At 39.0% G+C, this 965,816-nt stretch overlaps 4 protein-coding genes, 2 non-coding genes and 1 pseudogene across 13 annotated transcripts; 3 read left to right on the forward strand and 4 right to left on the reverse strand.

The window, feature by feature from the left end:
* Positions 1 to 12,955: 12,955 nt before the first annotated feature.
* Positions 12,956 to 43,005, reverse strand: FBXO30 (F-box protein 30). Of its 3 annotated transcripts, none has more exons than XM_049903047.1 (3): positions 42,922 to 43,005; positions 30,291 to 32,334; positions 12,956 to 20,212 (listed from the first exon to the last, which is right to left on the reverse strand). In XM_049903047.1, the coding sequence occupies exons 2-3, from the start codon at positions 32,316 to 32,318 to the stop codon at positions 20,009 to 20,011; spliced, it is 2,232 nt and encodes a 743-aa protein (XP_049759004.1). In that variant the 5' UTR covers positions 32,319 to 32,334; positions 42,922 to 43,005; the 3' UTR covers positions 12,956 to 20,008. The 3 variants fall into 3 exon arrangements, with proteins under 3 accessions (XP_049759004.1, XP_049758995.1, XP_049758988.1); XM_049903038.1 differs by having other exon boundaries at positions 42,802 to 42,991; XM_049903031.1 differs by lacking the exon at positions 42,922 to 43,005 and adding an exon at positions 36,833 to 36,975.
* A 9,614-nt stretch (positions 43,006 to 52,619) lies between these two features.
* On the reverse strand, positions 52,620 to 217,601 carry SHPRH (SNF2 histone linker PHD RING helicase). 6 transcript variants are annotated; one of them, XR_007519553.1, is made up of 31 exons: positions 217,395 to 217,601; positions 206,476 to 207,144; positions 203,572 to 203,701; positions 202,782 to 202,997; positions 200,428 to 200,506; positions 199,475 to 199,625; positions 194,831 to 194,939; positions 193,942 to 194,198; positions 191,347 to 192,006; positions 189,882 to 190,133; positions 189,046 to 189,124; positions 183,863 to 184,026; positions 183,499 to 183,755; positions 178,794 to 178,915; positions 170,751 to 170,839; positions 168,601 to 168,693; positions 166,666 to 166,773; positions 165,408 to 165,550; positions 158,081 to 158,254; positions 157,705 to 157,767; positions 155,929 to 156,154; positions 153,652 to 153,795; positions 152,455 to 152,556; positions 150,882 to 150,953; positions 147,107 to 147,295; positions 134,354 to 134,446; positions 133,368 to 133,454; positions 126,815 to 126,993; positions 121,955 to 122,035; positions 67,325 to 67,430; positions 52,620 to 52,897 (listed from the first exon to the last, which is right to left on the reverse strand). XR_007519553.1 is itself a non-coding variant. In XM_049902998.1 (30 exons), the coding sequence occupies exons 2-30, from the start codon at positions 207,112 to 207,114 to the stop codon at positions 67,376 to 67,378; spliced, it is 5,013 nt and encodes a 1,670-aa protein (XP_049758955.1). In that variant the 5' UTR covers positions 207,115 to 207,144; positions 217,395 to 217,601; the 3' UTR covers positions 67,099 to 67,375. The 6 variants fall into 6 exon arrangements, 4 of the variants coding, with proteins under 4 accessions (XP_049758955.1, XP_049758974.1, XP_049758935.1 ...); XR_007519552.1 differs by lacking the exon at positions 52,620 to 52,897 and adding an exon at positions 64,069 to 64,240; XM_049902998.1 differs by lacking the exon at positions 52,620 to 52,897 and having other exon boundaries at positions 67,099 to 67,430.
* LOC126057993 (U1 spliceosomal RNA) lies at positions 60,434 to 60,602 on the reverse strand. The gene has a single exon (XR_007513033.1). It is a non-coding gene; the product is annotated as a U1 spliceosomal RNA (small nuclear RNA).
* On the reverse strand, positions 203,798 to 203,904 carry LOC126058274 (U6 spliceosomal RNA). Its single transcript, XR_007513163.1, has one exon. It is a non-coding gene; the product is annotated as a U6 spliceosomal RNA (small nuclear RNA).
* A 99,440-nt stretch (positions 217,602 to 317,041) lies between the features above and the next one.
* Positions 317,042 to 803,026, forward strand: GRM1 (glutamate metabotropic receptor 1). Its single transcript, XM_049903091.1, has 8 exons — positions 317,042 to 317,830; positions 461,109 to 461,358; positions 655,172 to 655,407; positions 712,089 to 712,335; positions 717,570 to 717,738; positions 739,747 to 739,873; positions 756,032 to 756,962; positions 802,099 to 803,026. The coding sequence occupies exons 1-8, from the start codon at positions 317,131 to 317,133 to the stop codon at positions 803,024 to 803,026; spliced, it is 3,588 nt and encodes a 1,195-aa protein (XP_049759048.1). The 5' UTR covers positions 317,042 to 317,130.
* A 4,417-nt stretch (positions 803,027 to 807,443) lies between these two features.
* LOC126070281 (elongation factor 1-alpha 1-like) lies at positions 807,444 to 859,615 on the forward strand (annotated as a pseudogene).
* Positions 859,616 to 917,136: 57,521 nt separating this feature from the next.
* Positions 917,137 to 942,717, forward strand: RAB32 (RAB32, member RAS oncogene family). Its single transcript, XM_049903105.1, has 3 exons — positions 917,137 to 917,478; positions 934,483 to 934,760; positions 942,205 to 942,717. The coding sequence occupies exons 1-3, from the start codon at positions 917,229 to 917,231 to the stop codon at positions 942,352 to 942,354; spliced, it is 678 nt and encodes a 225-aa protein (XP_049759062.1). The 5' UTR covers positions 917,137 to 917,228; the 3' UTR covers positions 942,355 to 942,717.
* The last annotated feature ends 23,099 nt before the right edge of the window (positions 942,718 to 965,816 follow it).

Below are 965,816 nucleotides of genomic sequence, written 5' to 3' on the forward strand. Positions count from 1 at the left end.
GGCCTATCCTCAATCTGGAGTATCTAGCAGAATACCACAAGTGGACATGCTTTGATGACAGTAGTTGTATTAAATTTTAAGACTGTTGTAACAAATTACCATAAACTGAGTGGCTTCAAATAACAGAAATTTATTCTCTCAAGGTTTTAGAAGATACAAGTCCAAAATCAAGGTGTTGACAGAACTATACTCTTTTTGAAGGCTCTAGGGAAGAAAACATCCTTGTGTCTTCTTAGCTTCTGGTGGTTGCCAGCATTTCTTGGCATTCCTTGGCTTATAGCTACCTCACTCCAATCTTTACCTCCATCTCTTCACATGACCTTCTCTGTGTGTCTCTCTATGTGTCCACTCCTGTTAGAAGGGCACCAGCCATTGGATTTAGGGCCCATGCATATCCAGTATGACCTCATGTCATCTTAACTAATTATATCTGCAAAGAACTTATTTGTAAATTAGGTCACATTCTGGGGTTCTCGGTGGACATAAATTTTGGGGGGAGTACACTATTCAATGTACCACACTAATGATAATTCCAAACACAGTTAATATTCATATTTATATGATTCTTTTATAGGCTTATTTCCTCTACATCATACCCATACATTTTCACTCATTTTTCTTAGCTCACTTATTCATTTCTCACAAAAATTAGCAACTCAGACCAAGTAGCACACTTTATTAAAAACATAATTTCATAGGTATTTTCATCTAATATTTATATAGCTTTAAATGACAAACATTTGATGTATACTAGATGATTCTATACATAGATATCCTAAGATTTATATCTTAATTTTCTTATTGAAATCCTCTTACAAACTGAAAACATTTTTTTCTATTTCATAAATACTCATTTTAGTAAATTGCAAAAATAACCACATTTCATCAAATTTATGATACTATTGGTTGTAAAATATACCATCGTTTCATGTATCACTAAGGAAGAGAAAACACTGCCAGTTAAACTATGACACAATAATTTCTAATCAGTTAGAATTATTTTATACTTATCGAGCCACCTCTTTTAAGACTTATCTAGACATGTATTTTTTTTTATTACTATGTTTTACTCTTAAAATAAAAAGGAAAAATAAGAGAATTAACTTGGTAAAGGAATTTTTAGAATTTAAAATTCAGAATTCAGCCTACCTGAATTTATTTTTGGATTGATGACTCAGAATCATCAAAATATTGTTTTCACACAATTTCATGCCCTGGACAATCAAATGCATCAGTAATGCAGCATTTCTTAAAAGTCTCCCACTGTTACCTCTAGGTTTTTTTTTAAATAAACTACTGATACCAGTCTACAAGCTTAGATGCTGGTACTTTTCTTTTTGACTAAATTTACAGCTGCATTGTTTTCTCTCAAATGAACCACATGCCACTAGAAGTTAAGCACCTTCTGTAAAAAGGCGATAGTTTGACACCCTAGTGATAGCTGGTCAGGTCAGCCTCTCTCTGTTTTCAAATATCATGTAATTATTCCAAGGGATATGACACTTTGTCCTGCCTTTAGTTGCATTCCATGGCATGTGATAAGCAAGAGTTTTGCACATATGGTAGTAACAAAACAATTCCGTTTTATCTACTTGTGGCAATCTTTCTCAGGCCCTACAAAGCATAGGGTTGCTATGAGTCGGAATCGACTGGACGGCACTGGGTTCGGTTTGGTTTTGGTTTATAAAGCACTTGAATATTGGTTTGCAAGAAAATGTGGAATTGTGGTCATTCCACCAATGATATTTTCTTCAATAGGATAACATTTATACTTTGCGGATTCCTTACCTTGGTGTGTACACAAGTACGTATCTGTGTTGATGCTGAATCATACTGTACTCTTTCTGAAGACACTTTGGAGGGCAAAATCAACATATGTAGTAACAACCATTCACATGGCTCAAATAAAATGGCAACAATATTAAGAGCTATGACCATGTTTCCATAGTGATTGCTCTAAGTCAGAGGTCAGCAAACTTTTTCTGTAAAGAGCCAGATGGTAAATATTTTAGGCTTTGTGGGCCATATGTTCTTTGCCATGACTACTCAACTTAGCCGTTATAGCACAAATGCAGCCACAGATAATATATGTAAGAGATTGAGCATGGCTATGTTCCAATAAAATTTTACTTAACAAAAATAAGTGCAGGCTGTGGTTTATTGACCCCTGGTCTAAGGGATGGATACTTGATCTAAACTGGCAAATAAGATTTCTTCCCTTACTGGACAAGGGAAGTAGTTTGAACATTAGACTCTAAAGACTAAAGCCAAGAGCTGCCTGCAGACAAGGTTCTAACCTCAGGGGACAATCAGCCTGAAAGAATAGAGCTGTCATGATAAGAGCAGCAATGACAAGAGACAGACTCATCTCAGTGTTCAAGAGATTGAGCCCATTTTTTCCTAAGGTCAACAGCTCTTCTATCCTTTCTGTGCTTTGGTTACATGAACCAACATTGTTGTTGTTGCTGTTAAGTGCCCTTGAGCTGGTTCCAACTCATAGCGACCCTATGTACAACAGAACAAAACACTGCCCAGACCTGCGCCATCCTCACAATTGTTGCTAAGTTTGAGCCTATTGTTGTAGCCACTGTGTCAATCCATCTTGTTAAGAGTCTTGCTCTTTTTCACTGACCCTCTACCTTACCAAGCATGATGTCTTTCTTCAGGGACTGGTCTCCTCTGATGACATGTGCAAAGTAAATGAGATGAAGTCTCAACATCCTGAATTCTAAGGCACATTCTGAATGTACTTCTTCCAAGACACATTTGTTCATTGTTCTGGAAGTCCATGGTATATTCAATATACTTCACCTACATGATGATTCAAAGACAATGATTCTTCTTTGGACTTCTTATTTATTGTCTAGCTTTCACGTGCATGTGAGGCAATTTAAAACACCATAGCTTGGGTCAGGCACACCTTAGTCCTTAAGGTGACATCTTTGCCTTTTTAACACTGTAAAGAAGTCTTTTGCAGCAGATTTGCCCCATGCAATACGTCATTTGATTTCTTGACTGAGCTTCCCTGGGCGTTGATTGTGAATCCAAGTAAAATGAAATCCTTGAAGACATCAATCTTTTCTCCAGTTATCATGATGTTGCTTATTGGTCCAGTTGTGAGGATTTTTGTTTTCCTTATTTAGGTGTAATCCATACTAAAGGCTGTAGTTTTTGATCTTCATCAAAGTGCATCAAGTCCTCTTCACTTTCATCAAACAAGGTTGTGTCATCTGAATATCACAGGTTGCTAATGAGTTTTCCTCCAATCCTGATGCCGCATTCTATTTCATATAGTCCAGCTTCTCAGATTATTTGCTTGGCATACACATTGAATAAATATGGTAAAAGGATACTACCCTGATGCACACCTTTCCTGATTTTAAACCATGCAGTATCCCCTTCTTCCTTTTGGTCTATATACAGGTTCTGCATGAGCACAATTAAGTGTTCTGGAATTCCTATTCCTTGCAATGTTATCCATAATTTGTTACGACCCACAGAGTTGAATGCCTTTGTCAATAAGACACAGGTAAACATCTTTCTGGTATTCTCTGCTTTGAGCCAAGATTCATCTGACATCAGCAATGATATCCCTTGTTCCACATCCTCTTCTGAATCAGGCTTGAATTTCTGGAAGTTCTCTGTCAATGTGCTGCTGCAACCATTTTGAATTATCTTCACATAATTTTCCTTGCATGTGATATTAATGATATTGTTCGATAATTTTCACATTCCACTGGATCACCTATCTTTATAATGGGCATGAATATGTATCGCTTTCAGTTGGCCAGGTAGATACCTTCCAAATTTCTTGGCACAGACTAGCGGGCACTTCCAGCACTGCATCCATTTGTTGAAACATCTCAATTAGTATTCTGTCAATTCCTAAAGCCTTGGTGTTTACCAATGCCTTTAGTGCATCTTGGACTTCTTCCTTCAGTACCATTGGTTCTTGATCATATGCTACCTCCTGAAATGGCTGAATGTTGATCAATTCTTTTTTGGTACAGTGATTCTGTATATTCTTTCCATCTTCTTTTGATACATCCTCGGTTGTTGAATTTTTTGCTTATAGAATCCTTCAATATTGCAATTCGTAGCTTGAATTTTTTCTTCTGTTCTTTCAACTTGAGAAATGCCAAGCATGTTTTTCCCTTTGATTTTCTCACTCCAGGTCTTTGCACATTTAATTATAATACTTTTTCTTCTCGAGCTGCCCTTTGAAATCTTCTGTTCAGCCCTTTTACATCATTTTTTCCTTCCACTTTAGCTACTCTACATTCAAGAGCAACTTTCAGAGTCTCTTCTGACACCCATTTTGGCCTTTTGTTTTTCTTAGCTGTTTTTTTAATGACCTCTTGCTTTCTTCATGTATGATGCCCTTGATGTCTTTCTACAACTCATCTGGTCTTCGGTCGTTAGTGTTCAATGAGTCAAATCTATTCTAGAAATGGTCTCTAAATTCAAGTGGACTCAAGGTCATTCTTTGGCTCTCATGAGCTTGCTTTAATTTTCTTAAGCTTCAACTTGAACTTGGACATGAGCAATTGATGGTCTGTTCCACAGTCAGCCTTGTTCTGACTGACGACATTGAGCATCTCCATCTTCTCTTTCCACGGATGCAGTCAGTTTGATTCCTGTGTATTCTGTCTGGCAAGGCCCACATATATATATATACTTGCTATTTACGTTGTTGAAAAAAATGTATTTGCAAAGAAGAAGTCGCTGATCTTGCAAAATTCTATCATGCAATCTCCTGCCTCATTTTATCACCAAAGCCATATTTTCTAACTACTGATCCTTCTTTTCTTCCAGCTTTCGCATTCCAATCACCAGTAATTATCAATACATTTTGAGTGCATGTTTGATCAATTTCAGACTGCAGACATTGGTAAAAATCTTCAATTTCTTCATCTTTGGTAAGTGGTTGGTGCATAAATTTGAATAATGGTCATCTTCCTTGTGGGTGTATGGATATTATCCTATCACTGACAGCATTGTATTTCAACTTAGATCTTGAAATGATCTTTTTGACAAAGAATGGGACACCATTCTTCTTCAAGTTGTCATTCCCACCATAGTAGACCATATGATTGTCCGATCCAAAATGGCCAATACTAGTCCATTTCAGCTCACTAATGCCTAGTATATAGATCTTAAGAGTTTCCATTTCATTTTTGACAACTTCCAATTTTCCATGATTCATACTTCATACATTCCATGTTCTGATTATTAATGGATGTTTACAGCTGTTTCTTCTCATACTTTATACATTTTATAAATAACCACATACTTTATACATTTTATTGTTAAGAATGTTGTTGTTGGGTACTGTCTAGTTGGTTCCGACTCATGGTGAGCCTGTGCACAACAGAACGAAACACTGCCCAGTCCTGCGCCATCCTCACAATCATTGTTATGCTTGAGCCCATTGTTGTGGCCACCATGTCAATCCCTCTCTTTGAGGGTCTTCCTCTTTTTTGTTGATCTCCTGCTGTACCAAGCATGATGTCCTTCTCCAGGGATTGATCTCTCCTTATGAGATAGAGCCTCCACAGTACTGTAGTCTTTACCTGGCTTCCTCTCCTACAGTGTTGTATTGAAAAATCATTTCCTTTGCTGCCCCTGCCCCCAAGCTCTGTATTTGAATCCTGCTTTTGCTTGGAGGTTATATGTAAACCCCATTATGCCTGCATAGTATGATTAAGAGTGTTGCTGACGTAACTTGTATGATCTCCCTACTTGTAAACCACTTTAAAAGTAACTTGCCTGCCTGCCCTTGCTGAGCATTCTTGGCAGCCGCAGCTCTGACTGACTCCATTTCCTTGTACAATGAAATAAAGACGCCTTTCCTGTTCTCCCACCTCGGTCTCTCATTTATTGACAAATACGAGTCATGCAGAGTAAGAAACTGGGGTTTCCACCTGGTAACTTATTATAGCATATCTAAAGTATGTGAGATGAAGTCTCACCATCCTTGCTTCTAAGGAGCATTCTGGCTGCACTGCTTCCAAGACACATTTGTTCATTCTTTCGGCAGTCCGTGGTATATTCAATATTCTTTGCCAACGCCATAATTCAAAGGTGTCAATTCTTCTCAGGTCTTCCTTATTCGTTGTCTAGCTTTTGCATGCATATGAGGCAATTGAAAATACCATGGCTTGGGTCAGGCTCACCTTAGTCTTCAAGGTGATATCTTTGCTTTTCAACACTTTAAAGAGATTTTTTTCCAGTATGGGCCTATTACAAACAGTGAGGCTATTAATATACCTGGTGGCACAGTGGTTAAGAGCTACAGCTGCTAACCAAAAGGTCGGCAGTTCGAATCCACCAGGTGCTCCTTGGAAACCATATGGGGCAGTTCTACTCTGTCCTATAGGGTCGCTATGAGTTGGAATCAACTTGAAGGCAAAGGGTTTGGTTTTTTGTTTTTTTGGCTTATGTACATCCTGATGTACATTTGAACACATTTCTCTGGGTATATACCTAGGAGTGGAATTGATAAACTATACAGTATTTCCATATTCTATCTGTTCTTTAAAAAAAACAATCAAAACAGAAAACAATATCATTTATTGAGAGCACAGTCTAGTATGCACAACATCTGTCTAATCTCTAATTTCTACATAATGTGCCTCCAGCAAGCTAACTTTGTGTAGCCCTGGGTGAGAAAGGAGGCAGAAGATTTTGATTGCACTTACAGCATCTTCTTCCATATTTGCTCATTGAAGACTGTAATCTCCTTAAACTTTCTGTTATCTTCAACAAATAAACAAACCTAATTTCTTCAGTTATTTCTTCAGAGGAACTATTTCCTATGACGCTCCTGACTTCCATTGCCCTCTTCTGGACTGCCTTCATATTTTTCAAATCTAGGATGACCATGCAATTTATCATCCAAAGCAGGTCACTTTTGAAACTGAAAAGAGGTGGTAAAATAATTGGCAGAGTTAATTGACTTACAGCAGATGTAAACTGTGTTTCTCAGGTAAACCAGAATGTGCTGTCACCTTATTCATATCCAATGCTATTTATGTGTTCTCAAAGCAAATAAGGAATGGTTCATACTAAATATTAAAGAGGGATAGTTGTCTACACGACATACCATCATTTACTATCCCAGTCTCCAGTACTTTATTATGAATTTATTATGCATAAGTAATGGCATTTAATGATATTTCTAAATAAGAAGGGTAGGACACTGGTCTCTTAAAATCAAACCCGTTGCCGTCAAGCTGATTCCAAATCACAGCAACCCTATAGGACAAGTAGAACTGGCCCACAGGATTTCCAGGAAGTGGCTGGTGGACTCAAGCTGCCAACATTTTGGTTAGCTGCCAAGCTCTTAATCACTATACCACCAGGACTCCATTGGTCTCTTAGTGGCCATGAAATAATTTCAACTAGGCTTCAATTGTGTCCCTTATGGGGGTTATGACTGCGTATTTGATCTGAAATTTAGCAATAAACCATGAGCTGGAGTCAACTGGACAGCAACCAGTGGTGTACATGTGTTCCCCTCTATCTCTTTACTCATTAATCTTTGATAAAATTGTACTTAATGCTTGTTTTATTCAGAAAAGTAGTACCTGCTCATTGCACACATTTTAAAAATTACCAAACTAAATGATACAAAAAACAACTTTCCCACATAATCTTGATTTCTAGGGACCCCTTCAATTAGATATTACTTGGGTTTTTTTTCCCAATGACTTTTCATAGTCATTAACCTTTAGTCTTAAAACTACTTGACCTGACCTTGCTTTTCACGAAGTCTTAAGTGGGTTCTTTCACCTTGAAACTTGCTTCTCTGCAGGTTACAATGGTCCCTATAAATTTCCATGCTTTATTTGCCAATTTAATTGCATTAGTTAGCCAGTCTTCCATATGTCAAGGAGTGCCATAGAGCTGTGGTTAAGCGCTCAGCTGCTAAGCAAAAGGTCAGAGGTTCAAACCCATCAGCCACTCTGCAGCAGAATGATGTAGCAGTCTGCTTCCATGAAGATTTACAGCCTTGGAAGCTCTATGGAGAAGTTTTATTCTGTTCTATAGGGTCGCTGTGAGTCAGAATCAACTCAATGGCCATGAGACGGGTTCATGTGTCACCTTTCTGTTGGTCTCTTGAACGTAACATTTCCTCCAGGCTATATTAGTTCTCTGATTACCCAAATTTCCTGTAACTTTCACTTTAAAGTTACTGAAGCAGAAAACAAAATGATAGCTATGCCAGTTTTTATGCCTGCATGGAATGTTTTCAAACTATTTTTTTAATTGCAGCAAACAGCTCTTCAAACAAAATTTTATGCTGAAGTTCAATTTGTAAAGGCAGATCTGTTGAAGGGTGGGTTTGGGGAAGCACATACCTGGAGCTCCTCCTAAGAAGCCTTCCTATCTTCTCTGTCCTTGAATTGGCTCCCTGAGGTTACCTGGATGTCACAGTGGAGCTGCCCCTATTGCAAGAGAAACAGGCAAGAGAAACATTTTCCTTATGTTTACCTCTCAGTATTCATCTTTGGGTCTTTTTGCATCATATAATGGAGACCTTTGCTTTCTATAATAGAGTATTTCTAAAGGAGGATTCTATAACTAGAAAAGTATTATAGCCTGCAAGTTATGGTAAATTTTAAAAATACATTTTAATGAAATATGGCATGGATTTTAAACCATTATAAAGTAATTTTTTGTATATATATATTTATATATATACATATGATGGACATAAGGTGGGGACAGCCTTGTGCCCAGTAAAATTTATGGTGTCATAGTCAAAGAAATAAAAGTTTGACAAGAAGAAAAAAAAAAAAGAAAGCCAAAACTTTACTCAGTTTCTTGAGAAAATGCCAAATGGTATTGTTGTTGTTAGCTGCCATCGAGTTAGTCCCTGACTCATGGCAACCTTGTATACAATGGAACAAAACTGTGCCCAGTCCTGTGTCATCCCCATGATTGGTTGTGGATTAGACCACTGTAATCTGTAGTTTTCATCTGCTGATTTTCTGAAGTAGATCACCAGGCCTTTCTTCCTACTCTTAGTCTGGAAGCTTCACTGAAATCTGCTCAGCATCATAGCAACACACAAGCCTCCAGTGACAGACAGGTGTGCTTCACATGAGGTGCACCAGCATCTCCTAGGTGAAAGGAGAGGATCCTACCGCTGACCACCCATACCTCTCTATTTCTACTCTCCTCAAATCTCCTCCTACTTCTAACTAGGAAAGCTCCTCTCTTGCCCCGCGCAGCCCTTTTCTACCATGCTGCTCCCCTGCTGCTGCTGCCGCTCTGTGCCCTAAGTGGCTCCTCCCTGCTGCACTTACCTCACATGATGCTCCCCACCATTTGCAGCTGCTACAAGCAGCCCCCAGGATGAGGTCCTTTTCTCACTTAGACTGCATTGGTACTGAGAATTAGCCTCCTTCATAAACATTCACCATAAAATTCTCCACATCTTTACATGTGTCCAAAGCCTCCAAGTTTCTTGTCAATGTTATATCTTCAGGGCTTTTATTCCAATTTTGTAAACTGAATATAGTTGGTATTCTATGTGGCTCAGTCCCTGAACAGAGTGGCATTCAAAGAAGCAGGGTTCGTGAGCCAAAGGGATTTTTGAACAAGGGTCCCCAGCTTTATTGGTATTTCAGAAAACCTCAAAGGGTTCCACATCATAAGTTACAGCAACACTTCTCCAAACAACCTCATCTCTCCTCTCTACTCCTCTCCTACCATTCAGATGCCCTGTCCTCTCTACTTCTCTACCATTCAGATACACTGTCCTCTCTACTTCTCTACCATTCAGATACACTGTCCTCTCTACTCTCCTACCATTCAGATACACTGTCCTCTCTACTACTCTCCTACTATTCAGATGCCCTGTCCTCTCTACTCCTCTCCTACCATTCAGATACACTGTCCTCTGTACTCCTCTCCTACCATTCAGCTACACTGGAACCTAAACTTTCCAAACTTTCCCCCACTCTCCAGATCTGGTGTCTTCTCTCCATGTATCCTTTTTCCATCCCATACTACTCTATCAAGAATCCTTGAGAGATATCCTTGTCCAGGACTTCTGCATCACTCCAGTCCACTCTGGGCAGCTACAGGATGAGATAACTTCCTGATCCTCCCTTGAGAACATACAGGCCTTTCAAGAATGTAGTTTATTTATTCTGACTCCATTCCTCTCAAAAAAGTCTTATGAAAATTTTCTGGAGAACAAAATTCTTTATTACAAAGTCTCTCTCTAGTTAAAAAAAAATAAAACAGCAGAAGACAATATTGAATCTGAATGGGCTCTAGTTTTTAATATTCAGGGTTTTTTGTTAGAAAAAAATCTGGAAAATGTAGAGTGATGGAAGGAATGTCAAATTTGGAAACTGCCTAGGCATTTGTAACAGATTTAAGTGGATATGATTCTTCCCATTCCTGTATAACCCGTTGTCCTCAAGTCAATTCCAACTCCTGGTGACCTCAAACGACAGAGTGGAACTGCCCCGTAAGGTTTCCAAGGCTATAAATCTTTTACGGGAGCAGACCGTCACATCTTTCTCCCTCGGAGTCGCTGGAAGATTCAAACTGCTGACCTTTCGGTTAGCAGCCACGTGCTTCACCACTGCGCCACCAGGGTTCCTCCCACTCCTATACACACATTCATTTGCAGTATGACTTTGTACCTCTTTCCGTCAAGAGGTAGAGTCTATTCCTCTATCTCTTGAATCTGGGCTGGCCATATGACTGCTTCGGAAATGGGATATTAACAAATGTGACAAAGCAGTGCTTGGAAGGGCTTGTACACTGGGGCTTACTCTCTTGCTACTGTTGCAATTGCCATGTAAATAAGCCTGGGGTAGCCTGATGGATGATGAGAGATATATGGCTTAAATATCCCCACCATGCCAGCCAACAGCCTGCCAACTGCCAGACATGTGAGTAAGGCTGTCTTAAATCATCTAACCTCCAGCTAACCCATCAGGTGACTGTGGATGTGTGAGCCAAACCAGCATAGATCAGCTAAGTCAGGCCAGGCCAAACAGCCCAGCCAGGCAAACATGACCTAAATAAACTGATGTTTTAAGCCGTGAAGTTTTGGAGTGGCTGTTATGCAGCAAAAGCTAACTGAAAGAGCATTTTAAAATATTCAATCATTTTTTTCATTATCAGTTCAACAAACATCTACTAGATGCCTCTTGGGTGTAGGCTGTCTGCTTCGGCACAGGGATTCAAAATCAAGTAAGGCATGATTTCTACCTAGAGGGGCCCACAATCTATAGCAGTGTACCAGCAAATAGATAGTGGCAATGTGGTGTGATTACACTGAAAAAAAGTCATGACGAAAATAACAGCAACACAGACAGGGGCTGACTCATTGGCTTGGGATGGTCTAAGAAAAAAAGCAGGCAAGATCAGAATTGGATCCTCACCAATGAACTGAAGTTGACCAGGCAAAGAAATTGGGGAAGAGCATTCTAGGAAAAGGAAATAGCATATGCAAAGGCTCAGGGACATGAAAGGATATAAAGTGTTTGGGAATGGTGAGGATTACAGTGCAGTGGAAATGCAGCATGCAAGGGGATAAACAGAGAAGGTGATGCTGAAGTAAATTTGGATCCCAAATGATTTGTTTGGTAAGAAGTCCTAACTATTGTGGAAAATCTCAGAAGTAAATGAGAAATCACTAAAGTGAAAAACGACAACAAAATTGTAAAACATGAATTACCACAATTATTTACCTTGTTCCCATTTTCTCTGACTTTGGACCCTGTTGTATTGTGTAAGTATAGCTACTGTAGTGCAAGTCTTTTCTTGTCTACTTTGTTTATCCTGATAGTTTAGTTCACACATCTCACCCCCATTCTGTTAAGCTCATTTAATTATACTCATTGTTGTTCAGGGGTCCCTGGGTAGCACAAATGGTTATGCGCTCGGCTTCTAACAGAAAAGTTGGTGGTTTGAGTCCGCCCAGAGATGCCTTGGAAGAAAGTTCTGGCCATCTACTTCCAAAAGATCACAGTCATTGAAAACCCTACAGAGCCCAGTTCTACTCGGAAACACATGGGGCCGCCACGAATAGACATCAACTCAATGAAACTGTTTTTCTGTGTGTTTAACTTGAAGTAAAACACTTGGCATACATACCTCCAATTATATGAGAGGGACAATTCCTTGCAATACAATTTAACTTTTTTACATTGATCTGAGTCAACAAATAGCTAAAGTTGGCTCCTTAAACACAGTGGAAAATAATTGGTTTACAGTAATTTGAAAATACCATCTTTCCAAAGGCATAACAATAAACTTAATTGTTAACAAATGTATTTCTCAAGTAGTGAATTATTTATGATCATGTGTGTTATGCTATACTGAAGGAAGAACATCTCTTTAAAGTGTCTGGAGAAAAGTTATTACATGAAGAACCATTTAAAGTGAATGTCTCTGCCTAAATAAAGTCCTGCCTCCTCTCTAACTTGTCCATCCATCTGGCATGGTTAGCTGTTTTTCTTCATATATGACATTATTTTCAACATATACACAAAATGTTGCCAATGTTGGAAGAATAGTTGTATAGTGGAAAAAAGGACATCAAAGATGAAAGAGAACAGTGTTCTAGTTTTACTTCTACTACTAGTCATACCCCTACTACTAGTAGTAGTACTAGCAGTAATTACCTGTGTTAACTTTAGGCATGTCACAACCTTCCAGGATTGAGCCTGAACAGTGCCTGACATGTGTGCTGATAAAATATTTGTTGAATGAACAAACACACCGACAAACTCAGCTTCAATGAGAAACTAAATCATCATTAAAGTCCCTAACAATCCCAATATTCAAATACTTCTTTCCCACAAGACAAAAGAGTACAAAATGTACACATCAGTTCAATTTATTGAGTCTTGTCTAAACACATAGTTTGCATTTGCTCTTTAAAAGGAACACAAAGTATAAAACTATAAAAAATAACCCTGAAAATTATACATTTTTTTCAAAGCATGATTAAAAACAGTCTTTTAAAAAAATGTGACTGAGATGTGCGACAAGGAATTATAATAAAATGCAAAAGGTGGAAGCTGAACATTGACATGGAAGCCAATTACTCGGTCACAGCCATAGTGAATGTAAGGAAATCATGATGAATTACAGCTTTTTTTCTGCTTCTGTCAGCAGTACTTCCGTGGCAGCATTCAGGAATTTCATTAGGACTTTAAACTGAATGAATCTGTCACGTTACTAATGCTATAAATTCTAAACCCTACCTTCAGCATGTCACAAACCTTAAAAATATTGCACTTTTTGCTTTGGGTAATGACTGAAATACCTTATCTTCTTCTATGTAACTACGGTAAAATACAGGTAACACAAAACTTACAACTTTAACCATTTTAAAGGGCACAAGTCAGGGGCGTCTATTACATTCACAATGTTGTGCCACCATCACCACCACCTACTTCCAGCACATTTTCCTCACCGCAGTAGGAAACCCTGGACTCCTGAGGCACTTGCCCACCCCCCACCTCTAACCCTGGCAACCATCAATCTTCTTTCTGTCTCTATGAATTTGCCTCTTCTGGATATTTCACATAAACGGATTCATACAGTATGCGGCTTTTTGTGTCTTGCTTCTTTCACTTAGCATAATGTTTTCAAGAAATACCATATGCTTTTGCATTTAAGACAAAGCCAAATATTAATGTGAATCATGAGAAAAAGAAGGCAGATTAGAAATTCTATGATGTCTAAAGTCAGTCACTGCGACTACCTTTCAGAATGCAGTTCAGGTTTTCAGTGCTGGCTGGTGCGTAACCACTCTGATCAAATAAACAGTACAACTTTTAACATTTTTAATGCAGCATAAAAATCTTTAACATTTATGTTCACCAGATTATCAACTATTCAAAAATAAATTCTTTAATATACCAGGGCTGTTATCACAAAGCTATTGGAATACGGGAATCAATACCGTTCTTGATTTCAAACCCCTTCTTAATACAGACAACAATTTTTAAAAGCTATCAGTTGGTATAAACAAATCCAGTTGACATAATTAAATATTCCTTGAGTAATTTTACTCTTGAACAGATATAGTACACATTATTGTTTCCATTTCTACAGTTTAATTTCTTTTAATCAAGTAAGGCGGTTAAAACTGATGGCGGATACGTCAATTTTTCAATACTACAAATTTGTTTTTTAATTGGTGAGCTGAAAGTGACTTTAAAAGAAGCCGAGTAAGTTATATAGCTAAATCTAAATTTACTGACCCAAACTACAATTTAAATTGATTAGCAGGAGAAAAAGCTTTTAAAAACCTCTAAGTGCTTAATCTAGGCTTTTTGATCACCTGGTCAGAAAACTGAAGTCATGAGATAAATAAGCAATAAACCAGAAAAACCAAACTCACTGCTGTCGAGTCAATTCCAACTTATAGCGACCCTAGAGGACAGGGCAGAACTGCCCCATAGGGTTTCCAAGGAGCACCTGGTGTATTCGAACTGCCAACCTTTTATGGTTAGCAGACGTAGCTCATAACCACTTCGGCACCAGGGTTTCCAAATAAGCGATAATGTCAATTAATATAAAAAAGACTTCAATGGTTAAGATTAAAAAAAAAAAAGTTTCTGGGAGGGCAGCCAAGGGCAAGACCCCCCTCTTTCAACTTCAGTCTTTTGATCAATAACAAATTATATATCTACTGGTCTTATATTATTGGACTCTATTTTTTTTTTTTATAACTACCAGTGAATAACAGTGTAACAATTATTGTTACCCTTGGACCAAAAGGGGCACAGAATCATCTAATTCTAGTCAGTTCCTCTGCCAAAGAATGAACACATATATCAGCCTATTAAACTGCTAAGGATTTTGTCTGAGGGGAAAAAAGAAAAAGAACCTAACACTTTATATTAGTTTAAGATCAAATTAAACCCGATGAATTGGCTTTCGCTGGGACAGGATAATTTGACCTGATGGATTAGTCTTCAGAGTTCAACAGAAATGCAGTTTTATTACTTTCAAATATATAAACTACTACCACCACTAGAATTAGCTGTGTATAGAAAAATCATTTCCTATAATCCTAATATTTGTATGCAAATGGTTTAATAAAATGATTTCAGAATGCTTAAAATTGTACTGTGTTAATGAAAAAAGAAACATATTTCCCTTGTTTATGTTGTTAGTTTGCTTCAGAAATGCTTTCCTTCATAGCAAATAGACGCTTCAGTCCAGCATGGCAAAAAGATAAAAAAATTATAAGGAGACGTCATCAATGAGGTTTTGCTGTAATGCACGTTTGTGAATCTTCCCTGTAACCCATTTCTTCATACTTTATTAATGTAAAATTACTCTCCACAAAATACATCAAGACATCAAAAAATCTGAATACAAAATGTCAGTTTTGAAATTTTCCAAGGTAACAAGGTACCTGAAGATGTATTTCTATACCTCTCTTATCACATCTCAAGATGTTTTTAAAGTCTACTTGGGCAATTTATGAAGACTCTACATGTCAAACAAATATATAATGAGTTGATAGAATGTTATCAATTACAGATGCACTAAAATACTTGCAAATATTCTGCAAAAGGTATTGTGTTTGCAAATTACTTTTAGAGCAACAAATCATACTTGGTTAGTCTCTACTTGTTTCCTTTGATATTTCCCAATAATTGTTTCCAAAACACTAATTGGGAATCAAATATTATAGGCAATGATATTTTCCAGAATAATTTCCTTACAGCTAAGGATTTCTACTTCTCTTTCTGCGTTTGTAAAGTGGAAAAGTGAACCATTTCAGAACACATTTCTCATTCAAATATCCCAATACATTCCACTTGGAGTACCTCAGTTTTCTCATCCATAAAATGGAAATTAGGAAGGTCTTATCTTTTGATCTTTTAAATAAAAGGCAAAGTAATTGCATAAAAGGTGACTTCAAAAAGAAATAATCCTTTGTCTTACCCCGGTGGTGTAGTGGTTAAGTGCTACAGCTGCTAAGCAGAGGGCAGGCAGTTCGAATCCGGCAGGCGCTCCTTGGAAACTCTATGGGGAAGTTCTACTCTGTCCTATAGGGTTGCTATGAGTTGGAATCGACTCGACGGCACTGGGTTTGGTTTTTTGTTTTTCCCTTATTTTATTTGGAAAGCACTTCACTAGTTGGCCTTTACTTTTAGTGTTCAAATTGGTTTTTGACTTTTGTTTTTTAATCAGATTATTTTAAACATAATGGAACAAGCAACTTTTTTTTTCTTTTTTAAGGCATTACTAATATTCCCTTTTTTCTAGGATTCATGAACATGTTAAGGACTATTTAGAGCAACATTTAGATAACCAGGCAAACACAAAACAGAGATTCTTTCCATCCAAAGACTTTTCACCCAGCCTTTTGAGAGAATGCAGGCCAAGCGCCTTCTTTCCACTGCACCTCCAAATACCCACTTCAGAAGCTTCCAGTCACATCAGCTCCCATGTGGTGTGCCACACATGAGGCAAACATAGTTTTTAATGTTTGCATAACTATTCTTTGGAAATTAAAAAAATTAATAAACCTGTCTTTTTAGGCTGAGATACAAAACATGAAGTTTTTTTTTTTTTTTGCTTTCAAACTCCTAAAGCTACGGTCCAATGTCCATAGGTAAAATTTATCAAAATAGTAATATAAACTACCATATCTTTAAGGGATACGGAAGTTTTGTTGAAAATTCCATTATCTTCAACATTATTGGGTTAAGATCCCAATATCCAATGATTAGGGACAGTTAAAAATAGCAACAACACTGATGTGATACAAAGGTCAGGGTCAAAGGCCAAAAAGAAAAAAAAATCCCATACTATCAATAATACCCCTTTACTGATAGGACTGAAAGGATTCCTACAAATATTTTTATAGGATTTAACTGAGCAGTATTCTACTTCTATTCTCTTTGCTTATCTTGGAAATCTAATGTGTTCACATGACTCCACAACCACTAGACGATGATTACGCTAAAATGTTAGTGCTAATGAACTAAAACGTGCACTGCAGTTTACCTTGAACAGAAGAAACACTACTGAAATATTAGTACTGGTAAGTTTTAAATACCAGTTAAAACAAAAACTTCTAACAATTATAGTACCCAACTTATCATGCCGTATGGCTGTAAGACTGAGGCATCTAGAATATATCCTATTTTAACCATTAATTAATATTAATACCTTAGCATCACACTCAATTTGGATTGCACATGTGTGTATACGCACATGCATGTACGTACCTGAATAACACATCATTCAGGAGCGTAGCTCGTGCGTCCCAGGCTTTCCTCTAAGTTCTCACACTTTACCATGCACGTGTATCACCTGGAGGCCTTGTTAACAAAGGCTGCTGGTTCCCATCCCAGAGTTTCTGAATCAGTAGGTCTGGGGAGGGGTCTAAGAATTTACATTTCTAACTAATTCCCAGTGCTGCTGAGTCTTCTGGACCAGGGACCACACTTTCAGAACCACATTGTAAGTGATCTGTGAGTCTCAAAAGCCAGTTAGAAATAGACTCGACAGACATTAAGCTAACAGGCAGTCCTGGGATAGGAAGCAGAGGATAAAAGTGAATTTAGGTATTTTCTTCCATCCTGATGCCTCCCCATTATCTTGCTAGTTAGCAAAGACAAGGAATCAGCAAAAACTTCTCAAATAACACACTACTTGATGGACATACAAACCTTTTCATGCTTAAAAGGCTGGATAGATTGTTCCTATTACAAGTCTTAGAAATACAATCATGCCAGGAGCTCTTCAGCCCTTCGGTGCCTCTAGGTGGGACTACTTTCAAGATGACAATGAGGGGCCAGAGAAACCTAATTAGTTTTCAATATTAAAAAAAAAAGTGTGTTTAATGCTCCTCAGTATAACATGGGTAAGCAATGGCAGTCAAAACGACAAGCAACTCCTACAGCGTGCAGAAAAGCCACGCTAAAGAAACAATACGAATGTGTTTGGAATTTGTCAAACAAGTACTAAGATTTTATTTAAATGAACGTTTGGTTTTTAAGTTACTGAGCCATAAAATGGGAAAACATTAGTTTTATAAGAATTTGAACAAATGTTGCACAAAGAAAACATTTTAACAAATTAACAAAATATGGTGGCATAACAAACAAAAGAGAGAACAGCCAAAGACGTGTAAAAGAAATATAGTAAGGTGAAAAAAAAATGTAAAATATCTCATGATCCAGTGTGGAAACAAGAAGTCTAAACATAAAAACCATGGATTTAAAAATGCACAACCATTTAAAAAAAAAAAAAAAAGTTAATACTTGTGCTATCCTAACCAGAGACACAATCTTCAGCAAAACTTTTTAGAGTTAAATTTTACAATATTTGATCTTATTTCTGGCTCTTTTTTACCAAGAGAAACTTTATGCAATTTAATCTTACAGTTGAAAAAACAAAGTTTAAGCACTGAGAAGTAAGTGTAATAGTTCCACTAATTAAAAAGGTAAGGCAAAACAACTGATTAGTCTTTAATGCTATGTTTTTCAACTGTACTAAGGACTTGATCCAACCAAAACAAGTCTTAAGTAGTTGAGAATTTTTCTCTAATGCCCAAGGAAGGCCTCTGCCTAGCCTAATCGCCATATATGGGAATCAAGAACCTAGTATCGACATAGCACCCTCAGGGACAAATGTGGGAAGAGAAGACACAAGAGAGTTTTGATTATCTCTAACAAGGTAACTTGCCACCACCACAGACTACCAAATGCCAGAAGTTACTTAAACCAAATTATTTAAGTGTATGTCCCCTTCTTCACAATTTAATTCTAAATACTGATGCACTCTTTTTTTTTTTTTTTAATTGAGCACATCAGGTCGATAAGAGTATAAATCAATTTGAAAGCTCTAATGAAATACTTCAAGAAAAAATCTTTGAATATTTTTCTATTATACCTTGATCTTTACACAAAGATGCAATTCTTACTTTTTGTTAGAGAAGTCTATGGGAAATTAACTTGAAAATGTTTGTAAGAGATTGCCAATCAAGATAGGTTTCTGTTCTTCATGATTGTCATCTTACAAAGATGATACCAAATTTCACATTTTTAAATGTCTTAAAACAAGTTTTTTTTTAAATAAATATCAAAGGCAAAATTTTTAAAAGCTTATGAAAAAAATGGTTAAGCCCTTTCCATTCTGAATATTTGAAATGTATTCACACAATCTGCCCAATTCAAACTTAAAATGAGGTATATTTATTTACTTTTCTCCAAATACCAAATACCTAGCAAATATATAATACCATAAAGATTCAAATTAAATTCACAGGCTTTTTGTTTGTTTTTGCATTAACTTGTCACATAACACGCTCCCGTACGTCTTTGGATGTGGCATCTAACAAAAAAGAAAGCTGCATACGGACACTCTTGGTATGAGAGTTATTAATACATAAGATGAACACATCTCTGTGAATTATTTTTAAAACATGGTAAATGGCATTACCAAATATTAGTCATGATTTTAAATATTATTTAAGTATATATTAGAGATCATCTACGTACCAACAACTGCGCGTAAGGGGAGCACTACAAATAAAAACTTTATAGTGATCTTTTGGGAGTGCTTAAATCATTTAAATGTTTTTATCTTAAAAATCTATGCAGTGAAAATTTAAATCAAAGGTTCGCTTTCTGAATGCATGGGTTACAACCTATAGAAAACACAGGAATAAATTTTTTGGTCAGGATCTCATTAGTTAAAGAAGCCAAATATTTAAGAGCCAACACACCATTAAAAATATTAATTCCAAAAATTATATAGCTAAAAATTAAATCACCCTGTCCAGCAAGTTCCAAAAATTTCACACATTTCAAACATTAAGGCAACTTTTTCCCAACTACTTATTTTACAAAAATATGTCACCTCAAAACATTATGTACATCATGACAATAAATTTAGCTAGTTGTAGTCTTCAATACATTAATAAACTGTCACATGTTACAAAGAAATTATACTAGATGTTTTCATGTCTGTGCAAGTGGAGTTATAGTTTTTAAAGTACAGGTTTCAAAACTGAGCGTAGCGAACGTCCTTCCCTAGTAAGTTCCCGTGTCACACACATACATGGCAGTGGGATTGCTTCCTCCCGCTTCTCTACGATATTGTAACTGCATCTCTTCAAGTGGTCAGCCATGCTTAGGATGTCAGCAAACTTCCACTCATTGACAGAACAAAATGCAGTACTGAATCGCCACACCTAGAAAAAAGGTTTACTTCAGATTTAAATAAGTCAATTTACAAAGACTCAACACTCACATCTCCCTCTAGCTACACACATTGAGACAGAGAAACATATACTTTCAAGTAGTTAGCTATAAAATTAAAAAGTAGCAAATTTGGATTCAAATTTGTTTATCAAATATTTGTAATAGATAAATCACTTCTAAGATGTTATGACTTCAACAAATGTAACCAAAAAAAGACAAAACCCAACATTAAAAATCATATACAGCCTGACTTATTAAAAACTCAATTCAGAAAGGGCCACATAAACCCGAGACTACATCAGCCTGAGACCAGAAGAACTAGATGGTACCTGGCTATAATCGATGACTGCCCTGACAGGGAACACAACAGAGAACCCCTGAGGGAGCAGGACAGCAGTGGGATGCAGACTCCAAATTCTCATAAAAAGACCAGACTTAATGGCCTGACTGAGGCTCGAAGGACCCCAGTGGTCATGGCCCCCAGACCTGTCAGCCCAGGACAGGAACCATTGCCAAAGCCAACTCTTCAGACAGGGATTGGACTGGACAGTGGGTTGGAGAGGGATGCTGGTGAGGAGTGAGTTTATTGGATCAAGTGGACACTTGAGGCTATGTTAGCATCTCCTGCCTGGAAGGGAGATGAGAGGATAGAGTGGGTTAGAAGCTGGCAAAATGGACACGAAAAGAGACAGTGGAGAGAGGGAGTGGGCTGTCTCATTTAAAAAAAAAAAAAAAAAAAAAATTTTTTTTTTTTTTTTAACAGCAATTGGGAGTATGTAGCAAGGTGTACATAAGTTTTTGTGAGAGAGGCTGACTTGATTCGTAAACTTTCACTTAAAGCACAATAAAATTTTTTTAAAAAATGCACTTTAAAAAAAAGCTTAATTCAAACAAAATTTAAAAACATTACAACCTGATGAATTGAGAGCCACTTGCTATAAGCTAATATGCACTGCACACTGTTCTTTTGGCCTATCCAGTTGGCAATACAGAATTATCCACTGTCTGGAGATACTGACAATACAAGTGTTATTTTTTTCTCCCATTCCTATTAAAGTGTATTAAAAATACCCTAGAATGTTGTTAAGGTAACTTTTCTTCCTACTATTCATAAGTAATAAAGGTACTTAGTAGAGATGAAGAATACAAGTGCTTCGATTTGTTCAAAACGTTTCTGCAAATTTACATAGAAAGACCTTTGTAGAATGGGAAACCCTGATGGCACAGTGGCTAAGTGCTGCGGGTGCTAACCAAGAGGCTGGCACTTCGAATCCACCAGGCGCTCCTCGGAAACTCTATGGGGCAGTTCTACTCTCCCCTATAGGGTCACTATGAGTCGGAGTCAACTCGACAGCAGTGGGTTTGGTGTGTTTTTTTTTTTTTTGGTTTGTAGAATGAATCCTATTTTAGTCCTACAGGAGTTGGAATCGACTTGACGGCATTGCGTTTGCTTGTTTTTTTAAACTATGAAATGTGTTCCTAAGCAAAATACTCACCTGGCTATCCCTGTACATATGCCTGCTGGTAAATATACGGGCTATTTCCCTTTTTGTCCACTCAGTAGGTCCAGACTCTGAAGCACTGTCATCTTATTTGTCTAGCTGACTTCTTTTGTTTTTAATTTTCATTTATTAAATGATGCCAATAATAGCTGTGAAAGGTAGGTTGACCAAAAACCAAACCCCCTGTCGTCAAGTTGATTTTGACTCACAGTGACCCTATGACAGGGCAGAACTGCCCCAGAGGGTTTCCTAGGCTGTAGATCCTTATGGAAGCAGACTGCCACATCTTTCTCTGGCAGAGCAGCTGGTGCGTTCCAACAGCCGACCTTTCAGTTAGCAGTCGAGTGGTAAACACTGCACCACCAGGGCTCTGTGTAAGGTACAGAGTGGGATGCGTTTTGGAATTCTGGAATGGAAATGGAAATGTTGAATGCTCTGGTCCATCCGCTTATACATTCATTCAAGAAATATTTACAGAATGCCTATTACGGCCCAAACCCTATATCTTGTGCTGAAAATGCAGTGGCAAACAAAATCAGATTTGGTCTTTGTCCTTACGGAAGTCCAGCTGACTTCGGAGGTCCTCTTCTGTCTATACAATTCAAAGTATAAAACTACCTGAACATGACTGGAGCAGGACAGACCTGGATAACAAGCATCAACTGGGCAGGCCAGGTCTAAGCATCGTGACTGAGCTTATTAACAGGCAAATGTCTAATTAAAGGACACTGACTATATGGTAAACAGCAGTGACTTTGAGGGAAGCCCCCAGCACTCATTACAGCTTCTCAGAAAAGGACGGTGATGACTTCCAGGGGTGGCCAGATGCCTTCAAATTCCGTGGGAAGAAAATTATTTTTCAGCTGGTAAATTTTCTTTTAATAGAAGTTACCACCGTAGCACACAATGAGTAAGTACTCCCTAAACTCTTTAGGGCTATGATCAATTACCATGCATGGAGTGATTCCCCATTAGTTAGCAAAAGCCTAAGAAGTAGCTACCAATAGATATTACAGATGTCATTAGCCTCTCCTACAGTCCCCCGCATTCACAAAGCTACAGGGGGAACTAGCAGTATTCTTTAAGCTTCGGCAGAACAAATTAACTGTAAGGCTCAGGGGTGGCAGGCAGTCTCCATACTTCCACACAACTAAGAATCTGAGGAAACAAACTGAGGAAAAGCAAGCAAAAAACTGGATGGTTCCCACCTCCTTACGACTAGGGTTCTTAATAGCGGGTCATTCTTTTGTTCAAGCATCCATCATGTATTTACTTATTAGTGACTGATACAGGGCAAGTGCTGTACCCTGATGGTGTAATGGTTAAGTGCTTGGCTGCTCACTGAGGAGTCAGAGGTTGGAACCCGCCAGCAGCTTTGTGGGAAAAAAAAGTGGTAGTCTGCTTCCACATGGATTTACAGCCTTGAAAACACTACGCAGTCACTATGAGCTGGAATCAACTCAAAGACAGTAGATTTGAGTTTCTAGGTCATCGTGAAGCAGTCCCGCTGGTGCAGTGGTTAAAGCGCTCAGCTGCTAACTGAAAGGTCCGCAGTCAAACCCACTAGCTGCTCCTCGGGAGAAAGATATGGCAATCTGCTTCTGTAAAGGTTTACAGCCTTGGAAACCCTGTCGGGCAGTTCAACTCTGTCCAATAGGGTTGCTATGGGTCAGAACCAACTTGACAGCAATGGCTTAGTGCCAGGCAGTAGAATATTCTAGTTAACTAGAGCCCCTATTTAAGGAACTTGAGTCTAATGAAGAAAACCGACAATGAATTTCAAGTCAGTATGACAAATGCTTTAATAGCAGTGTATAATGTGGGACTGTAGAAATACAGAGCAGCGCACCTCCCTGAAAGTTTCCGAGGGGGGGCTCCAGAGGGCTTTCCTGAGGAAGAAAGACCTAAAGAGTGAACAGGATTTAGCAAGGAGATAAAGATCCCAAGCTCCAGAAACAGGTTGCCTAAGTCTGAATCTGTCAATTAGCTGAACAAGTTACTTAGCCCCTCTGAGCCTGTTTAATCCCTAAACCGGGGACAGTGAATTACATAAATTAAGGAAAGTAAAGTGCTTAGTATATTGTCTAGTAAATTTCAAGTGCTCACAAACCGGGGACAGTGAATTACATAAATTAAGGAAAGTAAAGTGCTTAGTATATTGTCTAGTAAATTTCAAGTGCTCACATATAAGAATTAGGGATAGCATAGTCAAAAGCCTTGAGGCAAGAAAGAAAACATCAAGGACTTAAGCAACTCAATGTGGCCGAAGTATAAAGTGACAAGAGAAAACCAAGAGGTAAGCAAGGACCAGGTAAGTAAGGGCCAGATTAGGAAAAATCTTAAGTGTCTCATTAAGGAGCCTGCCTCTATCCCAGACACAATGGACAAGCATTAAAGATGTTTTTAAGCCTTACAGTGATATCACAAGTATTGTATTTAACAAAATGTGTATTACCCTAGCCCTTGTATAGAGAATACGTTAGACAGGAGAGGACCCAAATGGAAGCAGAACCCAGTTAGGAGGTGGTTGCTGTAGGTCAGACATGTTCAGTTTGAGGAAGCTGCGAATTAATTAAGTGGACATGTCCAGCAGACACTGGTATATACCAGAGTGAGTTCAGAGGAGAAAACACCTAGGATATAGATGTGTGAGTAATCTAAATAAATGATGACAATTTAAACTCCAAGAGTAGATGAAATTTTTCCCAAGAATGAGTACAGAAAATATTTCGTCCCATATGTCAATACTAGTGGGTGAGGACAAAAAAAAAAGCCAGGATCAGGTGTCCCATCTTAAAGATGAGAGGCCAAACGGGAGAAAGACAACAAATCATCTGGAAAACATAAAACACTCACATACACGCATACACACAAGTGTAAAACTTTCTCCCACCACAACTTCCTTTTGGAAAAAAAAAAAAAGATAATTAGTGTATTCATTTATTTTCGAAAAGTCCCAGGTGTACAAAAAAGTAGACGTAGATTCTGAAAAACTAAAGCAATGAATAAAAGAGAAAATCTAAGGGTGTTAAGAAAAAAATAACTAGGAAATGTTAATTCTGGGCAACCAAATGCGAAATTTATCACAATTTCAACAGTTTCATATTCCATGTTTTCTAAAGGGAAAAACACTTCAATCAAAGCTACTTGCAATATCTTCTAGTTTCTATTGGATACTGCATCAATTAGGAGCTGGGCAAAAGTAGGGTATCACAGGAGGAAAATGGTGGAGCAGGATTTGCTCCCAGGCCTGTCTAAATATCCAGTCTAAGCTCCCAATGTGTAATACTGCTGTGTACTGTACTAAAATCAGAGTTCCACCCACAACATCAAATCCCACTGCCCTATTTTTATCTCACGTCACTCTATTACATTTCCACACCCGTCTATTTTTGCTCTCTATCCCCCCAATGCACCACTCGTCTGTCAGTATGTCAGACATACTGTGTGCCCTGCATGTTGCTGTGATACTGGAAGCTATGCTCCTGGTATTTCAAATACCAGCAGAGTCACCTATGGTAGACAAGTTTCAGTGAAGCTTCCAACTAAGACAGACTAGGAAGAGGTACATGGTCATCTATTTTTGAAAAAAACTGGCCAGTGAAAACCTTATCAATAGCAGGGGAACATCATCTGACACAGTGCCGGAAGATGAGCCCCTCAGGTTAGAATGCACTCAAAATACGACTGGGGAGGAGCTGCCTCCTCTAAGTAGGGTCGACCTTAAAGACTTGGTTGGAGTAAACCTTTCGGGACCTTCATCTGCTGATGTGGCATGACTCAAGATGAGAGGAAACAGATGTGAACATCCATTAAAAATCAGAACATGGAATGCAGGAAGCATGAATCTAGGAAAATGGAAGTCATCAAAAATGAAATGGAACACATAAAGATCAATATCCTAGGCATTAGTGAACTGAAATGGGCTTGTATTGGCAATTTTGAATCAGACAATCATATGGTCTACTATGCCAGGAATGACAAATTGAAGAGGAATGGCATTGCATTCATCGTCAAAGAGAACATTTCAAGATCTATCCTGAAGTACAACGCTGTCAGTGGTAGGATAATATCCATATATCTAAAAGGAAGGCCAATTAATACAATTATTATTCAAATTTATGTACTAATGTACAAATTTATGTACAAATTTATCACTAATGCCAAAGATGAAGAAACTGAAGATTTTTACCAACTTTTGCAGTCTGAAATCAATCAAACATGCAATCAAGATGCATTGATAATTACTGGCGATTGCAATGAGAAACTTGGAAACAAATGATCAGTAGTTGGAAAACACGGCTTTGGTGATAGAAATGATGCCAAAGATTGCGTGACAGAATTGTCAAGATCAACGATACCTTTTTCAACAACATAAATACCTTTTTTCAACAACATAAACAGTGACTATACTCAAGGATCTTGCCGATGGTATAAACTAGAATCAAATTGACTACATCTGTAGAAAGAGATGATGGAGAAGCTCACTATCATCAGTCAAAATGAAGCCAGGGGCCAACTGCAGAACAGACCGTAAGTTGCTCATAAGCAAGTTCAAGCTGAAAATTAAAACAAGTCCACGAGAGCCAAAGTACAACCTTGAGTATGTTCCACCTGAATTTAGAGATCTCAAGAATAGATCTGATGTACTGAGCACTAACGACCCAAGACCAGATGAGTTGTGGTATGACATCACGGACATTATATATCACAGACATCATACATGAGGAAAGTAAAAGGTCATTAAAAAGACAGAAAAGAAAGAAAAGACCAAAATGGATATCAGAATACTTGGAAACTTGCTCACGAACATAGAGTACCTAAAGCAAATGGAAGAAATGATGAAGTAAAAGAGCTGAACAGAAGATTTCAAAGGGCAGCTCAAGAAGACAACATACAGTATTATAATGAAATATGCAAAGACCTGGAGTTAGAGAACCAAAAGGGAGGAACACCTTCGGCATTTTTCAAGCTGAAAGAACTGAAGAAAAATTCAAGTCTCGAGTTGCAATTCTGAAGGATTCTATGGACAAAATATTGAACACCACAGAAAGCATCAAAAGAAGATGAAGGAATACAGAGTCACCGTACCAAAAACTGGTTGACGTTCAACCATTTAGGAGGAAGCATATGCTCAAGAACCAATGGTACTGAAGGAAGAAGCCCAAGCTTTGCTGGGGAAAAACAAGGCTCCAGGAATAGATGGAGTATCAACTGAAATGTTTCCACAGCGGATGCAATGCTGGAACCACTCACTTGTCTATGCCAAGAAATTTGGAAGACAGATGCCTGGCCAACAGACTGGAAGACATCCATATTTGTGACCACTCCAAAGAAAAGTCATACAAAAGAATGTGGAAATTATTGAACAAATATCATTAATATCACACACAAGTAAAATTTTGCTGAAGATAATTCAAGCAGTTGCAGCAGTATATTATCAGGGAACTGCCAGAATTTCAAGCTGGATTCAGAAAAGGACGTGGAACAAGTGATATTATTGCTGATATGAGATGGATCTTGACTGAGAGTAGAGAATACTAGAAAAATGTTTATCTGTGTTTTATTGACTATGCACAGGCGTTCCACTACGTGGGTCATAATAAACTACGGATAACATTGCAAAGACTAGGAATTCCGGAACACTTAATTGTGCTCATGCAGACCCTGTACATAAACCAAGAGGAGTCCTTCAAACAGAACAAGGGGATACTGCATGGTTTGAAATCAGAAAAGGTATGCGTCTGGATCGGATCATTTCGCCATACTTATTCAATCTGTATGTTAAGCAAACAATCCTAGAACCAGACTATATGAAGAACAGGGCATCAGAACTGGAGGAAGACACATTAACAACCTGGATTATGTAGATGACACAACCTTCTTGCTGAAAGAGGACTCAAAAAGTACTTACTGATGATGAAGATCAAAGACTACGGCCTTCAGTATGGATTACACCTCAACACAAAGAAAACAGAAATACAACTGCACCAATAAGCAACATCATGATAAACAGAAAAAGTAACGAAGTTTTCAAGGATTTCATTTTACTTGGATCCACCATCAAGCCCATGGAAGTGGCAGTCAAGAAATCGAATGACAGGGAGGAGTGGGGAGGAAAAACATTAACTAGATAAAGATAAGTGGTAACTCCGGTAAAGGGTGAGACAGCACACAATACTGGGGAAGTCAGTATAACTTGACCAAGGTAAGGTCATGGAAGCTTCACAGACATGTCCAAACTCCCTGAAGTACCAAATTCATGGGCAGAGGGCTGAGGACGATGGTCTTGGGGAACATCTAGCTCAATTAGCATAACAGTTTATAAAGAAAATGTTCTACATCCTACTTTGGTGAGTTGTATCTGGGGTCTTAAAAGCCTGTGAGCAGCCATCTAAGATACTCCATTGATCTCACCCAGTCTGGAGCAAGAGAGAATGAAGAAAATCAAGGACACAAGGGAAAGATTAGTCCAAAAGACTAATGGACCACAACTACTACAGCCTCCACCAGACTGAGTCCAGCACAACTAGATGGTGCCCGGATACCACCACCAACTGCTCTAACAGGGATCACAATACAGGATTCAGGAGAGATGAAGAAAAATGTAGAACAAAATTTTAACTCATAAAAAAATAAGACCAGATTTACTGATCTGAAAGAAACTAGAGAAATCCTGAGAGTATGGCCCCCAGACATACTCAGGGCTGAAGTCACTCCTGAGTTTTCCCTTCAGCCAAAGATTAGACACGCCTATAAAACAAACAACATACATACATAGCTCAACCGTGTATATGAGACTAAATGGGCAACCAGCCTAGGGCAAAGACAAGAAGGCAGGAGGGGGCAAAAAAGCTGGTAATGAGGAACCCAAAGTAGAGAAGGGAAGAATGTTGACATGTCATGGAGTTGGCAAACCATGTCATAAAACAATATATATATTAATTGTTTAATGAGAAACTAATTTTCTCTGTAAACCTTCATCTAAAGTACAATTAAAAAAAAAAATCAAATGACATATTGCATTGGGCAAATCTGCTGCAAAAGACACCTCTGAAGTGTTGAAAATCAAAGATACCACTTTAAGGACTAAGGTGCACCTAACCCAAGCTACTGTATTTTCAATTGTCTCATATGCACGGGAAAGTTGGACAATAAATAAGGAAGACTGAAGAATTGATGCCTTTGAATTATGGTGTTGGTGAAGAATATTGAATATACCCTGGATTGCCAGAAGAATGAAATCTGTCTTGGAAGCAGTATAGCCAGAATGCTCATTAAAAGTAAGGATGGCGAGAATTCATCTCACTTACTTCAGACATGTTATCAGCAGGGACCAGTCCCTGAAGGAGGACATCATGCTTGGTAAAGTAAAAGGTCAGTGAAAAACGAGATGGACTGAAACAGTGGCTGCAACAACAAGTTCAAACAGCAACGACTGTGAAGATGGCGCAGGACTGGGCAGTATTTCTTTTGGTTGTACACAGGGTTGCTGCAGTTGGAACTGACTAGACAGCACCTAATTACAAAAATATCCCCCAAATACTCTATTGGTCACTACTAGTATGTCTGTAGCAGTGGTTACAGCTTTTTATTATCTTTTTCTAGCTAAGTCCTACCTCAAATAACCAAGTCCTATGAGAGAAGCTGCTAAAAAGACTAGAGACAAAATGCCAATTGTAAGCAGGAAATAACCTTCTCTTTTCTTCCTCTATTGTCTTACGGTGAAAATGTTTCATATGGAGCCCAAGTCAGAAGGTAGTAAAATGGACCCAAACAAATGAAGTTGTTTCAGAAGTATGGAAGAATATGGAACTGCTCAACTGAAGAAATGGATGTGGTCTATACTACATTAGATTTGCATCTAGTTCTAGGATATGTGCAATAAATCTGTGATCGTAATGAACAATTCTAACAATTCTAGTTCTTGATTAATCATTAAAAAAGAGTCTGCCATCATATAGGCTTCGTAAGTTTTAGGGGATGGTTAATTTATCAACAAGATATTAATTTTATTAATTCATCAGTAACATCAAGTGCTACTATATGTCACCACCACCCATCTATCAGTTTGTCATACTATAGTGGCTTATGTGTTGCTATGATGCTGGAAGCTATGCCAATGATATTTCAAATACGAGGAGGGTCACCCATGGTGGACAGGTTTCAACAGGGCTTCCAGATTAAGACAGACTAGGAAGAAAGGCCTGGTGATCTACTCCCAAAAACTAGCCAGTGAAAACCTTACAGGTCACAAAAGAACACTGTCCCACTGGCTTGCTTTGGACCCATCCATCATCAGGAGGAAGCAATCGCTAGACAAGAACATCATGTTCCGTGAAGTAGAGGGCCAAGGACAGCATGAGAGACCCTCGGTGACAAAGGCTGGTACAATAGTGGCAATAATGGACTGAAACATGCTGGAGACTGTAAGGATGATGCAGGATTTTGCAATGTTTTGTTCTGTTGTACATAAAGTCACCATGAATCGGAGGTCACTCAATGGCAGCTAACAACAACAAACATGCGTAAAATAAGGAGTTGGTACAGTTAAGATTCAACTAACCTTTTCTTTTATCTGCCATGATGAATTTCCATCTGGATACTTTCTCTTCCCCCATTGTAGTATGACCATTCCACGAGACTGAAGCAGACTGCCACACACATCCCTCATTAACCTGGATACACGTGAGAGCTGGCATAAACTGAAGCCATCGAGAAAGCCTGCAATATGCTGCAGGACCTCAAAAGGAAGACTACTTAGATGGTCACTATGTAATCCCAACACACAGTTTCTAGCAGGTTCTACTAATACCGTAGATATGCATGGCTGAATTCCAAATGACCTCAGATGGCGATCATGTATAATCTTTGCTCCTTGTGTTGATGGACAAAATCTACGCTGAGAATAGGTACAGCCATAATAAGCTAAAGGACACCTCTGTTCCATCCAGCCATTGAGCCCAGCATGAATGTCACCATGTACATTCTTAAAATGTGAAGAAAATTCTTTTCTTCTAAATAACTGTCCACAAACAAATGTAAACATTGAACGCTGCTTGGGTTGGTACCTAGCGACACATTCCAAAACTAAATCCAGCCCAAGTGTCTGAAACGGGCTTGGATTTGAAAGCTGTGGGTTGGCATGATCACAAGCTGAAGCTGAAGCTATTTCCCCAACCATTGTATTTGTAGCTAATATTGCAGACGGAAGTGAAAAAGTCTGAGTCCCAAAGTCAATGTGATAAACATCAACCATGCGACTATCAGATATACCCCTCCCACCTGGAGAATCTCCTAAACAAAAGAGTAATGCTGCTGTGATTAGATCTATTCCTTGGAGGCCCATTGGATCTTCTGCAACTTCCAAATCTGATGTATCCACTGCTTTATCTTCCATTGATTTGCACCAACATGAATTAGAAAAATATTTGAATGAAGGCATACCAAAAGGCAAGACATCCATATTCTTCAAATCCCCTAAGTCTACTTTTCTACAATACAGTTCTCCTTCATCCTCATCATCGGGCATGAGGATATGCTGTACTGTGCCATTAGGCAAAGGACTGGGCGGTATTACTTCCCTAAGTTGTGCTGCTATTGAAAGTGAACTGGAAGGTTTTGAAGTGTCATCTGATGCCACACATTCTCCATTTGTTAAGTTAGTTTGTTTTGAATCACCATGTAAATTCTGATTCTGTACCTGTGTGCATATATTTCCCAAAGGAAAGCCATTACAAAGAGAAGTGCCATGAGAACTTGTATCCAAGTCACATAATAAATCACTTGAACCATTTTGTTCAGGCTGGGCATTCTGAATTGTGTCGTGGTGGTCAATTCCACCTACTGCTCCTATCTCATCCTCATAAAGAAGATCCTGGTCTTTTAAGTTTCTATCCTGTAAGCTTTCTCTGGTATTCTGCTCTTCATCTATCTCATCTGGGGACACACAAAAACTTGTACTCAACATGCCAATGTCTCTTGTGGCAGTATTTAGGATATCTAAAGCAGCAGCCAAACTTCTGGTTGTTTCTACAGTAGCTTGATAAAGTGCACCATAAGATTTCTCATCAACAGAGACCAAGCCATTAGTATGTGGTATTTCTGGGACACTTGATTTAACTGAAATTTGTTCTCTAGCTTCTGATACTTTCTCAGTCGCTTTTGACATCATGGTGGCTACTTTGAGAGATTCTAAGAGCATCCTTTGGTCTTGAAGGGCCAAAGCCATATCTAATTGTGCCACTTCATCAACATCTTTGCTCAGAATTTCATAGGATTTCCGGTCGGCATAACTAACTGGCCATCGGTTCCACTCCATAGTACAGCACACCACGCTTGCAGGGCATGTTTCTAGATGTTCAGCAACTTTATTTCGGGCCATTGTAAATGGACATCCAAAGTCACTATTTAAACAAGGCACTCGTTCAAATGGACATAAAAGTCGATGTTCATCAGCTTTACAAGAATGGAAAACTGCTCCACAAACCAATGGGCAACCAATCAAGTCACAGGAAATCCCAGGCTCTGGTCGGGTCATGCACCGTCTGCTGACACAGTTCACACAGTGGGAATGCTGCAGCTCCTCCTCCATAATGGCCAGTCCAGCTCTAGTTGTTGAAATGGAAAAAGACAGGAAGTTAGGCAAAAAGTGGTCATTTTGGAAAAACTGTTTAATAATTAACTGCTAATGTATACTGGCTTATTTTAGGGTGAAATGTAAAAAATATAAAAACATAATCATATGTAATAGTATTAATGTTACATAAATCAATATAATTTTGAAAGAACTTCAGCACTTCAAGTAACAATTCAGTCACAGTTCATTTTTATAAACCATGTTATAATATGCCTAAAAGAGCAAAAGCTTTAAACCCTAACACTTAAATTCTAGTGTCCTGTGTCACGTATAAATTAATGACAAAACAAGTTAATGCTTATTGTAACAGATTTCAGAGGCTGCTTTAACTTGAAGTTTTTTATTTTAACTAAACTGATCTTGATATACTCCGCATTGCAAAGACCTCATCGGATTCCTAAAAAAGAAATGTTTGAACTCCATAAATAGGCTTAACTGAAACTTCTTTGCTGTTATTGTTAGTTGCCGTCAGGTCGATTCCAACTCACGGCCACCCCATGCGTGCACAGTAAAACTGCTCCATTGAGTTTCTGAGTCTGTGACCTATTAGATCACCAACCAGGCCTATCTTATGAGGAGCCTCTGGGTGGCTTTAAACCACCAATTTTTTGGCTAACAGACAAGTGTTCAGTGGTTTGTGCTACCCAGGGACTCCTAAAACTTCCTTAAAAGTTTTCTTTTTTCTATCCCCTCTAAATATATGAATTCATTTAAGATTTCATCTACTATCTCTCCTTCTGCATATACCTTAATAAATTCTATAACAAATTCACAGAATAAGTCTTAATTATGACACAGAGGGAATTTATCCAGAAAATCTAAGTTCCACCTCAAGCTCTGTGGCTGTGGGTATACTTGCTTCTGAGGGTCCCCATTCCCATTCATTCATTAAACATCTCTGGTACAACTACCCTGTACTAATGTATCTGGTGTGGCAATATAAAGATTAATAAGACATACCGCCTCCTCTCAAGGAGCTACAGTAGGAGGTCAAATCAAAGACAGGAAAAGTCAAATCACGTTATTATGTGATCAGTACAACGGAAGTAAAATGGTAGCACAGAGAAGATAGTAAGTTGTATGGGTAGGGGGTTAGAGAAGAATTTACAGTAATCTTGAAAGATGAGAAGTCTGAAGTATGGAAGGGCGAGGCTGGTAAGGAAGGGAGACTTCAATGTTGAAGGAACAGCATATGCAAATGCAGAAGTGGCATGAATTGCCAAACATGTTCAGTAAACCTCAAGGTTCCTGGGATTACAACGTAAAATGTCTAAGGTAGTTGTAAGAGACAAGATCAAATGGGAATGAGACGAATTACAAACAATCTTACATGCTACTCTTAGGAGTTCAGACTTTAAATAATTGGAGATCATTGAGGATTTTAAGCAGAGAAATAGTATCTATAAAATAGCATGAAAGTATTACAGATACCTAATGGTCTTTCCTGGTTTAAAATCAGCTATTATGACTTTATCATGACTTAATCAAGAAAAGTTTTATACCAAAAATAATGGAAAACATCAGTACAGTATCTTGAGTCACTTATGATTACTGAGCCTGTTAAGAGGATTTTTTTCTATAATCTTCAACTTCTTTATTGGGTTGTTCCTATTAACAGCAAAACATATTTAAGATCTTCTCAACTTAAAAAACCTAAATAACATACAATACAGGGGAAGTCTGCACAACTTGACCAAGGCAAAGCCATAGACTCTTCCAAGACACATCCAAACACCTTGAGGTACCGTGTTACTGCGGCTGAGGGCTGAAGACTGTGGTCTCGGGGGACATCTAGGTCAACTGGCACAACATAGTTCATAAACAAAATGTTCTATATTCTACTTTGGTGAGTAGTGTCTGGGGTCTTAAAAGCTTGCGAGTGGCCATCTAAAATACATACATTGGTCCACCACATTCACAGCAAAGGAGGATGAAGAAAACCTAAGACACAAGGAAAATATTAGTCCAAATGACTAATGGACCACATGAACCACAGCCTCCACCAGCCTGAGCCCAGAACTAGACGGTACCCAGCTACCACCACTGACCACTCTGACCAGGATCATAATAAAGCGTTCCAGGCAGAGTGGGAAAAAAATGTAGAACAAAATCCAAATTCATACACACACACACAAAAGACCAGATCCACTGGTCTAACAGACACTGGAGGAACCCCCGAGACTACGGCCTCCAGATACCCTGCTAACTCAGAACTGAAACTACTCCTGAAGTCCACCTTTCAGTCAAAGATTAGACAGGCCTATAAAACAAACAATAACACACATGAGGAAACTTAGTTCACTCCAGTATATGAGACCAAATGGGCAACACCTGACCAAAAGCAAAGATGAGAAAGCAGGAAGGGACAGTAAAACTAGACAAATGGACACACAGAACCCAGGGTAGAAAGGGAAAGGAGGAGAGTGCTGACACATTGCATGGATGTCCAATGTCACAAAACAATTTGTGTATAGATTTTTGAATGAGAAACTAGTTTGCGCTGTAAACTTTCACCTAAGATAGAATAAAAAAATTAAAAAACCTAAATAATAAACAATATCCCTCTTTTGGAAACCCTGGTGGCATAGTAGTTAAGAGCTATAGCTGCTAACCAAGAGGTCAGCAGTTCGAATCCACAGGCGCTCCTTGGAAACTCTGTGGGGGCAGTTCTACTCTGTCCTGTTCGGTTGCTATGAGTCAGAATCGACTTGATGGCAATGGGGTTTTCAGGGGTTCCCTCTTTTGTTACCTTTCTTTTTTCCTATTCAGTCAAGCTTTCAGAAAAAAAAAAAACACACACAAACAAAAAGAAAACCCTTCCAACCTCTCACATATTCCTCAACCTTCTAATCTGGCTTTATATTTGCCACCACTCATTAAAACTGCTCTACCAAAAGGTTGCAGTTCGAACCCACCCAGCAGCTCCATGGGAAAAAGACCTGGTGACCTGCTTCTGTAAAGATTACAGCAAAGAAAACTCTATGCGGCAGTTCTGTTCTACTACATGGGGTCGCCAGGAGTCAAAACTGACTCAATGGTACCTAAAAACAATTGAGATTCTAAGCACTAAATCCAAAAGGCATTTTTTTCCAGACTCCATCTTCCTTGGCCACTATATCATTATATTGTTGACTAAGCCCTCCTTTTTTGGACTATTTTCTTCCCTTGATTTTCACGATGCTATACTTTCCTGGTTTTTCTCCTAACTCTCTGGTCATGCCTCAGTCTTTTCTTCCTGATTCTTAAATATTACTCTTCTTCAAGATTCCAAGTCATTTCTTGCTCACTCTATACATTCTCCCTAGGCGCTACCAACTTCTTCAAGTTTCAATTACCACCCGCATGCTGAAAACTCTATATCCTGCCTAGATGCCTCTTCCAAACGCCAGACCTCCACACCTAATTACTTATGTCTGTCTACTTGCACACGGCACAGGTAATTCAGCTCAACATTTTCCAAATTATATTACAGCAGACAAGAATTTTGTACATAAGAATCTGATTCTACTATTTTCTTCATCTCAGTGCATAAGAGATTGCTAGCTCTGATATATTTTTCCATAAATTCTATCTTGGTTACAGGTGGCTCACATAAACTAATCACTCCCAAAGAGCTACTTCTTTTTCTCCATTTGAGGCTTGATTTTCCTCAAACTAGAATAACAAAAAGCCTGCCTAAATCAGTATTGATATAGCTTCTCTTGATAAGTAGAAAAGATCTGAGCTGATATTACGGTGTTCAACGATGTCAAGAAAAAAAAAAACAAGGTGCACATTCAATACCAAAACTATATTGTGTTAAAAAGTATAAATTATGAGTTCAACACCTTTATTTATTCCCATAAGTTTTAAAGAACAACATCTACAAATTAAAGAGAGACATGCTAAAAGAATCATAATTGAAGAAATGGAAGATTAAAGACCACAAACACTATAAACTAAGCATACATCCAAAAAAAACCCGAGATTTTAGACCAATCTTACTGAGTGACTAGATAGTGAAAACAGCTGTAGCTTTCTTATTTTGCAACAACCAGAGTTCATCATGAAGTGCATGGTGAAGGTTATAGGCTGGACTGTTACTAAGAAAGAAACCTAAAAATATAAGCAGCTCTAACAAAAGTGGCCGCTGCTCTCAGAACTTGTAGGACACTTTATGTCACCGCACACACCATCACATGACCACACCAGGCAGAACGCATCTCAAAAACATCAAACGTGGCTTAATTCAAAAGTGTTTAAAATAGCAACTATTATAAACAACTCTGAGTTAAATGCAGCAACAACTTATAAAGGCAAAGGGAAAGTGGAAGGTTCTCAAGCTTCAAAATAAATAACTTCTTCCACACTACTCCCTTCTGAACAACAAAAATGTTTAAAAAAAAAAAAAAAAAGAATCCATAGCAAGGAATTCATAATATTTATTATTCATTGAATTAGACTTAGAAGAAAACAGGAACACTACTTACCTACCTATATTGCCCTTCTTTACAGATATCATCTCACTTATTAATCCTCATAACAATCCAGAGGCAACAAGATTTAGAAAGGTTCACTTCCCCAAAGTCAACTACCTAGTAGGCGACAGAACTAGGATTTAAATCTGCGTCTGATCAACGTACATGAATAATAACAGATCTGTTTACTTATAAAAGTTTAAGACAATAAGGCAGGACTTCAGTAACTGGTGATCCAATTTTAAGATGTTATCTGAGGAATGAAGATTACACAACTTCGTTTGTAGTTTATTCCAACACTTAATCACCCGTGTGGTCAAAAAAGTCTTTTTGCTCTTTTCTAATTATGATGGTACATTATTTTGCTGTGGACATATGCATTTTAAATTATTTTTAAATAATTTACATTTATAATACTTAGTATAAACATACATTTGGAACTACATTATGAATTGAACAATTCTCAATACAGCTATGCAAAAGAGGAATCAAGCTCTCCCCGATCCATCCTTTTTCTAATCAAGATTACTATTATCAAATTAAATATGCCCTCATAAAGTATTTCACAATTCCTCATTGATCCTGTAAAACAAGTTTAAAATGTCAATCTCTAATTTATCAGTTGAACAGTGACATGGCAGGCCTAGCAGACACCATGTTGCTAAAATTAAGGCTTCAAGTTTAAGATGAGTTTAATAAAACCTTAATATTTTTTAAGTTTTTTTTTTTTTTTAACTCCCTTGAATCAGAATCTTAACATTCCAAAGAACATTTTTATTATTACACATAAAGTTGAATCACGGGAAAAAAATTTTTATTAGGCTAGAAAATATTTGTAAACGATTAAATGCTTTACAGTAGTTTTAATTTTCTCTAATAGAAGTTCCTTCCCAGTTCATACTCTGGGATTGACAAGCAAGTTATAATAACAGTTTTTAAGACATGGTATTTTCCCATACAATGAAATGAGGCCTTGTCATTTAAAGCTACCTCTCTAGACATAAATATACTGCCCTCAAAAAAGCATTAATTTCTGTCTCCAAATTCATTAAAATATGTAAAGAGGTAAATAAATAGAGGATTGCAAATAAGCATTATTTTAAAATACTCTATAAAAAAACCACCAAAAATACTCAATGCAGCTTCCTGCCTCTGAGCTGATGCCTGCGCCTGACTTCAACAGTCTTCCCTCTCTGCCAACCTGCAGCCTCATCCTTTATGGCTCAGCTTCAAAGTTACTTTTTTGCATATCCTCACAGACAAAGATTCCTGTTCACTACACAGTGCATTTTTCCTTAGTAACTAGTCAAAACTCTAAGTAAATCATTACCCTGTTTAATATCTATCTCCATGGTAAAACTATAAGCTCCATGAAGGGTGGGGCCACTTCTGTCTGATTCATGTTGTTTTCCCTTGCATTCAAAACTGTGACTCAGGAGCTCATTACATTAGATACAACAAATAAATGAAAGACTACAAGCAAATAAACATTTGGATGCCAAAAGAAATTGATTTTCTTGATTTCATGGAAAACAACACACTCCACAAAAAGGCATAATAACCTTCCAGATCTAGCATTAAACAATCTGAGTCAAAATTACCTCATTTTATCTGCTATAAGGTGCCTTGGTGGCACAGTGGTTAAGCACTTGGCCGCTAACCAAAAGGTTGGCAGTTCAAACTCACCAACCACTACATGGAAGAAGGATGTGGCATTTGGCTTCTGTAAAGATTACAGCCTTAGAAACCCTAAGGGTAGTTCTACTCTGTCTTGTGGGGTCACTATGAGTCAGAATAGACTCAATGGCAAAGGGTACAGGTAGCTGCTATAAAAAGTCAACTGTGTGCAAACATTTCTTAAGCACCGAAGATACAGAATATGATAATTATTTAGCGTAGAGCAAATCAAAGAAATTTAATTTCAACCTTCCACTGTTTTAAAATCCTAAACACACACACACACACTCACACACATGTTGCCATGGAGTCAATTCCAACTTATCGTGACCCTATAGGACAGAGCAGAACTGCCCCATAGGGTTTCCAAGGAGTGCCTGGTGGATTCTAACTGCCAACCTTTTTTGTTAGCAGCCATTGCACTTAACCACTACGCCACCAGGGTTTCCAAAAAAGACATCGGAAGAGTTTACCTTTTTGTTGTTCCACTATTTTAACTCCTTCATCAATCTTATGGGCTGATTACTGAGAAAAGCTGAATATAGGGGCATCCAGTTCAAGAAGAAAGGCAAGGGGCCTGCACAACCACGGATGCCCGGGTAGGGAACAGGGTGAGGAAAAGAAGCTCAAAACAGGGAGTGGTATCAGCCTATTGCTTAGTTATTACCATTAATACAGTATTAGATGAAACAGAATTCTACTTAAATATTAACATGTTGCTACAATGTAAGGCTGATTATGGAACTGTGGACAGATTTGTTCAATTAGCTAACTATTAGTACAGAAGCTACAATTGAAATTTCAAATTTAGCCATAAGTTACAAGGTCCTTAAGGGCAAGGCTTGTCCTTTTTTGTATAGTCAGACATGTAAGTGCATACCAAATACAAACACTTGCTGACTAATCTCCTGATCAGGTGCACTCAGTTTTAAAGACCATAATAAACCTATAACCTCAGTCAGACATACCATCTCACTGGTTTAAAAAAAAAAGGGGGGGGGGGGGGTGGGAGTGGGGGGTGGCTAGACAAGATTGAAAATCTTCTATTAATTTAAATGTCCATTAAAGCACATGCCCTACTGATGGAGGTCAAAATGGCTAAATGGGTTATGTATGTGTACAGTCTTTTATGACACTTTGCTTCTGACTTTTTATTTATTGAGTGAATGACCTAATTATGTAGAAAAATTTTCAAGTTTTTAACCACTCCAGATATAATATAATCAAAACATACATCTTCCATTTCTAAATATGATTATGAGTAGCTTGTTCCAAAGTGGAAGTTTCAACTACTTGCAATGTCTCCACTAAATAAACAATGAAAGTATTATGAATTTACATCAGAAATTGAAATAATAAATATTGGTAAATATTAGATATTCAGACTAGAACCTATTTGAGTTGATAAATAAAAATAGTTCACCCAAATGGTGGAACCCAGCTTATTAAAATAGGCAGCAGAGTATAGAGGAATGGGCTTCTTAGGAATCTCAACTTTGTGACCTTGAGGCAATTATTCTACCCTGAAAAAAATACAGAACTCTACAAAGGTTGATTATAATTATGTGTATACTCAATAGGGTGTAAACATGTAGTCTTCAGAAAATACGTGTACTTCACTTTATACAATAGCCATTTACATACATAAACTATACATGTATATACATAATTATTTTTAACATCGGAGCATTTAAACTTATAAAGCTTATTAAAAGCAATCATATGCGGAACTATCTAATGCAAATGTTGTTGTTCACTGCCTCAGGAGTTGGCCCCAACTCATGGTGACCCCACACACAACAGGATCTGACCACTGGGATCCAGAGGGTTTTCACTGGCCCATTTTCAGAAGTAGGTTACCAGGCTTTCTTCCTTCTCTGTCTTAGTCTGGAAGCTCCACTGAAACCTGTTCAGCACCGTACATGTGCAAGGCCCCACTGACAGACAGTGGTGGCTGTGCTCGAGGTGCACTGGGTGGAAATTGAATCTGTGTCTTCCACATGGAGGGGGAAAAATTCTACCACCAAACCACCAATACCTTCATTACACCAAAACCCAATCAAACCCACTACCATCCAGCTGATTCCCGTTCATAGTGACCCTATAGGACAGTGTAGAACTGCCCCCATAGAGTGTCTAAAGCTGTAAATCTTTACAGAAGCAGACTGCCACATCTTCTTCTCCTGGAATGATTGGTGGGTTCGAGCCTCTGACATTTTGGTTAGCAGCTGAGCACTTTAGCCACTGTGCTACCAGGGCCCCTCTGCTTGCATTACCCATCCTTAAGAAAAAAAAAAAAAAAAAAGACACACTTTTTTTGTAAAAAGGTTTTCACAGACTGGACTTTAAGTGAGGCATGTTTGTATCTGTGTAGCTACCCACAACAGAAAAGCTACTAGGCCAAGGTCAATCTCATCTATTTCATCAAACTTAATCTGAAATTAAATAGTATTTTATACAGCCTTTTCACTCAAGGTTTTAACATCAAAGAACTCTATGAATATAATGCCATTCAATCTCATCTATTTCATCAAACTTAATCTGAAATTAAATAGTATTTTATACAGCCTTTTCACTCAAGGTTTTAACATCAAAGAACTCTATGAATATAATGCCATTCCATAGCATGTACTAACTCCTTTCATTCAAAGACTTATCCCAAATCATACAGAATAGTACATGGCTTATCCCATTAAAACAGCTACATTTTGGTAGCACACTTTATTACGTAGTGAACATTCAATAACCAATGTCTACTTTGGTGACCTTAAAGTATCTAACTATATTACATTATCTCAAAATATTAACAATCTATTACATTACTGCTTTTCAATGGTATTATTTTATTGAGCCAATTTATATTGTTCTAAAAAAGTGTTCTCCAGTGGTAGACATGGGGAGAAATACTGGATTAAAATTAAATATCTACTACACTTGGAATACACAGAAGTTCCCCTAGATCTGAAAATGCAGTTGTCTTTATAAACACTCAAAAAACCCCACCCACTAACATTTCCAGAATCAAGAAAGGCTAATGTCAACACTTTAAAGTACCAAGTAAAAAACAAATTTGCAATTTAAAACTAGCAAAACATGTTATCCCCAGTTAAACTCCTGTAGTAAGAAACAGTGACTAAGCATAAAAGAAGAGTGATTCGGCGAATACTGCAGACTGAAACGTTAATCCTTAGAAAAATCCTAAAGGCATATTTTAAGTTACGCTTTTCCTTTTCCCATGTCAACAACTGTACTGCTTTGAAAAACCTCAACAGATAGGGCAAAACACAAAAACTCTGTTAACATAATTTACTAGGTCTCTAAAGGACCCAACGCTGCAATGAAGTTTAGCAAACAGAAATTGAAGTTTAGAAAGTTTGGGCTTTTGTATTTAAAGAGTTTTCAGTTAACCTACACTGATATCAGAATGCCCATAAATAACTTCATCTTGGATCAGAGTCAACCAAGTAATTATGGAATAAAAGGTCAATTCCTTCCCAAGCATCTTTTCTCTGGAACTTACGACACGGCTCAGAAAGAAACACCAAGGGGGGTGGGGGGGAACTACTACAACCATGGTAAACACATACTGTTCTGCCTGTCTCTTACTCCCAAATACACATATTCCAAAAAAGGGGACTACTTTCAATCCAATTTGCGGTATATGTCCCCCCTGCAAGCAACGCGCTTCAAGGAGCTGTACACAAATAACGTGGAAATGGTCATATTCCTCACATTTGAAAAACCAGGAAGTTTCCCTTTAATAAGGGCTGTGGTTGAGACTAGGATCCTCTCACTTCCATGAATGGAAAAGTTACCAACTTCGCTCATCCCGTGGAGATAGTTGATGATGCCTCCCAGTCTTACTTCAACCCGTTTCTCCCCCCAAACCCAAGTTTCTAAAAGGTCAGGGAACGAGAGGCCGGGCTTTCGAGGTTTTGGGGGATTTCCCAAGTGTAACTCATCCTTCGCCCACTCACTCCAACACACAGACATTCAAACCGGGATGTCACGGGGGTCGGTGTCCCCGGGGTTTGGGTCGCCATTTGCTGGCCGCCTCAACGGCTGGCCGGGTAGGAGGATCCGCGCGGGCACCGCGGCCGCCCTCTCGGAGCGCCGGGTCGGCCGGCCGGCCGGGGACAGACGTGGCCCGCCCGGGCCGTGTTTACTGCGCCCCAGGCCGGGCCTGCAGCCCCGCGCACGGCGGGTCCACGGCGCCGCCGCCCCGGCCCTGGGCCTCGCGCCGGACCCCCGCCTCCTCCTCGCCGGCTCAGCCCCGGCGTCCCTCCGGGCCTCCCGACACTCACCGGCCCGAGTGGCCGGACCGCGGCCCAGGCCCTGGCTGCCGCGGCCGCCGTGCCCGGCTGCTCCGCTTTGTCCCGGCGCCGCTCCGCGCCCCACACCCCCGTCGGGTCGGCAGCCTCTACCTCTCCTCTCCTCAGGCAGGGTCGCCGCCTTGTCTCTCCTCCTCCTCCTCCTCAGCCTCCTCTCCTAGCGGCCGCCGGCCCCGCTCTGCCCCGCCTCACCCCGCTCTGCCCCACCCATCCGTCCCGGCCTCGGCGGCGGCGAGCCTGGCGGAGACGCGCACGCTGCGCCCGGCGGAGACTTGCGCACGCCGCGCCCTGACCGCTTGTGGACGGGCAGGGCAGTAGGCTCCAGGCAACCTTCCAGCGAGGTGCTTCGCGCCAGGGCCCTGAGCGACTCGCCCAGGCAGCGCTACCAATCCTGTCCGATTTTTGAATCCTACGTTCCTGGAAGGAATCCCACCGTTGTCGTTGGGTGCCCTTGAATAGATTCCGACTCATAGCGACCCTAAAGGACAGAGTAGACCTGCCCATAGGGTTTCGTGGGCTGTAATCTTTAGGGTGGGTTCAAACCGCGGACAGTTTGGTTAGCAGCCCAGCGCTTAACCATTGCGCCACCAGGGCTCCTTGAAATTTTCCTAGACTTCTAATTTGGCAGTTGAGCAATCGGGCCAGGTTCACCTCGCTATTTGTAGAAGTAGCCCCAGATCCTTTGACCACTGTTCAGTGCTCTTACCCGTAGCTCATGTTTAGGAGGAAATGAGTCAAGTCTTGCTAAATCTTTGGTGATCCTATCCACAGGCCTTCTCACCGGCTAACCGGACTGAGCTCTGCCAGATTCAGACGCGGGGCCTTTCTGGAGCCTAGTGGGGTAGCCCTCCAGATGGGCTGTGAGGGACTGAATCATCTCCCACACAAGCTCCCATTTTAAGGGAATAAAACATCAGCTGCGCGGTCTACATGGGAAAGGAGACATAATCTAGCTAGAAGGAGGCTTTTGCAGGACACTTTAAACGAGAATTGAAATATTGCCTGTTCATTTCAAAGAAAGGTGGTCCATGTCCTTGCTACTATTATCAAGCCTTGGTTTAAGGCCAACCGACAAGAGACAGTGATTCAGAGTCCCTCACCCTCCCTTAGTGGCCCCCTTACTCCCACTCTGTGGGCTGTAGCCCAGTCCTAATGCAAGGGAGCTCTGATAAAAAGAAGATGGCTTTAATCCTGGCAAGTGGGTGAGGGCAGAGGCAGGAAAACTTTGTTTTGTCATCCTTCCTGTGGTTACGTTTTTAACCCCAACTGAGGTACCTTGGGAAAGTCAGGCATGATGGTGAAGAAGGTGTGTCACCTTGGCTGGGTCATGATTCTCAGTGTTTTGGCGGTCCTATAATGTTGTGATCACTTCCATGTTGAGTTTGATATGTGATCACCTCCATGGTGGGATGTGCTGTGCCAATCAATTGAAAGGGAGTTTCCTTGGGCATGTGGCCTGCATCTGAATATAAGTGGACATTCTGGCAAGACTTGGGAGGCTTTTTGCTCAAGCTGGATCCTGCAGCTGGCTCCTGTTGGTCTGACCTCGGTCCTTGGGACTTGAGCTAGCAGTTTACCTGTGGTCTTGCCTGCTGATCTTGGAATTCATTGATCTTTGCAGCCTGTGAGCAAGAGCCCTGCTCTCTGACCTGCTGATCTTTGGTTCACCAGCTCCTGCGGCTATATGAATCAGGAGAAGCCTTTAACGTGACCCACGGACTTGAGAGGGTTCAGCCTCTACAACCATGTGTGCCATTTCCTTAATATAAATCTCTCTCTCTCTATGCTTTACTGGTTTTGCTTCTCTAGAGAACCCAGCCTAAGTCAACAGGTTACACAGAATTTGCCATCCTGCAGAGAAATGACTTTCAGACTTTTGAATCTTTAAGACCAGTCAATTAAGAAAGAAAGAAAAATTGGAGGGAAGAAGGAAGAGAGGGAGGGAGGGAAGCTGAAGAATGATCTTAGATTACTTTTTTACTTTCCAAGGAAAGACATTAAAAAATTGTACCACTCATATCAATATGTTGTTTCATAAATGAAAGGAGTTTTAACACCAATTATTAGCAAGGACATAATCACAGAATAAAGAGCTGTACGGTAAGGACAGTGAAACAGGCAGGATGACCTGATGGGCGAAGATATCTGTTCTCCTTATACTCTTGTCCTATTCTGTGTTCACTGTCCTGGACTGAGTCACATAGCCTTCCTTTGCCTCAGTTCCCCTCCTTTAAAATGATTGTGTAGAATAGATGATCTCTAAAGCCCTTTCCAGCTTTAAAGTCCTATGATTCTATGATTATACTTATTGAAATCTGGATCTTTCCCCTTTACTTCATACCTAACTGACAATAGGTCACCCTCCTCAAGCTGAGTCATTCAGGCTGGAAACATGAAGATGTCCTTTGCTGCCTCCATCATTTCACAGGCCAGGCATCAAAAAAATCACCCTTCCAGCCCACTGTCTTCCTGTCTTTCACATTCATCTCTGGTTAACGACCTAGGTAAATCTGTATTTCTGCTGTTGCTTAACAAACCTTTCCTACTCCAGTGCTCCCCACCTCCAACCCATCATGAACGCAGTTCTTCCTAAAACATCCATTTCATCTTGTGATTTCTCTGCCTAGAAATCTATAATGGCTCTCCAGTGCCCATGGGGTAAAGAAAGTCTCAACTCCTGTGTTCAATTGCCAAAAGTAAATCATATTAGCCTGATGAATTTCCTTCCTCTCTCCACCAAACACTATGCACAGACCAAGTCCAAGGCTGTGCTGATGTTGTGATACTACCTGATGTTCCCTCCTGTTATCTACACAGCTCCAATCCCATGTCCTCTGTAAGGAGTTTCCATAGCACAAAGTATTTTCAGTGTTTCAATGTGCACCGCATGGCACTGTTAGCTGTTTCACAAATCTATCTGTCAGCTCACCAATTATCTCCCAAGTCCATGGAAGCAGGTTTTACATTGCTTTTGGACCATCCTTGGTATCAGGTGCACCACCATACACATTGTAGATGCTCAGTGAATTTGTCACTTGAAAAACAAAATATGTACGTCTTTCATCTCATCCTATCCCCATTTTCAATTTCCGTCCTGTGTTCTAACTCCGCAAAGAACCTTCTCTTGGTGCCTTTTCAAGAGAGATAATCTACCAGAAGAACTAGATGGTGTTGGGCTACTGCTATCAACTGTTCTGATCAGGGCCACATTAAATAGACCCTGAGAGAATGGGAGAAAAATGTGGAACAGAACTCAAGTTCTTAAAAAGTCCAGACTTACTGGACCAGTTGAGACTAAAGGACTCCCTGAGTCTATTGCCCTGAGATACTTTTAAATTTTGACTGAAACTATTCCCTGAGGTCACCATTTAGCGAAATAACAGATTGGCACACAAAATAAAAGATACTACCCTTGAGTATGGTGCTCCTTGAAAAAACCATCTATATGAGACCAAAAGGTCAAGCATTGCTTTAAAGCAAAGATAAGGCAATGACGGGGCAGTGAAGCTAGAGCAATGGAAATGGAGCAACCAGAATGAAATTAAACAGAAATGTGAAAAATGCAACTAATGCAAAATGCAACTAACGTGAAAAATGCAACTAATGTCACTGAATAATTTGAGCAGAAACTGGCGAATGGGAACCTAATTTGCTATGTAAACTTTCACCAAAAACATAATAAAATATTATTAAAATAGAGAAATAATCTAAATCTTCAGTGGTGATTAGAGAAGTACTGCCTTTTCCTCCTTTTTCTTTTTTTTTTGCTTTAAATTCCTGGAGTTTGTGTCACTCCTCTGGGTGTTTAAGCCACAGGCATGATGACTCTGCTGTAGAAATCTGTGCCAAGAAAACACGTATATTAGAGAGGACGGCATATTAGAAGGATCGTTAGTTTCCTCAAATATGCCCTTCTCTCTAACATACATGTTTTTTGGCACAGATTTCTACACTAGAGTCATCATCTCTGTGGCTTAAACACCCAGAGGAGTGACACAAACTCTGGGAATCTAAAGCAAAAAAAAAAAAAAAAGGAGGGAAGACAGTACTAGTTTTGGCCCATTGCAAAAGAATCAGGAGGGTCTTTTGTACTCTTCAAATCAGACCCTTCAGGCCATCAGGCAAGGTTTAGCTCCTAGCGGCTTTTTCTAGAGGCTGTTCTCAAGTTGATGATGGTATAAGAATCATAAAAATAAAATAACACTACAAATACAAGCACAAACCTAGACACCAGCCTAGACTGTAAGAGAGAGAAGTTAGAGAAAGGAAGTTCAGTTGTCAAAGCAAACCCAGACAAACCCCTCTCCCCTTCATTCGATGCCAAAGCCAATCACATCCCTATTCAAGTCAAGTTTCTTCCCAGTTAGTCCAGTCCACACGCAGGTAGCCCAGGGGCCAAAGCGACAGATAAGTCAGGACTAAAGTTTAAGTCATGTGCTAATTAAGGAAAGCATCATTGACCAAAGACATGTGTGAGTGGGTGGGGGCAGATTTGCAGCTGTGAGATCATGGGACGACTGGAATTACCCACTGGGCCTGTGGTGGGAAATACCATTCCTTCTTAAGATATGCTCCTAACAAAGAGCCATTTTGAATCACCTAATGGGCATTGTCTAGAATCTAATAACTGTAATTATATTTCCTATATAACTTCATTTGAAGTATGTAGAATATGATAATTACCATACAATTACATGGTAATTTAGAAACAGCCTACCAAGGGTAATAATGTTCATAACCCCAAATCAGCTTTGCAGCTTTGTGCGAACAATCATGGGAATCTGAACCAGATTGTTGTAAAAACTAGACAACTCAGGTTTTGTTCCTGTATACCACAGACTTGCTATAGGACATCGTTACAGACATTATCTATCATGTGCATTTTAATGTTTTACAATTTGATTTATACAATCAGATTGATTTATTAATATAGGGCCTTGCATATGGAATAAAGCAAAAAAAAATCAAACCCATTGCCATTGAGTCGATTCCAACTCATAGTGACCTTATAGGACAGAGTAGAACTGCCCCATAGGGTTTCCAAGGAGTGGCTGGTGGATTTGAACTGCCAACATTTTGGTTAGCTTCCGAACTCTTAACCACTGTGCCACCAGGGCTCCAGCATATGGAATAGGGGCTCAATATATGTTAACTGAGCAAATAAATGAATTCAATTCCTATAAAGCCTGTTGAATGCCTCCAAGGTGTTGTACAGTCAGCCCCCCACATCCTCAGGTCCTGCATTGGCAAGGTCCACCCACCATCCCCAGGGTCCACCAACCAGGGATCGAAAATATATTAAAAAAAAAAGATTTTGTCCTGTCATTATTCCGTGGACAGTATAGTATAATGAATATTTACATAGCGTTTCTATTGTATTAGGTACTATAAGTAATCTAGAGGTGATTTGAAGTATACATGAGGATCTATTTAGGTTATTTGCAAATACTATGCCATTTTATGGTCCTGGAACCAACCAATCCCCCTGCAGATACAGAGGGATGACTTATATTTGTGTTTCAGGTAGCTGCCACGAGTTTGTGAGCAACGAGATGAACAGTAGCCTTCGCTCAGGTGTGGGTAATGAAGATGTCGTCTTAATGAACTCTTTAGAAATGTATACGTAACTTTATTAAGCTAGCACACGTTTGAGGGGTAATGTTTCTTTTTTTTCTGGTAATGTCTAATTTCTACATATAAATCTCTCATTATTCAAAGAAATTTGATATTGATTAAATATTTGGGAGAAACCACTTTTAATTTACTCCATAAATGGGCTCACCAAGCAGCAGTCAAGAAATCAAATGACGTATTGCATTGGGCATGTCGGAGGCAAAAGACCTCTTTAAAATCTTAGAAAAGCAAAGATGTCACTTTGATAACTAGTGTGCCTGACCCAAGTCATGGTATTTTCAATCACTTCATATGCATGGGAAACTGGACAACTAATAAGGAAGACCAAAGAAGAATTAATGCATTTGAATTATGGTGGTGAAGAATATTGAATACACCAGAGACTGCCAGAAGAACAAACAAATCAGTCTCAGTGGAAGTACAGCCAGAATATTACTCCTTAGAAGGGAGGATGGTGAGACTTTATCTCACTTACTTTGGATGTGTTATCACGAGGGACCAGTCCCTGGAGAAGGACATCATGCTTGGAAAAATAGAGGGTCACTGAAAAAGAGGAAGACACTCAACTACGTAGATTGACACAGTGGCTGCAACAGTGGGCTCAAACATAGCAACGATTGTGAGGGTGGCATAGGGCTGGCAATGTTTGGTTCTGTTATACATAAGGTTGCTATGAGCCAGAGCTGACTGCCAAGTTGCTACTTAGCTCAAATCAATAGCTGTTTCCATAGAAGAATGGAGGATATAGTGTCATCATATCTTGTGAATTTTTTAAAGCTCCCAGGAAATCTAGATAATTGTGTGAAAGCTGTATAATGTTATTTTCAATTTATTTTGGAAACCTGTGTCAGGAAAAAAAATCAACATTAAGGCCTGCATCTTCAGTAACACTTGTTTTAGTGGCTCATCTAAAAGTTGATAAAAGAGAAATACATTATATTTTTGTTTTTATGGACAGCCTGGCTTCCAAACCATTTGAGCCTCTTTTTCCTCCGAAGTACAGTTTTCCTGTGCTCAAATTGTGGCTTAATTGTTTATCAGGTGCCAATGCATGAGTAAGTTACTTAGGATCTCTGTGTGTGGTGGACAGACCCTAAAATGGCCCCCAGTGATCCATGCCTCCTAGTATATTCACACCTTTGTGAAATCCCCTTTCCTTGTGTGTGGGCAGGAGCTGAACTTGCTTCTAACCAATAGGATATGTCAAATGTGATGGGATACCACTTCCATGATTAGGTTATAAAAGGTTGTGACTTTTATCTTGCTGGCCACCTCTCTCCCTTGCTGGCTTTGATGAAACAAGTTGTCACATGGGGAGGCCTACATGGCATAGAACTGAGGACATCCACTGGCTAACACCCAGATAGGAGGAGCTGGGGCCCCCAATTCAACAGCCCAAAAGGAACTGAATTCTGCCAGCAACCATGTAGGGGAGCTTGGAAGCACACCCTTGCCTGGCCAAGCCATCAGATGAGTCCCTAGCCCTTTGCAGCCTTGTGACCAGCCTTGAAGCAGAGATCTTGAATCAGACCACTGAGCCATGTCCTGACCGCAGAAAATGGGACATCACAAATGTTTTAAGTTGCCAAATTTGTAGTCATTTGTTGTGCAGCAATAGGTAACTAATATACCATGCCTTACGTTCATCTCCAAAATGAAAAAGATAATAGTACCTCTCCCCCAAATAGGCTGTCGTGAGGGTTAAATGAGTTAATGCACGTAACGTGCTTAGAACACTGCCTGACATACGTGAACTCATAATAGTGTTGGAGGTCTTTTCCTCACCCAGGTCCTAGAGATGAAGCCAGGCAAGAAAGGCGGAGTAAGCAGAACTCAGAGGGCTGTTCAGGGCCGCTTCGAGCCCAAGTGACAAACTGTGACATTGTCTTAGGCAGAGCGATTCTTCCCCACTAGTGTAGTACCATGGGACAACTTTGCTGCAGAGCCTGACAGAGTTGCAGGCTACCTAGAGAGGCCAGGTGAACCATTTACTCATGGAGGGCAAAGGCTCGGCCCCTCCCTTAAGGGACTGGCCATTGAGGAAGAAGCCAGGGCAGAAGATGATGAGAGGAGTTATTCCTGAGCACGTGTGACAAACTCCCTGCGAAAACTCAGAAACAACCGAGTCAGTCTGTTGAAAGGAGCCTCTGGAGATAGCAGGGTCCTAGCATTAAGATTTGCAGCTGAGTCTTTTGTTTTTTTTTGGTTCTTTCCCTTAAGCCTGATAGTGCAAATCTGGTAACCCCAGTGGGCCTAAGGTAAGGTCTGGTGTCTGTCTTGTTTATTTCTGTGTCTCCATAATCTAGGTCAGTATGACATAGTTGATGCTAATAAAAGTTTGCTAACTGACATTTGTGTTACACCAATAATTGTAAATTGTTATAACTTTATACTTGGAGATATCAGGAGATGCTTCTTTTGTCTGACCTCATACTTTGTCAATAAAGGAAAGAGGATGCATGATGCCATTGGGCTACCTTAGCACAGCCACCCCAGCTACCTTGGCCCATCTCTGGGAGCAGGAGCAAGCTGGTCCACTGAGGCAATGGACTATTTTCCACTCCAGGGGATTATCTGAGGTGACAGCCGAGTTGATTTATCTTTCTCAGACAAAAATTTCCTGCATAAATAAATGAACCAGCATTACTGTCATGTCTCTGTAGTTATATAAATGATTTAACATATGTTCAGTGTATAGAAGATGGGGCAGGAGAAAATAGATGTGTTGTAAGCAAGTCAATAATTACGAAATGATATTAAAGACCACTTGAGGTAGGTGAAGTTATATGTCTTGAAGGTAAAAATGCAGACTTTGGGGAGTTCCCAACAAGAGAAGATTTTTGATGTCTTTCAGAGCATGGATAAGAAAACAATAAGACCCAGAAAGGAAGAGTGTCCTTTCTAATTCTCTTCTCCAGTAGTCAAAGGGTTAAAGGGTAAGGATGTTCTCTGTCCCTATCAGTTTGCAAAGCAGAGGTTAGGATAAAGACTTGTGTGTTCTACTTGGCAAATAGCCCCCTGGTCTGCTTCAGACTGACTCCCATGAGGAAAACAAAACTCTATTAGAGATAGGCATATTCTTGTCCTCTCATTGAAGGTTGGGAAGTCTGAGGTCTACCCAGCTGTGTGAAAGCGAAGTCCTCTGCTGGGGTAAAACATTATCTGTTGGTTCCTTTGATGGTTATGAGGTCTTCTGGGGTCACCTGTTAAAAGACAGATAACCCTGGAATAGGCAATACTTTATTTAGAAGGATTATGAACAGCTGGCAGCAGAAGAGGTTCTAAGGAGTGGGAATAGTAAATTCTCAGGTCCTCAGGATGGCCCTAAGATTGAAAACGGAGGTAGAGGCACAGTCGGATTACCTGGTAAACAAGGTAAGCATGGGCTTATTTGTGCTTATTTACTAATCTGTAGTGAACCATTTCACATGGGTTTCATCACATCTTTGAAATTGTTCACCACAGATTAGTAAGTAAGCACAAATAAACCAGTGTTTACCTTGCTAACTGGGTAATCCGTCCCTGTCAGGGATTGTAAATTTGAAAAGTGGCTTTGATTCTGTAGTAAGGTGCTGTGGGGTTGGGAGAGAGACAGATGCCAGCTGTCTTGGTCACCCTGTGCTGCCATAACAGAAATACCACAAGTGGATGGCTTTAACAAAGAGAAATTTATTTTCTCACAGTCTAGTAGGTTACAAGCCCAAATTCAGGGTGTCAGCTCCAGGGGAAGGCTTTCTTTCTCTATCGGGTCTGAAGGACGGTGCTTGTCCTCAATCTTCCCCTGGTCGAGGAGCTTCTCAGATGCAGGAACTGGTACACAAAAGATGCACTCTGCTCCTGGTGCTGCTTTCTTGGTGGTATGAGGTCCTCAACTCTCTGCTTGCTTCCCTTTCCCTTTATCTCTTGAGGAGACTCCCTTTACCTTGGATCAGGGAGGTGACCTGAGTGAGGGTGGTGCTACAATCCCAACCCTAATCCTCTCAACATAAAATTACAATCACAAAATGGAGGACAACCACACAATACTGGGAATTATGGTCTAACCAAATTGATACACACATTTTTGGGGGGACATAATTCAATCTATGACACCAGCCATACCTAAAACCAGCATTTTGACATGGTGAAAAATGTAAAATTCTTCAGTAAGGATGATCTGTAAGCAAGGTAAGCACTGTGCTTATCTTGTCTATTGGGTAATCTGCCCGTAGGTGGGGGCTTCCAAAGTTGAACTCTGAATATCTCCTATTTTTCCAGGTGTGAACTCTAGTGGGATGCTAATCTTCCATCCACCAACCCTAAATCTAAATCTGTGTCTGTTTCTATATGAATTGTCCTTTGAGACTGCGTAGGATGCAATTCTGACATCATCATCCTCAATTTGCCTTGATATCCCAGGGCAAGTTTCGCTCCACGTAGAAGTCTCCTTGAGTTCCTGGACACAAAGGAAGAACCAAAGTACTTGCTCTTAAAATGTTTTTCTGGGACCTCCTGGAGGTAGCTTCACTATCGTTTCATGCTCCTTGAGGATTATGACTTTTCATATCATCCATGATTTGTAAATAGGAAGGGCAATAAAATCAATTTCCGAACCAGAAACAGAGTCTAGGACCTGTGACTCCCACGTAATGTGATTTAATGAACAAGATCTTGAAAACAAACACACTCATATAAACACTAGATTAGCTACAAATTGACTTGCAGCTCTTCTATCAGATGCTTATTTTCTAAAGCAAGCAAACCCATGTGGGTGACTCATCAAAGCCTCTATCACCATAACCCAAATGCCCCTCATCTTCTTAGGGTTCTTAATCTTTCCCCAAGTCTCTCTCAGACATTCCAGAGTTGAATGAGCTGGCCACACCCCAACTCTACTCACCCACTTCTCAGCATATCTCATGTAGAGAAATATTATAAACAACATATGCTTCTACTTCTTCCCTTCTTTAGTGAGGTCACACAATAACGTTCCTTTGAGAAATAGAACAGACTGACGCCTCAGCACTAGAATAACTTTCAGTTGCTTCCCACATTTGGTTAAGTGCTTTTAATGTTTGTACAAGAACATAAACATTTATAAAATGGGGACAGCAGACTTCAGAAAAAGACAGGCAAATAGTACTTTGCAGGGCTGCTTTTAATAAAAAAAAGTACATCAAAGTAAATGTGCCTGATCTAATTGTTGTTGAAGCTCATGGTTTAGAAGGCTGTGCCGTGGCATAACATGACATCAAAGCATCCTTGAGTTGACCTCTGAGCCAGTCGAGTCATGGTGGCCCTGTGTGTTTCAGAGTAGAACTGTATTACATAGGGTTTTCAGGGGCTGATTTTTTAGAAGTAGGTCCCCAGGCCTTTCTTCTGAGGTGCCTCTGGGAGGACTTGAACCTCCAGCCTTTTCATTAGCAGCCAAGCACTTAGCCATTTGCACCATCCGGGAACTCTAAGATGTCTGAAGAGGTATGGATTTCAGGACCAGGGCTTGGGGTGGGTGCTAAAGGAACTGACTGAGAGGGGAATCTGGCCAGGAAAGTCCTCTTTATCCCCTGAGGGGCTCTGAGGCAATAAGCAAGGCTGAGAAGACCCACTAAAACTCCCAGCCACAGCTAGACTTTGATTCTGTAAGAGCAGGTGCCCTGAGCCCGAAGGAATGTGACTGGAGCATAGTGCATCAGGTCAGGAAAAATATTCTTACTTTCCTACTTTCTACCTCTCAGCTCTAGCCTCTGCCTTGAAGTCCTGGCTGAGATATCTTTCTTTTGCTTTGCTGTTTTCATTAGCAGAGGCATGTTCTTTCCAAAAAGTCACAAGAATTAATCTTGGTAAGTACAACTGAACTAAACCAATTTCAGGTGAAAGCACCATACATTTGTATAATAAGTTTAAAATTATATCTACATGTTTTTACAACCAATTTAATAACTTACTATCAATCTCTGTGAGTTACCCAGGTTATCCTTACTTAGCAGTTTGGGAAATAGGGACAAAGAGTATTTAAGCAAGGTACCCAAGGCCACACAGCAAGTCACCAGAGAGCTGGAAATAGAGCTTGTTGTTGTTGTTAGGTGCTGTCAAGTCGGTTCTGACTCAAGGCTACTTTATGTACAACAGAAGGAAACACTGCCTGGTCCTGTGCCATCCTCTCAATTGTTACGCTTGAGCCCATTGTTTCAGTCACTGTGTCAATCCATCTCATTGAGGGTATTCCTCTTTTTCACTGACCCTCTACTTTACCAAGCATGATGTCCTTCTCCAGGGACTGATCCCTCCTGATAACATGTCCAAAGTAGTTGAGACATAGTCTCGACATCCTTGCTTCTAAGGAGTGTTCTGGCTGTATTTCTTCCAAGACAAATGTGTTGGTTCTTTTGGCAGTCTATAGTACATTCAATATTCTTCTCCGACACCACAATTCAAAGACAACGATTTTTCTTTAGCCTTCTGTATTCATTGTCAAGTTGCTGTATGCATACGAGGTGATTGAAAACGCCCTGGGATCTCCTAATTCTGTATTGCACTCTTTCAGGAACATCCTATTAACCCATTGCTGTCGAGTCAATTCTGACTCATAGGAACATCAGAGTTCTCAAAAACAGATGAGTGAATAAAATGGGCCGTAGAGATTATCAAAGCCCATAATTTTACAAATGAAGGCACCAAAAGCAGATACCAAAAGTCTGTTCAAGGCCATGGTGTTGATCACTGGCAGATTCAGAACAGCTGGGACTTAGCAGACCTTCTTTCTTTGGTGTTCTTCATTCTCCTTTGCTCCAGGTAGGTTGAGACCAATTGATACATCTTAGATGGCTGCTTGCTAGCCTTTAAGGCCCCAGACGTCACTCTCCAAAATGGGATACAGAATGTTTTCTTAATAGATTTTTTTATTCCAATTGACTTAGATGTACCCTGAAACCATGGTCCCCAAACCCCTGCCCCTGCTACGCTGACCTTCAAAGTGTTTGGTTTATTCAGGAAACTCTTTGCTCTTGGTTTAGACCAGTTGTGCTGACCTTTCCTGTATTATACGTTGTCTTTCCCTTCATCTAAAATAGTTCTTGTCTACTATTTTTTTTTATCTAATTAGTGAATACTCCTCTCTCTCCTTCCCTCCCCAAAGAATATTTTCTTCTCTGTTTAAACTGTTTCTTGAGTTCTTATAGTAGTGCTCTCATTCAATATTTGTCCTTTTGCAACTACTAATTTCACTCAGCATAATGCCTTCCAGATTCCTCCACATTATGAAATGTCTCACGGATTCGTCATTGTCCTTTATCAATGCATAGTATTCCATTGTGTGAATACACCATAATTTATTTATCCATTCATCCATTGATGGGTACCTTGGTTGCTTCCATCTTTTTACTATCGTAAACAGTGCTGCAACAAACATGAGTGTACATACATCTGTTCATGTAAAGGCTCATATTTCTCTAGGATATATTCCAAGGAGTAGGATTGCTGGATCCTATGTAGTTCTATTTCTAGCTTTTTAAGGAAGCGTCAAATCGATTTGCAAAGTGGTTGTACCATTTTCCATTCCCCCCAGCAGTGTATGTGTTCCAGTCTCTCCACAACCTCTCCAACATTTATTATTTTGTGTTTTTTGGATTAATGCCAGCCTTGTTGGAGTGAGATGGAATCTCATTGTAGTTTTGATTCGCATTTCTCTAATGGCTAATGATCAAGAGCATTTCCTCATGTATCTGTTAGCTACCTGAAGGTCTTCTTTAGTGAAGTGCCTGTACATATCCTTTGCCCACTTTTTAATTGGGTTATTTGTCTTTTTGTTGTTGAGTTTTTGCAGTATTATGTAGATTTTAGAGATCGAACGCTGATCGGAAATGTCATAGCTAAAGACTTTTTCCCAGTCTGTAGGTGATCTTATTACTCTTTTGGTGAAGTCTTTGGATGAACATAGGTGTTTGATTTTTAGGAGCTCCCAGTTATCTAGTTTTTCTTCTGCATTGTTAGTAATGTTTTGTATACTGTTTATGCCATGTATTAGGGCTCCTAGCACTGTCCTTATTTTTTCTTCCATGATCTTTATCGTTTTAGATTTTATATTTAGGTCTTTGATCATTTTGAGTTAGTTTTTGTGCATGATGTGAGATTTGGATCTTGTTTCATTTTTTTGCAGATGGATATCCAGTTATGCCAGCATTGTTTGTTAAAGAGGCTGTCTTTTCCCCATTTAACTGACTTTGGGCCTTTGGCAAATATCAGCTGCTCATATATGGATGGATTTATGTCTGGATTGTCAATTTCATTCTGTTGGTCTATGTACCCATTGTACCAGTACCAGGCTGTTTTGACTACTGTGGCAGTATAATAGGTTCTAAATCAGGTAGTGTGAGGCCTCCACTTTGTTCTTGTTCAGTAATACTTTACTTATCCAGGGCCTCGTCCCTTTCCATATGAAGCTGGTGATCTGTTGCCCATCTCATTGAAAAATGTCCTTGGAATTTGTATCAGAATTGCATTGTATCTATAGATAGCTTTTGGTAGAATAGACATTTTTACAATGTTGAGTCTTCCTACCCAAGAGCGAGGTATGTTTTTCTACTTATGTAGGTCTTTTTAGGCTTCTTGCAGTAGTGTCTTGTACTTTTCTTTGTATTGGTCTTTTATGTCTCTGGTTAGATTATTCCTAAGTGTTTTATCTTCTTGGGTGCTACTGTAAATAGTATTGATTTGGTGATTTCCTCTTCGATGTTCTTTTTGTTGGAGTAGAGGAATCCAACTGATTTTTGTATGTTTATCTTGTATCCTGAACCTCTGCTGAATGCTTCTATTAGTTTCAGTAGTTTTCTTGAGGATTCTTTAGGGTTTTCTGTGTATAAGATCATGTCATAAAGATAGTTTCTAATGTTCAATTGACAGGCACCTTAAAAAGTCATCTGTATTGTAATAGCATTTTGTGATAATTGTTATTTGGGAAACAAGAGCTTTATTTGCCTCAATTTATAAATAGGGCATACATTTATCTAAATAACTGATAAGCCATGCCATAATAAAGTTCTACTGTCTCTAAACCATGTGACAAAGAAACAATATTTACTGTTTTTTTAATACAGAAAAAAATTCTCTGACATCATGTTTGGAAATAAGGCATTTAAGCTTAAAAAAAAAATCCTTCATCTCCTACAGAAGTAAGTCCAAGCTGTTTACAGATAGTGTTTCTGCAATTAATCCTGACTAATTAAATACTTGATTAATGTTGATATCAACTTTAGACTCAGAACGAGCTGCTGAAGAGGCAAGAAATAAGGCATTTACTGTCATTCAGAAATGCTGTGTGTGTGTGTTTGGGAAGGGGAGCAATGCAGTTGGACTTGGCCCTTGAAACACAACCATGGTCATAGGGGAGGCAGAGGTCCTGTGAACTCTGAGAGGCCACACTCTGCTCTGACCTACCTCTGGCTACATGATTCAAGCTCCCATGTCAGCTCTTTCTGGCTGCCTCTTGCTCTAGCCTGAGCCAGGCTGGCCCTGGTCCACTTGCCTGGTAGTGATCCTCCACCTCTGGATCTCTCTTTCAGCCTCTAGTCCTCCCTGATTCTCTTGGGATAGGAAAACTGAGGCATATCGACTTGGAGGATGCATTATTTGTTTAACTAATAAAAGAAACTATCATAGCAGGACTTTGTTGTATACAATTAGTAAGTACCATGCAAAAAGATCTTGTATATGTGTCTAGTCTCTTCTTCTATGATACATTCACATTTTCAAGGTTGTAAAGTAAGATTACATGAAATAATTCATGCAATAAGCACAGTTGTACTAAAAAGAAGAGAAACCCACCTAAAACTAGAAAGCAATGAACATTTCTAATAACAGACAGCAACAAATGACGGAAATGTACAGAGCTCTAAGAGTTTATAGTGAATCTGTATTAATAATGGTCCAGAAGCTCAGGACTTGATACCTTAATATCAAGCTAGTATTAGCTTAGTGGTGGAGTCAGTGTCTGGAGGTACAAACTAATGCCAGACTTGATGGATTTCCAATTTAGATGCCAACGAGTATGCTCAGAACCATCCCAGGAACTACAAAAGCAGCCTTTAGGTTGTGAGTTTCCATACTTGCCTTGAGTCCTTTGATACAAATTTATTTTTCCTCTGTATTTTTTTTTTCATTTTTCCATAGAATGAGGGGATTTATACATTTTTTTTAAATTGCAAATTAAAATACATATATTTTATCAGGTCAAATTTCAAACAAATTTAAAAGTAGAGAAACTAGTAGAGTAAATCCTTATGTACCCACCACCTAATCTCGACAATAATAAATTCATGGACAATCTTGGGTCATATGTATCCTCTGCTCTACCCACCTAGATGATTTAGAAGTCAATTCCAGGCTTCATACCATTTCTTTAGATATCTCTAAAAGGCATAGATTATTCCTAGAAATACATCCGCAATATTTTTATCACAATACTTTAGAAATAATAATTCATTATTATCATGAAACATCAGGACAGTGTTCAAATAGCCCTAGTTGTCTAATCAACTTTTTTTTTTTTATATTGTGTTTTAGATGAAGGTTTACAGAGCAAATTGTTTGTCATTAAACAATACACGTATTGTTTTGTGACATTAGTTGCCAATCCCACAACACGTGAACACTCTCCCCTTCTTGGCCTTGGGTTCCCCATTACCAGCTTTCCTGTCCCCTCCTGCCTTCTCATCCTTGCCCCTGGACTGGTGTGCCCACTGGGCCTGTCTAATCTTGGGCAGAAGGGTGAACCTCAGAAGTGACTTCAGAGCAGAGTTTAAAGGGTGTATGGGGCCATACTCTCAGGGTTTCTCCAGTCTCTGTCAGATCAGTAAGTCTGGTCTTTTTTTGTGAGTTAAAATTTTGTTCAACGTTTTTTTCCAGCTCTGTCTGGGACCCTGTATTGTGATCCCTGTTGGAGCAGTCAGTGGTGGTAGCTGGGCACCGTGTAGCTGTGCTAGACTCAGTCTGGTGGAGGCTGTGGTAGTTGTGGTCCATCAGTCATTTAGACTAATATTTCCCTTGTGTCTCTGCTTTTCTTTGTTTTCCCTTGCTCCAGATGGGATGGGACCAGTGGAGTATCTTAGGTGGCTACTCGCACGCTCAAAGTTTTTTTGTGTTTTGTTTTTAATCAAGAACAAAATTAATTCTACACATTGGAATTGGTTGATATAGCTTCCAAATATCTGTTTTATGAAAAAGAGCTATAATTTACATACAGTACAATTCACTCTTTTTAGTATATGGTTCTATGGGTATCAACAAACATATACAGTCATGTAAGCACCATCCCAATCAAAATGCTGAATAGTTCCATCACTCCAAAAGCTTCCCTCCCTTCTGCTTGATACTCAATCCCTCTCTCCATCCTCAGCCTCTGGTTACTGCCACTCTGTTTTCTGTTCCTATAGTTTGCCTTTTCTGAAATGTACTAATGGAATCATACCACATAGCCTCTTGAGTCTAGCTTCCTTCACTTGCATGTTATTGTACATATTTAGTAACTTCCCCATTTTATTGCAAAATAATATTCCATTGGGTAAATATACCGCAGCTTGTTTAATTATACAGATGTTGAGAGACTGTTGGGTTGCTTTCAGTTTGGCAATTATGATTAAAACCTCTGTAAACATTCTCAAATAGGTTTTTGTGTGAATGTTTTTATTTCATTTAGGGAAATACCTAAGAGTATGATTTTTGGGTCATATGTGTTTAAGTTTATAAGAAACTGCCGAACTATCTTTTACAGTAACTGTACCATTTTGAATTCCCATCAGCCATGTACGAGAGCTCCAGTTGCTTCACATCCTTACCAGCCTTCGGTACTGCCAACTTTGTTTTTGTAAACTTTAACCATTCTGATACATATATAGTAGTATCTCATTGTGAAGTATCTGTTGGCTTCATTTGCCCATTTTCAAAACTGGGTTGTTTGTTTCCTTATTATTCTGTTTTGAGAATTCTTTACATATTCTGGATAAAATTCTTTTTTTTTTTTTTTTCATTCTTGTTACCACAAATTATGTGGTCAAGTTTCCTGCATTAGGGGAAACTGCAGGTGTCAGCATATCTGGAGTGCAAGGGATATGCCTTGCCCTGGGAAAACCACCTCCGTGATCATGGTATCTTCCCTGCCAGGTAAGTATTGGATACAATTCTTTTATTAGAATGTTTTGCAGTTGTTTAATTCCAGTCCGAGGCTTGTCTTTTCTTTGCTTTAACAATGTCTTTTGAGAAGGAAAAGTTTTTAATTTTGATGAAGTTCATATTAATCTCTAGGTTCTCCTTTACTCTTTTTAAATTCCTAAAAAATATATTTATTGAAGATACCAGGTTTTATGCTATACATTGCTATTGGTTGATGTGTCTCTTGCTGTTGTTAGTTGCTGTCCAGTTGATTCTGACTCATGGTGGCACCATGTGTGCAGAGTAGAATTGCTCCATAAGGTTAAGTGTCTTTAAATCTCTAGGTTCCTTCTCCCTTTCTCTCTCTCTTTTTTTATTTATTAAAGAAAGCAAGCCATCTGTCCAATGATTTCCCTTAGTCTAGAATTTACTGATTGTACCCCTTATTAACTTACCTCTACTTCTTCATCAAGGGCTCAAAATGTAGTCTACCTATTTAGGTGAAAGAAACCCTCCACCTTCCCAAATTATAGAGCCATCTGTTCACTGGTTCATTCAATAAACATTTATTAAGTACCTACTATATGATAAAAATATATGAATATTCCATTATGAGGAATAGGCAAGCATTAGGTAGAGCTGATTTGGACCGTATTAATATATCTTTCAGATATTTTTAAAAGAGAAAGTTAGAAACAAGTTCAGAATTTTTGCAGTATTTCTGATCATATTTTGATTTAGTAAGAATCCATGGGCCAAGCTTTATTATTTTAACGTAAATAATAAGCTTTTAATGCGGATTCAGAGATTTGCTACAAAAAAATAATAGTGCATAGGAACTGGGAACTGATTAGTTTGCGTTACCAAATGGAGTCTCTAAATTGGCACAATGTTTGTATTAATTAGATGCATGTTTCCTCTTGACATAGCAAATACTAAGGGATACTTTCTTCCAGGAATGACATCCTCACTCTCTTTTCCAGGAGTGGTCTTCACAGCACAGCTTATCCTATTGATTACCAAAAAACAAAAAAACAAACCCAGTGCCATCGAGTCGATTCTGACCCATAGCGGCCCTATAGGACAGAGTAGAACTGCCCCATAGAGTTTCCAAGGAGTGCCTGGTGGATTTGAACTGCCAACCCTTTGGTTAGCAGCCGTACCACTTAACCACTATGCCACCAGGGTTTCCTCCTATTGATTAGCGATAGTGAAATAACAGCAATGATGATAACAACACAATAATATTCCCTCCTCAATATCAATGAAAAATCTATTATTTTGATGTACAATCAATGCTATATAATGCCATTTTGGTGAATGTATCATTTAATATTAATATAATTAAATCCAGCAAATTGTGCTTCTTTTGTGGCTACCTGATGTAGGCAGGCCCATCAGGATATAGTCTGCTCAAAAAGAAACCGCTCCACAGATGCCACGGATTTCTGGGAAGTTCGTTTATAAATATACATGATACAGTCATAATGTAGGACCTTCAACATACAGTTGGTTATGTTAATTACTGCCCCCCCTGCCCAAAAGATAATTGTTTAAAAATTATTTTGGTTCTTAACTCAGCGTTTACACTACCATTAGGAATCCACGCAGCATGTCACCTTGTCCAGTGACTGTAGTGTACCTTTGACAAGTACTCCTCAGAGATTATATCAGAGAGTAGTTCAAGCCTCTACTCTACAGTGTTTTATGATGAGACTGGCATTCAGATACACCTACCTACCGTTGTCAGCTAACATTATTGCCAAATTATCTAGAATAGAAATTTGGGCCCTTTTGACTATTCATTATTTTCTAAGGATGATCTTGGCCCTGCCTATGAAAATTTTCTCACTTACCTCCAAGAGGAAGTGGAATATCTTTTCTTCAGCAAATTATCTTTGCTAAGCAAAAAAAAAAAAAAAAATTTTTTTTTTTCTTTTTTATGCATCTTACTTTTCACCAGGAGCCATCTATCTTAACCAGGCTCTTCCCTGCAGGAGGCCTATGAATCTGTCCTTAATTGGCAACATAAAAGCCTTGCTAGCTACTTGCCAAGGATTACATTCTTGAGCTCCTTGTTACTCAAGTATCTATTAAAAGCCCAACTAAAAGAAACAATGTGCATGAATGATTTCAGAAAGATTCATATTTCATTATTCCTTCATGTTTTGTTTCCACTGTATTCCTGATACCTATGTCTGACAAGTAGTAGGTCCCCACAATCTTTGTTAAATGAATAAATGGATGAAATCTATCACTGGATTAAGTTAAAAGAGCTAAGAGATTGTTTTAGTCATCTTGTGCTGCTACAACAGAAATACCACAAGCGGATGGCTTTAACAAAGAGAAGTTTATTCTCTCACAGCCTACCAGGCTACAAGTCCAAATTCACGGTGCCAGTTCCAGGGGAAGGCTTTCTTGGTTGACTCTGGAGGAAGGTCCTTGTCATTAGTCTTCCCTTGGTCTGGGACCATCTCAGCCCAGAAACCTCAGGTTCAAAGGATGCGCTCTGCTCCCAGTGATGCTTTCTTGGTGGTGTGAGGTCCCCCTCTCCCTCTCCTCGCTTCTCTCTTTTTATGTCTCAAAAGAGGCTGGCTTAAGACACTATCTAATCTTGTAGACTTCATTGATACAACTGCCACTAATCCATTTTATTACATCACAGTGATAGGATTTACAACACACAGGGAAATCACATCAGATGATAAAATGGTAGACAATCATACAATACTGAGATTAATGACCTAGCCAACTTGACAGATATTTTGGGGGGGACACAATTCAATCCATGGCAGAGATGTATTTCCAGAATATGTTGTTTTGGCCCCTTTAGAATTCTTGTTCTGGAATTGTCTTTGGTGTGCTGCCTTGAGCTCATACTGAGAATTGCTCTAGAAATCCTCCTATGGGACTCCTGTTATTATATTCCACGCTCTCAAAGAGGTGATGGTCTACTTCCAGAAAATCGATCATTGAAAACCCTATGGAGTAGCTCTGCTCTATACACCTGGGGTTGCTGTGAGTTGGAACTGACCCAGTGGTAACTGTTTTTGTTTGTTTTATCTTATAAAGCTCCTCAATAACATTTCTTTTTCTGGTACTAGTATTAAGAATAGTCATGTTTATCTTGAGAAATTGACTTGTTTTTATTTTATGAATACCATAAATTGTGTTTCCAATCAGATTTCCCTTTTTCCATTCAATGTCACAGGACAAAATTTGTACCTCAAAAGAACACTGTGGCTGCTTTTTATAACTAACTCATTTCTACCTCTGGTTTTTTGGCCCATGTTTGTTTTTTCTTTTTCACTCTCATATAATTTGTTGTTTATGACTCACTGACATATTTTATTAGTAGTTTATTAGAATATTTTATGTATCCTTTAAGTCATCTTTAATATCTTTTGGAATAAGATAGATATTAATAAAAACATTTTATCCATCAATTAAAGAAAATATTAAGGTTATTGTATAGAAGAATTTGGTGGTTGGTAAAGCCTGCTTTTAAAAGCCTCAAGACAAAACAATCTTGTGAAGTGTGTTTATTGTTTGTTCTGGCAACCAGTTCCTGCTATCTTCTGGAAAGAATAACCCTTTTTTTCTGGAAACTGTTCTTCCTTCCACTGCAATCACACAGTCTTCTGACCAACTCTGCCACCTAGAAAGAAAGTGTTCAGTACTCCAGGGATGGGTAGTTGAACCAAGCCATTCTAATCAGAGGCACTTCTTGGGTTTTCAGATTGTTTGCTTGGGGGATTGGGGCGGGGGTGTGTGTGAGGCAGTCCTGTCCTGTGTTGGAATTGAGATGTACATGTTGGTAACTGTCAGTGATCGTATTTCCTGCCACAAGGAGAAAGCCTGGTTCAGTGTGAATAAAAGCTGGCACTAAGAAAAGAGCCAGGAAGTTAGAGAGAGACCAGGCAGCATTTGAGTTCCTGGTTCTAGAATTCCTGAGACTAAACTGAATTTTTGCCTTTCCTGTGGTTTAGGTGTTCACTTTTTCTTTAGATCTTGTGAGATAATGAATTCTTTTTTTTTTTTCCTATGAGTTCGAATTGTGCCTTTGACACTTTCAAGCAAGAGTCCTTACTGATATATGCTGCTTTCAAGCTTTATTGTCTAGAATCTGGAGCTTAAACCTGCTTGTTTAGTAAAGTTTTGCTTCTAATCCTGTTTAATTCCCTTTACAGTAAAATCCTCATGCTATATCCCTCTTAGGGTTTTTGTCTTAGGGGAAGAATAAAGACATTTTGAATGAGCTTTACTCTTTTATTATTATTATTATTAACCGGGCTTTCATTTCCATTTACAAGAAAATCAGCTTTGCCTTTTGTCAATCTGGAGTCCCCATGTGGTACAAATGGTTAATGAGCTTGGCTACTAATCAAAATATTGGAGGTTCCAGTCCACCCAGAGGTGCTTTGGAAGAAAGACCTGGTGTTCCACTTCTGAAAAACCAGCTACTGAAAACCCTGTGGAGCATAGTTCTGCTCTAACATACGTGGGGTCATCATGACTTGGAATTGACTTGATGGCAACTGTTTTTTAGACATTTGAATTTTCTTTCCATTCCAAAGTACTAGTATTACAGGGATTTCTCAGTGACATCAAGCATAATTTTTTTTTGTTTTCCTACTTGTGTCAAAAGCTGGACTTAGACAATGGTTATTGTAAATGTAGGGATACAGGAACCAGTATTTCCCAGATTGTTCTACTTCTATCTCTATGCCATATGAACCAAAAATATGCTTTGGTGTGTAGAATTGAAAGATCATGGACTTTAGATCAGGCCAACTATGTCTTAGCGTTATAAATTGGCCTAGTTTCTCAATCTCTCTAAGTTCCTCATAGGTAACTTCTGGAAAAATAATAGTATCTACCTCACCGTGTTGTTGGAGAAAATGTGTGCAAAGCACTAGTACAGTAGTTAACATGTACTAAGTGGGAGCAGTTATCACTGTGAAAGTTGCTAAGCGGTGCAAACAGTTAACATCAGGGCCAGATTAAGTCATGCGAAGGCCCTAAACACTGATAATCTGTGGTGCCCCTTCCTCTGCTTACTCACGCATTTGCACAGGATATGTGAGTTAGATATATATCTGTATATAATACAAGGGTAAGTCAAAAAGTATTGCTACTAGGGTTCCAGTTCATACCTGCACAGCTTTATTCCAAACAAAGCATGTTTAAACATGTCTCTGCGATCGCTGGATGGCTGCAGACAAGTTCAGTAGTACACTTGTCTTAGTCTCGTTAGGGTGCCTTCCAAAAAATAGGATGCTTTTTGTGCCATGGAAAAAAACGATTTTGAGGTCAGGGCTAACAACAAATTTTTAACAAAGCTCACGTGGACATCTTCCCGAATCATTGAAGCTTTGCAACAAGTTTATGGGAGTACTGCCCCATATAAAACAACAGTTTTTAGATGGATCAAGCATTTTAAGGAAGGTCAGGAAGACCTCAAAGATAAGCCAAGAGAGGAAAGAAGAAAGTTATGGCAGAAGGTTATGGCAACTGTTTTTTCGGATCTCAAAAGGGTAATGTCGATAGGTTTTTCTCAAAGGACACAGGATAATCATGGGGCCTTGTTATGAAGAAGTTTTAAGAAAACTGAAAACGGCACCGGTGAGAAAAAGGCCAGGAAAGCTGCGCCAAGGAATTTTTTCCATCATGACAATGCACTCGCTCATTCTTCAAGGGTAGCAAGGGCTGTCCTACAAGAATTTTGTTGGAAAACTTTCCACCTTCCACTCTGCAGCCCTGATCCTGCCCCTTCAGACTTCTTTTTGTTTCCAAAACACAAAGAACATTTAAAAGGAACACGATTTGAGTTCCTCGAGGATGCTAAAACTGCTGTTTTGACGTGGTATAAATCAAAGAGCACAGAATTCTTTGGGGAAGAGTTAAAGAGATGGAAACACCACTTTCAGAAGTGCATAGACCTAGATGGATGATATGTCAAGAAACAATAGCTTCATATTTTGATATTTTTGTTTAATAAAGGTTTCCATGATTTTGTAGTAATACTTTTTGACTTACCCTTGTATATGAATGTGTGTGTCTTAGCTATCCATGATGTAACTTCCTTTTAAACGCAACTATAATATTACTGATTGAGCACAAAAGTGGCATGTGCCATTTTAGTGAAATAAGATGAACTGGATTATAAAATTTTTAGTGGATGTAAGGTACTAAGATTTTTACTATTTACCACATTTTCTACAAAAAGAATATTCCACATATTCTACAACAAAGAAAATGAGTCAGTGAACTTAGTTGTTTCAATAATTAATGTAAAATTCTTTTGATCTGCCTCAATGAAAAATTGATTTTCACCAATTTTGCATTAAGCAGCTCATACTTCAATTTTGGTGCTTATTTTGTAATAAATGCAACAATTATAAATGAACAAATGATGCCATGAAAGAAAAGTTAATGATCAGAAAACAAATATTACAACAAATTACTATATTTTATTTTTAGATAAATTTTCATCCCTAACATGTTATAAATAAAAATACTTCTTCCTATTCTTTGCTCTTACAAATTCTTCAATGAGTTTGTCATAATTACGCTGCCAAATAATATCTACTTTCATACACAATAAGGATAATGAATGGAGTCTTTCTTGAATCATTGTTGTATACTCGCTTTTCCTTGTGTCCTGTCTGCTTGGCATCTACGGGTCTTTGCTTTAGACAACTAGAGCCCTGTTTTGTTGATGCTGTAAGCACGTGCTTACCTTGTTTATTGTGTAATCCATCCCTGGTTAACATGCTTGCTAACTGAAAGGTTAGAGGTTTGAATTCACCCAGAGATGCCTCGAGGAAAGGCCTGGTGATCTACTTCTGAAAAACAAACAAAAAAAAACTGTCATTGAAAACCCTGTGGAGCACAGTTCTGCTCTGACACACGTGGGGTCACCATGAGTCTGAACGGACACCATAGCAGCTGGTTATCACTATGTTGGCTGCCTATAGGAAGACCTTTTCAGAGCTGTAATTTGCCCTCAGCAAAAAAGCTTTTATTCAGAATCCATACCAAAAAAAAAAAAAAAGTTATATGTATATATCTGCATCCTTTCTACAACTACTAATTACTTGATTCCCTTTATAGAAATATCCTTATACTATATTCCTCCTGGGGTTTTGTCTTAGGGGAAGAATAAAGACATTTCTGAATTACTGATTTTCTTTTTTATCTGATAACAAAAACTAACTGAACTCCTCTGGTTCCCCTCCCCTATTTTCTTTTCCTTTCTTTTTTTCATTTATTCTCTTGACTACCAGAGAGAATAGAGCTAAAATTAATGCTCCATTTTGTAAAATTGTGTTGAACTATCTACTCACTACCTCCTTAATTACCTAACTTTTATTACTTTATTCTTTGAATGGTTATACTACATGCGTATCTTTTATTTATTATATGTGTACCTTTTATTTAAGTAAGCACTCTCAAGCTCTTCCTGGAAGTACCCTGCTATGAAAAATAAATGTAGTGAACCCCAGTTGTTTTGTTTTTGTTAGGTGACATCGAGTCATTTCCAATTCATACCAACCCTATGTACAACAGAATAAAACGCTGCCTGGTCCTATGCCATCCTCACAATTGTTGCTATGTTTGAGCCCATTGTTGCAGCTGCCATGTTAATCTATCTTGTAGAGTGTCTTCCTCTTTTTTGCTCTCCCTTGACTTTACCAAACATGATGTCCTTCTCCAGAGACTGGTCCCTTCTGATAACATGTCCAAAGTAAGTGAGATGGAAGTCTTTCCATCCTTGCTTCTATGGAGCATTCTGGCTGTTCTTCTTCCAAGACAGCTTTATTCGTTCTTCTGCCAGTCCACGGTATATCCAATATTCTTAGCCAATACCAGAATTCAAATGCATCAATTCTTCTTCAGTCTTCTTTATTCATTGTCCAGCTTTTGTATGCATATGAGGCGGTTGAAAATATCATGGTTCCGGTCAGGTGTATCTCAGTCCTCAAGGTAACATATTTGCTTTTTAATGCTTTAAAGAGATCTTTTGCAGCAGATTTGCCCAATGCAACGCGTCTTTTGGTTTCTTGACTCCTACTTCCATGGGCATTGATTGTGAATCCACGTAAAATGAAATCCTTGACAACTTCAGTCTTTTCTCTGTTTATCACGATGTTGCTTATTGGTACAGTTATGAGGACTTTTGTTTTCTTTATGTTGAAGTGTAATCCATACTGAAGGCTGTGATCTTCTTTTAAATTGTACTTTAGATGGAGTTTTACAGAACAAACAGTACACACATTGTTCTATGACACTGGTTAACAACCCAACGACATGTCAACACTCTCCCTTCTCAACCCTAAGTTCCCTATTACCAGCTTTTCTGTTCCTTCCTGCCCTCCAGTCCCTGCCCCAGGGCTGGTGTGCCCCTTTAGTCTTGTTTTGTTCCATGGGCCTGTTCAATCTTTGGCTGAAGGGCAAACCTCAGGAGTGACCTTATTACTGAGCTGAAAGGGTGTCAGGGGCCATACTCTCAGGGTTTCTCCAGTTTCTGTTAGGCCAGCAAGTCTGGTCTTTCTTTTTGAGTTAGAATTTTGCTCTACATTTTTCTCCAGCTCTGTCCAGGACCCTCTACTGTGATCGCTGTCATGAAGGCTGTGATCTTTGATCTTCATCAATAGCAAGTGCTTCAAGGCCTCTTCACTTTCAGCGAGCAAGGCTATGTCATCTGCATATCACAGGTTGGTAATAATCTTCGTCCAATTCTGATGCCATGTTCTTCACCTCGTCTGGCTTCTTGCATTATTAGCTTAGCAGACAGATTGAATAGTTATGGTAAAAGGATACAAACCTGACATGCATCTTTTCTGATTTTAAACCTTGTTCTGTTCAAATGATTGCCTTAATGATTGCCTTTTTGTCTATGTACAGGTTCTGCATGAGTACAATTAAGTGTTTTGGAATTCCCATTCTTTGCAATGTTATCCATAATTTGTTATGATCCACATAGACCTGAAGGAATAAGTCCAATCTGTACTGAAGGCATTGGTGAAAACAAAGGTTCTAGGAATTGGTGGAATACCAACTGAGATGTTTCAACAAATGGTTGCAACACTGGAAGCGCTCATTCTTCTATGCCAAGAAATTTGGAAGATGCTACCCGGCCAACTGATTGGAGGCAATCCATAAATTGCCTATTAAAAAGAAAGGTGATCTAACTAATTTAGGAAATTATCAAACAACATCATTAATATCACACACAAGTAAAATTTTGCTGAAGATAATTAAAAAATGCTTGCAACAGTACATCGACAGGGAACTGCCAGAAGTTCAAGCCGGATTCAGAAGAGGACGTAGAAGAAGGGAATATCATTGCTGATATCAGACGAATCTTGGCTGAAAGCAGAGAATACCAGAAAGAAGTTTACCAGCATCACAGCAACAGGTTAGTAGCCCCTGCACGTGATGGTAATTGCACAGTGTGTTATAGCTTGTGAAGATCACCCTTCAGGCAACAGCTCCACATTGGCTCCAATTCTTCTCACCATGGTCAGGCTTCCTGACAGGTTTCCCTGCCTTTCAGGCCCCATAGTCTCTGCAGCCCCTGGCCTGAAGGAGGACCATGAGGTCAATATTTGCTTAACTTGATTCAGGGCATCTACTGCAGAGAGCAACGCCAGAAACAGGAAGTCCATACATGGTGCTGGACATTTAGTAGACATTTAGAGAATTTACCTCTTCTTTTTTTGCTGACTGGAACTGTTAGTAAACTCCTTCCTCATGAGTAGGCTTGAACGTGTTTCCACGATACCTACCTTTGTTGTTTACACAACTGTTTCCCCTACTAGAGTGTGAGCTCCTTGAGGTTAGAGCTGTGTTTTACCCCTCTCAGAATCTCCAGAAAATCTCACAGTGCTATTTTTCAAAATATGTTGAAAGAATAAATGTATGAACAATAATCCTTATTGAAAATCTTTACCCAGAATATCTTCAGTTCAGCAAGTGAAAATCACCATTACATGACTCCTTCACATATTTCATTACATAAAACTCAAGAGGCAAAAATATGAAAAATATTTACCCCTAGGAACCAAATGTGAGTAAGAATTATTCACCAGAAATGGTGTTTTTATTGTCATTTCCCAAAATCATTTAGTCTCAGGTTGAAGTCTTGCATTTAAATGGAGATAAGTTATACAAGAAATAAGTTGATTTTGATAATGTCCTGATATACTTGGAAATATCTCTGGTAGAAAAAAAGTCAGGAAGGTTTTCTGAGACAGTCCTCAATTAACATATTCTATATCCTGGTCAGACTATAAGCCATCTCAGGAGTCTCTGTTTGGGGTTCAGACATTCTAACTCCTAGGGAGCCCCTTGTGACAGTTGCTGTCTGGTCACCATACTATTCCAAGATTGTCCTTTGGGCTTTGTGTGGTAATTGCTACCAAGCACTAGCAAAGTCTGCTTGTGTAAAAATAGAAACTACATTCTAGTAGTGAAACATTTTCATATCCTCTCAAGTAAGGTTTTTAAAAAATGTTTTTTATTTTCAAGTTTCAAAAACTATTTCCTAACAGTTTCCTCTACCACATGTCTGTCAGTTTGCTGTCCTGTGGTGGCTTGCATGTTGCTGTCGATATTGGAAACTTTGCCACTGGTATTTCAAATACCATCAGGGTCATCCTTGGTGAACAGGTTTCAGCTGAGCTTCCAGACTAAGACAGACTAGGAAGAGGGACCTGGCAGTCTACTTCCGAAAAAATTGGCAAATGAAAACCTTACAAATAGCAGCTGAGCATTGTCTGATATAGTGCCAAAAGATGAGCCCCTCCAGTTGGAAGGCACTCAAAATACCACTGAGGAAGAACTGCCTCCTCAAAGCAGAGTTGACCTTAATGACATGGATGGAGTCAAGCTCTCAGTATCTTCGTTTGCTGATGTGGCATGACTCAAAAAGAAAAGAAACAGCTAAAAACATCAAATAATAATCCGAACGTGGAATAAACCAAACTCACTGCCGTTGAGCTGGTTCCGACTCATAGCAACCCTATAGGACCGAGTAGAACTGCCCCATAGAGTTTCCAAGGACTTCCTGGTGGATTTGAACTGCCAACCTCTTGGTTAACAGTCATAGCACTTAATCACTACACCATCAGGGTTTCCAACATGGAATATACAAAGCATAAATCTAGGAAAATTAGAAATTGTCAAAAATGAAATGAAATGCATAAATATTGATATCCTAGGCATTAGTGAGCTCAAATGGACTGATACTAGCCATTTTGAATCAGACAATCATATGGTCTACTATGTTGGGAACGACAAACTGAAGAGGAATGGTGTTGCGTTCATCATCAAAAAGAACATTTCAAGATCTACCCTGAAGTACGACACTATCAGTGATAGGTCAATATCCATACAACTAAAAGGAAGACCAGTTAATACAACTGTTATTCAAATTTACACACCAACAACTAAGGCCAAAGATGAAGAAACTGAAGATTTTTACCAACTGCTGCAGTCTGAAATTGATCCAACATGCAATCAGGATGCACTGATAATTACTGGTGATCAGAATGCAAAAGTTGGAAACAAAAAAGAAGGATCTGTAGTTGGAAAATATGGCCTTGGTGATAGAAACAATGCCAGAGATCACATGATTGAATTTTGCAAGACCAATGACTTCATTGCAAGTACTTTTTTTTGCCAACAAAAATGGTGACTATACATCTGGGCCTCACCAGATGGAATACACAGGAATCAAATTGACTATATCTGTGGAAAGAGATGATGAAAAAGCTCAATATCATCAGTCAGAAAAAGGCCAGGGGCCAGCTGTGGAACAGATCATCAATTGCTCATATACAAGTTCAAGTTGAAGCTGAAGAAAATTAGAAAAAGCCCACAAGAGCCAAAGTACCATGTTGAGCATATCCCACCTGAATTTAGAGACCATCTCAAGAATAGATTTGACTCATTGTACACTAATGACTGAAGACCAGATGAACTGTGGAATGACATCAAGGCCACCATACATGAAGAAAGCAAGAGGTCATTGCAAAGACAAGAAAGAAAGAAAAGACCAAAGTAGAAGTCAGAAGAGACTGAATCTTGCTCTTGAACATTGAATAGGTAAAGCAAAAGGAAAAAACAATGAAGTAAAAGAGCTGAACTGAAGATTTCAAAGGGCAGTTCAAGAAAACAAAGTAAAATATTATAAGGAAACATGCAAAGATCTGGAGATAGAAAACCAAAAGGGAAGAACGTGCTCAGCATTTCTCAAGCTGAAAGAACTGAAGAAAAAATCCATGTCTCGAGTTGTAATATTGAAGGATTCTACAGGGAAAATATTAAATGACATAGGAATCATCAAAAGAAGATGGAAGGAATACACAGAGACACTGTACCAAAAAGAATTGGTTGATGTTCAGCCATTTCAGAAGGTAGCATATGATCATGAACCCATGTGTCTTAATCATCTAGTGCTGCTCTAATAGAAATACCACAAGTGGATGGCTTCAACAAAGAGAAGTTTATTCTCTCACAGTCCAGTAGGCTAGAAGTCTGAATTCAGGGCTCTGGCTCCAGGGGAAGGCTTTCTCACTCTTTTGGCTCTGGAGAACCAGTCTTCCCTTGGTCTAGGAGCATCTCAGCATAGGAACCTCAGGTCCAAAGGATGCACTCTGCTCCTGGCACTGCTTTCTTAGTGGTGTGAGGTCCCCTTGTCTCCGTGCTCGCTTCTCTCTTTTATATCTCAAAGAGATTGGCTTAAGACACTATCTACTCTTGTATATCTCATCAATATAACTGCCACTAATCCATCTCATTTCATTATAGTGATAGGATTTACAACACATAGGGTAATCACATAAAATGGTGGACAATCACACAATACTGGGACTCATGGCCCAGCCAAGTTGACAAATATTTTGGGGGGGATACAGTTCAATCAATGACACCATGGTACTGAAGGAAGAGGTCCAAGCTCCCCTGAAGGCATTGGTAAAAAACAAGGCTCCAGAAATTGATGGCATACCAATTGAGATGTTTCAACAAATGGATGCAGTGCTGGGAGTGCTCACTCGCCTAGGCCAACAAATCTGGAAGATAGCTACCTGGCCAACCAACTGGAAGAGATCCATATTTGTGCCTGTTCCAAAGAAAGGTGATGCAACAAAATCCAGAAATTATCGAATGATATCACTAATATCACACACAAGTAAAATTTTGGTGAAAATCATTCGAAAACGGTTGGAGCAGTACATAGGTTACTGCCAGAAATTCAAGCTGCATTCAGAAGAGGACGTGGAACCAGGGATATCATCTCTGATGTCAAATGGATCATGGTTGAAAGCAGAGAATATCAGAAAGATGTTTACCTGTGTTTTATTGACTGCAAAGGCATTTGACAATGTAGATCATAACAAATTTTGAATAACATTATGAAGAACGGGAATTCCAGAACACTTAACTGTGCTCATTAGGAATCTGCACATAGACCAAGAAGCAGTTGTTTGAACAGAACAAGGGACACTGTGTGTTTTAAAGTTAAAAAGGGTATGTGTCAGTATTGTATCATTTCACCATACTTATTCAATCTGTATGCTGTGCAAATAATCCAAGAAGCTGGACTATATGAAGAAGAACATGGCATTAGGATTGGAGGAAGACTCATTAACAACCTGTGATAAGCAGATGCCACAACCTTGCTTGCTGAATGTGAAGGTGACTTGAAGCACTTACTGATGAAGATCAAAGACCACAGCCTTCAGTATGGATTACACCTCAACATAAAGAACACAAAAATCCTCACAAATGGACCAATAATCAACATCATGGTAAACAGAGAAAATATTGAAGTTGTCGAGGATTTCGTTTTACTTGGATTCACTGTCAACACCCACGGAAACAGGAGTCAAGAAGTCAAAAGATGCATTGCATTAGGCAAATCTTCTACAAAAGACCTCTCTAAAGTCTTAAAAAGCAAAGATATCACTTTAAGGACTAAGGTGCACCTGACTTAAGTCATGGTGTCTTCAATTGCCTCATATGCATGGGAAAGCTTGACAATGAGTAAGGAAGACCCAAGGAGAATTGATGCCTTTGAATTATGGTTTCTGCAACGAATATTGAATATACCATGGACTGTCTTGTAAGAAGTACAGCCAGAATGCTCCTTAGAAGCAAGGAGGGTGAGACTTCATCTCACCTACTTTGGACATGTTATCGGAAGGGACCAGTCCCTGGAGAAGCACATCACCCTTGGTAAAGTAGAGTGTTAGTGAAAAAGAGGAAGATCCTCAACAAGATGGATTGACATGGTGGCTACAGGAATGGGCTCAAAAATAGGAATGATTGTGAGAATGACACAGGACCAAGTGGTGTTTCATTCTGTTGTACATAGGGTTGCTATATTTTGGAACTGACTCGAGGGCACCTAACAACAACAGCTTCCCGAGATAAAGTACATCCTGAGATAAAGTACATATTTATACATGTTGTTACAGAAGTAACAAAAGTCTGAATTAGTCATGTAATCTTCATCTGCTTTATGAATTTATTTCTCATGATTATATATCTCAGTTGCAAAGAATGAATTAATGTGGTTATTTTCCTAGAAGTGGTATCCTCTAAAATGTAGGTCAGAAACTTTGGGCGAAAACTCGAAGGAATTATTTATTATTTTTAATTTTTCACTGTTTTACCATTTTAGAAAGGCACTCTTCTCTGCATTACTGTTTTCAAATAATTCTGTGTAGGTGTTTTGTTTTTATTTACATTAGAGAGTATATTCTCTCAGCTGCAAATACTTCCTGGCCTCTGAGTTTTTAACTGGGCTTTGAGTGCAAATGAGCAAAGTAGCATTACCTCTGGAGCTAGTAAAAACCAGCTGCTGTTGAGTAAAGTTCAACTCATAATGACGCTGTGTGTGTCACAATAAAACTGTGCTCCATAGAATTTTCAATGACTGATTTTTCAAAAGTAGATCTTTAGGCCTTTCTTCTGAGGCTTGGGTGGACTGGAGCTTCCAATCTTTCAGTTAGGAGCTGATACCTTTTGTATCACCCAGGGACTTCTACCTTTGGGATGTAAGTTTTTATCTCATTTGTTTAGTGGAATCTGCTTTCACGATGTGTTACAATGTATCAAACACCAAAGGAAGTAGTTTATTTAAAGCCAGGAATAATTTTTAATAAATTTAATAAAAAATTTAGGCATAAACGAAGCATCTTTTCTGACTGTAAAGCCATAAAAGTGGAAATCAATAACAGAAAAAGCAAGGAAAAAAATCAAATACATGGAAACTGAACAACACTTTGCTCAAAAACAACTGGGTTATAGAAGAAATTAAGAATGGAATAAAGAAATTCACAGAATCAAATGAGAATGAAAACACATTCTACCAGAACCTTTGGGACACAGCAAAAGCAATGCTCAGAGGTCACTTTATAGCAATAAATGTACAACCCAAAAAGAAGAAAAGGCCAAAATCAAAATACTAACCCTACAACTCAAGCTAGTAGAAAGAGAGCAGCAAAAGAAGCCCTCAGGCACCAGAAGAAAGGAAATAATAAAAATTAGAGCAGAATTAAATGAAATAGAGAATAGAAAAACAACTGAAAGAGTTAACCAGATAAAAATCTTGTTCTTTGAAAAGATCAACAAAATCAATAAACCATTGGCTAAACTGACAAAAGAAAAACAGAAGAGGAAGCAAATAACCTGAATAAGAAGTGAAATGGGCGATATCACAACAGACCCAACTGAAATTAAAAGAATTATAAACAGAATACTATGAATAATTGCACTCCAACAAATTTGAAAACCAAGTAAAGACATCACAAAAAAGAAAATTACAGACCAATATCCCTCATGAACATAGATGCAAACATCCTCAACAAAATTTTAGCCAATAGAATTCAACAACATACCAAAAAATGGATCAAAGACCTAAATATAAAATTTAAAACAGTAAAGATCATAGAAGAAAAAATAGAGACAACGCTAGTAGCCCTAATACATGGCATAAATAGAATACAAAACATAACTAACAATGCACAAACACCAGAAGAGAAACTAGATAACTGGGAGCTCCTAAAAATCAAACACTTGCTCTCATCAAAAAACTTCACCAAAAGAATAAAAAGACAACCTACAGACTGGAAAAAAAATTTGGTTATGATATATCTGATCAGTCTAATCTCTAAAATCTATAAGATACTGTAAAACTTCAACAACAAAAAGACAAATAACCCAATTAAAAAATGGACAAAGGATATGAACAGGCACTTCACCACGGAAGACATTCAGGCAGCTAGCAGATACATGAGGAAATGCTCATCATCATTAGCCATTAGAGAAATGCAAATTAAAGCTAACATAAGATACCATCTCGCCCCAACAAGGCTGGCACTAATTCAAAAAACACAAAATAATAAATGCTGGAGTTTGTGGAGAGACTGGAACACTTATACACTGCTTGCGGGAATGTAAAATGGTACAACCACTTTGAAAATCGATTTGATGCTTCCTTAAAAAGCTAGAAATAGAAGTACCACGGGACCCAGTAATCCCACTCCTTGGAATATATCCTAGAGAAATAAGAGCCCTCACAGGAATAGATTAATGCACACCCATGTTCATCGCAGCACTGTTCGCAATAGCAAAAGATGGAAACAACCTAGGTGCTCATCAACGGAAGAATGGATAAACCAATACTCACATAATAAAATACTACACAATGATAAAGAACAATGATGAATCAGCAAAATATCTCATCACATGGAAGAATCTGGAAGGCATTATCCTGAGTGAAATTAGTTGCAAAAGGACAAATATTGTCAAAGACCACTATTATAAGAGCTCAAGAAAAGGTTTCAATACAAAAGAAAACATTCTTTGATGGTTACTGGTGGGGGAGGGGAGGGAAAGAGGAATTCACTAACTAATAGTAGACAAGAATTATCTTAGGTGAAGGAAAGACAACACACAATACAGGGCAGTTTGGCACAACTGGACTAAACCAAAAGCTAAGAAGTTTCCTGAGCACAACCAAACACTTTGAGGGACAGGGTAGCAGGGGTGGGGGTCTGGGGACCATTGTTTCAGGGGACATCTAGGTCAATTGGCATAACAAAGTTTATTAAGAAAATGTTTTGCATCCCACTTGCTGAGTGGCATCTGTGGTCTTAAAAGCTAGTGAGCGGTCATCTAAGATGCATCAATTGGTCTCAACCCACCTGGAGCAAAGGAGAATGAAGAACACCAAAGACACAAGGAAAATATTAGCCCATGAGACAAAAAGGGCCACTTAAACCAGAGACTCCATCAGCCTGAGACCAGATTAACTAGACGGTGCTGGGCAATCACCAATGACCACCCTGACAGGGAACATAACAGAGAGTTCCTGATGGAGCAGGAGAAAAGTGGGTTGCAGAACTCAAATTCTAGTAAAAAGACCAGACTTAATGGTCTGGCTGAAACCGGAGGAATCCCAGAAGACATGGCCCCCAGATTCTCTGTTAACCCAGAGCTAAAACCATTCCCGAAGACAACTCTTCAGACAAAGACAAGGCTGGACTATAAGACATAAAATGATCCTTGTAAAGTGTGCTTCTTAGGTCAAGTAGATACGAGAGACTAAGTGGGCAGCTTCTGTCTGGAGGCGAGAAAAGAAGGCAGAAACTGATAGGATCTGGTTGAATGGACACAGGAAATCCAGGGTGGAAACGGGGAGTGTGCTGTCACATCATAGGGATAGCAATTAGGGTCACCTAAAAATGTGTATAAACTTTTGTATGAGAAACTACCTTGAGCTGTAAACTGTCACCTGAAGCATAATTAAAAAAAAATAGGCATAATTTTTTATAGAATTTTATAGAATGGGTTATTGTATATATATTGATCAATGCTCTTTTCTTTCCATTTAAGGAGTGTTTATTAATGGCATACTTTTCTTTTCACTGCAATTCAAGCTATGATTATGTTTCTGTGAGTTCTTATCATTTGAGTTGTGATGGTCAGTGCAACTGCTATTTAGGCATGAGACTAGATCCACTGATAAGACCATCCTTTCATCTAACAGGAACTTATTTCCCATTTTTTTTCATCTACATGCTTGCATCTCAGTTTCCCCAGAAGCAAACAAATGGAGGAAGCAGGATAGGGAACACAAAGGAAAGTTTGTCCTGGACAATTAGTGGGATGGTGGGTGGCTTATATTCTGAGGCAGCATAAGTACTTTTAATTCCCCCACCCCTCAAAACATGATGGGTCAAAACTGACAGTTGCAAAAGCAGGCAAAGGCAACTTTTGCTTTCCTAACACCTCTTCCCCACCCTCCTTGCTCATCACTTTTTAAATGCTCTCCTTGTTCTGAAATGTGTGATCTCCTTCTCAGGGGCTGGGGCTGAAGTTCTCACAGCTCCTCTTGTTGATACAAACCTGTTCCATATTCCCCAACCAGCTGTAAGGAGCCCTGGTGGTGCATTTAAGCACTGGGCTGCTAACCCCCTGGCACAGTTAAGCACTGGGCTGCCAACTGAAAGATTGGTGGTTCAGACTCACTCAGCAGCTCTTTGGGAGAAGGATCTGGTGATCTGCTCCCCTAAAGATTACAGTCTAGAAAACCCTGTGGAGCAGTTCTACCCTGTCACATGGGGTTGCTATTAGTAGAAACTGACTCAGCAGTGCCTAACAACAACAGCCAGCCTTGCCTTCCTTGTGCACCTGTGTGCCCATTGTCCGTTCTAATGGCCTGAGGAGATGATGGGCAGGCAGGTTAGGTGGAAAAATCTAGAACCGACAAGATAATGGATGAGTTATTATTTAACGTAAGGTTTAATTGCAATTTCACTAATATTTTATTATCAATGAGCTTTTGTGCATCTTACTGTCCATGTCCACATACTACAGGTATGTTTAGAAGTACAGGTTATTTGTAGGGTGACAATGTTTTATCATCTACACTGGGACTCTTCTGAGAATAAAAGGGAGCACTATTAATAACTGGAGACCTTGGGGGGCATAAATGGTTAAGTGCTCCACTATTAACAGAAAGGTTGGTGGTTTGAACTCATCCAGAGGCACCTAGGAAGAAAGGCCTGGTGATCTGCTCCCGAAAGGTCACAGCCCTGAATACCCTATGGAACAGTCCTACCATGAGTCAGAATCAACTGGATGGCAGCAACTGTTCTGTTTTTTCTTTTTAATTAATAATTACGTCAAGCCAACCGGAATTTACAAACACCTTAGTTATTAAGCACTTACTGTTCCTGCTTTCTCCACCGTTAGCCAAGTTTCTCGTAATAACACAGAAGCAACTCTGTGAGTAGGATAGGATTGTACTTCTTTTATATCTAAGCAGCCAACTGTCTTTTGTTCAGAATTGTTCAAATAAAAGACAAAACGTAATTATCAAAGCTTATATATGCAAACACCTTCCAGGGAAAGCGGGGTACGCACAGAACATGTTTCTGATCCAGAAGCCAGTCTTTAATTAGAGAAGCTCAGGTAGAGGGAATAACACTTCCAGGTAATTAGGTTTACCCAAAAAGAAGGTGGGGGTGGACAGGAAAACACATTTCGCATGAGTCAGCTACCAGCTCAGTGAACCCCGATTTCTGTTTGGGGGGAGCCCACAGTGTAACCCAGTTAGATCAAAACATGGCATTAAAATACATTTAAAAATAAAATACAATTTTATAATAAATAAATAAATGTTATGGATTAAACTATGTCCCCCCAAAATACGTGCTGTAAATCCCTAATTTCTATGCCTGTGGTTACAATCCCATTTGAGAATGAGTTGTCTTTGTTATGTTAATAAGGGAAGATTAGTGTAGTGTGTATACCTAGAGTCAATCTCTTGTGAGATAGAAAAGAGATTAAACAAGCAAGTAGACAGAGATGGAGTAAGATAGATGCCAAGACACATGGAGATCTCCAAGGAGCCAGGAAGGAGAAGCTGAAGAGACAAGGACCTTCCTCCAGAGCCGACAGAGAGAGAAAGCATTCCCCTAGAGCTAGTGCTTCGAATTCCGGCTTTAGCCTCCTGAACTGTGAGAAAATAAATTTGTTTGTTAAAGCCATCCACTTGTGGTATGTCTGTTATAGCAGCACTAGGTAGCTAAGACAGATGTCAGATGATACTTCTAGAAGAAATTTGTTGTTGCTGTCAAGTCAGTGGAAACCGTGGTGGTGTAGTGGTTAAGTGCTACGGCTGCTAATCTAAAGGTCAGCAGTTCAAATCCACCGGACACTCCTTGGAAACTCTATGGGGCAGTTCTACTCTGCCCTGTAGGGTCGCTATGAGTCAGAATTGACTCGACAGCAACGGGTTTGGTTTTTTTTGGGTTTTGTCAAGTCAGTTCACAACTCGGGGTGACCCTATGCACATCGGGATTGGATCATTGTGATCCGAAGGGTTTCATTGGCTGATTTTTGGAGGTAAATTGCCAGGCCTTTCTTCCTAGCCTTTCTTGGTCTGTAAGTTGCGCTGAAACGTGTTCAGCATCATAGCAACCTGCAACCCTCCACCGACAGAGGGGAGGGGCTGCACCTGAGGTGCACTGGCCAGGAATTGAACCAGATCTCCCACATGGAAGGTGAGAATTCAACCGCTGAAACACCACTGCCTTCATTCTAGGAGAAAGAGGGGGTTGAAAAGGATGTCACAAAATCAAATTCATGGTAGGAGAGAGACACCCTCAAACACAGGAAGAATTTCTGCCTTACCAACAGAGAAAGAAGCAACTGTGTTTCCTTTTTTCCTCTCTGGTCGTTTTCACAGCCCTGACTGCCAGAGAATTGTTTAACTTGTAAAATGCCTTTTATACAATCTGTCTCTGGAAGGCATTTTGTTTATGGTCTGGAACTGTGCCAATTTTCACGAATTCCTTTTCTTTGTTTTTTTCTAAAGGTCTGAGAAGAAACACTGGCTGCTCCCTACTTTATAGTCTTCTCAGTCCTCCCACCGCCCCTGCTTCTCTCCTGCCTCTGTTCTCAAAGTCTAAAAGAACAACAGATTAAGAGTAAACATCTATTTATTTAACAGTAATGGAACAAAGGGGTTTTTCCTAAGTTATGTGTAAAGATGTTTGTCAACATTTTCTTAAAGTATCTGATGTAAAGAAATTTTGAAAAGATTCCTAGGAATTTCTAGCAACAAGCTGGTAGATTTTGGTCTTACACCACAAGACATACGTTTCAGAAACTGAGATTAGCCTTTCGATTTAGTCAGTTCCTGAAATGCCATTCTCTTTCTTATTTGATTTGTTTTCTTTGTCAGCTACATAAGCCAATTAATTTCCAGTAAGATGTAGTCAGAGCCCTGGAGGCTCAGTGGTTAAGAGCTCAACAGCTAACCAAAAGGTCAGTATATTGAATCCACCAAGCTCTTCTTGAAAACCCTGTGGGGCACTTCTACTTTGTCCTATAGGGCCACTATAAGTCAGAATCAACTCCATGGCAATGGGTTTGGGTTTTATTTTTTTGGTTTAAGATATATTCTGAACAAAATTTTTTCCCCCTCACTGCAGATAATGCATCAAAAAAAAAAAAAAAAAAACAAACCCATTGCCATTGAGTCAATTCCAACTCATAGCTATGAGATAACACATAGTCATTTGAATTTAAAATAACTAAGTCCATTTAAAAAGAGCCCTTTTGGCACAGTAGTTAAGCACTTGGCTGTTAACTGAAAGGGCGGTGGTTTGAACCCACCAACCGCTCTTCAGGAGACAGATGTGGTAGTCTGCTGCTGTAAAGGCTGTTGTTCTTAGGTGCTGTTGAGCGACCTTATATACAGCAGAACGAAACACTGCCTGGTCCTGCGCCATCCTCACAATTGTTATGCTTGAGCCCACTGTTGCAGCCACTGTGTCAATTCACCTCATTGAGGGCCTTCCTTTTTTTTTGCTGACCTTCTACTTTACCAAGCATGATGTCCTTCTCCAGGGACTGATCCCTCCTGACAACATGTCCAAAGTATGTGAGACGTAGTCTTGCCATCCTTGCTCCTAAGGAGCCTTCTGGTTGAGCTTCTTCCAAGATAAATTTGTTCTTTTGGGAGTCCATGGTATATTTAATATTCTTCGTCAGCACCACAATTCAAAGGCGTCAATTCTTCGATCTTCCTTATTCATCATTCAGTTTTCGCATGCATATGAGTTGAATGAAAACACTATGGCTTGGGTCAGGCGCATCTTAGTCTTCAAGGTGACAGTTTTGCTTTTCAACACTTTAAAGAGGTCTTTTGCAGCAGATTTGTCCAATGCAATGTGTCTTTTGATTTCTGGACTGTTGTTTCCATGCATGTTGATTGCGAATCCAAGTAAAATGAAATCCTTGACAACTTCAATTTTTTCTCCATTTATCATGATGTTGCTTATTGGTCCAGTTGTGAGGATTCTTGTTTACTTTATGTTGAGGTGTAATTCATACTGAAGGCTGTGGTCTTTGATCTTCATCAGTAAGTGCTTCAAGTCCTCTTCACTTTCAGCAAACAAGGTTGTGCCATCTGCATAATGCAGGTTGTTAATATGAAGAAGAACAGGGCACCAAGATTGGAGGACTATTGTCTTAGGCTGGATTCTCTAGAGAAGCAAAACCAGTAAAGTGATAGAGAGAGAGAGAGAGAGAGGTAAATCAAGGGAATGGCTAACCTGATTGTATAGGCTGGGACATCCCAAGTCCGTGGATCAGGATAGAGGTTTTTCTCGATTCACGTAGCCATAGGGACTGGCGAACCCAAGATCGGCAGGTTGGTGAGCAGGGCTCTCGCTTTCAGGCTGTGAAGATCCACGAATCCCAAGATCTGCAGATAAGCTGATAGCTCAAATCCCAGGAGCCAGAGGTCAGACAAACAGGAGGCAGCTGCAGGATCCAGAGTGAGCAAAAAGCCAGAATGTCTGCTTATATTCAGATGCAAGCCACACCCCCACATAAACTCTCTTTCAACTGATTGGCTACTCACAGCAGAGTCCATCATGGGAGTGATCACATATAAACACTGAGAATCATGGCCCAGCCAAGTTGACATACAATATTAACCATCACAAAGATTCATTAACAACTTGTGTTATGCAGATGACACAACCTCAAAGATTACAGCCTTGGAAACCCTATGGGGAAGTTCTACTCTGTTCTACAGGGTTGCTATGAGTTAAAATTGACTTGATGGCAATGGGTTGGTTTGGTTTTTGGTAAGTCTGTTTAAAAGTAGGTGTTAATAGTTATGTTGTACTGGTGAAACATTTTGTGATTTTTAAACAGTCTTTGTTGACAGAAAGGAAAAATAATCTTTTTCCTTCTAACAGGATTATAACATATTCCTCAAATGAGTAGCAAATATTATGGAAAATTATTTTCTGAAGACTTTGGCTATTAAAAAAGAAAACTTTTCCCTATTTGATTTGCCTGTGTAGCTGACATCTGAAACTTTTATTTATTTTTTTTATTAATCACTCTGCACTTTTCTTTCTGGAGAACTGATCTATTTCCCACTCCAGGTTCAGGGCGGTGTGTACTTAGGCCATGTCAGTCAAGAGTTCTCCACTCCTGATATACAAATGGCTAACAAGGGAGAGGGAAACCCTGGTGGCATAGTGGTTAAGAGCAACAACTGCTAACCAAAAGGCTGGCAGTTTGAATCCACCAGATGCTTCTTGGAAACTCTATGAGGCAGTTCTACTCTGTCCTATAGGGTCGCTATGAGTCAGAATTGACTTGACAGCAACGGGTTTGGTTTTTTTTTTTTTTTATTTTTTAACAAGAGAGATGCAAATCAAAAAAGCAATGAGATACCACTTCACCACCACTAGAATGGCTACAAAAAAAAAAAAAAAAGGAAAATAAGAGACGTTGGTGAGGATGTGGAGAAATTGGAACACTCATCCATTGCTGGTGGGAATGCAAAATGGTACAGTTTGTGGAAAACAGTTTGGCCATTTCTCAAAAAAAGTTAAACATAGACTTACTCAGCAATTCTAGGTGTTTACCCTAAACAACTGAAAGCAGGAACACAAACAGGAACTTGTACACCAGTGTTCATTGCAGCACTGTTCACAATAGCCAAAAGGTAGAAACAGCTTAATTGTCCATCAACAGATGAATGGATGAACAAAATGTGGTACATATATACAATGACATATTATTCAGCCATAAAGAGACATGAAGCCCTGTTCTATGCTACATGGATGAACCTTGAAAAGATTATGCCGAGTGACATGCCAGTCACAAAAGGACAAATATTATATGTACCCCCTTATTTGAGATAGGCAAATGTATTGAGACCAAAGTTTATCCATGGTTGCCAAGGGTGGGAGGAAGAGGGGAAGGGAGGGCCATTTCAAAGGGGACACTGAGTTACTATTCATGCTGGTGGAATAATTTGGAAACAGACAGTGGTGATGGTTGCACAACATGATAAACGTAATCAATGTCACTGAATTGTACATGTAAAAAATGTTGAATTTGCAATTGTTTTGTTACATATATTTTTACCACAATAAAAAATTAAAAATTAAAAAAAAGAGTCTTCCACTCCCCTGGACAGCAATCAGATCAAGGATGGGCAGGTGACTCAAGCCAGGTTATCAATTGTAATTCTCCAAACTGCTAGGGAGAGATGCTTGCCTTCACTGGGTGAAGGGTGACGGAGCTTCGAGTGGCCTGGGGCCATCTTGGCCAGTGCTTGGGGAAAGACCAGCCGAGAATGAAGAGCACAGACAGAAAACAGAGCCAGGAATGAGAAGAGTCTGATGTCCTCTTGTGGTATCCTTAATGCATCCATACCTGACCAGACTCACCCACGCTGGCCTGTCCAGTTACTTCAGACAATAAATTCCCTTTTGTTTGTTTACTTAGAGTGGTTTAAGATAGATTTCTCACCTAACTTTGGGAGAAAGTTCTAATATTCTTTTTAAATGAAATGCAGTGTCACACAGTCATGTTTTTTCTAAGACAGAATATTATTTCTATTTCTTCTTTGCCTCCCTAAGCCTAAGCCTTTTCTACAAGGGAACCTTAGCAGTTTGCTAATAGCAGGGTTGTGATATACTTGGTCTGTAAACACTTGGCTGCTAGCCAAAAGGTCAGTGGTTCTAACCCACCGGTGACTCTGTGGTAGAAAAGACCTGGTGATCTGCTCCTGTGAATTACAGCCTAGGAAATCCTATGGGGCAGTTCTTCGCTGTCCTGTAGGGTTGCTATGAGTTGGAATTGACTCAGTGGCACACATCAACAACAACATGGAGTGCAGATTAAGGAATCCTGGTGGCATAAGGGTTAGGTTAAGCGCTTAGCTACTCACCAAAAGGTTGGAGGTTTGAACATACCCAGCGGCTTACCAGAAAACCCTATGGATCAGTTCTACTCTGTCACATGAAGTTACTGTAAGTTGAAATTCAACTCAACAGCACCTAACAACAACAACAACATGGAGTGCTGATTTTTATGAGAAATCTCATCAAACCTGAACACCTGGATAATAAAGATGGCTTCTAGATTTTTTCATTCATTATTATTAATAGTTTTTCATCCTTTTCCACTTGAGGGCACTCAGAAAGAATTGGAAAGACATAAAACTATGGGTTCTACCTGATCAAATATCAGGAATCCTGCTATTATCACATAGTGACTTAAAATGTCTTGGGCATCATTTCATCTAGCTGAACTAAGGAGCCCAGGGTAAATGAACAACCAATGAAAAGACCCAGGTGGACTTCAAATGTCAATTTCATATCATCCAAAGCTTCATTTATCTGGATTTTGCTTAGCATATGTCACACTTGGTCACCGTCACTCAGATGAAAAGGCACAGCCGGCTACCACATTGCTCAATCGTTGCTCAGGCTTTGTTTCTGACAGTGCCAAGTTGTTGGTGACGGTGCAGCTTACACTCCAGGGAAAATTTGGTTTGTCATTCTTGCTCAGTTAACTGACCTATGGAGTTTGTCATTAGTAACTTGAATTCTTTAGATCTTTTTAATACTCTTAAAAATAGAAGCAAGAATCCCAGGATCCTAATTCTGTCTGATGAGTCACTTTTTATTTCTGCCAACGACCCCTTAGAGAATCAGTCGAAGGCTTAAATCCTACAAGAGCCGTGGATGGATGGATTTCCTAATGGGTGATGCACAAGGGCGTGGAAATCTGTGGCTTAGGAGAAACTCGTAGGCTGCAGAATGAAAGGCAGAAGAACACCTGCTATCCACATTCCTCACCAACCACTTAACATTTTAGCATCAGCTAACAGCTTCAAGAACAGAACATGGAGATGTTTATTAAACAAGAGTTAGCAAGTTACTTTACTCCGAGCCTCAATTTCCCTTGTAATAAAATGACTGTAACCATTTCTAAGCATGTTTGTTGTAGACATTAAGTGAAGATACAGTATATACATGGAAAGTATTTGGAACATTGGCTCAATGAACACGACGTTCTTTCATGATCTGGTCCCACCTGCCTCTCCAGTCTTCCTTTTCACCATTCTCCCATCTCCCTAAGCTCTATAAACTTAACCCTAAATGCCATGTGATCTCTCTTGCCTCAGAAACCTTTGTAAACACTGTTCCTTCTGACCAAGGATTCTCCCTCAAAAGCCCTGCCCAAAAGTGGCCCATCCCTACACTTTGTTCATATTCCAGTTTATAGCCTGCTTTCTTAATCTCCCCCACCTGGATTTAGGTATTTCTTTTATTACAGCTCTTAATATATTACTTTGTAATTGCCTGTTTTCTTATTTGTTACTTTCACTAGTAGGGTTTTGAGTTATGATGTACTTCAGTCCTGCTATAATGAGAAGGATACCCCAGTAGTTTTCAAGTTGAATTATTATAGGTTTAAACTTTAACGAGGCAGCCCTGGTGGCACAGTGGTTAAGTGCTCGGCTGCTAACCAAAAAGTTGGTGGTTTGAATTCAATCAACTACTTTGTGGGAGAAAGATGTGGCAATTTGCTTCCGTAAAGATTTATGGCTTTGGAAACCCTGGAGGCAGATCTATTCTGTCCTATAGGGTCACTTTAAGTCAGAATCGACTCTACGGCAAAGGAAAACTATAACTAGGTAGCCCTTGTGGTGCAAACAGTTACATGCTCAGCTACTGGCTGAAATGTTGGCAGTTCAAACCTACCTAGAGGGCCTAGCAATCTCCTTCTGAAAGGTAACAGCCATGAAAGCCCAACAGAAGTGCAGTTCTACTCTGACACACATGGGGTCACCATAAGTTGGAACTGAGCTGACAGCAGGGAAAAAAAGTTAATGAAAGGAAATGCATGAACATGAAATGAAAGGCTTAATCTTGAATTTTCCATAAATAATATTCCATGTCTTCAACTGTAGAATCCTTTCTTATCTGAACCTAGGTGAAGAATTCAACTTGAAAATAAGGACTGTAGCTGAATAGGTATCATATTGACTATGGCAGTAATGTATCTTCCAGAGTTGGAAAGGGAACTCTACTGCAGATTGTCATAGAAACTAAAAGTTCCATCTTAAGTGTTTAAAATAATGTTCCCAAAGATGAAAGTTCTGATAAGTCAAACAGGCTAAAGTTATTTAACCAGTTTGGGAATAAAAGCGTACGGGGGGCGGGGCATTGATAACTAAGAAGGTTTCTGTTGTAATCCCCAAAGTCTCCTGTAGGGGAGGCATTGCACCTGGTGTGTTAAAGGGGCAGATCAAAGAGTGAGAATGGGAGCCCTGGTGGCACAATTGTTAAGCACTCTGCTGCTAACCAAAAGGTTGACAGTTCCAACTCACTCAGCTGCTCTATGGGAGAAAGACTTAGTGATCTGCTCCTGAAAATGGGGCTGGCTATGAGTTGAAATTGACTAGAGGGACCCTAACAAAAGCAAAACAACTGTTTGAAGAAGGTGTGATGTTTGAAAGAACATGAGAATGAATTGGCTTGAAGAAGGCCATTTCATTTAGCCTCATGCCTCCAGGTACTCCAGCATTTAATTACACTTACAGGTCTTATGCCTAGTTAAACACCTTTTTGGTTATATTTGACTGTTAATTTTCTTTAAATCAATCTTCTGTGTGCAGATGAAATAAAAAAACAAAAACAAAAACTGGTTAGTAGCTTTTCTAATCCAGGAATGGACCTTAGACACCCTGAAGGCCTGCCCTCTCACATACCAACGGGGAAATTGACACCTAGAGAGAATAAGATACTCTACCAACATGACAGAGGCAGGTTAGCCACCAGGTGTCCTGGAATCTTTCCCCAGGCCCTCACTTTGGCCCTTGATCTTTCAACACTTTATCTGGTGAGCTTGTGGAGTATTAAGTCTTTTGGGTCTGTCTTGGAGTTACTTGTGTCTAACTTATCATTCCCAAGACTCTGTCACCTGGTAATATTTATTTATAGGCTCTCAGGGTCAATATGGAAGTCTTCCAGTCAGTTGGCCAGGTATCCGTCTTCCAAATTTCTTGGCATAGACAAGTGAGCACTCCCAGCATTGCATTCCAGCATCGAGCTCACCAGTCTAGACAAAGAAATTTGCAAGACAGCTATCTGGTCAATGGACTGGAAGAGATTCATATACGTGCCTATTCCAAAGAAAGGTTATCCAACAGAATGTGGAATTATCAAACAATATCATTAATATCACATGCAAGTAAAATTATGCTGAAAATGATTGAATGGTTGTAGCTCTACATCAGCAGGGAACTGCCAGAAATTCAAGCCAGATTCAGAAGAGGATGTGGAACAAGGGATGTCATTGCAGATATCAGATGGATCTTGGCTGAAAGCAGAGAATACCAGAAAGATGTTTAACTGTGTTTTATTGACTATGCAAAGACATTCAACTGTGTGGATCATAACAAATTATGGATAACATTGTGAAGAGTGGGAATTCCAGAACACTTCGTTGTGCTCACGCAGAACCTATACACAGACCAAGAGGCTGTTTTTCGAACAGAACAAGGGGATGCTGCATGGTCTAAAATCAGGAAGGTGTGTGTCAGGGTTGTATTCTTTCATCATACTTATTCAATATGTACACTGAGTAAATAATCTGAGAGAATGGACTATATAAAGAAGAACATGGCATCAGAATTGGAGGAAGATTCATTAACAACCTGCATTATGCAGATGACACGATCTTGCTTGCTAAAAGTAAAGAGGACTTGAAAAACTTATTGATAAAGATCAAAGACTACAGCCTTCAGTATGGATTACACATAAAAATCCTCACAACTGGACCAATAAGCAACATCATGATAAACAGAGAAAAGATTGAAATTTTCAAGGATTTCATTTTACTTAGATCCATAATCAATGCTCATGGAAGCAGCAGTCAAGAAATTAAATGTATTGCACTGGGCAAATCTGCTGCAAAAGACCTCTTTCAAGTGCTAAAAAGCAAAGGTGTCACTTTGAGGACTATAGTGAACCTGAATTATGGTGTTGGTGAAGAATATTGAATATACCATATACTGCCAGAAGAATGAACAAATCCATCTTTGAAGAAGTATAGCCAGAATGCTCCTTAGAAGCAAGGATGGCAAGATTTTGTCTCCTGTACTTTGGATATGTTATTGGGAGGGACCAGTCCCTGGAGAAGGACATCATGCTTGGTGAAGTACAGGGTCAGTGAAAAAGAGGAAGACCCTCAAGGAGATGGACTGACACAGTGGCTGCAACAATGGGCTCAAGCATAATGACAATTGTGAGGATGGCACAAGACTGGGCAGTGCTTTCTTCTATCGTACACGGGGTTGCTATGAGTCTGAACTGGCTGGACGGCACCTAACAATAACAACAACAACAAGGTTAATAAAGATAAGAGTGACAGATATTTCTTCTTTGAGGAGGGATTTGGTTTTTAAAAATAGCTGAAAGTTTTTTGAAACTAATTTTTGAGCAATTTTCTTTTTTATAGGTAACTGTTTTTATTGCTGTTTCTATTCTCCATAAAATGCTAAAAAATGGCTATAAAGCAATGAAGTCAATGTTGATAGTGACTTAACAGTCTTTAAAGTCCACTTCAAAAGAGAAGTTCCAATAAGTTTTGACCAATATCAGACTTATTTTAGTAAGTGAACAGAATCTCATTTAACTTTAGGCTTTATAATGCCATTGGTATTATCATCATGGTTTATCACCAAGTATAATCTAAATTTCCACAAGATGGTTGAATTTAATTGAGGTGTAGTCATTTTACAGAGTCAAACTTTGGCTTTCAGAATGCTATAGCTGTGTCTCCAATATGAAAAGGAATTTGGTCAGTTCTGCATTAGAAGATGAATTAAGGATTATTCTTTCGATCCGTCTAAGCGTAAGTAGGTCATATATCCTCCCACTGAAGAAGCATTATTTTCCTTTTAAATTTGCATTGAAGGAAAGGGAAAGCAGATAGCCTATGAGACAGAATCATAGGTCTTTTTCAGGCAATAGAAAAGTCATAAATACACATATGGATTTCTCTTTGTGTGGCATCCTATTTGGGGAAAAAGAAAGAAAGACCAAATCTGCTCTAGTTTGCATAGAAGAAATAGGCAATCCCACTTGGTCAGCTGCAGTGACAAATAGTGACTTTATGGATCTAGTTGGGAAAAATAAGTTTCTTGGTACTGACTGAACTTATATTGGTTTCAGGAGAAAAAGTTCCATAAAAATTCAACGCTTTTGGGAAAAATGAAAATACAGACAAAATATGTTCATGTTTCTCTTGTTTTAATTTTGGTTATAAAGGTAAGTTTTGTATTTAGTGGACTGATTCCTGTTTCTAAGTTTGGAAGTGACCTAATGAATTATACCAGTTTAGGTCCTCTGGGTGCATCAAGATGTAATTAGAAGTACCAGAAATTTATTGAGAGTAATGTCAGTGAAAGACAAAGGGGAAAGGGAACAGGAGTAGACAAGGAGTCCTCCAGGCTGTGCTACAGGTCTGACACTGGTGAAAGGAGAGTCAGAAGGAAGGAGGATGAGTAGTAACAGCTTTAGATGGCTGCATAGCTCTGAGAAAGTCTTGGCAAGTCCTAAAGGGAGCTCTGCTGCAAAGACTGACCGAAGGCATTGCTGAGAACTGTTCTGGATCCTGAAGGTACTACATTTGAAAGCTGTCAGCTAGCTGTACTCCTCCAGCCGACGGGCAAGTTCTTTGTTGAATGGAGATTTGAGTGGCACATCTTCTTGCCTGTCATATGAGCTGTGAGAAGTGTCTTCAGTTTTATGCTTAAACTCCTTCACAAGTGCCCTTTCAAGATTTCTTTTATAGTCTGTGCCATCCTTATAGGCCATAAGGACACCCTGGACATACCGAGTAGTACCACAGTAAAGGCTGTTGGCTTCCTGAACTCAACCCACTTGTGGAAGCAAGAATGGGGTATCCTGTGGGCTGCATCCCCATTTTTTTTTTTCTATTGAAAAGCTCCAAACTAGTAATGGTGTGTTCTATGCAAGGTGACGAGGTACATTTATGACACAAATTATTATAACTCAATTAAATGAAATATAGCAAAACTGTCAAAAGCAGTTCATGGATTAAACTGTCCTGTGAATAACTGGGGCAAAGCCAAAATTGCTACAGAAATCGTTTGATGTATAACCAGGGATAGTTCATGCACTTCTGAATTTCTGTGAACTCAGTTTTGATTCTGGGTCTTCCTGCCTCCAGTCTCTTTCTGCACTTTCCATCATTCTCCTTCCATCAACCCATTCTCTATGTGCCTGATAGATGCTCCATTTTAAGTCTCAAGGGTCATCTATACCTGTGAGCACAAAAAAGGCAAGAAAGAGAAGATGACATTTTTGAGAAGAGAGGAGAGATTTGCAAGGCAGGCATTTTAGGAAGAGGAAACAAGAGCAGCAAGGGCTGGGCAAGATAGAAGTCCAAGACTTGCTCGGGAAATAACTGTCTGGGTGATAGCTAGAGAGTGTGAGCATGTGCGTGTTATCTGAAGGGGAAAGGGGAAAAAGAAGGATGAGTAGAATGAAATCACAGAGATTAAACGCCAGTTACCAGTTGTCATTGAGTCGATTCTGACTCCTGGCATCCCCATATATGTCCAAGTACAGTTGTGCTCCACAGGGTTTCCATTAACTGATTTTTCAGAAGTAGAACACCAGGCCTTTCTTCTGAGGTGCCTCTGGGTAGAATGAAACAAACTTCCAACCTTTTGATTAGCAGCTGAGCGAATTAACATTTGCACCACCCAGAGACTCCCAGAACATGGATCCAAACCCACAAAAACCCACTGCCATTTAATTATGACTCATAGTGACCCTATAGGACAGAACAGAACTGCCCCACCGGGTTTCCAAGGCTGTAATCTTTATGGAAGCAGATTGCCACATCTTTCTCCCATGGAGCACCTGGTGGGTACAAACCCTTGATCTTTTTGTTAGCAGCTGAGTGCTTAATCCCTGTGCCACCAGGGCTCCACATACTCTATTACATATTCATTTATTATTGTTGTTATTATCTCCCAAGTGTTTCCAGAAGACAATTAGCTGTATTCTCACAGGTTCATGAGTCAGTTTATGAAATGCATTTTTTGTAAATAAAAAAATTGGTGGTGCTAGAAATTTATAATCTTATAAGTTTCCTTATTGTTCAATGTACACAGTATTGAACTGTGTAAAGCCCTTTGATCTGTCTTCTTTTCAAACCTTTTAGCACTCAAATTCCAGAAGGAAAGTCCAGCAGCCGTCTCAAGGACAAGGTTGGCTAGATAGAGGTCATGAGTAGTTACTTTCCAGCGTCCTCTGAAAGTAGATCGATGCTGACTGATACCATCCAGCTTTTTGGTCACTAGAATACATGTTATGTACACAAAAAGTATGTTAAACTGGAATGTTTTTAAAATGTAGGGGATACATAGGTCTTAAACAGTGTTTTCTTGCTGCAAAACTGTGATGGAGATTTTTGTTTTCAGGCAAGATGGAAAATTGGACCTTTGCTCCTGTCTGAAACAAATACAAAAAATGAAACAAGTATATGTAAAACAGTGGTTTTCAAGACAGCAAACATCAGGGAATGCAGGAGAGTGATCTCTCAGAGACAAGACACAAGCAAGCTGAGCCTTAAGATTGCCACAGCCGACTACCTTGAGAGGGTTTTCAGGTTGTGTGGTACAGGGAGAGGTGCTCCTGGTGAAGTCCAGTAGACTCCCTGAGTTAGAGCAAGGAAACAAAGAGTTTGGGGAAACCAAGGTGGCTAGAGTTCACAGGACAGAGTGCCGAAGAGGAGAGAGATGCACCAAGAAAGAACCCTGGAGATAGGCAGAGAGCCATACATCATTTGTGGGTAGGAAGACCTAATATTATTAGGGTTTCAATACTTCCCAAATTTTTCTATAGATTCAACACAATTCCAATGAAAACCCCAAGAGTTTTTTGTTTTTAGAAATTGACATGTTGCTTCTAAAATTCATATGGGAATGAAAACAGCCGATAGTCAAAACAATTTTGAAAAAGAACAAAGCTGAGGGACTAGCATTTCTGTATATCACTACTTATTATAAATCTTTAGTTATCAAGACAGTGTGATATTGTTGTAAAGAGTGAAAGTTTATCAATGGAATAGAATAGAGAGTTCAGAAATATGCTTACACATACATGCACAACTGATTTTTCACAGAGTAAAAAGGCAATTCAGTAGCAAAAGATAGTCTTTCAATCATTGGTGCTGGCATGCAAAAGAAGAACTTCAATTTATAATGTGCACCATATACCAAAATGAACTCAAAATGGGTTAAGACCTAAATGTAACACTAGAACGATTATACTCATAGAAGAAAGCACAAGAGAAAATCTTTGCAACATAAGTGTTGGGCAAAGATTTCTCAGATATAACCCCCAAAGCATGATCCATATAATGGTGACCCAAAGTACAACAAAACACCGCCCAGTCCAGCACCATCTTGACGATTGCTGGTATGCTTGAGTCCACTATTGTAGCTACTGTGTATTTTGAGTGCCCTTTAACCTAGGGGACTCATCTCCCAGCACTATATTAGACAATAATGTGTTGTGACCCATAGGGTTATCGTTAGCTAGATTTTGGAAGTAGATTGCCTGGGCTTTCTTCCTAGTCTGTCTTAGTCTGGAAGCTCAGCTGAAACCTGTCCAGCATGGGTTACCCTGCTGGTACATGAAACAACTCGATGGCACCCAAAAACAAAGCTTCTAGAATCATTGCACAACACAAGCCATCAAAGTGTGACAAATTGATAGATAGTGGTGGTACAGAATACTAGACATAAGAAAAATATAGGTCCAAACAATTTTTAAGAAGTGAATCTCAATCTCGAATTCAGCAAAAGACTAACAATATAATCTCACTCATTAGACTGCCATGTTAAATACAATGTTCTCCTGATGGTTGGTTATTGCATTTCTCTATTGATCTATCCTCAAAGTGACATCTTTGCTTTTAACACTTTAATGAGGTCTTTTGCAGCAGATTTGCCCAATGCATACATGGCTTGATAACTTGACTGCTTCCATGGGCATTGATTGTGGATCCAAATAATATATAAAATCCTTGACAACCTCAATATTTTCTCCATTTATCATGACGTTGTCACTTTGAGGACTAAAGTGTGCCTGACTCAAACCATGGTATTTTCAATTGCCTCATACGCATGTGAAAGCTGGCCAGTGAATAAGGAAGACCTAAGAAGAACTGATGCCTTTTAATTATGGTGTTGGTGAAGAATATTGAATATATCATGGACTGCCAGAATGAACTATCTTGATTTGTACTTCATTGAAGTACAGCAAGAATGCTTCTTAGAAGCGACGATGGCAAGACTTCATCTCATGTGCTTTGGACATGTTATCAGGAGGCACGAGTCCCCAGAGGAGGACACCATGCTTGGTAAAGTAGAGGGTCAGCAAATGAAATGGATTGACACAGTGGCTGCAACAATGGGCTCAAATATAATTATGATTGTGAGGATGGCACAGGACTACAATGTGTTTTGTTTTGTTGTACATAGGGTCGCTGTAAGTCTGAATTGATTGGACAGCATCTAACAACAACCCAATTGATTTTATATACTTTAGAAAGTGTTACAATGTTCAAGGCACTTATTTTTATTTAAAATGGTATCATGGATTGAATTGTGTCCCCCAAAAATATGTGTATCAATTTGGCTAGGCCATGTCCACTATTTTGTTATCTGATGTGATTTTCTTGTGTGTTGTAAATCCTATCACTATGATATTAATGAGTTGGATTAACGGCAGTTATGTTGATGAGATCTACAAGATTAGATTGTGTCTTAAGCCAATCTCTTTTGAAATATAAAAGAGAGAAGCAAGCAGAGAGAAAAGGTTACCTCATACCACCAATAAAGCAGCAACAGGAACAGAGTCAGACCTCTGGACTTGGGGTTCCTGTGCAGAGAAGCTCCTAGTCCAGGGTAAGATTGATGAGAAGGACCTTCCTCCAGAGCGGATACAGAGAGAAAGCCTTTCCCTGGAGCTGATGCCCTGAATTTGGACTTCTAGCCTATTAGACTGAGAAAATAAATTTCCCTTTGTTAAAGCCAATCACTTGTGGTATCTCTGTTACAGCAGCACTAGATAACTAAGACATTACGGCATGAGCATTATTTATAGAATTTGGGTATGAGACCTCTAGTTAGGAACTCTATTAATATTGTTTCTATGGGAAGATCAGAATAAATTTTCAACATTTTAACTTACTGGTCCTTTTTCTGCAATGTTCTTTGCTATAAATGTAGGGTATACTTGTACGTTAAACATCATTATCATGTTCAGAATAACTCATCCACATAGGCAAATCAGTGGCTGGAAATACCAATTCAGAAACAAAATTTTCTGTATTCCAAAAGCTAATGTTGGACCACCTTCAGTTCCAAATAGCAAGAGAAATTTGTGATACAAAAACAAAGAAACAAAAATTCAACCTACAGACTGTTAGGGGCTGTCAAGTTGGTTCCAACTCATAGCAACCCTATGTACAATGGAACAAAACACTTCCTGGTCCTGTGCCATCCTCACAATCATTCCTACATTTGAGCCCATTGTTGCAGCCACCGTGTCAATCCATCTCATCGAGGGTCTTCTTTTTTGCTGGCCCTCTACTTTACCAACCATGATGTCTTCTCCAGGGACTGATTTCTCCTGATAAGATGTTCAAAGTATGTGAGATGTAGTCTCCGCATCCTTGCCTCCAAGGAGCATTCTAACTGTACTTCTTCCAAGACAGATATGTTCATTCTTTTGGCAGTCCACGGTGTATTCGATATTCTTCGTCAACACCACAATTCAAAGGCATGAATTCTCTTCGGCCTTCCTTATTTATTGTCCAGCTTTTACATGCATATGAGGTGATTGAAAATACCATGACTTGGGTCAGGCACACCTTAATCTTCAGGGTGACATCTTTGTTTTTCAACACTTTGAAGGGGTCTTTTGCAGCAGATTTGTCCAATGCTGCTTAGTCATCTAGTGCTGCTATAACAGAAATACCACAGTGGATGGCTTTAAGAGAAGTTTATTCTCTCACAGTCCAGTAGGCTAAAAGTGCAAATTCAGGGTGCTGGCACCAGGGGAAGGCTTTCTTTCTCTGTTGGCTCTGGAGGAAGGTCCTTGTCATTAGTCTTCCCTTGGTCTGGGAGCATCTCAGTGCAGGAATCTCAGGTCCAAAGGATGTGCTCTGCTCCCAGCACTGCTTTCTTGGTGGTATAAGGTCCCCAACTCTCTGCTTGACTCCCTTTCCTTTTATCTCTTGAGAGATAAAAGGTCGTGCAGGCCACACCCCAGGGGAACTCCTTTTACATTGGATCAGGGAGGTGACCTGGGTAAGGGTGGTGTTACAATCCCACACTAATCCTCTCAACATAAAATTACAATAACAAAATGGAGGACAACCACACAATACTGGGAATCATGGCCTAACCAAGTTGATATACACATTTTTGGGGGGGCATAATTCAATCCATGACAAATGCAAAGCGTTTTTTGATTTCTTGACTGTTGCTTCCATGAGGTTGATTGTGGATCCAAGTAAAATGACATCTTTGACAACTTCAATCTTTTCTCTACTTATCATGATGTTGCTTATTGGTCCAGTTGTGAGAATTTTTGTTTTCTTTATGTAGAGGTATAATCCATCATCAAGGCTGTATTCTTTGATCTTCATCAGTAAGTGCTTCAAGTCCTCTTCACCTTCAGTAAGCAAGGTTGTGGCATCTGCATAATGCAGTTTCTTAATGAGTCTTCCTCCAATCCTGAAGCTTGTTCTTCTTCATATAGTCCAACTTCTCGGTTTATTTGCTCAGCATACAGATTGAATAGGTATGATGAAAGGATACAACCCTGACACACACCTTTCCCGACTTTAAATCACACAGTATCCCCTTGTTCTTTTCGACGTACAGGCTCTATGTACAGGTTCCTCATGAGCACGATTAAGTGTTCTGGAATTCCCATTCTTTGCAATGTTATCCAAAATTTGTTATGATCCGCAGAGTTGAATGCTTTTGCATAGTCAATAAAACATAGGTAAACATCTCTCTGGTATTCTGTGCTTTCAGCTAGGATCCATCTGACATCAACAACGATATCCCTGGATCCACGTCATCTTCTGAATCCGTTTAGAATTTCTGGCAGTTCCCTGTCTGTATACTGCTACAGCCACTTTTGAATGATCTTCAGCAAAATTATGCTTGCATCTTGTATTAATGATACTGTTTGATAATTTTCGCATTTGGTTGAATCATTTTTCTTGGGAATAGGCATAAATATGGATCTCTTCCAATTGGTTAGCTAGGTAGTTTTGTTCCAAATTTCTTGGCATAGGCAAGTTGGCACTTCCAGCGCTGCAACCGTTTGTTGAAACATCTCATTTGGTATCCTGTTAATTCCTGGAGCCTTTTTTTTTTTTGCCAATGTCTGTAGTGCAGCTTAGACTTCTTCCTTCTGTACCATTGGTTCCTGATCATATGCTGCCTCCTGAAATGGCTGAACGTCGATCAGTTCTTTTTGGTATTGTGACTCTGTGTATTCCCTCCATCTTATTTTGATCCTTTCTGCATCTTTTAATATTTTCCCCATAGAATCCTTCAATATTGCAACTCAAGACTTGAATTTTTTCTTAAATTCTTTCAGATTGAGAAATGCTGAGCATTGTTCTTCCCTTTTGGTTTTCTATCTCCAGCTCTTCGTGCATGTCATTATAATACTTTACTTTGTCTTCTCGAGCTGCCCTTTGAAATTTTCTGTTCAGCTTTTTGACTTCATCATTTCTTCCTTTCACTTTAGCTACATGATGTTCAAGCACAAATTTGAATCTCTTCTGACATCCATTTTGGTCTTTTCTTTGTTTCCTGTCTTTTTAAATGACCTCTTGCTTTCTTCACATCTGATGTCCTTGATGTCATTCCACAACTTGTCTGGTCTTCAGTCATTAGTGTTCAGTGCATCAAATCTACTCCTGAGATGGTTTCTAAATCCAGGTGGAATATACTCAAGGTGGTACTTTGGGTCTCGTGGACTTGTTCTAATTTTCTTCAGTTTCAACTTGAACTTGCATATGAGCAATTGGTCTGCTCTACAGTCAGCCCCTGGCCTTGTTCTGACTGATAATATTGAGCTTTTCCATCATCTCTTTCCACAGATATAGTCGATTTGATTCCTGTGTATTCCATCTGATGAGGTCCACATGTATAATCAGTGTTTATGTTGGTCAAAAAAATATTTGCAAGAAGTCATTGGTCTTGCAAAATTCTCTCATGCGATCTTCAGCATTGTTTCTATCACCAAGGACATATTTTTTCAACTACCAATCCTTCTGGAAACCCTGATGACATAGTGGTTAACAGCTACAGCTGCTAACCAAAAGGTTGGCAGTTGGAATCAACCAGGTGCTCCTTGGAAACCCTATGAGGTAGTTCTACTCTGTCCTACAGGGTTGCTATGAGTTGGAATCGACTTGATGGAAAAGGGTTTTTTTTTTTTTTTTGGTTAATCCTTTTTCTTTGTTTCCAACTTAGGCATTTTAATCATCAGCGATTATCAATGCAAACTGATTGTATGTTGAATCAATTTCAGACTGCAAAAGTTGGTAAAAATCTTCAGTTTCTTCATCTTTGGCCTTAACGGTTGGTGCATAAATTTGAATAACAGTAATATTAACTGATCTTCCTTGTAGGTGTATGGATATTATACTATCACTGACAGCTTTGTATTTCAGAATAGATCTTGAAATGTTCTTTTTGACAATGAATGCAATGCTATTCCTCTTCAAGTTGTCATACCTGGCATAGTAGGCCATATGATGATCTGATTCAAAATGGCCAATACCAGTCAATTTCAGCTCACTTTTTTTTTTAATGCCTAGGATATCGATGTTTATGTGCTCCATTTCATTTTTGACTATATCTAATTTTCCTAGATTCACGGTTCATACATTCCACATTCTGATTATTAATGGTTGTTTGCAGCTGTTTCTTCTCACTTTGAGTTGTACCACATCAGCAAATGAAGGTCCCGAAAGCTTGACTCCATCCATGTCATTAAGGTTGACTCTACTTTGAGGAGGCAGCTCTTCCCCAGTCGTCTTGTCTTCCAACATGAGGTGCTCACCTTCGGCACTATATCAGACAATGTTCTGCTGCTATTCATAAGGTTTTCACTGGATAACCCTTTTCAGAAGTAGACCTCTGGGTCCTTCTTCCTAATCTGGAAGCTCAACTGAAACCTGTGTACCATGGGTGACCCTGCTGGTATTTGAATACCAGTGGCATAGCTTCCAGCAATACAGCAACACTCAAGCCCCCACAGTACAACAAACTGACAGACTGAGCAGCAGAAACTGCAGTTGGAATGAAGGCATGACAGAGGACATTTATGCTATTTGCTTCTAACTGATGTTTCTGATTCCAAGTGAATATAACAAGTTTTGGAGGTTTTGGTGACAATGGCCACATAACTCTGCTGGCTGTGAACAGCATAGTGGGAAAAGCCAGCATCATAGATGGGAATGGCAGGAAAAGGAGGAACTGGTTTGAGTTTTAAATTACAGTCTATCTTTGTTCTTTCCGAGAGGTAAAAAACAAACATATTTGCAGGCCTGTTAATGGTGTTTAAGGTGAATTTTTGGAGTCCTTACTTGGTGCAAAGAGTCAATGCACTCAACTGATAACTGAAAGGTTGGAGGCTCGAGTCCACCCAGAGGCATCTTGGAAGAAAGTCCTGGCAATCTGCTTCTGAAAATTAGTCATCTACTCATACACACGTGGGGTTGCCATGAATCAGAGCCGACTCGATGGCAACTGGTAAGGTAAGGTAGACTTTTGTTTGTTGTTGTTGAGTTGATTCCGACTCATATTGACCCTATAGGAATGAGTAGAACTGTCCCATAGGGTTTTCTAGGCTATAATCTTTTCGGGGAAGCCCTGTGGCGTAGTGGTTAAGAACAAAGACTGCTAGCAGAAAGGCTGGCAGTTTGAATCCACCAGATGCTCCTTGAAAACCCTATGAGGCAGTTCTGCTGTGTCCTATAGGGTCGCTATGAGTAGGAATCTACTTGATGACAATTTTTTTTTTTTTTTTTAATCTTTACGGGAGCAGATCATCAGGTCTTTTCTCCTGAGAAGCCACTTTGGGGTCCGAACTGCCAGCCTTTCGCTTAGCAGCCAAGTGCTTAATCACTACACCACCAGGGTTCCTTAGATTTCTGTCTAATATTAATCTTTAAAGCAACATTTAGCCTTTTTATAGTCTAAAATTAAGTTGTACATGCACATAGCCCTCTAGACTGCTACAATTACTTCTGAAACAGGCATTTATAGTTATATGAATTAAAAGTGTACTTAAGGACAGGTACTGTGTCTTGTCTTTGTAGTCACAGCACCTAGCATGGTTTGCCAGTCATATGGTGAGTACTGAACAATTAATTTTGTGTTTCAGCTATCAAATCCTGTGTTCTGGATGTATGAGGTGGTGCGTTTGTCTCTGAACCAATATTTTCATGTCTGTGAAGTGGGGTTGTCTGGGTCAGACTAAGGAAGCACAGAACATTTTTTGCCCTTATTCTCCTATTTTTCAAACCACTCCATGAATGTCTTAGACAACTGTCTCTTACATGTACCCGAGTGTGAGATTATTCCATTTTTCTGGATTATAGCACTAAACTAAGCTCCTCCAAGGAAGAGGTCATGGTTTTTTTTTTTTTTTTTTTTTTTTTTTGTGGGGTCGGCGGGGAGGTATTCACATTAAATGTGTTTTTGTGTGTGCATGTGTTCATGTGTATGTGTGTGTGTGTGCTTTAGGTGAAAGTTTACAGGGCAAATTCACTTCTCATTAAACAATTAATACACATATTGTTTTGTGACATTGGTTATCAACCCCACGATGTGTCAACATTCTCCCCTTCTCAACCTTGGGTTCCTCATTTCCATTCGTCCAGCTTTCCTGTTCCCTCCTGCCCTCTTTTCCTTGCCTCTGGGCTGGTGTGCCCATTTAGTCTTGTATATGTGGTTGAAATACGTGTGTTATTTATTTTATAGGCCAGCCTAATCTTTCGCTGAAGGGTGAACCTCAGGAGTGACTTCAGTGCTGAGTTCAAAGGGTGTCAGGGGGCTATACTCTCAGGGTTGAGGTCATGTTTTATTAGTCTCTGTATTCCCAGTGTTTCATACATTTTAAGTGCCTGGCACATAGTAGGTGCTCAGTTAATTTTGGTTGAATGAAAGAATGAGAGAATAAGAGCAAAGTCTGTGTAGTGTTACATCCCATTGGACTGGGGTTTGAAGGTAAGGGTATTACATGTTGAGCAACAGTTATGTGTCAGCCCCTGTCTTTAATGCTGAGGATACAATAATGAACATGGCAGTCTCCATCAGCCTGAAGGAGCCAGATATGCAAACGGATGCATTACATACCATGCTGCAAGAGCTACAACCAAAGTATGAATGAAGATCTATGGAAACACAGGCAAAGGAGCGGCGGCTTTTGAGAGGGGGTGATACTTGTGTTTGGGGGCTTGAAAATAAGATAAATGAATTCAGAGTGTCTGATTAAAATTAACCAAGGAAGAAATCTTTAGAATAACATGTTTAACATAACCAAGCCTAGCCATTACAAAAAATCCAGACATACATAAAATCAGATTTCCAGAAGAATGATGATGGATTAAATGCAAATAAACCAGTGGCTATTGAGTGGTCCCTGACTTATGGTGATCCACATGTATCAGAGTAGACTTGCGCTCCGTAGGATTTTCAGTGGCTGATTTTTCAGAAATAGAGCACCAGGTCTTTCTTCCAAGGCACCTCCAGGTGAACTTGAACTTCCAACCTTTTGGTTAACAGCTGAGTGTGTTAACTGAGCATGTTGACTGTTTGTGCCTCCTGAGTTGGCTAGCTTCTTCAGTAAGCAACAAATATTTTAAGCCACCTGGATGAAAATGACAGTGGGGGGTTGTCACAGCAATAGCTCCTGTCATTACAAAGGCTGAGAAGAGGAAGGAGAGCATTCTAGGTAAAGGGAACAGCTAGTGCAGAGGCACGCAAGCGTTGAGGGGATGGCATAATGAGTTCAGTGCGCCTGGAGTCTTGTTACGGGAAAGTGGTGGAGACGGGACTGGACATGCAGAGCTGGGCAAGTTCATGAAGGGCAAACTGTGTCCCATTAAGGAATTCAGAACAGTTGCAATGTCAGTGAGGAACCAGTAGAAATTTTTTAGTAGAGAAGTGAGATGATCAGAGTATTTTAAGAAACGTAACCCTGACAAGCAGCATCTCCTGGCTGTGGCTTTTTGCTGCGGTTAATGATTCACTGAGTGGCTGGCGGAAACCCCAGTGGCGTAGTGGTTAAGAGCTACAGCTGTTAGCCAAAAGCCTAGCAGTTCAAATCCACCAGGTACTCCTTGGAAGCCCTATGGGGCAGTTCTACTCTGTCTTATAGGGTCGCTATGAGTTGGAATCAACTTGATGGCAGTGGGGTTTTTTTTTTTTTTTAAGTGGCTGGTTGTCAGGGAACAGCAGCTAGGTCCAGCAGGATACAAGTTATTGAAGAAGTACAGTTATTCATGATGTATTATTGAGAAATTGTTGCCAAATAGCTTTTATTAAAATCTTTTGTCATGGGTATCTATTATCTAGCCACATGAATGCTATAATGTGCGTTATACATGTGTCTGGCTCATGCAGTGATTCCAGAAAATCTGCAAAGTGAACTATCACACACACTCTGCATGTCTTAGTTGTTTCATTCTTTCATCTTGTTGACCAATTAGATTACCTCTTCTCTCCCTGTTGTGTGACTAACTTAAATCCCTTAGGACTGTCAGCTATAGTCTCATCTCCTCGCTCTTTATTTCCTCCCCACCTTTCTTTGCCTTGGACCTTAATCTAGACATCTTCACATTTATTTCTTAGGGATGTTTATTATGGAAAAATCCCCACTATTTTTATTTATGACAAACATCTTTAAACTGAAAAAGATCCTGAAAAAGAAATGGAAGATTTTTTTAAACAACAACAGCAAAGCCTCTTGTAAAGAGACAATGTTTTGCTGTCTGGTGCAAAGATAGGAATGGTGTTTTTTTTTAAGTTACTTAGCTTATGAACAAGATTTGAAAGGTTTTGAGAATAAAGGCAAGAAAAAAAGAAAAATAGGCATAGCATTCTTTCCAAGTGGAAAGCATGAAGGGACGAAGGCTTGATGATAGCCTGGATTCTGGGGCTGTCTACACTGAAATGATTATTTGTTTCTTTTTGTGTTGCCACATTTTTTTAGGTTATTAGTGGTGGCAAACAGGTTAATGCCACTATCTTTTGTTTATGTCCTTCTTTTTATAGCCCAGTAAGTTCAAATCGGAAACCCTGGTAGCATAGTGGGTAAGTGTTATGGCTGCTAACCAAAAGATCGGTAGTTCAAATCCACCAGGGACTCCTTGGAAGCTCTATGGGGAAGTTCTACTCTGTTCTATAGGGTCGCTATGAGTCGGAATCGATTCAACGGCAATTGGTTTGATTTTTTTGGTTTGTTAAGTCCAAATCATCAAATAAAGTTAAATACATACACATGCTCACATACAATTTAAGAGTGTGGTACCTTTCTATTTTTTTCTAGTTTGAAATATTCAGAACCATACACTATCACATTTTCATAAAACACCATAATCATATTATTCTGGGCTAACTATCTTCTTCCCCTTAGTTGTGACCATCCCAGGTCCCTGCCTTAAGCTCCTGTTTGAGTTCAGTAATAGCACCTTTGACCCCACTTATGCTCTTCCTGTTGGATTTGGAAGCAAATGGTTACTTTTCATTCCAATTCAAGCTGTTATTCCAACTGCAGTGGGAAGCAATATGCATTTGAGCAAGTTCCAATGCTGGCTTCATTTCCGGAGCTGTGCCCCGTCTGGGGAGCTTCATCTTGGTTAATTGGCTGCTTCATGAGTGTTTGAAGACAAAATAGGACTTAGTGTGAATGGCAGGGAGTCTGTAACCACTTTGCCTTTTATGCTCTCCTTTGCAATTTCTTTTCGGCAACTTTATTTCACCATTACCTTTCTCAGAAGTTGGGACAATGCGGTGGAGTGGAACAAACTCTGAATTTGGTGTCAGAAAGTCTCAGATTTACATCCAGACCCTATTTGGGTATGGTTAATATTTTTCTCTGAGCTTTATGTAGAGAAAAAATTGTACTTCAAAAAGAAACCTTTGCAGTGTCTGCATACCCTTCCTCTAGATATTTTATTCTGATTCTATGGGGGCTGTTTTATTATTCTGTATGTTGTATGTAACTGACTGTCGTTGTTATTAGGTGCGCTGAGTCAGTTCTGACTCATAGTGACCCTGTGTACAACAGAACGAAACTGCTTGGTCCTGCACCACCTTAATGATCGTTGTTATGCTTGAGCCCCCTGTTGCAGCCACTGTGTCAATCCATCTCGTTGAGGGTCTTCCTCTTTTTCACTGACTCTCTACTTTACCAAGCATCACGTCCTTCTCCAGGGACTGATCCCTGCTAATAACATGTTCAAAGTATGTGAGATGTAGTCTTGCCATCCGCACTTCTAAAGAGATTCTGGCTTTTACTTCTTCCAAGGCAGTTTTTTTTTTGTTCTTTTGGCAGCCCAATATTCTTTGCCAATACCATAATCGAAAGACATCAATTCTTCTTCAGTCTTCCTTATTTATCGCCCAGCTTTTGCAGGCATATGAGGCGATGAAAACACCATGGCTTGGGTCAGGCGTGCCTTAGTCTTCAAGGTGACATCTTTGCTTTTTAACACTTTAAAGAGGTCTTTTGCAACAGATTTGCCCAATGCAATGTGTCTTTTGATTTCTTGACTGCCACTTCCATGGGTGTTGATTGTGGATCCAAGTAAAATGAAATCCTTGACTTCAATCTTTCTCCCATTTATCATGATGTTGCTTATTGGTCCAGTTGTGAATATTTTTGTTTCCTTTGTGTTGAGGTATAATCCATACTGAAGGCTGTGGCCTTTGATCTTCATCAGTAAGTGCTTCAAATCCTCTTCACATTCAGCAAGCAAGGTTGTTACTAGTAGACCTAAAATTTTGTCATGTTTAATACAAGTTCTATTGACTTCCCTTCCCCTAACCAAAACAAACAAAAACAAAAAACAAAGGAACAAAAACCACAACCTGTTGCTGTCAAGTCAATTTCAACTCATAGTGACCCTATCGAACAAAGTAGAATTGCCCCATAGGGTTTCCAAGGCTGTAAACTTTACGGAAGCAGACTGTCACATCTTTCTCCCAGGAGCAGCTGGTGGGTTCGAACCACCTGACCTTTCAGTTAGCAGCTGAGCGCTTAATTTATTTCAGCACCTGGGTCCTCTCCTTTCTCCTAAGGGAAGGGCTGGGAGGAGGAGATTTCCCCCACTTGCAATTCATTTCAACATTCCTTAACTCCGTATAAACTTGTGTTTCTTGTCATCTTTGAACCAGCCACAACATCAGCTTGGTCCTCAATGAAGGAGTTAAACAAAATCTTTAACCTATGTTCATTTTTATATATGTAAGAGAGTCATGATTTTATCTTTTTCTGCAAATTAGATTTTAACACTCGCCTTCCTCAATGGGGATAATGGTGCCACCTTCACTTTCCTCACTGAGTTTTTGGGGTTAAATGAGTTATAATTTTATCCATTTTTGTATTCTTGGTACCTGGGAAAGAGAACTTGCACATCAAAGTGCTCTTTATTATAAAATACTACCACTGGAAGAGCCGTGGTGGTGCAGTGGTTAAGTGCTCGGCTGCTAACCGAAAGGTTGGTGGTTCAAATCCGCCCAGTGGCTCTGTGGAAGAAAAGACCTGGTGATCTGCTCCCATTGAGATTACAGTTTAGAAAACCCTATAGTGCAGTTCTACTTTGTCACATGGGATTGCAAGGAGTCGGAATTGACTAAACACCACCCAACAATAGACTCATATGAGGCACTGTTATTATTTTCAGACGTTATTGGCAGCAAAAGAGCCAGCAATCTCTGACCTCTATTGAAAATAGGCATTTTAGGTAGCATTCAAAGAGCCAAAGCTGCAGAACTCAGGTGAGGAGCAAATGGGGGCATGGATGTAGGCAGTGGTTTCCGATTCTTGTGAAGAGGCCACCTGTGGAAGAGAACGGTTAAAGAAGGCTCTGAGAGTTAGTTTCCTCTTCCTTCCCGAGCCCCTTGTCACCAGGGATTGAGAGGTTAAAAGTGTTTTCTCCACACACATTCTAACACACGGTTACTCATCATCATTCCTGGCCTTTGCCTTTGCCGACTGAGGTGGGAGGGTAAACAGGGAGGGGGAAGGCAGAAGAATTTCTGGCATACAAAATCTTCCAGTGAATACAAAGATTTGTGAAAACACTTAAAGATGGCCAACACTTGTTGCTGGGTCTGTGCTCTACGTTTTACACTCAAAATACTTATTTCAGTTCCAAAACATAAGACCTGAAACTTTAAAACAGGACCGTAAAACTCAAAATTGAGGTCACTAAAGGATTATCCTGTGACTTTTAATAGTCCCGGAAATTCTTAATTTCACTTTTCCATTCTTCATCCCCTCCTGACCTCAAAATAAACATACACGTGAAACATTTCGTTCACTAAACATTACTAACTCAAGGTTCAAAGGAAGGCAACTTCCCTTCGTTGAGTGAGCAGCCAAACTCATCCTTCCATTAGATACTGTAGTAGGCTGAGTAACGACCCCCAAAGATATCAGGTCCTAATTCTTGGAATCTGTAATGCTACCTTACAGAGAATAAGAGTCTTTGCAAATGTGGTTAAGTTGTGGATCCTGAGGTGGGGAGATTACCCTGGATTCACTGGGTGAGACCTAAGGGCAGTCATAGGTATCTTTATAAGAGAAAGGAAGGAGGAGATTTGACACAGATAGACGAGGAGAAGGCAATGTGACCACAGGGGCAGAGATTGTAGTGATGTGACCACAAGCCAAGAAATGCCAGCAGCTACCGGAAGTTGGGAAAGGCAAGGAAGGGATTCTTCCCTAGAGAGTCCAGAAGGAGCATGCCCCTGCTGACAGCCTAGTTTTGGGCTGGGGAAACTGAATTTGGACTTCTGGCCTCCAGAATGGTAAGGGAATGAATTTCTATTGTTTGAAACCACAAAGTTTATGGTAATTTGTTATAGAAGCCAGAGGAAACTAACACAGTTTCCTGTACCTCCTTGCACAAAAACTCTTGTAAAATAACAAAACAAAACAAAAAATAATAATAAAAACAAAGATGAAAAGCTTTGTCAGCATCTTGCTCTGACAGGGATCACAATAGAGGGTCCTGGACAGAGCTGGAGAAAAATGTAGAACAAAATGCTAACTCACAGACACACACAAACAACAACAACAACGAAACCAGACTTACTGGTCTGACAGAGACTGGCGAAACCCAGAGAGTATGGCCCCTGGACACTCTTATAGCTCAGTAATGAAGTCACTCCTGAGGGTCACACTTCAGCCAAAGATTAGACAGGTCCATAAAACAAGATGAGACTAAATGGGCACACCAGCCCAGAGGCAAGGACGAGAAGGCAGGAGGGGATAGGAAAGCTGGTGAGGGGAACCTAAGGTTGAGAAGGGGAGAGTGTTGACAGGTCACAGGGTTGGCAACCAATGTCACAAAACAATGTGTGTATTAATCATTTAATAAGAAGCTAGTTTTTCTGTAAACTTTCATCTAAAGTACAAAAAAAAAAAAAGGTGCTTAGCTGCTAACTTAAAGATTGGAGGCTCGAGTCCACCCAGAGGTGCCTCAGGAGAAAGGCCTGATGATCTACTTTCAAAAAAACAGCCACTGAAAACCCTATGGTGCACAGTTCTATTGTGACACACTTGGGGTCACCATAAGTCAGAAAAATAACTTTGTCGGCATCATTTTCTACATTTCTATGCACAAGGAAGGACCAAAGCTCAAAGTACAAAGCTTTGCTTCACGTCACACAGGTGGTAAATCGAGGAGCCAGGATTTGAATTCACGTTGCTCTGTCTCCATAACTGTTCTTAAAAAAGGAAAAGAAAGAAAGAGGTATAAGCCATCTAAAGTAGAATAACTGTTGTTGAACATTAGTTTGTATTAGAGGCTTTAATAAGATCACCAGTTTTCAGCCAAGGTAGAAAGGTTATCAGGTGTTAAATTAGTATAAAATTAAGGCAGAATGATATGTGTAAACTATTATCTGTACTTCAGAATTTAGTCAAATAAAGGATAAATGGGAGATAATGTAGCTTTTTAGAAGAGTCTTGATTTTCATATCTTATCACTCTAGTTCCTTGTTCAGTAAGTTGCATCTGAAGCTGAAGGAGGAGTTACAACTTAGGCAGTCAGGATCATTACATTATAAAAAAAGAGTCTGCTATAAAAAAATCACTCTTCTAGTGATATTTTGGGAAAGACATCAACATCTAGAATATCAGAGTTAATTTTAGAAGAAAGTTACAGATTTTGTATCAGAATAGCCTGTTTTAAACCCTTCCCCATTGCCATTCAGTCGATCCTGACTCATGGCGACCCCATGCGTTACACAGTAGAACTGCAGATAGCCAGGCCTTTCTGGATGGGTTTGAACTGCCAATGTTAGTAGCAAATTACAAACTGTTGGTGCCACCCAGGGACCTTTCCTAAATCATAATGTCCCTTGTATTTATTTTATGAGAACTGTAAACACAAGCCAAAAAATAAAATACAGAGAATGTACCAGCCAAGACTTAGAAGACTGCATTCACAGCTCACAGAAGACCAACCTCATGAGGTCTCAGGCCTGAACTGCCCCAGCCCGTCGATGCCAAATTCCTGACCCACAGAAATCATGAGAGATAGAAAATAAACTACTATTATTTATATCCTGGGGTGATTTGTTATTCAGAATTAGATGACTAATATATTGTTCATAACATAATTCAAGCATCTTCTTAGCACTTACTGTGTGACATAGTGTTTGTTATATTGTCAATTGGTTGCATGATTAAGTTCGATAACATCAGTCAGAACAAGATCAGGGGCCGACTGCGGAACAGACCACCGATTGCTCATATGTAAGTTTAAGCTGAAGCTGGAGAAAATTAGAACAAGTCCACAAGAGCCAAAGTATGACCTTCAGTATATTCCACCTGAGTTTACAGACCATCTCAAGAATAGATTTGACTCATTAAACACTAATGACCAAAACTCAAAGGAACTGTAGGATGACATTAAGGACATCATACACGAAGAAAGCAGGAGGTTTCTAAAAAGGCAGGAAAAAAAGAAAAGACCAAAATCGATGTCAGAAGAGACTCTGAAACTTGCTCTTGAATGTCCAGTAACTAAAGCGAATGGAAGAAGTGATTAAGTAAAGAGCCGAACAGAAGATTTAAAAGGGCAGTTTGAAGAGACAAAGTATTATAATGAAATGTGCAAAGACCTGGAGATGGAAAACCAAAAGGGAAGAACATGCTAGGCATTTCTCAAGCTGAAAGAACTGAAGAAAAAATTCAAGCCTCGAGTTGCAATATTGAAGGATTCTACCGGGAAAAAACTAAATAGCGCAGGAAGCATCAAAAGAAGATGGAAGGAATTCACAGTCACTGTACCAAAAAGAATTGGTTAATGTTCAAGCATTTCAGGAGGTAGCATATGATCAAGAACTGATGGTACTGAAGAAAGAAGTCCAAGCTGCACTGAAGGCATTGGTGAAAAAACAAGATTCCGGGAACGGACAGAATACCAACTGAGATGTTTCAACAAACAGATGCAGCTCTGGAAGTGCTCACTTGCCTATACCAGAAATCTGGAAGACGGCTATCTGGTCAACTGAATGGAAGAGATCTACATTTGTGCCCATTCTAAAGGTGATACAACAGAATGTGGAAATTATCAAACGATGTCATTAATATCACACACAAGTAAAATTCTGCTGAAGATCTTTCAAATGCGGCTGCAACAGTATATCGACAGGGAACTGCCAGAAGTTGTTGCTGGATTCAGAAGAGGACGTGGAACCAAGGATATCATTGCTGATGTCAAATGGATCCTGGCTGAAAGCAGAGAATACCATAAAGATGTTTACCTGTGTTTTATTGACTATGCAAAGGCATTCGACTGTGTGGATCATAACAAATTGTGGATAACATTATGAAGAATGGGAATTCCAGAGCACTTAATTGTGCTCATGTGGAACCTGTAGCAGACCAAGAGGCAGCCATTTGAATAGAACGAGGGGATACTTCGTGGTTTAAAGTCAGGAAAGGTGTGCATCAGGGTTGTATCCTTTCACCATACTTATTCAATCTGTATGCTGAGCAAATAATCCGAGAAGCTGGACTATATGAAGAAAAATGGGGCATCAGGATTGGGGGAAGATTCATGAACAACCTGTGACATGGAGATGACAAAACCTGGCTTGCTGAAAGTGAAGAGGATTTGAAGCATTTATTGATGAAGATCAAAGACTAAAGTCTTTAGTATGTATTACACCTTAACATAAAGAAAAAAAAAATCCTCACAACTGGACCAATAAGCAACATCCTGATAAACGGAGAAAAGATTCAAGTTGTCAAATACTTCATTTTACTTGGATCCACAAACAAAATCCATGGAATGCCACAATCAAGAAATCAAAAGATACTTTGCATTGGTTAATCTGATGCAAAAGACCTCTTTCATGTGTTAAAAAGCAAAGATATTACATTGAGGACTAAGGTGCGCCTGACCCAAGCCATGGTGTTTTCAATTGCCTCATACGCATGCAAAAGCTGGACAATGAATAAGAAAGGGTAAAGAATTGAAACCTTTAAAATATAGTGAAAAGAACCGAAGCCTTTGAAATATAGTGTTGGTGAGGAATATTGAATATACTATGGACTGCCAGGAAAACTTGGTGGCGTAGTGGTTAAGAGCCACGGCTACCAACCAAAATGTCAGCAGTTCAAATCCACCACGTGCTCCTTGGAAACCCTATGGGGCAGTTCTATCCTGTCCTCTATGGTTGATATGTGTCAGAATCGACTTAATGGCAATGTTTTTTTTTTTTTGGTACAGACTGCCAGAAGGAACAAATCTGTCTTAGAAGAAGTGCGGCCAGAATGCTCATTGGAAGCAAGGATGTCAAGACTTTGTCTCAGATATTTTGGATATGTTATCAGGAGGGATCAGTCCCTGGAGAAGGACATCGTACTTGGTAAAGCAGAGAGTCAGCAAAAAAAAGGAAGACCCTCAATGAGGTGGGCTGACACAAATGCCACAACAATGGGCTCAACAATTGTGAGCATGGCACAGGACTGGGCTGTATTTCGTTCTGTTGTACGTGGGGTCACTATGAGTGGGAACTGTCTCAACGGCACCTGTTCTGTTGTACGTGGGATAACTGTGAGTGGGAACTGTCTCAACGGCACCTAACAACAGTGTTCAAGTTGTCTGACTCAATACTTTAGTACCAAGAAATGGCTGGTACTGTAATGCTGTATTCCTAGGACATGAAGAACACATTATTTTGAGGTTGCATGTTTTATAGTCATTACTTGAGTTGAAAAAATTTATTAGAATTGAGCTTTAAGAATATCATAAGAGTTAACAAGAGGTTACTAAAGGATAATAGTTACCTTTGTTTCACATCTCAGAAATTTATCATACAAATCAGTTACCATGGGATGAATTCCAATTCATGGCAACCCCCTGTGTGTCAGTGTTAAACTGTGCTCCCTAGTGTTTTGAATGGCTGATTTTATCAAAGTAGATTAGCAGGCCTTCCTTCTGTGCCATCTGTGGGTGAGCACATTAACCTTTTGCATTACTCAGGGCCTCCTTAGTCATTCCAGTCCCGTAGTAATCTATCCAGTGATTGTCAATTACAGCCAGCAATTCCAGTTGTTACATTTTAACTGTGGCTGCCCGCTAATATTGAGATGCATAGGTCCTGAATACAATGTTCTATACAATGTGTGACTTATATTTTGAAGATCATATGTCTCACTTTAATCTACAACACTCTGTCAAAGCTTTTGAATGCTGATTGAAAAAAAAAAACCTACATGCTTTACTAAAATAAAAAAAAATCTTCATACAATACACATACCATACAATTCAATGGTTTTTAGTATATTCACAGAGTTGTGCAAACATTACTACAATCTAAGTTTATAATATTTTTATTATCCCAAAGAGAAACTTCATGCCTATTGACAGTCACTTCATATTTCCCAACCTAGGCAACCACTATTCTTTGCTGATTCTGGACATTTCATCTAAGTGGAATCATACAATATATAGTCTTTTGTGTCTGGCTTCTCTCACTTAGCAAAATGTTCATCTATATCGCAGCATGTATCGGTACTTCTTTCCTTTTTATGGCTGAATATTTCACTGTATGGATATACATTTTGTTTGCTGTTGTTAGGTGCTATCGAGTCGGTTCCAACTCATAGTGACCCTATGTACAAGAGAATGAAACAATGCCCGGTCCTGCGCTATCCTCATGATCCTTGTTATGCTTGAGCCCGTTGTTGTAGCCACTGAGGGTCTTCCTCTCTTTTTAAAAAAATCTCTTTATTATTTGATGGACATTTGGATTGTTGCCATCTCTGGAAATACTATTCACTCCCACTTATGAATAATGCTTTTATGAACATTTGTGTACATGTTTTTACGTGAACAGATGTTTTCATTTCTCTTGGTTATACATCTTTTTTTTTATACATCTAGGAGTGGAGTTGCTTGGTCATATGGTAACTCTATGTCTAACAATTTGAGGAACTGCCAAAATACTCATGTCAAGTCTTTGTGTGAATTTTTTTTTTTTTTTAACTAAATACTTGAGTGAAATAGCTAGCAGGTGTCTATTTAAGATTTTAAGAAACTGATCATTTTTCAAAGTGGCTGTACTGTTTTACATTTCCACCAGTAAGTAAGGGATGGTGGCTTTAATTTTCTAATCCTCGCCAACACTTGCTGTTGTTTCCCTTTTTGATAATAGCCATCCTACTGGGTGTAAAGTGGTATTTTATTGTGGTTTTGATGAGTCGGAATCAACTTGATGGGAGTGGGTTTGGCTTTGGGAGGAATGACCAATGGAATTGAACATCTTTTCATGCCCTTATTGGCCATTTGTGTACCTCGTTTAGAGAACTGTCTATTCAAATCAATTGCCCATTTTTTAATTGGATTATTTTGTTTTTCTTCTATTGAATTGTAGGAGTGCTTTATGTATTTACAAGTCCTTTATCAGATATGTGAATTGCAAATATTTTCTCACATTATGTGGGCTGTCTTTTCACTTCTTTTTTTATGGCATCATTTTCAGTACAAAAGGTTTTAATTTTGATGTAGTCCAACTTACCTATTTTTTTCTTGTCACTTATGTACTTGGTGTCCTAAGAAACTATTGGTTAATCCAAGGTCACAGAGATTTACTCCTGTTACATTCTAAGAAGTTTATAGTTTTAACTCTCACATTTAGGTTTATGGTTCATTTTAGTTAATTTTTGTGTATGGTGTACAGAAGGTGTCCAAATTTATGCTTTTGCATGTGGCTACCCAGTTGTCCGAACACCATTTGTTGAAAAGATTATTCTTTCTCCATTGAATTGTCTTGGCACTCTCATCAAAAATCAATTGACCATATTTAGGTTTATTTCTGGATCTGAACTCTTATTCCTTTGAACAGTATGTCCATCCTTATGCCAGTAACACAGTGTCTTGATTACTGCATTTGTGTACCAACTGAATTCTGAAACGTTGCAGCTGTTTAATTTGGTGAAATTAAATTTTGCCAAAATTTAATTTCTGTTCTGGAACAAGATATTAGGCTTTGAGTTACTGGGCTGGGGTGGGTGGGTGGGGAGGAGTCGGGTGGAGGGAGGATAAGTGAGTTTCCCATTTTATGAAGGCTTTTGGTGGTTAGTTTTGATAAAATCTCTCCAGAGAATTACATATGGGAACCATCCCAGTACTACTGTTTCTACTTGACAGAGGAGACAGGCAGAAGGGAAAGATTAAGGATTTCTCTTCAAACCTTCTTTGTGTTTAATTAGTACTTACCTGGCTTGCTAGAGGCAAACAATTGGACTTTATATGCCTATATTTGAAGTTGAAATAAAAAACACTCATTTTACTAATAATTTGGGTTGTCATGGACTCCTCAAATTTTACTGCAGTAAGGCCTGGTGGCACCACGGTTAAGTGCTTGGCTGCTCACCAAAAGGTTGGTGGTTTGAACTCACCCAGTGGCTCCATGGGAGAAAGACCTAGTGATCTGCTTCTGTGGAGATTACAGCCTAGGAAACCCTAAGGGGCAGTTCTACTGTCACATGGGGTCACTGTGAGTTGGAATTGACTTGACAACTAACAACACGCCCATCTGAACACAAAAATTTATGGTACTTTTCTCTCGTTGCTTTATTTGTGCTTTAGCTTCGCTAGTCATTGACTACATTTTGCACATAACCCGAGTGAATAAGACAAAAATAAACATTCTAGTCTCTCATCTTTTAGCCTGCAGTTACCTTTCCTAGGAGAAGTGATGAACATATCCCTAGAATTCATATTATAGAAATTAAAATGAAATAGTCTTTCCTTATTTATGCTTTGCTGCCTCCAAATCTAAACCTTTCAGGAAGGAAGGAAGGCCAGACCATCTACTTTTGAAAATCAGCCAGTGAAAACATGATGGATCACAACCAGTTTGATTTGCAATAAATCACAGGGTTAGTGCAGAGCTGGGCAGCGTTTAGTTCTGCTGTGCACGGCGTTGCCATGAGTCAGGGGCTGACGCGACAGCAGCTAACAACAGTTTACTCAGTAAAAATCTCTACCAGAATGTTAGAAAGGCCAGAGTCATTACTGAGAAAGCTTCCTAATGCTTCGCTGAATGCACAGAGAAAAACTAGATAGAAATGATCACCCCTCAAAAACAAATCACTGTATACATTAGATGTCTGCTAAAGTGAGTCACTGTTAAGACCTTAAGAAGACAGGAGTGCTATGTAAAGTGTTTATTTGTGCCATGTCACGCCAGTGGCCAAACCTCTGATCAGCTGAACGTGGGAGCAGAGTAGAAAAGGCCACCTGTAGAATACAAGCAAGGAGCCCTGGTGGCACAACCGTTAAGCCCTCGGCTGCTAACCCATAGATTGGGGGTTCAAACTCACCCAGTAGCTCTGTGGGAGAAAGATCTGGCAATCTGCTTTTGTAAAGATTACAGCCTAGAAAACCCTACAGGGCAGTTCTACTCTGTTACATGGGGTCATTATGAGTTGAAAATCAACTCGATGGTACCCAACAACAAAAACAAAAAATACAAGCAGAAACCTGATTATCAAATACGACTTTAAAAAGTGAAAAGCACTGATGAAGTTTTAAGTAAACAGAACATTCTATGTGGATGCTTTAATAGTTTAATAGCTAAATCATTTTTAGAAACATTCTGATGCAATAAAGCAAGAGCAGATTCTAAAATACATTCCCTTTTAAAACACAGATTTGCATTTACCAAGGAAGACGTCAGTCTGTGAAGTTCGAAGGAAAATATATTCAATATTATCAACAGGTAATAATGTTCTCATCCAAGTTAATGGAAATTTTTAGGCAGGGTCTAGAAACAGAACTGGATTAGCACTGGTTTGACTATAGAAAGCCAGGAGAACAGAAAGGGTATGCAGGGGCCTTACAGGTTTAAGTACAAAATTAGCGATGTAGTAAATATACACTAAATGGTCTTGAAAGAAAATAAACCTAGGTAATTTCAGCAGATGTACTCTAAATAAATTACTGATAAAGTGAGAAGAAACTAAATTTCTAAGGAAATTTGGGGACAAATGTTTTCTCCTTAAGGCACTGGAAGGGATATACGCTAATGATGAGAACTGTCGCGGCATACAAGTAACAGGTCTGGAACGGTTCCATGTACTGAAAGTGTATCCTTGGACATTTTCCTCTAATAGGTGTTATAAGGGGTGCAGAATATTAACAACAGGTTTACTGGAGAGACAAAGATAACGATGGGGTTTGGAGAGGAAGACCTTTGAGAAAAGGCTGAAGGGATGGATTATTTGATAGGCAGAAAAGGAGAAAGTTACCGGACAACTTATTAACAGTAGTCACCGGTACAAAGGATCATCATTATACAGATAATGGAGATTATTTAAATTTATTTCCATTTTGCAGAGAAAAAAGTACAAGCGACAGCAGAAGGATTTGGTTTCATATAACAAAAAACATCTTAAGACTAACTACTATTCAACAATGGAAGAGGATACCAAGTCATGGTGTGGGATCTCCACTCTTCAAATATAAGACATGCATGCCCTGAATGGCTGCCTGAAGGTGGGAAGAGACAGGAGACAGCAACTTTGGTCCATGCCAAGTTCACTGATTCAGTTCTTAATGCTACTTTTTGGACTTGATACTACCTGTTCTATAACTTGGAAACCCTGGTAGGGTAGTGTAGTGGTTAAGAGCTATGACCCCTAACTAAAAGGTCGGCTGTTCAAATCCACCAGGCGCTCCTTCGAAGCCCTATGGGGCAGTTCTACTCCGTCCTATAGGGTCGCTATGAGTTGGAATTGACTCGACAGCAATGGGGTTTTTTTTGGTTCTGCAACTCAGAGATAACACCACACCCCTACTGTGACACTTGAGTTCCCCTTAGGGTTACCAATTACTCTCATAGCCTTTAGCTGAAGGAAGGCTTGCAGGCGGCTCATATTCAATCCTTACATATGACACGCATTCATGTGAGTATCACTGCAATAGAGGTACGTGGAGATTCCAGAAAACAGAGAAATACTGTGCTAACTGATTCTACTGTGAAGAAATATTATTGAAGATTAGATTTATCAGAGTAGGCAGGGTTAAAAATGCATTGCTTGTACTGTGCTGTTTCGATGACATTTCATTTTTATATTGTTATATCTATCAGTTAAAAATTACAAATGGCATATTATTGTGGAGTTTTGTTTAGCTAAATTCTAGAAGAGTTGAAAGATAGCTTTTATTCAGTTTAACTAAGCTTGAGGTCATTTAGTACAGATGATTTCTGTATTTCTGAAAGGCTGTCTTGTAGTTTTATAACCATAAGAAACTCAAGCACATGAAATCTTGGGAGAACTACTAAAAGAGGGCAGAAGAAGATTTAGAAGACATCATTTCTTCCTTTGTTCATCTGTAAGGGTAGCCTGAGTTGATGATTAATCTTGCACTGCTAAATGCAATTCCTAAATATTCTGACCATTAGGTTTGATAATTATTTGTAATTATATGTTGAATGATCATGTTAAGAATTTTTAGTTGGTTGTTATTAAAGTGATCTGAAAGGGGTCAATCCCTAAACGAAACACATGGATCTTTTGGGTGACCACATACAAAGACAAAAGTTAAAGCTCCAATAAATATAGTAAAGCTAAATGGGTTTGGAGTCAGATATACGTATTTTACGTTCTATATAAATAATCTTTTCAGTCCTATTAAGCTTATCTGTCATTTAACAGAGAATGGTTCCCAGGTCCAAACACACTGAAGCTCTTCTAAGGGCTGGGGCTATCTCTTTTCATTTTTCCTGACTGGTTGATTAGTACAGCATGCATTTATGTTAGTGAGCAACTATTTATAAGAATGGTAGTATTTCTGATAATCTAAAATGATGGGGAAGGAAACAAAATAGTCCTTTGTTTGTAGCCAAGAAGCTGTGAGGATTAGATCTGTCTTTGTTTTGACAATTGTTTGGAGGAAATGTCACAACTGTATTGAAGAAATAACAGATGTAATAAAATAAAGGATTCTGTAGTATAAGCAATTTTAACATCTTCTGTTGAGACACAATAAGAGAAAGCCATATGTTCTATGGCTCAGAAATTAAATAAACCCCCAAATTTCAATTTCCACTAAAATATTTATTTAATTGATATCTTACAGAAATAAATAAGAGCAGTTTTTCCTCTAATACAGGTAAGTATGTTTATATTTTCTTTTTTTAATAAAAATTCAAGCATATCAAATAGTTTTCCCTAAAATTTTAGTTTAGAAAGGAATATTAGGAAACAAAACATAAAAAATGCTTAAATCATCTCATCGTTAAATTACAACCATGGGCCTTCTTAATCATAACATATGATTTAGTAAAGCAACATTAGATTTGGAGTCAGGGGACCTGGGCTCCACTGTTTACTTGAAAGTTTCTCACTACTTCTGAACCTTAGTTTCTTTATCTGTAAAAGAGGAATGATACTAATTGTATCAACTTCACAGGACTTTGGGAAAAATTAAACACGTAAATGTACAGGAAAGCTCTTTATAATATGTAAAGAGCTACAAAAATAATAGTTATGTTCAATTTCATATAAAAGAACGAATGCATATCTCCCTTCAACTGAAGAATAAGCACCAAAAACAAGTGTGTGTTTTCTTCAGCTGAATTATGTCCCCCTATTTTTTTTTTTTTTTTTTAATAAACCTAGAATAAGAAAATGCACCTTTACTAAGCACCAAAAGCTTTCAGACAAATATGATCCAGGGCATATTTCTATTACAGTTTTCTGGGCAGCTAAGTAGAAGCTAATGAGTCCTGAGAGTCAATTAAAACTCTGAAGGCTCAAAGAAAACAACAACAAAAAGGACATTTGGATCACATTAAATGGCTAAGATATAACGAGCTGCTCTTTATTTAGTGATTTCAAAGTCCATTAATTCTTCATAGAAGAAGAAACACTCTGTTATTATCACCTGCAATTATTTGCTTATGTGACCATGACATTCTCTTGTTCTAAAGATCAAATACTAGTCCCTAAGGGAAGTACACCTGGAATAAAATAAACCCTATCATAAATTTAAATACAAGTGGTTAAAAAGTATAGTTACACATGAACATGGGAAAGGAAAAGAATCCAAGACACCAGTATAATAATAATAAAAAACCCTGCCATATTTCCATGTTATAATGACAAGACCATAAATCATAAAAATTTGCATTATTTACAGATATATCAATCTCATAACATGTCAAAAACTTAACAATAAGAAAAATTAAAAGTAGAGATAGTTTAGATAATTTTAAGGTGAAATTACACTTAAAATGCCAACACACTTAAAAATGCTATTTAGAATTAACGGCTTACACTGGTATCACTTAACATAGAATGAAAATATGAAAAGTTTCCAACATTTTGATTTTTAGTTGTAAGATACAGAGAAAAGAAATACTTGCCTAACATGACGTTACTGTTAGGAGTTGTATTACTGTGAAGTTACTATTCATGGAGTTATAGTCTAAACCTACTCAAATAACTAAGAGTTAATATAATTCACCATCTACTTCAAACATACAAGATGTTGGTGAATTATGTTCTGAAGACAGTGAAGGCCCTTCCTAAAATGGGCCTATATACCAGGACATAGAAAACTAGATTAGTTTACTTTCTTTTTCTGACTCTTTATAAGACGGATCTTATCAAACGAAAGGTACACATTACCTCTCTTCATTCCCTTACCTCATCAGATATAGGTATTCTCTGGAACAAAAATAAACGTCTTATCAGAAGTGAAAAATTAAAAACCTTGAAGATCTTTTGGAAACTATATATTGAAAAAGACTCAAGAACTACTAGGACACTGTATAATCAGAAAGAGAAAAAAAATCATGACAGTGTTTATTGACATCTACTGGAATTTTTTTTTTTAATGTATAACTTTGCTCTACAAGCTGTGAAAGTTTATGAATATACTGGCATCTGGATTGACTCAAGTGTACTTCACTCAACGTCTTCGGCTTCTTTGGTAAACAGGTCTGCCAGATCAGCCACAGTCAACACGGAGGCCTCTGAGCGCTTCGCTGACGAGCTTGTGTGACTGCAGGGTTTTCCAAGTGCCCAGCGTCAGAAAGAAACCCCCAGGAATAAATTAATATGTTTGTAGTAATGTAAGTCTGGACACTTTTTTGTTCCTAAGCTTTTGTAACTAGACCACAAGACATTCCCAGAAGAAAGGAGGTGGTAAGACCATTATTACATTTTACCAACATTAGTGAACACTTCTATACGTTATTTGCAGGCCTGGTCATAACTTTTTTTTTCTGCATTATTAATAAAACAGAGAAAGAAAACTCCTGCCAACTGCTATTAACGCTCTCACTTTATAAGAAATTTTCAACGGATCTTCAAAATCACTGAGGTCTGTTACATATGTAAATAACAACAAAGCCTTCATATTTGAAGCAAAAAGCTCACGTGGTAGCCTCTTTCCTTCTACCAGTGGAAGAAAACACTTTCAGGTTGTTTTCTGCTATGCAAAGTACCTCTGTGGAAACAATCCTTCCGAAGGCAATAATGTCTTTCTTGGGTATTTTCTAACCCTACTGAGTCACAAGGATATAGTGAGGCATTGGTTTATGTTTTTAAAAAGACTTTAAAGAAACAATATAAAAAATTAATACTAATACTAATATCATAAATAGTAGGATTAACATACATACCATGATTCCAAAGTAAAGTTTGTTAAACTACTACTGTTCTGGTCTATTTCTGTTCTGTCTTTGGAATTAGGACCCAAATTACCAGTCTAGTTTTAAGGCCTGATCTTCCTCTTTGCATGTAACTAACGAGCAATGCATGAAACAGAAATCCAAGTTTTGTTTTCGCACATAACGGCCTAAGACTTTCAGGTTGGGCATACAGACATACTTCATTTAAAAAGTAATCCAGTGGCACAAAGACATGTAAGATAGTTTAAATACACTAATTAAGTCAAATTTACCATGTCCAGAGCATTAACTGGGAAACAAGAATTAAATTGAATAGGTAAAATGTTCATACCTTGCTTTTAAAAGGTATTTGCGCTTTTATCTTGTGACTGACCAAGTAGTCATTTAAGTGAAGACATTCCAAATACATACACATCCTCACATAAACAGGAAAACTTTTTCCACCTACTTAAGGTAAATGGCACCTACCTCCTCTCAGCAGTTTTCAGCATTGCTTGCATTCTTTCTTCTATTGTTGCTTTAATTAAGAATCTGTGTACAATAGTAGGTCTAGAAGGCACATAACAATTAGAAGTTTACAAACATCTTCAAACAAATTACAGACTTCACATATTATATGCTAGACTCATCAGTCAATTTGTGCCCACTCGTGGCAGGTATTAATCCAGGTGCTGGTTCGGTCACTATAACAAAGAACGTGATCTCAGTGAACTAATGTTTTAATGAGGGAGACAGACCACAAACACATGCACAAATAAGACGGTTTTGGGTTCAGATGAGTACCCTGAGGTGAGTGGAGACATGAATGATGGAAATGAGGTTGCTAAGAAAAGGGGAAAGAAGTGAGAAAAGCATTCAAGCAGAAGAAACAGCAAATGAGTGCAATGCCTGTGGGAATAGAACACGTTTGAGACAAGCTTAAAATGTCCAAGGGACAGAAAGAAGACTAGAGTGGCAGAGGCACATAGTAAGAGGGGAAGAGGGTGACATCCGATTGGAGAGGTTGGCAGGGGCCAGGTCTTGTGGGGTCTCGTAAGACATGGCCAGGAATTTGGATTTTAACGCGGTTATCACAGGAAGCCATCAGTGGGCTTTGCGCATGACTTGATTTTGAATTTAGAAATCCCTTTGGCTACTGTGTGGATGGAAACAAACAAAAAGGCTCTCTTGGTCTGACTCTTTCTTTTCTCTGTTCCTCTCTGCAGCAAAATTCCTCAAAAAATAGCTGTCCATATCAGCTATACAAAAACAGCAGTATGTTATAGTTAAAATCATGGACTGTGAGCCCAAATGTCTGTTTGAAACATGCCACCACTTTTTACAAGGTGTGTGACCTGGGACAAGTTACTTAACCTCTCTTTGTTATGTAAGTGTCTGTTAATAAATAAACATATACATAAAATCCCATTCTCTCTCACACTCCAATCAGGCCATCGCCTCTACTATGCCACAGAAACTGGTTTTGAACTCCATGCTGCTAAACCTAATGATCAATTCTCAGTATTTATCTTACTTGACGTTTAAACGGTACATGACACATTTGATCATATCCTCCTCCTTGAGTCAGTTTCTTTACTTGGCTTCTAGGACACCCCTCTCTTATGGTTTTCTTAATTCACTCCTTGATTTTTACTTGTTGTCTTTGCCGGTTCCTTCTCTTCTCCCAAGCCTTTCAACTCTGATGAGCTCTACAGTTTAGTCCTTGGTCCACTTCTCTATCTACACTTACCCCCTAGGCAATCTCATTCAGTCTCACGACGTTAAAATACTGTTATATGCTGTTGACTTCCAAATGCATATCTCTAGGCCAGACTTTCCTCCTGAACTCTAGATTTCTTTATCCAACTGTTGTTGTTAGCTGCTGATGAACTCATTCCAACCTCATATCAACCCTACGTATAACAGAACAACACACTACCCGGTCCTGCACCATCATCACAATCATTATTATGCTTGAGCCCATTGTTGGAACCACTGTGTCAATCCATCTTGTTGAGGATCTTCCTCTTTTTTGCTGACTCTCTACTTTACCAAGCATGATGTCCTTCTCCAAGGACTGGTCCCTCCTGATAACATGTCCAAAGGATGTGAGACAAAGTCTTACCATCCTTGCTTCTAAGGAGCATTCGTCTTCTAAGACACACTTCTTTGTCTTCTGGCAGTCCATGGTATATTCAATATTCTTCATCAACACTATAATTCAAAGGTGTCAATTCTTCTTCGGTCTTCCTTATACACTGTCCAGCTTTCAGATGTATATGAGGCGAGTGAAAACACCATGGTATGGATCAGGTGCACCTTAGTCCTCAAAGTAACATCTTTGTTTTTCAACACTTTAAAGAGGTCTTTTGCAGAAAATTTGTCCAATGCAATATGATTTCTTGACTGCTGCTTCTTTGAGTGTTGAGAGTGGATCCAAGTTTATCCAACTACAAAATAGAAATCTCTCTGTGGATGTCTAATAAATATCTCAAACTTGTATCTGAATTGAACTTCTGTTCTTCCTTTGCCAATCTCCACCATGTAGTCTTCTGCATCTCTGCTGATGGGTACTTTATTCTTATTTCTCCAGGTCAAAAATCATGGTGTTATCTTTAACTCTGTCATACCCTGTGACCAGTCTGTCCACAAATACTATTGCCTCTATCTTCAAAATATATCCAGAACCTGACCACTTCCCACCATTTCCACTGCTGCCACTGTAGTCTAGACCACCTTCAACTTTCCCCTGCGTTACTGCAATATCCTCCTAACCCGTACCTCTGCTTCTACTCTGTTGCTCCCATCCCCAGCCTCCAACACAGCACTTAGAAGAATTCTTTCAAAACTTAAGTTACATCACATCACTCCTCTGCTCACATGGCTCCCTATCTCACACAGAGAAAAACAAGGTCCTCAGAGTGGCCTCCTAAACAAACAAACAAAAAACCAAAACCCGCTGCTGTGGAGTCGGTTCCAACTCACAGCGATCCTATAGGACAGAGTAGAACTGCCCCATAAGGTTTCCAAGGCTGTGATCTTTATGCAAGCAGGCTGTCACAGCTTTCTTCCTCAAACTGGCTGGTGGGTTTGAACTGCTGACCTTTTGGTTAGCAGTTGAGTGCTTAACCACTGCAATCCCAGGGCTCCTTAACCTCTTAGGCCCTCTATAATCTGGTTCCCTTAAGCTTTCTGACTTCATGTCCTATTCTTCTCCCCTTTGCTCACTCTACATTATCAACTCTGACCTCCTTGCCACTCCTTAAACATACCAGGCAAACTCCTAACTGCCAGCCTTTGTACTAGGTGCTTGAACATTCTTCTCCAAGATATCTGCATGACTAGTTTTCTCATCTCTTTTAAGTCTTTGCTCAAATATTACTTTCTCAATAAGGCCTTCCTTCCTGTCCCCTTGTACTCTTAATTCTCCTCACTCTGATCAATTTTTCTAGCTCATACCATACTATATATTCAATATGTTTTTACTGTTTACGATTTGCCCCTCTACCAACCTTTTACAACTAGAATGTAAACTCCATGAGGGCATCTCAAGCCTAGGACAGTGCCCTGGCACACAGGTGCTCCTATAAAAATGTATTGAATGAGGTATGTGGTACTGATGCAGATAGATGGACGAATTTGGTAACAGAAAGATGAGGGGCTTCTAATCTGACTGTATCTATTTTCCCTGTATGAGGCAAGATCATCAGCCAAGAGTGGGGAGGAGGATAGGGAAGACCTAAGACAGTCTCTGCAGAAAGCAGAAAAACCTATTTACTAGGGAAGTGTAGGACTGTCCGGTAGTGCTAAATGGCTTTTTAAGATTTGTAGTCATAAATCTGAGATGAGTCCAGTCTATGCTTCAAAGAAACACTGGTAGGACAAGAAGTCAATGTTTTTTTTTAAAAAAAAACAAAAAACAAGTATGGCAAAACTGCATTTTAAAGGACACCTGGTAGTACTTGAGAACAAGCATGCATTTATTACGTTGTTATTTTGCCGTATTTTGTGAAGGATTTGTTTGATGAACATGTCTCTGTCCTGCTTAAAATTAACTCTTCATTGGCTCTCCCAGCTACTTCTTACAGAGTAGTCCAAAACTCAGAGTGTGGCATATAAGGCATTCACCTCCTGCCACTCCTCTTCTCACACTTTATACTCCAGCAATTCCAAACTTCTTATAGAATGAAGAAATACTTGCTTATCACCTCTGTGTTTTTTGCATGTGCAGCTCCTCTCTGGCTATGACAGCACCTTTCCTACCCAACTTTGAAATCATCATTCCATCAAGACTCAATTTAATGAAGTCTTCCCTAACTCTCTCGGGCACAAGTGATCACTCCCTCTTTTCTGTTACCACAGTAACTGTATTATTGTATTTTGACAATACAATAATACCTCACTGCAGTATTTTAAGTCATCTGTCTCCTGTACTATATCGTAACTTCCTTGCTGGATGAGTTTTATGTCTCAATTTGGATCTTCAGTATTTAGCATAGTGCTTGACAGTCAGTACTCAATAAATATTTATTTAATGAATGCTTAGTATGGCAGCATTTTTAAAAAATATTCAAGCAGTTTAACCTCCAGGAGGTAATATATCTAGGAGGCCTTATCAAGGATAATCTTCAACACTCTGATATTTGTGTGAAGGTAGTAAAAAACCAAAAAACCAAACCCAGTGCCGTCAAGCCGATTCCAACCCATAGTGGCCCTATAGGACAGAGTAGAACTGCCCCGTAGAGTTTCCAAGGAGCGCCTGTTGGATTCAACTGCCGACCCTTTAGTTAGCAGTCGTAGCACTTAACCACTATGCTGGCAGGGTTTCCGTGAAGGTAATATACACCACAAAATATTCACTGTTAGATTTCCTTTGAGCCCTAGACTAAATCTAGTTATCTCTTTAGAGCTGACCTATGACCTAAGGGTAAGAACTTAAAAAGGCATAAGGTATGCCTTCTTTCAATCATAGGGTACTCTAGACAAAAATAAATTCTTATTAAAGTCATGATGGATGCCTTTAATTATGTAACTATCTTAAGTATTTCTAACAAAATTTATTTGATGATGCAATCAGGATAGTTTCAGAAGGAGGGAAGACTCTTTGGTGAAGCAATTAGGGTAGTTTTGATGGAAGGAAGATAAAATTCTGGGAGAATTTTGGGGTTTGCTGCCTGGAGAAAGGAGGGCTGAAAATCTCAACTTACCTTTTTGCCATATTCTTAAAACATTTAATAAATAAGGAAGTAATTAAAATTGAATAGGCTATGATAAACATAATTAGAAGAATCTGACTTGGCATCTTAGAAACTTGAAATAAATATGACTGGTGCTAATTTCAGTTCTTACTTTGTTTGTCCGATTCGATGTACCCTCCCTATGGCTTGAAGCTCATGGGCAGGGTTCAATATGGGTTCCACCAAAAGAACATGAGTTGCTTCAATGATAGTTAGTCCATTAGAACCTGTGTGCAGGGGCAGCAGCAAAATATTGATTTCGGGATCATGTTTAAATGCTGACAGGTTCTCCTAAAAAAGAAAGGCAGATTTTAATTTTAGCTGGATCAATTAAAAATAAGAGCAGTAGGTTTTAGCTCACTTTAAAGATGCTTAGTGGTATCTAGATCATTGTGAAAAACAATAAGAAAATTAAACGTAAAATTATCAATTTTAGAAAATGTAAACATGCTGCTCGACTTTAATTGTAAGGAAAAGTATCACATAAGCTCTCTTGTTCTTTAAAATATATAGTGGAATCACAAAGTAATGCATATGATATATGTAAATTAAATTACACGGGCTTAAACACACACATCCAAAAAGAAGAAAGGGCCAAAATCAAAGAATTAACCCTACAATTCGAACAAATACAGAACAGCAAAAGAAACCCTCGGGTGCCAGAAGAAAGCAAATAATAAAAATTAAAGCAGAATTAAATGAAATACAGCATGAAAAACAACTGAAAGAGTTAAGAGGACCAAATTCTGTTTTTTGAAAAGATCAGTAAAACTGATAAGCCATCGGCCAAACTGACAACAGAAACAGAAGAGAAAGCAAATAACTCAAATAAGAAATGACATGGGTAATACCACAGCAGACCAACTGAAATTAAAAAAGAATCATAACAGAAATGAAAACTGTATTCTAACAAATTTGAAAACCTAGAGGAAATAGACAAATTTCTAGAAACACATTACCTACCTAAACTAACACAAACAGAAGTAAAACAACCAAGTATACCTATAACAAAAGAACAGATTGAAAAGGTAATTAAAAAACTCCCAACAAAAAAAATCCCTGGCCCTGACGGCTTCACTGGAGAATTCTACCAACCTTTCATAGAAGAACTGACACCACTACTACTAAAAGTACTTCAGAGCATAGAAAAGAACGGAATACTCCCAAATTCATTCTATGAAGCCAGCATAACCCTGATAACAAAACCAGGTAAAGACACAACAAAAAAAGAAAACTATAGACCAATATCCCTCATGAACTTAGATGCAAAAATCCTCAACCAAATTCTAGCCAATAGAATTCAACAACATAAAAAAAAAAAAAAAACTCCCCATGACCAAGTGGGATTCATACCATCTGGTATGAAGGTATGCAGAGGATGGCTCAACGTTACATGGTTCAACATTAGAAAAAGAAATAAAGCACATCCAAATTGGTAAGGAAGAAGTAAAAGTATCTCTATTTGCAGATGATATGATCTTATACAAAGAAAACCCTAAAGAATCCTCAAGAAAACTACTGGAACTAATAGAAGATTTCAGCAAAATATTAGGATACAAGATAAGCATACAAAAATCAGCTGGATTCCTCTACACTAAAAAATAGAACATCAAAGAGGAAATCACTAAATCAGTACTATTTACAATAGCCCCCCCAAAAATAAAATACTTAGGAATAAATCTAACCAGACATAAAATACCAAAAGAAAGAAAACTACAAGACACTAGTGCAAAAAACCAAGACACCTACATAAATGGAAAAACATACCTTGCTCATGGATAGGAAGACTCAACATTGTGAAAGTCTATTCTACCAAAAGCCATCTATACATATAACACACTTCCGATCCAAATTCCAATGTCATATTTTAAGGGGATAGAGAAAAAAATCACCAACTTCATATGGAAAGGAAAGAGGCCCCGGATAAGTAAAGCATTACTGAAGAAGAAGAACAAAGTGGGAGGCCTCGCACTACCGGATTTTAGAACCTATTATGCTGCCACAGTAGTCAGAACAGCCTGGTACTGGTACAAAAACAGATACATAGACCAATGGAACAGAATTGAGAATTCAGACATAAACTCATTCACCTATGAGCAGCTGATATTTCACAAAGGCTCAAAGTCTGTTAACTGGGGGAAAAGATATTCTCTTAAACAAACAGTGCTGGAATAACTGGATATCCATCTGCAAAAAAATGCAACAAGACCCATACCTCATGCCATGCACAAAAACTAACTCAAAACGGATCAAAGATCTAAATATAAAATCTGTAACAATAAACATCAAGGAAGAAAAAATAGGGACAATGCTAGGAGCCCTAATACATGGCATAAACAGAATACAAAACATAACTAACAATGCACAAATACCAGAAGAGAAACTAGATAACTGGGAGCGCCTAAAAATCAAATATTTATGCTCACCCAAAGACTTCACCAAAAGAGTAAAAAAGACAACCTACAAATTGAGAAAAAAATTTCGGCTACAACGAATCTGATCAGCGTCTAATTTGGAAGATACTGCAAAAGCTCAACAACAAAAAGACAAATAACCCCAATTAAAAATTGGGCAAAGGATATGAACAGGAACTTCACCAAAGAAGACATTTAGGGAATTAACAGATACATGAGGAAATACTCCTGATCATTAGCCATTAAAGAAATGCAAATCAAAAATACAATGCGATACCATCTCGCCCCAAAAAGGCTGGCATTAATCCAAAAAACAAAATAATAAATGTTGGAGAGGCTGTGAAGAGACTGGAACACTTCCACACTGCTGGTGGGAATACAAAATGGTACAACCACTTTGGAAATCGATTTGGCACTTCCTTAAAAAGCTAGAAACAGAAGTACCATATGATCCAGCAATCCCACTCCTTGGAATATATCCTAGAGAAATAAGGTCCCTCACACAAATAGATATATGCACACCCATGTTCACAATAGCAAAAAGATGGAAACAACTTAAGTGTCCATCAACAGATGAATGGATAAACAAATTATGGTATATTCACACAATGGAATACTACACAACGATAAAGAAAAATGATGAATCAGTGAAACACCCATAACATGGAGGAAATCTGTAAGGCATTATGCTGAGTGAAATTAGTCAGCTGCGAAAGGACAAATATTGTATAAGACCACTATTAAAAGAACTCCAGAAAAGGTTTAAACATAGAAGAAAACATTCTTTGATGGTTATGAGGGTGGGGAGGGAGGAAGAGAGGTATTCACTAATTAGATAGTAGACAGGAGTTATTTTAGGTGAAGGGAAGGGCAACATACAATACAGGGAAGTCAGCACAACTGGACTAATCCAAAAGCTAAGAAGCTTCCTAAATACAACCAAATACTTCGAGGGACAGAGTAACAGGGGCAGGGGTCTGGTGACCATGGTTTCAGGGGACATCTAGGTCAACTGGCAAAACTAAGTTTATTAAGAAAACGTTCTGCATGCCACTTTGGAGAGTGGTGTCTGGGGTCTTAAAAGCTAGCAAGCAGCCACCTAAGATGCATCAATAGGTCTCAACCCACCTGGGGAAAAGGCGAACAAAGAGCACCAAAGACAAAAGGAAAATATGAGCCCAAGAGAAAGAAAGGGTCACATAAACCAGAGACTCCATCAGCTTGGGACTGGAAGAACTAGATGGTATCTGACTACCACCAATGACTGCCCTGACAGGGAGTTCAACAGAGAATCCCTGATGGACCAGGAGAAAAGTGGGATGCAGACCTCAAATTCTCTTAGAAAGACCAGACTTAATAGTCTTAGATTGGAGGGACCCAAGAGGTCATGGCCCCCAAACTCTCTGTTAGCCCAAAACTAAAACCATTCCTGAAGCCAACTCTTCAGACAAAGATTAGACTGGACTATAAGAGAGAACATCATACATGAAGAAAGCAAGAGGTCATTGAAAAGACAGGAAAGAAAGAAAAGGCCAAGATGGATGTCAGAGGAGACTCTGAAACTTGCTCTCAAATGTTGAGCAGCTAAAGCAAAAAGAATTGATGAAGTAAAACAACTGAACAGAAGATTTCAAAGGGCAGCTCAAGAAGACAAAGTAAAGTATTATAATGACATGTACCAAGAGCTGGAGGTGGAAAACCAAAAGGGAAGAACATGCTTAGCGTTTCTCAAGCTGAAAGAACTGGAGAAAAAATTCAAGCCTCAAGTTCCAATAGTAAAGGATTCTATGGGGAAAATATTAAACAACGCAGGAAGCATCAAAAGAAGATGGAAGGAATACACAGAGTCATCATACCAAAAAGAATTAATCGATGTTCAACCATTTCAAGAGGTGCCATATGATCAGGAACCAATGGTACTGAAGGAAGAAGTCCAAGCTGCTCTGAAGGCATTGGTGAAAAACAAGGCTCCAGGAACTGATGGAACATCAATTGAGATGTTTCAACAAATGGATGCAGCGCTGGAGGTGCTCACTCGTCTATGCCAAGAAATATGGAAGACAGCTTCCTGGCCAACTGACTGGGAGAGATCCATATTTATGTCTACTCCCAAAAAAGGCGATCCAACCGAATGTGGAAATTAGAGAACAATATCATTAATATCACACGCAAGCAAAATTTTGCTGAAGATCATTCAAAAACAGCTGCAGCAGTATATCGACAGGGAACTGCCAGAAATTCAGGTCGGTTTCAGAAGAGGACATGGAACCAGGGGTATCATTGCTGATGTCAGATAAATCCTGGCTGAAAGCACAGAATACCAGAAGGATGTTTACCTGTGTTTTATTGACTACGCAAAGGCATTCGACTGTGTGGATCATAACAAATTATGGATAACATTGCAAAGAACGGGAATTCCAGAACACTTAATTGTGCTCGTGAGGAACCTCTACATAGATCAAGAGGCAGTTGTTTGGACAGAACAAGGGGATACTGAGTGGTTTAAAGTCAGGAAAGGTGTGCGTCAGGGTTGTATTCTTTCACTATGCCTATTCAATCTGTATGCTGAGCAAATAATATGAGAAACTGGACTATATGAAGAAGAATGGGGCATCAGGTTTGGAGGAAGACTCATTAACAACCTGCGTTATGCAGATGACACAACCTTGCTTGCTGAAAGTGAAGAGGACTTGAACCACTTACTAATGAAGATCAAAGACCACAGCCTTCAGTATGGATTGCACCTCAACATAAAGAAAACAAAAATCCTCACAACTGGACCAGTGAACAACATCATGATAAACAGAGAAAAGACTGAAGTTGTCAAGGGTTTCATTTTACATGGATCCACAATCAGCAGCCATGGAAGCAGCAGTCAGGAAATCAAAAGACACGTTGCACTGGGTAAATCTGCTGCAAAGGACCTCTTTAAAGTGTTGAAGAGCAAAGATGTCATCTTGAAGGCTAAGGTGCGCCTGACCCAAGCCATGGTATTTTCAATCACATCATATGCATGTGAAAGCTGGACAATGAATAAGGAAGACTGAAGAAAAACTGATGCCTTTCAATTGTGGTGTTGGAGAAGAATATTGAATATACCATGGACTGCCAAAAGAACGTACAAATCTGCCTTAGAAGAAGTACAACCAGAATGCTCCTTAGAAGCAAGTACGGCGAGACTGCGTTTTACATACTTTGGGCATGTTGTCAGGAGGGATCAGTCCTTGAAAAAGACATCATGCCTGGCAGAGTACGTGGTCAGTGGAAAAGAGGAAGACCCTGGATTGACATAGTGGGTGCCACAATGAGCTTAAGCATAATGACGATTGTTAAGGACAGCTCAGGACCGGGCAGTGCTTCATTCTGTTGTGCATAAGGTTGCTATGAGTTGGAACTGACTCGACGGGACCTAACAACAACAACAACATAACACAGAAAATGATAACTGGTGAGGATTGTGCTTCTTAGCTCAAGTAGACACATTAGGCTATGTGGGTATCTCCTGTCTGGAGGCGAGATGAGAAGGCAGAGGAGGACAGGAACTGGTTGAATGGACACAGAACACATAGGGTCAAGAGAAGGAGTGTGCTGCCACACTGTAGGGAGAGCAACTAGGGTCATATAACAATGTGCGTATAAGTTTTTGTAAGAGAAACTGACATGAAGTGTAAACTTTCACTTAAAAGCACAATAAAAAAAATGGAAAAAAATTATATGGGCTTAGAGGAAAAAGATAACGAGAAATAATGTGCTAGAGTGAGTGCAAGATAAGAGACACAAATCTTCTAAACTCTCAGTTGGTCTTCTTTTCTTTGTGCTTGTTGAGTGTGCACCAGTCACTGCGCTGAGTGTGATGGGAAGACAATTTTGACTTTATGCAGTTTCACCTGATGCGCTATATTTAGAACCTAATCCCTAAGGAGCATAAGGCCTTTGGTCCATTCAAGAAGTATAGCATAGACAATCTTTTCCTATATTCAAGAAAAGGGCCTCAAACCAAAAGATCTTAAAAAAGATGAAAAGAAGGTAAGAATCTAGGGTTGCTGTAGATATAACTGAATAGAAAAGAACTACAGTTCCTCTACTTTGCTTTTAAAAGTTAATTTCATAATTCATCAATTAAGAACTAAAACCCTGTTTACATGGTTTATATGACAAAAGGCAAAAAAACAGAGGTAAGCTAGTTAACAATAGGTTCAATGTGCAACTGAATCTACTCCAAATAACACAAGAAAAATCTTCTTGATATACCTGAAATGTCTTAACGCGGCTGATTTGTGCAAATTCCATGTTGTTGTCGGTGAGGGCTTTTGAAATTATATCCAATACATCTTGCCACTAGAACACATAAAACAATAAGAAAAACAATATTTACACATAGCTTTCAAAAAGAGGATTTGAAAAGGGACTAAATCAAAATAACTTTTGTACTTTAGGATTACATGAAACAAACACAAAACCCTCAAATCTAGTACTATCAATATTATGTACCTCTACCTTGAAAGAGTAGTGGTATTGTCCTCCCCCGCCCCCGCAACAAATGACAGCTTACACTTAAAGGCGGGAAGTATCTTTAAGAACTCAATTATGATAGACATAAATAATAGAACATAAAAAACTGAGTACTTAATGGGTGTGGTTACTTGTCTTTCAAAAATGAAAACAAGAATTTTGACTTACTACTTTATTCACTAGATTACTTGAATTTTCTTTTTCTGAACCAAATTTATTTGTGAAATGAGACTTTCAAGGTTACAGATTCCACTGTCTAAAATATAAATAAGAAACCCTTTGCCTCAGAGTTGACTGCCTCCTAGCGACCCTATAGGACAGAGTAGAACTGCCCCATAGGGTTTCCAAGGCTATAACTTTTATGGAAGCGGACTGCCTCTTTTTCCTGGGGAGCGGCTGGTGGGTTTGAACCAACAACGTTTTGGTTAGCAGCTGAGCGCTTTACCCACTGCAACACCAAGGCTCCCCCCCAAACATCCCTAAATAAAATATAAAAACATGAAATGCATCTATAGAAATTACCTTATGAAGTATCATCAAATTTCTCTAAAAATAATTCTATCTTATAGACATGAAAAATAATTTAATAGGTAAAAATTACTGTTGAGTAGTTCTAAATCTCAGCTATATTATGGCAAACACGAAAAATAAGTTCTTTCATATAAACTGATTAGAGACAGAGAACTGGTATAAGTTAACACAGAGGACGAAAATGTGGATTATACCGTTGAGAAAACGAGAGCTTTTGCCCCTGGATCTCTAAGCTGGATTCTCATCAGAGTTCTGACCACAGCTTCCACTTTTGTAGAATGGCTGCCCTTTGAACACAAAGAAGAAAACTCATCACTACAAATAAAATCTAGTCAAAAACGGTAAGGGAAAACAAAGCAAAATATTATCAAAAGGATATGCTCATTGAAACAAATTATCAGGTGCATGTGTTTACTCTTTCCTATTTTGTTTGTTGGAATACTCCTTTAGTCTCAATTTGGAGAAGTCACGGAATTTACACACAGAATCACCAGAAAGTCATACAGCGATATGAGCCGACATTACGTTTAGTGAAGTGGCTATATCTTGTAGCTACAAAATGTTACCTTAGATGAGCAGAATTTTTATTCAAAAACATCCTTCACTTAGTCTCACTCATTTCAGACATTATGGTGCTAGGAATGTTAAGAACACAATGAACCAAAACTTCAGTGTAAGCAAACAATGAAGGATCCAGCCAATGAAGAGTCCTTTCTCTCAATGGTATTACAAAGAACGATGACAGAGGTAAAAATGATGTCCATTGGGCAATGAGGCTGACTTATACAAAGCTAAACACTTAAAGAGTGCTTTTTGCATCTTCCAAAACCATTTCTATCATAAGGATATGCAAATGAGGAAATGATAAGAAACTGAGAAATGAGGAAAACACAACAAGTGTTTCTGTAGACCTCACTGAAAGCCGTCCTCTTGGAATGTTCTGGGAGATGATGTGGGATAGAGATTAAGAGCATGCATTTTGAGTGAGATAGATCGATGTTCAAATCCCAGTTCTGCAACTCACTAGTTACATGGGTTCTAACTGTTCTAAATCTTATTATTATAATTTTTAACCTTGCTAAGACTTGCTTCCTCACCTATCAAACAGAGATGACCATTAAATCTATTTCAAAAGGTTGTTGTGAGGATTAAATAACAAAAGGCGTTATGTGCATTTAGCCCAGTACCCTGCAAACTGTAAACACTCAAACTTTTATCTTTCTGAGACACTGAACTGAACACTATAATGGCCTACATTATACCACAAGGAGGGCGGATCGAACCCAAAGGAAACAAAGATACTTCACAGCAGCATTCCCCTCTCCCCACGCCACCAAAATGCTTTTCCATGAAGAGACACTAGAAGGTAAAAACATAAACCAAACAAGGAAGAAAGCTATACTAATTTATGCTATCAAGATAGAGTTACAATGTAACAGTTTTAAAATACTCATACTAAAATGCTGACTCTGTGTTTCTTTTTCTAGATATACAGACTTCCAATTATACTTGAAGATTAAAAAGATGTATCATAAAGGACCCATTTCAGTCTAAAAATTTTCTCAACAGCAAAGAGAACATAGGAAATTAGCATAAAACTCAGGATTTAGGAGTTTCGATGGAAACATCCACGCTCTTTACTGGGTTTTCATTTTGAAAGCAATATACACTTATTGGACAATTAAACTAATAGAAGTATATATGATACAAAAAAGTTAAATTTCTTTTTATGTCCCACCCGCAATTCATTTTCTTTTCTAAACACCATTAAGAATTTGGCACTTACTCTTCTAGACTGCACTATGCACTTTAAAAGCCTACACAAAAAATACACATACTCTACCAATATATATATTTTTAAATAGGTTTTGTAACAGGCCCCATTCATTTAGCATTATATCTTAGCAATGTTTTCATGTAGGACCTATACATTTATCTCATTTTTATATAGTATTCTATGATATGCACATAATTTATTAAATATTTGCTCAGTGATATGCTTTTAGGTTGATGTTATTCCATTTTTCTATTATAATTTTTTTGACTGTACTTATAGCTCTGAGTATGTGTCTAAATATTTTGTTGTATAGACAGCTCAAAGTGGAATTGTTACTCAAAGGTTAAATGAATCTTTTAGGTATTTGGATTTTGGCAGACTTCCTATCAAATTGCACTTTAAAAATGCTAAAATATTTAACTATCAACAGAAATTTTGATTCCTCCTTTCACCTATCAGATTTTCAAAAATAAGATAAAATTAAATATTAACAAGTATGCAAAGAAGAAGGCAAAATTAACTATCAAAAGTGAGATTCCAAACTGGGGTGCTAACTCCACGTAGGAAAAGAACAGAACATCTCCTTTTGTTAAAAAGAGATTAAAACAGGAAGAATAGGATAGATTACAAACAGCCAGACCTGGAGGGATCACGGAAAAGGCAACAAAGATAAGGATAAGGAAATGTCTATTCCTGGGTAAGGTGTTAACGAGTACAAAAATTCTCAAGTCAGGTAAACTGGCGGCCTCAGTCCAATTAAGCTTGTTTTTTAGCTTTAATCAGTAAACATACAGATACACAGTTAAGCTGGAATGATATATGTTGGAGGAGAGTGCATGGGAATAGAAATCCCACAAAACTGCTAGATCAATTTTTAGTATATTAAGTTGATAAAGCTGCAGTTAATTATAAGCACCTCTGACCTCTTCTGAAGCTCTTGTTCCTTTTCTCATTTCCATCCCTTCTAGTCTGTCCCTTCAGTGTTGCCAGCTGTGTATCTACCATGTCCGACTCTGAGATCAATGCTTGGTTTTTCCTCATGTTTCTGGCACATCGATGACCAAGGCCCAACCTTAAGTGAGACCTAACACTTGACTTTATAGATGAGTTTGTTCTCTCTAGGCAGTAGTCAACTATAGACCACTCAGCTCAAGTCAGTGCCTCTGCTGCTTTTCCACTCTACAGATGATGTATGTAGCCAAGAGCATTATAATATTTAATATAGTGCAGGAAATCTTTATGAAGATCTTTGCTCCCTTGCTTGTAATTTAATCAACAAGACCAAAACAAAACAGGGTTGTAAAGCTATCAACATAGTAAGTCTTTCACTTTTTGGAAAATACAAAAGTAAAAGCTCCAGATGCTGCGGTAGGAGGTAAAGGCATTGAGAAAACAGCAGAGGTACATTAGCACCAAAGACCAACACAGTACATTTATTATGAAGTTTGGCCAAGAGGTTATCTATTAGCATAAGTAAAGATCAGAAAAGTAAAGTCAAGTCAGAATTGACTGGAGGGCACAACAACAACAAAGATCAGAAATGTCATGTCGATTTTTACCTACTCTAATAGGTTCGGCCAACTTATTTTTATCACAGACTTAAATCTGATTGGTAGCAAATATTAAGGTAGTTCTACAGTCTTGGGTTCTTACTGCACAATTCTGAGAACCTAAATTTTAAGTGAAATGTCATTAAATGTGTTAAAAGGATAGAAGACTTCAGTTTTGTTACTTTGCCATATGTCTAGTAGACTGAAAGAAGTCAAATAAAGTAATCAAGTAGTATTTGAGCTAATGACGTAGCTCAGTCTTAGTTTCCATCAAACAGAAGAGATAACTAATATGCATGTTTCCAGACTACTTTATGTCACTGGAGGAGCCCTGCTGATGTGGGGTTAAAAGCTCGGCTGCTAACCAAAATGTTGACAGTTCAAAACCCCCAGCGTGCCTAGGAAACCCTATGGGGCAGCTCTACTCGGTCCTATAGGTCGCTATGAGTTGGAATTGACTCGACAGCAATAAGTGAAGTCACTGGAAGACCATTTATTAAAGATTTTATATGGATAATACACATATATTACATATATGTACACACACACACACGTTGTTCGAAATGCCATCAGGTTGGCCCCCGAACCATGGTGACCCCATGTGTTACAAAGTAGAACTGCTCCATGGGGTTTTCCTGGCTGTAATCTTTATGTTGATTACACCTCAACATCAAGAAAAAAAAAAAAAAAATTCTCACAACTGGACCAATGAGCAACATCATGATAAACAGGGAAAAGATTGAAGTTGGCAAGGATTTTATTTCACTTGGATCCACAATCAACATGCATGGAAGCAGCAGTCAAGAAATCAAAAGACCCACTGCACTGGGCAAATCTGCAAAAGACCTCCTTAAAGTGTTGAAGAGCAAAGATGTCACCCTGAAGACTAAGGTGCGCCTGACCCAAGCCATGGTATTTTCAATTGCATCATACGCATGTGAAAGCTGGACAATGAATAAGGAAGAACAAAGAAGAATTGATGCCTTTGAATTGTGGTGTTGGTAAGGAATATTGAATATACCATGAACTGTCAAAAGAACAAACAAATCTGTCTTGGAAGAAGTACAACCAGAATGCTCCTTAGAAGCAAGGATGGTGAGGCTGCATTTTACATACTTTGGACAGGTTGTCAGGAATGATCAGTCTCTCCAGAGTCATCAGGTACTGTCTAAAGTTAATACATCAAAGAACAAAATATAGTCAAAGGCACGGAGCCCTGGTGGCACAGTGGTTAAAAGCTACAGCTGCTAACCAAAAAGTCATCAGTTCAAATCCCCCAGCTGCTCCTTGGAAACCCTATGGGGCAGTTCCATTCTGTCCTATAGGGCTGCTAAGAGTCAGGCAGCAATGGGGGTAGTCAAACGCATATAGGTGATCCCTATAACTAAAAACAGAAATTTCTCACAGTAGCAAGGCAAAGAAGGGAATATGGAGAACTCTACTTTTCATTGTGTGTCATTCTGTTTTCTTCTGAATTTTTATCTTTTCTTTTTTATAGATCATTTCTACTAAAAAGTAAATACAGTTTTTACCCTTATTTCCTACAGATGAACATGACTTTTAGGGGCACTGGTGCGAGGCTTGTGATTCTGGGACCTTAATAACTTATTACTTTATAATATAATCAGGACTGTATTTACCCCAAGTGAACTTCATCCTCTGAATTATGGCATTTCCCTAGAACTGCATGGTACTGTATCTACAGGGCCTCTAACTGCTGTAGGGTCAAATGCTGCCCAGTCTGAGCTCTCTGCCACAGAGGCTGAATTTCTGCTTTGTCAGAGGTGGGCTACTCACTTCTGAAACAGAACACAGATAACATTTTAATCTTTTAGTCAACACTTGGCTTTATTTTTGCAATTTATAGAAGGTCTTGAGACTAGAGATTTTTTGCAGACATCATCTGAGGAACATCACTTTAAAGAAGACAAAATTACACAGCTTAGATTTTTTTTTTCTCCCCAGTAAAGAGAACTATGTTCTCTAATCAGTAATATGACCAAGTGGGCATTGTATTTGGTGATAGGTAATAGATTTTTCTTTAAGTTTCCTTGGTGGTTCATAGCTTGCAAATAACTTGAACAATGTTTCCTATTACTGCCTGGAAACCCTGGTAGCATAGTGGTTAAGACCTAAGGCTGCTAACTGAAAGGTCAGCAGTTCAAATTCACCAGGCCCTCCTTGGAAACCCTATGGAGCAGTTTTACTCTGTCCAATAGGGTCACTATGAGTTGGAATCAACTCGACAGCAATGGGTTTGGTCTGGTTTTTTAAATTATTGCTTACGAGCCCTGGTGGTACAGTGGTTAAGTCCTCGGCTGCTAACCAAAAGGTTGCTGGTTTGAATCCAGCCACTCTGCAGTAGAAAGATGTGACAGTCTGCTTCTGTAAAGATTTAAAGGCTTGGAAGCCCTATGGGCTAGATCGACTCTGTCCTATAGGGTCGCTGTGAGTTGGAATTGACTCAACGGCACCTGGTTTGGTTTTTGGTTTTTACAGAGAAAATAATTTTCTATCTTCATATTATCTGACTTTCATTAAATTTATTCTGGATTTTTCTTTTTGAAATATTGCTAACTCCTTCAATGTGCCCGAGCTGTCCATAGTAGTTTTAAGCTGAGTAAGATCGATTAACATTGTTTTATTTTTGTCTGCACTTGTTCACCATGCTACAAACCCACACTGGTAGTGACAGATACAATTTAGTACAGTTATGCAATTTGTATGATTGGTCTCACAAAGCAGGAATATTTTTTAAGTATGTATCTGGAGCAAGTGCTGTAGGTTCTTCAAACATTCACATGTTGTTACCTGAATATAGCTTAACGGCAACTCCACCTAGACTGTGGGAAATCTTACAATTATACCAGGCTACAAAAATATTATCCTGTCCTTTGTAAAACACTTTGCATAATTATTTCAAAGAGGAAAGTTGGCAGTTGCAAAAAAGTTAAAAATTTTATTTGGATCTAAAGGCTCTTAGAAGGACTATATATAAACACTATTCATTCGTTTATCTATGCATCCATTCATCCATCCATTTACTGAGTGCCTGTTACACGCCAGCCATTATTCTACATGCTGGGGAGACAGTGGTAAATAAAACAAGGTCCCAGCCTCACGAATGACGTTCTCTCTACATCTTATTGAAGTTTACACTCCACAAAGGATAAGTTTTTATAAAGGTAGTTCTATAAAGAAAATTTATAGTTTGTCTTATTTCTTTACTGCATGTTCAGTTTATTGCAAACTATCGTCCTTACTAACACAGAATTACAAGTGCTTCTTTGGCCAGTGAATAGATCATTTTTATGTAATTATGTTTATTCATGATATTCTCTAACAAAAATACCCAATCGTATTCTAAATTTACCAGGAAACCCTGGTAGTATAGTGGTTAAGTGCTATGGCTACTAACCAAAAGGTCGGCAGTCTGAATCCGCCAGGCGCTCCTTGGGAACTCTACGGGACAGTTCTACTCTGTCCTATAGGGTCGCTACAGGTTGGAATCGACTTGAGGGCCATGGGTTTTGGGTTTTTTTGGAATATTCATGTAAAAGTATCTCACATAAAAATATTTAAATAAACATATTTAAATATAATCACTTGTGGACTACATTTACCAAATTATTTTATGACCACTCTAAACTCAGTCATAATTTTATAATCAGTTTTTTTTTCCACTCAGATGTTTACTTTAGTCGTATTTACAAAGTATGAGACAGATTTCACAAGCCACCTTTGAGTCAATTAAACAAAAACTAAAAAAAAAAAAAAAAGAAACAAGATTTTACACAGTAGAATTCTACATAGTATTGCTAGGCTTCTCTGAATGTTTAGATGTAGAAATATAGATTTGTTTTTTTAAGTTTTTTTCTCTACAAAAGAGCTATATAAGACATTTCTCTTATCAATAGATTCTGTTAAAAATGGTCCAGATTCCTGAACCATATCCTAGATCTAACGAATCAAAACTTGAGGAGGTGGGGTCTGGAAAAAAGAAATCTTTATTTTAAAAAGCGTCCAGCTGGCTATCAGACACTCTAAAGTTTGAGAGGATGAGGCAAGTGTACGTCTGTGTGTGAGTGTGTGTGTGGTGGGGGTGGGGGATGGTGGACAGTTTTGTTGTGGCTCTATCCACGTAGCATAATTTCTCCGAGACAGAAACTTTTTATGACGAAAGAACCTTCTCCATTATAGGGTCAGGGTTCCACTGGCCAAACTGCTTTGAATGAAATGCAGCCAAACTTAGGACACAGGGAACATAACACGTGGGGTGTATGTTCTGCCAACAGGCCTACTTCACCATCCCAAATGCCTGGCAGTTGTCAGAACTTGCAAGGGGAATTTTGTTTACTTTGTGAAATGCCCAGTAGGTTCCAAGGGTCATTTAGGAATACTGTCACACAGTCATTAGGGTAGGTACAGTCTTAGTGTTTTATTTGTTTAAATTAAATGCAACTATCGAAGGGAACATTTGTGATCCTCATATTTGTTTTATTTGTATGGTCAAGCAGTAGGATTTCTTACATTGTGAAATCTTATTTCTAAAAATACTACTAAAAAAAAGTCTAATACTACTTAATACTCTTTTCATCTCCAAATATCTTTTATCTGCAGATCAGTTATATGAATAAGAACTATATATATTATATGCTGTGTCTGAGAGTCTTGACATGAATACTTAGTGAAAACCATTTCAGATTAATGCAAAATTTCAATGAATCAGAAAATTACTTCTCAGCATCAGTTATTAAAACTCAGAGACTTACTAATCAACAATTTTACAAAAGAAAAAATGTCTGGGGTTAGGAATAGTTTGAACTAATATTTTTAAAATTTGAAATAATGCTTTAGTAATTCACATAGAGCCATCTTTATTTTATATAGGATCTCATTCTCAACTCCAACAGGAAGACGTGACCATTGAGTAAGGAAGTTTCAAGTAGTCTGAAGAGGGAGGTTACTCTGAGAATACAATAAGCAGCTGTTTCAGTGAGAAAGTGGCAGACAATAGGGCAGAAATGTGACAGAAGTCAAAAAAGGTGACAGGTTACAGAAGTGGCAGACACAAACAGTGACAGAAAAGGCAGGGAGAAGCAAAGTAAATGCAACAAGAAGCAATGTGAGAACATGGAGGAGGGATAAAACTTGCTTGCCTAATAGGTATGATATTCAGTCACATGTTTAATAAAAAGGAAACACAAGTATACATGCACTATGACAAACAGGAAATTATTAATGTCAGTAAATTCTGTAACGTTATAATACTTTTTATCAGATGTTTCAATCGATTCATTTGTTCATCAATACCCATGAAAAGACAGGAAGAACACAATAAACAGTATTTGAACACTGATATCCCTGTCCCAACATGACAGCAAATGTAACTGCCCTGATCTCTACCCCGAGTGTGTAGGGAAGCTGCCATAAAATGAACAGGTGTTTGGGTCTGATGGGCACAATGACTCGGCTTCCTCCAGGCTGTGATGTTTACTGGTAGCCAGAGCAATCACTTCCTAAACCTCACTGCATGGAGCCTGACACAGCAGTTCTTTCTTAGCCTGGCTCCTTGTACTATGATGAATGCTCTCATCTAAGGGTCAGCAGCCTCTTCTCAGCCAAGGATGCCATCTGTGGCCCTTGGGATGCCTGGGGCCAAAGGAAGAGATAGAAGAGAAAGAAAAAAGAGATAAGAAGGACGATCTTAATGAGAAGAAAAGGGAGAGAGAACCCAAAGGAGGGGGCAGAAAGACAGTGAGGGGCCTCGGGAAGGACAGCAGTTCTTTGTGTGGTGGGTAAAGTATAACCATCACATGAAGGCCTCAGGGCTGGTCACCAGATTGCACCATGAGTCACCTGCCTCCACTCAGCAACTCCTTGGCATCTGCTAGGAAGATAGGCCAGGAACCTCTTAGGTTGTGATCCTCTCATCACTTATCCTTGCCCATTCTGTTATTCCCATGCAGTTCCTTCCTGCTTATTCATCCTCCCATTTTTCTCCTTCTACTCCTGAACCCTTAGGTGGTGGCCCCTGGGACTTGTGCCTTACGATCAACAAACTCTTTCATAGTATTTTTTACCTTCTGCAAAATTTTGCTCTCCATTCCTTGCTTTTTAATTGGAACCTGGCTGTCCTTGGAGTATACCATTTTCTCAGTAGCTCTCCTGAATGGAAGATGTTTATTCTCTCATCCTCCTTGTGCGTAGTATCCTTTAAGGTCCCCAGTGCAGATCATTATTTATCATTTTTGTAAAAATTGCCATTTTTTTGAGCCTCATTGCTTCTTTTGAGCCTCATGGAGTCCAGTTAACCCCTACCACTAGCCTTTGCTATCACATACTGAATGCTACCCTTCATTTGCTAAAGGACTTTGGTGTCTAATTCACAGTCTTTAACTCTACCTCAACTCAAGATATTATATATGTGGACAATCCATCCAACATCCAAGCCTCACAGTTTCTTCATCTTCTAGCACTCTCTCTCCACCCAACTTGGACCACCCACTCTACAGTCACATCTGGAGTACTTAATACCTGCCTTCTCTGAAATGACTATGAGTTACAATTGACTCAACCACATACAACACAACAATTCCCTGATAAGGACACCTACCCTTATAGCTTATCTGCTCTGTACCCCAACCTACAGCTGTTCTCTGATTTCAGTGAGACCTCTACTTTTTCTCTGTCTACTCTCTCCATCTTTTTAAAAAATTCATATTACAGGATATCCCTTCTCCCTCCTGTATCTTTACTTTATCCTTCTTTACAGAAGATCAAACATGCTCAAGGATCTTTTACCTTAGAAACAACAAACCAAAAAATACAAGGTATTCCTGTACTTCATACATTCTTCAGGTTGTAACTCTAGATCTTCTACTTTACAGCTAAATTTATGATAGTAGTTGCGCATTTTCTCTTTCTACTTATTCAATTCCTGTTCATTCCTCAGTCCCTTCCAATCTGCTTTCTGTCTCTACACTTCCACTGAACAGCTCCTTCTGAAGTCATCAATGACCCCATTAGCCATATACAGTCCTCACTGTAGCTGACCCACCTTCAGCATCACTGAATACAACTGGCCATTGCCTTCTTATTAAATCAGAGTCTTCCTGAGGCCTCTGTTGACATCATACTCTCCTGGATTACCTATGTCTCTGGTTGTTGCTTCTCATTCTCCTTTCTAGCTTTTCCCTCTTTATTCAACCTTTAAAAAGTTTTGGAGTTCTGCAGGACTTGATCTGAAGCTAGCTTCTCTTCCCTCTATATATCCTTCCCTAGGTAATTTCATTTCACTCCCATGGCTTCAAAGACCATTTAGACCATTGACTCTGGATCTTGGAGCTCCATATAACCATCTGTTTGCTGGATAGCTCTTCTTGAGTGTTTTATGCACCTCAAACACGTCTAAATGTACTCCTCTTTCAAAATTCCTTATATTAGTAATAGTACCATTATCCACCTGGGTTTTCACGTTAGAAACCTGTAGGTCATCTATGAAATCTGCTTCTCTACCAATCCCTCTGACATTCTATCTTACTAATCAATTTCACTCCAAATATCTCTTAGATTTACTCACTTCTCTCCATCTCCACTGCCACCAACCTAATCAAAGCCATCATCACAAACTTCAAGCTCTCCAAATTTATTCTTTTCTCTTTCTGCTAATCTATTTTCTATTTCCCATACTGTAGCAAGAGGAATCCTTTTTTTAAATACTTTACTTTTTAGCAGTTTTAGGTTTACAGAAAAATTGTACAGAAAGTACAGAGAGCAAGAGGGTTTTTTTTATATATAAATCCAAATCCAATCATGATACTTTCCTGCTTATAATGTTTAATGGCTTTCTGCTTATCTAAATATAAAGCTCTTAAATCTTCACATGGCCCTTCAACATCTGGCCCCTATTAGATCTCCAGAGTCATTTCATTCCATTCCATTCTTCCTCTTGCTTTCTACACTGCAGCCACTCAGTTCCATTTGAATTCTTTCTTGGCTCAGGTCTTTACCCATACTGTACTTTTTTCTCTCTGGGGCACTCTTCCCCACTAGATCACTCCCACCTTCTCCCCAGCTTGGCTAATCCATTCATCCTTTAGATACCTGCTTTACTGTCATTCCCTCAGAGAAGCCAGGCTTGAGTTTCTTCTGTTGTGCTTATTGCAACGGTAATACATTCATTATTTGTTTAATGTCTGTGCTTTTAGCTCCCTCCTCCCCCCACTATCAAACCCTGTAAAATCCACAGGGACAGCAGCCATGTCTGTTTTACTCATAAGTTACGTCATGTCTATGAGGCCCAACACTGCCTAGAACATAAGGTGTAACTAATAAATATGTGTGGAATGAACGAATGCATGAAAGTTCATTTCAACTTCGGGATTCTACATATTCCAACATATCAAATAGCAATACAACTGATGTTTTCAGGTTTTACTCAAATAACAGTGGGGGAAAACAGTAAGTAAATATTCTTCAACTATAGTTTTTATTTTTTTTGTGGAGGCAACATAAGAACTGCTTAACTTCTAGCAGTAAGTTTCAACTTGTAGTTGATTCTACTCACAAAATACAATCCTTAAAAATAAGTGTGAAGACGGTAATAAAGATTCCAAAGGTGAAAAAAATTAAGAAGATTCTACACCCTCTTGCTTAAGAGCTAGCCTCACCATTCCCTAAACTACTCCTTTGAGGCCCATGTTCCTACCACAGTTATATACTAATCTATCCTTTGTCTGAGTTTGGTTAGAGGGAAAAAAAAAAAACCCCAAAAACAGCACGCTTAAGGTAAACAAACAACAAAAAACTCTAGTAAAGGCTTTTCATTAAATAAATATCCTTTAGGCAGAAAGTCCAATTATAGATTCTGTTTGGATCTCAGGTTATACTAATTTTCTTAAGACTCTGAATGAAGCAAGGGATCAATTGAAGAAAATAAGGCCAGCTTTTGGCTGTACCCCAAAATATCAGTTCGTGCAACTTAAAAGCTCACTGCCTCCTTGCAACAGGCTTCCCTAACTTCAGTAACCCATCTATTCTTTCCTTCAACTTGGTTGGGCACATCCTTATTTTCTGATAGCCAGGACTGACTAAAAGAATGAAGAAAAGCTTTTTAAAAATACATTTCTAATTTAACCAGAGCTCTATCTATTTGCAGTGGATAGAAATACTATAGATGATAATAAACCCACTGCCGTTGAGTCGATTCCGACTCATAGTGACCCTATAGGACAGAGAAGAACTGCCCCACAGAGTTTCCAAAGAGCGCCTGGTGGATTCAAACCGTTAACCTTTTGCTTAGCAACCGTAGCACTTAACTACTACACCACCAGGGCTTCCACAGATGATAATAAGGAACCGGAATTCTAAGATGTTGCTTTTTTGCTACAGTGGGCACAGTCAGTGCTATGTTTGGAAAAAGCATTCTTTTGCTCCTCCCACTAATAAAAAAGTAGATGGTCAAGCTGAGGCTTTCAGGCAGTCTAACTAAACTATGGATGACAGCAGTTTGTACATATTCACCCATCCTTTTCTGACTTTAGTGTCCCCATTTACCAGATACTGATCTCTATTATATTGCTAAAACTATGCTCCACCATGTTCTTGACCTACTTTACCTTCACAGGGATGTCCTCTTCCTGGTTTGCTTTCTCTGAGGTGAAGACATATGAGATTTCTTTATGAGATGTGGTCTGGCGGCAGATGGCACACTTGATGGAGCTTCTGTGGGACCCTACACTGTACTGTTCGATAATAATAGAAATGCATTCATTACAGAAACAGTGCCCACAGGTCAGTACTGCCCACTGGAAAAGAAAACAAGAGAACAAGCCTCAGTGAGACGCTATCAAAGATGCTTTCCCATCTGTAAATACAGTAAGAAAGGGAGAAGAGAGTGACAATTTTACTTCCTAAATATTTCATGACATTAATATTCTTTAAATCATATAAGCCAAGTTCTTTTTATAGATTCCAAAAGAGTTAACTTTCATGGTCTTTAGTTGTGCTCAGCCTAATAATGAGCATACCTGTCAGATACGATCATTCTGGAATAAGTTGGTGTTCTTACTACAGTACTTTAGAAAAATGCAAATTATTCCTTCAACATTCTAACGGCAAATCTAGTAGATGGGATGAGAACAACTCTAATTTGGAGATATCATGTAGGTAATAGTACTCAACATATTCTATTTAATTTCTCAAGCTGATTTACATTTTTGCATGTTAAAGCATATGAAATATATCCGATACATTTAAAAAGTGGTTCTAGATAAAAAAACAAAACAAAAACAAATAAACAAAAATGATTGTGCCTAACCTGTCTAAACCAAAAGCAAAGAAATTTCCTGAATACAGTCAAAGAGGGGAACCATGGCTTCAGGGGACATCTAGGTCAACCGGCATAACGAAATGTATTAGGAAAACGTTCCGCATCCCACTTTGGTTAGGGGCATCTAAGGTCTTAAATGCCAGCAAGCAGCCATCTAAGATGCATCAATTGGCCTCAACCCACCTGGAGCAAAGGAGAATGAAGAACACCAAAGATACAACGTAAACATGAGCCCGAGAGAAAGAAAGGGCCACATAAACCAGAGACTCCATCACCCTGAGACCAGAACAACTAGATGGTACCCGGCTACCACTGATGACTGCCCTGACAGGGAACACGACAGAAAATCCCAGATGGAGCAGGGGAACAGTGGGATGCAGACCTCAAATTCTCCTAAAAAGACCAGACTTAATGATCTGATTGAGATTAGAGGGACCCTGGAGGTCATGGTCCCCGGACGGTCTGTTAGCCCAAGACTGAAACCATTCCTGAAGCCAACTCTTCAAACAGGGATTGGACTGGGCTGTAAGACAGAAAATGATACTGGTGAGGAGTGAGCTTCTTGGCTCAAGTAGACACGAGACCATGTGGTCAGCTCCTGTTTGGAGGGGAGATGAGAAGGAAGAGGGGGACAGGAGCTGGTTGAATGGACATGGGGAATACAGGGTGGAGAGGAGGAGTATGTTGTCTCATTAGGGGGAGAGCAGCTAGGAGTAGATAGCAAGGTGTGAGTTTTTGTATGAAAGACAGACATGATTTGAAAACTGTCACTTAAAGCCCAATAAATTAAACAAAACAAACATTGTGCCTGACAATCCCTGTGTCCTATTTCAGGTAAAGTAAAATAATCCTCTCTGGACCTTTGGAGCATCCTATAGAGGAAACTTCCCCTCTTTGGGAATTGTGGAGGGTGGGGGTAGAATAGAAGAGCATAAATTTAGCACGGGGGTCAGTTCTATAAGCTACGTCATCTTATGAAAATTATTTAACTCTTTTTTATGTGGTAAAACAAACAACAATAAAAACTGAGCACTGTTATGAGTTATAAGGGTCTTAACCCCAAAGCTGTGTTTTTTCTAGGATGTGCACATCCATGGACTTGTATGAAAAGACGGTGTGTGGCTGGACCCACCTGAGGTTCTTTTTAAGAAGCCTCTTGGAAAAGAACTCACACTAAAGGAAGAGAAGCTTGAGGTATATATACCTGATTTTACAACAATCATTGAGAAGGAGGAAGGGTTATGTTGTATTTTAGTGTGATCCTGTTAATATTGTTCTCTGGCTGCAACTCTGCTCCCAAGCTAGAGTCCCCAGCAATAGAGGCTGTGTTAAAATTAAAGCAGTGTCTTACTAGCATTTTTGTATGACACAAAGCAGCACTATTCTGTACCTCCTGTGCCTCTGGTGCCACTGGGGATGAAGGGCACTTCCTCTACTTAAGAGGATGTTTGTGGCTCAGAGGCGCTCAGAATGGACAAGGTGAACAGCAAGACAGGTCCACTTACATTTACAATGGAAGAGAAACCAAAGAGACAGTTGGCACTGGCACCAAAATATCAAGAGTGACAGGAAGTTGACTGAACAGCCCAAACAGAAGAAAACACATTAGGCAGTAATACAACGTGCCTCAGACAGACTCCCTAAATTAGAGGGAAGGAAGAGAGGTGGGAAGACAAAAGGAAAGAATCTAGACCTCCTAGAGGTGGGTGTGGATAGTTAGAAAAGCAGGTTTGTTATACTTACTATAATCTAATATAGTCTCGTGGGTATAGAAGAATTAAATGAAATAATGTATGTCTCCTAGGTGTAGAAGAATTAAATGAAATAATGTATGTGAAAGAGCTTTAAAATGCTAAATGCTTAAGGTAAAAATTAAATAAAATTTCTGAGACAGTTCAGAGGCATGAATCTCATCATAAAAAGACACTACTCCACATAATCTTTTCCATTTTCATCCCAAGGACATCTGTCAGAAGTCACCATTATTTGCACATTACCATCCCTCTGCTCAGTTTCCCATATAATATCTATCCTTGTAAAATCTGTTACCAAAAAAAGTATCTTCTGAAATCTCATCTTCTCCACAAATCTTGAAAACTAAAAGGCAATGCCTTCCTGATTACCACTAGTCAGAACATGCAACTCACACATTTAACTTTCCACTCTCAGTTCCACAGCCAAGAACCTTTATTAATTTAATAGTAATACGTTTACCTTTCAAATTTTGAAAAGCAATAAAAATCCTGATATTATATGTACAAGGAGCCCTGGTGGCACAACAGTTAACTGCTCAGCTGCTACCTGAAAGGTTGGCAGTTCAAACCCACCCAGCGGCTCTGCAGGAGAAAGATCTGGCGGATATGCTCCCATAAAGATTACAGCCTAGGAGACCCTGGGGGGCAGTTCTAGTCTGTCACATTGGGTCACTGTAAGCCCAAATCAACCCGACAGCGCCTAACAACAATGATATATATTGATTTATCATACAAAGCAGGAGTTTAGTTTCATACTTACAGTCAGTAGGCTGAAAAAAAAGAAATCTTGTAGAGGAGAACTAATAGGGTGTCATGGTGTTTACAAACACATGGACACTAACATTCATAAAGAAATATATTTATACTTAACTGATGTAATGTTCTTCTAAAAATCACATCTACATTTCTCCAGGGAAGATGTTATTTGTACTTTAACTGATAAAACCTGGCATTATGAGACATTAATAGTGCTAAGTAAGATCTATGCAACCACACCTTTGTAATGCCTTCTTAAGTAAATCCACGTGTGATGTATTATATTTCCATACGATTATCAAATAATCACGTTCAACAGACTACTAGGGTCATTCTAGAAAAATTTTTTCACATGTTACTTAGGAAAAACCCTGTTCAAACATATGTGGCACTGACTATGTCATCTAATTTCTGGTCCCACCATTAAGCTGGAGATAATACCTGCATGTAAAATTGTCATGATAAAAAAGAGATACAAAGATATTGGATGTCGAAGCTTCTGAAAGCTGAATGGTGTTCTATAAACACATGCGATGTATATCACAACTTCACCTGCTTTCCCAGCTGCCGTGCACAGATCGGACAAGGTTCTGGATTAATACCTCCTGACGTTTTGTCTTGAGACTATCCAAAAAAGAAAGAATTTAAAAATATATCAGTTACATTTTTATATTTTATACCTCCCACATACTTTATAACTCATTTATAGAAGTAAATGCTGGCAATCTCAATTTAAATAACCTAATAATTTAGATGACCCAATAATCTGTATACTATCTGTTACTATTAGTCCTCTGCTTTACAAATAATATTTATTCAAGGGGTAAACAAAAAATGGATATAGTTTTTATTATAGTTTGTTATACTATCGTATTTATAATTATAGAAGCTAAAATTAAAAGCAAAATATGACACATAGCTTAGCTAAATTCTCAAAACTACTTTCTGGCTAGATTTTGCTCCAAAGAAATACACATTATTTTTAAAAATATGATTTGGAATTTTGAAACAAAGATTTCTTATAATTGTGAAGAAACCTCCACCTGCATGTCCACTTGGTTCACGAGCTGCACGGGAACACAGAGGTGGGAAGACACAGCATTTATTTACATAATATAACTTCTTATTAATACGGGCTTCTTTTTGGTACCTTTTCTAACCTCATTAAGACATTTCACTGGTCACAAAATAAAAAGTTGGATGTTCATTATAGGAAAAATAACCTGTTAATTCATATAATCCTGAAGATAGCCCGATGAGAGAGTGTTGTTATTATTTTAATTTTACAGATAGGGCAGAGAGAGTTAAATAACAAATACAGTCACGTAGCTAGAGAATAGTGAAGTCATGAGTTAAACGTTGGCTGTCTGGTCCCAAGTCTATCTTCTTAACCACCATACTATTTTTTCTGTAATGAATGCCTAATTTCTCATTTTGTGATCAGTAGAATTTAAAAATTTACTTGAATGTAGTTTGACCAGTTTTCAGGACCAAGTATTGCCTATTGCTTTCCTTCATTTGCCCTGTTCAAAAACCCATTGCCACATTTTGTTCTGATAAGGTGTTCTGCCAGCTGGCAAACTATGAATTCTTCCAATAAAAAGGAATTGTACTCATCAATAATCCATCAATTCATCAGTGCCTATTTAATACTTTGCTCACAGTAGGAACTCAAAAAATGTGTTGTGATTTACATTAAATAACTAAAGTTCCCTTCATTACCACACCTTCTGATTTAGTAGGTTTCCAAACACATTTTAGAGTTTCAAATAATAAATTAAAAAATATCTATGTATGAATGAATGCATATGTATATATAATGCAATTTTCACCCACAGCTTTGAACTATAGTCTGTTTATACTGTTCCTTACTATACAATGCATACCCTTTACATCGTCTGTGTAACTTATATTTTCTATAGACATAATCTTCCTCTGTGATCTGTGTAGCTAATGTAGACATAGCTAGCGTTCTGATCCATATAACTAGCATAACCAAACAAAAGATTAATTAAAAAAAAAAAGTACCCTTAATTATGGGACTAATGGATTAAATGCAAAGAGTCACTAAAGTGGTTTATGATAATACAGTATGGAAAAAAGTAGCATGATTGTAAATCAATACCTTCTCCAAGTTAGTTAGGTAAAGAAGCTGCCCAAGTTTTTTCTGAAGTTGTGATGTAGCAACGGCTTTATCATTTAGTAGTTTTATACGATTTTGTTCTACCTAAAAAACAAAAAAGTCCTTATTCTTTCTCAGAAAGATAGTTAAATTGTATTAAACACACAGTTTTTCCTCAATAATGTTTAAGAAAACCCACTTATATGTGAAAATTCAAATTTGCAAAATGAATGCTATATAACATATATCAAAAGAACTTTCTGCCTTGTAAAAGACAAAATTTAATGTAGAGTTCCTTTAAACAGGAAATTCCCCTATATACTTGAAGTCTGGTAAGAACATAGATTCTATTTGTGCACCATTTTTCATGAATATATCCACGGGATTAAAAAAAAAAAATGATTTGCTGCTTTGGACAGGATGATTTTACCAAACTCAGGGAAGAATCTCCCTACCCACCTACCATTTGCCAATAGAACATAGTAAACAGAAAAGGAGTATTCAAATAGGAGTAATCTGTATTCACAGAAAAACTTACGAAGATTTCCTATTTTAAAAGTTAAGCAAGCTGGTATGTAAGGACCATTTCTAAGTTTTTCTAGGTTATAGTCTTCAGCTTTGTTGAAAGAAAATAATTTTAAAATGCTAAACACACACAATTAAACATTTAAAAAGTACAGGAAATAATATTTCTAATATGGAATAGAAATGGTTGGTAGAGTTATTTCTTAATGCTGAAATACAAAGAGGGATTTATCAGAGGATAAGTTGTTAACACTTGCTCATCATTAGCAAAGGAAACACCACAAAAGAGTTTTTGATTGTTCTTAAGGAAGATTTTTCTATTTCTGACAAAGCTGGGGTAGTAGGACGTATGTCCAAAAACTGACCAAGGACACCTGCAGGTTTTGGCACACAGTGCTCAAAAATAAGTTAATGAATGCACACTCTGGAGAGAAACAAACAAAATGCACCAAAATAGTAAATGTGAAAACCATGTATTAAGTATGAAGTTGCTCACGTTTGACCACTTTTGACCCATAAAAACAACAGTTTCATATGGCTCAAACTAAGAGTAGAGATTAAATTCAAACTTATAGAAGAGATTGCTGCCCTGACTCAACTATGTCTTTCATAGGTCTTGAATTTTTGTCATATCTATGTGCTGTGCCTTTTCCTGTTATTTTACTTGCAAACTACCTCGTGTGGTTCAATGATATGAAGAACAGGTGGACTGGGCTTTGGTTCCCTAGGATGGCGTACTCTTAGTCGTTCTGTAGCCATTGCAAGTTCATCAACAGCAGATACACGATTCCTCAGGGCCATCCAGTATTCATGAAGCAACTGGAGGTACAGAAAAACAAAGAAATTGGTAAAGAAGATAGTCAGAAATAGTTAAAACCACTAAGATGTGTCATAAAAAGTCTTCCTTGAGGTTTCAAGACATAAATACTTTTACATAAAGGTCTAAAGATACAGGCAATTCTTTGGCCATTTTTAGGATGTCAGAGAATATCACTGGGTAATCTCCACAATACATTGTAGAGTACTGTCTCTTCAGATTCTTAGGAACAGAATACCCAGATTTCTTGATGGGATCAAAGGTTTTTATAAATAATTATTAGGCTGGTAGAATCTTTTTTTTTTTAAAAAAAAAAATATATATATATATATATGCATACACATGTATATAACCAAAAAAAAAAAAAAAAAAACCATTGCCATTGAGTTGATTTCGACTCATAGCAACCCTATAGGACAGAACAGAACTGCCCCATAGAGTTTCCAAGGAGCGCCTGGCAGATCTGAACTGCCGACCTTTAGGTTAGCAGCCGTTGTACTTAACCACTACACCACTAAGGTTTCCGTATGTACATATACTTATATAAAATATTTCACATATTCAAAATAATGTATATATGGTAACAAGAATACAAGAATAAACAACTGAATACCCACCACCCAATTTAAGAATACCAATTCATCTGAAAGTCTCTGGTGTTGTTAACTGCAACCCTCTCTTTCCTCACACATTCCCCCTTTGGCCCCCAACAATGGAGTAACCACTATTCTGAATTATAGTTATCATTCTATACTTTTCATTGCAATCATTACATGTATGGAGCCCTGGTGACACAGTGGTTAAGAGCTATGGCTGCTAACCAAATGGCTGGCAGTTCGAATCCACCAGCTGCTCCTTGGAAACCCCATGGGGCAGTTCTACTCTGTCCTACAGGGTCACCAGGAGTTGAAATCGACTTGACAGCAACTAGTTTGGTTTTTTGGTTTATAACATGTATACATCATTAATCTAATTTATGTGTTTCTGAAATTAACAGATAAGGTGTTAACCAGTATACATTTTTTGACACGTTTTCTTCATTAGCATTATTTTTCTGAGGTAAATCCATGTTAATATGTGTAGCCACAGCTCATGCATTTGCATTATTTGTAAAAGGGTTTAGTCTGCAAAGTTATGAAGGAAAAATGCACTACGATCTGGGAGAACTGCACAATACACACTCTTCTGAGACATAGCATGTGGCCAAATGAAGCAAAAAGGAAAAAAAAAAGGTGTAACTGGACATTGTATATAGTACTGTCTTCTCCCATGGCTTGCTATAATTAACTGTGTTTATTAATGTCCTTTGTATTCAGAATTGTAATACATTTAGAAGAAAAATTACTATGAACCAATGCATTCCACTTTATAAAAGTATCACTCTCAATTTATCAAACATACGAGTTTGATATTACAGACATCTTTTCTTTCTGGATAAAAATTTTTATCCTGCTTTAAAAAGCAAGAACTTTGGATTTCTGAAAAAAATATCAATTGGAATTATAACATTATAAATATTTCTTTCAATTCCCTTACCTATCTCACCTATAAAGTTACTTTATATTCGGTAATAGATCCAAATATAAAGAAAGATTCAAAATTACTGAACTCTAGAATCTCATCTCAAGAACAGCGATTACGTACAACAGAATGGTTAAAGTTTAAATAGGAAGGGCCACTTTGTGCTTTAGTTATTTATTTATTGCAGTGGTTTCCAGACCTGCAGATTGGGAAGGAAGTATTTACTATGCTCTCCAGTCTCCAAGGTTGTTTATGTTTTGTTATTCAGACAAAAGCAAAACAAAAACCAAAACAAAACTCAACTCTAATTTCACAGAATAGCAGTTTAAGATTAAGCTAAGAAGAGACTAGAACATTTTCACTGCTAAATAAAAGGTTTCATTTAGGTTTCATCTTGATAATGATTCTTTAAAATAACTGAACAAACTGAATTTACTTATTGGTTTGGTATTATTAATTTACAATCCATTACAATAATTACATTTTGGAGAAAGAAAAATTACGACACCTCAAGTGTCTAAATCAGATTTTAAAAATGAAGAAAGAAAAGGTATCAGGTAAAATTAATGTAAAAGAGGAGAATTTTTAATACCAAAAGGTTTTTAAACACCTACCTTATATTCCTTCTTCCATGCTTCAAAGAGATCCATTAAAGCACTTCCTTCATCAATGAATTCAACATCAAATCGATGTGATTTTGCAAAAGATAATATTGCTTTCATTGAACGCTCTGTCTCACTTATTGCCCACAGACCCCGGCTGGTGGTAGGTACTCGATCATCTACTAGTCCTTCTTCGTCTTCTATCATCTCCTCAAATATTGCAGTCTGGCCTTTGACTCTGAAGACATACCAGAACAAAACAATAGTAACCACAGTCAGTGCGTAACAAGCACTGTAAATGAGCGACACTGACAAAGGCAACAGGAAAGCAGTGTCAATGACTTGTCATCAACTTTTTAATGACATGTCTACAAGGTCATGTTTGCAAGTCTTTGGGAAAACCACAGCAACTCTGAATATGCTGGAGGTTTCATAAATTTGTCCAGTGCTTCTTGAGAGCAACCTGGCATAATACACAACGGCTATAAATTCTCGGCTACAATCTCATTCTGGGAATTGAAACAAAACACAAGCCGCCGATAAACAACAACCATGCAAACAAACGGTATGATCTGAAGATACACTGTTAATCCCTTTTTTTTGAGGGGGTCAGAATATAGCCTTTCCTCAATTTCCATGTTTGTAAAATAAGAATAATTATGTTAATGCAGTGACTGGGTACACTAAGTAGTTTAATCTCTAACATGAGGATGAAGACTTCAAATATGTCCTGGAGAAAGGGTATTAATAACGAGAGCTAACATTTCATAGGACACTTACCATGTACCAAGCACTATGCTAAGTACCAAGCACTATGCTAAGCAACTAGGTTAATTTTTTTATTTAATATTCATAAAAACTCACTGAAAAGACCCAAGGGAGCAATTAATTCAAAGGACTAATGGATCACATGAACCACAGCCTACACAACCCCTAGATCAGAACTAGATGGTACCCGGCTACCACTACCAACAGCTCCGACTGTGACCACGATAGAGGGTCCTGGACAGACAAGGAGAAAAATTGCAGAACAAAATATCAAATTCACAGAAAAGACCAGGCTTACTGGTCTGACAGAGACTGGAAGAACCTCTGAGACTAGGGCCCTGACAACTTTCTGACCTGGAACTGAAGCCATTCCTGGAGACCACCTCCCAGCCAAACAGGAGAGAAGCCCGTAAGATAAACAATGACACACAAGGGGAAGTTATTACTTAGAACAACTAATTATAGGAGATCAAAAGGGCAATATCTGCCTAAAAGCGAAGATGAGAAGGCAGGAGAATCAGGACTAAAGGAAACGGGAATTCAGGGTGGAAATGAGGAGAGTGCTGACACAGTGTGGGGAATGAAAACGAAGTCATGAAATACTTTTTGTACATATTATCAAATGGGATGCTAATTTGCTCTGTAAACTTTCACCTAATGAAAAATTTAAAACAACAAAAACAACTCAATGAAGTGTTATTAATCTTTATAATGAAGAAACAGGCTTAGAGAAGTAACTTGCCCACAATAATGGGCAGGGATTTGAGTCCAGGTCTGCTGGACTCTAGAGTTGGGACCTTACCACTCCTCTCAACAGTCCCTCTCAATTAATTCCAAAATACTACATGACATGAACATTTAGGGGGTAACTTCTGCACAGGTGAAACTGAGCATGTTAAATTTGCCAATCCCAAATGTTTACTGATTTGGTTTAATAAAACAAAAAATATAAAAAAGGTCACTGTGAAACACTAAGTCTCATAAAAAGTTTTCCTGATGAGAAATAATCAGAAAACTTACGTGTGAGAAAACAGCTTCGACTCATACTCTGTGAACAATTCATCAGCCTTGCAAAAGACACAGCTGGAGGAGAAGAGATTACCAAAGAAACAGTCACAGGTATAGCAATCAAGTAATTTTTAAGACAGCCTTAGTATTTTGTACTTCACTTTTTCTTTACAACAGATAGACCACAAGGAAAACAAAAATTACGTTTTTTAGCACGTAGTCCTTGACAGTTTATTTTTTTTTAAGTTTAATTAATAATAAATCTCTCTGCTTCTATCTGAGTTCACATGCAAAACCTTTATCATATGAGCCACTGTTTCTTCTCTCAGAAAAAATCTAACCTAATGGACTGATGCCATTTCATTGTATGATTTCTCCCACTACCTACCAGTTGAGAGGAAATCTGATTGGCCGGAGGTGGCAGATTGTTGCAGACTCGATCACGCTACGAGATGGTGGTCCTTCCAGGTTTTTCACAGCCTCTCTGACTTGTTTCTGGAATTTATTTAGCTCTTCCATTTGTGTTGTAAGTAAGAACTGAAGACCTCTGCAGTCATGGAACCTGATTTCCATCACCAGCACCACACACAACACAAAGAAAAGAACAGTAGGTCAATTTTCCCAAATAGTTGTCAAACCAAGTGCTACATAAACTGCATGCAACATTTTACTCAGCTAAACCTGAGTGTTTTCCGTAGGGGTATATTCAGTCGGTATCTACTAGTGTAATAACAATGCGTTTTCTACTACAAAAGACCCCAGAAAGTTTGACAGACCCAGTCCTTAGGGACTGAAAATGAGTATGCAAAATCAGCATATGCTTCTATGGCTCTGAAAGTCAGGACTGGCACATTCCTCCTTTTTAATGCTGACTGACTAGTGATGTCCCTCTTGACATCCTTACTGTTTACAGACTGGTGACTGCAGGACGCAACATAAAGACAAAAATTGGGGAGAAAGAAAAACCCAAGACTTATACTCCTTGTTACAAGGAAGAGCAATATGTATTTTATTAAGCATTTACTACATGCCAGGAACTTCGCCAATCATTTCTCCTGTATAATCTCAGTATTTACTGTTATGTCCACTTTACAGATGAAGTTTAACTAAGGTAATGTAACTAAAGTTATAAAATTATCGTGTGGTAGCATTTTGACTTAAGCCCAATAGCAACGCTCTTAATCATTTTATCATACCGTAAATGAAAAGGGCTGAGAGAAAAAAATGTATGTATGTGCGTGCCGGGTTTATGAAAGAAAACAAAATGAAACAAAAAAGCCTAGGAAAATGAGAAATTAGAAACTGGAAAATACAAAGAGGATTTGTTTGCTTTTTAAGTTAAGAGTACATCCCCCCCCTTCCTGAAATGCCATATACCTTCTTCTTCAAATTGTAAAAATCCTCAAGAGTCCACTCCCCTTGGTGAAGCCTTCCCCACTATTTCCAAACACTAATCTGTTTCTTTTCTGTCCATGGAGTGGCTGACAACGTCATTCGTTCATACTAAATTTTCACACATACTTATTTGTATGTATGTACAAACATGAGCATACATATTTCTCAAAGTGTTCACAGGTCTTATCTTCTTATTAAACTAACTTTCAGCAGGTAAGGATGAGACCATATCCTTTTTTATTTTTCCATATGTACTAGATGCAGAATGGCTGCTCAGTAAAAAAAGAATTTGTATATATACTTGAACAAAAATAGGTCAAGTACCATTATTCACAAAAAGAAAACAAAGCGTTTTTGTTTCTAACTTATTGATATTTAAATTGGTCTTCAAGAATTAACTCTTGTGACAAAGGGAATAAGTAGCTCTGGAAATAGTCTCTCAGCTAACTCATGTCTGAGTCGTGTTAATTAAAAAAAAAAAAAAACAAACCCAAACCCGTTGCCTTTGAGTTGGTTCCAACTCATATCGACCCTAAAGGACAGAGCAGAACTGCCCCACAGGATTTCCAAGGAGCGGCTGGTGGATTTGTACTGCTGACCTTTTGATTACCAATCAAGCTCTTAACCACTGTTCCATCAGGGCTCCAAGCCATGTGAACAGGGGCTGAAAATATTATCGAAAACAGCACTTAACCAGTCTTAGCAATGTTGTCTCTGGCAAGTCCTTTAAAAAAAGGCATGAAGAAAATCATAGCAGCAGGTAATTGTTACATACAATACTAAATAGTAGGCACTATTCTAAGTAAGCACTTTAAAACAGTAATTTATTTAATCCTCACAACAATGCTGTGGTTTTGCAGATGAAGAAACAGAGCGTAAATACCTTTCCCAAAGTCACAGCGCTAATAAGTGCTGGAGTTGGGATCTGAACACAGGCAGCTGACTCATGAACCTGTGCCTAATCACTAAGCTACGTAGCCCTTCCCAACAATCATTAAGCAAACACAAATAATTTGGTTTATGAGATATCAATGCCACTCAAAATCATAGACAATAATGAGAAAACAATCTCTGAATATAGACGTAATGTTAAATAAGTATTCCATATGTTCACCCTTAAACATTCCAAAATATGTTTTACCTTCTATTTTGCCTACTGTTTTTGAAAAGAATGTTTGCTTAATGAATGGTACGTTTTACATTTTCCTGCTGGTCCTCTCACAGCCCTTTAACAGCCCTTGGATCTCACAACTTGCAATAGGGGATTTGCTCTAATATGGGGATTTGCATCTTTTCAGTGGCTTCTGTGATTTAAGAAAAATAACTTCATATGATTCCACTCACATGAAGCATCTAGCACAGGTAAACGCAGAGACAAAGGTTTACCGGTGGCCACCAGGGGCTGGGGCCGCAGGAATGGGAGTTACTGCTTAACGGGTACCGAGTTTCTGTTTGGGGTGATGAATGGGGAGTTACTGCTTAAGGGGTACCGAGTTTGTGTTTGGGGTGATGAATGGGGAGTTACTGCTTAAGGTGTACTGAGTTTCTGTTTGGGGTGATGAATGGGGAGTTACTGCCTAAGGGGTACCGAGTTTCTGTTTGGGGTGATGAATGGGGAGTTACTGCCTAAGGGGTACCGAGTTTCTGTTTGGGGTGATGAATGGGGAGTTACTGCCTAAGGGGTACCGAGTTTCTGTTTGGGGTGATGAATGGGGAGTTACTGCCTAAGGGGTACCGAGTTTCTGTTTGGGGTGATGAATGGGGAGTTACTGCCTAAGGGGTACCGAAACACTTTGGAAATTGACAGCGTTGATGGTTGTACAACATGGTGAATGTACACTTAAAAGGGGTTAAAATGGCAAATTTTTGTGATATCTATGTTCTACCACAATAAAATTAAAAAAATACGTAACTTCAAAATAGTATTAATTATGTTCATACCAGCTGATTCTACAATGCTGGCAAAACGCATTAGGATGCACCTTTAAAACTGGATAAAATGAATCATGACTAAATTATAACATATTCTTTTAGGATTTTAGCAGACATTTGGGAAAACTTTTGGAAGAGTAAACTGAAGCATTTAAAAATATTTTAAACATGTTCTTATGCTAAATTTCTCACTGCAAACTAACATCGATCACAGGGCTGAGCTCACACTGTTCCCCTACCTAGAATCAATAGTTCTGTGACAATGCTTTAAAACTCTTCACAGTAGATACTCCTTTGGGTTAAGCCACCAAAGTTTTTTTTTCTTTTCTTTTTAATTTTTACTGTGCTTTAAAAAAAAAAAATTTTTTTTTTTTAAGTGAAAGTTTACAAATCAAGTCAGTCTCTCTCACAAAAACTTACATACACCTTGCTACACACTCCCAACTGCTCTCCCCTAATGAGACAGCCCACTCCCTGTCTCCACTGTCTCCTTTCGTGTCCATTTCGCCAGCTTCTAACCCCCTCTGTCCTCTCATCTCCCCTCCAGGCAGGAGATGCTAACATAGCCTCAAGTGTCCACCTGATCCAATAAACTCACTCCTCACCAGCATCCCTCTCCAACCCACTGTCCAGTCCAATCCCTGTCTGAAGAGTTGGCTTTGGGAATGGTTCCTGTCATGGGCTAACAGAAGGTCTGGGGGCCATGACGACCAGGGTCCTTCTAGCCTCAGTCAGACCATTAAGTCTGGTCTTTTTACGAGAATTTGGGGTCTGCATCCCACTGCTCTCCTGCTCCCTCAGGGGTTCTCTGTTGTGTTCCCTGTCAGGGCAGTCATCGGTTGTAGCCAGGCACCATCTAGTTCTTCTGGTCTCAGGCTGATGTAGTCTCGGGTTTATGTGGCCCTTTCTATCTCTTGAGCTTGTAATTACCTTGTGTCCTTGGTGTTCTTCATTCTCCTTTGATCCAGGTGGGTAGAGAACAATTGATGCATCTTAGATGGCCGCTTGCTAGAGTTTAAGACCCCAGATGCCACTCTCCAAAGTGGGATGCAGACTGTTTTCTTTACAGATTTTATTATGCCAATTGACTTAGATGTCCCAAGGGTACTTTTGATAAGGAATAAATTTGCTCTTTGGGAAGATTATTCATTATTTACACATAAAGAGAAATAAGCCCACTCACCTATGAAGACCCTAAGAATGGGAGTGTAGATGACAAGAAAGACGGGGGAGAGTGGATATAATGTTACAACAGAAAACCCGGGCCACTGCAGCACTATGATGCTTAACTCTTGGGGAAATGAACCACAGATGGGAAGCATGAATGCCTTAGGTCAAGAACAAGAATCTCCAAAACACAACCTATTTCAAAACCTTGCTTAAAGCGGGCTTTGGATGTATCCAACAAAGATACAAAGAAAATAAGCAGATTTTTAAAAAAGTACTAAAAAAACTTTTTTGATATGGCTGTTATAAAGAAAAAAAGTTACTCTTTTAAACTTATACATAATATTTTTGTTTGATATGTACTTTTAATATTATTTTTCCCAATGGAATTCGTCTCTATTGCAACTCGAGGCTTGAATTTTTTCTTCAGTTCTTTCAGCTTGAGAAACACCGAGTGTGTTCTTTCCTTTTGTTTTTCCATCTCCAGCTCTTGGCACATGTCATTATAATACTTTGTCTTCTCGAGAGGCCCTTTGAAATCTTCTGTTTAGTTCTTTTACTTCATCAATTCTTCCTTTTGCTTTAGCTGCTCGAAGCTCAAGAGCAAGTTTCAGAGTCTCCTCTGACATCCACCTTGGTCTTTCCTTTCTTTCCTGTCTTTTCAGTGACCTCTTGCTTTCTTCATGGATGATGTCCTTGATGTCATTCCACAACTCATCTGGTCTTCAGTCACTAGTGTTAATTGTGTCAAATCTGTTCTTAAAATGGTCTCTAAATTCAGGTGGGATATACTCCAGGTCATATTTTGGCTCTTGTGAACTTGCTCTGATTTTCTTCAGTTTCAGCTTGAACTTGCATATGAGCAATTGATGGTCTGTTCCACAGTAGGCCCCTGGCCTTCTTCTGACTGACGATATTGAGCTTTTCAATCATCTCTTTCCACAGATGTAGTCAATTTGATTTCTGTGTGTTCCACCCGGCGAGGTCCATGTGTATAGTTGCCATTTATGTTGGTGAAAGAAGGTATTTGCAATGAAGAACTCATTGGTCTTGCAAAATTCTATCATTCGATCTCTGGTATTGTTTCTATCACCAAGGCCATATTTTCCAACTACTGATCCTTCTTCTTTGTTTTCAACTTTTGCATTCCAATCGCCAGTAATTATGAGTGTATCTTAATTGGATGTTCGATCAATTTCAGACTGCAGCAGCTGATAAAAATCTTCTATTTCTTCACCCTTGGCCCTAGTGGTTGGTGCGTAAATTTGAATAATAGTCATATTAACTGGACTTCCTTGTAAGCATATGGATATTATCCTATCACTGACAGCGTTGTACTTCAGGATAGATCTTGAAATGTTCTTTTTGACGATGAATGCAACACCATTCCTCTTCGAGTTGTCATTCCCAGCATAGTGGACTATATGATTGTCGAGTTGCAATAGTGAAGGATTCCATGGGGAACATATTAAACGACGCAGGAGGCATCAAAAGAAGATGGAAGGAATACACAGAGTCATCATACCAAAAAGAATTAGTCGACGTTCAACCATTTCAAGAGGTGGCATATGATCAGGAACTGATGGTACTGAACGAAGAAGTCCAAGCTGCTCTGAAGGCATTGGCAAAAAACAAGGCTCCAGGAATTGAGGGAATATCAATTGAGATGTTTCAACAAACAGATGCAGTGCTGGAGGTGCTCATTCGTCTATGCCAAGAAATATGGAAGACAGCTTCCTGGCCAACTGACTGGAAAAGGTCCATATTTATGCCTATTCCCAAGAAAGGTGATCCAACTGAGTGTAGAAATTATAGAACAGTATTACTAATATCACACGCAAGCAAAATTTTGCTGAAGATCATTCCAAAATGGCTGCAGCAGTGTATCGACAGGGAACTGCCAGAAATTCAGCCAGATTCAGAAGAGGATGTGGAACCAGGGATATCATTGCTAATGTCAGATAGATCCTGGCTGAAAGCATGGGATACCAGGAGGATATCTACCTGTGTTTTACTGATTATGCAAAGGCATTCGACTGTGTGGGTCATAACAAACTATGGATAACACTGCGAAGAATGGGAATTCCAGAACACTTAATTGTGCTCATGAGGTACCTGTACATAGATCAAGAGGCAGTTGTTTGGACAGAACAAGGGGATACTGAGTGGTTTAAAGTCAGGAAAGGTGTGTGTCAGGCTTGTATTCTTTCACCATACCTATTTAATCTGTATGCTGAACAAATAATATGATAAGCTGGACTATATGAAGAAGAACGGGGCATCAGGATGAAAACTCATTAACAACTGGTGTTATGCAGATTGCACAACCTTGCTTGCTGAAAGTGAAGAGGACTTGAAGCACTTACTAATGAAGATCAAAGACCACAGCCTTCAGTATGGATTACACCTCAACATAAAGAAAACAAAAATCCTCACAACTGGACCAATGAGCAACATCATGATAAACGGAGAAAAGACTGAAGTTGTCAAGGGTTTCATTTTACTTGGATCCACAGTCAACAACCATGGAAGCAGCAGTCAAGAAATCAAAAGACGCATTGCATTGGGTAAATCTGCTGCAAAGGACCTCTTCAAAGTGTTGAAGAGCAAAAATGTCACCCTGAAGACTAAGGTGCGCCTGACCCAAGCTATGGTATTTTCAATCACATCATATGCATGTGAAAGCTGGACAATGAATAAGGAAGACTGAAGAAGGGTTGACGCCTTTGAATTGCGGTGTTGGCGAAGAATATTGGATACACCACGGACTGCCAAAAGAACAAACAAATCTGTCTTGGAAGAAGTGCGGCCAGAATGCTCCTTAGAGGCAACGATGGCGAGATTGTGTCTTACATACTTTGGATATGTTGTCAGGAGGGATCAGTCCCTGGAGAAGGACATCATGCTTGGCAGAGTACACGGTCAGTGGAAAAGAGGAAGACCCTCAACGAGGTGGACTGACACAGTGGCTGCAACAACGAGCTCAAGCATAATAACGATTGTAGGGATGGCGCAGGACCAGGCAGTGTTTCGTTCTGTTGTACATAGGATCGCTATGAGTCAGAACTGACTCGATGGCACCTAACAACAACAACATTAATATTATGTAAAATCTAGATGTTCATAACTATAACATGTTATGATATTGAATTGCATCTCTTAATATCAAATGATTTGAATATCAAATGATTTGACTATTCTGTTTTGTAGTATGTTCTTACTTCTCTGACATAGAAAGCTTGCCAGTTTGTTGCTTGTAGTTGCTGGTTATTTCATTTCGCACTCGCTGAACAAGCTCCTCTTCAATAGCAAATTCTATTGCTCTGTGGATCACATTAAGCCACCAGGGAGAATTAGGATAAATCTGTAGGAAAAAAGGGTAATCAGTTGATCAATTAATATATATATATATTTTAGTACTCACTGGTGGCACAGTGGTTAACAGCTCGGCTGCTAACCAAAACGTTGGCAGTTGGAATCTACCAGCTGCTCCTTGGAAACTCTATGGGGCAGTTCTACTCTGTCCTGTAGGGTTGCTGTGAGTTGGAATCAACTTGACAGCAAAAGGATGTTCCCATCAGGGAAGAGTGATGTGAAGAATTCAACGGGAGTAATAAGTGCTACTCTCAAAGGGATTATAATAGAACAAAGACAAAAATACATACTCTACAGAGAATGGATGAGTACCTCTTTTGCATACATAATTAAAGAAAACAACTGTTTCCTGACCACTCTGGATGAGCACACGTTTATTGTATACATTTATAAAACAAAGCTGTATTAAAAAATACTTTACCAAAATAAAAATTCAGTACTCACTCTACCTATTTGAAGAGGTAACAGGTCTTTTTCTCAGTATAAGGAAAGCCTTCCTTTGATCAAATGAACTAGATACTGCTCAATGAATAATCTATAGTAGCTAACAAAATTATACCCCAGAATGCTAAATTAATGAATTATAAAGAAAAAGTGCAACTGATTAAACAAAAACTGAAAAAGTTAAAAACAGTGTATTTGTATAGCCTTCTTTATAGAAGCTGTTACCGATTTCATAAAAGAAATTTTAGAAATGACAAATGGCACGTATTTTGTAGCAAGAATGGTAGTGGTTCTAATGTTCTAACATCTTAAAAAGAAAAGATTTTGGAAAACGATGTCTCTAAGATCAAAAGGAGATTGTGAAAGCCTTTACATTATTCAAAAGGCTATTTGTTATAATCTCAAGGTAAGAGGAGACCTATTGGACCTTAAAAAAATGAAAGAAAATAACCTCAACATAGTTTGTTTATCAATGTATCTGATTGTTTATTCAATCAATAAACATTGTTAATAGCCAAACGAAATTTTTATCGTGGGGCACACACTGTACTAGGTACTAAGAATTTCAAGATGAAAGAAAGTTCAAGTTTCCCCCAAACCAAAACCAGAATGTTATCTGGAGACAAACCCAGTAAGAAAAGGTGTCATTTTGGGCCACACCTTTCTTTGGAGCTCACGTATGGTCTGCTGCACAGGCTGGAGAGCTTGCTGGGCTTCGGCAACTTCTGTATTACACTTGCTCATGTAATGCTCTCGCAGTTGTTTGGCCTGCATTGAAACAGAAAAGTATCAACTTTCACTCAAAGCCTAGAAAAATGCAGAATGGAACAATGTGATCATTTTATATCTTAACTTGATTTAAACATAAAACTCTACAAGTATACTGTTGAGAACATAAAAGTCATGTAAATTCCCAAGATATATATTGAAGAGACCAAAATTTACCTGTAAGTCACAAAACTTAAGAAATCTCCAGGGTTTACCCTCCCCACCCACATGTCTACCTAACTAGTACTTTAATTAGAAAAAACCAAATGGCAAAAAAGGAAGAGCAATATTTAAAATTATGTGGCAAAGCATGGACACCCTTGAGAACTTCTCGTCTGTTTTTAGTTATTACAGCTTCTTAAAATTATTTCAGTTTAAAAAATAAACAATACTTGAGAATCTATAGTAATACAGGGAATTAAAAGTTCTTTCCATTTCCTTTTTCAAGACCATAATGATGACATAATTTATGAGCAGTAGAAATAATAGAAATTTTTAAAAAGCTCTGTTAGAAAGCCTATGAAAATTCTCTTTTTTCTATTCAACTAAAATACTCAACTGGCTCTAGAAACTACTTTATGAATACAGACAGGGGATCGGAAACTACACGCTACATGGGATAACATGGGATAGTGGGAGGGAAATTGGGAAGACTACTGAACTGATAATCCTGATGCTTTCATTTACAGTGAGTGGAGTTATATAAAACTACTAATATTTGATGACTTTCGACTTACAAAACGGTAACTGTGTATGGTTCAACTGAATAGATACATGTCTTTGGTCTAGCATTTAACTTCCTTGGGCTTCTGTTACTTCACTTGCAAAAGAAGTGGTTGAAGTAGATGACTTCTAAGATCTTGTTTAGTTTTAAGATACTAGGATTTCACATTCTACGAGAATTAGGCAGAAGTGATAGTGTGTTGCTCAGATGCTGGAAGCTATGCCATTGGTATTTCAAATATCGGCAGGGTTATCCATGGTGGGTAAGTTTCAGTGAAGCTTCCAGACCAAGGGAGACTAGGAAGAAAGGCCTGGCAATCTACTTTTGAAAACTAGCCAATAAAAGCCATACAGATCACAGAATATTGTCCAAGATTTCCACTCACTTACTCTGGACATGTCATCAGGAGGGATGGATTGCTGGAGAAGGACATACCAACGATCATAAAGGTGGCACAAGAACAGGCAACATTTTGTTTTATTATACAAGAGATCACCATGAGTCAAGGCCAACTTAGTGGCAACTGACTGTAACAACATCTTTTTGATTTAAGCATTGCCTCCTCTTCTGAATCTTTAAAAAGGCAAACGTCCCTGGCATAATTGGCATTATAAGCTATTAACAATTTATAGTGAAATAATTTATAATATCTCTCTCTTTAATAACAGGCAAAGCTTATTGCAAAGGGAACTTCTACAACCAGATACAAGAAATGCCACCAAAACATGAGTTTATTTACTGCCTTAAATAATACACAAAAAGGGAGAAGGTACAAAACTATTTTTCCACTAAACTACATCTTTTATAGATCTGCCACAGAATCAACAAGGTCTCCTGGATTTGCTGTTTATTTACATCCTGCTCTCTTAGCTACTATCTACAATAAGCAGTTACCATATGGTTGCAAGCATTTCACTAAAGAAGGAAAATAAAATGTTGTATTGCCACTCTTTGCCACCCAAAACATCACAGGAAAGTTTTTAACACTCAAAGCAGCAGGCAAACATGCTTACATTTATTTAAGTGCATATACCAGAAAATATCAATTACATGGAGAATGAAGTCTGAAAAAACATACTTTTGAGACAGAAAGAATAAATTACCTCTTCCTCAAGTCTGCCATCTCGCAAGGTAGGAGGTATCCCTGGGTGCTTGGCTACTAATAATTCCATTAAGTTATGGGTAGCATGAAGTCTCTACAAACACACAAAGGGCAATAATTATAACAGCCAATGCACTGGCTCTAAAGAACCCACTATTAATACGGCACACAAGGCACTAATACCACGTTAGGATTAGATCCCCCAACACGACTTTTCCTCTAACACGATTTAAGTACCAACTTTGTTCAGAGAAAACTCAATCCAGTTTTACACCCAAGGTCTTAAATTATAATGACATGAACATTCTTCAATGAAAAATACAGTCTTAGGAGGTACAGCTATGCACTTGGCAGAATATGCAACACGGGCTACTTTCTTCTATTTTACATACACCTGCCTATGTATAGGCAACTGTGAATAAGTCAGATCATTCCAGTAAAGTAGAAAGGCTGACACCACCGGCTGGAATCCTTTTCTCTTGGGAAATGTGTCTAGATGAGCTTAGCAATTATATTACCATAAAAATGAGGGTAATAAAGTAAATAAGAAAACAGGGCTATGACCTGGACCCGCTGAATTCAAGGGTTGGAAGGGGAGGAGCTGGATGTGAAGATGGAGTAGAAAGAGGGAGAAAACTAAACCCTCTCTCGGTATTAAATATACGCTCACCTTCCCACTGTGGTATTGAGTCTGTAGCTTATTAGAGTCTCCCTATGAAGTCAGGGGCTATGAGAAGAAACAAAGTAAAAGTAGTTTGTTTTTCACTGTTAACTTGGCTTTTTATTTGGGAAGATAGTTAAGGACTAAAGGATGATCAGGAAAGAGTCTTCCAGTAAGACTCAATTTGGTATCAGTGATCTGAGGACTTAGAGAACTTTATTTTGTTTGACCAAAGATTACTTGTCATGGTATACATCTTTGAAAAGTCACCTCAAATATCCTAGGTCTTTTCAACATGGCTTCATAGACAATATAGTCAGTACCACTAACGGATTTAATAGCAACAACAAAAGTGCAATTAAAACAGGAAAACCTAAAAGTGACAGATACGTGCTTCCCCATTGCTATGTGCACCTGTGGAAGAGGACTTCTGTTGTATTTTGCACATGGTGAAATGGACTGGGAGGAATACTTGTGGTCTCTTTCTATCTCCCTGCATGTTTTTTCCCCTGAGAGAACAAAATGGCTAACCTGAGTGGTCAGAACATGACATTCAGTGGGCCATGTTTCACCAGTAGATGGGGTTACTGTTACTCAAAAGCAAGAACTGGGTTGGTTGCTTACTCTTCTCTTGAACTTGAACTCAGGCACACTGGACTTATCTGTCTTCTTGTCCACTCTTGTTTTTTGCTTTCCTCATGCAGCAGCGGGATACCTTTGCACCTATGTCCTTCTCTCATGAATTTAAGGTTCCAGCCTGCCTTCTGCAATTCTTATCCGGGCAGAATACAAGAAGACTTATATTTGAATTTTCTCCCCTCCCCTAACTGATCCCCCATAAACCCTCTTTGTACAGTGAGGCAATGTGAGCATGTAGGTCCCAAAGTCTAGATTCTGAATAGTAAAGAGAAAGACTCATTTGGGACTCAAGCCTAAGCTTGCCAAGATTCATAAAAATGGTCCTTATTTCTATTTGGCTAAACAGGCTTGTCTTATATGATCCACTGGACTGAACCAAGATGGGGAAGGAAAATACGTATTATAATTCAAATATCCAAATCGCTCTAAAAATTAAATTATAAGATCTTTGGATAGATTTTATTACTTGGTTTCCTTGCTGATCATAACTCATTTTCCTTCCTTTTGGTGATAACAATGTAAATAAATATGTTGATATTCATATGCAAAGTGATAAAAACTGACCCACCCTTTGAAGTACAAACACTATGAGCTATTTTTATAATGTTGGTTATAGATTTATCTTGTCAGTCTTGTGACCAATATTGTCCTGAACAGAAAAATAGTATTGATTCTCAAACATTAGTGCATATGAACATCACCTTAGGTGCTTATTAAAAGGGCTGAATCCCAAGCTTCATCCTCAGAGATTCAGTCCATTAGTGACCCTTTATCCTCCTAAATATTCACAAACACCCTTTTGTAAAAATCAGTTAAAATACATATTTGAAACTGTTTAAGTTTTTACTTACTTGGAGTGAATCAGTTTTGAGTTTTCCTTTGTGCTCCTCAGATGAGCGCAGCACTTCCCTGTACAGATCTGCTGCCAAGGCATACTCATCTGAGGGATTAAATGTATTTAAAGGATGAGAGAGTTATGTATTTAGCTCCCAATGCCACCTATTATCTATTATGTAAATATATCTACTGTAAAAATATTACTTCATGATTACAACTCGCTATTTTTTAAGGAAAGGAATTTCACTTGGCATTAACGATTGTCCCAGAAAAGGCTGCTGACAGCTCATATTTATGTTAATTCCAAGAACAGAACAACAATCAAATATATTTACCATGTTTTTAAATTATATTGAAAAACAATGGATTGACTTTCAATTTAGATGAATAATTTTCTTCTTAGTGAGGTTAAACTAAAAATGAAACCTGTTGTTGTTGAGTTGATTCCAACTCATAGCAACCCTATAGGACAGAGGAGAACTGTCCCATAGCATAGGGTTACCAAGGAGCAGATGGTGAATCTGAACTGCCAATTTTTATTAGCAGCCGAGCTCTTAACCACTGTGCCACCTGGGCTTTATTGAGATTAAAGAGTACCAATTGGCCATTATGATGTCTGAAATTAAGGACAGATTTAGGGTCATTAAAGGCATTTATAAACAAATCTTTAGAACAGTATGAGCAAACTACACTTAATTCTCAGAAAAATAATATACTTTTCTCAGTAGGTATTGTTCTTTGTATCACACCAAAATAATCTGCATATAAACTACATTTCAAAAATTTAGGGATTCTTCTTTCCATTTCTGGTTAAACAAATCATAATTAGTCTGAGATATCTGTTGCTTTCTATTGTCCATAATTAGTAGCTCACTCAATAACAGCTATGCAAAAAACTCAGAAGTATCAATTAAAGCATAGCTTAGCAAACCATGGCCCACCTGACACATCTGGCCCTCCACCTGTTTTTGTATGGCCCACAAACTAAGATTGGTTTTACAATTTAAATGGCTGGAATACAAAAAAATCAAAAGAAGAAAAAGATTTTGTGACATGTGAAAATTACATGAAAAAAGTTTTATTGGAACCCCGCCATGTTCACTTGTTGGTACACTGCCTGTGGCTGCTCTCACACTACAGTGGTAGAGCTGAGTAGCTGTGACAGAGATCCGGTGGTCCACAAAGCCTAACATATTTACAGTTTGCCGATCCCTGAATCAAATGAGAGCTGAAGTACGCTTAGGGGCTTGGATAGTAGAACCTAACTTATTAGCTACCTGGGGAAAAATTTAAAACTGGTACCTTATAAATATTTTTTAAATGAAACTAACAGAGGCAATATCATGAAACACACACAAAACAGGTGCAGACATGTTTCAATGTCAACTGGCTGAGAAAGCTTTTTCCTGATCATCTTATACACACGTTTTTATAGTTGCTTTGTATCTAGTTCTTGCAGTTACCTAATAGAAGGCTTTCTAAAACACACATTTTCACAGTACTTTGTAGTCAGCCAAGGTCTACTCATTTTCATGGGGAGATTACTTTCACAATAATAAAACCCCTCCATTATAATGCAGAAGTAACGCTCAATATCTTCTGCACAATTAGTTTTTGTTTAATTTTTAAGGTTTATCATCAAAGTTTTTCAAAAGACATATGATTCTATTAGTATTTATACTATCATTTATAAAAAATAATTCATTTAACTATTCTGTTCATAATTACCATCTCTTTTAAGGGAGGTACAGTGACTAAATTAGAATGTAAGCAGCTGAATTTGAACTACTCACTCTCATATCTTTTTTTTTAATGTTTACTAAAAAAAGACATGTTATCTGAGAAATAAACACACAATAATATGCATATTTAATAAGTTATGCTAGTTTATGTCAAATTTGTAAATACCCATTCCTAGCCACTTGATGGCACTAACATTTCCAAGTAAACAAACTGTTATGGGTTTGATATTACCAAGTTATTTCTCTCCATCTGCAGAAAACACAGAATTAAAAATTGGAATAATATCACACATTTAATGCTACAGTTAATTAGGACCTTAAAATAAGCACTGTGTGTCAAACATATTTGCATATAATTAAGCAAATCTTTCTGGAGTTTGAAATTAATTTTTTATTTCTTTTAGAAATCAGATGTTCACTGGAAATCTGATCTCTATACTGGAATAGATTCGATTTCATCAGAAAGGGCATATTCTTTATTAATGGGCTTTCTGGTAGGGACTTCTCTTAACAATCAGCAACAGTTGGCAACTACGACAGGAATGCAAAGAACACTGATGTAGCTGCTACTCAGTTACACATTGACTCTGCTAGGGGCTATAACCAAAACAGAAAACCAAACCTGTTGCCATTGAATGGATTCCGACTCATAGGGACCCTATACGACAGAGAAGAACTGCCCCATTAGGGTTTCCAAGGAGTGGATTCCCACTGCAGACCTTTTCGTTAGCAGCCTCACCTCTTAACCACTCTACCACCAGGGCTCCGCTAGTGGCTAGAGCCTTTGGAAATGAAGATGAATAACCTTTGGCCCAGCTCCCTACCCTCCATCACGTATAATTTCACAGCAGGGAAAAGGTGACAATAAATCTGAAAAGAAGACAACTCCTGAGTCATAACAACATAGAAGGTCAAATGCAGTTTTAAAATTAAGATGGGGAAGCTGAAATTTTCCCATCTTTGTGACAATCTACAAGTAACATACTACTACTCCATCTTAGAAATTTTTAGAATCTCCTATAGACAGCATAATGTGAGGTTTATAAATGTCTACTTGATAAAGCAGACACAACATGATAAAAAAAATTAAATACTTGATGTGAAGCCAAAAATTTAAGGCAAATTCTATAACTGTTACTTGTTAGCTATAATCATGAGAAAGCAACTACGTCTTTTTAAATTTCAGCTTCCTCGTGCAAAATGGGGATAATAACTCAACACTGGGCAATTATGAGGATGAAAGAGAATAATATATATGAATGTTATATAAAATATTTATGGAAAAATGATCACTTTTCAGATATGAAATAATAACACTAAAATATTTCAAATAGTACATTTATTACTCATGTATTTTCAAATATAGGTATAGGCCAAACACAGGTATTTCTCATTTATGATAGTTAAGTAGTCTTTAGTTTTCAATTGTAATTATTGCCCTCAATTAATGTGGGACTATGAGAAATTGGTAATTAGATATCACACCTATTTCCCAATTTCTGCCTAATTATTTCCAAGCTGTTGTAAAGGAAAGATTAATGTAATGTTTGTATTTTTAAGTCTTTGTTTAAGAGTCACTTTGTTTAGTCTTTCCCTATGGATTGTAAAGACCATTTGAATTTTCAGCACAGCCACAGGACACACTTAGCAATTGAGATAACATTTAAGATGATGGAGATGATATAAGACTTAGAGAAAATGCAAACTTGTAAATACTGATAACTAAGCTGAGTATTTTCTAGGGAATATGCTAGAGAAGATTTGCTCAGAGAAAGTTTCATGTGCTATATTTGACCAGTTTATCAGGAATATACAGTAAAATGCCCTTTTCTCCCCTTATTAATTATTGATAATAAAATTGACAGCAGCAGAGAACGACTTGCTTGGTGCCTGTTATCTCTTCTTTCCCTCCAATTTCTCCAATTTGTAATGGAAATGTCTAGTTTTTGCCTGTTCCACCACTGTACTTTAGAAGCAGATAACTTGTATACTAGATTTCACGGATGAAAAGGAATTTCTGGATTTTGAACTTGGAGTTGATATAAGACTTTTGCTATGATATGATGAGATGAATGTATTTTACATGTGTCAAGGACATGAATTTCTGGGGTCAAAGGGTAGAGTGTTGTGGATTAAATTGTGTCCCCCCCAAAATATCTGTTAACTTGGCTAGGCCATGATTCCCAGTATTGTGTGATTGTCCACCATTTTGCCACCTGATGAGATTTTGCTATGTGCTGTAAATCCTATCCCGATGATGTTAACGAGACAGGATTAGTGGCAGTTACGTGATGAGGCAGGACTCCATCTCTAAGACTAGGTTGTATCTTAAATCAATCTCTTGTGAGATATAAAAGAGAAAAGCTAGCAGAGAGACATGGGGACCTCATACCACCAAGAAACAAGAGCCAGGAGAACAGCATGTCCTTTGGACCCAGGATCCCTGTGCTGAGAAGCCTTGACTGGGGAAGATTGATGACAAGGGCTTTCCCCCAGAGCCCACAGAGAGAAAGCCTTCCCCTGGATCTGGCACCCTGAACTTAGACTTCTGGCCTCCTAGACTGTGAGAGAATAAATTTCTCTTTGTTAAAGCCATCCACTTGTGATATTTGTTATAATAGCACTGGATGTCTAAGACAGTATGTAAAGTGGCATGAATCTGAGGTCACTTCACAACACCATACTCAATAACACTATTTTTCATTTATATGTTTCTGTGTCATTTTCAGTGTACTTCTACTTTTACTCATATTAAGAACAATACTTTGAGGGGGGTCTAAGCATGTGGTATACTTCCATTTTACTGAAAGAGAAAATGTGGCTCAGAAACCTTGTATAATATACTTAAGTTCACAGGGCTAGAATTGTAGCAGATAAGGGGCCACATCTTTTCGAGGTCTTGTCTAGAGTTCCTTCTACTGAGCTTCTGAGAGTCTTTCTAACGCATGACAGTACTCAAGTAGCCAGGACAATAACAGGCACTTTGTAGTTCTTGCTCTCTTATACTGAAGAACTAATAACTAAAGACAGTCTACAGATTTCAAAGAGGCTTAGAACAATTCCTTATAGTCTACAGACAGCACAAATTTCCCTAGGCCATTGATTTTTTTCAGATCTTATTAAGTACACAAAAGCAGTGGTAAATTCTCTCCACAACTCTGTGTACCCAAGTAGACTGATGTATTAGAAGCCCTGCAGAAAGATGGAAGGCATTTATCGTCAAACGCCTTTCTAGTTCTAACACTATAATGATGTGGTAACTCCACAGATTCCAGGAGGAATGAAGAAATGCAGAAGTATTTACATGCCAAAAATAACCAAGCGCTTAAGAACATAACATATTTCACCATTATAAGATATTTATTTATGATTTGAAGAAGTGTATTCTAGTTAGTTTTAGAAAAGATTTAAATTATCTAAACTAGAACTAACAGAAAAGGTTTTTTAAAGTAGCTTTTAACATACCTAACACCTAAATTACTTCAGCAATTTCCTCACTACTATAAGAAAGCTCCGAGAGTCACTATGCTATAAAAGGTACAAATCTCCTCTAAGTCTCCTAACATAATTTCCAATCTTCAATAACAGACTGAAGTAGTTGTTGAAAAGAGCATTTAATGATTCACTGAACTTTAAAAAAAGTGACATTTGATTTCAGATAGCCAGAAAAGGTATCAGTATCATGAGGAAAGTCTAGAATAAATTCCTACAGAGGACAGGTGATTCTAACACAAAGGTACAGGCACAGAGTTAATTCCAAGTTTACTATAAAACTAACTGCAGGCCATGGAAATGGATCTAATGAATAAATGAAGTAACAGAAAGCCCTTTTTTTAAAAAAAAAATTTCATGATACCTCTATTAAATACAAGAACTCATGTCATTGGGGACAGTTCTTAGTTTTTAGCAGATCCTAGGCAAATAGCATCACCTACAAGCTTTTTTTGTGCTATTATTAAGCACTGCTTCCAGTTAGATTTTGCTGGAAATGGGGACACTTATATCCACTTACATAGTTTTTTGTATAGCTGTTAAAATACCTTTGTTCACTTATTATTACAAATACCATACTGGCCGGCACAGGAAAATTAGAAAATACGGAAAAATACAAGGAGAAAATAAAAAGTTCATAATTCTACCACAAACAGACAGTTTCAGGTGGATTTCTCTCTCTCACACACACAGTATTCTTCAGTAAAGCACAAGTGAGATTACTCTGTATAGCCTTACAACTTATTTTTAACAGTTCTAATGAGGTATAAATGACTACAATAAATTGTATATATTTGAAGTATACAACTGATAAGCTCTGACATAGGTACACACACGAAACCATCACAGTCAAGATCATGAACATACCCAACATCTTTAAAAGATTCCTCATGCTCCTTTATAATTCTTTACTCCATCCCCTCCTCCCACTCTATAGTCTCCGTGCTACCACTGATCTGCTTTCTGTCACTATATATTGCTTTGCATTTTCTATAGTATTCAACATGTCAAAATTTAAACATTCCTCTATATTTAGGATGTTTTGTTGTTTACTGTTACAAACTATACAAGCCATTCATATCCTTATATCCCTAGAAAAAATTTCTTTTAAAAGTACTCCTGAAACTATGGCCTCTAGGTACCTGGCTAACTCAGAACTGAAGCCACTCCCAAAGTCCACCTTTCAGCCAAAGATTAGACATGCCTATCACACAAACAGTAATTCACACAATGGAATACTACGCATCGATAAAGAACAATGATGAATCTGTGAAACATTTCATAACATGGAGGAATCTCGAAGGCATTATGCTGAGTGAAATTAGTCAGCTGCAAAATGACAAATATTGTATGAGACCACTATTTTAAGAACTCGAAAAATACTTTAAACAGAGAAGAAAATATTCTTTGATGGTTAGAAGAGTGGGGAGGGAGGGAAGGAGGGAGAGGGGTTTTCACCAATTAGATAGTAGATAAGAACTATTTTAGATGAAGAGGAAGATAACACATAATACAGAAGTCAGCACAACTGGACTAAACCAAAGGCAAAGAAGTTTCCTGAATAAATTGAATGCTTTGAAGGCCAGCGTAGCAGGGGCAGGGGTTTGGGGACCATGGTTTCAGGGGACATCTAAGTCAACTGGCATAATAAAATCTATTGAGAAAACATTCTGCATCCCACTTTGAAGAGTGGCTTCTGGGGTCTTAGATGCTAGCAAGCGGCCATCTAAGATGCATCAATTGGTCTCTACCCATTTGGAGCAAAAGAGAATAAAGAACATCAAAGACACAAGTTAATTATGAGCCCAAGAGATAGAAAGGGCCACATAAACCTGAGACTACATCAGCCTGAGACCAGAAGAACTAGATGGTGCCCGGCTACAACCGATGACTGCCCTGACAGGGAACACAACAGAGAACCCCTGAGGGCACAGGAGAGCAGTGGGATGCAGACCCCAAATTCTTATAAAAAGACCAGATTTAATGGTCTGACTAAGACTAGAAGGACCATGGGGTCATGGTCCCCAGACCTTCTGTTAGCTCAAGAAAAGAACCATTCCCAAAGCCAACTCTTCAGACAGGGATTGGATTGGAGTATGGGATAGAAAATGACACTGGTGAAGAGTGAGTTTCTTGGATCAAGTAAGCACGTGAGACTTTGTGGGCATCTCCTGTCTGGAGCGGAGATGAGAGGGCAGAGGGGGTCAGACGCTGGCCAAATGGACACGAAAATAGAGAGTGGAGGGAAGGAGTGTGCTGTCTCATTAGAGGGAGAACAACTAGGAGTACATAGCAAGGTGTATATAAATTTTTGTATGATAGACTGACTTGATTTGTAAACTTTCAGTTAAAGCACAATTAAAAAAAAACTAAACACAACAACGCACATGAGGAACGCAGTTCTTAGTTCAACCAAGTTTACAAGACCAAATGGGCAACATCTGCCCAAAAGCAAAGATGAGAAAGCAGGAAGGGAAAAGAAAACTGGATGAATGGACATGGGGAACCCAGGGTGGAAAGGGAAAGGCGAAGAGCACTGACACGTTGTGGGGGTTGTAACCAACATAACAAAACAATATGTATATAAATTTTTGAACGAGAAACAAGTTGTGCTGTAACCTTCTACCTAAAGCAGGAAAAAAAAAAAAAAAAGTAGAAGTATTTGGTCACAGCATATGTAACATTTTAAAATTTTTCTACATGTTCTGAGTAACTGCTCTCCATTAAATTGAACCTATTTAAATTGCCATTGGTAGTGTGTGAGAGTACCTTCCTCAGAAAGTATTCAGAAGAATATGAGACAACAAAGCAATCACCTTCTACCTTTAATGATGTGGATGCCTGCTAAACCATTGAGGGCACAAACTAGCTGCCGGTGTGCTTCTTCACATTCAGTTCCACATTTCTTCCGCAGAGATGTCAGCAGTTCTTCCATTGTCATGGTGCTGAAAGAAAAGGAAGGTTGTTCAAAACCAGAGCGAAAATCCCACATGTTATTTTAGTACGTGTACTGTATCACAAATGAGACTTCTGCAGAATCTCTGCGATATCCTCAGGATCTTTCTCTTCACCTCCAGTTTTACAATTATCACCCTTAACTCAATTTTTCATTACCTCTTATTCTTTCAACAAGCAGTCTATCTGATCCCACCATTCTTAAAGCTTTTTCTACTTCTGTCAACACTGTAAAATGAAACTAGAAAAATCTTCCTCAAGTACAATATGACATATTAGAAATATTATGGGTATTAGAATATAAGACTGCATTTGGATCTTAGCATTACAAACTTATTTAACCTCTTGAGACTAAAATTTTTTATCTGTAAAAAAAAAAATGAAGCTCCTCCAAGGACAAGGTCAAATGACACTTCCAACAAAAAGCTATCTAACCCTAACCACCTAGTCAGAAATGGTTTTCCTGTTTTAACTGTCCATAAAAATTTATATGTACCTCTTGAAAAATCTATCATATTTGCCTTATATTATAGAAATCTATAATCTTGGCATCTCCCTTACTTGTCTACAACCTGCTTAAGGGCAAAGACAAAATCAAATTCCTCTTTATATTTCTTATACCACATGAAAGGGTGTCTTGCTAATACCAGGTGCTATGAAAAGGTCAGTTCCAAAATCACAGTCTGATCCACAAAGAAATTCCTGGGATAATGGAATATTGTGGACATAAATGCCTCAATGTTTTCAGAATGAATAATCAAAGAAATTAGAGTCAGCACAATTGTAAAGAAAACATTTAGTGGTAAACATTTAGTGATAATGGGAAATAATTAATGGTTTCCCTCATGTGGGAAGAAATAATAATAAAAGAACAAAAGCCTTTCATAGTTGGAGTGCAGCAATAAAAAGCGACAATAATACTAATTTGAAAAGAAATGTTCAAAATCATGAAAAAAAATTTGGTGATATGATTTTCCATCACAGATGGAAAATCACCACGCCCCTAAAAATAACAGACAAATCAGTAACAAGCCTCTAAATGAAATTTTAGTGGTTCTTCAGTTAAAGACTGGAGCCCAGGTTGCAGTGGTTAAGCGTATGTCTGTTAACCAAAAGGCTGGCAGTTCGAATCCACTAGCTGCTCCCTGGAAACCTACAGGGCAGTTCTACTCTGCCCTATAGGGTTGCTATGAGTTGGAATGGACTCAATGGCAACGAGTTTGGTTCTGGTCAGTTAAAAATTAAACTATATTCCAAAACTGTATGCTGAATTTTTACAAAGTTAGAGGGAAATGGAGAGTTATATCAATATTGTAACTTATTACTTAATAAAACTGCCAAATTTCAAAGTTCCAGGCAATATATAGCTACGTCTCACGAGAAGCTCCACCTAAAAAACAAAGATATATCGCTTTAGGGGGACCAAGAGAAGAGTAAGGAGGGACAGTGCCTGGAGAAGGACATCATACTTGGTAAAGTAGAGGGTCAGCAAAAAAGAGGAAGACCCTCAACGAGATGGACTGACACAGTGGCTCCAACAATGGACTCAAGCATACCAACAATTGTATGGATGGTGTAGGACCAGGCAGTGTTTTGTTCTATTGTACACAGAGTCGCTATGAGTTGGAAATGACTCGATGGCACCTAACAAGAGTAAAGTTGCATGGTGAAGATGCAGCAGTATAAGTTTCCTTCATTAAGTCCCATTTCTTCTGTTCACCAAGGAGTCCTTAAAAAAATTTTTCTTTCCGTTATTTATCCAAGTACATACATGCCTTGACCCAAGTCTTCCAGCTAGTCTTAAGAGTAGAGAATTAAAAGATCAAACCGGATTGTCACAAATAACTTACTTTATTCAATTCCTACAAAGGAATGCCTTTAACCAAGGGGCATATACAGAAAAGAGTGAAAGCAGGCCTAACTGCTACCCTTTAAATGGTCTGCTTACAAGGCTGGCCCTAGGCTGGCATCCGGGAACCTGGGTTTGGGAAGGTTCCCACCATTTCCAGAAGTGATAAGTGTGACTCACTGTGCTTCAACTTTGTGTACAAACAATATGGTTCAGGCTGAACACTGGCTTTCCTTCTGGAGTTTGGAACTTTGATACAACCCCCAAGAGAAACCCTGCACTGAGTCTCTAATGAGATTCCCTGACAAAGAAAATGTTCCCTGGCTGGGAACATTTCACTCACGTTGTCATAACTCATGTAACAACTCACTGTTAGGGGGATTAAGTGCATCCTATGAGACTCCACTGAAAGAGGATGCTTGAGTCTGAGTTCCCTCGGACTTTTGCTCCGTGCACCTTTTCCCTTTATGAGCTGTGCTTGGGAGCCTTTCACTGTAACAAACCACGGCTGTGAGTACCACTGTATGTGGAGCTCTCCAAGTCAATTACTGAAACTGAGGTGATCTTGAGGACCTCCAAAAGAGTGTGTTTCCCCCAATGTCTCCATAACTTCACTCAGTATCTTAGCCAGTGCTTTCCTTCTTCTAGTATATTTGTTGAGCCATTATATTCCAGAAATACTGCTTCTAAAAACAGTAGTCTAAGCTTATGCTATTCCTAGTGCATTTCAGAGGTATATTAAGTTTAACAGCCCAGGTTACTTAGTATTTTTGTAGAAAAAAAAATCAGGCCAGAATTAGTGAAATGTCTGTTTCTGCTCTATTGTACTCCAGTTATAACTTCTTTATAACCCTGGAGTAAAACGCTAATGAATGATGCTGCTGTTGTGTCCACCTCTTCCCTGCTGTGTCTGACAGATGCGGCAGAATGACACTAATGACGTCAACATCATTCCTGGTCATTCGCTGTGTTCTGAGAGTATCAGTAAGAAAATGTCAGAGTAGAAAAACACCATAGACTATGGAATTGGTCCAGATAAGGAACAGAAATCTATAAAAAACGGCACTGTGTTCAAAAGGAAAGCCATATAGCATATGGTTAAGTATGCTTAATCAAATACCACTCATGGAGAAAGAGACACATGGGTTTGAGTACGGGCTCTGCTACGTTCAGTGTGGACCTGAACAATTTAACTAACCTCTCCAAGCCTCAGTTTTCTCAACTGTAAATGGAGATAATTGCACGACTGGAAGTTTTTTTTAGGATTAAATGAGTTAGTGCACATAAAGTGCTTACCCCAACGCCTGGCACACAATAGGTAACATTTACTGTGTGCATACTAATATGGTACATTACAGTGAATACAGGCAGTCCCCAACTTATGATGGGGTTCCATTTCGACTATGCTGATGGAAGTTGGTTCTGATGTAAGTCAAATACCTCAATTTTTTTTTTTTTTTACATCATTACTGCCTTTTATTATCAGTATCTTTATAAAACTGATCTCTGTCTTTGGGAGTTGGAAACATTATCATCAGCAAATTACATGCTGCAACACTGTATACAGTACATATTACTATTGGTTAAGATACACACACACACACACACACACACACACACACACACACAAACCCCAAAAACCACCAGTTGTAAGTGCAGTTCGTGGTAACTTGTATACACTGTAAGTCGGGGACTACATGTATAATAACTTTAGGGCTGAAATTTAGTTTTATGATTTTCCTTCTCTGTTTTATGGATACTTTAATGTCTTCTATTAGGCAGAGGAGAGTCTAATATTTTTAAGTGCTCTGGTAAGCAACACTGTAAAAAGTTTCTTTAAGGAGGGGAAGAGAAAAGTAAAAAAAAAACCCAAACATCCTTCATACTACATAATAACTGTCAAATGCCCAATTGGCACCACATGAGCAGATAAAAATGTCCTGATCTATTAAGTGTAATAAGCATACTATGCTAATTTTTAAGCAATCTTCCAAGGAAACTGCTTGCATTTCTGACATAAGATCAGCCATAGCAAATAAATTGTTCACGGAAATGCACTAAGACCTTAGTCAAACACCATTCATTTATGTTTATAAGAATGTCTATGGCATTCCTATGCTAAAGAATCTTCTAATGTTTTCTGTATTCTTCTTTGATCTAAGTGTTGGAAAATGAAATCTGATAGAATAGACTATTTATAGACAAGTATGAGAAATGCGGTAGATAAAAATTTTTTACCAATCGCTTTTTATCAGCTAATTAAGTGTTAGTATAGAAGATAGTTCTAAGTTATTGATCAAAATAATCAAGTCCAACTTCTAAAAAGGATGGGTAGATATACACTAATTTTAAAAATCTCCAATAAAATGATTTGTAAATACCACTACAATTTGATTCTTACTAAAAAAAACAAACTTCAGCTTTCCAAAGTCCTTGATATAGTTTGCTCTTTAAAATAACCTTAGTTTTACAGTAAGAGAAAAGTTAACTGCCTACTCAATCTATAACTCAGATCCTCTAGATTTCTAGTCCAGAGGCAATTCTATATACCAAGCAGAGGTCAACATTATTCAAATACACAGACAGCCCAATTGTAATTATGCTTTCATATTAAGAGTTGAGGAATAATACTTGTATTTTTGGTCAGCCAGGAAGGTGATGGCTTAAATACTGTCTATTATTTCTTTATTATTAATAACACTATAAAGAAATTGATAATAAAACCTTTTTTGGAGTGGCAAGAACTCCCCACGGACAGCCTGTGGATGGCAGCAGGCCTGCCTGAGCCTCAGCAGTGGATACAGGATGGAGGTGACCGTCCGTCTGTCCAGGCTGCTGAGCTTCAGAGCCCAGTCGGAAATCTTCCTGAGCTTTGCCACCGCATCCTGGCAGCACACCTCATGCTGGCGGTGATAGAAATGTCTTTCCACTGGAGAAAAGTGGAGCCAGTGAATTTCTTCCGTCTGAGGTGGGATCTGGATCTGCAGAGAGGAGAAAAATATGATTTCACCTGAAAATATAACTTTTCACCCCAATCTGCTTTTTTTTCTTATAATATCTTCAATAAATGAAAAATTATCCTACTGACTTGGTCAATCACATCTCTCTTTGCAGACCTCCACAATATCTTGGCAATAAAGCTGTAGAGGGGCTGAGGATTCTTCCTGCAGTAAGGGCGATAGAGAAGTCGAACCCACCAGTGTCTGACACAGTAAGGTTCAATACCAAGAAAGACCACTAACCCATAAAGATCTGAAAAGAAAAAAACAAAACAAAACAAAACACATCAGTAAGAGCTGTTTCTCAAAAGGACAACTGCTGTATGATTCCACTTACAGGAAATAGCTACAACAGACAAATGCAGAGAGACAAAGTTTCTTAGTGGCTACCAGAGGGGGGTAGGAGAGGGAAATAGGGAATTATTATTTAAGGAGCATGGGGTTTCCGTTAAGGGTGACGAAAAAATTTAGGAACAGAAAGTGGTGATGGTTGCAAAACATGGTGAATGTTATTAATATATCACTGAATTGCACATGTAAAAATAGTTAACATGGCAAATTTTTAAATATGTATTTCACCACAATAAAAAAAAAAAGTTGCTTCTTTATGTCTTTACTACCAGTTTGAATAAACACCTCCATAAACATTACACATCACATAGTACTTTTCATGAATTAAAATGTGCACTGCACAGGCTCTTGAATCTGAAATTTGATTCCAATTCAATTTACATTTATTGACCATCTGCTCTGCTCTAAGTTCTGTGTTAGGTTTTAGAATGTTATAAAGTTTATGAAATCATGACACAAAACTTGTACTTAATTCAAAAGCCTAAAATTTCCAAGAGGTAAAACCAGAAAACTACTTAATTGATTGTCTGATTAAGAGATATATAAAAAGTACCACAATCTAAAGCTAGTAAACACAAGGCCTGCAGGATTGGGGTGGGAGTCGGGGGGAGCTCTAAGCGCAGAGGTAATGTGGAGAACATTTTGTGATTCAATAGTTCTACTCTTTGGTCTAGTAAATCCACTTCCAGGAAACAAGCCTAAGATAATAATAAAAAATATAGACAAAGAATTTATCATACAGTGATGTTCACAGCAAAAATACATAGACTAAAAATGCCTCAAATAAGAATAAGTAAATTATGGTACCTCTAAAATAAAACTATATTTTCCGAATTTTTAGACATATGGAAAACTGCTTAGGATACAATACTAAGTGAGCAAAAAATGGAAAATAAAATTATGCATATAATATGAGCTCAAATATATACACATATGTATAGAAAAGACTAGAATAGTGGTTATATCTTCAAATAAAGATTATGGCTCAGGATAATTGTTTTAATAATTTCCTGTATTGTTGAAAATTTTCACTATGGGCATATATTCCCTTTAGAAGCAATTAAAAAACAAAACAACAACAACAAAAAAACTATCATGACCCTACCTACAACACTTATTCTAAAGGCAATCAATAAATATTTAGGTTGAATTAAGTTATTCTGATGGTTTCTGGGAGTAAGGTGACATTCGAACCAATGCATTATTGCCTATATGCAGAGATCCACTGATTTATATTTTCTGCACAAATCAATCCAATTGCCTATATGATATCACTTTTTTGAGTTCCCAAAGGGGCCTCAAACTCAGACTCTCCAAAATTAAACCCATAATCTTTTTTGCCCAAAACACTTCTTTTATTCATTATGAATGGTGTCACCATCCATGGAGTTATGCAAGTCAGAAATCACCACATCTTTTCTTATCTTTCACACTTATCTACTGTTTAAAATTTCCTTAGTACTACACTAGCCCAAATCATCTGTACCAAAGTACGAGCATTAATTGCCTGGATTACTTAGGTAGTAGCCAGTGAACTGACAGCCTAATATCCACTCAGCTGCCTGCCTAACCCATTTTCCACAGAGCAACTAGATCTTTTGAAATGCAAATCTAGTCATGAGCTCCTACTCCCTACCTACTATGTCTAATTTGTTTAAATCCTTTCAGTAGCTCCCACTGTTCTCAAGGGGGAAAAAAAAAAAAACTTTATCATGGCCTACAAGGTTCTCCATGGTCCCATCTTCACCCATCTACTCAATCTCTCAAAGTACCAGGCTGTTCCGAGCTCTCTGTACTCAGCCACACTGGTACTCTTTTAGTCTCCTCCTGCCATATGATCTTTATATTTTCTGTTTCCTCTACAATGGAGAATTCTTCTTTCCTCTTTACCTACTTCATGCTAATGTTTCAGATCTCAGCTCAGTTGTCAATTGCTTCTGCATCTAGGTTAAATCTCCCTTGTATGTCACCTCATAGAATCACATAACTTTTTTTCTGAAACCCGTTAGAATTTTATATTTATCTGTGAAAGTTATCTTGATTGCAATTTTATATTTATCTAAACCAAACCCAAACCTGTTGTCATCAAGTCGATTCTGACTCATAATGACCCCATAGGACAGAGTAGAACCTCCCCATTAGAGTTTCCAAGGAGCACCTGGTGGATTCAAACTGCCAACCTTTTGGTTAGCAGTTATAGCTCTTAACCACTATGCCACCAGGGTTTCCATATCTATCCAAGTACTTCATAACTATATCTTCTCCTCTAGGCTTAGGCTGTAAGCTCTATAAGGTGAGGAACCTCATCTATTTTTGCTTACCATTGTATATTCTCACAAAGAATAAATGAACCGATAAAGGAGCCACAAAAGACTTAAATTATACATGTTAAAACTTAAGCTATATACATTAAAAGAAATGAAATAGCTAGGAAATAAGAACAGTAGCAGCAGTGGAAGCAATTTCTATTAATTGAATATTTAATATGTGCTAGATATTATGCTAAATGTTTTGCATAGTTTATTATAATTAATCCTTAAAACACTTTGTTTTACAAAGGAGAAAAATAAGGATTTGGATGTTTAAATACTGTTTATGGACATATGACTAAGTCAGGATATAAACCCAGGTTTACATATCCCCCAAAGCCAACGCTTTCTATATTTTACAAACAAGTACATTAAACAGACAAGGAATGGTGAAGGGTGAGGGGGGAATTTGGCAGAGTTCTTGCTTGTCTGACTTTCCAAGTAGACTGACATTATTTCAGCCTGCCCACAAAAACACACTAAAGGCCTGGCAAATTATGTATGAAAACACTCTAGCCATTTCCTTGTCCAAAATGTATCCAACCTGGGACTCACAAAATCTCTGGGTTACTGCCAATGAACATATCATCCAGCCTATCTCTTTTGATCTAGCGCAGTGGTTCTCAATGGGGGTGGGGGTGGAAGGGTATGATTTTGCCCTCCCCCAGGCATACTTGGAAATGTATGGAGACATTTTTAGTTGTCACAACTGGCACCCAGAGGGTGGAGGCCAAGGATGTTGCTAAACATCCTAAATTCACTGAAAAGCCTCCCCCAACAAAGAATGATCTGGTCCAAAATGTCAATAGGGCCAAGGCAGAAAAACCATAGTAAAGGACAAAAAAGAAAACAAATGAGACTTCCACTTCCAAATACATATAGTAAGTCACAACAGGCCAACATTCCCACTACAACTAGGGAAAAAAAAAACAAAAACAAAAACCAGATACATTGCAAAAATAAGCGTGTAAAAGACATTAGAGAGTTATGGAAAAAAAGAGGAAAGATAATCTAAATTTCTAGGAAATTTGGAAAAGTCTTTTAGATGAGTTGGAGGCATGAGAAAACTTTTGGATGTCATTATCTTGATTGGGGTAATAGTTTCACACATATACATATATGTCAAAACTTTTCAAATTTTATACTTTAAATATTTACAGTTTCACTATGTCATCTATACCACAATAAAGCTGTTTTTTTTAAAACAAAAATTATTCAAGAATGAATTTGCTGAATGTTGACAAGTGCTCAAAATACCTGTCAACATTTTTCACATCCCAAAAAACCTATCTGGCGACCTGAGCAATTACTGCTTATATTCTTTCAACATCATAGTTAGAAAAAAGGAACTCCAGTAGTCCTTTTTTACCCCTGTACCTTCTCAACTAACCTTTGAGCTAAATGAGATTTTGTTAAAAATTAAATATTTAAAATTTTTACAGTTTCCAAACATGAAAGCAGACCACTATATTTGGCCTTTTAATGATCTTGACCAGTGGCCTTTAAATACGCACCGTAATGTAACTTATTAAAATTATGCAAATATTTAAATAAGTACATCTTTCTAGAAAACTTTCCCCCTCTAAAAATGATTCTCAAAAAAAAATGAGTTTTTAGACTATAGTAATGGATGTTGATATATTTTTAGTTTAGCAGAATGACAGGTTATCTTTCTGAAAACAAACACTATATGTAAGTTTTGAGGATAAACATTTATCACGGGATTCACATTTAAATTTTATAACTTAACTAAAAGTTAATGACAGCTTTTCAGGATTTCATCATGTAAAACAACATTTCCTTGAACTTCTAGTTTTAAATATTCACAACCTAAATAAAGGCTTTAAAAATGTAGCGTCTATACTACAGAAAAAGTGATACGGACAGGAGTAATGTAGAAGCACCAGCTATAGCGTGGTGGTAGGGGGGAGGATGGGAGGATTAGAAACGATCTAAATGTCCAAAATGGAGAATGGTTAAAGGAAAAATGGTATATGCATATGATGTGATATTTATACAGCTATTAATATTTATAGCTTTTACAATTAGTAAAATTATAGTCCCACTATTCATGCATACAGCAAATGAAAATTATGGTCCCTATCTGGCACAGTGGTTAAGCATTCGGCTGCTAACCAAAAGGTCAGTAGTTTGAATTCACCAGCTGCTCTTTGGAAACCCTATGGGGCAGTTCCACTCTGTCTTATAGGGTTGCTATGAGTTAGAATTGACTTGACAGCAATGGGTGTGGTTTAGTTTTTACAGAATGGGTAACTGAAATTTTCTTTCCTTCTTCCCTGTTAGGTTTTTTCTCTTTTCTATCTACCACTTTACAACACTGGCTTTAATTCAAACCTGTATCTAAACTGTTTAGATAGACACAATAATTGCTCAATAGAACAATTAGACCATTCGTTATTAATCTGTTCTCGCATACAAACAAAAAACGATCTGATGTTCGTTTTAAAAGAGAAATGCTTAAAACTATTAGGAGCCAATTGTAAATACATGTATAATCAGTAAACCACTTAAGAAACAATTTCGGCAATACTTTTACTCAGAAAAACTAAGCTTTTCGAATACATGCAGTATGTGAGGAGCCCATACATTACCTTCTAATCCTCTCTGCACTGGAGTGCCACTGATACACCACCTATTAATCCCACTCAAGCGCTGAGCCATTTCTGCAGCCTGATGAAATGAGAGAGAAATTAAAAAAAAAGACACAGGAAGAATGCTGATGTTTGCTCATGGAAACCTACACGTCAGGTCAGAAGCTTAGAGCTAATTTTATTTATCACATTCAATGTTTAATGCCAGACTCAATGGGCCACCTTCTGGTACAATGGTTCTCATCAGCTGGAGGCTGCCTGAAGAGGAGGGGTAGGTCAAGTCTGTGTAGACTGAAAAGCTCTGAGAATGACAGATATATCCCCCAGACCACTCCATCCTCAAATGTGAACTATACAATTCAAAAATTCAGTTCAGGTTATGGGATGGTCAAAGAGGAAAGGATAAAGACATATGACAAATGAAAGCTGTATGAAAATTCTATTCTCTAAAGTGGCATTTTCTGTTACCATTTGGTCTCAGTCAACTTTGGCCCAAGGCTATCAGAGCCTACATGATTAGCTTTCTAGCTAAGAGAAATGCTTATGAAAGTCTCTAAACGGAGTTTACTTTGATCTGCATCACATATAAACTGACATCTTATTTAATGAATATGAGCACTGCATATAGAGCAAAGATTCACAGTACAAAAATAATTTCAAAGGGTTATATAGTTCATAACACAAGAGAAAAACAAATGTAGACTGTTTAACAGCAAACTTTTGATCAATTTCAATACCGTGTGTTAACTAAAGAAGCAATTAAATTTTATAAGGACAACTTCCCACAGTCCTTTCCCCTTCTTTTTTCCCTCAGTAGGTTTTCCACAAATTCTCACTTTTACAGTAGGACATTCAACCATCTGAGCTTCATCAAGGCAAATCCTCCACCACTCCACAGCCACTAGGGGGCTGGGGATGGCCATATAGCGCTTCTGGTTCCGTAGGCGACGTCCATCCTCACTGTTGCTATGTGGGATATCTACATAGTTTAGTTCTGAACGAAGGACATCGTAGGTAATGATAACTATATCCTGTTCTGCCAAAAAGTGAGGCTGTAAGAAGCCATCCTTCTTCACTCCTTGATACACCTAGGAAATAATCAGCATAGACATAGTTATTGCAGAAGGGTTCATCAAAGATAAATGAAATATTCATTCGTTTGGTTACTGAGGCTTTTCTACCTGCTTAGGACCACCCCAGGCTGTAAAACACACGCCATAGCCATCTAGAGAAAAATATATTTTCTGTAGAAGACAAACATCACAAGCATTGTGAAAGGAACTGTGACAGAAATAAGCGTTAGAGCATCATCACATCTTATTACAGTGGGATGACTAACTGTGCGACTGAGAAGGTAAATTCAGAGAGGAGTTAAAATCTGAGGTGAATCTGGAAAAAACATTTGAGTTCCCAAAGGTAAAGAAATGGTGAAAAGGACTTATAAGTAGCTGAAATAAAGAGCATGTGCAAAAACACAATGGTATGAAAAAGGAGCGCAATAAAAGCTATCATTTATTGAATGAATGTCTTAAGTTTCAGATACTGTGCTAAGCATTATTTCTAGTCTTCAAGAACAATCCTGTTAATAGTTACTATTATTCTCATCTGACACAGAAGAAACATAAAGTGACTTGCTTAAAACTTGCAGAGACGAGATGCAACCCAAAATTCGCTGACCCCACAGAACAGAGCTCGGTAGCAAAGATTGTCTTATTTATTACTGTATTCTTCATACCTATGATAGTGCTTGAAATATAGAAAAACCTTAAATAATATTTGTGTGGAAAGAATGAACAAAGGAGTGAGGAATACTATTATTTGTAAGCAATAACACTAACTGACTACTACTATGTGCCAACACTTTATCATATCATTAAACTTCCACATTAAGTCTGTGAGAAGATACTATTTTCAGAGGTTAGCAAAGTTCCTGGCACATAACACATGCCTGATAAATATTTGTTGAATGAGTGAATTCTTATTTTATAGATAAGGTAACTAAGGCCTCAGAGGATGATTCTGGAGCTAAGTGGTAGCAGATCAGAGAAATAGCTACGGCTATGCGATGTTGCCTTAGGATTGCACTTCTGTCCCAGAGTATATATGCTTATGCAAAGACTTTCATTTGCATGATCAAGGATATTTTAAAAGTTTCCATATCTTTCCACTCAAGAATGCTTTAACTTCTAAACCCCTGAAGTCAGAAAAGAATAACAGTCTATTACAAAAAATTACACAAACAATCACAAAGAAGGAAAGTTTACATTTTTCTATCCCTCTAAAGAGCCCAACTTGCCTTACCAGGACTCTAAGAGATGATGACCTCACGTGCCTGTTGATCTCATCCACCCACTGATGACAGATGGAACTTGGGGAGATGATCAGAGTTGCTCGTGTTGATACTGGCTCCATTGCAACAAGGCAGTGGGGGCAGTAAAAAGGTTTAATCTTCAGATCCTCCTCTTCATAATTCACACATTTTGCATGTTGCCACAAGTGGCATTTCAGGCACTGAACGCGAGGCTTAAGGCCTATCTGGCCAAGTTCGCCACATATGCACTCGAAGCGATAATCAGAGGAGTTACAGGGACTCATGATGTTGCAGTGTGGCCCATCACCACCACTAAGGCTTAGAGACTCAGCATGGTCCTCTACTTTGAGCTCTGACTTGCCTTCAGAGACACATGTACTTTTTGACATAGTGACATCAGTAATCCCAGTGTCACTGGCAGTTGGACACTGTCCTTGTGAGTCGGGATTGATGTCAGGTTGACTCTTTCCTCTTTTTATGCCTGAAACAGGCCTTTTCCTTAATTTACTACGATTTTTCCTGGGCTTATAATAATAATAATAAGGGTCATCATCATCGTCAGAGGTGTTTGATGGCAAGTATTCAGAATCAGCGTCCTTGTTTCCTGACTTCCTGGCTTCTTTCTGAATTTTCCTTGGACTCCCTACTGCCTATTAAAAAAAAAGAATTAATTATTTCGACACAGGCAAGTTTCTGAAATTAAATTTCCAACTTTATGTATGTGCTATACATAAAATTTCAATAGCCAGTCTTTGCTACTCCTTTCCCTGAAGAGAATCACTCCTGATCAGTGGCTTCCAAATTGTGCTCCTTAACAGTCCTCTCTGTAGTTGACAAGTAAAAAAAAAGAGAGAGAGAGAAAGAAAAAGAAAAGAGGTAGGGCACGCTATTGTACAAGTAAGATTTGGAGAGAGCAAAGGGTAGAAAGATAAATACAGCTATGAAGAGTTTGGTACTAAAACCAACCAAACCCACTGCTGCTGAGTTGATTCCAACTCATAGTGACGCTACAGGACAGAGTAGAACTGCCCCCATAGGGTTTCCAAGGCTGTAAATCTTTATGGAAGGAGACTGCCACACCTTTCTCCCACAGGGCAGCTGGAGAGTTTGAACCATCAACCTTTAGGTCAGCAGCCAAGCGCTTTTAGCACTGTGCCACCAGGGCTCCTCAATAGTTTGGTACTAGCATCTTATAATTTATAGTCTGTTAAAACAGTAAAATACTTTAGTAGCTTATAATACATAAATACACAAAATAAAGCAATTATAAAGATACCAAGAAATAAAATACAGCATTTAAAGACAGTACAAGTTAATCTACTAGTTACTATAACTAACCAAACCAAACCAAACCTATTGCCATCGAGTCGATTCTGACTCATAGCGACCCTGACTCATAGCGACCCTATAGGACAGAGTAAAACTGCCCCATAGAGTTCCCAAGGAGTGCCTGGTGGATCTGAACTGCCGACATTTGGATCAGCAGTTGTAGCTCTTAACCATTATGCCTCCGGGGTTTCCTTACTACAAGTAGCAAATAAATATTCCTTCTCTCTTCCTATGCTACCCTCCTGCACATATTTAGTGAATGCCAACTCTATGCTGGGTATCATCTGAGGTACTAGGGATACAAATATAACATTTGGCCCCTGGTCTCAAAGAGGTTTACTGTCAAAGAGAGAGAAGTAACAGGATAGATAATTACAGTAGAAATGGATCATGGCTAAGTACAGGATGTTATAGGAATATATAAGCAGGAGTGGTGAGGGGGAGGCAGGGCCAGAGATAGCTTCCTGGAAGTGATGTCAGAGCTGAGGTTTAAAAAATGAGTTACGGCATTTCACACTGAATCAGTGGCACTAATCTGTGACATTTTCTTTTTTTGGTGGCAGCAAGATTACTAAAGGCACAGAAGAAGTTCACTGAAGTCTTCTATCCTGACAATAGCCTGGGGGTAAAATGTTGGAGGAAATGAACTTTTTTCGTCTGCCATTTCTATTACGGTAGCCAAATTGATAGCTCTACATTTTGACTTGTCATCAGTCTTCCCTTGGTTTGTAAATATTGTGACTATTTTCTTAAAAGTAAATTGAAATTACTGCCCCAACAGACAAAATATAAAAATTTTATATGATGATGACGTAGGGACAATCAGAACTATATAAAAGATTCAAGCTATATAAAGTGCTATACAAATTTAAGGTACTTATATTATTTTTAAGTTTGAGACAAATTTTTTAACTGCTTAAAACAGCATGAATAGGATAGAGAAGTTGCTTAAAACGCTGTAATATACTTAACTAGCTACTTTTATACATTATTCAATAAATATTTATTGAGTATCTGCTATGCATTAATCTGTGGGCTTAGTGGTAACCAAAATAAAGTTTCTACTCTCATGGAACTTATATTGAGAAAGCAGGAAGCCAAAGTCAGAACTGCACATAGCCATATGCTCCTGTACTAACTAGCTGGTTTGTTACTTTGTTCTTGACCTTCAGAGTCTAAGAGTTTCAGTGTCAAGGCTGGATCTGCCAATTTACTCTGTAAAGTATCACATATAGGTACTTCATAAATGCTGTTACCTGCTTTTTTGTTTTATCACATATATTCTCTTCCTTGTAATTCTTGCCCAATGTAAAAGTTCCAGAAAAACCATGGCCTTTGATCTGCTTCACAAGACCTTCGAAAATTAAACATTTCAGCATCCGCTTCAGAAGACTCCTATTCCGTTGAACATCATATCTGTATATAGAACTGACATACTTATAGATGGAAATGATGGACACTCCTTTTTTCCCATTCATTTCTTTCACAGCTGTCAATATCATCACACGCGTGGCTAGATACAAAAGAACATGCTAATTCAGTCAAAACAATTGAAATGAAAAAATATCAGCTAACCTTAATCCACACTGAGGACCAAGTTAAGAAAAAAAAAAGTCAAAAGGTTTATCGCAGATACATTTTCTGTTTAGTGCTATTTTGAAGAATATGTAATAAAAAATTTTCTCAACACATTAGGAAATAAATTAGTAAGATGGAAGTAATTTGAGGATGAGTACATGCTGATTTACTAATCTTGCAAACCAACTATCATTCAAAATTAAAACAATGACAACAAAAACTACACAATTATCTAAGTATATGCTACCACTAGTAAGAAAAACATTCATTTTGGTAACAAAATTTGAAATCACTACAGAATAAACAAAGCCTAGTTTAAATTGTAAATTAAAAAAAAATTAAGTATAACAGACTGAATAAGAACTACCTGGACCAAATCAAACATAAGAATATATCTTCACTTTTGTTAAGATACTATGATTTGTAATTAAATCTATTTATAAAAACTATAAATCTGTAAAACAGTTATTCATAACAATCACAAGATACCTCTACATGAGGATTATAGAGTACTATAACAAAGATCAATATAAACAGGTATTTTCTTTTAAGAGATGTCATACTTACGGGGACACTGAACTTTTTCTTTTGGTTCAAATTCCATATTCTGGGTTTCTGTGTTTTTTACTTTTCCTCCAGAATAATGTGACGGAATAAAATAATTCACCATTTTTCCCTGATATAAACAACATTTAGTAGTCACATAGTGTTCTGCTTTCAGCATTCTGAATTGTTCAATAACATTAAATCTCTGTTATGGATTGAATTATGTCCCCCAGAAACATGTGTTGGAAACTCTAACATCTATAATTCCATTTGGGAATGGGTTGTCTTTGTTATGTTAATGGGGCAGGGTCAGTGTAGGGTATATCTTAAGTCAATCTCTTATGAAACATAAAAGAGATTAAACAAGCAAGCAGAGGAGAGATGGGTAAGATAGATGCCAAGACACATGGAGATCTCCAAGGAACAAGGAAGCAGAAGCTGAAGACACAAGGACCTTTCTCCAGAGCCAACAGAGAAAGAAAGCCTTCCCCTATAGCTGGCACTTTAAATTCAGACTTCTAGTCTCCTAAACTGTGAGGAAATATATTTGTTCGTTAAAGCCATCCATTTGTAGTATTTCTGTTATAATAGCACTGAATAACTAAGACCGAATTTGGTACCAAGAGTGAGGTGCTGCTCTAACAGATACCTAAAATGTAGAAGCAGTTTTGGAACTGGGTAATGGGTAAAGACTGGAAGAGTTTTAAGGCGCCTAAAAGTAAAAGCCTAGATTGCCTTGAAGAGACCATAAGTAGAATTACAGACATCAAGGGCGATTCTGGTGAGGGCTCAGAAGGAAGTGAGGAGAGCTAAAGAGAAAGTTTCTACTGTCTTACAGAATATATGTGGTGCAAGCAACAGAATGTTGCTAGAAATGTGAAATGTTAAATCTGCTTCTGGTGAGGCTTTAAAAGAAAATGATGAACATGTGATGGGACAATGGAAGAAGGGCGATCCTTTTCATGCAGTGGCAAAGAACTTGCCTGAATTACGTTCACATGTTTGGTGGAAGGTAGAACTTGTAAGCAATGAACTTAGATAGTTAGGTGAGGATGTTTCTAAGCAAGATCTTTACGGAGCGACTGTGTGGTTTTTCCTTGCTGAGCTTATAGTAAAATGTGAGAGGAAAGAGATGGACTTATAAATGAACTGTGCAAATAGAAACAGAACTTAAAGATTTGGAAAATTCTTTAGTACAAACTAAGGACACGTGTCCTAGAATGTTCACCAAGAACACAGCTACACAAACTTTTGCTAAAGAGATTAAGCCTATGACTGATGGATCTAACCATCTACCACAGCAGAAAACCCAAAAGCTTAGGCCAAAAAGGACAGAAAAAGAATGAAAGGAAAGAATGCTGTCTGCTTCTTGGAATTCCACAAGCAGGAAAAAGGCCAAAGGAGCTACATCTTTTGTCGTCCAAGAAAAGAAAAGGACCATCCCCGGAGCAGGTCAGAGATCAGCATAACTACTGGAAAAAGCACAGGAAGCAGAGCCTTCTCGGTTTCAAAGGGTAGAGCCACGGTTTCCTGGGTCTCAAACGGTGGGGCCATACCTGCTAGGTTTGAGAGTTGGATCTTCCCCAACTCGGTTCTGGAGTGTGGGGCTGCTGTTAAGGTGTGCCGGCGGGGGTGGGGGGTGGGGTGGGGCTGCAATGCCCAAGGGGCAGAAGAATGGGGCCTGCTGGGGCTCAGGGGGTATGGCTGCCACTCAGATAGACTAGGAGAATGGGGCCACCCAAAGTCAGGGGAGCTGAGTTGCTACCCCAGTGGGCCTGGAAGGTGGAGCTGAAGCCCAAGGCCGAGGAGCCTCCACACGGAATCCAGAGGGCATGGCCAACACCCAGAGTCTGGAGGACAGGGACATTGCCCGGATGGTCTCAGAGAACAGATGACTATTTTCAAGCCTTGAGAGTTAATGTAAATTGTTCTGCTGGATTTTGGACTTGCTTAACATCCATTATCCCTCTTTTTCCTCCAATTTCTCCCATTATAATAGAAATGTCTACCTTTTGTCTGCTCTAACATTGTACTTTGGAAGCAGATAACTTGTATTCTAGATTTCACAGGTTCACAGATGAATAGGAATTTTGCCCCAAGATGCAACACGCCTAAAGACTCACCTAGATTTGATTTAGATGCTTCAGAAGATGAGATTTTGGACTTGGAATTGATTTAAGACTTTTCCAATAATGTGATGGGGAGAATGTATTTTGCATGAGGCAGGGACAGGAATTGTGGGGGCCAAAGGGTGAAATGCAGAGCCCTGGTGATGCAGTAAGCATTGAGCTGTTAACCAAAAGGTTGGCAATTCCACCAGCTGCTCCTTGGAAACCCTATGGGGCAGTTCTACTCTGTCCTATAGGGTCGTTGTGAGTCAGAATTGACTCAACGTCAACGGGTAAAGGGTGGAATGTTACAGACTGAATTATGTCCCCCCAAAATATGTGGTTATAATCCTATCTGGGAACGGGTTCTCTGTTATGTTAATGAGGAAGGATGAGTGTAGGGTGTATTTTGAGTCAATCTCTTTTGAGATATACAAGAGATTAAATAAACAAGGAGAAGAGAGATGGGGTAAGACAGATGTCAAGACACATGGAGATCTCCAAGGAAAGAGGAAACAGTGGCTGAAGAGACAAGGACTTTTCTCCAGAGCCGACAGAAAGGGAAAGCCTCCCCTAGCGCTGGCACTTTGAATTTGGACTTCTAACCTCCTAAAGCAGTGGGGTTTTTTTAACCTCCTAAATGGTGGAAAAATAAATTTCTGTTTGTTAAAGCCATCCACTTGTAGTATATCTGTTATAGTAACACCAGATAACTAAGACAACCTCCTATTAAGGGGATGCAAGACTTGTAAAAAATATGATTAAAAACTTGTTGCCATCGAGTTGGTTCCAACTCATAGTGACCTTTAAGGACAGAGTAGAACTGCCCCATAGGGTTTCCAAGAAGCAACTGGTGGATTAGAACTGCCGACCTTTTGACTAGCAGCTGAGCTCTCAACCACTGCGCCACCAGGCTAGCCTCCTAAACTGTGAGAAAATAAATTTGTTTGTTAAAGCCATCCACTTGCAGTATTTCTGTTACAGCAGCACTAGATAACTGAGTCAACCTTCCATTAAGGAGATGCAAGACTTGTTAAAAAAAAAAAAAAAAAAATGATAGACAGGGCTACATATGTTACTCATATAGTTTTTTTTTTTTTTAATTTCAAAGTGTACAGCAACAAATCACTTTTTAAAACTGCACATATTATCTTAAATTATTTAAATGTTAAGTGCGGAACTTCCAAAATTAAGTTTTGAAAACTTATTTAAATATAGAATTAACCCAATGAATTTATAATACTAAATAGTAACTTAGAATTAAAATATCTAGTGAGTAGAAAATCCAAGAAGGTACTGATAGTTTAAGGTATATGCTCCAAGTTATTTTTCTACAAAGGGAACAGATTTTTTTTTCTACTCCTTATTCAAATTTGAAAAGCTAATTTTGCAAACTTCCCCTAACAAAAAAGATCACATAATCCTACGGCTGTGAGCATAGTGTGCTCTAGGGATAATTATACTCATACTCTTACCTAATGGCCTCATTTCAGCAGGATTTAATGTGATGATTTCAGATTTCTTTACTGGAAAAGATGAGCTATATTTGCCCTAAAAAAACCCGTTGCCATTGAGTCAATTCCGACTCATAATGACCCTACAGGACAGAATAGAACTGCCCCATAGAGTTTCCAAGGAGTGCCGGTGGATTCGATTTTGCTTAGCAGCTGGAGCACTTAACCACTATGCCACCAGGGTTTCCGCGTTTGCCTTAGTAGAGGTTTTTCTTTTTGTTTTGGTAAACTCTAAAATTTATATTTTTAAACACAATCACACATTTTAGAACAAGGACTTAGAGTTTGTTTCATCTAGCAATCTAATTACCAAGTACCCATATTTTAACAAAGCTAATTACTGGATTCTAAGAATTACATATCTGAGGTTTGTGGCATTTTTAAAAAAAACAGCTCTCAAAAATATTCAGTGGCAATACGGAGACTTGTAGTAAGTAACAGAAACATCCCCGGGTGGTACAAATGGTTTGCATTTGACTATTTACCTAAAGGTTGGAGATTAGAACCCATCTAGCAACACCACAGAAGAAGGGCCTGGTGATCTGCTTCACGATAAAACAAAACAAAACAAAACAAAACAAAAAAACCCAACATTGTTGCCGTCAAGTTGATTCCAAGTCATAGCAACCCTAAGATTACAGCCAAGAAAACCCTATAAAGCAGTTCTACTCTGTAATACGTGGGGTTTTCATGAGTTGAAAATGATTCAATGGCAATAAGTTTGGTCTAGTTTTTAGTAAGTGACAAGATATTTAAGGAAGTAATAGTACTTTCTTAAAAAGAATTTCTCTGTCAACTAGAAGGATGCTTGGTAAGTGACTGCATGTATCTTTCCTAGTTTGACAAAATTACTTAAAAAAATTCTGCTAGGTCACAAAAATCCCACATTCTGTGCCCAACTGAAGTGAACTAACAAGTAATAGAAATTATCAGGTGCAGAGTACATTAGAAAGTATTGACTTAAGAGCCAAGCAAATGTTCAACATATGATGCTCTTTGAGAACATATGTCCCTCGCTTTCCCAAGCCCTACAGTCCTCCTACCTCAGGAAGAGTGAGAGCATCTTGTTTGACATCTTGTCGAGTATGTGTCAGAATCAGAGCCAAAACCTCCACTGTCTTTCCAAGACCCATCTCATCTGCTAAGATTCCACCAAGCAACTGTGGCCCAGCACTGGGGTACTCACGGACGATGCTAACGGAAAACATCAGAAAAACACATCATAGAGACAATTAAAAAATACACTACCACATTTTTTGCAAATAATGCGCCCGTGCAAATAAAGTGCCCCCACACATGTAACATGCATAGCATGCTTACGAAAATAACCGGACAGGGAGTTGCGGGTTGGCAAAAAACGTATAACAAGTGCATTATTTGTGTAAAAATACAGTAATATTCCTAATTAGTGTTCTTAAAGAGAACTGGAATAAATGTATAAAAGTCTAAGTTTTTTGAAACCATATTTTAGGGTGAAATAATTCAAGTTCCTAGATCATGAATATAAGATTTGTGATAACCAAAAAATTGCCTGAGCTAACAACTAAGCCTACAGAAACAAGAGTTTTAAAACTAAAAAGGCATTTGTCGACCTTTTTTCTGTGACCTTCATGAATTTGTGAATAAAAAATATGAAGGGCAATAAATATCTACTGCTTTACTAATTATGTTTAATAATTCCTAAAACTCGTAATACAAATTGACAAATTTAATGAAGAATGTAAAAACTGGCCTATGATAAACAAAATGATATTTTTACTTAGAAATTATAACCTTACTTTAAAAATTGATAATTAAGCACCTTAAGTCTATTATTCTACATTCATTTACTGAAAAATGACACGTTATTTATTCTATGTCTACACTACCTATTAAATTTCTAACCAGATATTTACTATTCTTTCTTGAGGTACTGCCAAGGCTAAACACAATCTCATAAAATTTTTCATGCTATTTATTTTTTTAAATCAAGCACATAAATAAAAATTTGCCTTACCAGCCCGTGTATGGATTATAGTAGAGTTTCAAGCCCTCAGATGTAACAATTTCTCGCCATAATAAGTGCAGGGCGTTTTCTAAAGAAAAATATAACCGTAAGAACAAGTTTGTTTTTTTTTTTTCCTTTCTGCAAGATAAATTGTATGGGGAAAGGAAAGAATCCCTCCAATTCTTCTCTTCAGATATTCTTTAGCTTCTTTTGCTCTGTCAGTTTCCATATAAGCAAGTGATATGACAGAAAATCAAAGTACAGTAAATTGCAGAAGATTGACAGGAAAAGAAAATTAATACATATAACTGACTCCCACCCAGCAAAGGAAAGATGCTTATCTTTTATAAATCCTTCAAGAAGTACTGTGAAGTTTTTAAATCATGCAACTGACATATTCTAGTCAGCTAATACATTTACCCAAATCATACCTGACCTCTCATACGGGTCTGGAAGGGGGTGGAAGAGCTTACATAACTGAAGAAAAAAATACCTAAAACTATCACAAAAGTATTGAGTTTGTTTCAACCAGAATCTTCCACTACCCTTAACAATACCTTGTCTAAACCAATTGCCAAGTAACAAGCGTGTCTCTACCTATTTTTTGTGCCCTCTTTAGAGATTAAAAGATGAAGTAGGAATACAGATCCATGGTATTTATACGATAGGAAAAAAAAAAAAAAGATAAAAAGTTTCATTTTATGGGACCCAAAAAGGGACAGGACACCCTAAATGACACATGGGGATTTAATCAACAAAATCCAGTCAGTGGACAGAAAAATAAATTACAAACACATACAGTATGTATGAATCTCAAAAACATTATGTTGAAAGAGACTAGACCAATTCCCCCCACCCCCCCATTCCCCAAAAAGTATATATTGTATGGTTTCATTACCATTTCAGTTACAGACAAAACTAACCCATGGTGACCTTAGTTGCCTCTGAACAAGCTGAGGTAGGGGAATTGCCTAGAAAGGGCTGTAACGGAACTTTCTCCAAGGATGGAAATACTTTACATCAGCACTGTCAGATAGATATACAATGTGAGCCACATCCGTAATTTTAAATTTTGTTATAATCGTATTAAAAAAAGTAAAAAGAAACAGATGAAATTCATTTTCATAGTATATTTTATTTAGCCCAATATAACCAAAATATTATTTCAATATGTAATTGATGTAAAAATTATTCATGAGATATTTTACATTCTTTTTCTTGTACTATCTAAAATTTGGTGTGTATTTCAAACTTACAACACATCTCATTTAGGGCAGTCATGTTTCAAGTCTCATAAGCCCTATGTGTGGATAGTGGCCACCTTTTAGACAGTACAGTTCTATGTCATAATCAGGCTGCTGGCTACACAAACGCATGTACTTGCCAAAACTCACCAAACTCTGCCCTTAAGATCTGTGCATTTGACTGCATATAAAGTTACACCTTAATAAAATTAGTTAACTAAAGAAAAAATATTTTGGAAGAAAAAAATCTAGTCTGTGGGAAACTAAAGAGCTCATAATTTCTTCAACAAATAAATTATAAAAGCTAAAAATATTTACTTCAAAATAATTCAGAATATGTTGCAGGGGGGAGCAGGTAGAATAATACTGGCTATGAATTATTTTCCAAAATGAAACGTTTATGTTGTATTAAAGAAAAGGTGTAGACTCGAATACGTAAGTAAGAGGTATCTGTCATTAATTAAAACAAATCTGTATAGGAGGAGTGAGAAACAGTCAATACCTCCTTGTCTAGAATCATGTGAAAATCTTTGTCTAGTTTAGTGCCTATTCCTTTAAAGATAGTGGGGAAAACAAACTGGCAAAAATGATTCTCATACATCTACTGCTTGCATGGAAACACTCAATAGATAACATTTTACTCTATGGTTTACTTTGTAAAGAAAATAAATGCAACCCAGAAAAATTAAATTCACCATAAGTAAGTCTGCCATCTCTGTAAATTTGCTTTTGTCACTAACGCTCATCATCAAATGGTGAAAAGTCTCATGCAGGTGATCAGCAAGATTCTCATCTGATCAGGGTCGAAAAGCAATCCTAATTGAAAAGGCATGTAAAGAAATTTCTTGGTTTTTTCATAATTCCCACCACAGCAGCCTTATTGTGGCAGAAAGAACCAGCTCAAACTTTTACGGAGGAGGGAACTCGAATGAATTTCAACTCACAAAAAGATGTCAATTTTGAAGGATTTCTTAGAGAATAATTTTGTTCATAGTATCACCCATTCTATCCTACCTATCTTTTCAACATGATTTTGTTTAGTGATCAATTTCTCCCTACCCTCTCCCTGCTATAATTCCTCTAGCCCATCTGCCTTTTCTGAAAGCATCTTATACTTGCCACTGGCAGGGGCACTTCTGAAACGCTCTTGCTGTAGCATCCAATTGACGGCCTCTCTTTGGTAGGGTCTCAACACAGGAGTCAACGCAGGATGCTGGACGTCCACCTGGATGGGCTGTGTTTCTTGCTGATGTGTTTGCTTCACAAAGTGATAGAGCTCATCAATGTCTTGGCCCTCCGGCTCGCTCTCTGAGTCTTCATCTTCTTCCGACACATCTGTACATCCAACAGCAAATGCACTCATGAAAAACTGACCCAGCTTTTATAACCAACAGTTCTTGCTCCAAAACTATACTCTGGGCCGTTCCTGAGTGTTATGTGCCTGGAATACCCTATTCTTAATTCTTCACTGATTAAAAATCTACCCATCCATCTTATAAGGTAGTTAAACTGCTACGTCACCCAAGATATTTTCTTCTGTTTCTCCTGGTCGGAATTAAAATTCTTCTCTGGGTTCATGCAATACTTTTATACTTTGGTGACAGCAATATATTGCAATCTCTCTGGTATTACAATCATTTATGTGTATTCTGTCCCTTTTCCCATTACCTTAGATCTCTTTAGATACCACCTACTGTCTTACACTGACCTACAAATATTTCTTAATTACTATAAGCTAAGCAAATAAAGTAAGGAAAAAACTACATTAGTAAGGGCATTTCAAATAAGTCTAATTTTGTCATACAGTGCTTTTATGGAGGTTCAATTTTTATTATAATTCTATTAGCTGTGTTTCTGGTTGTTATACATAAGCAGTTGGGGGAAAAACTCAAAATTCCTAGGTAATTACCTGGAATAATAAAATTGTATAACTTTTCCATCACTTTCTTCATAAGTTGATTGAACTTTTTCATTCTTGAATTTGCATCACTCATAAAGTCTAGTTTTGCTAGACCAGCTTCCAAAAGATAAATTCCAACCTACGAAGAATTAACCAACATAAAACTAGTTTTAACTGGAATATACCATTCTTTATGAAGACTTAAGAAAAAACATTCTGAGCATCACCTTTTTTTTCTAATGTGGAATTCTTCATGAATTTGCATATCATCCTTGCTCAGAGGCCATGCTAACCTTCTCTGTATCATTCCAATTTTAGCATATGTGCTGCTGATGCGAGCAGGTGAGTCATTGATTTTTTCCCTCCACCGATACTAAATGATGTTGTTGTGTACCACTGAGTAGATTCTGACTCATAGCGACCCTACAGAACTGCCCTATAAGGTTTCTTAGGCTGTAATCTTTATGGGAGCGTATCACCGGGCCTTTCTCCCGAGGAGCCATGGGTGGGTTCAAACCACCAACCTTTCTGTCAGCAGCTGAGTGCTTAACCATTGTGCCACCAGGGCTCCTTATGCTAAACGATAACCTACAACATCCTCTCACATATTTTCACTTTCAATAACAAATTCATTCTTACAAATGCAAATGTCTACTGAGTGCAATGCACCATTTAAGTTACTGGAAAAATCACTTCCCTAACTGGAACCAAACCTGGGCACTGTGGTAAGAACACCTAGTTCTATCTATGAGGTCAATGATTCCCCAATCTGATAAACATCAGGGTCATCAGTGAAGTTTGTTAAAAACACAGATTCTGCTAGAAGATTCTGATGCCCACGCCAGGATTCTTATGCAGTTAGGCTTGGGAACCCTTATTACTACTTATAAGACACTAAAATATAGAAGAAAACAAACTTTATAATCATATGAGATTTTAAGATTTTAAATCTTGAACCTAACGACGAAATGCATCATGAATTTTTGCAGTCAGGAGACTCAAATTTGAATACTGGCATTAATATTTAGAAGCTAAATAAACTCAAAATTAACTGATTTATTTGACTCAAATGTTTTCATTTGCAAAATGGAGAGAAGCCTATATGAGATAGGCCATATAATACAAGTTTAAAAGTTCCTAATGGCGGACAATAAACGTTATTAGTTCCCTTCATTTTTCTGCACTTCTTTGAACCTGATCCCCTTTACTAATCACGGAGATTCTCACACTCTTTCCTTAAAGAACAAGACTCCAACCAGCCATATATAGGAGTAAGTGGCAGATATTTTATTTCATTATTTATTTGTATCCTGCCTTCTCTTCACCTGGGATAAGATGGCATAAAATAGTGGCAATAAATTTATAAATATGGGATCAGGGAAAACAAATCAGAATAGGCTAAGACTTGGTCTGTGGAGGGAGCAGCGAGAACAGATATGCAGGCCATGAATCCATATATACTTGTAATCACTAAGCCACAATTTTGGCACTTGCAGTCAGTAAAGAGATAGAATGTTTGGTTACATACCTTCATTGTCTAGGGAAAAATTAATTACAATCTAAATTTTTCTTTTCCTGTCAATTCTGTAACTATAAATAGGGCAATCTATGCAACTGTTGGAGCCCTGGTGGTACAGTGATTAAGAGCTTGGCTGCTGACCAAAAAGTCGGCAGTTCGAACCTGCCACTAGTTCCTTGGAAACCCTGTGGAGCAGTTCTACTGTGTCCTATAGGGTCCCTGTGAGTCAGAATTGACTCGACAGCAATGGGTTTTTTTTTTTTTCAATGCAACTGCTTATTAATATAAAATATATATAAAAGATAGTTTTCAATTGAACAAAGGTGAATTTAATATTTTAGAATTTCTTTTCCTTTCATGTTTTAGCATGAAGGTGTATTAACCTGCTTAATAGTTTACAAAGTACCTTTACTTACATTATCTCCCTGACTCTCAACATAATCCTATGAGGTAAGAAGAATGTGTATTATTTATATTTCATACAGAAAGAAGTTGAAATTGGAGCATTTAAATAATTCACAAAAAGTTACTTGACTAGTAAATGGTAGAGCCTGAAATAAATTATAAATTTATTCATTCGTTTATTGAAAACACTTTGGGTAACAGGAAGTGTACTAGGCTGTGGGGATAAAAGAATTCATAGTCTAGTGGGGAAAAAAGATCCAATACAAAAATAAACACATGCATCTGTTATTATGGGGGGTTGGGGGGGCACATAATCCATTCCATGGGGCTTAAGAAAAGATCTCCCTGGATGAAGTGAACTCTGACCTAAATACATTAAAAAATTACCAGAAGTTACTCAGGAAAAAGGGATGAGACAACAGAAGTAGAGACAACTGTGAAAGCAAAAGCAAAGAGGCAAAAAAAAAAAAGCAAGGTACGTGCAGGGAGCAAATCAATTTGGAATTTGTGGAACAAAATACAAAGCAGAGTGGTAAGGGATGAGCTGGAGAAGCAGACAAGGGCCTATCAAAAGAGAGACTTGTATGCCAGGTGAAAAAGGTTATACTTAATTCTTAGCCAGTAAAGAAGAGAATTCCATTTGCATTCTTACCACAATTCCAGAGGTAAAATGGATGAAAGATTTGATTAGGTAAGACTGGAAACAGGAAATGGTTAAACGATTGGTACAGTAAGAGCAAAAGTTGATGCCACAAGAGCAAGTCACTGAGAGCAGAGATGGAGAGGAGGAAGGAAAAAAAGAAACCAGGAAGGTATCCCTATGAAGAAGTACAGCCTGGAAATGATTAGCTATAATTTTTATACTTCTTGAAAACCCAAAATAAAGTTTCTGAAATTTTGTAATGACAGCCTTACCATTGATTTTTCAGAACCGCCTTCAAAATGGACTGCCAACATAGAACCTTAAAAAACTGATAGAAATTGCATACCTTGATAACATGGTTTCCTTCTGGTCTTTGGTAAAGTTTTATTCTTCTCTTCTTTTGCAGCCACCCCAAATCTTCTAACAGTTCACTACTGAAGGATGACTCTACCTGAATACCCTTGTCACAAAAACGGACTGGTTCATTTAGCCCTTTTTCTTCTTTCTCCACATCTCCACATTCTGGATGAACATAGACCAGTAACTGATTGCTTGACTCTGAACTCATTAATGTAAAACTCCTTTCAGAAAAATTTTCAGTTAAACTCTCTTCAGGATGAAGCTGAAGAGTTAATTCTCCTAGAAATGCTTTCCAGGAATTATCTAAGTGATAGGGAGCTATCACAATATTCAACTTTATAAACAAAGAGGGAAAAATACCAATAGTCTCTTCCATATCAACAGAGTTTGAAGTGCTCACTGACTCTGTACATCTCTTCTTATCTCTGTGAGCCACTTCTTCCTTTAGGCTCTCATCCAGGATGAGGCAATGAGCAGAAGAGGAGTCTGAACCTGGACAGGGCTGCTCGTCATCACTTAAGGTGAGAGGTTCATTTCTTCTGTCTTCATACATGTTCCAACAAAGCTGCTGCTGCTTTTCTTCATCCATCTTCACTGGAGGAGCACGCTTCCGTCGGCTGCTCATTTTCGTTTTCTTGGTTGATAAATGTGAACTCTAGAAGACAAATGTAACAGTAAGGATTCCAAGAGAGAATTTTAGTGTTAAAGAACTTATGAGAAATGCAGCATAAGCTTATAGTCTATACACATAACATGAAATCTTCAGACAAGTTGCGGTTGAACCGATACTGACTCATGGCAACCCCACATATGTCACAGTAAAACTGGAGAGATAATGCAATGATAATTTTCTAAATAAGTCAAATAGAGGTAAGGAACACATGGACCACAATCTCATGCATCAAATAAATCCTAATGGTCTTATTGGTTTTTAATGGATAAATTTAGTAAAGAAATTTACTTAATAAAATAAAGTCTAGAAATAATGAACAGCATAATAGTAAGGTAAATATCTCAAATAGCCTGGAAATGCTTATTTGAAGTGTTTTCAGGAACACTTAAACTCATTATCACTACAGAATTTCATTTTTGTTTTATAATCCCAAAGAGTTAACAAAATTTCATTTGACCTTTATATACCTTAAAACCCCCTGAGAAAAATACCTTCTCCTACAAAAGAGGAAAATTAAAATGCGCAAATGTATTTCTTACTACGGATTAGCAGATAAGGTAAACTGGGCAGGGAAAAAGGTGGTGATGGCAATCGGGAAAAAGAGGCAGAGACAGAATAAAAGAAGAAAGAGAAGGAAAAATGTAGAGGGGGAAAAAAGAAAGCTTGGTTATCTCAAAAGATGAAACTGGAATGAAAGCACTCCATTTGATGTGGGTCCTAAACTTTACTGTTAATTCCTGTATGAAACAGAACAACTCAGACACTGAGTCATAGAAAAAGTCATAACGATGGTTGCTGCCTGTTACAACCAGTTACAATCATGTAGCTGAAAAAAAAAACTGATGCATAAACATGTAAAATTTGGCTTCAAATGCAGTTGAAGATACGTTCTCAATAATTCCAATTATAAATAAAACCCAATCAGATATTTACTAAGTCCCCACTAAGTATTCAGTACTGTGCTTTATTTTAGGGGAAGATACAAAAGAAGTATAAATCAAATCATGATCTCTAACTCAGTACAGACAATAAAGTGTGTTTTGAATGACAAAATTAGCAGAGAGCAGTCTCCAACCCTCTGTCTCCACCAACTTTCCACCTCTAACTACTCTACTCCACATCTAGAAAAGAATGACAATTATGTGTTTTAAAGAACCGGTTCAGGACTACATAAACCCAAAACCAAACTCGTTGCTGTTGAGTTGATTCCGACTCATATCGACCCTACAGGACAGAGAAGAACTGTCCCATGGGGTTTCCAAGGCTGTTATCTTTATGGAAGCAGACTGCCACATCTTCCTCCCACAGAGTGGTTGGTGGGTCCGAACCGCTGACCTTTTGGTTAACAGCTCAGTGCTTAACCACTGAATCACTAGCACTTCTTACTTGAAAAAATCATGCCCACAAATTTTCCAAATCTGATAAAAATAACCCACTGAACCAAGAAGCTCAATGAAACCCAATCAAGGTAAACACAAGGACAAACACTGCAAGGCCCACTGTAATCAAATCGCAAAAAAGCCAGGACATCTCTCCAAGTTAGCCCTATCTCTCCAGTATAGCCACTTCTCCCAACCTAGAATCCTAAATTCAGCCAATAGCCTTTCAAAAATGAAGGCCAAAAAAAAAAAAAAAATTTTTTTTAAGACCAACGAAAGATACACGAATTGATCATCTTTATACCTGCATTACCGGAAATATTAAAGGAAGTTCCTTAGGCAGAAAGAAATGTTACGTGGAAATTTAGATCTACTCAACAGAAATGAAAGCACCAGAAAGAAAAAATATGTAATGAAAATATAGTAGGCTTTTTTCTCCTTTTTAAATTTCTTTAAAAAATAACTAATACTTAAAAAAACTTTTTATTCTGAAAAATTTCAAACACATAAAAATAGAGAGAACAGTATGATGAACATCCACACTGATCAACTAGATTGAAAAAAAAATTTATTGAGATAAAATTCATGTACCATAAAATCACCATTTCAACCATTTTTAAATGTACAATTCAGTGGGTTTTATTATATTCACAATGATGCTCAAACATCATCAGTATCGAACTTCAGAATATCCATCACCTCAAAAAGAAGTCCGTTGTCTTCCAGTTTTCCCTTTACCATCCCCTGGCAATCACTAACGTACTTTTTGTGCCCAGATTTTTCAGTTCTGAACATTTCATAAAAATGGAATCAAGCAATATCTGTCTGGCCTTTTGTTTCTGGCTCTTGTCACTTAGTATACTGTTTTTAAAGTTTAAAGTAAAAACTTCATTACTTTTCAAGGCTGAATAATATTACATTTTGTATATGTAGATAAGAAGCCCTGGTGGTGCAGTGATTAAGCACTCGGCTGCTAATGGAAAGATCAGGCTGGCAGTCTGAACCCACCAGCTGCTCTGCATGAGAAAGATGCGGCAGTCTGCTTCTGTAAAGATTACAGTCTTGGAAACCCTATGGGGCAGTTCTACTCTATCCTATAAGGGTCTCTATGTGCTGGAATTGACTGAACGGTAATAATTTTTTTTTTTTTAAATGACTAAATGATATTGAGTATCCTCACATGCTAATGACTATAGCAAAAGCGATTATTATGTACTGTAGAGTTTATAATGTGAAGAAATAAAATGAAGGCAAACAATACATACAGTGAAAAAAAAAAGTAGAAATTAAAGATGTAAATAAATGGAGAGATGGTATGCTCACTCATGGACTGGTAGGACTTAATACTGCCAAGATGTCAATTTCTTGATATTGATCTACAGAATGAAAGTATCTTATTAAAAATCCCAACAGGGTTTTTTTTTGGGGGGGGGGAGCATGAAACTGGCAAACTGATTTTATAGTTTATATTGAAATTTCCAGAATCTAGAAGAGTCAAAATAATTTTGAAAAAAAGAAGAAGAAAGTTGTAAGATTTACACTGATTCCGAGACTTACACCTACAGTAATCGAAACAGCATGGTTCTGGGGTAAAGACAGATGAATAAAGCAGAACAGAGTCTGTAACAACCCGCTGCCGTTGAGTCAAGTCCAACTAATGGTGACCTTATAGGACAGAGGAGAACTGCCCCATATGGTTTCCACCGAGTGCCTGGTGAATCTGAACTGCCGACCTTTTGGATAGCAGCCGAACTCTTAACCACTGTGCCACCATGGTTTCCAAGACAGTCTGTCATAGACCCACACATATATGATCAATTGATTTTTGACAAAGTTCAAAAGCAATCAACAAAGAAAGAATATCCCTTTTAGTAAGTGAAAATTGATATGAAAAAAAATTAACCTTTACCTTTATTTCACATTATATATAATAATTAACTCAAAATGAATCACAGACTAAAAGATAAAATGATAAAACTTCTGGAAGGAAACAGAGGAGTAAATCTACGTGACCTTGTGTTAGGCAAAAAGCAGAGGCTATAAACTCAAATGTTAATAGCAGCTTTACTAATAAAAGCTCCAAACCGGAAGCAATGCAAATATCCATCCAGTGGTGAAGAGATAAACTGTGGCATATTCATACAATGGAATACTACTCCTTGATAAAAAGAAAGAAACTATTGAGACATACAACACAGATCAATTTCTAAACCATTATGTTAAATGAAGGAAGTGAGGTGGGAAAGACTGCACATTGCATGGTTCCATTTGCATAAAATTCTAGAAAAGGCAAAACCTAGTGACAAGACAGCAGGTTAGTGGTTACCACGGACCATGAAGTAAGGAGTGGGGCGCAACAGCAAAGAAGCAAGAGGGAAAATTTTGGAGTGATGAGAACGCTCTTGATTGTGTTGGTGGTTATATGATTACAAACATTCGTCAAAAAATTGTTGAATTTTGTTATACATAAATTAAACCTTAATAAAGCTACTAAAAAAAAAAAAGGAAAGAAAAACAGAGCTGCAGGAGGAATTTTAAAATCATAAGAGCATATTAAGAACAGTTTTATTCCAATAAACTTAAAAATCTAGAAAAAACAGCCCAAGAAAACAGAAAATATGAACAGACCAAAAGCCATACGAGAAACTTGAGTGATATTACTTTCCTACCTAAGAACTACCCCTTTTGCTTGCTGACAGTACCTTTATTTTATTTAAGAACATGATGGTCCTTTGACTCAAAGGAGCATGGTTTCCTCTGCAGCCCCAAGAAAGTAAATTTTGATTTCTGTCTGTGCAGTCCAAAAAGGTAGCTACTAAGCTGCAATGGCTATTTAAATCCAAATAAATTAAGTAATATAAATAAGGAGCCCTGGTGGTAACAGTGGTAAAGAACTTAGCTGCTAACCAAAAGGTCAGTGGTTTGAACCCACTAGCCACTCTGCAGGACAAAGATGTGGCAGTCTGCTTCTGTAAAGATTTACAACCTTGGAAATCCTACGCGGCAGTTCTGCTCTAACCTATAGAGATGCTATGAGTTGGAATCAACTTGATGGCAATGGGTTTGCTTTGGTTTAGTATTACAAATTCAGCATCTCAGTGACATGAGCCACATTGAAAGCTATATGTCACTACTGAAGAAAAAAAAAAAAAAAAACAACTTGTTGCCACTGAGTCGATTCTGACTCATAGCAATCCTACAGAACAGAGAACTACCTCAAAGGGTTTCCAAGGAGTGGCTTGGTAGGTTCAAACTGCTGACCTTTCGGTTAGCAGTCAAACTCTTTAACCGCTGTGCCACCAGGGCGCTAGTGGCTATTACTGGGTAGAAACCCCAGGTTCTTGCTCTGCCTGACTTGTATTGGCCAATAAAGGAGAGACCCAGGTGGGAGAACAGGAAAGGCACCTCTATTTCATTGTACGAGGAAAAGGAGTCAGTCGGAGCTGCTGCCGCCAAGGTGGCTCTCAAGGGTGAAGAGACAAGTTACTTCTAAGGGGTTTACAAGTAGGGAGTTCACAGAAGTTAAGTCAGCAACATTCTTAATCATACTACGCAGGCACAATGGCAGGCACAATGGGGTTTCCGTACAACCTCCAAGCAAAAGCAGGATTAAAATGCAAAGCTCGGGGGAAAGAAGCCTAGCAAAGGAAACAGGATTTTTAATACAACACTGCGGGGAGGAAGCCAAGCAAAGAGGAGTTGTAATGCAATACTGTGGGGACTCTCTGTCTCATGGCTACCATGACAGACAGTGCAGGTATAGAGCATTCACCTTATTGCAAAAAAGTTCTACTGATCAGCACTGGTGTAAGTCAGTCATGAGATTCCATTCCCTCAGCCAGTGCTTAGTTTATAAATGTGTGGGTAATGGACTACAAATCATCTCTAATGTTGGTTAACTACTTTTCAAGCAATTTAACCCCTCTCTTACCTTTTTTTTTTTCTTTCCTTGGAGGAATAATGTAGGAAGCCCCTAATTTCTTAAGCATTTACCTTTGTCCAGTTCTCCCTAGAACATAGGTTGGAATACTGGAATTGGGTCACTCTGCTGGAACTCTGAAAATTAAGCTATACCAGCTTATCATTTAACTACTACCACAAACATGCTGTATGACATACGACTCCAATGCTCAATACCAAAATACTCAAAACCAAAACCAAACCCCTAGCCGTCAAGTGGGTTCCGACTCATAGTGACCCTATAGGACAGAGTAGAACTGGCCCACAGGGTTTTCCAAGGCTGTAACCTTTATGTGGGTAAACTGCCACATCTTTCTCCCACAGAGTGGCTGGTAGGTTCCTAGTGAACCTTTCAGTCAGCAGCTCAGTGCTTAACCACTTTATCTCCAGGGCTCTTTAATCCTTGAAACAGCTATCATTGATTCCCACGGATCTGCAGGTTAGCTGACGGTTGGCTGATTTAGGCTCCATTTGTGTAGTGGAGTTTGGCTGTGCTTAAAGTAGTCCTCATCCTCTTCCTGGGACCAGCAGGGTAACCTAGGAACATCCTTATAGCAATAGCTGAGGTGTAAGAGTACAAATACAGTCACACCAGCACTTTTCAAAAAGTGACATGTCTGGTAATGTCAAAGCCACTATGGTTCCACTGGCCAAACAAATTACATGGATGGACCCCAAATCAAGAGGTATGGATATATACTACTACTTTACTGGGCAGAGCTGTGCACACCAAAGGCTGCAGATATGGGGTGGGGGTGGGTGGCAACAAAACATTTTTTCATGCGCAGGATGGGGAACCCCTCATCAGTGCTTTTCACACTTGGATGCAAATCAGAATCACCTGGGGGAGTTTTTAAAATTACTAATGTTCAGACAGACCCTTAGCCAATTAAGTCAGACTCTCTGGTGGTGGCACCCAGGCCCTACCCCCATTACTTGGAATCCATCCCCACTATCTGGAATCTCTAGGTGATTCCAGTGTGCAGCCAAGTTTGAGAAGCCTGTTTATAGATAACTAGCTGCCCATCAAAAATCAACTTTTTTCCTTGCAAAGAATACAGTAGTTGGGAAACAGGTGCCCAGCCCACCCTGCTTCTAGAGATGGTCACATCACTAGTTCTCATTAAGGAAATGTGAGAGGATTACCTCTCACAACAATCCAGTAAGAAGAGTTATTACGCAAACAGAATACATTCTTTCCACTATTTATTCTGTTCTCTGATAATGCCCATTTGGTATTTTTTAGAATATGCATACCGCTAATAATTTGTAAGAAGCCCTGGTGGCGAAGTAGTTAAGAGCTACATTTAGTAACCAAAAGGTCGGCAGTTTGAACCTACCAGCAGCTCCTTGGAAACTCTACGCGCAGTTCTATTCTGTCCTATAGGGTCACTACCAGAGGGAATTGACAGCCAGCAAGTTTGTTTTGTTTTTTTTTTTTCTTTTAAATAATCTGTGCAAGGAGCCCTGTTGGGGGTTAATCATTCTCCTGCTAACTCAAAGGTTGACTGCTAACTGAAGGTCAGTGGTTTGAACCCACCCAGCGGCTCTGCTGGAGAAAAGATCTGGTGAGCTGCTTCACAGCCTAGGAAACCCTATAGAGCAGTTCTACCTGTCATATAGAGTCGGTATGAATCAGTACAGACTCTACTGCACACAACAACAATAACTTGCACAGCCCTTCACATGTCTGCTTCCAAATGATTCTCTTAATGTTATAGCCTCAAGGTATTTATCAATTAGAATCATAATTTGAAAAAACGTAAACACCAGGATTTCTGGCAAGGCTCTTCTTTCCTCTAGTTCTCCAATGAGCAAACACACATAATCCAAAAATAAAAACTAAACCTGGTTTTGGTTAATTATTTCACTATGGGTTCTCTTACTCAGGAATAACTTCTTGAACCAAAGATCTCATTCAGTCAAAGCTACATATAACTATGGTAACTGGCAGCTAAAACGTTAAGTACCAGAGGAAAGCTACAGATCTCTAATCACACTGCATATCTTTCTCCTAGTTTTCCTCATACCTCAAGTATCATGCCTTTGATGGTTCCACTTCCTCCTTCTCCTCGCTAAACGTCAGTGTTTGGGAGAAACACGATTATGTGCAGTTTTCTATATGGACCACATTTTCACTGCCCTGCGATTAAATGTAAAAGACCTTTTGCTTGAAATGTTCTTTTCACTCTTTTCCGCCTATTACTGTACTAATCTTCCCTGGAGAGCCTTCCACGACCAGCCAAGTTGAGTTAGGGCCTCTCCTCCTTCTCCCAACTGTTACAGGGTTCTTAAATGACTTTGAACTACTTGAAAGCCAGGCAGGGAGAGTATCCTATTCAGTGTTATACCCCAATGCCAGGTCAGTGCCAGCATAAAAATGACATACTCAATACAGTGAAACGAAGATCTCTAATTCCCTGAACAACTTCCCTTGTTGTAAGAACTGAATGTACTTTACTCACACTTCTTTTCTGAAGAACTCTCGTTTAACTATACTCTAGAAGACTACCAAAAAACAAAAACAAAAACAAAAAAACCTGTTGCCGTCGAGTTGATTCCAATTCATAGCGACCCTATAGGATGAGTAGAATGACACCATAGAGTTTCCAAGGAGCACCTGGTAGATTTGAACTGTCGACCTTTTGGTTAGGAGCTGTAGCTCTTAACCATTACGCCACCAGAGTTTCCTAGAAGACTACAGATAACATGAAACTATTTTTTTTTTTTACTATTCCTGGCCCAGAATGAGAGAGAGTAAACTGACTGAAGTGTATCTGTTTGCTAGAAAACAAAGACAGATTGCTAGAAAAATAAACTGAAACATAAGTTAATAAGACAATACAACAAGTGGACATGAATTAAATTCAGATTTTTTTTCCCCAAACTATTGTCTCTTCATTAAAAGACACACCAAAATCCTGAATTACAATGAATTCCTGGAAAGTCTGGGCTTAAGCTGTGAAGGAAAACAAGGAGTATACATTTTGCCACACTGCTGTACCAATGTGTACTTCACCAAAAAAGGGAAAAAGAAACCCAAAGGACAGAGCAAAACTGCTCCATAGGGTTTCTAAGGAGCGGCTGGTGGATTCAAATTGCCAACCTTTTGGTCAGCAGCCAAACATTTAACCACTGTGCCACCAGGGCTCCAGGTATACCTTAGGCAAGAGAAATGAAAGAAACCCAAATCATTATTGATGGCGGAAATGCTCACTCAACAACACAGCATTACAACAATCTTTCCTTTTTCTGTAGGGATAACTCCGCAGATTGAGAGTAATTTCACCCATTGTTGTGTGCCATTGAGTTGATTTTGACTCATAGTGACCTTGTGTGACAGAGCTGAACTACCCCACAGGGTTTGCTAGGCTGTAATGTTTACAGGATCTCCAGGACTTTCTCCCAGGGAGCTGCTGGGTGCGTTCAAAAGGTCAACCTTTTGGTTTGTAAGCACTTAACTACTGTGCCACTAACCAAAAACCAAACCCATTGCCATTGAGTTGATTCCGACTCATAATAACCCTATAGGTTACTGCCCCACAGGTTTTCCAAGGTAAATCTTCAGGGGACCAGACTGCCACATCTTTCTCCTGTGGAGCAACTTTGGAGTAGCAGCTGGTGGGTTCGAACAGTCGACCTTACAGTTAGCAGCGAATGCTTTCACCACTGTGCCACCAGGGCTCCTGAATTTCATCTCTTGAACTCTAAAACAGACATTAGTCACATAAACTTGAAAAAGGCTCTCAACAAATGATTTAATAATTCTAAAAGTATAGCTCTTTCAAGTTGGTCCAAAGGAATACATAATATTCTCTGAAAAGCAAACTATTTCATTCCCTTCATCTGCAAGCTTACTGGTGCTTCTAAGCTCTAGAAAAAGCAGGTTTTCCAGCACAGACACACTTATTCCACTGCTGCTCACCGCTACTCTGCTTCAGCATGAGTGACCAGTCTTTTCCGTGACCATACAGATGTTGTGGATCCACTCTATTCACAGAAGTTTCATCTCCCACTGGAATAATTAAAAATAGTGGTTGTTGTTCGCTGCTCTGGAGTCACTCAAACTCAGGGCGAAGCCATGCACAACGGTAATGACTTTTAAATGATTTTATTTCTTCTCCGTTAAAGCCTCAAGCTAAATACAAGCAGAAGAACACCCAACACTGTGGATACTGTCAAGTCATTTGGAAAAAAGGCACAAGCTTAATGGTAATTTCTTACTAATACTGCTATTTGAGAGTGACCATCAATCATCAGACACCAGATCTTCATGGATAAACCTAGTAAGTACCTCAGCAGAAATGTAGTGCAAGGGTGATTCTGACGCGAATATAACAGAACTTTAAGCCACTCATTTAGAAGCCTTGGCCTCCCCTTTTACTACATTACAATCCCGCACACCAAGAAGCTAGGCGTCTAGCTTTTCTTTTCCCGCCTCCAGGACATTTCTGCGGCGAATGGAGACACCCACTCAGTTCTCTTCCAAAGGACTCAAAAGCGGATCGAGGAGTCGGAGCAGGGCTGTCGGCGCCGGATCGCTGCTAGCAGGCCAGGCAAACGAGCTACCGCTAGGCCGAGGAGCGCGACGAGGCCCCTCGGACACTCTGGTGTGGTCACTGGAACAAAAAACCGCAACCCCAATCCAAGGGAAGCAACACCGCCTCCTTTCCCACGGACCCCCGTCCCCAGCTCCGCCGGGGAGAGCTGTGGGATCGAGAGGCCCGCGCGTCGGGATGGGGAAGGGGTGGGGGAGACTCGCGCTGCGAATTCCGCTCAGCCTTTAGCTTCCAGTCCCCGGGACACCCCGAGTCCTCCTTCCGTGACCCGGGAGGCCAGAGATGCCTTCCTTCCCCAACCTCTGACCCCCGACCCTACCATCACCCACCCTACCTTGGCTGGTTATCCAAAACTCTTAGGTTTCTCAGCACCAACGCCCGGATCCCTCTAACGCCTTCGCAGATCCCGGAGTCGCATTCACCATCAAACAGAGAATCCACCCGGGGGGAGCACGCGCGCTTTAGGCTGGATTGTATTGGGGTTCCGGGAGCGCCCAGTAACCACTGCTCCCCGGTGCCGGGCGCGCGCTGGAGCGTGGGGTCAAGGCGAACGCGCACGTCGGAGGCGCCACGCCCCCTTTCTCCCGCGATGGCTTCAAGAGTCTCTTCTGCGCAAGTCCACAAGGCTAAAGCCCAGCTAAGGATGCAGTTGTAGTCTCGCGAAAGCGCTGAGCTTCGTCATAGCGTCTATAGGATTGGCTGGAACCACTAAGGAGGAGGCGGGGCACCAAGAGATGTGGGCGTGGCTTCCCGCCGAGGGCCCTGGGCTCGCCTTGGAGCGACAGGTGTACGAGGTTTGTGCCTGTGACAAAAAGGCTGAAAAACTTCTGTAAAAAGCTACCATTTTATTGCTTTTGGAAAGCAGCCACCTATTAAGTACGGATGAATCTTATCTCCCCCTAAAAAATGGTTTTTAAGAATTTCAAGATAAATGTAAGTAAAGGTTTTAAGATGAGAGGACAACTACCTGCATTGTGCTGAAGCTAGTCGTCGAGTGTATGTCCTTCCCTTCAGTGAGAGGCAGCCGCTTCCTCATAGAGGTAGACTTAGTTAACTCTGGAATAGTCAAGGGAGGCTTCAGGGCTAGGTGCCCGTAAAATGACCCCCAGGAAACATCAGCTACTCAATGTGAGTGCCACATAAGGACTCAGCATACTGCTGTGGAGGGGGACACCCCACAGAAGCACAAAGTAAGTTCTTGCCTAAGAGTAAACTCGCTTTAGTTGCAGATAGTCCAAGGTGATCCATATCCTGGGTAGGACACAACTTTACCACAGACCTCTAAGCATTTACATAAACTAAACCTTGTAAAAATCGATGCAATCAGTTACCTTATTCAAGGCAAGTTGAGGCAAGTTGAAAAAGTAGTCCTGTTGCGGGGAGAGTGGGCCAGGTGAGTCCCTCTTTGTTGGAAACCAGTCATTTTGCAAGTACAGGACATAATGGAAACTTTATTCTGAAAGTGTAATTTGAAACTTAGTATTTAAATGTATATTGTGCTGTAAAAGGTTGTCTTTGATCATTTTTTCTCACTTCTCACCACTGGAGAGGAAAATTGGGCCCATAGTTGGGTTGAGTCCAGCTGGTGCCAGGCAGAAATATTTTAAAAAAGAAAGAAAAAGTACTGGGTCATTTCATGTTTGCTTTCTTTGATTGGATTAACTCATCTCTATAGAGAAAATTATGGTAATCCTATGCAAGCTATTCAACACCAGATCCACTATGAGAGATATTTCTATGCACTGGCATTTAGTGGTTACAATAAAACAAAATTCTCCCTTTTGAATTTTCCAGTGGTATGTTGAATCCTGTATTTGCAGAGTGCCCTGTGTATTTGAAAATTTTCTCTATGGCGTAATAATGTTGAATACAGTATTAGAATTACCAGAACTAATTTCAGAAAACATGGTTTACATTTGCTTACTGACTCTTTAGAAGTTTAGATGTGAGACAGCTGTTCACCCGTGACACTGAGTTCATGCACCTATTAGATGCTGATAATCTAATGGCATTCCACACCTGGGAATCTATTGATCAGAAACAGCTTGTACCAGTGAACCAACCAGTTTTCAAAGAATTCAGCTATTTCTTCTTCAGACTATAAGTGTGAGGGCTGTCAGTTCACTTGCTTCTTGTGTATCTTCACTAGGCCAAACCTATAGATCCTGTTCCTTTGGGGGACAGTAAGCTTTATTCTAGCCCTAACTCGAGTCATCTTTTTTACAAATGAATGTTATAAGTTGTTCTCAAGGAGGGTGACTCGTTAAGAAGAAGTAGATGAGTTACTGCAGAGTTAAATCCTTTGAGGCCAGAAACTGATGAATTTATGTGTAGCAAAGATTGGTTGTTCCAATGGTTGTTCCAACCTACACAGTGGCTCTACAGAAGAAAGACCTGGTACTCGGCTCCCATAAAGATTGCTGTTGTTGTTGTTAGATGCCATCAAGTCAGTTATGTGCTCTGTGTACAACAAAATGAAACACTGCCCAGTCCTACACCATTCCCACAATCATTGCTATTTGAGCCCTTGTTGCAGTCACTTTGTCCATCTCATTGAGGGTGTTCCCGTTTTTCACTGACCCTCTACCAAGCGTGATGTCCTTCTCCAGGGACTGATCCTTCCTGATAACATGTCCAATGTACATGAGATGAAGTCTCACCATCCTTGCTTCTAATGAGCATTCTGGCTATACTTCTTCCAAGACAGATTTGTTTGTTCTTCTGGCAGTCCATGGTATATTTGCCAACACCATAATTCAAAGGCATCAATTCTTTGTTCTTCCTTATTCATTGTCCAGCTTTCACATGCAGATGAAATGATTGAAAATACCATGGCTTGAGTCAGGCACATCTTAGTCCTCAGAGTGACATCTTTGCTTTTTAACACTTTAAAGAAGTCTTGGGCTCCAGATTTGCCCAATGTAATATGTCCTTTGATTTCTTTTCTGTGCTTCAGGTGAAAGTTTACAATTCAGGTTAATTTCTAATACAAAAAATTATATGCATGTTGTTATGTGACATTAGTTGCAATCCCTGTAATGTGACAGCACACTCCTCCTTCCCACCCCAGGTTTCTTGTGTCCATTCAACCAGTTCCTTTCCCTTCCTGCCTTCTTATCCTGCTTCCCTGACAGGAGCTGCTCATTTGGTCTCCTGTATCTGCTTGAACTAAGAAACACACTCTTCATGAGTATTATTTTATGTTTTATGGTCCAGTTAAATTTTTGAAGAGTGGGCTTCAGGAATGGTTTGAGTTCTGGGTTAACAGAGTGTCCAAGGGCCATGGCTTCAGGGGTTCCTCCAGTCTCAGTCACACTGTTAAGTCTGGTCTTTTCCCATGAATTTGAGTTCTGCACCGCACTTTTCTCTCACTTTGTCAGGGACTCTCTGTTGTGTACCCTAACAGGACAGCCATTTTTGGTAGTGGGGCACTATCTAGTTCTTCTGGCTGATGGAGTTTCTGGTTTATGGGGTTCTTTTGTCTCCTGGGGTAATATTTTCCTTGTGTTTTTGGTGTTCTTCATTCTCCTTTGCTCCAAGTGGTTTGGGACGAATTGATGCATCTTAGATGGCTGCTCGAAAGCTTTTAAGACCCCAGATGCCACGTACCTAAGTGGGATGCAGAACATTTTCTCAATAAACTTTGTTATGCCAGTTGACCTAGATGTCCCTGAAACCATGGTCCTCAGACCCCAACCCCAGCTACTCTGTCCCTCAAAGTGTTTGGTTGTGTTCAGGAAACTTCTTAGCTTTTGCATTAATCCAGTTTTCCTGACTTATGCTGTATTGTGTGCTGTTCTTCCTTTCACTTAAGCTGATTCTCGTCTACTGTCTAGTTAGTGAATTCCCCGATCCTTTCCTCCCCACCCTCGTAACACTCAAAGAATGTTTTCTTTCCTGTTTAAACCTTTTCTTGAGTTCTTATAATAGTGGTCTCATACAATATTTGTCCTTTTGTGACTGACTGATTTCACTCAGCATAAGGCGCTCCAGATTCATCTGTGTTGTAAGATGTTTGGTTGATTCATCATTGTTCTTTATTGTTGTGTAGCATTCCATTGTGTGTATGTACCATAATTTGTTTATCTATTTGTTGATGGGCACCTAGGTTCTTTCCATCTTTTTGCTGTCACGAGCAGTGCTACTATGATCATGGGTGTGCATATATCTACTTGTGTGATGGCTCTTATTTCTCTAGAGTGTATACTAAGGAGTGGGATTGCTGTATTGTATGAAACTTCTATTTCTAGCTTTTTAAGGAAGCACCCCCCTACATGTCTGTCAGTTTGCCATACTGTGGGAGCTTGTGTGTTGCTGTGATGCTGGAAGCTATGCCACTGGTATTCACATACAGCAGAGTCACCCATAGTGGACAGAATTCAGCTGAGCTTCTAGACTAAAACAGACTAGGAATAAGGACCTGGCAGTCTACTTCTGAAAAGAATTAGCCAGTGAAAACCTTGTGAATAACAGCAGAACATTGTCAGATGTAGTGCCAAAAGATGAACCACTCAGTTTGGAAGGCAATCAAAATATGACTGGGAAGGAGCTGCCTTCTCAAAGTAGAGTCAGCCTTAATGAGGTGGATTGAGTCAAGCTTTCAGGATCTTCATTTGCTGATGTGGCATGACTCAAAATGAGAAGAAACATCTGCAGACATGCATTAATAATCGGAATATGGAATGTACAAAGTATGAATCTAGGAAAATTGGAAATTGTCAGAAATGAAGTGGAATGCATAAAGATTGATATGCTAGGCTTCAGTGAGCTGAAATGGACTTGTATTGGTCATTTTGAATTGGACAGTTATATGATCTACTATGTCGGGAGTGATAACTTGAAGAGGAATGGTGTTGCATTCTTTGTCAAAAAGAACATTTCAAGGTCTATCCTAAGGTACCACGCTGTCAGTGATGGGATAATATCCATATGCCTAAAAGGAAGACCAGTTAATACAACTCTCATTCACATTTATACACCAACTACTAAGGTCAAAGATGTGAAGAAATTGAAGATTTTTACCAACTTCTGCAGTCTGAAATTGATCAAACATGCAATCAGGATGCACTGATAATTACTGGTGATTGGAATGCAAAAGTTGGAAACAAAGAAGGATCAGTATTCGGAAAATATGGCCTTGATGATAGAAATGATGCTGGAGATCACGATTGAATTTTGCAAGACCAGCGACTTCTTCATTGCAAATACTTTTTTTTTTTTTGCCAATGGTGACTATACACATGGACCTTGCCAGATGGAATACACAGGAATCAAATCAACTGCACCTGTGGAAAGACTGTGGAAAAGCTCAATATCATCAGTCAGAACAAGGCCAGGGGCAGACTTTGGATCACACTATCAATTACTCATATGCAAGTTCAAGTTGAAATTGAAGAAAATTAGAACAAGTCCACGAGAGCCAAAGTATGACCTTGAGTATATCCCACCTGAACTTAGACCATCTCAAGAACAGATTTGACACATTGAACACCAATGACCTAAGATCAGATGAGTTGTGCAGTGACATCAGGGACATTATACATGAAGAAAGCAAGAGGTCATTAAAAAGACAGGAGAAAAAGAAAAGACCAAAATAGATGTCAGAAGAGACTCTCAAACTTGCTCTTGAACGTTGAGTAGCTAAAGCAAAAGGGAAAAAAAAGATGAAATAAAAGAGCTGAGCAGAAGATCTCAAAGTACAGCTCGAGAAGACAAAGTAAAATATGATGACATGTGCAAAGACCTGGAGATAGAAAACCAAAAGGGAAGAACATGCTTAGCATTTCTCAAGCTGAAAGAACTGAGAAAGGAGTTCAAGCCTTGAGTTGCAATATGGAGGGATTCTACGGGTAAAATATTGAGCAAAGCAGGAAACATCAAGGTAAGATGGAGGGAATACAGAGAGTCACTATACTGAAAAGAACTGGTCGATGTTCACCTATTTCAGGAGGTAACATATTATCAGGTCTGAAGGAAGAAGTCCAAGCTGCATTGAAGGCATTGGCAAAAAACAAGGCTTCAGGAATTGATGGAATACCAATTGAGATGTTTCAGCAAATGGATGCAGCACTGGAAGTGCCCGCTCCTCTATGTCAAGAAATTTGGAAGACAACTACCTGGCCAAGCAACTGGAAGAGATCTGTATTTTTGCCTATTCCCAAGAAGGGTGATCTGACTGAATGTGGAAATTGTTGAACAATATCATTAATATCACATGCAAGCAAAGTTTTGCTAAAGATCACTCAGCGGCAGCAGCATATCAGTAGGGAACTGCCAGAAATTCAAGCCGGTTTTAGAAGAGGACGTGGAACCAGAGGTATAATTACTAATGTCAGATATATCTTGGCTGAAAGCAGAGACTACAAGAAAGATGTTCACCTGTGTTTTATTGACTATGCTAAAGCCTTTTACTGTATGGATCATAACAAATTATGGATAACATTGCAAAGAATGGGAATTCCTGAACAGTTATTATGCTCATGAGGAATCTGTACGTGGTTCAAGAGGCATTCATTTGAAGAGAACAAGGGGATACTGCATAGTTTAAAGTCAGGAAAAGTGTGTGTCAGGGTTGTACCCTTTCACCATACCTATTGAATCTATATGCTGAGCAGATAATTTGAGAAGCTGAACTGTATAAAGAAGAATAGGGCATCAGGATTGGAGGAAGACTCATTAACAACCTGCATTATGCAGATGACATAACCTTGCTTGCTGAAAGTGAAGAGGTCTTGAAGCACTTACTGATAAAGAACAAAGGCCATAGCCTTCAGTATGGATTACACTTCAACGTAAAGAAAACAAAAATCCTCAAAACTGGACCAATAAGCAACATCAAGGTAAACGAAGAAAAGGTTGAGGTTGTCAAAGATTTCATTTTACTTGGATCCATAATCAACGTCCATGGAAGCAGCAGTCAGGAATTCAAAAGATGCATTGCATTGGGCGAATCTGCTGCAAGACCTCTTTAAAGTGTTGAAAAGCAAAGATGTCACCTTGAGGACTAAGGTGCGCCTGACCAAAGCCATGGTGTTTTCAATCGCCTCATACACATGCGAAGGCTTGACAATGAATAAGGAAGACCAAAGAAGTACTGACACCTTTAAATTGTGGTGTTGGAGAAGAATATTGACTATACCATGGACTGCCAAAAGAACAAACAATTCTGTCTTGGAAGAAGTGCAACCAGAATGCTCCTTAGAAGCAAGGATGGCAAGACTATGTCTCACATACTTTGGATATGTTATCAGGAGGGATCATCCCCTGGAGAAGGACAGAATGCTTGGTAAAATAAGAGGGTCAGAGATAGATTGACACAGTGGCTGTAACAGTGGGCTCAAGCATAGCAAAAATTGTGAGAATGATGCAGGATGGGGCAGTGTTTCCTTCTGTTGTGCATAGGGTTGCTATGAGTCAGAACCAACTTGACAGCACCTAACAACAACAACAAGGAAGTGCCAAACAGATTTCCAAAGTGGTTGTACCATTTTACATTCCCACCATTAGTGTATAAGCGTTCAGTTTCTGCACAACCTTTCCAACATTTATTATTTTGCATGTTTTGGATTAGTGCCGGTCTTGTTGGGGTGAGATGGTATCTCATTGTAGTTTTGATTTGCATTTCTCTAATGGCTAAATATCGTGAGCCTTTCCTAATGTTTCTGTTAGCCATCTGAATGTGTTTTTGGTGGAGTGTCTGTTCATATCTTTTGCCCATTTTTTAATTGGGTTATTTGTCTTTTTGTTGTTGAGATGTTACAGTATCTTGTAGATTTTAGAGATTAGACTGTTATTGGATAAGCCATAGCCGAAATTTTTTTCCCAGTCTGTGTTGTTGTTGTTTTTAGATGCTGAGTTGGTTCCGACTCATAGCAACCCTGTGTACAACAGAACAAAAAACTGTCTGGTCCTGTTCATCTTAACAATCCCTGTTATGTTTGAGCCCATTATTGCAGCCACTGTGTCAGTCCATCTTGTCGAGGGGCCTCCTCTTTTTCACTGGCCCTCTGCTTTACCAAGCATGATATCCTTCTCCAGGGACTGCTCCCTCCTGATAACATGTCCAAAGTATGTGAGATGTAGTCTCACCATGCTTGCTTCTAAGGAGCATTCTGGTTGCACTTCTTCCAAGACAGATTTCTTCATTCTTTTGGCAGTCCATGATATAGTCGATATTCTTCTCGAACACCACAATTCAAAAGCATCAATTCTTCTTCGGTCTTCCTTATTCATTGTCCAGCTTTCTCATATATATGAGGCAATTCAATACACCATAGCTTGGGTCAGGCACACCTTAGTCTTCAAGGTGACATCTTTGCTTTTCAACACTTTAAAGAGGTCTTTTGCAGCAGATTTGCCCAATGCAATGCATCTTTTGATCTCTTCCCTGCTGCTTCCATAGGTGTTAATTGTGGATCCAAGTAAAATGAAATCCTTGACGATTTCAGTCTTTTCTGTTTATCATGATCTTGCTTATTGGTCCAGTTTTGAGGATTTTTGTTTTGTTTTGAAGTGTAATCCGTACTGAAAGCTGTGGTCTTTGATCTTCATCGGTAAGTGCTTCAAGTCCTCTTCACTTTCAGCAAGCAAGGTTGTGTCATCCGCATAACGCAGGTTGTTAATGAGTTTTCCTCCAATCCTCATGCCCCATTCTTCTTCATGTAGTCCACCTTCTCAGGTTATTTGCTCAGGATACAGACTGAATAAGTATGGTGAAAGAATACAGCCCTGATGCACACCTTTCCTGACTTTAAACCGTGCAGTATCCCCTTGTTCTGTTCAAATGACTGCCTCTTGGTCTGCTACAGGTTCATCATGAGCACAATTAAGTGTTCCAGAATTCGCATTCTTCATAATGTTATCTACAATTTGTTATGATCCACACGGTCAAATGCCTTTGCATAGTCCATAAAACACAGGTAAACATCTTCCTGGTATTCTTTGCTTTCAGCCACTACCCATCTGACATCAGCAATGATATCCCTGGTTCCATGTCCTCTTCTGAATCCAGCTTGAATTTCTGGTGGTTCCCTATTGATATACTGCTGCAGCCGCTTTTGAATGATTGAGCAAAATTTTACTTGTGTGTGATATTAATTATATTGTTCAATAATTTTCACATTCAGTTGGATCACTTTTCTTTGTAATGGGCACAAATAGAGATCTCTTCCAGTCAGTTAACCAGATAGCTGTCTTCCAAATTTCTTGGTGTAGACAAGTAAGCACTTCCGGTGCTGCATCTGTTTGTTGAAACATCTCAGTTGGTATCCCGTCCATTCCCAAAGCCTTGTTTTTTCACCAATGCCTTCAGTGCAGCTTGGACTTCTTTCTTCAGTACCATCCGTTCCTGATCATATGCTTCCTCCTGAAATGTTTGAACATTAACCAATTCTTTATTCTACAAATTGACTAAACATGGTAAAAGGATACATCCCTGACACACTCCTTTCCTGACTTTAAACCACGCAGTATTCCCTTGTGCTGTTCAAACAACTGCCTCTTGATCTATGTACAGGTTCCTTATGAACACAATGAAATGTTCTGGAATTCCCATTTTTTTAATAATGTTATCCATGATTTTTTATGATCCACATTGTTGAATGCCTTTGCGTAGTCAATAAAACACAGGTAACTATCTTTCTGGTATCCTCTGCTTTCGAACAAGATCCATCTGACGTGAGCAGTGATAACCCTTTTTCCACACACATTTCTCTTCTGAATCTAGCTTGAATTTCTGGCAGTTCCCTGTCAATGTACTGCTGCAACTGCTTTTGAATAATCTTCAGCAAAATTTTACTTGTGTGTGACATTAATATCGTTCGATAATTTCTGCGTTTGGATCTCCTTTCTTTGGAGTGGGCTTAAATATTGATGTAGTTGGTTGGCCAGGTACCTGTCTTCCAAATTTCTTTCATAGATGAGTGAGCACTTCTGGTGTTGCATCCATTTGTTGAAACATCTCATTTGGTATTCTGTCAATTCCTGGAGCCTTATTTTTTTGCCAGTGCCTTTTTTTTTTCAGTGCAGCTTGAACTTCTTCCTTTAATACCATCAGTTCTTGATCATATGCTACCTCCTGAAATGGTCGAATGTCAACCGGTTCTTTTCAGTACAGTGACTCTGTGTGTTCCCTCCATCATCTTTTGATGTTTCCTGTGTTGTTCAATATTTTAACCATAGAATCCAGTAATTTTGCAACACAAGGCTTCATTTTTCTTTCAGCTCTTTCAGCTTGGGAAATGCTGAGTTCTTCCCTTTTGATTTCTAACTTTGGCTCTTTGCATATTTCGTTATAATAAAAATTACAGCCTAGAAAACTCTATGGGGCAGTTTAACTCTGTCAGATGGGGTTGAGATGAGCCGAAATCAACTGGAAGCACCTAACAACACTTTATATTTTTCCAGGCACTTTCATGTTCATTTTTCTATTTAATTATCAGAAAAATGATATGGGATATTTTTAATTTCTATTTTACAGAAGAAGAATCTGAGACTCAGAGAAATTTAGTGATTTGGCCACAGTTTAGCTCTAAGAAAACTGCAGAACCTGGAACTCATCTTGACTCCTTTGTCTAGGCTGTTGACTCTTGTTACTAAATCATGTTGTCTATCAAATCAAAATAAACAACGTAGCCATCAAACTTAGTTTACTACACTGGTAAGAGCAAAATGAAGGCAAGAAGTGTGCAGTTATTTGATGACACAAGGCTGTGTACATCAAGACTAGGGATCATTCAGGCTCAGTAATGCTTTCTCTTCAATAGAAAGATCATCAGTAAAATTACTTGAGAAATTTATTCCACATTCTACTTACTTTTGCCTGCTCTCCAGAAGTGAAGTCAGTGGCCACCCAGCATGACTGAGCAGTGCCAAAGCTGACTACTTGTTCCCAAATTTCTCCACTCCCAACCTGTTTTGGGACTTCTTTCTCTCCTACCTGACAGATTTAAAGTATTGGTGTTAAAGTCTCTATTCTGGAATAAATTACAATATTCATAGCCTAAGTTAAAATGTGTGCAGTATTAACAGTGAGTGGGAGGAAGAGATATGGGCTTGAAAAGTTGGTGAGGTGATCAGCTGTGATGAAGAGAGTGATGCCAGGTTAAACAACAACAACAAAAAATGTCAGACGGAAGGGCAGCCTGCACAGAAGCACAAGCAGAATGTATTGAGGGGTGGGAAGGGAAGGAGGTTTACCAGCTACGCACAAATCTTCATGTTCAGACTTCATAGCTTTGCCTCAGGCTTGCCCTGGGTAGGTTTAATTTTCTTCTTCCTTGGTGATTTGTGGGTCAGATTACTTCGAAGTCCAAAGTTTGTTCTAGCTCCCCTGCTGCAAGCTCCACCTGGAAACTGAAAAGTCAAGCTGTGTCCCTTCTGCCTCATAATTTGTGAAGCAGAATTTGTAATTTGTACACAAAATGCCACAATGGAAGGGAGCTAATGACATCGGCAGAAAAGAACTCACCATTTCTTCCTAGGAGTTTGTTTTGGGTGTTCATAAAGCAACACTTGACAGTTAGGTAGAGAAACTTGAATCTGAATGTGCTGGGTGTGGAAACATCAAGGACTGTATTCAGTGATCATCAATAATGATAGAATAATCTATATGATTGACCTTGACTCAATCCCTCCCCTCCCCCATCCACAAATATTATTTTCATCCCTTTGACATATTTTTTTTTCCCGATTTTCTCAGTATAGATTGAAGACATTAAGGAATAGGAATATTGGAGGTAAGTCTACTGAGACTTAGGACTTCAACATCTAATACACAGTTTCAAGACCTATGAGTAAAATATTCTTTGAATATTTCAAGGGTCACTATCGTGTAATTTTAAAAAATACAAAAACAGTGATATAATGCTTTCAAACTGAATCTGAAACTCAAGGAAGCTTATTCATAAAAACCTAACCCATTACCTTCGAGTCAATTTCGACTCATCATGATAGGACACAGTAGACCCTATAGAACAGAGTAGAACTGCCCTACAGGGTTTCCAAGGCTGTAAATCTTTATGAAAGCTGACCGATGTCTTTCTTCTGCAGAGTGGCTGGTGGGATTGACCCACCAACCGTTCAGTTAGCAGGCAGCTGCTTAACCAGTATGCCACCAGGGCTTCCCCCCTATTGATGTATTAGTTAGGTCAGTTCTTAGGATGATGGCGAAATTAGATCTGAGCTCCACTTCCTTTAAACCCTGTTAAATTCCTGAACTCTTCATTGATCCCTTAAATAAAAATACATAGCAGTACTCATTGCTATTGAGTCGATTCCGACTCATGGCGACCCTATAGTAGTAGTGTTTGATTATCAATTATAGTCCTATGTCATAACACCCCCGTCTTAACTATTAGCTTCTGGGAATTTTGGAAATCCTGGTGGTGTAGTGGTTAAGTGCTACAGCTGCTAACCAAAGGGTCGGCAGTTCGAATCTGCCAGGCGCTCCTTGGAAACTATGGGGCAGTTCTCCCCTGTCTCTAGGGTCGCTAAGAGTCGGAATCGACTAGAGGGCACTGGGTTTGGTTTTTGGTTTTGGTTTTCTGTGAATTTGTTTTTTAAAAAGTCAAACCATTCAACCATCCCAGGTAACTCTAGTGAAACTAATTCAGGAACAGATGTTTGAGAACCACTTGAGGAAGTGATTCCCTACTTATGACCTAACAGGTCGTAAGTTAAAAATCAAGTTCATATAAGTCAAACCCTAATTTACCGTAGCCACAATGTTATAAACTGAGGCTCCATTCCTGGAAACCTATTTTATACCTCAAAAATACCAAAATTAATTATGAAAATAAATAGAAAACATACCTTAAGTATGTTATGGGAGAAAGATGTGGTAGTCTATTTCCGTAAAGATTACAGCTTTGGAAACCCTGTGGGGGCAGTTGTGATCTGTCCTACGGGGTGCTATGAGCCAGAATCAACTCGAGGGCAATGGGTATGTTAAAAAAAAAAAACAAAAAAACTCTTAATTGGAAAGTTATATTGTAAATGATACTTTGAGAAAATTTTCAAATTGACTAAAATGCCTGAATTGTCTTAGGATACAAATTCAAAGAAGTTTGGACTGGCAATGCCCATTTTTTTTGATAAATCTCTTACAAGTGAGTATTTTTGGGAGTTTTTCTTCACTTTTCCAAAGACTTTCGGAGTACCTGGAAATTTAGAGACATGTGTCTAAGAGATATCGTTGCCATTTCAAAGCCCCTGGAAGTGGAGAAGTACTGGAGAAGGGGCTGTTTCCTTGGTGTCGTAAAATCTCCCGTGATTCCTTAATCTAAACGCAGTTGCAGACTGAGTTTGCTTAGTCTTTAATAGACTCTGTTGCACGTAAGTGTTGCTATAACTGTTAGACAGTCATGTAGTTGACTTTTGTTTTTCCTTTGGGTGTGGAGAATGGTTCCCCTTTATGATGAGGAAGGAGGTAAAGGGAGGCAGTTACAAGTTGAGAGTGACCTGTTTTGATTTCTTCAAACTCAGGTAATACTGGCAAAACTTGCACATGTATATGTTTGGAAAATAACAGGTACTGTAGAAACCAGTTGTAAAAATGGCATGAGGGCAGTGTCTGACCTCCTCCAACCCCACAGTGGGGAAGGAGAACCAAGATCAGCAGCACAAGGTTGACTCCCATGAGGCTGATGCCAGATAAGCCTCCCGTTTCCGTCATCTTTACTGATTCTGACACCAACCGTGCCTCGCACTGCACTCTACTTCTCTGCTGGGTTCGGTAATTCATTGCAGTGGCCACACAGAACTCACAGACCATACTCAAAATTGTGGGGTTTGTTAGGGAAGTAACAGTTACAATTCAGGCTCAGGAACACTCAAGTTGTTCCATCAGGATAGTCCCTCCCCAGCTGTACTTGTAGGCCCACCTCTTCCTAGCCCTCAGTCTCTGCCTAAAGGCACACAGTTTCTGCCTTTGTGGGCAGGCAAGCCTACCACGTGGTCTCTGGCTGCTGAGCCTCTGCTGCTGCACCTCTCCTGCTGGTCTTTCTTTCCTTGGTGGTGGTGGGCTCTTCCTCTCTGCTCTGTAATTGGCTCACTTTTAAGGCAAAACTGACCAATCTGCTTGGTAGGCCACAATTACCATATCATATAATCACCTGGGCAGGAGTTACAAGACCGTGGCTAGAAAGGCCACATGCAAAAGTAATTAATCAGAGACTAATCAGGTCTCCAAGTTTCATCTGAACCTTTGACAAGAGGAATTCTGTTTAATTCCTCCTCTTCTGTTTTGCCAATCGTAGTACCTGGGACAAATCATTTGGTATCTTTAAGAATCGCCTTTCTCATCTTTAAAATGGGAATAATAATATCTGTTCTACCTATCTCATAGATACTATGTATTATTCACATGATAAACCCAGTGCCGTCAAGTTGATTCCAATTCATAGCGACCCTATAGGACAGAGTAGAACTGCCTCATAGAGTTTCCATATAACCCCCAAAATACCATATCAATTATGTTTAAAGTACTCAGACATAATTGTATAAAATGTGAAGTCTACTTGGAAATTACTAGGAACATCATATCTCATAATGCATCTTAATTAATTTTTCTTTCTTAAGTTTTTATTGTTTGAAAATGGAATTAATATGGAATTTCTCACTCAAGGTGATTAACAATAAGGAATCACTCTCAACCATATTTATATCTCAGTTATTATTTAGTCAACAAGAGCTCCTTATTTACTTCTCAAAAGGTTTCTTCTCAGTCCATAGAATATGGTTCTCTGTTTAATGAGAATAATACTGAGAGGTGCCCATAAATTTCATAGGTACCGGGAGAGATGGAAGGATAAGAGAAAGGCAAATGTACTACCATCTTTAAAGTTTGGCACTGGGTTTTGTTGGCAAAAACTCAGTTATATTGACTTTTAAGCTTTGATCTTTGGCTGGAATATTACTTTCAGCTGCTTTGGCATAATGCCTATTGTTAATATAAATAAAACTCATCTAAATTAGACGTATCATTTCCAAACAGATGGTGCTTCAGCCAAACAATGTACTGTTGCTGTTCTTAGGTGCCATCTTGTCGATTTTTGACTCAAAGCGACCCATGTGACAGAGCAGAACTGCCCCATAGGGTTTTCTAGGCTGTAATCTTTACAAGAGGAGCCCTGACAGGGCAGTGGTTAAGTGCAAAACTCAGCAGTTTGAACCCACCAGCTGCTCTGTAAAGATTACAGCCCTGGAAACCTTACAGAGGCAGTTCTACCCTGTCCTGTAGGGTCACTATGAGTCAGAATTGACTTGATGTCAATGGTTTATTTGTTATTATTTTTTTTTAATCTTTACAGGAGCAGACCTGAATGGGTTCGAACCACCAACCTTTCTGTTAGCAGCCAAATTCTTAACCGTTGCACCAACAGGGATCCTTAAATAATGTACTAGATGAAATAGTTTAAATATTTTTCTCTTATATTTCTTTTTTTATTGCAGTGAACATATATTTTCAAGAATTTGCCATTTCAACAATCTTGGCATGTACATTTCTGTGCAATTATGTTCATCATGTTGCTCAACTACCATCCTTATCCATTCCCTAATTTTTCTGTCATCCTAAGCATTGAGTCCTCTTTCCCCCACCTTCTCACTAGCCCCATGGTTTGTTTTTATATTTCTTAATGTTTCGTATTTACTGACAATTATATGGCAGATATTGTGATGACTTATTTTCTTTATCTCAGTCAATAATCAGTGCACTAGTTTTTGATATAATTTCATTTGTATGACATGACCTTATTTATGGATTTTTTCCATAAGTTATTTTAATTATTATCTTGATTTAAAGTTTTTAAAAAACTGGCAGCTTTAAAAACTGCCTCATGTTTTTAAATTGATAGATGTCTTTGATTAAACTCATTTTCACATTGGCAGAGAAGAAGGTATGATGATTTACTTAGGACTGAAAAATCTTTTTGAACAATATGAAGGATTTGCATATACTGAGAACCATAAATATATTGTGTCATCCTAAATCCTACAAGGACACGTTGAAAAATTGTGCTACAAATTACTAATGTTGAAATAAGATGAAATGATCACGGGACAATTTATCTTAACTTTTCGTTGTGTAACAGTAAATTTAGTAGGTTATGCAACAGTGTCTAGAAAAAAAAAAGAAATAGAGCTACAGAAAATAGCTTTACTTTTTTTTTTTTTTTTTTAACTTGCTTCTCTGATTTGATCCTGGACGGTAGGTACCAGTTTTTACTTTTGGGGTTTGTCCAAGAGAAGAGAGTTCCTGGCATACAGGAGGTACAGGAAATATTTATTTGTTTCTGGCATTGTTCTACTCCACGTTCTCGACTCTTTCTGTCCCCAACATCCTATTGATCACCAGGTTCTGACCATTGCCCTTCCATCCTTACTGTCATTATCCTAGTTCATGCCACCATTTTCTTCCCACTGGATGGCTGCATCAGCTTAAATGGTCACTTGCCTCAAATCATGTGCCCATCGCTCCATTTTCTACAATGCCAGTACTATCTTTCTGAAACATATCTGGTTAAATTATATCTTCTCCTTAATGCTATTTGGTAGCTCCCCATTTCCTTCGAGCTAAAGTACAAATTCTTGAACAATCAGCAAGGCTCTTTCAACCTGGCTTCTGTCCATCGCATCCTTCTTGAATTCTGTACTGAAAGCATCCTGGGCTACTTGTAACCCCTCCAGCACCATTCTCTCTTACTCTCCAAGGTTGGGTTCATGCTGCCCCTTCCGTCTATAGTGCTATCCCCGATTCAGACCAGCTTGCTTCTCTTCACTCCTTCAGAACTCAGACCACCTTGCCATGATCTATCCAGCATGGGTTGCCACGCTCCTCCTTTGTGTTCTCAGAGTATCCTCTGTAGGTGCCTATCCATAACATTTTTGGTACTGTATTATAGTTGGCTGCTTACTGATTTGTCACTCCCCTAGTAGATTGTAATCTCCCTGAGGGTAACGGATGTGTCCTATTCATCACTGAATCCAGATTACTAGAGAGCCAACTCAGTTGATAAATTCAAGTCCTTCTTTTTCTTTTATTCCAGGTTAGCATCAAAGGAAATATTTGCTTTGAACATAATAAATATGTTCAGGCTGATTTTCTGGATTCTGCAGGTTGATGGCTAGTAGGGTGTTTCTGTTTCCTAGGGCTGTAACATAGTACCGCAAAGCTGATGGCTTAAAGCAACAGAAATGTATTGTCTCACAGTTCTGGAGGCTAGAAGCAAGAATTCAGGGTGTCGGCGGGGTCGTGCTCTCTCAGAAAGCTTTTGGGAAAGATGCTTTACTGTCTTTCTCAGCTTCTGGTAGCCCCAGGCATTCCTTGACTTGCAGGTACAGCAATCTCTGCCTTTTTTGTCATATGGCTTCTTGCCTTTGCATGTCTCTACGCCTCTTCTCTTTCATAAAAACACTACTCATAGTGGATTAGGACAGACCTACTCTAGTATGACTTCGTGTTAGCTGATAACATCTTCAAATGCCCTATTTCCACAGAAGGTCACATTAGCAGATTGAGTGAAGAGTGCGTGTGTGTGGGGACGGGGGTGTTAGGATTTCAACGTATCTTTTTTGGGGACACAATTCAACCCATTACAGATAGTAAAAGTGATTATGGTTGTACTGAGTGTCCTTATCCTATGGATGGAAGAACTGACTGTTGGAGGGTCTGACATGCGTGTGTCTGTGAAGATAATGCTGTCTATCTGTCTAGCTCACTGCCCAATAAAAAAAAAAAACAAAAAAAACCAAACCTATTGCTGTGGAGTTGATTCCAACTTGTAGTGACCCTATAGAACAGGGTAGAACTGCCCCATGGTGTTTCCAAGGAGCAGCTGGTGGATTCAAACTGCTGACCTTTTGGTTAACAGCCAGGCTTTTTAACAACTGCTCTGTGGAAGGTCATTATTCATCTCAAAGTAAAAAAGTGGGCATTCTCTAGGACAGCTCTGTCCAATAGAAGTATAATGTAAACCACAACTGTAATTTTAAGTTTTGTAGTAGCCACATTAAAAAAGTAAAAAGAAACAGGTGGTCCCCAGGAGCTTGAGAATTTAGAGTGGGATTGTCAATTTAGAACAAGACTGTAAATGATTAGTTTCCCTTTAGGATTCTTGATGCTAGGCTGAGAAAATGTCTTTCCCTCCATTGAGGAGATCACTAATGGACAGGAGGTCCCAGAGCAAAATAATCAGAAAAGTGAGGGACTGTATATAAGTGGGCCTATAGATGTGGAAGGTCTTGATACAATTTCTCCAAATGGAGAAAGTTCCAAATATAATTTCTCCAAATGAAGAAAGCTCTCTTAACCAAGGGGCAGATGGCCTGGTGTTGCACTTACTAGACTGTGTGACCTGCTGGCAGGGATTCCAGGAAAAAGGGCTAAGTGGCCAAATTCATTTGACAAATAGTGGGTTAAGTAAATTGAGAAGGTAGTCAATGAATGTATTCAACTTAAAAAAATTAGGTATTGTAAGTAAGATTAAAATCTTGCTTATGGATTGACACAGTGGCTGCAACAATGGGCTCAAGCATAACAACAATTGTGAAGATGGTGTAGGACTGGGCAGTGTTTCGTTCTGTTGTACAAGGGGTTGCTATGGATTGTAACTAACTGGACAATACCTAACAACATGAAAACAAAATCTCTCTTATACGCCTGTCTAATCCCATCTAAGTAACTCAGAGGTCTGAATCAGTCCAAATCCTTTTGGTATATTGCTGTGTATCTTTCTAGATCTTTTCCTATATACATATATGCACTTAGGAAAACAGTATTTTTTTGTTGTTATTGGATCATACTATAAGTGTGCTACTATTTGCTTTTTTTCACTTCACCGTGTACTTGGAGTTCTGTATTTTATACACATAGACACACATACACACAATATGATAAACAAATAAATAAAATCAACCAGTGTTTGGTTATGAGACAGAATGTAATTCAAATAGTCCAAGACACTTTAGTGAAGACTCCAAACACAAAGGGATGGACAGGGAGCTAAAAGGGAGAGTGAGGTACCCAGAGACTAGCAACAGGCTGTGCTTGAAGAGGACATAGAAGGTGATAATATTACCTGAGCCCTGTGAGAGCTGGTTGTCCAAAGGGAGCTGAAATCTTCAGGGATACACCTGTGGCCAGAAATGAGATATCAGGCAGGGGGAGAACAGATAAGAAATAATCCTACCTATCTCTCTTCTTGTCCCCCAGTCTTCTGCTGGTGCATCCTAATGGAAAGCCACACAACGATGGAGCCAAGGTGATACTCTTTAGGGGTTGTCCTTTCAGAGAATAGTGAAGGGCAGAGGAAGACAGGAAATGTCTTGGGAGTGGGGGACAAATGGAGAATAACCAGAACTCTTACCTCATTTATTTTACTATGACATAATCTTTCATGAACCCAAACGAAACCCGTTGCCATCCAGGTATAAAACCCATTGCTATTAAGTTGATTCCAACTCATTGCAACTCTATAGATCAGAATAGAACTTCATCTACAGCATTTCCAAAGCTGTAATCTTTATGGGAGCAGACTGCCACATCATTTTTCCACAGAGCAGCTGATGGGTTTGAAACACTGACCTTTTGGTTAGCAGCCGTAGCACTTAACCGCTACGCCACCAGGTTTTCCGTTCTTTTGGCAGCCTGTGGTATATTCGGTACTCTTCACCAACACCACAATTCGAAGGTGCCAGCTCGTCTTCGGTCTTCCTTATTCATTGTCCAGCTTTCACATTCATGTGAGACAATTGAAAACACCATGGCTTGGGTCTGGCGCACCTTAGTTTTCAAAGTGACATCTTTGCTTTTCAACATTTTGAAGACGTCTTTTGAAGCGGATTGGCCCAGTGCAATGTGTCATTTCATTTCTTGACTGCTGCTGATACAAGTGAAGTGACATCCTTGACAACTTCAATGTTTTCGCCATTTCTCATGATGTTGCTTATTGGTCCAGTTGTGAGGATTTTTGTTTTCTTTATGTTGAGGTGTAATCCATACTGAAAGCTGTGGTCTTTGATCTTCATCAGTTAAGTGCCTCAAGTCCTCTTCACTTTCAGGAAGCAAGGTTGTGTCATCTGCATAACACAGGTTGTTAATGAGTCTCCCTCCAATCCTGATGCCCCATTCTTCTTCATATAGTCCAGCTTCTTGGATTATTTGCTTAGTATACAGATTGAATAGGTATGTTGAAAGAATACAACCTTGACACACACTTTTCCTGACTTTAAACTATGCAGTATCCTGTTCCAACAACTGCCTCTTGATCTATGTACAGGTTCCTTATCAGCACAGTTAAGTGTCCTGGAATTCTCATTCTTTACAGTGTTACCTATAATTTGTTATAATTCACACAGTTGTATGCCTTTGCATAGTCAAGAAAACACCAGTAAACACCTTTCTGGTATTCTCTGCTTTCAGCCAGGATCCATCTGATGTCAGCTATGCTATCCCTGTTTCCACATCCTTTTCTGAATCCAGCTTCAATCTCTGGCAGTTCTCTGTTGATATAATGCTGCAGCCACTTTTGAATGATATTCAGCAAAATTTTACTTGCATATGATGTTAATAATATTGTTTGATAATTTCCACCTTCGGTTGGATCATCTTTCTTTGGAACGGGCAAAAATATTGATCTCTTCCAGTTGGTTGACCAGCTTGCTCTTCCAAATTTCTTGACATGGATGACTGAGTACATCCAGCACCGCATCCATTTGTTGAAACATCTCAATTGGTATTCTGTCAATTCCTGGAGCCTTGTTTTTTGCCAATGCCTTCGGTGCAGCTTGGACTTCTTCCTTCAGTACCATTGGTTCTTGATCATATGCTACCTCTTGAAATGATTGAACGTCTACCAATTCTTTTTGGTACAGTGATTCTGTGTATTCCTTTCACCTTCTTTTGGTGCTTCCTGTGTTGTTTAATATTTTCCCCATAGAATCCTTCATTATTGCAACTCGAAGCTTGAATTTTTTCTTCAGTTCTTTCAGCTTGATAAATGCTGAACATGTTCTTACCTTTTGGTTTTCTATCTCCATGTGTTTGCACATGTCATTATAGTACTTTGTCTTCTCGAGCTGCCCTTTGAAATTTTCTGTTCAGCTGTTTTACTTCATTATTTCATCCTTTTGCTTTAGCTACTTGACGTTCAAGAGCAAGTTTTGAAGCCTGTTCTGACATTCGTTTTGATCTTTTCTTTTTTCTGTCTTTTTAATGACATCTTGCTTTATGTATGATGTCCTTGATGTCATTACTTGTCTGTTCTTTGGCCATTAGTGTTCAGTACGTCAAATCTGTTCTTGAGATGGTCTCTAAATTTAGGTGGGATATACTCAGGGTCACATTTTGGCTCTCATGGACTTGTTCTAATTTTCTTCAGTTTCAGCTTGAACTTGCATATGAGCAATTGATGGTCTGTTCCACAGTCTGCCACTGGCCTCGTTCTGACTAATGGTAATGAGCTTTTCCATCATCTCTTTCCATAGATATAGTCGATTTGATTTCTATGCATTCCATTTGGTGAGGTCCATGTGCATAGTCACCATTTATATTGGTGAAAAAAAAGGTATTTGCAATGAAGAAGTCGTTGATCTTGCAAAATTCTATCTTGCAATCTCTGGCATTGTTTCTATCACCAGGGCCATATTTTCCAACTACCAATCCTTTTTCTTTGTTTCCAGTTTCTGCATTCTGATCTCCAGTAATTATCAGTGCATCCTGATTGCATGTTCGATGAATTTCAGACTACAGAAGTTGGTAAAAGTCTTCAATGTCTTCATCTTTGGACTTAGTTGTTGGTGTGTAGATTTGAATAGTAGTCGTATTGACTGGTCTTCCTTGTAAGTGTGTGGGTATTATCCTATCCCCGACAGTGTTGTACTTCAGGATAGATCTTGAAATGTTCTCTTTGATGATGAATGCAATGCCATTCCTCTTCAGTTTGCCATTCCCGACATAGTAGACCATATGATTGTCTGATTCAAGATGACCAATACCAGTCCATTTCAGCTCACTAATGCCTAAAGCATATTGATGTTTATGTGTTCCATTTCATTTTTGATGATTTCCAATTTTCCTAGATTCATACTTCGTACAACCCACATTTTGGTTATTAATGGATGTTTTTAGCTGTGTCTTCTCATTTTGAGTCATGCCGCATCAGCACATGAAGGTCCCAAAAGCTTGACACCATTCGCATTATTAAGGTCAACTCTACTTTGAGGAGGCACTTCTTCCCCAGTCGTATTTGAGTGCCTTGCAACCTGAGGGCTTATCTTCTGGCACTATATCAAACAATGTCGTGCTACTATTCATAAAGTTTTCACTTGCTGATTGTTTTCAGAGGTAGACTGCCAGGTCCTTCTTCCTAGTCTGTCTTAGTCTGGAAGCTCAGCTGAAACCTGTCTGCCATGGGTGATCCTGCTGGAATTTGAATACCAGTGGCATAGCTTCCAGCATCACAGTAACATGCAAGCCCCCACAGTACAACAACTGACAGATGCGTGTGTGTCTGTGTGTGGGGCTTCTCATTAAAAAAAAAAAAAAAAAAAAACAAACCCAGTGCTGTCAAGTCGATTCCAACTCATAGCGGGGCTCCTCATAGATGGGTATAAACCAAAATGAAATCAACTGCCCTTGAATCGATTCTGACTCAGCTACCCCATAGGGTTTCTAAGGTATAAACCGTAGTTTAGCTAGTTCTCTTCTGATGCACATTTAGTTTACTTCTATTTTCATTATTATAAACAGTTCCTTAATGGATATTTGTGTGTGTGTCTCTTGCAGACATACGTGACTGTTTCTATAGAACAAATAATGAAAAGCGAGATTGCAGATCTATAAGGATTGTACATTTTAGGTCCTATGGATAATGGTCGTCATTGCCCTCTTAAGTTGCTGCACCAATTATTCTCCAACCATCAGTATGTGAGAATACCTGTGTCCCCATACAGATGCCAGTATTTGAGTTCAAGGATTGCAGGGTATTACATAGATATTTGATCATGGAACTCTTTTCCTTCTGAAATTTTAGTGACATTTTGTTTGCATTTTGGGAAACATTGATCTACTGGACAGAACAGTCTTTGCAGCCATCCGTTTAATAGTGTGGACTTGGTCAAGTGGCTTAGCTTCTGGAATTTTTTTTCCCTAGGACTACTAGTATCTATTTTGCAGGGTTCTTGAAAGGATTAAATGCATTTAGGACAGTGTCTGGTCCATAGTAGAAACACAGAAAGTGGTAGCTTAAAAAGGGGGGCGGGGAGGGGAGGATATGCTTTAACCAGATTTTTTAGGAGAAATTTGTGCTTCTTAAACTTTGTTTTTTTTGCCAAAATCCCCCTAAGGGTAGAGGGAGGTCAGATATACCATGAGGAGTGGGGATGGACATGGAGATGTGGCCTGAAGCTATTCAACATGATTGTGAAGTGGGTTTTATTTTTTAAAAATCATATTATGTCTAATTAACTATTTATGCTAATTTTAATGTAAAAATATTTTTAATTATCAGTTATGATTTGAATTTAATATATTCTAGGTGTCATGTGGAGCATGGATTGTTGCGGGTAATAGAGGGAGAGAGGGACCAGTTAGAAGGCAGCATGGAGGAGGATCTGGGAAGAGGAAGTATGGAGAAGTAAGTGGGTTTAGAATATATTTGGGAGGCAAAATTGACAGGATTTTGTTTGGGATTGGGAGAGGGAGGATGAAGAAAAGGGAGGGGCCAAGGATGATGTATGCGTTGGGCTGGAGAGGATGAGTCAACACCAGTGCCATTTGCTAAAATGGGGAACGCTTGCAAAAAAAAAAGAGTGCCGTCTTCTTTTTGGATACATTGTAAGTGTAAAATGACTGTTAAAATATCCACGAGGGTATCTCAAATTTCATCAAGCTTTAGAACCACCTGGAGGGTTTGTTAAGAACAAGTTGTGGGGCTGGGTCCTACCCCCAGAGTTTCTAATTCAGTAGGTCTGGAGTGGGAGCTCTGGAAAATAACACATTTCTAACTAGTTCCCAGGTGATGCTGATGCTACTGGTCCTGGAGCCGCACTTTCAGAACCACTGCATTAATATGAGAGGGATGAGATCACCTGAAATGTAGACAAGGAAAGAGGGCCGAGGCTTAGGTCTGGGTACTTCCAGAATTTAAAGGGATGGAAAGAGAATTGTCTAATTTTTGAAATGATTCTCAGAGAAAGTCCTCTTCCAAGCCTTAAAGTAACTTCTTTCTCTGGGTTCCCAATAGCTAGAAAGTCCAGGAAGTCCAAAATTTTAGGGTGATAATTGAGGAATTTTAACACTTTGAACTGCCTTCATCAAAAAATGAACATTTATAATCAACATAGGTATTATATTACCAACTTCATTTTGATTCTTTGAAAGGTAATTGTTTATGTAGGAGAAATTTTCAGCCAAACAATATGGAAATAGCCAAAATGTTTTACCCACCTCAAATATTCTGAATAAATGGAGGTTTTGTATATTTTGTTTGAGAAAGAGGTGGGAAGGAATAGTTCCCCTCCTGTACTAGAAACCAATGAAGGAGTCCTGTTGCTATAAATAGCCTATTTTCTCCTGTATAGACAGAATAACATATTTGTTCAATTTCTTTCCAACTTAATGTGATATATTAAAATTAACCTGGAAAGCATAAATTTGTTTTATTAAGCAAGGAGTATTCATAATGGATATGTTGGCAGAAACGAAATCTTTAATCAACTATTTAAAATAAATCCAAATCATCAGTGATTATTATACTGATTACAAAACAGCATCTTCTCACATAGAATAGAATATTTATGAGTGTATGTTTTCAGTCATTTTGGGTACAGACATGCATTTAGAAAACACTCTAGGTGGATTGCAGTTTCTATGCCCTAAGAGACCAGTTTTAGGTAATAAGCTTCTCTCATTGTCCCCATCCCTTACATGGTGTGATCTTAAAGGAGATGTGACAGAATATTTCTACAGTGATTACTACCTATACAAAGTCATGGGAAAATCTAAAATATTGAAATGAATAATGGAAAAAAACCCTATGTTTGTAGATGTAAATAAACCTTGCTTTTAGATTCTCTATACCATATGTTTTGTTTTATAATTAGAGATAAGTATAACTAGATGCACCTGACCCAAGCCATGGTGCTTTCAGTCTGCTCATATGCATGTGAAAGCTAGACGATGAGTAAGGAAGACTGAAAAAGAATTGATGCCTTCAAATTACAGTGTTGGTGAAGAATATACCATGAACTGCCAAAAGAATGAACAAATCTGTCTTGAAAGTACAGCCAGAATGCTCCTTAGAAGTGAGAATGGCCAGACTTCATCTCACCTACTTTGGACATGTTATCAGGGGGACCAGTCCCTGAAGAAGGACATCATGCTTGGTAGAACAGAGGGTCATCGCAAGAGAAGAAGACTCGCAATGAGATGTGTTGACACAGTGGCTACAATGATGGGCTTAAGCATAACAACGACTGTGAAGATGGTGCAGGACCCGGCAGTATTTCATTCTGTTGTACATAAGGTTGCTATGAGTCGGAACCGAGTCAATGGCACCTGACAACAACATAACTACATGAAAGCAAGAAATATGTTTTATTTCTATTATCTCTATCTTATGGGTCCTTTTGCTATTTCAGTGTTTATTTTAACCTAGTTCATCAAAGTAATTTATAGCAGGTATCAAAATGTCAATCTAGTCAGGCTTTCTGACTTAGCCTGAGTTTGTTCTTATGATTTCATATCTCTCCATTTCATTGAGAAACATTGGTGCCTTGCTACTGTGGGGTTAGGTCTCACAGGAAAATGTCATCACCTACATTTTGGAGAAAAATGCTATATGGCTTGGTGGAGACCGTGTCTGAAAGTTATAGGAGGCTTTGCTTATTTGAATGGTCTTCCAAATAATGCACAGAAGAGGTCAAAATATACATGACTACTGTCTGTGCTAAGTTGAGATTTCTCTGCTACCTTATTGCTAATATAATACAAAGGAAAATTTGTGAAGTCCATGAGGCAGATGTAGCCTCGGTAGGCACAGCAGAGGCACCAGCAATGTGGGAAAAATTTAAGGGATACAGGAAATTCTCTCCTTCCCATCTCCAAAATATTCCCTCAGCTGTTTTGGTGCTTAAAAGTATATAATTAGATACTTGTTTCTTTGGAGTAAAGATACTACATATGTAGGAACCTGTTTTTTTTTTTTTGCTTGACAAATGATAGATTCTTTCAGAAAGCATTATACAGAATTTTGTGTCCAGTAATGTAACATTGTACAAATTATTGGGAATATAAAGTTGAATGAGGTAGAATTCTTGTCATTTGGCTCATTGTCTAGTAAGGGAAGATAGACATGCATTAAAAATAGTGTAATGAAATATGGCGAGAGCACAAATGAGGGAATGACCAAATCTATTTATTGGGAATATTAGAAATTTCTTCATAGAGGAAATGATGATATAATATTGAAAGGTGTTTCAGAAAGACAAGGAGCTAGGGTATCCTAGGTAAAAAGAAAAACTTGAGCCTGGAGGTATAAAGCAGACAGGATTATTTGAAGGAATTGCAGGCAGTTGGAATTAGGTGGAATAAAGGGTGAGTGTGAAGAGGTAGTGAGAAACAAGAAGTGAAATAAAATGGGAGAGTGGCTAAGAGTTAGAATGTTGTTGTTAGTTGCTGTTGAGTCACTTCTGTGACTTGCAGATGCCTTATTTTTTTAAAGTTTATCAGTCGAGTAGGCCCTTTCTAGCTCTTTCTGTGTTTCTTTGACCTTTCTTGCCTACTAAGGTGTAAAAACATTCATTAGCTGATAACAGCTTAAGTGGCATCTGTCTTCAGTGTCATTTAAAAAAAAAAAAAACTTTAAGAAAAATTCTAACAGTTTGGATGCTAGATACAACCAGTAGGTAGAGGGATTTTGGAGGGCACTTTACCTTCCTGGCACCCTGGAAATCGTGCCACATAGGCATTTTTTTCACGTATACATGGAGTTGGTCCTACCTGCTTGTTTCGTTTAAGATGAGAAGCTAGCTAAGAAAAAATAGCCAAAAATTTTCCAGGCCCTGGTAATGAGGCAACTTTTAAAGTGTACTGGTAGTATCAGTTGATGACAATTCTCTCCTTCCAAAAACTCCTTGTTAAGCTAAAAATCTTGGAGCCATCTTTAACTCATTTTTTATATTCCACCTTACATTTCCTTCAGAGAATCATATCGGCGCTACCCACAACATGTACCAGAGACTGACAATTTCTCACTATCTCTACTTTGACCAGCCTTGTCTAATAAAGTCACCCTTATCTTTTGTCTGGATTAGTACAACAGTCTCCTGACTAGGCTCACTGCTTCTGCTCTTGCTTCCCTACAATATGGTTTTTCAAAGCAGCCAGAGTAATCTTACTGAATCATAAATCAGATCATTCTGTTCCTCTTCTCAAAACCCCACTCTCTAGGAATAAAAGTCAGAATTTTCCAGTGGTCCACAGGGCTATGTAGAATGCTGTCCTGTGTGTCTTTAGTCACCCCAGGAAAGGTCTAGAGATGTAAAGGGGACTGGATGATGTGAAGGAATTGCAGGCAGTTGGAAACAGGTGGGACAAAGGGTGAGTGTGAAGAGGTGGTGAGACAAGGGCAGAAAGTGCCCTTAGGCCCTTTCACTGGAGATTTTCTCTGCTTAGAAAACTCTTCTCCTATGTATCTTCAAAAATCCCTGGGTAGTGCAATGGTTAATGGGCTTGTCTGGTAACATAAAGGTTGGAGGTTTGAGTCTACCCAGAAACACCTCAGAAGAAAGGCCCAGAGTTCTGTGTCTGAAAAATCAGCCATTGAAAACCTTGTAGATCACAGTTCTACTCTGACACGTGTAGGGTTGCCATGAGTTGGAGTCAACTCAACAGGAAATTTTTTTTTTTTTTAAATGTATTCTAAAGGATGAGTCCCTTACTGCCTCCAAATCTTGTTCAGATACCACCTTCTGAATGAGGTCAGACTGTCTCCTTTAAAATTGCAACCTATTCTTTAGCCCTCATTTTGTATTCTTATTCCCTAACCTGTTAGTAGTGTAGTGGTTAAGAGCTACGGTTGCTGACCAAAAGGTCAGCAGTTCAAATCCACCAGACGTTCCTATGAGTTGGCATCGACTTGATGACAACGAGTTTTTTACGGCTCTTGTAACGTATAATTTACCTGTTTGTTATGTTTAATGTTTATTTTCTGTTTCTCCCTGGTAGAAAGACTTTAGAGGTTTTTGTGTAATGTTTTCATTTACATATCCCAATCATTTAGAAAGGCACCTAACACACAGTAAAACCAACACCAAATCCGTTGCTGTTAAGCCGATTCTGACTCATAGTGACCCTATAGGACCAGGTAGAACTGCCCCATAGGGTTTCCAAGGAGCACCTGGTGGATTTGAACTGCTAACCTTTTGGTTAGCAGCCATAGCTCTTAACCACTGTGCCACCAGGGTTTCCAACACACAATAGGCACTGCATAAATATTGATCGTTGTTGAATTAGTAATAATGTTAATAAGGATACCTTATATTTAAATAGCAATTTAGAGTTTATAAAGCACATTTACTTGATTTTTTGGAGGTTCTAGTAAATATGGAAATGATTTGGAAGTATGCAATAAAACCAGTGTTAGCCAGATTGAGATTCTCCAGGCGGAAGCAGAGCCCTACAGGAATGGGAGAAAGTCATGTACATTTGATAAGCAATGATCCTGCAAAGTCCAAAACACTCAGGTTCTTCAGTGAGAAGTAGCCAGTTGGACTAAAGATGTGAGGGTGGGGACTGTAGAAAATAGAAAGAGTGATTCCAGAGAGAAGATACAGAAAGCATTAAAAAATGAACACTGTCTAAGTCAAAATTCATCTATATCTGTCCCTGCTTAGACTTTATAATCAGAGAATATTGTGCTTGCTTGGTTAACAGCTTAGTTGGCTAACCAGTTAGAGAACAGAAAAATTGATCTTCTTTTCAAGTTATGCCCAGAATTGTGTGTATGTGGTTTATGCATTGAGTAAGCACATGGAAAATACCATTTTGCAAGCACTTTGAGAATAATAATGAATGGGAATAGATATACTGGAAGTCTGGGGCCTTTCTTTTTGGATGTGCACATTTAGTCTGTGATACACAGCCTAATGATTCCTTTGTGGGAACTGAAAGAAATCCCAAATCAATGTAGTTTTTGAAATATTAGCAAATTTAGCCTAAGAGTGATTGTACTGAAAATATCTTTCTTATATACCTTGTGGGAAACAAAGCTGCTGGAACCTGTATAAACAAACAAATGTTTTATTTCCCCCTAAAAAGATCCAATTTCCAGCTAGAGAATAATCATTTGCTTTTAGCTATAGTAACTAAATTAGACTATGAAGCAACTGGGTGATTGGGATAGCTCCCTTGGGCAGAAAGGGAAGGAGACTCTGTTTTGTGTTGTAAATTCTGCCTGCAGTTATCTATCACATTTAATCAGTTTAATAAATCTAAATAAAACCTGATTTGTAGCTGGAACATGTGTTGTAAATAGAAGATGAGCTATAAAAGAATTAGAGTTAGAACATTGGAAGAGGCTTCTTTTACATTTTTCCTCAGAATAAAACTATGAAACATCAGTAGTTTGCTAAAAAGCTATTGATTATGTATTGAAATAGTCAGAATATGGAAAAGAACACAACTTGAAAATGTATAATTAAACATAAATTAATAATAATTCTTTTGTTTTATTCACATACATGATAGACTAAATTTTTTAAGTTTTTCCTTACAAAAATATACGTGACAAAAAACTCTTTTGGCAAGCCATTCTAAAAGACTTCATTAAATTTACCTGCATGTTGTTGTTAGGTGCTGTTGAGTTGGTTCCCACTCATAGCGACCCTATGCACAACGGAACAAAACCCTGTGCCAGCCTTACAATCATTGTTGTGCTTGAGCTCATTGTTGCTGCCACTGTGTCAATATACCTCATTGAGGGTCTTCCTCTTTTCTGCTGACCCTGTACTTTGCCAAGCATGATGTCCTTCTCCAGGGACTGATCCCCTCTGATAGCATGTCTAAAGTATGTAAGACGCAGTCTTGCCATCCTTGCTTCTAAGGAGCATTTCTGGTTGTACTTCTTCCAAGACAGATTTGTTCGTTCTTTTGGCAGTCCATGGTATATTTAATATTCTTTGCCAACACCACAATTCAAAGGCATCAATCCTTCGGTCTTCCTTGTTCGTTGTCCAGCTTTCACATGCATATGATGCGATTGAAAAGACCAGGCTTGCGTCAGGGGCACCTTAGCCTTCAAGGTGACATCTTTGCTTTTTAACACTTTAAAGAGGTCCTTTGTAGCAGATTTACCCAGTGCAATGCATCTTTTGATTTCTTGACTTCTGCTTCCATGGGTGTTGATTGTAGATCCAAGTAAAATGAAATCCTTGACAACTTCAATCTTTTCTCCGTTTATCATGATATTGTTCACTGGTCGAGTTGTGAGGATTTTTGTTTTCTTTAAGTTGAGGTACAATCCATACTGAAGGCTGTGGGCTTTAATCTTCATCAGTTAAGTGCTTCAAGTCCTCTTCACTTTTAGCAAGCAAGGTTGTGTCATCTGTATAATGCAGGTTGTTAATGAGTTTTGCTCCAATCCTGATGCCCCATTCTTCTTCATGTTGTCCAGCTTCTGGAATTATTTGCTCAGCATACAGATTGAATAGGTATGGTGAAAGGATGCAACCCTGACGTACACATTTCCTGACTTTAAACCAATCAGTATCCCCTTGTTCTGTCCGAACAACTGCCTCTTGATCTATGTAAAGTTTCCTCATGAGCAAAATTAAGTGTTCCGGAATTCCCATTCTTCACAATGTTATCCATAATCCACACAGTGGAATTCCTTTACATAGTCAATAAAACACAGGTAAACATCCTTCTGGTATTCTCTGCTACACATGGACCTCGCCAGATGGAACACACGGGAATCAAATTGACTACATCTGTGGAAAGAGACAATGGAAAAGCTCAATATCATCAGTCAGAACAAGGCCAGTGGCAGACTGTGGAACAGACCATCAATTGCTCATATGCAAGTTCACGCTGAAACTGAAGAAAATCAGCACAGGTCCATAGGAACCAAAATATGACCTTGAGTATATCTCACCTGAATTTAGAGACCATCTCAAGAATAGATTTGACACATTGAACAGTAGTGCCGAAAGACCAGATGAGTTGTGGAATGACACCAAGGATATCATGTATGAAGAAAGCAAGAGGTCATTGAAAATACAGAAAAGAAAGAAAAGACCAAGGTGGATGTCAGAGGAGACTCTGAAACTTGCTTACAAACGTCGAGCAGCTAAAGCAAACGGAAGAATTGATGAAGTATAAGAACTGAACAGAAGATTTCAAAGGGCAGCTGGAGAAGAAAAAAAAAAAAAAAAGACAAAGTATTATAATGACATGTGCAAAGAGCTGAAGATAGAAAACCAAAAGGGAAGAACACGCTTGGTGTTTCTCAAGCTGAAAGAACTGAAGAAAAAATTCAAGCCTCGAGTTGCAATAGCGAAGGATTCTATTGGGAAAATATTAAATGACACAGGAAGCATCAAAAGAAGATGGAAGGAATACACAGAGTCATTATACCAAAAAGAATTAGTCGATGTTCAACCATTTCAAGAGGTAGCATATGATCAAGAACCCATGGTACTGAAGGAAGAAGTCCAAGCTGCTCTGAAGGCACTGGCAAAAAACAAGGCTCTTTTTTTTTTTTCCAGGAGTTGATGGAATATCAGTTGAGATGTTTCAACAAACAGATGCAGCGCTGGAGGTGCTCACTCATCTATGCCAAGATATATGGTAGACAGCTTCCTGGACAAGTGACTGGAAGAGGTCCATATTTCTGCCTATTCCCAAGAAAGGTGATCCAACCGAATGCGGAAATTATAGAACAATATCATTAATATCACACGCAAGCAAAATTTTGCTGAAGATCATTCAAAAACGGCTGAAGCAGTATATCAACAGGGAACTGCCAGAAACTCAGGCTGGTTTCAGTAGAGGATGTGTAACCAGGGATATCATTGCTGATGTCAGATGGATCCTGGCTGAAAGCAGTGAATACCAGGAGGATGTTTACCTGTATTTTTACCTGCATAGCAAATTAAAAAAAAAAAAAAAATAGGAGTTAGAGCCATGAAGTGCTTTCTCCCCTGTTTAACTGCCTATACTTTGCAAAGACAGGCGTTCAAATTGCAAGATTCTTTTCTGTGATATAATTCCCCTAACTTTAACTGTCTTAGTCAACTTTTCCCTCTGCAACACCTGTTAGAACTCTATTTTATTTTTAAATTGAATCTCTATTTCTAGCTATAAGGATTATGTTCAATAAATTGTTTATGAATTGGTTTTAGTTATTTTTGAAGAACAGTAGGTTTAATTCCCAATACCTTGAGGAAATCACGAGCATTTAATATAATGAGACCAGTGAGTGATTCTTCCAGAAAGCAATATCTAGCCTCTCACAATGGTATAGAGATTGTCATCCGGACAGAGTGTATTTGCATGCCCTGATATCTCGGAAGAAGTGATCTGAAGGTAAATACAGATTAGTTTATGAAAAATGCTTGGCCGATCTAATCGCGATTTTTTTCTTAAACATATTGATTATGTCCATTAGGAAGAATTTTATATGCAGTTAACAAAATTCCTGATGAATTGTGGCTTAAATAATAAAGGCAAGAAGCCTGGAAGAAGGAGACTGTAGGTTTGCAATAGCAGCTCAATGATATCTATTCACTTTGTTAGCACCTCCATGTTTTCCTTTATGTTTTTTCTCTTCATGGTCTCAGAATATTTGCAACAGCTCTAGGGAGAAGACCTCATACCGGTATCCCAAGTAGAAAGGATTTTTTTTTTAATAGACCATTAATAAATATTTGTGGAATGAATTAAAAGATGAATATTTTGCTTTTAGCTATTCAGCGGACGGATTCCTGGAATTTCTAATATCACACTTTATTATGTCTGAGACAAAACTTGAGCACTTATTGAAACAGTATTATTAATATTGTTTTTTAAAAAGTGTAGAAAATAACATAATTTTAATAATGTGGAAGCAGGATTGATATGTGAGTTCACAGTAACCCTTTTGTTTTTAAGTTTCAAAGTGAAATCAATAATTAACACAAGGACTTGATCCAAAATTAAGATCTGAAAATACCTAGTAACTAGTCATTAAGAACAACATATATCCAGAAGCTATTTTCTTTAGCAGGCTGTTTCAGTGCTGAAAAGGGTAATTGGCAAAAACAAAGGAGAACAAAATTACATGCACCAGGAGAAAGTAGTCAGCCAACTGCAACTCCTTTTTACCTTAGAGACTTGCACTCCCTTTGTGTTACATACCCGGGACCAGGCTACTGGTACTTGGTGAAATTTCTGATTCGGAAATCCTTAAAACAAGTAAATTAACAATAAACAAACAAAAACAAACACTGATAATTTTGGGGAAACAGTAGACAGTACAGATGACCCTCCCAGTCACACCAATCCATAACTTGAATTTATTCCCAAATATAAGTCCTCTTCTTTCTTGAAGCTAATCTTCCTCCCACCACCACCCCTGTAATGCCTCTTTGCCCTCAAACATATCATGTCCCCTCTGGAAGGCCCTTTAAAACTAAGCTCAAAAGTTACCTCCTCTGTCAAGAAGTCTCTAACTCTCCTTGATCATGATCCACTGCTAGGTGTCATTTCAGTTTTTATATATTTAATGAAATATTATTTGTCATTTATGGCCATGTTGCTTTGCATTGTTCTTATACCTTTCTGGCATTGTTAAATTTGGAAGTTTTTCTTGTTTTTGAATAAAAAACCTTAGAAATAATACTGGAGAAAACAGAGAGCAATATGTCAGTTAGGTAATTTGATTTTCTAGGATTATCTTTTCACTTGGTTAGCACTAAAATAGGTTTGATTTTGTGAGGCATACTCGTTAGAGTTTATTAGAGCAGTGGCTCCTGAACAGGGGTTCTGGGATCACTAGAAGTTTTTAAAAAATCATTTAATGGTCTCGCAGAACTTTTAACATGAAAAGAAACCTAATGGAAGTTTTGTTTTCCTAAGGTATCAATCAGCCTTGGAGGAAGTATAGCCAGAATGCTCCTTAGAAGTAAGGATGACAAGACTTTGTCTTGCTGACACTGCCAACAGGAGGGACCAATTGCTGGAGAAGGACACCATGCTTGGTAAAGTAGAGGGTGAGAGAAAAAGAGGAAGAGAGGAAGAGCCTCACTGAGATGGATTAACACAGTGGCTGCGAAAATGTCTCAAACATAGCAATGACTGTGAGGATGGTGCAGGACTAGGCAGTGTTTTGTTCTGTTGTTGTTGTTGTTGTTGTTGTTAGGTGCCATCAAATTGGTTCAGATGCATAGCGACCCTATGCAGAACACGATCACTATATGATGAAGCCGACATGACAGCTCCTAACAACAAGAAAGTAAGGCCTCTTAGGCTAACTAAACCATTAGGTTTCTTTGATTTTGGCTAGGTTATATCAATCAATACAATGTCATAATTTTTCATCATTATAAATAAAGCATTTCAATTCTTTGTATCCATGAAGGGAATATACAAACATCCTTGGAGACAAAAGGATTAGTTACCAGTGGGATACACTCTCTTCAGGACTTTGTTAAATGTTGCATATACTCTACATCTTAGCTATTCCATACATGATAAATTATATTATAAACATGCTTTGACCTAATTATTGTTTTCTATAAATACAGAAATTAGAATAACAATGTGATATAAACTGCTTTCTCTAATAAAGTGATCACATATTTAGTGCCTTCTATGTGAAGACACTGATGGAAGCAGGAGCCAAGAAATCAAATGACACATCACATTGGGCAAATCTGCTGCAGACCTCTTTAAAGTGTTAAAAAGCAAAGATCTCACTTTGAGGACTAAGGTGCGCCTGACGCAAGCCATGGTGTTTTCAGTCCCCCCATATGCATGTGAAAGCAGGACAATGAATAAGGAAAACCAAAGAAGAACAGAAGCCTTTGAATTGTGGTACTGGCAAAGAGTGTTGAATATACCATGGACTGCCAGAAGAATGAACAAATCTGTCTTGAAAGAAGTACATACTTTGGACATGTTATCAGGAGGGACCAGTCCCTGGAGAACAACATCATGCTTGGTAAAGTAGAGGGTCAGAGAAAAAGAGGAAGATCCTGGATGAGATGGATTGACACAGCAGCTGCAACAGTGGGCTCAAACATAGCAAGGATTGTGAGGATGGCACAGGATCGGGCAGTGTTTTGTTCTGTTGTTGATAGGGTCCCTATGAGTTGGAACTGACTGGATGGCACCTAACAATAATGTGTGACAGTGTTAAGTACTTTTCATACACATGCTCTCATTAATCTTCAAAAGGACTCCATAAAATGGCGGGTAAGAAAGTGTAAAGAATTTACTGGAGATTACCTAGAAGAAAGCAGAAGGTATATGGTTCTAAACTAGGGCTTTCTGATTCTAGATGGCATATCCATTCCACAATTTTATGCTGCCTTTCCATGAAAAATGAATGAAGTTACAAACTATTAGACAATTTAGAAGAAGTATAAAATACAGGCAAGAGTGTAATCCCGTTAGCTCTAAAGTCTCTGTTTTCCTTATGGCTAGTTAATTAAATATTGATTTTCTATCAAGAAACTTGAAATAGATTCTCTTTCTGCATTCTCTGTCTTTTAAAAGCATTTCTTTATCACTGTCTCTTCAGTCCCTGAGACCCCCTACGTGTGTGTCAGTTTGTCATGCTGTGGGGGCTTGGGTGTAGCTTTGATGCTGGAAGCTACGCCACTGGCATTTAAATACCAGCAGAGTCATCCACGGTGGACAGGTTTCAGCTGAGCTTCCACACTAAGAAGGACCTGGTGGTCTACGCCTGAAAAGACTTAGCCAGTGAAAACCTTATGAATAGCAGCAGAACATTGTCTGATATAGTGCCAGAAGATGAACCTCTCACATGAGAAGGCACTAAAAATACAACTGGAGAAGAGCTGCCACCTCAGAGTCAACCTTAATGACATGGATGGAGTCACGCTTTCAGGAACTTCATTTGCTGATGTGGCACGACTCAAAATAAGAAGAGACAGCTGCAAGCACCCATTAATAACTGGAACATGGAATGTATGAAGTATAAATCTAGGAAAATTAGAAGTCATCAAAAATGAAATGGAACACATAAACATCAATATCCTTGGCATTAGTGAGCTGAAATGGACTGGTATTGGCCATTTTGAATCAGACAATCATATGGTCTGCTATGCTGGAAATGATAAATTGAAGAGGAATAACACTGCATTCATTGTCAAAAAGAACATTTCAAGGTCTATGCTGAAGTACAACGCTGTCAGTGATATGGTATAATATCCTACAAAGAAGTCCAGTTAATACAACTACTATTCAAATTTATGCGCCAACCACTAAAGCCAAAGATGAAGAAATTGAAGATTTTTACCAGCTTTGGTAATCTGATATTCACTGAACATGCGATCAGGATGCATTAATAATTACTGGTGATTGGAATGCAAAAATTGGAAACGAAGGATCAGCAGTTGGAAAATATGGCCTTGGTAATAGAAACAATGCTGGAGATTGCATGATAGAATTTTTCAAGACCAATGACATCTTCGTTGCAAATATCTTTTTTAACAACGTAAACAGCGACTATACACATGAACCTCACCAAATAGAATACACAGGGATCAAATCAACTACATCTGTGGAAAGAGACAATGGAAAAACTCAATATCATTAGTCAGAACAAGGCTGTGGCTGACTGCGAAACAGACCATCATTTGCTCATATGCAAGTGTTATGGATTGAATTGTGTTCCCCCAAAATGTGTGTCAACTTGACTGGGCCATGTTTCCCAGTATTGTGTGATTTGTCCACCATTTTGTCATCTGAAGTGATTTTCCTATGTGTTGTAAATCCTACCTCTGTGACATTAATGAAGTGGGATTAGTGGTAGTTATGTTAATGAGGCAAGACTTCACTTTGTAAGATTAGGTTGTGTCTTAAACCAATCTCTTTTGAGATATAAACCAATCACTTCCGAGATATAAAAGAGAGAAGCAAGCAGAGAGACATGGGGACCCGATACCACCAAGAAAGCAGCACCAAGAGCAGAGTGCACCCTTTGGACCCAGTGTTCTTGTGCAGAGAAGCTCCTTGACCAAGGAAAGACTGATGACAAGGACCTTCTTCAAGAGTTAACAGAGAGAGAAAGCCATTCCCTGGAGGTGGCACCCTGAGTTCAGACTTACAGCCTATGAGACTGTGAGAGAATAAATACCTCTTTGTTAAGGCAACCACTTGTGGTATTTCTGTTATAGCAGCACTAGGTAACTAAGATAGCAAGTTCAAAATGAAGCTGAAAAAAATTAAAAGCCCACAATAGCCAAAGTACGACCTTGAGTATATCCCACCTGAATTTACAGACCATCTCAAAAATAGATTTGATGAATTGAACACTAACGACTGAAGAATATATGAGCTATGGAATGACATCAAACACATCATACATGAAGAAAACAAGAGGTCATTAAAAAGACAGGAAAGAAAGAAAAGACCAAAATGGATGTCAGTAGAGACTCTGAACCTTGCTTTTAAATGTCAAGTAGCTAAAGCAAAAGGAAGAAAATGATGAAGCCAAAGAGCTGAACAGAAGATTTCAAAGGGCAGGAGAAGACAAAATAGTCTAATGACATGTGCAAAGACTTGGAGTTAGAAAACCTAAAGGGCAGAACACACTCTGATTTCTCAAGCTGAAAGAACTGAAGAAAAAATCAAGCCTCGAGTTGCAATACTGAAGAATTCTATTATGTTAAATGACGCAGGAATCATCAAAAGAAAATGGAAGGAGCACAGAGTCACTATAGCAAAAAGAATTGGTCGACGTTCAACCGTTTCCAGAGGTAACATGTTATCAGGAACCGATAGTACTGAAGGAGGAGGTCCAGCCTGCACTGAAGGCACTGGTGAAAAACAAGGGTCCAGCAATTGATGGAATAACAATTGAGATGTATCCACAAACTGATGCAGTGCTGGAGGTGCTCACTCATCTATGCCAAGAAATTTGGAAAACAACTATGTGGCCAACTGACTGGAAGAGATCCATATTTATGCCTATTCCAAAGAAAGGTGATCCAAGCGAATGTGGAAATTATCGAACACTATTTTTTATCGTTAATATCACAGGCAAGTAAAATTTTGCTGAAGATCGTTCAGAAGTTGTTGCAGCAGTACATCAACAGGGAACTGCCAGCAATTCAAGCCAGATTCAGAAGAGAACGTGCATGGAACCAGGGATATCATTGCTGTTGTCAGATGGATTCTGGCTGAAAGCAGAGAATACCATAAGGATGTTTACCTGTGTTTTATTGGCAATGCTAAGGCATTCAACTGTATGGATCATAACAAATTATGGATAACATTGTGAAGAATGGAAATTCCAGAACACTTAGTTGTGCTCATGAGGAACCTGTACACAGATCAAGAGGCAGGTCTTTGGACAGAACAAGGGGATACTGCGTGGTTTGAAGTCAGGAAAGGCATGTATCAGGGTCGTATCCTTTCACCATACCTATTCAATCTGTATGCTGAGCAAATAATCCGAGAAGCTGGACTATATGAAGAAGACGGAGCATCAGAATTGGAGGAATACTCATTAACAACCTGCATTATGCAGATGACACAACCTTTCTTGCTGAAAGTGAAGAGGACTTGAAGCACTTACTGATGAAGATCAAAGCCCACAGCCTTCAGTATGGATTACGCCTCAACATAAAGGGAGCAAAAATCCTCACAACTGGACCAGTAAGCAACATCATGATATACACAGAAAACACTGAAGTTGTCAAGGATTGCATTTTACTTAGATCCACGGTCAACACCCATGGAAGCAGCAGTAAAGAAATCAAATGACACATTGCATTGGGCAAATCTGATGCAAAAGACCTCTTTAAAGTGTTAAAAAGCAAAGATGTTGCCTGGAAGACTAAGATGTACCTGACCCAGGCCATGGTGTTTTCAATTGCCTCCTATGGATGTGAAAGCTGGACCATGAATAAGGAAGACCGAAGAAGAATTAATACCTTTGAATTGTGGCGTTGGAGAAGAATATTGACTGCCGAAAGAACAAACAAATCTGTCTTGGAAGAAGTACAAACAGAATGTTTCTTAAAAGCAAGGATGGCAAGACTACATCTTACGTACCTTGGGCATGTTCATCAGGCGGGACCAGTCCCTGGAGAAGGACATCATGCTTGCTAGAGGGTGAACAAAAAAGAGGAAGACCTTCAATGAGATGGACTGACACAGTGGCTGCAACAATGGGCTCAAGCATAATCATTGAAAGGATGGTGCAGGACTGTGCAGTGTTTCGTTCTGTTGTACGTAGGATCCCTATGAGTCGGAACCAACTCGACAGCACCTAACAACAACGACGACACTACGTGAGAGAATATTTTAGGCTCATGCTCTTTTTAATTTTTGGTTCATTATATCTGGACCCTGTATATGACATCTTGTTTCTCAGTGGTGTTTACGAATTATTTCTGCTCTAAGTGAAGACTGAAAGAATAATAGTAAAAAAGTATATCTGTTCTCATTCCCTATTGAAGTATGCTTTCACCCCTATAATTATGTCCTCCAAGCAGTACATGGCTATTGGAGACTAAAACTACCAGGGAAGTACCTATTTACAGCAGGAAAAAAAAAAAAAATCCTACAAGTATCATTTATTATACTAACTCCATTTTTCTTTCTCTTGCTAAATTCTTTCTAAGAAAGGAGGCTATAGTTTAAAATGAAAGTTTCCAGCCCATTTTGAAATCAAGTGTTTTATAGTCTGCTTTTTTTTCTGAATTATTTTAGATTAGTTGAATATCTTTTTATGATTTAATTTTATGTCCCCTATTATTGGCATATAGGAAACCCTAGTGATGTAGTGGATAAGTACTACGGCTGCTCACCAAAATGTTGGCTGTTTGAATGCACCGAGCACTCCATGGAAACTCTATGGGGCAGTTCTACTCTGTCTTGTAGGGTCACTATGAGTTGGAATTGACTTGACGGCAATGTTTTTTTTTTTTTTATTGGTGTATTACTTATTCTACTTTTTGATAGTTTTGCTGTCTACAATATACATCTTTATCACAATCTGCCTTCAAATAATATATAGTTAACAACCTTATCACAGTATACAACAATATATTTCTATTTTTTCTCTCCCATTCTTTGTACTATTGTTATGCAGTTTATTTCTACATTTGTTTTAAACCACACAATATATTGTTCCTATATGTGCTTTCCAAAAAAAAACCCATTGCCGTTGAGTCAATTCTGACTCACAGCAGTCCTATAGGGCAGAGTAGAACTGCCCTATAGGCTTTCCAAGGCTGTAATCTTTACAGAAGCAGACTGTCACATCTTGCTCCCACAGAGAAGCTTTTAGGCTTGATCCATCAACCCTTCAGATAGCTGCTGAACACTTAACCACTACGCCATCAGGGCTGTATTTTTGCTTTAGGCTGTCAATTACCTATTGAAAAGATTGAAATAAGACTAAAAAGTGTGTTTTGTATTTGGACCTATTTTTACCATTTCCAGCATACTTTTTTCCTTTGAGCGGATCCAAATTTCTATTTGGTATTATTCCTGTTTCCAGAAGAGCATTCTTAAACATTACTTGTAGTGCAGATCTGCTAGGATGAATTCTCTCAGCTTTTGTTTCTGAGTAAAAGCCTTTATTTTGCCTTCATTTATGAAAGATATTTTTTCTAGGTATAGAATTTTAGGTTGATGGTGTTTGTTTCATTTTGTACTTTAAAGGTTTTGTTCCATTGAGTTATGGTTTGCATACATTGTAATGAGAAGTCTGTTATTCTTTTATTTGTTCCTTTGTATATAATGTTGCATTTTTCTCTGGCTGACTTCAAGATATTCTCTTTACTTATGATTTTGATGTGTTTTTCTTTGTGTTTATCTTCTTGGGGTCCGCTGAGCTTCTTGGAACTATCTTTTGTTGATGTTCATTAATTTTGGAAAGTTCTTAGCAAGTATCTGTTCAAATGTATCTTCTGCGCCACTCTCTCTCTCATTCTTCTTCAGTTACGCGTATGTAGGACCATTTGATATTGTCTCAGAGTGCTTGGATGATTGGTTATGCTTTTTTTTTCTTTTTAACCACTCTTTTTCTCCTTGTGCTTTGGGTATTTTTTATTTACCTATCTTCAAGTTCACTGATACTTTTCTTTTGTTGTATAAAGTCTACATATTGAAGAAATTCTTTATCTCTGATTATTTTGGGGGTTGCGAGTTTTTCCACGTGGCTTTTAAGTTCCACCTTTCTGCTGAAATTTCCCACCTTTCTATGCATCTTATCTACCCTTTTCATTATATCCTTAACACATTAATCATAGTTATATTAAATTATTTGCTTAATAGTTCCAACATATCTACCATCTCTGGGTCTGGTTCTGTTTATTGTTTTATCTGGATAATTGGGTACATTTTTTCCTGTTTGTATGTGTCTAGCAATTTATGATTGAATACCTGACTTTATATATAAATGAACAGTAGAGTCTGACACACGTAATATTTATACCTAAAAATGCAATTCCCTTTTTCTGTCAACAGAAGGTTAATATAGCCTGAATTTAGGTTTTATTGTTGTTACAGTTATCTTCAGTGCACTGTAGGCTTCATATTCCTCAGTGGGGACTGTTGTTATCTTGTGACTATTGTGATGCCTGAAGTGAGGGAGTATTTTTATTTGTATTCATGTTGCACCCTCAGCTTTCAACCGACTCTGCTCTGCACACCCGTTCCTCCGAGGTCTCTCTCCATGCTCCCTTCCTCAGCAGAAAACTGCCGTTTCTTGTTACTTGATGCAGTTCTTATGGTAGTGACAATGGTTTTTCTGTTCTCCTGATCCAGCCTCAGACTAAAGCAGGCCCTGTATGCCTTAGATTTAGGAATATGGCTTTTTGTACATATGACTCATTTTTAACAGAGTTAATTTCTTAATAAGATCACTTCTACCACTTTTGAAATCTTAAAATTTATAAATGGTCATATTAAATAATTGTTTATATGTTGGCATTGCCTGTCTGGAGAGGAGATGAGAGGCCAGAGGTGCCCGGAAGCTACCCAAATGTACACGAGGGGAGAGAGGGGAGGGAGGTACTGTGCTATCTCATCAGAGGGAGAGCAAGTAGGAGTGTATAGCAAGGTGTATGTAAATTTTTGTATGAGAGACTGACCTGATTTGTATACTTTCACTTAAAGCACACACACACACACACACACACATACACACACACACAAAAAAAATTATCATTTGCAAATACCTTCTATTTGGCGATAATATTTATGAAAAAAATTGTTTAAATGTGCTTTTTTGTGTGTGCTTTACGTGAAAGTTTACAGCTCAAGTTAATTTCTCATGCAAAAGCTCATACACATGTTGTTATGTGACCCTAGTTGCCGTCCCTATAATATGTCAAGACACTCTTCTTTTCCACCCCAAATTTCCCAAGTCCATTCAACCAGGTCTTGTCCCTTTCTGCCTCCTCATCTGGACAGGAGCTGCCCATTTAGTCTCACATATCTACTTGAACTAAGAAGCACACTATGAGTATCATTTTAGTCTTATAGTCCAGTCTATTCTTTGAAGAGTTGGCTTCAGGAATGATTTCAGTTCTGAGTTAACGGAGAGCCTGGGGACCATGTCTTCTGGGGCTCCTCCAGTCTCAGTCAGACCATTAAGTCTCATCTTTTTACTAGAATTTGAGTTCTGTGCCCCACTTCTTTCCTGCTAAATGTGCTGTCTTTTTATCCTTGTTAAGCATTTAATATCAGACTACAGTCTGTACCTTTGTGTCAGGTTTCATGCCATCCTGGCTGGCTTCAGATATATAATCCCACCTGCTTCTGCACCTGTTTTATTGCTTCTTTTGCTCCATCTGCCTTTCCTACCTTTTGCCTTTCACCACCTTAACTTGAATTGTTGACCAATGTTAAAAAACATATGGATTGATGCCAAAAAAATTAATAAATTCCACCCTTAACTGGACCCTCATGATGACTTTAAATTATTCTAGCTAGCTCCTTCTCTATTATTCTCAGGACTTTTTCAACTTTCCTTGTGCCCTACTTCACCAGTTCCTCCCAGGCACCCTGGTAAGCATTGAAGATGAAATCAGACACAGTCACTGTCCTCACAGAATTTTCAGACCAGTGCTGGATATTAACTGATCAGATTTAGCACCTGATAGCAATAGCACCTTATATTTGACATACCTGATTTCAGAATAACACCTCACACTGTTCTCTGACCCAGTTGGTATGGTCTATACAGTTTTCTTCCAACTCAGAATTTTTGGTCACACCATTTTCCTTGCCTGGAATTATACTCCCATCCTCTGATTAAATTTAGTGGAATATGGAGCATGTTGTGTGTGTGTGTGTGTCAGAGAGAGAGAATGCTTGTAGATGAAAGTTACTTGAACATGCCAATATGCTGAAGAAGAGTCAGTAGAGAGAAGGTGTAATTTGCACAGCAAGGACTTTGTGGGAAAGGGAGCACATAGGACCTAGGTTATAGTGGAAGAATTTGCTTTAGTTGGGATGAGGAGTGGAATTAGATTACACTTTTGAGAAAAAGGCAGAGGGGAAATAAATATGGGTTTGTAGACAGGTATGGAACATGAATAGTTCCTTCTTGATAGTCTTTATATCATGAAAGGCAAAGTCAACTGAGAGTGTAAGAAGATAACAGAGTGGGAATCCCAAAGATAGTGATGAATTTCATTTATTAGTATCTGGGAAATAGGAGAGAACTATTTGGGGCCACACAAAGATATTGCTAATCAGTGCTGAAGGACTGGCTGAAGTTGGAGACCATGATTTGGGGGAGCATCAACTAACTTCATCCATGTTAATCAGAAATATATGTCCATATGTCTAGCTCTGACATCTTTTATAAGTTGCAGACCTACATTGCTGTAGATATACACAGATACATGCACACACCTGGAGTTCCCACAGGTGTATTCCCAAATAATTCATCATTTCTCTCTTCCATGACTCTGCTTTCTATATTCCTAATGATGATAAAGTGTGATAGTTTCTATGTAATCTTTCAATTAGAAATTTATTCATTTGAACACATATTTGTTGAGCCCCTGATTGTTCTGGGCATGATGGCTTTACAGCAATAAATAAGACAGATTTTGACCCTGCCCTTAAGAAGCTTATGAAATTTACAAACCAGCCACAGACAATTACAGCATCACTTCTGTCTATACTATTTCAGTGACTATTGCAGGACTACAATAAATTTAGCCCACCACCTGTTTTTGTATAGTCTTTGAACCAAGAATGATTTTGACATTTTAAATGGTTAAAAAAAAATCAAAAGATTTCTTTTTCATGACATGTGAGAATTATATGAAATTCAAATTTCAATATCCATAAATAAAGGTTTATTGGAACACTTCCATGGTCATTCATTTATATATTGCCTGTGCTTGCTTTCGTGGTACAATGGCAGAATTCAGTAGTTGTGGTACAGATAATATGGCCTAGAAGCCTGAAATACAATCTGGCCCTTTACAGAAAACACTTTGCTAACTCTGTTTTAAATGGTCTCTGCCTTCAGTCACCTGTCTAGCTCTTCTAGTCTCCAAATTGTTCTCGTAGAGATCTTTACCCAAAATTGTTTTGATTTGTTTAAAATCTCCTTAGTTTGTCTTCAAAGGTGCTTCTCAGTCTGATCCCAACATGCTGCTTGAGCCTTATCTCCAAACCCTCCTCCAAGTCCACCGAATTATATCGCATTTCTTATCATTTATCAGCAAGACCTTTCAGGAATGTTTATGCTATGGCATATGCCGTTATTTCTTAGGATGCCCTTTCAAATTTTCTCACTTGTGAAATTCTCCAAAAGACCCAGTTCAACTGTCTTTTTATGGAGGGTTACCTGATTTCCCTAGACAAAATTACTTGCACATTCTTTTTTTGTATTATATCATTTACCGTGTTATACTTCAGTTTAGCTGTTTAAATATTTATCTTATCTAAAAGCTCTGGGTTTGTCTAGTATGAGAACTTAGTTTTACTTTCTCCTCCACACTTAGCACGGTATCGGGGACACAGTGGGTACTCAATGTTTATTGAATGAGTGAATGACAGTAGAATATCAGGTAGCATAGCAAGCATTGCTTGGAGTCATGTTATTAGCTAGCATTCTACCATTGGCTCTGCCACTTAAAAGCTCAGTCACGTTCCATTTTGGTCCTCAGCTTGATCACCTTTATACTATGAAAGTCAGACTAAGGCCTTTCCCAGCTCTAACATTTTAAGATATATTATTTCTTTTGGGTGATTTGTTTTACATCAGTCTCTGTTTCTGTGGTTGAACCTGGAGAATAATATCTTTTTAGATTCTTCAGAGAAAACTGTTCCACTACCAACACTGAAAATGTATAAAATGGCTTAAAAGATTTATCTCCTTTCTCTTACATGTGGGGCAAAACCAGAAATAACCTGATGTGGATATGGGAAAGAACTTCTGTTGATACTTCCTTGCTGTAGAAATTTTGTGGCTTGAAGAGCTGAATTTTTAAGGTTTATTAATGAATCTAGTTTGGGAACTAATTTTTTCCCCCAGAAAATAATTTCATAATAGCAGTTAATAATCATTGAAGATGCACATTTTGGTATTTTAAAAATAGATGCATATGAGAATACATAAAATTTATTATATAAAAGACAAACTTAATTGTAGTATGCATAACTAACTCATTATTTGGAATCACCTCTGAAATTAGTTTTTAAAAAAATATATCTAATTATATACTTCTTTCATTATGTATTTTCAATATTTCTTAGGTGGTAAACTGCTAACATATTAGTTGATGAATGATATAGGCACCTGTATATCCACACAGTAGGAAAGAAAGCTAAAAATCCAAGAAAACATGTTATTTATACATTATTTGCATCAATGAAGATGCACCTTTATATATAGGCCCTTCTTCAAAGTGCTGTTAAAACTTTGACTCGTCAAATCACTTGCGAGGTAATTATCCCCACAAAGAGATAAGAAAATAGAAATACCAGCATAATTACAGAATCAGGGCTAAAAGTAAAATCACACATTGAATTGAAGCCAGAATTTGAGAACCAAACTCCTTCATAATGCAGCCAAGTATTGTTTTAAAAAGGAATTAGGAATCTGTATAAACATGCCTTTGTTTGGGAGCTTAAAAACCACCCTAGGTTTACTGCTTAAGCTGGCAGGAAATCTCCCCACTTTAGGTTTTTCTGCCACACTGTTCTCAGGATTCTTTCTTTCACCATTTTTCAATACAACACATATTCATTGAGAATCTCTTATGTGCACAATTTTGTATTAAATTAGAAGAATACAATTTAATCTGATTCTTAAACTCAAGAAACATGAAGTCTTTCTTCTTGGTTATGTAAGACACGGACAATTTTTTGGCTTAAGTTTAAGTGGCACAGTTGATAGGAGGTCAGAAAAGACAGAATCAGTGCAAATCAATGATTTCTAAAGGCCTCCAAGGAGCAGATGAGACTGGAGCTGGGCTTTGTGGACGAGGTGAGATTGGCATGGCAGAGAGGACAGTCCTGAGGTAAACAGTCAGAAATAAGAGGGATATTCATGGAAAGATATGCCTGTATAGGGAAGGGACTTTGCGTTGATAAGTGCTGTGTTCTTTAAAATCTCATGAAAGACTGAGCTCTTTACTAATTGCACTTACTGCCTCATGATTCTTTAAAGTGGAAAGTCCCTTTTATGAAATCTATCACAGAATTAAAAACATATTAGAGATAAAATCTTTGGCTTACTCACATTTGCATGTGTGCTACGTACTTCACAAGCCTCCCTCGACAGGTACTAAGACATCTCATACCATATTGGGACTGGTAACTTCATTTTTTAAAGTTGTAATGTCCATCAGTTTATTTAATCTCACCGTCCTACAATAATGAATATCAGTTAATTTATTTATTGTGGTACTGGGTTTATCTATTATTTGTTTATTCTGTAATCAATCTATCAATTTATTTATTTTGTATCCTGCCCCACTACAATCTCCAAAGATAATTGCATTCTTGGTTGTTGCAGGACCTGAATTGGGAATCATGATCTCACGAAACTTTCATATCTCATTAATATCCTTTATTATATTTACTTGTGTTACTTCCTGCCACAAGAGAGCAGTTTTCATGGAAAGCTTGAATTACACCAGGAACATGGGAACAGTTAGTCTTACCGACAGTAATTGTCAGAGAAGAACGAAGGAAAAGTGTTACATATTTTTAAAAATACAAATTCTCTTTTAAATTCAACCTAATCTCAATCAAGATATAATTGTGACTATCTTATGATAATTGAGATGTGCTAGAGTAGAATCAGAAGAATTAAAAATCTGTCAGAGGATGTGGACCCCATTTCTTTAAGATGTCTCTTACCCTGCAAAGATGATTTATGCTTGCTCACTGTTGTACTCATACCTATATGTACTGGCATCTTCCATATTTACCCATCTGTTGGATGTTTCTTCTTAGCATTCAGTCATTCTCTAGAATCTCTCATTGATAAGTAATAAATCCTTCCTTGATCTCATGTTTTCTTCTACCTATCTTTTTTTTTCCTCTTCTTCCTCTCATAGACAAGCTTCTTAAAGAACTGTCTTCATTTTCTTTTACCATTGTGCCTTCTTCACTGTTTAAAAAATTATTATGCAATACTTTTATATCTATTTATATATCTAATTGACAGCTGTCCATGATAGGATAATATCCATACACCTACAAGGAAGTCCAATTAATATGACTATTGTTCAAATTTACGCACCAACCACTGATGCCAAAGATGAAGAAACTGAAGATTTTTACCAACTTCTGCAGTGTGAAATTGATCAAATATACAATCAAGATACATTGATAACTACTGGTGATTGGAATGTGAAACCTGGAAACAAAAAAGAAGGATCAGTAGTTGGAAAATATGCCCTTGGTGATAAGAACAACGCCAGAGATCACATGATAAAATGTTGCAAGACCAATGACTTATTCTTTGCAAATACCTTTTTTCAACAACAAAAATGGTAACTCTACATGTAGACCTCACTAGATATAATACACAGAATCAAACCGATTACATCTGTGGAAAGAAATGATGGAGAAGCTTCATATCATTAGTCAGAACAAGGCCAGAGGCTGATTGCAGAACAGACCACCAGTTGCTCATAGGCAAGTTCAAGTTCAAGCCGAAGAAAATGGAAGGAAGTCCACAAGAGCAAAAGTATGCCCTTGAGTATATCCCGCCTGAATTTAGAGACCATCTCAAGAATAGATTTGATGCATTGAACACTAATGACCGAAGACCAGACAAGCTGTGGAAGAACATCATACGTGAAGAAAGTCAAAGGTCGTTAAAAAGATAGGAAAGAAGGAAAAGACCAAAATGGTTGTCAGAAGAGACTCTGAAACTTGCTCTTGAACATAGAGCAGCTAAAGCAAACAGAAGAAACGATGAAGTAAAAGAGCTGAACAGAAGATTTCAAAGGACAACTCAAGAAGACAAAGTAAAGTATTATAATGACATGTGCAAAGACCTGGAGTTAGGAAACCCAAGGAAAGAACCCCCTCAGCATTTCTCAGAATGAAAGAGCTGAGGAAAAAAAATTCAAGCCTTGAGTTGCAATATTGAAGGATTCCATGGACAAAATATTGAATGGTGCAGGAAGCATCAAAAGAAGGTGGAAGGAATACACAGAGTCACTGTACCAAAAAGAATGGGTCAATGTTCAGCCATTTCAGGGGGGAACATATGAACAAGAACCAATGGTACTAAAGGAAGAATTCCAAGCTGTACTGAAGGCATTGGCGAAAAACAAGACTCCAGGAATTGATAGAATACCAACTGAGATGTTTCAACAAATGGATGCAAGGCTGGAAACACTCACTTGTCTATGCCAAGAAAATTGGAAGATAGTTACCTGGCCAACCAGCTTAAAGTGATCAGTATTTGTACCCATTCCAAAGAAAAGTGATCCAACAGAATGTGAAAATTATCAAATAATATCACATGCAGGTAAAATTTTGCTAAAGATAATTCAAAAATGGTTGCAGGAATACATCAATAGGGAACTGCCATAAATTCAAGCTGGATTCAGAAGAAGATGTGGAAAGAGGGATACTGTTGCTGATGCCAGATCAAACTTGGCTGAAAGCAGAGAGTACCAGAAAGATGTTCACTTATGTTTTATTGACTATGTAAAGACATTCAGCTGTGTGGATCATAACAACTTATGGATAACATTTCAAAGAATGGGAATTCCAGAACACTTAATTGTGCTCACATGGAACTTACACATGGATCAAGAGGCAGTGCCTGGAGCAGAACAAGGGAATACTGCATGGTTTAAAATCAGGAAAGATGTGTCACGGTTGTATCCTTTCCCTATACTTATTCAGTATGTATGTTATTGTTAGGTGCTGTGGAGTCGGTTCCGACTCATAGCGACCCTATGCACAACAGAACGAAACACTGCCCAGTCCTGCAGCATCCTTACAATCATTTTTATTCTTGAGCTCATTGTTGCAGCCACTGTGTCAGTTCCACCTCGTTGAGGGTCTTCCTCTTTTACACTGACCCTGTACTTTGAAAAGCATGATGTCCTTCTCCAGGGACTGATCCCTCCTGACAACATGTCCAAAGTATGTAAAATGCAGTCTCGCCATCCTTGCTTCTAAGGAGCATTCTGGCTGTACTTCTTCCAGGACAGATTTATTCATTGTTTTGGCAGTACGTGGTGTATTCAATATACTTTGCCAACACCACAATTCAAAGGCATCAATTCTTCTTCGGTCTTCCTTATTCATTGTCCAGCTTTCACATGCATATGATGTAAATGAAAATACCATGGCTTGGGTCAGGCACACCTTAGTCTTCAAGGTGACGTCTTTGCTCTTCAATATTTTAAAGAGGTCCTTTGCAGTAGATTTACCCAATGCAATGCATCTTTTGATTTCTTCACTGCTGCTTTCATGGCTGTTGACTGTGATCCACACAGTCGAATGCTTTTGCATAGTCAATAAAACACAGGTAAACATCCTTCTGGTATTCTCTGCTTTCAGCTGGGATCCATCTGACATCAGCAATGGTATCCCTGGTTCCACGTCCTCTTCTGTTCAGTATGTATGCTCAGCAAATAATCTAAGAAGCTGGACCATATGAAGAAGAACTCAGCATCAGGATTAGAGGAAGACTCATTAACAACCTGCTTTATGCGGATGACACAACTTTGCTTGCTGAAAGTGAAGAGGACTTGAAGCACTTACTGATGACGATCAAAGACCACAGCTTTCAGTATGGATTATACCTCAACATGAAGAAAACAAAAATCCTCACAGCTGGACCAATAAACAACATCATGATAAAAGGAGAAAAGATTGAAGTTGTCAAGGATTTCATTTTACTTGTGTCAACAATCAACATCCACAGAAGCAGCATTCAAGAAATCAGATTGTTATTGCTTAACAGAGGTGAAGAAAAATATGTCTGGAATGCTGGAGATCCCTTAGGGTGTCTCTTAGTACTACCATGCCCTGTGATGAAAGTCAATGGAAAACTGTAGCAACTCAATTCCAGCATGATTACTAATGGCCCAGACCCTTCAGGAATGAAGGTTTAGGTCACCCCCCCACCCCCCGCCAGGCAAAGAACCATGACCAGCTGAGGTGCTTGCTGAGGGAAAAGGGAATACAGAATGGGTGGTCAAAGAAGATAGTTTTAAATACTAATTATGAGAACCTGAGCAGTTGCAGAAATGAGGACTATCATTGCTACAAGTATTTCTGCCTTGTGTGTGTACATCAAATGTTTTTGTTTTCTTCACCTATAAAATACAAGATATAAAGAGGGCTAGTACATATTCAGTTGTATTTGTGTTCATTGCATCATGTTAGGCAAAAGTAGGACTTTATAATTGTCTTTATTCAGAGATTATGTATGATTTAAAGAGGTATATGCAAGTGCCAGGTTCACAAGGGGTGGACTGTGATCATTAAGGCTGTGTGTCGACTTGGCTGGGCCATGATTCTCAGTGATTTGGCAGTTGTAATGTAGTTTGGCAGTCATATGATGATATGATCGCTTCCTTGATGAGATTTGTTATAATGTGATCACCTCCATGATGGGATCTGTTCTGAGTAGCCAATAGTTGAAAGGGAGTTACTTGGGGATGTGGCCTGCATGGAATATAAGTGAACTTCCTGGCCAGGCTTGTGGACTTTTTTTCACGCTGGATCCTGCAGCTGACTCCTGTTCATCTGACCACTGGTTCTTGGGACTTATGGAGCAGCTTATCTGCCATCTTACCTGCCAATCTGTGGATTCGTTAGTCTTTGCAGCCTGTAAGCAAGAGCCCTGCTGTCTGACTTGCTGCTCTTGAGACCTCTATCCTGATCCATGGACTTGGGATGCTCCAACCTCTACAATTGTGGGAGCCATTTCCTTGATGTAAATCTCTGTCTACATATATTTATATGCCTTACTCATTTTGCTTCTCTGGAGAACCCAGCCTAAGAAAACAAGTCATATCTATTCTTTAGATGGTCTCTAAATTCCGGTGGAATATACTCAAGGTCATACTTTGGCCCTTGTGGACTTGTTTTAATTTTCTTCAGCTTCAACTTGAACTTGCATATGAGCAATTGATGGTCTGTTTCACAGTCAGCCACTGTCCTTGCTCTGACTGATGATATCGAGCTTTTCCATCCTTCTTTTCCACAGATATAGTCAATTTGATTCCTGTGGATTCCATCTGACAAGGTTCACATGTATAGTCACCATTTATGTTGGTGAAAAAAATTATTTGCAATGAAGAAGTCATTGGTCTTGCAAAATTCTATCGTATAATCTCTGGAACCATTTCTATCACCAACGTCATATTTTTCAACCACGGATCCTTCTGTGTTTCCAACTTGCACATTCCCATCACCAGTAATTATCAATACATCTTGATTGCATTTTTAATCAATTTCAGACTGCAGAAGTTGGTAAAAAATCTTCAATTTCTTCATCTTTGGCATTAGTGGTTGGTGTCTAAATTTGAATAATAGTCATATTAACTGGTCTTCCTTGTTGTTGTTGTTGTTAGGTGCCGTTGAGTCAGTTCCAACTCGTAGTAACCCCATGCACAACAGAACAAAACACTGCCCGGTCCTGCGCCATACTCACAATTGTTGCTATGCCGGAACCTATTGTTGCAGCCACTATATCAATCCATCTCGTTGAGGGTCTTCATCTTTTTCACTGACCCTCTACTTTACCAAGCATGATGTCCTTCTCCAGGGACTGATCCCTCCTGACAGCCTGTTCAAAGCATGTGAGACTCAGTCTCACCATCTTTGCTTCCAAGGAGCATTTTGGTTGTCCTTATTCTGAGATGGATTTGTTCATTCTTTTGGCAGTCCGTAGTATATTCAGTAGTCTTCTCCAGCACCACAATTCAAAGACATGAATTCTTCTTTGGTCTTCCTTATTCATTGTCCAGCTTTTGCATGCATATGAGATGATTGAAAACACCATGGCTTGGGTCAGGCTCATCTTAGTCCTTGAGGTGACATCTTTACTTTTTAATACTTTAAAGAGATCTCTTGCAGCCAGTTTATCCAATGCAATGCGTCTTTTGATTTCTTGACTGCTGCTTCCATGGGTGTTGATTGTGGAACCAAGCAAAATGAAATCCTTGACAACCTTAATCTTTTCTCCTTTTATCATGATGTTGCTTATTGGTCCAGTCATGAGGATTTTTATTTTCTTTATGTTGAGGCGTAATCCACACTGAAAGCTGTGGTCTTTGATCATCATCAGTAAGTGCTTCAAGTCCTCTTTACTTTCAGCAAGGAAGGTTGTGTCATCTGCATAAAGCAGGTTGTTAATGAGTCTTTCTCCAACCCTAATGCCCCGTTCTTCTTCATATAGTTCAGGTTCTTAGATTATTTGCTCAGCATACAGATTAAATAGGTATAGTGAAGAATACAACCCTGATGCACACCTTTCCTGCCTTCAAACCACGCAGTATCCACTTGTTCTGTTAGAATGACTGCCTCTTAATTCATGTACAGATTCCCCATGAGCACAATTAAATGTTCCCAAATTCCCATTCTCTACAATGTTATTCATAATTTATTATGATCCACACAGTCAAATGCCTTAGCATAGTCAATAAAACACAGGTAAATATCTTCCTGGTATTCTGTGCTTTCAGACAGCATCCATCTAACATTAGCAATGATATCCCTGGTTCCATGTCCTCTTCTAAATCTGACTTGAACTTTTGGAAGTTCTGTTGATATACTGCTGCAGCTGCTTTTGAATGATCTTCCATAAAATTTTGCTTGCATATGATATTAATGATATTGTTCAATAATTTCCACATTTGGCTGGATCACCTTTCTTGGGAATAGGCATAAATATGGATTTGTTTCAGTCAGTTGGCCAGGTAGATGTCTTCCAAATTTCTTGGCACGGATGAGTGAGCACTTCCATCAGTCTTCCTTGTAGGCGTGTGTATATCATCCTGTCACTGACAGTGTTGTACAAAAGCATAGATCTTGAAATGTTCTTTTTGATGATGAATGCAATGTCATTCCTCTTCAATTTGTCATTCCTGGCATGGTAGACCATGATTATCTAAATTATAATGGCCAATACCAGTCCATTTCAGCTCACTAATGCCTAGAATAGCAATGTTTATGCATTCCATTTAATTTTTGGTGATTTCCAATTTTCCTAGATTCATACTTAATACATTTCATGTTCCTATTATTAATGGAGGGAATCCTGGTGGTGCAGTGGTTAAGAGTTTGGCTGCAAACCAAAAGGTCAGCAGTTTGAATTTACCAGGCACTCCTTGGAAACCGTATGGAGCAGTACTACTCTGTCCTATAGGGTTGCTGTGAGTTGGACTTGACAGCAGTGGGGTTTTTTTTTTTTTTTTTTTTTTTGGTGTTATTTTTAATGGATATTTGCAGCTGTTTCTTCTCATTTTGAGTTGTGACACATCAGCAAATGAAGGTCCTGAATGAAAGCTTGATTCCATTCACACCATTAAGGTTGACTCTACTTTGAGGAGGCAGTTCTTCCTTAGGCATATATTGAGTGCCTGAGGGGCTCATTTTCTGGGAATATGTCAGACAATGTTCCGCTGCTACTCTGTCTTATTCTGGAAGTTCAGCTGAAAACTGTTTACCATGGATGACCCTGTTCGTATTTGAAATACCGATGGCTCCAGTATTATAGCAACACACAAGCTACCACAGTAGGACAAACTGACAAATATGTAGAAGGGGAAGTATTATATAATTTATATATATACACACATATATACATATACAAATACATACCCATATATATCCGTATATATGTATATAATCTTAGTCATCTAGTTCCACTATAACAGAAATACCACAAGTGGATGGCTTTAACAAACAGAAGTTTACTCTTTCACAGTCCAGTAGGCTAGAAGTCTGAATTCAGAGCGCCAGATCCATGGGAAGGCTTTCTCTCTCTGTTGGCTGTGGAGGAAGGTCCGTGTCATCAGTTTTCCCTTGGTCTAGGAGCATTTCAGCACAGGAATCTCAGCTCCAAAGAATGTGCTCTGCTCCCAGAACTGCTTTCTTGGTGGTATGAGATCCTCCATTTCTCTGTTTGCTTCTCTCTTTTATGTGTCAAAAGAGATTGGCTCAAGACGCTATCTAATCTTGTAGATCTCATCCATATAATTGCCACTAATCCTTCTCATTACATCATAGTGATAGAATTTACAATACATAAGGAAATCAAATCAGATGACAAAATGGTAGACAATCATACAATACTGGGAATCATGACCTAGCCAAGTTGACAGATATTTCTGGGAGACACAATTCAGTCCATGATATATATATATATATATATATATCACATAGCCCTGGCTGTGCAGTGGTTAAGAGCTTGGCAGCTAAACTAAAGGTAAGCAGTTCGCATCCACAAGCTTCTCCTCGGAAACCCTATGGGGCAGTTCTACTCTGTCCTATAGAGTTGCTTTGAGTCAACATTGACTCAATGGAAACAAGTTTTTTTTCCACCAGGATATATATATACATATAAATATAAACCAAAACCAAACCCGTTGCTGTCAAGTTGATTCCAACTCATAATGACCCTATAGGACAGAGTAGAACTGCCCCATATGGTTTCCAAGGAGCACCTGGTGGATTCGAATGGCTGACCTTTTGGTTAGCAGCTGTAGCTCTTAACCACTATGCTACCGGGGTTTCCGTATATATATATCTGATTTGAAGATGTCTTTATTATCCTTAACAGTTTATTCATAGTTTGGCTGGGAATTCTTAGTGGGATTTAATGTCTTTCAGAATTGAAGTTTTTGCCTCCAATTTTGCTTTTGAAGCCATTGGGACTCCTGAAGAGTTTGTCTTCTCCCCTCTTTGGAATTTTGTAGATACGTTTTCTTTGATCTTAATGTTCTGCAGGTGGAGTATGAAGAAGGTGGCATTAGGATTGGAGGAAGACTAGTTCACAACCGGCATAATTGCTGAAAGTGAAGAGAAAATGAAGCATTTACTGATGAAGATCAAAGACTACAGCCTCCAGTAGAGATTAAAAAAAAAAAAAAAAAAAAACCTAGTGCTATTACACCTCAACATAAAGAAAGCGAAAACCTTCTCTTCTGAGCCAATAAGCAACATCATGATAAATGGAGAAATGATTGAAGCTGTCAAGGATTTCATTTTACTTAGATCCATAGTCAACACCCACGGAAGCAGCAGGGAAGAAATCAAATGGCACAAACCAAGTAACACACAGATAAAGCAATAGAGGAACTAAAGAAGATTATGGAATACCATAATGACAAATTTAACTGGCTGCAAGAATCCATAGAGAGATAGCAAACAGAAATCCAGAAGCTTCACTATAAAATTTCAGAATTAGACAATTCAGTAGAAAGTCATAGGAGCAGAAATGAGGAAGTGGAAGTCAGAATTAGTGAGATTGAAGATAAAACACTTGACACTAATTTACTTGAGGAAAAATCAAAGAATTAAAAAAAATGAAGAAGCCATAAGAATTATGTGAGACTCTATCAGCAGGAATAAACTATGAGTGATTGGAGTAACATAACAAGGGGGATAACAGAAAATACAGAAAGAATTGTTGAAGATTTGTTGGCAGAAAATTTCCCTGGTATCGTGAAAGATGAGAAGATATCTAGGGTGCTCATCAAACACCACATAAGGCAGATCCCAAAAGAAAGTCACCAAGACATATTATAATGAAACTTGCCAAAACCTAAGATAAAGAGAGAATTTTAAGAGTGCCTAGGGATAAATGAAAAGTCATTTACAAAGGAGATTCAGTAAGACTAAGCTTGGACTACTCAACAGAAACCATGCAGGCAAGAAAGCAATGGGATGACATATATAAAGCCTTGAAGGAAAAAAAAAATTACCAGCCGAGAATTATATATCCAGCAGCAAAACTGTCTGTCAAATATGAAGGTGAAATTAGGGCATTTCCAGATAAAAGTTTAAGGAATTTGCAAAAACCAAAATTGTAAGAAATACTAAAGGGGGTCCTTCAGTTAGAAAATCAATAGCATCAGATAACAACCCAAGAGTAGAACATGGGACAGAGCAATCAGATATCAACCCAGGTAGAGAAATCACAAAAATAAATCAAAGCTAAAACACTGAAAATAAGGAAACAGATATCATTATGTAAAAGTTGATAACATTAAAACAAAAAAGAGGGGCTAAAAAATGTAGTCATAGATCTTTCATATGGAGAGGAAGTCAAGGCGATATGAAGAAATAAAAGATCGGTTTAAACTTTAAAAAATAGGGGTAAATATTAATATAACCACAAAGGAAACTAACAATCCTATACATCAAAATAAAAAATAAGAAAAACATAAAGACTCATCAAATACAAAATCAACAACAATGAAAAAGATGAAAGGAAAATACATAAAGAAAAACGACTCAGCATAGAAAATTAAGTAGAACAAAGAAACTGTCAACAACACACAAAAAAAGACATCAAAATAACAGCACTAAACTCATACCTATCAATAATTACGCTGAATGTAAAATGTACTAAGTGCACCACTAAAGAGACAGAGAGTGGCAGAATGGATAAAAAAATGCAAACCATTTATATGCTGCCTACAAGAGACACACCTTAGTCTTAAAGACACAAACAAACTAGGACTCAAAGGATGGAAAAAAAACATATCAAGCAAACAACAATCAAAAAAGAGCAGGAGCGGCAATATTAATTTCTGACAGAACAGACTTTAAAGTAAAATCCACCACAAAGGATAGAAAGGACACAACATAATGACTAAAGGGTCAATACACCAGGAAGACATAACCATATTAAATATTTACACATCCAATGACAGGACTTCAAAATACTTAAACTCTAGCAGCTTTGAAAAGTGAGATAGACAGCTCCACAATAGTAGTGAGAGATTTTCAACACACCACATTTGGTGAAGGACAAAACATCCAGAAAGAAGCTCAACAAAGACATGGAAGATCTAAATGCCATGATCTATGAACTTGATCTCATAGACATATACAGAACACTCCACCCAAAAGCAGCCAATTATACTTCCCTTTCCAATGCACATGGAACATTTTCCAGAATGGACTACATGGTAAGCCATAAAGCAAGCCTTAACAGAATCCAAAACATCAGAGTATTACAAAGCATCTTTTCTGACCATAAAGGCATAAAAGTACAAATCAATCACAGGAAAAGCAAGGAAAAAAAAATCAAACACATAGCAACTGAACACCTTGCTCAAAAACTACTGGGTTATAGAAGAAACTAAGAAAGAAAGAAATAAATTCACAGAATCAAATCAGAATGAAAACACATCTTAGCAGAACCTTTGGGACACAGCAAAAGCAGTGCTCAGAGGTCAATTTATAGCAATAAATGCACATATCCAAAAAGAAGAAAGGGCCAAAATCAAGCATTAACCCTAGAACTCGAACAAATAGAGAGCAGCAAAAGAAGCCCTCGGGCACCAGAAGAAAGCAAATAATAAAAATTAGAGCAGAATTAAATGAAATAGAGAATGGAAAAACAATTGAAAGAGTTAAGACCAAATGCTTGTTCTTTGAAAATATCAACAAAATTGGTAAACCATTGGCCGAACTGACAAAAGAAAAGCAAGAGAGGAAGCAAATAACCTGAATAAGAAATGAGATGGGTGATATCGCAACAGACCCAACTGAAATTAAAAGAATCATAAAGACTACTTTGAAAAATTGTACTTTAACAAAGTTGAAAACCTAGAGGATATGGACAAATTTCTAGAAACATACTACCCACCTAAACTAACACAAACAGAGGTAGAACAAGTAAATAAACCTATAACAAAAGAAGAGGTTGAAAAGGTAATTTAAAAAATTCCCAGAAACAACAACAACAAGAAAAAGCCCTGGCCCTGACAGCTTCACTGGAGAATTCTACCAAACTTTCAGCGAAGAGTTAACACCATGTATTAGACATCTAGTGCTGCCGTAACAGAAATACCACAAATGGATGGCTTTAACAAAGAGAAATGTATTTCCTCACAGTAAAGTAGGCTAAAAGTCCATATTCAGGGTATCAGCTCGAGGGGAAGGCTCTCTCTCTGTAAGCTCTGGAGGAAGGTCCTTGTCCTCAATCTTCCCCTGGTCGAGGAGCTTCTCAGGTACAGAGACCCCTGGTCCAAAGGATGTGTTCTGCTCCTGGTGCTGCTTTCTTGATGGTATGAGGTCCCCAACTCTCTGCTTGCTTCTCTTTCCTTTTACCTCTTGATATATAAGAGGTGGTGCGGACCACACCCCAGGGAAATTCCCTTTACCTTGGATCAGGGAGGTGACCTGAGCAAGGGTGGTGTTACAATCCCACCCTAATCCTGTGAATATAAAGTTACAATCACCAAATGGAGGACAATCACACAATACTGGTAATCATGGCCTAACCAAGTTGACGCATATTTTTGGGGGAACACAATTCAATCCATGACATGTCACTACTACTAAAGTTATTTCAGTGCATAGAAAAGGATGGAATACTCCCAAACACATTCTATTAAGCTAGCATAACCCTGATACCAAAACCGGGTAAAGACGCCACAAAAAAAGAAAATTACAGATCAATATCCCTCATGGACATAGACACAAAAATCCTCAACAAAATTCTAGCCAATAGAATTCAACAGCATATCAAAAAAATAATTCACCACGACCCAGGGGGATTCATACCAGTTATGTAAGGATGGTACAGCATTAGAAAAACAATCAATGTAATCCATCACGTAAATAAAACAAAAGACAAGTACCACATGATCTTATCAATTGATGCAGAAAAGGCATTTGACAAAGTCCAATGCCCATTCATGATAAAAACTCTCAGCAAAATAAGAATAAAAGGAAAATTCCTCAAAGTAATAAAGGGCATTTATACAAAGCCAACAGCTAACATCATCTTAAATGGAGAGAATGTGAAAGCATTTCCCCTGAGAACAGAAACCAGACAAGGATGCCCTTTATCACCACTCTTATTCAGCCTTGTTCAGGCTGTTTTGACTACTGTGACAGTATAATAGATTCTAAAATCAGGTAGTGTGAGGCCACCCACTTTGTTCTTCTTCAGTAAAGCTTTACTTATCCAGGGCCTCTTCTCTTTCCATATGAAGTTGGAGATTTGTTTCTCCATCTCATTAAAAATTGCCGTTGGAATTGGGATCAGGATTGCATTCTATCTGTAGGTTGCCTTGGGTGTTGAGTCTTCCTGTCCATGAGCAAGGTATGTTTTTCCACTCATGTAGGTCTCTTTTGGTTTCTTGCAGTAGTATCTTGTAGTTTTCTTTGTATAGGCTTTCTACATCTCTGGTTAGATTTATTCCTAAGTATTTTATCTTCTTGATGGCTATTGTAAATGGTATTGATTTGGTGATTTCCTTTTCAAAGTTCTCTTTGTTGGTGTAGAGCAAACCAACTGATTTGCATATGTTTATCTTGTATCCTGATACTTTGCTGAAATCTCCTATTAGTTCCAGTAGTTCTCTTGTGGATTCATTAGGGTTTTCTGTGTATAAGATCATATCATCTGCAAATAGAGATACTTGTACTTCTTCCTTACCAATTGGATGCCCTTTATTTCTTTTTCTAGCCTAATTGCTCTAGCTAGGACCTCTAGCACAATGTACAACAACAGACACATAGACCAATGGAACAGAATTGGGAATCCAGATGTAAATTTATTCACCTATGCGCACCTGATATTTGACAAAGGCCCAAAGGAATTGAGGAAAAGACATTCTCTTAAACAAATGGTGCTGGCATAATTGGAATGCATCTGCAAAAAAATGAAACAAGACCCATACCTCACACTAGGTACAAAAACTAACTCGAAATGGATCAAAGACCTAGATATAAAATCTAAAATGATAAAGATCATGGAAGAAAAAATAGGAACAACACTAGGAGCCGTAACACATGGCATAAGCAGAATACAAAACATTAGTGACAGTGCACAGGCACCAGAAAAGAAACTAGGAAAAAAAAAAAAAAAAAACTGGGAGCTCCTAAAAATCAGGTACTGTGTTCATCCAAAGACTTCACCAAAAGAGTAAAAAGACAACCTACAGACTGGGAAAAAATTTTGCGGTATGACAAATCTGATCAGTGTGTCATCACTAAAATTTACAAGATACTGCAAAACCTTAACAACAAAAAGACAACCAAATTAAAAAATGGGAAAAGGATATAAACAGGCACTTCATCAAGGATGACATTCAGCAGCTAACAGATACATGAGGAAATGCTCACAAACATTACCCATTAGAGAGATGCAAATCAAAACTACAATGAAATAGCATCTCACCCCAACAAGGCTAGCATTAATCTAAAAAAACACTGGAACTGGAACACTTATGCACTGCTGGCGGGAATGTGAAATGGCACAACCACTTTGGAAATTGACTTGGTGCTTCCTTAAAAAGCTAGAAATAGAAGTATCATATGATCCAGCAACCTCACTCCTTGGAATATATCCTAGAGAAAGAAGAGCCCTCACAGGAAAAGATATATGCACACCCATATTCATTGCAGCACTGTTCACAATAGCAAAAAGATGGAAGCAACCTAGGTGCCCATCAATGGATGAGTAGATAAACAAATTATGGTGTATTCACACAATGGAATACTACACAACAATAAAGAACAATGATGAATCAGTGAAACATCTCATAACATGGATGAATCTGGAAGGCATTGTGCTGAGTGAAATTAGTCACTCACAAAAGGACAAATATTGTATGAGACCACTCAAGAAAAGGTTTAAACACAGAAGAAAACATTCTTTCATGGTTATGAGGGTGAGGAGGGAGGGAGAGGGGTATTCACTAACTTGACAGTAGACAAGAATTGTTTTAGGTGAAGGGAAGGACAACACACAATACAGGGGAAATCAGCACCACCGGACTAAACCAAAAGCTAAGAAGTTTCCTGAATACAGCCAAACACTTTGAGGGAGAGAGTATCAGGGGTGGGGGTTTGGGGACTATGGTTTCAAGGGACATGTAGGTCAATTGGCATAACGAAGTTTATTAAGAAAATGTTCTACACCCCACTTTGGTGAATGGCGTCTGGCATTTTAAAAGCTCGCGAGCGGTCACCTAAGATGCATCAATTGGTCCCAACCTCCCTGGAGCAAAGGAGAATGAAGAACACCAAAGACATAAGGAAAATATGAGCCCAAGAGACAGAAGGGGCCACATAAACCAGAGACTGCATCAGCCTGACACAGGAAGAACTAGTTAGTGCCAAGCTACTACCAATGACTGCCCTGACAGGGAACACAACAGAGAATCCCTGATGGAGTTGGAGAAGAGTAGAGTGCAGAACTCAAATTCTAGTAAAAAGAGCAGACTTGATGGTCTGAGTGACACTGGAAGGTCACCAGAAGACATGGCCTCCGGACTCTGTTAGCCCAGAACTAAAACCATTCCGGAAGGCAACTCTTCAGACAAAGATTAGACTGGAGTATAAGATGTAAAATGATACTGGTGAGGAGTGTGCTTCTTAGCTCAAGTAGACACATGAGACTATGTAGGCAGCTCCTGTCTGGAGGCAAGATGAGAAGGCAGAAGGGACAGGAGCTGGTTGAATGGACACGGGAAATACCAGGTGGAGAGGAGAAGGGTGCTGTCACATTGTAGGGAGAGCAACTAGGGTCACATAACAATGTGTGTATAAGTTTTTGTATGAGAAATGGACTTGAATTGTAAACTTTCAGTTAAAGTGCAATTAAAAAAAAAAAAAGAAATCAAATGACATATTGCATTGGGCAAATCTGCTGCAGAAGATCTCTTTAAAGTGTTAAAAAGCAAATATATCATATTGAGGACTAAGGTGCCCCTGACCTAAGCCATGATATTTTCAAATGCCTCATATGCATGTGAAAGCTGGACAATGAATAAGGAAGTCTGAAGAACTGATGTACTTGAATTATGGTGTTGGTGAAGTATACTGAATGCATCATAGACTGCCATAAAGAGAAAAAAAACTTTTTTTTTTTTTTTCATAAGAACTAGCAAATCTATCTTGGAAGAAGTACAGCCAGAATGCTCCTTAGAAGCAAGGATGGTGAATCCCACGAACTTTGGACATGTTATCAGGAGGAACCAGTCCCTGGAGAAGGACATCATGCTTAATAAAGTAGAGGGTCAGCGAAATAGAGGATGATCCTGGATGAGATGGATTGACACAGTGGATACAACAATGGGCTCAACAGTGGGCTCGAACATAGCAAGGATTGTGAGGATGGCACAGGACCAGGCAACAGACCAGCTTTATGTTCCTGGTATTATTTTCCTCCAAGTTGCTTTTCTGTTTTCTGTTTCGATCTGTCTTCCTCAGATGTTGATGGCCCAAGGTTGCCTGCTTGCATTTAAAGGCGGAGCACTAAAAAGCTGATCAGAAGCTGCAATTATCGTTTGCTGTTCATTTGTGCTACTTATTGTAGCTTAATTTGTCTTAGGTTTTCCCTTGCAGACCCTCAATATAAGCATCTTCCAGTCTCCTGCATGAAAGATGTAATCCTGAATGCCAAGTTTTGGAGAGCTAAGTAGGGAAGGGGAACCCTGGTTGTGTAGTGGTTAAGTGCTACAGCTGCTATCCAAAAGGCTGGCAGTTCAAGTCTGCCAAGTGCTCCTTGGAAACTCTATGGGACAGTTATACTCTGTCCTGCAGGGTCGATATGAGTCGGAATCGACTCGATGGCGGTGGGTTTGGTTTTTTGGAAGTAGGGGAAAAGGGCAGAGGAATGGGCCTCAGCATTCAGTATGTAAATGTTCACTTACTTTGTTTTCAGTGTATTATCAGAACCCTCAACTATGCCTGAAGTCTCATTCCAAACATCCTTTGTTTTACCCTCTTCAGTTAAGAGCTCTTTAACTCTTCTTTCTCTCAAGGTGAGAGAGCAGGGGAAATTACTTGGCTATATGGAGTAAGGGGATCTGAGGATCTATCTGCTTCTTAAACTTTCGAACAGTTATGTTATTTTACTTTTATTGTGCTTTAGGTGAAAGTTTATAGAGCAAATTAGTTTGTCGTTAAACAGTGATTGCCAGCCACACTAAGTGTTAATACTCTCCCCTTCTCCAGCCTTGGTTCTCTGTTTCCATTCACCTAGTTTTCCTGTCCCTTCCTGCTTTCTCATCTTTGCTTTTGGATTAGTCTTGTATACACGATTGAACTACAAAGCATGTTGCTCACATGTGTTGTTGCTGGCCCTATAGACCTGTCTAATCTTTGGCTGAAGGGAGAAACTCAGGAGTGACTTCAGTACTGAGTTAAAATGGTGTCCGGGGTCCATACTCTTGAGACTTCTCCAGTTTCTGTCAGACTAGCAAGTGTGGTCTTTTTTTTTTTAATTTGAATTTTGTTCTACATTTTTCTCCCACTCTGTCTGGGACCCTCTGTTGATATCCCTGCCAGAGCTGCTGGTGGTGGTAACCAGGTACCATTTAGTTGTTCTGGGCTCAGTCTGCTGGAGGTTGTGGTAGTTGTTGTCCATTAATCTTTTGGACTAATCTTTCCATTGTGTCTTTGGTTTTCTTCATTCTCCTTTGCTCCAACCAGGATGGGACCACTAGATATATCTTCAGTGGCCACTTGAAGGCTTTTAAGCCCCTAGATGCTACTCAACGCAGTAGGATGTAGAACATTTTCTTTATAGACTATGTTATGTCAATTGAGCTAGATGTCCCCTGAGACCACAATCCCCAGCCATCACCCCAGTAGTTCTGTCCCTCAGGGAGTTTGAACGTGTCTGTGAAGCTTCTATAACTGCCTTGGTCAAGTTGTGCTGACTTCCCCAGTATTGTGTACTGTCTTACCCTTCACTAAAGCTACCACTTATCTACTGTCTAGTTAGTGTTTTTCCCTCTCTACCCTAATCTCCCTTGTAACCATCAAAGATTGTTTCTTTCTCTGTGGAAACATTTTCATGTGTTTTTATAATAGTGATCTTATATAGTATTTGTCCTTTTGTGATTGACTTATTTCACTCAGCATAATGCCCTCCAGATTCATCCATGTTGTGAAATGTTTTGCAGATTCATCATTGTTCTTTATCATCACGTAGTATTCTATTGTGTGTATGTATGATAGTTTTTTATCCATTCATCTGTTGATGGGCGCTTAAGATGTTTCCATCTTTTCGCTTGTGTGAAGAATGCTGCAGCGAACATGGGTATGTACATGTCTATTCATGTGACGAATCTTATTTCTCTAGGATATATTCCTAGGAGTGGGATTGCTGGATTGCATGGTATTTCTATTTCTAGCTTTTTAAGGAAATGATATATCATTTCCAAAATGGTTGTACCAGTTTGCATTCCCACCAGCAGTGCATAAGAGTTCCTATCTCCCCACAGCCTCTCCAGCATTTGTTATTTTCTGTTTTTTTGATTTGTGTCGGTAATATTGGGGTGAGATGGTATCTCATTGTAGTTTTGATTTGCATTTTTCTAGTGACTAGTGATCACAACATTTCCTCACGTGTCTGTTAGCCACCTGAATATCTTCTTTGGTGACCTGTCTATTTCCTTTGCCCATTTTTTAATTGGATTATTTTTCTTTTTATTGTAGAGGTGTTGGATTTTCCTATAGATTTTAGAGATTAGACCTTTGTTTGCTATGTCATAGCCAAAAAAATTTTCCCAGTCCGTGGGTTATCATTTTACTATTTTGGTGAAATCTTTTGATGAGCAGAAATGTTTAGTTTTTAGAAGATCCCATTTATCTAGCTTATTATCTGGTATTTGTATATTGTTAATTACGGTTTGTATCCTGTTCATGCCATGCACTAGGGTCCCTATTATTGATCCTATTTTTTCTTCCATGATCTTTATAGTTTTTGGTTTTATAGTTAGGTCTTTGATACATTTTGAATCAGTTGTGTATGGTGTGAGGTATGTATCCTGTTTCATTTTTTTAGAGATGGACATCCAATTTTGCCAGCACCATTTGTTAAAAAGACTGTCTTTTCCCCATTTAATGGACTCTGGTCCTTTGTCAAAGATCAAGTGGCTGTAGGTAGCAGGATTTACAATCTGGGCTCTCAATTCTGTTCCATTAGTCAATGTGTCTGTCATTGTACCAGTATCAGGCTGTTTTGACTACTGTAGGTGTATAGTAGGTTCTGAGTTCAGATAGTGCAAGCCCTTCTACTTTATTCTTCTCCGGTAGTGCTTTACTTCTCCGGGGTGTCTTCCCTTTCCATATAAAGGTAATGATTAGTTTTTCTATCTCTTTAAAGAATGCTGTTGGTATTTGGATCTGGATTGCATTGTATTTGTAGATTGCTTTGGGTAGAATTGACATTTTTACAGTGTTGAGTCTGCCTACCCTTGAGCATGGTATGTTTTTCCATTTAGAGTTGCTTTCTTGCTGTAGCGTTTCGTAGCTTTCTTTGTATATATCTTTTACACACCTGGTTAGATTTATTCCTGAGTATTTTATTTTTTAGGGGCTATTATAAATGGTATTGCTTTCCTGATTTCCTTTTCATAGCTCTCTTTATTGATGTGTAGGAATCCAACTGAATTTTATATGTTTACCTTGTATCCTGTGAATCTGCCGAATCTATTAGTTACAGTAATTTTCTTTGGAGTCCTTAGGGCTCTCTATGTATGATATATCATCCACGAATAGGTATAGTTTTACTTTTTCCTTACCAGTTTAGTTGCCTGTTAGTTCTTTCTCTTGCCTTATTGCTCTCATTAGGCCTTCTGCACAATGTTAAATAGGAGTGGTGATAAAGGGCATCCTTGTCTTGTTCTCATTCTCTAGGGGAATATTTTCAGCCTCTCTGTTGAGAATGATGTTGGCTGTTGGTTTCATATAGATGCCCTTTATTATGTTGAAGAATTTCCCTTCTCTTCCTATCATGTTGAGAGTTTTTACCAGAAGTAGGTGTTGGACTTTATCAGATGCCTTTTTCTGTGCTAATTAAGATGATCATGTGATTCTTTTGTTTTATTTATGTAGTGGATCAATTATGTTGTTTTAGCCTCACCTTCACCTCTACGTTAGAAGTACCTGGTACTTCCAGTTTTTGACTGTGTGTTCTGTGGTTTAACCGAAATTGCTTATGAATTTTTTCACTGCCAACTTTGGATTATACTTGTTTGAATCTTCTCAATCAGTTAACATTCTTCCACCTACTTTTTTAGTTTACTTCTTTCCCCCTTTTTTCTCATTTCGTGTTCACTTTGCCTTATAGCTCTGTGGCTTAATCATCCCATTATTTTCACTTGAGTGATGTTTTTGGAGGGAGAAAAAGTAAATGAATGTGTTCAATTTGTCTTCTTTACCCAGATCCGAATAGTGGTTTTAAATTAGATTTTTCTGTTAGTTACTTGTATCTAGGAATACAATTGGTTTTGGTATATTGATTTTATATATAGCACCCTTGCTGAGTTCTCTTATTAATTCTTAAAATTAGTCCATAAATTTTCTTGGGTTTCTCTTACTATTCAGACCACTGTAGCCTGGCTTCTGCTCTCAACACTTGACCAAAATTGTGCTTGCCAGAGCTACTAGCTATTTCATGTTCTAAATCTAGGGGACACTTTTCAGTTCTAATCTTAATTGGTATGTTTCAGCAACGTTCCACACAACTGAACTTCTCGAAGTACTCTTCTTGAGATTCTCTTCTTTTTTAGCTTCTTTGACATCTTATCCTTCTAGGTTTTCTTAATACTTTCCAGGCTGCTTTTTCCCTTTGAGAACTTCTCCTCCTTCAGCCACTTGGAGTTTCTTAGGGTTTATTCTTATGCCGTTTGTCATCAGTATCACCATCAACAGTTGTTATCATCCATATAACTACAGTATAATTTGCTTTCAGAACTCCCAGAATCTTTTAGTATTCTATATCTCAGAGTCTGGGAAATCAAAACTCTTCAAATTTTCCAATTGTTTAAGCAACTAAGAGATTTACAGCCATATCATGACTTTTAGGGTAGGAAAAATTGGTTTAAGTATGAAAAATTATTAATCGTCAATGTGGAAAGCTTCTAAGAAACTCTCATATTTCAGCCTTTAAGAATTTGTCAATAAATTCTAATTTAAAGTTATAATCTGAGTTTATAGGTGGCCAACAAAACCATACAGTATGGTTTGCTGAAATCAGACACCAAAATCAGTATGGACTTCCCCCAATTATATTAATTATACAATGCAATGTATTTATTATTAAGCACTTTTGTGGTGAACTGGGGTGGCTGCTTTGGCCATGCTAAGGTCCATTTTTCTCCTTGTAGAAATCCAATGTTATCTGAATGCCCTAAAAAGATCTTATTGAGTACGAAAAATAGTTTTCTTATTAAGCCTACGAGGTGTTTTTTATGAAAATTTTGTATGTTAGTGATTACTCAGATTCAAAGAACAGATCTATTTCAACAAAATGTTACCTTTTCTAACACCAAAGGGCATCCTTCGTTAACAAATAATTTATCTCATTTGATATATCTTTTTATAGTAACAATTCTAACAATAATATACCATTTATATTGAAAACTATTTGTTAGATATACTATCACTTACTCATGGCCCTACAATTAGTACATTTTGGACTGAGATTCAAACATAGGTCAGATCTGACTGTAAACCCAGTGCTTGTTACTTGTCAACTATGCAACTTCCCTTTGTATGTAACAGTAAAACGTAAAGATTTTTCAATATTTCCTTTTTTTCCTCCTGTAAGATGGGAGAGCCTAAGGTTTTAGGTATTAATGGTGTGGATTCAGTTAGGATGTTGTTGTTAGTTACTGTCAAGTTGGCTGCAACTTATGGCAACCCTATCTACAACATAACGAAATATTGGTCAGTCCTGCACCTTCTTCATAAACTTTGGCATGTTTAATTGCATTGTTGCAGCCATGTGTAATGCCTTCCAACCTGCGGGGCAGCTTGTCTTCCAGCATGATATTGAGAAATATTCTTTTGTGATCCATAGGGTTTTCATAGGCTAATTTTTGGATGTAGATTGCCAGACCTTTCTTCCTAGCCTGTCTTAGTCTGGAAATCCTGCTGAAACCTGTTCACCATGGGTGATCCTGCTGGTATATGACATGCTGGTGGCATAGCTTCCAGTATCAGAGCAACACATAAGCTCTCACAGTACAGCAAACTGATAAATTGGTGGTAGTTAAAATAGAAGGATTAAAAACAAAGCAGAGAGAAAGAGGTGCCTGCAAAGGTGGTAGGAGATGTGATTCACAACAGACGTGGGGAGATGGTCCTAGGAGAGAAACTAGATCTTACCCAGGACAGGATTTAAACACCTCTGCAGAACCCTTCCTTCCTGAAGGCAGGAAGTGGACTTCTGATTCCAGCCCTTCCATCTGAGTCCTGGATTCATTGCCTCCCTCCTTCTCTTGACCCTCCCTGGATTGAATTGTGTCCCCCCAAAATATCTGTCAACTTGGCTAGATCATGATTCCCTTGTGTGATTGTTTAGCATTTTATCATCTGATATGATTTCCCTATGTGTTGTAAATCCTATCACTATGATGTAATAACATGAATTAGCAGCAGTTATATTGATAAGATCTACAAAATTAGATACTGTCTTAAGCCAATATCTTTGGGATAGAAAAGAAAGAAGTGAGCAGAGAGACATGGGGACCTCATACCATCAAGAAAGTGGTGCCGGGAGCAGAGCACATCCTTTGGACTTGAGGTTCCTGGGCTGAGATGCTCCCAGACTAAAGGAAGATTGATGATAAGGATCTTCCTCCAGAGCTGACAGAGAAAGCCTTCCCCGGGAGCTGATGCCCTGAATTTGGACTTGTAGCCTACTAGACAGTGAGAGAATAAATTTCTCTTTGTTATAGTGATCTACTTGTGATATTTCTGTTATAGCAGCACTAAATGACTACTAAGACACTCCCTTTACCAATTACCCATCCTTTCCTCTTCCCCGTATCTGAGAGTACCTACCTTTCTTCCAGCTCTTTCTTACATCAGCAGTAAACATGCTTTAGACTTTTCTACTTTAAAAAATGATAAAATGATCACAGTACTCTCCAGCTCCTGTCCTCTCTTCTTCCTTCACCGTTAGACATTTGAAAAACGTAAAACATGTTTTCTCTGCTTCCTCACTCGCATTTCCTGCAGTCTAGCTTTTGATACCAATACTCATAAAACCACTTTGATGATATCACCACTGAGCTACTTTTATTTTAACAAATATATGTATTCATATATATTCATATATGCATATTCATATATATATATACACACATATATATGTATCTTCCTGCATTCAGTTCTTTTGGGTATGTATGTAGAAGTGGAACTGCTGGATCACATGGTAATTCAATGTTTAACTTTTCGAGGAGCTGACAAAGTGTTTTCCACGTCGACTATTTTACAATGCCACCAGTAATGGATGAAGCTTCCAATTTCTTCACATCCTCACGAACACCTGCTGCTATTTTCTGTTACTTTTTATTTATCATAATCATCGAAGTGGGGTAAAGTGATATTGTGATTTTGATTCACAGCTTCCTAATGACTAATGAAGGAACCCTGGCGATACAGTGGTTAAGTACTTGGCTACTAACAAAGGTTGGCTGTTGGAACCCACCAACAGCTCCCCAGGGAGAAAAGACCTGGTGATCTGCTCTTGTAAAGATTACAGCCTAGAAGCCCTGTTGGGCAGTCCTACTCTGTCCTATATTGTTGCCGTGAGTCGGAATCAACTCCACGGCACATAACAACAACTAATGATGTTAAGCATCTTTTCATGTGCTTGTTGGCTATATACATTTCTTCTTTGGTACTACTGAACTAATTTTTGGTAAGTCAATGAACTGATTTTGGTTCTTTGCTTCCCTTACGTTCCTTTTCAGCTCTTACTGCTCTTGGCCGCTCCTACTTTCTTGAAGTACTCTTCTACTGGTTCTTGGACTTCACATTTATTTTCACCGATTTCTGCTGCTGCTTCTCAGTCAACCTTGTGGGTTGCTCTTTCCCTGTTTTTATGATACCTGGAGTTTTTGTTTCTTTGTTACTCCAGATATTTTTTTGGTCCCTTATCAACACCTATGATTTGATTTATGCAAAGTTTCCCCACAGATACTTCCTTGATATATATCTTCTTTCTGACCCTTAAACTCGTATGTACAATTTCTTATGTGGTGTCTTAGTCAAGGTACTCTGGGGAGACAGAACCAGTGAGATATATGTATGTGTATGTATGTATATATGTTTATATATATACACACATATATATATATATGGAAACCCTGGTGGTGTAGTGGTTAAATGCTACGACTGCTAACCAAAAAAAGGTCAGCAGTTTGAATCCACCAGGTGCTCCTTGGAAACTCTACGGGGCAGTTCTACGCTCTTCTGTAGGGTCAATATGAGTCGGAATTGACTCCATGGCAATGGGTTTTCATTTACATATATAGAGAGAGAAAGAGGGAGAAAGAGAAATTGATTCACTTCGAAGAATTGGCTCACTTGATTGTGGGGGCTGGCAAGTTCAAAACTTGTAGGTCAGGCGGCAGGCTAGAAACTTCTTCAGGTTTGCATTCTAAGGTCTGTAGGTCAAGGCAATGGGAAGAATGCAGAGTGGAGAGTGACAGCGAGTTCTGCCAGAATATCTATTTATAGTCTGGAGGTAGACCACACCTTAATGAAACACTCCTTTCAATTCATTGATTCATAACATTCTCTTAGATTACATTATAGAACAGCAACTAGTCTAGAGTTTGGCCAAACCACTGGGAACCATAGCCTAGACAAGTTGACATAAAAAATTAATCATCACATGGGGGACATTTTCCTTGGGATGTCTCAAAGGCCCTTTCATTGCTCTCAGATGAAACTCATCATCTCCCCCTGCCACCAACTCTTCTTTCTCCTGTGTTTTCTATTTCAGTGAATGGCACCATCTGTTAAATTTCACTAATTTCCAAACTGGGAGTCTTTCTTGACTTCTTTTTCATGATTAATCTCCACAGCATCCCATTTCTATTGCTATTCCTCTAATTTTTGCACTTTGGTCCATCCTCACTGTTAATGTCTTGAATTCATCATCTCCCACTTTGATTGCTTACAGCATTTTTAAAAATTAATACATTAAAAAAATTTTTTAAAATTTATATACAGTAAAAATACACAGATCTTAAACATATGATTTTCAGAGTTTTACAGATGTGTATATACTAAGGAGCCCATGTATATGGTGGCATAATGGTGAAGAGCTTGGCTGCTAACCAAAAGGTTGGCAGTTCAAATCCACCAGGTGCTCCTTGGAAACCTTATGGGGCATTTCTCTGTCCTACAAGTTCACTGTGAGTCAGAGCCAACTTGATCGCACCTAACAACAAAATATATACTAATTTAAGTAATATTTTAATCAAAATACAGAAAATTTCTGTAGTTCCAGAAAATTACCTTCTACTCCTTTTCTAGTTAATCTCCCCCCAACCCAAAGGCAATCACTTTTCTGATTTCTATTTGTATAATTTTGTTTGCCTTCCCTTAAGCTTTATATAAGTGGAACCAAATAATATGTACCCTGACTTCTTTTACTTAAAATAATGTTTTTGAGATTCATCTATGTTGTGTGTATCTGTAATTTGTTCTTCTTTTGTTACAGAGTAGTCTTCCAGAGTATGAATACACTACAATTTTTAAAACCCATTCTTTTGTTGATAGATATTTTAGTTGTTTCCATTTTTTGTGGAATTATGAAGTTGTTACGAACATTATTACAAAAGTCTTTTTTGTAGGCATGTTTTCATTTCTTCTGGGTAAATATCTAGGAGTGAAATTGCTCAAAAATAGGATAGGTATATGTTTAAATTTATAAAAAAAATTACCATTTTTTCCAAGCTTATTGGTATAATTTTTCACTTACTACAGTAATTTATGACATTTCCATTTACTTTATATCCTTGCCCATCATTTGGTGTTTTCAGTTTTTAAATATAATCTTTATAATTTTTACCATGTTAGTGTGTGTAAGGTAATGTCTCACTGTGGTTTTGATTTGTATTTCCCTGATGGCCCCTTAGTCATGTTGAGCACTTTTTCATGTACCTACTGACCATTTATATATCTTTGTGTGTATGGGTATGTGTGAAGTGGCATTAAAGCCTTTTACCAGTTTTTAAAAATTGAACTGTTAGTCATTTCATTATAGATTTGTAAGAGTTCTATATATAGTCTAGATACAAGACCTTTATCACATGTATCTCTGTCTCTAATTTCCCTATCTATCGTATCTTTTTCCCATCTATGGCTTGCCTTTTCATTTTCTTAGTGATGTCTTTTAAGGAGCAGAGGTATTAAATTTTGGTAAAGTCTAATTTATCAATTTTTTTCTTTATAGTTAATGCATTTAATATCCTGTCTAAGAAATCTCCTCCTACTTCAAGATTATAAAGATATTCTTCTAGTTTTCTCCTAAAAGGTTTATATTCCAAGAGCTTCTTAACCATCCTTGCTTCTCATGTTGTTCATCTCCATAATTTCTCTTCAAGTTTAATCAGAGCCATTTTTCCAAATTTCAGATATAAGCATGTTACTTCTCCTTCTCTCATCAACTTCAAACTTCTCAGTGACTATTTGCTGCCATCTCTCCAAACTCCTTAACATGGCACACAAAACCCTTCACCATGTCTTGCTCTCTCAAAGGAACTTCCTCTCTCCATCTGCGTCCTCTACTACTCTGTGTTAACTTTGACAAAACATTTGTATTTCCCTCAAAGTACCATAATTTCTTTTACCTCTAGACTACTCCAGTTTCTCTGCGTGGGCTATCTCTCTGCCATCTCATTCTCCTCTTCATCTGAATAACTCCTATTTTTCTTTCAGTTTCAATTGTAATGTCACTTTCCCTGGGAAGCCTTCCCTGACCTTTGAAGATAGGTGCTCCTCCCAGTGATTCCATAGCACTTTGAGGTCTCCCTTATTATGACATATTCTGTAATGATTGTTTACTAGCTGTGTTTCCTACTAGACTCTAAACTCCCAGGGGCAAGGGCTGTATCTTTTTCACCGTAGTGTCCACAGTACTCATCACGGCTTTTATCACATAAAAGGGTAACTGAGTATCTTTAATGGCAGGTAAGGTTTTTTTGAAGGTAGGTGAGGATATCAACTATAATCTAGTAAACTTTGATTCCTTGAATCCATCATTATTTGTAGAAGATATTTGGTAACTATTTGATTCATTTCCCATTTTAGCATGATTTTAATAAATTAATACATATTTATTATAGATATCTTAGAAAAGAATAGAGAAACCTTCTATGCCACCTTCCATAAAAAAATAGCTAGTCATTATTAATATTTTGATAAAATTTATTCCAGTCCTTTTTCGCTGTGTATATGTTTTGCATGCCTTTTAAAAATAAAAAAATGGATCAAATAGTATAGGCAGTTTTGAATTTTAATAACTATTTCTTAAATAAGCACCAAAATAAAGCCATAAAGCAGTGATAAAAATAATGATGAATTAAAAAAAATTTGTATTTTTATATCCAAGAGATTATTGTTCTCTTCAGAAAGCCAATGATATTGTAGTTGCTCAAATATTTTTTGAGCCATGCTTCAGAATTAGCTTTGTAGCCAAAGAAGTATTATTTCTTTAGAAGCAGATCTCATTTTTTGATCCAGAATATTGAGTTCTAAGGTACTATTTTAGGTACTGGGAATTTAATTGTGAACAAGACAAAGTTCTTCCCCATTAAGAGTCTTCATTATTTTTATTAAGAGTTTTGATGGTGATTGTCCATTCCAAGAAAATTAAATCCACCCTCTTTGCTATGATGAATGATATTAAAAATAATGCATTGAGGGTTGGGCCTAAGATGGCAGCTTAGTCCGATACACCATGATGTCTCCCTACAGCAAAGACCCAAGAAACCAATGAAACAGATACAGCTCAGAGTCCTGGAATCCTGAGCATCAAAAGGAAGGATGAAGAATTAGATTGAACACCGATTGGGAGGAGAAACTGAATGGAAATAATGAATGAGGAGAGTTATTGGTCAGAGGTGCCCTGCCAGCTGCCCCAGCACACCGTGAGCATCTTAAGGCAAAGTGAGCAGCAACCCTGGGTGGAGAGCACAGGAAGGAGACTTCATGAAATTTCTATTGGAGACAGAGAAACTGTATAGACAAATCTGGAGCGAAGTAAGGTGAGCAGGACATGAACCAGATCGAAGAATGCAAAGTACAGGAAGGTGGGTGAGAGTCCCAGGGATCCTGGTGGCCACAGAGCAGGGTGGGAGCCTGGTGACAACAGAGACAGGACTACTCCACAGTGGTCCCTGACCATTAGGGTGTGTGGTGCACATGGAGTAGTAGATCCATAAGGTCTCCCTCACCTAACAAGACTCTGGGAAGTCCCCATCACCTCACACTTGGTTGGGGTCAGGTCCAGATTGCTGGCTGCAGCCTATGGTGAGTGCCCCAGCAACCATCCGTAGTGACCAGAGGAACATACTTCCCACCACCTCTGCTACCCTGTGCTCCTGGGGACTGCGGGATGACCATTTTCTCCCCTGCCAGCCCTGCCCCATGTGTGGTGAGTGTCACACCATGCCACCAACCACCCCCCTGCAGCCCTGCCCACTTGACAAGTGGCAGTGGGCACTCCCAGACCACCAGACTGATAACTAGGGGTGGTGCATGTCTGCTTTGTCTGCCCCCACCACCACCCCATCCTTTCAACAAGCAGCAGCACACATTCCTGTACCTCCAGACAGATGACTGGTGGTGGTGCACTCCCAACCTGCCTGCCATCATCCCTGCCACCCCACCTACCTGGCAAGCAGAAGTGCACCCTCCTGTGTCACTGGACTTATAACTGGTAGCAGCACCCACTTGCTCCACCCTCTCCCTGCCAATGCCCCACCCACCTAGTGATCAGAGATGTGTGCTTGCCCTGCCATCCTACCACCTCCTGCTGAACTGCTGCCAAGACCCCACCCACCCAGTGATAGATGGCAAGTGCACCCATACCGCCAGATGAATGATCAGTAGAGCATACTTGCCCCATCCACCCTGATGTAGCAAAACAAAACAAAATAAACAGGACAAAACAAACAAACATGCAATAAATAAATAAATATATAAATTTAAAAAAACCTTAATGTCTCAGAGACAGCAGACAGTAACAAATCATATGAAGAAATAGGCTGGCTCAAACAAGTGAGCAAAATAAGGGAAAGAAAACCTTTCTAAGGAAGAAATGATAATAGAACTACTTAAGAAGGATTCAGAAGATTTAGAATCCTCAAAGAGATCAAGGCAAACACACAAAAAAAACAGTAGAGTTCAGGAAAACAATACAAGAACAAAATGTCAGACTCAGTAAATAATTAGAAACCATACAAAAACAACTACTAGAAATTCAGAAGATTAACAATCAAATATTAGAAGTAGATAATTCAATGGAAGTACACAGAAGTACAGTTGAATCAATGGAAGAAAGAATCAACAAAATAGAGAACAAATCCCTTGATACTGATTTGTTTGAGGAACGACCGGACAAAAGAATGAAGAAAGCCTAAGAGTTATGTGTAACACCATCAGGAGGAATACATTATGCATAATAGGAATTCCAGAAAAGGAGGAGAAAAAAAGGTACAGAGAGAATTTTTTAAAGATAGATTGGCAGAAAACTTCCCAAATATCATGAAAGATGAGGTTTCCATCCAAGAAGCCCAATGAACCTATACAGAATAGGCCCCAAAAGAAATTCCCCAAGGCATATTATAATCAGACTTTCCAAAAATGAAGACAAAGAAAGAATACTTAAAGCAGCTTGTGAAAAACAAAATATCACTTACAAAGGGGCACCAGTAAGACTCAGTGCTGATTTCTCATCTGAAAGCATACAGGCAAGAAGGCAGTGGGATGACATATATAAAATTCTGAAGGAAAAGAATCGCCAACAAAGAATCATATATCCAACAAAATTGTCTTTTGAAAATGATGGCAAAACTAAGAAATTCCCAAATAAGCAGAATTTGTAAAAAACAGACTGCCTTACAAGAAATATTAAAGGGAGTTCTTTACCTAGAAAACCAATAACATCAGACAAAAACCTGACATAAAGATACACGACAGCATCACCCAAATACCAACCGAGATAAAGATTTCACAAAAGTAAAATAAAGCTACAAAACTGACTGCAGAGAATGAGAGGTGTTAAGCTGTAAATGATGACAACTTCAAAATAAAAAGAGGAAATGAAAGTTATATAACTTCCATATGGAGAGGAAGTCAAGGCAATTTCAAGATATAACAGACTGTTTTAAATTTGAGAGGGTAAAGGTAAACTTCAGGATAACCACAAAGAAAATTAATAAGTGTACTCACCAAAATAAAGAAGAAAATAAAAAGACTCATGTCTTAGTTATCTAGTGCTGCTATAACAGGAATACCGTAAATGGGTGGCTGTAACAAAACCAAATTTATCTCTCACGGTTTAGGAGGCTAGAAGTTTGAATCCAGGGCTCTGGCTCTAGGGAAGGCTTTCTCTCTCCGCCCTGGAGGAGGGTCCTTATTTCTTTGAGCTTCTGCTGCTGGATGATCTTCATGTGGCTCAGCAACTTTCTTCCCCATCTCCCCTCTGCTCCCTTGCTTACTCTCTTTTATATCTCAAAAGAGATTGACTCAAGACACACCCTACACTAATTCTTCCTCATTAACATAACAAAGACAACCCATGACCACAGGCATGGAGGTTAGGATTTACAGCACATATTTTGGGGGGACATAATTCAAACCAAAAAAACTCGGTAAACACAAAAACAACAATGATTGATAGGAAAAAAAAATCTGTATACAAAAAGAACACAGCACAGAAAATCTAGAGGACCCAAAAAAAACTGTTCGCACCACAAAAAAAAAAAAAAAAAAAAACGTAATGTAAGGTAACTAAAGCAAATGGAAGAGATGATGAAGTAAAAGAATTGAAAAAAAGATTTCAAAGGGCGGCTCAAGAAGACAAAGTAAAGTATTATAATGACATTTGCTAAGATCTGGAGTTAGAAAACCAAAAGGGAAGAACACACTTGGCATTTTCCAAGATGAAAGAACTGAAAAAAAATTCAAGCCTCAAGTTGCAGTAGTGAAGGATTCTATGGGCAAAATACTGAATGATGCAGGAACCATCAAAAGAAGATGGAAGAAATACACAGAGTCACTATGCCAAAAAGAATTGATTATCGTTCAAACATTCTAGGAGGTAGCATACCATCAAGGCTCCAAGAACTGATGGAATACCAATTGAGATGTTTCAACAAATGGATGCAGCGCTGGAAGTGCTCACCTGTCTTTGCCAAGATTTGGAAGACAGTTACCTGGCCTTATTTATGCCTATTCCAAAGAAAGGTGATCAACAGAATGTAGAAATTATCAAACAATATCATTAATATCACAGGCAAGTAAAATTTTGCTGAAGATCATTCAAAAGCAGTTACAGCAATACATCAACAGGGAACTGCCAGAAATTTAAGCCAGATTCAGAAGAGGATGTGGAATGAAATATATAATTGCTGATCGCAGATGGATCTTGGCTGAAAGCAGAGAATACCAGAAAAATGTTTACCTGTGTTTTATTGACTATGCAAAGGCACCTGACGGTGTGTATCATAACAAATTACGGAAAACATTGTGAAGAATGGGAATTCAAGAACACTTAATTGTGCTCATGAGGAACCTGTACTTACACCAAGAGGCAGTCATTCAAACAGAACAAGGAGATACCGTGTGGTTTAAAGTCAGGAAATGTGTGCTTTGGGATTGTATCCTTTCATCATACTTATTCAATAGGTATGCTGAGCAAATAATCTGAGAAGCTGGGCTATATGAAAAAGAACAGGGCATCAGGACTGAAGAAAGACACGTTAACAACTGTGTTATGCAGATAACATAACCTTACTTGCTAAAAGTGAAGAGGACTTGAAACACTTGCCGATGAATATCAAAGACTATGGTCTTCAGTATGGATTACACCTCAATAAAAGAAAATAAAAATCCTCACACTTGATCAATTAGTAACATTATGATAAACAGAGAAAAGATTGAAGTCGTCAAGGAGTTCATTTTACTTGGATCCACAGTTAATGCCCATGGAAGCTGCGGTCAAGAAATCAAACAACATATTATATTTGGCAAATCTACTGCAAAAGACCTCTAAAGTGTTAAAAAGCAAAGACGTCACCTTGAAGACTAAGGTGTGCCTGATCCAAGCTATGGTGTTTTCAGTTATATACATGTGACAGCTGGACAATGAATAAGGAAGGCCGAAGAAGAATTGATGCCTTTGACTTACAGTGTTGGCGAAGAACATTGAATATATCATAGACTGCCAAAAGAACGAATAAATCTGTCCTGGAAGAAGTACAGCCAGAATGCTCCTTAGAAGCAAAGGTGGCAAGACTATCTCACAAGTTGGTCACATTATCAGGAGGGACCAGTCACTGGAGAAAGACATCATGCTTGATAAAGTAGAGGGTAAGCAAAAAAGAGGAAGACCCTCAACAAGATGAATTGACATAGTGGCTAAAACAATGGGCTCAAGCATAATGATTATGAGAATGGTGCAGGATCAAACAGTGTTTTGTGCTGTTGTACATATGGTTGCTATGAGTTGGAATTGACTCTGTGGCACTGAACAACAGCATCCTTAATCAAACTGAATGTAAATGGATTTAATGCACTAGTCAAGAGACAGAAGGCAGCAGAATGGATTAAAAAAAAAGACCCATTGCTATGTTGCCCACAAGAGATACACCTTAGGCACAGAAATATAAATAAGTTAAAAATCAAAAGATGGAAAAAAATATATGCAGCAAACAATAACCAAAAGAAAGCTGTAGTAGCAATAATAATTTTGGATAAAATAGACTTTAAGTCAAAATCCATTATAAGAGACAAAGAAGGGCATTATGTAATGATAAAAGGTCACTTCACCTCAGAGACATAACAATAATAAATATGTATGCACCCAATGGCACAGCTCCAAAATACTTAAAACATACTCTAACAGAATTGAAAAAAGAAAAAAACAGTTCTACAATAATAGTGGGTGTAATTGTTAAGGTTTTATGTGAACTTGGCTGGACTATGAGTCTCAATGGTTTGGCAGTTATGGTAGCAGTCGTATGATGATGTGATCACTTCAGTGATGAGATTTGATAATGTGATCACATCCATGATGGAATCTGCTGTGAGTTGCCAATCAGTTGAAAGAGAGTTTCCTTGGGGGTGTGGCCTGCATCAAATATAAACAGACTTTCTGGCAAGGCTTTCTTCTTTTGCTTGCTCTGTATCCTGGCTCCTGTTCATCTGACCTCTGGTTCCTGGGACTTGAGCTAGCAGGTTACCTGTTGTCTTGCCTGCCAATCTTGGGATTTGTTGATCTTCACAGCCTCTGAGCAAGAGACCTGCTGATCTTGGGTTCACCAGCTCCTGCGGCTGCATGAGTCGGGAGAAGCATCTTTCCTGACTTAAGTCTCAGTGAGCCTCAAAAGGTGAAGTACAAAGTGTGTCCCAGGAGGAAGTATGCTACACTCCAAAAGAACTGCTTGATTTTTCTAATATGTACAAACAGAATCCTGGGGAATATGTTTGGGAATTGCTGTTAAGGGTGTTGGATAATGGTGCAAGAAACATAATGATGGCTCAGTTTGAGTTTATTGATATGGGCCCACTAAGCACAGATTCTTTATTCAGTGTTTCAGCTCGAGAGGTTAGGAAAAGATCTAATAGTTTATTTGGTTGAGTCTCTGAAGTGTGGATTATGTGGTGGCCTATGGTAAGTTAAGTTGAAGTACCAAACCTGCCTTGGTATACAGTAGAAGAAGGTATCCAAAGGCTTAAGGAAATCGGCATGTTAGAATGGACTTATCAGATTAGACCCATAAACCAACACATGGAGTGCCCAGAGGACACACCTTTTACCACAATGGTGAGGAACAAATTTGTGAAGGGAGCCCCACCAGCCTTGAAGACTGCTATGATTGCTATTTTTGTAAGTCAGATTTACAGTGGGAACTGCCTAACTGAATTAAGACACCTAAATACAGCGGGGTTGATTGGACCTGATGGTGGTAGGGGCCAAGTGGTGACTCTCAATCAACAAAAGAGAAGTTAGGCTTAGTTACCATAATGGAAAGTGGAGTCAAAGCAGTAATCAGAATAGCCTGACTTGTATGGGCTTATGGCATTGGCTACTTAATCGTGGTGTCCCTAGGAGTGAAATAGACAGGAAATCTACGAAATATTTACTTGATCTGTACAAACAGAAGAATTCTAGGTCAAGTGAACAACAGCCTCAAATTGCCAGAAAAGAGACTCATGGTTCCTCAATCAATTTCCAAACTTGAGCGAGTTTAAAGACCCACAGCCCTTGAATGAAGTAGAGGTTGGGTCCCCTTTAGGAAGGACCTCACTACATTACCAAAAATTTTATACTGTTACTATTTCTCCCAGGCTTCCCCAAAGGGATCTTTGGCCTTTTATAAGAGTCACTATTCTTGGGGAAAAGGAAATAATCAGACTTTTCAGGGATTACTGGATACTGGTTCTGAATTGATACTAATTCCAGGAGATCCAAAATGTCACTGTGGCTCACCAGTCAGAGTAGGGGCTTATGGAGGTCAGATTATTAATTGAGTCTTAGCTCATGTCCATCTCATAATATGTCCAGTGGGTGACATATCCTGTAGTGATTCCCCCAGTTCCAGAATGCATAATCGCAATAGATATACTCAGAAACTGGCAGAACCCCCACATTAGATCCCTGACAAATGGAGTAAGGGCTATTATGGTAGGAAAAGCCACTGGAAGCCATTAAAACTGCCTGTACCTAGGAAAATAATAAACCAAAAGCAATACTGCATTCCTGGAGGGATTGCAGAGATTACTGCCACCCTCAAGAATTTGAAGGATGTGGGGTGGTGATTCCCATCATCCCCTTTCAACTTACCTATTTGGCCTGTGCAAAAAAAAGTTCTTATAGAATGACAGTGGATTATTGAAAATTTAAGTAGCTGGTGACTCAATTGCAACTGCTGTTCCAGATGAAGTTTCATTGCCTGAGCAAATGAACACATTTCCTGGTACCTGGTATGCTGCTGTTGATTTGGCTAATGCCTTTTTCTCCACACCTATTTCAGAGGACCACCAGAATCAGTTTGCCTTCAGCTGGTAAGGCCAATAATACACCTTCAATGTCCTACATCAGGGCTATATTAACTTTCCAGCCTTATGTCATAATTTAGTCCGCAGGGACTTTGGTCACCTTTCCCTTCCACGAGATGTCACGCTGGTCCATTACATTGATGACATTATGCTGATTGGACCTAATAAGGAAAAAGTGTCAATTTGTGTGCTAGAGGGTGGGAAATTAATCCAACAAAAATTCAGGCTCCTTCCACCTCAGTGAAATTTCTATGATTCAGTGGCATGTCAGGTATTCCTACTAAAGTGAAGGATAATTTTTTGCAGCTGGCCCTTCCCATGACTAAAAAGGAGCCACAATATCTAGTGGGCCTGTTTGGATTTTAGAGGCCACATATCTCTCATTTGGGTGTGCTACTCTGGAGTATTTATCAAGCAACTTGAAAAGCTGCTAATTTCAAGTGGGGCCCAGACCAAGGGAAAACTCTGCAACAGGTTTAGGCTGCCATGCAAGTGGCTCTGCCACTTGGGCCATAGGATCCAGCTGATCCAATGGTGATTGAAATGTCAGTGGCAGTTAAAGATGCTGTTTGGAGTCTATGGCAGGCCCTTTCAGTGAATCACAGCACAGACCCTTAGGATTTTGAAGTAAAACCCTGCCATCTTCTGCAGATAAGTACTCTCCTTTTGCGAAACAGCTTTTGTCTTGTTACAGGGCATTAGAGACTGAACGCTTAAGCATAAGACACCAAGTCACCATGTGGCCTGAGCTGCCCATCATAAACTGAGTGTTGTCTGACCCACAGAGTCATAAAGTTGGACATTTCACAGCAGCATTCCATCATTAAATGGAAGTGGTATATAAGATGGGCCCGAGCAGGACCTCAAGGCACAAGTAAGTTGCATGAGGAAGTGGCCTAAATGTCCATGGTCTCCACTCCTGTTACTTTATCTTCCATCTCCCAGTCTGCACCTATGCCCTCATGGGGAGTTCCTTATCTTCAGTTGACTGAGAAAGAGAAAGCTCATGCCTGGTTCACAGGTGGTTCTGCACGATATGCAAGCACCTCTCGAAAGTGGACAGCAGTAGCTCTACAGCCCCTTTCTGGGACTTCCCTGAAGGACAGTGGTGAAGAGTAATCCTCCCAGTGGGCAGAACTTAGAGCAGTGAACCTGGTTGTTCACTTTGCTTGAAAGGAGAAATGGCCAGATGTGTGATTGTATACTGATTCATGGACTGCGGCCAGTGGTTTGACCGGATGGTCAGGGACTTGGAAGGAACATGGTTGGAAAACTGGAGACAGGGAGTCATGGGGAAGAGCTATGTGGCTAGACCTCTCTGAATGGGTCAAGGAAATGAAGATATTTGTGTCTCGTGGACGCACACCAAAGGGTTACCTCAGCAGAGGAGGATTTTAACAATCAAGTGGATAGGATGATGTGTTCTGTGGAAACCAGTCATCCTCTCTCACCAGCTACTCTTGTCATTGCCCAATGGGCTCATGAACAAAGTGGCCATGATGGCAGAGATGGAGGTTATGCATGGGCTCAGCAACATGGACTTCCACTCACCAAGGCTGACTTTGCTACAGCCATTGCTGAGTGCCCAATCTGTCAGCAGCAGAGACCAACACTGAGTCCCTAATATGGCACCATTCTTCAGGGTGATAAGCTGGCAACCTGGTGGCAGGTTGATAACATTGGACTGCTTCCATCATGGAAAGGGCAGAGTTTTGTTCTTACTGGAATAGACACTCTGGATATGGATTTACCTCCCCTGTATGTAACGCTTCTGCCGAAACTACCATCTGTGAACTTACAGAATACCTTATCCACTGTCATGGTGTCCCATACAGCATCATCTCTGCTCAAGAGACTCATTTTACAGCAAATGACGTGAAGCCATGGGGCCATGCCCCAGGAATTCACTGTTCTTACTATATTCCCCATCATCCTGAAGCAGCTGGCTTGATAGAACAATGGAATGGCATTCTAAAGATGAAATTATAGCACCAGTTAGGTGGCAGTACCTTGCAGTGTTGGGGCAGTCTTCTCTAGGAGGCCACATATGCCCTCAACCAGGGTCCAATATATGATGCTGTTTCTTCCATAGCCAGGATTTATGGGTCCATGAATCAAGGGGTGGAAATGCGAGTGGCACCACTCATTATTACCCCTAGTGACCCACTCACAAAGTTTTTGCTTCCTTTTTTTTTTGGGTGTGCCTTACTTACCTAGTGCTGCTATAACAGAAATACCACAGTGGATGGCTTTAACAAAGAGAAGTTTACTCTCTCACAGTCTGGTAGGTTAGAAGTTTGAATTCAGGGTACCAGCTCCAGAGGAAGGCTTTCGGGGAAGGTTCTTGTCATCAATCTTCCCTTAGTCTAGGAGCTTCTCCACACATGGATTCCGGGTCCAAAGGACGTATTCTTCTCCTGGCACTATTTTCTTGGTCGTATGATGTTTCCCTGTTTGTCTGCTCTCATCTTTCTTTTATATGTCAAAAGAGACTGTGTTAAGACACAACCTAATCTTGTAGACAGAGTACGGATTCATTAACATAACTGCCACTAATACCACCTCATTAAGATCATAGAGATAGGGTTTACAACACATAGGAAAATCACACCAGATCACAAAATTGTGGACAGTTATACAATACTGGTAATCATGGACTAGCCAAGTTGACACACATTTTGGGGGGACACGATTCAATCAATAACACTGTTCCTGTGACTCTATGCTCTGCAGGTCTAGAGATTTCAGTTTCAAAGGGAGCAATTCTCTTACCTGGAGACATATCACTGATTCCATTGAACTGGAAATTAAGAATGCCACCTGGCCAACTTGGACTCTTTATGCCTCTGGATCAACAGGCATAGGAAGTTACCATATTGGCTGGTGTGATTGATCCTGATTACCAAGAAGAAATAGGATTGATATTACATAAGGGAGGTAAAGAGTATGTCTGGAACACAGGAGATCCCTTAGGGTGTCTCTTGGTACTACTATGCCCTGTGATTAAAGTTAATGAAAAACTACAGCAACTCAATTCTAACACAACTACTAAATGCCCTGACCCTTAAGGATTGAAGGTTTGGGTCACAGCACCAGGCAAAGAACGATGACTAACTGAGGTGTTTGTTACGGAATGGGTGGTGGAAGAAGGTAGTTCTAAATACTAGTTACAACCATGTGACCAGTTGCAGAAATGAGGACTGTAATTGTTATGAGTATTTCTGACTCATATGTGTGCATCAAATATTTTTGTTTTCACTTGTAAAATATAAGATGTAAATGGGTAGTGCATTTTCAATTGTATGTATGTTGGTTGTATCATGTTAGGCACAAGTATGGCTTTATAATTTCTTTATTCAGAGGTAGTACATGGTTTAAGGAGATGTGTACAGGTACCATGTTGACAAGGGGTGGGCTGTGATCATTAAAGTTGTGTGTTAACTTGGCTGGACCATGATTCTAAGTGGTTTTGCAGTTATGATATAGTTTGGCAGTCATGTGATGATGTGATCACTTGCATGATGAGTTTTGATATAATATGATCACCTCCATGATGGGATCTGCTGTGAGTAGCCAATCAGTCAAAGGGAGTTTCCTTGGGCATGTGGCCTACATTGAATATAAGTGGACTGACTTTCTGGCAAGGCTTGCAGGGTTTTGCTTGCTCTGGATCCTGTGGCTGGCTCTTATTCATCTGACCTCTGGTTGTTGGGACTTGAGCTAGCAGCTTATCTGTCATCTTGCCTACCAATCTTGGGATTCATAGAACTTCACAGCCTGAGCAAAAGCCCTGCTGTCTGACCTGCCGATCTTGGGTTTGCCAGCCCCTACAGCTACATGAATCAGGAGAAGTCTCTGTTCTGACCCTCAGACTTGGGATGTTCCAGCCTCTACAACTGTTTGAGCCATTCCCTTGGTATAAATCTCTCTCTGTATATATTTATATGCTTTACTGGTTTTGCTTCTCTAGAGAGCCCAGCCTAAGAAAGTAGGAGACATTAACACCACTTTTGGCAATGAAAAGAACAACTAGAAAGAAACTCAGTAAAGAAACAGAAGATCTAAATAACACAAATCAACCAACTTGACCTCATAGACATATATAGAACATACCACCCAACAGCAGCACTGTACGTATTTTCTCCAACACACATGAGACACTCTCTGGAATAGACCACATTCTAGGCCACAAAGGAAGCCTCAATATATTTAAAAACATCAACATAATACAAAGCATCTTCTCTGACCATAATGCTTGTCATGGATTTAATTATGTCCCCCCAAAAATGTGTGTATCAACTTGGGTAGGCCATGATTTCCAGTACTGTGTGGTTGTCCTCCATTTTGTGGAGGGTGGGATTGTAACACCAACCTCACTCAGGTCACCTCCCTAATCCAAGGTAAAGAAAGTTTTCCTGGGGTGTGGCCTGCACAACCTTTTATCTCTTAAGAGATAAAAGGAAAGGGAAGCAAGCAGAGAGTTGGGGACCTCATAGCACCAAGAAAGCAGCACCAGGAGCAGAGCACATCCTTTGGACCTGGGGTCCCTGCACCTGAGAAGCTTCTCGACCAGGGGAAGATTGAGGACAAGGACCTTCCTCCAGAGCTGACAAAGAGAGAAAGCCTTCCCCTGGAGCTGACACCCTGAATTTGGACTTGTAACCTACTAGACTGTGAGAGAATAAATCTCTCTTTGTTGAAGCCATCCACTCGTGTTATTTCTGTTATGGCAGCACTGTTAAGGCAGTGCTATTAAACTAGAAATCAGTAACAGAAAGAGCAAGGGGAAAAAAATTAAGTATATGGAAACTGAATAACATCTTACTTAAAAACTATTGTGTCATAAGAGAAATTAAAAATTAAATTAAAAAGGTCTTAGAATCAAATGAGAATGAAGACACAACATACCAAAACCTCTGGGCACAGCAAAGGTAGTGCTCAGAGAAAAATTTATAGCAGCAAATGCACACATCTAAAAAGAAGAAAAGTCCAAAATCAATAACGTAACCTGACAACTTGAAAAATAGAAAAGGAATAGCAAAAGAAGTCCACAGCCACCAGAAGAAAGGAAATAATAAAGATCAGAGAAAAAAAAAAAATGAAAAAGAAAATAGAAAAGCAATATAAAGAATCAACAAAACTAGAAGTTGGTTCTTTGAGAGGATCAATAAACTGACAACTCAACTCACTGCTGTCGAGTTGATTCTGACTCTTAGTGACCCTATAGGACAGAGTAGAACTGCCCCATAGGGTTTCTAAGGAGCAGCTGGTGAATTCAAACTGTGGACATTTTGGTTACCAGCCTGAGCTCTTAACTACTTTGCTACCAGGGCTCCACTGTACAACTAGAAATTGCCCATTGACACACCACTGGCCAAACCGACAAAAAAAAAAAAAAAAAAATGAGAAGACACAAATAACCAAAATAAGAAATGAAATGGGCAATATTACAACAGAATATTATGAAAAATTGTACTCCAACAAATTGGAAAACCTAGAAAAAAATTGGTGAATTTCTAGAAACACACCACCTACCTACACTAACACAAATAGAGGTAGAGCATGTAAATAGACCCCTATTAAAAGAAGAAATTGAAGATGTCATGAAAACAACAACAACAACAAAAACTCCAAACAACGTCTTAGTCATCTAGTGCTACTTTAACAGAAATACAAGTGTATGGCTTTAACGAAATTTATTCTTTCACAGTCTAGTAGGTTACAAGTTCAAATTCAGGGTGTCAACTCCAGGGGAAGGCTCTCTGTTGGCTCTGGAGGAAGATTCCTTGTCATCAATCTTCCCCTTGTCAAGGAGCTTCTCAGGCACAGGGCCCCCAGGTCCAAAGGACGCACTCTGCTCCTGATGCTGCTTTCTTGGTGGTATGAGGTCCCCAACTCTCTGCTTGCTTCCCTTTCCTTATATCTCTTAAGAGATAAAAGGTGGTGCAGGCCCCACCCCAGGGAAACGCCCTTTACCTTGGATCAGGGAGGTGACCTGAGTAAGGATGGTGTTACAATCCCACTCTAATCCTCTTTAGCATAAAATTACAATCACAAAATAGAGGACAACCACACAATACTGGCAATCATGGCCTAACCAAGCTGACACATGTTTTGGGGCGGATACAATTCAATCCATGACAAACATCAACAAGTCCCCTGCCCAGATGGCTTCACTGGAGAATTCTACCAAATATTCAGAGAAGAGTTGAAAACAATTCTACTCAAACTATTTTATTACATAGGAAAAATAGGAACACTCCCTAATTCATTCTGTGAAGCCAGTATAATCCTGATACCAAAGCCAGGCGTAGATACCACAAAAAAGAAAATTACAGACCAATGTCCCTCATGAACATAAACAGAAAAATTCTCAACAAAATTTTCCCAGCAGAATATGCCAGCATATCAAACAAATAATACATCATGATCAGGTGGGATTCATACCAGGAATGCAAGGGTGGTTCAACATTAGAAAATCAATCAACATAATTCACCACACAAATAAAACAAAAGACAGGAATCACATGATCATTTCAATGCAGAAAAGGTATTTGATAAAATTCAACACTCTTTTCCTGATAAAAACTCTCAGCAAAATAGGAGTAGAAGGGAAATCCCTCAACATAAATAAGAGAATATATGCAAAACCATCATCCAACATTATTCTCAATGAAGAGAGATTGAAAGCATTCCCCCTGAGGGCGGGAATGAGACAAGGATGTCCATTATCACCACTCTTATTAAATATTGCACTGGAAGTCCTAGCCAGAGCAATAAGGCAAGAAAGGGAAATAAAAGTTATCCAAAGTGGTAAGGAAGAAATGAAAGTAACCTATTTGGAGATGACAAAATCCTGTATATAGAAAATCGCAGAGATTCCACAAGGAAGTCACTGGAACTTATAGAAGGATTCAGCAAAGTGACAGGGTACAGGATCAACATACAAAAATCAGCTGAGTTCCTCTACGCCGACAAGGAGAACCTGCAAAGGAAATCAAGAAAACAGTAAAGTTTACAATAGCCTCCAAAAGGTTAAAATATCTAGGAGTAAGTCTAACCAGGGATGTGAAAGACTTACACAAGTAAAACTACAAAACACTACTGCCAGAAACCAGAAGAGACCTACATAAATGGAAAAACATTTCATGCTCATGGATTAGAAGACCTAACTGTGAAAATGTCAATACTACCCATAGTGATCTATAGATATAATGCAACTCCGATCCATATCCCAACAATATTCTTTAACGAAATGGAAAAACTAATCTCCAACTTTATATGGAAAGGAAAGAGGCCCCGAATAGCTAAAGGAATATTAAAGAACAAAGTAGGAGGCCTCACACTTCCCAATCTCAGTACTTACTGTACAGCCACAGTAATGAAAACAGCCTGGTACTGATACAATGACAGACACATAGACCAGTGGAACAGAATTGAGAGCCCAGAAGTAAATCCATCCATCTGGGGACAGCTGATCTTGAACAAAGGGTCAAAATCCATCCAACGGGGAAAAGACAGTCTCTTTAATAAATGGTGCTGGCAAAACTGGATTTCCATTTGAAGAAAAATGAAACAGGATCCATACATCATACCACACATAAAACTAACTCAAAATGGATCACAGACCTAAGTGTTAAAGCTAAAACTATAAAATTTCTGGAAGCTAACATAGGGACAAAGCTAAGGTCCCTAATTTTTGGCACAAATATACTGTCATACATAACTAAAAATGCATGATCAACAGAAGATAAACTAGGTAACTGGTACCTCCTAAAAATTATATATTTATGCTCATCAAAAGACTTTACCAAATGAGTCAAAAGAGAACCTACTGACTAGGAAATTTTTTTTTGTAACAACATATCTGACAAGAGTCTAATCTCTAAAATATATAGAAAACTTGAACAACTCAATAACAAAAAGACAATCCAATCAAAAAATGGGCAAAGGACATGAACAAACACTTCACCAAAGAGGACATTCAGGCAGCTAACAAACACTAAGGAGATGCTTGTGATCGTTAGCCATTAGAGAAATGCAAATCAAAACTACAGTGGGATACCATCTCACCCTTGCAAAAATGGCATTGATCACAAAAACAGAAAACAAGTGCTGGTGAGGTTGTAGGGTGATTGGAAATCTTATACACTGCTGGTGGGATTGTAAAATGGTAAAGCCACTATGGAAAATGATATGGCACTTCCTCAAAGAGCTAGAAATGGAAATACCTTATGATCTAACAAATCCCACTCCTAAGTATATATCCTAGAGATATAAGAGCAGTGACACAAATAGACATATGCATACCCATAGTCATTGCAGCATTATTCACAATAGCAAAAAGATGGAAACAACCTAAGTCCCCATCAATGGATGAATGGATAAACAAATTGTGGTGCATATATACAATGAAATACTACACAATGATAAATAATAATAATGACTCCACAAATCATGGAGGACATTATTCTGAATGAAATAAGTCAAACACGAAAGAACAAATATTGCATGATACCACTTCTATAAAAAGTCAGGAACAGGTATACACACAGAAAGCAATGTTCTTTGTTGGTTACCAGGGATAGGAGGAGGAAGAAGGGAAAATCACTTACTAGATAGTTGACACATGATAGTTCTGGTAATGGGAAAGGCAATACACAATATGGGGGAAGTCAGCACAACCTGACTAAGGTAAATGAAGACAATGAGTGGTGCGCGAGAATAAATGACAACTACACTAAATACTATAACATATACAATTTTGCAACAACAGTAATAACAAAAATATGTGAGCAGTTACACAGGTAGGTATGTATGCTATATGAGTGTGGGAAGGCATATGGGAATACCCACAATTGTATTTATAGGTATAATTGTGGACATATGTATATACATGTTTGTATGTGCTGGATATATATTCATATATACAATAAAACACATAGGGGCACAGTTAAGGGTACTTCCTAGACATTGTCCAAACACCTCATGGAATTGATTTACAGGCAGTCCCTGGGTTCCAAACGTCTGACTTAGGTACAACCCATAGTTATGAACCAACCCCCATAAAGTCTATTATATTAAAAATTCGAGGTACAGACAATGGTTTATAATAACAAATTGGTGCTACTCTGCGATGTGCATCAGAACATTATTATCACTGTATTATTAGGTTAAAGATGTTTTAGTGTATCTGGAAGTGTTTCCTTAATGTTTTTTTAATGCATAGAAAGGTACACTATATACTAAGACAAACATTTGACTAGCTGATATGAACCACACCTAACTGTTCCAACATACGAACAAATTCAACTTAAAGACAGGCTTAAGAATGGAACTCATTCAGAATCTGGGGACTGCCTTACTGGGTTTGAAGGCTCAGGACCATAGTCTTTTGGGATAGCTAAGTCAATTGGCATAACTTAGTTCGTATAGATTATGTTCTACATCCTAGTTTGGTGAGTAGCATCTGAGGTTTTAAAGGCTTGTGAATGGCCATCTAAGATACAACTATTGGTCTCTTCTCATCTGGAGCACAGGAGAGTGAAGGAAAGCAAAGACTCAAGGAAGAAATTAGTCCACAGGACTAATGCCCCATGGGAACCACAGCCTCTTCTAGCCTGAGACCTGAAGAACTAGAAGGTGCCCAGCTACCATTACTGACTGCTTTGATCAGGGACACAATAGAAGGTACCGGTTAGAATGGGAGAAAAATATAGAACAAAACTCAAATTCATAAAAAAGACCAGACTTACTGGACTGATAGAGACTAGAGGAACCTCCAAGACTATTGCCCTAAGAAACCATTTTAACCTGGAACTGAAGCCAGTTCTAGAGGTCACCTTTCAGCCAAATAATAAGTTGGCCCATGAAATAAACAGTAACCCCTGTGAGGAATGTGCTCCTGAACAATCAGCTATACAAGACCAAACAGGCAACATTTTCACAAAAGCAAAGATGAGAAAGAAGGCAAGGAGGGGCAGGGATAATGGATGGATAGAAATGGGGCAGGTGGGGTGGAAATGTGAGAGTGCTGACACATTGAGGGGATTGCCACCAATGTCATGGAACAATTTGTGTTTGAATTGTTGAATGGGAATCTAATTTTCTGTGTAAACTTTTACCTAAAACATAATAAAATATTAAAAAAAAATAATGCATTGAAGTTCTGAAATCAGTTTCATAAATGTTCTAAAAATATGTTTTAGAGTATTTATGACAACATAGTTGGAATAAGTCATTATTTTGAAAGTGACCACAACAATTATGGATAAGCTCAGCTAAAATGCAAATTAAAAAAAAATCGATGTTATTACTTTACAGTGTCATCATAAGCACATTTTTTCATGACTTCTTTCAGAACTGGAAGCTTTCATGGATAAGCTGAATTTGAAGTGAATTTTAAAGATGGGCAAATATGTAGAAAAGAAGTGAAAGATGGGCTTATTTGTGTTGTGGAATAAGAGGTATATGAGTTGAGGTGTGAGAAGATGCCAGGCTTGTTTGGTTTAAAAAAGTATGAGTGGGAGAATGGAATGAAACTTTATAAGGGGACACATCAGAATTTCCTAGGGAGCTTTCAAAAATATGCTTTCATCATTCTGATAACCCCTTGTACATATTTGTTTCTGGGCTCTCCACTCTGGTGTGTTCCCAACTTTGTCTTAGGAATAGGAAGAGTCAGATGTAAATAGTTCCTTAGGTCGTTCTGTTGTGTTTCCATAAATCCCCACTCCAGTTAATAGACTGGGTGCCAGGCTAAGGAATTTACACTTTATTCTGTTGGCAACTGGGATCTATTGTAGGTTTTGAGCTATGGAATTAAAAGGATAAAGGCCGTGCTTTAGGTAAATCAGTATCACTCTGGTATGCTGGAAGGAGAACAGCCATATTGTAGATGTTCTGTTACAATGAGCCATGTGTACAATATATTGCTGTTAAAACAAATATAATATTTTAATTTGTTGTAGATGTGAAACCATGGCAAGATAAAGCCTTTTCTAATGAAGGCTTTTACTGTATCTGAAAATCTAGATACATTTCTTGCTTAATTGTTCAAAAGTTGGCTGTGAGACTGTGCAAGTAGGTTACGGCCTTTATTAGAACTGTTATAAAAGATGACTATTTTAAGCAAATAGAACAATCACCTGTTATGCTTATGCCCTCAACAGATGAAAGGCCCAAAGGAAAGGAATTCAGGTTTATTTTCTTTATCACATATTTTTTTTTGAGAAGAGATAACATCAGTTCAGAGCTTAAGGAAAACTGAAAATAAGTAATATTCATTTCATATGGTCAGTTTTTATTACACTCGACTTGTGAGTTTGGCATAAAGGTGGTGTGATGAGGCACTGCCCTTAATTGGTTCTTTGAGATCAGGCAAAGAACAGATTCTAAGCACCTCAATTTTCCCATTTCCCATCTTCAGGACTAGGATAATATGCCTAATTTCCTCATCTCTTATGATAGTTCTAAGAATATTTCACACATTGCATTGGGCAAATCTGCTGCAAAGGATCTCTTTAAACTGTTGAAAAGCAAAGATGTCGTCTTGAAGACTAAGGTACACCTGACCCAAGCCATGGTATTTTCATTTGCATCATATCCATGTGAAAGCTGGTTAATGAATAAGGAAGACCGAAGAACTGATGCCTTTGAATTGTGTTGGTGAGGAATATTGAATATACCATGGACTCCCAAAAGAATGAACAAATCTGTCTTGGAAGAAATGCAACCAGAATGCTCCTTAGAAGCAAAGATGGCGAGACTGCGTCTTACATACTTTGGACATGTTGTCAGGAGGGATCAGTCCCTGGAGAAGAACATCATGCTCGGTAAAGTACAGGGTCAGCGAAAAAGAGGAAGACCCTCAACAAGATGGATTGACACAGGGACTGCAACAATGGGCTCAAGCATAACATCGCTTGTGAGCATGGCACAGAACTGGGCAGTGTTTCATTTTTTGGTACATAGGGTTGCTATGAGTCGGAACTGACTTGATGGCACCTAACAACAACAAGAATCTTTTCAAATGGCGTTCTCAAGTCATATAGTCACAACATCGGATAAAAGTTAGCTTACTTTTATGTATTACCTTCTTTTTTATCTTTATAGAATGTCTTTCTTTTGCTAAAAATTAACACATGCAGTACAGCAATGGAAATGGCATCTTCAGATTTGGAACAGTTTCAGTAGTTCACATATATAATAAAGTTTGAAGAGTAACTATGGCTGTAAATGGTTTAATGCTAATTAAGCTAGCTACTTGCACTTGAGAAATAGTTGCAAAATAATTAGCCTCCCTACATTATATGCAGAATAAATTAGAAAAAAATTGTAAACTACTTGGCTTTAATCTTCTTAGAGAAAGGCATTAACACAAGATGATGTTTTTAGCATTGAGGGAAAATGTAGTCATTCATTTATTTAAGAAATATTTGAGCTCCTATCATGTACTAGACATGGTTTTAGACAATGGGGATACCGCAGGGAATAAACAGACAATAATTGTGGCCCTTGTTGTGCTTCCAGAATAACTGTGTTTGCCTTATTCTCTCCAATTGTGTTTTAATATTTTAAAAAGTATTTGGACAGTTGTGGCAGAACAGTATGTGGCCAAATGTATGTTTTTCCAGTCATCTGCATGAGTCCATAGATACATTGATGATTTTTAATCACTTATGGGAGATGATGTTTTTTGGACTTGTCTGTGCACGTATAATCATAGCTTAATTAATAAGACCAATAGAACAGTAGAATATAAATTGTTTGGCTTCTTTAAAAAAAATATTTTGTTCCCTTTGTTGATCTATAATTTTTGTAAAAATCTTCTAAATTTCCAAAAGCAAAAGATTTTCTTTTCTGATTTATATTGTCTTTGGTTCAGAGCATGAGGACCAATGAAGACATGGCAATTTCCTTCTGATTTGAGTGATGTAGATAGCCAAATTTGATAAATAAACTGAAAAATCTCATTGGGGATTGAATTATCTTGCTGAATCCATGAATTAAATATAAGAATATGAGAAATGTCATACTATATTAAATCAATTGTCCATGGAGCATGGTATTTTATGGAAAAGCATGGTATTTACTCTCCATGACATTGATCTACCTTGAACATTTGTTATATTCCCTTAGTAATACATTACATATCAATTTACCACAAATCAGTTTTCTACAAAGATCTTCTCTGATCTCATTTCTATTTTCAGTTACTTCTGTCTCTTCAGTAATGAATTTATTACCTCTTGTGTATATTTCACTTCCATATTCGCATGACTGTGTAAAATTTACTTTTCAAAATACCCACAAGATTACACTATAATTTGGAATACACGCTTAACCTATTTCTTTCTTTGATCATATTCTTTCTCACTTCTTACTTTTATCATTTGAGAAAACTGATTTCATGTGGGAAACTTTACATTCTCTCATTCTTTTCAAATCTGGACCACTTCCTCTATGACGTCCTATTCCGTAGAGAGCAATGAGAATTGTTCACGCATTCCTAAGGAGAGCAGTTTCAGTTTTGTTTATGAGTAATATTTGTTTTATTACCATATGAGGACAATGAGTACCCTGTTTTTGTCCGTATTGTACAGCAGCACATTTAATCACTGTTTTGAGATAATGTTTTGGTTATTACTTTGTTTGCTCTCCACTACATTTTGTATTAAATAGACTTACCCTCAAAAATCCTGATAAAACTTTTTACCCTGCTACACATTACATCTATCACCCATCTGTCAGCTTGTCGTACTGTGGTGGCCTACATGTTGCTATGTTTCTGGAAGCTATGCCACCAGTATTTCAAATACTAGTAGGGCCACCCATAGTGGACAGGTTTCAGTGGAGTTTCCAGACTTAGGCAGACTAGGAGGAAAGACCTGGTAATCTCCTTCTGAAAATTAACCAGTGAAATTCCTATGGATCACAACAGAATATTGTCTGATGTAGTGCTGGAAGATGAGCCCCTTAGATTGGAATGCACTCAAAATGCACAGTGGGCACAACAATGGACTGGAGCATACCAACAATCATAAAGATGGTACAGGACTGGATAGTGTTTCATTCTGTTGTATATGGGGTTGCCATGAGTTGGAACCAACTTATGGCAACTGACAATAACAACAACAGATCACATACTGAGTGTAATATTCTACCCTACAAGCACTGAATAAATAATCATACTGATAGTACTTTTGAACTATTGTACCTTTAGTATTCTTTTAACTCTTATACTCTAGTACATTAATTTGTATATAATGCATTCACTTAGCAGTTCTCTTCAGTCCCATCAATAAAACCATTCCTCAGATGTCTGCACATGTATTATACCCTACTTCCCTTGGTAAAGTCTTCATTTCTACAGAGAGATAGTATATTTGGGTGATTTTGTCTTCTCCTTTCTTCACTTCTTCTTGCCTTATTTTTGCCCTTGTGCCTTCTAAACCATGTTCTTAAGTAATTATCAATAAATTAAGTTGATAGTTTAATATTGATAAATGTGAAATTAATTTTTATTCTGTCTAAAATGTAATTTATACATATACATAAATCTAGTAAGTTATAAGCTCCAAGTTCATCTTCCTTAAAATGATTTGTTCCAGCCACCTGAATATGTAGTTTTTGCTCCAACTGTGAAACAAATTTGAGAACAAATTAATCTGAACATTTATTCCTTCTGTAGCAGAGTTTTTCCTAAACTATATCAATGTGATATACTAAAAAAATTCACTTTTCAGAAACAAATATTGAAGCTAAATGTGGACTTCAGAGACATCACTTTTTTTTAATCCTGCAAGTCATAATTAATGGTTTTTTATATATATGTAGAAATTTTTGCACATACACTGTATCTGTGAAATAGTCCAGGAAAATCATGTTTAGGGCTTATTTTACTAGAACAGCATTTTATAAATTGCAGTTTAAATGAATATTAGAGGAAATGAGATAGTACGGGACACTGTGAATACCTATGGTATGCCTTTCTTACAATAGACATCTTTCTAGGGTGCAAGCAATGAACCATTTTGCCCTATGTGTAGAGACAGGAACTTAACTACTTGTTCCATATAGTGCTAGAAGAAGAGCCCCCTAGTTTGGCAGGCACTACACAACAACTGAAACAATGAACTCAAATGTACCAACAATCACGAAGATGGCGCAAGACTGGGCAGTGTTTCATTCTGTTAGACATACAGTTGCCATGAGTTGGAGCTCACTGGATGGCAACCAACAACAACAACAAAAGCATGTTTGCCTGCAGAACTGAGCTCTAAAGAGTCTAAAGAGTGTGTACCTGTGCATTATTTGTGGAAACATTTTTTTTAAATTCTGTACTTCTTATGTTGTTCAAGAGAAGTCCAGAAACATCTGATACTTGGGAATAAAGACCAGAACCAGAAGAGAAAGTTTTTGTTCTTGAAGGAGGCATTGCTTTCTATCCTAAATTTCATAGGACATACTGAAGAGTACTTTGAACTGCCTGCTGTGGTTTGCCCATCTGCCTGGCACGCTACTATTCCATGGTAGAGTGGCATGAGCAAGATAATTTTAAAGGGACCCACATAAGCTAATTGCTCTGTGGGTGACACAAATAGAAAGGTTTGAACAAGAGTGGAAAAGCACACTGGCCCTTTTTCTTCCCCTCTGAAGAGTTCCCAGAAGGATGTGAGTGAACTTGCACTTTTCACGCAGTAAGAAGCAGCACCATAGACCTATGGGGAGGATGATGGCAGCTGGGAAGAAATATGGCTAAGTGTTTTTCACTCCAGTGTTTTCATGTGACCTGACTCTCATTCTCAATTTAGTTATATCTTGACCTGGAAAATGCAGCCAAGGTTTGCTTCCCTTCATTTGGCTTACCTTGATTCAACATGAACAAGCCCCTCCTTCCCCCACTCCCACCCCAGGTAGCCTTTTCCCCATGTCCCTTGCAACCTCATACAAGAGCCTTTCTCTAGATGTCTGTACACGAATTTACACTTTGCCTCCCTCGGGAGGGGTTTTACTTGCAGAGAGATGAAATGTATTCCGGTTCCTGAGATATATACGAATAACCACCACCAAAAGCAGCCTACGTGGCTCCCTCTTGTTTCACCAGCTCTGATTATTCCTATACCCGGCAGTTTACGAATCCTTCAGTGGTAAAGGAATTAACATCCCCCTTTTCTCCCTAGCCTTTTCATCCTCCCCTCTTCATCAAACGACTGGTTTTTATGCATGAGATAATAGACAAGACTCGGGTGACCTGTTTTTCCCCTCCCCCCTCCCTCCTTTTTTCCTTGCGGTAAAATAGTGCTGAAGAAAGAGGGCACTAGTGTACAGCCCAGATCGCATCCTTGCACCGTCTGGATTAGAGCGGAGGCGCCTGAGAAGCGAGCGCGGCCGCGGTCCCCTGGCCCCGGGACCAGAGCTCTGTCTACCCCGACTCAGGTATGTCTCAAATCCATATCCTCCAAACAGACCCAGGTGAGCGAACACCTCTCCGCGGTGAAACCCATCCACCGCGGCAGACACAGTCCTAATCTGTCGGATTTCCTTCCTGGTCCAGGTATATCCTCGCTTATTTATTTCTTTTAGCCCTGCATCCCTGGGAAGAGTCGGGACCCATGGGTGCCTTGGTTGTCTTCCTCCTTTTGCTTCCTTTCCCTCCCTTTCTCTCCCTCCCTTCAGCTCCTGAAGCCCGTTTCTTGTGTGACTCTCACCTTGAGGAGACGGGGATCTGGGGAGGGAAGAGAGAGGGAGCCAACTTCAGCCCCGCAGGCTGCTGAGATTTGGCACCTCTGCCCCCAGAGCAGTTGGGTTTGAATATACCTGCTGGAGCACAGGCTGTGAGGCTGAGAGAAGACAGTGAGGGTGGAGGGTGGTGCGTGTGTGTGTGGTGTGTAAAAAACGAGGGGGTGGGTGGTGAAAGAGCAGCGGGTGTCGGGGTAATGCAATTCACTGTGGTCCACGCGTCCCTTCCAGGCCCTGTGGTGGAATGTCTGGGTGGTGGACCGGCACTGTCCAGGGTTCTGAAAGCGGCAGCGCTGAGGCTGCCGCTGCAAGAGCAACCCCGAAGCTCCGCTACATTCCCTTTCTGTCAACTATGCAAAGCCAAAAGGTCCCGATTTAGGCGAGTACAGGAGCCCCCCCATACCTTCCGTCTATCTCCGGGGGGGGGGGTAACTTACCTTATCTGTACCCCTTCTCCCTGAACATCTACAGTAAGCCTGACTTTTTAGGGGGGAAAACATACCAAACTCCGGCATAGAACACTTTATCAGGCGTTGCCTTAGTAACTAATACGGATTTTTCTCAAGCTGGCAAATTTGTATTTACTACTTGTATTGCATATTAGGGTCTCTTCAACCTCTCAAAGTTAAAATAATAGGTACACCCCTCGCTCGCTTTCAATCTTAAAGTAGCGCTTCCACCTTTATTTTGGAAGAGTTTCAATTTTTTCTTCAGGGAAAAGTTGATCTTTTCTAATCCAGAAAGTTCTCTTAGGTTGAAGTACCTAGCTCCTCCCCTCTGCTCCCTATCCCCTTTCCCCAAGTCAGTAAACAAGGTAGGTATTTGGGGGCCGGAGGAGACTCTGAGCTAGAGGAGGGAGCTGGTAGGCGGTCGTGCGCGGCCTCGGACCCTGAGGGCTCCGGGAGCAGGACACCCCCTTTCCGCAGTGACCAAAGGTGCCTCCCAAGCTGCACTTCCAGCGTTATCAGGATGTGATGAGATGCAATGGAGTGGGAAAGTATTTACTGACCCTAGAGTTTTGACACAGTTCCTCTGATAACGGGGCGTTTATTTTCTACCCGTTTTGTCGACAGCATCCAGCTCACCGCTGCAACCACGACGTCCATTGTATCTTTGATCAGTTTACCTAGATGCAGTGGTGAAGAAAGGGGACTCAAATTCCCCTCAAAACGCCTCCAGGGCCTGGGGGCGGTCGTGGAGGACCAGGAGGACGAGGCGGAGGGGAAGAGGCGGTAGGGGAGGCAGCGAAGGCGGAGGACCAGCAGTGCTGGCGAGGGGGACCGAGCCGAGAGAAGGAGGCGTCGGACGTTTCCGTGGTGCGCGCCCACCGCGAGCAGGCGGAACCATCGTGGGAACACGGCAGGCGGGTGTGCACCGCGTCCTGGGCACAATGGTCGGGCTTCTCTGGGTTTTCTTCCCAGCGATCTTCTTGGAGATGTCCCTTCTCCCCAAAAGCCCCGGCAGGAGATTGTTGCTGGCGGGAGCCTCGTCTCAGCGCTCGGTGGCCAGAATGGACGGAGATGTCATCATCGGGGCCCTCTTCTCCGTCCACCACCAGCCTCCCGCCGAGAAGGTGCCGGAGAGGAAGTGTGGGGAGATCAGGGAGCAGTATGGCATCCAGAGGGTGGAGGCCATGTTCCACACATTGGATAAGATCAACGCGGACCCCGTGCTTCTGCCCAACATCACCCTGGGCAGTGAGATCCGGGACTCCTGCTGGCATTCCTCTGTGGCTCTGGAGCAGAGCATTGAGTTCATCAGGGACTCTTTGATTTCCATGAGAGACGAGAAGGATGGGCTCAACCGGTGCCTGCCTGACGGCCAGCCCCTCCCCCCAGGCAGGACTAAGAAGCCCATTGCGGGCGTGATAGGCCCGGGTTCCAGCTCCGTGGCCATTCAAGTGCAGAACCTGCTTCAGCTCTTCGACATCCCCCAGATCGCTTACTCCGCTACAAGCATCGACCTGAGCGACAAAACTTTGTACAAATACTTCCTGAGGGTTGTCCCTTCTGACACTTTGCAGGCAAGGGCGATGCTTGACATAGTGAAGCGTTACAATTGGACCTATGTCTCCGCAGTCCACACGGAAGGTAGGCATTGCATTTGGGAAAGAAAGGTACTGAGAGAGCCAGGGCATTGCATGATGGGCGCTTTGGATCATAGTATTGTCCTATTTCTTTCCAGCACTGTGGGGAACTGACTTTACCTTCTCAGTACGCGCCCACCAAGCATTGCCTTTTATCCTCATTCTATAATTATAGTGTAGGAAAACTGTATCCCATGGTGTTTCTGGAGATAGTAGGAGCTGAAAAGATACCAAACTCTCCACAGGAAGTGCCCAACTGCAGTTTTTAGGTTTATATGATTGTTTACTCTCTGGTTCTGAGATTGCATTTGGAAGGTTTACTCAATCCAGGTGTTATACTATCCTTAAGTGATTGGCTATGGTTTTCCAAGTTTAAGGGAATAACCCAATATGAGAGATTAGAAAAATCATTATCCACAATTTGGACTTGAAAGGTTTATCTTGTGTTGAACAGCCGAAGGTGTTTCTTTGTCCTCATGTAGCCCCTCTTACACATCCAAAACTTACCTGTGAGTCTAGCATGAATCTCCCTCTGCCATCTCCCTCAGTATATCAGGAACTTATACTTTAAATTCTGTGGTACCTTAGATAGAAAGGAAAAACCTGTAATATAAACTGCTTATTTTTTTCTCCCTAGTACATATTCTGGGTTTTTAGTACATATATTAAAATTTGTTCAGGTGCCCTTACTATTCCAACAATTATTTTATGGGAGATAGCACTGATAACCTCTTGCATTTGAGTTTTGGTTTCTGGTCTTTTTCTTCTAACACAATGACTTTGCTCATTAGAATTTAAAGTTAGACTAATTATAAACAACTAATGAAAGAGTAGTAGAGGTAGGTTTAAAATGGCCTTCTAAAATGAAATAGATTTACCCGAGGTTAACAGCTTTAATTTTTATAGAGACTTATAGATCTGAATTCTCAAAAAATTTCTTATATGAAGATTTTCTTTGCTCTTCAGTTTACCTTTTATAGATTTTTGGATTGTATGCAACTTTTGAGGTCGTCTACTCTTAATTCCCTCATTATGAAGAAATTGAGGCTTGGGCTATAAATTAAAGTCTGAAACAATTTACCTGGGTATGATGATACATGGAAGAGAATCTTGAGGGTATTGTTTGCTTCATTCATATTTCTTAAAATCAAATTATTGAAAGAAAAGCCATGGGTATGGCTCCATGTTCTTACAGCTTTTACACAATTTTCAGTTACTGGTGTGAGCCCTAATTACAGAAATTCAGGAGCATTCTTAATGAAATAGTGACATGGTTATTGTTAGTGAAAACTGATGGTTTGTAAAGGGAGTAGAGATTTCAGATGAAACAAACAAAAGTAATGTAAAACTCTACGTTATAATTTCAGACTTTGCTTTAGAAAGAAACTTTCCTTGAAATCTATAACATCTGATAACTGACTCATGTTTCTGAATCTAGATTTTTAAAAGGGAGCCACATACCACTTTTTCAACAATTTATTGCCTTTTTAAGTATACAAATTTAAGTTCACATGTTAATTCCTTACATTTTAATGTTTAATGCTAACTTCCTATCTTTAATGTTTAATATAGTTTTTTCTAGTGCTTAGATGAAGAGCTTGAAAACACAAGGTACAAAGGTGCTAAGGTATCAGCACTGGAGAGCTCTTTCTAAGAGGGAATGGCAACAGCTTGAGTGAATGTACTTTATTTAAATATTTAATAATTCTTCCTCCATTGAGGTAGGTAATTGATTATTGATATTAGGAGATTAAATTCTTCTTTCAGGATAATATTTCATTTTTTATGCAGTGGCTTTTCCCCCATATTTCATTATAAGATTATTTTATTTTGGGGAGGAGGAGGATGGTGGAAAAACTTTGAATTATCAATCTGTTTTCCAGTTGCATCACTTTGCCAAAAAAAAAAAAAAGTTGCCAATAGCAGTATGTTTCTTGACAACTAGAATTATGTTTTTGGAAAGTTAATTTGATGTGTGTTTGCGAATTCTGTTAAGGCGGTGCGCGTATTAAAATTTCATCCGCACGTTAGTTTGGGTTACTTTGTTTCCTTCCTGCCTTCTAACTGGTGTTGTGTGGCAGAGAGTATGTCCTCAGACTGTTACCTTAATTGATCGCAGACTGGATTGTGTTCATAGACTCGCATCATAGCTAACTTTGGTGTTTATTTTATTGCCAAGAGCTTACACCATTTGCCTTTCTATTTATGTATGATATCTTATTTCTTCTCAAAGCAAATTTGTTTCTTCTCTTATTTGACACAGCAGTTGTGGAAACTAAAATGCTTAAAAATTTAATCTGCAAGGAAATATAACAGCCTCCTTTATATGAGCTTCGACTGAAAATTCATTTTTCCTAAGGTTCTGCCCTCCGCTTCTGAGGGACCATGGTGTGCTGGCCTGCAGGCACTTTCTTGGATCAGTTAGTAATGTTCCTGCCTTCAGATTGATGGGGTCACCTACTGGTGACAGTCCCTGTCAAAAAGCAGCTAAGACCACATAGCAGTGTTGTCTCTGCCATCTGGGCACAATTCAGCAAGGAATCCAGTTTGTCTCGGTGTTGGCAATTTGGAACTAAGAAATTCTGGGACCTCTAAATGACCTTCACCTCTCCTTTCCAAATCAGCCATTCCCTAATCAGTATTTCATCACCATTTTTTCCACTGAGAAGTTAACCTAGTATAGTTAACATCAAAAGAACTAAGTCACTAGACAAGTGTACCTTGCTTGATTTCTATGATTAATTTTTGATTGTTTTCTAAAATCATATATGTGGCATCTTATTTTTTCAATGTCCCAATTGTTATGTTCTTTTAGTATTTCATTTTATTGTGAAGTTAATCTTGGAAATAACTTTTTATTTCTTTTTTAACCAGTTCGAATTTAGTTGTTATATCCGTTTCTATCCTTTCCAATCTTCTGCCACATCGTTTGTGCCATACTTGTCCTCTGGCCATGACAACTGTGAGTCTCTTTGACATAAAAGAGAATCTTTGCACATGCAGTTACCTGCAGTAGACTCTCCCAAAATTTTTAATGATTGGTTCCTGAGGGAAATGTTGAAGCAGCAAGAGATGGGTACTGAAGCAATAGGGCCTCATCAACAAATGAAATTCAGATACACTTTGGAGCAAGCTGCTCACCTGGAATGTGTGTCTTTAAATATGCTAAGCATAGAACACAAAAATAACCTTCTTCTGAGAAGATTATCTCAGCCAAGGACACCATATTCCACCCTTTTGATAAAATGCAGATTCTCTATCACAAAGCAAATTTATCACTTTAAAAGCTTGTAGAAGACAGTACTTAAAAATAATTCTAGTTGACTAAATTTGAAGCACTAAACTTATTCAATAAAGAATTCTCTTTAAGGTAGTAGCTTTAATTTTTTTTTTTTTGATTGGACTAATTTTCTTTTATTTAATTAAGCCCTTCTCTCTTAGTATTTTGTCTTGGGTAGTCAGAAAGGTATTGCTATGATATCAGGTTTAGTGATGCTCCTTTCCTTCTGAAAATATACACGTCAAGATGGCCTTTAGTTTGCAGTTAGGTTTTCATTGATAGTGTAATTTTTTTTCTTTTGCTTACATTTTATATGAGTTTGATCTTTTTGAGTTTCTTTAAAAAATCTGATCTTTTACTTTTTAGAAACTTTTTTCTATTTGATATGAAACTTTCTTTAAGTATCTAATGCTGTCAAAGGCAAAAACCCTAAATCATAAATACATAAGTTAACTATTACTTTATCTAATGTAATTACGAATAAGAATTTTATTTGTGGTAACTATTATATTTCATATCTGTGCATCAGTAACTTTCTCTGTACCTTTCTTATTTTGATTTCAACTTATTCACATCAAGTTACCTTTGTAAATTGCTCTATGTTAGCATAAAATAGGGGACAGGTGTATCCTGAAAGATTATTTAGGCCGCCCAATTAAGGATGCTTAAGCCACCACTATTAATGTGCATGCTGAGAAGTGGTTCACATATGCTCTAACTTTTCTAGTATGATATTAGGGTTTTTAATTAGAGTGGGTGAATATAGGAGTTATGAGCAAAGGCATAATACTACCTGAGTTTTAGTCCGTTCTTCCTTAGAGTGACCTGAAACTGACTCCCTGAAGTTTCCATGGATCCTACATTGACTACTGGGAGTCATCCCAAACAATTGAAATTCCTCCCCTTCCACAGGACATTTGTCTTCAATGAATCCTCTTTCTTGCTATACTTTACTAGTTCCTTATCCATGTATTCTAGTTTCTATTTTCCTCACCATTATAGATGACTCAAATAGATCAATTAATACCCCCAAAGTCTTTTGTAAAATAAGTGCTGCTGTTAAGGAACATCTCCCTCATTTTATGCTTAAACAGTTCTTTTTTTTAAAATATAAAATTATTAGCTTAAGCTTACTTTCTAACTTATCAGTCAGTTCTGAGATTTTGATTATTCAACTCATCTTAGCATTCCACCTTTGTGTCCCAAGGATTTGATTATATACCTTAAAACTGAATAAGAGAGGTTCAAGTGTAAAGTCCTATTGCCCATCACCAGCAAACTCCTTCTTGGGTGACTTTGATGTTCATTCCTCCTGTTATGAATTCCCTTGAAGTCTGCTTTTCCACTGCATACTGTACCATCCTATAGCTATAAAAAAAAAAATATAAACTGATAAATGTCAGTAGTGTAAATAAAAAGTTATCAAAACAGATATTGAACTCTAATTGAAAATTTACTACATTAAAAAACTGTATATAAGAAATTGAAAACTTTAGTCTTAGTTATTAAGTAGTTTAGACTCTAAACAGAGTGCAGTTTGAACATATGTAAAAGATATAAAAATAAGTAAAAACCAATCATTACAGAATAGACATTTACAAATATGAGTTTATAAAACATGTTTAGGGAACACACAAGAAAATATTGGTGGGATATAATTAGATGGAGGATAACTTATATCAAAAGGGAATTTTGATTAGTATTTTTTGGGGGGAGTATATAGCATTTGTTAAAATTAATAGCAGTTGTAACAGTACCCCCATGGAATAAAAACAAGCAGGTCTGCTTGGCTGGAGTGGAAAGTTTGAGCCAGGAACTAATAATAAAGACAGCAACTCAAATGTGGGTTCAGATATTCTAGGATTCCATGACTTTATAGACATGAAGGACAAGTAATGGAGAATACTGAAGCATGTGCCAAGACTTTTGGTTTCAAAAAAGAGAAGTCTAAGCAGAGGTTTTCATGATTCAACGAAAATTAGAAAAAAATGAATTCTTATGGAAATGTGTAAGAGAGATCCATTGAACGGGAAAGGAAAAAACTAAAACTAACCATAAGAAGTTAGTTATTACAGAATTCTAGGAGTTAGGCTATTAAAGATAGTTGGGAAGAACTAAAAGCTACTCTAAAGGAATACTTTATGGAAGAATTAGATGTAGTGAAGAGTTAGAAACAAAGAGAAGTTCTGTAATCCTAGAGAACCAGGAGAATTTTGGTGTAATTAGCAGTCCATTGGTGAGTAGATTTCAAAACCATGGTTTTTATGGTTTTAACAGCAAGAGCTTAGATTTACTTACGTTAAATTTGACGTGCACATTGGCCAAAAGCGTTAGAGAACATCTGCATCCCTAGTGCCTAGAACAGTGCCTGGCAACAAATGAATATACATTGAATTGGTAATGAGAGAAACAGAGTTTCAAATGTACGTTTGGCTTATATCCACAACTGAGAGTCAGTTGAAGCCATTCAAATAGGTAAGCTCTTTGAAGAGTAAATCTAGAAGACAAAAAAATTAGACCTGTGGCATATACATTATTACTAAGAGTGTGTGAGTGAACAGAAGAAAAGCTAGGGATAGTTATGAGGTACTTAGTGATTTAAAAAAAAAAATGTTCACTTCCAAGTACAACCTTGATTATCCAGAACTTTTATAGTTGCATGACCTGAATACCTGGGAGCTGGCCATTTTAAGCCATAACCTTTTACATCTTAAATATTTTACAAGACAGTCTTTGCAAAATGTTTTTCATTGTTCCCTGTCTTCTTTTAAAGTGAGTGCTGAATAATAGACAGTTTTCTTGAATATACAAAGTAACCATCATTAATATCAATTGTTATGTTGTATTTATATTGTGATACAATGATAATCTTGAAGTCTGTTGAAAAATATAATGCCATTCATTCCTATCAAAAATGGCCCCAAATTGTCAAAGTTTTGAGTTTTTATCTTTGTTTTTTTCCCCTTATATTGGCTAGACTTACTAAACCCATTTTCTAAGTTATTTACTCAGTATTTAGTGAACACCTACAATGTGCAAAGGACTAAGGTGAAGTACAAAGATGAAAAAAACAGACATCTTTATTATTTTGAGAAAGCTTGAACTTTTCCTGATTTCCCTGCCATACCATCAATCACTCTGTGACTGTCTTTGCCTCGGAGCAAATTTTATAAGGAGCTGGGTCTGAATAGGGCAAGTGGTGGGTCAGCTTCTATTTTATGTTTGTAGCTTGGTAGTTGCCATTACTCTTCAGTCACTAATAATTTTCTCCTAGTGATCTATGGAGCTAATATAGACAATGATTTTATGGATTCTTAATAACTTGCCGGGCAATGACTAGAGTGGTGTCTTCGGAAAGGAATTTGCCAGGAGTTGTCTTTTCAGCATGCCCTGTAGTAAGACCACAGACAGCTGAGAAACCTCAATCAAGGGCAGAATACTTTACTGAGCACTTAACAATCACTGAAAATAGCTACAGGCCAAGCTATCCTGATGTTAGGTTGCAAGCACCATCTCAGTAGGAGAGAGTTGTCCGTTTTCAGAAAAGCTGTAGTTGAAAACCAGAGCCAGACTTTTATGGCGGCTATATATAAAACCTTGCCAAAACAATGTGTGAGTTATCACTAGATTGTAAATTTATGTAGAAATAATTATGTACTCTCTATGTGCAATCTCTAAGTTCTACTTGTTTTTCATACTAATTGTTATCAGCGAATGTCTGCAATATTTTTAATCTCAGCTTACATGAAAAACTACAGTTCTTATTTTCTTAAGTTTTACAAGAAGTTTTATTTACTTAAGGTGTTGTGGTACCAAATATAGCGTTAATGTTTTTATGAAGATAATTTATTGGCTCAAGCAGAAACTTGGTGTTCATAAATCTTGACTTGTCAATGTTAGGATTATCTATTTCAGTCACTTCATGTCTAACAAATTGAAGATTCAAAACAATGATCTAACTGATTCAGCTAAAAACCTTAATTGGCAATTGGAGCACAAGATTTTGGGGAGCAGAAGTTCTTTGATTACCGAGGAACTTATTTTGATGTCTAATGAAGAAATGACCATTTATTCATTAATAAACATAAGTGTTAAACACTGTCGTGGTGCTAGGAACACATCATATATTAAAATAACAATAATAAGGAGAACAATGATTATTATTGTTGTCCTCAATGTTCCTATAATCCGGTGGAAGAGACACAGAAATATGTAGGTACTTATTGTTGTTGCGTGCCATTGAGTCAATTTCAACTCATAACAACCGTATAAGATGGAGTAGAACTGCCCCATAAGATTTTCTTGGCTGTAGTCTTTACAGAAGCAGGCTGCCATATCTTTCACCGGTGGAGCGAGTGGCAGGTGGGCTCGAACTGCCGACCTTTCGGTTAGCAGTCTGACACTTAACCAGGATGCCACCAGGGCTCCCTTAGGTAGTTATATTGTTGTTAGGTGCTGTCGAGTCAGTTATGACTCATAGTAACCCTAATCATTGCTATGCCTGAACCCATCATTGCAACCATTGTGTCAATCCATTTCATTGAAGGTCTCCCTCTTTTTCAGTGAATAAGCAAATTTAATCACTGCATGACCTCTTTTTATAAATGCACTAACAACAATGGGAAATACAGAATGTACATTACAGTTTCATTTATAAAATGGGAATGATAATCACTACCATATTATTTACCTCACAGCAGAGCCTCAGAGAACAAGGAGATAGTGCACATAACTAGGTTTTAGTTGCCTTTGTTAAACTGCCACAAAAGACAAATGCTTAAGGTATTAGCCCTTCTCAGCTGACAGATATGGAACAATTGGAAAAAAAAAAAAATCAGTTAATCAGGTGTAGATTCTTGACCCTAAAATCTAGTAACATAAGATGAAGGTGAAATTCATGGTTAAGATGAAGTGCTGTGTCTGCTATGGATTTTAATAAAATTTCTCAAGTTAAAAATGAGAAAACAAAAGACCAGAGAAATAAAATGACTTGCCTAAGGCCACAAAATTTGTTAGTGGCAAAACCATTTCTAGTTCAGCTTTGTGTTAGATACTTAACCAAAGCTTTTTATCGCATTGCTAAATGTGAATAGATAAAGTTTGAAGATGACTTTGACTGTAATTAGAGCACAAAATTATGGTAAAACATAACACCAATGAGTTTGGGGTCATGGATTTAAATTTCTTGGAGCCGTTAGAATGAATCTCAGACTCCATTCTTGACCCCAGACTTTGGCATTTGTGCCTCTGGTTACGGGAGAGAATATGAAAGTCAGGGTGGGTGAAATGTCACAAATTCACACCCATTACTGACCAAACAGCTCACGGTGTTTGTCCTCCTCACACTGAGTCAGAAGCAGCATCTCCCTAGGGTAAGATCGATACTTTCCTACATGTGGGAGAGGCAGCTCAGCATCATAATGCTAAAAAATGTAATTAATGATTTCCCCCGGGAAGTCCATGCAACTGTGGTTTTATCGTATAGGTTTGGGTGTCCTCCACCCTCCTGCATCACTGTTCCATGTGAGGGTCATATAATCCAGCTCTGTTATGCTCACCCCAACTTTGCTGCAGTCATTTAGCAGTTTCCAGGAAATTCTTCTTCCGTCACTGCTCATAATCTTCCTCTCAGTTTCAGCTCTTTCCAAACTTTTGGGTGATTTGAACATTCATGTGTGTGACCGGTAGGATATCTTTCCTCATAGTTCATTGATCTCAACTTGGTGTCCTTCACCATCACAGCAACAACTCTCTCACCCTGACCAAAGTGTGACAACTTGACATTGCCAATAGATTCTAGCTCTGAAATATTAAACTCCAGAAAACCTCTGAAGAATAAAAGCCTCTTCTCTTTTTCAACTTCCCTTACTCCCAACTCACCTGCAAAGTCGACATCAAACCATATTCTCACCTGATATGTTTCTTACCTGGATCTGAGCAACTCTACTTATGTATTTGTGTTTGTTACCATCTTGTAAATGATCTCCTTTCTCAGAGAAAATAAACTTTCAACTCAAAGTGATTACTCCACATAAAGCTCTATTTGAGCAGATTATAAATTAGTCATTTTATTCCAGCCCCTTCAATGCAGGTAAATAAAGACAAGAAAAGAACGTTTTTATTTATTTGTTTTATTAATGAAAAAAGAAAGGATTTCTTCCCTATGAGGGCTATGGTCAAGAGTAAGTGATCACATTTGCTCAAGAATCGTTATAGTGCCATCTATAGAACAAGTAACCAAAGGTGGTATGGAGTGGACTAAGATGAGAAAATTGTAGAGATTTGGCTAGGGTTGGATTCCAGAGATCAGAGCTAGGTTTGCCCAAAGGGTTCATGAAATTAGCTGTGCTTTGAGAACCATCAAGGTAAAATGGGCCAAAACGCTCACCTAAGTTTATTGTGCGGACGTGACAGTGCTGTAAATAATGCCAGATATGTTTAAAATGTCATTATTGTTGTCAGGAATACTCTGTGTAGGTTATTCTAACCTTAAATAAGAAAATGTCCTTAGTCTAGATGAGCCTGCTTGAAGAATATGCAGGGAAATTTCTGGAGGGTATATGAAAATAAGGAGGAAAGAGGCAATATCTTGCTGATTTGCTAATGTTGAGCAGCACACATTTGGCTTCTCATTTGTTCCTTTAATAACAATTGCACCCACAGCATGTGGCCCTAAGCGAAGGTCCTTCTTTTGGACAGCTTATTCTACAGTGACTGCTGGATAATCTGAGGCAGTTTCCTCTGTTTACTGTCGTGCTTTAACACATTTTATCATTTGTATTTTACAAAGGGCAGAACGAAAAAGATCAATAAATTGCTGACAGTATGTTCAAAAGCAGAAATTATTCACGATAGACTTTAAAAGATGCTATGAGAACATCGAAACAGTGAAAACAACTTACAGTAAATAAATAACTTTTACCTTAACCTGGATAAATAAGTGTCCTATCTGTTATTTTCACTTTTTGGGCAGCAGATATTACTCTGTTGGTACAGAAGCAGTTGTGTTCAGGTCTCTATCATAATTAATTAAATAAATATTTAATGAGTGCCTTCTCTGGGCCAGTCTCTCTGCTATGGTTATTGGACTATATATTTGGACTAAATGGACTAGATATTTGGAAGGGGAGGTAGATTTGAGATTTGCCAGAAAATATCCACTGTTAAAACCAAGACAGTGGATGATATTGCCAAGGGAAGGTATATAGACTGATAAGGGTCAAGAGCAGAACTTGGAGAAGATGAAAGTGAGGGAGAGGATCTAGAAAAAGGATAGAGAAGGAACAGTTAGAAAAGTAGAAGGAAAAGAGGAAGAGCCAGGAAAGAAGCAGACATCATGGAAGCCAAGGGGGAAAAAGTTTCAAGACAGCAGTGACTAATATCACAGAGCTGATGGGAAGGGCCCTAGAAACAGCTCCATACTAGTAGCCTCCACTTCATCCTAGCTTCTGATTTTCCATAATCTCTTAATTTCTAAATCCATTAGAAGGGCAGAAGCCAGGAAGAAGTGGAGGCTGCTAATATACAGCATTGTACCTAGAGACTGAGAAGGAAAGGTAAGAAATAAGGTGGTAGCTAGAGAGATCTACACACCTAGTGAGAAATTTATCTGGGATGCGAAAGATTTAAGTGCTGATGGGAAAGCGTGAATAGAATAGTAAAATTTGAAGATAATTGATGAAATGAAGTTGGAGAGGAAGCAAGAAGACATTGTGGGGAGGGGCCAGCCTTGAACAAGAGAACTCTTTCCTCTGGGTGGTGATATAATTATGTTTGGGGTAAAAGGAGAAAATAAGGTCTAAAAATAATGTTTGATAGCCTTTGTTTTCCCAATTATTCAATGAGGGGACTGGAAAGTGATCAACTGCAAATAGAACAGTGGTTTAGAAAGCCCAACTGAGATTGGAAACCATGTATTGATTTGGAAACCATGTAGAGTTAACTGATATTCTTTTGATATTCTCTCTAGTAGTGCACAGCCCCCAGATACAGGAAAGGGAGCCTCAGCTTTCATGGTGGTAAAAATGGCAGTTCATTAACTTGGCCACCTACTGGCCTGATGTCCAAAAGAACAGAATCTTTCTTTAGTTAATTACGTAGGGTATCATGCTCTCATCAAAGAGTGTAGCCTAGAATTATCCTTTAGTTCTTGTCAAAAGGCCAGATGAGAGAATTGATATTTAAGACTATCATCTAAGAGATCATTCTCAACTTCTTTGCATAAAATTAGGTTCTCAGAATACTACATACCTGAAATGTTTACTCCTCTGGAAGGATCGCCTTTTCCAAATTGTATTTTAATATTATCCTTTTTTCATTTCTTGAAGGTCAGAACAAGGGTTGGCAGTGTAAATAATGCTTTATCATTTTCATGTATATTTTTGGCACTGACAATGTTGCTTATTATGTTGTCCAATGTCCCTTGTATAAAGTCCATTGTAAAAATATCTGTTTCTAATTTAATACCATGAAACTGTCCCTCTTGAAGAACTGATATACTTCATCTTAATAATGAGAATGAAATCTGCTCTGTTCCCTTTTTTCTCTTGTCCACCAGGAAGCTCAAAGCCAATTTTAATGCTCAATTACAGAAAAAGTTCTAATTTACACGCTAGATATTTGCTTCCCCCACCTCATTTCAGCAGCATTATTTTATACATTTTGTAGTTGTAAGATGCCCCAACTCCATGTTGGAGGCAGGATATAGATATATATGAGTGGAAGGGACCCCTTAAAGTTTCAGATCCTTACTGAGGTTTCAGTATGTTAATAAGCAGTCAGTAATGGCAGGCTGAGAGTTTTTTTTTTTTTTTAACCCTGGAATAGGGAATTATCTTACACTGCTAAGGAGGAGAGGAAAATGTTCTATGTGTCTAGTGTATAGAGAAGAATCCTGGAGTGTTGGTCACATAACAGGAGAATCATGCCCCTCCAAGTTCCTCTTATGGCTCACAGATGCTCTGCCCATTGTTGTTGCCCCCTTCTTTTGTATCTGCTGGGACCTGCTGTGAGGCTGTTTGGATATTTTGCCAGATTCTGGCAGAGTGTATGTGTGGGTGAGGCACTCTCTCTCTTTCCCATGTGCAACACTGAGCAGGGTTGCTTTGCCTCTGTGACTTTATAACAACTTCTTTCTTGCTTTTCCCTCCCTTCATCCTTCAGGAAAAATAAAGCTGTAAAGTGACGCCCACTGACAAATGGAGAGGGAGCTTGCTTTTTACCCAATTCCTAACTTTTCCTGATGTTTTCATCATGTGCTTTCCAGACCACAATTGCTCTGGTCTGGAAGCTCGTTTTGCTGAATGTTCTAAGTAGCTCAGTACCCAGGAAGAGGTCTTCTACTTCATTCCCCTTTGAGGTAAGGTCAACATGATTTAACTTGGGAAACTGAGTTTGATATAGGATGAGACATCAGAAAGAAACCCCGTGTCTCTTAATGCTATTGTATAAAACCAAAACCAAACCCATTGTTGTCGAGTTGATTCCCACTCATAGCAACCCTATAGGGCAGGGTAGAACTGTCCCATAAGATTTCCAAGGATAGGCTGATGGATTTGAACTACTGATCCTTTGGTTAGCAGCCAAGCTCTTAACCACTACACCACGAGAGCACAGAGAGTGGAGGAAAGCACTAGGCACTGATTTATGTGAGGGATGACTCACCCTTTGTTTTTGGTTAGAAATACCAACAACATTGAGACAATGAAAAGGCACATTTTATTTTTTTCTTCTATGTTAGTACATGCTAAAGGAAAGCTTAGTATTTAATATCCTTGACTTGTCATCTTAAAAGTACAATTTCACTTGAAAAGAAATTCCTTCTTAAAAATGAAAAAAGAAAAAATTAGATAAGTAATTAATTTTGGAAGTGATAATATTCTTTGTTTTTGTAGATTATTTTTAGGCTCTCCTAAGTGCAGAGGAATACACTAGAATGGTGCTTCTCAAACTTTAGTGTGCACGCAAATCACCAGGGAAACTCAATGAGCTGCAGTTTCTTATTCAGTAGGTCTGGGGTAGACCTGAGAGTCTGCATGTCTAATAGGTTGACGCTGCTGGTCCATGGCCCACAGTGTGGGCAGAACCTCTGGAAGCCCATCCTGATAATGCACTTATTGTTACACTGCATTTTGTATAGTTTCCCACACATTCTTGAGTGACAGCCTTCAGTTATTTACACATCTGTGAGCAATGTCTATGCTGCTGAAATAGGCAGAAGATGGCTTTTTGAATGTCTTAGTGATCTAGTGCTGCCATAACAGAAATACCAGTAGTGGACAGCTTTAACAAAAAGAAATTTATTCTTTCATAGTCTAGGAGGCTAGACGTCCAAATCCAGGGTGCCAGCTCCAGGGGAAACCTTTGTCTTTCTGTTGGCTCTGGGGGAAGGTCCTTGCCATCAACCTTCCCTGGTTGAGGAGCTTCTCAGTGCAGGGAACCCAGGACCAAAGGATAAGCTTTGCTTCTGGCACTACTTTCTTGGTGATATGAGGTCCACATGTCTCTCTACGTGCTTCTCTCTTTTTTATCTCAAAAGAGATCAACTTAAGACACAACCTAATTTTATAGATTGAGTCTTGCCTCATTAATATACCTGCCTGTAGTCCTACCTCATTAACATCATAGAGGAAGGATTTACAACACAGGAAAATCGCATCAAATGACAAAATGGTAGACAATCACACAATACTGGGAATCATGGCCTACCCAAGTTGAAACAGATTTTTGGGGGACACAATTCAATCCATAGCACTTAGAAAATGATAATAAATGTGTTTATTCATTTTTCATATTTGATGATTTTTAAAAATATGCATTAACCAACGTGACTGATTGCTGAATGCAGCTTCTTAGACAGATTTCTGGTTACTTGAATGCCTTCTTCCACTAGAATATTCCACCCTCATAAAACATCTTCCCTGGAGGAATGTAAACTCCTAAAGAAAGGAATCTTTGTTTCGTTTTGTTCACTGGTGTATCCCCAGCAACTAGAACAGTGCCTTGTACATAATAGACACTCACTAAATAGCTTTTGAACCTAGTTAAGTAAGGAGGGCTTTTGTTTCAACCCTTTCAGCCATAGTGAGGAGCTCGGTGATTTAAGATTTTGCAGGGCTTCACTATTCTTACTTCCTAGCACTAGACAAGTAAATAAAGCAAGGTAGTAGACTAATTGTTCAACTCCCAATAATTAACAACTTTGGAAGTGTTTTGCTTTTTACTAAATGTTTATAAATTCATTTTCTTTTTGTTTCTTTCCCATAAGAGTAGAATAAAGAGGAAAATCTGATTAATTGCATGTTTCATAGGTAAAACAGACTCTGCTTAATTAATATCCCTCTTCTCCTTTTACCTTTCTAATAATCAAGGCAGCATCACTACATATATTATCAAAGCATACTCTCAAGATGTTATGTTTCTCTCATTTTCTTTATTGGGAATATTGGTATTGGGTATTTATTTGCTATTCCCTGTAGACTTTGGTGCCCAGGTACAGTGCGAAGATAAGGTTTTGGTGTCATGTCCTCTATCAGCTATTGCTGTGACTCTGGACCCTCTTTAAGTCTACTTTATTTTTTTATCTGTAGAAAGTCCTGCCTTTCTTCTAGGACGCCTGTGAGCTCTGCAAATAGAATGTCAATGGAAGGAAATCATGTGACTAGGGCTCTGAGTAAAGTGTGCAGGGAACAGCAAGCTGTTTAATTTGTCTGCAGTAGATGGTACCTGAAAGGGAGTTATGGAAGAATTGATTAGAAAAATTAGCCCAGATGTCAGAGGCCTGAGAATGTCAGAGTTTGAATTTGGCTTCCATCTACTATATTAGTCAAAATAAAGTAGACCCTCTTTTGCAAATTTCTACCAAAGACTGACAAATTAGGGACTTATTTTTAACTTTTCCTGCCCACTCACTTTTCTGGTCCTTTTTCCTCCTTGTAACTTTTGTGCTAGAAAATGACACCTTTGCAAGGAAGCCACCTTTTTTGTTTGTCTGGCAAAATGTCCTTAATCAAACAGTAAATTACATTTCCAGGCAGCATAAATGTTCCATTGTCGGCAGGATACAGCTGAATGTATTGCAACACTTTGCAGCGAGAGTTGCAGCCTTTGTGGACATGTGGCCCGCCTCCCAGTGAAGCAAAGGCTTATCACAAGCTGGTTACTCAGCTGTGAAATGCCACCACTTAGGTCACATGCCTCAGCTAAAAAAAATTGCCAGTAGCAACGACTTCTCTTTGGCGGGGAGGCGTGCCACCTGCCACCCTAAGCTGCCGTCCCCTCTGGCATTGTGCAGGGATCACTTTGATTCACTTCCACAAGTGGGGAGGTGGTATTCTCTGCCTTTTGCAGTGCCTTTCTCCATGGTATTTATCTAAGGTAGAATTCAATCTGATACTCACTGAGTTGGGGAGTATTGGCACGTGTATCGGGATCCAAATCTTTATTCAGAAGAATTGTTGTAACTTTGACGATGGCAGTTGTGTGAAAATGTGTTTTGTCTTTCATGTGAAAGTTGGGATATGACAGACATATTTCCACCCAACACCTAAACATGATGTCACCCTTGATCACCAAGATCACACCTTTTGTCACTGCTTAATAGTATGCATCAATCCCTGGAAGGTAGCCTTAAAGAGCACAAATTTTGTATCCATTTAAGAGCATGTCTCATCAGCCCTTAAGGCACACACAACAAGAAACATAACTCGTGTCTTCATAAGCATGCCAAACACTCCTTATGTCATGTACCTTAACTTAGATTTTGTCCGTATCTTTTAAAGGTATGACATGGTGTTCAGGACAAAGTAAGTCCTTGATAAATATTTATTGAATAATGATCAAATGATGGGATTCTGTTAAAACGTAATCTAATAGGCATTTGGTCTGGCCATCGTATTGGAATCCTTTGGCTTCTAGTTTTTCTAAAAAGGATCTATTTAAAAAAAAAAAAAGAATATGCCCTACTATTTAGAAGCAGTACATGTTCCTACTGCCATACTAATACCATCCTGTCACTAATGTGGAACTTAACAGTGTATAAGGTGTTTTCACTTATATTTTTAAGTGAGAGGCATATTAAAATGCATACTTTCTAAAATGTTTCAAACAATTCCTCCTTTATATGCTGACAAAAGCTAGTCTTTCTGATCCAACTGAGGCTTACCTGTTTATGCACTATTAGTTGCCTATTTACTTTTTGCCCTTTCTACCATGAGACTCACCACCTTCTACTCACAAACTGAAATATAACTTAGATGACTTCTTATTATTGAAAAATAATACTGTTAGAAGCGTTATTGATTGAGCATTGTGCTGATTGTTTTACAGATATTACTTCATTTGATACTCCCAGTAACCCCACAAGACAGATATTATAATTATAATAAAACTAAAAATATTTCTCAGTCACACAGGTAAAAAGTGGCAAATCCAGGATTCAAACCCAGCCAGTCTAATCCCAAAGCCTAAGTGTCTGTTCACTATATAATCTTTTGGGTGAGGATGCACTAACATACTTAACAGAATTATGACTTTCTGGCTAGATACTTGCCAGCATTTTGAATATCTGTTTAAATGACTGAGGGATGTGCAAATAACCAGCAGATCGAATGTATGAGCATGAGTCAGACAATGTCTTAAAAAAATCAGGCCCTGAACTATATCACATCAAACACACCTTTCCTAGTCAAACAGGAGGAATAGATAGCCAGTCTATTACCACTTCAGAAAAGGATAAAATAAATACATGCTGGGTCTTCCTCTTCAGTTCTCTTTGTCTTCCGAAATGTGTGTCTCTGTAGACAAGGCGGTTCTGCTCCAAAGCTTGCTCCTGTTTAACTGAAGGTAGTCAGATAGAGGGAAGCATTGTCAGAGCATGAAAGATAGCTGCACACTGATTTATGTTGAAGCACACCTGGTACTTCTCGAAGAGCCCTCAGATATAGTAGCTCCTGAAAATTGTGATAAAAAGATTCACCTTCTTTTTTTGTGCCCAGAAAAATCTTGTAATTAAAAACAAACACACCCACATACCTAAAAACAAGGAATATCTTTCAGTAGGGAAAGGGTAGGAAAAGCTTTATCCTCTCCTTGGAAATTTCTAGGGCTCTACTACTTTTTTTTTACTACAGGAGATTTTATTGCATTTTTTATGTCTTGATGCTTTTACTGATTCATGCTCAAAAGCAGATTGTATACAATACACTGGCAATTGATTTTCTGCTGGAGTACTAGCACCTGTAAAAGTCAGCCCCTCTTATTTTGTTCCTAGTGTGATTATGGTCACAGGTTGTTGAGACTCTTGGTTTGTCGTAGGAGGAATTCAGATGTTAGGTGGGGTTCGACCAAATGAACCAAAAGACTGGAAAACCTGTGATTCTGTGAGTAGGAGTAGGTAGAATGTATGGCTGTGTGAGAAAGCAGTGCCGCCCATCCCTTCCTCGGTGGTACTTTCCGATGGCTTTGGCTTACCAGTGGAGCTATTGGCCTTCGAAATATTGATTCCTCCATTTGTAGTTATCATTCAACAGGCATGCAATGGAGGAGGGGAATTTATGGTTAAGAGGAATTCCTCTGGAGTCCTACAGACCTGGTCTTATCCTACCTCTGTCCTTTTTGAACTGTGTGACTTTGGGCAAGTCACTTAATCTCTCTAAGCCTCAGTATTCAAATTGGTGAAATGGATATTATGATTGTGCCTACTTTTCTTAGGGTTAAATGAGATATAATAAATATTCAGTAAAATACATACCCATATACACATATGCTAATAAGATGATAGTGTCCTAATATGGCCTTTGGTCAGCTTCTGTTGGGGGTAATTTTCCTCTTCTTTTCATACTCTTCTCACGCTAGGTCTTTTGCAAATTATGCCAGAGCTAGCTTAGAAATTATGGGGAGAAGGAAAAAGAGGGGGTTCCACACAGAGAATAATTTGAGGAAATCCTGCAGAGCCTTTTACGTTATATGGACAGACAGAAAGAGAGAGAGAGAACCAGAACCAATCCTTTTCATCTGCGAAATTTTGGGTGTTTAGTAAGCTTCTTTTCAAAGGGAGTAAGATAGTGTCTTTGGGAAGTGTAACACTTAAAGCTATTATCAGTTATTACCTTAGGGTTGTCAGATAAGGGTTTATGGTGAGCATGGCAGAGTGGTGCCAGGAGGGGAGAGCTGGTCCTGCATAACGGCTGGATGACAGCAGAGGTTATTTCTATGTCATAATTTTTACTTGGCTCTAGCTGTGAACACATGTATAGCATTTCCTGAGGGTCCCTGCTGATCATCTTTATTCATCATCACTATCATCCTAAGCACCCTTATGTAACCTTGATTTATATAAAGTAATGGTTTCTCTTCTCTACAAGGTTGCTGTCTGCGATGGATCACACTAGGAGGAAAACACTGGCTGCACAAGGCGGGGGTAGGTTGAAGACATGACAATAAGCTCATGAGGTCAAAAGTAGATATTTGTAGACCTGGTTTAAGTTCCTTGTGGGTACGAGCCATCTTACCATTTTTGTAATTTTTGTAGCATCTATCACCACCCTTGTGAGGCTGTGAGGAAAAGATGTTCTTTATTTGTCTTAGGGAAGGAGTTTGAGATTTGAGGGTAACTTACATACTCAAACTTTCCTCAACCTTATGTTTGCTTTATTACTCTCCCTTCCTTATTTTTTGGTTTACGATCCATCAGCTCAACTCCTTGTCTGTTTCTGTCTTAAGTCTTCATATTTTTGGCTTAGGGCAGTGGTTCTCATTTCCGGCTGCACATTAGAAACACCTGGGGAGCTCTGTACACATAGATGCCCAGCCCCGTCCAGTGAGGTTCTGATGCAGCCTGGACAGATGGCTGAGGTGTCCAAACTGTGTGTGTGAGGTTCTTTCCATGGGGAGAAGGGTCCGGAGGTGGAAAGAGAAGATGGCAGAGAGCAGATCTGGCCCTGCAAATGTAAAGTGTGAGCATGCTCTGGTATCATCTAGGCTAACTCACCCCATCCTTCCCCATAGTACAGCCACATGGCCTCCTGGCCATCTGCAGTATGATTAATTCTTTTGTGTGTGGCCTTTCTGGCCATGAGTCTTGTTAACTCCCACCCAGATGCTTTTGTGATAAGGTAACTATGGCCCACCAAGGGGATTGGTCAGTTTTGCCTTAAAAGAGAGCCAATTCTAGAGTACAAAGAGAAGCCCACCACAACCAAGGAAGGAGAGAACAGCAGGAGAGACCCAGAAGCAGAGATTAGGCAGCAGAAGACCGTGTGGTGGCCTTCCCGGTCCATGGAAAGAGAAAGCTGCCTTTGGGTGGAGACTGAGAGCCAGGGAGAGGCACGCCTGCGAGCACAGCTGGGGAGAAGCTATCCTGATGGAAGAACTGTATCCTGAGTGCTCTTGAGCCTGAATTGCCACTGTTGCTTTCCTCATAAACTCCATGGTTGTGAGTATGGTTCGTGAGTTTCGTGTGGCCATTGCAGTGAATTATTGCACCCAGTAGAGAGTGCTCTGGGAGGGATGGTTGGCATCAGAATTGGGTAAGGTGCCAGAGAGAGGAGGGTTGCCTAGCCTCTACCACACGGATGTCAGCCTTGCGCTGTTGATCTTGGTTCTCCTTCCCCCTATTGGGGATGAAGTAATTCAGACACTGCCCCCAAGGCGTTTTTACACCATCCTTCAGCACACTCAGAAAGGCTTTGCTGTTAGCTGTTTCCTCTGGATAGAATCCACTTCTTTCAGATAGTTCTGTGGCTGGCTGTTTCTTTTCATTCAGGCATTAGCTCAAATGTGCTGTTTCCTCAGAAAGACTTTCTTTGACACTCTATCTGAAATAGCTCCCTTCTCCTCTTGCTTTCTATCCAGTTGCTTTGTTTTATTTACTTTATACCATTTACCATTATCAGAAATTATCTCATTTATGCAATTGTTTACATACCTCTTGTTAATCTCAACTACTAACAGGACAATGTTGTGTTTCACGAGCCTAGAAGAGTGCCTGGCATCCAAAAAACATGTGATATGTAGTTTTTGAATGAATAAACCGAAGACTTCATGTTTACAATACAAAAAAAAAACAAAGCCAGTGCCGTCCAGTCGATTCCAACTCATAGCGACCCTACAGGACAGAGTAGAACTGCCCCATAGAGCTTCCAAGGAGCGCCTGGCGGATTCGAGCTGCCGACCCTTTGGTTAGCAGCCGTAGCACTTAGCCATTATGCCACCAGGGTTTCCCTCATGTTTATACTAGAAATGACAAATATGTATCTGGTTTACTGTTAAATGAAAACCTCAGCTTTTTACTTAAACTGTTGTGGAATTGTCTACTAGGTTATTTAAGTACCCAGAGTATATTTTTTTCATTATTTACAATCTGTGAATTGCTAATTGACCATCCTATTCTTTCTCCTGGATTTAGTTCTTCTCAACAGAGTTCTCAAATCGTCCACAGTTAATCTCGAGAAGAATTCTTTTTGTATCCCTGGCTTAAAAAGTAATTTTCTGTACGTAGTTTATTTTATTGATGAAATTTGGGCTCAGAAAGATTAAGAAAATTTTATTTGTCCATTTTTTTCATTCATTCACTCAGAAATATTCACTGAGAATGTAGAATAACTAGAAGGTAAGATCCAGACTTTGCCTAACATGTCCCCAGTGCTTGGACATTGTGCTATACTTGGCTGTAATGTTTCTTTATATATGTATGTTTTTTAAAATAATACTTTATTGTGTTTGTGGTGAAAATTTACACACCAAGCTAGGTTCCCATTGGACAGTTTCCACATAAATTTTTCAGTGACATTAGTTACATTTATCACAATGTGTCAACATTCTCTTTGTGTTCTGCTTGTTTCTTTTGTAGCACTTCAGCTTCCCTGCCCCCTTTTCTTTTCATCTCTGCTTTTGGGTAATTGTCGACCTTTCGGTTTTTAAATAGGGCACTGATCTTAGCGGCAACATCCTTTATTTTGTGTGCCACTCTACTATTTTACTAAAAGGTAGTCTCAGGGGCTAGGCTCAGTTCTAGGCTTAAAGAATGTCTCAGAGCAATAGTCTCAGGGAGTCCTCTGTACTCCACTGTTCCAATTTTTCTGGCTTTTTAAAAAGAATTTGAGCTCTGCTCCACATTTTCCTCCCATTCTATCCAGGACTATCTATTGTGACCCCAGTCAGAACGGTCGGTGGTGGTAGCTGGTTACCTAGTTCTTCTGATCTCAGGGTAAATGAGGTTGTGGATCATGTAGGCTTGTTTCTTCTCTAAGCTTTTGGTTATCTTCTTACTCATTTGCTCCTGGTGAGGAGAGACCTGTAGTTGTATCTTAGATGGCCGCTCATAAGCTTTTAAGACCCCAGGAGCTATTAAGTAGGATGGAGAACATGATTTTTGAGTACTATTTTATACCAGTTGGCTGAGCTGTTCCATGAGACTATGGTCCTAAGCCTTCAAAGCCAGAAAACCAATCTTGGAAGATATTTATGTCTGAGGAGTATCCATATTTGTGCCTTCAATGAATATATGTGCCTGCACCAACCTATTTGCATTTACTTTAATGGGTAAAGATACTTCTATCTGTTCTCACCTACATATACACCTGCACCTACCCATACACCTATATGCCTATACTAATCCATTTGAGCTCAAACACTTGATGTTTGTTGGAGTTGTTGCCATCTTATATGTGTTGAATTTTTCAGTATAGGCAACCTTTTCTCTTGACATATATTTGCTGAATTTAATTCAATTGTTAGGTGATATTGAGTCAGCTCTAACTCATAGTGACCCTATGTGCAACAGAACAAAACACTGCCTGGTCCTGCGCCATCCTCACAATAGTTGTTATGCTTAAGCCCATTGTTGCAGCCACTGTGTCAATCCATTAATTCACTATTAATTCACTAGTGGGCATAAAACAGATACACAAATGACCTTATATAAGGTGATATATGACAAGTGCATGTGGAATGATCAGAGTGTAGATTATAGGGTAGAACGTTAGAGGATGGAAAGATTTCACATTTTCCATTCCAGTGGCCTGAGTTTACAGATAAGGAAATTGAAACCCAGAGAAGATAATGGTTTGTTTTCCATGAATGCTTCTAGAAGGAATAAATGATTGACAGACTGGATGGTACTCAAGGTTATGTGATTATTTTAGGCAGAGCCTATATCAGAACCTAGTCCTAAGACCAGGGCTCTTTCATCTCTGTCAGTGACCCCCAAATTTGTGTAACTGGAATCACCTGAGGATATTGCTAAACATGCTGGTGATGGTGTTCTGGGACCTCAGTTTTTACAGACACCCTCCACCCTGTGATTTTATTTCATGGTCATATTGAGACACTGCTGTATACACCATATTACTAATACATGAATCTACCTCACTTACAACTGCAGAGATAGGAGGTTTCACATTTGTATGGAAAGTACCATTATAGGATTTTCAAAAAGTCCTCTAATTTTTGCTTAGCAACATAGTATTAATCTTTGAGCCAAATCTTAATAAACTAAAGACTTGCTTTTGACATTTCATTAAATTCAACTGTTATTGAGTGTGAGGGGTATAAAAATCAGTAAGACATGTTCCTTAATAAATCTTTAATCCTGCTTAAGTAAAGGGAAAAAAGTCACAGAAGCCTGATATTTCCTTGAATTATAAATGATTTTTCTAGCTGTCAGCAACATCTTACCTTGTGAGGAGCATCAGAAACCAAACCCACTGCCCAAACCCACTGCCGTCAAGTCGATTCTGAGTCATAGTCATAGTAGAACTGCCCCATAGCGTTTCCAAGACTGTAGTCTTTACTAAAGCAGACTGCCGCATCTTCCTACCGTGGGTTTGAACCGCCGACCTTTGGGTTAGCAGTTGAGTGCTTAACCACTGTACCATCAGGCCTCCTTTGTAAGGACCATAGGGATGCTTTGTTTTTTTTTTCTCATTTACCTTTTTTTTTTTTTTTTTTATTGTGGAATGGGTTTATTGCGGAGTTATCCACTAGGTTATGAGTACCCAAAGTATTCTTTTGTTACATTTTGTGCATGATTTGGGAGGAAATAGGAAGGAAGCGCCATATGTTGTCCTTCCCATACTTTCAAATTGAATAATTATAATCAAGTAATAAATTTAATTATATAAAAATTATATAACAGATTTAATTTTTCTATGGAGGTAAAACCTCTATGGCAAGCTCTGCTTTTCCTGACCAGTTTTCACTTTCTATATCTTATATTTTACCCTAAGTTGTGTCAGTAGTAAAATATTCTATTCATAAGCAGTTCTTTATGCTTTTCACAGAATGTTGAGCCTGAAATGTTTTATGTCAGGACACATGGAAGTTCATTTCTTACATTTAGGGAGAAGAAATAGGGAAAGGAAGACTTTAGAGACAATCGATAGACTCCAAGAGGCACTGGGAGATTCTGTGTACACTGGGTTGCAATATATGGTTTTATATTCCTTTTAGGTGATCTCTCAGAAATGTTTCATAGGAGTAGGAAAAAGATGCAACTATCAGAATGATGGATCTGCGTGTATATCTAGAGTTACTTCCCCCTCCTCCCAGAGGCTCAGTGGGATTAGGGAGTTGGAGAAGAGAGATGTCTGGGTCATTATTAGTGTCACAAAGACTCCTTTCCCTTCTCTACTATGGCAGCGAGGTAGGTGGGTGGGTGTGGAAAGCAAGTGGCAATCAGGGGTTGATTGAGGAGGGCAGGTGGGGAGAGCTGAGTGACTAAGTCAATGGGGAGGAACAGATTTGTCTTAGGTTGAAGTTAATCTTCCAGTGAAGGTACAAATCTACCTGTCTGGTTTAAACTGTATCCTGGTGATGAATACAGTGCCTGGTACATGTCAGCTATTTAAAAAAAAATGTTGAATGAATGCATATATGCATAACTGCTTACAGAATTGTGCCAAACCTTTCAAAGAGATTGGAATTTAATAAATAGGATTGGTGATGTTTAGATGAGCTTCTTGGTTCTAGTACAATCCCTTGCACATAATTGACACATAAGGAACCACCTGGCATGGCCATTAAGATAGCATAATAGGTTTTAATACTTGATATGCATTAGAAAGACCTAAGAACACTGAGTTTTTTGTTTTTAGGAAAGCATACATTTGCTTTTTTTATTTTCCATGTTTTAATAAATACATTTTTTTTCTTGAGAAAGAGAAGTCATTTCATCTAAAATCAAAAGTGGTGAAAAAATCAAAGTTGCTCTAAAATCATGATTCCCAGTTCCTAACAACTTTACTTGCTTATTCCTTCAGTTGTAAACACCACATTTTGGATTGAAACTCTAAGTACAAATCAAATGAGTCTATTGCTGAGTGGTGTGTGTGCGTGTGTGTTTGTGGGAAAAGAATTTAAGGGTTGGAGAGGTGTCCTTATTTTCTGACAGCATGTGGGCAGCATGTAGAGCAATAAATACTTCCCCTCAGCAGCTGTAAAGATGGGTGATCTTTGGTTTGTGCATTTGTAAGTAAAGTGAAATCAAATGATTTCCAACAAAAATGGAGACATAACTAATGAAACAACTTGGGAAGATGGAAGCAGGATTGCCAGTAGTAAAACAATTGCCTATTTCTCTACTTAATAAATTTTAATGCTTTTTTGGGGGGGTTTTATTTATACTCCCAAGCTCATTAACTAAAAAAGGCAAAACAATCGAATTCCGTCAATCACTAAATTGATTTGAAGAGAAGCAGTTAGAGACTAATCAGTGAGAAAAACCTGACAACTGATTCATTAGGTAGTTATTAACACATTGTTTATGTGAATTCAGGCAAAACCATACAGAGAATGCTTTCAAACAGTATGCTGGTGTAATTTTCCCATTCCTTCCAAAATGAGTTTTTGTGTATATAATCACTGTTCAGTTAGGACTCATAGTTCTCATTTTTATCACCTGGTAGAAAAGTTGGTACATTTGGTATGTAGTAATCTACTCAATGGCAATGAGCTTAATGTACTTAATTACTTTTCGTGTGGAATCATTACTTTTTGATTTGTTTTTCTAAAACCATTTGGTACCTGACAGTAGGGCTCACAAACTCTAATGCCTACAGGGGGCAGGCAGATGAGGATAAAAGGGTGAAGCTGACCAGGTGGGAGCAGGAGAGCACAATGTCTTCAAAGGAGGGACCAGTGCCACCTCCAGCCAACTGCAGCCATGGGAGAATGTGGGCCTCCCGGCACTACATCTGCTATTTCAAGAAAAGCTAGAAATTGGAGATTCTGTCTGAAATGTTCCTATCTGTAAACTTTGACAACTGATTGATTTTTTTTTTTTTTTAACATCATGTAAATCAAAGCCTGGCTGTTGCTGGCTGCCAGTTTGAGACCTCTGTCATAGATGATCAGGGTTAGGGGGAAGAGTGCAGCCCCTGGAGCCTAATATCCTAGGTATTTTTTTTAACAAGCACTAAGAGTGGGGCTGTAGGCAAGTCACTGTTTTACTCAAGGCCTCCTTATTTTTTTAATTAGGAATTTGTGTCAAATGATAGACAATTTAGTTTCTTTTCAACTTTCACAGCATCTATGATTTTATAAGGAACAATCATTGACCTTTACATTCGTTGTATAGATAGATAGCTGCCATTGAGTGGACTCTGACTCATGTTGACCTTATATATAACAGAACAAAATGCTGCCCAATCCTGCACCATCCTATCTCCGGCATGTTCAAGTCTATCCTTGTGGCTGTTGCAGTAATCTATCTCACAGAGGGTCTCCCTTGCCCTTGGTGGCTCTCTACGTCACCAAACATGGTGTCTTCCTTCAGGGATTGATCTCTCCTGATGACATGTCCAAAGCAAGCCAAGTTGTACAGTGATCTGTTGTGATCCACAAGGTTTTCATTGGCTAATTTTCTGAAGTAGATCACCGTACCTTTCTTCCTAGCCTGTCTTAGTCTGGAAGCTATGCTGAAACCTTTCCACCATGGGTGACCCTGCTGGTATTTGAAATACTCATGGCATAGCTTCCAGCATCACGGCAACACGAAAGCTACTGCAGTGCAACAAAATGACAGATGGTTGGTGGTCATATTCATTAACATTCTTATTTTCACTGTGAATTACATGATTTCCCCAAATATTTGAGATCTGCCTACTATTGGCCTCTCTGAGAGTTGTTTATGAACGTTTGTTGAAAGTGACCAGAGAAAATACTGTCAACTTGTCTCTGAGTATGAGCAAATTGTTAGCAGAGTTGCAGTACTTGGTGATCTCCTGCTGTAGTAAACATATTAATAAGCTCTCACCAGAAGAACTGCGAACAGATGCAGTTCTTGAAAACACGGTGTCCTTGTCACATTTACTTGTCTGTTTCTCCTAGTGAGGCAAGACTTGTTTGCGGTATCCTAGTAAATACTCTCCTTTTTGTCATAACCAGATCATAGTTCATGAATTCTGTAGAAAAATCTTTATAAAAATATCTTTAATACACAGAGCTCAAGCCCTAAGGAAAGATACACAGTGACATGTAATGACAAGAGTATTCTTTTTCATCCCATTACACAATTTGTTTTATTCTATTACACAATTTCCTCAGAGCCTGAAATAAGAATAGTACATTGTTTTTGTAGCCACATTTCAATGTGGAACTTCAGGTGCTTAAAATACAACAAGTGTATCCACACAGTATCCTATGAGGTACATTGGGAACAATCCCTAGTGGAGTGGGATAATCCCATTCTTCTAGGCATCACACTTAAGCACGTCTGTCTTTGCTGATAACTAGCTGGGTGACCTTGAAAACTGCATGCCTTTCTAAATATCCATTCAGAATGCTGCTTAGGGGGAAAAAAAATACATCTCATGGGATTTTTGTGAGGATCATAAAAAGCAATTACATGTGAAGGGTTTTGCAAACATAAAACACCATTAGGAAGATAGCATGCTAATCAATCATTTACTTACTTAAAGACCAGGACTGAAAGTACAAAGAGAAAAAAAAGCAGCTTGCTGGATATTGCATGCTGCGGCTGTAATTCTTCAGAATTTGAAACTGGCCTCCCCATTCTTTCCCGCCATTTCTTCTTGCCCCATTTTAAACCATGTCTTGTACCTCAACAGTTTCATTAATCAGAGTAACTGGGTATATGAGCCAAACTCAGAATCTCAGGAGAAAAAATTTGTGTTTTCTGAAAGACCTTAAAAAATATTCCTTTGGGTTTTTATTCCTTCATATGAGTTATATATTTAATTTCCATTTTTTTCCCTTCTCTTTAGATTTTTTCCAGTTTTCCACATCAGTATTAGAATCGCAGACCTTGGGTGGATGTAATCTCACGTACTGAATTATATAGAGAACACACTATCATCTTTTCACTTAATCTTACATAATAGTTTCCTAAGTTTCCAAATTTCTGCCCAGTCTCAGTAACTATGATTTAAAATGGTGGCGTGATATTCTATTACTGAATGCACTAAAATTCCTTTAATTTTAAACATTCAGGATGTTTCTGGTTTGGTTTGGTTTGTTTTTCTTCAAATATATGCAGTGGTGTACTGCTCTCCAGAAAACCAGCTACTGGGGGGAGGGGGACCACGATTTGTAGCATTTGCTAATTTCTTTGATGTAAATACTCCCACCATGGCCAGTTTCAAGCTACTGGCTTGATGTCACTAAATGTAGGACTGGGAGGAGACGTACTGTATTCTTATACAAATAATGCATACCTTCTATGTTTGTTCACCAACCGTTACCTCCCCCACAAGGCATTTTCATAAGCATGCTATGCTAATTTTTTTATAGCAACATGTAAAAAAATTTGCATAGTGTGTATTTCAACAATACTTCATAGGGGGAGGGAGGGCATTATTTGTGTAAAATACGGTACCTAATTGGCTCTTGTGAGCTAGTATGAGCAGCTCCAGCATACCACTACATCATAGTACTATGATGACATCTTAGAAAACATGGAAAAGTAAAAGCTTTAAGTATCGTTTTACCATTAGCTTTTTCTCATTCATAAACTACCATATTTTTACACAAATAACGCGTGCATTTTTTTCTGTTTGCTGACCACGCCCTCCCCCCTCCGTTGAGGTATTTTCATAAGCGTTGCTATGCTAATTTTGTTTTTACATGTTGCTGTAAAGAAATTAGCATAGCATGCTTACAGAAATACCTTGCAGGGTGGGGGTGGTAGACAAACGTAGAAGGTGCACGTTATTTGTGTAAAAAAATGGGTATACTTAGTGTCTGCATACTTCATGTGATGAATACTCAAATACTCTGATATAGACACATATATGTATATATCTGTATAACAATTTCCATGTTGTTATACAGAAAAAATAAAATAAATATATCACTAGTCTTTCAAAATGAATTTTCTAATTTAATTTTTTCCTTAGTTACAAAAAGCTACTTATACCCACCAGCCTCAAGCTTTTTCTAATTAGTGGTAATACCTTTATTAACTACCATTATATCCTTAAGTTATTTCAGTGCAAATATTAGTCATGTTATATCACCCATCTTCTCATTCTGTAGTTCTTATTTCCCCTCATAGTACACATCGTTGAACAATTTTTGCAGAAAAGATATTTTGGTACTATGTTTTCTGAGTTACCACACGTCAGAGAGTCCCTCAAACCTCTGAATGTTGCTTCATTGTCCTATGGTAGACATTGTTACAGAAGAAAAGTCTGTGGCAATCCTAATTTTATTTCTTTTGTAGGTAAGTTTAATTTCTTCCTATCTGGATGTTTGAAGCACTTACTATCTTTGAGATGACAAAAAAACTTAGTGTGTGTCCAGGTTGTCATAGTTTTAGTTTTGTGCATAATCTTCTAAATTCTCTTGGTTTTTCCCCTTACATTTGTGATAATTTTTGTCAGCTGCTCTGTAGTCTTTGGTTACAGAGGTTGCAACTCCATGTCGTGTTCTTCATCTCTTTTAAGTTTTTTTTTTTTTTTAATCCTTTCTGAATTATTTTTTCCTGTACTTAAATTTGTCCACTGTATCAACAATTTGATTTAGTCATTAAAATCACCATTTAACCATCAACGCCTGTTTTTCTACTTTTCCCTTCAAAAATGTAATTTTTTTATTGTTACTGTATTTTTTCTACTATAGTCTTTTCTTATCCTGAATTGTTCTTACCTCAGTCTATTCTTGCTTTATAGAAACAATATCCTTTAAAATGTCTCATTGTAAACATCAAATAGATATTTTTTTCATGTTGCCTCACATTTCCTTAAAAAAACAAAAAACTATTTTTAAGGTTCCCTCCTCATGTCTGTAGAGAGTTGTTTCTTCTTTTTTGTGCTACAAATTTTCTTTCCTGGGCCCATGTTAACTATTTTTCCCTTTGATCATCCTTGAATGAAGATAAGTCTGAGCACATCTGATAGTCCAAAGCAAACCAAGAAGCACCAACTTTTCCTAGAGTGACCACTGCCTGCCCTTCTGCCATCTGCCTCTCGTTTCAGACCAGAGCTTGGAGGGAAGGCTGATAGGCTGATGCCAGAGTGCCCAGCATCAAAGTAACAACAGAGCAGGCATTCAACAAATGTTCATTTATCCTTCTAACTGTGAAATACTCATCAGAATTCAAGTTGAGGGGAAAACTTTCAAATGGATGAAGAGACCTCAGATTGCTAATTATGCTGTTTTCCAATTCAGTTCCATCAATTTTAGAGTTTTTAGAAATGTTTGCTGAATTTTAGAAGATCATCTTCTTGCTAGTTTGTTTCCAAAATTATTATGATTTTTTTTTTTTTATCAGTTTGGACTTTTTTTTATTTTGGTACCTATTAGTATTATTAGTATTTGGGAAGGGAGCTGTCTGTTAGTTCCATATTTTTGTTGTTGTTGTTGTTGTATATAACTTCTGTACTCAGTTTCTTTTGAGGAACATCATGGAATTTTTTTTTGTTTGGTTTTCTATCTCATAATATAATTTTTTACTTATTCAGTTCCACAAACGCCATGAAGCCAGATCATTTTCGAAGCTATTTTTAAGGGTTTTATTTCAACAGAGCAGACATTCATAGGCTACATGGTACGTTGAACTACGCATTAACCTTAGGGATCCTTATTGTACCTTTTATGTTGAATATTGCGGTCAAGGACAGTCTCACATACCTCATTAAATTGTTGCAAATCCTGTATTAATGGCATAGGAGTTGATGAGATTACATATATTGCAAAGGCAAGTGCAGTCAATCTATTATTTATGCCAATTAAGAGGTGCAATGCCACCGAACTATAAAAACAAAGCAGAAACCATTAATGCACCACAACTTTTTCCTTGCTTCAGATTTGCATAATTACAATTTCACTTAAACTTATGTGCAGATTAGCTTGGGTTCTTGAGAACACACAAATTGCCTAGAGCAGCGTGGTGATTAACAACAACAACAAAATAAAACAAAAAACCCACCAATCCAGGATATAAAGTTTGAAGTTGATAATTCTCAAAATGAATAAAACACAGCCAGAAGTTAGCAAGTTTTCCCCAGGCATCTGTAAGCATTCCAGGAGTGGTGTACATGTGGATGTGTGTGTATGTGTTAATTTGTGTGAATTAAAGGTGTTATTAATATGAAAATTGTAGCTATGTATTTTCATAGTGTTAAACTGAAAATCAGAGTTTTTCCATGGGCTTCATATTAATTCATTAGGTCTATTTTTACTGGCTGTTATTGTTGTTAGGTGCCATTGAGTTGGTTCTGACTCATAAAGATCCTATGTACAACAGAAAGAAACACTGCCCAGTCTTGCACCATCCTCATGTTGCAGCCACTGTGTCAGTCCATCTTGTTGAGGTCTTCCTGTTTTTTTGCTGACCCTCTACCTTATCAAGCAGATGCCCTTCTCCAGGGAATGGTCCCTCCTGATAACGTGTCCAAAGTATGTGGAAGAAGTCTGGCCATCTTCGCTTCTAAGGAGCATTCTGGCTGTACTTCTTCCAAGACAGATTTGTTGGTTCTTCTGGCAGTCCATGGTATATTCGATATTCTTAACCAACACCATATTTCAAAAACATCAATTCTTCAGTCTTCCTTATTCATTGTCCAGCTTTCCCATGCATACGAGGTGATTGAAAACAGCATGGCTTGGGTCAGGCACACCTTAGTATTCAAGGTGACGTCTTTGCTTTTTAACACTTTAAAGAGGTCTTTTGTAGCAGGTTTTCCCAATGCAATGCGTCGTTTAATTTCTTGACTGCTGCTTCCATGGATGTTGATTGTGGATCCAAGTAAAATGCAATACTTGACAACTTCAATCTTTTCTCCATTTATCATGATGTCGCTTATTGGTCCAGTTGTGAGGATTTTTGTCTTCTTTGTGTTGAGTTGTAATCCATACTGAAGGCTATAGTCTTTGATTTTCATCAGTAAATATTTAAAATCCGCTTTACTTTCAGCAAGCAAGGTTGTGTCATCTGCATAACAAGTTGTTGGTGAGTTTTCCTGCAATCCTGATGCCCTGTTTTCCTTCATATAGTCTAGCTTCTCGGATTATTTTCTCAGCATACAGGTTGATTAAGTATGGCGAACGGATACAACCCTGATGCGCACCTTTCCTGACTTTAAATCACACAGTGTCCCCTTGTTCTGTTTGAACAACTGCCTCTTGGTCTATGTACAGGTTCTGTATGAGTACAATTAAGTGTTCTGGAATTCCCATTATTTGCGATGTTATCCATAATTTGTTAAGATCCACAAAAACATAGGTAAACATTTTTCTGGTATTCTCTGCTTTTAGCCAAGATCCATCTGACGTAAGTAATGATACCCCTGGTTCCACATCGTCTTCTGAATCTGGCCTGAATTTCTGCCAGTTCTTTGTCAATGTACTGCTGCAACTGCTTTTGAATGATCTTCAACAAAATTTTACTTGCACGTGATATTAATGATATTGTTTGATATTTCTGCATTCTGTCGGATCACTTTTCTTTGGAATGAGCACAAATATGTATCTCTTCCAGTTGGCTGGCCAGGTAGCTCTCTTCCAAATTTTTTGGCAGAGATGAGTGAGCATTTCCAGCATTGCATCCATTTGTTGAAACATCTCATTGGTATTCTGTCAGTTCCTGGAGTTTTGTTTTATGCCAATGCTTTCTTCCTTCAATAGTGTCAGTTCTTGATCATATGCTACCTCTTGAAATGGTTGAACATTAACCAATTCTTTTTGGTACAGTGACTCTGTGTATTCCTCCCATCCTCTTTTGATGCCTCCTATGTCATTCAATATTTTACCCACAGAACCCTTCAGTATTGAAACCTGAGGCTTGTTTTTTTTCTTCAGTTCTTTCAGCTTGAGAAATGCTGAGCGTGTTCTTCCCCTTTGGTTTTCTAACTCTAGGTTTTTGCAGGGTTACTTTAGTCTAATTTAAAATTCTGATTAATAAATGAATTAAACAATATGACATTTAACACTAAACTCTGCAATGTTGTGCTAATTTCCTCTCCCTATATTCTCCATTTTCAGATAATATTCACACATACGGCAACATTGGTGTCCAAATCCATTTGAAGTATTTTTTTTTTACAAAAATGTGATGCTGTTCCTGATTCTGTGTATAATCCCTGTTCTTCCTTGATGCACTAATTTTGAATGACTCAAAAAGCAAAAAACAAAGAAAAAACATGGGGTGGTCACATTGATTCTTTTTTAAATCATTGAATTTTATTGATGAATATTCAATGATCCTAATTTTTAAACTTTTTTTCTGGGTATTAAGGCTTTTACTTAACAAACCATCAGTCTCTAAGTACTGGATGACTATTTGCATACTGTCTTACCTTGTTAAAGATCATTGCCAGATTTGTTACCTATCCTTCAAGCTCTGAAATTTTTTATCTTGATTTATACGTTTCTTAAGACTTCCTTACAAAACAGTTTAAATATAGAAAAAAAAAATTACTGAATCACTCTTTAGCCTGTCTTATCCAGGAGAAATATCTTTCAGTTCTGTGCCCTTCCTTGATCTCCAAACAACCACTTTAAAAGCTAGAGAGCTCTTTCTTAATGTGAATGCTGTAAAAAAAAAAAAAAAAAAAAAAAAAAAATTGAAATTTTCTTTATTATCAGACTGTTAATTTTTAGAGTCAGATTGGGTGGAAAATGGAATGTACTATTCTGGGTACAGGCTTAGGTGGATGCGAGCCACACTCCATCCGATCTAGCTGCACTCAGGGTCCCAGGCTTGGATTACCCCACAGAGCTGAGTAATGAGAAAGCTCTGCACAGTGGTAAAGAGCAGTTTCCGGAACCAGGCTGCCTTTGGTCTAAACCTTGGCTCTGCCACTGACTGAATCATCTGAAATGGGTCTTCATCATCTGTGTGTTCCATTTCCTTATTGGTAAAATGCAGGAAATAATCATACTTATCTTGTAGAGTAATTAATAGACAATTAAACGAGTTCAACTGGCATGCAGTATATTGTAGCATTTGCTCCCATTACTATTACCCATTACATGCAAGTGAGATGTTATTGTTGTTAGTTTCCCTTGAGTTGGCTCCAAGACCTTACGTATAACAGAATGAAACATTACTGGGTCTCGTTCCATCTTCGTGATGGTTTTGATATGTTTGAGCTGATTGTTGAGGCTACTGTGTCAATTCACCTCATTAAGTATTGACTTCCTTTTAGTTGGCCCTCTGTCAAACACGATGTCCTTTCCTAGCAATTGGTCTTTCCTGGTGATGTGTCCAAAATAAGTGAATGGAAGTCTCTCTGTTCTCTCTTTTAAGGAATATTCTGGTTGTATTTCTTCTAAGGCTGATTTATTCACTCTTTGTCTACAGTACATTCAATATTCTTTGCTAACACCACAGTTTGAACACATCAGTCCTTCTTCTGCCTTCCCTTTGCCAAACCATATGGGTCACAACAGAATATTGCAAGTGAGATACCCTGTGTAAATTACATTTTCAAAGAAGGGCATTTATTGACTCCAGCTGCTGGGCCTGGTCTGGTCACCTACTCAATCCTGTGACAAAGGGAAGGTGCATGATTAACCACACCTGATCCACGTGAAATGCAATCCCTCAAAAGAGAAGGGAGCTGTCTATGCAGAAGAAGGCACAAGTCATGTTGTGCAAGTAAAAGCAACAGATGTCCACTCCACACCAGGAAAAGCTGAAGGAATCATAAAGGAAAAGAAAAAAGAATAGCTGTCTTCATTATCAGAAGTGTTGTTTTGTGGGAGAGGGATTAGCCTTGTCCCATGTGGTTCTGAAGGGCAAGAGTAAGACAAATGGGAAAGAGTTACAGGAAGTCAGATTCCTACAATTCAAGGAAAAAAACAGACTAGAATTCTGAAATGGAATGAACTGTGTTATAAGGCTGTGAGATTCCTGTTACTGGTGGAAACTTTTAAATAGAGGTCTAAAATCATGTGCTAAAGAAAAGGTTATATGTAATAAGAGACAGGTGGAGTGACATAACAGTAAATATGTCTACTTCTATGGCTTCTGCAATTGTGGGACATTTGGGACTGATCTTAGGTGTTTGAAAACTTGCTCTGTTAATGACAGTTGTGCGATACTCAATCCTCCAAATTTCTGATGAAAATGTTGACAGTTTTATTCCATAGTTGACTTGTCTGAGCTATAACTTGGATCTAATTTTATGTTTGTTCTTCACATTTGACTATATACCATTTATCCCCTGGTGATGCAATGGTTAAGCTCTTGGCTGCTAACCAAAAGGTTAACAGTTCAAACCCACCTGCCACTCCAGGCGAGAAGTATATGGCATTCTGCTTCCATAAAGACTTACAGTCCTGGAAATCGTATGGTGCAGTTCTGCTCTGTCCTATAGGGTCACTATGAGTCAGAATTGACTCAATGGCAATGGGCTTAATCTGTGCTTACTGAAGACAGAACAGTCAGTCCAGTTACACAGCCAATCTCAAAGCCCATTTTAGCTAGTAATTTCAACTGAAGTAGTGAATTTATGCTATTATACCTTTGACTCTGGCATTAATGAATTTCACTGAAGGAAAAATTTGATTTATTAAGTGTTCTGATACTAGTGAAATAAGTCAGTTTGCTCATCAGCAATGAGAATGATCGAATTCATTGCAGAGAGTAATGCATTAATTGGAAAATTGGTCATTTGTCTATTTATTGCTCAAATATGTATTCAGTATGATACATGCCTTAAATCTCCTATGGCAGTGAGCAGTATATAAATTAAATTTGTATTTCATTTAGAGATATCCAGCACTATTATTTTGAAACTGCTTTAGACACATGTTTTATTTGTATTCTGGTAATTTTTTTTTAACTATAATTTAGAGAGTCTTTTGCCAAACATATGAATGTCTTTTTGGATGTTAAAAATGTATTTGACTGGAATAGTACAAATTAATAAAATGGCTGTTATGATTATCCAAGTAGCAAAGAGTTAAATGAATAACCAAACATGATCCTCAGTTATTTACAATCATCTGGGACTATTTAAATGATTTCAAAATAGATTATAATTAACCCATATACTATATGTTCATTATTCTGAAAACAAAGCATAGGATAAGGACTAGGTTTACATTTTCCTCATGCCCTCTTCTCACTTATCAACATAGTTAGGTTCCAAACACCAGTGCATTATGTGAAATTGGTGTTATGTAAAAACGGAGGATGACTACATCAGATCACCAAATGGAGGATGACTACGTCATTACATAACTGTCAAATTACATCATTACATAACTACCAAACCACTGAGAATCAGCCCAGCCAAGCTGACACATAATCTTAACCACTGTAGCCAGCATTTCTCTCACCTTATACCTCAGCGTTCATTACTGCCGGATATATATCGTTAATATGCAAAATAGTTGAAAGGTAGATTTTTTTTACTATTGTCATAAACATGAAATTTTGGATAATGAGATTGTCAATAAATGAGAAGGCATTTTTTTTTTAAAAAGCCCTGTTAAATTCTTAAAAAAAAAAAAAAAAGATTCCAATGTGGAAGAAACTATATCCTTAAAAAAAAAAAAAAATCCTTAAAAAAAAATCCTTAGCTGTGTTTAAATAGTAATGATAATTCCAAGCTGAATTTAAAATATGATTCAACATTTACATATGGTGATAGACTGTAACATTGTCTTATGAGAATTATGAAAACTGGGAAACCAATGAAGTAATTTGTGTTGTGGTTTTACATGCCTTTTTAACACCACCATGATCACTACCACCACTTCCACTACCATCACTGTTTATTGTATGCTATATACCATGCAATGTGTTTAAAATAGATACACTTATGTAATCTATAACAACTCTGCTAGGGAGTATTATTGTTCTAATTTAATAGAGGAGGAAACTGAGGATTAGAGAATTTAATTAGCTGGGATTTCAGCTATCATCTCCAAAGCCCATCTTCATCTACTGAGCCCTTCTACATAGTAAATACCCCAAAAAACTAATATAAGTGTGTATGTGCTATATGCTACTTCCTGTGTTTGGCCTCAGAGAAATTAAGATAAATAGGATATGGTTACCACCTTTGAGGAGCTTATAATTGTGGAAAAGTTCCTTAAAACACTTTTCTATCTTTTCCCCACTGGTCTTAAAGTTATTTTTTCCCAAATAAGTTTATTGCTTTATAGTCTCCAGGACCATTTAAAAATATCCAAGAAAGCTGTCATCAGGAAAATATGGATGAGATACTACATTAGGAAGGGTATGGTCACATCTTGAGCACTTAATACACAGATTTCATTTAAAATACAACAACCACTAAAAAAAAAAATAGGATGTAGGATTTTATTCAATACTTGCAATAATCTTGTGGGTTTTAAATGGGATTTACAAAGGGGATACATCAGGTTCGTAGAGATTGAGATTCAGCCAAGATTATCTAACTAAAAACTAACTAGTAAATATAAATGCCAGGACTTCACAGTTATCTGGGAGCATCCAAAGTTTTTTGCTTTTCTTATTGAATCATTCTGTCTTCTAAGTAGTTTTGGTCCCTGATTTCTAGTCTGGCAACAGAAAATGTAGGCATCCCCAGGAAACCTGAGATTTACAGACCAGCAAGTTTTACTGTTATACCTTTTAGATTAGTTGAGTCTAAATTAAAATAGATTCACTGTACAAAGATATAGAAGGAAGAGGTAGCAACATCAGATTTAAATAAACAGTTCTTGCAACCACCTTGTAAGGAGCAGCTTTACCTGTCTTGTCAATTCTTGGCAGCAGAATTCTAATATTACTAGCCTTCAGGCATCAGCTTGGTTCAAATGTCTCTCTAGACGAATATCAGGAAGGATATTATTGGCTTGGTACCTTATGATAACACAAATATTAGTTAAAAAATGGCCAAACCAATACCATGTAATGAGAACTATAAAGATTTAACTGAAGCATAATCATATCCAACAATTATAAGTACTATTAAGCAGAATTTTGATATAAACTTCTAATTTTTCTTCACTCAGCAACTGTTGAAATATTTAATCTGTGGGGCTAGGCAGACACCTCCCTTTGGTCTATCTAGATTTCTCTTCCAAATTTGCAAATGTGTCTCTTTGTTCATGCTGTTCTTGTCTCACCCTGTTCTGCTTCTTTGCATCAAGGTTATTACTACATTGACAGGAAATTCTTGGGCTCTGTCCATGTGATTATTATTCAAAGGTCACTTTAAGTACAGAGTCTTTATTATCTTTAAAGGAAATTACTTCTAACATACCGTCTGCTAAATAAATTCCATCTTAGCTCCTCTCTTTGGTATAGTGCTCCAGCATGCCCAGGGCCATTACTACTACCTCCATGTCCTTCTCTGTGGCAGAAGGAAGAGATTTTACTCTGCTTATTTTCCGGCAGAAGAACAAAATCCAAAAGGGAATCTAAGCTAGAAATGGATCCCATAATATCACCTCATGCTTGATATGGTTACACGTCTTAGGCAGTTCTGGAGTTTTTCTCTTTAATCATATTTCTCCTAAAATCATGTGAACTTAAGAAGAAAGAGGTTTTAGATGAGGTAGCATGGCTTATTTAACAGGCATGAAGCATTCCTAAGATCTGTGCCTTTTTAGTTGTCTCATATTGGGACCCTGGGACATGGACTCTGAAATGGAGGTTAGTGTGTAGGAGATTCATCAGAAGTGCTCTTGGGATCCACACCTGTGGGGAGGGGGAAGAGGAGGGAAGAGAATTGGGCTGTGCCACAGTCAGAGTCACTGGGTGGTACAAACAGTTAACACGCTCAGCTGCTGTCTTAGTTATCTAGAGCTGCTGTAATAGAAATATCACAAGTGGATGGCTTCAACAAACAGAATTTTATTCTCTCACAATCTAGGAGCCTAGAAGTCTAAATTCAGGACGTCAGCTCAAGGGGAAGGCTTTCTTTTTTGGCTCTGGAGGAAGGTCTTTGCCATCAATCTTCCCCTGGACTCAGAGCTCCTCCATGCAGGATCCCTGGGTCCAAAGGACATGCTGTGCTCCCAGCACTGCTTTCTTGATGGTATGAGGTCTTCCATTCTCTGCTCACTTCTCTTTCCTTTTATCTCTTGTAAGATAAAAGGCAATGCAGGCCACACCCCAGTGAAACTCCCTTTACATTGCATCAGGGATGCAACCTGTGTAAAGGTGCTACATACCGCCCTAACTCTCTTTAACATAATCCAATATTGCCTCATTAACCACAGGCAGAGATTAGAGTTTACAATACTTCAGAAAATTACATCAATCACGAAATGGAGGACAACCACACAATACTGGGAATCATTACTTAACCAAGTTGACACATATTTTTGTGGGGACACAATTCAATTCATAATAGCTACTAACTGAAAGAGAAGGTTTGAATTCATCAAGAGGTGTCTGGGATGATAGGCCTCGCTATCCATTTCTGAAAAATCAGCCATAGAGAACCCTACCCTGACACATGGATCAGATGTTGCCAGGAGTAGGAGCTGACTTGATGTCAGCTGGTACTGGGTATATGGTGATACAGCCAGAACAAGGCCTTGGCCAAGCCCACAGGGAGTTAAAGCTGGGGTATTATACTCATCAAAGTTGTATTTAGTCAAGGACCTAGGCTTTATACCTCTGTGTTGACCAGTCCGTGGGTGTAGGCTGCCCCTGAAGTGGGCATGATTTTAGGTGAGGCAGCTCTTTCAACTGAGGTAATTCTGGAAAAGGGCTGACAGCTGAGAGTTGTTTGGAGAACAAATCTGTCAGTCAAGAGACGGATTTTAGCAGCACATCTAAGGTACGGTGGGTAGGGCATGTGCCCTGGGTGCTGCATGAGGAAGGACACCAATGAACAGTTTCTTTTGGCCATCACAGTTTCCAGCACCATCTATGAGCAATCACTCAGAAATTTAAAACTAATTGCCATAGGTTCCATTTTCCATAGATACACTGCTGACATGACCTCCCTATTTCATGAAGGGAAATAATGGCATATATTAGAGCTATCTTTCTCAATGGTTTTTTCAGAACCAGTCCTCCTTTTGATAAACATGAAACATGGCTCTGGTATATCTACCTGCAAAAGGGGTGGTATGACTCCTGGTTGATAATTTGCATATACTCAGGGCAGATTAACCAGTTAGCATGCTATGTACCAATTTACAGTAAGCAAGGTAGGCATGAGTTTAAGTGTTTACTTACTAATCTGTAGTGCACAATTTCACATGGGTTTCACCACATCTTTGATATGATATATTCACTGGCCAAGAGTATTTCCTGAGCCCTGGTATTCAATGGGAGAATTTCTTCCTCTTTGCCTTTCTCCTCTCATAACATCTCTTCCCTGCCTCACCAAACCAGGATTCTGATATTGTCTGCATATTCTAGAAGGCAGAGATATTGTGATGGACAGTCCCTCTTTTTTGCATTATTCTATACTACCCTGTGCATTGCCAAGAACACAGTATAATGCTCACAAAAGAGAAGTGATTGATAGGAAAAAGCAGAACCAGTGGCTGGTATTTGGTTTTAGTTTCAAAAGTTTTTAGCAAGTCCCATATCACAAGCAAAGTAAGTAACTAAATAAAACCTAAAGCAGGATTTTTTTTTTGGTTCTGGATAGGGTACTAGTTCTGAAACAAAATGGCATATATAGCTATCACATGTATATCACACGTGAATCTGTGTTGAAATGTGGGGATTACTAATTTGTGCCGGATAGAGGAAGGGAGAGGTTATGTGGGTGAACAACAATTAATTCTAAAGTGAAAGACAATGAACTGTTAAGGGATCAAAGGAGGAATTGATGATAAAAGCAATTTCTGATGACATTTGATAGATCCACCAGAGAGCATTCATTAAATGTTTATGATGTGCTGGGTGGTGTGATAGCTGTCTGGGATACAAACATGAATAAGAAATGGAATCTACTATCCATCAAATTGCTGTCTGGTGGTGATACATGGGAAAATGTGCTCAAGGTCTCAGTGGCCACCTAAATATGTATTTTGTATGTCCTGATGTTTCCTCTTTTAGGTAACACTCCTATAACTCCCCACTTTCTACTCTATCCCTTTTTAAGGTTATAATTATTATAGGTTAGTTGTAGATATATACAGTAAATATAATGATACATTATATAACAAATATAATTATCTATCTCAAGGTGTGCTTAGTAGAACTGGGAACGGCTACTACCATGGTTGGATGGAATGAGCACTAATTGATGATTCTGTAGTAGGGGAGAAGATAAACTGGTCAGCATACTAAACCCTATGATAGTTTGTCAACCTTGCTGGCTAAAAGGGGGTGGCAGGTACTCAAGCTTGAGAAGTCAGAATATTTTCAGTGTGGACTAGAACATTATAAAGGCAGAGAAGAGAATATTTTAAAGTACACTTTGTGTGTGTGTGTGTGTGTGTGTGTGAAAGGAGAGACCTGGACTTTTAAGTAAAGCATAGAAGAATAAAAAGTAGAACTGAGTCAGGGATTAAAAGACTGCGTGACTTATTCACTATGTGAATGGGCAAGTTGCTGAAGTTTGCTTTCATTTCTATTCTGGGGCTAATACCTGGCTTATCTATTTAATAGTATCAAAGGACATAGGTACGTGAAAGTACTTTGAAAACCATAAAGCACAATGAAAATGTAGTAATAAATGCTTATAAAGTTACAATCTTTAAGCTATCAAGTATGATCTAAAAAATAAACCAAAGAGCCATTGTAGATTGTCATCTGCGAAACTGGTAATGATGGTAGTGGTGGTGGGGGAAACAACTAAAAACTGCTTAAGTGTTTTATAAATAGAGGCGGGGCCGAGATGGTGGAGTAGACAGACGCTTCCAGTAATCCCTCTTGCAACAAAGACCTGAAAAAACAAGTGAAGTAATTATATTTATGACAAGCTAGAAGCCTTGAACATCAAAGGCAAAGTTAGAAAATGGACTTAGCTGCAGGGTGAGGGTGAGACGGTTCAGAAGCAGAGAGGGGTTGCCGGACCTGAATCGCTGGGATCCCTCAGGCACTGTTCCCAGGAACAACTGTGGCTGGCTGGCAGTAGCGTTCAGCCGCAGTTTCTTCAGGGAGAAACAGCCAGCTTCACAGCCTACTCACACCCCCGGAACCAGAGACGAATGGTGCTCTCGGCAAAAGCTAAGTACTTGTCTATATTTTATCTTGCCCCCTACCCCCAAGCCGGCTGCAGTGGCTGTTGATTTCCCTAGGCCTAAGATTAAGATAAGCTCTGATGAGCATCCTGAGCCATTTTCCCAGCCTTGGGGAAGTAATAAACCCACAACTGGGGGAAAAGATAATTTGCCAGCTCCACTAGACTAGGGAGCTCAGGACAGAAGTGGCTCCTGTCCAGGCATAAACAGTACATGGTCTTTGAATACCATTCCCCCTTGCATGGACCTGTGTGGGACTATTTCAGGAGAATAGGCCCTTGTTGGCAGACTGCAACTGTTTCTGCTGTGTGGTGGAGAGGTGCATGTTTGATGTTTGACACCACTTTGCCTATTAAACACAGTCCTCACCTACCCACATCAGGGGTCTAAGGACTGGTGGCTCCACTCAGGTCACCCAGACACCCATGACAGGGGTCCAGGGATAACTGGTACCTCCCAGCCCTTACAGCCAAAAGCCTTGGCTGCCCATGATCTGTCTGCAGAACCTACCCACCTGTGTGCTGTAGGGAACAGGGATGTGCCTTCGTCAGAGACACTTGGGGGATGGTTGTCAGCCCCCTGCCTTGTTCAGCGCATGACCCCCTGCTGCAACCAGATACCGGTACCTACACCAATCACCCCTGCCCCTCTAAGACTGTAGGACAGAGCCTTACCACACACTTGATGACCAGTTACCTGGACACCTGAGCTGAATCCATACAAGAAAAGTGAATGGACTCTTAGGCTGAGATACCTGATAACAGCTCTAGCCATCTGGTGACCGGACATCAGAGCTTCAAAAGCAAAAATAATCAAGATAGCTCACTCGAGCAATGTATTTGGGCATATAAAAACAAAACAAAGCAAGAGGCTATGACACAGTAAGCAAACATAAAATAAACTAATACTATAACTTATAGATGGCCCAGAGACAAGAGTCAATATCAAAACACATAAAGAAGACCATGATCGCTTCAACAAGCTCTCAAAACAAAGAATTAAGGAATATTCTGGATGAAGATGCCTTCCTGGAATTACTGGATACAGAATACAAAAGATTAATATATAGAACTCTTCAAGACATCAGGAACAAGATTAGGAAGGAGATCAGGCAATACGCAGAACAAGCCAAGGAACACACAGATAAAGCAGTTGAAGAAATTAAAAAGGTTATTCAAGAACATAATGAAAAATTTAATAAACTGCAAGAATCTATAGAGTGACAGCAATCAGAAATTCTGAAGATTAACAATAAAATTACAGAATCAGACAACTCAGTAGAAAGTCAAAGGAGCAGAATTGAGCAAGTGGAAGGCAGAATTGGTGAAACTGAAAATAAAGCACTTGGCGCCAATATATATGAAGAAAACTCAGATAAAAAAATTAAAAAAAATGAAGAAACCCTAAGAATCATGTGGGACTCTATCAAGAGAAATAACTTATGAGTGATTGGAATACCAGAACACGGAGGGATAACAGAAAATACAGAGAGAATTTTTGAAGATTTCTTGGCAGAAAACTTCCCTGATATCGTGAAAGATGAGATGATATCTATCCAAGATGCTCATCGAACTCCACGTAAGGTAGATCTCAAAAGAAAGTCACAAGACATATTATAATCAAATTTGCCAAAACCAAAGATGAATAGAGAATTTTAAGAGCAGCTAGGGATAAAAGAAAAGTCACCTACAAAGGAGAGTCAATAAGAATAAGCTCAGACTACTCGGCAGAAGCCATGCAGGAAAGAAGGCAGTGGGATGACTTATGTAAAGCATTGAAGGAAAAAAAAATTGCCAGACAATAATCATGTATCCAGCAAAACTGTCTCTCAAATATGAAGGTGAAATTAGGACATTTCCAGATAAAGAGAAGTTTAGGGAATTTGTAAAAACCTAACTGAAACTACAAGAAATACTAAAGGGAGTTGGAGTTCTCTGGTTAGAGAATCAATAATATCAGACATCAACCCAAGACTAGAACACTGGACAGAGCAATCAGACGCCAACCCAGACAGAGAAATCACAAAAATAAATCAAGATTAAAAAAAATGCTCAAAACAGGGAAACAGTGATGTCATTATGTAAAAGAAGACAACTTTAAAAAAAAAAAAGGGACTAAAAAATGTAGACATAGGTCTTTCATATGGAGAGGAAGACAAGGCGATATAAAGAAGTAAAAGTTAGGTTTAAACTTAGAAAAATAGGGGTAAATATTAAGGTAACCAGAAAGGAGACTAACAATCCTACTCATCAAAATAAAATACAAGAAAAAAATAAAGATTTGGCAGAAACAAAATCAACAACAATGAATAAAAGTAAAAGACAATACATAAACAAACTACTCAGCACAAAAAATTAAGTGGGAAAAAGAAACTGTCAACGACACATAAAAGAAGACGTTAAAATGACAGCACTAAAGTCATACCTGTCCATAATTACGCTGGATGTAAATGGACTAAATGCACCAATAAAGAGTCAGAGAATGGTAGAATGGATTAAAAAAAAAAATGATCCATCTATAGACTGCCTACAAGAGTCACACCTTAGACTTAGAGACAGAAACAAACTAAAACTTAAAGAATGGTAAAAAAAAATATATCAAGTAAACAACAGTCAAAAAAGAGCAGGAGTGGCAATATTAATTTCTGACAAAATAGGCTTTAAAGTTAAATCCATCAAAGGATAAGGAAGGACATTATATCATGATTAAAGGGACATTATACTAGGAGGACATAACCATATTAAATATTTATGTACCCAATGACAGGGCTGCAAGATACATAAAACAAACTCTAACAGCACTGAAAAGTGAGATAGATAACTCCACAATTACAGTAGGAGACTTCAACCCACCACTTTTGGTGAAGGACAGAACATCCAGAAAGAATCTCAATAAAGACATGGAAGATCTAAATGCGACAACCAACTAACTTGGCCTCATAGACGTATACAGAACTCTCCACCCAACAGCAGCCAAGTATACTTTCTTTTCTAGTGCACATGGAACTTTCTCCAAAATAGACTACATATTAGATCATAAAGCAAGACTTAGTAGAATCCAAAACATCAAAATATTACAAAGCATCTTTTCTGGCAATAAGGCCATAAAAGTAGAAATCAAAAACTGAAAAAGCAGGGAAAAGAAATCAAACACTTGGAAACTGAACAATACCCTGCTCAAAAACGACTGGGTAATAGAAAAATTAAGAATGGAATAGAGAAATTCATAGAATCCAGTGAGAATGAAAACACTTACTATCAGAACCTTTGGGACACAGCGAAAGCAGTGCTCAGGGATCAATTTATATCAATAAATGCACACATACAAAAAGAAGCAGGGGCTAAAATCAAAGAATTATCCCTACAACTTGAACAAATAGAAAAAAAAAAAAAGAGCAACAAAAGGAACTCTCAGGCGCTGGAAGAAAGCAAATAATAAAAATTAGAGCAGAATTAAATGAAATAGAAAACAGAAAAACAACTGAAAGAATTAATAAGACCAAAAGCCGGTTCTTAGGAAAAAAAATAACAAAATTGATAAACCATTGGCCAAATTGACAGAAGAAAAACGGGAGAGAAAGCAAATAACCTGAATAAGAAATGAGATGGGTGATATTACAACAGACCTGACTGAAATTAAAAGAATCATATCAGATTACTACAAAAAAAACATACTCTAACAAATTTGAAAACCTAGAAGAAATGGATGAATTTCTGGAAACACGCTACCTACCTAAAGTAACACAAACAGAGGTAAGAACAACTAAATAAACCCATAACAAAAGAAGATATTGAAAACAGAAAAAAAAAAAAAACTCCCAAGAAAAAAAAGCCCTCACCCAGATGGCTTCACTGCAAAGTCCTACCAAACCTTCAGAGAAGAGTTAATATCACTACTACTAAAGGTATTTCAGAGCATAAAAAAGGATAGAATACTCCCAAACTAATTCTATGAAGCCAGCATATCCCTGATACCATAACCAGGTAGACACCACACACACAAAAAAAGAAAATTACAGACCTGTATCCCTCATGAACCTAGATACAAAAATCATCAACAAAATTCTAGCCAATAGAATTCAACAACATATCAAAAAAATAATTCACCGTGACCAAGTGCGTTTCATACCAGGTATGCAGAGATGGTTCAACATTAGAAAAACAATTAATGTAATCCATCATATAAATAAAACAAAAGACATGAACCACATGATCTTATCAATTGATACAGAAAAGACATCTGACAAAGTTCAGCACCAATTCATAATAAAAACTCTCAGCAAAATAGGACTAGAAGGAAAATTCCTCAAGATAATAACAGGCATTGATACAAAGCCAACAGCCAACATCATCCTAAATAGAGAGAGCCTGAAAGCATTCCCTTTGAGATCAGGAACCAGACAAGGATGCTCTTTATCATCACTCTTATTCAAAATTGTTCTGGAGTTCCTAGCCAGAGCAATTGTTCTTGTTGTTGTTAGGTGCTGTCAGTCAGTTCCAGCTCACAGTGACCTTATGCACAACAGAACAAAATGCTGCCCGGTCCTGTGCCATCCTAACAATTGTTATGCTTGAGGTTATTGTTGCAGCCATTGTGTCATTCCACCTTGTTGAGGGTCTTCCTCTTTTCCACTGACCCTGTACTTTGCCAAGCATGATGCCCTTCTCCAGGGACTGATCCCTCCTGACAACATGTTCAAAGTATGTAAGATGCAGTCTTGCCATCCTTGCTTCTAAGGAGCATTCTGGTTGTACTTCTTCTAAGACAGATTTGTTCGTTCTTTTGGCAGTCCATGGTATATTCAATATTCTTCGCCACCACTACAATTCAAAGGCGTCAATTCTTTTTCGGTCTTCCTTATTCATTGTCCAGCTTTCATATGCATATGATGTGATTGAAAATACCACAGCTTGGGTCAGGCGCACCTTAGTCTTTCAAGGTGACATCTTTGCTTTTCAACACATTAAAGAGGTCCTTTGCAGCAGATTTACCCAATGCAATGAGTCTCTTGATTTCTTGACTGCTGCTTCCATGGCTGTTGATTGTGGATCCAAGTAAGATGAAATCCTTGACAATTTTAATCTTTTCTCCATTTGTCATGATATTGCTCATTGGTCCAGTTGTGAGGATTTTTGTTTTCTTTATGTTGAGGTGTAATCCATACTGAAGGCTGTGGTCTTTGATTTTCATTAGTAAGTGCTTCAGGTCCTTTTCACTTTCAGCAAGCAAGGTTGTGTCATCTGCATAACACAGGTTGTTAATGAGTCTTCCTCCAATCCTGATGCCCCCTTCTGCTTCATGTAGTCCAGCTTTTTATTTGCTCAGCATACAGATTGAATAGGTATGGTGAAAGAATACAACCCTGATGCACACCTTTCCTGACCTTAAACCAACCAGTATCCCCTTGCTCTGTCCGAACAACTGCCTCTTGATCTATGTAAAGGTTCCTCACGAGCACAATTAAGTGTTCTGGAATTCCCATTCTTTGCAATGTTATCCATAATTTGTTATTATCTACAGAGTCACATGCCTTTACGTAATCAATAAAACACAGGTAAACATCCTTCTGGTATTCTGTGCTTTCAGCCAGGATCCATCTGACATCAGCAATGATATCCCTGGTTCTACATCCTCTTCTGAAACTGGCCTGAATTTCTGGCAGTTCCCTGTCGATATACTGCTGCAGCCGTTTTTGAATGATCTTCAGCAAAAATTTGCTTGCATGTGACGTTAATGATATTGTTCTATAATTTCCATATTCGGTTGGATCACCTTTTTGGGGAATAGGCATAAATATGGATCTCCTCCTGTCAGTTGGCCAGGAAGATGTCTTCCATATTTCTTGGCATAGACTAGCGAGCACCTCCAGCGCTGCATCTGTTTGTTGAAACAGCTGCCAGAGAAATTATGCTAGATAAAGAAATAAAAGGCATACAGATTGGTAAGAAAGAAGTCAAAGTATCTCTGTTTGCAGATAACATGATCTTATATACAGAAAACCCTAAGGAATCCTCAAGAAAACTACTGAAACTAATAGAAGAGTTCAGCAGAGTATCAGGATATAGGATAAACATACAAAAATCAGTTGGTTTCCTCTACACAAACAAAAAGAAGATTGAAGAGGGAATCAGCAAATCAATACCATTTACCGTAGCCCTCAAGAAGATAAAATACTTAGGAATAAATCTTACCAGAGACGTAAAATACCTGTACAAAGAAAACTACAAGACACTACTGCAAGAAACCAAGAGACCTACGTAATTGGAAAAACATGACTTGCTCATGGATAGGAAGACATAACATTGTAAAAATGTCTATTCTACCAAAAGTAATCTATATATACAATGCAATTCCAATCCAAATTCCAATGTCATTTTTTAATGTGATGGAGAAACAAATCACCAAGTTCATATGGAAGGGAAAGAGGCCCCGTATAAGTAAAGCATTAACTGAAAAAGAAGAAGAAAGTGGGAGGCCTCACTCTACCTGATTTTAGAATCTGTTATACTGCCACAGTAGTCAGAACAACCTGGTATTGGTACAACAACAGATACGTAGGCCAATGGGACGGAATTGAGAATCCAGACATAAATCCATCCAAATATGAGCAGCTAATATTTGACAAAGGCCCAAACACAGTTAAATGGGGAAAAAACAGTCTCTTTAAGAAATGGTGCTGGCATAACTGGATATCCATCTGCAAAAAAATGAAACAAAACCCATACTTCACACCGTGTGCGAAAACTAATTCAAAATGGATCAAAGACCTAAATATAAAAATCTAAAACAATAAAGATCATGGAAGAAAAAATAGGGACAATGCTAGGAGTGCTAATACATGGCCTAAAAGGTATATAAAACATCATAAAGAATGCAGAAGAGAAACTAGATAACTGGGAGCTCTTAAAAATCAAACACCTATGCTCATCCAAAGACTTCACCAAAAGAGTAAAAAGAGTACTTACAGACTGGGAAAAAGTTTTTAGCTATGACATTTCTAATCAGTGCCTGATCTCTAAAATCTACATGATACTGCAAAAACTCAACTACAAAAAGACAAATAACCCAATTAAAAAATGGGCAAAGGATATGAACAGACACTTCACTAAAAAAGACATTCAGGTAGCTAACAGATACATGAGGAAATGCTCATGATCATTAGCCATTAGAGAAATGCAAATCAAAACTACAAGGAGATTCCATCTCTCTCCAACAAAAAACACAAAATAATAAATGTTGGAGAGGCTGTGGAGAGACTGGAACACTTATACACTGCTGGTGGGAATGTAAAATGGTACAACCACTTTGCAAATCGATTTGGTGCCTCCTTAAAAAACTAGAAATAGAACTACTATATGATGCAGCAATTCTACTGCTTGGAATATATCCCAGAGAAATAAGAGCCTTTACACAAACAGCTATATGCACACCCGTGTTCATTGCAGCACTGTTTACAATAGCAGAAAAGTGGAAGCAACCAAGGTGCCCATCAAAGGATGAATGGGTAAATAAATTATGATAGATTCATACAATGGAATATTAAGCATCCATAAAGAACAATGATGAATCCATGAAACATTTTATAACATGGAGGAATCTGGAAGGCATTATGCTGCGTGAAATTAGTTGCAAAAGCACAAATAGTGTATGATACCACTATTATAAGAAATCACTTTAGGTGAAGGGAAGGACAATACTCAATACATGGAAGGTCAGCTCAACTGGACTGGACCAAAAGCAAAGAAGTTTCCGGAATAAAATGAATGCTTCAAAGGTCAGGAGAGCAAGGGCAGGGGTTTGGGGACCATGGTTTAAGGGGACTTCTAAGTCAATTGGCAAAATAATTCTATTATGAAAACATTCTGCATCCCACTTTGAAATGTGGCGTCTGGGGTCTTAAATGCTAACAAGCGGCCATCTAAGATGCATCAATTGGTCTCAAACCACCTGGATCAAAGGAGAATGAAGAACACCAAGGTCACACGATAACTATGAGCCCAAGAGACAGAAAGGGCCATGTGAACCAGAGTCTTACATCATCCTGAGACCAGAAGAACTAGTTGGTGCCTGGCCACAACCGATGACTGCCCTGACAGGGAGCACAACAGAGAACCCCTGAGGGAGCAGGAGATCAGTGGGATGCAGACCCGAAATTCTCACAAATAGACCATACTTAATGGTCTGACTGAGACTAGAGGAATCCTGGCGGTCATGGTCCCCAAACCTTCTGTTGGCCCAGGACAGGAACCATTCCCGAAGACAACTCATCAGACATGGAAGGGACTGGACAATGGGTAGGAGAGAGATGCTGATGAAGAGTGAGCTATTTGTATCAGGTGGACACTTGAGACTGTGTTGGCATCTCCTGTCTGGAGGGGGGATGGGAGGGTAGAGAGGGTTGGAAGCTGGCAAAATTGTCACGAAAGGAGAGACTGGAAGGGCTGACTCATTAGGGGGAGAGAAAGTGGGAGTATGGAGTAAGGTGTATATAAACTTATATGTGACAGACTGACTTGATTTGTAAACGTTCACTTGAAGCTCAATAAAAATTAAAAAAAAATCAAATCATAGTTTAAACAGAGAAGAAAATATTCTTTGATGGTTATGAGAGTAGGGAGGGAGGGTGAGGGGTTTTCACTAAGTAGATAGTAGATAGGAACTATTTTAGGTGAAAAGAAAGACAACACACAATACAGGAAAGGTCAGCACAAGTGGACTAAACAAAAAGCCAAGAAATTTCCTGAATAAACTCAATGCTTCGAAGGCCAGCATAGCAGGGGCAGGGGTTTGGGGACCATGGTTTCAAGGGACATCTAAGTCAATTGGCATAATAAAATCTATTAAGAAAACATTCTGCATCTCACTTTGGAGAGTGGTGTCTGGGGTCTTAAATGCTAGCAAGCGGACATCTACGATGCATCAACTGGTCTCAACCCACCTGGAGCAAAGGAGAGTGAAGAACACCAAAGACACAAGGTAATTAAGGCCCAAGACACAGAAAGGGCTGCATAAACCAGAGGCTACATCATCCTTAGACCAGAAGAACTAGATGGTGCCCGACTATAACTGATGAATGCCCTGACAGGGAACACAACAGAGAACCCCTGAGGGAACTGGAGAGCAGTGGGATGCAGACTGCAAATTCTCATAAAAAGACCAGGCTTAATGGTGTGAATGAGACTAGAAGGACCCTGGGGGTCATGGTCCCCGGACCTTCTTTTAGCCCAAGACAGGAACCATTCCCAAAGCCAACTCTTCAGACAGGGATTGCACTGGACTACGGGATAGAAAATGATAGTGGTGAAGTGTGAGCTTCTTGGATCGAGTAGACACCTGAGACTGTGTAGGCAGCTCCTGCCTGGAGGGGTGATGAGAGGGCAGAGGAGGGCAGAAGCTCGCTGAATGGACACAAAAAGTGATAGTGGAGGGAAGGAGTGTGCCGTGTCATTCAGGGGAGGGCAACTAGGAGCATATAGTAAGGTATATATAAATTTTTGTATGAGAGACTGACTTGATTTGTAAACTTGCATTAAAGCACAATAAAAAATTCTTAAAAGTTTTATAAGTAATATTTTTAAATGGCTATAAGAATATTAAGCATCATTAGGAAGGGCATTGGAAGACATAGAAAGCGCTTGATACAACTGGAGAAAACCTGGTGTGTCTGCATCTGGAATGATCAGATTCTGGAATTAAGATTTGAGGAAAAAAATAAATATTGTGGATTGCAAAAGTAACTGGCGATCAAGACATTCTAGAATATGTAGAGATTTTCATATACAGAGAGAGTAGAAATATTGATACTATTTATTCTTGAATACTTGATGGTTAAAATAATCTATGAATACCTATACAAATCACCAAATTTAAGCATTGTATAGATGCGTCATCATTACAGGAATACTGTGCTCTGATGGTTTCCTGATAGTGTCCCGCAAGGAAGAAGTATTAGATGTTAACCCTTTGCAAATAACAAGGATATATTTGATATTGTTGGCTGCCATCAAGTCGATTCCAACTTATAACAAGCTCATGTGACAGAGTGGAACTGCTCCATAGGGTTTTCTTGGCTGTAATCTTTATGAAGCAGATTAAATGGATGGTGCCAAATAGTTACGCACCCAAATACTAACCGAAAGGTTGGTGGTTAGAACCCAACCAGAGGTGCCTCAGGAGAAAAGCCTGGCAATCTACTTCTGAATGGTCACAACCTTGAAAACTCAATTGAATGCAGCTGTATTCTGCACATATGGGGTCACCATGAATCAGAATTGACTTGGCAGCATCTGGATATTTGATATACTCCAGAAAAAATAATCATTATTATCTTGATTAAGAAAGCAAGCCCATAGCACGTTTTGTTGTTAGAAAGCCCAGTACCAGACTCTACAATACAGGAGGCACAAGGATTTCTCCTCATTTATTTAACAAGTATTAATTGAGCACCTTTTATGTGGCAGGGAGTATGCTGGGCCCTGGGAATACATCAGTGAACAAAATTCCCTTTCCTCAGAGTGTATATATTTTAATGCAGACAATAAAAATAAGAAATAACTAAATTGTATATTTTGCAAGCTAAATTCTATGAAACTAGGGCAGGATAATGGTGATGGGGAGAGTCAGGGTGGGTTGCCTTTTACATACAGTGGCAGAGGGACCAATACAGAGACCCTGAGGAGGAAGCATGACTGGTATATTTGAGGAAAATCAAAGAGGCCATTGTCTGGTACACAGTGAGTGAAGGGAAATTGGTAGGGGGTGAGAGACCAGGGGACTGCCCACTTAAGGCCTTGTAGGCCATTAATGGGACTCTGTTGTTTTTTTTTTTAATTTTATTATGATGAAATATATATAATAGTTTTCAATTTTAACAACTGTTAGGTGTACAATTCAGTGACATTCATTACATTCACTATGCTGTGTAACCATAACCACTGCCCACTTTCAAATTTTTTTCGTCACCTCCAACAAAAACTCAGTTCCCCTTAAGCAATGATACACCCTTCCCTCCTCCCCCCAGCCCCTGGTAATCACTAATAAACTGTTGTCTATAGGCATTTGCCTATTTTAGGTATTTGATATAAGTGGGATTGTACAATATTTGTCCTTTTGTGACTGACTTATTTTACTCAGCATAATGTTTTCAAAGTTTATCCATGTCCTAGCATGTATCAGAACTTCATTTCCCTTTGTAACTGAATAATATTCCTTTTTATGTATAGACCACATTTTGTTTATCCATTCATCTGTTGATGGACATTTGGGTTGTTCCCGCCTTTGGGCTGTTGTGAATACTACTGCAATGAACACTGGTGTACACTTATCTGTTTGAGTTCTTGTTTTCGATTCTTTTGGACATATACGTAGACATGGAATTATTGCATCACATGGTAATCTATATTTAACTTTTTGAGGAAGGACCTGATCTAAGAGGTTGAGGCAAGTCATTGTTCATGGGGCTGCCTCCAAGGAGCCAGAAATGCAGCTGATGAGGATGGCCTGAGACAAGAGCAGATACTGAAGCTGAGGAGAGGGAAGAAAATGTAGATGGCCTGACAAAGGTGTCCTATATTAAAATGAAGCACTGGGTTGTACTTTAATTCCTTTGACAAAGCAGATGCTAGCTTAGATGACATGTTCAACAAAACATAAGCAAATGAGCATTATTTTGGAAAAGATTTCTCCTTTTTCTCTTCTGTGTTATGAGAGGAACAGGCATTGTCAGCAAAAATTTTACACAGGCTGGGCATGTTTCCTGGTGTCTGGTGTACCATCACATCTAAAGCATCTTCATTATTATTCAGGCTGAGATCTGCTGGTGTGATGGAAGATGAAAGACAGGACTTTTGCTGTTAAATTCTTTCGCTGTACCGTGCCTGAACTGGCTTCTTTGTGCGTTGTTTTTAATGGCAGTCTGAAAGACCTCAAGATGAATAGCTCACTTGAGATAACAGCTGTGGAAATACATTGTTAAAAAAAAGAAAGGGCCTGACTGCTCAGCACAAGTGCTAACTAAGACTGGCATTTGATATGTGCTGGTTTAGCCAATGTCTACTAGGAGTGGTTGATAGCCCGAAAATGCTGGGACAGAGATTTTAAAGAAAATGAAAGAAATTTATTTATCACCCTTCCACTGGCAGGAAGTATGGATGAAAAGGTAAAAGAGCCGTGTTATCACTAAATTTAACATACTTGAATGAACCATGAAGCAAAGGCACTTTATTCATGATTATTTGTAGGATGTTTTACAGTACTTAAAACTAAAAATTTCAGCAGCAACATAGAAAAACAGTGTGGATGTAATTTACAGTGGAATTTACGACGACACTCATAATCCCAATAGCCCTGACATTGGACCAAAGATCATGAAGATGGTGCAGGACCGGGCAGTGTTTCATTCTGTTATATATAAGGTCATCACGAGGTGGAGCCAACTCACAGCAACTCACAGTAACTAACAAGCCCAATCTTATACTTTGTTTTGTAAAGCCTTTCTCGTGACTTTAGAACATACTATAGCCGTTATTGTAGATGTTGTGCGGAAGCACTTGTTGGAATTCAGGATGAGCAGTGTGCAGTTTCAGAGGCAATTTTTCAGCTTTAAAGCAATACTCTGTTGTATGCTGTCTATCCAGTGCCTTGGCTATGAGGTTTATGAAACTTTAAGTGGGTAGTTGAGATGGGAAGCCTATCTGTGAGTTAAATGGGAGAAGAGAAAGGGGGAAAGGAGGGAGCTGACAAACTTGCCTAAAGACCCAAAATTAATTTTCCTAGTTGGAGCAGGTTGATGGAGAACAGCTTCTGTGTTTACTTTTTCATAAATTGCTGAAACTTTATAAAAAAAAAAAAAACTTCCATTATTAAAAAAACACATTATCTCGTCTCCACTGTCAAAACGATCATAACATTTTTCTAACTCTCTAAGAGAAAAGTGCAGTCCCTGGGTGGTACAAATTGTTAATGTGCTTGGCTACAAACTGAAAGGTCAGAAAATCAAGTTGACCCAGAAGTGCCTCAGAAGAAAGGCCTGGCAATCTACTTCTAAAAAATCAGCAATTGAAAACCCTGTGGAACACAGTTCTCTGACACACACCGACTTGATTGGGGCAGACTCAATGTCAACTGTTTTTTGTTTTTTTTTTTTAAGAGAAAATTAAGGCACAGTCAGGGAGTTTGTCCAGCCTCAATCCCTCATGGAACCTGAAACTAGAACAAATACTCCTGAATGCAAAAAGGCATTGAAAAGTCTGTTTCTGCCTAAGAAATCTATTGAAGAGCGTTGTCTTTTCAGTCATGAGAATATATAACATTGATAACTAGTAGATAATCAAAAATGAAAACCTGACTGATGTCTTTTAAAGCCAACATTTGCAGAGGTGTGATCACCTGGAATTTTTGTTTTCATTGGTTGTTGGTGTATATCCAACATATCTCTTTAAGGCTATGGATAGGTTAAAAGGGATTCTTATTGTTGTCTTAGGTGCCATTAGGGTGGTGCCAACTCATGGCGACCCAGTGTACAACAGAGTGAAACACCACCCGGTCCTGTGCCATCCTCACTGTCTTTGCTATGTTTGAGCCCATTGTTGTAGCCGCTGTGCCAATCCCTCTCATTGAGTGTCTTCCTCTTTTTTGCTGACCCTCTGCTTTACCAAGCATAATGTCCTTTTCCAGGGACTGGTCCCTCCTGAAAACATGTCCAAACTATGTGAGACAAAGACTCAATATCCTCACTTCTAAGGAGCATGCTGGCTATACTTCTTCCAAGACAAATTTGTCTGTACTTCTTTCAGTCCATGGTATATTTAGTATTCTTCACCAACCCCATAATTCAAAGGCATCAACTCTTCTTCCTGTAAGGGGATTAAAGTGGTTAAACAGATGACTGGATTTCACACTTACCTCCTTTTCATTCTCTTCTGTGAAAACAGGGCTTGTGAGACTTTCAGTACAGGTAGTCCCTGACTTAAGATGGGGTTACATTCCGACTACTCCATCGTAAGTCAGTACTGATGTAAGTCAAATACCTTTTTTTTTAGTTTTCATAGCCTTTTTTTTTATATACAGCAGTGTTTTGAACAGTAAACATAACATTGATCATCTGAGAGTGAACATCTGAGAATATAACATAAGCAAATTATGGGCTGCAACATTGCAGGCAGTACATATTTCTAAGGATAAGATATATATATTAAAAAAAAACAAAACAGATGGTCGTAAGCGTGGTTCGTTGTAACTCAAATAGGTCGTAAATTGGGGACTGCCTGAATTCTTCATTAGAAAGGGATTTGCCACAGTGACAATGCATAATTGTAAAGTGAGCGTGGCACTGACTGTCATTAATAAAATAGGAAAATGTGCAATTTTGGTGACCCGAAGAGTCACATTATTTTTAAGAAGTTATTTGTCAGAGAGGAGTTCTAGCTTTCACTGAGGCTGGTGATTTTACTTTCTTACTGTGTAGAAATGCTGATGTTGAAGCCAATGTAACAATTAAGTTTACCCATTATTTTATACATTTTGTTAATATAAGGTTTTTATATGTACTATTTTTTTATCATATGAGTGATATGATAATATTTTGACATATTAACCAATTACTTGCCTCTGTTTTCCTCTTGTGAATATCCAAGCTTCTGCCTTCACTGCCTCAAGGAAGGGATGACACAACAGAACACTGATAACAAAGAATTTAGATCTTACTTTTTGTGTTTCCAAAGCCTAGTTCCTGGGGGGACACAGAGTTACACATGATACAGTGAGAGCCAGCTCTTCAATCCTGGGACTAGAAAAGGGTCCATAAGTTGTGACAGAAGCAGATCACTAGGCCTTTTCTTGCACAATACTGTTGAATGGGTTCGAACCGCTGACCTTTAGGGTAGTAGTCATGCGCAAAACATTTGCACCATGTAGGGGTCTTCTCAGTGGAACGGAAGCAGCTAAATGTTTCCAAAGGTTGAGAAAGATGTGCAATGGCTCAGAAAGAGCAGGACCTGGAGTAGCCTTGTAGTTGGCAGTGAGGGATGATGCATTCATGAGAATAGATGACCTGTGACCAGGTAGGACAATGTCCATCCCAGTGAAACATCATTTAAAACAAGTAGAATCAGTATGGATTACACCTCAACATAAAGAAAACAAAAATTCTCACCACTAGCCCAATAAGCAGTATGATAAAAGGAGAAAAGATTGAAGTTGTCAAGGATTTCATTTTACTTGGATCAATAATCAACACCCATGGAAGCAGCAGTCAAGAAATCAAGTGGTGCATTGCTCTGGGCAAATCTTCTGTGAAAGACCTGTTTAAAATGTTAAAAAGCAAAGATGTCACTTTAAGGAGACTTCTTTGAAGTGTTAAAAAGAAAAATGTGACTTTAAGGACTAAGGTGCGCTTGACCCAAGCCATGGTATTTTCAATCACATCACATGCATGTGAAAGCTGGAAAATGAATAAGGAAGACTGAAGAAGAATTGATACCTTTGTATTATGGTGTTGGCAAAGAATATCGAATATACCATGGACTGCTAAAAGAATGAACAAATGTATCTTAGAAGAGTACAGCCAGAATGCTCCTTAGAAGCAAGGGTGGTGACTTTGTCTGACATACTTTGGACAAGTTATCAGGAGGGATGAGTCCCTGGAGAAGGACATTGTGCTTTGTAAAGTAGAGGGTGAGTGAAAAAGGGGAAGACCCTCAACAAGACGGATTGACACAGTGGTTGCAACAATGGGCTCAAGCATAACAATTGTGAGGATGGAGCAGGACCGGGCATTGTTTCGTTCTGTTGTACATAGTGTCGCTATGAGTCAAACTCACTGGATGGCACCTAACAACAATAACGACAGCAGAGTCACTAACACATATACATCACACCTATAGGGTCACTATGAGTCAGAATTGACTGGATGGCTAACAACAGAGTCACTAAAGTACTTAGAGCTAAAGGGGTATTATGACTGCAGCTTTCTTACAAATGGGAGAGAGGGAGAAGGACAATGATAAAGCAACTGTGATAAAATGTTAACATCTGGGGAATCTGGAGAAGGGTATACAACAATTTTCTGAAACTTTTCTATAAGCCCGAAATTATTTCAAAATAAAGAGTTAAAAAAGCTAAAAAAAAAAAAAAAAAAGTGTGTAGAGACGCCTGGGGCAAGTGAAAGATCTGGAGTCTATCGTTTATTCAAAAAGAGTAGCCCTGCAGTACTGAATTAGTAGTAGCTGGGTGGGAGTCTACTGCTTTGCATAAGAAAAGAGAAAAGGAACAGACTTACAGAAGCTTGAGGACACATTGTGGCAAGAGTTGAAGAGGAGTGTTAATTTCCTTTTAAGTTGAAGTTAATATAAACTGACATGGGTGTGGCCTGAGGCAGCCCAGAGTTTACAGAAAAATAAGGTTTAGAAAACTTGAGCTTCTGGTGAGTTAGTTAAGTGGCAAAGTGCCTGATTACCCTAGATGCACTTATTTAAAATTAGATCAATGGCTTTATTTGTTATTTAATTTATTGATGAGACACCTTCTCCTCACTTGTTGACCCTCTTGTTATCCAACATTTCACATTTATGACAATAGTGAAAAATCTGCTATCCAACTATTTTGCCCATTAACGTTGTATGTTTGGCAGTAACTAACGCTGAGGGGTGAGGCAAGTGTAATGCTGGCTGTGATGGTTATGTGTCATCTTGGCTGGGCCATGATTCTCTGTGGTTTGGCAGTTATGTAATGATGTAGTCATCCTTCATTTTTGACCTGATGCGGTCATCATCCATTTTCACATAATACTGATTATGCATAATGACTTGGTCTTTGGAATCTAACCATGTCTATAAGTGAGAACAGAGTGCGTTAAGCACTGTGCTAGGTGTTGTGGTGTTATAATGAACATGGCTAGGTTGCAGCTGTGAAGGTATAATGTTTTTAAGGCATTGAGGAGTCTTTAGGGGCAACACACATTTACAAAAACACTCATAGAAAGAATGAATGTAATAATTACTTTGTAAACTATACAAGTAAGATGCTGTGTCAAATTATTTTTTATTGGAGGGACAGGAAAATTTTTGTGGAGGAGGTGGCCTTCGAGCTGGATTCTGAAGGCTGAATAGGATTTTAGTGTGTAGCGATGGGAATTTAGGATGGTCCTCATGAAGATGAATATGAGTTAAAGTACAGGCATAGGTAAGGGTGTAGAGTACTGAGTAGACGAAGTATTCTACACAATGCTACTTTGGCACTGAAAGATAGATAAGGATGAGTGGGTAGGTATATAGGCATATTAGAAGACATTTAACTTCTTTTCCCATCTAGAAGTTATTTTGGTATCTGTTTTGAAGTAAGGATCAATGTAATACTCCTGCACTTTCAAATAGGTATAATTTATTAAATAATTATCTTTGACTCCTTTTTTTGTCTTCCCCAGACACATCCAATCACCAAGTTCTATCAAATCTACCTCTGAATATTTCTCGAGTATTTCAATTTTCTCTATCCTCACTGGCAACACCCCAAGCATAGTTGTCTCTTAAGTGATCTGTTCCAACGTCCTTCTAGCTGGTCTCCGGCACCTACTTCTCCTTCCAAACCATTTTAAAAATGCAAATTTGATCAAGTCACTCCACTGCTTAAAATCCTTTAGTAGCTTCTCATTGTTTTTAGCTAAAGCTTAAAATTCCTAGTATATCCTGAAAAACCTTGCATGATATGGCTATTATTTACCTGTACAGACTCATTTCGTCTTGCTACATTCTCATTACTCTCTGCATTCCAGTCCCAGGGCGCTTCTTTCTACTCACTGTGTCCTTCTCTATGCCAGTGGTACTCTTCTCCTAATTATACTTCAGATCTTAGCTTGTAAGTCACTTTCTCAGGGAAGCTTTCCCAGATTACCTAAAATATGTTAGTGCATTCATTAGAATACTTCCTTAGTGCTCTGAACATTTCATTTGTCATGTGTATAATTGCTTATTTTATGGAACAATTTTTCCCACTGGACTGTAGGATCCACAAGGGCAGGACCTTGCCTACTTTCTCTTCCCAGCATATTGTGTGATACCTCATACATATTAAAATGATAAATATATGTTTGTTGATTGATAGAATCTACCCATTCCACAATTGATTTGTGATGTATCCTTGGTCATATAAGATCTTTGGATTAAGGTCTGTTTCTGGACCATTTATTCTATTCCGGTGATTGATATACATGCCTACCTAGCCACCTACTTAATTACCTATCGATCGATCAATCTTTCAATCTGTTTTTCTTGACATTGTTGTGATTAGTTGCTGTTGAGTCAATTCCAACTCATGGCAACTCCATGCGTGCGGATTACAACTACTCCATTGCGTTTTCAAGGCTGTGACCTTTCAGAAGCAGATTGTGAGGCCCGTCTTTCAAGGTACCTCTGCATCAGTTCGAACCGCCAACCTTTCGGCTAGTAGTCGAGTGCTTAACCGTTTGTGCCACCCAGGTATTCCTTCTTGAGATTACTGCCTTCTGCTTTAGCTACTGAAATTTTTAAATATGTCTTGATGTCTTAAAAAGTTATCTATTTTTGCCTGTTTATTTTTCTAGATGAGTTTTGTAACAGTGTTGCTAAATTCCTCATAAATCCTTAGGATTTTGACTAGGATTATGTAAAGCTGTAATTTAGAAAGAATTGACATCTTTCCAATAATTAGTTTTTCTGCACAGAAGCATGTTTCACATCTCTATTTAGTCATCTTTCTTTAAGTCTTCCAGAATATCTGCAATTTTTTAAACTATAAAAAATCTAGGAGAAAATATAAGTGTATGCTTATTTAATCTCTGTACAAAAAATGATTTTCTAAGCATTAAAGTAACAGAAGAGCTAACATTACAAAACACTGATCGATGTAACACTGAAAAAAATAATGCATATTTAAAAAACATTACAAATAAAATTGAAAAACAAGTGAGAAACTGGGAAGATAACTGCAATACCCACCCACTGCTGTCAAGTCGAATCCGACTCATAGTGACCCTATAGGACAGAGTAGAAGTACCCCATAGAGTTTCCAAGGAGCACCTGGTGGATTCGAACTGCCAACCTTTTGGTTAGCAGCTGTAGCACTTAACCACTATGACACCAGGGTTTCCAATAATTGCAATAGAGATGTCAAATAGCCTCTATTCTTAACACATAAATAAATGATACAGATTAATAAGAAAGACCCAGATATCTCAAAGAAAAATAGGCAAAGAACTTGAACAGTTTCAAGAGAAGGAATGAAAAATGGCAGAGACCATTCTTTTCAAGTAATTCTGAAACGTCACTGTTTACTCCCAGCTTTTTTCAGATCACATGTATGGCTAATCTGGTTGAATGATACCTACTAGATTTTTAAAGTGGCTAGATCCTTTGTTAAATACAGGTGGCAACTTTTAAAGTTTCATTTCATTAACTTCTCAATGATTTTGTACTTAGACATCTAAATAAAAAGAAATAGAAGAAACTGGTATTGTCTATATTTCATAGAGAGAAAAGAAAGACTTTGGACTTATTAGACCATAAGAACCAGTAGCCATCAAGTCAATGCCAACTCATGGCTATTCCATGTGTGTCAGAGTATATCTGTACTCCATAAAGTTTTCAGTAGCTGAATTTTTGAAAGTAGATCACCTGACCTTTCATCTGAGGCACCTCTGGGTGGTTTCAAACTGCTGAACTGTCTGTGCAATTTTGTCACATATGTAGATTCATATAACTACCACTGCAATCAAGATACAGGTTTGTTCCATCACCACAAAGATCCATGGTTCTACCCCTTCACTCTGTCTCACCCTTAATCCAGCAACCACTAATATATTCTCCATCTCTATAATTTTTGTCATTTCAAGAATGTTTTATGAATGGAATCACACAGTATGTGACCTTTTGAGATTTTTTTTTCACTCAAAATAATGCCCTTAACTCATTAACAACCTGTGACATGCAGATGACACAACCCTGCTTGCAGAAAGCGAAGAGGACTTCAAGCACTTACAGATGACAATCAAAGATTACAGCCTTCAGTATGAATTACACCTCAACATATAACAAAAATTCTCACAACTGGACCAATAAGCGACATCAAGATAAATGAAAAGATTGACGTTGTCAAAGGTTTCATTTTACTTGGATTCATAATCAATGCCCATGGAAGCAGCAGTCAAGAAATCAAACGACATATTGCATTGGACGTTCCATTGACCGAAGAATTGATGCCTTGGAATTATGGTGTTGGCAAAAAATATTGGGTATACCATGGACTGCCAGAAGAATGAACAAGTCTGTCTTGGAAGAAATACAGCCAGAATGCTCCTTGGAAGTGAGGTTGGAGAGACTTCATTTCATATACTTTGGACATGTTATCAGGAGGGCTCAGTCCCTTGAGAAGACATAATGCTTGGTAGAGGGTCAGCGAAAAAGAGGAAGACCCTCAACAAGATAGATTGACACAGTAGCTACAACAATGGGCTCTAACATAGCAGTGATTGTGAGGATGGCACAGGACAGGGCAGTGTTTTGTTCAGTTGCACATACAGTCGTTATGAGTCGGAACTGACTTTATTTTATTTTTTTTTTTCTAATAACAGCAGGGTTGCTCTGAGTCTGAATCGAGTTGATGGCAGTGGGTTTGGGGTAATGACAACATTACGGTGGACTATAATGTTCGATATCTTTTCAAATCTAATCGGTGAAAACCTCTCTCCTCCCTCCCTCCCCAACACCATCAAAGAATATTTTCTTCTCTGTTTAAACTATTTCTTGTTTTCTTATAGTAGTGGTCCCATACAATATTTGTCCTTTTCCAACTGACTAATTTCACTTAGCATAATACCTTCCAGATTCCTCCATCTTATGAAATGTTTCAGGAATTCATCATTGTTCTTTATTGATGCATAGTATTCCACTGTGAGAATATAACGTAATTTATCCATTCATCCATTGATGGGCACCTTGGTTGCTTCCATCTTTTTGCTATTGTAAACAATGCTGCAATGAACACGGGTGTGCATATATCTGTTCATGTGAAGGCCCTTATTTCTCTGGGATATATTCCTAGGTGTGGGATTGCTGAATCACATGATAGTTCTATTTCTAGTTTTTAAGGAAGCGCCAAATCGATTTCCAAAGTGGTTGTACCATTTTACATTCCCACCAGGAACATTGTATAAATGTTCCAGTCTTTCCACAGCCTCTCCAACATATATTATTTTGTATTTTTTAGATTAATGCCAGCCTTGTTGGAGAGAGATGGAATCTCATTGTAGTTTTGATTTGCATTTCTCTAATGGCTAATGATCATGAGCATTTCCTCATGTATCTGGTAGCTACCTGAGTGTCTTCTTTAGTGAAGTGCCTGTTCATATCTTTTGCCCATTTTTTAATTAGGTTATTTGTCTTTTTGTAGTTGAGTTTTTGGAGTATCATATAGACTTTAGAGATCAGACGCTGATTGGAAATGTCATAGCTAAAACTTTTTCCCAGTCTGTAGGTAATCTTTTTACTCTTTTGGTGAAGTCTTTGGATGAGCATAAAAACAAAAAACAAACAAACAAAAAACTCAGTGCCAGGTGAGCATAGGTGTTTGATTTTGAGGAGTTCCCAGTTGCCTAGTTTCTCTTCTGCATTGTTAGTAATATTTTGTATACTGTTTATGCCATGTATTAGGGCTCCTAGCATTGTCCCTATTTTTTCTTCCATGATCTTTATCATTTTAGATTTTGTATTTAGGTCTTTGATCCATTTTGAGTTAGTTTTTGTGCATGGTGCAAGGTATGGGTCTTGTTTCATTTTTTTGCAGATGGATATCCAGTTATGGCAGCACCATTTCTTACAGAGACTGTTTTTTCCCCCTTTAACTGCCTTTGGGCCGTTGTCAAATATCAGCTACTCATATGTGGATGGATTTATGTCTGGATTCTCAATTCTGTCCCATTGGCCTATGTATCTGTTGTACAAGTACCAGGCTGTTTTGACTACTATGCCACGTAATAGATTCTAAAATCAGGTAGAATGAGGCCTCCCACTTTCTTCTTCTTTTTCAGTGATGCTTTACTTATCCAGAGCCCTCTTTCCCTTCCATATGAAGTTGGTGATTTTTTTTCCCCACCTCATTAAAAAATGTTGTTGGAATTTGGATTGGAATTGCATTGTGTTTTTAAATCACTTTTGGTAGAATAGACATTTTTACAATGTTAAGTCTTCCCACCCATGAGTAAGGTATGTTTTTCCACTTATGTAGGTCTCTTTTGGTTTCTTGCAGTTCTGTCTTGAAGGTTTCTTTGTATAGGACTTTTACATCTCCAGTAAGATATATTTGTAAGTATTTTATCTTCTTGAGGGCTGCTGTAAATGGTATTGACTTGGTGATTTCCTCTTTGTTCTTCTTTTTGTTGGTGTAGAGGAATCCAACTGATTTTTGTATGTTTATCTTGTATCCTGATAGTCTGCTGAACTCAGCTATTAGTTTCAGTAGTTTTCTTGAGGATTCTTTAGGGTTTTCTGTGTATAAGATCATGTCCTCTGCAAATAGAGATACTTTGACTTCTTCCATACCAATCTGGATGCCCTTTATTTCTTTATCTAGCCTAGTTGCTTTGGCTAGGACCTCCAGCACATTGTTGAATAAGAGTGGTAATAAAGGGCATCCTGTCTGGTTCCTGATCTCAAGGGGATTGCTTTCAGACTCTCTCTATTTAGGATGATCTTGGCTGTTGGCTTTGTATAAATGCCCATTGTTATCTTGAGGAATTTTCCTTCTATTCCTATTTTGCTGAGAGTTTTTATCATGAATTGGTGTTGAACTTTGTCAAATGTCTTTTCTGCATCAATCGATAAGGTCATGTGGTTCTTGTCTTTTGTTTTATTTATATGATGCATTACATTAATTGTTTTTCTAATGTTGAACCATCCCTGCATACCTGGTATGGATCCCACTTGTTATAGTGAATTATGTTTTTGATGTGTTGTTGAATTCTATTGGGTAGAATTTTGTTGAGGATTTTCACATCTAAGTTCATGAGGGATATAGGTCTGTAATTTTCTCTCTCTTTTTTTTTTTTTCCTGTGGTATCTTTACCTGGTTTTGGTATCAGGGATATGCTGTCTTCATAGAATGAGTTTGTGAGTATTCCTTCCTTTTTTATGCTCTGAAATACCTTTAGTAGTAGTGATATTAACTCTTTTCTGAAACTTTGGTAGAACTCTCCAGTGAAGCCGTCTGGGCCAGGGTTTTTTTTTGTTGGGAGTTTTTTGATTATCTTTTCAATCTCTTCTTTTGTTATGGGTGTATTTAGTTGCTCTACCTCTGTTTGTGTTAGTTTAGGTAGGTAGTGTGTTTCTAGAAATTCATCCATTTCTTTTAGGTTTTCAAATTTGTTAGAGTATGTTTTTTTGTAGTAATCTGATATGATTCTTTTAATTTCAGTTGGGTCAGTTGTAATATCGCCCATCTCATTTCTTATTCGGGTTATTTGCTTCCTCTCCTGTTTTTCTTTTGTCAGTTTGGCCAGTGGTTTATCAATTTTGTTAATTTTTTCAAAAAACCAGCTTTTGGTCTTCTTAAATCTTTCAATTGTTCTTCTGTTTTCTATTTCATTTAATTCTCCTCTAATTTTTATTATTTGCTTTCTTCTGGTGCCTGAGGGTTTCTTTTTTTGCTCTCTTTCTATTTGTTCAAGTTGTAGGGATAATTCTTTGATTTTGGCCCTTTCTTCTTTTTGTATGTGTGCATTTATTGATATAAATTGACCTTTGAGCACTGCTTTCCAGGGTCTGAAAAGTTCTGATAGGCAGTTGGATTCTATGAATTTCTTTATTTCATCCTTCATGTCTTTTATAACCGAGTCTTTTTTGAGCAGGGTATTGTGCAGTTTCCAAGTGTTTGATTTCTTTTCCTTGTTTTTTCTGTTATTAACTTCTACTTTTATGGCCTTGTGGTCAGAAAAGATGCTTTGTAATATTTCAGTGTTTTGGATTCTGCTAAGGCTTGCTTTATGACCTAATATGTGGTCTCTTCTGGAGAATGTTCCATGTACTGTAGAAAAGAAAGTATACATGGCTGCTGCTGGGTGGAGTGTTATGCATATGTCTATGAGGTCAAGTTGGTTGATTGTGGCATTTAGATCTGTGTCTTTATTTAGCTCCTTTCTGGATGTTCTGTCCTCCACCAGAAGTGGTGTGTTGAAATCTTCTACTATTATTGTGGAGCTATCTATATCACTTTTCAATGCTGTTAGAGTTTGTTTTATGTATCTTGCAGCCCTGTCATTGGGTTTGTAAATATTTAGTATGGTTATATCCTCCTGGAGTATTGTCCCTTTAATCATGATATAGTGTCCTTCCTTATCCTTTGTGATGGGTTTAACTTTAAAGTCTGTTTTGTCAGAAATTCATATTGCCACTCCTGTTCTATTTTGATTGTTGTTTGCTTGATATATATATATTTTTTCCATCCTTTGAGTTTTAGTTGGAAACCCTGGTGGTGTAGTGGTTAAGTGCTATGACTGCTGACCTAAAGGTCGGCAGTTCAAATCCGCTAGGTGCTCCTTGGAAACTCTATGGGGCAGTTCTACTCTGTCCTATAGGATCGCTATGATTTGGAATCGACTTGCTGGCAATGGGTTTGGTTTGTTTTTGTTTGAGTTTTATTTTGTTTGTGTCCCTAAGTCTAAGGTGTGTCTCTTGTAGGCAGGATATAGTTGGATTGTGTTTTTTTATCCATTCTGCCACTCTGTCTCTTTATTGGTGCATTTAGTCCATTTACATTCAGCGTAATTATGGATAGGTATGAGTTTAGTGCTGTCATTTTGATGTCTTTTTTTGAGTGTTGTTGACCGTGTCTTTTTCCACTTGATTTTTTGTGCTGAGTAGTTTATATATTGTCTTTTCCTCTTATTCGTTATTGATTTTGTTTCTGCTGAGTCTCTATTTTTTTCCTGTATTTTATTTTGAAGAGTAGGATTGTTAGTCTCCTTTGTGGCTAACTTAATATTTACCCCTAGTTTTCTAAGTTTAAACGTAAATTTTATTGTTTTACATTGCCTTGTCTTCCTCTCCAGATGAAAGATCTATGACTACGTTTTTTAGTCCCCCTTTATCATTTTAATGTTGTCTTCTTTTACGTAGTTACATCGCTGTTTCCCTGTTGTGAGCATTTTTTTTATCTTGATTTATTTTTGTGATTTCCCTGTCTGGATTGATATCTGATTGCTCTGTCCAGTGTCCTAATCTTGGGTCAATATGTGATGTTATTGATTTTCTAACCAGAGAACTCCAACTCACTTTAGTAGTTCTTGTAGTTTTGGTTTGGTTTTTATGAATTCCCTAAACTTCTGTTTGTCTGGAAATGTCCTAATCTCGCCTTCATATTTGAAAGACAGTTTTGATGGATATATGATTCTTGGCAGGCAATTTTTCTCCTTCAATGCTTTATATAAGTCATCCCATCGCCTTCTTGCCTGCATGGCTTCTGCTGAGTAGTCCAAGTTTATTCTTATTGACTCTCCTTTGTAGGTGACTTTTCTTTTATCCCTAGCTGCTCTTAAAATTCTCTCTTCATCTTTGGTTTTGGCAATTTTGATTATAATATGTCTTGGTAACTTTCTTTGAAGATCTACCTTTTGTGGAGTTTGTTGAGCATCGTGGATAGGTATATTCTCATCTTTCACGATATCAGGGAATTTTTCTGCCAACAAATCTTAAGCAATTCTGTCTGTATTTTCTGTTATCCCTCCATGTTCTGGTATTCCAATCACTCGTAGGTTATTTCTTTTGATAGAGTCCCACATGATTCTTAAGGTTTCTTCATTTTTTAAAATTCTTTTATCTGAGTTTTCTTCAAGTATATTGGTGCCAAGTGCTTTATCTTCAGTCTCACCAATTCTGCCTTCCAGTTGCTCAGTTCAGCTCCTCTGACTTTCTATTGAGTTGTATCATTCTGTAATTTTATTGTTAATCTCCAGAATTTCTGATTGCTGTCTCTGCATGGATTCTTGTAGCTTATTAAATTTTTCATTACGTTCTTGAATAACCTTTTTAATTTCTTCAACTGTGTTCAACTTTTTAATTTCTTGTGTGCGTTCCTTGGCTTGTTCCATGTATTTCCTGATCTCCTTCCTGATCTCCTTCCTGATCTCCTTCCTGATGTCTTGAAGCATTCTGTATATTAATATTTTGTATTTTGCATCCAGTAGCTCCAGGAAGGCACCTTCATGGTATCTGGTTGCAGCAGGTTGTCACGCTGTGAACAAGGCAGGGGCATGACAATGGTCCTCTGAGCGTCTGTGTGGAAAGCACATCCCTGTTCCCTAGAACGCACAGGTGGTTGTGTTCTGCAGGCAGACCATGGGCAACCAGTGCTTTGGGCTGTAAGGTCTGGGACATATCAGTTATCCTTGGATCCATGTCACAGGTGGCTGGGTGACCTGAGTGTAGCCACCAGTCCTTAGGCCCTTGATGTGGGTAGGTGAGGACCCTGTTTAATAGGCAAAGTGTTGTCAAACACCCACCTCTCCACCACACAGCTGAAACATTTTCAGTCTGCCAACAAGGGCCTATTCTTCTTAAATAGGCCCACACAGGTCCATGCAGTGGGGAAAGGTATTCAAAGTCCATGTACCATTTATGCCTGGACAGGAGCTGCTTCTGTCCTGATCTCCCCAGTTTAGTGGAACTGGTAGATTATCTTTTCCCCCAATTGTGAATTTATTCCTTCTCCAAGGCCAGGAAAATGGCTCAGGCAACTCAGCTGGACCTATCTCAGGCCCAGAGAAATCAACAGCTACTGAGGCCGGCTTGGAGGTTGGGGGTGAGTTAAGATATACAAAAGTACTTAGCTTTGGCGAGAGCACTGTTCTCCTCTGGTTCCAGAGGTGTGAGTAGGTTGTGCGGCTGGCTGTTTCTCCTGAAGAAGTTGTGGGGGAATGCTACCACCAGCCTGCAGTAATCGCCCCTGGGAAAGGTGTCGGAGGGTTCCCAGTGAATTAGGTCTGGCAACTCCTCTGCACTTCTGAATTGTCTCTCCCTCTCTCTGCCACTCTGTCCATTTTCTAACTTGCCTTTGATGTTCAGGACCCATAGCTTGTCTTAAATATAATCATTTCACTTGTTTTTTCAAGTCTTTGTTGTAAGAGTGATAACTGGAAGCATCTGATTACTCCAGCATCTTGGCCCCGCCTCCTTGAGAGTTTTTATATTTTCTAGCATTAAGGCTTTGTTACGTGTATGGTCATAAGCCTCACTTTAAAGTCCAAAAGAAGTAATAAAACAGTTGACATTACAAGACCAACCCCAGAACAATGAAATTTAAAAACAGAATCAAAATTCTGAGCCAGTAGAGCTATAATCCCAGGGAAAATAAAGTTTCTAGGGCATAGTATTTAGAATAATTGTGTGATGTTTGAGGAAACGAAGGTAGGCAGAGGAAATCTCGTTTTCAGTATTATTAGGATGCTAGTCTATGTCAGCTGTATAGATGCAGTAACATAAATTTAAACTCAACTGGGATAAGTCATTAATCAAGGTGTTAGTTTGGCAATATGCATTTACCATATGGAGAGAAAGCCTGCTTATCTGAGAGCAAGTCCCTGTCACACTGGCTGCCACCTCTGCCTCCAACTATAAAAGAAGTCTGTGAAACCTGCCTGTAAAGGCACTTTACCCTTATCCCCACATCTGTTTCTCCCTTAAGCAACTCCTTAAGAAAAGCTGCTGCCGGCTCCATCAAATGCTGGGCCCTTAGGAATCTAGTCAATTGTTTTATAAATTTTGAATTATCTTATTCAAACTTTGCTGCACTTGGTTTTCTCACTCAACAATACCTTGAGAAATCCTACCAAGTCAATTTATTGTTGTTGTTAGGTACTGCCAAGTTGGTTCTGACTAATAATGACCCTATGTTTAACAGAACAAAACACTTTCTGGTCTTGCGCCATCCTCACAATTGTTGTTACGCTTGAGCCCATTGTTGCAGCCAGTATGTCAATCTATCTTGTTGAGGGTCTTCCTGTTTTTCACTGACTCTCTGCTTTACCAAGCATGATGTTCTTCTCCAGGGACTGATCCCTCCTGATTACATGTCCAAAGTGTGTGAGATGTAGTCTTACTATTGTTGTTTCTAAGGAGCATTCTGGCTGTACTTCTTCCAAGACAGATTTGTTTGTTTGTTTGTTTGTTTTTTGGTAGTTCATGGTATATTCAATATTCTTTGCCAACACCATAATTCAAAGGCGTCAATTCTTCTTCAGTCTTTCTTATTCATTGTCCAGCTTTCGCATGCATATGAGACGATTGAAAACACCATGGCTTGGGCCAGGCACGACTTAGTCTTCAAGGTGACATCTTTGCTTTTTAACATTTTAAAGTGGTCTTTTCAGTAGATTTTTCCCATCTTTTGATTTCTTGACTGCTGCTTCCATGGGTGTTGATTGTGGATCTAAGTAAAATGAAATCCTTGACAATTTTGATCTTTTTCTTCATTTATTATGGTGTTGCTTATTGGTTCAGTTGTGAGGATTTTTGTTTTCTTTATTTTATTTTATTTTTTATATTGAGGTATAATCCATACTGAAGGCTATGGTCTTTGATCTTCTTCAGTACGTGCTTCAAGTCCTCTTCACTTTCAGCAAATCAAGTGGTGTAACTTTAACTTATTCTTTTAATAGCTGCGTGGTATTCAATGGTATAAGCATATGATAATTAACCTTTCTGAATTGATGGAACTTACCCTTTGTGGAGGTTCACACTCTAAGGTAGCCACCCCATGATCTACATTTCTTACTGTTCACATCTTTCTGTAATCCTGTCCCCTTGAGTGTGTACGGGACCTGTGATTGCTTCTAATTAATAGAATATGGCAAAGGTGATAGGATGTCTCTCCTGTGATTACATTATGTTATAACACTTTGTCTTGCTGGCTGCCTCATTCCAGAGAATCTCCTTGCTGGCTTGATGAAGTAATTGATCAGGTTGAGGAAGCCCATGTGGCAAGGAAGTGAGGGCAGCCTCTAGTAACCAGGGTTTTGAACCAGTTCTTCCCGGTTCAGTCATGGCTGAGGAAGTGAAATCAGAACAGACTCAAATTTTTAAAATGTGGGTGAACCAGAAAGATGAACAAATGGGAAAAATTTATGAGGCAAAGCCCTGCTAGAAACTTAATCTCCATCTGAGAAAACATGGGCAGTGTGCACATTACATAGCAACCGAATCTTTTGACCAGCAGAGTTGGACACATCGTTGCCTAGCTCAAAGGTGGTGGCTGACCATGCTGCTTTGAACGTGTGTTTCTCTCCACTGCCCTGGCGATAATTCAATCTCCTGCATCAGCTCCTGAAAGGGCTTACTATGCCTCTTGTGAGTCTCCCATTCCAGGATTTCAACTCATAATTTTTCCCATTCTGGTTATCATTCCAGTTCACCCAAATTTTAAAATTTCTAGTCTGTTCCAATTTTGCTTTGCAGACTGAACTGGTACAAACCAGTCTGAAGCCCTGCTAGGAACTACATGTGGCCTGTGAGAGCCAAGGGTGGTGTCTAGCCAAGAACCGGCAAGAAACCAGAGCCCTCAGTCTTGCAATTTCAAGGAAATGAATTGTGCCAACAAACTGAATGTAATTGGAAGTGGATTTTTACCCAGTCAAGACTCCATATAAGAACACAGCCAAACAGACACATTGATTGAAATCTTATAATACTCTAAGCACAGGACCCAGCTAAGGTATGTCTGGACTTCTGACTCACAGAAATGTTTTAAAGAGGTTCTTTGCAGCAGATTTTAAGCCTCTAGATTTGTGGTAATTTTTTTACCCAGCAATAGAAAAGTAATACAAATTTTTTTCTAGGTTTTTTTTTGGCTACTGGAAACAATGATTAATATTTTTGTTCATACATCCTTATATATTGACATCTTTATTTTATGGAAGAAATTTTTCAGAAGTGTGATTGCTGTATGTTCTTTTCAGTTTTAATATATGAGGCCTAATTGTTTTCTAAGGAAGATCTAACAATTCACATTTCATTTTACCAGCAATGTGTGAGTACGCATTCTCCTGCATCGTCACTAGCAGTGGATCTTAACAGCAGTTAATAATTCTTTCCAGTCCAGTAGGTTTAAGTGATATCTCATTGTTACTTTCATTTAAATTTTACTGCCTACTGGTGAGTATGGGCATATTTTCATATGCTTACTGATCACAGGGGTTATCTCTTGCAAAATGGTCTTTTGTATTCTTTTTTCAAATTTTCCCCTCTAGGTTTTTTTGTCTCCTTTTCGTTTTGTAATAGGTCTTTGTGTATTATAGCCATTAACCTTCAGTCTTCTATGTGCAGATTTTTTTTTCCCCCAAATTATTTGTTTTCTCTTGATTTTGTTTGCTAAGGTATTTTTCATAGCAAAAAAAAAAAAATTTTTTTTTTTGCTAAATCAGATATTTCTCTTTTACTAACTGTGCATTTTTAGTCGTGACTAAGAAAGTCTTCTATTACCCCCCAAGATGTTCTCAATTTTATTTGTCTTTATTCTATCTGGAAATTCTTTTTGTATCTGGATTAATTAAGGCTGAGATTTGTTTTCTTCAGGGTGGTTAGCCCCTAGGCTGGAAAAGCATAAATTGCCCAAATTAGCCCAAGGAAAAGTAGAAAATGTGAATCAACTAATTACTATAAAAGAGATTGAGAAGTGATTTTAAAAATCAATTACCATTGCAAAGGATATCAGCCCCAGATGGGCTTATAGCTGCATTTTACCTAACCTGTAAAAAGCATAATTTCACTACTACTTAAACCTGAGCTACTCTAGGTCCAACAGCATCAGCATCACCTGGGAGTTTATTAGTAATTAATGCAAAGTCTCAGCCACCACCACAGCCTCATGAACCAGAATCTGCATTTTGACAACACAGGTGACTCATATATACATTTAAAACAGGTGACAGAAGGTTGGGAAAGTTCCAGGTTTTCAAGGTTGTTGCCGTAGAGTTCCAGGTAGTGTTCGCTGATATATAAAAAAAAAATTGCTCCTGCATCCCTGGTCTTCCTTCTCTTTCCAAGCCTTGACCATTTTTGCTTATTATCATTTTCCTTAATCATGCTGATAATGGGTTTATCTCTTTTACTAACCTTTTAAACAACCAGGCCTTTGATTCTACTATTGTGTTCTTTCATTAATTTTAGTTTATAGCTTAGCTAATTCTTTTAGTTTCTTTTTTCTAATTTCTAAATAAATATTAAGTTTTTTTTTTCCCCCATAATGAAAACATATCATTTTATGTTTTCCTTTGAGCACAGCTCCTGTTCTGCTCCTTAGACTTGGCTAAAGTCTTCATCTCTCTTTGATTTTCTTTTTTATCTAGGTGTAATCGAGAATTCTCGTTTTTAATTTCCAAGTAAATAAGATATTTTTTATCCAGTTTGTTTCTATTATGACCAGACTGTGTCCCTTTTACTTTAAAAAAGGCTTAAGGTTTTATTTGTGTCTGATTATATATTTGGTTTGTAAATGTTGTGTGGACATACAAAATTGTGTATTCTTTACATCTATAGAAATAATTACTCAATTCGTCTGTGTCTTTAACTTTTCATTTTATTTTTATCTCTTGTAGCTGTGCTGAAAAAGGTTCTCATGTAGTACTCTGATAATGGATATAGATCAAAGTTTGCTGATTATTTCTATTTTCTCTTAACCTTTTCTCTTGAAATTGCTCTTCTATTTGTTGTTTGATTTGCTTTTTTTTCTTCAGATGGTACACTTGTTTGCAAAGTCTCTGAATTCCTTCATATTCACAAAAAGTTTTCTAGATGTGAATGCCTTCTTTTAGTTCCTTTTTCTCTTTTTACAGGCCCAGATATTTGTGTTGCTAACATCTTATGGGCTTCTTTTTTACCCTTGAGAGACACACAGTCAAGATTTCTGGATCTTTCTAAGATCATGGTGTATATAGTCTCCCATCACAACCATGTCTGAATGTAAATTATTATTGTCCCTTGATCATTCCCAAGTATCTTAATTTCATATATTTCTTAGATGTAGGCAGTAAATGCATTTCTATTATAATAGCCATGTTTCCTTAAAACTCATCTCTCCACTTTCCTGTAACCACGTAAGAGAGTTCACAGTTTTCGAGAGCGATTCCCCACTTGCTCTTATGATGGACTTTAAGAATGGACTTCTCAGTAGATTCTTGGATCATAGCTCCTGCACGGGAAACCTTCCAAATTGTTGTCTGACATCTCTCCTCTCCCGTTCTGTTAGATTTTATTGAGCTTGTTATGCTCTCTGAACTAGTAAACAGTAAAATGCCTTTTCCTCTTCAAATCCCCCCTCTTATGAGCAGTTAGACCCAGATTCACCTTTTTCTTCCATCATTCTAGCCTGGCCTCTGAGATGTCATTTTCTTTTATATTTCTCTAGCCTGTACTTTAAGATCTCAACCTCTCATCTCAGGAAAACTCTCTTCCTCCAGCTTATTCTGCATTATTTTCGTCCATTATCCCATTGTACCTGTCCTGATACTAAGGCTGAAGTGCAGAGAGCCAATACAGCCCCTTCCTGGCTTCCTCAGTGAATATGATTCTTAACAACACTGCGTGCCCAGGCCTAGACATTTTAAATTGCCCTTTTAGCTTCTGAGTTTGCAGTCATTTCATTTGTGGTTAATTTTTCTTAATTTACTGGTTCCTTTTTAGCGTTGCTAGTAACATTCATCTTCCTTCTGTGTTAGAGGCTGTAATGAGACTCTGAAATTTAAAGCCATGGTTCATAGTCACTTCAATAGCAAATCACAGCCTCCTTGAGACCATAGGTTTGGAGGGTGATTCTTAAAAACTTGTGAACAAGCTACATGAAGCCAATAGGTTTAATTTTCTTTTTAACTCTTGTTTTGTTTGAGAACAACATACAGAGAAATGGAATTTGGGGCAGTATATTTAGTACTATTGTGCCTGGCATGAGACCTACTTTAGTAGAACTCCGCAGCCAGTAAGGAATTTAGCTGCCTGTAGATCTGGCTGAGAAATACAATAAAATGAGCTAAACTTGATCCACCCACAAGTGCCTAAAAAGCCTGAGCACTACAGCTCTGCCCACTTTGAGGTTAGCCTTTATTGAAACAAAAAGACTCTCTTACCTGTATTGTAATCTCTGTCCTATTGGCCTGCTTAAGCCCTAGCTGTGCCGGGATAAGTCAGGTCAAGTACAGCCACAGAGAACCACACATACCGTAATTACTAAGCCCCACATTCCCTCGACAATTAAAAACCAGCCACACAGTAATAACAAAAGCCACTAAAATCCACTAAGGGCAAAACTAGGTGGGTTACTAAAGCACCGAAGGTTTAAAGCCTCCTTCCCTGTCTGTCTACACACGGCCCCCATTCTGGTCTAATGCTGATCTCTTGGGAGTTTTGGACCAAGGGCTGATAAGAGGGCTGGAGAGGGCCCATCAATAATATTTCTATTCCTATCCTCAGTTTGGAAAAGCTGTAAACTACATACAGGAACTCAAACAGATGATGGAAAAAAATATTTTCTTTGTTATTGATAAGGATGAATTCTAAAATGTTGCTTGACCTATAGCCATAATCTATCTCATTAATATGCTCCCTCAACCTGTGAATGGAACCTATTTACTCACAACTTCAGGCCTGGTAAAGGCAGAACCTTCCTGGTAAGGTTACTAATGGATGAGAAGAAAAGATACACTGCCTGAACACTGAGTATTCTGCAAAAGAAAAAGGACTTGGACTATATGTCTCAGTGCTATCATCCCATTGTCAGCATAAGAGAAGTCTCTTCTCTCTTGGGCAAGTGTAGGCAAGGGGACAGAGAGTACCCTTCACTATGGAAATGTGAGGAGTTTGTGCAGGGGTTAAGTTACCTCCTAACATATGATGTTGTTGTGAGGTGCCATCGAGTCAGTTCCATATCGTAGCGATCTTGTGTAGAACAGAATGAAACACTGATTGATCCTGCACCATCTTCACAATTGTTATCTTTGAGTCCATTGTTGCAGCCACTGTGTCAGTCCATCTCATTGAGGGTCTTCCTCTTTCTTGCTGACCCTCTACTTTACCAAGCATGATGTCCTTCTCCAGGGTCTGGTCTCTCCTGATAACATGTCCAAAGTATGTAAGATGTAGTCTCGCCATCCTTGCTTCTAAGGAGCATTCTGGCTGTACTTTTTCCAAGACAGATTTTTTTTGTCCTTTTGTCAGTCCATGGTATATTCAGTATTCTTCACTGACACCATAATTCAAAATTCACAATTCAAAAGCATATGATAGTGTACATAAAAGGCTCTTCATAGCTGATGGGGAACTTAACTCTGATTGGGGCTGGAATAGATAGTTGAGAAATGGGAGTATGACAGTGAAGCTGAGCTTTAACAGATGAGTAGAAGTGTGTTTGATTCTTGGTAGCTGGAAAGGCATTTTAGACAGAAGAACAACGTAAATAAGAGGGAGAGACATAACATTTCAAAGGTGTGTTTAGGGAACAGTGATAGATCCAGTGTGGCTAGAACACTGGGGAAGTGGCTGGAGAAGAGGGTGGAAAGTCATGCTGGGGCTTGGTCAGGAAGTACCTTTCATCTCATCATAGAAACTTTGAAGTTGATCTTATAGAAACTCATTCAAGGTTTTAAGTAGGGAAATGATTTTATATTTGGATATCTGAAGGATAATTCAATTAGTAGCTGGGTGGTGAGGCAATAATTTGGAACAGTGGATATGGAGCTTAGGTGATAAATTGGGGTTGTAGCTAAGAATTATGAACAAGTGTATCCCTGCAATCTTCATAGAATTAAACAAAACTCAGATCAATTTAGGGGATTAAAAGTGCTATAATTAGTATCATATGTGATTAGAGGCATTTTTCAAGCTCAGAGAAAAATTAAGCTAGAAAGACTCAAACATGGTGTTATCTTTGACTTGCTGAAACTCCATGCCGAGCCCTCCATTTACCCCATATTGAATCCATTATCCAGGATATTAATTTTTTTTGAAATAATTTCAGTGCCCAAGCTTCATTTTTCCGTTTTCCAACCATCTTCACCTCTTCCAGGCCCTCATTGCCTCATACCTTGATGATTTTTTTTTTTTTTTTTTGCACACTACTTATTGACAATCTTAACGTCTTCATATGGTTTTTGTGATGTATTATTTTTAGATATTTGATTTATGGTGCCAATTTTTTCTCCCCTCTGTGGATCTGGTTGATAGTTACACATACAGAGCCACATGGGTGCAGAGTATTGGTTTTATTAAGGTATGCCTGGGGTGGAGATATTGGTAAGCCTTCTATCTCTCTCCCAGATTGGATTTATCCTCCTTCTCACAGGTGAGATGCTGTGATGCACACCTGAGGGGCTTACTGCATGGAACCTGGAAGCCCAATGCCTGCTGCTTCTAAATAAGCTGAACCAAGAGGAAGCAAGGGAAGAGCAGAAAGTTTCCTTCTAACTTTTGAGCTTCCTTTTAACTTCCTTCAAACTGGGAACGTTGCCCATTGAAAGTTAGGCCCTTGCCAAATTGATTTATTTTCTCTCCCCAGGGGAGGAACAATTTATGGGATAGGGACTGAAGCATTAACATTTAGTTGAGAAAAGAATATAGGATCTTCCATCTCATTATTCATCTTATGTATTATTTTCTAATATCTTTGATTATAAACCATTTATTCCTAATTTGGAAGCTCTCTGAGATCAGAGCCCTTGTATATTGTTTATTCTTACATCAATGACTAATCTGAACAAAAATCAGTTAGATTTAGTTGGAAATATGCAAAAGGGGATGTCAGCTGAGAAAGCCTCCTTGCCACTCAAGATCTAGGTAAGATTGGCTTGAAACTAACACTTCTGTGTCCTTTGGAAGATTTCAGTCATCTTTCAGGGCCTTATAAAACATAAGACCTTCTCTGACTGCCAACCTCCTGCTTCCACATTTGCTGTCTTGGTTATGCATGCAAGTAATTCAGAGATGACACTCAGAATATTTGTTGGTTTACACACCCCCTCAAAGCATCTGTGAGGATACTAGGTTTTACTGGTGAGCTGTTGGTCAAGGGAAGGAATCTCTTGATTCACAGCTCAGCTAAAAAACCTATAACTCCATAGGATTCATTCCTGTTCTCCAAAATCCTTTGCAGTTAACCCTCACTGAGCTTTACTGTCTTAGCTCCAGGATCATGCGTTCTTTCGTTTTACATCCTTCTGTGGGCACTTTTTTTTTCCTTCTTGTTTCCTATCCCGTCCTTCCCATATTGCCCTGGAAACTCTAAATACTTCACTCTCCATTTTGCTAAAAAATCCAGCTTTCTCCAGCTCTTATTTCCAAACATCCATAAACAAATCCGTAAAGGTGCTCAATAAAGAACTTCCAGGGAACAGGTTCCACCCTGTTTAGAAGCTATTTGTTAGTATAAATAGCAGGTTTTTTTTTTTTTTTTCTGCTAGATTTTGGATAATATCGTTTAATTTTTGTGTTGATTTTTTATTACTTGAATAATAGTAGGATGAATATTAAAACTCTATTAAACAGTATTAGTGTTTATAGGTGTATCTGAACAAACAAACAAAAAACAAACCCCATTGCCATCAAGTTAATTCTGACTCATGGCAACCCCATATATTACAGAGTAGAATTGCTCCATAGGGTTTTCTAGGCTATAATCTTTATGGAAGCAGATTGGCAGGCCTTTCTTCTGTGGAGTGGCTGGGTTTATCAGGCCTAAAATATATGATAAAAATGAGTCTGAGGATAATAAGTAAAATTGTGAGAATTTCAATTACCAAACCATTGAGTTGATTCTGACTGGTAGTGTCCCTATAGGACAGAGTAGAACTGCTGCATAGGGTTTCCAAGGCTGTAAATCTTTATAGAAGCAGACTGCGACACTTTCTTCCATGGAGCAGCTGATGGATTTGAACCACTGACCTTTCAGTTAGTGGTCAAGTGCTTTAACCACTGTACCACCAGAACTCCTTGAATTTCACTTAGGGATCCAGAATTAGCTTCTGCTAATAATGCTTATAGGGTCACTCCAAGTTGGAACCGACTCAGTGGAACCGAACAACACAGCAACAACAATAGTGCTTATAAGAAAGCATTGATGTTCTCTTTATGGTGATTGAAAATTTGGTAATGATATTAGTAATTGCTTGCACAACTCGATTAATGTAATTAGTGTCACTAAATTGTACACGTGAAAGATTTTGACTTGGCAAGTGTGTTATATCTGTATCTTTACAACAATAAAAAAATAGTTAAAAACAAACTAACAACAGCCTCAATTTTTCTGACATTAATTGGACACATGCTTTTCTTAGATACAGATACATTTTGGATACATTTAGATGAAACGGTGGGGGGAAAGAAGTCTTTAACAGAAAAGATGGACTATAAATCTCAGTAAGTTAGGATAAGACACAATGAACAGCAGGTCTCTGCAAACAGGAGAAAGATGCAAGCCTTGAGAATTCAGACAAACTATAGAGGCAGTGTGGGTGCCAGGAATATTAAATCTTGGTGACTGTCCCTTTTCCCCACCTGGGGAATCTCTTCCTTACAGGTAATCAACCACCAGCAGTCCTGGTCAGAGGTATAGACTTTTTTGGTAGTTGATACATTAAAATAGACCTAAGACTTTACAATTCTATCTTTTCATTCATGCTTTATATTATTAGCATTTCTTTTCCATAACTTCCTGTAATCCATCACAATACTATCTTTGCATGACTGCTACAGTAAATATTTCTAAATTTTCTATTCTATATTAATCTTTTCCTAAGTTTGTTAACACCAGGAGGTCTGAATTTTAAGTAAGATACTTAGGTTACCCTATGTAAGCATAATTAATCATTTAATTCTTAATGGTATGCTGTCAAATACTGAAAAAAAAGCTGTTCTAAATGGCATTTACTTAAGCATAACACAGACTTGGAGACTCATTTCAGAATATAATTACTTGCACTGGAATGGGAAAATAATCAATATTCCTTGAAATATGTCATTGAGGATCTACTGTATACTCATGATTGAGCTCTCAAATCTCAGAAGATGTGATAAGAATCAGGTACCACTTTAAAGATGGGGCCCAGGGTAGCGATTACGTAAAAAAGGCTGGAATCACATATAAGCTGCCATTTGACAATTCCTCCAAAGAACCAAAGGTAAAGTCTTACTAGTAATCAAAATTAAAAGCTGCTATTTGAGTTCTGTTATTCAGATAGTAGTACATGGTCCAACTAAGTGATCTGCGTGGTCAAGAGGAGGAAAATGCTCATAAGGGCAACACATACAATGAATGTGTATTTGTCATTGGAATCAGGTTTACAAGGTAGTCTCCATAAAGAAAAAGACTTATCTAACCCTATAATATCTTTATAAAACTCAGTCTTGCCATTAAAATTGCATGTGATGCCTTATGTTTGCTGGTATCACCTATAGATAATCAAAATGCGGTCCTGGTTCCATACCCAGTGTGAACTCCTGTTCTGGTCCAACTTATGCTGATGGCAGGGTATATCCCACTGGCTTTTGTCTGATTAGCCTAATGTGTCAAACAGGTGGGCAGAATTAACACTTCAAGGCCGGCAGACCAACCTATCTGTGCTCCTTCTCATGGCATTCTCAGCTCTTTAGTGAAGAGCATGGAATCTCAGAAATGGAAGGATCTTAACCAGTTGCATTGAGTTGATTCCAACTCATGGTGACCCTGTGTGTGTAAGAGTGCAACTGTGCTCCACAGGGTTTTCCATGGCTGATTTTTCAGAAGTAAATCGCCAGGCCTTTCTTCCAAGGTTCGTCTGAGTTGCCTGGAACCTCAACCATTTGGTTAACAGCTTATCACATTAAGTGTTTGCACCACCCAGGAACTCCTGGAAGGATTGTAAAAAAAAAGAAGGATCGTAGAAGTCATTTATTTTCACTATGCATCCCTTGCCTTTCTAACCTCCCCTTCTCTGAGCACCCTTAGCATTTTATCTGTGCTTCTTCTGTGCCACTTATTGCTCCCTATCTGGTAGCTCTAAGTGTCCCTGTCGTATCTCTCAGGAGTACGATGTATTCTATTAATCATCTTTGTATGCCCTATAGGACTTTTGTTTACAGCTGTTTCTTCTCATTTTGAGTCACACCACATCAGCAAATGGTCCCAAAAGCTTTACTCCATCCATGTCATTAAGGTCAACTCTACTTTGAGCTCTTCCCCACTTGTATTTTGAGTGCCTTCCAACCTGGGGGGCTCATCTTCCAGCACTGTATCAGACAATGTTCCACTGCTATTCATAAGGTTTTCACCAGCTAATGCTTTTCAGAAGTAGACTGGCAGGTTCTCCTTCCTTGTCTGTCTTAGTCTGGAAGCTCAGCTGAAACCTGTCCTCCATGGGTAACCCTGCTGGTATTTGAATACTGGTGGCATAGCTTCCAGTATCACAGCAACACACAAGCCCCTGCAGTACAACAAGCTGACAGACATGTGGGGGCATCCATGAAACCTAATAACAACACAGGACTTTTATAGGGCCTGGCTCAGGATAGGCTCAATCAATGTGCTAGGTGCATGATAGATGCCATGGGAATTGATGACAGCAAAGGACATTGGATTCTGGAAGAGCAGCTTTTGGTGGCATTTTATATGCCAAGACTTGAGGAGATCTCAAAGCTCAACTTCCTCAGTTTTTCAAATCTTCAACATCCATCCAACACTTATCTGTCAGTTTGTCGTATTATGTAGGCTTACACATTGCTATGATGCTGCAAGTTATGCCACCTGTATCGCAAATACCAGCAGAGTCACCCATGGTGGACAGGTTTTAGTGGGGCTTCCAGACTAAGATAGACTAGGAAGAAAGGCCTAGAGATCTACTTCCAAAAATTAGCCAATGAAAACCCATCAGTCACAACAGAATGTTGGCTGGTATAGTGCTAGAAGATGATCACACTAATTTGGAGGGCACTCAAAATACTCAGTGGCCACAATATTGAACTTGAGCATACTAACAATCATAAAAGTGGTGCAGGACCAGGCAATATTCTATTCTGTTATATGTAAGGTCACCATGAGTCAGAGCTGTCTTGGTGGCAACTAAGAACAACAGCAACATAGGATCCTTGACAAACGATCCCCCAGCCTCTCCTTGAATACCTCCAGTGATGGTGAACTCATCTCCTCCAAAGTTACTCCATTCCATTTTTTTGAATTCTCTTCCCTGACAATATTCTGACAGTATTCTGTCCCTGAGACTCAGATATATTATAGTAAAGTAAGGCTACGGCACTGGGTTTTTAAGGCTACTTAACTAGGCTAAAAATACTCTCTTGTTATAATCAGTTTAAAGCCTAGAGCTGTCCACATTCTGCTTGATTTTGCTGGAATTGTCTTCAGCTACTTCCTTTTAAACTGTGGATTTAGAGGGCTGGATGAGACCTAGAAACTAGCTATTTCAACGTACTTAATTTTCAGAGGATCGAATTGAGCTTTGAGAGAGGAAGGGGCTTCCCGAAGGTCACACTGGTTCAGTGGCCTTAGCCGTAGTCATCAGGCATGCGGGAAGGGAGCATTCTCAGCCACCAGCCTGCTTAAAGGACCCAGTGGCTATCTACTCCCACATATTTTATATATGCAGTAATACCATATGCCACAAAAGAAGCTTTTTTTACTCTTGAAATACAATATAGATGGCAAGAACTTAAGTACAGGAAAAAATTATCTCTCTCCTCAACCTCTTACTTGTTCACTTGCTGGCATATCACCTGTGACCAGGCGGATGACTATTTGTCTTCTGTCAATGGCTGAGGAGCAATGTAGGGTAGGTGTTCTTATGAAGAGGAGAGAATTGGAAATTCACCATAGGAATGTGCTTGAGTAATAAATTGGATGATATAATTTTTAGCTCTGAGACAGTTTTGATTCTCAAAAAGGGATAATTTGTTATAACATTGAGTAACATCTAATGTTATCCACTGAAATGCATTTGGGTTTAGTACAGGAAACAGATGATATTTGGTCTGAAAAAAACTCAGTGAATTTACTTTTTTTCACAGATTGTTGCTTACTTCTAAAAAATTTCATGTTCTGCTATGCCAGAGAATGACAGTTATGTTAGATTATGTAACTGACAACAGTGAATTGGGAAAATTAATGGTTTAGGTTGAAAGGTGGTTCTGCTTATGAGTAACATATAAGCTCAAAAAAGTTAATGTGCATATTTAAGCTTTGTTCTGGAACTGTATTTTAATATATATTATAAGATCTTAAGATATAGTTCCAGAATAATTTGTGGGATAATCTGCAAAATTTAGGGATACATGTGGCATTATTATTTTTGGCTAATGGGGATTTCCAAAGCAAACTATGATTTTCCTCTTATCTCTGACATGTCACTTCAGAAAAAAACCCTTTATATCTGTGTTGTAAAATCCTGTTTTATTTTAAATTCATATTCCAGATAAATGACTTATTGGTTGATAATTCCAAAATCTTTAGTAGAAAACAGTTTTAATCCTGTGAAATAGAACAAGTATATGAAGATAAAGAACAGGTATTTGTTAGAACACACGAACACACTAAGAATCATCCCAAACAACAAGCAAATATGGGTAAGGAAAATTTATTAAATAGAATTCATAAAGGCTTATAATCCTGGGATGTATTTGCAAAATTGTGTAGTGGGTCAGTTTTTCTGTTCTGTGTTAGAATTCGTTTAACCTATTATTCTATAAAAGGCAAAGCCACTTGTACATTCTCAAAGATCTGGTTCCAAATTGTCTATCTAGTATTTTCTCCCTCTACATCCCTCCAAAATATGAATGCTCCAGCTATCAATCTATTTGCCAATCCTTGAACTACCTACAACTTTTCATTCTCTGCTTCTGCAGTGTCCACACTCTGGAGTGCCCAAGGAACTTGTTCAAATTTACACACTAATAAAGGCCAAATCTGGATTACCTGTCAGTCTTCTTCAAATGACAGTTCTGTCCTGATGTACCCAGCCTGAATTAAATGTTCCTTACAGCACATTACTTACACCTCTATTTAGCACTTAATCAGCTTTGCCTTGTGGCTAGTTTATTTCATATTGGTTGGTTGAACTTTTTGTAAGTTCCTTGTTGCCTACAAAATTTCTTCTATTTAGCACCCCTTACTCCTAAATCTGATCATGGGGGTGGTGCAGGATCAGTTAGCGTTTTGTTCCATTGTTTGTGGGGTCACCGTGAGTCAGGGTCACCAAGAAATGTAACCAAATGCTTTGGTAATTTGCTTATCCATCTGAAAGTGATATTACTTCTCTCCTATAGAAAATTTACACAAAAAGGCTGTGATCACTGGTGATCACAAATAGTCCCAAGTAGTTAAGAGATTTCTTGAAACATTTCTAAACTGAAAGAAAAATCCAGATTTTTTTTTTTTAAATTCACTTTTATAGCGTTTTTCTTTTTTCGTTTTGACACTTGTTTATGTTATAATCATTGTAGTTGAGCCCACGTTGAATAGTACTGGTAGTCATATAGCTAAGCATGTTGTATAGATTATGGCCAATTCTCACAATATGTTATTAGCTAAGTGTAATTTTCCATGCATTAATTAAAGCTAATCTCACCACCTATACCTTCTTTTTTTTCCTGCACTTTTTATTGAAAAATATAAATTACATGCAGAAAAGTACATGAAAACTCTAGGAACAGTTTTATAGATTAGTGTAAAGCAAATACGGTACCCATGTAAACACTATCCAGACCAAGAAATAGAACATTTGAAATAGAAGACAGAGGGGGAGGGAACTAACAAACAATTCCCTGCGTATCCCTGCCAACTGCAAACTCATTCCTCTCCCCTAGTGCTCACACTATCATAACTTTTATAGTAATAATGATTTTGCTTATCTTTATGGTCTTAACTACTGATGTATGTATCCCTAAGCAAAAAGGTTAGTTTTTCTGTTTTTTTATTTTATATAACTGGAATCACATTGTATATATTTTTTGTGGTTTTGCTTACTCATATGCTGGTTAGATTCATTCATGTTGATGCATGTGGTTTTAGTTTGTGCATTCACTTCCAAAATTGTATAACCCGAAAAAACCAAACCTGTTGCCATGAAGTGGATTCTGACTCATGGTGACCCTATAGGACTGAGTATAGTGTTTCCGAGGCTGTAAATCTTTACTGAAGCAGACTTCCACATCTTTCTTCCATAGAGCGGCTGGTGGGTATGAACTGCTGACCTCTGGGTTGGCAGCTGAGAGCTTTAACCACTGTACCACCAGGGCCCCTTCAAAACTGTATTACTTAAAAAAAAAAAACCTGTTTTTGTCAAGTCAATTCCAACTCATAGTGACCCTAAAGGACAGAGTAGAAACCCTGCTCCACAGGGTTTTCAAGGAGTGGCTGAGGGATTTGAACTGCAGACCTTTTGGTTAGCAGTCGAGCTCTTAGATATTACAATATTAAGTCTTCCAGTCAGTGAAAATGATATGTGGAGTCTCTTTAGTATATAAGCTTACTCTGTACCAATTTTTAAGAACCTTCTAGTGGTTCGCTGTCTTCTCCCCTCTCTCTTTCCTTTCATGGCCAGTGTTTTAGACATGATAGTCTACACTTCTATCTTTTCTTACCTCTCAACCTGCCATGTTCTGGTTTTCCTTTCCACCAGGCACTGCGTCTCTCCTGCCAGAGGATCTCCTGGTGATTAAAGCCAGTGGCCATTTTTTTCAAAGTCGTTTTGTTGACTTTCCTGGACTACAGAACATTGCAGATAATGATAACACTGTTAATAATAGCCATAATAATTATAGTGTGCTCATAATAGTGTCAATGATAAAAGATCTATTAATTGAGCACTTTTGTGTGCCAACACTTTGTATCTATTGTTTTTGCAAACCAGATGTTATGACCGTAGATGAGATGGCACTTCCCATTATCCAAGGTCATGATGAGTAAGATCTCAGGGAAATTTGCCCAATGTGACAATCTGTATCCTGTCCAGTCCTCGTCTTTTTCTTAAATTCTGGGCTCTGAATCTCTTCTGCTTCTCCTTTTGTCCATTCAATCTCTTTTTCTTAATCTCATGGTTCTCTTCCTTTGCACATATCCTCTATCTGTCTCCTCCTCAGGACCCTGTCATTGGTTCTCCTCTCACTCTGTTTATCCCTCTTGTATAATCTTATCCTCTTCCACTGCAATAGCTATGATTCACTGCACTGGCCTCTTTATATTTAGGACTAAGCATGGTGCCTGGCTTATAGTTGAATGATAAATAAACAAATAAGTGAAGGAATCAATGAATTAATGAGTCAATCAGTTTGTAAATTGATGTCTGAAAATTCAATTTCTTAGCCCAGACCTTAGCAGGCTGTCAGATCAAAAATTATCTCATATCTTTATTAGATGGTGTCCAGGTACCTCAGCTCAATATTTACACAACTGAACTCATAATCTTTTCCTTTAAAACCTGACCCTCCTCCTCTATATCTTATCCTTCATCCATTTGGTCATTCCAGAAACTCAGTAGTCACAAGACGCTTTCTATGATGTCAGCCTCAGAAATACCCTCCACCAATGCAGTTCGTGCATTCTGGTCTTGTGTAGGGTATCTCCTGGTGCTATACTTTTAAACACACAGATATGCTCGCTATGTTGGTGATTTCATGAACTCTTGTAGAAGGAATAGGATAATCGAAGATTTTACCCTTTCTAAGGTAATAGAGTTACTATTCTTCCAAGTGAAGAAAAATAAATCTTCTAGTTTAGCAGCTTATATTTTGAGAGTATTACTGGTACCTTAGAGAAAGCCATACAAGTACTCACCTCTTGCTTTTTTCTTTTTACATTTTTAGTTGTATAAAATAATAGAAGAAAAAAACTTGTGAGAAACATATACCCAGTTAGATATTCAGATACTTTGGAAGCTAGTTGAGATTTTAAGATTTTCATTGCCAGTGTTCACAGAAATGTGGCTGAGAATTTTGGACTGTACACTTCATTAAAGTTCACTGGTGAATACTCAAATGCCTAATTAGCTTTCTGTCTCCTCAGTCTTTCCAAATGGAGTCACATTAAACTCTCACTGCAGGTGTCTTGGAAACCCTGGTGGTGTAGTGGTTAGGAGCTACAGCTGTCAACCAAAAGGCCTGCAGTTCATATCCCCCAGGCACTCCTTGGAAACCCTGTGGGACAGTTCTACTCTGTCCAATAGGGTCGCTATGAGTCGGAATGGGCTTTACGGCAGTGGGTTTGGTTTTTCGTTGTTTGCAGGTGTCTGTGTGCACCCCTGGAGGTCTCTGCGTAGGGTAGTTGTCCTTTTGGCGTGCCAGTACAATGCCAGAGGGAATAAAACAGAGTATCAAGTTAGGACAGAAACTTATACCAAAGTGCTGAAATTGGCTATGACCATTTTTTCATAATGATATAGATGCATTCTGGGTAAAGGGAGAGCCTCCCTCACTTAGAATCATTGCAAATCCAAACTAGTAGACAGTGTATATAATTTAGGAGATTGAATTACAAAATACTTTTTTTTTTTCTTTCAAGCAGTGTTTTATATTGTGGTGGACACTGTGATGCTGGGCTGCTGCTGACAGTGCCACCTTTAGTTAGTCTGCTGCTGACCATGTCAATAGAGCCCTTTGGGATTACCTAGGTTGAAGAGGTCATGTGCCCTTGTGATGCGGGTGTGGGGATACAAAGGCCCAGCTCTCTCATCCCAGCTTGGGGCATTCCATCCTCAGAATTCTCTGGAGTGTCAGCAAAGGCTTCACAGACTGCATCACAAGCTTAACACCTGCCTCTGCCCAATCTTGCTTCTTTCTTGTTCTTTCTATTTCCTTCCACAGGTGTTGATCCCCAGAGCATTTTGTAATAAACCTCCTGCCTTCTTATCTCCATCTCCTAGTCTGCTTCCAAGGGAACCCAAACTGCAACCTGCCATGTAAAAGTCTGATGCTGCTTTGACTTATGAGCACAGCACAAATGTGCATGGCAGGGAGGCCTTGCCCTAGCACAGGAAACTCACAAAGGCTAACAAGTAAAAAGATTCATTCATTCTGGCAACATTTACACATTCAGGCACTCTCAGGGATACAGCGATGAATAAGACATGATCCCTGTTTTCTGCTGAGGGAGGTAGGCACAAATGAATGCTCACGATACAATATAGTAAGTGCTATAACTGAGGATTGCGTGATGTGCTTAGGGAACACAGATGAGGGAGCAATTAAAACGGACAGAGTATCCCTGAAGACTTCATGGGAGGAAACATTTGATCTGAAAATTAAATAACAACGGTTGAGAGAACTCCAGGCTGGGGGAGCAGCATATGAAAAGGCACAAAGGCAAAAAAAGGAATGACAGGTCCAGGAAGTAGCTTCTTTCATTGGCAGCTGAGTGAGATGCCTAGGGGGAAAGGAAGGTTCAGGTTGGGAACAGGGTGCAGGAAGTCAGGGAATAGTGAAAAATGATCCTAGAAAAATAGTTTGGGACCAGACAGGAGCTAAAGATGGAGAAGTTACCTAGTGATGATATGTAAAATGAGGAGATAAAGACCGATAGCTGAAGACCATCACTGGGTGTGGGGAGCATGGAGGGAGAGCAGATGGTGAGAAACACTGAAGACCAGTCAAAGTGTAGAAGGAAAACCAGAGGAGCATTGCTGTAAAAGGCAGGTTGTTGTTAGCTGCCATTGAGTTAACTCTGACTCATGGCGACCCCATGTGTTACAGAGTAGAACTGCTCCATAGGATATCATTGGATGTAATCTTAACCAAACCAGATTGCAAGGCATTTTCTCGGGTGGTAATGCTAGGTTGGTTCGAACCACCAACCTTTGGTTAGCGGTCAAGCACAAACTCTTTGTGCCACTGGAGAGAAGACAATTTCGAAGAGGCTGTGTCGAACATTGTTCTATGCTCAACAGATGTTCAGTAGGATGAGGAATTCAAAATAAACCATTGATCCGGATAATCGAAAGGTTGGATGATTGAGTCCATCTAGAGACATCTCAAAGGAAAGGCCTGGTGATCTACTTCTGAAAAATTAGCCATTGAAAACCCTATGGTGCACAGTTCTCCTCTGACATGCACAGAGTAGCCACGAGTCAGAGTGTGCTCCAAGGCACCTGGCTCTGGTTTTTTATCCAGCAGTAGTGGAATGGGCAAATAAATTATTGTATAGTTATAAATGGAATTTCATACAGTAACAAAAACGACGAAATGCAAGTTCCTGTATGAAAAAAAAAAAGAATAAATCCCACAAACATCATGTTGAATGAGACAAGTCAGGTAAACTTCAAAACAGGTTTAAATAAACTAGTTAGAGATACCTGTTTAGGTGGTAAAAATGTGAAGGAAAGCTGGAAAAGGAGTACTGTAAGTTAGGATAGTGATAACCATTGACTGGAGAGAGCGGTGATGCTCTGAAGTGGGCATGAGAGAAGCTGCTGGGCTCTTTCTTGACTGGAGGGATGGTTTTATGGGTATTTCCTCCGAATACATCTTTGGTCTTTACATTTATGTTTTTTAAGTTTTTCTGTAATGGACCTTCTATTTCCCAAATAAATAGGTTAAAAATAAGCAATTGGAATGATTAATTTTAGAATGATTAATTTGCTGAGTGGTTTCAGTAGAATGCTGAGGGCAGTGGAAGCCATTTTGCAGTGGGTTGAGGAACTCAAAGAACAAAATCCAGAAACGTGCATTCTGTCTCTAGACTGTTGATGGTCAATAGAAGGAGATAATATGGCATTTTGGAGTTAATAACTTTTAAACCAGTAACCTCTAAGGCAAATACTAATAGTGAAAATTTATAACACCACACAAGAGAGGAATAAATTATAAATAGCTAAACAAAACAATTGTAATCAGTGGTTAAAAACTCATTGGGGTGGGTGTAAATGACCATTTTTTTTCCAAACCAGGTTTTTGAAAGCCTTGTTCATAGTTGTTATTTAATATGAATCTAATGAATGATTCTTAAAAACTTAGAGGTCTAAAAGGGACAACTTAAAAAAAAAATGAGCAAACTATCTAAAAGGACAGGAAATGCACAAGCATGTGTCTTTGTTTTTTTTGTCATTTACTCCTATGGGACCGGAATCTTTGGTTACTGTATTTTTTAATTTTAATACAGTATTTACATTTTGCAATATTGTTGATATAGCAAAATACAACGCATTTAACTTCATGAAAACCAGAATTCTGAAGCCCCCACAATGCCTCCCTTTAGACTTAAGGAATGTTAGGAATAAGGAAGGACCTTAAAGAATTCTCATTCAACTCAGTTGTTTGGAGACTGAATGTCAGTATCCAGGTCACACAGTTATTGGAAAGCCTAACTAAAACCTGAATCTCTTGCCTCTCAGTCCAGTGATAATTCCACCACAACACCTCGAGCAAGACCTTGTAAACCAAATCTTCTCGCGACAAAAGATTCTAAACAGGCTCATAGGGTTTTGTCGTAATAGAATTTGGTCTGCACCAAGACAGAATGTTCTGTATTTAAAAATTGTTTTCTTCAGGTCTTAGTTTTAAGAGATTTAATACATAGTTACGTGTTATTTTTATTCTGCCCTTGGGTGGTAACATTTATTTAGGGAGAACTCATTTCCTTTACAGAATGTGATTGAAAAATACCTTGATTAATGGAAACTCTCTTTAAAAGCAACTCACAATACAATCATTACTTCCCAGAGAGGTCACCTGTGTAATCTTGCCAATATCCATTATGATATGAGCACTGTTGCATCACCTCCTTATGGAACTCTGGGTATCTCTGTGGATGGCAAGTGCTTTTATTCTCATTGTGGAGGAGGGGAAATGAATCCCTAGTTGATTAGGTGGTGGGCCTGGGCCTGTACCTTCCGTATAAACCCTGGCCTTCAAGGAGCTTATTCTTAGTCTGCCTTTATTTTTATAGGAAAATGGCTCTCCTTGACCAGTACTGTCCCTTGCAGCATGCAGTATGGTACAGGACAAATTGTATCAATTTACCTTTCATCAGGATTTTTTTTTCATCATTTATTCTGTTGTTAGAGCTACTAGTACAAGTACCAATTGCTGTCGAGTTGACTCTGACTCATGGTAACCCCATGTGTGCCAGAGCAGAACTGTGTCCCATAGGGTTTTCCTTTTTTTTAATTTTATTTATTTTGCTGTTGTTGAGAATATACACAGCAAAACATACATCAATTCAATAGTTTCTACATGTACAATTGAGTGACACTGGTTACATTCTTCCAGTTGTGTGACGTCTGACCCTCATTTTCTGAGTTGTTCTTCTCTCATTAACATAGATACACCATCCCCTACAGTTCCTATCTAATTTTTCCAGTTGTTGTAATTTAATCCCATAGAGACAGTTCTTAAAAGAGCATATTGCTCATGCCAGACATTTTTTACTAGTTAAGATAAATTATTGTTTGGTTTTAAGATGGCTTCAAGGGATAATTTTGGTTTAAGGTTTAAAGATTATCTCAGGGCAATAATTTCAGGGGTTCATTCACCCTCCATGGCTCTAGAAAGTCTGCAGTGCATGAGAATCTGAAATTCTGTTCTACATTTTCTCCCATTTGATTAGGATTCTTCTTTGGAATCTTTGATCAAAATGTTCAGTAATGGTAGCTGGGCACCATTCAGTTCTGGTCTCATGGCAAAGGAGGCAGTTATTCATTTTGGAAATAGATTGCCAAACCTTTCTTCTGAGATGCCTCTGAGTGAACTCAAACCACCAACCTTTCAGTTAATAGCGAAATGAGTTAACCATTTGCCATACGCAGGGCCTCTGTCATCAGGCCTATATCTTCCCTTGAGAGAATACTTTGGATTCAGTCAGCCTGCCAATCTTCATTAGCCACGGACCTTCCCAGTGATAGCAAAATCTTGATGTAAGCCACTCTTACCATTTTTAGATCTCAACCCACTAAATCTAGTCAACCTTGTGGCATATTTTCTTATGTATAAGAACTAACTGCTTTACCAAGCCATAGATGCCTTGAAGGCAGACTGTGAGGCTGGAAAAATTTTGTGGCCCCCAAGGCACCTTGTTGTTGTTGTTGGTTGCTGTTAAGTCAATTCTGATGCATGGGACCCCATGTGTGCAGAATAGAACTGCTCCAGTAGGGTTTTCAAGGCTGTGATCTTTTGGAAGCAGATCACCAGCCCCGTCTTCCCAGGACCCTCTGGGTAGGTTTGACTGTCAACCTTCTGGCCAGTAGTCTGGAACTTAACTGTTTGTACCACCCACAAGGCACCTAGCATGGTGATATGCAGAGACGTTTTCAGTAAATATTCGTTAAGCAAAGCCAAATGCTTTGTAACCTTATTGCTTTATTGATTCTGTACTTTCAAGGGTAGTTTACTTGCTTTTTGACCTCCAGGGAGCATTTGACAATGTGACTATAAGTGCATTCTCCTTTCCTGGCCTCAGTGGCCCTATTATTCGCCTTTACTCCAGTAAACTGAATTTGCAAGGTTTCCCCTGCCATGATTTCTGCAATGTTCTGTCCCCGTCACCAGAAGGATGACCTTCTGTGCTTCCTCTTCTTCCTTTTTTAAGATTAAAAAGCATTTTACAAATTCTTGAATATTTTTTCTACTAAAGTTTATTTTTAGATAATGTTACTATGATATATGAGACAAAATACAGAAAGGCAATGAAGGAGCAATATGTAAAATAAATAGAAACATCCAGGCAAAACATAGTAAAATGCAAGCTTAAACTGATATTTTACTGCTGTCAGTTTCTCCACAGTTATTATCTGGCTAATTTAATGTTCACTTATTTACCTACAATCTTCCAGGCACTGAAAAACAGCCCCAGGACTTAACTGGGCTGAGGCCCCTTAGAGGCTTTCTGCAGGCACTTGCAGTTTTTGGCAGTTTGCCTTTTACAGGCCTGAGGTGGCTCTTCTTATCTGACCCTTCACCCTTCAAGCAAAAATGGAATTCAAGTTGTCGCAGGCTTTCTGAGCACTCCTGGGACCCCACTTAAGTCCCTCTCAGTGATTGTTGATTTCCGCTCCCTTTATCTACCTCTCAATTGTCTTCATCTCACAAAACAAAAGATGTTTGCACTCTTGACAAGCCTTACCCTCCTCATTGTAGATTTTGGAAAAATGGATGCTTAGAGTTTATCTGGAGTCCTGGTGGTGCAGTGGTTAAGAGCCCAGCTGCTAACCAAAAGTCAGCAGTTTGAATCCACCAGCCGCTCCTTGGAAACTCTATGGGGCAGTTCTACTCCATCCTATGGGATTGCTATGAGTTGGAATCCACTGGACAGCAACTGGTTTGGTTTTTTTTAGAGTTTATCCGTGGAGCGAGGAGGCACAGCTTTGTTTCCTGCTCCTCTCACCCTGTTGTTGTGTGCTCTCGAGTTGATTCTGACTCAGTGACCCTATAAGACAGAGTAGAACTACCCCATGTGGTGTCCTAGGCTGTGCATCTTTATGGGAGCAGATAGCCTAGTCTTTCTCCCATGGAGTGGCTGATGGGTTTGAACCTCCAACCTTTTGGTTGGCAGCCAGTTACTTTAACCATTCTACCGCCAGGGGTCCTTCATATTTTTCTACAAATACTTAGTATTTTTGTCATGTATTTTATATTTACTCATATGCTTTTTTTTGTATGATTATTTGACTATATTAAATTAGATATTTGGAGATGTGGGGAAAAAAAAAAAAACATGGGCTAGTGTTCAAATCTTGATTGCTAGTTACCAATTTTGTGACCTTGGGCAAATAATGCATCCTTTCAGTGTCCCTGGTGACTCATCTGTAAAATGAGGATTTATCAATTCATTCAAGTAATATTTGTTGAATGCCTACTATGTTCCAGGTGTCACAGAAGTGAATAAGACACAACAAAGAGCTGCTCTTATGTGAGGGAGACAGACAAGTAAACAAATCATCAGTGTTAAATGGTTTAAAAAAAAAAAAATAAAACCAGATGATGAAGTAGTGACTGCTGGAAGGGGTCCACATTAGACAGGGTGGTCGGGACCGTCTCTGAGGAAGTTGATACTTCACCTGAGACCTGACTGATATGCAGAGTTTGGCTGCAAAGACCTGATGAAGGGCCTCTAGGCGGCAAGACATGCAAGTGCAAAGTCCCCCTAGGTCTGAGATCGCTTGGCTTATGTGAGGCACAGAAGAAGTCCGGTATGACAGTGGGGATGTTACGCCCTCATCTGCTAACTGAAAGGTCAGGGTTGGTACCCACCTGCTGCTCCATGGGAGAAAGGACCTGACCATCTGCTCCAGTGAAGATTTCAGCCTTGGGAAACCTAAGGGACAGCTCTATTCTGTTCTATAGGGTCGCTATGAGTTGGAGTTGACTCGAGGGTACAATAACCACATCATGGCTGGTGCAGAGTGAGCAAGGGCAGTAAGCAGACTGGTTGGGATGAGGTTGCTGAGGAGGGCAGGGATCAATTCATATGGGTCTTTTAGGTGGTAAGGAGCTTGGGTTTTATTTTCATTGCTATAGGAAATCAATGGAGAAGATAGCCCTGCAAAGACAATGTCAGGGCTCACAAGGCCCTCTTACTGCTGGAAGATTGAATTGTTAGCACAGAAAAGCACCTAGCACAGTGCTTGACAGTTCAATAGATTTTTGTCCCACAGTCATTTTTACATTTTATTATCCCAGTTATACTGTAAGCTCCTCAAAGACGGGGGCTGTAGATCACACCTTCGTGTTCTCACACTATGTGGCACATTGTACACAGATAGCCTGATAAAGTTTGTTAGAGAGAGTGTTAACTACTGGCAACAGCCTTTTCTATGTAGATGGCTTGCACTGTTCTGAGTAATTCAGCTGAGCTGCCTGATTCTGCCTTTGAAACATCACATTGTACACATGAGGTTATCTGATGAGTTCTGCAATTTGGGTGTAGTGGAGTGTGTAAGAGAACATAAATCTCAGCTCAATTTATGTTTAATTGCCATTCTGGAAAACACATTGATTTTTGTATGATTATTCAGGAAAAAAGAAAAATACAAGTATAAGGGATGAAGAATCATTTAGCATTTTGGAAAGGGAACGCATTCAGAAAAGTTCTTTTTCCTTTTATTCGCCACCCCATCTGCTTTTCACATAAGCAGAACTAGCGCGCTCTTTATTGAGATACGTGCTGTTACTTTGACCTTGAACGTTTATTTCTTCTTGGAAATGCCAAGTGTTTGAATTTTTCTGTACGTCAGAGTATATATTCTTTTTCTTTCTGACAGAAGAGAGATCAAGATAGCGACCCCTCTACCTGGGCTTCCTTAGTAAAGATTTCTTCCTGAATGGCACCTTCCGGAGGGCCATTTGTCACTGCTCCTTTGCATAAGAATCTGGATGTTTTACCTTCAAATGTTTACACTCAGATCACTCACTGGGGGACATGCACTGGTTTTTAAACTGCCCGCTGTTTGGAATTAGAGATGCCTCTTGGATTTTAGGCAACTCCAAACCTAAGCCAATGTAGCTGTCCCCTGAACTGGTGGCCCTTTTTATTATTTCTCCCATTTCCTTCATAGAAGGTCACTTTCAAATGTTTACAGGTACACTAGCTTCTGCTCCAACACACATTTAAGAACACTTGATTTTCAAAAAAAAAAAAAAATTTTTTTTTTTTACCCTTTTACCCTGCTTTTTTTTTTTTTTTTTTACCCTGCTTTGGGGGAAACCCTGGTGGCTTAATGGTTAAGAGCTACAGCTATTAAGCAAAAGGTCAGCAGTTCAAATCCACCAGGTGCTCCTTGGAAACCATATGGGGCAGTTCTACTCTGTTCTATAGGGTCGATGTGAGAATCGACTCCACGGCAATGGGTTTATTTATTTATTTTTACCCTGCTAATCAATAATAATAATAATAATAATAAAACAATAGAGAGGGTAAAACTTCTGGTAAGTTAAAGACAAACCATTATTTGATGAAATTCTCATTTCATCTCCTTAAATCTTCAAGCTTCATATTTCTTTTTGACAAAAACATCAAATGAAATCCATGAGCAAGATAGGACCAAAAATTTAAAATCAAAAGTACTTCTCTTATTCTGTTGATTTGCTTAGTCTTTAATTGTTTTAAGTGTGATTTGAGTCTTATCTGCCAGCAAAATTGCAAGGACTTGAGGGCACAGATCATGCCATATAGGCCCATCTCCTCCCAGTGCCAAACCCTTATTAGATACTCTACAAACACACAGGAAATTCAACAGAATATTTTGAGCCCAGGATTTGCATTATTTTTTGATGACTCCCTCCTGCAGCTTTAAAACTTATAATATCCCACTTCTGACAGTAATTAAACTATATTTAACTTCTCAGCCTTTGCGTTTGACACACTGAAAGAAAAGATAGAGGACTAATAGGGCCTTCTCTTATGCTAAGCTTGCGGCTGCATATGTGCTGTATAATTCAGACCCTCCAGAAGAAATCATATGTACTCTTTATTTTGAAAACGGAAGACTTCAAGAAGGAGAATTCAATGCGGATAGCTTAATTTCTTTCTTTCTCTTAGATCTGTATGGTGCATCATATTCTATGAAGCTTTTTACTGAAGGTCACGGGGTGAGATGGCAACGATGTTTTGATGTCTAGAACACTGACAGTTTTTCTCTCCAAGTTTTTGCAACGAAGCGTATGAATGACAGTGAAACAAATTATACTTTTGAGAGTAAGGTTTTATGAAAATAAAAATATGTGATTCATTTCTCTCAGCTAGATTCTGAGAGATTTTGACAGCAGCCATTTCTCAGAAGGATAGAAAAAGGCTAGTCTGGGACAGATACTTTGGGCCGTTAGCCCTGAATCCTTTCTCTGTACTGAGAACTGCTCTATCCTCAGACATCATTTCTTGCCATAAGTCTCAAAAATTAAGCAATGTATCCCTCCCAAATCCTGCTGTTGTTAGTTGCCATTGAGTCAGTTTGGACTCACAGTGACCTTCTGTATAAGGAAAACAGAAGAAAACATTGCCTGGTCCTGTTCCATCCTCACAGTTGTTATGTTTGAGTCCATCGTTGTGGCTATAGTGTGTATCAATCTCACTGAGGGTTTTCCTTTTTTTTCCACTGGCTCTCTGCCAAACATGACATCCTTTTCTAGTGATTGGTATTTCCTGATGATGTGTCCGTACTTCAAAGGAGCATTCTGGTTATACTTCCTCCGAGACTGATTTGTTAGTTCTTCTAGAAGTCCGTGATATATTCAGTGTTCATCACCAGCACCACAATTCAAATGTATCAATTCTCCTTTGGTCTTCCTTTTTAATTGTCCAGCTCACACGCGTATGAGGCGATTCAAAATATCATGGCTTGGCTCAGGTGAACCTTAGTCACCAAAATGACATCTTTGCTTTTTTAAGATGTTAAAAAAGTCTTTTGCAGCATGTTTTCCCAATGGAGTATGTCATTTTATTTATTGACTACGGCTTCCATGGGTGTTAATTATTGATCCCTGTAGAATGAAATTCTTGACAGCTTCAATTTATTCACCAAATCTTAGCTTCCTTTAATAACTTTGTGGATCAACATGTATGAACTCTTCTTAAATAATGATTGAATCTGTTAATATGTTGAACAGAAAAGAGAGAGGTAGAGGAAGAATATTTAACCATTTGAACTGAAGACTCTGGTGCTTAATTTTTCTGCTTCAGGAATTAGAAAATGGAGATACTTATTTAAAGAACAGATTGGAAGGTGGTTTCAAGATTTCAGTAAAATAATGTTTGTTTAGAACCTATAAAACTGGCAAAAGTAATTGTAAATAATGAATAACCTAAGCAGCAAAGAGTTTGAAACTGATACTCTCCGACATTGCTAGCACAATTGTCTTTCCAATGCAAATTGGAAAGCAATCTGGTATTTGCATTGAAAAGAAAAATGTTTATATACTTTTCCTAGAAATTCCATTTTCTAAGGAAATAGTTGGAACTATGGAGAACTTATATGCATGAACAAACTCATGCATAATTGCAAAAGCAAAAGAAAAGAAACAAACAAAAAGCAACTGAAACGAACAATAGCTGTGGAAAGCTTATTTAAATTAGGATACATCTACTCAGTGGAACATTATGTTGCCTTAAAATCATGATTAAATGTTAACATAAACATGGTAAAAACGTTTATTATGGAATAGCAAGTGAAAACAGACTGATTCTTAAATTCTAATACTGCAGCTATCAAACTATAGAGAGAGGAATGTATTAAAATGGTAATATCAGCTATGTTTGGGTGATGTGATTATGCATTTAGTCATCCAACAAATAAACTATGTAAACCACATATATTCTCTTTTAATCCTTGCAGTAAATCTGCCAATTTGGTGTTGTGATTCTTGCTTTAAAGATTAGGAAAATAAGCAAGCAATGCGATGCTTCAGATCAGAAACGCAGTGTTCAAGTTTGTTGTTTACTCAGATTCCAATACTGGATGCCGAAGATATGCTAGGGTCTTTATTTTTCCTTAAAACACGTTAATTTTATTAATTGCATGTTTAAGGACTAAAGCACATGAAAATTCTTTTAAACAATCCTGAAAAGCAGCACTTCAGGTGCTGAGATTGTTGTTGCTGTGGTTGCCATTGAGTTGATTTTGACTCATTGCAATCCCATCAAAAACCTGACTGAGACAATTACTGTTCGAGAAGGAGAAACACCAACTTCCCTCATTCCTACGGATTTTTAAGGTACTCTATGGGGGCAAAAAAAAAAAAAAATTTTTTTTTTTTTTCTATGGGGCAGTTCTACTCTGTCCCACAGGGTCGCTATGAGTCAGAATCAACTCGAGGGCACTGGGTTGGGTCTGGGTAGTTGTGTGAATTCAGGCATGTTACTTAACTTCCCTTTGGTTTCCTTGTTTTAAAATGGCGATAATAATCAGAGTTTTTATGAAGATTAAGTAAAAAAAAAAAAATCTATAAAAAAAATATAGATATACATAATCTCACACTTTGAGCTGTGCTTGGCACATAGTAAACTCTCAATATATGGCAGCCAGTACTGATTTTTAAATTTTTTTTTTGTAGCTTTATAATATGCTATCCCTTCTCATTCTTTTATAACAGTTCTTGATTAAATTATCTGCTTACCCTTCAAGTTAACTTTAGCACAAACTGCCAAATTTTAGTAAAACAAAAACATTAGGAATTAAAATGTACATCTAACAACTCTATAGCTAAATTGCATAAAAGTATAATTTTGTAATACAGGCAATGTCTTAGGCTGGGTGCTCTAGAGAAGCAAGAGAGATTTATATTAAGGAAATGGCTCACGCAGCATAGAGGCTGGAATGTCCCAAGTCCTTGGGTCAGGCTGGAGACTTCGGATTCACATAGGCACAGGGGCTGGTGAACCCAAGATTGGCAAGTCAGACAGCAGGACTCTGGCTCACAGGCTTTGAAGACTGACAAAATTCCAAGATCGGCTGGCAAGATGGCAGGTAAGCTACTAGCTGAAGTCCCAAGAACAGGAGCCAGCTGCAGGATCCAGAGTGAGCAAAAGCCCATGAGTTTTGCCCAGAAAGTCCACCTATATTGAATGCAGGCCACACCCCCGAGGAAACACCCTTTCATCTGATTGGCAACTCACAGCGGATCCCATCTTGGAGGAGATCACATTATATCAAACCTCATTTTGAAGGTGTTCTCATCATCACACTACTACCAAACTGAATCATAATTGCCAAACCACTGAAAATCATGGTCCAGCCAGGATGACACACAACCTTAACGATTACAGGCAGCCTCCGAGTTACGAACATCCAACACACGTACAACCTGAAATTATAAACTGACCACTGTGAAGACTATTACACTAAAAATTTGAGGTACATACAGTGGTTAGTAATACCAAGTGCACATTACTTTGGGACACACATCAAAATGTTATTACTGTATTATTATGTGGAAGATTTTTTAGTATATATCTGGAAGTGTTTCTCTAATGTTTCTTATGCATAGGAAGGTACATTATATACTACATAGTAAGACAAACATTTGACTTACTGACTTTAGATATGAACCACACCTAACTGTCCCTAAAAAAAAACAAAACAAAACAAATTCTACTTAACGACAGATTTAGTAATGGAATGCGTTTGTAATCTGAGGATGCCTGTACTGTTTTCATATAGGTCTGGCACATTTCCCGTTCAGTTTCTCTGTAGGAATTTTAGATTTGTTACTTTAGCTGTGAATTGGGGGTTTTTGTTTTTGCCCTTTTTAAATAATACTTCTTAATTGGTTATTAGGAAAGCTGTTGATTGTGGTTGATGTTATTGTATCTGGCCACCATTATGTGCTTTAGTCATAGTTCTAACCAGTTTTTATTTATTTATTTTTATTGTACTTTAGATGAAGGTTTACAGAACTAAGTTCTCATTAAAAAGTTAGTACACATTGTTTTATGACATTGGTTAACAACCCCACAATATGTCAATACTCTCCCTTCCTGACCTTGGGTTCCCTATTACCAGCTTTATTCTCCTCCCCTGCCTTCTGGTCCTTGTCCCTGGGCTGGTGTGGCCCTTTAGTCTTGTTTTGTTTTATGGGCCTGTCTAATCTTTTGCTGCAGGGTGAACCTCAGGAGTGACTTCATTGCTGAGCTAAAAGGGATTCTGGGGGCCATACTCTCAGAATTTCTCCAGTGTCTGTCAGGCCAGTAAGTCTGGTCTTTTTTAGTGAGTTAGAATTTTGTTCTACATTTTTCTCCAGCTCTGTCTGGGACCCACTATTGTGATCCCTGTCAGAGCAGTCAGTGGTGGTAGCTGGGCACCATCTAGTTGTACTGGACTCCTTCTGGTGGAGGCCATGATAGTTGTGGTCCACTAGTCCTTTGGACTAATCTTTCCCTTATGTCTTTGGTTTTCTTCATTCTACCTTGCTCCCGAAGGAGTGAGGACAGTGGAGTATCTTAGATGGCTGCTCACAGGCTTTTAAGACCCCAGATGCTGCTCACCAAAGTAGAATGTAGAACATTTTCTTTATAAACTATGTTACGCCACTTAAGCTAGATGTTCCCCAAGACCATGGTCCCCACAGTCTTCAGCCCAGTAATTTGGTCCCTCAGGGAGTTTGGATGTGTCTAAGGAGCTTCCATGACCTTGTCTTGTACAGGTTATGCTGGCTTCCCCGGTACTGTGGACTATCGTACCCTTCATCAAAGTTACCACTTATCTATTGTCTATTTATAAATTTTTTTATTTAGTGTTTTCTATCCCCTCCCCACATGTAACCATCAAAGATTGTTTAATTTTGTGTGAAAACCTTTTCATGAGTTTTTATAATAGTGATCTCATACAATATTTGTCCTTTTGTAGTGACTTATTGCACTCAGCATAATGCCCTCCAGATTCATTCATGTTGTGAGATGGAACAAATTCATCACTGATCTTTATCGTTGTGCAGCACCCCATTTTGTGTATAATAGTTTGTTTAGCCATTCATCTGTTGATGGGCATCTAGGTTGTTTCATCTTATTGCTATTGTGAACAATGCTACAATGAACATGGGTATGCATATGTCTATTCATGTGATGGCTCTTACTTGTCTAGGATATATTCCTAGGAGTGGGATTGCTGGATCATATGGTATTTCTATTTCTAACTTTCTAAGGAAGCACTATATAGTTTTCCAAAATGGTTGTACCATTTTGTATTCCCATCAGAAGTGCATAAGAGTTCCAATCTCGCTGAAGCCTCTCCAACATTTGTTAATTTTTGTTTTTTTGATTTGTGCCAATAATGCTGGGGTAAGATGGTATCTCATTATGGTTTTGATTTGCATTTCTCTAATGGCTAGTTAATGGCCAGTGATTACAAGCATTTCCTCGTGTATCTATTAGCCACTTGAATTGTCTTCTTTGGTGTAGTGTCTGTTCATTTCCTGTGTCCATTGTTTAATTGGATTATTCGTCTTTTTATTGTAGAGTTGTTGGATTTTCCTGTAGATTTTAGAGATTAGACATATGTCAGGTTTGTAATAGCCAAAATTTTTTTTCCCAGTCTGTGGGTTCTATTGTTGCTCTTTTGGTGAAGTCTTTTGATGAGTGTAAGTGTTTAATTTTTAGAAGATCCCAGTTATCTAGCTTATCTTCTGGAGTTTGTGTGTTGTCAGTTATGGTTTGTACCCTGTTAATGCCATGTTTTAGGGTCTCTAGTGTTGACTCTATTTTTTTCTTCTAAGATCTTTATAGTTTTTGGTTTTATACTTAGGTCTTTGGTGCATTTTGAATTTGTTTTTGGTTATGGTGTGAGGTATAGGTCGTGTTTCATGTTTTTTGCAGATGGACACCCAGTTTTGCCAGCACCATTTGTTAAAAAGACAGTTTTTTTCTCATGTGATAGATTTTGGGCCCTTGTCATAGATCAGTTGACCATACGTGGATGGATTTACATCTGGGTTCTCAATTCTGTTCCGTTGATTAGTGTATCTATTTTTATTCCAGTACGAGGCTGTTTTGATACCTGTAGCTGTATAGCAGGTTCTCAGTTCAGGTAGTGTGAGTCCTACTTTGTTCTTCTTATTTTGTACTTTACTTATCTGGGGCCTCTTCCTTTCGCATATAAAGTTAATAATTAGTTTTTCTGTCTCGTTGAAGAATGTTGTTGGTATTTGGATCAGAATTGCATTGTATTTGTAGATTGTTTTGGGTAGAATTGTCATTTTCACAATGTCGAGTCTACCTCTCCATGAGCATGGTATGATTTTCCATTTATATAGATCTCTTTTGGTTTCTTGCGGTAGTGTTTTGTAGTTTTCTTTGTATGTCTTTTATATCCCTGGTTAGATTTATTCTGTTCCATTGGTCAGTGTATTTTATTTTTTTTAGGGGCTATTATAAGTGGCATTGTTTTCCTGATTTCCTTTTCATCTTTCTCTTTATTGGCGTATAGGAAATCCAACTGATTTTTGTATGTTTATCTTGTATCCTGCTAAACTACTGAATCTTTCTTTTAGTTCCTGTAGTTTTCTCATAGAGTCTTTCGGGTTTTCTATGTATAGTATCATATCATCCACAGACAGGGAGAGTTTTACTTCTTCATTACCAATTTGGAAACTCTTTGTTTCTTTTCTTGCCTTATTGCTCTAGCTAGGACTTCCAACACAGTGTTAAATAGGAGTGGTGATAAAGGGTATCCTTGTCTTGTTCCTTTTCTCAAGGGGAATGGTTTCAGCCTCTTTCCATTAGGAATGATGTTGGCTGTTGGTTGGTTTTGTATAGATGCCCTTAATTATGTTGAGGAATTTCCCTTCTATACCTATTTTATTGAGAGTTTTTAATCAGGAATGGGTGCTAGACTTTGTCGAATGCCTTTTCTGTGTCAATTGAGATGATCATGTGGTTCTATGATTTATGTGGTGGATTACATTGATTGATTTTCTAATGTTGAACCTTGCTTGCATACCTGGTATGAATCCTACTCGGTCGTGGCGTATTATATTTTTGATATGATGCTGAGTTGTATTTGCTAGAATTTTGAGAATTTATGCATGTGTATTCATGAGAGATATTGGTCTGTAATTTTCTTTTTTTTGTGGTGTCTGCCTGGTTTTGGTATCAGAGTTATGCTGGCTTCATAGAATGAATTTGGAAGTATCACTTCCTTCTCCGCGTTCTGAAATAGTTTGAGCAGTACTTGTGTAAGCGCTTCTCTGAATGTTTGGTAGCATTATACTGTGAAGCCATCTGGGTCAGGGCTTTTTCTTGCTGGGAGTTTTTTTTTTTTTTTTTTAACTACCTTTTCAATCTGTTCTTTTGCTGTGGGTCTGTCCAGATTTTCAACATCATTTTGTGTTAGTTTGGGTAGGTAGTGTGTTTTAGAAATTTGTCCATTTCCTCTAGGTTTTCAAATTTGTTGGAGTATAATTTTTCATGTTACTCTGTTATGATATTTTTTATTTCATTTAGGCCTGTTGTAATGTCGCCAGTTTCATTTCTTGTTTGGGTTATTTGCATTCTCTCCTGTCATTTTGGCCAGTAATTTGTCCACTTTTTTTGATCATTTCAAAGAACCAACTTTTGGTTTTGTTGATTCTTTCTATTGTTTTTCTACTCTCTATTTCATTTATATCTGCTCTGATTTTTATTATTTCCTTTCTTCTGGTGGCTGTGGGCTTCTTTTACTGTTCGCTTTCTATTTGTTCCAGTTGTGTAGCTGATGTTTTGATTTTGTCCTTTTATTCTTTTTTGACGTGTGCATCTACTGCTGTAAATTAACCTCTGAGGACTGTCTTTGCTGTGTCCCAAAGGTTTTGTTATGACTGTTTTCATTCTCATTTGATTCTAAGATTTTTTTTTATTCCATCTTGGATTTCTTCCAGTATCCAGTAGTTTTTAAGGAGGGCATTATTCAGTTTCCATGTAATTGACTTTTTTCCTTGCTCTTCCTGTTGTTTATTTCTACTTTGATGGTATCGTGATCAGAGAAGATACTTTGTGTTATCTCAATGTTTTGGATTTTGTTGAGGGTTGCTCTGTGGCCTAAGATGTGGTCTATTCTGGAGAATGTTCCATGTGTGTTGGAAAAGAATGTGTACTTTGCAGCTGTTGGGTGGAGTGTTCTATATATGTGTATGAGTTCAAGTTGGCTGATTGTGGCCTTTAGATCTTCCGTATCTTTTTTGAATTTCTTTCTAGATGCTCTGTCTTTTACTGGGAGTCCTTTGTTGAAGTCTCCTACTATTGTGGCACTGTCAGTTTCCCTTTTCAGTGCTCTTAGAGTTTGTTTTATGCATTTTGGAGCCCTGTCATTGGGTGTGTAGATATTTATTATGATTATGTCTTCATGATGGATCATCCCTTTAATCATTATATAATGTCTTTCTTTGTCTTTTATGGCAGATTTTTTTTAAAGTCTGTTTTATGTGAGGTTAGTATTGCCACTCCTGCTGTTTTATGGTAGCTATTTCCTTGATATATTTTTTCCATCCTTCGATTTGTAACAAATTTACTTCTTTGTTTCTGAGGTGTATCTTGTAGACAGCATATTGATGGATCCCATTTTTTTTTTTTTAATCCATTCTGTCACTCTCTTCCTCTTAATGGGTGCATTGAGGCCAATTGCATTCATTGTAATTATTGATCAGTGTGAGTTTATTCCTGTCATTTTGTAGTGCTTTTTTTTTTGTGGTGCTGATGTTTTCTTTGTTCCTCTTTTTTTCCTGTGCTGAATTCTTTTTTTCTTTGGTGTGGATTTTTTTTTTTTCATTTCTTTTGTTTTTGTAGATTTTGTGTTTACTAAGACTTTGTTTTTCTTCTTCTTTATTTTGATGACTAGATTCGTTAACTTTCTTTGTTACTACCTTGAAATTTACACTTATCTTCCTAGGTTTGAACCAGTTTTTATTACTTGGTATCACCCTGCCTTCCCCTCCATTAGAAAGTCCTATGCCTACACCGTTTATTCCCTCTTTTATTGTTCTGACGTGTTGTCATTTACAGATTAAACTCTCTGGTTTCCTGTTGTAAAAATCTTTTAGTTTTGATTAATCCTTGAAAGTTCATTTCCTAGCTAGGTATCTTGCTGGTATGGTCTTGTATCCTAGATTCAGGCTGTTGTCTGATGTTGTTTGTTCTGAAACTGAAGAGCTCTCTTTAATATTTAAAATGTACAAAGAACTCCCTTGCACATTTGGTTTGGTTTTTACATATCCCCTTAAATTCTGTTTATCTGAAAGTGTTCTAATTTCACCATCATATTTGAACAGGAGCTTTGCAGCATATATTATTCTTGGTTAGCAATTTTTTTTCTTTCAAGGTTTTATATATGTCATCCCATTGCCTTCTTGCCTGGGTGGTTTCTGCTGAGTAATCAGAGCTTAGTCTTATTGCTTCTCTCTGTAGGTGATTTTTCATTTTTTCTCGAGGTGCTCTCAGGATTTTTTCTTTGTCTTTTATTTTAGGGAGTGTGATTAGGATATACCTTGGTGATTTTCTTTTGTGGTCTATCCTATATGGGGTTCGTTGAGCTTCTTGGATGGTCAGATTTTCCTCTTTCATGATATTTAAGAAATTTTCTGTCAACAGTTCTTCAATGATCCTTTTAATGTTTTCCATTATCTCCCCCGATCTGGAACTTCGATCACTTCCAATTTTACTTTGCTTGTATCCCACATCATTCTCAGGGTTTCTCCATTTCTCTTCATTTTTTTTCTGATTTTTACTCAAAGAAAGTGGTATCCAAGTATTTGTCTTCAATTTCACTAATCCTGTCTTCCCTTGTTTCAAACATGCCCCTCAGACCTTCTATGATACTGTCCACTTCTGAAATCTTGTTGTTTATCTTTTGGATTTCTAATTGTTTTTGTATGATTTCCAGTTATGAATTTATTTTGACATTTTGCTCTTGTCTTATTTTCCTGAATTCTTCCATGGTTTTGTCTGTATTTTCCATGATTTTGCTGCCTTTTCCATAAATTTGTTTATTTTTTCTGCTTCAACTCTTGGATAACTCTCTGAATATTAGAGATTTGAATTCTCCATTAGGTAGTTCTAGTGCCTTTTCTTCTACTGGAAGGTCATGTGATGTTTTATTTTGGGTGCCTACTGGAACCATCCTTTTTTTTTTTTTTAATGTCTTGATATTACTTGCTGTCTTTAGAACATTCAGTAGTTATTTTCTTTGTTTATTGATTGTAGATTTGTTTCTTCTGTCCTTTTATTTTTTGTTTTATTTGGCTATGTATGAGCAGGTGGGCTGTGCATTCTTTGCTGTTTGCTGCTCTGTGGGCACAAAACTTTTTACCTCCTTGTCCAATTAGCACTGCTAGTTGCTCAGCTATGGTGCAGTAGGGCATGTTTAGCTGAGGGGGAGGGGCTTGGAGAGGTTGTTCGTGGCATGTACTGGGGCCAATAGGGTGGGCTGAGAATCATTGCAGGGCAGGTTCCAGCAGGCCATGCCTGTGCTACTCAGGGGTGTGATGTTCAGCACACGGAGCAGATAGGCGGAGGGGAGAGGGAGATTGTGATGTTTGGTGCTGAGTTGGGTATGGGAAAGGAGAGAGAGAGGGAAGAGAAACAGGAGCCAAACAAAAAAAAAGTGCTGTGGGAGTGTGTTGCTGGAGTTGAGAGACAAGAAACTGAGAAATGAAGAAAAACAAAAAGGAAAAAAGAAAAATAGAAAAAAGGAAAAAGGAAATGCCCTCAGGGATCCCACTGGAGATTTGGGAATTGACTCCCAGGCCTCGGGGCACATCCCATCTCAAAGGGGCAGAGATGGCACACAGTACCAGGCAATCAGGAGACAGGAAAAGAAGGAAAGTAGAGAGAGATAAGAAACTGAGAAATGAAAAAAGAAAACAAAAATATATATATAAATAAATAAATGTCCCCAAGGATCCCACTGCGACTGGGGAAGTGGCTCCCAGGCCTCAGGGCACAGCCCATGCAGAAGGGGTGGAGATGACACACAGCATCAGGTATTCAAGAGACAGGGAAAGAAGGAAAATAGAGAGAGATGAAAAACTGAGAAATGAAGAAAAACAAAAAGAAAAAAAAGAAAGAAATGTCCCCAGGTATCCCACCACGCATCTACGCAGACTGGGTAAGTGGCTCCTCAGCTGCGCAGTACAGCCCAGCTAGAAAGGGTGGAGATGGCATATAGTGCCAGGTAGGTATTCAGGAGACAGGAAATGAAGGTAAGTAGAGACAGGTGAGAAACTAAGGAATGAAGAAAAACAAAAAAGGGGGAAAAAATGCGCCTAGGGATCCTACCACTGTTCCTGAGCAAACTGGGAAAATGGCTCCCAAGCCATGTAGTACCACCCAGCTAGAAAGGGCAGAGATGGCACACAGCCATGAAAAGAATTTAACTAGATAGAGAAGAGAAATGAAGAAAAACAAAAAGAAAAAAAGTCCCCAAGGATCCCACCAGTGTGGTGGACTGGCGGGATCACAGAAGCAGTTCCCCAGCCAAGTGATGCTTCACAGCCTGTCAAGAAGAAGCAAAGATGGCTCGCAGAGCCAGGCGTTCAAGAGAAAGGGGAGGGAGGAGTTGAGAGACAGGGAAGAAACCAAAAGAAGACAAAAAAAAAAAAAAAAAAACCACTAGCAACAAAGAAATGGCATCGAAGGACCTGGCTGGTGTGGGCTGGGTGAATCCAAGCTGTAGGGAGCCAATGCTTCTTGGCCAAACAACTGCAGCCGGCTGGGAAGCAGCAGAGGCCAAGTAGAGGGAAGAACCGTGGTGGGTGGGAAAGTATGTATCACTGGTTACTGGGTGCTGTGTCTCCTGCTGGGAGTACTGTGAAGCTGCTTTCCATACTCCCTGTCCACCGATCTCTGACAGGAGTTGAAGATGGTGAATCTGTGCTGTGTTAGCTGATAAGGGACCTCCTCTTCTTGTCTCTCCTAGCTCTCTGTTCTCTATCAGTTTCTTATTCCATTCTGTGCTTGGTTGAATTCTTTATCTTGTCATTTGATGCTTAGGGTTCCAGGATTGATGTTTGTTGGTTTTACTTAGCTTTTTGGATCTTTGCTGTGGAGGGACAGTGTGGTGCTTCTGCCTATAGTGCCATGTTGGCTCCATCTCTTTTAATTAGCTTTTTAGTTTATCCTCTTATATTAACTAGTAGACAACAATAGTCTACAAAATAACTTTTTATTGTTTTCCATCCAGAATTTAATGATTCACTTTATTTTCTTCTCTCTTATTGCATTATGAACAATTTCCTTTGTTGTCTTTTGCTCTGATTATGAGCAATACTAAATAATAATACTAAATACATTAATAATATATATCTTTGTGCTGTTTAAAATGCTTTCAATATTTAACTCTTAATAGGCTTATTATTGGTATTCTATTGACACCATTCATCACCTTACAGAAGTTTCATCTATTGTTAACTCAGTATAATGTCAAAAATTCAAGAATATTGATTTTTAATCAAAGGATTTTTTTCATTTCAGGATGATCACATCATTAAATAGTTAATAATTTAAGCATATTAATAAATTTTCTAATGTTGGCTGAACTGGTAATTCTAGAATCAACCCTGTTTGGTAATTAAATCATATTCTTTTGATATGCTTCCGGAGGGTTTACTAATAAATTGTGCTTAGAATTTTTTGTATTTGTTTTTCCTAGGAGATACTCATCCATAATAGACTTATGTGTTTCCAGTTTTGTATGTTTTTCTGGCACCATATGAAGAATTTATTGACTTTCATTTCTTATTATTGTTTGAAGTTTATAACTTTGATAAAAATTGGCTGTAAAACCATCTGAACTTAGTGCATTTTAGGGGAAGATAAACCTTTGAATTTCTTTTCTGTTTCTTCCGTGATTTTTATTCTGCTTAAAAATTTCAGCTCTAGTTAGGTTTATGTGGTAATTTATCTTATGCTCTATTGTATATAGATTTTCCAATTTTGACATAGATTGTATCTAATTTTCAAGCTCTTCCATAAATCTATCACTGCCGGATTCTGTGCCATCCTCATAATTGTTACTATGGTCGAGCCCATTGTAGACACTGTGCCAATCCATCTCCTCAAAGATCTTCCCCTTTATCACTGACCCTCTACTTTACCAAGCATAATGCTCTTCTCCAGGGACTTCTCCCTCCTGATAGCATGTCCAAATTATGTCAGGCAAACTCTCACCATTCTAGATTCCAAGAAGCATTCTGGCTGTAATTCTTCTAAGACAGACTTGTTGATTCTTCTGGCAGTCCATGGTATATTTGATATTCTTCACCAACACTATAATTGAAGGGCATCATTTCTTCCTTACTCATCATCCAGCTTTCGCATATGAGGTGATTGAGAATATCATGGCTTGGGTCAGGAACACCTTAGTCATCAAAGTGACAACCTTGCTTTTTAACACTTTAAAAAGGTATTTTCCCTCAGATTATCCCAGTACAATACATCTTTTGATTTCTTGACTTCTACTTCTATGGGTGTTGATTGAGGATCCAAGTGAAATGAAACTCTTCACAACTTCAATGTTTTCTCTGCTTCTCATGATGTTGCTTACTGGTCTGGCCTCAAGGAGATTTGTTTCTTTATGGTGAGGTGTAATCCAAACTGAAGGCCGTAGTTTTGATCGTCATCAGTAAGTACTTCAAGTCCTCTTCATTTTCAGTAAGGAAGGTTATGTAATCTGCATATTGTAGGTTGTTAATAAGTTCTCTTCCAATCCTGATGCCCTGTTCTTCTTCATATAGTCTAGCTTCTTGGGTAATTTTGCTCAGCATACAGATTGAGTAAGTATGGTGAAAGAATACAACCCTGATGCACACTTTTCCTAATTTTAAACCACACAGTATCCCTTTGTTCTGTTTGAATGACTGCCTCTTGGCCTATGTATAGATTCCACATGAGTATAGTTACGTGTTCTGGAATTTCCATCATTCACAATGTTATATATGTTTGCTATGATCCACACAGTTGAATGCCTTTGCAGAGTCAATAAAACACAGGTAAACATCTTTTTGATATTCTCTGTTTTCAGCCAAGATCCATGACATCAGCAATGGTATCCCTTGTTCCACATTCTCTTCTGAATCTGGCTTGAATTTCTGGCAGTTCTCTGTGAATGTACTGCTGCAACCGCTTTTGAATGATCTTCAGCAAAATTTTACTTGCATGTGATATTAATGATATTGTTCAAAAATTTCCACATTCTGTTTGATTGCCTTTCTTTGGAATAGCACAGCTATGGATCCCTTCCAGTTGGTTGACCAGGTAGCTGTCCTCCAAATTTCTTGGCATAGATGAATGAGCACTTCCAGCACTGCATTCATTTGTTGAAACATCTCAGTTGGTATTCTGTCAATTCCTGAAAGCTTGCTTTTCGACAATGCCTTCAGTAGAGCTTGAACTTCCTCCTTCAGTACCATTGGTTCTTGATCAAATGCTACCTCCTGAAATGGTTGAACATCGAACAGTTCTTTAGTACAGTGACTCTGTATTCCTTCCATCTACTTCTAATGCTTCCTGCGTTGTTCAACATTTTCCACATAGAATCCTTCAATATTGCACCTTGAGGGTTGAATTTTTTCTTCAGTTCTTTCAGTTCGAGAAATGTCTAGCGTGTTCTTCCCTTTTGGTTTTCTAACTCCAGGTCTTCGCACATTTCGTTATAACACTTTACTTTGTCTTTCTGAGCCACCTCTTGAGATCTTCTGTTCAGCTCTTATACTTCATCTTTTTTCCATTCGCTTTAGCTGTTCTATGTTCAAGAGCAAGTTTCAGAGTCTTTTCTGACCTCTGTTCTGTTCTTTTCTTTCTTTCCTGTCTTTTTAATGACCTCTTGGTTTCTTTGTGTATGATGTCCTTGATGTCATTCCACAACTTGTTTGGTGTTCGGCCATTAGCCTTCAATACATGAAATCTATTCTTGAAATCATCTCTAAATTCAGGTGGAATATATTGAAGGTTGTACTTTGGCTCTCATGGATTTGTTCTAATTTTCTTCAGCTAAAACTTGGATATGAGCAATTAATGGTCTGTTCCACAGTCAGCCTCTGGCCTTGCTCTGACTGATGATACACAGCTTTTCCATCATATCTTTCCTCAGATATAGTCGATTTGATTCTTGTGTTTTCCACTGGTGAGGGCTGTGTGTATAGTCACCATTTATGTTGTTTAAAAAAGGTGTTTGCAATGAATAAGTTGATCTTGCAAAATTCTTTCATAGGATCTCCAGTGTCATTTCTCTCACCAAGGCCATATTTTACAAGTATCAATCCTTCTTCTTTGTTTCCAACTTTTGCATTCCAATCACCATTAATAATCAATGCATTTCAATTGCCTGTTTGGTCAATTTCAGACTGCAGAAGTTCATAAAAATGTTCAATTTCCTCTTCTTTGGCATTAGTGGTTAGTGGGTAAATTTGAATAATAGTTGTATTAACTGATCATCCTTGTTAATGTATGGATATTATCCTATCACTGACAGTGATGTACTTCAGGGTAGATCTTGAAATGCTCTTTTTGATGATGAATGCAATACCATTTCTCTTCAATTTGTTATTCCTGTCATAGTAGACCATATGACTATCTGATTAAAAATGGCCAATACCAGTTCATTTTAGCTCAGTGTTGCCTAGGATGTTGGTCTTTATGTGTTCCATTTAATTTTTGATGACTTCCATTTTGTTTTAGTTTCATACTTCATACATTCCATGTTCAGATTATTAATGGATATTTGCAGCTATTTCTTCTCATTTTGAATGGTGCCATATCAGCAAATGAAGGTCCCAAAAGCTTGACTCCATCCAAGTCATTAAGGTAAACTCTACTTTGAGGAGGCAGATCCTTCCCAGTTGTCTTTTGAGTACCTTCCAACCTGAGGGGCTCATCTTCTGGCACTATGTTAGACAATGTTCTGCTGCTATTTGTAAAGTTTTTAGTGGCTAATTTTTTCAGTAGTAGAGCACCAGGTCTTTCTTCCTATCCTATCTTAGTCTGGAAGCTTCACTGAAACCTGCCCACCATGAGTGACCCTGCTGGTATTTGAAATACTCATGGCATAGCTTTTACCATCACAGCAACATGCAAGCCACCACAGTAGGATAAACTGACAGACGAACGGTGGTTTTTAACATTCAATGTTTTATTTTATATTTTATTAAAATATAATCACTTACAACAATTATTTATACAGATGTTTATACATTTTACTTAATTCTTTGCTCACTACTGTTACTTGTATCCCATTTCTTCTGATTCCTTAATTTTTAATTTTGCTATGATATTGTTAAAAATCCTCCACGTGTCTTGTCAGTTAATCATACTGTGGGGGCTTGTAAGTTGCTGTGATGCTGGAAGCTATGCCACTGGCATTCAGATACCAGCAGGGTCACCCATGGAGAACAGGTTTCAGCTGAGCTTCCAGACTAAGACAGACTAGGAAGAAGGACCCAGCAGTCCACTTCTGAAAAGAATTAGCCAGTGAAAACCTTATGAATAGCATTGGAACATTGTCTGATAAACTGCTGGAAGATGAGCCCCTCAGGTTGGAAGGCACTCAAAGACGACTGGGGAAGAGCTGGCTCCTCAAAGCAGAGTTGACCTTAAAAACATGGATGGAGTCAAGCTTTCTGGACCTTCACTTGCTGATATGGCATGACTCAAAATGAGAAGAAACAGCTGCAAACATCCATATTAATGGTCAGATCATGGAATGTATGAAGTATGAATCTAGGAAAATTGGAAATTGTCAAAAATGAAATGGAATGCATAAACATCAATATGCTAGGCATTAGTGAGCTGAAATGGGCTGGTATTGGCCATTTTGAATCAGGCAATCATATGGTCAACTATGCCAGGAATGACAAATTGAAGAGGAATGACATCGCATTCATGGTCAAAAAGAACATTTCAAGGTCTATATGGAAGTACAACGCTGTCAGTGATAGGATAATATCATATGCCTACAGAGAACACCAGTCAATACGAGTTTTATTCAAATTTATGCACCAACCACTAAGGCCAGAGATGCAGAAACTGAAGATTTTTTTACCAGCTTCTGCAGTCTGAAATTGATCGAACATGCAGTCAGGATGCATTGATAATTAATGGCGATTGGAGTGCAAAAGTTGGAAACAGAGAAGGATGGGTAGTTGGAAAATATGGCCTTCAAGATAGGAGTGATGCCAGAAATTGCATGATAGAATTTTGCAAGACCAACGACTTCTTCATTGCAAATACTTTTTTTTCACCAACATAAATGGTGACTGTATACAGGGACCTCGCCAGATGGAATACACAAGAATCCAATTGACTGCATCTGTGGAGAGATAAGATGGAAAAGCTCAACATTATCAGTCAGAACAAAGCTAGGGGCCAATGGTGGAACAGACCATCAATTGCTCATATGCAGGTTCAAGTTGAACCAGGAGAAAATTAGAACAAGTCCATGAGGGCCAAAATATGACCTTGAGTATATGCCACCTGAATTTAGAGACTATCTCAAGAATAGATTTGATGCATTGAATGCTAATGACCAAAGACCAGCCGGTTTGTGGAATGACATCAAGGACATCACACATGAAGAAAGCAGGAGGTAATTAAAAAGAAAGAAAAGACCAAAATGGATGTCAGAAGAGACTCTGAAACTTTCTCTTGAATGTTGAGCACTAATGCAAAAGGAAGAAACGATGAAATAAAAGAGCTGTACAGAAGATTTCAAAGCTCAAGAAGACAAAGTGAAGTATTATAATGACACGTGCAAAGAGCTGGAGATAGAAAACCAAAAGGAAAGAACACACTAGGCATTTCTCAAGCTGAAAGAAGTGAAGAAAAAATTCAAGCCTCTAGTTGCAATAGTGAAGGATTCTATTGGGAAAATATTAAACAACACAGGAAGCATCAGAATTAGATGGAAGGAATACACAGTCATTACACCAGAAAGAATTGGTTGATGTTCAACTATTTCAAGAGGTATCATATGATTAGGAACCTATGGAGTTAAAGGAAGAAGTCCAAGCTGCACTGAAGGCATTGGCGAAAAACAAGGCTCCAGGAATTGATGGAATATCAGTTGAGATGTCCCAACAAATGGACGAATTGCCGAAAGTGCTCACTTATTTATGCCAAGAAATTTGGAAGACAGCTGCCTGGCCAACCAACTGGAAGAGATTGATATTTATGCCTATTCCCAAGAAAGGTGATCCAACTGAACATGGAAATAATAGAACAATATCATTAATATCACGTGCACGGAAAATTTTGCTGACGATCATTCTAAAGCAGCTACAGCAATACATTGTCAGGGAACTGTCAGAAATTCAGGCCAGGTTCAGAACAGGATAGGGAGCCAGGAATATCACTGCTGATGTCAGATGGATCCTGGCTGAAAGCAGTGAATACCAGCAGGATGTTTACCTGTGTTTTATTGACTATGCAAAGGCATTCAAATGTGTGGATCATAACTAAGTATGGATAACATTGTGAAGATTGGGAATTCCAGAGTACTTAGTTGTACTCATGAGGAACCTGTACATAGATCAAGAGGCAGTGGTTTGGACAGAAGAAGGGGATACCGAGTGGTTTAAAGTCAGGAAAGATGTGTGTTAGGGTTGTGTCATTTCACCATACCTGTTGAATCTGTATGCTGAGCAAATAATCCGAGAAGCTAAAATATATGAAGAAGAATGGGGCATTAGGATTGTAGGAAGACTCATTAACAACCTGCATTATGCAGATGACACAACCTTGCTTACTGAACGGGAAGAGGACTTGAAGCACTTAATGATGAAGAACAAAGACCACAGCCTTCTGTATGGGTTACACCTCAACACAAAGAAAACAAAAACTCTCACAACTGGACCAATAAGCAACATCATGTTCAATGGAGAAAAACTGAAGTTGTCAAGGATTTCATTTTACTTGGATCCACAATCAACACCCATGGAAGCAGCAGTCAAGAAATCAACAGATGCATTGCACTGGACAAATCTCCTACAAGGAATCTCTTTAAAGTGTTCAAAAGCAAAGATATGACCCTGAAGACTAAGGTGCGCCTGATCAAAGCCATGGTATTTTCAATCGCATCATATGCATGTGAAAGCTGGACAGTGAATGAGGAAGACTGAAGAAGAATTGATGCCTTTGAATTGTGGTGTTGATGAAGAACATTGAATATACTGCAGACTGCCAAAAGAATGAACAAATCTGTCTTGGAAGAAGTACAACCAGAATGCTCCTTAGAAGAAAGGATGGCGAGACTGTGCCTTACATACTTTGGACATGTTGTCAGGATGATCAGTCCCTGGAGAAGGACATCATGCTTAGTCAAGTACAGGGTCAGAGGAAAAGAGGAAGACGTTCAATGAGATGGATTGATACAGTTGGTGCAACAATGGGCTCAAGCATAACAATTGTGAGGCTGGTGCAGGACCGGGGCAGTGTTTTGTTCTGTGGTACATAGGGTCGCTATGAACTGGAACTGACTCGAGGGCACCTAAGAACACCATAGTTAAAGATTTTTTTTCTAGAAAGGGTGCATAGATTGCAAACTTTATATGTCTTTATGTATGTAAGATATCTTTATTTTGCTCTCCTACTTGAATGACTTTTGTTTAGATCCAAATATTTTTCCATCAGCAAGTTGTAGACATTGTCCTTCCCCCACCCAGTCTCTTCTTTTGTGGGTAATATAATAATTCTCATGCCAGTCTTATTTCAGTTCTTTTGCACTATTTTCCTTCCTTGGCAGCTGACATATTTTCCTTCTTATTTTTAGATTTTACAGATTTTATTAGGCAGTATCTAGATTGCATTCCACAACCTTGCTGTTACTTCTACCACAATATTTGTGTAAAGAATTTATCAAGTGCTTGTTATCTGAAGATACTAGTATTTCATCAACTCAAGAAAATTTTTTTCAGTTTTTTTTTTCATCATTTTCTACTCTTTCCTTCTCTCTTATTAGATCAATATTAGGTCTTCTAGGTATGTCCATTGTTTCTGCTTTTCTCTTACAGTTCTCATGCTTTTATTCTCTTACCTTACAAACTGGAGAGTTTCTCAGCACTATCTTCCGTTTCACTAATTCTGATTTAAACCTGTACCATTCTGATGTTTAGTTATTCATTTGAATTTTTCATTAAAAAAAATCTTAGTTTTCATTTTAATATCTCTAATTGCTTCTTTTTTATAGTAGCCTTATTAGTTTTTGTCCGGATGGTGCAAATTGTAGTTGAGCACTCAACTATTAATGGAAAGAGTAACTGTTCAAACCCACCCAGAGGCTTTAGAAGCAATGCCTGGAGATCTGCTTCCAGAAGGTTACAGCCATGAAAACCATATAATGTGAATTTCTACTCTGCAACCTGTGGGTATCCATGAGTCAGAATTGACTCAATGACAACTGTTTTCTTTTTTTAATTAATTTTTGTGGATATGACATCTTTTCAAATCTATAATAATTCAACTTATATTTATTTTAAAGTTATCTGCTATTTTTTGCATTAACTTTTTTTCCTCAGATATTAGTTCCTTGATTTGCTCTAACATCTGTTTTCATATTATTGGTGTTCTTGAAATATCTGGTGATTTTGTATTTATAATTGAAGGCTGAGATTAGTAAGTAATGATAACTGGTGATACTTTTCCTATCAAAAGTGAAAGAAATATGAAAATTCCCTCAGTGAGCGACTTCAGATACCAATTATAGAGAAACTTTGTGTGGAGAAAGTATATGTGCTTGTGAACAGGCAGATATTGCTTCAAGGTTACCCAAAGAGTTTGCTTAACAGATGCAGGACGTGCTTAATCACAAGGGGATGAGAAGTTACCTGAAACACCATCTTAATACTCTCTCTCTTGCCCCAATAACTTCTGTAAGTGTCTTATGACAGATCCTCCATTTTATTTACGAGCTCTTTTGAGGCTCTGGGTGGCATAAATTGTTAAGCACTTGGCTATTAAACAAAAGATTGGACATTCGAGCCCACCCTGAAGTGCCTGAGAAGAATGCCTGTTGATCTACTTCTGAAAATCAGCCATTGAAAACCCTGTGGAACAGTTCTACCCTGAAACACATGGGGCCATCATGAGTCAGAATTGAGCCGACAGCAACTGGTTTTGAGGGTCTAGTCAGGAGGCTCATGGTACAGTCAGCTAGCTGTACAGCAATTCTGCAGCTCACCATTCCACTGGCCAATTGTTCTTCCAGTTCCTGCTCTCTTTGATTTTGATGTTCTTGGATTCTCATAGAAATACTCTCTTCTTTAGTAGTCTTCTCTTAATATCTTTCTGTGCTACAGGTTCGGCCTATTAGAGTTGAATCCAATGAATCTGATCCCATCTGCTTTATATCTTCTAGAAATCCCTCACTGTTCAGGTCTGCTGCTGGCACCCTTCCCGGGTTTCTGGCGCTACCATGGATTCAATCTTATTTTTAAATCTCTTCTGTTATTTGAGTGGCACCATGGGAAGTAAGAAAAATTAGTACATATGCTTCAATATCCATCATAAACTAGAAAAACTCAGTTTTTATTATTAGCAATAAAAATTTCTATCTTCTGAGGAATCAGCATCCTTCATTTTACAAAACTTATCTTTTTTCTTTTTGTTTAAGCTTCTCACAACCTTTTCAGAAATATTAGGTGCCAAATAATGTGCCCCATGCTTTGCAAACATTCTCTCCATCTTCATAACCATGAAAATTCAATATTATTTTCCCATTTTACAGATTAAAGAACAAATGCTTGGGAAACTTAGATTAGTAATAATTTCAATCAATATAATATTTCCCAAATTCATATTTTTAAAAAGACAAACTGAATTAAATATAAAACATTGGAGACTTTGTCAAAAATAATCTAAAAAATTATTATTATTATTTTTTGGGACTTTGTAGCATAACTTAAATGCTATGTTTTATGATTTAGTAATTTGGTTCAAGATGAGTGGTGCATTGACTATTTCCCTCACTGTAGATTTCAAAGAGGACATTAAATATTTGTACTGATTTTGGAAGAGATTGTCTTTAAATCCATTAAATATTTCATTTCTCCAGATACAGTGAAACCAATGAGAGCCGGAGCTTGATGGGACTGCCTTGTTTTTCTGGGTCTTACAGGTTTTCTGCCTTTGACAAAGTGCAGTCTTACCACTTTTTTTTTTTTTTTTTTTCACTTGTTTTAGTGGAAAGTATTTGAGTTTTCCTTCTCTGACAGGTTTCTACCTTACATAAGTTCTGGCTTTCTTGGGCTTTTACTGTATAGTATTCTATTGACCCCTTTCTTTCTGCCTTTGGATATAATGATCATGGTAATACATTAATAAGTGTGTACATATTTATTAGCATTTGTATCTATATCTCTTGTGGGCAACAGTTATCTCCATAATCTAAGTATCAGCTATACCTAGTTGTGTGGCGTAAGGATTGGCTATGCTACAATAAGCATTTCTGAGAAAACAGTAAAATGCTAATATTCTTACGTTAGGATGATACAGACAGCATTTTGGACCTTTTATAACTTTAAATTCCTGCTTATCTTTTTAGCAACTGATCTGTGGTCATTTAATTTAAAGAATCTGTTGTTAGGTGCTGGAGGGTCCCCTTTAAGAAAAATAATAGAAAAAAATCTATTACACTTTGCAAATTTAATAAAAATCTATGTTCATATGTACATTACTAAGACCCCTCCCAGGGTTTTGGAAGGTGCTTTTTTAAGTGAGTGGCCCTGAGCTTAAAGATTCATTAGTTTCATGTTAAATTTGCCTTGGTTCAGGAGTTAACATTACTTTTCATCTGAGAAACACTGTTAAATTTGACAACATTATATTACTGGATGTGGATTTATAGTTACTTATTCCCATGAGAAAAAGATGGTGGGTACAGGGATGGGGAGAGCTAGGGGCTAATATACTCAAGATTCCGCAGGCCAATAGAAGGACTATTATTTACTTCAAGCTTCAGGTGATGCCCCAGTTAGGGTTATATTATTGGTACATGATTAGTCCAGGTTAAGAAGTCAAAAAAGACAATCTAAGATAGCAGCAAGATGAGGGGATGATCAGAAGCAGAAACAGAAATCCCCAACTCAGAAGCCAAGAAAGCCAGTCATGAGTGGGTGGAGGTACGTGCTCTTGGGGGGTGGGTGGGTGGAAGGCACCTGGGTTGTGATCAGAGATGGAATGTGATAGACATAACAAATCACAATAAGCCAGGCACACTCTCCGTTTAGTAGGGCATTCTTGAATAAGACAACTTGCTAAATTTTAAATTGTGCACATGATTTGGAATTGGGAAATCTGACCTGATTTCTCCTGCTACTTCTAAATAACTGTGTAACCTTGGGCAAGATTTTAATCTTCCTGAGCTTCAGTTTCTTCTTTTGTAAAAATAAGAACATTAAGAATTTTTCTGGTTGTCTACTGATATGTAACAAACCACTCCGAATTTAGTGACTTAAAAAAAAATATATTAATTTTTTTCATGAATCCACTTTGGGCAGGTTCAGGAAGGATAGCTTGTCTCTGCTCCATGTGGCATATGCTGAGGTGACTCAAAGATTGGGAACTGGAATAATTGGAAGCCTCACCTGTTCACCTGTCTGGCAGTGATGCTGGCTGTCTGAGGGGACCTCAGCTGGGGATGGAGCATCTGCACACGGCCTCCCCATGTGGCTGTTTGGCTTCCTCATAGCAAGGTGGCTGGTTTCTAGGAACAAGTATCCCTGGATGATCAGGCAAAAGCTGTGTCAACTTTTATAGGTTAGCATCAGAAGTCATATAGGGTCACATTGTCTTACTCACAGGTCCGCTGGGATTCAAGGGAAGAAACACATACCCAGCTTCTCAATTAAAAAAAAAAAACAAAAAAACAAAAAAAAATGTTGTTGAGTCGATTCCAACTCATAGAGACCCTATGGGACAGAGTAGAACTGCCCCCATAGGATTTTCAAGGGGTGGCTGGTGGATTTGAACTGCCGACCTTTTGGTTAGCAGCCAAGCTCTTAACCACTGTGCCAGTAGGACTTCATTAACATCACAGAGGTTAGGATTTTCAACACATAGGATAATCGCGGACACCGTGATTGAAAGGCATGAATTCTTCCTTACTCCTTATTGAAAATACCATGGTTTGGGTCAGGGGCACCTTAGTCTTCAAGGTGACATCTTTGATTTTCAACACTTTAAAGAGATCCTTTGCAGCAGATTTGCCCAAAGCAATGCATCTTTTGATTTCTTGACTGCTACTTCCATGGGCGTTGATTGTGGATCCAAGTAAAATGAAATCACTGACAACTTCAAGCTTTTCTTGGTTTATCATGATGTGGCTTATTGGTCCAGTTGCGAGGATTTTTGTTTTCTTTATGTTTCCATACTGAAGGCTGTGGTCTTTGATCTTCATCACTAAGTGCTTCAAGTCCTCTTCACTTTCAGCAAGCAAGATTATGTCATTTGCATAATGCAGGTTATTAATGAGTCTTCCTCCAATCCTGATGCCCTGTTCTTCTTCATATAGTCCAGCTTCTTGGATTATTGCTCAGCATGAAGATTGAATAGGTATGGTGAAAGGATACAACCCTGATGCATGCCTTTTCTGACTTTAAACCACTCACTATTCCCTTTTTGTTCTGTCTGAACAACTGCCTGTTGATCTATGTACAGGTTCCTCATGGGCACAATTAGGTGTTCTGGAAATCCATTAGTTAAGAATAAGAAAATAAAAGATTTATTTCACTTTCATTATTCCTTCTCATATACTCTTCCTTTTTTATGTAAATCCAAGTTTCTGACCTATACTGTTTCCTTCACTCTGAAGAACTTCTTTTAACATTTTTTACAAGACACATTCCCTCAATTTTTCTTTGTCTCATAAAGTATTTCTCCTTCACTTTTGAAGGATAATTTTGCTGGGTACAGAATTCTAGGTTGCTTATTTTTTCTTTTCAACACTTCACATATTTCACTTCACTCTCTTCTTGTTTACATGAATTCTGAAGAGAAGTCTAATACGATTCTTCTCATTATTCCTTTATAGGTAAGGTGTTTTTTTGCTTTGGATTTTAAAAGCATTTGTCTTTGATTTTCTGCAGTTTGAAAATGATATGCCTAGGTATAGATTTTTGGTATTTATCCTGCTTGTATTCTCTGGGCTTCCTGGATCTGTGGTTTAGTATCTGTGAACAATTTTGGAAACTATTACTTCAAACATTTCTTCTGTTCCTTTCTCTCTTTCTTCTCCTTCTGGTATTTCCATTAAGCATATGTTACAACTTTTGAAATTGTCACACAATTTTGGGATATTCTGTTCCTTTTTTTTTTCCTCTTTGCTTTTCAGTTTGGGAAATTTCCACTGATATGTCTTCAAGCTCTCTGATTCTTTCCTTGGTGTGTCCAATTTACTAATGCGCTCGGCAAAGACATTCTTCACTTCCGTTACAGTCTTTTTGATTCCTTGCATTTCCTTTTGAATATTTGTTACTTTCAGTCTCTTTGCTTAGAGTACTCATTTTTTCATGCATATTGTCAATTTTTTCCCACTAGAGCCCTTAGTGTATTAATCATAAAACCAACAACAACAACAACAAAAAAAAAACAAATTTGTTGTTTTCAAGTCAATTCCAACTCATAGCAACCCTACAGGACAGAGTAGAGCTGCCCCATAGAGTTTCCAAGGAGTGGCTGGTGGATTTGAACTGCTGACATTTTGGTTTTTGGTTAACAGCCAAGCTCTTGACCACTGGGCCACCAGTGCGTCTACGATGAACATCAGTAAGCCTGGCAAAGAATATGGTTGTCTGGGAGGCAAACTGTAGCTAATGAGTGAATGCCCTGAGAAAGAGAAGAGCTTGCCACATTAGAAAATGAAAAGAAGTCCAGTGTGGCTGCAAAAGTGAGCTGGGGAAGTGGCAAGAAGTGAGGCTAGTGAGGCAGGAAGGCTAGAGGTGACATGTGACCTTTTAGGCCATGTATTTTTTCCTATGTGTAAAGGGAAACCATTATAGGATTTGATCCAATTTTGTCTTAGATAATTATGATTTCTGGGTTGAGAATGAACTGTAGAAAATAAGAGTGTATGTGGGGAGACCACATAGAAGGTTGTTGCAATAGTTTAGAAGAATGACAATGAAAACTTGGATTAGGTAATTGTAATGGATAGATTCAACATATATTTAGGAGGTGGTGGATTATAGGTAAACAAGAGTAAGGAATTAAAATAATCTCATTATAAATGGGCACATAAAATATATCTAAATTAATTTGCATTAAAGACAACACTTCACATATCATACACACAGATGTGTATTTTATCGTTTACCCTGTTCCTCTCACTTTTATTTGACTGCAAAGATCTATAAATGCCTTCTATTTTAGAGTAGATCCAAGGAGAAGACATATGTCCAAGACATAGTTTTGATGCCTTTATTTTCTGATTTTTCAGAATCAAAAGACCCAGACTCTTTAAAACATAGCATGTTTCTTCCTTGGGGAAGTCTCTCCTGTCCTTTTTAAGCGGCTCCTCTGACCTGCTTGTCTGACTTCCAGAAACCTATGAGTCTATTCAATGCATGGGTCTCTCATTTTACTTATTTATGTTTTGCCCCCAAAGACCTCACTGTGCCTGACACAGAAGTCCTGGAAGACATTGAAAAACAAAGTACCACAGTGATTCCTAGAAGATAAACCTTATTGTTCTATGTCCCCTGGAACATGGTTTCTCCAGTGAGGAAACTGGAGACTAGAGAGATACTTATTTGAGTTTCTACATTTCTGCCATAACCTCTCTGAAATGAATCAGTGATATTGAAGGCCCAGGATCTGGTGGTCTTTAAGACTTGGCAAAGTGTTTTTCGGAGAGCTAAATCAACCAGGTGTGGTTCATCAATTTGCAGCTCTTGGAATTGGAAGGAACCTCAGAGGAGATCTAGCCCTCCTAATGCATCACTGTGCCCTGCAACATCACAACCCAAACTTGTCTAAAACTGTTTGATTCCTAATATTGAAATTCTCAGGAATTATGTCTCCTTTCTTCTTATTATTATTTTTGGTGAAAACTAATGATGATTTAAGACTGGAAGAGGAAACAGATGCATTCTCATTTTTACCTACTAATTATACTGGAAACCCCGGTGGTGTAGTGGTTAAGAGCTACCGCTGCTAACCAAAAGGTCAGCAGTTCAAATCCACCAGGAGCTCCTTGGAAACTCTATGGGGCAGTTCTGCTAAATTATATATTGTATTAATATATAAGGAGCCCTGGTGGTGCAACAGTTAAGCACTTGGTTGCTAACTGAAAGGTTGGTAGTTCAAATCCAGCTAGCAGCTGTGTGGGAGAAAGATGTGGCAATCTACTCCAGTAAACATTCCAAAAACCAACCCAGTGCCGTAGAGTCAATTCCAACTCACAGCGACCCTATACAGCCCAGAAAAGTCTATGGGGCAGTTCTAGTCTGTCACATAGGGTCACTATGAATCAGAATCAACTCGATGACACCTAACGACAACAACATTAATACGTAGGGATGGGGATACTGCATATAGATAAAGGGAGGTTACAGAGGCTGCTTCCCACTGAGGTTCTTTGTGAACTCTTCCTGTCTATATTATTTATACGTTTTCTAACCCTAGTATCCTTATCAAGTGTGCTCATTTTCCATGCCCATCCAGTTTCCTCTCAGGAGCTTTCTTGCCAAAAGTACTGTGGTATTTTAACATAGTAAGTATGAGACATTATTCATCATCCGAGGGCATTTATGAATGATCCAAGGATAATCTTGCAAAAGTACCCAGGGCCTGGCTCTGTGGTGGAATTGACACAGTCAGCCTTCCATGTCCTGCTCTGTTTTGTAGCCCCTCATTGCCATGGCATCATGGTTTCTCCAACTGGCCAGTGCTTTCAGAAAGACCTGCTAAACCAAGACATACTAGGATATCAGGGCTTTAATGGGGTGCCTCTCCCAGGAGCGTTTTCCTTTTCAGAAGAAAGGGAAAAGTAATGTCTTGCTGATGGTTGAATTTCAGGTATCAGTGAAGGAGGCATTGTGGGCTAGAGGGGCCTTGCCAGTGCCTTTAGTAGCATTGTATGTGAGGCTTATTCCCAAGCACCCTTGCCTGAGGAGCAGATGAAATGCCCAGTGACATTTACTTGGTAGTATTCTTCGTTGGCCCTTCATCGACTGTGCCTTGCTCATCATCACACATAGACACAGCCTGCCACCTTTCCTTGCAGTCTCTCTGACCCGTCTGATTCATCCCTGTAGGCTCATGCTCTCACGTCTTATCCCCCCACTGCATATAGAGTAAGACTGTTGGCTTTGAAGTCTGGATGCCTGGACTGTGTTCCCTTATTTCCCATTTCTACACATGGGAACATAAGCCATCAACCAAGCTTTCCCAGCCTCAGTTTTATCATTTGTGAAATGGTGCATTGTGCGTATCTGAGGATAAACAGAGATAATGGATCTAAAGGGCTTTATCTGGTGTTTAGCACAGTCAGAGCTCAAGGAATATTAGCTAAATAAAAAATAAGAAACTCTCCTATAGTGCTTATTATGTGCTAAATTTACATATATTAACTCATTTAATTCTTATGGCAATACTAAGAGGTAGCTGTCACTACTATCTCATTTTACAGATGAGGGAGCCAAAAAACAAAGAGGCTAACTGATTTCTAAAAGTCACAGAGCTATTAAGTGGGGGAGTTAAAATTTGAACCCAGAACTGATTGGATCCAGAGTGTTTGCCTTTAACTATAATGCAGCGCTACCTCTCAGCAAAGATGCCACTCTGATGACTAAGGTCCAGCTGACTCAAGCCATGGTCTTTTCCAACACCTCACATGCATGGGGAAGCTGGAAATAAAAAAGGAAAACTGAAGAAAAATTGATGCATTCAAATTGTGGTATTGATGAAGAATATTGAATATAGCATGGACTGCCAGAAGAACAAACAAATCTGTCCAAAGGAAGTATAGCCAGAATGATCCTTAGAAGCAAGGATGGTGAGACTTTGTCCCACTTACTTTGGACATGTCCTCAGGAAAGACCAGTCACTGGAGAAGGACATCATGCTTGGTAAAGCAGAGGGTCAATGGAAAAGATGGAAACCCTCAATGAAATGAATTGACACAATGACTGCAACAATGGGCTTACACATAACAATTGTGAGGATGAAGCAGGACCTAGCAACATTTAATTCTGTTATACAAAGAGTCACCATGAGTGAGATTCCACTTGACTCCAGGTACCAACAACAACAATACATCTCCTATAAACAAATGGTATTACTCCAAGAGTATTGGCGAATCTATCAGAAAACTCCTCTGCAGAATCTGAACCCAGTGAAATGCAGGTCAGACTAATGCTCCATGATACAGACTGGTGTAGAATGAGCTTTTCTGTAAAAACATCAGAGGGAGGTGTCTGACCTCCTCTCCACAAGGAGGAAGGAGAATCAAGACCAAAAGCCCAAGGCTGACTCCTATGAGGCGGAGGTCAAGTGTGCCTCCTCTCTCCACCATCTTTACCAATTCTGACACCAACCGTCCCTCCCACGGCACTCTCCACTTCTCTGCTGGGTTTGATAATTCATTGCAATGGCCACACAGAACTCACAGACAATACTCATAATTATGGGGTTTATTAGGGAAGTAGCAGTTACAATTCAGGCTTAGGAATGCTCAGGATGCAGTTCTTCTGTCAGGACAGCCTCTTCCCAACTGCACGCAGGCATACCTCTCCCTGACCCTAGGCCTCTGTTCAAAGGTACTCAGCTTTCTCTCTTCATGGGCCAGAAGCCCGTTGTACCATCTCCTGCTGCTGGGTCTCTGCTGCTGCATCTCTGCAGTGCTACCATTCTCTCTCTCTCTGTCTCCTGGATCTTCTTAGTGCAGGGATCCCCAATCCAAAGGATGCACTGGCTCTTCTTTCTTGGTGGTGGTGGTATCTTCTCCTTTCCTGCCTCTGGGATGGCTCATTTCAAGCCCAGCAGGATGGCAAAACTGACCAGTCCCTTTGGTGGGCCACAATTACCCTATCACACAGTCCCTCCCAATCACACAAAAGTGATCTATCACACTGCACTTTCCCACCATGACATGGAGAACAAGGGCTAGATTCACATATCCAAAAAAAGAGGTGCCACAAGTTATCCAGTGTAACCCCCTCACTTTTCAGATAACTGGGAATCTCGTGAGTCTAAGACTTGCACATGGTCATAGTTAGACCTTAGGCAGAGCCAAGCTGCAGGTAGATTTCACAAGTCCAAATTGAATGCCCCTTTAATTCATTCCAATTCTTGCAAGAGGTTCTCATGTCCTTTGAATTAAAAGCAGTTTCCCTCCATAGCCTAATTTCATTTTGACCAGGGTAAAATCTATTTGACTTGGTTAAATGCTGGTTTTTACTGAGGATGTAAAAGATGTAAAATAGAGATGTAAATAAAAAAAAAAAAAAAGAGAATGTAAATAGAAAACCAAGAGCTTAGTAATAGAGTTGGGTTATTCCACTGAGCAAAGATGGCTAAAAGTAGCTACTTGGAGGAGTAAGGAAACAGCTGGCTCCGGGTGAATGTCAGCCCAATGAGAGTGGACAGTATGTCTTTCCATTACTTCAGGTTCACCTAATGAGCTTGGACTATAAACAGCCTTGTTTTCCTAAATGTTCACTGTTTCTGAAGGGCAGTGTCCTGTTCCCTGGTTTTCAGTCTCTGCATACCAAAAAGTGAGTATTGACAAAAATAAACCTGCAGGCAAGATAAATTTTAAATCGTTACACAACAAATGCCTTCTCATCTCCTACAGTAATATACTTGTAAAAGAAATCATATTGGAGGAAGAAAAAAACTGTTGAAAAAAATTTTGCTAAACAGATGCTTACTGTGAGTACTGAGCATATGAAAAAATGTTTTGATACAAGGCTCTAGATTATGAAGGAGTGCTGATTCATATTGTTCTAGAATCACCAAATGCTTGTGGTATAAGGAACCTTGGTGATCTGCTGGTATGAACCCTGCATTTTGAACATGAGCAAAGGAGATAGAATGATAAAATAGCTCAAGGTCACAGCGAGTTAGAGGCAGTCAAGACTCCTGGCTTTCAACCTGGAATGTTTATAGAGAAATGTCATATAAAGTATCAAGAATGTACACATCTGAAAATATCAGAAAACTAGCCTAACAGTGGCTTATCAGATAGGGATACACTTTTCTCATGTAATAAGACACCCGGGGGAAGGAGGTACAAGGTTGGCACACAGCTCAGTGATGCAGCCAGGAATCTGGGTAGTTCTGTCTTCTACTCCTTCAACCTCAATGTGTAGGCCTCCATCTTCATACCTGACTCCTCACAGTTACAACACAACTACTGCACATCCAGGCTCAGGTCTGTGCACTGGCAGAAAGAAGGAAGAAGGGACAAATTGCTTAAGAAGCATGCCTGCCAAGCCTGACCCTTAAAAAAATTTCCCAGAAGCCTCACCTCACAACTTCCGCTTAAATCTTATTGTCTGGAACTGGGTCACTTGTGTATCTCTAGCTGCAAGGGAGTGTGGGAAGGTGGGTACTTTTGGCTATATGCAGTCACAAAATTGGATAATTTTTTAGTAAGGAAGAATGGGAGACTGGATGATTCATAGGCAAATTCTAGAATCTGCAACATAGAACAAGCTGGAGGAAAGTAATTAAGAGCCATAGGCTGTTAATGTGATGTTGACAAAGAACATTGATGATACTGTGGGCTGCCAGAAGAACAAACAAATCAGTCTTAGAAGAAATACAACCAGAATGCTCCTTAGAAGCAAGGATGGTGAGAATTCAGCTTGCCTCCTTTTGGACATGTTATTAGGAAAGATCAATTGCTCGGAAAGAACATCATGCTTGTAATGTAAAGGGTCAGTAAAAACAGGGGAAACTCTCAATGATACAGCTTGAGACAATAGCTGCAACAGTGGACTCATACGTATCAATGATCATGAAAATGGTGCAGGACAGGCCAGTGTCTCATTCTGTTATACATAAGGTCACCGTGAGTTGGAGCCAACTCGTCAGCAACTAACAACAACAGTCTTCAGCCTCAGACAGATCTGAGTTCAAATTGCAGTCCTGCAAATTATGGGGCAAGTTCCTTTACTTCTGTAGGCCTCAGTTTCTTTTCTAAAATAGAGATAATTATGATAAAATGGGCAAAAAAGATGTAGTAAAGATAAAAGGAGATAATTCAGACATAATCGGAGCTCCATAAATGCTAGCTATTTTTACTTTGTACCCCTGTTTTAGGAGCTGGCCACTTTCTCTGCTTACCCGCTCTGGGCCAAGCCATACTTGGATTTCTTTTAACTTCAGGGAGGCGGAAACTTCAGGATACTAAGGCATGGAAACTGGTGAAAAGGTTTTATTGTCCTTTAGTCTTTATTACAACTAATGCCAAAATGATATTTAGATATTATTCACACTGTTTCTAGCCTTTTGCCCAAAGGAGAGAGACTTCAGTGGGCCAAGTGTCCTGGCCCCAACCGGCAGCGATTCCTTGTGATGGAGAAGAGACGCTTCTGTGCTATAGCTCAGTCTCTGAAGGAATTTCCCACAAACACAGAGGGTGTCCTGAGCCTTTTGTATCTTTCCTTAGGGCAGAGACTGCAGACGGCTAAATCTACATATCCAAGACCAAATCCCATTGAGCCTTAAAAAAAAAAAAAAAAGAAATAAGCTGCTTCTTTAACAAATAAGAGGAACCCACACCAGAGTTCAGGATTTCAAACGTGAAATCTGTGTATATTACTTTGCAGTCCACGTGTATAGAGAGCACAAGAAGTGGCACATGACCGTTGATCAACTTTGCTTGAGAACAGTAGCTACATTAGTGTTTATTTCTTTTAGGAAGAAAAATTAGACAATGTGAGGAGTTCATTCCCCTTCTGGGAAGTTATTCCAAATACCCCATAATAGCTATGCTTGGCATAGTATTCAGCTTTCATCCCTATTCGTTTTTACTTTAAACTTATTTTTATTAACAAAGTAATATATGTTTATTGTAGATAAATTAGAAAATATAAAGACACATAATTACATATAATTCTATCATTCAAAGAAAGCAGTTAATGTTTTTATGTATACTCTTCCAGAGCATGCGTATATGTGTATGTGTGTATATCTGTACATATGTATATACATGCATGTATATGTGTGTATAACATATATATGCATATATATAGCATTTTGTATGTATCTGTATGTTTATTTGGAGCCCTGATGGCACAGTGGTTAAGAGCTCAGCTGCTAACCAAAAAGGTCAGCGGTTTGAATCCACCAGCTGCTCCTTGGAAACCCTCTGGGGCAGCTCTACTCTGTCCTACAGGTTCGCTATGAGTTGGAATCCACTCAACGGCAACAAGTTTTTTTTTTTTTTTTTTTTTATATATATATATTTTTGGACTTGAAACTGGCTTTATATTTTTCATAGTATTTTTAACCCTTTTTGTACTTAAACCAAAAAACTGAACCCATTTCTGTCAAGTCAATTCTGACTCATAGCTATCTGGCATAAATATTTTTCATGACATTGAATGTAAGTTTGCATCATCTTTGAAAATGGCTTCATGTATTCCTTTTTTCAAATACAAAGAAATTAACCAATTTTCTGTTGTTGGACAAAAATTGTTTTTAGTTTTTTCCCTAGTATTTTTTCTAGTTAGGTGCTTTGATGAAAATCCTTGTAACAAATTTTGTGGTCAACAAAATTATTTTCTAAAAGCTAAATTTGAGTCAAAGCATATGGACATAATTTAAGACATCGATGTTATAAATTATGTTAAAAAATAGGACAACTTTATAGTACCACTATCAGTATATGGGAAACCCTGGTGGCATAGTGGTTAAGTGCTAGGGCTGCTAACCAAAAGGTCCGCAGTTTGAATCTGCCAGGCGCTCCTTGGAAACTCTATGGGCCAGTTCTACTCTGTCCTATAGGGTCGCTATGAGTTGGGATTGACTCGATGGCACTGGGTTTGGTTTTGGGTCAGTATATGGAGCTCTCATTTTTATGAACTCTTGCCAACACTGGGTATTATCACTAAAAAGTATATTTGGTGTCACTATGAGTTGAAATTGCCTCAGTGGCAATGGGTATGGTGTTACAGAGTGTATGTATATAGTTTTCGGGTACTTTTGTTGGATACAACATTTCCATCTTTGACTGGGTACTCAGTACCACATAAATGTGGGTGGTTGGGTGGTATAATAGGGCTGGGCTGCCTCTATGACCCTCTTTCCTGTGGAAACAGAAATAGAAAATGCAGTTTTTCTGCAAGTATGATGATCTCCTTTGGTATTTTTCTACCACTTATATTTTTACCTTCTCTTAATTTTTCTATTTCATCAATAACTCAAGCACAGAGACAGTTAAACAAACAGAACAAAAATTCATTGCGGTTACTCATAGTGACTCTATAAGACAGAGTAGAAGTGCCCCATATGGTTTCCAAGGCTGTAATCTTAATCTATGTGGAAGCAGACTGCCACATCTTTCTCCTGCGAGCAGCTGGTGGGTTCAAACCACCAACCTTTCAGTTAGCAGCTGAGTGTTTAACCACTGCATCACCAAGTGTCCTTAGAAACACAATAGAGTGGGTTATTCCATAAAGCTCTAAAATAGATACAATGAGGCATTGCTGGTGTTAGCTTAGAGAAACTCAGTGGCAGAGATCATAATACCCTACAGACAAACATAGATTTATGAATGCATTGCATAAACACCAAAAGTTCAAAAGTAGAGAAGGACTTACTTAGTGCAAATGTGGCAAAAATAATCTAGGGAGAGGCTGGAAACAAGATGACCATTAGTGCAGAGTCTTCAAGCACTGTGGTTAAAGAAACTATCATGAGCCTAGGTTTTATAAATAAGAGTATGAAATAAAAGGAATCCAAAGCCCTTGGGTCAGTGCTAAAGCCTTATGTCCAATTTTGGATTCTACAAATTTAGGAAGCACGGAGAGTAAAAATAGGCACCATTCCCTGCATTTGTCTATGTCCCAGGAATGTTGCATTCATTATCGCCTGTAATTTAATAATTATGACAAGCGTTTTAAGACAGGTATTATGACCCCCATTTTACACAAGAGGAAACCAAAGCTTGGAGAACAAAATTCTTTAAGATATTGTAAGGTACTTTCGGATCTGCTAGTTAAGTGGCAAAACCAGAATTCAAACCAGGTTGAGCTGCCTCCAAGGCTTATGCCCTTAATCATTCATCTATAAGGCACAGCTGAGAACATGACAAGCTAAGGCCAAAGATTACTTGGCCTCAATCCAATTGAATAGACATGACAGCTACTTTGTGGTAAATCTCCTTCTTCCACCTGGGTGCTGTAATTGTATCTGCCCAAACTGGGATAATCAGAGGCAGGGTTGAAGAACTGCTGATAAAAATGATTTCCCTTTTTTCTCTGTGGAGCCCTGGCGGCACAGTGGTTAAGAGATCAGCTGTTAATCAAAAGGTCAGCTCTTTGAATCTACCAGCTGCTCCTTGGAAACCCTATGGGGCAGGTCTACTCTGCCCCATAGGGTCGATATGAGTTGCAATCAACTCCATAACAATTGGTACTTTTTTTTGTTCTCTGTGACTGCCCTGTGTGAGGCAGTTGCTACCCTGACCTTGCATATAAACTCCCTTACACGCTCCCAGCTGGGAGCCCTGAGGCTGTGATGACTCCCTCACTTCTGACTGACCAGAGTCATAATGCTGACCATGTCAGAGGACTCGGCAGGTGTGTGGATGGAGGCAGGGAAACCATAACATTTCTTAGGTGTTAAGTGGGAGAACCAAACAAATTAAAAGGCTGCCAAGGAAGGTTAAAATAATAGGGCTTATTTCTCTGGGAGAAGAGAAAGGCCAGTTGTGACTTTCAGAAAGACTTCCAAAAAAGAGAATGCAAACCAATTAAAATCTGTCTCCACTGAGAAAGAAAAAGAAATGAATTTAGATTTCATCTTAAGCAATGTAGACTAAAGGGAAAAAATTTCTGCTAGTGTTGTACACTGCACTGGGTTTCCAGAAGGTGCTGGCAAATTAGCACCCTTCTTCCAAATTCTTTTGAAAATGAGATGTAATTTTACTTGTCTGAGATGTCTCAGAAAGTAGAATGGTTAGTTGTTAGGGTCTTGGACAGGGACTGGTCAGTGACCCAAAGGACCAGGCTGGGAATATATTCATCATCATGGGAGACTGGGATTCCTATGGTTGTTGTTATTAGTTGCAGTCAAGTCAATTCAGGCTAAAGGCAATCACATATGACCTGATAGGGTACTATGGGATACCAAGGAAAGAATGGAAGCGTGAAGTAAGGCAGGAATTAAGAGCATCCAGAGATGTTAGACTAGTAGATCTTGCAAAGTGAAAGCATCCCTTCTTTAAGGAAAGTGAAGAACTATCTATGTATTTTCCCTGTTTGAATGATTCCCCCCGTATAGCTGATGTGTAAACATGTAGGGATGAGCAATGTTGAATACAGTTGTTTGACCAAGAAAATATATGAAGATGCAGGTAACAGGATTTGAATTAGTGCCGCATGATGGATGAAATGTTATTTTAGCTACCAAATAGATCTCAGATTGTTTCTTGAACATACCCTCAATATTTTAGGAGTACAAGAAAAGAATCTATATGAGGCCTCATTCTCCGTACCTACTTCGGGCTAAGGTGGCAGTTCATACAGGGAATTATGAAACCCAAGACAATTTTATCTCATCACTTGCTTGCTCAATGAAACTTAGCTACCAAATCACTACAAAATTCATTCAGGCTCTTAGGAATGAATTTCCTTTTGATCTGGTTGGATAATAATCATATCTGACTTCTTACAAACCATGTGTAGCTTGGGAAACTCAGAGCTTTCACTTTGTTTTTGTTTTCCTATCCTGAAATACTGCCGTTTATACTCCCATTTTCAGTGCCTTTCTTAACTTTGCCCTCGTGTAGACAATAATGTCCACTTCTATTACTTACTTTTATTGTTATTCAAACAATAGGAGTTTCTTTATGAACACCATGTTCTTCTATCTCATAAATCCACCCCATGAATTCTGTTTAGAAGCCTAGTTTTATGGAATATCTTCATTTATTCTCTGTAATTTGTGTCATGTAACTGAAATAGAAATTAAAATGTTTCAACAAATTAAATTCTATATTTTGTGGGCTTTGTCAGACACCACTCTTGCCTTTCTGTCTGACTCTCTAGGTTTCAGGCAACATTATAATAGTGATAAAGTCTGTCATAAAGCCTGTTATAACACAGTAAAACATAGCACTTTTCCATATTGCAGTCTTGTCGTATGCCAGATGCTTCCCTAGAAATCGCTTATACAATGACGACTGTTAGAGGCATAACTAAGGCTTGGCAGGCAGGGTGTGTGCCCTGGGCGCTGCTTGAGGAAGGGCGCTAATGAGCAGTTTCGATGGGCCGTGTCAGATTCTATTGCCAGTTACGAGGTATCATTCAGCAATTTAAAACTAATTGCCGTAGGCACTATTTTTCATAGATGTTGTCATTGTTAGGTGCTGTCGAGTTGGTTCCAACTCATAGTGACCCTGTGTACAACGGAATGAAACACTGCCTAGTCCTGCTCTATTCTCACAAGTGTTTTATGCTTGAGCCCATTGTTGCACACACTGTGTCAATCCATCTCATTGAGAGTCTTTCTTTTTTGCTGACCCTCTCCTTTATCAAGCATGATGCTCTTCTCCAGGGACTGGTCCCTCCTGATAGGCCCCGTATATACACAGTGACATTCTATAAACCATTGAAGCTTCTGCTCCAGCAGGGCTTCTATACTCATGACTTCTAAAAATGTCTTTTCTTTAGAGGCAATGATTCTGGATTCATATTCACCCCCATTGGTGAATTCACATTAGATTCACATTCACTCCCATTCACCTGAAATGCCAACCCTTGTTACATTCTTTAAGCCCCAGTTTCATTCCAACTTTTCCCAAGAGGTCTACCGTGCTCTTCCTTGTGCTCTTATCCTGGAAGTGGAACCCACTAATCTACAGTGTTTTTCATTTCCCTTGTATTATATACAACTTAATGTTGTTGGTGTATTTTATGTGCTTGTGTCATGCCTTCACAACTAAAAATCCTTGTAGAAGGTGGTATAAAATAGTAGTTATGAGGAAGAACTTCTGAATCAGATGCTAAATCCTATGTCTACCACCGTGTGACCTCAGGCAAGAAACTTAACTTCTTTGAACTTCCATTTCCTCATATAAAACACAGATTATAACTTCGGCGTGAAGTTGCTGTGATGAATAAATGAAATGCTTAGGTGTTTAGCATAGTGCCAGACACATAGTAAATATTCATCAAGTTGAAAGCAGAGCCAATGTCTGATATTTCTTGGCAACTCTTAAAGTGCAGAGCATAGGGATTTTTTTTTAAAGTCAAGAGCTCAATAAAATATTTGCTAATCAAATGAAAAAACTGCAATTTTCTACCAGCCATGAGTGTTTACAATTACATGGCTCTTTTATTTTTGAAGTGTTTTATTATAAATGAGTTCTAGATACTTACAACTCCCTTCAGGGCTACCCAGAGAAGTATCTAAATACATTCTTCAATTACCGGTGAAGGCAAGAGGAAACCCAAGTTGCAGGGGTGAGGGGCAGAGGGAGGGCTCTATGTTTAGTGTTTTTACCTGGAGTTGGGCTTTGTTTGCTCATGACCTGGTAGACAGTGAAAGAGTCCCTGGTTTTCATTCTTTTTATTGCATATCTGTTTATATTTTAAAACCCAGAACAAGTGGCTCTTTCTTAAGGAATTGCTCCCTGATTCTTAATCTACAGCACCTCTATTAGATACTTATAACTGTCCTTGTCATATCATTAGTTCTGCTGCTACTAAATGAGAATAACATGCTTTTAAGCTCTTTGGAGACAGCTTTCTTCCCCTTTTGTATACTCCTTTGCACATAGTACTGTCATCAATAAAATGGGTACAATTGTTGAGATTCAAATAAGATAATGCTTATGGATGCAAATTTTGAAGTATAGAGATTTACAAAAGTACAAATTATTATTGTCATTCTTATGTTAGGGCTGTTCTTGTGGACATTTATATGCTAGTTTGGAACCTTTAAGTATCATGAGAGAAGCAAGCAGATTAAATGGGGTCCATACTGAGACCAGAAGAACCAGATGGTGCCCGGCTGCAACCGATGACTGCCCTGACAGGGAACACAACAGAGAACCCCTGAGGGAGCAGGAGAGCAGTGGGATGCAGACCCCAAATTCTCATAAGACCAGACTTAATGGTCTGACTGAGACTAGAAGGACCCCAGTGTTCATGGCCCCTAGACCTTCTGTTGCCTCAGGACAGGAACCATTCCTGAGGCCAACTCTTCAGACATGGATTGGACTGGACAATGAGTTGGAGAGGGATGGTGGTGAGTAATGAGCTTCTTGGATCAGGTGGACACTTGAGACTATGTTGGCATCTCCTGCTTGGAGGGGAGATGAGAAGGTGGAGGGGGTTAGAAGCTGGCAAAATGGACACGAAAAGAGAAAGTGGAGGAGGGAGCGGGGTGTCTCATTGGGGGAGAGCAATTGGGAGTGTGTAGCAAGGTGTATATGGGTTTTTGTGTGAGAGACTGACTTGATTTGTAAACTTTCACTTAAAGCACAATAAAAATTATAAAAAAAATAATAAAGACATGTACTAACCAAAAAAAAAAAAAAAAATGAGGTCCAATGCATGGCACTCCGCTCTCTGTTAAACATGTAATGGAAACGTCCTGTTCAAACAAGAAAATATAAAGAAATTGGGACAAGTATTTCACGGACCCAATCAACGTACCCAGGTATTATTTTAGATTACAAAAACCTACATGCTTCATTGCTTTTTGCTATGAAGAGCAATCAAAGGTAACTTTGGAGTGAGAACATGTAGATCACTGCCCCAGTTCTGATGCCAGCAAGCTGCATGCCCGTCGTTGAGCCACTTTACCTCTCTGAGCCTCAGTTTGCTTGTCTGTAACCTGAAGGGTTTGGACAAATTATGTCTAAGGCCTTTACTAGATCTAAAATATCAGGATTTTCTTATTCTAATGCATAGAACATTATTATTTAGTGTTGCTCATTTATGTTTTGATAAAGGAGTAAAATTTGCTTGTGATTGGAAACCCGTGGGTGAGCACCTTAGCAGGAAAGGTGCAACACTGCCTTCAGACAGACTGGAAAGTGCCTTTGCTTTGAAAGTCAGCTGGTGATGGCTGTTTACCTTGTAGATTTCTGAACCTGCATTTATTGTGAGAAAGCGACATCTGACTTCCTCGTGCTCTTTCTGCAGACAGCTGAGGTGTTCACTTGCCAGCTGCAGTTTTCTCCCTTGTAATTAGTCAATGCGTCTTGTCTGATCCATGACGTGTTTCCAAAGTCCATGGAATTGATGATGTGATGTGCGAGTTCCTCTCTTTCAGCTTCACTGGGCTGGATTAGGCCATTGAAGGTGGTTGATTTAAGAGGCAGATGCTTTAGTTTTGGTAATTTAGCCTTGTGAAAAAGGAAATAGCAAAGCTTTCTTCTCAAAAATGCCAGACAGTTCTATTAGACTCCATTACAATACCAATAACTTTGATAGAGTTTGAGATTTAAGTCCTAAGTCTTTTTGGATAATAGAATTCTTTTAAAATTATTTTGATATAACCATTGCTGTATTTAACTGATATTTATCTTGAAAATTTTGATAACTACTACCAAATTGTCCACCAAAAAAGTTTGAACCCCCTTCAGTAACTGTGACTGTATTTGTTAACATTGAATATTATTAATCTTTGAAATTCTGGCATTCTGATAGGTGAAAAAATAGTGTCTTACTTTAATTGTACTTTCTTGATAATGCAATTCAGTGATTTTTTTTCATATGCTTATTATTCACTTTTACTTGTATTTTGTAAATTGCTTGTTTGTAACATTAGCCCATTTCTCTACTGGGCAGTTATAATAAATGCACTTTTACTATGCATTTAAATGTCTACAACTACTCTTCATGTTGAGTCATAAAAAGTCATAAAAAGATGTGCTTATGGAGCTTACATTCTAGGGGGAACAGAAAAATAACAAGAAAAAATATCAGGTATAAGTAGTAAGATAAGAACAAGGGATGTGGCCAGGATTTCCTGGAAGACTTTAAGCTAACTGATTAGGAAAGGCTTTTGAAGAAGTGAGAATAGATGGGGTTGGAGAAGTTGGAACGATCAAAGCAGTACAACCTTGTAGTCCAAGAGAAGGAGTTTTGGTTTCATTTCAAGTGTGTTGGGAAGTGATTGGAACTTTATGCAGAGGGTGGAATAATCTGATTTAAACCTTCAAACCTCAATAGGTCACTCTGGTTGTTAGGTGTGGAATGGATAATTGGGAACAAGAGCAGAAGCAGGGAGATCAATCAGAAGTCTTGTGCAGTAGTCTAGATGACAGCTGATAGTTACCACTCTCCCAGCTACTATGAGAATAGACTTTTAACAAGCCCAGGTGCACCTTCCTGGGAGGCTACACCTATCCCCATCTGCTGGACCTAAGTCAATGACTGAATGACAAGGGGGGCCACCTTGCCTAAAGGTGGGACTAAGTATGGTACAATTTGTGCTCTAACACTTCCCTGTGGGATCAGACTGAAGCTAATCTCTAGCTAAATACATGAAATGCTCAGGTGTATGTACACTCATGAATTTAAAATAAAACCAATTGGCAAGGCTTTGAGTATTCCCCAGCCATGTTTAGATGTTCAAGTGTAGTCAAGGAATAGGTGGATGGTTGGGCTTAACTAGCATTAGGGTTTTGTCAGGAAAATACAAGGGAGTTAAGGAATCTGCCCGGAAGTGATATAAGGATAGGCTATGAGATCTAAGCTGGGCTAATAGGAAAATGGGAGTGTGGAAAGAGAATAGTGAGGCTAAATAGATTTGGGGTATTTATGAAACCGGAAAAATACTGAGGAAGGATAGTAGAATAATGATCTTAAAAGATAAGAGGGGGTAATCAGAGACTGGGTAGTTTGACATTACATTCAGAGGTGTTAGAAACATCTGTGGTAACAAGGTCAAAAGTGTGACCATGGGGAGGGGTACAGCAGGGCTTCTAACCAGTTTGTTCTGGTTTGAACCCCTGCTGAGAATTTGCATGTCTACCTGAGATATATTGAATCAGAATCTACATTTTAACAAGGTCCCCAGGTGATTCTTTACATATAATGAATGATCAGAACCACTGCTCTACTAATGGTTTCTCAGAATTGGTCCCTAACCAGCAGCATTAGCATCACTGGGGAACTTGTTAGAAATGCAAATTTTCAGCAGGGGTTTGAAGTGGGATGAACAGGTTTGAAGCCCTGGTGTGATGGTTAAGGTTGTGTGTCAACTTGGCTGGGCCATGATTCTCAGTGGTTTGGCAGTTATGATGTAGGCTGGCAGCTAATAATGATGTAAACACCCCCATGATGACATCTGCTATGAGCAGCCAATCAGTTGAAAGGGAGTTTCCTTGGAGGTGTGGCCTCCATCCAATGTATATGGGCTTTCTGGCAAATCTCCCTGGCTTTTGCTCTGCTCTGGATCCTGCATTTGGCTTGTCATCATCTGATCTCTGGTTCTTGGGACTTGAGGTGGCAGCCTACCATCTGACCTGCTGATCTTGGGTTCATCAGCACCTATAGCTTTGTGAGTCAGGAGAAGTCTCCAGCCTGATGCCTGACCCACAGACTTGGGACTTTCCAGCCTCTACAACCATGTGAGCCATTTCTTTGCTATAAATCTCTCTCTCTCTCTCTCTATACACGCTTCACTGGTTTCCTTCTCTGGAGAACCCAGCCTAAGACATTTGGTACTGAGAGTGGTTCTAGAGAAACAAAATTGTAAGGATGAGTTTTCTAAATTGGTTCTCAAGTCTGGTTAGTCTTAAAGATGTTAATGACACTGACAGTAGTAAAGAGGGCACTGCTTGCTAATCCATGGTGTGAGGTGTCAATAGAAATACACAAAATATCACCACCAATAGATCAAGTATTGGTAAGAGGTGAGACTCATGGCAATTGCATATTTGGTACTTTACCACAATTTGTCAGAATGAGAAGTATAAGGAAGTAGGTTGATTGGTCCTACTTTCGCTAGACTAAATGGTGAAAGAAAGAAACGAGGTCAGGGCTTCATAGTCAAAGCTCAAGTGCTACATAAATGACCTCTAAGTTTTCACTTGTGCCATGGAAGAAAGTCTTATTTCTTGTAGTAACAGAGCTGATATTGCCAAAAAACAAACTAAGAGTCTTATCATAAGAGTGGCTGAATTACAACGTAAACTGAATTCCCAATTTTTAATGGTATGTGAAGTTAAAGTGACACCACTGATTGGAAAGAAATGGGATCCTGGAAGAAATGGGCAGATAATCAGGAAGCTGAAGACACTGAGTGCCTAAATTCCATTGAGTTGCTTCTGCCAACAAAACCATTAGCCCCTCCACCCCCATCTGATGAGATTAACCCAGCTGTGTCTGAAGAGTCTTTGTCTGAGATATTGCCTGGGGAGGCATCTGAGTCATTGCATGGGGCATTGCCTGAGGCATATACTTTACAAGACATTGCTGAATGTTCTCAAAACACATCCCCACCACCCATTTTGGCTTCTAGACCTATAGGCTGAAGTACAAAGTGTGATGCAGGAGGAAGTACACTACACTTTAAAAGAACTGCTTGAGTTTTCTAATGGGTATGAACAGAAACCTGGGGAATATGTATGGGAATGGCTATTAAGGGTGTGGAATAATGATGTAAGGAACATCAAGTTGAATCAGTCTGAGTTTATTGATAGGGGCTCACTAAGCACAGATTCTTCATTCAATGTTTCAGCTCAAGAAGTTAGGAAAGCATCTAATAGTTTATTCGGTTGGGCTGTTGAAGCATGGATTATGCTGTAGCCCACACTAAAGCAAGTTGAAGTATGAGACCTGTGTTGGTATACTGTAGAAGAAGATATCCAAAGGCTTAGGGAAGTTGGCATGTTAGAGTGGAATTGTCAAATTAGACCCACAGATCCACACATGGAGCACCCAGAGGACACATCTTTTGCCAAAACAATGAAGAACAAATTTGTGGAGAGCCCCAGCATCCTTGAAGACTGCCATGATTACTATTTTATGTAAGTCAGATTTGACAGTGAGAACTGCCCTAACTGAATTAAGACACCTAACTACAAAGGGGCTGATTGGACACCGTAGTGGTAGGGGCCAAGTGGTGGCACTCAACAATTGACATAGACAAGGTGGATGTGATTACTGTAATGGACAAAGTTAAAGCAGTAATCAGAATATTCTGACTCATATGGATTTATGGCAACGGCTACTTAGTCGTGGTGCCCCTAGGAATTAAATAGATGGGGAATCTACCAAATATTTACTTGATCTGTACAAGTGGGAGAATTCTAGGTCAAGTGAACGACAGTCTAACTCAAATCACCAGAATAGAGAGTCACGGCCCCTCAATCAATTCCCAGACTTGGGCCAGCTTACAGACCCACCTTGAATGAAGGGAAGGCTGGATCTCCTTGAGGAAGGACTCCATTCCACTGCCAAGAACCTATACTGTTAATCTTTCTCCCAACCTTCCCCGTAGGAATCTACAGCCTTTTACAAGAGTGACTGTTCATTGGGGAAAAGGAAATAGTCAGATTTTTCAGGGATAACTGGATACTGGCTCTGAACTGACCCTAATTCCAGGAGACCCAAAACGTCACCATGGCCCACCAGTCAGAGTGGGGGTGTATAGAGGTGAGGTTACTAATGGAGACTTGGCTCAGATTTGGCTCACAGTGGCTCCATTGATTCCACGAACCCATCCTGTAGTGATTTTCCCAGTTCCAGAATGTATAATTGGAATAGATATGCTCAGTAACTGGAAGAACCCCCCAACATTGGATCCCTGACAAATGGAGTATGGGGCATTTTGATAGGAAAACCTCAGTGGAAGCCATTAGAGCTGCCCCACCTAAAGAAAATAGTAAACTAAAAGCAATATTGCATTCCTCAAGGGATTGCAGAGATTACTGCCACTATCATGTACTTGAAGGAGGCAGGGGTGGTGATTCCCATCACATCCCCATTCAACTCGCCTATTTGGCTGTGCAAAAAACAAGTGGATCTTGGAGAATGACAGTAGATTATCAAAAACTTAACCAGGTGGTGACTCCAATTACAGCTACTGTTCCAGATGTGATTTCATTGCTTGAGTAAATTAATATATCTCCTGGTACCTCATATGCAGCTATTGATCTGGCTAATGCCCTTTTCTCTATACCTGCTTCACAGAACCACCAGAAGCAGTTTGCTTTCAGCAGGCAAGGCCAGCAATATCCCTTCACTGTCCTACATTAGGCCTATATCAACTCTCCAACCCTAAGTCATAATTTAGTCCTCAGGAACCTCCTCCAACCAGTAAACAAAAGCCAGGAGTAAAGCACATTCTTTGGACCCAGGGTCCCTATGCTGAGAACCTCCTAGATCCAGGGGATGATTGGTGCCAAGATACACAGAGATCTACAAGGAACACCAGGTCCACAGATGTTGAAAGAAAACAGTGGCCTTCCCCCAGAGCCAACAGAGAAAGAAAGCCTTACCCTAGAGCTGGTGCCCTAAATTCAAACTTCTAGCCTCCTAAACTGTGACAGAATAAATTTGTTTGTTAAAGCCATCCACTTGTGGTATTTCTGTTATAGTAGCACACTAGATGACTAAGACACCCGGATTAGAGGAAATAATAACAGGAGGTTGAGGAACTGAGAAGAAAATGGTGTTGGATGGATCATCCACATTGATATCAAAATCCCCAAATTTGAGAAGAGGAGTAGGGATATTAAAAAATAAAATAAAACTGTTGTCATCAAGTTGATTCTGACTCATGGTGACCTCATGTGTTGCAGAGTACAACTGAGCTCCATAGGGCTTTCAAGGTTGTCACCTTTTGGAAACAGATTGCCAGGCCTTTCTTCCAAGGCATCTCTGAGTGGGTTCAAACCACCAATCTTTCAGTTAGTATTCAAGTGCTTAACTGTTTACTCCACCCAGGAATTCTAACTAGAGTAGGGATATAGAGGATACCAAACCAGAGGCAAAAATCTTCAGTGAAATATAGAGATGAAGAATTGGTAAAATGTGGTATTTGTTTTATCTCATTGATTTCTGTGAGTTTTTAGATTTTTTTTTAAGTGTATTTTTTTATAAGCCCATACTCACTGCCATTGAGCTGATTCCGACTCACAGCAATCCTACAGGACACAGTAGAACTGCCCCATAGAGTTTCCAAGGAGCAGCTGGTAGATTTGAACTTCCAGCCTTTGGTTAGCAGCCAAATGCTTAACCGCTGCACCACCAGGGCTCTGTATTTTATTATAGGAATGATAAAATCAAAATGAAAAATATAAGACGCAAATATTTCCTAATCCCATCACTTCATCAGAGGATGGTGGATTGTGACTAAGACCTTGCTGCTGCTCCTCACCTCCTGCTCTCTGGCTTGGCCAGGTGTTTTGATGCCTTGCTTACTCACTTTGCCTGGAAATGTTGCAGGTCTTTATATCAGCACGAGTGGCTGCCTCCTAACCAGGCAGCTAGCTCCAGCAAGCCCTCAAATGAATAGGCCTTCTCATTGTGCTGATTGACCTTCCTACCCCAATGTGCTGATCTCTCCTATATTGTTAAAATCTGGGACAACCAATATTAATCATCATTGTAAAATAGGACAACAGTCCTTTATTTCAAAAAACTTATTTCACTGTGGATGACCTAGCTGCAATAGTTTCACATCATTATCCTAGAGTTGATCATTTGATTATATTTGATTATTCTCTTTAACCCATCCAGATGGGAAATCAACTTCCTACCATTCCTCATCTCCCTTCAGTTCCAGTTATCCTTACAAATTATTTGGCAAGCCTGTCGCCTCCACTCCTTGTGACCAATGAATTCTTATTCCAGTTTTTTAGTGCTGTTGCTACCACGATTGTCTTGACAATCTGATGATTGTTTTTGGACAGGGAATTACGGAGAGAGTGGAATGGACGCTTTCAAAGAGCTGGCTGCCCAGGAAGGACTCTGTATCGCCCATTCGGACAAAATCTATAGCAATGCTGGGGAGAAGAGCTTTGACCGACTCCTGCGCAAGCTCCGAGAGCGGCTTCCCAAGGCTAGAGTGGTGGTCTGCTTCTGTGAAGGCATGACTGTCCGAGGACTCCTGAGCGCCATGCGGCGCCTTGGCGTGGTGGGCGAGTTCTCACTCATTGGAAGGTAAACTTCTCTTTCTTTCTCACATACATTGGCACACATGCTTGCTCTCACAAAACTGGGTTACCTGACTCCAAAAGGGGTGGGATGGGCTATAGTGAGCTGAGCATTAGTTCTTGGTCTCATTGATTGTGATGTCTTCTTGAGAGAAAGAGCAAAACAGAAAATGACAAGACAATGAGGTGATTTCAGAAGAATTTGGGAAGTTTTTTGTAGGGTAGGTCTTGTCCTGGAGAGTTATTCTTTATGTTTGTTTTTTTTTTTCCCTGAAGCAAATGCTATGTGTTAGTACTTCCTAAGCATAGAAATGTTAATGGTGCATTGATGAATGGAAGGCAACAGTGGAGATGGAAAATATATATTAAGATTTGAAATTTAGAGGGTTGGCTGAATACATGCATCGGAATTTTGGCACTTGGTAATACAATCTCCTGTAGTACTTACAGGACAGCTCGTAATGACATTTTTAGCATGTGATTTTTGTAATTGTAGGTGGTGGACTCCAAAACCTCTACTCTTTTTTGTAGGTAATATGTACGAACTTTTGTGGGAATAGATTTTCCATATCATTGTATTTTTTAGTGGGATTTTGTTTAATTTGCCACCTTGTAATACTGCATAAAGGAAGTGCTAAGTTTTTCCAAGGAACCTACTAAGAAGTTTACCTGAGTAAACTCATCTTGTAGATCTCTTTGCCTCCACCTACCTTGTCTATTGGCTAAAGCCCAATCATATATCCCACCCCACTGAAGTACCTCAACGACTGGTCCTCCTTGCTAGAAAACTGGTGTGGACATTCTCATGGCACCTTTCCTTTCTGTCCGTGAATTTGGGGTAATGACTGCAATAATAATAAGCCTAATTTTACCACCATCTAAAACTAGAAGCATCATAAGACTTTTGAGAAGAAGATAGTATAGAGCCAAGGTCAAAGTTTAATTCAATATTAGGGCAATGATTGAATTTGGTAAGATTGGCACACTGGCACAAAGTGCCATTTTGATGTCTTTAACATGAAACAGTTGGGTGCAGCTATTTAAAATGTTCAGAAGAAAGTAAATGTTTTAAGAAGGAATATTTAAAGAAGGAATGTTATTTCTTTTACTGAGTGGCAAGGATGTAAGCAGCATTGTTGAAGTGTTACACTAAATATGGCTCTTAATATATATACCAGGACAGATGGCATTCATATTCAGTCCTTTTAATTGCTTTTGTTAAATGACTGCCTTTATGATGGGTGCTTGTTTGGAAAAGTTCTCATGTTTATAATTTTCAAACAATAGCAATAGTCTGTTTTGCAAAATTCATTCTCTCTAATATTCCAAAAGAAGCTTTCTACCTGAGTTCTGGAGATCTTTAACAGATGTGACAAATATGTGAACTTTGGAATAGACTACCTAATTGTGAAATATAATTACCAGAAAATGCTGCAGCAAGTAATTGGAGTACTATATAAAGAACTCATCTTATCATCATTATTTAAAAGCTGGGCAAGGATGGTAATGTAAACCTGAGCGTCTCTGACTCTTGCTTACCTGCTCATAATGGAATTGAGCTCATGCAAATATTTCTAAGATTCTCACATGTACTTGCTTATTAAGAAGTCAGATACATACCATTGCTACACTCTATTGACATATCCTAGCGAACGATCATCATAAGGTACACCCAAGTTTCTGGGGACACTGCTCCCTGTACCAATGTTCACTGTCACTAATGCTTGGAGTCCCGGCGATGCCAAAGTTGTACCACAATCAGTGCTGTGGAAGGGAAGCACCTCTGCCTTTCTGGGCTACATCCTGCAAGGGGTCTTAGTGTGGTATCACCTTTTACTTCCATGTTAGAGCATTTTTTGGAAAACAGACTTTTTTATTCTTTGTTCACAGCTCTCCCTCCCTTCCGTGGGATGCAGATATGAGTCAATGGGGAGTCAAGCTAAAGACAAAGCCCAGTAGTGACATTATGCCATACTTAGAATTAATTCTCCCTCTTCTCATGGGATGAATTTTACCCAAAAGACCTTTCAGTCTCACAAGCTGATGGACATTTCATGGCCTTGTGTATCAGTTTCCCAGGGCTGTTGTAACAAAATACCACAAACTAGGTCTTTTAGAAGAAAAATTTATTGTCTTACAGTTGTGGAGATCAGGTGTTTGCTGTATTGATTCCTTCTGAGGGTTCTGAGACAGAAACTGCTCCATGCCTCTCTCCTAGCTTCTGGTATCTCCAGACATTCTTTGGCTTGCAGCTGCAGTGTCACATGGTGGCCTTCCTTTGTCTCTATGTACCTTTTTCTCTTTTATAAGGACACTAGTCATATACAATTAAGATTTATTTTATTCCAGCGAGACCTCATGGTAACCTAACCGGTAATATCTTCAAAGACTCTGTTTTCAAACAGGGTCACATTCACAGGTGTGTTAGGATTCAGCATATCTTTTTGGGGGACACAATTTAATCTATTATAGCTTGATTTTCCCATCTCCAGAGACATATCCAGAGGGATCCCAGTTCAATCTCAAGTTGCAAATTTTAGCTATGCTGGTAATGTTGTGGATATATCATCCTGTTTAAAGAGATTTAATCTACCAAATGACAATCTCTTTTAAGTTAAGGAGCCGCTTTTTACTTTCTTGGTAAAAAAAAAAAATAAAAATACATAATTCTGGTTGCTTCCAGGTTCACAAGAGTCATTGTGTAGTTGATATGGGCCTATTTTCAATGGAATCAAGTTAAGTAGATCATGGTATAGATTGCAGCAAAAGAGATTTTGTTAAAAAAATTTTGCCGTTGTTTTTAGTTGCTATCTAGTCAGCTCTGATTCATGATGACCTTATGTATAATAGAGTAAAATGTGGCCCAGTCCTGCACCATACTCATGGTCATTGGTATGTTTAAGTTCATTGTTTTGTCTACTATGTCAATCCATCTCAATAAGGGTTTCCCTCATTTTTGTAGGCCCTCTACCAAACTTGGGTTTGGTTTTTTTAGTTCTACCAAACATATCTTTTTCTAGCAAGTGGTCTTTCCTGATGATGTGTCTAATTTAAGCAAGTTAAAGTCTTGCCATCCTCACTTCTAATGAGCATTCTGTATTTCTTCTAAGACTGATTTGTTCATTCTTCTGGCAGCCCATGATATATTGAATATTCTTTGCCAATGCCACAGTTTGAATGTATTAATTCTGACCTCTTTTCTCATTATCCAACTTTTGTACAAATATGACATGATTGAAAAGACCATGGCTTGGGTCAGATGCAAAGTTAGAACTTCCTGAATAAAGACTAATATATGCCCTTGAAGTCATTCATGACTCTTCTTTTTGTTTACACTCCATCATGTGTTCCACTCTTCACAGACAAAGTAGCTCATCAAAATTATTTTATGAAAAGTACCTGGGAGTTTTGTCAAGCTCGTGTTTGGTTCATTAGAATATCTATTATTAATCCATTATCACATAATGATCACTTCGTCTGATTTCTTAACCCCATGTACACTGGGGTGGTTTTCCCCTGTTTTCATGTGGACAATGTAGCTAAATCATGATCCATTCTGAATTTTAAAGTTTGATCATCAGAATTTGAGCAGAAAAATATTTCTGATGAACGCAGGTCTCCTGGCAAATTCTTGAATTACCTTGTCGTTAGGTTCACTTTTCAGGCAGAGAAAAAAAGAAAAAGAAAAGTACCCTTGTGGATTTCAATCTAACCAACTGGGAAGAAATGCAGGGTGAAGTGAAAAATAAAGAACCTTGGAGGAAAGTAAGCATGTCATCTTAGAGTTCATAATAAACCATTGTTGTTAGGTGTCGTTGAGTCAGTTCCAAATCATAGTGAGCCTGTATACAGCAGAATGAAACACTGCCCTATCCTGGGCCATCCTCATAATTGTTGTTATGTTTGAGCCCAGTGTTGCAGCCACTGGGTCAGTCCATCTCATTGAGCGTCTTCCTCTTTTTTGCTGACCCTCTACTTTACCAGGTATGATGTCCTTTTCCAGGCACTGGTCTCTCCTGATAACATGTCCAAGGTACGTGAGAGGAAGTCTTGCCATCCTTGCTTCTAAGGAGAATTCTGGCTGTACACTTGTTCATTCTTCTGGCAGTCCATGGTTTATTCAATATTCTTTCCCAACATCATAATTCAACGGCACCAAGTCTTCTTGTTCTGTTGTTAGGTACAGTTGAGTCAGTTCCAACTCATAGCGGCCCTATGCACAAAAGAAGGAAACGCTGCCTGGTGCTGTGCCATCCTCACAATTTTTGCTATACTTGAGCTCATTGCTGCAGCCACTGTGTCAATCCATCTTGTTGAGGGTCTTTCTCTTTTTTGCTGACCCTCCACTTTACCAAGTGTGATGTCCTTCTCCAAGGACTGATCCCTCTTGATAAAATGTCCAAAGTATGTGAGATGTAGTCTTGTCATCCTTGCTTCTAAGGAGCGTTTTGGTTGTACTTCTTCCAAGACAGATTTGTTCGTTCTTTCGGCAGTCCATGATATATTCAATATTCTTCACCAACATCACAATTCAAAGGCTCCTGTTCTTCTTCAGTCTTCCTTATTCATTGTCCAGCTTTTGCATGCTTATGAGGTGTTTGAAAACTCCATGGCTTGGGTCAGGTGCACCTTAATCCTCAAAGTGAAATCTTTGCTTTTTAATACTTTAAAGAGGTCTTTTACAGAAGATTTGCCCATTACAATACGTCAAGTCGATTATGACTCATAGTGACCCTATAGGACAGAGTAGACAGGTTTGCCCCATGCAGTTTCCAAGGAGCACCTGGTGGATTCAAACTGCTGACCTTTTGGTTAGCAGCCATAGCTTTTAACCACTATGCTACCAGGGTTTCTGCCCATTACAATACTACATTTAATTTCTTGACTGCTGCTTCCATGGGCATTGATTGTGGATCCAAGTAAAATGAAATTCTTGACAACTTCAATCTTTTCTCCCTTTATCATGATGGTGCTTACTGATCAAGTTGTGAGGACTTTTGTTTTCTTTAAATTGAATTGTAGTCCTTACTGAAGGCTGTGGTCTTTGATGTTCATCAGTAAGTGCTTCAAGTTCTCTTCCCTTTCAGCAAGCAAGGTTTTGTTATCTGCATATTGCAGGTTGTTAATAGTCTTCCTCCAGTCCTAATGTGCTGCTAATCATAAGGTTTTCACTGGCCAAAATTTTTAGAAGTAGATCCCCAGGTCCTTCTTCCTAGTCTTTCTTAGTCTGGAAGCTTTGCTGAAACCTGTTCACCATGGGTGACCCTGCTGGTATTTGAAATAGTGGTGGCATAGCTTCCAGCATCACGGCATCACACAAGCCTCCACAGTATGACAAACTGACAAATGGGTGGTGGATGATAGGATAGGTACTGATATTATATCCATTTTCATGTATGGAGAAGTAAAGTAGCCTGTCAAAAAGTCCCACAGTACTGGAGCTGAAATTTGAACCCAGGCAATCTGACTCCAGAACTCACCCTCTTAACCTATGCTCTTAATTTGTACTATGTGTCAAGATATGATTGTTGTGTTTAAGAGATGTTGGTGTTAACCTTAGTTTCCACTCTCTTCCAGAGACTTATTTCGTTGTTTAGATTTACCTTAAACAAGGTTTCAGATTTTCCCAAAGGGAAAATCAGCTAAAGTATTTCCAGTGGGAACGTCATTTTAAATTTCTAATTATTCTTTAATCCTTTGAATCTTTTATTTCTCTCCTAGTATTAACTTTGTTTACATGAGAATTTAATAAAGGGGCCATTTAACCTCTTTTCAAGCTCACTTTTTTTTTTTTTTCATCTTAACATGGTTTATGAGACTACCATAGTATCATTCTCCCTTTGCACATCAGCTTATATCTATAGCACTATACTTACACAGAAGCCAGTTTGGAAAGTGTGAGTGGTATTTTTCTGAAATCCTAAGTCATAATTATTAAAATTCTAATAGCTTACTGATGAATTTGTTCTAATTCCTATATTCTTTTATTTGAAGAATGCAGGATGAACATAGTTTATGTGCATGAACATAGAATAATAGCTACTATTTATTGAATGTTAGATATGTACTAGGCTATTATATGTGATCTGTAGACCTAACAACAACCCTGAAAGGTTAAGAAAGTACACAAAATTACTAAATATTACTGTACTGAGTAAACTCTTTGGAGCTGTAGTGGTGCAGTGGTAAAGATCTCACCTGCTAACCAAAACGGCAGCAGTTCGAATCCACCAGCTGCTCCTTGGAAACCTTATGAGGTGGTTCTACTTTGTCCTATAGGGTTTCTATGAGTTGAAATCAACTCCACAGCAATGGGTTTACAAGTAAGTAAACATCTAATAAAGCTAATGAGGTCAATAACCTTCCGTTTTATCCCTTCTACCTACAGCATCCTAGCCAATCAAATTATAAGTATCTGGCCCTTACATTCCTGATGCCTATCTCTTATTGGTGTGTACTGTTTTATCTGTCATCTCTCCCAACTCTGTTACCTTATCATCCACTAGACCCACTTGACATTATCTGTTACTGCAGAGAACCCCCATTTATCTAAAATTTGATCCAGGAAAACCCTAATACCATGCTTCTTGAGTTGAAAGCACAGCAATCACATTAAACACATTCAAAAACTGTTCAGAATGGAGCAATTGCTGGACTTAGAAATGAGGCTATAGTTTTGTTTTAAAATAAATAAAATACTTTTTTGTTTACTATGTATTAATATTATTATTTTGCTTTTTTTATGTATTAATATTATTATTTTGCTTTTTTCCTCTAGAACTTAAATGCATATAGAAAGGTGGCCTCTATACCCTTGAAACATAAAGTGATAAACCATGGTGTTATATTTCATATGCTCACTTTTTTTTTTTTTAAATGAGAAATGAGATATTTTAAGTCCCATCTTTCCATTATGGAAAAAAATGGGGGAAAAAGTCTAAAGTTTGCACCCTTCAGGCAGAATTGCAACGTTTGTGTGTTTTAAAGTAAATGTGGACTTTCAATGAAGTGTGACATCCCTCAAAATGTTTTATAATCAGGAGGCAAGCAAGGCTGATGAGCATTTTCTGATGCATAATGGCCATGACTTACTGACCCAACGCCTGGCCCTGTCTTGGCTCCCAAGGGCAGAAAATGATTACAAACCTGCTGACAGCAGAAGCATAAGTAAGGCATGGCAGGCAGGGTGAGTGCCATGGGCACCTCTTGGGCAGGGGTGCTAATGAGCAGTTTCTATTGGCCATCCCAGTTTCCATCACCTGCTCTGAGAGATCATTCAGCAATTTAAAACTAATTGCCATAGGTGCTATTTTCTGTAGGTAGGCCCCTGGCTGACAAGCTATCCCTTCCTTAAAACACTTGCTGCAAAGGCAGATAAATGAGAGCTTTGTGGTAAATTATGCTGCTAGGAAAAGACAGAGGGAAGGAGAGCAGATTTAGTATAGAGTATTCTGGCCAAAAACTGATATTAAATGGACTTCGTTGTTACTTTTAGGTCCGTTGAGTCTGTTCCGACTCATAGTGACCCTATGTACAACAGAACGAAACACTGCCCGGTCCTATACCATCCTCATAACTGTTGCTATGCTTAAGCCCGTTGTTGCAGCCACTGTGTCAGTCCGTTGAGAGGCTTGCTCTTTTTCGATGACCCTCTACTTGACCAAGCATGATGTCCTGCTCCAGGGACTGATTCCTCCTGATAACATGTCCAAAGTATGTGAGATGTAGTCTCGCCATTCTTGCTTCTAAAGAGCATTCTGGCTATACTTCTTCCAAGACAGACTTATTCATTCTTTTGGCAGTCCATGGTATACACTCAATATTCTTCGCCAACACCACAATTCAAAGGCCTCAATTCTTCTTCAGTCTTCCTTATTCATCATCTGGCTTTCGCTTGCCTATGAAGCGGTTGAAAATACCATGGCTTGAGTCAGGAGCACCTTAGTCGTCAAAGTGACATCTTTGGTTTTTAACACTTGAAAGAGGTCTTTTGCAGCAGATTTGCCCAGTTCAATGTGTTGGATAGTGACCGGTATTTTGAATACAAATTCTCAGCCACAGAAATGCTTAGCATTTCCACAGTGATTGGGATAACTGGTTTATATTAATGTTGTTAATTGTTGTCAGGGACGGATTACCCAATAAGCAAGGTATGCACAGGATTACTTGTGCTTACTTACTAATCTGTAGTGCACAATTTCACTTGTTTTTGAGCACATCAAAGATGTGGTAAAACCCATGTGAAATTGTGCACTGCAGATTGGTAAGTAAACACAAGTAAGGCCATGCATACCTTGCTTAATGTAACCCCGTGACTGAGTACCCCCCTTACTGGTTAATCCATGCCTGATTGTTGTTGTTAGGTGGGGTGGAGTTAATTTTGATTTATAGCAGTTCTACCCATGTAGACAGAGTAGAACTACTCCATAGGGTTTTCTAGGCTGTTACCTTTAGAGGAAAACCCTCGTGGGTTTAAGAGCTATGGCTGCTAAACAAAAGGTCAGGAGTTCAAATGCACCAGGTGCTCCTTGGAAACCCTATGGGGCAGTTCTACTCTGTCCTTTAGGGTTGCTATGAGTCAGAATTGACTCACCGGCAATGGAATTTTTTTGTGTGGGGGGGAGATTAATCTTTACAGGAGCAGATCTCTAGCTGTTTTCTCCTACGGAGTGACTGATAGGTTGAAACTGCCAACCTCTCTGTTAGCAGCTGAACATTTAACCGTTGTGCTATTTAGTCTCCTTGTATTAAAGTTGTTGTTAGGTGCTGTCAAATAAATTGTTTATACCAACACTTACTCCCACCTTGTTTCAGACTGTGGACCTCTGAAAACAGAAAAACTCCACCATCATGGTCTCTGCTTGCCTTTAAGCTATTAGAAACACTGAAGAAAAGGATTTCATGTGCCTTCTAGGTCTGTAAGGCACGGGCTTAACATGGATGAAAAAGGAGGCCATTGTGATTCAGCCCAATTTGTCCCTGAGGTTGATCAAAGACAATAGGGAGTTTATCCTGATACAGTTTTTCATCCTTATGACAGCTGATTCCCAACCTGGCTGCCCCTCAGAATCAGTAAGGGAGCTTCAAAAATACAGATTCCAGGCCCTCAGCCCACACCATCAATAGAATTTCTTGGTGAGGGACTTTGGGTGTTCTTCTTTAAACAACAACAACAAAAACATGTCAGATGAGTTATCTCTATGCTATGACGTCTAGCTCAGGGTTTTGCACCCAGGGGTGCTCACTACGAATGAATTTATTACATGGTATACATGAAAGGGAACAAGAAATGAAAAGTTTAATCTGTGCCTGTTATTCCACCATTTTAGTAGTTCTGTGTTTTATTTCTTAAAATTTCTTTGCCTTTGAGATTTTCATTTAAAGTACAGATCTGAGAGTAGTAAATAATACCATTAATAATAATAATAATAAATACTATTTGCAGCTTTGCTTATTTCCTCTGTTTCTGTCTTTTCCTGCTGCCTAACTATCTTAGTTACTCAAGGCTGCTGTAATGAAAAATACTGCTAATGGGTGATTGTAAAGAACAGAAATTTATTGTTTGAGTTTTGGAGGTTAGAAGTTCAAATCACCATTCAATCCATAATACTGGCCTGTTGACCTGGTCCCTGAAAACAGTCATAACTCATTTTTCAGACTCCCATTATGTACAGTTGCTATGTTTAAAGGTGTTCCACATTTCTCTGAGGCTTTGTTCAATCTTCATTCTATTTTCTCTCTGTTCTTCGGATTGTGTAATTTATATCAATCTATCTTCAAGATTTTTTCTTCTGCCAGTTAAAATTTACTGTTGAGCCCTTTTAGCAAACTTTTTCATTTCATTTATTGTATTTTCCAACTTCCAAATTTCTTTTTGGTCCTTTGAAAAAATTTTTTTTATCTCTTTATTGATATCTTGTATTTGAATATCATTATATCTATCATATCTTCTTTTCCTTCTGTAAGCATGCTCTTTAGTTCTTGAACCTGTGTATAATGGATACTCGACAGTCTAGTTTATCTGATTTCTAGTCCTTTTCACAGATTGTTTATGTTACTTAATTTTTTTATGTGTATGAGTGACATCTTTCTGACTCTTTGCGTGGCTCTTTGTTGTTGTTGTTGAAAACTAGACATTGTAGATAATATATTGTAGACATACTGACTCCTTTCCCTCTGTCTAGGGCTTGTTTCTGTTATTGTTTGTTTGCTTATTTGTTTTGTAACTTGACTAGCCTATCTTTCCTGAAGTCTATTTCCCTAGCAAGTAAAGCATTTGGTGTTGCCCCTGGGAGGGTGCAGCCTTGGGTGTGTGCATAGTCACCCTGGATGACAGTAGATATAGCAGGGCTCTCTTTGGCTGTCTTCTTCGTGATCACTCTGTTAAGCTGTCTGCCTCATTTGTTGTCACACCTAGGCTTCACTAATTACTGGCAGTTTGCTCTATTGTTTTAGACAATGCTTTATAGGGCTCAAATTTCTCCACTTTATTGCTGTTTCTAGCTGCCACTGAATTGGCCTCCTGACTCAAGGTGAACCCTGAGTCATGGTGACCCCATGCACAAGGGCATCAGATCATTGTGATCCACAGTGTTTTCTTTGGCTGATTTTCTGAGGTAGATCACCAGGCCATTCTTCTTAGTCTGTCTTAGTCTAGAAACTGCACAGAAACCTGTTCAGCCTCATAACAAAATGCAAGCCTTCACTGACAGTTGGGTGGTGGCCGCACTGGCTGAGAATCTAACCTGGGTCTCCAGCATGGAAGATGAGAATTCTACTACTGAATCACTACTGCCCTCAAATTTGTCTGTGGTTCTCTCTTGATTCCATTAGAAGAGAGTATTAACCATTCCATTAACACCCTTAGTGACCATTATAATTACATCACCACACCTGGGTAATCCAGAATAACATCCTTATTTTAAGGTCAACTGATTATCAAACTTGACTCTATCTGTAACATCAGTCTCCCTTCACCATGTAACCTAGCATATACACAGGTTCCATGGACTAGAACCTTAACATCTTTGGGGATGCGGGGGACCATTATTCTGCCTACAACACAATGGAAGGCTGAAAGAAAAGATGACAGGCAGTAGCTGTGAAAAAAGCAAGGTAAAGAAAGGAATTTTGTGGAAGGATGAGGGGAGACTCAAGGGGTTGATAAGTTGAGAGATTTATTAAAAAGAAATCATTTTGAAGTTATAAGAGAAGTAAACCAAAAACACCAAACCTGTTGCTGTTGACTCAATTCTGACTCGTGGCAACCGCGTATATTACAGAGTAGAACTGCTCCATAGGATTTTCTTGGCTGTAATGTTTATAGGAGCAGTTGCCAGGCCTTTCTTTTTCAGCATCACTGGATGGGTTTGAACTGCCAAAGTTTCAATTAGCAGCTGAACATAAACCGCTTGCACCACCAAGGGATCTGTAAGAGAGGTAGGTAACAGATAATGGAGTAAGATCTTAGCATGGTGATATTCAGTGTCGGGTATGGGAGGTTGCTACATTTCTTCAGGGATTTATGTGAGCCTTGGAGAGAAGATGAGTGGTTTGATTAAAAGAGTACTTGGTCAATTTATTAAATTCTTGGCATTGGTTTTTGTCATTATATTAACTTTAAAGTTATTTTAAATAAAAAATTGAAGAGGTTTAACATTTCATACTTTTCAGAGATAGACATGGGTTCAGAAGGGTGGAGTAACACTGACAACTTGATGGATGAGATAGGTTCATGAATAAATGTGTGAGGACTGAATTTTGGAAGGAGCAGCAACACTTATTCCACTGACCTAGGTGGGTAAGAGAATGGTTAGTTGAAACTTTACAGAGGCTTTGGTGGTGAAGGACTTGGGGACGGGAAGTGTTCCAATATGGCAGTTCTTCCTTCCAGAAAGCCATGGACCCTTGGAAACCTTAATCCATCTCTCTTTGAAGATAAACTAATTTTGATAGATAACAAGTTAATCAAAACCCATTGCTTTCATCCATTCTATGTAGTAAAATAAACAACCCTTTCTCATTGGTAGATTATTGCAGGGATTTAGCTCAGCTTTGTGGAATGGTTGACAATTGCCCAACATAATTTTTTTCCTGGTGCTCACCCAGAGTCCTAGTTCTAGCTAACACAAATCTCAGGTCTCTTCATATATTTGGGAGAGACTGGATACTTGCTTTTTATCTGACAGCCCTTAGAGATGATCAGCTTCTAAATAATTTTAAGATAATATTGGAAGTTGGAAAAAGCATTACCTGAACATGTCTTTTCAGTAATTTTTAACTTTTTTCTCTAGTAGTAGTTTTTTCCCTCACATGTATATTCCCTAGGAATTGCAATAGGCATTTTTTTTTTCCAAAATATAAAGGTAGCTTCAGGGATTTGTGGAAGCACTGCGTAGTAACTAGGGAGTACGATAGAATCTCAAGGGCTGCTGTGTTTGGCCTTCCTCTCTAGTGAGATATATAGAAATCTTTTTCCCTTCCTTGCTCACCAAATGTAGCACATTGTAGAGTTATTAAAATTCACTATAGTCAGTGCCTGTGGCACTGCAAACCCAGCTAAAAGTCAAGGGAGCATGGAATTGCAAAAAATTGTCTCAGTAAAGAGATACAGAAGAGTAACTTGCTTTCATGTTTGCCAAAGTAGAAGTATAATATTGAAAATTATGTAATCAATGTCCTGATCTTGGTCACTATTTCCTACTGGAAAAATTTATATTCATTGTTATGAAATCACTTAATGAAACTTACAATTTCAAAAGGGCAGCCAAGAGTTCATTAGCTATGTTTTAGGTTATTAAGGATGAGTACACTTGTATTTCTAAGGTTTTGTGACTTGCGTTTTCTGAGAAAAGGGAAAGGTGTTTGCTGAACCCAGCTTTCTGTAGACAAAGACTTGTGAAATGCAAATAGGTTCCATCTACCTGAGATCTTGTCATCTCAAAGCTTAATTGGGGGGAGAATCTGCTTCCAAACTCAACTCAGTGGCTGTTGCCAGCCCTCAGGTTCTCGCTGGCTGATTGTTGCAGATATTAGTTACTTGCCGTATGTGCCACTCCATAGGGCAGCTCACAACATGGCATCTGGTTTCCCTCAGAGTGAGCCAGGGAGAGGGAGAGAAAGAGGGAGAGAGAGAGAGAATGGGAGAGGGTGAAAGCACATTAAAAAAAAAACCCGCTGCTGTCGAGTCGATTCCAACTCATAGCGACCCTAGAGTAGGACTGCGCCATAGAGTTTCCAAGGAGCGCCTGGTGGATTTGAACTGCTGACTTCTTGGTAGGCAGCCATAGCACTTAACCACTACGCCACCAGGGTTTCCAAAAGCACATTAGTCATGATCTTTTTGTAATTTAGCCCAGTGCAAGTAAAAGCAACAGATGCCCACTCCACACCAGGAAAAGCTGAAGGAATCGCAAAGGAAAAAGAGAAAGAATAGCTGTCTTCATTATCCGAAGTATTGTGTTGTGGGAGAGGGATTAGCCTTGTTTCATGTGGTTCTGAAGCGCAAGAATGAGACAAATAGAAAGGAATTACAGAAAGTCAGATTCCTACAATTCAAGGAAACAGACTAGAATTCTGAAATGGAATGAACTGTGTTATAAGGCTGCGAGATTCTTGTTGCTGGTGGAAACTTTTAAATAGAGGTCTAAAATCACTTGCTAAAGAAAAGGCTATAAGTAATAAGAGACAGGTGGAGTGAAATAACAGTAAATATATCCAATTCTATGGCTTCTATAAATGTAGAACATTTGAGACTGATCTTAGGTGTTAATGACAGTTGTATGATACTCAATCCTCCAAATTTCCCTAATGAAGGTATTAGCAGTTTTATTCCACGCTTGACTTCTCCGAGCTATATTTTGGATCTAATTTTACATTTGTCCTTCCCATTTGACCATAATCCCTGGTGGCAGAGTGGTTAAGCATAGGGCTGCTAAATGAAAGGTTGGAGGTATGAACCGCTCTAGCTGCTCTGCAAGAAGAAGATGTGGCCGTCTGCTCCTGTAAAGATTACAGCCTTGGAAACATATCCGAGCACTTCTCCTACTCTCTGTGAGTCGGAATTGACGGCATTGGGTTTGGTTTTTGAATATTTTATGACTGAATCTGAGCTTTTTTTCATCTGGAAACATTAAGTATTTGGCCTCAGGTCTGTAACTTAGTTTCCTGATGCAACACCTGGAGAAGAGGCAGCAAAGTAAGTAAGCTCTCTATGTCTGACCTTTAGACAATTGTTCTAATTTATGATTTCCTAACCCCAGCCTGGTGGAGTAACAAGAACTGACATGTATTCCCACTGAGACTCTCCCTGACAACTCACAGGCGGCTGGAAGAATAGGCTGAGTCACTTTTGTTAATCTTAAAAATTTTAGGTTCACTTCATTCTCTTTCTGCTCGGTATGTTCTGAAAATAGTTTGGACATGTTACATTTCTTCTCTTCTGGGATACCATTAAATGTGTATTTTCAAAAACTGGGCTTTTATTTTCTGTATAGCTGAATGCATATATTTTTCCATATGCTAGATCACCCTAAGTTTCTAGCATTCAGTTTCAGAACTTTTATATCACATTTACATCTGCTGTTGACACATTTACAAGTATTCTAAGGTGGATAACTAATGAGTGATATTTTGAAAACGTTAACGTTATTCCTTTCTCGGTTTTCATTATTTCCATGGCAGCTGAATTTGTTTTCACTGCTGCTGTTGTTGATGGTATTTTTTCATTTTGGGTTTGACCATGTCTTATCCCTGGTTTGAGAAATACATTTTAAAGCAGAGTTGTAACCAAGATAAATGCCTGTGAAAGACCACTCTCTCATAGTCATATGAGTATCCCTTCTTATAGGTCTACAGAAGAAATGACTGGTGTTTTACAACCAGGCCACAGAACTCTTCCCCTTTGTGCATTATTGTAATAAAGTTTATTTTTTAAGGAAGGTTTTAGATTTACAGAAAATTTTCAAGGATAGTTCAGAGAATCCTCATAACCAGTCCTCAGTTTCGGGTATTATTAACATGGATTAGTGCGGTACACTTGCTACAATTAAATGAACCAATATTCAAGCATTATTATTAATTAAAGTCCATACTTTATTTTAATTTTTAAATTAGTTTTTACCTAATTTTCTTTCTCTTTTTTAGGATCTAATTCAGGATACCAAATTACATTTAATTGTCAGGTCTCCTTAAGCTCCTCTTGGCTGTGACCCATCAAAAAAAAAAAAAAAACAACTGTTGCCATCGAGTTGATTCCAACTCAAAGCAACCCTACAGGACACAGTAGAACTGCCCCATAGGGTTTCCAAGGCTATAATCCTTATGGAAGCAGACCACCACATCTTTCTCCTATGGAGCAGGTGGTAGGTTTGAACAGCCAGTCTTTTGGTTAGCAGCTGAGCACTGAACCGCTATGCTACCAGGGCTCCCTCTTGGCTATGACGGTTTCTCAGACTTCCCTTGTTTTTTGATGACTTTCATGGTTTTAAGGAGTATAGGTGAGATATTTCATAGAATGTCCCTCAAGTGGCATTTGTCTGATAGCTTTCTCATGATTAAACTGGGGTTACGAGTTTTTGGTAGTAACATCACAGAGATGAAGTGCTGTTATCATATTATATCAAGGGTAGATACTATCAACAAGAGTGGTAACTGTTGGAGCTAACCTTGGTCACTTACTTTTTGTATGTTAAAAAAAAATCTGCTCAAATAAAGGTCATTCTTATTTGCATACCAAATGTCTATGCAGACATTGCATTTATGCATTCATGTTTGAGATTATCTGCTATAGACCAACTTTCCCACTGTTTCATTATGTACACCACCCACTGACACTGCTTAATGTGAAGCTGGGTAAGGGGCAGCCCTGTGATTTTGATTCAAAGCCATCCATGCACCCAAGAAAGGAGTCTCATATGGGCTGGAGGTATAGGAGTGAAAGTGAGCATCGAATGTAATGGCCTGGAAGAAGGTCTGTGGGATAAAGACAGTGGTCATAACTCAGACATGTGGGCTCTTAATCTTGGAATAATCTACAGTATCAGACTATAGTCCGAATTATATGAATTGAGAGAATAGAATGTATTAAAGAAAGTAAAAGTGGGCACTCTCATGTGCACATACCTGTGTGCTCAGGACCAACACCTGGGGCCGCAACCTGGCTCTAAGACAGCAAGGCTTATTTCAGACCCCACTGCCTGGAATGCACTGGCTGCCTGGGAAATGATGGGGCTGGTCTGCATCTGCAGAGAGATGATTTCAGTGACCCCAGCTAAGCATAAGGAGAATGAATGGGCTAGTACCAGTAAGGTGTGAATAGACTGAACATCTTATCATTTATTTACATGAGAGGACGTTGAAGAACAGGACACCCACTGTTTAAATTGTACGGAGTCAGTAGCGTGCCCAGAGTTAGAACTCAAAACTTTCAATTTTTCTATTCTTTATTCCTTCCCTTATCTTTGAAGGCTTTTTTTTTTAAGTCTCCATAGGCTAATTATTTACATTTTCTATTATTTTTAACTTTAAGTCATATTTATTTTACCCAGACAATCTATTTTTACTGTTTTTAGCATTATAGGACCAAATCATAGAAAGTCTTCACCAGATTTTGTTGCTGTTTATAGGTACCAAATTTTCCAATTAAGCATTAGCTTATTTCCATTGGTGATAAAAAGGCAAAATGAAGCTTCGGTTTATTTCCTTTGATTACGCAAGAGGTAAAAATGATCTTCATGAATTCTCAGACCATGAGGTATGCTTAGAGGTTTATCTCTCTTAAAACCTGAAGAACATATGTTTTTTTGTTTTTTTTTAAATCCCCTTCCACACACAAAGCAAATTAAATCTTAGAACTCTTCAGGGGAATAAATGTGAAATACATATTGTGTGAGGTGATATTAGTTGATGGGATTCCTTTCTTCTCATTGTATTGTAAGAAAGAACTAATGTTTCTTCTTTTCTTTCCTAGTAGTTTTACAACTCATAATTCTTTTCATGTTTTCTTTTTTCTTCTACAGAAATGGACATCCAAATGTCATGAACTTAAACTTTATTAAAATTGGTTTTCTTCATAGGAGCTTTCTTACATTCTCATGATTTACTCTTTTTAGCCTGATTATTCTTTTAATATGTTGTATTTTAGGTTTAAAATGATCTAATAAAATAATGCTACACCAATATGTGACCTGAAGCAAATTTGAACTCTTGAAAAAGAACTCACTTTCAATGAGTATTTTAAAAAGTAGACCTTTCTGATTAGCTATAATTATAATGGTAAACCAAAAACCCATTGCCATCAAGTCAATACTGATTCATTGCAACCCTACAGGACATATTGCAGACTGCTACATATTTCTCCCCCAGAGCAGCTGGTGAATTTGAACTGCTGACCTTTTGGTTAGCAGCCAAGCGCTTAACCACTGTGCCTAGTTTAACTAGAAATAACCCCAATGTGATAACACACTTAAAACCCATATGAATATGAAATGTGTAATTATAATAAAACATCTTCTCTGGAGCATTTAAGCCAAGGAAGGGATGACAGTATTCTCACTGACTGTCAGCGAAGGATAATTCACAATAGCACACCTCGGGTACACAAATAGATGTGCAGTGCGCCTGGATAACAAATGCATTTCTGCAAGCAATTGCAGTGAATACAGAATGAGCTTAGAAGGAGGCTAGGAAACTTGAAATGTTCACACATAACTTGCCACCTCTTAAAAAAAAATCCACAAACTCTCCAAAGAGTAATGGTGAGAAGCGAAGTGTTTGAAGCCTTGAATAATGAAGCCTGCATGATAACTTCAGTTCACTAAACAAAATATGTCTTAAGTCATCGCCTAAGTTATGAACATATTTAGGATCAAGAATATAACCCAAAATAACTTTGTTTTTTAAGTGAGAAAACAAAGGAATAATAATAAAAAAAAAGATCTATATCCCCAACTCATCAGTGTGTGGAATCCAAGTTCACTCTGTCATGATCATTGCTACGTTTCCAATACATCTGCAGCACTTGGTATATAATTGCCACATAATCATTTCTGAAGGAAAAATATTAGTAGAGACTGAATTATTGCAGAATGTTAGAATTTCATAGGCTGATTCAAAATATCATTATAGCTGAAGTCATCAGTTTCTCGCTTCTCCTAACCCACTAAGCAAGTAAAGTAGTTTTATCTTTTTATCCTTGCTTTGTCAAATTTACCAAGGACTAAATGTGTGAATCTTGTAGTAGGTGATACAAGGAGGTGGATAAATATAGGGTCAGGATGACTGACAAGGATAATCAATTAGTAATCATTTTTGAGTAGGAGTTAGTTATTAAATAAAAGCAGGAAAGAAAGAATGCAGTTAATAGAATGATATAGAAGATTGTTCTTGCAACACACAGTGGTAGAATTGTAGGAATATAAAAGAAGCAAAGAGATTATTAAAAAGGAAAAGCGATTGAAAGAGATTATTGTTTTAGTCATAAGAAAGTTGTGAAAGGTTATATCAAACATTTCCATAGCTTACCCAAGAAATCTTCATTTTATTAGTGCTAGAGAAACTGATTGGAAATAGCATAAAAATTATTGGTCTACTCTGTTATTGTAAACTTTAATCTTCTAGCCCACATTTCATTTTTGTAAAGTATGCTTTAAAAATTCTTTCATAGTAAATCATAAAATTTTATGGTACAAGGTTTGCACAAAGATTTATTTCATTAATAAGCAGGAAAGACAAGAAGCTTGATTACTGGAGTGTTTTTTCCTCTAGCAAACCGTTTTTCTCTGAAATATATTTTCTAGAGTTCTCCTTAGTAGAATTTCCAAATGACAGGTGGGGGAGACTTTTCCTGTTTTGAATTAGCTTTGATTGCAAGAAATTAGCTAATTTCGCTCCTCAGTCCCCCCACCCACATCAGTTACAGCTGTACATGCAGCATTATCTGAATTGGAAATATACTTCAAGAAAATCATTCTTTTGCTTGTCCTATTAGGAGAACAGGCAAATCACTAATGGCAACAATTGCTTGCCCTTTCCTGTTGCTCTCTAAATACAGCACTTGACAAAACTCTGTATAAATGTATCTTAGACTTTTGGGTATTAGCTTGTCAGTGTAGGAGCCATTCTCAGAAAAACATCTACTTAGCTTTTCCAAATGGAGTACCATCTTTAGCCTTCTAGGTTTTAATATCAATTTTTTTTGACTGGATAAGAGTGAGACATGATAGCTGACAATTTGAAACAAGTCACACATGCTGGGGATTAAACCAGTAGAACATTCCACTTTAATGCTGTCTTTGGAGAGAGACACTAACCAGTGACTAAGTGCCCTAGGCAAACTGAATATCAGTATTTCCTAGTAAAATTCTTAATAAAAATACCTGCTTTATCATATTGATTAGGGTATGAGTTTGGCTACTACGATAGAGATCAAACTAATGCTTAACAGTCTGGAGGTAGGCAGGTCAGGGCTGGTAGGGCAGTTCTACATGAGGTCTTTTAGAGATTTAGGCCCCTTCTGATTTGCTGTTCCATCATTCCCTCTGATGGTGTTCTCATTTGCAGGGTTCAAGATGGCTCACTACCCCATCCTTGTTCCAGTCAATGGAAAGAGAAAAGGAGACAAGTGGAGACACCCCCACTTCCTTTAAAAACAGTACAAGAAAGTTGTATACTTTCATTACTTTTGCATACATCTCACTGGCAAAAAGTTACTTATAATATCGCATCTAGTTCCATGAGAGATTAAGAAGTTTGTTCCTTTGTCTGGGTGGCCATATTCCCAACTAGGAACTCTTACTATGTGTCATGGATTGAATTGTGCTCCCCAAAAATATATGTATCAATGTGGCTAGGCCATGATTCCCAGTATTGTGTGATTGTCTGCCATTTTGTCATTTGATGTGTTGGAAATTCTATCTCTATGATGTTAATGAGGTAGGATAGGTGGCAGTTATGTTAATGAGGCAGGACTCAACGTACAAGATTAGATTGAGTCTTGAGCTATTCTCTTTTGAGATATAAAAGAGAGGAGTAAACAGAGAGACAGGGGACCTCATACAACCAAGAAAGCAGTGCTGGGAGTACAGCCCATTCTTTGGACCTGGGACACCTGTGTCTGAGAAGCTCCTAGTCCAGAGAAAGATTGATGAGAAGGATCTATCTCCAGAGCTGACGGAGAGAGAAAGCCTTCCCCCGGAGCTTATGACCTGAATGTGGACTTCTAGCCAACTAGACTGTGAGAAAATAAATTTGTCTTTGCTAAAGCCATCCACTTGTGTTATTTCTGCTTTAGCAGCACTAGATAACTAAGACAGAATTTGGTACTGAGCGTGAGGCGCTGTTCTAACAGATAGCTAAAATGTGGAAGTGGTTTTGAAACTGTGAATGGATAGAGGATTTGGATGGAAGTGAGGAGAACTGTGTAACTAACACTGGAGATGGCAAAGATGGTGAGAAGCAGCAGAAGAGGACCGGCAACAGCAGAGGACTGGAAGCAGCAGGACCAGGAGACCAGCACCAGACAGCACTGGAGCCGACCCACAGAACGAGAGAGCTAAGTGCCTTTGTGCAGGAGGCTTCCCGGTGGAGTGGGGTGCCTCTGGGCACTTATTAGTCAGCTAGGCTTGCTGACCCATGCAGCAAGAGAGCTGAGTGCCTTCCGGCTGAAGTTTACTGGCAGATGGGGTGCCTCCAGGCACTTATTGGTGGAGCTACAGAGCTTTGGAACACTTGCCCCAGCATGGCAGACATGGGCGGGGAGGCCCGAAGAGCTGAAAGGCCAAGAAACCAGGAAGCAGAAGCTAAAGAGACAAGGAACACAGGAAGTCGAGATGCCTCAGTCTCAATGGGTATGGACACAACCTCTAGAGTTTCAAAGGGTGAAGCCATGGCCTCTGGTGTTCCTAAGGGTGGAGTCACCACTCAGGTGGACTAGGAGAAAAGTGTGCTTAAAGCTGAGGGAGCAGAGTTGCTGTCCCAGTGGGCCTGGAAGGCAGAGCTGAAGCCCAGGGCCAAGGGGCCTCCACTCAGAATCTGGAAAGTATGGCCCAACTAAAAGTCTGGAGGTCAGGGCCATTGGGTTCCTGAGTGGAGAAAATCCCAGTTGAGGGGAAGATTGATGAGAAGGACCTTCCTCCAGAGTTGACAGAGAGAGAAAGCCTTCCCCTGGAGCTGATGCCCTGAATTTGGACTTCTAGCCTATTAGGCTGTGAGAAAATAAACTTCTATTTGTTAAAGCCATCCACGTGTGGTATTTCTGTTATAGCAGCACTAGATAGTTAAGACAGTGTGTAAGAAGGGAAGAATGTATATTGAGAGATAATGATCATTTTCTGTTTTACTTCCTAGCTCTTAGGATTGTGTTAAGCATCAAAAAAGGTGATGACTGAAAGAAGATATAAATGATACGTGGTAACACATTACAAATGGTGGTTATTGGTGCTGAAATCAGTTAATAGTAGTTGGATGTAAACACAGCTCAATAACCTTAAACCAGTCCCTTAAATTACATGAATTTTAGTTTTTATCTATATAAAGAGAGCCTGAAATAGATGATCCGAGGTTCCTTCCCCATGCTCTGTATTATAACCTTGAAATTATTTTTTGTGTCTTAAGTAACTCTGTGATCCTCAACTAGAACCTCTGTGCTTAGGCTAAAAAAAAAAAAAAAATTGCCCCCTAATTCAGATACTTGCACAAGTTTTCCCTTCTTAGTCTGACTCCTGATGCTACCAGTTCCAATTTCTGCCCTAGCTTATGGATCCTGTTTATGGCACAAATATTTTTATATATATGTATATATACATATAGTGTGTGTGTGTGTATGTGCAGTTTATGAAACGAGGAGCAAAGTTGAAAATGGAAAGATATACATTCAGGAAGTATGGCAATAATCAGGCCACTTAGTCTGTAAATCACAGAGCAGGCAATTAAATAGGTCTCTTCCCCACTGAGAACCCCAAAGCACTGTAAAATGTAGGACCTGGAACACTGCTGGATTTAGCCAGGAATTCAATATTAATATGGGTCACCTTGGACATATAACAACACTTGTCAGATGATAAAAAAGGTTTAGGAGGATTAGCATAAATCTTGGGCTCAGTCTGGGCACTTAGCTTCTTCCATCTTGTTTTTAATCAGTTTAATAGAGACAGAAAGACAATTACAACCATAGAATCTCTGAATCAGAAGAAAATGTAAAGGTCATTTCATTCAACTTCTCCCTCAAAGCAGAACTCTGCCTTCTACTTCCCAAACATGTTTATTCTATTTTCGCTTGATTAGAAACACTGCTTTCTGAGAAAGCCTATTGTTCTATTGTTTATAATACTGGGAGATCCTCTAGTCTTGTGCTCATGTCTCATTTCTGTTTTCTAATTGCTTATATGTGGAGTATCTGAACTCGGGCATATTGAATGCTGTGAGTATCCATTAAATTGCATTTCCTTGATTTGGAGTTTTGTAACTTTACACTAAAATGCTTGCATGAATTCAGTGCCATTCACCAAATTGTTTTCAAGTGTCTGTGGTAATCAAAGCACTGATTTCCTGTATCTATGTTTTTATGTATCCTGTATTAGTCATGTGGGCTGTGTTCTGCTGCAGTAGCAAACAACTCTAGCATTCTAATGGCTTAAAACAACAAAGATTTAGTACGTATTATAATTTCAGTTTTGTGGGACTCTGCTTCATGTTGTCCTTATGCAGGAATGAAGCCTGATAAAACCTTCAGGATTTCATTTTGGTTATGTCAAAGCAGGAAAGAAACGCATCAGTTAGAATTGTTGTTAGGTGCCGTTGAGTCGGTTCCAACTCACAGAAACCCTGTGTATAACAGAACGAAACACTGCCCGGTCTTGTGTCGTCCTCATAATCATTACTATGTTTGAGCCCATTGTTGCAGCCATTGTGTCAGTCCTTCTCATTGAGGATCTTCCTCTTTTTCTCTGACCCTGTACTTTACCAAGCATGATGTCCTTCTCCAGGAACTGATCCCTCCTGATAACATGTCCAAAGTACATGAGATGAAGTCTCGCCATCCTCACTTCTAAGGATCATTCTGGATGTACTTCTTCCAAGATAGATTTGTTTGTTCTTCTGGCAGTCCATAGTATATTCAATATTCTTTGCCAACACCATAATTCAAAGGCATCAATTCTTCTTCAGTCTTCCTTATTCATTGTCCAGCTTTCAAATGCATATGAGGTGATTGAAAATACCATGGCTTGGGTCAGATTCACCTTAGTTCTCAAAGTGACATCAGTTAGAATACTTCCCTTAAAAGCTTTCACCCTGAAGGAACCACATTTCATTAGATAAAGTTCATTTCGTGAAAGTAAAGTATAATCCTAAGTGTCTGAAAGAAGAACTAGAAATATTCATTCTCTAATAAAATATTGATGATAAACATTAATATTTGGTCACTAAATGATCAATTTATTTTCATTCCCACATGCAAAATACACTCACCTCTTCCAAAAGGAGACAACCCAAAAGTCCTACCCAGTGACAACATAAATCTCCTAGACCAGGATATCTGGAAGAAAAATGGTAAACTTTGCATAAGGTCTGGACCTAACTCCTTTTGATCCGGAGGCATATTACTAACCATAAAATATACAAAAAAAAATAGTGGTTCATAAATGCAGTTCATCGTAACTTGAATACATCGTAAGTCGGGGGCTACCTGTATTACAGGCATACTATTAATTTGATCCCGCAAGGCTGAGTTTTAGCTGGCCATCCTTGCTCACAGATTATCAATTTTATCTTTTACTGTGTGGGTTGGGAAGGAGTTGTCTCTTCTCTATAGTCCTGAATTAAAAGGTTCTTTCTATTCCCTTTTCATTTTTGTTTGCGAACCAGCTTTTTTTTTTTTTCTGACTAAATCTCTTTCTTGTAATGTCTTGCCAAATGGTGCCAATAACTACCCACATGTGCCACAAACATTATGTTCTCCAACCCTTTTCCCTAGAGTTTGGATTTTATTGGGTACATAAAACAAAGTAGCACACCAAGTAACTACAGATGATAATTTTACCAGATGTTTCCCCATTGCTTAACACACATTGCCATTGCTTCCAGCCACTGAAAACAGTTTCTTCACTCCCCACTGCCCAATTGTGAAGCCAGTGTCACATATTTTAGCATTTTTTTGGTAACAGCTGCTTCCTCTTATACAAATTTCTGTATCAGTCAGGATGTGCTAAATTACATTCTAATAACAAATACTCCCAAAATTTTAGTGGTTTAAAACCACAAAGGTTTATTTATTGATCGCACTCTATTTACATTGGGTTAAAAAAAAAAAAAAGCCAAACCCATTGCTGTCCAGTTGATTCTGACTCATAGTGACACTATAGGACATAGTAGAACTGTCCCATAGAGTTTCCAAGGAAAGGCTGGTGGAGTCAAACTGCCAACATTTTCTTAGCAGCCGAGCTCTTAACCGTTGTGCCACCAGGGCTCCATCCTTTAGGTTACAAGGGTTATATTCTATCTTATGGTCAGTCAAGGATACAGGTGAGGAAGCCTCCACTATTTATAGTGTTGCTGGGTGCCACGGCCAATGGCAGGGAGTTTAAAGGGTCCAAAAATGACACATGCCAGTTCTGTCACTGGTCAAAGCAAGTCACATGGCCATATCTAATTGAAAAAGGGGAGAGGAAAGTTCAATATTCCTATGTGCCTAGCTGGAGGAGAACTGGAAATATTGGTCATCAGCACCAATGACTACTTTTCTGTTCTTTTTAATATCCATAAAAGGTTGGTTAATTGTATTTCAAGCCTAAGAGGTCGGAAACTTTTAATGTGCTACCTGTAACAACTGGATTACTTTGTTCAAATGCTTGTAGAGCTAGAATATATTAATCTCCTAACACTAATAAAATACCTATATTGATACCTAAATTTCAGAATAAAGAAAAAAAAATGAATCCCTTGTAAAATAAGTTGAGGTCCTGCAACAAGATTATTTATTCACTAATAGAGATCTAGAATGTGTTTTATTTTCCAGACGAAGACATGCATACCTTGCACCATACCATGAAGTCTTTGATCACACTGAATTTAGTCCTAATTTACCCTAGGGCCGTGGTAACACAGTGATTAAGTGTTTGGCTGCTAACCAAAAGAAAAGATCAGCAGTTCAAATCCACCAGCCACTCCTATAGGGCAGCTCTACTCTGACCTATATGGTCTCTATGAGTCGAAATCAACTCGACAGGAAGGGGTTTTTGGTTCCCTCACTTATATGTGAGATATACATTAGGGAACGTCTGTGAAGATGTCATTTAAAGGCCTTAAGATTGTATTGACACAGACAAGGTAAAAGACCATATTTTTTTAAAAAGAGCCATAGTACTCAGAATCACACCAAGTATATGGAAGGCAGAGACATATTTCAAGAACAACAACAACACCAGAAGAAAAAAAAAATTGACTTTATTACTGGGGCTAATGTCATTGAAATGGGGTTTATATTCACTAAGAAACCAAAAGAAAAATATCTTCAATGCTGGGCACAGAAGTATGTAATATTAGCTATTTTGCTTTAGTCAACAAAACAACAACAACAACAACAAAACCCAAATGACAAGGAAAGTTTTTGGGAATAAATTTCGGGTAAGGAAAACCAGGCAAATACAGCACCATTTGAGGATTAGTAGGACAGTGGTTTATTTATTGTTGTTTATATTTTTATTTTACTGCTAAAAAAAGAAACTCTCAAAACAGTATTCATTGGTTAAATAATAAGACTTCTCTTTTGTGCAGAATACCTTTTCTTTGTAAAACTAGAGTCCATTATGTTTATCACAGTCATTCAAAGTGTTTCAAAAAGGAATTAGTTTTTTCTGTTAGAGACACCTCAGCTCATGGAATTAGCAGGAATTTCAAAAACCCTGTTGGCCGCTGTACCACTGAGAGGAAGTAATAGTCTGTTCTCTAGTTTTCTTTCTTTCAGACATCTTTTCTTTCAAATCCATCTGTGCTCCACTGTAGAATCTATCTTTCTAAAAATGTTTCTTTACCCATATCAGTCTGAGGCATAAAGACTTTTTTGACTCTTCATTGTTTATAGGATAAAGTCCATATTTCTTAAACTAGTATTCAAAATCCTTCACAGTCTTTTCAACCATTTATTTTCTCATCTAAGATAATAGAAATTCCCTTTATTGCTTCTGTGGGGTACCATAGATACCCCATGTCTGGGCTTGAAATGATCCAAGTTACTCTTTCCATAGTCTCTCATTATTCTCCTTCTCCTAAAGTTTAATGTTAGAATTCTTCATTTGAATTTTTTTCCTCCCTGATAACTTACAGGCAGTGTTAGTATAAAGAAATACAATTATTAAGTAATGAGATGATTTCATGAGCCAAAGAATATATTTTTTAAATCCCCACAAGACCAAGTTTGTAGTAACTGCTGAGTAAATGTTTGCTAATTTATTGACCTTGAGACATTGTTTTAGTCTCCGTCTGTTGGCAGATCTGTAAATTAGGCACATAATTGGACTCTTTTTTTTTCCATTTTAGTTTGACGTTCTCTAAAACCGGAAACTCTTACTAATGATGCTACCACTTGCTGCCTTGATTTCAAACAGCAAAACACTTATTTCTTCAACTTTTCTCTAGAGATTCTATTTCTTAAATGAATATCACCATGTTTATTATTCATGAATGTGAATTAGAATGACTTTCAAAGTTTTACAGAACTGGGCTTGACCTCCAAACACTCTGATTGAGCAGAACAGAGTGGGCACCAGTATCTGTACAGGTGATTTTGATGGGAACAACTTGCTGAGAACCAATGCTCTAATAGCTTGGAACTATCAGCTATGACTATAATTTTCTTAAAAAATCAAAGAAACCGAACTAGTCTTGAACATCTTAAAGGGTTCATTATAAGCTTCAACTTCCTCTTCTTCATCTTTCTTACAGTGGCACACAATCCACTTGCTTTAGGTATAAAGTATGGGTAGCTCTAGGACTGACTCCCATCAGACACGATTCAGTGTTATCACCACTATTCCACAATTCTTCAAAATGTATTCTGTAGGCCACCTGAAACAGAATCATCCAAGTGATCTGTAAATACGCAAATTCTTGGGCTACACAGACCTATTTGTTTTCATACATACTGAAGCTTAAAAACTACTCTAAACTGTTATTAACCATTCTATGATACGATCAGGTATATAGTGGTAATGAATCTGAAATCCGAGATTGTCAAGAGGCTTCATAAGAGAACCTTGAGAGAGAGTATAGCTGTAGCACATTTGTTTAATTTGATCATTTAATTACTTAAGGTGCAGGCTAAAATTGTTGTATAAGTAGATGGTCCAAAAATACAGTTGCTTAAATAAAATAGAAGCTTGATGTTGTTGTTGTTGTTAGGTGCTTTCGAGTTGGTTCCTACTTGTACTAACCCTATGTACCATAGAAAGAAACACCGCCAAGTCCTATGCCTTTCTCACAGTCCTCATTATGCTTGAGCCTATTGTTGTAGCCACTGTGTCAATCCATGATATTGAGGGCCTTTCTCTTTTTCACTGGCCCTCTGCTTTACCAAGCATGATGTCCATCTCCAGAGACTGATGCTTCCTGATAACATGTCCAAAGTATGTGAGAGGAAGTCTCACATTCCTTGCTTCTAAGGAGCATTCTAGCTGAGCTTCTTCCAAGGCAGATTTGTTTGTTCTTTTGGTAGTCCATGGTATATTCAATATTCTTCGCCAACCCTATAATTCAAAGGCATCTATTCTTTTTTGGTCTTCTTTATTCATGGTCCAGCTTTCACACGCATATGAGGCAATTGAAAATACCATGACTTGGGTCAGGTGCACCTTAGTCTTCAAGGCGACATCTTTGCTTTTTACACTTTAATGAGATCTTTTGCAGCATATTTTCTCAAGGCAATGTGTTGATTGATTTCTTAACTGCTGCTTCCATGGGTGTTTATTGTGAATCCAAGTAAAATGAAATCCTTGACAACTTCCACCTTTTCTCCTTTTATCATGATGTTGCTTATTGGTTCAATTGTGAGGCTTTTTGTTTTCTTTATGTTGAGGTATAATCCATACTGAAGACTGTAGCCTTTGATCTTCATCGGTAAGTACTTCAAGTCCTCTTCACTTTCAGCAAGCAAGTTTGTGTCATCTGCATATTGCAGGTTGTTAATGGGTCCTCCTCCAATCCTGATCCCCTGTTCTTCTTTATATAGTCCAGCTTTTAGATTATTTGCTCAGCATACCAATTGAATAGGTGTGGTGAAAGGGCACAATGCTGACACCTTTCCTGACTTTAAACCATGCCGCATCCCCTTGTTCTTTTTGAGCAACTCCCTCTTGATCTATGTACAGGTTCCTCATGAGCACAATTAAGTGTTCTGGAATTCCCATTCTCCCCAATGTTATACATAATTTGTTATGACCCACACAGTCGAATGCCTTTGCATAGTCAATAAAACACAGGTAAACATTCTTCTGATTTTCTTTGCTTTTAGCCAAGATCCATCTGACATCAGCAATGATATCCCTGTTTCCACATCCTCTTCTGAACCCAGCCTGAATTTCTGGCAGTTCCCTGTTGATACACTGCTGCAGCCACTTTTGAATGATCTTCAGCAAAATTTTGCTTGCATGTGATGTTAATGATATTGTTCTATAATTTCCACATTCAGTTGGATCATCTTTCTTTGGAATTAAGCATAAATATGGATCTCTTCCAGCCAGTTGGCCAGGTAGCTGTCTTCCAAATTTCTTGTCATGGACAAGTGAGCACTTCCAGTGCTGCACCTGTTGGTTGAAACATCTCAGTTAGTATTCAGTCAATTCCTGGAGCCTTGTTTTTTTTTTACCAGTGCCTTCAGCGTAGCTCTTCTTTCAGTACCATCAGTTCCTAATCATATGGTATCTCCTGAAATGGTTGAACGTTGACCAATTCTTTTTGGTTTAGTGTATTCTTTCCATCTTCTTTTGATGTTTCTTGCATTGTTTAATATTTTCCCTCTAGCATCCTTCACTATTGCAACTCGAGGCTTGAATTTTTTCTTCAGTTCTTTCAGCTTCAGAAATGCTGAGTGTGTTCTTCTTTTCTGGCTTACTAACTTCAGGTCTTTGCACATGTCATTGCAATACTTTACTTTGTCTTCTGGAGCCACTCTCTGAAATCTTCTGTACAGCTCTTTTATGTCATCATTTCTTCCTTTTGCTTTGGTTACCTAACATTCAAGAGCAAGTTTCAGAGCCTCTTCTGATATCCGTTTTTTTTTTTTTCTTTCCTGCCTTTTAATGATACCTTTCTTTCTTCATGTATGATGTCCTTGATATCATTCCACAGCTCTTCTGGTCTTTGGTCATTAGTGTCCAACTCGTCAAATCTATTCTCGAGATGATTTCTAAATTCATGTGGGATATACTCAAGGTTGTACTTTGGGTCTTGTGAACTTTTCCTAATGTTCAAGAAGCTTGATAATCTCTCACTTACTAGTCTAGAGGTCAGTAGTACAAGGCTGGCAGAGTAATTGCAGTTCATAAAGTCATCCAGGGCCCAGGCTGGAGAGTCCTCTCTGTCATCCTCAACATGTGGCTTCCTTCTGTCAGGCCAAAGCAACTTCTCTGGTTTTCCCATTTCTTGGTGACCAAGAAACAAAAGACTGCCCAAGGCAAGTAGCTTTCTCTTTACGGAGATGACATGAAAGTGTTGTTTATCACCTTTGCTCATGTCTCATTGGCTTTCACTTACTCGTGTGCTCATGCCTAGTTGTAAGGGAGGCTCGTAGTTTATCACTGGGTAGTCATGTGCCCAGCTAGGCTCCAGGGGTTCCATTAGTAAAAGACAGACAAGGGGTATGGATGCTAGGGAACCATCGGAAGTCTCTGCCACAGATAAGCGCTTTTACTTTTTTTGTTCTTACCTAATTTCTCACAACACTTCTGAAAAAATATGTGTGCATATATTTATTTATCCACAACTCATCTGTCAGTTTGTCGTATTTGCTGTACCGTGGTGGCATGTGTGTTCCTTTGAAGCTGGAAGCTTTGTGGTCACCCATGGTGGATAGGTTTCAGTGGCACTTCCAGACTAAGACAGACTGGGAAGAAGGACTTGGCAGTCTGTTTCTAAAAAAATTGGCCAGTGAAAACCTTATGAATAGCAGCAGAACATTGTTTGATATAGTGCTGAAAGATGAGCCCCTCAGGTTGGAAGGCACTTAAAAGACGACTGGGGAAGAGCTGCCTCCTTAGAGTTGACCTTAATGATGTGGATGGACTCAAGCTTTCGAGACCTTCATTTGCTGATGTGATACTGCTCAAGATGAGAAGAAACAGCTACAAACATCCATTAATAATCAGAACATGAAATGTATGAATTATGAATCTAGGAAAATTGGAATTTGTTAAAAATGAAATGGAACACTTGAAGATTGATATCTTAGGCATTATTGTTGTTGTTATATGCTGCTGAGTTGGTTCTGACACATAAGGACCCCATGTACAACAGAATGAAACATAGCCCAGTCCTGTGCCATCCTCACAAATGCTGCCATGCTTGAGCCCACTGTTGTAGCCACCGTATCAAATTTACGCACTAACCACTAATGCTAAACATGAAGAAACTGAAGATTTTTACCAACTTCTGCAGTTTGAAATTGGTCAAATATGTAATCAAGATGCATTGATAATTACTGGTGGTTGGTTTGTGAAAGTTGGAAACAAAGAACGATGAGAAGTTGGAAAATATGGCCTTGGTGATAGGAACAATGCTGGAGATCACGTGATAGAATTTTGCAAGACCAGTGATTAATTCTTTGCAAATACATTTTTCCAACAACATAAATGGCAACTATACATGTCGGCTTTGCCAGATAGAATATACAGGAATAAAATAGACTATACCTACTGAAATAGGTAGTGGAAAAGCTCTATATCATCAGTCAAAACAAGGTCAGGAGCCAATTGTGGAATAGACCATCAATTGCTCATATGCAAGCACAAGTTGAAGCTGAAGAAAATTAAAACAAGCCAATAAGAGCCAAAGTACGACCTTGAGTATATCTGACCTGAATTTAGAGAATATCTCAAGAATAGATTTGGCACATAGAACACTGGTAACTGAATACCAGAAGAGTTGTGGAATGACATCAAGGACATTATACATGAAGAAAGCAAAAGGTTATCATAAAGAAAAAAAAAGACCAAAGTAGATATCAGAAAAGACTCTTAACCCTTCTCTTGAACATAGACTACCTGAAGTAAAAGGAAGAAATGATGTAGATTTCAAAGGGCAGCTCAAGAAGACAAAGTAAGGTATTATAATAAAATGTGTAAAGACCTGGAAACCTTTAGTTAGAAAACCAAAAAGCAAGGGCATGCTCAGCATTTCTCTGGCTGAAAGAACTGAAGAAAAAATTCAAGATTTGAGTTGCAATATTGAAGGATGCTATGGGCAAAAAAATTGAATGATGCAGAAATCATCAAAAGAAGTTGAAAAGAATACACAGTTCCCTTGCCAAAAAGAATCATTTGACATTCAACCATTTCAGGAGGTAGCATATGATCAAGAACCAATGGTGTAGAAAGAAGTCCAAGCTGCACTGAAGGCATTGATGAAAAACAAGGCTCCAAGAATTAACAGAATACCAACTAAGATGTTGCAACCAATGGATACAAAGCTATAAGCACTCACTCATCTATGCCAAGAAATTTGGAAGACAGCTACTTAGCCAATTGACTGGAAAAGATCCATGTTCATGCCCATTCCAAAGAAAGGTGATCCAACCTGTTGCCACTGAGTCAATTCCAACTCATAGTGACCCTATAAACTGCCTCATAGAATTTCCGAGTAACAGCTAGTGGATTTGAACTGTCAACCTTTTGGTTAGCAGCTGAGCCCTTAACCACTGCACCACCAGGGCTACAGATGATCCAACAGAATGTAGAAATTACTGACCAATATCATTAATATCACACACAGGTAAAATTTTGCTGAAGATTATTCAAAAATGGTTGCAGCAGTACATCGACAGGGAACTGCCAGAAATTCAGGTCAGATTCAGAAGAGGTTGTGAACAGAGGCTTATCATTGCTGATTTCAGATGGATCTTGGTTGAAAGCAGAGAATACCAGAAAGATGCTTACCTGTGTTTTATTGACAATGCAAAGGCATTGGACTGTGTGGATCATAACAAATTATGGATATATTGTGAAGAATGGAAATTTCAGAACACTTAATTATGTTCATACAGAACCTGTACATAGAACAACACACAGTTGTTTGAATAGAACAAGGGGATATTGCATGGTTTAAAATCAAGAAAAGTGTGTCAGGGTTGTATCATTTCACTAGACTTATTCAATATCTACCATAAACAAATAATCTTAGAAGCTGGACTATATGAAGAAGAACGGGGCATCAGGATTGGAAGAAGTCTCATTAACAACTTGTGGTATGCAAATGACACAACCTTGCTTGCTGAATGTGAAGAGGACTTGAAGTACTTATTTTTGAAGATTAAAGACTTAAGCTTTCAGTATAGATTACACTTTAACATAAAGAAAACAAGAATCCTCACATTTGGACCAATAAGCAACATCATGATAAATGGAGAAAATATTGAAATTGTCAAGGATTTCGTTTTACTTGGATCCACAATCAATGCCTATGGAGGAAGCAGCAGTCAAGAAATCAAATGACACCAATGCATTGGGAAAATCTGCTGCAAAAGACCTCTTTAAAGTTTTGAAAAGCAAAGATGTCACTTTGAGGACTAGGGTGTGCCTGACCCAAGCCATAGTATTTTCAATTGCCTCATATGCATGTGAAAGCTGAACAATGAATAAGGAATACTGAAGAAGAATTGACTCATTTGAACCATGATGTTGGTAAAGAATATTGAATATTGAATATACTATAGATTACCAGAAAAACAAATAAATCTGTCTTGGAAGAAGTACAGCCTGAATGCTTCTTAGAAGCAAGGATGGCATGACTTCATCTCACATACTTTGGACATGTTATCATGAGGGACCATCCCCTGGAGAAAGATGTCATACCTGGTAAAGTAGAGAGTCAGTGAAAAAGAGAAAGACCCTCCATGAGATGGATTCACACAGTAGGTGCAATAACAGGTTCAAACATAGGATTTATCGTGAGGATGGCGAAGGACTGGGCAGTGTTTCATTCTGTTATACACAGGGTTGCTATCAGTCAGAACCAACTTGATGACACCTAACAACAACATATATTTATATTTGTGATATTCGAAAATATGTTATTGAAAGATATACGTATTACATATTATTATAAGAATATTGAGTGTTGAGTTTATAACTGAATTGTACATGTAGAAATTGTATGTATGTTGTGCTGTGTATATTCTCAACAGCAACAAAAATAAAACAAATTAAAAAAAATAGATATAGGTATAAAAAAATAGTTGTAATGGAAACACTTAAAATTTGTCAGAATGACAATTCCAAAGCCTCTGCTTCTTTATTGTTAATATTTTTTCCCTTAGTACTATTTTCTCATTACTTTTCTTGTTTCACTTAAAGAAGTTTTCCATTGACTTTTTATCTCTCTTAAATCTTAAAATCATTGATCTGGTACCATTTTTCTGTTTCCCTCAGTAACATGGCCTGCTTTCCACTTTTCATGCCATTCCCACCAGCCTTTTGAGCCTCTCTCAGCTCTGGGTTGAGCCACTGTGCCATCCTGCTGCTTTTCCCATCTGTCCCATATTCCTATAGACGTTCCTATTCCTGTTCCTATTGAAGTATAAGCTTAATGTGCAAGCTGACCTTCTAGATTCTCTTTGCTCTTAGATATTCTTCCATTTGTATGCCTTCTATAAGCATCCTGGCCTATCAACCTGAACTCAACCCACTCACCACTCTGCGGGAAAAAGAAGTGGCAGTCTGTTTCTATAAAGATTACAGCCTTGGAAACCCTACTGGGCAGTTCTACTCTGTTTTACAGGGTTGCTATGAGTCAGAATCGGCTCAATGGTGTGATTTTTTTTTTTGTTTTTATTTTGGTCACATGCTCACCTCAGGCTCCCAAGTAAAATAGAAGATGTACTCATTTTGTTATCGTTATAATTAATGTCTTAGAATTCTTCATATATTTATATATATAAATAATTTCTGCTCCTTCATTTTATTAATGAAAAACTTAAGTGCAGACAGGGTATGTGATTTGATTGCATTTTGCAGTTATTATGAGTTAGGATTCAAACCACGTTGTTCTGATTTTAGGCTTCATGCTTATTCAACTGCATCTCTCTGCAGAAGCAATGTTCTGGCCCTTTGCTTTACGGTAGTATCTGCTTTAAAAGAGTCTCTAGATCTTTACCTCCCACCTGCAGTAGTGTAAATCATTTTCCTACTAGCAACACTTAGACATTGTAGATAAAATTTAATTAAATTGAATGTCTTAGTGTCAAATAAAGGAAGGAAATCCCTAAGTGCCAGAATCAACCAGCTGGTTGTGGTTGAGTTGATTCCTACTCATGGCAATGCAGAATCAAAGGCAAAACTCAAAGCCAGAATGATTAGGTTAATGTTTTGCTTTAACAGCTCTAGGACTGGAGGGCAGAAAGTCAGACTAGGACTGGGTACACATCCTTGATAGGTCCCTGGGTGGCACAGATGGTTTTTGCTTGACTACTAACCTGAAGGTTGGTGGTTCAAATCCACCCAGTGGCACCAAGGAAGAAAAACCTGGCAATCTACTTCTGTAAAGATTACAGCTAAGAAAATAGTATGGAGCAGTTCTACTCTATAACACATGGGGTCACCATGAGTCGGAATCAACTGGACAACAATGGGTTTGGCTTTTTATGAGTCCTTGGGCATAGCGACTGGAGTTTAGTGCCCATTGGGGAATAGGATATGAGACCTTTGGCTCAAGTAAAGGAATGGGAACAAACAAACATCCTAAAGGTGGAAATCTACAAGAAGTTGAGGAAAATGGGATGTAAAAAAAGTTTGTTCATCTGTCCAAGGAAGTGACAAAGAGCTTGACTTCTCCATAGCCCTGTGTGAAGGAAAAAAAAAATCTGATTCGCTTTTATTGTTCAAAAATCAATGTGAACCACTTCTAAGAGTATGTATAGGATGTGATTTGCTCTTATTGTTCAAATTCATAGAATGGCTCTTCAGTCTCAGGTTCCAGCCTCATGATGGAAACTTTTACTGGTACAGTATTGTGGACATTGCTGAATATTTAAAATTAGGGTTTAAATGCATCCATTTTTTCTGGGAAGAAGATGGGGAAGGAGTGAGTTGTAGAGAAGGTCCCAGAATTGGCTCATTTTATTTTATTGTTGCAAACTTTAATAGGTCTAGTATTATTTTTATTTTTCAGCTAAGCCCTAAGTTATATATATATGTGTGTATGTTTGTGTGTGTGTAACTCAACTTGAACTACTTGTCTGTATAGTCATTACATTTGGGATTTGATGTTTCAAAACTAATGTTTTATGTGTCTAGTAATTAACAACTCTCTTCCTGCCAGTCAGACATGCCTGGCTGCACAGCAAGGCATAGAGGTCATTTCTCTCAACATGTCCTTTTAAAGAATTTCTCTCTTTAACAAAGAGTGGAGCCCTGGTGGTGCAGTGGTGAAGAGCTCAGCTGCTAACAAAAAGGTTGGCAGTGTGAATCCACCAGTCATTCCTTCGAAGCACTATGGGGCAGTTCTACTCTGTCCTATAGGATCACTATGAGTTGGAATTGACCCGAAGGCAATGGGTAACAAAGAATGGACCTTTATGTAGAAAAATGCTCCCAGTCCAGCAGAAGCTTCTTTTTAGAAAGCAGCCCTCAGTAACAATTCAGTGATGACATAATAGGCAGAATCTTGCCAGAAGAAGGGTGGCAGAACTTAGAAGAGCATTGAATAAGGGACAGCTTGGACAGCTGCTGGTCTCTACTGCTGCTATCCAAGTATTGGTTCATTAATTCAATAAATGTTCTTTGAGCAAATGGGTCAAGCATAGTTCTGGGATCTAGAGATACACGTATGGACTAGACAAAGTCATCAGGCTGAAGAAGAGGGCTTCTTCTGTAGGTTTGCAAATGCATACCGCTTGCATGCTCTGTCACCTCTTGCTAGGCAAAGTGAAACTACGTACTTGCTCTTAAAGTAAAACGTTTGAAGTGGAAGTTGTGTGCCAATTAGGAACACTCCAGTAGAGACTTTCGAGCAAGGTTTAGGGATGAATTTCACTTCCACTTTCTCCCCTCACCCACTTGTCAATGAATTGGTGCTCACTCATCCTTTCCTCCATTCTGTAGAGCATTGTCTAAGGGTAATTCACCAACTCATGTTCTAGATTCCATTTTTTGTCTCCTCAGCAGCTCATTTCTCTTTGGGCTGTTTTCTGTTAGTTGTTCTCTACTGGTTGTTTACTCTTAGCACATAAACCTACTGAGGCGTAAATTTTAACAGCAAAACAAAGCAAAATAACAATAAATAACAACAATAAAAGCAAAGCAAAAAAAAAAAAAAAGAAACAAAAACACAATTCTCATTTTTTCAAAGCCACATTGTTTTGGAGAGGACAGACTGTTTTAGTGTTCCTATGCTTTTATCCCCAGTTCGCTCTTAATCCACTGCAGTTAGACTCTTGCTCCTCTACTCCTGAACTTCTTCTGGTACTGACCTCATAGTTGCTATAACCAACAGACAACTTTCCATTCTTCTTTATTTGCTTCTCTGCTGCATTCTTACTGTTAAATACTCTTTTTTTCTGGGCTTCACTTACTCCATTCTCTTCTATTTTCACTTTTGCCTTGGCAATTCCTTTTTAGTCTTCTTTGTCTATCTCTCTTCTTCTGCTAGCTCCTTAAATGATGTTATTTGACATGGTTCCTTCCTCATTACACTTCATTTCTGACTATCCACTCTCCCTAGGAGATCTCATTCCCCTTAAGTTTGTAGCAACCACCCATAATCTCTACTAAACTATGTATCCAGACACCTATCTAGTCACTGAGCATCTTTACTTGGAAATCCTGCAGGCAACACAAACTCCTCACATCTGAAGCTGAACTCATCACCTTCCTCTCGTCCCTCCCAACATGCCCCAACTTTTAATTCACTGTCTTAGAGAATGGAGCCATGGTGGCCAGTGGTTACGAGATCAGTTGCTAACCAAAAGGTCAGGAGTTTGAATCCCCCAGCCACTCCTTGGAAACCCTATGGGGCAGTTTTACTCTGTCTGATAGGATTGCTATGAGTTGGAATTGCTCGACAGCAACGGGTATAGTATATATATATATATATATATATATATATATATATATATGAAAGGTGCCACAAACTACTCTGTCATCCAGGCCAGACATGTGGAAGTCATACACACACACACACACACCCCTCTCTATATCTATATTTGGTCACCATGTTTTACAATTCTACCTTCTCAATAGCTTTTGGCTCTGTGCCCTCTTCTCCATGCCCATAGCTACTCACTTAGTTAAAGCCTTCCTCATGCCTCATTTGGATTATTGTCACAACTTCCTAACTGACTTTCTTGAGTTCAGCCTTGTTCTTTTATCTCCTCCAATATTGTCTCTATTCCCATTTGTTTGTCACACTGCCGTATTAAGACATGTTATTCCCATAATTCAAATCATTTGAAGGTTTCCTGTAGTCTTTGGGATGACAGTAGGTTTTTTAGGTTTTCTGGAATGAAGTCCAGACTCCTTGGCATTGGGGCCATTGGCTCCTTATGACCCCAAACTACATCTTCAATATCATCACACAACTGCCTCAACCTCTGTGCACCTGCCATTCACTCTCTCTCTCACACACACCTCTGTGCCTTTCCCTACTCTATCCTTTTGGTCTGGAAGGGCCTCCTACCTGCCTTTGCCTAAAAGACTCCCCCTATGAGGAAGCTTCTGTGATTTGCTCTCTCCCCAGCCCCTTCACTAGTCTGGGTTAGGATTCCCATCCACATGGCCTTGCCCCCTCATGTATCCTTTCATATTATCATGTGTGTCCTTCTGTCATAGCACGGACCACGGTGTCTTATTATGGTCTATGTACTAGTGTGATTCTCCCAGTAGGACTGTGAATTCCTTGAAGGCAAGGACCAAGTTTTATTTGTGTTGGTTTCCCAAACATTCAGCACAGTGTCTGGCACTGACAATGATGTCTATTGAATGAATGAATGTATGAATCAATGGGGTGGCTTACAAAATGATTTTCTCTGTCATGATTCCTCTCTATTCAATCCTATTGCATATTGCTTTTATCTCCAAGTTAAGATAGAGCCTTTCTCTCTCAGCTCCCTTTTTAAGTATTTTTTAAGTATTCAAAGTGGATTTGATTTGCCTTTTCTGTAGTCCTCCAGGTTCAGGGTCATATGTATCTACCTCCACATGAGGCCAAGCTTAATAATTTTACCTAAATTGGAGGGAGAAAACATTGAGTCCTCTCTTTTTATCTTCCATTTTTTTGTTTATCTTTCAGGTCATCATTCTCTCTTTTACTTTCCCCCATTTCTCTTCTTTTTTCCCCTATGTCTTTTGCTTGGCTCCCTTTTCTCTTCCTTTCTCTCCCACTAAAACTAAAAGCAGTCTGTCACCTTTTGTTCTTTCCTATCAGTCAATTTCTGGTCCATGACAAATGAACGTTTACAAGCATTTGTATTGAATACAAAATGGGCAGTCCCTGTACTTAAAGGGAAACACACAGCACACAAACAAGTTGAGGAAATGGCTATTTATCACAAAAGAAGTTAGAAAAATTGGAATAAACGTATAGATCTATAGCAATCTTTTGATTGGGCTAAAATCAGACCAATTAACTAATCATCTGAAATACTTACTAGTCTCTTCACACATGAGGTTGCTTACCTTTCAGCATAAACAAGATTTATTGCTCTCTCTTTTTTTTATGCCAGTTTCCAGATGCTAGCCTTCACCTTATTGAAAAGGGAAAATCTATGGAGCAATAATGTTCTGCAATACTCCTTTAAATGCAAATATTTATAGTAACATTTTGAAACAAATACAGGTCATGGCAATTATATGGCAGTAAACTGAAAAAGGAAAAATGGGACCATTGTCTAGGTTTGCTAATTAATGCAGACAATATATATAATAATAACGGGACATACATGGTGGAAGTATGTTATGTGATTACAGAAGAGGGTGGGGCTTTAAAATCAGACAGAGCTGGGTTAGAATTCTAGCTCTGCAACTAATTAGCCACTTGATCTTGGGCAAAGCTTCAGTTTCCTTATATCGCTAAGAATTAAAAGGAAGAATGCATTAAAATATTTAACATAGTTCCTGGCATATGCTTAATACTCAATAAATGTCAGTAAATTAGTATAATAATCATCATCCTTAGTGTTCCTCTTATTCTCTTCATTCTTGTCGTCCAACTTACCTAGTGTCAAAATTCTCATTATTCTTACCTCCACCTAAAACATTATTTTTCAAACTGTGCATCTTGACCCATTAAACCCATTCCCATCCAGTTGATTCCAACTCATAGTGACGCTACAGGACAGAGTAGAACTGCCTCATAGGGTTTCCAAGGCTGTAATCTTTAAGCAAACATTCTGCCACATTTTTCTCCCACAGAGCTGCTGGTGGGTTTGAACTACTGACCTTTTGTTTAGACGAATGCTTAACCACTGCGCCACTAAGCTTCCTTCCTTGACCCATTAGTGGTCATAAAATCAATTTAATGAGTTGTGATCAACATTAGAATGAAGATAGAAAATATCAGAGTGCATTGCACGTAGTAAAAACTCTGGTGACATAGCGGTTAAGAATTTGGCAGCTAATCAAAAGGTCGGCAGTCCAAATCCACCAGGTGTTCCTTGGAAACCCTATAGGGCAGTTCTACTCTGTCCTATAGGTTCGCTATGAGTCAAAATCAACTTGATGGCAATGGGTTTGTTTTTTGTTGTTGTTGTTTATTGCATGTAGTAAAATTTAGTATTTTTGTTAGTAAAAACAACTGTTTAAAGTAGTAGAAACTTTTTAGTTACACACATGATTTGACTTATGTTTTAGAAGTACTTTTTTGCCTGCTGTGTAGATGGGCTTTAAGTGGGCAAGAATGGAAGTAATGAAATGGGTAAGGAAGCTACTGCTGTCATTCAGGTAAGAGATAATGGGGGTTCAGATTAGGGTGGAAGCAATAGTAGTGGTAAAAAGTAGCCAGACTGTGGATATGTTTTATGGGCAGAAGCAACAGTTTTTGTTAAAACACTAATTTTTGGACTGAGCAACTGGAAGAATGGGTTTGTCATTTTCTGAGATGGGGAAGCCTATGGGAGGGGCAGGTTTGGAGGAGAGGGGACAGAAAGAGTGATGGAGTTTGATTTTCAGCATATTGAATCTGAGATGCCTGTTATCTCAGATGTGGAGGTGGTAAGTAGACAGTTGAATATACAAGTCCAAATCCAGGGGAGAAGTCTGGGCTGGTGGAGTTGGAAATGAGAGAGTCATGAAGATATACATGCTATTTAGAGCAATGAGAACACCAAGAGTGTGAGTGTGTTAGAGAGGGGAAGAGGTCAGAGGATTGGGCCCTGGAACACTCTGACATCTACAATTTAGAAAGATAACCACAAGCAAGCAAAGGAATCTAAGACTTTGAAGCCAGTGAGAGAGAGAAATAGGAGAATGTGGTGTCCTGAAATCCAACCGAAGAAAGTATTTGCAAAAGGAGGGAGTAATGAACTGCATCAAGGGTGTCAGTAGGTCCGCAAGTTGAGGTCTGATATTTGACCACTGAATTTTGCAATCTGTGGTCATTGGTGACCATCATAGGCAGAATTTTGGTGAAGAGGCAAAAGCCTGAGGTATAAATTTTGTGTGTATATGAGTTGTTTATGTTGTCATGGTTATACTATAAATCTCTTTGTTCTTACCTTTCCAACATCATGTTTTCAAAATTTATTCTATGTACATCTAGGTTGTTGCTTCTCACTTGTGCATTCTATTTCATATTTACATCTACCACATTTTAACCTCCATTGCCATATAATGGACATCTTAGTTGTTTCTGACTCTGCTAAGATGAACAATCATAACCTTTTTGGACCTGTCTTCTGAGGTACCTCTGGGTGGGTTCAAACTGCCAACCTTTTAGATAGTAGTCAAGCACTTAACTGTTTGCACTGGCTAGGGATTCCTAGAGACAGGAATGGTGCTTGCTATTTATTCAGTATACCAGAATTCGTACAGACTACCTTGGCTTCTCCTAGTCCTTTCTACTCTTGAAAATATATGCAAGTTATTTATTTTATGACTCTATCTATGGTCAAGTTTAAACTAAAAAATATTTTTTCTTTTCAAACAATTTTATAATTTCTTTTTTTCCTTATTAGGAAAGTAATAACTGGTCACTGCAAAGAATTTAAAGGAGGAAAAGAACTTCACTCATAGCAAATATAGCAACTTTTAGAGATCACTACCATTAACATTTCAATTTTTTTTTACCTTCAACATTTCGATATATTATCTTCAAGTATTCTATGAAAAAAAATAATAACATTTTTAGAGTCACGCTAGAGTTGCAATATGCATTTTTATATCTGAATTTTCACTCAACTTTATATTGTAACATTTTATCATGCCAGAATCATGTTTGACTCATCTGTTTCCTGTCTAAAGCCCATTTTCAAGTACTATTGATTTTCCTATTTCAGGCATCTAAGTTCAGAATATATTAAATGAAAGCTAGGTTTCTATGCTATTTTATATAAAATTGGATGCTACACATTTAGCTGGGGTCATATTCTAGCTTTCAATTCACAAAAATTAAAAAGGGAGGTCCTCTTACGTGCATTTTTTGTTTAAAAACAATCTTTTGGGAGACGGCAAGGTGCTGGATGATTGCATTTGCTCAACTATGCCCTGACCTCCTCGCTGGCTTCGGTGTGTGCCTTCTGTATGTGTCTCTACATGGAATTCTGCATACTAGTCAGACCACCATGATGGAAGGTGGTAAGAGAAGATCCTCAAATACTACTCTTTTTTTTGGGAATTGCAAACCTGTAATAAAAGCAAAATATCGCCTGTCTAAGGCAAATCCAAAAAGGAACAAGTCACGCAGCATCATTTCCCTGATCTCGGAGCTGGTTAAGAGCTCAGCTGCTAACCAGAAGGCCAGCAGTTCCAATTCACCAGCTGTGCCTTGGGGCAGTTCTCCTCTGTCCTATAGGGTCGCTATGAGTTGAAATCGACTCAGTGGCAATGGGTTTTTTTTTTTTTTTTGGTTTAGAGATAAAGAGTCCCTGGGTGGTGCAAATGGTTAAGCACTCAACTATGAGCTGAAAGATTATAATTTGAAACCACCCAGAGGTGCCTCGGAAGTCAGGTGTGGCGATCTTCTTCTGAAAGGTCACAGCCTTGAAAACCTATGGAGCGGTGCTACTGTGCACGTACAGGGTTGCCATGAGTTGGAATATACTTGGCGGCAACTGGCAACAACAGAGATGAAGAGGAGGCAGTTTATTCGATCTTGAATGAAATGGCTGAGTGGTTTTTAAATTAGTAATTTTGGGGGGTCATGGGCTTATCTAGTGTTAAACGTAATCTGAAAATTGTGTATCATAAGGCTTCTTTATGGAAAATGGTCATCAACACAGGTTGGCTGAAAATCACTGTTTTTATTTGTCTAGTACAGCAGTTCTCAAAGTGTGGTCCCTGAAAGAGCGGCATCGATATCACCTGGGAACTTGTTACAAATGAACAATTTCTAAACCCACCCAGACCTCGTGAATCAGAAACTTTGAGAGTGGGGCCAGCAATATGGTTTATTAACAAGCTTTCCAGGTGAGCCTGATGTATATGAAAATCACAGATGTACTTTATATATATTATATAATATATATAATGTGTTTGAAAATCACAGATGTAGTTTATATATAATAACTGAAGGCAAGAATATTATTGTACTATAACCTATCAATCAAATAACTATTTGTTGAGAATACATACAAAACTCTGTGTTGGGTGATTTTTCCTATGAAAGATAAAACAGAGTACAAAAATAGTAAAAGAAGCTGTTTCTAGCCTTGAGACTGTTACATTCTACTAGGGGAGATTGTGCCTGCACCCATAAGAAGTTGTCTAATAATAGAAAATGATGGAAAAAAAAAAAAAAGTAGGCAGGCTAAAATGTCCATCAGAGCTCAGAAGAGCTTCCCCAGTGGGAAAGCATGGCCAGAAAATACTTTGTGGAGAAAGCAGAACTCAGAGAGGAGTAAGATGGGAAATGGCAAGATCCTAGAGAGACTACCTGGGGAGACAAGATCGGTTCATAGCAACTGAGAGAGAACCAACTGAGAAAAGCAATGCTGTCTTCAATAGAGCATTTCATTGGAGTTATTGGGGAAAAAAAAAAAAAGATGTTGAGGTAAAATAGGTTTTGCAAATTTGGGATTAAATAAAGTTAAACAAATTTCTTTATTGCGTATGCTTCTCAGAGTTTTTAAAATGCTAAAGAGCAATGTGATGCTCCAAGAAAGGTTTCTGGAATTAGTTTAGTAGTGGTCTGCAGAGAGGGAGATGCCAGAATGAGATTGTTGTTGTTTTTGGTAGGTACAGTCAAGTGGACTCTGCCTCATAGTGACTCTACGTATAACAGAATGAAATGTTGCTTGGTCCTGCACTATCCACACAATTGTTGTTACGCTTGAGCCCATTGTTGCAGCCACAGTGTCAGTCTATCTTGCTGAGGGTCTTCCTCTTTTTCGCTGACCCTCTACTTTACCAAGCATGGAATTAGACCCCTGGAAACTTCTCTGAAGTGGCAAACCCCTGAATCATTGTAGTTCACATGGTTTCCCAAGGCCTCCATTATGCTAACCACCTCTTGCTTGTCCTGTGGGACCATCATTATATCATTGATGTAGATGATCAAAGCAATGTTTTGTGGTATATCTAGACAACCCACATTTCTTTGGATGTTATTATAATAAAGGTGGATGTTAGTTATTATAATAAAGGCCATGTGCCGTCAACTTGATTCTGACTCATAGTGACCCTATGCACAACAGAACAAAACACCTCCCAGTCCTGTACCATCCTCACTATTGTTGCAATGCTTAAGCCCATTGTTGAAGCCACTGTGTCAATCCATCTCATTGAGGGACTTCCTCTTTTTTGCTGACCCTCCACCCTACCAATAATGATGTCCTTCTCCAGGGACTGGTCTCACCTGATAACATCTCCAAAGTTTGTGTCTCACCGTCCTCTCTTCTAAGAAGCATTCTGGCTGTACTTTCTTCAAGACAGTTCTTTTGACAGTTCTTGATATATTCAACATTCTTTGCCAACACCATGACTCAAAGACATGTATTCTTCTTTGGTCTTCCTTATTCACTGTCCAGCTTTCACATGCATATGAGGCTATTAAAAACAACACGGCTTGAGTCAGGTGTACCTTAGTCCTTAAAGTTACATCTTTGCTTTTTAACACTTTAAAGAAGTCTTTTGCAGCAGATTTGCCCAGTGCAATGCATCTTTTGATTTCTTGACTGCCGCTTCCATGGGTGTTGATTGTGGACCCAAGTAAAATGAAATCCTTGACAACTTCAGTTTTTTCTCTGTTTATCGTGATGTTGCTTATTGGTCCAGTAGTGAGCATTTTTATTTTCTTTATATTGAGGTGTAATCCATACTGAAGGCTGTAGTTTTTTATCTTCATCAGCAAGTACTTCAAGTCCTCTTCATTTTCAGCAATCAAGGTTGTGTCATCTGCATAATGCAGTTGTTAATAAGTCTTCCTCCAATCCTGATGCCCTGTTCTTCTTCAAATAGTCCAGCTTTTGGATTATTTGCTCAGCATACAGATAGAATAAATATGGTGAAAGGATACAACTCTGACACAACACCTTTCCTGACTTTAAACCATGCAGTATCCCCTTGTTCTTTTTTGAACAACTGCCTCTTGATCTATGTACAAGTTCCTCATGAGCACAATTAAGTGTTCTGGAATTCTCATTCTTCCCAATGCCATCCTGAATTTGTTATGATCTACACAGTCGAATGTCTTTACATAGTCTATAAAACACAGGTAAACATGTTTCTGGTGTTCACTGCTTTTAGCCATGATCCATCTGACATCAGCAATGATATTCCTTGTTCCATGTCCTTTTCTAAATCCAGCTTGAATTTCTGGCAGTTCCCTGTTGATGTACTGCTGCAACCATTTTTGAATGATCTTTAGCAAAATTTTACTTGTGTGTGATATTAATGATGTTGTTTGATAATTTCTGCATTCTGTTGGATCACCTCTCTTTGGAATAGGAATATGGATCTCTTCCAGTTGGTTGGCCAGGTAGCTGTCCTGTAAATTTCTTGGCATAGATGAGTGAGCACTTCCAGCCATGTGGTACAATTGTAAATGAACAGGGTTGTTCATTCCATTTGAATCGGAACTGTTTGTGGTCCTCTTTTCTGTTTGCAATTAAAAAAAGAGCAGATTCACAAAAACAACAGCAGCCTTACTAATCTACTCTAGTAATACCACATCTGGCATGGAAGCTGAGATGAGGACTTCTACTTGGTTGAATCTGTGGTAATCTGTAGTCATTCTCCAGGAGAACCATCTGGTTTCTGCAAAAGCTATCACAGGGAGTTAAATAGAGATATGATAGCAACACTGTCCTTGCATCCTTTAATTGTTGGTAGGTGCCCTCAAGTCAATTTCAAAACATTGTTACCCCATGTGACAGAGTAGAACTTCTGCATATGGTTTTCTTGGCTGTAATCTTTATAGAAGCACCTTGCCAGGTCTTTCTCCTGCAAAGCCACTGGGTGAATTCAAACCGCCACCCTTTTGGTCAGCAGGCAGGCACTTAACCATTGCGCCACCAGGGATCCTTAGGACTTTAATAGTGGCAACGATTTCTAATAGTCCCCTGCCCTCAGGATAATACATGTGTTGTATTTAATATTTTGGGTGGGTATAGGTGTAGTTTCAGAGGTTTCCACATGGTCTTTCCTAAGACTAAGAATACAATGTGGTAGTGACCCCAAATGCCATGTTTATTCAATTTTGGACTAAACAACTGGAGAAATCACCAGTAGGTGGATCCATGGACCTGTTGGGCCCACAGTGAGCTGGTCTTTAGCTGAGACTTCATTTTTACCTCACCAATGTAAGCCCCTACTTTAATAGGGAGGTCATGATGATGCTTTAGGTTTTTGGGTATCAAGATTAATTCAGACCCTGTGTCTAATAGTCTTTCAAATGTATGGGTATTCCTTTTTTCCAAGTGTACTATTATGTGAATATATGACTGAAAGTCCTTTTGGGGAAGGACCAGTATAATTATTACAGTATATATATTTGCTGTAATATTGCAGAGTCCTTCCTCCTAGGGACTCAGCCAACATTTCAGTCCAAGGTTTCCAGGTCTGAAAATTGGCTCTGGTCTGTAAACTGAGCAAGGGATTGTAACTTTTTATTGAGGCTATTTTTCTTATCTTTCTGCTCTTTTATTTGTGACCTTTTTTGGTTGTAGATGTTAAGAAGCATCCCTGTTAGCTTCTGGTCTATCTTATCCCAGGAATGCCATCTCCACAACTCCCTTTGACTTAATTCCCCTTGGCTGGCCCTTCAGCCATTTTGGTTGTTACAGTAATTTCAACCTCCGGGATTCTGTAGGTTAAGCACTGTCAGCTGGCTTCTATTTTGGCACCTTAGAATCCCTATGGATATCAGCAAGCCCATCTCTGCAACTGCTTCTCCTACAGTCAGATATGGGCAGCAGAGGGAAGTTACCACTGAACAATTTCGTGATGCTGGTATTCCTCTTACTGGTGTACCCCTGATGATGCTTGGTATGTCCTCGGGGCTTTCCTATGAAACATAATTCTCTAATGGGTTTATGTCCATTACAGCTTGCCCGCTGTCCTTAGCCTTTTTATTTCTTCTTTGTCTGCCAGAGCAACCCAGGCATATTCATTTTCATAGCATTGGTTCTTTCTTCCTCTGGGGTTTCAAGAGCCTCCTTAGAGTCCATTTGCCCTATCCCCTGGAGCCTTTGCCAAGGTGTTACATCCCATTCTCCCAAGTCAATGAATTCTTGCTTATCCAATCTTAGATTCCAACCCTTTTTGATTAAGTGCCCTCAAGAATTCAATCCTAGAAGTAATTCCTTGGCTCCGGCCAGTGCATGCTAGCTAATTCTTGCAGCTTTTTCAGCATATAATCTCTTACCTCTCTTATCAGACCCAGCATGTCTCCAGCACAGTTATGCAAGGACTTAATCTCAGTTGTTACCAGCTGGCAGCCAGGAGAGGAGGTAGAGGTGACTCCTGTAGGGACACCTACTGCCTTGTGGGGGAAAGGTCTCTGCAGAACTTTTCAGCATGGGAGAATAGGTTACCTTAGCAAGTTCTGAGGGTTCAGGGCATCCCAGAGTCAACCTCCTCAGAGGCCTGTCCACAAATGTCTCCATCCTGCATTTCAGAATCCTAGGTTTTCCTGATTAGAGCATGACCTTAACCCTACACACATGCTTTGGCTGAATATTTAAAATTTTCTGGAGCACTGCAACTCATCTGTGTGTGACTTCCACTGCAGGAGATAAGGGCCTCTTTGTAATCTACCAATAACACTCTCCCTTTCTCATTCTCATACTTTTGCAAGCTACCAGTGAGGCTCTCTTGCTCTCATACTTTAGTTTTAAACTGCTTGTTATGGCCCTCTGTTTCTCAGTATCCCTTTGTAGGGCAGCAATACAATTTAGCAGTAATCGGTCAACTCCCCATCCTTGTAGACATTGCTCGCATCATTTCTTTCAAATGCCTGAATCATCACACCTGTAGGAGCAGTCCCCTCCACCTGGACCATTCCCCTACACATTTTTTTCCCTAGATCACCACTGATACAGTCTCTAGCCTTTGGGCCATCCCCCTGTGCCAGGGACTGTCAGTGCTGCACATACCATGCAGAATGGTGTATTCTTTGTTGCTGGGCAGTGAGTGAGCCAGTCCCCAAACTCCATCTTCCCACTTGTTTTCTCAGTTAGTTCAGATCTTCTAAAAAGTAGACTCCAATATGAGATTAGATGTGCAGAATTTTTTTGTGTGGAGGTGTTATGGATTGAATTGTGCCCTCCAAAAGATACATTGAAGTTCTAAACCCTAGGACTAACTGGTAAAAGTGACCCGGTTTGAGGAAATAGAATTTTTCTTAGCAGATGTTATAAATTAAGTTAAACTAGGTCATACTGGAGTAGGGTGGATCCTAATACTAACCCATTTTGAGTGGCATCTTATAAAAGAGGAGGACAGACATGGAAAAAGAGTCACACGCAGAGGGAAGACAACATGTGAAGCTACATCCAAAAGCCAAAGGAGTGCCCAGGGCTACAGAGCTGAAAGAGACAAGGAAGGATCTTCCCCCAGAGCAAACAGAGAGAGAACATAGTCTGGCCAGTGCCCTGAATTTAGACTTCTAGCCTCCAGAAGTGTGAGAAAATACATTTCTGTTCTTTAAAGCCACACCCTTTGTAGTATCTTGTTATCGCAGCCCTAGGAAACTAGGACAGGGGGAAATGCCTATGAAGGATAAAGGGGAAGGTGGAAAGGGCCTTTAGACCACAGTGCAGAACTAAAATCTGTTAAAGAGAGGGACAAGGGAAGAGGATTGGGTATGAAATGTCTAGAATTGCAGAGTAGTTCTGTCTTAGTCATCTAGTGTGCTGCTAGAACCACCACAAGTGGATGGCTTTAACAAAGAGAAATTTATTTTCTCATAGTCTAGTAGGCTATAAGTCCAAATTCAGGGCATCAGCTCCAGGGGAAGTCTTTCTCTTTCTGTTGGCTACAGAGGAAGGTCCTTCTCATCAATCTTCCCCTGGACTAGGAGCTTCTCTGCGAAGGAACCAGGGTCCAAAGGATGTGCTCTGCTCCCCATGTACTTCTTTCTTGGTGGTATGAAGTCCCCAGCTCTCTGCTTGCCTCCCTTTTATCTCTTTTAAGATAAAAGGTGGTGCAGACCACACCCCAGGGAAACTCTCTTTACATTGGGTCAGGGATGTGACCTGAGCAAGGGTCTTACAACCCACCCTAATGCTCTTTAACCACAGGCAGAGATTATGATTTATATCACATAGGAAAATCACAAAATAGAGGACAACCACACAATACTGGGAATCATGGCCTAACCAAGTTGACACATATTTTGGGGGACACAATTTAATCCATGACAAGTTCTAAGGAAGTTTTGCTCAGGTTGATTGGGAGTCCTCGAGCCAAAGTTGCCCAGCAGATGGTCCAGTGTCTTTCATTGGTACTCTTGCTGTGCTCATCAATTGTCTATAGCAGCTGGTGGGAGGCATGGTTTCAGTACAAACTTGGTAATGGGACTGTGACCCCTCAACAGGAGAGCTGAGCAGTGCATTTTCATGGCCAACACACATACTGCATTTCCAAAATTATTTAATCATGGGCTTTCTTATAAAACATCTTTCGGTGTTGTTCTGTGGAATATACATTAGAAAAATCTGGGCTTTTTATTTGTGTTATGATTTGAACTGCCAATGTAAAGCACTTGAGGAATGCACATCACATCTCTTTTAATGCCTCCGGCTTCCGTGTCTTTTCTTTGGTCAAGTGACTGCTCCGTGTTTCATTATATCTCATTTTTAAGCATCCCTATGGCAGGGTTACTGTGTGCCAGGCGCTGTTCAAGGCTTCTACAAATATTAACTCATAACAGCTCATCTGAGTTAGATATTCTTACTATCTCCATTTAACAAATGAGGAGACTGAAACTCAGAGAGATTACATGGCTTGCACAGGATCACATAACTGGTAAGAGTCTGTGTCGGAAGTTAAGGCCGAGAAGTCTAGTTCTAGAGTCTGCTCTCAGTTGCTGTGCCCTGCTGCCAGAGGGGCACCCCCCCACCCCACTGTCTGTGGCCAGGGTATCAGTGCCCTGCAAAAGAGCCTGTGGAGACTAATGCTGAACTGCACCTAGCAGGTCACTGCTGATGAACAACTCTCAGTGCCTGGTGCTTCAGGCCTTGGATGACCCAGATAAGCAGGACTCTGCTAGCCAGAGTGTGTTCTGTAATGAACACATGTGCACACAGATACATACACTCCAAGTACACATCATTTGTACTGTGCATCTGTACACATACAGACCAGCATATACACGCACCATACACACCACATGGGTTATGCAGCTATGCAGTGCCTTATAATATACACTCATGGTAAGTATACATGGCCAGGACCTTTACAGGATGCTCCTAAATGCAATAGTAGCAGGTTAATGTGGGGTCCGTGTGGCTTGAGGCCATACAGACCTTCACTCTTATTAGCAGTGTGATCTTGAGCAAGCTCTTTTATTTCTTTGAGCTTCAGTTGTCTCATCAGCAAAAGCAGCTATCATAATCCCTGTCTCAGAGGGTGGCCCCGAGGATTACATGAGACAGACCAAGTGGAATGTTTAGCACAGCTCTAGTGGTCAGGAGCGCAGAGAAAGAATTGTTAGGTTGAATTAAATCTTATTTATAGTTCTTAACACAATATGAGTTCCTGACAATTATTGATGAAACGAGCATGTATTTTGTTAACCTGAGCTGGTTTCAAAGTGTACATCCTGCTGGTTTTACTCTGAAGTCCAGCCGCCTTGTTTTCCCGTAGGCTAAAATCATCAGGGGGCCCTAATTATCTTCCTCCTCCCACAGGTTTGCTGTGTGATTCTAGACACCATTTTTCTCTCTAGTTCCTGGATTGAGAATCCCAGATGTAGGACTGTGGAGAGGTCCTGGGTTGGCTACATGAGAATCACCCTAGAGAACTTTTAAAAATACAGACTCTAGAGCCTGGCTCCAGTGATTTATTTTATAACGTTGTATTCATTAGGGTACTACCTCCTACTGTAAAAAATAAACCCAAAAAAACTCAACAAACAGACACCAAACCTGTTGCCATTGAGTCAATTCAGACATGGTGACCTATGTGTTGCGGAGTACAACTGCATTCCATAGGGTTTCCAATGGCTGTAATCTTATGGAGGAAGCCCTGGTGGTGCAGTGGTTAAGAGCTGTGGCTGCTAACCAAAAGGTCAGCAGTTCAAATCCACCAGTCATTCCTTGGAAACCCTATGAGGGAGTTCTACCCTGTCCTATAGGGTAGCTATGAGTCAGAATTGACTCGACAGCAATGAGTTTGTTTTTTTTTTTCTTTTTCAATCTATGAAAGTAGATCATCAGGCCTTTCTTCTGTGGCACCACTGGGTGGATTTGAACCACCAACCTTTTGATTAGTGGTCAAGTGCATGCTTCACCCAGGGACCTCATTTAACATACCCATCCATTGCCTTCTAGTTGATTCTAACTCATAGTGACCCTGTATGGCTATATGACAGAGAACTGCCCCATAGTGTTTCCAAGGCAGTAATCTTTACAGAAGCAGACTGGCACATCTTTCTCCTGCAGAACAGCTAGTGGGTTTGAACTGCTGAACTTTTGGTTAGCAACCGAGCCTGAGCACTTAATCACTGCACCACCAGGGTTCCTGATATAACACCAGAGGAACGTATTTCCTGGTCATGTAACAGTCGTTCCTGGTAGGTGTGCTGCTGTCCTTTATATGGAGATTTAGGGACCCGGTTTCATTCATCTTGCTCCTCTGTCAGTCACCAGGACATTGGAATCCTCTGTTTCCAGCTTCCCAAACCAAACCCCACTGCCTTCGAGTTGATTATGGACTCATGGCGACCCTACAGGAAAAGCACAGGTAGGAGCACATATAGGCAGGTGTGCATCCCTTTTCTGAGATTCCATTGGCTAGAATTTAGTTAAATGGCCACTCCTAAATTCAAGCGGCCATGGGAAATGTAGTCCCTAACTGGATAGCCACTTCCCAGTGATAGCTTTAAACTGGGAAAGGGAGCATTCGTATCTTATGTGAACAATCAGCCCTTTGTCATGGATTGAATTGTGTCCTCCAAAAATATGTGTATCAATTTGGCTAGGCCATGATTCCCAGTATTGTGTGATTGTTTACCATTATATCATCTGATGTGATTTTTCTCTGTGTTGTAAATCCCACCTCTATGATGTTAATGAGGTGGGAATGGTGGCAGTTAAGTTAAAGACAGCAGGACTGAATCTACAAGATTGGATTGTGTTTTGAGCCAATCTCTTTTGAGATATAAAAGAGAGAAGTGAGCAGAGAGACAGGGGAACCTCATACTACTGAGAAAGTAGTGCCAGGAGAACAATGCGTCTTTGGACCTGGGGTCCCTGAGTGGACAAGCTCCTAGTCCAGAGGAAGATTGATGAGAAGGTCGACAGAGAGAGAGAGCCTTCCCCTGGAGCTGACACCCTGAATTTGGACTTTTAGCCTACTTCACTCTGAGGAAATAAATTTCTGTTTGTTAAAGTCATCCACTTGTGGTATTTTTGTTATAGCAGCACTAAATGGCTAAGACACTCTCTCTACCATAACCAGGTGTTAAGGATTGAATTGTGTACCCCCAAAAAGATATGTTCAAGTCTTGACCCCTATACCTGTGAGCATGACCTCGTATAGAAATAGGGTCTTTGAAGATGTTAGCAGTTAACATGAAGTCATATTGAGGTAGGATAGGTCCTAATTCAATCTGAGTGGTGTCCTATGAAAGAGAAGAAGAGACATAGCCAGACAGAGGAAGGATGGCCATGGAAAGGTGCATCTATAAGCCATGGAACACCTGGGGCTACCAGAAGGTGGAGAGACAAGAAAGACAGGATCTTCCCCTAGAGCCTACAGAGGGAGCATGTCCCAGCTGACATGTTGATTTGGATTCCTCGCATCCAGAACTGTGAGACAATAAGTTTCTGTTCTTATAAGCCACTCGATTTGTGGTATTATAGCAACCCCAGGTTTGTGAATCAGTGTACTTGATGTCACCTAAACCCCCTTCCAGATAAGATCATCTGACTGTATGGCTAAATCATGGTGGTGGGGGCAGTTGTGGTTCAGTGGTTGTTCAGTGGTAGAGTTCTCACCTTCCATGTGAGAGACCCAGGTTCGATTTCCAGCTAATGTACCTTAGTGTGGCCACTACCTGTCTGTTGGTGGAGGCTTGTGTGTTGCTGCGATGCTAAAGAGGTTTTGGTAGAGCTTCCAGACTTAAGACTGGCTAGAAAGAAAGATCAGGTGATCTACTTCTGAAAATCAGCCAAAACAACAGCAAAAAATCCCCCTTTGCATCACAACGGTCTGATCTGGTGGTGCGGGAGATCACCATGAGTCTGAACCAACTCCGCAGCAGCTAACGACACATGGCTAAATCACAGTGGATAAGAGAGAAGCATTACCTAGCTTCTATTTAACAAGATTCTGAAGACTTTTTTAAACTCTGAAACTTGAGTCTATAGCTTAAATTTGAACTCCACAGGAAAGAGGAAATTAGAAAAACTTACCAAGAGTGTTATCCCTGACCTAAATTCCCAAACATTTGGATATTGGAGCATTAATTACTGTCACACTTTGCTAATTCCCTTATCCTTTGTGTGTGAATCACAAAAATCCTTCAAATGAAGAAGAAGTAGTTTTTCTCAATTACTATTTATATCAAACTTTTCATCAAAATGAACTCTCTTGTTCTTCAACACTTGTAGATTATGTGTTATTTTTGAATATAATGTTCTTATTGAGCGTTAATTGCATGCATCTACAGCTTTCAAAGAAGTGATAACTAGATACTGTCAAACTGATAACAGCCAGTCTTCTCTCTACCATTGTGTATGTGTTAATTTATAAGGTGAATTAGCAGGAACTTCAGAAGCGCCTCATTTCTGGGCTGTTTGATGATGTGAGCGATATAAGGAAAATGCAGATCTACCTCTACCATTTAAAATGCTGAGTTGATTCCGACTCATGGCCACCTCATGTGTGTCCAGTAGAACTGCTCCATAGGGTTTTCAAGGAGGGGACCTTTTGGAAGCAGATTGCCAGGCCTGTATTCCTAGGTACTTCTGGGTGAGTTTGAACCACCAACCTGTCTACACAGAGGCTTCTGTTGATGAAAGCATTTACCACTGTATCCCAATCTCCTAAGATTTCAGGGTTAGCCAAGAACATGCATGTGAACCCAGAAAAATTTCTCTTGGGATGTATTTCGTTCCTATTTTTCTTAATATGTACACTCTCATTTGAAAAAGAATATGTTTTAAAATCATTTGCAGAGCACATTTAGTCCACTGTCTACATTTTTGTGTAACCTCATAGGTCCCACAAGATGAGTGTGGATTGTGGAGCCCAGCCATCACATTCATAGGTGGGTCTGAGATTAGAGTGTGAAGCACTCTAACGGAGCTCTTGGGTGGTGCAAATGTTAACACCCAGCTGCTAATCAAAATGTTAGAAGTTTGAGTCCACCCACAAGTGCCTCAGAAGTAAGGCCTGTTGCTCTTCTTCCAAAGAATCAATCATTGGAAGCCTTATGGAGCACAGTTCTCTCTGACACACAGGGGGTCCCCATGAGTTGGAGTCGACTCAACAGCAACCATCTTTTTCAGTACCCTGCTGAGAAAGTAATCCTTCAAATGTCACAAATTCCATTAATTTTTATTAATTTAGAATTTATGATAATTTGGATATAATTAAGATTTAATTTAACTGTTTTCTTATAAAAGAAGAGATAACCAAACTGATAATGTAAGAAATATTTTGAGAAATGCCCAGTTTGTTAAGAATTTTAAAAGGTCAAACATTAGAGCCCTTTAGAAAACTTGGTTGTATGTGTTTTGGGGATGCTCACCATCACAAGCTTTCAACACTAGTTTTATTTGCACACAGAGTTCTGGAGTAGGTAGAACGGAACAGAGCTAAGGTGCAAGGCAGCAGCCCTGTTTTCCAGCCACTCTATGGCCTGCCCTTGAAACTTTAGGTAACACATTCAGACATACCCTCATAGCCTATTAGTACAGGGGCCCTGTTTTTATAGGTTCCTTAAATCCTACCCTTAATATAAGCCTGGCCCTTTAAACAGTGCCATGTACTATTTTATTAATAAATGAACACTTGAAAAATACATGCGTTTAAAAATATTCAGTGATGCCGTTATATTCATTATTTAGACTATTTCTTATTACTGAATTTTAAGCACTGTGAAAAGTAGCATAGAATGATTTGGGGTTCAATTTAAAGTACAAAATAATTGTCCTAGTTAAAGATTTTTTTTTTTTAAAGATGACAAAGGAGGTCATTGAATTATGGTTCCTTTCTCTAGGAAACTAATTCCTTTTTTTTTTTTTTAAACTGCTGCTTTGAATTCTTTCATAGCATACATCCCATCTAAACCCACTGCTGTCATGCCAATTCCAACTCAAAACCACCCTATAAGACAGAGTAGAACTTCTCCGTAGGGTTTTCAAGGCTGTAATCTTTATGGGAGCAGCCTGCCACATCTTTCTCCTGTGGAGCAGCTGGTGGGTTCAAAACGCTGAATTGTTGGTTAGCAGTTGAGTGCTTTAACCACCGCTCTGTCAGGGCTCCTACAGCATACCCGTACCCATTGTTGTTCGTCGAGTTGATTCTGACTCATAGTGACAGGGTAGAACTGCCCCGTAAGGTTTCCAGGGAGCAGCTAGTGGATTTGAACTGCTGACCTTTTGGTTAGCAGAGTTCTTAACCACTGTGCCACCAGGGCTCCCCTGTAGCATATGTAGCACATAAAATTTATTTTAAAAAGTAATTTGTCATTTTATGAGAAATTTTATGGTGTTCTGTCTCCCCCCCCCCACACCCCCGATTCCTTTTTTGAGGATTTATTTAACCCAGTATGTGTATTTCAAGAGAATTAAAATTTAAGAAACAAACTCTGAATGGCCAGCTGATCTGAAATAGAAATATTGGAAAGTTTAAAGCCATAGAAATAGCATGGTGAAAGATGCAGGAGGTTGGTAAATTCTTCTGTGGAAAATGCTCAGAAATTTATTTTTCATTAAAGCAGTCTGAATTTTTATCTTAACAATGTAATATATTCTTCTTCCTGAGGAATGACGTGCGGAAAGACAAAAAAACAAAACCAACCAAACAAAAAACCTCAATAACTATACTTAGAAATGGCACGATGAAATGACCCCCCCCAACTTTTTTTCTCTTTATCAGTTAGATCTAGCCTTTTGTCTACTTTCAATCTTTTTCCAGGATGCATAGGTTTTTCTGTGCTCCATAGGGTTTTCAGTGGCTGATTTTTCAAAAGTAGGTCTATCTTCTAATGAGCCTCTGGGTGAACTTGAGCTGTCAACCTTTCTGTATTAATGGTTGCACCACCCAGGGACTCTGAGAGCACCCTTCTTTTCCATGTACTCCATACTCAAATGTGCAGGCCTGTGTGAAGTCGCAGGCAGGCTTTCCCAGGGGTCTGCAGCAAAGGTCCATTCATGTCTCCCTGATCTCTGTAGAATGTCAGGCTTTTAATCCCAATAGGAAGAGTTAAAGGGAAGATCATGGTGATGCTTGCCATAGCAGAGGAAGGGGGGTGGGGTGTCTGCAAGGCATTTTTGGTGTGATTTTCTATATCCTGTTGTTGTTAGGTGCCGTCCAGTCAGTTCCGACTCATAGCGACCCTAGGCACACCAGAACAAAACACTGCCTGGTCCTGCGCCATCCTTACAATCATTGTTATGCTTGAGCTCATTGTTGCAGCCAGTGTGTCAATCCACCTCGTTGAGAGTCCTCCTCTTTTCTGCTGACCCTGTACTCTGATAAGCATGATGTCCTTCTCCAGGGACTGACCCCTCCTGAGAACATGTTCAAAGTATGTAAGATGCAGTCTCGCCATCTTTGCCTCTAAGGAGCATTCTGGCTGCATTTCTTCCAAGACAGAGTTGTTCTTTCTTTTGGCAGTCCATAGTATATTCAATATTCTTCACCAACACCACAATTCAAAGGCGTCAACTCTTCTTTGGTCTTCCTTATTCATTGTCCAGCTTTCACATGCCTATGATATGATTGAAAATACCATGGCTTGGGTCAGGCGCACCTTAGTCATCAGGGTGACATCTTTGTTCTTCAACACTTTGAAGAGGTCCTTTGCAGCAGATTTGCCCAATGCAATGTGTCTTTTGATTTCTTGACTGCTGCTTCCATGGCTGTTGATTGTGGATCCAAGTAAAATGAAATCCTTGACAATTTCAATCTTTTCTCCATTTATCATGATGTTGCTCACTGGTCCAGTTGTGAGAATTTTTGTTTTCTTTATGTTGAGGTGTAATCCATACTGAAGGCTGTGGGCTTTAACCTTCATTAGTAAGTGCTTCAAGTCCTCTTTCCTTTCAGTAAGCAGGGTTGTGTCATCTGCATAACACAGATTGTTAATGAGTCTTCCTCCAATCCTGATGCCCCGTTCTTCTTCATATAGTCCAGCTTCTTGGATTATTTGTTCAGCATACAGATTAAATAGGTATGCTATTTGTTCAGCATATAGATTAAATAGCAAGAGGTCACTGAAAAGACAGGAAAGAAAGAAAAGGCAATCATGGATGTCAGAGGAGACTCTGAAACTTGCTGTTGAGCGTCGAGCAGCTAAAGCAAAAGGAAGAATTGATGAAGTAAAAGAACTGAACAGAAGATTTCAAAGGTCCTCTCGAGAAGACAAATAAAGTATTATAATGACATGTGCAAAGAGCTGGAAATGGAAAACCAAAAGGGAAGAACATGCTCGGCGTTTCTCAAGCTGAAAGAACTGAAGAAAAAATTCAAGCCTCGAGTTGCAATAGTGAAGGATTCTATTGGGGAAAATATTAAACAACACAGGAAGCATCAAAAGAAGATAGAAGGAATACACAGAGTCATTATACCAAAAAGAATTAGTCGATATTCAACCATTTCGAGAGGTGGCATATGATCAGGAACTGATGGTACTGAAGGAAGAAGTGCAAGCCGCTCTGAAGGCACTGGCGAAAAACAAGGCTCCAGGAATTGATGGAATATCAATTGAGATGTTTCAACAAACAGATGCAGTGCTGGAGGTGCTCACTCGTCTATGCCAAGAAATATGGAAGACAGCTTCGTGGCCAACTGACTGGAAGAGATCCATATTTATGCCTATTCCCAAGAAAGGTGATCCAACTGAATATGGAAATTATAGAACAGTATCATTAATATCACATGCAAGCAAAATTTTGCTGAAGATCATTCAAAAGTGGCTGCAGCAGTATATCCACAGGGAACTGCCAGAAATTCAGGCTGGATTCAGAAGAGGACGTGGAACCAAGGATATCATTGCTGATGTCAGACGGATCCTGGCTGAAAGCAGATAATACCAGAAGGATGTTTACCTGTATTTTATTGACTATGCAAAGGCATTCAACTGTGTGGATCATAACAAACTATGGATAACACTGAGAAAAATGGGAATTCCAGAACACTTAATTGTGCTTGAGGAACCTTTACATAGATCAAAAGGCAGTTGTTTGGACAGAACAAGGGTATGCTGATTGGTTTAAAGTCAGGAAAAGTGTGCATCAGGGTTGTATTGTTTCACCATAATTCCATATCCTAAGAAACAAAATCAAGACTGACACTCCAGGACCCTTCCTCCTGGGGGCCTCTTTTGCTCTGGGTTTAAGCAGAGGAATGGGTTAGGAGCAACAGACAGAGAACAGGAGGTAACACCGATGCCAGGCAGGGGAAGAGAAGGTTGAAGATGTGCACCTGATAGGGAAGGATGATTGTATTCCTGTCTTGCCACCAGACCAGTTTTCATTTCTAGTCCTCTACCTTCTTTATAGACAGTCCCACCGAACAGGAGACAGAGCTCCTATAGCAGGCCTGAGATCTGGATGCTACCAGTTGCAGAGTCATTATTCCTCAAAAGGCATAAAACTATGTCTGTTTATTATTTTCCTCCTTGTTTTGTGTGGCTGGATGGGTAAGTGGTCTTAGGGCCCCTTTTGGAGCTTGGTTAACGCGCACACTCATTCTCATCTCTCTCACTCTGTCTCTTCATCTCAGTTTCAATCCTAATCTCTTTTTCACGAGAATATACTTGATCCCATTGGTCCTAAAATAAAGATTTGGAATTTGTTAGAGGCCCAACTCACATACTTCAAATAATCTTTTTTACTAGAGCCCTAATTTAAGTACCTGCATACTTATTGGTTAAGTGGTTCTTCAATTTCTACCTCCCTGCAGAGAGAAAGAAAAATGGGCAGGACATGATATAGGCATTCGTAGATACCTGGTCATAATACCATCAAACACTACCAAAACCCCATATGTATGTCAAGAATATAGACAGCCAATTTATTTTAGGAGCCCAGCCCAGAAAGAAAAAAAGGCATTTGGGGTTAGTAAGGCCTGGGTTTGATTCCCAGCCCAAATACTTATTGTCTGTGGGACCACGGCAAGTTATTTATTTATTATATATTAAGTTATTCCCCTGAGACTATATTTTTATTATCTGTAAAGTGGAGTTTGCAATATTTGCCCTGTCCAGTTGTTGCAAATTTCAGAGATAATGCACTGTGTTTGACGTAGACGCTTAAGTTTTTATTCTAATCAGCTTCTGATGATTTCCTACATACCTCCCCGTCCTGAAAGACCTCTTCTCCTCGTACATACACTGTCCTCAGCTGCCTGCCACCCTTCTGTGACTTCTATTTTATCCTTAAAGGTTACCCTGATGCACTGTCATCAGACTTTCCCTGTGCAGAGCTGTAGGTGGTTGAGGCCTGAGATGAAGTAGTAAGCCATAAATCCTGTGGGTTACAGTGACTTGGATAACACAGGGAGATTAGAAAGGCAACTTCCCCACCAAGTGACTCAATGCTCCACGTTGGTAACCCATGTTGGTAACCCAAGATGGCTAATAACATGACACGCCTTTGAACTGATATTTCTTAAATATTTTTTCAACCTTTATTTAGAGTGCACTGATAGGAACTGCATTTCTATTGAAAAAAATGTATATATATATTTTTTTTTGTTAAAAAATATCATATGCACTGAAGGCGTAAAATGTTAACTTTTGGAATTATCTTTTATTTCGTAGTTTTAAGGCACTCACAAGCAGGTAGCATTGGCTATTCACATAGAAAAACAACGTTAACAAGACTAACATCCTCTATAATATGTTTCCTTTCTCTACATTGCTGTATTTTCTACATGGCTGTGTTAAATGTGCCTGGCTAATAAAATAGAACCTAAATAAATATTTATGGTATCTCTCCTCCTTTGTCAAATTTTCTCTACTCTCCTTATTTAGGGGTAACAATTGACTTTTTTTTTCCTTGTGCATTTTGGAGTCAAGCTAGTACTTTTATCCTTTTTATAGGTGTATTTCAAATCTTTTTAGAAGAAAGGTAAATTACAACCAATAGTTTGTCAATCATAGTCATATATTTTGCATGTAATTTTGAAGTCATCAACTCTCAGTTTAAATGTTTCCTTTTTTAAAATTCATAAATTCCAGTGATTGTGACTAGTGTAATATTTCTGCTTCACAAAAACCAAGATGACCTGACTAAAAAATGAAATTTTTGAAAGACTGCACAATGATATAAAAGTATCATATGGATAAAAATTGTAATGATGTAATACTGCCCATTGCCATTGAGTCAATTTGATTCAAGGTGACACCATGTGTTACAGAGAATTGCTGTGATATTTATAGAAGCAGATTGCCAGGCCTTTCTTCTGTGATGCTACTAGGTGTGCGCAAACCGCTAACCTTTTGGTTAGTAGTCAACTGTAAACCATTTGTACCACCCAGGGACCTTGATATAATACTAACCTTTGTATATAGCTTTATAATTTCTTTACACTTTACTAATCTTCTTAATTCTGACAACAGCCCCCCTAAATTAGATCTTATTAATACTCTCAATGAGAAATACAGACTTAAAATTATTTAATTTTCCCAAGAGTAGGTGGCAAGAGGTTGGCATAAGCAGAACTCAAACCTGAGTCTCCAGATCATATGTTCTTTCCTGTGACCATGTTGCAGTTAACAGATATTTTTATTTTTAGAAAATTGAGCAAATGCTCCAAATATTAGGTTAAGTGTCAAAGAGGCAAGAATAGAAAATCCTCCACCTGGGATGATTTGTCCTAGAGAGTGGAATTAACTTTGTTCCCAGATGATTTAAAGATCTGGGACATTTTTGATTAAGTAGGTGAAGGTTGGAAAAAACTGTCAGTTTTTTCCATTTGGATTTAATTCACTTCTTTGTATTTTAAATGTGGTTTCATAAAACAAAGAAAAAATGGAACATCACGTGAAATCTTTTTTTTTTTTTACACATGAAAAGTCCAGCACATGAAAGTCTATGGCTCCAGGCATTTGCGATATCTTTTATTCTACTACATGTTGTTGTTAGGTGCCATGGAGTCAATTCTGACTCACAGAGACCCTATATACAACAGAACGAAACACTGCCCCGTCCTATGCTGTGCTCACAATCATTGCCATGTTTGAGCCTATTGTTGCAGCCTTTGTGTCAATCCATCTAATTGAGGGTCTTCCTCTTTTCCAAGGACTCTCTGCTTTACTGAGAATAATGTCCTTCCCAAGGGACTATCCCTGCTGATAACATATCCAAAGTAAATTAAGACGTAGTCTCACCATCCTTGCTTCTAAGGAGCATTCAAGCTGAACTTCTTCCAAGACAGATTTGTTCTTCTTCTTGCAGTCCATGGTATATTCAGTATTCTTCACCGACACCATAATTCAAAAACATCAAATCTTCTTCAGTATTCTTTATTCATTGTCCAGCTTTCACATAAATTTGAAACGATCGAAAATACCATGGCTTCGGCCAGGCGCACCTTAGATCTCAAAGTAACATTTTGCTTTTCAACACTTTAAAGAGGTGTTTTGCAGCAGATTTGCCCAATGCAATGTATCATTTGATTTCTTGACTGCTGCTTTCAGGGGCCTTGACTGTGGGTTCAAGTAAGATGAAATCCTTGACAACTGCAATATTATACCAGTTTATCATAATGTTGTTTATTGGTTCAGTTGTGAAGATTTTTCTTTTCTTTATGTTGAGGTGTAATCCATAGTGAAGGCTCTGATCTTTGGTTTTCAACAGCAAGTGCTTCAAGTCCTCTTCACTTTCAACAAGCAAGGTTGTGTCATCTGTATATTGCAAGCTGTTAATGAATCCTCCTCTAATCCTGATGCCCTGTTCTTCTTCATACAGTCCAGTTTCTCAGATTATTTGCTCAGCATACAGATTGAATAAGTGTGGTGAAAGGATACAACCCCGACCCACACCTTTCCTGATTTTAAACCAAGCAGTATCTCCTTATTCTGTTTGAATGACTGCCTCTTGATCTATGTACAAGTTCCTCAGGAGCACGATTAAGCTTTCTGGAATTCCCATTCTTCACCATGTTATCCAGAATTTGTTATGATCTATACAGTTGAATGTCTTAGCATTCAACAGCAGTTGAATGTTTTAGCATAGTCAATAAAACACAGGTAAACATCTTTCTGGTATTCTGTACTTTCAGCCAGGATCCATCTGGCATCAGCAATGATATTCCTGGTTCCTTGTCCTCTCCTGAATCCAGCTTGAATATTAGTGATAATATTCATTAATAATTAATACTCATTATCATTTATTATATTAACAATAATATATAATGGTAATGATAAAGATAATATCAATGATAATGATTCTATTAGATAGGGGTTCAGAAAAAACATAAATTTAAGACATTCATGGAAAATGATTATAGGCAAGATAACCTAAAACAGAATAATGGTTTAGAATGGAAGAGCGCATTTCGTTTGGTAGAAGGGACAGGTTAAGAACGAGGCGTTGTCATTGACATGTGATTCTCAGGGCTTAGCAATGCCTTAGGATTTTGTTCATTTCAATAATAAATCCCATTGACATTATTTTGGATTCACCGATTCACTTAGTCTTGGTGTTGCTGGTATTAGATACTCGATTCTTAAGATATTTTTTAGAGTGTCAGAAGATGAGGGTGCAGGGGTGTGGGGAGGGTAGAGGTTGAAATAAACCTTTCAGCTGTATGGGCTCATTGCTCTTAACAAAGTAATGATATTACAATCATATTTTTAATTAAAAAATTCTCAAGGAGTGGAACATTGCTATTTTGCACAAGGTGATTCTATGCAAAGAACAACCATGGTGTATTTTCTTATTTATGAGTAAGAAAGCCTGAAGAAGAATTGATGCATTTGGTGAAGAACATTGAATATACCATCGAACAAACAAATCTGTACTGGAAGAAGTATGACCAGAATACCCCTTAGAAGAATGGCAAGACTTCATCTCACGTACTTTGGACATGTTATCAGGAGGAACAAATTCCTGAAGAAGGACATCATAGTTGGTAAAGTAGAGGGTCAGTGAAAAAGAGGAAGACCCTCAGCAAGATGGATTGACACAGTGGCTGCAACAATGGGCTTAAACATAGCAACAATTGTGAGGATGGTACAGGACAGAGTAGCATTTCATTCTATTGCATGTAGGGTTGCTATACGTTGGAACCTACTCAATGGCACCTAACCATCGAGTTGGGATGAAAGCTTGTGGTAGAACTCTAAAATATTGTGTTTCAACTGTAATATTATAAGGGTTCTCTTGTTTTTGATACTTACATAAATTTTCAGTGACTCAGAGCATATTGAATTGGAATGTTTGGGGAAGCAGGGAGAGATCATAAAGGAAGGAGTTCAGAAGCAAGACCTTGAGAGTCAAGAGAAAAAAAGGCAAGTCACAGAAGCTTTGTCATCTGCCCAAATTTTCATAGCTTCTAAATCTATGTTCTTGAACATTGTGTTCTCAGATTCATCATCTATAAAATAGAAAGAGTAATAACTCTAATCCATAGAATTACTATAGTATTACACTAGAAAATGGATGTTACATGCTTAACGCAGCATGTAGCATACTCACTGTGAGATACTAATAATACTGAAAATAATAATCAGCCTCCTACATTCATGCTCAGTTCACCATACCACACTATACACCACCATCGCACACACAGGATGCTTCAGCTTGGGCCAGAGTTGGCAGAAGAGCTGGAGCCCCTTTGTTCCTACAGTGCTAAGAAGTGACTGTATTATGGGCTGGCATGGTGGGGCTGGGAGGGGAGGTGGTGGGGTGATCTCGAGTTTGGCAGAGGGGGCAGGAGCACAAGTAAAACAAGACCCATGAGTCTGCCCATGACACTATTGTGCAGTTAACATCATTTTACTGGATACCCTGGGTTTGCCTCCTACCTCAAATATATTCAAAAGAGAACTCATTCACTTACCAGTTCTTTATTGTGAATTGGTGGTTCTCTGCAAATAAAGGGGACCTATTTCGTGGCAATCTCCCAAATGCAGGGGTTGCTTGTGTAGCATTGAGAACTCTGCTTCTCTCTCCTATGGAGCATATGCAGGCATGAACATGCTGAAGAATGGAGATTTATAGCAGGACTGGGAAGGGTCCTTTCTCCCTCACAGTAAGCTAAGTATGTGGGGTAAAATAGAATGCTTGTTCCACACCACTCTTCTGATATGACTCTTTCCGAAAAAAACTTCTCAATATAAAATACTTATAACTTACTCAAACCAATCTGCACCCTGCCTTCAGCTCCATTGACTCCTTTAACTTCTATCAGTGTTACTTTCTATTTGAATCAGATACGGACACACACACACACAAAAAAAAGCAACAACAAAATTTAATTTAACTTAGTATAGCATTTTTAAAAATCCAGGCATGCCTAGAGTTCTTGGAAAGTAATATGTATTGAATTTGTCTTTGGTCCAGAAAATTTTTGTCCCCTCTCTTGGCAGGAGTAGACAGCTCTGACATTCGGTCATTAGTATTTGGTGACCTATATGTCTCCGGCGGAACTTGAACAGACAACCCAGTTTTTGATGAAAGAAAAGAAACAGTAAAGAAAAGGAAATTTTTTGTGTTTCTACCTGCAATAGCAAGTGGATGAATTTGATTTTTAGATAAAGGATGACCTCAGTGATAGGATATGAAATTTTTCTTGTCTTTCTTTGATGGTAACCTACTGATACCACTTAATCAGATTAAAAATATGAGATATAATCAATTTGACCATCAGGAGCCTTTTTTTTTTTTTTAATTTTTATTAAGCTTCAAGTGAACATTTACCATTCCAATCAGTCTGTCCCATGTAGGTTTACATACATCTTACTCCCTTCTCCCACTTGCTCTCCCCCTATTGAGTCAGCCCTTACAGTCTCTCGTTTCGTGCCAATTTTACCATCTTCCCTCTCTATCTTCCCATCCCCCCTCCAGTCAAGAGTTGCCAACACACTCTCCCGTGTCCACCTGATTTAATTAGCTCACTCTTCATCAGTATCTCTCTCCCCCCCACTGACCAGTCCTTTTCATGCCTGATAATTTGTCTTCAGGGATGGTTCCTGTCCTGTGCCATCAGAAGTTCTGGGGAGCATTGTCTCTGGGATTCCTCTAGTCGCAATCATACCATTAGGTGTGGTCTTTTAATGAGAATTTGGGGTCTGCATCCCATTGGTCTCCTGCTCCCTCAGGAGTTGTCTGTTGTGTTCCCTGACAGGGCAGACATCGATTGTGGCCGGGCACCAACTAGTTCTTCTGGTCTCAGGATAATGTAGGTCTCTGGTTCAAGTGGCCCTTTCTGTCTCTTGGGTTCTTAGTTGTCGTGTGACCTTGGTGTTCTTCCTTTGCCTTTGCTCCCGGTGGGTTGAGACCAATTAATGTATTTTAGATGGCCGCTTGTTGGCATTTAGGACCCCAGGCGCCACAATTCAAAGTGGGATGCAGAGTGTTTTCATAATAGAATTGTTTTGCCCATTGACTTAGAAGTCCCTTCAAACCAAGTTCCCCAGACCCCAGCCCCTGCTTCGCTGACCTTTGAAGCTTCCATTTTATCTCGGAAACCTCTGTACTTTTAATCCAGTCCAATTAGGCTGACCTTCCTTGTTTTGAGTGTTGTCTTTCTCTTCACCCAAAGCAGTTCCCATCTACAGATTGATCAATAAAAAGCCCTCTCCCTCCCTCCCTCCCTCCCCCCTTTGTAACCACATAAGTATGTGTTCTTCTCCGTTTTTTCTATTTCTCAAGATCTTATAATAGTGGTCTTATACAATATTTGTCCTTTTGCAACTGACTCATTTCGCTCAGCATAATGCCTTCCAGGTTCCTCCATGTTATGAAATGTTTCAGAGATTCGTCACTGTTCTTTATCGATGCGTAGTATTCCATTGTGTGAATATACCACAATTTATTTACCCATTCGTCCGTTGATGGACATCTTGGTTGCTTCCAGCTTTTTGCTATTGTAAACAGAGCTGCAATAAACATGGGTGTGCATATATCTGTTTGTGTGAAGGGTCTTGTATCTTTAGGGTATATTCCGAGGAGTGGGATTTCTGGGTTGTATGGTAGTTCTATTTCTAACTGTTTAAGATAACGCCAGATGGATTTCCAAAGTGGTTGTACCATTTTACAATCCCACCAGCAGTGTATGAGAGTTCCAGTCTCTCCGCAGCCTCTCCAACATTTATTATTTTGTGTTTTTTGAATTAATGCCAGTCTAGTTGGTGTCAGATGGAATCTCATCGTAGTTTTAATTTGCATTTCTCTAATGGCTAATGATCGAGAGCATTTTCTCATGTATCTGTTGGCTGCCTGAATATCTTCCTTAGTGAAATGTGTGTTCATATCCTTTGCCCACTTCTTGATTGGGTTGTTTGTCTTTTTGTGGTTGAGTTTTGACAGAGTCATGTAGATTTTAGAGATCAGGCGCTGGTCTGAGATGTCATAGCTGAATATTCTTTCCCAGTCTGTAGGTGGTCTTTTTACTCTTTTGGTGAAGTCTTTAGATGAGCGTAGGTGTTTGATTTTTAGGAGCTCCCAGTTATCTGGTTTCTCTTCATCATTTTTGGTAATGTTTTGTATTCTGTTTATGCCCTGTATTAGAGCTCCTAGGGTAGATCCTATTTTTTCTTCCATGATTTTTATCTTTTTAGTCTTTAGGTCTTTGATCCACTTGGAGTTAGTTTTTGTGCATAGTGTGAGGTATGGGTCCTGTTTCATTCTTTTGCAAATGGATATCCAGGTATGCCAGCACCATTTGTTAAAAAGACTATTATTTCCCCATTTGACTGACACTGGTCCTTTGTCAAATATCAGCTGCTCATACATGGATGGATTTATATCTGGATTCTCAATTCTGTTCCATTGGTCTATGTGCCTGTTGTTGTACCAGTACCAGGCTGTTTTGACTACTGTAGCTATATAATAGGTTCTGAAATCAGGTAGGGTGAGGCCTCCCACTTTCTTCTTCTTTTTCAGTAATGTTTTGCTTATCCGGGGGTTCTTTCCTTTCCATATGAAATTAGTGATTTGTTTCTCTATTCCCTTAAAGTATGACATTGGTATTTGGATTGGAAGTGCGTTGTATGTATAAATGGCTTTTGGTAGAATAGACATTTTTACTATGTTAAGTCTTCCTATCCATGAGCAGGGTATGTTTTTCCACTTAAGTGTGTCCTTTTGAATTTCTTGTAGCAGAGTTTTATAGTTTTCTTTGTATAGGTCTTTTACATCCTTGGTAAGATTTATTCCTAAGTATTTTATCTTCTTGGGGGCTACTGTGAATGGTATTGATTTGGTTATTTCCTCTTCGGTGTTCTTTTTGTTGATGTAGAGGAATCCAAGTGATTTTTGTATGTTTATTTTATATCCTGAGACTCTTCCAAACTCTTCTATTAGTTTCAGTAGTTTTCTGGAGGATTTCTTAGGGTTTTCCATGTATACGATCATGTCATCTGCAAATAGTGATAGCTTTACTTCCTCCTTACCAATCTGGATACCCTTTATTTCTTTGTCTAGCCTAATTGCCCTGGCTAGGACTTCAAGTACGATGTTGAATAAGAGCGGTGATAAAGGGCATCCTTGTCTGGTTCCCGTTCTCAAGGGAAATGCTTTCAGGTTCTCTCCATTTAGAGTGATATTGGCCGTTGGCTTTGCATATATGCCCTTTATTATGTTGAGGAATTTTCCTTCAATTCCTATTTTGGTTAGAGTTTTTATCATAAATGGGTGTTGAACTTTGTCAAATGCCTTTTCTGCATCTATTGATAAGATCATGTGGTTTTTATCTTTTGTTTTATTTATGTGATGGATTACATTAATGGTTTTTCTGATATTAAACCAGCCTTGCATACCTGGTATAAATCCCACTTGATCAGGGTGTATTATTTTTTTGATGTGTTGTTGGATTCTATTGGCTAGAATTTTGTTAAGGATTTTTGCATCTATGTTCATGAGGGATATAGGTCTAAAATTTTCTTTTTTTGTAATGTCTTTACCTGGTTTTGGTATCAGGGAGATGGTAGCTTCATAGAATGAGTTGGGTAGTATTCCGTCTTTTTCTATACTTTGAAATACCTTCAATAGTAATGGTGTTAAGTCTTCTCTGAAGGTTTGGTAGAACTCTGCAGTGAAGCCATCTGGGCCAGGACTTTTTTTTGTTGGGAGTTTTTTGATTACCGTTTCAATCTCTTTTTTTGTTATGGGTCTATTTAGTTGTTCTACTTCTGAATGTGTTAGTTTAGGTAAGTAGTATTGTTCCAAGAATTTATCCATTTCTTCTAGGTTTTCAAATTTGTTAGAGTACAATTTTATGTAGTAATCTGATATGATTCTTTTGATTTCATTTGGTTCTGTTGTGATGTGGTCCTTCTCGTTTCTTATTTGGGTTATTAGTTTCCTTTCCTGTTTTTCTTTAGTCAGTCTAGCCAATGGTTTATCAATTTTGTTAATTTTTTCAAAGAACCAGCTTTTGGCTTTGTTAATTCTTTCAATTGTTTTTCTGTTCTCTAATTCATTTAGTTCAGCTCTAATTTTTATTATTTGTTTTCTTCGGGTGCCTGATGGATTCTTTTGTTGCTCACTTTCTATTTGTTCAAGTTGTAGGGACAGTTCTCTGCTTTTGGCTCTTTCTTCTTTTTGTATGTGTGCATTTATCGATATAAATTGGCCTCTGAGCACTGCTTTTGCTGTGTCCCAGAGGTTTTGATAGGAAGTATTTTCATTCTCGTTGCTTTCTAAGAATTTCCTTATTCCCTCCTTGATGTCTTCTATAACCCAGTCTTTTTTCAGGAGGGTATTGTTCATTTTCCAAGTATTTGATTTCTTTTCCCTAGTTTTTCTGTTATTGATTTCTAGCTTCATTGCCTTGTGGTCTGAGAAGATGCTTTGTAATATTTCGATGTTTTGGATTCTGGAAAGATTTGTTTTATGCCCTAATATGTGGTCTATTCTAGAGAATGTTCCATGTGCGATAGAAAAAAAAGTATATTTTGCAGCAGTTGGGTGGAGAGATCTGTATAAGTCAATGAGGTCCAGTTGGTTGATTGTTGTAAGTAGGTCTTCCGTGTCTCTATTGAGCTTCTTACTGGATGTCCTGTTCTTCTCCGAAAGTGGTGTGTTGAAGTCTCCTACTATATATGTGGAGGTGTCTATCTCACTTTTCAATTCTGTTAAAATTTGATTTATGTATCTTGAAGCCCTGTCATTAGGTGCATAAATATTTAATATGGTTATGTCTTCCTGATCAATTGTCCCTTTTATCATTATATAGTGTCCTTCTTTATCCTTTGTGGTGGATTTAAGTCTAAAGTCTATTTTGTCAGAAATTAATATTGCTACTCCTCTTCTTTTTTGCTTATTGTTTGCTTGATATATTTTTTTCCATCCTTTGAGTTTTAGTTTGTTTGTGTCTCTAAGTCTAAGGTGTGTCTCTTGTAGGCAGCATATAGATGGATCGTGTTTTTTTATCCAGTCCGTGACTCTCTGTCTCTTTATTGGTGCATTTAGTCCATTTACATTCAGCGTAATTATAGATAAGTAAGTTTTTAGTGCTGTCATTTTGATGCCTTTTCATGTGTGTTGTTGGCCATTTCATTTTTCCACATGCTTTTTTGTGCTGAGACGTTTTTCTTAGTAGCTTGTGAGATCTTCATTTTCATAATGTTTAACTTTGTGTTTATTGAGTCGTTACGTTTTTCTTGGCTTTTTTCTTGAGTTATGGGATTGATATTCCTTTTTGTGGTTACCTTTTTATTTACCCCTATTTTTCTAAGTAAAACCCTAACTTGTATCCTTCTATTTCGCCTTGTATCACTCTCCATCTGGCAGTTCAATGCCTCCTATATTTAGTCCCTCTTTTTGATTATTTTGATCGTTTATCTATTGATTTCCATGATTTCCTGTTGTGTGTATTATTTTGTTTATTTATTTATTTTTTAGAATTAGTCTTAATTTATTTGTTTTTGTGCTTTCCCTGTTTGAGTTGCGTTGATATCAGGACGTTCTGTTTTGTGACCTTGTATTGTGCTGGTACCTGATATTATTGGTCATCCGGCCAAACAATCTCCTTTAGCATTTCTTGCAGTCTTGGTTTAGTTTTTGCAAATACTCTAAACTTGTGTTTATCTGTAAATATCTTAATTTCTCCTTCATATTTCAGTTTTGCTGGATATATGATCCTTGGTTGGCAGTTTTTCTCGTTCAGTGCTCTGTATACGTCGTCCCATTCCCTTCTTGCCTACATGGTTTCTGCTGAGTAGTCTGAACTTATTCTTATTGATTCTCCCTTGAAGGAAAGCTTTCTTTTCTCCCTGGCTGCTTTTAAAATTTTCTGTTTGTCTTTGGTTTTGGCAAGTTTGATGATGATATGTCTTGGTGTTTTTCTTTTTGGATCAATCTTAAATGGGGTTCGATGAGCATCTTGGATAGATATCCTTTCGTCTTTCATGATGTCAGGGAAGTTTTGTGTCAGGAGTTCTTCAACTATTTTCTCTGTGTTTTCTGTCCCCCCTCCCTGTTCTGGGACTCCAATCACTCGCAAGTTATCCTTCTTGATAGAGTCCCACATGATTCTTAGGGTTTCTTCATTTTTTTTAATTCTTTTATCTGATTTTTTTTCAGCTATGTTGGTGTTGTTTCCCTGGTCCTCCAGAAGTCCCAGTCTACATTCTAATTGCTCGAGTCTGCTCCTCTGACTTTCTATTGCGTTGTCAAATTCTGTAATTTTATTGTTAATCTTTTGGATTTCTACATGCTGTCTCTCTATGGATTCTTGCAACTTGTTAATTTTTCCACTATGTTCTTGAATAATCTTTTTGAGTTCTTCAACAGTTTTATCAGTGTGTTCCTTGGCTTTTTCTGCATTTATCCTAATTTCATTTGTGATATCTTTAAGCATTCTGTAAATTAGTTTTTTATATTCTGTATCTGATAATTCCAGGATTGTATCTTCATTTGGGAAAGATTTTGATTCTTTTGTTTGGGGGGTTGGAGAAGCCGTCATGGTCTGTTTCTTTATGTGGTTTGATATGGACTGCTGTCTCCGAGCCATCACTGGGAAACTAGATTTTCCAAGTAGTCGGCTAAAAAAAAATGCAGTCAGATCCCTATCTGAATTCTCTCTCTGGCTCCGGGTATTCGGATGTTAATGGGGTCACCTGGGGAGGGTGGGGGAGGGATCTGAGAACTAGGAGTGTAGCACCACAGAATATAGAGCTGAACACCACGTTCACGCTCCGCCCCCGTTTGCCAAAATCCGGGCTGGACGGGTCCCTGGCTAGGACACTGCTTTCCTTGCTCGGAAACCAGTCACTTCCTCCTGGGGACTTCCTCCGGTGCGCGGCAGCGCTCATGGGCACTGGGTGGGCATTTTTTGCACGAACGGGTGGGCCCGCCCCCAGCGTCTATTCAGGCGATTATAATTGGGTCCCGCGGTCACGCCCTGCCCGTGCGCGCGCCCAAATCCCAGCGGGATGACTTCTGGGTTGAGACGCTGCTTTCCCCGTTCCGGAACCAGTCACTTCCTCCCGGGGACTTCTCCTTCCGGAGCGCCACACCTCTCGGGCAAACTGGGTTGGCGTCACCTGCACGGCCAGGTGGGCCCGCCCCCTGGGTCAATTCAGGGTAATAAAAATGGACCCTGCGCTCACGCCCCGCTCGTGCGCGCGCCCAAGTCCCAGCAGGACGGCACCCCGTCTGGGACGCTACTTTCCGCGCTTCAGGACCAATTACTTCCTCCCGGGGACTTCTCCTTCCGGTGTGCCACACCTCTCGCGCAAACTGGGAGGGCGTCACTCGCACGACCAGGTGGTTCCGCCCCCTGGGTCAATTCAGGGTAATAAAAATGGACCCCGCGCTCATGCCCCGCCCGCGCGCACGCGCGCCCAGATCCCAGCGGAATGGCTCCCCATCTGGGATGCTGCTTTCCCTGCTTTGAGACCAGACACTTCCGGGGATTTCTCCCTCTGGTGTGCCGCGCCACACACGCGGACTGGGTGTGCGTTCTCCCACACGAACGTGTGGGCCCCGCCCTGGGGTCACTTTAGGGAAATATAGTTGACCCCCCCCGCCCCGCTGCTTGCGCCCCGTCGGCTTCTCGCCTAACTCCCGGCGGGACGGCACCCCAGCTGGGACGCTGTTCTCCCCCCTCCCAGATCAGTCACTGCCTCCCGGGTGCTTCTCCCTCCGGCTGCGCCCCTACGCCGCCCACGCCAACCTGCTAAACTTCCTCCCGGGATGGGTTCGGGGCAGAAGGGGTGGGCCCCCTTTCTGTGCCGTCTGCCCCCTGGGCTCTGCCCCAGATCGGGCTCCGAAGGTCACCTGCCTGGTGCGCTGGCTTCTAGTTCTGAAAACAGTTGCTGTCTGCCCGTATTTGTTCGTTTTCCGTCTCTAAGTCTGTGCTTGTTGTTCAGAGTTCGTAGATTGTTATGTATGTGATCGATTCCCTTGTTTTTCCGAGTCTTTGTTGCAAGAGGGATCTGCGGTAGCGTCCACCTAGTCCGCCACCTTGCCCCTGGATCCTTTTTTTTTTTTTTTTTTAATGGAGCATCCATTTTGAGATTCAGTTTAATTGCTAAGTAGTGTGTTAAGTAATTGAACAGACTCTATCAAGACTTTATTCAAAAAGTCATCCACAAATTTTTAATAAGGGAGCTCAAGTTATGTCTTCTAAAGAATCCATGGCTAAACTTAACTTTCTAGGGGTTAAGTGCTCAGATAATAAACAAAAATAAGCTAATGAACACCAGTGTTTGTTTGTTTGCTTTTAACACTTTCTAAATGTCAGTTACACAGAGTTCTGTCTTCAATTTCATTTATACATTTCCCTGACTAACCTGATTCTAAGGAAATTTTTCCTAATAACAGAGGGCAACGTGTATTTCACTCAGGGTTCAACCAAGAAACAGAACCAGTTGGAGACATGCATTAAGAGACTTATTCCAAGAAATTGGCTTATGCGACTGTGGGGACTAGGTAGGCAAGTCCAAAATCCATAGGACAAGCCATCAAAAAGGGCAGGCTGGGACTCTCAGACAAGGCTGAAACTGTTGCTGGCAGGCAATATTTACTCTTCGTCAGGGAAGCCTCAGCTGTACTTAAAGGCCTTTCAACTGATTGAATCAGCCCCACTGTGATTATGTAGGACAATTCCCTTACTTGAAGTCAACTGACTTTTGTGATTTTGTAATCACATCTACAAATACCTTCAGCAACACCTAGATTAGTGTTTGATTGAGTAACTGGGCACTGTAGTCCAGCCAAGCTGATGTGCCAAAAGACCATCATAATGTATCAATATGCAATGAATCCATTTACATAGCAAATAATTAAAACTAATCAAGCTTGAGAATATGAAAAAGATGTTTACCTGTGTTTTATTGACTATACAAAGGCATTTAACTATGTGGATCATAAGAAGTTATGGATAACATTTTGAAGAATGGGAATTCCGGAACACTTAATTGTGCTCATAAGGTACCTGTAACTAGATCAAGAGGCAGTTGTTCGAACAGAACACAGGGATACTGCATGGTTTAAAGCCAGGAAAGCTGTGTGTCAGGGTTGTATCCCGACAATTCTTATTCAATCTGTATGTTGAGCAAACAATCTGAGAAGCTGAACTATATGAAGAAGAATACAGCATCAGGATTGGAAGAGGACTCATCAACAACCTGCAATATGGAGATGACACAGCCTTGCTTGCTGAAAGTGAAGAGGACTTGAAGCACTTGCTAATGAAGATCAGAGACTACAACCTTCAATACAGATTATTCCTCAACATACAGAAAACAAAAATCCTCACAACTGGACCAGTAATCAACATTATGATAAACAAAGGACTAAAGTTGTCAAAGATTCATTGTACTTGGGTCCACAATCAACACACATGGAAGTAACAGTCAAGAAATCAAATGACACATTGCATTGGGCAAAAGCCCTCTTTAAGGTGTTGAAAAGCAAAGATGTCACCTTGAAGATTAAGGTGTGCCTGACCCAAGCCATGGTGTTTTTAATTGCCTTATATGCATATGAAACCTGGACAATGAGTAAGGAAGACCAAAGAAGAATTGATGCCTTTGAATTATGGTGTTGGTGAAGAACACTGAATATACCATGGACTGCCAAAAGAATGAACAAATCTGTTTTGGAAGAAGTACAGCCAGAAGACTCCTTGGAAGTGAACCTGGCAAGACTTTGTCTCATGCACTTTGGACATGTTATCAGAAGGCATCAGTCCCTGGAGAAGGGTGTGTTGCTTGGTAAAGTAGAGGCTAATGGAGACAGAGGAAGATCCTCAATGAGATGGATTGACACAGTGACTGCAATAATGGACTCAAGCATAACAATGATCATGAGAAGGGCACGTGACCAGGCAGTGTTTTGTTCTGTTGTATATAAGGTTGCTATGAGTTGGAACTGACTGGACAGCAGCTAACAGCAACAACAACAATCAAGCTTGAATCAAAAAGCCTGTCTTCATTTCCAAAAAGACATAGTTTGAAGATGTTTCAGCGTTGCCATCTAATATGTAGTATGAATTCATATAAGTCAGTGAGTAATCTGGGTCGGTTTTTCATTTGGATATAATCCCTGAATTACCTTAAAAAAAGCAAAAAATCAAACTAGTTGCCTCCAAGTCCATTCCAACTCATGGGGACCCTGAATTACTTAAACCAGATATATTAATGCTTATATCCTAGAAATGTCAGCACATAGCTTGTCCCATCTTCTTTCCAGTCCTCATGGAGAATAGTGTTCTTTCACTTAATTAATTAATTAGTTACCTGGAGAGGTAAGGAAAGATTTTTTTCCCCATAAAATCATGTTATATTCATGGTGATTAAGTTCTCAAACTATCTGCTAAAAGCACAGTTTATAGATCAAAAACTTTACTGTTTAGGTATGTACACCCTAGTTCGGAGATTTCTTCTTTTCCTAGGGCAATTGTAATGGATGTTGTCAACTTGAAATGATAGCTACCTTACAGGATATATATAACTAACTAGTATCTATCCCTTCATTCATTAACTTATTCTCCTATTCCTAAGAGGAGAATTGCTTCTAATTGTTATTCTTAAACAAACATTTGTTTAGTTTCTGTTTTTATGTGATAGACTTAATAACCTATGCTGTGGTATGAGATCACAAAGATGAAAGAGACAGGCTTATAGAGCTTAATTATGTATTCAGTTCAGCGTAATTGACACTATGAGAAGAGAAGTGCAAGATTCCATGGGAGAACAGAGAGAGAATACCAGAGGTTGCTCCTGAAACTTCCTGGAGGAACTAATAACTAAGCTTGATTACCCTGGTTTGGGGAGGTGGGAGTGGGGAAAAGCAGGAAGAGAGAACACACACACACACACAGGCACGCACTAAGGCTAAGAGGTAAGAGAGAACATGGTGACCTCCAGATTGGAGAGAAGTTTTATCAGGCTGGAACATAGAATTCAAGAGAAGAGTGTTGGAGTGTTGAGCCAGAGTGATAAGTAGGAGCTAGATAATAAAAGGCCTAGCTAGCAGTGTTAATGAATTTGGACTTTCACCTACGGGAAATCAATAGTCATGAAAGAGTTGGAAGTAACACAGCAAGGAGGGGGGCAGGACAGTTTGCATTCTAGAAAAACATCTCTAGATGTAATATGAAAAATAGTTTGGAGAAGGTGATATAAATTCAGTGAGAGTAGGGGCTATTTCTGTCTTGTACCCAATCGTATGTACACCTACTGGCTAGCTCAGTGCTTGGAGTATAGTATGCACTGATTTATTCATTCATTCAATGTATATTTTTTTGATTAACTGTTATGTATAACAATCTTTGTTATATGCAAAGGAGACCATGCTGAACAAGATTGGCACAGTCTAGGTCATCATGGGTCTGTGTTTATAAATAAAATAATTATACAATGCAGTGAATTCCATGAAGAAAACCAAAAGATTGCTCTGATAGAGAACAACGGCAAGTGCCTGATTTGGGTAAGGTTAGCAGGGAAGGCCTGTTTAAGGAGGTGATGGTCTGGAGATATAAAACTGGAAAATATGTATTTTGTAATGAATTATAAAGTAGAAGATCAGTTAGCAACTGTTGTAATGATCCAGGGAAGATATGATGAGTGCCTATATTGTGGTAGTGGTGGACTGGAGAATATTAATGAACTTGAAGAATCAGGTCAATAACTGGACATGAGGGATGAAAAAGAGGAAGTCATTAAGGGTATCAGCTAGTACATGACAGCACCATTTCCTGAGATAGAGACCCCAGAGTAAAGTAGGATGAGATTTGGGGGTGATGATAGATTTAGCTTTGGACACTTCGGTTTGAAGTGTTCATATGACATCACAGTGAATGTGTCTAAATGGCAGTAGGACGTATATATCTGCAGCCCAGGAGCAACCTCTGGCTTGGGGAAATAGGAAGAAAATAAGAGAGTAATAACACAACAACCACAGTAAGATGGCATTCAAGGTACAAATGGTAATGAGTATCAAACTTTTTAAAACAATCAAATAAGATAAAGATTGAAGACCTCTACAAACTGCTGGATATGGATTTTAAGATAGTGGCTAGTTGAATACTTTAAGCATTAAGGTTTTTCATGTAGGTGCTTCTGAAAGACAACGGGGTACCAAGGAGTTGATGAATCTAATGTGGATAAGAAAAAAGTGAAGAGATGGGTTGGAAGTAAGTGTAGGGGTAAAAGAATGGACCATCCTGATGAAGTGGAAGAAAATTAAAACAACTCCATGAGGGCCAAAGTACAACCATGAGTATATCCCACCTGAATTTGAAGACTATCCCAAGAATAGATTTGGCACATTGAACGCTAATGACCAAAGACCAGATAAGTTGTGGGGTGACACTGAGGACATCAGACATGAAGAAAGGAAAAGGTCATTAAAAAGACAGGAAAGAAAGAAAAGACTAAAATGGATGTCAGAAGATACTTACAATTTGCTCTTGAACGTAGAGTAGCTAAAGCAAATGGAAGAAATGATTAAGTAAAAGATCTGAAGAGAAGACTTTAAAGGGCAGCTCAAGAAGATGCAGAAAAGTATTATAAAGAAGTATGCGAAGACTTGGAGTTGGAAAACCAAAAGGGAAGAACACACTCTGCATTTGTCAAGCTGAAAGAACTGAAGAAAAAAATCAAAGCTTCAAGTTGCAACATTAAAAGATTTTACAGAAAAAATATTGAACGACTCAGGAAACATCAAAAGAGGATGGAAGGAATACAAAGAGTCACCGTACCAAAAAGAATTGGTCAATGTTCGACCATTTCAGCAGGTAGCATATCATCAAGAAGCTATGGTATCGAAGTAAGAAGTCCAAGCCTCTCTGAAGGCGTTGGTGAAAAATGAAACGTCTTTGTGGCCAATTGACTGGAAGAGATCCGTATTTGTGCCCACTCCAAAGAAAGGTGATCCAACAGAATGTGGAACTTATATATACACCAAGAAACAGTTGTTTGAACAGAACAAGGGAATACTGTGTGGTTTAAAATCAGGTAAGGTGTGTGTCAGGACTGTATCATTTCACCATACTTATTCAATCTCTGTGATGAGCAAATAATACATGAAGCTGGATTATATGAAGAAGAACGTGGCATCAGGATTGGAGGAAGACTCATTGACAACTCATGATATGCAGATGCTTGCAGAAAGTAAAGAGGACTTGAAGCACTTACTGATGAAGATCAAAGACTACAGCCTTCAGTATGGATTGCACCTCAACATACAGAAAACAACTGGATCAATAAGCAACATAATAATAATAAAAAATAATAATAAACAGGGATAATTTTGAAGTTGTCAAGGATTTCATTTACTTGGATCCACAATCAAGGCCCTGAAAGCAGCAGTCAAGAAATCAAACGATGCATTGCATTGGGCAAATCTGCTGCATAATACCTTTTCAAAGTGTTGAAAAGCAAAATGCTACTTTGAGGACTAAGATGCACCTGACCTATGCCATGATATTTTCAGTTGCCTCATATGCATGCAAAAACTGGGCAATAAATAAGGAAGACCAAAGAATTGGCACCTTCGAATTATGGTGTTGGCAAAGAATACTGAATATACCACGGGTTGCCAGAAGAACGAGCATGTCTGTTTTGGAAGAAGTACAGCCAGTGTTCTCCTTGGAAGCGAGGATGGTGAGGCTTTGTCTCATGTACTTTGCACATGTTATCGCGAGGTGCCAGTTCCTGGAGAAGGACATCATGCTTGGTAAAGAGAGTCAGTGAAAAAGAGGAAGATCCTGGGTGAAATGGATTGACACAGTGGCTGTGACAATGGGGTCAAATACAGCAACATTTGTGAGGATGGAACAGGACTGGGCAGTGTTTTGTTTTGTTTTACATAGGGTTGCTGTGAGTCAGAACTGATTCCAAGGCACCTAACAACAAGTTGTTTATGAACCTGGAGTGGATAATTTAGTGGCAGAAAAAGATAATAGGCTGCTGCTTTGAGAATAGTATCAAACATTGTCATCTCAAAAAATGTCGTTTAAAATCATCTGGTCTACATTTTCATCTTTTGAATGGTGAAAGCTTTGTTGCCATGTCAACAGCTTGATATACAGTTCAGACTTTCTGGCCTCCAGTGGAAAGATATTCTTCAGCTGTCTAGACTTCATAGAGAAGTTTATTAAAGCTGGGTAGACATTTAACAGTGTAAGTGAAATGACAACTAAGGGAAACTGGTTTGACGGTACAGCATTTAACATGGAGGAGATGTGTTCCTTTAAGCTGTAAAACATTCACAGCAGAGTCGATCTGCCTTACGTACTTATGTTGAGCTATCATCATTCAATCATGTGTTGCGAACACTGGCAGCAGAATTTTTTAAGAACTCTTTCCCAAATAGCCACCACCCACTGAATACCACCTATTTTCTGAGCATCATGGTACCCAGACAAGTGGCCCACTCAGTTTTAATTTCTAAGTTGTCTTGCTCATTTGAAGTGAGGAAGAGACTTCAGCTTTCTTTGGGAATGTCATTAGGAAAGACCAGTCACTAGAAAAGGACATCCTGTTTGGAAGGGTAGAGGGTCAGTGAAAATGAGGAAAACCCTCAATGTGATGGATTGACACAAGAGCCAAAACAGTGGACTCAAGTGTACCGACAATCATGAAGATGGCACAGAGCCAGGCAACATTTTGTTTTGTTATATGGAATGTCACTATGAGTCGGGCTGATATGATGGCAACTGACAACAAAAATGAGCCCTGGTGGTGCAGTGCTTACAGAGCTTGGCTGCTAACCACAAGATCGGCAGTTTGAACCCACCAGCAGCTCCGGGGGGAGAGAGATATGGGAGTCTGCTTCCGTAAAGATTTACAGCCTTGGAAATGATCTGGGGCAGTTCTACTCTGTCCTGTAGGGTTGCTGTGACTTGGCATCAACCTGACGGCAGTGGATTTGGTTTTGGTTTAGAACAACAATGTATCATTGCAAAACTAGAGAAAATTTGGTGCTGGCAAAGTCTAAGTATTCTGATCAACAATTATTCATTTAGGAGCTATTATTGTAAGCCAGACACTATGCTAGGCACTGTTTATAGAAAGACCAATAAGAGTGGTGGAGCCTGTGGGAGTCTATACTTGAGTTGAGACACAAGTACATGTAATTACCTAAAAACAAGGATTCTGACATTTAAGTTCTGACATTTAAAAAGTGCAAATAAACATGGGGCAGGAAAATAAGAAAGGTGAAAGAAAAGTAATGAAAACCCGTCATTTATTATGACACAGAGACTACCTACTAGAATAAGTTAACCTTCTTGTATGTTCTTGTTGGAAATCTCTGTGATGTGATTGCTAAATGGCTTGTTCATTGCAAATTTTTTATTCAGTGATGAGTAGTCTGTCAGTACATTGACTTCAGTAATCGAAGTTTCTTTGGAACATTCTGTTGAGAATTCTTGTCTTAAAGACTTTGACAAATTGGAATGATTCTTCTTTGATAACTATTTGAGTTCAAAATGAGTTGGTTACTCCCTGACTTAAAAGCCGATATGATATGATGGCCTTTGTCAGTGTTGTAGTTAATCACATAACTCTTCCAAAAGTGAAGAATTATGACAGGTATTTATTGTTATCCATCTGATGACTAATTAACATCTGTATTTCATTTTTGTCACAATACCGACTAGATTGAGTTATCCAATTTCTAGACTTTGAAAACATGTTGGTATTGTGACACAATATTTTATAAACATGACTTTAGTGCACCCATCTCAACTGATATCATTGTTCTGCTTCCAGATAAAGTATGATTCATGAACATTAACACAGGTACAAAAGAGCCCCCAATTATTCATATTTTAAAGCATTCACCTGAGCAGCTAATGACATGGCCTTCGTGAAAGTCATTAATATTTATTGTATTCTCATAACACTTAGAATAAGGAACAGATTATGCCAACACTGGAGTCATTCATTTATTCAATCATGGGAGGAATATGAGTGCCTACTCTGTTCCAAGCATGTGGTAGGAGCTAGAAATAGAACATTGATTAACACATGGCCTCTACCTTTAAGGAGTCCATAATCTATATGAAGAGATAGACCCATGCTCCAATAATGATAATGCAAAATAAAAGTACTAAGAGATGCAAGTCAAAGCATTTTGAGAGCTTTGAGAATGGAGGAATAGTTGCAAGGTGAAGGTTTTCCAAAAATATGACATTAAAGCAGAATTTTGAATGGAAAAATAGATTTTGCCAGGCAGATAAACTGCACTACGATAGTAGCAACATTCATTTATCATATACATTTTGCTAGTTTCTTCACAATGTGTATCTCATTAATCATTTTAATAACTCTGTGAGGCAGGCACTATAATCATCTCCATTTTAGAGATGGAAAAATTACCAGTCTTAGAAAGTTTAGTAATTTGTCAAAGTCCCCCAGCCAGTGTTAGGCACTTCACAACTTGAGCTCATACCCATCCTTTTCACTGTGGTGATAAGATACTGACTAGATAGAGAGGTCATGGAAAACTCAGGATCGCTTTCTGGTCCTGTTGATTAGGGTGTATGCCTTATAGTTTTGGTGAGATTGTGAGATCCTTGTGAATACAGTCCAATTCATGTACCTTTTTCATATCCATTAGAGTGCCCTGCATAAACTTCCTAAGGAATTGTATTAGTGTCCTAGGGCTGCTGTAACAAATTACCACAAAAATGGGTAGCTTTAAACAATGGAAGGAGCCCTGGTGACACAGTGGTTAATTGTTCGGCTGGTAACCAAAAGGTCAGCAGTTCAAATCTACCAGCCGCTCCTTGGAAGCCCTGTGGGGCAGTTATACTCTATCCTATAGGGTTGCTGTGCGACGGAATTGACTTGATGGCAGAGGGTTAGTTTGTTTTTTGAAACAACAGAAATTTATTCTCTTACAGTTCTGGATACCAGAAATCTAAAATCAAGATATTAGCATTGTTGGTTCCTTGTGGAGGCTCTAAGGGAGAAATTGTCCAGTGCCTTTCTCCTAGCTTCTGGTGGTTGCTGGCAATTCTTAGTGTTTCTTGACTTGGAGACATACTACTCCAATCTCTGCCTTCATCTTTCCACCACCTTCTTTCTCTGTGTTTGGTGTCTCTTTTGTTTCTCATAAGGACACCCTCATTCAGTTTATGACACATTCCAGAATAATCTTATCTCCATCCTTATCTTAATTACGTCTGCAAAGACCCTGTTTCCAAATAAGGCCACATCCTGAGGTTCTGAGTAGACCTGGGGAGGGGGGGAGACATTATTCAACCCACCATAGTAATTATAGGCATGAACTTTTTTGTGTGTATGTGAAAATATTTTTGAAGGAGAAAGTCATTTACAAACACAAAATACCACTTTTAAAATATTAGTAATAAAGATGTTCTCTGAAGTAAGTGCCTTATCTGTGATTCATGAATGTTGAGTCTTACATGTACTAAGGAAACTGAGAAATCATAAATGATGTATATATCAGTGATGTGCTTGCAAGATTCTGACAAAGTCAGTTAGTATCAAAAGAACAGACATAAATAAATAAATTCCTCCCTGAATAAAACATGTAAATAAATCAGAAGAACCTGAAAGATTTCAGATCCTGCTTTAATTATATAGGTGGTAGAAAATATATGCACTATGAAAGGTCAGCATTTCTCAATACCTCCACAATTCCAAATGTAGCATCCTGCTTCTTGCTAGAACATTCTGTGTCAATTTCTGGAGGCTCTAAGTAAATGTAACACTTAAATACAAGTGAAACTGAGAAAAGGAGACATGCTTCCTATAACAAGTGTGGTGTGTTAACTTATATCTTTCTAGAAATAATACTACAAAGACAATTTCTTGGCTGCATTCCTGTTAAATCTGTTCTTTTATTTCTTCAGTGGGAAGGCTGAGAGCCACCTACTCATGTTGTTGTTGCTGTTGTCGGGTGCCCGTGAGGCAGTGCTGACTAATAGCGACCCTATGTATAACAGAATGAAATAGTGCCAGGTCCTACTCCATCCTCAGAGTAGTAGGTATATTTGAGCTCATCGTTGTAGCTGCTGTGTCAGTCCGTCTTGTTGAGGGTCTTCTTCTCTTCCGCTGACCCTCTACTTTCCCAAGCATGATGTTCTTCTCCAGGGACCGATTCCTCCTGATAATATGTCCAAAGTATGTGAGTCTTGCTGTCCTTGCTTCTAAGGAGCATTCTGGCTTTATTTTTTCCAAACCTACACATGAATTGCCTGATCCTTCCATCTTCCAAGAGCCAAGTTATGCTGTTTTTCAGAAATGATTTCTTATGACTTCTTTTTTCTCTCTAATTCTTCACTTGATTACTCAAGCTCTGGTTATTTTTAAAAGCTTTGCATTTTCTTTGCACTCACTACTCATTTACAGTTTGAAATGATATGATCGAATGCATCTGCCTTAACAAATAGCATTCACATCAGGATTTGGATGAATGGATTTGAAGTTTTTTTCTTTTTAAGTAGAAAGTGTTTTATTAACTAAAGTTTCTGCTTATAGAATATTTTGAATATGTAAGGATAAAAACAATACATTTTTTTCTTATAGTAGCTGATGTGAGAATGACTGTAGGAAGATATTAGCCTTGGTGAGAAGAAGCTTTGATAAACTTACTGGAGGGAGGAATATGAATTTACAGTCTTAAGGTAGGATTTATGTCCAGGTTTCATGCAAGGAAAAGAACAGTTCTGAAAAATGAAGGATAAACAAACCTGGAGATAGGACTTTACAACAGTTTGAAGCAGTGTTTTTCAAAATATAGTTTAAAACCAAAAAACCTGTTGTCATCGAGTTGATTTCCACTCATAGCAACCCTATAGGACAGAGTAGTACTGCCCCAGTATGGTTTCCAAGGAGCAGCTGGTGGATTCAAACAGCCAACCTTTTGGTTAGTAGCCATAGCTGTTAACCATTGAGTCACCAGGGCTCCCTTAGAAAACTATAGTTTACATCGTTATAAATCAATTTAGCAAAAGGTGACCAGCGGTTTCTTTATTTATTTTACTTTTTTTCAATTGCCCTTTAGGTTAAAGTTTACAGAGCAAATTAGTTTCTCATTAAACAATTACTATACATATTGTTTTGGGACATTGGTTGCCAACCCTGCCACGTGTCAACACTCTCCACTTCTCGACCCTGGGTTCTCCATTTCCATTCATCCAACTTAGTTGACCCTTCTGTTTTCTTGTCCTTGCCCCTGGCCTGGTGTGCACATTTAGTCTCGTATATGTGGTTGAAATATGTGTTTTACTGTTTGTTTTATAGGCCTGTCTAATCTTTGGCTGAAGGGTGAAACTCAGGAATGACTTCAGTACTGAGTTAAAAGCGTGTCTGGGGACCATACTCTTGAGGTTTCTACAGTTTCTGTCAGACTAGTAATTCTGGTCTTTTTTGTGTGAGTTTGAATTTTTTTCTACATTTCTCTCCCACTCATTCTGGAACCCTCTATTGTGATCCCTGTCAGAACAGTCAGTGGTAGTAGCCGGGTACCATCGAGTGGACTCAGTGATAGTTGTGTTCCATTAGTCGTTTGGACTAACCTTTCCCTATCGTCTTTGGTTTTCTTCATGCTGCCTTGCTCTAGACGGGGTGGGACCAATGGAGTATACTATATGGCTGCTTACAAGCTTTTAAGACCCCAGACCCTCTCACCAAAGTAGGATGTAGAATGTTTTCTTTATAAGCTATGTTATACCAATTGAGCTAGGTGTCCCCTGAGACCATGGTCCCCAGCTCTCAGTCCAGTAACTTGGTCTGCCGGTGAATTTGGATGTGTCTATGAAGCTTCTATGACTTTGCATTGGTCGGCTTTGCTGACTTTCCCAGTGTTGTGTACTGTCTTACCCTTCACCAAAGTTACCACTTATCTACTGTCTAGTTAGTGTTTTTTTCCTCCCTACTCCCCTCTCTCTTAAGCATCAAAGATTGTTTCTTTCTGTGTGTAAACTTTTTCATGAGTTGTTATAATAGTGGTCTTACACAGTATTTGTCCTTTTGTGACTGACTTATTTCACTCAGCATAATGCCCTGCAGATCCATCCATGTTGTGAGATGTTTCACAAATTCTTGTTCTTTATTTTTGCATAGTATTCCATCATGTGGATGTACCATAGTTTGTTTTTCCATTCATCTGTTGATGGGCGCTTAGGTTGTTTCCATTTTTTTGCTATTTTGAATAATGCTGCAATGAGCTCTCATTTCTCTAGGATATATTCCTAGGAGTGGTATTTCTATTTCTAGCTTTTTAAGAAAGTGTCATATCATTTTCCAAAATGGTTGTACCATTTTTCATTCCCACCAACAGTGCATAAGAGTTCCAATCTCCCTGAAACTTCTCCAACTTTGCTATTTTCTGTTTTTTTTTTTTTTTGATTCATGTCAGTAATAATGGGGTGAGATGGTATCTCATCGTGGTTTTGATTTGCATTTTTCTAATGCCTAGTGATCTTGAGCATTTCCTCCTGTGTCTCTTAGTTGCCTGAATGTCTTCTTTGGTGAAGTGTCTGTTTATATCCTTTGCCCATTTTTTATTTGTATTATTTGTCTATTTATTGTAGAGGTGTCGAATTTTCCTATAGGTTTTGGAGATTAGACCTTTGTCGATATGTCATAGCCAATTTTTTCCCCAGTTTGAAGGTTCTCTTTTTACTCTTTTGATGAAATCTTTTGATGAGCGTGTTTAATTTTTAGAAGATCTCATTTATCTAGCTTATTATCTGATGTTTGTGTATTGTTACTTATGGTTTGTATCCCGTTTGAGACATATATTAGGGCCCCTACTGTTGACTGTATTTTTGCTTCTGTGAGCTTTATAGTTTTTCTGACTCTCTAGCAGAGTGGTGCAGTACAGCACATCAAGAAGGGGCGGGAGCAGTGCACAGGGCTAGGTGGGTAGAAGAAAGGAAAGGAGGGAAGGAAAAGAGAGAGAAGAAAAAAATTAAAAAATGTGGTGCTGAGAGATTGCTGTGAGGGACGTGACAGAACCGGGTTGGTGGTGAGCTGGTGTCTCTCTCACCAAGCGGCACAGCACAGTCTGTCAGGAAGGGGCAAAGGCAGCACAGGGCCTAGATGGGAGGGAGAAGGAAAACAGACAAAGGGAAAGATAAAGAAAAATAAAAAATTTCGTGCTGAGGGAGCTGGCATGTGGGGGCAGGGCAGACCTGACGAGGCTGTTTCAGTGCCTCTCTAGCCAAGCCCTGCAGCATGGCCTGTTGAGAAGGAGCGGGGAGTGGTGCACAGGGCTAGGTGGGTGGAAGAAAGGAAATGAAGGAAGGCAGAGAGACAGAAGAAATAACAACAACAAAAACAAATATATAGTGCTGAGGGAACTAGCCACTGAGGGCAGGGAGGAATGTGGGTCGTGGTGAGCTGGTGTCTCTCTTGACAGGCAGCATAGCACAGCCTGCCAGGAAGGGGTAGAGGCAACTCAGGGCTGGGCGCTCTGTCTCCCATTGGGAGCTCCATGAAGTTGCTTCCCATACTCCCTGTTTGGGGTTGCTGGTGGCTGTGCTCCAAGAGGTGAATCCATGCTGCTTTAGCTGGCAGGGGACCTCCACTCTATAACTCTCCTTGTTCTCTGTTCTCTGTCAGTTTCTTCCATTCGGTATTTGATCTAGTTCTTTATCCTTCATTTGCTGCTTAGGGTTCTGGGATTGATGTTTGTACCTGCTTTACTTGGTTTTTCAGGTCTTTGCTCCAGAGGGAAGACATGGTGCTTCTGTCTATAGTGCCATGTTGGCTCTGCCTCGGTGATCAGCATTTTAAAAAATGAAATAGAATAGACCGCGAACTATCAGTATATCATATGTAGTTCAAATTAAGTATTGTTTTGTAAATGTTTGCTTTAGTTTTATGTGTAGGCATAGTGGATAAATATATTTCTTATATAATCTTGATAAAAAAAATTATGAGAAACACTGATCTAGAGAGAGAAAGGGAATTAATGGTGGAGTAGGAGTTCTATTTGAGGTTCTGGTGACACAGTGGTTAAAGAGCTTGGCTGCTAACCAAAAGGTCAGCAGTTCAAATCCACCAGCCACTCCTTAGAAATCCTATGGGGCAGTTCTACTCTGGCATCATTATGAGTCTGAATCAACTTGATGGCAGCGGGGTTTTTTTTTTTTTTTTTTTGACTTAGTAGTTCTATTTGGGGAAGAATAAAATCAAGAGTTTGCAAACCCTTTCCATCTCTCCTGCTAAAACTTGAGTAAATTCTACTTGATAAATCGTTTACAAATACTTTCATGAAAATGAAGTTTGCCTGTCTATGTGTGTATGTGGACACACACACACATACAAGAATGTGTAGGTGGGGTATTGTGAACAGAGAGGGCTTCGAGAAGGTAAGAAAGAACAGATGGCCATTTAGTATGTAAAAATGGTGTAGACAAGGTATCTGACCTCCTCTAACTTCTTAACAGGTAAGAAGAATCAAGATCAAAAGCCCAAGTCTGATTCCTATGAGGCAGAGGTCAGATGTGCCTCCTTTCTTTGCCATCTTTACCAATTCTGACACCAACTATCCCTCCCATGGCACTCTTTGCTTCTCAGCTGGGTTTGATAATTCTTTGCAGTGGCCACACAGCACTTATAAATACTTACGATTATGGGGTTTATTAAGCCATCCCTGCAGACACATCTCTTTCTGGCCTCTTGGCCTCTGCCCTCCTCAGGCAAGTATTACAAAGTTCTTTTAGTTCTGCCAGTAAGTACCCTGAGGTACTCTACTCTGCCAGTAAGCCTTAGCCTGAAGATGCTCAGCTTTATCTCTATTGGTTGGCAAACCTACCTCTACCACATGCCCAGAGGCGCCCTTCTCTGGCAGCAAGCCTCTTGCCCGAAGGCACTCAGGTTTCTCGCCTCATGGGCTGGGAAGCCCACTGTACCATCTCTTGCTGATCTCCTGCCAGTCTACTGGTTCTGCTGCCTCTGCTGCTGCCATTTCTCTGCCACTCTTTCTCATCATTTTGCCATCTGTGGTGTTACAGCTCTCTCTGTCTCTGGGTCATAAAGGGCCTCAGCACAGGGATCTTGGGTCCAAAGGACACGCTCCACTCCTGGCCCTTCTTCCTTGATGGTGAGATCCTTTGCTCTGAAATTGCTCTCTTTTAAGCCTAACATGATGGCAAACTGACCAATCCCCTTGGTGGGCCATGATTACCCTATTTGCATGGTTCCACCCAATCGCATGGGTGGGAGTTACAAGATCATGGCAAGAAAGGCCACACAAAAGCAATCCACTGAACCACAAGTATGTGTAGAATAATACATGTGTGCACATATATCTATATTTGAGTATATTACATATATTCACATATAATGGATACTGCATTTAAATTTTAATTTAAATAAAATATCACCTGTAGGTCAGAAACTAATGAAATTCAGATAGCTATGTTAAGATGGGAAAACAACATAGCAAAGTTACTTTATTAAATTATTCAATTTGATTTTGAATCCCTTCACCTGAAATGAAATGTGTAATTAAATGAGAATGTACTCTCAAGTCCCATGTTAAAAATCACTTTATTCTCACATTATTGAATTTTAATGTTCTATTGGAAAGACTATAAGGGTATGCTATTTAAAATTTTTTTTCACCAATAGTTTAGTCGGAAAATCTTTGCCTATATCAGTCTATAGGACTTCCCCTACATACATGCCATTATATTTTATGTTAAAGTATAGGATCTGGGTTTATTGTGTTTTCTACAATTCGTAGTATATATACTGAATTATTTTAGAAGCACTTTAGACACTAGTGAACCTTCTTGTCAGTGTCTTCATTAAAATAGATCTTTTTTTCCTTTTTCCTTCTTTATATGTTTTTCTCATGTGCTAGATGCTGGGAATAGTGGTAAATATGACATTGTCCCTGACCTCAAAGTTATAGTAAAAGAGAAGGACAGATTTATGAGTGGACAGGGGAGGAATGTATAGCTTGGACTTGGGGTGTTGGAGATGATTCAAAGGTCAAATGATGTATGAGAGGCCACTTGCAGTATGAAAAACAAATGTCTAGGCAAAATCAGAGTTGGGTGAGGTGCAGTGTTATCGATAGAAGGGGTAGCATGTGCAAAGGGTGGGAGACAAAATGAACATGAGAGAGAGGGGTCAGAGATGACCCCAGAGAGGAAGAAAGGGGCTCTATCTTATCATTAAAGCCACAGAAAACAGGTCAGAGTCTTGGTTGTATCTAAGATCAGTGGAGCTGTTGAAGGTGTTTAAGCTGGGGCATGACATGATCAGAGTTGTATTTGAGAAAGATTACTTTTGGGAAAACACACCAAAGCCACTCAAAGTCTGGTATAGACTCCAGAACAGAGGTCAACAAACTTTTTCTGTAAAGGACCAGATAGAAAATATTTTAGGCTTTGTGAGCCATATGGTCTCTGTTACAACTATTCAACTCTGCTGTTGCAGTGTAAAAGCAACTGTAGACAATACGTAAACAAAAGTGTATGGTTATGTTCCAATAAAATTTAATTTAAAACAAACAAAAAAATTTATTTATGGACACTGAAATTTGAATTTTATATTATTTTCACATACCATGAAAAATTATTTTTCTTTTGATTATTTTCAACCACTTGAAAATGTAGAAACCATTCTCAGTTTGCAGGCCATGCAAAAATAGGCCCTCGATCTGCTTTAGCCCTTGAGCTCTAGTTTGGCAGCCTCCATTCCAAAGGATGAGGGGAAAAAAAGGTATCTCAATTAGGTAGTACTATTTGGGTAGTGCATGGAGCTATCTACAGGGTAAAGTTGTTTTTGTTGTTGTTGGGTGCTGTCAAGTCAATTCAGACTCATAGCGACCCCATGTGACAGAGTAGAACTGCCCCATAGGATTTTCTTGACAGTAATCTTTACAGAAGCAGATTGCCAGGTCTTTCTCCCACGGAGGTCCTGGCTGGATGGGTTTAAACCACCAACCTTTTGGTTAGCAGCTGAGTGCTTTACCGTTGTGCCACCAGGGCTCCCAATGTAAAGTACACGTGGTTTATTTCTCCTTTTGACTCTAATTCCAGGGCAAGAATGCAAAGACATTTTTAGCATTATGTGTAATTATAAAAGTTCTTAAGTTGATGCCTCTGAGGGGTAATATATGTTTATATTTATATATTCTGATATGTTTAAAAGGAATTAATTAAAAAAAAAATCAAGTCTTATAATGGCCTCACAGGTTAAGGGTAGAAATAGGCATTGAATATATAAACATATATTTATACATTTTAATAAAGTACTTGTTTTGATAATGTTGAATATATAGATAAAAAAAAATTTTTTTTTTTTTTATTCGTAAAGAGCCAGATGAAAAAGAGGATTTATAAGCCAGAATGACAGGGTTGGAGGGTTGGAGAATCTGGACAAACTCCTCTGAAGATTAACATTAAAGTGAGACCTGAAGAATGAGTTCATCTAGGCAACGGAGTGGGTAGGGAAATTGAGAGTGGGGAAGAGAAGAAATTTCTAAATGGGAGAGCAGCACATATTAGCATCCTCGAAAGGATGAGTGACAGGGGAAGCCGGAAGGTGCACATTATTCCTAAATTTTGCTAAGGAGCAGGATTGGGCAATATGGAAACCTCAGGAACACTTTTGTCTTAGCTACCTAGCACTGATATGTTAGAAATACCACAAGTGGGTGCCTTTAAAGAAGCACATTTATTTTCTCACAGTTCTAGACACTAAGCCACGTTGATTCTTTCCTTGTAGGTAGTTCTGGGTGTTCCTTGGTTGCCTGGCTTGCAGACAGTCCTCACATAGTGTCTGTCTTCCTCTCATATGTGCACGTATTTCTGTGTCCATTCAGTTCTTTTTTTGTGTAATTTTTTTTTTGTGTTTGTGATTTAGGTGAAAATTTACAGAGCAAATTAGTTTCTCGTTAAATAGTTTGAACACGAATTGTTTTGTGACATTGGTTGCTGACCCCACGATGCATCAACAGTCTCCCCTTCTCCACCCAGAAGTGATCAGATTTAGAAGCCACTCTTCTAGGGTGTGATCTAATTAAAAAACAAAGATCTAACATCCACAGATTTAGGGGTTAGTATTCCAAAATATATTTTGGGAAGCGGGCACAATTTTGTCCATAGCACCTTTGTATTCCTCCAGCCTCTTCCCAGGGTAGAGCCAGTTCTAAGCAGCTGCAGATCACTGGTACTATTCAGTTCTCCAAGTACAAGAACTCTTCCCAAGCAGTAGGTTCCTCACCATCTCTCTCCTCCCTTCAGCCTTATCTGAATAATTTCTAACTGAAAAGAGAATGTGTCCCGAGAAAAACTTCCAGCCTTCAGAACAAAGACCATATTTTATGTCTTTGATTTTTGTCCTCGGCCCCCACAAAGCCTTCCTCTTTGGGGGAGACACTCCATAGCCCATCCTTCTTGGGTGCTTGCAGCACCTTGTCCTTGGTACTGGGAAGAGATAGCATAGGCCTGTGACCAACCACAGATAGGTGGTTCAAAACAACTTTTCATCTACAGGTTCTGCTTGGGTTTTGTTAGCCTCAGGTCAAGTGTCTGAGAAACCATGAACAAAGGGTTTCATACGAATAACAGGGAACTGTTTTTTCTTTTTAAGCCAAGGTAAACAATCCAGTCATCTATACAGCAGCTTTGAGAAATGCTTTTTTTTTGGTTTGCAATATTGCTAAAATATACTTGCACTAAAATAATTCTTTGAGTGGAAAGGCCATCCCATTGTCTTAGCACCACCCACTTAACACCAGTGAAACATTCTCTTCTGCTGCATGTCTTCTGTACCACATTAAAAGGAACCACAACACAATGTACTGTGAAGCGAGGCTTACATTTCCAATCTCTGGAAAAAAGTGGGAAAACCTGGTGGTGTAGTGGTTAAAAGCTACAGTTGCTAACCAAAAAGTTGGCAATTCAAATCCCCCAGGTGCTCCTTGGAAACCCTATGGGGGAGTTCTACTCTGTCTTATAGAGTCGCTATATGTCAGAATCGACTCAATGGCAGTGGGTTTGGTTGTTTTGGTTTTGGATAAAAGTGCACATTCTGATACCTCTTGTGTATTATGCCCATTATAACTCATGTCCAAACCACAGGAAAGTGAGTTGCCAGCAGCATTTAATTATGATGAAGAGCAATGTTTACTGTTCTGATGTAGTTTTAGCATTGTTCCTTAGGGCCCAGGTTCCTTAGGACCCAGCGCAGCAGGTTCCTCACTTGATGGCAGATCCATTTTTAAGGAAGAAAAATATCCAACTCACTATCTTCATCATTTAAGAATAGTTTGGGCCTGCCAGAAATCCAGCTGTGTTTCCATAGAAACTGTACATTGGCCCAGATGTGAAGTCATCACCCAACAAAAGCTAAAATTTAACAGTTCTATTTTTATTATTATAAATTGGTAATACAAATAAATATTGAATCATCTAATTATTGGTTACAAATAGCACTTCCCCAAATGCTTTACTATGAGAAGTTAAAAAAAGAAATCTACTAAATATTATTGGCCAATAATGAAGTACAAGAGTGGGAGGTAGGTAGGGGCATTGGTTGAACTGGTAAAATTTACTATTTTAAAAAAAAGTACAGCAAATAACTGCTGAATATAGATTGTAGGGACAAAACCATTTTATTGATGTTTAAAAGAACTGTGTACAACTTGCTAAATAAGTCTTATGCTTCTGTCTCTAAAGACAGAAGGAGCTTGTAACCATTATGTTCAAAAAGCAAAATTCATTGGGTGCCGTCATAAAACAACTTTTTTTTTCTCTCCAACTCTCCCTTCAAGCTTGTGCTTACTTGTTTGTGCCATCAAGTCAATTCTGACTCATGGTGACCCTGTCGGACAGTGTAGAACTGCCTCATAGGGTTTTCTAGGCTGTAATCTTTGGAGGAGCAGATTGCCAGGACCTTTCTCCCATGAAGTGGTTGGTGGGTTTGAACCACCAAATTTTCAGTTAGCAATTGGCTGCTTAACCATTGAGCTACCAGGGCTCCTTAAACTTGTACTATAGAGTGTTAATTTTTCTCATGCCCAGGATGACATTTGAGGTATGTCCCATAACTTAGATATTAAAAAGTCCTGCATTCACTTATCACCAGAGACTCTCTGTTCAGTAATTATTATATTCAGTCCACATTAATATACCAGTCTACTCTAATAATAAACAATTTTTAATTTTGATTAAGCTGAAAGCTTTTCCTCTCCCTGAGTGAGGGTCTCTTAAAGGAAAGAGTCTCCAGGGGGACTATAGGGAAGCTTGAACAGCTCTCTCCTCTGCCAGCTCTATTTCCTCAACCACTCACTGCTGCTTGGGAAGTGGAATGAAGGGAGGGAGAAAAGGTAAGAGGGGAGAAAAGGTCTTATTTGACTGGTTCTGGTAAGTTATTATCAATGCTCTAGAGGTCTACCAGGGATCAAAACTGACTTTTCCTCTTGAGGCACTTTGATGGGTTCTGTGGCAGTTCTTGGGGGGCGGGGGGACAAACTTTTAAGCACTGAGCTACTGACGAAAGAGTTGGCAGTTTGAATCCACCCAGAGGAACCTCAAAAGAAAGATATGGCATCTACTTTCAAAAAAACAGCCATTGAAAACCCTAATGAATTCTACTGTTTTTAGTTTAGTTTTATTTTGTTTTAATGGAGCACCCCCATCACAGGAGATGCATCTTCTCAAACTGGATTCTTATTTCTTCCCTCATTCCTAGGGATCTGGGAATACTTTCCACTTCTTTCTGCCGAGGTCTCCTTAGCCCTCTAGATAGCCCTTCTACGATGATCTAAGAAAATTCTAGTCTGGTTTTCTCTTTTGCATAACCAACATCTGGTCTACAGAAAACACAGTGTCTTTGACTCGTCATGGGACCTTGGTGGCATGGCATGGTGGCAAGTCCTACAGCTGCTAACCAAAAGGTCAGCAGTTTGAATTCACCAGCACCCTCATTAGGAACCCTACGGGGGAGTTCTACTCTGTCCTATAGGGTCACTACGAGTCAAAATTGACTCAACGGCAATGGGCTTTGACTCAACATGAACGGGAGTGCAGCTCTCCTGTTTCGGTCTTAAAGACAGCTCTAGCCTTTCACCTATTAGATGTCTCAGACGTTGTGTCTAATAAGATCTAGGGCCATATACTGAGCTCTCCTGTAGTTTCCTTGGTGGAGAAATTTGTTGTGATTTACTGCTAACCCAAAAGTTGGCAAATTGAATCTACCCTGGCCATCTCATTCCATAAAGATTACAGTCAAGCAAACCGTATGGAACAGTTCTACTCTGTAACACATGAGGTTGCCATGAGTCAGTATATACTTGACAGCAATGGGTTTTTGTTTTTCTTTTTTGTAGTTCCCTTTAAGCCTTCTCATTTGTTTACTAGAAAGATCATGGAGGTGAGGGAGGGGTACTCACAGTACAGCAATGTGCAGGGAAATCCTTCCTCTAATGTTTAGCCTTGTCTGACCAATGCGACTTCAATTGTATTAAACTCCTGATATGACAAAGAGCTAAGTGTAACAAAACTTTTTTTTCTCCTTTACTAACATGATTAATATTTAATTGTAAGCCATTTTATACAAATTAACTTTTACATAAACATTAATCTTTACAAAAGAAGATTGTAGAGAAATAGCATTATTAGGGAAATTTTTTTTTTTTAATTTTGTGTTTTAGGTGAATGTTTATAGTACAACTTAGTTTCTCATTCAAAAATTTACAAACAAATTGTTTCGTGACATTGGTTGCAATCCCTGCAATGTGTCAGCACTTTCTCCATTTACCTTTCTATCCCAGGTTCTCTGTGTCCATTCGTCCAGTTTTCCTGTCCTTTCCTGCCTTCTCGTCTTTGCTTTTGGGCAGGTATTGCCCATTTGTTCTCATATACTTGATTGAACTAAGAAGCATGTTCCTCAAGTGTGTTATTTTTTGTTTTATAGGCCTGTCTAATCTTTTTTTTTTTTTAATCTTTAGCTGAAAGATGGATTTCAGGAGTGGGTTTAGTTTTGAGTTAGCAGGGTGTCCGGGGGCCATAGCCTGGGGGGTTCCCCCAGTCTCTGTCAGACCAGTAAGTCTGGTCTTTTTTTGTGAATCTGAATTTTGTTCTACATTTTTCTCCCATTCAGTCTGGAACCCTCTACTGTGATCACTCTCAGAGAAGTTGGTGGTAGTAGCCAGGAATTATCTAGTTCTGGGTTCAGGCTGGTGAGGGCTACGGTTCATGTGGTCCATGTTTTCCTTGTGTTTGATTTTCTTCATTCTCCTTTGCTCCAAACATGATGAAATTAATACATGTATTTTAGATGGCTGCTCACAAGCTTTTAAGACCCCAGATACTACTCACCAAATTATGATGCAGAACATTTTCTTTTTGAACTATGTTATGCCAGTTCACTCAAAAGTCCCTTATGCCAGTTCACTCAAAAGTCCCTCAAGACCATGATCCTCAGCCCTCAGACCCAGTAACTTGGTGCCTCAAGTTGTTTGGATGTGTCTAGGAAGCTTCTATGGCTTTGCCTTAGTCAAGTTGTGCTGACTTCACCTATGTTGTGTGTTGTCTTTCCTTCACCACAGTTAACATATCTACTATCTAGTTAGTGATTTCCCCTCCCCACCACACCCTTCCCTTGTAACCATCAAAGATTGTCTTTTTCTGTGTGTGAGCCTTATCTTGGGCTTTATAATAGTGGTCTTATACAGTATATGTCCTTTTGTGATTGACTTATTTCACTTAGCTTGATGCCCTCCAGATTCATCCATGTTGTGAGATGTTTTGTGGATTCATCCTTGTTCTTTATTGTTGCATGGTAGTCCATTGTGTGCATGTACCATAGTTTGTTTATACGTTCATCTGTTAATGGGCACTTACTTTGTTTCCCTCTTTTTGCTATTGTAAATAATGCTGCAATGAACATGGATGTGCATATGTCTATTCGGGTGACAGCTCTTATTTCTCTAGGGTCTATCCCTAGGAGACAGATTGCTGGATTGCATGATATTTCTATATCTAGCTTTTAAAGAAGTGCCATATTGTTTTCCATAGTGTTTTTTTTTACCATTTTACATTCCCACCAGCAGTGCATAAGAGTTCTGATCTCCCTGCAACCTCTCCAACATTTGTTATTTTCTGTCTCTTTGTTTGTGCCAATAATGTTGGGGTGAGATGGTATCTCACTGTAGTTTTGATTAGCATTTTTAATGGCTAAGACTAAGACAGACTAGGAAGAAGGATCTGGCAGTCTATAACTGAAAAGATTTAGCCATTGAAAACCTTATGAATAGCAGCAGAACTTTGTTTGATGTAGCACCAGAAGATAAGCCCCTCAGGTTGGAAGGCGCTCAAAAGATGACTAGGGAAGAGCTGCCTCCTCAAAGTAAAGCTGACCTTAGTGACATGGATAGTGTCAAGCTTTCAGGACCCTCATTTGCTGATGTGGCATGACTCAAAATGAGAAGAAACAGCTGCAAACATCCATTAATAATCAGAATGTAGAATGTACAAAGTATAAATCCATGAAAACTGGAAGTCGTCAAAAATGAAATGAAATGCATAAACATTGATATTCTAGGCTTTAGTGAGCTGAAATGGACTGCTATTGGCCATTTTGAATCAGACAATCATATGGTCTACTATGCCAGGAAGGACAGCTTGAAGACGAATGGTGTTGGATTCATCATCAAAAAAAAGATTTTAAGATCTATCCTCAAGTGCAATGCTGTCAGTGATAGGATATTATCTATACACCTACAAGGAAGATCAGTTAACACAGCTGTTGTTCAAATTTATGCATCAACCACTAAGGGCAAAGATAATGAAATTGAAGATTTTTACCAACTTCTATGGTCTGAAATTCATCAAACATGCAATCATAATGCACTGATAATTACTGAAGATTGAAATATGAAAGTTGGAAACACAGAAGAAGGATTGATAGTTGGAAAATATGGTCTTGATGATCGAAACATTGCTGGAGATCACATGATAGAATTTTGCAAGACCAATGACTTTTTCATTGCAAATACCTTTTTCCACCAATATAAATAATGACTATACACGTGGACCTCACTAGATAGAATACACAGAAATCAAATCGATTACATCTGTGGGAAGAGATGATGGAAAAGTTCGATATCATCAGTCAGAAAAAGGCCAAGGGCCAACTGTGGAACAAACCATCAATTGCTCATATGCAAGTTCAAGTTGAAACTGAAGAAAATTAGAACAAATCCACAAGAGCCAAAATATGGCCTTGAGTATATTCCACCTGAATTTAGAGGCCATCTCAAGAATAGATTTGACAGGTTGAACACTAATGACAGAAGACCAGATGAGTTGTGGAAGGACATCATACATGAAGAAACCAAGAGGTCATTAAAAATACACGAGAGAAAAGACCAAAAATGATGCCAGGAGAGACTGAAACTTGTTCTCGAATGTCGAGTAGCTAAAGCAAAAGGAAGAAATGATGAAATAAAAGAGTTGAACAGAAGATTTCAAAGGGTGGCTAGGCAAGACAAAGTAAAGTATTATAATGACATGAACAAAGACCAGAGATGGAAAACCAAAAGGGAAGAATATGCTTGGCATTTTTCAAGCTGAAAGAATGGAAGAAAAATTCAAGCCTCAAGTTGCAATATTGAAGGACTATATGGGGAAAATATCAAATGACTCAGGAAGCATCAAAAGAAGATGGAAGGAATACACAGAGTCACTATACCAAAAAGAATTGGTCGACGTTCAAGCATTTCAGGAGTTACCATATGATCAAAAACCAACAGTACTGAAGGAAGAAGCACAAACTGCATCGAAGGCATTGGTGAAAAACAAGGCTCCAGGAATTGGTGAAATACCAATTGAAATGTTTCAAAGAACGGATGCAGTGCTGGAAGTACTCACTTTTCTATGCTAAGAAATTTGAAAGACAGCTACCTGGCCAACCGGCTGGAAGATATCTATATTTATGCCTATTCCCAAGAAAGGTGATCCAACTGAATGTGGAAATGATCAAACAATATCATTAATATCCCACACAAGTAAAATTATGCTGAAGATCATTCAAAAGGGGCTGCAGCGGTATATCGATAGGGAGCTGCCAGAAATTCAGGCTGGATTCAGAAGAGGATGCGGAAACAGGGATATGATGGTTAGTGTCAGATGGATCCTGGCTGAAAGTAGAGAATACTAGAAAGATATTTACCTGTGTTTTATTGACTATGCAAAGGCATTCAACTGTGTGGATCATAACAAATTATGGATAACATTGAGAAAAATGGGAATTCCAGAACACTTAATTGTGCTTGTGGGGAACTGGTACATAGATTAAGAGGGAGATATTTGAACAGAACAAAAGGATACTGAGTGGTTTAAAGTCAGGAAAGGTGTGCATCAGGGTTGTATTCTTTCACCACACCTATTCAATCTGTATGCTGAGGAAATAATCCAAGAAGCTGGACTGTATGAAGAAGAACATGGCATCAGAATTAGAGGAAGACTCATCAACAACCTGTGTTATGTAGATGATACAACCTTGCTTGCTGAAAGTGAGGAAGACTTGAAATACTTACTAATGAAGATCAAAGTCCACAGCCCTGAGTACTGTTTATACCTCAACATAAAGAAAACCAAAATCCTCATAACTGGACGAATAAGTAAGTAACATTATGATAAACAGAGAAAAGATCAAAGTTGTTTAAGGATTTCATTTTACTTGGATCCATAGTCAACACCCATGGAAGCAGCAGTCAAGAAATTAAATGACATATTTCATTGGGGAAATCTGCTGCAAAAGACCTTTTTAAAGTGCTGAAAAGCAAAGATGTTACCTTGAAAACTAAGGTGCACCGGACACAAGATATAATGTTTTCAATTGTCTCCTATGCATGTGAAAGCTGAATGATGATTAAAGAAGACTGAAGCAGAATTGATCCTTTTGAATTGTGGTGTTAGAGATGAATATTGAATATTCAATGGACTGCCAGAAGAATGAACAAATCTGTTTTGGAAGAAGTACAACTAGAATGCTCCTTAGAAGCACAGGTGGCGAGATTACATCTCACATACTTTGGACATGTTGTCAGGAGGGATCAGTCCCTGGAGAAGAACATCATGTTTGGTAAAGTAGAGGGTCAGCAAAAAAGAGGAAGACCCTCAATGAGATGGATTAACACAGTGGCTGCAACAATGGGTTTAAGCATAACAATAATTGTAAGGATGGCACAGGACTGGGCAGTGTTTCATTAGTCAACAGCTATGACTAATAACGGAGAGCATTTTCTCATTGTCTGTTAGCTACCTGAATGTCTTCTTTGGTAAAGTGTCTGTTCATATGCTTTGCCCATTTTTAATTAGATAATTTTTTTGTTATTGAGGTGTTGAAGTATTTAATAGATTTTTGAGATTATACTCCTGTTTGATATGTCATAGAAAAAAAATTTTTTCCAGTCTGTAGTTTCTCTTTTTACTCTTTTGGTGAAGACTTTTAATGGGTGTTTAATTTTTAGGAGCTCTCAGTTTCAAAACTGGTTTTATGACACCTCTTTTTAAAGTCCTATATAGATCATATATATATAGATAGATAGATCATATGTACTCTGTCTTATAGGGTTGCTATGAGTCTGAATCGACTCGATGACAGTGGGTTTTTATAGGTTTTTATATAGATCATACTTCACTTTGACGGGACTGGGTTCACTTTGGCACGAGGAAGTAGTTGGTGTCTGTATTTTTGGGGACTCATTCAGAAATAAAATAGTTGCCAATTTTAACATCCAGGTATACTAGCTGTTAATATTCTCCTTATTTGCAAATAGCTTAAATGATGCCCTAATAATAAGTTACTATCCAAATTTAATAGTAAAAAATAAAATAATATTCGATAACTATAAAACTTGCATGTATGAGCTCTCAGTGCATTCTTAAGTGGTGGTATTATTAGAGCGTTTGGATGCTTACCAATATATTAGAAATAATACCATATGTACTTAGAGTCAAACATACTTACCAAAAAACAAGTAAATAAAAGATACTTTTTAGACATGCAAGTTATTAGTATAAATGAGTTGTGACAAATCCAAACAACCAGATAAATTCTCTTCCTTTGCCTGGAATGATTTAGCCAGGTGCCTGACTTGTATCTTTTTTATAACCTGGAATGTACCTCTGTCTTCTGCTTCTACCTGCCTTCATGATAATTGTGTTCTAAATATTCCCCGGGGAATATGAGTTGGGTAGGATTGACTCCATTCTGAACCCCAAGGGTAAGTTCTGATTCCTTTAAGGCAATCAGTAAAACCATTTGCTGACTTCAGTGACTGGCTGAGGGATAGGAATATTAGACAACATTTAAGCCAATAAGGCAAAAGGAAAGTTTAACTTCAGGGAAAAGCATTTCCTCCTTCTCTCTACAGGGCAATTTAGAGAGATATTCTCTCTCCCTACTGGACATAAACTGAGGAAAAACATAGTCCTGTGAGTTACTGGCAGGCATATTGAAATCGCAGGAAGAACCAGTGTAACATAAAAATGATACTGTGAGAAACAAAATAGGGATGGAAATATACTAGAATTTTCATGTCATTGTTGAGTTGCTATAGCAAAACTAGCCTAAAGCCTGCCCTTCAATTATTTGAATCAATACATCTCCTTTGTTTGTTAGGACAGATCTAGTAGAAATGGACAGACCTAGTGGATTTTCTGTTCCTTACAAATGAAAGCATCCAGACCGACACAGTGCCTGTTCAGAACTTTATAGCTGGATCACTACTGGGGGCATAGCTGGGTGCTCATTATTACTACCAAGGGTACTTGGAGTCTCTTAATTAAAATGGCTACTGTATTTATTTCTGATCATTTATTTGCTTTACAACTGATCTGTAGGTGGTTGGTTTGACCAATTACTGCTCGTGCTGTTACCTTTTCCGCAGCCAGGGTTATAAATGTTCCAAAGGGCAGATTAACAACATGGTAGCCTGTGATTCCATGCTAACTTTGCTATTGATCTCTGGACACGGGTCCTGGCTGATTCTCTCTCAAAAATTCACTCTCCAAATCCTGCCATAGCATCTATTACTACAATTGCTTCTTTTCCCAAGATTGCATTATCAAGGGATGAAGTTAACATTGAGTAAATAGAAATCGTGTTCATCTAAAGAACTGGACCCCAAGATTGTATGAATAACTCTCCAGAAATGTTAAAAGAAAAATTGTTTTACTTTTAGCTTAGTATTGTATTCATTTTATTTATGTTAATAGAATATGAAATGAGAAACTATATCCTATGATTCATATATATGAAATTCTTTTTAATATTCTCTCTATACAGACAGATAGATATAGCTATATAAATATATAAGTATATGTATAGAAATATTTAAAGGAATTTCATAAGAGTAAATAACTCTGTGACAATTCTCCTTTACTCCCCATCGGGAGGCAGCTTAATTTGGATTACCCTAAAAGCAGAGCCTAATAATAAAATCCATTAAGAAAATATTCTGCATCCCACTTTGGAGAGTGGTGTCTGGGGTCTTAAACGCTAGCAGGCAGCCATCTAAGATGCATCAACTTGTCTCAACCCACCTGGAGCAAAGGAGAATGAAGAATACCAAGGACACAAGGTAATTATGAGCCCCAAAGAAAGGAAGGGCCACATAAATCAGATACTATATCAGCCTGAGACCAGAAAAACTAGATGGTGCCTGGCTACAACCAATGACTGCCCTGACAGGGTACATAACAGAGAACCCCTGAAGGAGCAGGACAGCAGTGGGATAGAGACCTCAAATTCTCGTGAAAAGACCAGACTTAATGGTCTGACTGAGACTAGAAGTATCCTGGAGGTTATGGTCCCCACACCTTCTATTAGCCCAAGAGAGTAACCATTCCCAAAGCCAACTCTTCAGACAGGGATTAGACTGGACTACAAGATAGAAAATGATACTCGTAAGGAGTAGGCTTCTTGAATCCAGTAGACACATGAGACTATGTGGGCAGCTCCTGTCTAGAGGCAAGATGAGAAGGCAGAGGGGGACAGAAGCTGGCTGAATGGACACTGAAATAGAGGGTGGAGAGAAGGAGTGTGCTGTCTCATTAGGGGGAGAGCAACTAGGAGTATATAACCGAGTCCCGTCAAGTCGATTCCAACTCATAGCGACCCTATAGGACAGAGTAGTACTGCCCCATAGAGTTTCCAAGGAGTGCCTGGCAGATTCAAACTGCCGACCCTTTGGTTAGCAGCTGTAGCACTTAACCACTATGCTACGAGGGTGTCCAAGGAGTATATACCAAAAAAACCCACTGCCGTCGAGTCCATTCCGACTCATAGCAACCCCATAGGACAGAGTAGAGCTGCCCATAGAGTTTCTAAGGAGCGACTGGTGAATTCAAACTGCCAACCTCTTGGTTTGCAGCTGTGGCACTTAACCACTATGCCACAAAGGAGTATATAGCAAGGTGTATATAAATTTTTGTATGAGAGATTGACTTGATTTGTAAACTTTCACTTAAAGAACAATAATAGTAAAAAAAAAAAAAAAAAAGAGCCTAAAACAAGGTTTTGATTGCTGGTAGTTTATTTAGGAGATAATTTAGGATGCTAGAGTGAGAGAGCAAAAAAGAGTGAGACAAAGAAGGAGAAGTCAATAAAGGGTGCTTTACTGACCTGGTTATTGTTCTGAGCTACTAGAACTCAATACTAGAAGGGACTCTCAGAAGAACCATGTAGAATGACCTAAATTGTGTCTCAAATTATTATTTCTGAACCACTCACATTTTATTAAAACTTTCCACCTGGTAGAGTTTTCTACCAGGCAGATAGTCACTAAACATCACCCCAAAAATGGCCCTTGAGGATGTGTCCAGTTATTCGGAGTTGACTAATACAGGAATAATGGCCATTATTACTAGTATATGTAGTTAATTATATGCCCATATTTACTTTGAATTTAAACTTCAAACAACCCTGAAAGAATAGTAAAATGATCATCAAGTTAAATTTCAGGTAAAAAGATTTAGCTACATGAAATAAAAATTTAAAGACTAATTATTTTGTTTTGTTACAAGGTATGCAGAAAAAATGTATTCAAAGAAATCCATTTTGATCTTTTGTCATTTGGTAATTGGGAATGGCTGTATATACATTTTGAAAAGACTGACCCTCTTTCTAAAAAGCTGATAAGTTTTCAAAAGAAGTAGTCTTTTTAACAAAACTGGGAAAATTCTGGATTTCTAGATAAAAGTATTTCATTTTGTAGTCAGAAAATTGTTTCACTATAAAAAAGCAAAACAAAACAAAAAAACCCAGGCTTGGACCATGGTTTCAGGGGACATCTAAGTCAATTGGCATAATAAAATCTATTAAGAAAACATTCTGCATCCCACTTTGAAAAGTGGCATCTGGGGTCTTTAATGCCAGTAAGCAGCCATCTAAGATGCATCAATTGGTCTCAACCCACCTGGATCAAAGGAGAATGAAGAACACCAAGGACACAAGGCGATTAGGAGCCCAAGAGACAGAAAGGGCCACATGAACCAGAGACTACATCATCCTGAGACCAGAAGAACTAGATGGTGCCTGGCTACAACCAATGACTGCCCTGACAGGGAGCACAACAGAGAACCCCTGAGGGAGCAGGAGAGCAGTGGAATGCAGACCCCAAATTCTCATAAGACCAGACTTAATGGTCTGACTGAGACTAGAAGGACCCCCGTGGTCATGGCCCCCAGACCTTCTGTTGGCCCAGGACAGGAACCATTCCCGAAGCCAACTCTTCAGACATGGATTGGACTGGACAATGGGTTGGAGAGGGATGCTGGTGAGGAGTGAGCTTCTTGGATCAGGTGGACACTTGAGACTATGTTGGCATCTCCTGCCTGGAGGGGCAATGAGAGGGTGGAGGGGGTTAAAAGCTGGCGAAATGGACACGAAAAGAGAGAGTGGAGGGAGAGAGCGGGCTGTCTCATTAGGGAGAGAGTAATTGGGAGTGTGTAGCAAGGTGTATATGGGTTTTTGTGTGAGAGGCTGACTTGATTTGTAAACTTTCACTTAAAGCACAATAAAAATTATTAAAAAAAAAAAAACACACCCAGGCTTTCTACATAGCACGAATGAGCATCACTAAGTGGTTCTTTTGTTTTATTCCAAGAAGCATTGCACAGTTTATGATAAAAATCAAGATTGGTAAACATTACTGCTCCACCAATTCATGCTGAGCAGTATTGTCTGCACACAGATAGGAAAGAAACCCTGGCAGAGGGATGATTCAACGATGCTGGGAAAAATGAGCCATCTCTGTTCTTGGTTCACAAGGCTACTATAGGAAGACTCAAAACACTGGTAAAATTATCAAAACAATGTTTCCCTTAATGAAGAGCACATTAAAAGCAATATCAGTTAGCACCGTTTCAAAGACTTGTGCAATTAATATCCTTCCACATGCAAGGAAAAAAATATCTTCTCAAACTTGAGAAGACATCTGATTTTGTCTTCATTGTCAGAGATGACAAGAGTTGGTCTGGGGCTACCCCTTCTGAAACACTTATGCAAGAGGGATTATAGAAGGGTGAATCTATCACTGATGACTGGAAAGACTACCACCCCAATACCCAGTCTTTATGTTCTCTCCAATTTTTATAGATTTCAGAGTCTACTCAGTTATGTCATATGTTTTAAAATATGATTGAAACACACACACACACACATACCAACAAAGGCTTCAAATTATTATTTTTACAGAAGGATTTAAAATATGTCCTGTCTGTTGAATTTTAGTTTTTCCATGTTAAAGGGACTTAGGAAGCCTCCAATTATTGTTCTCTCCACATCTAATAACAATAACAATAACCCTTTTATCTGTCATTCATTGAGCAATTACAATGTGCCCGATGCTATAGTAAGTGCTTTGATGTGTTATTTAACTTAATCCTTCCAGTAACCCTCTGAACAGAAATTATTAACTGCATTTTATAGATGAGGAAATGAATATCCAGGGAGGTTAATTAAATTGTTCAAGGTCATAATATTAGTAAGTGAAGGACCTTGGATGTGATACAGTGGCTGCCGGAATCCCAAATCCAAGCTCATTACATTAACAAGTCACAAATTGATAACATTAGGCATTTATCAAAATCTATTAACCATGCTTTTTCTCAAAAATAGCCAGGGTAGTACAGTAAAATTGTATCTTATATAAAGACAAAGCAAAATATAGATATAATTATTTGTATTGATTGTTATATTGTGTTTCACTTTGAGATAAGGTTTTTTTTTTTTTTAATGGCATTCATTGATCTATGTTGAGTTTTTGATTTGATAAATAGAAACTACGAAATCCTGTAAGAGACCTTAAAAGTCCTGTCAAGTGAATATGGCCTGATCCATGCAATCTTAATATGCCAAGTTATTAATGCTCGCTTGGGGCCAGTCTGAAGCCCTGTGGTGCAGTGGTTGAGAGCTATGGCTGTACCCAAAAGGTTGGCAGTTCGAATCCAGCAGCCGCTCCTTGGAAACCCTATGGAGTAGGTTCTACTCTGTCCTATAGGGTTGCTATGAGTCGGAGTCCACTCAACAGCAATGGCAACAGGTTTTTGGCTGGGGCCAGTCTCAACAGTAAAATATATTGAACTACCTATCAGATATGACTATTAGGTGAATTACAACTACGGCTTCTTGCTGAAAAGAAGAGACATAGAGGCAACCTCCTGTGCATAATGAGGAACTCTTTCATGCTGAAGAAAAGGCGTCTTACTCAGAAGAAAGCACAGCAGAATATTCGTCACACCCACGTTGAAATCATAGTGGTAGTTGTGCACTATCATTTATATTGAAGGGAGCCAACATTTTATCTGGTAAAACAGTTCAGTCAGTTTTAAAGGGTATTCTTATGGGCCCATCAGACTATAAATGGCCCTACTTTTTAATTAGAGAGGTTTTCCTTCCCCTTCCACCCTGCTCCTGCTCTCCCTTCCTTCCTCCCACTCTCCCTTCCCCTCTTTCTTCCTCCTGCTCTTCCTTCCTCCCTTCCTTTCTTTTTCCCTCCCTCCCTCCCTCCCTCCTTCCCTTTCTTCCTTTGTTTCTTCCTTTCTCAAGTGAGGCAGAGAACTAGAAACATTTGTCCTAACACTTATCCAGTTTTCTCTGACTCTTTTTCTTTTATGGCAAATTGTACACAATTGATAGCCTCATATGCCTTTGTAAAGCACTTAGCAACTGCTGAGGAAAACTCAATGCCAGTGTTTGGTTCTTTTTTGCATCACCTTTTCAGCCTATATTTTTTGCTAGGAACCTAGGTTTGATTCTTAAACTTGAACAATAGAATGACAGTTGTAACTCAGAAGGATACAACTCTCCTTTAACTGATAAATTGCATTATAGGTACTTATAAGAGAACTCAACTTTAAGTTTACTGCATCCCACCACCTGTCAAAGGCTCATTTGGGATGTCTGATACTGGACAGACAGCCTAGAAGGTTTATGAACTATTGATTCCTGAGCTTCTCCAAATTTATATTTGCATTCAATTACACCATCTACAAGCACAGCCTTTAAACCTTAATTCTTTGACCAATTCCATATTCCTACACTTGCTCCTTTATGATCTATTTACCTTTCCCTTAACTCCAGTAAATATGTTTACAATTTCTCTCTGCCAATCATTGAAAACTAATTCATCAGTTGTTGTTAGTTGCAGTCGAGTTGGCTTCAACTCATGGCAACCCCACGTATAACAAAATGAAACGCTGTCCAGTCCTTCCCCTTCCTCATGACCACCAGCATGCTTGAATGCATTGCCACTTTCCAAATTTGGGGGTTTATCTTCTAGCAGTGTATTGGACAATAATCTGTTGAGATCCATCAAATTTTCATTGGCTAATTTTCAGAAGTAGCTTGCCAGACTTTGCTTCCTAGTTCTGTACCCTAAGCAGAAGCTGAAATGCCTAATGCTTACATTAGATAAATACAGCTCTCCTGTCCCCTAGAACTCTCTAATGCATCTCCCAAGAATTACTAGTACGCAGAGAGTAAACTCTATCTAAAAGAACTCCTCAAGCCGTATTTTATTTTGTTTATTTGTATTGAGAAAACAGAATTTTTAGTTTGTTTTCCAAATATAAATTATATCATCTTATTAAATATCATTTTTCATACCACATTCCCCCTCCAGAGAAGATATTATCACAGATAAAGGGAGGAATGCCACCCCCACCCCCGTCTTGGCACTTTAGGATTCAATGATAACATGCATTTCTTTGTGAGTGGAATAATGGGGGCATGGTATCCCTTTTGAACAAGCAAAGTAAGACTGGCCAGTGACAATCTCTACATTGTCTTAGACGTATGAAACCATGCTTCTTGATAGGATAACAAAATGCTTGGGTAGCCAGGGTTGGTTCAATCTCATTACCTAACAAGGGTAAAAGTTCAGACTATGTCTGAAGATTTATGTAGCCAGCTGTGTTGGGTGCTGAACATATATACTCAGAAAATATTTGGACAAATTGCTTCTAATCTGACACTTCTAGCCTCTAGGTCTGGATTGTTGCAATGACCTTTGATCACAGATCACAGCTATTAACTAATGGGCACTATGAACCTGTGACTTATTTGGTAACCATCATTTTTTGGGTATTTCATGTTGTTTTTTTGCTGAAACTTCCTTTGATAAGTTATATCCCATTTGTCTAATCAACAATGAGCAAAATGATAAACCCAATGTAGGAAACATTGTTCAGATATCCAAGATTGTAATTTTATTACTATGCTAACATTTGGAGCTGATAAGTAAATGAAAGACAGCTAACTTGTTGCCATTGGGTCGATTGCCACTCCTAGCAATCCTAAGGGACAGAGTAGAACTGTCCCATACAGTTTCCAAGGCTGTAAATCTTTATGAAAGCAGACTGCCACATCTTTCTCCCCTGGCCCAGCTGGTGGGTTTGAACCTCAGACCTTTCAGTTAGCAGCTGAGCACTCTAACCACTGCATCTCTAACCACTGCATCACTAGGGCTCCTTAAAAGACAGATGGGACCTTGAAATTGGAGTAATCCTTATGAGAACTACAAGATAACAGAATATTTTTAAATGGACATTTATTTACATTCATGTGTTTGTTATGCATGTTATACTTAAATTCTGAAAGATTTTAAGGCTGTGAGATAAATGAACTATCATAGTATATATAGATAGATACTGAGTAAAGACATAGCCTTTCTTTTAAAACTTGGGCTTTATAGGAAGATGTAGACCTAAGGTATGACTGGTATTTTGTTTCCTGATCTTAAAAAAAAAAAAAATTAAAAGATGAATAAAGAAAAAAAAAAAAAACTATCCTTCAGTGGACATCTTTTTCCTATTTTCTAAGATACTGTGGTAGAAAAATTTTGCTTTGAGTTAGAGGTACAGTTGCATGATTTTTATTTCCTAAATTATCCTTATTGAGAGGTGCAGTTTTTTCTTTTTTTTTCCTATTACTGTCCATTGTTTTTTCTACAGTGGTACGGCTGTGCCTGGGAGATATTCTGTTTTTTTCCTGAAGGTGAGGTCTACTGGACAGATACAGGAATTGGATGAACTATCTTACCCACAGGGGTTATGCTTTTGACACATTTTGTGCTCCTTCCTCAGCATATACCATTGTCTCTCCCAATGTTTTACAAAATCCCTTGTAGATGGAAGATCAAGCATAAAAAATTGCTTAATAAATGCATAGTGGATTAATGAAACCAGATCAGCTAGGACTGTTGGATATTCGCCTAATGATGGTTATTTGACTATGAGATTACCTTTCCAAAAACTGCCTAACTTTGACTCCAGAGAATGCGTGAACTGAAATATTATGCAGTTCTTACACAAAAGACTTATAAATACCCACTATTATTGCTGTTATTAATATTCTTTTGTTTTAAAGAGAAAGGTACCAGCTCCTCTCTTTGCAGAGCAAATAACACAACTGTAAAAGCTGTTGCCAAGCAACCTGCATTCACAGCTCAGATGGGCTGAAATGTTTATATACGTATGTGGCTAAAATTGACCCACTCCTCCACTGAAAAGTCTATCTGTTGAAGTCCTTGTGATATTTCTACTAAGATTTTAGGAGGTGGCTTATGGAGCTATTATCCTGTTGGAGGCACTGAAACTGTCACATCTAACATCTACCTCTCTGTCACTGCACTTGCCATGTTACATTATAATTATCTGGTTTGGGTCCATTTCTCCATTAGGCTGTGAGTTCCTTGAGGGCAAGGATTGTGTTCCTCATCACATAGGAGAGGGCCCTGTACCTAACGAGCACTCTGTAAGTTTTTGATGGATACATGAAAAGTGACTGCATGCAAGTGTCTCTTCTACATGCTTTCTAAAAATGTCTTTCTTATTAGAACTTAAAAGGAAGAATTACAGAGATTGTTAGTTAAAAAAAAAAAAGCTAGGAATAATTAATTATAACAAGCCAAAGCTGAAGTGATAACCTAAAAAATTCTAGAATCATAACAACTTGGAACTAGAAGAAAGCTTATGTGGCATGTAGTCCAGTGCCCATTTGAGTCACATAAGAACCTTATAAATTCAGTTCCTCTAGGGTGAGGTTTTAAAACTAGGATTTTTTTCTTGTAACCAGGATTGAGAACCACTGATGGAATCCAACAGCTTCATGGCAAAGGAAAGGTTCCTGGTGGCACAAACAGTTTGAACTTGGCTAGTAACCAAAAGGTTGGCGGTTTGAACCCATGCTGCAGCACGAGGGGAAAAATAGGCTTGGTGATCTGCTTCCATAAATTGCTGTTGTTTTTATTACGTGCCATCGAGATGATTTTTGATTCATAGTCCCATGTGACACAGTAAACTGCCCCGTAGGGTTTTTAGGCTGTAATCTTTACAGGAGTAGATCATCAGGTCTTTTCTCCCATAGAGCGACTAGGTGGGTTCAAACTGCCAACCTTTCTGTTAGCAGCGGATTGCTTAATCATTGTGCCACCAGGGCTTCCCTGTAAAGATTACAGCCAAGAAGACCCTATGGAGCGGTTCTGGTCTGTAACACATGTCATCTCCTAAGTCACAAATCAACAACAAAAACAAAATAAAAAATAGTCTTATGGTGGAGGAAACTGGGCCCCAGAGGAGTGAGAAGTAGGAGGTCATGGCAGGAGCATAAACTCTAGAATAACTTGGCAACCATGTGCCCTCTGATTTTAGCTATTGGTCCTCATTGTCTGAAAATGGAGATAATACTGTGTGCTTGTGGGAGTGTTGGGGGGCTGGAATTGGATTGCATATGGAGAGTACCTAGAACCATGCTTGCTGGGAGCCAGACAAGGACCATCTTTGCCTTAACTATTCACTCTGAGTCACAAAATACATTGAATAGAACTCCGTGCACTCACTTCTGCAGTCTTCAGTGCTGTTGAAAACTGCACAGGTACCTCTATGTCTGATGCTTATGCAGGAAAAGAGCTAGTACTCATGTATCTGTCAGGACCCCTGCAGGAAACAGATGGGACACCCAAAAGTCAAAATGAAGAGAATTTAATGAAGAGACTTTTTTTTTTTTTTTTTTAAAGGTGTGGAAATGTTAAGGGAACCACCAAAGCACTGTGAAGCAGGGCGAGGCCTGCCAGGCCAAGAAGTCAGAGTGGTTACTTAACCTGGTATTGACTGTGGCTCAAGAAATGGGTCATCTGGGAGAAGCTGCAGCCAAATTTAAGGAACAGAGCAACTGGCCCAACTTCAGTCTGGCAGTAGGGAAGCTGGGGAATGAATCTCTCCTCCTTCCTACTCTCTAATTTCCTGCTGGTGATCACACTGGCTAAGCCAAAGGACAGGGAAGCCCAGTTGATACAGTTCATAAAGATCCATCTCCTGGGACACAGAGTACAATGAAGAAAGATGGAGGAAGGTCTTGAATACTAGGCATCTACTGGATGCTAGGTACTTTACATACGTGATCTCTTAGAAGCTCATACTAATCCCTTAAATAAAGTCTTATTATGCCAGATTGCAAATGTGCCTATGAGTATTTATCAAAAACACATGCTTAAATGAAACTGAGATCTATCACTGGCTCACAGCATTGGCCCTAGGTCCAAGTGATTAACGATTCCTTACGATGGACCGTTTTGTGGCTAGCCCTGTCGTGTATAGAACCATGCATTGTGGGTGATTGTGGGGACAAAGAAGAGTGTGTGGCATGTTCTTCCCATTCATTCATTCAACAATTATCTCCCAAGTGTTTCTTTTGTGCCAGGTGATGTGCTAGACACTGAAGATACGTCAGTTAACAAGACAGTGCCTGAACTCTCACAGGCTTCACATTCTATTTGGAAGAAAAGCAATAAGCAAATGAGTATGTTGTCAGGTGGTGGTTAGGATTGTAAAGGAGAATGAAGTTGGGTAAAGAAAGTCACAGGCTGTAGTTTAGACAGAATGGCCAGGGCAGGCTCCTCTGCAGGAGTGGCAGGGGATTGGAGGCCTGAGCAAAGTGAGGAGGGAGCCACAGAAGGATCACAGCGGATGTGAAGAGCATTTGATATAGTCTTTGCCTTCCACACTGCCAGCTCCATGGATTTAAGTCCTAGTTCTGCCACTTCTTTGCTGTGAGCCCTGAATGGTACCTGGTGCATGTAATTGTTAATTATTATTATTCACAGTCCCCAAGGTGTTGGTTCCTTTAATAATACCTTGTGTCTGCTTTGAAGCTAATCCAGTTGAATATAAATTACCCCAAATGACTGACATTCTTTCTCGTATAGTCTTCACTGCCAGAAATGAACACAAATGTCTTCTAACTTTGCCCTGAAATAAACTTTCCCAGGCAATGAGCCATAAACTTGACTACCGAGTATGTGTCCCACTTCAGAAGAGGCACAGCTTGCAGTCCAGCCTGTGGCCACTTCCTTGTGTAGATGCAGCAGAGAAATCAGTATGGAAAGCCTACCATCTAGGGACACAGAACAACCAAAATCTACTCCTGCCTCTGTAATTGCCCGCTTTTCCTGAGCTGCCTGTTTACCCTTTTGTTTTGGTAATTTATTCATATAAGAAATGAAAAGAACACCTGCTTCTCATTATAATATTGAGATGCTTTGAGGGAACTAGAACGATTTTTATGGAAGAGAGATGCTATCTATTTAAATAAAAAAATGAAGCAGGAAACGGTATTGCTGCTAATTTTCACGAACAAATGAGATGCATATAAGATATATGATATTTTATTTCATTTAATAGACTTTTCTTGAGAATCACTTGGAGAATCAAAGATGAATAAGACATGGCCCCTGCCTTTGAGGAGCTTGCAATCTTGTGGGAGGGATCAGAAATGAAACATTTCTTAAAAGGGAATATGATTGGATTAGATACAGGTTTTAATATCCTTTTGTAATTTTTTTATTAATTTAATTTGGTGTTATTGGTTTATTTATATTATATATATGTATGTGTATATATATTTTTAATCATGTCATATGCATGTGAAACCTAGACAATGAATACAGAAATCTGAAGAAGAATTGATGACTTTGCATTATGGTGTTGGCAATGAATATTGAATATACCATGGACTGCCAGAAGAACGAACAAATCTGTCTTGGAAGAAGTACAGCCAGAATGCTCCTTAAAGTGAAGATGGCCAGACTGTCTCAATTACTTTGGATATGTTGTCAGTAGGGACCAGTCCCTGGAGAAGGGCATCATGCTTGGTAGAGGGTTAGTGAAAAAGACGAAGACCTTCAATGAGATGAAATGACACAGTGGCTACAACAATGGGCTCAAGCATAACGATTGTGAGGATGGTGCAGGACCAGGCAGTGTTTCGTTCTGTACATGGGGTCGCTATGAGTTGAAACCGACTCAATGGCACCTAACAACAAAACCAAACCAAAAAAACACACCCCTGCTATTGAGTATATTCTGACTCGTAGTGATCCTATGGGACAGAGTAAAACTGCCTCATAGAGTTTCCAAGGCTGTAAATCTTTACAGAGGCAGACTGCCACATCTTTCTCCCATGGAATGGCTGGTAGGTTCAAACTGCCAACCTTTTTGTTACCAGCCAAGCACTTTAACCACTGTGCCACCAGGGCTCTTAACAACAAGAACAACAAATATGTATATATCTCTTTCTATTTATCAGCACTCTTATCCTCATCCCTGTCTAGCAGGGCAGAAGTTTTATTCAGTAATTTTACAAATACCTATTGAGTGCTTGGAAAGCCTGGTGGCGTAGTGGTTAAGTGCTATGGCAGCTAACCAAGAGGAAAATCTATGGGGCAGTTCTACTCTGACCTATAGGGTCGCTATGAGTCAGAATCAACTTGACAGCAGGGGGTTTTGGTTTTCGGATTGAGTGGTACAGACAATGTATTTCATTATTCTTTGCTCTGCTCAATGCTGAAGAGGCCAGTTATTCAGTAACTGGGATGTCAGGACAAAGAACCAGGGAAATCTTAAGTTTGTGAAAAAAAAATTCCCAGCTAGACTTATGAATATTTGGTTAAGGAGTATCTCATAATAGTATTGAGGGAAGTGAGGAGCTCACAGCTGACTGATTATGAGCTGGAGGTGAAATGGAATAGCATTCCTAGTGAAAGTGTGAACAAAGGTTGAGAGTAAGAAATGGTCATGATGCACTAAGGGCACGGAGGCAACACTAACCTGTGTGATTATGACAGCTATCATTTATTGCATGTCTATTGTGCAGACACACAATAAAAAAAAATTATTGTGTGTCTGCAACAGTTCTAGACTTACATACCTGAGCTCTAATCCCTGTTGTTGTTAGATCCTGTCAAGTCAGTTCCAACTCATAGGGACCATATGTACAATAGAACAAAACACTGCCCAGTCCTGCACCATCCTCACAATCGTTGCTGTGTTTGAGCCCATTGATACAGCCACTGTGTCAGTCCATCTTGTTGAGGGTCTTCCTCTTTTTTGCTGATCCTCTACTTTACCAACCACGATGTCCTTCTCCAGGAACTGATCCCTTCTGATAACATGTCCAAAGTATGTGAGGTAAAGTTTTGCAATCCTCACTTCTTAGGAGCATTCCGGCTGTGCTTCTCCCAAGACAGACTTGTTCATTCTTCTGGCAGCCCATGGTATATTTTCTTCCCTAACACCATAATTCAAAGGCATCAATTCTTTGCTCTTCCTTATTTGCTATCTAGCTTTCGCATGTGTATGAAGCAACTGAAAATACAATGGGCTTAAGGCACACCTTGGTCCTCAAAGTGGCATCTTGCTTTTTCACACTTTAAAGCAGCCTCTCGCAGCAGGTTTTCCCAATGCGATATGTCGTTTAATTTCTTAACTGCTGCTTCCATGATCATTGATGTAGATCCAAGTAAAATGAAATCCTTGACAAATTCAGTATTTTCTCCATTTATCATGATGTTGCTTATCAGTCCAAGTTGTGATGATCCTTTTGATCATGTCCTTTTGATCCTTCTTCCACATTCCAATCACCAGTAATTATCAATGCATCCTGATTGCATGTTCGATCAATTTCAGACTGCAGAATTTGGTAAAAATCTTCAATTTCTTTATCTTTGGCTTTAGTGGTTGGTGCATAAATTTGAATAATAGTCATATTAGGGAGGCGGAGCCAAGATGGCGGACTAGGCAGACGCTACCTCGGATCCCTCTTAAAACAAAGACACGGAAAAACAAGTGAATCGATCACATACATAACAATCTACGAACCCTGAACAACAAACACAGATTTAGAGACGGAGAACGAACTAATACGGGGAAGCAGCGATTGTTTCCAGAGCCTGGAGCCAGCATACCAGTCAGGTACGGCACAAGCACAGAGACCTGCTCCACCCCCCTGAACTAACCCCGGGAGGGGGACTAGCCGGTTCCACGGGCGGCGTGGGACGCAGCCGTTAGGAGAAGTCCCCGGGAGGCAGGGACTGATCTTGGAGCAGAAAGAGCAGCATCCGAGCCGGGGAACCGTCCCACAGGGATTTGGACTGCACGCAGGTACGCCATAAACACGGAGAGTTGCTCCACCCCCTGAACTAACCCTGGGAAGGTGACCATCCGGGTCGCGCGGGCGGCGTGGGACGCAGCCGGTAGGAGAAGTCCCCGGGAGGCAGCGACTGGTATTGGAGCGGGGAGAACAGCGTTCCAGCCGGGACACTCGGTCGCGGCACAAGCACGGGGAGCTACTCCACCAATCTGAACTAACCCCGGGAGGGGGCCCACCTGGTTCACGGGGGCGGCACGGCCACGCGGCTGGAGGGACGAGAAGTCCCCGGGAGGCAGCGATTGATTTTGGAGTCGAGAGTGCACCGTCCCAGTAGGGGAGCCTTGACGCTGGGCGTGGGGCTGGAAGCGGAGGATCTGACCGTGACTCCAGCGGGCCAGACCCCCCGGGGGCAATCTCCACACAGACAGCACACATAGGCGACGCGCCCGCGGGAATCTCAGATATAATAGTCATTCCAAGCAAGACAAGCAACTCTGGCTATATTCTGAGGTGCTACTCTCCTATCTCTCTGTTCCCTCCCCCACCCTCCCCAGGCGGCTTCATTAACATCTGAATAGCCTGAGCCAGAGGGAGAACTCTGATAGGGATCTGACTGCAGTTTTTTTTTAGCGGATTTTCTGGAAAAACTAGTTTCCCAGTGATGGCTCGGAGACAACAATCCATATCAAACCACTTAAAGAAGCAGACCGTGACAGCTTCTCCAACTCCCCAAACAAAAGAATCAAAATCTTTCCCAAATGAAGATACAATTTTGGAATTATCAGATACAGAATATAAAAAACTAATTTACAGAATGCTTAATGATATCACAAATGAAATTAGGATATCTGCAGAAAAAGCCAAGGAACACACTGATAAAACTGTTGAAGAACTCAAAAAGATTATTCAAGAACATACTGGAAAAATTAATAAGTTGCAAGAATCCATAGAGAGACAACATGTAGAAATCCAAAAGATTAACAATAAAATAACAGAATTAGACAACACACTAGGAAGTCAGAGGAGCAGACTCGAGCAATTAGAATGCAGACTGGGACATCTGGAGGACCAGGGAATCAACACCAACATAGCTGAAAAAAAATCAGATAAAAGAATTAAAAAAAATGAAGAAACCCTAAGAATTATGTGGGACTCTATCAAGAAGGATAACCTGCGGGTGATTGGAGTCCCAGAACAGGGAGGGGGGACAGAAAACACAGAGAAAATAGTTGAAGAACTTCTGACAGAAAACTTCCCTGACATCATGAAAGACGAAAGGATATCTATCCAAGATGCTCATCGAACCCCATTTAAGAATGATCCAAAAAGAAAAACACCAAGACATATTATCATCAAACTCACCAAAACCAAAGATAAACAGAAAATTTTAAAAGCAGCCAGGGAGAAAAGAAAGGTTTCCTTCAAGGGAGAATCAATAAGAATATGTTCTGACTACTCAGCAGAAACCATGCAGGCAAGAAGGGAATGGGACGACATATACAGAACACTGAAGGAGAAAAACTGCCAACCAAGGATCATATATCCAGCAAAACTCTCTCTGAAATATGAAGGCGAAATTAAGATATTTACAGACAAACACAAGTTTAGAGAATTTGCAAAAACCAAACCAAAGCTACAAGAAATACTAAAGGATATTGTTTGGTCAGAGAACCAATAATATCAGATATCAGCACAACACAAGGTCACAAAACAGAACGTCCTGATATCAACTCAAATAGGGAAATCACAAAAACAAACAAATTAAGATTAATTAAAAAAAAAATACACATAACAGGGAATCATGGAAGTCAATAGGTAAAAGATCACAATAATCAAAAAGAGGGACTAAATACAGGAGGCATTGAACTTCCATATGGAGAGTGATACAAGGCGATATAGAACAATACAAGTTAGGTTTTTACTTAGAAAAATAGGGGTATATAATGAGGTAACCACAAAAAGGTATAACAACTCTATAACTCAAGACAAAAACCAAGAAAAACGTAACGACTCAACTAACATAAAGTCAAACACTATGAAAGTGAGGATCTCACAATTTACTAAGAAAAACGCCTCAGCACAAAAAAGTATGTGGAAAAATGAAATTGTCAACAACACACATAAAAAGGCATCAAAATGACAGCACTAAAAACTTATTTATCTATAATTACCCTGAATGTAAATGGACTAAATGCACCAATAAAGAGACAGAGAGTCACAGACTGGATAAAGAAACACGATCCATCTATATGCTGCCTACAAGAGACACATCTTAGACTTAGAGACACAAACAAACTAAAACTCAAAGGATGGAAAAAAGTATATCAAGCAAACAATAAGCAAAAAAGAAGAGGAGTAGCAATATTAATTTCTGACAAAATAGACTTTAGACTTAAATCCACCACAAAGGATAAAGAAGGACACTATATAATGATAAAAGGGACAATTGATCAGGAAGACATAACCATATTAAATATTTACGCACCCAATGACAGGGCTGCAAGATATATAAATCAAATTTTAACAGAACTGAAAAGCGAGATAGATACCTCCACAATTATAGTAGGAGACTTCAACACACCCCTTTCGGAGAAGGACAGGACATCCAGTAAGAAGCTCAACAGAGACACGGAAGATCTAATTACAACAATCAACCAACTTGACCTCATTGACTTATACAGAACTCTCCACCCAACTGCTGCAAAATATACTTTTTTTTCTAGCGCACATGGAACATTCTCTAGAATAGACCACATATTAGGTCATAAAACAAACCTTTGCAGAGTCCAAAACATCGAAATATTACAAAGCATCTTCTCAGACCACAAGGCAATAAAACTAGAGATCAATAACAGAAGAACGAGGGAAAAGAAATCAAATACTTGGAAAATGAACAATACCCTCCTGAAAAAAGACTGGGTTATAGAAGACATCAAGGAGGGAATAAGGAAATTCATAGACAGCAACGAGAATGAAAATACTTCCTATCAAAACCTCTGGGACACAGCAAAAGCAGTGCTCAGAGGTCAATTTATATCAATAAATGCACACATACAAAAAGAAGAAAGAGCCAAAATCAGAGAACTGTCCCTACAACTTGAACAAATAGAAAGTGAGCAACAAAAGAATCCATCAGGCACCAGAAGAAAACAAATAATAAAAATTAGAGCTGAACTAAATGAATTAGAGAACAGAAAAACAATTGAAAGAATTAACAAAGCCAAAAGCTGGTTCTTTGAAAAAATTAACAAAATTGATAAACCATTGGCTAGACTGACTAAAGAAATACAGGAAAGGAAACAAATAACCCGAATAAGAAATGAGAAGGACCACATCACAACAGAACCAAATGAAATTAAAAGAATCATTTCAGATTATTATGAAAAATTGTACTCTAACAAATTTGAAAACCTAGAAGAAATGGATGAATTCCTTGAAAAACACTACCTACCTAAACTAACACATTCAGAAGCAGAACAACTAAATAGACCCATAACAAAAAAAGAGATTGAAACGGTAATCAAAAAACTCCCAACAAAAAAAAGTCCTGGCCCGGACGGCTTCACTGCAGAGTTCTACCAAATTTTCAGAGAAGAGTTAACACCACTACTACTAAAGGTATTCCAAAGCATAGAAAATGACGGAATACTACCCAACTCATTCTATGAAGCCACCATCTCCCTGATACCAAAACCAGGTAAAGACATTACAAAAAAAGAAAATTATAGACCTATATCCCTCATGAACATTGATGCAAAAATCCTCAACAAAATTCTAGCCAATAGAATCCAACAACACATCAAAAAAATAATTCACCCTGATCAAGTGGGATTTATACCAGGTATGCAAGGCTGGTTTAATATCAGAAAAACCATTAATGTAATCCATCACATAAATAAAACAAAAGATAAGAACCACATGATCTTATCAATTGATGCAGAAAAGGCATTTGACAAAGTCCAACACCCATTTATGATAAAAACTCTTACCAAAATAGGAATTGAAGGAAAATTCCTCAACATAATAAAGGGCATCTATGCAAAGCCAACAGCCAATATCACTCTAAATGGAGAGAACCTGAAAGCATTTCCCTTGAGAACGGGAACCAGACAAGGATGCCCTTTATCACCGCTCTTATTCAACATCGTGTTGGAAGTCTTAGCCAGGGCAATCAGGCTAGACAAAGAAATAAAAGGTATCCGGATTGGCAAGGAAGAAGTAAAGTTATCACTATTTGCAGATGACATGATTATATACACAGAAAACCCTAAGGAATCCTCCAGAAAACTACTGAAACTAATAGAAGAGTTTGGCAGAGTCTCAGGTTATAAAATAAACATACAAAAATCACTTGGATTCCTCTACATCAACAAAAAGAACACCGAAGAGGAAATAACCAAATCAATACCATTCACGGTAGCCCCCAAGAAGATAAGATACTTAGGAATAAATCTTACCAAGGATGTAAAAGACCTATACAAAGAAAACTACAAAGCTCTACTACAAGAAATTCAAAAGGACATACTTAAGTGGAAAAACATACCTTGCTCATGGATAGGAAGACTTAACATAGTAAAAATGTCTATTCTACCAAAAGCCATCTATACATTTAACGCACTTCCGATGCAAATTCCAATGTCATATTTTAAGGGGATAGAGAAACAAATCACCAATTTCATATGGAAGGGAAAGAAGCCCCGGATAAGCAAAGCACTACTGAAAAAGAAGAAGAAAGTGGGAGGCCTCACCTTACCTGACTTCAGAACCTATTATACAGCCACAGTAGTCAAAACAGCCTGGTATTGGTACAACAACAGACACATAGACCAATGGAACAGAATTGAGAACCCAGACATAGATCCATCCACGTATGAGCAGCTGATATTTGACAAAGGACCAGTGTCAATTAACTGGGGAAAAGACAGCCTTTTTAACAAATGGTGCTGGCATAACTGGATATCCATTTGCAAAAAAATGAAACAGGACCCATACCTCACACCATGCACAAAAACTAACTCCAAGTGGATCAAAGACCTAAACATAAAGACTAAAACGATAAAGATCATGGAAGAAAAAATTGGGACAACCCTAGGAGCCCTAATACAAGGTATAAACAGAATACAAAACATTACCAAAAATGATGAAGAGAAACCCGATAACTGGGAGCTCCTAAAAATCAAACACCTATGCTCATCTAAAGACTTCACCAAAAGAGTAAAAAGACCACCTACAGATTGGGAAAGAATTTTCAGCTATGACATCTCCGACCAGCGCCTGATCTCTAAAATCTACATGATTCTGTCAAAACTCAACCACAAAAAGACAAACAACCCAATCAAGAAGTGGGCAAAGGATATGAACACACATTTCTCTAAAGAAGATATTCAGGCAGCCAACAGATACATGAGAAAATGCTCTCGATCATTAGCCATTAGAGAAATGCAAATTAAAACTACGATGAGATTCCATCTCACACCAGCAAGGCTGGCATTAATCCAAAAAACACAAAATAATAAATGTTGGAGAGGCTGCGGAGAGATTGGAACTCTCATACACTGCTGGTGGGAATGTAAAATGGTACAACCACTTTGGAAATCTATCTGGCGTTATCTTAAACAGTTAGAAATAGAACTACCATACAACCCAGAAATCCCACTCCTCGGAATACACCCTAGAGAAACAAGAGCCTTCACACAAACAGATATATGCACACCCATGTTTATTGCAGCTCTGTTTACAATAGCAAAAAGTTGGAAGCAACCAAGGTGTCCATCAACGGATGAATGGGTAAATAAATTGTGGTATATTCACACAATGGAATACTACGCATCGATAAAGAACAGTGACGAATCTCTGAAACATTTCATAACATGGAGGAACCTGGAAGGCATTATGCTGAGCGAAATGAGTCAGAGGCAAAAGGACAAATACTGTATAAGACCACTATTATAAGATCTTGAGAAATAGTAAACCTGAGAAGAACACATACTTTTGTGGTTACGAGGGGGGGAGGGAGGGAGGGTGGGAGAGGGTTTTTTTATTGATTAATCAGTAGATAAGAACTGCTTTAGGTGAAGGGAAAGACAACACTCAATACATGGAAGGTCAGCTCAATTGGACTGGACCAAAAGCAAAGAAGTTTCCGGGATAAAATGAATGTTTCAAAGCTCAGCGGAGCAAGCGCGGGGGTCTGGGGAACATGGTTTGCGGGGACTTCTAAGTCAATTGGCAAAATAATTCTATTATGAAATCATTCTGCATCCCACTTTGAAATGTGGCGTCTGGGGTCTTAAATGCTAACAAGCAGCCATCTAAGATGCAGCAATTGGTCTCAACCCACCTGGAGCAAAGGAAAATGAAGAACACCAAGCCCACATGACAACTAAGAGCCCAAGAGACAGAAAGGGCCACATGAACCAGAGACCTCCATCATCCTGAGACCAGAAGAACTAGTTGGTGCCCGGCCACAATCGATGACTGCCCTGACAGGGAGCTCAGCAGAGGACCCCTGAGGGAGCAGGAGAGCAGTGGGATGCAGACCCCAAATTCTCATAAGAAGACCAAACTTAATGGTCTGACTGAGACTGGAGGAATCCCGGCGGTCATGCTCTCCAGACCTTCTGTTGACACAGGACAGGAACCATCCCTGAAGACAACTCATCAGACATGAAAGGGACTGGTCAGCGGGTGGGAGAGAGACGCTGATGAAGAGTGAGCTAATTATATCAGGTGTACACTTGAGATTGTGTTGGCAACTCTTGTCTGGAGGGGGGATGGGAGGATAGAGAGAGAGGGAAGCCGGCAAAATTGTCAAGAAAGGAGAGACTGAAAGGGCTGACTCAAGACGGGGAGAGTAAGTGGGAGTAGGGAGTGAGATGTATGTAAACTTATATGTGACAGACTGATTGGATTTGTAAATGTTCACTTGAAGCTTAATAAAAGTTATTATAAAAAAAAAAAAAAAAAAAAATAGTCATATTAACTGGCCTTCCTTGTAGGTGGCATGCAGATATTTTCCTATCACTGACAGCGTTGAACTTCAAGATAGATCTTGAAATGTTCTTTTTAATGATTGAACTTATATGGTACAGCATCAATATTCTGGCGAGAAAAGAAATATCTTCCCCAGCCCCAATTCTAAATTCTCCAGGAAAGGCAGCTGTTTATTACATCTTGGGATCAGGTGCCCATTTGTGGGTGAGTCCATTCATATCTTGCAAGGTTCTTTGGGTTACATTGCTGCCTATGACTCAATAATATAGCAATGTGGATGAGAAAGGCAGTTTTTAGAAAAGAGGAAGTGAAACAATTCTAAAAGTAGGTGACACACTGTTCTAGAGGAATCAGTGTTAAAGCCTAAGAAACGAGTGTGTGTGAGATATATATATGGTATGTATTCTATTTTCTTTAGGAACTCATCCTGGTTTTAGTAAAGTTGTATAAAAAGTGAAAGAAATTATGTTCGACACATCCCTAGGAATCTTTTGTCAAATTCTAGGTCAGAAGTCAAATACTCTGCTGTTTCTGGTGCAGTGCTATGTTTTCAGACAAGAGCTTGTTGCTTAATAAAGTCTTCCTTCTTTGTTCTTCAATTCTTTCCCTCCCTCGTTTTCTCTCTCCCTTTTTTTCCTTCCTTTATTCCTTCTTCCCTTCCTTCCTCTTTCCTCCTTTTGTTCCTTTCTTCTGAATTCCCTCTGTTCCTCTCTTTCTCCCTCTCTTCCCATGAAGTAGGTTGCTAACCTCTTTTCATAGATGAGGAAACTGGGTTACAGAGAGGTTAAATAACTTGACTAACATCACACATTTTATGCTGGAGCCAAGTCTGGGCCTGGGCAGTGTGGTTCTAGAACCCATGCAATTACCACCCGCATACTCCTCCCAGACCTTTTTTGTGCAGGTTCAGTGGCATTATAAGTTCTGTAGCCGGGGAAGTTAAGAAGCACATTGCTGGAAATGTCTTAATAAATAAGAACTATGAAATTATATAAAGGTGAGGAGAAGCATACCATAATTTTGTGTATTGCTTCTTTTGGCTTTACAGTGACAGATGAGGCTATTTTAGCAGGACAAATTTCTTAAAGAACTTCATGTTTCTAAGATTTTTCTTTTCAGTCCAGATGTGATCCTTTCATAAATGAAGTACTGGTTGCAGTTTCCCTAATTTTCAGGCTTGCCAACAAGGTCTTTGGAAAAATACTTCATGCTCTAGGTCTAAGTGGTAACTTTAGCATCCACCTATCTGCTTCCCAATAGACCCCCCCCCAAAAAAAATTACCATTGAGTTGATTCCAACTTGTGGTAACTCCATGTGTTTCAGAGTAGAACTGTGCTCCATAGGGCTTTCAATGACTGATTTTTCAGAAGTAGATCACCAGGCCTTTTTCTGAGGTGCCTCCTGTAGAACTCGACCTTTTGATTAGCAGTGAGTATGTTAAACCTTTGCTTTACCCTGGTTCCATATAGGACCCTTAAATTATCCCACAGAGAGGAGAATTGCCTACCATAAAAAGATACTGTCGAACTTCCTTCTTTAGCCCTCTCACAGTCTGGGGTCTTAAATACCAACTCCTTGGCTGTTATTCCTTTTTCTTCCCACTCAATTTTAATTGGCTTAACTCCCTAAAGTGCTGTCACTAAAATAACTTCCAAATTAGTTTTCCAATCCTCTTTGCGTTGTTCTCATCTAACCTTTAATGTTTGTACCTGCATTTATTTTATTTTCAGTGTCACATTCACAAATGGGCAGTTCCAGAGAAAGTAGATCAGATTTTATTCCTCTTGGAAGTATCCGTGACCTAAAATTCAAATCTTAGAAGTGAGGGACAGACATGCTGCACGTATTTGGCAGGTCTTAAAGTTGAAAACCACCTTAGGCCAAATGCAGCAGATGCTCTGTTTTCACAATTGTTCAGAAGCATCACAGAAAAATAAAGACACCTTGTCTGTCTACTTTTGTCTCAGCATTTGACTCGGGCATGTGGGCGAGGGCAGAATCGGTGTAGAGTGATTATCGAAAATCAACTCGGATCATGTCACTAATTCATGTAGATCTCACTGATGATTTCCACTTTATTCAAGATTCTTGCCAAAATCCTAAAGTCACCTCCAAGGCCCTCTATGATCTAGTCCCCTGACCATAGCCCCCAGGCCTGGCTCCCCCTGCTACAGTCACTGTTTCTTGATTTTGCCCAGCCTATTCCTACCTGAGCACTTGTGCATTTGCCATTCTCTCTCACTGGATACCCTGAAGTCTCAGGCCTTCTCAAGGCTCACGCCTTCACCTCCTTTAGGCCCTTCCTCCAATGCATCTCAGCGGAGCTTTTACTTACTACCCTTATAGAAGTGTAACCCATCCCCTAAATAGTCTCATTATTCCTTCTCTCTTTTTTAAGCTGCTATTTCTATCTTACAGTCTTTATATTTTACTTATTTTTCTTGTTGATTATCTATTTTGCCTTTATGAGGAAAGGAATTTTTGTCTGTTTTATTCATTGGTCTCTCTGTCCAGAGTCTAAAAGAATGCCTGGAAAATGTGGGCAGTCAATACAATATTTGTTGAATAAATCCACGAACAACGGAGCATCTACAAGAAATAGAGATTATAAAGGAGGATCTGATTAACAATTTAATGGTGTTGGAAAATGTTTTGAAGACTTTCTGGAGGAGGGAACACCAACACCAGGTGTTTAATGATAAATAGGATTTTTCCAGATGGGCAAGTGGAAGAGGGCATTCCACACTGTTGAAACAACATGTGCAAAGGCACAGATTTAAAACTACATGATGGATTTAAAAAACTCCAAGTTTTAAAATATTGATGAATTGTACTATGTATTTAAATAAGGATAAGATTTTTATTATTTAAATAATAGAAATCCCATGAGTAATTATAAGCGTGAGTGATAGAAGATCATGCTCTGTTTTGGTTTGGTAAAGATCCCTATGGCAGCAATGTGAAGCATGGACTTCAGAAAACTGAGGCTTGATTTAGGGATACAAGTTAAAGCTTTAGCAATAGTCCAGTACTACAAGGCGAAGGGAGAGGGATAACAAAAAGGATTAATGGGAAAAAAGGATTAAATGAGTGAGCGAATGAGTGAGTGTGTGTGTGTGTGTGTGTGTGTGTGTGTTTTGGGAAGAAGTCTAGAGGGATGGAGGAGCTGAACTTCTGTTGATTAAAAAAAAAAAATACGGTTGTTCCACTGGATTATCCAGTCTCTTACTTGTTTATTGACATTCATGCATTTTTTGGGACAACTTCTAAGCTGCTCATCTTCATTTGATTTATCTTGAAAGTTCCCGAACTCTGGTTCATTGCTAAGGAGATGCAATTAATAGGAAGATAAACCTTTATTTCTTGAAATCAGTATATACCTGTATCAGCAAAACACCCGAAGCTATATTTTCTCTCAACATTCATAATCTTAAACCCTTCTATAAAATCTCAAGACTGCTGAACTTTCTCTTGAAGTTAATATAAAACTATTGATTTAGATTCACTCAAATAAAATACGAACTATCCTCCGACAAATCCTCTGCATAAAATTTTTCTGCATGTGAAATGTATCACTATCTGCTGTTGCTAGCTCAGTGTACATTGTTCAGTAAAAAGAATATAAACTTTGAGTCACAGCAACTTGGTTTGGATCCCATATCTGAGAGATGACCATTGGCAAAATTACCAGACCTCCATAAATCTTACTTTTGTAAAATAAAAATAATACTTGTATGACAGGATAGATGTGAGGCTTAAATGAGACAAAGTATATGTATACATTTAGGGTCTTTGGTTACAATAACAAAAACCAACTCTGGCTAATTTGAGCAAACAAAGATTTATTGAAATCAAGACTTAAAATGTTGATATGAGACTCATGAATGGGCAGAAACTGAGGCAGTAGGGGGTCACAGAAATGGTCCCATAGCCTAAGCAGATAGGTCTGGATGTCACCACTTGAATGCATGTGTGCCAACTATTTCTGTTTGTTATCCTTATGTCACCTGCTCAAGACTCAAAGTCCCAGGAGAGGGTATCCGGTTGGCTGAGCCAGAAGGATTTGACCTGCACCAGCTTCCATACTGGGAGGCAGCCCCCAGGATTTCTATGACAACAAGAGTCTACTTATTGAGAAAGAAGTAACTCCTCAAAAGAAAACTGGGTTGCTGGAAGCAAGAAATACATTGTACATCATGACCTAGGATGTGTATACACACACACACACACACATATACGTACATACATACATACACATATGCGCGTGTGTATGTATTTATGTATGACTGAGACAAAAGCTTTGCTATACCAAATTTGATGTACTCTGTTCTCTTCTCTTTTATTCTATTTCACTTTTTAAAATTCTGGTCATGGCCCAGTAAACTGATTTCATGGCTTATAAATGAGTTGCAGTCCCCAGGCTGAATGTGTTTTATTATGGTGTGCATAGTATTAGTACATTGTAGGCACTTTGTAAATGTCACGTCCTATCATATCATCTTTCTTTTTTCCCCCACCTTCTACTCTCCTATCAAATAAAATTCCAGATAGTAGTTGATTGACTAAGATACCTGAAGCCTCTTTCATTTTTCTGGCCTACTGGCATTGTATGATCAATAATCGTATTTTTTTAAAGAATGGACTTGTATCAAATTCAGAATTTTTTATTGTAGTGTGTGTATATATATATATATATAGCAAAACATTTGCCATTTCAAAATTTTTATGCGTACAGTTTCCTGGCACTATGTGTTTACCTCTATTGTGTTGTGCAACCATCATTACTATTCATTTGCAAAATTTTCCATCACCCTTAACAGAGTATATAAAAAAAAAATTATGGAAGTAATGAAGAATAAGGCATGAATTCACCCCCAGTAAATCTATGATTCCCTTCTTGAAATATCATAGGATAATTTTCTGCTCCCCACACACAATATCTGCTTCTGTTCTCTGAAATAAGACTTAGAAGACTAAGCCTATCTTTTGTTAATTTTGCCTGTATCAACAGAGCTTATTTGGCTTTTTCCAGTACAGAAATACACTTTAGCCTAAAATATTGAACTAATTGGCTTGGGCCTTTAAAGTCTTGGATTAGTAAAATAATTGGCTCAATTCTTTATTTCAGTTTTTGTGGTCAATCTATGCCCAAATCATCAGATTCAGAATATGCTTAAGTAAAAGGACTTGATTCTCGCTGGTTTTATACTCCAAACACAAGATAATTAGAGAAGTTGTAGGTTTAAAATATTTCCTAATTTTTTTGGTCCACTGTATATTATTGTTTAAATCATCTCTAAAGAGCCTTACTTCCCAAAATGGCTGGGTTCACTATATACCCAATATCAGCTTGCCTCAACTGGTCCTTACTTCTGAGATGTTCTTTTATTTTTCTTTATTGCATCCCCATCCCATTTCCAAGGGCAACTGTGCTATCCCCCTGTTGTCAGGCCTTTAGTGCTCAGTCTACCCCTGTCAACTCTGGAGTGATTTCTTCCCTAACTAGCTTCCCAAGGCATTTGAAGTCTTCCTAGCTGAGACTGCTTATTTCTCTTTCTCCTTCAAATATCTCTATATCTCCCAGTCAAAAGAAGCCTTCTATTTTTAAGGTATATTTCTCCTGTTTCTAGATCTCATTCCTCTGGTCTCTTCTGGGACCTCAGTTCCCTAATTTTCTCTTCTCTCATTTACATCTTCAAAATGTTTTCCTCCACTGGTAGCTTCTTTCCTTTTTACGAATGCTCTTAGATACCCTAACAAACTTCCCAAAACACCTTTGCCCAACCTTCCTATTCCCATAAGCTACCATGCCATAATTCTCCTTTCCCTCTAACACTAAATTTCTTGAAAATGTGTACTTGCTGCTTCTACTTTTTAATAATCCTGTCTTTCCTATGTCTTGAATCAAGCTTTCATTTCCACCAGTCTACTAAAATTCTTCACTAAATCCTTTGACAAATCCAAGAGGCGTTCTTGGGACTCAGACTTTTCAAACCTCTGTTTAAAAAGAGCTTCAAACATCTCCTTCCTCAAACTCTGTTGGTTTGTTTTAGCTGGTTTTTCTGAGGCTGCACTATTCCAGTCTTTGATCCTTCCCTGGGTTCTTGTTCTCATTCTGTAACTTAAGCAGTAAGCATTTTCCAAGGCCCTTTTCTGACATCTTCTCTTGGCAAAGTGGTTAGGTACATGGTCTTTGGAATCACAGAGCCTTGGGTTCAGTTTGGGGTCTGCCATTATGAGCTATGCCATCTTGCCCAATTTACTACCCTCTTCAACCCCATAAAATGCAAATAATAATAGTACCTGTATCCTAGGATTTTTTAAATGTTGTTGTTATTAGGTGACGTCAAGTTGGTTCCGATTCATAGTGACCCTATAGGACAGAGTAGAGCTTCCCCATAAGATTTCCAAGGAGTGGGTGGTGGATTCAAACTGCCAACCTTTTGGTTAGCAGCTGTAGCTCTTAACCACTGAGAAGATAATGTTCGAAAAGCTGTTAGGGAGTCATGACTGATAATACATGTCAGTTGTCATTTTTCCCCCGAGAAAATAGAATCCCTTCTGTTGGGAATAAAAAAAAACAAAAACAAATCAGTTGCTGTAAAGTTGATTTCAATACATGGTGACCTCATGTGTGCAAAGCAGAACTACATTCCGTAGGGTTTTTGTGGTTGTGACCTTTCAGAAGCAGATCACCAGGCCTTTCTTCCAAGGCATCTCTGGGTGGGTTCAAACCACCAACCTTTCAGTTAGTAGCCAAGTGCTTAACCATTGGGAATGGGGAAACATTTGGGAAAAGGGCCTCAATAACCCTAGTTTAACCCCCAACCGTCTTCCTTTCCGTTTGCTCTGCTCTGTGCGTGTGGATAAGTCTATCTAATTCTAGAGTTCAATATTAAACTTGCTGTCATTGAGTTGATTCCAACAGGAAGCCTATTATTGCTGCACCCCTAAGCCACGGTCTTCAGCATGTTTTGTATTCATCTTCCACCTCCTTTGTCAATTTCAGTTGATCCAGAAACTGAACAGAGAAAATAGGGTGGCAATTTATTGTGCCCCCTCAAATCCCAGCACTTACTGTTTTTTGTGTATTACCATGAATTCTGAACTCTAAGCTTCCTCTGCTGTAATCCATCCTACACGTTCCTGCCTATAATCTTCCTACAGAAAATCTCTCATGATGTCGTTTCTTTCACGACAAATATAATTGCGCTCTGCTATTTAGAACATTGTGTGTATATTTTACTGAGGCATTCATGACCCTCCACTGCCCAGTCTCATTCTCCCACTGCTGCTTCTATGTTAACCAGGGCTGTAGATGAGCTGGGTTTTCCCCTGAAGAGCATGTGAGTTTTCTGCCTCTGTGATCTGGTTTATGCTGTTTCTTCCACCTAGAATAGTCTCTTACTCATCTTTATTTTTTGAAATGCTAGTCATATTTTAAGACCATCTCCACTCTCATCTTTTTGATAAAGACTTTCCTAGTACCCGATTTGATATGATTCAATCCTTCTATAGTGTGTATTTGTCAATTCTCTTATGGGATATTAGAAGAACAATGTCCAGAGGTGAAGCCAGAATAAATTCCAAGGAGACAATCCAATTGAAGCATTGATTTGGAAGGGATGCACAGAAGCTAGTACAAGATAATGAGGCCAAAACTAGAGACACAGTAACATTGAAAATGAGCAGGAAAGGAGGGAAGCATGAAGATGCTGGAGAGCTTTCCCAGGACCTTGGAACATAGACAAAGGGCTGTTTTATGGATCTTCTGACCTGTAGTACAGAGAAGAAGGGAATTGTTAAAGCATGTCAGTCCAGTACAGATAGATGTTGCTGTTCCTGATTTTGCACAAAATGCATTTTGATGTGGAAAAAAAGAGCATAATAATTTCTAATACTCAGTCTGTTAACATATTGGAAGAGCTGAAGGAATTCCTATTAATTTAAGATGAATGAAGTAAAGTGGATAGAGATAAGAATATTGCTGTTTTCAGAGAGAGGTGACAGAAGAAGAGCCCCCTCTTACACAGCAGAGCCATGCCTGATGCTTCATGTTCACCGATCCACAGCGGCTGGGGGATCTGATGAGAAGTTTTTCAGCAGTCCCTGGGGCCAAGGTCAAGCCACATAGCTCTTCCTCTAGCAAAATTGAATCTGGATACACCTATTATTTTTCAAAATGATATATAAATTAGAAAATAAGTTTAGAAAACTGCTTCACATCATCAATGGGATAAAGAAGACATGGTCTTCCTCAAACAGGGCTAGAAGATTATGAAGGGAGAATACCAGGCAGACACTCAGAAGGATGGGTTAGGAAGGACTCCAATAGCAACAACAACAATAAAAAGCAAAAAAAAGAGCATCAAAATTCAACGAAAATCTCTTTTAAATGCAGTAAAGAACCAAAGTGACACGGTAAGTGATTGTTGGTGATGAAACAGATGACTAACGTGGTGAGCACGGATAAGTTTTGGCGAGTGTGCTAAGCTCTATGTGTGCTCCATTGATTCCCAGCCACCCGAATCATGCTGCACATCAAGATTCAGTGGAGAAAAAATTTTAAATACCAGTGCTTCGTCCCCCTCCCAGATCTGATCGAATTGGCCTAGAATGAGACCCAGGCAGTTCTACATGATTGTACACCTCCAGGGGTCACAACCAACAGAAAATAGAATGTGAGGATGCGAGAAGTGTCCCTACCTCATGAATTGTGTGGTATAGGTAGCCCTAAGATGAGACATCTTTAAAAAATCATCATTATTATTGCTAGTATTATTATTAATTCCGTAAGTGATTCAAACTAAAAAGTCAATGCTGAGAACTACTGCTTACATGCTCTCATTTAACCTCATTTTATGGGATAAGCTTCAGATGGCCTCCCAAAATGCAGAAGAAATAAAAGTAATGAAAAAGCAAAGAAATAAAAATAATGAGAAAGCAGATTATACACATGGAAAAAAAGAGAAAAAAAAATGCAAGCTAGTAATTACAGGCATTCCCTCAAGAGAGACCAGGGCAATTAGAACATAAATAATGATTTAAACATAAGTTTTAAAGACCTGTAGTTACAAAGAAAGTCTCTAGTAAAAGGCAATGCCATGTTTCAGGTAAAAATGAATGAAAAGAAGATGACAACTAGACATCCTTATAATATCCTCCACTAATATCAAAATTGCAAAAAAAAATTTGTATGAATCAACAATAAGGGATGGGGAGGGGACTGAAACCAAAAAAAAACAGAGAAAATTGTCTACAAAGACAAAAAATTAGGCCAGCTTCAGATTCTTATGGTAGAAGAAAGTGAAAACATGTCCATAGAATTTGGTGGCAGACAGTTTGTTGTCTGTGCCCAGTCAAGACGCCATCTTTGTGTGAAAGTAAGCGAAAAACAAATTCATTAAAGACCTTATGTGAAAAAAAGAATGTCACCAAACTGATGGAAAATCACTTAAATATATTTTCTGACTATTTTTAATAGTTATTAGATATTTATCCAGTAGCATAAGCCAAATGCGTCTTAGATAAAAAAAAAAACCCAAATCTATTGCTGTTGAGTCTATTCCAACTCACAGCAACCGTACAGGACAGAGTAGAACTGCCCACAGGGTTTCCAAGTCTGTAAATCTTTAGGAAAGTAGAATGCCACATCCTCCTGCAGAGCAGCTATTGGGTTCTAACCTCTAACTTTTCAGTTAGCAGCTGAGTGCTTAATCATTTAGCCACATCTTAGATTAAGGTATATGGGTGATGGGGGTGGGTGTGTGTATAATATATATATGTTGTTGGTGTTAGATACTATGATTTTGGTTCCAACTCATAGCGACCCTATGTTCAACAGAATGAAACTCTGTCCAGTCCTGAATCATCCTCACAATCATTACTATGTTTGAGTTTTTCGTTGCTGCAGCCATCTCGTCGACGGTCTTTCTCCAACGACTTCATCTTGGTCTATGTACAGGTTTCTTATGAGCACACTTAAGAGTTGTGGAATTATAAAAAAAAAAAATTTTTTTTTTTTTTTTTATAAAACATATATATGTACATACATACATATATATATTTGTTGTTGTTGGGTGCCGTGGAGTCGGTTCTGACTCATAGCAACGCTGTGTATAGCAGAACGAAATGCCGTCTGGTCCAGCGCCATTTTCATGATTGTTGTTGTTATGCTTTAGCCCGTTGTTGAAGCCACTGTGTCAATCCATCTTGTTGAGGGTCTTATCAGTCCAAAAGACAGTAGACAAGACAAAAGACAGTAAAAAAGACAGCATAGATAAATATTTCAAGGTAATGGCATGAATCACAGCGGAAAATTTTATAAAATTGACTTTTTAAACACCTTTTTGCAACAGAAGTCACCATAAACAAAATTTAAAAGACAGCAACAAGCTAGGAAAATATTCTTAACAAACATTAAACTCTGTGTGTGTGTGTGTATGTGTGATGCAACAGATGTGAAATCCTGATACAGGCAAATGACATGGACATAATTAAAAAATAAAAATTAATTTGTGTAATAAATATTTGTTGAATGAATACGTAGGTCAAAATTTAAACATATATACAATTTAATAATAAACAAATGCAAAATAAATAAATGATGTGATGCATTTTGTTACCTATCAAATTACCAAAGACTAAAACAACAACAAATTATTTCTCCATGGTTATTGTGTGTAGATAAATCCTTTCAGAAACCACTGAATGTGAATGAGTACAACACTCTGGAAAGCAGCTGATTCCTACTCATAGTGAACCTATAGAACAGAGTAGAACTGCTCCCATAGGGTTTTCTAAGGTTTCTAAGGAGTGTCTGGTGGATTTGAACTTGGGACCTTTTGGTTAGCAGCTGTAGCTCTTAGCCACTGAGCCACCAGGGTTCCATTCTGGCAATATGTATTAAGAATCATTAAAAAAAAATTTTCCCTTTGGCCTAGTGATGCCATTTCTTGACTTTATATTTAGAAAATTATCAAAGATGCTGACCAAGGTATAAGAAAAGGGAGTTCACCTCACTGCTATGCTATGTGCAGTAGAGAAACCATTAGAAATAGCCAAAAATGTCTAGCTACTGAGCAGAGAAAAAAGTTCCTATTATGGTCATAAAAATATTTTAAAATAAATTTTAATGATTTGAGGACATTTTTGTTATATAATTATAAGCAAAACACAATATAAAATCATTAGTTTGATTGAAGCTTTATAAAAATACGTATAAAATGTGTAAAAAAAAAAATCACAAAAAATTGGAGAGACTTAACCAAACATGATACTATGTTATTCTCTGGATGGTGGGAATATAGGCAATTTATGTATACTTCTTTATACTTTTAGGTATAAAATTTTAAATATGTAGTAAAAAAAATTACAAAGTAATGGGGAAAGATTATTTAGTAAACAGTGTTTTGATAAATAGTTAGCAATTTAGAAGCAATTCAGGTTAGATTCTTAGCTTACCTTACACACAGGCAATTTATTACCTTAACTTAAGATTTTCTATGTCTGTGTGAAGCCAGCATTGTTAACCTTTTTCAGCCTTATTTTTTTGCATCTCAATGACTAAGATCTATTTAATGTTTTAGGGACTAAATAACAGAACAGCTAATTTAACCTATTACTCAGAAACTAAGTACACATTTATAGAAAAATCAAGCCTTGCATTATATTTGTATCTTCAATTTTCTCATGTGGAAAAAAAAGAGAAGTAGGCTAGTACATAGTTTGTTAGACTTTTGCTATAATGCCATTGCAAATCAATTTGAGAGAGTGTGTGCAGTTCCTGTACTGTTGGGAATGTGCAAAAATTACATATTAAGAATGCTGTTCTTAGTAGAGTGTTTACTCACTAGAGAGTTAAATAATGTTAAATAAATTAGCATTTTAATGAAAGTTGTAAATTAACGTTGCTCCTCTTTCTAACTAGTCATTTAATTCCAGTAAATCAAATAATTCACTTTTTGCTAAATAAATATTATTGTCTTTGGAAGTACTAGTCTGCAAGTGAGCATTTGCTACACTCCCTGGTGACACAGTAGTTAAGAGCTTGGTGCTGTGGTGAAGCATTCGGCTGCTAACCATAAGGCTGACAGTTCGAAGTCACCAGCCACTTCCTGGAAACCCCACGGGGCAGTTCTACTCTGTCCTATTGGGTTGCTATGAGTTGAGATTGACTCGATGGCAACAGTTTGGTTTTGATTTTTATTACTAAAGAGACAATATATTCACTTAGAGGACTATATGGTTTGGAAATTTTGCTTACTGTTCTATAGCTCAAATTAAATGGGCACATTCAATGTTCTCAAGTGAGTTATCAGATAAATTCAGGTTGGTTATATTGTTGTTGCAAGGTACCATAGAGTCAGTTCCGACCCATAGTGACCCTACGTACAACAGAACAATATACTGGCTGGTTCTGCGCCATCCTCACAATCCTTGCTACGCTTGCCCATTGTTAAGCCTCTATGTCAGTCCATCTCACTGAGGGTCTTCCTCTTTTCTGAGGACCCTCTACTTTACCAAGAATGATGTCCTTTTCCAGGGACTGATCCCTCCTGATAACGTGTCCAAAGCACGTGAGATGAAGTGTCTCCATCCTTGCTTCTAAGGAGCATTCTGGCTGTACTTCTTCCAAGACAGATTTGCTCTTTCTTCTGGCAATCCATGGTATATTCAATATTCTTCACCAACACCATAATTCAAATGTGTCAGTTCTTCTTTGATCTTCCTTATTCATTGTCCAGCTTTTCCATGCATATGTGGTGATTGAAAATACCATGGCTTGGGTCAGGCGCACCTATCTTCAAGGTGACATCTTTGCTTCGAAGAGGTCTTTTGCAGCAGATTTGCCCAATGCAATGGGTCCTTTGATTTCTTGACCGCTTCTTCCATGGGGGAGCCCTGATGGCATAATGGTTAATAGCTTGGCTGCTAACCAAAAGGTCGGCAGTTCGAATCCACCTGCCTTCTTGGAATCAACTCGATAGCAGTGGGTTTTGCTTCCATGGGAGTTGATTGTGGATCCAAGTAAAATGAAGTACTTGACAACTTCAGTCTTTCCTCCATTTATCATGATGTTGCTTCTTGGTCCAGTTGTGAGAATTTTTGTTTTCTTTATGTTGAGGTGTAATCCATACTGAAGGCTGTAGTCTTTGGTCTTTATCAGTAAGTGCTTTAAGTACTCTTCACTTTCAGCAAGGAAGGTTGTATCATTTGCATAACACAGGTTGTTAATGAGTCTGCCTCCAATCTGATGCCCTGATCTTCTTCATATAGTCCACCCTCTCTGATTATTTGTTCAGCATACAGATTAAATAAGTATGATGAAAGGGTACAACCCTGATGCACACCTTTCCTGACTTTAAACCATGCAGTATCCCCTTGTTCTGTTTGAATGACTGCCTCTTGATCTATGTATGGGTTCCTCATGAGCACAATTAAGTGTTCTGGAATTCCCACTCCTTGAAATGTTATCCTTAATTTATGATCCACACAGTTGAATGCCTTTTCATAGTCAATAAAACACAAGTTAACATCCTTCTGGTATTCTCTGCTTTCAGCCAGGATTCATCTGGCATTAGCAATGATATCTCTCATCTACATCCTCGTCTGAATCCAGCTTGAATTTCTGGCAGCTCAGTGTTCTCAAGTTAGGCATTAGATCAATTCAGGTTGATTATAAGATATGATAGTTCTATACTGTATTGCTCAGGTAATAGAACTTTATCAACAGTTCTATTACAGATTTAAGTTCTTTCAAAGAGTCAGTCCAATCATAAAGATCTGATAGCAAGATTCGTACCATATGGCGCAATACTCAGGAAGTAGTTTTTAATCCAAATGAATTTAAATTCTTAAATGAACTTAAGAGTAAAATGTGAGTTTTTAAAAAATAATACATATTCAACAGTTAATTAAAAAAATTAAAAATACTTATAGGTAAACATGACAATCCAGCATAAAGTGAGCAAAGAATATTTAACAGGAATTTTCAGAGTTCTCATATAATATTTGATCTTGGATTGCAGTTTATACTGGATTCTTCCAATAATGGCTACACAAATCAAATTGTGTCATGTAGTAGAAGGCTCTGTTTTGTGTGTGTGTATATATATATATATTTATAAAAAGAAACCATTACGACTCATAACAACCTGATAGGACAGAGTAGAACTGTCCTATAGAGTTTTCAAGTAGCGCCTGGTGGATTTGAACTGCTGACCTTTTGGCATATATTATGAGGTAAAAATTATTTACAAGGTCATCCATACAGACTTAGTTTCCAAAGGCTTTCAAGTGTGTTTTTCTGACCCTTGAAAAGCCCCCAGGAAATTTCTTGTCGTGTTACTGCCTCGATGTTTTGACCATCACTTTCATTCTGCCTTTTCAGAGTGCGGGAATCTATACGAACTCATTTATTCGTAGCATTTATTTAAAAAACCAAACCAGTTGCTGTGGAGTCAGCTCTGACTCTTGGCAACCCCACGTCTGTCAAAGCAGAACGTGCTCCACAGGATTTTCAGTGGCTGACTTTTCAGAAGCAGACCGCTAGGTTTTTCTTCCAAGGCACCTTTGGGTGGACTCGTACTTCCGGCCTTTTTGTTATCAGCCTAGCACCTAAATTGTTTCCATCACAAAGGAACTCCTAGTATTTATTAAATGTTCACTATATGCCAAGTTCTGTGCTAGTCATTTTGTATATATATTGTATTCAATACTCACAGCAACGCATTTCACTAATGAGTAAGCTGAAATTCAGAGGTTAAAAATAATTAATGATGTAGCTGGACTTTGTTCTTAAGCATGCCTGAATCGAGAGCCTGTAACGTGAAGAGGAGATTATTAAGAAGTTGGGTATCTGTATCAATGCTTTCACTGAATAGCCTGCCCCATGTCTGTTAAAGGCTTTGGACCACTTTTTCAAAACTGACCTGATCTTCCTCTAGTAGTTTTCCTTACCTTGTGGTTCAGAATCACTGAGCCTGTGGTGCACTGGAGTCTTTCATCAAGTTTACTGGGTTTTTCCTTCTGCCACTTGAAGGCAGCATCTTAAAGAAGATGAACTTGAAGGGTTCAGTCTAATCATAAAGATCTGACAGCAAGATTCTTACCATACAGTAGCATAGTGTCTTAGTTATCTAGTGCTGCTGTAACAGAAATACCACAAGTGGATGGCTTTAACAAAGAGAAATTTATTCTCTCACAGTCTAGGAGGCTAGAAGTCAAAATTCAGGGTGCCAGCTCCAGGGGAAGGCTTTCTCTGTCTGTTGGAGGGAAAGCCCTTGTCATCAATCCTCCCTGGTCAAGGAACTTCTTAGCACAGGGACCCTGAGTCCAAAGGATGCACTATTCTCCTGGCTTTTGCTTCTTGGTAGTATGAGGTCCTCATGTCTCTCTTCTTCCTTCTTTATTTTATATCTCAAAAGGGAATGACTTAAGACACAACTTAATCTTCTAGACTGAGTCCTGCCTCATTCACATAACTGCCTTTAATCCCACCTCTTTAACGTCATAGAGGTAGGATTTATAACACATAGGAAAATCACATCAGATCACAAAATGATGGACAATCACACAATACTGGAAATCATAGACTAGCCAAGTTGACATATATATATATATATATTCTGGGGGGGGGGGGGACACAATTCAATCCATAACAGTTAGGGAATAGTTTTTAAAGAAATTTTTAATAAAAATGAATTTAAAATAAACTTGAACCAAAAACTAGGTACTTGCCTTCTTTTGCTGGTTACCAGTAGCCTTATAGCCCAGCTCACCCTGAATTACCTCAGAATCTCAGAAATGTTTCAAATGAGTGCTTTGACCCTAGTTCTAACCAGTTTCCTACTCTCAAAGGGAAGATTTCCAGATTGAAGCAGTTACTGATCCTAGGGAAAATATCTGCATCCTGGGATCCCACTTATTCTCCTACCCTCTGAAGACTTCTATTCCTGGCTTATTTAAAATAATTGAAATAATTCAAATATATAGGACATACAGGCTGTAATATAACAAATACCTATGTTCCTACCACTCATATTTAACAAATACTTAACACTGTCATTTTTGTTTCAGTTGTTTTTTAAGCTACAGTTATATTTCATGGCTACTTTTTTTCCCTCACCTATTTCTAGTCAACTCCTCTCTACCCAAAATAGTGCCACTATGTAGTTCAACTCCAGGGGTACCATTCACATAAAATGTAGTGTGGATATGTGGTGGAGGTGTGCAGTGCTGTATTCTACCCTTGAATTAACCTCTATCTGAGTGTTGGGATGGATCCTTTCTGGCTATGTTTTTATACTTTTAATACACATGTATGGATCCATGAATAATTTATAGTATTATTGTGACACTTTCGAAGATTCACATAAGTGATAGTAGCCTCTTAGAAGGTAAATCTAAGAAAAATGCTTATCTTAGTTGACCTCATCATATCGTTTGACCCAGCAGACCACGCCTTCCTTCTTGAAACTCTCCTTCTTGGTCACCTTTGGCGTCAGTGTTTCTGGTTCTCCTCTCCCTACTCCAGCCATTTTCAGTTTCCCTTGACTCTTCACAATTATTTTTTCCCTTTTCTCTAAACCCAATCTCCATGGGGATTTCACCCACACTCATAGATTCTAGTATATGCTTTGTGCTGATGAATACATAAATATCCCTCATTGAGAACTTTAGTTCAGACCTTGCTCCTTCATTTGAGGATAATGCTGACTATATGAACTATAGTGAGGTCTGTATTAGACCTATTTCCCACACTTTATTTTAAGCCATATACTAGGTGGCAAGTCACATAAAAAAATGAAACTATAAATCTGAACTTCACTTTTTATTTTGGTGTTTTATTTGTCTTGTAGATTAAGACATTTTTCAGTTTACAGGGTTCTGAGCTTATTATCATTTCTCCCAGACATGTTTCTCCTTCTGGATTTTTTTATATCACAGTGAATGGCATCAGTTACTGCCATTTGGGATTCTTTTGTTTATTACCAACATCTAGTTGATCACCGACTTCTACTGGAACCTTCTGTTTCACACCTCTCCACTCATTCACCTGTCTCCAACTACACTTCCACTGTCCTGGTAAAGAACTGTTCCCTCATTTATCTCTTTCTTGCATTTATTGATAACAAGTACTTCTCATGTTTGTGCCTTCAATGCCAACTGTATGTCTTAAAAATAGTAGGCATTGGGTTAATATTTGTCGAATAATGGAATAAATGAAAATTCTGTTGTAGATTTATAAAAGAGAGTTTATTAAATTCAGCCCTAATCATCAAGGCTCAGCTCTCAAGCTACCTCCTATGTAGAGCTTTTTTGATCCTTCTTCCTCTGCCAACTGAATATGACCTTTCCTTTCTTTGATCCCTTGTAACACTTGAGTCATTCCTCTCTTATATCACATTATGTTATGTCTTGTACATATAATGTTTTTGTGTGTCTTTGTTCTGTGTTCCCCCTTCAACTTTAAGCTCCTTGAGGGCTAATTCTGGGACCCATTACCTTTGTATCTCTAGCAACAAGCTAAGTCTTCTTTGGTAAGGACTATGTTCGTTGGATTTTGAATCTATTTGGACACAATATCATTGTTAGGGCACAGTGAAATAGCCAAGAGCACACACGAGTCATACTGCACATCTATTAGAAATGAAAACTTTTGCTGCTTAAATTATTCTATTAAAATAAATTCTCACTATAAAACAGTGGATCATATTTTTTTTTTCATGAAACAGAATGGTTCAGAATGATATAATAAAGTAATATCTAATTCCCCCCCCAAACCATATCAGAAACAGAATGCTCAATAAAGGATTATCATTTTCTATGATATTTAAGTTATCAACATGAAATTTCTAAAATGTTTCTAAATATTGTTTATAATTTTCTTATGTATACTAATGATCCAGGTAGACATCACATGCTCCTCATTAAAACCATTTTTCTAAATTTTGAAATTTCCTCAGAAACTCCTATCAAGATTCTCTTGTATGCAATCATGAGGTAACATGAGGAGCAAGGTCTGAACTAAAGTTCTCAATGAGGGATATTTATGTATTCATCAGCATAAAGTATATACTAGAATCTATGGGTGTGGATGAAATCTCCATGGAAACTGGGCTTAGAGAAAAGGGAAACATCAAGTTACTCTTGACAATTTCAAGAGTAAGAATTTGTTAGACTTTCATACCATTTCTTAGGAAATAAACTAATCTCTCAGTGAACTTTTAAAGAAATTTACTTGAAAGAACAGCTAGCACATTAGGCCCAATCAGAAATCATAACAGTAAAACACCTGAAGTATGTTCTTTCCAGTACCATAACCAAGACAACTACCACATTCAGCAAATATTTACTGACTACTCACCATGAGTGAAACATTATGCTGAATATTTGGAAGCAGAGGCTATCAGGAAGTTATCTTATAACCCAATATTTATAAAGACTTTAGACTAGAAGACTTTAACCTTCTACTCTACTCTGTCTAAAATAAGAGTGGAATTGTGTTGGCCTGTACGGTAAATTAACATTTGTCCAAGAACCATTAGAAAAAAAGTACTGCATGCTTTCTGACATGAGCATGTATACAGGTATCTTCCTTGTGTCATCTGTCTAAATGAGCAACATAGGGATAATAATACAAAAATTAGCTGTTTTGTTTAGTCCATATACTTTAGTGAGTGTTTTAAATCCATCATCCAATTTACCTATGAGGCAAAGAGAGGTTAAGTAAGTTACGAAGCAACAGAGATGAGATGTCAACGCAGATAGTCTGACTCTAGAGCCTTTGATTTTAGCAGCCATGCAGTATTGGTATAATAATTTATTTTACAAGACCAAGTGCTTCATTTCTTAAAAATGCACTCATACTCCATATCTGCAATTTTATCATTTGATAAAGAAAAAATTTACTCTTGACTCTGAAAGTTTTTTAAGACCTTTGGCCATTACCAGTTAAAATACAGTTTGACCATGACTTATTTTATCCGCCATATAGTTCCAAGCAAATATTTCTGCATCATTTCACAAATGAGATGAGCTAATCTGTTGCAGATACTTTTTAAATGTCACAGTACATTTCACAGTGGTATTACATTTGTAACTTCACAAATTGTATTAAGTTTCCTCCTATAGTGAGGCCATAGTACTAAAATAAACGTAAGCTTCATCTTATTCTGAGGTAGCTACCTGACAAAAAGCTGAAATTAAAATAAGGAAAACAGAAAAGGAGATTAAGAAATATCAAGCCATCATTTGCCCAATAGGTTCATTAGAGTTCTAACTCAATTTTTTCTTAGACTTGCGAAAGGTATTCACAGAATCAATAATTATAGATAAAAATTATGTATTCCTTAAGGAAAGAGCCTTTTCTTTCACTCACCACCTCCTTCTCAAGCAAACCTGATGAAATGAGTGCTTGTGATGTTAAGTAATTGATGACATTATGATAACTGTCAATTGACCTATAAGATAAAAGCTCCGCCTCCTTAGATTCTGAAGGGAACATTAAAGACAGATGCTATGTTACCATTGTCTTAAAAGTACAATGACCAAAGTATAATTTTGCTTGTCTGTAATTCATATTTGCACACCCCTTTCTAGTTTTCAGGAGTCCTGGTGGTGCAGTGGTTAAGAGCTCAGCTGTAACCAAAGGGTTGACAGTTCAAATCCACCAGCCACTCCTTGGAGACCTTATGGGGCAGTTCTACTCTCTCCTATAAGGTCATTATGAGTTGGAATTATCAGGATGGCAACAGGTTTTTTTTTGTTGTTGTTTGTTTTCAAATTTTCAAAGCAGGTTCCTGCCTCATATTTCATTTAACCCTCGTGATAACCTTATGAGTTGGTATAGACTTAGAAAACTGGAAGAGACCATGGAGAACTCTAATTCCACTGACTTCACAGACAAAAATACCTGGATCGAAGTCTAAGTTTCAGAGGACAGTGACCAGGATGGTGAGGAAACCAGAATTCACAGCAAATCGTTGAAGCTTTTGCTCAGGACTACTTAATCAACTGGATTAAATAGAATAGTGTAGTGTAGGAAACTAACCAGTTTAAATATGAACCAAGGGATGGAGGGACAATTTGCATGATGCAAAATGATGTTGAAGAAGGCCCAATTTATATATTCTTTACATGTAGTAAACTAAGGTTTTATATTTTGATCCACCATGAAAGTTTGCTAGCTAGAAAAATTGCCTTTGGGTGGATTAACTGTTTCCTGAACTGTATGTATTTTTCAAAAATTCAGAGAGATTGAGAAAGAGACTTATTAAAATTGTTTCCCTAACAATAAATTTAGGATTCTTTTTTCAAAAAAAAAAAAAAAAAAGATTGGCACACAAAATACTTTGAAAATAAAATGAAGCAATACAGAGGTCAGTAAGCACTTTTTTTCTGGTTCAATGCCTTTAAATTCTTCGTTAAAACTTTGTTTACCTCAGGCAGAGGAGCCTTCTACATTGTGGCAATATTTTAAAAACAACATTGGAAAGAAATGCTGCTTTTTTTTTTTTTTTCTCCCTAATTAATTTTTGTGGGAAAGAATTCCAGAACAAATGCAGAAAAAACATCCATCACCAAAGAATGTGCTACGCTTGGGACACATAGCAGGAGTCACTGACTGAGTCTCTGAAGATTTGCCTTCCCTCCTCCTTCTTGCCCTGTGTGATACCCGAGATAGTTAGCCACAGTCTTGGTCCAGGCCAAATTTAACTGGCCTAAATCAAATGGAAATTGATCCTATACACTCAGATCCATGAACATGAGTTTGGGGTAGAACACATTCAGCAGTTCCCCTAGTTGGTGAGTTTTGAATATTGTACCCAGTAAAGATTATTCAAAAGAAGTAAAGCTCTAGCGATACCCAGTTGAAGGGTTGCCAGGGCTCCCTTGGCCTAGAGCCTAGAACCTTACTGTGAGTAAGGAGGTGGGAGGGATTTACTCTGGCTCAGGAAAGAGCCTTGTGGGGAAACCGGTGAAGAATGGAGAAGACCAGTAGGCAAGGAGACAGAGGAACCACCTAGAGACTCTTGGAGAGAGGGAGGAGACTTCAGAGTTCAGAAGGCCTTCTGATAAAGCAGGTGCTTTTTTGAACCCTTATCTAGTTTGAGCCAAATTTCTAAGTCTTCTGAGGTTTGCTTGTCATTAAGTTTTGCAAGCACGGTATTACATTTTCCTAAATGTAGGCTATTTGTTACCTTAAAAACCGCTGGCCTTATCTGTGAAAAGAATGAAGAGCAGCTGCTCAAGTGAGAGACCAAATTTTCTCTGTGTGTGGGGACAATACACTAACTGGTCATTTTCAAATGAATCTCATAATTCACAGATATTGCCACCTTTTAATTTATAAGCCAAACTCCCCATTAGAAAGAGTGACTCTTCAATGAACAGATAAGACATACTTCCTTATTGCTGAAATCTGATAGTCAGTTATTTAACTAATAATCTGCAGTGTTTGCCAGGGTGCACACTCATGCCTGTGGCCACAACTCTGAAGAAAATATCAGTTCCATTTTCATTTTGTCCAGTGATCCTCCACGTTCTTACATCTCATCAGAGTTTGCGGTGTTGCCCAGCTGTGTCCAGACGTGCAGTAAAGTTACCTCTGGTTCCTTATGAAAATATACATGGATGCTTACGTTATGGATATGAAAACATAGTAGACATTTGTCTATTTTCTGTGATTCAAGAAGTTCCTTCTTCCCAAAAATATACCCCCTAGGGTGTTTTGATTCCAACCATTAGTGAATGAATCACTTCCTTAAAGCTAATTATTTTTAAAAATGTAGATTTGGCTTGGTGAATTAATATAATAATCTCCTAATACTTTAACTTGGATTTATTTTATCACATTTAAAACTCGTCAAGGACGCAGTGAGTTCCTAAAAGGCAAAGGTTGTAATAATACAGTGCCTAGAATGGAAGGCTAACGAATAATATTTATTGAATAAATACGTTACTGAGTGATTCCAGAAAATTCCTTATGCGTGCAGATACCTATAACCTACCTAGTACATTACAGCACTATGAAAATATTAAAAGTATTTTCCAGAGGCAGAAAGAATTAATAGTGGCTTTATAGAGGATACGGAAATCTTGGTGGCATAGTGGTTAAGAGTTACCAAAAAGGTCAGCAGTTCAAATCCACCAGGCACTCCTTGGAAACCCTATGGGGCAGTTCTACTCTGTCCTCTAGGGTCACTATGAGTCAAAATAGACTCAGTGGCAGCAGGTTTGGTTTTTTGGTTTTTATAGAGGATTTTTTTTTATAAGGAACCCTGAATACATAGTAGTTTAGCACTCAGCTATTAACCGAAAGTTTGGTGGTTTTAACCCACCAGCCACTCCAATGGAGAAAGATGTGGCAGTCTGCTTCCTTAACGTTTACAGCCTTGGAAACCCTATGAGCGGTTCTGCTATGTCCTGTAGGTCATTATGAGTCAGAATTGACTTGACAGCAACAGGTTTTTTTTTTTTTAGAGAGAAAATACCCTTTACCTTGATTGTTGGGTCAGATTTAGGCAGCTTTCAGGAAAGGCTTTTGAAATTTCTATTAGAGTAAACAATAAAGGCAAAGACCCAGAGATTACTTGGGGAATTAGCTAGTGCTGACATGTAGGAGGAAACCCTGGTGACGTAGTGGTTAAGTGCTATGGCTGCTAACCAAAGGACTGGCAGTTTGAATCTGCCAGGTTCTCCTTGGAAACTCTATGGGGCAGTTCTACTCTGTCCCATAGGGTCGCTATGAGTTGGAGTTGACTCGACGGCACTGGGTTTGGTTTTGGGTTTTTTGGATGTGTAGGATGGAGTCCCTGGTTAGTGCAAATGGCTAATGCGCTTGGCTGCTAACCGAAAGTTTGGTGGTTTGAGTCTACCCAGAGGTGCCTCAGAAGAAAGACGTGGCAACCTACTTACAAAAAATCAGCCATTGACAACCCTATGGAGCACAGTTCTACTATGAGACACAGGGGGTCACCATGAGTTGGAATCAACTTGATAGGAGTTGGTACTGGTTCAAAACTTGGGACAAAAAGTGGAAAACAAGGTTTGTGACCATAATCGGAGTTTTATAAATGTCTTGTGAAGGAACGTGGACATTAATTCCTAAAATAAGCAATAAGGAACTACTGAAGTTCTTTAAGCAAGAACATGACTTGATCATATAACAAAAGTAGATTGCTCGGTACCTGAGAGGGAAACATGAAAAGTTTGGGGGGTAAAAGGAGGTCTTGCCTATAGCACAAGTTATTAAGATTGGCCTGGAGCTCGATAAATCCAAGGAGAGTGTAGTTTAAGTTCTTTGGATTCAGACTATTTACATAAACTGGTATTTCTGTGCTGAATGCACTGACTCACTAAAATCTAAAGCCCTCTTTTTCTTGGTCCTTTGGGATTTTAATTAGATCAGGCATTTGGTAAATATATCCTGATCATCCTGTGAATAAATAGCATGGGACTTCCTTGGTGTAGGTCTTGCATGATTACGACCCTTCAGGTGATGGACTGGGGGATGTGGAGGACTTGAGGACAGCTGTGGTAGAAAGACATGGCCCCGATGAAGGAGGAGAAAAAATTCCACAGAATTTATTCAGTGAGAAAATAAGTCGCTTGAAGGAGGTGTTCTTCAAACGTAAAGCAAAAACACTTCAAAAGAGTCTGTGATTATATGTTAAATGACTGTATTGTTAATACTGTTCCCTGTGTCTTCTAAAATCTCAGTTCAATGCTTTGAAATCTGGCTACATTGTCAAAGCGCACAAGCACCCACTTGGTTGGTTCTTGCCCTTACAAAATCTAAGTAGTGCCCAGGGCTTGAGATGAGTCATTCTCATTGACGCGTAATGGGAATCACAGGACCTTTCTTTTGATGTCCCCTGATCAAGACTTAGAAAGGGCTTCATTTATAAATCAGAGGGTAAATGCTAAATGTCTCCTTTAAAGAGACTACTCAGCAGCACAAAAGATTTGATTCAATGTTTTAGATTTGTCCTTTTTTTTCAGATGGATAATTGTTAGAGGGTTATTAGAAGTAGTTAAATGAAAAGACAATTATGATGAGACTACGGACAAATCTGCCTTCATTTTTATTTGTATGTTTAAGCATCCACAGTATTTGTTGTGTGTTCCTGGTAATGGAATTCAACCCTGTATCTTTTGTTAAAGAGCTTTTCAAGAATAAATGATTATGCAGATACATAGGAATAAAGCACATATTATAGTCTCAGTTTTCTTGCAATTGTTTTCTGCTTCTAGCAAATTCAACATCTCTATTTTTGTAACCATTATAAGAATGTGGCTTTTGATTTGCTTAAGGTATGTATATGTGCACCTTTATTTATTTTCCAGCTATTGAAATAAAGAGGAACCAAGCATAGACATGTTACAGAGATATTCTTTGAAAAAGTGGAAACTGCTAGAAGAAAATAATGACTAATAATCTGTGCTGCTGTTTTATATTCAATATCATTCTATGTGGATGTTTTTAATTCAATTAACTTTAAAATATTTTTTTAAAAATTGAATACCTGCAATACACAGTGTCTAGACTTGTGAATCATTTTCAGTAAAAGCAGCCTCTATAGGCTATTCTTTAAGAATATTGCAATGAATAAACCAAAACCAAAAAAACCAAACCCAGGGCTGTTGAGTCAATTCTGACTGATAGCAACCCTACATGACAGAGTAGAACTGCCCCATAGAGTTTCCAAGGAGCACCTGGCAGATTCGAATTGCCTACCCTTTGGTTAGCAGCTGTAGCACTTAACCAGTATGCCACCAGGGTTTCCATTGCAATGAATAAAAGCACTTCAGTATTCCTAAGAAATAGGTAGGGTAGTTTAGGAAAATGACATTGAATTTCATTTTATGCATAAGGCTTCTAGTTTGGCAACAAAATCATCTTTGTCTAGGACAAGCTCTTGTCTACTGTTGCTAATCTTTTTTTTTTTTTTAATAATAATTTTTGTTGAGCTTTAAGTGAACGTTTACAAATCAAGTCAGTCTGTCACATATAAGCTTATATACACCTTACCCCATACTCCCACTTACTCTCCCCCTAATGAGTCAGCCCTTCCAGTCTCTCCTTTTGTGACAATTTTGCCAGTTTCTAACCCTCTCTACCCTCGTATCTCCCCTCCAGCCAGGAGATGCCAACACAGTCTCAAGTGTCCACCTGATAGAAGTAGCTCACTCTTTATCATCATCTCTCTCCTGCCCATTGTCCAGACCCTTCCATGTCTGATGAGTTGTCTTCGGGAATGGTTCCTGTCCTGGGCCAACAGAAGGTTTGGGGACCATGACCGCCAGGATTCCTCTAGTCTCAGTCAGACCATTAAGTCTGGTCTTTTTATGAGAATTTGGGGTCTGCATCCCACTGATCTCCTGCTCCTTCAGGGGTTCTCTGTTGTGCTCCCTGTCAGGGCACTTATCGGTTGTGGCCAGGCACCATCTAGTTCTTCTGGTCTCAGGATGATGTTAGTCTCTGGTTCATGTGGCCCTTTCTGTCTCTTGGGCTCATAGTTGTCATGTGACCTTGGTGTTCTTCATTCTCCTTTGATCCAGGTGGGTTGAGACCAATTGATGCATCTTAGATGGCTGCTTGTTAGCATTTAAGTCCCCAGATACCACATTTCAAAATGGGATGCAGAATGTTTTCATAATAAAATTATTTTGCCAATTGACTTAGAAGTCCCCTTAAGCCATAGTCCCGAAACCCCCGCCCTTGCTTCGCTGACCTTTGAAGCATTCAGTTTATCCTGGAAACTTCTTTGCTTTTGGTCCAGTCCAGTTGAGCTGACCTTCCATGTATTGAGTATTGTCCTTCCCTTCACCTAAAGTAGTTCTTATCTACTAACTAATCAGTAAATAACCGTCTCTCACCCTCCCTCCCTTCCCCCCTCGTAACCACAAAAGTATGTGTTCTTCTCAGTTTACACTATTTCTCAAGATCTTATAATAGTGGTCTCATACAATATTTGTCCTTTTGCCTCTAATTTTGCTCAGCATAATGCCTTCCAGGTTCCTCCATGTCATGAAATGTATCACAGATTCATCACAGTTCTTTATCGATGCATAGTATTCCATTGTGTGAATATACCACAATTTATTTACCCATTCATCCGTTGATGGACACTTTGGTTGCTTCCAACTTTTTGCTATTGTAAACAGAGCTGCAATAAACATGGGTGTGCATATATCTGTTTGTGTGAAGGCTCTTGTATCTCTAGGGTATATTCCCAGGAGTGAGATTTCTGGGTTGTATGGTAGTTCTATTTCTAACTGTTTAAGATACCGCCAGATAGATTTCCAAAGTGGTTGTACCATTTAACATTCCCACCAGCAGTGTATAAGAGTTCCAATCTCTCCGCAGCCTCTCCAACATTTATTATTTTGTGTTTTTTGGATTAATGCCAGCCTTGCTGGTGTGAGATGGAATCTCATCGTAGTTTTAATTTGCATTTCTCTAATGGCTAATGATCGAGAGCATTTTCTCATGTGTCTGTTAGCCGCCTGAATATCTTCTTTGGTGAAGTGCGTGTTCATATCCTTTGCCCACTTCTTGATTGGGTTGTTTGTCTTTTTGTGGTTGAGTTTTAACAGAATCATATAGATTTTAGAGATCAGGTGCTGGTCGGAGATGTCATAGCTGAAAATTCTTTCCCAGTCTGTAGGTGGTCTTTTTACTCTTTTGGTGAAGTCTTTAGATGAGCGTAGGTGTTTGATTTTTAGGAGCTCCCAGTTATCGGGTTTCTCTTCATCATTTTTGGTAATGTTTTGTATTGTTTATGCCTTGTATTAGGGCTCCTAAGGTTGTCCCTATTTTTTCTTCCATGATCTTTATCATTTTAGTCTTTATGTTTAGGTCTTTGATCCACTTGGAGTTAGTTTTTGTGCATGGTGCAAGGTATGAGTCCTGTTTCATTTTTTTCCAAATGGATATCCAGTTATGCCAGCACCATTCGTTAAAAAGACTATCTTTTCCCCAATTAACAGGCACTGGGCCTTTGTCAAATATCAGCTGCTCATATATGGATGGATTTATATCTGGGTTCTCAATTCTGTTCCATTGGTCTATGTGCCTATTGTTGTACCAGTGCCAGGCTGTTTTGACTACTGTGGCTGTATAATATGTTCTAAAACCGGGTAGAGTGAGGCCTCCCACTTTCTTCTTCTTTTTCAGTAATGCTTTACTTATCTGAGGCTTCTTTCCCTTCTATATGAAGTTGGTGATTTGTTTCTCCATCACATTAAAAAATGTCATTGGAATTTGGATCGGAAGTGCATTGTATGTATAGATGGCTTTTGGTAGAATAGACATTTTTAGTATGTTAAGTCTTCCTATCCATGAGCAAGGTATGTTTTTCCACTTAAGTAGGTCCTTTTTAGTTTCTTGTAGTAGTACTTTGTAGTTTTCTTTATATAGGTCTTTTACATCTTTGGTAAGATTTATTCCTAAGTATTTTATCTTCTTGGGGGCTACTGTGAATGGTATTGATTTGGTGATTTCCTCTTCGATGTTCTTTTTGTTGATGTAGAGGAATCCAAGTGATTTTTGTGTGTTTATCTTATAACCTGAGACTCTGCCAAACTCTTCTATTAGTTTCAGTAGTTTTCTGGAGGATCCCTTAGGGTTTTCTGTGTGTGAGATCATGTCGTCTGCAAATAGAGATAATTTTACTTCCTCCTTGCCAATCCAGATGCCCTTTATTTCTTTGTCTAGCCTAAGTGCTCTGGCTAGGACCTCTAGCACAATGTTGAATAAGAGCGGTGATAAAGGGCATCTTTGTCTGGTTCCTGTTCTCAAGGGAAATGCTTTCAGGCTCTCTTCATTTAGAGTGATGTTGGCTGTTGGCTTAGTTTAAAAAAAAAAAAAAGCCAACCCTTTATTATGTTAAGGAATTTTCTTTCAATTCCTATTTTGCTGAGAGTTTTTATCATAAATGGGTGTTGGACTTTGTCAAATGCCTTTTCTGCATCAATTGATAAGATCATGTGGTTTTTGTCTTTTGTTTTATTTATATAGTGGATTACATTAATGGTTTTTCTAATATTAAACCAGCCTTGCATACCTGGTATAAATCCCACTTGGTCATGGTGGATTATTTTTTTGATATGTTGTTGAATTCTATTGGCTAGAATTTTGTTGAGGATTTTTGCATCTCTGTTCATGAGGGATATAGGTCTGTAATTTTCTTTTTTTGTGATGTCTTTTTTTTTTTTTTTTTTTAACCTGGTTTGGTATCAGGGAGATGGTGGCTTCATAGAATGAGTTAGGCAGTATTCCGTCATTTTCTTTGCTTTGAAATACCTTTAGTAGAATTGGTGTTAACTCTTCTCTGAAAGTTTGGTAGAACTCTGCAGTAAAGCCATCCGGGCCAGGGCTTTTTTTTGTTGGGAGTTTTTTGATTACCGTTTCAATCTCTTTTTTTGTTATGGGTCTATTTAGTTGTTCTACTTCTGATTGTGTTAGTTTAGGTAGGTATTGTTTTTCCAGGAATTCATCCATTTCTTCTAGGTTTGCAAATTTGTTAGAGTACATTTTTTCGTAATAATCTGATATGATTCTTTTAATTTCAGTTGGGTCTGTTGCGATGTGGTCCTTCTCGTTTCTTATTCGGGTTATTTGTTTCCTTTCCTGTATTTCTTTAGTCAGTCTGGCCAATGGTTTATGAATTTTGTTAATTTTTTCAAAGAACCAGCTTTTGGCTTTGTTAATTCTTTCAATTGTTTTTCTGTTCTCTAATTCATTTAGTTCAGCTCTAATTTTTATTATTTGTTTTCTTCTGGTGCCTGATGGATTCTTTTGTTGCTCACTTTCTATTTGTTCAAGTTGTAGGGACAGTTTTCTGATTTTGGCTCTTTCTTCTTTTTGTATGTGTGCATTTATCGATATAAATTGGCCTCTGAGCACTGCTTTTGCTGTGTCCCAGAGGTTTTGATAGGAAGTATTTTCATTCTCGTTGCATTCTATGAATTTCTTTATTCCCTCCTTAATGTCTTCTATAACCCAGTCTTTTTTCAGCAGTTTCCAAGTATCTGATTTCTTTTCCCTAATTTTTCTGTTATTGATTTCCACTTTTATGGCCTTGTGGTCTGAGAAGATGCTTTGTAATATTTTGATGTTTTGGATTCTGCAAAGGTTTGTTTTATGACCTAATATGTGGTCTATTCTAGAGAATGTTCCATGTGCACTAGAAAAAAAAGTATACTTTGCAGCAGTTGGGTGGAGAGATCTGTATAAGTCAATGAGGTCAAGTTGGTTGATTGTAGTAATTGGGTCTTCCGTGTCTCTATTGAGCTTCTTACTGGATGTCCTGTCCTTCTCTGAAAGTAGTGTGTTGAAGTCTCCTGCTATAATTGTGGAGGTGTCTATCTCACTTTTCAGTTCTGTTAAAATTTGTTTTATGTATCTTGCAGCCCTGTCATTGGGTGCATAAATATTTAATATGGTTATATCTTCCTGGTCAATTGTCCCTTTTATCATTATGTAGTGTCCTTCTTTATCCTTTGTGGTGGATTTAACTTTAAAGTCTATTTTTTTCAGAAATTAATATTGCTACTCCTTTTTTGCTTATTGTTTGCTTGATATATTTTTTTCCATCCTTTGAGTTTTTGTTTGTTTGTGTCTCTAAGTCTAAGGTGTGTCTCTTGTAGGCAGCATATAGACGGATCGTGTTTCTTTATCCAATCTGAGACTCTCTGTCTCTTTATTGGTGCGTTTAGTCCATTTACATTCAGCGTAATTATAGATAAGTATGTGTTTAGTGCTGTCATTTTGATGCCTTTTTATGTGTGTTGTTGACAATTTCATTTTTCCACTTATTTTTTTGTGCTGAGACGTTTTTCTTTGTTAATTGTGTGCTCCTCATTTTCATAGTATTTGACTTTATGTTTGCTGAGTCGTTACGTTTTTCTTGGTTTTTATTTTGAGTTATGGAGTTGTTATACCTCTTTGTGGTTACCTTAATATTTACCCCTATTTTTCTAAGTAAAAACCTAACTTGTATTGTCCTATATTGCCTTGTACCCCTCTCCATATGGCAGTTCTATGCCACCTGTATTTAGTCCCTCTTTTTGATTATTGTGATCTTTTACATATTGACTTCAATGATTCCCTGTTTTGAGCGTTTTTTTTTTTTTTTAATTAATCTTAATTTGTTTTTGTGATTTCCCTATTTGAGTTGATATCAGGATGCTGTGTTCTGTGACCTTGTGTTGTGCTGGTATCTGATATTATTGGTTTTCTGACCAAAGAATTTCCTTTAGTATTTCTTGTAGCTTTGGTTTGGTTTTTGCAAATTCTCTAAACTTGTGTTTATCTGTAAATGTCTTAATTTCACCTTCATATTTCAGAGAGAGTTATGCTGGATATATGATCCTTGGCTGGCAGTTTTTCTTCTTCAGTACTCTGTATATGTCATCCCATTGCCTTCTTGCCTGCATGGTTTCTGCTGAATAGTCTGAACTTATTCTTATTGATTCTCCATTGTAGGAGACCTTTCTTTTATCCCTGGCTGCTTTTAAAATTTTCTCTTTTTCTTTGGTTTTGGTAAGTTTGATGATAATATGTCTTGGTGATTTTCTTTTTGGATCAATCTTAGATGGGGTTCGATGAGCATGTTGGATAGATATCCTTTCGTCTTTCATGATGTCAGGGAAGTTTTCTGCCAACTGAACTTCAACTATTCTCTCTGTGTTTTCTGTTATCCCTCACTGTTCTGGGACTCCAATCACACGCAAGTTATTCTTCTTGATAGAGTCCCACATGATTCTTAGGGTTTCTTCATTTTTTTAAATTCTTTTATCTGATTTTTTTTTTCAGCTATATTGGTGCTAATTCCCTGGTCCTCCACATTTCCCACTCTGCATTCTAATTGCTCGAATCTGCTCCTCTGGCTTCCTATTTCGTTGTCTAATTCTGTAATTTTATTGTTAATCTTTTGGATTTCTGAGTGCTGTCTCTCTATGGATTCTTGCAACTTATTAATTTTTCCACTATTTTCTTGAATAATCTTTTTGAGTTCTTCAACTGCTTTATCAGTGTGTTCCTTGGCTTTTTCTATTGATTGCCTTATTTCATTTCTGAGGTCATCCCTGATGTCTTGAAGCATTCTGTAAATTAATTTTTTATATTCTGTATCTGGCAATTCCAGGATTGTATCTTCATTTGGGAAAGATTTTGATTCTTTAGTTTGGGGAGTTGTAGAAGCAGTCATGGTCTGCTTCTTTATGTGGTTTGATATCGACTGCTGTCTCCGAGCCATCACTAAGATACTGTAGTGATTTATTCTATATTTGCTCACTGAGTCTTATCTTGTTTTGTTTTCTTTCAATATACGTAGATGGGCTACTAAATTGCACTGTCTTGATTGTTGTAGCCCTTGACTCACTTATGTCCTATTACCAGCTGGTTTGGGCTGTTACCAGATATATAAGCCTGAATCCATTCACTGTTCTTGAGTAGAATCTGATTTTGGGTCATCAAGTGTGTGGTGCAGACTGTCACCTATCTGCCTAGGGAAGTAGTGGTGATAGTTGTGTGCACCAGATTCTAGTAGCAGCTGGGATTCACACTCCAGGAGGGCAGGATGCTGATGGGCTTCCCCCAAGTGTCAGTGAGGTAGGTGTGTCTCTATTCCTAAAGCACCTTGGTGGGTGGGCTCTGCAGCTGTACCTTAGGCCCCCAGTGCAAGTACCTCTACAGATTGGTAGGTGTCACCCTCCTTAGACCCCTAAGGCAGGAGGCTAGGTGGTCTGGGGGAAGCTTTAGCCCTCAGTTCCCTGTTGTGGGTCAGTGAGGGCTCTGTTGAATATGCAGAGATGTCAGACCTGGGAAACTTGTGTTTCCAGTTAATCCGCTAAAACAATTGCAGTCAGATCCCTGTCAGAAATGCCTTTGCATTATAATAGCCACCTTTTTCCCTGTAGGGATGAAAGCCTAAGACTGTGGATCACAAATGCTTGGCTTGAGCTGGTTCTGTGTTTTTAGTCCAATTAGGGAAGGATTTTTGGTCCCTGGGTTTTTTGTAGTTGCTTCTCTCGGGCTAGGAGAATGGGTTAGGAAAAGACCAAAAAAAAGGAAAAGGAAAAAAAGAAAAACCGCAGAGCAGTTCTCCCTCTGGCTCAGGAAATTCCAATGTTAATGAAGCCGCCTGGGAAGGGAAGGGGAGGGTTCAAATAAATAGGAGAGAGTTAGCACCCCAGAATATAGACAAAGTTACTTATCTTGCTTGGGATGACTGTTTTATCTGAGATTCCCAAGGGGCGTGTCGACTGTGTGAGCTGGCTGGGTAGAGATTGTCCCCGATGGTCAGGCCCATGTCCGGTGCTTGTGCTGTCTCAGAAGCAGCGGTTAGTTCCTCCGCTCCCAGTCCAAAGCCCAGTGCCAAGGTTCCCCAGCTGGGACACTGCACTCCTGGCTCCAAAACCAGTCGCTGCCTCCCGGTGACTTCTCCTCCTGTCAGTGCACACTGTCTGCGTGCACTGGCTGGGCTTCCGAGGTCAGTTCAGGGGGCTAGGCCTGCGCCCCATTTTCGCGCCATCTCAGGATGCCGTGCTCAGCTCCCCTGCACCCAATCCAAAGCCCGGCGCCAAGGTTTCCTGACTGGGACGCTGGCTCTAGGCTCCAAAAACAGTTGCTGCTTCCACTTGGTTGTTCGTTCTCAGTCTCTGTCACTCAGGTCAACTCTTTAAATCTGTGTTTGTTGGTCGGGTTTTGTAGATTGTCATGTATGTGATCGATTCACTTGTTTTTCCGAGTCTTTGTTGCAAGGGGGATCCGAGGTAGCGTCTACCTAGTCAGCCATCTTGGCCCCACCTCCTGTTGCTAATCATTTTTATTCTTACAATATTTAATTTTTTTTTGCAAAAGAGGAATATATTTTCAATTATTTTAAGATTAAATATAAAAAGGAGTCATTGCTGTTAGGGATCTTATTTTGTCTGTTTTAGAATATGAGGTCTCTACTAATAATTAATAGTTATCTCACTTCGGAAACCCTGGTGGTTTAGTGGTTAAGTGCTATGGCTGTTAACCAAAGGGTCAGCAGTTCAAATCCACCAGGCACTCCTTAGAAACTCTATGGGGCCGTTCTACTCTGACTCGACGGCAACAGGGTTTTTTTTTTTTTTTTCTCACTTCAATAATAAAGACTAGAAATAGTAAAAAGATGCCTGCTTTATGAATAAAAAGCTAGACAGCTTAGCTTAGCTCCCAAGAAGATCCTTTGCTTTATTTAATATTACATGACACTGAAATGCATTAGTACTGGGATCTTAGCATCTAAGTATTAGAAGAAATTGGTGTCCAGTCCTTATACTCCACCATTGCAAAGTGTATGCTAAATGATGGCTGTGAGCATTTTGGAAACTAAAAAAAGCTAAACAGAGTGGGTGTCTGTGTTAAAAAGCTAAACTGGAGGAGAAAAAAGAGATAAATACTATAGTGGTTCAGAGATGGGAGATGTCACCATGGGCTGCAGTGGGCAGGATGGGATTACCTTAGACCTTGTAGGGTGACTGAAGTTTGAACTGAATGAGGGGAGAGGGAAGCACATTTAGGTGAGCGAATAAAAGTCAGAGGATGCCAGGCATGTTTGTGGGGCCAGTTTGTACTTTCAGGGACTCCAGAGGAGGAGGAGAGCTGGGTGACAAGATTGGAAATCATGCTTATATCATGGGCTTCTCTTTCCTATCCCTTCTTTTCCCACCCCCTCCCCTCCCCTCCTCTCCACTTTCCTCCCCTTTCCTCCCCTCTCCTCCTCTCCTATCCCCTCCCTTGCCCTGCACTGCCTTCCCTTCCCTCTCTTTCTCTTTCATTCTCAATTGGAATCCAGTCAATCCCTAAGGCTCAGACAATTCCTACACTCAAGAGTTCTAGTGTATCTTTACTGCCTATCTAATAATCTTTCAGTTTCTCTAGGGTCACTGTGGAAGCCCTGGTGGCAAAGTGGTTAAGAGTTCAGGCTGCTAACCAAAAGGTTGGCAGTTTGAACCCACCAGCCACTTCTTGGAAACCCTGTGGGGGCAGTTCTACTCTGTCCTATAGGGTCACTATGAGTTGGAATCGACTCGATGGCATACAACAACAGGGCTGCTATGAGTGGAGATCGACTTGATGGCAACAGGTTTGGTATTTTTTTGGTTTTTACAATGCAGTCTAAGCCACACTTTTCCAGCCCAGACTTCCCTGACTACCTTCTACTTGGCCTCCAGTCAAATTATGATGGTCATGTTTTGTAAACAAACCTAATTTTTCCCTACCTCTGAAATTTTTCTTTCAATCAGTTTCTGCTTCTTATCATGGTGTGCTCACCATATAATGTTATTGGAGTTTTACTTTCAAGACTTAGATCAGATGCCAATGAAATTCTACAGCTTTTTCCTATGTCGTTGTTATGTTGTTAGGTGCCATCGGGTTGGTTCCACCTCATAGCAACCTTATGTATAACAGAATGAAAAGTTGTCCAATCTTGCACCATCCTCACAACCAGGGGCAGATAACCCGATAAGCAAGGTAAGCACGAGCTTACTTGTGCATACTTCCTAATCGGTAGTGAACATTTTCAATTGGTAAAACCCATGTAAAATTGTTAACTACCAATTAGGAAGTAAGCACAAGTAAACCTGTGCTTACCTTGCTCACTGGGTAATCTGTCCCTGTCAGGGGTTGTAAATTTGAAAAGAGGCTTTGATTCTGTAGGATGGTGCTGTGGTTTTGGGAGAGAGACAGATGCTGGCCATGTTGATATGGTGAAAAATGTGAAAAATATTCACTACAGATGATCTGGTAAGCAAGGTAAGCACCGTGCCCATTGGATAATCTGCGCCTGTCACAGTCGTTGCTATGTTTAAGCCTATTGTTGCAATCACTATGTCGATCCATCTCATTGAGGGTTTTCCTCTTTTTTGCTGATCCTCTACTTTACCAAGCATGATATCCTTCTTTAGGGATTGGTCCTTCCTGATAACATGTTCAAAGTAAGCAATATAAAGTCTCAACGTCCTCGGTTCTAAAGAACATTCTGGATGCACTTCTTCCAAGACAGATTGTTCATTCTTCTGGCAGTCCATGGTATATTCAATATTGTTTGTCAACACCACAATTTGAAAGTGTCGATTCTTCAGTCTTCCTTTTGCTTGTCCAGCTTTTGCATTTATATAAGGCAACTAAAAATACCATGGCTTGGGTCAAGCGCACCAATGCCTAGAATATCAATCTTCAGCATTTCATTTCATTTTTCATTTTTGACTCCTTCTGATTTTCCTTGATTCATACTTTGTACATTCTATGTCCCAATTACTAATGTATGTTTGCAGCTGTTTCTTCACATTTTGAGTCATGCCATATCAGCAAATGAAAGACCTGAAAGCTTTATTCCATCCACGTCTTTAAGGTCGACTTTATTTTGAGGAGGCACCTTTTCCCCAGTTGTATTTTGAGTACATTCCAACCTGAGGGGCTCATCTTCTGGCACTATGTCAGACAATGTTCCGCTGCTATCCATAAAGCTTTTACTGGCTAATATTTTTTTTTTTTTTGGAAGTAGGTTGTCAGGGCTTTCTTCCTAGCCTGTCTCAGTCTAGAAGCTCCACTGAAACCGGTCCACCATGGGTGACCCTGCCGGCATTTGAAATATCAGTGGCATAGCTTCCAGCATCACAGCAACCTGCATGCCTCCACAGTACAACAAACTAACGGACAAGTGGTGGTATTTTGCTGTACTATTCCATTTAATTTATCAAAAATTATTCTGTATTGTAGTTTTGCATACATTACTAGCCTTTTGGTTCTAAACAGCCATTAGACATGTGAGGTCAGGAACTGTTATTTATATATCTTTTTATTTTACAATAAATGATGGGGAGGAGTGATGGAGACAGAGTACAGGGTAAAACCTTTAATACTAGATTAAGCTGTACTAAAATATTTTAGTCACTATCTAGGAAGACTGTGGGCAGATTTTGCAAGGTGCTTTTTTTTTTTTCTTTTTGTAAAATAGCGCATTAATATTATCAGCCTGTTATTGGCAGGTGCCAATGAGTCGGTTCCCACTCATAGTGACCCTACGTACAACAGAATGAAACATTACCCAGTCCTGCGCCATCTTCACAATTGTTGCTATGCTTGAGTCCAATGTTGCAGTGACTGTGTTGGTCCAACTCACTGAGGGTCTTCCTCTCTTATGCTGACCCCCTATTTTTCCAAGCATGATGTCCTTCTCTGGTCTGGCCCCTTCTGATATAGCATGTCCAAAACACATGAGATAAAGTGTCGCCATCACTGCTTTTAAGGAGCATTCTGGCTGTACTTCTTCCAAGACAGATTTGTTTAGCCTACAGCTGCCTTCAAAATGTTTTTTAAACTCATTGTTGTTGTTTTTAGTTGCTATTGAGTCAATCCTGACTAGTGGCAACTCCGTGTGTGTACTGTGTTACCTCTGGCATCTCACTTTTGCTCACATCCCCACAATAGCGGTTTTCTGCCAGTCCTCAAGGGGTCTTACCTTGTGCATTTTTCAGTTGCATATTCCACCAAAGACCCAAGTGGACTGATGTGCAGATTTGTGGAGTTCCTTCTCTGTGCAGCGCCCCCATTTATGTGTTCCCACTTTGCAAATTCCATGAGCCTTGGCTACTCAGAATTCCACATCATGTTTTTCCACCTACTGAGATTTTGGCTCTCTGTTTGGGTTCCACTACCCATATTGTGATTTGAATAATGCTCCCTGGAAGAAAACCTGTGAGGTTAATATGTAGCTAATTGTATGTGGTTCCCCTCAATGATCACAGCTCTGTGCTGTGTTTTTCTGTTCTTGAAAACAGTTGCTCCATATATTTTGTTCAATTTTATTGTTGATTACTGTAAGATCTACATTTGATAACTGTTACCTTTCTGTAACTATTATTCTTATAGCTGTCATTCTATCTGGAATCCAAATGTGTCTAGTTTGCTAACACAGTCTCACAAGAAGTTTTTCATTTGTTTGTTTGCTGTCAGGAACCATCACACCATAGCCTTGCCTGGATCTCGTTGCCAGCCTTAGTTGTATCCCTTGATATATGCAGATAATCTTGGGTCCAAAAACCAAACTCATCGCTGTCAAATCAATCCTGACTCATGGTGACCCCATGTGTTACAGAGTACAACCATGCTCCAGAGGGTTATCTGGGCTGTAATATTTACAGAAGCAGATTGCTTTTTTCTACAGTGCCACTGGGTGGATTTGAACTGCCAACCTTTAGGTTAGTAGTCAAGAGCAAACCATTTGAACCACTCAGGAACTATCTTGGGTCCAGGGTTACATAATTTTTCTTTCCTGAAGACATGAACAAATTCTACTTAATGGATTGTATCCCCTTCATCTTAATTTTGCTCGTTACTATTTTTACGTTTGTATTTATTTTTAATATCAACCTCACCCACCTTTTCTTGCCATTGGGGGTTATCTTGCTAAGAAAGCCACTTTCTTTGGCTATAAGGTATTTTATTGTCTAGATAAGAATTGGCTCATGTCCCACCTGGACCAAAGGAGAATGAAGAAAAACAAAAACTCCAGGAAGCAATTAGTCCAAAGGATTAATGACCCACATGAACGACAGTCTCCTCTAACCTAAGACCAGAAGAACTAGATGGTGCCTGGCTACCACTACCAACCACTCTGACCAGGTCCACAATAGAAGGTCCCAGTTAGAATGGGTAAAGAATGTAGAACAAAATTCAAATAAAAAAAAAAGCTGAGTGGGGACCATGGTCTTGGGGAACATCTAGCTTAATTGGCATAACATAGTTTATAAAGAAAATGTTCTACATTCTACTTTGGTGAGTAGCTTCTGGGGTCTTAAAAGCCTCTGAGCAGCCATCTAGGGTACTCCACTGGTCTCACTCCTTTGGGAGCAAGGAAACTAAAGATACAAGGGAAAGATTAGTTCAAAGGACTAATGGACCACATCTCCCATGGCCTCCACCAGACCGAGTACAGCACAACTAGATGCTGCCCAGCTACCACCACTGACTGCTCTGACAGAGATCACAATAGTGGATCCTGGACAGAGCTGGAGAAAAATATAGGACAAAATTCTAACTCAAAAAGAAAGACCAGACTTGCTGGCCTTACAGAGACTGGAGAAACCCCAAGAGTATGGCCTTCAGACACCCTTCCATTTCATGAAGGAAGTCACTCCTGAGGTTCACCCTTCAGGAAAAGATTGGACAGGCCCATAAAACAAAAGAGACTAAAGGGGTACACCAGCCCTGGGGCAAGGACTAGAAGGCAGAAGGGAACAGGAAAACTGGTAATAGGGAACCCAAGTTTGAGAAGGGAAAGTGTTGACATGTGGGGTTGTTAACCAGTGTCATAGAACAATGTGTATACTGTTTGATGAGCAACTAGTTTTTCTGTAAATGTTCATCTAAAGTACAATAAGAAAAAAAAGGGGGTGGGGGGGAAGCCCAGACTTACTGGTCTGAAAGAGACTGAAGGAACCTCAGAGACTATTGCTGTAAAATAACCTTTTAACTTGAAGCTAAAGACACTGCTGAAGGCTACCTTTCAGCCAAATAACAGATAGGGCTATGAAATAAACAGTAACGCCTATGAAGAATGTGCTTCGTAGAACAATCAACAATATGAGACCAAAAAGGCAACATTTATCCAAAACCAAAGATGAGAAGGCAGGGAGGGACAAGGAAACTAGACTAATGGAAACAGATTACCCAGGGAGGAAATGGGAAGAATGCTGACACATTGTGGAAATTGCAATCAATGTCACGGAAGAATTTGTGTTGGAAAATTAATTACCTATGTAAATTTTCACCTAAAGCACAGTAAAATATGTACCAACAAAACAAAACAAAAAAATCAGCCCATGTTTCTGAATAATAACACAATAATTTACTAAAGCAGCAAAGAGAGTCTTTGGAAGAATTAATTTCTGATTAGTTGTATTTTTTTCCCCACGTTCTTTTTGCTCGTAGTTTCTTCTGAGTCTAACTTCTATGACTGCTAGTTTTGTATTAAGCCAAATTCTCAGCCTAACTCATGACTAATGTAATAGCAAGTGAACTAGTCGAAAACTCAAGGATCAGGACTCCAACTGCAGTTCTGCTCTGAACTGGTTGTAGGATGTTTAGCAAATGACACATTTGGTCTCAGCATCCAAATCTTCAACGGAATAGCTTGGGCTAGATGCTCCTACAATTCTCAGATTCTATCTTTGAAGGTAAAGGTACCTGACAGTCTCTCTTTTCCCAGCCTAGCTAGCTCAGACCCCTAAAGAAATTATAGTTATTAAAAACCTTTTACTACCGTTGACAAGGGACAAAATGTGACAAGCAGAGTAAAATCAATTTTTTTTTAAAGTTTAAGTGCTTTAGGAATATGCTTTTCTATTATAATTATTATGTATTTTGAGGGGCAGAACCCTGACTTGTTCGTTTTTTATGTTCCTTGTGGTACTACCTTGTGGTACCAGTTTAGAAACCCTGGTGGCATAGTGGTTCAGAGCTAATCAAAAGGTTGGCCGTTCAAATCGCCAAGCACTCCTTGGAAACTCTCTAGGGCAGTTCTACCCTGTCCTATAGGGTTGCTATAAGTGGGAATCGACTCAGTGGCAGCAGGTTTTACAGGTTTTGTAAAACCAAACCAAAACCAAAAACCAAATCCATACATAGCATCCCTATAGGACAGAGTAGAACTGCCCATAGAGTTTCTACAGAATGCCTGATAGATTTGAACTACCGACCTTTTGGTTAGCAGCCATAGCTCTTAACCACTACATCACCAGGGTTTCCTTATACATGGTAGACCCTAAATACTTTCATATTTTTATGATGTATATGTTTCTGGAAAAGGAGTGGAGAATGAAAGCTGAAATCACTTCATTGACAAAAGAAATACAGATTTTCTCCTTGCAGAATGTGGCCTTTTCTGTGCCTCTTCACCCTGTATCATCTGGATTCTACGATTCCATCTTGGGCCTATGCCATGATCGATTCTTACAATGTAGGAGTACGCATTTGATCATGTGTGGATTTGACAACCTGGTGTTGATTTGGAGCCCTGTGTTAGGTGCTGTGGATGCAGAAATGGTTAAGACACAATAGCTTCCCTGAAGGAGACCGATGAGTGCTAAGGAATCAAAGGGAAGAAATCAAATTCAAGAAATTTGAATGGGTTTGTTATTGCAGTATTGGAGCTGGGAATACTGCCAGCACTGATTCTTTCTGTACCTCAAACAAGCCAAGCTCTTTCCTGTCTCAAGGCCTTTACGCTTGCTGTACCTCGTGACTGGAATACTCTTTCTATATATCTTCACTCAGGTGGCTACTTCCTAACATCCGAGCTTCAGCTCAAATATCACCTCCTTTAGATGCATTCCCTGTCCATCTCATCCAAAATAGCCCCCCAAATATTTTCCCCAATATTTTACTTTGTAGCTACTTAATATTTTGAAAATTAACATATTTATTTATTTGTGTCCTTGCTTATTGTTTGCCTCCCTGAAATAGTAGGAGCTTGTCTGTTTGGATCACTTCTGTATCCCTAGAGCCCAAAACATACGTGGCTCAAAGCAGCCACTCAAAATTATTTCATGAATGAAAGAAAGGTGACTGAACAAAACAAGTAGAGAAATCTCTTCCTCCAAAAAAAAGTTTAGCGATTAGTAAAAGGAAAAAAAAAAAATACAAAACTTACTTCAACCTTCTATGTGTCTTATTGAGAAAATATTTATTGAGTCAAGTACTGTTCTAGGTCAGAGTGTATGATATGTAAAAGAGAACATTCTCTCTTGTTAAGGAAAAACATTGTTTTTTTGTTTCTGCAGTATGCCAGTAAGCTTGAACTAGAGAGATTACCCGTGTAACAAAAAATACATGAGATGTTAGATCTCAAAATGAACTATATAAAATGAACAAAAATTATTATTGTAAGATTAAAAGCAGCATAATTGAGTGTGATATGTTAGATTGCTGATAAAAAATAATCACTTATACCTTCACCTCCAGGCAAAGTATATACTTCCCTGCCCCTTGAGTTGGGCTGAGGCCTATTACTCACTTTGCCAATGACACACTAGCAGAGCTCACTCAAGAGCCTTGAGGTATGCTTGCACAGTTGGGCTTGTCCTCTTGTGCTTCTGCCCTCGCCACCAGCAGAGCTTCCCCTGGGTAGCTGCTGCCTCCTCATGCCTCGCCAGCATGTAGTATGAATACAGAAGGAACAGACCTGAGTCCAATATATAACAAGCCCAGACTGAATCAGAGCCTCCTAGCAGAGACGAGCCTATATCAGCCAACCCAGCCCAACCTGCAGATGTGTGAATAAGGGTAAATGATTGCTGTTTAAGCTACTGATAATTGGGGTGTGTTTTTTTTTTAATGGCTAATAAATAGTCCATACACTACTAGAATCTAAAAATTAGCCATATACAAGGCCCAAGGTGCCCTGGTGGTGCAGTGGTTAAGTGTTTGGCTGCTAACCAAAAGGTGAAGTCCTAAGTTGCATGCATATGTGACCCTTGGTTTTATGCTGTTGGATATGTGGAAGTTACTCAGGAAAGCAGCAAGTGGCCCTTTGAGCTAGAATGGCACAAGAACATGAACAAGGGTTTCTATGACATGCTTATGCAAGAAAAAGACCATGTTGTCCTCACTAATCATGTTTGTTTTGTAATTTAAAATCAATGAAACATGTCACAGAAGAGCTATTTGGGTATTTACTCCTGTGTTAACTAACACATTCTTAGAAAAAAACTGGGAAGAAATAATAATAGCTCATATTTATTGAGCACTGTATTTTTCCAGGAGCCCTCGTGGTGCAATGCTTAAGAGCTAGGCTGCTAGCCAAAAGGTCCACAGTTCGAATCCACCAGCCGCTCTTTGGAAACCTTCTGGAGCAGTTCTACTCTGTCCTGTGGGGTTGCTATGAGTTGGAATTGACTTGACAGCAACAGTTTTGGTTTGGTTTTTGGTTTACATTATTCCAATTTATAGATGAAAAACTAAGTAATCTGCCCATGGTCATGGAGTTGGTCAATGGCAGAGCTGAGATTCACAACCAGGCAACATGGTTTCGGGATCCACTTGCTTGACCACATTGCAGCATTGGAGGATTTCAGATCTTTGACCCATGTGTCACTCACATATGATACAGAAATGTCTGGTTTTTCAGTATTCATTCTCTCAAAATTTTCAAGTAGCTCAAAATTAACTTTCAAATACTGTAGTTTCAGCAATGCAAGCTCTGGTAAGTACAGGAGCTCTGAGACTGTCCCTGGCAACCAGTCTATGTGGATTGCCTGCTTGGGCTTCTGGCCATTAGAATAGGGTAAGCCAGCAAAACATGAAAGAGCAGCACACAGGTGAGGACCACCTGGGATAGCAGGAGAGGGATGGGATATCATGATAAGGCTGCGAGTCACACGTCTCTCTCTGTAGCTGATCAGGAACTGTTGGTTTTAAAATAATGATACTAATGTTGGTAATAATGGGAACACATTGGCTTACTAATGGAGATGGGCAGTGGCATCTTTGAAGTTATTTTTATAAAGAAAGAAAAATGTCCTCCAAAGCCATTATTTTTCTTTGCTGGATGACTGCAGCTGTTTTTATCTACAAACATGTATCATGAAGAGAGTAGAGTACCTGCACATAATTGAGTCTTCTTTGTCCTGGTTTCTAAAAGGCTAATGGATGTTTCATTACACCAGTAATGCAAAGAGAGGCTTTAAAATTAACTGCTGTGGATTTTGGGCTTTGTAGGTATTGGAAATTTTAGCTTCGGCCTATGTGTTTCTTACTTAGTGATGGATTGTTGTTAGGTGCCGTTGAGTCAGCTCTGACTCATAGCGACCCTATGCACAACAGAACGAAACACTGCCCAGTCCTGTGCCATCCTTACAATCGTTGTTAAGCCTTGAGCCCATCATTGCAGCCACTGTGTCAATCCACCTTGTTGAGGGTCTTCCTCTTTTCTGCTGACCCTGTACTTTGCCAGGCGTGACGTCCTTCTCCAGAGACTGATCCCTCCGGACAACACGTCCAAAGTATGTAAGACGCAGTCTTGCCATCGTTGCTTCTAAGGAGCATTCTGGTTGTACTTCTTCCAAGACAGATTTATTCATCCTTCTGGCAGTCCATGGTATGTGTATTCAATATTCTTTGCCAACATCACAATTCAAAGGCATCAATTCTTCTTCAGTCTTCCTTATTCATTGTCCAGCTTTCACATGCATATGATGCGATTGAAAATACCATGGCTTGGGTCAGGCGCACCTTAGTCTTCAAGGTGACATCTTTGCTCTTCAACACTTTAAAGCAGCAGATTTACCCAATGCAATGCATCTTTTGATTTTTTCACTGCTTCTTCCATGGTTGTTGATTGTGTATCCAGGTAAAATGAAATCCTTGACAACTTCAGTCTTTTCTCTGTTTATCATGATGTTACTTATTGGTCTGGTTGTGAAGATTTTTGTTATCCTTCTGTTGAGGTATAATCCATACTGAAGGCTATGGTCTTTGATCTTCATCAGTAAGTACTTCAAGTACTCTTCACTTTCAGCAAGAAAGGTTGTGTCATGTGCATATCTCAGGTCGTTAATGAGTGTTCCTCCAATCCTGATGCCGAGTTCTTGATCCCATATAGATAATTCTTAAAAGAGCATAATGCTCAAGGCAGATTTTTTTTTTTTACTAAAAGCTAAAGTATTGTTTGACTTTAAGAAGATATCAGGGAATATTTTTGGTCTAAGTTTTGAAGATTATGTCAGTGCAATAGTTTCAGGGGTTCATTCAGCCCCCTTGGCTCCAGAAAACCTGGAGTCCATGAGAATTGAAATTCTGTTCTGTATTTTCCCCCTTTTGATCAGGATTCTTCTATAAAAAATGTGATAAAATGTTCAGTAATGGTAGACAGGCACCATTCAGTTCTAGTCTCATGGCAAAGGACTGTCATGGAGACAGTTAACCACACATTCTATATCCTCTTCCTATTCCTGATTCTCCTTCTTCCTCTGTTGCTCCAGACAAAAAGAGACCAACTGTTGTGCCCTAGAAGGCCACTTGCAAGTTGTACCGACCCTACCAACTATGCAACAAACTAGGAGGTAGAACAAAAGCACTAAGCATGTTATTAGGCCAATTAACAGGGATAGCCCATGAAACCATGACCTTAAACCTGTATGAAGTTATTTTTATATTGAGCTGAAACATAGCTCCCATCCAAATGTCCTGTTACACTTTAGGACATTAAAACTAAATACCTGTATAATCTACCTTTGATATAATTGTCTTTCAGATGTGCTGTCACAATTGAGGAGCCCTGGTGGTACAGTGGTTAAGGGCTCAGCTGCTAACCAAAAAGGTCGACAGTTCAGATCCACCAGTAGCTCCTTGGAAACACTAGGGGGCAGTTCTACTCTGTCCTATACGTGTTATGAGCTGGAATCTACAGATTTGGTTTGGTTTTGGTATCACCACTGAATCAAATTGAATTCATCGATATCTGTTGTGAAAAAAAAAATGAATTTAAAGTATTTTAGACCCCAAAAATTCTATGGAGCCCTGGTGGAGCAATGGTTAAGAACTCAGCTGCCATCCAAAATGTCAGCAGTTGAAATCCACCAGCTGCTTCTTGGAAACCCTATACCCAAACCCAGTGCCTTCGAGTCAGCTCCGACTCCTAGCGACCCTATAGGACAGAGTAGAACTGCCCCATAGAGTTTCCAAGGAGTGCCTGGCGAATTCGAACTGCTGACTCTTTGGTTAGCAGCCGTAGCACTTAACCATCAGGCCACCAGGGTTTCCTGGAAACCCTAAAGGGCAGTTCTACTCTGTCCTATAGGGCCGCTATGAGTCGGAATCGACTGGGTGGCAACCAGTACCCACCCACTGCCATCAAGTCGATTTCGACTCATAGCAACGGGTACAGGGTTTCAAAAATTCAATAAATTCTAATTATTTTTAAAAGTCATTATTGACATCTGAATATATGATAACAAAGAATTTTAAATTTCCCTCAAATTTTCAAAAGTTGTCTGTCTTGAGAACACTCAATATTCAAAAAGGCAAAAAATGGAAAAGAGCTAAATGAGGATGTACTTTTTCACATTACCAAATAATACTTTGCTCTAAAATGGCTTTACCTTTAAATAACAAGCTGTATTAAAATAGTATCTTTAAATTGATTTTGCCTTTAAATAGCATGTTACCTTAAAATAGTATCTTCTACATGCTTACTTCTTAAAACTTAATCGGTCCATAAAATTGCAGGATTTGATCAATAATATAAATCAAAGTACTATTGTTTTATTAACACTGTCATGGATTGAATTGTGTCCCTCCCAAAATATCTGTCACCTTGGCTAGGTCATGATTCCCAGTATTGTATGATTGTCTACCACTTTATCATCTGAGGTGATTTCCCTATGTGCTGTAAATCCTATCGTTATGATGTAACAACATGGCAGTTATATTGATGAGATCTACAAGATCAGATAGTGTCTTAAGCCAATCTCTTTTGAGATACAAAAGAAAAGCAAAGAGTAGGGACCTCATACCACCAAGAAAGCAGCACAAGTAGCAGAGTGCATCCTTTTGACCTGAGGTTCCTGTGTTGAGATGCTCCCAGACCAAGGGAAGACTGATGACAAAGACCTTCTCCAGGGCCAACACAGAGAGAAAGCCTTCCCCTGAAGCTGGCACCCTGAATTCAAACTTCTAGCCTACTGGACTGTGAGAGAATAAACTTCTCTTTGTTGAAGCCATCCCCTTGTGGTAATTCTGTTATAGCAGCACTAGATGACAAAGTCAACACCGTAGTTCTTAACATGAATCCTGGGATCTTTTTAAGAATGAATTCTTAAGATTGTACCAATGAGTCAGCAGAGAAAGATGCCTTCACTTAAGTTTTAAGTGCGTGACAGGAAGAACTTCATGTTTAGACGTAGGAAGGAAATTAAACTCATTCAAAGCTCAGTTGTCAACAATTTTTTGCAGCAAAGGACTTGAAAATTGGCTTTTAAAAACCTGACCCAAAAGACACTAATGACCTCTGCTAGTCACACAGGAGCCACAGCGATAAAAAATAAAAGTTCTGACAGAATGTACTACTGCAGAAAAAGGTCTAAAAACTGACAGCCTCTTGAATAGATTTTATGTGAAACAGCAACAACCTCAAATGAAAATAATGTTAAATGGCAGGCATGTTATCCCTCTAGAGGAAAATGTAGTGAAAACCAAATGTTGTAACCGTGCATATACATTAAATGAAATGGTGGGATGAGCAATTATTCTTTAAATTTGATTAGTGCGGACAGTCAATCCAATAATTTGATTCAGAAGGAAAAAAAAATACAGCTTCAGAAGTTTTGAAGGAAATTTTGGCTCAAATAATCTGTATTTTGGCTCAAGTAATCTATATTAATTATCGTTTGGGGATATTTTTGGTTTAAGTTTTAAAGATTATCTCAGGGCAGCAGTTTCAGGGGTTAATCTAGCCTCCATGAGTTTGTTTAAAAACAATGGAAAGAAGTGTTTTATGTAATAATATGGATTCAGAGACTCTTCCCAGAACTCAGGCACGGTGTGGTGATGAAACCAGTCCAGGGCAACCCCCATTTTATTTAATCATGTATAAGGGATCTGGGTCTTCCTTAGGCTATGCTCTGGGGCCTTTTCATTTCTTTTTATTACTTCATTTAATCATTTAAGCATACAACTATTTTACAACATTTAAGAGGTACTTTTTTTAGCATACACAGGAAACCCTGGTGGTGTAGTGGTTAAGTGCTATGGCTGCTTACCACAAGGTTGACAGTTCAAATCTACCAGGTACTCCCTGGAAACTCTATGGGGCAGCTCTACTCTGTCCTACAGGGTTGCTATGAGTTGAAATCGACTTGATGGCAACAGGTTTGGTGTGTTTTTGGTTAGGATATACATGTAAAATATTATTACTTAAACTAGTTCACCTCATAAAATCAAACTATGTGTGGCTGTTTGTGTAGGCTTCAATATTCGGACTCCCCTAACCATCTTCTGTAACAGAGCCATTTCTGTAACAGGTTTTAGTATGTTGCTCTTTTTCTTCAAAATCTTCAATCTCCTCTCTCATCCAGCGTGAAGGGTGAGCTCCTTCAGCTAATGTTCTTGTTCCTTGATAATGTTGACCAGGCCTATATATACAACATAATTTTAGCCTCTCAGCCCTCCAAGCCCTCCTACAGCCTCACTAACCTTCCTGGCATGTTTTCCTCTTCTATATCTTATTTGAGCTCATCTCAGTTGGTTTATTTTTCTATAAGCGTTCAGAGTTACTTAGATTTTAAAAGTATTTCTAAATATTTGTTTGCGATGGCATTTTATTTGGATTCTAGAAGTTTTCAATGATCTTAAGCCAGTCTTTATGTAATTTCTGTGCTTGGAACTCTTGTACCATACAAGCTATGTAAATTCAGACATGATACATATGCATTGTGACTTTCTTGTATTTTTTTCTATGCTAGTCCCTGGGCTGACAGCAAGCCTCCCCAGGCTGATGGACCACACACTTAGCCCCACGTTAATGGATTTAGTAGCCATCAAGGCTCCCAGCTTTATGCTCAGGCCTTGGCTTCAAAGTCCTGACTTCCAGTGTCCATACAACTGTCTCTCATATCACCAGATAGATGTTAGAACATATTTCCAATTCTCCAGGGTCTCCATTACAGAAACAAAATCCTTACGTTCTGCCACTGTATCTTCTAATGCTTGTTACTTGGCTTTGATTTCTCTCATCATTTCTAACCAGTACCTGTTGCTGTAGAGTGGATTCCGACTCATGGCAACTCTCTGTTACGGAGTAGAACTGCTCTATTACAGAGTAGAACTCTTACGGAGGGTGTTCTTGGCCTTATTCCTTATAGAAGCAGATCTCCAGGCCTTTCTTCAGTGGTACCACTGAGTAGTTTTGAACCACCAACCTTTAGGGTGGTAGTTGAATGCAAACTATTTTGGCTGCCCAAGGACCTCTCACCATTTCTAGCACTTAAAATTACTTCTTGTTCTTTGATAATAATTAATTGTGCATTTCTAGGTGTTTGTGTTGTTGTTGTTAGGTGCCAATGAGTCAATTCTGACTCATAGGGAACCAATGTGCAACAGAATGAAACACTCCCCAGTCCTATGCCATCCTCACAATCTTTGCTATGTTTGAGCCCATTGTTGCAGCCACTGCATCAATCCATTTCATTGAGCGTCTTCCACTTTTTTGCTGACCCTCTACTTTACCAAGCACGATGTCCTTCTCCAGGGATTGGTCCCTCCTGACAACATGTCCAAAGTACGTGAAATGAAGTTTTGCCATCCTTGCTTCTAAGGAGCTTTCTGGCTGTATTTCTTCCAGGACAGATTTGTTTATTCTTCTGGGAGTCCATGGTATACTTAATATTCTTTGCAAACGCCATAATTCAAAGACATCAATTCTTCTTCGGTCTTCCTTATTCATTGTCCAGATTCTGAATGCATATGAGGTGATTGAAAACACTATGGCTTGAGTCAGGTGCACCTTAATCCTTAAAAACATTGTCATGGATTGAATTATGTTCCCCCAAAAATGTGTGTATCAACTTGGTTAGGCCATGATTCCCAGTATTGTGTGGTTGTCCTCCATTTTGTGATTGTAATTTTATGTTAAGAGGATTAGGGTGGGATTGTAACAACACCCTTACTCAGGTCACGTCCCTGATCCAAGGTAAAGGGAGTTTCCCAGGGGTATGGCCTACACCACTTTTATCTCTCAAGAAATAAAAGGAAAGGGAAGCAAGCAGAGAGTTGGGGACCTCATACCACCAAGAAAGCAGCACCAGGAGCAGAGCGCATCCTTTGGACACAGGGTCCCTGTGCCTGAAAAGCTCCTCAACCAGGGGAAGGTTGAGGACAAGGACCTTCCTCCAGAGCCGACAGAGAGAGAAAGCCTTCCCCTGGAGCCAACACCCTGAATTTGGACTTGTAACCTACTAGACTGTGAGAAAATAAATTTCTCTTTGTTAAAGCCATCCACTTGTGGTATTTCTGTTATACCAGCACTAGATGACTAACACAGACATGTTTGGTTTTTAACACTTTAAAGAGATCTTTCGCAGCAGATTTGCCCAATGCAATGCATTGTTTGATTTCTTGACTGCTGCTTCAATGGGTGTTGATTGTAGATTCCAAGCATAATGAAATCCTCGACAACTTCAGTCTTTCCCCCATTTATCATGATGTTGCTTATTGGGTCCAATTGTGAGGATTTTTGTTATCTTTATGTTTAAGCATAATCTGTACTGAAGGCTGTGGTCTTTGACCTTCATCAGTAAGTGCTTCAAGTCCTCTTCACTTTCAGCAAGCAAGGTTGTGTCATCTGTATAACGCAGGTTATTAATGAGTCTTCCTCCACTCTTGATGCCCCTTTCTTTATCGTATAGTCCAGCTTCTCGGATTATTTGCTCATCATACAGATTGAATAGGTATGGTGAAAGGACACAACCCCGATGCACACCTTTCCTGACTTTAAACCATGCAGTATCCCCTTGTTCTGTTCGAATGACTGCCTCTTGATCCATGTACAGATTCCTCATGAGCACAATGAAGTGTTCTGGAATTCCCATTCTCTGCAATGCTATCCATAATTTGTTATGATCCACACAATTGAGTGTATTTGCATAGTCAATAAAACACAAGTAAACATCTTTATGGTATTCTCTGCTTTCAGCCAAGATTCACCTGACATCCAGTGCTGCATCCATTTGTTGAAATGTCTCAATTAGTACTCTGTCAATTCCTGGAGCCTTGTTTTTTGCCAGTGCCTTCAGTGGAGCTTGGACTTCTTCCTTCAATACCATCAGTTCTTGTTTATATGCTACCTCCTGAAATGGTTGAACACCGATGACTTTTTTTGGGTACAGTGACTCTGTGTATTCCCGTCACCTGTTTTTGATACTTCCTGCATCATTCAATATTTTGCCCATAGAATACTTCAAAATTGCAACACGAGGCCTGAATTTTTTCTTCAGTTCTTTCAGCTTGAGAAATGCTAAGTGTGTTCTTCCGTTTTGGTTGTCTAACTCCAGGTCTTTGCATATTTCATTATAATACTTTGTCTTCTGGAGCTGACCTTTGTAATATTCTGTCCAGCTCTTCTACTTCATCATTTCTTCCTTTTGCTTCAGCTAGTCTACTTTCTAGAGCAAGTTTCAGAGTCTCTTCTGACGTCGATTTTGGTCTTTCTTTCCTGTCTTTTTAATGACCTCTTGCTTTCTTAGTGTATGATGTCCTTAATGTCATTCTACAACATGTCTGATCTTGAGTCGTTAGAGTTCATTGTGTCACATCTGTTCTTGAAACGGTCTCTAAATTGAGGTGGGATATGCTCAAGGTTGTACTTTGGCTCTCATGGACTTATTTTAATTTTCTTCAGCTTCAACTTGAACTTGCATATGAGCAATTGATGGCCTATTCCACAGTAAGCCCAGGCCTTGTTCCGACAGATGATATTGAACTTTTCCATTGTCTCTTTCCACAGATTTAGTCAGTTTGTTTCCTGTTTTTTCCATCTGGTGTGATCCACGTGTATAGTCACCATTTATGTTGTTGATATTGTGATACTGGAAACTTTGCCACTGGTATGTCAGATACCAGCAGGGTTACACTTGATGGACAGGTGTAAGCAGGGCTTCCAGACTAAGACAGAGTAGGAAGAAGGACCTGTCAGTCTACTTCTGAAAAAATTGACCAGTGAAAACCTTATGACTAGCAGTGGAGCATTGTCTGATATAGTGCTGGAAGATGAGCCCCACAGATTGGAAGGTACTCAAAATACAACTGAGGAAGAGCTGCCCCCTCAAAGTAGAGGCTCTGTGCTTTTCCTGGAGGACACTTGAGAACAAGGAGGTACAGTAAAATCTGCAAAAGCTGGAATATGTGTAAGGTAGAAACCTGTCAGAGAAGGAAAACTCAAATATTTTCCATTAATAGAGAGTGATAGAAAATTGATAAGACTGCACCCTGTCAAAGGCAGAAAACTTGTGAGACCTGGAAAAACAAGGCATGTTTGTCAAGTTCCTGCTCTCACCGGTTTCACTGTATTTCTATGCTCTTAATGACATAGAAAAATACTAAAACCAAAGTGGTTACTGCCACGTTGACTATGTTTTATGGCGATCTCATGTGCGTCAGAGTAGAACTGTGTTCCATAGGGTTTAAATGGTTGATATTTTTGGAAGTAGATTGCCAAGCCTTTCTTCCAAGGCACCTCTAGGTAGGCTCGAACCTCCAACCTTTCAGTTAGCAGCCAAGTGCACTAATCACTTGCACCACCCAGTGACTCTGACACAGAAAACAGGGTCTGCAAAATCAAATGCAAGGCAGAGAGCTGTGACTTGAAGTAACCCACATGCTCTCACTAATTTCCCCAGTTTACTATTTGGGGTCACTCTTCAGACTGTAAGAGAAAGGTGGTGGCTACAAAAATGTGATCACCTTTTCATCAGAAAACGTCAGCTTTATTTTCTTAAAAGTACTTAATAAGTTGTGAAAACTCTTCAAAAATTTAAGATTCCTTAGAGAACTGCAAATATACAGTGGATAACAACAAAATATGTAATCCATTATGTTCTGTCCTAATGACTGCGATCACTTTCAGCTTACATTTCTGTGGCTATTGGGTAATGTTTGTCCACAGCTGCTTGTTCCTACCTTAGTAGGTTTGTTCTAACCGTTGCCTCTGCCTAGAGTCCTCTCTCTTTGATCTTCACGAGGCTCATGTCCTCATGCAGTTCAGACCTCAGCTTAAGTGTTGAGAGATGCTTCCCGATCATTCAATACTTTCCCTGACCACCTAATCTAAAACACACCCCTCTTCCTTCCTATCACAACACTTTTTACAAATTCTCTACCTAACCCGCATCCCCATGTGATAATTTTTTTGTGTAATTATTTGTCAGCTTAATGGATCTTTCCCCCTCACATCACATATAAATTTATATGCATTCCATACAATACGATAGTTTTTTATTGGCTGTCAGACATGAATTTTGCCTTGTTAGGTACTGGACATTTCTGTATTTCTAGAATATATTCCTGAGCTTTGTCCTGGCATGGGGTTAATTTACTTAGAAACTTTTTTTTTTTTTTTTTCCTTTTGCAGTTTGCTCTTAAGCTTTGTTAGGTAGGACTGGAGTTGTGCTTTGTCCAGAACTAATTTTTCTCCATTACTGAGGCAGCACCCTTCTTAGTACTTTAATCAATGCCCCATGAAATATGAAGCTCTTCACTCTGGCTATTGGGAACAGTTACTATTCCTGACCCTATGTGACCCACAGGTACTATTTCTTCAAATTATCTTGAATGGTTACTTCCTCACCTTTAGGAAGTTTTCACACAGGCATGGGCTGACTAATACTCAACTGAATACTGGGGGAGAGACTCACTGTAGGCTCTCATACAGCTCTTTCTTCTCTAGTATTTTGCCCTATGGAGTCTGGCCCCTTTCACTTCCCCAGACTCCTAGCTCCATGTTCCTACCTCAGGGAATACACTGGGCTGTGCCTGTATTCTTACTGCCTCCCCACACCCTTTCGTGCCAGGACCTGGAAACTTTCTCTAGGAAGTAAGCTCAGGTAATTGTAGGGATCATCTCATTTGTTTTTTTGCTTCTCAGAGATCACTATCTTTAATTGTCTGATAAGAAGTGTCTTAAAAGTCACCATTTTATATATTTTGTCAAGTTTATTAGCTCTTGTGATGGTTAATGTTAAGTGTCAGCTTGGCTAAGTGATGATTCTCAGTGGTTTGAAAGGCATTGGACTGATTGCTCTTCCATAATGTAATATAATACAATCATTTCCGTGAAGAGATCTGATATAATCACCTCAATGATGAGATCTGCTATGAGCAACCAATCAGTTGAAAGGGAATTTTCCCTGAGGGTGTGGCTTGCCTCCAGTGTATAAATGGATGTTCTAGCGAGGCTCACTCTGACTCTGGATCTCCTGCATCCGGCTCGTCATCACCTGACCTCTGGTACTTGGGATATGAGCCAGCAGTCTGCCTCATTGACCTTCAGATTTTGGGTTTGTCAACCCCTGCAAACATGTGAGTCAAGAGAAGCCTCCATCCTGATGTCTGACCCACGGATTTGGGACTTGCCAGCCTCCACAACTGTGTGAGCCATTTCCTTGAATTAAATCTCTCTGTATGTATAGTGTTGCTATGAGTCAGAATCAACTTGACAGCAACGGGTTTGGTTTTTGGTTTTCTGTATATTTGTATATATACATTTCATTGGTTTTGCTCCTCTAGAAAATCCAGCCTAAGACAGTTGTTTAAGACAAGAGAATAAATCCGTCCCTGTTACTCCATCTTGGCTGGAAGCAGAAGCCCAACCTCTGAATTTAAATGAAAACAGGAACCAAAACCAAAACCAAACCAGTTGCTGTACAGTCAATTCCCACTCATGATGACTCCGTGTGGGTCAGAGTAGAATTTCTTCTTAGGATTTTTAATGGCTGTGACCTTTTGAAACTAGATTGCCAGACCTTTCTTCTGAAGCAACTCTGGGTAAATTTGAACCACCAACCTTTCAGTTAATAGCTAAGCACTTAACCATTTGTACCACCTTCATTGCTATATTCTCAGGATCCGAAGCAGTGGTTGGCACTCACTAGGACATCAGAGCTAAACAGGATATTTCAAAGGGTAGCTCAAGAAGACAAATTAAAGTATTATGATGACATGTGCAAAGACCAGGAGATAGAAAACCAAAAGGGAAAAACATGCTCAGCACTTCTCAAGCTGAAAGAACTGAAGAAAAAATTTAAGCCTCAAGTTACAATATTGAAGGATTCTATGGGAGGAGATTAAATGATGCATGAAGCATCAAAGAAAGATGGAAGGTCCTGAAGCCAACTCTTCAGACACAGATTGGACTGGACAATGGGTTGGAGAGGGATGCTGGTGAGGAGTGAGCTTCTTGGATGAGGTGGACACTTGAGACTATGTTGGCATCTCCTGCCTGCAGAGGAGATGAGGGGGTGCAGAGGGTTAGAAGCTGGTGAAATGGACACGAAAAAAGAGAGTGGAGGGAGAGAGAGGGCTGTCTCATTAGGGGGAGAGTAATTGGGAGTGTGATAAAAAAGCAAGGTATATATGGGTTTTTGTGTGAGAGACTAACTTGATTTGTAAACTTTCACTTAAAGCACAATAAAAATTATATATGTAAAAAAAAAGACGGAAGGAATACCCACAGTCACTATACCAAAAAGAATTGGTCGATGTTCAACCATTTCAGGAGGTAGCATATGATCAGGAACCGACGGTACTGAAAGGAAGAAGTCCAAGCTGCACTGAAGTCATTGGTGAAAACAAGGCTCCAGGAATTGACAGAATACCAATTGAGATATTTCAGCAAAGCGATGCAGTGCTGGAAGTGCTCATTCTTCTATGCCAAGAAATTTGGAAAACAGCTACCTGGCCAACCAACTGAAAGAGATTCATATTTATGCCTATTCCCAAGAAAGGTGGCCCATCCAAATGCAGAAATTATCAAACAATACCATTAATATCATACACAGGTAAAATTTTACTGAAGGTCATTTAAAAGTGCCTACAGCAGTACATTGACAGGGAGGTCCCAGAAATTCAGGCTGGATTCAGGATGTGGAACAAGGGATATCATTGCTGATGTCAGATGGATCCTGACTGAAAGCAGTAAATACCAGAAAGATGTTTATCTGTGTTTTATTGACTATGCAAAGGCATTTGACTGTGTGGATCATAACAAATTATGGATAACATTGTGAAGAACAGGAATTCCAGAACACTTAATTGTGCTCATGAGGAACCTATACATAGATCAAGAGACAGTCTTTGAAACAGAACAAGGGGATACCTCGTGGTTTAAATTCAGGAAAGGCATGCATCAGGGTCATATCCTTTAATCATACTTATTCAATCTGTATGCTGAGCAAATCGAGAATCTGGACTATATGAAGAACGGGGCGTTAGGATTGGAGGAAGACTCATTAACAACCTGTGTTGTGCAGATGACACAAGCTTGCTTGCTGGAAATGAAGAGGACTTGAAGCATTTACTGATAAGATCAAAGAGTCCAGCTTTCAGTATGGACTACACCTCAACATAAAGAAAACAAATATCTTCACAAATGGACCAATAAGCAATATCGTGATAAATGGAGAAAAGATTGAAGCTGTCAAGGATTTCATTTTACTTGGATCCACAATCAACAGCCATGGAAGCAGCAGTCAAGAAATCAAAAGACACATTGCATTGAGCAAATCTGCTGCAAAAGACATCTTCAACATTTTGAAAAGCAAAGATGTAACCTTGAAGACTAAGGTGCGCCTGACTCAAGCTATAGTGTTTTCAGTCTCCTCATATGCAAGTGAATGCTGGACAATGAATAAGGAAGACTGAAGAAGAATTGACATTTTTGAATTATGGTGTTGGAGAAGAATACTGCATATGCCATGGACTGCCAAGAGAACAAACAAATCTGTCTTGGAAGAGGTACAGCCAGAATACTCCTTAGAGGCAAGGATGGTGAGGCTAAGTCTCACAGACCTTGGACATGTTATTACGAGGGTTCAGTCCCTGGATAAGGACATTATGCTTGTTAATAGAAGGGCAGCAAATATTGGAAGACCTTCAACGAGATGGATGTTGCAGCCCATGGCTGCAACAATGGGCTCAAGCACAACAACAATTTTGAGGATGGCACAGGACAGGGCAGTGTTTTATACTATTGTACATAGGGTTGCTATGAGTTGGAACAGACTTGAAGGCACCTAACAACAACAACAGGATGTCAGTATTTATCGAATGAAAGAATGCACAAGTTTTGAATCAGCTAATGTAGAAGGATTTTAGATTTGTTCTTCAGTGACTCAAATGACAATATTCTCATTGGATTATATGAAATGTAAAATACAATATACCATACAGATACATGGAATCTCTGAGTTCATTTTCTTTTATTATTAGAATGATTTACTAAGTTCCAGATACAATTCATCACTTTATCTTTAACTACAACTCAAAAATAAGAAGTCTAAAACATACATAAATGCACATGAATGATTCGAATGCATAAAGCTGCAATTATTGTTCTGAAATTTTAATAGGTGTGGGTAAAGGCTATAAATCTGTTGCTTTAAATTAATGTTTATTAGGCTAGGAGTGTGATTTTGGTCAGTTTTTTTTTTTTTTTTGGTCTTTAATTTTCTTATGCTTCTCAGCATGCAATTATCTCTTCTTGAGAAAAAAAAGTAAAGTAAGACAAATGTATAAACACTGAAACAATAGCTTTCAGGAAAGAATAGCTGTTAATTTCAGAAAAGTATAGCTTTAATTTTTATTACAGACATTTCAGAATTAAACAATAATCATTCAAATCACCTTTAGCTCACCTAACAGGTCACAAGTTCATCACTAATCCTGAATTTCAGACAGAATGTCATAGCATATTATAGATGGTGGTAGTCTGGTAAATTTTTAACAAGCAGCTCTTGAAAGCAAAAACATGAAACAAGAAACCATCAAAGCCCTGATTGGTAGTGTTTGCCCATGATAGTGTTGCAGCATGGTCAGTTTCAACTACCAACAGGAAATCACTGAATGAAAGCTGGGAAAAGATCCTAACAATGGGCTCTCCCCAGCTGGTATGAGCCACCTCCAGCACACTCCTGATTGTTGTATCCTCTCTAGTGAATTCTTGCATACAAACCACTCTATAGCATCTTTTATCCATTGATTTATTAATTACTTCAGCAAATATATAAGTAGCACCAAGTATAAGCCAAAAACCATTCTAAATTCTGGGATTATATAGGTAAACATAGATAAAAATCTCTGACTATGTGAAGCTTCCATTTTACTGGAAGGAGAAAGAAAATATACAGTTGGTCCTCATTATTCATGGGCTCCATATTTGTGAATTCATATACTTGCTTCAATTTATTTTAAGCCCCAAAGCAATGCTTGTGACACTTTTTTAGTCATTGGTAGACATACCTATGTACAGAACAGTGAAAAATTTGAGCCACCCAATGCACGTATTCCCATCTGAGGTGAAAGAAGGCTGGTTTGGTATTCACTAGTTCAGTCAGTGTTCATGGCAACTTGATAGAACCATGGATGCAAAGAATCGATTGTAATTATATGGTATGTCAGATAGTGCTATAACTTAAGGAGACAAAGGAAACTGAAGAGAAATAGAATAGACACAATTTTAAATAATTTTCATTTATTTAATTTTTTAAATAAGGGAAGACCACAGTGAGAATGAAATTAGAAGACATCTACCTGGCCAACCTAGAAGAGATCCATATTTATTGCTATTGCTAAGAAAGATGATCCCACTGAATGGGGAAATTATCGAACAAGAACATTAATATCACACACAAGAAAATTTTGCTGAAGATCGTTCCAAAGCACCTGCAACAATACATCAACAGGGAGCTGTCAGAAATTCAAACCAGATTCAGAAGAGGATGTAGAAAAAGGGATATATATCATGGATGGTGTCAGATAGATCCTGGCTGAAAGCTGAGAATACCAGAAAGATGTTTACCTGTGTTTTGTTGACTATGCAAAGGCATTCAACCATGTGGATTGTAACAAATTAAGAATAACATTGCAAAGAACAGGAATTCCAGAACACTTAATTGTGCTCGTGAGGAACCTGTACATAGATCAAGAGGCAGTCATTTGAACAGAGCAATGGGATACTACGTGGTTTAAAGTCAGGAAAGGTGTGCATCAGGGTTGTATCCTTTCACCATACTTATTCAATCTGTATGCTGACAAAATAATCTGAGAAGCCCGACTTATATGATGAACAGGGCATCAGGATTGGAGGAAGACTCTTTAATAACATGCCTTAGGCAGCTGAAACAGCCTTGCTTGCTGAAAGTGAAGAGGGCTTAAAGCACTTATAGATAAAGATCAAAGACAACAGCTTTCAGTATGGATTATACCTCAACAAAAAGAAAACAAAAATCCTCACAAATGGACCAATAAACTACATCATGATAAATGGAGAACAGATTGAAGTTGTTAAGGAGTTCATTTTACTTGGGTCCACAATCAACACTCATGGAAGCAGGAGTCAGGAAATCAAAAGATGCATTGCATTGGGCAAATCTGCTGCAAATGACCTCTTTAAAGTGTTTAAAAGCAAAGATACCACTTTAAGGACTAAGGTGTACTGGACCCAAGCCATGATGTTTTCAATTGCCTCATATGCATGTGGAAGCTGGACAATGAATAAGGAAAAATGAGGAAGAATTGACACCTTTGAGTTGTGGTGTTGGTGAAGAATATTGAATATACCATGGACTGCCAAAAGAATTAACAAATCAGTCTTGAAAGAAGTACAGCCAGAATGCTCCTTAAAAGCAAGGATGGCAAGACTTCATCTCACGTACTTTGGAGATGTTATCAGGAGGGACCAGTCCCTGGAGAAGGACATTATACTTGTAAAGTAGAGGATCAGCAAAAAAAAAAAGAAGACCCTCAACAAGATGGATTGACACAGTGGCTGCAACAATGGGCTCAAGCATAGCATGATGGTGAGGATGGTGCAGGACTAGGCTGTGTTTTGTTCTGTTGTACTTAGGGTTGCTACGAGTTGGAACTGACGCAGCGGCACCCAACAACAACAACAATTGGAAAGAAATATTAAATTATTTCTTTACATGTAATTATGAAGATCATTAACACTACCAAAGATATAGGTCAAAAGAGCAAGTCAGACTTTTATAGTCATATTTTTAAATATTGAGACCAACTTGGTTTCATTTCCTGAAGAAACACTAAGAATTTGCTCTGTAATTCAAACATTCTTGATATAACTTCTCCCCTCATGTTATGGATTGAATTGTGTTCCCCCAAAATTTGTATTGTAAATGAAAGAGCCCTGTTGCCACAGTGGTTAAGAGCTAAGGTGAGCTCTGGCTCCTAAGCAAAAGGCCGGCAGCTAGAATCCAATAGCTGCTCTTTGGAAACCTTATGGGGCAGTTCTACTCTGTCCTATACGGTCGCTATAAGTTGGAATCAGCTGGATGGCAACAGGTTTTTTTTTTTAATATACCTGTGAATGTAATCACCTTTGTGAATATGGTTTTCTTTGTTGTGCTAACGAGGCCATATCAGTGTAGAGTGTATTTTAAGCCAATCACTTTTTAAATATAAAAAGAGCAGATTAGGAACAGAAGAAAGTAAGCAAGAATGGGGGATAAATAGATGCCAGGTGAAGTTCTCCAACAAATACCAAGAAAAATACTAGAGAAACTAAGACAAGGGTTTTCTCCCAGAGCAGACAGAATGAGCCTTCTCCTAGAGCTGGCACTCTGCATTTGGACTTCTAGTCTCCTAACTGTGAGAAGATAAGTTTCTGTTCCTTTAAGCTGCACACTTGTAGTATTCCTGTTATAGCAGCACTAAGAAATTAAGAAGAATCAATACTGACCATAGCTGTTTATGATCACAACTAGTTCTTGGGTAAGGCAAACAAAGAAGCCCTGATTTGTAGCATTGACTGTTTCCTTGAGGTAAATATACCCACGCAATGTCAGCCTACCAATGTGAAGTCACTGAACACAACATTTGGAAATGTTGCTAACAATCAGTTCTCATGAACTGATGCAAGCCACCACCTCCAGCACATTAGCCCTTACATAATTAAAAAAAAAAAAATCACTAAGCATTGTTTAATTCAGCTGACATTTTTTTTGTCAAGACTTGCTCAATGAGGGAACCATTGCATTGATTCTGACACAGCACTTAATCTAGGCAACTACAAAAAGAATGTCTTCCTGTCATTGCAACTGTACCATCAGAACATACCCCAATACAAGACTTAAACTGCTAACCACATTCATTGACAGTATAATCCTTCACAATTTTATACAATTCAGAGCTAGTTGTGTTTGTCAGCAAAGAAGCTGAAAATATAATTTAAATGAAAGCAGAGACAATTCCTCCTTTAAATGTTCTGCATGTTCAGATTGCACATATACCAAAAGAAATACACATGAGCAATTTCTGCACACTCAATTTACAATGAAAAACTGATTCTATCTTTCTGTTTTTAATGAATTGGTCTTCCATATCATTAGGCAGTTTCAGAAATTACAGAGCTATGGTATCATTAGAGTGATGCTTGAACATCTTTCTTTATCACAGAGTCACTGAGCCTTTCCAAGCAAATATCTTTGTAGTCATTCACTGATGACCTCTGGTGGCACAATGGTTAAAGCGCTCAGCTGCTAACCAAAAGGTCTGCAGGAAAAAGATGTGGCAGTCCACTTCTGTAAAAATTTACAACTTTGAAAACCCTATGGGGCAATTCTGCTCTGTCCTATAGGGTTGCTGTGAGTTGAAATTGACTCAACAGCAATGGGTTTGGTTTTTTGGTTCAGTCATCCATTAATGTCTTGGCAGTTGTTTGTGTTTTAGCCTTAGCAACCCAAAGTGCTACTTCATATAGATCCATGAAACACTAATGTTCATATGTAAAATATTGAACACCTGTTTTTCAACTAAATGCTTTTTCTTTCAAAAGTTATTTTGGGCCCCAAATAGCCAAGGTGATTTTGAAGAAGAACAATGTAGGAAGCCTCACACTTCCTGTTTCAAAACATACTATACAGCTACACTGGAATTAAAGGCTAAGGACCATAGTCTTCAGGGACATCTAGGTCAATTGGCATAATATAGTTCATAGAGATAATTTCTGTATTCTACTGTAGTGAGTAGCATCTAGGGTCTTAGGAAACTATGGAACCTATGTGAGCAAACATCTAGGGTACAGCTATTGGTCTCTTCTCATCTGGAGCAGAGGACAGTAAAGAAAATGAAAGACTCAAGGAAGCAATTAGTCCAAAGGACTAATGGTTCACATGAACCACGGCTTCCACTAAACTGAAACCAGAGGAAATAGGTGGTGCCTGGCTACCACTGCTGACCACTCTGACCAGGAATGCAATAGAAGTTCCTGGTTAGAATAGGAGAAAAATGTAGAACAAAATCCAAATTTATAAAAAAGACCAGACTTACTGGCCGAATAGAGATCGGAAGAACAACCGAGGCTATAGCCCTAGACACCCTTCTAACGTGGGACTAAAACCACTCCTGGAGATCACCTTTCAAACCAAACAATAGACAGGCCTATAAAATAAACAATAACACCCCTGAACAAGATGCCCCTTAGAACAATCAACTGTATGAGACCAAAGGGACAACAGTTACTACAAAGCATAAATAAGAAGTTTGGGGGACAGTGAGACTGAGTTAATGGTAGTGAAACGACTGGAACAGAAATAATGAGAATGTTGACGCAATGTGAAGAATGTAACCACTGTCACTGAACATTATGGTAGAAATTGTTGAATAGGGGTGTTTTGCTGTGTATATTTTCACCATAAATGCAGTAATATATAATTAAAAAAAAGTTATTTTGATTCTGAATTTAATCCCTTATGGTTTGTGTGTAAATGATACATAAGCTTTGATAATTTTACTAATTCATTAGCTAAAACACCTCTGCAAATTATACAGTATGGTTTTAGCACTTCACCATCAGTTAGGGATAAATTCAACATATGAGTGATCATAATTTAAGTAGAATTCATAGGACTTTCTTTTGCCCTCGTTTCTTTGGAATCATTTCCATTGTACATATTTGATAACTACTATCGGCACATTCAGAAAATTGCATCTTGTCAAAATTAGTTCAGTAAAAATGCTATTAGGGTTAAAATAAATAATAGAAATTTTATTTTCCTAATTTAGAAAGTAATCTTAATAAATTATAAAATAGGCTTGATCAAAACTTAAAGAGATTGTAAACACAAATTTATAAAGATAAGTGCTCATATATTCTCAGATATTTACATACTTTTGTGTCACAGTTGACAAAAACCAAGGAAAAAAAAAAAACAACCCTTGCTGTCAAGTCTATTTTGACTCATAGTGACCCTAACATTCCTTAAAATGTTGTATATTACAACACGTTTCTACTGCATATGGACTGCATGTAGCTTGAGGCACAGGCAGCTCACCATGTGAATCTGAAAACACGCAAACTAGTTTATACATCCTGTTCAGTGAGATGATCCATCGTGTGCGTAGTTGTAGCAATGTCAAACTGCTACAAATGCTTTTAAATGCTTACATTTGATATTAAAATTAAGTTTGGTGGGCTAGTAACAAACAGTTCATGAACGGGTACCAATCATTGGGCCATATTATGGTAGTACTTTTCCACAGAGGTCTTTCTTATATGTAGAGATAGCTCAGAACACTGGCTGGATCATGATGAGATCGATGATCAAAACTGCTAACATATACTGAGACTGCATCATGTGCTAGATATTGTTCTAAGCAGTTTATCTCATTTAATTCTCACACAGCCCTGTGAAGTTGGTGCCATTTCCATTCTTGCTTTATAGATAAAGAAAGAGACTTAGAGAGGTTAAGTAACAATTGAATTCATATTTTGTACTGTCTCTCAGGATTAGTTGAGTGATAGACAAAACGGGGTGCTACCTTGGTAGTCTACCACCTGTAAGTTTGTTGTACCATGGTGGCTTGTGTGTTGCTATAATGCTAGAAGTTCTGCCACTGGAATTTAAAATGCCAGCAGTGTCATCTCATGTAGGCAGGTTTCAGTGGAGCTTCCACATTAAGACAAACTAGGAAGAAAGGCCTGGTGATCTACTTCCCAGAGTGAGCCAATGAAAACCCAATGGATCACAACAGAATATTGTCCTAAATAGTGCCAGAAGATGAGTCCCCTAGGTTGGAAGGCACTCAAAATACACAATGGCTGCAACAATGAACTCAAGCATTCCAACAATAGTGAAGATGGCACAGGAGTAGGCAAAGCTTTGTTCTGTTGTACATGGGGTTGCCCTGAGTTGAAGCTGACTCAATGACAACTAACAATAACCTTGGTAGTGGGATATTGAAGAGAATAAAAGACCTGCTTGTCCACAAGTAATTTCTCCCATTGACATACCTTTCTTTCATACCAGCCTTGAAATTGTCATGGATACATGAATTGTTGTCTCCACATTTGCAAGGTCGTGCAGCCATTACCAGTAGACACCTTTGCCTACATTTCTGCTAGGAGAAGAGGACAGTAATGTATCTCCAGGTGGCAGATGATGCCAGGCTCAGGGTGGCAGAGGTGGGTTTTGGGAAAAAGGAGTAAATGGGAAAATAAGGGTGGCTGATCTGACCTTGGTCTTCTTTACATGGTGGTTCAACATTTTGACAATTCCCCTGACCCTTCTTTGCCTTTTGACTCCTCCCCATTCCCTCTTCCACCTCGGTAAGTTTCCTACTGAACTGCCACTCGGCTAGAAGTGAGGCTTAAGTTTGAATTCTAATTCTAGCAATGCAGAACAATAAAAGGTGAAGGTCTGTCCTCCTCCTCTCTCCTGGTTCTCAGTGGGCTGGATGACCTACGTTCTGTTCTGTACGTTTAAATAAAAACCTGTATTTTGTGTTAGTTCTACATTCATGGTGGATTAGCAGCAACTTAATTTTAATATCAAATAGAAAGTAATTGTGGCCACTACCCTGATTCCTGGTTCATCAACACTTCCACTCTATCTTCATATTACAGTGTAATTACCCTGTATGTGTACATGTGTTTCCACAGTTTTTGTCTGACAATTCTAGAATCAGTATATGGAGTCTTTGGGTGACACCAATGGTTAATATACACCAAAGGACCTTCACAAAATACCTACATTCTGAGTAGTTTCTAAAATGATCTTTCTAAAATAAATCTCTCCATGCCATGCCCTTGTTTAAAATCTGAGTAACCTGTTGTTAACTGCTGTTGAGTTGATTCTGACTCATGGTGACCCCATGTGTGCAGAGAAGAACAGTTCCATAAGGTTTTCAAGGCTGTGACCTTTGGGAAGCAGATCGCCAGGCCCGTCTTCCAAGGCACCTCTGGGTGAGTTTGAACCACCAACCTTTCAGTTAGCTGAGCGCCTAACTGGTTGTACCATCCGGGACTTCTCAGTGACTTTTCACCGAAGTACAAATAAAGCCCAAACCCCTTAAGGAGGATGTTAAGGCTCTCCTAGATCTTGTGCCTGTTTATCTTATCCCTCCTCACTACGTGCACTCTAAGGAAGACAAATGCTTTGCTGTTGCTTGAATGCTTTGTCCTCTCTTTAGCTGTCTCTGTCTCCCGTCTCCCTCTTTACCTGTGTAACTTCAACTCATCTTTTAAGACTCATACTTCACTTTCTCAGGGAAGTCCCACTTGACACAGCCGTTGCCCCCTTTCTCTGTGCTTCCATGGCCTTTCTTTCCTTTTCAGTTCATGTACCTCTATGTTGCTGTTGTGTTCAGTGGCCAGCCTTCCCTACCACTGAAAGTACCTTGATGCAGAGGGCTTGCCAGTACTTGTTAGCATTGCCCACCCAGAAGTAAGCAAAATGCCTGACACATACAAGATGCTTGGTCAGTCCATGCTGAATGAACAAAACCAGTTTGAATTATTATTCAAAAAGCTGTCATTAATTCCATGAAATTTCCTTCAACTGACAGTGCCTGATTTAAATTAAATTATGCTGCATTTCTTCAATCTTTTTGAATGTGATTAATATTGTAGAATTTTGTGTTCATTTATGTGTGCTTTTGAAGGTATTGCTTTTATTGTGCTTTCCTTATTTCCCCAATTATATGGTAAGCTCTGAAATATTTTTGAATAATTATAATTTTATTATCAGGTACACACAATTACTTGAGCTCATAACACACACACAAAAAACCTGCTTTACTACCTAGATTGTAATTATTTTAATTGACTGTAAATAGGCTTTTCTAAAATGTTTTTGAGTAATTATTGAAGGTAATACTATAGCATTTCTGTTTTTTATTACTAATTTGCTTATTGAATTATTTTAATTGATATATTGCAAATATAATGTTTGTGCAGCTCCTGTGAAATTATAATTGGCAGAATTAGAAATTATATTTTCCTGCTGTTAATAGAGGAATTTATTAGGTAGAAGAAACCTTGTAACTATTCAAGTTTAGAATGTGAAATTACCCAGGGAATAAGCCAATGATTTTGTGGCAAGAGAAGAACAGCCTTGTGAAGGACTTTCTGTATTAAAATATTCAGGCGAGACAGGTAATAAGGATTCTATATATTAGTGAGGAATACTTAAGACATGTAACTTTCTGTTAAACGTTCACCCTGTTCCTCCACAATACACAGTTTCCTTTCCAGACCCCAGATAGGAAAAGGAAGTCATTAACTGGGGAACAGATGGTGCAGCAGAAGTTGCTAGAAGCAGCAAATGTGCCTCATAGGGACTTGAAGGATTGCCCTAGGCCCAGTCACCTCCCAGGACAGCAGAATTCACTCCACACACTAGAGTGGGTGAACAGATACTTGCAGGTTATCTCTGGTCAAGCTAACTCAGTCCACATCACCACCATCACCAACTACAACAAAAGAAAAAAAACTGGATCATCAAATATTTCTAAGAACAGCTGCTGGCTCTCTGTTTCAAAGTGTACTTCGTACAGTACCCACCAAAACAATATCCTCATACAAAATCTCAATGCAACTAAACAGTGAAAGTCCTTTTGTAATGTGACCCTAGCCTAGTCCTTAAACTAGCCCAAGCCAGATTTGGCCTGCCCCACATGTGTCGAAAGGCCAGCTGCAACTGTTAATTAACCTCAACAGAGGACGCAGCAACAGGTAGAAACAAATCAAAAGGAAAATCATCACCGGGACCCTATTCTGAAGAGAGAGGCCTGACAAGAACTATGTCACCTCCTGTTTCCTAGCCCCGTTCTAGAATTTTCCCACCCTAGTATGCCTGAACGGCTGCCATCTTGCTTCCCAAATCACATATAAACCCTGCTTTCCCATTTTTTTTTCCCATAGCTTGGGGAGTCGGATCTGAGGAACTTTCTCCCAGCTCCTTGCTTTGCGCATTGCAATAAATTATTTCCTCTTTCTCAAAGACCGGTGTCCAGATTATTGGTGGGTCTGAGAGCACCAGACAAGGACCCACATTTCTGGGTTCGGTAACACTTTAGAATTATCTGTAAAGGAATTTCACAAGTGGTACATAGATGAAACAATTTAAAAAGATAAAAGTCAAGAGTTGCTTTATAGATGTTTTTCGGTGACTATTTGTTAGCACTTCCTAATTTCTTAACTATTAAAGATTTAAAAGCTCATAAAAAAAAAAAATTGGCAATTACCACTCAAAAATATTCACCAAGTAATTTTTTTTAATCTTAGTCGAGAGTCACTGAGTGGTGAAAGCCTTAACATGATCAGCTGCTAACTAAAAGATTGACAGTCTGTGTCCACCCAGAGGCCTGGTGATCTAATACTGAAAAATCAGTGACTATGCTCTAAAGGCCAGTTCTACTCTGACACACATGGGGCTGCGAAAAGTCAGAGCCAACTCAACAACAACTGGTTAATCTTAGTTGAATACTTTTTCTATCATGTTTGGTTCTGCTTGATTTTATGATCTCTTGAATTTAATGGCAACTCTAACTTCTGGAAGGGAAATCATCCACAGTGTAAGTGAAGGCTTTGTTCAGTGAAGGCTTTGTTGAAGGCACTAAACAATGTGACTTCAACTTGATGTATATTCATAGTCAGAGGTTTGCTCCTACGATATGCCCCTTCTATGGTGGTGGGCACCAGGCAGGACGTCACACATTTCTCTGCTTCTAGCACTGACACATGATATTTACTTTTACAAAGTTTCTTAAGCATTCAGCTGCTAACCAAAAGGTTGGCAGTTTAAATCCACCAGCTGTTCCTTGAAAATCCTATGGGACAGTTCTACTCTGTCCTATGGGGTCGCTATAAGTTGGGATCAGCTCAACAACAACGGGGTTGGTTGGTTGGTTGGTTTAGTTTCCTAGGGCTGCCATAACAAAATACCACAAATGAGGTGGCTTTCAAAATCAGGAATTTATTGTCTCACAGTTCTGGAGGCTAGAAGTTTGAATTCAGGGCATTAGCAGGGCAATACTCTATCTTCTCTAGGGGAAGATCCTTCTTTGTCTCTTTAAATTGCTCATAGGCCTGGGTGTTTCTTGGGTTATAGACGGATCCTTACATGGTATCTTCTCCCTGTATGTGACCCATCCTACTCTGGTATGACCTCATTCAACGTAACTGATACCTGATAATGAAAGAAAAATCCTATTTCCAAACAAGGTCATGTTCATTGATACAGGGATTAAGGCTTCAGCAGCATATCTTTCTGGGAGACACAATTCAATTCATAACACAAAAATGAATATGATTCAATGAAAGAAATGCAAATATACATTACAGAAGATGTGTGTCATACACTTTTTAAAAAAAATTGTTAAGTTTCTTGTACAGACTACAAAAAAATCTCATATAATATTAAAATAGGGAGAAAAACAAGCCTGAAGTTGATGTAAAAAAAAAAAATTCTATTCTTTAAGTTATAAGCCATTTTGACTTTAAATATTTACTCATAATCAGAATTTCCCAAAAATCTAACTGGTCTGGTTTTTACCCTTCTTTTTAGCATGTCATAAACTGTAGCTCAGTGCTTAAAAATTGCTGTGGATATAGTTAAGATATAAATATAAATAAATATAAATGTAAATAATTAAACTGCTTCGAGCTATCCTAAGTAGCCAAGAGTATAGAAAGATGAATAAGTCAGTTATTTTTCTTTAATCCATTTGACTGGCCATCATATTCAATTATGGCGAGCAGAGAAGGACTCGTGAGGGCAATGCTCACGTCATTTACCATAAGGGAGCCGAGCTGAATGACCTTATGGAGTGGTAAGGCTGATCGCACTTTGAGGACTTCTGTAGTCCTTAGGCTAACATTTTCTAGGCTGGGTTTATGCCCCACCCCATCTCCTGCCACGCCTCTCTCAGTGCACCAGTCATACTGACTTTCTCTAATACCTTGAATGTTAGATCATCCAGCAGGATCTTTCTGTACCAACCCCTTTTCTTCTCTTCACCTGGCTGATGTCCAGTTATCCTATGATTCAACTCAGACATCACTTTCTTAGGAAAGCCATCCCTGACCAACCCTTATTCCATCCCTGTGCATAAATACACACAAGGCTAAGTTAAGCCCCAACCCCTCCTCGCCCCCCATAGTACTGATCACTTCTTCTTTACCTTCATCACATTTGTAAGTCTTGTTTAGTGTGGGTTTTCTCCGCAAGCCTGTAACATCATGGATACCGGTGTTGAGTCCTGAGCATAGCAGGATATCTCACATACAGTGGGCAGTCAGTGAATGCTTGTGGAAGGAAGGATGTAAGGAAGGAAAAGAGGGAGGGAGAGAGAGCGGAAAAGAGGGAGAGAGGAAGGAAAGTCTTCTGTACAAGGAGGTGGCATCTTCTAGAGAATTTAGAAGGTGTGTAGACATTCCTCTGATCTGACTGGTTAGACTCCACCATACCTCAAGGCCCTTTTAGCTCTGGGTCATGTTAAGTGATCTATTCTTTCTGCAGACATTGGCTTGTTAAAAATGCAGCTTGTGTGCAGTTCATTGGAAAGATTCTGGAGAGAAATTGTACCAATTAACTCAGCTAAGGGTAGAACACATTTATCCCAATTGATTTCAGGTAATAATGGGTAAGCTCTGGTCAGTCACGTGTATTTGGCTGAGCTCCCTATTCTGTGAGAAGCAAGTGATAAAAACCCTTCTCTGGCAGAGCCTGCATGGAGATGTTCCAAAAACCGTAGGGCATAACTCTCCCAACCGCTTTTGGGAAGGGATCACAACCACTCACACAAATCTTGGCCTGGCCCATGCATAGGAATCTATAACACTCATGACAGATGTGAAGTATTCTGGGTGACCAACTTTTAAAAACTCTAACTCACAGAATAAAATGTCAGTGAACTCCTATTTAGTGAGCAGGATTCTTTTTAAAAATTGTTTTATATGTGGCGGCCGTGAGATTATTTTCCTTTAATGCTGTTATTTTGAAATATCATTGCGGGGAAACACATTGAGTTGCTTCTAAGGGAGGCATGTTTGAACAATGTCTCAGGAAACAACTGTGGTTGGCATGTTTCTGAGTAAAATCAATTTTCTACTCCATATATTGCAGCTCATATACTCATCTTGACTGCAGCACTTTTACTGTGAAGACCCTGAGTGCCTGGGTTTTATTTCTTTCTGGTCTGGGCAGTGACCAATAGGCATTGTTTTTTACAGTAAAGAGTACTGGGCTTGGGAGCCAGACTGCTGGATCCACATTCTGGGCCCACCAGGACCTCAGCTAGTTGTTGAATATCTCCCATCTCAGTTTCCTCATTTGTAAGATTGAAATAAAAATAGTACTGTTATGAGGTTTAAATAGAAAACACATAGTAAACACTCAGTAAATGATAGCTATTCTGATTAAATTACTGATTTATATTCATTCTTTCCACAAATATTTATTGAGTACTTGTGTTGCTTTTACTGTTAGGTGCCGTCAAGTTGGTTCTGACTCATAACAACCTTTTGTATGACAGAACGAAACATTGCCCTGTTCTGCACCATCCTTAAACTGTAGCTATGTCTAAGCCAATTGTTGAAGCCACTGTGTCAGTCCATCTCATCAAGGGTCTTTCTCTTTTTTACTGATCCTCTACTTTACCAAGCATGATGTCCTTTTCCAGGGACTGGTCCCTCCTGATAACATGTCCAAAGTATGAGAGATGAAGTCTTCTCATCCTTGTTTCTACGGAGCATTTTGGCTGTACTTCTTCTAAGACAGATTTGTTCACTCTTCTGGCAGCCCATCGTATATTCTGTATTCTTTGCCAACACCATAATTCAAAGGCATCAATTCTTCTTCCATCTTCCTTATTCATTTTCCAGCTTTCACATGCATATGAGGTGATTGAAAACGCCATAACTTGGGTCAGGTGCACCTTTGTGTTCAAAGTGACATCTTTGCCTTTTAACACTTTAAGGAGGTCTTTTGCAGCAGATTTGCCCAATGCAATGCATCTTTTGATTTCTTGGCTGCTGCTTGGATGGCTGTTGACTGTGCATCCAATAAAATGAAGTCCTTGACTACATCAGTGTTTTCTCCATTTATCGTGATGTTGCTTATTAGTCCAGTTGTGAGGATTTTTGTTTTCTTTACATTGTTTCCTATGTTCAGGTGTAATCTGTACTGAAGGCTGTGGTCTTTGATCTTCATCAGTAAGTGCTTCAAGTCCCCTTCACTTTCAGCAAGCAAGGTTGTGTCACCTGCATAATGCAAGTTGTTAATGAGTCTTTCTCCAATCCTGATGCCCTGTTCTTCTTCACATAGGCCAGCTTCTTGGATTATTTGCTCAGTATACAGACTGAATACATATAGTGAAAGAATACACCCCTGACGCATACCTTTCCTGACTTTAAACGATGCAGTATCCCCTTGTTCTGTTCGAATGACTGCCTCTTGATCCATGTACAGGTTCCTCATGAGCACAATGAAATGTTCGGGAATTTCCATTCTTCGCAATGTTATTCATAATTTGTTATGATCTGCACAGTCAAGTGCCTTTGCATACTCAATAAAACACAAGTAAACATCTTTCTTGTATTCTCTACTTTCAGCCAGGATCCATCTGACATCAGCAATCACATCCCTCATTCTACATCCTCTGCTGAATCTGGCTTGAATTTCTGGCAGTTCCCTGTTGATGCACTGCTGTAGCTGCTTTTGAATGAAGACAGAGTACTACCAACAATATACTAGTCAAACTCTTTATTTCATTGCCATGATAAATGATTTAATTCTGAAATTAATAATTCTTCCTGAACTTAAACAACCTAAAACTATTTTACTGACAATGATGTTTTGTTTGGTCAAGTGCATCCCTGAGTTCTCCTTGCCTAATAGCAATTGCAGTTGCTAGCTCCCATTGTGTTTCCAATCTGTCTGTGTAAAAAGGAGGAAAAAGGACAACAATGTTTGACTAGTTTCACTTATACACATCATCTCAGCAGTTCAGCGGTCTATCCAACTACTGAGATGGGTGTAGCAGATGCAGTGGTGGACCCCACCCCCGAGATCTCCCCTCAGATAACACTCATTCCTCCCAGCTGTCTGGATTGTTGGCATTTGTCAGCTTTCAGCAGGGTCTGTCACTAGGAGTTCTTTCAGTACAAGGGAGCTTGCCTCTTTTGAGGTTATACCTCAAAAAAGCTGTCCCCAGGATAGCTCACGTTCAATGACTGGCTGAAGGGAGGATACAAGACCTGACTCCTGCCTCAATTTGGGACAACTCTGAAGGACCATCCCAGCTCCAGAGCTTTTCTTAGGATGAGTTGAAGCCTCTGTTGCAACTGCAGTACATTTTGGTTTCTCCATCTATCCAATCCATGTCTCACCCTCCTCCCTCACAGGACTCGTTCCCAAGAGATCTCCCCAATAAACTACTTGCACGCATATCATCCATCTCAAAGTCTATTTTCCAGGGAATCATCCGAAGACAGGGGCCTTTGGCAACGTTTTTGGATATTAAATAAGTAGTAGGCGTAGTGCTTAAGTGCTTTGGAAGCAAGTAGGCATCCACTCACTAGTTTTATGCCCAGGACAAATTAATTAACCTCCCTGTTCCTAGGTATGTGTAAAAAGGAAATTATATTAGTATGCCTCATAAGGTTAGTGTAAGGATTAAATAAGACAATGAATGCAACGTGTTTAGCAGAGAATCTGATGACTAGTAAGTGCTCAATAAATGTTAGTTGTAATTGCTACTGTCAGCATCATCATCATCTTCATCATCACTTTCATTATTGTGAAAATTAAATAAACAGGAAAACAAACATAAAATAAAACCCAGGGCATTTTGGTTTCACAACTTTCTACTCTATCAAAAATCTCAATGGATAGTAATACTGGCTTAACGTAGACTTTAGGCTGTATTGAACTGCTTCGTTCATACATAATTGTGAGCTCTATTTGTGAGACGTTTGTCTTTCTCTCTTCCTACCCCGATCCCTGCATTTTTTAGTGATGGATGGGCAGACAGAGATGAAGTCATTGAAGGTTATGAGGTGGAAGCCAACGGGGGAATCACCATAAAGCTGCAGTCTCCAGAGGTCAGGTCATTTGATGATTATTTCCTGAAACTGAGGCTGGACACTAATACAAGGAATCCATGGTTCCCTGAATTCTGGCAACATCGGTTCCAGTGCCGCCTACCAGGACACCTTCTGGAAAATCCCAACTTTAAAAGAATCTGTACAGGTAACTTGTGTTCACAAAATAATAGCTCAGAAATTTGGTTGTCTCCTCCAGTCCCTCTCCAGCTTGTTGAATGGGAGTGGATGGTGTCAGGGCTGGAGACCCAGAGACACTAGATCGTCATCTTGATTTATAAAATAGCTACATGAAGGTGAAAGTATGTTTTGCCCCGGGGGTTCATGTTCATATATTCTAGAAAGAATGTTTTGATCCATGGGGGAGTAAGTGATAAGAAGAGATTATAGAATTCAGGTATGTATTATTCTAGTCAGAGGGAAGCGGTTTTATTGCAAGCATGCTTAGGAGATGTTAACCAAAGTGCTGCAGCAGTGATGGTTGATTCCTTTTTCTTCTCTGTGACTTGCTTCCACATGGAACACCCTCAGCCACACCATCAGTATGGATGTATGTGAACATAGGTGGTAAGAAACTTTGTATCCTCATCTGTAAACCCAAATTAAGGTTTCCATTTGGACAGACACTTCCCATGCGCAGCTCTCTGTAGCCATGTCAGGAAAGGGTAGCACTTCCTTCCAGGTACTTCAGTGGTCTGGTGAACCCCCACAGGATACCCTATTCATTTTCCCAGTAACGAGCATAAAACAGGCTTCTTAACACTGTAACTTTTAGAAATTTTTTTTAGTGCATAGAGACTTCAATATTGTCTATGCTGCAAAGATAGACCATTGACTCACCAGGACTCCTTTTGGCCTATCATAGTACCGTTCAAAGCAAGTTTTCCATATCGGGTTGAAAACGTAACATTGAAGGCTCTACCCAGGATCTAATTAGTATTGTACAGCAGTGGTGTGACACCTATTTCCTATAATGAGGTTAAACAGGCATTCTCTATGAAGGTCTAGAACACATCCATTTCCATAGCATCCATGTATCAAACACTGTATGCAGCAAAGGAAGGAACACAGAAGGATTTAAGTCGTGACTGCTGACCTAGTGGGACTTGTGGTCTCTTTGGAAAAACCAAAACCTATCACACATGGAAACCCTGGTGGGTTAGTGGGTAAGTGTTACAGCTGCTAACCAAAAAGTCAGCAGTTCAAATCCACCAGGCACTCCTTGGAAACCATATGGGGCAGTTCTACTCTGTACTGTATGGGCACTATGAGTTGGAATTGACTCATATGAAATAGACAGACTGTTACAAGATAGTGTAAGAATATGACTAATTACCTAAAAATATTTCTAGTTTCAATTACATTTAAATTTTGGTTTTAGAAAATGCCTTAAGATATTAATAATTAAATATAGTAATATATATCTTACTTGGTAAAGTTCAGTGGAGATCAGTGGGAAATTGATGTAGACCTATTTTCAATCAGGATTTTTAGCACTTTCTCAGTGTGGCTTTCAAGGAGGCTGAGAAATCTAACCTAGCTAAGAGCCAGGAGGAAAAGTGCTAACAGCTAACATGTCTCTGCCACATATATATCTCTACTGAGTGCTCTTGTCTCCAAATTAGTAGAATGCCAGTGAACCAATACACCATCTAGTACATTCTCCTTATTTGCATAATAAATATGTTGAAGGCTGATGTGAGTTAACTGTTTCCTTAGTTTCGCACAGCTAATGGCAGCAACATTATTAGAACCATATCTCCTAAATACCACAACATCTAATGACTTTTGGACTTAAATTTGGTTAATATGTTGTTATTTATCGTTCTCCAATTATGTCTTAAGGAACACTGTTTTCTTTCTTAAACTATAAGAACTTTGAATACAGAAAGCCCTTGTATCCGTCTCAGCACCCTGAAAAAAACTGATCATAGGGAACCCAGTCAATTCTCATTAGCTGATTAATCAATTTATTTATATCACCTTTTAGTGTTGGAGATTTAACTTTTTTTTTTAAAGAGGAACTAAAAGCTATTATTTTTAATGTTTAATAGTATGTTATTTTTTAAATAGGCACATGGTGCCTTGAGTTAGAATTGACGATGGCAACTCTTTTGTTGTTGTTTATTATCGTTAAAATGGAATTATAGTTTCTTCATTCAACATTCAACAATATTTGTGGAGTGCCTACTATGTGTAAAGCTTTGTTCTTGAGAGTGGAAATAAAACACAAAGCAAAAGAAGAAAAAAACTATGGTCTCAATGACCTTATAGTTCAGTTCAGGGAAACAGCCAGTAAACAGACAAATAGAATAAGAGAAATGTATGAATCGACTTGATGGCACTGGGTTTTTTTTGGATTCTCAGATAAATGGTCAGAAGTGCTATGGAGAAAGAAAAGTAAGGAATGGGGGTAGGGAGTGATGGGACAGAGGGTTTGTAGTTTTGAAAAAGATAGCCAGAGAAAGTTATCACTAAGAAGATGACATATGATTAATGATTCGAAGGCTATAAGAGAATGAGCCATGCAAACAATATGGAAGGGCTTTCCAAGCAGTTATGTTATATTGTTGTCAGGTGCCATTGAGTTTGTTCTGACTCATAGCAACACCATGCACAACAGAACGAAACACTGCCCGTCCTGCACCATCCTCCCAATCATTGTTACACTTGAGCCCATTGTGGCAGCCACTGTGTCAGTCCATCTCCTAGAGTGTTTTCCTCTTTTTCACTGACCCTCTCCTCTACCAAGCTTGATGTCCTTCTCCAAGGAGAGGGAACAGCAAATGGAAAGAAACGTGGACATGCCTGGCTTCGTGGAAGAACAGTAAGGAGGCCAGGGTAGCAGGATCTAGTGAATACGTAGAAGTATGTAGCATGTAGTATGAAGGAGACAGGTCAAAGAAGCACACAGGGAACCAGATCATGCAGGATATTAACAGGCCATTGCAAGAACTTTTGCTTTTGTTCTAAGTGGAATGGGAAGCCAGTCCGAAGTTCAAGCAGTACAGAAACATCATCAGCCTTATTTTTTTTTTTTAGCAGAATCACTTTTGCTGCAGTGTTTAAGCATTGGCAGAAGGGGGAAAGGGCAGAAGTAAGGAGACCAGTGAGGGTACCGCTACCATAATGCAGGTGAGACAGTGTGGTGGTTTGGGCCATGGTGGTGGCAAGCAAGATGGAGAGACATGATGGATTCTGAAGGCATTTTGAACGAGACCTGAGATGGTATGCTGAGAAAATTGTCAAGAATGACTCTGACCTAGCAACTAGAAAGATGGTATCCCCAATGACTGAGATGGTTACAACTTTAGGAAAAGTAGGTTGAGGAAGTCAGGAGCTTGTTTTAGACAAGTTAAGTTTCAGTGAACCAACTATATATGTCACTTTATCATTGTATACCTGCTTATTAAACATGCTGGAACATCTTTATGGGAGGGATTCTAGGAAAATATTTTGTGACCTGGGCTCTCAATAGAACAAAAGTTAGACCTCTTCAGCCATATATGCTGATATTTTGAGTTTTCAATTGCCATAATACATACCAATGTCAAGGTTGAAACTTGACAGTTAATGTTCGCAACAGGAAATAACGGTTTGCAAATTGTTCTTATTTATGCTTGGATATTAAAGCTATTTTTAAGATCTTCTTATGTGATTGCACCCTTTAATAAACATATCTGTGTTTGCATTTCATTCTAGGGTCAACTCTGGCAAATATTCCCCTTTGTTCTTAGTTCTAAGGAAGGTAGACACTGATGTTAACTTTTCTATTTGAGATTAATTCATAGAGCTTATTGATCTTTAATGCCACAGAGATCCTAGAATTTTATCTTTCACAGCCATTATCTATATTATCTATCTGTGTATATATTCATGTAAACTTACCTGGCTTTTCAATTTTAATCTCTGCATTTCTGTGAAATTAACTTCAGTGTTATCACAGAACAACAAACATTTTTACTTCATGTATCATTCTGATCCAGTTGAGAAACTTTAATATCAAATAAATTTCCTAGTCTTCTAATGAACACACAGGCATATTTATGAGAATTAGTGTAAGGAAGTGTAATTAACTTTTCCATATCATTGATGGCTACTGTTTCTATCACTCATTTTTACCTCTTCTAATTGGGTCACTTCTCCTGTTTTGGAAAGTTTTGATACTGTAGTTAGTTTCTATGTTGTTGTTGTTAGGTGCCATTCAGTTGTTTCTGACTTGTAGTGACCCTATGGACAACAGAACAAAACACTGCTGGGTCCTGCACCATCCTCATAATCATTGCTATGTTTGAGCTCATTGTTGCAGCCACTGTGTCTATCCATCACATTGAGGATCTTCCTCTTTCACTGACCCTCTACTTTACCAATCATGATATCCTTCTCCAGAGACTGGCCCCTCCTAATAACATATCCAAAATACCTGAGGTGAAGTCTCACCGCCCTTGCTTCTAAGGAACATTCTGGCTGTACTTCTTTCAAAACAAATATATTTGTTCTTCAGGCAGTTCATGGTATATTCAACATTCTTCACCAACACCATAATTCAAAGACATCAATTCTTCAGTCTTCCTTATTCATTGTCCAGATTTTGCATGCACATGAGACAATTGAAAATACCATGGCTTGGGTCAGGTGCACCTTAGTCCTCAAAGTGGCATCTTTACTTTTAATACTTAGTTTCCATAGAAACCTTTATTGAGCTTAATCTCAGATAAAAAACAAACACCAAACCCATTGTCACTGAGTGGATTCCAACTCATAGCAACCCTATGGGACAGAATAGAACTGCCCCATAGAGTTTCCAAGGTGCGCCTGGTGGATTCAAACTGCCGACCTTTTGGTTAGGAGTTGTAGCACTTAACCACTACCAGGATTTCCTAATCTCAGATATCACTATTTAAATAAAGAGTTTACATGCGTTAGCTTGACAGTTTGAATATTAAGGGTCCTGAGCCCAGGCTGAATAATCTGGGAATCACTGTGGCTAATTAAAAAAATACTTCATGCAAAGTCGTCATCACTGCTTAATTAGTTGAGCATATCAAAGAATTGGAGATGTGTTTGAAAAGCACTGACTGAAACACCAAAGCCTAAGTCTTAAAAAATTAATCACTGTTGGGACAGTGGAAAGAGAAGGTATAAAGCAAATAAAAGTCGATGTCTCCCAGTAAATGTCTTAGATGCTTAAAGGATTTGTATCGTGTTTGCAGTGACATAGTGCTATATCATTCCTGATAAGAATTGCTATAAATGTTCCACGGAAACTAACGGAGTATAATATTTGGAAGCAGAGCCACTGGGTCTAAGGTTTGCTCAGTTACATTTCTGCTGCATGATTTGGACAGTCTCACTTAACCTCTGAGTTTTAATTTCTGCAACCGAAACATGATAACAATATCAGCCTCACACGGGTGGTGTAAGTATTGAATGAATACAAGTAAAGTATTTTACAACCTGTAAATCTTGACAAAAGTGTAACATATTATGATTAGTGCCCAATCTTACCAGAGAGCAAATAAAGCATGATATAGATCATCTGAGTAAAAATGATAGTTTTTGAAAGAGCCCTGATGGCCAACGGTTAAGTGCTCAGCTGCTAATTGAAAGTTTGAACCCACCCAGCGGTTCTGTAGGAGAAAGACCTGGCAATATGTTCTGTAAAGATTACAGCCTAGAAAACCCTATGAGAGCAGTTCTACTCTGTTACAAGGGGTCTCTATGGGTCAGAATCAACTCGATGGCACCCAACAACAGCATTCTGTGAAATGTGGAAACAAGAAAAAAACAAGCACTCAACCCTCTATCAATCACCTTAACACAGTTACTTGCCAATATAGATATTTTCTTTTTCCCCTTGTAGGCCTTTATGATTTTTCTGATTATAAAAATAATACATGCTCACTATGCTTATTATTTGAAGTTGTCAAGGATTTCATTTTACTTGGATCCACAATCAACAGCCATGGAAGCAACAGTCAAGAAGTCAAAAGACGCATTGCATTAGGCAAATCTGCTGCAAAGGACCTCTTCAAAGTGTTGAAGAGCAAAGATGTCACCCTGATGACTAAGGTGCGCCTGACCCAAGCCATGGTATTTTCAGTCGCATCATGTGCATGTGAAAGCTGGACAATGAATAAGGAAGACCGAAGAAGAGTTGACGCCTTTGAATTGTGGTGTTGGTGAAGAATATTGAATATACCATGGACTGTCAAAAGAACGAACAAATCTGTCTTGGAGGAAGTGCAGCCAGAATGCTCCTTAGAGGCAAGGATGGTGAGACTGCATCTTACATAATCTGGACATGTTGTCAGGAGGGATCAGTCCCTGGAGAGGGACATCATGCTTGGCAGAGTACAGGGTCAGCAGAAAAGAGGAAGACCCTCAAGGAGGTGGATTGACACAGTGGCTGCAACAATGAAGTCAAGCGTAACAAGGATTGTAAGGATGGCTCAGGACTGGGCAGTGTTTCGTTCTGTTGTGCATAGGGTCGCTATGAGTCGGAACCGACTCGATGGCACCTAACAACAACAACAACATGGTTATTATGGGAATCACTGGGTAGCACAGTTAAGCATTTGACTACTAGCTGAAAGGTTAGCAGCTTAATACCACCCAGAGGTGCCTAGAAACAGGTTTGGTGATCTGATTCGAAAAGGTCACAGCCTTGAAAACTCTATGGTGCAGTTCTGCTCTGTACACATGGAGTTGCCATGAGTGGGAATCAACTCAATGGCAACTAACAACAACAATGCTTATTATATACAACTTGAAAATATAGAAAAACATAAGAAAGAAGATGAAAAGCATTAAGAATTTGACGATTCTGAACTAACCACTGTTAAATTTCGCTGTATTTTCCTCTTTCTCTACAGTTTTAAATCATGAGTTGGGATCATCTTGATGGCATTGGGTTTGGTTTTAGTTAATATTGTTACAGATATATATATATATAAATGAACACTGCTTTTTCTCTTAAATTTATGAATTTCTCTTTGCCATTCAAATCTTCCATTCTAAATGGCTGCATAATACTCTGCATACAGACAAGCTATAATTTAACCATTTGTTCTTTATTTTTCCTAGGCATTTAGGCTGTTTCAGTTCTTTCCAAATTTAAAAACTGCTTCAGTGCTATAATAAAAAATCCTTCTTCCTACACTTTTTTCTGCATTGTAGATAATTTTCTTAAGATACAATTTCAGATGTTAAGTTACTCAATCGAAGGATACGACCATTTCTAAGGCTTTTGAAACTAAGGGGCTCCAAAAGGGAACTCCTAGCAGGTGTGTGAAACCATGTACAGTTTTTTTCTTTGTCTTGTTTTCATTTTGTTTTACAGTTTTATTCATAATGTGCATATAATTTTGTACCTTTATTTTTTGCTTAGAATTTTACTATATATATTTTTGATGTTATGGCATGGCCTTCATAACTACTATTTTAATAGCTCCATAATATTCTATCCTATGAAGACACAATAATTATGTAGCCATTCTCATATTGCTGGTTGTTTCCCATTTTGCTTCTTATAAAACAACTTGGAATGTATTATATAGAGTTTTTATGGTCTTTGTTATTATTTTGGGGTTGGTTCCCTCATGATAGGTTCCTAAAGATCTAATTATTAATCTAGGAATATGATTGTTTTGGGGTCCCTTGAAAACATACAATGCCACTGTCTTCCAGTGTGGCATTGTTAATATTTGCTGTGACTAGGCAGTATATTAACTATGAGTTTATGTCTTAGTTATCTAGAGCTGCTCTAACAGAAATACCACAAGTGGGTGGCCTTAACAAACAAATTTATTTTCTCACAGTTTTAGAAGGCTAAAAGTTCAAAATAAGGATGCTGGCTCTAGGGGAAGGCTTTTGCTCTGTAGCAGCTCTGGGGGAAAGTCCTTGTCTCTTCAGCTCCTGTTTTCTCATTCCTTGGAGATCTCCATGAGGTGTGGCATCTATCTTCATCTCTGCTTGCTTCTCTCTGCCTTATCAGCTTGGCTTATATCTCAAAAATGATTGGCTTAAGACCCACCCTGCACTGGTATGGCCTCATTAACATAATAAAGAAAACCCCATTCTCAAATGGCATTACATCCACAAGTATAAAAAAAAAAAAACCTTGCTGTTGAGTCGATTCTGACTCATAGCGACCCTATCAGACAGAGTAGAACTGCACCCGTAGGGTTTCCAAGGCTATAAATCTTTATGAAAGCAGACTGCCACATCTTTCCCCTGTGGAGTGGCTGGTGTGCTCAAACCACCGACCTGGTTAGCAGCTAAGCACTTAACCACTGTGCCACCAGGGCTCCCTTCCAGAACTATAGGGGTTAGGGATTATAACACAGGTTTTGGGGAGACACAATTCAGTCTATAACATATTGCCAGGTTCGTTATACCCTCACCAGCCTTTTTTTATTTTTTTTTTTGCAATACAGTGAATTCACAGCCATAATTTTATTTTCTTCCCTTATTATTTGTATCATTTGGGAACAGATGGGCAAAATCCTTTTTAAATCTAGTATATCTTTACATATGACTATTATCCAAGGCATAATGAAAGAATTTGTTGGTATCTGCCATGCTCACCAATAGTTTAGGACTAACTCTAGGAAGATAATGACAACCATTTGGATATGACAAGATTACAAAGACTTCCAAGTAGGGGTACTCTAACTCTAGAAGAAGCCTGGAGACTATCTTTCACATTTTTTAAATTGGTACTAATTTTTGTAATATATTTACTTTATTATTAAGTTCAAATTCTATGACCTTTCCCTTTTGATTTAACTTATTATTGTATTACCAGGTAAGATTGGTCCATTGCAGTTTGGTCCAGACTCGGGTGATTTATGTACTGAGACAGGTAACAATTTACTTCCGCCTATTGGATTTTAGGATGATAACTTCTCTTTGCCCTTGGAAGATTTGACTCAAATGCCAATATGCATTCTTTTAGAATATCATTTGCCTGCAAACAAGAAGTTGGTTGTATTAAGATTTGTGGCAGACTTCACAATTCTCCACCCCTCCTTCTGTCCATGACCTTTTAAATAGGATTTTGCAGTTCATCCCATCAAAAGATAGAGTTTAGTTTTCTACCCCTTGAATCTGGACTGATCTTACAACTTGTTAGTTCCAAGTCTAAGCATCAAGAGGTTGGGCTTACTTCTATTCTCTCCCAGAACCCTACCTCGGCTACCCCGAGTTAGCCTACTAGAAGATGAGAGTCAGCATAGAGCAGAAACAATATTACCTCTCAGCTGAGGTCATCCTGGATCAACCAGTCTCCTCAGCTAATTCACCACCTGACCACTGCATAAACCCAACTGAGATGAGCCATGTCTAGCCCAGAGTAGAACTTCCCAGTTGACCCCTAGACTTATGAACTAACTAAATGCTTGTTGTTTTAAGCCACTAGCCACATATGGCTATTTATACTTAAATTTTAACTAGTTAAAATTAAATGAAATTAAACATCCAGTTCCTTAGTCTCACTAAACCCAAACCAAATCCATTGCCATGGAGTTCATTTCAACTCGTAGTGACCGTACAGGACAGAGTAGAACTGCCCCATTGGGTTTCCAAGGAGCAGCTGGTGGATTTGAACTGGTGCCACCAGGGATCTTTAGTCTCCGTAACCATATTATAAGCATCAATAGCCACATATGGCTTATAGCTACCATATTGGACAACACAGATACAAAAAATTTCCAGCATCTCAGATAGTTCTACTGGGCAGCACTGCTGTAGACTATGTTCTATTTTTTCTAATCCCATAAAAGCAAGTTTAATTGTTTTTAGGGTTATTTGGATCTAATTCATAAATTAGCATTTTGAGTATGATTACTTTGTAGAATATCCTGACCAACTATAGCAGTTAAATGATGACTTATATTTTATGAGTCAAGGTTGCTACTTTGCGTGGTTATTCCCACAGATACTCCACACCAAAGTAGGGCTGATTGGTTCCCACAGAGACTGGGCATGTCCTCACCAGACTATTTAAGTTCCACATAGTTCTTTATTCTGTGTCATTTTTAATCATTTAGAAAAATGCGGGCTTGTCTGTCATCAGAAAGTCATATAAGTCGATACAGGGGTGTAAATTTTCCATCCATTTACATTATGTCCATCTTTATTCTGTTCCCAAAATGTTCAGAAGTCCAGGTAGTATGGTTTTCAGTATCAAGCAAATATAGACTTGAGGTTTAAAAGCAAAAATTCTTTGAGACCTCCAACATTCATTGTTAACAGTGAACACTTATTATTTTATCCTTTTCCATAGGATTTCCAAGTAGAGCCTGGTGGATTCGAACTACTGACCTTTTAGTTAGCAGCTGTAGCTCTTAACCACTATGCCACCAGGGTTTCCACATTTAATTTGCCCTTGTATATATTGTTGGATATACTAGTGCACTTTTTGACTACGTCTGCAAACCAGTTGCCTAGAGATTGACCTGAGGTCCAAATATCCTAGTTATTATTAGCATTTGGTCCAAACCATTAATTCTGCAATTAGATCAATTTTATCCTTATTAAACAATTTCAATATTTCCAAAGTTGCATGCATTCTTATGTGGTCCAGCTTTCTTTCTGTACAAGTTTGAGACTGTGTGTTTTCAGTGATTAAAATCTGTGACTGTTAATAAAGAGTTCATTCTTGCACAAAACACCAGTAAATATTTAGACTGTCCAGATAGCTGTATATGTGGATATTTTATAACCCATAGGTTGTGTTGCTTTGCACCAGGGGGAATAGTTTTTCATTCCATATCGCACATTCATTTCTTGCAGGAGAAATTCACATAAAGTCCTAATATCAGCCATCATAAATAGTGACAGTTCATTCATGGTGGGTATGACAAATATACTTGGAGTCTGACCATTTACTCTTTTCTATTTTTTATTAAAGTATAATTGACATATAGTAAACTGTATCTATTTAAAGTGAACAATTTGATAAATTTCGATACATATATATTTCCATGAAGTCATCATCACAATCAAAATAATGAACATACCACTCCCAAAATTCCTTTTTGTCTGTTTGAAATATACACCTCCTACTGCTCACTGCCCACTCCACCACCCCCATCCACAGGTAACCACTTATTGGTTTTCTCTCCCTATAGTTTGTTTGCAATTTATAGACTTTAATAAAAATGAAATTGTACATTGTGTGCTCTTTTCTGTCCACCTTCTTTCATTCAGCGTAATTATTTTGAGATTCATCATTGTATTGCATGTATCAACAATTCATTACTTTTTATTGCTGAGTAGTGTTCTATTATATGTATATATCAGAGTTTTTTAACTATTCACCTGGCGATGGGCATTGGGTTGTTTCAAATTTTTGCTTATTAGAAATCTTCTGTGAACATCTACGTGGAGTTCTTTATGTAGACATATGTCTTCGTTTTTCTTGGTTCAATTCCTAACCGTGAAATGCCTGGATCATATGATAGATGTATGTTTAACTTCTCCTTTTTATTTACCCGTTGGCTCTATTCATTATGGAGATTTATGAAGAGGAGACAGACCCATAAAGAAATCAAACACGGAGAAGATAAATGGCTCATTAAAAATCAAGAACTAATGAGGCTTCTGAACTGCTTCTTGAACACGTTCCATTATTCCTGCTATTTGGAGGTGACAGTTAAGGTGAAGAGGATATTTTATGTCCATATTATGAACCAAGCCTTGGGTCAAAATAGCTATTAAACATAAGCATAATTCCTCATTAGATACTCTGGAATCGATGTTGCCATGTCTCTGAACAGCTTCCTGACTATGATGGTAAATTCTCTATTCCTGAAAACGAACTCTGTAACCCAAGTTATACTTTTTTGCCCTGATGAGTGGGATGTGGCCTCATATAATTAGCCCACCAGTTATGCTTATAGTTTCTGTGCCTCCAGTCCATAGTAGTTTCCTAGAGGTCATACTTCATATCCAGGAGCTACTTTGTCACACCATAGCAATAAGCTGTGTAAAGTAGTGTTGAGTTTGCTATATTAATCACCTGAGCCTACGTCAATGACATGTTATAATTCTACTTTGCTACTCGACCATTACTTTATATATATACCAATTAATCTTTCTTGAGAGCGTCACTGGCCTGGTAAACAGTTGGTACAATGCTAATCCTTACAGAATTTCGGTGGACATGCATTGAAACTACATGGCAACAAGTATTTAAAATTTGTTTCAAGTGTCAGTGAATTGAATCCATAGGGATTTGCCTCAAATAACCTGGCTCTAACACTCCAGACAATGCTATTAGCCAGTCCTTTTGGCTCAATTAATAGCCAAAGCCCTGGAGTAGTTGGATTAACAACCTTGCCCTTTATAGCAGTAGCTCTCAACTTTGCTGATTAAAATCACCAGGAAAGCTTTTTAAAAAAGTACTCCCTTATACCAATCTGGGTCCAGCACATATCAATTAAATCGGAATCTCTGGGGGTGGGGCCAAACATCTATTTTAAAGACAGAAGGAAATTCATACTTAAAACTTATGAGCCCATTAGTTTTTTTTTTAAGTTCTCCGAAACTTGGAGCCACCTATCACTGTCTAAGCTGAGAGCTTGCCAAGGTTTTTGTGCTGACTGTGGCAGCTGTGGTAGCTAATGACAGTTTAGTAATTTTTGATGCTGAATAAATCTCTTCTTTTTATTTATTGATTGGTAATCTTGTTTTTCATTTGAATCATTGGCATTCCAAAACAAGTAAGTCATGGCCAAACATTTTGTTTTTCTCTGGGCAATTACTAGGTGTATTAATTTTCTATTGCTGCCATAAGAAATTACTACAAACTCAGTGGCTTCCAACAACATGCATTTATTATCTTACAGTTCTGTAGATTAGATATCTGACAAGTGTCTCACGGGGCTAAAATCAAAGTATTGGCAGGCCTGTGTTCTTCCGGGAGGCATTAGGGGAGAATCTGTTTCCTTGCTTTGTAGAGCTTCTAAAAGCCACCCACAGTCTTTGGCTCCTGGGCCCCTTTCTCCAACTTCAAAGCCACCAATGTTGCATATCTCTGATCTTTCTTCCATAGTCATATCTTTCTCTGACCACAGTGAGTAAAGGTTCTCTACTTTTAATGACACGTGATTAAATCAGGCCCAACCAGATAATCCAGGATAATCTTCCTATGTCAAGAAAAGATTAATCACATCTGCAAACATTCTTTTATTCATGTTGCCTAACGTGTTCACAGGTTCTGGTGATCAGGACATGGACATCTTTGTGAGGTCATTTTTCTGCCTTCCATACTAAATGTCTAGATAGAGCAAGGGATTAGCTTCCTGAAATCCCTTCTAGTAGCTAATTCTTTAGCTCTGTCTCCTACTGTAGCCCTATCTTTCTTACAGCTGCTTAGAGAGTAGGGTATACAGTGAAACCTGTGAGAGCCAGAACTTGATGGTATTGCCTTGTTTTTATGCATCTCATAAGTGTTCTGCCTTTGACAGGATGCAGTCTTACCACTTTTCTATCGTCTCTATTAGTAAAAAATATTTTCATTTTCCTTCTCTGACAGGCTTCTGCCTTACACAGATTCCAGCTTTCACAGGTTTTGCTGTAATTCTTTTGGAACAGATTATAAAAGCTAATTTCATCATGTTTCTTTGAAAGGTGAAAACACCCAGACAGTTGAGGACATGTGTTCCTAGCTAACTGAAGCAGTAGTTGACCCTCCGTTTCCTTTTACATTTCCTTGGTCTCTATTTTCATGGTTGTCCATTGCTGGGATTGTTCTTCTGCACTCCCGAATTGAGAACATCACAAATACCACACTTTTACCAAAGAGAAAGAAAATACTAAGTTTTTTTGATAATTCAACTTATAAAGGCACAGTTAGAAAAGTGTTCTTATAGATGCTTCTTGTTTTTCCCTCCCTCAATTCTCTCTAAGTGGACATTCACCTTTCTCCCACAGACACGCCAAGATGGCAAAGATTCCCTCAGGAGTCTGGCTATATCTCAGGGCCAGAGCCTGGGCCTCCTGGTGAATCCTAGTTGGCACTCTTTCAAGAATTTTCTGTTTATCTCTGTATTAATCACTAGGTGAATATGAGCTGATTTAAAGAAAATATGTAGATCATTTCATTCTGTAAAGGCCCGAGGAGTAAACATTAACAGGAAGATCCTATGCTCAGCACCACTGGCCAATCTTACTCCATCCACCCTGCTATCTTGCTTTTGTACTCAGGAAAATAACAATGGCTGACTGTCCCAATATTCAAATCCCAGGCTTGCAATTCTAAAACATCCCTTAAGATAACTCTTACTCTTGTAGTAGCCGGATTTCTTACCATTTAGAAGCTCCTTTTATCAAAGTTGTTGGTTGAGAAATTTTTATTTATTGTAAATATGTAATCTTTATTAAAGTTAGGGATTACTCAGCAGCATAAAATGATCTGTTTTTTTTTTTCTTTATGATTATCTTCTAAAGTTATAAAAAAGGGGAGAACAATAGAAACTCTGACAAAGACTGTCAATTTAACCAAACTTATACAGGTCACTATGAGTCGGAGTCGACTTAACGGCAATGGGTTTTTTTTAATGCAGGCTTAGTCCCCTGGTACCTGTATATTGTACTTTGTTTGCATTCTATGTTGAAGGTAGATTTCCAATTTAGATAACCATTAGTTACAAGGTATGACCATAAGTTTGGCTCTTAGTGAGTGTAAGGAGCACTAGAATTTCTCATTTGTTGGACAAAGTAAACTTCTCTTCAAGAGTTTTGGAGTGGCTTCTTTTACCACTCCATATTTTAAAAATTTCATGAAGTATAAAATATAAATTTATAAAGACAAATTGTAACCAGAAAAACTAATGAGCTATTTGAATCACTTAGTATAGGCTAGGTTATGCAGCAGTAACTAATGACTCCAAATTCCCAGCAACCTCAAACTACACATTTCATTTTGGCTCCTGCTCCGTTTCCATTGCGGTTTGCTATGCCTCTGCCCCAGGTCATCTTAACAGGCTGTCAGGGGAGACTCTACCTGGCCCATTATTACGTTATTACAGAGAGAAAAGAGGGCGGAAATGGCCAGCCATGTGCTGGCTCTTAGAATGTGTGCCTAGAAGTGACACTCATTATTTGTGATATTGTTTCATTTGCCAAAGAAAGTCATATGGGACTACACTGATGTTATTGAGTGGGGAAATTTCATCCAGCTTCAAGAAAGGGTAGCAAATATTTTGTGAACTACTATATAGTCTAGTACAGCCCACCCTCTGATTATAAATAGTTTAATCTCATTTCTTCATGAAAATATACTCACACTCTCTCTAAAAGAAACAACCCAAGAGGCCCATCCAATCACATAATCAGGCTTAAGGTTTGGGATTTTATAATAAGTATACATCAGGCTTACCATGGCTCCTCTTCTTCCATAGTCCCATGTAAGAGAAAAGACAAGATAGTTAGCTACCCCCTCCATGCCCAGTGTATAACGGAGGAGCAGTGAAAGGATTACTAAAATAAACACTTCCTTTTTTGAAAAGGGGAAATCTTAGTCTAAAAAATTCCCTTTTTAACTAGTTGTTTACAATCACAACATGTGCCAATAACCACACCTACAATTTCTTTTTTAGACAAACATCAATCTCTAAATTTACTTTTAGGTACTTTGAGCCTAACAGGCTTCTGATGGAAAGCCACTGCCTTAGTTTCTTCTCTCTTAGCCATTTTGTTCACCTGAAAGTTTATGGGTACCAAATTAAGTATATCCAGAAAATTAAGTATATCCAGAGATTCTAACAAAAGGCTGACTCTTGATTTGGTCCTTGCAATGAAGCAAAGTTTTAATTGACTGTCTTTAACCCCGATACCTTCTCAGTTTTATCTTTTTAACAGTTAGAAATGAGAATCAATTTCATTTTCATCTCTGCACATTCGACTTTCCCATGTCCTTGTCTAAACATGCAAGCTCATTTGACAAAATATCTGCCTTCAAAGTTATCGCGGACGACATTACCAGCTGCTCTACCACTGCGTACTATGGACGTCGCGGACGACGTTACCAGCTGCTCTACCGCTGCGTACTATGGACGTCGCGGACGACGTTACCAGCTGCTCTACCGCTGCGTACTATGGACGTCGCGGACGACGTTACCAGCTGCTCCACCGCTGCGTACTATGGACGTCGCGGACGACGTTACCAGCTGCTCCACCGCTGCGTACTATGGACGTCGCGGACGACGTTACCAGCTGCTCCACCGCTGCGTACTATGGACGTCGCGGACGACGTTACCAGCTGCTCCACCGCTGCGTACTATGGACGTCGCGGACGACGTTACCAGCTGCTCCACCGCTGCGTACTATGGACGTCGCGGACGACGTTACCAGCTGCTCCACCGCTGCGTACTATGGACGTCGCGGACGACGTTACCAGCTGCTCCACCGCTGCGTACTATGGACGTCGCGGACGACGTTACCAGCTGCTCCACCGCTGCGTACTATGGACGTCGCGGACGACGTTACCAGCTGCTCCACCGCTGCGTACTATGGACGTCGCGGACGACGTTACCAGCTGCTCCACCGCTGCGTACTATGGACGTCGCGGACGACGTTACCAGCTGCTCCACCGCTGCGTACTATGGACGTCGCGGACGACGTTACCAGCTGCTCCACCGCTGCGTACTATGGACGTCGCGGACGACGTTACCAGCTGCTCCACCGCTGCGTACTATGGACGTCGCGGACGACGTTACCAGCTGCTCCACCGCTGCGTACTATGGACGTCGCGGACGACGTTACCAGCTGCTCCACCGCTGCGTACTATGGACGTCGCGGACGACGTTACCAGCTGCTCCACCGCTGCGTACTATGGACGTCGCGGACGACGTTACCAGCTGCTCCACCGCTGCGTACTATGGACGTCGCGGACGACGTTACCAGCTGCTCCACCGCTGCGTACTATGGACGTCGCGGACGACGTTACCAGCTGCTCCACCGCTGCGTACTATGGACGTCGCGGACGACGTTACCAGCTGCTCCACCGCTGCGTACTATGGACGTCGCGGACGACGTTACCAGCTGCTCCACCGCTGCGTACTATGGACGTCGCGGACGACGTTACCAGCTGCTCCACCGCTGCGTACTATGGACGTCGCGGACGACGTTACCAGCTGCTCTACCGCTGCGTACTATGGATGACGTTACCAGCTGCTCCACCACTGCGTACTACGGATGTGTGTTCTTTTAGTTATGGCGGATGACGTTACCAGCTGCTCCACCACTGCGTACTATGGACGTCGCGGATGACGTTACCAGCTGCTCTACCACTGAGTACTATGGATGACGTTACCAGCTGCTCCACCACTGCGTACTATGGATGTGTGTTCCTTTAGACCCAGATACCAGTTTCCCTGCCATCTTCTGCCTGTTCCTGTGTGCCTCATGTTTTATGTTTCATTGTTGTTTTTGTTATTGTCTTTATAGCAGCCCTCTACTTTTAGGTACCTATTTCCTTATCAGTCAGGATAGGCTAGATTATACTCTGATGACAAATGACCCTCAATTTACTGTCTTTTTTTTAACAACAAATACTTATTTCTTACTCATGCTACACATCCATTACGGATCCATTAATACACCCTTCTGTGTCTTCTTCACTCTGGGAGCCAGTCTGATAGAACAGCTTCTATCTGGAACGCTGACAGCTTTGGCAAAGGGAACAGAGCATGACCAACACACATGCGTTTGATTTTCAAGCTTCTGCTAAAAGTCATTTCCGCTTACGTCCCACACCAAACCAAATCCTCTGGTCAAGTCAGATACTGACGGAGAAAGGAAGTATGGTTCACCTCAAAGAAGGAGCATCTAGTACTTGTAAGCAATATTGTAATTCATTAAACTAGAATTAGCACTACAGCCTTTTATTTATAAGAAGGCAAGCCTTGTGTGTATATAATTGTTGATGTTGTTGGCTGCCATCCAGTTGGGTCCTGACTCATAGTGACTCCATGTGTTATAGAACTGCTCCGTAAGGCTTTCTTGACTGTAATCTTTATGGAAGTAGTTTGTGAGGCCTTTTCTTCTGTGGAGCCGCTGGACGGGTTCGAACAGCCAGCCTTTGAGTTAGCAGTCAATCATAAACCACGAGCACCATCCAGGCTCCTGTGTGTACAATAAACACAAAAAACCAAACCTGCTGCCATTGAATGGATTCTGACTCATGGCAACCCCATATGTCAAAGAATAAAACTGCGTCATGAGGTTTTCTTGGCTGTAATCTTTAGAGAAGTAGATTATTAGTCCTTTCTCCCATGGAGCCACTGTGTGGGTTTGAACAGCCAAACTTACAGTTAGCATCCTATTGCAAGCCACTAGAATTTTTAGAGTTTTGAACTTATTTAAAGCTTTAAATAGAGAATTACTGCATCAAAATGCCTTGGGAAATTTTTGTCAAAGATGAAGGGAGATTCACTTCTTCTTTACCAAAAGCGAAGAAACCAAACCAGTTGCTATCAATTTTGACTCATAGCAACCCTAGAGTTGCAGAATAGAACTGCGCTCAATAGAGTTTTCATGGCTGTGACCTTTTGGAAGCAGATAGCCAGGCCTTTCTTTCGAGGCACCTTTTGGGTGTGCTTGAACTGGCGACCTTTCAGTTAGTATCCAAGCACTTAACATTTTCGCCATCCTGGGATTCCTTCTCTACCAAGGGCTAAATTAATTGTAGATGCTTTTTATGGAAGCAGTAAATGAATTTTTCAGCACTCCAAGTCAGAGAAATATGAGCCAGAAGGGGTTGACTACAAAATATTTTTATTTTCTAATCAAGGTAAGATTAAGTAATGATCAGGTATTACTGAGTTTTCATGTGTCTGTTAGTGAGATCTTCTCAAGTTGTTTTGAGGGTCTGAGCAGAACTGGAGATTATCCCCATCCCGGGAGGGACAGAAAGAAAGGGGTTCATGCATAGTCTAACACAGAAAACTTCTTTCTCCTGGGGGGCCCCGCCCCCAAAGTTTTAGCTAGAATGATTGACATCGATGAGCACTTATAGTATCTTCTTTCTTTTTTATGTTGGGGCACTGAGAAGCCAACTTCACCTCTTTTACAACAGTGACAGTTCTTGTAAAGTAACAAGCATGCACAAATTCTGACAATACAATGAAAGATACAAAGGCCATTGAACAATACCTCAGGCTTACATTTCTCCCCCTCCCACTTAGTAAGTGACTTCACATCATCTCGTAGGGATAGAAAGTGCTAAGCCTGTATCTCACTCTCTTAGTAACAATTTTCCAAGTCTGTATGTTCAAGGTTAAAGGTAACATCTTCATGTGGGTAAGAATCCCCCGTTCTATGCTCCAGCTTCCTTCACAGGATTGTCCAATTGTCCCTGCCACACCATTCTTGGTTATGTGCTTTTTTGATTCCTAATAATCTGAAAATTAGTGTCTTGCTTTAATTTTTATCATTTTTTTTGTCAGCGAGGCTGAATTTTATTTTCAGATTGTATAATTTTATTTGTTTTATCCTCTGTGACTTCTTTATATTCTTTGTCAGAATGCCTTTTCTTGAAATTTAAAATTGCTTAGTGGTTAAGTGCCATGGCTGCTAACCAAAGTGTCGGCAGTTCGAATCCGCCAGCGCTCCTTGGAAACTCTATGGGGCAGTTCTACTGTGTCCTATAGGGTCACTATGAGTCGGAATCGACTCGGTGGCCCTGGGTTTTTTTTTTTTTTTTAATTACGATTATAAAATCTGTACTTCCTCAAAATAAAACCCTAAATCATATAGAAAATCTATTTCAGCCTCTGAGTCTTTAAAAACCCTGCCATTAGTGACCTGTTCAGTTTGCCAGTGAGAACAAAAATGTTATGAGAGCAAAAGTGTTAGACTCTACTTTTTTTAAAATTGTGATATATATATATATATATGTTTGTGTGCATAACATTTGTCAGTTCAACATTTTTTACATGGATAATTAAGTGACAATAACTACATGTATCATATTGTGCAACCATAGAGAAGTGGTGATATAGCTATTAGAATGGAGTTTACCCAAAAGTCAAAAACACAAACAAAATTTGAAATGCATTTTTGAGGACATAATTATATATTGCTGTGTTAGAAAAGGAAACTCTGGTGGTGTAGTGGTTGAGAGCTACAGCTACTAACCAAATATTGACGGTTTGAATCCTCCAGGCCCTCCTTGGAAACTCTATGGGGCAGTTCTACTCTGTCCTATACGGTCGCTACGAGTCACAATCAGCTTGACGGCAATGGGTTTTTTTTTTTTTTTTCTGGGTGTTAGAAAAAATACTCTGCTAGAATAAATGAAATAGCTATAGACTGTAGGAACTGTGCAGCAGTCTTCCCAGTTATCTGACACAGCACACATAGGCTAAAAACATTATGAAAAATGGTACACAAGTCTATCCTGTTTAACCAAAGCGTTATGGATACATGTCTATATGTGCATATGCATTAATGCCTAACCTTTTTCCAAAAAAAATTTTAAGACAAGCTATAGAAATTCTCACAAATCAAAATGAGAAGAAAGAGCTGCAAACATCCATTAATAATCAAAACCTGGAATGTACAAAGTATGGCTCTAGGAAAATTGGAAATCCTCAAAAAGGAAATGGAACACATAAAGACCAATATCTGAGGCATTAAAAAAAAAATTGCCATTGAGTTGATTCCGACTCATAGCGATCCTATAGGACAGAGAAGTTCCCCATAGGGTTTCCAAGGAGAGCCTGGTGGATTTAAACTGCCAACCTTTTGGTTAGCAGCCAAACTCTTAACCTCTACACCACCAATTTTTCCAAATCATTAGTGAGCGGAAATGGACTGGTACTGGTCATTTTGAATTAGACAATCATATAGCCTACTATGCCAGGAATGACGACTTGAAGAGGAATAGCATTGCATTCATTGTTAAAAGGAACATTTCAAGGTCTATTCTGAAGTAAACACTGTCAGTGATAGGATAATATCCATATGCCTACAAGGAAGACCAGTTAATATGACTATTATTCAAATTTACACACCAACCACTAGGGCCAAAGATGAAGAAATTGAAGATTTCTACCAACTTCTGCAGTCTGAAATTGGTCAAACATGCAATCAGCATCCACTGATAATTACTGGTGATTGGAATGCCAAAGTTGGAAACAAAGAAGGACTGGTAGTTGGAAAATATGGCCTTGGTGATAGAAACGATGCTGGAGATCCTATGATTGAATTTTGCAAGACCCATGACTTCATTGCAAATACCTTTTTTCACCAACATAAACCTTGCCAGATGGAATACACAGGAATCAAATTGACTACATCTGTGGAAAGAGACGATGGAAAAGCTTAGTATCATCAGTAAGAACAACCATCAGTTAGTCATATGCAAGTTAAAGTTGAAAATGAAGAAAATTAGAACAAGCCCACAAGAGCCAAAATATGACCTTGAGTATATCCCACCTGCATTTAGAGACCATCTCAAAAATAGATTTGATGAGTTGAACACTAATGACAAAACCAGTCGAGTTCTGGAATGACATCAAGGACATCATGCAGGAAGAAAGCAAGAGGTCATTAAAAAGATAGGGAAAAAGAAAAGACCTAAACATGTCAGAAGAGACTCTGAAACTTGCTTTTGAACATCGAGTAGCTAAAGCTAACAGAAAAATGATGAAGTAAAAGAGCTGAACAGAAGATTTCAAAGGGCTGCATGAGAAGGCAAAGTATTATGATGACATGTACAAAGATCTGGAGATGGAAAACCGAAAGGGAAGAATACTCTCAGCATTTCTCAAGCTGGAAGAACTGGAGAAAAAATTCAAACCTTGAGTTGCAATACTGAAGAATTCTATGGGGCAAATATTAAACGTTGCAGGAAGCATCAAAAGAAGATGGAAGGAATACACAGAGTCACTATACCAAAAAGCATTGGTCGACATTCAACTATTTCAGGAGGTAACATATGATCAGCAAATGATGGTACTGAAGGAGCAAGTCCAAGCTGCACTGAAGGTACTGGTGAAAAATGAGGCTCCAGGCATTGATGGAATACCAATCGAGATATTTTGACAAATGGATGCAGTGCTGGAGGTGCTCACTCATCTATGCCAAGAAATTTGGAAGACAGCTACCTGGCCAACCACCTAGAAGAGATCCATATTTATGCCTATTCCCAAGAAAGGTGATCCAAACAACTGCAGAAATTATGGAACAATATCATTAATATCACATGCAAGCAAAATTCCCAAGAAAGGTGATCCAACCAACTGCAGAAATTATGGAACAATATCATTAATATCACATGCAAGCAAAATTTTGCTGAAGCTCATTCAAAATTGGCTGCAGCAGTATATTGACAGGGAACTGTCAGAAATTCAAGCCGGATTTAGAAGAAAACGTGGAACTGGGGATATCATTGCTGATGTCAGATGGATCTTGGCTGAAAGCAGAGAATACCCGAAAGATGGTTGGTTACCTGTGTTTTATTGACTATGCAAAGGAATTCAATTGTGTGGATTATAACAAATTATGGATAGCATTGCAGAGAATGGGAATTCCAGGACACTTCATTGTGCTCATGAGGAATCTGTACATGGATCAAGAGGCAGTCATTTGAACAGAACAAGGGGATATTGCATGGTTTAAAGCCAAGAAAGGCATGCATCAAGGTTGTGTCCATTCACAATATCTGTTCAATCTGTACGCTGAGCAAATAATCCGAGAAGCTGGACTATATGATAAGGAACATGGTGTCAGGAGTGGAGGAAGACTCATTAACAACCTGCGTTATACAGATGACACAACCTTGCTTGCTGAAAGTGAAGAAGACTTGGAGCACTTACTGATGAAGATCAAAGAGAGCAGCCTTCAGTACAGATTGTGCCTCAACATAAAGATAACAAAAATTCTCACAGCTGGACTAATAAGCAACATCACGATAAACAGAGAAAAGACTGAAGTTGTCGAGGATTTCATTTTGCTTGGAACCACAATCAACAGCCATGGAAGCAGCAGTCAAGAAATCAAAAGACGCGTTGTATCGGGCAAATCTGCTGTAAAAGATGTCTTTAAAGTGTTGAAAAGCAAAGATGTCACCTTGGGGCCTAAGGTGTGCCTGGCCCAGGTCATGGTGTTTTCAGTCACCTCCTATACATGTGAAAGCTGGACAATGAATAAGGAAGACTGAAGAAGAATTGATGCCTTTGAATTGTGGTGTTGGTGAAGAATATTGAATATACCATGGACTGCCAAAAGAACAAACAAATCTGTCTTGGAAGAAGTACAACCAGAATGCTCCAAAGAAGCAAGGATGGAGTGTCTACGTCTCACATACTTTGGACATGTTATCAGGAGGGACAAGTTCCTGGAGAAGGATATCATGCTTGGTAAAGTAGAGGGTAAGCAAAAAAGAGGAAGACCCTTAACGAGATGGATTAACACAATAACTGCAATAATGGGCTCAAGCATAGGAACAGTTCTGAGGATTGTGCAGGACTGGGCAGCGTTATGTTCTGTTGTGCATAGGGTCACTATGAGTTGGAACTGACCCGATGGGACCTAACAGCAACAATAACATAGAAAATCTAACAATATGACTTTTTGTTGTTGTTGAATGAATAAAAAAATAAGGATTTATTTATGTATCATGTTCTAGGCATTTAGGTATGGCATAATATAAGGTGCCTAATTTTTTAATATGCACTTATGCACTTGGAGCCCTGGTGGTGCAGTCGTTAGAAGCTCAGCTGCAAACCAAAATTTTGACAGTTCAAATCCACTAGCTACTCCTTGGAAATCATGTGGGGCAGTTCTACTCTGCCCCATTGGGTCACTATAAGTCGGAATCGATTCCATAGCAGTGGGTTTGGTTTTCAGTTTAATGTGCACCTTAGTTTTTTTTTAATGAATGTTTTATTTTAGAGTAATTTTAAATTTACAGAAAAATTTTGACGATAGTACAGGGAGTTCCAATATACTCCCTACCCAGTTTCCCCTAATATTAACATATTATATTGGTATGTTATGTTTGTCACAATTAGTGAAACAATACTGATACATTCCAAAAAAAAAAAAGAAAAAAAGATTAACAAAAAAGAAAAAAAGATTAACTAACGGCCTTTTTATCCAATGTCTTCTCTCTGTCCCAGGATCCTATCCAGGATACATTATATTTAGCCATTATGTCTCTTGGGATTTTCTTGGCTTTACCAGTTACAGTGTGACTTTTTAAAATATAAAAATTTGGTTGAGATAAGGGTAGAGAAAAATCAGTTCCTCTGTGGACATCCTTGCTTTTAGTTAAATCATTGCTACTATTAAAACAGAAGTATGATCCACTATCCTCAGTCTGTATTAAGGTTCCATGCATACACACACACACACACACACACACACACACACACGCATGCTGACACATGGCTCTTATCTCTGGCTTGGATCTGTATACTAAGATTGGTAGATCTTTATACAAATCTTGTGCTCTATTCCTTGTTATATGTGGCTTTTAGAAAAAAAAAATGACATCTCTGAGCCTCTGTTGCCTTATCTGTAACATGGGAAACATATACCAATATTAAAGGACAGAGATTAAAATTAGATGAAATAAAAATTACGTGATATTCTTGTACAAATAGATAGCAAGATTATTGTTTTATTGACATTATCTCTCTATGTATAAATATACACATATGTACATGCACACAGATACATTTAGTAGTTGTTGTTGCTGTTAGCTGCCATCAAGTTAGCTCTGACTCAGGGCAACCCCATGTATACCAGAAAAAAGTGTTGCCCAGTCCTGTACCATCTTCTCAATCGTTGGTATGCTCTGTTCATGGTTATGGCCATGTGTATTTTGAGTCCCTTCCATCCTCGGGGACTCATCTTGCAACAGTATATCAGATTCTGTTGTGTTCCATATGGTTTTTGTTGGCTAAATTTCAGAGGTAAATCACCAGGCCTTTCTTCCTAGTTTGTCTTAGTCTGGAAGCTCTGCTGAAACCTGCCCACCACGGGTGACCCTGCTGGTATTTGAAATACTGGCAGCATAGCTTCCAGCATCATAGCAACGTGCAGGCTGCCACAGTAAAACAAACTGACAGGTGGGTGGTAGAGGTACACACACACACGCACAACATATTAAAACCATTTTACTTACCCAAACATGATATAAGGAGCTCTGGTGGTGCAGCAGTTAAGTACTCAGCTGCTAACTGAAAGGTTGGCATTTCGAACCCACCAGTCTCTCTGCAGAAGAAAGGTGTGGCAGTCTGCCTTCATAAAGATTACATCGTTGCAAACTTTATTGGGGCAGTTCTACTCTGTCCTGTAGGGTTACTATGAGTTGGAATTGACTTGATGGCAATGAGTTTGGTTTGGTTTTTGGAAACATGACATGATATCCACCAAATATATCACAATTATTAGACCAATGTGTCATTTCCATGTCTGCCATAAGGTAGTATTGGTATTTCTTTCCATTCTCCTGAATTCTCTAGCTTTCCAGTTGTCAGGTAAGATACTCAGCTCTGGGAATTTTTATTGCTGCTGAGAAGTTAAGAATTCTATTCCAACATTCTTTTGATTTCTTCCCTGAAGAGTGAGGATCCCATGGTCCTGAGGAGGACAAGTTTGGGCCTCAGATATTTCATCCCCATTAGGGCAGGACAGGCCAGTAGCACAGGGACTGCCTGACCTGTCCATCTGTCTGTAAGTGCCATATTGATGGTTTCAGTGTGGACACTCTGGACCTGAGCTCACTCACCCTTGGACCATCTGTTACCATCTGTCATCCACACATATTTGGCTTCTCCCTGAGGAGTCTTTGTATTTTTTGCAGCAATTGTCAAACTTCCCTCTTAGACGGTAGTTTCCTTAAGGGTTCTGAATACAGAATAAGCTCCTATATGCCTTCCCTCACAAAGCGCAGTGACAGAGTGAGCGTGTGATACACTGAGTTGAATGAATTGATGAGGGATGAAATCCAGAACCCCTAAGAGATTCTCTAGCCTTAGTCTCTCATTGCCTGGAAGCATCTATTATAATACAAATGATGTCTGGGCCTCAGGCACATTACTACCTAGAACTACACAGCTCTGTAATGGAGGCCAGGAATCTGAGGGACTGGTTCACAAGTTTTGTGGAGAATTGAGGCTAAAAGCAGCTAGGATCCTGGGCTGTCCCTCTTGACCCAGGTGGGGACTATGGAGAGAGGAAACCATGAAGGTGGTGATAACAGCTGGAGTACATCAGAGGGGTGATTGAAAGTATATAGTTACATGAAGAAGCACCACAAGTGAATCTCCTTAAACCCTAAAACATAACTTGTAAATGATTTCCCTATAAATTATTTCTCAGGTTTCCCTGAGTTCTCACTGGCTGTCTAATATGCCATTGCTAAGCAGACTTTTTGGAAGCTTCAGGGAGAAAAGCAGTGTAAAACTATGTAAACTATGACCCTGGTTTATCACACTGAGCAGCAGCAGCAAGTTTACTGGGTGGTAGAAAGCCTGGCTGTGTGGTTCTGACTGAACAACCAGAGGAATGCAGGGCCTTCCTTCAAATGTGCTGGTTGGGAGGAAAAAAAATATGAAAGATCCACAGTGCATTCGTTTTTCTTTTTCCTGTGAAAAGGATTTTATGATATTTCCGGTTGGTTGTTGTATCTACAATCCTTTTTTTGACTTGCAAGGTTACTCAAGAGACCGAGTGAGAAATTTCCAGAGAGGATATATGTACTTGTTGCACAGGGCAAAACAATACTTTTCTTCCCAAGTGGCCTGATGTCTTTTTCTCTGCTTACTCAGATTTGGTGTTTGAACACTTGTCTGTGTTCATGTGATAGCTTGATGGCCACCTGACAGATGAGGAGCTCACAAAACTCTGGCACAGGGAAAGTTCTCCAAGGTTCCTATCAATGATTTTAAAACTTAACTTTCAAAGAGTTTTTAGTGGGAATACAAAGCTAATATAACAACAGAAACCCATGGAAATTTTTTTTGACATTGTGTCACCTAATCAAATTTATTTTTACTTGTCTTTTTGTACCTTATAGACTTTCTCTTGTTGTTGTTGTTAGGTGCTGTTAAGTTGGTTTTGACTCATAGTGACCCCATGTACAACAGGAATGAAACACTGCCCGGTCCTGCGCTATCCTCACAATATGCTTGAGCCCATTGTTGCAGCCACTGTGTCAATCCGTCTTGTGCAGGGTCTTCCTCTTTTTCGCTGGCCCTCTACTTTACCAAGCATGACGTCCTTTTCCAGGAACTGGTCCCTCCTGGTAACATATCCAAGTATGCGTGATGAAGTCTCGCCATTCTTGCTTCTAAGGAGCATCCTGCCTGTACTTCTTCCAAAACAAATTTGTTTGTTCTTCTGGCAGTTCATGGTATAGTCAATATTCTTCGCCAACACCATAATTCAAAGGCATCAATTCTAATTTGGTCTTCCTTACTCACTGTCCAGCTTTCACATGCATATGCGATGATTGAAAACACCATGGCTTGGGTCAGGTGCACCTTAGTCCTTAAAGTGATATCTTTGCTTTTGAGCACTTTAAAGATGTCTTTTGCAGCACATTTGCCTAATGCAATGTATTGTTTGATTTCTTGACTGCTGCTTTCATGGGTGTTGATTGTGGATCCAAGTAAAATGAAATCCTTTACTAACTTCAATCTTTTCTACTTTTATCATGATGTTGCTTATTGCTCTGGTCATTAGGATTTTTGTTTGCTTTATGTTGAAGTGTAATCCATAATGAAGGCTGTGGTCTTTGACTTTCATCAGTAAGTGCTTCAAGACCTCTTCACTTTCAGCAAGAAAGGCTGTGTCATGAAAATATCGCAGGTTGTTAATGAGTCTTCCTCCAACCCTGATGCCATATTCTTCTTCATGTAGTCTAACTTCTCTGATGATTTGCTCAGCATACAGATTAAGTATGGTGAAATAATACAACCCTGAAGAAACCTGTCTAAACTATGCAGCATCTCCTTGGTCTGTTTGAATGACTGCTTCTTGATCTAAGGCATGGGTTCCTCATGAGCACAATTATGTGTTCCAGAATTCCCATTCTTTGCAATGTTATCCATAATTTGTTATGATCCACACAGTCAAATGCTTTTGCATAGTCAATAAAATACAGTAAACATCTTTCTGGTATTCTCCGCTTTCAGCCAGGATCCATCGGACATCAGCAATGATATCCCTGGTTCCACGTCCTCTTCTGAATCTGGCTTGAATTTCCTGTAGTTCCCTTTCGATGTACTGCTACAACTGCTTTTGATGATCTTCAGCAAAATTTTACCTGTGTGTGATATTAATGATATTGTTCGATAATTTCTGCATTCTGTTGGATCACCTTTGTTTGGAATAGGTATAAATAGGGATCTCTTCCAGTCAGTTGGCCAGGTAGCTGTCTTCCAAATTCCTTGCCATAGACAAGTGAGCACTTCCACTGCTGCATCTGTTTGTTGAAACAACTCAGTTGGAATTACATCAATTCCCGGAGCCTTGTTTTTCACCAATGCCTTCAGAGCAGCTTGGACCTCTTCCTTCAGTACTGTTGGTTCTTGGTTATATGCTACCTTCTGAAATTGTTGAATGTAGACCAATTCTTTTTGGTACAGTAACTCTGTGTATTCCCTCCATCTTCTTTTGATGCTTCTGTGTTGTTTAATACTTTCCCTATAGAATCCTTCACTACTGGAACTTGAGGCTTGATTTTTTTTTTTTTTTCAGTTCTTTCAGCTTGAGAAATGTTGAGCATGTTCTTTCCTTTTGGTTTTCTATCTCCAGGTCTTTACATATTTCGTTATAATACGTTACTTTGTCTTCTCGAGCAGCCCTTTTAAATTGTCTGTTCATCTCTTTTACTTCATCATCTCTTCTTTTGTTTTAGCTACTCTGTGTTCAAGAGCCACTTTCAGAGTCTCTTCTGACATCCATTTTGGTCATTTCTTTCTTTCCATAAGACTTTCTCTTATGCATAATCAGTTCTTATGTTATGATGGTGTTGCTAATCCAATTGTACAATCTAAATTTTCAATTTTACTGTGGGTTTAAAAAATTTATATATTGTCCTCTTCTCATCATCTCTCTTTCTTTTCTTTTACCTAAGACTAAGAAATGTCACCCTGACTCTATTAATTATTATTATTTTTTTTTATGATGCAGTTTTATTTAAAATGACTTGCTGTTTAGATCAGAACACACAGGGCTTAACACATATTTTCCCTAACAAAAAAAACAAAGGCAGGATTAATTAAATATTTGGGGATAAACTTAAGTAAATCTAGCCACAAAGCTTTTGATTAATAGGCAAACACAAATCGTTTGTATAACCCAGGGACCTAGCTGATATTTACATTATACTGTTATGTTGCAATCATGGCGTGTGTAATAACATGCCAGGGAGTACAAAAGTTTAATTAAGTGATAGCTGTACCCACAGAAGTTGTTAGTCTAGTTGAGATGATGGGACATATTCACATGATTCAATGAACTACCATGACTCAAGTGTAGATAACAGCTAAACCAGAAAAAAAAACCAGTGCCGTCGAGTTGATTCCGACTCATAGCGACCCTATAGGATAGAGTAGAACTGCCCCATAGAGTTTCCAAGGAGCGCCTGGTGGATTTGAACTGCCGACCCTTTGGTTAGCAGCGAGAGCACTTAACCACTACACCACCAGGGTTTCCAGATAACAGCTAAGTAGTCTGAACTGATAAAACACTAAACTGTGAAGTGCAGAGACTGCTGAGACAGGGAAGTACATGCTATAAATCATATGCTAATTGTCAAGTTTAGATTCATGGAGATAAAAAGTGCAAAGGGCCCTGCAGCCTTACAACATCAGGAGAATGATTCCCAGAAGAGAAGGGACCTGGGCCGACACTCCTGGCAGCATTTAGGCACAGACAGGAAGGGGTTTTAAGATGCTGACTGGAGCGTTCCTTTGCTGTTCTGGAATGTTTGGTGGGAAACACTCATTCCAGGGTAGTCTTAGAGCCAGCACCCACCAAGGCCACGGCTCTAAGGTTTTACAACCAGCCCAGTGAGGACCAAAACACATTAGAAGAAGGATCAGTCAACCGTAGAACAAGGATTTGACAATAATGTCATACCTTTATACTTAACCTTTTCGTATCTAGGGGAAAAACAGTGAGCAAGAAACTGGGAAGAGGTATTGCACAAACCAAATCAAAGCCTATTGCATTATTTTATATCATGTGCGTATGTGTCTATATGTGTGTGTGTGTGTGTGTAGTTTAAAATCCTGTTAATAAATTTCGAAACCTGTCATAAGCAGTAGGTATAATTAATTTTGGTCTGATTCTCAAGTGATCAAGGGGATGGTGCAGGAACAGGCAGTGTTTTGTTTCATTGTGAATGGGATTGCTATGAGTTTGGGGCCAACTCAAAGACAGCTAACAACAACAAAATTAATTATTAGCTGAAAAACCCTTTAAATAATCCATACTTATGAGACAGAAAGAATTTCCATCCCAAGTGTGCTGCTTACTAGTTATGGGATAAGGTCAGTATCTTCATCTTCAGAATGAGGGTCTTAATACCCCCTTCACAGTGTTTAAAAGGAGGTAAGAAAAGTACAAATAGATGTCAGTTTTATCTATTTCTTTTTAAAGGGATTGTGCTCTAACCTCAAAAAAAATTATTATTTTTTTAAGATAAATTTTAGTTTGTTCTAAGTGGTAGTGAAAAAGTGTAGTCTGACCAACAATTGCCCTTTGCAGGATGGCCTTAAAGTCAGCAGCTCATTGTATTTGACAGCTTGGAAATCAGAAAGGATCCTAGGACTAGAATGGAGACAACACACTCTCCAGCTGTGTTGGAAGGATGGAAGTGCCCTTAGATCAGTCCTGCACTTGTTTTGATGGTGGTGGTTGTTAGTTGCCATTGAGTCAGCTTCAACTCGTGACAACCTCACATACAACACAACAAAACATTGCCCAGTCCCGTGCCATCTTTACAATCATTGGTATACTCAAGTCTGTTGTTGCAGCCACTGTGTATTTTGAGTGACATCCAGCCTGGGGGGCTCATCCTCCAGCACAATATATGACAATATGCTCTTGTGATCCCTGGGGTTTTCATTAGCTAATTTTCAGAAGTAGATCACCAGGTCTTTCTTCCTAGTTTGTTTTAGTCTGTAAGCTTTGCTAAAACCTGTCTACCATGGGTGACCCTGCTAGTATTTGAAATACCAGTGGCATAGCTTCCAGGATCATAGCAACATGCAAGCTACCACAGTACAGCAAACTGACAGATCGGTGATGGGTTGTGAAGGTAGATTTCATAAAAATAGAAAGCTACCATCTTCTTCATGGCATCTCTTCTTATCTACTTTTTGTAGTTGGTTGGGGGCTAATGCACCATGCATACCAGCCAATGAGAGACATATTAGTTTTCAATTGCTGCCTTAACAAATTACCACAAATTTAGCAGTTTAAAATAACACCCATTTATTTTATTTATTTTTTAATTGAACTTTAGATGAAGATTTTCAGAACAAACTAGTTTCTCATCAAACAGTACACACATTGTTGTATGACATTGGTTAACAACCCCATGACATGTCAACACGCTCCGTTCTCAATCCTGGGTTCCCTGTTACCAGCTGTCCTGTTCTCTCCTACCTCCCAGTCCCTGCCCCAGGGCTGGTGTGCCCTTTTAGTCTTGTTTTGTTCCGTGGAACTGTTCAATCTTTGGCTGAAGGGAGAACCTCAGAAGTGGCCTCATTACTGAGCTGAAAGAGTATCCAGGGGCCATACTCTCAGTGTTTCTCCATTATCTGTCAGGCCAATATGTCTGGTCTTTCTTTTTCAACTGGAATTTTGTTCTACATTTTTCTCTAGCTCTGTCTGAGACCCTCTATTGTGATCCCTGTCAGAGCAGTCAGCGATCGTAGCCGGGCACCATCTAGTTGTACTGGACTCAGTCTGGTGGAGGCCGTGGTAGATGTAGTCCATTAGTCCTTATGTCTTTAGCTTTCTTCATTCTTCCTTGTTCCTGAAGGGGTGAGACTAGTAGAGTATCCTAGATGGCTGCTCACAGGCTTTTAAGACCCCAGACAGTACTCACCAAAGTAGAATATAGAATATATTCTTTATAAACTCTGTATGCCAATTGAGCTAGAGGGTCCCTGAGACCATGATCCTCACAGCCCCCAGCCCAGCAATTCAGTCCCTCAGGTCCATGTGTCCATGGGCTACCATGGGCTTGCCTGTTACAGGTTGTGCAGGCTTCCCCATAACACCCATTTATTATCTCATAGTTCTGTTCGTCAGAAGTCTATGTAGAGCATGGCTCTACTAGGTCTTTAGTGTCTCACAAGGCTCTGGGGTCAATCTTCTTCTAAGCTCAATCAGGTTTTTGGCTGAATTCTATTTTTTGCCACTGTAGGACTTGGGGTCCCCTTTCTCCCCTTTCTTTGCTGTCAATTAACAGCTGGTTTTGCCCTAGAGGCCGCCCACTGATTTTTTTCATGTTTTCCATGGGGTCCCCTCCAGCAACAGTGGGTCACTTTGAAACTCTTTGAAGTTCTCAGTCGTCTTCTGCTGCATGTCTCTGACTCCAGCCAGAGAAAGTGCTCTGCCTTAAAGGGCTCATGTGGTTTAGATTGGACTCACCTGGATAATCTAGGTTAATCTCTCTAGTTTAAGGCCCATAACCTTAATTCCAACTGCAAAGTCCCCTTTACCATGTAACATAACAGTGACATAACATTCACAGTTTCCAGGGATTGAGGCGTGGGCATCTTTATGATTCTGCCTACTAAAAAAAAAAACAAAAAACCCATTGCCTTCGAGTTGGTTCTGACTCATAGCGACCCTATAGCACAGGGTAGAACTGCCCCATTGGGTTTTCAAGAAACATGTGGTGGATTTGAACTGCCGGCCTTTTGGTTAGCAGCCGTAGCTCTTAACCACTATGCCATTAGGGCTTCCCTTCTGCCTACTACAAGAGGCTAAAACCTATTACTCCTTATCCATTTTCAGAGCATATTGTCTTCTTAAAAGGCATTTTCTTACTTTACTGAAATGAGCTTTGCAGCCTGTGCCACCCAATATGCCTAGAATATAACCTCTCAGAGAATCCTCTGAAGTGCTGACATTTAAATGGCACTAACGGGTTTGCCTCATATGTGTGCTTTCTCAGTTTTTTGGATCCCCTTCTAACGTGAGTAACAAGTCTTCCCCCCTCCCTTTATGGTTCTCAGTGGTAGGATCTATTTTCTAGATTACCAAATTAAATAAAAGGACCTGTGTTTTATTGGTAACCATCCTTCATTAGACCTAAATGCTTGTCAGTACATATTATTGGAGACAACCACCAGGGAAGGAATTAAAAATAGATTTGAGTATATTTCCTGGTAGAAATGTGGGTGACTATAGATGCTGAATCATCCATTGTCATTGGATGGGGATGAGCTGGTAGGAGAGACTTGGATTGCCTGACTAGGCAATTCCCTGTTCCTGGCACCAAGGATGCGTTCCTGTCAGGAAGGAACTAGGCTCCTCCTCATACGGGTGCAAACTATGGCTCTTGGGATGCCAGATTTCTCCTAACATACCAAGAGACGAATGCCCAAATCTTAAAGTGCGGATTCTTATAACCATCCCCAGCTCAAGCAAATATTCTCTGATTCTCTCTGTCTGTCTTTTTCTCAACGTTTATTTCCTTTAAGTCTAGAAAAGAAAAATCATGCACTACTATTGTAAAATGTTTGTTCTTTGGGCTGATTTCTTCTTCTTCTTCCTTTTGGCTTACTTGTCCTTGAGCCATTTTGCTGCTAATTGGGATTTCTACTAGGAGATGAACAGTGGCAGAGAAGTGAAATACAGTGCTGTCTGACCCTAATTATCATCCCTGAGTAAGGTTTGGAAATGAAAAGGTGAAAAGGGTTGAGCTCTTCGGTCATCTGTGATTAGTTCCCAGAATTGGAATGACAATCATGGGTAAGCAAGAGCCCTAGTTCCCTATCAATGGATGTCCTTTAATATAAGAATCTGGGCATATTTAGAATCCAAACTGGAGATGTTAGTGTAGATTATCTTTCTTATTTTACAAGATGAGGAACCTGGGCACAGAAAGTTTTACCATCATGTGCATGGCCATACAACACAAACACCATGTAAATTTCATCATAAAATATCTAGAGAGTTGAACCTATTATCTTCACTGATACTCATGGGGAAACTGAGGACAGAATTTGTTACTGACTTGTAGTTGCCTAAGCTAAGACGAGAATACAAATCTGCTGTTCTTTATCAATACACGCTTCCCACCAGCTTCTGTCTGGCCAGGTGTGGAGCTGTCCCAGGGAGGGAGGGTGCACTGTAATGGAGTGGCCATATGGGGTGGAAAGCACCTCATGCATCTTTATTTGTAACTTCACATACTATTAGTGAACCATGGAGCTTTGTTTTCCACTAATAAATCACCATCAGCTTGAAGTATTTGTCTTAACAACCTCATTTTCTCCCAGCCCAACACCATTCCACGGTCCTGGTGATATATGATTGGGCCTCATTGTTACATGAATTCTTGTGTAAAGAATTTTCTGGATTGGAAAGTCTTTTTCTTTTGAAACTCAACCGAAAGTTTAATGAAAAAAAGTAGCCATTATATTGTCTCTCTACTACAGTAAATATGACTCTCCAATTGCAGAAGCCTGGTAGGTACTATCTGCCTTCAGTTAGGAATAATTTAGACATGAATAAGAAATCCCTTTCATTGACTGGCATCTTGCAAATGAAATCTTCAGCCTCTTGAACTTCATTATAGCTTCATGAATATTTTAAAGCTTCAAAACTTAGCTGTGGTTTTGAAACTCATCCAGGAAGATATTAAGGGTGTTGTGATGACTCGTATTTATGTAATGCCCTTTCTTCCAACTGGTTTAAAACACCTAGGACATTCTTTCAGCCTGTCTCCATAATATGACTATGAATTGGTAAGTGGAAGTCCTCGTGATCCCATTTTATAAGGAGGACCCCAAAGGTCAATGGTAAGGAGCCCTGGTGGTGCAGTGAGTCTACATGCTCAGTTGCTAACCAAAAGGTTAGCAGTTCGAAACCACCAGCCACTCTGCGGGAGAAAGAAGTGGTACCCTGCTTCTGTAAAGATTACATACAGCCTTGAAAACCGTATGGGGCAGATCTACTGTCTCCTTAGGGTCACTATGAGTTGGAATTGACTCCATAGCAACACACTTGGTTTTTTTGGTTTATGGGTTAATGGAGTTATATGAACTAACAAAGGCCACATCATCTTTATTCTCTAATTCCCCCCTAACCAGTTGCTGTCGAGTCAATTCCAACTCAGTGATACCCCAGGACGGAGTAGAACTGCCCCACAGAGTTTCCAAGGAGTGGCTGGTGGATTCAAACTGCCAACCTTTTGGTTAGCAGCTGTAGCTCTTAACCACTGCACCATCTAGGAAAGTTATTTTCACTATGAGATGCCTCTTATTTGCATTTTGTTGTGTTAGCCATGCATTCAGTCTAGACTTCTGCTTCACCTGTCCGTCCCACCTAGTTCCTGGTTGGTGCTCCTGTGCCCTCTTCATTTGCACATACACTCGGTTTCCATCAATAACTTCTCCAAGTCCTGGAACATCATTCTTAACCTGTAAGCTACAAGAGATGCTCCAGAGTGCTCTGGAGCCCAACAGTGGTGATTTTTTTTTAAGCAGATCTGTAGTGGGGCCCAGGAATCTGCATTTTAGCAGATAACTCAAAAAACCCAAAAGGCATGGGGTCTATAGGACAGAGTAGAACTGCCCCCATAGGGTTTCCAAGGCTGTAAATCTTTACAAAAGCAGACTGCCATATCTTTCTCCCACAGAGTGCCTTGTGGGTTGGAACTGCTGACCTTTCAGTTAGCAGCTGCAAGCTTGACCACTGTACCACCAAAGCTCCTAGCAGATACCTCAAAAGGATCCAGTGCTGATACCAGTTAAGAAAAGTGCCTTACAATTAATCCTGATGTGGAACAGGATGGTTGGGAAGCATTTTAGAATTTAGAGCCTACAAACTATGGTCTAGTAGATTCCAGACCATTTCTGGAAAACTTAGGTGGAATTCCTGAGAAGCAGAGCCTGAGGTAGATTCTTTTGCTAATGATTTATTGATGTGTACTCTCAAGAGGAAGGAGCCCTGTGGCACAGTGGTTAAAGTGATTGGCTGCTAACCAAAAGGTCAGTGGTTTGAAATCGTCAGAGGCTCCGTGAGCGAAGGTTTTGGCAGCCTGCTTCCGTAGAGATTTACGGCCTTGGAAACCCTATGGGGCCGCTATGAGTCAGCCTTGGAAACCCTATGGGGCCACTTTGAGTTGGAATCGACTCAATGGCAGTGGGTTTGGTTTGGTTTGGCTCTCAAGAGGAGATTGTGAGAAGCAGGAGAGGAAAGAGGAATAGTGAAGCGAGGTCCCAGCTGGAGAGACACTTTGGTCTAATTCCACTGGGAAGCTCTGGGGCACAGAATAACTACAGAGTTAGCCAGGAGGTCACCCTTTTGAACCCCAATCAGTCAGCCATGGGCTGAGGTCTGCCATGAGGCAGAAGAAAGTGGGTGATGTAGCCCTCCTGGTAAGGTGTACCCAGTTCATCTAAGAGCAACACTGCCTAGAAGCAGCAGCTGTGGTTATTATCAGCATCACTCAAGCAACTGGGGAAGGAGTGTTCCGGATGGTAAAGGGGAATTGGGCGAGGCACCAATGGCATCTGCCATCTCTGAACTCAACAAGAGTTGCTTTTGCTCTTCCTAGCTTTGACCTCCTGGCTCACCATTTCCCCAATAATGGTAACTCTTCTGCTTTATCTTTGAGACACAGTCTCACCTTGAACCCAGTTCCCATACTGGACTATATATTTCCCGGGCCTGAGTCCCTTTCCTGGGAGCCTCTATAGTAACATAATTCCTTAAAAACTCATTCATAATAATCCCTTTCCTAGAGAGTAAAGTCCTGTCCTGAGACCTTGCCCATTGGTACCAGCTCTGGCCACCATCAGGTCACAGAGGCCTGCATGATTCTTCCATCACCTCCTCTTTCCAAGGTCCCAGCATGCATTCTTCCTTTCCTATCTGCCTGTCCCTGACTATTGTTTCAGACAGGCCTGCTGCATTGTACAACTCCAGGGGGCACCATCATCATTGCGTTCTCTGGACTTGTGCAATATGGCAACCCAGGCAGTGCTTTTTGAGTAGACAGTTCTGCCTATCAGATTAGACTCCTACAGCAGAATCTGTTACTGTGGGGCCTGCCGCCTTCCTAGGCTCAGCCTGTCCCAGTCTCCCTCATTTTCCAGCTTCTGGAGATGTCCCATGTGATGTTTGGAAAGCTTTTATTCCTCTATGCCAGTTTCCCTCTCGTACTGTTCCTCCTTTGATAATAAAAGAGAAAGGTTATAAAATCATAAAAGCTGAAGCGCATTGCCTACAAGTTGATTCTGACCCATAGCAACCATATAGGGCAGAGTGGAACAGCCCCAGAGGGTTTCCAAGGCTGTAACTCTTTACAGAAGCAGACTGCCACATCTTTCTCCCACAGAACAACTAGTGGGATTGAACCACCAACCTTTTAGTTACCAGCCAAGCGCTTAACCGCTGCACCTGCAGGGCTCCCTTGTAAAATCATAAGGGGCCATCAAATGCTTTGCATATTCCAATATTTGTCAAACTAATAATGAAATTGAATGTTTCAACAAAATTACTTTGCTTGTAGAGAAATTACTTAAATGTACAAAGGACAAAGGAGCTAATCAAATATGGAGAACATGGGACACAGATGTAAGGCCAGCTTGCTAATCTCTGGAGTTGTTGTCTGCATGTGACTGGCCTTCTCACATGAAACCTGTCGTCCGTGTGCTCTGGCAGAAATTCAGAAAGTGTTGCTTCCAGGTATTTCCCTGCCAGAATATTCCTGATCTAAAGGTACATCACAGTGATGTGCTTCATAAATCAGACTTATATTTTCTATTGATTTACAACAAAATCACACAAGTGAAGAAAAGTACTACTGCATGAAAATACTGTAACAAATATTGTCATTATTTAATTTGAAATAACAGGGCAACACAGGAATACAAAGGCCAAGTTCCCCTTGATAACCAGAAAAAGCAAACAAAGGGGATAATTTTCTACCTGTCCAAGTGGCAATATTTTTCAGATTTATAGTATCCACTGCTGATCAGGATGCAGTAAAGTGGGTACTAGGATATGCAGCCAACAGGATAATAAATAGTACAGCTCTTCTGGAGGACAATTTGCAACATGCAAGAGTCTAAAGAAACACCTTGATTAACTTCATGGCAAGAGATGTAGACCAAGGAAATGATTAGATATACAATGATACAAATATTTGTGGACAAACAGGAAAAATAAAAATTTTTTATATCCCTATGCTTCAGCATGGTATATTTTTATTATGGGAGATAATGGCTGCATTTCTCTGGGCTCTGTTGGGTATGCTATGAGTTGACTTTTTCAATGGTGGTATAATCCAAGATCAGTTTGGAGGTTTGACTAGCAAGAAAGTTGTGGGTTGGCTGGACATGGAAAAGATGAAGCAGGATTGCAAATACTTGGGCTCAACAAATTTAGGATAATAGAGCCTTCTATGTGGTCTAAAGACAAGTGAAACGAGTATATTTGTGACAAGCTGGGAGCTCTGAGCATCAAAGGCAAGCTTAGACAACGAACTGAGGGGCAGGGGGAGGAAGAGACCGTTCAGAAGCAGAGAGGAGTTGCCAGACCTGAATTGTGGGGAACCCTCAGGCACCATTTCTGGAGTGGCCGTGGTGGTGGCGGCGGGTGGGCTGGTCCTAGCGTTCGGCCACAGTTTCCTCAGGGAGAAGCAGCCAGCCACACAGCCCACTCACACCTCCGGAACCTGAGCAGAAGGGCGCTGTCTGCAAAAGCTAAGTACTTGCGTATATTTTACCGCGCCCCACCCCCCACCCCCACCGAGCCCCAACCCAGCTTCAGTGGCTGAATCCCTAGGCCTGAGATAGACCCTGGTGAGCACCTGGAGCCGTCCTCCCGGTGTTGGGGAAGGAAAAAAATTCCAACTGGGGGGAAAAGATAATTTGCTAGCTCCATTAACTGGGAGAGCTTGGGACAGAAGCAGCTCCTGTCTAGGCATAAACCATCCGTGGACCTTGAGCACCTTTCCCTTCTGCATGGGCCTGTGCGGACCTATTTCAGGAGAATAAGCCCTTGTTGGCAAACTCCCACCATTTCAGCAGTGCCTTGGAGAGGTGGGTGTTTGACATTTGACATTGCTTTGCCTATTAAATAAGGTCCTCACCTACGCACAACAGAGACCTAAGGACTGGTGGCTCCACTTGGGTCGCCCAGCCACCTGTGACAGGGGCCCAGGGAAAACTGGTACCTCCCAGTCCTTACAACAAAACCTTTGGGTGCCCATGGTCCCTCTGCAGAGCCCACCCACCAGCACGCTCTAGGGAACAGAAATGCGTTTTCCTCAGAGACACTTGGGGGTCGGTTCTCAGCCCTCTGCCTTGTTCAGAGCATGACCCTCTGCTGTTTTTATGTGGTCTAACCCAGCCTGTTTGAGTTCCAAATTTGGTTTGAGCCCCAAATCCCAACTAAGAGGAGAGAGTTAACTTTGCTTTCTTTGCCTCTTTTGTTTAGACATCTTCCTTGAGACCTGGACCTCAGGGGTGTCTATGGCTTAGAGTGAGATTTGTGAGTTTATGCATGCTTGGAATAGTCACTAACTAGAAGACTGGAGGTTCAAGCCTACCCACAGGTACCATGGAAGAAAGGCTTGGCAATTTACTTCAGAAAAACTAGCCATCAAAAACCCTATGGAGCACAGCCCTATTCTGATACATATGGAGTTGCCATGAATCATAATCAACTCAGTGACAACAGTTTGGACAACAATTTAGGCCATAAGGCCTTAAAAGGGGTGACAGTGGCAGGAAGAAGCCTGTGCTTTCTATACTGAAAACCTATAGGGACTCCCTTTGGCTTATTGCTTCAAGTCTGAAATTCTATGACGAGCTGTTAAGAGTTCCATAAATAATAGACATTTTTATTATCATCATCTTTATTAACTAGGCTAATGGAGTCTGGGTTCCTTACTTTCCCCTCACACGTGGTATTCCCTCTGTTTCTCACCCGTGTCACTGATACTCCTGCCTAGTAGTGCTTTCTTCCTCCTCCTCCTCCCTTCCTTGTTCTGTTTCTTACCCTTACTTAATGGTGGCCTATGTCCAATCTCCTCCATGAAGCTTCTCTGGGATTCCACAGCTATTGATTCCTTTTCTAAATATTTCTGCCCTTACAGTTGGACCCACATGATTTGACTCTTTAACATACAAACAGCACAGATACAGGCCTATGGAAGGTGCTCCACGAGTGACTGAGAAAGTGATTTTCAAAATGAAAATGCAATCACTGCAGCACTAAATTTTTAATTTGTTGAATTACCTAAATGAATGAACTGGCATTCTCATTTTAATTTTATTCTAAACACTGTAAAAAATATCCCTGTTTTTCCAGGCACTGACACCTTCATCCATCAGAGAACTGAGTGGACATGAACCTTGCACAACTGTCTACCAAAAATGCTGTATTCACAAGTTTAAAACAGAGCATGGTTATGATTCTTTTTCTTTTTTAAGAGAGTTGAAGTATATTCTCATTTACTTCATTCTCATTAATTCAGTCTGAAATAATTAACTGAATTCCCCCCACTTTATTTTTTTCTATTTGTACACAGCTTCTTATTTTATTTTTACAGATGTTAAAAGCTCCTAATTTGACTAATATATTAAATAGACATTTCATTTTCTATTACAGTTTTTATTCAATAACCTCTAGTAATAGCTTATAGTTATCACGTTTCCTGTTGAATGTTCTTAAATGTATTCTAGTTACCATCAATAATAGTCAAGGCTTAGTTAGATCGTCCTCTCAGATCGTCATTGTCTTCCTGAGCTGTTAGTCATTTCCTAGGAGAACAATTGAGATAACATAGAAGAGCGTGCTTATGTTGCAGGTGGAGTCTACATTGACAAGATGATGGTGGTTTTGCAATTGTCAGTAGGCTCAGGGGAAGTATTGTGGTGGATTTTGGGTAACAAAATACCTCCCAGCTATCCTTGTCCTTGGGATCACAAATTACGGTAGGCCTCTATAACTTGTATCACCATAGCATTCTCCTACAGGAAGTCAAGAGCAATAGCAACTCACCACTAACCCACAATCCTGGCCAACACGCCTCATGCACAGACATCTTCTGTCTGTATTTGCATGTTGGCTTTGTGTAGATTTGTGTGTTGCTATAAAAAAAAAAAAATTTTTTAATTTTTTTTTTTTTTATGATGCTGAACAAGTTTCAGTGAAGCATCCAGACTAAGATAGACTAGGAAGAAAGGCCTGGTGATCTACTTCCGATAAAAGTTAAGCAGTGAAAACTGTATGGATCACAATGGTCCAACCTGCAACTGATCATGAGGATAGTGCAGGCCTGGGTAGCATTTTGTTCTGTTGAACATGGTGTAGTTATGAGTCAGGGGCCTATTCAACAGCAGCTAACAACAACAAAAATCCATAATATTCTTTGAGGCACAAAACAGTGTTTTCCACCTGGATAAATAAAACTGTAAAAAAATCCTCCAAGGTATTTTCTATGCTGTCCCAGATTACATTCGTGTTGTAGACATACCTGGTGACTCAGCAGTTGTTGAAGCAAAGGGAAATCACTGGTGCCTTCACTCTGTAGTTCTGTGAGCCTCCAGCGGGTACACCTGAAAAACCAATTCCAGGTGTTCATAGAGAAGATGGTTTAAATGGCATTCCTGTTGACCTCACCGCTAGAAGAAGCTGTCACATTTGATCAATGCGGCAGCGCCATGCTGACCACTCTTCCCCTGGTTTCCCTTCTGAGAGTACACAGGGTGAATGCACATGCTTTGGTCCCACTTCCCACTTCTTAGCAAACCGATCTCTGTAGTGGCTTTCTTATCTCTAGTTGAGGGTGGAATTCAGCTCCTCATGCCCCATGTTAGCAAGAAAGAGGAGGCTTTCTCTTTCTGTGTTATCAAGTTCAGTTGAAGGATGCTAGAAAGCAGCAGGCCCCTAAGTAGTACAGTGCTTTAAATGTACCCATACAGCTATACCCTAAAACGTGCAAATATGCATGCACGTGTGTGCGTGCACACACACACACATGCACATACACACACACGGTGACAGGGTAAGAAATAGCTCTATTATCACTGCATTTTGCACCCAGAACCAAGATTGCTGTCCAATGAGACAGGTTTGGTGTAAATCCAGCACATGAGCCTAGAGTTCCCCTTCCTGTATGATGACTTACATGTATCCGTCCTTCATTCTTCAATGTAGGCTTGGTTATGACTAATCTCAGTCCATTATTTCAGCTTTCTCAACTTTGAACATTAGTGATTAGGTAGATATCAAAGTCTGGGGTCTCCTCTCTAGAGTTGCCTCTTGGGTCGTGTGGTTGGTTCTGAGAATCAAATAGATACATTTAGGGGAGGAGGCAGACCTATACCATCTAAATGTTAGGATCTCATTGAAGATAATTGTCTTTTTAGGAAAAGTCACTTTAGGCTCAAAAAAAGAACAAAGAGTAAATGTAGACAAAGCGGCATCCTGCCCACATTTGTGTTTGTCTTGTATATCCTCATCTAAGTGTAACTAGAAGCCATCAGAGGAAGTCTTGACATATTGCACAATTAGTGTTTCCATAGGGCCAAATTTCATGATCGAGACGTCTGCAAAAGAAGGTATAATACCCGGCATCCTAGAAAGCAAAATTCTTATAAGACACTAAAAAATCCCATAATCAATAGAAATGTTGACAAACAAATACTAAATTCCATATGTTGCTCAAGCGTGTTTTTGCTGAGTATGTTTTGATAAGCTTGAACAAAGCCAGTGTCTTAGTTATCTAGTACCATTATAACAGAAATGCCACAAGTGGGTGACCCAACAAGCAAAAATTTATTTTCTAACAATTTAGGAGGCTTGATGTCCAAGTTTAGGGCACTGGCTCTAGGTGAAGGCTTTCTCTGCCTGTCTACTCTAGGAGAAGGTCTATGTCTCTTTTCAGCTTCTATCCCACAAGGTGGCACCTATCTTCTGCCATCTCTGCGTCCTTGCTTTTTTAATCTGTATACCTCAAAAGAGATTGATTTAAGACACACACACACACAAAAAAAACCAAACCCACTGCCGCCGAGTCAATTCTGACTCATCGTGACCCTATAGGACAGAGTAGAACTGCCCCATAGAGTTTCCAAGGAGCACCTGGAAGATTTGAACTGCCAACCTCTTGGTTAGCAGCCATAGCACTTAACCACTATGCCACCAGGGCTTCCTGATTTAAGACACATCCTACGTTAATATTGCCTCACTAACATAACAAAGAGAACCCATTCTCAAATGAGATTGTAACTACAGGTATAGGGGTTAGATTCTGGGGGAGACACAGTTCAATCCTTAACGGCCAGCTTGTGAAGGACTAACCCCAAGAGTGCAGTCTGGTTTAGCTCCAGGAATCTAGCCTCCTCAAAGCTTGTCCTTACTGTTTGGCCTCCAAACTCATATTACCAACCAACACCATATGACTGCCTAAAGGGCCACTCGTTTAATTAGATTTTTAAGTTAACCTTTTGTAGGTATTTCCCCCTAGAACATAAGGTGCACCTCCAGGCTTTTAAGCTTATGGGTAACAATTGCGTCCAGGAGGGATGTCCCTGTAGCATTCCGGGAACTCAGATAAAGCCTTAGGGAATCAGTTAGTTTCTTGTGGCTAGGTCTGTGCAAAGATTGTAGAATCTGGAATATTGATTCTTTGTGTGAGTTTTTTTTACAAAAGGTTTTTGCCATTTTTTTTTTTAAACTTCTCCTGTGCAGTAATGAATGGATAAAACCAGTTGCCATTGAATCGATTCTAACTCATAGCAATCCCATGAGTATCCGAGTTGACTGTGCTCCATACAGTTTTCAGCAGCTGATTTTTTGGATTTAGATCACTAGGCCTTTCTTTTGAGACACTTCTGGGTGGACTTGAACCTCCAACCTTTTGGCTAACATCTGAGCATGTTAGCCAATTGCACCTTGCAGGGATGATGAAGAGAATCTATATAAAGAGCCATGCAAAAAAATCTGCCTTCATGAAAAATGATGGTGACCTTACCATATAAAAAATGTTTTGGAATGCTTTTTTATAGATTATATGTAATCTACAATAAGGGGCAATTTCATTTTGGACACACAACCATTTATTAGTATGGCAGTAAATACTGCATCTTTCCATGAGTCTTCTTAATGTAACGTCATTCTTGGCTACAACTAAGCAAGAGACAGAGGAGCATAATACTCAAGAGTGAGAGCTCTGGTGTCAGATTTGCTGAGTTTCTAATCTAGCCACTACCACTTTCCAGCTGTGTGGTCTTGGACAAGTTATTTGATCCACTAATCCTTGGTTTTTTCATTAATAAGCTGGGGCAGTAATACCACTTGTTTCATAAGTCATAATAAGGTGAATGAAGTGATAAACTGCCTTGCTTGCTGAAAGTGAAGAGGACTTGAAGCACTTAGTGATGAAAATCAAAGACCATAGCCTTCAGTATGGATTACACCTCAACATCAAGAAAGCAGAAATCCTCACAACTGGACCAATCATCAGCATCATGATAAATGGAGAAAAGACTGAAGTTGTCAAGGATTTCATTTTATTTGTATCCACAAGCAACACCCATGGAAGCAGCAGTCAAGAAATCAAATGATTGCAACAGATTGCATTGGGCAAATCTGTGGCAAAAGACCTCTTTAAAGTGTTAAAAAGCAAAGGTGTCATCTTGAAGACTAGGGTGTGCCTGACTGAAACCATGGTATTTTTAATTGCCTCATATTCATGTGAAAGCTGGACAATGAATAAGGAAGACTGAAGAAGAATTGATGCCTTTGAGTTGTGGTGTTGGTAAAAGAATATTGAATATACCATGGACTGCCAAAAGAATGAACAAATCAGTCTTGGAAGAAGTACAGCCAGAATGCTCCTTAGAAGCAAGAATGGTGAGATTACGTCTTACATACTTTGGACATGTTGTCAGGAGGGATCAGTCCCTAGAGAAGGACATCATCCTTGGTAAAGTAGAGGGTCAGTGAAAAAGGAGAAGACCATTAAGGAGATGGACTGACACAGTGACTGCAACAATGGGCTCAAGCATAATGATTGTGAGCATGGTGCAGGACTAGGCAGTGTTTTGTTCTGTTATACATAGGGTCGCTACGAGTCAGAACCAACTCAACGGCACCTAACAACAACGACTGAGTTTCTGCAGCATACCAAGCTTTCAACCATGTTAACTATCATTACTGATGCTAGCTGGGATGTGATGCTAATTCTTGGATGTTTTTTGAAAATAAGTTTTTATTTTAGAATAGTTTCAGATCTAAAGAAAAGTTGCAAAGATAGTACAGAGTGTTTCCATATACCCTGCACCCAGTTTCCCCAGTTGTTAACATCTTATATTTTTATGTTACATTTGCCACAATTAATGATCAAACATTGATACGTTATTATGAACTAAACTCTATATTTTGATTAGTTTTTCTGTTTTCTGTTCCAAGATCCCATGCAGGATATTACATTTATTTGTCACGTATTCTTAGGCTCCCCTGAGCAGTGACATTTTCTTAAACTTTCCTTGTTTTTGATGACTTTGACAGTTTTGAGAAGTACTCGTCAGATATTTTGTAGAATGTTCCTCAATTTGAGTTTTGCAGATGTATTTCTTACACTTAGACTGGGATTATCAGTTTTGGGGAGGAAGCCCACAGAAGTGAAGTGCCATTCTCAACACAAGTCAAGAGCATATCCTATCAAATTATCACCGATGATGTGGATATCGATCATCTGGCTGAGGTAGTGTTCACCAGTGTTTACTGTATAATTGCTTTTTATTCCCCCTTTACTATACTGTACACCCTGAAAACAAGTCACTAAGTATATCCCACACTTAGACGGGGAATTTTGTTCCACCTCCTTAAGGACAGAGTATCTACATAAATTATTTGAAATGCTACTGTACAGGAGATTTTCTCTTTTCCTCTATTTTTTATTCAAACATTTATTTATATCAATATAGACTCATAGATATTTATTTTGTATTTTGGATTATACTACAATACTACATTATTTTTTGTTGTTGTTCAAGGTGTTATAGCTTTGGTCATTGGAAATTGTTTCAGTTGGCTCTGGTGTCCCTTTGACATACCCCATCATTTTGTTTTTTGAGCGCTTCCTATCTTTCTGGTACTATAAAATGCTCCACTCTCATATACATTTCCTGTCCCAGTTCTACAATCAGCTATTCTCCAGAAGAGCCTTGATCCTTTTTTACTGGGGAATGGTGTTAGAAATCAAGATCTGGGACTGAATGTGCTTGTTGCTACTGAGGTGTTGCTACTTCAGTGGATAGAACAAGGAAATACATGTATACCAACCTACACGTAAACATATATATTAAACTAAACATAATCTCATAGTGATATCCCCAACAGCATTCCTGTTTCACATGGTGTATTCTAGCCTTTTCCCTTTGCTTATCTGTAACTTCCCACTCCAACAGTGATAAATCTGGTTTCTACCATCTGCCATCCATTTACTTATTTGTTTGACTTTTATACATATTTACAGCTATTTCAGAATGGTTACCTGTAGCTCCATGAGAAATAACTACTACCCAGGGGAGTAAAGTGCCTACATCCCATTCCTAGATATGATTTTGATGGATTTGGATCAGTATTCTGGCCTCTCAATATGTTCCTTCTTACTAGAATTTGTATTTGGTACTCTTGGTTTTGTAAATATGTCCCTCACAACCTGAAAAGAATGGTTGACACATTCAAACAGATTTTCATGATGTCTGGGCTTTGTATTTGTTTTATTACATAGGCTCTGCTGAGAGTTTTTCACCTATATGCTCTGGATACAATTAATCTTAGGAGCTACTCTTTTAATTTCTGTGAAAGACATTGACTAAAGTCTCACTGGCAATGAGTTTTTATTAGGTCCTTAAACCAGAAATGATACGTGTTGCCTTCGAGTCAATTCTGACTCATAGTAACCCCATAGGACAGAATAGAACTGCCCCATAGGGTTTCCAAGGAACTGCTGGTGGATTCAAACTGCTGACCTTTTGGTTAGCAGCCAAGCTCTTAACCACTGTGCCACAAGGGATCCTTGGGAATTTCAGGTTGATTCTTTTCGGGAGAAACTGTTAGGAGATACCACATGAAAGCAACATGTCATTTAAGATATTCAGGAAATTTCTGCAATTACAACATTGGGACAGATAGTGCTATGGTCTCCTGGGCTGTTAAGCCTACATCAAATATCACTGTGAAATATTAACTAATAGTGCCCTGGGGAAATGAATCTTCAATGACAAATCTATAGTGTATTTTATTCCTAGGTGATGCAGACGTGGTAGTAAATGCTATGGCCTGTATTTAAACCACAGAGTCTGCCCTGAGCACAGCAGGCTTTGTTCTAGGCCCCCATTTCAGCCACATATAGTTTGAATTCCAAAAATTCCAAAAAAAAAAAACGCTGAAGGATATGAAACTCTTTAATATGTCCCAAAGTAGATTTTTTTAGATATAGTATTGTCTCGAGTCGATTCTGACTCATAGTGACCCTATGCACAATAGAACGAAACACTGCCTGGTCCTGCGCCATCCCCACAATTGTTGTTATTGTTGCAGCCACTGTGTCAATCCACCTCATTGAGGATCTTCCTCTTTTCTGCTGACCCTCTACTTTACCAAGTATGATGTCCTTCTCCAGGGACTGATCCTTCCTGACAACATGTCCTAAGTATGTAAGATGCAGTCTCACCATCCTTGCTTCTGAGGAGCTTTCTGGTTGTACTTCGAAGACAGATTTGTTCATTCTTTTGGCAGTCCATGGGATATTCAATATTCTTCGCCAGCAACACAATTCAAAGTTGTCAGTGCTTCTCTGTCTTCTTTATTCATTGTACTATTAGTTCAGTCTAAATCACTGCATCATGAAACTAGAGGAACTCAAAAAGGACAAACCATTTTCAGGAACTCAAACCTTCCCCCAGAAAACCCACTGTCGTTGAGTTGATTCTGACTCATAGCAACCCGCTAGGGGGTTTTTTAGGGTTTCTGAGGCTGTAAATCTCTATGGAAGCAGACTGCCACATCTTTTTCCCTTTGACCTGCTTATGTTTTTTACAGCCAGCCTTTCAGTTAGCAGTCAACTGCTTTAACCACTGCACCCCAGGAACTCAAAGAGGCCCATAATAGCATTAAACCATGGAACCCCCTTTCATATTTAAAAAAGAAAGAAAATAGCATCCTTCCTATCACCCATGAATAAGGGCAGGTGGTGCTATGAGCATATACCACCCCTTAAAAGTTTAGAAGAGGACAAAAGAAATAGGCTTGTAATGGATTCTCACCCAGCAGGTTGTTGAGAAGGGAGTTGGTTCCTGATGAATTTTAACAGTCTAACTTCCCACATTGGCTAAAGCAGGCAGCTGTCTGTAACCTACTCCAGTCTCTACCATTGCCTGCCAAATGCTTACTACAGACCTACAAGAATTAGTTACTCCCAGAGGGAGTGGTTTCTAACTCCAGGACACTGGTTTTGTGCCAGATCAATAATAAAGGCAAAGACACAGCAAGCTGCCTTCTCAGGTGGTTACTGCCTGCCCCTGTATTCTCTCTTTAGAGAAACAAAGAGCCCCACAGTTCAACTGAATATCCTCACCTGATCTTCCACATCACTTAAGCACACCAGTGAGTACCCCCTTCTGTTTTTCAACTACACCATAATTTTTCAAAATATGAATTAGCTAAAACGCAATTGTGTTTTCAGGGAATTGAAGGCTTACCATACATTATCATCAATTTGCAGGGAAGCCTGCTGCTCATGTGTCACATAACTGGGCGATTTCTGTCTTAACAATAGATCATGATGATGTTTTTAGAAAATGCCTTTATTATTCACATATGTTAAATCCAGGTGGGTTTAAGCAATCGAAGTTCAAGTAATAATAATCGTGATAATAACAGGCTTGATGTGATGATCTTTCCTTTCCTCTCTCCCATCCTATGTAAGAGTTAATTTACATATTAATAAAATGAATAGAAAATAATGGAAGGGTCATATTTTTCTGTGATGTGAGCAGAGAGAGCTCTTTAGGGTAAGAGGAGATGATGGACTCAGAGGAACTAAAAAAATTTCACAGATCCTAGACTCAAGCATGGGCAAGGCAAGACTGTTCCAAATCTTATCACCAATTCTCCATGGAAAAGCCTGAAGAAAATTTAGCATCCCAGACCTTCAAGCAAAATTGAGGGCAATTGAGTGCTTTGAGGTCATTATAAAAAAAAAAGATAATAACATAATTAATCTTCCTACAATTTAATCTAATACTCAGGTAATTTAAAGGAATGGGGACTTTGTTTTATTTACTTGATAGGTTAGCAATATAAAATAATTACAGCCCTTTCTATTTTGATGGGAATTGAGATTGCAACAAATTGTGTATCGAATATAGAATGGTGCCAGATCAAAAGAGGCAGTGGGGTGCTACAAAGGGCAAGAAATCAGGAGGATATATTCTCCAGGGAGAGTCATGTTTTCTAATGTTACCCAGAATGTTTCCTTGCTTTATGGGAAAATAGGAAATGCTTCTTTTGAAGTTTGAAGTTAATGTTGAGGGTCCAGATTTGAGAAGACAGCATAACAGATGGGGTTGCACTAACAAGATCAAAAGTGCAGGTATGACCAGAAATACTTTATTGGTGGCAAACTTTATTTCAATCTATTTTTTATATTTTTCAACTCTGGACATTCAAACTGAGACAAGCTTACTGAAAACTCAGAACTGACTGCGTTTGCCAACAAATGTCCTGCCACCTCTAATGTGACTGCTCCGTAATGGGGAAGGTGCTCCATGCCTGCACAGGGCAGCATGACAGGGAGCAGCCCAGCTCTGGAGGTGGCTACCTACACATGCGCACGGCCCCTGTCACTTGCTGCCTGTGTGACCCTAAATACGGGACTGCTGGGATTTTTGTGGGCTAACCAGTGCACCTCTTTCCAAAATTTGGATCCAACTGAGAAGTAGACCCAACTGTCAGACAGATGAAGATTAAAATATAAGTTTTTTAGTAATATGACATGGTTGTAGCTATAAAAAAAAATCCATTGTTGTTGAGTCGATTCGGACTAAGAGCAACACTATAGGACAGAGTAGAACTGCCCTATAGGGTTTCCAAGGCTGTAATCTTTATGGAAGCAGGCTGCCCCATCTTTCTTCCATGGAGCAGCTGGTGAGTTGGAACCACCAACCTTTCAGTTAGCAGGTGAGTGCTTAACCACTGTGCCACCAGGGCTCCTTGGTTTTATATATATATATATAGACATATAAATTTAAAAATACTTTATAAAAACTAGAATTAATTAGTAAATTTAGCAAGGTTGTAGGATGCAAAACCAATATATACATACTGGTAGTGTTTCTATATGCTAAAACCAAAAAAAACAAACCAGTTGCCATCAAGTCAATTTTGGGACAGAGTAGACCTCCCCTATAATGTTTCCAAGGAACAGCTGGTGGATTCAAACTACCAACCTTTAGGCTAGCAATGGATAATTTAAAACATTTAAAAATATACCAATTGTAGTAGTACCAGAAAAATTAAATACCTAGGATCTGTATGCTGAAAGCAGCAAAACAGTGCTAGGATAAATTAAGGAAGCCCTGAGTAAATGAGAGCCTTCTTCTGGAAATGTCCTGCACCATGGTCTGGGTAGCGGTTTAAGTGGATGTGTACATATATAAAAATGTACTGAGCTGTAAAGATTTCTGCACTTTACAGTGAGTTATACTTCAATAAAAAAAAGAGTTTTCACAAAGGTTTAAACTAACAAAGAAACTAATCGACAAACAAAAAACAAAATCTGACTGGGGACATGGTTTAGATATGTGGCCACAATAAAACCAACCAGTTGCCGAGGAGTTGATTCTGATTTGTGCGGACCTCACGTGTGTCAGAGTAGTACTGTGCTTCACAGGGTTTTCAGCGACTGATTTTCTGGAAGTAGATCACTAGGGCTTTCTTCCAAGGTGCTTATGGGTGGACTTGAACCTCCAACCTTTTGGTTAGCAGCCAAGCATGTTAATCATTTGCACCCCCAGGGACTCCATCTGGCCACAATAGAGTTTCTAATTCTTGACCCCAGAAATAGATGGATTAACCTGTCTAGCCTCTGCCCAGCTGAGCAGCTACATTTACCACAGGCCAGAGAACCAGAATCTTGAATACTGCTAGGAGCCTAGATCCAAATGGGAGAGAAAGGGGCTGCACTGAGAAAGACTGGTTTCTTTTTCTCAAGCCACCAACCAGATGAGTCACTTCTCTTCCCATTTCTGTTCCTCTTGAGGCCTGAGGTGTTCCTCAAATTGGGGTCTCCTCACAAAGGAAAAAGAGAAAAGAGGTCCCCCTCCCCAGCTGTGACTTCACTTCTCTGTGCTTTAGTCTTCTCATTTGTAAAACGGCGGTCATAGCGGAACTTATGTGGTTGTAAATGAGTTAAAAGAGATAATACGTGTGGAGAGCTTTGCCAAGTACCAATAAATGTGGAATTGGAGGAGCAAAGCAGAGAGTTTTAGGAGGGGGGAGATCTTCAAACAGATAACTTGATCCACTTGTGTTATTTTATAGATTAGGAAACTAAGGCTCAAGGGGTCAAGACCTTTGCCCAGGCCCCACTGCTATTGGAAATACATTGTTGATATAGTGCAGCAGAATGACTGTATCTAGAAGCCAAGTGTTCATGTACCTAGCTGAGTTCTTTCTGCTGTGCCGTTCTGCTGATCCTAAATGGCAGGGAGAGTATTGCCGATTCTTCTGCCAATGAACATGAATTTCCTGGTTTCCAAAGATACACTCTCTGTTCCTACCCCGCAGAGGCTCTGTATGCCGGTGCACTCAGGTAGCAATTTATACCCCTTGTTTGTGCTCCTGCAATGAGAACAAGATTACTGTTTAGAATCAAGGTAGCTATTTTCCCAATCCACCGTGAAGTAGTTAGGCAGGTATTCTTTTGAAGGTAAATAAACACATTCAACTATGATTATTTGATTCCGTTTAGTATGCTAGAAAAAGGTAATGGTTTAATGATACCCTAGCGGTCTATGGCAGTTAATGCACCACAGAGAATGAATCATAAAATCCAGTGCTCACTAAGACCTCCAAACCTGATGTCATGAAAAGGCACACCCTCAGGGAGTCAAAAGTGTTTCCACCTTCCACCCAGTGACAATATTATTCCGTTGTGATTTTCTATTCACGGATCATGAAAATACAGGGTGTTTGGGAGACAGGAAAACTCTGTAACATATCCTTCTTTGTTAGGTGATAGAGCCTTGGAACATTATCTGGGGACAGTTGCTATGGCAAAGAAAATGGTCTCATAAAGTCCACATCATTTTCTACTTCTATGTCATGTGTTTCCAAATGCTAGTTCATTAGCCTGAAGCCACAGGAGGCTGAGCGTGGGGTAGCAGCTGAGAGAGTGTTTGTATTGGTGGTAGCACCCATCTCCATGTGCAGAGCCAGTAGACAAGCGGGTTAGGGACGTGCCTGTGTTCACCTCAGATTTGCACAAACACACAAGCTGTTTGTTTGTTTTGGGAAGGGGTGGGAGCTGTGACTTTGGAAGTATTCCCTGGAAACGTGTGTCTAGCTTCCTGCTGTCTGTGTGGTAGATACTTCCTTGTTATAGCTTGCTGTAGACAGATTGGGTGCCAGTGCTTCTAGTCAGAGACACAGCCGTACACATCTGGAACAATTTTAAGGAGAAAGGCAAACTGGGGCTTGATGATGATGCTTTTATACAGCAGGCTGCCATGTTACCAGGAAAAACGCCTTCTCTGCAGGGCCAGATTAAGCACTGATAGTCTGTGTTGCCCCTCTGCTTACTCACGCATTCCGACAGAATGTGTGAGTTACATATACACACATGTATATTTGTGTGTGTGTCTAGCTATCCATTATGTAACTTCTTTTTAAATGCAATTCATCTTGGATCCAGTTGCTTATTGGGTGAATGTAGCAAAAGTTAGGCTAGATAGCCCACCCCCACCTCCTGTTTATGAAAAAGAAATAGTATACTCCCAAGAGACCTGTCAAGATAAGTTTCAATCACACGAGAGGGGACCGTAGGAGACAGATGTCAACGAAGGTGTTGACATGGTAGGAGCCTATAGCTTAAACAACCTTGCACGTGGGCACCCTTGTGACCCTGCATGAACTGCATTTCCATTCAGCACATTCACAGGCATTGGAAGTGGTATCAATGGCATTCAGTGCCCTGCTGGTTCCCATCCACTGAGCAGTGCTCACTTTTTCTTGTGTCCTACCTGCTTGTCATTTCTGGGTTTTTGGTTCGTACAACTGGCACCCCTGTTTTGTTGATGCCCTGAGCACATACTTCCCTTGCTTACCGAGTAATTCATCCCTGCTTTTCTGTTTTTTTTTCTGTAAATTTCTGTGTCTGTGCCCACTTTACAACTAAGTGTAACAGAGCAAGGACCAAGGAGGCATTTGAACTCTAGTTGTTCCACTGCTCTTTCCTCACCCGTAAAATGGTGAGATTAATGTCTGTTTGGCAAGATTATTGTGAATATCTGAGCTGATGTATTAAGTATTATGCATAAAGAACACAAAAAATGATAGTAACGTTGTATGTATTTCCCATTAACATTAGACAAAGGTAAAATTAAATAATTAAAATTAATAAGACTATTGTACTGATTGCTTTTTGGCAGAATAGGTATCTATAGATAAATTTTACCCACGAAAATAACATCAGTAGATCCAGTTAGAGGGCAACGTGGTTCCAGAGATGCAGCAGTTTGCCCAGTTTATGCTGTGCTCTGGAATGATTATTACTAGCACTCACTCTCACTCCCAAAAGTGGCCCAGTTTGGATGTTAAATTATGTAATCACTGCAAATACAGATCAAAAGGAAAATCTTGATCTCGGAGAAATCTAACAGCGGTTACTGTCTAGCACAAACTGAGCCCTGATGGCCCAAGCACCCTCTAGACAATTCCGGCTGAAGACATTTGTACTGGAAACACCCACGTGATTTTTTTATATCATAAATCTTAGATAGCAGTTATCCCAACAAGACAGAGTTCATAGACTTGTCCCTAACGGAGAATTTTCCGTTTGGTAAGGAACACGTTGTGCTCATCCCCGTGTTTCCCCCCGTCTACTCCTGGTGTCGACTGTAATCGCTGTGTCTTCGGCGGATGCCTTGGTGTTGACTAAGGGCTCTTTAGGTGGCTGCTGCCTTGAAGGCTATTTTGCCACTCAATTTTTTTCTTTATTTCTTTAACTAATGGTAGTTTTTTCTGATTAAGGTTATTTTGCTGCTCAAGTTTTACTTTCTTTAACTAACGGTAATTTTTCCGATTCTAGCATCTCTAAGGTTTAGCTGTAGCACTTTGGGGTTTTCGGCAGCCTTTAAAGGCTTAATATTTAAAACTTATTGGAGATGGTATTAATTTATATCTTTTATTATCCTAATAAGTTTGAAAGAGAGGGAAGGAAAACTAACATTAAGGACCAGTGGCTTTTGGTTACAAATGTAAGTTACCTTATTTCAATGACTTTCCAATTTTGTCAAGGAGGATCTTTGCTTTCTGCTTTATATAACCTTCTATACTTATCCTGCATACTTTTATTTGTAAATGCCCTTTTTTTCTTCTTTTACTCTTCATTCCCTCTTGGAAATTTTATTTTTGATCGAGAAGATATTACTTTTAGCAAATTGTACTTTTAACAATTTCCTATTAAAGAATGTTGGAAGTTGGATTAAAATTTGATTTTATCCCCTTCACACTGTACTAGGTGTTTAGAACCTCACTCTTAGGGTAGATGCACATATATATTTTTTACTTTTTCATTTATATCTAAATAAGTCTAAATAAAAATTGTTATTTTATTCCAAGCTTAATATCAAGTCAGAAGTCTTTACTGTTTTCTCTAAGCACTCTAGGCTCCCTTAACTTTTTAAACACTCTGCTACTCTCCAGCCAAGGGACCTTAGTGTCCAGTGACCTTTTTAGGCTAGAACAAACAAGGCAGCTGGTAGGGAGTACAAGGAGCATTATGTGGTTCTCAACAACATAAACAACTGAACTCACCAACCTTCCCACCCCTTAGAACCATGAGCAAACATCACAGAGACCCTCACTGTCAGTCAAGTGGGGGAAGGAAAGCCCACTGCAGAAAGAAGCAAGTTTCTGGAACTAATTCAAGATCTCTAATAGCAGTTTTGTGCTGCAAATATATTTTGTTTCCTGAACCAGTTACCTTTTTCTCAGCAAATAAAGTTGGTCACCAAATTTCTTGTCCATATGTAAGTTCTAAAGTTTAAATTTCTAATGTGAAGCTTATGTCTAATGCAATATTGTTCTTATGAAAATGTTTGGCAATTGCAGGACATCGATCCTCTGTAACATAGGTAGAAATGATTGCAGGGCTTTTGACATTTATAAGTAGAAGCTAAAGGCCAAAATTAAATATTTAGTATAACTTCTTCATCAAGAAATATTTTACCTGAGTTTCTAATAATCAGAAAATCAGATTTAAATATCTCTGTGCTGCAAACCATATATAACAAGAGATTCATTCTACCTATTTCTTCTTCCATCTCTGGATTTCTGTGGCTCTAGAGATGATAAAAATAGTGAAATTGCCAAAACAAAATGTCAGAGTTCAGATATTGTACATACTGAATTACTGTGAATTGTGGGTTGTCATAGAGGACATGGAAAATGCTATTCCAGTACTGTGATACAGAAAGACTTTTAATATAAGTCCCTTTAAACCAAGAGGGAATAAGAGTTATTTCCATTGGTCCTTCAGGATTCCCTTGTAATATGTGAATATTCTTTATTTTCATCTCTGTGAAGAAGTTTGTTTTATATTTTATAAAACCATTACTGTATACAGAAAATGAAACTGAATAAAGTATTTGCAGGTAGAATACATCAGAGCTAATCACAAGCATAAAACTTGAATGAAGTGGGCCTGGCTTTTACCAGTGTCATTGCTCCTCCTCTCCCTGTTGTTCGTTGCCATCAAGTGGGCTCTGACTCAAGGTGACCTTATGTATGACAGAATGAATATTGCCCAGTCCTGTGCCATCTTCATGATCATTGGTATATTTAAACCAGCTGTGGTGGGTGTTGTGTAAATTCACCTTATTGAGGGTTTCCCTCATTTTTGCTGACCTTCTAGTTTAGCAAACATGATGTCTTTTTCTAGTGATTGATCTTTCCTGGTGATGTGTCCAAAGTAAGTGAGTCAAAGTCTCACCTTCCTCACTTCTCGGGGACATTTGGTTATATTTCTCCTAAGGCTGATTTGTTTGTTCTTTTGGCAGTCCACAGTATAGTCAATATTATTCACCAGCACCATAGTTCAAAAGCATCAGTTCCTCTTCTGTCTTCCTTTTTCATTGTCCAACTTTCACATGCACATGTGGGAACTGAAAACTTGCTTGGGTCAGATGCGTCTTTGTCATCAAAGTGACATATTTGCTTTTTTAAACTTTAAAAAGGTCTTTTGCAGCATATTTTCCCTTCCTCTGGGAGCCCTGAAAAGCATTCGAGAGTTAAACATGTAGGTCTGGTCTTCAGTATTGCTACCTTGGTACTGATTTGTTTTTATCGTTACAGGCAATGAAAGCTTAGAAGAGAACTATGTCCAGGACAGTAAAATGGGATTTGTCATCAATGCCATCTACGCCATGGCACATGGGCTGCAGAACATGCACCACGCACTCTGCCCAGGCCACGTGGGCCTCTGTGATGCCATGAAGCCCATTGATGGCCAAAAACTCCTGGACTTCCTCATCAAATCCTCATTCATTGGTGTATCTGGAGAGGAGGTGTGGTTTGATGAGAAAGGGGATGCTCCTGGAAGGTAAAGCAGTTTTTTTTTTTTTTTTTAATTAATGGATTTGACAAACCTTGTGAGCCTCCTAAGACCAGATAGATGGCAACTCTGGCTCTTTCGGTTTCATAATCTCTGGGAATTGTGAAGATAAATGCAGGTAGATAGTTGAAAATATAGGGCTGATATTCCCATGGAACTCACCCAAAAATACCACACAACTTTTTAAAATCTTGGAAATGCTTACTGGTTAATATATACAACCATGGTATCTCACCAGTCCTGCCCCCCTGCCCAGCTATCACCCTGGCCCTTCCCTTGGAACCACTGGACCTCCCTGTAAGCCCGAGAACCTAAAGAGGTTATACCTGGCCAGCTGGAGCCTCTCTGTCCCTGCAGCACCGGGCTGGCATTCTTTTTGATTGATAGATCTCAATGCTATACTGGTTGTGAAGTATTACATCTGCTTTAAAAAGCTTGATTTAGGAAGGGAACCAAATCCTATTCATGTGTTTCTTCTGCTCAGGCTAATTTATGTTTCTGCAACTGCGTCTCTTAGAAAAAGAAGGGAAATAATTTTCTGTTGAGGATTGAATCCCTGTGCCTGTTAAAGAATTAGTCAAACCAACAATAGTTTAGCTTAACTAGTAAAAATGTCTTCCTTGAACATTGTATTCTTTTAAGATATATTTACATGGTATCAAATTGACAGCAGCAACTTGAAATATTAGATAGAGAACTTAGGGAGCAATGAGTTTATGTCAATGGGAGAGAAAAAATTCGGAAAGAAAGGTGAGAATGGTTGCACAACTTGAATGTAATCAATGTCACTGAACTGTGCATGTAGAAATTAAACCTAAGTGGTGCAGTGGTTAAGCACTCGGCAGCTAACTGAAAGGTCGGTGGTTCGAACCCACAAGCCACTCCTCAGGAGAAAGAGATGGCAGTGTGCTTCTATAAAGATTTATAGCTTTGGAAACTCTATGGCGCAGCTCTACTGTCTCCTATAGGGTTACTATGAGTTGGAATCAACTCAACAGCAACGAGTAACCCTCTGCTGTTAGGTGCTGTCAAGTCAGTTCTGACTCATAGCGACCCTGTGTACAATAGAAGGAAACACTGCCCAGTCCTGCACCATCCTCACAATTGTTGTTATGCTTGAGCCTATTGTTGCAGCCACTTTGTCAATCCATCTCACTGAGGATCTTCCCTCTAGGGAGGGCAAATGATATAAATCACTGCCAACAATTACAACAATGAATTCATCAGATTCCTTCCGAACCACCGGTTAGGTGGGAGCAGATTTTTTGTTGAATTACGAGTGGGGTGGATATGGTGCTCCAGTGTCTGGACATGTAGGGAGCTTCTGAGTGCTGAGTGCCTTAGGGCATGGTGACAGGAGGAACAAGTAGGGCTGCAGTTTAGAACACTGACTACCTAACCTCCTATACCCTTGATTATAATCCTACATTCTACTGGAAACTAGGCTCACTGAAAGGTCAGATTTGGAATGGAAATCATTCTTTGTGATTCTATAAGATAAAGTTCAAAATGTGCCTAGCAGAGGCCAAATGCCTTTTAGACTCTTCATAGATATGAATGTTCTGTTGCTTTCTCTGTAGGTTATCCAAAATATACGAGTTACTGTGGAGTCGATCCTAACTCATGGTAACCCCATGTGTGTCGGAGAAGAACTGTGCTCTATAGGGTTTTCAATGGCTGGTTTTTCAGAAGTAGATCACCAGGCCTTTCCTTTGAAAGGAAACCCTTGTGGCATAGTGATTAAGTGCTATGATTGTTAACCAAGAGGTCTGCAGCTCAAATCCACCAGGTGCTCCTTGGAAACTCTATGGGGCAGTTCTACTCTGTCCTATAGGGTCGCTATGAGTTGGAATCAACTTGATAGCAATGAGGGGTTACTTTGAAGACTTTCTGGGTGGACTCAAGCCTCCAGCCTTTTGGTTAGCAGCCGAGCACATTAACTATTTGCACTACCCAAGGACTCCTATCCAAATTATAAGCACACAATTTTAGCTCATTTCTCCTCCATCTTTAATTACATATTCAAATCATGGGCTTTCCCCTGGGTCCCTTTTCAGGGATCATTTCCTCAAGCTTGAAATTGGTCAGCTTAATCTGTTTTTAATTTCTATTTCAACTATCTCCCTCTACTTCCATCTCCTGTCATGCCATCATTCCCACTTTTGGTTCCTCTTGTAATTATTTTAGTTAATCATCATGCAACATAATCTGAATGCATCTAGAGGATGCTGTAATGATGTAGTGTACAGCATGAGAATATTCTAAGTAAATGCTACTGTGCCGGGAAGGAAGCCGGGGTAGAGAAAAGAGCACACACGACACATGGGAGGTCCTCGTTTTAGTAAGTCAGTGTTTTTCCCTTGGTGCTTTCAGTATTCCTTTTTTTCCCCTCCAGCTTTTCGGGCTTTTTAGAAATGTGTTTCCATACCAAAATATTGTGAAAATTTTCAGTTTCTAAATGCTAATGAAGTGTGAACTGATTTCCCTTATGAAAGAGCAAATCAGGAAATTGAAATAAAAGTCTTAGGAGATGGATTTGTAGGGAAGAGATATTCTAAAGCTAGCATTGCAACAAAACCTTCATGGAAAGCAGTGGTGTCACCCAGTGAGGTAGCTCATGGTGTAACTCCCCCTGCCCATGGACCTCCCCCTGTACCAGGCCATAAAGCATCCTTAGAAATGTTTTTTTTTTTGTACTATTCTTACTCGTAAATTGTAATTCCCATATATTATTCCTTTTCTGTCAATTACTACTTCATTCTCAGAATTTATTGATCTAGGTTCACAATTACTAATTACCACAATTTGGTAGCTAAAACACCAGAAAATCTGACAAAATCAGCGACTATGAAAACACCGGCAGCAACCAAAGCAACAGTGTGTGCTTGCAGTAAGTGCAGATGAAGCCACGTGATTTCAGCATCACTGTAGTTGGGTAACAATGACAGCTGGGACCTTAGTGCGTTAGAAGCTTCAAAAAGTAGGTTAACATAGTATTAGCCTTGTAGGTATATCGATACATGCAAGCTGGACTTACAACAAATGTTTTTGTTGTTATAACTAACTACAGGGATATTTTTATTAAAAAATAATAATAAATTTCTGCTGAAACATTACACATAAAATTTAAAGACAATCATTTTGGTGTCGCCCTCTCTGACAGTGTGACCAGAGACAGTCCATACCTCCTCCTCACCCCGCTCCCCACTAGTGATGCCACTAATGGAAAGCATGTAAGGAGCTGTAATAACCTAATATGAAGTAAAAGGCAAAAATTAAAAGAAATTATAAAGAAAGTTACTCATGCCAAACACTCACAGGAGGTTTTATAGGCATAATGAGTTTAGAATGGGAAAGTATTGGAGGTGTAGATTAGTACCATTGATCAACAGAATGAGTGTGAGCCATCAGCCCAGAGTTATCACCCATTTGGATATCACTCAGAGAGCTACTTTGAAGAAAGTTCTCAGCTGTCTCAGCAACAAGGGGCATAATAATTCTCTATTAGCCATAGGTTAGGGCAGCACCATTCTCTTCTTACTCTAGGCAAGTTTTGTTCACCTGGCAGAGAAGGAAGAAACGACCCTTATTTTCCCAGAATCCCTTTTCTTTTTAGAGGACAGCTAGGGGTAGAAGTTGCCAGAATATGGATATGGAGAAGCCATTGACTCTCAATAGGTGGCAGAACTAATTTGTACATTGAGAACAGGCAGGAAAACCATCAAACTGATATTAGTTGTCTAGAGAAAGAACTGGGCTCTTCCATTCAGCCAATAGGTTTCTGATGCTAACATTGATTGGTAGTAGCTTCTTGGAGTGCTAGGCTGAGAAACATCCTGAGTCAGATTCAGGGACAAAGAATACCAGGATGGATTAGGCATGTGTGCGTGTGTGTCTATGGGGAGAAAGAGAGCTGTTTGTGTTACTTAATCGCCACCCCTTTCCTTGGGTCAAGCAAAAAAAAAAAGCAAGAGTCTGCACCTCTTCTATTCTAGCCCAAGAGTGTGAAGGCTCTGCATAGGTATGAATCATGCTTTGAATAGCCAGTAAGGGAGAGAACAAGGTGTGAGTTGTAGAAAACTGCACATTAAGTTATAGTTTTCTTGGGGAAAATAGCAATATGAAAAAAAGAGTTAACAATACCAGAGAGTTTTCAGTGGCCAAAAGATAAATAGTTATGCCAACACAAAGATGCTCTCCAGTTTCCTTGTATTAATGGAAATAATGAGAGTATTTTGGAATATTCATGGTAATATAAATATGAATGCTATTGTGATGTTACTTACATACCCATCTGTCCCAGTTGAAAAGTGGTTTTACTTGCCTTATCTCAACACATCCCTACTAGAGTCCCATGAAGCTTAAAGTGTTAAGTGACATTTCTAAGTAGTATAATCTACTGTTAAAAATGTTAGAAAAGAGACCCCAGCTTGCACATTGTAACGTCAAGTCCTGTGTTCTTTCCATTGGAAAATGTCCTCCACTGCCAACACTGAAAAACGATGAGATCTAACCCATAGAATACACTCTGGCAACGGTGAAGATTTTTAAATGTAGATTTTGCCATCTTGTAGCATGCAGCATTCAAAATTACTGAAATAGCTGACAACAATTATTTGGATTCAAAATGTTTGTCCTAATCAGTGAAGAGATCAGTTTAAATGTCGGCGCACAAGCTATTAAATCCCTAACATCCTTACTAATTAAATATGGGTTTCTCAGATTTCTTGCTCTATTAGCACCTAAAAAGGCATCAGACTTAGTAAAACTCACCTATTTTAGTTCAGTATAATGAAAATGAAAACTGAACGTGCAAAAGAAATTTGGAATAGAAGTAAGCAAATTAAGAAATAAATGTTTAAAGGATTGTTACTTATTGAAAGAATAATACAGTGAATGCTGATTTGAAGGATATCATGATCTACTCAGCACACATTGAATTATTTTTTGCAAAATAAGCAGAGTGAGAAAAGTCCAAGAGTTAATACATACATATTTTTAGCAAATACAGAAGATACATAAAACGGAGGCTGAAGAATGGAATACACATTTTGGAGCACCAAAGGAAACATACTAAATAAACTAAAATATTGGCAGTAGCTCTATTGTGGGGTGGGATGACTCTTTTATCTCTCTTCTGTCTACTTTATCCATATACTATATTTTCTTTATTTTCTACAAGGTGTTCATATTTTCCGTGATCCACGTTGTTTTCTTTGTAGATATGATATCATGAATCTGCAATACACTGAAGCTAATCGCTATGACTATGTACATATTGGAACCTGGCATGAAGGGGTGCTGAACATCGATGATTACAAAATCCAGATGAATAAGAGCGGAGTAGTACGGTCTGTGTGCAGTGAGCCTTGCTTAAAGGGTCAGATTAAGGTAAGCCTCAAATGCATTCTTGGATGGTGCCCATGGTGAGGTTTACTTCCTGGGCATAAGTAAAGGAAAATACAGACATGCTTCTTAAATTTGACTGCCCAGAAAGGGTGTGCCATGCTTACTGTTTTTCCTTTGGGATTGGCTAAAACTGGGAAGATATAGTTTAGAAAGTGGAAGAGGCAAACCGTTTGATTATTTAGCCTTTATTTTGATTGCAGTGATGAGCTGGGCTCCTAAACACAATGTAGAAAGTAAGGGAATGAGTAATCAAATTAAAAAGTGAACCAAGTAAATGTGGGAACCAAAAACCAACGGTACTCCTTAGTCATAGTTACAGCCATTGCTAAAGAAAGCAAAAACTGAACAATGCTGGATAAGCTTATAACTAAAGTAACAGAAGCCAAAATGAGGTAATTCAGTCCTCTGATCTTCCTCATCTTTTCTAGCAAAGAGAGGGTCTCCACTTTAGAATCATTCACAGGGGCTTTTTTGGGCTGGGGCAAGTAATAACCATGACATTACTGGATACATAAACCTTGAGTAGGCATCAAGTAGTGAGCGAGCATTTGGCTGCACATGCTAGAGAGGATCTCTGTGAAGAAGGCAGCCCTTTCTGTATCCCGTGCTATTTAAAACCAAACTGGATGATGCGCTAGGAAATGGAGTGCAGGGGAGGGACTATGAACTGGCAGGGTATGGATTAGCTGACCTAATAGGTCTTTCTCATCTCTAATTTTCTTTGATTCACGTCTTGGAGCAGACAGGCTGTCACGTAAATGTCACGTAGCACAGCTGGAGCTGGAGTCCATTTGTGTGGCACTCTAGACCTCTCATCATGCTGTTGGCTGCTGGGCCATTCTCAGGGCTGTGGAACCGCCCATGCAGGGTAGATGCCCTGGAAAATATGCTTAGGGGCTCTTAGGGCAAAAACCTAGCCATGTAGTGCCTAAGTGTCGCTGGAAACAACAACAAAAAACCCAACCAACTGCTGTCTAGTCGATTCTGATTCATGATGACCCTATGTCATGGTAGATATGCACTCCATAGGATTTTCAAGGCTGTGACCTTTCAAAAGAAAATTGCCAGGCTTTTCTTCCCAGGCACCTCTGGGTGGATTTGAACAACCAGCTTTTCAGTTAGTAGCTGAGTGCTTAAACACTTGCAGTACTCAGGAACTCCAAGTATCAGTAGAAAATCTTTAATTCTACTGATAAAAGAAGATGAAAGTACATACATACAGTGGGGCATTACTCTGCTGTGAAGAGAAATGAGGTCCTTGAAAACATTATGTTGAGTGAAATAAGTCATTCACAAAAGGACAAATTTTGTATGATCCCATTTACATGAAATACCTAGCATAGGCAAATGCATAGAGACCAAAGTTCATTAGTGATTACCAGGGGCAGGAGAGAAGGGGACACAGGAAGCCATTGCTTAGGGGGACTGATCTTCTGTTAGGATCATGGGGAAATTTGGAAACGGATAATGGTGATGGTTATACAACACGATGAACATAATTAATGTCACTGAATTGTACATATAAAAAATGTTGAAATGGCAAATGTTTGTTATAGATATATAGTTGTTGTTAGTTGCCATCAAGTCACTTCTAGCTCATGTCAACCACATGTGTGCAGAGTAGAACTTCCCTATAGGATTTTCAAGGCTGTGACCTTTTGAGAGCAGATCACTGAGACTGTCTTCTGAGGCACCACTGGGTGGGTTCAAACCAACAATCTTTCGACTAGTAATTGGGTGCTTAACCATTTGCACCACCCAGGGACTCCCATATATATACTTACCACAATTAAAAACAAACAACAACAACAAAAAAAAACAGAAAGGCAAAGGGTTTGGAAACTGTTACATCTTTGGCAGCTGAGAAGAGCCGTTCTAGTGGACTTAAACTCTCAGTGATTCCTGCTTCTTTAAGAAGGGAAACAAACTTCTGAGATTAATCATCCTAGTTTTAAAGTCTTGTGCTTTCTCAGCAGAAGTGATATTAAAAATAGTTAACAGCGGTCATGGCAACAACCTATCAGAATGGACCCCATTTTATTGCTAGGACAGGGTGCCTGAGGCCTCCTGCACTGGAGGATCAATCCTGGAGTCTTTGGATGGTGGGAAGTTCTAGGATGAGGAGTCCAACGTGGCTGGGGCAGTGTGTGGATTCAGGAGGCTTGAAGATACTGCTGTTTTTCAATCAGTGCAGAAGTATTTCAATATTGTAAAAACTGCTGCAGCTGAACCAGTGTGTATGGGCTGTCTGCCAGCCCTGCTTCTCCCACGAACCGACTTCTGATTCTTGTCCAGATGGAATTCCTTCACATGAGGCTGCCTGGTGTTATGTAGGAGTGCGTCTTCTGAGTTTCAGAGGCCCCGAGCTTCTCCTTGACTGTTGCCAGGAGATGCCAGACCAATGGGATTCTGGGTCCCTCATCATTTCTGAATGGTGGGAAAAACCTGGACATGTGATGTCTAAAGTCATAGGACTAGGAGAACCCATAAACCCTGGGCTCATGCTGTGCTGCTACCCAAAGGATGTTATGCTTTTGGCTCAGGCTTCCTCTCTGGTGTGGCTGGTAGCCTTGAGTCTACAGTGTAGACCACCACTGTGAAAGAGTTTATGGAACTATGAAGTTTGATTTTTCAGAATATAAGGAGGGGAAAAAAAGCCTGGCAGGAGAAAAGAAACTGCTACAAAGATTCTCTGCACAATAGCTCCATTTCCCAATCCCTCTTGCTCTGGCTGCCAGTAGGCCATGGCTGGGTGTGATACTGCTTGTACTCCCATTACATGTTCCACAAGAGAGGTCTTTTTCTCTCCCCTAAATTCAGAGAAAAGACTGTCTGCATACATCTCTACGCCTAGATATTGAAGCAATTCTGTCATCATGTCTGCTATGCCCATGTCGTAGTACTGAAGGAGATCCCAGAAATCATTGCTGAGCTATTACAGAGCACTTACTATCAACGCAAATCTCTTGGGGGCCAGTTTTAGAAATACTGTGTTCCCTTGTGGAGGAAAATATGCCTGTTCTCAACAACACCTGGAGTGGAATTTGAAGGGAGAGGGTGTTTGTTTATTTCCATAAACACCCTGGGAGGTATGGAACCAAATGAGATCCGAATTCCATTTTCTAAATAATAGTGCTCTCATTCTTACACCACTAATTTGCCACCTACCAGGCTCAGGATGCATAGAGCCAGATCTCAGTAGCCACTACAAAGAAGGGAGAAAGGCAACTTATAAGTATGTGTAGGACGTGAACTTTTATTAACTGGAAAACCTATCCTTTAGGAAAGGTCTATTTTAAATATCAAATGCTATTTAAAATGCTGAAATAATAATTTGACTATTTTTTCTGCTAACCCTTAGAACTTTCTTATGGTAATTTTCTTTGAAGTAGTTAAAAGTCCAGTTTTCTTATTGTTGATTTTCGGGAAGTATAAACATTTTATGTTACAGAGACAAAAACTGATTTCAGTCATACCACAAACACAGGTAAATAAAATCTAAATTATTATTGTTGTATGTTTTATTAGTCAGAATCTAGTCAGAAAAAAAAAAAAAGAACTCACGCCAGGTAGTTCAATAGAGGGAATTTAATATTAGAAGCTAGTTACAGAAGTGAAAGAGAACTGAAAATTGTCTTAGTCAGGGTTCTCTAAAGAAGCAGAACCAACAAGATATATAAATACGTATGAGAGACAGAGAACGATTTTGAGGAATTGGATCACATTATTATGGAGACTGGCAAGTCAAAATTTCTAGGTCAGGCGACAGGCTGGAGATTCTTATAGTCTTGTGTCCAAAAATCTGTAGGTCAGGTGATGGGAACAGTGGAAGAGTTGTAGCAAGATGTCTATTTATAGTCCGGAGGCAGAACACATCCTAGGGAAAACTCTCTTTTTGCTCTTAAGGCCTTCAGCTGATTATATGAGGTCCACCCACATCACAGAAGATAATCTGCTTTACTTAAGGCCAACTGGTTTAATTATATGTAATTACTTCATAACAGATTCTAGACTAGTATTTGATCAAACAACTGGGCACTATAGTGTAGCCAAGTTGATACATAAAACCAAGCATTGTAGGGGATACAGGCAACTGAGAGATGAACAACAGCAGGATTAGAGGTCTATTTCCCTCCGCCCTCCACCCCAAGGCTAGAGGGAGGCAGGCAAGAGCCACTGTTACCAAAGCCTAGAGCCAGAGCTGCTCAGTGAGAGGGAGTGCCCAGCTGGGCCATGAACAGAAGAGCTATCCAGTGACTGAGGAAACAAAACAAGAGCATCAGCAGGAATCTATTACCACCCCAGGGCTACAGGGTCACCAGGAGAGGCCACAGCTACTACCTGAGATGCCACCTGAAGTAGGGAGGGGGATGCTCTGGTTTGGCCCTTCCCCTTCTAAAGGCTAAGTCTCCCATTAGCTCTTTCCATTGGCCAAGTCTATCCAGAGGCCAGCTGGCAAACGCCTAGAAAATGTGAGTTCACAGGTATATTAGCTCAGGTTGTCTTAAAGCTTAGCAAGGTTTAAGTGCTAATACATTATTGGGAGGTACAATCCTAGAGAAGGAAGAGTGAGGGGAATGGAAAGTTGTAATGTCTGCTGTTCAATCATTCTCTTCTTTATCTTCTCCAGTTTAGCATCATTTTCCTCTCCTATTGTACATTTTCCTGTTCTTGAAAGAACAGGAAAGTTAGTATCTTACTTGGCCCAACTCCATTACTATTCTGTAACGGGTACTGTCTACCTGACAGACTCAAACACTCATTCTTGACCCAAACTATCAAGTAACTAGCTCCATAACTACCTTTCCTAATGACAGGAAAAGGTATGTGGTAAGGACAAATTTGATACTATAGATTATTTTCTATAAAATAATAATATCTCTATCTTTGTTGTTGTTGTTAGTTGCTGTTAAGTCAATGTACAATGTAATGACCCAGAGTACAACAGAATGAAACATTGCCTGAGCTGGTGGGCTCAAGCTGCCTATCTTTTGGTTGGTGGTCCAGTGCTTTACCACTGCACCACCAGTGCTCTACAACAGTAATAATAAGCAGTGATTTATTAGTGGGTACATAGGTAGATTTGTACACTGAATAGGTATAGGAGGGCATATAGGAGTATACCCACATGCATATAGGTTTGGTTTTGGGTATTTCTACATACATATTTGTATAGACTGCATGTATATTCATACAATAGAACACAGAGGGGCACAGTCGTGGAAATAGCCTAGACATATCCAAACATCTCACAGGACTGCATTACTGGGCATGAAGTCTAAGGACCATAGTCTCAGGGGGACATCTAGGTCAACTGGCATAACATAGTTCATAAAGAAAACTTTGTATATTCTACTTTGGTGAGCAGCATCTGGGGTCTTAAAAGCTTGGAAGCGGCCACCTAAGATACAACTATTGGCCTCTTTCCTTCCGGAGGAAAGGAGGATGAGGAAAATGAAAGACTCAAGGAAACAATTAGTCCAAAGGACTAATGGACCACAGGAACCATATTCTCCACCAGCCTGAGACCAGAAGAACTAGATGGTGCCTGGCTACCACTACCAACATCTCTGACCAGGATCACAATAGAAGATCCCAGTAAGAGTGGGCGAAACATCTGTAAAACAAAATTCAAATTCATAAAAAAAGACAAGATTTACTGGTATGAGAGAGACTGGAGGAACCCCCGAGACTGCAACCCTTAGACACCTTTCTAACTTGGAACTGAAGCCTTTCACAGAGATCTCCTTTCAGCCAAATAATAGACATGCCTATAAATAAGCACTGATGTACATGAGGAAAGTGCTCCTTAGAACAATCAACTACGTGAGACCAAAAGGACAACATATGCCCTAAAGAGAAGAAGAGAAGGCAGGAAGGGGCAGGAAAACTGGATGACGGGAAATAAGGAACTCAGGGTGTTAATGGGGAGAGTACTGACACATTGTGGGGAATGCAACCAATGTCATGGAACAAATTGTGTATGGACTATTGAATGGGAAACTAATTTGCTCTATAAACTTTCACCTAAAGCACAATAAAAACAAACAATAAAAGAATGAAATATTGCCTGGCTCTGCACCATCTTCACAGTCATTGGTGTGCTTGAGTCCATTGTTGGGACCACTGTGTATTTTGAGTGCCTTCCAATCTAGAGGGGTCATCTCCTAGTACTGTATTGGACAATGTTCTGTTGTGATCCACAGGGTTTTCATTGGCTAATTTTCAGGAGTACCAGGCTGTGATGGATTGAATTGTGTCCCCCCAAAATATGTGTCAACTTGTTTAGGCCATGATTCCCAGTATTGTGTGGTTGTCCTCCATTTTGTGATTCTAATTTTCCTATGTGTTGTAAATCCTAATCTCTGCCTGTGGTTAACAAGGCAAGATTAGAGGATTAGGATGGGATTGTAAAACCTTTACTAAAGTCACATCCCTTATCCAATATAAAGGGAGTTTCCCTGGGGTGTGGCCTGTACCACCTTTTATATTATAAGAGATAAAAGGGAAGGGAAGTGAGCAGAGAGGGAGGACCTCATACCACCAAGAAAGCAATGCCAGGAGCAGAGCACATTCTTTGGACCCAGGGTTCTTGTGCAGAGAAGCTCCTAGTCCAGGGCAAGATTGATGAGAAGGCTGACAGGGAGAGAAACATTTCCCCTGGAGCTGACACTCTGAATTTGGACTTTTAGCCTACTTTACTGTGAGGAAATAAATTCCTCTTTGTTAAAGCCATCTACTTGTGGTATTTCTGTTATGGCAGCACTAGATAACTAAGACACAGGCCTTTTTTCCTAGTCTGTCCAGAATCATAGCAACATGCAAGCTACCACAGTATGACAAACTGACAGATGGGTGGTGGATCTCCATATATATTTCTACTATTTTTTACCACTTCTGTTTGCTTTATACAGAAATATTTCCAGGAAACAAATGTGTCCTGGGTATATGATGAAAACTCTGATGGCATAGTGGTTAAGAGCTATGGCTGCTAACTGAAAAGTCACCTGTTTGAATCCACAGGTGCTCCTTGGAAACCCTGTGGGGCAGTTCTACTCTGTCCTATAGGGTTGCTATGAGTAGGAATAGGTTCGACGGCAATGGGTTTGGTTTTTGGTTTGGTTTGGGTATATATGAAATCCAGTAGCAAAGCTGTGAATGGAGGAAAATCATACTGTCCCTACTCTAGATCATAACATCCCTGCCAAAATCACATTTTAATGTCCTGGAGGAAGAAAAGCATACCTTCAATAATGTATAGAATTTGAAACATTATATTATATGATCAGCTAGATGGACTTTGAAACTGATGATATAGTAGTATTTATTCTGAAATGATGGAAATACCAGAAATTTTTTGTTCAAGATAGAAAATTAACAAAGACATACTAAAACACCATATCCTAAGATCTACCCCCCGCTGAGATATTGCTGATTTGGTCTCAATGTCTCTGCTTGTCATGACCAAGATCTACCCCCCGCTGAGATATTGCTGATTTGGTCTCAATGTCTCTGCTTGTCATGAGAGGGTGGGGGAAATGGGAGACAATAAAAGGACAGAGAAGATGGGGATGGAAAGAGGATATGGACACATCCTTTCCATGCTTCCTACTCTCACGTGGAACCTGAGCAGGTCATCTGCTGGTGTTCTTTCAGGTCACACTCTAGATCATGCTGGAATGATTATTTGTACTCAGTTTTCCACCTACAATTGCTATAAGTTTAGAGTTCAAAGTGTGTCATATCGTGATCTATATTTTTTATACTTCTAGTGTTTTTTTTTATATGTTATGACATGTGATATGTAAATAATTTCATCTTCCTCTGGTGCCTGTACTTCAAAAGTCCTTGGATATGTTTTCTCCTCTCCATGTGGTATGAAAAAGACTTTTGTCTTGAATCTGGTGGCAAGAGAATTGTTTTAGGCTGAAATCTACCTCAAGTAAATTCCCCATTAAGCAAACAGTCTGTCACTCTCTGATTACTACCTGGTTTGCATGGGCACATCATGACCCTGCCCCCACCACCCAGCCCATCCAGCTCCACCTGGCTATAGCATTATGGGTTTTTTTTTCTTTGATCATGTCATGCCTACTAACTGTAGATTATCTTTGAAAACTTTCAACATCTCAAATGAGTACTTTTAGTCTTGTTCAACTCTCTCCTTTTTTAATCATATTTAATCTAGTTAATAAAGACAATTATGGTATTGGTGAAGAATATTGAATATACCATGAACTTCCAGAGGAACAAACCTGTCTTGAAAGCACAGCCAGAATGCTTCTTAGAAGCAAGGATGGTGAGACTTTGTCTCATGTACTTTGTACATGTTATCAGGAGGGTCCAGTACCTGAAGAAGGACATCACGCTTGGTAAAGTAGAGGGCCATCAAAATAGAGGAAGACCCTCAATGAGATGTATTGACACAGTGGTTGAAACGATGGGCTCCTGCTTGGTAAAGTAGAGAGTCAGTAAAAAAGAGAAAGACTCTCTGCGAGATGGATTGACATAGTGGTTGCAGCAATGGAATCAAGCATAGCAATGATTGTGAGTATGGCACAGGACCTGGTAATGTTTCATTCTGATGTACACAGGGTTGCTATCAGTTGGAACTGACTCACTGGCACCTAACAACAACAACAATAAAGACTTCCCTCTCTTGCTCACATTTTCAAACATAAGATAAAACTTAAAGAATATTACAGTGATTACCCATACATCTGCCAACTACATTCAGCAATTGTTTATGTTTTATGGTATTTGCACTTACACTCTGTCTTATCTATCTCTTGTCTATTTTTTCCTGAATGATTTGAAGGTCAGGTGCAAATATTATGAAACTTTATTTCTTAATACCTCAGTATGCCTCTTCTAGAAGTTCCTGGGTGGTGCAAATGGTTAACACACTGGGCCGTTAACTGAAAGTTTGGAAGTTTTAAGTCCACTCAGAGGTGCCTCAGAAGAAAGGCCTGCTGATCTACTTCTGAAAAAAACAGCCATTGAGAACTCTGGAGCACAGTTCCCCTCTGACACACACGAGGTCACCATGAGTCAGTGTTGACTCCATGGCAATGGTTTAGTGGTATACATTTTCTTGGAATAAGAACAATTTTCACATTTGAAAGTAGGGTACAAACATCCATTCTTCTTTCTTTAATACCTCAGCGAACAGTGTAGAAGAATAATTCTCACATAACCATAAGACCATTACTGCAGCCAGGATAATGTACAAGTATATCACCAACCATAACTGTCTTAGCCACCTCAGCTTTAGCTCCTTATGAATCGAAAAAAACTACCTATACAGATTGTCTACGGTTAATGTAACCTTTTTGACAACTGGTGAGACAATGACACAGTTTCTCCATGTTCTCAATTCCTGCAGATTCTGAGTATAAATTATCCGCAGGGATATCAAAGAATCTTTGTATCTGAGAAGCATATAATTTTATAATGACGATGTAATCTCCTTCAAACACTAAAAGCATACTGGCTAAATGTTTGAAAAAACTGAAGCAAAACTATTGTCTTTTATTGTGAATGTGAAAAACATGAGATTATTTCAGTCTCTCTGGATGAGGAAGAATTTTCACAAGTGTTGGTTATAATAAGAAATTTCATCAAATTATCTTTAATTTCTCTGCATCCACTCTGAGTAATACCTACATTTCACCTCTCTCCCAGACAGTATCTATGTTGGTCTCCTGGTTGGTAGACTTTGTGGTGACCACCTTAGCTTCATGTGCAGCCTGTCACTCATTTCTGGGCCAGGTCCCAATGGGAACTGCTGCTGAATCACGCAATATCGGGCAGAGCAGGGGCTCAGCTGGGCTACGATGTCTTGAAGGTGAAATGACAGAAGCAGGGCCCATTTCCTTTTTAAGTTAACGTTTACTGAAGTATAACATCCATATAGAAAACTAGAGGAGGAGAGCAAAAGTATAAGGATGCAGAGAACACTACTACTTGGCCTTTGCTCTAGCTTTTCCCTTTGCCTGGAACACTCTTCTACCTCGTATCTTCACGGCCTATGCCCTTTCCTCTCTCAAGTCTTTACTCAAATGGCAATGTCTTAGTAAGGCCTTATCTAACCAACATATGCAAAATTACTACCCCCTCTTCCAGATACTGCCCTATTACGGCTGGACTAGGGTAAGGCCAGCGAGGTGCCTGGGGCAGAGAATCTAAGGAGACATTGTTGAGTCTGTGCAAGTTCAGGGTGGGTATTTGCACAACCTGTGGGTGACTGCCTGTTTCACTTTTCTGCCCCACGCACTTCCTTTGCCTCACCCTGGTCACTGCTCTGTGCCTATTCCTTTTCTTGCTTCAGTTTTCTCCAAAGCCCTCCTCTAGAATGACAGCTCCTCAAGAGTAGAGAGAGCATTTGTTTTGCTCATTATTTCCAGCCTTAGTACAGTGCCTTGCACATTGTAAGCACTCAAAATGCATATTGTGAATGAATGAATGGATGAACATACGTGCTCTGTATAAGTGTGGTGTTCCTCCTTCTAGCAGGACACTTAGTACATTATTGAGTTTTGAGCTCCTTAACATTTTTTTAACCACAAAGATTACCTTTTTCATTTATTCATCCGCAGTGCACAGCACCGTGTCTGCCACACTGAACCACTAAATGAAGGTGGATTAATTGAATACATACCTGCCAATCTCTGAGATTTAATTTCAGTTCTTAGCATATGCCATCACTCTTGTAGCCATTCTTATACTGGGACAAGTTTAACTCTTGGAGATAATGTGACTAAGATTTGCACAAATTATTTATCCCCTCTGGAGCTATTTCATCATTTGTAAAATATATACAATGAGCTCCGCCTCGTGGAGTGGTTGTGAAGGTTAGTGTGAGTCTAGCACATAAAAAATAGCCTGCCTCAATATATATCAGTTCTTACGATCTACTTAGGAAACCTGGTGGCACAGTGGTTAAAGTGCTTGGCTGCTAACCAAAAGGTTGACTGTTAGAACCTGCCATTTGCTCCATGACAGAAAAATGCAGTGGTCTGCTTCTGTAAAGATGTACAATCTAGGAAACCCTATGTGGCAATTCTACTCTGTCCTATAGGGTCACTATGAGTTGGAATTGACTCACTGGCAATGGGTTAGTGTGACCATTTTATATTTTTATATAGTTTTTATTACATTTTCCTACTTAGGTTTGGGATTTACCTATACTGTTATTTATTTATTTTAGTTCTAAAGGCTCTCCTTAATTTCCTCTTATTCATTACCTTTGAATTATTAATTTTCACTTCTTCTCTTTACTTCATCTTCTACATTATTTTCTTCCTTTCTTCCATATACGTTGTAAAGTACTTACTATGTTCCAGGAACTACTATGCCAGTCCTGTGAATAAAAAGGAAACTTAAACACAGTTCCTTCCTTTGAGGTATTCATAGTGTAGCTGGGGAACAGACATAAAAGCAATTAGAGTCCACTGTTGCAGAAGCTCTCCTAGAGGGTGCCAGGTGTATGGGGCCACAGGAGGGCAGAGGCAGAGCTAACTCTTCTTGCTTATAGCTGAGTCTCCTCCAGTTCTTACTGGAGTAGACACAATTTCATTATTTAGTCTTTCAGGCATTTTTTTTCTGAAGAAAAATTTCACTGTTTTGTTCTATCCATAGTTACTTTCGATTTCCTATGGTATACATGCTTAAAGACTCTTGCAATGTATATGTAATTGAATCATGGTATCGTGTGCCGCAGCAGATCACTTAGTATAGCTAACAAACAGCACAGTGATGAAGGATCTAAAAACAATCAGGCAGGTCTTCTGTCTTAATAAGCATTGGTCCTGAAAGGGAAGTTTCAATAAAATATTAAAACCTTTAGAATGACTCAGAGCTGTCATAAAAAGTGTTTTATTGTGACAAAAATTAAACAATACTTTATTCAGTTATCTAGGATATACTGTATGCAAAAGACGTATCAGTTATTAAGCCAAATATAAAAATAATCAAAAACATTTGTGACATCAAGGGGATTAGAACATAAGTTAGAGATAATACAAGATTTTAAAAAAAAGTTTCTGAATGAAACCTATTTACTACAAATATATGAAACAATGAGAGGACAAAAGCTATCTGTCATGACAAACTACCAACAGAATTTCAGTTATTAGAGAACTCCAAGTAAGATAATATTTAGATGGGCCTGTTGTTGTTAGGTGCCATCAAGTCAGTTCCAACTCATAGCAACCCTATGTATAACAGAATGAAACAGTGCCCAGGCCTATGCTATCCTCACAATTATTGTAATCCTGAAGCCCATCGTTGTAGCCACTGTGTCAATTCGTCTGGTTGAGGGTCTTCCTTTTTCACTGACCTTGTACTTTACCAAGAATGATGTCCTTCTCCAGGGACTGGTACCTCCTGATCACATGCCCAAATCATGTCTTGCCATCCTGGCTTCCAAGGAGCATTTTGGCTGTACTTCTTCCAAGACAAATTTGTTTGTTTTTCTGGCAGTCCATGGTGTATTCTATATTCTTCACTGAGACCATAATTTGAAGGCATCAATTCTTTAGTGTTCCTTCTTTATTGTCTAACTTTCCCATGCATATGAGACAATCAAAAATACCATGGCTTGGGTCAGGTACACCTTAGTCCTCAATGTAATATCTTTGCTTTTCAACACTGTGAAGAGGTCTTTTGCGGCAGATTTGCCCAATGTAATATGTCATTTAATTTCTTGACTGCTGCTTCCATGGCCATTGATTGTGGATCCAAGTAAAATGAAGTTGTTAACAACTTCAATATTTTCTTCGTTTATCATGATTTTATTTATTGGTTCAGATGTGAGAATTTTTGTTTTCTTTATGTTGAGGTACAATCCATACTGAAGGCTGTAGCATTTGATCTTCATCAGTAAGTGCTTCGAGTCCTCTTCACTTTCAGCAAGTGAAGGTTGTATCATCTGCATATTGCAGGTTGTTAATGAGTCTTCCTCCAATCCTGATCCCCTGTTCTTCTTCATATAGTTCAGCTTCTTGGATTATATGCGCAGCATACAGATTGAATAAGTATGGTGGAAGGGCACAACCCTGATGGACACCTTTCCTGACTTTAAACCACACAGTATCCCCTTGCTCTGTTCAAACAATTGCCTCTTGGTCTATGTACAGGTTCTACACGAGCACAATTAAGTATCCTGGGATTCCCATTCTTTGAAATGTTATCCATAATTTGTTATGATCCACACAGTCAAATGCCTTTTTATAGTCAATAAAACACAGGTAAACATCTTTATGATGTTCTCTGCTTTTAGCTAGGATCCATCTGACATCAGCAATGATATCCCTCATTCCACATCCTCTTCTGAATCCAGCCTGACAAGCTGACAGACATGTGGTGGTAAATGGGCTTACTGCTCCAGAAATACTTGTTGGAACGTGTGACTTTTGCATCTAAAAGCAGTAATATAGTCACTACTGTCCTCTCTGACAGGAATCACAATAGAGGGTCCCAGACAGAGCAGGACATAAATGTAAAGCAAAATTCAAATTCACAAAAAAAGATCAGACTTACTGCTCTGACAGACTGGAAGAACCCCCGAGACTATGGCCTGTGGACACCCAACTAACTCAGAACTTCGGGGCACTCCCAAAGCCCACTTTTCAGCCAAAGATTAGACAGGCCTATAGAGCAAATAGTAACACATGTGAGGAATATGCTTCTGAGTTCAATCAGGTATTCAAGACCAAATGGGCAATTCCTGCTGAAAGGCAAGAGGGAAGAGCAGGAAGGAACAGGAAAACTGGATGAATGGGCATAGGGAGCCCAGGTTGGAAAGGGGGAGAATGCTGACACACTGTGGGAATTGCAACCAATGTCACGAAACAATTTGTGTGTACATTTTTGAATGAGAAATTAATTTGCACTCTAAACTTTCACCTAAAGCACAATAAAATTAAAATAAATAAATAGAAGTTGTGATATAGATGGACTAAGTTAGGAAAGATGACATTCTAAATGAAAGGTAGTATTAACTCTTTTATTCAAATATATTTGGTATTTAAGGTACTTTGGGCTCCATGTTAGAGCCTGGAGTTGCCATGGGTTAAAACAACACACACACACACACACACACACACACACACACACACACACACACATGCTGTCATGGATTGAATTATGTCCCCCCCCCAAAATGTGTGTGTCAACTTGGTTAGGCCATGTGTGGTTGTCCGCCATTTTAAGACTGTAATTTTATGTTGAGAGGATTAGGGATTGTAACACCACCCTTACTTAGGTCACCTCCCTGATCCAAGGTAATGGGAGTTTCCCTGGGATGTGGCCTGAACCACCTTAAAGGGAAGCAAGCAGAGAGTTGGGGACTTCATACCACCAAGACAGCAGCACAGGAGCAGAGTGCATCCTTTGGACCTGGGATCCCTTGCTTGAGAAGCTGTTTGACCTGGGGAATATTGAAGACAAGGACATTCCTCCAGAGCCAACAGAGAGAAAAAGCCTTCCCCTGGAGCCAACACCCTGAATTTGGACTTGTAACCTACTAGACTGTGGGAAAATAAATTTCTCTTTGTTAAAGCCATTCACTTGTGGTATTCCTGTTATGGCAGCACTAGATAGCCAAGATAGAATTTGTACTGAGAGGGTGGGGGTGCTGCTCTAATAAAAAAAAAAAAAAACTAGATACCTAAAATGTGGAAGCGGTTTTGAAACTGAATGGATAGAGTTGTGACAGTGGCAGAGGACCAGTGCAGTACAGAACCTGCAGCGGCAGAGAAGTGGCAACAGCAGAGAACCAGCAGCAGCAGAACCAGGAGACCAGTACGATACGGCGCTGGAGCCAAGCCACGGAGCGAGAGAGCTGAGTGCCTGTGCAAGGGAAGCTTCCTGGCAGAGTGGGGTGCCTCCGTGCACTTATGGGTGGAGCTAGGCTTGCCGACCCACAGTGCCAGAGAGCTGAGTGCCTGTGTGCAGGAGGCTTCCTGGCTGAGTGGGGTACTTCCTGGTACTTAATGGTGGAGCTACCGAGCTTGGAATATTTGCCCCAGCAGGGCAGATGCAGGTGTGAGGCCCGAGGAGCTGAGAGGCCAAGAAACCAGGAAACAGAAGCTGAACAGACAAGGAACGCAAGAAACTGAGCTGCCTGTCTCAAAAGGAATGGCCATGACCTCAGGGGTTTCAAAGGGTGGAGCCACGCCCTCTGGTGTTTCTAAGGGTGGAGTTGCCACTCAGATGGACTAGGAGAATGGTGCGCCTAAAGCGGGGGGGGGGGGGGGGCGGGGGCGGGGGCAGAGTTGCTGTCCCAGTGGGACTGGAAAGCAGAGCTGAAGCCCAGAGCCGAGAGGCCTCTGCTCAGAATCTGGAGAGCATGGCCAATACCCAGAGGCTGAGGGGCAGGGTCATTGTGTAAATGGTCTCAGAGAACAGAGCATTATTTTCAAAGCTTTCAAAGCTAATGTTAATGTGTTCTGCTGACTTGCTTGGTGACTGTTATCCCTGCTTTCCCTTCAGTTTCTCCCATTTGTAATGGAACTGTCTAGCTTGTGTCTGTTCTGCCATTGTATGATTGGAAGCTATAACTTGTATTCTAGATTTCACAGATGAAGAGGAATTTTTGGATTTTGGACTTGGAGTTAAGACTTTTGCTATGAAATGGTAGGGTGAATATGTTTTGCTTGTTGCAAGGATGTGAGTTTTTGGGGGCCAAAGCGTAGATAGAATGTCATGGATTGAATTATGTCCCCCTAAAAAACGTGTAAGAAACTCTGGTGGTATAGTGGTTAAGTGCTATGGCTAACCAAATGGTTGGCAGTTTGAATCCACCAGGCGATCCTTGGAAACTCTATGGGGCAGTTCTACTCTGTCCTATAGGGTCACTACGAGTCGGAATCAACTCGATGGCACTGGGTTTTTGTGGGTTAAAAAATGTGTGTATCAACTTGGTTAGGCCATGTGTGGTTGCGCTCCATTTTGTGATTGTAATTTTATGTGGAGAGGATTAGGGATTGTAATACCACCCTTACTCAGATCACCTCCCTGATTCAAGATAATAGGAGTTTCCCTGGGGTGTGGCCTTCACCACCTTTTATCTCTCAAGAGATAAAAGGAAAGGAAGCAAGCAGAGAGTTGGGGACCTCAGGCCACCAAGAAAGCAGTAGCAGAGCATGTCCTCTGGACCCAGGGTACCTGCGCCTGAGAAGCTCTTCAACCAGGGGAAGATTGAGGACAAGGAAATTCCTCCAGAGCCAATGGAGAGAGAAGGCCTTCCCCTGGGACTGACACCCTGAATTTGGACTTGTAATGTACTAGACTGTGAGAAAATAAATTTCTCTTTGTTAAAGCCATCCACTTGTGGTATTTCTGTTATGGCAGCACTACATAACTAAGACACACACTCATACACACACACAATTTCTCCTGCCCTCCTTAAAGTCTATTCCCCACCTAGGTTCTAGCATACGAAAACCAAATCCATTGTCATTAAATTGATGCTGACTTATAGTAATCCCATAGAACAAAGTAGAACTGCCCCATAGAGTTTCCAAGTAGCTGCTGGTAGATTCAAACTGTCAATCTTTTGGTTGGCAGCCAAGCTCTTAACCACTGTGCCACCAGGGCTCTTAGTACAATTCTATTAAAAAAAAATCCAATGAAAAATAAATCATATGATGTCTCTACCCCACTTGAAACCTCCCTCCAAAACAAACAAAAGAAACAGTTAAGTGAATGTTAATAAGGATATAAGGAGAAGATGGTACAAAGGCCACCTGCCCTTGTTTGGCACACTTACATAAGAAATTAACAACAGACAAAGGTGCAGAAACAAAGCCTGGGACCTGACTGAAGAGCTTATATTTCAATAGTATTGCAATAGGAAGCCACTAATGTCCCTTGAGTAGCCTAATTATATTTTTTAAAAAAGATTTAATGTGGCATTTATTCATTAATTACCTACCGTGTATCCTTGAAGGAGCCCTGCTAACCAAAAGTTTGGTGGTTTGAACCCACCAGCCACTCCGCGGGAGAAAGATGTAGGGGTCTGCATCCACACTTGGAAGCCCTATGAGGCTGTTCTACTCTGTCCTATAGGGTCATTATGAGTTGGAAGTGACTGGATGGAAGTAAGTGTTGGTTTGTATGTGTTCTTGGTAACTAATGATGACTATGCTCTAGAAACGTGGTGAACGGTTTACATAGTCCCTTCCCTTAAGGAGCCTACTGTCTGTTCAGATGTTCTTGGCAGCTATGTGCTAGTACTTCGGAGTGAGAAGAAATTGGAGGAATGTTATGAAACTAAGAAGTTTGGACCATAATTCAGGTGTATGGCGATGAAGCCTAAGAACAGAAGGGTGGCTCTAAAAACAGAAAAGACAAGCCACACATTACAGACATTGTACTGCAAAAGTACACACATTTGGTGGCTGCAGAAAGAAGTAATAAACTCCATTTCAGTAGTCCCATCCCATTTTTTCTTCTGTATTAAAGGTATAATCTGATTATCCATTTATTCAGTTGATCAAAAGCTAATTTTAAATGCTTTCAATGTGCCAGTTACTCATAGAATCTACCTGTGGGCAGAGTCATCTTGCATAAATAAGTTTGTTTAGTTTTATTACCTTTTGAATTTGCCTAACAAGTACTATTAATTTTACAGGGAAAGAATAAGAGAAAGCCGGTTGAGAGACATATAGTATATTATGATAACTCTTGTTGTTATTGTTAGCTGCCATCACGTTGGCCACATGCACTCATTGGCAACCCCACGCACAGTAGAATGAAACGTTCACAGGTCCTAGCCATCCCCATGATTGGTTGCAGATTAGACCACTGAGCACCATAGGGTTTTCACTGGCTGATTTTCAGAAACAGATCATCAGGCTTTCTTCCTTGTCCGACTTAGTCTGGAAAAAAAAAAAAGTCTGGAAGCTCCACTTAAACCTGTTCAGCATCATAGTAACACACTGTATTGCTTATCCTAATTAAAATAAGAAAGTCGTATTCATTTTTTAATTCAATTTTTCTCATACCATATAGAAAAATTGATTATTTGGAGTGCAAATTTCCTATGACCCTATGACTATTCTGAAGATAGATGGGAGTTTTTCAGAAACACTTAATTTGATCCTATTTTTTGAAGTTAAGTGAAAGAAGAAAAAGAAAACCTTTTGCATTTTCTGAAAATATTTGCAATTTGATATTTTTATATAATTTTAAAGTAGTGGTATGAATTTCAACGTGATCTGCAAGAAGATAGGTTTATTTCCATGAAGGCTAGAGTTCGTGTGATTTTAAAGTATGGCAATATTTATGGTTTAATTTCTAACTTTACATGTTGGAATGTTTGATAATTTTTAATGTGTTAGAAAGGGACTTCTGCTCTTAGCAATGAGAGAGTAACAGGGTCCAGAGTTAGCCTTCTGCTGTAGACAGCTAGAAAACTTGAAAAAAATATATGAAACAACTGTGTTGAGATGTTGGAATAAAGTGCAGGATTTTGATCCTACAGGCAAGACAAACAAACAAGTTGAGCCCTAAAAACATCCAGATTTTTTTTTTTCCTGGAGGATATTTCCGATTAAAGTTCAGGGAGAGGAAATGCAAACATAGGTTGGCAGTCTTGCTAAATTGAGACGACAAATATCAGCGTTTGGGAAGACCAAGGTAGCTAGAATTTAAAAGGCAGAATAAAGGAGAGGAAGAATTTATGTAGAAAAAGAGTTAAAGAAATTAGTATAGGAATTCTTTGAGTATTTGACTGAATACCAATCTGCACATGAGTGGGGACAGATCCTAAGAGTCCAAGAAAAGAACAATTACTGGGAAGCTGAATGTCAAACCATTTCCAGAGCTCACAGAGAGCCAGGAATTGTTCCAATTTCCTCCAGCCATAGTGGAGAGATCTTGTTGAGTCCACAAGGAAATCGGCAGAGACCTTAAAGGGTCACATCTTAATAATGAGGCTAAAGTATTCCTAGGACAAAGACTATTCTAGATTTGCCCTAAAAATGTTAAAAACAAGTCTTTAAAGGAGCAAACTTATCTTCAGGTAACTCAACTGCCTGCCAGAACAAAGTCTACCACTTCTTAAAAAAATTTACCAAAAAAAAAAAAATATATATATATATATGGATGGATTGACACAGTGGCTACAACAACAGGCTTAAGCATAACAATAATTATGAGTGTGGCGCAGGACCCGGCAGGGTTTTGTTCTATGGTACATAGGGTCGTTATGAGTCAGAACTGACTCAATGGAACCTAACAATAACAGCATATATATACACACACACACACACACACACACACACACACACACACACACACCGCTCTACATCTTAATGTATGCAATGTCCAGAATCTGGTAAAAAATTTTTAGACGTATAACGAAGTACAAAAATATAACACCTTACCAGGAGAAAAATCAATCATTCCCAGAAATAACATTGATGATAGAATTAGGAGTCAAGGACATTAAAACACTTACTCTACACTCATGTTAAAAAACTAAAAAGAAAACATAAATATAATGAGAAGACAAATAGAAGATACAAAACAAAGGACAAAATAGAACTTTCTGGAGATGGATGGGATTGTCAGCATATTAAGATTACAGAAGAAAAGATCAGTGGATTTAAAAACATAGATAGAAAATAGCCAAATGAGGCACAGAAAGACAGAGAAAGAAAGAAAAAAAAGAAACTAAGAGGAAATGAACAGAATCTCAGTAACCTGAGTAATAATTATTAAGAGGTATAATTGAAGCCACAAAAGAACAGGAGAGAGATGTAGGCAAGAAGAAATACTTGAAGAAATAATGGCTGAAATGATTCAAATGTAATGAAAAACATAAACCCCAAATCCATGAAGCTCAAAAAAATTCCAAGGAACATAAAGAAAACAAAATTAAATTGTAAAAAAAAGTGCTAAAAAGAAAAATTTCAATAGCGGCCAGATAAAAAAAATGCACGTTACATGTGGAGAAACAAAATAGGCATTACAGCAGACTTCTCATAGTCCTACAAAATGGTGGATACAATTAATGTCACTCAATTGCACACCAAAGAATTTTGAAATGGTAAATTTATGGTTACAAGCATATTTACCACAAAAAATGGTTGAAATGAAAAAAAAAATAAACTATAAGCAAAGTGAGAAAAAAATGAATTTTTAAAGGAAAAAAAAAAACTTTCAACCCAGAATTTTATTCTCAAGGGCAATAGAATGACATCTTTAAAGCACTGAAAGGGTGGGAAAAAAAAAGTCAATCTAAACTTAAATACCAAGTGAAAACATTTTTCAAAAGTGAAGACAAGTTAAAGTATTTTTCAAACAAATAAAAGCTGAGAGAAGTTATAATTCTCAGACCAGAACTACAATAAACATTAAAGAAGGTTCTTCAGGCAGAAGAAAATGATACCAGATTAAAAAGAAAAAAAAAAAAAAAGGAATGAAGAAGACCAGAAATGGTAAAAGTATGGCATATATATATTATGTGTGTTACATATAAAATATAATATTTTTTTAATTTCAAAAATTTATTTCAAAGATAATTGACTGTTTAAAGCAAAAATAATAAAAATGCACTGTAGGAGTTATAAAATTGGTATAGTAAAATGTATTGCAACAATAACACAAAGAATGGGGGGAAATGGAAGAATATTGCTGTAGGGTTTTTACATTATATATAAAGTAACATAATATTATTTAAATGTAGATTGTGATAAGTTGATGGTACATATTATCAACCCTAGAGCAACCACTAAAACAATAAAACGAAGTTTAGCTAGTGAGCCACTATTAGAGATAAAATGGAATAATAAGTTATCATTTAATTCAAAAGAAACAGAGAAACGGGAAAGAGGAGAAACAACAGATGGGACAGACAGAAGAAAACCTGACGAGATGATAGATTTAAATCTAACCACACTGATAATTATATTGAATGTAAATGTACTAAATACTTCAATAAAAGGTAGAAATTGTCAACAAAAAAAAAAAAAATTTCCATTGAGTCAATTCCTACTCATAGCCACCCTATAGGATAGAGTAGAACTGCCCCCCTAGGGTTTCCAAGAAGCATCTGGTGGACTTGAACTGACGACCTTTTGGATAGCAGCTGAGCTCTTAACCGCTGTGCCACCAGGGCTCCAATTTGACATAAAAACAAGAACTAATCTTGTGCTGACAAAAAAAAAAAAATTCCCCTTAATTACAATGTGTTATGATGTTTATTTTCATGTTGTGTAAGTACAAAACTGCTTACTAAGCAGGCTGAAAATGGAGGAAAATTTAAACTGCTCATATGATGAACAACTCTTCAGTAATTTTGGACTGATTATTGTCTTCCAACAATCGATGTGATCTTTTGAATTCATTAGAGCAAGCTAGACACAGTCAATAACTGCTTATACTTCTTAGCTATCAATCTGCTTTTATGTGTATAAAAGTTACTCTTGAAAGAAGTTATCTGTAATTTAGACTTTCATAATTATAATAAAATTTCATAATTCCTCAGTTTTTATGAATTAATGTGGTTTTATTATATACGAACTTTTGTGGTAAAGACTACTTGATTTTTCAGAGAAGGAAAAAAGGCATAAATCTTACATTTCTGAGAGCAAATAATAAGGATCAATAGAAACAAGGATAAAATTGAACTGTTGCATTTTTAACTCTGCTAGAATGTGTAATCATTTCCTTTTCATAAAATAAATTATTGTTGAAAAGCCTTCAAACCCAGAACGGAATGAAGTGACATTCACTTCTGAACTTAAGAGAATCAGGTATATCCAAACAACCTTCTCAAGGTTTCTTGGTGTATAAAATCTTTTTCAAAGTTTTTTTTTTTAATCATAATATGAAAACGAGTCCTCACCTGAAACAGAAGCCTTTCTAGAACCAGTCCTCACCTGAAATAGAAGCCTTTCTGGAACCAGTCCTCACCTGAAATAGAAGCCTTTCTGGAGAAAGCATCCTTAAGACATATACACTATCCCTATGTTGCAGGTCATACGGAAAGGGGAAGTGAGCTGCTGCTGGATTTGCACCGCTTGCAAGGAGAATGAATATGTGCAAGATGAGTTCACCTGCAAAGCTTGCGACTTGGGATGGTGGCCCAATGCCGACCTAACAGGTAGGAGTGGCCTCACTTGTACACTTTTCCCCCGATTGTTGGTCTTTCTAGTGTGCTAATCCCTCCAAGGCCATGCTCCAGTTACAGCATGTGAGCCATTCGCTCATGTCCTTTTCAGTGTTCAAGTACAGTGTGTACTTCATCTTGCTCATGGCAAGGGGTAAGCACAATGCTCTTATAAGTTATCCGTGATCTGTATTGGAAAGGAGAATTCATTTAAACCTAAATAAAAGTGAATGGAAGTGTGGTAGGATATTCTGTTACAGAGTTACTTTCTGTTTTTCTCTTTATAAATTGTATTTGCAGGTATTTCCAGTCACCTGAATTTATATTTATGTTTAAAAACATTTCTTGAGCATCTGCTATATGTGAGGGTGTTATTGAAGGCCCTAAAAGTACAAAGATAAAAGAGACACAGTCCCAGATTTTATTTTGCTTAAAATGCATCAGGGAAGAACATGGAAAAAAATATAATTTAACAAAATTGTTACTATAATGAAGATATTTATAAAGTAATGTAATGTTTGTTAGACATACAAGGAGATGAAAGGAAATCCAGACAGAAAGTAGAACATGGGAAACATGAGAGCTTATATATATTTGGGGAAAACCATGGAACAAGTATTTGGGATTGGTTGGAGACAGGTAGAAGAGAAGCCAAGAAATGATGCTGGACAGGAACACTGGCAGTGACAGTAAAGGGCCTTTGCATGACCTCTTCCTAAGTATTTGGAATTTGGCTTTAAGCCCAGGAGAACTACTGAAGGATTTTTGAGTGGTGAATGACATCATGATATCTGCATTTCATAAAGATGCCTCTGGTGGCAGTACGGAGGAGTGTAGAGAGAAGATGTTAGACACAGAAGTTAGGAAGCTATTACATTGGCCCAAGTGAGTACTTTCGAAGGGCATAGACTAGCACAGCTGCAGTAGGAACGGGGAGGGATGAATGAATGTAAGTCATGGTTCGCTAGTAAAACCAATGAGACTCAGATGGATTGATTATATGAGTTAATGTTTCCTAAGAGCAAAAAAAAAAAAAAAAAAAAAAATTTAAGAGCAAGGTTAATATACATGAATTTTGTTTTTCATTGACCCTGAAAAAAGCTCGAGGAGCCCTAGTGGCCCAGTGGTTAAGCACTCGGCTGCTAACCAAAAGGTTGGCGGTTCAAACGCACCAGCCATTCCAAGGGAGAAAGATGTGGCAGTCTGTTTCTGTAAAGATTACAGCCATGGGGCAGTTCTACTGTGTCCTATAGGGTTGTTATGAGTCAGAATTGACTTGATGGCAACAGGTTTTGTTTTTTGGTTTGAGGAACAAGCTCACAAGCGAGAGGTGTTACACAAATACTACTTAAGAATTTAAAGAGTAATAGAGCCATAGAGACTTGGTCATCAGAGTAGTCTAACCCCTCATCTCAGAAAGAGGTAGCTAGAGAGGCAAAGTAATGTGCCCAAGGTCACATAACCAGTTATAGGCCAAGCCGAGTTCTTCATCTCCTGATCCTGTGCTTCCCTGGGTACTGTGGGAAATCATCAAAGAGTGTAACATTCCTGACTGGTGTTTGACCTTTTTTTTTTTTTTAAACTTGTTTCCAAATAAGAGTATACAAAGAAATTACATGGCTTGTTCAAAACACATTGAAAATGACTGGGTAAGTAGAACCCTGTCAAATAATTAAAGTTATAATTATTAATCGAGAGTACCTCACAAACTATTCATCTTATTAGAAAAAACAGTTAAACTAAAATGAGTATCAGAAAGCTTTCATAAATCATCTCGAACAAAGGACTTTTTTTTTAAAGAAAAGGAAATTAGATCAGAATATTTTTGAAAGTACAAACTGAATCTCACTCATTTTTTATTCTCTAGCTGAAAAGTGGTTCTGAAACTTTAATGTGCCTAAAAATTACCCCAAAATTACCCACCTCCAGAGATTCCTATTTAGTATTTCTAGAGTGGGACCCAGCAGGTTCTGATGTGTTTAGTCCTTGTTCCACCTAGTGAGAAACTGGTCTGGAGCATACTTGGTGCCTTGAACATAACAGATGCTTAATAAGTGTTTCTTAAAATGAGAGAATCAGAGAAAAGGGGCTCGTCTAGGTCAACCTGATTACTTAATACAGAAACCACAATGAGAATCCAGGGTTTTTTGCCTGTGGGTCTAAAGCTCTCTTGTTGTAACATTTATCCTGTGGTTAAGGTAATAGACTAGTCTGGCTTGGAAAAATTTTTCCAACTTCCTTTGGTCTCAGACCTTCCCTCCCATGCATAATTTGTCTTTCTTTAAATCTTTATCCTCCTACATAGTCTGTGCTCTCTGCTCCCCTCTTTTTTTTTTTTTTTTTTGAGTAAGCAAGTCTCCTTAGGTCTTTGTTTGAGAACTGGGGTTGACTTAATAGTCATTCCTCTCTGCTATTCAACTGAGATCCTAGCTGACCTAAGAAGAGTCTCAAAGACAAAACTGAACTGTTCCCCCAGCTGATCGTAGAAGTCTGAAGTCCTGGCTTTGAGATACAAGAGTGTTTCTCTTGTCTGCATTCTCTGGAGTTTTCCCAAATACATTGTTCTCACTGCTCTGTGTTCATTTTGATTAAGATTTGTCTCATACATGGAAAAGAGCTTCTATTCTATTGAAAAACATTATTAAAACAAAAAAAATAAATATAATATTTTGTAATAAAAGTGTCAGGGAGTTGAGCTGAGCTGAGGGAGCTAAGCTGAGCTGCCAGATGTCTGTCCGAAGTAGCTGATTAAGACAAGGCAAAATGCAAGTAACAGTTAAGTCTTTAATCAATAAAAAACAATCAATGATTAAACAAGAGTACAAGCAAGAGGTCAAACCCTGAGATAGCGCACGTTCTCCCCTGTGCCATATTTCTCTAGGAACAGTGCCCAGATGGATCAGCACAGATGTGGGGACTACATCACTGCTACGGAAGCCCCAAACAAAAGGCTCCTGCAGTTTTATGGACCTCAGGGTCAGGGAGAGGGTGGTGGTGGAAAAGAACTGAATACTGTGTCAGAGTGGGGAAAAAGTGTCTTCAAGGACCCTCCCCCTTCCTCCCGTTAAGGAGGCTTCAGCAGAGGCACCTGAGGAAGTTCTCTGCTGAAGCGCCTTGATAAAGAGGCCTCCATATTGAAGCACCTGGGCTAGGAATACAGATATGTGAAAGAGCATGGCTGCTCAGGGGGCTCGAGTCCTTGACTGACACCTTTCAGTGACTGCAATGCATTGGCTGTACACCAAGTCTGATTAGGGAGGAGAGCTTTCCCCTGTGGCCTGCTGGGTAAAACCTTTGTAATTGACTATGATCAGGCCTGAAAAATCATACATAGGTTTTTAGCCAGGAGCTGGACTCCTCAAAAAGAACACAAAGTCAGGTATTTTCCTCACTGGGGTCCTCCATTGTGGGTACATTACCTGTCCACTATTGAATGATCACCAGCAATAATTATGACTCTTTAACTTGGTACAGTATAAAAGATATCCCCCTTGACTATTAAAAAAAAAAAAACAAAAAACCTGTTGTTGTCAATTCCGATGCATAGCGACCATATTGAACAGAATAGAACTGCCCCATAGAGTTTCCGAGCAGTGCCTGGTGGATTTGAACTGCCTTTTGGTTAGTGGCCGTAGCACTTAACCAGTATGCCACCAGGGTTTCCTCCCTGACTATAAATACGTGGATATTAATGCAATTATCTTTCTAAAGGTTTAACATACTATCATCTATCCCATGTGCAAAGGTCACTTGTAATATTCAAGGGAATTGAGCCAGGAAACAACTCAGATTCTTCCTTTATCTAATAGCAATGGGCAAGCAGTTACTCTTGGATCAGGATATCCAGACTATTTTTCAAATCTTATGTTTACAGTCTTTCAGAACATACATATCCTGTACTGATTTTTATCTATGTATTAATGATACCTATTATTTATTGTTTCTACATTCCTTTCAATTTCATACATGGATGGAAAATGAGATTAAATTTGCCACTTGGTGCCTTGTCAGGCACAGAGCAAGCACGCAATATATGGCAATGTGTTGTTGGTTGTTGCCATGGTAGCGGTAGGTGTGAAAAGGAAAACCCACAGGAACAGAATACTAAAAATCTGTAGATACCCAGAAAAGTAAATGCATTGCCTTTAAGTAGGTGTTCTGTTTTTATGTGCAGATATTTTGACTGTATTTTAATGAAAATGAGAAATCATTCTTCTTTGGAAAATGGCATTTATTACTGAGGGTAGAATTTGTTAAAATATACTTAAAAATTATTGTATGAGATATTTACTTTCTACATGTGCTCTAAAGTACTGATATTAATGAAAATGGCTTATGAGTGAATGTATATTTTCATTAGAATATATTGCCTTTTGGGTGTAAAGAAAAATTGGTATATTTCTTAGGGAAATTCTTTTGCAGAAGTTGCTAAGTTTCTCCTATCTTCTCTGGAAAATGGATATTTTAATTCAGCTTTTAAATTTCACACTTTGTTTCTTATAACTCATAAATAGGGATCTCTTCTACCAAGATATATAACTTCAGCATATTAATGATTCATGGGACCAATTACATGTAATTCAATACGACTTACTTCTTAAAATAAGTCAAATAATTTAAGAAGATTCTTCAAAGAGACAGACTACACTAAATTTTCTCAGTGAAAAATAGAAATACTAAGTTAGAAATGCTAAAATAGCTAAATTTAACTATTTTTCCCCATCCCAATGGTTGTTGTAACTTCTCACACTATTTTCTACTCATTTATTTAATTTTACAGTGTATACTAGAGCCTGCTTTGGGCCGGACATTTTGTGAGAAACTGGGCATATGCAGGTGAACGACCCAAGATTTTCCAGGCTTGAGCAAGAAAACAAGTCCCAAGGACTCCCTGTGTGGTTATCTATTTTATCTTAGACATGTTGTTGTTGTTTGGTGCTGTCCAGTCAGTTCCGAGTCATAGCGACCCTATGTACTACAGAACAAAACACTACCCAGTCCTGCGCCATGCTCACAATCCTTGTTATGCTTGAGCCCATTGTTGCAGTCACTGTGTCAATCCGTCTTGTTGAGGGTCTTCCTCTTCTTTGATGACCCTGTACTTTACCAAGCATGATGTCCTCCAGGGACTGATCCTTCCTGATAACATATCCAAAGTATGTGAGACGTAGTCTTGCCATCCTTGCTTCTAAGGAACATTCTGGTTGTAATTGTGGCAAAGTCTAGTAGGCTACAAGTCCAAATTCAGGGTGTCAGCTCCAGGGGAAGGCTCTCTCTCTCTGTTGGTTGTGGAGGAAGGTCCTTGTCATCAATCTTCCCTTGGTCTAGGAGCATCTGCTCCCAGCTCTACTTTCTCGGTGGTATGAGGTTCCCATGTCTCTCCAGTTGCTTCTCTCTTTTATATCTCAAAAGAGATTGGCTTAAGACACTATCTAATCTTGTAGGTCTCATCAGTATAACTGCTGCTAATCCATCTTATTAACATCATAGTGATAGGACTTACGACACATAAGGAAATCATATCAGATGACAAAGTGGTAGATAATCATACAATACTGGGAATCATGACCTAGCCAAATTGGCAGATATTTTTGGAGGACACAGTTCAATCCATGACATAGTCCATGCTTCATCTTTACAATTTTTCTGGATCAATTTAATTACAGATGAGGTATTAGTTGGCTATGTCCTCTGCTATTCTAAAAAAGTTTTCCCATTACTGATTAATTTTGTGGCCAATTTGTCCCAAATACAATAAGTTGTTTCATGGAGAATTTTATCAGTGTTCACTGAAAATTTTATCTGGTGCAACCAGATAGCCATTCTGGTTTTGCCAGATATTATCCTTGTGGAGCTTAGAAAACGATGATTGTGGTGTTTTGTTTTATTTTGTTTTTCACATTATTTCTGGCCAATTTTGTGTATCTATAATAGAATGCTTGAACTTCTCCATGGATTTGTTATTATTATTGTTCTTTTACACAAGACTCTTCTGTAAAGACTTTGATCAGAGCAGTCTGTTTAGCATGATGTTTAAAATATTTCTGTTGTATTTATAAACTATTTTTATTGTAGCTATAATTTCTATAACATTTTTATGCAAATGACACACACCTTCTACATTTGTTTGCCAACCTCCCCCTCCCCCTGTGAAGCATTTTCATGAGTACATTACGGTAATTTCTTATTTTACAGCAATATTTTAAAAAATTTGCATAGAGGAACTTAAGAACATACCTCATGTGGGAAGGGAGTAGAAAGTGCACATTATTTGCATAAAAATACATAGTACTTCTTTTGCTGGGAATCTCAACATTTATGACAGCAACTATTTTAAGTAACATCAACATATCAAGTAATTTATATTATTTATATATATTTTTATTTATAAATAGTATCTGAGGAAATTTAAAACACATTCTTGTTCCATAGTACTAAATAAATGAATTATTCTGAGAGCATTTCACTTTTTAGTTTATATAGGTATTCATGTATTTTAACAACTTGGTATCTTAAACAGAGGGCCATAATTCAGTCATTAGAAAAAAATTGTATTGTGGTAAAGTATTGGATTTTATAAAACTTACTGGATTACTTGTTGCATATCAAGCCTAGCACGTTCCCTTTTTATTTTTATTATAAGACCTATAACAAGACAATACTCAGGATTTAGTATTGGAGTGCCCAAAATTCAGTTCTGAAAATGAATACTTTTTGGATGACATAGATATAATTCTGCTATTCTCCTTCATTGATTAAATATTATAAAGTTGTTATATTGTGATGAGCATTACAACAGAAAACCAAAAAAACCAAACCCATTGCCATCAAGTCAATTCCGGCTCACAGCCACCCTATAGGACAGAGTAGACCTGCCTCATAGAGTTTCCAAGGAGTGCCTGTTGGATTTGAACTGCCGACCGTTTGGTTAGCAGCTGTAGCACTTAACCACTATGCCACCAGGGTTTCCATTATATCAGTAGATAGTAATATAGGAAGGAAAAGTAGCAATGACTCATAATTAGTTAACTATATAGTAGAAAATAGTGTTTCTCGTTAGTAATAGGGACTTATTGCATGCGATAACATTAGATTTAAAGACCTAGTGTAAGATCTAAAGATGTTTTCACTGATTTAGCTTATGCTTGTAATTGCCCTTAAGTAAGGAGATTAAGGATTGGTTAGTGAATTAAGGGGTTGACTTTTTAAGGGGTCAATTAGTTGTTACTGTATAAAAAATTACCCCAAACTTTAGAAGCTTAAAATAACACACATTTATTAACTCACAATTTATGTGAGTCAGGAATTTTGGCACAGTTTAGCTGAGTCTTCTGCTTTATGATTTTTTATAAGGCTGTAATCAAGGTCTCAGCTAGGGATGGGGTGTAATCTAAAGGCTGATTCCAAGCTCACTTAATATGATCGTTTGAAGGATATAGTTCCTCACAGCTGTTGGAATGAACACCTCAGTTTTTACTGGCTGTTGGGTGGGGCCTGCCATCAGTTTTTTGCCATGTGGACCTTGCCAACATGGCATCTTCCTTCATCAGAACAAGACAGTGTCAGCTGGCAAGATGAAAGTCGTTATCTTATATAACCTAATCATGGAAGTGCCATCTCATCAATTTTGCTATATTCCATTGAATAGATTCATGTTGCAGATCCTGCTCATACTAAAAAAAAAAAAAAAATCCACTGCCGTCAAATCGATTCCGACTCATAGTGACCCTATAGGACAGAGTAGAACTGCCCCATAGAGTTTCCAAGGAGCACCTGGCAGGTTTTAACTACCAACCTCTTGGTTAGCAGCCATAGCACTTAACCACTACACCACCAGGGTTTCCACTCATACTCAAGGGGAGGGAATTACACAAAGTCATGAATACCAGGAGGTGTAGATCACTGGGGATCATCTCAGAAGCTGCCTATCACAATGGGCAATAGTTCTTTGATCTGTGCCATGTTGTTGAGTTAATGCACCTAAATCATGATATAGCATTTTCATATCTATCTATCTATCTATCTATCTATCTATCTATCTATCTATCTATCTATCTATCTATCTATCTATCTATCTATCTATCTATCATCTATCTATCTATCTATCTATCATCTATCTATCTATCTATCTATCTATCTATCTATCTATCTATCTATCTATCTATCTATCTATCTATCTATCTATCTAATCTATCTATCTAGAAGGATTTATGATAATCTAGGTACTGATGATAATCTGTATGATTATGTGCTCTGCTCCAATCAATCTTCCTATTTCTATGGAGTCTTTTGTCCATAAGGATTCTGTAACAAAAGCTGATTTTTTAATTTTTTTCTTAAATTATATATAGTGTATGTATCCTCATAACTACAATAGCTATAATTTAATCATGTGTAGGAACTGTAGTACATCTTGTCTAGAAGTAGATCTTCCCTGTTAAATTTGTAGTTGTTATATCACAGAAAAAAAAAAGAAATATTCTAATAATAATCTCAAAGTATCAGTGATAGGTTGGGACATAGGACCTGTTAGAACTTTCATATTTAAGTGGTTTTATTAAACCAAGGTATCTGATATCCCATTAGCCAAGAAATTTGGAAGACAGCTACCTGGCCAACTGACTGGAAGAGAGCCATATATATGCCTATTTCAAAGAAAGGTGATCCATTGACACGAAACTGCCAGAAAGTCAAGTCAGATTCAGAAGGGGACTTGGAACCAAGAATATCATTGCTGATGTCAGATGGGTACTGGCTGAAAGCATAGAATACGAGAAAGATGTTTACCTGTGTTTAATTAACTATGCAAAGGCATTCGACTGTATGGATCATAATAAATTACAGATAAAATTGCAAAGAATGGGAATTCCAGAACACTTAATTGTGCTCATGAGGAACCTATACATAGATCAAGAGGCAGTTGTCCCAACAGAAAAGGGGGATACTGTGCGGTTTAAGGTCAGGAGAGGTTTGCGTTAGGGTTATACCCTTTCACTATAGTTATTCAATCTATACGCAGAGCCAATCATCAGTGAAGATGGGCTATATGAGGAAGAACAGGGCATCAGGATTGTATTCCTACTCATTAACAACCTGCCTTATGCAGATGATACAGTCTTGCTTGCTGAAAGTGAAGAGGACTTGAAGCACTTACTGAGGAAGATCAAAGACTATAGCTTCCTTATGGATTACACCTCAACATAAAGACAACAAAAATCCTCACAACTGGACCAATATGCAACATTATGATAAACAGAAAAGATTGAAGTTGTCAAGGATTTCATTTTACTTGGATCCACAATCAACAGCCATGGAAGCAGCAGTCAAGAAATCAAAAGACTCATTGCACTGGACAAATCTGCTGCAAAAGACCTCTTTAAAGTGTTAGAAAGCAAACATGTCAGTTTCAGGACTAAGTCACGCTTGACCAAAGCCATGGCATTTTCAATAGCCTCATATACATGCATAAGCTGGACAATGAATAAGGAAGACTGAAGAAGATTTGACACCTTTGAATTATGATGTTGGTGAAGAACACTGAGTATACCATGGAATGCCAAAAGAAGGAGTAAATTTGTCTTGGAATAAGTACAACTAGAATGCTCCTTAGAAGCAAGGATGGGGAGACTTCATCTCACATGCTTTGGACATGTTATCAGGAGGGATCAGTCCATGGAGAAGGACATCATGCTTGGTAAAGTGGAGGGTCAGCAAAAAGAAGAAGACCCTGAACAAGATGGATTGACACAGTGGCTGTAACAATGGGCTCAATCATAACAACCATCATGAGGATGGCACAGGACCGGGCATTGTCTCGTTCTGTTGTACATAGGGTCACTCTGAGTCAGTACCAACTTGACAGCACCTAAGAACAACATTAGCAGTGATATTAATGGTAGCCATAAATACACCTATATCAAAAAGAAATCTGTTATTCCCCTTGGAAATTTAGAGGAAGGACAGGGAATTCTTGGGTACCAATATCTCTCATGGAGTTGATTAACTGTAGAGTTTTTGGGTAATTGTCCTTCTGTGCTTTAGGCAATGTGGTGCATCATTTCTTTAAATGACTCTTCTATTTGTAGTATCTACAGATTTTCTTATATATAGCCTCCAAAATCATAGCAAATAGAAGCCCTTTTAGTTGTTTTACCTAAATAGCCTTTATTATATTGACTTCTAGCTAATTTACTTTTTAAGCCTATTTAGAAATGTTTAGCCAAATATTGGTTATTTTTTTAACTGAAAATTTTATATTTTAATATTTTTATTTTTATAATCCGATTTTTCCTCTACTTCAGGTATGAGCCTATTTACAGTAAAAGGGAATATGGTCCTTTTTATGCCAGATGCTAAGTCTTCCCCTAAATTGTTTGAAAGTTTCCTAAAGTCTATCTTACATCTTTATTTAGTTTATAATTCTGGATCATCATTCCATTTTCCCTTACAAGAAAAAATTCTGAAATTGCCTTATGTAATGTCTTTTCTATTTTTATATTTAAAATTTCACACAGCTGGGTTATTTAAATCTTCTCTTTTCTACTCTGCTGCTTCAAAACAGAGAGGTTAATAATTAATTTAATTAATTGGTAGAGATCATCTGTAGAACAGGACAATAAGCATCTAATAAAATTCTTGAATTCTGTAGCAAATATTTTGCCTATATCTCTGAAGTTTAGGAAAATCATTAATTATTGCTCTTACCTTGGCTGCAGACCAGGGTTTTAATCCAACTTCTAAAAATCTGACTTGTGTTCTAGTAATTTTACAACATGATCTTCTTTTCTAGTGAACACCCTGAGGAGAGGGGAGATCATTTAGAAAGCCAGGTATCAATTCACAGAAAAAGAGAGAAATGCAAAGCAGGTAGTCTTTAGGAGGTTACAAAGGCCTTGAGAAAGATTATATTGGAACTTGAATTGTATTTTGCAACTTCAATATGACAGTTAAAGGAACTGACTATTGGCTATTTGGTATTTTTATCCACCCTGGTGGTGTAGTGGTTAAGTGCTACGGCTGCTAACCAAGGGTCGGCAGTTCGAATCCACCAGGCGCTCCTTGGAAACTGTATGGGGCAGTTCTACTCTGTCCTACAGAGTCGCTATGTGTCAGAATCGACTCGACGGCACTGGGGAGTATAATTTTTCTAAAGCTCTTTTAAATATTTAAATTCATTGAATTTGACATATCAATAGTCCCCCATAATGACCATTGTTATTTTCTTATTTTTTTTACATACATACACATATTACATGTTGTTGTTGTTAGGTGCCTTCAAGTCTGTTCCAACTCATAGTGACCCTATGTGCAATGGGTTGAAACACTGCCTGGTCCTGCGCCATCTTCACAATCATTTCTATGCCTGAGCCCATCGTTGCATCCACTGTGTCAATCCATCTTGTTCAGGGCCTTCCTCTTTTTCACTGACCCTCTACTTTACCAAGAAGGATGTCCTTCTCCAGGGACTGATCCCTCCTGATAACACATCCAAAGTATGTGAGATAAAGCCTTGCCATCCTTGCTTCCAAGGAGCATTCTCTCAAGACACATTTGTTCATTCTTCTGGCAGTCCGTGCTATATTCAATATTCTTTGCCAACACCACAATTCAAAGGTTTCAATTCTTCTTAGGTCTTCCTTATTCATTGTCCAGCTTTTGCATGTATATGAGACGATTGAAAACACCATGGATTGGGTCAGGCACACCTTAGTCTTGAAGGTGTCATCTTTGCTTTTTAATAATTTAGCGAGGTCTTTTACAGCAGATTTGCATGATGCAATGCATCTTTTGATTTCTTGACTGCTGCTTCCATGGCTGTTGATTGTGGACCCAAGTAGAATGAAATCCTTGACAACTTCAATCTTTTCAGTGTTTATCATGATGTTGCTTATTGGTCCAGTTGTGAGAATTTTTGTATTCTTTATGTTGAGGCGTAATCCATAGGGAAATTGTAGTCTTTGATCTTCATCAGCAAGTGCTTCAAGCCTCTTCACTTTCAGCAAGCAAGATTGTGTCATCTGCATAATGCAGGTTGTTAATGAGTCTTTCTCCAATCTTGATACCCTGTTCTTCTTCATACAGTCCAGTTTCTCAGATTATTTGCTCAGCATACAGATTAAATAGGTATGGTGAAAGGATACAACCCTTACACATACCTTTCCTGACTTTAAACCATGTAGTATCCTCTTTTTCTTTTGGAATAACTGTCTCGTGATCTATGTACAGGTTCCTCATGAACACAGTTAAGTGTTCTGGAATTCCCATTCTTCACAAAGTTATCCATAATTTGTTATGATCCACACAGTTGAATGTTTTTGCATAGTCAATAAAACACAAGTAAACATCTTTCTGGTATTCTCGCTTTCAGCCAGGATCCATCTGACATCAGCAGTGATATCCCTGGTTCCACATCCTCTTCTGAATCTGGCTGAATTTCTGGCAGTTCCCTGTCCATATACTGCTGCAGCCGCTTTTGAATGATCTTCAGCAAAATTTTGCTTGCATATGATATTAATGATATTGTTGGATAATATCCATATTTGGTTGGATCACCTTTCTTGGGAATAGGCATAAATTATGGATCTCTTTTTGTTGGTTGGCCAGGTAGCTGTCTTCAAAATTTCTTGGCATAGATGAGTGAGCACTTCCAGCACTGCATCCATTTTTTGAAACATCTCAATTGGTATTCCGTCAATTCCTGGAACCTTGTTTTCCACCAATGTCTTTGGTGCAGCTTGGACTTCTTTCTTTAGTACCATTGGTTCCTGATCATATGTTACCTCCAGAAATGGTTTAACGTCGACCAATTCTTTTTGGTATAGTGACTCTGTGTATTCCTTCCATCTTCTTTTGATGTGTCCTGCGTTGTTCAGTATTTTCCTTGTAGAATCCTTCAGTATTGCAACTTGAGACTTGAATTTTTTCTTCAGTTCTTTAAGCTTGAGAAATGCTAAGCATGTTCTTCCCTTTCGGTTTTCTATCTCCAGCTCTTTGTACATGTCATCATAATACTTTACTTTGTCTTTTTGAGCCGCCCTTTGAAATCTTATGTTCAGCTCTTTTACTTCATCATTTTTTCCTCTTGCTTTAGCTACTCAATGTTCAAGAGCAAGTTCCAGAGTGTCTTCTGACATCCATTTAGGTCTTTTCTTTCTCTCTTGTTTTTTTTATTGACCTCTTGCTTTCTTCCTGCCTGATATCCTTGATGTCATTCCACAACTCGTTTGGTCTTTGGTTATTAGTGTTCAAGGCATCAAATCTATTCTTCAGATGGTTTCCAAATTCAGGTGGGATATACTCAAGTTCATACTTTGGCTCTCCTGGACTTCTAATTTTTTTTCAGTTTCAGCTTGAACTTGCATATGAGTAGATGGTCTGATCTGCAGTCAGTCCCTGGCCTTATTCTGACTGACGATATTGAGCTTTTCCATTGTCTCTTTCCACAGAGGTAGTCGATTTGATTCCTGTGTATTCCACCTGGCTAAATCCATGTCTATAGTCACTGTTTATGTTGGTGAAAAAAGGTATTTGTACCATTTGCATCGTTAGTCATTGGTCTTGCAAAATTCTATCATGTGATCTCTGGCATCATTTCTGCCACCAAGGCCATAGTTTCCTACTATCAATAGTCTTTTTTCCAACTTTTGTGTTCCAATCACCAGTAATTATCAATAAATTCCAATTGCATGTTCAATCAATTTCTGACTGTAGAAGCTGATAAAAATCTTCAATTTCTTCATCTTTGGCCTTAGTGGTTGGTGCTATATTTGACTAATAGTGATATTAACTGGTCTTCCTTGTAGGTGTGTGGATATTATCCTATCAGTGATAGCATTGTGTTTCAGGATTGATTTTGAAATGTTCTTTTTGACAATGAATGCAACACCATTCCTCTTCAAATTGTCATTCCCAGCGTAGTAGACCATATGATTGTCCAATTCAAAATGGCCAATACCAGTCCATTTCAGCTCACTAATGCCTTGGATACTGATCCCATTGTTGTAGTCACTGTGTCAGTCCATTTAATTTGTGATGATTTCCAGTTTTCCAAAATTCATAGTTCATACATTCCAAGTTCTGATTATTAACAGATGTTTGCAACAGCTTCTTCTCATTTTCAGTCGTGTCACATCAGCAAATAAAGGTACCAAAAGCTTGACTCCATTCACATCATTAAAGTCGACTGTACTTTGAGGAGGCAGCTGTTTCCCAGTCATGTTTTGGGTGCCTTCCAACCTGGGGGAGCTCATCTTCCAGCATTAGATCAAACAATGTGCCACTGCTATTCATGAAGTTTTCACTGGCTAATTCTTTTCAGAAGTAGACTGCCAAGTCTTTCTTCCTGGTGTGGCTTAGTCTGTTCATCTGATACCCTGATACCATGTGTGACCCTGCTAGTATCTGAATACCGATGGCATAGCTTCCAGCATCACAGCAACACAGAAGACCCTACAGTACGACAAGCTGACAGATAGGTGGGAGTACAAATCCTAGGATATCCATATAAATTCAGCAATAAGAGGTCAATAAAACCAGTCAGATCTCAAGATATGGTTGAGACAGACTCACATGGCAGCCCACTGGAAGGACAACTTTGGCCACAAAGGGCCCAGTGAGTGAACCTATTGACTGGAGCATCTCCTGGAATGCTACCAAATGGGGGCCTTCAAAATTATTTTGGTGGAATCTCTAGAAATGTGAAAGGGTAGTAAGACTAAATACATGAAATTATGAAACAAAAGCTGAATGTATTGCTTACTATAGTACTGGAGAAATATGCTTGTCAGTTACTGTTTCTCTGAGCAGAGAGGACTGCTGATCTTTATGGGGTTTTTGGAAGGTGTGGAGTTCTGGAATTGACAGGCATTCAGAATCATACATTGGTTGACATCATCTGTAGAAATGTGATTGCTCACAAAAGACAGTTTTTGATTGATTGACATGTATTTATAGAAGTGAGTCTGTCTGTGGTTGACTGATTATCAGAAGAAAGGGCTGACACTGATTGGTTGGCATGAAAAAGTATATTCACTTAGGTGAGTTGCTGTTGATTGAGCAGGCTTAAAACTGGTTCTAGTGGTTCCTTGCTACCATAAATATAGAACAATCAGTATTTTTCTAAATTTATAGAAATATTTTTATTCTCACAATTTGGGAAATGCTGGCCTATACCAAACACAAAATCCTGTGAAGGGGTTGTCTCCAGGGCCTGACAGATTTTTCTTCTACTCTGAAATATAAAACAATTTTTTTTCTCAATTTAAGGGAAAAGATAAAGATAAGCTAGGCATTTAGGAACATGACAGTCTCTCCTTTCCAGAGATATATTCACGGGAGATTTCATTTTTCTTTCGTGAGTCTTTTAAAGGTTGCTAACTCAAAGACCCTCAGGTGTCAGATACAGTTAATAGGTGGATAAAGGGATGGGATTTAAGGTGAGTAATACAGAGAATGGAAACCCTGGCTGTGTAGTGATTAAGAGCTACGACTGCTAACCAAGAGGCCAGCAGTTTGAATCCACTAGGCACTCCTTGAAAACTCTATGGGGCAGTTCTACTCTGTTCTATAGGGTCATTATGAGTCAGAATCGACTTGACAGCAACAGATTTTTTTGGCAGGATTTAACATAGAATTCTGTGGTAAGCAGGAGAATACAGATTCTTCTAAAGAATTCATATTAAATATAAGATTAAAACACTTCTCTGTGAGTTAGACTCCCCTCTGGACAATTGCTATTTAAAAATGAAAATTTTGTTAGTTTATTTCTTATTAATTCATTTTGTTACATTTAACATTCATTTAATCCTTTAATGGAGACATAATTTAGCTTCCTTTTCTGCGAGTCTGAAAACGTAGAAGCAAGATCCATCTACACAGTAGTGTTCATTAATAGTGCTAGTATTGGAAGAAAAGACTCTTTCTATAGGTTCAAGAATATCACATTAGGCTTATAATGAGATTAAGTCTGGGGACATAATTGTCTAGGGAAACAATGGGTGTATCTGTGTTTGTGTAATGGTGATCCATTTAAAAAATAAAATAATACCAGTCATGGAAGATGTTAAGATAGCTATGCGAGTTAATTAGTAAGCATTGCCATTACTGCTCTGTGGAAACCTTGGAATCTTTCTAAAACTAATTTTCTGATCACAGGCTGTGAACCCATTCCTGTCCGCTACCTCGAATGGAGCAACATAGAATCCATCATTGCCATCGCCTTCTCTTGCCTGGGCATTCTTGTTACCTTGTTTGTCACCTTAATCTTTGTGCTGTACCGGGACACACCAGTGGTCAAATCCTCCAGTCGAGAGCTCTGCTACATTATCCTAGCTGGCATCTTCCTCGGTTACGTGTGCCCTTTCACTCTCATTGCCAAACCTACCACCACGTCCTGCTACCTCCAGCGCCTCCTGGTTGGCCTCTCCTCTGCCATGTGCTACTCTGCTTTAGTGACCAAAACCAATCGCATTGCACGTATCCTCGCTGGCAGCAAGAAGAAGATCTGCACCCGGAAACCCAGGTTCATGAGTGCCTGGGCCCAGGTGATCATTGCCTCAATTCTGATCAGTGTGCAGCTAACACTGGTGGTAACCCTGATCATCATGGAGCCCCCCATGCCCATTCTGTCCTACCCAAGCATCAAAGAAGTCTACCTTATCTGCAACACCAGCAACCTGGGTGTGGTGGCCCCTCTGGGCTACAATGGACTACTCATCATGAGCTGTACCTACTATGCCTTCAAGACCCGCAACGTGCCCGCCAACTTCAATGAGGCCAAATATATCGCCTTCACCATGTACACCACCTGCATCATCTGGCTAGCTTTTGTGCCCATTTACTTTGGGAGCAACTACAAGATCATCACTACCTGCTTTGCAGTAAGCCTCAGTGTGACTGTGGCCCTGGGGTGCATGTTCACTCCCAAGATGTACATCATCATTGCAAAGCCCGAGAGAAATGTCCGCAGTGCCTTCACCACCTCTGATGTAGTCCGCATGCATGTTGGTGACGGCAAGCTACCCTGCCGCTCCAACACTTTCCTCAACATCTTCCGAAGAAAGAAACCAGGGGCGGGAAACGCCAAGTGAGTTATCTGATCTGGTTTGTTTCTTTTGTCTCTCTCTCACTATCTCTTCTTTTCTTTCTCTTTTCTTCTATTTGTCTGAGTCATTTTTCTCCATTACCCCAACATTTTTTTTGCTACCTTTTTTAATCTTTTCTCTTTTTTTCCAAATCTCACATTCTGCTGCAATAGGAAAATACCAGAGGCCCTCTTTTTCTCCATTCCTTTGAAAGACCAAAACACATGAAGCAACAGCCAGCTCAGAATACAAGGAATCGTTCTGGCCTAGAAGCTGTGGCCTCAGTTCTGCCAGTAATTTTTCCTTTCACATGGGTCCTCCCTGCACAGAGCATCAACCCATCTCTGGGGTCTGAATCAAAGATGCAAACGCTAGTTCTAATTTCTAGGTTAGACCATGGGTGATGGTAGTTTCTGATTTTTTTTTTTTTTAATCATTCTGTAACCACATCGTAGCTAATCAGGTGTGGAAAGGAAGGAAACAAAGCACACAGGGAAATTACTGTTTTGAATTTTGACTGAAGCTAAACACCAAGTATGTCCTGGAAATAAGGCCCCTCAAGTAACTGTCCAATCACTTCCCCCTCTACTTATTGAACTTTAGTATATATTTTAAGTTCCACAATGCTATCCATTAATTGGGCTATCTCTACTACATACATCTTCACAATTAGAATGATTTCCTAGCTGAAAAGCACCAAAAGAAGTAAGGAACCAGATAAAGGTGAAGAGCCCCAAACTCAAGATTTAGTGAGAATATCAAAGTCCAGATTATTTCTATTCTGGTCATCCTTCTAAACAGTTTGTGTAATAAACGTTTTCCTGTCATCTTCCTGACTCTGTTCTCCAAAGAGGCATATGTTAAAATTTGCACATGTCATCTCTTTCTGAAATCCATGAAAACAAAATTCATGTACATTTACAGTTTAAAAAATGACATGGATATTTAAAGTTCTAAAGGTAACTAAATTATTCAAGAGTTCAGCAACTTTCCCCATTAGCAGCAATGATTTCACTTTTTGAAACAATCCTTTAAAAAGTGAAAGATTTTAATAGTAACAATCATAACATATACATTATTTTACAACATTCAGCAAGTTATCAAGTTAAGATATGGATGTTATTTTCCCTTTTTGCAGATGAGGAGACTAAACCACTGTGAATCTTGATGTATCGATTTCAAATTCTTCATAAAATGATGATTATAAAGTTCACTTATAGTCAAATTTCTCTACTTTGCCATGGTTTTTCATGCTAGCCAACACCCTCTCACTCGCAACCTCCTGTCTGGGGGCTATCAGCAAACATAAAAACAAAACAACATGTACACCATAACCACAGAGCCCAGATGTCAAACAGCATCATAACAATTTTCATTAAGAGAAAAGAATGAGGGGAAATCAATTGAAAAGAAGGGAGAAGACACCCTGAAAGCCAGAATGATCTTTAGGCATTAAGAGGTTTCTTTGCTGCATCATCTGTTTTTATGAGGGTTCTACCATCCACTGTTATCCAGCTTCACCTTTCTAATTCTTCTACTTTTACTATGGTTCTTCAGAAACTCCATACGATTTATGGACATGGGTCATTTCTGAAAGCTGTTATTCTAACCATTTAATGAAAAGAAAGAACCCATAAGATGTAGAAATCTTGTGCTGGTGGCCAGGAATCTGCATTTTTTTAACGCTCCCACAGTAATTCCATGTGCCATGTGCAGACAGATGTGGACACCGGCCCAAGAGCACACTAACTAATGAGTAATATGCAGAGCTTGCTGCTGGGATATGATGGAGCTATCCGATGTTTCTTTCACAACGCTTAGTACTTCCATTGGCAGCCAGGCATTGCACTACATTCTGTTCACTTTCCCGTACCTGAAACTGCTCTCCTTATCCTCAGAGAAAATTCTCTTTACTACAATGAAGTTGGAGCCCTGGTGGCCAATGGTTAAAGCGTGTGGTTGCTAATCAGCTGCTCCAAGGGAGAAGGATGTGGGAGTCTGCTTCCGTAAAGATTACAGCCTTGGAAACCCTGTGGGGCAGTTCTACTCTGCCGTAGGGTTGCTATGAGTTGGAACTGACTCACTTGTAATGAGTTTGGTGTTTTTTTTTTTTTTTTTTGGGTTATAATGAAGTTAGAAAAGAAATTACCCATAATTTCATTTAGGAGCCTGCTTCTGAGAAAAACACTATCATGGTCTAAATGAACCTGATTGGTTGTTTAATAAGTGCTGGTTTCATCGGTAAATTTATCAAGCAATATCAGATTGTTACAGTAAAAAGGTATTGCTAAATAATAATTGTAACATGCTGTTTTCTTAGTACAATTTGTAGCTTCTCCATGGTGCCCGCACAGCTGAGCTAAACCACAGAGGCTATTTGGAGCTGAACTTCTATGGAAAACCACCATCCGTTTACTCATTTTTTTCATTAATTCTGCTCTTGTTTCTCTTGTAACTGTCTATGATGCATTGCTGGAGACAATAATTTTAAATATACCAATAATCCCAATGCCTATGTTTTTACCTTTTTTTAAATTGTTGTGTATGTTTTCCTGGTTTACCTCCAAAATTACAAAAGCCACAATCTAATATTTTCTACAGCAACAAAAATCTAGCAGAGTTTTGCCAACTGAAGCAAGGAGCTGAAAACCCTGGAGAACGTATCACCCAATGAGCTTATCACCATCCAGGATGTGAAATTCCTTCATTTATGGTGCACTGAGAGTGTATGGCAGCCTGCATATGTAGCTATAAACACAGAACAGATGCAGTAATGAGGAGCTTCCAACTGATGTATCTGTTTGAATATCATTCTGAGGAGTTGCAAGTCCAAGGACCTCCTTGTAACAGGCTGTTTTTGAGATACATGGGCGAGATGATGCTGCAAGCCTGTTTTTGCAAAGTTTACTTCCATTTTTTAATTTTGTTCTCAACTGAATATCTGGCACAACCAAAGCTTTGGGCACTTGCTTTCCATTTTCTGAAATGCAGAGGTTTAATCAGTAAATTGGGCATTTGGGTTACTTGGGTTATCTATAGTCAGAAGTCCTATAGCCGTAATCCTTCCCTGAAAGATCATCTGAATAGTATAATTGCCTCTGACACCTCTCACTTCTTTAGCTGCAAATTTAACCTACTTGAATGGGAAAATATTCAGGACTAACTTAATATATTGGCAAAATTATCTTTCTTGGCAATAGAAGAAACATAGAAATACATAGAAATTCATAATGAAGTGAATTATTTAGGTCCATGTTACTTATTGCTTCCTTTTAAAGCCAAATGAGTTAACATACAACTGAGAATAATTATATTGTGTAAATGGCATACTTCTTTTAAAAATAATTATACCAATAGCTAAATGCCAGACTAACATTTCTAGTTATTTTTTGGATAAATAACCTCAATGAATACCAAAAACTGTGATGGCATGGACAGCTGAAATGTGACGAAAGCACTTCTATGACCTTTTGCATGCATAATTGCATCAAAATGAAAACAAATACAACCACAAGAAAAGGCATCAGGTTGATATAGGAAGTAATTTTAAAATACAGATTCCTAAGTAAATAGAGTATTATTATGACCCTGGGATTGTTTCTTAAGCATTTGATTACATGTCTCTGTTGAGTGCAAGAAATGCTAAATTTAAGGATGCTCTGAGGAAATTTTCCTCTTGCTTTGCTAGAAACATTTTTTTATATGCAAGGAAAGATAAATAAGCCTGTAGCATTAGTCATTATGCCCTAGGTAAGCATTTTAATTTGTCTTTTCCTCTTTGATTATGAAACGAAATATGGTAGTGAGCCAACAGACATCATAGTCAAATAGTGGTAACATATTCTCTTTAATGGGAAGAACTCATTCACTATTCTAGCTTGTAAATCAGAAAGCCTGTCACTTTGAAATTATTTTTCCCACATTATGTAATATATGGCTTTAAAATTATTATAATTCTTCACATGAGTTTATAGTTAATACAGAAGATTTTATTGAAGTTCTTGTAGTAGCATTTTACTACTTGGTAGTAATGTCTTTTGAGGATCTACTGTTCCTTCATTCATTTATGCGATCACCATTGTTTCAACAGCAGTCTTGGGGCAGGCACCAAGTGCACCAGCCTGTCAGTATAGTAAGGGAGACCCTTAACTAAACTATAACTAAATACATTATGTTACGTGCATAACAGAGGACCACTGTACAAATATTTTTCATGTTCAGGAAATAAAGAGATTAAGTCCAGCTAGTGTAGTAGTTAATAACTGTAGAAGGATTCCATTTGTTTCTTAGTAAAGGTAGCGTTTGAACTTGACCTTAAAAGATGTTTTTAAGCAGGAAAAATTGGTACTATGCTGAAATCATTTCATATATAGAAAATAATGTAAGCAAAGACTAAGGAACAAAAATGTTAATGTACTTTCAGGCCACAATACAGAATCTGGTGTGAATAAAGCACATGAAGAGGTGTAGTGTCTGGTAAGTTTGTAAATGCAGGAAGAAGACAGATTATGGATAATGTTCAATGTCCTGAGAAGAAGTCTGGATACTTTTCTATAAACCTTGAGAAGAATTCAAGGCTTTTTTGAAGTTCCATGATCATGTGCAAGCTTTATGGGAAGAGATTTATGGGAAATTTTCTGAGCTTGAGTCATTAGAAGTGAAACACCAGTTATGGAAGGTGAAAGGATGAATAAAAAATAGGATATGACTATTTGAACACTGGTGAGTGGAAATGAAAAGCTACCATAAAAATAGATAGTAGATACAGGAGTGGAAAGAAAATGTTGATGAGTTTGAGATTGATTGACTGAAAATACTGTAAAGGCTTCAAAAAGGAGGCAACCGTATGAAATTTAAGTCTGGCACTCAGGTGAAAGATCTGAGCCAGAGTTCTAGGTTGGAAGCTCAGAGATTAAGGCTTAACTTTTCAGAATGTTTAAAGTGACGAAAAGGATGCTCATGATGCCAGGAAAGAAAAAAACAGAAGGTAGAATATTAGGGAATATTTACACTTAAGAGATAAGATAAAGAAGAAAAAATCTGAGGGTAATCAATAAGAATGGGAGAAACAGGAGATGAGGGATCATGGAAACCAAGGGGAAGGCTATTTCAAGAAGATAGAATTTAAGATCCTTGAGAAGCATGGAGACTGTATGGTTAATCTTGAGAGGTGTCAGTGTTGTGATCTAGTAGAAATTATATTGCGATAAGTTCAGGAGTTTGACATTAAAGGAATTAAGAAGTTTAGATAGTATTTAAGAGGGGAAGGGAAGGAGTGGCATAATAGATGGATTGAGATAACGCAATTTCTGAGAAAGGAGCCAGCAGAGAAAGAAAAATTAAAAATATAAAAGACAGAGCATATAATTTATGCTGAGCAGCCTGATCCAGAACTCTGCCACTGTAATAGAGCCATTTGACATCAGTTGATAACTGTGACAATGAAGCACCATCTATGTACATGTTATTTATGGTTGGCACTGGTCCTTATTTGCCTATGTGTGTACTTGTTTGAAATTAAAAAGGCTGAAAAATCAAACTGGGAACTTATAGGAATTTTCATGAAAATTCAAACATATAGATCATACTATTGATTTTATTAGGCTTTTGGACTTAGATACATTGTTTTTATGATTCCAAAAGGGACAAATGAGGGAAAGCCTGAAAAAATGATGTTGTTATTATTTTTTAAATTACTGGTAGAGCTGGAGGATTGTCAGTTTATGAGCTGGGGTCCTTTATAGAAGAAAGAAAGGTCTTATGAATCGAGAGCCAGACTCAGATGGGGATGAATCAGGTACCTTTGTTCGTCTTTTATTGGAAAGAGCTCGAAATCCTTGGATCTCTCCCTGATGGCCAGTCCCAGTGCCTGAGATTGCTAGCATGAGAGCATTTTATCTGGAGTGAAGCTTTCTGTCCCTGAAAAAGCCAAACTGAAATGCCTTCACTCTTTGAAAGATACAACACTTTTCTGTCACCCGAAGGACATCAGCCATAACATAGAATGAAAAGGAGTAAGTCAGTAAATTGTGTTTGGAGGAGTTTGCCACCATGAGAGATCCCCCACCGAGGCCACACTCAGAAGTGTAGGAGAGAGGTGAGTGGACCTAAGGAGAGTGGGGGATGGGCACAATTTGGGCCTTATCAGGTGCAGCAAATGTGCCGTCACCTTTGTTCCCATTTCCTTTTGTTTTCTCTTGTAGATAATGTGCTCCTTCTATCAATAAGAAATACTTTATTTATTTTTTTTCCTCTCTTTCAGTTCTGGAGGCTAGAAGTTCAAAATCAAGGTGTCAGCAGGGCCATGCTCCCTACTACCTTGCTTCTTCTACCTTCTAGTGGTTACTGGCAATCCTTGGGCTTCCTTGGCTTTTAGATGCATAACTCTAACCTCTGCCTCTATCTTTGCAGAGTCTTCTCCCTTGTATGTCTGTGTGTCTGCATGTCTCTGTCTTAACATGGCCTCTTATAAGCACACCAGTTGTTGCATTTAGGGCCCACCTTATTCCAGTATAACCATATCTTAATTAGTTATACCTGCAAAGGAACTATTCGCAAATAAAGTCACTTTCTGAGGTTCCAGTGGACACTTTTTTTTCTTAATATTTAATTTTTTAGAGCAGCTTTAAGTTTGTGTGGAGCACAGGGCATTTTTAGTACAGTGAACCCACCAGCCACTCCATGGGAGAAAGATGTGAAAGCTTGCTTCCATAAAGACTACAGCCTTGGAAACCCTATGGGGCAGTTCTGCTTTGTCCTGTAGGGTCGCTAAGGTCAGAATCAACTCAATGGCAATGGGTTTGGATTTTGGTTTCAAAATGATAGGAAACACTATGATGTGTTTATTAATGTGGATGGGTGCATTTAGAATCAGATTTCTATCGAGTTCAGGTGTGCTTTTTAAAAGCAACTAGTCCTTGGGCAAATTTCTTAACTTGTATATACTTTAGTTTTTAAAAAAGGAATAATAATAGTACCTACCTCGGTTATTAAAAAAGACAAAAAACCAAATCCATTGCCATAGAGTCAATTCTGACTTATAGCAACCCTACAGGACCCAGTAGAACTGCCCTATAGGGTTTCCAAGAAGCAACTGGTAGATTTAAACTGCTGACCTTTGGTTAACAGGCACAGCACTTAACCACTGTGTCACCAGAGCTCCAATAGGGTTATTAGGAAGATTCAATAAGAAAAGTTATATAAAAAGCATAGCACTTTGTCTGGCACATGGTAAAACATCAAACGTTATTAACTAGTGACATGAAATTTATGAAAATATGGGAGGGTTGTGGAAGTTCATGCTCTTGCATAAAATTCTGCATTACACCTTCAAGTAAAGAGACTTCTGGAAACTGGGAATATGAATTATCACTATTATGTATCTTTATGCAATATGTAGTATATATGTCATGTATAACTCATTATATTCATGCTCCAGTTTGCAGACTCCAACAAATTCCTTTTTCTTAAACTGCTTTTAATTGAGTTTCTAATATTTGAACCAAGCGAGTCTTGTTTACTATATGAAAAACCAAACCAATTGCCATCGAGTTGATTCTGACTCACAGCAACCCTATAGGACAGGGTAGAACTGCCCCATAGAGTTTCCAAGGAGCAGGTGGTGGATTTGAAATGCCGACCTTTTGGTTAGCATCCAGGCTCTTAACCACTACACCACCAGAGCTCCATTCATTAGTATAGTGCTTATAAATATCACCTCATTTAATCTTTCAAAAAGTTTCTGAACTGGATATTAGCCATTTTTTTATGTAGTGTGGTAGACCTGTGTATCTGCTGAAAGTAGAGGCATGGGAGTGTTACTTGGTGTGACATGAATGTGAGGAAGATGCCCTGTTTGACATGGTTTGGCAACATGTCCAGGCTTGGCCACAGCTCAGGAAAGATGAGGTCATTTGCATTCCATCTGTTAGCCATAGTGTCCAGTGTAAAGTGTTATCTACTCAACAGGGAAGCAGGCCATGTGAACAATGTGTTTGTCAAGCTAGTCCAAGAGAAAAAATATTGACATTTTACACAATGAAGAAAATAAGTACTGAAGAGTTCGGAAGCTTCAGATCATGAGAACAGAGCCTATATAACTAGAACTCTTTGGTTGCAAGTTATAGAAACCAACTTAAGCTAGCCAAAACAAAATGGGGTATTTAATTTAAAGAATATGAGGAATATCATACATCTCATGTTAATAAGATTAGGAATGCTTCAGGTTCCAGAATGTACTAAGATTCTGCATAGAAAAGTACCAGGTCTCTATCTCATCCTCTGTATCTCTGCATGTCTCCTTCATCTCTCCTCTTACATCTGCTTTCTCCATTTCTTGGGCCTTCATGGTCAGTCCAAAGATAACCATCCCAATGCTCCTATATTTACATGTTGTTAAAGTCTAGCTACTCAAAGAGGTGGATTCAATTCCCTCTACCCATGTACATAACGCAGAGATTGATTGACTCAACTTGGCTCAGGTGTCTATCCCAGGTCCAGTCAGTGATGGACAAAGGGTGGAGTTACAGAGTATAAAACTGTTTTCCAGAGGCCCCCCACTCCTGTCCCCCAGGAATAGGATAGGGAGGCAGTTCCCGAGAAGTGGGTATGATTGTGACATGAGCAAACTCCTGCAAGTTCTACCACAAGGAGTAATCCCACTTTCATCCCAGCTCCAGTCCTTTGTTCCTTGGCAGCTAAGTCACTTCTCAGTACTGGTATTTCATATTTAGAAAGGTTGCCCATAGGACCTACAGGTGGGTAGCCATCTATCTGTATATGCAAAATAGGAGTGGCTATTAAAATCTCCAGTATATGTGCCAATGAACGGGAGAAAGCAACTCCACAGCTCTGACATAGCATTTATTATGAAGTCAGGACATGTAAAGTCAACTGGATTTAAAAGCTAGAGCTTATTTTTGCTATGTTTATATAGATTCCTAGCTATAAAATGCTTTTTCATTGTCTCAAGAAGAAGAAAGAGAAGAAGAGATTTTTTTTTGTTATTGTTAGCTTGTTTGTTTAAGGAAAATAAATCATAAAGATATTGTCTTCTGAATTAATTGAAATACATCATAAGTTACAGACCAACAATAAAAAAATACTACTTGTGGTTACCATTGGTTAATAGAATTAAAAAAAATAGTCAGGAAGTGTTTAATTAAGTTAACCCAAAAATGTGTATATAATTCAGTTTTATTTCACGAGGCCAGGGAAACCTCCTATAATTGAAGACAACTTAATAACACCCTCTGTGCAGATTAACTTCAAAATATATAAGGAATCTGCTGCTAACAAAATTAGGCCGTGTCCCTAGGTGATGCCGAAAAGCAACTGTTTAAAAGAACCAGTGACACTAAGAAATATTTCTTTTCCCTGATTTTCTAGTTATAACAATGTATATTCTTTTACCTTGCTCCTAGTAAATACTTTCAAACATGATGGAAATAAATATATTCCATTTGATCAAACATGTTATTTGGCTTAAAGAGGTATGGAATAGGGGGTAGGAAAAAGTGTTAACAAAGAAAAAAAAAAAGAAGACTTACATGATCAAAGTAAAATAAAATAAATTAAGACAATGGGGGCAGGAGTAGGTATGAGGGAGGAGAAGTCTTGGCTGTAGATCTGCCACCAGCCAGCTCAGTGACTTCAGCCATGGTTCTGTCAGTGTCTTATTGCAAGTGACAGACTTTTAAGTAAGGTTTCCATCATTCAGTACTTTGTTTTAAAAAAAAAATGTTAAGGGCCTACTTTATTACAGACTGTGGAATATTTCCCGCTAAAAAAAAAAAAAAGATGTAGTCTTTGACCCCACAGAGCTTAGAGTGTAGTACAAGAACATCAGTAAGAAATTGGACCATCTCAATATGGTGGCATGAAGTTCTATTAGAGAAGGTATAGTGAATGTTCAGAAGGCACACAAAGGGGCCTCTAATCTAGAACTTGGAGTCAGGGATGATCTAAGCAAAGTTATGAACAATGGCTCAAATAGTTGGACCAAGATGGAGGTTAGCAGGGAAGAGTGGGTTAAGGTGTGTGTGTGGGTGGGGGTGGGGAGTTCAGAGAGAGTGTTCCAGGCAGAGAGGCCACTATGTGAAAATACGTGGAGGCAAGAGAAAACATAGCATATTAAGAAAATGAAAAAGGGGTTTCAGTAGGGCTGACAGCAGTTTCCTCTAAGGAATATTTGCTTAACTCCAAATGTGTAAAGCCAAAATTATTCCAGGGCTGACCCTAGTACAAAATCATTTTTGCTCTCGATGATTGAAATGGTTTCAAGGCTTGATGCATGCCTTTTTAAGATTGGGGAGAGAAACACTGATGGTTCATTCATTCAGCAGATGATTTCCAATCACCCAATACATCCCAGGTATTGGGCCCCTGCTTTTGTGGAAATTAAAATCTAGCCAGGAGACCAGACATTAAGTGAGTAATCACAAATACAGTGAGAATTTCCAAGGAGAAGTACTAGGTGTTACGGGAGTGTTATTAGAGGGATCTAACCAGATGGAGGACGATTGTTTCCAGCAAGAAATGACAACAGTTAAGCTATGACTTCTGAAAGAGAAGGTATTACCTAGTGAAGGAAGAGGGCTGATGGGGCAGAGCATTCTAGGGAGCAGAGTGCAAAGGCTCTGGACAGGCAGGGACACTGATGGCAGAAGGAAATGAAAGAAGTCCTGGAAGCCTGGAGCAGAGAAGACAAGGAGGGAAAGTGTGATGAAATGAGACTGGAGAGGTCACCTGGGGCCAGATCATGCAGGGCCTAGTCTGGGGAAACCCTGGTGGTATAGTGGTTAAGAGCTATGGTTGCTAACCAAAAGGTTGGCAGTTCGAATCCACCAGGCCCTCCTTGGAAAACTTATGGGGCAGTTCTACTCTGTCCTATAGGGTCACTATGAGTCGGAATCGACTCTGTGGAAATGGATTTGGTTTTGGGGTTTTTAGTCAGAGGTATTAAGGAGTTTGGGCTTTATCCTTTGCACATATAAAGTCACAGCGCTAACCAAAAAGTTGGTGGTTTGAACCCACCCAGCCGCTCCATGGGAGAAAGACCTGGGTATCTGCTTCCGTAAAGATTACAGCCAATAACTGATGAATGGGGCAGTTCTACCTGTCACATGGGATGGCTAAGAGTCAAAATCAACTCAGCATCACCCAACAACAATAACAAAGTCACAAAGTGGGGGTGCAGCATGATCAGCCAGATGTGTGTTTCAGAAAGATCACACTATATCTTCAGTACAGAGGACACACAGGAGGAAAGCAGGATGGGAGGCTGAGGGCTCTGGGAGGAGGCTGTTGCAGTATCCAGGTGAGGTTATAGGTTGCCTGATATAGGGCTATGACAGAACCCATATTCTACTTACTTGACTCGACGGCACTGGGTTATACTCTACCTAGGAACATTTCATATTCATAGGACATAATATTTTTCTAGGATCTTGAATTATGTAATTGATAGCCCTTGAGAAGCAACTCTAAAGCAGTGTTCCATGGCCTTGCTTTTATTTTGCTCTCAGCCTTTCAGATCCAGAAATACATAGATAGCTCATCCCAAGGTAATAAGCTAACTTTCTGATAATCACATACAAAATAATTCCATTCTAAAAAGTAGATTTAAACAATATGAGTTGGAGTTACTCAGCAAAATGGAGCACAGGAGATCTTTTTTCTTGTTAGTATAATATATGAAAAAATGATGTAGAAAGTAGTTCGCTCCTGAAAAGAAACAAAAGTGCTAAAATCTGAGCTCTTTTTGAGAATAGCATAATAGCCACAGGTAAGGTTTTGTTGTAAGGGCAAGTGGGCTGGATCGTGAAAAAACAAACAAGCCACCACCAATGACAAAAACAAAACAACAAAATCCTATGAGTAACAATTTATTTTCCAGCAGCTGTGAGTCTTTATATACTCTGAAGATTTTATAATGATCTATTAGAAAAAGAAAAGTTATTAATTTCTCTTTAAAATGAAGAAATCAAGTTTAATAAAATTTAACAAATGAACTTCCTGAAGAAATTAAAATAGTGTATTGCTTCGCACCTGGCTTTAAATTCATTAACCAAGTGATTCATTCAACAAATATTTGTTAAGTGCCTACCATACCCTAGGTATTGTGTTGAGTTCTGTGATGGCAGCAGTAGTAGAAATATTGGCACAGTTCTACCAAGCATTACACATGTATTATCTCATTTAATCGTCGTAACTATTGTATAGGTATACAAGCAATCCCCCGGTTACGAATGTCCAACTTAACGTAGAACCAGTAGTTGCGAACTAACCTCCCTAAAGCCTATCATTAAAAATTCAAGGTGCATACAGTGGTTCCTAATAACAAATGGGTGCTACTTTGCAATGCACATGAAAACATTATTATTATTACTGTATTACTATGTTAAAGATGTTTTAGTCTATCTGGAAGTGTTTCTTTAATTTTTTTTATCCATAGAAAGTACTCTATATATGATACACTAAGGCAAACATTCAACTAACTGATGTTAGATATAAACCATACCTAGTTCTTCTGACTTAAGCACAAATTTGACTTATAGACAGACTTAGGATCAAAACTCTTTCATTATCTGGGGAGTGCCTGGATACTATTTTAGGAGTCCCTGGGTGGCACTAATGGCTAAGCACTTGACTACTAGGTGAAAGTTCAGCGCCTCGAATTCATCCAGTGCACCTGGGAAGACAGGCTTGCAATTCGTTTCTGAAAAGTCACAGCCTTGAAAACCCCATGGAGCAGTTCTACACTGCCCACATGGGGTCACCATGAGTGGAATTGACTCTATGGCAACTAACAACATATATTATCTTATCAGTTACTTTTATTGTAAAATAAAACAGATATATAAAACCATACAGATCCAATATATAGATTATTGAGTTTATAATAAGGTACAATCTACAACCAACCAGGTCAAGATGGCACTTGCAACCATTCCAGGAGTCCCCAGGTGCTGCAACCTAATCCCAACCCTCTCATATTCCCAAAAGAACTCTGCTAACTTTTTATGGTGATCACATCTTTGAATTTCTTTATAGATTTATGAACTAAGTGTACATCCCTAGACATTAAGCAATACCTATTTTAAAACTTGTTAGCTATGTCTTTTAAATTCCTTTTTATCTATGGTTTCCTATTCCATCTAATTCTTATAATTTATCTGGGATAAAGAACCTGGGACATTTTAACTCTGGATTCTGAAACTCAATATATTTCTCTGTCTTGGTATTTCCTGCAAATTGACAGATTGAAAGGTTTAATCAGACTCAGGTTCAATCCGTTTGGCCATAATATAGGTTCTGTTGTGATGTCTGTTGTGTCTTTTTTTGATGTTAGCAATTTTTGATGCTCAAGGCTTATATCCATTAATTCATTATTGGTTCCAAAATTGTTTTCTTGCATCTACCATTTGGTTACCCATAACGAGGTGCATATAGAAAAGGCAGAATAAATGATTATTTCTCTTTACTTATCTGTTTCCACAATAATGAATTGTTTCCTTAACAATCTTTGGAGATGGTTAGACTAATCATTACATTTTTAATACCCCTATGAACTCATGGGTTGATGTATAATTGATAGATTTTCATCAATTTCACTATTAACCTTTTTGAGACTCAAATTGTGTCATTTTGGCCACAGGAAGCCTCTCCAAGTTTTTAAAGAGAAATCCTTATAAGTTAATAATGGTATTTCCAATTGAAATTCACCTCTACAGACTTTTTTAACTTAATCTCTTCTATATTATGTATTTTCCCTTTTTTTCACAATAAGAATCTTGACTCACAATGAAACAGGAGATGACAGAATGATAATATCTCAGAAGTACATATTTATGTTATTCAACAACACCCACACAAATGTCTCAGAATAACAATAGCAATACTACAACCACCAATATAATTACTGAAGAGAGTTTAAAATAAATTGTTTGCGTAGAAACTCCTATCCTCCCTTTTCAGATAGGTTTACTATAGCATATAACCATTACAAACTATAGTTTCTTCCTTTAACCCTCCTTTAGTCTTAGTTCTACAATTAAGGCTATGTTTAATGGTCATCTCCAGTTCTTATGACCATATCATGCTAGTAATTTTAGGAATCTCATAAATTCATAAGCTTGTTCTCTAGTAGATTTCTCAGGAAGGGAGGAAGGGCTCATGGAAACATTTCATTACATTTTGCTTGTGGAAAAGAGTTTGTCTATGACCTTTATATTCAAAGTAGTTTTTACTGGGAAAAAAACCCAGGGCTCACATTTTAAGTATCTTAAACATGTTACGGAAACCCTGGTGTAGTGGTTAAGTCCTATGGCTGCTAACCAAATGGGCGGGAGTTCGAATCCACCAGGCGCTCCTTGGAAACTCTATGGGGCAGTTCTACTCTGTCTTATAGGGTTGCAATGAGTCGGAATCAACTCGACGGCAGTGGGTGGGTTAAACATGTTACTCCTTTTAGCATAAAGATTTGCAGTCTAAAATTCTAATTTTAATATATGTTCCTTATAAAACACTTAATATTTGTTTTTTCTCGACATCCAACGCAATTTTTTCTTTCTTTTAAAATTCAGTGATATTACTGGAACATGTCTTGGTATTGGGTCTCCTAAGTCAACATTCTCACAGCATTCTCTTTCAATGTGTAGTTTCAAATATTTTTCAATTTCAGGAAAATAATTTCGAATTATCATCTTCAGTGTTTGTTTCCTTGCACTGGTTTTCTTTTTAAGGATTCCTAATATCTATATATTGAATCTTGTTTGAACAGCTTCAATATTTTTTGTTTTCTCTAAATCTTTTTTATTTCTTCTTTCATTTCGTATATTTTTATTGCAGTATAATTATATACAGCAATGTGCATAGATGTTAATGACAGTTTGCACAAATGTGTAATACACCTATGTGACCAATATGCAATCAGGATATAGAGCATTGCCATCATCCTAAAAAGTTTCCTCACATCCCTTCCTAATCTATCCCACTCTGCTTCTAGAGGCAACCACTATTCTGAATTTCATCCTTATAGATTATTCTTGCTTGTTCTTGAATTTCATAAAAATGAAATCATACAGTAGATATTCTTTTCTGTCTTTGTTCTTTTCACATAGCATAATGGTTTTCAGTCCCATCTACATTCTCACATTTATCCATAGTTTATTCCCATTTATTGCCGAATAGTATTCCATTCTATGGATACATTAAAATTTGTTTAATCCAATCTTCTGTTGATAGTCATTGGGGCCGTTTCCCACTTCCACTATCACAAATAAATTCACAATGAACATTAGTATACAAGTTTTTATGAACATATACTTTCATTTCTATTGCATATATGTCAAGGAATGGAATTGCTAGATTACAAGGTGTGTATGTTTAACTTGTAAGAAACTATTGAACAGATTTCACAGTGGTTTTATCATTTTACGCTTCTGCTAAGGATATATGAGATACATTTGATGTTGATTAAAAAACCAAAAACCCATTGCCGTCAAGTAGATTCTAACTCATAGCAACCCTATACGACAGAGTAGAACTGCCCAATAGGGTTTCCAAGATGAAATCTTTACAGAAGCATACTGCAGCGTCTTTCTCCTGTGAAGTGACTGGTTGGTTCAAACCACTGACCATTCAGCTAGCGTTTGAGCTCTTGTAATTTTAGCCATTCTACTGAGTGTGTAGTGAAATGAAATTATAGTTTTAATTTGCATTTTACTGATGATCTTGAGAATCTTTTCATTGTGCATTCCTCAATTATGTATCCTCTTTAGTTAAACAAATATCTTTCTAAATATTTTGCCCATTTTTTATAGGGTCATTTATAATACAACCATTTTTATTATTGATTAATAGGACTTACTTATATAATAAACATTCCTGGTCTACTATGCTGGGAATGACAAAATGAAGAGGATGGCATCATCATCAAAAAGAACATTACAAGGTCTATCCTGAAGTATGATGCTGTCATTGATAGGATAATATCCATATGCCTACAAGGAAGACCAGTTAATGTAACTATTATTCAAATTTATACACCAACCTTTACTGTCAAAGGTGAAGAAATTGAAGATTTTTACCAACTCTTGCAATATGAAATTGATCAAGCATGCAATCAAGATGCATTGATCATTACAAGTGATTGGAATAAGAAAGTTGGAAACAAGAACAATAGGGAGTTGGAAAATATGGTTTTGATGATAGAAACTGTGCTGGAGATAGTGTAACAGAATTTTGTGAGACCAACAATTTATTCATTGCAAATACCTTTTTCAACAACAAAAATGCAACTATATACACGGACCTCGTTAGATGGAATACACAGGAATGAAATTGACTACATCTGTGGGAAGCGAAGATGGAAAAGCTCAACATCACATGTCAGAACAAGGCCAGGGGCCAACTGCAGAACAGATTATCAGCTGCTTACATGCAAGTTCAAGTTGAAGCTGATGAAAATTAGAACAAGTCCACGATAGACAAAGTACAAAGTTGAGTATATCACAACTGAATATAAAGACTATCTCAAGAACAGATTTGATGCATTGAACACTAATCACCAAAGTCCAGACAAATTGTGGAATGACATCAAGGACATCATACATGAAGAAAGCAGAAGTTCATTAAAAAAAAAAAAAAAACAGGAAAGAAAGAAAAGATCAAATTATATGTCAGAAGAGATTCTGAAACTTATACGTGAACATACAGTAGCTAAGGCAAATAGAAGAAATGATGAAGTAAAAGTGCTGAACAGAAGATTTCAAAGAGCAGCTCAAGAAGATAAAATATAATAAAATGTGTAAAGATCTGGAGTTAGAAAACCAATAAGGAAGAACACACTTGGCATTTTCAAGCTGAAAGAAGTGAAATAAAAATTCAAGCCTCGAGTTGCAATATTGAAGGATTCTACAGGGAAAATATTAAATGACTCAGGAAGCATCAAAAGAAGATGAAAGGAATACACAGAGTCATGGTATCAAAAAAATTTGGTCAATGTTCAGCCAGTTCAGGAGATTGTATATGATCAAGAACTGGTGGTACTGAAGGATGAAGTCCAAACTGCACTGAAGGCATTGGCAAAAAATAAGGCTCCAGGAATGGATGGCACACTAATTGAGATGTTTCAACAAACAGATGCAGTCCTGGAAGTCCTCACTTCTCTATGCCAAGAAATTTGGAAGACAGCTACCTGGCCAACCTAGTGGAAGAGATCCTATTCCAAAGAAAGGAGATCCAACCAAACCAAAACCAAACCCAGTGCTGTCCAGTTGATTCCGATGCATAGCGATCCTATAGTTAGAATGCAAAAATTATCGTTAACATCACATGCAAGTAAAATTTTGCTGAAGATCATTCAAAAGTGGCTGCCTCAATATATCAACAGGGAACTTCCAGAAATTCAGGATGGATTCAGAAGAGGACTTAGAACAAGGGATATCATTGCTGACGTCAAATGAATCCTGGCTGAAAGCAGAAAATACCAGAAAGATGTTTGCCTGTGTTTTATTGACTATGCAAAGGCATTCGACTGTGTGGATCATAACAAATTATGGATAGTGTTGTGAAGAGTGGGAATTCCAGAACACTTAACTGTACTCATGAGGAACCTGTACATAGATCAAGAGGCAGTCATTTGAACAGAACAAGGAACTATTATGCGATTTAAAGTCAGGGAAGGTGTAGGTCAGGGTTGCATCCTTTCACCGTACATGTTCAATCTGAGTGCTAAGCAAATAATCCAAGAAGCTGTACTATATGAAGAAGAACGTGGTATCAAGATTGGAGGAAGATTCACTAACAACCTGCAATATGCAGATGACACTACCTTGCCTCCTGAAAGTGAAGAGGACTTGAAACACTTGATGAAGATCAAATACTACAGCCTTCAGTATGAGGTGTATGGGTTATACCTCAACATAAAGAAAACAAAAATTCTCACAACTGACCCAATAAACAACATCGTGGTAAAAGGAGACAAAATTGACATTGTCAAAGATTTCATTTTACTTGTATCCACAATCAACACCCATGGAAGCAGCAGTCAAGAAATCAAACGGCTCATTTCATCGAGCAGATCTGCAAAAGACCTCTTTAAAGTGTTGAAAAGCAAAGATGTCACCTTGAAGACTAAGGTGCATCTAACCCAAGCCATGGTGTTTTCAGTCACCTCATATGCATGTGAAAACTGGACAATGAATAAGGAAGATGGAAGAAGAATTTTGAATTATGATGTTGGCAAAGATGGACTGCCAAAAAACGAACAAATGTGTGTTGAAATAAGTACAACCAGAATGCTCATTAGAAGCAAGGATGGTGAGACTATGTCTCACATACTTTGGACATGTTATGAGGTGGAATCAGTTCCTGAAGAAGGACATCATGCTTGGTGAAGTAGAGGGTCAACAAAAAAAGAGGAAGACCCTCAAGGAAATGAATTGACACAGTGGCTGCAATGATAGGTTCAAGCATAACTATTGTGAGGATGGCACAGGACTGGGCAGTGTTTCTTTCTGTTATATATAGGGTCACTATGAGTCGGAGCCCACTAGATGACACCTAACAACAACAGATCTATGACAGGAGTCCTGGTGTCACAGGGGTTAAGCGCTCAGCTGCTAACCTAAAGGTCAGCAGTTTGAACCCACTAGCTGCTTAGCAGGAGAAAGATGTGGCAGTCTGCTTCTGTAAAGATTTACAGCCTTGGAAACCATATGGGGAAGTTCTACTCTGCCCTATGGGTTCGCTATGAATCGAAATTGACTCAACAGCACACTACAACAACAACAGATGTAGGACACACTGCTATCAAAATGTCATCATTTTGTATTATATTACCTCTAACTTTTTCATAATTTCCGTTTATCAGGTTGAGGATCTTCCCCTATATCCTTAGTTTACTGAGAGACTTATCATGAATGGCGTTGAATTTTGTGATATGACTACAATTTCTTTTAAGGCATTGGTGACTATATTCTAATAGTATGAGAAAAGTTGTATGCTAATTGCTTATTTTTTGGAAACCCTGGTGGCGTAGTAGTTAAGAGCTACAGCTGCTAACCAAAAGGTCAGCAGTTCGAATCCACCAGGTGCTCCTTGGAAACCCTCTGGGGGCAGTTCTACTCTGTCTTATAGAGTCACTATGAGTCGGAATTGACTAGACAGCAACAGGTATGAATAAATTGCTTATTTAGATCTTTTTCAGGTTTGATGGTTGGTGACATAAGGGTATTCATGCCTCTGCTTAAAAAGAAATAATAGCATAAAATAAACCTTAATGGAAATAAAAAAAAAACAAAAAAATGGAAATATGTATCCAATATTGAGGTTAGTGCTACAGCCAAGAATTACAAGACATAAAATTCTAGATTTAAGTGATCTAAGTCCTTTTTAGTTCCCCTTCATCTTCAATTTTGAGCCTCTTTCCCAAGCAATGATTTATTTTTCAAAACATTCCTGAGGTAAAGATTTTAGCTTTTTGGCAAGCTGTTTTCATCATCCTTTTCTCTCCCCTCTCTAAATCAGAGTAAAATAATAAAAAATCTCATTTTGGCAGTTCAGCACTGTCTTAAGCCAGGTTTTCTAGAGAAGCTAACCAGTAAAGTATATAAATATATATAAAGTGAGAGATTTATATCAAGGAAATGGCTCACACAGTTGTAGAGGCTGGAATGTCCCAAGTCTGTGGGTCACAATAAAGCCTTTTCCTGATTCATGTAACCACAGAAGCTGGTGAACCCAAGATTATCAGGTCAGAGAGCAGGGCTCTTGCTCACAGTCTGTGAAGATCAATGAGTCCCAAGATCAGCAGGCAAGACTACAGGTAAGCTGCTAGCTCAAGTCCCAAGAACCAAGGTCAGACAAACAGGAGCCAGCTACGGGACCTAAAGCAAGCAAAAGCCCATGAGCCTTGCCAGAATATCTACTTACATTTGATGCAGGCCATACGCCCAAGGAAACTCTTTTTCAACTGACTGGCCTCTCACAGCAGATTCCATCATGGAGGTGAACACATTATATCAGATTTCACCATGGAAATGATCACAACATCATACTACTGCCAAACCCCTGAGAATCATGACCCAGCCAAGTTGACACACAACCTTACCATCACAAGTACCTAAACACTATCTGGAAACAACAGAATCTTTTTTCCCTTTTGTGTAAATTTGTCTTTAAAAAAAAAAAAATTGAGCTTTTATTTTCTCATTATTTATTACTGTGGGAATAAATGCTTAAAAGGTGTGTGCAATGAAACAAAGTTTATTTACAGCATTATGACTAAATGTACTCTATTACAGAATTCTGAAATAAGAAAAACTTCAGTACCAGTTAAAAGAATGAATTGCCCAATTCTATAATTCCTGTTTGACGTGCTTCTTTAGTAACTCTTCATACATTTTAATACTTTTTTTTTAGAATTTTTACATTATCCATTTTTTTTACAGCAAAGGAAAATTAATTCACAGCTCCTGTATAATAATCATGGTTAACTGGAATAAGGCTAAAAGGAAAAGAAAATTTACTCCTGAATTATATGTTATGATAAATTTCTTTTTGTAAATAACATTATTTTCTCATTTTAAAACTAAAATTCATTGTGGAAATTTTGGGAAATATATGAAAGGAAACGGAAGCTAACAAAAATTACCTACAATTCTACCAATACGCAAAGAAAAACACCATTAACATCTTGATATATATCCTAGTCTTTACACACAAACATATATACAGATATTATTTTTACTGTTTTTTTAAATTTAAATTTCACTGGTGATTTTATGACATCCAATATGAAATAGGAAACGTTGGTAACATAGTGGGCAAGAGTTTGGCTGCTAACCAAAAGGTCAGCAGTTCGATTCCACCATGTGCTCCTTAGAAAGAAACCCTATAGGGCGATTCTACTCTGTCCTATAGGGTCGCTATGAATTGGAAGTGACTCAACGGCAATGGGTTTAGTTTTGACTAATATGAAATAAGGAGCCCTGGTGGTGCAGTGGTTAAGTGCTTGGCTGCTGACCGAAAGGCCAGCACTTTTAACCCACCATCGGCTCTGTGGGAGGAAGATGGGACAGCCTGCTTCTGTAAAGATTTACAGCCTTGGAAACCCAATGGGGCAGTTCTACTCTGTCCTATAGGATCACTATGAGTCAGAATCAACTCAACAGCAGTGGGTTTAGTTTGGGGAATATGAAATAATAAAAATAATTGTTGTTGTTGTTAGGTGTCATGGAGTCAGCTCTGACTCGTAGGGACTTTATGTACAACAGAAACACTGTCCAGTCCTGTGACATTCTCACAATCATTGCTATGTGAGCCCATTGTTGCAGCCGCTGTGTCAATCCAGCTCACTGGGGGTCTTCCTTTCACTGACCCTCTACCAAGTATGATGTCCTTTTCCAGGGACTTGTCTCCTGATAACATGTCCCAAGTACATGAGACTGAGTCTCGCCATCCTCACTCTAAGGAGCATTCTGGCTGTACATCCAAGACAGATTTTTTCATTCTGGCAGTCCTCTTGATATTCCCTCCAATTGAGTGATTGAGAAGCTCAGGATTATTTCTGGCTTATTTTCTTATTAGAAATGTTTCTCCATATCATGTTGATTTAAACTCTTCATCCAAAATTTACTATAAATAGATGAGCATGTGTCTTTGTATGCCCAAGACAGTCCCCACTTTTATCTTTTTGTTGTAATGTAATTATTAAAAGCACTTCTGTTCACTCTTAGAAGTAATCCAGTGTGTGTGGAAAAATAATACAGTTTTTTAAATTATTTGCAAAAAATGGGGCAGGGGTAGAAGGGCAATAAGGTGGCATATAATGGTAAGTCTGACATGGATGCTGCTCAATGGAGATTATGTCTTATCTGATATGGGAGATAGGAATCCCTGGGTGATGCAAATGGTTAAGCACTTAACTACTAACCAAAAGTTGGTGGTTTGAACCTACCCAGAGGCACCTTGGAAGAAAGTCCTGGCAATCTGCTTCTAAAAGGTCACAGCTTTGAAAATCCTATGGAATACGGTTCTACTCTCCAACACATGAGGTCAACATGAGTTGGAATCAACAGCAACTGGTTTGGTTTTGGTTTTAATATGAGAGATAAAAATTAACATTAATAATTTATATAATAAAAAGTGAAAAGTATCACAGGAGAGGTACAAAAATATTGTATGTATTGCAGCGTGTTCAGTTTTATAGGAACTCGATTGTTGTTGTTGTTGTTAGGTGCCATCAAGTTGGTTCCGACACATAGCGATGCTATGTACAACATAAGGTTTTCACTGGCCAGTTTTTTTCAGAGTAAGTCACCAGGTTCTTCTTCCCAGTCTGTCTTAGTCTGCAAGCTCCACTAAAACCTGTCCACCATAGGTGACCCTGCTGGTATTTGAAATACCAGTGTGATAGCTTCCAGCATCATAGGAACATGCAAGCTACCACGGTATGACAAACTGATAGACAAGTGAAATTTGATTAACATGTTAGAATTGTGAAGGTAATAGAAATAAGAATCTGTAAAGAGAACATCATGAACAAAGAAACAGAGATAGGAAAAAATAAAAAAATTGGGATACAATTTTATTATCATAGGTTTGGCAAAAATTAAGAAGCCTGACTAGACTTCTGCTTCTTGATGGAGTGGAACAGATTGTGGTAGAATAAAGTTCCCAACAAAAAAATCTGGAAAAGCAATATGAAAGACAAAACTTATATGTTTAAAGCATCAGAGAGTTGCTGAAGCGATGAGGATTATAAGACTCAAATTTCACAGAGAGGAGAACTAAGAAATGAGCAGATGATCTGTAGCTGCTTTTCACTTGGGGCATCTGCCAGTTTAGGAACTAAAAAGAAGCTGGGACCAGACAGAGAGGCAATGACAGGAGTAAAGAAAGCAGAATAAATCTTGTGGCCACATGGGGCTGGAGAGATAAAATGAGAGGCAGGAGAGACTTCAACATATGTCCAGGTTTTTTCTCAAACATTTGCTGAAAGTTGGAAGTTGAATGGTCAAAAGGGTTAAGATGTAAGCCAAAACCTCTGACACACAGAATATATTTTCAGGGAGGAGTCCCAGGGTGCCGCAAACAGTTAACCTCTTGGCTACTAACTAAAAGGTTGGTGGTTCTAACCCACCCAGAGGTACCTAGGAAGAAAGGCCTGGAGATCTGCTTCTGAAAGGTAGTAGTCATGAAAACCCTATGGAGGGCAATTTTACTCTGAAACACACGAGGTCATCATGAGTCAGAATCAACCTGATGGCAACTAGTTTTTGTTTCAGTGCTGAGGCAGTATTCCTACCTTGTGAAAAGACCTACAGAACAACAGATTCTTAGTTGAAAGCCCAAAAGAAAGTGAAATAATGATGTGCAGACACTTAGCCCTAGGAGCATTTGCCAGCCCTGGGCACAACCAGGCACTAAGATTCCAGCTTACTCGGACAGAGAGCTGCTGCTGGAGGGCAGGGAAACCAAAGGAGATTATAAATATGTGGCTATATGGACACAAAAATATAAATTGAAAATATCTGAAAAGTAAAATGGAATTTTTCATAGTTTCTTAGTGCTAAGGTGATAGCAGATGAGGGGTACCAGTCCCCATTCAGGCTCTTGGCTCAAAATCCTGAAGTGATATGCCCTAGGAACAGAGTGGAACAGAGGTAGATTGAGTCCTATCAAAACTGCAAGACAATTTTGACCCAGCTCAGTCCCTGATTTAATTAAATTGATTGGTTCTGCCCCCTTACCACCCCCTACCCCTACACTTACATAGCAGAGAAAACTGTGAAGCAGCTCTGGTGGACTTAACACCATCTGGAGCCCTGGTGGTGCAGTGGCTAAGAGCTTGGCAGCTAACCAAAAGGTTGGGAGTTTGAATCTACCAGCTGCTCCTTGGAAACTCCATGGGGTAGTTCTACTCTGTTCTATAGGGTCGCTATGAGTCTGAACTGACTTGACAGCAAAGGGTTTGGTTTTTTTGTTCGTTTGTTTTGTTTTGCTTTTGAGCATCTACAGTATTTTATTTTACATATATACAATGTCTCACATGACGTATATAAAAAATATATATATTAGGCATGTCTTAATACCATATAACTGAAATATGAAGGAAAAAAACAGACAATAGAAGCAGACACACAGGTGATACAATGATCACCTGTTGCGGAATATTAGAAAAACAATTCATTATACTGAGAATTGGTCAATAAAGGAAAAGAATCACGCATTTGGCCTGTGTTTTCTGTTTGAACTCTACCTTAGAGTAACCAAAGATCTGATGAAGGAAATTTCTTCTTTAGAAAAGAAATCTGGTTCACAAATATAGAAGGAATGATAGAAATATAACCATTTTATAGTCTCCTGATAAAATAATTGATCTAGGTAATGATCATCAAGGACTACTAAAACTATTAGAAGAAAGACTAATGGGAGCTTTATAATGGAGGCATCAGGCTGATAAAAGCTGAACCCACTGATCAATCTTAATGTGTTAAGAACCAACCAAACAAACAAAAGAATCAAACCCATCGCCACTGAGTCGATTCTGACTCAGAGTGACCCTATATGACAAAGTAGAGCTGCCCCATAGAGTTTCCAAGGAGCAGCTCGTGGATTCAAACTGCCGGCCTTTTGGTTACCAACCAAGCTCTTATCCACTGGCCACCAGGGCTCCAATGTGTTAAGAGACATTCCAATTTATGTGCCTCCTGTTTTGGTGTAATAGTAAGTAAACACCACCACCTACAAACTATTCTCGGCATACAATCAATCTTGAATCTGACCAAGCCTTCAGCTCTAAGTATCAGTTCATAGGATGTACAGGTGAGAGAGGAACATGGTAATGACACGGTGGGGGCTTAATCAGCAAAATCCATAATCTAGGAAATAATCAGTGTTTCTTCAACCAATCAATAGCAAGAAAAAAGGAGAAGGAAACTCTATAGATGAAAAAAAGACTTCAGTGACACAACAACAAAATGCAATCTGCAGGTCTTGTTTGGAACATGATTTTGAAAAAATCAAATGTAAAAAAAAAATATATTAGACAATCAAGAATTAAAATAAAAATAGTTATTTGATTATGTTAAGGGGTTACTGTTATTTTTTAAATGTGATAATGATATTAATTTTTTCTTGTATTTGAAAAAAAGAGTACCTATGTTTTATAGATCTATGTTGTTGTGAAAGAATGACATAATTTTTTAGATATACTTCAAAATAAAGCAGTGAGTTTAGAGAGTGCAGATGAAACAAAGCTGATAACCTGGATAACAGGGACAGAGGGGTTCATTATAGCATTTTCTTCTTTATATTTTTGAAAATTTTTATAATAAAAAGATAATTTTTTAAAAATCTGAAAAACAAACCAACCATTGGAAAGAATAATATGGACTCTCACATATGGGTGTAAATTCTGCAAGCACTTTGCAGAGCAATTAGTTAATATATAAAAAAGACCAAGTGTGTAGACAATAATCCACCAATTCTATTTCTAGGTACGTACCACAGAAAAACTCTACCAGTGTGTGCAAGGAGACATACTCAATTATGTTTATTGCAGCATTGCTCAAAGTAGAAAAAAGTAGGAAACAATCTAAATGGCCATCAGTAGGAGAATGGGTTACTTTTTTTAGTGTGCTATTTATTCAATTTGGTTTAAGTAAATGAACTAGAGCTATATTTATCAACATAGTATTGTACAAAAGTAGCCAATTGCTGAATGGAAATGTAGTGTGATGTCAGATATATGAAATTAATAATATGTTAAACAATAGCATATGTTGCTTATTAATACATATGAATATACATGTTGTAAAAATATTAAAATATATCAAGTGATGAAATACACCAACTTTTAAGAAGGAGAATAATATTGAGAATAATATACAGAGTTCAGAAATAACTGTAATGTTTCCAAAGAAAGGGAACTCTTAATAAGACTATACGTTGATATTGGACAAATCTGTGGTGGTGATTAAATTGAATTTCATAAAATTATTCTTTATACTTTTAGTAATCTTAGCTTAACTACTCTTAGCTTAGGCATCTGAATAACTAAGAATTTAAAAATAGAGCAATATTTTACACCTATATGGAAGAGATTTATCTGGTCAACCAACAGCAAGAGATCCATATGCGTGCCCATTCCGAAGATAGGAGTTCCAAGAGAATGTGGAAATTATCAAAAAATATCATTAATATCACACGCAAGCAGAATTTTCCTGAAGATAATTCAAAAGCGGTGGCAGCAGTACATTGACACGGAACTGCCAGAAATTCAAACAAGATTCATAAGAGGACTTGGAACAAAGGATATCATTGCTGATGTCAGATGGATCCTGGCTAAAAGTGGAGAATACCAGAAAGATGTTTACCTGTGTTTTATTGACTATGCAAAGACATTAGACTGTGTGGATTGCAACAAATAATGGGTAACATTGCAAAGAATGGGAATTCCAGAACACTTAGTTATGCTCATGAGGAACCTGTACATAGATCAAGAGGAAGAGGTTTGAACAGAACAAGGGTACCCTGAGTGGTTTAAAATCAGGATTGGTGTAGGCCAGGGTTGTATCCTTTCACCATACTTATTCAATCCGTATCCTGAACAAATAATCCGAGAAGCTGGACATCAGGATTGAAGGAAGACTCATTAACAACCTGCGTTATGCAGATGATACAACCTTCCTCGCTGAAAGTGAAGAGGGCTTGAAACACTGATGAAAATCAAAGGTCACAGCCTTCAGTATAGATTATACCTCAGTATAAAGAAAACAAATATCCTCACGACTGGACCAACAAGCAACACCATGATAAATGGGAAAAAGATTGAAGTTGCCAATGATTTCATTTTACTTGGATCCACAATCAACAGCCATGGAAGCAGCAGTCAAGAAATCAAAAGACACATTGCATTGGGCAAATCTGCTCCAAAAGACCTATTTAAAGTGTTAAAAAGCAAAGATGTCACTTTAAGGACTAAGGTGCACCTGACCCAAGCCATGGTGTTTTCTATTCCCTCATATGCATGGGAAAGCTGGACAATGAATAAGGAAGATCAAGAATTGTTTGAATTATGGTGTTGGTGAAGAATACTGAATATATCATGGGCTGCCAAAGGAACGAACAAATCTGTCCTGGAAGAAGTACATCCAGAATGATCCTTAGAAGCGAGGATGGTGAGACTGTCTTACATACCTTGGACATGTTATCAGGAGGGATTGGTCCCTGGAGAAGGACATCATGCTTGGTAAAGTAGAGGGTCAGTGAAAAAGACCTTCAGCGAAATGGATTGACACAGTGTTTGCAACAATTGGCTTAAGCATAACGATTGTGAGGATGGTACAGGACAGGGCAGTGTTTCATTTTGTTGTATACAGGGTTGCTATGAGTTGGAACCAACTCGATGGCATCTAAAAACAACAACATGGAATGGCTGCCTTATGTGTTCATATAAAGAGCCACAAATACTATGTTAGATGCACATGTGTTAAAAGAAGGATGGGAAGAAATTACCATTTCACAGAGTACCTACACACACAGTCAAGGTTCTGTTCTCCACTCTGATGAACAGGTGCTGAGAAATAAACACAAAAATTCAGATAGTAGAAAAAATGCATTTGACTTTGGAAAGCAATCAGAGGCACAAATGATTCTACTTGTCTGTAACAAAATAAAACAAAACAAAAATACACTATGGTAAACGGTCTTAAGTGGTTGCTGTCATTCTTTATGATGACTGTGGACAGCTGCCACATTATTACGTCCATGGTGAGCTTTATATATCCTCAAGATTGGCCATCTGGAATTGTACAGACAATTTTATCTCTGCTAAAAGTAGATTCACCTTCAAACCTACCATGGACATGCAGCTTCAGACAGACAGCTCACCTCCCTGTGTACCCAGCCTTTACCTGCTCCTGACACATCCATTCAGTGTCACTAACTTTGCCCACAAAAATAAATCCTAGAAGAGGGAGAAAACAGACATCAGTTTACTTTTCTACTGGAAGTTATTGAAATTCTTGAGTAAGAAAAGTGACTGAAAACCATCAGTAAAGTGAAGTGTGGGATACTATGAAATAGCCTGATTTAAATATACACCAAGAGCTAACCTGTCTGGGTCTTCCGTCTGTGCTTTTGTTTCTCCATACTTCAAAAGGAAGGTATTAGTAGCAGTGAAAAGAGTCCTGGTGACACAACAATTAAGCACTCTGCTGCTATCTGAAAGTTTCTGGGTTCAAACTCACCCAGCTGCTCCACAGGAGAAATGACACGGCAGTCCGCTCCTGTAATGATTACAGTCTTGAAATCCCTATGGGCAGTTTTACTGTGTCATATGGGGTCGCTCTGAGTTGGAAGGGACTCAGCACCTAACAAATGCAGTGATGGTTTAAGCTGGGAGAGCCCTTTTCTATGTGGAAGGATTTTCACAGGTACTATTTCAACAATCCTTCTTAAGGATGAAAAAATTAAATCTGAAACAGGCTCTCCTATAGAATCATACAGTTAGAGAATGTCAGGTCTCCTGACTCCTTCCCCAATGATTTTATTTCTAACACCATACTAAGTAAAACTTGTCTATAACAACCTCTCAAGGTCATATAAAGAGGAATCCCTGGCATAGAAACTGATGTACAGGTGACCTGATTTAAATAAAATAACATATTAATACAAAGTCATGGGGTTAAGTATACTCAAAGAGAACTTCTTATACAAAGGAAGACTATTTGGTCAATGAAAATAGAAGGTGAAAAGCTATACGCAATCCAGGCACTTGGCATTATGACAAGCAGTGACTCTTTATTTAAAAGCCTTGCACTTTTCAGAGGAAACTGAAGAAGAATCTTTCTAACTAAACTTCTGGGGCTTCTTTAAATCTGCAGTTTCTGCCAAAAGATTCAAGCACAGATTTGGGACTTTATTTGACAAGCCCCCATATGCTGCTTTTTCCCTCCAAGTTTTTACTCTGGCTTGCCTCGTCACTGGTTGGTTGAATATATGATTTTACAATTGCTAAAAATACCCTGAAGTCAAACTCCTTCTCTCCGTTTTTATACAACTTATAAAACGGCCACTCTGGCATCAGGCTTTTCAAGGCTTAGCCTGTCCCCACTTCTTTATAAAAAAGCAAGGTTCTCAAGATGGGTCATTTATATTTACTTCACTTTAATGCAAAGTGACAGAGTCTAAAGGAACAGGGCCATGAAAGAGAGGCTATAATTTTTTTAACCGTCTCAATCAATAGTTAGTCAAGGTGGTTTTGGAATTGCTCCGAGTTACTGTATGAAGCTTGGTTGTCAATATGGCTGAAAACCCCAAAGGAACCACAGAACTGTCTAGTAACTACAGGAGTAGTTCTAAAGAGGAGTGGCTCCAAGCCCTCAGTGCAGGCTCTATTTTCCCATTGGATATCACTTACATAATTTACAAATTAAAGGAGAAATGACCAATTCCAGGGTGGTGACCACAGAGCACTAAACCCCAAGTGCATGTCCCTCCTGAGCAGAGGACCCTGTGTGTCTGCATTAGTTACAGGCTCATGAGAGGATTCAGGAGGATACAGTCAGTGTAGCAAGGCAAAAGTCAGAACATTATTTTCTACTTTTTTCATAAGAAATGAAGTTAAAAAAAATATTTTACAGGTTAAATGGTCTTTCCTTCTGATAACCTCATTTAAATACTCAAATTTCATATCTCTATTCTTGGTTATCTCATTGCTAATGTTTCCATCTTTGTGATTTCAGGGTGGGTATATTGAATGTCAGGGACATATTACTTTGGCAAGTTTAATAAAAAACATTGTCTCTCTCTAATTTTCTTAAATAAATAGATTGTTGCAGTAGAAATGAACTCACCCCAAGGTGTCTCAAGTTCTTATTTCTGGATGAGGATTTCAAATTGTTCTGAGTAGATAATGTACTTTTAACTGGTTAATTGAATAACCCAAACTTGCTGGAAGTACACAGAGCCCTGGTGGTATAGTGGTTAAGAGCTCCGCTGGTAACCAAAAAGGTTGGCAGTTTGAATCTACCATCCGCTATTTGGAAACCCTATGGGGCAGTTCCGCTCTGTCCTATAGGGTCGCTATGAGTTGGAATCGTCTCAATGGCAACGAGTTTGGTGGAAGTCCACATATTGATTGATTGTCATTTTTCTCTGTTACCTTTAGCGGTCCTATGACAAATCTCTTTTCTTACTTTTAAACATTCAGAACAGATTCTTTGTTTTCAGGTATTAAAAGGCTAGCCCTGTGTAGTCTTGTTTCAAATTACAAACTCATATCTCTCCTGCCCAGCATCCGCCAGGCCTCAGCCTAAAAAAATCTTAGAATGGGAAGAGGCAGAGTCTGCTTCTGCTACATCTCTTCCCCTCTCTCTTCTGGGTTTCCATTCCTCTGTCTACTTTGGTGAGGAAAAATGTAGAAAAGATGGAAAAGGTCTTTGACTTCCTGGAGGTGCTGTGGTTCCCTTCTGGTTAATACTGGATACTTATAAACAGGATTTGTGGTAGGTAGCTAATGCTAACTCATAGAGAACATTTATAAGTCTTTAGGGAGCTTTTGGGGAATTGGAAACCCTGGTGGGGTAGTGGTTAAGAGCTATGGTTGTTAACCAAAAGGTCAGCAGTTCGAATCCACCAGGCACTCCTTGGAAACTCTACGGAGCAGTTCTACTCTGTCCTCTAGGGTCACTTTGAATCAGAATAGACTCGATGGCAGTTTGGTTTTGGTGTAGGGAATTGCATCACTGCACAGTTCCTTAACATGAGAGATTCCCTCCAACTCAACCAACCTCATCCCTATAAACCCCAGAATCTCTGATGGTTCACCCTTAGCATCTTGTTCCTGGAATTCTTTCCTATGGCAGGCAACCTGCTTACATGGATTGCCAACATGGTGGCTCTAGCCCATCACCTTCTGAAGAACTACTTGACTCATGGAAAACCCACGTATCCTTATGCCAACAAATCATGGAAGGGCCAAAGGGCCATGGCTGCCTTATTACCCTTGTCCTGCTAGCCAGTGTTCTTCTCTCCTTGTCAAAATGATACAGAGGGCAGATAGCCCTATGTGTTGTACATTCATTCGATCTGGGAATGAGATGTCATTTGTCCCTTGTGGGAGGTTCTCTAATCTAATCTCTACAGGCTGGTCTCTTGGTGCTCACCCTCTCCCCATCATTAGACACATTTTATCTATGAAATCCAAGAGATAAATGAGACTTTATGTGAAGTGACAGCATTGTTTTTATGGTGACATTATAAGGAGGAAAATTAACACTGTAACTAACAGTTGCAGTATTAAGATATAAATCAATGAACTTCCTCTAGGTGGAGCAGTGGGGGAAATGTTCTACCTATATTAGTGTGATGGAGGTTGAGTCGACGGCCATGAGGAGTGAAGGGGTAAATCAGAAGTAGGGGAGAAGAGACATTCTGGGCCAGACATGCACAGCAGAAAAAGCATCTGCCATTTGGTGAAAGATGGTCCCCCAAAGCAACAGAGGTACTGCACCCCACTGATGTGGCTTTCAGAAATGGCCAGGCAGTGGAGGGAAAACAGAGATGGAGACGTCATGGAGACAAGCTCAGGGGCCAAGCCCAGACCCAGGGCAGGACCAGGCACCACCTGAGTGGTGTAATCACCATATCTGCACACATGTATAACCACTCACTCACTGGGTGTCTTTTTCTTTTCAATCCCCAGGAAGAGGCAGCCAGAATGCTCGCCCACCAGCCAATGTCCGTCGGCACATGTGCAGCTTTGAAAGCCCCCACACTGCAGTGAATGTGTAAGAGAAGCTGCATGGGAAAAAAAAAAAAAATTAGTGGTTTGCCTCTTGCTTTCTCTCTCCTGGGTTCTCCCACCTTCTAACATGGAAACAGATGTGGTGCATGCCATCAAGGATGAGGAACTCATTACCGTGCCGTGGTTTGCACGACTGCCTTAACTTGATTGTCCGTCGTTCTTAAAAGGACACTGTCAAGTCGTTAGTTTTGGTCTTTTTTTGCTTTTTATGTTTCGATGCAACACATTTTCCGATTCTGGAGATTCACTTTTGTTTGTGACTCCCACTCACAAGCTTGAAAGTGAATTTTGCCCCTTTACAAATTTGTCAGCTTCTTTTTGGCAAACAGAGCTTTCTTTTTTTTTTTTTTTTTTCTTTTGCCTTTTTGCTGTTTGCACAAACGTTTGCAATGATCCTGTCTGCATTAAAGTAAAAGCTATAATGTGAACTTCTGGAAGAGTTCTGTCATATCACTTTGTGGGGGTGGAAGCCAGCATGAGCCTCTGCTGGGTGCCTCCCACGCCCTGGGGAATACACAAAAGTTTTGTGAGTCCCACTAAAAGTGAGTTTGTTTTTTTTTTTTAAGAAAAGTCATATCATTTTCCCAGCATTTGAAGTGCTTTTTATCAGATTTCCTCCATCTGATAAAAACAGTGCATGTCTGGTCCTATTTTTGACCTGTAGATCTTGACAGTGTCTCTTTAAGTTAACAAAAGAACATAGACTATGTTCAATTCATTGTGCACGGAGTCTGTGGTCATTTTCAGCTGTTCCTTTACAGCCCTTCAAACTCCTGGGAGAGTCAAAGGTACACATTCCTGCAGCAGGAGGGAGCCCACTGATGAGGTGTCTGTGGCTTGAATAGCTCTTCAGATGAAAAGAGCTCAATTGGTTCAAATGTTTGCTTCTGAACTTGGCCGTGGAGGCTGGTGAATGGGGCCAGAGCCTCTCTCCCCTTTTTACTCAGTGAAGTGCATTGGGAAGTCTGTGCTCTTCCTTCCTGATGTGCCCTAAAGAGCCTGAAATAGAAAGAATGTGGTCTTGACCAAATCATACTGACTGTTAGAGGGAGTATGTGTGATTATCCTGCCATTACGCTTCAGGTGGAGGCTGGAAAGCCTCTGCACGTCTAAATCACAGCCACTTTAGTCTGGCTGGGCACAACTGCTGTCATTCACCCATGTCAAAAGGCATTGAGCCTTTTATGCGCCAGAGGGTGAGTCTGACCAAGGACACAGCAAGGAGATCCTAATTGTGACAGCTGCTGGCTGCTTGTCAAAAGAGATTGGTAGGGATGGGTGGACATGCTGGTTCTCTCATGCCAGCAGGGCCAGAGAGAGAGGAGAGTCGACTATCAGTTCATGACTTTAAGGTGAGTGCCTAAAAGCAAAAGAAATGCCTGAAAGTGGGTATGTCCTTGGTGGGTGACAACCACACATGGCTGCATTTTAAAATCATGCAATGGTCAGCAAAACTAACAGGTTGGTTGTTAAGAACATTCAATACAGGATTCATTCAGGGTTTTCTTCTTGAAACTACTACATATGGGGTCAGAAAGACTGGAAGTTTTAAAGCCGTGCATCATAGATTTTTAATTTTAGTTGTTCCTACAAAAGATTTTGAAAAAGATATGCTCTTTCTGTGACCTTCAGTTCCAACACTTTTTGTAAACCAGCAAGGCAAAGGGAACTAGTGATGGGAATAAAGCTGCCCACTGGATCATTACGGTCTGCCTAGATTTATCCTGCCCCCAAGGAATGATCGCAGCCAAGCAATGCAACTGCTGTATATTGCCAGGGCCAATTGTGAGGACTCTTGGGAGAGCTGAAGAATACCAAATGGCTTGCTGTTAAAATCAGAGTTCTGGTAGCATGGAGCATAAGAGAAATGATAATCATCTGAAGTTCCTTCAAAGGAAACATCATCTTAGCATCATTTATACTTCCTGGAGGAATTTAATGACGCCTGGTATAGCGCTGGTACCAACAAGGTGTTTTCAATTTTTTTTTTTTAGGCACTAGACTTTCCCTCATCAGCCAGTAATCAAGATCAGGTGGAACCAAAGGCCATTTAAAATACTTAGAAAATGTTCAGTAACCATCAGAATCCGACTCTTTAGTTTGAAATAGACTTGACAATTTTCTCAATAGAGTAGATCCTGTGCCCTTATAAAGTTTACGGGGCCTTCCATACTTCATTGACTTTGAGGAGATAATTTCACTTATGGGTGTCTTTTTCTTTAATGGTTCATTAAAGAAAGCACAGGGCTTAATAAAGGCATACTGATTTTCTTCCAGTTGTCTTTTCTCCCATATCATATAACTTTAGGATGTAGGATGTGATAGATCTAAAGACTTAAGACGTAGACTGTACATTTAGATTTTTTATGTGATATTGTAAGATTCAGCAAGACAAATGATTTTCTTATTAGATTATAGTCAGGTTAGAATCAAAGGGGAGAAGGATAAAACTCACCGTGCTATTTAAGATTTAGTATCACCAGAAAACTACTGATTTGTCATATGATCAAAAATCATTTGTCTTAAATAATACATTCGGAGATTCTCTATCTCCCAAGCAGTGAGGAGCCAAAAAGGTGACAATTTTAATTATGTTTAGATAGGTTCCCAGGGTTGACAGTATATACTGAATATGCAGATTTTTCTGGCAAGTTTTCAAGAAGTGAAACTGAAGTCAATGGGGATCTTTGTATTAAAGACAAAGGTGGAATTATGCCTAAGCTTCCCCAAGAACCACTTCTCAACTTCCTTCTGGTACCAGCTGCTTGTAACCCATGGGGTGAGAACAGTCAGACATCCATATCACTAGCCTTCCTTTTGTTCTCTCTCTGCTGGGGCAGCATCGTCCTTTCCTTGAAAGACCTTCTGCCCCAGCTGTAGCTACAGCTGCAGAGGCCACAACAGAACTGCCTGCAGCCCTGTGGCTTTGGATTTCATTTTCATAACCTGGTGAGCCATCGCCCCCATGCTGGGGCTTGATGGCATAGCCTGTTTCCGTTCTCACTTTCAGACAAAACAAATACTAACCTCCTCAGGTCCCAAGGAGTGAGTCTGCCCTCCTCATGTGAAGATCTTGCCTTGTCTCTGGCTCTCTGGATGCTATTCCTATGTCTTTTGAGGAGCTATTAAGCCTAGTGGCAGGGACCTGAATTCACAGAAGGGAGACAGGTGTTGTGTAAGCTTCTCCCTCAAGCAGCTTGTACAGGATCCCTCCCTCCTGATCTCAAACACCCACCCACTGGGATTCCCATTTTAGACCTCTGTGGAGCCCAGAGCAGCTTACTCTGCACACATAACTAGTTCTTACTGAAACAAATGGAACAGACAGCATCACTCTGAATGCCAAAGACACACTAATCTGTTTATACCACCCACTCCCAACCCTTCTCTTTAGTGCTGTAAATATTGGGTTTTCTGTTGGTTGGGGGGAATTATGATACTTATCTAATGAAACAACAACTAAAGCAAGATGCTAAAACTGCTGAAGCTGGAACTGCAGCCCCAGGCTTACTTAACCCTGCACACTATCAGGTACACCATCCTATACCCTTCTAGTTCCTCGCAGACCTAACAGCTATTTCAACTAATAACTTTAATATTAATAAATTTATTTAGCCACCCGAGTTATTTGAACTTCAAATATGAGACGGTTTTAGGCCTGAGGTCTGTCTTTCAAAGTTAGAGCAAGAAGGATGGGGTACTTTGTGACAATTCTAAGCCATATGGCTTTACCTAAGATTAGGAAACCAAGTGAAATTAAATAATAGAAGGAAGAAGCTTATGGCTGAAGCACGACCTATTAATCTGTAATTAAATGAAAGTTTTATTTCATGGGAATATCACCTTTTTAGAATGCATTTATCTTTTTTTCCTGTCCCATATTTTAAGCACTTTTACTGTCACAGCAATGGAGGCCCAACCTTTTCAAATAGGAGAATTCCCTTTCACATTATGAAGCCTTCCCTTGAAGCTATGATTATGATTGTAAGTTTATTACTGGCCATTGAATACAGGACACAAAAAAAAGCTACTCAGAATTTAGTTACCCTTGTACCTAACAGCATACTTTATCATAACAGCATCTTACATACGCTCAAAAATAGCAGTACATTACCTACAAAGACATAGTATTTATTCAGTCTAAAGACAATGCCTGATGCATCTGTAGATGCATGGACCACTGGGGTTGTCTACGAGCCCCCGGTTAGGAATGACTGATGCAGGACCAAACTTTATACTCTGCTCAGTGTCTATGAGATGAAGCATTTCCTTCACTATCTCCAGGTTTTAGGAAGCAATTTATTTTGTCCTTGAAAAGAAAAAAAAAAAAAAAAGTTTATCTTAATCAGATAAATGCCCTGGGGCATTAGAACTGTTTCCTAATTACACAGTAATTTACAGCAAATCTCCAACAAGACTCTGAGGGGAAGAAGGGCTGCTAATTTTGACAGCTATGGTGGAAATCTCCCACTACTGGAGTAAGAGGGTACTGAATTAAAAAAGAACTAAACTGTGAATTAGTTAAGATGATTAATAGCCTTAACATATGGAAAGACATGGTTTTAAAAGAGGCCTAAATAGAACTTCTGCATAGTGAGGAAAACAATCCATGTGAGTAAGTAAGTGGGGTCACCTTAGGGTTTCCCAGGGATACAAGGATGTCTTTTTTGCTAGTATATGTGAAGACTTAGGCAATGTTTTGTTGGGGTATATAACTGTTGGTTGAAATAGCTCCAGACTCGCTATCAAGGGAACTGTTGTTTTTTTTTTTTAAATGCAGAAAGTTCAATGAAGACATAGACAGCATTTGAGTTCAATGAGTTTCTTAATGAGCATTGAAAGGAAGGCATTTGGGGGAAGAAAGCTTTTCCTTGGCAATTGATGATGCCAACAAATCACCGAGGCTGGATGGTACATTTGTTGTTTGTTGTTAGGTGTCGCTGAGTCGGTTCCGACTCATAGCGACACTATGCACAACAGAACAAAACACTGCCTGGTCCTGCATCACCCTTACAGTCATTGTCATGCTTGAGCTCATTGTTGCTGCCACTGTGTCGATCCACCTCGTTGAACAGTCTTCCTCTTTTCCACTGACCCTGTACTTTGCCAGGAATGATGTCCTTCTCCAGGGACTGATCCCTCTGGACAACATGTCCAAAGTATGTAAGGTGCAATCTTACCATCCTTGCTTCTAAGGAGCATTCTGGTTGTAATTCTTCTAAGACAGATTTGTTCATGCTCTTGGCAGTCCATGGTACATTCAGTATTCTTCTCCAACACCGCAATTCAAAGGCATCAATTCTTGTTTGGTCTTCCTTATTCATTGTCCAGCTTTCACATGCATATGATGTGACTGAAAATACCATGGCCTGGGTCAAGTGCACCTTAGTCTTCAAGGTGACATCTTTGCTCTTGTGAGGATTTTTGTCTTCTTTGTGTTGAGGTGCAATCCATATTGAAGGCTGTGGCCTTTAATCTTCATTAGTAAGTGCTTCAAGTCCTCTTCACTTTCAGCAAGCATGTGTCATCTGAACAACACAGGTTGTTAATGAGTCTTCCTCCAACCCTGATGCCCCATTCTTCTTCATATAGTCCAGCTTCTTGTATTATTTGTTCAGCATACAGATTGAATAGGTGTGGTGAAAGAATAAAACCGACACACACCTTTCCTGACTTTAAAGCAATCAGTATCCCCTTGTTCTATCTGAACAACTCCTCTCGATCTATGTAAAGTTTCCTCATGGGCACAATTAAGTGTTCTGAAATTCCCATTCTTCACAATGTTATCCATAATTTGTTATGATCCACACAACTGAATGCCTCTGCATAGTCAATAAGACACAGGTAAACATCCTTCTTGTATTCTCTGCTTTCAGCCAGGATCCATCTGACATCAGCAATGATATCCCTCGTTCTATGTCCTCTTCAGAAACCAGCCTGAATTTCTGGCAGTTCCCTGTCAATATACTACTACAGCCATTTTTGAATGATCTTCAGCAGAATTTTGCTTGCATGTGATTTTAGTGATATTGCCCTATAATTTCCACATTCAGTTGTATCATATTTCTTGGGAATAAGCATAAATATGGATCTCTTCCAGTCAGTTGGCCAGGGAGCTGGACAGGTGAGCACCTCCAGTGCTGCATCTGTTTGCTGAATCATCTCAGTTGACTTTCCATCAATTCCTGGAGCCTTGTTTTTCGCCAATGCCTTCAGAGCAGCTTGGATTTCTTCCTTCAGTACCATTGGTTCCTGATCATATGCCACCTCTAGAAATGGATGAACATTGACTAATTCTTTTTGGTATAATGACTCTGATTCCTTCCATCTTCTTTTGATGCTTCCTGTGTTGTTTAATATTTTCCCCATAGAATCCTTCACTATTGCAACTCAAGGCTTGAATTTTTTCTTCAGTTCTTTCAGCTTGAGAAACACGGAGCGTGTTCTTCCCTTTTGGTTTTCCATCTCCAGCTCTTTGCACATGTCATTATAATGCTTTACTTTGTTTTCTTGAGCCACCCTTTGAAATCTTCTTTTCAGTTCTTTTACTTCATCAATTCTTCCTTTTGCTTTAGCTACTCAATGTTCGAGAGCAATTTTCGGAGTCTCCTCTGACATCCATCTTGGTCTTTTTTTCTTTCCTGTCTTTTCAATGACCTCTTGCTTTCTTCATGTATGTTATCCTTGATGTCATTCCACAACTTGTCTGGTCTTTGGTCACTAGTGTTCAATGTGTCAATCTATCCTTCAGATAGTCTCTAAATTCAGGTGGGATATATTCAAGGTCGTATTTTGGCTCTCGTGGGCTTGCTCTGATTTTCTTCAGTTTCAACTTGAACTTACATATGAGCAATTGATGGTCTGTTCCACAGTTGGCCCCTGGCCTTGTCCTGACTGATGATATTGAGCTTTTCTGTCATCTCTTTTCACAGATGCAGTCAATTTGATTTCTGTGTGTTCCATCTGGCGAGGTCCACGTGTATAGTCGCCATTTATGTTGGTGAAAGAAGGTATTGGCAATGAAGATGTCATTGGTCTTGCAAAATTCTGTCATTCGATCTCCAGCATTGTTTCTATCATCAAGGCCATATTTTCCAACTATTGATCCTTCTTCTTTGTTTCCAACTTTCTCATTCCAATCGCCAGTAATTATCAATGCATCTTGATTGCATGTTTGATCAATTTCGTACTATAGCAGCTGATAAAAATCTTCTATTTCTTCATCTTTGGCCCTAGTGGTTGGTGCGTAAATTTGAATAGTCGTATTAACTCGTCTTCCTTGTAGACATATAGATATCCTATCACTGACAGCATTGTACTTCAGAATAGATCTTGAAACATTGTTTTTGACGATGAATGCAACACCATTCCTCTTCGAGTTGTCATTCCCAGCATAGCAGACTATATGATTGTCCAATTCAAAATGGCCAATACCAGTCCATTTCAGCTCACTGATGCCTAGGATAGCGATGTTTATGCAGTCCATTTCATTTTTGATGATTTCCAATTTTTCTAGATTCATACTTTGTACATTCCAGGCTCTGATTATTAATGGATGTTTGCAGCTTTTTCTTCTCATTTTGAGTTGTGCCACATCAGCAAATGAAGGTCCCGAAAGCTTTACTCTATCCATGTCATTAAGGTCGGCTCTACTTTGAGGAGGCAGCTCTTCCCCAGTCATCTTTTGAGTGCCTTCCAACCTGAGGGGCTCATCTGCCAGCACTATATCAGACAGTGTTCTGCTGCTATTCGTAAGGTTTTCACTGGCTAATGCTTTTCAGAAGTAGACTGCCAGGTCCTTCTTCCTAGTCTGTTTTAGTCTGGAAGCTCAGCTGAAACCTGTCCTCCATGGGTGACCCTGCTGGTATCTGAATACCGGTGGCATAGCTTCCAGCATCACAGCAACATGCAAGCCCCCAGAGTATGACAAGCTGACAGACACATGGGGGGATGGTATAGTAAGACAGATTTAAGAAAGGTAAGGGGCAAATAGGGGTCCCTGGGTGGTACAGTTAATGTGCTCAAAGCTAAACAAAAGTTAGTGGTTCAAGTCCAACAAAGGCACCTCAGAAGAAAGGCCTGGTGATCTACTTCCAAGAAATCATCCACTGAAATTCCTATACAGTAAATCCTACTCTGATGTATATGGGGTCACCATGAGTTGGAATCTACTCAACATCTGGGAAAAGCAGCAAATAAGAGATTTATATTTTCTGGAAAAGACATGTTGTTGTTAGGTGCCATCAAGTCAGTTCCAACTCATAGTGACCCCTATGTACAACATAATGAAACACTGCCCAGTCCTGCACCATCCTCATGATCTTTGTTATGCTTGAGCCCATTGTTGCAGCCACTCTGTCAACCCATCTCCTTAAGGGTCTTCTTCTTTTTTGTTCACCCTCTACTTTACCAAGCATGATGTCCTTCTCCAGGGACTGGTTCCTCCCAATAACATGTCTAAAATATGTGAGACGTAGTCTGCAGTCTCCCCATTCATGCTTCAAAGGAGCATTCTGGCAGTACTTCTTCCAAGACAGATTTGTTCTTTCTTTTGGCAGTCAATGCTATATTCAATATTCTTCGCCCACACCATAATTCAAATGTATCACTTCTTCAGTCTTCCTTAATCATTGCCCAGCTTTCACATGCATATGAAGTGATTGAAAACACCATGTGTGGCTTGGGTCAGGTGCATCTTAGTCCTCAAAGTGACATCTTTGCTTTTCAGCATTTTAAAGAGGTCTTTTGCAGCAGATTTGCCCAATGCAATGTGTCTTTTGGTTTCTTGACTGCTGCTTCTATGGGTGTTGATTGTGGATCCAAGTGAAATGAAATCCTTGACAACTTCAGTCTATTCTCCATTTGTCGTAATGTTGCTTCTTGGTCCAGTTGTGAGGACTTTTGTTTTCTTTATGTTGAGGCGTAATCCATACTGAAGACTGTGGTCTTTGACCTTCATCAGTAAGTGCTTCAAGTCCTCTTTACTTTCAGCAAACAAGGTAGTACCATCTGCATATTGCAGGTTGTTATTGAGTCTTCATCCAATCTTAATCCCCCTTTCTTCTTCATACAGTCCAGCTTCATGGACTATTTTCTCAGCATACAGATTGAATAAGTATGGTGAATGGACACAACCGTGATATACACATTTCCTAACTTTAAATCATGCAGTACCCTCCTTGGTCTGTTTGAATGACTGCCTCTCGATCTATGTACCAGTTCCTCATGAGCACAATTAAATGTTCTGAAATTTCCATTCTTCTCAATGTAATCCATAATTTGTTATGATTCACATAGTCAAATGTCTTTGCATAGTCAATAAAATACAAGTAAACATCTTTCTGGTATTCTTTGCTTTCAGCCAGGATCCATCTGACATCAGCAATGATATCCTTCATTCCATGTCTTCTGAATCCAGTGTGACTTTCTGGCTGTTCCCTGTCGATGTACTGCTGCAACCGCTTTTGAGTGATCTTCAGCAAAATTTTACTTGCATGTGATATTAATGATATTGTTTGATAATTTTTACATGAGGTTGGATCAGTTTTCTTTGGAATATGCATGAATATAGATCTCTTCCAGTTGGTTGGCCAGGTAGCTGTCTTTCAAATTTCTTGGCATAAACGAGTGAGCACTTCCCGTGCTGAATCTGTTTGTTGAAACATCTCAATTGGTGTTCTGTCAATTCCTGGAGCCTTGTTTTTTGCCAGAGTCTTTAGTGCAGCTTGGAATTCTTCCTTCAGTATCATCAGTTATCAGCTCTTGATTGTATGCTTCCTCCCGAAATGATTGAACATCAACCATTCTTTTTGTTACAGTCACTCTGTGTATTCCTTCCATCTTCTTTTGATGTTTCCTGCATCTTTCATTATTTTACCCATAGAATCCTTCACTATTGCAATTCGACACTTGAATTTTTTCTTCACTTCTTTCAGCTTGAGAAATGCTGAGCATGTTCTTCCCTTTTGGTTTTCTAACTCCCAGTCTTTGTACATGTCATTATAGTTTGCTTTGTCTTCTCAAGCCACCCTTTGAAATCCTCTGTTCAGCTCGTTTACTTCATCATTTCTTCCTTTTTGCTTTAGCAGGTTGACATTCAAGAGCAAGTTTCAGAGTCTCCTCTAACATTCATTTTGGCTTTTTCTTTCTTTCCAGTCTTTTTAATGACCTCTTGCTTTCTTCATGTATGATGTCCTTAATGTCATTACACAACTCATCTGGTTACAATAATAATAACTGAAGGGTTAGTAGTGTTCAGTGTGTCAAATCTATTCTGTAGGCGGTCTCTAAATTCAAGTGGGACACACTCAAGGTTGTACTTTGTCTCTGGTGGACTTATTCTAGTTTTCTTCAGCTTCAACTTGAACTTGCACATGAGCAATTCATAGTCTGTTCCACAGTAGGCCCCTGGCCTTGTTCTGATGATATTGAGCTTTTCCATCATCTCTTTCCACAGATGTAGTCAATTTGATTCCTATGTTTTCCATTGATGAGGTCCACTTGTGTACTTACCGTTTACATTATTGAAGAAAGGTATTTGTAATGAAAAATCATGGGTCTTACAAAATTCTACAATGAGATCTCCAGTATCATTTCTATCACCAAGGCTGTATTTTCCAGCTACTGATCCTTCTTTGTTTTCAACTTTCACGTTCCAATCTCCAGTAATTATCAATGCATCCTGATTGCATGTTCAATCAATTTCAGACTGCAGAAATTGGTAAAAATCTTCTATTTTTGCATCTTTGGCCTTAGTGGTTGGTGTGTAAATTTGAATAACAGTCATATTAACTGGTCTTTCTTGGAGGTATATGGATATTATCCTATCACTGACAGCGTCATACTTCAGGATAGATCTCGAAATATTCTTTTTGATGATGAATGCAGCGACATTCCTCTTCAGGCTGTCATTCCCAGCAGAGTAGAACATATGATTATCTGATTCAAAGTGACCAATACCATTCCATTTTAGCTCGCTAATGCCTAGGATATTGAAAAAGGCATATTGAATCCATAAAAAGGGAAAGAGTGTAAGTAGAGTAGTGAATGGAGGAATATGAGAAAATGAAAGTGGGGGATGAGTTTACCTGGAGTTCCAACTCAGAAGTGGTCTTTGGCCTTGCCTTTAGCTGGTTAGTTGATGGCCTGTTCTTGCCAGGGACCACACCTTCCTATTCTTTAGTTTGTTCAACTTGGAAGAGAGTTGGCTACCCTAACATCGGTGATGGTAAGTCAATAATTTAGCAATGTACAAGTACACATACATTCTCGGAAAGTATATTAAGCATATATTTTACAAATTTATCATTTCTTTCAATATAGTAGTTTTAAGATGAGATTTTTCTTGGACAATTAAAAGTACAGGTAGATTATCAGATATATTGAGCAACTATTTTTTACCCAAATAATGAGGCCAAAATATTAGCCATTATACCTATCTTAGAGACCTTTACATTTAGAATTTTCTATAATTGGTATCAGACTTTCTATACTAATCTGTACTTATTTAGCTCACTTTACTTTTCAGGATTTTAAAATGTGAAATGTCAAAACATTACCCGAATCATAGACGTGAAGCTCACACAAAATTTTGGAAGTATTCATTCTTGTATTTTCAAAATGATTAAATAAACCATCCTGTTAACTACTGATCATTTCCTACATTTTTCCAAACAAAAGATTATGATACAGAACAGTCTATCTCATGCCTCCAGCTAAGGGGGGGAAAAAAATGTTCATTTGACTCTATTCCTTTTAAATGTCACAAATGTGTTATTATTGTGCTACTTTCTCTGTTGTTTTCATGGACGCAGAGAAAAAGAAAACCAATAAAAAAGAAGAAAAAAATACTTCCTGATTTAAGTATCAGCGCTGTTGTTATTAATAGTATGCTTTTTTTTTTTTTTTATGGTAAGGTACCACCATCTGCTAAAAGTTATACAGGAAATAAGCTAAGAGTCCAAAAGTAAGATCACAGTGATTATAATATACAGAATAGAATATGTGTATGTGCACACAGCACAGCTCATTTGCTCTTCTTAAGAGAGAAATTCTATTTTATTGGGTTTTTTTGGCGGGGGGGGGAAGTCTTTTGAAGATGACAATTAGTAAGGCTGGGGGCTTTTAGTGCCCTAAGATTTTTCTCCACCAGTGAGGAAAGGTCCAGGGAGGGGTCTTTGTCTCACTAACCACTGCTTTGCCTGAGTCTTTATTTTGTGCCTATTTATATCCAACTGTGCAGGAGCCCTAAGTCAGGATATTGGTATTTGTATTTTGTGGTGCTTTTCCATTCTATCTTTTTTCAAACACATCTAGTCAAATATTTCCAGTGTGAAAATCCCAAATTAGCTGCTGTCTATTGGAGTCTTTATGTAAATGATGATTCATTGTATGTATCGGGAATAACATTTTAAAATAAAAAGAAAATCAAAAAGTATGAAATGCTAAAATACAGCATAAGTCTGGGTTTTTCTGTCATCTGCTTTATTCTCTTCTGTGTAGGTGCAACGTGTATGATCATGCCACTTGTGTAATGGAGAAATACTTGCAAATCAAAATGGGCACCTGAGAAGATATATTTTTGTAACCCTACAGGACAATACCCCCCAAAAAACCCAAGCCTATTGCCATTGAGTCAATTCCAACTCATAACAACCCTATAGAACAAAGTAGAACTGTCCCATAGGGTTTCCAAGGAGTGCCTGGTGGATTTGAACTGCCAACATTTGGGTTAGCAGCCATAACTCTTAACTACTTAACTACTATGCCACCAGGACAATGAGAGTAGCTTTATATGTTGGTTTTAATTTGCCTCAGGGACTAAGAAGAAAAGGGACAGGAGCTATAGTCATTATGTTACCCATGTGTAGAGGCTCATACATAAACAAAGATGCCTTTTTGTTTTCTCCATCGCTTTTGAAATCTTTCAAAGACTTGCAGTGAACAGTTTTATCATTGCCTTAAAATGTGTGTGTGGATAATAACTTCATGAAATCTTAGCTCTAGATTGAAAATAGCTGCTTCTACAATAGATTGCCTTTTCTACCCAATGCTTTTTGGAATCAAAATTTCCTGTCTTGGCTTTGGGGTAGAATCACTGTGTGCGGCTGCAGAGGCAAGCCGTGGTTAGGGCAGCTTTCAGTGTTTGATTTTTAATAAGGGGTGGGGGGTGTATTGGGGGATGGGGTGTGGATGGAAGGTATAGAGTAGAGGGGGTAGTCCAACTGTATTGGGCTGGGGTTGTATATATTTTCTATGTATTTTACCCTGTGTGCATGATACATCTGCAAATAAATCCCTCTCTATTTTATTCGTAGTTCTAATGGCAAGTCTGTGTCATGGTCTGAACCAGGTGGAAGACAGGTGTCCAAAGGACAGCACATGTGGCAGCGCCTCTCTGTGCACGTGAAGACCAGTGAGATGGCCTGCAACCAAACGGCTGTCATCAAGCCCCTCACTAAAAGTTACCAAGGCTCCGGCAAGAGCCTGACCTTTTCAGATACCAGCACCAAGACCCTTTACAACGTGGAGGAGGAGGAGGGTGCCGAACCGGTTCGCTTTAGCCCTCCCCGCAGCCCTTCCATGGTGGTGCACCGACGCCTGCCGACCGCGGTGACCACCCCCCCTCTGCCGCCCCACCTGACCTCGGAGGAGACCCCCCTCTTCCTGGCAGACCCAGTCATCCCCAAGGGCTTGCCCCCTCCCCTCCAGCAGCAGCAGCAACTTCAGCAGCCACCACAACAGCAGAAATCCCTGATGGACCAGCTGCAGGGCGTCGTCAACAGCTTCAGCACTGGGATCCCTGACTTTAACGCGGTGCTGGCTGTCCCCGGCGGCCTGGGCAATGGGGTGCGGTCCCTGTACCCACCCCCACCACCCCCACAGCACCTGCAAATGCTCCCACTGCAGCTGAGCACCTTCGGGGAAGAGCCCATCTCCCCCCTAGCAGAGGACGAGGACGACAGCGAGCAGTTCAAGCTCCTTCAGGAGTACGTGTACGAGCGGGAGGGGAACACAGAGGAAGATGAGCTGGAAGAGGAAGAGGAGGACCTGCCCGGGGCCAGCAAACTGACCCCAGAGGACTCGCCTGCCCTGACGCCCCCATCGCCTTTCCGAGACTCGGTGGCCTCGGGCAGCTCGGTACCCAGCTCCCCCGTGTCCGAGTCGGTGCTCTGCACCCCTCCCAACGTGACCTACGCCTCTGTCATTCTGAGGGACTATAAGCAAAGCTCTTCCACTCTGTAGGGAGGAGGTGTCCACATAGAAAAGCAAGCTAAGTCAGGAAGCCTGGGTCTCCAGAGATGCGCAAAAAGCTGGGAGGAAAAGAACGGAGAGGAGAGGGCAAAGTCAAGAGGAAAGGAAGGGAAGAGAAGCTGCTGCTGCCTTAAGGAGAGAGAGAAGGCGGCTGTACTCAGCAAGCAAAAAAAAAAAAAAAAGATCCAGGCAAGGGTTCTGATTCTTGAATTATTCAAAAGCCTTCTCTGGGAAGAAAGGGAATTCTGACAAAGCACAATCCCATATGATATGTAACTTTTATGGCAAAAAAAATAAAATCAGCAACAAAAATCTTCTCTTTGCACAACTGTGCACAGACATAACATGCCCCCCCACACTGGCCAAGCTTGAAAAGAGACAACTGTGGAGGTGCCGTTTGAATGGTGTTCATGTATTCATACTGAGCATGGTGGAGCCAGAGCCGGTGGGTGAAGGGGGTGCAGGCATGGAACCAGCCAGTGAACACGGGATGGGACAGTGACTCATTTCTCTTGAGCCTTCTCCCACTTCTCTTCACCCACCCACCCAATCGTGTGCCAGCCTTGTTGTAACACTTGGAAAAAGGTGCACGAACATCCTGCTGCTCTGTGATTGCTCTCTATTTAGGAAAAGTGGAATAAGAGCAAAGATAATCACCACCAAGTGCTTCCTCAGGAGTGCTAAGAGAGGGAGGACTGCGAAGAGGCTTTGAAAATAGTCAGTCAGCACAATCAGCTCCCCATGTATGATTCTCCTTATTGGTGGTTTTGGAAAAAGGCCAGAACCAGAGATTGTTCAGAGAGTGGCAGAAGGACTTTTGTGGGTTAACTTGTGTTTGTGCCAAGGGGCTTTCCGTTGCCCTTCAGTTAAAGAGAACAAACCCTGTGACAAAATTGTTATCTTCCATTTACTGTAGCAAACAACACTTACCAGTTGAACTTCTCAGATGCAGTGTATGTACAATGTGGTGCCATTGTTTCTCTGTATGTACTGCAGAAACAAACCCATCTCTGAACCTAACGGTGTACTTATAGCAACTATTACTAGTTTCAATGGCAAACGATTCTTTCCTATCATCACTGAAGTCCCTGTAATACTAAACTAGGGGTGACTGTGTTCCTATGTCCTTGTATACCGGTGACTATAAAATTTGTGCAACGTAATGTCAGTCAAACTGCAACCAGAAGACTGTCCTTCAGGTATAGCTATTTGTACGTTCAAATAATGTTTTGCATATCATTGTCACCAATATCTACAGAAGCTTTTTGAAGGTTTGAGTGACGTGGTCCAGAGTTTTTCAGATGCAGCTCAGATGGTCATTCCTCATCTAAGAGAGAACGTATTTTTCAGATATTTTATGATATGTGAATATGTTATTAATAAAGTGGCTTGAAATTTGTTATATTAAAAGTTAAAAAAAAAACTGGGTAACAATAAAAACGTACGTTTTATAAACTTGCGAACAGTATTATTAAAATGTATGATTGAAAAGACAATATTTAGAGTACTTCAGGTTACTTTAGTTTTTTAAGCATTTTTCCACAGCTATGTGTGCTTTATGTGCATAAAGTATATGCTAACATCAAAGTCTGGTCAGAATTTCTCAAATATTTATCTATCCATCACTTTTTGGCTCCTTTTAATTTTTCTTTCTGTGTACTTTTATGCCTGCATTTTCACGTCAAAATTTTTCTTCATGTTTTTGGTATTTACTGTAGTGTAATATCCATGTCCATGGTAATTCACGTGTTCCATTTTTACCCTCTCTGTTTACCCTGAATAAAAGAGATTTTTCTTGCCATTTTGATTTCTACTATTATTTGTGGAATGAGTCTTATCTCTTAAATTTCTTTGTTGATGCCTTATGTTCAGTCATATTTTTAATGTGCTTCCTTCATGTTGAAGCCACTGATTTCTCAGCCAAAAACCATCTTAGAAACTTTCAATACCCACTGCATTATTTGTCTAAAATTCAAAATCAATCCAATGCTTGCATGCAGCTCATGTCTCTTCTGTCTTACCATATACTAGTGCCAACTTCAGTCAGTCCCATGTCAAGAATGAACCTCCTTGTCTTTAAAAAGTAACTTTAAAACACTTTTGGTGAAAAGACCTTGTGGCTGAAATGTGAACTCCAGTTCCACACGCCTATCGTAGTGAAGCTTATGAGAAAAATGAGTGATTCCATGCTTACTAGATCAATTTCTACTAACTGGTAAAATAACAAGGGCAAGGATGGAATTGACTATTAGTGAAAATTGTTTTTTGTCTTAATGCCATGAATATATACCCTTGACATTACAGGACTTGTGCTTTTGCCTTTTTTAAAATAAAAATAGATAAAGTAAACAATGTCTCCTATTCAAATATATAAGATGTCAGTTTTTTGAGGTTTTGGTCTGAGATATTTGGTGAACACATTAAACACTACACATGTTATTACTGGAAATGCCTACTATTACCAGGAATATGAGTTTTCTGAAATGCAATAGAGTATTAGCTCTTATATCATAATTGTTCACAAAGGAAAACATACACACACATACCATATACCAAAAGGGCAGAAACTCTTTACCCAAATATATGTGCTTGTTCCAGTTGTTGAGCTTCTTGTAAAAGTATTTCTTTTGGCTCGTTACTGCCTTTTGTCAAATAATCTTGATGATGCTGTATAATAAATATTTTCTATTTATTAAATGTGTGTATTTCTTCTATGTTGTGTAAAAGTTATAATAATAGAAATAAGCTCTTACAAGAAATAATGCCAATGGTTTGATTTTGCCAGGAACATCCCTTCTAGGTGAAGTTTGGAGAGAACATCTCTAGGTGAAGGGTACATGCCACAGAACAGGTAGATGGCATTGAATATGGAGTGAAGTTTGACTATGAGAAGGGTTATATCTCAAGCTATAACAATTTTAAATGGAATCCAGAATTTAAAGTTGCCATGTCAATGGAAGACATTACCATTCATCTTTCTAATGGAGAGTGTGGGCCTTGACAAACTCCTGGATCTCAAGGAGAGTTCTAGAAACAGAGGCATCTAAAAGCCCCCCACCTTTGTTTCGTGTACGTCCTGCAAGGCTCTCTGACTTTGGTTCACATTTTAGGGGGACCTGGTTTCTTTCTTTGCCAATGTTCTCCTGTTCACCCCAAGTTCCAGCCACTACATTTCACTGAAAACTTCGCTGGTCCCAAAAATAAGGGAGTTTCTGCTATTCACATTTCTCTGCCATGATGTTCCTTCAAAGTAAGACATCTGCCAAGAATCTCTAAGAGAGAGAACATGGTGGTATAAGAGCCATGTTCATGGCATCATAAAGGGTTTAGATGGCAGAAAGGAGTGGGGAGTGGCTGGGACATCTAGGTTTCTTCAGTGTGCCCAGAAAATGGACTGAAATGGGAGCTCTGTGTCTCAGGAGGAAAAGTGATAGGAGAGAGAATGAAAAACAAAACTTGGAAGAAAGAAACAAAAATAAATAAATAAATAAATGAAAGAAAGAAAGTGATAGAGGAGAAAACGGAAAATGTTTACAAGCGTGGAGTTCAGAGATAAACCCAAGGCCCTAAGTTACCATGGGAGGTTACATGACTCATCTGGACCATAAAGAAGACTTTTGGAAAGGTGGGGGTCGGGGTCCAGAGACTACAAATGATGCATGAGTAGCTGTTGCTTAACTTCTACAGAGAATACTGTGAAAGGGAATCAAAGAGAAAGGAAGCAATGCTTTTTAAGAACCTTCTCTATGCCAGACATTGTGCTAGGTTCTTTGCATTTATTCTTATTTAATCCTCCGAGTATGAATGCCACATAGATATTTTAGAGAATGGAAATAGCTTACCCAAAATGTCTTAGCTACTAAGTACCTAGCAGGGATTCATTCAATCCCCAGCTTAAGCCAGTTCAGAGCTGCGAGTTCAAGTTCTTCTCCAGAGCCTAGGAAGATATGTAGGAGCTGCTCTGTTGAGACTGTTCCCTCACTCATATTCCCATGAATTTTACTCACTTCCACCGCTGCAATTATAATTCACATGGCTCTTTCAGATTGTAAATTCCTTTTAGCTTGAAATCATTTTTTTTTTTCTAACATCTGAGCCCTCCTGACAAAGCAGGTACTCAGTAAATGTTTGCTGAGAAAGTCAATGAATGTTGTAACATCTCAGGACTTTCCCAGCTGAATTCCCTGAAGAATTATTCCAAGATTCCTGTGGCGTGCAGTGCTCTCTATTTCCACCTACTGACCACAGCTCGACCTGCTTTAACAACACACACTTTAACATAAACAATAAGCTCACCTTTTGGCATCAGAAAGAGCTGTCACGATGGGCAGCAGGTTCAGTTTTCCTGCACAAGAGTGTGGCAATATTCAGTGTCCACTGAGCAGATGCAGAGGTCTGGCCAGGCAGTATGCAGTATGAGGAGATAGCGTCCTCTTCAGGAGACAGGCAGGTAAGACACAGAATCTGCAGAAGTGCACCGTGAGCGTACATGAAAAAACCCAGTGCCGTTGAGTCAATTCCAACTAATAGCGACCCTATAGGACACAGTAGAACTGCCCCATAGAGTTTCCAAGGAGCACCGTACATGAGGGCACCATAAATCACTGATGTAGGAGGCATTACCCGGGAGTTCCTTCCTTATTGAAGTATATGTCTTCAGACAAGGTGAAAGACAATACCAGCTGGAGGAGGACATAGGGGAGAGGAAGTGCCTAGTTACAGAGGTGATCTAAGGACACTAAAAAAAAAAAAAAAGGACACTATAAACTGGAAATCGGATTGATTCCCTCAGTTCAACCTGGCAAGTAAAGCTATAAATTAATAAAAGGAAACAAGATTAAGAACAAAGATAACAGAAACTGAAAAGGGAAATCATCATAGAATCTTAGAGTTGGAATGAAACATAGAAGTCATTTAAAATAAGCTCTCATTCCATTTAGGACTCCATTCTCCGTGTCGTGTTCCTCTTTCTAGGTCAGGCAGGAGCCAGGTGAGAAGCCTCTGCTGACAGAGGTTAGGGTTAGGGGAGTGAGGTGGGGGAACAGCACCTTTGCCCACAGTCACTGTTTAAAAGGAGAAGACAGATGGGCCTGGATACTGGGAGAGCAAGTCCATAACCATGAAGCTGGGTAGAAAACAGAACTTGGGCACAAACCCAGAAAGAAGATATGGGAGGAAACAGGAAAGCTGAGAAGGAGGTCTAGAACAGCATGCAACAAAATAGTAGCCTGAAGGAATCCCAGAGAAAAAATGCTGATAATTTAATGAGCTCCTTATGAGAACCACACAGGCCTACATATGTGTGTATTTCCAGTGACTTGAAACTTAGATTTAGCAAGGAAAGCTCCAATTATAAGAAAATTTTTCATTTTCCTGACCTAAAACCTGCCTATCCCCAACTTTGATCTTGTGGTCAGAGTTCTGCCCTCTGGAAAAACACTGAACAAAGTTAATCCTCTGTCTGTATAACCTTCAGCTATTTGAAAAGTTACTATGTCACTCTTCAGTGGTTTATTCTCCAAGCCAAATAGCTTCATTTCCTTTAACTGTCCCCCTGACTAGTAAGCTTCTAAACTTCTATTCAAGTCAAGATCATATTCCAGTTTTTGGGTGTCCTTTGAAAGGTGTTGCATCTAGAATTAGACATAACACTGAACATATATACTTTGATTCTCTTCGTCATTATTTTGTTATTGCTGCCTAAGATTGTATTGAAGGTGTCTAGGGTTTCATTTTACTTGGATCCATAATCAACCCCCATGGAAGCAGCAGTCAAGAAATCAAAGGACGTATTGCATTGGGCAAATGTTCTGCAAAAAACCTCTTTCAAGTGTTGAAAAGCAAAGATGTCACTTTGATAACTAAGGTGTGCCTGACTCAAGCCATGGTATTTTCAATCGCATCATATGCATGCAAAAGCTGGACAATGAATAAGGAAAACAGAAGAATTGATGCCTTTGAATTATGGTATTGGTGAAGAATATTGACTATACCATGGACTGACAGAAGAACAAACAAATCTTTCTTGGAAGAAGTAAACCCAGAATGCTCTTTGAAGTGTGGATGGCAAGACTTTGTCTTATGTACTTTCGATGTATTATCAGGAGGGGCCAGTCCCTGGAGAAGGACATCAATCACGCTTGGTAAAGTAGAGGGTCAGCAAAAAAGAGGAAGACCCTCAACGAGATGGATCGACACAGTGGCTGCAATGATGGGTTCGAACAAAGCAACAATTGTGAGGATGGCACAAGACCAGGCAGTGTTTCTCTCTGTTGTACACAGGGTCACCGTGGGTTGGAACCAACTCAATGGCACCTAACAAAATCATGTTAACTTTGATAGCAGCCTTGTCACATTTTACTTACTCAGAGCCAACTATAACCTGCAGGAAATAGGAGTCAGGGATAGCTAAATGCATGGGAAGGTGTCATGGATTGAATTATGCCCCTCAGAAAAATGTGTGTATCAGTTTGGCTGGGCCATGATTCCCGGTATTGTCTGATTTTCCTATATGTTGTAAATCCTGCCTTTATGATGTTAATGAGGGAGGATAGTCGGCAGTTGTGTTAGTGAGGCAGGACTCAACCTACAAGATTGGATCATGTCTTGAGCCAATCTCTTCAGATATAAAAGTGAGAAGCTAGCAGAGAGACAAGAGGACCTCATATCACCAAGAAAGCAGTGCTGGGAGCAGAGCACGTCCTTTGGACCCAGGGTCCCTGCGCGGAGAAGCTCCTAGTCCAGCAGAAGATTGATGAGAAGGCTGACAGAGAGAAAAAGCCTTCTTCTGGAGCTGAAGCCCTGAATTTAGACCTTTAGCCTACTTTACTGTGAGGAAATAAACTCTTTTTTAAAGCCATCCACTGGCAGTATTTCTATTATAGCAGCACTAGATAAAAAAATAATTTTTTTTTTTTTTGAGATAACTAAGACAGAATTAAATGTATATAAGTGTATATTCTTAGGTTGGGCTTCCCCAGAGATAGATCCTGAGTTGAGGATTTCAATGCAAGTAGTCTACTGGGGGAAGTGACCCCTGGGAGCACTTGTAGCACAGTAGGAAAGTTAAGACAGGAAGTGGGATACAGCCACGAAAGCGTGCATTACCACACAGGCTATAGCTATAGGCTCAGTTCTGCTGTGTCCTCTGGGAGATAGTCTAGAACATGCCTCGTAATTGTCCCTGCTTCCTATGGGAAAAGGGAGTTGGCAGCATTTATTTACCAGTTCCTGTTAGTCATTGGTTGAGGGCTGCCGGGGAGGAAGTTGAATGTTAATTCCAAGGCACTCCCAGCCCGCCCAGTGTGTAGGCTCCTATCTCCGGAGAAACTTCGGATTGGCCTGTATGGGGATGGTAAGTGCCAAGAGGATATGGGTAGGGCACCAGCAGCATCTGCTACAGATATGGATGGATAGCTAGACAGACATGGAGATAGCTTATACACACAGAAAGAAGCCCTGGTGGAACAGAGGTTAGACCACTTGGCTGCTAACCAAAAGCTGGTAGTTGGAACCCACCAGACACTCCACGGGAGAAAGACGTGGCAGTCTGCTTCCATAAAGATTTATAGCCTTGGAAACCCTATGAGGCAGTTCTGCTCTGTCCTATAGGGTCACTGTGAGTCCGAATCAACTTGTTGATGGGGGTTTGGTTTTGGTTTGGATACACACACAAATTCAGATACCAGTACAGACAGAAATGTGGAAACAAAAAGCTGTGGAAGGCAAAGCAAGGGTATAGTGGAGAGTTTGCAGTAAGAGCAGGAGCTTCTAGAATTAACCAAAGAGGCTGCTGTTTCTTCGTACAAAGAGAAAATCTCTCTCACACATACATGCACACATTAGGATGAAAATTGTCTCTAAATAAATTTACTGTTAATCTCTAGATTTTTGTTTTGTAATAATTTCTTATATTTTGTCATTTTCCTATTACAAAAGTTATAAAATACATTGTAAAAATTTAGAGAATTAAAGAAAAAACTATATAGTCCTATCATCCAGAGAAGCCCTGGTAGTATAGTGGTAAGAGCTCAGCTGCTAACCAAAAGTTCAAATCCAGCAGGTACTCCTTGGAATCCCTATGGGGCACTTCTACTCTGTCCTATAGGGTCACTCTGAGTCGGAACCAACTTGAGGTTACCTAACAACAACATCCAAATATTAAAACCATGGATATTTTGTTTTTTCCTTTCAGTGATCTTCATGTAAATAGCTTTGGTTTTAGAGTTAGCATCATCTTTCATTTATAACTTTGTTTCTTGCTTTTTTCATTTAGCGTTAAGATCTATAGCTGGGGTTTCCACTTGCACAGGGCTGAAGAATCACCTGTTTGTAGAGGTAAGCAAAGTTCCCCGGTCCCATGGTTTAAATATGTAGCAACATAGCTGGTAGACTGAAGGGTCCCATGGAAGCCAGGTTACGGGGAGAGGCAATAAATGGCCTAAAAGAAAAAGAAAAAAAAAGGTCATGAAAAATGAAATGGCATCTGGGCAAATATTATCAAAAGACCTTGGGTGGACAGAAGCAGTGATTTCTTCTACAGCAGAGGTTGTCGTTAAACCCATCAGAGCCTAGCCTTCAGAGATCCTGCGCGTGCATCAGTGGAGAGGGTGGTATGGCTCAATGGTAAGAGCAGGTCTCCAAGGACCTACCAGTTGCCGTTGACTCATGGCAACCTCAGGTGTGTCACAGTAGACTGTGCTCCATAAGATTTTCAACAGTTGATTTTTTTGAAAGTAGATTGCCAGGCCGTTCTTCCCTGGAGGCCGAAGCAGGTCTTCAAGTCTACCCCATCCCCACACACTTACAGAGTTCAGAATAAGCCCTGAGAAGGGACAGGGATTTCCTTGTGGGCCCAAAGGAAAGATAAGTGCTTTAGATCAAGAGTGTCAGAGCCAGCCAGTAGCAGTACAGCGAAATGGTGCAGGTGACATCAGTAACAGAGATCAGGAGCACCTGATACCTGAGTGCCTAACCACAACTGAAGAGAGTGCTCCAAAGGATGTTAGAGGTCAAGGGTGGGTCAGTGCCACCACATGGGCAGTTCAAACCAGGAATTCACTGTGGGTAGATCCAGGGAACATCCATAGGGACAATAACAGCAGGGAAAAGAGCTAAAACATATTGCAAGAACTGCAGCTGTAACAGAAGGGAGGCAGAAGTGCAGGCAGTGTGCAAATAAGTTACAGGCAGTTCCCACATTATGCACGAGATTCATTCCTGAGTGTGTCTTTAAGAATATATAGGTAAATCGGAACAGGTACATATGGTTCTTATTTAGTCTTTTTTTAAGTGCAAGAAAAGGCTCCAAGCCTTTTCAATGATTTAAAAGGTGCACGTGTAGCAAGTAAAGGCAATTTTGATGAAGAATTTGTTGCAAGTAGGGGTTGGTTCAATTGTTTCAAAGTGAGGGCAAATTTACATAATATTAAAGGGTAAGTACTAGTTGCCTGTAAGTCTGACATTCACAACCAAGGGACTGCCTGTATATGCAAAGCAATCCTCTCCCTTCTCCAAAGACTCAATAGAATTGAAAAACGCTTGGTCTTTGCCATATGGCATGTGGGGCTTAAGGTAAATTATTCAAGCAACCTGCTTAGTATTCACAACCTAAATGGACCCCAGGAACATATGATTAAAAACATTTTTTACCAATTTAGCATAAGCTTCATTATGTGTGTACCTTGTAATTTATTTGGAATCCTGGTGGCACAGTGGTTAAGATCTTGGTTGTTAACCAAGAGTTCAGCAGTTCAAATCTACCCGCAGCTCCTCAGAAACACTATGGGGCAGTTCTACTCTGTCGTATGGGGTTGCGATGAGTCAGAATCCACTCAACAGCAATGGGTTTGGTTCGGTTTAGTTGTAATTTATTTAACCATTTCCTGATTGTGAGAAACTTAGATTGTTTCTAGGTTGTTTTTTTTTTAATCCTATAAATAGGAATTATTTTATGCCAAAGATTTTCTCTATATGTAAATTATATATATTTCTATATATAAATATTATTTCTTTAGGCTGATGTCTAAGATTGTTGTTGTTAGGTGCCATTGAGTTGGTTCTGACTCGGAGTGACCTCATGCACAACAGAAGGAAACAGTGCCTAGTCCCGCACCATTCTCACAATCTTGTTATGCTTGAGCCTGTTGTCGCAGCCACTGTGTCAATCCCTCTCCTTGAGGGTCTTCCTCTTTTTCACTGATCCTCTACTTTACCAAGCATGATTTCCTTCTCCGGGGACTGGTCCCTCCTGATAACATGTCCAAAGTACTTGAGTTGAAGTCTCACCATCCTTGCTTCTAAGGAGCATTCTGGCCATACTCCTTTGACAGGTTTTTTTGCCTTAGGCTGGATTCTCTAGAGAAGCAAAACCAGCAAAGCATGTAAGTACATATATAGAGAGAGATTTGTATCAAGAAAATGGCTCAAGTGATTGCAGAGGCTGAAATGTCAGATGGATAGAGGCTTTCCCTGATTCATGTTGCCAAGATCAGCAGGTCAGAGAGCAGAGCTCTTGTTCACAGGCTATGAAGATCAATGAATACCAAGATCACAAGACTTGTGCTGATTAACGTAGCTGCAGGGGCTGGAGAACCCAAGATCAGCAGGTCAGAGAGCAGGAGTGTTGCTCACAGGCTGTGAAGATCAATAAATCCCCAGATCAGCAGGTAAGTTGCTGGCTGAAGTCTCAAGAACCTGAGGTCAGATGAACAGAAGGCAGGATACAGAGAGGTCAAAAGCCAGAGTGACAACTTATATTCAGATGCAGGCTACACATCCAAGGAAACTCCCTTTCAATGGATTGGCTACTCTCAGCAGATCCCATCATGAGGGTGGTTGCATATAAACAATGAGAATAGTGGCTCAGCCAAGTTGACACACAATTTTAACCAACGCGTCATTCTTCTGGCAGTCCATGGTATATTCAATATTCTTTGCCAACACCATAATTCAAAGGCATCAATTCTTCTTAGTCTTCTTTTTTTATTGTCCAGCTTTCACATGCATATGAGGTGACTGAAAATACCATGGCTTGGGTTGGGCACACCTTAGCCCTTAAAGTGACATTTTTGCTTTTCAACACTTTAAAGAGGTCTTTTGCAGCAGATTTGCCCAATGCCAGGTGTCATTTGAGTCCTTGACTGGTGCTTCCAGGGTGTTGATTTTGGATTCAACTGAAATAAAATCCTTGACAACATCAATATTTTCTCTGTTTATCATGATGTTGCAAATAAGCAACCAATAGTCCAGTTGTGAGGATTTTTGTTTTCTTTATGTTGAGGTATAATCCATACTGAAGGCCTACAGGGAAGTTCCTGCCTCCTCAATAACCTTAATCGTCCCATAACTGGAGATGTAATTTACTATAAGTAGCAGTGAAGGGGATAAGCATTTTTTAAATGAAGACATTGTTAAAAGTTCTTAAGTTCCTTATAATTTTTAACTAAGTGGAAATTAACTTCTCTCCTTATTTCCTAATTTTGTTGAATAACTAGTTAAAATATTATGTGGTGAGTATGAAATTCATACAGGTATATGGTTGTGGTGGAACCTTAGTGATACAACAAAATACTTGCGAGTAAACAAACAAAAAAAAAACCATTTCCATCGAGTCAATTCCAACTAACATTGACCCTATAGGCCAAGGTAGAATCGCCCCGTAGGTTTTCCAAGGAGCAGCTGGTAGACTCAAACTACCGACCTTTGATTAGCTGCTGAGCTCTTAACCACTGCACCACCAGGGCTCCAAAGAGGACTTATAATTAGTGAATAGTTTTTGCTCACTCAGGTTGGTAGTACCTGACTTGATAAAATGCAATCTATTTCTCCTGTAAATATATATGTAATTTACTACTTGATATGATACATTCTCTTTCTCTTATTAAAAAAAAAAAAAACTATCCTTGACTGGAAAAGAGTGGGTACTACCCGCCTGGCAACAGAGAGTCTCAAAGAGAGAGTGTCTGAGACCCAGAGAGATCAAAGTTACAAAGGGGATCTGGTCAATCACCACCTTAGCAGTACCAAGTGACCCCTGTAAGTAGATGCAACTGTTCCCAAGATACAACGGGGATGTGATTTATGACATTATTTACCTTTATGTCCCTGATCAGATTGCTGTTGTACAGGTGCCCAGAGAATTCCCACCCATTCTAACAAGTAGTAAAATACCGGCCAAATGCACCACTCTGGTCTCTTCATTCTTCAGAAAGATTGTGAAAACTCATCGCTATTTCTTTTCCCCAGGTTTGAACCTCTAGATCTGAGATCTGAACCCCCAGAATTTGTAACTATGATCCACCTTCCCTTTTCTTATTCAACCATTCTAAATTTGCCTAGGTATAAAGGCCAAGCTAAAGGGAAAATAAGCACTCATGAAAGATTTAGTTTTCTCTGATTATCATCTTGCTGTTTACCATTTCAGTTGGCATATGCAGGTAAAATTGAATGGCAAATTTTATTTTCCTGGCACTTGTGCATGTTAAAGTAACTATACCACAGCATTATGTATAATGTATAAAGCAGTACATACTCAAAAATAAAAGTATATATATACACATATATTTATATACATGTATTTATACACATGTATATGCATATGTATCTACATTCCTCTTCTTTAAAACCAACATAAATATGATACAGGTTTTAATTTTATCTCCAAATATTTTATCAAAAGCATAAGAAGCACCATCTCTGTATATTTAAATTTATTTTAAAAAAAACCTTTTTATTCCAAGCTGATCCTTCTTACATTGCAGTCTAGAAGGAGTCCTGAACCACTGATGAATATTAAAAATAAGCTATGCTTGCATTGTCAAAGTTAAAGGAAGGTGAGGAAAAGCTTTTATGCATTTTGGAAATAAAAAAAAGAAAAATCACAGGTCCTCTGCAGATATTATAAATAAAGCCTTAAACATTGCTGAATTTAATTCCTTAGCAAATGCTTCATATTCAAAAATATAGATCGAAAAGGATATTTATTCCAATGCCAATTCAATCATATATCTGCTCAGAGAGTTGTCAAACATTTTTCTTCTAGAGATTTTCAATAAAAAGTTCAATGGCTACTTCCTTGGAGCATGTTGTATGTCATCTGGCCAAAGAAGGAACGGCAGCCTTTTTTCTTTCCCGAGACCTATTATGGTACAAAATAGTATCACAATGCCTTATACATTTTGTAGTTTATTTCTGAGAGTCAGGAGTCAGGGTGGGAAGCTGTCAGTCTAATGACTCCTGACTATGTTTCTTCCAGTACAAGTAAATCCACATGGTTAGAAACAGCCAGCCAACCAGTACGGTGGAATCTTTCAAGCCCCCAGGTTTCCGATTAATCTGTTAACAATGAAGAATCTGAAAAATATCTTGGTGTTTCTCTAAGGCAGAGGTTCTCAAACCCGACTGTAGGTGCACCCCAGAGGCTTAAAAACAAATACAAGCAATGCCTGAATCCAAATTCCCAACCAATTAATTCGGGATCTCTGGGAATAGAGCCTAAGTATCCGTATCCTTTAAAAACTTTTCCAAGCGTTTCTACCTTACAGTTATGTCTGAGGATCACTGCCCTAAGAGTGGAGTCCCTGGGCGATGCAAATGTTTAACACGCTCAGCTACTAACTGATAGGTGGGAGGTTCGGTTTGAGTCCACCTAGAGGTGCCTTGGGAGAAAGGCCTGGCACTCCACGTCTGAAAGACAGCCATTGAAAAACCTTATAAAGCACAGTTCTACTCTGACACGTATGGGTTCGTCACGATTTGGAACTGATTTGACAGCAACTGGTGTGTGTGTGTGTGTGTGTGTGTGTGTGTGCACGCGTGCCCTAAGAGTATGAGTATGAGTAGAAACACTAGATTTAAAGAAAAATAATGCAATCCTCAAGAGTTGTAGAAAAGTCCATTTTGAAAAAAAAAAAAATTCTGTTCCAACCTGTAATTGGGGCTGATATTTAGTATATTGTTGTCGTTAAGTGCCATTGAGTCGATTTTTCTACTCATAGCGACACCATAGCAAAGTGATAAAGCACATCCTCGGCCCACCTGGCCCCCATCACGGTCTGCCAAAGGCTGCATAAGCAACAACCACAGCAGCTTTTAAGGAAACGAACAAGAGCTTGCTTTCCTCTTCTTCATTACTCTCCAACTCTTTACTGCTACCAGTACCCTCCAATGACAGCCGCTTCCTGGTTTTAGTTAGCAACGCTAAATGCTGAAGAGGGGGGGTTTTAGGGGCAGTGTTGGACTTGAACAACACCTGTTTTACTCCTCATATTTCCCTCTCCATGGGTCCGCTTTTCTCTTACATTAATCTGCGTTCCATCAGAATTCCCAAGGCTCCTGTATTATCTATTAATAAGCCCACATTTGATTCATTAAGCAGCTGGTTGTAAATTACCTACTGAGGACCAGGCTTTGTGCTCTGCTCTGTGTTCACAGGCGATTCAAAAAACAGACACGCAGACAAAATGCCCAAGAGCACGAAGCTGGGCGTGGGTGTTTCAGAGCCTCCCCCTGCTCAGCGAGCAGGACCCCTGCTGCCTGTCTGCGGCTCTGACAGCCCGCCTGGCCATCCAGGCTGAAGAGAGGGATGCTTTTTGGCAGCAAGAACCACTGTGGTGAGTCCAAATTTGACCACGCCTTGTCAACTTTGGTATCTCCCAGAGTGCCTTGCACATATCAATTGCCCAGTAAAAGTGTGATGAATAAATGAAAGCATAAATGCTGAATTTCAAAGAGAAGGTGGGTTTCTTCAATATTTTCTTCTCCTATAATCGTTAGTAGGGCAGTTCTGCTCTGTCCTGTGGGGTCGCTATGGGTCGAAATCGACTTGACAGCACTGGGTTTACTGGGTTATAATCATTAGTAACAGGAAGTTCAGAGGTTGTCCGGTTAGGTGACGTTTAATGATCCTCACGCTCAACTATGAATTATGGAATTTTCTTTCCTGTCTGGAACAAAGAAATATACCTAGGATAGTGGCTGTTCGACTATTCCTTTAAAAAATTCTGGGTTGTCTGTGTGTTTGTTTTTTAATGTAAAACCTATCCTAGATGCTCTTGAGAGCACAAAGAGGGAAAAGAGCCCACTAGCATTGAACTGCAGTAGAGACTTTACATAAGCAATCTAATTTATTATTACTTTTTAAAAAATTGTGTTGAAAATATACATAGCAAAATATACAGCAATTCAACAATTTCTGTATGTATAATTCAGTGACAATGATTACATTTTCAAGTTGTGCAACTATTCTTTTTCCAAATTATCTCACCACCAGGAACATACATTCAATACACCTTAAGCAAAAACTCCCTTTTTCATCTTCCTCCCACACCTGGTAACCACTAATCATTTTTGGTTTCTATATATTTGCCTGGAGCCCTGGTGCCACAGTGGTTAAGAGCAATGGCTGGCAACCAAAAGGTCAGCAGTTTGAAATCGCCAGCTGCTCCTTGGAAACTGTATGGGGTACTTCTACTCTGTCCTATAAGGTCACTATGAGTTGGAATCGGCTGGACAGGAGTGGATTTTTTGGTTAATATGTTTGCTTATTTCACGCAAGTGAGATCATACAGTATTTGTCCTCCTGTGACTGACTTATTTTGCTTATCATAATGATTTCTAGTTTCATCCATGTGGTGGCATACATCAGGACTTCATTCTTTATGGCTGAGTACAATTCCATTGTATGCAGATAGATACCACATTTTGTTTACCCTTTCATCAGTTGACGAACATTTTGGTTGTCTCCATCTTTTTTGGCTATAGTGACTAGTACTGGAATATAACTTATCACTATTTATATTTATTGTTTTTTATCTTATTTAATGGAGCCCTGGTGGTATAGTGGTTAAAGTGCTTGGCTGCTAACCAGAAGGTCAGCTGTTAACCCACCAGCCACTCCAGCCTGCTTCCGTAAAGATTTACAGCTTGGAAACCCTATGGGGCAGTTCTACTCTGTTCTATAGGGTCACTACGTGTTGGAATCTACTCACCAGCAATGGGCTTGATTTTTTATCTCATTTAATGTAATCCTTGACAATAACCCTGTGAGGTTTGGTATTACTGTTCCTTGGATATACACCCAAATCTTACTCTACAAGCCAGTCCTCCTGTCTGCACTAGAAATTCCTCCAAAAAGAAAAAAGGGTAAAAAACAAAATAAAAGGGTATTTTATGCTCAAATAATCTTCTGAACACTCAGGTGAACTAAGCTACAAACGTCTCCTTATTCCAGAACATGCCAGAGCATTTAAACACTATACATATATATATATATCAGAACTCTCCAAGAGAGGGATGTGAACGGTATGTACCAAATGTTACCAAAACTGATTCATCATGAAGACTTTTATGTAGATGAGCTTCTGCTGGGGTTACTGTTGGGAGCAACACATTTTATGAAGTGTTGCTTCGTACTATACTACCCTCAAGATCTATACGCTCCAAAGGTAGATTGGACAAAGGCATGGTGAAACCCATGTGAAGTTGTGCACTACAGATTAGCGAGTGGACACAGTTAAGCCCGTGCGTACCTTGCTTACTGTAAACCTGTGCATACCTTTCGTACTGGTTAATCTGCCCCTGGACTCTTCCCATGAGTGGTATCAGTTTCCTCCCAGGAAACCCAGTAATTGGCAGCCACTGGAATCCCTGGGAAGCCTTAAAACATGCCAATGCCTGGGTATGATTTATCTGGTTTGATGGGTATCCGAACCATCAGGATTTTCAAAATCTGTTCAGGCAATTTACTGAGCAGGCAAGGTTGCCAACCATACCTCTAAAGCCTAGCAAAGCCTCATCCAGAATAAACAGCCGCTGTTTCCTCTGCAGCAGTTCTCAGGCCACTCCTCTCTGCTGCTCCCTCAGCCAAAAGCCACAACCCGGGTGTAGGTTTTAAGTTAATTTATGGCTGCACCATTATTGCAGCTGCTTCCAGCTTTCCTTCCTTCTTTCAGACTTTCCTAAACCCTGCCCAATGTATAAAATTAGGCTACTGGATCATTTTAAGACCAGGATAACTGGGTTGTTAAGAGCATAGGCTCAGTATCAGGCTGCCAGAACTCAAAGAGATTTGCTAGATTTCTAAACTTAAGATATCCAACATTTTAAGCCTCATTTTAAAATGGAGTTAATAATAATACTGACCCTTACAGGGTTGTTCAAAGGATTTTAAAAGTTAACCTTGGAAGCCCTCAGCACAGCACCTGCCATGTGCTTGACATTCATTAAATGTTAGCTCTCCTTGATGTTATCATCACTATCACTTTTTCAGTTGTACCTCACATACCTTTCCAGCAGCCAGAGAGAAGGCTGTTGGGAGCCTGTTAGGAGCTGGGAGCTTGTTGGGGATGTAGCATCTCGGGCTCCACCCCAGACTCCAGTGAGAGAAACGCTCTGGTTCAGTGGTTCTCAGCCTTGGCTGCACATTGCCATCACCTGGGGAGCGTTTAAAGCCCCAGACCAATTAAACAAGAATTTATAGGGGTGGAGCTCAGGCATCAATGCATTTAGAGTTCCACAGTTGATTCCAAATTGCACCTGAGGTTGAGGAACAGTGGTCCAGGTTCTACAGACTACCAATAGCCTCCAAAATCCCCAGCTCTAGGCTCTCTCTCTCTGTCTTTCACTGTAGCCAGAAATTCTTTTCCACCACATTTACCTGCTTATCCTTCCCTTAGTTCCCTCAAAGCACGCTTACCTTCAGATTCTGAACTCTAATTTTATAGGCCATAGCTCCTTTGTTTGAAAGAGGTTAAGCTGGTACTCAAACTCATTAGCCCTTTGCCACTTCTAGAGGATTTCTCACACCTGTGATTGCTGTAGCCCAGCATACAAGCCCATCAACACCACCTGCATTGATGTCCTTTACACTAAAATCAGCTAAAGTACAGGCTCGTACTTATTTTAACTCCATGAGAGGACACTTTCTAGAAACAAAAATCAACAATAAAATCCTTTATTTGAAAAAAAAAAAGTTTATCTAAAACATATTTCCAAGAAGATGGATTGTGATACATTATTTCTATTGCTTTCAGAGTTCCTTTACACTCATGGTCTTGTGGGATTGTCACAACAGCCCTTTAGAAGGTATTCTAAACCCCATGTTGTACACAAGGGAAGTGAGGTTCGGAGAAGTTAAGCGACGTTCCTATGTTCACATAACTAGTAAGTGGCTGTGCCAGGTCTCAAACATGTACCTTCTGTTATGTTTAAGGGCCTTTCTATCACATCATGCTCGAAGTCAGAAGGTCTAAAAAATTGTCGCTCAAACTCAGTGTTGGTTAGTGGCAGCTAATGAGAATGAAGTAGGAATACTGTAAGGTGTGCTTGTCTCTCCCTTTGCCTAATTAAATTGGGATGGGTAGCAAGGCCTGATCCCGAGGCCTAGAAATTTCCGTATAAGACACAAAGTGGAGATCTAAGACTTTCGGTCTTTCTTCAGTACTCTGACCTTAATTTATTCAAAAATTTGCAAGGCCTTGGTCAGGTTTTGGTGCAAAACCAGGGCAATAGTAGGCTTCTGTCAATTTCTTTGACCTGAACCTTAACTGTTTCCAACAGACCCACTCAGCCTGCCACCTCTTAGTGAGCGTTTCAGGAATAGAAGGGAAAAGACAAAGGAGATCTGTACCTAATAGAAAAACGAAAACAAGTTAATGACAAAGCATTGCTGAAAAGGTGAGAATTCGTTCCAGATTTTAAAACTGGCTCGTGAATGTATGATGGCTGTCAGTGTGAACACAACTCAAAATCCAGCTTTTTAAGACATAAAAACATGTCTCAATCCAGTTACTTCTAGCAACATATGGCAGCCAAAAGAGGGTCTTAACAAAATGAAGGGCCCAGAGTTTTTAGTTAGAAACACTCTCAGGCATCTCTTTGTGTACCTGTCTCTTCTAGGACAGCTTGTTGTAGAATGACATGGGTATGTATGCCTGTCCCAACCACACCCCACTATGCCATATCGGGGGACAGCCCCAGCAAGGAAAGACCCTCACTGTGCAGCCTGGCAGATAATCCGAAGAACTGACACGTAACCCTCTTCAGATTCATGAGTTCAGGGAAACTTACTGACATGGGCAAGCAGCTGCTCTCCAGCGGCGGCCAGCTGGAGTATTTTCCACAACCACCTGGCAAGGGACCCAAGCTTATACACCATTCCAGCTGGGACCAAGGCTCATTGTTTTTCTCATTGGGCAGTCAGTGTTCCCAGGGACTTCACATCCAGGCCCAGATGTTTTCCTTCTTGTTGCTAAGGCATTCTTTGGCCTTGGCTGCCGGCCCAGTCATGCCACTCCTGGCCTTGTACCTTAGCCCGAGTCCATCCTGAATTCATCCCCAGCATACTTTGGGGAAGAGCAAAGCTGACTCCATTAAGGAGGGGGTGCATATAGCTGAATAGTATTACCCTACAGACATCTCCTCTTTGTATTCTAGTAAAGCCTTATTCAGTGGATTTGTAAAATGTATACCACATGCACACATGAATACTTTTAACTGAATTGAAAAACATTTAAAAGACTTGTTATCTCTGCCCATTTCTTGGCACCAAGTGGGCATTCAAGGATTATTAATGAATGGATGAACACCTGGCTGACTAAGTGAACGAATAATTTTTTAAGTGAGCGTGATTTCCAAAGAGCCTACTTTATTTAGCAAACTCTCAAGAATTAAGGTTATTAAGACTAGCAAAATAAAAGAGCAGCCAGGTTACACATAAGTGCATAAGTGTTAGCTTTGAAGAATACCCTCCCAAACTTCATTCCACCTGAAGTCTCAGCATGTGCCCTCATTTGGAAATAGGGTCTTTGCAAGCATGGTTAGTTAAGATGAAGTCATACTGGATTAGGGTGGGCCCCAATTCAATGACTAGTGTTCTTAGAAGAAGAGAAAGCAAAGACACAGTTTATCTATATATACACATATATATACATACATACATACACGTGTGTGTGTATGTGTGTGTATGTGAGTGTGTGTGTAAAGCCCTGGTGACACAATGGTTAAGCACTCACCTGCTAACCAGAAGATTGGCAGTGGAAGCCAGCCAGCAGCAACACAAGAGAATGACCTGGCAATCTGGTTTCATAAAGATTACAGCCAAGAAAACCCTGTGGGCAGTCCTACTCTGTCACATGGGGTTGTTATGAGTCAGAATAGACTTGACAGCACCCAACAACACCAGATACATATATATATATGTATATATACACACACATATAATATATATATGGTTTTCTATTATGCCTTCCTAGTCTTTCCTTACCGAGAAAGTTGAGTGCCATAAATATATGTGTATGCTGGTTATCAGATATAGTATTTTTTCTTCTCAAAATGAATGAAATTATATTGCCCAGGGCCAAGAAAAGAAAATATTCTCAGAGGAGGTAAAGTATTATTTTTCTCAAGTTAAAAAGAGTAAGACCTTAAATTAAAGATCAATTTTAAGAAAAGGATTTGTATTATCTGAAAAATTGTAGACACAAAATGAGTTTCAGAATGAAATACAGATTTTCAAAGGTTAGAAGCCAGTATAATAAAGATAAAGCTATTGTCCTAGTTTAACTTTCTCTTTCCTTTTGTGTACTTCTAAGTGAACAAGAACCATTGAACATTAATAACTCTAATTCTTAAACTTATTTTAAATAAAGAAGCCAGAATTCTAACTTTAGAGGCAATTAGTACTTTATACTTTCAGTATGTTTACATTTAATCAGAACAGTGATAAAATGACACCTAGAAATTAAATAATAATTACGGAAATGTTTATTTTACTATTTTCTAGCATGCTGCTATTTGGAATGATAAAACTGACCCTCACAACCCTCACTATCCTCACTGTGGTAGCCCTGGTGGTGCAGTGGTTAAGAGTTTGACTGCTAACCAAAAGGTCAGCAGTTTGAATCTACCACCTGTGCCTTAGAACCCTATAGGGCAGCTCCACTCTGTCCTACAGGGTCTTTATTAGCCGGAATTGACTTAGCAGCAATAGGTTTGATTTATCCTTACTGTGAGGAGCCCTGGTGGTGCAGTGGTTAAGGCACTAGGCTATTAATCAAAAGGTCGGCAGTTAGAACCCACCAGCTGTTCTGCAGTGGAAAGGTGTGGCAGTCTGCTTCCGTAAATATTCAGGTCACTACGAGTCAGAATTGACTTGGTGGCAGTGGGTATCCTCACTGTAAAGCAAATTGTTTTTGTTTTTTTTTCTCAAGTCAGGTCCACAGACAATGCACCTTGTGCCCTCTTAACCTACCCACATAAAAATCAATAAAAATATTTATACATCTTGTGTTTTCTACTATTTACTTGGTAACATAATAGGTATTGTGTGAAGGAGAAAACAAAAAGTAAGTAACTCCTTCTGGAGTCCTTGGGTGACGCAAACGGTTGGGGCTTGAATACTAACAGAAAGGTTGGTTCAAACCCACCCAGAGGTGCCTCAGAAGACAGGCTTGGCAATCTGCTTCTGAAGGTCACACCCTTGAAAACCCCATGGAGCAGTTCTATTCTGCACACATGGGCTCGCCATGAGTCGGAATCAACAGCAATGAACAACAATAAAAATACATCAGTAACCACTCCCCTTTGGTGACCTATAAATAACTGAAACAAACTAAAAAAAAATTTAGCCACAGAAGATGCCTTAGGTTGAGCTCTCCAGAAGCAAAGCTTGAATCAAAGATTTGTGTGCAAGGAACTTATTTAAGGATGTGTTACCAAGAGAACCAATAAGGAGAAGAGGATGAAAGGGTTGGGTGGAAAAAGCAGGAAAGGAGAAGCCAAGCAAGGGTGCAATTTCAGACAAAGTCTCAGCTCAACCTAATTTCCGAGGGTGCCCGGGGGTGTGCATCACACTGCAGTTTGTCCTGCCTCCAGGCAGGATGCTGGGCTTTATGATTATGCTCCAGTCAGCCACTGGCAAATGGGCCAGCCTGGGTGGAGGGAACATGTTCTCCAAAGTACAGCCAGCTCCCTGACAATACTACTGAGATGGCTCCAGTAACCCCAGGGCCATCTCTGAAGAAGGCCCATTTCATGCAAAGCATTGACTGTCCACTGCAGAAGGTAAGTCTGAATCAGAGGGGCCTTTGCTTGCTGCTCAGGTGTTCTGGAGTGGGATCCGGGAAAGGTCATGACTATAGGAAAGATCTCAGCAAGGTGATGTGTAATTCAGGTGCAACTTGTTTCCTTGCCTCCTTATAATGATTCTCAATCCATGGGCAGAAACCTCCCCACATCTGATTTTCTCGCATTTCTTTTGGTACCAAGGACCATTTTCCCATCCACTATACCTTGGCCCTGCCAAATACCCTTAACTTCCCTTATCCTGAATTTTCTCACATGTACAGGGAGGAAAAGCAATCTATATTGATGAGTTGCATTTTTTAAATTTATTTATTTGTTGTTGTTGTTGAAAATATACACAGCAGAACATATACCGATTCAATGATTTCTACATGTACAACTCAGTGATGTTGAATACATTCTTCGAATTGTGCAGCCACTATCTCCTTCCTTTTTTCCAAGTTCCTCGCCCATTAACATAAACTCACTGTCCCCTAAGTTTCCTATCTAAACTTTCAAGTTGCTGTTTTCATTTTGATCCCACATAGATAGTTCTTTAAAAGAGCACAGTGCTCAAGGTAGACATTCTGGACAATATACATTGTTACAATACCAATACCTGCATATAGCTATTTGCAGCCATATCAAAATTGTCTCTCCTTCTACATCAACCTGAGACCAGAAGAACTAGACAGTACCCAGCTACAACCAATGACTGCCCTGACAGGAACAACAGAGAACCTCTCAGGGAGCAGGAAAGCAGTGGAATGCAGACCTCAAATTCTTATAAAAAGACCAGGCTTAATGGTCTGACTGAGACTAGAAGGACCCTGGAGGTCATGGTCCTCAGACCTTCTGTTAGCCCAAGACAGGAACCATCCCCAAAGCCAACTCTTTAGACAGGGATTGGGCTGGACTATGGGATAGAAAACGATACTGGTGAAGAGCGAGCTTCTTGGATCAAGTAGACACATGAAACTATGTGGGCAGCTCCTGTCTGGAGAGGAGATGAGAGGGCAGAGAGGGTCAGAAGCTGGTCAAATGGACATAAAAATAGAGAGTGGAGGGAAGGAGTATGCTGTCTCATTAGAAGGAGAGCAACTAGGAGTATATAGCAAGTTGTACATAAATTTTTATATGAGATACTGACTTGATTTGTAAACTTTCCCTTAAAGCACAATAAAAAATTAAAAAAAAAATTGTCTCTCCTTGAGGTCGGCACAAATGGACTAAACCAAAAGCAAAGAAGTTTCCTGAATAAACTGAATGCTTCGAAGGCCAGAGTAGCAGAGGCAGGGGTCTGGGATCTGTGGATTCAGGGGACATCTAGGTCAACTGGCATAATAAAATCTATTAAGAAAATATTCCACATCCCACTTTGGTGAGTGGCATCTGGGGTCTTAGAGGCTAGCCAGAGGCCATCTAAGATGCATCAATTAGTCTCAATCCACCTGGAGCAAAGGAGAATGAAGCATACCAAAGACACAAGGTAATCATAAGCCCAAGAGACAGAAAGGGCCACATAAATCAGAGACTCCATCAGCCTGAGACCAGAAGAACTACATGGTGCCCAGCTACAACCGAAAACTGCCCTGACAGAGCACACGACAGAGGATCCCTGATGGAGCAAGTGAGTAGGGGGATGCAGACCTCAAATTCTCATAAAAAGACCAGACTTAATGGTCTGATTGAGACTAGAAGGACCCCAGAGGTCATGGTCCCCAGACCTTCTGTTAGCCCAAGTCTGGAACCATTCCCAAAGCCAGCTCTTCAGACAGGGATTGGGCTAGACTATAAGATAGAAAATAATACTGGTGAGGAGGGAGCTTCTTGGCTCAAGTAGACACACGAGACTATGTGGGCAGCTCCCGCCTGGAGAGGAGATGAGAAGGCAGAGGGGGACAGAAGCTGGCTGAATGGACGTGGGGAATACAGGGTGGAGAGAAGGAGTGTGCTGTCTCATTAGAGGGAGAGCAACTAGGAGTACATAGCAAGGAGTACATACCAACATTCCTAGGTATGTATGAGTACCTGTGTGTATGTGGGGGGAAGGGGGAGACTGTCATATGCATAGAGTTTTTAGCTTACAAAGATGTACACTTTGGAAATAAACCCTAGAAGAAAATGCAGTAATTTGCCCAGATGGAAATATTACACAGACTCATTCCACATCCCCTTACACTGTATCCTCAGCAGACTGGAAATTATTCTCAAGGCTGCAGCCCAGCGGCCACAGTCAGATCAGCCTGAGGACCAGGAGGAATCAAACCAGGACCCCGAGGCCAAGCACATTTATTTTCAGAGCATTAGTAAAGGATGGAGCAAAGGGAAGGTGAGATCTCCCTTTGGTCTCTCGGGTCTAATTTTGGCTCTCCAGTTCTATAAAAGCTACTTAGGACACTATGTATTTAATAGGAGCTAAACAATCTCTCCATGCTATCTCTGATTCTGAAAAATGAATCTAGAAATCAAAGCCACAAATCTCTTTAAAACTGCCTCCCAACAGAAACAATTTCTTAAATGATTTTTGTTGGAATAGTAGGTCCAATAAAATAAATCCAGAGATGCAATAAACCTTTTCAAAATAGAAACAGAAAAATAAGTCAAAATATTAGAGCAGAGAAAACCGAGCTGCTCTGTGCTCCTCTTTTTGAACTCCTGCTTAAGATTCTGGAGGGAAAGGAAATGTCTCCCAGTGAGCACAAAGCATTTTTATATATGTCGCCCCATTTGATCCTACAGTGACATGGGAGATAAGCAGGAAGGTAACATCAGATCAGAGAATTCACCAAGTATTTTGCCTGAGTTTGAAATAAGTGAATAAAAAAACAAATTCTACTTTACAGCATTTCTTATATGTAGGCATCTGATTCAAATATCCAGTAGATAAAGGTAAATTTGGTTTAGGTTAATAAAGTCATACCATAAAGACATGATATAAGGCACAGTTCTAACACAAATATATCGGTGTTGTTAGATAAAACTTTAAGTTGTGTTCTTCATAACTTATGGTCAGTAAGTAAATACAAGGAGTCAAAGGCAGAACTAGAAGCTGGTTTCTAAAATATCAATTGCCCTGTATTATACTCCAAAATAAAGAACTGGAACCTACACTTTAAATCCACAAATGATCTAGCTTCGTAGGCTCTTAGAAGAGTTAGAAGGATAAGTTCTCCTAGCTTTCCTTCTCTCCTGCTATTTCTTCTGTCCAGAAAATCTGGCAGTCACATAGGTAAGGGTGTGTATAAATCAGAGTCGAGAGACAGGTATCACACCAGTGTGAAGGTCTTTTGATGTGTTAACCTAGCTAGGGTCCACAACCAAAAAGCAAACCAGTTGCTTTCGAGTAGATTCCCACTCATGGTGGCCCCATGTGTCAGAGTAGAACCGTACTCCAAGGGGTTTCCATTTTTTGGAAGTAGATAGCCAGGCCTTTCTTTGGAGGTACCCCTGGGTGGACCCAAGCCTCCAACCTTTCAGTTAGCAGCTGAGAGGTTTAACATTTGTACTACCCAGGAACTCCCTACTAGAATCCAGGCCCCAATTATTCAACGAAACATGAATTAGGCGTTGCTGTGAAGGTATTTCTTTTGTGTGTGTGTGAAGGTATTTTGTAGCTGGAACCGACATTCATAATCAGATAACTCTCAAGAAGATGATCTGGGTGGGGCTGATTCAATCAGTTGAAATGCCTTTAAGCAGAGCTGAGCTTTCCCTGATGAGGAAGAAATTTCTCCTGTGGACAACAGCTTCAGCCTTGCCCGAAAGTCCCAGCCTGCCTTCCCTGACAGCCAGTCCTATGGATTCTGGACTTGCCTAGCCAGTCTCCACAGCCACACGAGCCAGTTCCTTTGTGATAGGTCTCTTGATGCATATCTCTGATGGGGTTGGCTTCTGTGGTTGAACCCTGACTGATATAACAGTTACTTGCACAGTAAGAATTTAATATATATAATTAAGCTAGGTAACTGAAAGGGTAAAAAGAGAACTCTGAGGTATCAGAGGTGCAACTGAAGGAAGCAGATCCCCGCTGCTCCTGCTCAGGGCACAAGGGAGGAGGTTAGAATTATTACAATTTCCAAACTTGGACAAGACACGTGGACTGGGGAAAGCCCTCTGAGGAGACAGTGCTAGCTGGATGGTGCTGGTGTCTCCGACTAGGCATGACAAGTCTGGTTCTGAGAAAATGGCAAAAACTGAAAATTGGCTTCAGCTGCTGCTACAGGTAGGCATTGGATACTGCTAGAATGAAAAAGAGGCTAGGGTGATTATCCTTGTCTGTCAGCTTATTGTACTGTGATCACTTACATGTTGCTGTGATGCTGGAAATTATGCCACTGGTAATTCAAATACCAGCAGGATCAACCACAGTGGACAGGTTTCAGTGGGGCTTCCAGACAGACACAGAATATGTAGAAGAACCCAGTGATCTAGTTCTAAAAAAAAAAAAAGCCAGTGAAAACCTCATAAATAGGGGCAGAACATTGTCTTGTATAGCGCCAGGAGATGAGCCCCTCAGGTTGGGTGACACTCACATTATGACTGGGGAAGAACTACTTCCTCAAAGTAGAATTGATCTTAACAAACCAAATCAAGTGCCTTTGGGCCGATGCCGACTCATTGCAACGCTATAGGACAGAGTAGAACTGCCCCACAGGGTTTCCAAGGAGCAGCTGGTGGATCTGAACTGCCATCCTTTTAGTTCGCAGCCAAGTTCTTAACCGCTGTTGACCTTATCAACGTGGATAAAGTAAAGTTTTTGGGACCTTCATTTGCTGCTGTGGCATGACTCAAAATGAGAAGAAACAGCTGCAAACATCCATCAGTAATTGGAACATGGAATGTACAAAGTATGAATAAAGGAAAATTGGAAGTTGTCAAACATGAAATGTAACACTTGAAGATAGATATCCTAGGCATTAGTGAGCTGAAATTGACTGGTATTAAATAGGACAATTACACAGTCTATTATGCCTCGAATGACAAATTGAAGAGGAATAGCACTGGATTCACTGTCAAAAAGAACATTGCAAGATTATCCTGAAATACAGAGTTGTCAGTGATAGGATAATATCCATATACCTACAAGGAAGGCCAGTTAATACAACTATTATTCAATTTTTATCTTCAGTTCTTGAACATAGAGTAGCCGAATTGAATGGAAGAAATGATGAAGTAAAAGAGTTGAACAGAAGGTTTCAAAGGGTGGCTAGAGAAGACAATGTAAAGTATTACAATGAAATGTGCAAATACATTTGGAGTAAGAAAACCAAAAGGGAAAAACATGCTCAGCATTTCTCAAGCTGAAAGAACCGAACAAAAAATTTTATCTTTGAGTTGCAGCATTAAAGGATTCTATGGGAAAAAAAGAAGCCCTGGTGGGGCAGTGGTTAAGAGCTCAGCTGCTAACCAAAAAGTTGGCAGTTTGAATCCACCAGGTGCTTCTTGGAAACACTATGGTGCAGTTCTACTCTGTCCTATAGCGTCGCTACGTGTAGGAACCGACTCAAAGGCACCTAACAACAGGGTAGTTATTACAGAAATCACAAGGAGACAGGAAGCAAACAGCAGGAGCATGTCCTTTCTTTCTCCCCAAGCCCACCAGTCTCCCTCTAGTGCCCACTATTGGTGGAATCTAAAAAGAAACCAGCTGGCAAAGCAAAAATGAGCTTTGCAGAATCCATGCCCCAACAAAGCAAGACAGAGAGGCCTCGGTGGAGAGAAACTAAGATCCCCAGCTGACAGCTCCACCCCTGCTTTCAGCTGACAGCCAGAACCAACTTGCCAGCTATGGAAGTTCATTATCTTGGAAGGAAATCCCCGGGCCTGAGTTGAGCCTTCAGAACTGATACCATTTAGAAAAGAGATATATTGCCCCTGACAAACTGCACATTCATTAGCAAAATAAATGATCATTACTTTCAACTACTAAGTTTTGGGATAGCCTGGTACCAAGCAATAGATAACCTTCTGCCCTCTAGGCTCCTGTTCTCTGTGCCAAGCACAGTGCCTGAGTCGTTTTGAAATTAACATTTAATGAATAAAGGGAAAATGGATATACAAGGTCTTTTATAAGGTCAAATAGATAATCAAAACGTGCCTGAAATACAGTTTCGCAAGAACTAAACCTCTGGTCAGGAGCCCTGGTGACACAGTGGCTAAGAGCTAGGCTGCTAACCAAAAAGTAGGTAGTTGGAATCCACCAGCCACTCCTTGGAAATCCTATAGAGCAGTTCTGCAGGGATGCTATGAGTTGAATGGCAGTGGGCTTGGTTTTGGTTTTATACTTCTGGTCTGATGGGAAGTAAGATAAATATACCATTATAACATAGTTGAGAAAAAGTGCCTTAACAATTGAACCAGTGAAATGTTATGGTGCTAAAACACAAGCCTGTTTGAGAGCTGTACACTTTAGGAGTCTTCAGGTTCCAAGCAACAGAAAATCTGACTCAAACTAGCTCAAATGATATATGAAATTTATTGACTAACATAAACGTAAAGTCCTGAAAAAGGTTAGGCTTCTAGTGAGTCATGGCCACCAGACCGTGCTGTGGAATAGATTCCAACTCATAGCGACCCTATAGGACAGAGTTGAAAAGCCCCATAGTGATTCCAAAGGAGCCCTGGTGGTGCATTGGTTAGGCGCTAAGCTGCTAAAACAAAAGGTCGGCAGTTCAAACCCACCAGTTGCTACACGGTAGAAAGATGTGGCAATCTGCTCTCATAAAGATTACAGCCTTAGAAACACTATGGGGCAGTTCTCTGCTCGTAGGGTCGCTATGAGTCAGAATCCACTCTATGGCAAGGGGTAATCTTTATAGAAGCTGACTTTCACATCTTTCTCCCTCTGGGGGTTCAAACACACTTAACCACTGAGCTATCAGAGCTGCTTACACAAGACCTAGTTTCTCTTAATTTCCTCTGCTTTCTGTGGTTTCTACTTAAACCTAAATTTATATTCTTTGCAATTACAATATGGTAGTCAGCAGCTACCATATTGAGGAATTATATACTATACTTACTTTATAATGTCCAAGAGAAAGAGAGTATCTCCTTAGATAGCTTCCACAGAAGAATAATGAAGCTTCTTTCCTAGAAGCCCTTAGCAAATTTCTGCTAGCATCTCTGTCATAGCCTTTTCCTCAACCAATCGCTATGACCAAAGGGACTGAATGTGGTTGTTGGTTTAAGTCACTCAGAAACTGCTCCTGGAGTAAGGACCTGGAATACATGAGCAGTAGTATCTCAACAAAAATAAAGATACCTTTGCTGGCAAAAGAGAGAATTGGTGCTGGACATCTAAAGTACCCAGCAGATATATGTATAGAAAATGTGATATTGGAGATAGACATCGAAGAATGTGTGTGGTAGGGGCGCTTACTGGTAAAGGGAACTATATAACCAAAGCTCAAGGAAAATACAAGGAATACAGAGAAAATATCAAATAGCCTAGTTTTGTAGGAAGAACAAAGGAGTGTTTACCCTGAGAAACAATATTAATAGGTTTATTTGTGAGTTTTTAGGTACCTTTGAACTCCCTAAAATTACTTGCAAAATGTTGTTTATGGATACATGGGCATCTTCGCAGGGAGAAAGTTCATAGATTCTTAAAGGTGCTGGTAACAAAAACAAAACAAAAAATAGTGACAAGAACACAGTAATGCAATAAAGTCCACTAATAAGATAAGAGGAGTCCCTGGTTGGCACAAACAGTTAAGCACTCAACTACTAGCTGAAGAGTTGGCAGTTTGAACCCACCCAGAGGCAACTTGGAAGACAGGCCTGGCTATCTGCTTCTGAAAGGTCACAGCCTTGAAAACCCTATGGAGCAGTTCTACTCTGCACACGTGGGATCACCATGAATCAGAATCAACCCAAGGGCAACTAACAACAAGATAGGAGTAGGCTGGGTTATAATAATATTGTCAAAAGTCTTAAATGCCAGTGTGTAATGTTCGTACTTAATTGAAAGGCCGGCAAGGGTTCTTTAGAAAACAGATTGCAAAAAGAAGCTGACCTGGATGTGTCCTAGAGTAAAACTCTCAGTCTCTGTTAAAGTGAAACAAATTGAAAGCATAGGAAACATTCGAATGGGAAGATATCAGCCCACACAGAGTGAAGACCAAGGAAGCAAGAGTGGCTACTTCCCAGGGATAGATATAGGCCAGACTCAGAAACTAACAGTAAAAAATATTCTGATTGGCTAGCTAATGTAAGTTCTTCTGATTGGCAATTTTCAGTATATCATTAAGGACATGCCCAGGTAAGGTCTTTGTGTAAGGAGGACATGGCCAGACAAGTTCCCTGTGTAAGCACCTTTCTAAAAAAAAAAAAAAATTTTCTACATACTAGTTATTCTACTTTCAACTATGTTCTTCCTGATGGCAAGCTGCATCTGCCTTGAATACCCACCAACAGTCATGGGTCATCTTCTCAGAAACAGAAGCAGAGACTGGGACAAAATGGAATCTGCCTCAGCCTTTAAACCAGCTCTCTACTTTGGTTCAGTGCCTTCACTTTAGAGCTCCTGCCCATGACCTCCTGGGCACATTCCTGACCCCTTATTTGCTAGGAGTGGCTTTGGAGCAAAAGCCTGGTTGGTTAAGCAATTACTAGGGGGTCAGAGTCTGTTGGTTCCACCCAGCCAGAGGCCCAAGACCACATGACCATGAATGAGAAGATGTCAGTGTTACATTCTCAGGAATACAGAAGTAGGAGCTCCTAACAAAATTTAAGTCAGACCTGCTACTAGGCCAGCCACCCTAAATATGCCAGGCACCTCTGTTCTAAAGCTCTTATTCAGATGGACAATAGTAAGTTCAAAATAAATTAAACATTAATTAGGTGTATTGATTTTAAGATGATGGTGGGACAATGTCTTAAAAGGCAATTGGAAATGAGAAAACTGAAGCCCAGGATAATAGGTGAGGTATACACTGAAGGCACAATGTGGTAGTGTAGGAACAGAAGCCAACGTAGTTATTGGCATCTGGATACTAACAAAACAACAGATTCCACCACAATCTTTTTATTGTAGCTCATGTTATCGTTCCAGCATTCAGTTCTTGAGAACCTAAGTTCTTTCGTCTAACGAGAGCAGTGTGCAGGGAAATGAAATTGACTCGGCGGAGCTCATTTTGCATTAGCAGTGCTTTTCTTCATTAAAATTTAGGTTTAATTTGATATGGCTTTTAAATTGATACCGTGGCAATTAGTCAACATGCCTTTCTCATGAGATTCTTAGCTTCCCAACATGGCAAATTCTCATAATAATGCCTATTAATTTTACGAGGTCTTATAGTTTACTAAAGACCTGGTTGCACAGTGGTTAAAGCACTCAGCTGCTACTCAAAAGGTTGGCAGTTTGAACCCACCAGCCCCTCTGTGGGAGAAAGACATGGCAGCCTGCTTCCATAAAGATTTATAGCCTTGGAAATCCTATGGGGCAGACCTACTCTGTCCTCTAGGGTCACTATGAGTTGGAATCAACTCAATGGCAGAAAGTTTATAGTTTATTAAATAACTTTTCTAAACCCATTAGGAAAAAATAAATTGTACTGTGGGAAAACTCCCCAGGATTTGACTTTCCATGCTTTCTTCCCAATTAATGGCTTGTTAAGATCAAAATCCTATTCGATCATTCTTAAGTAGTTTTGTATAATATTAAACGTGACAATTGAATGGGCTACAATCAGATAAATCACTGGCACAGGTCGCAGTTGGACGAAAAATGACTAGTATCATATACTACCCAGTGACATTCAAGTACAATCTTTCATATGAAACTGGGCATGTTCAGTAGGTAATAAATAGACTTGTTCTATATTAGGCATTTGGGATTTGTCTTTAAATAGTAATTAAGTTCAATGCACTTACTAGTAAATAGTTGGGTATTACTGGGTATTTATGGAATGACATAGGGATTGGGAGGAAAAAAGAGCAACAGTGTGTCAATTATAGTCTGAATTCTAAAAACTATTTTCATTAAACACCATTCAAGTATTACCCCAGTACCTAGATTTCGACAGTCCCAATTCTTCCTTTTTTTTTTTCTTTTATAATCTTTTTTATAGTGGTAAATATATATATACCAAAATTCACCAATTCAGTGTTTTTTTACATGTATGATTCACATTAATTATGTTCATCATGCTGTTCTTTGCGGTATTACAGTTTATACTTACAATAAAAATAGGCACTTCAAAAAGATGCGGTACAGATGAGATGGTAAAGTTATAACACTGATACATTTGCCATCTGGGGAAGTCAGCCAATCCGCATTTTACTTTTTGGAGGGTGTCTTAATTATCTAGTGCTGCTATAACAGAAAAACACAAATGAGTGCTTGAACAAACAGAATTTTATTTTCTCACAGTTTAGGAGGCTAGAAGTCCAAATTCAGGGTGATTGGTGTAGAGGAAGGATTTCTTTCTCTGTTAGCTCTGGAGGAAGGGCCTTCTCTCTTTTGAGCTTCTGCTCCTGGGAGATCTTCCCGTGGCTTTGCATCTCTCTTCCCCCATCTCTGTCTCTTTGCTTCCTTGTGCCATCTGCTCCTTTTGTATCTCAAAAGAGATTGATTCAAGACACACCCTACACAAAGACCATCTCACTAACATAACAAAGAAAACCCATTCCCAAAGTGGGATTATGACTACAGATATAGGCGTTAGGATTTACATCACATATTTTTGGGAGATACAATTCAGTCCATAACGGAGTCCAGCCTAGCTCTTGTGCTATCAATATTCTATATCATAGTAATTAAGATTCAATAGGCTGAGCAGTGGAAACCCTGGTAGCATAGTGGTTAAGAGCTACTGCTGCTAACCAAAAGGTTGGAAGTTCAAATCCACCAGGTGCTCCTAGGAAACCATATGGGGCAGTTCTACGCTGTCCTATAGGGTCGCTATGAGTCAGAATCTACTCAATGGCAAAGGGTTTTTTTTTTTTGGCTGAGCAGTAGCATCTACCCCCTGATGGATATTTCTTAAGAACTTTCTTCAGTAGTATTGTGAAACTATTATTTCTCAATTCTTTCTCATTTTGGTTTCCATTTACACAGTTATAGAAAGGCAGTAAGGCTTAAAACCCAGAAGGCTTAGGACCCTGTATTAGGCCAGGTTCTCTAAAGAAGCAAAATCAATAAAGCATATAAATACATACATAGAGAGAAATTTATATAAAGGAAATGGCTCAAGCAATTGCTCATATGCAAGCTCAAGATGAAACTGAAGAAAAATCAGAGCAAGTCCAAAAGAGCCAAAATATGACGTTGAGTATATCCCACCTGAATTTAGAGACCATCTCAAGAATAGATTTGACACATTGAACACTAGTGACCACAGACCAGACGAGTTGTGGAATGACATTAAGGACATCATCCATGAAGAAAGCAAGAGGTCATTGAAAAGACAGGAAAGAAAGGAAAGACCAAGATGGATGCCAGAGGAGACTCTGAAACTTGCTCTTGAGCGTTGAGCTGCTAAAGCAAAAGGAAGAGTTGATGAAGTAAAAGAACTGAACAGAAGATTTCAAAGGGCGGCTCGAGAAGACAAAGTAAAGTATTATAATGACATGTGCAAAGAGCTGGAAATGGAAAACCAAAAGGGAAGAACATGCTCGGCATTTCTCAAGCTGAAAGAACTGAAGAAAATATTCAAGCTTCAAGTTGCAAAAGTGAAGGATTCCATGGGGAAAATATTAAACGACGCAGGAAGCATCAAAAGAAGATGGAAGAAATACACAGAGTCATTATACCAAAAAGAATTAGTTGATATTCAACCATTTCAAGAGGTGGCATATGATCAGGAACTGATGGTACTGAAGGAAGAAGTCCAAGCTGCTCTGAAGGTGTTGGCAAAAAACACGGCTCTAGGAATTGATGGAATATCAATTGAGATGTTTCAACAAACAGATGCAGCGCTGGAGGTGCTCACTCGTCTATGCCAAGAAATATGGAAGACAGCTTCCTGGCCAACTGACTGGAAAAGATCCATATTTATGCCTATTCCCAAGAAAGGTGATCCAACAGAATGTGGAAATTACAGAACAATATTGTTAATATCACACACAAGCAAAATTTTGCTGAAGATCATTCAAAAACGGTTGTAGCAGTATATCGACTGGTAACTGCCAGAAATTCAGGCTGGATTCAGAAGAGGACGTGAAACCAGCGATATCAATGCTGACGTTGGATGGATCCTGGCTGAAAGCAGAGAATACCAGAAGGGTGTTTACCTGTGTTTTATTGACTATGCAAAGGCTTTTGACTGTGTGGATCATAACAAACTATGGATAACACTTCGAAGAATGGGAATTCCAGAACACTTAATTGTGCTCATGAGGAACCTTTGCATAGATCAAGAGGCAGTTGTTCGGACAGAACAAGGAGATACTGAGTGCTTTAAAGTCAGGAAAGGTGTGCGTCAGGGTTGTATTCCTTCACCATACCTATTTAATCTGTATGCTGAGCAAATAATCCAAGAAGCTGGACTATATGAAGAAGAACGGGGCATCAGAATTGGAGGAAGACTCATTAACAACCTGCGTTATGCAGATGACACAACCTTTCTTGCTGAAAGTGAAGAGGACTTGAAGCACTTACTAATGAAGATCAAAGACCACAGCCTTCAGTATGGATTACACTTCAACATAAAGAAAACAAAAATCCTCACAACTGGACCAATGAGCAACATTATGATAAACAGAGAAAAGACTGAAGTTGTCGAGGATTTCATTTTACTTGGATCCACAATCAACAACCATGGAAGCAGCAGTCAAGAAATGAAAAGATGTATTGCATTGGGTAAATCTGCTGCAAAGGACCTCTTCAAAGTGTAGAAGAGCAAGGATGTCACCCTGAAGATTAAGGTGCACCTGACCCAAGCCATGGTATTTTCAATCACATCATATGCATGTGAAAGCTGGACAATGAATAAGGAAGACCGAAGAAGAGTTGACGCCTTTGAATTGCGGTGTTGGCGAAGAATATTGACTATACCATGGACTGCCAAAAGAACGAACAAATCTACCTTGAGGAAGTGCGGCCAGAATGCTCCTTAGAGGCAAGGATGGCGAGACTGCGTCTTACATACTTTGGACATGTTGTCAGGGGGGATCAGTCCCTGGAGAAGGACATCATGCTTGGCAGAGTACAGGGTCAGCAGAAAAGAGGAAGACCCTCAACGAGGTGGATTGACACAGTGGCTGCAACAATAAGCTCAAGCATAACAATGATTGTAAGGATGGCGCAGGACCGAGCAGTGTTTCATTCTGTTGTGCATGGGGTTGCTATGAGTCAAAACCGACTCGACGGCACCTAGCATAGAGAGAAATTTATATCAAGGAAATGGCTCAAGCAGCTGTGGAGGCTAGAACTTGGGCTGGGCTGGAGGCTTCTCCTGATTCATGTAGCCTCAGGGGCCAGCAAACCTAAGATCAACAAGTCAGAGGGCAGGGCACTTGCTCACAGCCTGCAAAGACGACAAAGACAGAAGAATCCCAAGATCTGCAGGCAAGATGGCAGGTAAGCTTTTAGTTCAAGTTCTGAGAACCGAAGGGCAAACAAACAGGAGCCAACTGCAGGACCCAGAGTGAGCAAACGCCCCAGACCTTGCCACAAAGTCCATTTATATTCCATGCAGGCCATAGCCCCAGGGAAACTCACTTTCAACTGAGTGGCTACTAAGGGCAGATCCCATCATGGAAGTGATCACATTATATCAAACCTCATCATGGAAGTGATCACATCATCATACAACTGGCAAACTACATCATAACTGCCAAACCACTGAGAATCATGGCCCAGTCAAGTTGACACACAACCTTAAAGATCACAGGCCATATCCCACACAGCATATCACCTGTACAGTAATCTCCTACATAAAGACTATAGCAAATAGAATAGCTTGGAGAACATTAACTAATCAAGTTGTTTGTGATATTTTTCACCTGGGATTAGTAGATAGCTGCCCAAATAAGTGTATTGGTATCTTTCAGATGTTGTTTCGGGAGATATGGCCAGCCTTGTTACAACTGACTGCATCTTACACAATCTTCTAATCTATCTCTAAAAAAGTCATGTAATTTCAGAACATATTTGGTTTTAGTCAATATTTAGTTGCATATCTGGAAAAAGCCATAAATGTGAAAACTAGCTTAAGTTGAATTCCCAGTGTTTTAGAAGACAAATCTAACACCATTGGCCACAACCAGCATATACCAAGGTCACACAATAACAAGTGAAAGAGTTTTTAATATGGGATAGATAAAAAGACTTTTCCACCACTCATCTGTCAGTTTGTCATACTGTGGTGGCTTGTGTGTTGCTGTGATGCTGGAAGCTATGCCACTGGTATTTCAAATACAAGTGGAGTCACCCATAGTGGACAGGTTTCAGGGGAGATTCCACTGTCTTCTGCTGGTCTGTCTTCCACTAGACAGACTAGGAAGAAGGACCTAGTGATCTACTTCTAAAAGAAAAATTGGCCAGTGAAACCTTTCAAATAGCAGTGAAACATTGTTTGATACAGTGCTGGAAGATGAGGCCTTCAGGTACTCAGAGCACTACTGGGGAAGAGCTGCCTTCTCGAAGTAGATTCGACCTTAATGACTTGGATGGAGTCAAGCTTTCGAGACTTTCATGTGCTGATGTGGCACAACTCAAAATGACAACAGCTGCAAACATCCATTAATAATTGGAATGTGGAATGTATGAAGTATGAATCTAAGAAAATTAGAAGTCATCAAAAATGAAATGGAACACATAAAGATAGATATCTTAAGCATTACTGAAATGAAATGGACTGGTATTGGCCATTCTGAATCAGACAATCATATGGTCTCCCATGCTTGGAATGACAAATTGAAGAGAAATGGCCTTGCGTTCATCATCAAAAGAACATTTCAAGATCTATCCCAAAGTATAATGCTGTCAACGATAGGATAATATCCATACGCCTACAAGGAAAACTGGTTAATACTGCTACTCAAATTTACACACCAACTACTAATGCTAAAGAGGAAAAAATTGAAGATCTTTAAGAACTTAATGCAGTCTAAAATTTATCAAACATGCAATCAAGTTACATTGATACTTACTGGTGAATGGAACAAGAAAATTGGAAACAAAGAAGAAGGACCAGTAGTTGGAAAATATGGCCTTGGTGACAGAAATGATGGTGGAGATTGCATGATAGAATTTTGCAAGACCAAAGACTTGTTCATTGCAAATACCTTTTCTTAAAAACATAAATGATGATTATATGAATGGACTTCACCAGAATACAAAGAAATACAAAGGGATCAAATCAACTACATCTGTGCAAGAGATGATGGAAAAGCTCAATATTGTTAGAACAAGGCCAAGGGCCGACTGTGGAACAGCCATCAACTGCTCATATACAAGTTCAAGTTGAAGCTGAAGAAAATTAGAAGGAGTGCATGGAGCCAAAGCATGGCCTTGAGTATACCCCACTTGAATTCAGAGATTATCTCAAGATTAGATTTGACGCATTGAACACTAAAGACCAAAGACCAGACAAGTTGTATGATGACATCAGTACATCACACATGAAGAAAGGAAAAAAGATCATTAGAAAGACAGGAAAAAGAAGAAAAGACCAAAATGGATGTCAGAAGAGAGTCTGAAACTTCTTTTGAATGTCGAGCAGCTAAAGTGAATGGAAGAAATGATCATGTAAAAGAACTGAAGAGAAGATTTCAACGGATGGCTTGAGAAGATAAAGTATTATAATGAAATGTGTGAAGATCTGGAGATAGAACACCAAAAGGGAAGAACGCACTCAGCATTTCTCAAGCTGAAAGAACTGAAGAAAAAACTCAAGGTTTGAGTTGCGATATTGAAGGATACCATAGGCAAAAAATTGAATGATGTAGGAAGTGTCAAAAGAAGATGGAAAGAATACATACAGTCACTTTACTGAAAAGAACTGGTTGACGTTCAGCCATTTCAGGAGGTAGCATGCTCAAGAATTGCTGATACTGAAGGAAGAAGTCCAAGCTTCACTGAAGGCATTGGTGAAGAACAAGGATCCAGAAATTGAAGGAATACTAATTGAGATGTTTCGACAAACGGAATCACACTGGAAATGCTCGTACGTGTATGCCAAGAAATTTGTAAGACAGCTAGCTGGCCAGCTGAGTAGAAGAGATCCATATCGGTTCCCATTCCAAAGAAAGGCAATCCAAAAGAATGGAGAAATTATTGAAAAATATCATTAATATCACACGCAATTAATTTTTTCTGAAGCGCATTTAAAAAAGGTTGCAGCAGTACATGGACAGAGAACTGCCAGAATTCAAGGCAGATTCAGAAGAGAATGTGGAACGAGGGGATAACATTGCTGATGTCAGATGGATCTTGGCTGAAACCAGAGAATACCAGAAAGATATTTACCTGTGTTTTATTAACTATGCAAAAACATTTGACCGAGTGGCTCATAAAAAATTATGGATAACATTGCAAAGAATGGGAATTTCAGAACATATAGTTGTGCTCATGAGGTCTATGTACATAGACCAAGAGGTAGTGCTTTGAACAGAACAAGGGATACTGCGTGGTTTAAGATCAGGAAAAGTGGGAGTCAAGGTTGTATTGTTTCACCATGATTTATCTGTATGCTGAGCAAATAATCTGAGAAACTGGACTATATGAAGAAGAACAGGGCACCAGGTTTGGAGGAAGACTCATTAACAACCTGCGTTATGCAGATGATACAACCTTGCTTGCTGAAAGTAAAGAGAATTTGAAGCACTTATACTGATGAAGATCAAAGATCACAGCCTTCAGTATGGATTATAGTTCAACACAAAGAAAACAAAAATCCTCACAACTGGACCAATAAGCAGCATTATGATAAACACAGAAAATATTGAAGTTGTCAAGGATTTCATTTTTATTTAGACCCACAATCAACATACATGGAAGGAACAATCAAGAAATCAAATGATGTATTGGGCAAATCTGCAAAAGACTTCTTTGAAGTGTTAAAGAGCAAAGATGTCACCTCTAGGACAAAGGCGCACCTGACCCAAGCCATGTTATTTTCAGTTGCCTCACGTGAATGCTAGAGCTGGACTACGAATTAGGAAGATCAAAGAAGAATTGATGCCTTTGAATTATGGAGTTGGCAAAGAATACTGAATATACAAAAAAAAAAAAAAAAAAAAAAACTTTTGCTGTCGAGTCGATTCCAACTCATAGTGACCCTATAGGACAGAGTAGAACTGCTCCACAGGGCTTCCAAGGAGTAACTGGTAGAATTGAACTGCTGACCTTTTGGTTAGTGGTTGAGCTCTTAAGCATTGCACCACTAGGGCTCCTTGAATATACCACGGACTGCCAAAGGAACAAACAAGTTTGTCCTGCAAGAAAGACAGCTGGAATGCTCCTTAGAAGAGAGGATGGCAGGACTTTATCTCACATTTTGGATATATTATCAGGAGGGACCAGTCCCTGGAGAAAGTCATCACGCTTGGTAAAATAGAGGATCAGTGAAAAAGAAGAAGACCCTCAACGAGATAGATTGACACAGTGGCTGCAACAATGGGCTCAAACATAGCAATGATTGTGAGAATGGCACAGGACTGGGCAGTGTTTAGTTCTGTTCTACATATGGTTGCTATGGCTTAGAACAAACTAGATGGCACCTAACAACAACAATAAGAACAAAAAGACTTAACTTTATATTTCAAAGAATATGCCCTTTAGAGCAGAGCTTCAGACTGGTTAATTATGGTCCCAGCATCTGCTAAGAATTTGCATTTCTCCTCCAGATATACTGAATCAGAATCTACATTTTTAACAAGATCCCCAGGTGATTCTTATTTATATCTCTTGTTAAAAGTATTATGTATACATAAGAATCACCTTAGTATCTTGTTAAAATGTAAATTTTGATTCATTACATCTGGGGTGGAAATGCAAATTCTCAGCAGGGGGAGAACTGTCACCAACTGGTTCGAAGCCCTGCCTTAGAGTTAACTGGTTACCGTGGTGGTGTTTCCAACTCACGGCGATCCCATATGTGTGAAAGTGGAACTGTGCTCCACAGGGTTTTCAATGGCTGATTTTCCTGGTTTGGATCACCAGCCCTTTCTTCTGAGGCACCTCTGAGTGTTCTCAAATATATCATTAGCAGCCAAGAGGTTAACCGTTTGCACCACCAAGGGACCATGTGATCTTACGGAGCCCTGAAAACAAAGGGGAGAGACGCTTCCCTGGACAACAAGTCATTTCCCTCCAGACATCATACCTGCAGTTCTAGCATTAGCCACAGGAGGATGGCTTTTCATCCAGGGTGGCAAGCTGATGTGATAGATGACCTTGGCCAGTAGAAGGGATAGAGCAAGAGAGAAGGAATTCACCTCTGCTTCTGCTAGGATAGAATATCTTATTTCTTATTACAGGTACTTTGCTTTCTCCTCATATCCCATTTATAGACAAATATAATAGGAACCAGAAAGATTCGGGGGTTGTTTTTGGTCACATAGGTTGTAGTAGACTCAGAATTCACAGATCAAAAATTTCTGACTCTTTTCATATTTCAAGTGACCTCAGCTTTTAAGAAAACGATCTCTTTAATGAAAGACTCAGGAATTATCTGCTGAGTCATACAGACTGCAAACAAGCCAAGTGAATTTTGTGGTGATTATATGAATGAGCTATCTGACATCATAATATTTTCTCTCAGAAATATGATCCTAATATACCACTCCCTAAAATGATCTTGGGCTTACTCAGGCCCGAAAATATTTTGGATTCATTTGCAAGTTTTTAAATCTGCTGGAGGCCTATTGTTGACTCTCTACTTAGTTTCACATGGTTAAATGACTTGAGTTCACAGCTATTTTTTATTAAAGGAAATGCATGCTTGCCTCTGGCTATGCTTCTCCATACTGAGAAGACTCATCTAACTGTATGAAGACAAGATTAGCCCCCAAAACCAAAAGTTCTGTTATTGCACATTTTTTTTTCTAAGGATATTGAGTTTGGCAGTTCTGTGACATGATAGACCTGTGCTGATTTCTCTAAGACAGAGGATGTAGGCAGGTTACAAGTGTTTCCAAATGGGAAAACTGTTGTGGGGGACAGGCAGATCACATGGTTTTTTAGTTCATTCATTCACTGTTTGGTGAAAATACATATAACAAAACACACCAATTATCTCTGTATTACAATTCAGTGGCATTGGTTACAGTTGTCAAGCTGTGCCACCTTTCCCAGCAACCTTCTCCAAACTGTTTCACCATCATTGACGTAAATTCACTCCTTCCCCCTAAGCTTCTCATCTATCCTTTTGAGTTGCTGTTAGCAACCTGATCTCATATAGATAATTCTTTAAAAGAATATAATACTTAATGCAGACATTCTTTTCTAATTAGGCTAAACTATTATTTGGTTCAAAGATGACTTCAGGGCATAGTTTTGGTTCAAGGTTTAAAGAAGTCCTCAAGGTAACACTTTTGGGAGTTACCTGGCCTCAATGGCTCCAGAAAGTCTTAATTCCACATGGAGTATTTTCAAGCCCTCCTCTCACCCTGCCCAATAATATTGTCTCTGTGCGACATAGAATATTGTTTGAGCCATACCTTCAAGAGGCTGGAACGTTGTTATCAATGAATCGTGTCCCTTCCAAAGCCACCCAAACCCAACCCATTGCTGTCAAGTCAATTCCAACTCATAGCAACCCTATAGGACAGAGTAGAACTGTCCCATAGGGTTTCCAAGGAGTGCCTGGTGCATTCAAACTGCTGACCTTTTGGTTAGCAGCTGTAGCTCTTAACCATTGCACAAACAGGGTTCCATCTTCAAAAAGATATGTTGAGATCCTAACTTCTGTGCCTGTGAATGCGAGCTTGTTTGGAAATAAGATTTCTCTTTTGTTGTCAGTTAAGTTTAAAGAGGTCATACTGGAGTAGGGTGGGTCTTAGTCCTAATCGCTTTTGAATGGCATCTTATAAAAGGTGAGAACAGACAGGAGAACAGAGTCACACACACTGGAGGATGACACCATGTGAGGGCCTGTCTACAAACCAAGAAACACCCAGGGCTGCCAGAAACCAAAAGAGACAAGGAAGGATCATTCTCTAGAGTTGACCAAAAGAGAGCATAACTCTGCCTGTGCCCAGAATTTGGATTGCTAACCTGAAGGACTGGGAGAAAACAAATTTCTGTTCTCTGAAAGCACCCATTCTCTGGTATTTTGTTAAGGAAGCTCTAGGAAACTAAGACTAACCTGAAGGCTGATTTAGAATAAGATTTTGATCTATATATTTTATTTCCCATTGTTTTACTTGATACCTTTAGTCTTCTCATCTCTTGAAAAATATTCCAGGCTTTATTGGTTTGTGTTTTTAAGTCTTTAGGTTGTTGTTACACTGTAGGCCAAAGAGATCTTTAAAGACATTATTGTTATTCCCAACCAAAATTGTCCAGATTTTATCCTGGTTCAGAGACTTGTAAAAATTGGTCTTAAGAATAACCCTTTTTATTTAGATTTATACCTTTTCCTACTGAAGTGATGTCTGCTGTTCATTTCTTTTATTTAACCTTCACTAGGGGAAATTTTAATAAGCAACAAGTACAATATACATGTTACTGAGCCCCAGTGAGTTCACTCTTCAGGAGACTTTAAGTTTGACATTCTGTTTTGACTTTGAATCTGAAAGCCAGAAAGAAGGAAAGCATGTAGATGTTGTAGAAAAGAATGTGTGGGAACACGCTGCTGTCATGGAGGCCAACACTGCCTTCATTTAGGATTAGTCAGCTTCTTTCGATGGGTAACCAATCAAACAAGATGCATATGTGTGAGTATTTGAAGAAATGAGAAACTTGGATGAAGAGGTCTAATAGCTTTCTGTGAAAATGATTATTCTGGGACAAAAAAAAAAAAAAAATTTCAGAGACAGTTATTGACTGTATTGCCTAACCCCAAATAACCTAAATACTCTAGGGCTTCATTGCTGTATCCCCAGAGGGTTCCAAGAGCAGAAGAACTGCAGGAGGAGTAAGAAAAGGGCTGCATACTTGAGGAAAATTGGGGGTCCTGGCTGCCTTCACTTGGGGAATAGATATTATAAACAGATGAATTATAAGCCCTTCTGTGAGCCAGGTGGAAACCCTGGTGATGTCATGGTTAAGTGCTACGGCTGCTAACCAAAGGGTCGGCAGTTCGAATCCACCAGGTGCTCCTTGGAAACTCTGTGGGGCAGTTCTACTCCATCCTGTAGGGTCGCTATGAGCCGGAATCGACTCGAGGGCACTGGGTTGGGTGTGAGCCAAGTTTATCACCCTAGCCCCCATCTTCCACAGCTCCTTGAATCAGGTAAACTAGTTCCAGGTACAACTCAAGTCTTCCCCATTGCTGAACCTGTCCTGAAAGAGGCAGGGCCAGGCAACAGTGTCTCCCACTGGGACATGGAATTGAGTCACAGTCTCTAATGTTCAGTTCTGTAGGTTCCAGCACAATTGTTAAGACTCCTATGTTTTCCTCAGTTTTGATGGCTGTCTCACAAAGAGCACAAAGATCTGGGCTCCTGGGGAGAGGTGCAGTGTCCCTGACCTTCCATTTGGTCCAGGGTCTTGACGTAAGCTATAGCCTGAGGTCTCCAGCCTATACACTAACCATATCTCTCCTGAATCATTGCACTGATCTCCTGATTGGTCCCTCTATCTTTAGTTTTCTTCATATGTATCTTTTTTACTGGAGGACATGCATCTTTCTCCATCAAGCTGACAGCTGTTCTTTCTCCTCTACCACTCTGGGTCCAGCTCTGCCTTGTGCACACTTTTGTTATACCATTTATGACCCTAATTTGAAATATCTCAGTAGCAAAAAACAGGACAACAGGGACCATCTGAATCATTTTTAAATCCCAAGCCTAGAATTTAGTAAGGGTTCAAGAAATATTTGCTGAACTAATAAATTAATGAATGTCTGAGAACAATACAAGCAGAGAATACCAGAAGGTTGTTTACCTGTGTTTTATTGACTATGCAAAGGCATTTGACTGTGTGGATCATAACAAATTATGTCTAACATTGCAAAGGATGGGAATTCCAGAACACTTCATTGTACTCATGAGGAACCTGTACATAGATCAAGGGTCAGCTGTTTGGACAGAACAAGGGGGTACTGAGTGCTTTAAAGTCAGGAAAGGTGTGCATCAGAGTTGTGTCCTTTCACCATACCTATTCAGTCTGTATGATGAGAAAATAATCTGAGAAGCTCGACTATATGAAGAAGAATGGGGCATCAGGATTGGAGGAAGAATCATTAACCTGCAGATGACACACCCTTGCTTGCTGAAAGTGAAGAGGACTTGAAGCACTTACTAATGAAGATCAAAGACCACAGCCTTCAGTATGGATAGCACCTCGACATAAAGAAAACAAAAATCCTCACAACTGGACCAATGAGCAACATCATGATAAATGGAGAAAAGATTGAAGTTGTCAAGAATTTCATTTTACTTGGATCCACAATCAACAGCCATGGAAACAACAGTCAAGAAATCAAAAGATGCATTGCATTGGGCAAATCTGCTGCAAAGGACCTCTTTAAAGTGTTGAAGAGCAAAGATGCCACCCTGAAGACTAAGGTGCACCTGACCCAAGCCATGGTATTTTCACTCACGTCATATGCATGTGAAACCTGGACAATTAATAAGGAAGACTGAAGAAGAATTGACACCTTTGAATTGTGGTATTGGTGAAGAATATCGAATATACCATGGACTGCCAAAAGAATGAACATATCTGTCTTAGAAGAAGTACATCCAGAATGCTCCTTAGAAGCAAGGATGACAAGACTGTGTCTTACATACTTTGGACATGTTGTTAGGAGGGATCAGTACCTGGAGAAGGACATCATGTTTGGCAAAGTACAGGGTCAGTGGAAAAGAGGAAGACCCTCAATGAAGTGGTTGAACACAGTGGCTGCAACAATGGGTTGAAACATAACGATGATTGTAAGGATGGCGCAGGATCGGGCAGTGTTTCGCTCTGTTTTGCATAGGGTCACTATGAGTTGGAACCGACTCGACAGCACCTAACAACAATATGAGAACGATATAAAAAAGACAGTGTTAGGTATTGTCCAATCTCCTTTTACAAGTCAGTTCGTGGTTATTTTGTTAAGTAAATAACACTTCTATCAGGGTTTTTCAAACTTTGATGTGCACAAGTATTATTAAAGTTTTGGTAGAATGCACATTGCTGGATTCCATGCAGAGACTCTGAATCAGTAAAGCTGGGGCAAGGCCTGGGAATCTTCACCTTTAACGAGAGTCCCAATTAAGAAAAAAATTTTGGCTATGACATATCTGACAAGGGTCTAATCTATAAAATTTGTATAAAACTTTGACATCTCAACAACAAAAAGACAAACAATTCCATTAAAAAATGGGCAAAGGATATGAACAAACATTTCACTGAAGGAGATATTCAGGTGGCTAACAAACACGTGAAGAGATATTCACTATCATTAGTGTCTTAGTCATCTAGTGTTGCTGTAACAGAAATACCACAAGTGGATGGTTTTAACAAAGAGAATTTTAATTTCTCATAGTCTAGTAGGTTACAAGTCCAAATTCACGGTGTTGGCTCCAGGGGAAGTTTTTCTCTGTCAGCTCTGGAGGAAGGTCCTTGTCTTTAATCTTCCCATGGCTGAGGAGCTTCTCAGGTGCAGGAACCCCATGTCTAAAAGACATGCTCTGCTCCTGGCTCTACTTTCTTGGTGGTATGAGGTCCCCAATTCTCGGCTTGCTTCCCTTTCCTTTTATCTCCTGAGAGATAAAATATGGTGCAGGCCACACCCCAGGCAAAATCCTTTTACATTGGGTCAGGAATGTGGCCTGAACAAGGGTGTTATATCCCACCCTAACCCTCTTTAACCACAGACAGAGATTACGATTTGTAATACATAGGAAAATCTCAAAAGAGAGGAAAACCACACATGGCCTAATCAAGTCGACATATATTTTTTGGGGGGGACACAATTCAATCCATGACATTTAGCATTACAGAGATGCAAATCAAAACTACAATGAGATACCATCTCACCCTGGCAACAATAGCAGTGATCAAAAAACAGAAAACAACAAATGCTGGCGAGGTTGTGGGGAAATTGAAACTCTAATACACTGCTGGTAGGAATGTAAAATGGTACTACCACTACGGAAAACAATATGGCGCTTCCTTAAAAAAGCTAGAAATGGAATTACCATATGACCCAGAAATCTCATTCCTGGGCATATATCATAGAGAAATAAGAGCCGTAACACAAACGGACATATGCACACCCATGTTCACTGCAGCATTATTCACAATAGCAAAGAGATGGAAACAACCTTAATGCCCATCAACAGAGGAATGGATAAATGAACTGTGGTACATACACACAATGGAATACTACATTGCAATAAAGAATAATGATAAATCCTTGAAACATCTCACAACATGGATGAATTTGGAGGAAATTATGCTGAGTGAAATACGTAAATCACAAAATATTGTATGAGACCACCATTATAAAATGTCAGAAATAGGTTTACATGCAGAAAGATACATTCTTTGATGGTTACCAGGGCTGGGAGGGGGAGGGAGGGAGAATCACTAACTAGTAGCGTTAATTCTGTTAAAGGGAAAGGCAATGTACAATATGGAGGAAATCAGCACAATGTGACCAAGACAAAGGAAGACACTGAGAGGTACACAAGAACAAAGGGCAATAATGGTAAGTGCAATAACATATACAATCTTGCAACAACAGTGGTAACAAATGATTTGTGAGTGGATACATAGACTAATATATATGCTAAATAGGTGAGGTAGGTCATATAGGAGTACATCCAGGTACATATTATAGGTATGGTTGTGGATATTTATGTATACATATTTGTAAATGCTGCATGTGTACTCACATACATAATAGAGCAAATAGGCGGCAAAGTTACAGAAACTGTTTAGACATAACCAAACACCTCTAGAGACTGAGCTAGACTTGAAGCCTAAGGACCAGAGTCTCCAGGTACATGTAGGTCAACTGGCAAAACACAGTTCATAACGTTCTACATCCTACCCTAGTGGGTAGCATCTGGGATCTTAAAAGCTTGTGGGCAGCCATCTAAGAAGCAACTATTGGTCTCTTCCTGCCTGGAGCAAAGGCGAACGAAGAAAACTAAAGACCCAAGGAAATAATCAGTCCAAAGAACTAATGGCCCACGTGAATCACACCCTTCTCTAATCTGAGACCAGAAGAGTTAGATGGTGCCTGGATACTACTATCGACCACTCTGACAGGGATCACAATAGAAGGTTCTGGTTAGAATGGGTGAAAAATGTAGAACAAAATTCAAATTAAAAAAAGGGCAGAATTACTGGTCTGAAAGAGACTGCTTCACTTTACCTGCTGGCCTTTACATTTTGCCTTTATATATTATGTCCTCTAGTCCCTTTCTGGTGGAAACCCTGGTGCCATTGTGGCTAAGTACTACAGCTGCTAACAAAAAGTTCAGTAGTTCGAATCCACCAGGCGCTTCTTGGAAACTCTGTGGGGCAGTTCTACTCTGTCCTATAGGGCTGCTATGTATCAGAATTGACTCAGTGGCAATGGGTTTGGTTTTTTTTTGGTTTAGTCCCTTTCCGAGACTCCTTTTCGGCTACATCATGGCTTTTGCACACTAAAGTTCATGGCACAGTCCCATGGCCTTGAAAAACTGAGCTGTACCTTCAAAGTACGGTGCCATTTGGCATGAGAGTTTTGAACTACACTCATTCTTTTCACTGAATTACAGAATTAAAGAAAGGAAGTCATTACAGATGAAATCTGTGGATTAATCCCTCTCTCTATCCCACTCTCCTACTCTCTACTACTACTACCTTGAGGGGGAAATGTTAGACCAATAAAGTTAGAGGAAGAATTTTCCTTAAGTATATCACAATAGAAAAGCTGGAAATGAACCATATATATATATATACCAGTAACAGCTGCTCTAAAAGTTTCATACAGTGTGTTTGTATCTTATAAATGATATGTATATACCCACTGCCGTCAAGTCGATTCCAACTCACAGCAACCCTACAGGACAGAACTTCCCTATAGGATTTCCAAGGGGTACCTGGTGGAGTCAAACTGCCAACTTTTTGCTTGGCAGCCATAGCTCTTAACTACTACACCACCAAGGTTTCCTTGAAATATATATATATATATAATCACTTCCCAAACAGTAACAAAAAAAAATATTGATTATGCCCATGGTATTGATAGCATTTTTTTTTTAATGTTAAGCAACACCACTGTAAAGTTGAGAGATGAATAGTTATTAATCAAGAAAGAAAACTCTGGATAACCTATTCTTCCAAAGGCTTCTCTGAATTGGTAACTATGATTTCGGAATCTGCCTTCAACTGGGTTCTTTAGAGGAGCAAAACCAAAGAAGCATATGTATAAATAGATACACCGGTTGCTGTTGAGTAGATTCCAACTCATAGCAAATCTATATGACAGGATAGAACTGCCCCATAGGGTTTACAAGGAGCAGCTGGTAGATTTCAACTGCTGACCTTTCAGTTAGAAGCCAAGCTCTTAAACATTGTGCACCCCCCAAAAAACAAACCTGTTGCCATTGAGTCGATTCTGACTCATAGCAACTCTGTAGGACAGAGTAGAACTGCCCTATAGAGTTTCCAAGGAGTCCCTGGTGGAATGAACTGCCAACCTTTCAGCTAAGATCTGTAGCACTTAACCCTGTGCCACAAGGATTTCTACTGTGCCACCAGGGCTCCATAAATATAGAGAGATTTATTTCAAATAAATGGCTCATGCAATTGTGGAGGCTGGCAAGTCCCAAATTTATGAGTCAGCCATCGGGTTGGTGGCTTCTCCTGATTCATGAGGTTGCTGTGCCTGACGAATTCCAAATCTGCAGGTCAGGTGGCAGGCTGCTGGCTCACATTCCAAGAACCAGAGGTCAGCAGATGACTAGATGAATGCAGGATAAAGAGACAGCACAAGATTTGCCACAACATCCATATATATTGGATGCAGGCCACACCCCTGAGGAAATTCCCCTTCCAACTGATTGGCTGCTTATATCAGATCACAAAATAGAAGAAGATCACACAATGTCTGGCAAACCACTGAGAATCATGGCCTAGCCAAGTTGACACATAACATTAACCATCACAGAATCCAATTATTCCTGAAATTCTCTGCCTGTGTAAATCCACGTTTATGCTCAGTCTTCAATTTACTTAGTAAAGTGTTGTGTACATATGATTATTGAGTGAGTGTGTTTAATTAGTGGTCACAAAGGTAGTAGAATTAGGCTCCAAGTAGCAGTAATTTTCTCAAGAGAGATAAGTGCTATTAAAGTTGCTATTTAGATATTGAGAGACGCACGAGACTATGTGGGCAGCTCCCGTCTGGAGAAGAGATGAGAGGGCAGAGAGGGTCAGAAGCTGGCTGGATGGACATGAAAATAGAGAGTGGAGGGAAGGAGTGTGCTGTCTCATTAGAGGGAGAGCAACTATGAGTATATAACAAGGTGTATATAGGCTTTTGTGTGAGAGACTGACTTGGTTTGTAAGCTTTCCCTTAAAGCACAATTAAAAAAAAAAAAGTCAACAACAGCAAAAAAAGAATCACATGGATGAAATAATTTTCCATAGTTTGGTATACCACATTCAACAATGACAAATCAGCTCAACTGGTAATCACTGAAGACAAAAGGAAGAGTCTAGACTCTATTAGTCCTAAATCTGTTACCTTGTTTTTCATGAACCAAGCTATGCCACTGGGAATTGGCAGTGTAATTGCCACTTAATTACAGTGCTCTGTTATAGATACAATTTTTTTTCCCTCAGAGGATTATGTTGGGAAATGTGCTAAATTTTTTTTCCCTCAGAGGATTATGTTGGGAAATTTGCTTAGGAGACTTATTTCTCTCTACACATCTAGAGAATTTCCCTCTGCTATCCTGCAATCATTATTTCATAAGAAATTTGGACTGAGGCTGTTTGAATACATCAGAAAGCCAGAGATGTCTGTTGTGGTCGTTAGGTTCTGTGGAGTCAGTTCTAACTCACTGCAACCCTGTAAGGCAGAGCAGAACTGCCCCACAGGGTTTCCAAGGAGCAGCTGGTGGATTTGAACAGCTGATCTTTTGGTTAGCTGCCAAGCTCTTAACTAACCAAAAGGTTGGCAGTTCAAATTCACTGCCGCTCCTTGGAAATCCTATGAGGTAGTTCTATTCTGTCCTGTACGGTCACTATGAGTAGGAATGTACTCGACGGCAATGGGTTTGAGCCCTGGTGGTGCAGTGATTAAGAGCTCGGCTGCTAACCAAAAGGTCAGCAGTTTGAATCCACCAGCTGCTCTTTGGAAGAGATGTCTAAGATCCGTTAAATTTTGTGTCTCGGGAAATGAAAACACTCACAGAAAAACTGGCTGGGAGGAATTTATAGGCAGCTGCTCACCTTGGTCTGTGGAAGAGTGGGAGAGGAAAAGCCCAAAGCCTGAATGCATTCAGTGAACAAGAAAAGAAGGATAACCATACTTCCTAGAGCAAGAAGGAAAATGAACTTTTATTGAATGCCCTCAACATCCACTCTACATTTCTACGTGGTAGACGTTAAAATTTCCATTCATAGTTGAAGAAACTTAAGCTTAAGAAGGTAATATAACATTTTCAATATGTCAATGATTCCTAAACTTTCTAATTATATAAACAACATAAAAATAAAAATATCACAGACCACTCATAATAGTAATCATACATATTGCATTTGCTTATTGAGAATATAGTAATAATAATTGAATATGGATTTATAGTACATAAATCACAACAGGAAAAAAATATAAAAAAGAAGTTGGTTGATTTTTGCATTCAGCCTACAAATTATGGTTGCCAATTAGTTCACATTTCTACATTTCCTGCATTAATTCTATGGACCCCTAGGGTTTCTAGATCAACAGCTGGAGAAGCCATGTGCTATACAATCCTCTTGCATCAGTTATGTAGCATGTTTTTTCAGTACTTTTGAAGCATTTTTAGTTTTTTTTTTACTCTTTCACTTAGATTAAATTTACTGAAAATATGATATTTACATAAATGGGATTTAATTAATACAAACTTTAATCGATTTTTTTCACTACTATTAAAATTATCACTTGCTTATTTGTCTAGAGCATGTGCATTTTAGGAAAATTTTTTTTTTTTTGCAGGGCCCCACATTGATAACAAGAACTTTTATAAGGCAGTGAGTGACGAATTCACAGCCAACCTTTGTCAGAAAGCTTTTTTTAAAAAAAAAAAAAACTCTTGTATTTTAATTATGGTAATATTAGGGAATGAGGAGCCATCACCAACATTCTCAGTCCTCTGCTGGTGACTAAGTTCCCTTTGCTTGAACTATTTGGAGGTCTGGGAAGAACTTGAAATCCCATCCTCTCTCTTATTACCCATTATAGCTGTAGAGTCGATTCCAGTTCATAGCGACCCTATAGTACAAGGTAGAACTGACCCATAGGCTTTCCAAGGAGTGCGTCGTGGATGTAAACTGCCGATTTTTGGTTAGCAGCCATAGCTCTGAACCACTATGCTTAATATGTGAATATTGAACACGTGATAGGGTCTAACTCTGTCTTTATTTCCTAAAATGACTGACAGTGATGACTTTCAAACACAACTTCCCCTTTTTTTGTTTGGAGCCAGTATATAGAAATACAATTTTTTTTTATAATATATAAAGATTGTAAAACATCTTTGGCTATGAGTCTTTCCATTTTTTAAATAATTTACATGAATAGATGTAATAAGAAATAGAATATCATAAGACTTACTTACCAGGCTTCCCTAGAAGCAACTTACTAAATCCACATGTTCAAAGTTCATGGTTTCATTCTGCCATACAGGGTTGTCTCAAGGAGTTCTTGCCACCAATGTAATTAGTATCAAAGACAGACAAGTTCTTTAGTAGTTTTTGTCCTTAGAGTAGGCTGTTAAAATATTCTATAACCTACTCAGTTAAAAACTGAGCTTCCTTCTTGTAATGAGTTTGCCAAGAGAACATAGGTATGTGAAAAACATTGCTAAATCTAAACCAAAATGGGAAAGGAAAAGACTCATATTAACATTGTCATCATTGGACACATAGATTCAAGCCACCATTTGTCTTCATTTCCTAAGGGTTCCATAGCAAATTTCCACAAAGTGGATGACTTTAAAGAAAAAAAAAATTCTGGAGGCTAGAAGTTTGAATTTAGGGCATCATCAAGGCTGTATTTTCCCTCTCTGTTGGCTCTTGGGGAAAATCCTTCCCCGTCTTTTTCAGCTTTTGGTAGCCCCAGGCATTTCTTGGCTGCTTATAGATGCATCTACCTCTGTTGTAACATGGCATTTGTGTTCCCCCATGTGTGAGTCTGTCTCCATGTCTGTTCTTCCCTTGTATAAAACACTCAGAAGAGACTAGGAGTAGGACCCACCCTACTGTGGTGTGACTTATAATATCTACAAGTAAAGGCACTATTTCTCCAAATAATATCACATTCACAGGTAGAGGGGTTAGGACTTCATATATCTTTTGAGGGGGACACAATTCAATCCATAATACCACTTGATCTATAATTGTAGTGGAATCAACAAAATAACCATTGGAAATTTGATAAGAAAACTGCTGAGATAGAAAAAGTCTCCTTCAAGTTTTCCTGGAGAAACTTATAGCTGAGCATGAGCATGGCATCACCATCAATAACTTCCTGTGGAAATCTAACACCAGCAAGTACTATGTGACCATCACTGATGTAAAAGAACACAGAGACTTTACTAAAAACATAATCACAGGCATGTCTCAAGCTGACAGTGCTGTTATGAATGTTGCTACTTGTGTTGGTTAATTTGAAGCTGGTATCTCCAAGAATGGGTAGATGTGTGAGCATACCCTTCTGACTCACATGCTAGGTGTGAACTAATGCTAATAAACAAACCTATGGCTAGAAGAGATATGAGGAAATTGTTAATGAAGTCAACACCTACATTAAAAAAAAATTGGCTACCAACCCTACATTGCAGCATCTGTGCCAATATCTGGTTGGAATGATGAGATGCTGGAGCTAAGTGCTAATATGAATTGGTTTAAGGGATGCGAAGTCATCGTAAGAAAAATGTCTTTGTTGGGTTCTTTAGAAGAACAAAACTGGTAAGACATGTATATGTACAGAGAGAGAGAGAGATTTACTTCAAGGAAATGGCTCACGTAATTGTAGAGACTGGCAAATTGCAAATCTGTAAGCCAGAGTGCAGGCTGGAAACCTCTGTGGGGTTGCAGGGGCTGGAGAATATGAAATTTCAAGGTCAGGTGGCAGGCTGGAGGCTTCCGCAGGTTTATCTCCCAAGATCCAGAGGTCAGGTGATGAGAAGAGTGCAGCATTGAGAGAGCTGTGCCAGAATATCCATTTATATTCTGGAGGCAGACCACATCCCCCAGGAAACTCCTCTTTTAACTGATTGATTGATTACCTCAGATCACATCATGGAAGGTGATTTATATCACACCACATTGATCACATCACATCATATCACGGAATAGTAACCCATCCAGTATCTGGCCAAACCACTGAGAATCATAGCCTAGTCAGCTTGACGCATAAAATTAACCAACACAAATGGCAATGCCAATGGTACCATACTGCTTAAAGCTCTGGATTGCATCCTGCCACCAACTTGCCCAACTAACAAGTGCCTGTCCCTCCAGGTTCTCCACAACATTAGTAGTATTGTATGACCCCTGCAGGATTTTGAACCAGTTTATTGCATTGGAATCTCTGCTGAGAATTTGCATTTCCACCCCAGCTATACTGAATCAGAATCTACATTTTAGCAAGATCCCTAGGTGACTCTTATTTATAATATATATATATTTTAATTTTATTGTGCTTCAGGTGAAAGCTTACAGCACAAATCAGTTTCTCATTCAAAAATTTATACACAAATTGTTTTGTGACATTGGTTGCAATCCCCAGAATGTGTTAGCACTCTCCCCCATTCCACTCTGGGTTCCCCATATCCATTTGTCTGGTTTTTCTGTCCCTTCCTGCCTTCCCTTCTTTGTTTTTGGCCAGGTATTGCCCATTTGGTCTCGTATACTTGATTGAACTAAGAAGCACGATCCTTACATGTGTAACTGTTTGTTTTATAGGCCTGTCTAGTCTTTGGCTGAAATGTGGACTTCAGGAGTGGCTTCAGTTCTGAGTTAGCAGGGTGTCCAGGGGCCACAGTCTCGGAGGTTCCTCAAGTCTCTGTCAGGTCAGTAAGTCTGGTCTTTTTTTGTGAATTTCAATTTTGTTCTACATTTTTCTCCCACTCTGTCTGACCCTCTATTATTGTGATCCCTGTCAGAGCAGTTTGTGGTGGTAGCCAGGCACCATTTCGTTCTTTTGGACTCAGACCACTGGAAGCTGTGGTTCATGTGGTCCTTTAGTCCTTTGGACTAATATTTTCCTTGTGTCTTTGGTTTTTTTCATTCTCTTTTGCTCTGGACAGGATCGGACCAATAAATGTAACTTAGATGGCTTCCCACAAGCTTTTAATACCCCAGATGCTACTCATCAAGGTAGGATATAGAACATTTTCTTTATGAACTATGTTATGTCAATTGATCTAGATGTCCCCTAAGACTATAGTCCTCAGCCCTTAGCCCCAGTAGCTCCATCCCTGAAGGTGTTCGGATATGTCCAGGAAGCTTCTATAACTTTGCCTTGGTCAAGTTGTACTGACTTCCTGTATATTGTACTGTCTTTCCCTTCACCAAAGTTAACAGTTGTTTACTATCTAGCTGGGGATTTTCCCTCCCCACCCATCCCCTCCCTTGTAACCATCAAAGATTATTTCTTTCTGTGTGTAAACCTTTTCCTGAGTTTTTATAATAGTGATCTCATATAATATTTGTCCTATTGCAATTGACTTATTGCACTCAGCATAATGCCCTCCAGATTCACCCATGTTGTGAGATGTTTTACAGATTCATCATTGTTCTTTATTGTTGCATAGTATTCCACTGTATGTATATACCACAGTTTGTTTATCCATGTGTCTGTTGATGGGCACTTAGGTTGTTTCCATCTTTTTGCTATTGTGAATAATGCTGCAATAAGCATGGGTGTGCATATGTCTATTAGTATGATGGATCTTGTTTCTACAGGGTATATTCCTAGAAGTAAGATTGGTGGATCATATGGTATTTCTGTTTCTAGCTTTTTAAGGAGGTGCCGTACTGGTTGTACCATTTTACATTCCCACCAGCAATGCATAATTGTTCCAAACTCTTCAAAACCTCTCCAACATTTGTTATTTTGTGTAACAAATTTTGAGAACCACTGCTCTACTAGTGTTTCTCAGAATTGGCCCCTAACCAGTATTGCTTGGGAACTTATTAGAAACGCAAATTCTCAGCAGGGGTTTGAACCAGAATGAACGGACTGGAAGCTCTGAATCTCATAGGCCAAGTGGAGACTGGTGTTCAAGACTGGGCACAGTGGCTGCCTTTGCCCAAGTCAGCATTACAAATGAAGCAAAGTCTGTTGAAATGCATTTTGAAACTGAGTAAAGCTCTGCCTGGGGAGAATGTGGCTTCAATGCCAAAAACCAAGAATGTGTCTGTCAAAGATGTTTATCATGGGGACATGACCGGTAACAGCAAAAATGACCCAACAATGGAAGTAGCTGGCTTCAATGCTGTTGTGGTTTCAAGGGAATTTGGGGTTGATCAAGAAAAGGAGATATGACCATGAGAGAGCATTGCACAGCAAGTTATTTATAGGAGCCAATGCATTGCCTGTCAAACACAGGATGTAGTCCTCCACAGCAGATCTTTCAGACTCCATCTGTTCAGGGAGTCACCAGAAGGAGAAGAGGGCATGGAAAGCCCCCATGGAAGAGGAGAAGGAAGGGGGAAAACCTGTATGTCCCTAAGTGAGGTCTTCCTGCAGACACCAAGGTGGGGTGTCTCTTGGTCAGAGAGCTCCAAAGACAACAGGATCTTACTTAGGGTAAGGGTCCTTAAACTTTATTTAGGGTCCTTAAAACTGCAGGATTCTATCTTATCTAGGAGTAGCTGATGTTGGGTGCAGCTGTGGGGGATAGGTAGAGAAAGCAAATTCTAAGTAGTTAAAAATCTGCTTACTTGGGCTAATTTTAAAGCAACTGAATGTGTACAAATTTGAGTTTGGCAACAGCTAGCTTTTTGGGCTAATGGGTCTCAGCTTACTTCAAAGACGTAAACAACTTGGGACCGTACACAGAGGCCTTTTTGAACCCATTTATATAACAACTGCTCAGGTGATTATCCTTAACTACGCAGGCCAAATCAGCACTGGCTCTGCATCTGTGCTGGTTTGCCACACTGTTCACATTATTTGTAAGATCGCCAAGCTCAATGGGAAGACTGAGAACCTTTGTGATAAGAAGCTGGAAGGTGTCCCAAATCCTTTGTCCTAGCAAAGCACCAGTCTTACACTCTGTTAGAACTGAAAGCAAAAAGTTTTATCGTGGAATAGAGAGATTGGCAAATTGGGACCTACCATAGCACCCATGCAGGGTACAAGAGTGTTCCAAATTTTGAGAGGACAGCAAGGTTTTCATCGGGTGGGGTAAACAAAGGGCTACATGCTCACAGGCGCAAAAGGGGTACATGGCAAAAAGTTATGAGGGGGTCGTTAAACTACAAACTTTCATAACATTATCAATTCTATTTTCTAACCCCCTGGGACATGTTGACCAAGGCATTCTTCTTGGATCAAGCTGTTTAAACATTCTTGACAAACATCTTTTAACAAACAGTTCCTCATAGAAGGTAGTCTTGATTCTTGCTCGTTTTGTGTTATAAGCAGTTAAATTTTTACAAGAAACTGAATTGTCTTTTCAGAACAACAGGAGCAGAGATTTCAGGCCAAGCTGCAGTTTAATTCAAAATGGAGTTTTTTAAATTTAGATCTAGCATCAGCCTTTTCAGTCATGCCCAGCTCCTCAGTTTTGGGGTCCATGTACATCTTTGGGGTCTGCATACACCTTGAAATATGTTGATGCTGTCATCATGGAGTTGGTCCTTAGCAAGTGTAGGTGTGTTGAATGTTTTTCTGACTATCCTCCTCTGGGTCATTTTGCAGTTCATGATGAGGCAGACGGTTGCTGTGGGTGTCATCAAGGTAGTGGACAAGAAGGCTGATGGAGTTGGCAAGGATACCAAATCTGCCCAAAACTCAAAATGCTAAGTAAATATTATCTATATCCCCTACCTCATACTGTTGTCATAGACTATTCTGACTTGTGGTGACCTCATGTGTTACAAAGTAGAACTGCTCTATAGTGTTTTCTTGGCTGTTCTTTACAGAAACAGAATGCTAGACCTTTCTTCCTTATTGTCACTGGGTGAGTTTGAACCACCAATCTTTAGGTTTGTAATCAAGCACAAATAGTTTACACCACTCGGGGACCTTCTTCATTCTTACCTGTTGCCAGTGAGTTGATTCTGACTCATAGTGACCCTATAGGACAGGGTAGAACTGCATCATAGAGTTCCCAAAAATTGACTTTTGGATTTGAACTGCTGACATTTTGGCTAACAGCCTGAGCTCTTAACCACTTTATTCTTAATCAGTGGAAAAAGAATACCCTCAGGACTGTTTTTCTTAATTTGTCATTTAAATGTAATAGTGAAAGACTGGCTAATGGTAACGATGCATCTTAAAACCTTCAGAAGGAAAGGAATGTTTTGGGGACCATTGTGTGTGTGTGTGGCAGTTTTAAGTTGTTAGTTTTTAAAATCAATACTTTTAAAATGGAACAATTTGACTGAATATCTGTTACAGAATTTAGATTCCAAATCTACTTCCAAAAAATCAGCCATTGCAAATCCTATGGAGCACAGCTCTAGTCTGATACACATGTGGTTGCCATGAGCTGCAGTAAACTCTAAGAAAACTGGTAACTGGTAAGAACAAAGTTTAACAAGAAAACTGTGACTTCTTTTGGTCACCACACAAACTTTCTGTAGAATTGCTTAGGCAAACGGCTTAAGTAAAAAGAGTTTTCCATAGTCTATTTCTGTGTTCCATTTTCTGAAGCTTGATGACCTTAATATTACAGGATTAACAGAATTTTTTCAGTGATGGAATTGAGTGGTTTGTTTATGGCTTATTTGTTTCACCTATGTGCGACGGGAGGGATCTACTCTTAATTTGATTTAAGTACTTAATGACAAGTTATGGGAGTGGGCTGTCAGTTGCAAAATTTCCTATTATTTAAGATAGAAAAGCAAAGAGAAATATGTAATGTTGTGTAAGCTATCTCATAAGAGGCTCAATGTTCTGAAAGGTTATCTGTTGCATATGGAATTTAATTTTGAGTAGTTTTACCAATATTGAGCAAATTTGTTGGCATAATCACTTTAGTTTCCAAGTTCTTGAATGCATTCTCGCATTTACAAATAGCACAGCAGAGTTTGTTAAAACAAAAGCAAATGAATTGTAAAGTCTAAAGTATTGAAGAGTGGCCTTATTTTAAAAGTTAATTATATCCATTTTCTAGGAAAAATAAAGGTATAGGCAGTTTTTTTTTTTTTTTTTTTTAAACCCAAACTAATTGTTCTGGGACTGATTTTCTTATATTGGTGGAATAGCTTATTGCAGATCAAGACCTCCATCATGAAAAAATACAGAACCTGAAAAAAAAAAAAAAAAAAAAACATCTGTTTGATAACACTGAAGAGGTTCCAAGGTGGCCAAGGCTTCAAGAGCTAATATCCTGGAGTAAAAAAAAAAAACAAATTGGGGTGAGTTCCACATTATAAATAATAACCCCTTAAGGCATTTTAAGCACCTTGAAATGGAGATGCTAAGAAGTCAAGCAGAGAGTGGTGGATAACAAATTGGCAAGCTGAGCAGAAATCTTAGCAATCTTGAAACTCTGTGAAGGAAAAATTTATAGTTCAGGGCCAGTCAAGAAAGGTATACGTACATTCTAAGAGTAAGAAATAGAAATAGTACGTGTAGAATAACACCTACAAAATACTGAAATCAGATCTGAATCAGCTTAATTCCACAGGATTTGCCCCTAAACTCTTACCCTTCCTGAAAGCAAAATTACATCCTCTCTGAAGAAAGATAACCTTAGCAAGAACCACAAATTATATGGACAGTTTCGTAATGCAAATTATCTAACATTCATTAAAAAATGACAGAAATTACTGACCAAACAAACAAGAGGAAAAAAATCCAGACAACAAAAACAGATCCATAGTTGGAGTTTTTGGATATGATCATTAGCATAATTGATTAATATGTTCAAGAAAACAGATGACAAGATGGGGAAATTCAGTAGCAAACTGGAATGTATGAAAATATTCTAATGGAAAACACAAAATTTTAAAATACAGTAAGTGAAATAATAAACTTTTTAAAATGAAATAATAAATTTTTTAAAAAGATAATTCACAGTAAAATTGAGAATTAGTGAACAAAAGTCAAGTCACTAGGAAACATACAGTTAGAATCATAACAAAAAAGAGAAAGAAAAAAAAAAAGATGAAAATCCAGAAAATATTTTGAGATCCATAGAAGAGAATGAAAAAGGCTTAATATTTGTACAGCCAGATATGAGAAGGAAAGAAAAATGAGAATGTTGTTGTTGTTAGCTGCCAAGTAGGCTGCCAACTAAGCAGTGTCAAGATTTGATGAGATCATAGCTGAGAATTTTCCAAAACTGAGGAAAGAAAAACTCCACAGATTAGATAAATTCTGTGAACTCCATGAAGGATAAATACAAAGAAAACCACATCTGGACATATATTAAAATTATTAAAAACCAAGAGCAAAGAGAAACATTTTTAAATCAGGCAGAAGGGAGCACAATATACATTACTTTTATAGTAGAAAAATAAAACTAACATCTGACTTTTTCGCAGAAAACCCGTGGAGACCATAACACAATGAATCACATGCATAAAGCATAGAAAGAAATTCAATGTCAACTTACTGAAAACATCCTTCAAAAATGAAGGCACATCAAAGACAATTTTCAAACAAGAAATATTGGAGGAAATAATTACTGGCAGACTCACCCTAAAATAAAATACTATAGGAAGTTCTTCAGCTAGAGGAAAAATTATTACAATTGGAAGAAAGGAAATGAATGAAGGAATAATGAAAAATGGACAGGACAAGATAAATCTAATAAATGTTGGCTATACAAAAACAATTGAGTCCTTTGGGATTTAAAATATACACAGAATTAAAATGTCTGAAAATAATTGCACCAAAACAAACAGGATGTGAATTGATCTGAGATCCTTGTATTGCCTTGGAGGCAGTATATGTAGTTTTTAACACTGGATTCTAATCAGTCAAGAAAGCATGCTACAAAAGGCAAAACAATTAGCTAACAAACTAAGTCAAGCAAAAATGGAATGAGAATGTGGAGTGGGGGAGAGTCCATACAATGAAATTAGATACTCACTCCCATTCAGAATAATGATTGTTAAAATGTCTTTTTCTTGACTCTACTTCATGTAGTTCTAGAGCAACTCATTCTCTTGAAATAATCAGGCTCCAAATGGTATTCATCTGCATAGATTTCGAATAGCAATCAGATTTATTGAAATTAAAAGTATACTCCAGAAGTAATTTCATAATGGAGGAAGATCTCCTGGTTTAAATGACAGGTGATACATGCCAGTGAAAGGGCAATCTAACACTGTAATTTTTCATCTCGTTTATCAGAGGTAATCTTTTTATAAGACGAGGTCAGAAAAATCGTACCAGAGGAAATAGGTAGCATAACATTATCATCTTAAACCCTTTTCACAGCTAGGATATGCATAGAAAAAGAATAACAAATCCCTTTGCAGAGCAGATGGCTCGATGCACGCTACCAATGATTTGTGTGCACACAGTTTCAAATGACAGTCTTTATTGTTCCCTGAACGTGGCTTCTGATGACAGAAGCAAAGTCAACAGGCTTAAAAATATGCAGAAGTGTTAGTATGATTTTATAAATGGAGATTGCACTTCATCTATTAAAAAGAAACTCAAGGTCAACACTTACCATATGCCATAAAGATAGTGGTTTTACTGATAGATGAAAAATACAATCTGGAAAGAGCTATGAGACAGCAGCCACCAACTTCCAAAATAGAATCATAAAAGAAGGGAATACTGAGGGACATTTATTTTAACAAAATACTCTGGTTACCATTAGAATACATCAGCCCAACAAACTTATTTCGATTTAGAGTGATAAAACCAAAAATAATAAAATTGAAATAAAAAATTTAAGGAACAACAATAACAAACACTCACACACCACAAGCCACAGTTTGCAGAGTATGTGCCTGCTTGTTTTTAAAGAGAAAACATTCAGTAGAAGATTCTGAGAGTACAGGAAAAGCCAGAGCTAAAACTAAAGTGGCACTTCTTTTTTCTATTAAGAAGACCAACCCCCATGTGTCTGTCAGTTTATCATATTGTGGGGGGTTGCATGTTGCTGTAATGCTGGAAGCTATGCCACCAGTATTCAAATACCAGCAGGGTCACCCATGGTGGACAGATTTCAGCTGAGCTTCCAGACTAAAACAGACTAGGAAGAAGGACCTGGCAGTCTACTTCTGAAAAGAATTAGCCAGTGAAAACCTTATGAATAAAAGTGGAGCATTGTCTGATATAGTGCTGGAAGATGGACCCCTCAGGCTGGAAGGCACCCAAAATAAAATTGGGGAAGAGCTGCCTCCTCAAAGTAGAGTCGATCTTAATGACTTGGATGGAGTTAAGCTTTCAGGACCCTCATTTGCTGATGTAGCACAACTCAAAATAAGAAGAAACAGCTGCGAACATCCATTAGCAATCAGAACCTGGAATGTATGAAGTATGAAACTAGGAAAATTGGTAATCTTCAAAAATGAAATAGAACGCACAAAGATGGATAGTCTAGGCATTAGTGAGCTGAAATGGACTGACGTTGGTCATTTTGAATTGAACAAACATATGGTCTACTGTGCTGGGAATGACAACTTGTTGCATTCATGGTAAAAAAGAACATTTCAAAATCTATCCTGAAGTATAATGTTGTCAGTGATAGGATAATATCTATACGCCTACAAGGAAGACCAGTTAATATGACTATTATTCAAATTTACACATCAACGACTAAGGCCAAGGATGAAGAAATTAAAGATTCTTACCAACTTCTGCAATCTGAAATTGACTGGACATGCAATCAGAATGCACTGATAACTACTGGTGATTGGAATGCGAAAGTTGGAAACAAAGAAGGGTTGGTAGTTGGAAAATATGGTGTTGGTGATAGAAACGATGCCAGAGATTGCATGATTGAATTTTGCAAGACCAACGGCTTCTTCATTGTCAATATGCTTTTTCACCAACATAAACGGTGACAATACACGTGGACCTCACCAGATGGAATACATGGGAGTCAAATCAACTACATCTGTGGAAAGAGACAATGGAAAAGCTCAATATCATCAGTCAGAACAAACTGGGGCTAACTGCAGATCAGACTATCAATTACTGGTATGCAAATTCAAGCTGAAACTGAAGAAAATTAGAACAAGTCCACGAGAGCCAAAGTATGACCTTGAGTATATCTCACCTGAATTTAGAGACCATCTCAACTATAGATGTGATGCTTTGAACACTAATGACCAAAGACCAGATGAGTTGTGGAATGACATCAAGGACATCACATCACGAAGAAAGCAAGAAGTCATTAAAAGGACAAGAGAGAAAGAAAAGAACTAATGGATGTCAGAAGAGATTCTGAAACTTCCTCTTAAACATCAAGTAGCTAAAACAAAAAGAAAAAATGATGAAGTGAAAGAGCTGAACAGAAGATTTCAAAGGGCTGCTCGAGAAGACAAAGTAAAGTCTTACAATGACATGTGCAAAGACCTGGAGATAGGAAACCAAAAGGGAAGAACACACTCAGCATTTCCCTAGCTGAAAGAACTGAAGAAAAAGTTCAACCCTTGAGTTGCAATAGTGAAGGATTCTATGGGGAAAATATTAAATAGCGCAGGAAGCATCAAAAAAAAGTTGAAAGGAATACTCAAAATCACTGTACCAAGAAGAATTGGTCGACATTCAACCACTTCAGGAGGTAGCATATAATCAGGAACCGATGATACCGAAGGAAGAAGTTCTAGCTGTGCTGAAGACACAGGGGAAAAACAAGGCTCTGTGAATTGACAGAATACCAATTGAGATGTTTCAACAAATGGATGCAGTGCTGAAAGTGCTCACTCATCTGTGCCAAGAAATTTGGAAGACAGCTACCTGGCCAACCTACTGGAAGAAATCCCTATTTATGCCTATTCCCAAGAAAGGTGATCCAAGTGAATGAGGAAATTATCCAACAATATCATTGCTAGCTATCACATGCAAGCAAAATTTTGCTGAAGATTATTCAAAAGCAGCTATAGCAGTATACAGAGAGGGGACTGCCAGAAATTCAAACCAGATTTAGAAGAGACATGGAACTAGGGATATCAGTGGTGATGTCAGACGGATCTTGGCTGAAAGCAGAGAACACCAGAAAGATGTTTACCTGTGTGTTTCACTGACTCTGCAAAGGCCTTATGACTGTGTGGATCATAACAAATTACGAATAACATTTCAGAGAATGGGAATTCCAGAACACCTAATTGTGCTCATGAGGAATCTGTACATGGATCAAGAGGCAGTTGTTCAAACAGAACAAGGGGATACTTCATGGTTTAAAGTCAGGAAAGGTGTGCATCAGGGTTGTATCCTTTTACCATACCAATTCAATTTGTATGCTGAGCTAATTATCAGAGAAGTTGGACTGTATGAAGAAGAATGGGGCATCAGGATTGGAGGAAGACTCACTAACAACCTGTGTTATGCAGATGACACAGCCTTGCTTGCTGAAAGTGAATAGGACTTGAAGCACTTACTAATGAAGATCAAAGACCACAGCCTTCAGTATGGATTACACCTCAACATAAAGAAAACAAAAAACCTCACAACTCTACCAACAAGCAACATCATGATAAATGGAGAAAAGATTGAAGTTGTCAAGGATTTCATTTTACGTGGATCAATACACATGGAAGCAACAGTCAAGAAATCAAAAGACACATTCCACTGGCGAAATCTGCTGCAAAAGACCTCTTTAAAGTGTTGAAAAACAAAGATGTCACATTGAGGACTAAGGTGAGCCTGACCCAAGCCATGGTGTTTTCAGTCACCTGCTATGCATGTGAAAGCTGGATGGTGAATAAGGAAAATCGAAGAAGAATTGACGACTTTGAATTGTAGTGTTGGAGAAGAATATTGAATATACCATAGGCTCCCAAAAGAACGAGAAAATCTGTCTTGGAAGAAGTACAAACAGAATGCTTCTTAGTAGCAAGGATGGCGAGACTACATCTCACATACTTTGGACATGTTATCAGGAGGGATCACTCCCTGGAGAAGGACATCACGCTTGGTAAAGTAGAGGGTCAGGGAAAAAAAGGAAGACCCTCAACAGGATGGACTGACGAAGTGGCTACAACAATGGGCTCAAGCATAGCAACAATTGTGAGGATGGCTCAGGACCAGGCAGTGTTTCATTCTGTTGTTCATAGGGTCACTAAGAGTTGGAACCAACCTGATGGTATCTAACAACAACAAGACCAAACATATTGGGGGAAAAAAAAGTTAATCAGTCTGATTTTTAGTAGGAAGCACTCATTTTTTTGGAGGGGATGCAAAATGACAGATATAAGAGTGTGACTTTTAAAATTCCAAACAGGGAATATAAAATTTATTCAATGCATACAACAGAAAACTAAAAATACATTTCTCTTACATATTGTGTCCCATTAAAGGGAAGAACCAGAGAGATTCTACATATAAAGGGAAAAGAGAAAAAGAAAGCTGGGGAGAGACAAAGTCAGATAAGAGGAAAAGTCAATAGATTCTCACTCATGGATGAATACTTGACTTCTACTGGCCACGAAAAAGGCCAAGATATCCCAGAATGTGTTCCAGCATTGGCAAAAGGCATTGTGTCCTTTTCCCTGGTTTCCAAGTGGGGTAGTTAGAAAATAAAAGATTGAACCTTTTCACGCCTTACCTATTCTAACTACAATATACGCCCACGGAGCACCAGACTACCTAATTGGTAAGTGTTTAAGTATCCTTGGGACTGTGCCACAGCCTGCAAAGCTAGAATGGATTGAAGCTTGGGGCCCCACACTCCAAGTGATGCCAATGCCTACACAATCCAGATGATCTCCTCCTTTAAGTAATGCTACAGAGGCAGAGTCCATGGACTCTGGAGGATCCATGAGCCCCTTGAAATTACATGCAAAATTTTGCTTTGCATTATTCATATGCATTTTTCTGGAGAGAGTACAACTTGCATCAAGTTTAAAAAATGGGTCAATTAAAACAAAAACATTAGAAACATCTACAGTGTAAAATAGACTGCATATAAAGCAGGTAAGAAGTTAAGACAATGGCTAAGTGTAGACTATAATGCTAAATTTCTTCAGCACCTACCACATGTCAAGTGCTATGTTATTTCATTTGATCCTCACCCGTTAACCCGTTGCCATCAAGCCGGTTCCAACACATAGTGACTCCACAGGACAGAGTAGAACTGCCCCATAGGAGTTTCCAAGGAGCGGCTGGTAGATTCGAACTGCCGACCTTTTGGTTAGCAGCTGTAGCTCTCCGTAGCTCTTAACCACTGTGCCACTGGGGCTTCAGTTTGATCATCACAACAACTCTATATTGTACTTGCCAATTTATAAATGATAAAACTGAGGCCTGGGGTAGATAAATCACATGTCAAATGTCATACAAGTCTGAACTGCTTCTAGTCTTCATTGTAAGATTTTCTCTGACTCTCAGTTAATTGTTTCTCAGGGCTGTGTCCTAAAGCCTGTCTCATTTTGCAAACTTCTTTGGGCATTCTCTTCCTCTGCCTTGACTTCCATTACCATCTATATGTTACAAAAAAAACAGATCAGTTGCTGTCAAGTCATTTTCGACTCATGTTGACCCCATGTGTGCAGAGTAGAACTGCACCCCATAAGGCTTTAAATGCTGTGACATTTCAGAAGCAGGTGGCCAGGCCTGCCTTCTTAGGCAGCTCTGGGTGGGTTCTAACAACCAACTTTTCAGCCAGTAGTTGAGCATTTAACTCTTTATCAGAGCTTCCAACAGGTTCAGAAAAGTTCAGTAATTACAGACATGAAGGAGGCCAGCATATAGGTTGAATAGCAACCAAATCTGTTGTCCACCAAATTTTGACCCGAATAGGAAACAAACAACCTTGGAAACCCTATGGGGCAGTTCTACTGTGTCCTGTAGGGTTGTTATGAGTCAGAATTGACTCTACAACAACGGGTTTGGTTTTCTGGTTTAGGAAACAAACAGCGGTGTCCTGCTCAAAGACGGCAGCCACTTTGAATGTGTGGCAATCTGCACGGTCCTGTCAAAAATCCAATCACCCAAACAGATTCCAAAAGTTTCAGGAGTCTGCTGCAGGAGCTTGGATTATTGGCAGAATTGTGGAGAGCAATGCATAGTCAAAGTAGCATGGTCTGCCACCATCTTTGAGTGGAGCACCACTGTTTGTATGCTACTCAGGTGAGAATCTGACAGGCAAGAGATTTGGTTGCCATGCAACATATACGCTGCCCTCATTTATGCTGACAGTTACTAAATCATTCCAAACCAGTTCTAAGCCCTGCTTTTATGCCACCCAGGGACATCAACATGTTGTTGTTGTTGTTGTTGTTATAGCTAGGTGACGTCAAGTTGTTTCTGACTCATAGTGACCCAGTGTGCAACAGAACAAAAATCTGCCCAAGCCTGTGCCATCCTCACAATTGTTGTTATGCTAGATAACATTGTTGTAGTCACTGTGTCAATCCATCTCATTGGGGGTCTTCCTTTTTTTCCCTGACCCTCTGCATTACCAAGAATGAGATCTTTCTCCAGGATTTGATTCCTCCTGATAACATGTGCAAAGTATGCAAGACAAAGTCTTGCCATCCTTACTTCTAAGGAGCAACCTGGGTGTACTTCTTCCAAGACAGATTTGTTCATTCTTCTGACAGTCCATGTTATATTCAATATTCTTCACCAAAACCATAATTCAAAGGCATCCACTCTTCTTCGGCCTTCCTTATTCCTTGTCTGGCTTTCACATGCATATGATGCAATTGAAAACACCGTGGCTTGGGTCAGGGGCACCTTAGTCTTCAAGGTGACATCTTTACTTTTTAACACTTTAAAGAAGTCTTTTACAACAGATTTGCCCAATGTAATGCATATTTTGATTCCTTGACTGCTGCTTCCACGGGTGTTGATTGTGGATCCAAGTAAAATGAAATCCTTGACAATTTCAATATTTTCTCCCTTTATCAGCATGCTGCTTGTTAGTCCAGTTGTGAGGATTTTAGTATACTTTATGTCAAGCTGTAATCCATACTGAAGGTTGTAGTCTTTCATTTTCATCAAAAAGTACTTCAAGTTCGCTTCACTTTTGGCAAGCAAGGTTGTGACATCTGCGTATGGCAGATTGTTAATGAGTATTTCTCCAATCCTGATGACCTGCTCTTCTACATATACTGTAGCTTCTGAGATTATCTGCTCAGCATACAGATTGAATACCGGTTAGCCATTCCCATCCAGTCGATTTCGACTCATAGTGACCCCATAAAAAAAAACCCAGTGCCTATAAGACAGCGTAAAACTGCCCCGTAGAGTTTCCATGGAGTACCTGGTGGATTTGAGCTGCTGGCCTTTTGGTTAGCAGCCGTAGCACTTAACCACTATGCCGCAATAGGTATGGTGAAAGGATACAACTCTGACACACACCTTTCCTGATTTTAAACCATGTAATATCCCCTTGTTTGTTTGAATGACTGCCTCTTGGTCTATGTACCGGTTCCCCATGAGCACAATTAAGTGTTCTGGAATTCCCACTTTTCATAATGTTATTCATAACATTACGAAGCATGATGGATCAATTCCTGGTAAAGGACATCCATCATTTCACAGTCAAATGCCCTTGCATAGTCAAAAAAACACAAGTAAACATCTTTCTGGTTTTCTCTGCTTTCAGCCAAGATCCATCTAACATCAACAATGATATTCCTCATACCATGTCCTCTTCCGAATCTGGCTTGGATTTCTGACAGCTCCTTGTTGATGTACTGCAGCAACTGTTTTTGAGTGATCTTCAGAAAAATTCTACTTGAGTGTGATATGAATGATTTTGTTCCATAATTTCTGCATTAGGTTGGATCACCTTTCTTCAGAATGGGTACATATATGGGTCTCTCCCAGTCAGTTGGCCAGGAAGCTGTCTTCCAAATTTCTTGGCACAGTTGAGTGAGTCCATGCAGCTCTGCATTCATTTGTTGAAACATCTCAATTGATATTCCATCAATTCCTGAAGCTTTGTTTTTCTCCAATGCGCTCTGTGCAGCTTGGACTTCTTCCCTCAATACTGTCATGTTTTGATCATATGCTACCTCCTGAAATGGTTGAGTGTCAACCAATTCTGTTTTGTACAGTTACTCTGTGTATTCCTTCCATCTTCTTTTGATGCTTCCTGCATTGTTTAATATCTTGAGGCTTGAATTTTCTCTTCAGTTCTTTCAGCTTGAGAAACGCCGAGTGTGTTTTTGCCTTTTGGTTTTCTGACTCCATGTCTTTGCTCTTATCATTATAATAATTTACATTGTCTTCTCGAGCTGCCCTTTGAAATCTTCTGTCCAGCTCTCTTACCTCATCATTTCTTCCTTTCTAGTTAGCTACTCTATGTTTAAGAGCAAGTTTCAGAATCTTTTCTTATGTCCATTTTAGTCTTTTCTTTCTTTCCTGTCTTTTTAATGATCCCCTGCTTCCCTCATGTATAATGTCCTTGATGTCATTTCACAGCTTGTTTGGTCTTTAGTCATTAGTGCTTAATGAGTCAAACTTATCCTTTAGATGGTCTCTAAATTCAGGTTGCATATACTCAGGGTCATACACTGGCTCTTGTGGACTTGTTCAGATATTCTTCAGCTTCAGCTTGAACTTTCATAGGAGCAATTAATGGTCTATTACTCAGCTGGCCCCTGGCCTTGCTCTGACTGATGATATAGAGTTTTTCCAACATCTTTTTCCACAGATGTAGTCAATTTGATTCTTCTGTATTCCATCTGGCAAGGTTCACATGTATTGTCTCTGTTTATGTTGGTAAAAAAAAGTTATTTCCAATGAAGGAGTCCTTGGTCTTGCAAAATTCTATCATACCATCTCTGGCGTCATTTCTAACACCAAGGCCATGCTTTTCAACTACCAATCCTTCTTTTTTGTTTCCAACTTTCCCATTCCAATCACCAGAAATTATCAATGTATCTTGATTGCATGTTTGATCAATTTTGGACTGCAGAAGTTGGTAAAAATCTTCAATTTCCTCATCGTTGGCATTAGTGTTGATGGGTAATTTTGAATAATCATAGTAACTGGTCTTCCTTGTAGGTGTATGGATATTATCCTATCACTGACAGCACTGTACTTCAGGATAGATCATGAATGCAACACCATTTTCTTCAAGTTGTCATTCCTGTCATAGTAGGCCATATGATTTTCTGATTCAAAGTGGCCAATAGCAGTCCATTTCAGCTCACTAATGCCTAGGATATCAATGTTTATGAACTGCATTTCATTCTTGATGATTCCAAATTTCCTAGATTAATGCTTTGTACATTCTATGTCTCAAACATGTCTGTCAGTTTGTTGTACCACAGGGTTTTGAGTGTTGCTGTGACCCTAGAATCTATGCCAATGGTATTCAAATATTAGCAGCTCACCAATGGTGGAGAGGTTTCAGCTGGACTTCCAGACTAAGACAGACTAGTAAGAAGGGCCTCGTGGTCTACTTCTGAAAAAACATTAGTCAGTGAATAGCAGTGGAAAACTGTGTGATATTGTACCAGAAGATGAGCCCCCCAAGTCGAGAGGCACTCAAAAGATGACTGGGGAAGAGCTGCCTCCTCCAAGTAGTGCCAACTTTAATGCTTGGATGGAGACAAGCATTCAGGACCATCACATTTGCCGATTTGGCAATACTCAAAATGAGAAGATACAGTTGCAAGCATCCATGATAATTGAAATGTGGAATGTACTTAGCAGAAATCTAGGAAAATTGGAAATCATCAAAAATGAAACACATAAACATCGCTATCCTAGGCACTAGTAAGCTGAAGTGGACTGGTTTTGGCCATTTGGAATCAGACCGTCATGGTCTACTATGCTAGGGATAACAACTTGAAGAGGAATGGTGTTGCATTCTTGGTCAAAAAGAACATTTCAAGATCTATCCTGAAGTACAATGCTGTCAGTGATAGTATAATATCCATATGTCTATAAGGAAGACCAGTTAATATGACTATTATTCAAATTTATGCACCAACCACTAAGGCCAAAAATGAAGAAATTGAAGATTTTTACCAACTTTTGCAGTCTGAAATTGATCGAACGTGCAATCAAGATGCATTGATAATTACTGGTGATTGGAATGTACAAGTTGGAAAAAAAGGATTGGTAGTTGGAAAATATGATCTTGGTGATAGAAACAATGCCAGAGATCACATGACAGAATTTTACAAGTACTTTTTTTCAACAACATAGACGGCTAATACACACATGGACTTCACTGGATGGACTGCACGGGAATCAAATCGACTACTACATCTGTGGAAAGAGATGATGGAACAGCTCAATAATATCAGTCAGAATAAGGCCAGAGGCCAACTGCAGAAGAGACCATCCACTGCTCATATGCAAGTTCAATTTGAAATTGAAGAAAATTAGAAGAAGGGCCTGAGAATCAAAGTATTACGTTGAGCATAGCCCACCTGAATTTAGAGACCATCTGAAGAATAGATTTGATGCATTGCACACTAATGACTGAAAGTTCGATGAGTTGTGGAATGATATCAAGGACATCATACATGAAGAAAGCAAGAGGTCATTAAAAAGACAGGAGAGAAAGAAAAGACCAAAATGGATGTCAGAAGAGACTGGAATTTGCTGTTGAAAGTTGAGTAGCTAAAGCGAAAGGTAGAAATGATGAAATAAAAGCGCTGAACAGAAGATTTCATAGGGTGGCTCAAGAAGATAAAGTATTATGATGAAATGAGCAAAGACCTGGAGTTAGAAAACCAAAAGGAAAAAACATGCACGGCATTTCTCAAGCTGAAAGAACTGAAGAGAAAATTCAAACCTCCAGTTGCAATACTGAAGGATTCTAAGGGGAAAATATTTAAAAATGCAGGAAGCAGCAAAAGAAGATGGAAAGAATACATAGAGTAAGTGTACAAAAAAGAATTTGCTGACATCCAACCATTTTAGGAGGTAGCATAAAGTCAAAAACTGACCTTATTGAAGGAAGAAGTCCAAGCGGCACTGAAGGCATTGGTGAAAACAAGAGTTCAGGAATTGACAGAATACCAACTGAGGTGTGTCAACAAACGGATGCACTCACTCATCTATGCCAAGAAATTTGGAATCAGCTACCTAGCCAACCAGCTACCAGAGATCCATATGTATGCCTGTTCCAAAGAAAGGTGATCCAACCTAATGCAGAAATTATGGAACAAAATCATGACTATCACACACAACTAAAATTTTACTGACAATCATATGAAAGTGGTTGCAGCAGTACATCAACAGGGAACTGTCAGAAATCCAAGCCAGATTCAGAAGAGGACATGGGATGAGGGATATCATTGTCAATGTCAGATGGATCTTGGCTGAAAGCAGAGAATACCAGAAAGATATTTACTTGTGTTTTATTGACTATGCAAAGACATTCAGCTGTGTGAATCATAAGAAATTATGGATAAAATTTCATAGAATGTGAATTTCAGAACACTTAACTGTGTTCATGAAGAACTATACATAGACCAACAGACAGTAGTTCAAATAGAACAAGGGGATGCTACATGATTTAAAATCAGGAAAGGTGTACATCAGGTTTGTATCTTTTCACCATACTTATTCAATTGCTATGCTGAGCAAGTCATCCGGGAAGCTGGGCTATATGAAGAAGAACAGGGCTTCAGGATTGGAGGAATGCTCGTTAATGACCTGCCATATGCAGATGACACAACCTTCCTTGCTGAAAATGAAGAGGACTTGAAGCCCTTACTGATGAAGATAAAAGAGTACAGCTTTGAGTATGGATTATATATACCTCAACATAAAGAAAACAAAAATCCACACAACTGGACCAATAAGCAATATCATGATCAGTGGAGAAAAGACTGAAGTTGTCAAGGATTTCATTTTACTTGGTCCACAATCAACAGTCATGGAAGCAGTGGTCAAGAAATCAAAGGACACACTGCAAAGGACAAATCTGCTGCAAAAGACCTTTTTAAAGTGTCAAAAGGCAAAGATGTCACCTTGGAGACTAAGATGTGCCTGACCCAAGCCACATGATGCTTTCAATTGCCTCATATGCGTGAGAAACCTGACAATGAATAAGGAAGACTGAAGAATTGATGCTTTTAAATCATGGTGTTGGTGAAGAGTACTGAATATACCACGGACTGCCTGAAGAATAAGCAAATCTGTCTTGAAGGAAGTATAGCCAGAATGCTCCTTAGAAGCAAGGATGGTAAGACATCATCACACATAATTTGGACATATTATCAGGAGGATCAGTCCCTGGAGAAGGGCATTATGCTTGATAAAGTACAGGGTCAGTGAAAAAGAGGAAGACCCTCAACAAGATGGATTGACACAGTGGCTGCAACAATGGGCTCAAGCATAACAACGATTATGAGCATGGTGCAGGATAGGTATTGTTTCCCTCTGTTGTACACAGGGCTGCTATGAGTCAGAACCAACTCAAAAGCATCTAACAAAAAGAACATCCTATGTTCGTATTGTTAATGGATGTTTGCAGCTGTTTCTTCTCATTTTGAGTTGTGCAACATCAGCAAATAAAGGTCCCAAAAGCTTGACTCCCTTCTTGTCGTTAAGGTTGACTCCACTTTGAGGAGGCAGCTCTTCCCTAGTCGTCTTTCGAGTATCTCCCAACCTGAGGGGCTCATCTTCTGGCACTAGGTCAGATAATATTTCACTGGTATTTACAAGGTTTTCAGTGGCTAATTTTTTCAGAAGTAGACCTCCAGGTCCTTCTTCCTAGTTTGTCTTAGTCTGGAAGCTCCAGAGAAACCTGTCCACCGTGAGTGACCCTGCTGGAATTTGAAATATCAGTGGCATAGCTTCCAGCATCAAAGCAACAGGCAACCCACCACAGTATGACCAACAGACAGATGTGTGGTAATCAACATGTTAGTAGTTACCAGGAAAACCTAAACTCTAGGCCACAACTACCTCCTAAGCTCCAGGCCATTTCTAATTATCCTTCTTTGTGTTGCGATTTCATTGTCTTCCCTGAGACTACAACCTATTTGAGTTTCAATAGACAGTTTGCTTCTTGAGAGTAGAGAAATGTCTTGTTCATTTCAGTATCTCCAGTGACTGGTACAGGGAAGGTTCTCAATAAATATCTGTTAAATAGAGATGAACATTGTTGCTTCTAGAGCTACACTGTGTAAACTGAATATCTTATCCACAGTCAGTCTTTCAAGTACATTAGCAATGTTATAGAGGCCTGTATCAATCTTGTCTTTTATAGGCTAGATATTCCAAGTTCTTTAATTCATTTTTCTTCGAGAACCAGAGTACCTAACACAGAAAAGACTTTTGATAAATGTTTGTCTATCGAGAAGTTTTTCATACTCAATTAAAACTAATAAATATTGTTACGAAAACTTAATGCTAGATATAGCTTTAAAAGTGGGTATAGGCAAAAATTGATGCATTCAAACTGTGTGTTGAAAAAAGAATATCAAATAAACTGTGGACTAATAAAATAACATACAAATTGATCTTAGAAGGAAACAACCAGAATGCTCCTTTGAAGGGAGGATGAGAAGACTTCGGCTAGCTACTTTGGACACATCACCAGGAAAGCTCAATCTCTTAAAAAGGACATCCTATTTTTTTTATTTGGTAAAATAGAGGGCCTGTGAAAATGAAGGAAGCCCTTAATGAGATGGATTGACACAATAGCCACATCAATGGGGCCAAACATACCAATCATCATGAAGATGGCACAGGATTGGGCAAAATTTCATTCCACATACATAAGGTCACCATGAGTTGGAGCTTACTTGACAACAACCAATAAAAACAAAAATGTCCACCATTCTAAAATTTCAGTCAAAAGGAGATTTAATGATATCTGTATTGCCTAGATCTTTTGAAAATACACGTTTACCATGAGTGTGCACACATACCCAAACATGCCCACAATTTGAGATATTTTAATTTTGAAATACAAATTCTTTAAATTTTGTATTATATTTTGAAAAAACTTCAACAATTCTCAACCTTATTACTTGCTAATGTCCATATCCATGTGAATTGGGTAGATATTGTTGGCCTCGACATTTAATATATTGTTAGGAAAGAGTAATCCATCATCCTTTTTTTTTTTTTGTACACCACATTTTTCCATTTTCTATTGAAAGAATTAGCAAGAGGAATGATTGTACCGTCACATGGTTTCTGTGCAAAACAGAGCTATAGAAAAAGAAATAAAGGAGTGGAAACTAATGATTCAATCTACTAATTAGAAGTAAAATCATGCTAAAAATGGTAAGGGGCACAGCCAGGTGCTAAATGCACCTGAATCAAATCACTAAAAAGGGGAAAAATTTTCAACTTATCTTCAAAATCGCATGCTTTAGTGTGCTTACTAAGCTGCCATTTTATCACTTATAGCAAAAGAAATTAAAGATTTTGATTAAACTATTTTTTTAAAACCAGAAACATTTGAAGAGGAATGAGCAATTTTATAGCCTTTTATTTATAATCCATGTTAGTTGCTAAGATAGCATAACAACTCAGCATTCTATATTCAAATCTGCCTTGGAGTTAGATCAACAGCCTGTTATATCTGTGGTCCAAGCAGTAAGAATGGGGCAGGAGGAGCAGCAATCTTCTTCTATATTTTAATGTGCATGTGGCCACACTGCAAAATCATGACTCGATTGGTTGCTGCAGAAAGATCAGGCATAATTAAACGGGTGAGAAATAAAGGGAATCCCTCTTGGCAAGGCTCCCTAGAGGACGTGTCTTAGACACAACAGGGACAAGAACAGGGCTGAAGAAAGCTGGTTGCATCTTGCCCCTGATCAAGGTCTTCACTATTAAAGACAGAAGTTTCTGAATAGAAAGTCATGCTTTGAGAGTATATATAACATAAACAGTATAAATATAAATAAGAGAGAGAGAGTTTTTCACACTGCCATGTTGGTATTAAGCCACCATATTAGTATTAAGGCACACATTGGCATCTCTGGGAGTAATACTGAGATTCTACAGTACAGACATTTTCTTCTTCCCAACAAACACAAGGGCCACTGGATGTCAGAAGGTTGGGAGTCTCTGTGTTCTAGCTGCAGACGTGTTTATTTTCCCTAAAGAACTGAACAGTTATTCCCTTGTCCCTTCCCTCTCCATCACACTCACTTCGCCTCTCCTCCTCTTGCTATCCATTTTCTTAAATAGAAGATTTGAGGGGAATCCATGAGTAGGTTATTAAATAGGTTGCCAGAAGAAATGCTTCTATTTTAAAAGAAAAATCAAAGGAAAAGAAGATTCTGTTGCCTCCATGATACTCCTTCTGATAAGCTTCTGTTTAGGAGGCAAATCCTTTGCTCCTGCTGCCTCCACATACATGTGGGAAACCATTGTGGAAGAAAATCCTGTGTGCTGCAGATATTCTCTCGCAGAGATGAATTGCATAGGGTGCGGTCAACTCCCTGTAAGGAAAATGAGATGAGGAGCCTAAACCAGAACACACTTTTAGGAAGTGAGACATTTGGGATCCAGCAAAATGGAAGATGCAGAAGCCCTCCTGGACCATACACCATAAGCGGTGATGAGATCTGAATTACCTTCATTTCCACCTGTCTCTCCGCTGCAGTTCCAGAGGCCAGGGAGCCATGAAATACGCAGAATTTTCTTGATTTGTGCAAACTGTATCCCGAATACTCTGAGCTACTAAAAATAATATGACACCTGAGACAAATGAGTAATACTCTGAACAGAGCTACAGGAGAGGGAGGAGAATGTTTACAGCTGAGATTTGAAAGGGAAGAAATAGTGAGGGAGGGAGATCAAAAACAACCTCAAGAGTTGATACAAGAAATACTCTTTTCCCATCCGATTGACTCCCATTTTGTCTGCTTCCATGACAAACTAAATGAGTGTCAGGAGCATTCATAAATAACAAAGAAATTCTCAGAGAGTTGCCCTGGGACAGTTTAAAATGAAGAAAGAGCACTGTGAAATGATTCTTAAAATAAAAAACAGTATCAAGGTGAATTGTACAAGGCCATAGATTGTACAAGGCCATAGTAGATGTAACCACATTCTTTGTAAACAGGAAAAACAAAATTGCTGAAGGTGTAGTTCCAATTTGAACAGTTTGATGATGTCAGTGCCATTTAAAAATAAAATGTTTGCCCTGGGACTTGGCTGCACACTTTCTAAGAAGCAGAAATGGTCTCAGCCTTAGAAGAGCCAGGCCTGGGTTCTTCTTAACACAGAGCCATGAAACAAAGTGCTTTATTTTCATCACATGGGAAAGTGGAGAAACTGAAGTATCTCTTTTATGTCCCTTGTTTGTAATTCTAAATTAAGTTCTAAAATAAGAGTGCCAACCATCATTAATCAGGTGTAACCCGTATCAATTAAAATTGATGGAACTATTTTAGGAATCAGCATGTGATATTAGATCCTCAACGTGGAGGGTGCCTAGGTGTCAATTCTTGAATTCTTTCAGGGGAACTGATTCAGATGATTTTTAGAATTAATGTCATTCAGATGATTTTGAAAATTAAAGTAATCTTCATAATGTTAATTGAATTATCATAGTTTAGAAAAGTATATATATATAAAAAGCAGCCTTTTTTATCCAAGTAAATAATATGAATATTGACTTTGAGGGCAGATGATTTAGGATTTTAAAACTGAGAAAAATGAGCCCCCTCCCCAGCTCCCCCAAATCAATTTTGCTTTAATTTTTTCTCATCAATATTCTACTCTAATTATTGTGGTAGCTGTCTCAGAACATTCTGAAAGGATTTTATTCATTTTTTACATTGTATTGAGATTTAAAATTTCCTATGTTATAAGAACTCATCTCTGTCTTCACTTTAAATGATAGGCCATGAATCACCTGGCCAACATTATTATTACTACTTTATTTTTTACAGGGAGAGGAGACTTGTATGTTTCCAAACATTTAAACCGATAATTGGCTGATAAAGGATGAGTGAGTCTGCTCACCTTTCAAAGCATCAAGTCAGAGTTTCAAAGGTTATCATAGAGCAATAAATCATTGACAGGATGTGACGGCCACATTCAAGTCTAGTCACCTCAGCAGTCTTATGTCAACAGTACAATTTTGGCACAAACAGGTGCAGTGAGCATTATGTTTGGGGTTAAGTTTTGGGGGAAATGACCATTTTCTACAGAGCCCAAGATGAACTGCTTATGGATTCTCCTAAGAAGGGCTAACTCTGACCCAATCTAGAGCACTTGTATGAAGCATGGAGACTTGATTTTGCTTAGTGGTGAATACATGAGAATTTTTTCCACTTCAACATAACTCAGATCTCCCTAGAAGTATGGCTCATGAAATGAGAGTTGTTTTATTTCAGCTAATCTCCAAGCTGCACTAAGGTTTGGAGTTGGGCTGCAAACACAAGGATAAAATTAAAAGATCGCAAGTTTATCAGATGTATACAGGTATTCTGGGAAGAGAAAGTGGGTTTCTGGGGTAGGGATAGAAGCCCTGAAACACATGTCATTGGCTTCTTGGGAAACTGGATCTGAAAGGGAAGGAATGGATTATTTTTGCCTGGGCTGTAAAGCGTATCACAATAAAGTTAGAATCCAATGACCAGGAAACCCTGGTGGTGTAGTGGTTAAGTGCTACAGCTGCTAACCAAAGGGCTGGCAGTTCGAATCCCTTGGGCACTCCTTGGAAACTCTATGGAGCAGTTCTACTCTGTCCAGTAGGGTCACTATGAGTCTGAATCAACTCGACAGCACTGGGTTTTTTTTTGCCTATGACCCATTATACATGTAAAAAAAAAAAATCAGGTGGAGAAAACACAAATTTCAATAACTAATTTCATCATCACTTTAGAGGAGACTATTGTTGTTGTTAGCTGCTATCGAGTCAGCCCTGACTCATAACCCCATATGCAATGGAATCGGTCCACAGGATTTTCACTGGCTGATTTTGGGAAGTAGATTGCCAGGTCTTTCTTCCTAATCTGCCTTTGTCTGAAAGCTCTGCTGAAAACTGTTCTGCATTACAGCAACACGTAACCCTCCATTGACGGATGAGTGGTGGCTGCTATGAAATTGCATTGACTGAGAATCAAACCTGGGTCTCCTGCATGGAAGGTGAGACTTCAACCACTGATGAACAAATATCTTTAAACACTAGTCTGAGCTACAAACTGTAGTAAGCTGAGAAGCTGAGGGAGCAATGGCATACGAAGATTAATCATTCAATTCAATCAACATTTATCAAGTGTCATATAAGAGAGATGATGTGGGACTGAGAGCCCTGATAGACTGTGTAATGGCTTCCTTTCTGGTAGGAACACAGGAGGTTAACAGGTCCGGTTCATGTACCCCCCTTCCCAGAGCTGGACTGCCTGTTTGCAGTTATGGAAGAAAAAGGAATATCTGCAAAGCTGCTCAAAAGACCTTTGGTTGAGAAATGCTTGCTGGTGTTTTATGTTTCTATAAATATTAGGGAAATGTTTGTCCTGTTATATACCAAATAAGGTGATAGGAAATTATAATTGGTTGCTACCATGGACACCCAGATTCTATCCAGGGAAATGTAATTAAGTGATGAGGACAACCTCCCCCTGCTGGAACTACTATTGGGCCTCCCTGAAGGGGCTTGGCTACAAGCCCAGGCCAAAACAACTCTGCTTTTACCAAGGCAGCTCCCTCTACCCAGAGGTACAGAACCATATGGTCATAGAAGAATCTCACCTGTAGAAGAGGGCTGGAATCATTGCAAGGGCTGGCTGTGGAGTATGCAGCATTGTGGCTAATGGGTAATAAAGGAGAGTATAAGCTTTTGGTTTCTCTTTTTTAATGTCTTCCAATTTCTGTCTCAACAAGATACAAAAAAATGTAAGAGTGCACCCTCCCGCAGGTAGCACTTACAAATATATAAACCAAACTAAAAAACTAAACCCATAGCCATCGAGTTGATTCCGAATCACAGCGACCCTATAGGACACCATAGAAATGCCCCATAGAGTTTCTAAGGAGCAGCTGGTGGATTCAAACTGCCAGCCTTTTGGTTAGCAGCCAAACACTTAACCACTATGCAACCAGGGCTCCTACAAAGGTATAACCCAAAAACCAAACCTGTAGCCACCAAGGTATAAAGTACTATAGACCTCAGGGGTTTACAAAAGTGAATGACAATCCTTGTCTTTAAAGAGTTCTCCTCCAGGGATATAGTCAATAAGCACCTAACAATAAGGCAAGGCAGGCAGATACTTAAGAGTTGACAATCTAGTAAAAATAATAATAACATAAAGCAGAATTTGGCCATCGTTAAAAAAAGAAACACAATGAGCTATTTGGAAAAAGAGAAGGGAGAGGTTACTTCTAAGACATTTGAGGAACAATGATAATGAGCAATTATTGAGTTTTGGAATTCAGATTTTCTATAATGTTTCAACATTACCAGGAGGGATACAAAAACTAGAAATGCATAAAAGCAAAATAAGATAGCTGGGTCATTTTCTAGCTATACTTTAGTGAATAACTGCGTAAGCCATCCAACCAGTCTGTGCTTTTATTCTCTTATCTATAAATCCACATAACAACAGTTGTTTCCTCCCTATTTAATGGAGAATCTTATGAGAATTACTGAATTGATGCCAATAAGGTGTTTCGAGCTCTTCAACAGAAAAAGATATGAAAACACATGTTACTGATCCTTTTGTTAAGAAGACAATGTTATACCTGTTATAAAAAATGCTATACTAGTTTGTATGTCTAAGATAGTAGAAGAGGTGACTGGTGTATCCTGTTTTGTAGAAACAAGCTTGCATTATGTAAGATTCTAGGATCTTTGGAAATCTAAAATACGTAAAACTTAAGGTTATTTTCTTAATTTCCATAGGTAATAAATTTGCAATATAGACAAAGTTGTAAAATTGTGAGCTATGTTGTTTATTGTAATAATAATAAAAAAAAACTATGCTGTACATTATAATCATAAAAGCTGAAACCAGTAGTCATTAAGTTGATTCCAACTCATGATGACCCCATATGCGGCAGAGTAGAACTATTCTCCATAGGGTTTTCAGTGACTGATTATCCAGAACTAGACTGCCAGGCCTTTCTTCTGAAATGATTAGCAAATAAACAGTTGTTGTCTAGTCAATTTTGACTCATGGTGACTCCGTGACCTATTCAAAAAGCACTTAAAGAATGTCTACTGTAAGAAGACACTGGGTTAGTTACGGAGATACAAAAACAATTAAAATATCCCTTATCCTCAAGGAGCCAATAAGGATGAGATAGAAAGTCACAACCAACTAATGCAGTTAAGTATATACACGTACAAATGGATGTGGCAATAGATGAGGAAAAACAACCAAATCCATTAAAGCATTCGAAAAGTGTTTACCAAAAAGGTGATATTTGAACTGGATCTAGAAATTGTCACATACAGGTTATGGGGCAAGGACAGGTGAGGCAGATGAAAGTGCATATAAAAGCTGAGATAGCACAGTCATTACAGAAGGACAGAAGTTCTGCAGGGATGGAGCTTAGTTAGGATGCAGGCGAGTGGGACAGAGGAAGGTATACAACAGACCAGTGCTCTTATTGCATAGATTATCCATCTGGTTTTTTTTTTTTTTTTTTTGTAATCTCTGCAATCCCTTCAGGAATGTGGTATTGCTTTTTTTTTTTTTTTTTTTTTTTTTTTTTATAATAACTTTTATTAAGCTTCAAGTGAACGTTTACAAATCCAGTCTGTCACATATAAGTTTACATACATCTCACTCCCTACTCCCACTTACTCTCCCCGTCTTGAGTCAGCCCTTTCAGTCTCTCCTTTCTTGACAATTTTGCCGGCTTCCCTCTCTCTCTATCCTCCCATCCCCCCTCCAGACAAGAGTTGCCAACACAATCTCAAGTGTACACCTGATATAATTAGCTCACTCTACATCAGCGTCTCTCTCCCACCCGCTGACCAGTCCCTTTCATGTCTGATGAGTTGTCTTCAGGGATGGTTCCTGTCCTGTGTCAACAGGAGGTCTGGAGAGCATGACCGCCGGGATTCCTCCAGTCTCAGTCAGACCATTAAGTTTGGTCTTCTTATGAGAATTTGGGGTCTGCATCCCACTGCTCTCCTGCTCCCTCAGGGGTCCTCTGCTGAGCTCCCTGTCAGGGCAGTCATCGATTGTGGCCGGGCACCAACTAGTTCTTCTGGTCTCAGGATGATGTAGGTCTCTGGTTCATGTGGCCCTTTCTGTCTCTTGGGCTCTTAGTTGTCATGTGGACTTGGTGTTCTTCATTTTCCTTTGCTCCAGGTGGGTTGAGACCAATTGCTGCATCTTAGATGGCTGCTTGTTAGCATTTAAGACCCCAGACGCCACATTTCAAAGTGGGATGCAGAATGATTTCATAATAGAATTATTTTGCCAATTGACTTAGAAGTCCCCGCAAACCATGTTCCCCAGACCCCCGCGCTTGCTCCGCTGAGCTTTGAAGCATTCATTTTATCCCGGAAACTTCTTTGCTTTTGGTCCAGTCCAATTGAGCTGACCTTCCATGTATTGAGTGTTGTCTTTCCCTTCACCTAAAGCAGTTCTTATCTACTGATTAATCAATAAAAAACCCTCTCCCACCCTCCCTCCCTCCCCCCCTCGTAACCACAAAAGTATGTGTTCTTCTCAGGTTTACTATTTCTCAAGATCTTATAATAGTGGTCTTATACAGTATTTGTCCTTTTGCCTCTGACTCATTTCGCTCAGCATAATGCCTTCCAGGTTCCTCCATGTTATGAAATGTTTCAGAGATTCGTCACTGTTCTTTATCGATGCGTAGTATTCCATTGTGTGAATATACCACAATTTATTTACCCATTCATCCGTTGATGGACACCTTGGTTGCTTCCAACTTTTTGCTATTGTAAACAGAGCTGCAATAAACATGGGTGTGCATATATCTGTTTGTATGAAGGCTCTTGTATCTCTAGGGTATATTCCGAGGAGTGGGATTTCTGGGTTGTATGGTAGTTCTATTTCTAACTGTTTAAGATAACGCCAGATAGATTTCCAAAGTGGTTGTACCATTTTACATTCCCACCAGCAGTGTATGAGAGTTCCAATCTCTCCGCAGCCTCTCCAACATTTATTATTTTGTGTTTTTTGGATTAATGCCAGCCTTGCTGGTGTGAGATGGAATCTCATCGTAGTTTTAATTTGCATTTCTCTAATGGCTAATGATCGAGAGCATTTTCTCATGTATCTGTTGGCTGCCTGAATATCTTCTTTAGAGAAATGTGTGTTCATATCCTTTGCCCACTTCTTGATTGGGTTGTTTGTCTTTTTGTGGTTGAGTTTTGACAGAATCATGTAGATTTTAGAGATCAGGCGCTGGTCGGAGATGTCATAGCTGAAAATTCTTTCCCAATCTGTAGGTGGTCTTTTTACTCTTTTGGTGAAGTCTTTAGATGAGCATAGGTGTTTGATTTTTAGGAGCTCCCAGTTATCGGGTTTCTCTTCATCATTTTTGGTAATGTTTTGTATTCTGTTTATACCTTGTATTAGGGCTCCTAGGGTTGTCCCAATTTTTTCTTCCATGATCTTTATCGTTTTAGTCTTTATGTTTAGGTCTTTGATCCACTTGGAGTTAGTTTTTGTGCATGGTGTGAGGTATGGGTCCTGTTTCATTTTTTTGCAAATGGATATCCAGTTATGCCAGCACCATTTGTTAAAAAGGCTGTCTTTTCCCCAGTTAATTGACACTGGTCCTTTGTCAAATATCAGCTGCTCATACGTGGATGGATCTATGTCTGGGTTCTCAATTCTGTTCCATTGGTCTATGTGTCTGTTGTTGTACCAATACCAGGCTGTTTTGACTACTGTGGCTGTATAATAGGTTCTGAAGTCAGGTAAGGTGAGGCCTCCCACTTTCTTCTTCTTTTTCAGTAGTGCTTTGCTTATCCGGGGCTTTTTTCCCTTCCATATGAAATTGGTGATTTGTTTCTCTATCCCCTTAAAATATGACATTGGAATTTGGATCGGAAGTGCGTTAAATGTATAGATGGCTTTTGGTAGTATAGACATTTTTACTATGTTAAGTCTTCCTATCCATGAGCAAGGTATGTTTTTCCACTTAAGTATGTCCTTTTGAATTTCTTGTAGTAGAGCTTTGTAGTTTTCTTTGTATAGGTCTTTTACATCCTTGGTAAGATTTATTCCTAAGTATCTTATCTTCTTGGGGGCTACCGTGAATGGTATTGATTTGGTTATTTCCTCTTCGGTGTTCTTTTTGTTGATGTAGAGGAATCCAAGTGATTTTTGTATGTTTATTTTATAACCTGAGACTCTGCCGAACTCTTCTATTAGTTTCAGTAGTTTTCTGGAGGATTCCTTAGGGTTTTCTGTGTATATAATCATGTCATCTGCAAATAGTGATAACTTTACTTCTTCCTTGCCAATCCGGATACCTTTTATTTCTTTGTCTAGCCTGATTGCCCTGGCTAAGACTTCCAACACGATGTTGAATAAGAGCGGTGATAAAGGGCATCCTTGTCTGGTTCCCGTTCTCAAGGGAAATGCTTTCAGGTTCTCTCCATTTAGAGTGATATTGGCTGTTGGCTTTGCATAGATGCCCTTTATTATGTTGAGGAATTTTCCTTCAATTCCTATTTTGGTAAGAGTTTTTATCATAAATGGGTGTTGGACTTGTCAAATGCCTTTTCTGCATCAATTGATAAGATCATGTGGTTTTTGTCTTTTGTTTTATTTATGTGATGGATTACATTAATGGTTTTTCTGATATTAAACCAGCCTTGCATACCTGGTATAAATCCCACTTGATCAGGGTGAATTATTTTTTTGATGTGTTGTTGGATTCTATTGGCTAGAATTTTGTTGAGGATTTTTGCATCAATGTTCATGAGGGATATAGGTCTATAATTTTCTTTTTTTGTAATGTCTTTACCTGGTTTTGGTATCAGGGAGATGGTGGCTTCATAGAATGAGTTGGGTAGTATTCCGTCATTTTCTATGCTTTGGAATACCTTTAGTAGTAGTGGTGTTAACTCTTCTCTGAAAATTTGGTAGAACTCTGCAGTGAAGCCGTCCGGGCCAGGACTTTTTTTTGTTGGGAGTTTTTTGATTACCGTTTCAATCTCTTTTTTTGTTATGGGTCTATTTAGTTGTTCTGCTTCTGAATGTGTTAGTTTAGGTAGGTAGTGTTTTTCAAGGAATTCATCCATTTCTTCTAGGTTTTCAAATTTGTTAGAGTACAATTTTTCATAATAATCTGAAATGATTCTTTTAATTTCATTTGGTTCTGTTGTGATGTGGTCCTTCTCATTTCTTATTCGGGTTATTTGTTTCCTTTCCTGTATTTCTTTAGTCAGTCTAGCCAATGGTTTATCAATTTTGTTAATTTTTTCAAAGAACCAGCTTTTGGCTTTGTTAATTCTTTCAATTGTTTTTCTGTTCTCTAATTCATTTAGTTCAGCTCTAATTTTTATTATTTGTTTTCTTCTGGTGCCTGATGGATTCTTTTGTTGCTCACTTTCTATTTGTTCAAGTTGTAGGGACAGTTCTCTGATTTTGGCTCTTTCTTCTTTTTGTATGTGTGCATTTATTGATATAAATTGACCTCTGAGCACTGCTTTTGCTGTGTCCCAGAGGTTTTGATAGGAAGTATTTTCATTCTCGTTGCTGTCTATGAATTTCCTTATTCCCTCCTTGATGTCTTCTATAACCCAGTCTTTTTTCAGGAGGGTATTGTTCATTTTCCAAGTATTTGATTTCTTTTCCCTCGTTCTTCTGTTATTGATCTCTAGTTTTATTGCCTTGTGGTCTGAGAAGATGCTTTGTAATATTTCGATGTTTTGGACTCTGCAAAGGTTTGTTTTATGACCTAATATGTGGTCTATTCTAGAGAATGTTCCATGTGCGCTAGAAAAAAAAGTATATTTTGCAGCAGTTGGGTGGAGAGTTCTGTATAAGTCAATGAGGTCAAGTTGGTTGATTGTTGTAATTAGATCTTCCGTGTCTCTGTTGAGCTTCTTACTGGATGTCCTGTCCTTCTCCGAAAGGGGTGTGTTGAAGTCTCCTACTATAATTGTGGAGGTATCTATCTCGCTTTTCAGTTCTGTTAAAATTTGATTTATATATCTTGCAGCCCTGTCATTGGGTGCGTAAATATTTAATATGGTTATGTCTTCCTGATCAATTGTCCCTTTTATCATTATATAGTGTCCTTCTTTATCCTTTGTGGTGGATTTAAGTCTAAAGTCTATTTTGTCAGAAATTAATATTGCTACTCCTCTTCTTTTTTGCTTATTGTTTGCTTGATATACTTTTTTCCATCCTTTGAGTTTTAGTTTGTTTGTGTCTCTAAGTCTAAGGTGTGTCTCTTGTAGGCAGCATATAGATGGATCATGTTTCTTTATCCAGTCTGTGACTCTCTGTCTCTTTATTGGTGCATTTAGTCCATTTACATTCAGGGTAATTATAGATAAATAAGTTTTTAGTGCTGTCATTTTGATGCCTTTTTATGTGTGTTGTTGACAATTTCATTTTTCCACATACTTTTTTGTGCTGAGGCGTTTTTCTTAGTAAATTGTGAGATCCTCACTTTCATAGTGTTTGACTTTATGTTAGTTGAGTCGTTACGTTTTTCTTGGTTTTTGTCTTGAGTTATAGAGTTGTTATACCTTTTTGTGGTTACCTCATTATATACCCCTATTTTTCTAAGTAAAAACCTAACTTGTATTGTTCTATATCGCCTTGTATCACTCTCCATATGGCAGTTCAATGCCTCCTGTATTTAGTCCCTCTTTTTGATTATTGTGATCTTTTACCTATTGACTTCCATGATTCCCTGTTATGTGTATTTTTTTTTTAATTAATCTTAATTTGTTTGTTTTTGTGATTTCCCTATTTGAGTTGATATCAGGACGTTCTGTTTTGTGACCTTGTGTTGTGCTGATATCTGATATTATTGGTTCCCTGACCAAACAATATCCTTTAGTATTTCTTGTAGCTTTGGTTTGGTTTTTGCAAATTCTCTAAACTTGTGTTTGTCTGTAAATATCTTAATTTCGCCTTCATATTTCAGAGAGAGTTTTGCTGGATATATGATCCTTGGTTGGCAGTTCTTCTCCTTCAGTGTTCTGTATATGTCGTCCCATTCCCTTCTTGCCTGCACGGTTTCTGCTGAGTAGTCAGAACATATTCTTATTGATTCTCCCTTGAAGGAAACCTTTCTTTTCTCCCTGGCTGCTTTTAAAATTTTCTGTTTATCTTTGGTTTTGGTGAGTTTGATGATAATATGTCTTGGTGTTTTTCTTTTTGGATCAATCTTAAATGGGGTTCGATGAGCATCTTGGATAGATATCCTTTCGTCTTTCATGATGTCAGGGAAGTTTTCTGTCAGAAGTTCTTCAACTATTTTCTCTGTGTTTTCTGTCCACCCTCCCTGTTCTGGGACTCCAATCACCCGCAGGTTATCCTTCTTGATAGAGTCCCACATAATTCTTAGGGTTTCTTCATTTTTTTTAATTCTTTTATCTGATTTTTTTTCAGCTATGTTGGTGTTGATTCCCTGGTCCTCCAGATGTCCCAGTCTGCATTCTAATTGCTCGAGTCTGCTCCTCTGACTTCCTAGTGTGTTGTCTAATTCTGTTATTTTATTGTTAATCTTTTGGATTTCTACATGTTGTCTCTCTATGGATTCTTGCAACTTATTAATTTTTCCAGTATGTTCTTGAATAATCTTTTTGAGTTCTTCAACAGTTTTATCAGTGTGTTCCTTGGCTTTTTCTGCAGATATCCTAATTTCATTTGTGATATCATTAAGCATTCTGTAAATTAGTTTTTTATATTCTGTATCTGATAATTCCAAAATTGTATCTTCATTTGGGAAAGATTTTGATTCTTTTGTTTGGGGAGTTGGAGAAGCTGTCACGGTCTGCTTCTTTAAGTGGTTTGATATGGATTGTTGTCTCCGAGCCATCACTGGGAAACTAGTTTTTCCAGAAAATCCGCTAAAAAAAAAACTGCAGTCAGATCCCTATCAGAGTTCTCCCTCTGGCTCAGGCTATTCAGATGTTAATGAAGCCGCCTGGAGAGGGTGGGGGAGGGAACAGAGAGATAGGAGAGTAGCACTTCAGAATATAGCCAGAGTTGCTTGTCTTGCTTGGAAAGACTATTATATCTGAGATTCCCGCGGGCGCGTCGCCTATGTGTGCTGTCTGTGTGGAGATTGCCCCCGGGGGGTCTGGCCCGCTGGAGTCACGGTCAGATCCTCCGCTTCCAGCCCCACGCCCAGCGTCAAGGCTCCCCTACTGGGACGGTGCACTCTCGACTCCAAAATCAGTCGCTGCCTCCCGGGGACTTCTCGTCCCTCCAGCCGCGTGGCCGTGCCGTCCCCGTGAACCAGGTGGGCCCCCTCCCGGGGTTAGTTCAGATGGGTGGAGTAGCTCCCCGTGCTTGTGCCGCGACCGAGTGTCCCGGCTGGAACGCTGTTCTCCCCGCTCCAATACCAGTCGCTGCCTCCCGGGGACTTCTCCTACCGGCTGCGTCCCACGCCGCCCGCGCGACCCGGATGGTCACCTTCCCGGGGTTAGTTCAGGGGGTGGAGCAACTCTCCGTGTTTATGGCGTACCTGCGTGCAGTCCAAATCCCTGTGGGACGGTTCCCCGGCTCGGGTGCTGCTCTTTCTGCTCCAAGATCAGTCACTGCCTCCCGGGGACTTCTCCTAACGGCTGCGTCCCACGCCGCCCGTGGAACCGGCTAGTCCCCCTCCCGGGGTTAGTTCAGGGGGGTGGAGCAGGTCTCTGTGCTTGTGCCGTACCTGACTGGTATGCTGGCTCCAGGCTCTGGAAACAATCGCTGCTTCCCCGTATTAGTTCGTTCTCCGTCTCTAAATCTGTGTTTGTTGTTCAGGGTTCGTAGATTGTTATGTATGTGATCGATTCACTTGTTTTTCTGTGTCTTTGTTGTAAGAGGGATCCGAGGTAGCGTCTGCCTAGTCCGCCATCTTGGCTCCGCCTTCCCCATCTGGTTTTTTATATTTCCTTTTATGGCCCCACCTTAATATTTTCTGAAAATGCCTGCATATGAACTCTTTTAGACATGATTTCTCAAATGCTCTAGGCATTTGTAATAGTTTGAAATGGCTTTCTGCATAGTTCACTATATAAGGACCAAAGTGCATCTATTTCCCTTATACATAGATCACACTGACATCATAGTTTATCCACATGCCTCATCACAAGGTGGAGAATTTGACGTAGAGAGCCACAAACCACTGAATGTGAATTACCTGCACATTCTCTGAGGAAGTTTGTAACTGCATATTGATAGTAGGCTCTCTGTTTAATAATTAATAGATGTGGCAAACAAGTCACACCAAAGAATCAGGACACTTAATTCCTGACTTGAAAGTTGTTCACACCTAATTTGGATAGAGTAGAATGGTAATGAGGTCACAGAGAAGCAAATTCTCTGCTTCTGAACCACAGATGGCACACTTACCTAGAGTCAACTGGGTCACAAATGCAGACTCTTGGTCAGAAGGGACTGCAAATCAACACGCTTGCGAATCACCAAATTGTAGAATTCCAGGATTAAAGATTATTCAACAAATATTCACTGAGTGCATAATATTTGCCAGGCAGTGTTCTAGGAGATAAGGAGCCCTGGTGGCACCATGGTTAAAGTGTTCGACTGCTAACCAAAAGGTCAGCAGTTCGAAAGCACCAGTAGTTCCACAGGAGAAAGGTGTGGCAGTCTGCTTCCATGGAAATTTACAGCTTTGGAAACCCTGTGGGGTCGCTGAGTCAGAATTGACTCGGTGGCAATGGAGTTGGCACTAGGAGGTGGAGATACACTAGTAAGCCAAACAAAGATCTAGCTCTTAAGGCTGTACATTCTAGTCAGAAGAGATTGCCAAGATGTGTATATGTGAGGGAAATAGAGAGTGATGGGGTGGGGGTGCTATTTTATAATCAGGTAAGGGCTTCCTCCATCAGGTGACAGTTTAGGCAATACCTGAAGGAAGCATGGGAATAAGCTAGGCGGCAAGAGCAAAGGGTGTGTGTCCCAGCTGTTTGAAATGTTGGAGGAACGACAAGGAGGCAGTGTGACTGGGGCAGAGTCAGGGAACGGGAAGGACCTAGAATGGAGGTCAGAGTGATAGGGGGCCGGGTCATACAGCACCTTGTGGGCTTTGGTGAGGACTTTAGGTTTTATTATGATTGAGAAGGGGAACCTTTGGAGGGTTATGAGCAGAAGAAAGGCATGTCCTGATTTATGTTTTTAAATGATGACTCTGGCTACTATGTAGAGAAGACACTGTGGAGGATAAGGGTGGAAGCAGGAGGCTATTACAATATTTCAAGGGAAATTAAGGTGGCTTAGTGGAGGGTGGTAGCAGTGATGATGTATAAGAGATAAGAGATGGTTGGATTATGGATCTATTTTACAGTCACCAGAACCTGAGGGCAGGACTTCTGCCTGCTTTGTTTTCTTCTTTATCTGCAACTTTTAGAATAGTACAAGGCACATAGCAGGCACTCAGTAAATATTTTCAAAATACTGAACAAAGATAATGGCTGTTGAAATAAATAGGAGAGTGAGACAGAGAATGATGGCTCCAAGATTTTTGGCCTCAGCAACAAGAAAACTGGAGATGGCATTTGCTGAGATGGTGAAGATGGCTGAAGAAAAATTTGGGGGTGGGAAAAGAGAGTTTGCTTTTGGCCTTGGTAAGTAGGTGGGTGGGCATAAGTCTGGAGTTCAGGGGAGAGGTCAAAATTAAAGGTAAGCATTTAAGAGTCAACAAAATACAGACAGTATTTAAAACCATAAGACTAGATGATTTCAAGTAGGGAGTAACATAGGTAAAGATGAGATCCTTGAGCCCAGAGGAACACCACCATATTGTGGCAGTGAGGATGATGGGAAACCACAAAAAAAGTAAGAAGGAGCAACCAGTGAGGAAGAGAAGAGGGACAGCCCAGTAGGAAGAGAAGAAAATGCATCAATAAGAAGGCTCCTTGGCTGTACAAATGCAGTGACAGGTCTAGTGAGGCAAGGACTCAGAGTTGACTGGCAAACTTCAATCAATCATTACAAATAGAGAATGGCAGAAGAACAAGTGGAAGAACTGAGTATAAACAAGTTTGAAAAGCTTTTTTTTTTATTCCAGTAAGTGTGTATGTGGGGGTGGGAGGAGAAATAAGGTGATAACTGGAGTGAAATGTGGGGTTAAGGGAATGGTTCAGTAGAGACAAAAAGCCCGATGATCTAAGAGAGACCTAGATAATAAGACAAAGTCAGCTGACAATACAACACCAAACAGAACCAAACCCAGTGCCGTCGAGTCGATTCCAACTCCTAGCGACCCTATAGGACAGAATAGAACTGCCCCATAGAGTTTCCAAGGAGCCCCTGGCAGACTCAAACTGCCAACCCTTTGGTTAGCAGCCATGGCATTTAACCACTATGCCACCAGGGTTTCCAACAGTACAATAGTTAATAATAAACACTGAAATGACAATTCTTTAAATCTCATAATTCTGTGTTATTGATTTATCTTCTCACTGAAACAAAATAGACAGCAAATATATTGGTTCCCTCTATCAACACCCCCCATTCTGAGGTGTGTCCTTGACAGTGCAGCACCAAAACAAATGGCATCATCTTGACGCATTTCCTCATCTCTTTTTGTTCTTTTTGTCCTCCTTCCCCTCCTTTTCTGTTTTCTTCTTTCTCCCCTCCCATTCTTCTTCTCCTTTTAATACGTAGGTCAGAACTGAATAACCCAGCTGAGTTTGTTTGGTGAGGGCACTGGTTGTCAGTCTTTCCCTCTTTCAGAGGAAGGAGATCTCTGGATCAGCTGTCTCCTTTACTAGAGAAATGGCCTCTTCTCCAAGCTTCTCTCCAGGTCTTTTAACTTAAATTACTACTTTTGTTACTTACTACTCCTTAACAGAAAGGACTCTCACAATGATTAGTCGCAATCAAAAGCTTGGGTGGTTGCTGAATTGTTATGTAATTTAAAAAAAACCAACTATGAAGGATGAATTATTTAAAGCCAAGTAAACTGTTATGAAAATTTAAAAATGCATGCTATTATTATTTCTCAAACTCTGGCAGCAGAGAGGCCTAAGGCTATTAATTGTGATGGTTCTATCAAATAAACTTATCATGCAAAGAAGGCAATAAACCTTAGATATTTGGGAAATTTAAATTTAATGAGAAAATATCTTCAGTTGAATTTATTTCACTGAAGCTTACCTTGTGAGAGGCACTGGTGAAATATATAACTGAATGAGAAATAGGTCCTACCTTTAAAGACGGAAAAACAAAAAATTAGAACCAAAAGAACCAAGTATATAATTATTTATAAAGCAACCACCAATTCCCAACACACTACACACACACACATCACATCACATCACATCACATCACATCACATCACATCACATCACATCACATCACATCACATCACATCACATCACATCACATCACATCACATCACATCACATCACATCACATCACATCAGTTGTTCTACAAACACACCAACCATTTTTAAGTCTAGATTTTCGGCACAGCCCTTCCAGTTCCCTAAGGCACTTTCCTCCAATTCTTTGCCTTTGAAATCATACTTGTCCTTCAAGATTTAGCTTCCTGGGAACTTGTGGGTCTCTCTAATCAGAACTTATCACTCCTTCCCCTATTTTACAACTGTACCATTTTATGCTAATATATACATGTCTGCCCACTTTATCAGAATGTGAACACTTTGAAGACAGGCATTAAATCTTATTCATCTTTGAATTCTCTCAGTGTCTAGCCCAGTGCCTGACTCATTATAGGAATGTAATAGATTTCTGTGGAATTAAATTCTTTCAAAGGACAAAAAACATATAATTGCTGGAGTCCTAATAACACTGTTGTTGTAGTTGTTAGGTGCCATGGAGTCAGTTTCTACTCATAGCAACTCCATGTACAACAGAGTGAAACACTACCTGGTCCTGCACCATCCTCACAATTGTTGTTATGCTTGAGCCCATTGTTGCAGCCACTGTGTCAATCCATCTCGTTGAGGGTCTTCCTCTGTTTTGCTGATCCTCCACTTTAGCAGGCATGATGTCCTTCTCCTAATAACATTAAGTAGAATTTATTGGACTTAATCTGTGTCAGGAGTTATGCAAAAAGCTACAAGTACCATATGTCTCTTAATACTTATGAAACCTCTTTGAGATACGTTTTATGAGGAATCGTCTAAAGATGAGAAAACTAAGGCTCAAAAGGTTACCTAGCATGATCAAGATTCCATATTTGGGAGGCGCTGGCCTGGCATCTGACTCAAAGTATGTGCTTTTAACCACTATGAAAGTTGCCCTAGCACCACCCCACAGCCATCTGCTCCCTGCCATTGCAAGAAACAGAAGACCTCCTTACTTCTTGAGCACTTACCCTGGCCCAGACATTGTGCAAATGCTCAGCATATTTTATTTTATTCCATGCTCACAAAAGTTCTTTGGGGAAGACTTAAAAATGCTTTAAAAATGTAAGTATGTTGCCCAAAATTGCATAGCTTCTAAGTGGCAGAGCTGAAAATTCCGCCCCAGGCTGTACTTCTAACCAGGACACTAAACTAAGCCCTTTACATACTATGACCTGGTTGAGCCAGAGACCTCTTTGCTCACTGAACCCCTGATCTTACCAAGTTATTTTCTACTGCTCCTGTTGCCAGCTCCCCTCCTGTCCTCTCTTCCTTCATTCTTTTCTTCTTCTTGGAGAAGTGCAGTTTTCCCATCCTTACATCAGTAAGCTGTCTCCCACATCTCTTCTCATAGCCCAAGGTTCCCCTTCTTTGGATGCAGGGGAGGCCTGTCTCCTAAGGACTTCTCCAGCATGTGGAAGTTTCTGGGGGAATTCAATGTACAGGTTGTCCCTCTTGAACCACCTGTCTTCACCTCCAGAATGAGAAATCCACTCCAAGTCACAGAGATACTAAAACACTCTCCCGTATCTAGTGGCGTATCTAGTGGTGGCATTAAAATTGGTGTCACCCGGTGGTAACTCACGTGTCACCCCTCCCAAATGGTGGGAGGGGCTTGGGGAGGAGCCCACCCCCTGGTGGTGGCGCTGCCAACCACCCCGTCACCCACCATACCCCAACTCAGTCCGAAAGCCAAGTGACTTTGCCCCTTTTGGCCCTGCCCTCTCTCCCCCCTACCCCCTGCAGCTCCCCAAAGCTCCTCCCCTTTCCCATTGACCAAGGCGGAGACCCGCATCTTCGCCCAATGGCCGGAGCCACAGCCCACCGGCCCACACTCTGACTGGCAGGTGACTAGGGTGGGGGAGCCGGGGAGGGGGGCGGGGGCGGAGGAGTGAAGAGGGCAAGGCCAGGGGAGGGAGGGCAGAGGTGGGGGAGGGGAGGGAGGGCAGGGGCAGGGGGGAGGTGATGAGTTGCCCCACTGGGTGAAGGGGGGCGGTGGTGACGAGTTACTGCACTGAATGACGGCTGACACCAACCCTAGTGACGCCACTGTTTTGGTGGCCCCTCCCCCTGTGTCACTGGCTCACCTGGGGCCATCACTGCAGACCCTGGGGTCATTTTGTTGTCATTTACCCTCTGACAGTGTCAGAGGGTGCTGTCTGCACCCCCACACCCTCCTAGTGATGTCTCTGCCGGTATCTGTTTCCCCAAATTCTTGCCGTCTGATTAAACCGCCCCTCCTGCCCTTCGATTTCTTTTGTGTTGGTCTTTCAAATTGTGCTCTTGCAAGATTGGCCAAATGGAGTTTGCAGATGCCACCCCTCCTTTCCTTGTGTTATGCTTTGCACAGCCCAAGCAGGGAAGCCGAGGGGGAAGAGTGAGTCGCCTGAGGAATGACTGCGCCCAGCCAACACAAGGAAGGCGGTAACTGCTAAAAGTGATCCAGGGGTAAAGAGCAGAAAGGAGAAAGGAGGGACTGATTTTGAACCCTGAAATTAGGAAAACCTGGATAGAAGAGTTTGGTCAGGACAACAAAAAGGGAGTAAGATTTCAGACTGGGTGACAGGCGGGGGGTGCCTAGAGGTTAGAGTGAACCTGAGGTAGTGAGATAATACAGGGACAGGAAAAGGGATGAGTCACTATTTGATGACAGAAAGTGCCGCACGATGTGAGTAAAATCTGAAGAGGGTGAACTGATTCACACTGAAGAGTAAAGCAGCACTGAGGTCCAGCTGCACATATTTGAGGAAACTTATCTTTGCATCCTCTCTGATTTCCAAACAAAAACCTTAAGCCATGTTTTATTTTATAACAATCTGTAGTATCATGAATGGGGCTTCAAGGAACAAAGACTGGTGAGCAGACTTCATGTAGTTTGTTGTCATTTAACTGGCCAATTATCAAATCATACATTCACAGGGAATCATACTCATGCTGATCAATCTCAATATTTATTCACCTTTCTTAAACTAAAAAAAAAAAAAAATCATAATTGAGTTATTTAAATAGTAGGATAGCATTAAAAAAAAAAAAAGCAAAATGAGTTAGTTCCAAGGGGACCACAGTAAAAAACTGGGACAAATAAGCTGCACGTTAAGCTTCTAAGAAAGAACATATTGAGAAATTATACTGCTCATCATTTATGTGTGGAGCCCTGGTGGCACAGTGGTTAAGACACTGGCACTTCGAATCCACCAGCTGCTCCTTGGAAACGCTGTGGGGGCAGTTCTGCTCCGTCCCATAGGGTCACTATGAGTTGGAACCTACTTGAAGGCAACAGGTTTGGTTTTTCTGCTATCATTTATATTAAAGACACCATTCTTAAAACCTATTCATAGCCATTCTCCCTTTTTTTTTTTTTTTTTTTTGAATCAGAGAGATACAGTTTGATGTTATTTTTTATTTTTTAATGATTTTCTGGAGTGGAATTTTTCCTTTCAATTTGATGAGATCCATATGAATCAGCACTAGAGAACTCTAAGTGAGAGTGTCGCTCTCTCTTCTAGCTCTTCAAACAGCACCTGCCTGCATGTTTAGGGCTTAGAGGCATTTTTCACAATCATTCCCTCTCACAGCACAGGATCTCATTCTCCTGTTCCCTCTTGATAGGCCCTGCAGTTCTCCATTTGTTCTCCAATTTTTCTGTGGTGACTCAGAAATAAAAGTTAACACTTTCTTTGATCCATTGCCTCCTAGCATTGCTTCCTTTCTACTGCAGTGTTTCTATTGCTTTTCTGAAAGTTCTGTGGGTGAAGTTTCTCCCTGTGAAGCAATATAAGTCCCTCTATCAGAGAATTTAGTTTAATTATCTCAAATGTAAGTTTTTTCTTCATTTGTCTTTTATCTCATTAGATTGTGAGTGCCTTGACTGCAGGAACCAAATCTTTTATCTTTGTATTCTCTATACCCAGAACAGTGCCTGGCCAAGAATACCAAAAATACCAAGCCCTTTGCTGTTGACTCAGTTCTGACCCACACTGACCCTATAGGACAGAGTAGAACTGCCCGGTATAGTTTCCAAGGAGCACCTGGTGGATTCAAACTGTCTTTTGGTTAGTAGCTATAGATCTTAAGCACTACACCACCAGGGTTTCCATCCTGGCACAGAGGAGGTTCTCAATAAGCCCTTGCATAGAGAATGAATAAACCTGACATGAGAGGACTTAGATTGACTTCTCTCTTTGCCATTTACTCACATTGTGATATGGACCAAACATGTAACCTCTTACAACTTGTTTCCTCATATGCCAAATATAATACCTTTCTCTTCAAATTATTTTATTAAGATGCAGCACAAAATATAAATGTAGATACTACTGTGTTAACTCTAAGGTTTGGGGTTGTAAATGATACAGGGTGTAGTTTAAAGGAGTGGTTCTCAGTCTAGGACAGTTTTGCTCCCCAGGGGATATTTGAGGCATTTTTGGTTGCCACATCCTGGAGAGGAGGGTGGCTACTGGCATCCAGGAACTAGAGGCCAGGGACGCTGCCAAGTATCATGCATGCAATGCACAGGAAATCCTTCTGCTATTATTGTCCACATTGTCAGAAGTGCTGAGCATGAGAAACACTCAGTTGGTTCAAACTACAAATACATGATAGGAAAAGCTCTTTCCTTAATGTATTTACAACAAGACAACTGTCTAATTTTTAGTTTTTTCACATGTAAATAGGGAACATCCTATTAATGTGCTTAAAATGTTTGGAATAACTCACTCTCTTTTATAATATAAATGTACTTGATTACCCCGTTTAGTCTTCTAGAAACAGTAATATACATATGATGTTGCTTTTGTTGTTGTTAGGTGCCCTTGAGTGGGTTCCAACTCATAGCAACCCTATGTACAACAGAATGAAGCAGGGCCCAGTCCTACGCCATCCTCACAATTATTGTTATGCTTAAGCCCACTGTTGCAGCCACTGTGTCAGTCCATCTTATGGAGGGCCTTCCTCTTTTTCGCTGACCCTCTACTTTACCAAGCATGATGTCCTTCTCCAGGGACTAGTCCCTCCTGGTAACATGTCCAAAGTATCTGAGGTGTACTCTCGCCATCCTTGCTTCTAAGGAGCATTCTGGTTGTACTTCTAAGACAGATTTGTTCATTCTTTTGGCAGTCTATGGTATATTCGATATTCTTCGCCAACACCGCAATTCAAAAAATTCTTCTTTGGTCTTATTCATTGTCCAGCTTTCACATTCATATGAGGCGATTGAAAACACCATGGCTTGGGTCAGGCACACCTTAGTCTTCAAGGTGACATATTTATTTTTAAAGAGGTCTTTTGCAGCAGATTTGCTCAGTGCAATACGTCATTTGATTTCTTGACTGCTGCTTCCATGGAATTGACTGTGGATCCAAGCAAAATGAGATCCTTAACAACTTCAACCTTTTCTCCATTTATCATGATATTCCTTATCTGTCCAGGTGTATGGATTTTTGTTTTCTTTATGATGAGGTGTAATCCATACTCAAGGCTGTACTCTTTTATGTTCATATGTAAATTCTTCACGTCTTCTTCACTTCCAGCAAGCAAGGTTGTGTCATGTGTATACGGCAGGTTGTTAACAAGTATCCCTCCAATCCTGATGCCCCTTTCTTCTTCATATAGTTCAGCTTCTCAGATTATTTGCTCAACATACCAATTGAATAGACCTGGTGAAAGGATACAACCCTGACACACACCTTTCCTGACTTTAAATTGTGCAGTATCCCCTTGTTCTGTTCAAACAACTGCCTCTTGGTCTATGTACAGGTTACTCATGAGCACATTAAGTGTTCTGAAATTCCCATTCTTTGAAATATTATTCATAATTTGTTATGATCTACACTGTCAAATGCCTTTGCATAGTCAGTAAAACACAAGTAGACATGTTTCTGTTGTTCTCTGCTTTGAGCCAGGATCCATCTGACATCATCAATGATATCTTTGGTCCCACATCGTCTTCTGAATCCTGCCTGAATTTCTGGCAGTTCCCTATCAATATACTGCTACAGCCACTTTTGAATGATCTTCAGCAAAATTTTACTTGCATGTGATATTAATGATAGCATTTGATAATTTCTGCTTTCCGTTGGATCACCTTTCTTGGGAATAGGCATAAATACAGATCTCTTCCAGTCGGTTGGCCAGGCAGCTGTCTTCCAAATTTCTCGGCATAGACAAGTGAGCACTTCCAGCGCTCCATCTGTTCGTTGAAACATCTCAATTGATATTCTGTCAATTCCTGGAGCTTTGTTTTTAGACAATGCCTTCAGTGCAGCTTGGACTTCGTCCTCCAGTATGATCTGTTCCTCATCATATGCTACCTCTTGAAATGGCTGAACGTTGACTGATTCTTTTTTGTGTGGTGGTTCTGTGTATTCCTTCCATCTTCTTTTGATGCTTCCTGCAACGTTTAATATTTTCCCCATGGGATTCTTCACTATTGCAACAATAAACTCAAACATAACAATGATTGTAAGGATTGGCACAGACCGGGCAGTGTTTTGTTCTGTTGTGCATAGGATCGCCATGGGCCGGAGCCGACTTGACGGCACCTAATGACAACAACAACATTTTGGTTCTGAGGATTGTCTTAGGTGATGCCTCCTGTATGAGTGAATATCCTAAATTACTGACAAGTTTGCCTTTATTTTGTGAGATAAGCCTCTTCACTATGTTTCCCAGTCACTATGTTCTTGTGAATAAGCTATCCAAGAATAACCTATTCCCAGTCTTCATTCAGTCATAGCGGCCATTTTCTCTTTGATGTCGTTCATTGTTTCCAGGTGTTACCGGCTCCCTGCCTTTCTAGCTTCTGAACAGTAAATAATGCCTTAGCAATAAGGAATAATGCATTGCAGTGGTACTTTTCAAGACACTCAAACCCCTATAAGTTAGTCTTACCCTGCATAAAATCTTAGGGTCAAATCATTGCTTCCACATGTAGTGGGTGGAATGTACTGCTGTGAGCAATTTTGCAGTATTCCAGGACAGCTGTTTCTGCTTTTGAGCTGTTAGTACTGCTTTTGTTATAATGAAGAATACATAGTAGTGGTAATTTTCCTGAGATCCAAATTCCTTTGGTTTTATTTATTTGGCCTGTCAGCACCACTTTTGCAATAATGAAGAAACATTGTAGTGATAATTTTCCTGAGATAATAAAATCCTTTGGCTTTATTTGTTTGAGCTGTAAGTACTGCTTTTGCAGTAAGGAAGAATGCATTGTACTGTGTTTTGAAAAGCTTTGTGAAAAATAATAAAAAGGCTAGAGACTAGGATAAAATCTATGTGCAGTCATTACCAGGTGCCTTCATATTTCACTTCATGTTTTGCAAATTTTTAACAAATTAAAGAATAAACTATTTTATCACTAGCTCATATTCGTCAGATTTACTATGTCCAGGGTCTGCTGGGACATATGGGATCCCAGATAATTAGTATCAAAAGCCATAACTAAAATTCTCAATTGGTGAAAACACATGGTATCAACAAAAAATTCAAAGGAGAAAACAATTGGTCACTTAATTGCTGATGCCTCTCCAGTTCTTGCTTGCCCTGGTCCAGTAATTATGGAAGCAGCAGTTGAGATGGAAGCATCCTAGATTCCAGAGTTGCACTGGAAATTGTCCAGATCTACACATATTTTGCTTGAGCAAAAAAAATAAACCTATCCAGGTTAAGCCACTGTGATTCAGGGGTTGTTTGTCAATGACGTTTAACTTAAAATCACCTATTATACTACATAAGAACAAGAACAATATTGGTTGTATTTAGCACTTTATACCCAACTTGAACAATTCCTGGGATAGAACAAAGCCTTGATAAATATTTAAATGCATAAGTGCTAGAATACAACAAAATAAAATCATAGGCCTAGTACCTCACTTTTAAAGAGTATCTGTGTCCACTTTTAGGACAAGTATGCTGGCTCTAGCCTCATTGCTTTGTTTTCAAAGGGTCAGGGTCTGGACATTTTGACTCTGACATTTTGTGGTATATAATCTTTAAACAATTAACACACATTTAAATAATGTCTTGTAAACCTTGCAACCTCTTTGATCTTCTCACTGAGTCCAGATGTCATAACCACATACCCTGCACAACCCATTACTTAGGCTTCACAGTCTTTTGCTGCAAGAAAATTCCTGGGTAAATTAGTTATGAATTCCAGTACATTTGGTGTCACTGCTCAGCAGAGTTGATTTGCAAAGCTTACCTTCTTGAAGCCAAACAGTTCCAATGCACAAATAGCTATGCCTGGATAATAAAGACAGATTAGGCTATTTGCTTCTGCTTAGTCTACTACCTCTCCTGACTAATGAGAGAGGGCTGGAATCTACAGCTCTGCAGAATGATGAAGAACTTGAGTTTGTGTCTGAGCCCCACCACCTCCTCTCCCTAACTGTGTCATCCTGGTCATTCATGGTCTCATTCTGTAAAATGTGTGTATCATAGGGCTGTTCATTTAAATGTGTTGAAACAACATACATAGGGCTTAAAGTAACATGCCACACAGCAAGTGTTCAAACAAGAAGAGTGGTGCAATGGTTAAAGTGCTTGGCTGATAACCAAAAGGTCAGTGGTTTGAAATGGCCAACCACTCCATGGGAGAAAGATGTGGCAGTCCGTTTCCATAAAGATTTACAGCCTTGGAAACCCTATGAGGCAGTTCTACTCTGCACAGGGTCACCATGAGTTGGAATCAACTCGATGGCAGTGAATTTGGAATATCACCTACCACCTCCTGTCTGTCCCTATGTCGTATTGTGGTGGCTTGCATGTTGCTACGATGCTGGAAATTATGCTACTGATATTTCAAATACTAGTAGGTTCACCATGGTGAACAGGTTTCAGCAGAGCTCCTGGACTAAAACAGACTAGGAAGAAAGTCTGATGATCTACTTTTAAAAATTAGCCAGCGAAAACCCTGTGGATTACAACAGAATATTGTATGAAATAGTGCTGGAAGACGAGCCCTCTAGAATGGAAGGCACTCAAAATTTATACAGTGGCTATAACAATGGACTCAAGCACACCAATGATTGTGAAGATGACACAGTACTGGGCCATTATTTGTTCTGTTGTACACAGGGCACCAGGAGTCAGAATCAACTCAATAGCAACTGGAAGGTAGGTGGTAATATTATCTGCATTGGCTCTAAACTAGTAACTGCACATAATTTCCTTACGATGCTGTATCACATCAACTAGACAGGCAGTTGCTATTCTTAAAAGTGCTACATGCTTTACCAACTGAACAATTTAAAATATATTTAAAACAGATAAATTTAACAGTTTAAAAACACGGTTATCGTCTATGGTGAAAAGTGGGTTCTAAGCCACATGGCTCTACATCAAAACCTCCATCAAATGATGAAGACATTCCCATGAAGATATGGGAATCTATGACATATAACTTTCATATCTTCACAAAAATATGTTCTTGAGCAGTTCAGAGAGAAAACAGAGCATTTGTTAAATACTCTTTCTCCTATCTTTTCAATTTCCTTTTAAATTTTCAGGCAATTGAAATAAACATTACAATTACTAGTTTTGACACGAAAATCATATTGCAGATAAAAAAGGAGATAAATTGATTTAAAAGTTGTCTTCTGGAGATCAAAAGAGGACATCCAATTCAGCATACAATCAATATAAACTGTAAAATTGATTACTGTGCCTTCTCTGGAAGACTGTGTCAACTTACTCTGCAAAAAAATAGGAAAAAGTTGCATTCTACCCCGACAACTGGGAGTCCTTCACACAGACAGAGCCTACAATATAAAATGCAATCTCCTGTGAGCTGAGAAGAGATTATAATTGTATTTGGCTCTATAATCTCATGAATATTAGATTATCCTGTGCAATATAGAAACAGAAGGCAATAAACAGAATTGTCCAAACTGGCTAGAATTTCATTTATATTTTGCCAAGCTGTTCTACATTAACTGTTGCAAATTATATGAGATGAACATGGAATTAAAACTAAAATGGTTAAATAAGAATAAATGTTGTTGGCCCCGGATAAATAAGGCATTACTGAAAAAGAAGAACAAAGTGGGAGGCCTTACTTTACCTGATTTTAGAACCTATTACACCACCACAGGAGTCAAAACAACCTGGTACTGGTACAACAACAGATACATGGACCAATGGAACAGAATTGAGAATCCAGACATAAAGCCATCCACATATGAGCAGTTGATATTTGACAAAGGCCCCAAAACAGTTAAATGGGGAAAAGACAGTCTTTTTAACAAACGGTGCTGGCATAACTGGGTACTCATCTGCAAAAAAATGAAACAAGACCCATACCTCACTCCATGCACAAAAACTAACTCAAAATGGATCAAAGACGTAAATATAAAATCTAAAACGATAAAGATCATTGAAGAAAAAAAAGGGACAATGTTAGGAGCCCCAATACATGCATAAATGGTATACAAAACATTATAAAGAATGCAGAAGAAAAACTAGATAACTGGGAGCTCCTAAAAATCAAACACCTATGCTCACCCAAAGACTTCACCAAAAGAGTAAAAAGACTACCTACAGACTGGGAAAAAGTTTCTAGCTATGACATTTCTAATCAGTGCCTGATCTCTAAAATCTACATGATACTACAAAAACTCAGCTGCAAAAAAGACAAACAACCCAATTAAGAAATGGGCAAAAGATATGAATAGATACTTCACTAAAGAAGGCATTCAGGTAGCTAACAGATACATGAGGAAATGTTCATGATCATTAGCCATTAGAGAAATGCAGATCAAAACTACAATAATATTTCATCTCACTTCAACAAGGCTGGCATTAATCCAAAAAACACAAAATAACATATGTTGGAGAGGCTGTGGAGAGACTGGAACACTTATACACTGCTGGTGGGAATATCAAATGGTACAACCACTTTGGAAATCGATTTGGCGCTTCCTTAAAAAGCTAGAAATGGAACTACCATAAGATCCAGCAATCCCACTCCTTGGAATATATCCTAGAGAAATAAGGTCCTTTACACGAACAGATATATGCACACCCATGTTTATTGCAGCACTGTTTACAATAGCCAAAAGATGGAAGCAACCAAGGTACCCATAAATGGATAAATGGATAAATAAATTATGGTATATTCACACAATGGAATATTACGCATCGATAAAGGACAGTGAGGAATGTGTGAAACATTTCATAACATGGAGAAACCTGGAAGGCATTATGCTGAGTGAAATTAGTCAGTTGCAAAAGGGCAAATATTGTAGAAGACCACTATTATAAGAACTTGAGAAATAGTTTAAACTGAGAAGAAAACATTCTTTTGTGGTTACGAGACGGGGGAGGGAGGGAAGATGGGAGAGGGACATTCGCTAATTAGATAGTAGATAAGAACTACTTTAGGTGAAGGGAAAGACAGCACACAGTACAGGGGAGGTCAGCACAATTGGACTAAACCAAAAGCAAAGAAGTTTCCTGAATAAACTGAATGCTTCCAAGGCCAGCGTAGCAGGGGCAGGGGTCTGGGGACCATGGATTCAGGGGACATCTAAGTCAATTGGCATAATAAAATCTATTAAGAAAACATTCTGCATCCCACTTTCAAGAGTGGCGTCCGGGGTCTTAAACGCTAGCAAGCAGCCATCTAAGATGCAGCAGTTGGTCTCAAGCCACCTGGATGAAAGGAGAATGAAGAACACCAAGGACACAAGGTGATTACGAGCCCAAGAGACAGAAAGGGCCACATGAACCAGAGACTACATCATCCTGAGACCAGAAGAACTAGATGGTGCCCGGCTAAAACCGATGACTGCCTTGACAGGGAACACAAAAGAGAACCCCTGAGGGAGCAGGAGAGCAGTGGGACGCAGGCCCCAAATTCTCATAAGACCAGACTTAATGGTCTGACTGAGACTAGAAGGACCCCAGTGGTCATGGCCCCCAGACCTTCTGTTGGCCCAGGACAGGAACCATTCCTGAAGCCAACTCTTCAGATATGGATTGGACTGGGCAATGGGTTGGACAGGGATGCTGGTGAGGAGTGAGCTTCTTGGATCAGGTGGACACTGAGACTATGTTGGCATCTCCTGCCTGGAGAGGAGATGAGAGGGTGGAGGGAGATAGAAGCTGGCAAAATGGACATGAAAAGAGAGAGTGGAGGGAGAGAGCAGGCTGTCTCATTATGGGGAGAGTAATTGGGAGTGTGTAGCACGGTGTATATGGGTTTTTGTGTGAGAAACTGACTTGATTTGTAAACTTTCACTTAAAGCACAATAAAAATTATATATATATAAAAGAAAAGAATAAATGTTGTTGTTGTTGTCATTGTTAGGTGCCATTCAGTCACTTCCAACTCACAGCGACCTATGTACGACAGAACAAAACACTGCCTGGTCCTATGTCATCCTCACAGTCATTGCTATGTTTGAGCCCATTTTTGCAACCACTGTGTCAACCCATTTCATTAAGTGTGTTTTTATTTTTCACTGACCCTCTACCTTACCAAGCACGATGTCCTTTTCCAGGGACTGGACCCTCCTGATAACATGTCAAAAGTTAGTGAGACAAAGTCTTGCCATCCTCACTTCCAAAAAGCATTCTAGATGTATTTCTTTCAAGACAGACTTGTTCATTCTTCTGGCAGTCTGTGGTATATTCGATATTCCTCGCCAACACCATAGTTCAAAGGCATCAGTTCTTCTTTGGTCTTCCTTATTCATTGTCCAGCTTTTGCATGCATATGAGACCATTGAAAGTATAATGGCTTGGGTCAGGCACACTTTAGTCCTCAAAGCACTTTTCAACAGTTTAAAGAGTTTTTTTTACAGCAGATTTGCCCAATAAAATCCGTCCTTTCATTTCATGACTGCTGCTTCCATGGGTGTTGATTGTTGATTCCAGTCAAATAAAATCCTTGACACTTCAATATTTTCTTTGTTTCTTATGAGGTTGCTTACTGGTCCAGTTGTGTGAATTTTTGTTTTCTTTATGTTGAGGTATAATCCATGCTGGAGGCTTCAGTCTTTGATCTTCATCAGTAAGTGTTTCAAGTCCTCTTAGCTTTCAGCAAGCAAGGTTCTATCTTCTGCGTATTGCAGGTTGTTAATGTGTCTTTCGCCAATCCTAGTGCCGTGTTCTTGTCTATATAGTCCAGCTTCTTGGATTATTCGCTCAGCATACAAATTGGATGAGTACGGTGAAAGGATGGAATCCTGATGCACACCTTTCCTAATTTTAAACCATTTAGTATCCCCTTGTTCTGTTTGAACAACTGTCTCTAAGTCTGTGAACAAGTTTTGCATAAGCACAATTATGTGTTCTGGAATTCCCATTCTTTGCAATGCTATCCATAACTCGTTATGACCCACACAGTTGAATGTCTTTGCATAGTCATTAAAACACAAGTAAACATCTTTCTGGTATTCTCTGCTTTCAACCAAGATCTATCTGACATTAGCAATGATATTCCTTGTTCCCCATCCTCTTCTGAATCTGACTGAATTTCTGGCAGTTTCCTTGCAATGTACTGTTGCAACTGTATTTAAACGGTCTTAAGTAAAATTTTACTTGTGTGTGATATACAAGAGTACATGACCTATGGAAAAATATTGTAAAATTTCATTGCATAATACATTTAAAATATTTAAAACATTTATGATTATTTGACATCATATTAATAATAGAAGCACTTTTATGTTTTTATTCTAATCATATTCTACTATTACAGATATTTAAGAAAAATGAGAGGCTGACAGTTTAAACAGAAGGACATGCAGAAAACAAACTCACACATGCACAACAATGAACTTGACAGGGAGCTCAGTACTAGATATCCAGTAGTTCCTTAAAGATTGATGTTTAGCATATCATATATTTGTAAAATGAACTGCACATTTATGAACAATATTTATGTACCACTTTGTGAAGTAAGCAGGGCATGCATTTTAACTCCATTTAAAGCTGAGAAAACTGAGGCTGGAGAGGTTGTGACCACTTAAGATCACACAGGAAGTAGCAGAGCCGGACATTGACCTTAGACTACTGTCTCTGTTATGGGCTGAATGTGTCCCCCAAAAAGATATGTTGAAATCCTAACCCCTGGTAGGTATGAATGTGATCTTGATTGGAAATAGGGTTTTTCTTTTGTTATCAGTTAAATTAAACAAGATCATGCTGAATAGGCAGGTCCTAACCCTAATCCCATCTATGTGGTGTTTTATAAAAAGGGAGAATAGACTAGGGCTTCCAACTGGTCCCCAACAGTTCAGGAATGGTTCAGTAATTGCCAATGTAAATAAAGGAGGGCAGCATATGTGTTGCCTAGCAACCAAATCTGTTGCCCCTGGGAGTTTGACCCAAGTAGGAAACAAATAGCAAGAGACTGGATTATGGGCAGGACTGTGGACAGCAACACACATTCAAAGCAGCGTCGTGGGTTGCCATCTTTGAGTGGGGCACCCTGTTTGTTTCCTGCTTGGTCAAAATCCAATGGGCAACAGATTTGATTGCTGTGCAATGCATACACTGCCCTGATTTACGCTGGCAATTAGCGAACTGTTCCTGAACCATTCCAGGCTGGTTCAAAGTCCTGGAATAGATACAGACCCATCCATCCTCCTGCACAATACATAAGGTGTATTATCAGGAGGAATTATACCAGAGAGGACACCAAGCACGGTACGATGAACGCTGAGGTGCCATAATGAAAAAAGAAGCGAGGGGTAGGTAAAAGTCTACATACTGTACATTGAGACTTCCATCCCTTCTAGCTGGCAGCTAGGCTTATATTTGTCAGGAGACATGACATTCTTCTGTGGATAACTTGAGTACTTTACTGATATTGACACAGGAGCAGTGTAACAAAATAGCTGAGTCACCCACCCAATTATCTTACAGCGAAACCCACCAGTCAATAATCCCTACCCGTGCTCCCAGAGCTTCCAGTTAACAATAGTGCCACACTCTTAAATCAATGAAGGATCACTAGACATTTGAGGATAGCCTCCAATTCCCAGGATAGAGACAAAGTACACAAACAAAAACCACAAGGATAAAAAATATATTTAGAGAACAGAAACAATTTTTTTTAAAAAAAGAGAAACAATCGGTTCTTCAAAAAGATATGAGAAAATATGGTTTTTGTTTAAAAAGACAACGGTACTATTAGGAAAAAAGAATAATCAAAGAACAAAGAAGCATTCTTGGAAATTATAAATATCACTGTGAAAAAAATAACAGTAAATCATCCAAAACCAAACCCATCGCTGACTCATAGCAACACTAAAGGACGGGTAGAACTCCCCCATAGGGTTTTCAAGGAGCGCCTGGGTGGATTCGAACTGCAGATGTTTTGGTTAGCAGCCCTTGCACTTAACCACAACATCCCTAAAAAGACCCACTGCTGTCAAGTCGATTCCAACTCATAGGGACCCTATAGGACAGAGTAGAACTGCCCCGTAGAGTTTCCAAGGAGCGCCTGGAGGATTCGAACTGCCAACCTTTTGGATAGCAGCCATAGCACTTAACCACTACACCACCAGGGTTTCCACTATACCCCTAGGGTTTCCAAATGTAAAAGTGTGATAAACTGGATAACTTTTCAGCAAATATTTTCTCCTGTTCCTCATGTGGTGGAGGACATTTTCCCTCTCCATTGATGTTGTTTTAGGGCCACCAGGACAATTGACTGCAGACAGAACGGTGTGCTGGTTCTAAACCAAGGTCTTAAGAAGCACATGAGTTTCTGTTTGCTTTCTAGAACATCTGCTGTTGGAAAAGCTCCTGGTCCAGGGCGTATGAGAAACACGTGAAGCAGCTGACCCTGATCAGCCAAGTCCAGCCTATCCTAGCCAAGCCCTGCAGAGCCCTAGCCAACTGCAGACTGCAACAGATTGTTGTTGTTTTTTTTAATAGACTAATAGAAAAGAAGAGGGATTGCAGAAACAGACCTGTTCTTACCAGCACTTTGATTAAGACTAGGGTCACACTGCAGAAGAATGGAAAAGGATGGTCTTTTCAATGAATAGTCCTGGGGCAACTCGCTGTCCATGTGAGAAACAAGTGAAACTTGATACGTACTTTCAATATTTTCTTTCAGGCAGGTCTGCTGGTTAGTGTAGTTTTTATTCCTTATCTAGTGATTACACACTAAATAATATTATCATATTCTGTTTTCATCATAAAAGTTATAACTATCTGAAATTATCTCATTTATTTGGTTGCTTTTTAATTATCTGTCTTGCTCTCATTTTAATATAGAGTCCTTAGGAATGAGAACCTCGTCCATTCTGCTCATCATTATATCTGGAATGTCTAGAACATTTCCTGGCATGATCATAAATTTCTGAATAAACGAATGAATGAATAGATCTGCTAGGAGAATTAAGAATGAAAAGAACAGTTAATCGTTGGATCTAGCATGTGAAATACAAGGAGGAGTTTACTTTGGAAAGTCCAGATTGGGGTGATGGTGTTGGAACATATTCCAGATAGAGGATATAGCAAGTGTAGAGAGAGCATGCTCTGTTCTGGTTGGAGCAGGTTTGTTTTCTAAGCAGGCCATTCCTGTATGTATTAAACAGAAATTTTTACTTAAAGGCAGTCTTATTTATTCAGCCACAAGTCTCAGGTTACTTATATTATTTCCTCTTTATTTTATGCATAAAAAATTGTTTTCCCACTAAAATATCAGCCCTCCTATCCAGGGATTCTTAGGTTTCTCCATTCTCCCCACCCAACTCCCATCCTGCTCCAATGTAGGGCTGCACCAGCAGACCCTGTTTAGAACTTACCTATGTTACTTGATATTTAAATCGGTGGTTCCTTAAAGCATATGTGTACATCACACCCACGTGTCTGTCAGTTTGTCGTACTGTGGGGGCTTGTGTGTTGCTGTGATGCTGGAAGCTATGCCACTGGTATTCAGATACCAGCAAGGTCACCCATGGAGGACAGGTTTCAGCTGAGCTTACAGGCTAAGATAGACTAGGAAGAAGGAGCTGGCACTCTACTTCTGAAAAGCATTAGCCAGTGAAAACCTTATGAATGGCAGTGGAACATTGTCTGATATAGTGCTGGAAGATGAGCCCCCCAGGTTGGAAGGCTCTCAAAAGATGACTGGGGAAGAGCTGCCTCTTCAAAGTGGAGTTGACCTTAAAGACGTGGATTGAGTAAAGCTTTCGGGACCTTCATTTGCTGGTGTGGCACGACTCGAAATGAGAAGAAACAGCTACAAACATCCATTAATAATCAGAACCTGGAATGTATGAAGTATGAATCTAGGAAAATTGGAAATCACCAAAAATGAAATGGAACACATGAACATTGATATCCTAGGCATTAGTGAGCTGAAATGGACTGGTACTGGCCATTTTGAATCAGACAATCATATAGTTTACTGTGCTGGGAATGACAGCTCGAAGAGGAATGGTGTTGCATTCATCGTGAAAAAGAACGCTTCAAGATCTATCCTAAAGTACAACGCTGTCAGTGATAGGATAATATCCATATGTCTACAAGGAAGACCAGTTAATACAACTATTATTCAAATTTACGCACCAACCACTAGGGCCAAAGATGAAGAAATAGAAGATTTTTATCAGCTGCTATAGTCTGAAATTGATCAAACATGCAATCAAGATGCATTCATAATTACTGGTGATTAGAATGTGAAAGTTGGGAACAAAGAAGAAGGATCAGCAGTTGGAAAATATGGCCTTGGTGATAGAAACAATGCTGGAGATCGAATAATAGAATTTTGCAAGACCAAGAACTTCATTGTAAATACCTTCTTTCACCAACATAAACGGCGACTATATACGTGGATTTCACCAGATGGAACACACAGAAATCAAAATGACTACATCTGTGGAAAGAGATGGTGGAAAAGCTCAATATCATCTGTCAGAACAAGGCCAGGGGCAGACTGTGGAACAGACCATCAATTGCTCATATGCAAGTTCAAGCTGAAACTGAAGAAAATCAGAGCAAGTCCACAAGAGCCAAAATATGACCTTGAGTATATCCCACCTGAATTTACAGACCATCTCAAGAATAGTTTTGATGCATTGAACACTAGTGACTGAAGACCAGACAAGCTGTGGAATGACATCAAGGACATCATCCATGAAGAAAGCAAGAGGTCACTGAAAAGATAGGAAAGAAAGAAAAGACCAAGATGGATGTCAGAGAAGACTCTGAAACTTGCTCTTGAGCATCGAGCAGCTAAAGCAAAAGGAAGAATTGATGAAGTAAAAGAACTGAACAGAAAATTTCAAAGGGTGGCTCGAGAAGACAAAGTAAAGTATTACAATGACATATGCAAAGAGCTGGAAATGGAAAACCAAAAGGGAGGAACACTCGGCGTTTCTCAAGCTGAAAGAACAGAAGAAAAAATTCAAGCCTTAAGTTGCAATAGTGAAGGAGTCCATGGGGAAAATATTAAATAACTCAGGAAGCATCAAAAGAAGATGGAAGGAATACACAGAGTCATTATACCAAAAAGAATTAGTCGATATTCAACTATTTCAAGAGGTGACATATGATCAGCAACCAATGGTACTGAAGGAAGAAGTCCAAGCTGCTCTGAAGGCATTGGCAAAAAACAAGGCTCCAGGAATTGATGGAATATCAATTGAGATGTTTCAACAAACAGATGCAGTGCTGGAGATGCTCACTCGTCTATGCCAAGAAATATGGAAGACGGCTTCCTGGCCAACTGACTGGAAGAGATCCATATTTATGCCTATCCCCAAGAAAGGTGATCCAACCAAATGTGGAAATTATAGAACAATATTTTTTTTTTAATCATTAATATCACACGCAAGCAAAATCTTGCTGAAGATCATTCAAAAGTGGCTGCAGCAGTATATCGACAGGGAACTGCCAGAAATTCAGGCTGGTTTCAGAAGAGGACATGGAGCCAGGGATATCATTGCTGATGTCAGATGGATCCTGGCTGAAAGCAGAGAATAACAGAAGGGTGTTTACTTGTGTTTTATTGACTATGCAAAGGCATTCGACTGTGTGGATCATAACAAATTATGGATAACATTGCGAAAAATGGGAATTCCAGAACACTTAATTGTGCTCATGAGGAACCTTTACATAGATCAAGAGGCAGTTGTTTGGACAGAACAAGGACATACTGATTGGTTTAAAGTCAGGAAATGTGTGTGTCAGGGTTGTATTCTTTCACCATACCTATTTAATCTGTATGCTGAGCAAATAATACGAGAAGCTGGACTATATGAAGAAGAACAGGGCATCAGGATTGGAGGAAGACTCATTAACAACCTGCCTTATGCAGATGACACAACCTTGCTTGCTCAAAGTGAAGAGGACCTGAAGCACTTATTGACGAAGCTCAAAGACCACAGCCTTCAGTATGGATTACACCTCAACATAAAGAAAACAAAAATCCTCACAACTGGACCAATGAGCAACATCATGATAAATGGAGAAAAGATTGAAGTTGTCAAGGATTTCATTTTACTTGGATCCACAATCAATAGCCATGGAAGCAGCAGTCAAGAAATCAAAAGACACATTGCATTGGGCAAATCTGCTGCAAAGGACCTCTTCAAAGTGTTGAAGAGCAAAGACGTCACCCTGAAGACTAAGGTGCGCCTGACCCAAGCCATGGTATTTTCACTCACATCATATGCATGTGAAAGCTGGACAAGGAATAAGGAAGACCAAAGAAGAGTTGATGCCTTTGAATTGTGGTGTTGGTGAAGCATATTGAATATCCATGGACTGCCAAAAGAACTAATAAATCTGTCTGGGAAGAAGTACATCCAGAATGCTCCTTAGAGGCAAGGATGGCGAAACTGCGTCTTATATACTTTGGACATGTTGTCAGGAGGGATAAGTCCCTGGAGAAGGACGTCATGCTTGGCAGAGTACAGGGTCAGCAGAAAAGAGGAAGACCCTTGACGAGGTGGATTGACACGGTGGCTGCAGCAATGAGCTCAAGCATAACGATTGTAAGGATGGCTCAGGACCGGGCAGTGTTTCGTTCTGTTGTGCGTAGGGTTGCTATGAGTCCGAACCAACTCGATGGCACCTAATAACAACAACAACAACGTGTGTACATCATACTTACCTAGGAGTGGTGTGTGTGTGTGTGTGCGTGTGTGTGTGTAATGCAGATTCCTGGACTCTCCCTCTAAAAGATCTGAAACAGAAGGTCTTGTTAATTAGGTAGCTAGTTTTCCAGGTTAGTCAGGTACACAGCAGACATGGGAGCTGCTGAAATCTAATCTAAACTCCTGCTACTCAACATACGATCCACCAACTGTACTGGCACCACCTAGGAATTTGTTAGGAATTCTGAATTTCAGGCCCCTATCCTAGATATACTGAATCAGAATCTGCACTTTAACAAGATTTTAGGTGATTCATATGTGCTGTTAAGCTTGAATAGCAAGCATTGATCCAGGGTAGTGTGGCCCCAGACCTAAGCACCAGCATCACTTAAGAACTTGTCAGAAATGCAAATTCTCTGCCTGTGTCCCAGGTCTTCTGAATCGGAATCCCTCTGGGGTCAGTTTGTAAGCTGTTAGAGCAAACCCTTGGTGTACCCTCAAGTTTAAGAACCACTGATCCAAATTACTATCCTGCGTTTAGCTATGACCATTTCCAATTTTAAATCACCTCGTATGATTTTTAGCACCATAATTCTATTTCTAATGTCAGTGAAAATCTAGGAGAGTTAGGGAAAGCAGGAACTGACAAAAATCTACAGTAATATGTATATACGGAACAATACGCTGCGCAAAAGGTAAGAACTGGAGATTCCTCTTTTTCAAAGTTGGAGATGATATTGGAAGGGCTCTCTAAGTGGGTGAACACAGAGGCCACATGGCTGGTTGGCCATAAAACTTGCTAAGAGCAGCTCCGTTATTTTTCAATAGTTATTCTAGAAAAGGTTTTACTCCCACTTTGACTTCTAAATTTTAAAACGCCTCCACCTCTGAAAAAACATCTTTCAATGGCTGTCAATTATAGTGAGGACAGCAGGATAAGCCACCACTTTATTTAAAGAAGCTACCAGAGGATATCAGCTCCAGGTGTTTCTAAATATAAGAGCGGGTGTAGGGGGTGTCCCTCAATTTTATAAACACAGCAAGCAAGGTAAGGCTTCCTATCTTTCTTCAAAATAAAAGTCCACAATACTAGCATTTTTCATCCTTTCCCAGGATATAACTCAGAGTTTTTACATCTATTTTAAACTCATCGGAAGACTTAAAAAAGACTTTCTGGGAAAGGAAAATAAAAACTCAAGTCAACAGATAGCTCTAAAGACCCTTGTCTCTCTATTGGGACTCATTCTTCCTTCATTTAGATAGTAAATCTTTATCAGTCTTTTGTTTACTTCGGGATCTTTCTGCCACTTCCTTCCATGTTTTCCAAAGCAGACTGCTAGAGGCCAAAGACCATGACCTCCACGTGCTGAATTCCCTCTGGACAGGAGCTCTGGTTAATAATGGTTAAGAGTTCGGCCGCTAACCAAAAGGTGGGCAGTTGGAATCCACCAGCCGCTCCTTGGAAACCCTATGGGGCAGTTCTATTCCGTATGGCATGGTCGCTATGTCTCCGAACGCTATGAGTTGGCCAGCAGTTTTTTGTACAGTCGGGGAAGGAAGTTTCTTCCTAGGCCAGCGCCTTCAGCAAGGCTGGGCTGCATCTGGCCAGCCTCAGCGTGCTCTGCGCTCACGCCGGCGGTTCCCCGGTGGCTTGGCCGCCTCAGCACCGCTGCCCGCAAACGGGGAACGCTTGGGCGCCGTTCCCCTCCGCCGGCCCCGGGCAGCGCGGGGCTCCGGGCTCCTCTGTTCCTCTGGGGCCCAGCAGGGGGCGGCCGGGGCTCGGCGCCGCCACAGGGCGAGGAAGGGCCGAGACGGGAGGAAGTGGCTGAAGTCGGGGCCGAGCCCGGGGGAATGCAGGGAGTGGGGAGCGGCCCCCGGGCCCTCCCCCGACCCCGGGCCCTCCCCCGGCCGGCCCCGGCCCTTTCCCCGCCCCGCGCGGGCTCCTGTGACTGGAGGTTCCGGGTCCTGTGACCGGTCAGGCGGTGTCGGTCGGTCGGCCGGCCGGGCGGGCGGGCGGGCCTCGGGGGAGTTTCTGTGGCCAGCCGGAGCTAGGGGCCGGCTCGGGGAAGGGGCTCGCCGACAGCCGCGGCCCGGCCTTGCCCATGGCGGGCGGGGGAGGCCGGGACCTGGGCCGGGGGGCGGCTGCCGACGCGGTGCCCGAGACCCGCGAGCACCTCTTCAAGGTGCTGGTCATCGGCGAGCTCGGCGTGGGCAAGACCAGCATCATCAAGCGCTACGTCCACCAGCTCTTCTCCCAGCACTACCGGGCCACCATCGGGGTGGACTTCGCTCTCAAGGTCCTCAACTGGGACAGCAAGACGCTGGTGCGGCTGCAGCTGTGGGACATCGCGGGTAAGGGAGCGGCCGCGCCAGGAAGGGCCTTCGCGAAGATTCCGTCCGTCGGGAGCAGGGAAACTTGCTCATTTCCTCTCTTTTTTTCTTTCTCCTCTGCCTGATCTTGCCAGTGTGCGTTTAGGAGAAGAAAGAGGCTAAGCCAAATAAAAAAATGCGACAATGGTTAGGTGGACTCTGGTGGGATCAGGACAATGGAACGAGCAGTAGTAGTTGAGAAATTTAAAAGCAGGATAAAATAAATAAATGAATAAATAAATAACCCTGATTAGATGCCTCTGCTAAGTCAGCGGGAAGCCCTCAATTTTAAAAGATGTAAAGACGTCCTCTACTCCAGGATTGTCTCAGGTGACAGAAGGTGGGGAAGCCGTAGAGGCTTTTTCAGAAGTTTTAACTCTGAGTATTGACAAGCCTGTAATACACCAGGAAAGGAATGGCTGCTTTGGGAGAGGCCACCTCCTCAAGTTCAGCTTTAACATTTCACAGATGAGAACTGAAGTTCAGAGTGAGTGAATAACTTACCCAAAGTTACACTCCTAGTTAGTGACAAGCGCTACAGGAGAAACCAGGTTTCAGAACATTTCCATCGTGCGTAGGACACTTTTCTGGGAGTGAAACTCTCCGTTCCTCAAACATCCTGTCCTTATTCAACCGTTAGGTCACCTAGATGAAGATTTGGGGGAAAAGCCGATACTACTATCACGGTTCCTAAACCAATGCCCCTTACCCCTTCAGAGACGTTGTTTCGTTAGCATTTGCTTTCAGTTGTCATTTTGGAGCAAGAGAGTCTTTCTTTTTGAGGGAGTACACATTCCCCTCCCTCTAATTTATGAAAAACTGAGCTCTGGCTGGTGTGGTGAGTGAGACGACTGCCGATGCGTGACCCTGAATGGAGAAAACGTGGTATTATACTTGTGGCCATTTAAAAAGATATTAATTATGGAACTTTGGGGAAATTTTAAATAAGGAAATGGTAGCCAAAACTACGCTGTTCGGTCATGATTGGTGTTAAGAATTAAGCTCAGTTAAGAATTAAGGAAATGGTAGCCAAAACTACGCTGTTGGGTCATGATTGGTGTTAAGAATTAAGCTCAGCCTGCAATAGAGCGTGTGAATGGGAGCATGCTTAAGGTTGGAGGACACCTTTGAACTGGCCTTTCACACATCATAAACTGAGGCCCATGGAGGGCGTGATTACCTAGCTGGCACCAGAGTGGGGGTACACAGGTCTAGTTTAGTGTTCTTTCCTTTTAAAGCCTATTACTTTGAAGAAAGGATTGTAGAATTAAAACCCATATATTCATTTATTTAAGAACAAACTTCACTGCTCAAATTAAAAAAAAAAAAAAGCATATCAATCCCTCAGAGAAAGGTACTTAATCAGCTTTGGGCTCAGCATCTTTTTTTTGTTTTTTTGGTTACAGAAAACCAAAAGTTCGTTTGAAGCCAGAGGCTTCTTTCAAAACACTTCCTGCGATTGCACAGAACATTTAATAAACAGTATTAAATAACTGCCTTGCTTCTTGATTCTAAAGGTTGCGTAAACATGTGACAGTCATTCTCCAGAAATCCTCAGAGTAGCTATGGATTTCCATGAAAATGACTTTAAACCTTTGACTAGGATGGTGGTTGACACTGCTTTATTCTGTATGTGAAAGAGTATGATATATAGCTACTAAATTAGCACTGGGTCCCACTGCAATAAATGAGTACGAACACCTAGATTTTTATGCCATAGTTCCGTTTTTAGGCTTCATAGTCAAATGCTTTTGTTTGAAGATTTGGGAAAACAAAAAGATGACTAAGAGTTTTCTTTGTAGGTATCTAATCTCCTTTTTTCATTCTTCTTGAACATACTTATGTAGCCAGGAAGGGGGCATATCCAGTCTTTCTCAGACCCTGGTACACAGTTGCCTAGGTGACATAGCCTTGCTCTTTTGCCTAAAGCCAAATCTTGAGTTTTGCCAGGAAGGAAGGCAAAATTTGAATATCTCCAAAAAGAATTCCTGGATGTTAGATACTGTTGTTTGGTTCTGGGTACCATTAAGCAAGTATACATAGCAATTAACTAGATTAGAGGTAAGATTATGAGGCATTTATAATTTATTAGGTTCACCTTACAAGGTTTTCAGCTAAAAAAAAAAAAAAAAGAAGTCTTAATATATAAATTAATCAAGAGGCAAAAATAACTTAATTTTAACCAAAGTTAGGGTACCTAAGTCATTAACCATGTTCAGTTCGAATAGTTTAGCTGCTGCTGAAACCTAGTTCGTGCCATTTGAATTAAGTAGTAATGATAGGTCCTATGAGTTGGAATCGACTCTACAGCAATGGGTTTTTTTTTTTTTTTTTTTGATGTAGTGAAGGAAATCTGAAGGCAACTCCAAAAATTTCCCCCATGACTAAACGTACTTGCCTTATGTAGTAAGAAAATTGGGCTTTATTTAATTTTCAGAGAATAGAAGTATTCCTTGACTGCAAAACAGTCGGTGGAGTCAGCCACTTAATATGACTGATTTAAGGTGTTTGTTAGTATTAATTAGGTTTTGTTTTAGAGGTGGGTAAAACGATAAAGAAATTATGTAGAGTCTCTATTCTTGAACACTTTGACAAGTGTGACAGGCAAGAGTTATTTAATATTGGAAGTTAAGCTCAACTGTTCAAATTAAGAACCATAGTGACTCATGTACAGACCTTACAAATGCTTTCTATTGCATCAGAGGACTGTAGCTTTAAAATACAGATGCAGTTTAGTGTTAGGCAATTGCTGTCTCTTAATCCAAACCCATCATGATAAACGGGAAAAGATTGAAGTTGCCAATGATTTCCTTTTACTTGGATCCACAGTCAACACCCACGGAAGCAGCAGTCAAGAAATCAAATAACAGATTGTATTGGGCAAATCTGCTGCAAAAGACCTCTTTAAAGCGTTAAGCAAAGATGTCACCTTGAGGACTAAAGTATGCCCAACCCAAGCCGTTATATTTTCAGTCGCCTCATATGCATGTGAAAGCTGGACAATGAATAAGGAAGACCAAAGAATTAATGCATTTAAATTATGGTGTTGGTGCAGAATATTGAATATACCATGGACAGCCAGAAGAAGGAACAAATCTGTCTCTGAAGGAATACGGCCAGAATGCTCCTTAGAAACTAGAGGATGGTGAGACTTTGTCTCATGTACTTTAGACATGTTATCAGGAGGGACCAGTCCCTGGAGAAGGACATCATGCTTAGTAAAGTAGAGGGTCAGTGAAAAAGAGGAAGATCGTAGGCAAGATGGATTAACAGTGGCTGTATTTTTTTTTTTGTAACAATGAGCTCAAGCATAACAATTGTGAGGATGGCACAGGACTAGATGATATCTTGTTGTTGTACATAGGCCGCTGTGACCTGGAACCGACTGGGTATTATCTTACAACAATAGTTCATACCTATGGAACCCTGGTGGTGCAGGGGTTAAGCACTCGACTGCTAACCCAAAGGTCTGCGGTTGTAACCCACCAGCCACTCCATAGGAGAAAGATGTGGCAGTCTACTCCCATATGTAAAGATTACAGCTTTGGAAACCCTATGGGGCATTTCTACTCTGCCCATAAGGTCACTATGAGTTGGAATCAACTTGACAGCAACAGGTGTAATTATAAATAAGGAACCCTGGTGGTGTAGTGGTTAAGTGCTCGCTGAAACTGAAAGGTCAGCAATCTGCTTCTGTAAAGATTGTAACCTTGGAAACCCTATGGGGCAGTCCAACTTTGTCCTATACGGTCACTGTGAGTCATAATAGATTGATTGGCAGCGGGTTGGGATTTTTTTTTTTCTGTCCGTACCTATAAGACCACTGCTCAAAACAAAAATAAAATATATTAAAATATCAAAGTCTTCAGTATAATTTTAAAGAGAACTTAATAAATGCCTACTGAATTTAGATATAGTACGAGCTACTTGTTTATGGGGCTGTAATGTCTCTGATCTTCCTTTCAGTGCTTTTGTAGATGGAGAAGTAATATTTTGCTTACTACTTATTGTAAGCCTATTACCATGTGTAGAATAATCCACGTAGATTGAGTGGCTGGTCTAGGCTAAATCTTTAAAAAAAAAAAAGTCCATTTAGATCTAGTACACTTGAATCTTCATGTATTTATTGACTTTATTTCCTTTGTAGCATTGAAATTTCTTTATAGAACATATGAGTGAGTGTCATGGATTGAATTGTGTCCCCCAAAAATATGTATCAACTTGGTTAGGCCGTGATTCCCAGTATTGTGTGATTGTCCACCATTTTGTCATTTGATGAGATTTTCCTATGTGTTGTAAATCCTATCACTAGTATGTTAATAGTATGGATTATCTGCTGTTGTATTGATGAGATCTACAAGATTAGATAGTGTCTTAAGCCAATCTCTTTTGAGATATAAAAGAAGCAAGGGGAAAGGCAGGGGGACCTCATACCACCGAGAAAGCAGTGCTGGGAGCAGAGCATGCCCTTTGGACCTGCGCTTCCTGCACTGAGATGCTCCCAGACCAAGGGGAGACTGATGACAAAGACCTTCCTCTAGAGCCGACAGAGAGGGAAAGCCTTCCCCTGGAGCCAGAGCCCTGAATTCAGACTTCTAGCCTACTGGACTGTGAGAGAATAAACTTCTCTTTGTTAAGGCCATCCGCTTGTGGTATTTCTATTACAGCAGCAGTAGATGACTGAGACAGTGCAAAACACTATTATTGCCTTTGGGCTGTTGAAAGACAAATAGAGGACAATCTTCTCTGAAGTTCATGTACCTGGGACTTTGCCAAACATAAAATGCATGTTTGGAAGACATTACAAATTATATAAACACACTTAAATTCATTTTTCATTTCTTGATATTCATCCTAAATTAGAATGTGATCTTGATTTCTTTACTACGTCTTGCACATTGCCAATTATCATACCTGTTAGCCTCCTCTTGTCTTCTTTTCCAACTGTCCTTCATGAGCAAGAATCTGAAATGTCACCTCTGACACTTTCATGACCTTAGAAGTGTGTATCAGTCTGGGATTATTCATATTCAAGTTTCTTCTAATTATGAAGAAGAAGGACTCTGAGGAATTAGTTTGTGTATAATTAGTGGTAGTCTTTGTCTCTGAATACTGTATTTCCTAGTGCTTATTTTATTATAACTCATTTAGAAGATTTTGTCTCTATATTAAATATGGGTAAGCTGACTCTGATACAGTCTTGCCATCCCTCAGCTTTATTCAAGCTCAATTACTGTGCTGAGTTATAAGCACAGCTTACTATCCCATTTTGCATCTTTAAATCTTTCTTAATTCCCAAGTCTTGAAACACCTTTGGCTACCCTAGTCTGTTCTGTGTATTCACAATTGCCCAAGCAGGGTGGTCAGCATAATAGGATATTTGTATTACCACACATGGAAATTCCCTAATAGATATGCCTCTTATCTTTCCCTCTTGGATCTGTTACCATTCTTACTAAAGCCTTCATCAGCACACATAAGCTGAAAAGTGCTCGGGTTGGGGGAAGGACAAACTTGGGTTTGTTCCCAGCCAGTTGCTCAAATAATTCTCTTCTAACCGTTCTTCATTTTGCAGTATAGACTTAGAGATTCCCATAGTCTATAAATACGCAGAGGTGTAAGTAATAAGCAGACATAGCTAATTGGTGTCAATACCTGGAGACGTGTCGGTTCCAAGAAGTGCACTAGTGCCAGACCAGCAACACTAATCCTTTTCTAAATTCTGAAATGTTCTGCTTCTTCCTGAGTTAGCACATATAGCTCATACTTTACACCCATTTTAATAATCACATATCTTTATGTCATCAGTACAGAATTTCCAGCCATCATACCCTCATACTTACGAAACACAGTGTCTCCAAGATAAACACTTTCTTATTTTTTATGTATAGATGGTCCCCGAATTACAAGGGGGTTCCATTCTGATGACTGTTGTAAGTCGGTTTTGACATAAGTTGAATACCTCTTTCTTTTTTAGTTTTCATTATTATCACCTTTTATTATCAGTGTCTTTATAAATCTGATCATTATTTGTCAGCACCCGTGTTGCATGTAACAAAGAAGTCTGAGCCATAATGGCTATCCAGCCCATAAGTAGTTCAATTGTCATATGTCGTCAGAGGTGAACATTGCCGTACTTTCGATCTGTTACAACTTCCTACACCAACACCTACACAGACTTCATTGTCAGCCAGCCCATAGCATGCTATATGGCAGTGTTTTGATCAGTAAATCATAACATTGAACATCTGTGAGTGAGCATCTGAGAATGATAACATCAGCAAATTACGTGTTACAACAATGTACGTAGCACCTATTACTAACAATAAGGTGAACACACAGAAAAAGGACGGTGGTAAGTGTGGATCGTTGTAACTCATATATGTTGTGTGTTGGGGACTACCTGTATTTTCAAAGCCTGTTTCTTAAGTGTTGACTTTTCTTCAGGTAACAATGGTATTTTATTAGAGTATGTTGGAGAGCACACCCTGGAAAAGCAGGGCAATAACTATAGACATTTGCTTTGTCTACCATGTTACCTCACCGACTAAGCCTGTAAAAAAAAAAAAAAAAAAGCCTGTAAGCCATGCCTTATTCTAGATACGAAGTGTTATTTTCAAATATAATTTTAGGAGAAATTGTATTCAGCACATGCCTGTTATCCTGACCTGGTTTTCTTAAGCCTAGGATATGGAATTTTCAATGATTCATATTCCAAGGCACTTACCAAAATAGATTGAGAGGCTAGAGAAACTTGTGGCCTGAGGTAATGGTGAGCACTGCTCTTCCAAAGAAGAAAAGAATGAAGGCCTTAGATTTATAGCCTGGAATAAAACCAAAAAACCAAACTTGTTGCCATCAAGTTGATTCCGACTCATAGCGACCCTATAGGACAGAGTAGAACTGCCCCATAGAGTTTCCAAGGAGTGCCTGGCGGATTTGAACTGCCGACCTTTAGGTTAGCAGCCATAGCGCTTAACCACTACGCCACCAGGGTTTCCAGCCTGGAATAGCTTATCCTTAAATATAGCAAGAATTTCATACTTAATCAACCCTTAAGGAAGAGACAATAGGCTAAGTCAACAAGTTTTAAGTGAAATTGTACTACTGCTATAGAAATCTTCTCTTGAATGGTTAAAAAAGTATAAAAATATAAATGTGGGAGACTTTTGGAGGGTAAGACAAAAGATCAAGGAAAAGGTCTTTGGAATTTTATTCAATTTTATTTGGAGAGAAACTTTTTACACTTCTCATACATGTTATTTCTTCAGTCTTTTGAGAGAGGCAGAACACGTAAAAATAAATTGATAGCAGGGGTTTAGTTTAAGGATCTGTGTTGGTCTTTCTGTCAGATGACCTTTACATTCTCATCTTCCCCATCATTTCCACTCACTCCTCTCCAGATATTTTCCTTATGCATTCTCTGCGGTGGTTTTCTGTCGCTTCTTGAAATTAAAATATATCTCCGTTGAGTTTCTGAGTGCGCTTTATGGAATCACTCGGGGAGCTTAAAATGCAGATACCCTAACATCAACTCTGTAATAGATTCGGCTTCGTCTGACACATGACCCTACAAATCATGGTTTAACAAAACGGAAGCTGATTCTTTCACATGGAAGTCTGTAGATGGGCAGTCCAGGGCTGGTGGGCAGCACCAGTAAGTCTTCAGGGACTAAGGATGACAGTTCTCTACTCAGCTGTTCCCAGGCCTTATTCTTTGTCCTTGCCATCCAATCAGATGGACATGCCTAACTGCGAGGTGAGTCAGAATCGACTCGATGGCAGTGGGTTAGCTTCAAGGAAAGCTAACAAGTTAGTCGTTTTGTTTTTGTTTTTCATTTAAGCCCGGGGCATTGCTTCCACAATTAAAGTCTTGTGAAGGGATTTGTGGTAGCAGATAGCAATCTGTCATACTTAACAAATCAGAATTCCAAGAGGTAGAGCTTGGAAATCTTCAACATAATGAGCACCGTGGGTGATTACGATTCATATTAAAGTTGAGAACCATTGTTCTGTTGGCTTTGCTGCACCCTGCCAACAGACTCACTTTCTCACTGCACTCTAGAAGGTCTCCACCTAAACTGGACAAACGCCTCTTACCCTGCCTTCCTTGACCCTTAAGTTCCTCTTTCCCAGTTTCACATCATTTACAGAAGTGGCATCACCTCATTATCCACGTGACTCTCTCGAGAGCTTCCTTTTGAGGTAGTGTTTGGAAACAAGACCGGAAAAACCAAACCCATTGCCGTTGAGTTGATTCTGACTCAGAGTGATGCTATAGGCAGAGTAGAGCTGCCCCGTAAGGATCTGGATTCACACTGCTGACCTTTTGGTTAGCAGCCAAGCTCTTAACCACCGTACCACCAGGGCTCCATAGAATCAAGTCAGAGGCAGTATATTTCTTGTTCTTGTTGAATAAATTGATTAAGAAAGGGAAAAGCTCAATATTTTCAACTTTTAAAACTGTGGGGACATTGGACCCAAATCAGTAAGATCATCTGATTTAACTTCCCACTTTAAGCTGATTAAAGCCTTCTGTTCTTTTTACAGTCACCGCCCAAACCCATTGCTGTGCAGTCAGTTCCCTGTCATAGCAACCATACAGGACAAAGTAGAACTGCCCCATAAGGGTTTCTAATCTTTACGGAAGTAGATTGCCACGTCTTTCTCCTGTGGAGTGACTGGTGGATTCGAACCACTGACCTTGCGGTTAGCAGCTAAGCGCTTAACTGCTGCTCCACTAGGGCTCCTTACAGTCACCACAGAAGATATAAATAGTTGAATAAGACAGGTTTTCAGCAGTGACCTAAATCCTCAGAAGCCTGGTTGTCTCAAATTAAAAAAAAAAAATCCAGAGTCTGAATTGCCAAGTGTCTGGGAGTATTTAATTTTGAGAACTACTTAGTGATACTGCTGTTCTCAAAAGCAGTTTATTTTTCTTTTACTTTAGTTACTTTCCTATTTTTTTCCTCTCAGTTTTGTTACTCTTTTGCTTGGTAAGTAGGTGTATATAATCTCTGTCTCAAGAGGCAGTGGTATGAGCAAAAAGGAAACTTTATATATGATTTAAACAGAAACTTTGAATATTTCTTCCCCTATATAAAAAAAAAAATATTTTTTATTTTTTTATAATACTTATTTTTCCAGGTTGAAGTACATTTCCAAATATAAGCATGTAATTGTTGTTGGGTACCATCAGCTCTGACTCATAGCAACCCTATGCACAATAGAACAAAATGCTGCCCGGTCCTGCACCATCCTCACAATCTTTGCCATGTTGGAGCCCATTGTTGCAGCCATTGTGTTAATCCATCTCATTGGGGGTCCTCTTTTTCACTTTACCAAGCCTGATGTCCTTCTCCAGGGACTGGTCCCTCCTGATACCAAGTCCAAAGTATACGAGACAAAGTCTCGCCATCCTCACTTCAAGGAGCATTCTGGCTGTACTTTTCCAAGACGGACTAGTTCATTCTTCTGGCAGTCCATGGCATATTCGTATTATGCTCCATTACCATAATTTAAAGGCATCAATTCTCTTGGCCTTCCTTATTCCTCTCCAGCTTTCACATGCATATGAGGTGATTGAAAATCCCATGGCTTAGGTCAGAAGCACCTTAGATCTCAAAGTGACACCTTTTTTAACACTTTAAAGAAGTCTTTTGCAGCCGATTTGCCTAATGCAGTGCATTGTTTGATTTCCTGACTACTGCTTCCATGGGTGTTGATTATGGATCCAAGTAAAATGAAATCCTTGACAACTTCAATCTTTTATCCATTTATCATTGGTCCAATTGTGAGGATTTTTTTTTTCTTTATGTTGAAGCATAATCCATACTGAAGGCTGTAGTCTCTGATCCTCAACACTAAGTGCTTCAAGTCCTCTTCACTTTAAGCAAGCAAGGTTGTGTCATCTGCATAACGCAGGTTGTTAATGAGTCTTCCTCCTATACTGATGCCCCATTCTTCTTCATGTAGATCAGCTTCTTGGATTATTTGCTCAGCATACAGATTGAATAAGCATGGTGAAAGGACACAACCCTGACACACACCTTTTCTGATTCTAAACCACTCAGTATCCCCTTGTTCTGTTCTAGGGACTGCCTCTTGGTCTATGTACAAGTTGTACATCAGCACAATTAAGTGTTCCGGAATTCCCATTCTTCACAATGTTATCCATAATTCGTTATGATCCACACATTTGAATGCCTTTGCATAGTCAATAAAACACAGGTAAACATCTTTCTGGTATTCTCTGCTTTCAGCGAAGATCTGTCTGACATCAGCAATGATATCGCTTATTCCGTGTCCTCCCCTGAATCCAGCTTGAATTTCTGGCAGTTCCCTGTTGCAACCATTTTTGAGTTATCTTCAGCAAAATTTTACTTGCATGTGATGTTAATGATATTGTTAAATGATTTCAGCATTGCATTGGATCACCTTTCTTTGGAATGGACACGTATGTGGATCTCTTCCATTTGGTTGGCCAGGTAGCTGTCTTCCAGATTTCCATATGGATGAGTGAGCGCTCTCAATGTTGCATCCATTTATTAAAACATCTCCACTGGTATTCTGTCAATTCCAGGAGCCCTCATTTTTGCCAATGCCTTCAATGCAGCTTGAATTTCTTCTTTTGGTACCATCCGTTCTCCAATCACCAGTAATTATCAATTCATCTTGATCACATAAATATAAGCATAGAATCCTAGAATTGAGAACTTTTGGCCATTAACCCTCTCTTACAAATACTTAACATTTATTGAAAGATGTTTTCTAGTTACTGTAATTCACTTAGCTTTCATTCTCATTTATACTTCCAATAATCTGGAGAAACGAATTATTTCCACATGACACATAAGTAATCTGAGTCTCAGAAAGCTTAAGAGATGTGCCCAAGGTCTATACACCTCTAACTTGCAAAGTTAGGGCAGGGACCCAGATCTTTCTGACTCCAAAGACATAGCTGTTATATTATACTCTCTTCCTCTCATTGTAGTTATGATAAAAAACAAAATATGGGCAAACGAATGAAATTACATAATCACATGACTCCTTTTACCCTCTCCGAGTAGTGCAGTATTCAGCTATGAAAATCAGTGCTATGAATTCCAAACTCAGATGGTGCCAGTTTGATGCCATATCTTTTAAACTTGTTCGTTGGGGGATAATACAGCTCTTCTTTTTTGGTGGAAAGTTGTGCAAGCCAATGGAGTAAAATGGTCAGTGAGCATAGTAGTACAGTCTTGGTGTTAATCACATCCCTTTATTGGTTAGCATCGTGAAAGTTCTTTAGTGTTGGAAATTATTTTACTTCTGACAGTGCCTGTAATTTTAGCATGTTAAATACTAAAGTATAATGCTGGGGTAAGTTTATAATGGCTTAATACAGTATAGTATAATGACTCATGAACTTAGAAACAAAAAAACCTGTTGCCATCGAGTCAATGCCGACCCATAGCAACCTTGTAGGACAGAGTTTCCAAGGCTGTAAATCTTTACGGAAGCAAACTGCCACATCTTTCTCGTGCAGGGTGGCTGGTGAGTTTGAACCACCAATCGTTTGGTTACCAGCCAAGCACCTTCAGCTGAACGCTTTCACCACGGCGCCAACAAGGCTCCTATTATTGCCTTAAAAAAAAAAAAAAAAAATAGCAAACTAAAAATAAATTCTTATTGTTTAGGTAATTATCTAAGTGCCACTGACTTTTTAGACTTTTCTCATTGGAGTCACCTGAGGACCCAGGCCAACAGAGACTCTCATCTCATGATGCTGTCGTCTCAAAATTAGAGTTCAAAGTTGCTGCAGCAGGCCAGGAGCACTGATAGCTGAGTGATTCTGCTTGGTAGTGACACTTGCATTCACATTTCTTTGGCCAAGATTCATCTTATGGCTACTCCTTACTTCAAGAGGGCAGATCCTCTATGTACTGAGAAGTGTGATCCTCTATATACTGAGAAGTGGAAGAGAACCGAACATTCATGAACATTAGTAATGTTTTCCACTGGAGTGAATTGCTTTAGGTAGTAATAAGAGAAGACTAAAATTACCCAGGGAGGAATCACAACAAAGATAGGAGTCTCAACACTTAGAATATCTAGGTATGTGGAGAAAGGACCTTGAAGTTAACCTTTGAAGAGTTAAATCTAGGTATAGTCCGTTAGGTTTTCAGAGAGCACTCCTTTTATGTTAAAATTATTCTAAATGATTCATTTATCTTTCCCCACTCCCTAATTAAACTTAACTGTGTTTTAGAAATTTGTTTTTTTACTTAAAACGAAAAGAGGTAGTTTGGTATATCGCTGAAGCACTAATGGATTACTTCAGAGTTCTTGAAAATAGATTATGAACTTGGCAAAATAGGAAGTGTATTTTACTATTCTTTTAGAATGTAAGCTATTTACCTAAATACTTAGTCTTAGCCCTTTGATGCTGGATCACTTACATCTGATCCTCCTTGCTGTGATTGTAAAGAATTTTTTAGAAACTCAGTATGATGTTAAAGTTAAAACACAGGATCCTAAAAATCTCAAAATGTGAGAGCTGGGAGGGACTTAGATGATCTCTAAGGCCAATTGGCTTAAGCAGACAAGGCAGTTTGAACCCACCCACAGGCACCTTGGAGACAGGCCTGGTGATCTGCTTCTGAAAGTTACAGCCTTGAAAACTGAAAGGAACATGGTTCTACTCTGCTTACATGCAGTTGCCATGAATCTGAATTGACTCAATGGCAACTAACACCAGCAGTAATAATAATACTAAAGCTAACATTAATTTAAGGAAACCCTGGTGGCGTAGTGGGAAGTGCTATAGCTGCTAACCCAAGGGTCGGCACTTCAAATCCACCAGCTGCTCCTCGGAAACTCTGTGGGGCAGTTCTACTCTGTCCTGTAGGGTCGCTATGAGTCGGAATCGACTTGACGGCACTGGGTTTCTGGGTTAACATTAATTTAGTGGTTGCTTGGGCCTGGTGACATAGTGGTTAAGAGCTACAGCTGCTTACCAAAAGGTCGGCAGTTCTAATCCACCTGGTGCTCCTTGGAAACCATATGGGACTGTTCTACTCTGTCCTATAGGGTCGCTATGAATTAATTTGACAACAGATTTGATTTTGGCTTTTTTTATGGGCCTGGAATTTTGTACTTTTTAAAAAGTGAAGTGTAACTTGCATGCACAGAGTTTACATGTGTACCTTCATGAATTTTTATATACCACTTCCAGTTTAAGATATGCAATATTTCTAGCCCCCAGAATAGAAATCATTTTTTTTTTTTTTTTATGAAGCACCTGATAATAAGTATGTTAGGCTTTGTAGGCTATACTGTCTCTGTCTCAACTATTCAACTCTGCCTTTGTAAAACAACATATAGACAATATGTAAACGAGTGAAGGTGACTCTGTTCCAATAAAACTTTATGTAGCTGGATTTGGTCATGGGCCATAGGTTGCTAAATTCTGCCCTAGAATGTTTCTGGGCAGGCATTTTATATTAACTCTCCCCGTGACTTTATTGAGGTATAGTTGGCATACAATAAACTATATAATTTGATGTTTTGACGTATGTATATACTTGTGAAACATCACTGTAATCAAGATTATAAACATTTCTCTCACTCTTAAAAGTTTTTCCTCTTGCCTTTTTGTAATCCATTGCCCTTCCTTTCCTACTTACTGTATCACTATAGTTTCCATTTTCTAGAATTTGATATAAATGGTTTTAAATTTAAATATTATTTTTTTCTCTTTCCTCTTCCTCTCTCCCTGCCTTTCCCTTACCTCCTTACCTTCCTCTCCCTCTTCCTTACCCCACCTTCCATCTCTCTCTTTACTTCCTTCTATTTCTTCCCTTCCCGCCTTCTCGTCTGGCTTTTTTCACTCAGCATAATGGTTTTCTGATTGATCCATGCTGTTGCTTGTATCTATAATTTTTCTTTAGTTGTTGAATAGTATCTCACCGTACAGATATAGCATAGTTTATCCATTAATCTGTTGATCAGCATTTGGCTTGCTTCCAGTATTTGACAATTAAAAATACAGCCACTCTGAACATTCCTGTGTATGCTTTTGTGTGGACGTATGCTTTGATTTTGTTTGTGTAAGTACCTAGGATTGGGACAGATGAGTTGTATGGTAGATGTATCTTTAATTTTTTAAGAAACTAGCAAATTGTTTTCCATAGTGGTTTACCATTTTACATTCTCATCATCAGTGCCTGAGAGTTCCAGTTGCTCCACATCCTTGCCAACACTTTGTATACTCAGACTTTTAAATTTTAGCCATTTTAGTGGGTGTGAAGTAGCATCTCACTGTGGGTTAAAACTGCATTTCCCCAATAATAAATAATGCTGAGCATCTTTTTCCGTGTGAATTTGTCATATATGTTCTTTGGTGAAGTGTCTGTTCCAGGCTTTTGTCTACTTTCTTATTGGTTTATTTTCTTATTATAGAGTTATGAGAATTCATTGTATAGTCTGCATACAAATCCTTTATCATATGTATGATTGCAGTATTTTCTTCTAGTCTGTGCCTTTTCATTTGCTCAACAGTATAATTGACATTATTTTGACTTGCCGTATACATATAGTGTGGTTGTTAAAAAGCACACTTCTGCTGTCAAGACAGTGAGGGAGTTTTGAATCTTAGCTGTGAGACCTACAGAAAACCAATTGATATTTCTAAGCCCCAGGGTCCTCCTCTAAAACTCTTTGTCATATACATTTCTGGTTCTTTTATGCTTTACCAGAAAATTTTCATGATTAAAAATTTGAATGTGATTTAGTATTATTGATAAAAAGAAATATTTTTAGGGATTTACAGATGATTCTGCCTTGGAAGAAGTATAGCCAGAATGCTCCTTAGAAGCAAGGATGGTGAGACTTCGTCTCATATTTTGAACATGTTATCAGGTGAGACCAGTCCCTGGAGAAGGACATCATGCTTGGTAAAGTGGTGAGTCAGCAAAAAAGAGCAAGATCCTGAAGGAAATGGATTGACACAGTGGCTGCAACAATGGGCTCAAACATAACAATTGTGAGGATGGCGCAGGACCAGGCATTGTTTAGTACTGTTGTACATAGGGTTGCTATGAGTCGGAACTGACTCAACAGCGCCTAACGATGACAACAACAGATTATTCATAAAGGAATATTCACTAAAGCTTAATAGCTCTTTATAACTTTCAGATTTATATGCTACTTTTTTACTCGTTTGGTGTCCCACCTTTTCTAAATGAGAGGGATGGTCCAAAGGCATACTTTTTCATAGCTATATAACAACCTTATAACCTAGGCTACCTTAATGAGGCTAGTTTTTCTTGGTGCCATTGTCATTTCCTATTTAATGGTTAAAATTCATCAAAATTAAGCGGTTGGTAGTACGTGCTCTCTAGTGAAACTGAACGGGAACCACTTTAATGCATCTACATGATCTTTTTGCAGAATAGGGTATTGAGCATGCCCTGTGTGATTAAATGTCTATTTATGGAAAAATGGCATAATGCTAACTTTTTGTAAATGTAAGCATTGTGACCAAATGAACTAAACAGTTAATTAAGCAGATTTATATTACAAAAAAAAAGTGAACATGACAATGGAGTTTCCCCCACTGTCATGTTCATTTTTTTTTTTTTTTTGTAATTTCATATATGAAATTTTGGAGTTTCGTGTATGACCATCTGTTATAATAAAATTCAGACTTTTGGACTATCACTGTAGAACTTTAGATAAACCCATATGAGGAGGTATCACAAAGCAGTTCAATTTTAAAGTCATCCATTTAAGCTGACTATTATATTTTACTTCCATCATCCCATCAAACAATATTTAAAATTGTATAATGGCATAGTAGAAGTTTGGAGGAGAAAGCATTTTATATTTTTGGGTAGCTTTGGATTTGTTACTATCAACAAAATATAGATAAAACTTGTTTCTCGTCATGTATTTTAATAGAAAAGTGTTGTAGCATAGCATCTTTATTATAGGTCACATAGCTGTAAATCTTAGGTTTGCATTAATCACTAGTCATTTTTCCTTAGCATTCTAGTTAGTAATTTGACAACCTGAAGGTATGAGCTTCAGAAGTTAAGGCTACTACAAGATAGTTCAGAATGCCTGGTACCATACTTCATAGACCTCGTGAGAGTCAGAAGACCTGGATTCTAGTCCTATCTTCTTTAGTCAGTATAACTGAATTCCTGGCCAGGCATCTCTTTGCCTGTTTTTATCTGCCAGGTGAAGATAAGCGTGCTTTATACATCAAAGATTAGTATGATACAAGATAGTAGGAGAATGCATTGCAAAGTCTGATATAATCTATTAATCAGACTTTTTTTTTAACCAACGCATTCAACATAAGTTAAATTATTTAAAAAGTACAATGCTATTTGAAGAACTCTGCAATTGACCTTTCTTATAATAATATAACCAACTGTACTGCTTTTGTTCTAAAATAGTAGGTTTGCGTGCATCTGCCTTCTCAAAGGAGAGCGGGCTTGCGTATTGAGTCAAAGTGGACATAGGCTAAAGATGTGAAGGAAAGATGCATTGAGAACACGAGCTACTTTATCTCATGAGCAGCTCTAATCTTTCTGACTAGCGTTTTACCCACTACATTTATCTTCTTCCTGCAAGCTTCATTTTCTTCTATTCTTGTCCTTTTCCCTCCACTCCCAGCTTCCTTATTTCCTTTACTACTTCTCTTCTCTTAGAACAAGGTAAGAGGAGGATAAAATGACTGACTTTGTTGTATTGATATTTCTGGAGAATGGGCTGTACATGCACAGAACATAAAACTAGACAATTGTGTACTCAGTATGACCAGCCACTTCTGCTTTTTGGGTCATGGATGTGTGTGAATGTTCTTAATCCCACCCATTTATATTGCTGTAGAATGGAAGAGATTTGTTTATAGCATTATTCCTAAGGTCAAAGAGGTTGTATTTAAGTATAAACTCTGTCTGAATTATGATTTCTTTCATCTCTTATTATTTCTAGGACAGGAGCGGTTTGGCAACATGACTCGAGTATATTATAAAGAAGCTCTTGGTGCTTTCATAGTCTTTGATATATCAAGAAGTTCCACATTTGAGGCAGTCTTAAAATGGAAAAATGATCTAGACAGTAAGGTCCATCTCCCAAATGGCAGCCCTATTCCTGCTGTCCTCCTAGCTAACAAATGTGACCAGAAAAAGGAGAGTGGCCAGAGTCCTCCCCAGATGGACCAGTTCTGCAAAGAACATGGCTTCAGTGGATGGTTTGAAACCTCTGCAAAGGTAAGATCTACTTTGCTTTATGAATCTACTGTGCTGTTTAGATTGTAAATTTGAGCTCTAATTATAAAGTGTTTTGATGGATTTATTCGAGTGGTTTGTGGAAGCCTAGAAAAAGCGAAACCTAGCATGGATATGTTAGTGCTTCTTTGAGTCTGCAGCAGTAGTGCTTTCAAATTTTAACAAGATCCCCATCCCCAAGTGATTCTTATATCTTGTTAAAATGTGGATTCTGATTCAGTATATCTGGGGTGGAAATGCAAATTCTACATCAGGGGTTCAAACTGGAATGAACCGGTTCAAAGCTTTGCTTTCAAAATTGGCCAATGGGGAGGTCAATAGAAGGGCAGATCTTTTATTAAAATATAAATGGGCTACTTTTTTACAGCAGAAAAAAAAAGGACATTTTTTGTGAGTTTGAACCTTTTAATGTGAACCGTATGCTACTGGAGTTGACAAGGGTGAGACGTGTTGTGAAGCACGAACATTTTTTATTTTTCCAGAGTCTAAAAGAGGCAGGAGGGGTGTCTCTGGTGAAGATGTAGGTCCCCTGTAGGACTAATGAAGGCAATGAAAAGGTCAGAGAGAAGATTTATTCAAATGATGTGTGAAGAGCTTTGGATTAACTTAGCCTGAAGGAATCCGAACAAGGGGAGAGCTTTAGTATTGTGATGTGCCTCTTCATGAGTGAGAGTGAGACTTTGCTGAGTTTGTTTTCTTTCTCCGTCCTTTATGGAAGCTGGATAAAATGCCTTTGGAAGGAAAAAAATGATTTTTCCAGCGTGGCCTGGAAACAGGACACTTAGGTTGGTTATCAAAAATCTTAACAGTCTAGCTGTATAAAAAACGGTGGTGACAATTACAAGTACAAAATATTGAGGGAGACATTTGTTTTTGTGCTTCAGAAGTTTCACTAACAGGATCAAATAACATTCAGATGTATATAAGTATGATTAAATGTTTGACAAATTCCATGATGGCAAACAACATTAAGCCATAAATTTGGTGTAATCTTAATTCAGTTCCAGCTTTTAATATGCTCTCTGTGCATTTATTTATAAACATATTCATATGTTGTTGTTAGTTGCCATTGAGTCAAATTCCAACTCAGAGTGACCCAACAGGACAGAGCAGAACTGCCCCACAGGATTTCCAAGGCTGTCAATCTTCACGGAAGCAGACTGCCAGATCTCTCTCCCTCAGAGCGGCCAGTGGGTTTGAACCTCAGATCTTTCAGTTAGCAGCCAAGTGCTTAACCACTAGGCCACCAGGGCTCCCTCACATACACATACACGTATGCATATGTGTACATACATACAAACCCATTTGCTGCCGAGTTGATCCTAAGTCATGGGATGCCGTGTGTGCCGGGTAGAGCTGCACTCCATCCGGTTTTCATGGATGGGACCTTTCTAAAGCAGATCACCAGGACTTTCTTCTGAGGCACCTCAGGGTGGGTTTGAACAGCGAACCTTTCACTTCCCACAAAATACCTACCTCATTCTGCAGACTTACTACCAGGTTACTTTTAACTTTTACCAGAAAAACCCTTAAAGTGAAAAAACTCAGTGCCATTGAGGATCAGAATAGTGAAAGCAAAGGTATGAGGGAGTATACAAAAACAGCTCCAAAAATAATGAGAACAGTGATGATGTCATTGGAATAAGAGTATCTGCTGGAGACAGAGGTGTCTGCTCATAAGCTAAAGGCCATTCATTTAAATAAATACATTCTAGCATTTTAAAAATTAGTATTACATAAAGGCTTGAAAGAAGGGACTCAAAAAGATACGTGTATACCAACGTTCACTGCAGCATTTTTCGCAGTAGCCAAAAGGTGAAAACAACGCAAGTATTCATCAACAGATGAACAGATAAACAAAAGGTGGTATATACATACAATGGAATATTAGCCATAAAAAGGAATGAAGTTCTGATGCATGCTGCAACATGAATGAACCTTGAAATCGTTATGTTAAGTAAAATAAGTCATGCACAAAAGGATAAATTCCATGTGATCCCATTTACATGAAATACCTAGAATACGCAAATGCGTAGAGACAGAAGTTTATTAGTGATTGCCGGGGGTAAGGGTAAAGGGAATGGGGAGTTATCGTTTGGGAGGTACTGTGTTTCTGTTTGGGATGATGAAAGACTCTTGAAATGGATAGTGGTGATGGCAAAGCAACGTGGTAAATGTAATTAATGTTGCGGAGTTTTGTGATTAAGATGGTAAAAAAAAAAAGTTGTATTTTACCATAATAAAAATAGTTTCAGAATAAAAAATAGTTTCAGAGTGAAGAAATCATGGATGAACAGGCTTCTTATACAAGGACTTGTTCTGGACAGCCATGACCTCTGTCTGCTCTGTGTATCTCTCAGGTGATTTGCTTTTCTTACTGACTTTGTTGACAGGTTAATATTGGCACAATAAACCAAAAAAACCATAGCCATTGAGTCAATTCCAGCACATACCTACCGTATAGAACAGAGGTAGAACTGCCCTGTAGGGTTTCAAAGACTATAATCTTTATGGCCACCATGTCTGTCAGTTTGTCATAATACTGTGGTGGCTTACTTGTTGTTGTGATGCTGGAAGCAATGCCACCAGTATTTCAAGTACCAGCAGGGTTACCCATGGTGGACAGGTTTCAATGGAGCTTCCAGACTAAGACAGACTAGGAAGAAGGACCTGGCTATCTAATAGAAGTGGCTATAATGAAAATCTTGTGAATAGTAGTGGAACATTGTCTGATATAGTGCTGGAAGATGAGCCCCTTAGGTTGGAAGGCACTCAAAATATGGCAGAGGAAGAGCTTCCTTCTTCAAAGTAGAGTCAACCTCAATGACATGGATGGAGTCAAGCTTTCAGGACCTTCATTTGCTGATGTGGCATGACTCAAAATGAGAAGAAACAGCTGAAAACATCCATTAATAATCAGAACATGGCATGTATGAAGTATGAATCTAGGAAAAAATTGAAAGTTGTGAAAAATTAAATGGACCACATGAAGATCAATATCCTAAGCATTAGTGAGCTAAATTGGACTGATCCTGATCACTTTGAATCAGACAATCATATGTTCTACTATGCTGGCAGTAACAAAATGAAGAAAAATGGCAACTTACTCATTGTCGAAAATAACATTTCAAGATCTACCCTGAAGTACAACGCTGTCAGTCATAGAAAACAACATCCCATATGTGTACAAGGAAGACAATTAATATGTTAATCAAATTAGGCAATGACCACTAATGCCAAAGATGAAGAAATTGAAAATTTTTACCAACTCTGCAGTCTGAAATTGAACAAACATGCAAACAAGATGCGTTGATAATTACTGATAATTGAAATGTGAAAGTTGGAAACAAAGAAGAACCAGTAGATGGAAAATGTGGCCTTGGTGATAGAAACGATGCCAGAAATTGCGTGAGAGAATTTTGCAAGACCAACCACTTCTTCACTACAAATACCTTTTTCAGCAACATAAATGGTGACTATATAAGTGGACCTTGCTGGATGAAATATAAAGGAATCAAATTGACTACATCAGTGGAAAGAAACCATGGAGACACTCAGTCAGAACAAGGCCAGGGACCAACTGGGGAACAGTCAGTTGCTCAAGTGTGAGTTCAAGTTGAAGCTTAAGAAAATCACAAGAAGTCCAGGACAAAGTATGACCTTCAGTATATTATCCTATCTGAATTTAGAGACCATCTCAAGAGTAGATTTGATGCATTGAACAGTAATGACTGAAGACCAGGCGAGTTGTGTGATGACATTAAGGACGTTATACATGAAGAAATCAAAAGATCATTAAAAACACAGGAAAGAAAGAAAAGACCAGAATAGATGTCAGAAGAGACTCTGAAACTTGCTCTTCAACATAGAGTAGCTAAAGCAAAAGGAAGAAATGATGAAGTGAAAGAACTGAAGATTTCAAAGGGCAGCTGGAGAAGACAAACTAAAATATTATAATGAAATATGGAAAGACCTGGAATTTGAGTTCTTGCCTACCAGTTCCATGGGCATTGATTGTGGATCCAAGTAAAATGAAATCCTTGACAACTTCAGTCTTTTCTCCATTTATCATCATGTTGCTAATCCGTCCAGTTGTGAGGATTTTTGTTTTCTTTATGTTGAGGTGTAATCCATAATGAAGGCTGTAGTCTTTGATCTTCATCAGTAAGTGTTTCAAGTCCTCTTCACTTTCAGCAAGCAAGGCTGTGTCATCTGCATAACACAGGATGTTAGTGACTCTTCCTCCAATCCTGATGTCCCATTCTTCTTCATATAGTTCAGCTTCTCAGTTTATTTGCTGAGCATACAGATTGAATAAGTACGGCGAAAAGATACAACCCCAGCACACATCTTTCCTGACTTTAAACCACACAGTGTCCCATTGTTCTATTCGAACAGCTGCCTCTTGATCTAGGTACAGGTTCCTCATGAGCACAATTACATGTTCTGAAATTCCCATTCTTCACAATGCTATCTACAATTTGGTATGATCCATGCAGTCGAATGCCTTTGCATAGTCAATAAGGCACAGGTAAACATCTTTCTGGTATTCTCTGCTTTTAGCCAGGATTCATCTGACATCAGCAATGATATCCCTTGTTCAACATCCTCTTCTGAACCTGGCTTGAGTTTCTGGTAGTTTCTTCTCAATGTACTGCAACTGCTTTTCAGTGATGTTCAGCAAAATTTTACTTGCCTGTGATATTAATGATAGTGTTCGATAATTTCCGTATTTGGTTGGATTACCTTTCTTTGGAATAGGCATAAATATGGATCTCTTCTCGTCGGTTAGCCAGGTAGATGTCTTCCAAATTTCTTGGCATAGATGAGTGAGTACTTCTGCAGTGCATCTGTTTGTTGAAACGTCTCAGTTGGTATTCCATCAGTTCCTGGAATCTTGTTTTTCCATCATGCCTTCAGTGCAGTTTGGATGTCTTACTTTGATACCGTTGGTTCTTGATCATATACCATCTCCTGAAATGATTCAATATCAATCAATTCTTTTTGGTACAGTGGCTCTGTTTATTCCTTACATTTTGTTTTGATATTTTCTGTGTCATTCAGTATTATGCCTATAGAATCCGTCACTATTGCAACTCGAGGCTTGAATTTTTGTTTCAGTTCTCTCACCTTGAGAAATGCCAAGCATATTCTTCCTTTTTGGTTTTCTAACTCCGGGTCTTTGCACATATCATTATAATACTTTGTCCTCTTAAGCTGCCCTTTGAAATCTTCTTTGCAGCTCTTTTACGTCATCATTTCTTCCTTTCACTTTAGCAACTTGACATTCTAGAGCAGCTTTCAGAGTCTCTTCTGACATTCATTTTGGTCTTTTCTTCCTTGTCTGTCTTTTTTAATGGCCTCTTACTTTCTTCATGTGTGATGTCCTTGATGTCATTCCACAACTCTTCTGGTCTTCAGTCATTAGCGTTCAGTGTGTCAAATCTATTCTTGAGATGGTCTCTAATTCAGGTAGGATATACTCAAGGTCATACTTAGGCTCTCCTGGACTTGTTCTAATTTTTTTAAGCTTCAGGTTGAGCTTGCACATCAGCAATTGATGGTCTGTTCTGCAGTTGGCCCCTGGTCTTGTTCTGACTGATGATATTGAGCTTTTCCATTGTCTCTTTCCACAGATATAGTCGATTTCATTCCTGTGTATTCCATCCGGCGATGTCCATGTGTATAGTCACCATTTTTGTTGTTGAAAAAGTATTTGCAATGAAGACGTGGTTGGTCGTACAAAATTCTATTATGTGATCTCCTCCATTGTTTCTATCTCCAAGGCCACATTTTCCAACTCCTTCTTCATTTCCAACTTTCACATTCCAATCACCAGTAATTATTGGTGCATCCTGATTGCATGCTCGTTCAGTTTCAGACTACAGAAGTTGATAAAAAATCTTCAGTTTCTTCATCTTTGGCTTTAGTGGTTGGTTGGTAAATTTGAATAATAATCGTATTAACTGGACTTCCTTGTAGGCGGATGGATATTATCCTATCACTGACAGCATTGTACTTCAGGGTAGACCTTGAAATGTTCTTTTTGACAATGACTGGAACACTATTCCTCTTCAATTTGTCATTCCCGCCATAGTAGGCCATATGATGTCCAATTCAAAATGGCCAATACCAGTCCATCTCAGCTCACTAATGCCTAGGATATTGATGTTTATTTGTTCCATTTCATTTTTGACAATTTCTAATTTTCCTAGGTTCATAATTCATACATTCCACATTCCAGTTATTATTGGATGTCTACAGCTGTTTCTTCTCATTTTGAGTTATGCCACATCATCAGATGAAGGTCCCAAAAGCTTGACTCCGTCCATGTCATTAAGGTCAACTCTACTTTGACAGGTAGCTCTTCCTCAGTGGTATTTTGAGTGCCTTTCAACCTGAAGGGCTCATCTTCCGGCACTATATCAGACAGTGTTCTTCTGCTGTTCATAAAGTTTTCACTGGCTAAGTTCTTTCAGAAGTAGACCACCAGGTTCTTCTGCCTAGTCTGTCCTACTCTGGAAGCTCAGCTGAAACCTGTCCACCCTGGATGACCCTGCTGGTATTTGAGTACCTGTGGCATAGCTTCCGTCATCACAGCAACACTCAAGCCCCCGCGGTATGACAAACTGACAGATGCATGCATGTATTGGTACAATATTATTATTAAATTTCTTGATTCTGATAACTGAAATTTGGCTATCTAAGATGTTAATGTTAGGGAAAAATGCGTAAAAGTTACACAGGATTGTATTTTCTTTTTTACTATTTCCAGAACAATTTCGTAAACCTGAAATGATTTAAAAATGAAGACTTTAAGTTTATTTTAAATAACCACAGCTTTTGCTGTGTTACTTATTGTGTATTTAGAGTCAACTTATAAATCAATCACACAAATGTTGTTATAGCATGATTTCTAAGGTTATTCTTAATGGACATAATACCCATTGTGTTGTTCCTGGTTAATTTATAATAATTTGTGTTCAGAGATGGAAGAATAACATGATGCATTTATTGTATTTTAATGTGGTTTAGCCCTTTAGCTACTTTTTACTTCTTCACCATGTATTCTGAATGCTTCAGTTAGGTATTCAAGGGCAGGAATTTTTCAGTCTGGTTGCTTTCATTTATGGGAGCAGTATCCAGAGCAGGGTGGAGGTTCGTTTTCAACCATCTAGACAGCTCATTAAATCTTGGTGGCAAAAGTTTAAATAAGAACATCAAAAAGAGTGATCTTTGTAAAGAGAAGAGTGTTCCATTGGACTCTTAGGAACCGGACAGTTTAATAGTGGAGAAGAAGATGGTACCTGGAATACTTAGTGTATGTCATTGCCCTCTCTGATAAATTCTCCTAGTTCCCACTTATGCTATTAATGCTTTCTTCTAGGAATTAATTCTGATCCTGTTACTCATTCCTGCATTACAGGATAACATAAACATAGATGAAGCAGCCCGATTCCTGGTAGAGAATATTCTTGCGAACCACCAAAACTTTCCTAATGAAGAAAATGATGCGGACAAAATTAAACTGGATCAGGACACCTTGACAGCAGAGAGGAAATCCCAGTGTTGCTAACATGGCTCCTGCTCCTGTCATGCCAAATGCAGCCTGACTGGATTCTGAACGAATTCCTGAGGATGGATTACGGATGACATGCTGCATTGTGAATCTTCATACAGATAAGGCTTTAAAATGACAGCACCCTGGAAGCCTGTGCTCATTTGAACATGGGACCTTCAGTGAAGTATTCCTCCTAGTGGCTCCACAACTGAACAGATGAACACTTGGGCTTTGGTTGTTGTTGCCATTGCATTGAGGATAATGTTTACATTATTTTTAACATCTTTTTAAATGACAGTTCCTCTGGATTTAGTTAGACTTCCAAGTTGTAGCCTTTAGTGTAAGCACTGGCGGTGGTAATAAAACTTTCCTTGCTGTCTTCTGATAATTTTGTGAGTTTGTATTACTATCTCCACATTCCACCCTTACTCTCAGTGGAGTGACCCGAGCTTTCTTAAGACTCTGTTAGCCACTGAAGGCTTGATGTTCCTGTTTAGCAGTTTCTTTTTTTTCCATTCAAAACTTTGATGCTTCATGTAAAATTGTTATCCTTAAGTAGTATAATTTAACTAGTCCTAACTAGTTATGGATATCTATGTTATAACTCGGGAACAATACAGATTAACATTTTTCTTCTCTCTCACTAGTCCCATCTCTCTCCTTCCTATGTGTTTATGCCATGATGGATACTACTGTCACAATTATCTGTTACTAGAGCTGTTTTTTTTTTTAATCTGTAATAGCGCTCAAGGAGAGAATTTATTTCAAAGCATATACTATTAAATTTGAGATTCTGTAGTATGAAATCTAAAAGAAGCTAGCTCATATATGGTTTTTTGTAAGGTTTTAGACATTTAACATACAATAACTGAGGAACTTAAAGCAGATTCATGATATTTGTATAACCATTTGACTTAGGCTGGGTTCTCTAGAGAAGCAAAATCAGTGAAGTGTATCTATATATGTAGAGAGAGAGGGAGGGAGAGAGATTTATCTCAAGGAAAATACATAGTTGTGGATGGAGGCTGGCAAGTCCCAAGTCCATGGGTCAGGCGTCAGGCTGGAGGCTTCTCCTGACTTATATAGCTCTGGAGGCTGACGATCCAAGATTGGCACTTAAGACGGCAGGCTACTAGCTCACAGGCTGTGAAGTCCGACGAATCCCAAGATCAGCAGGCAATACAGCAGGCTGCTGGCTCAAGTTCCAAGAACCGAAGGTCAGATGATGATGAACCGGATGCAGTATCCAGAGCAAGTCAGTGAGCTTTGTCGGAATGCTCATATGTATATTGGATACACGCCACACCCCTGAGGAAACTCCCCTTACAGATCTGATGTGATCACATCAGATCACATCATGTAGTCATCATTACATAACTGCCAAATTATATTAAATAACTGCCAAACTGCATCATTACATAACTGCCAAACCGCTGAGAATCATGGTCCAGCTAGGTTAACACACAACCTTAACCACCACAGCCCACCCCTTGTGGCTTGGCACCCATACACATCTTCTTAAACCATACATAATCTCTAAATAAAGACAATTACAAAGTCATACTTGTGCCTAACATGATAAAATCAACACACATACAACCCAAAATGTGCTAGCACTATTCACATCTTACATTTTATAAATGAAGAAAACAAAAATATTTGACGTACACATAGAAGGAAACTCATAACAATTACCCACTGCCGTCGAGTCGATTCTGACTCATAGCAACCCTTATTTCTGCAAATGGCGTAACTCGTATTTAGAACTACCTTCTTCCACTACTTATTCCTTATTCCCTTTGCCCTCAGCAAGCACTTCAGCTAGTTGCAGTTCTTTGCCTTAATGGGGTGACTCAAACCTCCATTCCTGAAAAGGCTGGGCCATTAGTAGTCATGTCAGAATCGAGTTGTTGTAGTCTTCCGTTGACTTTAATCACAGGGCATGGTAGTACTAAGAGATGCCTTAAGGGATCTCCTGTATTCCAGACATACTCCTCTTCTTTTTTTTTTTTTAGATTGTGCTTTAGGTGAAAGATTACAGAGCAAATTAGTTTCTCATTCAAAATATATACACAATTTTTTTCATGACATTGGTTGTAATCCCCACAATATGTCAACACTCTCCGCCTTTCTATCCCAGGTTCCCCGTTTCCATTCATCTAGTTTTCCTGTCCCTTTTTGCCTTCTTGTCTTTGCTTTATGGGAAATGTTGCCCATTTGGTCTCATATACTTGATTGATCTAAGAAACACATTCTTCACGTGTGTTATTGTTTGTTTTATAGGCCTGTCTAATCTTTGGCTGAGAGGTGAACTTCAGGAGTGCCTTCAGTTCTGAGTTAGAAGGGTGTCTGGGAGCCAGAGTTGCAGGGGCTCCTCCAGTATCTGTCAGATCAGTAAGTCTGGTCTTTTTTATGAATTTGAATTTTGTTCTACATTTTTTCTCATGTTCTGTCCAAGACCCTCTGTTGTGGGCACCATCTAGTTCTTCTGGGCTCAGGCTGGTGGAGGCTGTGGTTCATCTGGTCCATTAGTCTCTTTGGACTAATATTTTCCTTGTGTCTTTGGTTTTCTTCATTCTCCTTTGTTCCAGATGGAATGGGACCGATAGCAAGCTTTTAAAACCCCAGATGCTACTCACCAGATTAGGATGTAGAACATTTTCTTTATGAACTGTTATGCCAATTGACCTAAATGTTCTCAGAGACCATGGTCCCCAGTCCTCAGCCCCAGTAACTCTGTCCTTCAAGGTGTTTGGATGTGCCTAGGAAGCTTCTATGACTGTGCCTCTTGTGTACTCTTATTATATATGTGAATATACATGCTGTACGTACAAATATGTATGTAAAAATACCCACAGTTTTTTTTTAATACATAAGTACGTGGGTATTACTCCTATATGCCTCCTTCCCCTATTCAGCATACATATCTGCCTTTGTGTCTGCTTTTAAGTTATTATTTGTTTTTGCTGATGTTGTAGGGTTGTATATGCTATAGTATTTACTGTGGTTGCCATTTTTTTCCTCTTTTCTTCCTCTAAGTGTCTTCCTTTGCCTTAATCAAGTTGTGCTGACTTACCCTATAGTCTGTATTTTCTTTCCCTTTACCAAAGTTAACACTTGTCTACTATCTAGTTAGGGATTTCCCCTCCCCACCCTGCCCTTCCCTCCTAACCACCAAAGATTATATTTTCTGAGTGTAAAGTTTTCTTCAGTTTTTATAATAGTGGTCTCATACAATCTTTGTCTTTTTGTTATTGACCATTTCACTCAGCATAATGCCCTCCAGATTCATCCATGTTGTGAGGCATTTCCTGGATTTATCTTTGTTCTTTATTGTTGCGTAGTACCAAAATATTCTTTTTTACCTCCATTATGCAACACCGATCATATTTCCCTTTGGTAGTCAGGATCAGTCACACCAGCCAGTATGGTAACTCCCTTCTTTGCCTGTTGATCCAGAGGCATGAGGACTGGGTGGCATTCTTAGCTTCCAGTTCAGTGGAATCTGTGTTGTGTCTCCAGGTGGGAGCATTACTCCCTTTGGAACTAAGACCTCTAGACCCACAGAGCATAAGGTCATAGGGACAAGAAGAAAAAATTTTGCAAGTGAGTCACTAGAAGTAATAGTAGTGCCACTCCCATTTCCACCCACTGATTTCTGGACCCATAAATCTTGGCTATGGGAGAAACAGCACCATGTATTTGATGCTGGTTTAGAGTGTATACAGCCTCCTGGAGAACACTGTCCCAACTTCGTAAAGTATTACCACCTAGCTGGGCGCCATAATTGTGTCTTTAGGAGGCTATTCCATCATTCTGTCAAGCCAGCTGCTTCAGGGTGATGGGGAACATGATAAGACCAGTGAATTCCATGAGGATGGGGCCAATGCCACACTTCATTTGCTGTGAAGTGAGTCCCTTGATTCAAGGAAATGCTGTGTGGAATACCATGACAGTGGGTAAGGTATTCTCTGAGTCCATGGATGGTAGTTTTGGCAGAAGCATTGTGTGCAGGGAAGGCAAATCCTATCCTTGGGAGTGTCTAATCCAGTAAGAATGGAATCCTGTCCTTTCCCTGATGGAAGTGGTCCAATGTATTCAACCTGCCACCAAGTTGCTGGGTGATTGCCTCGAGGAATGCTGTCATGTTGGAGACTCAGTGTTGGTCTCTACTACTGGCAGATTGGGCACTCAGCAGTGGCTGTAACCAAGTTGGCTTTGGTAAGTGGAAGTCCATGTTACTGAGCCATACAAAACCTCCATTGCTGCCACCATGGCCACTTTGTTCATGAGGCCATTGAGCAATGACAGTAGGGGCTCATGCAAGAGGACTGATTTCCAGAAATGCATCATCCGATCTACTTGATTGTTAAAATCTTCCTCTGCTGAGGTTACCCTTTGGTGAGCATTCACATGAGACACTAACATCTTCACTTCTTTGGCCTATTCAAAAGATCTATCCACATACTTCTTCCCCATACATCACCAGTTTTCCACTCAGGTTCCTTCCAGGTCCCTGACCATCCAGCCAAACCCTTGGCCACAGCCCATGAATCAGTATACAATCGCATATCTGGTCATTTCTCTTTCCAAGCAAAGTGAACAGCCAGGTGCACTGCTTGAGTTCTGCCCATTGGGAGGATTTCCCGTCACAACTGTCCTTCAGAGAGGCCCCAGAAAGGGGCTGTAGTGCTGCTGCTGTCCACTTTTGAGTGGTGCCTGCATATTGCACAGAACCATCTGTAAACCCGAAACCAAAATCCAAACTCACTGCCACTGAATCAAGGCACGAGTTTTCTCTCCCTCAGCTGATCATAAGGAACTCCTCATGAGGCCATAGGTACAGACTGGGAGAGGGCAGGTAATGTGTTGGGAGTGGAGACCATGGATACTTGGGCCACTTCCTCATGCAACTTACTTGTGCCTTCAAGTCCTGCTTGGGCCCCATCTGGTATATACCACTTCATTTAATGATGAAGTACTGCCGGGCATGTCTGAATTTATGGCTCTGTGGGTCAGATAGCACCCAGTTCATGATGGGCAGCTCAGGCCTCATGGTGACCTGGTGGCCCATGGTTAAGCATTCAGTCTCTACTAAGGCCGAGTAACAAGCCAAAATCTGTGTATCGAAAGAGTAGTCATCTGCAGAGGATGGCAGGGCTTTGCTCCAAAATCCTAACCATCTGTGCTATGCTTCACCAGTAGGGGCCTTGCCAAAGACCGCAAACAACATCTCTATCTGCAAATAACACTTCAGGCATCGCTGTGTCAGCTGGATCATATGGATCAAGTGGCAAAGTGGCTTGCATGGGAGCCTGAAGCCGTTGCAGAGACTTTTCTTGATTTGGGTGCCACTCAAAACTAGCAGCTTTTCAAGTCACTTGCTACATAGGCCAGAGTAGCACACCAAAATGAGGGATATGTTGCTTCTAAAACCCAAGGAGGCCCACCAGTCATTGTGCCTCCTTTTTAGTTGTAGGAGGGGCCAAATGTAACATCTTACCCTTTGCTCTAGAATTTCTTTACCTGCCCTACACTACTGGGCTCCTAGAAATTTCACTGAGGTGGAAGGCATCTGAAATTTTGTGGATTAATATCCCACCCTCTAGCATGCAAATATTTTACCAATAAGCTCAGAGTTATTGACATTTCTACCTCACTAGGTCCAATCAGCATAATGTCATCGACCAGTGTAAAGTCTTGTGGAGGGGAAAGGCGTTCAGGGTTCCTGTGGACTAAATTATGACACAGGGCTAGAAAGTTGATATACCCCTGATGAAGGACATTGGAGGTGTATTGCTGGCCTTGCGAGCTAAAGGCACAGTGGTTCTGGTGTTCATTAAAGCCAGAATAAGGAAAAAGGCATCTGCCAGATCAGTTGCTACATACCAGTTAGCAATTACCAGGGGGTACATTAATTTGCTCAAGCAATGAAACCACAACTAGAACAACATCTGCAATTGGAGTTACCACCTGGTTAAGTTTTTGATAATCCACTGTCATTCTTCAAGGTCCTTCTGTTTTTTGCACAGGGCAAATACTGAGTTGAATGGGGATGTGTTGGGAATCGCTACCGCTACATCCTTGAGGAAGGAGCTAATTTCTGCATTCCCTCTAGGAATGCAGTATTGCTTTTCGTTTACTATTTTCCTAGATAGGGGCAGTTCTAATGGTTTCCACTTGGCTTTTCCTACCATAATAGCCCTTACTCCACTTGTCAGAGATCCAATGTGGGTGTTCTGCCAGTTGCTGAGTATATCTGTTACGATTATGTGTTCTGGAACAGGGGTAATCAATACTGGATGTCTTCAGAGACCCACTGTGAGATGAACCTGAGCTAAGACTGCATTAATAACCTGACCTCCACATGCCACCACTCTGACTGGTAGGCCACAGTGATGTTTTGAGCCTCCTGGAATTAATGACAGTTCAGAGCCAGTATCTAGTAATCCCCAAAAGGTCAGATTATTTCCTTTTCCCCAGTGAACAGTCACTCTCATAAAAGATCCCTTTAGGGAAGGCTGGGAGGATTACAGTATAAATTTTTGGCATTGTAGTGGGCTCCTTCTTTAAGCGGATCCAGCCTCCCCTTCATTCAAAGGATCGTGAGCCTGTAAACTGGGTCAAATCTGGGAGTTGATTGAGGGGCTATGACTCTATTCTGGCAATTTGAGTTAAGTTGCCATTCACTTGACCTAGCGTTCTTCCGCTTGTACAGATCAAGTAAATATTTAGTAGGTTTCCCATCTGTTTCAGTCCTAGGGATGCTATGACTAAATAGCCAATGCCATAAGTTCATATGAGTCAGGGTATTCTGATTAATGCTTTGACTCCGCTGTCCATTACAGTAACCACATCTACCTTGTCTTTGTCATTTGAGTGCTGCCACTGGTCCCTACCACCACAGGGTCTAATCAGCCTCATTATAATTAGAAGTCTTAATTCAGTTAGGGAAGTTCCCACTGTCAAATCTGACTTACATAAGTAAAATAAAAAATATATTTGCTGTTGAGTCAATTCTGACTCATAGCAACACTACAGAACAGAACAGAACTCTACCATAGGGTTTCTAAGGATCAGCTAGTGGATTCAAACTGCTGACCTTTTGGTTAGCAGCCAAATGCTTAACCACTGTGCCACCAGGCTGTTGCGTTGACTCCTACTCATGGCAACCCCATGTGTGTCAGAGTAGGACTGTTCTCCATAGAGTTATCAGTGGCCCTTCTGCAAAGGAGCCTCTGGGTGGTTTCAAACTTGCAGCCTTTTCAGTGAGTTAACTGTACCACCCAGGAACTCCTTCGTTTATATAGGATTCTTTTTTTAAAGATCAAAATGCAAAGCCACGATTCTTCTTACTCCTGATTTATCCACTTGTGTTGTGGAAGGAGGTTAGAGTTAAATATAAAGTATTGCTAGTACTGTTTACATTTTAGTAATTCAATCTACTGCTTCCTAAAAATCACCTGAACATCACTTGATATTGTCCCACTTTGTTGTTGTTAGGGACCGTTAAGTCAGTTCCGACTAATAGCAACACAATGTAAAACAGAACAAAACACTGTCCGGCCCTTCACCGTCCTCACAATCATTGTTATGCCTGAGCCCATTGTTGCATCCACTGTGTCAATCCATCTCATTGAGGGTCTTCCTCTTTTTCACTGACCCTTTTCTTTATCTAGGAGGGTGTCCTTCTCTAGGGACTGATCCCTCCTGATAACATGTCCAAAGTATGTGAGGCGTAGTCTCACTGTCCTTGCTTCTAAGGAGCATTCTGGTTGTACTTCTTCCAAGACAGATTTGTTTATTCTTTTAGCAGTCCATGGTATATTCAATATTCTTTGCCAGCACCACAATTCAAAGGCATCAGTTCTTTGGTCTTCCTTATTCATTGTCCAGCCTTCACATGCATATGAGATAATTGAAAACACTATGGCTTGGTTCAGTGCACCCTAGTCTTCAAGGTGACATCTTTACTTTTCAACACATGAAAGAAATCTCTTGTAGTAGATTTGCCCAATGTGATGTGCCTTTTGATTTCTTGACTGCTGCTTCCATGGATGTTGATTGTGGATCCAAGTAAAATGAAATCCTTGACAACTTCAGTCTTTCTCCATTTATCAGGATGTTGCTTATTGGTCCAGTTGTGAAGATTTTTGTTTTCCTTATACTGAAGTGTAAACCATACTGAAGGCTGTGGTCTTTGATCTTCATCAGTCAGTGCCTCAAGTGCTCTCCACTTTCAGCAAGCAAGGTTGTGTCATCTGCATAAGGCAGGTTGTTAATGAGTCTTCCTCCAAACTTGGTGCTCCATTCTTCTTCAAAGAGTCCAGTTTCTTGGATTATTTGTTCAGCATACAGGTCAAATAGGTATGGTGAAAGGATACAACCCTGACATACAGCTTTCCTGACTTTCAACCACACAGCATCCCCTTGTTCTGTTCGAATGACTGCTTCTTGATCTATGTACAGTTTCTTCATGAGCACAATTAAGTGTCCTGGAATTCCCATTCTTTGCAATGTTATCCATAATTTGTTATGATCCACACAGTTGAATGCCTTTGCATAGCAAATGAAACGCAGGTAAATATCTTCCTCTTATTCTCTGTTTTAGCCAGGATCTGACATCAGCAGTGATATTCCTGGCTACACATCCTTTTCTGAATCCGGCTTGAATTTCTGGCAGTTCCCTGTCAAGGTACCACTGCTGCAGCTGCTTTTAAATGATCTTCAGCAAAATTTTACTTGAGTGTGATATTAATGGTATTGTTCAATAATTTCCACATTTGGTTTTTATCAGTGTGATGGTTAAGATTGTGTGTCAACTTGGATGGGCCATGGTTCTCAGTGTTTTGGCAGTTGTATAATATTATGATCACTTCCCTGTTGAAATTTGATATGCGATCACCCCCATGGTGGAGTCTGCTGAGTGGTACCAGCAGGTTTGGGACCTGTAGTAGCTCACTACCCCCTCAGCCTTCATTTCTCTGCCCTCTGCCACCTACTTACTTCCTGCTCGCCTTGCCAAGGTTTTTGACTTGTTCTGGATCCAGCTGCTGCCTCTTGTCTTTTGACCTCCAGTTCTGGGGACTTGAGCTAGCAGCTTATGTGTCGATCTTGGGATTCATCGATCTTCACGGCCTGTGAGCAAGAGTTCTGCTCCCTGACCTGCCGATCTTGGCTTCACCAGCCCCTGCGGCTACGTGAATCTGGAGAAACCTTGTGGTCTTGCCTGCCGATATTGGGATGCGTCAATCTTCACAGCCTGAGAGTGGGAGCCCTGCTCTCCAACCTGCCAATCTTGGGTTCGCCAGCTTCTGCAGCTGCATGAATTGGGAGAGGCCTGTAACCTGATCCATGGATTTGGGATGTTCTAGCCTCTCCAGTCATGTGAGCTGTTTCCTTGATATAAATCTCTCTCTATATATATTTATATGCTTTTTACTGGTTTTGCTTCTCTAGAGAACCCAGCCTAAGAAAATCATCTTTCTTGGGCATAGGCACAAATGTAGATCTCTTCCAGTCATTGGCCAGGTAGCTGTCTTTCAAATTTCTTGGCATAGACGAGTGAGCACTTCCAGTGCTCCATCTCTTTGTTGAAACATCTCAATTGATATTCTGTCAGTTCCTGGAGCTTGGTTTCTCACCAATGCGTTCAGTGCAGCTTGAAATTCTTCCTTCAGTACCGTAAGTTCCTGATCATATGCTACTTCCGAAATGGCTGAATGTCAACCAATTCTTTTTGGTATAGTGACTCTGTGTATTCCTTCCATCTTCTTTTGATGCTTCCTGTGTCATTTAATATTTTCCCTATAGAATCCTTCACTATTGCAACTTGAGGCTTGAATTTTTGCTTTAGTTCTTTTAGTTTGAGAAATGCAGAGCATGTTCTTCCCTTTTGGTTTTCCATTTCCAGCTCTTTGCATGTGTCAGTATAATACTTTACTTTGTCTTCTCAAGCCACCCTTTAAAATCTTCTGTTCAGCTCTTTTACTTCATCATTTCTTCCTTTTTCTTTAGCTACTCGATGTGCAAGAGCAAGTTTCAGAGTCTCTTCTGACATCCATTTTGGTCTTTTCATTCTTTCCTGTCTTTTTAATGACTTCTTTCTTTCCTCATGTATGATGTCCTTGATGTCATTCCACAACTCCTCTGGTCTTCAGTAGTTAGTGTTCAATGTGTCAAATCTATTCTTGAGATGGTCTCTAAATTCAGGTGGATTATACTCAAGGTCATACTTTGGCTCTCATGGACTTGTTCTAATTTTCTTCAGCTTTGACTTGAACTTGCATATGAAAAATTGATGGCCTTTTCCAAAGTCAACTCCTGGCCTTGTTCTGACTGATGATACTGAGCTTTTACATCATCTCTTTCTACCGACGTAGCCAATTTGATTCCTGTGTATCTTGAATTGTTCTTTTTGATGATGAATTCAACGCCATTCCTCAGCAAGTTGTTGTTCCTGGCATAGTAGGCCATATGATTGTCTGATTCAAAATGGCCAATACCAGTCCATTTCAGCTCACTAATGCCTAGGATATTGATGTTTATGTGCTCCATTTTATTTTATACAATTTCCAATTTTCCTAGATTCATACGCTGTACATTCCATATTCCAATTATTAATGAATGTTTTCAGCTGTTTTTTCTTATTTTGAGTCATGCCACATCAGCAAATGAAGGTCCTGAAAGCTTGACTGCATCCATGTCATTACGGTTGATTCTACTTTGAGGAGGCAGCTCTTCCCCAGTTGCCTTTTGAGTGCCTTCAACCTGGAGGGTTCATCTTCTGGCACTATATCAGACATTGTTCCACTGCTATTCATAAGGTTTTCACTGGCAATTTTTTTTTTTCAGAAGTAGACTGCCAGGTCCTTCTTCCTAGTCTGTCTTAGTCTGTAAGCTCCACTGAAACCTGTCCACCATGGGTGACCCTTCTGGTATTTTAAATATGGGTGGCAAAGCTTCTAGTATCACAACAACATGCAAGCCACCATAGGATGACAAACTGACAGACACGTGGTGGGTTAGAATATTCTAGTAAAGTCTCTTTTGAGGTTTGATTAATGGAAAAAATATGCCCTGAATACCTTGTTTTCCCCTAAAACTTTGGTCTTTTTTTTCTTCTATGTTTGTTTAGCTTTTTCAGGTTTCTGTGAAAGTATCAGGCTGTACTGTTTTCTATACTTTGGAACAGCTTAAATGGCTTTGGAAAGATTGATTCCTTAGAAGTTTATTAGAGTTTCCCATGATACACATATCTGGACATGCTGCTCTTTTTGGTGATTGTGATTACAGGGAAAGTGGAGCAAAGGTTAATTTTTTGACTGCTTACTTCTCAAATATAGAATTTGTACCCCCCACCCCAGAACAATTGAAGAAATTTGTATTTTCCTATGCATTTATTTATATAGTGTAGAACAAAATTTTCAATTATGATTCTTTCACTTTCTGATGTAAATGTGGTTATTTTCTCATTACTGCAATTTTCAAGTTTATCTATTTTATCCTCTTCCTCCAAAGGAAACTTTCAGAATTATCATTATGTTTTCTAAGGCGCTTCTGCTTTTAGCATTCTTATTTTCACTGGTTTTCTAAATTCTAAGTTCTTGAATTGAAGGTTTCATTCATTCACTCTCATTCTTTAATTATTTAGAAATAAGTATTTTCCTCCTGGCATGGATTAGCTGCAGCTCAGAAGTTTCTGTATATGGTATTTTCATTATAGTTATTTTCCAGATATTCTGTAATTTGGGGTTTGATTTTTTTCCTTGGCCTGAGTTGTGATGTGCATCCAACAAGTTAGTTTTTTCTTAGTTGGTTTGCTTGTGTGCCTTTTGCTATTTTCTGGCCTTATTGCTTTGTGATGATTGTGGTCTATTTGTACATTTAGAAATTTGAGGTGTCTTTATGGTCTGGTCCACAGTCAATTTTGTGATTGACTGTACTATGATCATTGGAAAAGTAAGTATGTATATCTTTTCCCTTGGTTTTTGTGAGTGTGTGTATGTGTACTTGTTTTCAGAGAATCCACTTTATGTTATGTCACATTTGACTGAGAAAAGTTCAACTGAAGTCTCTTACTAAAAAATTTTTTACCCCCAAAACTGCCTGTTATTAGCTGATGTCAAGCTAGCACCAACTCATGGTGGTATAGCGGAACAAAATGTTGCCCAGTTCCTGCACCACTTCATGATTGTAGGCATGTTTGAGTCCAGTGGGACAATATTCTGTCGTGATCCATAGAGTTTTCATTGCCTAGTTTTGAGAGGTAGATCTGAGACAGTCAGGAGATGGGGCTGGCTGAATTAAATAGCCTCTGACTCAGTATTCTTTAAATCTAAACCTACGTGCAGACCACCAGATAACTCTTGCTGCTTGTGCCAGAGAACTGCTTGTAATTAACAAACCAGGTGCTTAGGCAAGATAAGGGGCCATATTTCCTATCCCTCCATGCTTGACCAGCTATAAATTACTGATAACCCTTCTGAGTTGTTTTTCAAGTCCCCCACCAGGTGCAGAGCATGCACAGTAAAAATCAATGTAACCTATGAATGACCTTCCACATGAGATAATCATGAGCAGGGACCCCTCACCGGGATTCGAACTGGGATCCAGAGACATCACACATAAGCAACATCCCAGAATAAGTCCTGTTTGACATCCCAGCAGCCCTCACGACAGACCCCACCTTTGTTCCAACAGCCTTTGCGGGGGACTCCATCTTGAATTCCAGCTGCATGTGCATTTGATTTTCATAATCCCTCCCCTTATCTTGGAAATCTCCATCCATTTCATGAATAATGATAATGGCTTTTTCCCACCTAAAAACCTTTATAAACCCTAACCTAGCCTGTGCTCAGGGAGACAGGGATAAGCATTACCTAGGCCCTCCTCATCTCGGCTTGCAAGCCTACTACAATAAATCTTTGCCAGAATGGAAAAACTGGTCAGTCTCTCTGACTATTCTTATTCAGAAAAGAGTCAAGAACCTGACAGATTCCTTCCTGTAACAGATCCACAGGTCTTTCTTCCTAGTCTGTCTTAGTCGGGAAGCTCTGCTGAAACGTGTCCACCATGACCCTGCTGGTATTTGAAATACCGGTGGCATAGCTTCCAGGATCATAGCAACATGGAAGCCACCACAGTACAACAAACTAATGTGTGATGGGATACTGCCTAGTATCTGCTTATAAATGTGGATGATTTGTGTAATGACATTCATAACAGATAGATCCTCAGTAAGGATTGCTGTCTTTGTAATAAAGTGTTCCCCTATATATCATTTAGTGCTTTTCGTACTGTATTCATCTTGTTTGATATTTGTGTCTTTTTTGTTTTTTTGCATTGCCCATGCAAATTATTTTTAAACTTCAATCACTTTATTTGGGCATATTCTGAGCACGAATTTTTTTCTACAAATCAATCAGTCTCTCACACAAAAACCCATATACACACTCCCAGTTATTCTCCCCCCTAATGAGACAGCCTGTTCTCTCCCTCCACTCTCCCTTTTTGTGTCCATTTCGCCAGCTTCTAACCCCTCCACCCTCTCATCTCCCCTCCAGGCAGGAGATGCCAACATAGTCTCGTGTCCACCTGATCCAAGAAGCTCGCTCCTCACCAGCATCCCTCTCCAACCCATTGTCCAGTCCAATGCATGTATTCTGAACACCAATTTTAGAATCTCCTTTACTCATTCTCTCTTTGGTTATCTCTGGTTTTAAAATTGTGTTCATTTCCATCTCTTTTTACAATCTTCCATCCTATATCCTTTCCTGTGTTTTCAGCAGTCTATTCTGCTTTGTACTGCCTCTAATTTGACCTTTATTGTGATTTTTTTCTTTTCTACTTCTTTTCCTGACCTCTACAAGAAGAGCTGTGTTGAAGTATATCTGCCCCAAATTTTTGATTCTGACTCATGTCTTGTTTTTGAACAATTGCTCAATTAAAAAAAAAAAAAAAAAACACCTTGGCATTATGGTTGGCTACATAGCTGCTCCTTGATAAAAATTTTTAGTTAAGTTTATGACTTTGGTCCCTGTTCTTGTCTTTTTTTTTTTTAATGGTACATTTATATTGTGATCTGATTATATAGTTTAGACACAGCTAATGATGTGATCTCTCTTAAAAATTAAGTGATTATGATATACCCCAAAACACCTTTTAAAAAGCAAGTGATCTTATTAAATAGCACAATTTTTACTTTGGTATGTAACACCCCTTCCCTTTAATTCAAATTTATTTTTTAAAGATTTCACATTAATAGTCCAGTCTTCAAGGTGTATACCAATACTGCTTTAGAAATAATGAACTTCAACATTTTCAAATAATTTCTAAAACAAATGTTAGAACAGAATTAACCAGCCATGGCATCTTGGCTATTTTATTTAAAACACAGGGGCTAGGAACAGAACAAAAAATTACATTTAAGAGAATAGTGGGAGTTGGTTAAATTTCTAATATAAGCAGACTGAGTGGGTGGAAAACCTCCTAAGTAATTCCATTTGACAGACCTGTTTCTTTTTCCTCTTCAAATTCACCATTAACCTTGGTTTGAAAAGAACAGGAAGGGTTTAAAAAATTACATACAAATAAGCCATTTAGTTAAGGTTAAAAGACAGACTGAACTCTTTCATACTAGGCAGTTCCAAAAATACCTGACTACTACTAAAAGTAGTCAGTTGGAAGCTTGTCCAACTCATTAAAGAGAAAAAAGATTTTTTTCCCCTTATTTATCTGTTGATTTAAAGTATTGCAGGGGGAATTAAAGGAGAGGAGGAAACAATCATTTCCCTTGAATAGTAAGCATAGGATTTTGGTGCTGATAGTTCAATGGATGGTAGCTCATTCCTGTGCATGCCCACCCCTTTGAGTAAAGGGTTAGTTGCCACATCAACCTCTGCTGGCACCTACAACCCAGAATGGCCTTAAATAGCAATGAGTTAAAGGAGCTGGATACAAGGTAGATTCCGTATACTCTGGATTCAGCTTAGTTTGATTCATTCTAGAAAAAGAAAAAAAAAATTTTTTTTTTTTTTAGAGCTATCTTAAAATTTATTTCTTAGTCATTTAGTGCTGCTATAACAGAAATATCACAAGTGGATGGCTTTAACAAAGAGAAATTTATTCACAGTAAAGTAGGCTAAAAGTCCAAATTTGGGGTGTCAGCTCCAGGGTAGCCTTTCTGTCTCTGTCGGCCTACTCATCAATCTTCCAGAGGACTAGAAGCTTCTCTGCACAGGGACCCTGGGTCCAAAGGATGTGCTCTGCCCCTGGCACTGCTTTCTAGGTGGTATGAGGTCCCGTGTCTCTCTGCTCACTTCTTTCTTTTATATCTCAAGAGATTGCCTGAAGACACAATCCAATCTTGTAGATTGAGTCCTGCCTCACTAACACAACTGCCACCCATCCTCCCTCATTAACATCATAGAGGCAGGATTTAGAACATATAGGAAAATCACACAATACTGGGAATCATGGCCCAGCCAAATTGATACACACATTTTTGGAGGACATAATTCAGTCCATTACGATTTACATGGCGTACATAACCATTCTTCTTTAGGAACCTTCACTGAGTTGTGAAATGCCTTAAAAGTCTGCTGTAGTATAAGCTTTTATTCCATGTTCTCTTTATAGTTAAAGGAAGATGTTTGGGGAGAAAACAGTGAAAGTGTATTAATATATAAGCACATGAAAAACATCAGAACATAGTATGTTAAATTTAGTATAGTTTCAGCAGTCAGCGTTCATCTTATACTGAGATATGCCTTTAACTGCATGAACATAAACTGATTTCTGTCTTAACTGTGAGCGTTACTTCAAAATGTGATGCACGTATAGCAACGTGTACATAGGGATCAAGTTTCTATCTAACTATAATTCTTAATCAACGTATGTTAATAGCATACATTGAATTTATCATTAAATCATCATATTAAGTAGGATTTGATAGGAATATGTTCAATTAATACTACAAAAACAGTCAAGAGTGTATATTCCATTGTTTAAGGTATTACACAATGAAAAATAAGATAGATTCTATTCCCAGCTATAAAAACCATTCTGAATCAAGCAAGCATATACTACAGTACTTTACAGTACTTAATTTCCATCAGAGAAAGTTCTTGGAGACTATCAGAAAGTTTATAATCAATAAAAAAAATCCATAGAAATTAATAATTTAAACCAGAGACACTGAAGGAGTGTGTTGAGTTGAATTTAAATTGAAGCCAGATACAACCAATGTTAATTCTTACAATACTGCCTTTAAAGCAATTGCTGTATTCTTTTAAAGTTCAGTAGACTCTCAAAACACAAATTAATAGCAAGACTAAAGGCATACTAAAGACACAAGAGCAAAGTTTTTATAAAGGGAGAGAAATGCTATTTATAAAATTAATGTGGTTCAAAAAAATCAGCAAAATAATCATACTACTAAAAAACAGCAATTACAGTATGGTAACTCACTATGAGTAGAACTGTTATTTACATTGTAATATCCCATTGCTTTCGAGTCAATTCAGACTCACATTGACCATTTAGGAGAGAGGAGAACTGCCCCATAGGGTTTCCAACGTTGTAATCTTTATGGAAGCAGACTGCCACATCTTTCTCCTGTGCAGCAACTTCTGGGTTCGAACCACTGACCTTTCAGTTGGCACCTGAGCTCTTAACCACTGCACTACCAGTGCTCCTTAAATTTTGATATAAAAATACTGAAATGTCTAGAAAAAGTTTAGTGGGCGAAAGAACATTGAAAGATAATGAACTTGGTTTGAGAATTGCTGACAGACCAGTGGGACAATCCCCCGTGTGTCTGTCATTTTGTCATACTGTGCAGGCTTGCGTGTTGCTGTGATGGTGGAAGCTATGCCACCAGTAGTCAAATACCAACAGGGTCACCCATGGTGGACAAGTTTCAGCTGAGCTTCCAGACTAAGATTATGAAGAAAGACCCAGCAGTCTACTTCTGAAAAGAATTAGCCAGAGAAGCTGATCTTAAAATTCATATGGAAATGCAAAACATCTCAAATAGCCAAAACAGTCTTAAAAAAGAAGTACAAAGTAAGATGGTTTACCTCCAGATTTCAAAACTTACTATACAGCTATAGCAAACAAAACAGTGTATACATAGAGATCAGTGGAATAGAACTAAAAGTCCAGAAATGAACCCTAAATTTATGGTCAATTGATTTTTGACAAAGGTACCAAGTCCATTCAGTGGGGGAAAGAATGGACTCTTTGAGAAATGGTGCTGGAACAACAGGTTCTCCAAATACACAAGAATGACCTCTCTCTTACAAAAATAAACTCAAAATGGGTCAGAGAGCTAAAACTATAAAACTTGCAGAAAGAAACATGGGGGAAAATCTTCATGACCTTGAATTAGGTATTGGTTACTTAGATGTAACACCAAAAGCACAAGGAACCAAAGAAAAAATAGATAAATTAGACTTCATTAAAAAAAATATGCATCAAAGGACACTATCAAGAAAATGAAAAGACAACTCATGAATGGGAGAAAATATTTACAATTCATATATCTGAAAAAGGCTTAATATCAAGAATATATAAAGAGCTCTTGCAACTAAAAAATAAAAAGACAAGTACCCAATTTTAAAGAGTGGGGAAAGAATTTGAACAGATAGGTCTCCAAAGAAAATATATAAATGGCCCAAAGCACATGAAAAGGTGCTCAACATCATTAGTCATCAGGGAGCTCTACAATATCATGCCTCTTCACACCTACCAGGGTGACTATAATAAAAATAAATAGAAAATAACAAATGTTGGAGAGGATGTAGAGAAATTGGAACCTCTTAACGTTGTTGGTGGGAATGTAAAATGGCACAGCCTCTGTGGAAAACAGTTTGGCATTTCCCCAAAAAGTTAACATATAATTACCCAATGCCTTAGTTATCTAGTGCTGCTATAAACAGAAATACCACAAGAGTTGGCTTTGACAAACAGATATTTATTCTGTCATACTCTAGTAGGCCAGAAGTCCAAATTCAGGGCACCAGCTCCAGGGGAAGGCTTTCTCCCTCTGTACGCTCTGGAGGAAGGTCTTTGTCATCAATTTTCATCTGGTCTAGGAGCTTCTCAGAGCAGGAACCCCAAGTCCAAAGGATGAGCTTTGCTCCCGGTGCTGCTTTCTTGGCGGTATGAGGTCTCCCTGTCTCTCTGCTCACTTCTCTCTTTTATATCTCAAAAGAGTTTGACTTAAAACACAACTTAACCTTGTAGATTCTTACATCATTGACGTAACTGTGTATAATCTTGCCTCATTAACATCACAGAGGTAGGATTTACAACACACAGGAAAATCACATCAGATGACAAAATGGTGGGCGATCACACAGTAGTGGGAATCATGGCTTAGCCAAGTTGACACATATTTTTGGGGGACACAATTCAATCCATGATACCCAGCAATTACACTCCTAGGTATATACTCAAGAATTGAAAACCTATGTTCATACATTTACTTGTACACAAATTTTCATAGCAACATTATTTCTAAGAACAAGAAAGTAGAAACAAAAGCCCAATTCATCAACTGACGAATAGATAAAAACAAAATGTGATATATCCATACAATGGAATAGTATCCAGCCATAACTCAGTGACCCCATTAAAAATAATGAAGTATTAACGCTGTTGTTGTTATTGTTGTTGTTAGGTGCCGTCGCGTTGGTTCTGACTCATAGTGACCCTATGCACAACAGAACAAAACATTGCCCGGTCCTGCACCATCCTTACAATCGTTGTTATGCTTGACCTCATTGTTGGAGCCACTGTGTCAATCCACCTTGTTGAGGGTCTTCCTCTTTTCCGCTGACTAATATATGCTATAAATTGGATGAACCCTGGAAGTGTTACACTAATTAAAAGATGCCAGCCAAAAAAAGACTACGTATTATCTGCTTCCAGAGTAGGCCAATCCACAGAGACAGAAAGTAGACTAGTGATTGCCAGTGGCTAGGGAAGAAGAAGGGAAATAGAACTTACTGTTAATAGGTGCTGGGGTTCTTTTTGAGATGATAGAAATGTTCTGGGATTAGAAAATGATGATGTTTGCACAATATAGTGAATATACCAAAACTTACTAAATTGTATACTTTTAAATGGTGAATTTTATATTATGTGAATTATATCTCACTAAAATTATTGATAATATTATTAACAGTGGAGATGAGCAAGAAGAAACCTACAATGATTCTAGGTTACTGACACGGGTTTTGTCCTAAATCGATTCCAAACCCAGCTTCTAAACATGAAAGACTAGAACTTAGAATTAGTTTAAACTTCCTGCTCAGTATGAAATAGCTGTGTGAAGTTGATTATGTCATGTAATTGCTCTGATTTTTGTTTCTTAATCTTTAAAATGTGGACGATAGCTGTTTTATAGTCAATTGTGAAGCTTATAGGAGGTAATGTTTGAACTGTTTATAATAGTCTTGCCGCATAAAAGCTATTCAAATAAAAGTCAATTCCTTATGTTTCTACCCTCTTACTTTTCCACACAGAGCGGAACTGCTTAGAGGGTTTCCAAGGCTAGATCCTTTACAGAAGCAGACTGTCACATCTTTCTCCTGCAGAGCAGCTGGTGGGTTCCAACCGCCAACCTTTTGCTTAGCAGCTGAGCTCTTAACCACTGCACCACCAGAGTGCCTTTCCAGTCAGCATAAATGCAAAAAACCAAACCAAACCTGTTGCCATCAAGTTGATTCAGACTCATAGCGACTGTACAGGACAGAGTAGAACTGCCCCATAGGGTTTCCAAGGAGGAGCTGTGTGGATTTGAACTGCTGACCTTTTGGTTAGCAACAGTAGCACTTAATCGCTGCACCACTAGGGCTCCTCCAGTCAGCATACTGCTTACTTAATGAAAGAACTTGAAGTTTTTATATACCTAGCATCTTCTGTGGCATCAATTTGTTTTTATCCTGTTCCTTATTCTAGGACAACAGTCAAGTTAGTCTTTAAATCATGGGCTTGGCTCAGTTCTTTACAGTGCCAATTTTACTCTGTTGTCTAATGCAACCATTAAATCTGCTTTTGTATTTTGCTTTATTATCTCATCCCAGTGTCCTCTCCCTGCCCTACACGCACATAAAAACACACACTTTCTTCTTAGCGTATCATAGCCTGGAAGCTCCACTGGAATCTGTTCAGCATCATAGCAACATGCACTCCACCACTGATAGACGGGTGGTGGCTACACACGAGGTACATTGGCCAGGAACTGGAAACCCTAATATAAATTGTTATGGCTACGTAGTGTAGTAAAACCCTGGGCTTCTCTGGGTAATTCCTTTCAAATAGTCTTGATTTATAGAGGTAAATGTGATTCGAAGAAACCTTTTCAAGAATACGTAAAAATGAATAAGGAAAAGACAAATGACCCAATTAAAAAATGGATAAGCAACTTGAATAGGCACTTCAGAAAATAATCTATCCAAATGTCAAGAAGCATATGAAAATGTGTTCGACATCATTACTTTTAGGAAAATTGAAATTAAAATCCCAATGAGATACTTTTACGCACCCACACAAATTTCAAAAATTAGAAAGACTGACAATACCAAGTTTGACGAGGACATGGAACAACTAAAGTATTCTTGTGTTTCTTGTGGGAGTATAAATTGGTACAACCACTTGGGAAACTCTCTGGCAATACCTATTAAGGCTAAGCATCAGCCTACTATGTGAACGAACAATTTCACACCTAGATGAAATAAGTTCCTAGGAGAACCAAGTGTGTATGTCCATTAAGGACATATTACAAGAATATTTATAGTAGTGCTATTCATAATAACTCCAAGTTGGAAACCATCCAATGTTCATCAATAGGAGAAAGATAAACATCATGGTATATTCACATGATGGCATGCTATGTGTATATACAGTATTATATATTATCAACTGCATATAATACACACGTTTATTTATTTTTACACATTTATGTATAGGAATGAAAAAGCCAAGACGCAGAGCACGACTTATTTATGCGAAGTTCAAGAACAGGCAAAGGAAGAGGTTACTTTGTGGGAGGAGAGGGCTTTGTCTTTGAAGGGGACTGCATTATTAGAAGTGATCTGTATTTTGTCCTGGGTAGTAGCTACCGGGTGCGTATATACATTTAAAAATACATCAGATTGTACACTTACAGTTTGTGCACTTTACTGTACATACGTTGCACCTCAAAAAAAAAAAAGATTAAGTCACTAGAGGAAGATCGATATTTAAATTACTGTTATTGTTATGCTTAAATTATTTTGTATTTCATTATAACGAGGCTTATTCCAAAAATTATATCATACAATTCATAATACTCTGAACATAACAAAATCAAATAAATTAAAAATAGGTTAAAAAATAGGTAAAGTAAAAATGATATTAAGAAAATAAAATCTGGAAGTAAGAGTGTATTTCAAAAACAGTAACTGGTCTATCACCCAAATCAAATCAGACCCAATAGTTGGTTATATGGTTTACAATGTAAAAAAGTTAAAAGCAAACAGTTATGTAGTGAAAGCACATTTATTCCCACTATTGAGTCTACAGAGTAATTTCTTCTGTAAATCCACCCACACAGAGGAGGTGTTCTATAATGTAATAAGCAGGCTCTTCTACACTAAACATAGTAACATGTTTGGTGGACCTTTAAAAAATGAATTTCTCAATAAGAAATAAGTTCCAATGAAAGGGAAGGCAGTAAATGCCAAATTTTGGCTTGTGGTTGATGGCTTTGTATATTGGGTTTACTTACAAATGAACATACCTGCTATGACACTTGAACCTCTCTTTTATGAGAAAGAAAAAGAAGTTATCCTTGTGCAGTTGTCAGAGTTCAGTATTAAAGTGCAAGTATTAAATTGTGGCTTCTTTCTGTTGCCATGGGCAAGTTGCTTGAATGACTTGAACAGATTCTTGAACTGAACAGAAATTGCTTCCCACTCAGTTATAATTTTACCATGCAGAGGCTAGAAATTGGGAATAAATAATGAGAGAGGCCATCCAGGTTCACATTTAATGCTCTGTGTGGGACGTAGCAGATGACTGGAGAGGGAAAACATGATCTAGTGACGGAGAGAGCTTGCTTTATGATCCGAAAGAAATTCTGGCAGCTCTGACTTTAGTTTCACATAAGTAAATGGAAAGAAAAAGAAGCCTCTCTCACACAAGAACAAAGATGGTTTAAAGTTGTGTCTTTAAAAATTGTACTTTACAGAAAGAAGTAAACAAGTCCCAATAAAGAATAGTGTGGAATTGGATTTCTTACAATTTTATTATGAACGTGTCATCATTTGCCTTATATAATTGTATCAAATTGAAGTAAACATTGAAGAAATAAAGGACACAGAAGATGTTTTTCCTCGAAACAACTTTCTGAGTAATCTATAGCTTTATTTACTGACAAGAAATGTGGTGGATTAAAGATGGCCACAAATTCTTAGGGACCTATAGCACAGAGTAGAACTAACTGCCCCATACGGTTTCCAAGGCTGTTATCTTTAAGAAGCGGACTGCACACCTTTCTCCTGTGGAGTGGCTGGTGGGTTCGAACTGCCGACCTTCCAGTTAGCAGCCAAGCACTTTTATCCCGTAAAATCCTATGTAATCCTGTCTCATCTCCCACCATTTCTTCCAATTGTTCCCTGTACAATGACTACACTGACCGCCTTGCTGTTCCTCCAAGTGCCTCCATCCTCAGAAAGTTTTCATTGTTTTCTCTGCCTACGATGGTCTACGCCAAGTGTACATCCGTGTCCTTCTTTTCCTTTCTTCAGGTTTCTCCTCAGCTGTCACCATATCACTATCCTCCTGACTATATAAAATAAATGTGATACATCCTTTAGCACCCCTTACCCAATTTATCTGAGTGGACTTACATTCTAGTTTGTCCAGGATGTCACAGCTAATGCCTGCTGACCTGGCATCCCATCTGGTTTTCAACTCCTTTTATTACAAAAAGTCTCTCAGTTTGAACAACAAATTACCTATCACCCTACCCTTGTTGTTGTTAGGTGCACTTGAGTCAATTCTGACATAGTGACTGTGTGTACAACAGAATGAAACGCTGCCTGGTCCTGCACCATCCTCACGATCGTTATATTTGAGCCCATTGTTGCAGCCACTGTATCAATCTATCTCGTCAAAATGACAACTTCAATCTTTTCTCCATTTATCATGATGTTGCTTATTGATCCAGTTGTGAGGATTTTTGTTTTCTCTGTGTTGAGGTATAATCCATACTGAAAGCTGTGGTCTTTGATCTTCATTAGTAAGCGCTTAAGTCTTCCTCACTTTCAGCAAGCAAGGTTGTGTCATCTGCATAAGGCAGGTTGTTAATGAGTCTTCTTCCAATCCTGATACCGAATTCTTTTTCATATAGTCCAGCTTTTCAGATTGTACGATCAGCATACAGATTGAATAGGTATGGTGAAAGGATACAACCCTGATGCACA

Source organism: Elephas maximus, chromosome 1, assembly GCF_024166365.1.
Source record: "Elephas maximus indicus isolate mEleMax1 chromosome 1, mEleMax1 primary haplotype, whole genome shotgun sequence".
Lineage (NCBI taxonomy): Eukaryota > Metazoa > Chordata > Mammalia > Proboscidea > Elephantidae > Elephas > Elephas maximus.

Coding starts and splice junctions, on each gene's coding strand:
- RAB32 (XM_049903105.1), top strand. CDS start 917,229: ATGGCGGGCGGGGGAGGCCGGGACCTGGGCCGGGGGGCGGCTGCCGAC. Junction 917,479..934,482: donor GCAGCTGTGGGACATCGCGG/GTAAGGGAGCGG, acceptor TATTATTTCTAG/GACAGGAGCGGTTTGGCAAC. Junction 934,761..942,204: donor GGTTTGAAACCTCTGCAAAG/GTAAGATCTACT, acceptor CCTGCATTACAG/GATAACATAAACATAGATGA.
- FBXO30 (XM_049903031.1), bottom strand. CDS start 36,864: ATGATATCTGTAAAGAAGGGCAATATAGGTAG. Junction 32,335..36,832: donor AAGAAGGGCAATATAGGTAG/GTAAGTAGTGTT, acceptor TTCAACAACTAG/AGCTGGACTGGCCATTATGG. Junction 20,213..30,290: donor CATGGCAGATAAAAGAAAAG/GTTAGTTGAATC, acceptor CCTTTTTTCTAG/GTGTGGCGATTCAGTACTGC.
- SHPRH (XM_049902978.1), bottom strand. CDS start 207,114: ATGAGCAGCCGACGGAAGCGTGCTCCTCCAGTGAAGATGGATGAAGAA. Junction 192,007..193,941: donor GTGATAAAACAAAAAAGCAG/GTAACAGCATTT, acceptor TTTTTTTAATAG/GCAGTAGGGAGTCCAAGGAA. Junction 184,027..189,045: donor AGTGCAGAGAGGATTAGAAG/GTAATGTATGGG, acceptor TTTTCTTTTCAG/ATCTTTATGGGTTAGTGGTC.
- GRM1 (XM_049903091.1), top strand. CDS start 317,131: ATGGTCGGGCTTCTCTGGGTTTTCTTCCCAGCGATCTTCTTGGAGATG. Junction 655,408..712,088: donor CTTTAAAAGAATCTGTACAG/GTAACTTGTGTT, acceptor TTATCGTTACAG/GCAATGAAAGCTTAGAAGAG. Junction 756,963..802,098: donor CCAGGGGCGGGAAACGCCAA/GTGAGTTATCTG, acceptor TTTTATTCGTAG/TTCTAATGGCAAGTCTGTGT.